The 1,107,845-nt window shown below is 40.4% G+C and overlaps 5 protein-coding genes across 23 annotated transcripts; 4 read left to right on the top strand and 1 right to left on the bottom strand.

Moving 5' to 3' along the window:
* The first annotated feature begins 91,171 nt into the window (after positions 1-91,171).
* GRID2 (glutamate ionotropic receptor delta type subunit 2) lies at positions 91,172-807,560 on the top strand. Its single transcript, XM_064510476.1, has 16 exons — positions 91,172-91,424; positions 239,417-239,572; positions 506,238-506,522; positions 521,351-521,556; positions 574,640-574,693; positions 582,355-582,528; positions 588,284-588,445; positions 595,990-596,109; positions 650,783-650,884; positions 665,947-666,144; positions 673,606-673,918; positions 696,296-696,434; positions 706,483-706,678; positions 734,331-734,497; positions 800,552-800,792; positions 804,904-807,560. The coding sequence occupies exons 1-16, from the start codon at positions 91,337-91,339 to the stop codon at positions 805,324-805,326; spliced, it is 3,024 nt and encodes a 1,007-aa protein (XP_064366546.1). The 5' UTR covers positions 91,172-91,336; the 3' UTR covers positions 805,327-807,560.
* Positions 807,561-824,001: 16,441 nt separating this feature from the next.
* ATOH1 (atonal bHLH transcription factor 1) lies at positions 824,002-825,943 on the top strand. Its single transcript, XM_064510477.1, has one exon. The coding sequence runs from the start codon at positions 824,082-824,084 to the stop codon at positions 824,964-824,966; it is 885 nt and encodes a 294-aa protein (XP_064366547.1). The 5' UTR covers positions 824,002-824,081; the 3' UTR covers positions 824,967-825,943.
* Positions 825,944-917,729: 91,786 nt separating this feature from the next.
* Positions 917,730-989,803, top strand: SMARCAD1 (SWI/SNF-related, matrix-associated actin-dependent regulator of chromatin, subfamily a, containing DEAD/H box 1). 10 transcript variants are annotated; one of them, XM_064510478.1, is made up of 37 exons: positions 917,730-917,880; positions 918,086-918,310; positions 930,005-930,179; positions 933,664-933,838; positions 935,779-935,842; positions 941,362-941,450; positions 942,885-942,974; positions 943,631-943,715; positions 945,215-945,615; positions 952,624-952,826; positions 954,118-954,208; positions 955,341-955,440; positions 957,144-957,203; positions 957,409-957,484; positions 958,082-958,217; positions 959,567-959,704; positions 960,049-960,144; positions 960,858-960,921; positions 966,571-966,659; positions 968,047-968,136; positions 968,766-968,850; positions 970,350-970,750; positions 975,421-975,623; positions 976,915-977,005; positions 978,141-978,240; positions 979,939-979,998; positions 980,204-980,279; positions 980,877-981,012; positions 982,351-982,488; positions 982,833-982,928; positions 983,920-984,037; positions 984,306-984,427; positions 985,608-985,796; positions 986,763-986,881; positions 987,810-987,992; positions 988,696-988,805; positions 989,178-989,803. In XM_064510478.1, exons 2-37 carry the CDS (start codon positions 918,118-918,120, stop codon positions 989,237-989,239), a joined length of 4,704 nt encoding a protein of 1,567 aa, XP_064366548.1. In that variant the 5' UTR covers positions 917,730-917,880; positions 918,086-918,117; the 3' UTR covers positions 989,240-989,803. The 10 variants fall into 10 exon arrangements, with proteins under 10 accessions (XP_064366548.1, XP_064366552.1, XP_064366550.1 ...); XM_064510482.1 differs by having other exon boundaries at positions 983,920-984,031; XM_064510480.1 differs by having other exon boundaries at positions 968,050-968,136.
* Positions 989,804-994,958: 5,155 nt separating this feature from the next.
* HPGDS (hematopoietic prostaglandin D synthase) lies at positions 994,959-1,026,759 on the bottom strand. The gene is made up of 6 exons (XM_026102447.2): positions 1,026,661-1,026,759; positions 1,012,910-1,013,051; positions 1,002,519-1,002,611; positions 999,352-999,461; positions 995,877-995,975; positions 994,959-995,242 (listed from the first exon to the last, which is right to left on the bottom strand). Exons 2-6 carry the CDS (start codon positions 1,013,040-1,013,042, stop codon positions 995,078-995,080), a joined length of 600 nt encoding a protein of 199 aa, XP_025958232.1. The 5' UTR covers positions 1,013,043-1,013,051; positions 1,026,661-1,026,759; the 3' UTR covers positions 994,959-995,077.
* A 23,670-nt stretch (positions 1,026,760-1,050,429) lies between these two features.
* On the top strand, positions 1,050,430-1,098,620 carry LOC112984514 (melanopsin-like). Of its 10 annotated transcripts, none has more exons than XM_064510492.1 (19): positions 1,050,430-1,050,591; positions 1,051,608-1,051,654; positions 1,051,853-1,052,077; positions 1,052,540-1,052,609; positions 1,055,542-1,055,710; positions 1,056,832-1,056,885; positions 1,057,577-1,057,774; positions 1,059,111-1,059,229; positions 1,061,882-1,062,092; positions 1,063,170-1,063,299; positions 1,073,715-1,073,857; positions 1,076,187-1,076,320; positions 1,077,870-1,078,073; positions 1,078,501-1,078,672; positions 1,080,411-1,080,566; positions 1,081,610-1,081,717; positions 1,086,758-1,086,935; positions 1,089,921-1,090,070; positions 1,095,480-1,098,620. In XM_064510492.1, exons 11-19 carry the CDS (start codon positions 1,073,724-1,073,726, stop codon positions 1,095,864-1,095,866), a joined length of 1,623 nt encoding a protein of 540 aa, XP_064366562.1. In that variant the 5' UTR covers positions 1,050,430-1,050,591; positions 1,051,608-1,051,654; positions 1,051,853-1,052,077; positions 1,052,540-1,052,609; positions 1,055,542-1,055,710; positions 1,056,832-1,056,885; positions 1,057,577-1,057,774; positions 1,059,111-1,059,229; positions 1,061,882-1,062,092; positions 1,063,170-1,063,299; positions 1,073,715-1,073,723; the 3' UTR covers positions 1,095,867-1,098,620. The 10 variants fall into 10 exon arrangements, with proteins under 10 accessions (XP_064366562.1, XP_064366567.1, XP_064366559.1 ...); XM_064510497.1 differs by adding an exon at positions 1,090,552-1,090,638 and having other exon boundaries at positions 1,051,608-1,052,077; positions 1,095,480-1,095,590; XM_064510489.1 differs by having other exon boundaries at positions 1,050,430-1,050,723; positions 1,051,608-1,052,077.
* The last annotated feature ends 9,225 nt before the right edge of the window (positions 1,098,621-1,107,845 follow it).

Consider the following 1,107,845-nt stretch of genomic DNA (forward strand, 5'->3'; position numbering starts at 1 on the left):
AAAGAACTGGGCATTAACTCACAGGAGTTTTGCAGGCCATGATGTAGTAGGTCTATGATTTATTCATACATAGATTTCAAACAGTTATAAAAGCAGCTTTGAATGTGATACTATTTTTAAATAAGGACAAAAGAAGATATCTCCAGTTTATGAATCTTTAGGACAGCATCATACCTTTTTTTAAATCAACTGAAATAATTTTCCATCAATTCATAGCTGTGCCAATATTAAGAACCTCTAATGTTTGCTTTGTTATATCACAAGAAAGTAAATGCTTTCAGATCATTAATTCTAGTCTGGTGCAACTGTGCTAGGAAACAACGAGCCTCTTAACCCATTTTTTGTGTAAACTTTTTTCATTATCATGATCAAGGACAAGTGAACATCTCAGTTACTGAATGAGCACCATTCTGACCTGGAGTTATATTAGCTTGACTTGGCTCATTTGGCTTGAATCTTGCAGATTTTCAGATGTTAATGGATTTTATTTTAATTATTTTATTGAAGAATTCACTTCTTTACCTAGGCCTCCTTTTTATTTATTTACTTATTTTTTAGTTTTAGTATCTTTTCTATTCCATTCCTAATGAAGATCTGTGGAGGCTGGGGACATCACATAGCAACTAGTATTGAAAAGTGTTGCTGTATTTCTAATTGTAACAACTGATTTCAGCATAATAAGAAAGAAGTGTCCCAGGAGACACTGCCTCCAGAGCTCTGCCTGGCAGAAAATCAGTGCCGAATTTAAGTATATTTTCTAGATTTCAGGCAATTTGTAAGCAGCCTGAATGGTTTCTCTAGACACGGTTTAAACTCCCCCACCATCAGTGTGCAAGAGGAATGATAGTACAAGAGATGATAGAAGGACCCCTAAAATTTTAATATTCAGGAGTGATCCTTGTCAGACTTCTTAGACAAGTTACAGAGAAGAAATTAAAGCTACACCAAAACCATATAGAATATAGCATGTTCAGCAAGGGAAGAGCTCATGTGAGGTGATTAAAATCAGTTGTGCTACCTGGATTCTTTTCTTGAAACTTAGCAATTGGTCAAGCTTAGCAATTTTTTCTACTTCCCCCATGGTTACTGTTTTCATTTTTATAGCATCCTTTGGGTGGATGATGCTTTGCAAACAAATAAGGGAACATAAAGGAACTCCCTCTTACTGCAGAGACAGTGTATATTAACAGTTAAAAGCCATACCAACACATGTGAAAAGAATGTTCTTCGTTTCACTTTCTGTGTAAAGGCAGTGCATGTCCTGGAACATCATGTCATTGTATTCTTAAACTAAAAATACCCATATTGTATTATCTTTGTCTAAGTCTGAAATAATTATCTTTTGGAATTATGACGTGTATTGTGATATTCCATTCTTTCCGCTCATGTTGGTAATTATTACATTCCTGAGAAACAGTTTTATCACTGAGCTGAAACTCCCAAAGGGATATTTCTCCAGTGCTGTGTCAAGGGATAATAAGGCTAAAGGTTGAGTCTTATATTTATTTTTATTGTTTCAGTAATAGTGCTACTCTGGAATATGCAAGATTTAAACTGGTATGACTGAGGTGAAAGGTTGAATATATTCTCTCTAATTGTTCATTGCTTTCTCTCCTTTTTATGCATTTCACCATCTGCTTTGCAATTGTTTGTCTTTTTCCCTTCCCTTTATACTTGGTATTCTGTCTCTGAGAAGCATTTTAAGATTGTACTCCTGTCTTCCTTCATTACTATATCAGAGGGTGCAACTGCCTTGACTAAACAGGAATTCTATATGGTTCAATGGAAATAATAATTAATGAGATTGTAGGCATCCCATAGTCATGAAGTGCTGCATTACAGACCATCACTCTGAGTGCCATCTCGTGGCTGCACACAATTGTAATGATTGCAGGTTTGCCTTTTACTTGGCATGACAGGTATTCTTGGGAGAAGCTTTTTTCCTGGCTTAGTCATTTATATAGTGGTATGAAAACATGGATTCTGGAAGCTATCATTACCTCTGTTCTCTGCATATACATTTTATTTAATGTTTATACCTAAATGCTACTATAGTAATAACAGCAATAATCCTTTCTCATTTCAGATGTTGATACTTTAATGATGCTTTATCTAGAGCAATTAGTGCTCTCAGTCCATGGCTTTTGCCATCTGATAGACTTTGATTATGTAAAGGGTCTTTCTTCTTCTCTTCTATTTTCTCTATTCCTAGACTTGCTCAGTAGTTGCTTATTAGAAAGATAGTTGTTTTGAACTTCTTTCTTCAACTTATTACCTTACATTTTATATTCTTTTTCACCAGCTGCTAATAAATAGCTAGGGTTGGTTAAGAACAGAAAATCTGGACATTTTTTGTCAAAAGTAAAAGATGCCAACATTTATTGAAACTGAAAAAGCAGGAAACTTTGTAGTGAAATGGTCAGAATCCTAATGCTGTTTACCTCAAATGTGCTTTGTGACCCAACAAGAATTTTTACTATTTTGTTTCTTTGTTTTTGTACTTCAGCACCATTGTCATTTTATGCGTGAGGCTCCACTGATACTTGAAGTTTGAGTCATACCTGAACTATCTGACTTCTTTTTGTGCTGAGAGCCGTTTGAGTTGTATCTAATCACAGTAAAGACTTTGTTACACTACTAACACAGCTCTAGCAATACGGGGCATTGCTGGACCTCATTTTCTTTGAGGAGTAATGGCTTGTATGGCTCTGCTCTTGGCTACTTCATAATAAAAGGAAAGTTCCCATCAAACTATGCGCTTTGGCAGAAGAAATTATTCTTTTGTTGTCAGTCAAGAATCTTTTGGAGATGTAAAATAGATAAATAAATATACAGTTCAGGAGAAAACTGGCCCCAACAAAAATGTCTGCTGCATGATGTAAATTCACCAAGGAGCTTCAAGGCTATCAGATTATATAGAATGTTGGTAATACAAGGTCATGATAGAAAAATTTCAGATTTCAAATATATATTGAGAACCATTTACTGACATATGAAAACAGAACCAAGAAAAAAGATGTTTTAGGTGTCTATTTCCTACTGAGTTTTCTAATCTTTTAAAACATATAGATCTGCACCTGAGGGAATAGGAAGCTTAGTTTGGGTTTATTATATCTGATCAAAACATATAATCAAGGAAAACATCCAATTGCGATTTCATTACTTACACATGTGATGGCCAATCGTGGAAAAGGTTTTACAGAAATGCATTTCAGGGGACAGAACTGAAACTACTGACATGTATAGGTGTATAGGAAAGAGATACTATTTAGCACTATAGCAGTATAGATAGTTCTTATATGACTAGCTGAACAGCTAATATATATTCAGTCTGTCTCTCTTTGTTATTTTAAGAGCACGTGAATGTAACTTTTTTTAGCTAAGACAGCCAGTAGTTTTCAGACCAGGTCTATATTCCTGTGGATGTAAGAAGAGAATTTAATCTACATCATTATGTTGTCAAAAATAGTGTTTTTTTGAAGTTACCCATTCCTTTACCAATTTACAAAATCCATTTGTCAGCATAAAATTTATCAAGCTAGATCAGAAGCATCATTCTTTTCTTCTGAATGAAAGTAAAAATAGATCTATAGTAACCCATACAGTTTAAAAATCTTCTAAATTTTATAGAATATAAATATACTAACATGCAGAGGAGCCTAGTTTTCTCATATAAATAGTCATCAATGATTCAGAGTGATACTTGAATAAAGTATGCCTGATTAGCATCACATTTATGGTTATTAAGCATTTTTCTAAATATTAAACATTAGAATTAAGCAATTTTGTTCTGTTTTCTTACGTTAAATCACGGTATTCTTTCTGTGATTAACATTATTCCGTTAGTCTTATATGCAAGATAATGAAGCAAAAACAAAAAGATGATGTCTATATATGAATCCTTCTCCAGAGAAGAAGTAAAATGCTAATGAATATCAAGGAAATACCTGGTTAATGATTATTCTGAGTAAGCAATATGATATTCAGCCTTTGAAAGACAGTAGAAAACATAAGAGTGAGAAAATACAAACATTAACTAAACCTTCCCTCTGTTGGTGCATAATCTTCCATGTCTGACTTTTTTATGAGTTAGGCCAAATGTTTGCTTATGTGGCCTTTTAATAACATATAAATGACATTTAGTTCCCAGCCAGGTTTTAAGTATACAATATATCTGGCCTTATAAATTTCAGCTGTTGCTATTGCATCCGTAAGGTTCCATCTCATTGCCTACGCGGTGTCATTATGCAGATCCAGCTGCAGATATGGCCATGAAACCTGTAGATCACTGGTATACGGAGGATGCCTGGTTTGTAGTTTGTAATACAAAAACTTTGTGGGGTTGGTTTTGGCTCCATGGGAATGCCTGAATAACATCATTACCAAATGCTTCAGAGTTGCTTTACCAGTTCTGAGTGTAAATGGAACTGATGGAATTGAACAAGAATTATTTCTTGTGAGGGGAGTTTTTTCTACGTGTAAGTGGAGGGGACTTTCCTCAAGGTTGTTAGTCTGATTAAAAGACTTCGGTGTCATTTTTGACTAACAATGTCCATAGAAAGGTATTTGTTTTGGATTACACTTTTCGGTAAACAATTTGTATTAGGTAAATATTGTTGAGTAAATATTATGTATTTAACCTGTATCAATATAGACATGATAGCTTATTTCTTCCAAACTCAGGCTTTGATGGCTATGCACCCTTCATACCAGCCTGCTGCTTGTTCAGAATGCAGTAGCATTGCCACTCCTGAGCTTGACTGTTCTGATCATATTTAGCTTCCTTTACTTTCTTTACAATTATTAAGAAGTTTCACTTGATTGGTTTATAAAATTTTGAATAGACTGGGCTAAGCTTTCCTCTCTTTTATCAAAACACCTGTGGATAATCTTTTGGTGCTGAGACCACATTAGCAGTAGCAGTCTAAACAGAGAAGATCTTTCCTTATCTGCGCGCCCTTCACTCAAAATCCAACTCATGTCATCCCCACAGTACAGCGAAGGTTAAGCAACACTTAAAGAAAAACCTGCCATGTTTCTAAATAATCACTGCTTTGCTTATTTAAAAGTTGAGAAACACCTTTTCTTCAGCTTTGATATAGCCTGTTTGATTCTGTAAAATGCTTCTGTAAAATGTGCAATTCTTGAAGCTGTGCTGAAGGGGTATACCTCATCTATAAACATATAAAATACCAAAAAAGTGTTCTTAAGACTTTTGAATTGGAACACAAGACAAAACTTTCTAACGTCATTGCTGTGAACTCTTGGTTCTACTGGAGTGAAGTCCAGTTTTGCAGTGGACTTTGGCAAGCAGGATTTTACCCCATGTTATGATACCAATGGAAGGGGGAGTTATTTTAGTCAGAAGGGAACAAACTAAGAATTGGAAACTGATATAATGATTAGCTTAAAGCAGCCATAACAATGAAATCCTTATGTGGATTTAGCTTATCACACCTTAAAGACTGGTGACTTTTTAAGGAGTCTGACATTCAATGCCGTGTTCAGGTTGGGAAAGTCATCGAATTTCTCTCCATTCCCGATTGATAAAAGCATAACATAACAAAGTAGAGGCTGAAAAGGCCTGTCAGATCATGTCGTCCATCTCTCTGCTCATTCAACACTCCTCCTTACCGTGTATTTTTAGCACTTTGCAAAGGCCAATTTACAGCATCTCACCAAGCTCTATTGGAAAAAATATTGCAGACTCTAGTAGATGTAATCATTTGTGTGCCTATGAGGCATGCTAACAAGGGCCTGATTCTGGCCTGGCTCCAGTTTTACAGTGAAGTGGTTGCTTTGAATTATTTTGACCAATGTTCATGAGAGCAGAGGTCAGAACAATTCAAATGCATCATACTTTTAAATAAGTTAAAATTGCATGGACTGTGGTATTTATTAATTCCAAAAGTTGCTTTAAATGCTGAATTCTTAGACAAATACTTCATAGTATGGTTAGCTATTATGCTCACTTTTTGTCTGTTGCCATCTATGAGGAATACTGATTTAAAAAAGAATGAGTTGCAATTTTATTGATTGTATACTAGAGAGATCCTCTGAAGATTAACAGACCATTTTTACTTATAAGTCAGAATTAAGGACATGTTTTCCCTCATTATTTTGAGTAGCTCAAATCAGTAAGCGTTGTCATCATTGCCATCATTATCATTATTATTTCACAGTAAAGATCATACTGAACAGCATAAAAAAGGTCAACTACTTCGTTTCCCCTACAGTGAGACTCCAATTGCCTCCATAGTTCTCCTTCAAAGTAAACTGGGTGTCAATTTAAAACCTCTATGCTCTGCAGATTATTCTGTATAAACATTAATCCTTACATTGCAGAAGAAAATATAGTTTGTTTGTGATGCCTTGATGGGAATTTTAAATGAATGAACGTGGTAAAACGCTTTTATATTGCTGGTATCTTGTATAGAAAATCAGAGCTGATATGAGATGAATGCATAGACAGTTAAATAAAAGAATGGCTTCACTAAAAATAAGGAAATGCATTCTCTCCTGCTAGGATATTGAGTGAATAGTTGAAGCTGAAAGCAGGATTTTTTTAAATGTAAAATATTTTATGACCAGTCTGAGAATAAAAAATGAGGTTAAATAAAGTTGTTATAGCAGACTGCTTCAGAGACATAAGCTGCCTACAAAGCCAAAAGAATCCAGCAAGATTAAAAGGAAAAAAATTTTGAATTCTGCCAATGTTAGCCTTAAAACCTGCTTGAGACAGTTTGAGACACCCAAGCAGCCTTTCTGCATTTCGATTCGCTTTTTCAGGGAAGCCAACAAAAAGGTGAACACTTCCTGCTTTGTCCACTCAGGGCCTCCGGAGGATCCTACTGACCACAAATATTGTAGTGAGGCATTTATCACGTGTTAAGTCCTGGCTTTGATGTTGCACTGGAAATGGGATTGGCTATAGTTCAGCACATGCTATTCAGCACACATGTGGGTGCTTCATCTTGATTCCTCTGCAACCTACTGTTTCCTCCTTGCTTTATTATCTCAACAACAAAAATACAAAATAAAACTCAATAATATCTGTTTGTAACAAAAGCAAAGGAGTCACATACACACTCTTTAGTGCTGTGAATAACACAGCTAGCTGGAGAAATTACTATCCTTGACAATTGCTTATTCCTCATTTTTGAAGATGGAGTATTTAAAAGGCCAATAGAAGAATTAAAATATAGTAGGACGTTTTATTTCCATTCACTTTTTTCCCAGCTACAAGCTATTGTTAGTATGTCTGTAAAGGTCATAGAACTCATTTCACAGCAGGATGAAGGATGGAGAGTCATTTTGTTTAAGATATTTGGACTATTACAGTAAAGGAAAGTAGCTGAAGATGAAGAGAGTATTCGTGGTGTGTGGTGGACTTCAGAGATTGCTCTGGTTTTCACTTTAGCATTGCTTCACTGATTGTTTCAGTTAAATTCAGACAATCTATCTTTTACCTTTCTGCTACTGGAAGTTATCAATTCAATATTAAGCCACAGCCTGACATAAATACATCAAACTATAGACAAATGTTAAACCAAAGAGGTCTGTAAAATGGTATTTGAGGTAAACTCAGTTACATAAAACAAGACTGGGTTCCCTTGCAAAGTAGGTGCTGCAATTGAGATTATTTTTGATTTCAGTTTATAAATACCTTCATAAAAACCTCAAAGTCTCCAGAAAGTATAAGCAAGGTGTGTGTATTTATGACACGCTTCAGAAACTGTCAGAGTTTCAATTCAAGTCAAGTACAGGATATTTATATTTCAAAACAGCCCTTTTAGAGAACATTCACCATAACCATTTTGCAATGATGAGCCTTCTTAGAGGAACTGTGACTGTCCCACCTGTTGGATGCAAAAGATTCTGGAAGAATTTGGACTCTGCCCTGGCAAGCCTACAAGTCCTAGTATTAAGCTGTTTTCCTTGTAATGGTTAAAATTCAGGGGGGTTATGTAGCTTGGGTAATAATAAATATTATGTCATTATATATGTAGTATTTCTCATGTTTTTTTTTTTTTTTTTTTTTTTTTTGCCATTACAGTTATTGATTATAAAAGTCAAATACACACTCTGATATCTCTGACACATTTGAAATTCTTCAGATAGAAATTACTACGCAGATTGTTAACCTTGCAATCCCTTTTAAAAACCATAGATTGTAAAATGAAAAAGCAGGCCAAAATTTTGGTAGAACCTTTCGCTTGTGTTTTGGATTTATATGAAAGGACCTATTTTCTTTGCTCTCTACTGCTCAAATTGTGTTTGTCTGCATATGTGTTACACGTGTGCATGCACATGTGTGTGCATGCACACTCATACACACCCACACCCACCAACACACCCACAGGCAAAGTTTTAATGCTTAGATGGAAGTTTCCAAGCGTTGGTGTCTACATTTAGTACATGCCATTAAGTACCCAACGGTCGGATTCTCAGAGGTATTAAAATCAGTTTGAATTATACAGAAACACGTTTAAGGATCTGTGTCAAGGTGCCTTGAAATACTGAGACCTAAATGCCATCTGGTTCTATCAAAAGCTAATGTGTTAGACAAATCAAGCAATTCTGAAAAATCAGGCCACATAGAGCTTCAATATGTAACATGCTGAGCAACTCCTGCCCTTCAGTATCAAACTTCATTTTAAAAATTTAAGTTTGAGATGTTGGACATAATTAATTTTCTGCTACAATTAGTTTGAGGCCAAACAGTAGAATAGTTGCAGATGTAGACTTTAGCTGGATCCTAAGAACATCCTTTCTTTGAAATGTAATATGCCTGGAGAGAGAGAGAGTCTCCCACACTCTTTGTTCCTTATGAGAATTTAAATATTTAATGTGGGAGAAATAGAATTACATTTTAAGTCTATGTACTGAGTATAACCATCTAAGCCGCTTTTATTACATATTTCTCTGTTAAATTTGTTCTTCAGAAATCCTTTTGATGATTTATTTCTCATGTCAACAACCATTACAGGGAACATTACTAAAACATTTCATGTTATGTTTAATTTTTTATTAGGTTTTATTATTTTAAATTGCAACATTGTTGCTAAAAAAGATCACTTTATTAACCAAAACTCCTAATGTAGTAAACCACATGGTATGATGTCTGCTGAGCTTTTGGTTTGTTTTTCAAAGTTTTGTTTATGTTTATACTCATCCAAGGTCGTAAATAATGAATGTTTCTCTCATAAGGCCTTTGCACCCTGGTCCTGAACTCCCTCAGGTTTGTGGTGAAAGACTGTTGAGATGCTAAACCTGGTATCACCCAGGCTACTGTTTCTTTTGAGAGATTTTCTTTATACCATGTATATCTTAAGCTAGACTCTTTGTGACTTTTGCTTGGTCCCCAAGACTTACATGTGTACATTTTTTAAAGAAAATAAGAGGAAATAGGAACAGTGCTTTGCTGCTGATTTCCTATGCTTTCATTACATATATACGTTATATACATATATTATATGTTATTTTTGTTCCTCCTGGGCTCTTTCTGGTCTCCGCTACAAATGGAGATTTCTTGATGTGAATCTAAATACAAAGAAGATAACAGTTTTCAACTGTGTTTAATAATTGTTTGTAGTGCTTGGGATATAGTTATTGAGAATATTCATAGCTTTTGTACGTTTAGCTGCTTGCCAAAAACTGCTGTTTCCCACAACTTTCCTGTTATGGGCCATACAAATAATCTATAAACTTATCAAACTTTAATTCATTAAACTGTTTCTAAAAGCTTAAAAAAAGGAAGAGAGAGAAAACAATAACAAAAGCCCACCAACTTCACACAAGAACCACTGGAAAGCATGTGTTTTATTTCCTCATAGTATTTTCTCCTTTACGCTGCTTGGATTCATAGCCTCTACCTTACCTTCCCCTTCTTGTTTTGCACTTTGTTCTGTTGGTGATACATTCGACATTTGTGCTTGCCACATATAGTCAAGAACACAGTTGTTTGCTATGGGGAGTATTTCCCTGTTTACTGTTAAGTATTCCTAACTCATAGAAATAACTGAGCAGATTCCCTTATTCTGACCAAACAAGCTGTGTCTGTCTGAGCTGCTGAACACCTGTTCCAAATGCATTCATCCCTACCATGTTCAGCCAGGCTTGAAGAGCTGCACAGATCAATTATTATCATTTCTTATTGTTCCAGAAGAGTGTTAACTCTAGCTAGCCCAGATTCCAATACAGACGTGCAGTGAGTACTGGCAAAATCAGTTATATTAATAATGGTCATCAGCTGTGTCATCATTAATGTGAGCACTAAAAATTAAAGATTTTAAAGATTTCATTTACTTTTTTGCCATGTGAGTATCATTTGTTTTTGCACTTCAGTCATGTGAGGTAATAATATTGATATGTTGCAATCTTCTGTCCAATGTTTTTGCGCTCTTCCATTGTAACACATTGTTTAAAATGACAAGGAAAAAGTGCATAAAAAATATAATTGAAATGTGAACATATTTTCTGCTTGTTTCAGGTATATTACACTCACTTTGGGTGTCTAAAACTGTGATGACATGATCTTAACTACCAACAGCATGACAGTCTAACTACTGAACTCTTCCAAAAGAAATTGTTCCATCAGAGCAAGACAGTTTGTGAAGTACCATATCTTATGCATTTGTATCATCCACACTACCTGCGTGAAAAAGAAGGAAAAGACTATTCTCAAAAATAAATTTCCTAAAAGTCTACTCTGGAAAATCTGAGACCAGAAAGTTTGCAGTAGCTTAACAAGCTACAACTTAAGGCCTAGCTTTTCTTCTTCCTCTAAGATTTTCCTCCCATTGCTTTCCTAGTTCAGCTGCACTGTTCATAGCTGTGGTAGACACTGCTACAAACAAGCCATTCTGAGGGTTACACAGGGATCCAGTGCTCATTGTGTCTGGTACAATTGAAACTCATCAGCATTAATACTACTGGAGTACTAACTTGGCCCAAACTTCAAGGGTCAAACAAGCAGCATTTTCATCCTAGCAATAGCAGCTCAGCTCTGTGTCAGATGATGATGCTCATTTCCTCTTAGGAGCAGGACAAGTAGGAACAGCATAAGTAGGAAAAAAAGGGTAAAATACATTGTAGAACCCCTTTTTCTCCAGTGTTGGCTCTGAAAATATCCACTCTACTAATACGGAGATGCTTGAAAAAATGTACCAGTTCTAAGGGTGCCATTTCTAATTTTGACATTGTTGACTGAAATGTGTTTCAGATTCCAGGAGTAGCAAGGAAATTTCTTCAGGGAAAACAGAAAAACTGAAATAAGGAATGCCTTGGAATTACTGCTCAGTTACAGTGAGAATAAGCGCACAACTAGCTCTGGCACAGCACGGTTATACAGAAACACTGTTGCTGTGTGCTGATCCCAAGTGGTATGCTGAAAGTGGAATGCAGATGAAAAAGAGCATGGAGTAGATGGAGAAGAAAAGGAGAGACAAATGCCAAAGAACTTAGCTTGGAGGGACAGAAGGGCTTGACTGGAATTTTCCCTGGATGTCTTATTTACTGAATGTAAATGCTCAAAGCTGTTCAAAGGAGCTAAGCAAACTTCCCACCTTTTCAAAGGATTTTAACATATCTTGCATGCCATTTAAAAAAAAAAAGAATGTAGTTTGTTTCCTCTGTATGTTTTAGTAAGAGATTTATGCTGTGTACGGAACTTCATTAACTTCTCAGTTTCTAGTCCTGTTCTGTCTGTTTTTCGGCTTTGTTATAAATGTTTGGACTTCAGGCAACCAGCTCCAGGTTTTTCAAAAGTGTTACTCCATGTGAACAGCACCTTCATTCTGTTACCTCCAAGCAGGTTCATTAAAATCTCTGTGGAGTAACAGCCATTTGATTTGGCATTAATTACAGCACAACTCCTGAAACAGTGGTTTCTGATTGATCTTGAAAGCTACTTTGGTTTTGGCTTTACTGCAGACCCCTCTGGCATACCTTGGGCCTCCTAACGGTGTTGACTACAGCCAGCTTTACAAACAATTTAAACCCTTGGAAAGCTATTGCTACTTTAAGCTTCAGTGAGGCTTTTAAACTCAGAGTGTAGCATGGTATGAAACGCTAATAAGAAGACACTTTTCCCTCTACTAGTCACCTTCTTTCACCAGATCATCTTTCACATTCTTCTAGCTGTAATACATTTTCCTGGACATTGACATGAATTGGCATTTGATTCTATTTGAACTATGCCAGTTTTGCACAAATAGTTTTTACTTTCCACTTTAATAGCCAACATCATCTTACATAGTTATAAATCAGGGAAAAAGTATTTCAGTTTACACTTTTTAAACCAAGTAGATCTGCAGTTATCTCATCTTTTCTTCCCTAAACTTTGGAAATTCATTAAAATGGTACATGACTGCAATTAATATCTTTCAGTCTTAAGCATCTTCTTACATTTGCAGAGAAATGAGTGTTCATGCTTCTGTGTGACATAAGTAAGTCTTAAATTAAAAGTATTTTCCAGTGATGAGATGCTTCATCTCTTTTACAGTTTGTCTCAAGAACTGTGTTAGCATGTGAGGTACAGTATGGTTCCATGTTCATCTTACCGATAAAGTGAAGATTAGACAGAAAACTCAGTTACTGTTTTGCTAATGTTTGCTCCAAGCTACATGGCTTTATTGGAGAAAGGGTTCTTTATTCTGGCCGCTCTCATTCTTGGTACTGATTATGGCCATATCTAAAATCCTTATTCTTGGGTAGAACTAAATTGTGTTAGGTTTGTAGAAGCATTTACAAAAAAGGGAATTCCTTCCAAATGACTTTCAATCAAAGGACAACAAAAGAACAGGGCAGCAAGGAACAACAACTAAGAACAGCAAAGGACAAGAAAGGAATATAGTCAATTTGTAGAGTCCAGCAAACAGAGGCAATATTGATTGGTTTGACGGAAAGAGGCCTCAGTACAATGGAGCTTACACAGCTCCAACCTTCTGAAGATCTTAAAGCTTATAAAGATATTTTTAAAGCTATTGAAGAACGGTAACAAGAAGCTCTTCTCTAAGAATTTGTTTAAAAAGGGAATTTGGCTCGGCTTGACAATAGTCCCCTTCCAGTAGGGTAATTTAGTGATTTGAACTTTCAGATGAATAACAGTGTTACACAAAATCCACAGATGTACTTTTCCAGATTGTCAGTTTGAAGCTACAGGAACTTTTGTGTGAATGTGTCTTTGCCTGCATATAGAAGGCCACCAAAAGTTAGACTTTATTGCTTATTACATGAGTTTAATGTAATAGATTTTTATCTGTTAGGGAATCCACTTCAGTCTGTATCTGCCTATGTTTTTCTACTTGGTAGATTTCCATTTTAAGAACTCAGATGACAACATTACCAACCATCCTCTTCCTAATAATTTCCACTATCAAATAAATGTTGCTGGGAAATATTTCCTGCTGCCCATAATTTTTCTCTGTTCAATTTCACCTCATGACTCTTTACTGTAAGGTTGCCGTGAACCAACCTTTGTAATACCTTTTCCTCCTTTTTTTTTCCTTTTGATGTCATATTAAGACACTCACTGTGTTTTTGAGTAGAAGTAAGGTACAATCCCTTTAAAAAAATTGATGTTGCATTTGCAATACTTCCTTTTCTGCAGCTTTGAAATGGCCCTCAGCTTTCAGTAACAAGGGAATTAATTTTCAGCTCTCTATTCCCAATACCCGTCTGTAATTTCTTGAGACGGGCATATGTGTCAGTGCTCTATTTTACTTCGAGTTCTGCACTCTGCAAGTTTTTAAGCTTTGAAATGCAATAGTAATGTTCTCAAAAAACATCTTAAGGCTGCTATCTTTCTCTTCTGTTTCCTTCGCAACTTCCTCCTTTTCCTGACTATTTTTGGGCCTCATTCTCTAAGCCATGTTCTGGCACCTGTGCTCACAGAGCAGAGTAGATTGCTAAGCACAGTGTTTAAAGACTGGCTGATCTCAGCCCCTTTTTTTCTGTGACTATAAAGTAGTTATGTACTTGAATTTTACCAGACCTGTGATTGCATTAAGAATTATTGCTATTGTCTGTCCACTTAAGATCCTTCACACAGTTTCCCACCTTTGTCCTTCTTGCTTTAATTTTCCTTTTCTAAGCCCAACCCTTTTCAGGTTTCCTATATGCTCGGTTATTAGCCCCAATCTCATGGCCGTCTCCTGACACTATACAGCCTGAATCTGAAGCCCTCACTCCGCTTACATAGTGCCTAAGTGAGAATATTCGCATAGCTGAAGTATACGCATGCACTTGGAATAAGGGCTGCTTTATTTCTCTTCCAGTAGTCTTATTTTCTGATGATGAGTGGCCCTGGGTTAGATTGTTCTGCCTTGCTCTACTTTAATACTACTTCATTTTTCTGTGAGGTTTCTTTTGGCGTTACAGAAAAATAAAGCTTTTGTAAATACTGAAACAATGGAAATGTTACAACACTAAAGATGCTGTGATAACATTATTAATCCTTGAAAAAGTCTTATCTCCATAGTTAAACTATGAACCTCCAAAGGCTGTCCTTATCACTGCTTTATAATACCATTTATAAGTTTCTCATATTTTAGCCTTTTAGAACACAAACTTAATGCTTTACCTACTATATACTTACACATGAATACACATACTATATATATTAATATATACACGTAACATAATATTTACAAAATGACCTATCTGCCAAAGGATGAAAATCCAACCCAGGTATCCCTGCGGCTTACAAAACAGAGGAGCCAAACTCACTTTCCAAGCTTGTCAGAATGTAGAATTCAAAAGAGAAGAAACATCTTTTTACATCGGTAACTTTAAGATGATCAACAGTAGCAACAGAAACTACTGCATAAATACTCTTTCCTCCAATTGCTTGAATTGTTTATAAGGAAAAAAGGCAAATGCTAAACATTCACTAAATTCTGTATTTAACGAGAAGATCATAATACATTCAGGTACAATATGTAGAATAAGGAAAAGGTAATAAAGGGATATTAAAAAAAAAATCATTTCTTCCTATTTCTTCCTTTTCTTCTGGCAGAACGTACCCCTTTCCTGGAAAAAAAAGGCTTCTTCTGACATCTTTACTGTGATACAGTAAAGAATTACTCTACGTGCATCTAGCTAAAAGGACTGTGTGTAGTGGCAATGTGTTTTGTGAATGAGAGTAACAACAGAAGAAACTGTTTTAGAAGTGGTGAGCTCTTCCTGGTTCGCACTTGGTAGAACAGGTTCACTTGGCCAAGTATTTGATAACATGAAACAAAGCAAAATATCATATAATGTGTGTCATATTTTGACTACAATATACATTTTTGAACATACATTTCAAAAAAATCATTGCTGCTGCTGAATGTCAGCACATATTTATATATTCTAATATACATGCACACTATGAAAAGAGAGATAAGGAAGGTTATGGATTTTTATAACATGCTATAAATTTTGGCAGCAGCACACCCATTTGCACATACTATTGAAATTAGAAAATTAGATTTTAACCTCTAATGTCTTTTTAAACATAGCTTGCACATAAGTAAACAGCTGTGCTTACTACAGATCCAGAATATAGTAATAATAATAATAATAATAAAAAATCTAATTTGAAGCTCATCCTTCCAAGGCCTTCCTCTAAGATGTATTCTGTTAGCTCCCAGCAAAGTGAGTGGGAGCCAGACTTCTGATTTTCCAGAATCGGGCCCTAAGAGACCAGAATGTTTGTTCTTTAACATGTTCAGTAATATCTGATACCCAGAAAATGCAGATTACCAGCTGTTACACATCATCTCACAGCAATAACACATTGTACTATTTAAATCTTATAGTTATTTTCGTATGAGTGATACTCAGGAAATTTGAATCATGTCAGTAAATACATATTTGCCTGTTCAGTTTAACTTTATTGGTACATCTGCTTGGAAACTTGATAATACTGATAAATATTTCAGAAAATTCAACTGACCAGAGGTGATCTGGACAGGGTTTCTTCTGTGTTTGCACAAGGACATTTGTATGGCCTACAGTGTTTTATTTGAAACGTAATAGCAAATTATGGTGCAGCTTCAAGTCTGGAAGCAAATGGGTGAAGGCTGAACCTGTGGGTTGTGCAGTTCCCTGCAGTCCTACCCCGCACTGCAGAGTTAGACTGATGGATTTCTTTCCACAGTGATTTTTTTTTTTGTATGCTTTGCTTTTGTGTGCGTGTGTCCATTTGGGTTTTTCTGTTCAGTTTTTGTCCTGAGTGGAAATAAGGAGGTAAGAAGGAATATATTCCACTAGGCAGTGCTGAGGCTAAGGTGAGCCAGCGGGGCTCTATCTTTTTTTTCTTTCTTTGCACTCACCAAAGACACAGAAAATGGAGAAGCTGAGTTGCCGTTGTCTATCCCAGTAAATGCAACAAGATCCTAATGGGACAAGTGCTGAACCACTTCAGCACAGGAAATGTCTGACAGAAGGGCTTTCCTCAGGCAGCACTCATGACTTCAGTGAGGCTGAATCAAGCACTTCACTTTACAGACTCACAGGATGCCGTTTGGAGAGTACGTTTGCAACTCACGTTATTATACAGTATTTAAAGGGAAATAGTAAGGCTCCCATGTAGGATGGGATTCCATCTGGACTATGAAAAGTATATAGCTTAGCAGCTAGACCTTTACTGTTCTTCTCAATTATTTCTTTGTTGCAAGCATATCCCCAAACAAGTCTGTCTGGAATTTTGTGTCCATTTCGAACACAAACAAATGAAACAGAAAGTTTCCAAAACCCAGACCTGTCTTTTAACAGAATACATAGTAATACCTTTGGCTCCCAGCTGAAAATCAAGACTACAACACTGCAAATGCCACTGTTCATCACAAATAAAAAGGCAGAGGTTTTTTTTTTTTTTTAAGGTCCAGTTATTCATGGCTAATGGGATGTTTTCTATTCTTATATTCATTCACTGGTTGTGATTTTACATGCGTTAAAAATAAGTGACATATCTGAGTTAAGAGCTTCTTTCATTTACAAAATAGTTATTTTTCTTTTATTTAGATTTCTAAATTCTGCAATATTTGAACAAAATATAGGAAATATAATCCAAGAATGCTCAAAATTAAGTAAATTTCTTACATATATTTCTGAAAATCTGGCTGTGTGTCGTCCTTTATCTGAGACGATCAGATCACTTTCAATATATTTATTCAGCTCCTTCTCTCATTTGTTAGATAAGCAAGAATCAGCAGCCACAAAATATGGGTGGTAAACTGGCTGCCGAAAGATGGAACAACTTTTCAAAACTATATACTAAAGCAAGGTAAACCTTTGGGAACACCTGACTGAAACACTTGTTTTGCTTCCAGACAGTGGTTACTTTTTAGCATTGGCTTGTAGAAAACAGTTTGCTCTTATGCTATGCATAGTTTTTTGCTAGAAAGGTTATTGCGAGGTAATAAAGTGGTATAAAATCATAATAGTGTAAAAGATACTTCTGGAAACTGTAGGTTATTTCCTTTGTTTTCAAAGAGTTTATAAATCCTATTTACTTTATAGTGGGAATGGTCTCAGATTATTGGAAGCATTTTTCACTTCCCTTGATAGAGAATGCAGGGTTAGGATCTACTGTGCATGAAGCAGCTATATCAAACACTGCATTCTTCTAAAATGACCTTCCTACTTGAGCCTTTATGAAAATACTTGCTTTGTTTAGCACTCATTTCACAAGATGGCTGATTAATATTTTTTTTTGGTTATATATTATATACATTTATATTATGTGTTCCTGCTGTGTTTTTGTGTTTTGGAAATCAGTTATTTTCTGTATGCCTCAGGACATTGGGGTGACACTAGTCAGGCTTTTACATTTGAAACAAAGCAAGATTAATTGGTATGAAAAGACACACTATGCATACTAGATCCACAGTAGAGTTATCATGGATTAATTAGTTACTGCCCATCAGCTGCGGTGTAGTGAATGACCATAGCAGTCCTTAGCCTGCAGCAAATAGGAAGTAAAATGTATTTATGTAAGCCTCTGTGAAAGGGATCTAACATTTTTAGAAATGAGCAAAAGAAGTATGAATGTTTATTTTATATGAAACATAATATTTCATCTTGCACTTTTTTTTGACAATGCTGAATCATTTCTATTCTTTCATTTTTCCTTTAGGAAATAAAGTTCTTGTAGATACATTCTTTTTTATTTGGGTGAGTTTTTTGATTTCTGATTTTTTTTTCTAGAATCTGAGGCTCTATAGTACTTTCCTTCTTCCCGTTGTAGCCTTTTTATTTTTAACATGCAAGACAGCTATTCTAGCACAGACATAAAATTAGTTTTGCTCAATGGGTTTCTTGTCATGCATGTGCAAAAAGCTTCATTTGCTTCCAATTTAAATTTTTGTTTTCCTCTGGTGACTCATTTTGCTGCATCTGTGTTTATTCTATAACCTGTGGATAAGGCATGTTTTCCTAGCTGGGAGCTGGCTGGGCTTTCGCTGATGAGTGCCATGTGTTGGTTTAGTCTTGCATGCAATTCTGTCTTGATTTCGCTAAAGCTCTCACTGTCAGTGTTTCCCCAAGGTGCTCCACACAGCTCTTCTGGGAAGCCCTTCAGGTAGAGTTCTTCTACAGGCTCATGGAAGACATCACAGATGCTTCATCCTTTGTAACAAAGTCTATTCGCCTCCAACAAATAGGCATACTTCACTGGTCTCAGTGATAGATGATTTATTATTACAGATCATCTGTTGCTTTATAGATTATATTATGGTCACAATGACTTCATCTGTTTTTTTTGTTTTGTTTTTGTTTTTGTTTTTGTTTTTTGTCTTTTACAACTCCTTCTTAGTATTATATCAGTCTGCATTTTTCCAGTGAGCTTGAGCCTGCACCACTTTAGTTTCTGGCTGATAAAGGCTTGTGCACCAGAAAGACTATTGACAAGAAAGAGGTTGTGAGATAATTGTCTAAGATAATTTTCTAACCAGTCAATGGTGTGAGTTAGAGAACTGTTGTGTATCTATGCAAGGTCCAGCTTTGTTCAGGTACATCTGTATGTATTGAAGTTGTACTTCTAATTTCACTATAGACATAAGCTATATATTTAATTTGTTCTTACTATTCTTGTAGAAAAGGTAATGAAGTAATGTAGTATTTTCTTAATATAGTTTAGGCTTTCTGGGGTATTCTTCCCTTCCCCCTGCCCCCAAGCATCCCATGTCTATGCTGGTATTGAAGTGCTTGTATAGCTGTCAGGTGTGTCTGAGGTTGGCTGCTTCTCACAAGCCATCATGCTGGCTAAGCTTGTAGTGACAAGGTAGGTAATATGTTGGGAAGTCTTTTGAGGTTACTGACAATGTATGAAGTGCACGTACTTCAGTCAGGTAGCTATGGATACCTATTTGGCAGAAAGCTGGGAGAGGTTTGTGTGCTGGGAAAGCAGGTGGAAAGCATTAGGGGACAAGAACTCTCCTTGGGAAGAGGGTAATGGAGCCTGAAGATAGTGTGCTGTCAACATCAGATTATGAGCATTTCCTGTAGTAACTAAATGGATGGAAACAGAAACACCTGAGAAGCAGGAGAAAAGAGTAGGTCAGTTTCCAAAGCCAGGTGAGTGTTGTTATGCTTTGAATATGCACCCACTGGGTAGATCTTGGAGAGGCAGAGCAGATGTGTTTGTGAGACTCTTTAACCTCTAAGTGAAACAAAAGAAGAGCTTGCAGTTTATGGGACCAAGAACTGAAAGCAGTATGGGAACAGGGAAATCCTGCTGTTGGCTAAAGTGAGTTTGCTTTGAATTGCTCTGTTCTCATACTCTGGTTTCCTTAGCCTTCATCCATTCTTCTTCAACCTAAACAATTTCTCAGCAAATAATATATGGAGTCCAACCATTTAAAAGAATTCCTCCTGTATGTTTAGTTAATCCTGAATGAATTTATTTCTGTTCATGACAAAGCTGACTCCTTTTCTGTATGTTTTCTGTAGGCAGATACAGCGCCTGCTTTTTCCTGAGAAGGTGAAACTATCCTAGAAATTAATGGGAGCTTCACCCAAGCAGACACTTCAAGATGGACTCTATGCCTTAAAATGTGTTATATCAGGCTGTGAATAAGTATATGAAGCTTTAGCATGCTGATATCTAGACCTATGGTTTTCGCTATAAGTGGTTATGAGGTGAAACTTGATAGAAGGGTACAAACTCTGTTGTCTAGAAAGTGTTGTAGGAATTGTGTTCAAATCAAGTTCCAGTAAATTGAGGAGCTGCTTTTTAAGAATGACTTGCTAAAGGAAAAAATACAGCACTTGATAGCATGGTTTTTTTGCATAGGACAGAAAGATATGACTAATAAAATGAGTTTGATTTCTGCTGTTTAAGATAAAATGGCTCTTGTATCAAGTACCAAACAACTTCTGGGATCTAAAAATTTTAACCCCGTAACATTTGCTTAGGAACAGTTAGTACATTTCTTTCTTCTCGCAGTATTGGCAGTGCAACTTCATTTTATGACCTGGGCAGCAGAGCTACAGACCAAATCAGTGCTTGTGTGAGAATACTTCATCTTTGGCCCACTAGCCTGGAAAGGATTTCTTGATTACTCCCCCGCCACCCCCACCCCCCAAAAAAAAAAAACAAAAACAAAAACAAAACCCAAAAACCCTTGGCTTAACAAACAGACTTATTGCAGTAGTGAAATGATAATGTTCTGTATTTGGTAGCTTCTAGTGAGTGATCTGAAAGGCAGCAAAAACAGTATCTTTACAGCTTGCTACAGAAATAGAATTCTCTTGAAAATTATTTTTAAATTAGTTTTGTTTTTAAAGTTAAATGTATATATTAGTGGCAGTGGTCTCATGTTTTTTGTTTTGTTTTTGCTTTGTATGGAAGTCTTGCTCAGACAGAGACTGCTTTCTGTCCAGCAGAGTCTTTTTTATTTGGGTTCAAAAAGCAGATGTTTTATGGGCTTTTTGAGTCACAATGTTACAGGTTTAATCTCATGGTAGACTGACTTACTTGCCTCTTCTTACTTGGCACTAACTACTTTATCACAGGCTGTTGTGGCTTTGTCTCCTCCTCTGTTACTAATGTGATTCCATGTAGAGTGTACATAACTAACAAACTTTTCATATTGTTATGACTCAAGGGCATGATAAGTTTGTGCGTGTGAGTGAAATGAAAAATGACTTTTATTTATAACCTTTCCTGTAAAGGTTCTGATGCAGATGCTTGGGTGCAAATCCATTCCTTTAGAGTGTTTACTTTAATCCATTTTGAACTGACTTGATAATGCTACATGCAAAAAGAGCCTGTGTCAGTGCTGCTGCCCATTTTTTGTTTAATGGGCTGTATACATGCATGCACAGACTCCATAAGCACATGCAGATCACTTACTAAGTTTGTGTAACAACAGGAATGCTCTATTTATCTTGTTCACTGTAGTCTGAATATGAACAATTTTTGGTTATCTGAATCAGAATGGCACGACGCGGCTCTGGCTCTCCATGGCTGCAGCAGACTGGCTCTAAGGAACCGTAAGAATGCACAGCTGCCAAATCACTTTGTATCGGTTTATACATGTGTGTATTGGCCTTCCTCACGTGACTGTATGTACAGATACTATTATATACTAGCTACCTCTGACAACTGAGTTCTTAAATGATAGCATCTACTTTAAAATGACTCCTGTTTAAAATGCCTCCTACCAATTGCTTTCAATGTATAAAAAGAGCACCGATTTCAGCCACTACCAAACCTTTGCAATATACAAGGACTGCTTCTTTCCCATTCTGCGCATGATTTTGCAATGCAGAGACCCAGTTAGCCAGGCTAATTCCAAAGATTAGGAGAAAAAAATTGCTGGTTATTCTTTTCGTTGGCATTTCCCATCCATTCTTTCTTCTAGATTTTTGGGTGCTGAAAATATACAGGAATGAAGTGGATTCTGCTGCATACAGCATCATCTTTCCGAGTGTTGCGGATATGGATATATTCCAGAAAGGGAATTGGTCAGCCAGTACTGGATAAAGGGTATAAGACTGAATGACGTGGCTGGCATGTTCCTCTCACTGACTGTGTCTACTGAAGATACACTCATTTCCAACACAAATCTGGTTCAGCAGTTACAGAAATATCTATCATGAAATCCCTTTCATTTTGTAATACCCTAGAGCCTGAGGACACTATCGTACTTTGCTGTATGGTAGGGCGTCCTCTCTCAGGCAGAGATGCTATGCAAAAGTGGTATCAAACCCACCTCTGGGACTCTTCTGTAGCCGCCTTTACTGTCACTGTGGCTGTACTGTCAAAAATTATTTTTTTCCAAGGACCTTGACAAGTAACTGGTAAGAAAAGCTTATCTATGGACCCTGACTCTGTCCCTGAGGTGGCAGAGAGGTGGAGTAAAATGCAGAGTATTTAATGCTTGGCATCTAGGTCCAGGTTGTGTTCTTTGCCAAAGGTGTAGCTGCAGCTATTGGCTTAGCTTGTTAAGCAGATACTGCTGAAAGGGAGAGAGAGAAGGCAAGTCATGAACACTGGAAGGAGCCAGTGCCAAATAGGTCTCTAACTTGCAAGATAATTTGCCTTGCAATGATCATGTTTTTAGATTTTTATGGCAAAGCTATGACAGTCTCTTCTGAATGATCATGGTAATATATGATAGCTAGATTTCCTTGTACAGGCACTTTCCAGTAGATCACAAAGTCACACAGGTTTTGCAAGGGCCTCTGGAGGTCATCTAGTCCAATCTCCCTGCTCAAGCAGGATCACCTGAAGCAGGTTGTCCAGGACAGTGTCCAGATAGCTTTTGAATACTTTTGAAAATGGGAACTCCACAACTGCTCTGGACAATCTATTCCAGTGCTCAGTCATCATCCCAGTAAAAAAGTCTTTTCCTGTGTTCGAAATTCTGTCTTTCGTATACCCTGCCTTCAGATGTTTATACATATTGATAAGATGATCTAATATTCAACCAGATTGCTTCGTTATATTGTATTTTCCCTTGGAGAAAATTGAGGAATAAAAAGGAAAAGAAGGCTTGAGTGCTAGTGAATTCTCGTATTGCTGTCTGCAGGTCATATCCTGGACTTGTCATAATCCATAACACGAAGCTTTTCGGAGCTGTACAGCTTGGGCACAGCAGGCAGTTGCCTGAAAGGCAAGAATCCTCCCAGTAAAAGCTGTGTAGCTGCTCTGTGCAACTCCCTAGAGTTTATAGAGATGCACTTATCTGTTGCCATATTTATACTCTCAAATGTTGTTCCTGTTCCCTGGATGAATAGGATGTTTTTGCAGAGGTTCTGTGCGTTAGGAGATAATCCCTTACTCACAAGGAAAGAAAGCTAGGTTCCTATGTAGCAGAGCCTACAAATGGCAACATCAAATGCTGCTAACAGGAAAACTGGGGGCTATGCTGTTTGGGAAGGAAACCTGCTTGCCCTTCCCTGCCCTTACCTGAAATATGGACAAGATCTGTAGAGAGTCGCTTGCCTACTCAAATCTGTTAAGATCCTATAGATGCTTGGAAATGGAGGAAATCTGAGATCTGCAATGTGGCAACACCTAGCAAAGGAAACTTTTAGATTAAAGTTAGGCGGTGGAAAATACTTGTTTGAAGCCAGTGCCATTTTTTTTTTCTTTTATACGAGAAATCTTATGTGCAGTAGTGAATGACTACATAAACTCCATGGGCTTGGAAAGCAGTTCATTCTCAGGGACTATTTTAGGCACAGCATAGTTTAGCATACTGAAAAAGTTCAAGTACTCTTTCCTGCAGCTTTAAACAGCCTATGTAATTTTCAAAATCTTCTTTTTCTTTTTTCTTCTTTTTTTTAACTAGTTGCCTTCTGATTAGTAGTATGTGAAGAAGGGTTAAGACAAAAGAACAAAGTCTAAGTATTAAATTTGAATTTTGCTGATATCTTGGATTAATTCCGTGCTGTATATTTGTGCTTTGCAACATCTGACTTAAATAAGCCTTGTCTGCAGGTGGAATTTATAATCCCGAAGTCAGTACCACCCCTCAGGTTAAAGTTACAATACAGCTATATCGCTCTAGGAAGCCTGGTATTCTAGATGTGGTAGTCTAAATTTTAGTGAGACAAGATCTCTAGGATTTGTGCTCATGGGAAACAGCAGGCTTTGCATACACAAGCACTGACTGGGGACCTAAGGCAGGTTGTAGAAAAAGTATCCCGAGTGAACTCTGCTTCCCTTGCTAGGGCAACTGCCCATTATGGCTGCTAGCTCGGTTCTGGAGCTGTAACTATAAATCTCCTTTGCAGAGGAGTGCCTGTACTGTTTTTCAGAATGGGACAAACTTGTGGAGTGTGATGGATATCTTTGAAGCCATTTTTGCAGATAAACATTCAAGGGGATTTGCTCTGCAAGCTGCAGGACTTCCATTGAAACTTGCTATAAAATAAACAGGGTCAGATTTAGGTAAGGCTCAGCAAGTCTGCTGACTAGACTGTTGGTAACTGCTCGAAGGGAGCACTTCCCACCCTACAAAGGAAAGAGGATGGGGAGGATTGTCTGCGCTCCCGTCACCTTCTTTTGCTATGGCTGGTGACTGTAAGCTGTTGTTTTATTATTTTCAGCTTCCATCTTAGGATGTCAAAACTTATTTTTATCCTTTCCTGATTAAAAGCCTTTCAAAAATCTCAAATAGATGCCAAGTGAACAGGGCGTGGGCATATGTGTGTATGCCTGGCTAAGAAATCTTGAGGTTGAGGTGGCTAGTGGAGAAATTGATACTTGGCAACACTGGGGTATTTTTAAAGGGTTTTGTTTTGTGATTCTCTATACGCGTGGCTGCCCAGCTCTACTTGCTTAACTTCAAAAGGTTAGGCTGAGTTAATTTGGGCTCTTTGCAGTGCTGCTGAGGAGATAACAGTGATCTCCAGTGAGGATCTCCAGTGAGGTATATTGCTCTGCAAATTTAGACTTTGTGGTCTATATTTGCTTTCAGCTACTGATATCTTCATAGAGCTTTGTTTGTAAGATGTTCTGATATAAATGCTGATTTTATATCCATGTAATAAAAACCCCTAAATTAAAAAAAAAAAAAAAAAAAAAAAAAAAAAAAAAAAAGGAAAGTAAGCAGACAAGCTTTTGATGTGGTTTTGTGGCTCTGGAATAATTTTAGGGTATCAAGAGTTTAGGATAGTTATAAATGAGTCTGTGTTTGTCTGTGCTGATCCTGTGCTGAACAGGATAGAGTTTGGAAAAGAAACCGAAGACATAAAAGTACCACCAAGAAGATGATGGTGGTAGGTCTTTTTCTTCCCTTCTTTACCTCTTCCACAGCTTATGAATCAAATCAAAACGAATGGTTCTCTGATGAGAAGACATGCTAAAGACTTTCCAGAAAGTAGATGCCTACATTTAAGATAGCTGCCTTACTGTAAGATGGCTATTTTCTAAGTCTGAGAGGGTGAAGTGCCCTTTAGGGGTTATGTTTTTTTTCAGGGATGCAGAGTTGTCACCGTGATGGCTCTTGACGTTCTGCCTGCATATGCTGCTATTTTAGAAAAAATAAGTTAACAGCAAAACATTGTTTGCTTTTACTGCCCTCTCCCCATGCTATTCAAACCTTTTTTTATTAAACAGTCTAGAAGACAATTCAACTAGGAAAGGCTTTTTCTTAAAGATGTGGTTAATACCTGCTATTTGGAAGCTGCAGAGGGAGTTGTTGTCTCTCCTTTGCTTTTAAATCATTCCTCTGTGGAAACCTGGTTGCTTCTCTCTGTCAATATGGTTTCCAGTTTGTTGCATGCTGTCTTGCGGTAGAGATAGGAATCATGGTTTAGGTATTACTGTTGCTCTTTTGTTTAATTTTCCCTTTCTAAAACTAAAATTACCAGTGCAAATAGCTGATTTGGCCAAATAACATGTAATAATGCTCTGCAAGTATTTCCTCGTGTGATGAATTGGTCTATTTTAATTAGCAGTTGGTGTTATAGCTGGGATGAGACTTTAGCTTTAGCAGATCTAAATCATACAGTGTCTATGCTGATGAAGTCCCCCAGCCTGTCTAAACTAGTACTCTGACTGCAACTGCCGATAGAAATGCTGTGACAGTGTCAAATTGGGGAAATTGCTTGCCATGGGTTGCTAAGGAGCCTTGAATTATTTTATATCTAAAGCTTTGTCTTTTGAAGTCACATGATTTACATGATCTACCTGAGCAGGCTTAAAATTCACTCTTTGTTTATTATCCAGAATAGTGGTGATCATGATATGGACTTCAAAAACAAGGAGGGGCTGGGGGTTGATACTTAATCCAAAAGCCCAAAGGCATAAGAGAAAACCAAAAATGTGGAGCTCTTCTAGCTAGCTTATTATAAGACGGTGGGAGATCAGGATCAAAGATCATAAAATGTTTCAAAATAGGGAGGCTAAGAGAAGCATTATAAGTAGAAATGAACTTGCTAAAAAGAAAATACTTTCCGCTGCCCTCTGCTGACTGCTGGCTGCATGCTATGTAGTGAATCTAACCAGTTCTGCCTGCTCCGTTGCATGTGCTTTTCTCAAAGCTGTGTACTTGGGAAATAGGTGCTAGCTACATTGTGAATGGAACTGTGAAGATAAGTCATACCTGGAGGATAACTTTTTACTGCAGGTGACTATATTATCTATCAACCTTGCTTTATGCTTTCCTGCAATGAGCCATGCTATATTGGGAGATATAAAATGTGTTTTCAAAACAACTTCTATTGCCAGGTTATGTTTAGTACTTTGGCGTGCTTTGTACCTCTGCTGCTCAGACCCTTATGAATTTTGGGCACCTAGAAAGAGTTTGAAACACTCTTGGCCTATTTGTATTTGCACAACATCAGTTTTATTTCAGTCACTGAAAAATAGCTTAGGATAGAAGCCTGCCTTGCCTTTTACAGAACTGCATGATTGAAGCTGAGGTAATAGAAAGCAGAGTAGGCTTTAACATTATAGCATCTTTGTGCCCTCCCAGTCCTAAGCCATTTTGGGATCCGAACAGTCTTAGGTGCCTTAGCACTGAGGTGCTGTAACTTTCCTGGACTCCCTTACAGGCAGTTCTGTCACTAACAGCATTTAGGATACCATGCAACAATAACACAGCTCCTGCTTGCTTACTGTGCTGTGGATTGTTGGTGGGTTGATACGAAGATTAGAATCTTCCCCTGTAACTTTTTGTTTGTCATTTGAGTCTAGTCCTAGGTCAATAGCATTACTAAAGTAAGCGCTTGGAAGGTTAGGACTAACTCAAGTACTACAGAGCAGAGGAAGAAAATAATATAATTAAGTCAGCATTATAAGAATTATGGCCCTATACAGAATTTCTAGATATTGATATAATGATCTTTCTAACATTTCTACCCCAACTCTTATAACCTCTGTATGTTTTCATTTAAATGGAAACATCGCCATCCTGTACAAGTCTTTCCCCAGATTCCATTTTGTCAATGGGTGTTTTGAGCCTTCATGTTAAGGGCACACCCAAACTCTAAGTCATTGCCCCCTGTTTCTCATGTAAGGCACCTCTTAGCGTTTTGCTTAGTGTATCCAGATGCTATGTCTAAGCTGTGATCAAGTGACAGACATGTTCTTCATTCTCTAAACATAGAAGCCTGCAGCACTTCAAAGCTAAGCTAATAGTATAGGCCAAGCAATGACTTTGGATTAGCTGATGTATTTGAATAAATAGAACATGGCTAGGTCAGGTTCCAGAAGTAGGTTAATCATGGCAAGATGTTTCCCAGGTAAGTTTTGTACCTTGCCGTGAGCTCTGTGTAACATGGCAGGTCTTCTACCTTTTAGTGAGAGTCCAGCTACACTGATGAGTTTGTGGTACGTGGCCGTTGTTAGGTCCAATTGTAACGTCACTGCATTAGATGTGCCTATTAGCCATGAGGAAAGCAAAATATGAGGTAGAGTCTCAATTTTGTAGTTAGTTTTTTCCTCGAGCTATTGCTTTTTGTGATTGAACTTCCATTCAGGGTGCTTGCAGGCAGCAGTCTCCTCCTGTTTTGCGTTCAATATTGCAAGTGGTTGTCAGAGTTCCTTGGATGCTGCTGTAGTGCAACCCGTCTCATTGGCAACCAGAGCTATCTCTGAATCCCGAGTCTTCCTCTCCTGTAGATTTCAGGTACTCTTGTTACTTAGGCATGTGCATGTGGGATCTACCGTAAGGAAGTACGTGCCCCCGCTCTGGCAGCGGCTGCTGGGTTTAGAGGTCTCTACATTGGAGACGCAATTTGGAAGGTTGAATGATTGCACAGTGTGAATGCACCTGAGGGGCAGGACATGGAGGGGTAACACAGGTAGCCAGCTTATCACACCTGTGATCTCCAGTATGTTCAGTTTATTGGCTGAAGGCAAATTCTGTACGAAGCTGTTGTCTAGCCACTGCTTCCTTAAATCAGGTCAGTGATCACAGTTAAATGTAGCTAGGAGGAATCTGGGCATATGCAAGCCTTTGTTTTTTCGATAGCAAGAAACAGAGTAGCAAAAGCTGTAGAAAGATTATAGCCTGTACAGTTCTGCACACTTCCATTTTGCAAAGTTGCACTTATCAGAGATTCTAAAAAGTGACCTTGTAAAGGAAAGTAAACCCTAAGAATGGACTTCTAAAATAATGTTTTGTTTGTCCATCCTAGAGGACACAAACCTCCCTATATGGTATGTCTTTTATGTTCAAAATATTTTTCTGTTCAGTAAGAGCTCCAAAATGCTTTCAAAAAGATTAGTGACATCTTGCAAGAAAAATCCTTAGAGGAATGTTCATGGGGTTTTACCAACTTTAACTTTGCCACCTTCTTGGTTGTGTGGTGGTTTGGTTTTGTTTTGATCTTTTCTCTTGCATCCGTCTGAGGGAATATTTTTTGGAAATCTTGTGGTCACACAGCAAATCCAAGTGCCATGAGGTTGTGCTGCCTATATGTTATTGGCTGCTCCTTTGTTTTACACCATGACCTTTAATTCCTGCTGGGATTTGGAGAACTGTGTGGCACTACAGAGGTTATAGGAAAAATTACACTTCAAGGTGGTTGTTTCATTTGGCACCTAGATGTTATCAGTGGTGGTAAATTGAAGTTTTATTTAGAAAGCAGACATACAGTTAAAAATATCATTGTCAGTGGTTTCTTCGATGGAAAGTTATCTATTCTAGATATGCCTGTCTATTAACAGAGTTAATTAGCTATTAACTGATTTAAATAACTATTAACTACATCTATTTCTATCAACTGAGTACAGATAATTCAGAAATTATTCAGCTTGCAGACTAACTGCCAGCTCTGTAAACAGTTATGGGTACAATTATGATTACATCTTTCTAACATCCATATGATCACTGGAAATAGAGCTCTGCAAGCTAATTTAAACCGGCTTCACAATACATTTGCAGAGTATAACTGATTGGTACTTAGAGACTGTTCTGTCAGTGGTGTATAGAAATAGAATCCAGATTATTCCATCTATGGCAATTCTGTAGGACAAACAGGAGTAAAACGTATTGCCTTTTTATTTGACCTGATGGCAGATGATATGAGACTGGCTACTTATAAAGAGAGTTGAAAGGTGTTATTTTTGCATTCTAACTTTTCAGAAGAGGATTTCAAGTCTCATTTATTTTTATGGGAGAATTCACTTAAGTTGAATGTAATAAAGTTTTTGAAGTGTATTGTTACTCAAATTTTAACCATTGGTTTGTTTCTGGAGAAAATGCATTACTCTTAACTGAGAATGAATATGATACCTTCCTTCTGGCTGTGATACCAAGCCAAAGTACCATGTTGACTGTGTAGATATAGAATAACGCCACAGAGATAGCTATTAGGAAAATCACATTTGTCAAACACCACAAACTAGTGTTTTTCAATCCATTAATGTAACAGGATAAAAAAAGTCTGCAGAATACTTTTACCTTATCGGTTTTAAATGATCTTGGAGCTTGTGAAAAATTACTACAGAGACCAGTGTCTTTAAAGAATGTGACCAGGTGCTTTCATCAGATCTAGCCCCAAACTTTTGTTCTGAGGGCATTCCTTCATGGAGGGTTGATGAGGGGTAACCTTTAAATACAATGATTTTTCTCATCTTTTTGATAAAACCTTTCTGTCTACATAGCTGCAAGGTAGTTTCTCTATGCCCTGGTAACTATGGTCTTTTGGTCAATCCAAGGTTTCCCCAGCCTTTTGACAGAACCTGTAAAAAGGGTTTGGAGGGAACTGCAGCTATTTCATTGCCTCCCAATTATGTTTCCAAGTGGAAGCAGGCAGGGCCTCCAGGGAGCACGGCGTGGCGTGCACCTGCCCAGCCCTTCTCTTCTCCTCAATTCTGCAGAGCTCTGATTCTACCGAAGTTCAGTGGCGGGAGTTCTTGAAATGAAGACTCATGAAAGAAATGTATATTTCAAAGCTTTAAGCCTTTAGAAAGTGATCTGTTGGATCCCAGGCCCTTTTACTTGAAAAGCTGAGAACAGAATCAGAGACCGTTGCAGTTGTACAGGTCTACTTTACAAGTAAACCCCAAATCATCTTTAAAATGGAATTGACTGAAATTGTTTACTCACTCCAGTGGATGTTTTGGGGCTGTGTGTTTTTATTTTATTTAGTTAGTTTTGACCTCATTTTATTTTAGTTACATGCCTGAACTACCTAGATATTATTTGTGGCTCGCTAACTAACATGCTCAGGAAGGACAAGCTTCAGGGGAAGCTGCAGTTAGTAGAAGAAAAAGCTAGTTACTGTCTGTTTTAATTTGATACCTATTTTGGGAACTTGCTGTCTTTTTCTATATTTACATATGTTGCTATTTGGTGCCACAGCTATAGCTGTTTGTTTTCAAGTCTTTCATCATTACCAATGTTTTTACCATAGTCTATTTTCAGATACTTGGTACGCAGGAAGACAGCAATGTGTATTGAAACAAAAATATACTGGCAAATTATTAGTTTAGATCATTTTACTGATAGTCAAAAAGGATATTGAGGGATAGTTAAGGTGGTAATTTCTTACTACATCACTTTCCCTTCACTGCCCCCTTCTCTTTTTCCCTGGGAGTGAAATCCATCTTCTGATACTCTTTTTTCTGTATCAGTCTTCTAATTACTTTCTAAGGCCTGGCTGCTTCTAAATCTACTTGGGAATAGTCAGAAAATTTCCAGTCTTTTAAGCCTAATCAAAGGGCAAATTTAAATAGCTTATCTTTTGTAACTTGAAACTATGCTGTTCTCAGCACCATTTTTGTGCTCTTTGTAAACAGAATTTTGAATAATCTTTGTTTATCTAAAGAGAGAACTTTCTTTTTTGTGGCTTTTAGTCTTATTTTGATTTGTGCCTATTGCTAGCAAGGAAAGTAAGAATGAACACCATGGGCATCTGTTTCGATGAAGAAAATGTGACGTATATCCTTTCCCCTTGTGTTTACAGCACCCTGTTGGAAGCTATAGCTATCGAGATCAGGAATTGAAGACTGCTTTATTTGATAGGCAGATACAAAAATCTCCTAAATGCCTGAAAGGAAAAAGTTGTAGAGCTAATACAGACTTGTGTTCTGTAACACTTTCCACACAGATGCGTACTAAGCCCTTCAGGAAGAAGCGAAGAGGGGTGTGTTGTCTAGTGGCAAAGGCATTCAGATGTGAAACAAAAGGAGGCCTAGATACTGCAGTCTGAAGTGTTTTTATTTTTGATGAAACACATCAAGCTGTTCATATGTATGGGGAAGAATGATATGGAAAGAGAAGAGAACAGAACTTTTTATCCCCTCTCTCCATCCTAGCTGTGCGCACTAGTCTATATTGATATGGCATCATGCTCCTTCCTGGTTCTGGAAGAGAACGAAATTGCCCTTCTATTTCCTTAATGAAGGTATTAATAACTAGTTTTCAGTATAATAAGGGAGTCAAAGTTCCCATCACCAGAACCAGTGTCCACTTAAGAGGGGGAAAATGAGCCTTGATCAGGTCCTTGCAAGCAGTCCTGCACCTTTACTCTCAGGAGAGGATCTTGGGGCTATAGCAGCTAAGAGGCAGGAGCAGTGCTGGCCCCACTAGGGGCTTGGCCCGGTGAAAGGAAGGCCTTCATAGGCACTGTTAGCTTAGTGTTTTTCTTTGACCAGTGTGACATCCTTGGCACTCGTTGTGCGGGTTTTTGAGGTGCCCAGCTCTTCCCCCTACATCATATGCAAAGCTTTGGCCCCTGACCCTGTCTTAGGTTCTGCTTGAGAGGCCAGGCCCTGAAAAAGTGAGATATTTCAGTACCTAATCTCTACTAATGCAAGGCTCCTTGCTTAACACTTTCAGTAAACAAGAATAGTGATTCAGCAGGTGCTACTCATTCATTTTATAAAGCACTTTACTTTCAGCAGTCTGTGTCAGGAAAATTAAAGCCAGATCCCTTATATCAAACCATGTTCCAGCTTATTAGATCATATTACCAGGCCTTTCTTCCCTTGTGGGTAAATAATGATAATCTGCTAATGCTGTCCTAGTGCAGGGTTGTAATTAAGGGTCTGTCATAAGCAGGTGTACCATTTATCCATTGTTTAGAGCCCTTCCAATAAACTGTGATGAATCTGCTCTCTGGCAGGATTCCCAATTAGAGGGGTGTGACACTTATCAGAATGCTAATTAGTGAATTCTATTGTATGTGTGAAGAATGTAGTAATACGGCATGTAGATGTTTTCCTTTATTTTTGTTGTGGTTTCCTGTTAGGGCTTTTATACTAGAACTGCAATGTGGCAATGTTGGGTTCCCCCCGCCCCCATCAGGAAGTCATGAGCATAGACATAGATGTCTTTCTATTTCAGACTGAAATTTTCTCTGCTTGCTTTTTGCCTAAAAACAGTGAGGTTTTCCTTTCATCTTTTTAGGAGACTGGATTACATGGTTGTCATTTTACTTCACCGCTGTTAATGGTGGAAGTGTGAATATATTTTTTTCCCAGAAATCCTTTTGAATTTTGGACTTGCATAGCAGATTTGAAAGTTAATTTAGAAATTTGGCTTTATGATCAATGCTTTCACTACTGTTACCCTGTGAACATTTCCTAGAGGATATCAACAGTAGATATCAACACAAGCACTCAAATTATTCCGAGCACTTAATGTCACTATGAGTATATGAATATCCACATTGCAGTTCTCTGGTCACTATCAGCTTTTGATAATTTTCAGATAAAATATTTTGTGTTTCTTAAAAAAAAAAAAAAAAAAAAAGTCTTAAAGAGACCTTTTTCCTGAGCTGTTCTTATGAACACCATTTTAGGACAGCTGGTGTTTGATATCAAATATATGTGCACTTCTGCACAATGCTTTTTGTTCTAGTTGACTCCTCCTGTTGTAAAGCTCGTAGAAAGAAGGGCTTGGAAAGAATGATCTCTCCACGGAGATCAGCTCTACTTTGTCATCACATGAGGAGGTGAAAGGTTTTCTTATCTTCAGTGGAAAAGCTATACAGATATATAACCACTTATACTAAATGATTCTAAACCTTGGGATCTTCAGGAAGTCTATAAATAATAATAACTTTAGGTCAGCTCCCACAGTTCTTGTTTTAGCTAGATTTTTTAGCAGTGAAACTCTGCTAGCACTGCTTTTACTGCCCTTGGGAGCGCCAGGTAGGGACCTCTGTGTGAGGTAGCCTTCTGTAATTGCTGAATTTTAAAATGATGTTTTTCATGGGGCCTGCAGGAAAATGTGAATTCTTGGCATTATACATAGCTGCTTCTTGTCAGATTGCTATGCACCAGTTCATGAGGTAGATTGTGGCATTGATTTCAATGTAGTCCAAAGATTAAATATTTAATCTATGTAATTATAATGGTGATGAACCCTTTTCTCTGTAAGGTCATACATAAAAGAAGTATGCTACAGTGTAAAACACTTTCCATGTGAACTCACAGCGGGATTTAATTGCAATATCTTTAAAAAGAACCACACAATAACCACTGATGGACTTCTTCAGGCTTATGTATATTTTTGAGTTTTTTGACATTTGTATCTATCATAATGAAGATGGCCTTCTGTACATACTGTTCTTGGAAAGAAAAAGCTGTAGCTAGGGAAATAACCAACTTTTTCAGGCATTGGCTTGGGGGTGGGGGGGGTGAAGGGGAATCCAACCTTTTTAAGGTCACTTTGTAAACCAACAGCTTGTGTCAAATGGTTCTGCAGCTCTGGACACTCTCTGGCCACTTATAATTGAACATAGTGAGAAAATGTCATATCTTGTCTTTCTGTCACTTGTTCTTTCGCTCTCTGAGGGACTGATTTCCCTCTTCCTCTACAATTCTTTTAGATGTTGCTAGAGGGTTTCTTCTCTGCATCACAGAAACTTATCCAAATAACTTTTTCCTCTGATAAGTAAACTTTAGGAAATAGTAATGTGTCTCTATCTTCCAATTTTTTCAAAGAAACAAAGTGTGAAACCCGATTCTGCAAAAGTATTGCTTTCTGTGTTTGTTAGATCCATCTACTATCAGCAGTGCCAACTTACCTGTGCATTTGTGCTTGTATCCTGGTCTGTGCCACCTCTAACATAAAGAAAATTTATTTTGTTAGTTTGTCCAAGGCCAATGATTGAGATGCGTGGTTTTGTCTTGATCCCATCAGCACAGTGTGACTATAGAGACTCCTTTGGTGATATTCTTCCCATTCTCTGTCAGCATCTTCCAGCCTTTTCACACACTTTTCTGGCAGGTGGATGGTGCTCCTTGTTGGCTTGTTCAGTCTGGGTTGTCTTTGCAGACAGTTATGGACTGGAGACATTATTTTTGTCTCTCTCTGTTTCAATATGACTTCTACTGTGCCAGATGGAGGATGCAAATAGGTAGCAGAGCAGAGGAGTACCACAAATTTCAGTCATGTCCTGGAGGACAGTGACACTGTTCATAGCAGTTGGAATATACCTGTTTGACATCTGGGGTTGGGATGCAGAGCCCTGGAGTGGGCTACGCTGCTGTGAATTTCTTTTTTCCACAATATTTTAATATGTTGAAGTCGAGTGTTTAGTTTTGCTTTTATTAGCTAGCTGTTTTTAGCTTATCTGTAAGGAAATTCATAGACATAGCTAAGCCAAAAGCTTTTAATATAGTACTGGGAGAATATTAAATTACTTGTAGAAGTTAATTTTATGAGAATCCATGATTCTGATGTAGCAGTCACCTATGCTTGCTTGAGGCCCATTAAGCTACACAGGCACAACATGCTCTGTAAAAACTACACTTCACATCATCCAAGAAATTTAAAATAAGTAAGTAGGAGCTTAAACTTTTATACCATGCAGATATTGCATATCTCATGGTAATGCACAAAACTAGATGTATAACTGTTAAATCATGTTCTGGAATGTGTGCAGATATCGTGCCCATCACTGAATGCTGCTTTGAACCTAGCCTGATGTTGCTACTTGTGTGGATTTCCAGTTGTACGAATCAGTAAAGGACGTGGTCAGTGGTGCAGGGTACCTGCCATATGAAAACATCCACTTTTAGCTGTGCTAATGATAGGTAGCTGGCTAGAGTTATAAATAACATCTTGAGCCAGTGCATCCAAGCAAACTGGGGGATAGTGCCATCTTGCCTTCAGCCTTCCAAGCGCTCACTCCATCAACCTCGTATAACTGCTTAGCATATAACTGTATTTCCTGATGGGTCGGATTGTTGTGTTGGATTCAGCTTCATCATCCACAACTATGGAAAAATAAGTGGCCTCCCTGAAAGAGCGATAGGCAAATGAATCTCACTGCTGGTAGTGTCAATGAAGATATTAATGCATTAGAAGTGCCGTCAGTAAAGAATATAAGCCTGAACAATCTTGAGCATATCAGAGCTCCCCAGGATCCTGGCTATTTTTGACTCACCGGTGTAACTGCTAAAAGGGTAAGAATAACCAAAAAATCCTTGCAGAACTAATGAGTAACGCTTAAAGTTGTTATACTGGCTGGTTCAGTGTGCCCACTCCTCCCTCTCCACATGCCCCCACAGTTTAAGACCACCCCCTGTCAAAGCATGCTCTATGTACTCACAAACGATAGGTAAAGGACTTTCAAAATAACACACTAAATGCATGCCACCAGCAAGCTGGCATTGGTGTTACTGGAACCACGCTGGTTAATTAGGGCTCTGTAGACTTTTGGAGCAGCCCACTAGCACACCATGGTTTCACTAGACTGCTTCTCTCTTTTGGTTCTTTGCCGTTTATTGTAGCTTCAGAAAGATGGGGCGGGTTCCTTGCGTGGGTCCTGAAGGTGTTACTGGTCAGTCTAGATCTGCAAAAACATAACCCAGAACGTAGTGCTTGTTCTGTGAACATAAGAAAGTGCACAGGGTAGGGTAGCAATCATGGTACTTAAGATATTTACAGAATACTTAACAGAAATAGAGCAATCAAGTGATGCATTGTCTTTTTCATCTCCTCTTGCATTGCATTAGTGCTAGGGAGCAAAAAGACACTTAACAAAATAGCTGATGTTCTCCAACAGCAGTGCAACTAATGGATCTGTGATTTGATGCTCTGGTAAAAATGCAAGGAACAGTGGAGTGAAGGGTTGGAAAAGTTTTATGTGGTAGTAAGTTGAAGGGAGGTTGAATTGGGTAGGAAAAATGAATTAGCCCTCGATATACCACGAACAATGAAAAGAAAGGCATTGAAAAGAGTCCATTCTGCATGGTCAAGACAGACCTTGGATGTTTTGCCAAATGTGACTTCCATGACTGTTGGAGAGATGGTGTAGAGGCAGGTAAGTATACTGTGTGTAACATGATGCAGTGTGCATGGTGAGTGATGTGTTTTGCTGAGCTCAGGTTTGTAGGTCTTAAGCCACACAGTGCAGATGTCTCCCGGAATGGACATGTATGTAGTTACTAAATCTGTCTCTGGCTGTCCGTGAAGTTTTTTGTTTGTGTTGGGCAGTCCATTTGAGCCATTATTTCAGGGGTTCCTTCTTACCTCTGTTTTCTGTGTGACATAAACACATTAACTAGCTAAGGGCCTGATCCAAACCACAGTGAAATACTTCTAAACTATTTGCACAGATGGGTGTTTATTTGCCACTATGCATGTGGCTAACATGGTACCTACATCTGAAGGATTTAATTATAACTTCATAGCGAAATAACCAAGCTAACTGTTCAGGGCAGTTTTCACCTATAAAAAGAAGATCCAATAAAGAGTCGTCTGTGGTAACTTTCACTTATAGTAGTCTTTGGTTTCTTAGATACAGGATTTCTTGAGGGAAGGTGACTCTTTAAAGCTGATGTTATCAATTCTAAGCTTTTAAATTAAAGTGAGTGCTTGATAGATTTCCAGGTTAAAAAGCTTAATGTCATGCATTTTCTTCAAAAAATATATATCAAAAGTTAAGTTTTTGATAGTGAGAAAATGCAAGATTTAGTATTCTATGTGCAGACTGGTTTCTCCCTGTTTCTGTGTGCATCCCAAAGGTAGGACAGCTTTTGTAGGAAAGAGAAATAGAGGATGTGAATGACTAATAAGGGCCTTCATCATAATACATACTCGAAGTGGTAGCTTTAAGACGGAACATGATCTAGTGCTTGATTTTTGTAATTTAATGACCTCTTGTTACAATCCCTTGGCTTTCATTTCTTTTGGAAGATGATGATAAAAATTAGGATTTTTTTTTCAAAATTTTGAAAGAGAAATACATACATTTTGCATGTTGGCATTTGGGGATTTTCCTTTCGCTCCTTTTTTCTGAATGCAATGAGAACATGTAAGGGAATATTTTCATGTTTTCCTTTTCACTTTTTCATTTCAGTAAATAACAGCTTTTTCAGATCTATATGTTTAAAATTTTCATTAGTAAAAGGAAAACACAGTTTTTTAGCTTTCTCTCTTGAGTGGTAAGGCCTCTCCCTTTTCTGAAAGTTTTCCTTTTGCTATTTAGTTACTTACTTAAAAATGAAGAATTTTAAAACTTTTCCAATGTAATCAAAAAGAATGCTGGGCTTGCTGACAGATTTAAACATTTGGAACTTTACATATAAATGCTTGCCTATTTTGAAGCTAGTAATTTTCAGAAAAGAACATAATTCCTGAATAATTATTGGAACTTGGTTGTTCTCTGTTTTGACATAACTGATATAATTGGTCTATCCTTTTTTGATATATTTTCTTCATGTTTGGAAATGTGGCTAGCACAACCGCTATGAAAATGATGCACGTTGTTCAACAGAGGTCTTAAGGATCATTGCAGGGCACTCAGCTAATGATATGAGATTTCATTATGTCCTTATCAAGGAATGTGCTGTGTAATGTGATTATAAGTGATTTTTCAATTAACGTGTACCAGTTTCCTGTTATAACTCTCCTCCTAGCTACTAATAATTCTTCAGTCTCATTAAGGTATGTTATGCAAGTAACCACTGAGAACTATCATTTTAGTTCTTCTGCAAATAACAAAAGCTAAGAAATGAGAAAGGAGACTCAGCTAGTTTGACAGTTCAGCCTTCCATAAACACTTCCAAACTGGAGCTTGAAAAATGAAACATACGGTTTAAATTTCATTTAACCTCCTACACTGAACCTATTCCCATTGTCCTTAGGGGACAAAATATTGTTTGACCCCTAGTGATGCACTTGCATCCAGGCTTACAGGACACAGCTTCTCTTTCTCTTCTAAGAACTCAGTCTTGTCATGAGAAACAAGTACAAATAAATAATCTATAATTCCTCAGCAATAGGGCTCAACAAATTCATTAGAGTTCAGCGCAAATGCAACAATCCTATGCGTGTTGGATTGCTGGTCTCAATCCAATCTGCTGCAAAAGGAACATTTTTATTACTGTTTTATTATAATGGTATTGCTAATAAAAATCATAATCATATTGCATTCTTTTCATCCTCTCTAAGTTTGGGATTTATTAATATTCAGGTCCAAATTCTGCCATTCTTTCTGCTGTTGGTAGTAATTTTCTCTGCAAATGGTAACTCAGGCTACTCACAAAGCAAAGTTTTGCTTGTCACGGTTATGAGTATTTGAATTGCTCTAAACTGTTAATCTTGTGCAAATTCTATCAAATTTGAATTTTTTGTTTTTTGGAAGTGGAGCCCATCTCTCCCTCCTTAAAGTAAGTTACAATAATAAAACATAAATTTTGGTCTCTACACAGACACAGCTGCAGTGTATTTTATTTTGTCCAGCTTATGTAGATGACATAAGTGACACTTTGGTATCTCAGTAGACATTCAGTAGTCTAATAGATGTGCAAAGGACATAGATCAGTCTGAACTTCCCCTCTGATTTAATACATTCAGATATAGCAATCATGGCTCAGACACTGTCCCTGATGTACTATGCTAAAAGTTAGGCAATATACTGTACATTTAAGACCTCGTGGCAGGACTGTTAAGTAGAGCATGTTTTTGTTACGTTCTTGTCAGGATGGGTGACTGGAATAGCCACAGTGGGAGGGAGTGATGGGGTTTGTGTCCCTCTCCCCATGTAGTTCTGATGGTTTCTAATTAAATTCAGATTTATTTTTAGATGGAGTAGTAATCTAGGGTGTATACTGCAGTTACTTCCTGAACTTTTAAAACATTTAGTTTGTTTTATCAATATGTCTGTAAAAATATTCATCTTCTGTCCAAGCTAACCATATGCAAACAATAACTGTTTCTATAAGTTAATTTTAAGATGTAAATAGCTCAGTGCCTTAGAGGACCAAACAGAAAATAGGGGGTGGAGGGGAGAGAGAGCGAGCAATTCTGGATCCTTTGGGAAAAGTGAACAGCTGGCCCATTGCTTGGTGACTTACTGTGTTTTATTCAAGCTGCAAATCATGATCTACCTAGTGGGCAGGGAGGCTGAAGTGGCAGTATCCTGACCTGCTGTATGCATGTACACCTGTGTGCAGAATAGGGGCTGACAGCAATTTAGACATCCTGCTCTGGGCCTCTCCAGATGTCCTAGTGACTTGGCTGAGAAAGCGATTACCTCCTTTAAGTCACAGTAATTTGCTTCTGGGCAAAACAAAGTTCAACTAGACAATAAGCCTAAAATGCCACAGAATCAGCAATGACGGGATCCAGCAGGGTGAGGGAAACAAGGAAGTTTGCTGTTGAACTAGAAAGGCAATTGTTTCCCTCCCTCTTTGAATTGAGGGACAAGAAAAAGAAAACAGCGGCGAAGCAGTGAAGGAGAAACAATGAGTTTCAGGCTAATCTGTTCAGACTGTGAGGAAAGTAAAATATCGAGGCAAAATAATAATTTTTGTGAGACAGGTTAGACAAACACATATTGGGAGGGTTTGATTGTATGTAACAGTGTGTCAGTTCCTGGGTCGCAAGTACACATCAGCTGAAATTCCTGCTTCCTTAGCTTCCCATTCCCTTTTGACTGCACCCAGAGCTATCATGTAGATAAGTATATCGGGAAAGATGTTACTCATGAAAACTTGCCTGAGAGTTACGAGTCTCAAGTGTATGATATATTGGTTATATTTTATTGTTATTAATTCAGTGAAAATGTCCAGGTCTTGATTGCTATATATGTATTAAATCACATAGAGTGAATTTTAGACTAACTTGTGCTCTCTGTGAAGCTATTATGCTCTATATTTCAACAGACATTCGGTAGTTTAAGCGTCACTTGTGCCATGTAAACAGGCTGTGAGTTGCTTCAAAGGGAAAACAAAAACATGATGTTTTTTGTTTTTGTTTTTGTTTTTTTTGATGACCAGTAGACACAGCATTGTAATTCTACTGGTGATAAAATGTTCCTTATATTGTGTGTGGAGATAGTGACATGTTGCAGCTAAAGAACATGATGGGAAGGAGTAAATGATAGCTGTTAAGATTTGCAGATATTGGCTGAACCAAATATTCAGGGGACCCAACTTTAGAGATTATTGGTTGATATTGAGACCATGGCAAATGAAGAGACTGCCTAGTGAAGAAAATACAATTGTCAAGCTGCCTGCACTGAGGAACAAATAAAAATAGAAGCTTGAAATAGATGACCGGGCAAGGTAGGAACGAATTGGTACCAGGAAAAGAGAGGACTTGAAGATTAGAGTTAGTCGAAGGCCAAGGAAAGGACTCGAAGAGGGAGGAGGAGTGAAAGGAGTGCGGGAAAGAAAAGCAAAGATGATAAATAGATGCATGTGCAAAGAGAATAGAAAGCCTAGGTGTTCTACAGACCAGAAACAGAAATAAGACAGGAGAGTCGCATCAGGATCGAGATGGGGTGTTGTAAACAGCTCCGAAGCCTGGTGACGGGCCTGTTACCAGAGCAAAAGGAGATGGTGTGTGGTCTGCAGAAAATGAGGACTGATTCAAACATGAAAAATTTGCCATCAAACAAGTAAGATATTTTGCGTGGCCGCCCAGTATGTGTGGCGAAGGTAAAATTATATCAGATTTTGAAGCTGAGCTTGATTAGTATTTGAAAATAGGTTGTTTGGCATGGCTGCCTGATGGAGACCATTTCTTTTGCTGTTATGCACATAAGAAGTGCTGATACCTAAAAGAAATGGATTTGATGTGTAGTCAGACCCTAAGGAAGCATACTCACTTGAAAATATCTTGAGCAGCAGAGGTTAATTTCATGATTTTTGGATTGGATCCTCTTTTGAGTTAGTTTACTTCATGAATGGCACAAAAATTTATGTAGACCTTCAGCAACTCGCACACCTATTGGACAAATGGTGTGAGAGGAGATGAACAGACACTCTCACAGTCAGCTTGAAGGAACAAAAATGAAATTGAGATGGAAAAGTGCTAAAAAGTGCTAAAAAGTGCAACAAAAGATAGGGTTGTTCAGGAAAATAAATGTAGTTCATTATGAAATTGCTTAGGTTTGTAAGGTTTAAGTAAGTCCCTACTACATGAATGAAAATGAAAAGGATGAGTATGTTTTGATTTCAAACAGCTGTTTTAAAATAGTGTTCAGATGAAGGGAAGAAATTATACTTTATTTTGTGGTTTTTATGCATTATTTATGTAGTTTATAATAAATTTATATAGCCTACAAAGGCTATGAGGATAATTACAGGATTTTTTTCTGCTTTTTTTTTTTTTTTTTATTGACTGCTTCATTAACTTCAAAAAAAAAAAAAAAAAAGTAAGGAGACTGAGCTGGGTCCAGAATGAGGAGTAGCTGAGCATGCCTGATATTAGCCATCTCATTTTACATATATGCCATTTTCCAGAACAGGGACACTTCCAGGCAAGACAGCTTTAAGCTATTTTTTTCACTCGCTAACTGTGCCTATTCCTGAGTTTTGCCAAATAAGACAAAAATAATGCTTTCAGTCAAGATTTGCTGCAGTTGATCAGCTGCAGTAGATTATATAATGGGGGCACTGAAAAAATCAAGCAAAGTAGTGTTAACTTTATTTGGGTGAAGCCATCATCAATTAGCATTTGTTCTTGTGGGTAAGTGTTACTATTTAGCTGGAACTTTTAAAATGCTCTCCAGAAGGATATATTATTATTAATGATGCTGTATACTAACATCACCTAGCAGAATCTCTTGGTTTTCCAAACTGGAAGCCACACACACACACTCAACTGCAGATGGATTAAAGATGAAAATCTAAAGAGAAAAGATGACAGAAGAACTCTTTATTTCCATGTGAACACATCAAAACAAGAGAGAACTTGGTACTATCAAAAAAAAAAAAAAAAAGTCAAATGACCTCAGCTTTCCATATTTCTTCCTGTATTACTTACAGACAGTACATAGCTCTTTCTACACACTATATTCAGAACAAAATCTAGCAGACATCAGTATGGGTAAAAGCAGGTCTTAGGAAGCTTAGAAATACCTTTTGGGATGGGCGATCTGTCCAATGGAAAACAAGTGGAAGCTTGATTTGAGTGCAGTTATTGATATTGGGGATATAGAGAGTGATCTTCCAATTAACATGAAGACAGAGGGCTGCTGTCATAACATTTTCCTCCTAAGTGTGTAGAAGAACTTGCTCTGACTTTTTTTGAAGAGCTTCCCCTGCCTTCCATGTGTATATATGCCTCATAGTTTTAAGTCAGTTCTGAAACAAGAGATTTACGTTAAGATGAAAAATGATGGGCAGGTTTGGTTGGTGGTAAGGATGAGACAACAGATGTGAACATAAGATCATGCTTTCAGCTAAAGGAATGAATTTCTTGCATCAAAGGATGACTATTCACTTACATGAACTCGGTAGCTTCACCATGACTACCACAGAAATGACAATCCAAGTAAAGTAGGTGCTGCATTCTTTCTCTCTCTCTCTCTCTCTCTCTCTCTCTCTCTCTCTCTTTTTTTTTTCTTTGAAGGCATTTAAGACAAGGAAAAAGAATTGAATCCCAAAATAGAAGCCAAATCTTAAAAAGTACAGTGGATATAGCCCCAACATATGGAGAAGTGATTAATGTTATTTCTATAGAACAGATTGGAAGACTATTAGAAAACAGAAGGAGGGAAGGACTTAGGGGAGCCCTTCCATGCAGGGAGCCTTAAAGATAAGGAGGATGGTAACGATGATGATTAGAGTATGATTCTAGAGCAGAATACAAAGGTTAGGAGTTGTAAGAGTCATATACAGTATCTGCTAGTATATTATTATAAGGTTTCATTACTGTGATGGAAAGGCACCAACATAAAGATTGATTAGGTCCAGGTCACCTCATCAGCTCTGGGAACATCAGTGAATAGGTTTCCTTTTGTACAGATACTGTTGGCTTGCCTGGCTTGGACCGATTATGTCAAGTAAAACTGTCCTGTACACATGTGTTTTATCCCAGTTATTTCTATGACCTAGAAATACTTTGCTCACGCAGAACTTTGACTTTGAAGAATATAACTTATAATGTGAGAAGAGGAAGTGCAATGTAGAGCAAGTCACAGATCCATTGAGACTGAAGCCTCGATAACTGAGAGAAGAAAAAAGTACTTTGATACTCATATGATGCCCTGTAATTGAAACATTGGCTCGCTTGAATTACTGCTTCTATAAATTCAAATGCACAATATGAAGTGACATTTTTCTCATGGGAAAGAGACAAGACCTTGGCTCTTTAACAAGGTATATTCAAAATAACGAGGAGCTGTGCTATGCATTAGCTTCAGGAATATTTGCAGTTTCAGACTTACCAATTAATAAATCGCAAATGTCTTAATTTACTGTTCTCAGCATGAGCAACTACCTTATTAAGTCATCAGGCTGATGTGAAAAATAATAAATATACCAAACTTATTTTTCATACTGAGAAAAAAGATAATTACCAAGACTGCAAAAAATAATGGTTTAGATAAAGAGATTAGTTGTTTATCTTTTCTTTTAAGTGAGTGGCATGGAGTTTGTTCTTTCAAAAACTGGAGCTATGCAAAATGCAAGTGCTTTGCTGGATTTCACCTGTCTCTGAAAATGAACTCTCGTATGGCACTATAAATGTTCTTCAGCTGTTTTTGTGGACATGTCATCCTCTTCTTTGGCACCCTTAATCAGAAACTGTTATCATCGTATATGAACATTTTGTGCTATAGCAAAAGCCGTTGCATAACTCAGTAACTGAGACTTGCTAATAGAATGACTCAGTTCTGTAGTGCTCTTATTCCGATAAAAAGGAGTTCTTTCCCCCCACCCCAAAAAAAGACACCTCTAAACATTAGAGGATAGAAAACAATGAGGAAAATATAGAAGTATGTGTCAGTGTTTATTAAAAAGATTATTGGAACAAAAAGATTCTGCTTTTAATCTAATTGAGATTTTTTTTGTCTCGGTAATTTTCATGCTGTAGGAACTTTTCAGCTTAAACAAATTAAATCATGTGATTACTTTAGAAGTCAATTAAGCCCGTGTGTTTGTTGTGAAACTAAGAAAGAGAGGTTTATAATAATAATCTGGTCACTGTCTACTGTAATAGAAATATAAGAATCATTCCCATGAAACAGGTGATTATTTACAAGCACTATGGGGTACCCAGCATGAGAACTGTCTAAGAAAGATATGATTTTAATTACTGTTTTAAGTAACTTGAAATCCCTGAACTAGTGCATGTTTTCTTTTTCTTTTCTTTTTTCCCCCTCAAGTATTTGTGAGCAATTGTTTCAGCAACTCAGTCTCCTGTTATTGAACGCAAAGGCATTTTAAGGCACTAACTGCAGGCAACATAGATTTTAAGAACACTTCCACTGTTTGGTTTTCTGTGCTGAACAGTAAACCTTGTCCTACATGAAATTATCTGATAGTACTATTTGTAATGCAACAGCATGTAACCATCTCAGCTCATGATGATCTTGAGTTCTAGGCGCTACACCTTTAAAATAATAATCTGTATGGACCACAATGGAGAAGGAAGCATTGTTTTCCTCCTGCCAGCTCTCAGATGGCTACAGGTAGATGGGACTAGTTTGGCACAGCTGTGGCTTGAACTCTGTCCGGTGGGGTTAACCCCATCAGTGCCCAGCGCAGCCACCAGGGGAGCAACAGCACTTGAAACCATGGATTCTTCTACAGTAGAGCAAGTGTAATTCAGGGCCATAGGAATGAAAATGTGCGCGTGTTTAACTAGTTAATTTACTACCTCAGAGGCATGCACTGGGATGCTAACATTGATCATCTGCAGCTGATTGCATCACTGATACCTCAGAGCTAAGATAAATGAGATTTTCAATGGCTTTCTTTTTTTTGCTTTGGGCAACTGACAGAATATGATATTATAATGATTGGTTGTAATGCTAGTGTGTCTTCAGTCAATATATATGATTTTAGTCGGTGCAAGCTTTGACTTTTCTTGCTCTTATATACTATATAATATTTAAATGACTGGATAATGCTCTTTATCAACTTTATCTCGGGCTTTATCTGCTTTTCCTCTTAGCTTCATTCTCTTCAATAGTTAGGTAAGAGTTGTACTTGGTCTGTAAAGCTCTCTTCCTCAATCATAAAATGGCTTATAAATAAAAAAGGCTTTTTCCATCCCTAATATAAATCAATTTTGCTTTTCCTCTTTTTTTATATATATTTATCATCAGTTGCTTTTGCAATATGCAGTTTTGTCTAAATCTCAAAACCATGGACTTCCAAATGACTGGATAAGTACTCTGGTCTAAATTGAATCCAAGTGTGTTATTAAAGCTACATGATGCAGAGGTACTGCTAAGAACGTGCAAACTGTTTTGCTTTATTAATACAATATTGTGAAAATAGTTCCATGACTGCAGCGGGAAAAATAGTTCTAATGCAAAAAATAATAGAGATTCAAAAAACTTTTACAATTATTCTGTATTGTTTACTTAGAACTTGCTTTCTTTTTGTTTTCTTTGCCAACTGCTATGTTAAAATACTTGTTCTACATAGGGTAATGTACAAAGCGTATGAGCATAATTGAATCACTTGCATTTAAGGTGTCAATTCCTCATTTAAGATTTGGCTTCTTTTCTAATGTTGCAAATAAATAGGAGAGTTCTAGCTGTCTCAGACTTATGGCTTTGTAAAAACAAAACCAAATTAACTTTCGGCATGAATTCAACTATTATCTTTAGAGGTCTCTTTCCTACCAGGCAAAGGGCTATAAGAAATCTGGTCGTCATTCATTTCTCTCAATTTTGCTTTAATGTGACATTCCGGAGAGTCAACAGAGTTGCTAACAGAAATTCTTGTCTCTAATTCTCTGCCCCCAAAATCATGAGCACTTCCTTATTTATCATAACATGCATTTGTCTGTCAGAATAGAAAAATATTTTATATGTACAGTTTGATTATAAAACATCACCATGCCTAGGAAAACTGAACTGCTTCTGTTTACTGAAGTAGAAAACAGAATATAAATGTCTGTTTATACATTTTTTTAATACACTTTAATAAGTATGCCTGTTCACTCTTTCTCCCATAACACACATTTCATACTTTATGATACCTTTCCTTCGTAATAGCAGGGACATAAGATAATATAACAGAGATTAATAAAGAGGTAGCATTCATTAGGGATATTACAGCAGTGAAGGAGCTTTCCATAAGCTCAAACAAAGTGCACCAGTAAAGCAAATGCATATATCCCAGGGAAGACTACTATCCTGGGTGACTGTTTAGAGAAAATTATAGATACATAATTATACAACTGATACATAGATTTTTTTTAGATGTTCAATATACTTCAGAATTTGTTTTCTGTATGTTAGACTGTCTATGTATGCATGTTGTCATGCATATGGGTACATTTTGTTGCACAAGATAGAATACTAGAAAGATGGCTTCATTTTAAATGGTAATTTCCCTACTGCTCAAAATGACAAATTTGTTTTTAAATGTCCAGACATTTGTGCCTTAAAATTTGATGAAAGGATAAAACTCACAATAACCACTGAACTACTAAAACTGAGTCATATGTGAGCTCTTTAGCTGAATCCTTCTACTTGGAGAATATAATATGACCTCTGTACAACTGAGTATATGAAATTTCTAAGTGGATGATATTGTCTCTTCACTTGCAGCCACAGTACTTCAGTTTTATTTAGTTTTCTGTATTTATAGCTTAGCATCATGGAAACTGTAGATTGTTACAGAGGCTTCTCAGGCTTATCAACAAGAGAGATATGAAAGGTGATTAAATTAGATGACCCAGGAGAGAGATTAGACCTTTCTGCAGACAATATCTGTAATTTATGATGCAAACCAAAGAAAAATTGCTTTTGTTTTGTTCACCTTAAATTTACAGAGCACACTTTGATGTCATTGTTTCTCAAAGCTATTTAAAAGCATGGATCTGTGAGCAAAAAAGGGTGGTTTGTACTTTTATTTAAGAATAGATTGAAATAAAAACCCAGCGTTGATTGGACTTTGGTGCTATTAGTGCAGGGCTCTGTCATTTTCTTTGTTTTTTTTAGCCATCATTAGCCGGACAGAAGCAACTCGGAACTTGGGCAGATTCAGAAATCAAAGGCAAAAAGAAAATCGGCAAAATGATATAGAACATGACATTTTGCTTAATACATACTAATTAAAATCTATTTTCATTGCTCAAATGCTTTCATCAACCTTAGTGGAGAGAGAGATCCTGAAGCCAGCTTAGCCAGCTGCAGGAGGCTTGCCTTAACCCAGAGGATTCCTCATGTGAATAGTGCCTTAGTAACTGTTCCTACACTTTTACCCTAATTTTTCCCACATAAGGAAAAGACTAATGTAAAAAGTGCAAGCATGCATTCATTCATGTCAAGACCAGTTATTAAAAGCTGGGTTAGCATAGCTAGATACTGTTAGAAGGCAAAGCTTTATGTGTGTGTCGAACCCCAAATTGTGCTTTGTTTTTTCAGACATAGCTAAGTGCCTTTTAAACACTGTGTATGCCTTAAGAGAGGACTGACGCTCAAAGTCCTGCAGATGAAAAGATGAACTGAAGTTGGAAAGAGGTCCTGAAGTTGAGCTGGATTGAATTGGTGGTGAAAATGTTCAAATAGTATTAAATATCTGATATTTGAAAAATGTGAAGGTTAAATTCACTCTTGAAGTGTATGTCAAGTGTAGTAACTGCAAACTGCAGGAAGCAGTAGGACACCACTATGTTAGATACTCTGCTGACAAATGCTAATGCAGTGGTTGTTCCAAGGAGCTGAGAGGACGTGGCAGGCAGAAGGACAGGGTGGACCAATCGTACAAACAGGGCAAGGTGAGAGGGTGAGATAACGATATGTAGAGCTTAAGAGAAAAATGGAATCATGGATCAAGGTATTTATTTAACTAGTGCCAGGAATAGTTTCTAGGCATCATGACCATGATAATATTGGGGTTAAAGAAGAGCTTTTTCTGAATATGTATCTTCCATAGGAGTGCGGTTTTTTTCTTCTTCGTTTTTACACACACGCGTGTGCACGAAATACTGTACGGCTGCTGAAGGGAAAAGCCTGAAGTTGCTATCACCATTAGATTCTTGTCAGTAGAAGTAGATTTAAAAAGACCCAATAGAAAGGACAAACACTGAAGTCAGTCAAAGCAAAACTGTCTATTCTGGTGCCAAGCAGTAGTACTCTAGAGACACTTCGTTCAGATTCCTTGTGGCCGGTGACCTTTTTCTCCTGGGCACAACTGCAACTGTAATTTGACTTTTCTGTCATTAGTGAGTGTACGATTTCCCTCTGTGGGCCTGATCCAGTTCTGTTATTGATCAGCATGAACTGCAGCGAGAGCAAGAGTGAACCATGCCAGAGGAGTATTTCCTGACAACTGTGGGAGCCCGTTAGCAGCAATCTTAATGTAGCATACTGTGGAAAAACTGCCAGGCCCTCAGACTCACGCTGTCTTTTAGAAACTTCATAACTGTAGTTCAAATATACTAATGATCTGTAAAATCTGGTTTGAGAAAGTATGTTTCTTTTTCGGACCAAAAATGGAGGCAAGACTTGGGAGGGAGGGAAGGCTGTTTAAGTGGCCAAATGAAAGGGTTTCCAAAAAGATGCATGAGCAAGTTTCAAGTTAAAATATTATTAGTCAATATTTTAGCTAAGAACAAAGGAAGATAATATAATGAACTGGGTACTGGGCCAAGTTGAACATTCATGTAGCCCTCTATCCTGCCTCTGATAGTGGCCGGGGGAGGAAAAGTAAATGTCTGAGAACATAAGACTGAGGCAAATAGAAATACTTTCCCAGCCTCAAAGCATTTGCAGCTTAGGAAGTCCCTGAGCTAGAACTGAGTATTTCTTAACCCTCAAAGGATTTTTCTTTACGAATCCAGGCTTTTCTTGAACTTGTACAAACTTACAGCATCCTGTGGTCAGGAATCCCACAACTATGCTACAAGCTGTGTGAGGAACCACTTTTTTTTGTTGTTATTTTAATCCTGTCACCTATTTATGTCATTTGACACACCTTCAGTCATTGCATCAAACGAGGCAGTGTTCATTCATTCTGTCCCCTTCCCCTCTGTTCATGATTTTATAAACCCTTCATGCATGTCCTTTCCTAGACTTCTTTCTCTGGGCTAAAAAGCCTGTATCTAGTCAGTCATTCATAGAATAATGACTGATTGGAAGTACTTCTTGAGGCCTTTTAGTCTAACCCCACTTCTTTGTATGGAAGCCATCTAATACTTCTATCTAGCCTTCTTGAACACTTCCCAGTTTTAGTAAAGGTGGTGTAGATAGGAGATCACACTGCATACAGTTTTCAGAAGTGCAAATTCACTATGAATGTATGATAAAATGACGTCGTCGTCTTTGTTCTCTATTCCTCCCCTAGATATTTGTAACTATCTGCTTTTTTAAGTAATCTCTTTGAACTATCGGACACATAAGAAAAGCTTTTATACATGATAAAATTGTATTTGTGAAGAAAAAATGTGCAAACATTTTTTTCCAGTTAAAATAAAGGTAGATTGAAAATCTGAACATATAAAATGTTACTTTTCAGTTTAGAGCTCATCATTCAACCAGGCTTTATAAGAAAAGTAGTAACTGTCTTTCTGCTATTAATATTTATAATAATGACATAAGATTAAAAGACAAGACCTTGTACTTAACACGGTATTAAAGATAGAAAATGATAGAGGAAATATATCACAGGAGAAATTTTCCCTTAGTTACTTTTAAAACCAGGAGAAAGGGTGAAACTACAGCATTTTACAGTGAATAACACAACATATGTTTAAATCATAGAATTCATTATCTACCCAAGACTTCCATTGGATGAACTGCAAATAGCAAACTTATGATCATGCTACACAGAAAATCTAAAATTTTATCCTATGAAATTGTAGTTCTATATTTCTAATACAGACATGCTATGGTGAAATTTTGACAACACTGCATTTCGTTTGGAAGTGCTTCTGATGACATAGATGTATCTTTCATAAGGTGTGAGCCTTTCGATCACATTGGTGATAATATAAAAAAGGCCCAGTCTGGGATAAGGACACATTTAAAAGGAATATACTATATAAAGGTACATTCTTCCTCAGAGAAAACATGAGGTAGTACATCATGCAACAGGGAAAAATGAACAGATTTTTCAGGTAAGTCCCTACATGTCAGGCTGGGCTTATGCCTTGTTTGGGGCAAATAAAGCTTGCACACGGTGAGACACGTGACAGTTGCAGGTGTACAATTTGCTTACACCTTCATCCTTTCACATTCCAGCGTCACTTCTTCAACATAAGTAACCATACCTTTTCGGCCATCTGTAGAACTGTATGTGAATGGAGTTTTGGTGCTGGTCATGGGTGTTGCTGAATGCTCTCTAGTTTTTATATAAATTGTAATTATTTACCAATGTGCACCATGTCTGGGCCTTTCTTTAATGTTGCATATGTAGCCCTCTGAGGAGTGATGTGCTGTTACTGGTAACTGGTAGATACTGGACTATGCAGATACTGCTCATCAGCAAAACGAGCAAATATCACCTATGTACTGCTCTATCAGTACTGGTAAAAGCTTAGCTTAATAATTGTTTCTGACTCTTTGCACAACACTTCATGAAAGTTGTTACTTGGGGGTGAGGGGAAGTCTGGAAGACATCCCTGATAAAAGGATAGGAAGCTTAGGAAGCTGTAAGGTTTGGAGAAGGATTGAAGGTGATGGATTTTTGGAATACAAAGAAGACAGAAAGGTGACATGGTGATGCGCTCCAAATATGTGAGTTAGCTGCAGTGAGAAAATGAATTAACTCTTTTCCAAGTCTGCCTAGAGAACAAGAGATAATGAGCTTAAAGTGACATAAAGATTTTTCTGGGTCATATATTAGGAAAAGCTTTGAAGCACTTTAAAGAAAGGCTGCAGAATCTATAGCACTACAGGTTTTGGAAAGAGGTTGCTGAAATGTAGTGGGATTAATTGCTGCAGCCTTGGCACATATACAAGGGACTAAGAGATGGTCCTTTTGTGTATGTGTTTGCTATAGACTTTGTAAATAGGGTAGTAGATTAGAAGAAAGGAAATGAATTTTACCTCAATTATTCTGTGATAAAAGTAATATCGAGACTGATACTGCAGCACTGCACAATCTGATGTTGGTCTTTAAGGAAACAATAATCTGAAGATAATGTTGAAAAGAGCCATAGAAAAGGGTGGACAGGATTGAGAAAATGTACTGAAGGGCTGTATTAATCTAATAGAAGGATCATGACAAGAACTAATGGCTGGAAACAGAAGATACATAAACTCAAATTAGAAATAAGGCATACTTTTTTATGGTGAGAGTGATTAACCTTTGAAACAATCTGCCAACGGGAAGTGTGGATTGTGTATTTCCTGAAGACTTCAAACTAACGCCAGGTATTCTTTCTGCCAGTTAGGCTCCAATTAGGCTTAGTTGCAGTCCACAAATAGTCCAACTTGTAATAAAAGTCATTTTTTTATTGCAAATAAATACTTGTTTGGGGCGGGGTGGTGGTGTTTGTTTATTTTTATTTCTATTATTAACAATTATCCTGGTCTGTCATGGCTCTGTCACTCACCCTGTTGCAACCACAATGCTGACCATCATCTACCAACTTCCCCTGTAACTTCTTACTGGTGTCAGTCCCTGGCCTAGTCCAGAGGTTAGAGCCAAGTTGAGAAGCAGGGGGGTCATAGGAAGCAGTGGCACTGGTCCAGAATTTGGAGGTGGCAGGGCTGAAATAAGCATAGGTCATAATTTCTTTCTTCTTCTGTTGTTTATTATCGAATCTAAGTTATTGGCATACTACAGGGAAAATGGCCAAAATTTTAGTTGGTGATATACTGAAAATGAGAACAGATGATCTAATGATGCCTTAAAGTCTATGAATGTACTGATCAGTTCATACCCAACTACAAGGAAATGGAAATTGTGCAATTACACCTGTTTAATATTTTGCACCTTGCTTGACTGAATGCCGCTATAGGTTGATTTCTTAAGCAATAAAAGGTAATAAAACATGTTTTTTTTTATTCTATATCTTCATTTTGTGCTTTAAAGTTCACCTCTAAATTAACTGTTTTATATGCAATGTCATTATTCAATATTAAATCCAATGTTCTGTATAGTACTAAATTCAGTCTTCTAACCCTAACTATAATGCACAGAGCATTGTAGTCAACCCAGTGTGATTATACAGTATACAAATAACTAAGCTGCTGTCATTAAGACTGTTGTCACAATAACAAAGATCCTGATTTTTCCAGCGGCCTGGTGTCCTTTGGTATGCTTAAGAATATATCAGTATTTTAAAAGTGTAAGTTTACCAGAAGAAAGGAAGCCAGAAAGTAATAAATATGTATCTTTTCTTACTCATTTGGACAATATGAGAACTCGGCAACCAGTATTAAGCTCAGGATTCTTTGCTTGCTTAGACTGCTTATATACTTCATAGTTAATATGTGCACTTTCAGTAGTGCCTAGCAGGACAATCAAAGCTTGTTCTGCAGTAGTCCCTGGCTCCAAAGTTATAGTTTAAGTGTCAGCTTGTAATACCCTTGCTCATTTTGCAAAGATATGTATTTTGCATGAAGTCATTTTGTATTAAGCAGTATACTACTCAGAAGGACGAAGGGATGCAAGATGTAGCCCTAAGGATAAGATTCATCTCCCTTAAGCTAGCTATCCAAAGTGCAGCTAGACATTTCCTCGTTGATCCCTTTTAATATTGATTCAGCTTCCTGACCCAGGCAGACACTTCCCTTGTATACCTAATGTTCTGTACTTCGAAGAGTTAGGAGTTTGACTTAAACCATGCACCACTTCTATAACCTGGACTCTCAAACTCCTTCTGTGACATACTCTCATAGCCCCCAGCCTTTCCCTGCATTGGTTTATACATAGATATCTTCTATTGGTTGCTGTAACTGTCACAACTCCTTTTTGCAAGAAGACATTTGAGATATTCTGCTCCCAATAGCCTGATAAAAGATGAGGTCCAGGGAGCAAGAGAGTCACAGAGAAGACAGTGGCCAAGTTGAAAACCTTGACAGTACTTATGTCTCCCCAAGTTATATATCCAGGCCATTGGATGCAGCAGATGATTTCTTTCCTGACCACCTCATCATTTCAGACTTGGTACTTGAGGTAGAGATTGCTTGCTACTTGAAGCAGAGTAGAGGTTGGAGGTAGCAGAGCAGCTATTCTGATTAATTCAAGGGTTTGATGCTGTGATGCTGCTGGTAAGAATGGACTCATGCATTGTGAAAAGGCATGTGGGGAAGGAAGGAAGGGAATGCTCCGGAGAAGACTGCTCCACAAAGGCTCTTGCTTGTCTATACTCTAAATAAAACTTCGGGGGGGGGGGGGGGGGGAAAGGGGAAGAAGGTGGACTTCAGAAACTCTTTCAGAAGTCTCCAGAACAGGCAAAGGTGTTTCCCCATCTCACAGGATGGGTCACAGATTTGTGTGTTTGTGCTCTTCAAGCACAGAGTAACTCAAAACCTGTTTACAGCAGTTTAATCTGGAGGACTAAGGATGGGCCTAATAACTGTTTGCTCCTGCTCCCAGCTCTGCACGAGCAACTATGTAATCTTGAGCCAGTTTCTCTACTTTCTCTCCCTGCTGATGTCCCCATGCATTAAAGGAAGATCATAATATCTAGCCAATTAACTTCTGTATTTCAATTTAGGGGTGCTACTAAATTTTGTCCATTATAAAGAACTAAAATTATATAGAGGGTGGGCTTGTAAGCACTGCTTACTAGTACCTACCAACATATGAAATGCTCAGGTGTTTTGTCTACTACTATATGTCTGGCCTTGGTATACTGGAGTGGATACACACCAATCTCTACAAAGACAGATCATCCAAAGCTTAGATTATTCTTTCCTTTAGAACTTGGTTCAACATCTGGGATTTGGGGTTGTTGTAAATCTCTGCTGTGAGATAATTTCTATTATACCAGACTGGGAATTGAGTTTCTCTCTTGTATGCTTATGGTAATGAATTGCAGATTACCAAAATTACCACCTATTGGCTTGCATTTAGTGGATACAATAACTGAAAAAATTATCAATTACTATAATGCAGGTAATTGTTTTCCTTGAGGTTTTACTCTTTTCTAAGGGATTCTTAATTCCCTTAGATGTTTTTGGTATCCATCTAGCCAGCAAAACATAGATTTGCTACTGGTTCCTCACTCTTACTGATTTTTTTTTTTTAATAGTTGTTTCTTATTCATCTTGGGTTCTTATGTGTTTTCTGAGAAAGTTTAAAGAGTTTTCCATCTTGGAATAGATATACTTACAGAATAACAATTTTTCAGAGGCTTTTCATTAGACAGAGCGCATATGTGGAAGAGCTTGCCAAAAAAGGTGGGGGACAGGCATGGAAGCAAGTCGAATAAAAATGTTTTATACCAAAACATTGTTCTAACATTAAGTCAGGATAGTTTTGGTATTGACTTCCCAGACAACCTTCAGGAAGCTATTTAACTTTTTTTTTTTTTTTTTTTTTTTTTTTTTTTTTTTAATGGGATGAGGGAGTAGAGGGCATACCATAGATAGAAATCTCTCCCTCACAGATATATGTTTAGGGTTAATTACCCAGGGAGCAAGCATAACCTTGCATTTCTTATCCAAAGTGTGAAAGGTCATATTGTGCTGGAGTTCCTGCAGAGGCACATGTGCCTTCCCGGTGAGTCTGGTGCTTACATTTGAACCATCCATTAGCAGAGGACCCCAAGCTCGTTCACCAGTGAAGGAGGGGAGGAGGCCCTTGCCTTTCTTTCCTACTTGGGTTTTTGTGTACCTTCATGGATGCACAAAGAATACAACAAGTTCAGGAACCTGGTGGATAGATGGATCTTTATTCAGTTCTGTAAGTGGTGATAGGAATCTTTCTTGCAGCATTTCAGTTTAAAGTTGGGGAAGTTTTGCTTTAAAAGGCTTCACTTGGCCTGCTCTACATCATCCCACTGTAAAACAGGCATTTTAGTGATACAGGAGTGATATCTGTGTTGTGTCTGACTTGCAGGTCAAAGTCCTTGAAGGTGCTACTGCCAAGATATGCTTTTGGGATATTGGAGAGAAGCAGCACTTTCTGGAGGTCCGCAATGCAAAGGCTTGAATATGTTTGTAAGGATGGTGATGAAGTCTCAGTACATTGCTTCTCAACAGCAAAATTCAACCTTTATCCATATTGGACTACGTATCAAGTAGTTTTGCACTGAATGAAATGCTCTGTCTTATCTGCAAACGCTAGGTAGCAGATTTTATTTGCTTATCTTGTCTCTGAGGCATGTGTAGAGAAGTTGGTCTTTCTTGCAAAATCTGATAAAAAGCTTGTCTCTTCTGCTGGCTGAGAGTTTAAATCAAAATATAGTAAACTACCAGAAGGAAGCCTGCTACTGTACACGTCTTCAGTGCGGGCACATCCTTAATGTGTTGGAATGAGAGACATGGAAGATTAGAGGGAAGTAAAGTGGTCGGATGGATCCCCTGCCTGTTCACTTCCAGACTTTCTTACTCTTACATGATTTTTTTTTCCTTGCATCTTTGTTTGGGCATAACATTTTTTTGAGTGAGAAAGTGCTGCTGTTATAATGTGGTAGGTACATTCTTATGTTATAGGAGATATATATACACACACATATATATGTTTGTATATGTATATATGTACACCTAGATTATAGGTATAGAAGTTCATGAACATTTAAGTATAATGTCCATGTCCTGACTATAGCAAGTAAAAAGATAAAAATTTCGTCTCTCCAAACTTTTAATTTAAGAATTCCTGACTGACAGAAGTTGTGCTCATTTTTTTTAAGGTTTTACCATGTCTGTTTCTAATCTGTCTCTTTAAAAGAATACTTTATCACCTGTTGCCTTTTATTTACCTCTTTCACCAGCATATCCTAAATCCATGCTTATACTTCATCTGGTCTGCTTTAATGTCTGTCTTTGGGTTTATGAACCCTTTATGTGGATGTGGTTCTTTACGGAGTTACGCAAGGCTGGTCAATCTCTAGTTAAATGTCGAGGGTTAAATTCCTACTGCAGCTGTTAATCTGAACTTCTGTCACCTGCTTTCCTGACTTACTGATCACTAAACTGTTTTATGTAGTTTCACAAAGTGTTTAACAGATGCCAGGAAAGAAAAGCTAGTCAGAAAAAATAAAGGTCACTCAAATAAAGATACAAAAAGACCAAATGCAGCTAGAAAAAGGTCAATCCTTTAAAAGGTCAGATTAAATAAGATGCACTGTTGGGTAGTTCCCCCCGCCCCCCCAGCTGATTAACTTATGAAAGTTGATGAAAGCTCAGGTGGAAGCTCAGAGGTGAAGGAGTTCTGTTTTTAGAAACAGTTACTGAAGCCAAATTTGATGAAGCTAGATGTCTCTTACTTAAGTTGCCCTTCAGAGATACCTTTCCAATATGTAAGTGAAGATTTTTGTGTGAAGATCACAAAGCAGGTGCGTCAGCTCTCAGGTTTCATGAAGTAAATACTGTCGGAGTTATAAGGGGACGAAGAGGTAAGGAAATTTTCAAGAGCCGTCTTGGTCTTTGGGGCATCTGCCACTTGAATTTGTGTGATGCATCTGAGGCTTGACAGATTGAAAGTTACATCATGTGCTACACATTTGCAACTTGTAACTTGTTTTTATTAAATGCCTCAATTTTTCTCTTGTTCTCCTTTGAGAAAAGTAATGTATCTCTCTTATTTGTAGTGGCTGTCAGTGAATGCTTTTGGGAGGTCAGGTAGTCAAAGAACTTTCCTTTTTGACTGTGGTCAAAAAATAAGGTACTCATTTGATCTTGCCAGTTGTTGGTCTTGCACCCATCTTTTCCCTTTTATCTTATTAGAGAAAGGTAAAATGAGATATATTCATAGCGTTTGTCTGTTTCAGATATAACACCAGTTGTAGGACAGCTCTTGGTCTGGTTCAGAAACTGGTAGGCACCCCCCCCCCCCCCCCCCAAGCTTCAGGAAGGTTAAATTTAAAATCTGGTTCCTAGTACTGAAGGTCATATTTTAGGCAGAGAGTGTCTGATTGCCTTTTTCTTTTTTTTTTTTTTCCTCTGCACTAGTTTTATTGTATTATACATAGAGCAGAAGCACTGAGAGCTTAGCTTCATACTTTCTCATGTGTTGTGTTTATTTTAAATAAGATATGTATTTATTCACTTGTATAACACGGTCAACTGAAATATTTCTGGCAGTCCTTGCCTATTTTTATTTTTAAAAAATACATAGTTAACTGAAATATTCTTATAAAGATGACTGTTTTTTCCATGGTTGTGTCCCATATTTGTTCTTAGGGCTTCAGTTTACTCTATCAGCTCTGACATCTAATCTTTGTCAAATTCCCTTTCCGATTTTCTTGACAGAACAAATTGCTGCTACCCATTAAGTCTGATGCAACTACAAAGAGGTGTTAAATCAGTTTTGGCGGCAGGAAGGAATGTTTCAGCTGAGTCAATATGTATTATATTAAAACGTATGCTTTTGGCAAAAGCAAAGACCCCCACTTCTGAAAGAAATTCTGCATGGCAGAGCTCTGTAGAACCTGTGAAATGCAGTGAAATGTTGGGTGCCTATGCTCGGAGATGAAAGGAGCTATCAATTAATAGGACCTTTTGTATTCATTTTAAATGGGATTGGTAAATCTCACCTGGTTTTTTTTCCTTCAGTCTACTTGGAGTACTTTTAAAACAATTGAGCCAAGAGATACTTGTGTTCCTGAACAGAGTACATGCAGCGAGAGATACCTATATGTTCCTAAATAGAGTATATGCAGCGTGCCCTTAAATGTGAAAGAAAAACTAAAATAAGGAGACGGTGGGATTCTCCTAGATTTTCTTCATGCCAAATTGATACGTGCTTTCAATTTTTTTTTTGTTTTCTTCTCATGAAATTGGATTAAACTAGAGAGACACATATTTGTAATAGCACTTGATTAACCTTAAATCCACGTTTTTGCTTTAAACTCTGCATCATCATCCATATGATATACTATGTTTTACTGTGTGTGGTGGCAATCCTGAAAAGCTTTTCTGTAGGCTTTTCAGCCTTCTCCGGAAAGCAGAAGCAATACCATATGGTGTAGGAGACAATGCACTACAGACAATAAATACTTGAAGCAATAGCATCAATGAATAGTTTCTTTATAAGTGTACATAATTTTAATCGCTTTATAATTTCCAAAAATGACAGTTAGTGAAAAGCAAAGCATTTTCACTGATATTTTATAAACGCAGAAGTACTCATTTAGTTTAGCATGTTATGGATGGAATGATGTGTCCAGTCAGTAGACGGATGCAAAAGGGGAAAAAAAACAGACTAGAAAGAAAATGGATCTTCTTGTTACTGTAATACTTCAGTAAGACTTCAGTTATATTTACTCTATTAGGTCTTTTTCAATGTGCTGGTCTAGTTTGATTTCTGTGAATCAATTTAGTATTTTAGAAGGCAACATAGTGTATACTGTCTTGTGCAATCTAAGTTGCCAGACCTTCTTTGATAAAAGCAAACTAAGCAGGGTAGTTCTGGTTAATGCTTGTATAAAAAATGACTAAGACAGAAATCTGCTGTTAAAGACACATTTTCCTGGACACATGCTATGGGATAAAGTTCCCCAAATAACATGCAACTTTGTGATCCTGACTTTCTACTGAGAGATAATCTTGAGAGATTCACCACTTCTAAAAAATAAAAGAATTGATAATTTTTCATCAGAGCACTAGTAGGGGGAGATTTCAGATACCCTTTTCAGGTTCTAACAGCTTAAAATTGGAAATTTCAGTTGGGTGCAGTATTCTTTATCACTGTGTTGCAACGTAAATGAGCTGTGTGCTGGGCAAGCAATCGTACTTTCCTGGTGACTGAAACCATTTGTCTATATGGTAGCATGTAAGAATTTGGGATAAAGAGTTGCCTAAATGATAAACAACACGGATTTACAACATTTTTGCTGAGCCAGGCCAAACAAATTTCTCTTTTACCTGTGGTAGTTAGTTGATTGTGGAGATAAAAGAAGGTAATCAATGCAAGAAATTTGCATCTCATGAGGGCACTCTTCATCTTTGCACCTGCCTTGTTTTGCTGTCTTTTTTTAAGGGCAGCTCATTGAAACTAATGCAGTACTACACAAAGGTAGCAGCATGTTACATGGTGTTACACTTGAATCCTACGGTATACGCATGAGGTGATATTGCTATTATATGATGCTGTATTGTTACCCTGTAAATGGCTCTTGTGTTCTAATCCAAACCCAACCCAGTTTTCAGTATCTTCTACTTGTCTTTTACAGTAAAATCAAAAATTAACATATGCACAATCCAGCTCTTACATTCTTTTGGCATGGCCTACTAGAGTTTTCAATAAACCAACGATGTTTATTGGTTTTTGCACATTTACTCCCACGTGTTCACGTACTGTTTTCCTTACTATATGCCTGATTATTCTTGCTAATGCTCTATGTCCTCTTTCTGCATTTCTATCTTCTATTAGCATGTATTCCTTTTGCCAGTCCTCAGTTTCATCTCCCAATATCTCTGATTTACTGAAGATCATTTTTATGCTGATGAGACTTCTTTGGCTTACTTGTTTAAGGAGCAAACCACCCCTCCTTCAGCACAGGAGTTCATTTCACAGATGTGGCTTAGACTGAGCTGTGCAACCTCCTGCAGCTGAGGAGGCAGTGCTCCAAGGTGACAAGCTGAATGAATGACTGGAGCCTGAGCAGTAGGGCAAAATCTCTGAAACTCAAGATACTGCTAACAGAATAGCAACATGGTGCATTTCAAGTCACAGGTTACAAATAGGCTTGCTTAGATTTATCCCCTATATTACAGGCCACTTCTTCATTTTTTTCCCCTTACCACTGTTCAAAGCCTAAGATGTTTTATGTGACTTGAGTGTGATTTCCAGAAAGGTATCCAGTTTTGTTTTGAAAACTTATAAAATCCTCTTTTCCTTGGAATTGTACACTACTGGTCAATGCCCTTCCCACTTTTTTTTTTTTTAATCTGATTTACAGCTTAAACCTGCTTGAATCTAAATGCCATAGAATACAAGAATCCTGATTTACCACCTTTATCAATAAGTAGGAAGCAATTCCAACTCCAGTTAAATTGAAATCCTGTCATTGGATGCTTAAAAATTTGGATCATGTGTTCAGTTAATTGACAAGCATGCAACAGAATTTGTACTTGGAACTTGAGAAATGGCACAGGAAAAAGATAAACTTATTTTTGGATGTTTGAATCGCTTCCAAATACTTAGCTTCATGTCAACTCAGTATGTTCATTTACTTTTTACTAATATTAGTGAAGATAATGTTTTGCTAGGGTGACTGCCGAGTGTGAAATCAGGGCTGTGATTAGAATACTTTTAATAGTGAAGGATATACTGTCTCAGCACTTAACCAGAGGTGAAGAGGAGTATCAAGGGGTAAGCATTTGGCTATCCCGACTTCCTCTGTGACTCCAGCCAAGGCAAAGAAAGCCTCATTTAATTTTCCAGCTTCCTGAGTGAGAGCAAATAGGTTTCGAGAGGAATGGAAAGTGGAAAGAATCCTGACTGCGCTTCTTGCTCGCAGCAGGAGGGAGGGAGGTCTTGCCTGGGGTAAGAATGAAATTGCTCTCCCTTCCTCACTCAGCAAACAAGGATTTGCACACACTGAGGCTTTCTTATTTTCTCCTCTGTTCACAGAGCAGGGTGCATTTTAACAGTACAGTCCAAACCCCTTGTGTGAAGTTAGGTCATCCTATCAAAATGCAGAAATAATTGCGTATGATTAAAATGAGAAACCTGACAGGTTAGTAATACAGAGCAAAGAAACAAGTAGATGGAGAGCAAAGGAGTAAGTGAATAAATTACCATCACCAGTTGTTGCCGATTCATTGGATAATTTTTTTTTCTTTTTATAGGTTTTTTTTTTTGTATATTTGTAAATAACAAATTACTATCTACCACAGACTTTTAATGGCCCATTTAGGTATGGAAAGTATGTTAAATTCACAAAATAGATGAAAAATTCATAGCAACAATTAACTCTAGTTATTACAAAAGCATATATTAGTTTCTGAACCATTAAAAGATATTTGCTCTCAAGAAAATGTATTCTGAGAGGGAGAGCCCTCAAGGCAAATCAGAGAGTTACTTTGATTGTAGAAAGGGATCTGCATAGATTAGAGTGAATACTGTGAATGTATCTGAAAATAACTATTGATCATTCAGAAATGAAAAAAACTTTGCTAGATTAGGACAGCATACAGTACTGTTCCAGCTAAAGTGAGAAGCATTTTTGGTCGCTTCCAATGTAATCTGTAATAAATATGCTCCTGTGAATATATGTTCTTTCCGTGGACCAAAGTGTGAAAGATAAAATTTTATATGCCAAGTCCTAATGTTAACAAGTTTTATGATTGATCTCTGCTGGTAGATGTAATTTTTGTTTTAAGACTCTTCTCATTCATTACACCTGTCAAGCTAATGCTCCTGTTTGTTGTGTATTTCCTCTCTTTCTTTGTATTAATCGCTGAAATGTCAACCTACTTGTGATAATAGGTTTGTGTGTGGATAGGTTGTGTCATCATGAAAGGGTGACATTGAAGTTTAAAGGAACTCCTAAAGACGGACTCAGGGGAAGTAAAGCTAATTAGTCAAGTTAAAAAGGGATAATTCATTGCAGGGTTTGTTTTAGAAATACATTTCAAAGTTCCATTTCCATTTCAAAGTTGAAGACCGCAACTTGCATGATCTTAATGTTCTTTTTCATTGGTAGCTGAACTGTACTCCTAAAATGAGATGCAAGTCCCAAGTCATTATCATTTTTAAAAGTTTCGATGGAAAATTACTTTTCAAGGTTTGGGGGATTTCCCCCCCGCCCTGTTTACTTTGGCCGTATTTTTCTCCTTTGAATCTTTTTTTTTACCTTACAAAGCTTAAAAGATAACATGCATATGTATCCATGTAAGTGTCTGACTTGGAAAAACTTGGCAGTTGAAGTCCTGCACAGAATTGCCTATAACACAAGGCAGCAATACGTTAGTTGCCTCTGTACGCTCTAGAATATAGAAGGTACATAAGCAATCACAATGCTGTCCAGAAGAGGATAGTTATCTGTCCCAGAGACCAAGCTTGTGAGAGCTGTGACAACTAGTAAAATTAATGTTTCATTTTAAGTCCATCTAATCAGAACTGAAAACATCTTGAATTGTTTCGCTTTGGGCAGATAATGTTTGATCAGCTCTTTCAAGCTAAGTCACTTTAGAATACAAGAAAAACAATGAAATACTACCCCCATTTCAGAACAAAAGAAAATACTTTAAAACTTTTTCAGCAATTATAGCTCTGAAATGACTTAACTTATAATGAATAGTAGTTTATAATCTGTCAAGTGAATGCTCCAGTGATTATAAATTTAATTGGAATCTGCCAGAAAGTCTTGTTTCCAAAACACAAATAATGCAAATTGTATGCCGTCGTCATAAGTTAAAAATGATATGGTTAAGGAAAGTATTGAGATGGCAGGAAGTGATCAAGTTAATATTCCATGCTCTGCATTAACTTTGCCTATTGCATGTTTATGTCTGGACACATATGGTTTTTCAAATTATATTTATAATAGCATACAGCTTTCTCTAATACAGACACTCATCTTTTCATATAATTAACTACAGTTTATGGCAAGCAGTATGTCTTCACATTGTTTACACTGTAAAAAGCTCAATAAACAATTTTTAGACAATAAGCCAGAAGTTAATTATGAGAATATGAAGCAAGAGAGGAATTTCTGACACGTGACACCTCAGTCTGTGGATAAGCTGTCTTTACAATTAAAAGGGAATTCAGGAACACATATATCTGGAAAGCTGAAGAGGAAAATGTACAGCAATGATTGCTGACTAAATTACTGGAATTCATACTCTAGCCAGAAAATAGTCTAATATATTTGTCTATCAGTAAAGATTTACCGGAGAATTATGAGGCAGCAATTAAAGTAGAAAGAATGAAAATAATATTAAAAAAACTATGGAGAATGCTTAATCATGTAAATTAAGTATTTGTTTGTTGTCCATGTTAAAAGAATAAAGTAAAAATAAGGTTTCTTCCCTGAAAAGTATGCAGAATAAAAGAGAGTTACTTAAGAAACAAAGCACGGGGAAATACAATAAGTGGAGTAACTTACTAAGTGATATAATATAATACCCATAATCTATATGAACTAGTTTTACTGTTTTGCATGGAATAAAAATGTTAATATAGAATATTATTATAATCTGAGAAATAGACATGACCTTCGTGTTCAGAGACACAATTCCACAAATTGATGAACAGCCACAAATCCTACTGAACTCATGTTATAGCCTTAGAATAGAATTGATCTGAATGTGTCTGACAATTGCAATTCCAGTTCTAAGTAATGTAGTCTGGAAACAACCTGCAAGGGAAGCAAAGCCTGTAGAAGACGCACACAGTGCAATTTCTGTAGCAGAGAGTTAGTTATTCAGAAGCTTCAAGAGGGTCTCTAGGTGGAAATGCAGATTCAGATTTGGCATTTAGCATTATTTCTTGAAAGAGGCTGCAGCAGTTAACAACGCTAGTCTGTGATACGTGGAAATTCTCGCCAATGTGGATAATCCTGCGTTACTATGTTCAGACATTTGAGTATCTCTGTGCTGTCTGACACACCGAAATAGATACAGAGCTACTGGTTATTGAAGTAGTAGTCTAGTATACTCGGCAAACAACCACCTCCGTTTCCTACCACTTTTCTTTAGCAATATCAAGTGAGAAAAATTATTGGGAAGAATTTTGTTTGTGGACAAACTTCAATTGATAGCATCTGCCAACAATCTGCCCACCAACTGCAACAGTAACAGGTTTCTCTCTACTGTAGTGGGGCTGCTGTCCCCTTCCTCTTGCAGTTTAGAGAACCTGTCCAATTTGCTTTACATAGACAGGTATATTGCAAAGGGACAACTTTAGCTTAAGATTTCTTCATCCTAAATTTTTAGCATTTACGTAGATAGCAGACATGGTTCTTCCTGACCTTTTGAAGTCATTTTGCTTTGTTACTACTCACTTGCAAGTTCATTTGATGAGTGCCTTAATCTCATTCTTAAGCCAAGAATTTCACTGATTATTTTACTATACAAGGGAAAAATCTCTACTCAGTAATAGGTTTCTATAGTTTGGATATGTTTTTCCTCCTTTCCAAAGGAATCTTAATTACGCAATTATGTCAGCTATAACAGAAGTCCAATTTTTCTCAAAAAATTCTATTATATTCTGTGAGGCTGTGAAGTAATCTTTGGTTCATTATGACCAATGAAACCCTGTGGCATTATGGCTTTATTTTTGTTTTAATTCCCTTGTGAGAAAAAATCTCTTGCAGAAGTTCTGGTAGCTCTTCCTTTGCTCACTGCCTATGTAGAATATCTGTGTCATCATTGATGGAGCGGACTTATATGGTGTATTTTTGACCTTTCATCTTCTGTGTGTGCGTACGTGTGTGTGTGTGTGTGTTTTATTATTTTTTACTTTAACTAGTATACTAGTATATTAGGCTGTCTGTGACATGCTGTACTGTTGAGTGGGTAGCTGATCATCTATTTAAATGATGTAAGTTCTCTATCAGAAATGCCTTTAAAATAAAGGGTTTGAACTGAAGCCTACTGCAGTGAAGAGAGAGATTCTTATTTACCCGTATATGCAATTCAAAAGGCCCAGATCTGTGACAAGGTAGGCAAAAGGCTGCTAGAATACTAGTAACAGTTCTATCTGCCTGAGATTTGTTCTATTGCTATTACAGCAAATAGGAAACTTGAGGTAATGTATTGGTAATTGTTGTCCAATAAGATAATTTAAAGTCTTTTAAAGAGAAATCTGTAATACCAAACCTACTATAATTCTTTCCACAGTTACCCAAGGTCATGTGCCATATTTATCCAAAATATCAGACTGACTGTGGAAACTTTCTCTCCATCATTTACAAAAAGAATGAGCCATAGGAAGACTTGCTAAGAAATTTCATCAAATTGCAGAGAAGTGTGTGTGTATGTGGGGTTTTTTCTTCTTCTTCTTTAAGTGATGGGTCATTCAGCCCCATTAACTGTTGATGAAACTTCTAAGTAACTGGGCCATCTTCAGTTTGAGCTGATGTGAGTAAAACTGTTTTAGACACTGTCATATGTCAGACTCAGGACCCCATTTTTTTACACAGTGAAGTAAGACTGGTTAGTCCAGTCTGTCAAGAAGCATAAGATGAAGCAGATTACAGTTTGCTCTCTTTTAAATGGAAGAAGAAATAGAGACTGAGATGAGTATAGACTGGACTGCAAACTAGCAACCCAGCTTATTGTTTGTTGCTTTGGAAAAAGTCAGGTAAAATATTTTTTGCAGAAAAAAGGAGACGGTACCTATACCATATGGGAATAGTTACAAGTAGAGGCCACCATTCTTCCATGTAGGGATCACCTTACTTTCACGTTGGCACATTCTCATATGTAGTCAGAGTGTAGGGATTGCAATGGGTGTTTCATAGCCATATGTATCTTTGAAGCAAGGAATTCAAGAGGTGAGTTGTGCCTGTCCCTGCATCTTTATTTTGAGCTGTTAGCTGCATTTCTGGCTCTTCTGTTGAAAGAGCTAATGTAGAATTGATTCTCATCCTTTCTCTCTCCTTTCCTTGTGGTTTCATCAAGCTCTGTTGCAGCCCCAAGCTAAAGAGCCCTAGCCTGCTCAGTTTTTCCTTTACACAAGCTACTCTGTGCCTTTCTCCCATCCCTTCTGTCCTTCTCTTACTCTTTTTCAAGTCTAGTATAGTCATTGGAGATGAGAGGGCTGAAGCAGACACAGTAGTAAGATGTAGATGAACCATGGATTTCATGAAATAATGTTTTATTTCTGACTCCCATTTCTTTCCCAAGAACTCCTTCAGCTTGTTTTTTTTTTTTTTTTTTTAACAGCTGTTGAGTACTGCTGTGATGCTTGCATAACTCCCAAGGTTTAATTCCTGAAAAACTATTGTCACCTAACAGCTCATTGTTTTGTATATGAAATTGGGGCTTTTTCCATGTGTAAATCATCCAGCTTAAGTATACCTACACTGAATTTCATCTACTGCTCTGTTGCCCAGTTATTCGGCCTTCCAAAGTCCATCTGCAATTCTTCAAAGTCTGCCCTCATCTTTATTACCTTGAATAACTTTGCATTATCAGCAGCCTTCATCTTGCTGCTCAATTGCTTTTTCAGGTTGCTTATAAATAAGTTAAATTCACAAATGTAAGCGGGTTGCAGCCTAGAACCCTGAAGATCTACCATTAGGAAAATTGTTCTTTACCTTCTGTTTCTTAACTATAAACAGATTATTTATCCTTTCTAGGTCCTTACCTCTGAAGTCATGTCTACTTTGTGTTAGGATGTCAGGATGTCCCTCCGTGTGTTCCCAGCCAGCAGTAGGGAAGCACCTGGCTTCCTCCAACTGTAGCAGTAAGTTGAACAGAAGTATGGTTAAAGCATCTGCGTATTGATTGTCCCGCTTCAAGTGGCATTGGTCAAGCACAGGGCTGTTTGACAAGTATCCCCAGACTGCCTGGATCATGTTATTTGCTTCCTTTTCTCTCCCTGCCTCTATTTTCTTTCCTTTTATTGCACATCCCCTCTCAAATCAACATCTGACCCCTATTTATCTTCTCCCTACTAGACTCAATTTTATTGGTTTTATATCCTTATCTAGTATTTATGTTTACCCTGGTAACTTCTTAGGCCAGCAGTTCTTACTTAGGCCAGCAGTTCTGTTAAACTAACATTTCCCCTTGGTTCTCTGTAGTGTCCTGCAGTTTCCCATGTTGCCGTACTGTTAGTGGAGACACAGGTCAGGGAGGGCCATCTACGTATACTTTAGTTCCCCTTCTTGCTATCTGTAACATCCTGTAATTTCTCATGTTGTTACCTTTTTAGAGATGCCCCAAATCAGTATTATCTGTATCCACCAATACCTAAATGCTTAGATTCCTTAAAAGCCAAAAGGCTTACGGAAATCCCAGATGGCTGTATTAGCCCGATTGCCATTGTCCACATACTTGTTGACACCTTCAGAGAACTTCATGAAAAACTTTTTTGAAGTTAGCTTTGCAGGAGCCATACTGTCTTTTTTCAAGTATATCATATTTACTCAAGGTATCCATTAATTCTTTTCATTGTCTCTATTAACTTTTCTGGTTCCGACAGCAAGTTTTCAAGCTCATGTTTAAATAAATAAATGAAGTATCAAAATTGGTATCACATTTCCTACTCCCCAGTCTTCAGGTCCTAAGGTTGTTTTAGAGATGTAGTATAATATTACCATTTCAGTTATTGCATCCTTGAGTTTTCTAAAGGTTTTGAGTGAATATCATCTAGTCTTGGTGGGAGTTTTTGTTGTTTTGGTGGTTTGAGGTTGGTGGTTTGGGTTTTTAATGCCTACCTATACTTAAACTTTCTCCACAGGTGCTTTGATTTCAGACTCAATGTTCTTCCATCTGTCAAAATGAAAGAGTTAGAGTTTGGAAATCTTCTCAGTTTTCTTACAATAAACACTGATTCAGAGAATTCATGTTATTTCTCTACAGTGACCTTGTTTTCTCTGAGTGCTCCTTTTATTCCAGGCTCATCAGTTGACTCCACAGATTCTCATGTGGGACCTGATTTTTTTTCTGGTGGGCTCCTGATTTTCTTGGAAAAATGATTTAGTACTAGTTTTGATTCAGATAACTAGCTGTGCCTCAGACACAGCTGTTGGCCTGCTGATTACATCATCTTTCATTTAAGGTGCTAGAATTTATGACACTTTCTACTTTTTTCAATAAGATAGATCTTTAGCTTTCTGATGATCACCTTCTTATTTCTTACAGCTTCTCTTACTCTGATGTCTAGCCATACCTCAAGCCCTTCCTAACTGGTGGTAGCTACTGGCACTTTACTTCTGAGATGACATTTTTCAGTAGTTTCCACAGTTTCTGTAAGTTTTTAATTCTCATATGTGTTCCTTTAGCTTCTTTTTAGCAACTTATTTATTTTTTATGTAGCTGTGGTAGATTTTTTTTTGGACTTGATTGTTCTTGTAGGGACATTGAATCTAAGACCATGTGATCTTGCGGTCACTGTTGCAGAGTGGTGCTTCCTCCACTGTGACTGGATCCTGTACCTTATTTAATAGCAATTCAAGAGTTGCATTTTCCCTTCTGGGCTCCTGGTAATCTTCTCCGTGGCACTATCATGGATAAAACTTCAAATATTCAGGATCGCATAGAGTTGTAGAACAGTTGAGGTTACAAAAGACCTCTGGAGATCATCTAGTTGAACTCTCGCTGCTCAAAGCAGAGTCATTTAGACCATGTTACTCTGGTTCTTGTCCAGTTGGGTTTTGAATGGCTCCAACGATGGAGACTCCACAATCTCTCTGGGCAACCTGTTCCAATGTTTGACTGCCCTCACAGTGGAAAAGTTTTTTTTCTTACATTTAAATGGAATTTCTTTTATTTCAATTTGTGCCCGCTGCCTCTTGTCCTTTCATTATGTACCACTGAGAAGAGTCTGGCTCTGTCTTCTTTAACACACACTGCCCTCTCTCTGAACCATCAGATAAGAAGTAAAAGATAAGAAAGATGTGGTACACAGGTGAGGTTGAGATCCAATCTAATAACATCATTGGGTTTAGTATTAGGACTTGGTAGATGTCAGGTGTCAGGAATCCCTTAAAAATGGAGACAGTGGGAGGAAAGAATGGGATTGGTTAGGCAAAGAAGTAATATAGACAGAGTGTGAAGCAGGGGTGAAGGAAAATAGATCTCCAAAGGAACTGGCTCAAAGCAGAACTGAGACTGCATAGGTAAAGAAAATGTGCCTGTAATTTATGGCCTCAATGTGAACAGTGGCCAAGACTGGAGGAGGTGCGCAAACTGGGAAATGAAAACAGAAAGCTGAAGGGTGAGGAACTGATCTGATGAAAATGTGGGAGTAGGGAACTAGGTGTGATGAAAAGACAGAGTCAGTAGAGAATTGGGGTCTTGGATGGAGATGCAGGAGAGGGAGGTCTAACATTGGCTGGGCTAGAGGACGGGGACTAGAATGAGGACTGAGGCTATCAGGTCAAGACAAATAGGACTACTTCAAGGAATGGGGAAGCAGGAAAAGATGGCACTCATGCCAGAACAAGGATGGGGAAGATGGATGAGATGAAGCAGAAGGGTCAGGCTTATGGTATTCACAGAGAGGACTTAGTGTTCATTTAAAAAAAAAAAAAAAAAACAAAAAACACAGGAATAAAAGAGGGTCCATTGCAGGTCATATCAGAGGTTCACTTACTATCTCATCCACAACAGTAATCAACAGCAAATACCTAGGAAAAGTATGAGAAAAGGAAAGCATGCAATAGGATCTCCCCAGAATACACCCTGTTTCCTCAAACTGCTGTTCAGGGACTTCCTAAATCAGGGATGGTACAACTTATTATTGTTTCCTCCAAAGTATAGAATTAAACTCAAGTCTTTCAAGTCTCTCTGTTCGTCTTCTGTTAGCAAGTACTAATGGCATACAATGGTAAAATATGCTGTCTGTTGCTGTCTCGTAGAGTAATTACTATCTGCTACTCTGTCAGCTCAGTTATTTTGTCAGCAAGGCACAGAGATCTGAACCTGCACCATGTAAATAATGAAAAGCTGGATTTGCTAGTTGTTCTGCAGCCTATGTAGCCAGTCTCTCAACAGCTCAGTGGTTAAACCTTGCCAATGTAATTTAAAGGTGAAGGGTTAAAGTTTGTGCACTGTGTAATTTAGACAAGTAGAGTGAACCCTGATCTTTCACATAGATGTGTGGCAACCTATTTTTTTAGAATAACTATATATTTATTGAAGCACAGATTTTGGTGTCAGGCTTTGATACCTCAGCTGAATACCTCAAATGCTTTCTTCTGAGTAGAAATATTGTAACAAGAAACATGGAAAGCAATATTTGCCTAAAAATTTTGTTGGCTGCAATGTTTTCCTTAGGTACTTTAACAAGGAATTAAAATCCCTGTGTTGATGCATGAACGTGGAGGTGTCATTTTTCCACGGTCTGTTCTAACTGTCAGATAATGTCTGATTCGATGTAGATCTACTCATAGGGGTTTCTATGGGGTTGAGAAAAATAGAGTAATGCCAAGAAAGGATTCCCTGGACAGGATTACTAGCAGATCTTGTAAACTTAAAAGAAAAATCAATCAGGAGAGCCACCAAGAAATTAGTCATGTGCTTCTCTGAGGTTTTGAAGTTTAATATTGATGAATGGTACATGCTTTGTGGTAAGAGACATCTTCAGCTGTTGGAGTAAAGTGACGGGTTGATAGTCTTTTGCTTGACCACTTTCCTTATTTACAGTTTACAACATAATTTCACCAGCAAGGCTCTTTACAGGATTTTTTAGGAAGTCTAACTGATTTAGGAGCACAAATCCCAGTGAAAATCCTCATCTCTGTTACTAATACAGATGGATGCATTCAAAAACACCAGTAGTTTGAGCAAAATGAAGACCTCAGATCTTTCACATGGTTTCCCACTAAACTGATATTAAGCAGAATCTGCTCACCGAAATGCACAGAGCAAAATAATCTTCAAATCTCTTTCACAAACCATGAAAATAAATAAAAGCCTTTGGACTCGGTGACCTATTGTTTTATTGTTGCAGGATATAACTGCTGGATGAACTTACATAGTCTTCAGCTCACTGTAAATAAAAATCTACAGGCATTTTAATGTTAGATCTATACAGTGAGGTCTTACCAGGAGATGAGAAAGATGTCAGAAGTATGTTTTTCTAAATTGTCACTCTAGGTTAAGTGTGGGCTATTTTTAAACTTGTTTCACAGGAGTGTGTTCATTGTATCTCACTTGTTTGCTTTTTTTCCTCCCCGTTTAAAATATACTCATTTGTAACACAAAATCTGTCTTGCAAGCATAGCCTGGATTTAACAGTCAAGCTGACTTCTTTCTTTTTTGTGCATTATCCACAGTAACAGAAGGCCTGCAGCCCATGGCTTCCCATAACTTTTTTTCTGTGCAGCCACAATCTTTCCAGATTATTCCCTTGTGATACTGATGCAAACCCATGTAAGACTAATAGGTATGTACGTGTGTACGAGCTGAAGTCAGGGAGGGCGTCACAGATATACCTGCAGGTCTGCGGTCCCTCCGTTATTTATCTTCGTGTGTTCTGTGGAAAGAAGCTGCTATGATCATCATGTCCTCGGGAGCTTGCAGTGCTGACAGATAGAGAAAATATCTCTGTTTATAATTTATAAATATTTTATAGAGAAGTTGATGAAAAACATTGTCCATGGAATTCCCAGCGTTGTTTTCACAAGGCATTTTCTCAAGAACCACACTTGAGATCAGACTCTGATGCTATTCCTGGAAAATCTGTGACAAATAGCTTAGCAAGATCTGAAGTTTTCTACTTTCCACATAATTTGAAGTTTTCCTGCCATAGGAAATAAAACTAAGATTGATACATAAACTGATTTTTTTGTAATTTTCATGTCCTAGTCCTAGGTTTAGGCAGAGCTGTATAAGATACTATGTCGACTGGAGTGTTAATCAAAGAATTTAATACAGCATCAGAGGGCCTAACTGTTCATGGCTCCCATGAACATGGCTCATACTATCATCTATGTAGTTAGAGCTAAGTATCTTTGTACGAGGCTGAAATAGAGGTTTGTTTGTAACACAAGGTAAATATACAAGAGAGCTGAGATGCTTCTAGGTACAAGATCCTGAGATGCACCTGTTTATAAACACAAGCATTAATGATTTAATCCTAGTTGCAGAACTATTTTGGTAAGGCTTTAGTTTGGTGGAGTGTTGCTGTATACCCTGGTCTAAGGTAGGAAAACTGAAGTGAATTCTTCAGGGTACTTATTTTTCAGTTTGTAGGAATATGGTCAGATTAGTTTAATTGTGTCTGCTTCTCTCTCCCTTTCCTTGGAAGGTTGTAGGGTTTCGTAGAACCAATCTTCCTTTGTGTCTAATGTGAAATGACTAAATGGAGTGCTGAAAATATCTTGGTCATATTGGAACTTCATGCGAGTCTGTACTAGCTGTTAAGGGATGTAATTGTATGGGCTATAAATGCTATTTCCAAAACCATCAATGATCGGTAATCATACCTTGAAAAATGACATACACCTTGAACTGCTGAAATGGTCACTCCATACTTAAAGTTAAGAGTATATGTATATACAGAGTGTAGGGGAGAAGGAAAAACAATTCATATTTCAGAGGAACCCCCCCCCCCCGAAAACTGACATTTTAAGAAAGCATATATGTAGAATTGGTATGCATTTATTCCTTGACTTCTGAAATGTGCTTTGTGTGACATCTTTGTCACATGATGGGTGGAAGTAAAAAGTGGAGTAAGAAAACTATAGCTGATTAGAACAATTGTCAACTTTTGAGTTTATCTGAGAAGAGAATGTACAGTTTAGAGTCTTATCCTGGCGTTATGGTAATCTCAAATGTGGCATGCAGCACAACTAAGTGTTTAATCTTGCTCTGTCACTAGTTGACAAAAAATTGAGTGCAGAGGGACAGCAACCAGGAGAAATCAGTGAAATTCATGAGAAAAACACTGTCTCAGTGTCTGCCCAAAAGTAAGAGTTGTAAAATTTGCTTATAGTAAACTTTGACTAACTGAATCTCTTTAATATGGGAAACCATTCAAAATTCTCAATCGTTTTACACAATGGAGTACAAATTACACTTAATCATTTCCCTCCTTCACAGAATAGCTGACTTAATCACATAAAATTTAAAAAAGCTGCTAAACTCATGCTGTATTTTAAACTTTATTTTTGAACATAATAGTCTTGAAAGGATGCTGTGTCAAACATAGAAAATCTCTGGACTGCCGATTTTTTTGGAAGCTTAGAAACAATCTTGGGAAAGTATTGGTTGCCCCGTTTCTTGTTTTTTTCAATTCTTAAGCTATTTAGAGAAACTGGCATTTACTTTTGGCTACAGTTAAGAGAGGATAGTGGCTACGTCATCTGAAACATGCTAAACGTGCTGATTTACTAGGTCTTATGCTGTTGTTTTGCATGTTGTTTCACTGTCTAGCATTACTGCAAGTGAAATCCAAATCCACGATTTGATTTTAGTGTTGCAATAACAGTAATATTGCGTGATGTATACATGAGCATGCTGAGTTGCTCTTGTGTTATCTGAGATCAGAATCAGTACAGTCTTAATAGATCTTTCTCGTAAATCTGCAGTTAATCTCAGAATGATCAACACAAAACATGCTTTTGTAATGCATCTTCAGATAGGCTTTTCAAAGCCTCTTATGTAATAAAAGAAATTAAAGGTAGAAATTCAATTTCACGCATTCAGTCCACGAGAACATTTTGCCCTAGGTAGTACAAGTCATATCTTTAGATATGCTAGAAACAATATCCTCGTATAATTTTCCAAGCATTAAAGAAATGCTTAAGTGTGTATGTGTATTCAGAACCTGACATGAAAGCACAAGACTTTGTTTAAAAAGAACAGTCATCTTCTCTGTCTAAAAGAATACTGGGGAGCAATTCAAAACTTGGTAGCACTATGTAAATACCAATGTGCAATATCTGAGCTCTAATCCGAGTATTAGAAAATGGAGACTTTGACAGAGAAGAATGAGGAATTAGGGAGAAGTAGTGATGCTATCTGGGGTCTCCATCAACACCATTCTGTCTCCTGAACCATCTGTGAGATATTTAGAAGAGACTCTGCAAACAAACATTTCAGAGAAAACAAAAATAAAGACCAACTTTGGCCCTGCATACAGCAACAAAAGCTGCTCATGCAAGCTTGGGATGTCTTAGAGAACTGCTGTCTTTTTACAGCAAGATTCTGCTCAGCTTCCCTAGGAAGAGTTTCACAACTCTCGTTTCTACCAGAGAACATTTTGAACTTAAAATAAGTGACTCTGCATGTTAATGTTTGAGAATATTCATCTCTGTCTAAAAAAAAAATCAGGCATTTTCCAAATCTCTGGAGGAACAAGGCAGCTAAGGAGGAGATTACTTGGTGGGAAAGCTGTTCAAAATGTTGACTGCCTGTGGCATACTTGAGAACTTGTAATTAGGCAGGGAATTAATATTTGGAGAAAGCACAAACTTAGACATACACCTTTACGAGACTCAGTGAATTCAGGTGAGAAGGTGTGAGTTTTCAACAAGTTTGGGTTTAAAAGAATAGAAAAGAAAAATACATGATCAAATTACTGAAGAAATTCTACATGCTCAAGGAATACTACAAATTGACAGCTCCGAATGAACGCGTCAACTGAAAGAAATCAGAATGTCTGGAAGCAAATAAATTATGTGGAAACAGTCTGATATATCTAGATAAGTTGTTAAAATGTCACTAGAGTATTACGTTATCAAAATATGGATCTTCATAATCGTCAGGGTCCCATAGCTATTTGTAATTATTCTTGGTGATCAAAGTAGCCTTGTCAGACTGAAGAGATCAACAAATCTAAAGAATACATAAAAAATGACCCTCTTAGATCTCAATGAGCAGACTTTATTTTTGATAGGAAGAGATGATTGATATGTATCCTGGAATTTTCTCATCATTTACAAGAAAAAAGAATTAACAAATGACTTAAAAACTAATCTTTTTTGACAGTTTTCTTCAAATTAGCTTGCTGCTTTTTTTCATTTCACTTAGAAAAGTGATGTCAAACATTTGTGGACCTATCTTTCATCCATATACCTGCTGCTCATTTGCTGTTGACCAGAACACATTTGTGCATTTTAGCCGAAATTACAACTATAAGCACTGAAGCAAGTATTAGATGACCTTAGGAAATTTTAATCTAATGACAGGACAAGCCTTCAAGAAAATTCCTGCTCTGAAAAAAAAGAAACCAGTAGTTCAAGTCTTTATTCAAACAGCATTTAGAAAAATTATGTTGTTCATTTACTGTAGTTAAGGATATTAACTTCTGTGATAAGGAAGAACTACTGTGTTCTTCTGTGAAGAACCTTCTTCAGAAAAATTAAATACTTTTTTTTTGGGGGGGTGGTGTAGAGGGAGTATCTCATCTCCATTCAGTATAGGCCCACTTTTCTAGGAAAATAAAAATCAAGCCTGGGTTTTTAAGCACCATCATTCTACTGATGGCTAATGAAAATAGTTGGTTACTGCTCTGAAGAGGGGTGTTTCAAGTTGTAGCTCAGCTAAAAACCCGAGTATTTCTAGGAACTCATGAATGTTTAAGTTAACAATTTGAAACTTGCCTTTCATGACAGATCACATTAAGACACATTTCACATAATGAAATCAAATTGCATTTTGAAGAAAATGTCTTTGATTGCTTAAAATTTATATATATATAATATACACACACCTATATACAATTATAAATTGTAATCATATATAATAACATATAGTACTTATATATTATAATATAGAATACACAATTACACATATTTATATTATATATTTATATATATTTATATAATATATGCACACTGAAAATATTGATTTGTGCAATGTTAATGTTCCACCTTTATCTGAGATTTTTGTTTGATCGTTTGCAATTTTTAGGGGTGTGTAAGATAAGAAAGCAAACTGATTAAAAGTTACTGAAGTTACTGAAATGTTAAGAGAAGAGGACTTTACTGCTGATATCTCAGGCTGTAGCTTTGCTTTTTTGCCTTTTTAGTAGCTTCTTTAGTTCAAAAATGATATAAGTATTTATTTTGTCTTGTAGAGATCTTGTTTGTGAGGTTCTGGTGAAGTCTCCAAAGAAACTGCCTCTTTCAAGGAACTTTCAGGCTTTCCTCTATAAAGGACATGGACTTTACTTCATTCTCCAGCCAGACGGTACAGGAATTTGTCATTTAAACATCGATGGAATCAAGCATGCAGAGAAAACTACTATTAAGGTAACTTTAAGCAAGAACTGAAAGCTACCTCACTATAAACAGAAAGCACCACAGGTAAATTCATAGCTAGTAACAAATTCTATGTTTATGGTGCATATAAAAAATGTGCAGGTAAAATTAGCTTAATTTCAGAAGTTTAAGTGCTAGTACTCTAAATCTGAATAGCTTTGCATTTTGGGGGTAGGTTTTGTTTTTAAAGAAACCTTGAATCTACTCTCAAAAGTAGATCATGCATATATTTAAATTCAAAGTGCACCTAAAAACTGATTTGAAGGTAAATATATGCAGATATTTGCTTCTCAACTGTGGACATTTCTTTGCCTCCTTTTTAACTCTGCTCCATAATAGAATGGTGAAATATGACATCCTTTGAAAGCAAATAATCTGAAGGTATGTGAATATATTTGAAGTTTCCTCAATCACATCAACAAAACCCAGTGAAATCAATTACCTTTTCCTTTGCATCACTATATTGACTGTTATGTATTTTTATGACAAAAAAGATAGCTTACTGTGCTGAGCAGGCACTGTTAAAAATAGCCTAGAAATTTATTTGACATAGATAATTTTTGCATACAGTGAAGCTGGCACAATGTGGACTAGAACTGCCCATTACAAATACTCAAGCAGAATGTTTCTCTAGAGGTAAGGGTCTCCTGTGTGATAGCAGTATCATAAAGTCTTTAAACAGATAAAACATTTTTTGTCTCTCAGTTGAGTGTTAGATACACGCTTTGGAAATATGGGGGTTTTCTTCAGTTGCATTGAGGTTGCATATGCAAAAAAAGTTCTTTAAGTTGTAAAACAAACAAATCAAATTTCATGACTGCTGTTGTATACTGCACCTTTCATTAATCAGTTTTAACTTGTTTCCATAGCATGACATTAGCTCTGGCCATGGCACTATTCTTTAATTTTTTCTCTCAAAAGATTTGTCAGATGCCTTCTGCCAAGGGGCTGAAATTGTCTAGATGGACAACAGCAATGGGGAGTATTATTTATTGATAAACACTGGCCCTGTTTCTCTGTGTCCCTGGCAGTTTCCCACTTATGAAGTCCTCTTGACCCTCCTCTAAATGTGCTAAAAGCAGCTGAAACAAAGGGTCACTTTGATATTAGGCTGGCATTCGGGAAGGAGTCTGTGTGGTAAATCCTGGCTTTTCATTGAGTGGTGATGATGTGTCAAGTTAGGGATGGGCTGTTTGACATGTGTATTGACTCTTACTGCAAACTTCTATAATTTGAAGAACAGCTGAATGCACCTTTGATGCTTTCATCTCACAGTCATTTATTTTTTCCTTTTTACAAAAATGGGTGCACATCTTTGTCTTTTACCTTATGTCCCTCAGCACCTTCAAAACGCAAGCTGAAAACACAAAACCCAGTTTCAGTGCCACTAGCTCGCTCTGCTATGGCAACTTCTGTGTAACGCTTGAAAAGCAAACAAAAAAAAATGTGGAGCCATTTGTAATATAAGCATTCCATTTCACAAAAATTTTCCAAGTTTTTAAATTAGTGTCCTTCCTGGAATTAAAGTTAAATCTTACTAAGAGCATCCACAATAAATAAATAAGTAATAGTGGTGAGTTGTGTCTCAGAATAACCACTATCCCTATGAACAGGGCTATTCACTGCAGAAGTAGAAGGTCCGAATTAAATTGTATGTGAGAATGGCCTAAGCATAGAGTCAATCTCCTTTAGCTAGAGAATTCTTTTATTTATAGAAAGTGGGACAGCTCTGTCAGGAGAGGCTCAAGTGCATTGTATAAATTGCTGTATCCGGGAGTACTTCTGAGCTCTCAGTACTCTGTTTTCACCCTCGCTGCATTGGACTCCAGTCCAGTGAGAGCCCCTGTCCTGCTGGTGACTTGCTTAGCTAAGGAGGCAAGTGATTGCGTCCTGGCCAGGTCCCCTCTCAGGAAACCATGACCTGAAAGCTGTCAGCACCATTTAGCCAGCCCTTATGTATAGCCTAACAATTAAGGAACTTGTTTGATGTGCACAGATCCAGGTTCCAGTTATTGCTCTGCCTTAAGGTTTAATCTGTGAGGATACTGCTTATTCTGGTATTTTAGTCTGGTTTTGATCAGAAATGCCGTTCCTACACTGGCTGATTAAAACTTATCAATGGTAATGTGTCATGCAAACTTTCAGGTTCAACTGCTGGGTCTCACAGATTTATTTTCTTTCTTTTGAAGAAAAATGAAATAGACTACAAAACTCTAATCACTATTCAAATGCACAGTATTCTCAGATGAGTTCCTTCCTCTGTATTTTCTCATAGTACAGAAAACTGAGATTTTGGTTCAAAGTTCATGTCAATGAGTAAGCTTAGTACTATTTCTCATACGGTTTATATGAGCACCTTTCTGCTTCAGGCCTTATACAGTCCCCTATATTGTTCTATACACAGGTCATTCAGAAGAAGGATGACTTTTTTTATTTCTGCTCCTTAGTGAAAAATTCTGGAAAAATATGGTAATTCCATATATGAAACTAGTTCTGCTGTCTCTGGGTGCTACTGTGACAAGTTTAGTCCCTAGAGACCTTTCGTTTATTTATTTTTATTAAAGAGGGCTTTCTAGCAAATAGGGATCATTCCCTTATTTCTGCTGCCCTCAGGAGACCAAAAAACTCAGTTTTTGGTTCTGGTAAAAGTTTAATCTTTATACTGAAATAATTCTCATTTTATGTACAACTTGATAGAAGAGAGAGCTAATTAGTCTAAATGGCTTTATTCATTATTTGATCTTGAATTCACTTTTGCCTGCTGCACTTTGTCTGTGTTCTTCCACAGTTTAAATCCAAATTTGGTAGCCTCTTGTAATGTTGCTTTCTTTTACAAATGAGCAGCTGCTTGCTTTCGATTTGTAGAGTTTGAAACCAGACCTCTTTTTCTGCTTTGCACTGTGCATTATTAGGCCTGGAAGTTTTGCTCAAAGTTGGAATTAGAAGAATCTCTCTGACCATGCCTTTATTAAGGTTGCTTCTGCTCTGTCACCTATTTTTATATGTATATGTGTGTGCGTGTATATATATATATATTTATATATAAAAATAAAATAATATATGTATTTTCCATTTAACTTTGATAGCCAAAAAGGAGATATGGCAGATTCCATGGATTATTTATCTTTATGCTCCAATATTTTGGTAAGCACAGTGGTTTAAAAAAAAAAAACCTAAGAAGAACTGATAGCATACCATTAAACTCCAGTCCTTTCAAGTTGTATTTGTGTGCTCAGCCTTCCACATGTAGGATACTCCTCTGAAGTCTGATTTCACTGAAACTCTATGAAGCAAAAAGATGAGCAGACTTGTTTAGTCTTTATCTTGTGGAGACTTTAAGCGATTTAAAAGAGAGTTAGGTAACGGAGTCTTGATGCTGACATGAATTTCTGGATATGTGTGGAGTTTTAAACCCCTGGGGTGATTTACTGCTTACCAGTTTGTGCCGAGATTCACCTGTCAAAAGTGTTTTAAATGTGACTTAATGTGATTGCAATTATTGTTTCCCCCTCACTGGGTGCTTGTTGTGTTAGTATGAAATTTATTTTGCAAGGCTGGCAGTTAAAAGTTGGAAACTGCAGCTCATCAAGCAGCTTGGACAAGTCAAGGGCCACATTTGTGTCACTATAAGCCATACTTTGCTCCTCAAGCAATTCCACTACATTTCCCTTCAATTACCTGAGAGGTAATGAATAGAATGATCAAAGCTCCATGTTTGCTTAAATGTGCTGCTGTGTCTGAATATGTAAAATACAAAGAAATAAAAGTGGGAGGTAATAACACAGTATTTTCAGCAGACCTTTAGTAAAGCAGAACCTACTGAACCTGAACAGTTTTTTTGATACTCAACAGAAATATGCAATCAGGGAACAGATATTCAGGCTAAATGGTTTAAAGTTTTTGAAATAGGTAGCTCACGTATATTAGAAGTCTATTCAGATTTGTGCACGTAAGGAAGATCACAGAACACGTAGTTGTTTATCTAGAAGAATAATTTATTTACATTTGCTGTGTTAACACTACTTGGAGAATTGTCTAATAAAGTAATTAGAGGGTGGGGTTTTTAAGGTGTAAAAAGTGCTTGGCTCTTTCTTTCAGGTCTTGCTAAGCATTCAAATTATGGTGCTGTTATTCTGTAACATGTGTGCAACCTTCTTACTGAGCACTTTTTCTTTTCCCAAAGCCAAATGACCAGTAGAAGTACTGTTATTGAGCCATGAGCTACATTTTCACAGTATTACTGACAATATTTTTCTCTGCTGAGGGTTAAAGTGAGACTTTCCGTTGTAGTCTTTCTGTGCGTGTGTATGATTATACTCTTAATCAATTGTAAAAAGCATTCAGTGCAAGGAACACCTAAAGGAGCTGCATTATTGTTACCACTTGACTGTTCAGAATAGACCACACAGTTGAAAGGCAAAGGACAACAGAATGGGGTGCTTGGTCATTGTGCCCTGTGATGAGACGGCTCTCAGCACCACCCAACTAGTAGGTGCTCAGAAGGATTTTGTACTTCACTGGTGACTTAAATGTATACTGTCCATTTACTTATTTTTTGACTTAAACTGATAAAAGGGCACAGACCAGAAGAGTAAACATTAAAGAGGAAATGTGAAAAGAGATTAAAGAACATGGAAAGAAGTAATGGTTGGAAAGCTCATAATATAAATAGATAGTGTAGATCTTTGCGTGTGATGGGGATGGTGCAGGAGCATTCAATATCTCAAATCACCCAAAACACATTTTACAGTCATGCTAATAGGAATTGCTTCAATTTATCAGCATGATTTTGCTCATGTGAAGCAAATGTTTAACCTAGTAGATACAGAAAATGCAGCTTTTTTTCTTTTCAAAATTCACTTGCTAGTAATTCTAAACAAATGAGGTAGGCATCAAGGAAAAGTAGGTCATAATGGGAAGATAATTTTACTTTGTTTATTTTTCCTTTTTTCCATCTTTCATAAGGTTTATTAGAATTGTATGTTTTCAAGAGGCTGATTGAAATGAGAAGTCTTTCTGCCTGGCTTCTGTGAAATAGAAGCATTTTGGAGTTATGTGGCCTTTCCAGTCCTGTTGGGATGGTTGTGTAGGGTAAATGTTAGGTGAAACGTACTTGTGGAAGCCAGGTCTAACTGAGAAAAATAGGTTGTTTATTTTAATTTTAGATACTGTACAGACAAAATTGAATTATCTTAAAAATCACCACAAATAATTTATCATGTTAGTTAGGTACTTTCTTTCTTGCCATGTCATCAGATCTAATGGTTCTTTCTTAATTTATGACAGAAGTACTGTGGAATAAGGTAAATGTCAACTATAATGATGCTGTTTGTTATGATGAAAACACTGAGAAAAGGAAATTATGTTTAATGCATCAAAGCAAGAAATTTCAAATAGGTTATTTAAGCTATCTTGATTTAGTATCTCTTTTGGGGAGAAGGGAATGAAGGGCAAGGTGAAGAATTCTTCCTGAAAATAACAACAGTGTGGAAACATGCATGTCCTAGAGAATGGTTAAAGGCACTTAGCTACGGAAACATGTTTCTCACATAGGTGGAGAACATACAAACTCTTTCAGAGACAATTAGACCTGCTAATAACCAACCATGTAATGACCCATCAGTGCTTTCTGTCATGAGGAATTATTTGTCTTTTCACATGAGGAGCAATGATTTACGCAGCTCTTACTTAGCAGCACTCTTCTCTACTTGGGTCTTCATTTGAACTGCTGGTTTGGTGGAAAAGCCTTGCACCAGTAATTGTATAGTGAATCTTAGACAAGACATGAGAGTTGTTTTGTACGAGAATTTGTTTCTGAAAAAACAGCGCACAAAAAGTAGCATGCGGCATAGACTCGTACTTCAAATTTTGTATTACAACAGCTTAGCAAATGTTTCTGGGGTCCCAGTACAAAGACACAAGTTCACAGGTAAGAGTAATTTTTGTCCTATTATTGCTTCTGCTCAAAAGAGGCCAGCTGTTGTTCAAAATGCAATAAAAAGATAGTGGATAGATTTTGGTGGGTAGTTTCTTGTTTTGGAACTTGGGAACTCCAAATCCTGTTTCTGATTTTGACGTACAACCTTGGTAAGATACCTGATGTTCTTGTTTCCCTTTCTGATTCCTTTTCCTTGTGTTATCAGTGTAGTGTATTTGTGGAGAGCACTACTTTGCTATGCATTTTGTCCTGCATCTACCACAATGAAATCTTGACATCTACCGCAAGGAAATCCAGAAATCCCATTACAACACTAATTACTACTAAATAAAGATGCAGTAGGAAAACGTGTACAGCTTTGCAGGTGCCAGCTTGGCTACAGTGCTAAATAACTAACAATGCCTGCACTATTTGTCTTTCACTTTCATAAGTAACCATATGAGTCACACTTTTGTTAAACCATCAGCTTTAACAGTCTCCCTGCTATCTCTTCCAAATAGGCAAAAGAACATAATGTGTGGGGTTTTCCCATGTTTGATCCGTTGGCTCGCAAAGCAACACTAATTCTGTGTTCCCAGACTAAGCCTTTCCGAGTACCTCTTCCACTGCTTGCAGCAGTGCAGGCTGAGCTGATTCTGGCTCTCGCATGATATGAAGCAAACAGACAGCATGTGGCATTTCTGGTTCAGTGACGACTTCTGACTGGCCTTTCTTTTACTGTCACAGCTGAAACTCTCCGCTCTCTCTTCTCAGCAGCAGTGAAGAAGTAGAATGAGATCAGTGAAGTGGCTTGTTCTTGGTTGGCTCTTTGACTCCCTTCTCTCTCCTGTACTTTCCAAAAAACGTTGAGTTTTTTATCTACATGACACTAAAAGGCTACGTGAAGAGCTACTCAGATCTGAACTGTGACCTTACCATATCCTGCCACCACTCTTCTGTCTTTCTTTCCTCAAAGCTTTTCTGCAGATTTCTCTCCACAGTAAGGCTTGCTCGTCTCAAAGCTAGTTTTCCAGCCTTCCTGACATCTCCTTTGTGCATACCTTCCCCAGCAACTGATGCATTTGGTTTGGCTTCTTTTCCTCAGTCTCCACAGAGCAGCATCGGCCCTTATCCAGGTTTATTATAACCTGGGCTTGTGGCTAGAGAAACCCAAAGATTCTTAATAGGAACCAGGAGAGGAACTAGGAGCAGGTGCACAGACTGAGCAACACACATGTCCTTCATCAGCTGCAGAAAGGAAAGTTCCTGTGTGCTGTCAGTGTGAAGGCATATATTCCTGTATAAACCCTTGGTGAAGGAGACTGAAAACAAAGCCTTGTTTGGAGCAACTAGAATACAATAAGCTAGTTCTGCACGTGGCTAATAGGGGCTGTTGCCTTAATCTGTTGTTGTGCAGAAGATACTGAGGATGCTGCATCTGTATCTGCCATCGGTAACCTGCCCAAGCACTGAGGCCTGACTGGGTGCTATGAAAGTGACTGCTCTCCTGCGCTGCTGCCAGCAACAGGTAGTCTTTGGTAGCCATTCCAGCTGTGGCTCTTGGCATCAGCATATCCCCTGCTGGTCTTGCTCCACCTACTGGCATTTTCAACCATTCGTGATTTGCTTTTCACGGGGCATAACTATGAGGCAGCATTGGAGGAAAGTGCCTTGTATCTCCTTCTTCCTTGTGTAGCTCTTGAACTGAAAGAAAAGAGGGGCAAAGGGAAGAGGGCAGCAAGAGCCATGATTCTGAAATGCAGTGTGGTGAGTAACAGGAAGCACCAGCAAGAGAGAAGAGTGAAATTGTATATTTATGGTGTTGAGGTGAGGTAAGACATCTTCAGGAGGAACCAGGATAATTCTGGAGGAGAAACTGACTCTGCAGAGTGGTAGATTAGAGAGGGAGCTAGAGGTTTTCAGAGATGAAGGAAGGAGACTAGCAGGGTGTTTACAGAGACAGAGAATGATATGGCTTGATAGTTTGGCTCTCTGGTTTGCTTTTAACTTAAATAATATTGAAAAGATGCTACTTAGCTCTATGCATTTGTTTTCTTAGCTTTGTTTGCTACAACCCCCTGAACAAGAGTTCACAGACAGTTTGATGTGTGGCATCTATCTGTGCATCTGATATATGGTATCTGATATGTCTTTGACATATCTGACACATTTCTGATATATAGGTATCTCAGAGCATGGCATTGTCTCCTCTTCCGACAAAATGAACGACTGAATACCATTTTCTTCCTTTCGTTCTGTTTTCTCAAGTTTTCTTCTGTTCTGATCGAGCCCAACAAGTCTTACTGCTATTAGGCACTGCCTGCTCCCTCCAGTAGCATAACAGCTTCTAAGCGTGGTGCATAAAAGGATGGCTCAGGCAACACAGGAGATGTACAACGTGAGTTTAAAGAGAGGCAAAATAAGTCTACTGCAGCAGCAGTCCTTCCAAATCACTCTGATAACACTGGTTGTTCGAAGGGTTGACTTTACTTCATAACCATTTTCTAAGTTCTGTGTAGTGAGGCTAAAGGATAAGACACAAGCTCTCAACTAAACTCGGTAATAATGTAGTTGGGGGAAAAAAAGCAAAAGGCTTTGAAATTCTTGCTGTGTACTGCACACAATTTTTTTGATTTCTTTTGTTCAGCAGAAAAACTTTTGGGTCTGATTTGGTGTTTGTTTCTTTGTGATAAGATTTTCAAGGCTGTCACATGCACTGTCCTTTGAAATGGAGTAAGTAATACATTGTATTTATTTGTATAACGACCAAATGAAATTACTTTCTATCTATCTATATGGATATGCGTGTGCCATTCCCCACCCCCAAATATCGCTGCCGTTATATGTGCATATGCACATACATACACATTCACACCTTTCAGGAGGAATAGAATGAAGAAAATTGGAAAAAGGGCTTAATACTTTGCCTTTGACAAAAAAGCGCTAATTAGTCCTTAGACAACTCCATTAGCTAAAGAAAAGATGATTGCCATTATTCGGAAGTAGTAGCAGAGATCCAAGAGTGTATGTTTCACTCAAAGTATGACAGGACAGATGGAGTCAATGTCTGGGCCACTGTTTGGAATTCAAATGGTGCTATTAACCTGGACCTCTGTTATAACACAGAGAACAACCCGAAAATTGGCAGTGGACTAAAGCTTTCATTTAAAGGTTATTTGGCAGTCACTGAAGCAAGTCTATTTCCTAACGGACAGATGTCCTCTTAACTAAAACCCTCCCAAACAACTCCTTGTTTGAAGCTATGCCAGGCCAAGCAAAGACTGAGTAGACGTGTCAACTAAAGTAACCTCTCAGAGGTGGCACTTTCCCTTAAAGCCTGGGCACCAGCTCAGTGGCAAAGGAATATATGCTTGTGGCACATGCTCTGTCGATAGGTCTGTCAGATACTTTTCATCAGCAGTTGAGAAAGCATCTTTTAAAATAATATAGCAATGCAAGGTGAGGGCTATTTGTCAGTTTCTGTTTTTAAAACAGGAGGAAAAACAGTACTGAGATTCAAATAGCACTGTCAAATGGAACAAGCTGTCCTACATGAGTTAGGAGTTGGGGGCCCATGGTTGGTAGACTCACGGTCATTAAGTATTTATCTGGACAGCCTTGAGCACACTAAGTTTTCAAGTTAGACAGATCTTTTTGAAATCTATATCATAATAATCAAAAGTCACAAACAGTTGAATTGTTAAATATTTATGATTTTTTTCTGCTTCATCTCGGTTATATTATGATAGCGTCTAGGAATGGCATCTTTATAGGGAGGTTCTGTACATGTGTCAAGAGCCACTGCGATGGCTCTCTGCATAGAACCAGCGCTGGTGGTGACCGCATGAGCAGCACGTTATGTTTTGAGATGTGTAGTACTGAGAATGTTACAAGTTCCTGTGTTTAATGTTACTACATGGTTTCAAATCAGGACCACAGAATAGTGTCTGACGAGAGAAACAAGCCTATCCTTCGGTATAACCATCAAAAAAATAGAGAGTCGCAAAATTACTGTTAATTTCCCCCTGTCAGGAGCATTCATATAAAAAATGACCCTCAAGGTCTTGAAGAAGCAGCAGCTGCGGTGAAAATGAAAACAAATAATGTTAAAAGTCCAGAAATAGAAACCAATCTTAGCAATAGTAGGTGGGCCTTTCTGGCATTTCTCCCATGTTCAGAAGGCATCAGTAATAATTTGGGTATGTCTTAGGTATTTGTGATTGATGGTTCTCTCCTGTAACAGATGATGAGTTCTTTTAATTCCACCCCATAATGCAATAATATTGAACTACTTTTTGAAAGACAGAGGAGTAAATTTGAACCAAGCAAAAGAAACGTTATTTCTCACAGCCAAAGGTACTGTTGGAATTCACTGCCATGGAAGGTCACTGAATTTAATGCTGTTGTTGGATTTTTATTTAATTACTTATTTTAAGGATAACTCCATGACAACGCAGAACAGTTGGAGGAAGGCATACTGTTGCTTGCCTCTGAAGTTTTACTTATGGGCCTTCAGGAGAAGGAAGACGTTAGAGCAAATGGACCAGTGTACTGGTGTTATGTGTAATCCAATGTAATCCAATCTTTTTTTGTCATTTTTAACAGTACACTTGAAGAATACAAAACATCCATTTCTAAATGGCATGTGTTTAATGCTCATGTATGGAAATGTTAAATATTGACTATGTAACCTAGAACCCTCGTTGTAAGGTTTTGCCATTCTGATCACCTCCCATAACAGAAGGATGCAAGTGACTGTTTTATGGCTTTGTGAATTGCTTCAGTAGCTGAAGAAACTCCTGGAACTCAGAATTAAACAAATAATGTGCAAAGATAGTATGTGATGGTTGATTAAACCATAATTTTTAACCTCTCTGCATGGCCAGATCTGTTTATATGGCCACCCAGACAGGAAAAGGGGCCAATGGCATAGCATTTTGAAAACCGAGGCTTTAGCTGAGTTACAGGCACATAAGACTTGTGTGTTTATCCATCTTTCTTCTTAGACAGAAGTTCAGGTCCTAAGCTGACTTGGTGAAGGGAGCAGAGTGTTATGCATGGATAAGAGGAAGTAAGCATTAGATGGAAATATTTTTTTTTCCTCCTGTTTCATCAGTTTTACAAGAAGCCTTCCTTTGCTGTTTCTCTAGAGTTTGCATTAATCTGGAACACTGCAATAGCTGATCAGTGGTCACATTACATACATTGATCATTAACCACATTGCAGCTTATCCCACTATGGAGCAAGGTGAGAAAGTTACTCCCTGTGGTTAAAAATCTTGGTTCATCTACAGTGGTGCTTCCACTGTAGATGCAGCGGGGACACTAGTGGTCTGATTTGAAGAGCAGTAATATTGCTACAAGAGAGCAGCCATCCTGCTATCATACAAACTCCTGTAAAACTGTGTCAATATGCTTGAAATGTAGTAGTCTCTTCTTCAGAAGAGTATTTTCACAGCATCAGACAACTGCTGTTTTGTAATTTATTCTGACCTTAACTTTCTGCAGATGCTTAGAATATATTGATTGGAAGAGGCTATTATCCTTTTTCAACTTTCTTTTTTGATACCTTGATCATTTAGCTAACTATGTAGCATCAGATTCTCCAGTCTATTTATGTAGATGACACTAGTTGTTTTTAATGAATAAGAATTGAAGAGAATGAAAGAGAGGAAATGCAAATGATTTTATCTCTGTGGAGGATGCATATTAAGTCAATAATGTGCTCACTATTTAAAGTGAGGGGTTTTTTTAATTTACTTTTTAACTTTACTTCAGAGTCTTTTCTCTCAAATTTTCGGGTAGCAATCTTTATCACTGGAATCATCAATCAGAGCCAGACTCAGAAAACTTTTTTTTTTTTTTTTTTTTAGTGGATTATTGAGAGCTACAGACTCTCAGCTGTGCCTCCTGTCCTGTTAAGTATGTCCACAGACTTAAGTGAAAATTTCCATTTAGCATGGCTAAGTCAGGGTACATTTACTGGATGCTTTAAATAGGCAGTACGGATAGCTGGTTTCTAGATAAGGCTGCAAAATTCTCAGTATTATCTAAACTGAGGATTAAAAAATTATAATTTTCCAAAGGTTTTCATTACATTTCCTACTCTGCCTACTGTGCACTGTACATTATTAAAGAGTACTGCTCTGACATGCCCCCCAAAGAAGCAAATTAACATTTCTTCTGAACTCTGTTCTTTTGTGAAGAAGTAATAATGACTAAAGCAGCTCCAAAAGTTTCTCAGATGAATCAGAATTTATTACTTGTAAAATTAATGCCCATTACACTTGCTGATACTGTGCATAAACTGTCATTTATAGAAAAAAGCCTTTTATACTGTTCACTATTATGGATAACAGATCTGTTACAGTTGCATAGAGGACATGGAAGAATGCAACATGCGAGCGACGTAATTTGTGAGATTTTTGCTTCTCACTGTTCATCATCGTTTCTTCTCTTTCTGTACCTCTTTCTTTCATCTCTTAAAGTCAATTTTATTTACGATACTTAGTTACACTCTTAGAAGAGACAAAGCCCATTCCAGCCAGAGGAAGGATGAGCCCTTCCTTGTGCTTTGGGTCTGGCTCTGAGCCTTCCAAGTGTTACCATCTTTAGGAAGTACTCACCTGCCAGTGTGGACCTAGGCAAAGTAGAAATTGCTGCTGCTGGGTTTGTTCTTCTTTTTGTGGAATTTTGACAGATTTAATTACCTCGGTCCTTGGTAGATTTGCACTGATTTAGCTTGTTTTTTTCCTTAAAAATCTTATTTCTTCCTTCTGAGCGAAATCCTTAAATTTTAGAAACGTACAAGTGTGCTGGCTAGGTAGTCCCATGGCTGAAAGGAGATGGTTCAATTTTACAGAAATCTTCAATTGGGATGCAATGAACTTAGACTCTAAATCCTGTAACCAAAGAGATGCCTTTAGAAAGGGATGCTCAGAGGAGGTTGATCTACCTATACTCAGACTTTCACAAGGACTAGCAGGTCCTATCAATGGCTTATATGAATTTAGGATTTAAACTAAAGTGCGTATTTCTTTGACTTCTACATCCTGTCTCTAATATGACCAGAAATACCAAAGTCAGAAGGGAGTGTAACAGGACATAAAGCAGGGATTTGGAGTAGCCCATAGGAGCATGCTTAACCTCTCTATGCAGTTCTCCATCTATGTAATGGGGATAATGTACTTGACTACAGCACGTGAAGTCTGAGGATTAATCGGTTAATGAATTTGTAGTACCCTGCACAGGGAAAGTGCTCTCTAAATGTTGTTTTCCAATAGAAATTTCTCTACTACCCAAAGAAAAAGGAAGCCAATTCACTGCTTTAAATAATTGTGAGAATTCCATCAAGAACACAGATAATTAAAATCATATTAATAGATTTTTAGGTCTTCTTTTTCCCCTGTGAGACCAGGTGTCCCTGATTTTTTTTTTCTTTTTCCCCTTCAAGCAATGTCCCTGACTCAGTTGTCAAAGACCAAAAAGCAAAAGTGCCCATCCAGCTTTGAACTTGATACCTGCGGTGGAGTTACAAGGTTAAATAAATGGGGTGTGTTCTTTTTTTTTTTTTTCTTTTTTTTTTTAAGCTGAGTCTAACACTTCAAAAAGATCCTTTTTTTTTCTTTTTTTTTCCCTCTCCCCCTTTCCTCCCCCAATGTATTTTTAGGTTGCATGCGCTCCTGCCTATGCCTCTTCCTCAGTCCCAGCTGAAGATTTCAAGGGAGATGAGAGCTCTATTTTGTTTCTCCCTCGTATTGCAGATAGGGGGAGGAGGTGGTTATTAGAGAGAAGCGCTCCCGCTCGCTCTCCCTGTTTCTCCCTCTCTGGCTGATAGCACTTATCTCTCGCTCTCTCTCCTTCTCCTAGGTGATCCATTTCTAGGCAACGTGCTGGCTGGTGCTGGAGCTGCCAGCTCTCTCTGCATCCCACCAGCAAAGCGAGCTCCAAAAGCGACCTGCAGACCATCCTCTGCTTTCCTCTGCCTGGCGCCGGGCTCCTGCCCTGTCCAAGCACTACCTTGCGCGACAGAGACAGCACGCCGGGCGCGATCCGCAGCTTGATTCCTTTTTTCTCCGCCAGTTGTGGGAAGCGATTTTCACGCAGAGGGTGGGGGGAAATCTCTGCATTACTATCTGCATTACCTTGAAGTTCACTTTGTTTTTTGGCCTCCGGGGGGGCTTTTCCTGCAGGAATCCGGCTGCTGGCACCGCCGTCGCCGCCTCGCCCGCTCCCCGCCGCTGAAGGCGAGCTGCTCGCTGCGGGCTCCCGGGGCTGCTCCGGCGGCGGGGGTTGCGCGGCTGCCGTGCGTGTGTGCGGCGGGTGTGCGCGGGGTGGGCTGCAAGTTGCTGTGCAGCAGCCGGCGCCGAGCGGATCCCGGCCGCGGCGGAAGGATGGGGATCGTGTGACCAGCAGAGGCGGCTGCTGCCCGCGGCGGCGCCCGGGCTCGATGGATTTGCTGCCCGCGCTCCCGGCGCCTCCGCTGCTGCCCGGGAGCCCCCCGAAGTGACGGCGAGAGGCGCTCGGCGGCCCCGGCTCGCCCCCCTCCGCCGGCCGCGGCTGGGCGCCAGCCCCCGGGATTTACACGCTGCTCCGGCGCCTCAAACTCTTGGGCTTCCTGCGCCGCGTTATCCTTGTGGTTGGCATCGCTGGGCGAAGAGATCTGTTGTTGCAAAGCTTGGACCCTCCGGAGGAGATGGAAGTTTTCTCCCTCATCCTGGTGGTGTCCGTCTGTTGGGCTCGAACCTGGAAAGCGGCGATTGCGGATTCAATCATTCATATCGGTAAGGGGGCTGCTGCGCCCGCCGCGGCTGCTGGACACTTTTCCAGCTCTCCCTCGCAACCTTCCCCCTCTCTTCGCGGTCTTCCTCTCCCCCGCCCCCCACTCTTTTTTTTTTTTTTTTTTTAATCCTTTGCGTGCTTGTTTGCCTTTTTTGTTCGCTTCCCTCTTATCATCGCTTCCCGTAAGGATCCTGGGGGTCCCCGTCCCCCCCGCCCTGGGTAGAGGTTTCTTTTCGGGGACTACGTGTGTGCTTTAGACCTCGAGCTGCTGCGCGGCGGCTTTACCCGGGGGCCAGGACGGAGCAGCGCTTGTTCCTTCCTCCGCTCCAGCCCCCTCGCAGCGGCGTGGGGGGGACCCCAAGTCCCCCCGTATTTCCCACCGCACGGTCCCCCCCCCCCGCTTTTCTTCATCCCCCCCAGCCCGCCTTCCTCTCCCTCGGCGGAACAGGTGGTTCGGCAGCGCGGGGGGCGCCGGGGCCGCCGCGCCGCGGGGGCGGCCGCCTCCCCCCGGCCGCCGGGCGGGCAGGCAGCAGTGGCGGCGGCGGCGGGCCCCCCCTCCCGGCGGCGGCGGGGCAGCGCGGGGCGGGCGCTGCCGCTCTCCGGGCCGGGGTGTCGCGGCGAGACCAGGGCGCTGGGGGGGGGGGGGGGTTTCTCCCCCCCCCCCCCCGGCGACCTGCAAGCGAGACACGCAGGGGCGCCGAAGCGGGGGCGTCTGGGGCCGGGGGTCCCCCGGGCGCTGCCCGCCCCCTCCCGGCTGCCGGCCGCGGGCGGCTCCGAACATGTCTGCCGGTGCCCGGGGCGGGCAGCGGCGGCGGGTCGCCGGGCAGGAGGCGGCGGGAGGCCCCGCCGTCAGCGGCCCTCGGCGTGACCCGCCTCCCCCGGGGCCCGGGGGCTGCCGCCTCCCGTAGGCACGGCGATTTTGGGGGGGCCAAGCCGCCGGCGCTGTGCCAGCGGGGCGCCGAGCGCTGCACCGGGGCGCCGCCGCTGTGTGCCCTCCTTTTAAAGGGAGAAGGACTCCTCTGGTATTTCCCCCCCCCCCGTAAGCTCTTAGAGCAGCGCTAGGAGACGGCCGTGCCTTGCGGTTTGCTGCTTAGGCGCCTGCAGCGCGCCGTGCGCACCTCGGGGTTTGGGGAGACCCGAGCTGGGTGACAGATAGAGAGTTTTCTTGGCGATTTTGTGCGTGCCGCCCTCCTGGCAGCGCCGCGCTGCCGGGCGAGCACTGGGCTTTGCCCTAGCATCGAGGGAGGCGGCAGCTTCTCCTCCGTTCCCCTTAGTGGTAACGCTGTTTATTTCACTTGTTTATGTACGATGAATACAGCACGCTTTACCGCTTCTTTCCCTTACAACGCTATCAGCAATTAGGTGCATCAGCGTAGTAAATCTTGCCTGAACGAAAAATTTTCGAAGTAGTTGCTTCTCACGCAATTAATTTGTCTTGAGAGACAATTAGCACATTTGACAAGGGGATTAGCTCTTTTTATAGACTGCTTTATGTTGCCGTGAAAATGGCAAATTGATAATTGTTACACAGAGCTTTAAATCTTTATAATGAATACATTGAAAATAAATGACCTCAAATTAGAACTATTAACATTAAATGAATGATGCTAAACATTCAAACTTGTACAGCTCACAAAGGGAAATTTGGCCCCTAGTAACGCCATTGTGTTTTGTGGCTTGGATATTCTGAAACCTTTCTGGTTTTCCCCCACTTGCACTGAGTAAACTTGAGTATAAAATGTTTAGATATACATAATAATCAATATGTATTTGTATGAGTTATGAAAAGGGACAGCAGGGTACTCTATGACCAAAGTAAATATACAACAGTTTATAAAGTCAAATAAGAAAACAAAATGCTCAGTTCAGGGGAAACAAAATACTACCACAGGTAGTACTGATGCCTTAGGCAACAAACAAAATAAACCCTTTATATTTTCATAATTTTACAGTGTTAATGTGTTCCAGTGGGAAGTATTTTCCCACGTATGGGAGGGGAGGGTGGATGGAGTTAAGAAGTAACACGTTGCCTGTATGTATATATATATCCTTTTTCTGATGGGACATCCTTTTTTGGTACGGTGCACTATCTTGTCTTGCTCATTGAGTATTTGATGTGTTTTCTGTAAAGGGTGGTTGTCTTCTATATCAAAGTATATTATCAGCCATCTCGTAGATAAGGACAGCAAAAATGTTAGAATTAGTGGTAGAGAGATTAATGAATTGGTGATGGCAGTGGGAGGAGAGTGGCAACTTGTATTTAGATATGATACACTTTTTCACATTTTGTCTTCTGAATGATTATAGCTGCTGCTTTTGATTATTAGGACAAGTCTGTGAGTATGCATGTGGGTTTTTTTGTGTATGTGTAGAAATGCGCACATTTAAAATAAGCATTTTCCTGTATTATTTTGAATATTGGTAGGGCTGCTTATGGTCCCTACGTTTCTGCTGGCCTGCTCTTATAAATAGGAACTGGCAGTTCAGAAAGACTACATTAAGCACTCTTGTGAAAATGTTGAAATGAATCGACTCCACTGTAATTTTCCTTACCCCTATATGAAAAAGAAAGGGGCAGGGTTATCATGTCAAAACTGTGCAATTCTGTATTACGCTGCTTCTCTGAGCCCATGCATTGATTGAGTAATTTCATCAGACCCGCATTACTTGATTGCTTAGAAGTTTCCTAATGATCTGTATGCTGTAGGAGGAATCTGAAAGTCGTGAGCGGAATGGCAATGATGCTGTGTTTTATGAGGCTATTCAAAAAGTCGCTCTGATTTATGTAGCTCGAAAGCTCCAAAGTCTTTGAGATTAGCCACGCTGCCTGATATTTTCTTCATACATCAGTCGTCCCATACTCCTCACTCCCTAAACAGGAGTTTAGAACAGTGCTTTAATTAAGCAGGGATTAGGTGGCATTTCTTGTCAACTGTACAGTTTGTATATGCTTTGTATCTTCTACAGCTGATGGTCTCATGCTTTTACATTTTGTACTTTGTGCTCGTTTTTCCCCTTGACATGTGCACAGCAATACGTCTGTATGTGCATATGGATTTCCTAGTCTGCATATAGAAGCGTGTATGCAAAAAATGTGTGTGTTAGATGCAGCAAAATCACTTAAGTCGACTAGCACATACTATGGTCCAAAAGTTTTTGCTTTGAAAAAATACACTAAAAATTTTTTAAAGAATAATTCCACACAGTACCATGCAACAGTAGTTCAGATGTGGTGATTACTGCAAGTAAATGTATTCACTCTTTCTTTACGTTTACCAGTGGCTTCAGCCATATGCACCCAACTGTGTATCGTCCTCAGCTTTTCTTTTTCTCAAGGGCAAGTTCAGAAATATATATAGAAATATATATTTTTTTTTTCTGAGGGAGAGAAAGTTTGATGTCCTCTCCCCTTCCTTCTCTCAGCTTGTAGGCTCTTTGGGGCCAGGACTGTCACGTTCCTTGTATAGACAAGTTCTTAGCACTGCTGGGTCGTGAGTGAGTTCATCCTTTAAAGCTCTTTTTTAGTGTGGATAATAATATCAGGGCAATCGCACCATGGAGTTTGTCACTTACTTCTTCCATTAAGACATTAGTGTCCTTCAAATATAAACATTCTTTGTCGGGGAAAGGGAATCATCTAGCTTGGTGATATCCACATTTCATCTTGAAAGCTGTTGTACTGCACAGCACTTGGCTTGTATTGTGATGTGCATTGGTAATAGGAATTTAATTTGCTGTGCCATTGGTAAAGCCTCGCTAGAAAGTACGTAGTGTATGTCACTAACTGTTCATTATTCTCGCATTTATTTTGTAAAGCATAGGGTATAAATGAAGAAATCTGTACGTGCATATATTACCTATAGTAGGTATAGAGTAGCCTTGAGGTCTCTGTTTTCCCTGCTCTAGAGCGTGCCAAGGTGACTGGCTTCTTTTAAACATACGTGCGGATGGAGACTTGCAGCACGGCGCGCTGTGGAGGTTTTGTTAGTAGCTGTGTTCTACTTAAGCGTGTAGCATGCACGACAGTTTATGTTTCCATCTATGCGTGTTATTTCCTAAAGTCTTTCCCAGGAGCTCAGATTTGCAGCAGTATTTCAGGTCCCTGTAATGTGTTTTAGTGCTAGTTACTCTACAGCTAAAGAGGGATAATTTTCCATGCCATAGATTACCATTTGCTATCCTCCCAAGACGTGTTTGCCATTAGGTGTCACTGCTTTCTGGAGTGTTTCTTAGTGATCACCAGGGCCTGATCCAGAGGCTGGAATAACTTAGTTGGGTTGTTTTGTTGGTTTCAGAAGATTTTAAATTGATGCCGTGGATTGCTTACTACAGCGGGCTCCTTCTCATGTGCTTAAATAATTCTTAGCATTATTTCTAGTTCTTTGTCCTTTGCAAAGTCGGACAAAAATAACATGCCATCCTATTTCAAGTGGCTTCCTAACAAGTGCCTGACATGGCCATCACTGCTGCTGCTGTGTGCTTTGGGATGACTGCTTATGGATGTGCAGAGTCTTTATTCTCACAATGCCGTCTTTGAAAAAACACACTGGAGAAAAATCTTTTAAGACTGTGACTGCATAAACCTACCAACTAAGGTTCATTTAACTTAATGAACAAAGGCATTAAGTACGGTTCTCTTCCACTCCCTGGCCCTGTAAAGCAAGTGGTATTGGCAGGAGATGACTTTTGTAAGCCATTAGGTTACTCCCTAGATATAGACTTGAACTTGCATCATTTTCTTCCATTTGATATATAGCTATCTATAATCTGCTGTGACAGTCTGTTTTTTCCTGAAATTTATTGGAGGCTTTTGCCTTTTGAGGTTTATATTTTTATTCTTTGTCACTGCTACTCCATTGCTTGACATTATTTCAGCATGCTAAAAAGGGTTTTAAAATGGTTCCTATGAAGAAGTGGTTTTAGAATTATGACCTTTTGACTATCAGTTCTAATTATTTTCTGTAATTAACAGTTTGAATTACATATGGAAACATGGTAAAACTCCCTTTATCAACCCACCTTCCAAACATGGTTTATGTTGTTATCTTCAGTGTTCAAAATACTTTTTAGACACAGCCAGTTACAGTTGCTTTTTGGACTTTTTTGTAGTACTCTTGGGACAATTCTTATAGAAGAAAATACTATTCATCAAATGGTCTATAATTTGCATTAAAAAAACCCCAGAAAATAAAGTTTAAAATCATGTTTTGTAAGCATATATTGCAGTACACGATAGCTTGGTGTGTGAAAGATGCTGAACTCAGGTGATACAGTGGCCATGAGGTAAACTAGGATACCTCCCTGCCTCTGCAAACTCATCTGTCGTCTTTTGGTTTTTAAATACAGATTCGAACTCCGGAAGAAACAAATGGTTATCTAAGCTAATGAAATTGGAAGAAAACTTAGATTTGAGAGGCACTTAAAGGTTGTACCAGACTTGCCATGTCTGTGCAAACCTAGGCAGCCCCACACCACTCCAACTTGTCAGTGTTGCTCTCCAGGTCACGGCTCCCATCGTGCTGATGTCCCAGATGCACACGTTTGCTTGTTGTGTTCAAAAGTGCCAGGAAGCTGGTAAGACAATCACAGCCCAACAGTAAAGCATAACCTGCAGTTTGTTGGCAAACCATGCTGGGGCCTGGGCATAAAAGCTCAGGTTTCTCTTGTAGCATTTTGCAGCCTGCACTGAGTGGCTGTCTAGCAGTTGGCTTCCTACTGGGCTTCTTGGATACAGGTGCTGGGTTTTTTTTGCCGTGATATTTTTTTGGCCTTCCTAGCACCATGGGCTAGGTCCATTAGTAAGTAGAAGCTGACCTGTTGCTTGCAGTAGCTGCCAAAAATGAGTTACATTGGCCTTTTTTTCCACTAATGTTGAGTACAGCTCCACTGCCTGTGTAGGCTGGTCAGCTGTGTTGGAGAAGGTGTGATAGCGAGCTGTTGGAACATGATCCTTGGCACTGAATTTGTGCTAAACGCCTGCTAAGTAAGTGTGGTACTGTGCTATTTAAACCATCTTCAACACCAGGTAATGAAGGTCTGGAGAAAACCTTCTGAGCACAGTTCTTGGCCATCTATGCTAAGCAGCATGCAAAAAAGAGGAAGGAAGTGCTGTTGTCTCCCACTACAAGGCAGAATTTGATTGTATGTTTTTGACATTGAGGCAGTAAATTAAACATGGAGACTAAAAATGGAAGTACTTAATGGAAGAGTGGGTGAGGAAGAAGCTTCTTTCTCACCTTATCTTTCTGTACTTTGGTATCTTTCCGCGCACCCCAACAGGACCGTTTCCTCCAGTATTCTTCCATTGCAGGTATCGGGTTCTTTTTTCTAGTTACTGTTGGCCAAGCAGTTATGTGAGAAATGATGGAGTCAGGGAAAGCTTCTCCTGTGTCTGAAAGCACTATAATTAATAATGGTTTATGTGACTTGGAGAGTTATTACCAGTCTGTGTAAATGTCACAGAGGACACCGAATGCAATTGAAGGTTAGTAGATGAAATGTACTGGAGTTTGGATGACAGTTATGAAGCTTGGCAAGAGATAGGGCTTGAAATTGTGCAGCGTCATAAGGTTCAGAATTTATATCCTCGTTTCAGTGATAATACGCTTAATTCGGAGATGGAAGCGTTGTGCGTTCTGTATTGTACCGCTGAGTGCACTTTGTTTGTATAGTCTTGTTCCTGCTTTGGTGCGGGGTGAAGGCAGCAGCTCGAGGAAAGCACATACTGTGAGTTCTAAGTGTTACGTAGAGAGACCCCTAAAAAGTGGCAAGTGCTTAACCAGGAAGGATAACCCAGTAACTACGGAATTTCTGTACAGTGTTAAAGTCATGTCGGAAGACTTTGGTGCAGAGACAAATACTGTAGTTTTAGTCAGCTGTGAACTGATTGATATCAGATGCGTAAGTGCAGGGTTAGATTTAAAGTAGATTTTCATTGTACGTGATAGTTCTGGAATGGCGGGGAAGTAGGGGGGAAAAGAAGATGAAAGGTACAAGTTTCCTGAAAATTATGCTAGGTTTATCTGACAAGCCGTGCTCAAGAGGAAATTGAAAAGGAAGATGAATAAAAATGTGAGGAGAGGAGGAAAATAAGATATCAAAGGCAAGAGCCACTAGTTCTCTGTTTCTGCCTCTTCAGGAGCTGTGTAATATTCCTGCAACTGCTATGCTAAATAGGAGTGATCTGAACCAGGAGGGGGAAAATGTGAAGGCATAGAATTTAAATGAAGAATTATATGTGTGTTTTAACCTATTAGATAACACTCTGTGCTGAAATGCTAATTATTCCTAATTGTGATATTTGCTTTGCCCATGAATAAAATATCACATATCTAATAAAATATGCAGTGAAAATCATTATAAAATTCCTCTTGGAGTCTTTCATGCAGATTTAAAGGATTTAATCTTTTATTTCTTCATTGCTTTTTAAATCATTAACTTTCTATAATCAGTTGGATTGCTAAGGCCAATATCCAGTGAACCTTACGATAATTGCTTGTTTTGCAGAACAGTTTTTTGTTAGTCCAGCCATATCTTTGTCAGAGTGGAGATGGTGATTTCATTATAATAACTCACTTGTGATAAATCAAAATCAAATAGCACCACTCTGGTGATGTGGAAAGTAACTCTGTATATGCCTTTTTAAGAAACATGCGGAGCAGAGGGTGGCATCTCAGCAGACCTCAGTGTTAGGCCTGGATTTGCTATACCTCTTTTTACTGTTTACGAATGTAGTAATAACCACTTTGGCAAATGGGTTTTCCGTAGAGATGGGAAAAACGTTCACGGGGCGGGTTTTCCTGCTTGAGAATTTCAACACTCAAAGCCTGTGTTCAGGACCCAGATCCGATAATAGAAGGTAATTTGGTTTGTTTTTAAAGCACTCAGGCGGTCAAGTCCCACTGACGTCTAGTAGAGCTTAGGCTCCTGAGCCGCTAAGACGTTTTTGATGACATCAGTTGTGTTTCTCAGGTGACAAGAAACTATTTGCAGAGTTACCTAACTGATGGCAACCAATACTGAATCTAAACTGGCGGTATACCAAGTGCTCAAAGCAAGCAGCGGGGGGATCTCTAAATCAAACACTGTTAAAAGTGGACAGTTGTTGCTGCATACTCTTTGCCTTATTACGTTCTTCACAGTGTTCAAGCGAAAATGTTTTGGAATGTTTTAAAAACATTTTATGTACTGGAGAGGTTGTTAAAGAGAAAAGGACAGGAGGAAAGAGCTGTTTCTAACTCAGCAAAGCCAGTATAGGATACTGCAGTATGGACTCTGTTTAATGGAAGGAAAGGTTTATAGCTATCGTTGGATGTATTAAAATACATATACTTGTCTGTTTTTATTCCCTGTTTTTATTCACTACTTTCATGTTTTCCAAGTTCATGGCAGGCAGTTGTGACAGCAGCTATGTTCTGTACTCTTATATATTTGTTTTATCCTGCCCAGGAAGAATAAAGTTAAACAGATATGAAATAACACAAGTAAGATATCTGTTGTTTGGGCAGATAAAGCTGTATGTTCTTCTTCAGGAATTCCATTTATTTGGCCTCTTTTGAGACAAATGTACATCCAAATATATGTTATTGGTTGCCAAGATTAATGTTAATCCTTCCTTAACTCTTCCCTTTATGAATCTGAAAGCCTAAGCAGCATTGTGGAATATTGACCAATACACTTGCTATAAATACTTTCTAGAAATGCACTACTTATCTACTACTGAATTTTCTAGTTCTATGCTGCAGCTTAATAGCTAGCAATGGGGTATGTATTTATGTATATATGTACAAAATATAAATGCACAATTCTTCAGTAAGCAGAGGGTTTACTCTTTTTGAAAATGTGTGCCTGGATTTTTTCTTTCGATTCAGATGAAAATCTTTTCCTGGGCTGTAAGTAACAGCACAGAGACTTGGGAGGCTTTTTACTTACAGGCAGGAAGTCTTAACATGAGTATCAATCGGGAAATGGCACCCCACTGTGCTAGAAGCTGTACCAATAGGAAACAAGAAGTTTGGCTGTCAGGAGATTTCAAGATGAAGTAAAAGAGAGGACTTGGATCTCTCTGCAGCTCAGATATTTTGTATACCGGGAGGCAAAGTCCAAATCTTTTGGGATGTTTTGAGAGACAAATTCTTTCTTTCATGTTTGTGGATGATCACTACGGGTATAAAGGAACAAATGTATATAAATATGTCTGCAGGGATATTCTGGAAGTACAGATGCAGTGTGGCTGATCTCAGTACTTCCCTAGTGCCTGGCACTTTGTATCAAAGGTGCCACTTAGTGTTGTGGGTTAAGATAATTGATAGGAAATGAAGGACAGAAATGCGTATTGCCAACGAAATTGGTTACATTGGCAAAATAAAAATAGTCATTATCGCATCAGTTGTTCTCAACATATTTTTCTCTGCCTATACCTAGTGCAGGAAGTAACACAGGCTTAGGTGCTCACACTGTCTCTCTTGCACATGCTCATGCCCTTTTTTGCAGGAGGGAGGGCACAAATATTTCATAATACAATTTTGGAGATGTCTAGGTGGAAAGAAAAGAGCCTTAGCTGGAAAAAATACATGTTGCAAAACATTCTCACTTGTTTAAAGAAGGTATTTAAATATAATCAATGATTCGGAAAGCATCCAAAGCCTCATTAGTTAGACTCATTTTGTTTTTAAAATGTTATCAAAATATTATTGAAACAATCTAGAGAAACGGTTTTCGTACTCCTAGGAATGGCTGTCCTGTTATGGAATTGGGTTGCGTCCTGGATAGATATGAGAAATACGTGTCTACTTGAAAAAGTTCTCTCCGTTTTGCTCTTTGCGCAAAGAGCGTGGCGACAGCTTGAAGCAAAACGGGTCGGGGGAGCATGGGCAGTAAGCAAGCATGGCCCATATCTAAGGTACTAGCTTGACAGGGAATGAGCTGCAGAGCTTGTGTCAGCATTGCAGAAGATGATGTGGTCTTAGGGACACGGTTGCCGTGATGTCGGGCTGCAAGGAAAGGAGCAGTTTGCAGGAGAAATGTTATCCTCTCGGATTTTCTCTGTAGAATAGCAGCTTTGGGAGCAGGAGGGATGTGGGGAAGGCTTTGGTGGTACCTCCTGTGTGGGAGGGAGGTTGAAGGTTGTGGTTAGCAGTGAAGGGAGTTGGTTGGGTGGTGAAGGGGTGGAGGGGGGTGGCCTCCACGATGGCCTGGGCTAGCTTTGTGAGAACATAGGGTACATTTCGGGGTAGCAGGTAATACACGTTGTGATACTTGGATGGGCTGGGGACTGGGCCACAGAAAGAAGGTGTGCCTATATAACGAAAGTTGGGAGGTCCAAGGGAGTGAGGCAATGGGATGGTCCAAACTGCTACCATTAAGAAGAAGAATAAAATAAAAAATGTGCTTTGAGAACAACATATCTAGAAGATAATATGGAGTTTATAGGAACCTAAACGGTAGATTGGAAAATGGTATTGTTTCTCCCTGCCCAACCTCCATAGTTTCGCTTTTAATTATTCCATTTGTGTGGTAGATTTTTGTTCTTTAGTTTGTAATTGTTCCTGACTACTCATCTGCAGAAAGATGAGGTCCATCTTAGATGTGGATTATCTGGTAGTGTTGTATAAACAAGAGGTACAAGCAGTGAGAGGTGCTCAAGTACCATCTTTCACCCCTGTCCACCCAGCATAACTCCAAGCGTATTGCGCCTTGCTGTGCCTTGGCATTATCCTTCTGATTCAATAATCTTCCTTTGCTTCCTCTGTGCAGTAATTTATTGCTGGTCTGTACCATGCCTCCATGTAAGCTCAGCTACTGTGCCTGGCGAGTGAGAGGAAGGGAGGGGTAAAGCCATAGCTTCTGCTCCAAATTTGACCAAATTTAGGAAGGAAGTAAAGGAGAAATAGTGGAGCATATTTCTGGTTTCAGAGACTGTAGTGTCTTTTGTGGACGGAGATCTGGGTTTCTCTTACTCTCTCGAATAGCTGCATAGTTCTTATTTAAAAATTTTACCTCTTTTCAGTGAAGCTTCAAAGTGGAACTACTTTCATGCTTATCTTGTGGCATATGTGCTCATTTGGGCTGTTGGGGCTAATATTTGGTTTTCTGTCAATATTGGCCTGGTCCAACCTCTGTTAAAAGCAATGAAGGGACAGCCACTGACTTGTGTTTCCTTTAAATGAGACACATTAAGACTTGGGGTTAATGGGTTTTTAAATATATTTCTGTTTGAGATCAGCGGTCTCTAATAACAGGGCTGAATGATGTATGGGAGGACAAGGTAAATACCTCCTCAGGGGAAGATAGATAATGATACCGACTGGAAACTGCTATTGCTGAAAATCATCTTCTGCCAGATTTAGGAATGAAGAAATGTTGTTCATTAAAGTACCTTTTTCAGTATTTTTTTTTTAAGGGAGGTATTTTTCCCCATTTCTTGTAAGACTGCCAGATGTCCCTGAGGCTAGAATTAATTGGCTCTTTGTGTTGTGTCAAGTAAGGAGTGCAACTGTTTTGAGAAAATACTAGTTTTATAGACTGCTATCTAGAACGTGAAAGGGAGAGAGAGGCTAGCCTTGTATAAACAAGATCCTTGCATCATTTTCTACCGACAGCTTGGAGTAGCGAATAGAGTATTGAAGTTTTCCATGCCCGTGCTTTGGAACTTGTTAAAATCGTTCCTGTAACCCCCAGCTTTTCGTTCTGCCTCATTCTCCCTTTAGAACATACATGTTTGGTCTTCTTTTCCTTTTCCCCCCAGTCATCTGCAGTGAAGAAGGAAATATCTGCCACTTAGAAGTAACCAATGCTTGTTTTTAAAGGCAGCCTCAGCAGTAAGTGCCATGGAAAGGTATTTTGTTGTTATTTTAGAGAGATAATAGAGGTTACCAGTTGTGGTTCATTTCACAGATTCTTTCTGACCACTTTGGATTCTAAGGTTTTTCACATCCTCATCATTTTCGATACTGCTGTTTCCAAGGCCACTTCTTACAGTGGTGAGAAGTCAGTGGACAGCAGCAGATGCAGATGTAAGCTTTGAAATAGCTCTTTTATGAAGGGGTTTGAGAAGTATGTCTTGGAGCTGCTGCATTAAAATTCCGAAGTGTTAGCTTAAATGTAATAATGCTCTGACAAAGTGCTACTACCATCTGCTAGGGAGGATTAGTACTATTTAAAAATCTCCGTAATTCCCAGAAAGAGTAGAGGAGTCATGGAGTGAAGAAAGTCTAGCTCTAAATTAATATTTAGTTCAGGGATTCACAAACTCTTTGTGTGGACTGCTGCCTACTACAGATTGAGTCACACTCTCAGCTCACATAGACTGGTAAATATTTTTGGTGTATGAATAGAGCAATCCCTATTTCTAACAGCGTAGAACTTGGCCCTCAGTTTTGCACCTTGCTGTTTGCAGTGATTTCTCATTCACATCACAGTAACAACAAATACAGTTTGTATGGCAATGAAACAAAGAAATGTGCTCGCTGTGGCTTCATTGATTAGCCATTCCTTATCATTTAGTTCTCATCACCGAGAAAGAGCTCTTTGCGTAGCCTTCCTATAGGGCTTTACAGCTTAAACGCTCAGCCTTTTCTGTATGTAAAAGTCGGTCTCCCCTTAGCAAATGATCTCCTGTTGGAAAAGTTCTCAGTAGCAGAACCTCTCCAGCCCCAGACTTCTCTCGACTGAATTTGCAGAAGTAATTCAACTTCCAGTAAGAGGAGGGTCAGACCACTTTCCAACCTATTCCAAAAAGCAGCATAACTTGCTGGTATCTGTTAGAAAGTGCTTTTTGCAGTGGTATTAAGGCTGCTGTACTCACTGGAGCAAACAGCTAAATTTTGTTCAATATTTAAAGGTGGGAGCAAGAAGAGACATCTAGTAATGACAAACTATGTATAGCTGTTGATCTGCTGGTTTAGAAAGATCCATATGGAGTGAAGAAGTGGAGAGAATGAAAATTCTTCTGTCATCCATCCTGGAAAAAAATGGCTAAAACTTCTCAGTTTTGGAGTTCCATATTAAAAGATGCACTTTATGAACATTCCCACTGAGAGGAAAAAGGAGGACACTGCCACCAGAAGCATTTTTGTTGTCTTTCTCTTCCTTTCCTTAATGGGTTCACTGAGTTTTGTTTTACTTGCATTCTTGCATGGAATATAACTGATGGGCTTGAATAGCTCTGCAGAGAAGTAGGTCATCTCTCTCACGTGCCTTTAGCTGAAATGCTTTTTGGTCAGTACTACTTCCTGGGGTGCGCTTCTTGTCTGTGTGCCTGTTGCTACAACGGATGCCAGGTCCAGCGGGATTCTCTTCTAAGACCAGCTCTCCTAGATGAAATATCAGTTCTTACCTTTAATTCTTATTTATCATTTTTCAGTGCTGGAAGTACAACTGGAACTGACTGCTTATTTGAAGAGTCCTGACTCTTTCTCTTGTTACTTAAGGTATAAAGAACTTGACCTTCCCCTGCTGCCCGCTCAGGAACTCTTGCACCTTTCCTTGCTTTTCATGTAGAAAAGCTAATCACCTTTGTGAAGTAACTTGCCTGAGACGAGACACTGCAGAGCCAGGCTAAATGAAAGACTCCTTGGCTGTCTCTTGCTCAGTCCAAGCAACTGTGGTGTTTTGCACCAGCACTGAGATGTATTTTAGTTTATCCTGTGTGAGAGAGGGAGTACAGAGAGCCGGCTTCTATTGTGATGGCCAACATCTATTTGAGGTATGGTGAGTGGGGGCCGTTTGTACTGTGAGAATATGGTCTTGTCTTAAGGGTGATTCTTGTCAAGCTATTGCTTTTCACCTTTTCACTCAGAAAGGCTTTTGTTTCCTTTCATATTTGATATATGCACAGAAGTGGGAACAGATGGATTTTTCCACACGTTTTTAGTGAATAATAGGCCAATGAGATAGAGGTGGCCCGTCAGCCGTCAGCAGTCAGTAAACCTCACCTTCCGAGGGGGCTCCACCTTTCACGACTGGTGCCAAGTAAGCCGTACTAGCTGTACTGCGTGGTGACCCTGTGTGGGAACCAAGTCATTGGCCCAATGTTTTCCTCTGCTTGCTTCCTTTTGCTTAAATGTTTAACTTCCCTTTTAAAAACTATTTTAGTGCCGACAGATTCAAAGCATATGTGAGCAGGGACCAAACTTTACAAAGAGACAACTTGTGGTAGAGCTAGTGAGGGTAATTTCCATCTACTGAATCCCTTATTTTTTTGCGGGGATGCACAGCTATTTCTAGCAGCTACCTTTCTAATTATCTCTCTCCTATTCCCAGCACTTTGACAGAGCATGAGGTGAGACCGAAAGGGATGGGTTTCACCAGGAGCGAAGGAAGGACTTGTTACGGTAGCACCAAAGAGTAAGGGGGAAGGGAGGAGGAAGGGAGAACGTGGCTGGGATGTGGGTGGTTGAATAGAGTCCCTGCCTCCAGCATAAAAATAGTGAAATCCTGTATAGTGCACATGTTTCAGCTGTTTCTTCCCTTAGGATCATAGGCCCTACGATTTTTTTTAAAACTGTGCAGAGAGATGCTTTGTGAAATTTTGTGAAAGTGCTCAGAAATGTAGCTCCTCCAGTGAACTCTGCTCAGTACCTAGCTGTATTTACAGATAAGCAAATACCTTTAAAAAAGCATGCTTGCTAGAAGGTAGGGCAGGCTGGCTGAGGCGATTAATGTCAGGGGACTAAATGAGACAAAACTGGGAGTAAGCTAGCCCAGAGCTACCCCTGTATAGTTTGCTGCTGAGCCACTCAGGGTAGCTAAACCTGCTGAGATCTTGTGCCAGACCGTTACGTATTACGGGGCCGGTGTGTTGCCCTCCTTTCACAAACTCTCACCGAATAACCTAGGACATGCCCCTGGCCACTGTGACCCTCCTACTGTATATGCAGGATGCTGCCCACCTTTCTCTTTTCCCATAAAGTTTCTTTCATCTCACCCCGTCACAAGTTTGCCTTTATTCTCCTCGCACAGAAGCCACTTACAGGGGGAGTTGAGGCTTTGCCTGCGTGCCAGCAGCTTCTTGCAGTGATCAAATACCAAGGGACTAATCTCAGCCGGTGGGGAATTTTCTGCGTGTTGGCATTTACAAGAAGCAGTTGTGTGGGTCTCCCGCTCTGTCTCGGGTCACTTCCTCCAGACTGAGTTTGATACCTGCAGTTACATGTGTCATCGGAGTACTAGTGTTGCAAACAATCCCCTTGGCTTTTTGGAGATCCAGAATTGTAAGATAATGTAACTGTATGTTTGCGGTTGGAGTGTAAATATTTATGTTGGGAACTGGTGTGATGGTAGGAAAAGGAGAAGTTTCTGGGGCAACAGCTTTTCAGGCAACAGCTGTCACTGAAATTCATAGCTAAACCACAAGAAAAGCATACCTCGTGTTCTCTAGTGCTATTCGTCTAATAGCGTTGCTTAGTGTTCATGTTGTGTTAATAGTACAGTCCCACCTGAGATCATGGCCCTGCTGTTTTACGTGCCGTCTGTGTACGCAGCAAAAAGCAGTCCTTGGTGAAGTTCCTGTAATCTTGCTGTCTTGTTGTTTCTTGTCAGCTTCATTTTCTTGGTCTCATGCCCCAGGACAATGCTCTTGTATTCATGTTTCCAGAAAGGCAAGGGAAAGCTTAAATAACAGTTCTAGCCTGAAACTATGTGGGAAACGTTTCTGCTTCTGTTACCTCTTACTTTTCCCCATCTGCGCCCACAGATCATATTTATAAACAGAACATAATTTTTGGAGTCAAAGTACTTACCAAAATCCTCTTAACATTGCTTATTTATCAGTCTGCTCCTTGTAGAACAGGATTTTTAGGGGCTTGCAATGGCCTGTGCAGTACTGTGCAAAAAAATGCCAGCCAGTTCCAAGTGAGCTGGTATCATCTCCACAGTATAATACAATACCTTCAAAGGGCATAGGTTTGGGTCCTAGGGCTAACTTGCCTGGGCACAGTACCAAACTCGCTTTCCTTTAGTCTTAGTTTAGTAGACAGTCTGTATTCAACTGCTTTTGTACACAATCAAAGTGAAAAGGAGATAGAGAAGTACTTGTTGTTGTTGCTTTTTTACTTTTTTGACCTCTTTTTTTTCCTAACCTATTGTGCAGCCAAGTTTATGCAGCAGCACAAGAAGGAATTTTGCATACATTTGCTTTTATTTAATGCACAGGGCTGTTTTTGCCTTCAGCTGCTGACCACTGAGGCTTCTGGCTGAGTACAGCCTTGAAATACTCTTGAACTTTGTTTTTCCTATTCAGTTGAGATCAGAAAGAACTTGTCATTGTCTCCTCTCACCTGCTGGGCAACCCGGACCACAGTGCCTGTTTGAACATTTTGCTGAATGTGGATGGAACTTTATTCCTATATTATCTCTTCTCTGGGGAACAGCTCCTACTGGAACAGTCATCAGAATAAAGACTGCCGACCATGCTCTTTTTTCTCGCTTCTAATTGGAATTTTACGAAAGGAAAACATAATTTTCAAACTAGTCAGTGACTGCTACCTTTTCAAGTAAGGTATAGCCCACATTATTTTCATAATCTCTGAGGGCTGTGGTTGGCTGCTAACACAGTCTGATAGACTGTGTGTGTGTGGATAGTTCGTTTGTTGGGGTATCTGCAGGAAAAATGGGATTTCTCATGTCAAATATGTGAGAAAAAGCTGCCATTGAAAGAGAACAAAATAGAATATAACTCCCATCTTACAGATTATAATTTTAGTATAAACATCCTGTCCTCTGTTGCAGAACATTTGGAGAAATACGTGTCTACCACTAGGCCTGAAATCTGTCACACTCTGCCTTTTCAGGCTCCTTCTGCCATGACTTCTGAAGTCGGTATGAATCATTCCATTGGCTGTATTGGACTTTGGATCACATCTTCTCCGTTTATGTGATTCCTTCTTGTCCTTTTATCCTTCCCTCCTCCCTCCCATCCACTACTTCCTTGCTGTTTTTATTCCAAGTCATTACTAGCTGCCAATAGTCATAAGCAGCCTTTCAGTAATGCACGTGTAATATTCAGGCATGTGTGGATGAGAGAGACTGCTTAGGGAAGCTTTCCCATTTTTAGACTTAAACATAGGTGAAAATCTCACAGACGCATTATCCCTGCTATTGTTAAAATCTTTTGCATTGCTTTCATGTATTATTATCTCAAGATGTAAAAACTTGCTTCGGTAGGTAGTTAACTTTCAGTGGGCATAATGCCCTTCTGAAGCAAGTGTCTCCATCAGCTGCCAAAGACAGGACCATCGGCCTACACTGCTGTCTGTCCAGGGCGGCCTCATGTACTTACTGCCCTATTCTTTATTCTTTTGAGTGAGATTGCCTGTTTCCGCTCACAGAAATGGAGATGAAAAATCAGTTTTAGAGTTAAGGAACAAGACTAGGATTTGTGAAAGGTGGATTCAATTTCGGACTCTTTTGTGATCTTGAGGAAGTCATACAAAGACTTAAGCTTTTGAGCTGTCAAAATGAAACCATCAGGACTCCCTGTGAACTTAGAGTGGCATAGCCACTGTTGTACCTTGCTCAGCTGTTGTCTTTGACTTGTTGAACCTCTGTTTTCCACATGAATAGTTATATCCCCCTTACTGAACACTTTTTTGCTTTTTTTCTTGTTTACTGAGTTTGCAAGCTCTTCCAGTAAAGCACTGTCTCATGCTATGTGTATGTGCATGGCCCATCACAACGAAACTCCATTTCAGCTGACAGCTTTGGAGTTGACTGTACAATTGTTAGTTGTGAAAATGGATTTTTTGCATCAGTGACTAGAACAAGCTATTCTGTTTCAGGGATGCAAATCTGGATGCAAGCAACGAGCTTATTATATGATATACTTCCAAGATGATTGTTTGTGAGTGATGGAGCGGGACCATTCACTAAGTTCTGCTGGAGGATGGAAAGTGCTGGTGTGGGTTGTGGCTGTTGCAGGCAGAAATTGGGGCTTCAGGTGTGAGTTTCAAATATATACCTATGTCTGCTAAACAGTGGAGTCCTAGTATGTTTAAAGCTGGCTATGACAGAGCATTTCAGATGGTACTGTAAATATATCTCCATAGGTATATGAAACTACTGTTGCTCTTTTACGTATTCATACTAGGTATTGTTGGCAAGCTTGTCTTACATGAAGGACTTGCTCAGTTCTGCATTTGCTGCACTATTTTGAATGAGAATTTGGATATTCAGTTTGAAAATCTAAAACTTGAAAATTCAAAATTATTTTCTGAATTACTAGAGTATTTATTTGTTTGTTTACTACTCTGGCATATAGTGCTCTAGTATTGCAATTCCACCAAATAACCGACTAATTAAAAGAATGCAAAACTCAATGAAATTACTGCACAGAAATGCATGCCTCTCTCTAAACTGGCTATATTTCAGGTGAGCTTTACAGGCTTCCCTCCTTTCACACCTTTCTTTACTCACCAAGATGTTGCCTTTAAACACAAAGGTATTTTTGAGAACTGCACAGCCACTGGAAACTTTAAGAGAAGAAACTGTAATAGTAGTTAACAGGAAGTGCATGTTACGTAGTGTAGTTTTGAAGGGAGAGGGGCCAATAACTTGCTACTCCGCCTGAAAAAATATACAGCATCTAAAGCAATCTTGCTTATGTATCAGTTGACCATCAAAGTAATATATATTTAAAAACAGTCCACACTGGGCCATAAAAATAGTCCATAGACTCATCGCTTATGTTCAGCTTTCAAGTACTTTGGAGGCAAGTAAGTTCCAAGTTCTCAAGGGGCACAAGTATCAGAAAGAAGGAATTGAGTCATGTTGCCCGAGCAGAGAAGACAACTTCTCTTTCACCGAGCAAATCACATTCAAGACAACTGTTTTCTCAGTATGTCATTACTTGTATGCTTTTATTTGGACAGCTTTACCTTTTTTCTGATCCAAGTGATGTCAACTGTTAAGTTCTGAAGAATGTCAACTATGGCCCCGTGTTGTGGCCAGCATTTCTATGATGGGAGAGTCATCCTCTTCATCTAGTTGTCTGTGCTAGGGTGGATGGGTCAGTCTCTCCAGTTGTCTGTGGTGGAAAAACTCCCCTTAGCCTTTTTTCCTATTCCATTTGTGCTTTCCTGGTACAGGTACTTTTTGACAGGTAGAAAACACATCATCTATGTATTCTGTAATTTATTACCTCATGGGAATGTCTGTATGCCAAAGTCCATAGATTTGCGGCACAGTAGCCTTAAAATATTTAAAAGATTTAAGTTTGAATGAGCTTTGAGAAGTTTATGTACTTCACGGCTTATTTTAAAGTAGTTCAGAGTCTTCATCTGGAAGTCGTGCTAAAATAATGAGTACTTTTAATGGTATTTCATGTCAGGCGAAGCAGTGTAAATATAGGACTTTCTAAAGTTACCCAACAATTTTAAGTCTTAAATGTTAGGCACAAAGTCACATTTTAGGAAGATTTGGATTGTTTATTATGCTAGCTGGATTAATCAAATCCTATTTAAAATACTCATAGAAAGAAATGTCAGCACTCAGTGTAGAACTTTAGCTTTAGGAATATTTTCTGAGCAAACAATGTCAGATTAGTAGCACACTTTAGAAGCAAAGGATAATACTATGGTTAAAGCACTTGACTTTCACTCAGGAGACCCTGGTGTTTTTCTTGGCATTTCCACAAATTCTTGGGCGACATGGGACAAATCACTTGTCCTGTTTTATTATGTGCCGATGGAGTGAGTAGCACTGGCTATGTCAGTACCTTCAAAATATTATTTGGGAATTAGTAGGATCTGTAATATTTCCCTAGAGTTTTTTTTGCTCTCATTTCCGCCTGAGGACGTACAGCATTTGATAATACACATCAGAAACAAGGAAATTGGTTCAGGAGAATGCAATGCAAGGTTCAAAAATTTGAGGAAGTTCTTTTTTGGGGGTAAGCACAATGTGCTGAATATCTTTCTGTTGCATTAAGTTGCTTTGAAAAAGAAAGCTTCTTTGATTAGAGAGATGGCCACTGTTACTAAGAGAAGGTACTTTTCCTTTTTGCAGGGTGCATTTTGCAAAGAGTTTTGCGTCAGTTAGTCTTGTGTCATTGATTACGGTAAGCCAGAAAGATAAGTATATGATAATTAGTTATATCAGGTATGAAAAAAATGTGAGAGCAAACAGGCTTGCTAGGACCCAGTTTGTAGGTCACCGAAGTGTGTGGAAAATGCACTAGAGTAACCACTGATGTAGCTGAGTATAGTGGTTCCTCTATACTGAACGTTGTGCAGTTGATGTAGGCTATCCGAGAGAAGCTGTGGAAAGTGTAGTTACATGTAAAGTTAACTTCACGTGATTGTATCTGAAAATTTCAGTGATCACACTTCCAGTTCAGAACTAACTTCTTGAGGAAAGAGTGTTTCTTAGTGTTGTGCCTGGGATGCAAGAGAGGAGAACTTGCCTAAGTCAGCTGCAATTTAGTGTGAGCTGCCAGAGCATCTTCAGTGGTTGTTCGCTTGCTGGTAGAAGACGACCACATGGAGAAGCTGGGGTATCCTAACCAGATAATCAGGAAATGGAGCTTCAAAAAAGAAAAGGATGGCGGGGGGAACAAACCCTTGAACTCTTTGAGGTTACTTGAAGGCACACTGAATGTCCTGTTCCCTCTGAATGATATAACCTGCGGTAAGCAAAGCCATGGGATAGCCAGTTTTGACACGGTTATGGCAACACACATTCAGGTGTTTTAGCGTGGTAATGGGCATACATCCTAGACTGTTCATGCACATATTTACTTTCATTGTGATGTGCAGTGACATGCTTTTGCTATTTTGTGCCCCCAGCAATATCCTGAGAAATGATTTACTTGCACATTTATTCTGGAAAATTGAATATTGCTTCTATTTTAACAACTGATTGAAAATACTTATTTGAAGACTTTCCTTATTTCTCATTGAAGGTTTGTTACAGAAGCATGGCTGACCCACAAACTAATATCAGAAATGAGAGGAGTTATATGCAAACAAACAAAAATAACATGGCTTGTTCTGTTCTTTTTAGAAAAGAAAAAGAAATTACTCTAGTTGGTGTTGATTATTTTTATAGCGCAGTGAGAGTTTGCTGGTAAGACTTTATACACTGTGCTGTTTAAAATGATGCTTCAGCCCTGACTGAGACTTGAGTACTTTGGCTATATGGATATCTGCTGTCCAAATTAGCAATGTTATGTTGTTGTTGTAGAGGACAAATAATTATTTGTGGTTACTAACATCTATTTTTCCTGCATACCGAGTATTTTTCCTTCTGTTCTAATGTGCATATGTAGCTTGATTCTTCTATGGGTGATTGTGTATTTGTATAATCCTACAGTGTTCTGATAGATTAAGGAATTAATTTGTTTTCTGATTTTCCTCCTCCCTTGTTCATCGTTTGCAAGAATGTAGCACAATAATTAAAACAAGAGGGAAGAAATCTAATGTATTGATTGCTCTTTAAATCTAGAGCTGCCTATAAAAAGGGACAGTCAGCCATAAACTCTGTTTATCAGTTAAACGTAGTGTTTATTTAGGGGGGTAACTTTAGGAAGTACCTGATAGCATTAGCGGATGACTTGGCCTTCCATATGTAAATATTTTTATTTGGCGTACCAGGCTGGCTTTAATAATGTTTTGCTGGTGGTCTCTAACGAGACCTAATGCAACGTGCAGTTCTGTAGGAAGCATGTAATTTGGTTTCTCTACCGCAACACTTCTTAAAACTTCCTGAAAGACTTTCTGTCAACTTTGCCTATTGACTTTGCTGTGAATGGAAAGATGCATTGCTTGCTGTATAAAAAAGGTAGAAGAAATACATCCCCTGTACTCAGAAAAGGAAGCAAATGAGTGTCCTAGATGAGATTAGCCTATTTATTTTCACATTTTAAGCCATTGTGGAATTATACTGTGAGTTGTTAGATTAGCTGGACAGAGTTGTGCAGGGGGATGATAAATTTAAGCCATTAGCACATTAGCAATGTGAAAAGGAGAAAGAAACACACTTCTATTAACAGGGCTGATGGACCAGTCAAAGTAGCTGGGAACTCATTAGGTGATACATTTCCATCAACACGTACGTCTGCAGCAATTGAAAAACACTTAAGGATTTGGAGACTTCAGATTATGATTCAGACACTTGCCTTCAGTAAGGCATTTGTATTTGTGCTAGCTGTGGTGCTTCGAAACATTCCTTAAAATCCATCAGAGAACTACTCTGCACTTGCCTAATCCTTATCCCATTGCGCAGCTGATGTCTGCAAAAGGCAAAAGAATTTAAGGTTATGGAGAGAGAAAAGACAAATACAGTGTGCAGAACTGTTTGCCTGGTTTAACATGTTTTACCATACATGAGATTGGTGTGGTACATGTATGATGAATGCATGATATAATATAATTATTCAATCTGTCCTTGGAAAATATGACTATAACTGCATTCTAGTACTTGTTTGCAGTGGTGGTTGCTGCCTCTAATAGCTGCTGGGTTGGTTGCAGTCAAATGTGAACAAAATCTGGCTTTCACGGCATCTAATTCAGACTCTGTGGCCACTTGACTTCCAACTGCAGGCTTGAACAACTTCTGTCCCAAGTATTTTGGGTTTTTTGTTTTCTAGTGGGAAAACTCTTTGTTCTGTCTGTCAAGTGATGTCCTTCAAAAGATCTCTCTGCAACAGAAATAAAGCAAAGCCGTAAGGGCTGTAGTTGTTCTCTCCCTTTATGTACAGCCCTCTGTAAAATGTCAGATTCCTTTTAATCACAGGTGCCCACCGCTAAAGCCTCTCCACTCTGTTGTGATGTTTTCCAAGGAGAACTGCTGCTCTTGCAGTAAATGGTAGCTGAAGAAAGAGAGCAGGTTATCTCGGTGTATTCTTGGGCCAGAAAAGCCTAAAGCATCTTCAGAATAATTTCTTGACTTAGTTTCTTTAAGGACAACAGATTTGAGATAAACATTTTCAAAAGCATCTAACTAGAAAATCAGTTGAATCTTGGTCTTTTCAGAAATTAAGTTAAACTCTTCATTCATATTTCATGCATGCTGCTCTAAAGAAATTGGTTCAGTGTCCACAGCATGTACCGAAGTACAAAGTCTCTGTCTTTATCTATATGTAGAAAGTCACTGAATAATTGTAGTATTAGTCACCGAATAGTTACGGTGCTTTCGGATGAAGGCCCTTGGCTCTGCTACTTAGTAGAATTCTGTATCCCATTAGTCTCCAGGTATCTGAGGTGTGTCTGGATGCCCCGTCGTCTTATTTCCAGCTGCTACTGTTAATGTTGATCTCAATCCCAGAAGCGGTGGTATTATATCACTGGCACACAGGGGGAAGGAATGGGCGTTAATTCTCTTTGGATGACCGTCTAGGCCCGTTACTCAGTTTAGCACAGACAGAAGTGAATACGGCTGCCAATAAAATTAAGTGAGATATAAATAATAATTTCATTGTTTTAAAATAAACAATCACTTTAGTAACCCAAATACAAGAAATACATCGGAACTATACAGAAAAGGACTTTGCTTCAGTTTCTTGATGATGATGAACGTTCTTGGTTGGGTTGGTCCTTCTTTGCTCAGCGTTTTATTGACTGAGCAGATATGGATCTAATGACCTGGGAACAAGTGTAGAGCACTTAGTTTGTGGTGGGGAGCTTTGGGGTGGTGATTTTTTGCAATAATTTCTGGCCTTAAAAAAATACTATTAGAGCTATGGAGGAAGTTAATAACCTCAATACTCATGGGAAAGAACATGTAAGTGAGAATGTTTTCCTGTGGTTCCAATAACATAAAACTGTAAGAAACTTTTGTTCGTTATTCAGGAAAAAAAGCAATTTGAGTCAGTTAACTGAAAATATTCTCTTTCTTCAGAGCTTTGTTTGTTTTAGGAGATGCTTGTTTTTGTTGGGCAGTAATTTTAGTTGCAAATATGTATTTTACCTTCAGCAACCTTTGGATAAAAAGAAATGCATCTCAATCACTGAAGCAAAAAAATCTCTTTTTCCATCTTTCTAAAACCTCTCCCTCTAACAGTATTCGTCTATCATTGCTGATGTTCTTTTGAAAGCTCTCCTAATACAGCTAAATCATACAAACAAAAAGTCTCAACAACGTAGGAAATTTGCAGGCCATCCTGCATTTGACTTTAGACACTATGTTTTACTAGAGGGTCTCAAGAAGGCCGTGGTGCTCTCTTCCTGAACGTGGATCCTGTGGTTGAGTTATTGAGAATGCTATTGGATGTCTGTCCCTTTCTATGTAATTTTTAACAGTTTAAGAAATCTCTCTTCTGTTTCCTGACTTGATCTCAGCCTTATTTAACTGGATACAGATTGGGGCACGTATACCTATGCAGAACACTTTTCATAGGTCTTCAGAGATTTTCAATTTGCTGATGTGCAAATTGACTTTAAAGTTTATCATCCAAATTAAGTAACTTTTCTATAGATGTGTATATATTTTAAAAAAGGCCCATCTTTATAAAGTGTCATTCATCATACATTTACCACACCCATCTCATATACGGTAAAACATGTTTAAAATCAGGCAAACAGTTCTGTGGACTGTATTTGTCTTTTCTGTCTTCATAACCATAACCTTCTGTCATTAATAAACTGCAGAAGCTGCAGGCTCTGCTTTTAGGTGCATTGTAAGTGTCATGAGCTGATGAACTGTTTGAGGGAAAAAGCAAACAAATCCTGCTGAGTTTAACTGTCAGATTTAAGCAGGAAAGTAAATGTGCTATGTGTAAAAGCATGAAGTATATGAAGAGGTGTGATTTTTTTCAGTCAGCAAGACTGTGTTTTGCTTTTTGAAATGGTTTCATTTTTGTACAGGCAAGTTTGTTTCCAGTTGGGAAACACTCCACCTGGGAGGAGGAAAAGTAGCCGTTTTATCTTTTTGTGCCACATTTGCTGATGTCGAATAAAAAGCAAAACAAGCCCAACGAGCTAAAATTTCTTCCACGAGAATACATTAAGTGTGGGGGAAATGGTGTGGAAGAAGGGAAGAGGAAAGACAATTTCAGAATGTTTTTTTCTGAATTTCTCTAGTCAAGGGTTGCCTAACATGCACTGTGATAAATGATGGCTTATGAGTTTTAGTAAGCAATTGGTGTAAATGAAGCAGATTTGTGTTGCACAAAATGTATTCAGATAGGACATTAAGTCCAAGAGCAGGCTTGCAAAGTATTTATTTCTTTTTGATAGCCTATCTAGTTTGAAAGTCTAGACAGCAGCAGTGCCTGCCTTTGCTTCCTTTCCCCCTTAGATTGGGTTTTTCTGTCCCCGCTGAAACACCATAGTAAATTGCTGCTTAGGATTCTGTTTGTGAATGAGGGGAAGCTGGTGGAGGACTAGTTACACGTAATCAATTGACAGCTAAGGAAATCAAACAGTATTATAACATTTATCTGATGCTGCTTTACCCAAGACGCTCAGCACATTAGTTAGTATAAGGCATATCACTTACTTGCGTGCCATATTGATTTATATGAAAGCAGAATAATGCATATTGATTCATGTATGCATTCTATTGGTGTGTGAAAGTCTTTCCAACAGCATCTAGTGGCTTGGCTGGATTTATACGTGATAACGCTGAATGGCCCACGATCAATCCAGCCTAGCAGATCTCCAAGGCCTTGTAGCATCGCCCCTCTGCTCGGCTATAGGACTGCTTGAGAAAAGAGGAGCAATGATGTTTTAGTATGTTATGTTCTGCCTTCTGAATTGGTCAGGGACTCGGGGTACACCTGCAGTTGCAGGTATGATTTCTAGTGTTTTTGCCATTGTACTGTTATTTTTAGGAAGTGTTAGGAATATTGAGAGAGGTTCATGTAAACGTGTGGTTTGATTGTTTCTTTTGAATAGTGGTAGAACATTCTGTTGTTGGACTTTAAAATGAACTGTATGGGGCTGTGCAGAGATTGTAACAGCTTGCATCAGCCCAACTTTGTAAGAGTTAGAATATTCCCCTTTTAGTGGCTACTCGTGTAGCACCTGCTCTAAAAAGATATCGTCCAGCTTTATTTTAAGACTCTAATTCTTCTTCTAATTAAAAGTGACTAGCATGTCAGTGGACAACAAATTGTCTTTACTAAAGGTATTTTTAAGGACTAGGCGTGTGCTGTGGTTTTGACTTAACAAGCCTTTTCACCTGTAAACCTTACGTACCTGTTTGTGTGGCTCTTTTCCCTATGTTAGCACCCCCTTCTTTGGAGTGAGACACCTTTCAGCTTTAAACTAGAGGTTCAAAGATGTATGCGCAGTTTAACAAAAATCTTAACCTTCTATACCCTGTTACACGCTATAGTTGAAAACCAACTTCGTTTTACTTCCTTTTCTGCAATTACTGAGTTAAGTAGATGCTACCCAAATGGAGTCAGTTTGCCCTTGTTGAATTTGTTTGACCCGCTTCTTCTGGACTAATGCTAACTGCCCGGCTTCTGTAACGCAGTAGAGCACTGGTATCTCTCCTTTGTTTCGTTAGCACTTCTTCTACAGAGTCACTTAATGAGATCAGGGACTGGGTAATTTATAATCCTACAACTGAGGAGATTACAGTTTATTATATTAATAGAGTAAGTGTTTGCTGCTAAACCACTGAGATCTACTTAATAAAATAGATGATCTCATGAAGGAAGGAAGGACCTTTTCAAAGTGTTTCTAAGAATACATTTAAAATAACGGTTGTGAGAAGGAACATAGGGGTAGGATGCAATCCTAACACCTCTGAGAATACGTGAGCTGATGTGGACTGCCTTTAATATGCTAGTGTGACCTTAGCTGTTGTTGTTATTTTGCCTCTAATAAAAATCTGGATGTACAGTCATCTTTTGCATTCTTATGTACGTGAAGTATTTTGCTTTTGAGTCGCAGTATGCCTTGTGAAATACTCCAAAAAAAAAGTTATCGAGAGGGAACATTTGCTTTTCCGTATGCTCGCGCTTGACAACATCATCTCCCGAATGCCCCTAGGCTTAATGCCGAGAGCATCACCACGATTCTGTAAACCTGTGCTTGCAGGCCGTTCTCCTGTGGTATTTGTAGCCTTAGCCTACAGCAGTGGCTAGTTATTAAAGGATATTCAGGGAAAAACTTTGAACTAATTTATAAAGAGCTGCAGTCACTGAAGCTTGGGACAGTCTGAAGTTTGCAGCAAGACTTGCTAGCATCTCCATCTCATGCTCTGTTCTGCTTTTGCAGATGTTAAATGAGCTTAAAGTTCCTTTCTATAGCTTATGCTACTTTTATGCTCACCCTTAGATTAACAGTGTATTCTTAAATCACAATATTCACATGCAAACAGTGGCACCTAAACTGCAACTAAGAGTAGGCTGTTTGGATATTTCTGTTAACATTCTCAATTATTTCCATATTACAAGTGAGAATAACACATATTCTGTACAAAAGAACTTGAAAAGATTTCTTTCTTTCTAGTCATCATCTAGTCTTCCTTGTCAAAATCTCTGTGAGGTGATTAAATTATTTAGTGGAAACAGGACAAATTTTTAATCTTAATTTGAAAGGTTCATTTCTGCCTGCTTGCTTGTCTGAGGTAAATCTGTCTAGAAAGTAATCCGCAAATGGCACATTTTTCAGTAGGACTGCATCATGGAGCTATTATTTAGTAAATTCACAGCAGCCCAAAACCAGAGTTTATCTACTGTACTGACACAGAATGTACCTGGTTATTCTCTCTGGCAGCGTTAGAAATCTGGACTAATTCCATGCAGTGCCATTAAATCAGCGAGCAGTTGTACTTACTGGAAATAGCAGTAGTACGGTAGCGCTTGGAAACTCCGGTCTTTGCCAGGGATTCTAGTGTGTTACTATGCAACTTGCAGAGAACAAATATAATTTCAAGTCCTTAAGAACTTACAATTTGAGTACAAGATGAGACAACAGATGGATATAGGTGGTTACATCCAGACAGATGGAGTGGGACTGTGTTAGTTTAGCATTGTAGGTAGAGTCCCAGAAATATTACTGTAAGAAGGGAGGGGTGAAACAGGTCCAGACTTTCTTTCTGTAGAGTTGTTGAATAAAATGGAAACATGCTTTTTATTAGCTGCACGTAAATGAAGCACCAGAACTGAGACTAGTTTTCTAATATCACTTAAACTGTTGGTGACAGAAGAGTAGTAAATGGGACAGATTACCCAAAATATGCTGTCTCCCAGTCTTCCAAAGAAGATGGAGATGCGTGTTGTACTCTGGAAGACCCTTTATAATCAGTGACCATAAATACCAAGCAAGCACCACTGATGTGGGCACTGTGTGGGCATTGCATTTTCCTGCTGTCACTTGGACTGTCAAAGGTCAAAGTACAGTCTTCTGGTGTACCCTGGACTGACGTTCGTGTGCACTGAGACGTGGAGGACTGGACACGTACTCTGTAAGAGAATCTATTTTCCTAACAACTTATTTTATGAATTAAAATATCAAAAGTCATCACTGCTCTCCAAATGAAATGAAGCAGCTTTATAATGGTGCTGCGTCTGAGACACCTCTCGCCTTCACTGCTGTGGAAGGTCGTTGTGCTGGTTTGCTTACCTGAGTGTCTGGTTTTGTCAGATATGCCTACCCACCCAAATCCAGCTCCCAAGCGTGTGTGTATGTGTGTGTTTGGGTTTTTGTTAAGCAATAATTTCCAGAATGTCAACACCAAGTAAGAAGGGAAGAGATTATTTTGTCAGCAAAACAGGGATGCTGTGACTGGAAGAAGCATGTCCTTCACAGCCAAATTGTAGAAGCTTTACCTTCAAACCAGTGTTCTCCTGGAGACGGGCCAAAAATGGTGCACTGCTTTACAAGCCAGTATGACAAAGGGAAAAAGTAATGTGAAAGCAGAGAACCAGGAAATAGAGGTTGTTTGAATATACAGAGGAGATTTTTTTTTTAATCTGATTTTTTTATTTTAGGTTCTAAACCATTTGCCAGTGAAAGAAATAATTACTGTAACAGCTTTTTTCTTTTTTTCTTTTTTCTTTTTTCTCTTTCTCTTTTTTCTTTTTTCTTTTTTCTTTTTTTTCTTTTTTCTTTTTTTTTCTTTTTTCTTTTTTCTTTTTTCTTTTTTCTTTTTTTTCTTTTTTCTTTTTTCTTTTTTCTTTTTTCTTTTTTCTTTTTTTCTTTTTTCTTTTTTCTTTTTTCTTTTTTCTTTTTTCTTTTTTCTTTTTTTCTTTTTTTCTTCTTTTCTTCTTTTTTTCTTTTTTTCTTTTTTTCTTTTTTTCTTTTTTTCTTTTTTTCTTTTTTTCTTTTTTTCTTTTTTTCTTTTTTCTTTTTTTCTTTTTTTCTTTTTTTCTTTTTTTTCTTTTTTTTCTTTTTTTTCTTTTTTTTCTTTTTTTTTCTTTTTTTTTCTTTTTTTTTCTTTTTTTTCTTTTTTTTTCTTTTTTTCTTTTTTTTCAGTAAACCTGGGCTGGCTGTCCTGGCTGCTTTCAAGCAATTCTTTAAGCTTCAAAGAGTCAGTGTTAGTTTACTGCATGTCTTTCTCAAGAAGAGGATGCTAATAGTGCGTTCTGTGTCAGTAACCTGCCTTTAGGTACAGCTGCTGAGTTCTAATGAAACAAGTATGACATGAAGAGTACGAGGGGGGCTTTAACACCAAGCAGTGACTTTCCGTGTATAAAGAGAGAAGGGGCAAGTACAGGACCCTCAGATGGCGGGCTAGCTTATTTTATGTTGCTTGGTAGACTAGCAGTTGTCATGGAGTCTGCGATGAGGTAGTCCTGAAGCGTTTCTTTGAATGTTTTATGTTTCCTGCTTCCAGAAGTGGAGTACAAGTCCTGAGCAAAACAACCGAAAAAGCATTACAGCAATACCTTGAAGCACAATTGCTTATGTCCAGGGAGCTAAACACCTTTTCCTAATTTGATACCAGCAACATTTGGCAGTGCTCCTCACTGCCAAAATTTCTACCATTTGTCACGGGCAAATCTGCCTTGGCTGTCATGGTCCCCTCAGGCTAACGAGCCATGCAGACCTGCTCAGACTGTGGTCCCAGAGTCTGTAAAGCTGAGTTCTCAAAATAAATTCCCTTTCCAATGACGTTTGGTATGATACTGGTTTTTCTTTATTATCAAACAGTACCTTACTCTGCTTTACAAGATACGATGAAAATGTTACCGGCTTTGAAAGAAGTGTAAAGGCAAGCAAAGCTGTACTCATGTATGCTTTCAAGATCCAGGCTGTGGTGCCCTGCCTACACAGTTCAGTGGACTTGACAGGTGTGAATTCAGCTCCCTAGTTTAGACATTCGCCAGAGTGAACAGGCTGAAGGATAAACTCATGTTTGGAAGCTTGGAGCCTCTGATTAATTAGGAATAGATCTTGCATGAAGTCATGTAGTATGGTCTGATAAATACATATGCCTCTGTGTGTGTATAGCAGTATTTAGTATTTGAATACAGAGGGAGAAAATGACTTTCAAGATAGTGCAGAATAGGAGGAAAGCAAGGAAACAACAGAAAAAAACAACTTGATGTGGCTGTTCTTTAGTCAGGCACATATCATTAAACTATGTTCACTTAATCTTTTCAATGCTTTTTCATAGCTTTTTTTAGAATGTAAGCAAATAAGTATCTATGGATATATATTTCATATGTTCTGGCTCCACAGAATGATATTTTCTCTTGCTACCAATGAATTTATACACTCTTCCTATCTGTAAATGTGAGAAGGGTCTGATTCGAGTTCCTTTTCTTTTTTCTTTTTTTGTTCTATTAAAAACTTAGACTGTGATTGACAGTGGAAGTCTGAGATACTAGTTTCTTTTTTTGTGATCCAGCTGTTATCTATAGTTTTATACTTCATAAGATTCTTGAAGTAAAGGTTTTTGTTACATATTTGCACTATGAGTAGTACAGTTGGCTATCAAAATGCTGACATAAAGATGTCACATACTCGGTAACACTTGGATAATTGTGAAAGAAACTGCATTTTAATCTTTTGGGTTTTTTTTAATCTGTTTAATTAGAATTGTGGCTAAAAAAGGAAAGAAGCCATCTCTATTAACAATTCCCTGCTTTGTTCCCATTTGGCTGAATGAGACACCACTTTGGTCACACCTCTGAAATACCCAGAGAGTTAAGTAAAAACAAATCACAAAGATCTGTATACTCAGCAAAATCTAAGTCTCCAGTTAAACAAGAACATATGTTTTTTTAGAATAAATCAACCTTTTCAGGACTTCTCTGTGGGCAGTGAAACAAAAACATTACTCAGCAATCCGTTTTTTCCCCTTTGCCATTAACTGTAATTTGCCTCCTTTCATTCAGGTGGTCTCCCTCCCCACAAGATACTAATGCAGATACAAGCAGAGGATAATTTCTACTGGAAGTGTTATTCAGTGCTGGTCTGCTCCTTTCTGGAGCAAATGAAAGGCTCCACTTGGTCTCAAAAGTTTAACTTTGTGATCCTGTCACAGCAGTGTTCTCAATTGCTGCAGTGAGGTTGGTATCTCCAGGAAAACACTACTGACTTTAAAGCAAATGATGCAAAAGTACTTTCCATCAGAACTGATGTAAGAAGTAGGCAGTAGCCAGCTGGGCACGGCCCTGGGCAGCCTGCTCTAGCTGACCCGGCTTGAGCAAGGGAGCTGGCCTGGGTGGTCCCCAGAGGTGCTTTCCACCCTCAGCTGTTCTGTGAGTCTCTGATCTTAACTTCGCTATATATTCAAGATGCTTCTGTTAAAAATGAGCTATTTGACAACTTTTTGTAAACAGTGGTGTCTGAGATGATTATTTCCTGCAGATCAACAGAAAATAACTGTGGTAATTGTGTGGGCTTTTCAAAGGGATTGGTATGTGCACATGCAAACTATTTCCATTTCAGAGGACACACTCAATGATTTGAACACTGGGCTTGGAAGCAGTCATTGGTGTTCGTCGAGGTGTCAGTGCCGGTTCTCTGGCCTCCTGCAGGTCTCCTAAACCTTCTTTTTTCTTGCTTCCTTTTTTAACTTAGGAAAACTGCCTTGCCATTAGAAAATAGCTATCCATGTATATGATAAGCAAAACTTTCTGAGACGGGATTTAAAGCAGGTATGGTACTTACTGACCTCTGTAGTGGTGAATTCAAAATTTGAGAGAAAAGCAGGAGCGAGAGGAAGATACAGAGACTGAGCAGACTGCTGTAGTGTCTGTGTGGGGGAAAACAGGAGACCAGTTGTGTAGGCAGGAATGGACTCATGTGAAGAAAAGAAACTTAATTTCTGTTCTACAGGTGCAGTCAATGGAGGGGACAGATAAGAGCCGTGGTCACATCAGCAGGCTTAGGAAGGTGATATCTGTCTGTGCTGGAGTCTGCATAGAGGCAAATGCTTACACACAGAATAATGATGATGTCCTTTTTATTAACAAAGTTAACAGGTACTTTTTAAAGGCAATGTAGGAAGGGTTTTTTTGTTTTTTGTTTTTTTTAACTTGTCTGTATAACCTGTGCTGTGAGGGGTTCTGCCTTTCCTGAAGGAGCAGCAGGCTTAAACCTCAATCTGTCAAATGCAGATAGATCCATTAGTCATTCATTTTGTGTGGTGAATTGCTAGGTGACCCGGTCTTACCTTTTCGTGCTCATCTTGCACAACAAATTAAAACTGAGTCTATTACCCAGAAGCAAAACGAGACTGAAAGCTACGGACAGATTTTCCTTTCAATTCATTTCTGCCTTTCCAAAGGCAGCTTCGGAGTCGGAAATTGGAAATGTTTCTCCTTTCAATAGCTGCAATCCAGACCTGTGGTGAGCTTTCACTTGAAGTATTTCATGTACCTATTGAAATGCTCTATAGTTTTGTCATAGAAACGTGCGAATTACTGTGCACTACACTTCACTTATTCATAACAAACTTAATTAGAATAGCCACAGTACTGGGATATCTTTCTCAGGGTAACCTAATGATATGGAGATACAATGCCTGCTGCTTGATCAGGGTAGAATGAGGCTATGTTCTGCTCAGTGGCACAGCAGTTCCCTGGTGCTGCACTACTAAGTGTTGTTTAACCAGGTGATAAATAAGTGTGAAATTCTGAGTCCTGATCCTTTTTAATGCAACGGATTAAAAGAAGCAGCAAATGATTTGTGGCAAGTCTAGTTATTCTTAGATTTTAATTTGTTTGAAGTTTTATCTTGCTTTTTAGTCATGGCCTCCTTCCTCCACCAGCAACTAAAATATTACAAATATTTTCTTTTCCATCATACTCTTTTTAAGATTTGAATGGTGGCCTTAAGCCCATTCCTTTTCACCCAAGGAAAATTCTTCATCGTTTGTTTTTATTTTGAGTTTCCTGTGAGGATCTAACAAAATTTTTCAGGGCATGGTTAGCCTTAACATGTGAGAACTTACTTCATGTTTCAGCTGTTCTTTCCACCTCTCAACAGCTGGGGTAAAGCTGCAGCTCAGATGCAAGTGACCTGTGGTACTGCTGTTTAAATTTGCTAAGTACCTTCAAGACTGCAGCCCTTTTACCTGCTCCATCCTGTCCATTTTCTGGAAATAGAATAGCTCTCTGATCTAAGCAAGGGAAAAAAACCCCAACAGCTCAGAGAATTGGACTGAAGTCACACACCTGAATGTACCTATGCTAACTATTAACTGCATCCCCGCCATAGGGGCCAAGGAACCGGTGGGGTATCGCTTGTGGCTCCCACGGCTGCCGATCTCCCTGGAAGGAAGGGAAGGCTGCTACAGCAGCGCGAGAAGGATGCGCAGCTGTATGTGTTACCACTACCAGTCTTAGAGCTGTGTATACATCTGGGACGTGTATACATCTGGGACGTGTGTTTCTACGTGATGCCTGTGATTGGTATACGTTCTGTGAAATTAAATGAAAAAATTCTGAAGTACTATTGATGTTAATTCAGGTTCCGGCCCGCAACGGGAATTGCTGGGCCCTAAAGTGATGCTAGTAAGAGTATTCTTGGAGAGAACCAAGCAGCATTGAAAAACTGAAATTTCAAAACGGTTTCAACTGGAGTTTCTTTTGTATTTTACTTGAACTTGCTCAGGCATCCAGAGTGGAAATTACTGCAGAGAACGTTTCCATGAGGGCCTTCATCTTTGTTGCACTTAAAGGAAAATACCGCGCGCACGGGTGTAATGACTGCTTTGTTAGGGAACAGCACACTTTGGACTTCTAGACTAAAGCTTTTGCCTACAGTTACAGTAGCAGGAGATTTGGTTTCTTGGAAGCAGCAGAAAGACATTCCTCTTGTAGATCTGTGTTTGCCCCTGTGCAGGTGCTGTATAAGCATTTAGTAAAATTGCATTTGTTCAGTGTTGTTAACTGTCTCAGGAATTCAGATTATGTTCTAAGGTGTCCCCAGTGTGCAAGCACAAAATTCCAGCACAAGCACAAAATACAAATAATAATGTGGGACTTACTGCTTTTACAAGAATACTTGCTGTAAGCAGTCTTGTCAAAGAAGTAAAAGATTATCTAATAATATGAAAAACTAATTGGCCTTGCCTGTAGCTTGAAAAAATGCTGATCCTGATAAGGATCTAAATTGTTCATGATTCAGTTGGATCAGCAGTGAATGATTTTGCACAGCTTTGTGGATCCATTCCAAATCCAAGGGCTGGATTATTGAAAGTTGAAGGAATTATATTTCCATGAAATTTATATAACAACTTATTTTTTGTTTGACCAGTCAGGAGGGGATTTTGCCTCAGCGGGTAAGTATTAGTTTGCCTGACTCGATATATCCTGCTGCTTGAGAGCGCCACTCAGGTGGGTGACCCACATCACCTCACTCGGGTTAGACAGAATCATTAGTCCCTTCCCAAATGTTGACTTTAATCTTTTGCCAGTCTCTTGAGCCAGTCTGAATTTTTATATTTAGTGGAAAACCCTCATGTAACACTAATTGTACAAGCATGTGAAAACCAAAGTGTAAAACTTGCTGTAATATCAAAACAAACAAAAAACAACCCCCCCCCCAATAACTCCTAAAAACCTTAAGAGTTGGGAAAGTCTAAATTTAAACTATCTTGAACCCCAGTGCACCAAGCAAGTGGAGGAGAAACTATGTGCATTTGAACAGTGTCTGGGAGTGTGGGTATGACCCTGGCCTTGTTGAGTAGTCCACCTGAGAGCACAAAGAGGAATTAAGTAGTACGAAGCGGAATAAAACACCTCCAATATTGTTAAAACTATCACTTCATTATTTTAGGATGCTATGATAATTGTTTACTTCATTTCTGTTAATGTCTGTTAGATTGTAATAGGCCAATAAACACTATCCTTTTTCAGGGCATTTATAAATTTGAGAAAAGCATTTTGCATTACTAGTTTAAGTGGAATTAATTGTGAATTTGAGGTTGTGTTGATGGAAGTCATCACCAAACCTCCCACTGACTTCAGTGTGTATGACCCATGCTAATAAGTTTGCAAGACAGGAACTGCATTGTGGATGTGGCTCGTAAATTGAGAAAAGACAGGATTAAAAGTCATACCGGTTACTGATCTAAAATAGTTAATTGGTCCTTGCATTTTGTTTATGTGAGTGAAGTACGTAGATACGAAGTATGCAGACATGCACACAGATAACACTGATAATACAGGTTCAGAAGCCAGTCACACATTAGATAAAAATATCCTCAGATACCTACATTAATATTCTTTTTTATGTTCTGTTGTTCTTGCTTTTGCTCACTAGAGCCTCTGCCTCACATGGTGCATTGGATGGGTTGAATGGATTCCCTCAGTGAACAGCTTTTGAAACTTTGTTTTCTACTTGTTGTTCAATGTATATCCCTATATCTTATTTACTTCACTCTATTTAAATTCTTTCTGAAGTCAGAATTACTCATTTTCTCGTGAGCTTTTCTATGGCGCCTATTGCTATAGTATCTGAGTGCAGCACAAACGTTAATGAATTCATTTTCACAACAGTGACTTCCATTGACTTCAGTCACCATTGCAAGTGCTTAGCACTTCTGCAAATCAGACCCTAGGGTCTCTAGGCAGGCAACCAGAAAATGAGAGCACGCAATTACTGACTATCTGTGAAAACCCACTCTCTGTGGGTTTTTCTCAGATGGGATTCATAGGCTTGCTGACAGCAGAGTATTGATGAGACTTGGGATTCGTTGGTTGCGTTTCAGGCTCTGTTGTGGAATATACTCCATTTACTCCAGGATTATCCCATTTTTATCCTTTCCTTGTTCTAGGCTTTTTTTCTTTACTTCTTGAGACCTTGTTTTCTCTGCTTAGACTTGTTGCCGTCTGGCCTTTTTTTTCCTCCACCAATGCATGACTCAGGCTTTTTCTTCTCTTTTCTCCTCTTCCCATTATGAGATTCCTGTTGCACTCGACCCTGTCCTCTGGATCCATGTCCAGATCTCGTCATCTCCTTCCTGTTTAATTGTTCCCCCCGAGTCCTTGGTTTGGTTCAGCTCTCTGTCTGTTGTTTTACTTTGTATCAATTCCATTTCTTCTCTAAGTCTCAGTTTTCTGGCAAGGCTGTTCCAGAGAAGTCATCTATGTTTTCTCATGTCCCACCCTCATGTCCCACCCCTAACATCCCTATTTGCCCCAGTCCTTGTCCAGAGCATGTCATTCATGCTTCCTCTGCTTCTTTTGAAGTCTTGCCAGTCTCAGTCTCGGGAGAGAGCAGGAAAAGTACTGCAGAAATGAGCTGCCTGTTCCGCTTTTGGGGCACGGTTTGCCTGCGGTCTGCTGGAGCTGCAGCTGCAAGAGCAGTCTGGCTCAGCCTCAGGCCAGAGCTCACCAGTGTGGAGCTGGTAGTGAGTTCAGGTGGGAACTGCTGCATTTTTTTTAATAGCCGTAGGTAAACAGGGCATATTCGAATCAAGCAGTAAACTGTTAGATGAATAGTGTTTTAAGTATCACTGCACTTTGACTTAGCAGGTCATTATTTTGTGTTTTTGCTGAAAATTGCTCTTTTCCCCTTTTTGTTGAATCATTGCATGGGGTTAGTGATGTTACACTGGTTATCAAGAAAGGTGAATTATTTTAAATATATTTATACAGGAAATGTGTGTGTGCATGTGCATGTATGTATATGTGTATAAATAAATAAATATATATACACCGATAAATTTTCAGGGAAATAGTTTAAATTTTGACATTTTATTACAAAGTGTAAAGAAAACAGGAAAATTAGGGCTGGAATGGGTCTCAAGGTAATCCTACTGCCCCAAGTCATTTTAGGCGTATCATTTGTAGCAGTTATCTGTCTTGCCTGTTCCAATTACAGACTTTCCACAGCCTTGCAAGGCAATTTGTCACAGTCTGTTACTCTTTTCACTGTTTGGAAGTTTCCATTATGTTTAATATGCATTGTGCTTGCTGCAAGTTCAATCCATTAATGAACATGGAAAACAGGCTATTCCCATCCTCTTTGCAGCAGCCTTTTCTGTACCTGTGGATTATCATCATCCTGCATCTCCTGTAGCTTATCTACAGCCTGTTCTCAATGCCACTACACATTATTTTGCTCATCATTGAGATCTCAGATGAGAGAATATTTTTGCAGCTTCTTAATTAATACTTGTTGGAGCTTATCTGCCATTCTGAAAAGGCAGATACTATATCCAGGCAAGCAGATGAATGGATTTAACAGACTGAAAAAACACCTGCCTTGTTTACCTGGAGGTAAACTTCTGTACTAAATTTCTTTTGGACCTTTGTGGACTATTTTTCCCCAAAACTTGTTGTCACTAACAGGCTTTTTAATGCTATATGTTGCAGGTTTCTCAGTGACTTCTTGTCTGCCCAGAAATCAAGCTGTCAGGGTACTCCTGCTTCTGTAACTACATAATGAGCTGAGTGTATTTTAGCAATACCTGGCACCTAAGTTAAATGAATACCTTTTTACTTAGACAAAACACGCCTACATCTTTTTCACTAAATTTTTTTTGAAAGTAGTTATTAAGAACATGTCTTTTTATATGTGTGAAATTTAGGCAAACTTGTTAAGTTTTGGTAAACAAACTACAGAGGGTATAAGCAGTTCAGCTGCTTTCTGTTTTTGAGCAATGTGAGGGAACAGCAGGAGCACAATAAGATGTTAATATGTGACTTTGGTGTCTAAGCACAACTGTCTCTTGAATTGCTGTGCCTAGTATCAAGGCAGTGCTGCATTTCTCTGTTCTCGGTGCCCCCGTCCTGCTTCTGGTGCCGCGTAAGGTTGAGCTCAGCTCAGCTAAACATTTTGTTGCCCTGTTTTCATGGCAAAAGGATTGCTCATATTGGTTTATTTCTTCCCTGTCTCCATTTTCTCAGGTTCCCTGTCTTGACAGTCTGGTGCGCCCTTGACCTTTTTCAGATTCTTGGCTGCTTTCTTGATCATGGCAATTGCTTGTATATTGGCTTGCTTTCTGCTTTTAGTGTGAACTGCACTCCTTTGGGGCTGCTTCATGGCAGCCTTCCTCTTTTTTCCTTTCTTTTCTTGTTAACTTCCACTTTATCAATTTTTTGGAACTACCAAAATAACAGGCGTTTCTTAGACAGTCACACAAGTTTGAGGTTATTCATCACCAGCATTTTTAGTTGGTTCGTGTTACAGTGGCTGTTCTTTTTGACACTATTCTCAGCTTTCAGACCTTTCTTGGTTTCACAAGGTAGTCTCAGAAGGTTTGGGGGTTACTTGTCTGCCATCAGCTTTGGGTTTTGTTCTGAGGCTCTTAGAGGAAAGAAGGAGGAGCTGAAGGAGGAAGAGGTCTGTTCATTTGGAGCAGTCTGAAGCTGGAACACACGCAGTAGCAGGGGGTAGGAGCAAGAAACAGCATGGATGAGATGGATGACGTCGGTGTAAGAAAGTGTGTGTTGAAGGAGAGAAGGGTGGGAATAAGCTTGGGGCCACAGGCAGAGCAGTTTAACTTGTATATATTGCTGTTCAGAGTCTGGGCCTGAACAGTAAAGTCCTGGATCTCAATTACAGTAGATAGTGAGCAGCAGTGAGACCTGCTGGCAAGGTGGACATCTCATGGTCTTCTAAGGAATGAGTTGCATAGAGGATCACAGTCTATGCCTGTTACCATTTATTTTAGTAAATTTACTGTAGTAGCCTAGTTATATGATCACATTTGTATTATTTAGAGACCCTTAGAGCAGGCTGTATACGTGACAGCCTGTGCTGTGGGAGTGAAGCAAAGCTGCATAGCTTGTCCTTTGTTTTCTTCATTTGATGCAAGGTGTACGGGAAGAAAAGGCAGTGGACTCGAAAGAAAAACAGGCTGGAAGACTTCACTGTAGAGAATCAGTTTTTTGCGGTATATGCAGTGAGCCATACAAACAGAAACTTCGACACATTGTACTTTTCTGGCTTCCCCACTTGAAATACATGAGATTGGAGTTGATGAAGTCCTGAGTGCTCACAGCTTTAATCGTATCATGGGAGAGGTACTGTACATAGCTATATAGTGGCTTCTGAGATACTGTTTTCTAGTTAGCCAGTTTCAGTTAACTGCCTCATGGGCAATTTTACCTTTATTGCTGTCCCTCTGTTCCTTGTGTATAATATGGACCACCTTGCTTTACAGGAGAGTTATGAAGATAAATTAATTACATTTGTTTAAAGAAGAGTGCACTAAGATAATACAATAAGAGAACCATAGAAAGCCCATGAGGAAAGTGATAATTCTGTATTCAGTGCAAGGTTTGGATGGTGTCCAGTAAATACACTGTGGGATTACACTCTGTGTAGTGCATATGAAAAGAAATGACGAGTAACTATCAATTCAGTACTATCCATACCCTGCCTTGAACAAAAAAGGCGTCCTGTAGAAAGATAATATTTGAATATAAATAGGGACTATGGCATATGCATACAAGGACATCAGAGGTTGTCTGTTTAGATGAGCTTATTTCTGGAATCTTCGAACATTCGAGGTTTTCAATTTGCAACTTCTATATTCTTTAAATATTAAGAGTTGTTGTGGGTGGTGTAAACGTGTATGTTTTACGATTCATATATTTTGCAGGATGCTTTGCTGTAATCTATTTGTGTAAAAAGCATATTGGAAATTTGCTGGAAGGAAACCAAGCACTGGGATAGTATCAAAGTATTATATGAAAGACGCAGTAGGTCATGTATGTGGAGTAGTGCTATGTAGTAAAGGAGATGCAGAGCTATATCAGACAAACTAACTATGCCAGTGAATAATTAAGAATCCCTATTGAAATTCCCAGCCTAAATTTAGAATAAGACAACATAGATAACTGCTTGATCATTGGAGATGCTGAATGTGGAATACCCAGAGAGGTCAAAGAGACTGTTGGTTGGGAAACACGACATTTTGTTGTGATTGCTGCCTTCCTGTGTCCTTTGGGGAGCTGTCAAGTCATTTCAGACTAAACTTTTAGACACCATAAATGACTTCTCATTGAAGAAGCTAATCAAAGGATCATTAGAGGAGCATGGTATTGACACAATGTTGTTACCAAAGTACACCCTGTAACAGTATGCTTAAATTCCACATCCTTTCAGGAACAACAGAAGTCAAAAGAGCAATAGCACTTATTTCCAAAAATGGGAATTACAGAAAAATGCAAATGTTTGTCAAAAAGAAACTAAAAGGGAAAGCTAAAAGAAGAAAATGTTTGCAGGTGACATGGATGTTGTTTAAAGCCACTATATTAGAAGCTAAGAACTGATGTGTACCACCTAAATAAAAGCATTTAAGAAAGACCAAATAAAAAAAAAGCATCCTTGTTAAACACTGGGGTTAGAAAAGCTACTAAATATACAGATGTCCTTCACAAAGTCGAATTCCTGTTCAAATAAGGAAAATACAGAAGAATTTAAACTCTGTTAGGGTAAATGTAAAAATGCAATAAGGCAAAACAGAACTTCCAAAGACTTTTTTCAAACTCATCGAGAGTAGGATGCCATGTAAGTAGAATGTCAGATAGCCTGTAAGGCCAGTGGATGATCAGCATATAAGAAGTTAAGGCCAGCACACAAAAACGGGTTTGTTATAGTAACAGTATCTAGGAAGGAAATTGAGACAATTCCCACGCAGTGACATCTTTTTTTGCAGGTGTTGATTAGAGAATGTAATTTAGTACAAGAGGCAGCAGAGCATACTGACAAAGTGAGCAGTAAATATTGTTTAAAAATATCTGAACTGGGCGGCATTCACCCAAGACTTCTAGAGGACCTTAAAGGTGAATAATTAAATTAAACTGTATTTATTGTGTTGCCTCTTGCCCAACGCTTCCTCAGTAACAAAAAGTGTTAGAAAAAAGCTAATGTGATGTCAAGTTATAAGATGGGTTCTTGAGAGTTTCTAGGGACCTAATAACCTGTAAGCGTGCATTCAGCAAATTGATAGAAACTTTAGCAAGGAATAGTTTTCGGACGTTTAAATAAATAAGATGTGCTGGGGAAGACTCACCATGGTTTATTTAATCATTTCTCACTTAACAACTGGAATTCACTCTTGGAGGCTGCAGTGAACTGATTGATACTATCTGCTTAGACTTCCAGAAGATCTTAGATAATGTTTCTCACCAAAATGCCCGTGAAGAAACTAACCTGCCATAAGAGAAGATGAAAGTACTGACATGGATAAATAACTACTGAAAAGATTTAAAAAGAAAAAAAAAAAGAAATAGAATGGGAATTAGTGGTTAGTTTTCTCAATGGAGAGAATATCATAGGATTTTGCACGGGGATCAGAACATTTTGGAAAAGTGGATTTTTAGTGACAAATGTTGACAAATCCTCCTGAGGTTGCCACGTTAGTTAGGATAATAAAGAGAAGAGGCAGCTTCTAAGAGCAGCAAAAGGGCAAATGGAATTCAGTGTAAATAAACGTTAAACAGTGCACATGGAGAGAAACTATCCTAATTGCAGCCCTTCGCAATGACGGTAACAAATGAGTTACTGCTTCTTAAGAATGAGATCTTGGGGCTGCAATGGATAGTTCTAGGCAGATGTCCTCTCATCTCTCTGTAGCAGTCAAAAAACCCCCAAAGATAATGTTAAGAATCACAAGGAAAAGAGTGGGTAACCCCCTTTATATAAATTCACAGTATCCCCCTGTCTTGAGGACTGGCTTAGAAGGCTTTATGAGAACTTGGAAAGCTGAAAAGAAGAATGACAAGGGTTATTAAAGAATTGCTTTCCCCCGAGTAGCGACTGAATAATCAAGGACTCTTTACACTAGAAAAAGAAATGAATAAGAGGGCGATATGACAGGAATCCAGAAATCATGGTTAGGCTGAGGGAAGATGAATGGAGAATTATTATTTACAGTTTTTTTCCTGTACGAGAACAATAGAGCATGACATGAAAGTAGCAGAAGGCAGTCTCAAAACAAACAGGAGGAGATGCTCCTCAGAACATGTAATTCAACTGTGTAAAACTACTGTTGAATGTTAGGAATGCTAGGTGTTTGTGTGGATTTAAAAAAGCAAATGGAGAAAATCAGGGAAGAAGATACCGGAGCGCTATTAAGTGTATATACACCACCGCTAATTCAGAAAGCTCCTAAGCAGCAGATCCCTGGAGGGTGGGAGATGTAGAACGATGGCACAAGCGTGGGAAAGGAGAGAGAAAGTGTGGATGTACGATGAGAGGAAGCAAACATTAACCATGGCGAGGAACAGGAAGGTGTGAATGTGCTATATGGGAAAGGGTGGAGAGGGAAGAGAGGAAGAGGAGCGAGCAGAGCTAGTAGAAACTACAGACAGCTGATTGCAGCAAGAATGCAGAATTGGCACCAATGATGAGATGCCCTGATGGCATCATTTAGAAAAGGAGTGGCATGCAAGCCACAAGAGAATGGCAAAGGAACAGAGTCGAAAATGCGTGTATTTTATGTGTATGCCTATCTTTCTGTTCCTGGATTAAGTGTTAGAAAGCCTATTGGTCTTGATCTCATAGCTTTCTAGGTTAAACAGTTGATTGAAATGTTAGATTGACTGAATATTTTTGAAGTGCAAGAATTATATTAAGATACGTTTGCAAACTACTGTGTTTAAAATAACATAAGGAAAGCTTGGAAATTTGAACAGTGTTGAGATGTAAATTCAAGCACACTGATAGTTTTTTAACTATATGTTTTCTCATGTGTATGATAATGGAAAAAGGATCATCAGCTAGCCTAGCTGATTTGCAGAGCACAAATTGTAATTTCATTCCTGGTCTTGTCACAGACCTGTCTTATATCAATAGTATATCTCTTGCTTTGTTTTTATTTTATTTTAATCGCATTAATTATTTTATGAAAGCAGTATCAGCTTAGCTTGTAGCATAGCAAGCATCAACAGAAATATCAAAATCTTCCAGGTATGCAAGCAAAAGAAAGCAAAAATTAGTCTACTGTGAACTGCAGTGCTGCATGTTCTTTAAAGCAATTCCCCAGTGAATGAAATGATATTAGAAGCTTTTCAAAGACTTGATTACAGAGAGTGTGTGCTCAGGAAAGGCCACTGAGTATGAGGTAAGCGGCTGTGTTTTACATCAGGCTGAGACACAAAATTAGGCTGATAAACACGGAGCTTTTGAAGGCATGTTAAAATTGAGCTCAAAGTCATAGCTAATGAAAAGAGCAGGAAAAGGGACATTTTGCTTACCTAGTAACCTTTTTGCCCAAATAACCAGTTAATCCGTAATATGTTTATTTCCAAGGTGCCGTTAATTCAGACATGCAAATGGCCTCCCAACTCTGTATTTCATGCAAAACAGAAATTACCCAGTAGAATGCCAGTTCCTCCAGTGCCACCTTGCTAAATCATGAGGATTGCTCTCTACCATCTGCTAGTGAAAGGCAAAGATTTTGTGGGGTAAAGCTTTGTGTTAGGTTTATTTGTCTCCTTTAGATTTATAGGAGGATTAGCCTCCCTTTGAAAGCTGATTCCTTAGATTACTAGCATGCATGGTTTTGTTTCCAACCTAATATTCTATGCAGAGTGCATTGCACATGACTCTTAAGTAGTTCTGTTATTTATTTGTCCCGCTGCAGTGGGAGCTGGTTCAGAATGAAAATCTTGTATTAAATATTGGACAGGTATTAAAGGCAAAGTTTGAAACCACAGAAATCACAAGGTTTAGCTGATCTTTTTTTTTTTTTTTTTTTTTTTTTTTTTTTTTTACTGCAATTAGCTTAGTCTTGATGTTAATGATCACATTACAAGTGGAAAGTCAAGTAACCCTGTACTTTCAAGGTTTAAACGGGCAATAACCGTTTTGCAATAGTTTTGCACATGGAAGGAGGATTTCTCTTCTTCTGAGGCTTACATCTTAAATGTCATTCAGAGGACTGAGATTCCTATTTTTGGCCAACCTGAGGAAATTGCCTGGAAGCTGGTATTTGTCTGCCTGTGTCAATGCTAGAAGCTATTCTAGAGCCCAGGAAAGTTCAGGGCTTTTGTGTTTTCCTTGAGAGATAGGAGGCATCTCTTTGTTCTCTTTCAGCCAGGTCTGAAGATTGTTTCTTGTTTCAGCGCAGGCATCTGATAAAGAGATAATCTCTCCCTCTTTCAAGGGGTGAGAATAGGAGAATTCTCCCTTGACTTCAAGGCGTCTCTGAGGTTGTTGATGCAAGCTGATGGTATGTCATTTGGTTTGCTGGTAACTGAATTCGGTGTCATATGTAACCTTTAGCAAGAACACTCAGTGACTTATTTCCTTAGATAGGATGCTGGCTTTTTTGCTGCCTTATTTGTAACGGCCTCAATTTGTATGTCTAACTTTGTGGCCAGGTTTGGAAAGCTATTGATTGACTTCATTATGCTTATAGAGAGCTGGGGTCTTTGCCTGGTTGGGCTTTCTTACACAGCATTTCTAAATGCATTCTGGTTCTAACCAGAATGCTGTTTTTCTGCAGATGAAGCTGCTTCTGTCCATCAGGCTTGCTTGTATTTTTTCACATTTTCAGTGACGGCAATTGCTGTATCCCTTGTTGTGTTTAGAAATTTTTCACTGGTCTTATGGCATTACTTCTCTTATCCTTCATTTGTAGAAATCTTTTTACTTCTAGTTCTGTGAGATGCTCAAAGTGCATGTCTGCTTCAATTTTATCTGTCTGGCATAGTCTGTCCATCTAAGAATAGTTATGGGTGGTAAAAGAAGATTGCATCACTATCTAAGAGCAGTTGTCAGTGATAAAAGGAATTCTGTCAAAAAGAAAGGAAGGGGATATTTCACACTGAGTTTTAGAGATGAGAAAAGTGCATATTCAGGAGTACATTCTGCATTTGTGATTTTGGGGGCCTGATGCAATTCCTGTTGAAATTAATCTGGAATAGTGACCTTAGTTGCGTTGCATCTGATTTAGGTGTAAAGGATTTGTCAGGTAGTTTAGGATATAGCAGAACTGAATTGTATTCCAGGTAGGAATCTTAAGATAAAGAAAAAAAATGAAGTGGATGAAACCACCTGATTGTATTTTTCAAGCATCCTAGACTCAGAGTGACTTAAATGGGGGTGCAGAGTGGACTAGAAATGGCAGATGAGGCCCTAAGGACTCCCATTGTAGTGAACGGTCACTGGGTAAAGTTAGAGATGTATTTTAGTTCCTCACACCTGTGTGAAGAATCTGTTCCATCTTCTCATTATTGCTGGGAACTTACTAATATAGTATTTTATTGCTTTGAGTCACTGACAGGGAATGATACTATACGTGCTCACACACTGTCATCCTTCATTTGATGAATACTAACAAAACGTAAAAAGCGGTGATATAACGCAACTGAGTAATTTATAAGCCTCTTGATTGATAGCTTCATTTAAGAAGTATTGTGAGAAAACAGTGTAAACCACATTTCTTAATCCTTTTACTGCTTAACTATACAGTTATCCCCCCCCCCCCCAATGATTAGAAATACATTTGAGTTGTCATGAGAAAGCTTGACAGATCAGCAATACTGAAGTATTGGGAGGGATGTTATTTTCCAGCAAGCACAGTTTTAAAAAATGTGGCTGGAGATGTTACCGTGTGTATACAAGTGTGTTTTGCATGACCTCTTGGCAGCCTTTGGTACCAGTAAGGTAGAGGAATGAAACAAATGCGCTTCAAGACTCTTGAAGACAAATGATACCTGTGTGAACGATACTAGTCAAAATGCCTGTGTCTAAACCAGAATATAATCTGTCAGTGCTGTTTTGTTTTATGTAGAACTCTACTACTAGACAAGCAGCTTTCAATCAGGGGGATCACAATGAGAGCTTTGTATAATGTTTAGGTAGATCTTTATTTTGTAAATGCAGTATTTGGTGGGTTTTTTCCATCTCCATGGATCCTATGATTCTTTTCCCTTCCACTGTAAGAGCAACACAGAAATGTTTTCCTACTCATCCATGAACAAGTCTTTAACTGCTTCTGAAACTTAGGGAGTTCCTTTTCATTTTTGTCTGCATACACATAAACACATGCACGTAACATACACACACACACACTTATTTATATATTAAAAATGTTTTTGTGTAGGGAAGTTCTGGGGTCAAGTGACAGTTTCTTAAAAACCTCTGTGAAAGCAGTTAGACTAAAGATAATTTCCTAAAAATACCTAGCATCGTGTTTATAAAAATCATAGATTAATCATAGATTTCATTATAGATATCTTTATTTGCATAAAGGCAAACACACTTTAAGCAGAAAAGAGTACTTACTTATATTATGAGATGTTAAAATATAGCAAGTAACAGTAAAACACTTCTGATATATCCAGGGGAAATCTTCATTCCTTTGGAGGTTTATAGACAACATGCTTAGAAAGACTGACTAAAGCTAATTACAGTTGCTTTGTAGTTAAACTCAAACTTTTGGCAGTACACTGAATAATAGAAGCATCTTTTTAATATATTTTATTCATGCCTTGTGACTGAAGACCTAAGCTTGAAAGATTCATTAATGTTTTCTGTAATTATATGTGCTTTCAATAAAAATTTGTTTTTACTTGATATAATTACCATTTGCATGTAGTAATTGAAATAAATTTGCTTATGTAAATCAGAATACTTCTTAGCATATAAGCTACTTTTAATAGCCATGTAATTTTCTGAAGTTCTTTATTCCTTTAAACTAGATCTTGTTTTTGAATTTGCATATGCCTAACATGCAAATTACTTGCATTCCCCATATCTCGTTAATGCTTTACTTAGTTTTAATTGCTGAACTACTTTTCAAGTGCTTCGAATGGGAGAGTTGCGCTGTCTTTCACACTTTGGGTGAGAAGGATCTTGTTTTCTGAGCAGCGGCACAAGCAGCAGGCTCCCGTTGGAGTGTTATTTGAGAGGCAGGTTACCCAGCAGACCCCTTCAAGAGGGGCTCCCGGCGGTGTGGAAGACGAGCGGTTCAGCCGTAGACCCCGTGCCTGCTCACTACCCAAAGAGGATTAAAAACAAAAAAGTTTCTTCTTCGTTTCCTGTCTTCACTTCTTCATTTCAACAGCTTCTGCTTCTGTGTTTTCTTTTTAGTTGAGAGGATCCAGTGATAGTGGTCGAGTGTCCCGGTTGGCTGCCTGTAGATCCAGCGTGCGGCTTCGCAGTGCTGGAGGCAGTGCGAGTGGGAGATGGTCTTTGAGGACAGGGAACTGTGTGTGTTCCGTGATCACTGGTCCCTTGCTAATTCTTTCTTACACAATCCTGTGTTTTATGGCCTTGTTTGACATTTTTGGCAGCTCTGTTAATTAAGCAGAAGTTATCCCTGATTAATGTAGTGTAAGCAGCTTCTGAAGTGCTATAAATAATGTGGTGATTAATTGTTTTATCCAAACTCAGTCATCTTTTAGCATACCTCGTAGATAGATTGTTTTGGTAAAATAACGTCCCATTCTCATACATATTACAGACGTTCCTTGCAGAGAAACTTATCACTCAGTTTTTCTCTTTTCTTCCAAATAATCTATTCCTCTTGGTCAATAGGACAGTTGCTACAGAAAAGCCATTTTAAAACTAGAAATATAACATATTCCTGAGGATTCTCTACAAGACAGTGCATTGTGATGGGAAGAGAACGACGTGGAACGTCTTCAAGTTTGGGAATTTTGAATGTTATTCAGACCTTTTACTAACCACACACAAAGCAAATATATTGCTTGCAGGGTAAGGAGAAGATTTTAATCTCAGTTAGCTAAACTAATGAGGTTTTCAGGTTTTTGTTGCCAAAAAAGTAGGCACAAAACATGCAGACAGAAATGTGGTTATTTTTAAGTTGTTAATGTCCAATTTGTATCAGAGAAAAGGCTAGATATAATGAGCTGAAAGTTTATGTCAATAGTTCTGAATGAATCATCTGTATCATTTATTTGAGATTTTGATTTTAAACACATTAACTGGAAGTAAGCTAGTAGTGCAAAAATCAGAAAAGCTTTTGCGAATTTGTTTCAGGAAAAGAATTCTCTGTACCGCAATGGCAGACTTGTAGCATTTGCTTTTTAGGTTTTGTTAACTGTTTTGCTTATACAAACGTTAACAAAAAGCTAATTGCCTGTTCCCACACCTGTGAATAGCAAATTTTCAATTGTGTGTGCACACACACATGCCTGCCTCAGGAAATCTCGGGGAAGGGACGGCACTTGGCAGTATAGGAAGACGGGGCCCTGGCTTGAAATCAAAGAGCTAACGGGATACTTAGACGTTTTCACACAGATACCCAACTGGAGTAACCTGCTACAGTGACTTCTGTACCGGGGTGGGTACCGTGCTGGTCACGCCTGCCGGCCTGCCTGCTTCGTAGGCCAACGGATCAGGTTCTGGCTGGGTTTCAAGGACTGCAGCAGTGAAACAACATGGTTCAAAAAATTTGGACTGTTACTCTGTAGGAGAAAAGGTGTTTGTCCAGATGGGATCTCACTGAAGGCCTAGTCCATGGGTTTATTATAGCGGAGGGATGACTGTTATTTATAGGAAGTTGCTTGTCTAGAATGCTTTAAAAATCACCTTGCAGTTGATCTGACTTCCCACTTCTCAGTCAGGGCTCGTGAGCATTTTGCATTGATACAATAGAAAAATCAAACTTGCATTATGATCCCAGTCAATAAATCTTTTGTTTAGTTTGTTTAGGAATGAATTATCGTGTTAGGATTAACCTATCATTTTAGAGAGGAAGTTTTTTGAAAATTCCCTGTTCTATTTATTTGCTAACCTGTACGTCCTATCTCCTCAACTCTTCTGAAAAGCCAGATGGTAAATGTGAGCCCCCTCTCTGCTAAGAGCCATGATTATTCAGCAAGAAATGGTATCATCCCTGGGCCAGACTGCAGGCTTGTCGGTTTTACGTGGTTTTAGGGATGGCAGCAGCATCCTTTGCTGATAAGAGGAAATGGCCGAGTCTCAGCCCAAGGGACTTTAAGCAGGATGTTTAAGTAAGACAGTTCATTTTATTCAGTTAATAAAGTCGTCTTGATTCTAACATAAAATATTGACAATATTGAACTCTCAACAAAAGTAATACTGACCTCACCTTAAGGTGGTTGTTGTTGAGTTGTAAAGCTGATTGTCTCTAAATAGTCTCCTCTTCTACTAAGAAAGGAGAATTAATGTATTTCTGTAATTTTCCAGGGTAATTCAGGGAGCAAAGGAAAATGAACCACTAGGGTGTCTTTGTTTGTTTTTGGTTTTAATGTAAGTGGTGATATTTTTTTCCTTTACTATCTCGTTGCTGGATCTGTGTTGATGTGCAAAATGTATTATTTGATAATGAAGAAGCTAAATCTTCCTGCATTTGCAAGCACAAAAAACAGGGAGGAAAGGTAATATAGGAAGCTTGGGAATTCTCAGTGAAATGATTGGTAGGAAAATTCAGTTGTTGTGGCATTCGAAATAGCTCCAATTATTATTGTTACTCCTATCTGATCTGTTCTTTAGTCTGAATATGTTAAAGTGATTTTTGTTAGGCAATATATCCTGAAGGATAAACTAATTCCAGTTTAAGTCAGTGGGAGCTGGAAAAGATCCCAGTCTTGCAAACATTCAGATATCATGCTTGTGTCCAAATACGTGAGAAGCTCTGCTAGCTGCAGAGAAATCTGTGCATGGGTAGAAAATGATGCGTATAAGTAAGTCTTTGCAGAATGCGAATTACGGACATTTTTGTGTTCTTGACAGTCTCTGTTCTCATCACAAGTTTTTAATTCTTTTTACACATTTGAAGGAGTATGACAGTACTGCTTCAAAAGTGTTTTCCATCCATTTGGCTAGACTTCATATAGTAAATAGGGGATTATATATGAAAAGTAGATAAAAATAAAATATTCCATCAAGTAATTCTTGAATTGATACCGCTGACCAGTTACAGCCACTTGTACGTTTTAGAATCTGCCCTATATCTGAAAGTGCTCTTGTCCAATACTTTATTGTAGATGTTTATGGTGGACTGATACACTTCTGTTCATAAGCACAAGCAGATCACACTGAGAGCACTATGAAAAGAAATATTGAAGGCCAATGATGCTTGCTTACATGATTTTGTAAGCCTTAGGAATACCTTCCCATTTTTTTCCACCTGCACAATTTAGATCAGTAATTGATGAAAACATCAAGCATAGCATACATTCACATTGCGAACACAGCTCTCAAAAACAAGGGCAGTATCTTTGCACACATGCTTTGCTCTCAACCAGAAAATCTGCCAGGCTTCAAATATCTGCTGTTCTTTCTAATAGGAGTTAAAAGCCAACTTAATAGGACTTGAACTGACAATTATTTTTCACCAGTCTTATGTTGCTCTTGACCATTTTTCCAGTTAGTGCTCTCCTTGTGACCATGGGACAAAATGTGCTGCTTCATCAGCCTAGACATAAGAAAGCTGAGGAGAATCCTAAATCTTAAGGAGAGTACTGCTCCTCTTTACCCGAGAGAGATACGTTGTCTGATATATCCTAGAAGTGAACCATAGAAATTGAAGTCTAACATCACTTCAGGCATTTCAGAACCTGTGGTTCTCACAAATAATGTCATGCATTACCAAAAGTTTGAGAGAACTGAAATGTGAAAAACTTATTGCGAAGATACCTTTGGGCTGAGGACAGAACCAGGAGAGCAGTTACTGAGCTTCTGGTATGAAGTGTCAGATTCAGCGTGTAGGGAGATAACAGAATAACTGTGAAGGATAACTTAGTAATTTGTAAGACAGTATCAAGGAGAAAAGGCCATGTGAGGACTTATGATCCATTATATATAATTTCAGTACTGAAATGTACAAAAAGAAATGATGTGAATGCCATTGATAGCTGCTCACTGTGAAATAAGGTAGGTAAGGCCATGGCTAGGTCTCAGGAGAGAAAAACACTTCAGAAAAGAAGTCTGGTGATCCTTGAAGAGAAGATGTTGGCCCATAATGCACCTATCATTAAGAAGAGAAGCATATTACACCACCACAGGAGACTGACTATATAAAAATAACTTGTCTTGCAGTGAGTTATACCTCAGCAAGAGAGATTGTTTCACTGCCCCGATACTGCACGTTGTGGGGGTAATAACGAATGTGTCATGTTGAAGGCGTTCACTTACCGTCACCGAAGTACTGATCTCTGTCTCAGAGATATGAGCTATATGAAGGACAAGAAGCCTTTTTCAGTAAGGAGTGGACATGTAGCAACTGCAGTGTGGATCAGAATGGCATCCACATTTGATTGGATTTCCTTTTGTGTGTGTGTGTGTGTGTGTAATTTTTTTTTTTTTTTTGTAATTTTCTTTCATTTAATTAAGGTGATCTGTATTTGATGATCCTTGCCTTGCTACTCTATGTAGATTTTTACCTTTGTACTTCATTTCCTTGCAGGAATGGGGTTAAAATCGTCCTGTTGAAGGGATTCTGTTCCTTCCCACTGTTGGCATAATTGGGTAAAATAATTGGCTTGTCTGCTGCCATCTTGGGAAGTCAGAAATGCAAGCATCTCCAGCCTTTTTAATTAACTGGGAAAAGAATGTAAATGTTTTAAGTGAACTGCTCTAGTATCCTCTAACTATAGCATATGGTTCCCTAAAAGCTAGGGGTAGAACACATTTTTCCTTGCCAAGTGTTGTAATTTATGGTCTAAAAAAGTGGGTACACCATGAAATATCAGTATGTTTTTAAAGATGGTCATCCAGACAGAAATGTTAGATACTGACTCTTCCGAAGTTTAAAATTCAAGGTCAAATTAATTTTAAACTATAGTTTGGAAGTAAAGTTTTATTGAAACAGCTTTTATAAAGGTGACACCTTTTACAGTGGCCTTTTTAAATTGAAGGAATGTAAATTACAGATTTCTGAGCACATAACTTTTATGGCCAAACTGCATTTCCTGGAATAAGGACACTTAGTTTCTTTTTCAGATGGGAATTTATTTTTTGCAATATATTGTCAGAGTCAGTCAAGCTCAATTTAAAGTCATATTTAACACTCCCTCTACACAGTTTTTCTACATAATGGGCAGGTTAGTACAGCTTATAGGAGAACTAAAACTCAATGGCGATTGGTACAACCTCTGTAGAATAGTTAGATCGCGGTAGAGAAAAATTACTTTCTATAGTCAGCAAAGGAAATAGACCTCAAGCTGGAATAAAATGTGTGCTTTTAAAAACCTGGGTAGAAAAGTTAAGCTCTGAATCTTATTTTTGGTTTTGAGACCCTCCTCCCTCTCATATTCCCCAGATATCTCTGTAGGGAATGAAGAAGCAAAGGATTTAAGCATCTGTCTACCTTTAAGTTTTGAGAAGTTAACTTTAAGCGTTGAGGAGTAGTTTTGAAGCATATGAGATTATATGCCTAAAATTGATCATGTGTTTATGTACATTGTAATGGAGTGATTTTAAATTGCAAGAACACTGACATCGCGGACTTTTACAGCCAAAGTTGCTATCCAGTTATGTCTGTACAGCTATAAGGAAATTTACCGTTGAAACTGAAATCTTGAGTAAGATTTTCAAGTTGACAAAGGAAACTTCAAGTCTGATGTTCAATTTTATGTATATTGTACATATATTGTACTCCCACTGGGCAGCATATTAAGGAGAAAAAGGTATCAGCAGATCTGTCAGGAGAAATGTTCTCCTACCTCAGAGTATTCCAGTCAGTGGGTTGGTCTGTTCGTCTGTAGCATATGGTCTTCATGGTCCTACTCTGTCTGACCCCTTGTGCCGCTGGCTGATGGTTTATTGTCTTTCAACAGGTTTTGTTATGGAATTGCTTGTGAAACGTTCCTGATTTTTACATATTCTTGTGAAGTGGGACTAAAATCCAATGTCACAGTTTTTGGAGCATGATTTAACAAAAACAAAATCAAGTTGATAGTGTGTAAATGTGAATCTGCCCTGTGTTTATTTGTTTTTACACAATCTTAATTGAAAAGGTGGGGGGGAAAAAGCATTTTTAAAAGTGATTTGGTCATCAGGAAGGCAACCGGAGAACATTTTTTAGAGAGTGTAGAGGGATATTCTCATTTTTGGGAGGGAGAGAAATGAGAGAAGAACATCATCAAGTTGTGTCACTGACTCTTTGAAGCAGTGGAAGCTACAGTAAGAAAGAAAGAATCACCAGTGAATTGACCAAAGTAAAATTAATTATGCATGTATATTTGAGGTGGTTATTGAGATTTCCTTAAAACACATTCAAGAAGTGGAATACTATTGTAAAGTCACACTTTTCTCTTAGGATGATGCAAAAGAATTTTGAATCTCTCCCCAAGTCTTCCAGCCTGTTCAGTGCTTTGCCCAGGACAGACAGAGATGAGACATTAAAATATATTCATACTTACAGAAAAATCAGGCCTACTGTTACCGCAACTGCTTTATAACTAGTTAATTAATAATTGTAGATAGGTTTTGTTTTTGGACACAGTCAAATTTTGAAGTTGAATGACAAGTGCCACAGGTCATGCAACTCTCCTACTGCTTCTGGGCCCCTGCCAGGCTTCAGCAATGCTGTGGGAATACTGGCTGTTTCTACAGAAGAAAAGGATTTTTAGATTTTCTTGTGAAGCTAACAAAAGCTCTGAATGCAGCAAAATTGTTATTTCCTGAAGTAATTTAATTGCTAAGTAATCAGCAATAAATGAATTATTAATTGCTTGCTCTTAAAAAAAAAAAAAAATCACTTTTTCCCTCCAAAGTGAAGTTCATAGCACTGACTGAGACAAAGTTTCAAAAACTTCTTCCTTGAAATTGCTATAATTACCAGAATAATACCATCTATTCCTTCATATCCAAAATGCTGTACAAAAATAAGAGTTGTGTTGTATCTTCCCTTTTTCTAGTGGCACTTCATGTAGAGGGGAGGTAATGACAGTTGGCCTAGAGTGGACAGCAGTAAAATTCCTGTACTCGGAGTACAGTACAGTGCAGATCAGGGTATTGCTTGATGTCCCAGGCTTTGGTGGGAAGAGCTGAAGGATAACAGAAAAGATGAGGATGCCTTTTGATGAGGTACATGGGGCGCGATGGAAAAAGCGTGTGTAAAAATGTGCTGGCATTCCAGCATGTGGTAGAAGTGTTGACGTTCTCCCATCACCATCAGTGAGCTCTGGCATGTTTATTTCTAGACAAAAGGCAAAATGCTTCTGTTTTGATCCTGAAATTCATGATTCTTCCTTTTTCTGTCTGAAAGCAATAAGTTTGAGAACTGAGCCCCAACCATATTAGTTTTTAGTGAAATTGTTGTACGGTAGACTAATGTCCCATTTCGTATAGTGGGACATAAAAAATTGGTATTACCATAAACAAGTAATTCTGTATAATAAACCAATGAAGCAGTGATCAGTATTCTCTGCGATGTAAAGTAGAGTATAAATATCATAAATTTTGATGTGCATATTTTTATGCATATATTTCATACTTCTGTGTATGCTGATCAGAATTCATCTGCATTAAATGTCTCAAATTAATACTTGAGTTAAATGCACTTCTTTTGTTACGCATTTCAAGATGTGTCTACAGATAAGTTAATTATAACAGTAGGAGAGGTGACATTAATTTTGAGAGAAAAAGACATCTGGAGAATATGGTTACTTATTGTTAAAAGTGTGTGTGATTAATATAAAACATTGACATTTATGTTTTCTTTGTTAAGAGAGAAAATATTTTAGTATAAATGATGTGAAAATAATTAAAACAAGGTAGTTTTTAAAAGTTCATGGATGAATCATTAAAACCACTTGGTGATATGTCCATCATGTGGGGCTGCTTTCGTGATTAAGACTTTATGCAACGTGCTGGAAGTTATGTTAGTTTTTTTTTTTTTTCCCCTATTCTGGTATCTAGATATTAAATTAATAACTGAATCTTTGAATCCTTTCCATTAATTATGGATTTCTGCTCTTTCTTTTAAAATTGAAGGTAGGCCCAACCCCCACATTATGGGGGGGAAAATAGGTGAAACACAGCAGAGCAATTTTTGGAAGATTTTTTTATCTATTGAGGCAAACATTTGGCCAGAATTTCTGGTACTTGTGCCACTACTGCCAAGCGGTGCTGGCTGATAAGCCTTAGGATCTTTTTAAATGATTGAGGCTCGGGGATGACTTTGGCTATGGGATCTGCTGTATCAGCGAAAGCCTCGAAAAAGCCAGCGTTTCTCAAAGGCAACATTTCTCCAGCTGTGTTCTGCTATAACTTATCCTTTGCATCACTTAGATACATCCACTGAATACCACTTCCAGCAGTGATGTCCCCGGCGCCTTGTAGGACAGTCCCTTTTATTTTAACTGTTTGCGGGTGGTTGTAAGAGAGAAGACGAAGTGCTTCTCTGCAGCTACTTGTCCTTATCTTCCTCTCATTCATTTTATCTATTCATTTATTTTTTGTTTATGAACTCTTTGAAAATAGGTGTTGTCTTAACATAATGGGGTAAATGTTATGCTTTGGTGATAGTGTTCTTTGAATATAGATTTTTTTTTTCCTAGCAGTAGCTTTGGGAAACGTTTTTCACCTGGAGCAAAAGACAGCATCTTACTGTGAGCTGATCACAATTTAAAATGCCTAAACACCAATTTCAATAGAAAAATCACTAGAATATTATTACAATGTAGTTTGATGCAGGAAACTGGTTATCTGGTTAGAAGAAATGTTATAACTTGGGAAGGGCAGAATGAACTTAGATGTTGAAATACCCTTATAAATAAGCTGATTCTGTCATGATGCTGGTTTTCTACAGAAGATAGCAGAATGAGATCTGTGATGATCATGTATTAATAATGAAGAGTAAACAGATGTTCTGCAAAATGGATTTCATGTGAAATATTGGGTTTGTTTAAGGAAAGGAAACGGGGTCAGATCCTCAGCTGATACAAATTTTTACAGCTTCATGGAGAATAGCTCTATAGCTGTTGAAAAGTAATTCTGTATCTACGGAGGTATCTTTAGATTATGGCAGAATAGGAGTAGCATGATATGGTCAAAATATATTGTGTATATACATAGTTATTTTTACACAATAAAACTGCAAAGTATCTGTTGTGAATTACACATTTTTATTACCTGCCATGCAGGTCTTTACTTTTTAATTAAAGAATTTCTTTGGCATAGGCCAAAAGGAGAGCAGCAAAGTTAATTCTGAAGTCAAGACTCTTGGGTCGCTTCTTAGTGACTGTTGAGTGTTTGCTACTCGTTCTTACTTATTTATTGCCTTTAGACATTTGGCTAACTAGTATGTCTAGAGGCCACCCTGTGTGACCCTTATTTGCGCTGGGTGATCCTGCCCTTCCTGGGGAGCAAGAGACTGCTTGGAATTCCTTGGTTTCACCCTAGTTGAGGAAAATTCAGATTTGTGAACACCGCATTTAGACTGAAAGGTTTTAATTCCAGCACTTAAATGCTCTCCTCTGCAAACAGCGCTCCTGAGCGCTTGTATCCGGAAACGTTTTCCTGAGACACCTTCGCGTCGTTGCCAGGGACACCTGAGGAACTCCGCTGCAATGTTATCTAGCCGTATGGGCTACCATTTATTAGTTGTTGGAAACAGATGCGATTCCTGTAATGACTGAATAAAGAAAGCCCTACAGCTACTTTCAGCCAATCTGAGTATAATAATTTTGGCTAAAATACAAGATAAATTAGTGCTGATTGAATTTAATTATGACTGTACAAGACCCAGTCTGCAAAGGGCAGAATGACTTAGTGAAGGAGCACAGTACCACTAGGGCTGTGGCTGCCTTTATGGGGATGTTTTATGTGTGGTGCATAAAGCCGCAACTATACTTGCATTAATGGAGCTGGACGTGACCTAAAACGTACTTTGACCGAGATTTGCTCTTTCCTAGCTAATGTAATAAATCAAAGTGCCCAAATCAGTCAAAGGACGGGTTAATCGTTTGCGTGGTGGAATTCTGCAGCCCACAAAATAATTTTTTTGCTGTTTCCTCAGTCTTCAACTGTATTGGATGTGCATGAAGTATGTGGCCTTTACCTGCCTGGAGTGTTAAGAAGATCACTTCCTTTGTAATATGAAAAACATTGCTATTTCTCGGTAGGGTATGATAAACTTTCTTACTGGGAAGAGAAATCATTTTCACAAAAATGCTTTCAGTGTCGCTTATGAAATTATAGCATTTAAACATAGCCACTTAATCATGTCAATATTACAGAGGATTTTAAATGTAGCCTTTGTAGCCTTTTTCTGGCACATAATTTATGTGTACTGGAGTGCAGTGTGTATTCCTTTCTGCTCTTTTCACACACACTTGAATTTAGGAGTGGGATGACATTATAGCGTTACACTCTGGGTAATTGTACGCATCCCAGGAGCAGAAGTAAAACAGTAGGTTGCTGTGGATTACACTGTCATTTAAACCAGTATTTAATTAAAGGTGTATTAGATGTAATGTCTTGTCAGTGAAGTCCAGCTCCCACAGAGGCTACATTCAATACAAGCACAGACTTTAACTGGAGAAGAGGTAAAGTAGGGGTATGGACGTGAGAGAGAGAGAGAGAGAGAAATCGGCAAAACTAACATAAAATCTCTAAGGATGTCTGTGATGATAGTTTTAGAAGTAGCCTTTACCCAGATGTGCATTCAGGATGGATCTGGGAGGATTTCTGAGACAAAACAAGCTGAAGAGAGAAAGGTGAGCAGAGGCGCTTCACTATTTTCCCTTTCTGTTCATTCGTCAAGTCAGATGATGTGCAAAACTCATCATGCGTCTACGCACACTAGTTTCTCTTTCAGCTTGCTTCTCTGTCACCTGCTCTGTATCTTGGGTAGTTTGCATTCAACTTTCAACCTGCAAGTAACTGCAGAGCAAAACAAACCTTGGGACTCTGTATCTTATTTGAAAATTGAGGGATTTTTACTCTGTTTTTGGTAAATAAATTTTAACAAATGCCTTAGATTAGTTCCTATCTGTGCAAAACAGTTTTTATGAAACGTGCATGGTAAATAAGCATACCTCAGATAGGTGTATTTCTGTTATAGCTAAGTCCACACGTTCATGGTTAACTTGTGATCACGACCAACTGTTTAGATCTCCAAAACTTTCATTAGAGAACAAACTTAAATGCCTATCCAAAGAAGCAGTTGTTCATCATCCACTAGTTTGTGTATGTTCTCTTTTTTTCATTTCTTTTGAAGCTACAAACAAGATAAAAGCCATTTCATAGAAACAAAGTACATGAAAATATTGTTGAAAATCTGACTTGGATTCCAGTATGTTGGATCATTTAAAACCTAGAGGCCGTTAATAGGGCGGTGGTAGTTTATACAAGCTAAAAAGTCTTTGCATAGAGGAGTCTGATTAGGCAAAGATTTAGCATATATTAACTTCCAAGTAGGTGCAAACATCTTTACTGAAACAGTGTCTTAATAACTTCTTGCTGGTAGTAATACTGTTTGTCTTCCTGGATCATCAGACTAGTGCTGATCATACAGAATGTATGTATACAGGAGCTCAAAGGGAAAGATTATCATTCACAGCCATTCCTAAAGTGCATGGAGAGCGCACACTCTTAAAATGCGTATCTGTTTTTAAGGGCAAGGCTGTTCTCTATCAGCCCTTGATGAAGGGGCAGTTGCGGCCCATCATGCTGTTTGAGACTCCTGGATCCCGGCGTATAAATCATGAGCTCTTGCTAATAAAGTGCACCCTCGCTCTGAGACCTGCTGTTGTAACGCTCCCCCTTCCTGATGGCTGCTTGCATTCTGGCTTCCCATCCATAGAAGACCCGTTGTAAGCATTTTCTCCCATTATATACGCTTAACACATAGTGTTAAACCCTTTGGCTCCTTAACAGAGAATGTCTATGTCTACGCTCTCTTAGCAGTTTCAGTACTAAATAAACCACACTGTCTTTATCTGCAAAATGTTATGAATTGCCCTGTATCACTAGTAACTGCATTGTGCATCCAAACATGCTTTCAGTTCTTTGAGAGTAGTGTGATTGGATTAGCAAAATGAAGGCATGATTAATTCATCATTGTAATCAGGTTACTAAACAATTCCTGATGCTCTCGATAACTTAACTTTGAGGAAATGATAAATGGCCTTTTATGAAAGATTTAAGAATAGCTGACCCTGCGTTTGAGCGGGAGGTTGGAACAGGTGACCTGCTGAGGTCCCCTTCCACCTGAATTATCGTGCGATTCCATGAAAAACTATTCGCATACGTTTCCAAATGCCACGGGCAGATCCTCAGCTGGCATGAGTCAAAGGGCTTCCTTCAGAATCAATAAGCCCAAGTGACTTCACAGTTAGCCTGAATTTTTATGTCATTAATGACTTTTTTTTTTTAACTAGCAAATTTTAGTTGTCTTACTGTGTGCTTGTGAATATGCCTTTCACCTGAAGTCTTAAATGATGCTACAAATATTAGTTATACCTCAGGATTCTTTGCAATATTATGAAGTATAGTAGACTCTGGTCGCAAAGCAAATTGGTGGCACAGTGGCTCACAGCACTCTGTGAATAGCCATCTTTATTCAAAGTTTGTATTAGATGTATACTGATTTAAAAAAAAAAAAAAAAAGTCTTCATAGCACAGGCACAGCAGCTTTTCCAGATGCGAAAATTATACAACTCTGTTGTGCACTATGACATTAAATCTCATGCTTCCTAACATACAACATTGGTATTTGAAAGCTCTGGGGAAAAAATATGCAGGAGAAGGGCAAAGACATATTCCTTACATTCGGCTTGTGCTAGTTTTGTGTTTTCTTTCTTAAAATTGTTGTTGCAGGCCTAGAAAGAAGCTTTGATGTTCAAAACACACAATGTGTCACAAAAACACCCTGAGGAAGGAAAGACAAGGGAAGGAGGACTGTTTTGTGTTTGCCCTTTGCATTCATCAGCATCTTTGTCTCGTTCTGTCTACCAGCAGGAGTTATGGTTAAAATAATGTTGAGATGAAACAGAGCTTTTCTGAGTCTAGCTGTCACCAAAACCCAGTATCACATCGTGAAACTTTACAAGTTTTAGATAACCCATGTGCTGGAATATGTTGTCAGGAGCAGCTGAATGATTCCGACAGCTTATCTATTGCTTAATAACTGCTCACAATTCAGCCTCGGTTTTTGCTCCTTTTAATCCGAAACAGTTATAGTAAAAAGTTACTATAGTAACTATATAGTGGGAAATGGAGTAGGGATTTTCTGGTTTCCTATTAATTTGTTACCTTGGTTCTTACGAAATTTACTTTCAGCTATTACCGTGTCCTTTGCCTGAGCCAACCCTGCTTCAAGGGCTGCCCCCAAGCCAGGGTGGCCTTTTCCCCCCGTGGCACTTCCCCCAGGTCTGCTCTGCTTCCCTTCGTTACAGTGATTAGTTCTGGCGGGGTTTGGTTTTTTTCAGCACAGACTAACTGAAATGATGCGAAGCTTGTGTTGCAGCCTGCTGTATTTTTTATAACATGTGGACAAGGATAGGTGTTGCACGCTATGGGACTTGGATGTATGAGAGTGTCTGAAGGTACCGAGCTTGCCGGGTAAGGCTGCCAGGTGGAGGGGAGTCAAATGAGGTGTGAGCTTATCCGAACTGCATACGGGGCTGCTCTTGGGAGCAAAGTTGTCTCAGAGCCAACCAGTAGGCCTGCTTGGCGTCTTCCAAGCTCTGTTGAATGTGTCTTGAAAACTTAAATGGGGTAAATGTGTGCGGTGGAAGATGATGGCCTGCTCTATGCAGTGCGGTGAGGCTCATAAAAAGTCAGGCTCTTCCCTAGAGACATTAAGAGAGAGGAGTAGGAACTTTTTAAACTCCACCTGCCAATGTGGTGTAGAGTTAAGCAGGAGAAAAAAAGTTAGGGAAGAGGAGGAAGAGAAACTGACTTTTTTTTTCTTCCTACGTAAAGCATGAGGAATATTTTTCTATCACATCTTATTATATAAATAATTAGAACTGCCTCTTTTTTTTCTGGTTTGTCCTAAAAAAAAAGACCTGCTGTAAATGATAGGATTTCCTTCTATTATGGGAAAATTAGCCTGTATGATAGCAAGGTCTGTTTAAAACGGTGTGTTATTATTCAAATACCCAGCTCTTGCTTTAAAAAAAAATCTCGCGTCACTCAAGTTTGCTAACAGCAAGCATTGCTTTCTGTTTTTCTCAAGGGCTCGCTAAAAATACTGCTGCTTTAATTCATTCCATTTCCGTTCTTTAAAGTATATTGTTGGGTCTTGTCACTTAGAGATCTTGGAGAAAAAGAAAAAATAGCAAAAAGAATGAATCTTAACCTTTTCCTCACCTCTTGCTCACTAAAGCTAAAAGTTATGTGAGAATATGTTGAATACCTGGAATACCTTTTTTTTGTTGTTGTTATTTTTACTTTGGCTTGTGTTGGCTTGATTTTTCTAGTCGTTAGCAAGGATTAACTATTTAATAGTAACAAAACTACCCATTTTAATGAAGTATGCTCATTTCACCATTAACTACAGGTCCTTTCCTTTAATAACATTTTTCTTCATTCTAAATATGGATAAATATTCTCATTTATATTTATCAGTAAATATTCTCATATTTACTGTTGTTGAAGTCTTGGAAAGACTAACGTTCATCTTTATTTCCCCAATTTAAATATTATCATAACCCTTGCAGATTGTTTTCTGTTCTGCGAGGGCCCGGGAGAAAGAGGTAGAAATGTGAAAAACATCATTTGCGTTGTTACATACAAGCATGCATTTTTAAAAACATGGTTTATTTTTCCTTCCTAGGGAATTAATTATGTCTGTTCCATTGAGAACACTCGTCAGCTTAAAGCTCTTAAAGTTTTACAGTCAAGTAATTAACAGGAGACTGGGATACTGTCAGCGATGTGAAGAGTTTTATGATGAAAGTTACTTAGTGTAAAATTACCTTCCACGATTCCTATCCACATCGCTGCTGCGGGAAATTACCCACTTTCCGAACAAAGAAAGTAAGCGTGACTTGCGCCTTGTAGTACAGAACAATGTTTATAATGATGTACAAATGTTTAATAACTGTTTAAAAAAAAGAAACTGGAGCAGCTGGGCTTCATCCTCTATCTGAGAGGTCTTGGTTCTGCGCTGCCCGTGGCAGAAGGGGCTCCCTGAGGTGGGACCTGCTTGCGGCTCCTCTTCCGAAAGCAAGAGGTGGCCCCAAAAGTGGATGCTGGGTGAAGTGGGAATGAGATGGAAGCACGCTGGTCAAACTGCATGTGCTAGTCTGCTGTTGAGCCTGTGAAAAGCAACTTCTTTGAAGCAGTAGTAGAGGAGGATCCCCTGGGACAAGGCTTAGTGGTTTCGTGAGATGACTTCTCTGTGAGGACACAGTTTCTGCTGGTGTAGAAGGGAGGAAGGTGTAATGTGAATACGTCTCTGAGTCAGCTCGTTTATATGAATATTGCTACAATTTATTTATGGTAAGTGAGTTTCATTCCCCGATAATCTTTATTTCAGTATCTGAGAGAAGTCTTTTGGTGAAGGCTGCACAGGGAATCAAGTCCTCTAAAAATTTTGGATGTTCCTGGGCTTCAGTTCAGTACATGAGACCAACTTTTCATTATGGTAAAGCGCCTTACATTATTCATGTTGTGAACATATGAATAAAAATGGAAGTTAGCAGTAACAAAAGGTACAAAGATGCTTGACTCTGTCGTACGTGTTTAGAGGAATTCAGGTCTGAGTCCAAACTTTTTTGTGAAATTAATTTATTGATGTCTAGCTTACTGGCAGCTTCGTTGCAGAATGTAAACTTAGATATTGAATAATTTCATCTCTAGCTGTACCGTTATTTGTGAAGCGATGGTGGGACAGTGGCTTTTGAGTTAATGCCAAAGGCATGTAAAGCACTCCAGCCATCGCTCTGTAATCTGGATAACTGAAATACTGTATTGATTGAATTCAAGCACTTCGGTAAATGGCACAACTGACGTTGAAATTAATAGGCGTAGGGAGCCACTTACACAAAAGATGTATTTGGCCTTGGCATGCTGGGATGGTATATAAGCCAAGCTTATTTGCTTTTTCCTGCTACCACTTCCTCTGCCTTCCCTGGCCGTGCCAGAAACATTGTTCAGATGCCAAATCTGCCATTTGTGCCCATCCTCTGACTGCCTTATCTCATCTGTATAATTAACAGCGCTACCTAGATTACAGCTGAGTTAAGTTCCTGTAGGAGTTTTGTTATTTTGGCTCAGTTTGGTCCTTTGTCTTTTTAAAGTGACCTCAAAAAGTGACCTTTGCTGTTTTGGTCCAGACATTCAAAGTTGAGTCTCCACATTTAAACTTCATTTTTTCAAGTCCCCCCTCCCAGGCAAGAATAACTTCTCTGTTTCTCTTTTTATAAGCCACAGTGACTCAAATGAGTCAGCCTGGTACTGCTTGAAACCTGGGCCAAGGTGTCAAGTTTAGCTGTTGAAGTGTACATATCTGAACTTGTTTCCAGCAGAGTTCCAGCTGGATTAAGAGCAGAAGTAAGCTGAATTAGATTTTTATGTTCTGTCATTGATAGTCTTAATACAGTGAGGTTAGAATTAGTTTTACCCAGAGGTACCTTGAACACAACACCTACCTTCTTCCGAACTTGGCAAGTCTGTCCTGATTTGACTGGACCTTTCAAATGGTAGTCAGAACTGAATTATAGTTTTGCCTATCTTGGTCATGCTGTAATCGCTTTTGTTTCTCTCTTGTTGCTAGATCTTCTTTGCCCATTTTCCCACTGCTTTGTGCAGAAGGATGAAGTGACAATTACGTGTGTATCAGGTTGTTATTAGAATGATTTTTCTGTTTAATCGGTGCAAATTCTATTCTCGGTAGCATTGGCGGCCTTTGGGTTGCTTTTTGATAATGCTTACTGAAAACCAGTTTTCTTCGTTACTTGGGGGAAAAAAAGAGGCAGAAGTGGGGGCAATATATACTTAACAGAAAAAGGCCTCTCTCACAGTCCCCACAAGATCACTAAAGATGTCTGGAGAAACTTACTCCTCTCTGGGTAGCACCCCAGCCAAGGAAACAAGTGGGCTTAACGGGTACATAATTGAGTCCATTGCCCTAGAGTGAAAGTGGGACATTTGTTCTCACTTTACCTCTTTTTGGCTGTAATTCAGCAGTGTTTAAGCAACTGTCTAATTTTGAGTGCATGAACAGCCCAATTGATTTCACAGGCTCAAGAGCCTTGTTGACTCCAGGCCCCTTGTTCCTTCTGAGAACAGGAGCAAGTGGGGGTCTGGGCAGCAGAGGATCAGACTTCTTTTCTGAGGAGTGGGGACTTTCCTTCCAGGAGCATGTTCCTAAGAATTACATTTGCTGCGTTGAAGTGAGAGCTGTTACCAGCAAGCACTTTTTGGTGTTAGAAATTATTATATTTTTGGAAGTAATTCAGGAATGATTGTTTGTATCTTTCCCTTTGATATTTTCCTTTGCAAGTTGTTTTACCAAGCAAACATGATGATATGGTGATGATATTTAGATGTTGCTCCTTAGTCTCCTTACCGTGCAAGCGTTCTGCCAGGTAAATGCTGTCTTTTGATTTTTAATGGGAATAATGTTCATCAGGCGGCACCATTTTTTAGGGATGGTGAGAAGATCCCATGGGAGGATACTGTGAATAATGTGGGACTTTTAGGAGAAGTAGCGATCAGGAGGATATCTGAAGTCAGTAGTAGTATCGCAGCATGTAAACTTGGTGTGTTTGTGTGTGTGGAGGGGCATGTTCTGTGTTTTGCTCCGTTGCAGCCGGTGCCACACAAAGCATTCATTCATACTTCTGTGAACCTCATTGCTTTGCTTTTAGGGGTGAATTACCAGTTGTATATAGAATAGTTTTTATTTCTTAACTTGTCATTGCATGACTAAGTGTGTATCATATATAACTACCCTTATAGCGGTAGAAAAAAGTGATTCAGTACATCTTAGGAGTAAGTCGTGTTAGTGCTAATTGTTAGTTTGAGAACAACTTTGGTATTTTTGCATTTGACTGAGCTGGGGTGTGTTATCTTCCAGAATATCCATTTACGTACTCTGTGGGGCTTTGTGGATATACTGTTGACTTGTGCAGCACTCCAGGCAGTTTTAGGAAAATCACTATTGTACCAGTTGGAGCTAAATATTAGAAAGAGGTGAAAACCATCTTTAGTTAAAATCAACCTTTTAAAGTTCACTTCCCACCGTTTCACTCCCATCTGTTCCTTCCACTGTCCCACAAGAAAAAAGCTTCACAGTTTTGGATGAAATAAGAGTATCAATAAAATTTCTTTTTCATTTTATTCACAGTTTGACTGGCCTTTCAAGTAAGGAGATATATTTGTGTGGTAGGTTGTTTATTTCCTGGGCGTGACGAAGCTGTGCAGCACGTGAGAGCCAGCAGTGAGTTTAACCTGCTGCTTCTCTTTGCTGGTGATTCAAATGTTTCTCCTCTTCATGCAACATTAATGATGCTTTTTGCTAAATTGCCTCTTCAAACTAAATAATGCTAGAGAAGCAAGCAACTTTTCTTTTTCTGTTTTGGTGGTAGCATGGCCACATACGTCAGTGCCTGCATCGGTTGTTCAGACATTTGAAAAGCCAGTTTCATTAGCGGTATGAAGGTTATATAAATAACCATGCAGAAGGGGTTTTCTTGCTGTGCTTTTTAGGGAGCGTCTGTGTCTCTCTGGTTGTACGGTGTAGAATCACAGAGTCGCTCAGGTTGGACGGGATTTCCAGGAGCCTCCTACTCAAATTCAGTCAATACTGAATTCAGACCATGTTGCTCAGGGGTTTGTGCAGTCGGGTTTGAAAGCCTCTGAGGACAGAGCTTGCACAACCTTTCTGGGCAACCTGTTATGATGCTTAATTAGCCTTCTAGGGAGACCCCCTCTCCCCCCCCCCCCCTTATATCCAGTTGGAAGCTCCTGTTTCAATTTATGGCTCTTGCCTCTGGCCCTGCCGTCATGAATAGCATGGCTCGTCTTCTCGATAGCCTCCTCCGAGGCTGTGGGGACCCCTGGGTCCTTCTCAGCAGAGCTCCTACCCAGGCACTCGGTAGTCCCAGGCAGTGCCACTGCAGAAGGTTAGTCCATCCCAGGTGCAGGATTTGCCCTTGTGGAATTTCATGGGAGTCCTCGTGCAGTATTTTTTTTTTCTTTTAATTTAGGACTAGAATATTGTAGTAGTAAATTTATACTTTGTTGTACAGTGTGTTTTCCCACTTGTTTTCACAGAATCATGGAAAGGTCTCAGGAGGTTATACAGTTTGTTCTACCTGCTTAGGTGGGATTGTGATCCTCTTGTATGATGATGCTGAGACATACCACACATCTGTCATATAACAGTTTACTTTAACTTCAGAAATATTTACATTTTTCTGCTTATTCAGTGTTATCACTATAAAGGGAGAGAAGCTGTAGCCTAGTAAGACATTTATTTGGAAATTAAAAGACTTGTACCTTGTCACTGATCTGTTATATACCTTTAACAAAGATTCTGCTTGCATTTCTGTGCCTTTTTTTTTTATTTTTTATTTTTAAACCATTAAGTTTTCGGGGCATGACATTCCTCATGCCATCTCTAGTCAACAGATAAAACTGTAGCATCTGCTTTATAAAATAGTATAGTAGTGAATCTTGATTCCCAGTGTAATGCTTAGGTTCTCCAGTAGCTTAGAAATCAGGGAGTAGCACAGATAAACAGAAAATGGCTTTATTTGAGTTAAAAGAATAGACCAGTAAGCAGGTCATAGTTGAACAGAAATTTAGAAAACCAACAGAAAAATCACAATTACCTTTTCTAGGCAGCACTCTGGGGCGCTGTCTCTCAGGCAACACGTTTGGAAAAGGTAGGTGCAATTCTGAGTAGAAACTTCCTGTTTTGGAGAGCCTGGGCTTTTTGGCTGTTCCCACCGAGCAGCCTTCCTAGCCAGGTTCCACAAATGACATAGTTTTTTTCAAACTTTCACGTGACCCGAGAAGTCATTAGCAAAGTTGACTGTTTTGTTTTGTTTCGTCCAGATGAGGTGTTATATCATCCCTATAGCAATGACTGCCCCATCAAATGCTTGAAGACTTCTTGCAGAAACACGTAACAGGTTTTGGGCAAAAGCAAGCCCAGCATTACCATTCCTTGCACCCTTGGAAATCTTAATTACTCTTGTTTGCCTTCTTTCTCCCTTGTTTTCATTTGAGACTGCTGAATTGGTATAATGTGCTTTTTTGCATGTTGTGACCTATTGTAAAATTGAGTCTTAGTCCAGTTACATTTTAATTTATAGTGGTGGCAGAGCTTACAAGGATACCTCTTCAGGAATAATTAGTTTATGCAGACCTTCCTCTGAGAGTTAGCCTTGCTTTAACCCCAGGTCTGATCTGCTTAGCTGGGAGCTTTTCAGGTGGAGGGAAGGAGGGTATTTTGAAAGGAAGATGTTAAGTTGGAGATGGTTGCTGTCTTTGAAAAGGAAAAAAGGAGGGGGATTAAGTGAGGAAAACAACTGGGTGGATGTTTGGGAGGCAGAGGGGTGCAAGTCTTCAACATCAGTGGCCCTTTCAACCTGGAGGCACTGGTGTTCGCAGCGCTACTCGTTCCAACTTGCTGTAACATGTAGGACTCTGAAGACGTGATCGAATCACTCGGAAAATGAGTGCTGCTCTTTTTGAAAGAGAAAATCCCATCTGTAATGACTGTAGTGCTTGGTTTTCTTACTATATCCTGATTTCTGATTATTTCTTCCTACTTGATCTAAAGTTGTTTCTTTTTTTATCACTTTATAAGGCACTTCTAAACCCGCTCAGGAGGAGGGGAGGTGCTTTCAAATGGACTCTTAAAGGATTACGGTTTAAATCAATTTTGAGGTCAAGAATTAATTTAGAGGCCTTAGACAGAGCTTAGGGGACAATAGCCATCACCTGTAAGCCAGCATGTCTAAATTGACTTTCTCTGGTTTTACAGGGCAGTCTTTTTCTGAAAGCTTTATGAAGTTGAGTAAGTGAGGAGGGTGTATTATTCACTCTATCAGGGCTGTATTGACACAGCAGTATTGCCCTATTTACACAGTGGGCAATTTCAGTTCATTAGCCATAACAAGCTAGTGTTTATGCTCTTCTTCCTGGTTAGGTATTTTTGTACATATTGGCATTTACAAATTAAAAGGTCTATTTTCAACAAATTGCAAAAAGCGTATAGTTTCTTAGCACTTATGCCCCCTCCTCCTCCTCCTCCTCTGACTCTGCAGATTTTTAAAAAACAAATAGTCATTTTTGTTGTCTTTGAAAAAGTTAAAAAAAAAAAAATAGTATGCATTACAGAAACTGATCACTAAAATGAAATACAAATGTTTTCAGTAGATGGGGGCACAGGAAAGGAGAAGGGCTATCTCCCTGTTCTCTTCCAACAGGTGAGTGTTCCCCTTCTAGAAGTGTAAAGCTAAAAATACCAATGCTGGGTACACTCTGTATGCGCCTCAATTTTCCAGGGGCTGTCCCAATTTTGGGATATTTAATTGGTTGTTTATACCCCACTATATTTAATTAACCGTGTGCTTTGAACTGATTTCTGGCTGATAGAAGAATTGTTTGCTTTCTGGGACAAAACTGTCACACAGTGTCACTGTTGACAGTAGAAAAGGCTCAGACCAGCCAAATGACTGAAAGCCAGGTTTGTCTTTAAAGTCCAAAAAAGTACTTTCTGTCAAAGATAAAACCAGCTGATGCACTCTCTCCTGATAGCATTCACTGTTTCTCTTTAGATAAAAATAGGAGGGGTTACTTACACTTCCCTGTTGAGACAAGAAAGGGATGTCACCTTAGTTCTGTGAGCCTGGAGACCTTAAAATGGTGGTGTTCAGTATCTTAAATTCATATGAAAGTATGGTGGAATTATGCAAGGCTATAGGAAAACAAAGCGTATGCAAACATCTACCTACAAGGTTTATAGATTAGTACTTCTGTAGGCTGCAATTTCTAAAACCACTCTTTTGAGGCCCAGTCCAGCAATGTGGAAATACATGGTTGTACAGAATAGCATCTGAAGTCCCTGAAAAATTCTCTTGATTTCACAGACTCGCTGAACGGCTGAGGTTGAAGGACCTCTGGAGATCGCTGAGTCCAACCCCCTGCTCAAGCCAGGTCACCCAGAGTACGATACTCAGGTCCGTGTCCAGTCAGGTTTTGAATATCTCCAAGGATGGAGACTTCACAACCTCTCTGGGCGACCTGTTCCAGTGTTCAACCACCCTTGCAGTGAGAAAGGGTTTTCTTATGTTTAAATGGATTTTTTTGTATTTTAGTTTGTGCCCATTGCCCCTTCCCTTTTCACTGGGCATCACTGAAAAGAGTCTGGCTCCATCTTCTTTACTCTCCTTGTCAGGTGTTAATGCACATTGGTAAGATCCCCCTGAGCCTGCTCTTCTCCAGCCTCAGCAGTCCCAGGTCTCTCAGCCCCTTGGAGCGTATGTCGGATGCTCTAAGCCTGTAATCATCTTTGTGGCCCTTTGCTGGACTCACTCCAGTATGTCCATGTCTCCCTGGTACTGTAGAGCCCAGGACTGGACCCAGACCTCCAGGGGGGTCTCACCAGTGCTGAGCTAAGGGGAAGGATCACCTCCCTCACCCAAATGGTGACGCTGTGCCTCATGCAGCCTGGGAGGCTGTTGCCCTCCTTTGCTGCAAGGGCATGTTGCTACCCTCATGGTCAACTTGGTGTCCACCAGGACCCCCAGGTCTTTTTTCCTTGAATTGTTACACATTTCATGTGCTATTCTTGCACAATATACTTGCATGTCCACAAATGCCTTACTCAAGCCTGGAGCAGCACGCAGTTAAGAGGCCCACATCCAAACAGGAACTGGGGGTACTCAGCCCTGCAGGAGGTACTTGACAATTAGCCTGACTGGCGGCTTAGAAAAGGACTGGCATACACAAGCAGTAACACTGCAAAATCCTATTGCTGGCAGTTGTTGCCTGTTTTTCTTTTTAAGCTGTGCTCTGTGTTCTTTCTTGAGGAAGTGTCTTACTGCTTAACAAATGCTAAAGATTTGCCACATAGCAATAACAGAGGTTAAGGGCACATTGATGATTTTTTAGGGCAAACTTTAACAGAGAATTCATAATTGGAAAAATATTTCATTTTTTTTAATGGTCCTGGTTTAATAAAAGCTTGGGTTGTTTCAGGAGCTATGTATATATATGGTGTCCTTTTTACTTAATTCTCCCAGAATTAAGTATTTCTTGCTTTTTGAACTGGAAGATGATCATTGTTAGGTTAATTGAATCTTTTAAAAAATCCTCAAAACATATGCCAATCAAATATCTATATGTAATTCAGAAAGCATTGTACTTGTATTTGGCTTCTCCTTCCACTTTGTCATAGTCCTAAATTGACTGCCAATATTACAAATAATGAGCTTGGGAAAAGGTAATATAGAGGTCAACCCAATTTACTAATATTTTACGCTAATGCAAATATCTCTTATTTTATTTCCATAGATCTTGATTTATACATCTACTTGCTATTTGCTATAAAATAGCAAATTTCATTATTTGACATTAATTATGAGTAGAGAGTGCTTTCGATGGAAGACTCTGTGGGAAACCAAAATACTCTAGAACAAGAAAATCAACTAACATTGGAATTAAGAAATAATTGTAGAACTTCCTATCCTATAAGTCACAATATTTTTCACTTCTCTTTATTTTACCATGGACATACCTCTGTTATCTTGTATATTCTTTCCCATAAAGAAAATATTACTATTTGTTCACTTGGAAGGAAAATGTGATTTTTACTGCTGGAACGTGGTTACAACACTAGATAAAATTTTCTTCTCTCCCCCTCCCCATTTTATTTAATTGCTGTAATCTTATTAAACATTATTTTAATAACTGATTTTAAAATACTTATTTTGTTTAATATTTTATCTCATAATCCCTGTTTCAATGCAGTCTATAACTTCCATAAATGCTTCTAAATTCTATCTGCAGGAAACCTATACATCTAATACTAACGATAGGCTCTAATTGTACTGAGCTGAAGGTTTTACAGAAAGTGTAATGTTGCGATAAAACTTTCAAGCACCAGTAAGAGTTTTGGGCAGTTGCCATTTTGCAGAACACGTTTTACCTAATGATTAGATCTATGGAAGAATAATTCACCCAAACGATTTCTTCTGCACTTTCCGCCTTTTCTCAAAATGTCTTGAGCAGATATTGTTCAGGTTAATATTGATACTTAGATATGCCTAACATAACGCAAAGTTAAGATAGTTGTTACTCAAGCATCAGTTTTTCTTAAGTTAAGTTGGTTTTTTCTCTGGGTTACTTTAGTACTTCATGTCACAACGTGTTCTCCTTTATCTTGTGACCTGGTTGCGGTCGTGCAAACTATGCAGTTGTCCTCCCCTCTTCCCCGGGCAGATACTGTGTTAGTTTGCATGAGAGAGATGTAGGAAGAAGACAACACCGTTTCCTCAAAATCTAATCCTTCCTGTAGCCACGCTATATTTACTTTTGGTATCTCAGGAATAACACGTTCTGTGTCTGAGTCCAATAAACTAATCGATAAATTCAAAGACCAGCAGGGACCATGCAGGTTATCTAGTCTAAGCTCCCTTAACTTCTCTATCAAGCCCTAATTTCTATTGTACCATATAATCTGAAAAGATACCCAGTCCTGATTTAAAGAGTCAAAGTGATGATGAAGGAACACCTTCCAAAACTTGGTTATTCAAAAAATTCTGCTTATTTCATACCTGAAATATGATATTTCAGCCGCCTTCCATTAGATCCCTGTGATGCCTTTGCAAATTAAGTAACCATCTAATATACAAAATATTTCCCAGGGCATAGCTGTTGGTATATTCCTTTACTGGCTGTCATTCTACAGTGTGTTCTGTTTGCCTTTAATTTGTTTCATAACCTCTTCTTTCTGTTCCTAATTTTCTTATTTTGTGATACCACCTAAGGATAGGAGCATCTCTATAATTGTAATGCTGTTGGGCAGAATAATGGACTGTGCACTTTTGCACTTCCGTGCAAAAGAACAGCTTGTGCTTTTGACTGTCATTTTCTGTGGAGTCCAGTCTTCTGACCGCTGCGCTTTTAGGACAGCATTGTTTTATTGAAATACCGTGATTGTAACTTCTGGAAGCTGAGAATTATTGTGGGTTGGGCAATCAAAATGACTACCCGAATCCCAGTTTCAGAGTAAACCTTCAGCCACTGTGCAGCCTTATATTTTTTGGTTCTCTCTCTTTGTGCAAGCTGGCAAGAGCAGAGAGAGGAAAATAAGTATATTCTGATTCACATGGCATTAATTGAAATTCAAGCAGATGGTGTCAGAAAGGTAGCATCTTGCAGAAAGTTCAGGTTTACTTACTAAAGTAAATGAAAATACTGATATGAAAAGTGGCTGTAAAACTAGAATTTTATAAATGATCTCATTTTACATAGTGTATCCAAGGAAATGGCACAGATTAAAAAAAAAGAAAAAAAGAAAGGCTGTTCCTGACATTATGTTTTACAAGACTGTGTTCTGAACCTGGATGGCATATTTAAATTGTTTTGGTAAATTACATTTCCATTAGTCTAGTACTGATAACGCTCGTAGTACATCTTTGCCCAATCATAAATCAAGAAAACAGTATTATTAAATGCAGGTACTTAAAAATTGCAGTGGAACTATTTACTTATTGAATATTTTATGGCTCATATTTGACTGACTATTAGATTATATTACAGCAATTGTAAATATAAAGTGGTTGGAGGATATCTGCTCTTCTCATAAATGTACAGCTTTCATTAGATGAATAGAACAGCTGTGTTTTAGATACAGAACTACTGCTTGCAAGGGTGAGCTATAATTATAAAAAAAAATCTGTGATTCTTTGTATATCCCCACTCAAATTTGATTAGTTTTGAGACTATGATTGGATATCTTAAACACAGAGATTGTGCAACTAGATAAATGTTTCCATTTTCCATCTTACTCAGCCTGTAAGTTCCTATTTGCACCTCCGTTATGTTAGTCTTATAAACCACTTTTCCTCCTAAACAGCCAGGATACAGCTTTAACTTGGGCTGTAAATATATACACAGCTGTGCAGATTTGAGACTAAGCCTTGGGAAAGCATGATCCCCACTGCAGGAGGCCTGCTTGTTATTCTCAGCCAGGGCTGCAGTATATAGATTGTGGAGAGTGGTGGGGGCAGAGAGAGGTGAGACTGAATGGAGGAACTGATGAGTCAAAAGTGGAGTATTTAATGATTCAGCCACTTACCTCTTTGCTTCCTTTAGTTCCTGTCTTGAGGCATGCTATCTATATAGTAAATCGATGCTTTTGTTTAGGAAGCAGGATTTATATTTATAAGTCATTTTCTAACTTAGTATAGCCCATGGCTTTGAGGCAATGTTAAATCTGAGGCTGGGGAGACCATGTAGGTAAATGAGTCACAGGTACACCACAGATACGATGAGCAGCGTCACAAGTGTGCCAGTGATCCTAACTGTGAAAATACAGGAAAGTCTCTGTGACTTGAATGCTTAAATGGCAGATATTTTAAAGCATAAACATTTTCAATCCCACCTATTCATATTTTTGGTATATACTATGTGCATTGTATTTTGCTGTAGCATCTGCAGGATATTACTGTGTACAGTAACATAGAACAAGTTAATTCCTCGAAAACCTCCTAGCTTAGGGCACGGCAAATAAAAAGCAATGAATGAGACGGATGAAGAGCGAAAGGTTGAGGTGACAATAAAGCAATGAACATAGATCTCAGCACAATGCCATGTTGAAGCAGATGCTTATTTAGAACCCAAATATTTAAAATAGTTGCAGATTATTCATTTGCATAATATATGCTACTTGTCGAGTGGTTTTTGAACTACATCAGCAGTACAATTGTTTCCTGTAAGTCAGTAAAGCATTAGCTGATGAATTTAATCCAAAGTGCCAGAATAGACAAAAGTAATGTATAATAGTTTTAAGTTAAGAGAATCTTCTCCATATTTACGTAAATTCATCTCATCAAATAGTGTGTATGATAGTATATATGAATTAATATATTATTAAATATGAATAAATAAATTATTACAGCATACCTGAGTGTAAAGTTCAGAGTATTCAGCTGTAGCAGATTGTTTGCATTTAGAAGTTGCAGATTGTATTGCTTTCTTTTGATAAAGTGTAACTGACATGTTCTTACTGAAAAACAAGCTCACAAGCAGAGAATATAATGAATCATATAGGAAAGGATATCCCTACATTTTAATATGCAGAAATGTCTAAGTTAGAAGTTGTCAAAACCCCCACAATGAACAGTTAACAGTTCCTACTCATCCGCAATGAAGTCTATTCAGAAAACTTCGTTAAAGAAGGAAACTACAGATGGCAAATTATGGTAACTGTGAAATTAGTTTCCTCAGGGGCACTTGGAAAACTCTTAGGTTTTCATTTTTTATCAGGGAAAGTGATGGTCAGTGTCAACAGAAGGCAATTTGGTATTTTTTGCCTTTCTCTACAGTTTCCTGAGCTGTGTTTTTTTTTTTTTTTTTTTTTTTTAGGTGCCCTATAAAATTGCATCTCTTCCCCAATAAAATTATTATCATATTATGACTAATGGTGCTTCAAAGAAAAGCGATTTTCAGATGATTTACTGAAGCCCTCAGGAGAGGGGAAAGAACAAAAGAGATCAAGAGTGAGAGAAAAGAAAAAAGGTTGTGTGCCAAAGCACTATATTTTAATTAGATTAGAAAGCAGAATTTTGCCATTAATTATTCCTGGATCTTGTGTTATTTATTTCCCAATAATTCCTTAGGGTAGTCTGGAATTTTACGTGAACGGCAATTGTGGTAGCCCAAATGAGTACCGCTTCCTCGTGCGGTAGCTAGTCACCTGGATTGCTCATAGAAATAAGGTGTTCATTTAGATCTGTAAAGCTTTTATTGGGACCTTCATATATGATTCATGCTCATTCTGTCTATAATTCTGAGGCTTTTCAGCTGGATTATTTATCACTGTAATATGAAGGGGGTCCCCGACTTGCAGACCTTCTACCCTGGAAGAGGCTTTTCTCCTGTTGTGGCATGAAAATTGGAGTGTGCACAGGCAGCTGCGGAAACTCCCTGCGTTTGTGTAGGACTTTTGATTAGAGATGTCTATGGGTCTTGAATGCAGCTCCCTCCTTACTTGAATACTTTATGGATTTTGTTATTTATACTGCTTCTCTAACCTACCCAGGTCTGACCACTGTGCCTTTTTTAGGGCGTTATACTACATTCTGAAAAGTATTTGAGAAGGAGGGCGGGAGAGCCGACTGGTTCCTCCGTGCCTGGGGGCGGATGACACCTTTTCTCCAGTTTTAAAGCCTTGAGGTGGCAAGGCAAATCCTGTAGGCTTCATGTGAAATATTTCCTGGGGGATGGGGGAAGGATTTTGAAATGAAATCATATTTTAAGATGGCTTAATTAGTGTCGCTTTTTTCTTTTTCATCACCAGTTATTGTTGAAGGATTTTTTGATACTTATGAAAAAGGGAAAACTTGTAGACTGTATTTAAAAGCCAGCTGCAGTAGGAAGCAGAACAAAAGTAGGACAACAAAGGTTGACAACATCTGTGTGTGTAGAGGAGCCTTTGTATCTTGAGGTCTTAATGTGACACATGGTGACTGACGTAGCTCTCCTTGCTATGACCAAAACAGCCCAAAGTGAACAGAGGTTGCTTTAGAAATATCGTCCTTAAGTGAAATCTTTAAACTCTCAAAGGCTAAATTCAGAATGTTGTATCAGCAATGAACACATGTCTTAGTTCTTTTCATTTTATGCATTAAATGTGTGAGGTCTTTGCATGGGTATTAATGCAGGCAGGAAACTGGTAACTTCTGAGAATAGTAGTAACTAAAAAAAAGAAAAATTATGTTCATGTTATACTTATATAGATCTTTTAGTAATGAGGAAAAAGTGGAATAAGTGGGAAGGAGTGAACCTAAAGAGTAAAAGTTCACATATCTTCAATACTCATTTGTCCTTAATTTAGTACTAATTTGCAAGCATTTTGTCATGACTTAGAACTAAGAGAGAAACAAAAACTTTGAAGCAATTACGCACTTTAAAATCTTTTCTTGAGTACTATAATATAACTTATAATGAAAATTATAACTAAGATCGCTCTAAGTTGTTTGGATCTATGCTCTGTCATCGTTTTCAAGTCTTAATCCTAGTTGTGATTCATTAATAAGTAGTTATTTTATCTCAGTTTTTTCCCAGGGAACGTACTAAGTACCCATAGCTTTTTCCTGAATCACTGAGGTCTCACGTCAGCTAAAAATGCCCATGGTTTGGGGGAAGTGACCAATTTAAAGCCAGATGGCAAATTACTGAGTTTGCCTTGTATTTTTTTTAGACTGGCTGCCAGAACAAAGGGCTGAACATCACCTGGCACTGGGCTCTGGTGCAATTCCCAGTGCAGCTATGGGATCTAATTAAAAAACTGACAGTCTCACCCACCAAAGCTCTGTGAGGCATTTCCCCTGGGTGAAACAAGGTTTAAGATTTCCATGTCGATCACTAATACTATTTGATGTTTGCACATTCAGCATTGTAGTATAAACTACAAAATGGCAAGTCTCTACTTTGAATGAGACTGAGGTCTGAATTAAGAGGCAAAGCTACCCTGAGTTGTTTTACGTTGGCAGGTTTGATGGAAACACTTCGGTATTATGGAGATAAGCACTATAAACACTGCCAAGAGTAGAAATTACTTTAATTGCATGTACAAGGGACCAAAGTCAAATTGACTTTTATACCAGATTTTGATATTTTTCTAACCTCCTGACTTTTCAAACATGGCATATATTAACACTGTTTGTTCATATAGAAAGCTTGCCATGTTTTGTTTATGTATATCTACAAAGTTCATATAAAAAATAAAACGTGGCTGTACAGATATGCGTGTGTGAATGTGCAAGTGTAATACATGCATATGTGTTAAACAAAAATACCATACAAGAGAGTAGATAATGATGGTGGATGGTACAAAGTCTTTTTTAACAAAGCGAATGTCCGTTCATCGTTGTTGTGGCTTGGCAGGTTTATATTTAATGGCAAGAAACCAACCATAGTAGTTCAGTCATGAAATTTATATAGGAGTTGTTTTGGATTTTAGTTGTTTTTTGGATTTTAGTTGTTCAAGGGAGTGGTCTAGACTCTTTCCCCTGCTGTATTTTTAATATACATGTTACTGTCAGAGCAGTTACAGCTATTCTTTCCTGAAGAGGGAGAAGACTCTCGGGGACATGCCTCGGAAGTCATTCTTATAACCTCTTCAGCCTGTGTCTTTGGAGCTTAGCAAGCGCCTGGAGGCAGTGGTGACCCTGCGGTGGGATTTCCACAGCGTTCCCAGGTAAAGCCACGGGGCCCGATCAGGCAGGAGCGGCGTCTGGTGGAGCCATTATCGGTGGGTGACTGCTTCTCCCGCTCCGGCAGTAGAAAGTCAGGGAAGAGTAATGGACTCGCTGCTCAGTGCGGTTTCGCTTGTACTGATGTTTCTCACGGAACCAGAGTTGCACTGATATCTTGGCTGAGAGCGTATTCTGCAAGAAGTAGGGTGGAATAGAGCAGGAGAAAATGATCTGAATTTTTAGGGGGCCAACTCTTAAAAGTGGGGTGACTTTCTAACTGCAACTAACTGATGATTTCAGTATTTCCTCTTTTCTCACTATGGATGTTTTGGGATAGTAAATCAATTTTATTGTATCAATTAAATAAAAAAAAACTCTCTTGCCTTTCCATTCTATCGAGTTATCCTAACAATAGCACCTTTCGTCTTCCTTTCCCGCTAAACAGCATTGCATAGAGACCTGACCAGCTGTGAATGTTTTGAGTTTATTTAAATAAATGTTTCTCTTTTCACCAACTGCTCTAACCTATCTTTTTGTTAGAGTGGATCACCTTTGGGTGGAAGATTGCAAATTTTCCTGGGATTGACTCATCCCAAAATTGCATTAAAACCCTCCAAGTAATCTGACATGCTTTCATTCTTAGGATATGTGAACTTTTGCAGCTGTGAAAAATAATAAAACCAGCCTATAAAGGAGGCTGATTGAATGAACAGAAAGGGAACAATACAGATCTCTTTCCACCTATTGTGTGTGTAGGCTGAAACTGGAGTTAAACATACGATCAAATTTCCCAGTCTCTTTGCTGCTGCTTATGTTATTCCACCTCACTGTTTTGTATTCGGGAGTTAAAATGATTGCATCCTATGTGGATGCAAAGATGTTATCTCCCAGTAACAATAAAAATTGTTACACTGTTGAGACATGTTTATGCTACGATCATAAATTTATGTCCTTTCTCACTTAAGTCCAGCTTGCAAGGCCATTAGGACAGTGTTTGCCTCCCGCAGTCAGAAAGTAAAAATAGTCGCGGAGAGATGCATAGAGTTTTAATAAAATGCTTAAAATCCTCACTTAAAAAAAATGCACATCATACTTTAAGCTTCTGTTGCTTTTATCTGAGGAATCAGTACTCAATATATTCACCAATAAATTTTAAGATGTTTTAGGTATCTACAGTGTAGGTTTTTCAGGCATGTATTTATTTTCCTCTCTCTTTATATTCTTCCTCCTGCTAATCTGCCCTTGATCTGAACCTGAGCACTCTTCATCTGCTAGGTTCCCTTTTTTCCTCCAGTCAAGGCCATTTTTCTGCTTGTAAATCTGCAGGGTGCTGCTGCTGTTCTGATCTTTGGCACTGTGAGTGCAGCAGCGGCAGGGTACAAAGTTTCCGTGTTGTTAACGTAGCGGGCACCTGACACCTCGAGCCCGTTCTGGCATTTAAACGGAATAGTTTCCTTTCAGAGATACTTCATCAAAAAATGCATGATTTGTGTGAATGCGCTTTTGACAATTTTCGATAGTGAAAAATCCAAATGGGTTGAGAAGTCATATTGAGAGAAAAGGAAAGGACAGATACAGCGTTTCCTTTGATAAAACTCTTCATATTTTAATGTAACTAAATGTAGTATATCCAGATGAAAATGAAATAAAAAAGTTCTAGTAGAAATGTTGGAATTAAATGAATCATAAAAGTACAGTAGAAACAGCATTTTTACTCACTGAATTGTCATGATTTTACCTAAATGAACTGATGCAACATTGACAAGGTTGAACACTTCAGTAGTCAAAAGATGAAATTATTTTCAAAACGGAATTTCATGGGATATTTTGACTTTTGCTGGATTGGAGACAAAAAACCAAAACACTGAGATGCTGGGAGTTTCCCTGGGAGACAGGTTTCTCCCAAAGCCCCTGTTGGAGTCTTGCTTTTATTTTCTGCCTGATGGGCAGGAAGCCGAGTTCCACCTAAAGGGAATAAGAGGGGTGAGCTCGGCCACTGGGATTGTTGGCTTATTCCTGATTTAGAGATTTTACAGAGATGATCTTCTGGCAACACCTGTAACCATAACCCTGGACACATGTATGGCTGTGAAATTAGCACACACTGCTTTTCCAAATGTGGAGGCGGAATGGCTTTTTTTTTTTTAATATTGGATTTTTTTTTTTAAACCATCAGGATCATCTCTTGCTTCATATTTCTCTTAAAGGTAAATCAGTGTGTAAATGAGAAGCTTCCATTAACTCCCCCTCTTCTCTAAAAATGCAATCAAATAAAAAGGCCCAAATCCAGGGCTTAAAGAAACACCGTCAACAAGAATTTAAATGGTCTAATATGGACAAACGGGAAATATAACAGTCGAGTTCACCAAGCAGGCAGACATCTGCCTGCAAAGAGGAAGAGCCATTCACTCATATACAGCCTTTAAAAAGGGCTGGTCCTCCTGGCAAATTGAGATGTACAGTCTGTTCCTTTTTGAAATGACGTTAAATTGGTGGTTATTTCCCATTCAAGATACCGTTTTGATAGATTTGTAATGGCGTGGCCTGTTTATCCATTCGCCCTTCGCAGCCAGTGAAAATGGGATGATTTCCCTATTTAAAAAAGAAAAATACATTTATTCTCTCTGTTGAGCATCAATACTATATATCTATGTCAAGTTTGTGTAAGAAAAATGTATCAAAGAAACTCCTAGTACAATATATGGAAGCTCTTATCCTTCTGCATTAGTAGAGTACTTTTTGGTCCAGTGCCAAATCAGATTTTAAGTAACATCTCAAGGGTAAAGCTTCATTAAAACAGGAGGATTAAACCATCAAAACAGTTTTTCCAAATTATGTAAGTCTCTATGACACTTGCCTAACTGGAGCAAATTCATGTTGGAGGCTAGCTTTCTGTCCTTCATTCTTTATATAGTATTAACATCACGGAGTCATATTATGGAAACATTAGGACTGTGTCTCATTTGCGAATAACAGACAGGATGAACACAACGTGGAAAATTATTCAGCTTGGCTGTAGCCTTCATTTATTCAAGGCTTTGAAGTTGTGTTTGGACTTGGAGCTGGAGCAGGGAAATGGAAGAGAGTTAAGATTAATCAGGAGTATATTTTAAAAAAGAAAAACCCTGCCCTACAGTAGGAAAAAAACAAACAGAAAACAAGCAAAAATAAAACTTTAATGCAGTTTGGTTGCTATTTGCTTGTTGCTCAGTATTCTGGGGCTACATTATGAGATATCTGATATTCTGGTGCGATAGGCTTAAGATGAGTTTGTTTTAAAACTTTACTAAACTAAATGGTGTATAAAGTTGGTATACCACTGCATCATTAGTTTACAAAATCATGGGGTTTTCTTTTGTTTTAATGCTGGACTGCTCAACCTCACTGGGGAAAATATAGGCTCATCCACTGTTACTTCTGAAAATCATTTCGATTTTATGACTGCTTGACAATGAGTGCGGTTTTTGAATCACAGTTCTGAGCATGAGAGTACTGAGACGCAGAAATCTCACTGCTTCTCCTTCCTTTTGCTAATAAAATCCTTGATGTGCATTTTACAAAAGTGTTTGCGATGTGAAAAAGTGCAAATTCGTTTTTATAATTAGAATAAGTAAAACACTGTCACTCACAAGAAGTTTTTTGTGTGAAAACTTGGAACTTCTAAAATTAGTATTATGTGAGTGTGGAGAAAGCTGATAGGACCCCAAGTGGTGATTTGTCCAACCCCTTGAAGGTGTTGCTAAAAAAAAAAAAAAGGGAGATTGAAAAGGCAGCTGGTGAAATAGTGCTTGAGAGCTTTGAGTGCTGGAGTGCTGGCTTTGAACAGGAGCGTTGCTAGCTTCAGCCCAGAGCGGTGTAGCATCGAGGTGGTGGTGTGAAGGTTTCTGGTACAGGAGCTTACTATGAATGCACATAGTATACGTATTCTTAAAATATTTTAGCAATTTTGTCAGTGTGTTTTTCCAGCTATGAACCCAAGGATACTGGCTTGTTTGGGTGATGTAGGGCCTTTCACCTGAGGATATCAGTGGTGTTTATCATTATACTCACAAGACCCGTGAGAGACAATTTAAGTGAGGGATATTATCTGCAGTTTAAAAATGGCTGAAGTACCAAGAAGCAATATCATTCTCATAATCATTGCTCAAAATACATTCAGGGAAAATATATATAGTAAGGTTCAATGACAAGTACTAGTCCTTTTTCTCAGTAGGAGGAAAAAAAACAGTTGGAAGACAACAGCAGCATGGTGGAAATCTGGTGGCTTGTCAGAAAGCCAGTCCAGGACGGAAAAAATGTTTTTGAAATTGTGTTCCAGAGAGATGCATAGGATGGATGTATAGAGCTGAAGGTAGAAATCCGAATATGGCAATACTGGGTAAGAAAAGGGAAGATTTTTAGAGAACTGACTTGCTATGAACTCTCTCTTGCGTAACCTCATGCCCATCCTGGTTTGCAGCCTGAGTGCCCTTTTGGGGGGAGGAGGACTTGACTGAACTGAAATAAAGTGAGGGGAGAAAAAGATAGATTACATGTTTCTGTGGGGATGAATTCTATATCTAAAATGTAGAAAAGAATGGATATTTATGACCTCATATGGATTAGTAAGTGGGCTATACTCAAATACTGTTTTAAAAGGACCAATCTTATCAAAAAGTCCTGTACAGTGCGCTTAAATTCTTAGCTGTTTCATTTATGCTTGGATAGGGAGGATATGTCCTTATCTGAAAGTATCAATGTCTAGACCATTTTTTTCTTAAAGATTGAGGGGTTTTGTTTTCAAGTTTTCACTCAGGTTGGTAATACTTGCATAAATACATTACCTAGAATGGCTTCTAAAATCATTTTTGTTTACCATTCCAGGAGAGCAATTTACCTTTGCATGCAAAGCATATCCCTCCTCTCCTGTCTGTGATCCTTGCCTCCTTCGTGACCTAAAACGAATATCAATGAAACTAGGGTGACTCTGAAAGCAATTCCTGAACATTGGGTGCAGGAGGATTTTGCTTTTAAATAGGAATTTAAATACAAACTTTTGAAGACTTCTGGTTTTCTTGCTTTCTGTTATTTCTTTATATTCTTTATATTATTTTAAAAAGTATCCGAAATTACAAGCGTAATCCATGAAATAATGAAGTGAAATGTAATCCATCTGAAATAAAAAGACATTGTTACTGTTAAATTGAGGCACCTTCATAGGTATCATAAAATGAGAGGGAAAAAATTGGGGTTTTGTGGGGAAGAACGGTGGCAAAGGATGTTCTCATGCTGAAAAGGTGAATTATGTGATTGAGATGCAGCTAGAGGATAAAATGATAAGACACTAAGATTTGGAATAACAAGCTAGTAATTTTCCTGCCATCTGGAGAGTGTGCTAGTAGTTTGTAGGTGTGCAGAAAGGTATGGGGAGTTTTAAAAATAAAAATAAAAATAAATAAATAAGAGATGAGCTAGAACGAAACTGAAATGCAGGCAATATACAAAGTGAACTACTATGTCGTGAGGATTATGAAATTACCATCAGTGTCTTTGGAAATGAAAAATTCAGCCAGATACAGCCTGTCTTTCCAGAAGAACCATCTCTGTGTGTTAGATAAAAGGTATATCCTGGAAGTGATGGCTCTGCTATGTTAAGGGAAAAGTAACTACGTAGAGGCATTTTTGCTCCCTGAAGTGACAGGGGGCTGGTCAGTCACATTCGTTTCTTCTCAGGGGAATAGCACTGGGAACCGTTACAGAAAAATATGCAAGTTAAACATGGAGGAGAAAAACGCATGCAAGATGTGTATAAAATATCAGGAGTCTAATCACTTTTTTTAAGGTGGATTGTAAACACTTTTGCTTTTGACTAAAATTGAAACTAGGAAGCAGAGAAGCATTTTGAGGAAAAGCCAAGTCGTCTTGTCTTCTGGAGTTGTGAATTTTGGGTAAATCCTGTAGGTGTGAACCAGAAAGTAAGAGACCTATGAAATGTTTGTGTGCAAAGGTGAGTGAAGAGATTTTTTTTTCTTTTTCTCCCCTCTCAAATGGGCACATTTTTCCTTGTTTTTTGTTTTGCTTGAAGATTTTTAGAGGCTGAATTCACACCTGGCCATGGCCAGCACGTAAGCATGCACGCAAGCTGCACGCGCTCTGTGGCCGGGAGACATCAGTTCCAACTGCACCGGCGTGCAGCTGTGCCGCCTTTTGTTTGTGTGTTTTCTAAATATCCTCTGTCTATTTGAGGAAGATGTGACACGTTCATTTAAAATATGGTAAATTCAGTAGAAACTGAGCCCGTTTCTCAAACCCCTTCTTGAAGCTCTGAGGGATCAGTGTGACTGAGGGGCCAAGCTGGCTGCTGGGTTTGCACGGTGCTGTGCGGTGCATCTGTTACACCAGGATTGTATTTGATCATCTCTGTCCAAACCTCCAGTTTCTGGTTCAGGGTCAGTTTTTGTAGTCCTGCCTCTGACAACTGTTCTTACATTATCATCAGCTTTTTAAGGAAAATTGTATCCTGAAAGGAAGAACAAACAAACAAAAAAAGAAAACGGATACTTGAGCACAGGTGGGTACAGGCTCATGGTGTCTTTGCTCTGCGTCAGCCTTTGTGACGAGCCTCAGAGAACAGTTTTTAAAGTGGACTTAGCTGACGAGCTGATGGGGCAGTTCCTACCAGCAGAGTTTCCTAAGGTAACATTAAGCTGTTTTTGGACAAAAGCTATCCAGCAGAAATCATTTCATGAGATGTATGTGGTATATTTTTTATATTAGACTGTAAATCCTAGAACACATTGTCGTACCATCTGTCAGGAGCTCTTCGCAATATTGGGCTGAAAGAATAAGCTTTCTCAATAGATAGCGGAAATTCAATTCTTCTAGAATGGGAAATATAGCTGAACGCAACTTAGAAAATAAATTCTGTTTCCAGTACCAAATATCATTGTGATACAAAAAGAAGTTTTCATTATTTTACCACATATAAGGCAACTAAACTTCTGAGGTGTCTGAAACAGTTACAAAGGACACCTTTAAGATGCTGTTTTTTCATGGATAAAAATGCCACATCTTGGATCATAAGGTTTTTCCTATCTCCTCTGATTACTCCTTTCTAGCACCAAAGCAAGGATGAAGGGCCTCAGCCTTTGTATCAGTGCAGCCTAACGAAGGGAGACTGTGTCCCCTCTCGTGGTTGTTTTCTATGTCTGTAAAAAATAAGCAAAGTCCGGTCACATTATCTGTGGATTGTTTCAGTGAAGGGAAATTGTTGATGAAAGTAGATAACTCTTATGCAATCCTGGTTAAGTACAAAGGATGTATTAAGTCCAATCTCTGTGCATTAGTGAAATCAAATAAGAGGCAGCTTCTTTCCTGGCAGCAGTCCGCGTGTTTCAGGAAGCGTTTGTCTTAGAATACCCCAACAATCTCTTCTTAAGACTTTTTCATAGTCTTTTCTATTGCTTTCTCATTTTCCTTTTCTCCTCTTCTGAGATTTTGTGTGTTCTCTCTTTCTCCTTTCTCTCGCCTTTCTTGCATATTTTGTGCTTTAGGTCCCTGAGCAGTTTCACATTTGCTTGTTTTTGTCTATCATTGGTTGGAGGTCTTCATGGTCTCAGGCATCTCCTTCCATAAAGCATCTTATAGCTATTTTAAGCTAAGTTGAAAATGATTCTTCTGCTGTGGTCCACAATATTAGACTTTTGGTTCTTGGAGCTTTTCTTTTCTGATTATCTAAGGAATTAGGAGGTGTCATCTGACTGTCTGTATCTCTTGGCTTGAATATGCTTCTAGAATGTCATTTCTTAGTACAGTTTTACTATGACCTAAAAAGTCCTGAAAGGACATTGTTCATTTTACAAACGTGAGTCATTCTGTTGAATTCAGCAAGTCATGAGTATAAATTAATTACCTAACAGGTCATGGTTGTATCCTGCAGTATGACTTGAAGAGAGCAACTGGCTGAGAAATCATAATCCTGTATTTGTGTTAGATATATTCCCTGGTATACCATTTGTGTTATGTCACACTACAAGCACAGGTTTATAACTTCAAGAAAGGAATTGGCGATAGCTGAGCGCCTACATATCTCCTCTGCATTATTGTTGAGCTTTTTTTTAACAATAAAATAAATGGGGATCTAAAACCTGTTTATCCTGTGGATTCAGTTGCACAACTTATCCTGTCTGCAGTTCTGCCATGGACTTCATGTGTAATCATAAGGCATTCATACATCTGTCCTGCTCCTCAGGTGTAAATAGGATTAGTCCTAATCATCACATACAGGAATCGGGAAAAAGTATTTTTGAGTTTTCTGAAAACATCACCATGTATTTCTAGTTTCTAGTAGTGTTTCAGATCTGCATACAAAAAAGGCAACAGTCAGCAGCAGGGAGAATTCAAATTTCAAAGGAGGGGAAGAAACAAAAAGGTAGAGCAACTGTGCTGTAAGGATGGATGGCTTGGTCATCGTGAGGACTGATAAGAATATAAAGATTTTACTCTCGTGTGCTCCACAGTGCTCTGCCATACCTTACTGGTTTATTTTTTTATTATTATTTATTTTTTTTCTTTTTTTTGGAGGGATGAGGTAGAGTGGCTATCGTGATAAAGTTAAGTGTTGTTAATGAAAGTCCTTTATGTGAAGGACAGGGAGCCATAATAACTAGCCACATGAATGCTCTTCTTTTACCAGTTACCTGTGTCACTTATGATTCATTGACTTAAATTCTAAGATAGTTAAAAAGGATATATGAAGTTAATATACAGAGCTTGAATATGGATTACTCCATCTGTACAATGTGCACTTAAGTATGAATAGAAACGAGTCACTCATACAAATACATAATTGTCCCAATTAGATGGCTGCGTATGGTTATGCCTGCCTGCCTCCCCTTAAATGATGAATTTACTGAACAAAAAGGCATATTGTTAACTTGATAACTATACATACAAACCAACTGTTGTCACTTTTTTACTGAGCTGTTTTCAGTGAAGGATAAGATACTGTGGTGGTTTTCAAATACTTAAAAGAATGATGGCCACATGCAGCGAGGTATGTAAAGAACATGTGTTAGCACCAAAAGCAGCAAAATGGATAGTGAAGAGTTTCATGTTTGTTCTTTCTACATAACAGATTAATTCTGGAAGTTAACATCTACTAAAGAGTCCCTGCAGCTGCAGTGCTCTCAGAGGAATAAATAAAAGCAGCGTGTGAATAATTTGGCCTTCTTCCTTTCCTCTTGCCTATTCCTATTCTGTGTTTTGCTCCAGAAATTATGATGCCTATGTATTTGTTTTTTCTCTTTTTTTTTTTCCTTCCAGAAAAGCACAACAGAGACTGAACTGTATATGGATTTTAAACTTTACGACCTTCTCTAAGTTTGAATATGGGTTGGTTATCCTGTTTGTTGCTATACAATACCTTAATCTGTGGCAGGAACCATTACTGCTTATGTTAGTACAGTTCACCCTTGATACTAACTTGGTCTAAAAATAAATGTCAGATCAGCATTCTGTTTTTTATCTGCCACAGGACGGGCTATTCCACTTGCAAAGGGTAAGGTGAAATTCTGCTTGTTATCTTTTTTATACCTATCTGCTAGAGCATCGTAAACTTACGCATACCTATCGTTATGCTTATACAATGATTGTTGCAGGACAATCCAATGGAAGGGGATCCTGATTTACTGAAGTCCTTATTGTTATAAAATACCCACCAGTATGTGTGCTGGATAGGCTCTGAGAACATGTGATGATACATATTTTAAAGTATAACTGTGAAAACAGAAGAGTAGTCATGATGTAGAAGCCTGTTTTATTCATCTTTGTTCATTTACAACAGGACTGTGCCATGAAAAATAAAAGAGAAAGGAGTGGAAGTAAAAATGAGCTACAGCCAGTTTGGGAAGCCTGTCAAAAACAGGTGTATCTGTTGTTAGAGTGAGAGGTAGAGCTGTGTCCTTTGCATTCCTCCTCCCTTTGGTACTCGTTCATCTTTTCATGGTGCGGGCCCCGTGCCGTTGCTTCTCTGGCAGAGGAATCCCACAGTAAGAAGAAGCACTTCGTGTGATGCTCTGTTGTCTGGTAGTACAGATACGCTAGTAAACTTGGTAAAAACATCCAAAAATAAAGATTAAAAATTATTTTCTACTTGAAAAAAACAATCAAGAATAGAGGAGAGTGTTGTTTTCTCTGACAGGAAATCAGCTCTTTTTCTATATGAAACTAGTTAGGATTATTTTGTTGTGAGTTATGGGCTATCATTTCTAGGGCCTGCTGAGATCCCGCTGTATGAGCTTTCTGAAATAGTATATTTTATATTATTTTGTATGTGCGACACGCCTAAGATCACTCTGCTTTGGTAAAGAAAATGAATTCTAATAATGACTTCCTCTGTCTTTCTGCTCCTGAATTTGTTCGAACTGTGGCATTTTGTAGAACATTTTCGGAAGGAGTAAAATTATTCTAAAAGTTTTTCACCATCGTCTTTAGATCCAGGCACCGTTATTGCTAAGGTAAAAATACTAAGTGTAATTTTTTAATATGTGCCTCATGTAACTACTGGGTCCTTCTGGTTATCTTTCACTGAAACACAAATATCTCAAAGTACTTTCAAAGTAAACATTATTCCTGCAACACCCTCAACTTTATCAATGTTATCAGCCGGCAGGCCCACGGCCAAGCTGGGAAAAGGACCTGCTACCATCCTGTCTTCTGGCAGTTATAATAAATAATAAAAACAGATAAGAAGGCAGGTTTACTAGGCTTGGGAATAGTGCATTTATCTCCTGTTCTTTTTTATGCTTCTGGGCTCTTCTGCAGTAGTTGCCATGTCACGTATAAATGACACATGGAAGAGCTGCTTAGAAACTTAATTTGTATTTTTGGCCTCATACAGATGATGAGGGTATGGGTAAAGAACTGAAAGGATAGGTCCCTACCATTTTATGTTAGGGGTTCTCTCATTTGGTACAACCCAGTGCCAGAGATGTTGCCGGCAGGATAATTCCTGTATCATTCATGGATGTTGCTGCACTTTGTTGCTTGTGGATGCTGGGGAGTGCTGACAGAAACATGTTGCAGTGACACCAGAGATCCAGAGAGAGGAAGTCGGAAAGCCCCTTGCAGGAAAACCCTACGATCTTGGAGACAGAGCTAAGGGCTAAGGAGAAAGCAGTGATTCAGAAAAGAGTCAAGGGCTTGATTCTCTGCTATCTCGTATCCGTGCAAAGGGACTGCAGATCATTTCACCTGGGAACAGAGGACCTCACCAGCAGTGGAAGCTTGGATCCTGTATACTCATTCAGCTGTCCTCAGGATTTACCTCGGAAAGGTATAATTTGGTGCAAGATTGACTATGTAATGATTATGTGTGGTAATGGTAATTCCCGGTAGGAAGCTGTGATTGGATTTCCTTTGTGTATCACCTATCTGGGAGAGGAAAATTCATTTACAAATATGGTTGAGCAGGAGCATTCTGGCAGCCATCTGAAGGAGCAACTTGTGTGTTTAAGCCTAAGGGAACTTAAGTCTCAGTCTTTCTGTTGATGATCCAGAACAACAGCAGCAGAACAGCTTGCCATTTTGGCAATGAAAGAAGTTGACACGTAGGGCGAAAAGCTCCTACTGCAGGAAGAACTGTTTAAAGGTTCCTAGGCATCAATATTTTACTTGACTCAATGCTTTCAATTTTTAGTGGTAATTGGTTGTGTCATTTGTATGTTAAGGATTCCTAGTGTAGGAGTCAGTAGTTAACTCATAGTGCTCAGAGCCAGAGGGAAAAGAGAGCTGTTTTTTTCTGAAGTTATAATACAGGTTATTTACCATGAGTTTGTCTAAAGCTGTGGTTTTAGTTACATATTTATTGAAACCAATTCCTAGAAGATTATTCTAAGCTAGCACTTATAGTAAGAGGCCTATTGCTGGGTCCCAGGCCTTCCGTCAGAGGTGGATGAGGGTGTTATCATTGCTTTTGGTCCTCAGGCTGGCCTGGGTTTTCGCACAGAAGCTGTCTGTCTAAATGTGCACATATGGTGTGGCTGGCTCTCTTGCCCTGCTTCATCCATTTGGGTTTCTTACGTGACAGGCTTTTTGAAGTATCTATTTCTAATGGGCGTCTTCCAAGCCTGGCATGTGTTTTAAGAGAGTCACTTCTTGGATAGCAACAAGGCTGGAAGAGGGCAAGAAGGGGAGGCAACCCAAGTGAGCTGGAGAGTGGCTGCTCAGGCACTTGCTATTAAGGAGAAAGTGCTGCTTTGCACCACAGATGGGCAGGTGCCGCCACTGCAGAACTGCAGAATCATCTGCAGGGATTTTAATAGTATCCAGAGCTCCCAAAGCTGGGAGAACAACCTGGGAACGTGAGGAGCCAACCCTTTCATTAGGTACCTGGTACAATTTGTTTGGGAAGCATCTGCCTTTCTTAGTGTTGCACTTAGCCTAGCCAAGAACACAATCGTGAAGCTGTGAAAACTGGAAAAATTAAGATGATCAAATTTTTTTTTAACATATTTTGGACTATAAGAGGTTAAGTTTGAGTTAAGTTTAGCTATCCAATTTAATGATGGATCCAGGCAGCTTTTCCTTATTTTACTGTCAGCAGAAAAAAAAGAAAACCAGACTGAACTGTTTTGTTAGGCTATCAGGAAAAAGCAGTAAACAATGTCATGCCTGGCAGTTTATTTTCAGTAATGTACGTCCTGCCAGTTTGAGACAGCTGTAAGCAGATGAATTAAAGGCACTTGCCTGCCTACAGAAATTGGAAAGAAGTGACCAAATAGTTGATAGGCATTAAATGAATAATGCTAATTCTACACAGGGGACGTATAGATGGCTCTGCCTCATTGCACAGGCCTAGGTTTTCTTCAGTGGCTGGCTTTGAGTTTACTCGCTAACCTAATTCTCAAATTGCCTTAAAAGAATTGAAGGGAAGGAAAAACCTCACAAAGCTCCCAGTTGATGTTTGGTGCAATGCTTGTACCTAATGCCAAAGCCTTTATGCAAGTAGACTCATGTGGTTTCTGTTTGTTCTGTTGTGGCTTTTTCTTTTCCCATCAGATAAAATGTAAGTGTCACACCATGCTTAGATCTCATTAGTTTGCAGTGGCAATGTGAACAAGAACGGTTTATTTTTTCAGCTATTATTTTCTTCCCCTTTTAAAAAAGGGAAAGTTAGGTGGTTAAATGGTGGCAAACAGTTCCCTCAGTGAGCACTGAAGACCTGTCAACGTATTAAATATAATTGAGTCTGCGAATCCAGGTACAACATAGGTACGCTTCATAGTGTGTTTGTAGTAGTGTAGTGACAACTGAAGACCAGACACACTATCCTAGAGAAAAAAAAATTATATATATATGTATTTGCAGATATTGCAGCATAGCTCTGCAGTTCATTAATGCATTCAGCAAACTTTAATTTCAGTGATTTTGAACAAGCATGTTCTAGACATCTGTTTGAACCTTTTTTTTCTGGTGTCTCTGCTTGTAGGGTGATTTTCTTTAATGTGCTAATACCTTCTCTGTGCTGTGGTAGGAACAAATTAGATTATGCATCAATGGAAACCGTATTCACTAGTGGATTTGCAAAATGCTTTGGGTAAAGCTGACTCACTCTAATGACCTTTCTCTGTCATACTTACCTTTATGTCCATGACACTTGCATGTTCTTAGTTAACCAAGTTCTAAAGCTCAGTTCTCCTGTAGAAACTTCTTTGCTCAGATGTTATTTCTCTGCTTAATTGCCTGAAATATATTTTTTTCTGAGGAGACTTCATTTTTATCAGGCACTAAGATACCATGCCTATGAAAAGCTTAAAGCGATATGACCTTTTTTGCTAGGAATGAACTAAAAAACCTGAGAACAAAGCACAGAGGGGCCCTTAATACAATTGCATATTTAGTTGTATTTTTTGCTTTGCATTTTCTACTTTGTGGCAAAGAGTGTATGTGTATGTACATGTCCGTGTAAATCAAATGTATGTGTATATATAAAGTATGAAATCTTGCTATTGATTGAAATAGACCTTTAACCTAGGTGTGTTGCTAAGGGATAGATGTTGTCTGAATGGATAACACATACTATTCAAAGGAGCTCAGAAAGGCCAACTATATTTCCTGTGTAGGACACCTGATTAGGAGATAATTAGTCCTCTGATCAAGTGATATGTATATATATTTTTTTTAGTTCTTACTTCAGTAGAGCAGGATAAAAATGTGCTTTATCTCTCTTAATACATCCTGGCATCCAGGGCCCAAATAACACAGACAAACAGCAAGGGTGGTACTAACTATCTCAAATATAACTATGGATAATTCATTAATTAATTGATTTTAAATTGGAAGAAGGGTTAGAAGGTATTATCTCTCACTCCTGTTAAGAAAGCAGCAGGCAGTATAGCTAATGTCAAAGATTTAGGAGCCTTTGAGCTACCTTCATCAGAGATGCTTCTGAATAGACTCATCAAGCCCAACGCCATTGTCATTCCCCTCAGGACATGTGGATTCTCCCCTCCATGTGCAGATCATCTGGAAACTTTGGGGCAATCAAGTAATGTGAGCCAGTGGAATGACTCGCGCAGTTCCTGGGCTTACAGGGGATACTGTATGTGCGAGAGTCTCGCTGCTACAGGGAACCTTCACTGAAAAGGGCTACGAGATGCTGAAAGCTAGAGGTGTTCAACTGTCCATGGAAATACAGAAGCGACTACGTCAAGTCTTCAGACGAACAGGGTGACTTTGCACTGTGGCTAGGAAGTGATGTGTCTGAGAATGGCAGGTTATGCTGGAGATGGTCTGTTTTAGTTGAGGGAAGCAGAAGCATTGGGCAGAGGTGTAGGGTACCTGACACCAAGAACTCGTTTAAACATAAGAGAAGGAAATACCTCTTCCTGATGTCTTTGTAAATGAAAATATGACAGCTGAGTGAAAAATGAGGTCACCACCTCAAAGACTAGACTTAAAACTGTGAATTTTGGAGGTGATGAGCCATCCAAGAGAAGGCAAGAATTCTACTGTCTTGTTCATGATCAACTCACTGTGGAAGCGTTGGAATGAAATAAATTTTATTTGAAAATACATTTCTCCAGAATAAGTTTCTGGCAGCGTGAAATTCCCAACAATTCTCTGTATCCAATTTAATTTTTTATTCCAAAGAAGGGACTAACAGTGGCAGTCATCAGTTCATTTTCTTTTTGTCTTGAATTTTTTATTTCTCTATGAAGGATACAAGAGAAGTCTGGCATGTTACCACCTTCACCTGATTTCCCAAAGAACCAACCTAAACTTCCTTCCATCTTCATAGTTATTAAAAAACACCGAGTTATACAAAGGATTCATGAAGCTTTGAAGAAAAAGATGACATCAGCATATGATTAGTTTAGGGTAGAGAGGTTAAGGTTGTCAGAGGTGAGACATGCCAGACAGTTTTAGCAGTATCTCAACTGGTCCACTGTAACAAGTAACCACTTTTGGCACCAGTCTGCTTATTGTCAAGGTAATTTTTGACTTGCGCTTACTGGGGAGCTGAAGACCTTTGGAAAATAATCACTGAAGCACTGTCTCATGCTGATGCCTGTCCTTTTTTCTTGTTCAAAGCATATTTTTAGTTATTCTCTTTATACTTTATCCTGAAGATACTCCTGTTAAAAGTCATACCTGGCTTTTAAATTATAACTCTTGCACTTTAAATAGGGTCATATAGCTTAACTCAATAAGTGGTCTTTAAATGCAACCACTTACTTTAAGGACTCTGTATCACCACTTAGCTCTCCTGTGGTGGCTCCCTGCAGTTTTAACTAGTGGTCTTAGTGTTGTGACCGTCCCCTGAGCTGTATCTTTGACATAGTACTGAATTGTTAACAAGACAATTTTTATTCATGCACGAGCACTGAATACTCTCAGAGGAGCAAGTCTTAAGGTATGCATAAAGAACAATAATAGTAGGAGCCACAGGGGAGAATTATTGCTATACTGAAAACAGAAAATCACTGGTATAAATTTGGTTCCTAGGTATTTGGCAGTAGCTGGATGGGCATCCTATTAATATTGGACAGGCAGTGAGAGGCCAAAATCAGCATTAGCATTCTGAGTGGAAGTGGCTAATCAAAGAAATAGGTCTGCAGAGCAAAGAAACTACCTAAGTATGTCTTAGTATTTCTTGCAGAGGGGCAGAGATGATTCATTCTAAAAGAGCGATCTCTGCAACAGTGTAAATCCCTTAAAAACCTTTTGGATACTCTCTTGGATTTAATTTATATTACAGTACAACAAGCACAAGCCAAGTCATCAACCTGAAATAAAATGGAAAGGGAATGATTGGACAGTGTTTCATTTTATTACTGCATTTCAGGGTGAAAGATGCTTTAAGTCGATGTTTCATAACTCAAAAGGAAAGACATCTTAGATCATAGTTTGCCGTCAGATGGTCAAGAACTATCAAGAGGAGCTATGTGAACAGATTTGCCAGCAGAACTGCTCCGGGTTGGCAGACTGACAGGACGCTTCCTCTGATATGCAGCTACTGCAGTGTCATGGACTCAGCTAAGGCTCCAGGTTGGCAAAAGACTCTGTCTTCACATCTGGGAACTTATGGATAAACTGCAGTCCTGTAAAAATGATGGCAAAGCTCCCGCTGACTGAAATGGGATCAGTATGATGTGCAAACATCTGTATTTTTCGGGTTTTTTCCAAGGCAGACTTTGTTTTGCAGCGAGTTATCTTGGGCATTTCAATGCGCAGTTCAGCTGCCCTGACAACTAGCATTCTCCAGCAACAAAAGGCTAATAATAAAACCTCATTGTTTCAGTTTTAATCTATTTTATTTTTACGTTCAATATCTTGTTGAAATGTTATCATTCTAGCCTCCTGCCAATCTACTCTGTAAGAATTCATTTTCAGTCTCCATGCCACACAGTTGGAAAGGAGGAGAAGGAATTCACAAAAGTGTTAAAGACAAATTTCCTGCTCAAGCAAACACAAACAGAAAATGTAAGTAGGGAAAACTGCCTTAAAAGGACACTATGGTCAGATTTTTCCTGAAACGTAGGTTATGTAAGACTGAACTAACAAAATGTTAAGCCATGCGATTTAATGAATTTTTAAAAAGGCAAACAATCCCTACCACAGACTCATATACAGAATCACTGTTCATTTTTTTTAATATTTCCCTAGAGTATTTGACATCTAGATAATACAGCAGTGTCATACTGCCTGAGAACCTGAAAATTAAATTAAGGGATAAATTGATCATTCTATTTTTACCAGTGAGAAACGTAAATACAGGAGAGAAATTGTGTGAACTTTAAAAAGCAAAATAGAAGGTGGAAAATCTCTGATTGATCTGATATCTTGTTCTGTGAGCATTTTCCAAATTCTTAATAATCAATGGACTGAATAATTTCTAGCCAAAGAGGGGTAGGCGGGGGAGAGGGAGGGCTGCGTAGATTCATCTGGAAATACATTGGACTTAGGTTGGGGTCAGATAAAGGTTGGTAAGACTTTTTCGGTCTGGGTTAGTCACCCTGCTCGCCTCCTCGCTGTCAGCTTGTTCAGTTGCGGTGTGCGTTTTCAAAGTCTCTGGTTTCCAGCCTGCTGGATGCAGCCAGCATCTCGTAGGGGAAGCTATGCTGAGCAGGGACTTGAGTCCATCTAGAAGAAGTTCAATGGGTGAATGAAATGTGATGTGTAGGTGGCACTGAAACATCAGAGGAGAGATCAAGGTGCCCAGTTATTCAGGCTTTTCTGTAGTTTGGAAGACACAATAGGAAATTATAGAAGGGCCTAATCTGCAAAAGAGGTTGCGGTGACTGCTCTGATTAGAAAAAGGAGCTGGAGAACACTCCATGCACAATTCTTTCCTACAGTTAAATAGGATTTATATTATTCATCAATGATGGTGTTATAGTTAAGCCACAAAGGTATTTTCTGTAATTCTTTTCTCATCATTGGTAATTAGAATGGTACTTGCCTGTCAATATAAGTCATCTCACTAATTAGCACACTGCTCCTGTGTGATTTGTTCGCTGAAGCTGAAGAAGTAGAACTGCGTATGCGACACACATTACGAGAAATGTGACTCAGATCAGAAAGCAGGAGGTCTAGGCTATAGTTTATCCTCACAGCAGAAACAGATAAATTCAGAAGAAAAAAGGTTTTAATGTCTAAGGCTTCAGTAGTTTGGTCTAGACTCTACTGATTAGAGTCATTGGGCCACCCTTGAAATTCAGCTGGGCTGTTAGAAATCTTAACTTCCGACATTAGAAGTTTTGTTTTGTTTTATTAGCAAATATTGACTATTGTAATAACTTCCTGGTTGGGGTAGGTATTTTTAAGGTGCATTTATGTTAATGTGCTTTGGGGAAAGGGCCAGGAGTGCAGCCTTAGCGATGAACCCTGCGTGAGGAGGGCGGAAGGACAGTGGAGATAAACGTCAAAACCTGTACTTCAGCCATAAATCTTTCAGCTTCTCAGTTGTTGAGATCTTCGTCTCTCACCTTAGGGGAGCACATGCTTTCACTGGTTATCTAATTGCCACAAAATCTTCTGGGCACTAATGCAGTGTCTGAGCAGGTGAGACCCAGGTGCCAGACCGCAGAGGACAGGCGAGCGAGGGAGCCCAGTCCCTTGGACTGCCGGCACACGGGGCCTTGTTTCTCTACCTCGCACCGTGGTCCGTGCCGGTGATACCATGCTCCTGCGTCCATGGAGGACAAGTGTGACTTAAAAATTTGAAAGGAACAAGCGTTTCAAAACAACAGCAACAGTAAACCTTATTAGCAGGACCAATTAGCCTTTCTTTATGAAAAATCAGGAGGGGCTCAATGCCTGTACCCATGCTGTGTGTGTTCATTTCAGTTTCTACCCTAACCTTTCTTTTTTATGCTGTCTCTATCTTTAAATGAAGTGAAATCACTGAAATGTCAAGTTCTGAGTAATCTTCGAAGAGCTGTGTTTGCTGTTGGGTCAGAAAGCTGCCGACCAGAAGTGAAACAAGTAATTGATGTTATCTGGGTAGTTAAGGAAGGCTCTGAAAAAGGAGATGGTGCTGGGTGATGGCCAGCTCCCAGCAGGAGCGATGTGGTTCCCCGGTCTTGCTGAATTCCCTGGCCCTCCCCTCTGCTCTTCCAGGCAAAGCAAGAGGGAAGGGACTTGGGGGATACAAACAGAAGCATTCTGGAGGATGTTTTTCTCTGAACTGTGGCCGGATTGTTCGGAGCGTACTAGTGGGGCTGGGCAAAAAGTTAGTACAAAATTCCTTGCATGGCAGAAATGCAGGGGTTTTTTTGTTTTTTTTTTTTTTAGCAAAACACAAAATGAGTCCCTTTTAACTGACCTAAGTAAATCGTTCAGCCCAAATGCTTTGTTCCATCTGTATGTTGTTTATTTACGACGTGCAGTTGATTTCCAAGTTCTGTTATTTAACTTAACAAGACTTTTTATAATTTATGAAAACAAAGCATATTAACATAAAACAACTTTTTCAGCTGCCAAAACAGTCATTTTCAGCCAAATGCAAAATGACTTCTTTTTTCTCAACTTCTCAAAATTGCTGGTGAACTCCAAAATTATTAAGCATACACCTTTAACAGACCAATGGTATTTGCCAATTTCAAGGAAAGGAAAGTAAGATATGCTGAAGGTGGTTAGTGGAGAGGTTACTTACGGCATACGCAGGAATTAAGTACCATTTGCTCATCTTTGCAATGTATTGTATTGAGCCCTGGTCTGTTGTCAAAATAGTTGGGGAGAGGAAGGAGGAAATACGTTCCAAGGATGGAGTGTGAAATAAAGTAGTTAAAAATATAAGTTCCAGAGGTGTTTCTTTGCTTGCTGCATTTTTTGTCTTAAAGGTAGTAAAGCTAGCAAAGATTATAATGCAGAAATTAATATTCCTTGCTTGAAGAGAGATATCTAAAGCTAAAACACAGCAGATTAATAAAGTGTGTGAAACGATATATCAGTTGCTAGTAGCAACCACTGCAACTTTCCCTTGTAACTCCCACTTTTCATACAGTTATAGTTTTCCAGAACATTACCTTCATGAAATAAAATTTTCCCAGCATTTCCCTCCAAAATAATGGGAAATAATTTTCATTTTTAAGACTGATAAAATTTTCCTTCAACCATTACCCAATCAAGAGGAAATGGGAGAAATATTGTCTGTGTTGGGTTTTTCTTTCTAACCAAGTTTTTCTTAATGGAGACGTGAGAAAATTATTTGTCGTCTTACTCTCTGCCTGTTTTTACCCCGGTTTGGATTTGGGTTGATTTCAGGGTGAAAGGGGCAAAGACTAAAATGTTCTCTTTCTAAAATGCAATGTGGTTCTTGTTAATCTTCGGGTCCTGGTCCACCCTGCCCAGTGCTGTTCTCAAGGGAGCCACTGAGTATCTGGTATTCCCAAGCTAAGAGGTAGAGGCTACCTGGGGAGGAGGAGGAGGAGGTGGCCTGTATGTAAAGGCCAAAGGCTTCTTGTTAGGAAGAGCTCCTAGCAGGCCTATGCAGCTGTAGATAAATCTGACCCACTGTTAATCATATGAATGTTTCGTGCTCACTCAGTGTCCTCCCCCAAAGCTGATTTTGTACTGTAAGATCATTAATAATAGGATTGGAAGGGATGCGAAAAGGTCAGCTAGTTGTTCCTCCCGAGTCCCAACACAAAATTTGTTACCTTTCTGTGTAGTAGATTAAGCCAGTTAGAAGAGGAAAAAACCTAGAGTGGGGGGAATCTCATTAGGACTCGCAGCCCATTCTCATTCCGTCTTCAGGGGTCAGCAAAGCCAGAATTTTCCTTCATGCATAATAGCTATTTTTCCTTTTCCAAGGTTAACGCTGTCTTTCCTTCAGTCTTTTCTCACAGATCAGGTTTTTATAGGCTTCATTGTGCTTATTGACGTTGTCTCTTTTTTTCCAGAGGACCATCTCACGGTCTCTTATTGGGTTGTATTTTTCTTTAAGCAATATGTGCAAAGTGGAATGCATTACTGCAGCTTCCTTGAGAGCGCTAAGTAGAGTGAAAGATGTAACTGGTATCTTTTATAGGCTAAATACCAATTTATGTATCTCAGTATGATGTTTATCTTTCCCTGTAAAAACATAACAGTGTTTACTTATGTTGAATTTGTGATCCATTACAATTTCTAAATTGTGTTCTGCAAAAATACTACCTAACTTGTCATTTTTCATCTTCTATTATAGAAAATATGCTGCACCCAATAGGGCAATAGTCTTTTAAGAATTTGTATTTGTGTAATTATGCTAAACAATTATGTTAAGTGCTCATATGACACTTCTGCTTTCAAGATTAGAAGCTCGATTTCTGTGTATTTCCTTATTCTTTTATCATAGAAAATTATGCTGTGTTTCTGTAGTGGGTCCCGTCCCAGACCTCAAATCATTTTACACACGTTAACTAGGAAACCTTAGCATTGAATTTTTTCAGAGAAATTCTGTGTCCTTAGGGGAAAATAACAAATAGTTTCTTTACTTCGAGTGCAAGCAGGTCAAAGAATTTCCCCTGTGTTGTCTAGCATCAGTCAGTGATCTTTAAAGTTTAATGTCATCTTTTATTCCCAATGAAGTTAACGAGATTAGTTGTAGAAAATGATCTTTCTTAGCTGAAAGGATTATACCTCTGTAAAGGACTGTCTACCAGAGAGCTGAAATGAACTGTAGAGGCCTGTGTGGTTATTATCTCAATATTGTTAATCACATCAGTCATTATTCTTGCCTGCTTTTGAATGACAGCCTTCTGAGTATCTTAGATTAACAAACAAAATACGGGATTAACACACAAAAATTAACAACAGTTTTTGGGAGAGTTAATGTTTTGGGATTTTTTTGAGAACCATGGAGGGTTTTTTTTTTTTGTTTTTCCTAAAAGAGCTTTTCATTTCAAAGAATTCAGGGCCACCATAATGTCACAGCTGATGTGCCACATAACTTGAACTGGTTTCATCTAGAGAAAACAGAAAATGTTACTCTGTAAGAGTTGTAAGTTTTCCTATAATCTATCGCACCCTTATTTACTATGATATTGTACTCTACCCCCAAAAATGTCTTGGAATTTGTCTGTTGTATACTCATCTGGTATTTATCTCATCAGACTTTCTTTACCGATGATAGGAGCTTTAACTGATGGAGTAGTGATGGAGTACTATTAAATAAATACGGAACCTATATTAAATTATACCTTTTTTTCTCATTGTGCATTACTTCTATCCAAAGAAGACATAAAGGATGTATTGCAGAGCCCAACCTATGGGTTCTTCTACAGTCAATTGAAGATAATGTATCTCGTATTAGAGAGTGAAGTATTCTACGTGTCACCTTAGGAGTCATCACTCCATTCCTTCAAATGCATTTTCTTGTGAATGTGACAGTCTAAAAAGCAATTCACATAGTGAAAAGTGTGTTCAGTTGAAACAACAGATTAATTTTTAATAATGCTTGATCCAGAATGCACTGGAGATATGTTTCTTGCTCCGTGAATTATGGTACTTTGATCCTATTCTTTTCTCTAATTTAGCAAGCTGTGGCACTGTCGCAACAGGACAGTAATTTAAACTCTTAAAATAGAAGTTCTTCGGATATAAATCCAGTGAAATATAACTGGTGGCAAAAGCGTGCCTGTTCAGGTTCTGTCTGCTTACTTCTAATGAAGTTTTCCTGTGAGATGCATTTTGACTTTTTCCGTCTTACTTATGCAGTGTTTAATTCATGCTTGAATATTTGTTAATGCTAAATATTGATTTTTTTACTATTGGCTTATGGCATAAATTCTGCATGTAGACTGGGTCTTCAGTATACCAGAGCCTGTTCAGGTAACTAAGGAGGGTGCTGCTCTGCTCCCTTCACAGTCCAGGCAAGTTTATACAAAAGCATTCAAGACCTGACTGGAAAGAGTACATTTTTCCCTGGTGCCTCAGTCCATGAATATAGCAGAATATTTCTCACAGTTGCTCATTACTTTCCAGTTGCAAAGGGACTAATCTATTGTTTGCTCAAACATTCTCAGTTCAGCAGTGAAATGCTTAGGAATATTGGAAATGTAAATATTATGCATTTGAACTTTGACAATACGCTATCATTTGTAGCTGATAAAACATAGATTAAGTCTGGAAGACACCACTGTCTACAGTGTAATAGGGAAAAAGAATATACATTTGTTTCTAGATAATTGCCTTTTTCATACAATACGTGCTATGACAAAATTACTCAAATAAGAAGTCATTGTTAAATCCCAAAGATGAAGTAAAAGATTTTTTCTTTCCTCAGGAGTTCTGTGGAAGTTTGCCAAAAGTGTTTCCAAATTTTATGAGATGCTTTCTTTCATCAGCTTTGATGGTAGGGCGGTGTATGACAAGGTGGTTATCTTTATGCTTGCAATTGGAAGCTTAAAGTGGTTTTTCAGTTATTAAAAAACAAAAACAAAAAAAAAAAAAAACAAACCCCAAAGCAATAATATCATTTTTGTACATTAGATGAAGAGTTCTCATTTGCCTAACAATGTAGAAATTCTGTGGGGATGATGTAAATTGGAAAGATAGAGATGTACTTTTTGATGGAACACTGTTTATTTTACAATATTCTGGCAGATTTTTTTCAAAGGCACACTTAAAATTATGACCTTTTGCTATAATATGTACAGGGGTTTGTGATGCAATGTAGGCTTTGAAGGGAAAGTTGCATCAGAGGCTTCATGACACATTCTTTGCTTGATTTTGCATTTTGAGTTCAATGAACGTGTGTCACCTAATCTGTTTCATCCCCAGGTTCTCACCTCCTCTCCCCCCAAAAACTTTTCAGGATACCAGAATCACTTTTTTCCAGTCCTTGTATAAGCTTTTTGAGGTAGCTTGATCACAGCTCCAAGCAGTATTCATTATGGGGCTACACCAAGGATTTGCAGAATAATATGAAAATACTTTGTTTTATTCCCTCCTCCTGTCTTAACAATTTAGGGAACTGAAGGGATTTATAGAACTATCTGCAGTATTACATGATGGGAGATTAAGTAGGCGGCATGTGCATTCCCTGTCTTGTCGTCGGAAGTGATACAACTTTCCCCCAACCATTTTCCTATGGTTTCTTAAAATAAGTGGAATTTACTGTGTCAATGGCTACCTGAAAGGCAGGAGCAGAAAGAATGCCTTCACTGTGTAAACTTATTTGCAGAAATGTACTAAATACCCTTTCTATGAAGGCAGAATTTCACTTTAAAGCTGGCTCCGTGTCAAAGTGTTTTATGAATTGATTCAGCAAATGAAGATGTATTGAAATAATAAGTGAAAATTCATCATAATAGGTTTGTAATTGGAGGACAGTTGACATGTACAGCTGAGATCAAAGTACCTGACATGCTAAAAGAATCAATGTTTGCTCAAACACCTTGAAACGAAGTGCTGTCCTTTAGTTTTCATTTTCTCCTCATTTCCAGCAAACAAAGGTGACCGGCCAAGGTGGAGAACATAACTAAGAGAGCAACTGTTTTAGATATGATTCTTACAGATAGTTGGATAGAGCTGAGACTCTGAAAGCAGAAGGCCATTAGGATCAAAGTGTTCTGAAAACACCTTAGGAACATAATACTTCAAAGACTCCCTTGGACCTCTGCGTACCATCTCTCTGACTGTGAGAAAAGGAAAGAATGATAGCGACAAATCAGCAGCAATGAGCATTAAAAGCAGACTTTAGCCAACTTATAGGATAATTAGGTAGAAGAAGTCATTTAAGGGATAAAGGTCTTGGGAAAGGTTCTGTAAAGAGAGAATACAAAAAGCACAAAACAAAATGATTTTGGTGCAGAAGACAGACAGGAAGTGTGTATTAAAAGAAAAATATAGTTGAATCAGAGATTCTAATATCAAAAAGAATTATATCGTAAGGGGTAATAGGACCATTTTGGTAATGGCACATAGAAAAGGATAACAGGAGCATGTAGGAACAAAATTAAAAAGATGTAACGAGTTCCAGCAGCTAAGAGACATTAAAAAGCAATAAAAATGTTCTATTAGCCATATTTGGTGTTAAAGGAAAACAAAGGAAAACAATAGATCCATTACTTAATGGGGAGGAAGAGTAATGGGTCACACAGATAAAATTAAAATGTTTGATTTTCTTCTATGTTTCAGGCCTTTTTTTAAAAAGTTACTTATAACAAGGTACTTAACATGATTCAAATCAGCAGTAGGATGAGAACATAGGCCAAAACAGCAGAAGAACATGCCAGAGAATCGTTATCCCATCTTCATATATCTTATATTTAAGTCAGCCTGGCCTGATGAAGTTTACCTCCAATCCCTAAGGAACTAACTGAATCAATGGCTCGGAAACCAGGAGTGTTTATCTTTGTGAGCTCGTGGAGGATGGGTTGGTCCCAGAGGGCTGAAGAAGGGCAAACATAGTAATTAATCTTTCAAAAAAAGGGAAAAGGGAGCGTGACTGATCTAACGTTCATTCTTTCCTAACTTCAAGACTTAGAAAGAAGCTTGGGCAAACTAACAAACAGCCAGTTTTTAAGAACTTAAGGAACAAGAATAAGCCAATTTTTATGAAGAAAAAATAACATCAAACAAATCTGACTTCCTTCCATGTAGGACAGTTTGACTGGCACCTGTGAGATGGTGAGGCTTGGGGTGGTCTCAGATGTGACTTTCCAAAGAGGAAACAGCAAATAATGCAGATGCAAGATGATTGTAAGACAGTTGCATCTTATTGGTAACCCTGTTTATGGTAATCATTACAGTAGTTTCCTGTCATTTTATAAAGAAACAGTGAGCATGTTCCCTAAGGTTTTTCTCGGGGATCTGATACAATTCAATATCTGCATTAATGACTTTATTGATGGAATAAGGTGTCCCAGGAAGCGTTGGTAGTAATTCAGAGAATGGAATTTGAATGTAGAATTATTTCATTACAAATTTCAGAGATGTTCTGAGATCAATAAGAGGAAATTCAATAAGAACAAATGTAAAAGTCATATATATATTCCTACTTAGGAATGAAAAAATAAAATTCAGGAGTGAAAAATTGGGGATAGTTGGGTAAAAAACAATATGGTAGGAAAGCATCTGGGACCGGTGGTGAAAACGTAATAATGGACCACAAACTGCATGATAAGTGCAGTGGCCAAAAAAAGCTTAAGTGTTTCCTGCATTTAATTAAGGACTGTAGTTTCAAGTGTAAGGTCAGTTCATTCTGTTCAACAGCAGTGGAAAACCTCACCTAGGGTTTCCTGGCCAGTTCTGGCTGCTGAACTTTGGGCAAGATTTGACAGACTCCAGAAGTTGACAAAAATGCAAATGCTAGAAAACATGATTTATAGTGGATTGTTGAAATAAGTGCTTTTGAAGAGTTTTGCATACAAATGCGTTGTACTGAGGTGCAATTGTCTTAAAATGTGTAAAAACTCTTTACAAAGAAGGAATTGCTCCGATTTGGACTAGAGGAATCAGATGACTTAGCCAACGAGAGGTTTAGTTTAGGCATAAGGAGAAAAACTTTTAACTTAGGAGAATTTTGATGTAAGGGAAAAATTTCTGGCATAAAAATAGCTAAGTGTTGGACTGGGCTGTAAATTTTCTGTGATAGGAGGAGATATTAGGTAAAACATACAGGATTGTTTGAGTATTTTTGGTGAGGAAGATAGATAAGGTGTGAGCTTTTGAGGTACTTTCTAGCATTCTATTTGTTATGTCTAACTTATAAAAAGAGGGGAGAAGATGCAATCTAATAATATCTCTTTCTGAGAGTAGTACATTGTTCTGAATTTTTAATTCTAGTCCTTGATGATGTGAGTTGATCCTTGAGTGCAGAGTGGTGTAACTGGAGTTTGCACAAGGACAAGAATGTGCTGCTGCTGAGGGCCTTGCAGGAGCAGGGCTCCTGGTCGTGGTGTTTTTTTCTTGTTGTTGTTGTTTGTTTTTGTTTTTAAGTAGTTGATGGTCGCTACTCCCTATTTTAATAGCACATGGAAAGTGCAGGTGGCCAGAGTGGATGGAGGTCTTAGCTTGGCCTGTTCTCTGCTCTAAAGGCATGTCCACAACTTTGCACTGTCTTGTTCTCCAGAAGGATCCCACTGATGGCAGAGCAGAAGGAAACCATACACAGTCTGACAGCTTTAGGGTCAGTTAAAGTGTGTCTTCGTGTATTCAAGTAACTTCCTGTTGCAGTGACAATTGTATTGGCCCTTGCAACAAGCATGGAGGCAGAATTTGTGTGCCTTTGCAAGGAGGAGAAACGTGCGCTTTTCTTGTAGTGCATGGAACAGTGATTTTTTTAAAAAAAAATACCTGTAGCTTACATTTAAATTTTCTCTGCATTTGTGTTTTGACATTATACTTCAATTTCTTTCTCTCCACAGAGTAGCAGTGGAAAGTAGCAAGGATCATTGATTATAAAATCAGAAAGCAACATTTTGCCAGTGAGATTAGAGAACCTCCCCCCCCCCCTTTTTTTTTTTAAGGCTGTATATACTTGCTGTGAGATCCCCAAGAGGTGAGGCAGGTAGATATACTGAACGTTTACGGATCTGTTGTGGAAAGGATTTACTACAAGCCACCAAATCAGGAAGAGGGGGCATGGGCTGTATTTCAGTCACTAGGAGGATTCTGCGGTACAGGAGTGCTTCCTGCTCCCAGGGCAGTGAGTACCGCAGGAAAGTTCCTCCTGTTCTGATAGTAAAGGACTGTTAAGGAGCTCAGATTATCAAAAATGTTCTTGAAATACATTGGCGACACATTTTTGGTGTAGAAGACAGAGAAAGCAGTGAGAACTGAGGCTCTTTTCATTTTGACATTAAGACAGACAAATGTGATTGAGGAGCTGGATATGGAAAATTACTTGGCTAAGAGTGATCATGAAATGATAGTTTTTATGATCCTTAAAAATGGAAAGAGGGAGGAAAACCAAATAAAAATAGTGGGTTTGAGAAGGTAGCTCTCCATAAAATCAGGTATCTGGTCAATGCAATTTCATGGGAGGCAAATCAAAGGGAAGATATGAAGTGTAGTAAATGAAGAACTTAGCTACATTGTGAGACTTTCAGTGACTTCAAAGATAACAGATGTTAGAACAGATAACTAAGAATCATTACGGAAGACTACTTTGAGCAGCTGGGGACATAATCAGAAGGACCAAAACATTAAATGAGATAAAACCAGTAGGGGGTATAGAGGGAGATGAGTATCTTTTTATACATAATTAATAACAACAGAGGCAGCAAAGAAAGTCTTGATGTTGAAACAGAAAATGACCCAGTCTTGAAAAACCCCAGCCATTGTAAATGGCTCACAGATTTTGTGAACCTTATTTCAAGCCTGAATTTTGTAGTTTCAGATTTCACCCACTGCATCTTGTAAAATCTTTTTATGAAATGGAGCAGACCTATTGTATTACATTCCTTTTCCTCTGTAGCAACCTGAAAGCTGACGGTTTGCCTTACAACCCCCTGTACTAAACTCAGTATACTTGGCACCTTCAGCACCTGTAGTCTTGTACAGCAAGTTCTTCCACTTTAATAATAATTGTCCTTGAAGATATCCTAGATCTAGATAAATCCCAGAGCAGGGCAGAGTATTTCAGCGGGGATTGGTCTACCACTAACAATTGCCAAAGATAGCAGAACCTTCCTGCTCCTCACTGATGTTCCTCTGTCTCACAGTGAAAAAGCTTAGATGCCATTGAGGTGTCACAAATAACGTGCTGGACGGGTAGCAAAAACCTCTGAAAAAGTTTGTCAGTGAAATCTGTGCAGGTGTAGCGTAGCTTCCCAAATATAATCTGCATTTGTTCAGAGACACAAGACCAAACACTGGAAAGTGTATGATAACTATTCGTCCTGTAGTGGCAAGGAATTTTTGACATGATTTAACAGCTTTTCCTCAGTTATAGATATAACAATATAGGATAGACTGGGTCTTTCCTGTTGCTGAGGAAAAGTAGGTAGGTCAGGATAAGGTAGATCTGGCTCCCACAGGGGTGCAAAAGTGAGGATGAGCTTTTTCCTCATCAGTGTATTTTCGGGCTAACTCCAGGTTTCTAACTCTCCATCACGTTAGAACTGCTAATACAGAGGAAAGAGATTCCAGTGGTAAAAGCCTCAGTAGCACTTCCATCTCTGTCCTGCCCCAGACTGGGTACGTTGTTCGACGAGGTACAAAGGTGCATGCCAGTCCCATCTTCTCCCTGCTTTCCACAGGAGGAAACCCACGTGTGAGAGTCAGGCTGAACATGCAACAGCCTCTGGCCAAGCCCCGAGTCTGTGCAGCCAGGCAAACAGGTCCTCACCGCTGCTGCTCACGGATCAGCTTAGAGACCACCTCTCTGTTTTGGTTTTGTAGAAGTGGGTAATAGCCCTCCCTCACCTCTCTGGGGCCATGGAAAGAGGAATATGCTAAATGGTGTGTTGTGGTTAGGGTGCTTCAGTAAAAGGAGCCTTTGCTAGATGATGAGAACCTGCCAGCATGTCTTCATAAGCTGTCAGTTGCATCTGGTGTAGAGAGGAAAATGAGCTAATAGAAAATGTGGAAATTACTTAGATGTTTTTTCACACTACTTCAGAATTTTTTTTCATGTAATGAAGTCTGTATATATAAATATGTATATGTATATACACAGGGAGAGAAAGAGAGAAAATGAACATGAATTTTGTTGAATAGCAGTTTCCTACAGATAATATATATATATATATGTGTGTGTGTGTGTGTGTATATATATATATCCAGAAAGAATTAAAGGCCTCAGTGAAGAACTGGATCAGAAAGGTATAAAATATCTACAAAATTAAAAATAAACTGAAGAAGTGTCAGTGTGGTTACAAAGAAGTATCAAAAAGGTGGTTTACTTTTTTAATCAGCAAACTGCAGTACAAGTATTTGTGGACCACATGGGTAACATAAGGGTAATGGTAGCATCGTGAACTCCCCGACTCAGTGTTGCAAGGTGGCGATCAAGAAGCAACCAGGTTAGAATACTACAAATTACAACAGGGACTGTAGTCCCTCAAGACAGCAAGACAGCAGAATCATTATATTATTTCCAAGTAAATTTGCAAGAGAGACATTTATATAACTATGTAAGGATTGCTGAGGCAGAAGCAATGAGGAAGCTGCAGTAATTCCTTATGGTTATGCTCATCTTACACGTTTGGCAAGAGTAGGTAAACCAACAACAAAAAAGAAAGAACGATCAATTTGTATAGGGGCCTTGAGGAATATAAATAGTATGACACTATTGAAAAAGCACTAAGTCTAACCCAAAAAATTTACAGGCAAATCAGATTAACATTGGGGAAAAGCGCTTGAAACTTTTGCCCTTTTCTATATGAGCCGAGACAAATATCCTAATGGCAGAAGATATATTGATGCAAGTCCTTTGGATAGCTTTGTGTGAACCTTTGAAAAAAGGAATAAAACTTCCCTTGCAGATGACTGAAATGTCAGTTCAGTGGTTTGTAAGGATCTACCTCTGTAGATCAAGTAAAGCTGCTAGAAACTGTTTGGAAAAGTTATGAAGAACAAGGAAGTTGCATGGCATTCTGGTAGCATTTAAGTGTGATACTTGTTCACGCTACAGAAAAAACATACCCTTTCATTAAATTACTTTTATTTTTGCACTCAAGCCCAGCAATCTGTTCCTGGAAGGGTCACTTGAAACTTGACAAACTCTCTGTTTAAGAACAACCTTCCTTTATATGGTCATCAAAGCACCCCTCTTCTCTTGCTCTCTCCCAGGAACCTGTTTTGACTTGCAGTTTAGTATTTCACCTTTTGGATGCTTTAACTTTTGTAATAATTTTAGCTAAGTTTAATCTCAAAATGCCCTTTTGAAAGTATTAAATATTTTTTTACTTTTATTGTTTCCCAGGAAAACGATCACTGCTGAGTATAATTTTCTGAACTGATTTGATTGACTTCAGACTGCAATTTGTGTTATTGTTTTTCGTGCAGAAAACCTTTGCCCAATTCAGAACAGTTACACGAAAGACAGAAAGCTGCGTTAACCTTTTGCACCCTGTAGGTAGCCACAGATCAAGGCTGGAGAGGTGTGTTACCATTCATATAGCAGGTGTCTTTGCATAATTCGTTCTCTGTTAAGTTGTTTATATTTAAATTGTTGCAGTAAAGATCACTGATTTTTATTTCATGCTTATGTTTATCAGTGTTGCAAGAGGAATATTTTCCACTTGGCAGAGCATTTCGGAAGCAATGCTATAGGTTTGACAATTGCATAGAAGATTTGTACTTAGATTGGCAGTCACTGTGCGGGAAGACTGACCTCAGGAGGCTGAAAACCCTATAGCTATTTTAAAAGTTTTCAAAAGCTCCTTTGCACTAAGGAAAGTCTGCCCAACTGTTTGTTTAAATGGATTTTCCAGTAGGAATAAACCTTTAAAGCTTTCAAATGGCTCTGAGGGCTTTCTCCTTTGGAAGATAGAATCCAAGATAGCTTTTGCTGGCAAACCCATTTTGAAGATTAGGATTTTTCATTTGAAAAGTCAAAATAAAGCTCTTGCAACTTAAATGACCATAAGGAATTTCTTCTTCCTAAGCTTTTGCTTTCAGCCAAGATAGGACCCAGAAGAACTATTGTGTAAATGAGTAGGGGATCTGGATTATTAGTCACTATCTCACATGTGCGGCTAGTATTTTTTTACTTTAAGACCTATTGCTGGGTAACTCATCTTACAAACAGTAAGAAAGAAAAATAAGAACAACAACCCCCAGCACTCTCCTGCCTCTGGGTGCTATTGGGCTGATAAATATGAGGGAAATTTGTTAGAATTCTCTCTCGAACCTCCTTCCCCTTCACCCACCCTCCTCTTGCTGTATTGGGGTGACATTCATGTTTTGCTAGAAAAGCTGGCTATTGCCTAATAGCATCAACTAAGTCCAAAAGCAGACAGGACACTGATCCGACATGCTTAAAAAAATGAAATGACAGCCCTTCTGCTGCTCTCCCCTAGCTAGTAACTGTAGCAGCAATAACTCAGCCCCAAGGGAATGAGCAGGAAAGATGTCATTTGAAATCCTGATGCCATTGACAACAGGAGTCTTGCCGTGGATTAGGGTGGGACAAAATTTCTCTTGTGAAGAGAGAAATAAATCATATTTTGCCTTCTAAAAAATTACAATGATGGTCTTCTGAAAGATAGTATAACTCATAGGTTTTTCTGGACTAGTGCAGGTGAAATAAAAAGCAGAGCAGAATCACATCCAGGGTCCAAATGACTTTCTTTTAGATGTTGGAAGTGTTGGATGGTTTTTTGAGGTGATCGTACCTGATTTCACTCAGTTCTATAGCTGGATACAGAAGCCTGTACTTTCAGCTCAGTGAAACTCGTGATCATGCCTGCTACGTGAGGTTTGTGTTTGTGTTCAAATAAGTGCCTGAATTTTAAGTTGCTTGCTTACTCCCAGGCTATTCAGAGTTGTGTGGGGTTTTTTTTTTTGTTTTTTGTTTTTGTTTGTTTGTTTGTTTTTTTAACGTTCACTGTGTATTTGTCACTTAATGCCCCTCGACTTCTGGAAGGCTTAGAAGCCACATTTCTGGATAACCTTATCTTGCATTACTGAAATGTATCTGGCAAGTATACTTTGTCTGCCCTGCCTTTTCTTTCCCGCTCCTCTTCCACCACCAAAATAAAGTACCGTTTCTTCAGGAACTGTTGTTTAGTTTCTAGTGCCATGGTTATAAAGTTTTGCCTCTGGATACTTGATCGGTCACCTTCAGTCACTGTCAAGTGTTCATCACTAGATGTTTGGTCTTGTAGGTTCAGTTTTAAAAAGCAGTAATAATGACTCTTCGGCTCTCTGTCCTTTCCAGAGAGAGGATGTACTTGTACAGACAGATCATTTTTGCTTCGTTGTTGATGGGTTGGGTTGGTCCTAGTATGAAATCTGAGACTGGCACTGGTGTACATTGCTTTATGTTTTTAATTGCAGTTGATCATCTGGGGTAGCCTCTGATACAGCCAGTCTGAAGTAAAATAAATCTGTTTATAATTATCCTACATTTTCTCTCATATTTTGTAAAAAGTGAAATAATGTTCTGTATTATTCAGGGCTTAGAATTAATTTCCCTAGGTCTGTTTTGACTATTAAATAACTCTTTCTCTTTTGCATTTGTCTTCCTTTAAATTAATTACACCATCACGTCTTGTTTTATATCGCTGTAGCCTTTTAAAACAAAGGAATCTCCAGAAAGCAGGGAAACAGATACAAAGATGCCGCAGTTATTGACAGAGCCTGACACTCTCACTGAGCCACCTTCAAGGATTCAAAAATGGAAGCCGACAGCTTGAAAAAGACCGAGACCGTATCAAGAGTAATCAAATATTCAAAGAAGTAACATTGAAGTAAAGTAACTGATAGTCTGAACTAGAACTGTTGTTTCGCTCCTTGTAGCCTTTGGTTACCGTGGCCCTCGTACTCAAAGTGACGGTGACGACGCCAGCCCAATGCTACTTGAGTTTTGCTTCACTCTGTGGAAGCGGTGTGCCCACCTACTGTATAAATTTAGCAGGCTTCATGGAGATAGAAGCTGCCAGGCTTTACTTAATTTTCTTTTGTTCTCCTTCAGAGAGCTCATATTCTTTGCATTTTAAGTTTCCTTGATAATAGTATGCTTCTGGCTTAAAGTTGTATGGCACCTTTCCATATTATTTTGCACCAGTGTAATTCTGTATTCTTAGCTGCTTGATGAAGGCTGCAGCATCCTGACATGTCTGTCACAAACCTCCACCAGAAAACTTTGTTCTTAGGTAATTTTAAGTGCTTTAAGGAATGAATCTTACTTGCAGCGGAGGATCACCTGGCATTGTGGATCATTTAAATTTAAAGCTGCATAATATTGCAGCATATTTATTTTCTTAGTTGACAAAATGAGCTACATACGTGACTATTTCCTACTCTAAATATTATTTAGATGAGGGAGAAACTGTGCTGGGCCTTGGAAAAAGTGAGTAATTCAGTACTGAAATTATGTACTGTTTTTCTGTGCACTGCACATGCTGCTGCGAGCCTGTACCCAGAAGGTATTGTTGACTCATGGTTTTAGAATGACATTGGAGCTCCTCAGATCTGGCCCCATCTGGGCCACTTCTGTGTTTTATGACCTTTGGCAAATCACACAATTCCTCTCTTTTTCTCTCTTTCTCTCTCTTTTTCTCTTTCTCTTTTTTTCTCTCTTTTTCTTTCTTTCTCTTTATTTTCTGTGGCTGAGAGAGAGGTTTAACAGGGATGCGCAGGGAAGGTGTGAAGTATTTAACCTCAGGATTGTGCCGTCTGATTTTTCTCAAGGCAATATTGCAAATAATTGATTTCTTTTTGCTTTCTAGTTGTTTCTTTAAGTAGCAACTGTGTAGCATGCACATAAAATTAACTAACTTGTAATTTCAATGCATCATGGACAGTGTGCCTAACTCTGTGCTGCCAGGCTTAGGGCTAAGTCTGCATTTCCTAGGTACAAAACTAAGAAAGTTGGAGGCAAGACCAACATAAAGAAGGGGAAGATATCAAATAACGACTTCTGATCCATGGTCTGTCATCAAAACCTAATGGGTATTTTCAGACTCATGAATATGTTCTTTGTAACTCTTAAATAGTACTAAATCAGTCATGAAGATTATAAATTGTGAAAATGAAATGCACTAATGTAGTGTTTTAAATTTTCATACCAATTTGAGTACTTGTGTGACCTTTACAAGATAAAGTAAGCTTTCTAGGTTTAGTATGCACAATTTAACATGCAGGTCAACTTCTAGGTCTGATGACAGAGGGAGAAAGGGAGATCTATCAATCTGCTGGATGCTGCTAACTGGCACCTTGGCATTTATGTGCCCTCTTATGTATTCAGATATTGATATGTGAACTCTGTGGATGCACAGTCATGCCTACCATGGGGTTTCCAGCAGAACACCTTTTTTTTTTTTTTTTTTCTTTCCTTTGGTTCCCTCAGATAAAAATGGATATCACTCAGAGGATACCTTATTGGAATAGGCCATTTTGACTTTGCCATGAACTTTGTATAATCAGAAAGTACTAGGGGAAAAACTGTGCATCTGAATCAAGGCAACTGACCCCTAGTTTGCTTGAAGTCTGGCTGATGGAAAAGAGTTTTCATTTTTAACATGAATCAGGAGGTCTAAATAATATCCAATGCCTGCAAAGCGTGGAATTATTTAATATGTATGCTTAAAGGTATGATCCCACTAAGACTTTGGGAACTTTTAGAAACAACAAACAGAAGGGTTAACAAAGTGACTGGTACAGCTGCTTTCATGGGAATAGTTTATCAGCCTGGCGGGATGGTCCGCTGGATTTGTCAGAGTGCTTGCTTCTGTGCATTCCCAGACGTTTGGTGTTTCCTTACATCTTTGCTGTTTATGTATTCTGTTTTCACTTGTTCTTTTTTTGTCCTTTGCATAGCATTTGCAGTGCCTGTTGATAATTAAAATTCTACCAAGATTTTGTGATGGGCTTCTTATGAACTGTCACACATGCTTATCATGAATAGTTTCTGTTTCTCAGTGTCGTATATAAACAATGTACACGCAAGGTAATCATGTTCAATTTTTCTAGCTGTGCATGCAGACTCAATAGCCACCAGCTGTCTGAGAGACTTTGCTGTATGCATGCAGCTACTTCGGTCTGTATTCTTGTCACGTTTTATGTCCCTTTACTTGTTAGAATTTGTGTGCAGTGAAAAGTGTAAACAACAGTGGCCCTTAGTACTTTTGTGATGAAAAATATGAAGTATATATTTGTTTTCTATCACCCAAAGTCACAGATTTTGATTTGGGCCAGCGCAGGTGTCAGAGTCTCATGGAAAGTTAAAATCTGCTTATGATGACTCTGGCCTGTTTACCGTGAGTTACTGAACTCATTAGGTGAGTGAGGTTACTCGTGCTACTTAAATATCTCCAATTGCCAGGAGCTCTGGTTTGTTAAAAAATGTCATATGCTGTAAGAAATAGCTAGGATAATATTTACGATTTTGGCTGATGCATTGTGGAGGCAGCTCTAGCAATGCTGCATAACAATCTCTCTCTCTTGCTGCTCAGGCACTGTACACTCAGCTGTGTGTTTATCTCCTGCTTTTGCAGCTTGAAGTTTTCAGCACTGGAAAATTTTCAGATTTTAAGACTTTTTTTTTTTTATTAAATTGATACCTGAATGGAAATATTTTCAATATTCCTTGCACAGCTCGGACTGCTCAGATATAGAAGCAAGAGAAGGAAGTTGAATTTTTGGTCTGATACCTAGTGAAGCTGAGCCTTTCAAGCAGTTGTCCCCAACCTCTAGGTGATTCATTAAATTTACGTACTGATTTTTGGGCAGCACATGGGAAAAACATAAGCAGGATGAATTATATATATATACTTTACTGTTCACCATAGTGTTTTCCTCATTCTTCTTACTACTACAGCCTCTCCAGAGCAAACCTACTTTATATGTGAGGGATTTCCATTTAGCATTAATCGCTCAGAAGATGGTTGTCTTGCTGACATTGTGCATGCCTTTTCATCATAAACATCCTGAAAACCTTCTGGTTACTAGCTACTTGCCAAATAAAATGGCATATTAAATTGCACCCCCCCCCCCCCCCCCCATATCTAGTGAAGTAGCTCAACTATGGAGCTTATCAATTTCAATTACAGTTTGCTGGTTTGTCATGTTCTGGCACTGGAGTCAGCCAATTGCAGAGGGAAAGGAGCCTTCTGCGGAGAAGGGGAACAGAGAAACTTGCAGATTGTTCTTTGAACAAGCATTAGAAAACTGTTAGGAGAACAATCTAAGCAAAAAATCTGTCAGCATTAAGATACAGCATTAAAGGAGAAGAATCTTCGCTTAAATTTGAGAGCTGTTTTCAATCCCAAGGCAAATCAGCTTCCCTACTTTTTTATTTTATTTTATATTTTAATGGTACTTCTTGGGTTGCATTTCTTAGGGGCATATTCTCCACAGAAGTTGGTTTTTAATGCCAGTGCAAATGCAACTATAAGAAATGGAAGAGGCTCTTTAAAGTGGCAACAATAGATAAGATACATTTGGTATTATCACCCTTTTTTCATTCTGTATATTAATTTTCTTTAGATGTAGTTTTGGATTGTTCTGAGGCACCCAAAGGCCCGAGAAAGATTACATTTCAGACTAAAGTTGAATAATATTTCTAATTGTTGCAAAATTATGTGCTTTCTCACATTGATAGAGACTACAGTAAGAATTATAAAAGCTAGAGAAATTAATAGATCTGGGTCTTTTATAAGGTCATCTTGAGAGAGAAAATGTAAACTAAAAAGGCCTTTTCTTTACTGTTGTTTGCAAATCTACCTTTTAGTTATGCTTGTAGGAATTATTAATTCCTATATAAAGTAGGTGTCCTTGAGAAAAATAAGCCATTTAAATATGTCATTAAATACTTGGAGTGCCTCGTAGACCTTACATATAGTCACGTACTAAAACTGAGGAGCTGAGAGTAAGCAGCGAGTTGCCTTTGGGCAAATGACACTGAGGCATAGCTCCGTATTTATATGATTAGTGTTTATTCACAATGAATGTCATTCATGATAAATGATTTATCTATTTTAGAAGATGGAATAAAATGTACCTATTTTAAATCTCTTGAGGAAATAATTGTAGCTGAGATTATGATCAATGTAAAGGTTTACTGCAATACTGTTTAGTAATGATAAATTCATTCAAATTAAAATTTGTTGAAAGTCATCTCAGATAATTTCCCACGGGTTTCATATGAAAGTATGTATAACATTTTAACAGACTTTTAAGGGAAGGAGTGTGCATAAATATTAGTATAAATTTGAGGAACTGTTGAGGACCTGTTGTCCAAAGTAGTGAGGCTTCAGATCACACTCTTGTTCCCCATCAAATGTATAGGCTCTCCACCTGGAGGATGCAGTTGTTTTTATTTGGTCCATCAGCAGTTTTTTTCTCCTACCTGTCAAAATGTCACGTCCTCTCGTTTTGCTCCTCGTTGACCAGGCATTAGGGATGGCTGGGATCTAGTTTGTAGCGCGCAAGGTATGTTAGCTCTTCAGGAGTTTGTATTGTCTCCGCTGTTTCTTTGACTCTGTTCTCATTCTGCGGCATTGGTTCAGTCCCTTCAAATATCTAGGAACCGAAGTAATTAGTGGTGTATTGGTTTTAATAGGGTGACCACCAGGAGCTCAAGTATCTCAGATACTTTACATGTAATTACACAATGTGGTGCAAATTAGCTGACAACTGGGGAGTTTACTGTCATTTCCCCTCAGAGTCAGCTGCTTTGGCCTGAGTGTTGGGCCAACAGAGAGATGCCTGACCTACAAGCACAGAGCAAAGCCGCCTTGCTTTGGGGCCTTTGAGCGTCGGCAGAGCTGAAACCCCAAAGTGACTGCTGAGGCTTTTTGATCCTGAGATTGTGTTGCACTGGGGGCACAGCCCCTCAGTCTAGCCCGCTCCCTCGGTTAAAGTCTGTGGGAATACTTGACTGATGCGGTGTTTGGCTCTTTGCTTCCATTTGCACGTAACCAGCTGTCACGGGATGACTGACTACCTTAGGGTCCCGGACCGTGTGGGTTGTGTGTGGCGCGAGTGAGGGGAGGAGGGAGGGGGAGAAGGAGGTTTACTGCACGACTCCACAACTTGTCTCAAAGATCAAAATTTACTACACAAGTTACAACGGTACAAAGCAACAATTGTTATTAACAGAAACTTAGTTCAAGTGGAATACTTATTTTCTAATTGCACTAAAAGTGATGCTAACGGTAACTACTTAGTAAGCAGACAGAGCTAGCTCATTTATACTTGGGGCTTGCACTAGGTGAGCTTTAAAGGTCCCTTCCAACCTCAACCGTTCGGTGATTCTGTGACTGGGGAGAAAGAAAAGAGTTGAGAAAGAAAATAGCTCTCCCTAGAGAAACTTTGAAAGTTACAGATCAAGTTCATCATGTTCTTCCTTAAGTACTAACGGGTCTGAGTTTCTCAGAGTTACCCTGGTTCCCCTCAAGCAACCAGTCTGTTGAGCTGTCTTTTAGTTTCATTGTTGCCTATAGCAATCCTCTTTTAGGGAGCAGCTTGAAATTTTGGGGATGAATTGAACAGTCAGCTCTTAGAATAGCCTATAAATTCTAGAAATCAGCTCTCAAAGAGTTTTAAAGATGAAATACAACTTTTGGGGGGAGGGGAGCTCCGTTAAAGCAGTTCTCTGCGGCTTTCTTACAGCTATTTGATTTTGTTTTGATTTTTTTTTATTAATTAACAAATGAAGGATTAAAATGAACAAGAGATAATCATGAGATTTTGTTAAGTATAATACAAGTAAGCTGCTGCAGCGTCCTGTTCGCGGGCTGAAATGCAGCTGGGTTGAAGAGTTCAGGCTCGCATTTCCATACAGCAGTGTTTGACTGTTGACTCTGAAGTTAATGTCTGACAGCCCTAAATGCCTTAATGGCATACAGACGTAAGAGCAGAGGCTACTTCTCACAGCTCCTCCTATGAGGCACACAGCCCTTGAGTGATGCATGTAGGAAAACACTCAGCGGGCTGAGCCAGTTTTGTTTCGTGCCATTCATTTGAAGGGAAAGGGAAAGTGTGTTACCATGTACTACTGTGTCCTTAGGGCTAAACATTGCTGTGATGGCATTAAGCTTGATCTGAATCCAAAGACCGGCAATAAAAATGGTAAAAAAAAATTACAGGCTCAGACCAAGAGAAGGAGCGAAAATGACTTGAAACAAAAGGAGGGGGAAGTATAGCTTATGTGCTGTATTCTTTTTCTTCTGCTGATATAAGCCTAGAAGGTTTCTTTTTTTTTTTTTTTTTTTTTTTATTTTTTTTTATTTTTAGCTTAATCCTTTCTTTTGCTGAAGATCTTACCAGGTCTTCTAATGACTGATACTGCCTTTGGCCATTAATCACAAGGATTTCCTTCCAACTGCTTTGCTGGATGTCTGAATTAAATGTGTGTTCACCAAAACAGAATATTTAAGAATACTGGATGAAAGTCACTTTCTTCCTTATTAAGTCATATATCACTTCTTCAATGCTTCTTAAGTCATAGTGCTTATTAGATTTCCAGTGGACATACATCTGAGGAAAAAATGCTACCAAAAAAAAATTGTTTGTAAGGTCTTTCTGCATCTTTTTGAAAAATTTCATTATTGAGTGTCTTTTTAACATACAGAAAGATATAAATCATTTACTGCTTGCTTCTTTTCCAAATCACGTAGATATCTATGTAAAGAATCCAGGAGATCCTTTGACAGGGATTTTCTCCGGTTGTAAGAACCATCAAGATCAAGCCCGCGCTAAGCAGATTTAGCCCCCAGAGTTCTTACAGGTAGGGTGGAAAGGAATCAAGCATTTTAATTCACAAAGGATTTTAGTATTTTAGTATTTCTTTTCAGTCTGTATTGGAAGAAAATAATAAATAAAGGGAAAACACATTTTGGAAGAAAATAATAAATAAAGGGAAAACACATTCTGAGGCAAGCAGTATGGACTATCATGTTCACCTGAGATGTGGAAGACTCAGCTCCAAATCGAGACTGAGTCTCTAGCTCTGTCTCAGCTGGAAGTTTCTTCCTGGGCTTCAGAAACTCTCTTGATTGATTGAATTCCAAAGAAAAGATATTAATTCTGAAGAACTGGTATTTTTTGGAGAAATGTTCTTTATAAACTTCATGAAATGCAGCAGGAGAGTAGAACAGATATTGCTGAGCTTTTCGGAACAGATGATAGTATTTGGATGGCATCGCTTCTCACTGCCTAGTGAACATGCTGTTAAATCCAGAGCACCATTGCTTTCCAGTGCACTTAAACGCTGATTGCAACTTTGATTGGCATCTAAACTTGCCAGATTAAATCTGCTTGGTGTTTCAAAGCATTTGTCAAGTTTCCAGGTTAGAGTGCAGTCTGGATCATTAAAAATCATTGAGCAGTTGGGTCTTGGCCCACGGGCAGGCAGGGTGCCCTGCTGTCAGACTCTGAATGTCATGCCAGCTCTCACCAAAGAGCGCATCGCGGGCATTGAGGTGGGCACGCTGTCGGCATAAGCTTTTGGCAGGAGCCAGGCTCCCCTCAGCAGTGTCTGTGGGACTGCTCGCGAGTTGTTAATGTTGTTTAGGTTTGGATTCAGATATAGGTGGTAGACCCACTGGTGCTAGTCAGAGAATGAAAGAAATTCTCCTGAATGAGGACTCTTGCTCATACGGGGACGTAGAGTATTTTAGGAAGTTCAGTTTCGCTAGGTGTTAATGATACTGTGTGTCTGTATGATCAGAAGGGGGAGAGGGGGGCAAAGAAATTAAAGCAATATCTTGGTATAAGCCATGTACATATTTAAAAATGCCCTACTATAAAAAAAATCTCCAAGCAACCCCGAAATTTAGCTGAACATATGCTGTATTTTCCAGAGCTGTCTAGACTAAAGTTTGCCTCCGGAACGTAGAAGCTGTGGGTGCTGGTCGCCCTGAGTACCTGCTTTCTGCAGCACTTTGCCATCCGCAGGAGCTTTGCTTCAGCCCTGAGGTGGTTACATGCTTTTTAGTCTCATGCTCAAGAGTTACCTGAACACCAGCTTTGTGAAGGTGTCAAATATGCTCTGTGGCTTTCCAGAAAATCGCGTGGTTTCCCTGTCCACTCGTACAAGTGAATAGCAGATCATCTCCCAGCTGGGCTGGAAGCAGGAAGAGCTGAGCTTCATAGCCAGCTCCATGAAGACACTGTTTTCTTTATCCTGTTGGTAATTTCTGAAAGCTCTCAGAAACATTCTCACTCTTTTTCTCAGCCTTATTGCAAAAAATTTAGCCCATCAGTGTGGCTGCACTGAAAAGGGATGAAAAAAACAAGCCAAAACACAAGAGAACAAAAACCTGTACTGTGGAAATGCAACAAGCATCACTATAGAAAACATGGGAGTCCTGTTTGTTTCACGCTGACACTTTGAACTGCTCCTTGAAGAAAGGTTTAGCAACTGTCACTGTCATTTGAGTCAGACATTTGAGCTGACATTTTGCTGGAGGAGCTAAGAAAACATATCTCAGTTGTATCTCTGTGACTTTATTTCTTCAGCAGTAGTAGAAACAGTATCATCAAGGTCTCTGGTATTTAAGGTTTCCAGCTCCCACCAACGCCATCCTGCTTGAACCTTTGGGTGCGAGTGTTGCTGCTGCCGTTACGACGCGCTGGTGCCCAACTATGCTAATGACTCTTCAGAAATAAGTCATCTCACCTACAGTATGATAACAAAGTCCACTGCACTGCATTATGCGATGTTTTTCTCAACCGTTTCCCTTGTCCCCAAGAAACACAGTCAAGATTGGAAAGCCAGCTAAATAGAAAACGTGCTTTCAGCTTTGCAGTTGCAATTATGACAGGGGCAAACATCATCTTATCGGTGCAGGAAGCAAGTACAAGGCTACTGCTTACCACTGAAGAGTGGAGAAAAGCATTTTTCTATTCCCAGTCCCCACGGACAGCTTTGGTCTTTTAGCACTCCCATGTCACACAAAGCCCCGGCTCTCCGTTTTTACCCTCCTGTTGTTTTGCACAAGGTCATCTGACAGAAAACTGCCACAGGGAGAGATTTTACAATATTCATGCAGAATTAATGCAGATCTATAGAAGAATTTCTATGCAAAGAAGAGCCTAGTTCTTTTTTTTTTTTTTTTTTTTTTTTTTTTTTTTTGTCGTTTTTGGTCATTTATTTCTGGTAGAAGGTAATGTTCAGCCATCAAGATCAAATCTTGCTCCCCATGCAAGCCTCAGTTTTTTCCTGTCTTGCTGTGTAAGGCTGTAAGCTATAGTTTTGAGCTTTGCAGGTGAAAATTCATTATGGTAGTATTTACCACCACTTAGATGTGATGATAATTACAAAAGCACTAAAATTTAGATAGGATACCAGCAGCTCTGCTTTATGATGCATATCCTCACACCAAATGAGTTTTCTTTGATTTATCTTAATACAGTAAATAAGATAGGAATTAAATACATGCAGTCTATTGTTTCTATGTTGTCAAGTATTTATGTTTGGTGTTATAGAATCTCGTTTCATTTGAGGTCTGCCTTTTTGTTTTCTTCTTTTCTTGCTTTAGGCCTCTCAGACAAAAATCATTAGCTAAGTCTAGAACTGAGTTGGTCCAACTTGCCTCTCTAATTGATGCATGCAAACGAGCCTTTCAACAATTCTCTTTATGACCTGTCGAACCCACCTGATTATTAACCTGAGCAGATGTCCCAAATTTTACCTAATGTAGCAGATGGCTATCATCCTGAATCACTTACTGCTGTTGATGATGACCAACCATTTTTGTTGAGGAAGAGAGAAAGGGGAAGAAGAGATCTGTCTGCTGTTTGTTAGGGTGACCTTTAAAATTATCTTTTTTATTGGAGTTTTCCACCTTGAAGTTGTTTGTTCAGAGCATATTATCTGCTGCCAGAGGTACTTTAACAACAAGCTGGTTGAGCCAGGTGAAGATTTGGAGTGACTGGCTTTTCTAAGATGAGATTTCTTTTCCCTCATGAAGACAGCTTTGAGAAGCAGGTATTCTTAACTTTAAAAAGGCGTGCGCTAAATTACACTTATAATACAAAGATCTCTAGATGTCACATCTATTTCGTTAGCTGGAAAAACTGGAAAGAAAAAGAACCAGACAGAGAGATGGGTGACTTGGGGTCGAGTTGACTGAATAATCCGCAGTATCTAGTTCTTATTTGCAGCTGTACATGGCCCAGACCTAAGTACTTCTGTATTTCAACAAAGTTGTAAGCACTCCCATTTCTAATACCCTGTGGCAGGCAATTAGAGGAGACAGCTGACGGCAGGCCTGCTTGTGCAAGCAGTGAAATAACTCTTTTACTTGAAAGAAGGCATGCCTGCCCTCCAGGCCCATCTCTGGAGGTCACTGTGGTTGACTATCAGCCGCAATATTAACTGCAGTGCCAATGCAGGGTTGTCTTCTTGATGCAGAAGCGTGTGGACCAGTTGAATGATAAAAGCATTCAAGAAATGTAGCATAGAGAAGACTCATTCTCCTGTCAGACTGTTACCGGTCACGACAGTACTCAGGCAAGCTGAGTACCCAGGTTCATCAGATTTTATGACTGACAGCTTTTGTTAATATGGCAGAGACCAAAATTTGGATGTGGGCTTGCTGATGAAGGTAATGTGGGAGAATTTCTGCAGAGGCGCCTATTCATGCCCTGGCTAACCCAACCACTGCCATTCTCCCTTTTTTTCTTTTTTTTTTTTTTTTTTTTTTTTTTTTTTTTTGTGAAACAAGGTAGAGATTTATACAGATATCTGAAAAGACAGAGAGAGAAGCACATAGGATGAGAGAAAATATACCCTCATAACATTTTGATCTAAATTCTACAAATCTTTCATAGGCTTTTCTGTAACCCCTCTTCTGTAAGTATCTGCCCTTTGAAGAGCTACTTGTATGTGAATGAAAAGTACAGTTGCCTTCTCACGGGGTTTGCCTGTGTGCTGTGCAGGGACATTAGCTGAGTTTTATGCTGGTTGATTTGTGTTTGGCAGGTAGCAGGTGTTTGCTTTACTCTTGTCTGAATCCTATTTTAATAGGAAAGACCCATGCTCCAACAGCGCAGTTAACTGGAAAATAAAGGCCTTTTTACTTCATTAATAAGGCATATGAGGAAAGAGAAAACTGAGGAGCTATGAATTTTTTCATGCTGTAATCTGTTGGCAAACTCGCCTAAGCCTCCTCTTTATCTGTGTGAACTGCCGTGAAATGCTGTTGGATGGTTAACATCCGAATGAGAAGTTCAGGGATTCTGGCCTCAGCTTTTGCTTGGCATGACCAAAGTATGCCTTTTCCTTTATTTAATGGCTATTTTATTCTCTCAAATAGATGCTGAAATCCTCTATGGTTAAATATTGTGGATGGCATGCTCAGTTTATTGCAAGTGAATGAAAATAACTTGATATCTTAGAAACACTCTGCAGAAAGAGGTAGCCCTAACTTTTGTGTGGTTGAAGAGGAGCAAAATCAGACTGTGTACTGTTTTCAGTTTATTGCACAAAACCAGTATCAGCAATTAAATTCAAAGAACAGATTATAGTTTCTCTTTCCCTGTCTGTGATGATTTGGAGAAAAAAAAAAAAAAAAAAGCCACCAGTACTTCATCAATCATGTTAAGTCCCTTAAAAAGTGACTGGGACCAGGCCTGAATAATTGACACCAATTTGTATATTACATTTTAATTTGGATTAGAATAAACCGTCAACAGTATATTGCAGGTCATCACACAAGTTACAATTTAAGCTCCTCAGATGTGGACATCTGGCTAACCCACCCACAGATTAACTATGTCTGACTGTAATTTAATTTTTTTATACTGTTAAAATAGCAATGGAGGATTATGTACTCTGGCAAAATTACCCTCTCTGAAGCTTTTGTAACAAGCATGTTCTACTCTGTGACAAAGCATGTCTTGACTCGCACATAAATTATGCAGGTTGGTACTAATGAAAGTAGCAATATGGCAGCATTTGCTGATTCTCTGTGTTGGGGCTGGCCAACGCTGAAAGCCGGATAGTCTTAGTGTTCAGTTTTTTCTCGTATTTTTTAACTTAGTTTCCCCTTTTAACTTTACCATGTTATTAATTTACAACCGAATTCTCTCTTTGTGCATTCATAATAGGTGTTTCTGATTGCTCATGGAAAGTAGTGCTTTAAAGGGATGTTGACGATTTAAAATCTTGTCATTTTCAGAAAAATGATTTCACAGTGGTTCAAAAACTGCATCTGCTTCTGGATCACCCTGCCAATTTTGTTGTGCTCTTATAAATGCAATTTCATGTTTTTTTCTCTCCCTTGCTGTGTTGTTTGAAATAGTCACATACCAGTGAAAATGAAAGTTGACTTACTGACCATAAGAGAAGGTGTGAAAATTGCTGTATGAAGAGCTATGTAGTTCATAAAGTTAATGTAAGGAGTAAAAGAATATCTGATTTTTTTTTCTGTCAGTATTTTTAGACACAGTTGATTTAGAGTGTATTTGTAACACTCACAGATGAAGCCTCTTCAGATGTGAACATCAACCTTCTTTTAACTGAAGAAAATGCATTTGCTACAGCATGTTTGTAAATGGCCAGCCGTGTCTAAGGGTTAATATATCTCCGAACTGTAATAATGTTCCTTGGACTGGTCGTCTGAAACTAGAGAACTGTTGGTCCTCTTGTCTGGCAACACGAACCTTTACTTCTTGAAATTAGCAGGCTTGCCTTCTAGTTAGACTTTGCAGTCTCAGAATTGTGAAACTTTATTGTGATTTACTGAACAGAGAGAGAGAGGATCATGTGCGGGGTCAGCTGAAGTTATACTGGCTTACCGTAATGCAGAATCCTTGCAATGACTCTTCTCTCCGTATGGTTCTGTCCCATACAAAGGGAAAAGAGTTTGGCTGTGAAGGCAGGAAAATGTTGACAAATTTAACATCCCTAACCCTGAGCGACTGACATGGAGACTAGGACTCAGTCTCTGAGACATCTGAGGCTTGCTAAACCACAAGCAGTATCAGGTTGGCTTCCATTTAGAGTAGAGATGCTCAGAAAAAAAATCAGAGTTAATGTTTTCTGCAGAAACTTGTCAATTGCAGGATGTTTTGGTTTTGATAAGAAACTGATTGTGATGAAATTCCTATAGAAGGCAGGCAGGGTTCCAGCACAAACCTTTCTATTTGAGAGGTATCCATCAGAAACTCGTCTAGTTTCCTGCCAATTCGTTTTCTGCATGCTTGGCAACTGGCCTGAATGACTGCAGAGTTTATTCTTTTTTACCATCCAAATCTACTCCTGACCAATCTCGTTCACCTAGATGTTGCTCTAATCTGTGAGCCCTTTCCTGGAAGAGAGGGGTGTTTGCTCTTCTGTGCCTTGACCCCAATTCCTGTGAGTGGGGAGGCCTCATTTCCAGCTCCACAGAGCAGAGATCTTGCAGTTGTGAGGCTCAGCGTTTCTCAGACAAGAAAAAAGCTCCCAAAAGCTCTCAAAGCTTTATGTTCACTGATATTTTTATGCAAGTCTTTCCATCTGAAGACCTACCGCTATGTCTCAGATCGTCTTCGAAAGGAAACTTAGAACAATAACTTTTTATGTAAGAGGTGCAGGAGGAGGCCCTAACAGAACCATCATGCTTACTCTGGACAAGGATGCAATAAGAATAAAAACAAAGAAACAAAATAATCTAGCACTGTATAGATACTACCCAGAATTAGTCTTTGAAGACTTGGTTTAGGGGAATCAAAGTGGCAGTGAGCTAGCTCTGCTTGGGAACATAAATTCACCTCTGTAGCCACTCGGTCTTGGTTGCAAACAGAGTTAAGGTGAATCAAAGAGGAAAGTGAAAAATAAATGTAGGTAGAATGACAGCTGTTAAATCCTCACCAAAATAACCACATTCAGAGGTAAAGTCATTTCCATAGTTCAGTCCTCACTAGATACTTGTGCGGAGGAAGAAGCTACAACTAAGCTACTACAAAGCATACTCTGCAGGCTGTCTTTCACACTAGAATTGCTTCTGTTGATTTGTTTCATTTTCTTGAGTGGGCCAACCTAGAGGAGCCTTTGACAAAGCAGCTGGTTAGTGTGCAGTACTGGTCTGATGGCAGGAGGTGCTGAGTATCCCAAATCTCCCACAGAAGCGCTGAGTGGAGCACGTTCTCAAGTGTCTTCGAAAAATGCCACTTTCACTGAAGCATGTGCCTCTCTTTACAAATCAGAGCAACACCACTAATTTTAATGAGACCATTGCATGAAGTTAAATGCACACAATCCTTTCTTTTTAGGAAGTGCAGTGCTGAGTCTGAGTTCATGTCTGTCAGACATGGGGCAGAACAAACTATTTTGAATTCCAGGTTTGAGGGAGTTCAGAGAAGAGCAGCAAAAATGCTTGCTGGTCAAGCTGTCTGATTAGGAAAAACGCGGAGGGCATCCACACCACATGCTGCAATACCCTATGGAGATTACTGGGCATCAAAATGAGGTAACGAGTACTAAAAGCCTTATAGCTGTCTTAAGATTTGGCTCGGGTTGGTTTGGCTAGGGAAGTACCTACTTCATTCACCTCAGTGCAGTCAATACCCTGCACTGCGGCTGTAGGCTGACTGACTTCCACTTAATGTCCACCTGCATTAGTCTGTTATCGGTAGGCCAGCAGACTCTAGGTTCCCCATTGCAATGGCTAGTATTACTTGGCTTTCAGTAAAGTCAGTAGCTATGGAGTTAGAGAGGAATCTAAAAGGTTGTCTTCAAAGGCAAGTTCATTGTTGTAAGGTTAATGGTACCCCCCCCCCCTTTTTTTTAATATATACATGTTACTTTTTTAACAAAATCATCTGTTCCCAAATGAATGGAGATGAAATTTATGCAATGAAAGGTGTCCACACTGGTAAGAGAAATTCTATCAAAGCAGCAATCCTGTGGGAGGAAAGCGAGATGCGAGTTTTGAGTCTTCTGTGTCCACTAAGGAGTAACTTGAAGGTGGTAGAGAGCTTGTCTGGCCCGTTGTTACTTTGATTCTGTAGATGGCAGACAGCGAAACTTTTCACAGACTTAGGTTAAAAAATCCCCACTTTAATCAGCATTTGTAAAGCAGTGTCAGAATGCCGCCCCTTGGAAACTAGGAAAACTAGTGAGCGCTAAGCTTTTATGGATTTAGAAAAGTCACCGAGCAGGCTTCTAATGACAGCAACAGAATATTGTCTGGAGTCTGAAAGCTTTTCAGAAGGTTATGAAATTGTGCCCGATGGGCAGGCTTCAGTGGTAGCTGAGCGTTTTCGGCAGTTTTGTCATCAGCTGTTTGCTGCGTGTGGTTCTTTCCCGTGTTAACCTCATTAATGTCGGACACACTGAGGAGAATTACACTGACCAATCTGCAGTAAGAGCCTGATCCACTGCCTAGTGAAGCTAACGGATGTCTTTACATAGGCATAAGTTGATTTTTAGACTCCAGATGCTCTTGGTCGCATATTGTAATTAGCACCATTGTTCTGTGAAAAGAGAAATGTCATCTCTGAAATGGAGACTGCATATCTGCAAAATGATAGAGCTTTTTGCTGTTGTTCTGAGACTGACTGGTTGCAATCTTAATGTGGTATTTCTATGTAAATCAAATAAAGCCAGACTAAGTCTAATGATGTAAAACATTATTTTCAGTTCTTTCTAGAATAAATACAGTTGTATACTCCATATTACTAAGTCTTTATATAAAAATGTTTAAAACCTATTTAATTACTAATACCTAATATTGGAATTATTGAGCCAACCTGTAACATCAAATTAGCAGTGCTGCAGTGTGGTAAAACAGTAATTATAAGAGGTAAAAATCTTTCTCTGATAAAATGGTAAATATGCAGTCACTAAAAGAGGTTCATATATGGGGAAAATCTGGCCTAGTGCACTTCTAAAAAAGGAAAGTTCGTGACTATACTGAAGTTTTTCTGGAGTTAACCGTTGGATGACAACAGAGCGTATTTCTGGAAGTCCTAGTCTATACTCTTCCATCCCCTCTCTTCCCAGCTAAGATTTCCTGACTTCCTGAATTCTCACTTTGATAGATTCATTTGCTTTCCATCAGAATATGGACATTTATTGATTTTTCTTTGAGTTACTACATCATGGACAAATCTGAGGTCAAGACTGATTCTACCTTAGCGCTCTAATGTTAATGGTTAATACTTGGCCCAAACTGTTGTGGTATCAAAAGATTGCACAGTTTGTATGGTACCCATCTTTGTACCATTCCTGTGAGACTAGAAAGAAACTATTATCAGAAGATTTTGGAAAAATGTTATTTTTTCTTTCAAAAAATAACTTCTATAAATGAAGGACGGTCTGCGCTGCTCATATGTTCATTTTCGAACAACTGAGGCTACTTTGATTATTTTGTTTTAAATCTGATGAAGGCTTATGAATTGAGTTGATTTGTAAATATATAGAGAGCTTTCTGTTAATGCTTACACTCCTTTCTTGTAACCTCGGTTTACTTCTCCACCTACTTATGTTTAGGTTGCTAGTAAGTGAATTTAAAGGAAGTAAATTTTAAGTGAATTTAAAATCCACAAATTGGGATTTGTCATTGAAATTAAATAGATATGCAACTCTTAGGGTAATACTATATCTTAAACCAGGGAAACTGATTTCACAGTTTCTCCTAAATAGCTTCATTCTGAAAAACTCACACTAAATGTTTAACTGAGGGTGAATGTTCAGGGTGGAAAACAGGAAAAAAATACATAAATGATTAGACATGCTTTGTTACTTTTTCTATTTCATTTTTAAGAATTGTATTTATATTCTAAAGGCAGACTAGGATTTATAGGTACGATTAAAAAAAAATATTCCCGAGAAAGACTGCAAGAGAATGCAGATGCTTAGTGGGTGAAGTTAGGAATGCGCAGGAGATAGTGTGGTAAATGGAGCAGACAAAAAATGGAGGTAAGGCTGGAAAAGGGAAAGACATGAGGTGAGAAGAGAGTGCAAAAAAGAAGACAGGTTTGTGAATTGAGCACTGAAGACCAGACTGAAGAAGGAATGAATGAGACTTTTTAAGAGGCCCCCCCATACCTGATTGTGTAGTAGTTCGAGATCACATAACTAACTTCTTTCATGGACATTTCCCAGAGGATGAAAACCATACTATTTAGTAATCAATCCCATTACCCATTTAGCAAGTTGAAGCATGTAAGTGTGAAAAATTGCCAAGGGAAATTTGTTCTTTTGTTTCCTGACTGTGCAGACCATACATCCCAGAAATTTTAGGAGATTTTTCTCTTAAAAATATCTTTTTTTTTTTTTAATCATTTGCATTAGGACATGATCAACACAGAAAGCACTGTATAGCCTTTTCACACCTCCACATCACCCAAAACATTTCTCAAAGAACTCAGCCTTCACAAGCCATTTATTTTTTTCCTCATTTCTTGAAATGTTTGTAGAGTTTGAAGCAAGACAAGACTGTTCAGTAATCTAGCAAAGCTTTGGTACTTCAGTGGTGTCCTGAGAAACAGCATAACACTGGGAAGCAGTAGTAAAATTTTAAGATCTCTCACTGGATGATCTTGTGATCGGAGATACTCTGTTCAAAGTCCTGTGACTGAATCATCTCCTAGTAGTTTTTCCAATTTTTTGCCATAGGTCTTCAAGAGAAAGGCAGCACTCCAGTTATAGAGCACCAAGAACTAGGTTAATAAACCGTAAGTGAACATCTCTGCCTTTCTAGTCAGCTTTGGGAGGAGCCATGCAGTTTATTCAGCTCATGGATATCTCTCAGGATATCTTGCAGTTCAGGCAGAAGACATCCACCTGTTCTTGTGGGTGTCCAAACTTTCCCAAAACTGACTGATGTATCTCTGTTTCTTTGATCCTGCTCTTCCCACCACCATCTCTTTCTCTTGCTGTTCCTGTCATCGCTATAACCGCAGGGAGTTTAGAAGCCTGTCTTCCTTCCTGAAGCTTGAGGGTTAAAAAGAGTAATGTGGTGCAGTCTCTGTGATTGATAAAGAATAGATACCGCCGTCTTTCCAGTTTTGTCTAGCAGCGTTAGTGTATGCCATCCATCGCTTTGACAGCCTCTCCCTGTAGGTTGTAATTTCAGTCCTCCTTCAAGCGCGGGTAGGCCAGAACCCTGGCAACTTATCTTTTTATCATCTTCTGATTTCATTCATAGTGGCTGAGGTATAAATATCTCTTTAGGCAGTTCCTTTCCTCGGCCATAAGAAAGGCAGAAGATGGCATTCCCTCCTCCAGCGAACATGTTGCTTCCCCTCCAGGGAAACGTGAAAGGAACCACTTTGCAATGTGCATACATTTTGTTGTTGGTCTTTAAGCTTCAGGCCAGTTGCCAGTTTAATCTGTTTTGAAAATAAAACAAAACCAAAACTGCCCCTGGCTTATCATTGACTTTTTAAGGTCTTACAGTCACTGTCCTTGCTCCAGAAGTCCTGAGCTTGAATCTGTGCTTGCCCTCATGGGTATGCTTTTCCGAGGGATGATTCACCCCAGTGTTCATCTACACCAGTAGAAAAAACAGTCTGAATAAGGTCCAGGCATTGCTGCACTTAATGCTGCTGGGTTTTTTTTCAGGAAATGGGTATGCTGGTTGGTGACATTGCAGGCAAAATACCGTCCTAGAGGATAACACCTTTACTTCTTCCTTTCTCCTCACCATTTATAAATCCCTCTACAAGGTAAAAGGGTTTTATTAGCACAAGTGAGTTTTTTCTGTCCGGAAATGCAGAGTCCTCTTAGGCTGAGTTCTTTGAGCAAATGTAGTCAGTCTACCTACCTTTAAAAAAAAAAAAAAAAAAGCGTGTTTCCTTTTGAAAGACCGTTCCCCTCAGAACCTAGTCCAGTGTAACGCAGTACAACTAGAGGGGCACACGTGCGCGTGTACGAATGTAGGTCAGCACCTGCGCTCGCACTGGACTGGCACGTTCTCCCAGTGGGCACCTTCTTTTGAAATTCCCTCTCTCGTAGTGGGAATGTAGTGAATTTCCCCAAGAGATTGTTTTAGTCTTAGAAGGGGAAAAAAATGCTTCCTGCTCCTCCAGGGGTTATTTTGGGAGTCCTTTTTGAAAAAATGACGTCCTAGCTGTTCGGGAAACGCGGCACGTGTGTCTTTAAGAGAGCGGCCGGGGCAGATGCAGCAGGGGATGCAGCGTACTCCGACTGCGTTGATCGGGATGAGCAAGAGTCACCAGCAACGGCAACGAAAGGCACTGGGGGGGAGGCGGAGGGAGAAACGGAAAATGCGTTGACAGTGTATGCGACCGACACAGTCGGAAACAATCGGATGCATGTTTGGCCTGGCTGGCGCTATTCATCCTGCTGTCAGCGCTTGGCGTGCCTGCCTCTCCCGGGCAGCAGCGCTGCAGGAAGCCTCCCCGGCTCGCACGGTGTAGAGAGAGGCATTTCCCTTCCCCGGTGTTCTTCTGCTGCAAATTGATGGTCCCGGTGGGTTTCTGATCAGTGAGCGGCCTTAAAAGATGCGGTAACTTAGTCATAAGAATGATGCAGAATAATGTACGTGCAGGAGAAAGGCTTATTGTGTAAATCGGGAGAGCGAATGTTGCCTGGGTAAGCTGTTCTCTTGTGGCTGCACAGCATGTGTATTGGAGCCTGCTGAAATATGCAGGAAAATCACTGCCTGCACCCTATAAATGCTGTTTTTGTTCCGGCTGCTTCAGATCCATTGGGTCCAATAGCATACGGTGACTCATGATCAACACTCTTCAAGACCGTGTTTACCTTGCAGCTGCAATGCAGCCCAAGGCACGTTTTTCTTTGAGTGCAACCTCAGGCCACTGTTTAATCACCTGCCAAGCCCCTTAATTTGGCAAGAGACTTGCCCGAGAATGCCATGTAAAAAGTGAAACCCAATTAGTCTGCATTTGAAGCACTTGAATACAGCACTTGATGTGCACAATAGCATTATGATGCAAAACAACTGCCTCCACTTCAGGTTGCCTGGATGATGCCTCCAGCCCCGCTGCAAATCAAGGAGAAATAATGCAATGTTAAAAGTTCTCTTCAAATAACTTGCTTGCCATTTCTGCCTCTGTTTAAATCTCATCTGTGGCTTCCAAACTGGCACTTTCACCCTGACTCTTCTTTGTAGGATTTGCAATAGAAAATTAAATATATTCAGTGCAAATATTTATTTGCTTTTGTGTTCATAGTGTAATTTAAACTGATGAACCCATAAGAATTCTTGATGAAGGGTTTCAGTCCATATCTTCTGGTGATTTGTTTGCTCCATGGAGTATGAGCTAAGCTAAGTTCTTAGCATTAGTTTCCTGTGGTTGATACAAACCTTTCTGTCTGTCGAGTTTCCATGCCCTACCAGAATTCAGTCCCCAGATAATCCCCAGGGCTCGTCAAGAAACCGATTTTGAATGGTTTTGTTTGGGAGATGATGATGTGTGCTCAAGCCGTGCAGAGTTATCAGGCAGTCCTGCTTGCTTTGAAAATCCATTAAAGAATATGGGCTAAGTGTCAAGCGTTTCCTGAGACCCACTGCGTGTTTCAGGTTTCTCTGGAAATGTGTCACAAATAATCTCTATGAAAATTAGTTCTAGTTTCTCAAGCAAATGCTTTGATTATATCCCCACCAATACTGCTTCAGTACATCACCAATACTGCTTCAGTACATGAGCAGCGTACGTAGGTGAAAGATAGGGATTAGTCTCTCTGCAGTGATTATTGTATCTGGTACTTAAAACTCTTTTGCAGACTCTCTTTTTATTGTAATTATAATAAATATTTTTTAAATATAAGTATTATTTCCAGTATCTTAGGACAACATGGCAGCTGCGCGCTTTGCAGCAGAATCACCACTCAGTCTTTGCAATTTGTATGAAAACATGACCCGTTTATCACTGTAGAAGTTACTGTGGATAGGCTTGTTTCTGCAACCCCCGACTTTCAGGAGATAACGCTCAGATTTTGATAGGGCTGCTTACAACTGAAAATAGTATTCAGTAGTGATAAGGATGCAAAAAGCAGCCCAGGAGATACTGGAGGCTATTTTCAAGTATCAGATTTGTTTCTTGCTTAAGCAAGAGCAGAATTAGAACTGATAGGGTGGTTTTTCTTTTAATTTCTGATACGCTTTTCTTTTTCTTTACAAAAAAGCAAGATGCAGCTTTCTAAGGTGCAGCTACATCAGTTTAATTTGTAATGAACTGTAACAGAACTGAATTCTGGCAGTACTGCAGTCAGAGTTTGAGTCAACTTACGTGAGACATTAAGAGTCATGAACTAGTTGGCTGGGAACCTGGACAGTATGCAGAAATATCCGGACTGAAGTGTTACCACTGGAAGAAGAAGTGTTGCTTGGGAGACTATGGGCCATCCTATGGACTTGGTCAGTGATTACACAGAATACAATTTTGTGTCTATTGTCCACTTCTGTTGATGTTGTAAATAACTATCCAGACTGGAAACAAAACTCCATTGACTACAGGGCAAACCTTGCGCTGTTTTAAGCACAAAAGGCTGATATGGAGCCATTTGACAACAGAGTTGCGAGATCATGTTTCATAAAATGTAGTAAGTGCTAATTAGCTTTGAATAGATGAAAGAATAACTAATCAATCTTGTAAACTAATTAAAAATGCTGTTCTTTTTAGTATAGTTCTACAGTTAAGAGTTTTAGGTTACCTTTCTATAATATTTTTCTTGCTACACTTACAGAAATCTGAAGATAGCCCTTTGAGAGATCATTGGTTGTATTAGTTAAATAAGACTTTATTTAATTTATTTGCACAGAAATATACCAAAAACATAAAGTAATTCTCAAAGTTTGCAGCCATTTCCACAAAATCTATTAGGTCTCTTAACCTATTCCTTTACAAGGGTGTAAACGAAATTCTTTGTTTCCTTAAGAATCTCTCTTTTATCGATCTGTGTTTGTAAGTATCTTAATAGTGTATACCCTAAATTATGTTGAGGAAAATCTTTGAGATTTCCAAAATGCCTGCCTTGGTACCAGAATAGGTTGTATTTTCACTGTAGTGGATGCAGAGTGATCCTTAGGTCTGCAGATTGCCATTGATTCTTTAAACATTTTGAGAAGCATAAGCTACAAAATAAAAACATCATTGATGAAAAGTGCATGGATAGCTGTACCTCCTAGATTCTTAGAAGAAATTATCTTCTTATAAGAGTTTATTGGAAAGTGTTTGGCATTTAAACAGTGTAGACTGCTGTCCAATCACTCTTAATCATCATTTGATTATGTATACAGCACATGATTTTTTCCCTTCTCTTAAAGTGAATTCGGATATTATTTTTCATCCTGGAATACTCTCTAATTTTTCTGAGAATAACATGACCTCATATAATGAGAATAAACTGAACTGTGTGCAGAAGATGTAGGCAATATGCAAATCCATACCTGTAGTATGCCAGGCAGGCTTTTCTGCAGTCATATAGAGGAAGGCTACACTTGGATACTGTTATTTGTGGAAATATAGATGAAAATCATAAGGATTTATAACGATTCAGCAGCACAAAGGTTTACTTAAGTGAAGCAGAAGTGACCCCATGAGCTTTCTTCTGATTTACTGGTCTTTTGGATGTTTATGTTGCTTTTGGGGGTGATCACCATCTCTGTGAAATTTGAAGCTTGAGATGTGAACTTATATGTAATGGACTATACCTGCTAACATTGAAGAATTATAATGGAATAGTTAATCTTCATTAGCTTTGTCATTCTTGCACTTTCTAGAATAGAACTTAAAAATCCCAAATAATCTATAACTGAACAGTTTGATTATGCTTTAAAGAAAGCTCTTCTTTCCCTGTGAAAATGTGATGTACCATTTCTCTTTGATGGAAACATGTTCTCCTTTGGGGGGAGGGAGAGAGAGAGAGAGAGACTCCGTGACTATGCATAGATGATAATTTTATATAGTGTTCCCTCTGTGAGCTTGTACATGCTCTTTCATGTTTTTAATCAGTTTTGTGTAATTTCATACTACTTATTTCAGTAATTTCAGTATTTCTGTAATTTCAGACTTGCTTATTGTGGACTGTGACTGTAAGAATGTGACCTTCTACAGTATCGTTTTTATTTATGCACACCATATAGATAGGAAAGGGAATTTTTCTGCTACCTTATAGGTAGAAATATTGAGTCGTTTTCTTAGAACCAAAATATTCTAAGTCTTTCTCTTTGAGTCTGAGTAATGGATTTCTCTCTAGTTTTCTGTAGGTATGTATTCAGACAGAGAGAAACAGGGTAAGGAGGAGCAGAGACTAAAAGCTGCTGAGGATAGGATACTCCAAAGCCACTTTACTTGAGGTGAAATACTCAGCTTTATGTATTTGGTAGGTTAAAAGAAAACCTGGCATAAAACCTACATCGCCTTGTGGGGCTTAGTTCAGAAACACGCATGGTCTGTATGTGTGTCATGGGCATATTGCAGTAAGTTTGTTCTGGGATTCTCCTGAGATGACCAAAGGGGAAAGCTGAAACTTCAGCCAGAGTGCCTCCTGGCTTCTGTAAGCACGGACTGATGAAAAAGATGTGCTTTTAAACCTTGCCCTTTCCAGGAAGGAGCAAGGTTATGAGAATGGGAAGCAGGGAAGCATGTTACGAAAATCCTTTGGGTTTTAGAGCCCTGAACCTTCTGCAGGAGTCAGATGCGTAAATTCCCTGACCTATGAAATACATGGGAAAGTGGGGTGGTCCTGCACCTTCCTACTGTATATTAGAATATTGTTTCAGGAATTCAGAAAAGGTGTCAAAGATCCCTATTCAGTTTCTTCCTCTGTCTCAGAGGTTTAAGCTCTGTGTCCCATCATATTATCTTGACCACCATCACAATGTCCTACTGATCTTCAGCAAAGGTTTTCTCAGCCCTCCTCAAAATGTTCTACTGTCCAGAAGGTAACTGGAAAATCATTGATACAAAATTCATGAATGTAAAGGAGGGATGGGGAGAGAAATGTGGGAAGACTCTGTAGGGCGATGACTTAGCTGGCAGGGATGTATGTGCAAAGGATGTACATTCTTGCCCTTGTTTGGTACCTGGCATAAATTTTACTTAGTGTTTAAGGGAGGCTCGTTTTGGTGTTCTGTTTATAAGACCAAAGAGGAAAGTAATGTAATCTATGTGACTTAAAAAAAAAAAAAAGAAAAAAGAAAAAGGTGGAAGTGCTATCATGTACAAGTGATAAGATGCAATTCAAGACTATTTTTTCCTCAAAGAACCTGTGAAAGGAACCATCGGGAGATGTTGCACTGAGATGACTAAAGACTGGAAGGGTAGTGCTAAAATAAAATGCTCTACAATCCAAGAATCAGGGAAATGCTGTTTGCTTGCCCTGTCAATCCAATGTAACTTTTTCTGTAGTGTATTATGTATTTTTATGAGGCTTTTTTTTGGCAACAGAGAGGAAGCTGAATTTTGTTTATGACACCGAGCATTGCAACCTACAATTAGACTTTAGAGCTGTGTATCTGAGTACCGACTCATGCTGCATTATATCTGGCACAGAGGGTGTGGGAGAGGAGATGCGGATGTGAATACTCGCTGTAGTCCCAGTTCTTCAGTAGATATTCCTCTGAAATAAGGGCCAGGTTAGTATGCATCCTTTGTTATTATGCAGCATGTCAAGCACTTAGATCTCAATTCAAGTCATAGGCAGAATAGTTTCCCCCTTCCTCAAGAATTTTATTGCACAGTAAACCTTGCTTTGCTAACAGGAAAGGATTGTACAATGTGGATCTAGAGTGGAAAATCATCAGTTCAGTAAAGAAATGCTCCCCTTAAAAATAAGAGTTTTGGAGTCATCCTTGCAATATCTAATTCCTTGAACTGCCCCGTCTATTACTACTAAATATCCAGTAATGACATCTTAGGCATCCTCTTTTAGCTTGGAAACAGATCAACAAGGAGAAATACCAAAAAAAAAAAAAAAAATCCTCTCACAAATCAGTTGTGGTTGGAAGAGGCTGAGCTTCTGATGAAGTCATTTAAGTGCAAAAGAGAGCAGAGTTTGGATTCTAGAGTTGAATATAACATGCATGCTTGTGCTTTGTAAAATCATTTCCCAGTTTCTTTTGATGTTCAGATTTCCTATATACACTGATTATTGGGATCATTCCCTCAAAGTTTAGGAAATTAGTTTTATAAGCAACATCTTCCCCTGAGCTAGTTAGCTAGGAGAGTTGCTAATACTAAAAGTGACCAGAAGAAGAACAATATGAAGGTTATGCTTCTTGCATGGGTTTCCCTGTGCATTCCTCACTTGGGTATTAATCAAATACGTGAGAAAATAAAATGCATATTGTTTACAGGTAGTGTTCTGCTGAGGCAAAGAAAACGAAATCTCGAGCTGTTCCCAGTATGTTGGTAGCAGGAATTGTTTCAGGTTATACTAGCACTTTGTTAAAAAAGAAAATCTATTCTTATGATAACGGGGAGAAGTGGCATGTTTTTTTTCTTTATCCTTTTTGCAGAATAATAAGAAAATTTTGTCAAAATATTCTGCCGATTACTGGTTACAACTGACTGTGCTGCCAAGGTACTTCTTCATTCTTAACTTCAGTTGGCTTTTCACAAACTTGAAACAATTAGTAGAGGCCAGGTAACAGTAAAAATGATTGTATCTCTCCAGAAGTATCACTTCTGGAATTTTTTTTGTTTTATTTATTTTCCAGTCTGTACATTGCATAAATGGAATAAATCATCAGTTTTTATTCATTAGATTCTTCTAATTTTAACAGGCAACTAATTACTGTGTGTCTGAGCAAGTCACTACACATATGTTTATGCTTAGTCTGTAAAATGGGAATATAATTACTCACTTGCATATAGCTCTTCAGAAGTGGTTCTAGGTTTCATTAGAAATTCAAAGATCTAGTTTTTGTCTAGTTTTACAAAAAATATTTGTGAACCTAATTTTATTTATTCCTTCTATGGTTATTTCTCTAAATGGTAGAGCACTAGGTTCATTTTAAGTCTCACAGCTTTCAAATACATAACTTGTTCATCAGTATATGGAGCTAAATTATTGCATTTCTACAGAGAAAGTCATTTTTTTTCACTTCAGAAATGTCTGTTTCTTTGGAAGGGAGATTGTTACATTAGGCATTCTCAGCCTCAGGTCAACAAATAGCCTATTCTATAGCACACTCTTAGGAAGCCTTCTAAAAAGCTGGGAAAGAGGTATTGGAAGTGAATATTTGGGTTGAAAGAGGTGTCTGACATATCCACAATTTATGTAAATAGCTCAACTGCTACCTTACTCCTACCTTAAGTTTGCCTGCTCAGATCATAAAAATAATAGAAGCCACCTGAAGAAACAGCTGTTCTTAATTCTTCACTGAGTTTCTGTTTTAAAATTGGAAATTATGACTTTAAAATTTCTTTTGCGGACTTACTATATACTGCACCCTGGAAACTACTACTCAGCAGAACTTCACTACATTTAATTCATTTGCAGTGAGGCTTTGGGAAATGTAAATTCAGAGACATTTTACATGACAGAGTTACAATTTTCAGAGAGCTTTATATTGATGAAGAACTGTAGGTTTATTAAAAACAAAACATCAAGTAAAATTGTAGCTGAGAATTGAAGGCATTTGAAGAAGGTGTTTTTGGTCATATTGGGGAAGTCTCATGTAGGATGACATTAAACTTTCCTTATTCTCAATCCCCATACTTTTTCTTATGCCCTTTCCCAAATATAAGCACATTTAGCAGAATTTATTGGAAGAATTTTTTGAAATAAGAAGTCTAACTCTGATCATGTGTGAGTTATATTCTGTGATTTTATAGACACAGATGTAAATTATGAACCAGGAAACTAGTCTATTATTGTCTTTAACATAGTTAATAGAAAAGAAGATATGGCAAAGAAAAATGGCAAGCAGGTTAAGTATTTAACATCCATGTTCACGAAGTCACTGTAAGCCTATAGCTCTGAACGTTTGGAGATAAAATATTAGAGCAGGATGGGTTGTCCTGTTAGCAAAATCATAAAATACCACGTTTACAGTGAAGGGGATAACACCAGTTCAGCAAAGTCTGGTCCAAGAAGCAAGTAAGAAATGTCTGAATGGAAACAGGGCTGTTTGTGCCCTTTTTGGAAAGCGACTCACTTTTCCTTGTTCATTGTGGCAAATGTGAATTTGTAAACCTCTAAAAAACATTTTCAGTGCATGACAGCTTTATGTAGTTATTCTGCTCGTGGGTATTTCGTTTTTGCACAAAATGATCACTGTGAAAAACAATAATAATTTTTGTTAGAGTGTTTAGAGGCCATTTAGCTCTCAGAAACATACCCGTTAGTAAAAGTAACCTCTCTCTCTGAGTTCTTTAAAAAAACCTGCTTCTAGACTTGTTACCTTCTGCGTCACATGACAGTGCAAGAGGTTACATATATTAATTTTCAGCTGAAATGTAAATGATAGGACAGGATAATCCTGCCTTGGCAAGAAAACAGGCTACCTGACTATGAGACTCTCATATATGAAGGGTTCTCCCTTTACCATTCAAAGAGTGTGTTTGCATGCAGATTTACTGAACGCCTCTATTCCAGCAGAATAAAACCCTACCTTAAAGAAAAGAAAAGTAGTTTAAGTAAAGGATTAATTTCAGAGTCAGGGTTTACATTTTTAGACAGGCACATAATTTTTCAGTGCTGCTTTCCTTCGTGTTGTCATTTCATTTTTGACCGTGGTATTCATAACGCTACATGTGGGATCAGTTAAATTCTTGAAAGCAATCTATCTAGCAGGTATGCATCTGAACCGCTCTGTGAGCTGCCCGCTCAGCACCTCTTGCTCAATCTTAAGAATGAGGTCTACAACAAGGAGGCCTAGTTACAGTACTTGAGAAATAATGTCTTATACCAGTAATATCATCCCATAGGCAAGCTATACTGTCCATGCCCATATTTCAGTGTTGTAAGCCACTGCATTTAAATGCTTAAACTATTTGGAGCAAAAGGCTTGAGTAAATTTTAAAATGAAATAGAAAGGAAAAAAGAGAAAAATACCCTCAAAAAAAGTTCACTGAAATCTTTGTACCTTCATGTCAGGCTGTGTGTATGTGAGTAGGCATATGTTTGTATCTTGACGACATCTCCAGCATTTTGGTAATCTCGTTGTCCACAAATGTCAACTAGAATAAGGTGCTGTAGTTGCTCCATGCCATAAAGTAATGGCTTAGCAGCAGTCTTCGCTCCATCTCTAGCTAGCAATATGAATCATTTGATATTTTAACATTATTTCATCTTTCAAAAATTACAAAGCAGAATTCCACATAGAGCAAGGAGTACAAGGGCTGAAGATAGTAAGCAATGATAAATGCTTAGGGATAATTTAGGATTTTTAGGATGCATTCATTCATGTTGACATTGTCTCGTTGAGATGTCCTTGCAGTCACAGTGGAGGCTAGTAAAGATGAAGAAATGTTTTCTTGAGTCAGTATTTACTCTGGTTCTAAAATAACATATAAGCAAGCTATTAGTGTACATTATAAAGTTTCTTTCTAATGTTTCTTTCAAGAGTGCAGATACTATTCAGCAAGTTTATTATCATTGCACTAACTTTCTGTATGGGATATTCATAATAATATGGCAATAATATCTACCAGACCAGATGCTTTTCACAGCTAGACCCCAACTTGATAGTTATGGATATGATAGAAAAATGAAAAGCCACTCGTTATTATCAGCTCATTTGTTGCATAATGAATGTGATATTATCGCTGTAGTTAATCGCCACATCAAGTCTACAGTGGAACAGCGCATAGAGCACATCTTTATTCTTATCCTGTGAAAGGTATATAGTCTATAAAATGCATTTTTTATGTGATGATAATATTTTGCCACACCACATATGCAAAAGTAGATAGCAGTTTCCAGCTCAACAGTTGGCATTTGCGCAGTACTTGTGAATTAGCAGGAGATGCTTTGTGATTGGGTGTGCAATCAAGTAGATAGCCACAAACAAATGCAAGGTGCATGCCAATTGTTATTCCTTTGCTACAGTAGTTTTTACACCTGTGTGGTACTGAAAGGTTATTTAAGTTAATGAGAATATAGAGCAATTAAGAGGCTTTGTTATTTACCTGGAAATTTTCCGGAATTGCCTTTTTTAGATGACTTTAATTATAGATTTTATAGAAAAATAAATGCACCTGAACCAATACATTTGTTATGGGAGTGCAGTGTTATGCCATCCTTTTCCTCTGCTTTCCTCCTCCTCATGCTCTTTAGTCAGGAATGTGCCTTCCCAAAAATGCCTTAGCAAATTACAGCCATTTGTACAATGAGATTGATGAGACTCAGCAGAAGAATTTAACAAGTTGTATCATTTGTTGTATTAAATGATGGTTTAGAACTGGAGAACAATTAGAAATGTGTGTCAGGATGAGCTCAAAATAAATCAACTGCGACTGGAAAGTGTTCGTGCTTGTGCATATGTGCCCGACAGTGTAAATAAAGAGGATAAGAACTGAGAGTCTGTTCTTTCCAAATGTGAGCATAATTCCCCGTGACACTGATGTGTATCCACAATGCTGTGATAGAAGTAAACAGAAAAAGATCTAATGTGCTTGATAGCACTGCAGACTGTGAGAGTAGTGATTCTCACAGTTTCTGAAGAGCTCCACGGTTCTCCAGCACCTATCGTGGCCAAATGAATTGAGCCAAGACCACTTCTAAACTTATTAAAACTAAATCTTATCAAAAGGCAAAGCAAAGACAGTTGGTTCCATACCTTCAGGCTTGTGTTTCTTCTTTCCTACAATTTCTTCATTGCTCCTAAATTAATGGGTTTGACATACAATACCAGGAGCATTGGCTCTCAATATGTTTAAATCCATTCAGAAAAGCTTGTAACATAAAAAGCTGAGTCTCTATTTTCTTTGTCAACCTGTCAAGGCACCTCAAAACTGCCAAAGCTGGGTTTTAAAAAAGCTGACTAGCTGACTTTAGGAAAAAAAGGTAATGCAGTGGAATATCCTCCTGTAGTCAAATCATTTAAAACAAATAACAGACCTCAGAAACGGGCAATGCTATATGGGTGTTTCACTGTGAGATTGGGACATGAAAAAACAACCCTGCCTCAGCAGCAGAATGCAGACACTTCTCTGTGTTTAGATGATAACTACATTTTTATTACTTTCATTGTATTTGAAACAGACTTTGCCTCTAGCAGTTTGACAGATTGAAATACCTGTAAAATTCCTCATTCTCCCCTTTGCTTCAAATATTTAAAGTTACAAAACAAAAGCAAAATATTGGACAAATTGCTATATCATTTACATGATGTTCCAGCTACATAGCTGCACGCCATAGAGGGGGGTTAGTAGATTTAAAGCGGCAGAGACATGGACCATGTATTTTTATGACGTACCTCATCGAATGAGCAGAGGTGCCTTCCGCAGCGGTGAGGGAAGTGGTGCCCTACAAAGTCAGCGGTGCCATATTAAGCTCGGCAAAGTTCTTCATCACTTACCTCATTTGAGATGTGACTTGAGAGAGCTGATTCATGTGCCTGGAGTTAGGTTCATGCATCAAAAGTATTGCTGAACTCAGGTGTGAATACAGAAACAGAGTGGAAAACTGTTTCATTTTCCAATCTAGCTCTTTAATCTTTAATTTGAGTGCTTTGTCCTACTAAAAGCATAGCTTCTCTAATCCCTGAAATACTGGTAACGTACAATTCATTTGTGTATGTCCAACAGATTGCAGAATAAAGCTGCCAAGATTGATAACAAATGAAGGGAAGGTGGTTTCTCTGGATAATAATGTTTGTGGTTGTGGCTTTCTTTTTTTCTTCTTTTTAGTGTAAAAGCCTACTGTAGTATGGTTAGGTGCAGACTGTGTATTTACTCACTCTGCAATTTTTTCATTGGACAGTAAAATTAAAAATGGATGTCGTTTGTAATCAGAAATGATTAATGAATGTATTTTGGAGACAGCAAAGATCTTTCCTTTCTGCGTGCAGGCATCTATAATGTACAGTCAAGCACTGTCAATAACCTCGGCAAAACTGGCATTGCTCACATTTAGAAGGACAACAAGCCAAAGAAGTCTGCTCATAAGGAAAAATAGAAATAAACCTTTACAGAAGTCAACTGAAAAAAAAAAAGGGACAGTAGGCCTTTGCTTCTTTAACTTTAGTGATCTTGCATCAGTGGAAATCCAGAAGCTACAGTGCAGTTTCTCTGATCTCCCACGTGGCACTTTAAGTCACAAGTGCACCTTCCATATGTATATATAGATTTAGTGTATGCAAACTCATTTTCTTAAATTGATTATTTTAATTTTCTTTTGCATGCCTGACCATATGTAATGAAAACTATGTGCTGATGTGTAGTTCAGTTTCACGTGCTGCACTTGTAAAAAATACTAGCAGGAGCAGAACTCCCACCTTTACATTTTTTTGAGGAGGGCCATTACTTTCCCTTTGTTCTTCTGCAGTGTGTTTCCTCTTTATGTTTGACAGAGCTATGTTGGCAGTCGGCTTTATCGTTCCAGAGAGAAAGAGCTGCCCTGCTTGTTCCATGCAGGGGGGATACGGTGTTGGTGCTCCTGGGCCTGTCCTGCATTCTTGTTTGCCATCATCATAGGAGCTGTGAAAGTCTTTAAATAAATAAATTAAAATAGTGTTTTCAAATAGTTCAGCATGTCCTGGCCTACATTCTCTTTGATGAGATGCTCTCTAGAAGTAAGATTTTCTTCTAAAACTTTGTCATCTTAAAAGAGAAAGATAAAGCATGCTGATGTTTTCCCTTCATTTTCAGAATCAAGGTTCGACTGCATGTAGTAGACTGCCTGTCAGTCAACAGAGAAATCTACAGCAGCTCTAAATATGTCCTAAGTGAAATTCGGGGTCCAGCTGTACTAGTGCAGGCTCAGTGCTGTGCTAATGGGAGCTGCACACGCAAGAGAAGGTCTCTGCGTGACCTTCTAAATTCCTAAATGAGAGCAGCGAGACTGTCAAACATGTCAAGTCCCTCTTGTTCTTGTTGACAATAATTCCATTATGTAATTGGCCTTCTAATGCGCTATGCATATATTCATTCAGGCAGACATGATAGTATGCCGTTTAGCCAGGCATTTGCTGTTATAATTACAAATGAATGGGTTTTATACAACTTTCCCCAACAAATGGACACCCCTATGGTTTAGGTCTAGTAATAACAAGGGATTTTATTCTACACTATATTTCAGGATCTCAAATATCAATTGATTGAGTTAAGCTCCCAGAAAGCCATGTCTCCTAATGTTGTTTCACATCGGGGAGTGAGATCTGCGCTGATTTGCTCATAGTGCTGCAGAACTTCTGGGATGAGGTTAGGACTCAAAACTCCCAGCTTCCAGTTCAGAGTATTAAGAGCAAGACCATCCTTTGTCCACCAGCTGCATTAAGTTTCTCATTTAGAATAATAATGTGGTAACAGTTGAGAAAATATGGCATAATTGGATTTGGACACTGGTACAAACTGGAAAAATATCAGTGGGGACAAAGAATTTTCAAAGAAGCAGCAGTTGTTAAAACATCAGACGGTTGCTTAAAAAGGGTAGTGTTTTAAGGTTTAACTTTTTTTTCCTTTTCTCTCTAAACATTCCCAGACGTGTGAACTAGCAAATTTTTGGCCAACCTGTGTACAGCTTTTGTTGACAAGATGTGTGCGTGTGACGTTACGAGGTGAAGATCAAACTTATGTGCTGCAATGTGAACTCTGAATCCAATTTACAATGGCATTTAATCTGTATACTCCCTCTTCCTTTTGAAATGAGGTAGTTAATTTTGTGAGGCTAATACGGGGCACAGAGGTCCAAAAATGTCATGCTTTCATAGATAATAAGATTAAAATATTTGAAACCACTGCAGGCAGTGGACTTCCTCCTTTCTTAGTCAATAGAAACATGAACATTGGTTAAATCTCTTCACATTTCATCCTTGCAGTCATGACACATTTCCATCTGTTTTCTGGGTTGATTCTGGTAGACAGTGCAAATGATCCCAGAAATAGCTGATGATATATAATTTGGATTATATTTTTAATAAGTATAGGTCAATATGCCAAGTGATCTTTGATAAGTCTTTCTAATGATGTCATTGGTACTTAGTGAACTTATTGAATGTGCATATACTCATTTAAATTGACGGGTTTTTTGGTGATATTGTGGAGTGAGAATGAGGTAGTTAAACACACAGAATTTGCTACTAAGCTACAGGACATTATTGATATGCTCAGGGCTTTTAAAAAGCCAGTGGAGAATTACATTTGTGCTGTCCTCATCCAGATTCTGAAATAAAGCTGAAAGTAATGACATGCTAATAAAACAGGGGGGAAAACTGGTGCGAAGCACTTGCCGTGTCAGCATGTTGGCCGCTGATGCAATACTGGGAATACTCCTTGAGTATAGTTAGAAATGACATATTTAGTATGAGGCCTTTTTTAGCTGAGGTGGACTGTGGGGGTGGAAGAAAAACAAACAGTTTCTAATTTCTTAAAATTGTGAACACTTTTCCCCCCCCCTCCCTAATAGCGTCGTTTTCTAGAGAGCGAGTGGCATATAGTATAGGGAGGAATAATTTTGCTCCTTCTCCTTAACTGTTCATGACTCTCTGTAACAATTTTTCCTGTTGCTGAGAGAGAGTTCATTTTTGAAACAAGTCCAAATAAGTGTGAGGGTCATGCCAGTTCTCTGATTTTGTAGCTATATGAGAGGAAATGAGAAAGTACGCAGCTCCCACTGCGAGAGTAGTTTTGAAGTGTGATACCCTTTGTTTGTTTGTTTGTTTGTCATGGATAGAGGAATAAATTTGAAAGAATGAACTTCAAAACTTCAGTGTGATTGCAGTCCTCGGCAAGGAAAAACATTCAAACCAACACAAAAGTAGTTCAGGATTGCATTTACAGCTAGCTGAAAAAAACTTTGATAGACCCATTTCATATCGGAAAGTTCACCTCTACCAACAAGGAGATGACTCCTAAAATGTACATGTAAGAACAGGAATAATTTCAGAATGATTCAGGTAGTTCTGAATTTTCCAATTTTATTTAACAACTGAAATAAAACAGAATTTCAGAATCAATTAGGAAATAGGTTCCCTTCTCCTCACTCTTCCATGTGGAAGGTATAAGCTGCTGTGCAGTGCCATCTCCTGCAAGGAACAGTGCCGTATGTATCAAAAGCCTTATTTATGTAGCCTAATTAGGCACTCTAACGGATAGAGCGTTAACTTTTGAAAGAAGACAGTGTAATTCCTGCTAGGAAGCTGAGGCAGGAGCTATGGTTGCAACTTTTTTGTAATACATTTATACCTGTGTTTATTTTACCTGTGGAGACATTCCTGGACTAGAGCACGAGTAACACCTGATTTTTGAAAGGTGTCTCATTTAAAAAGTCAGACGCAGTATTGGTTAGAGAGGAAATTTGGAAATTTGTGTCTGATGGATGGAGCCCTAAATGAAGCAAGTAGCAGGCTGAGCAAAACTTGAGCAGTTGTATCGCAGTGAGGAAGAGCATCGTTTGTGAAGGCTGCATGAGGTTTCATCTGGGACAGTTCCTTGTGTGTCCTGACGCTCTCAGTGGTGGGATTTGTGTCAGGCTAAGAAATGGGAGAAAACGTGTGGGAGTTCATTAGGGATATCTGTGTGTGAAAGAAGGAAGAGAGAGTTTCAGCAAGAAGATTCATCTGTAGAGAAACAAGCCCAGACTGGAGGATGTACTGAAAAACAGAGTCTGGGGAGCAGCTCTCTGCAGTTCTCAGGCTGTGGGCTGCAGGGCATCTCCGTGGTGGCTCGTGCTCAGGGCACAACAGATAACTTGAACTTCTCTGTAGCCTCTGCTCAGTAAGCTATGTAGATTGTTTTGGGGACAAAGCCAGGTTTAAGATGGCATTTCCCGGTTGTAGAAAAAGAAGCTATATTCTTTGTTTTGCTGTGATGTTATGTGACAGAGTCAGCTGTGCTGTGAGCACGTATGAAATGGGTGCACCTTCACTTCCTTCCAGTTTTTTTACAAAAAATTACCCTAGAGCTTACTATTGTTATTTTCCAACTTCTTTTTTTTCCCCCTTCATTTTAGCTTTGTTACTTCCTTGCACTTGTAAAATAGTTCCTTCAAGTATTTATTAACAATATTTGTTAGGCCATGGAGTCGTCATAAGTGTAGTTATGCCCCCAAAAAGCAAGCATGTGTGTTTTTGGCTTGAAAAGAGCTATTTTATGAGATTAAAGAAATATTTTTAAGGTATGCCACTGAAAAATGTCTCTTGTACCTTGTACAAAAGTACTTAGGTACTTTTGTATCTAATCTTTTTTGTATCTTTGTACTTTTGTATCCATGCTACCTGGATACAAAAACAGCCTTCTTCATGGAGAAGACATAGTTCATGGCATCTTGCATACCAAGTGTATTCTCAGCCATATGCGACTTTGCTTTATGGAGCAAAATAAAACAAGGGACATAGAAATGGAGGCAAGGGAGAAAATGAATGTTTTCAGCTGAGATTTGCACAGAGATGACAGGTGAATGAGGTGGAGAGGTAAAGAACAGCTGTTCCAGATGGCAGCAGCTTCAGGAGGGAAAACGCTCGAGTCAACGCGGTCAGGTTGTATGAAGAGATGACACTCACATAGGATGAGTGGTGCTGGCAGGGAGATGAGTGTTGTAGGTCAGTGGAAAAAATATAAATAATGTATATGAAGTTTATTTCTCTTAAAGTAGACGCCTATAAATGAATCTTTTTTCACTTTTTTCCCTGCACTAATTGGCATTTAGCTTAAACGATTAGTTATCAGGATTTTTTATCTTTGTCTGCCTCACCACACGTGCTGCCATAGCTCAGTTTACTATTGACAACAGACATTCAAGGATGAATAAACCTGAAAACTAAGGAATTTTCATAATGATTAAAAATAGTTTCCAAAATCTGTTTTTGAAGCATCCCTTCTGTCTGTTTAATCCACTAACTGGAAAAGAAAGCTTTAAAGCTTCTGGAAAGTCTTCCTGGCCCTGATTTTGAGGTCTAACAATGTAGCATTCCTCATAAGATTGTGCTTTGAGCCCTTAACACTTAAGTAGTGATGCTAAAAGTACACTTTAAAGAAAGGAAGAAACGAAACTCTTCAGGTTAGCCTTGGAGTCCTTTTCCAGTGCACCTGAAGAATTGGCTGTGCAATCATTGAAAGTACCCCAGGAGCCTTTACTCTGCCAACTCCTCCTGAGTTTAATGGTTTCATGTTTACCATGCTCAGCTTGAATGTTTTGGGGGAAAGGCAGAGCTGTCGCTTTCTGTCAGATTTATAAAGTCAGAAAATTCTTTAATTAATTGATTGAACTTAATTTACTAACTTCAGTAGTCAGATGTTTTGCTGGTGTGATCATTCTACAAATCTCATAAAAATTACAACCGAAATAGTTTATATCAGCCACTGACCTGTCTCCTGATGGAGGTTGTCAATTTTAACTCATTTTCCCAGTGTTGCTGCTGTTCTGTGCTTATTTTCACCTCGTTTGAACTCTGTATTTTTTAATTGCGACTGGACAAGATGTTGAACAGATATCCTAGCCAGTTGTGGTCATTCAGTGTATTAAATGGCACCTTTGCAAAGGTAATTAGTTCTCATTTCTTGGCCACATTTCAACAGAGATAATTTGTTTTATGCCTACCCAGATTTCCCCAATGTTTCCAGTTGGAGTCAATGTTTCTCTTCACTTTGTGTCCAAAAATATAATGTAGAAATTCTGTATATTGTGAGTTGACTTTCTGGGCTTTGTGTTGAGAGAACCGCTCTTCAGGAACGAGCAAAGGGATGAGGTTATGGCATAAATATATGTTAAATTCTTATGGTTAATGCTTTGGGATAATGCAGGGTTAGAGGTGCGACATGATTTTTGTTCTTTTTTCCCAGGGGCGATTTTTGATGAGTCTGCCAAAAAAGATGAGGAAGTTTTTCGAATGGCAGTTGCTGATCTCAACCAGAATGATGAAATCTTACAGACAGAGAAAATCACATGTTCTGTGACCTTTGTGGATGGCAACAACCCATTTCAGGCAGTTCAAGAAGGTAGGACATGCGAACTGATTTTCTGATATTATTTCTGCAGAAGACATGCAAAGTGCTACCCTAACTAATAGCTTCCTTCCTTTATAAAAAAAATCATAATTTGTGTTGGCTTCTTTTTACATAGAATGTCAAAAATTGCATGAATTTAATTTTGGATTTGGGTGCTATGATTTGTGTCGCTGTAGTGACTTCAAGCAATAAACCTAGCTTTCATCTGTTTTGTAAGTAAAGGCTCTTGAGAGAGCGGTGAGAAGACAGTTTGCCTGCATCTTCCCTCTTTTGCAGGCTGTTTTGAGGCTATTGTCAAACAGATAGTCCTTACTTTATGACCTCTTAATACTACTTTTTGGTTTCATTTCACACAAATACCAGTGCTTACTTAGTTGGAAAACCTAGGTTGCTGTGGATAACCTTTTCAGCGCATACACCTGAAAAAGTTACCTATTTTATAGCAGGGCTTAGAGATAACCTGGTGACTCAGAAAGCTACCCGTGTCCAATATGATTTTGTACTCGCTCCATCCTTTGTCGTTTCTCAATTATTGCACAAGGGATGAGTATGTTGGTCTGAGCTCATGTGATAGCAGTAAGATGATAACACGACTCAATATTTGAAATCCTTCTGAGATGGATTAATAAGTCGCTGGTGTGACTGAAGAGTGGTCTGGAAAGACAGCTATATGAAGTATTTGAAAGTAGAGATTTGTATTTGTTTCCTAAGCATTTGTAGTTCTTCTGTTGTTCTAGCACAGTGACTTCATTCTGAGATGTAGAACGTATGCTCTTTATAGGCATATTACTAAATTATTTTGCTTATAAGAAAACAGTGTTATTTGCTGACTTTCTATATCCTTACTGGCTACTCTATATTGACCCTTGAAGTAAATAGATCTTGAAAGCTGAGGTAACTAACTTGCAAATGCTTGCTCTGATACCTGCAAATCAAAGGGAAATAGCTCTTTGGCTTCGATGGACTATTGACAAGGTAGTGCTAATAAAAATCTAATTAGTGTTAATATGATAATTTTTTATCGGTGGCATCCTTAATTTTTGGAAACTTAGGAATTCTTGATTTTGTTAAATTTCGCAAGAAGTTGATGGACCCATGTAATGGGAAGCATTACAATCTGGGCTTTGATTAAGGCTGAAGCGGAAAAGGAAGTACTTTTGAAGATAGTGTGGATTTCAGTCTTAAAAAAGAAAAAAAAAAGACATGAAAACTGAAGCTAGCAGATATGTTTAGAAGCCAGAAGGGAAAAAATGGGGAAGTGAGGGCAATCTTTTTAATGTGCTTTTTGCACTGTTAATATTTAGGGTTTTTTTCAATCCATCTGGGATGGATAATGCTGGGTGATGCTGACTTGTCTGTGATTAACACGGACAGTTAAGAATAAATTGCCTTTATCATAGTGTTGGAGCAGTAGCAAATTACTTCACAGAACTACCTTGTAAGCCCTGTGTTGGTTCAGCAACTTATTTATTTATTTATTACTTAGCGAAAGTAGAAGTGTCTAGTGAAGTAGAACATGCCAAAGGAGTTAATGACTCCATAATTCAATGCTGAATTACTCACTTTTTGCGAACAGATATGGTTGTCATTTTTTGAAAATATCTTAATACAGGCTTTAATTGAAATGTGAACGGAGTAGATTTGACATGTTTTATTACTACATGTCAGGGGGAGAGGTTCTGTTGTGATACTGATGAATCCAAGAAAATATTTGCTAGTAAAAGCTGTTTCCTGTAGATGCATATGTTGACCACAACTACATGGTTAGCACAGCCTCATATTCGCTGTCTGTTAAGTGCCTGCATTTTGTTTGGCATAATTTGACTGAAGGACAAAGGTTTCATCTTTTGCTTCTGTATCTCTGTGAACTTTTTCTCATCAGCCTGTTTTTCACAGGTGACGTGTTTCCCTTGAATTAGTTTTAACCAAATACAGAAGTTGTGCTGCAATATTTCTATTACTTTGCACCAAGTTCCTCTCTCTTTCTTTCATATCCTTTATCGCTTGCCCCTGTTCCTGACTGGTTTTCTTAAAGGTGCTGGTTGCAGGGGAGGAGGAGGACCTCTGTAACGGTTGCCATGTATTTCGTAGTTTCTCCCTTTAAAGAAAAAAAGAGTAAGACCTTGTATAAGTAAGAGTACACTGAGCCAAAAAGTACTATCCTAAACATCGAATTAATCATACTAAATACTCAGGCTATTTCTGCATCCAGTTTGTAAAAGAAATACTAGAACCAGGCAAAATTTGGTATTAAATGTGCATGAGATTGAGTATGCCTGAACTTGCCGTTTCCGTGCTCGTGTGGCCCTTTCCTGGAAGCGTAACAACACTCATGAGAGCCCGAGGTACTGTGGCCTCTGCTATCAAGTAGGATCTAAGGTACAAAAATTATACTATGGTAAACTGCCTGAAGCTTGCTTTTAGTTCATGATAAATTTTTTTTGTGTTTTTGATTTATTTTCAGGTATCTTGAAAAAAACATAAATAGCCTTTAAAAAAGTTTGCTAAAATGTTCATTTATGGTGTTAGACCCATAACAATAATTTAAAATTGATCAAAATTTGTCTAAAATACACCCCTTTTAATGAATAATGAAATTTTTTAAAAGCTTGTGTCGGATTTTGGATTTCAAAAACCAAGAAGCCATGAGCGAGGATCTGATAAAACAAGATGTCGCCACAGAGGCAAATTTACAAACATGTTTTTCATAACGATCCGCTAATGGGCAGCGTGTTTTATTCCTACCTTTAATTCCTTTTATTAGCAAAACTACAGCAAGTGACTCCTGAACAACGTACACATGAGCACTCAGATACTTTCTATTGATTTTTCTATGAAAGATAATTAATTTCCGAGGATCGACTGCTGTACTGTACTAAATGTTCTTCCCTCTGAATCTGGTTTTATAAATTATTATGGTGCCCTGAGATGTCTCCCATTTGTACCCTGGGGCATCTCGTTAGCAGGTCTGATTGGAGCTATGAAACGGCACCGCGAAGCTGAGCGGTTTTATGCCGGAAGAGCTGTGAGTGACGTGCCCCGTAATGCCACTGGAAGTGCCCTCGGGGACGATTTATAGGCATGTTACAGAGCGCGGAAATAGGAGATGAAATTGATTTTATTTAAGTTTGGGAGAATTTTCTCCCCCTCAGCGCACGCTCGGTCCTACGAGACCGGCAGCGAGAGAGGCGCCTGGCGTCGCGCAGCACGGCTCGCGTTTTCGGGCCACGTCGTCACCTGGCCGGGCGCGAGCAGGGCGCTGGGGGCAGCAGCAGGCGAACGCACAGCGCGGCGGCGATGGTACCTGCCCTTTATTTGGGCTCTTGAAGTATCGGTGAGAGTGAGAGAGGGAGGATGTTGCACCCGACCGTTTCGGCTGTGTCAAGCTCGGGTGCCGCTACGGGAAAGCAGGGCCTTCTTCCTGTGCGTAGGCAATGCGGCAAGCGCGGCTCATCCGTTTTCTTACGGTAGTAAGTCTGAATTTTAAGCACCGCAAAACAGCGAATTAAGATGCCACATTCACATTAGTGCTCTTAATAGTATCTATATTATAACAATAGAAACTTCACTTCCTTTCTTGGGAGACTTTAGGTTAGAGGTTATTTAAATACCTACACGCAGGATAGGCCTTCAAAGGGTTTAGAGTTCTACAGCATATTTAAACCATAACTGTTTTTGAAGAGAGACATGTTTCTGTATTTCATTTTAATGGGCTGGATTGTTTTTCTTTTTTCCATTGGGGAGTTTGGTCAAAATAAATACATCACTTCACTCTTGTTTGCCAGGAAATCACCTCTTTCTCTTACCCTTCTCTGACTTTTATTATTCTTGTGCTTGCTTTTATACACTAATAATTAAAGCCTCAGTGTTATCATTCTAGGCCTGCTATTCCTGCACATCCTTAATCTGTCATTAATAATATTATGTGGTTGCTGAACGGCTAACATGAAATAGGCGATAGCATGTGTGTTTTTGTGGGGTTCCTAGCTGAGTTACCTTGGTGGACAAACCGCTAAATCTCTGTTTCAGTCCACCACTAATGATCTCTAAACCACCCTTGTCTTCTAAATATTTTCCACAGAGCCATATTCTTGCAATACTGATTTACTCATAGTTAGGGGAAGCATTTTTGAATGATGCTGATATTCTTGTCCTCCATAATTGCTATCCCAAACCTCAGAGCAGGCAAGGGGAGGGAGGGAGGGGAGGTTTAGATAACTTAAACTGGAGGAAAAAATTTAGCTTCTGCTGATCTGCCTCCTCGGGCAGCACAGTTTCTGGAGCCCCCATGCTGCTGTTTCCACCTGCATGCGAAGAGTTATGGAGCAAACCCTGAAGGTGTTCCCAGTGCTCGAGGCATCCGTAACATCTGGAGGGCTGCCGGAGCATCAGAGCTCGGCACGACCTACGGCCAAAGATGTGTGCGGACTCCTCAGAGATCGTTGCCGTTGTTTTAAAGCCCATATCAAACATTTTATTTTCATTTGTTGCTGTTATTTTTTATCCTCTTTTTCTCTCCCCCCTCCTTTTTTTTTTTTGATGTCATGTTTTACATGTCTTAAATAATATCTCTAGAGTAATCCAGTGTTTTTTTCTGTAGGCTACCTAAAACCCATCACAAACAGATTTGCTTGATGCTCTTTGAAATCCACTTTGTTTGACAAGCAGCACTCTTGGAATCCTATATACGTGGGTTTTGTTTTTATTTTTTTAAAGCAACCTCTTTGTCATTCAGGTTAGTCACCGGGGTATGCTTACAGACACCAACTCAAGCCTTGGTAATGGCTTTTGAAAGCTTATTGTGATCAGCGAGGTAAATAAGGCAGTGAGTCATAACTAAATGGGATTCAGCTGTAGAGCAGCAGAGGTTTGTAGGGCAGCAATATGTATGAAGGTCACATCCAGGATTTTATTCAAGCAAAGTTTTACGGTCAGAAATTACGGCCTGGTGGATACATCTGCTTTGGCCTTTGGGGCTAGATGAATGTGATAAGATTGTCCTTTCCTGTTTTTCCGATTGCTGTAGAAACCTGTTTAAATCCACAGATTTCATAGATTGCTAAACTTTCTGTCACTCACTTCTTCAAATTTCCCAGCTTTCTTGGTGCTGTTTATTAACCAGTACATGTTCAGTTTGAGATTAAGCCTTTACAGGACTGCACTTCTTCATTGCCCTTCCATTTCATTCCAGGTTTGCTTTCTTATTTCCCAATAAAATAGATTTTGATATGAAATGATATTGCTAATAATACTGAGGGAGAAAAATGCACTCTCAACTAGGATTTGAACTGTAGAAAGCTTGGGGGGGGGAGGAGGAGGAGAAGCATTACAGTAGTAACAGAAGATTCTGTTGTAAAATCAGAAACTATTGGAGAAGTTTGCAGAGGCAGGGGATCTTTGTTCTTCTGCACTTCAGAAAATACCAAAAAAATCTTTGAATTACTAGTTCTCTGTACATCCACCTGGTATATCAGCAGTGGTGGCGTTTTGCCCTGTTCCCAAAGTGTTGGACGGATCCACGGTACTTTTACGCAGTCTTTGTTCCTGTTTCAGTCCTGCTAACCCCGCAAAATCAGTCACATCTCCGATCTGCATAAATATGTCGTCATGGGACTCCAAGTGTTGGCAGCTTAGGAAAAAACATATTTTACAATGCTTGTGGTAAAATCGTGGCAGTTGGGAAGACAGCGGTTACACGGGAGAAGATCAGGGAGAAGGGAAGAGTGAGCACTGGCTGAGCTAGAAAAGGCATGTAAAAAAGGTTGAGTTTAGCAGGAGCAAGATGCATATTTAACACATTTTGCAGCAACAACTTCAAAGCTGTTGTGACCTTCATTTGCCTGGAAATAGTTTACCAAGAGTATACTGCAAACTGTAAAAGTGGATCAGATTTATTTTCAGTAAGGCTTCCTACTACTTCAGCAGTTATAGTAGCAATTCCAAGACTTCCACAACTCTCCAGTTTTTGAATTTGGGGCTCCAGTGTTTTCTAGTTCCTAATTCTATGTGTAGTTGGTTTTTTTCCAATTGCAGTACAAATTGCCAGTTTGTAAGTAATCTCTGGCAGCTTTAAGCTGCACTAGACCTCAAGGTGCTTGAAGATAAAAATCAGTCCTTTATCTTCAGCTTAAAAAAAAATAACCACACACACAAATTAAAAAAAAAAAAGTCACACTGTCCATCCAGAATGGATTTTCCCAGATTAGTGTATGCAATGTAAAAAACATGATAACAGGAAAAGAGGCAGAAACCTCACTAGTCCTTAGCATTCACAGGTGGAAAATCTAAAAAGTCTGAACTGCAGATATTGGTGCAGTTGAAGAGCGCGTGCAGAAGGATGCTGTCCAAGTAGCTGACTGAAAGGGGAATAAAGGCACAGTGGACAGTGCCCATCAGGGCAAGCTCCTGGCATCTGTCGTTGCTGTTGTGCGTGTTGTCTCACAGAGCGTATGGTTTGGGACTGCTGCATGTCTTTGTCGTGGTTTAAGGAAAGAATATTAGTGTTTCCATGGAAACCACTTTTCTTCAGGTGACCAGGAAACCCAGTAGCATCCCATCTTTATATTTTGCCACATCACAGCATTTGGATGCAGTTGTGTGGCTGGCGGTATTTGTGTGGGACCACACCTCGAAACAAGGGCTGAAGTTTAAGAACTTCTCTTACCTACAACACTACATTTTTGCAGCCTTTTTTCCCTTCTGCTTGCTCATGGCTTTGAAATGGCAAGAGAGATTTTCTTAAAGCCAGTGTTCCCAGTTGACAAAGCTTAACATTAGTTTTCATGCCAATTTTTGAAATTTTTATCACAGGGCGTCCACTTTCAAATGAAGGATAGCAATTCTAACAGGCCTTAAAGCACTTCCTTTAGGACTTTGGCTTAAAAAGCATGTGACTGTCAAGCAGGCTATTATCCTCATTTCCCCTTTTAAAAAGGTGAATCTAATAAAGAACTGAGTAGGTAACTGGAGAAGCGTGATGTTCCTTGGTGCCGGAGTGCAAAGTGAATTTGCCCATCTTAGAAATGCGTGTTATTGTAGGAGTAGCTAGATAGGCAGGTATTCTGCACTACTCGCACTTTAAATCCAGACTGGATCACTTCTGAATTTGTGATGTGCATGTTTGCACTTGCGCTTCACAAGTGTTCACAAGATATGTTTTCATATATTAAACACAGTGCTTCTGTCTGCTGTATTAATGTACTCTGACAGATGGGTAGTAGTTTACTTTTATGAGAGCTATACAAATGGCGATGTGATTAAATAGTGCCAGTACTACATTTAAATGTTTAAAGCCACCATGCCTGAAGGCTTTGGGGGTATTTTAACAAACAGAAGTACAGCGACTAAGTAAATGAGAGATACTTGATCTTCCCAGATGCCAACTATTTAGCTAGTACCCTAGGCAATTAGTCCCCCAAAGTAATTTCCTAAATAAGTAATGGATACCCTATCTAGATTTTCCTCCCCGTCTTTTCATGAAACACTGTCGACCAAAATCACTAGAGCAGTCAATCATCGCTGGCCAGCCAGAGACGGATGCTCGGAGACGGGCCTCGCAGTAGGCAGGTTTGCAGCATGGTGTGGCACCTGCAAAGCAATTAACTGCTGTGTTCAATCGCTTCCTGCTACATGGAGGTAACCTCCCAAGTTCTTACGCAGAACAATGTTAATTGTAATTTGGGATTTTGCTTTGGCTTTTTCAGATTAAGCTCTCTTAATTTAAGAAAAAGTCATTAAATCTTCATTACAGCTGTCAGTTTAGATACAAATATGTGTCTAACTGCATACAGATAAGTATTTGATGTGTGCATCTATATCTGTGTTTGCCTAAAAGTCAATGTAAGATATACTTGTTTAATTACTTTCAGGCTCCCCTCTGAGCCTTCTTCCTTCCCTTCTTAAATATCTTTTGTTTCATTTAAATGTTTTTTTTCTGCTGTAGTCTGTTAGCTATTTGGGCACAGTATGTATTCTTAGTATGCTGATCTGTATTTGAGGCATTTAGGTATTTATGTGATGCAAATAATAATCTTAAACATAATCCGCTCTATATATGCATATAATCAGAGACAAAGTGTACTTTATGGAGGACTGTAGTGTTTTAAAGCCTAATTCTGATAATGAGGAAATGAGCCATGACACTCCGGAGGTGAAATCTGAAGTGAATTATGAAGGTCATTCCCTTAGATGTGGAAATTAATTATATTTTAGCTGGGTTCACTGTTACTCAGTCCCTTTATATTGTACACTACCAAGTAATTTTGACTAAATATCAATTTATGAAAAATTATCTGAGCGAAAGAGCGCAGTTACAAGGACAGATTTGGAAACTAGGCAGTGTTTTATTAAAACACTAATCATATCAGAAAACCATAACCTTTCATGCTATCTTTCTGAAAGGGTGTCTGCTATAGAATTTTAATGCTCACTCCAGTCCTTACGTTGGTGTAACTTTAGCCTTTGTGATTACTGGCCCTGTTGAAATTTTTTTCCTCTTTAAAATACAATCTTGTGCAATTTTTCATTCAGTAGTATAAAATAGTATCGAGAAGAGCTAAGCCATTTGGATAGCTGCAGTCTTTAGGTGGAGCACTCACAGGGAGAGATGCAACAAGTGGCGTTGACGCTGGTGAGAAAACTTCCGTGCGCGCCGTTTATCCTGCGCCTGGGATAAACACGCAGGTCCTGCACAGCGCCTCGCGCACTGCTGACACACCGGAGAAAATCTGCTCTTTGGGGATCTTTATGTAGTGATTTAAAGCACTAACATGTGGGACTTCATGTTGAAATTAAGTACCTGCTTAAAGGTTTTCTTGATCAGGGATTAACTTAAGCAATCCCAAATCAGGGACTTTGTTTCCTTTGGCGGCTGGTATTTATTATTTTGTTTACTGTGCGGGAACTCCTGCAATGGTTTCTCGAGAAGCCTGTAGATCTTAGCAGCACTGTCACGTCCCGCATCTCTGGTTGCCTGGATGGCCGCGACGGGCGGCTGCAGCTTCTCTGCGGTTGCTCAAAGCACAGAAAGCGGCTGCAGGTCTCAGCTATGCTCTGTGATACCAGCAGAAAAGTTGGAAATTGGAACAAACCTTCCTAGGTGCCAGTCCTTAAAATGCAATTAAATAAGCAAAAGCCCACAGAGCTTTTGCTTCTGATACTACGTCTCATGACAAGAGGGTTGTGATGCACTGGGTGCAGTACCAGAGCACTGCAGTCAGATGGTTTCCACTTGGTTCTTGTCTTGACTTTCCAATATTTTCTGACTCTTTGTTACATATCTTTCATATTCTCCTCTGTGGTGTTGATGGACTAAACGTTGAGTACAAAATCGTACTCTTTTGTGTGCTCGGATTGTGGAGTTTGGTGCCTTTGAGAGTAGAAACTGCTGCCTGCGGTGAGGGGGAGAGAGAGTTGGGAGATACTTGTGCCGCATAGGAGCAAACTAATGTCTTGTCTAACTTGGTGAGTTAGAGCAGCGCAATGACCTTCTTGTAGAAGAGCAGTAATCGAGTGTAAAAAAAAAAAAAAACCCTCTGAAATCTTTAACTTAAGAAAATGCTTTTAAGTTCTTTGCTAAGTCGTTTTCTTTGCAGTGTTAGTTCACGAGTGGCTTTAAAAGATGTACTGCTCTCCCTTATCTTTTCCGTAACTATTTAGAAGAGCATTTGCAAGAAACAAGACTTTTCTTTGTAGTCGCTGCCATTCTCAGGAGACAGGACCGTAAGTTGTTGAACTTCCTTCCTAATGGGCATATTGTATCTTTAGAGATGGGATGACTGTATTATGCTGATAGTTCACAGGATTTCTGTAGTGGGCTGGAACAAGCAGGAAAGACAAGGTGTTAAGATGCTTGTTTTTAGCAAGTGCTGTAATCCTAAGACTTGGTGGAAGCTGAGCAGAACTAGTTCCAAAGCTCAAATCCCTTTTTTTAAAGGAAATGAGAATGTCCATGTTAAATGCATTTAATCATACCAAGATTGTCTCTCAGGAATTCCTAACTCTGATTTTTGTATCAAGTCTCTAAACTAGGTTGAAACAAGTAGTGAATCTTAAGTGCACATACATTTCTCCTCTACCTTTAGGTGATTTCCTGCTTTTCTTGCTTTTTCAAACAAAGTCAATTCATAAGCAATCTAACTAACTTTATAGAGGAGTTAGAAGCTGCTATGAGTCAGCAGGTGTGGTTTTCTTACCTGAAACTGAGGAAGTAATTCATTTTAGAACATAAGAAAATCTGCATTCAAAGCCATCTTTGGATAAACAATTTCACATTTGACCTTGCTGATGAAAAGTAGACTTGTGAGTAGTTTTTCTTCATGTGAATGTCTCCTGTTTTGCGAAACTGTACCATCTTCCTCCAGAAACAAGTTCCAGAGAAGTCCTTGAGCTTTCCTTCACGTGACCATAATATACCCAGTGCTCTTCCCTGACCCAATTTATTCTTGTTGGTTGTTTCTGGCTGGTTATTGGTTAGTTTTGACGGTGTCTGTTTTATCTGGCCAATTTTTATAACATGAATGTGCAATGATCTAAAACTAAAGTGTAGAGATTTCAGGTGTGTTATGAAAAAGTCAAAATTCCAGACTCTAAATTACACCTGAAAATCAGCATGATTACTCATGTGGAGAAGCACCAGGTTCAGTGAATCTTCCTAAAAACGCCAGTGAGATCAGTTGCTCAACAGAGTACCTCTTAGAGTAGCAAGCTGGAGAATATTACATGTAAAGTGCCCATGGACCCAATGCTATGTCTGTCATAATGATTTTATTAAAAGTCAATGCTGAAAATAATAGAAACAAGTCGAGTACATTTTCAATTTCTCGCAGTATTTTGTGAGTTTTGTGGAGTTTGCTTGCTGCGTGAGATCGTGGCGGCAGCCAAGCTTGAGCAGGATTTATTCAAGATTGGATTCAGACTCTTGCTGATCTTCGGAAAGCAAAGGAGTATTCAATCTTAGTATAAATAGCACATTGGTTTGTCTTGAACATTTTACTATTTGTTGTAGTAAATTGGCCTGTTTTACTTTCTCAGAGCTCTTAGTAAGGAATACACAAAACTGTCTTCTGAAATAGGGGAAATTTGAGGAAGGTCTGTCAAGAGCAAATGGAAATAATGTAGCAAATAAGATAGACTGCAGCTGACAATGTATTTTTTCGGAGAAGATTTCTTCCTCACAGCCTGACAAGCTGAACTGTGCCACTGATCTATAGGAAAGTAGTGAGGGAGGCTGCAAGGAGAAAAATGTGAAAGTCACATTTAAAGATTTGTTAGTGCCCTTCCACACATGCTTAATATCATGCTTGTTTGAGTGCAGCAATGTTAGCCCTGGAGATAGTGATAAAATATCCAAAGGGCAGATGCAAAAAGTTCAAGGTGGCTCTTTTAATACTTTCTGGAAGATGCAGCAGTGGAATAAACAAAAATGTAGGTGTTTATTGACTGTAGCACAATAAAAGTGGCTTTAAGCCATTTTCCCCTGCAACAGCCTCAGATTTTGAATATTAATGGTGATACTCGGGAAGCAGTGCAGGATTCTTTGCAAGAATCCTATTGCGCCTATAAAAAGGCCATGTGAATTTTTGTGTGATGAACATTGCAGCTGGAAGCAAGAGTTTTTGAATGCAGTCTTTGGTGATGAGATGCCTGCATCACAGGAGATCTTTGCTTGCTACTCACCTGCAAGATTACAGAATGAATTAAAATACTGTCTTCTCGGAAATTATCACCTTCTCCAGCTTTGCAAATTGTTCCTTTCCTTATTGTGAATTAGGCTAGTCATTTTGACTTCAAAAATCATCAAATCCTCACTTATCAAAAGTGTGCAAGTCTTTACACATATATCACTATTAAGATTTTGCAGAGTGGGAGAGCTTTAGGAAGGGCATACATTCTTGGTGCGTGCATGTATCCTGGGACTTTTCGCTTGCATTAGGGCTACTGAACGAGTTAACAGACTTTTGATTAAGTCAAAGGAGTTTAGTACTAATAGATATTTCTTTTCTGTAGACCTATATTCTGTATAGAGTATAGAATAGCTAGAGAGACCCTGGTGATGCCGTGTACGGGGACTCTCTGCTGCTTCTTTCTGTCTCTGTTTGTGGAACAGGAGGAAGAAAGGATCAGAGTCTCTGACAGTCTCAGTTGCGATATGCACAAAAAAACCTGAAAGGAAAATTAACGACATTTATTTTAATTGTAAATATTTATCAAACAAGATTAGATTACATAATTCCAACGTCTGGAATGCATATGCATACCTAGTTCTTTTGAAACAGAAAACAAAGTCAGCCTTTATAAAAATACAAAATGTGCCTACTTGTCATGAGTTGGATAATTTAAGTCTAATAGGGCTGACTGACCCAGGACCTCTTTTTCCTCTCAGTTTCTCCCGGGGACTCTCAAATGCTGTTAATAGAGATGAAAAGCTGTCTTTCATGGGAATTTTTATATCATTTTAATTGTGTCTAGATCACAGAAACAGATATGGAGGACTTGAGCGTAATTCCCTAGCTCTCCCTTTCGAAACAGGAATTGAGCAGAAACTGATGCCCTCAACTTCTGTTGGAACTGCAGAAAGCCTGAATGATGACATTGCAAGAAGGGGATGGGTTTGCATTTCTCAGTTACTATATGGAATTTGAGGATGTTGTTTCAAATCAGTCATCTATATAAACTCCTGGTATTTGTACATGCTAATGCATTAACAGAAAATTAAATACTACTATTATAGAAAACAAAAGAATAGTTTTGGATAGAGATGTGTTTCGGTACATACAGGATATTAACTTGTGATAAAGTTCGTATAGTTACCAAGGCTGCAAGAACATACATGAGGTCATCTTAAAATGCTTCAGTAATCTTTTCCTTTAAACATATCAGTGTAACAGCAACTTGGAAATAAACATTTCCCAAAGCTTTACCTGGCATAAAAATTACTTGGCAGAAGTATCTGCCATGCAGAGTCATTACATCTGGCAGATGGAATATATATCTAGATAGAATATATTGCAGTTTTGGAGATACCAGACTTTTTGGAAAGGCAAAGTATGATTCACGGATTGTATATTACTCCTATATGAAAGTAAACTTTGAAATGATTCCTTATTTCTGGTAGCTTGTCTGTCAACTCTGCTAGAGCTCGTTCAAAGTCTGCAGTCTGATTATTTCTTAAATTTATTTAGTATTTCTATTATTCATATCAATAAAACTTAATAATAAGGTTTCATATCTGGCCTGTCACTATAGAAATGTATAGAGCATAATTATGTAAGTGTAAATTTGGATGTCTGTTTTAGGAGCTTTTCCTTTGCTGTTTCCCCCCTGCCACTTCTGACGTGCCTCATGAAGCGACTGAACCAACCTTTGCCTTTCCCTGCACCATGCACTAGATTTCAGTAAATTTGGAAAGAGCACGTATTGCTTGGCCAGGTTCCCTATTGCAGGCATGCTCATTACAGATTTGCAGGACTGGAGTCATATGGACTAGTAGAAAGAAGGCTAGAGTGGGCCATAGTGGGAGGATGGCTACTCTCTACACAGAGCAGCTCATTTGTGTTTTAAGACAGGACATGAATTAAAAGAGGAATAACCATTTCTGATCCGATATTTTTGTGGTCTCTTGTGGTCTGATGTGAGTATGAACTAAGAATGTCTATGAAGATATTTAATTAAGAATAGCTATTTTGGAACAAGGCCCCATGCGGTTAGAATCGAAGATACTCGTATTTCAGAGCATCCGAGACAAAGATTTACCATAACGTGTTCTTGATGCACTGCCAAATGTTAAGCTTACCTCAAGGGGAAAGAGACTACTGGTGATTTTCTAGCTTGGTAGTGGCAAAGGAGTAACATTGGCCTTGGAAAGCAAGGGGGAAATATTACTGGTGAGCTGTGAATAAAGAAAGGGCTACCTGGGTACTGCTGATTCATCGATGCCTAGGAGATGCTAGAGAGCTCCTCCGGAATACCAACTAGTCAACAGCAGCCACAGGTGACATTCGTTTTTACCCGGGACATAAATCCTGTCTGGCAAGAATAGTCAACATCTCTGTCCTCCCGCAAAAAGGAGGAATGAAACAGAAGAAAAATCTGACTTTGTAACTTGCCGGTGCTCACGTGTCCTGTAAGAATCTCATAAAAACTGTTTTTTATGTATTTTTTTTATTCAATATTGGTACATATTTCTGTTAAAACCCCAGCTAACTTTTTGTTAATTGCTCCTTTTTTGGTATCATAAACATTATGAGAGTAGTATTTGCGAATAACACAGAAATGACTTTCCATTCATGTTTTGAGGTTAAAAAAACTCACTCTGCTTTAGGATACTTTTCTTCGGACATTTTTGCTGCTTAACATTCTCCTGTGTGCAAACACCTTGTTTGGTTTGGACCAGAGGTAAGAAGAGGGTGAGGGGAGAGTAGAAGAAATTTTCTTGGTGCTCCTGGAAGCTGACTTTTCCTATTTTTTGTTTGCAGTGTTTTTTGGCTCCCTAATTATAATGTGAAGTTTTACGCAACATTTAGTTTTCTGTAAAATTATATGATACATTGCACATAAGATACTTAAATAAGATTTTATTAAGGGTGAACTGTCTAAAGATCTAACTAGGAGCTGCTCCAGAGAGAGTTGCTACTCATGAAGTTTTGCCTGTCCAGGTCAGTAGCAATTTATACACTGCCTAATTTGCAAGTTTAGACTCTAAAATATATTTTAGTCACTCTAAATAATTTTAGTCATTTAGTGTCCCTGCACCGTGTCTCAGCTTCATGCAGGTATCAGATTTGCACTGATTATAAAGTATCTTCTAATTCTGTATCAGCTTTATATTTTTTCATTATTCTGTCTGTGATTGATACCGCAGTGAGACGCCTCTGGTTATGGGGTCGCCCTCCTTCACTGTTGTAAAATTATTATTCTTAGTGTTGTAGAGTGTCTTCACTCTTTCACATTTATTAAAATACTAGTATCGGCATATTAGCAATTATTTCCTCAGCTAACTCTTAGGGTTCTTGGATTATGGATACCACCAGGCTTACTGATTTGAAAGCCTTTCTCCTTAATGAAGGGGATTTGTTTCCAGAAAATAAACAGATGCTGCCAATGCATCTATTTTTTGTGCGGCCTGCTGTCTCCGGCCTGTTTGTGGCAGTGTGCAGCCAGCGGCCCAGCCTTCCTCTCTGGTCACCGCTGCGAGATGCGGTCCATTTGGAGGGCTGGCCGCGCTCTGCGATGACCGTCAGGCCACGCTAACATCGTGCAGGCATCCGAGTGGAAAGCCGTTCCCCAAACTAAGCTGATATCGCTTGCCAGTGTCAAGCTTCAGAGGCGCCCAGGCCCGCACCTGAGCACAGTGTGTGTTGCTGGAAGCGGAGGAATCCGGGGATGGGACCTCAGCGGCAAGAATTTGACATCCCTCAGCTTCGTGAACGCGTTGCCTTCCCTTTGCCCGCTCTCTGCAGTGTCACGTTCTGCTGGTTTTCAATAGCTGCGCAAACAAATTAAATCTGTATGCGCCTGCTAAAACTCCAAATGTGGGATAGGCAAGCCCAAGTTTATCGCCTGATTCGCTTTTTGCTCTTTGCTCTACATTATTGTAAGAGGGCAAAAGAGCTTCATGTTTTATTCAGCTAGTATAATGTATATTTAATTTGCATTTTTAATGTTTTCCAAGGTGAAGGATAACAACGTCAGCAGTGCTGAATGTGGTAATTTAATTGGTTGTAGGGCAATCCTAAGATCCTCTGAAATGGCTTCCTTGCAAAATCTTGCAGGGCCTTAAATGGGAATCCTGGTCAAAAGCTCACCTTTATTGAAGTGCCACACTGTTACCCCATGAATTAGCAGGGCGTTACAGCTGTGAAGTTACCTCAGTGTTGCCTCTTTGGTCATTTCTGTTCAAGTGTTTGTGGGAAGAAAAACAGGATTTTAGATGGGTGAATAGAGACTACTACCAAGGTGTACAGAAATTGCTGAGTGCTTTGTTTAATTTCTCTGTCGCTGGAAATTTTTAATGTTAGTATTTTTAAGTAACTCTTTGTATACTTGAGAAACAAAAGAACAAAAAAAAAAGGCCAATTTTTAAGGGCACATAAGTTTGTAATAGTGAAATTTATGTTCTCTAACCCAGTGTCTGGATGTAGGATCAGGGCTTCTAAGTCACTTGGACACCTTTGCAATTGTTACCCTGGATATATTGCCTGATAAGAAAGACCCACAAATATGACCCAGGATTTCTGATGGTTAGTACGTTGTTCCTGACTTTCAGAGAAGTGGACAACTTTATCGAGGAAAAAGTTCTGCATTCTCTAAATGAGATGCTGAGGTGATAATATTTTCAACCATCTAATAAATATTCTGGAGTGTGAGGTAAGATAAAAAATCTCTTTAATCAAATCAAAGTAATTAAAGTTGGTCCAAAGAGGCTATTTATCTATAATGTGTAACTGTACTGCTCACGTTTTATCAGGCTGTGATTACCAAAATAGAGACCACTTAAACAGTAAATTAGGTACTGTTTTTGCAGTGTTCAGTATGGTTGTGTCCCCTCTGCCATTTTTTGTACTTCTTACAGAATTGGTCATGAGCTTAACTCTTTGCTTGAAAAGATGCATGCCAGCAAAGCTGATGCCCTAGTACTGCACCCCGTCCAGACTGCTCTTGCAAGCCCGCCTCTGCGTCTTCAGTCCAGTTTGCTGTGCTAGTATGTAATACAAAATCAAAACTCTTTTCCATGCACATCATGCCTGTTTTTTTTCTTTTGTCTAAAGTTACAATATCTTTTGAAGAGTTCCTGAAACACAAGATTTTTTTTAGTGTGAAGTTGATAATTACATCAATATGAGAATTGTCCATGTGTCTTAGGACAGTATTTGTGACCTGACAGCGAGTCTTCCCAAGCTTCCTCCCCTAGCTGTTCCTGCAGTAATTTAAATATATATATATATATAAAAAAAATTTATTTTTATCCTTCTGGTTTATATTTTATACAGTGGAAGACAGAATTCTGAATATACTGATTATTAATTATCTGGAGTTGTTGACTGTGCTCTGTACAATGTGCAATAGGCTGACATTTTATTCATTAATTTTCCCTTCATTAGATAGACTTTTCTTTTAATTTTATTTTTAAGATGGTGAACTCTTTCATTTATTTTGCATAAGAGTCTCCAGGAAAAAAAGGTGGGCATATAGGGCTATCAAATATCCTTGCACTTTGCACTGCCCCACTGCAGGCCAAAATATACATATAGAATGGGTCAGGGGATGATTTTGTTGAAAATACTTATTTAAAATTGAGTCATAGTAATTTCAACGACATCAAGCCATAGCATTTGTAAGGCAGTTTAATCCTGTATGAATTACAGTTTAGTTAAAGGTTATTACCAGCTGCTGTTCAGTTAATGGTGACATGCCAAGAAAGCACTCCGAGGCCTCCCTGTTCACCCATCTATCCATTGCAGTGAACAGAAGTCAACTAGAATATTTGGCTTTAGAGCAGAAAACTTGAAAGAAATTTCTCTGTCAAGCTTTTAAATTATTTCAGCTATTCTCTCCATTAATAAAATGCAGATCTGCAGCATCTTTTTTTAATACATCTAGGTAGAGAGCGAGGAGAAAAAGTGATTGTATTGGTACTGTTGTGTCATCCCACCCCTACTAGTGATCATTGAAATTATTGTTACAGGTGCCTTAGTGATAAACTCCAGTCACAGTTCTTTGCATCTGTGGCTTTTCCCTAAGTCACCTAAGCTGTTTTGGAAGTTACTTAATTTTTATTGTGTATTCTGTTATCATTTCTTCTGCTCATCTCTCTTTCCTTTTCTTTCCCCTAAGGATATTTGCATTTGGAAGATACTACCACACAGGGTAATATATTTTTCTCTGCTAACAAGTTATCAAGGCCCATTGGAAATTGTATTATTACGGACATATACAGTGCAATAACCTATTCAAAAATATGAAAAGAAAATCAAAGGAGAACAAATTTATTTTCATTACACTTATGCCATTTGATACGTGTCATTTTTTTTTGTGATGAACTAGCGCTCTCAGATGAAGAGCGGTCAGAGGGTGGGTAATTCACTTGTGTATGCCGCAGTTGTATGCCGGGTTGGGAAGGAAAAGCGGGACATCATATCCGTCAACTCCTGCCTGGCACTGAGAGCACTATGAACAAAAACCCCTGGCTAAATGAGCCCGTAATCCCCAAGAAGCAATGGTGGTGGGAATTTGACTACAGAGTTGACAGCCACGGCACTAAAGTGCCTTTATTTTAGTTTTGGTTTAATTGTACTACAAGAGGCCTGAAGGGCACCATTCTCAGGTGGATAACTACTTGCGCAAGGAGGTTTCTGTATTTCTAGTGAAAGGATAATCCTCCATCTGAAGAACTGGCTTAAATAATGGCATTAGTGAAAATCACAGGCATGGTTAAAACACAGAGCAGAGTCCTATGTGGTATTTTGGCAAAAATCAGTCATTGTCAGGCTCCTTCCTTTGTGATACAGACTTTTTCCCGTCAGGTTATCTTGCTCATTATAACCAAAGAGCTCTCAGATAAATTGCCTAGGTGCAAACACAGTTTTACAGGAGATTTTATCATTTAGGAACATTATTGCAAGAAAATATTGTAAGGCCTTAAGTAGAAGCTCTTAAAGCTGAGAATTGTCCTTGAAGTTGTACAAATAGCCTTGGCACAGGAGAATTTCTTGTCTTCTTGTTGCATATTTTATTCCTGTGTTTTTATTTAAAATACGGGCACACATTTACACCCTACAATGTATATAAATAAGACATGAAATTGCAGCAAACAGGTGCTTTAACAACCTTTCATGATGCTTGGTATGTGAATTAGGACTTTACTCCTTTATCTGCCACATATCAAAAGTCCTTTAAACCACTTTTCCACCCAAGATTTTAACTTTGGCTGTGTTAATAGGCTCAGTCAGCAAATCGGAAAGTCTGGTGAGATAAGGGGGAGAGGAGGAGGTAAGCAGACTGTGGAAAAGACATGTGGCTTGTTGGCTTTGATGCAGAACGTGTGATGACCGGTTTGTTACAAGAGAAGAAAGATGAACTGCTTGATCTCTTTTCTTCCTGTGGCAAAAGGTTTTGCTGAACTGATGCTTGCCCGTCCGAACAGTGTGATTCGGCAGACTGGATTTCATACCTGGAACATTACAAAAGTGCAGAATGCAGTTCTCACCTTGGCACCTTTGAAACTAATTTGTGTGGGCTCAGCTTACTTTTAGGTGCATTTATTTATTTCCGTAAGAAATTGTAGGACAGGAGATGAAAACTTCTCATCTGAGAAACAGTTCTGCCTTAGTCCTGCCCTCATTCTATACAGCCATGTACCAAATGAGCCCCACACCCTTGGGAATGAACTGAACCCTAAGCCCGAGTGGTATAACAACTCTCTGTGAATGACTGACATTCAGGATATCATTAAATGTAACCACAGGCAGTTTTCTGTTATCTCACTCTTCCAGTGCAACAGTTTTAGACTAGAGGAACATATTTTATGACACCTTCCCGCCTCGTGATACTCCTACACTGGAGGAGCTGCTGTTTCCTTTCATCTCATCACTTCATTCATTGCTCTATGTGGTCATAGGAAGGCTTCCTCTTCAACTTGGTGCACGTACACCTGGCAGCCTAGGGCAAGCATCTCCGGATACAAATTGCTGCTGGAAACCAAAGAGGTCCTTAATATTCTCCTGTAGGGGAGAGGAGAACTGTCATGTACACCTCTTCGCAGACAAGTGAGGGGAGTGAGGAAGAGGTGCTGGTCTTTCTTGAGTCCAGCGATGGAAGGAAGAGGAAATACAAAATGATGACTAATGAGAAACCTGTTAGGAATGCTTATTGTATCTCCACTTCCAAAATCTGCAACCCACGTCTGTCTTCCATCAGTGGAGATACAAAGCTGATGTCCTGACAGAGGCATGTTCCATGCTGCCAGGATTGCCGTTATGGCATAGGAGGTTATTTTTTCATGCCATCAGACCAACAAAGTGCCAAATCCCAAGCTCCTTCTAAAGTAGTCCTGGGATGCCTCAGCACTCCAGACATCTCAGCAGCAGACTGAGCCCTGGAGAAGCTTTGGGCAACAGCTGTCTTTGCTGTGCACAGCTTCCTGCGCCTGCAGAGCAGTGTCTGTCCCCTCCTCGAGGCCGCAGCATTTCTCGATGGTTGCTAAATGGAGATGGCAGTGCTGAGTCCTCGGAGGCTGCCTGCCCGCTCCGCGACTTTCCTCTCCAAACCCTGGTTCTTTTTTGCCTGCTCTGGGCTTTCCAGGTTCGTGGCACGCTCAGCTAGCTCCGTGTGTCCACCTTCCTCCATCTGCCAATCTCTGCCTTGCCTGAATTAAAGAGCAAATTGTGGTTGAAGGGATAAACTGAGGTCATCTTGTCTAATTCTATTTGTGATTGGCTAGAAGAAGAATTATGCCGCCTAAAGCTCTGTAAGTCGCTGCTGTGTATTATCAAATAGGGGCTTTGTTTTCATCTGCAGATGGATGGATATTGTGTTAGACACACTGATCCCTCAACAGTAATTTTTTTTGTACCGTATGAAGTTTATGAAGTATTTTGAGATCCTATTTGACGAGACAAGCTATGTAGAGAGAACCAGCTCATGCAGGCTGCACTGATGTGGTTTCTTTCTTACTTTTCTACTTGCAGTATTAAGGTCAAAGGGGAATTTGTTAATGGTTCCATTAGAATGATATTTGCTGGGTTAGTAAGAGTGACATGAAGTAGTAAAATATTTTTCGCCTGACTAAATGGCCAACTTTCGTGCTTCTATGTCCGTTTCACTAATAATCTATGAAGGAATTCAACAAATATTTTATTATCAGGATCATGAAATTCTGCTCAGCCAGCCTATCCAGCCTACCACATCAGACTTGTTTGATGTGACAGTGATGAGCATGCACTTATTCTCATTGCCTGGTTTGTGGTTAGGATGATCATCCTCTTTTCTTGTAATCATTATATGTGGAAACAATAAGTCTTTGCCTCTGCACTGATAAGTTTTCATGGTGATTTTATAAGTCTAATTTGAGCAACCATCTATTTTTGTAGTGTAGGCTTTTCTTAATTAAACACAGTTAGGTTTGAGCTTATGTTTTGTATTTTTTGTCAGACAAGTATCAAGCACTTGTAGGCATGGAGAACAATGAGGCTCGATTCTAGAATGAGATAAACCCACATAAAATTGGGTTTCTATTGTTACTGACCTTCCGTATATGAGAGTTTATGCCCACAGGCGGATGAGTAGGTCAGCTGGAGAGTAATTTATCCCTTCTTCTGAGGCATCAGATCTTGCTGGAGGAGCCGACAGACTGCAGATAAGAGCCATTCTACACTTCAGGATTGTAAGAAGAAACCATTCATTAATGGGCTTACCACACTTGTTCTTCAGTGGGTAGCGCCATCAGTCTGGAAGCATGCATACAAGTAATGCATGATACCAGACTTCATTTAAAACAAGCTAGCAACTGTATTTAAAATAGACTGGGAGAACCCCCAGTTTGGTGTGTGACTTGAAATCCCTTTGTGAAATATGTCCTTTTTGTACATGTATCTTTTTTTTTGTTAGTTTGTCTATTGAAGAGTTGCTGTGTTTCTAAAATGTAATGAGTTCTCGCAGCACTGCTTAAATAACGTTCTGGCAGTGTTATATTTGGAGCAGAAAACCCAGCACACAGTGCTGTGCTGGGTATGGATTTCGCAGTTACGGGGATTCTTTAGGCAAGAGCTTTCATTTTTATTCTGCTCTTATACTTGGCAGCTTTTAGCGTTATGCCTATTAACTTTTATAGATGTCATACATTTTTATGTTAATGGTTCAGCTTTGAGTACAGTGAGAAGCTCAACTTCTGCTCATCAAACTAGTGTACAAGCAAAATCATGACACTTCTTCAAAATAGTTAAAAAGCTTTTTTTTATCATTTAACATCAATTTATTGCTTGTTTGTTTTTATGGTAAAAAGGGATTTTTCAGAGTATATATCAGGACTAGCAGAACTTTACCCCCATTATATTTACTAGAAGGATTTATACTTAATTTTATTTTTGTAGGTGTACCAGGCACTGGCGTTTTCAATTTTGCTGAGACTCATGCCAGATTTCACAGTCAGCTGGTGGAAAAGCACCTGTGTTCATGTGGAGCTCATTTTAATCACTGAGTAATGAGTACTCCAACAGTTGTGTATGACTTTGCGAAGTCCCACACCCAAAGAGTATAAAAACCATGTTCTCTTTGCTTCACTACAGCTAAAGACAAGTTTCACACAAAATCTTGTATGATTTTTGTAAGGGAAAAACCATTCGTAGTGTAGGCTGATACATCCCGGAAATAATTGAGAGCCAGTCTATATTAAAAACCTTCCAACAGCATAAAGTAGTCAGTGAAGCATGTAGAGAAAGAAAAATGAGTCCGCCTCTGTTCTGCTGGGAGAGCTCCTGGCACAAAGGAAAATACACCGGCAGAAGGATGCCTTTGTAAGTCATTTGTCCCTTTGTCCGTGACTACCTCGGCAGAAGTTCCTGCCACCAACCTACGCTATCTCCCCACTTAGCAGTTCTGTTTCTCCCATTGTTCTTCTGGTGTAGAGAGGCTATGACACTGTGTTTAGTTTCTGGGTGAGTTTTCATTTTTTGGATTTTTTTTTTTTTGAGAGAGAGAGAGAGGAGACAGGTGTAAATTTTTGTTAAGGTTTCTTGACCTACATGAAGAGAGGGTAAGAAGAAAAAATATTTTCTTTCTTCCCTTCATCCATTCAGTATGTTCCATATCCAATATCATTGCTAGGATAATGTCCTTATTTGCAAACTGATGTCCATCGGATAGGGGCAAGTACAGAGTGGAGTACAGCGCGTTGCAAAGTTAGGCAGTAGAAGTACGATAGCAATATTTTGCTTTCAGTTTAAATGTTTTGCAAGTACAAAATTACTCCCATTGCATGTATATTCATGTATAATTAATTATGGAGTTCTTTGTGTATTATTTTGACCATTTAACTTCAGATAGACATAAAACAGGGAGGATGTAGTCTCCTTCTATTCATTGTGTGACCTCAGCCAAATCAGTTAAACTCTCAATTTTCTCGAGATGTGGAAACTAAAACTGTGTCAGTAGAAATAGTTACTTAGGGTTACTCTTGGTCGTTGCTTAGAGTCACTCTTGGTAATTGCTGAATATGGTAATGTTAATAATTTGAAGCTTCTTTTCCTCTTCATATGTGCTGTGACCTAGTACATCAGTAGACCTTGGCCAAATCACCTTTTCTTTTTTATGTGTGTACATGAATTTGGAATTATTATAAGTTAAACTCATGAGAAAATTCACCATTATTTACAATGTTGGCTTCTCATTGGAGCAGGCGTACTGTTCCTTTCTTGGCAGAAATGCCTGGAGTCTGATGTGAGAAATTATTAAAAAAAAAGTGTTTTCCTCTCTTCCCACAAACGAGTACAACAGTTGCTATTTCTCCACATTCCTTTTCACCAGTTTGGATATTTTTTGATTTAGAGATTAAAATTTACCGTCATTCCGTATGTACCTTTTTTACCAAAATGGAAGAATTGCTGTGATACAAAATCTAACCAAATATATGATAAATAGCAGAGCTGACTGCATCCCAGCTAGAGATGGCCCCATCCCAAGATACGAGGTTTTGTTCATTTGAGCAAGTTTGGAAGTGGAGATTTGCATATCTGACATGTATAACCCAACCCCTGAATGCAAATCTGAAAAATGCCATAAAATGTTGTAAAGTTCTGCTCTAGGATTGAATAGAAATATGATGTCTATGACTTACTTAGCCATTTATACCCTTAATTTTACCAGATGTATGGCTGTGATTGTCCACTGGCTTGTATTACCTGTATACCTGTATCTGTGGTATAGAGCTCCACATAGTGAACCAAGGGAATGGTGTAATTATTTACGTGGGCTCACTGAGGCATACCAGATAAAAAAAGGAATGACTGACTCTCAAAAACCTTTCAGAATTAACCTTTTGGTAGTTCTTATTTGCAAGACCTGGATGGAAAATATGATCAGATTAAAATGGTAGTACTTTTCCATCCAGTTGGCATAAGTTGTGATATAAAAAATAATTTCTCCTAAATAGGAGAAAACCAGCCCCCATCAGCCAAGATTAAAATATCAAAATGAGCCGCAGATCCAGTGGAAAAATGTCTGGTATATCTGCCAAATAGGATTTAATTTTTATGTGATGTCATTTCTGTCTGTGACTTCCCAAAGGAGAACAATGATATTGTTATGAATGCCGATGGGGCACGAGGAAGACAGGATGAGCACTGCTGAGCCAAATGGCTAGGTCAAAATAATTCAATAAATTCACTTTACCGTTGGTAATACATTTAATAAACTTATTAAGTGCAGTTAGAGCAAAAGCAAAACAGGGATGATATATAAAAATGACAACAGGAATGAACACAATGTTTGGCAGCAGTAGACCTGACCCCTTACCATAGATATGAGAGGCCTGAGATTAAAAGATTCTTTATTTTTGGCAGTGTTTCTAATCTGTATTGTGTGAATTAGTCAGTAAGTCTCTCTTAGTTTTGAACCAGGGCCAGGTAATTTATTCCAGGAATTACTGCAGTAATACTGCCCTCAATTAGTGCTAATCTCTCACCTTCGGGACTTAACGCAAAAAATGAAATTTTCAAGAGGGTACTTTTAAATGTTAATTTATTCTTTTACATTTTCTTTGCTGCTAATTATTATTGTTTCTTTCATGCACGTTTTCCTCTAGAAATATGAATTATAAAGGAAAACTATTCCTCTCTTATTATAAACAGAAGAAGACTTAACAGGTCTTAGCCACATTAAGAAGAAGTGAAATCTGTAAACTCTTTGCATCGTGATTCAGATAATTTGTTCTGCTGCTGAATAGGGCTACTGTACTATAACAAACGGGCTTCAGATATTTGCAGAGCATGATGATAAAGGCTCAGATCCTGTAAGGTATTGAGGTTCCTAAATTCTGCTAATTATCTTTGAGCATACTGGAATGAGAGTTAGGCCTTTGAAAAGCAGTGACATATCAGTGACTTCTTGTGAGATGGTGATATAGAAATAATAGCTACTGTATATTGAGCAGAGTCTTCTTGATGTGCTATCATACAGATAGATCAAGAAGCAATAGTTCATGTATGAAAACCATCAGTGGAGAATTTCATAATTTTTTTTTTCCCCGTGGTGTTCAGATCCCTTATGTTTGTTATATCCCTTACTGACTGGGTTGCTTAGGCTGGAAAAATAAGAAAGGTATTACATCAAAAAACGTGCAATTTAGAACAGTGTGAGTATGGTGTAGACTGTAAGATGTGTTACTAGCGAAGTTATGCACAATGAAAGAAATTACTGAATGGGAAGAGCGAGGGCTCATTAAATCTAGTTAAGTGGTGATTTTGCCTCCTTCCTTCTCACTCAAAAAAAATCACAAGTTTCTTCAGGAGGGGAAAAAAAAAGAAGCAATCTTGTCTGAGGGCCAGCAAGGTAAAGCACTGTCTTTGTCTACTGTGTGTCTCATAGATCCTAATTAACCATCCCATTTGGCAGTCTGCACATAGACTTTAGATTAGATTGCTTTGTAACCAACAAAGCACCAAAGACAGGAGGATTTTGCCATCAAATAAATTAGTAAAATGGCTTATTTATCTAGCTTTTCCATTAGCTAGGCATTCAGAATATGTTTGTATCATTAGAAAGACTCAAGAAGCAATCAGAGGATGCTGTAATAGCATATATATGTATATATTATATATGCATATTCATTTATTTATATAAAATGTTTTATATGTTTTTATGTATAAATATTTATATATACACCTTCTATCTATATGCTGTATGTATGGCATATATCTATATGACAAGCATATCTATGTCTCTCATATCTGCACACATCCAAAAGTCTGTATAAATATGTATATAAGATACATATTTATTTTGGGTTTTAGATTCCTTTTACATGAAGGAACTTTCTGGTGGACTGTCATAAGCAACAGCGCAAAATAACCTGTCCAGAGTCATCCCCATCAGGTTTCGGACGGACAAAAATACCAGTTCTAGATTTTCAGATGTGAAAACAACCGGCACTGACTGTTTCTTAAATTTTGGGTTCCCAGCTCCTGCACTGGTGTGTATAGCAAATCTTGTGTTGATAGGTAAATTCCTAGCAGGCTAATCGTCTGGGCATCAAGCAGCAAGATACTTTTGCTTATAAATGACGAGGGAAGAATACAGACCCTATAAATCTGTTTAACTTTTAATCCCTTTTGTTTGCATGTGGTGTGAGCTACTGTGTTAACTCCCTCCAGTCAGTACTTCTCACCAATGTGTTTTTATATAGTGTAAGGACGGTGTTGGTCAAAAGGTGCTGGCTACTGTGCCCATGTCTAAATCTGCCCAGGCCAGGAAGGTACAACTTGAAGTCAGAGAGGAGATAAGTTTTGAACCTGGCTGCTTGCAGAAATACTCCACATCAGGTCAGGGTTCCTTAGACATCTCGGTGCTGAACACCTGAAAATCCCACCACACTTTATTTCCCTGCAAAGACAGACTTGGCAGCCGTGATCATCTGCAGGGAAAGCACTTTGAGCACTCCTTCCAGTTGGCAAGTTTGTGGGGTTTTTGCTTTTTTTTAATTGATTCTATATTCCAGTGATTGGAAATATTTTCCAAATCAGTGACAACATTTGAGTTTTACTGTTGTGTTTAACGGTCTGTTTATTTCCATGTATACATACACGAGTCTTTCCAGCTTCTGAACATCTGCTGTCTTCTCTCACACTGTCCAGCCGAGTGTTTCTCAGAACAGGCGTTGAAGCCCAGTTGGGTCTAGCACAAATTCCTGGATGTCTGCAGGAGATGTATAAATAATATTAATTAATGTTTATTACCTCTGGCACAAGGAGCAAGCAAGTCTTCAAGTGAGGGCTGATATTTTTACATTTGTAGGTATTGTAAAGCTCGCCCAGGTTTTTGAGCATCTGACAAAAGGAAACTCAGCAAAACCCAGCAGAAGACTTCTAAGCTCAGCGGTGATAGCAAGTGAAATGTGTACTGTTGGAAAATGTTTCTCTTCAAAAGGGAGCTGAGGCTGTGCAAGAGGCAGAGGCAGCCCTGATGCACCCCCAGGCTTTCTCAGGTGTGTTCAGCCCCGACTGCAGTTTTAGGCACCCAGGTGCACTCTTTCCAGAGGGCACGTTTCTTGCATTACCCTGTCACAGTAACTGCTCTGCAGCCTGTCACAGACCTCTGTATCTATTGCACTCCTTCATGAGTGCATCCTTTAGGTGACAAGAGCCATTGCATTTTTTCACTTCTTTCCTCGGAGTGAAAGTCTATTACTCCACTGTTCTCAGCGCCTGCGGATACCGAAGTCAGAGGCAGCGGCTGCTTTGGGAAACAACGTAATCGCGTGAGCATGAAGCTCGGCACAACCTCTGAGAGCTGCCTGGTACTGAATTAATATTCATGTCTCTCTTGCTTACTGAGCTCTGTGCCATTGCAATTCCTTGAATTTGTTATTTTAAAGCTAACTCTTTCATTGTAGGCAGATGTGAGAGTTTCAGCTTGCTAATTTCTATGTGTCAGCATAAAGGCCTCTAACCAATATCTGATTAAAAAAAGACGTAAAATAGCTTCTTTGATCAGATGATTTCAGAATGAGGGAAGAAAAACCTCATCTTTGGAAAGACCTACAGACCTGCACTCAAGCAGACAGTGCAGTTGAGATACGTGTGGGTAAGGTCCGCAATTTTGGCTTGAGATAGGATGCTAAGCAAACACGCGCCTATCCCATGAGGAGACAGAGAAAATTCTCCCTAGTACTTTTCTGTATGTTGTCTTAACATAAAGGTGATACCAGTCACCGGACTTTTAGCCTATTAGAAATGTCCTATCCCAGGTCTGGTCAACGCTTCAGAAATTGTCTTGGGACATGTCCCCTCCTCTAATACAATCTGTGCAGTTAGCCAGCTTGGCATCAGGGAGGTGAACTGACAGACCAATAATACTTATACAAAATAAAACAGATATTGCCCCCGTTCCTGCTAGTCCTGCACAATGATTTGTGTATGTGCTATGGTGTCCATTCTAAAAATTATCTGCTCTTTTGCCAAATACTGATTACATCTGTCAGCAATGCAGAAACGGTCCCAGAAGGTGAAACGCTACGGAACTGAAGTGCTCCTCAAGCTGGCTACCCCAGATCCATCCCGCAGGTGCTAAGGAGCTCTGAGTGTACTTTTACGTGTTGGGTTTGCTTTTGCTCCTAGACGAGTTAATCTCCTTCACCACTTTTGCATTTTTCTCACACTCGCATGTTGCTTAGGCAAGTGTTTAATAGCATGTGGGAGCCACGTTCAAATCAGAGGAAGAAACATGGAATGAACTGACTGGCCCATGTTTATAATAACCTTTCACTACATCTGTGCTGCTACCGTGTTATCCCTGGGGGGAAGGCGATAGGCCATTGTTCATCTGATTTTAAAGTAACGTGAATGCTGAGGAGTGAAAAGGACTAATGGCAGATAAGCAATTTTAATGTCCTTTGGTTTTCCAGCTCCCTTGAACATGTCACTCCCAGGCCTGTTGTCCTAACTCAGCTAAGAATATTGTGTAGCATATGTGAAGAATCAAAATTGTCTTGCAGTCTACAAAAAAAGAAGATATGCTTTTAATTTGCTTTGCAGGTGGCCTCATGGAAATCTCACTAAATCCAATAGGTGAAATAGCTGCAGGGAGCGGGGCAGAGTGGGGAGGGTGGAATGTAGTCCAGATGTTGTACTGTTATGTTTCCATGAATAGTGTGAGCTATTTTCAGCTTTGAAAATTGGCTCTGTAGTGACAGGATTGTGTCAGAGAGACAAGCAAGTCACATTTTGGAATGTAATCTAAAAGTTTTGAAAATTTCAGAGCAATTACTTTCCAGGTGTGATGTGCCTGAAAATTAGAATGGACTGTTTGTATCAAAGCTTGAAGCAGATATGTCCTTCTTAATATAGTATCTTTTGTTTCTTCTAGTGTCAACTTGAGGGCAATAGCTAGCATTCTGTAAACAAGACTGTTATCTTAGAGGCACTATTTTACTGTATTTTGTAGCTAATGGGTAATTTCAATGAACCACAATTCCTAAAGCAATTTGGGTAATAGAATCAACAGGAGTGTTTCATTCCAATAGCACTAATTATTCCTGGTGACAGTTTTTAAGCAACCTAAAAGAGGATGGGAGTAGGAATTGAGATTATGGTGAAAGAGGTGAGTAAATCTGCGCTCTGTCCCCTTCCCAAATCAAGGCCAGTCGATTAACACAGCAGCGCTAAAACCTTTTTGGACAAATGTCAGCAAATCAGGCTACAGGGCTTGTTCTGCCTGTAGTCTAAATGGATAATAACTCCCAAGTGCCTTGAAGCCAGACAGCTTTTCAATCCCCAATCTGAATTACTGCTGCAATTTTAACCTGGTTACGTGAATAAATCATTCTCCAAAAAATAAAAGTAAGAGGATATTGAACAGCTTAAGTATTTATGGCCCCTGGTTACACTGGTGCCGGACACAGGGCAAGAAAACCAATTTCCAGGGGTGGCCTACTTCATACATCACTAGTCAAGTATGCTAAAGTGCTGATGGCTAGGAACACCTAACTATGCATGATTAGACCATGGTGGCAGCACACATTTTTCCCCTTTATGTTCCTTGGCTTGAAATTTAGAGGACACGTCACTCCTCTGCTTAAAAGATCAGAGGTCAAGAAGTTTCAATCTCATCCTTCTCACATCTGAACCTTCATTTCATTCTTCTGTGCAAAACACTATTTAGATCCATGATTAGATGCTCTGGTGAGAGGCCCTAAAATATCAGCCTCTTTTGCCTGTCATCTGTCTGTCTCAACTAACTAAATACAAATTATCAACTAAACGTGAGAAATAGCTAAATAAGGCCAGGTCATTGCAATGATGTCCCCCTTTCCCTGTTGGATGTAGGGCAGATAAGGACTATGGGGAAGGGACTCTAGGTTATCCAGATGTTTGCATTATCTTGTACAGGTGTGACAGTGGCAGAGATGAGGAGGTTTGTGAGACTTGAAAGCGCTGGAAGAATTGCAAAGCTAAGACATGGCCCTACGTTAGCCCTGTACCTTAGGCCGGTGGCTTTGAAACTGAATCTGCATTGCAACCCACCCCTCTAATGTCATCCTCCCAGACCTTGCGCTGTCAGAAAGTCACACCACTGGGCTTTAAGCAGATGAAGTGAACTCCCCAAAGACAAAAGTTTTGCCAAGACTTGAGATGGGGTCTTTAATCATGATGATTGTTTATTGACTTGTAGGTAAGAATTTTAAAGTACCTTCCACTGAGCAGAATACTAATACTGATTGATTGCTGTGGTTCGTTTGTCCTCTTTTGGTGCCTAAGAAGGAAGCAGGGACAGTTTGATCATCAGCCAAGTCACCTAGAAAAGGATCTTTGAGTTCTGTATTTCTAGTATTCCAGCTTTACTACTTTGCAATACAATGAATCGGTTGGCTTGTTAAAATATAATATTCCTTACCAGAAAGGACCAGAACAGAACATGCTTATACCCTCATTAAAATTGTGAAGCAGAGGTATAAAATACCACTAAACCTGATGGCAGTCCTTTTGTGCAAGTGGGAATGAATGCAGAAAGCACAAGTTAATGAATAAGCAGGTCTCCTAGTCTTCATCCTCAGATATATTTGAGAAGGTGGTTATTAACTAAGAAGGTGGTTCTGGGTCATTTCAGTCTGTCCTAGGACTGGGGCTTAAATTATTTCATTTAACTTAAAAGTGATGTTGCATGATCTAACAGCTTCCTGCTTCCCTGGACTCCCGGCCCCAAGCTCTTTCTCCTTCCTTGTCTGAGCGCTCATGGTCACCCGTTCCCGTTAGTGAGCCAATTCAGCTCGCTGATCTAGAAGAAAACAAACCCGGGGCGGGGGAAAAACGTCTCCTGCACAGCGGAAAGACGACTGTGAGTAGGAGGCTAGGAGACTGTGGGATTCAATAACTGCCTGTTTTTATAAACATCAGTTTGTTGGATCAGCCGTCTTGTGAAGCGTCGTGCTCGGAGCGTATTCTGGAGTCACAGCTTGGGCCCTTCCTGTCTAGGGGGCTCAGCGCTGGGCGCTCTCCTGGCAGGGCAGTGCAGTGCAAACTCTGGATAGCTCAGTGAAACAAGTAATTTTCCTTAGCTATTGTTGTGTTTTTTAAGAAACAGTTTAAGACCTCTACCTTACGATGAGAGTTACTAAGTTCTGGATGTGGCTGCAGTACCGTGAAAATTTTCTTGACACAGGGAATCTCGCACGTTAATTCAGTTGGTACAAGGTCTGTGTTTCTTGGAGTAGAAAGTTAAAAGCGCTTTTTCTTACATGTACATAGGGAAGGTCTAAAATGCTGATGTGACTGTTGATTCTTAAAACTGCTTTGGACTTTCAGTCTTCATACTTCAAAGAATTAACTGATCAGCCTCAACGGGTATGAAGACGTTTCCTATAGCTGTATAATAATGTACTACAATAGGTTGTACTACAGAGTTTTTTGCTCTCCTCTGAGGTATCTGTGAAAGGTCTGGTGAAGACAGGAGTTGTCATCATCCGTCCAGTACGGTCTCCTTTGTTCTCTGGTGCTTTGTAGTGATGAAGACAGGCAAAACAGAAGCAGCCTTTAATACAAGGACTTCTTTTTATGTCCAATAACATTTATAGTTCTGCATACTAAGAAAAAGTAAGCAAAACATCTTTCAGGATGCATAATAAATACTAGCAGAAAAAAGCAATTGTCCAAAGCAATTGGGTAGCTGCTTTGTGGTCAAGCTCCCTGAAGCCTCTGTTACTGGCTTACTGACTTGATTGACCAATAGTCTGATGCAGTCTGGCAAATTCTGTGTTGTTAAAGACTTGAACAACGCAGTTTCTGTATGGTTTTTATGAGACTCACTTAAGGAAAAACATATTTGAATGCATTTTTTGTGTAATTGTAAATTATTCATTTTGGCAATTTTGTAATCTCCTTTTCTCTGCATGACAGTCACCTTTCTTTTCCCTTCATGCACGCAGCTGAATTTTCCTTTTCTTTCCCCTTACCCCCCTGCAGTTTTCATTACTGAAAATCTAATAGGCATATTGGTGCTTTATCACTGTCCTCTGAGACCTTGAATTACATAATGGAGAACCAGGTCATGCCACAAATGTATGAATTCCATTTCAATATTTTAATAAATGTATAAGGAATATGAATTATTTGAAATTTGATAGTGTTTTAAAAAGGAGAGAGGAACATGATTTGTACCAAACAGAAGATGAATCAAAATCCTAAAATATTTTAGCACTTCTAAATCAGTGATCTCAGAGTAAATGCTGATGGAGAGGGAGGAAGGAATTCTCACAGATTTGGCCACAACTACCCGAAATACTGTTTTAGTTTTCAGTATTTCCCTATATAAAGCTGAGCAAACAATTCACAGCTATTAGCAGGGATATATGAACTTTGCTGAACCTCTTCAGATAAACTGTCTGCATCATATTTTACTTATTCACTAGTTTTAGCATATGCCTTTGCTAGCATATTAGTATGTTTATAATGGCAGTAATGATGTGTGAAGAATGCAACTTTAAATTGCTGTACTTAATTATAACTACTTTTCCCTCTCTGCTATCCTTCAAAATTGTTTCCTTTTTATTTAATAGCCAATGATCAAATGATTTAATGAAATGATCTGTGGAGGGTTTCTGCTGAAAGCAGATTTAACACTTCTGACAATTCAAGATGTTTTGGTTCATTTCTTAGGAGAAATGGCTTTTAAAGAGTCTCCAGGCCTTAATATTAACTTCTGCCTAAAATTTAAGTTTTGGATGCTGTTTTTAAGGGTGTTGACTCTTCAAGAATTGCATGCTTTGCCATTTAAAACCTAGTATTCAAATGAGCTAAAGAAGTTATCTGTGGAGGGTCCACGGTGGTCTGATCGAATCTCTTTTGATAGGCTTCAGCTACCTTGAGATTGAGCTATAAAATGTTACATTAGTTACTAGGTCTTAGTAAGTACTATCTCCATATAGGAGACGGCATTAAAATCTATGGACCTTTTTAGCACCTGGGTTATCTGCCAATACTCTGCATAAATATATTTGAAAGAAAAATGGGGCCAATGTCCTTTTCTCCAAATTTTTCTTGGTTATCATCATCTCAGGTGTCACTGAAGTGGATATAGAAATTTGAGATAGAAATGTGTTTTTTTCCTGCAGGTAAACATTCATTTTGCCTGTAGGAGACCTACTGTCTCCTGCTCAGGGGACACGTTTCATGATGGCAACAGCACGGGGGTGTGTTTGTATCCTTTTAAGTTCTACCAAGTTTGCAGGTAATGTTTAGGGTATATTCATTTTCTACTCCTCCAGTAAGGTCAAAAAGAATAGTAGTAGACGCTATTCTAAGAAACAGCAAAATAAACAAACACAGGGGATGTTACTTGAAGCTAGCAGCACTGAGCCAAAGAAACAAATCCATTTCTTGGTAATTCTCCAGACAGGCGTGGGAGGAGGTTTGGAGGGGGAAGGAGAGCAACTTAGGATGGCAGGGGAATCAGAATTGCTAGTGAGTGGGTTAGAATTAAGTAGCAGAAATGGAAGAAAAATGGATATGCTAACATATCTCCTGATGTCACGTTATGATAGAAATAAGTTATGCAGAAGATAGGAAATTTATGCTGAAGTTATTGTAGCAGAGCACCTTTCTAGTGCCTATGCGAGCTTGTGAACTGGCAGAGTACATTTCTGATAAGGATTTCAGGGCAGGGATACTGGCAAAACAAGAAGTGTAAGATGCTCTCTTTATCCTTTCCGCTCCATTAGTGCAGCAACGTAATGAAGTTTAGGTGAGGTGGTTTGTTACGATGGGAGCTTCTGCTTTGGTGCTAGCCCACCGTGTAGAGGAGCTCAGGCACTGTAGTGTCAAAGAAAATCAGTGCTAATGGAGCAACTTAATAAAAATTAATTGGATATGAGTCTGTCTCTTAAATATAAGATTGATGTATGTTATTTTCAGCTGCTTCTTTGCTTAACATAAAATTCAGTTAAAACACCCCGTTTTCTTTCTTTTCTTCTCTTATTGACATAAAAATTTAAGTACAATAAAATGGTTCAAAGATTGGGAGAATTCAGAGTCAGAAAAGACATCCCAGGCCATCTAAGTCTGTCTCTCTGCTAGGCCTCATTAACATTTATTTATTCGCTCATTCTTCAGCATGTCTGTTAATTGAGCTCACAATAAGGATTGTGTTTATGAGAGCAAAAAAGAATTACATGTGACATGGTGCATTTTAGAAGTTATACATCTTCTCAGCATAAAATCTGGCCTTTTCTCATTCCATGACATATTCAGCATTCCCTCAACTTCAATCTGATAGCTGCAGACTATTGCAAATTAAAAAAGTGTTTTGCATATAATTCCATGCCACTGGCAAATCTATATTGAGGGAAGATGAAAAACGGGTATCATGTTCTGTCTTTTGTAGAACAGCAATTTCTTTAAGTGCTTGCGTGGATTTCGTATTGCTCCTGGGTAAAGCCTACAATGCATGTGTGTCCTTATGCCTGGTTATGCTATTTATTTGCTATTTATTCATGTACCAGAAGGTACTTTTACTTGTATAAATATTTGTGGATGGAGAAGGAAAAAGGAAAGGTAACAAATGCAGTTGTCTGTATTCTTGTTAAAATACAGCGCTGATTTCATGATATCATCCAATTTTTGCAGAAATGTATTTCAGAAATCAAAATTGCCTCTGTTCACATCACTGCCACCACAACTCTGGAACAGTAATCTGCACAAAATATCATCTAGTTTTACTGCAGAGTTGACACTTTCTGAGGTAGAAAACTGAAAAATATAAATGAAAAAATAATGGCAGCCCACAGTGCATCTCTTGCTGATTCTTGTGCAAAGAACTTGTACCTTGAAGAGCTGTAAATTAGATGGCAGAAAATTGTTTGGGTTGCAACTCAGGTTAAATGTTTTCAATTATTAAGAAGTATGCCACTACGATCAAATGTGCATTGCCTCAGACAAAAAGCACTAAACTCCCCCCCACACACACACAGATGCAAAACACATGCTCATTTTTGCTTCCGTCCAGAATTTAGGTAAACACAAGGAGTATAAAACTGAACTTGCACTTATCTACTTTCCTACCGCCCCCATTATTTTAGCTAAATTCTAATATTATGTTTTTTGCTGCTATGTTGAGACTACTGAGGGAATTGAATAAGTGTTCATTTTTTCAAGGTGAGTGATTAAAGTATCTGCTTTTCTTTGTGTGTGTGGCCGTGCTCATATGTGCTATGAACATGCTTAATCTTCAGTACTGTGTTCCCACTTTATGATGCGCTACTTTGCTAGTATTTTGCTAGTATTAGCTAGTGCTAATACGTTTTTTCTTAGAGAACTCCTGTAAGTAGCTAAGATGTCCCTCAGTTTTTTTGCTGAAAAACCAATGGATCATTAGCACTGCAGGAGAGAGCTGTAATGACCTTTGATTAATCTGTAATCCCCCACTACTCCAATATTCTTTGTTAATGGAATTTTCGATTAGATTATTATTTGAATGAGAAGTCTTTTCATCAATTCTTTTTGTAAAAGCTGGGCACGCAGTGATGTTACCATTTGGGGGCATTTAGCAAAAAGATGGCAGAAACTATACAGAAGCAGCCCCGTCTTGACATCTCCGTCGGTTGTCTGCTGGAATCTGTTCATCACGGTTGTCTTTTGCTTCTCTCACAGAATAAACATAGTGACTAGTCACTACTGCCAAGATATTTTCCGCACCTACTCTTTTACAGACTGATGCCTGCATTTTACTCATTTCTAGGCAGATATTTTCAACTGCTTAATAGACTGATTGAAAGAGAATGAGGTGCACAGTGGATTTCTGGACTGGACATTGGTGTTATAATGCGTAACCTGATGTTTCAGAGGCTGAAGCTGGAAGTTAGGTAGTATCTCAGGTGTGCTCAGATAGTTCTCCTTGTAGGACTGACTGTCCTGAGTGTGTCTTCACAGTCTGAGTCCTGTTTAAATTTTTGTTTCTGTTTCTTGTATTGTCCAAATTTCCTTAGTCTTAATGAGGCAAAACCTCAAAATATGACCTCCTGTGTCTCCATCCTGTGAACCACTGAGCTCACTGTGCTTCTGTGTGCTTCTCTTCATCATCATCCTTGGATGATGTTTAAGAAACCTAGGAAACGAAATTTCTCTCAGGTCTGTGATTAACTATCACAGGAGCTTTCACAACAGCTTTTAGATGACTCTAATAACCTTCATTTTTGAAAGTTTTCATACTATAGGGACTCTGTGAGTCCAACTGCAAGCCTCCTGGAAGGCAGGGAAAGGTAAAGGGCCAAAGATTCCTCCAAAACTGCCATGGATCTGCCTGGAGAATCAATGGATTTGTGCAGCGTTTAGATGATACACTAATCTAAATTTTTTGACCGATTATAAAATGCAATCCCTCTCCTGTCTCCTTACTGAAACACACTTCAGTTATTTAGCAGTGAAAACCCAACTGCATTTACCAAATGACTGAAAAGCTATTCGATATATATTTGTATATTGGGATATATCTACCAAATAGTGAATAATATTTACCAAATACAAGAAGGATAATGTTTCAAACTGTATTTCTTGAAGTGTTAATAAAATTCTAGAGAACATCTTCCTGTAAATGTGTTTTACCAAAATTTCTTTTAGTGTTTGATAAATTGTAGCAGTTTTTTTCATTATGTAAAATAAGCCGGTATTACAGCAGAAATTATGAGAGAAATCAAGCGTTACCTACAGGAAGGATCTAGGGAGTTCTACTTAATAACAATAAATCGTCAAGGAGAACAGCACTGAGTAGAATAGGCAGGTGTCTTGGAAATTCACACTTACTGTACACAAGCCCATTTTTAGAAAGCTAGCTTTCCAACGAGCATATATGGTATAAACATAGCTACAGTTCCTACATGCAAAAGTCCTGAATTTAGGAGGCTTGCTGTATGGGAGTTGTGGCGTCTCTGGCAGAGAGGGGTTCAAGCAGAAGTGCAAGTTTGTGTGGGAGTAATAAAGCTTCTCAGTCTTCAGATGAGAGCTCATGAGCTCATATTTTATGTGTTTAAAAAAAACAACCTCACAAATATTTGGCATTTTCTTGGGTGATAAGGCTTTGTCAGCCACAGTTTTTAGGTGGATTTGCCTAGACTCTCCCTGTAGTAAGGGTCCCCAGAAGACAAAAATGGCTTTTAAACCTAAAAGCCAGACTCGTCTTGGGTGTAAATTAGAGCAATTGTCATTTTAAAGCAGAGAAAACTCAAAATAGCCATGTAAATCAGAACTGAAGTTAAAAGTTTGCAAATGCTGTTCCCATCGACTTCCCCATGCTTGCAGTCTTCACGTTGCTTCCCTTGCATCACCGCAGCCTTTCCTCCAGGCTCGGTTTCATCCCAGCGGCTCTGTGGCTGGAAAGCAACGTTTATGCAGCCTCCTCTGAGTCTCAAGATAAAGTCTCTTCTCCCTCACCTCAGTCCTTGCTTTTTTCAGTGGTTTTTCCTGCCCAGGTCAGGTCTCTTTGCTGAGCTCTCATTCCCAGTCTCTCTTCAGCCTTCCTCTCCTCCCTCACCTTGCAGTCAGGAATCATCTCTTCCCCGAGGAGATGTTTTCCGTCCCCAGAAGCTTCATCGTGACCCAACATGCAGCAGCAGGGCAAAGCAAAAAAAAACCCCAGCTTTCTCCCTTGTGTGCACCCACACTGTGTTACGTTTAAAGGAGCATAACATGCATTATACAATAAATTGCAAATTAAAAATAAAAGATACTGGTCATCACAGCAGGTCATAGTGAGTTCACAGGAAATTGAAATATATTAGGAAATAAGCAAAAGTTTAGAAATGTATGATGTTCTGTGAAGGCTGAATAATACATCAAGGATAAAAAGGTACACTGCTTTTGTTCACTAACGGCCAACTCATGGTACTACTAAGGTCTATGGCAAAGCCTTCCCTCATTTCTGCAGAATTGGATTTGGCCTTAGCTAGTTTTATTGAAAAGATGCTGAGGTCTTTTAGGATTAATCAGAGTTGCAGTGATAAATATAATGCACTGGGTATAAAAGCAAAAATATCAATAAGGCAGAAATGTTTTTAGCATTATGACATATGATCTTATTAATGTCAGACTTGGAATACTGTGTGTGATTTTGGCTAATACAACCACCGTGTTATATTAGCAAGTGGAAAAGCAAAACAGATCAATGCAGGTATCAAAAATGTATTTTATGAAAAAACAGTGCAAAAATAAAATTTGAGATTAGGGATAAGAGACTGAGAGATGACTTCATTTTTTCCCTACACAGGTAAGTGTTATATACTGTAAAAGAATATGATATATGACTCGTTCTTTTCTACTTATAAGGAAGGCCTGTAATTCATAGTCACAGCTGGAGGCAGTTGAATTTTGGGCTAGGTATGAAATATTTTTTCTTTTTTTTTTTGTAGTTCTTAGACTGCAGAAGAGTTTGTTGTATAATATAGTGGAAGCTCATGTGTTTAAATGTGACTTGCAAAGAATTTAAGTGAAGATTATGCCGTCCTTCCCTATTCTTGATAAAATATACAAATAAGAGTATCCTTTCTTGCTTCTACTGCTTTTTGCCTACATTCATCTTAATAGCAGAGCTCTTCTTTGGTATGACTGTATTTTTCCTTGGCAATCTTAAGCATATGATGAGGTTTTGGAGCTGACTTTTGAGGGATCGAATTTATTGCCCTTAAAAAAAAAAAGAATTGGACACCAAACTACTGTAGTAATACTAAAGGAAACCAAACTTTTTTAGAGATTTCCTTAAACACAACACCACGACTGTCCCATCAGCTGAGTTACTGGCAGTAGGAGTTGCGGATTTTTAGGAAAAGAATTGAAGGACTAAACCTAGCATCTAGCAGTGCTTCCTCAGGTTTGTCCTCTTGCCATCCCCCTACACCTGCATCTTTGTGTTTAACAGGCCCAGGTGGGCTGTAATGAATTCAGTTAATCTGTTTTTGAACCCATATCCCCTTGCACTGTGGCCATGAGCTGGCTGTGCAAAACAAAGAAAGAACGAACTTCCTTTTTTATTATGCACCTGATGGTTCCTTTCTCATCTCAGTTTCTCTGCTAGGAGTTTCCAAGGCAGAAGAACTGACTATTAGATAGAAACACCAAACACCCTCGCTCTACCTGAAATATCATCTGCAAAAGATCCATGAGTGTACTCCGTAGTTACACAGGAAGCAAGAAGGGTCAGAAATTCGGCTGTAACTTTTTTAGAGATCCATTTGAAGATCTTATGGTTATATTTTGCAGTTGAAAGTGAGCTGTCAGTACATTCAGATTTAGTATACTTGTTGAATATCCTGATGCTGCTCCAAAGACAAGAACATATCAAGTGATCTTTGGTTTTGGTTTGGTTTGGTTTGGTTTTGTATAGCATAGACACATAAAGTATAGACATACTTTTGTTTTCATTTTTCCTTTTTTTCCTCTGTGTGTTGTTTCTAAAATACAGTTATGAAAGTGGATTTTCAGTGGCGCTGTAGATATCGCTGCTCATTTTCAGTTAATTAAATGCAGTTCTAGGATGCTGTCTGGCTTTAAGAAAAGCATAGTTCATGAAAGTAATTTTCTTTCATGTGTTACAATAATCCTTAATTTAGTCTGTTGCAAGTTTATATGCTTTTAACTTTCAACTGCAGGTTTATTTTGATCATTTAATCTCCATTCAGTAGCAATGGAAGGGCCATTCATCTTCTCTCTATTTTATTAAAACAACTAAATAATGAAGCTTCTTACGTGGATAGCACTGGCAATCAGATCCAATAAGAAAAGCACAGAGAAGAACTAATGGCCCAGGCTAGAAACATAATTGATTCTTTCCTCTGGACTTTTAATGAGAAATTTATAAGTTTTCAGAAGTTAAATTTACTTCATGGAAATGAATCATCCTTCTGAAGTTCACTTTCATATGCTTTTTCTTCTCTAATGGGTTGTATCTCACCTACATTCCATAGCTTGGTCTAATTTTCCGTACATTTTTTCCATAGTACTAGTACCTAATACTATATATACAAGATTGCTGTGCAGATTTTCTGCTCGCATTGTTTCTGATTTTATCCAAAGCCTATATTGGACTGTTACAAGTGGAAATCGGTAGACATCAAGCCTTGGGCCATATGGGCAAAATTCTCCACTTGCTATTTTGGTGTGGGTTACCATTATGGTTAGGGCAGAAGCAGTGGGGTTGAGCATTTCTTTTCCATAGATTCAGAAGACTCCAATTTCTAAGACTTTGCGTCCTCACTAGTTTGCTCATGAGAAAAACTGATTTGCTGTTTGTTGTTTATAATGGAGACACCTGTAACCATTTTACAACAACTGAAGACCTAATCCATTGTGATTGTGGCAAATAGTTTCTGGATTTTGTCTTTTAGCTGAAATAGGACACTTTGGATGTGACATCTGGACCAAGAGTCATGGACCTATCATGCAGAGGCTATGCTTTCTTTGGTGGGCTGCCTTCAGGTTGTAATGTTAGTTATTCAGAGAGTGGCTCAGATTGCTCTTTGAATGAGTAGGGAAGTACAAGGTGCTAGGAGAATAAGCAGGGATCACTGAGGAACGCACCTTCCCCATCCAGCCTACGGACTTGATCTTGAGGAACTGCAGCAGATCTGTTGCAGACTTGCATGGATGCATGTGGTAGGTAGGATCTGAATTTGCTTTGTGATAGAAATGGAGGCAGTGAACCTTCATTTTCTGAGGAAGTAGGGTGGAAAACTGTTTCTCTGAACACCAACCATAGAAACTGTAATTACAGATATAATGAACCTCTTATGTCCCTGCTTGTCTGAGGATAGAGCAACAAAACAAACTTCAGTAGGAAAGCTTCGGGGAGCTGCTTTTAATCTGCATTCTCTTAAGAAGCAAATTTTGTTTGAGGGAGTTTTTAATAACATCTGGATACCGACAAATCTGTATAATAATTCTGTGAATTATGCTATTCACTTGTTCCCGAATTCCTACAGGATTTCTTTTCTCACCTTCAAAACCAAGTGGAACAGGATAGTGCTAGAGAGATATTAATATCAGATGCTTTATCAGACATGGTTTTCTTCTAAGGTAAAGAGGGAAGGGGGGAAGAGGAAAGCAGAAGTTCTCTGATGACGGTATAGCTCCAGGATTGTGCTTAATCCAATTAGCAATGAATAATTAGCAAAAAGGACATAAAAGCAGGAATATCTGCTGTCCGGCACTACTGCTATGCCCCACAGAGCTAGAAAAATGGAGCTAGTGAACACCAAGGGTTCTGACGCAAATGTTCACACTTCATCCTTAACAGCAATTTTATCTATTTTCTGGCTTTATAAAGGTCTGGGTTAGATCTCGTCTTTCGGCGTATAGAAGCACACTTGAAATGGTGGTATTTCCTTCTGTTAAATGTCTTTTGATTTTATTTCTGGCTTGTTGAAAGGCTTGTCACAAATTAAAATAATTCCCTCCCTCTCCCCACCCTTTCTGTATTATGTTTCCTTTTCCTCTGCTTTTTTTAGAAACTGGGTTGCTCGTAAGGGTATGTTTTTCAAATACCTTTCTGCATTTTACTTTCTAATTACATGACAAAGAGTGGGTTATTAATACTGTAATAAACTATCTGAACGAGTTAGCTGGAGGGAATTCCATTTTTGCTTAACTTCCAACATTTATCAAACCCTAAACTGCTAAAAATTAAATTGGGCCCTTAGAGATAACACTTCTCTACCAGTGTTGTGCTGAATGTGACACCAACATCCAGGGGTTATATTCGGTATTGCTTGATTGGCATAAGTAAAAATCAAACTAAAAATTACATCACATTTCTAAAACATGAGATTTTATCTTTGCTTATAGGCATTGCTTTCGCCTCTCATTAGAAATTAAAATTACAGCTAGATGCATCAGTATTCCATACAAATGATGCCTAATATTATCAACTGTCAGGTCTAACAGATATCAGAGGCAATTCTTGGCCCATGTTGCCTTGACAACACATCTTGGTTTTGGCCTTCTTTGTCAATTCGAATTCTTGAGTTCATAGAATTTAATTAAGCTTTTTTTTTTTTTTCTAAATAGGAATCATTGGGGGATGTCACAGAATTTGAAATATATTCAAATAAAACAATTAAGAAGTGGATGCTATAACAATTTGTCTGTATTATGTGCTGAAAACTTAGCATATCTTACCTTCTTCTGGTCTGCTATGAGGCTCCACTGTGTGTGCCTGTTGCCTAATAAAGGCAAGTTTGTTACGGTAGTTTCTCCCCCAAACCCCTGCTATCTTTTCTCTAGATCCAGCCTCCCTGAGGTTGAGAGGGGTCATTATTATCGTCGAGCCAGAGACCTCTCTGCCAGGAGCTGACGCTGAGCTGCACCTTTCGGAAAGCACCAAGCTTCATGTTCATGTTGCTAATGCTGCAGAGCTGATGTCAGCCCATGATAAGGTGCTTCAGTGGTTCATTGCCTTCAGTGTTAAAAATATCCTCTGTATTTTTAGACTGAATTAATCTTACTTCAGGTTTTGGCCATTCATTTGTGATTCTTCCATTATCAAATTTTTCTGCTTCATGTAGTACTTAAAGACTGTAATCAAGTCACTCCTTCATTTTCCTTTAGATCAGTGAAATAGATTGCAGCTCCTTTTTATGTCATGTCTTTCCAGTTCTTTAGTCTGGGGCTTGAAGTTGCCCTTTGAATCTTCTTCGCTCTTCACTAATTTTTCTGAAGTTCAAACAGCAGTCAGGACCCAGCAGTTCAGCAGCATTTTGAGTCAGTGGTAAATTCAGAGGTACTTAGGACTCTGCTGATCCTACTCAGTATTTTCTTTCCTATACACCTCCAAGCTCCAGGTTTCACTCATAGCGTTGCAATGAGTTGCTCAGGTTTGTCTGGCTGGGTGCTGTGACCTGTAAAGCTTCTTCTTCAGACCCGGCTTCCCAGGAGAGTCGCCACTGAGTAAATCTAGTCTGTGCTGTTGATGCCTTGGAACATGCAATTACGATACTCTACATGGAAAACTAAAATAAAAAGTATGAAAAAAGCAGATGGTTTGGATCACAGCCATCATAACAAAAGTAAACTACATCCTGATTTTATACAAGAGGAGGAAAAAAATCAGACATTGGTATTTGTTTTGACTCTTATCTGTACAGATTATTTTTCCTCTGATTTACTTGAAATTCTGGCTTTACTGTCAGTCACCGTCACTATCTATCGGTCTGTTGCTCAGTAAAAGGGTAGGAAAAGTGACAAATTATCAGTCAAGTTGGGGTATAAGTGATCTTTTTATATCGTTTTGTTTTCAAAATAGATAACTATCGAACAACAAAACAGATGACATGGCTACGCGACATCCTGGTTATTGCCACTTTAGCAGTTTCCCATCTCCTGGAAATTCAAACCTCTACCTCCCTAATGCAGCTCAGCCCGCTTGCGCCTACCCAGCTGTCGGAGCACAGAGCTGTGTTTGCTGCTGCTCTCGTGCCTCTGTATTATTTACTTTAATAAATACATGCTAGGTACTGTTCCTGTTTCGGGAGAACCTTCTCAATTTTAATTTCCCTATTTTCATGGGTATACATTGCAGGTGAAAATTTTGTCACTATGGGATTTTGTACTGCGTTCTCCGTTTTCTTGAGAGAGCAAATGGACAGCTACCTTTGCGATGGAGTATTGAATTGTAACGATTTGAAATGGGCTTGCACCTTCATTTCTGGCTTTAAGGGGCTAAAATACTAAAAGACGGGGAGGAAAAAAAGACAATTTGTTTACTTACATTATTATGCATGTTTAAAGAAATACACTGTGTTATTCAAGTAACTCCAAGAGCATGCAGTTTTCTCTAACCATTTTGATCTAGAAGAAGCCAGATTTCTTTTTCCCTCTTATGCTGGTAGTGATTTGTGGGTTTGTTTGATTGTTTTTGGTAGCAGCAGAAGTCCCCAATTAGAAAGAAACTGGCGTTTTCTGTACTGAGTTTAGCACACGGAAGAATCACTGTCTTTGTCTATGAACAGGCAATCTGATCTTTTAGCCCTGTTAAAAGCAAAATGTAGTAATTATGACTAAAATTAGCAGGAGGAAGGAAGAATGACAAAGTTAAGCATAACAAAATAAAGCCATGATTTAAGACAGCTTCTTAGTTTTCAGTGTATTGCTTTACATATCTCAGAAATAAATTATATGAGTTTTCCCCAAGTGCCACTCAGTTTGGCCATCATTTCTTGACTAATAGCTTTTATGAATCATAGGCAAGAATTAATCCTGAAGAGAGATTTAATTGAGAAAAAGGTGGAGTGCATGGAAGAGCAAGGTACCCAAAAGAGAAAAAATGGTGTATTACAGGGCTGCTGTAGAAACATCGGGGTTTTTTTTTCTCCTCTCAGACTGCATCCTTTACTGACTATGCCAGATAAATTTGGACTACAGGGGCGAGACATCTGCCACTGTAAACTCTGTCTCCGTGTACAAAAAGCTGCCCTTGGTGCAGCAGTATGTGGGGATTCAGCAGGAGCAGGACAGCTTGTCGCATTAAGTGCAAAAAAGTATTGGATTTAAGGCTTGATGTTTTAGTCCCAAACTTATCTCCTGCGATTTTAAAAGCAAATATTTGTTTAAACTATGTCAATTTAAAAAATGTTCATAACTAAAAAACTTTCCGCTGATGCTTTAAAAATATAGCCAACCTGCAGAATTAAGCTTTTTCCTGACCTGCATATAATTTTTATGCTTAACTTGAAGTACCATGGGAGACTTGAAAGTAGGTTTAAAATGCATTTGTGGAGCGCAGATCATGTCTGAAGTCTGACATGAGGAATAATTCTTGGTTTGCAAGGAAGAGTTATAAGAAAGGCCTATTGGAGAAATTGGGAAGTGGTTAAAACAGCCCGCTGTAGATTTAGAGGGGCGAGTTTGAACTTTGCAGCTGTTACTGCGTCTTCGCTCTTTCCAGAGCTGGGAGTCAGAGGAAGTCACAAAATCACCTAGGCACGTTGTTCGTTCCTGTACCCCAGGAACATCTGCGCCTCAGCTGGATCAGCTCCGCTGCGTGCCTGCGCTCGGGATGGGCTTATGCAAGGTGCCTGTTGAATCCAGTCCCAGCCTGCTTGAGTATGATGATATCTCAAGAGGTTTAGGTTAAAAGAAGTGTTTAATAAAGGAGTCTCTGTCACTCTCTGCTTTCCTCCTTCTCTCCAAAGGTGCTATTTGACTTTGCAGGGAGGCCAGCGGATCGGAGCTTCTCACAGATTTGTGTCCTTTGCACCTCCTTTTCACAGTGGTAATTTTCCACGTTCCCATGAACTCCAGCTGCCTCTCTAAAAGTCTGAAACCCCCCAGCGTAGTTTCAGATCCACCATCCCTCGACGTCTGCCCTCCTCTGTTTCTCTCCGCTCCTTCCCGTATCACTGCGTCCCGGCCAGCCCCTGGCAGCAGGCTTAAATGCACGAGGGCAAAACCGAGCTGCGAGGGGAGCTGGAGGGGGCCCTAGGTTGGGTGGTGGTGCTCAGCCCCTGGGTGCGAAGTTCTCGTTTCCCGAGACAAGGAGCGGTAGCGGGCGACGGAGAGCTAGCCAGCCCTCCCCGGAGCGGGCTCTCCGTGGCCGTCCTCCTCCACCCACCTGCACGCTTTGCCAAGTTTTTGGAGAATTCACTGGCCAGTGAATTAAAACGTGATTGGGAAGAGAGACAGCGGACAGGCATGAGCCTTGGTTGCTTAAAAATTGGGCTAAAACGTTGTGCTGTTTTTTGTCTTTGTGTTTATAGTCATGCATGTTTCTCCTGGGTACTCGGACACAGAGGAAACAGTCTGTTTGTCAAAACCTGTGGCCTTCAATCCACATGAAAGGGTGAAGGTCTGCGTCCTGTTGTAAAATTGGGACTGTGCCAGCAGGCTGAATATCCTGGTGGGAATTAACAAGAAACCGATAGCACCATCAGAGAAACACTAGGAGCAGTCAGAGTTGCAGGCTTTTGATCAGTGCGGAGCCATGCGCAGAAATACCCATCATACTCCTTTTCACTGTGTGCAAATCAAGTTATAAATATTCATATTTATGCAACCTAGCTAAGCATCATATGAAAACTCGTAGCCAAGAAAACACAAAACAGAGGCCAAGAGGCAGTCTCAAACTGCCAGTGTATGATAAAGGAGCTTGAATACATTTTGGCGTTGGTCTATGAGGAAATGCAGAGTGTTATGTTAGACAGTAAAACACCGTGACGCTGCATTCGGGATTCACACATGCTAAAGGCAGACTGTGCCTGGACACACAGTTCTTCACCCGAGGGCCCCCAGCTTTGCCATCAACCTCAGAAACAGATCCAGAGTCAATATATAGCTCTGTAACAGCTTGTAAAATCCTCAGGGATTCAAGTATAGGCTAATGAAAAATAATACTGTACAGCAGTAACAAGGTTTTATTCAGTGGCTGTTCACTCTCTACATAAGGCAGCAATATGCTTTTAGGATTAGGGTTGTTAGGGTAAAGAGCCTTGCTTTTCAGCTGCTTTATATACGTTTATTAATTGCATTATGAAACTAAATTAAATCAATGGAAGCATAAAAACTCTAGTTATCTACAGTTAGGTAAACATGGTATTGTTCTTGTAATGAAACAGTAAGTATTTAATTTTGACGTTCCCACTAGGCGACTTGGCAAACAATCACAAGTTATTGTGCCGTGCGGCTTCAATGTAAGACCTGTTTTCCCAATTATTCTGTGCTATGTTTTAGGACATCTTGTAACATAAAAAACTCTGCAGAAATTATCGGAGAACTAAACTCCTTTCCTCATCTTAAGAAAATAACCTTGATCAGCAAACTTGGACTTCGGCGGTATGTTCTTTCTCTTCATTTGAAAGTGGATCAGATTCCCATGTAAGATTTATCCAGCGATTTCCTACAGCCCATACAATACATTGTACAAAGAGTGTATGTCCTGATGATGTGAGAATTCATCACAATCTTTTTTTTTTTTGCAGGGGAGCAATAACCTGCCAAAATCTCAGATTCGTATGAAGCTAAATTTTGAATAATGAGTTGCACAAGCAGCGACCGAATAGATCTTTGATACTGTTCATGAGTCCTCTAGGAAACAACGGTGAATGTCCCGTCATGTTGCTTGATTATTTCTTTGAAATGTTCTGTATATTGTGTGCTGCCGATACAGTATAATTTAGAAAGTTGCTATTTAAATCTACATATCTTACTGTGATATTAAGTGTATTTAAACCCCATAAAATGCCTTCTAATTTATTTTTCATTTAGTCCATTTAATAAAATAGCAATAATGTTCTTTCAAGTGAAGGTTATGGAAGGAAAATTGCTCCTACTTTTAAAATATACTCCTCAATTTGCTGTACCATTTATTGCACTGCAGAAGTCATTTACCCTCTGGAACATTCACTTAGAATAAAATTATTGCTTAATTTCTTTAAAAAACACTAGAGATTGATCATGTTCTTCATAACTTTAAATGAAATTCCGGACATTGTTAAGGCTTCACTAGTATCCCTAGCAATAAATTCTAAACTTAATTTATCCTTGTGGGTATTGGTTTTGAATTTGTTCTCTGGAAGACTTGTCGTCTTCTGCAGTCATTCGGGAGACATTAAAGAATGAGAAAAATATTATAGTGATAACGGTAAGTTATCTTAAAGTGTTTTATGATCCATTGTTGTTGCTCTCAGGTTTCATCTTCCCGTTATAAAAGAAACCAGTTTTGCAATAACCGCTATTGACTTTGCAGATGTATGGGGAGGCACATTTGGTTCACGAATGTTGCTGGGAGGACGTACATTTCTGATGTACCCCGATGCTTAGAAGACATCTAGGAAGAAGAGCTCTATCTAAAAAGGAGAAGACTTACCTCTTTGGTTTTTAAACTAGGTTTAAGCCTCTTCAGTCTGGTCAAAAATGGGAGCACTATTTTTGTTTTAGGTACCTGCTGCTGTCCTCTTCCCGTCTTGCCTCCCCACGTGCAAGCCTGTCTTTCAATCCCTGTTGCCTTCAGAGGGTGGGAATTCACAGTTCGGGCGGGAAAAGTAGCTCTGTAACCATGACGCTTTTAGAATTTCACTTCTGTATTTCAGTGATTTTCATATAAAGTATTCTCAATTTACAAGTAACAATATGTGTTTTCTAAACTGCCAGCCCTCCATGGTACCTCTGGGAGCTGTGAATCAGGCTGTGCTGCAACTTTAATGATGTTGCTGTGCTTAAATGATATTTTTCATTGTATAATTGCCCTGCACTTACACCTGTGCAGCCCTGTTATTTTCAGTCAATATGAGTAGTTGTCGCTGCTTGGAACTGCTGATTTGGTGCATAACGCATCCGTAAGAGCAGGGCTGAAATCACTGGCTTGCCTTTGTTATCCTTCAAGCTGGCTGAGGCCTCGTTTTATGGCTCCTTGCGGAGCAGATCTGCTGCTAGCTAGTTGAGCGTTATACTTGCCGCAGCGTTTTATGGATGAAAAACACTCCTCCCCGCAGTACTTTCCCACATCAATTCAGACTAGGGACAATCTAATTTGAGGGAACATAGAATAACCCCTTTTGGACTGTTAGTTTGGGTTTAAGACTGGCTTGCTACTGTCATTCATCAGTCAGCTACTAAATACCTTCTCTCAATATAATACCCTGCCAGAGCTTAGAGCGAATGAAACTTAGAGGATGCAGACAACCAGCCTAATAGTGGAAATCATAGTGGCCTTAACAAAATATCTGTGTTGAAGTAGGAAGCTGTAAATAACCACATGTTGCCAGTGGCGTGAAGACAACGTTTTTCTCTCCTTTTCTACAGAGCCAGCTACAAAGCTGTGGCTGGCGGAGATAGGGTGGGCAGCAAGTAGCAGTCAAATGTTTCTTACTGCAAACGGTTTTCTGTAAACCTGGTTAAACAAATAGATGAGATTATTCTGTTGTGAAAGGTCATTGTTGAGAAGGGACAAATGCTACATATGAAACAGAAAAATGCTGGATCATTCATGTACTGAAAATGGAAAAGCATAATAACCAGTAGCAAAACCACATAGGTATAGAAAATACGGGGGTCTAGCCTCACATGGTGTGCCTACGCTTGACCTTAAAACTTCACCTTGGTAATGAGTATTTGAAATGCAATCCTTTTTCTCCTGTCTTCAGCCTGATGAAAGACATTATGAATGCAAGCCCCCTCTTTTTTCTTTTAAAAAGCCACTTGTGATTTTCGAATTGTTTCCAAAGAGCTGAGCATGCTGTCAAAGTCACCAGGCAAAAAAGACACCTATGACAATGTCTTGCAATGATGATGAAAAATAGGAGGATCCTCTCTCTGTGTGTGGGAAGGCAATGGAGAAGTGTTGTAGCAAGTGTATCTATAATTACCCCAATGGTAAGACAAATACCTAGGTTTAAGTCTTTAGAATATCTTGTTGTATTTATATATTTTATGACTAAGGAACAAAAACACATAAAAATCTAGTTTCAGAACATTAAGAACACGTTATTTTAAAAATCCCTTCCAATTTCAAAATTAACATTATTGCCTTTTGGCAACACTTGCGACGGTTTGTTCTGTTCCTAAATTATTCGTGAACTTTCCATAATACCTTTCACTTTGTTTGCAGTGCCATTGCAAGCTCTGCAAATAGGCTCAGATTTAATTTAATGAGTTTCCTATATGTAGGGAACAGTGTGGGTGTGTGTTTACAGATGCACAAAATTGTGTGGGTTTAAAAGCATGATGATTCGGGTTTTTTGGTGTATGAAAATTAGTGTTTAATTCCTAAGCTCTTAATGTTCTTTACTAGGCAACTGCGAGTACTGGTGGTAAAATCTGCCCGAACGCTGGATTTCGTGTGGTTACTGAGCCAGGGCTTCTTACAAAAGTCATGAAAGGGAATTAGACGTTATCTGGAGTCAGAATTGAAGATAGAGAAGTAAGACTGGACTGGCACTTGCTCCCTTCCCCTTGCGAACATCTCAATTGCGTCCGTCTGTCATCTGTCCATCACAGCCCTCCCCGCTTTCCCTCCCCACGCGATCGCATGGCCTCTCTGCACGCGTTCCCTGGCGGGAGAGGTCGGTTAAGCTAACGTTTGCTTAACCTGCCTGAACTGCGTCCCAGGAAGTGTCTTCCTTTTCTTTCCCCCCCTTAGTGTTTTGTATAAATGAAGCACAAGTAGTTACAAAGTGTAAGAAAAACAGTCTGTGGCGGATACCATTTGTTTAATTTATTCAGCTCTTAAAATCTGTTATCTGAACTGCCTCAGGTCTCCTGGTTTTTATGAGGTATTTACAACTGTTTGCCTGACAAATCATATTTATGATGTTTTCTTCTCAAGTTTACTCAGATTACCGGAATTAATTTGGTCTTTTCCTGAGGAGCTGAGCAGGGCTGTGCTTTTGGAGATTGCCATCACTGTCCCTGGGACTAGCTCCATATTTCCATGTACAGGAGGAGCTGGTGCTTTTGAATCTTTGCAAAGGATGATAAGGATGCTGCACCTTGCCCTCTTTCAGCCTGAGAAGTGGTTAGCTGGAAAATAGTGTGGTGTTTAGGAAAGCACAAAAGCTGTGAATCTGGCTTAGGGTGTGGGTGGATAAGAACCACTTTGCAGCTCCCCAGTTCCCTTAAAAAGTATCCCAAAATGAAAGCTCATCCTCCTTAATACAGCTCCAAGTGGAGGGTGAGATATTAGTAAGATCTTTCCTACGAAAATGTTTCTGGGACGAATGATTAGCACATTGATAATGGTGTTGGTTCTGTCTTTGTGTCCTTTTAAACAGTGGTGAAGCCTTCAGGAAATGTCTAATTTTGACTGGGTGCTGGTTGTGTTTCCAAAGTGGCTACGGTGGAGCTCTCCATCTCATCCCCACTAACATACAGTACATCTTTCCCAGTCGCTGTGCGCAGTAGCATCGCTTTTCTGTTGCTTGGCTGTAACCTTGATCTCGCTCTCAGTTTTGATTACCTTTTGTGTCCTGGCATCTGTTCTTGCAGAATTTCTTCCTACGTGGCAGCTCTAAAATACCGCTTTTGTTAGCCGCGTACAAAACAAAAAGTCATGACATTTCATATCCCAATAATGCAATCCTCTGTTTTCTGGCCTTGGCAGATGCCATGTTTCCTAATTCACATCTATTGAGAGGTGCTGCAAAAATATTTTTCTTACCCTATGACTTCGAGCATTTTACCTGCTCTCAGTTAATCTCACTAATGGCCCTCCCTTCTCTATCGCGTCAGCCTAAAATGCTTATTTTTTTCAGTTAATGATGAAAGCCTTTCCCAGCCTCCCTATAGTTCATTTGATGTCAAACGGTTGATGGCTGTTTGGGTCAGCCTGTGAGGCAAAGACTGCACCATCCCCGTGTTAACAAGTTCGTGCGTCCTCCTTCTAGCTTGGGAAGTGCTTGCGGCAGCACACACAAGCCTCCACCGCTCTGTTCATCCAGGCCAGCTTTCCTAAACACACCCTTTCTCTGGGAAAGGCTTGACGAGGGTCGGGCGACCGGGCTGCCTGTCGTGCTCGCGGATACCATCGCGCTGTTTTTGAGTTCTCCCTGGCTTCTCTCTGTGAGTTTTCTCTTGACTTGCACTTAGATTGTCAAGTCCGTAGGGCAGAGACTGTCCTCTTCGTTCTGTGTTTGCAGTCTGACAGGGATTCAGGAAAGGCTCCCGGATAGTGTGAGAGAGAAAAAAATTAATGCTAAAAATACAGAATGTATCTGTATTGGAAATAGCCAATATACAGGTTGGTAGATTTTATAATGACCACTTTGAAAAGAAGAGCCTTGACTCTTGAGCCTGTTACTTTTGAGCAATACATGATTTTCCTCTCTGTCTTTTCTCCTTCTTACAAACTATCATTACTTTGAAATGTTGTTGTCTGCATCTACTAAGAGGCTGGTTTATTTGCCTTATGTAAAACTGTATCTAGAGGCTCAACTTTTCATGCATAAAAATGAACGTGGAAAAGAAAAAAAACCCCTATCAGGTAGATTTCTAAAATGTGAGATGAACCTATGGAAATGAATTCTGAGAATAAAGAAAAAGAACTTGCAAAGTTTAAAAAATGCTAGAAAGTCGCACACAATTTTGCCTTGAACTATGAACGTCTGTATGAAATTGCTAGCCTTACACTGAGTATAACACAAGAGAGGCAGGCTTCTGTTGGCAACTTATTTGTTTACACACTTGAGAAATATTTGCTTAAAGCTCAGTGTTCTGACTAATCTGATAAAATGTTTTTCTTGTAATAATATCTGCTTAGACTGGAAGAAAACAGGATACAAATCAGGCAAAGTAAATTTGTCTTTAAGATGTAAATGAGAATGCAGCTGACCCTTTCCCTCGGGTCTTAGGGCCCTGGGAGCCAGGATCTGATGATGCAGTTTTCATCCTGTCATGTTTACTCATGAGCATGATCTTTCAGCTCAGACCCGGGACTGGTTTTATCTCCCTGACTCCTTCTCTTTTGCAGTACCCTCTTTACTTACTCATGCACTTTTCCATCACTTTTCCCTCTAATTTACATATTCCTTCTTGGAAGGAAAAGCACAGTGATGTTTCCAACCTATCAAGTATAACATCACTTTTCAGTGTTCTCCAGCTGGTCATTGGTTGCTGGGCTTTTTTTATAATTCACTTTTTGCTTTTTACGTGCGCTTTTCCACCGTTGGACTAGCTATGTGACTTGCTGTACGAGAGCAGACAGCCGGCCTGCGCAGGCTATGGTGCCGCTAACGCCTGGTGTGTCGGAGGTAAGCAGGGCAAGAAAACGTGCCAGAGCACTGCTGCTGACCTGACGCTCTTCCTGGGGGCAGTCTTCCTTTGTGATCTCTGTGGCAAAGTGCAAACACCCAGGAGCATGACATCACCTCTTTACTCCAAATTCTTGCTTTAAATAAAAAAAAGTTTTCTATTTGTATGCATGTTACTAATGACAAACTCATAATACAAATATTTTCTGCAGCAGATGAATCCAAAATGAAGTAAATACTATGTCAGCATACTTGTAAAATAAACTATTGTATTTTATCTTAATGATTTATCTTCACATTTCCTATACCAGTGAAATAGCTTCAGTTATTAAAGTGATTATGCTACCGCGCTTGCAGTGTGCTTATTAGTGCTTATTAGTGTAAAGTTGCATTTATATTTCAGTCCTAGTTTTAGCAGTAGATCATATAAAAATCTAGCTGTGGTATTTGTTCTCGTTGTAGTAAACAATTGTGGACTTGCAATTATAACTAAGTATAGCACTTAAGCTGTTGTCCCATACACGTAGCAAAGAGCATTCTAATATAGACTATTGCCATTTGAAATACAGCTCACAAAAACATCGGAGAATTAGTCTTTCCAATACATTATCTAAATTGTTAACGGTTTCCATCCCCATTCATTCATTCTATTACAGTACTAATGATAATAGTTTAAAAATGACCTTAATTAGCAGGATTTATTTGTGCTAATTGCTGGCATCTACTCTATAATGCAGCATGTCCATAGCTGTGCTTCAGCTCAGGGGGGAGCGATTGCTATTTAAGGAGAGCAAGACTGTGCTCAACCTGTGCAGTGTAGAGGCAGGTGGCCTGCACTTCGCCCTTTTCCCCTTAATGCCGGCGCTGAACTGACCTGTGACTTTAGGCTGAGCGGCAGCGTGGACCTAGTGGTTCAGATTGTACAAATGAGGTTTTCGTTCAAATTCCCAATATCTATTATCCTGACTATAACCCATACTTTATATGAAGCAGTGCATATCTTTGTCTTTTTTCTTTTCATTGCAAGAATGAAAATAAAAAGTGATAGGTCAGGCCCTAATCTGATAAATGCATCATATAATTCTCCTGAAGTCAGAATGAGGTTGGTTTATTGTACAGAATGCTATTTTATGAACTAGAAACAAAGATGCACTCAAATCCATATTTATTGGTTTCTTGCAACACTACAGTATCTCACAGCCCTGTTTTTGCCAGCCAAAACACTGTTCCTGGTATGGCTGGAAAAGTCCGACACTTTGGCCAAAAAGGGCTGGGAGACACTAGGGCAACATTCATGTAAATGTATGATGTTTTGGGAAGCTTATTTGAAACCCTTTGACATCACTCGTCGCATAGTTCTGTTTAAAAAAAATGCAGATACTGTTGGTTATTGCAACTAACTACTTCAGTCGCAAGTAGCCTTTCACCTGTGAGACGCACTTGTCAGATTTTTTGTCCAGAGTCCCATGTGATTTTTTGGCCTAATGGACATCCGTGGAGAATTAAAAGCCTAGATGACTTCATTCACTTTTTTCTTTCTTTCTTTTTTTATATAAAATACAAATAGAGAAATATTTTTATTACAGGATTTGCAGCTTAAAGTTAGGGAATACCTAACAGAGCCAACATATGTTAGGAGCCAAGCACAGAGCAGTGTATTTTGGTGGGAGCCTTCTGAAGCCACCTGCCATTGTTTACGTATCTTAGTGGGGTCTAATACACTCTTCAGCAAATCCAAAGAAATGTTTATGCCCTGTAAATTGGCAAACATGGAAATGATATATTATGCCAGCTATTTTTATATGAGGGGTTTTATCGTAGTTTTATGTGCTGTTTATCATCCCTGAACCTACAAGCGCAGACTTTGTGTGCCGCAGGCAGCGGTGAGCTGAGGAGGTTTGTTCATGGGCCTGTAGCAATTCAAAGGCTCGGTATTTGCCCGCTTTCCCTCCAGAGCTTGCTGATGCAGCAGAGGCAAGGGCTCGGTCCCCGTAAATCCATTTCTGGTGGTGCCAGGGGCATGATACCCTCCCTAGTCTGTTTAATCACTGGTTATCCCAGGCAGCGTGTGTTGCTGCTGCCATGGAACAAAAAGCCGTAGTGTGCATTTGGCTGTAACAGAATGCAGGGTTAAGCGTATAAAGTGGGGTTTTCAGAAGCGTGCAAGTAATTTGGAAGCAGTTTCTTTGAAAAAATCAATGGGATTTGTGCTCCTGTGTCATGTAGGTATTCTGGAAAATCCCAGCGAACCATCTAAGGCGTCGCAGCAGGTAAGCAGCCACAGAATCGTGTCAGGAGGCTTGCAGAAGGTGAAAGCAGACAGACTCCGGCGGAATATGCTGTTTGCTTCGTTCCTGTTAGTAAGCACCTGGGTTTAATACACTTGTATGACCAAATTTGCACGTTGCTGAGTTCACATGCTGTTTGATTCCATAACATGTGTTGCAGTAGTTAGTTTTATCAAAATAAAGGATCATAAACATGCACCTTTTCTTTGAGACCCAGTTCAAGTGTTAGGGCTCTGCTCTGCTGTTAGCTAGAAGGAATCTTTTTGCTGTAAGAGCCATATTCAAATGTTACCTTAATACCACTGGAAAATAACAGTTTCCTTAGAAAGATCATAATTCTCTACACAGGCCTTTCTGGGGATGAAATAACAGTAAGGAGGAAAAAAAGAAAGAAACATTTTGAAAGCACTTTTAAAATGTTGCTCATAATGACTTAATATTTATTTTCTTGCTATTTGAAAAGGGGTTCATTGCCTCTGCAAAATAACATACTTACAGTTGCATATTTTTCTTTTCTTTTTTTTCTGTGCTTTTAGAGATTTGGCAGTAGATTGAGAAAGCCACGTGATTTTTAAAACTTGCAATGCAATGCAAAGCTTGACCCAAATTTTCCAGACAGTGAAAGGTTTGAGTGAAATCATGTTGAAGGAGAGACAGGGTGGATTTGGAAGAATGATAATGATGGAAAGAGCAAGAACGTACTAGGTTCAGTAAAGAAGATGAAAGTTTGTGGACTTCATCGTTTAAAAGAGAGCTCTTATACTGACAACTCCTTGATTCCCCACAGCCTTCCCTGCTCTCGCTGTTCTTTCCTCTCCTTTCACCTTGCACACGTAGATAAAACCCAGTTTGCAAGACAACCCTGTCTAGGTTTTCATCTTTGTTTCTTTTTGTCTTTCCACTCTTTCCTCTTCCTTCGGTGATTGAAAAAAAGGGGGGGGGGGATTAGAAGAATAAGACATGAAGTAGGAAACACAAATGAACCTTGGAGTGACCATCACTTGGAGCGATGTAACTGTAAGGAAATCTTTTGGCTTTATTTGTTACTTAACAGTAAAAAATTCTAAGGTGTTAAATTTCTGAATTTCCTCCCAGGTTTGACAATGACTAAGGATTTGTCTGTAGGACCAGTTTTTCTCCCATTGTCACTAGTTTCTCTGCTTCTGAGAGTCTCCTACCTTCAGCATTTGCTGTAGCTAGCAGAACCCAGCTGTCAAAATGAGCTCGTGCACTGCACAATCTTTTTGCAGTGTCCTAGCATCTAAGTTGGGGATTCATGAAAAGGGGGAAACTTTTTATTCTTAAGAAAGAACAGCGAGTCCTGTTGTAGAAATCTTGCTGGTAATTTTAACTGAGAAACCAGATAGTGAGGAGTTCGCAGGTGGAAGTGGAATTAGATTCCTTATACAAGGACTTCATTTATTTATTTTCAGGAGTAATGGATGTCAGCTTCCATTTAATTAGAAATAAGACCATCAGCGCTCTGAGCTCTGCTTGTAATATGTTAATGACATAAAATGATCCGGACCTAAATCATTTTAGAGATGGCATTTTCTGAACTGCTGTAAACTCCTCTAGTGTTGAGTAATAAAAATATAAATCAGCTGCAGTTCTGCCTTCTGCATGAATTTGTGTGCAGCAAGTCCTATATTTTGAAAGACAATAGCTAAAGGGTCAGAAAATATCTCAAAAGACTTTTAAATCTTGATAGAAATTTGATCTATGTTGCACTGCTGCTTTGCCCTGATTTTCAATGAAATAAAATTAGGCTGTGTCATTAACATTATATTCAAGGTAAAGAAAAAGGCATGCTTTTTTTGGTGGCATGCTAATTTTGATTTGGGAAGAAATAGTTTAGTTACTGCATGTCAAGTTTTAGGGACACGTATGTGGTTTTGGCGTGTCACACTGTCTTCAGCCGTTGCTTCTGTTCTCGAGAAAAGAGGTGTTGCCAAACATCAGCACGGGCGGCTTGCTAAAAAATAAAGATTAATGAAGTCCTACTGTGTGATGTGTGTTACAAGCTGAAATTTGGATTTAGCTGTTGGTTGTGTATTTTGCACCTTCTCCAAACAGAGAAAGCAAGAGAGGCCTCTTGATAACCCCGGGGGCGCCGGGCACAGCTCCTGCAGCCCGTGGCTATGCTCCGTATCGAGGTGGGCTTCTGCACCTCTCACCGCCGTCATGCACCGGCGTGTTTAGAGCAGCGAGCTGGCTACCTCCTTCTTGGGAAGCAGGGTAAGCAGGCCGGATCCTGCAGCCTCAGGCAGGATGCGATTATTCACTGCTTTGGAAAACGAGGACCTGTAAGTAAACCGAGGCTGGAGCTGATGGCAGCCGGCAGCGCCAGCCACCTGTCTGTGCTCACATAAACAGCGTACATGCTAGGAGGCTTATGCGATTAATGCTTGTGCCATGTGCTCCCTAATTCCGCAGTATTTATTTAAAACGCGCTAAGCAGCGTTGCTTTTACGGTTGAATGCTTCTGGGTCGAAAGCGGCATCTCTCGGCTATTTAACCCGGACCGTTACGGCAAGTGGAGTGTGTCGTACCTGTCACAAAAATACAACAGCAAACACGGGACCTCACGCCAAACCCTTTTCATTATTATTCTTATTATCAGTAGGCTCCGCAGAGTCGGTGTCGGGGCCTTCTCGATTAACATAGAGCGAGATAAACTCCTGTAAATTGATGCTGGCAAAGTGCTGTGAAATTCAGAGTAACGCGTTCTCCGGGTGTTGCTTCTCCCATTATACTGCCCTGCTTGCCTGTCATGCTTTTACATGACCCCTTTCCCAGGGATTGATTTTTAAAGTGACAGAACATATTCCTTTCATATCAAGAAGAGCTTAAATGTGTGCACACAGATTACGCGGTGGGAAGAAGTGGACTCAACTACAAGAACAGTTGAATGTTGTAAATATGTTTTCTTTGATTAGGAATCGGTACTTGAGGGATCAGTTGTAGGCACTGTACAATTCAAAGACAGATTCTCTCTCTGCACTGGGAGGCTAACGTATCAGACAAGAAGGCAAATAGCGTTTTTTAAGATAAGATGGGTGTTTATCAGCAAAAGTGGTGGTGGCAAATTCTTTTCCTTCTGAATTACTGCTGGAAGTCTACGTCATGTCAGTTTTAATGGCCGGCCTGGAGTGAAGAATGGATGGTGAAGTGATGAGGAAACGGTTTGAGCTGCATTTAGAATATAGGGATGTTACGTTTCAATTCAGTCTTGTGAAAAAGTAGTGAAAAGCACGTATAAAAATCACAGAAATGTCCTTTCTTGTGCCAATGCACATTTTTATAGATAGACCAACAGCTGTTTCTACAGTAGGCTGGATGCCATTTCCAAAACCTTAAAAGCTTATGCCGTCCCCATGTATGTGCTCTTTTATCTGTACATTTTGCTCTCCATCAGATGCAGGGTGGATTCTAGTGAGATCTGGTTGTGGGCTGCTGAACAAGCTGCCATTCACCCCCTTCTCTGCTCTCCAGGCTAGACCTGCTTTATTGCCTGCGTGAGCTGGGCATGGGGCTTGCTTCATGTTCATCTGAGATTAGAGATCCTTCCCAGTTCAATTTGTTTTCTGTTTAAATTATTTAGCTACACTGGCAGTTATTTGTGTCAGTCTGAAGGTATTTCTCCTTTTTGTCAGGCTGTCTGCCCCGGAAAGGATCTAATTCTTGCAGTTCAAATTAGCACGGACATTTGGAATAAGTTGTGGAGAAATACATTGCTGCTTCTGCTTCTAGGATCAGTTGACAGACAGGTTTGTCAAACCAAAACTCTCTGTAGGAATACTGCTGCCAGTTCTGGCCTTGCTGGGATTTCCCATCAAAATTAAAGGCGCAGGGGACAATAGCTAGGCGTACACTTAGGAAGGGGTAAATTAGGGATATGAAAAGCTGAGGTTCAAACGCTGGTCTTGAGCATCAACTCCTACCCTGCTGCTCTTGCTTCTGAGTGTCCCATGTTGTACTAGTAATTAACTGCTGATTAGAGCTGGAGTGTGAACCTTGCTATCCTGTGCCATAGGTGAGTGACTTTAAATAATGTTTAATTCTTTGTAATAATTCCAGGAAGACAGGCAGAGAGACAGCCCCATGCCTGGAGCAACTCAGTGGCTAGGCCTGTGTTGCAGGAGACACAGGTTTAAGTGCAGCTTAAATCAGTCTGTTCAGACCCTGGGCTTGGTATTTCCCAGGTGAGTGTGGGATGACTACTGCTTAGTAGCATGGCTTTGCTCTTTTTGCTTTATTCAAGGAAAAACTTCATGCATGTGTGGGGACTTGTGCAATCTTTTAGCCTTTGCACAGAGGAGAGGAGATGGGAGCATCGTGGAAGTGGTAGGGCTCATTGAGGGCTCCCAAACTGCTACCCCTCTCTTAACAGCAAAGAGGCTATACACTGAAAAACTGCTAGTGTCAAAATAATCCCACATGAATAGTAATTGTCTCAAAGACTAATATTTTTCCATCAAATAATTCCAAGGAAGAAAGTCCTATACGATGTGTGAGATATAAAAATTGTTTTATAGATATGTAACAGGCTTTGAAAGGAACAGTTCAGAATACCTCTGCAGTTGAATAGAGAATAGCAACCTGTGCAGCTTTCTTGAGCCTTCCCACAGGGCTCAGTGGAAGGGATATAATTCCCTTTCAAACTTCATAAGAGCGTTCGGCTGAACAGCAAGCTGAAGGATTATTTATGAAAATCTTTAATTATGTGAACAGTTCTTTAGAGCTCTCCTTTATCTCTCTAGTTCTATTACTCGCAGAAATTGCACAACATAATTCTGTCCTTTTAAAGGAAATAAATTTGAAACATTACATAAACTTTCTAGAAAGGCAGCGCTTGGAAGCCGTTCTCTCGCAGAGATCGGGTTTGCTGGCGGACAGGTGTCCCACTTCAGTCCCTTTTTCACTCGTCAGCGATGCTGTCTAGTTGTTAGCCAGCGTTTGAGTACTGGTCTAGGTAAATGCTGCTGGTAACTCTGGGAGGGCCAGTCAAGGTAGGCCGTAGTCAGGTATTTTGAGTGACCTATCACTTCCCTTGAGCAGGGCTGAAAGCTTACTAAAATTACCGGTAATACTTGGTAGTCATTGAAATCGTCTAAGCATTTTTCTTAATTGTGTTTATGTAGACTGGGCTTACCCAGTCACCTGAATTGTGCCAGAGAACGTGTGAAAGTGTCCCTGAGGTAAAGAGCGAAGAAGTAACTGTTGTTTTGCGTTCTCTGGGATGCCCGAAATATGCCCGGCTCCCATTAACCAGTCTCCTATTTTGATCCTTGTATAGTGCAACGAAAGATCTTTGGAAGTTTCTAAAATGAAAAGCACTCACTCCTCCTTGAGCGCTGCCTCGCTGCAGTTCAAACCGATTAAAGCTTTGAAATGAATAGGAATAAGGATATGGCACAGCATATGTTTGCAGAGAAACACACAAAACAAAGGGGAAAATAGATAATGAAAATCCAGTGGAAAATGAAGAAAGTGAGTGCAATTTTTGTAATGTCACCAGACTATGCATATGTCCCAGATTTTTTCTGACATGCCAGTTTTAACTTATATATTGTTTTACATTTCTACATTGAAAAACTTGCACATACAAACTGGCACCATAGTTGCGCGCAATATTGAGTAACGGCTCTCAGAGCAAACCAGTAAGAAATGTTCATGTTGCTATGAAAGACCAAAATTAAAGGCCAGTGTCAGACTGTGGCTTGATTTGTTTTGCACAAGGACACATTGGATCAGGGACATCCAAGCGCAAGTTTTTAATTTTCCACTCTTGCAGAAGAGAGCAAATAAATCACAGCCTGACTCCTGCCATTCATAAAGATGGATGTCAAATAATTAAAATACAGAAAGGAAAGGAATTACGAAATTTAAATAACCTAATGAAGTGAATATAGGAGAAAACACTGCTCTTGTGTCAATAAAACACAAAATTTTGAGGATTGTACTTTATGTACCAGTTTAAGCCTTTAAATAATTTGCATTTGCCTGGCTTAGCTTTGCTGAAAGACCTGCTAGTCCTAGTGAAAAGTAACCTGCCTGTTGTTATTATATTTTAATACACTTCTATATCATTAGTAAGCTCTTGTATATGAGATCCCCAGAAGTAAAATAAAAGATTTTAGTATTTGTATGACTAATTAAATGAAAGAGAATAAACAGAATTTCTCAGAGCCACTTGGATTGAAAGAATCCTCTAGGTATACGATATTATTTTAAGTCTTCAAGGCTGTGGAATTTTACTACCAGAAGTATTGTACAACATTTTAAAATATAAAATATTTATAGTAAAGAAAACCTTTAATATTTCATCAGAACCTTCTCATTGTAGTAGTTGCTCTTGCAGTTTTTAACAGCCGAGATAATTCTGCATAGTGTGGCAGGGCTGAAAATAAGGCATATCTTAAGGTCTTAGGCCAATGGACGGAGAAATGTTGAAACACATGGCAGAAAAATAAAAGCTGTGCATGCTGGTGGGCTGATGGAGTTCCAGGTAGTTGGTTGTCTTCCTCTTGGCCTTCCTCCTTTCCCAGGACGACCTTTGCATCCCTCCCTCGTTCTGCTCAGGTCTTTCTCCTGCGTCTCTCTATCCACGGCTGTGCAAACACAGCCGCACGCGGACAGATGTGAGTCCCCTCAGCTGCAACTTGGGGTACCCGGAGGCCGTGAATGTGGTTAGCACCGTCCTGAACCTGGGATAAAATACACCGCGTCTCTGAACAGATTATTTCCTCGGGCTCCAGCTATGCTCACAGTGGTCTCACTCATTGGGTCAACTGTGAGCGGACGCAGAGCAAGCTTGCGTCTAGCTGAAGAATACCACCTGGCTAGCCGTGCGGCTGTGCTTGTAGGTTTTGGCCGTTGAATTTCTCCCTTTTCTTTAGCTTGCTGCTGAGTGCTGGTGGGTTCACTTAGGCTGAGCTTGCGTGCAGAATACAAACTCCGGCTTGGCTTGTTCACTGCTGCCACTAAGGACGTGGGTATGGTTGCAGGTAAACGCCTTTCCGTGGAACAGCTTTTCTAGACCTTTGTTATACCTGACTTTTGTAATCTGGTTTTCCATTTGCTCAATTATAGTGTTGAAAAATGACCTCGAGGCACATTTATAAACGGTGCTAGAAGTCAACTTTCCATACTGGAGGAGTACGCTCACAGTATTGGAAGATGTTTTAGCAGTAGTCTGAAAAATATTGTTTGGAGATCCTAGCTCTGACTGGGGTCTGTGTATAAGCTTATTTCTCCTTCTGCAGCGTGTGAGTGTTTGGCATTTTAGTTATGCCTAATTTTAATGATACAACAGATTAACATTCAGAGATACATTCCCTCGGTTATAAGCTGCTTCCAGATAAACTCAATAGTCTTTTTTCTTTTTGCCTTTTCTTTTTAACCACCACAATAAACATTTCATCTTCCAAGCAGCCGTAAGAGCTATTGTCTCCACATTTGTCTGAGTCTTACTGTTGGAAAGATTGCTTCAATTTTAAAAGGCAAAGTAGGTATATCATTGCGGTGATTTACAATAATGTCATGGCGTAAATGTTTAAAATGGAACACAGTATTAGGCTCTTTTGTACATAGCATTAGACAATTTACCTGAGTGATTTACAGTAGTTTTTTGGTTTTTTTTTTTTTTTTTTTTTTTGAAATAAGATAGCAACTGTTTGCAATATAGGATGCTAAGATGTAGTAAGTCTATAATAATTTACACATCTATGATCATATGCTGAATATGTTGTAGTAGCTGCAAGTTTTGAGGAATTGTGTGCAATTACAGTGGGGAAGTTTAAATGGTAAAGTGAAAATTGGGCAATGTTCATCTTGCTGTGTAAATATCCTAATAGGAATCAAAATATTACAGCATGGCAGTGAAGAGGTGTTACTTGGTAACCTGGTTAAAGTACCTCAGAATCTCTGAAGATAAATATCTTAAAAGGTCTATGCTTATAAGAAAAAGAAAGTACTAGTGAACTGCTTATCACTGACTGCACTTTTCCTGTGAGTCTTAAAACAAGAAGGTACCAGGGAAATCTTCTGTTCCAGAAGATGCACCTATATTTTGTGGGAAATGCAGATGGCTTAGGATGTGATCTTTAAAAATGAATGTAGCCTTCTGAATTTGTAGTTTGACACCAAAATCAATGGCCTGAGTATGGTCTAGTACTGGGGGGAGTGACATGTCTATGACAAGAACCCTGAGGTGGTAAATACTTTTGAACATCTGGACATTTATTCAGGTGATTTTTGAAATTTCTTGGTGTTAGATCGTTAACACTAAGACTATTCATGTGATCTCTGTCACCATAGCATCTGGACATTTCCCAAATGCTAATGAATGCATCCGTGCAGCATGGTGGTAAAAAATTATCTCCAGTTTTCAGGCAGGGAATAAATATTGAGTATTGCTGCGTTCCCAAGCCTACTGAAGACAGTACAGAAATTATCTGTGACTTGCCTAAAGTGAAAGAAACAGAAATTATGTGACAAGGCTGGGAATTGAACCCACAACATTCAGGTTCTGGGGAGGATCTTACCTCTATCTTCTTAATTAAGTTTTGAAAACTATAAAAGCACCCTGTCATCCCACAGAAGACTCAAAAATTTCTCATTTCATCTAGAGGAATCACAGGGTATTTAACACTGCTAATACAAATTCTAATGCATGTAAATTACTTCACAAGTGTGGCACATTTCTACCCAAACGGTTTTTATTTCACTGAGCACTTAGCATTTAGTACAGCTGTGGAGGATGCATGCTGAAACATACCTGACACCAGAGGAAAACAGCAGCATTTTGTGGAAGCGATACAGGAATAATATATAGAGAATAGTGCTCAGGTGACAGTGATACTCCGAAGAAAATCATATAAGCTGCATGTTTTTCCTGTAGTGAAGGGAGTAAAAGTTAATGCTACTGGAACTGGAACCTAAAAACTCAAAAGACCCCATGATTATTTGAGTTCTGCCTTTTTTCTTATCTTCCATCTACCTCTAGTTGGTAAATGGTATGCTAACCTCATTCAGAGGATTCCCTAATTCCTATCCAAAAGAGGAAGCAAGGATTTAATCAGCCCTGCCCTCATTAAAATCTTTCTAATGTAATCTGTTGTTCTCAAAAAGCTTAGCTTCAAATCTACCAAATGTATTTTAATTATGTTTTAGGTGGATTGTGTCTGGAACCACACAGTTGCTGGAGCAAATTAATCCATTACAGCAGCCAGTTCAACTTCTTTGTCTGCAGTAGAATATTTACAAAAGAGTCACAGACTAGCTGAAGACCCTCAATATCGCCTTAGGAACGATGCTTTCTTATGGTTCATCTTTTTGTCCCCTCTCCATGCATGGAATCTATGGGAAAAAAGAAAAAAATGACAGCGCGTGCGTCAGTGATGCTTATTTTCAGCTCACAAAGTAGATATTAGGAATGATATTTACCAAAGGTACACTCAGCAGTGAAGCTGTATTAGTTTATCTAATTCCTTCTAAAATCCGTGTAACCGGTAATATGATTGCCTCAATTAGGAATTTGCTATGGAAAGCACGCAATAAAGAGTAGATGATATGAAATGGAAAAACACATTTTAGTTAAAGCACACTATCCTGGAGAAGTTCATTTTCCGTAGAAAATGTTGACTTCCTGTTTGAAAACAAACACTAGACAACTGGGGAAGCGAGTGGGTTGACTGATTCATTAATCATTTTTGAAATCTTGCTGTCTTGCTAAATACCTTTTAGGTATGGTCTTCAAAGTGTCTCTGATGACTTTAATTAGCTTTGAAGTGTATCCTTTCCCTCTCTGGCTGTGCCTGTAACGCTGAACCCACGAGGGTTTTCCTAGTCTTTAGATCTTGAATATGTTTCTCCTCCGTTTCAAGGTAAAACCCAGGCCCCCTGGAAGCTCTCTACTCCCATAACTGCCTGTTCCCATGAAAAAGAAATCTGGGACATTGTCACAGTTTTTCCTTCTTCTGCCGTTCGGACCCCTTGGGTGAACAGGAACCTGGAAACCTGGGGGACCCGCTGGTCAATAAGCAAGTATGGACGTGACCTTTAGCCTGTGGGGTATTTCTGAGGAGTTTAGATATCTCAGTGATGACAAGCAAATAAATGTCCTGCATAGTTAGACTGGATTCTAAAAGATGATTATTTAAATAAGCAGACCAATCTTGAAAAGTCTTGAACAGTCAGGAGCTCGTGGTTAAGGCACTCTGCACTTAAAAATCAGACCTATTATTTTGGTAGCTAAGTATGTGTTTAGGAGCTCCTCTCCAGGGTGTCTTATTTCTGGAAATCAAGAAAGCTAAAATAGCTATTCTCATTCCATTAGTTGCTCTCCATCTATTATCATCTTCAAGCCTTGGTTGTTTAGAAAAAGTCAAGGTAGAGGAAGGGGGGGAGGTGAGGGGAAGACACATGCCCAGAAAAATGATGAAAGACGTGGAAGTTTCACTTGCTTTAGTATTATCTTTGCTCACACTTTTCTACACCTCTCTCTTCTCATTCCTTCCTGTAAATTTATGGGAGAGGGCTGTTTTAAGGCAACAAAGATGCAGTAAGGATTCCAGCACAAAATAGCAGGACCGCTCAAGACGTAGTTAAAATATATCGCAGAGAAGCAGCCAGCTCACTCTGGGTGTGCTTTCCCCCAATTCAGTTAATCAGGGATGCTGAGCTTGCAAATGAAAGAGCACTTTCCCCGGGCGCAGCTTGGTTAGGAGGCCTGGGCTCCTGCGGGCCTGGCAATGGGATTGAAAGCTCGGAGGAATTTGGAGTTTAAATGCACTTTGGCCTGCGCTCTGTGCAGCTTAGCATGGCAGCAGAGCACGAGGAGCAAACTGCGCTACAGAAATAGCCGGTGTCTTGCTGCTCTGATTCTGGTTTTTCCAGGATTAAAGTGCCACCCATGAGACTCTCTAGATGGGCTAGTGGCTGCCTGATAATTAGTTTTCTCCAGCTTTCATATTCCTGTGACTTGCGTAGTTAGATCTTAGATCTGCTAGCTCAGCCCCTGTTCGTAGGGTCCGTGGTTGTGAGGATTGTCTGTCGTGTCATGTGAGTTGGAAGGTTTCTTGCAAAACTGGCATCCTAAGCGAGTTATCCCAGCATTTCAGCAAATATATGTCTTAATAAATTCCTTTTGGGTGTTTTTTGGCTTCACTCTTGATTCTTCATTTCCTTCCTGGTAAAGGAAAGCAATGTGCTTAACAGAATAAATGACTTCTGGTCATTTTTATTGAGCCTCTTTTGTCCCAGCTGTAACATACTTGGAAGGCACAAAGGTTGCCTGTTTCCCTGCTGCTTCGGGGCGGGGGGGGGACTTTTCAAGTGTACTTGAGTCTGTTCTTTTTTCAAAAATTACACCTTTAGAAAAAACAGATCAGATTACTTTTGTTCACACTTGTTTGGCATCCAGAACATCATTGCTCTTACTAGAGAGAAAGAAGCAGAAGTGTCTTAGAGCCGTATCTACAAGCATCTGCTCATGCCTGAAGTCAGCAGCAGTGGTGGCATTTCAGTCCTAGGTATTACCAGCTTCTGTGTTATGCTGAAAACTGCTGTGTTCTCACGTCTAATGAGAAAAATTGCAGCTGTGATTTGGAAGAAACAATTTATGAGATATGTAAGGTCTATTATGAGAGAATGTCCATGCTTCCAAGTACAGATGTATTTGCTTTATTCTTGCTGTTGCTTTGTTCTATAGTGGGAAAAGGAAAGGAATTCAGAAATGGTACCAGTTATTAAAATTGTACATGCTGTTAAAAATGTTTCTTGGATTTCATCTCTTTTCATTTCTTAAGCTTAATGTTTAAGTTGTATTAATTTATTGGATTGATTCTTTCAAGCCCTCTGAGCTTTGTTTTGACATTCATATTTGAAAAATGAACCCCATTTAAAACTACAAAATCTTACATGATTTGACATTGAGGGTAAATGTTGTTTAATATCAGTTGTGTTGCATACAACCTTCAGTTAGCTAAATTGGGGAGGAGTTCGACTCTGTGATGAAAACTTGAAATTGATGACGTTTAAATTTTTAGTTCTTTCTTAAATGCACCTTCTGAGGCATCTGAACTTTAGCATTTGAAGCTGTTCCTGTGCCACATATGGCATGCTTATACATCTTTGCTCCGAGCATATTATATACTCTGATTTACAGGTGAAACATTTTTCTGGTAAGCATTAGCATCATCTTTAGTGAGGTTGTCATCCCCTGTGAAAAAGCAATCAGTTACAGTAAATTGTAATTAATTAGAAGCCAGTGAAATTGTCTGAGCATATATTTTCTGTAGTATTCGTAATATCTTTTCAGCCTTCCATTTCTATGTAAAATGCTGGAGGAGGCTCATTTTTGAAGTTGGGTGGGAGACCACCTTTGCAAACACAGACATGTTGATATTTTATCAAACTTTATTTCTTTTTTATTCCAAATGTTTTGGTTGCAAGCTGCTGAATATGTTTGTTCACCTGTTTTCTCAGCTGATGTTTGTACCCTCAATGGTGGGAAAATTGATCTAACGTGTTCTCAAAACTGAGAAGATAAAAAATCACAGTTAAATACTTTAAAATTCCGAAAACATTCAATAAAGGCTCCAAACCAAGGTTTACTTAGCTGCTGTGAAAACATTTCTCTAGCAAAGTCTTTAGTCTGAAGTGATCTACAAATTCAATAGGCACTTTTAACTATAATCAAAGAGTTTTAAAATTTTTTTAACAGAAGTTTGTGCTGTTTTCCTGAATATATTTGAGAAAGTGACCCCTTCCATTCCCCAGCTGATGGAGAAGAAATATGCTGCAATTACAGCTTTTTTGAACCAGAACTGACTAGCGAGCTTCCTTCTAATGCTGTCAGTATTGAAGCCACATACTGATTTAATTCTTCGAATATGATTACAGTTTGCTTTCCCCTACTTCGATTAAGAAAAAAAAGATTGAGCGAAAACCAAATGAAATATATTACTTTTAAGGCCAAGACAACGTTCAAAACAGTAGCCTTCCTGTTGACTCGGGAGACAAATGCATTGCATGTGATATTTGTTGACTTCAATCAATGTGGCCTCTGATGCCCTATGTTTTAAGTCTCTGATTTGTGGGGAAATTTGTTCAGTCAATATATTCAGGAGCTGAGGAAACCTTAAGAGATAGAGAATGACACATATTAGGACAGTTCTTCAATGGCACAGAGAGGAGGAGGGTGCAATAGGATAGAGTTTTCTTTGCAAATGGACCAGGTATTTTTCCTGAGTGATAACTTTCAAACCAAGGTAGGTTATATTCTTCCACCTGCACTGTTGCAAATAGTTTCTGCCCACTTTTGTAAAGAAAAGTGTGAATGCTTTTGTTGCATCTGGAAGTCAAAGGAAAGGAAAAAAAGGTTGGTAGACTGAAAGTCACTCGAGCCTGTAAAACTTGTTGAAAAAGGAGTATTTTAAAGCTAATGTCACGTTTTGGGACACAAAGGTGTGATACACTTTAAAAAAAACATTTGTAGACTTGTAGAAAGGCCAATGCAGATTCTCAACTTGTTTTGAAGAAGGTAAAACTCTTGTGTAGTTAAGTATTTTGAGAACTGCTGACATAATTGGTGTGTATATATGTGTATATATATATATATATGTATTCGTGTGTATATATATATATAATGTCACACTTTAACAGAGTGCACTCTGAATCATTTTTTCTGTCATTTCAGCATAAACACAGAACAAGTCCATTTTTTCAGTAACTGAGACCAGTAATTAGGCAACAAGTTCATTATTTAAAGTTATTCCCAGCAACTTTCTCAACTGCATGGTTCCCAACTATACATGGTGTCCCGATCCAATATCGGGGGGGGGGGGGGTTTCGTTATGATCCCAAGGACGAGATTAAGACGCTAAAAACGGTCAAATATCGTACAACCTTTTAACTTTATTTTCCACGGAGTGGGGAGAAGAGGTGGGGGGAGAAGGCGAAGGGGAGGAAAGAGAGAAAGAAAGAGAGAGAAACGGGGGAGAGAGAGAGAGATATCACCACCCGTGGATCCAGCGGCGTCCCGTTGGTCCTCTTCACCCTGGGTGTAAATTTTAGCGATGCGTGTGCAGTAATTACAACTCGAGCAGGGTCCGACCCTAGGTTCCCGCTGAAAAGTTCGGAGCCAAATCAAGGCAAATTAAATAAATAAATTGTAATGACACGTATGCAGTAGTTACAGCTCGAGTTGGGTGCCTCCGAAGAGGGACCCCGAACAAAGAAATCCCTGGGCAATTATAGCTTTTTCAAATTAAGTTTCCCACCCCTCACGCGGCAGTTCAGACCAATAGTAATTTTTGGGTCTGGGGTCTCCTGCTCCCTATTGGGTCTCATCGTTGTTCCCAGGCAGGCTGCTTTTCTCCCTTATCTTTACTGTTGCGGTTTCTGCTGACAAATGTGTTGATTCCTCGGGTTCTGCCCTTCTTTCTCAGGGCCCTGACAAACAGGTGTTGTTCCAGCAATTAGCACTGCCCCAGCAGTGACAGTAGGTGTTATCTTCCAAGGTCCTGACGAGGAGGATATAATCCAGACCCCCCCTAATTAACACTGTTTCAGCAGTGAGGGGAGGCTTTGTTTCCCAGGGTCCTGGCGCCCAAGCAGGCCTTATTTCAAAGCCTTGACATCCTCCCTCCCGGAGTGTGACGCATAGGAATGCAAACTGCTTGTAACTCCCTTATCTTTCCAGTCTGCACCAGCTCTGGGGCCCTTTCTCACTGAACTAGGGAGTGCGGCTAAGCAAGTTTTATAAAAGTTGTGTTAAGCAGCAGTAATTTGCAGTCCAGGTCCCAAAGTCTCTGTCCAGTCGTGGTCCGGTTCAGCGCAGGCTCGGTGTGTCCCGGGTGGTCGCAGGGAGACCATTTCAGGGGTCGCAGCAGCTCAGTCCTGTTCCCGCTGGGAACAGATGGCTTGTTCGGGGTTTTGGTTTGCTTGCGCCTTATGTACCAAGAAATGTTTAAGGCAAAAGTTCACTCATCTGTCCGCCACACATGGTTCTGATTCTAGGAAATTTAAGTTCACTGTAAAGATGTCCTGGTGTGGCCTGGAACAGAGCAAGATAAATCTCTGAGGATAAACTTCCTTTTTGCATCTGGAAAAAGTTTTGTGGAGTTCCCGTATATCTCATACTGTTTATGGGTTCTTCAAAATCTCTTATGGCAAAAAAGTGAAATTAATTTGGTGTATTAATTGCATCCTCATTGCTCCGCTGTATGACTTGATTCTTACCTATGCACACGTTGTCTTTTGTCAAGGTTAATTGTAAGATACATTATTAAAATACAGTGGGTGTCAATCATTTTATCATTGATAACTATTAGCATCAAAAACTACATGGGATGATTTATTAATTCATGTGTTTTCTATTTGTGATCTTTCTAGATGTCGAAGTGCTAGCAATGGTATTTGCCATATTTCTGTTTAATTTTTTTTATTAAGTTTACAAAGCTAGATATAAGCATTGAAGGTTCTCAATGGAATTAAATATTAAAGCACCCTGAAGCTACTTTTACTACTGCAAAATGAGAAAATGGAGATAAGAAAGAAAAAACATGCTCAGCATGTAAATTTACGTTTCCAAGTAATAGGATTTGGCTGGGAGCCAGGTATTTTTCTCTTCTTTTTCCGTGCCTGTAGTGTTTAATGCAATAAGAATGTGCCAAGAAATGTTAGATTTTTACAGTGGCGCTGAACCACTGGAAACAGGAGAACGTCTAACTCAGCAAGCCGTCATTGACTATCCTGAGCTGGGTTTCTGGAGGTCTCTTGAATGGGATTTGGGTGGCTAACAGCAGCTAGCCAAACTGCACTGGTCATCTGGTCGGAACGGGCTCTGTTCCATAGATCTGCTGTACGCGCATTAGTGTCCTCCACTTACATGCGTGGAGCCAATTTCAGTGGGAATTTTGGCCTACTTTTTTCTGTATAATCTGCACAAGGCATGGGTGATCTTCTTGACTCTGGTCTCCTACTGAGTCCATGATTTGGTTATTGGACTTGAAAAGCATTTGGTCGTAAGCCCAGTTATCTCCAATACCAGATCTGAATAACCACGAAGAACCACTTGTTCTCAAGATGTCATGCTCCTGACTTTCCCTATGCAATATCAAACTATTATAATAATATTCCTCTGTGATTCTCCGATAGTATTGAGGAGCTTCATTACTGCCTTTCCCCAGTCTCTCTTTCTGAGAAAGTTTCAGCTTGTCAGAATCACATGAAAGCTCTGGACTGATTTCTACCACTCTCTGTCACATTTTTCATCCCTCTGTCTCACTTAATCCTCTCATGCTTTTCTGGCCTTACTGCCCCTTGTGCTGGGCCCTTTCCTATTCCTCAGTTCAGACTACTATTTTCTGCTCCTTCTGAGGGAGCACACGTCTGGCTATGTGAGAAACAGGACTGTCTTTACTGCCTTCCCATCCTAGGCTTCTCCTTCTGCCCTAATTCAGTCTCTGTTGGTCCAGAACCCGACCGCTGGTGCCTGGTATTACACACCAAGAATCGGCAAAGATGAAAATAATCAAAATGTGTTAGACTCACTCTATTCAGAATGTGAATTTTGTTATCCTAATAACTATTATAATCTACTTTCATCTAGCCGCTTCTTCTGTTTGTGACTGATATCCTCATTGTAGTTTGGATGTTAAATTTCAAAGCAAAAATTGAGGGTTTTTTTCAAATGTTATAACTCAGCATGAGAAGTGATATGATTTTACAGCTCGGCAGTGTAGTAATGAGAATGTCTATATTCAGTATCAATACTACAAGTTGACTTTTATATTGGCTAAATACAATTAATTGTGAAACACATTTTTAAGAAGAAAACAATACAATAACAAAATAATGGAATGGAAGGGAATACACCAAAATGCAGTGTTGTGTGGAACTGCTAATACACTTTTAATGTGTTAATTCATTATCCAAAGAACTGGATAAATTCTGGCTTCACTTATTCTCGAGTCTTTCCAGATACGACGATTTCCGAGATTGTTACCTGAGATGATAATTTTGAGTAGAGATCATACTTGCAGCTCTTCCAGTGCACATGCATTGTTTGTTCGCTTTGTTAATATTCTTAGAGATTGAAATAAAATCAAGGTAGGTAAACCAGAAGATACGTATTTTTAAATTTTGTGTCTTGATGTCAGCAACAAGGAACATTAATATAAACATCTTACTTCTAGCTTTTATTTTACATTTATTTTCAAAATAGATAAACCATATAGAAACAGACAAAAAATAGGAGTATTGATGTTGCTCTCGGTTGAGATTGAGTTAATTTTAACAGTAAAGCCACTCCTTTCTCTATCCTTGCAAAGATAGCCTTGTGTTTCTTCTTGATATGCATGACTTCCTTTGGGCAGAATTAGATCAGAGATCCTCATTTTCTTTCTCTTGTTGCAGCAGGAGTGGGGTTTGGTGCTTGAATTCTGAGATGCTGGATATGACAGGCACCCGAAACGCAAGCGTGCCGAGAGTCCTCTTACAGGCTATCGTGGCAAAACCCCTTCCCTTCCTTGCCCTTTTCTTCTTGATCTTCTTTGAAGAAGAGGCCTGGGAAAATTTGGTTAGAGTCTTATCAAAAGTGTCCTGAGCTGCAGAAAATACAGGCAGAATTTTGATTTCAGGCATGCTCAGTGCACCTGGACTCCAAAATTCGTTTCTCTCTGCGTGATTATAAGTCGCAAACTTCACTGGCTGAGTGATAATTGAATTCAGTCTCTTGTAAGGGGTTTCAGGAAGATAATTTTGTCTGTAATTTCAAGCAGTAATAAAAAGATGAAAAAGACACACGAGAAAACAGCTTTTATGGCAACCCAGTGTAACAATAGTGCTCTGATGAAATAGCTGATCTGCATTTGTGGTTGGTATAACAGTATTGGTTATGTGGTAAAGTGCAACTCTTGACAGTGTTATGCTATCATTTTAAATTTGATAAATGTAAAGGATTTTATACAAAAACCTACCCTTCCTAATAAATACTTTTATAGATTCATAAATATGTTTGGGTACTATTATTTTGTGATAAGATATAGCTCTATATGCTATACTGCCATTAAAAAGAGTACAGCAGTACAGCTATTTTTCATTCCTGCATATAAATTTAAACCTCTAAATAATGGACCTAACTTGTGATTGCATATTGGCCCTGTTTTATGCTCCTCCACTTGTGCTCTGTGATGGTAGACATTGAATTACCATAAAGAAATCAATGTCTTTCTAAGCAACAACGAAATGGAGATTTCACATGGAAACTCTCAAAATCGTGTGCTCTTGTGTAGTCAATATATGGACCTGCAAACCTGACCTGACATTTCCTTACCCACACAGCTATTAATGTTAAGCAGAAATTAATATCAGCCAGTCTGTCAGGAGTAACTATGTGGCATGACATGATGCCTTCTGACATTCAGGGTCACCTTAGCTTTCAGGTAACCTGAACGGGGAAGGGATTAAAAATGTTGGCACCTCTGCATAGTTCGCTTTCCTGAAATGTGTAGTTTTGGGATAACACATTAAGGTGCATGCTTAGTATTTTGCTGCTGGCTGCACTTTTCTTGTGTCTGTTACTACAGCCGCTCTAGCTTGCTCTTTATTTACTAGGATAAAGTATTTCCTTATGGAAAATTTTACTTCTGAAATGTCGTCTGGAGCCTGTTAGGACTTGGGAATCCTCATCAAAAGCTGACGTGACAGAGTGTGAAAGCTGTGATGAACTGTAGTATTTTGGCATTTGAAATAGAGATGGTTGAATTTGAGCATTATGTTATTTAATGAAGCAAATCTCTCTTCAAAAGGTGTTTCTTAGTTTTCTGACCTTCCTCATACCTTCCCTTCTGTTGCTATCTTTGCCTTCTGAGTTCCCTCCTGAAGGAAGTATTTGTGGATCGATGAGAGTTCTCCCTTTGCTCTCCAAGGCGTCCTTTTCTTTGACACCGTTTTTCATCTCTGAATCAGGATAGTGTCAACCGGTTCAGATAAGATTAGGATTGGAATCTTGATTAAAAAAATAAATCTCAAAGAATATCCAGCCTAATTTTTTTCATGTGACATCGTAATTCCTTTCTTAGATTATTCAAGTATTTGAAATTTTCAGATAGGCTATTCACATGCTTTTTTTTCCTTTTTTTTTCCTGTGAAATGTCAAAGTAAAACAGTTGCTAGTAGAACTTGGATAATATTTTCTACTAACATTCTCCTCTCTTTTTTTTTTAATACATCTATTGTTAGTATTCAATTAGATGAGTATTTCAAGAAATAATAATTTGAAAGTAAGAATTAATCCAGAGCTCTGGATCTAAATTCAGAATTTTGTGATAGTTCAACTCCAGAGAGATAATTAGATATTCCTTACCTCATGTGTCTTAAGCCTAACACATTTTCTGCAAGTCAGTGTGTGAAGAAAGTAAACGGTCATTTTGACCGTAGTGGAAAGGTATGAATGTATACAATTTTTCACGATCCCTGTACATATTGTCAAGTTCTGACTGGAAGATACTGTATTTTCCTTTGAATTCCTGCCACTGACTTCAGTTCAGAATTGTCATCCTCACCATCTATGTCTTAAGCGTGCAACCTTTTATTTTTCCCATGCATCCAATGCATTTTATACTTTGTCAGCTATACACGCTATGTCACTTCCCTGCTTTGCTTCTTCCACAGGTTACACGTTGATTTGGTTTTCATGTTGAGTCGTATGCCTGAACTAGGCTCCATGATCTTATGTGCCTTGTAACCGCCCGTGACTTTTTAAATCCACCCTATAATCTTGTTATTTTTCCTTGGCCTTCCACCTCTGGTCTGTGCTCTTACCCCACTCATACCTTCTGGCTTCTTATGCTGTTAGACTTTCAGAATCAGTGTTCAATAGATGTGACCTCAGAACTGCTTTAACTCAGTTGACTTCAACTTATTTTATATGGGAGCAGATTTTAAGTTTGTGGGAAAGGATAGGAACTACTCCTCCTTTCCTGTGACGCTCTTGTGATAAATAGGAATCAGTGCAATAAAAAGGAAAATCTAAATGTATTATGTAACAGACACAGATCCCATTATCTCTCGTAAGATGTGGCTTTGTGACTACTAGTTCATTTTGTAAGAAAGTACAAAAAAGAAAAACAGCCTATCTGTTTTCAGGTGGAAGTAGTGGATAGCATAGAAGGTTGTACAGACCGATCGTTTCATTGTCCTCCTTATACAGCCAGTGCCAGCCCCCTCACCCCCCAAATAACCCCCCCCAACAGATTATAAAATAAAAAAGCCAGCGTTGATTTATTCTGTATTCTAGGCAATTACTTCTAGCGGTCACCTTGGTTGTGTGAGAAATGCCGGTTGTTCGATGATATTTTGAAAATCAGAGCTTTGGTCTTGTCATGAAAATTGAAATTTCCTTTCTTTCACCTGCACCACTTGAAAGATCAGAAGTCATGTGCTGATATGTAAGAAAATCATTTTTATTTCACTCTATTTTCTTTTTTCCTCCTGTGTCTGTGCAACTACAGTACAAGGCACATATAGCCTTAGGACTGTCAGTATATAAAATAAAGCAATCTATACTGAGGTTACATGCATGCTTATCATATGCTGGCATATGCTGATCTGATTTTAATATATAATTTTCTCTACTATGAAAAGGATGTGGGGGTTTTTGTTACCTTTTGAGAAAGATAAGAAACTATTTGTAGACACCTTTAGCAATAGATGGGGTTAAAAAGGTTACTAAATGCTGCAAATTCTTTTGCCATCACTTAGGAGAAATCAACAAGAGGAAAGACAGAGCTTTCTATTGAAATCTTTTTAAATAGCAACATTCAAAAGGTTTTTAAATACACATTATCTATTTCTAATCACCTATTCAGTGTGTTGTGTGCGTACACCCGTTTCTGGCCCTGTATGCATTTGTCTTAAAAAAAAAAAAAAACAACAACAACCACATAATTGCTGTAAAACTCCATGTGATATTAAAGCCCCACTTGGCTCACACTGATTAGTATAAATTAAATATAATGGTAATCAACCTCAGCGTTTAGCATGTGATATGGAAATCTGTGATTTCCATTGATTGCAGCGAAATTATACATATGCTATTTGCGCAACATGCGAATAATGTGAAAGTACTTTTTACCAGAGATATTAGTAGAGTATATTTTGCAATTACGCTATATCCTTAATCCTAGGAGGGTACAGAGCAGTTCACAAATTATGGCTCCAGTACAGCAACAGCAATTAAATGCATGCTTAACTTGAACCGTTTAAATAGTTTCACTGAAGTCAATGTAATTATGGCTGAAAAGCTGCTCTGGATTTGGGTATATATCTCTACCAGTGGCATGCAGTCAGTGCTGGATATCTTATGTGTACCAGTAATCGTGTTGACACCCCAGATGCCATCAGTGGTACTGTGTGGACTGGTACTGGTATTTCTTGCGAACTACTGGAAGAAACTGTTTTACAGACTCATGTCTCTGGGATTGACAAAGTTCTCGCTTCTGATGGAGCCTTCTCTAGCTTTTTATCAGTTGTGTTTCCTCTTGCCTATCCTGAGAATTGGTTGCCTTCACCAAGATCTGATTCCCAAGGTTAATAAACAAATGCTAATCCTAATTTACATTTGCAAACTATTTCTTTTGTTAAATGAATATGAAAGAGTAACAAAAAACAGATCTTTTCAATTCTGCTTAAATAAGGAGCTTTGTGGACTATAGGTTGCTACAGTATAGTTCATTCCTAAGAGAATTTAGAACAAGCCAAGTAATTTTGCCACACTGCTGCTCTCAGAAGTGCAATTTTTCAGTGACATTTTAGTTTAGTTGCAAATCAGTCACTGTAATTCATATAAGTTATTTAATTGCTGATATAAAAGCTTCTTCACTAATGCATGTTTTCCATTTCTTTCAAAATACATCTTCCCCTTGCACATAATAATAACTGTTAACTCAGCAGGTAGACCACTCTAAGGTCTAAAACAAGTGTATCTTTAAGTACAGCTAACAAAACTCTAAGAGCAACAAAGCGAGTGGAGCTGAGCATTAGCTGTAGGAAAATGTAAAGCAATGTCACAATATGCACTTGCAGCTAACAGTTAGAAAGCCCTCCAGACAGCTGAAGGACTTGGGAAGTGAGTACAAATTGGAGGAAAGCAGAAAAATAAGATATTAAGAACCTTTGTCAAGAATAAATTCTATGAGATGTAATAATAATAAATATGCATAGTGCCTTCCAGCCCCCCCGTTCAGAAGTACTTTGCAAACTCTTGGCAACACTGCTAAAAAGGCACGTGAAAAGTGGCAGCTTTGTAAGACGCTATTAGATAGAAGAGAGAAACATTCTTCTAACAAAACTGAAAATTGAGCAAAATATCACAGTTAGTTCCCTTATGTGAACTCCAGACTGTCCAAACAGTCTGTTTGGAGCTAAACATATTGTTGAAATATTTCCTACTCAAATATTACATCATCGTAAAAACATAAAGTGATTAAAGATGGCCTGTCTTGTACTGTTGTGACATGTAAGCTTGGAATTAAACCATGTAAAAATGCAGTATCAGAATTGAATAGAACATTTTTCTTCCTGTTCTTGAAATTAGCATTAATTCATTTGACTGTGATACAAACTTGATTTACACTTCTGAATATTAATAATGGGAAATAAAAAAGTTAAATCTAAATATAGCTTCTAGGGAAAAACCAGAAACAAAAGAAGAATAATTTAACTAATCAAAATTATGTGGAAGTCTGGAGCAGGCCAAATCCTGGTTTTATACATTCTTCTAGTTTTTCTTTTTATAGACATGTAGGTGTGAAAGGGCTCTTAGAAATCTATTTGGACGAAGAATGATGGAGATACCTCTTTCATCTTTTTGCACGTCGCACCTGTCATCTGTGTATTTAAAAGATCAACAGGACAAAGATATACCCTTCTGCAAAGGACAGCTGATTTATTTTATGCTTGTATTGGTGAGGATATGAGTCATTAAACTATGGTTAAACCTAGAATTAGCATTTGAGTTTGGGAACTCAGATACTGCACAAGTCTATTTATTGCAGACTCTTGCAAACCTACCAGGATGAGGATGGTAGTAAGTGTCTGAAAGTTGCTTTGGTTCAGTGTTTCACATGCATCACTGGACTAGAATTAAAACATTCAAACAATTAAGATTTCTTTCTTTTGAGAAAGAAATTATGGAAGACCTCTGCTTATCATTAGTTTTTTCGAGGCTTGCAGAACTAAAATGATTGTTGTGCTCCAGATGGAGCACTACTGATAAAACAGTTAATTATTTAACGTGCGGTTTTATAAAGGTAAGATCCCTGGATCTATTATAAAAGCTAGAGTTAGGGCTTGAGTTAGGAGAAAGATTCTAGCAATCAGGAATAGAAGTGCTGTATGTCTTTTTTTTTTTTTTTTTTAAATCGTGCCGGTGTCCCAGATGTTGGGTGAGTACTGGTATGAGGAGAAGCAATAGCCAAATTTCACTTCCACTGTCTAAGAAAAGTATGAGCCGTTGTTCTCTGATTAATGTTCTGGTTAATATGAGGGTTTTGGAAAGGAAGAACTTAAAGACTTGCTAATTATGTAATCATGCAAGACCTACAGGACTACCTGCTGCTATATATATGCAAGACCTCTATTGACGGGTTAAAGCTGGAGGTCAGGTTAGGTTTGGGGAATAAAGGATTGAAAAACTCACTTTATTGCAGATTTTTGGGTCTCAGGGAATAACAAAATTGACATAAGCAACTCTTTTCGTCTTGGTGGAAGGCTGGCTCATTATGCTTGAGTTAGGGTTGTGGGAAGAAAAGGCTTAAAACAGTTTATTCTGTAGCTGGGTAGGATGAAGATGGACATGAAAACAGAATGGGTACCTTGCTTCACGTTCGTTTTAGTGCAGAAGTGTGACCAAGGAGCTATGATTAAACACAGAATTATGGTTAGTCTCAGAGCATGTGAAATTGAGGACCAAAGTGCTCTTTTTACTGTAGGACTATCCAAAGCGTCCTTGTGTTAGAGCAACGAGCATCTTAGTTTCCTTTTTCAGTGAAGGCTGAGGGTCGCTAAGTGTTAGAAATAATGATGGAGCTGGATTAGGGTTGGGGTTTGGGAAATCAGAAACCTAGCAGCTCTGATTGAAAGCCAGGCTGGTTAGTCTGGTAGTCCAGCTGAAAATGGGTGTGATTCTCCCCTGAGAGGAATGCCTACGAACGTACCGCTTGGATACGTCCCTGGAGAGACTTGGAGGCAAGTGACCATTACAACTCACCCCTGAGCCACAGGGCTGTGTACAGACTCTAGATACATCTTAAAACATTGAACTTCATTCCTTGAGGCTGTATCACTCTTATTTTGACTGCGCACGTGTTAGCATTCAGCACCAAGTGGATGCTGGAAAAGAAGATGAGTGGGAAAAGGGATCGACACTGCCTGTGTGTATAGTTAGCAGCATGACGGGAGTGAAAGAGGAAGTGTGAGCTGAGAGTTTGTGCTTTAAGTCTGATATATGTGCAAGGATTCCCCCGCGTATGAAGTTTGCCTTTGCAGTGCCTCAGCAGCAAACATGCTGGGACGCTTTTTCCATTCGGAAATGAAATATATTGCTGTAGTTGCCCGACCTTTGATCACTCTTCCCTGTGATCATTGCTGGACTTGCAGAGCTACAACACAGATGGCAAAACAGGCTGATGTAATATGTCTCCAAAATGATGATGTTTCTCATGCTAGAAAGACACATGTTGCACCTCTGTGAGGAATATACGTGTTGCTATTGCTAGCATGAGCTTATAGGTAATGTTTTGGACGTCTGTCTTTTTTGGGAGTAGGGGTGTGTATAGGAAGGGAAAATTAATGCCAGCTTTGTATGAAGGAATATGATTTAAATAGAGACATTGTAAGTCGCAGACCTGACATCTGCCTCTCTTGGCAAGAGACCTGAGCGCCTGGCTGGCGAATGCTTGGGAGCTGTGGGGATTCGTTTCACAGCAAGGGCAGAAACATAAAAGCAAATTACATGGGCCAGTTTGAACATTATTTTTCATTAAAAATCAGTGCCCAAGCTTACTGTTAGATACATTATTATGACCATATGTTAGGACTAAAGAAAAACAAAATGCATTTGGAAGATGCCATTGATCTTTAATGAGTGTGCTGTCTGCGATTTAATGAAGCGTACAGCTTGTCCAGCTCACGAAGTGGAAGGGATTTGCACTGGGGACATGTTGACATGGCAAATGTTTGGTACATTTTAGCCTTCACGTTGTCATTTTTACCGTGTGGTTTGCGGCAGCGTCGGAGAGGCTCCGACCTGTGTGCTGTAGCAAAACAACAGCTCAGACTTGCACAGAATTCCCAGGGAAAGGAAAATTTGACTCATTCTGGCAGCGTTGCGGTTTTCAGTAGTGTGTTTTAAACTGAATGGAGTTCTTATTACCCCCCCCCCCCCAAAAAAAAAAAGAGAGCCAAGTCAGACTTGGAGAAGTGAGAATGAGGAATTGTTGCTAATCTTCAGTGTAACAAAACAGTAACAGCTCTTGGTGGTATGTATTTGTTTACAGTGGTTTCTCCTGCAGTGGTAGGCGCCAAGCCACACATTAAGCCTGGAAGCTGGTATTTTAGGTTTATCAAGCTTCTGGGGAATAACCACGCGAATGACGAAGCACGTGGAAGAGGTCTAAGCTGAGGGAAAAGCGAATGCGGTCACTCACCCACAAGTTTGCACCGCGAAGCCACCGCGAGCAGTGGACGGCCTGGAGGAGCAGCTCGGTCGCTCCTCTTCCTCGTCCCCCGTCGGCAAGGGTGGCAGGAGCACGCTGTGGGAAGGCAGGACGTTTCAGTAGAGTTACAGAGAAAAAGGTTGTCGCGCAGGCGCGAGTCCACCCGTAACGAAGCCACCGGACTCGACCAGGGTAGGAATATATCTGGTTTCCTGCGGGGCTGGGCACCAGGCCTGGGGGCTGAGCAGCCCCCCGGGATGGGGCAAGGGATGGGGCAGCCCTGGCTGTGCTGTTTCGGGGTGGGCCCCGAGCCCCGGCGGCCAGATCTCTGAGGAAAGTGGGGGAGGGAAGGAGAGGGCAGAGCTCAGGCCCTGCCAGGGTCGAGCGGCAATGCCAAGAATATCAGTGCTTAGCTTAAACGAGGGTAAAATGAGGGTCCCCCACAGAAAACTGCGGATTCCCTCCGCTCCCCCTGCAGCGTTTGCTTTAGATAAGGGCCGGTCCTTGTGACGTGGTGGGACACCACGCAGGTCCCCGTGGTGGTCCCGGGCCCTGCAAGCCCTCCTGCTGCAGCATCCCCGCTTGCCAACCCAGTAAGTCCGTTCTCCTCCTCCTCGTCTCAGGGACTTTGGCAGGCTGAGGCCAAGAGCTGCGCTTCGCAAGGGAGAGGAAAGCGCTCGTCTTGTCGGCCGAACGCGCGCGAGGTTGGTGGGGTCCGCGAGCGCAGCGTCCCCCAGCGCTAGCCACCTTTGCGCTGCCTTGCCTTGCCAAGCCAATCAATTCTGCATCTCGTGATCAAGTTAAATGAGGTGCTGGCCAGTGCTGGTGTAAGTATATTTTTGAGCTGGCATGCAGCTGAAATCCGATGTGCCCCAAAATATTACGCAGCTTCACTGGGACCCACTGGGAGAAAGACCTATAAAAATAAATGCTGCAGGATCTGCCCCTTCCCCCTTTGTCTATTATGTGAATTTTTTTAATTCTCCAAGTGTGGAAGAGGTCTTGCATGCTGCTTCCTCTCCATTTCTCTAAATCTTTGATTTCCAGAAGCTCACAGGTGTGCTGAAAGGGAAATACCAGTTTTCTGATGCGTTACTATATGTTTCTCTATGCATCAGAGTCAGCACGCTGAGTAGGTGGACCTTTGGCCAAACCCATTACGGAAGTTCCTAAATTTTTGCATTATGTTACCTATTTCATCTGTAAACATACAATCCACAGTAAAAGTGCCCTGGAGAACTAAAACTGCATTCAAGTACATGTAATTGTTAAGCTTCTTTTTCTTTACTGGGCACAGAAGCAGTGCCTGTGACATCCAAGAAAATTACTTTGCTTTGCCAATTTGCTGTTTTCAGAATTTTTGCCAAACGTATATGCATTTCTGTTTCCCCCCATCTAATTTAATTCACCTAATTCTTGAATATTAAACTCTGAGACTAGTACAATGTGTTTAATTTAATTGTCATATTAATCACAAACGTGAGCGTACAGCCTCGTCTGTCAGAACTGACAACCCCCAGATTTTTCCTCACCTAATATCCAAAGTCAGAAAATGATGAACAGACATGACAAAAAATGGAGCTCATTTTTAAGCAACGTTCAACTGTCATTGATGTTAGGTGTTATTTATTGCAGCAGGCAGGCCCCTTCCAAAGAGGTGCTGTGTTAGGAATGCACTTCTTCACACTGGTAGATAAGAAAAATGAATAGAAGGTGCCGTACAATATATATTCAGTTAGTATAAAAATTTCAGCACTGAAATGCCAACCAAGCCTAAGTTCCATTTTCAAAACCAAGTCGTCTTACAGGTGTGTAAGACAAAATTGAAAATGGAATTTAAACCCCTAAGTCATTGAAAACTGTTCTTAGCCTTACAATAAACTCAAGCAAAGGGACTACTCATGTGTGTCAAGTTAGGCATATGCATAATTCTTTTACAGAATCAAGGCCTGAATTTGTCACTTTAAATAGCACTGGCCTATTTTACATGCACAGATTAAACTGACTCTGTGCTGGAATCTCCTCAGAGCAGGAGCTCGGAGCGGCTTCTCGCAGTCCAGGTGCAGAAGTGGCCTTAAAGCAGTCTCCTCTGGAAAGCAGGAAAATAGGGTTGATGAGAGAGGGGAGGCAGACAACTGGAAAAGGGCGGTAAAAAATTAAACAAGATGACTGTGCTTGAAATAGACTCATTAGATTTTAAAACCTGATTAAGTCTTTGAGAAACAAATGCCAATAATTTCAAAATTAAAGGCCTGCTTTTCAGGTGCAGAGAATCTCCAGCTGCCATTGACATTTGCACTTGATTGATCTGCATCTCTTCTCACTCTGTATCCAAAAGAACTCCGCAGTCAAATAGGTACACGTTTTTCTGAATTATACACACACATATTTAGCACAAGCCCTTTTAGCATTTTTAATTTTAAAAGAAAGAAAAAAATAATTGTGTCCTATTTGGCTTGTTGGTTTAAACACTGGCACATCGTATTAATCTGTTTGTTCAGTTGCCACTTAAATAACCAAGCCATGTATTCGTACCAAGTTATGTCTATTATAATATATATTATATATATTATATAAAATATATATTGTGTTATAATAATGTTAAAGTATAAAGGTTTTGGAGGGCAAGATGAAACTTGGTAGAACTTCCATTGGCATTGATAAGGTCGAAGTATCTCCAATAGATTGTAATATTTCCATCAAAAATTGTGGAGGTAAGGAGGTGAGTCTGGTTCGATTTCGTGACTCTGGTTTGAGCACTCAGTCTCAGTAGCTACTACGTAAACAGTTATATAAGTTTGGCTGTAAAGATGATGTTTTCCTGCTTCCGATTAAAAAAAAAATAGCTTAAGCTTATTGTAAAGCTGTGTTGGAAGTACCTAGAGAAATGAAGCTTTCCTTTATGTATGAAATTACAGTGTAAATTAGCCACTTCCTTCTGCTACCTTTTTGCAGCGTGATCAAGGCATAGGGAGCCCCAGTTTGGCTTGTTTTCACCCACCTTTTACCAGGTGCGCTGCTAGGGGGGCAAATGTCCCTTTTGCCCAGGAGTCTGGTTGTCCCCTGCTGCCTGGCAAAACGCTCCGGAGTGCCCGGGAGCACAGGGAGTGCAGGGGAGCGTCGCTGGTTTGTATGCAGCACCCACATACTTTCTTAATACGTAAGTGTTGATATAACATTTGCATGAACTGTTGATGTGTTACGCTGTCCTTATATTAACATGGTTTCTCTGAGCTGATGAAAGTGGGAGAGAGGAGCGCCAGGATTTGCATTTGCCTGGTTCCCATACCGTACATATATATGTAAGTGCGTGCCTCTCTACTGGTGGATCCCTTAGGGCAGTGGACTGTTTTCAGGCATATTCCATATACAGCTGTCCTTATATAAAGCTATTCTGACTTTTAATGCCTGACTGGATGTTGCCGTGCTGTTACAAATTACTAAAAAAAAAAAAAAAAAATTAATAGCCACCTCATAAAGCTTATTGTTATTTTTAATACACTTTGACATTCAGAAAGAAAAGGTGCTGTAGAGGGTCTAATAATGTTATAGCTGTGTGGAAGATTTTCGTATCGTAAAAACCATTTCACTGTTTAGAATTAATAGATATTTTAATTCATGTAATATTTACGAGATACTGTATTGAAAAAACTGTCAAGCAAAAGTCTGGGCGTATTAAACTGCTCAGAGGTAACATTTAATTTTGGTGATAATCCTGGAAATCAATAGACGTTAGAAGTTCCTTATAATTACAGTTAGTAATTCTGCACAACTGCTCATCATTGCTCTGTTCCACTCCCTTGCTGAGGCTCCATTTCTCTGGTCCACTTCTCTGACCAGAACTTGCACATAGTCCTTTTTCTGTAGCACATTAAATAACTGAACCTAATTTTACCCACTACCAAACAGTTACAGTTGTATTTTTTTATTACATATTGGAGCTTTGGAACACTTGGAGCTTTAAAAGTAAAAGACAGTTTTAACCGGCTCATCAGAAGAGACCATGAGGACTAGATAATATTGTGTTTTCTGACCGTACTGTCACCATTGTTGGAGGTGTCGCACAAATCCTAAGGTGCGTCCCGCTCCAAGGAGCTTGTCCTCTTGCTTACGAGGTGTGCTAAACCTTAGTAACGGAGGGCTAACAGATGCGTCTAGCAATTAAGAACTGACTCCAGAAATATAGTTATAAGTGCTTTAGCCAGACTTCCTAGACCCAGTCATGCAAAGGCAGCGAAATTACAAACACTAAAATCGGTTACTGCACACAATATTTCCCGCAAAGCTCTTTTTTCTTGTTTGTTTTTTTTGAAGTCGTATCTCCTGTAGTTTGAAAGATCGCAATCTATGCTAGTACACTTCTCTGCAGGATAATTTAAATGCTTTAAATTTAGTCAATGCAGTTGTGAATTTGGGCATTTAATGCCCCTCTCATCCTGCATTGTGCATGGAGCTGGAATATTACAATTCAAAATGATGTTTTGACTATCTTTTTTTTCTTTCCAAGTGGAAAGGCATTTTTATTGTTTTGTAGGGGAGAGAGAAAAGCTTGATAGGGTGGGACACGTTCCATTCTGTAGAGAAAAACTCACCAAAAACAAAATACAATAAATTATTGGGCAAATGTTGTCTCTCTTTGAATCATAAATAGACGCAAACTATCTTGCCATCTTCAGAAAAGAGCAAATTGACAATGCTACAATAAATAAAGCAAAAGCTCTGCCAATAAAGTTTATCACTGTTCTATAGCGTGATGGAGACATTAGACTCCTGGCTTATCATAATAATACCAGAAAGTAACTCTTTTTCTCTGACCTACCCTTTTGAGAATAAATTAGTGCTATCTTTTGGATTGCATTGTAACTGTTTTGCCAAGAAGTAATGTTTTGTTTTATTTTGGATGCAAGCTATTTATCTCCTGTGTGCTCTGAATTCATATTACCAGTCAGTACAGTCCACCTGAATTTTACCTATGCAGTTAAAAAAAAAAGAAAAAACAACCTTTTTATTTCTTTTTATGAGAAGCTCACAAAGTTTCTCTCAGTCTGGCCTATATTAATCTCTCCTTGTCTAGGAAACAAAGCATTTATATTGCACTTTTTGTGGTGCTGTTTATCCAATTTATATTTCTTGATTCTTTTCCTTCCATTCTTATTTTATAGATCGGATGCTCCTACGCGTATTCGTGTCACAGCTATTCTCTGGCAGAACCAATTTGTAATGTTTTTATGTTCAGTAAAAATAAAATCATGCTTCAGGTTCTGTAAATAATACAGTTAATTCTTACATGTAATAGAAAAACATAGATATAACACGTAGAAAAAGTTAAGTTTAGAAACAACTTTGTTCTGCCGTTGGTCGGGCTGTTGTTGGCTGCTGTTGGTTGGAGCATGTGTCTGTCCCAAAATCATATGCTCCGTCCCTTCAGGGAAGTCTTGAAAAAGGCAGCTGTTTCAAAGAGACTTAAGAATATCATCGCTATTCCTCCTCTTTCCCCTCTACTGCTGCCAGCCAAATTGCTCTTTGAAGCTGGAAGATGGTTGTGACGGAGGCTGTTGCTTGCAATTTGCTGATGAAATGACGGCAAATTTGGTACACTTTGCATAACAGTCACATTAAAACAGTACTTAATAGTACTTCAGAGTAGCACAACAAAGCCCCTTAATCATCTCACATGTGAATGCAAGAAGCAGAATTAATTTGCTCCTAGGAACCGAAAGGCCGTTCCCAACTGTAACGGGGGCTTTGAAGGAAACGGGAGCAGCCGGGTATTGCTGAAGATGATCTCAAGGAAAATATGAGTTAGCAAATGGGAATAATGTATGCTGGAGCACATGGTTTACTCAGGTTTAAGAGAAACATGATAGAAATCAAATAAGAAAAACCAGTCAAGCATATTCTCTTTCCAAGCGTGTGTTGTTAGGAAAGTGAATTTCCAAGGTCACTGCTAAAATAGCATCGCTTCATCATCTAAACAAAAAGTGCCCTCTGTCAGCTTTTATCAAAAGTTCGCTTTAGGAGAGTTCAGCACTTCCGTGTCCTTAATGGATCATAATATAGTCAATGAAAACAGGGATCTCGCTCCCTTTCTGGTAGCCTGAGGGTTGCGTGTGGTTGTTCGACGAGAACGGGCAAGTTAAGCTGGGACCTCAGACAAACAAGCGACAGAAACTGCCGACATTGCTAGCAGCACCCTTTTAAAGTGGTAGCCTTGAGCATTTTAGCTGTGGATTTTTCCCATATAAGTCATGCATAAAGTACAGTAGCTATCACTAAAGCCAATGAAAGCATGAAGAGACACTTCTGAGAAAGATTAAGTAATATGCTGCAAGGAACAGAGCTTCTCAATAAGAAGCAAATATCTAGAGAAGATCATGATAATCTGTTTGCATTCTTTAGACTGCAGTTTAATCTTCAAAGATTAGTTTATAACCTGAAGTCTGGCCCACAGTGACCCTTTCAGCCTTATTTTTCTCTCTCCCCTGTGCATTTTGAGCTGCTTTTTCATTCTTTTTTGGTCTCACTAACTTTGTAGAGATCAGTGTTGTTTACTACTTTCATTTTGAGCAGAGTATTTCCAAATGTCTGTAAAGGTTGGACGATCTTAAATGCTGAGAAGGAAAAACATATGAAAGACTCTATGCTCATTTTACTCATTCTCTATCCTTTTAAATGGCAATTACACATCCTCTTCAAAAGCAGCCTATACTGAGCACGAGATTAAATTTAAGTGTTAACACCATTTGGATGCTCTCAGTCTCTCAGTATTTTTGATCTGTCCACATTGGCATCGTGGCTTCATAGCTACCGGCCCATAGATCCTCAGTTTGAAATTCCATCATCTTTTAAGGGAATTTTTTTCTCTGTTTTGTCATGAAAGAAATCCTTCCTCATATAGGGGACCAGAAGAAAAGACTTCTTACCATTCAACAGCATGTCCGTGGCCTACAGTTACAGTTCTGGCTCTCTGCATGGCTGAGTTTTACTTGAGGCACACGTTTTGCCAACCAGGTGCTGATAATTCTTGTAGACTCACCGTTGCCTGTGATTTGTAATAGCAGCTGGGGGGACAGTTTGCTTTTACCAGCTAACACAAAGTCTTTTCAGTTAAATTCGCAACGTCAGATAGTTGTCTAAGTGCCTTTATAATAAATGGAGAGGTAGATACCATCCAAAGGTAATTCATCGTTTTCCAAGATAGATGCTCTCAAGAGCCCTTTGGAGATTCCTCTTCCCCTCTGTTGACTATAAAGAGGACGCTACATGACTGGCCTAGATTTAAACAGCTAACTCTTAGACATCCAACTAAATTGTTTAAGTCAGGTTAAGATGGGTGTAGTGTGGCTTCGTCCTCTCACTCCTTCAAGGCTGCCTCTGGCACGTTGCCACTGCCCTCAGTGCCAGAGGTTGCATCCTGCCTGTCAGCTTAGCCCTTTCTGTGAGAAAAAATGCCGTACAGGTACAACTCTCTGGAGACCACTCCACTGAAGGAGCGCAGAGATTGTACAGCTCGGTAAATCATGCTGCTGGTGATTTCAGTGGGAACAGGATTTGGGAAATGATTGTTAGTGTTTTTATTTTGTTTGTATCATTTTGTTCAGGTGGGCCTGACTGGAAATATGTTTGTATCTGAGAAGACATTTTTGTGCGTTTTTGTTCTGGATTGACTTTGGACTGTTTAGCATTAAACTTCATTTTCCATCCCTATTCTCCCCCAAAACAGGCAACTTCTGTATGTGTAACAGCAATGGTTTTGGCATTTGAAAAGATGCTAATGAATTTTTTTTAATCTCAAATTTTATCCAGGCTTTCTGAGACTCCCGATTCTTGGAAAAAGGGTCAGAAATCTCCTAGGAAAAGGCTTTCTGACCAGATCTGGTAGTTCCTTGAAATCACAAATAGAGCAGAAAACTCCTGAGTTTTTCCATCATACTTAGAATTTTCCCAATTCCTCTCAAGTTTTGATTCACATGGGAAAATGAGGTAAGGAAAAGAAAAATTCAAAAGTTTAACTTCTTAAACTTCAGGAAAAGTGTAACCTTTTGTCCGTGATATTCCTTACTTTAGCTGAAGCAGTCTGTCCACCTCTTAAATGCAATCACGCCTCAAGTTTTGCATTTTGGCTTTTGCTACAGTTTCATTAAAAACAGTGGAACTAATGTGCTTTCTTCTCTCATCCTTTGCATGTGTTACTATAAAGCTAGTAATTAGTTTTCTTTTTTGGACATCATCATGTCTGTTTTACCATTTCGGTTGCTAAATATAAATGTTGTTTGATTCAAGGCCCGCTAATGATCATACTTAGAATGTAGCCCTGGAAGTAAGTTTATATTTTTACTCCTCGCAAAGCAGTATAAAACCTTGACCAAATGAGTTGCCGTGGTTGTTCTCATCTTGTTGTTTATCTTTTACCTCCATTGGTATCAGAGAGTAGAACAAGATACTATATTTAATTGTTGTCTTTCACTCCAAACGCATGACAGTTTAGTTAAGAAAGAGGTTGTTGTCAAGTTAAAGGAAGAACACACTTCTATTGATGTGTATAGCTGTATCATCCATAAGATACATATGGGACGTCGAAGTTATTTGGCTTATTTTCTATTTTTTCTGGTTTGTCCTTGAGCTTCCTGTCCAAGTCCAGTGTACCTGTATTCTGCTGAGAAGTGCTTGTGACTCGTTTGGTGTGTAACATGCTTGTCAAGTGCTTTTTGCCATTGTTAAGCAAGTATATGTTTCGAACTGGGATTCTTGCTTGAAACAGAGAGAAGTTGGCAGGCCTTCGTGCTATACATTTCAGAGTATTTCACAATTTATTTCACACCGGTCCAAGTCCAGATGTGAATCCAGCCGTACGCTGATTCTGTAACGTGCGCGAGGCCTCTCTTCCTGCCCCTGCGGCTACCCCACAGCGGTTGGTTTTCACAGAAAACCGAAGGGCCGTGGCCCAGATGTCACTTTGCATTGATGCCATCCTGGGTGATCAGGGATTCATGCTGTATATCAAATAAGGCTGCAAAAGCAGCCCAAGCAACTGTATAAATATTACCACCGTCATGAATGGAGAACATCCTCTTGTGTTTTCTAAAGTAGGCGATAATGGTAACACTAGGGCATGCTTCCAAAATTGACTATTCCAGGTATTTTCACAGTGAACACGTGATCAGGAAGAGATATAGTAGTTTTGCTCACTGGTGATCATTTAATGGATTACACTGTTTTAAACAATTTGTAAACAATAAGCTTATTAACTTAAGGAGCTCAACAAAGCATTATCAATGGACATATTTGATGCTGCAGGCTTAGCAGATGTTTTACTAGCAAAAGTGTGATAAGGCTAAGAAGGATAAGATTGCCATTCCTATTCTGCTATACATAGTCCTGTAAGCACAAAAAGAATGTGCTTATTGTGTGTGTGTGTGTGTGTGTTCTTTTTTTAAGATGAAAGATTTGATGTTTAACAGAAATATGTTATTGGTGCTCTAATTTAGGGTACGTGAGTTGCGTCTTGGTCTCGTGGTGTTCTCCCTGCCCAAAATTAATATAATATATTATATTTTCATTTATTTAGTGCTATTTGGTGATAGTAAAATCCTTGCTCTTAGAGCAGTATGGATCATATCTCCGAGCTGATGCCTCTTATGCCCTTGTGTGTTTATGACAATTCTTATTTGAGAAGAAAGGAATAATATAGCGTTGGGTAGATTTCCCTGTAGGGTGGGTTTTATGGACACACAAATAAAACAAAGTTTCTGCTAGGAAAAACTGTATTCCACTCAACAAATACATTTGTCTTTCCCATAACTTCAACCCATCCTTGCTGGAGCATCTGCTGGGGAGAGACATTTTTCGCTTGAACAGATAAGATCCTTGCACACAAATGTGCATCCAAACATGCTGCAGACCGACATGTACATCTTTAAGGCTGGTGGAAAATGCGGATAGTCAGAGAGCCATTGCAATCAGGGTATCTTACTTATTTTCCCTGCATTGTATCATTCAACCTTTTTGTACACGTGCAGTATCAAAACACTGCACCCCGGGAACGTAGTGACCCCTGATCTTCAGACAGGGGAGCTCGCCAGTGTCGCTTGTACACAGCTCAAACCAGACTGAGTTTCTCCAAGAGCAATTCTTTGTGTTAATTCTTAAAGAGCCAAGCAGGAAATAAGGCCGCAATCAGAAGGGGCATTTATTGAGCAATAAACGACCTCATTAAAACATTATCAGGAAGCTTAAGACTGAATGTTTTTGCAGTAGTTGATTATCAGAATGTTTTCTGCGTTCAGCTCTCCGTCCTTTAAATAGTACCCGGAAGAGTTTACTGTTTCTACATCACTGCTTGAAGGTCAATAAAAAGATCAGATAAAAGGTGACTTTTACTTACCTTTATCTTCAGACAGACTATGTAAATATGACATTAAGAAGTGCCTTCTCAGAGGTAGAATATCCAAATATTCAAGTGTATTTCTTAATATTCTTTGTGTTAAAAGTTTTCCAGTTCCTTCAGTTTCAGATTAATTTATTTTATATAGTGGTCAGTCTGAAGGCAGACTGAAAAAGCAGGTATATCTTGAGCAAAGTGTAACTTTGTTTCTTCAGCAACAGCAGCAGAAAAGCTCTGATGTGCTAGCACATCCTATTATAGCAAGATATTTCGCTGAAAGCTATGTATTATGTATCAGAGTTTAAGAGAAGAAATGTTTCAGAAGACAAAAAGCAAGGTCTTGTAATTGAAAATCACTCTAATGAGAAATATACATGTTTATATAAGGGACCGAACAGCTAGGATGGGAAAAACTTTCATTTTTGAAAAACTGGTAGGGTGAAATCAGCTGATCACATTAGAGGCAGAAAAGGGTTTGCATTAACACCGCCGAGACCAGAATCGTAATTGCGTGCTGTCGCCCTGCACCTGCACTCCTCTCCCTCCTTCAGCCCCTCCAGGTTTCTTTCTGCTTGAGCCTAGCTACTTTAGGGAGTGATATAGGTATAAGTAAGAGAAAATAAGTGGGTTCATGGAATATTAGGGTTCTTCGCAGTTGTTGCTTTGCAGCCACTTCCACTGGCAAAGCATAAGAAACCTGCTTTGGCCATTTCTGACGCTAGGTTAAACTGTAGTATACTCTAATCCCAGATTAATGTGTTTGAAACAGCTAGAACTTGGCACCAATTGCGCGATTCTGGAAGACTTTTCTTGATATCAGTCTGAATCTACTTAGATTTGTAAGTCAGTATCTTAAAAAAATCCTCAAAAATAACTAATGCTCTTTGACTTCCACTTTCCCAAGTGCACCTACAGGCCCGGGCGCCATCCAGATGTGCCTGTTACTTATTTAGGCAGTTTGTACCACACTTAAACCCTTTCTTCTAAAACAAGGACTTGTCCTGGAGTTAAATAGCTAGGGACAAACTCTTACCTTAGTAATACCAGTGTAAATCAGATAGAGTCTGCTCTTTTCCCCCACCCCCACCCCCCCACAGTGCTTTGTGTAAAAAACAATGAACTGGCGCCTTTAGTGTCAGTCAGTTGCTTTTTTTGTTTGGCAGGAAGGTTTTAGAGCAAACGTAGTACCTGTAACTATTTTTAACTCATCTTAAGGAATGAAGTAGATGATTGCCACTTTTAATTCTTTAGACTTGTAAAAGCCTCTGTAAGCACCTTTGCTAAATTTTGAGTGTCTATTCTATATACAAAGTATTAAAAGTACCATATATAATACTACAGATTCTGCATGAATATCCTGCAGCTTCTTATCTTTTCTGCTATTAATGTAACTTCCCTGTTGTCTCCCTGCTTTTCCACATTATTAGCCATCATCTGTGACACGGCACATTTGAAACTTTCGTGTAATTGTGTTAAACCACTGACGCCAGTTTGACAGAATTCATTGCGAAAGAACAGCAATCGAGAAGCTCAGAGTAAAACGCAATACAGATAAACTGATCATTTCATCATCGTAGTTCCCATGCTTGGTTTACTTGTCCACAACTCTCAGAGTAGAAAGGAGACTTTCTTGTTCTCAGTGATGGTATTTCGCACTTACAGTTCTAGCTGCATTAATATAAATATGGATTTCCAGCTGGCAATGGATCCTGTTGCCATACTCCTTGTGAATACTTCTTGAGTGTTCTGTAAGGCTATAATTAATACGCTTTTGCACCATTTACAAAGTAAAAGTATTGCTGAGAATATATATTCCAAGATCTGAATGCCCAGAAGTAAAAACTATTCTTTTCTTAAAAAACAAAACCAAGTAAACAAACAAAAGAAACAACGCAAAAAATCTTTCTTGTATGCTGGTCTGGGTAGTTGTTATAGACAAATACCTCTTACTTCGAGTTGGGTGAAGCAGCCTGGAAGTTGAGCAGTGCCGCGTATTTGTGTGCCTGTGCTGGGTGACATTGAAGATGTGAAGAAGGAACGAGCAAGGAAGCAGCCAGAAGAATCTGCTTCGTAGCATATTACCTGCATAATGCTCTATCGTGTGCATGCAGTTCATATTTAGCACAAATATAATATATCATCTGATGAAAATGCAAAAGTGCATTCTGAGAAGTCTTGATGCAAACCAGAAAGAATATAACATGAAATATTTCTAGTCCCTAGAGGAGCAAGCAGCTCATACCAATGGAGTCACATGAAATGGAAGGCAGCATACCAGAAAACAGATGGACATATGAACTCAGGCAACTAATTACAGTACATAGCATATTACTAAAAATGAGCTGCAGGGAGAGGCATCAGTGAGCCATAATGCAGTGTGCCGAACAGCACATTTGAAGTGAGCTGTATTACGCAGTATACTGCATCTACATTCAAAGCAGTGTTGGAATGGCATTTTATGGGAACATTTTTAACTCCTCATAACTGAATTGTTGTGTATTTATTCAACTTTTAAAAGCTGGAAAAAAAAATAGACAGCTTTCAAAACTATGGTGATATGTCTGGAAAAGTTTCTTTAGACAGACTTTTTGCTCTGCATTCAGGCTGCACCTACAATACGAGTAAACCAAAAGCAATTTGGAGAAAGGGCTATAATATCAGGAAAACAACTTGTTTTAGTGACTTACTTTAAATAGCTCCAAAATAACAATATAAGAGCTCTGATGCCTTAATAAGTTCTAACTCAAATGTAACTAGTCAAGGACCTCCTGCGTTTCCCACAAGCTAGATGTCATTGTCACTAGTCCAGTGAAAACATCTGCTCAGTGCTCAGCAGCCATAAAAACATTAGGCTGTATTAAGAAGGAGATGGAGTCTACTGCTGAAAATATTATAAAGCTGTCGCATACATCACTGGTGCACCATTTTGCGGAACATAGTGTTCAATTTTTCCGCCCCATTTAAGAAAAACGGAGCAGATAGATAGAGTAAACATGTAAGGGGTATGGATTATAGGCAGTGGAAATCTACTAAATGCTCTTATTTTTCTCTTAGCAAACATCACAGCTTATTAAAAGAGATTACTGAGGCTTTGTGCCCTTGACTACGAACTTTGAGAGAGACTGAATCATTAATATTTAGCACCAAAATCCCAATTTCCAGGAAGAAAGTCTTGGAATGAAACATCAATTGGATTGCAGAAAATGTAGACCTTAAAAAATAGACCAAGTGAATGCTGAACACGAGCTACATAAATTGTCGGTAGAACTTGGTATCATTCGCTTCAGGTACCATATCACTTTCAGGTTGACTGAACATTAAATGAACTTAGAAATTTCTTCATATAGGCATTTTTTGTCATTTTGGCTTTATGTAGCCTTCCTTAATTTTAATAGAATTAGTGCTATTTATATTTTTTATACTCCTGTCTATCCACACTTCTGCTAAGAAATTTTAAACATCACAATAAAGAGTAAGCAGCAGTATTTTAGATTGTGCATTGTTATATTTAAATATGCTTACTACAGATTTGTTAGAGCCCATAGCACTGACATGTGTTTATTAGAGCTGTTCATAAAGAAATGCTCTTTTCTTCTTCTAAAGCAACAGATATCATTTGCAAAAGTTTGTCCAAGGCACTGAATTTTAAATGTGCAGTACGTCAGCCATTGCTTTGCAATTCAGGAATTCATATATGTGAAAACAGCCCTATATCTTCTATAAATCTACCCTTTAGATTACCTTGACTTCCACACAGCTACATCAGGACTTAATTTGACCGGTAATATTCAAAGCGTAAAAAAGATTTAACCTCTCTTCACTACGTACTGGCTTTGGGAAACATCCTGTGCCGTGCAATCCCATTTTCCATTTAATTTTACCAGTACCTGAGGGAACTGGCTTTTTAATTACACTTCTGGCTAAGAGGACGTGGACAGGATGGAACTAGATGAATGATATTTCCAAAAAAATCAATGGGTTAATTATACAGAAAAAGCAAAGCTCCTTTCCCCTTTTGCTTGAAAGTCAAACATACTGCCCTTACAAATTATGACTCTGCTGATCCAGCATCACTTGGGAAAAGGAACCGAAAATCCTGTACTAAAATTTTTACCTCTACTTTTTGTTTTTGCAGCTTCTATGCGAACTTTTCTGTACAGCCATATTTAATATTTAAAAGTGAATCTTTAATACTTTAAAGTGGAAAGTAAGATTTTCTTCTCAGTTACCTGACTCCATGAGCTGAGGAACAAGGAAAGAAGTTAATTGTTACTGATTTGGAATAAAAATTCAGAAGTTAGTGGCACTGATATAAAATGGATTTACAGGAGTACCTTTGAATGTTCAACTTTGTCGATTTGCTTTCCTTGAACACTCATAACAGGTGAGTGAAGAGGTGAATAATCCTTTGTGCCATACTGTAGAAACATTAACATTTTTTTCCTTCTGAATCTGTAAAAAAGACTATGGATTCTTCTTTCTGCGGTCACTTGATTTCCTCTTAGAAGAAATGCCTAATCTGCTCTCACTGTCTTTGGATAAAGTCCCCCTTGTTGTGAGTTTTTTCTGACCAAGTGCCAATAACGATTATGCATAAAGTCAGGATTGTCTCCCTTTTAATAAAATCCTAGATGATGTGATTTATGAGGCTCGTGTCACTGAGTGTTAGACGTTGTTGTTCGAAGTTTTGTGGTACGGCTAATAATGCCCTCAGTAACTGTTCAGCGGTTTGTGTAGCCTCACTAGTTCTTCACTTTCTTGCTTGAAAACTTACCACTCAGTTAATGCCAAATGTGCGTATTAAGCTTCTGCAGCTCGGGTTTTTAAGTTGTTGTGTTGGTGGTTTTAAGCTGAATTGAGATGATATAAGGTAAAAAAGAAGGTATGGCTGTTCTCACCAGTGGAGAAATCCCCGGATCAAATTCTTGGATCAAAACATATCCAAACTTCTGGAAACTTCGGTGCTTCCAATTTCATCCGCAGTGACAGGCTCTCGGCTTTCCAGTGCCAGCCGAGCTGCTGCTGCGGCCGCTGTGCCCAGGCAGGTGTGCCCAACTTCTCCAGGCAGAGCTGCGGCCTCATGTCCTCCACCCCGCAAAGCCCCTGGCTGTGACGGCCTTACGGCTCTCCAGGGCAGAGAGCGTTACTTTTAACGCATGAGGTGTCCTGTGGCCTTGTCAGCGTTAGGCCAGCAGCACGTGCCTTTGGCTGGTCTCCAGTCCTGCGCAGCCTCCGTCCGTAAGGCCATTACGTGGCGAGGGCCGTGGTGCGAGGGGGGCTGTGCGAGGAGGGAAGGAAGCAGTGAATCTGCCAAAAATGAGAAGTTGCGGGGAGGGGGGCTCAGCTGCTCCAATCAACACATCCGAAGACTTGATTTTTTATCTCTTTCTGTATCCATGGAGAGACCCTGCCAGCTCTGGGTTAAAAGTTTTTCCATCTTTAAAGCTGGTGGTGTAATCCTTTGCAGCAGCTAGAGGAATGTTGTTAAGTTTAACTAAATTTCATGAAGAGCTTTGTAATTGTTGTCTATCTTCTATCAGTATTTTTTTCCAAATGTTTTTACTTGTTTAACGGGGAAGAAGGTAAACAAATAATGTACCAAAAGAAAATAGTGATGGGGGACATTACACAGAGAAGAGGAGGAGTGGTAGTTGAAGAGAGAAACAAATGAGGTAAAAATAGAAATTGGGAGAAAGAAGCTTCCAAAAAAAAGTTAAGAGAGGAAAAAAAGCATATGGAGGAGAAAATCTATATTTGAGTGTGCTTTTATGCAGGATATACACTTTTTTCTCTGCCTTGACTTCTTAGAAAATGTCTCTTAATATGTTAACTATACATACTGTGATAAGTCAGAAATACAGATTAATTACAGTATATCTGCGTTTTACATGCATTATCGTTATCTGCCCTACCTAAAGCTCTTTAACAATAAATGGAAATCTCTTTTTCATCTCAGGATTATTTTCCTATTTCTGTCGCTCCTGCTCTTCGTTTGGCATCACTTCCTTTACCAGTGGTCTCAGGTACCCAATAGCACTTTTGTACTTTGTATTTTGTGATGGTAACCTCGCACTTCATGGCTGTCATTCTCTCTGCGAAGCTTGTTCCTTGACTTTCTTTCTTTCTCTCTTTCTTTCTTTTTTTCCCTCTCTGTCTTAAATTTATGGACTGTCATTTTCAATTTCCCAAGAACACATCTGTTAGCAATGATGACTTCTACTATGTTTTCATTTAAATCTGTCTTTTAACATCTCCTAAAATGCTTCTTCCATCTCTGTTGACTAAGGCTGCAATTTTAGCAATAAATGGATGGGTGCTTATTTAGATGAACCAACTAAGTATTTATTTAAGGTGATCTAAATAGTCGTTTGGGTGAACTTAACTAAACGCACTGCAGCTGGGCTGCAGCCCTCCGGCCAGCTCGCTCCCTTCTGCCACCGCTGTGTGTAGCCCCGCAGCAGCTGGGGTTTGCTCACAGGTGAGGCCAATTCCTCCGCCTTGCCTCATCCCCTTGTAGGGACAGGAACAGCAACTTGCCCCCTTTTCCTGTCCCGGGGGTGTGGGAGGCTGCAGGGTGTTTGCAAGGCTCCCCCCTTGGAAAATGGGGAAGCTGAAAAGAGGCTGTTGCTCACATGGAGAGGGAGGTAAGGCTGGGCTGCTGCTGCTGCTGCTTTGGGGAGTGAGGGAGGCTGCCTGTGAAAGCGCTGAAAATCTAGTCGTGTCTCTGTGGCTGCCAAGTTTGGAGCACCCAGATCTAATCTACAGGCTTGTCTCTAAAAATTGCAAAAAGCACCAAGTACCTGTATGAAATTCCAGATGTAATGGGATGATTCAGCCTTCCTGGCTGTGTTGGTATGGTTCTCTGAGGTTCTAATTCTAGAAGAAATGGAATAGGTGACTTCTAGTGTCTTGTTTTGAAGTTTTACAGTATTTGTTTTCACCTAATTTTCATTATACTATATGCTGATCTTGTATGCTAAAAAAAAAACCTGTAACGATAATAGCTGGCTTGAAAGAAATTGCTTCATATTTCTGAATATCGGTGTAACAGAAGTTAGAAGAAAGCTGCAAACTCACTTCTGTAATATGAAAAGTATGTTAGTGCCTGCAGATGCTCTGGTGCTTGAATCCCAGCTCTGGTATCAGTACTGTTGTCAGTTTTGAAAGTCAGAAATTTGCCACGTACTTGTTTCCTAATCCACTGAGAAGGTTAGTCATACTTCTGTATCTCACTGCGTTTTGGGAGCGCGTTAATGAATGTGCAGAGGTGTGAAGTTCTGCAGTGTGCTGTCACCCGAAGTGCTGGAGTTACTGTTGTGTATTTTCAGGCCAGTGGATGGGATAAGTGTGTTTTGTTTTTCTTTCTTTCTTTTTTTTTTTTTTTTTTTTTTTTTTTTTTTTTTTTCCTGTGGGGACAACTTGCTTGAGTTTATCCTTAAGGAGGGAAAAACAGTTCACTGGTTTTGAAGTGTTTATTTGCTAATAAATCCATGTTTTCCATTCTTGACAGATCTGAGGTACTTTATTCCTAAATTCTGGATTGGGTTTGTATGCTAGAGAGGTTATAATAAATGTGATGAGCATATGCATTTGTGAGTGAACATCTAAACCGAGTTCGGAAGTGCTTGGGATTTGCTGGTAGTCCAGAATGTGCTACTTAAGTCCTTTTGGGGCCAAGAAGGCAGACCGGGATTGGCAAGGTTACTTCAGACTTTAAGATGCGTTCAAAAAGCTCATTATGGACATCGAAATGTGTGTGGGTTTTTTTTTTTTTTTTTAAGCGTTGCTCAATAGAGCACTTAGACACTATTACTTCCTTTTTTTTGAAAAACACTTCAGAAATGGATAGAGACTGGAAATGGGCTAGCTGGAATGAATTAGGGTCTCGAGCGTGGTAGCATTTTTGACCTTTCTGTGTGAGGTTACAAGATAATCTGTGAAGGTCTGAAGAGCTGTACAGGAAAGTAGGTGTGAAGATAACTATTGAGGCAAGCTCAGAAATACTGCATGTAACAGGCTTCGCAGGTGAGGAAAGAGCCTATTTAATTGGAAACGGCAAATGAAGGGAGCACTGGACAAGTGATTACAACTTGTAGACTACCCAGTCCTGCGTAGTGACAGTGCACTCAAGATTTGGCTACTGCAAAGTACTTAATCCCCATCCTATCAGCCTTTTTCAAACCACGTCCTCTTCCTCACTGGGGAAAAATGAGGCTTGGAGAGGTAAAACCCAGAAAGCAAATCTCGTAACTCCCTTTCAGTATTGTATTACTGTGCCATGGTGCCTCCCTTTTAAGTCATCTCTTTTCAACTGTTTAGAGTTTCCAGATGATTTTTATTAAATAGTGAACTTTGTTCTGATAAGCTTCAAGCTAGAAATGAGGGGTTTTTTCGTATAGCTGTCTTGCAATTACCACGTTTTACTGATTTAAAAAAAAATCGGTGTGCTTTGCTTCAGTTATAATGAACTTATTGTTGCAATTGTTGGGTAGTGTGTTGTTATCACAGAGTTATTTACATTTTGGTTTAGGACATGGCCTGTGGAATACATATTCCACACATTGGTGTTTCTCAAAATTATGACTCTATTATTCTTATTTGAGATGCAGATAACTGACTGCGGAGTCACATTTACAGTGTATACCCTAGCATGTTTTCAACTTTAGATGTAAATAGTTACGTTTCTTTTAGCACTTTGAAATGTTCAGCGAGTCAGATGCGGTCTGAATGCCATTCTGAATGGAGGATGGCTTTTTCCTTCAGAAACCTCCTATTTGAGAATGGATTTAGAAGGGTGACATTCCTGGTATCTGTACCGTCACTGTTAGTGCTTTAAGTGTATTCCATGATGAGATTTTGCAGGTGTCCTGAAGAGCAGTGTTCTCTGTTTCACTTCTTACCTCTATAACCAATAGAGGCTGCAGGAATAAAAGGGCTATTTAAGATCCACCTTGATAAAGGGCCAGCTTTTTGTATATGCTTTCTTTGGAAAAGCACAGAAACATAGATGCATATTAAAACTCCTCAAGATTTTCTCATGCAGTATATAACTCTCAGTTTCCCTAAAGCATCGGTATTTATAAAGGATCTAAAGTGGGATGAGAGCACTGAGGTTTCAATAAAATATTATTTACCTGATCTAGGTAATCTTGTGGACAGCTTCCTATCTTTGTGATGAATTAAGCGGTTGCTGAGGGAGCATTTAGTCAGGAGTGGGAAAGCATTTGAGATGGCTGATCCTGGCTGCACTTTGGATTTTGCACCGGACCCAGATGTAACTGTGTTAGATTTTTTTGAAGCTTTTTAGCAGTCAGCTTTTCTAGCATTTGCTGCTATGTGATGGAGATGACAAAGTAAACTTTAGTGTGAGGATTTCTTCTGTCCTCTGGACCAGACTGGAAAGGGTGTCGGGAGGCAACAGGAAAAGTGAAGGCAAAAACTTAGCAGTGAAATGAGGACAGAAGAGCAAAACCAGAGTTGTTCTGTGAGTTTGGGGCTATTGGGCTGTGATGGTGAAATTGGGAGACTTGTGCTTTTGGAGTAAACACTAATTGGAATACCTCTTTATCAAAGAGAAGATAAGTTGGCAGGAGAAAGCAGCAAGATGATTAGGCACCAAACCCAGTGTTCCTGGAGAATGAACCATGAAGTTGTGTTGGCACAGAGGACGGGACGTGCAGTATTAGCAGCTACTCTGACCCTTTTAACTGGCATCAGGGGATGTTTAAAGAGTGTCTGTGGCTTGAAGGTTGCATGGTCATGGCACGCTTGTCAAGATATTTGAGAAATGCTGTGCAATGTGATAAGCAATTTCCGACAGTGGCTTTTTCAGTGATGGTGGGGGAAGAGAACAACTGTGGTTTTAACCGTTAGTACGACGCGTGCTACTGCAGTGGAAGATGCACGCACCCATATAAATGCGTACTGTGTACGTTGTTGGTAAGTTATCTATGCTTTTGTTACTTATGTGAAGAAAGGCCCTACTTTAATACGTGTGCAGTGAGACTTATGGTTGCCATGGGAACTGCTACTCTACATTTTGAGAGAATGTGCTTCTTATTAACGTTACACTCATGGTGAGATTTTAACACGGGCTTTTCTGATGTGGGTTATTCATTTATTTATTTACTTACTCTAATTGGACTGGCTTGTGTGTACTCCTGCCTGGCTAAAAAGCAACTGGGAACAAATGAGTGTTTTCATTAATAGATGTTTATCAGATCCAGAAACAAGAAGAAAATTGCGTTGTGCCAAGGGTGGGGGGGTGAGGAGAGCTACTGCGCCTCGGTCTCATTAATCTTACAAGAAGGGACGAGCAGTTTGCTGTTAGCACACGGAGATAATGTCTGTTTGCTTTGGTAAACCTTACTGGAAATTTGATAGGTTAAGTATTAATGGACTGCTTCTGTAGGTTATCATGAGAACAAGTGCAACTATAATTTTATTAGAGAGCTTAGATATTGTTTGTTTTCACGTCTTACTTTTACAAGCTCTTGGACAGACCTTAAGTAGAAAATCCGTTTCAAGTAAATGGATTAGAGTGGTGAATTTTCAGGAAAGCCTTGGAGACTTAAGAGGAGAATGGTCAAGAGACTCTTAATTTTGTAGTAGTTGGATGGCGATGACAATTGTGAATAGGTTCCTCTACAGAGACAGTAAGCTGCTGCTGCAGAACCTGTTCTGGTGTCAGAAGTGTAACTTATTTAGCTTACTAGGAGCTCCCTAAAAACTAAACATTGTTGTCCTAACGCATTCCATGTATTGATACCGTCAAGGCTTTGATATAAATTTGAGAAAGCAAAGTAAGATTTTTCATTATTTATAACATTTTTATTGTATGTGTTTGTGTATTTTAGATTCAGTCAGTTGTGTACAAATGTTTCAACCTTCTTAGCTGCCATGCAGATTGTTGGACCAAAACTATTAGTAATTTTGGGTGGAGATATGTGTATGTATATATCTCTCTCTCTAGATATACCTAAAAAAAATAACTGATATGTCTGAAATTTTACTGTGGGCTTTTATTAGTATATCTGAATGGCTAGATAAAATGAGGTTAGGGGCCTTCTCTACTATGTTTCCGTGATACTTTATTCATGTAGTGCCTTTTTCTTTTTTTTAATTTTGTCCAAATCTCCTATTAGTATGTTGAGTTTATGCACTCAAAGAAATGAATTTGCAGTACCAGCTCTGGAGGCAGTTCATCACTTAGAAGTTAATGCTTTCCAGCAGTAAGATGGTTCAGCTGTAGATCTAGACTTTCAGTAATAACTTTGCCTGTTTCAATAGCACAGAACTTCTTAAGTAAGAACAAAGTAAATTTTCAAAGGTTATAATAAAAGTAATGAGCTCTTAATGAATCTGTTAAAGGAACTGAGATGAATGGGAGTCATTCAGGCTTCTTGGAAAGCAGACTTTGATAGCTCCCTTTACAGGATAGGGCAGCAACAAGTGAAGGCTGTGTTTGGAGGCAGTCTTCTGCCAAGTACCTTCTAATAATTTAATGGGGATTTAAATTGGAGGTAGGGCGTCGCTTCCTTTCTGATAACGAGAGATCAAAAGAATTGGTCCTCTTGAAGTTGGTTATTATAGATTTAGATCATCTTGATCCTGACCTCCACCTCTTCCTAGGCTTTGCCTTGTGTTGATTTTTCTGCAGCTTCCTAGCTGGGATATGTATTAAAAGGTCAGGTAGGCATTACTATGGGAAATGTTTCATGTGTTTTTCAAATCAAATCCCACGGATGCATAATACCGCGTGAATGAGCTGAGCTGAATTGCCCAAAGAGGGAAGAAGTACAGCTGTGAGAGTGTGGCGTTTTGTTTTTCAAAGCAAAGCTGATGTTTCTTTTTCATACTTGTTTAAACTGCAACTTTAAGCTTGAAAAGCTTTGCAAACCTGTTATCAGTGGAAGTTTTTCTGCATAATGATTAAAATATTAAGGGCATAGGAAGCACAAACTGAAATGGCACACAAGATGTGAGACGAGCAAAACGAGTTCATGATTAGATTCTGTTATCTTGTGCAGAAAACCAAAACAATCTCCCGAACATCAGACACACAAGATGTCAATAGTATTGCACACCTGGCTGATCCCAGGGCACGTGGCCGTTGCAAGGCTTAGTAAATTTTCTTTAAGAAATATTGGTGTGTTATTATGAAGTGATTAAAAAAAAATCAATGAGGCAATGATTTTGCAGTCAGATGGAGTGCTTTGTTGTTAAATTAATTCTTTCACCTGGAGCTGCAAGGGCTAAAAAAAAAAGTTGGAAAGCATTGCTGGGTGACTTGATGGAGATTTACTTGCTATGTTATTCCAGAGCCTGTTTCAGAAGCCTGAAATGAATCTGCGAATGATGTTTTTGACTACAGTGGGGCACCTGCAATTACTCACTTCGCCACTCATGGAAGACATCATTGATTAAATTCCAAAGACTATTGACTGCAGTGGTGTGGTTCAACTTATTTCTCTTTTTGAGATTCTGTATTTACAGGGTGTGCTTCAATTCAAGGGTTTTTTTTGTTTGGTTGGGTTTTTTTAACAACCAGTAGAGAATGAGGATGTGTTTGCTATTAAGAGAGTTTACCCCTGAGTTACTGGAAACCTGTTCCTACCAAGCACAAAAGTGAGATGCATGCTTAAGAGCTACAGTAAGAGGGAGGTCTTTTTACAGTGAACAACTTAAGTTATTTCTCTTATCACTCTTCTGATGAGATAGTTCAGTGAGCTGAATGACAGTTTCTCAGTTTTACATGTCATTTGCATGAGTTAGTGATAGGGCACTCGTAAAACTGATCTAAATTATGAAGATGTCATTAAAATGCAGTACTGTAAGTTTCAAAAATGGAACAATCTGAGTAGCATTGGCTTATGAAATGAGGGAAAATTAATATTAAGGGCTTTGTTATAAAAGTAACTTGGAAGCTGTGTAAAGATGAAGCATGTCTCTCTCATCCCAGAAGCAAAGGGCTCTTTGAGCTTGTGTGACTGTAAAGATCAAAGGGAAAGTGACTTTGTTTTCAGCTATGTTATCAGCAGAAAACTAGAAGTCTTTAAATTCCTGCTCCCCAGCAAGTTTACTTCTGTACAAGTCTGGTGTATGTCAACAATTTAATTTTGGCGGTTAAAAAAAAGATTTGAGGAGGAAGATCTCTCTTTAGATAAGTTATAACAGCTAAAATCAGCACATGAATCTATATCCAGAGTCGTTCCCTGTGCTTCTGTTTTGATCTGTTCCTGTATATTGGCCATTAATTTAATATAACACACAAAAGCAGTGCTGGATGCACATGCTGGAATACTCTTAAATAAAAGGGCCTCGATCCCAAAGTCTAGAGGATTGTGGCCACTTGCTCTGGTCCATGTAATCTGTAATTCTCTTTTGCATAATGTGTAATTTAAAATACTTAAGCCTATAATTAGGTATGTCCCTGTGACTGGTGCGAGAGGAGTGAAGGTTTGAGGAGGGAACTGGGTCTTGGTAGCTAGGTAAGAGTCCTCTACCTATCGAGTTAATAGATACTTTAAAAGAATAAGAATGGCCTTCTTCTCATTTTTTTTTTTAGGTAGCAAGTAGTTTCCACACTTGACTCAGGCAGAAAGATACAGGTTTTCTGAGCCTGAAAATCTCTGCATCTCTGAACAGTGTTGGGGATGAGATTTGACTAATTATTTATGTTGTCTTTAAGTACATTAGGATTTAAATCTCTGCAGTCCCTCGTGAGCCTGGCCTTGATGGAATTAGGTTTTATTTTCCTTATTTTATTTCTGGCTGCTGTGAGCAGCTTCCTGGTTATTTGTTGGCTGTTGCTGTTCCCAATTTGGACTCATGTAAATTTTCCCAGCTCCTAGGTGGGAGTTAAGCCCGGATGATACTCGGCTCCACCAATTCTTATGCCCTTCATTGGACTAGCTTTGTGTGTTTAATACTCATGGGTGTTTCCAGGTGTGTGAGCGTTAGGATGGGAGTGATCAGCGTTTATCAGGATAGGCCTATTAATGGGGAATGTTAATTCATTCTTGACTTCTGCTATTTTTTCCGGATAGGAAAATGAGTTTGGATAAAGCTGGGGGGAGGGAAGTCTTGGATAAATTTATCCATGGGGGGGGAGGGGGGTGTCTCTTTTTTTTCCTTTTGTGTGAGAGATTAATAGTTTTTAGCTAACAATTTCTTTGCTGGTGGATTTCTGCGCTTGGCTGAAAGAGAGGAGCGACGTGTTCTTTACAAGTCTACCTGGTTCTGATCTGTGAAAGTGCCCGAGAGGTGCACGATGCAAAGGCTCCGTTCTAACCCAGTGTATACTTAAACGTGCTCATGTGTAAGGAGACGTCGGAGCCTGTTTGCGGTAACTCAGGTGAATTATTTTTGTTCAGCTGGATTATCTGCTAGTGATAATACTGGGATTGAGAATTTAAGTAGAGAGTTCTAGGACAGGAAAATGCCTTTGCATAAGGGAAGCAGATATTTTGGCAGTCCTTGCTTAGAAAAACTTCAACTCCTTTGTAGCGTGAGTGAGAGGTTTTAGCGCAAGTGCTTTTCATGGTATTATGGTCGCGGACATGCAAAGTTATCTGTTGCATATGTAAAATGGGGTAATTGTGTAAGCTTGTTTTGCAGTTGTTTTCCCATTTCTGTAATGTAGAAATAATAGCTATGCTTTTCTGCCATTAAAGTCTTGCTGTCAAATCTGCTATTGATGAAAGAGCAGCCAGAGAAGTATTACTTGCCAAGAATACTTTCGTGCAACTGACCCTCATGCAAAAGAAATGACCTGACAAGGCCAGTTTTAAAATATTTTACTTGCTGTGTTACTCTAGGAGGCAAAGCTTGCCTTTCCCTTCTCAAAAGGTGTGGGGTAACGGGCACCAGCAAGGGCAGCACTGACGTGCTGCAAGTGAGGGTGACTGGCAGGTGCTTCTGGCTGGGGAGGCAGTAACTTAGATGGGCTCCTCAGAAATGTTAAGTTAAAATTCAACGTTTCTGGACTTCAGGGCCATTTGAAAATGAGGCCATATACTGCCTCTTCATTTGCTTCCATAAACCATAGTGAAGACAGATCTGAACAGCTTCTGTTGTCTGGAGCTGTGAGCCCTCCAACGGACTAGGGTTCTGCTTGGACGTCTCCTTTGGGGTTCTTCGTTGCAGACTGAAGTCCGGAGAGAAGCCGGGAACTTTGATCTTTCTGTAGCTATGATAACAAACACAGTTCGTGAAAATCATCTCAGCATTATCTTAAAAAGTTGAAATACTTCTTGTAGGTTTATAAGTGTGGCTACGGTGTATAAGGGGATGGAAAGAGGATAGGAACAAAATCATTGGTGTTTAGGGTAATCATTTTTTTAAAAAATGTTCTGAAAAGGATGCTGACATGTTAAAGAATAAAATACCTTGTTCAATAGCACAAGATATGTGACAGGTTAAAATAAATTGCTGCTGACATTTAGTAATGCTCATCAGTGTATGTTGAACATTTATACACAGCCAATAATATTATTGGTCTTTTTAAAGTTAACATATGGGTTACTTTTTGAAAAAGGTTCTTCGATATTCTGAATCTCCTAAGTGTTTCTGTCACTTCTGGAAATGTAACTTATATATCTTTGTCAATTAGTCTTACAGAGAAATATCTTTCCTTGCTAAAACCTCTGAAGCAATGATGTTCGAGCTGAAAATAAAGGGAAGGTGTTCAGTGCAGGAAAGCAGAATTTTCTGACTCTTGCTATATTTACGTGCTTTCTTAACTGATTATTTTAGAAGAATCCTGAGATGTAGCTTGATATTTTATAAATTTTAGATTGCATAAACGCCTGGGGCTGAGATGAAGAAAGCGTAATTCACTATGAAGCTTATTTCAGCTGATCACTGCATCAACTTCTTATTTTGAACGCCAGATACATAATAGGGAAAGAGTGCCTTGTAGGCAAATCTGTTACCTGTCTGCAGCATTTAAAGGGATGACTCTGCAGGGAGAGTAAGGCACATTTCTGAATCCATGTGGGTAACGGTGTGAGGAAGCATGGCAATTTGAGATTTCAGATGTGGTCTTGTCTTTGTAGTTTCTCTAGGATTGTCAAAAGCACATATAAAGTTGGATTTCAGTTTGGCCCCCTTTGAAGAGATCCCAAATCTCAAGCTGTGTGTTCTAAAGTGGGTAAACTGGTTTGACTTCACATCAGAGTATCTGCATGTGCGCAAAAAGTTATTCCTGCTTTCTGGAGTAAAACTCCAAGAAGCTGATGAAAGCTGATATAGAGACACGTGTGTGTGTGTGTGTGTATGTGTGTGTATATGCAAGTTCAAGAAGAAAGTGTAACTTTGTATTTATAGAGAAGGTATTATATTTATTTTCTAGCTTAGGACTGTTTTGTGCTGTTCAGCTTTAGGACCAATCACACTTTCCTTCTGGGAAGTAAAGGAGTGAGGTGCTTTTAGGTGAATGCTTGTGTAAAACCCCCCAAAACATAATAATACATTAATGCAGAGTATTAGAGTTGCTCTGTCTTACCGAGAGGAAGCCAAAGAATCCTGTGTATGTACCAAGAAACAGGATTTATGGCACAGTGTGTGAGGGTACCCCAAGAGCTTTGATCCACAAAGGTAAGTGGGTTTATGGGCAGCAGGGCAATTGAATGCTGAAGAGCAAAATAAAAATTAAATAAGAAAAGAAAGAAACAGATTTCCAATAAATCCCACCAGATGCTGAGAATATTTAGTTCATTTTCAACAGAAGATGAGGTCGTAAAGGATGGCAGAAATGCTCTTCTGAAGTCCTTATGTTTAACTGTTTCGCTAACAGCTGGGATGAGCAAGTTACCTGGTTTAAAGTGTTTCAGAGATGACTCTTTCCAAGTGATAAGCAATTAGGGCGAGGTGGGAAACAACATTAGCTCTGATATTTTACTGAAATTGCTTTCTAGTTTTCTAGTGCTGGTGGGGAGTTTTTCTGGCAAATTAACTTTAGCAAGGAAGTTCCTTTCTGTAACTTCAATACTGAAGTTTGAAGATCAGGTGTTACCACACATGAACCTAAGTCACACTTGGATTTTTGAATTTTTTTTTCTTTGCAACACAGTTTGGAGGGTTTTTTTCTGTCTTGGATTGAAAATTTTACTCTTGTACTATTGATTTCTCTGTCCACTGTAGCATCTCCCTGAGCTCCCTTCCCCAGTTCAGCTTGGTCCCTTCCAAGGCCTTTGCTCTGATACAGCCCCGTGCCGTAACCTGGGCTCAGATGTCTGAGAAAATTGCAAAGGTGCGAGAGAGTTGTGAGGGAATCTGTAGGAAAAATAAGGCAGTTAAAACTTCAGGCAGAGATGAGACTGTAGAGACGAGGATTGTTAGTACCTCAAAGAATTGAGAGGAAAAACGCTAACCTGGGAAAGTATAAAAATCCTGAAGTGAGGAGAAGGGAGAGGCTGGTTCGATGTTGGCGGTGCAGCTGGGAGCCCACTGCGTTGCTGGTGCCAGCAGTCAGCCAAGGACGGGGTAGCGAGTAGCCCTGCAGCCCTGAAATCTGCTGTCTTGTGCATGTGTTGGCCAATAGGTCATTGCTTTATACTTCTAAATATATACTGGTGGTGCAGTTTCTTTGCATGAGGCTAAAGCTGAGCGAACAAGCTACCCTCAAAAGAGGGGTGGTAACACACCACCCAGCTATGCAGCAAACGGGAAAACACAGCTGGGTATTTGAAAATTAAAAACAAAATGATAATGCCACGACGAACTCCTCTGACATTACCTTTCCTTCCCTGATGATATACAGGTAGGAAAGCAAGAAAAGGCGGGGGAGAGTGGTTCAGGGCTGTTGCCATCCAGATGTGTTCTGGCTGCTTATTTCTCTGCCTGCAGACTGGTGTTCAGGACGCGGTCCCCAGCCGCGGCAGGCCATAACTGATGATTTTCAAAATATTTTCTGTGGTACAATTCCTGTTGCTATTGTTTAAATAACAACTGTAGATGGAGTACTTCTGATCAGTATTTCCCCAGCATTTGAGCAGGTTGCATAATGTATGTGGGAGGCATATTTTGATACTTTGGATGATGTGTGTCTTGTAAGTTTTTCAGTTTAAAATGACTTCCAGTTTTAATATCTGTTAATCCAACTTGATTTGTATCCTGGCCTTCAATGTGAAAAGCTTAAATGCATTATTTCAGCAGCTGCTCAGGAAAAGAGTTGTCATTCTGTTTGGTTTATTTTCTTGTGTCTCATTTAATTTTGTTTTGCATTTTGATTTGGATTTTTTGGCTGAAAATTCAGCCTAGCTAAAGAGAGAGACTTATAAAATGTGTGTTGTTGGAAATCAGTATTCCTGCTTTGAAATCTATATGCCTGGTGTATGAATTCAATCCATCCTCATCATGTCTTTTGTATAACATAGTCTTTCATTCCTTCTTCGTTCAGCCCCTCTCCTTTCTCTCCCTCCCTCTTCCCCCTTCCCCATTGTAATGGCACTCACTGAGCTTAAAACTTGCACGGTAATAACCCTTTTCAATACATCATTGCTAATATGTACATGACATTTTAAAATATTAGATTTATTGGAAAGAACTCTTCCAGACAAAACAGGAAGATAATGTAATCTTTCTAAAGAGCACAGTCAATTTATACGGTAACCCATATTTTATTTACAGCTTAGAAGTTAAAATAGTTGGTGAGCAACATTTTGGGTGTGATTCTTATTTTAAAAGGCTGAATTTAGTTTCCCTTGTTAATTTAACAGATGCAAAGAATGGTGGTATTGGGAATAGACTTCTAATGCATTTTTTGGACTACCAGAGAAATAGTTTGTTTGATCTGTAGATTCAGGACTTTCTTTAAAATTTTGTTATTTGTAGCTTGCAAAAAGTTCATTAAAGAACAAAAATAAAAAAGACCCTAAACAAGTAGAAACTAGGCAACACCAGATGACATCTTTGTAGGACTGGAAGCAAAGCTAGGGAAGAAAAAACAAAATATGGTAACATCTCTGAGCGTTCCTGGAAAATAGACCATCACACAAGAGGAATGATTTTCAAAAACAAAAAAAACCCTGGAATGTGAACTTTGAAATTGGCATAGGAGTGGTTTGGAACAGAATCCCAAAGAAACACTGGCCACAAAAAATGCAACTGCTTTTTTTGTGTGATTGAGGAGACTAAAGAGGCAAGAAAATGGTAGGAGGGGGAGGTGGGTGGGGGGAAAAGAGTAACAAAAGATAAAAATTTCCAATAGATGTAGTTTTAAAGCTGTTAGCAACTGATTGGATCAGAGCCGTGGATGGAGCCAAAGGTACTGAAGGAATGTGCTAGATGGGCTAAGGCAGTGGTACTCCCACCCCATCCTTAAGTCCTTAGAGACTTACTGTAGGCCAGCTGTGTGTTCAGTGCAGGCGCAGGAGACCTGGAAAGCGGGATTTATGCTTGTGATAGCAAAATTAACTTGGTGGCTGGATGCTAATCTATTCATTCCTCTCAACTTTAAAAAATGCAGCTCATTGAAAGGCTTGCAGATGAATATATAAAACTGGGAAGGACAATGAACAAAGGAGAAAAATATTGCATGCAAAGAGAAAATGAAAGATGAAGGGCTCGTCCTTGAAATGAGCTGGGGGCAGGGGAATCTGAAGAAGAGGAGGGCATATGCAAAGTGAGGACAAGTAAGTGGCATGGTAGGCTGTGGGTATGTAAGAATAAAAAAAAGGACGAAGCCTGTTGGGAGGGTTGGACTTTGAAGCAGCCCTGCCTCGCTTTGCCCTTGCATCAGAAATCAAGCTGTGTTTCTGTGCAATGTGGAAGTCTTAAAGATGAGGTTTTCAGTATAAAGGGTCTGAGGAATTAATGTTTAAGACCTACTTTTTCAGCAAAAAATTATTGATCCCGTTTCACTTTTGTGGGTTATTCTTAATGAAGCACTACCGTTAGAAGCAATCTGTCTCTGAGCTTCCTGCTCCTCTTTTCCGCAGAGGCTCATGTGGAATCAGGCAGGCAGACTCCGGCCGGGGTATCTCCTCGCTGCTTGCTTGCGTCTTTCCAGCAGCGTCCACCTGGGAAGCCGCGAAGTCCTGCTGTGCAGTAGGCCTATAGTAATAGCAAAATACTTAATAGATACCTCAGTTATCTTTCTAGATCTGATAAGAAGCTTGAAATACAATGACCACAAGAAATTCAGTCATGGATTTATAGCTGTTTGAAACTTAAAAGCAGTTCCTCATGAGCCTGGGAAGTATTAGGACCTATACCGGTTCCCAGCTTCAAATGGGCTAGGGCAGATCTGCTCATTTCCTAGATAAATTGGTGCAACGTAAACCTTTGAACTACTACAATTTGGGAAGGCTAAGAAGGAAGGGTCCTTGGACAACGACTTCCTGAACTGTTCTACCCTCAACTTCATTTGGTCTCTAAATTCTTATTCGTTGAAGCGAGTGTCTGCGAAGCATTCTGTGAAGGGTCTTAAAACGGTGATTCATGCTGTCTCCTTCACCAGAAGAAATTAATAAATGACTTTGAAAAATGAAGTAGCTAAAGTGCTTTTCCAGATCACTGTAGTTGATATGTTTGTCTTTGTATTTGTGTGTATCTGCCTGGTTAGAGCCAAATTTGGTAGGGGGATAGAGGGGCCTCCTTGGTAGTTAGCTTGCTGCAAGTTTCATGAAAGTGCACAACGAGGTAGACGGGAGCTCCCCTGTTGAGCTCTTAGAAATGTCTGATGGAAAAGTTCGTGTTTGTGTGTTGTGTGTGCGACAGAGGTTCTCGATGAGAATTTCAGAAAACATTAAAATTGGGCATTACTGATCTGTTGTTGCTTACCTTCGAGTGCGAGAAATGTGGTTTCATTGGCCTGGAAACATGCAAAAGGATGGCGTAGACACAAGTGTTAAGTTTGTAGCTTTATTTGTACAAAACGGGTGTAACTGTAATTGAGCATAGGTTCTATTTAGTACGTGAAAATAAGGTGCCCACCCAGCATGGTGGTGGGAACTCCCCCAAAACAACTGGAGAAAAAAAAAAAGCAGAATGTCAAGATGTGCTTAACTGGATTTAAAGGGTATTGCTCCTCTTTCCAAGCTAACAGTCTGCCAGTTTGGGTTCTGTAATGGGTTATCTTAGCTCAGGAACTGTCAGATTACTCCTCTATCTGTTAATTCCAAGGGCTAATATGTCAAACCTCACGTGCTCGGGATCGCAGTCGTTTCCTAACTGCGCGACACAGCAGAGCAATACCTGTTCTGGGCAGCCTCTGCTTTTTCATGATGCTGTGGAGAATTTTGTGGTTGGCCCTTATCCATCAGGAAACGTGTGTTTGTATTATTATTTTTTTTATTTTGCATTATGGGATCCTGCGATCCTAATGTGAATGACTCTACTTCGATTAATGGCCTGCTAAGGCTGAGCAAAGGGGCTGCTACCTTTTGGGGAATCGGTTAGTTGGGGCGAGTTCAGGCTTAGGCAGTCTTCTGCACCTAGTGTGGCAATCATCTTTCTTATTGAGGCTCTGATGAGAGAGGCCATTAGTGAGTCATCTTCCAGCCTGGCCAAATCCCTCACTAACAGGAAACCTTCCAAGAGCGGAAGTTTCCAGGCAGGATCTGGGCAGGGCACTGAAACTGTTATTGTTAGGTGCAGCTACTTGAGACCAGGCACGTAATCACTGAAAGTACCGTTACCCCTGAGTGACTGTTAACAGCAGAGCCTGCACCAAATTCAGCACTTCCCAGCTGGCCGGAGTCAAGAAATGGAATTACTAGAGTAAGGAATGATGTATTTGTGTTTGGATTGTAGCATGATATAGTTTGACACAGGTAGCTCTGTAGAAATTTAAAATATGTAAATGCATATGCATGAAAACCTGCTCAAGTGACTTTCTATTCACTGTAACGATTTGGATCATCAATCATTAATAACAGTAGTAATAAACAAGAGGTTATGCCCTTTAATTTTGGGGGATTGCGTTAGCACCTGTGGGACTTTATCATGCATCTCTGAAATCAGTAGCAAAACTCCTGTTGACTTCCAAGGCAACCCTGTTACTGTTTGTAGCTCTCTTGCTGCTTCTGGGCATCACAGATGATACCTGTGGTGGGCCTGGAAGGAATTTCTTTGACTTCATTTGGGCTTGGACATGGCCTCCGTCTCTGAAGTTACTGGCAAATCCCAGTGGCTTAAGGTCACAAAAAGGAGAAAGATTTATACAAGCAAATACGAGGTGGATTTCAACTGTGGGATGATGTCTCAGAAATTATTTCTTTATGGAACTCGTATATCTAGTGGTTTGGAAAGCTGTACCTGGTATGAAAGGAGATGACCATTATACTGGTTTCTCTTGTAATTGGAGTGCCTTCTAATAGACTAATAAATCTTTGGCACAGTAAGTCTGTACTTGTTTATATATCACTGAGCTTTCAGACCCTCTTGTATATGTTCCCCTACATTTTAAAGGTACTAGGGCTTAGTGTGACTTGGAGTAAACTGTCGTAGGTTTATTATTTAAGTGCTGCGGAGCAGAGATTGTATCTAACCTTAATTTTCTTCCATGTTCAAATATATGCTGCAATCCCTATGGGGATTGTTAGAGGTATTGGATGAAAATTCAATCAAAATAGAGTTGAAAGGAAAGGAACAAGTGTTAACGAATATGGGAGGAAGAAAATTATATAAACCATAAATTAGATAAACTGAATTAAGATTAAATATTTGGAGCAGTGTTCCTGCATGCGCCTTTTTATTATGTAGAAAGACATTCAATTTTCAGTACGTTGCATGTGACAGTACGTGACGGGTATGGTATTTTGTCCAGTGGGGTGATGAGATTTGTGTGAGCTATTGGGGAAAGACGGGATGAAATAACTGTGAGAACTAATCACCTGCTATTTCAGCTCATATTCAGCTTCTGTTCTCAATGTGTTTTCCGATTTGGATATATGATGATCTGAAAGTTGCCCACTTCCCTAGGTTGATCAAAGCAGTATTACAGCTAGGTCTTGTGCATCTTCTGGTACTTTGTTGTGAGAAGAAACTTGAATGCTTTCACTGGACTGCTCCTGCGTAAGGGAAGACTTGCTGTATTGGTGTTTTCTTTCCCATCAGGGTTTAAGCAAAGCCCTGGAAACCGATCCCCGCAGTGGATACTCGCTGGTCATTCCCGCTCTGTTCAGTGTTGGCCAAGTCAACTGTTCGCTGTTGTGTTTGTATGCAACCACTTGTAATGTAGACCTGTAAAACCAGCTCTTTTCCCCATAAACCAGTCTGGCTTAGAGATGGCCTATGGCAAGTAAATGGGAAAATGGAAGGATTGCACTGGAGATTAAACGGAACTGCCTGGGAAGATCTGTATTTACTCCATTTCTGCAGGAACAACCCCCCCCCCCCCCCCCCCCCAAGTGAGTGCCTTGTGTTTTAAAATGCCAGTGTGGCTTGCAGACTCTCTTAGGAAACAGGTTCTCCTCCAAATTTGCTTTTGGGTTGCCTTGGTTTACTTGTGGGTTTGTGTCCTGAAGCAGCGGGAGCCTGGGGTAATGGTTTAGGAATCTGAGGCTGGAAGGAGCCCGTGGCTGGGACCGGTCCTGGTGCGGTGCCCACCCTGCCGAACGGGAGGGTTTCGCAGAGGCAATGGTAGCTTAATTTCCAAATGGGTTAAGGAGGAACCATAAAATATTGGATATGATTAAATGAAATCAGTTTATATTTATTCTTTTAAAAAAAAGCCCTAGAAGCAATGGCCAAAAAGAACCCCTGAAAACACCCCCCCCCCAAAAAAAAAAAAAAAAAGAAGAAAAGTTTGCCTGTTTAGGGATATCTGAAGTGTGTTATGCCTAGGGAGATGCTGAAGATGTGACTTTATATCAGGACTGTGGGAATAGATGACACGAGAGGAGCAAATCTTCTCTTGCAGTACAGTATAATGAAAATCAAAAATCTTGGCTTAGTGTCCCTGTGTCTGAGGCAGTCTAGCCACCTTCTCACCCCTGAAAAAGCTGCGCTCCCCATCTCCCCAGGTGTTTGGCCTTGTTCTGAAAACTACTACTTGTTCATTCTCTGATTACCTATCACTCTTTAGAAGAAGACTTTTCTTTGCTTTTCTCATCTTTCCTTGATGTTGCTTGGATCCAAAAGTATTTCAGAAGATCCAATTCCTGTTAAAATGAGGTCTTTTGAAGTAAGCATATGTGTATATTTAGAATTTACTGATGCTTCTTTGAAGGGCTGTTCTTACACTCTTTGAGTAGCTCTGCTGAGTTTCCTTAGCTTGATTTGGAAACATAACGCAACTCAATGTTATTGTTAAGACTCTAGGAATGTTTCATAATGCACATTATGAAAATCTTTGCTGCTGAGAAAGGGGGGGGGAAGAGAAAATCTGGGAGTGTCTTTTTTTGTTAGTGAGCTGGCAGACAAATCATAAGCTAAGAACAAAAGCTACAACCTACCGTTTGACATGATAAATACTGTTTGAAGACGCCTGAAGCCAACCAGATGCAATACAGTTAATAGGTAGGCTTAGTATAAGAAATCTCTTTTGATTTTATGTGAGAAATGACTTGGCAGTTAAAAAAAAAAAAAAAAAAAAACAAACAAAAAGCCCCCCCCCAACCTGAGCAACCTGAGTTTATTGCGCTGTTAATGCAATAAATTCATTTCAAAAAATTACCTTTTTTTTTTTTTCTTCGCAATCTTGTCCTTGATGGTCCCCTCTTCTTCCCCCCCCATTAGATGCAAGTGAAGTGCTCGCAAGTGAGCGCAGAAGCCTGGACGCAATAAAAATGAATTGTATCTTTAATCGGTACTTCTTAGGTAAATGCATTAGGAAATTTTCGCTGTGTTGTCCTTATTCCGTTGAGCATTTGATCGCAGGGTAGATTAAACATTCTTAAAAGAAACCAGTAGCAGCTACACATCAGCATCGGGTACTGGGGGGCAAATCCAAAAGCCTTTGGTTACCATCGGTGGGTTTATTCTGGCAGTATATCCTAGGTGCAGTGTTCCCTCTTGGGGGAGGGAAAAATACTGATGTGCCTTTCAGATAATGCGTTTTATCAACTCTAACTTTTTTTAGATCACAAAGAGTTTTGAGGATTTCAGAAATGTCTACTTATGTGCAAACACCAAGCTCGGGACATCACAATTAAACAATTTGTTTTCATTATGTTCAGTCCCGTGAGATTTGTTTTTTCTTTTGGAAACTGAAGTTTGATACCTTTCTTGTATTTTGTTGGATGGTGGGATTTGGATACGTTTTGTTTTTTTCCCTCCCCTTCTCTGGGAGGGGATGAATAGGGATAAATTTGGCAGTGCACTAGTTACTCTACGGTTGTGCCACGTGTAGACACGCTTAGTTCTTTACTCCACTGCGCGGAGTTTCTGAATGGCACTACTTTAATGGCACTAAAAATCTTTACAAGAGACAAGGCAGCTATGAGGAAATAGTGTGATACCCGCTAATGTCCTTGCCTATTATATGCTGGCTTATCCTGTGCAAAGAGGTTCCCAAAGTATTACCTGCAATATTTATTCACAAGGTTTTTACCCAGGGAGTAATACAGGAGGGTATGCTGAGTTTTAAATAACTTATTTGTTGTCTTAGTGATTTGTCCAGTTCTGTATTAATTTTTTCTGCTTTTATTTTTGTTCCTTCACTTGTTTGTTGAACTTAGTTTATGGCTGTGGAGAAATTATTCAGGGTGAGTAAAAGAGATGTGGATGCCATCTGTTTAATATTGAAGTTTTACCCCTAGAGGTGATGAATTGGGAGAACTAAAAGCCATTTCAGAAGACAAGAGAATATATAACTGTAAATATCTCTTGCTCCAGGTGGGTTTGAAGGCATTTGCCTTCATTACTTTCATTACTGTGCTTACTAAAGCAATAGAAATGGGAAACCTGACTTCTTCGGAAGAGCTCAGCAGTTGCAACTCCGAGTGGTTACAGGTGACCAGCACACTTGTACGCTGAACCAGAGGAATTATTCAATAATGCCGGGGTCTGAGTCTCATAGGTTTTCTGGGGGGAAAAAACAAACAAAAAAAACCCCAACAACTTTCACTAGGAATTTGGGATCAGCCTCATAGTGCATAAAGGAGGGTACAGAGCTCTGCGTGACTACCTCTGCGCTCGTGTGTAGAGCTGTGTTCTCAGACCCATTTGTGACGGACAGGGATGCTTTAAGGCAGGAAGAGCTTTTCATGCCTCTGTGGGAAAGACTTTAAAGTGTGTGCAAGTATGTGCCCAGTTAAGCATGCAATTGCCAGTCCTGGCTGGCAACTCTGGTGTATAACTTTTGTAAACTCGCTCTTTGCTCAGTGTCTGTGTCAAGTCTTTGGAAATGCACCTGCAAAAACTTGTCTCAGTTTTATTGAATAAGTGTCCTGTGATTGTTCCCCAAACATGTACCGAAGTGGGGTTGCTCCATTTTGTAGATTTTACACTTTGATTTCTTTTTTTTTTTGCTCATTTGTTTTTCTTTTACCTTATCACATACTTAATGTGGCTTCTCTAGTAAACAAAAGGAAAAATTGCCTTGTACATTTGAGCCATTGAAGTGTTCATGACAAAAAGGGAATCTACTATTTTGGAGCAGGGATATCTAGGGATTGCCAGATTTGGTTTCCTGTCTTAACAATTCTTTGAGTGACTGTGGAGGGACGGAAAAATGGAGGAAAAAAAAAAGCTGTTAAAGGGCAAACAAGACAGGGTTGCAAATAAAGCTGCTTAGTGTATATTAGCCAAATGGCAGAGGGAGTAGCTGCTAGTGAACTGTACAGTTTATTCAACTGCAAGTACTCCGAAGGGGTTTCAATCTCAAACATTTTGTTCATCTGGAGAAATATGTTCGGACTTATTTAAAAAAAAAAAAAAAAAAAGCACCTGTGTGTTAATTCATATGCCTGTACTCTCACCTCTTGCATAGCTTAACTTGCAAGCTTAAACAGTAATATATGCAATTAAATCCTCTGTTTTATAGCACAGGAGTGACAGAGAAACGCATTTTCCATGTGAAGACTTGGGCATTAGCTACTGCCTCAGAAATGCTGCCAACCTAGGTACATGAGACTGATGCACCTCGTAGCAGTGGGGTGGTGGCACAACCGGGGTGGTGCTGCAGGAGAGGGGCCAGGAGGCAGCCAGGCCTTGGCAGTGGAGAGCCAGGAGGAGCAGAGAAGCAGAGGTCTGCGGGGAGGTGGAGGAGCAGTGCTATGGCAGGGAGAACTGGGCCTGGATCATGGTAGGAGCTAAAGGATAGGGAAAAGGGTGGAGAGGAAAATCTGGGCCTTGTGGCGTTGGTTTTGGAGCAGTGAGAAGGGAGAACCTGCGGATGACTAGGTTGGTGGGGAGAAACTGGGAGCCACGGAGGTAAGTTTCGGATGTTAATCTTACCAATGGGGTTTCAAATGCTTCTAAAGCACCTTCCAGAGGATATTTTGTTTTATATTTTAGTATACGCTCTTTACTGAGCCTGATGGAGGTGGGGGGCCAAACAGGGAATGGGAAGAAAAATTGGGCCGTTCAGATCCAGAGTGTGCCTGGCACGTCCTGACCTTTGGGTACCGCGAAGCAGCCGCTGCACCAAGGGCAGATCATCTCTTCCCTTCCATGTGGAGGAGGTGCAGTGAGGGAGTGTTACCTACACAGCATCACCTGCCCTGCAAATACAGGCTAAAATGTGCTCTGGTATGCAATGGTACGTTGTCTGCACTGGGGACTAACCAGGCTTGATCACAGCAGAGAGGCATATCAGTGCTTTCTTCATATTAAAGATGGAGCAGATTGTCCTGAATTATTCCACCCTGATGATGTTTATCTCTCTGGTTCAGACCCATCTCCATGGTTGGAGCGCTTTTTTTTCCCCTATCTTATGCTATTAGTATATAAACCTAGACTAGCTTTTCCCTGATGCAGATAGCCTTTATCTGTCAAAAGTGATAAGGCCCTGGAGATCTGGTCTTTCTGCTGTGTGCCAGCATCCAATGGACAAGGATTCGCTACTTCTGGTGTCTGATGGTCTGCCTGCAAAAAAAAAAAAAAAAAAAAAAATTCACATGCATGGTACTATCTTGGAGTGCTGCCAGGTTAATAGATTCATCACTATTTCAGGTGAATGGCACTTCCTTCTTGACTGCAGTGGATCACAGCACTGTGGATAAAATTTTTTGGCAGAGTGTTCCTTGTTGCTGATGTTCCACTAATAGCTGTGGCTGCCTTGGCCCCAAACTCTAAGCCAAATTTTTCCGCTGGCACCGACACCACCTTGGCTACGCACGTCAAGCTCTGTGGACCTGTGTTGCTCTCGTGCTCCTGTGTAGGTCAAGGTAGCACCATGCAGAACACTTCTGTGATATGAGGTGACGCCTCAGAATGACACTTTGTGACTGACTGGCACAGAATTAATGAGAATTTGAAGCGGAAAAGGCAGAGTAAGTCGTTAACCGTGTAGTAATAGTTTGCGAAATATAGCACCTTGGGGGATTGCCCTTCTCTAGATTGTTTCAACCATGGGTCTTTTCACTTATAAACTGATCTGTAAATTACAGTATTTTAATTTCTGAAGCAGTCAAAGACACTTAGAAAGAACATTAAAAAAAAAAAAAAAAAACCTCTCTTAAGTGTCCGTCTTGCACAGGTGGCTTTTTAACAGATTGAGGACCACCTGCTTTCCACCATAGGAGCTGTATTACTTCAGTTGACCTTCACTTGCTGAACAGACATTATTTTAATCAGATCTCTTGAGCAGTGTCCAGGTACCAAAATTAACAAAAGATGTAGGAAATCACTTTCGACTGTGCTTTTCTCAGTTTAAATGCCCATAGACTCACTTCCCTGCCTTACTTTCTTGGAGTAGATGGGAAGAATCATAACCAAAACTCCTGTCAGCTTAGCAACAAGAAGTACAATTTCACCCCAGATTAGCTCTAGAAAAGCAGGAACATGAGTGGTTTGAGGAAAGGAGAAACTGGTTTCAGGATGTAGTTCAAGATGCAGAGGAGCGTATGGGGAACTTGTGGCTAGTGAGAATTGCCTCATGTGCTCAGACTGATCACACATAAGAACTGGATTGCTAAGTAGTATTGGGAAAATTCTGAATCTTTTTTTGTGAAACTGAAGATTTCTGGAATGGCACATTAGCTTGATGCTTAGTTATCAGGATGTTTATCCTAACAGATGTAGCTGTTGGTCATTGGTCGTTGTTGCGGGAGCACAAAGAGAATTTTGCAGTATGTTTTTAATCAATTACATTTCTATTCCATATGTCAATAACATCTGTATGTTCATAATTTATGCTAATTCAAGTGTCTCAGGCCAAAGCTGATCTTTGTAGTTATAAACATCTCAGAAGTCATTAACTGATATGACTGTCATAAAGCACTATTTGGCTGGAATTTATTAAACTATAACGAATGTTTAATACCTCAGAGGAGACTGTCAAAGGTGAATGCTATTATCTAGCCATGTCTAGACTACTTGTCAGACTAGCAGAGAAATTGGCAAGTCTGCTATTTTTAGTTTGGATTAAATTCACTTCCTTGAACCAGAAGGTGAAGTTTGTGATATCTAAATGTATCAGAATATCAGGATGTGCCTTATCTTTGAAGATCTTTTTTTTTAATCCTATTTACAATGCATAGGAGTTGTGTGGGTTTAAGTATAATACTTGCAATATTTTAATGTCTCTGAGTGCTGCCGCGAGAATGATAGTCTGTTACCACTGAAATGTGGTAAATGCTGAGTATTTCAACTATTTTTATGTATTTGTTGCTGGTTCTGTGAGCCTATTCTTGATTTAGGTTGAAAATGATATATGAAGTTTGTAAAATTTCTGAAATGTCCTTTTCTGAGTGACCGTGACCAAGTTCCCAAGCTTGCTGAAGTGATTAAGAGTCTCTCTTTTGATCTTCGTGACCTTTGGATCAGGTCGTAATGATTTCATAATTTTCCATAATTTCTCTCTTTTTCTTTGACATGGTAACATGCTTGGGCTGTATCCTGAAGTGTTTTGGGAACTGAAATTTTTGCTTATGAAAAATGAATCTTTACTGGAGATATCCTTGGTTTCTCATTCTTTGCTCTGAAAAAACTGTTTAAGCATTGGGGCGTTACCCACCTCCAACAGACATTCAGCCACTAAAATAGCTCATCTCTGTGAGATTTTTGATGTAAACGTTTGCTGCTGCTATAAAAACTATCAACTTGTATTTTTCATCAAACTAACAAAAAAAATTAGCATTTTAAAGCTTTTAAATTGCCTTAACGGTATTTTTTTTGCTTCAAAATAAGTCAGTGTTCAAAATTAAATTACCAAAAAGAAAAGTCATATTTCCCCAAATGGTTTCTTTGTACAAGCAGTAGTATTACTCATAATTAGCATTCACACCAGGTTTACTACTTCGAATATTGGGGAAAGTTGAGTACATCCTTATACACAGCAAGGCATCATGTTTGCTGAAATTCTGTGCTATTTAACTGTTGTAGGTTCACTGCGTGTGTGTGTGTATATATATTTTTTTCTATCAGAAAGTATGTTTGTCTCTCAGTTGGACCTAATTGAATTCCCCTTTTTACAGGACTTGAGGGAACGTCGGAGGGGCTTGTTAGGGAACGGTGTTTGTTTTAGAGCTATATTCGGCCTTTAAATCTGCGCGTTGGGTCTCCGCTGAGGTGGGTACGCAGCCCCTGGTACTAATAGGAAATCTCTGACACCACAGCTTCCAGGGGATTAGGACGTGGTTACCGAAGAGCTCGCCGCTGCCGCGTTTCTAGACCTGGAAAGGGCAAATGCCCCTCAGCAGGGGCTTGGGGCTGGGGGTTGCGCGGGGGCAGGAGGAGCTGGGAAAGTGCCGGCTCCCCGGAATGGCTCCCTCCCAGCTGGCCTGTAGTACCTGGATTTGCTGATGCCGGCTGCCTTCTCGTCCATGTACTTATTTTCCCTCTCGTGTCATCCGGATTTGGATTGGCCTCTAGGCAGTGGTTAATCTAGTCTCTAATTACGGTGAGAGTTGATACCAAATGCGAAGGAAGCCCTTCAGCCCGTTTCTCTGTCCAAGGCTTCAGTATGACTTTGTTGTTGTTGTTTTTAATATTTTTAGGAGAAATGCATCTGTTTATGGTTTTTCTCTGCATCCAAATGAGTAAGTTTCAAAAATCGTGAAGAAAGACACAGTTATTAAAATGTAAATGAGTAGTGTCTACCAAGTTTCAGCTGACGCGTTCTGCTTACCATCCTTTAATACTCCGAGAGGCACGTGTAAATGCAGTATTATTCACTGTCATCGTACCTACGCAATCTTCCTGCAGCGGCAGTGATGGACTTGTCCTTGTGCGCTTGCTTGCTGTGCTGGTTCAGTTCAGGGGCTGCATTCAAACACGAGGTGTGTTTAGGAGCTGCAAAACGCAGGTTTTGGCCGCCCGTTTCCAGCGGTGACAGCTGGGCCGCTGGCTCCGTCCCCTCCGCGGAGCCCTCGCCAGGGCAGCAGCTGCAGAGCCGGCCAAGGGGCGCCCGCCTGCCGCGTGCCCGCGCCAGGAGTCGAGCTCCCTGCTTGGAGTCGAGCTCCCTGCTTGGGGTCGGAGAATGTGCGTTGCGACGGCGTCCCGGTTCTTCACAACCTCTCTACGCACCCTGTGCTTGCCGTGGTTTTGAAATGCTGCCTATAGGTATTTTCTTGAAACATAAAGATAAGATCTGGTGCTCTGGCCCCTGAGCTGGTGTCTTCTGGCGCTGCTGCCGTTCCCAGGGTCGCAGTCCCTGCTGTCTGGGGTTTTAGCTTCAGAAATGTTAGGGGGTGAACTGAGGGTTTCCTTAACGAAGCATGTGAGAAGCTTTGGGCAAGAGTGAGGCTTTGCAGTGGAGGCAAGCTCAGGAGAGCTGGGGGGTGCAGGGTTTTGTAGCGAACGCTTTATTCGGCACTGACAGCCCTCGCTAGTAGCTACCTCTCGTGCCTCAGGGTGCCAGTTTGACTATGTGCACAATTAAAGAACTAGTAGTATTTGATGTTAGATGCATCCCGGTGCTGAGTTCCTTAACAATAACCAAGTCGGCTATTGATATGCTGAGTTACACCTGCCGTATAATTAGACCCACTGCAAATTGCAGGGTAACTGCTGAGCTATTCAGTCTGGGGTGAAACCAGTTAGTTTGGGTACCGGCCGTAACAGAGCTATATCAGGTCCGCAGCCTGAAAAGCCACCGACTGTGGGGACACAGGTGCCCGAGCCCCGCTGGGCGCGAGGCAGCGACCGCCGGCGGCAATCCGCGGGGGACGTCTCGGCATTTACCTGGGTGTGAGTGTTCGCGGGAGGAGTGGTGAATATGTTGCTTCTCATCAAAAAGTTTCTGTTTAAAAGCAAAATAACAATAAAAATTGGCATGCCGTCCGAAGCTGATACTATGGTGGCAATATTATAATAATGTTGACTTTTAATTAAATGGAGTTGACATATTGTAAGTCTGCAGATTAACCATCTGTTGCTGCATTAATGAATATCCTTCATGGCATCAGATCAGGACCCATGTTTTGTTGTGTTTTGCTTTTTCTTTTTAATTCCCCCAGATAGCTTTCTGAAACATAGACTTGTTGATTAAGGCATGAAATACTGGCCAGAATCAAATTTGATTAGACATTTACCCACTGCTGGGAAATGAACTTTGTGCATGGGGCTTCATTTCTGCATTTCTTCTGGGTTAAAATGTTTATGAGCAAGAGTTTTCATGATTATTTTTGTTACTACTATTCTGTATCAAATAGCTTCCTTTAAACAACACCTTCTGATTTATGGTTTGTGAAAAATCCTGGTTAATATACATAACTTTTTGCATGGCCAATTAAACTTCAAGTTCTTCTGCTTTTCTTTAAAGTATGATGGAATGTTTCAAATGACTATGTTAACTTTTATTTAAGCAAAATATCTTAGTGTATATGATTTTTATATTGAATTTTTATCTTCTGCAGCAGATGCATTGTGCATAAAACAATATTTGCTTTGTAAAAATGACTCCTGCAACCAGCAGCTAAACAATATGCTAAGTTTTGTAATGAAAGAGAAAGTAGCTGTAAAGAAGACACTATGCCATAATTTGCTGTTGCATCCTGCAGTGCTTTAGGTATTTACACTACTCATTACTGATAGGATTTTTTTTCTTTTTATAAAATGAATTAATTTTACTATGAATTAATTTAGATGAGTATTTTTGTCCTCCATTACCCTTCTTTAGGGAACTGTCTGGGTAGTAAGCGTGCTTCCTGACTTACAGAACCGCTTTTTTTGTAGATGCTTGGTATCTTCATCTTCCTATGGGATCCTTCCATGAGTGCCGATTAAGACTTTTTTCCTTTTTTCTTTTCCTTTTTGAATGCTGAACAGCTAACGTTGGATTCTTTTTCTCCCTTGAAAAGGAGCTTAAAATGATAGTGGTCAAATGTGTTTTTTGTGGAACGCCTTACAGGTAACTGTGGAAATAGGGAGGGTAAAACCTTGCTGAGCAGTGGATGAAGTGCGTGTGGCCTCTCCGGTCAGACTGCTGGCGTTGGTGCCTCATACGGAAAGCAGCCCGTGGGGAGCTGCCTGTGCACAGCTAGGGAGAATAGGTCAGGGGTTTGCTTTTGCGATGGAAGCTTTCTACTCTGTTATGGAGCTTAGTCTTTGTGTTATCTTCAGGACAAATGGTTTGGCTAATCATAGTAGTATGGGGTTTTCTTGGGGTTTTTTTGTTCTTTGTTTTGTTTCCTAATTTAAAAATGATAGCCGAGAGAAGCATCTGAATAGCTTAATACATATCGTAAACACTTAGCCCACTTGCCAAATAGCTGGACATGCTAAGAGGCCCTGGAATGGCGAGGCATGGTATCTGCTATTGAAAACCTTCCGGTGTGATTCAGGCTTTTTCCTAGCTCTGCGGAGAAGCTAACCCATCAGCGTTGGTCGACTGAAGCCGCCTGCTCCGTGTCCTACATGAATGTGCAGCAAGGGTCGCAGCCCGGCCCCGAGGATGATGGAGGGGGGGAGGAAGGCTTCTGTACCTGGACAGGCAGCTTGGTTTGCTGATCATCCTTAAAAGTCAGATGCTGTCTGAGTTGAGAGGGATATCTGGCGAAAACATGGGGAGGTAAAGCCAAGGCTGCTGAGGGCTTTAGAGTCAACAGTGCCGTTTTAATGTTCATTTTCCATTTTGAAAAGCAGTCATTGAAAACATCATCTTCTACATATCTGCAGGGGTACAGTGTGGTATCTTCCATTAACGTGATTAATTCCACATTTAACAATGCTCTGCTGCAAACAACTCACCAGTTTGCTGCTGGATTTATTTGAGCATTTGAAGAAAAAACCCTCTTGAGTGTATAAGAAAACTAAGAGTTATTTTTTAAAAAGGGAAAAAAGCCTTGTGCTCTTGTTAGTGGGGATGTTGTTAGACTTTGGTATATACATTTTTCATGCTTAATAACGGATTGATATCATTCATCAGTATAATTTGAATCATTGTTATCCTGAAGGGAATTGCCTGATTAAAAATATTTATCTCCCGAGAAGATGAAAAGAATGCCAACATATAAAAGATTAGCAAGTCAAATTTTCTAAATTCTGTACAAAACAAGAAAGCAATAGGGTTTCTTTTCTTTTCTTACAGCAGCAAACTGCATGTGAGAAGGCAGCCACCCCCTGTACTTCCCCTGGGTTGGAAGGAGGAGGCTTTTGCTGCCTGATGATCCTCCTAAAGATCTTCCCGGGAAACAACCTGTCGATAGCGATCAATCTGAATGCCTGGTAGCTGCAAAGCAGCTTGTTCCCCCAGCTGCTGTTACCTCCTTGCGACAGAAAGGAAGTTGGTACTCTTCTCGTAGGCCGGTGTGCTCGCCCATGCCACCCGCCCAGGCCATTGCCCTGGAAGCCAAGACTTTGCTCTGTCTCTCCGATTTGCCCCTTGGGCCCTTGAATATTGGTTCATTTAAATAGCTGATACTGGCTGCCAGCTCTGAGAGAGACCTGGCTGTCAGGTCTGTGGGCTGTCTCGTGGAGGCAGCCTAACCCAGCCCGGTGCTGTGTGGTTTGGTAGCCTGACGCTGGGGAAAAGAGCTGTGAAAATCAATTAATTGGGCTTTTAGCAAGAAGATGGGGCCGGTCTTTGGAGCCCCAATTTTTTTTCAGTGATGGGCTTTAGCAGCCAGCCGCAGGTCGGCAGCTGTTGGGGCAGCCACGCAGATGAGTGCGGCTCAGTGTGAGCCGGGGAAGTTGACCTGCGTCGCAAGTGCTGCCGCGATGGGAGGCCACAGCAACCTGTAGATGCAAAGCAATGAAGGTTGCTGGGGCAACCTGGTGGCTTAAATATGAACAAATAGGAACTACAAAATGTGAAATATCGACATAAATACAGCAGCACTTTGGGGACATGTTGGATGCAAACTCTGTTTGTAAAATCATACTCTACAATCTTCTCCGAGCTTCGTTTTGAACGGAAGCTCCCTTTGCTGGTGCCTAGAGCAAGAGGGGAAAAAAGCAGCAGGGGTGTGATAGCATGGTGTGGAGCTGCAGCTAATAACCCCTGCCTAGAGAAGGGTAGCTTTCCTCTGGGAAAGAACCATAACTTTAATAAGGGTAATAGTTAATGTTAGCACAATTATGATTTGATTAAGTGCATATCTGCCCTCAATTTCTTGTGTCTCCCATTTATCTTTGCAGGGCAGAGGTAGGACATGAAAGGAAATAATATCGTGGGAAGTTGTTGCTGTGAGATTTTGACAGCTGGAAGGGACTTAGATAAATCCTTCACGTAGCCAGGCAGAACTGCATAAAGATGATACAGGGCTACATTTCTAAATTGGGAAACTGAGCAAAGCTCAGACTCCTATTCTAAAACATGGGATTGGAGTACAACTTGGAAATTGAAGTAATTAAAGACATGCTAGCTCTAGAAGAGCTACAGCCATAACAGCGTAGTGCTATGCTAAAGCTAATTCATGTGGATGTACTGACTCGGGTAGTTTTGCCCTGTTCTTATTTGTGCAACACAGACATGAATGAAGTAGATCTGAATCTGCTGTCACAAAAGTGAAAATTAAGCTGAAACTAACTATATTTAGCATTTTAAAAAATCAGAAAACTTGCTCCAGGGCTAAACTAGGATAAGTGAAAGGAGATCAGGCACTGTGTTATGAAAGCTCATGGTACAGACTGCAAGGCTTGGTAGATGAGCACAGCACTTTGATGTGTCTGTCTCTGTTAGGAGCATAAACAAGAATTTGAAATGCTGCGGATGGAATTGGAAGCTGGGGATCTGTGTAAATTTGAGGAGAAATTATTGCCAGTTCATCTATCATTCCGTTTTCCTCCAAAGGTAATTGCCTTAAAATAGCTGATGCTACAGCATAGTCCTTGATGCATCTTCCCCCCCAACTTTTTTTTTTTTTTTTTTTTTTTTGGACAAATTCCCTTTGAATGAATGGAGAATGAATCAAATCATGCAGGTCTTGCCCTGTAATAATCAAGGCTATCTGTAAAGCCAGTTTTCTTCTAAGTGGCTTTTGGTCTCTAGATGCATCGAGTTAGACAGAACTCAAATGCAACATTGGAGTAGCATGTAGAACGTCTCGTTTGCCCCACACTGATGTGTTTTCCTTTTGGAATGAAATACATCCATCTGCCTGATGGTTTGTTTTTTGGGGGGATTTGGGTATCCCTCTCCCCATGCCCCCTGAATTGGGGCTTTGGATCTCCATAGCCAGGATGGCAATGTATCAGGCAGTCCCACTTAGTGCATGACTTCAGCCAAGTGCCCCTTGGTCAAAAGGGAAGAGCGTAGTGAGAAGTACATCTAGCAACAGGAAAGGAGTTACTTGGAGATGACCTGGATGGAAGTTCAAATGTGTGTGAAGTGTATCTCACTAGAATTGCTCATAGTGCTGTCCCAGCCGCACGGGTTTCCCTTTCACAATGTATCCCGGGCAGAAGGATTTCCCGTTCGCAGGGCACACTGCACGCTAACACTTTATCTCCGTGTCTGCCTCAAAACTTCAGAAGCAATCACTATTTAGGACAGCGGCATTTATTTGGTTAGTAGTTCAGCCTGATGGGAGCTGAGCTTGATTGATTGTCTTGTATTTAATATGTTGGAATCATACTTGGGTTAGTATAACTAATTTTTAGGAATTTTGCTCCAGTTGCTGTAACTTACAGATTGTCTTTCCAAATGCATCCTTCTAATGCTAAGACTCGAATGAAAACTGACAGTTCTTCACACGGTGCCGCTTTAGAAACTGTCACTTGGTGAATACCGTTATCAACATAGATTTAGGTGGCTGTTGGGTTTTTTTACACAAGTTTCCTAATATTAATTAAAACAGCCTGCAAATGTAATTATTTAGACATAAGCAGCATGTAAATAACTCTGTGGCTCTATTTCTATGAAGAGCTTTCATCTAGTAGAAACATCCGAAAAAAGTCTTAGATGTAGAAGCTGTTGACAGTATCTGTTGCTGCTGGTGACAGATTGACAACTGCATAACCAGCTTGGGCAAATCTCTGTTCATTATCTTTTACTAATGACCCATTGACTTGCATGCTCTGAGTCCCTGAACTTCAGCCTTTAGCATTTGAAAGATGGGGTGGGGGCTGCACAACTTTCAGCCTGTGAGCTGTGGTCTTAAAAGCACGAATCTGAGATCTGAGGCATCCTGAATACTAAGTGCGGAATGGGAATTTTGGCTTTCTTTAAAAAGATATCATGGCCTAGATCTCCTGCCGCCTTTCCCGCTGCTTTGTGCTGTCCTGGCAGATAGGAGCAGCGGGGCAGCTGGCGTGGCTCGCTGCTGCGGGAGTCTGCCGGAGTGAAGAAAACCCCTCGGTGGCAGAGTGCCGGAAAAGCCGCCTTATTCCTCTCCTCTTTGCAGCCCGCGGAATGAAATATGCATCAGAGGAGATCTTGGGAGGGGGTGAGGGGCTGCGAAGGGTTGGCTAGAGTAAATCAGAGGGTCCAGAAGGGCTTTGCTCTGTCACAGTTGAGCATGATTTAAAGCAGCTGTGAGGTGACTCCAAGCTGAGATTTGATGACAAAAAAAAAAAAGGGGGGGGAAGGTTAATGTATAGCTCCAGTGTGCGAGCAGGATCAGGGTAAGCTGTTTGGCAAGACACGCTCCTCCTGAATTAACTGAACGTTGTGGTGCAGGGTAAATACAGTGTGCACAGACTGTAAAGACAAAAATCCCTGGTAAGTTCAGTTACAAAGATTGAAAAATGTGTATGAAAACATCTGTACCTTTTCCTCGGCATGAATTGGGGGTACACCTAATTCAAGAAATGATTATTCAAGTGGATTAGATGAAAACGGGCAGAGCCATGTGACTTCTACCATCGAGTAGCCTGATTTTTGAAGAGTACATCAACAGTGGAGAGAAATTGCCCGTAATATCACGGGAGCCTTATTGCTGTATTACGTGGCATGCTTTCATTATCAGAGTGAAGGGATATTGGGGAATATTGAAAAGTTGAATTTCAGTGCAACCTTAGAAAGAAATGGTCAAGAGTGCAGCCAGCTGATGTGTTTAAACTTGGTTGCTAAGGCAGCAGTTGGAAACATATGAAATTTGACAGAAATCTATAAGGTACATAAATATAAGTACAAATTATGTCAGAAAATATGAACGTTGGGGCTGCAAAAATTAAGTATTCAGAAGGTAGGAGATAGCAGAATTAAAATTCCTTTCAATTAATAATTCACACCTGTGTTGTGGATAGTTATGCTGTAACGCAGTTCTTACTGGGGGGATCACACATTGCTTTCTCACAGAACTTTTACAATCAGGAAGTTGTCAGTTATTCAGTATTAGGTATGTATATTTTTTAATCCTCCACAGTGTAGTTTGCCTGTTGTGTTTAGCATGCATTATCCCAGCTTCTCACTGAATACTCCATGTTGGAATTATCAATATCGTAATGGGCACTTTTATGTTAGAGGGCCATGGTCCTGAAGTGGTATGTGAACTCTAATGAATTTATCCTTACTGTACCCAAAGGGAAGCTTTGGCTTTACAGTCTCTTTTTTACAAATAGAAGACTGGCTCTTCAGGAGATTATAACCAAAATTGTTGAGTAAACGTTTATTTGAAGAGACGTGATCTGAATTTTCAGAAGTAGTTGTTGTGTGTGTGTGTGTTGTTTTTTTTTTTTTACAGTTGCAGTTTGACTGCTTAGCACTTCTGTAAATCTGGCCTCAGGTGTTGCCTACTGCACATGCAGGAAATGAGAAACACGCAATTAGGAGCCATCTGTGAGATGTTTGCCCAGCCTCACGCTGGAGCGCGATGGCAGAGAGAGGGATGGAATCCAATTCTCCGGAGTAGCGTTCGCTCGTCTTCACCATCGCATCCTCATTTCTCTTCCGTCTGTCTCCTCCTCCATCTATTAACTCCTTCCAGTGTTGACAACAAATGAGGCATGGACAACAACCTTCGCACTCAGCCCTGGTTCATTGCCGTTGTAGGGTCCCATGCTACCCGCTGAAGGAGGCAGTGATCCTGTGGAGCAGGGGAAGTATGCTAGTGAAGTTAAAAACTGAATAATGCACATAGAGATAAGTGTGCCTTTTTTCCCTATGTTTTAGGTATTTGGCATTACATGGTTGTTGGTCTTTTAGTGCAGATCTCTTAAAAAGCTGGCAAAGTTTTGTGCGTATTAACACATACACAAAAATATACACACACGTATATGTGCATGCATTTGTGTTCTAGTGTTTAAGCAATTTCTGCAATGATTATCTCTAAAATTATATGTAACCTGGGCATAGGCTATGCCTAAAAAAATGTGTAATTCTATAAATGCTATGTACTGAAGTTCTTAGTTGAGGTTTGGGAAGAAGTTGGCATTATTAGTGTTAGTAGTAGTGTTTTTATCTTTGATTTGAGACTAGGAGTGAGTAGTTCCTAATCTGGAAGATGAAAAAGAAAAACGGAATCGGTGTGCCTTGGGAGTTAATTCAAGACAGAACCTTGAAATTGTAATAGCAAAGAAAAATGCCTCTGGAACAGAGCTGAACAGTGAATTCTTCTTCTAAGTACCTGGAAGGTAACTTAGGTAAAGAGTCAATAATTTTATGTTGTTTACTGTATGAAGCATGTCTTGGTTTCACAGATTTACTCCTCTACAAGGAGACAATTTGCTCTGTTGCAATACCCATCAAGGAGCATTAAGGTCTGGAGATAAGAAAAAGATGTGTTTTTTGGGTCTCCTTCAGGTTTCCCTGAGGACCTGATGATAATAGATTCTGTGTCAAGAAAATGTAGAGAAAGCAGCTTGAATCTTAGATAGTCGGATCCCCGCTTAATCTACATCAGTTTGCCAAATGGATTTTTATCAAGATTTAAAACTTGAAAACAGCCCTTTAGTTTTCTCAGTCAATAGGATGCTCAAAGCTATTAGCCTGGTTATCACTTAAGACTCTCAGATAACTTAGCTGCTTAGATAAACCGAGAGAGAAAGAACCAGGCAGAGCTGTACGCGTGCAACATGAGCGCTGCCCACGGGCCTCGGCCCATCCTGGCCGCGGGTCGGCGCTGAAGCAGCAGGCGGTGGTGTCCGAGGAGCGGGGCTGAGCCGGGGGAGCCCGCGATGGAGGCGGGGGTGACGCTCGGAGGCTGGTCGTGGGGCGGGAGGCCCCGCGGGACTGGTGAGTCGGCGATGCTGGGATCGAGGAGCTGAGAGCAGGGCTGAAGCGATCGGGGTCTGCAAGTGCAAAAATATACTTGAATGCTGTACGTGGCAGATGTTTGCTTTCTGCCTTTTAGGGCCCTTAAATGCTCAGGACTTTGAATCACTGGAACCAACCAGAGCTGGCTCTTGATTCTCTCCAGCATCCATGTAAACCGCATCGCTGGCCTTTGACTCATCACTTGCCGTTTCCCCCCATGGGTCGCTACCGTTTTGGTGTCTTAATGGCATATTCCAAATAAACACGGATGTGCTTTGGCTGTGTTTTCAGCTGAAAAAAAGCCACATGGCCACCCGATCGTCTGCTGAGGCTGGTAGGTAGTCACTAGGCCAGCAGATTCATGTGACTTTTATCCAGAGCTGGGGCAGCGCGAGTTGATAATTGTCTGGGATGTGTTTTGTAGATGGTTTTTTATTAGCTAGCGCCCAACAGACAGTTGCTGCGACAGTTACTGTTGCTATGACTGCTTAATACCACCACGCAAATAGCAGGATGGTGACAGCCATTTTACGTTTTGCTTTATCTTCTATTTTTATTTTGCTACCAATATAGAATGGAACATCGGGAGCGCAATATTAGAAAAGAGATTTGAATTAGCAAAAAGTTATGATCCGTGTCAGAACTCAGCGTCAATAGGTTTTGTTGTGCCCTTTTATCTTCATAATGTTCTAAAATGAACTTTTTGTGTGGGACTTTAGTCACTGTGTATAATATCTCTAGAGACCTGCTTGGTTAATGTAATAATTTGAGACCCCTATAGAAACTTCAGGCAAGGAATACAGCACTTGGCAAAAAATCTATAATGTTGATAAATGTGTATATGCATATGATTATATTATGCATATATTGTAGGTAAACATTAGGCACCAGTTCTCAATGCAAATGAGAGACAATTGAACGCTTTATGGTAGGTAACACGCTGTGTTACAGCAGGGGTGAAGTTCAGGAGACCTGACTCAGGCCTTTTGTTCTAACTGTTGCTCCTGTAATACATTTCTTCCTGGAACAGCGTGGTCACTTTTGGGAATGTTGGGCCTGTAGAGATTATGTAATGGTGACAAAAGACACTGGTAGAAAAATCTGTGGGCGGGTGGGATGATTGCAGCCTTTGTTATATTTAGCTTGCGCATCTTGTGATCAATACTGTTAACTGCCTTACGGGAAAGTTCTCCATACTGTAAATTTTATAGTCAGACTGTAAATATTTGGGCTTAAAAGAGCAGTTTTGATTTGTAACTTCCATAGTCTGTGGCCTATGTTTGGCTGGAAAAAAGGGGCAGGAAAAAAGAGGCAAGAGATTTTGCTTATGTTGGTGTGAGGTACTGTTCCGTTTTAATGGGAGACTATTGAACTCAAGTGGTTTAGCCTTTCTCTTGATTCTTGAGAGTAATCGCTGTCTCAAGTAGTGAAAGAGTAGAGTAATAGTATAAAGTCATCCAGGGAAAAATAGTATCCGTTCACCCTTATTTGCAATTAATATAATGCTTTTCTTGTGTTGAAGTCTGTGACTGGATACATATTGGGACAATCGGTCGCTGGTGGCCTGGAGACACCCAGGAGTTGGTATCTGAGAGTAAAAACAGCAAAAGAACTGCAGCTTTTAGTGTTAAATCTTCAATGCTATTTTAAGCCTCAGCCACAAAACAGGAAAAATCAACTGAATGACCTTAAGTTTTGGTGTTATCAGATTTGGATGAATCTAATTAAATCAAAGGAGTTTTGCATGGTTTGATATTTGGAGTAACTGTATTTACTGCTAATCTTTGTTGTGATTCTGTGGGATTTCATAAGCTTAGCATGGTTTAGCCATGGCTTCTGGTGTCAACACAGGCACAGCTGGAAATAATGAGAGATGCCCCTTCCTTTTTATTTTGTACTGCAATGGAGTTAAAAAGTACTGTGCTGTTTGAGCTGCTGTGATTATGGTGAGATGTCAAGCTGAAGAACTGGGCAGACCATTTTAAACTGTATGGTGCTTTTACAAGAATAGGTGTGTTGAATATAATGTGTTAGCGTAACTCCAATATAAGTAGGTTTAAAAGTTTTCCTGAAATTTGGTATGCCTTGTCCAACTTGCCTGTTCTCAGGGATTTCTTTTTAACTTGCTTCAAATGAATCCAAGAGTCCTGATGAGGTCTTAAAACCACTTTGACAAGTCTCAAGAAAGTGACCTGTATTAATGCTTTATTTTGGAGCCAAATAAAATAAATTTCTCTTATGTTGTGGAGGCTCAGAATGTTTTATTGGTTTTAATTCTTTTAAATTCAAAAATTGGTCTCAATAAATCCACGCAGTACTTGTAGTTTCTTTTGTAGTCCCATTATGAATAGTGCTATACGAACATTACTATTCTGCATTGCAGAAGATAGCTTCCATAATTTTTCCATTAAGTGATTAAATTGTTGTATTAGAGCAAACCAATAGAAAGCTTTTCCCTGTACTTTAAGCATTGCACGTCATTCGGAGATGCACATTTGCCATCTGTAGTTGCATAGTGTGTCACGATTTTTGCTGTATTTTCTGTTCAAGGTGTATAGGCTAACTGAAATGTTTTAAGGGCGTATAAGAGCATGAAAAAGGCCACTTTTCAATCTTAACTGCTACATTATAGGCTTAGATTATTTATTGAATAAAGCCTCTGGGTACTGAAGAATCATTTAAAAAATAGCATGTATAGCTGGTGAACCACTGTCATTATCAGACATTAGATTCTAACCTATGCTCAAAATCACCATCTTGGAAAAATGCCCGAGAAAAAGCATTTTGGCTATTTCTCCTGTGTAGTTATATCAGGAAGTGATATGAAAGCAGATACAGTTTCTCATCAGTCATTACTATTCAGCAGTGCTGGAAGTGTCTCCCCTTTAGGCGTTAGTGGTCACGTCTCTACTGCCTTGTTAGTTTTCTCCCTAGGGGATGCAGTTTCCCTGGCTGGTGCTGAGCAGTGCTGGCAGGGTGCCCCAGATGGTGTGCACGGGCGAAACCTCAGGAGCATCTATCCCCCAGAGCTTGCAGATGGCTTGCATGACTCGCACCTCACAGTGACCCACTTGAGATGACCCGATTCTGTCAACGCATCTCTGTGAAGGACATATGGCATGGCCTTCACCATCCATCTCCCGTTGCCACCGGGTGGTTTCCGCAAACAGCGTGCCTCTTCACAAAGCTGCTCTGCCCAAAGCTCGGGAGATGTGTGCCTTCCTTTCAATATAGGGCATATACATGCAAAATGGTTTTAAGAGCTGCCCGCAACAGTGGCCTGGAAAGTCAAGGCAAACCTCTTGCAGAGAAGATCCAGAAGAGCTTTGACAAGGAGGTTGCAATCTTATCTGTGGAATAAGCACCTGTTTAGGGGAGGAGGAGAGAAAGAGGGAAAGAAGCACTCCATACTTTAGGAACAGAGGAATGGCTTGCAAGGAAACTGATGAAACATAGCCTTAGAAACATCATACGGCCAGGGAAACCTTCCTTCTGGGGATAGCATGCTGCAGTCCATCTGTGGACCACCAGCTGCCAAGATCTTTTCACCAGCCTTTCTCTAGGGTTGGGAGGTAGCCAGGGGAAATCCATAGTGAGTCACAATATTCATCTGGACCATACTTTTGGTTTTTTTGTTGTTGGTGGTGGGTTTTTTCCCCTTGATGAAGAGAGAAGCCTGCATTGATAACCCTGGATAGGAAACCAAAACAAGTCCCTTTGAAGCCCAGCATAAGGAGTAGGAGCAATGTGCGAGTCTGGACTGTAGCATATAGCTGTGAAGCAGTGACTACATAAGGACTGTACACTTATCCAAACTTTACAAAAGTGTGCTCGTACTCCAGACCTGGAGCATGTGTGTTTTTAAGAACTGGTGACATTCTTAGGGAGAAGCAGCTTTTTTCTTCTTTCTTTCCAGAATTACTCAGAATAAGGCATATTTGGATCAAGGGTCTATGCTCACCTTGTCCTCTCCTCTCTTACTCCAGCACAGGATGAGGCAGTAGAACAAGTGGTGCCTTCGTAATAGGGAGGCCTTGCTTGTTGTGACTTGGGGTGGACTTGGGGCGGAAAAATGGGAATCTGTTATGGACAGCTACATCCCAGATCACAAATGTTTTGGTGGATGTCTCGGACTCCCTAGGGCACAAAGGGCTGGCAGTAGGTAGTAACATGGGGTCAACAAGACTGCCCTGCCCTTCCCGGTATCCCTGAGCATCTAATGGCACTGGGATGTAACCCCAAGAGTCTCTGATTACCACTGGTCAGAGCTGGGTGATCAGCCATCAGCTCCACTTCCACCACATCCGTGCTTGCTCCCAGACCACCTCCTGTGCTTCTCAGACTGCTCAGTCTCCGAGTCCCGCTGTGTGATCGTGCCTTACTGTGATGCCGCATGCATCCGAGTACGGACAAATTCAGTCTGATAACGGACACTTGCTCTGAGTGTGTGAGTGGATGGCCAGTAGTTCTGATGAAAGGATTGAAATTGAGGAGGAGGAGGGGAGCCTAGCAACTTCCCTTTTGTTTGGTGTAGTTAGATGGACCTATGTCGGTATTTTGGAGGAATGTTCTTATTTTTCAGTTTTCTCTATGGGTCAAGCCAGACATGGTCTGTATTCATGTCCCTTGTCTTCTGAATTACCTGCTCTGCTGTGGGAATAGCCTCTAGTATAGAAGCGGATCTGTAAAGAACGTGAAGGGTCGTCTTTCTCCTGTGGCTAAATGCTCTATTGTAAAACGGAGCCCATTTTTATTGACTAAGGGCTTACAAAAATAAAGAAGTGGCTGGTATACAGGTGCTTCATGTCAGCACTTTGAGTGTTGTGTACTTGTCTGGTAGGAAGGGCCAGCTTTTATCTGTGTGATCTGACTGTGCTCCAAGTAAAATATCCCAGTGTCATGAGGATGAGACTTGCCTTTGTATAAATGTTCTCTTTTGTATTTGTTTTCTGTTTATTCTCCCAGTGGGATGGGTAAATCCATGAACTGCTGCTGAATCTAGACTGTCTTTCAAGGTTAAGCAGTCCTTTTGCAAGGCCAATACAGTTTGCTTGCACTTGGCAAATTTTGTGTTTTTTTTCTTTTCATTTTTATGCTTGATAACTTAATGCTTTTATGGTTAATAACATTTTCTTAATTCACTGCCCTGAGTGCAAGCGCGATGGCCCCCGGTGAGACTTGGCCTGGTGACTGTGGGAGCTTTGAGCAGGGACTTGGCCTGGCAGCTGGGGAGCTGTGGGAGGTCTAAGACCAGGAGCTGCCAGCGGGATTTGTCTTGCCGTGTGCTCTCAGTGGAAGCTGCAAGATGCTGCCTGTCTCAAAAATCCCAGCTTTCTGAGGACCTGCAGCTGCGCACCGGGGGTCGTGTGCGTGCATGTCCCTGGGGGAGTGTTTGGGCTACAGCCGATGAATGTTTAGGAAAAATGGTGTGTGGAGGGATGTAAGAGCCATGGACAATTCCTCATGTAAAGCCAACTTCTTCCCTGTTGGAGACAGGTTAAAAAAGTAGTCCAGAAGGGAGGAAGCACCCTTCACATAATATATTTATGATGTATGAAGAAGAAAAGAGCTTTTAATAGATCAGACAGGGAAGTCCTGCAAGGGCTGTGGTGGCATCCAGCAGTGCTGGAGCATTTCTTATGACCTGATGATGTACTACTTAGGCAGTCAGCAGGAGCTGCCTCCTTGGCTAAAACGTCCTTTTGGTATTCTGGCCATCAGGAGAGGGCTGAAAATAATGTGACAGCAGCAAGTGCGTGCCCTGATGTATGTACGTACATACATCCTGGAGTGTCCTGGGAGGAACGTTTGAAGTTCAGAAAGATGACAATGTTATATAAATAAAGTTTATCTGCCTAATGTTGGTATCCAGGAATTGCCTGTGTTAATTGGGGGATGTTAATTAGGGAGGAGCAGAAGGGAGTGGATCTGTCTTCTGTCAATGGCCCCAGACTGCAGAGCGTGCTCTCCTTAGTATTGCTGTCGAGAGAGAGAAACCTGGCCGGGTTGCTTTGAATATAAAATTAGGAATCTGTTCTCAGCTGTTGATTACTGTGCACCAGAAGCATTTTTCGACAGAGCTATTTTTGTAGTCTCGTGTTCAGTACCCCTGCAAGATATCTTATCTGTATTTCCCTGTTCTGGGGTTCTAGCAAGTGTGTTGCATGTTTAGTATTCACTTAGACTGAAGATGTTGGAGAGAAAAAACACACTGATTAAAAGCCTGAAGGAAAGGGTGAGAGGAAAAAGAGGAAGCTGATTAAGCAGGTCTTGGGAATTTGAGTGCAAAAGTTTTTAACTGCTGGTGAGTCGGATTCAGTGAAAACTTGCATCCTTTGCCTGTTCCTAAAATCATGACCACCAAGATACAGAATGTTTCCTGGATGTTACAGTGGGGATAGTGTGTAAAGACAGTCTGTCCCATTGCCACTGCAGTACCTCGCCAATGCGCAGAGCTGATGCAGCAACTTTGAGAAGACCTGTGTAACTTATGACAGAGTTGCTGAAAGTTGAATTGCAGATGGGGAAAGAATATAGGTTTATTTAGAAGGGATAATTTTCTGTAACACTTTAAATTTAGATTTTTCAGGCTTCAAAATCATTGCATATATAGTGATCTCTTTTTTTCCCATTGCCTGTCTTCCAGCCAGTGGAGGGGACCCTGATCCTCAAGCATTTGCACATGTTGCAGTTTGCTTCTCTGTTCTTCCCTAGGGAGCGTTGGGATTGTAGAAGAGTTAGGAAAAGCCTTGGGAACCATTGACCTCTTCTGTTGTAGATAGCAAAACGTGTCAGATCCAGAGAATTTCTACTGGCTGCGAGACTTGTTCATTCATCCTGGAAGGATCAATATTCTACGTAGGTATGAACGTACTAGCGTGGTTGTATTGCACGTGGGCATCTCAGTGGCTCTGCTCTGTAGCAGCTGTCCAGCAGAATATATAAACCCTCCCAATACCAAAGGAGATAAAAGCTGTCCGATGGAGACCCCTGTGTTGGAGCAGAAGTTTTATGAAATCTCTTTTTTTCTGTGTCAGATATATGCTTGGCAGCTGATCTCTGCGTTGTCCCCGTGGTATCTGTCCTGCTATGTTGTGGTTGCGTTACTGCTCCTGGATGTCCTCATCCTCCTGACTCGTCTTTGAATGTACTTTGAGGTTAAGATTCACTATGTCCTTCTGCTCTTTACTGGGATAAGTAGTAGCTGGAATTAATAATACAAAGGTATTGTTTAAAAGACATTATAAAGTTATATATCTGTATGTTTTTTAAATGTGGTGTTCTTTCAATGAATTATGGTAATTAGGGAAGTGTAAAATGAAAACAATGACTCTGAATCCTTTCATCTCTTGAAAATACAGCCCATATACCACACACTAAAAAATGGCTGAGCTTTTTATTATAGTGCTGTACAAACAGTGTGAGCTATAGCATATGAATAATGAGACATGTAGAAGCTCTCAGAAAGATTTACCTAGATATTTTTAGTAGACCAGTGAGTGGTCCAGAGTTCTGTCAGATTAAGGTGTTTTTCCTGTTACCGTAAAACAAGTTTATGTGGGGTGTCAGGAAAGGGGCAACTAACAAGTCTTGCTGTTGTGCTTATCAGCTCTGTTTGCCCAAGGAGAAATTGATGGATCTCTGTGATTCTTTACAGCTCAGATTTGTAATGACATGATAATATTTTATTCACTTTTTTCCATCTTAAATTTCTGCTGTGGAAGAGTTAGGACAAGGTCTTCTGGAATTTACTAGCATATACCAATATCTATCATTTTAATGGTACTAAAGCTGATGAATAGTATGTTTATTACCTTCATATTACCAATTTTGAAGTCTGTCTCAAATTATTGATTTTTTTTTTTTGGTAAGGAAAATATAATGTCACCATGATTAGAATTGTTTTCCATGTAAAGAGGCTTAGGCCATATCGATGCTGTGCACAGATTTGTGCTTCCGGATTGAGCAGGGACCTGATCCAGCAAGCCTGTATTTGAAGAGTGGTGCTAGTGGGAATAGGCCTACACAGGTCAAGAAGCAGTAAAGCTGCTTAACTTAGTAAACTGGCAGACAGAGAATATTAGTTGCAGTCTACCCCACTGGGAATGTAACTCCCTGACTTGTGGATCCACGTGGGCTTAAACGTTTGAGCTGCAGTTGTGCTCCTTAGCGCTGCTGGTCTGTAAGTCCCTGGCTTTTTGCCATTGTTCTTCATCTTCCGCTGTTTTCTCTGTTCTCGGCAAGATCATTTCTGTCGCTTTCTTAAGTATCTACTAACAAAGCTCATCTGACCTGACCTAGCTATCCCGAAAACATCCAACTTCTCTACGTATGCCCTAACGTGCTCTTTTCTTATGTTTTGCACATTTAAATTCCATGTTGCTCATGTTATTCCTTCTACTTCTGGTGGCTTCTTTTTATCCTTGGTACCTTTTCTATTTGCATCTACCACAATGCCTCAGATTTTGGGCTTGTCACCAGCTACATGCTATTGCTCTATAGTTACCTCTAGCAATTGCAGTCCAGTGTCTGTTTCCTGCTGCGCTTCTGTCTCATGCTTAGAGCTAATGCAAAATTCAAGTTGTAGCTAAGATGGTGTCTATTACTACTCCTCAAATCAGTGTGTCCTTTATCCCTTAGACTTTCACGAACGTCAGCCTTTGGATGCCACGCGAAGCTGCGAAGTCTCAGTACTTCGGGGCACGCCGACTCCCGTTCCTGTGCGCTGGCAGGCGAGCCTTGTCCTGCCACGTGGCTCGCGCGTGGCTCTCACCAGTTCTGCTCCTCAAGCTCTCCCGGTCCGTGCAGCAGCGGTGTGCGACTGCCCACGCTTGCACCGGGGTGTTTAGGGTACTTGGGGGAGGGTTCCTCCCCCCGCAGAGGTACCCGAAAACTGGCATTCTGGACAGTGCAGGGAGGTTCCCTTTTGTCCTCAGCTTGCTGTGTCTTGGCGGACTACGATAGCTTCCCATGCCCCGGACTGCATTAGTGCTTAGCATGCCAATGGCTCGCTATGCGAAGAAGGGAGCAAACACAAATCATAATTACTGGGTTAGTCTTTTTTCTTTTCTTTTTATGGAACATCAAAAACAATCAGTTTGCTGATATAATTTGTTGTCTATTCTAAATATGCTGTTGGCTGTCTTTTTAGTAGTTTGCAATTTCTTCTTTGATAGATTGTATTTAATGTTTGGGTGAAAAATGCTAGGAGAGAAGAGCGTTTTAAATAATGAGCAGTTTTTCCTTATCATTTCCTAATGGATTCTGGTAGTACTTGTTATTAATTTTTGTGACTTGTTTTTAAAGAAACTGAGAAGAATTTTTGGGAACTTTTTACCATTCATCCACAGAAGTGAGCTGGACACATTAGTCTCCTATTCTATTTAATGGGCAAAAAAAAAAAAAAGTAAAAACCTGATGCAGAAATGGGTCCCAGACCCTGAATTGATTTCTACCCCCAAACCCTGATCCCTTGCTGTGGTATCAGAATAAAATGCTAATAAGTACACATCTTTCAGTCAAAGGGAAAAATTACTTTTTAATTTTATTAAAATGCTGCAGCAGCATGTTTTAAGTTTTTGAACCTGACAGATGAACAGTGTTAGATTAATAGCTGGTTACAGTAATTGGATATTGGTAACAGTGTTGTTAGCAGATAGATCCTATTAACTTGTTTACGGAGCTGCCTTACATGGCTAATCCAATTTGGAGCTTAGCATTAATTATAGCTATGTGGAGAAGGATGGGAATTGGGTGCATCACCTTGCAGCAGGGAAGATGGGACTGGCGGGATAGTGCTGGTTAAGTTATACAGATAACTGACACTTAGCCGAGGTTGAGAAGAGCGTACCCAGAGAAAGCTAATTTATGGAGTCATTTTCTGCCTGGCTATCAGAATTGCCAGTATTGCTATTTTGGGCACCAAAGAGCTCCAAATGGCCATCACCCTTTCTGCCAGAAGGTGCAAGAGAAGGTGGTGATAATTCGTATGTATGAGACTACATAGGTTTGTGTGCATATGTTTTTCTGTGTTTTTATATGATGGATGATAGGCTGTGTAGGTGTTAGTGTATACTAACTATGTGGGCATAAGCACGTACCACCTCGTACAGGTCTCGCCGTTGGGACCTGGGAGCGTAATGGTTTGGTTGAGTTTGAGGACAGAGGAAGGAAACGAGCCCCTTAGGGTGTCCCATGGGATGATGCTTCATATGACTTGGTAGACCTTGTCCTGAAGTTGCTGAACTAGGTGACAGTGGAATAAGGACAAAACTAGGCAAATCACTTTATGGTCCACCTAAATGTAAATGATATGTTTTGATAAATGTGGGCTTGGTTTGCTTTCTACTCTTGCATCCTCTCAACCGTGTGAATCTGTAGTACGCATGCAGTACTCATGTGGGGCTATAAGAATATTATTTTGTTGTTTCAGCAGCCTGACCAAAATAGATGGGAGATTCTGGTTCAAATACTGTCGAGAGAAAGAAGGGCTTAAACTCTGCAGTTGCACACCTGGAATGAGGGCTTTCAGCTGCTGGACAAAAGTGTGGCTGTATTTTTTGCTCTGTGAGGTTTTTTTCACGCCTTTTTTTCAGAGTTTCTTTCCAGGTGAAGATCAAAACCTAGCTTTTGAGCACAATGATTATTCATTCAAAAGATTTGCTCATCGTATTAAGGGAGGTAAAATATCAAATCGTACTTTTGCCGTATTCTTTCTCCTGAAAGATATGGGATGAACAGAAAGGTGCCAGTAATTAAATCCAGCTTTCTGCTTTATGTAGCTTTTGGTGATGAAAGGGATCTTTACTGAAACCCAGTTTTTAAAGATTTTTATGACAGAATTTACCAACTTTTCAAGTGGTGTAGTGTAATGTGCTTACAGTACGTACGTGAAGTTGATGGTCATGTAAGTAGTTGATACTGCAGCCTTTGTTTCCTCCCTTAACTTCTTTTGTATCCCCTGAAAACTTGTACCCTTCCTGAAGTCTCCTGCACAGATTTGCCACCTCCTAAACAGTGCTCCATTTCTCGCCCCTCCTTTCCCTGCAGCAGCCCCTTATACTTGCACTTAGTATTTCAGAGCTGACAGAATTGGGTATTCATGGAAAATTCATATGCAAGACTTACCAGGCAAGAGTTTTACATTTCACAAGGTGAAATATAGCACTTCTGAAGTCGCTGACAGAACTCCCTTCAACTACAGCAGGACCTACATTTTATCCTCAATTTTTAGGCCTAAATAAGCACTTCAGACTTGATTACCTGCTTCGGAGTTCACAGTGGAAAAAATTCTGACAACATAGGAGTTGCAGCTGTTCCAGAAAGAGTCAGCAATTAGATAACAATGAATTAAAAACTGTGTTTTGTATTCTCATCTGCTTGCCAAGGTCACATTATGCCTTCAGCTTCTGGTCTGGTGCTCATATATTACAGATACATGTGGTGGAATGTAACCTGTTTTACATTGCAAAAAGCAGAAGAAAGGGAAAAATGGTGTCATCATGTTCTCTCTATATAGTGCTAATGTGGAGTGACCAGGTTATTGGAATTAAAATCAGCTTCTGTTCTTTTATAATCAGACAAGCAAGTTTAATGACTTTATGTAAATGCTGAGTGGAGCAGAAATGCAGGTTTTTAGTCAAAGTGACTCGGAGGACGTGCCTCTCCCCCCAGCGAACGCAAAGTAACTGGGGCAGCCTGTCTAGAGAGCAGGCATATTGCAAACCCCACTCCAATCTCCCTGCATGAGAGCACAGGGGCAGTTTAATTAAATTCATATGAGAAGCCTCCATGCTAAAGATAAGTACATAAAAAGATGCAACACTAGTGACTCTTCTCCATTAATATCAGTAGGAGTTGTGTGTATTTATGGACTTAGGAAGAGACCCCCACTGTGTATGTTCCTGTTCACATTCAGGACTTGCAAAGATATTTTTATTTCCCTGGCTAAACTTTATCCTCAATGAGATAATTTTTTTCTTTTTTATGATGATATTTCACATATTCAATGTGTAATTGATATTTTATAATTACTCTAACTCTCATTTGCGTTTTCGTAGAATATTATAATACTCTTGAAATTGTACAGCAAAGCCACAGTGTAAAATGAAAATGTTCTTACTCTGATTTTTTTGAAAGAAAGCAATATCTAATAAAAATTGCGGTGAGGGAAACGCATATTTGATACTATTTAAGTAATGCAACTTTTATTTCCTGTTTGCCCTTGAAAGCGAAAGGTAGGAAAGAATGTATTTTTGAAGTAGACAAGCATTAGGTGGTAGGTATTGCCCTGACAGCATCTCCGGCGATGGGAAGGATGTGCCGAAGGCTGCAGAAAAACCCTGTGGCAACAGACTGCAATCAGAATTTGTGGGTTCTGGCTCCTGATCTGTGCTCCGACCACTAGGGTCTACTTTCTTCTCTTTAACACAGCATAGGAATTGCCATAAATATTCTTTCCCCCTCTGTGGAGCTTCAGCTGAGTGCTCTTACTTGCCTGACTAATCTGTTCAAGAGCTCTCCTTTGGAGGGCTGAAATACTTGACAAAAGTCTTCAAAGTCTGAATGATTTACAGTGCTCGCAAAACTTTGGTTTATTAAATTTAAACTGTCAATACTACTTACTTCATGCTCTCTTGTTTTTCCCTTCACACTCAGCTGCAGAAGAGGAGAAATAACGTGGTTTGAAATGAGATTGCCATGTTCAAGGTAGTGATAGTTGCCTCATTTCAGCAACATGGGAGGGCTGCTTTCCGCCAAGGACAGAGGAGGCAAGCAGCCGTGTTTCCCTGCAGGCTCCCCCTGGATAACTTGGGGAAGCTTGTTTGCTGCAGCCAGGCTCTCTGGGAAGGGCTTGCTGCTCTGGCTCGGCCTGGATCCCCTTTTGGGCTGATGTGCTTGGCCGTGATCGAGGAGCATGCGATCTCTTTCTGTGAGCGAGGCTATACGCCTTTCCGTGAGCTCTTGCAATGACCTGCGTAAGCGCCATCAGCAAGGATGATCCAAATGCCAACAAGAAACACTAAGGTTAGACAGCAAAGGAGCTTGTCTGGCCTTTCTCTTTGCTACTGCAAGTTTAGACACACGATGCACCTGTGTAGGAGCACAGACACCTTGGCTCACTGTGGCACCTGGTCTTTGTATGTGATGCAACAGCTGTGCGTAGAGCATATGGGATGGGAAAAGACCGTTTCTGAGGTGGAGTATATGGGGAAAGACCGTATTGCTTTAAATAGGTTCAGTGGGCAGGCCTTCTGTGACCTGCCGTGCAGGCGGGGGTGAGGCCAGAGCTGACGGAGTTGGTGCATAGATAGTGTCACAGGAACATAAAAAAGGAAGAAGTTTAGGAAGAATGTTTAAAGAAAGAAAATCAATGTCTTCATTTTGAAATAGCCTGAGAAATATATACAGCATGCAAGAGTTCAGTGTTTAAATTCTTCACTTTTCTTGGTACTCGGAAGTGTGTTGACGAAGATTAGTCAGTATTCTCTGAGACGCTTGCATCTCCTGCGCTCCTGTCTTTGCAGCTTCCACTCTGCAAGAATGATTTTTTTCTTTCCCTCATTCTTGACAGCTTCATTTCATCATGGCCAGTTCTGCACTTAATAATTCCAATAATATAAATTCAACAGATAATCTGGACAAAACTGATCTTCCACTTTGAACTTTTTAGCGTGCTTCTTGTGCAGGGGAAAAGGTGCTTGTTCTGTGTGTGGGTGAGACGCGCCAGGGAATGAGAAACGGAAGAGGTGCATGCTTCTGCTTTTAAACCTATTTAGCAATTCTGTAGTGTAGGAATTTCTTAATAATAGGAGCTTACACGACCACATGGATTCCGAAGTCCCTTCCATGTTTGGTTGCATTCCAGTTCACTTGAGGCCTGCAGTGTAGCTGGATTCATATGTTGGATTTCAGGGGGGAAAAAGGAGCTTATTGACCTAATCAACTTGCCATTTGATGCTGTTAGATGCTTGTCAGTCAATCAACAGAAGGCTTTTTCCAAGGGAAGACTTGCAGGCTTCCAAAACACAAAATATAGTTTCATAGTCTTTTGCCTTGGAAAGAAAAAAGAACAAATTATTTTGTACAATCTTATTTAAGGCTTAGAAAAATCTTTCTTAAAATAAAAAGAAAAAATGAAGACTTGTTTCAAAAGTGGAAGAGCTAGTGTAGTGTGCAATGTATTATGTAGCACCACAGCTGGGAAGATAAAATCCCTACTGTGTTGGGGTGCAATTATTTCAAAACAGAATTTGCTGTGGAAGGCTGGGACATTTTGAGAAATTAATTTTTGCTGAATATAGGAAGACAAATGGCATTCCTTGTGGGTAATCCTGAGGCAATCACAAACTTTCCACCCCTCCATATTTAGTCAAGGTTGTATGAAGGGCCTTCTTTTATACCAGTTGGCTTGACCTCATAGGAATCCTCCTCAGTTCTGCATGTTTTCTTTTTTTCTTCAGTTATAAAACATGGAGCATTAAGTAAAAATAACGAGTTGCATAGAAGGTTGACTACAGTTTCTCTTTGGTTTTGGTGGTAGATAACCGTAGATGGATAGATAACCATAGGTAGATAATCATGTAGATAACTTGTTTAAAAGTTGAGAGCAAGTATTACCATTGTATTAAATTAGTTTTTAAACTTAACAGAGGCACTGTATTCAAGTCACAGGATACACAACTGTACCATTATTAACTGTGTTCAGAAAATAGTCTGCAAAAGCAATTCTGCACAAGGGCTGTTCAGCTTATTTGAAAAATTCAGTCCACGTGTCTAACAAACAGACTGAGGAAAATGTGTGGTACTGGAGTATGTAATTAAAGTTGATAGCTTCAGTTATTGGGAAAGGGAATATGCTGTAAGTCTGACAAATGCCCCTGCTGGTTGTTGAGTCAAATCACAGTCACACTTCCAAAATTCAGGCGTCTCAAGTATTTGCCTGCAGATGCAGTCGATGGGGACTTTTTGCATGTTGGAAGTTATGGTACAATTTGGGCTATTCCGGAAGAATTCCTAGAGACCCTCTTTAGTTATGTCTGTGTGCTAGGAAGAGGCTTTAAAAGATGCAAATTATTGCTTTAAAAGTTGGCAATAGAAAGGCAGCTGATATACAGCTCTTGCCCACATTACGCTACTGTTTCCTGATGATTTCCATCCATTTGTTTAAATGTCTGTGGTTTTTTGTTTAACGTTGCTGTGGTCTTGCTCCACAGCCGTGGTTCTGGGGTAACAGCAGGAACAAATCATGATGCTGATGCTGAGAGTTGGTCCAGATGTTTATCCTGAGGTTAAAATCATGTCAGCAGTACAGCGGGATGTGACTTGTCTTGTCATCCTCCTCCTCCAGCAACGATGTACTGTGACGTGCCAGGATGGAGAGCAAAAGGCATGCTTAGCTGTGCTTTATTGTATTTATTGAAATTTGTGGATGGGGTTCGGCAAGCCTTTTGCGTACCCTTGTTGTTTGATCTTACAAACTGGGTTTGTACCAAAGACAACTGTTTAAAGCCTTTAATAAAAAGTGTTTCATGAGAGAAATCAGATTCTGAAATTGGAGCCTTTTCCAGTAAGTCTTTGCATCTAGGTTCACCTGGGTGGTACTGTGTGCAGGATGCTGGTAGCATTCATCGGGGAAGCCTATTGCGGAGTTATGTAGCTGACTTTGTATGCAAACTTCTGATATATTTCTCAAATATTACTAGAAGGAATCTCCTTCCCCATCCCTACCTGCCATTGCCCATTTACAGAACATGTCTGAATAGAAATGTAGGTCCAAAGAGAAAATGGTTGGTGGCTAGAAAAGGCTTACCCATGTTTCCTGCAGTTAGCTGCATGGCTCTGTTTTGTAAAGAAAGTGCCACCCCTCTCTGCATAGACCGCTGGGAGAGCAGACTGCAGTGGGGATGCTCCTTCCTTACCCCTGCTTCCCCCTCTAGAAATCGGATGCTCCAGAGAAAATCAGTTTCTGCCCACTTGCCAAAGTTTTTCTTCAGGCTCTGTGCGGAGCATGGTCCTTGCCCAGTGCTGCCGTCCTTCTGAGCCATGTGGAGGGGCAGCAGCTTCGGGACAAGTGCTGGCATGGTGCAGGCCTTGGGAGGCACTCGGTGTCCTGCAGGATCGCGGAGAGATGCACGAAGGATGAAATCCTTTCTTGCTCTTTTCCTTCTTGTTTGTCTCATAGACTCTAAGTTATGAGACTGAAAATAAGTGAGGGGTTTTTTTAAAAGGAGCACCTAGCTGTCAGAGCAATACCTTCCCTGCCAAACTATCTTTGCTTTACTCTCATATGTGACAGAATAAATTATAATTTCTCCTTTTTTTAAAAAAAAAAAAGTAGGTCCTACCACCAGCTAAAAGAGCAGTTTCAAAACTGAATACAAACAGTACTCTATTAAAATATCTATCTAGCTTTCTTTCATTTTTGCCCCCTGTATCTTTTCATTAAATACTCAGAATGACCTGAAGCGACCATCCCTGTCACAATCTGGGAAATTCAAGTACTATGATATGGTGCACAGGAAGTATATTAGATACAATCTGTCTTGGAGTAGATACTGTTAAGAACCATAAACCCCTGTGTAGCATGCTTTGTTTTGCCAAGTTACTGTTTCACACTAGTAAAATAGGTCCTGAATTGGGGAAACACTAAAATGCATGTTTCTCCTTTTGATTATATTTAAAAAGGAAAAAAAAGAAAAAAAAAAAAAAAGAAAAAAGTGGTACGTCATCCATTCTGTACAAAAATGGCTATAGAGCTTCCTAAAGTTATTTTAGTACTGTGTAATAATTTAGGCTTGCAAAAGCATAGCTTCCAGTCCAGCTTTAAAGAAAAGCATAAACCCCTGCACCCTAGGAAGTTGTAGATCTCATTATATGGAAACCACTGTAACTTGAGGAGGTGCTTTTGGGGCAAGTTTTTTAGGGCTGGGATTTTTCCGTCTGTTCCATCTTACTGCATTATTGAAGTCTTTGGATATGAATTGTAATAAAGTATAAAGCCTATTCTTTAAATACACATCCAAGTTCTCTTTATTAATGTTCAAAAATTAAAAATGGTAAGTTATTTAAGAGAATTTAAAAAATTCAACAGTGCCTTATATTATTATGATCTCTAATATGAGCAAAATCTTAGTTATTAAGGAGAATTGGAGGTATCCATATCTAGGAATGGCAATGGAAACAGTTGAGCTAGCTTAACTGTTCGTGCAGGGTGGCTTGGAGCTGAGTGGATCAACAGCAAAGCTGATAAAATGTTCATTGAGCGTTTTAAGTGCTTTCATTGCTAATAACCTGTGCTATGACTATTTTAATGGTCTTCTCTAGAAAGTTAATGATACCAAGTGTCCAGTTGTTGTATTTTAAGAGAACACAGCTGGGAGAGGGGAAAGGGGCTCAGAGTAGGACATAGGAGCTGGTTCAGGCTCGGGTGGGCTGTGGTCTGGCAGGGGCGCAGGCCCCCCTGCGCCTTGTCCCCTCACAGAGCCCGGCCTGCTGCTGGATCGCAATGCGCTGGTACTGAAAGTGGTAGGACTGTGCTTTTTTCTGTTTTGTCTGCCCGAGCTCATACACTCAGTGTCTCAGCAAGGAGCATTGTAGCCTGAGGAAATACAAAACACAAATGCTTGGTGAAGAGAAGATGTTATTTTAGAAGAATGGAAATAATTCCTTACGTAGTCTCCAATCGTTTTGGTACCTTAAAAATCCTCAGCAAATCCTAAGCATCCACTATCCAAGTCCAATCTACGTGACACTGAGTATTACCTCTGATGTACTGTAACCCACCAGTTTACCTGTTGCTGAGAAAACAAGCTTTTGCAGAAACACTCCAGGAGTTGAACTCGCCGTTCTCCCATACTCCTACCATCTTGATGGTTGGTAAATGCAGTTGAAGTTTGACCTGTCAGCGCAAGTGTTGCCTCCTTAAAGAACGAGGTTCACAATTAATAGGATACCTCAGATGAGTGTGTGGGGATTTTTTGTTTTGTTTTGGTTTTTTTTTTTTGTTGGTAATATATTCAGGTGGGAATCCAGCTGAAATTTGTGAAGCATATCAACCAAAGTTAGGAAGAGCCACATGGACAACGTGCCGCAGTTTGACTATAAAAGGGACAGTCAGTAAAAGCTGTTTGAGGAGCATCCCTGAAATCCTGTGATTAGGCTGACTTCCATAGCTCAAAGTCACTTGGTCATCATTCAGTTTGGTTATTTCTGTAACTAAGCAACTTTATTTTTCTGGCTTATGTGACTGCTACACATTGCAGCCATATTGCTGCCTTTTTTGATTCACTCTTGGAAATCTGTATGTCTTGCAAGCTCTTCCAAGTGAAAATTGATAAGGGAGTCACTCATTTGGTTTATCTTCAGCTCTTCATGCTTGTCCATGTATTTACTGTTTTCAAAGTAGAAAGTATCCATGTATAGTGTGTGGGAGGTGATTTCTGGATTAATATTAGTCCAAACCAAAACAAATATCACCCTGGAGATGAAGGCCCTGGCATCACCTATTCTGCTGCTCTTACAGCTGGCCCCACACAACAGGAAGGTTTGTGAGCAGGTTTTATCTTAGCTGATTTTATTCCCGGAGTCAAAAAGAACGTCAGGAAAAAAAAAAAAAAGAAAGAAAGAAATCAAAAAGATATCAAAGCCCATGATGGGGTTAGTTCATTTGGACACCAATGGCTAGCCCCAAGAAGAAAACTGTGCTGTGCATACAGGTGGACCTCAAGCTATGATAGGAACCTCTTTATTTAGTGATCCTCTTAACTTTTTGGTCTCATAAACCCTGAAAGTAGTTTTTGAAAGCTGAATCTTCAGCTTTAGTTCAGAAGGAATGCAAATTGAAGTGGATGTGGCAGAAATATTATAAAATGCATTGCTTATTTACAAAAGGCTTTATTGATGAAAAAAACATGATTTTAAATTAAAAATTCAGGTTTTTTTATTTTGAAAAAAGTCAAATTTAATAACAGTTTCAAACTTAATAACAGTTACAGAAACTGAAATGTAGCAACATATAACTTCAGGTGAGATGGACTATTTCTTCTTGCCTTGGGCTTTTTTCACCGCAATAATAGCGGGAGGTGGGGTGGGGGGAAGAATCCCAGATTGACCTGAAATCTCTCTGGCACACAAGAAGTCTTTAAATATTTTTCACCTATGCCATCAAAACAAATAAAAAGTATATTTGCTCAGCTCTAAGTAATCCCATCTCCCAGAGTGAGTCTTTGGGTACCTTTGCGTAACCTTTGACTTCTTTGCCCCAGCTGTCTCACTGTAGAGAAACAACAGTAGTCTGTTTAGCGGAGGGGGTGTTTTTGAGTCAGTCGTGTTGGAAGACAGATGAATTGTGCAGTTGGAAGCGGAGTACTGAAAGGAAGAGCTCGAGAACACGCTCTTGAGAACATGTTACCTGCCCCTTTGCTAAACATGTGCATTCCCTTTCATGCCACTGAAATTTTTGCTTTAACTTTCAGACCAAGGGTGTTCAATTTATTTATTTTTTTTAATGAATTACCTTTGAAATTGGAGTCTGCGTAGTTGGAGGGGTGTGGGGCAAAAGCGGTAGCTGAGAGACAGGACTGTTGCATTTGTCCTTCTGTCCTTTAGACTTCCTTTGTGACCTGTGGTAGACAAGGGGAGAGCAGTGCATGTCCTCTACCTGGACTTCAACAAGGCTTTTGACACTGTTTCCCATAACATCCTCACAGGCGAGCTCAGGACGTGTGGGTTAGATGAGTGGACAGTGAGGTGGATTGAGAACTGGCTGAATGATAGCTGTCCAACTTAGGTGGGACGCCATATGGATGAGAACCGGGCTGCTGCTTTTGCTTGCGGTTGTCATCTTGTTTTTGCTTGCTGCTCACAGAGGGTGGGGGGGGAAACCTGAGGCTAAATCAGTGGATTGAGCAGTTATACTCAAATGCTCTTTCACAGCTTTGGCCACATACTCACAAGGATGGACAAGGAGCATCAGGCACCTCCATGGGGCCGGGCTGGGCAGTCGGCTCATAGATCGGGATCGTCAGGGTCATGGCCGAGCAAGGCTGTGGCATACCTCGAGTTTTCATATTTTCTCCTTTTTTTAATTGTGTGTTTAGAAGGTCAGTATATCAGTTTGGCAAAGAATCACTAGCTGTCACCCAGGTAAACTCAGATTAAGGCTTCTTATGTTTAGTTTAACATCGTTTCTTTAAATCAGAAGAATATATTGGTAGGGAAATGGATGACCTAATAACATTTTATTGGACAAGTTTATGATTTTATATTCCCTTTTAAAGTTACCTTGGGACAAATTAGCTGTAATTAAAACTGCCTTTTTTTTTTTAATGACCTTGTGACAACATGTGGGGGTTATTCTGACATAATGGAGAATTAAAAATCAGGCTTTATCCAGTTTTCTGGAATTAGGTTTGGAGGAGCGATAGAGGCTTGCTGCAGAGTACATACTGTTTTTACTTCATTTCATCATTATTTAAGGTGGATGAGTGGCATAACTGCCAGTGAAGATGGGAGTTATGAAAATGCCTGACTTTAGCCCAGTAGATAAGGCTCTCTCCCCAGGAGGAGACCAGGAGATGTTTTCTCGTGTCTGCCCCAGAGGTTGCTTCTGCCCTTTGCAGCTGTGGGGTAAAGGGTGCACACCAAGGTTTCTTCTCTTTTTCCTCATGTTCTCGGTCCCCTCTTTCTGTTCCTACAAATTTTGCACTGTTTCTGGGACAGTCATTCCATTTCCTCAGAAAATCATGCTGAGGCACCTCTTCTAGCTTCTTGCCTCAACTAGCTGTGAAATAAAGCAAAACCAGAGGGTCTCAACCCCTTCTGGTAGGGGAAAGTTTACCTTGCGATCCTTCACCCGCTACCAACAGGCTGTTGCTGCAAAGACGAGTATTTCTTTTCTCTTGCTGCGTTTCTGCTGCTCTACTTCGTAGTGAATCCAGGGCTGTCTGCGTGTCAGCTGCGTCCCGAGCCGCTCGCGGGGCACAAGTGCAGCGGCAGGTAGCTTGTGAATCCTACGCGGCCGTACGTAGAAGAAATGCCATGGTGCTCAGATGGGTCAACAGTGCACTGCTTGCTGTCAGGTGCAATAACAAAATTTCTTGGACCACACTGGTACTTTTGGTACCAATCTAGGCACTCGTAGATACTGAGGCATATCAGCATCTAAGCAGGAGTTTTGTCAGCTACTGTGTAGGAGCTGTATAAGACAGCTAAAATGCAGCTGGGTCTTGTGCACATAAGGCTCTGTAGGTCTTTGGTCCTTTTGCATGAGCAAATAGTGTGTGTGTATATTAATACAAATCGTGGGTGCAAACTGAAAAAGCAGTATCTCTTGCACTTTTGCATGTAACTACTGAGTTTCTGGCTTTTAAAAGGCAGTTGCTGAGTCTCGAGGATAAACAGCGTGAGCAGCCTGACCCTCAGTTACATGTTTGCAGTGTGGCACACATGAAAATGTTGAGAGCGCAAGGTAGGTCTTGCTTTAAAGGTCGCAGATTGATGGAGGCTCATTTACAGCTCATCAGGAGTTTTGTGCAATCTCTGCTAGGCTTTGATTATGAGCTAAGCACTGAATATGATGCAGACAAAAAAAATGCCATTTTCCAAACTTAGCCAGGTGTGCTTCATGCAAATTTTTCACTGAAGTCTGTTGCATTTTAAACCCTATGGTAATTTACATTAATCTTAAAACACATCGTTGTAAAAGTGCTGGAAATGAAAGATTTCAAAAAACTATAATTGGAAAATATCCCAGTAAAACAGATATTAAAATGTCACTTTGAAGACTTGCTTCCTATAACTTACAGGCTGTGATAAAGAGGAAATACTGTGTATGATCAGAAATCAACTGTTCCATTAAAAATGCTAAAGCCTACCTCATACCGTGTGATAAAACATCTCAAAACCTGTTAGGAGTATGTCTGCTTGAAGCAAAAACAGTTTTATCTGCAGAAAAAAAGTGGCAGATACTGTGGACTGGGGGTGGATTTTATGCTATCTTACACCTCCTGGATTCTTGAGTTACCCAATGTGTTTTCCAAGTAATAAAATCCTTTTCTGACCAGTAATTTTGACTGTCTTCTAAGACCCGAGGCCATTTGAATCTTTCTAGCTCGCTAAGCCTGAAGCAAGCACGGGTGTTTCACGGTGTCCGTAAGCGTTCAGCGCGTCCGCAGTCTCCCTGGAAGGGATGTTGCGGGGCATCGCGCGCCTTCGCTCGAGCTGCACGTTTGAAGAGCTGGCGACGGCAAGTTTTCCTCCTCCTGAATCTCGCAGCCTATCAAAGGAAATGTTGCTAGAGGAGCTTCACTGTGGGAAAGAGGTTGCCTGCTGATCTCGCCTAACGATGCACTTTCTGATTTCTGTAGCTTCAGTGTGAAACAGCTGCAATAGTGCTGGCGACTTGGGGAGCAGTAAATGTACTTGCCATGCTGCTCTTAGCATTTAGCTTGAGACTAAAGAGAGGACTGTTTCAGTAAGATCTTAAAAATGCTCTGCCTAGGACTCCTCCACCGTAGACTTTTTTCTTTTTCTTTTTTCTGTTTTGAGTTTTGGAAATTGTTTTATTGAATGTCACTAGCACAATTAAAATATTAATCCTGGTTCCAAATTATTGGTCAGTAGGACATCCAGTTCTCTAAATAATCAACAAAAGCTGTACACCTAAACTACAGAATCAGATTTAAGATTTTACTGTCCATTTTGAGAAAGCACGTATGCAGTTGTGGGAAAATGTGGGCAGTTGGTGTTTTGATTTGATTCTGTGCAAACTGAATTACTGATCCTTTCTAGTGTGATGAGTTGGTTTCAGTAGAGCTAGAGTTGTTTGTGTAAGTCTTAATTTCCAGTGTATAGTATTCTTGGCTGGATGGGCAGGCAGCATAGCTGTAATGGTATTATTAAGGACTTTCCAATGTAAAATAATTGTCAGTTCTCTGTATGGTGCACTGAAGCAGAAAAGAAACCCAGCTGGGTTAAGCCAACACACTTGCGTATCAAACCCTGTGGTCTTCACCTGTCTAACTTGTTCTAGTGTTCATTTGCATAATTATGTCAAGGCAAAAACTGACTTTGTTTCACTTGCAATCAATTAGAATATTAATTGTACATGAATGCAATCTTCTAATTATTTCTTTTCTGACTGGAGAGATTATCTGGTAAGGCAAAAATGAACAGCAGTCAGAAAACTGAGTGAAACGGGGGCATTTGCTGGTGCGGGGAAGTGTGGAATTAGGTGCACGTCTCCGGCCAAGTTTCACTCTGTGGTGTAGACTACTTCAGAAGGTTAATGACTGCACGCTGGAAATTTGCTTCGGGTTACAGAAATTACAGGCAAAAGTCTCAAGTGAAAGAAGGGTCAGAAAGGGAATCTTCAAGCAAAACTGCTCTTTTGTTTCAATCAATGCTGGAGGAGACATCTTTGCTTGGTGGCTGGAATATATTATCCTTTTCAAAAGGCCAGTTGAAAGAGATTCAATAGATGAGCTAATCTTAAATCAAAAGCTGTGTGATAATACATTAAGCTCCCCTCATCTGACGCTGTGTCTATCTGGTAAAAATGCACGGGTCTGGGTTGACCTGGCGTAGGGAACTTGACCTGCCTGCACAAGTAGCAAAGGGAAGGAAAACCCTTATGGGCCCAAGGCCAAGACTGTCCAGGGGAAGCTGTGAAGAAACCAAAGTCTTGAGCCACTATCAAGTCTCACTCAGTGATTTGAGTAGGCTGGATGTGCTCTAGGCTAGAAGAAGAGAGCAAAGACAAGGGAGATGAGTGGGCCACTCTCAAATACATCAGTAGTCCTCCTATGACACTCCTGCATTCAGTCTAACAAAGAAGTAGCAAGTGTATTTGAAACCAAGCTGTAGTTAAAAGAAGTACCATGAGGGTACATGACTTTATTTCTCTGAAATTGCCCTTGCAGGACCATGCTTTCCTTATTGATGGAAATGAATTTCTTCATGTCCTATTCCCCCCTCCCTGATCCCTTAACAAGGGAAATGGTGTATACTGTGGAAAATGTTCGCAGCTATCCATACTGTCTATAGTTGAGAATTGCTCTCGAAGGTCAGTTGATTGCTGTTTCTCTCTTTTCAGGCTGCTTTAATTTAAATGCGACTTGCCAAGGTTTAAGGGCCACAACATGTCCTGTTTGCCATGTCAGAGCATAACCCACACTATGCAAGTCTCAGATTAAACTGGGGCTCTGTCCCAATCGGTTGAAAAAAAATTGTACTGCATAAAGACAATTCGTACCTCAAAAACTGATTGACCTAATTGGGTTTAAAAAAAAAAAAAACAAGTAAAGGAACCAAAACAAAATCATGCAGGCCTGCTGAAGTTGCATCTGCAGCACAGCAACGTGGCTCTGTCTTGACTTGAATCAACAGCCCATAGAAGTGTCTCAGTTTCTTGAGAGTGCCTTGCTATGGCTGTTGGCTGAAGGGATCTGAAAGCTGTATTAATTTAAAACATGCAATATTCCTTTCTTGTATCCTGCAAAATAATTAGGTTTTCTCCTGAATTTATGCAGATTACCCATGTGATCCTGAAAGGCATCTGTACTTTCTCTTGATCATGCCTTTCTAGTATCCAGTGTGAGAGGTGAGAAGGCCAGATTCACCACAGCTGTGAAGATGAGGTTGGTTAGGAGCAGTTACTATGAAAAGGGGATCAGGGCCAGACTTGGGAATTTGGGGAGCAGATGAAATATGGAACTCTACTTCCGACTTTTTTTGGTTAAATGGTGCATTGTATGTGGCCTTGGGCGTGTTGCTTCTTGTTCCGTGTCACTTATTGCCGAAGTAGAGTGGTATAGTAGGAACTTCTTCGTGGAAGGTGCTGCAGGTAACAATTCACAATTTCAAGATCTTTCTACATTCTTTTAAAAATGACAGTCATGTTTTGTTTTCTGTCCTTTTTTGATGTATACCTCTGTCGCTCAATTTTAGCCATGCTTGTAAAGCAGAATAGGAATTCCAAACTTGATACAGGCATTAAAAACACACGGTGTGTTTTGTGACTCAGTAGTGTTACATCTCAGATCTCATATGCAGCTTTTCTCATGAGGCCTGACTTGTTTTTGGATGAAAGATGAAACAATAAAACTGTTAGAGGAACAGGTCAGAGATCACCTATGAAACAGTTTCCAGCAAACAGCGGGCTAAGAAAATTTGCAAACACAAGCGGTGCTTAGCACAGTCGACGGAATTGTTTTAAGTTCTGAAGCGTGGTTACAAGACGATTCCTAGGTAGTGCCTTGATCTCACTGGATGGTGTTTGTGCATTTATTTCCATAGTAGAAATAGAAACCTTTCTTCCAAAAAAAAAGTTTAGACTTTTTTGATCCTTGTCTTAATTTGAGCAAATATTAGTAGTCAGTCAAATGTTTAAATGTTAGCATATACCCAGCTCCTCAATGTCGGCTGCCAAGAACTAGGAAGAAATCCTTTCCAAGGTGATATACCTTGCTAAAGATATATGGCATGTAAAATGCAGCGCTACTATATAACATTAATCAGCATGTCACAGCTTCTAAAATGAGCTCCTGTCAGGGAGCATATATCGGTACTCTGGCTGATAATAGCCTTGCTAATTTACGACAGACTACCATGTCTGTAATAATAAAAAATCTCCTCCTTGTGCTCTTTTGATATTTTCCCGTTGACACATGTCACTTTTGAACAGGATAAAACAGTTCTGTTATAACACATAATATCTCTGTTCAGTAAATGCAGAGTATGCTATTATTTGGAAGGGAAATGTTATAATATACTGTGTAGGCAAGAAAATATAAACAGCTTTGTACTGTGTTTGTTCTTGAGTAACACGATTTATTTATCCAGTGTACTCTTCCCCTATTCTTTTCTTGAAAGAGGCTTTTTAGAGAAACATATGCAAGGCTTAGCTCATTTAAAAATGAGTTTCTGACTTCAAGAGCGCAAAGGTTTAGGTTTAATTCAGTAAATTGATATATTGGTAAAATAACCACTCTACAAATCACAAATAATGGAATATAGTAATGGCTTGTTGGTTGTGAATCTGTCTTAGAAAGGATTTTTTATCTGAATCTTTGAGCTACCTTGTCCTCAGTGTTGTCCATTTTCTTGGGGGAGCCTTTTCTTCCTCAGAGAAACAATCGCAGGAGGTCCCTTGAATTGTCTGTTTTTGAAAGTATAGTTCGTGACGCTTATGTTATTTAATATGTTTTATTCCTAGTAGCTGCTTATAATTTGAATGCTAGCTTTTTGGGTAGATTTTAAGAAATAAAGAACGCTAGTTCTCCAAAGTCAATAACCAAGTATTACACAATGTATGGGAATATACATTTTTATATATAGTGTGTATATTTGCAGCGTGCAGGAAGAAAATTGTCATCTAAGGCGAACACTACAAGACTGCTAGTACAGGCTAAGGTATAAACCATTGATGCATCTATCCATTTTTTAAGAGAAATCAAAGTCTAATCCCTGAGAATTCTTGCTGCCAAAACTGTTGCTTTTGAAGGCCCTTTCTGCACTGGAGAGAGTGCAGTCGGCTGGGCTGCCTTTGCTTCGCTGCCTTCCTGGGGAAAATGTAGAGCAGCTTGGAAATTTGAGTATGCTCAAATCCTTTCCTCCCAGCCCTCAGGTCAGGATAGTCCCTGAAGTGCACCAACCACTTTATGCCAACTTCTGCTCGCTGTTTAGATGACCAAAATTACTTTCTTAATATTGAAAAGGAAGATTTTCCTGTGAATACTTCTGCTTTTTCACTGATATGGGCAGTGCCTCCGTACCCGTATCGTTTCTATTTCCCTAAATTCAATAGCTAGTTATCACAAATATATATGATGTTATAATATGCATAAAGATAATACAGGATGGTCATAAGAAATCATTACAGCTCTAAGCTACTGGTGAATCTCAGATTTCCTGACCTTGCAGACGCACTTCAGTGTGGCATTACTCTTCATCAAAGGCTTGGTAAATGTCCTGCCCATTGGGATGCAGGCATGTGCTCAGAAATTCAAAGGCTTTTCGTGACATGAAAACCCTGCATCTTCCGTTGCTCCCCTTCTGTAGGTGGGAGAAAAATATGATTAGCAACTGTTTAACATCTTGGGTAAGTCTTCAGGGACTATTTCCAGTCCATGCCACAAAGAAATTTCACGTGCCCCTTCCCAGTACAACTGAGGAGTGCGGTGCTGGAGGGAGGGTGCCCATGCTGAAGGGGATGCTTTCTGCAGCTTAGCTACGTGGTGCGCTCGCCCCACTAGTTTCTGGAAAGCCTCAGAAGTCTCTGCTGAATATTTCAGGTTGCCACTAGCATGGACTCCTTGGAGAAACTGGATGAAGGCGAATTAAGGTCTTTCCAGAAAAAGAAGGGAGATGGCAAGTGGAAAGATTCAAGGATTTAGAAATAGTTGAAATATACTGCTGTCTGAAATACAGGGTCAGTTTTCTGTGTGCCTGCCTTTCAGTGAAGTTTTTGTGTGGTATCAGTATTAGTATCATGGAGATAGTTGAAAGTCATCAGAAACTTTAGGGTGTCAACTAATAAATCCATCTAAAGAAGTCCTAGATTTCAAAAATTTCCTTCTATTCAGTGCTGTTCTTATAATACTGAATAACTTTAGGAAATTCGTCCCTTTTGAAATATCAAACGCTGATACGTATGTTATGCACCAGGTTAAGCATCTCCTTGCCCCTATTTTAAGTCATTACACTGGTTCCATGGCAACTATCATTTTCTGGTTTACTGATTACTTCATCTTTAACTACAAAAATGAGATCCCCAAAAAAGGTTGAAAGCATGGAGAAAATATTTTGGTCAAAAACTTAAGAATTGCCATAAACTTAAGTTTCTGAAAAGAAAACTGAGAGGTAAGTATAGGTAAACTACAGCGTATAAATTCCTTCTCAAGAAGGAAAATACAGGGTATGTAAAGCCATATTGATCAGAAGAGGAATGTATAACAAAAAGAAAGAGTAGAGAGCTAGTTAGACAAATTCCAGTGATGTAATGAGGTGTGAATTTAAGTGATATAAGCCACTACACAAAATGGGAGATTCTCCAGTGTCTTGGTGCCTTCACTCTAGAGTAGATGCTGTTTTGAAATGTATAGCAGTGGCAGTCAGTTATTTATGGTTCCTCACAGTCTAGGTCCACTAGTCTTGGTGGTGCTGAGAGTTGCAGAGGGCTTGCACCAAACCCCTTGCCATTTTCTTCTCCTCCTCCTCTGTCACCTGCTTTGGCAGTTGTGAATAGGCGAGTACTTTTCTATATTTTGACGTAAACTCCTGTCACTGCGGTTAAGCAGGAGATAATTTTTATATCCCATTGAACTTGGGGATTCAAAATATATTCTGCCAAAAATACCACTTCAAAGGTAGATGGATTTTTTTTCTTTTGTAGAAAAGCAGTGCAAATGAGAAATTGAAATGGCCATTGCCTTGGCAGTCTGATAAATCCCATGGCCCACAGGAAGCTCAGGCTAGTTACACTGGGTGGTGTTCAATAGCATATGGTAGTTGCCTCACCTGGAGTATCTTATTGTTCCTTGGCCTTAATGTGGGGGACTTGAATTCAAGTCTGTATTCTGTCTGATTTGGAAACTCTTCAAACTGTGGTGATACCACAAGTACTTGCTCTTGTGGAGTAAAAACTCTATTCTGAGCTTGAAAAAAGTTCTTGTGATAAAAGCTCCCATGAGCTACATGCCTTCCCCGCCCCCCCCACCTCCCCATCATTAATTGACCCTTTTCTGGTGTAAATCACATATTGGAGCACTAAACCCCACTAGCTTTGGTAAAAGGTTCTACTAGATGACTACTACTACTAGCATAAAGGTATTCCTTTTGCTATGCTGCTTACACAGTTCTGTTCTGAAAATAATACTTACTAGAGCCTTTGGTCTTTTTTAAATCTTTATATATGTGGGAGGAGACTGATACCCATATTTGTGTGTTCTCTGTGTAATATGCTGGCCCATGGTCAGCAAGAGCTATTGTTTCTGTAGCTGTCATTGAAGGTGTCAGCACATGGAACAAAACTGATTTTTCTGTGCATAATACAGAAGATACCTCATGTCACCATGTCTCGTCACACACACGCACATGTTACGTAATTGTAATTTTAATGAAACTCAACGATAACGACGATAGGAAATGGCATGGTAGAAACATTATTTGCTGGGAGTCCAGCAGACAAAGAGATCCCAGAAGTTGGGTGATTCAAGAGACTATTGAATGTTTTCTCTGAACTGACACATTGCAACCTCCATTTATCAGTATAAGGACTATCCTTGCCAGCATTTCCAGTGCATACGGAATTTCAGTATGTAAACGTGATTTCCTGTGTGAGGTATAGGGACAGAAGATGTCTGTATCAAGTATTTGTTGAAAGGTGCAATTTCATAATTTTTAAATTAAAAATTCTCATATAGTAATGCTATATACATGGAAGATTGTTATTACAGTGAAAAATAAGAGTTAAGGCTGGCGTGAAGAAACAACAGATGACTCTTCTGGTTATTTTAATTATGAAGTAGGGGACATACTAGATAATGAAAGACGTTTGCTGGAAATGCTGTAGACTTCAAAGGCGTAATGCTTTTCTCTAGTAAGCTATTCCTAAAACTTAATAAATAAGCCCATGAAAACTTTACTGGGCAAAGCAATGTTGAGTAATGTCTCTGTTAAGAGGCTGCTGGAAGCTCACTGCAAAGGTGAGTTTGCTTAGGCCAGCGGAGGGGTGGCTCGCACAGCTTCGGAGACTGCGGAGAAGGGAGCGTCCCTGCCCCGGCTAGAGCTTGGCTGCAGAGCCTGGGGGACCTTGCAGCAGTCCCACTGCGCCGTAGGCTGGATGGTGCGTATCAAGGGTCCTGGGAAGAGGGACTGGGATTATTTCTTTCATATGTGTTTGCTAATGCCTAACGTACAGAGTCACACTCTCTCCTCTGCTTTGTGAACCTTAATTTTTTTTGTTGTCGTCCTACACGTCCTTTCTGGAAGCCACTGTGCATGTCCCTAGCTCCTCGCTGGGCATGCTGGATAGGGCGTTCCGTTGGTAAGTAGAGACTTAAGGTAGCTCTCGCAAGGGAGCAAGAACGATTGAAGAGCTCTTTCCTCCACGTGAATTCTCCATGCGAGGTTACTGCCTCTGCAGGGGGGGTGAGCACAGCATTACTTCTCTCCTTGTGGCGTTTGCTGTGTTTACTGGACAAGACTAAGCTTGAACGCTAGGCAGCCCTAGACAGAAAGGGAACAGATAGGTGCCTTGCTGGGAGAGTGATGTGTCCGGTGGACTGTATCACTCCTGTGCAGCTCACGTTACGGAAGCTGAAGCGTGACGATGATTGACGCTGCTCTTGTCATGCCTCTGTTGGTCTCGATCTACAGGTTTTAGGCTGTTTCTTGTTTGGTTTGCAGTGGCAGTCATGAAATCTGCTGACTTTCAGTATAGGGACCCTGCACGCTGTTATAGTGCTCTCTTTACGCAGTCATTGGAAAGTTAGATTAAAGATGCCCATGCCCTTTATTGGATCTGACCCCTTGTTCCCAAAGGAAGCGGCGTGTAGCCCTGCACTTCATTTTGCTTTCTTTGCCGTTTCCCAGAGATACTGGTGAGCATTCAGCTCATCGCTGGTTAAAAGAATGTGAAGGGAAATGCCTTAAAGCAAACTGTATTGATTCACAGTACGAGAATAAAATGTGTGATGATAAAGCACTGAAAAAAATGCTCCTTTTTTTTCTTTTTTTCCTTCAAGTAAGGATTATACACAGAGGGAAGGAGTCAGATCAGAGACTAGGAAAAGGAATTAATGGTAAACAAAAACAAGCTATGCTAACACTCTTCCAAAACAAATCTGCAGCAGTTTCAAACTATGGCTGGGCTGCAGTGTTTCATCTCTGGCTGAACAGGATGCCTAGAAAGAAATGCAGAGAAGAAATCCATAGCTGCTTTGAAAGCAAAGGGATTGATGGTAGACTTGCAGTCATTACCTTTAAAGGTATTGAAGTGCCTTTTTTTAGAACAACGGTGTCTAGTGGGAGAAGCTGGGAGCACCTTACCCAAGCCTGTGGGACAGCTAGGTGGTTACAGTGGGGGAGATACAGGTCTGACTCCCTCAGACCTGAAGTGGAAAACCTGCATTTCATAACCTGTGCAAGCTCCTGACTTTTGTGAACAGGGAAGAGCTCCAGCAAACATCATCTGTGACAGCTCGTAATCAAGCCTCAAATATGAAAATCTGGTTTCAGACTACTGGGTGAATTTGGCTTCAGTCAGCAACTAGTTTCAGGGCAACTGAAATGATTTTTTCCAATGAATAAACTAACAGATTAAAAAGCTCCCCCCCCCCCCCCCCCGTATGTATCGAGGCTCCAGCATACTCTCTGAAGGCGAGTACAAGTTCCTAGCTGTTGCCTTGCCTTCTCTTATCGTTGTAGGGAGGCTGGGTATGCAGCGGGAAGCGAACCAAACTAATCCTCTGTGGTGCCTGCATGATAGGCATCCCTTGATAAGGAGGCTGCAAGAGATCTGTCTACTTCAGTATTCTTTAAATTCTGCTTTGAAGGCTTCACTGAGACTTAAATTATACACTGATGTTTGCATCTCTGCCTGCTCGTTGTGAAGAGCCGATACTCCTCTGCCCACCCACGTTGAATGCCCTTGACAAGACTTGTATGTGGAGTAAATATGTTACTTAGATGTTGAAATCTCAGAAGCTTCTGCCAGGGCAGCAAGCTACCTTCCAAGCCAGAAATAGTTTCCTTTGTAACTGGAGATTTGAGGGTCTCTTTGTTTTGTTTTTGGCCTCTTTCTAGCTCTCAGCTAGACAGGAGTGATGTATGGTGCAATTCTAGACATGCTGGATAAGTTTTCTTCTATAAGGAGGAAGAAATATTGTGAAACCGTGGAAGAATAATTATCTTTTCCTTGGCTGTAGGACCTCATTTGGGGTATTTCACACTGTTTTGTTCTTAGTAGATCAGCCTGAAACAATGGAGTGTCGCCTTGCAATCGGACATCAAGTGTTTTTGTCTATTCTGCTTGAGACGTATGGAGTCTGAAAGGAGCTCTGCACGGGGATCAATAGCGGACCATTAGGAAGAGGAAAATACAGTCTAGAAGTTGCAGCAGTGCAGTGGGGATGTGAAAAACTGCTTTCAAATCCAGGCTCAGCCTGTGGCTGGACAAATTACTTCTGTCCCTTTGCCTTATATTCATCCCATGTAAAATGGCCATATTAATGCTTTTGAAACAAGATTGAGTACTAAGCTTATTACAATGGCACGAAGAAATATCATGCTGTTTCATAACCAGCATTGATGTAGCTCAGGCACTGCAGCTTCGCCTGCGATTAACCCAGATATCACATCCAGGGTCGCTGGCTGTCCTGCTCTGTGCAGAAATCACTGACTTGCTCGGGGCCGGCTTGCATATCTCCGCGTGGTGCTGCGTTGCATGGAAAATGTCGCGTGGGATCTGCACGATACTAATATGTCTAGAAAAGCCCTCCTCTCCGTTCCTGGTCAATGTATAGGGCATTTCATTTCCAGAGAAGGAGGCTTGTATTCTCGGTGGGCGTTGGTAGATAAAGCTCGGTGGAGATCAGCTGATGTGCAGCTGTTGAATATTTGACCCTGTATTTTCTTCTGCCTAATCCTAATTAAATACAATGCAGTGCATGTGGTTGGATACTGTATCTTACTGAACGCTGACTGATGCTGTGCTATCTTATTTCCGATTTTGTTGCTACTGGCCTTTTCTGCCAGCAACTCTCAGATAAATGTGGGGAATTTTTATTGACAGCTTATTTTAACAGATCTTATGATGAAGGATGTTTCTGTTACAGAGGTAGAGAGCAGCTGTGAGATGGGTTTTACTGGCTATGATCCAATTTATCTAAGTTGTCTGTCTTGCTGTGACTCATCAAGTACTATAAAAAGTAGACGTGAAATGTGCAGAGGAAAAAAACTCACCTCAGAGTAAAAAGGCACTTTATGTCATGGTGTTGCGCATTAAAGCGGGCCGAGAAGAGCAGGCTCACTCTACCTGTATTGCTTTGCTTTGGGGTAAAGCTGTGTGTGGTGAAGCTCCCGTCTCAAATGGCAGACGAATTGCCACGCTGAGTGCAAGCGTAGCTCTTGATACAAGACTGCAGTCATAATCCTAAAGCCAGCCAGCTTTTGGACCCCATGGCCTGTGTAGATAATAGTTTAAATTCTTACTGTATCTTCCTGCCTCGAACGTGCCAGTGTGAGTTTGGGCTATTTGGCCGCTTTTGTGTAGAGCCTCAAATGTGTCGAGATGAGCTCACTGGCTATTTCTGATGGAGGGAGTCAACATTTTGCTTTCCTGCCCCTTACCTTCATCTCTGGCCCTTCCTTCTCCCTAGGTGCATAAAGGAAAAAGGGGGAGGTTATTTAAAGACTTCTGTAAGAATCATCTGTGCCTACTTCTATAAGAATCTAAGAGTCACTGGTTTGCATATTGTGATAGATATTGGGAGGTGGCAGCGAGGGTGGAAAATGGAAAAGAATTAGGCATTAAGCCTTTGGAAACTACAGCTTTGTAAATGTGTGTGTATTGAAGCTGTTGTGTTACAGGCAAGAGTAAACAGTAGAAGAAAAATGCTCAAAGAGTAGTAGTTTGACAGGCATTTTGCTGGTGGAGTTCAAATTGAATGATACCTTCAGCTGCGTGGTCTTGCTTCTCTTGTGCCTGTGCATGCATGCGCTCTCTCCCTCTTCTTAAACAGCATAGATGAAGACTGTGTGTGTGTGTATATATATATATGTAAGACTGTGTGTGTGTGTATATATATATATGTAAATGTACATATATGCATCTAAGTATATGGGTACAAGATGCTATATGAATTGTATATACAGCATGATTTAAAGTCTTACTCTTTGTCTAAAGCATGTTTCATATATTTAAAGGGTTTGGTGTTTGGTAGGGTTGGATGCTGCCAGTGTTGATGAACTGTGCGTGTTGATGGCTCATGTCTGAGTCGGGAATTTTTTCTCTCTGCCTTTTTCCATGATACAATATTTCCTAAGGCACCAACCCAAGGCCTATTGACATCATGAGAAAATATGAACTTAGGTGGGCTTCATCTCAATCTCTGGATGATTAATTCAGGCCTGTGCTTTCTAGTTGGAGAAGGCTGCTCTTTTGGTGACAAGGAACCCCCCCCCCCCCCAAAACCCAGGGTTTCAATGAACAGTAGTGGTAAAGGTATGGCCAACTTCAGATAATTCATTTCTTATATCTGCTACAGCTCTATAAACTAGAGTTCCTCTTCTTGTTATTTGACCTAATGCTGTTTTCTTCATCTTTATTTTGCGTTGGCAGGAAACGTGGTAGGAATACAGAAGGGGAATAGGCTTTAGATGAACTACCAAAATATAAAAATACGTATGTTTTCAGGCTTTACTGTAATTAAATCTCAATCACTTCTGAATTTCTTGTTTAATCTTTTTAGGTGTTAATTCCAAGCCTATTCATTTTACTCTAATTAGCTTCAGAAAAGTCATTGCTGATTGTGGTTATGAAAAAATTTATTAAAGAAGAGAAATTTTAAGACACCTTACTTTTTAAAAAAAAATGCATGGTATGAGTAGTTGGAAAATGTAGTTTCTATTTTTTCTTGTTCTTTAGCCCTAAAGTTATTGTCCTTTCCTAGCACTGTCAGGGTCCTAAAGTAAACTGAAAAATGTTGTCAAGTTTTAAAAAAGGCACCACTAAACCTCATTATCAGAACAATAATTTCTTTTGGATTAGGATTTAAACTCTTATTTTCTGAAGTGTGTTAGCTCAGTACATAGGATTTAGAAGTTAATGCTAGTGCTTATCTGTGGTGTTTTATTGTTCCAATTTTAGTCGTCTTTGGGAGGAAAGAAGAGGTTATATTATACCTGGTAGAAATAGGATTAAAATCACCTTTTGAGTTCCAAGGTTCTCATTCTCTCTAAGGACTTTTATTCTCGCCATGCTCATAACTTTTTGCTAACAACTTTTAAATATTAGTGAAACAGGGTACAAGGTGTCTTCCATTATTTTTGTCGTAGTGGGTTTTTTGTCATCATGACTGCACCAATTAAGCAGGACAGTCTCCTAAAGCATGGCTCTAATTCTAGAATAGTTAAACTACGATACACCTTTTCAAAAATGGATTTTTTTTATTACTTTTTTATTTATGGAGACCTGGGAATGGCATGCAACCTAGAGGTGGTTTACCATATTTGATCCTTTGCACTTTATCATGGATGAGCTAAAATGGTAAATGCACTTAATTTTATGAAACCATAGTAAGACTCCTGTTTAGTAACTTGCAAGAAATAATCTCTTGAGGACCGACAGTGCTACTAACGCCCAACATGTCATTTCTTGCTTGAAAGACATGAAATGAGCTCCTCTGTGGAGGCAGAAATTTTGCAAAAGTTAATAGCTGGGACCAGACCTAATGCCCTTGAGAGATTTATGAACTGGGGAAAGAAATAATTCTCCATTTTAAATATTAGGAGAGGTGACCCTTGAATTTCTGTGGTATGTGAAGTAGGTGCTGAGGTATTGGTGAATGTCTGATTAATCTGCCAATTAGCAACATATTTATACTGAAATGGCTTCTTAGTTAGTAATAGCACCAAATGACCTTGACGTATTTATGCATAAAACAACTTACTATATATAGCAATGATATTGAACAATTTTTGAGATTTGCAATTAAACAGTTGAAAGAAGCTTGTGCCCTTATTGACTGTTTGAGCATCAAAGATATTCTACAGCATGTTTTGCCACCTTCGGCAGTTATCCTTGAAGTTGCACGTTCACAATGCTTGTGAGACAGAATAAGGTTTTAATTAAAATATTGCTAGAATTCTCCAAGTTAGGTTTAGATAGAGGTCCTTCATAAGGAAAAAGAGGCTCCTGATTTGTTTTTGTGGCCTTGGCAGTCATATGCAATATATTGATTTCCATAGTCCTTGCTGAGGAGCAGGTTTCTTCCTGAAGCTTTCTGTACTTGCTTTTTTACTGTTTGAGAGCACAAATTTTCTAGGAGCCTCTTGAATTGCCCTGAACGCACAATTTGCAGGACGAAACTACAAGCTATTGCTCCCTGTCCACTGCAAGTCAAAGTCCTTCAAAGTGCACTTGGAAGATTTCCTAGGTGTATGAGCAAATTTTAAAATCTAGTGTTGTGGGGTATTCGTACAAAAAGAGTTTAGTTTTCCTGTTTCCACTGGTGCTGGTCTTTGTATCCCACTACGTGACAAAGTATGAAATGTAGGTGTTACTGGCAGAATCTGGACTTGCACAAATGAAAAGCTTTGAAAGAAGAAAAAACCCTACAAAAATAATGCTTAATGACTAGATTTACTGGTGCTGCTGTTTAGTCCTTTGTCTGCAACAGAAAGGAAGGTGTGGATGTAGTGTGGCAAGGTATTCGACGAAGAGTAACATGTCACCATGAAAGCTTTTTCCTTTTTCTACTGTGGGGATTTTTCATCTCGCAATATTACTTCCACCTGATGAACTATTTATGAAACACTGCACTTCTGCAAAAGTGGATCCACAATTTGTGGGCTCACCCCTGGGAAGAGGGCTAAACTGGCTGTGAAATTAGGCTTCGACTCAGCTAAGTTGGCCGCGTGGTTACAGGTTCTGGTTAATTGGCCTCAAAAGATTTAAGTTGTGAGCTCGGGTTGCTCAGCTGCTCTGACGGAGCTCTGCTCTTCTGACTTGCATGAAATCACAGCAGTCTCTACCCCCTTGGTTCTGCTGGTGTCTGCTCTCCCCTTGCCTTTTCCAAAGGTGGTGGAGGAGGGAAGGAAGGAAGGACTAGAAAAATGAAGTTTCCCTTTTGTTGCAAACCATCCTTCTGGGAAATCCTGAGTTCTGAGAAAAGTCTGAGTTTTTTTCTTCAACTACCCATTTAGTACATGAAACGAGTTGTGTATAGCCATGCTTGTGTTCAGACAGCACATTATGCACTGTGATTGAGCAAACATCTTCTGAGTTGTTCTCGTAGCTCTTTGTAAAGATTTTCTTAAAATATGCTTTTATAATGTAAAGTACACATTCCACTAGTAAATGGACTTTCAGGGAGCAAGGAGATTTCTTTCAGATAATTAGGGGATTAGGAATTTGCCAGAAGTAGATCTTGCTTGTTTGCCTGGTTGTTTATTTATAGGACTAAGACTCTTCAGATGAGCTGCAGTTCTACTTTTGGAACATGTCAACTTTTTAATTATTCTTCTCTTAAGTAAATTCTCTCTCAATCCCCTCTTGCTGTTCTGCATTCCTCATGTATTCTGTCATGGTTGTGAAAATCATATCCTTTTTTTCCCCCTCGGCATAGTCTGTTTCCTCACCTTTCTCAGAATCCCTTAATATTTCATCGGCTCTTAATGAACAGTTTGGGCTGGTTTCATAAAAGAGAAATAGTGTATGGATCATTAATAAAAGGGCTTACAATCTGCTATTTTTTTTTCCCCCCCTGCCTTGGGAGTAGTCCGTGCTTCCCCCCCTCAGCCTGTCCACTCATGGTAAACTTAAGGTATATGGACAGAATGGAAGCGGTAACTAGCAACATGGGTAAAATCTCCAAGAATATATGTAAATCACAGATCATCGTTTAATAAACAAATCAACTGTATCAGAAGGCTGTAAAATGCAAGCAGCCCTTTTCTTCCCTGTAAAGATTCAGAAGACGAGATAATGGAATAAATGCATAGTATTGGTTAATGCATATGTGGTCGGGAGACTTAGAGGCATGAGCTGGGGTCCTGGGTGCCTGTCTCTGACTTCAGAAGGCCAGTATTCTCCCCAGTTTCCTGTCTGAAATTTTGAAGGAAAATAGGTGCTTGCTAACTAAAGTGCTCTGAGAATCGATTAATATTTGTGCAGTATTTTCACAATATGAAGCACTATTTTAGGCTTGAATACTATTGATACTTCATTTTATCTAGTGATTTTATTGTTTTCCTTATTTTCAAACCTTTGTGAGACTACAGAAATACAACTTCTGCCACATACCGAAATTTCAGGCTGTATATTTACTTCTGCTGAAAGTGTTACAAAAGGAGTGAAAGCATTTTTTAGTACAGTTTTAGTGACACCTTTGTCACAAAGAGAAGCAGAGGTAGTATTTACTCGAGTAAATGCTTAGGAACTTGTTATTTTGTTGTATAGTATTGAAATGCTGACAGTCTCGGGAAGACGTATAATCACATGTTTGCATTGAACTGTTCACGTTGAGCCCCAGCTACCCATGCACAAATAAGGAATGAAGCTAGAGGGAATACAGTAAGGGTTTTTGTTTTTCTTTTTTCTGATTTCTTTAGCAAGTCGGTCATCTTCTAGGACCAAGCCCCAGCTCTGGTGTACGTCTTCAGCATGTGTGAAGACTAGTGGACAATTCTAAAGCCTGTCCGAATATCCGAATCTGCGGGTGCCGGCTCCCCCGCCTACGAGCTGGTCCGCTTTGGCTTGTGCTCAGCCTCTTTTGCCGAGGTTGTGGGGAGCTGCTGTAAACCAGCGTAGCAAGGGTCTTCCCTCCCCGAGGAACTGTTGCCTCGTGAAATGAGGGAGATGTGCACACTTCTCGGTGTAGCTTTCGGCTGTTTTGCTTGGGATTGCTAATCCTTATATGTGCTAATGCTACTGCTTTACATGTGGCTTTTCCACAGCATTTTTTGTTTTCTCTTCTGCTGTATCAAGTTCACGATGCCTGCTTGCAGGATGCCCAGAGCCTCTTCTGGCACTTCTGCTCACACCCTTCCCTCTTGCCCTCTAAGGAGGACTTTGGCTCTCTACAGATCTTGCAAACATACATGCCTGTGTCCTCTTCTGTACCCACTTTTGTCTCTTGTGGGCAGAGACGGACAGGACAGTGGGTTGAGAGTTTGTCCCCATCTCTTCCCCAGGGAACAGCTCTTTAAAAGCCTTCTGAAACCTGTGGTGTGACCTTGGGAACAAGGAGGCTCTTCCCTGGTGCGCGACCGTGGGTGCTCTTCCCTGGTGCGCGACCGTGGGTGCTCTTCCCTGGTGCGCGACCGTGGGTGCTCTTCCCTGGTGCGCGACCGTGGGTGCTCTTCCCTGGTGCGCGACCGTGGGTGCTCTGCTTCAAACACCGGAGACGGCAGTGTTTAAAATGCTTTATTTTTTCCCTCAGTTCTTGAGAGAATTGCATTCCCTTTTGCTTTTTTTTTTTTTTTTTTTCTCTCAAAAAGGATTTTTCAGCATGTAAATCATGCATCATTTCCCTCCAAAGCCTTGGACAACACCGTAGGTCCCTCTAGCCCCAGTGATTTTAGCAGCTTTGCGAGGACTAGTGGTTAATTGTAGATGATTGGAGACAATTTCCCTCGCTGTGGCACTTTGCTCTGTCACACGCTGCTAGGAGAGGAAAGATTTGCTAGGAATTTGAACAAAATGGAGATGGGGTGCAAACAGGTTAAATGTAAAACAGTTTTTGCTAAATGTTTTCCACCTCTTCTTAGGACAATTATTCTGTCGTTCGGGTGTGAAAGAGAAGCCATATATATGCGGAGTGGTGGGTGGAACAATTGGAAATGAAGAGAACAGAGATCCTCTGCTGTGAAGCATCTTATTTATTGGCACGCAGATTTTTTAATTTGAGGGCATCCAGAGGTTGCTTTAGTTGTGACGAAATAGGGGAAGAAGAAAAGGTTTCTCTCTGTAGAGAGCTTGATTCTTCTGTTGCCCTTGGCAGCACATGAAAAATTAAAAATACTTGGCATATTTTCATTTACCATTAAGGCGAAGTGTACCTAAGGTTAATTGTGCAATTAGGTCTCCCCTAATAAATGTGGCCTTTGTCAACATGTCCTTGTAATCTCTGGAGCCTAAGAGGAGTTTGTGTTTTCCTGAAGTTTTGCAGTAAACAGCCTTTCACCATTTGGCCCTTCAGCAGATCAAATGATGCTGCTTCACTATGATCAGAGCCAGTTAAACGCAATGTATTTGGCCAGCAAATGCCTGGCTATTTAGCTGCTTATACCCTGAAAAGCATAACCTGTTTGTAGAGACTGTCTCTTTTGTGCTCCTTCTGCGAGGGTAAAGGTACCACAGTGATACGGGATGGGAGCTTCTGCCTTGCAGAGGGCACTGAGTGGGGTTTGCAGCGGGCTGGGAGCTGTGCTCGCTTGCACTACCAGAGGAGCTGGCTTGCACACAGATGTATTTTTAGTCTAAGCTGTTCAAATGTCTTTTACCATAGTTCTTGGTCCTGCAGTCAATTGCTCGATTAATGTTAAATCTTAGCATCTCCGGTGTTTTCAGTTTGTCTTCTGTGGTAGTGTTCTCCTGCATGTTTTACATGAGATTAGCAGGGTTTTTGCGGCACGGGATCCTGCTTGTTCTCTCAGTGATTACAACAGAGTACTCGATGGGATGCTATATAATTACAGTAACGCTTGCATGTGGCTACGTGCTCTGTGAAATGCCTGGTGCCTGTTGTGTGCAGCACTTGGTGTTTGTGTTTTAGGCCCTTCTGAGGGCCGAGTGTGATTGACAGCAGTCTCACTTTTTTCTCTGCTCTGACTTGTCCAATTCCCACGGGCTTTAGTTGCAGCATTTGCTGCTTATTATTTGTTAGCAGCGTTGCGTGCATCATCTGCGTGTGCTCCACGGCGCTGTATGTGAAGCGGTTTAATGGATTCAAAAGCTAATTGATCTTGGTTTCCTTGGAGCACCTGTGGAATAGTCTTTCTGAAAGTTAGTCTAGGACTCTTTCCATAAGAATTGATGAACAAAAACAATCTTAAAAAAAAAAAAAAAAGTAATCGGTTGGTTTGAAATCAGTGCGGATGTCCGCCCTCTCACTGTCTGTGATTCAAAATAGGAACGTGTATTCCTGGAACACAGCGTTACTATCGTTCCCTGAATTGCTAAGTGTGTGTGTGTGGGGGGGGTTTTCTGCTAGCAGAGCAAAATAGGAAAAAAAATTCAAGCTGATGTGACTGCTGTTACTGCACAATAAATGCGAAAGTGCTGATTTTTAAAATGCGATGAGGACCCACAAACTCCACAGGTGCATGTTCTCTCTAGAATCAAGCTGCTTTAAAATATGTGGTTAAATTTGATTTTACACATGTAGTTTGTAGGTGTTTGAAATTTTAGCTTCTATTCCTGTTCCTTTTAGATTGGTAGTAGAGAAAGTAAAATATAAATGCACTTTTCTGGGATCGGTGGCAGTGATGCAAATTGGACTTGCACAAAATGTGTACCTCAGCTGCTTTTAATGCAGATGTTGAGGGTCAGTATCTAGCACAGATACTAGGCTGAGCACTGTCATGCAACAGATGGAGAAAGAGATAAAAGTACACCTTGGTGTTTTGCCAAAGAAACAAGTCTTTGGAGGGAAGTGAGCAAGGTTGTAGCTGATATCACTCATGAACAGTCATTACGGCGGATCAGTCCCTTGAATATTCAGCACTGAGGTGGTTAATGAGAAGGTGCCAGTGTTCTGCAGCACTGGTAAAAAGTCTGAAACAAAACTGATGTCTCCTAATAGACTCTGTTCCTCCGAGTGCTGGGAAAAGGTGGTATCGTGATTGCTAACCAACCCCAACTGCATTTCTTGCAGGCAAAAGGACTAGTCTTCCTGTCTTCCTCTGAAGAAATTCATCTTCTGAGCTGATGCCACGTTACCAAAGATAGCAAAGCGCTGGCTCTTAAAGGCAGATAAGACCTTGCTGTGCTGCCGTGTGAGGTTACGGTTCCCTAGCTGCGCTCGCTTCCTTATAGCCTGGAGAAAGGGAGAGCAGTGCGAGGGAGCACGGCATCTTGCTGAACAACTGCGCCGCTAGCAACCCCCTGCAGAATTTCAAGACATTCATCGTCTTCCCGCCCTCATCCCTCCTTGCTGTGCTGATAAAATACTTTGCATCTATTATTAAAACACATTTTTCTGTATTAGCATGGCCCTGCAGCCAAAGCTGTTCTGTGCTTCATTATGTGAGGCCAGAAACTATACAAACTTCTAATTTATTGTGTTTCCTGACAGCCTGGTGTTGTCAGACTGCTTTTGGCTACTAACTGTCTGTCTTTCTCCCCCTGTTGTTCTCATGAATCAAAAATCTACAAGTTAAAATGCGGTGACATATTTGTTTGTGGTTTGCATGCAATAAAAAAGGGCTTAGCCTGAACTTTGTCTAGAGGAAATACAGAGCCTGTAACAAGGGGTGCCCCAAGCAAGCCACCCGGTGCTAATGCAAACCCCATATGAATTGCAGATTCGGTGATGTTTCCCTGTGCCCTGCCATGTTGTATTTGGTGTACCAACGTTACCCTAGATGTGTCTTACCTTGGCTCAGTTATTCTTAACATTGGGTGCTATTTAAAGTGAAAGCTATACACAGGATTTATTTAGTTTCTCTGTGAATCTGAATTGAGTGGGCTGTAATGTGTGGCCATCTGTCTAAAGGAAAGAAGAAAATGGCATTAGAGGTGTTATGTATTTTTAAGTCTTACTGGAGGTCTCTGATGGTATGAAATGATGTATTAGGTTAGCATAAAGAGGAATAAATTGAAAGGAAGAGAGGGAGAAAGAGGCCCTCAAGGACTAACCCAGTGTTTCGTCACAGAAAAGACGGACTGTTTTGCATAGCTGGTTTTCTTATACCTGAAAATAATACAGAGAACACACAAAGGTAAGGCCGAGCATTGCTGAATCCTCCTCTGAAAGGGGAGGATTCCTTGTCGGTGACAGGCTGGTATTTCTCAGTGACCCTTTGCAAAAGGAGAGGACACTTTTTTTTTTTTTTTTCTTTTTTAAGTGTGCTGAAGGAATCGTTGCTTGGGCTATGGCTTCGGGTGTGGGATTCGGGACAGTGCTTGTGTCCAAATGCTGTACCCATTTTTTGGGCTGTGCCGTGCTCCGCTTCCCGATCGGTGCACGCAGGGTTCGTCTTGCCCCCACGCCGCGGTGATCGCGGGGGTGCACAGGCATTGCAAGAGAGACTTTTGCGTTTCACACACGCTAGCGTTCAATGTTTTTCTCTGCCGAGGCCGTTCAAAGGCTCGTAACAACCCGCCCCGAGCGCGCTCAAGCCGAACGTGCCGTAAGCCTGCCGCGGGCCGGGCGCTGGTGTCGGTCTCGAGGGGCGGCTCCATCCGGCGCGGGGCGGCTCCATCCGGTGCGGGGCGGCTCCATCCGCCCTGCTCTCTGCTGAGTGGCGCGAAATGCTCCGCTCCTCTGCGGCAGCCGCGAGCCGTTGGAGTCAAACACGGCAGTTTTGTATGTGCTTGTTTATAAATGCTTCCTTTTATGCTTAAAAGCAGGGAGCAAGAGAGATTTGGGAGTATGGATGCTTTTTTCAAATGAGTTCTTGAGGGAACAAAATCACTTGGTTGAAGTTCTGTGAGATAAACGGTGCCTCTTGGGTGTTTAGGTATAAAAGGATTAAAAAAGAATCAGTATTTCACTGGAAGAAAGGAGAAAATGAAAGACAACAAGCCTACCTACCAGTAAATTCTCAAAGCTTTCTCCTCACAAATTGCCCAGCCCTTTGTAGCCGCGCTCTCCCAGGGGTCTGTCCCGCTGCCGTAAGCGTGCGGGGAATTCATAGGGCTAATTCCTATAATGCGAAGAGGAATTTTGCGTGTAAATCTTTCACAGGGAGATTTCATATGTACTTGAATGAGACATCGCGTTTTATCTTGCCAGCAATCTACAGACTTGAATTTTTCTTAGTGTTCTCTGACAGACCATGACAAAACACTTAACAGTGGCACAATAACTCGTTCACAGCTATTACAGTCTATTGTGCTGTGCAGCGTAATTGAGAAACGTTTTAATCTGCAGACCATCCCTCTGAGTAACAGGGATTATTGACAGGCTAAGCCATGGCCGCGCTTGGTGCAAGCTACAGCCGAGCATCTCCTGATGGTCAAAAAGCCACAGTACTCCATGGCACGGATGCTGCATCTTGGCACGGATGCTGCAGAAGATGCATTATAGCAACCGGTTGGAGATAGTAGCCAAAAACCTTCACAGGAAGCGGCTGGTGAGTGATCTGAGGTACCAGGTACCTCCAAGTTTCTTTCCTCACGGATCCCAGGGCTTGTGGCTGCAGGACAGCCGTGCCCAAGAAATGCCGGAGCTTGCAACGCCAGAGCTGCTCAGTGGGCAGCCTACGCGGCCTGGCTTGCCAGCCAAAAAACCTCCCTTTCCTCGCCGTGGGGCTGCCTAGCGATAAAACAGGAATGACAATTTTATTTGGATGCTGAAGATCCCAGAGCTTATTGTGCTGTGGAAATGTGCATTTCCCGGTTGGTGATGACTTGGACTCTATCAGATCTAAAGCCAGACATCTGTGGTTTTGTGAATTGCCACGAGCTTGCATTTTAGCTGTCTTTACATATGAATGTATGTAAAGATTCATTTTGCTGAGCAGGAATTGGGAGCTGGGGGACATACTTGGTCTGCCATTTGTTCAGGAAAACAGCAATTTCTGCCACCTATGTAATCGAGTTTAGATGTAGAACGAAACCTAACTAGCAGCACTCGCTGACACTTCCGCTGTATCAGTACGGGGTTTCTGCTCTGCCTATTTAAATAGAAATTTAAATGACTTCTACTCTACACAAAGAAGAAGAAATAAGAATACTATTAGAAAATAGGGATGTTGAATGGCCCAAATACAAGTGATTAAAGTGTAAATGAGGGATCCTGTCGAGAGGAGAAACCTATATAGAGCCCTGAAACACTGTTTTTCTGGGTGGAAAAGAATGGGAAACGATCTGGAGAAGCTTACTCCTGTCAGATAGTGGAGAGATAAGTAGGCTGTATTTGAAATAAAAGGAAAGTCTCTGGCATATTGTGGGGGGAATGGATACCAAATTGTGGGTATGTTGCAGGGGAAATACTACACAGAGGCATGGGGCTGTTACCACATATTGGGAGCCTTAGAGTGCCTTAAAGGGTTGGGGTAGGACTCCAGAAGCCTCCAAAATAAATGGAGGCAGTCAGGTCCTCAGAGGGAGTCTGTTGGGAAGGAGGAATTTGGAAAAATCCTTATGGGTAAATAATTTGATGCACAGTAGCACAAAGTGTGTGACCGTCTATTTGGCATCATTAACTTCCAGCATCCAGTGGCTTTGGTAAATGACTGCACAGCAAAGCAAAGTTGTGAGTGTATTTTGCTAGTATGCCCTTCCAGATCCCAATAATTCAATAAAAAATAAAAAATACGCTGTTTGTATGCCTCTCAGAGGTTTGGAAATTATGCTCTGCAGCAGCTTCCCTAAGAAGCATGTAGAAGTGGAGAGGTTTATTCAAAGCTCAGGCAGCCGACTGCCTGCAGTAGGCAGGGGTTTCACAGAGCCAGCTTATTTTGCCACGTGTCTTGCTGCTTCTCTTTTACTGGGATGAAAATAGCTAAGACTGATCCCCCCACACACATGCTTCACCCCCTCATTTTGTACGTCTCTAATGGAAGCAGAAAATGCAAAGGAGTGCAGGCTTGCCTCTTCTCGCAGGGTAATAAGACTACCGAACGCAGTAAGAACAAACATGTACGTGGCATATGTAAACAAGTGCAGTTATATGTGTATACAGCATTGGGGCTTTTTCCTGGTACCCAAAAGTGAATTTCAAATTATGCAAGTATTCACTTATAATTATGAAATGATATTTTTACAGGTTGGCATGTGGACTGTGTTTTATTTCCGTAATGACTGAGTAGGTCGGTCTACCTGTACCCATGTAGGGCGCATCCCATGGAGCGTCTCTGTGGTAGAGGAGCCGGTCCTTGGAAAGCGTTCATAAATCTTTCACACTTTCCTTCTCATTTTGGTAGCATCTTCACCGAGCTGATCAATATCTGCGGCTGTCATCTCTCTCCTGCTTCGTGTCCTCTTTATAAAGATGCAGTGTTGTCAAAATCGCCAGGAAAACACTTTGTCTTATATCACCTTCAGCACAGGGGGCTAGAAAATTGAGATTTCTCCCAAAATGATTCTCAGATCATCTCTTAAAGATTGCCTCAAAGTTTTCTTACAGTTTACGCTTTCAAACATTTTTACATCTGTGGTATTGAAAGCGAAACATGTTTTTTTTTCCTGTTTCCTTGGAGACCTTGAAATTGAGAGAGTGTTTATTTTAACCTGTAACATAAGCAAACTTCAACAACCAAAAAAAATCTGTTGTCTCTGCTCTGGCTCAAAAGACTGCTCTAGGCATCATTTGTGTAATAGTCTGACTAGCGGAAGATTTAGGGGATTTTTTCCACCTTTTCGGTTTTCGCCTTTCATAGAATTTTTATCAAGTTTAAGTTTGTCTAGCAGGGATGGGCTGATTCAGATATAAACCAGCTTTAGGAATAACTGAGTTTGCGAGAGAATGATAGTATGGCCAGCAGAACTAAAATCCGTCTCTTTTATGGTTAAGCGCGTGTCCATCGCCTGCCTGTTCTCCCACCGCACAAAACTTCTCCGTGTGTGTGGGAGGCGAAAGGTCTGCTGGGGGCAAAGTTCTGCCTTGCATGTAGCTGAGTTGGTTCAAAGCCCGCTTAAAATATTAGTCGTGTTAAATGGCTATATTTTTCAAAATAAGGAAAAACAAATGGAACATCCCTGTCTTGTTTTCACTTAGACGTTATGTTGCGACTTCTTTCTTCCCTAAGGTGAAAACATTCTTCCTTTTCTTAAAGCCAGTTTTTAAGCATTGTGCAAACAGAAGAGTGTCCATCAGGCAAATACTAATCTTTCTGGAGTTGTGACAGTATTCCAGTTTGTTTTCTTTCATATTAATGCAAAATTATGTGACTGCTCCGATGTAATTGTAAAACAAACTAATTTTACTTTAATAGCTATTTGAAAAGGAGTTTGAAATGCATGGTAAGTACTGGCATTTTTCCCTAGTTGGAATTTTCCTTGAAAATATCCTGTCTACTTAGTATCATCATATTACCATTACTGTTAGGCTTTTATTGCTTGCTTTCTTTCATTTTGAGAGGAAGATGTGTCAGCCTTTTCTTAATGAGACTAGACAAAAGTTGACTCAGAGTGAACTGGAGGTTGTTCTTTCCTACAGGATAGTCGGGCTTTAATCAGTTGGCAAAATGCGCCGTTCCCCCCTTCTGCCGCTTCGGGCCTTACTGGGGAAAAAAGAGCTAGACTCCGAAGCAAGAGTTTCTCTTGTGATATTTAATTGGTAGCCTACCCTGAAGATTGAAAGGTGCTGTTAGGAGAGGATCTGCCTCAGTATTAGTCAGATATTAGCATTCAATAAAACTGTCAAGGAAGACTTGGAATCTATCACTTGATAGTGAATACATTGCCTTTTTTTTTTTTTTTAACAGAAAGTGATGATATGAACAATATGCCGTGTAACAAATTCACCACCCAGTATTTCCATACTTCTAAAAAATATTTTTCTCTGCAGGTAATAGGTGCTATACATTTCCATTTACTAGCGTATTCAGGCCAATGAATGTTTGCTTTCTCACTTGAGAAAGCATATCCAGAGACTTTCAGATGTTTGTAATCACAACCACGAGAGAAAGATTGAGGGCCATACTAGAAGCACTATAATTTTCACTTCTTATTTTAGAGGTAGAAACATTTGATGTGGGCAATTCTCGAAGTGCTGAGAGTAATGTCATATCCTGTTATTTACCAGGATTTGTTGATCATCTGTATCTCCCAGGTCTCTTTCAGAAGTCAGCCTCTGCGCTGTACAAGTAGAAATGCACATAGCCGCCTGTATCCGTGCAAAAGTGATTGATTCCAGGCCATGCGTCTTGATTATTTAACATGTATAAAAACAACCAGCCTGCATCCCTATCCTCTTCTAGCGTGCCCTCGGCTCATGGGATGCGTTAACATTTTAATTTGAGTAACTGGAGACATGGATCAAGTTCCAGTGCAACCTTTGGCACATCGGTCCATCAGCCTTGTGTATGTACAGTCAGTCTATTTACCATCCTCTTCTGTCTATCCTTTCATGACACTGTATGTGATGATACCAGAATACCTTGCATTTTTAATGTATTATCTTTACAGTGCTGTTGGCAAAGTGTGATCTGACACTAAAAATTCATTTTTGGAGCAGAGATCAAAATTCTTTTACGATGCTACCGTGTTACATAAAAGAGCTTACCATATGTTAGAAAGGAATATGAAGAGTGAAAGTCATTTTGCTCCATGAAAATTAATGATTAGTTGTGACTTTTACTCTTTCAGAACCAATTCTGCAGATGGAAAAGCTAGGTTTGTATCAGCTGTTAGGTATGCCCCTGTAAAATAGGGGCAGATCCACTGAAGTTACCAGATGTACACCAATAAAGTATGAATTATATAGATATACTTTCTGGGTTTAAGTCATTTGATTTTTATAAGGGAAAGTGATATTTTCAGTGGTTGTTGCATGTAGTGTTTCAGTGTAATGATCATTACACATTTCCATTATTAACAAGATTGCTAAGGTGATAACATGGAACATTGAGTTCTTAATGCCATTTTCCTCTAAATTTTCACGAGTTCCTATTTGACATCTGTGTTGGTTTGAAAAAAAAATGAGTAAAAATATCCCACAGACTTTGGTAACTTACTGTTATCTTCAGAGAGATGTCTGTCTTCAGGCTACAGCTTGTCGTTTGCAGGAGGGTTCACATCTGAGTATGTAAATTATGTCTAACATAAACCGGCATTAATATGTCAGTGTTCTCCTGCAAGGGTATTGATGTTTATCAAAGTGTGTCTCGTGTGTGCTGTATATAGCTAAGATGGTAATTGCACACATCCTTAAATGTTTTCTTCTTTGTATACAATTAAAGCTATATCCATTACTTCTGTGATGCTGCCTACAATTGCCACTGGGTTATAAGTAAATAAATTGTTGAATAAATACAAAGTGAACGTTTAACATCAAGTTTGGCATAGATTTAACTCCACAGTAAACCTAGCAATCAGATACTTGCACACAGGACAACAGTAGATCTCCAAACAATTGTTCTACTGCTCCGTCAGTAACACCCGCATCTTCACTCGCGTGTTCTTTGAAGCTCCTCTTAGGGGATGAAGAAATACGAATCAGTGTTCAGGCTACTTGAGCTGGTCTTGTACAGTTCTACATGGTCTCTCACTAAATTGACTAAAACAAATTGGCCTTCGAGTCGCGGAGTCCCTTTAAACCATAGGCTGTGTTAAGATAATATCAGTAAATATATTAATTGGTTTAGCACAGTTTACTGAAATTAAAATGTATCACCTTAATTTACTCACTCTTATTCATGAGAATAATTCATTGTTTACTTGCCCATCAAAACGTTTTTCTTCATAGGCAGCATTATGTGTGTGTAACATTTTTCCCTGTACAGTTGGTAGCGTTTTCATTTTTCTAGCTATTGTAGCAATTTGAGGTGAAAAGGGAGATACCCGAAATGCTAAGTTTTATCTCCGAGCACTCACTAGCTATGAGCGTTCGCCTTTAAATGTTAACTGGATGGTGAATACTGGACTGAGTTCTCTGTTGGTGTAAGCAGCTGAACCTGTATAGCTTTCAGTGAAATTCTCTGGCTTTGTCAGTTTAACCCAATAAAATCTACTCTCCTTAATATTAATGAACATGAAAAAGCAATTCAGATTTAGCAGTGAGGAAATCCCAGTTCAAGACAGTAATTCAGTTGAAGTTTTCTGTCCTGGTTGGTAGCGGCTTCCAAACTTGTGCTGCTCTTGGGACGGGTTAGTTGCTATTAGCTTTTGGATTTACGAAAGGCAGAGATGCAGACACGCTGCTTTTTTTCACAATCTGAAGAATAAATTGCTTGCTTGCACTTTACCGATTAGTGTCATCCTCTGAATAGCGTGCATTGTTTTTGTTGTTGTTAATCTTAGTCATTTTTGTTAGTGCTACACATGCCTGAATTTTTCTAACTTGGGAGGGTCTACAGGATTGATCTCTGCCTGTAGATGTTCCCCTCAACACTTGTGATCCCACCATCCTGCCAGACTGGATTCCTAAAGTGAAATTTGAGCTGAGTCCTTCACACTTTATAAAAAGCAGCTGAGTTGTGTACTGTCCATTTCCTAACTTTGTGTTTTGTTAGCCACAGGAAGTTTTTGGTGCATATGCTCTAATTAGCAACATTTGTCTTTCCCTGAACTTGCGCTCGCTATCTCTTATAATTATGTTTTGATTGCTATGTTTTTACTTTTAGACAGGGTGAGGCTACTCTTGGTTATTAGGATGGCATTCTTCCATATGCCTGTCTAGGTATATGTGAATAAACAGGAATGATACTAATCGAGTGGCATCCCGCAGAAGTTCGTGATCTTTCGGGATCAGCTGGCAAATAATGCTTGCTTACCACTAGCATGGGCAGGCTGCGAGTGCGTGCAAAAGCAAACTGTATCTTGGACGCCCGAGACCTTTGTCTCCTTTCCAAAGCCGATTAAATAAGGTGAAGGCATGCACGCATACATAATAAGCATCTGCGTGGTCAGACTGCCAGAAACAAACACATTTATCACCATTGCTAGGAACTTGTTGCGTCGTGCAAATGCGTTGTCTGAGGCTGATACGGTGTCAGCCCTGTGACAGATTTAACAAGATTAGATGACCTCCAAAAAAAAGCTTTGCAAAGTATTACAGATAATGCTATGCAAATTGACAAGCACCACAGACAAAAAGCTTAATAATTACTCCTCTTCCCTGTTAAAACATTTTCTCTTTTGGAGGTCAATCCAGGTTAATTTATAGAGTCCAAAAGCGTCTGTTACACACACTGTGGTTGTTGTTCAGAAAGTGAAGGGAAAAGCCCAATAGCTTAAATTGGGAAAAGTGATCAGTGCAGATGATGTTAACAGGTCTTCTCTGAGCCTCAAGTGAGGTCAGTGAATTTCAGTTTACAACTGGACAAGGTCCACCAGAACCAGCACTCACAGTTAATGTGACTCCACTGGGTTAGGAAATGATTTAAAAAGAGCAAAAAATCCCCCCCAAACCTTTGACAAATACTACTCCAGCGGCAATATGCTCCTATATTCAAGGATTTTTCCTGGATAAAACTTGGTGACATCTAATTCATGGTCGTATTTCCCGTAGCCCTCTCTTAGGAATGCTTTCTGTCAGCACGGCTTCTCTCATCCAGGCAGTTGGTTGCACGGAGGTGTTTGCAGAGCAGCGCCCGCGGGGCAGAGCTTGGATCAAATGTTAAAACTCCACCGAAAGATCTAACCCTCGTCCATGGTCTTCTAGCCAACGTGGTGATGAACTTTGGGTGTTTGCATAGTCCTGTCGCTTTCAAACCGTATTTATATGTATGTGTCACCATTTTAGGGAAATGCCTGTACTCATCCACCATGATCTTAAGAGGATCCATCCTGCGGCAGCTACAGCTTGCGTGCTCGTTTGGCACTTGCTTACAGTGCAAGGGATTAGCGTGAACTGCAAAACTATGGCAGAATATAGGAAACTTTGGAGCTGAAAGACGCAGGCATGGCTGTGTTGCGCGGTGAAGGACAGTGGCGGGGATCAGGATCTGGCTTTTAAGTGCACTCTTCCAGTCATCCCCAGCCACCTCCTGGAGCGAGCTTGGAGCTCCTTGGCGAGGCCCCTTTCAAGTGAGTCGAAATGGGCAGATCCATGCTGGGGACTGCTGGGCATTAATCGTCCTGAAACGTGGAAAGGGTGGACACCGTTGACTGCAGACGTAAGCCCTCAGTGGACTATTCTCCGAGCTACCTCAGGGACCAGAAATGGCATAGTTCTAACTGTGAAAGGTGTGCCTGTGTGGATAAGCTTCCCTTCTTAGTAAGGGCTTACCAGCTTTGTTAGGCTGGCCTGTTTATAGGCTTTGAAGAAGGCGGCTGGTGTCACCAGGTAATAGTGACAGCGCTGTTTGAGAGTATCTGTTCCCATCAGTTTTAGGTCATGGCTTTCTACACCGTGATTAATCACATAGTGTAGACGAGTACTTAAATTCCTGAGTGTCTAAGGCAGAAGATTTTTTTTCACTAGCACAAGAGGTTTAAATTTAATAGTGTTTTGGGACCAAATTCCCGTGTGCTATTTTGAGAACGTCTCGTAAAGTTGCTATTGAAAATAAGACACTGACATCTTGGTCATTAAGACAGTTTGGAGAGAGAACTACGTGAAAGTGGAATGGGTAGTAGAGATGGTGGGTAAATAAAGTGGAGAGCTATTTGTGCATTTCTTTTTTTTTTTTTTTTTTTTTTTTTTCTCTGAGACTGCAAACAGATCTGTGGAGAGGTCATTTCTGTAATGAGACTTGAAAGGCAAAAGGAGTAGCAATAGCTTGTAGGTGAATGACTAGTTTAAATTATTAAGTCCTGTTAACCTTCGTGTAATGTTTGACATGGCTCTGAAATCTGTTTTACAGCATTTTCATTAAAGATTAACAGCCCAGGGTCAGAACTACTTTCCCAACTTTGCCATGGTAATGAAAAGTGGAAAAACAAAAAATCATGGTGCATTTGGGAAAGTGAAGAGTTTTGTGAAATGTACTCTAAAGAAATAGCACGAGTGGACAAGGGTAGCCTGGAACGGACTGTGGCTACTGTCTGTGCTGCAAAAAGGGGACCTGATATTACATTAGAGCTAGTTCTTACAGGCTTTTAAGATTTGGACACCTTTGGTAAACAAATCAAACTTTGGTTCTAGGCCACTTGATATTTTCCTGTTGCTAATCACAGCCAGTCTTTGGAGGTGCTACCAAACCATCATGAATGAGTAAGGGGTTGACTGCTGCTGTTAATAGGAAGATACAGAGGCCCAGCTAATACTGAGACCTCACTGCTCTAGGTAGATGTTGTACAAATGCATCGCAAGAACGTGTAGTTCTAGCAGAGAAATGGAGAAAACCTAGGAGCCAGGGTGAAGTGGCAGAGTGAAGTGTGATATACCATACCGCACGGAAAGCCAGTGTTAAAGCAAGATAGAGCCTCCACATCACCTCACTTCAAGGCTATAACCCTATCGGCTTGGCCATTTTGATAGCTTGCTGATGGGTTTTATTTATGTGTTTTGGTTGCTTTAATGCAAGGTGTGTTAGGTAAAGGGGGATAAAGAACAGTATGTAAGCTACTGCAGATGTTTGCTGTTCAGTATGCTCTAGTATCCTCCACAATGACGTTTGGAAAGCTAGGGATAAAGAACTGTCTACAGGTCGGTGCACATTTTTCAGTGTTAGTCTGTTCAGTGTGCTTCAATATTCATTCCTAATAACGGTTGGAAATCTAATCGTTTACTTGGACAGATCCCTTCTATATAATACCTTGGGCTTCTGCCAACTAACTGCATGTAATTCTTTGGCCAGGTGGTGTAAGCCCTTTCTTCTGCTCTTACGTTTTCTCTTCTTGTCGGCTCACCAAGGATGTTTGGAGATTTTGCTTCATTCAAACTGATTATCTTGGTTGGGCAAGAAATTAATCTTGGACAGTAAAGAAAAGCGTTTCCGCTTGCAGGAGTGTTATTAATACCGAGAATTTCTTATGGCAAATGATGGATTATGAAAAAACAGAAGAAAAACTGGAAAAATAAGAACAACCAGAAGACACTTGCAGCAGTCAACAGTATTGTTATCTTTTCTCTGTTCATGGTGTATTACATTGCTCTTTGTGTGTGTGTTTTACTCTGTTAATTATGGCTTATGATTCTAATTTTGAAGTATTGGCTTTTTCTTGTATTATAGAAGAATGCTAGGCCATCATCTTCAAGATGTGTATACTGTTTGTGTGAAAATAGGAATCAGCAAATCTCTCACTAGAAAATATACATCAATGCATGCAAGAGTCATTTAAACAAAAAAAAAAGCTACGTACAAAACTGCATGGTTGGCTAGACTCATGATTTTATTTGCTGTGCTGTAGAGCATCAGGTGTTGGTCACTGCTAGGGGCAACATGTTGCATTGCTTCATGATGTGATCTTGTATGGCAAATCCTCTGTTTCTTTGATATCAATAGACTGTTAGGGCTACCTCTTGTTTTTGAAAGTTTTCCATGTTCTGACACAGAATGACTCATTTATAAATGTGCATTTGATTCATGTTAAGGAAACTGATAATTTACAAATTGGTCTCTTCCTCACCTGTGCAAACATAGGAAGAAAAAAAGTATTAGAATTAATTTAGAGCTAAAATTCAAGTAATCTTCTAAAGTCTGAACTTCAGTGCTCTTGGAAAAGATGCTTTTCAGTTCACGAACCCTGGCAAGCTTTGCAATTGTTTATTTTTCCCCATCCCCTTTTATTTCCTTGATTAGGTATCAATTTGTAAGAATTTCAACAAAAAGACTACCCAAGGGAAATTAGTCTGTAAAGTCCATTTGAAAATTGTGGAGTTCAAATACCTTCTGTACTGAGCAAACGAGAGGACTAATGAATATTAAACAAGTCTGTCCTCATTATACTGTAACACCTGAAAGTGAATAGCTGTAATCAGCAAGACATTGGCTGTATAGATTTGCAGCTTTTTCTAATATGAAAGGGTCAGGTCCTTCAGCTGATAGGAGTTATCATTACCATATTGACTCTTCTAGATCTATTTTTCATGTAAACTAAACATTATGATTTTACCTTCACATATAGCCATCACTTCAAACACATCTTCCACAGTCTTAGTTTTAAGAAGAAAACCTACTGTTAATGCAGTTCAGGTTCAGATATTGACTCTCGTCTCCCAGTAGCTGTGGTTTATAATAAGATGTCCTCCAGAACGGAATGAACTCCAGCTGTCTCACCTGTCTGTTATTTGGCCTAGTTGCATGTTCAGAATCCTACAAATTATAGCCAAGAACTTATTTAGCTTGTAGTTGCACACAAAATGTAGTTACCTTTTCACACAACAGATATCACCTTTCCAAAGAATGTAGAAGTTTAAAGTTTATATAGGTTTAAAAGAAAAATCCAAAGCAATTAGACATATTCAAGGACAAAAAAAGATCCTTTGAGGGCCATTAACTCTAGGGACATGAACTCTGGCTTCAACCAGCAATTGTTGAAGTTTGGGCAAACATGCTAGAGGATGACTTGCTTTTTATTCCGCTGTGCTGGGCTTTGTCTGGATTTCGTTTTTGAATTATAGCCTTTGTGTATGTTTTAAGTCTGGCAAGGGGTCCTCTATTTTCTAATTTCTACCAAAGAAATCCACTTAGAAAATCTATTTTAGTACGATATCATGCATTACCTAAAATACAAGACACTTGGATGTGATTCTGATTGCCTTCCGTGTTCATGGAATAAGATGATCTCATTTGTATTTCATAGAAAAAAATATTTCAGATTCAGTTGGTAAATTTAGTGTAAATATTGATAAGTAACTCACTGTGATACTTTCATTTCTCTTAATTAAAAAAAATGTTGTAGTTTATTCTGTGCCTTCCCAAGTAACACTAGAACTTGAGTTAAAAAAAGAAAGTATGTTTTATATATTGTGTCAGACATCAAACTGTTGCTCGTTATTGCCTTTAGGAATGTACAGTTCAGCAGTGAAAGGTGAACAAAGCTCTTGAGCACTGTGCTGGCATTTCTAAGGAATATTGCTGATAAATTAGTTAAGAGACGAATGAAGAAGTGGAGAATCAACATGAATGTTTGATAGCACAACAGAAATCTTCACGGTTACATTTCATTCATTGTAACAGGGCAGCAGATCGCTACGGGATATAGCTTTTCTTACCTTTTGTTTTTCCTTGTGAATCCTGACTGGCATCACATAAAATTACATAATGAATTTTTCCTATGTATTTACCCACTGTAAAGTTTGTCATGATTGACACACTTAAGTGTGTGCTGACAATTATTTCTGTAAGCTGCTTTGAGAAGCCAGCCCAGTCTGGTAGTAATATTCTTCAAGTGCTGGAGATCATATAGGAAAACACTTATCTCAGAAACAAAGTGGGATTTTTTGTTGTTTTATTTTTGTAATTTGTATATTTTGTCTGTGGTGTAATTAAATAGTACAAATAGAGAGGCAAAAATTAAAACCAGAAAAAAAAGAAAAACCCTAAAAATTCCCCAGGCTCTTGTAGTTGGATGCATAAACTGATACATACTGAAGTTGAGGGCAGGTGTACAGATCAGTTGTTAGCATATGGTCAGTTAGACCCTTTGACTTTATTGTGCACATTGAATAATCATGTTCATGAGTTAATTTCCAACAGATGTGTTCGTAGCATAAAGTGTGCATGACTTGGAAAATTTGGCCATAAAAGTCAGAAATGATTGTTTCTGAGACTGGGATGAAATGGTTTGTATTAGTAACTGTTGAAAAACAGGCTGTTCTCTACATAAATTCATTGAAATGTTTGGGAGAGTTTGCAATTGGAAGATAAATTTGCATTCCTGCTAGCTTAGTTAAACATCATCTACTGGGAAAATGTATTTTTCCGATTGATATTTCTGCCGCCTTAGCAGTATAGACTGTGTGGTGTTAACTCCCTACAACTTTGAATAAGAGCCTTGCCTTAACACTGAAAAATATTTTTTTTAGGAAATATTTCTGGTTTGGAAGCAGATTAGACTCATGTCCTTCGTTTACATCTGTGTTACAGAGGTGGTATTTCGATGCATTAAATCGTGCTAGGTGCTTGGACCTTGTTGTTCTGATTGTGATCTGTGACTGGTTTTCCTGGAGCTCTTTAAAGTCCTCATCTTTCTATTTCCTTGCATCTTCAGCACTACTTTACCTGTACAAACTCTGGTCCCCGCAGTAGCTGTTTGCACTCACCTCTTCTGTGTCTTCAAATGCAGTGGTTGGGAAGAGGGACCTCTGCGTTTCCAGAGTACTACTGTGCCAGAAGGGTCCAAAGCCACAAGTAGCTTTGAAGAGATTTCAGACATAGTTGTGTTGATCTTGGTCTTAGCTGAGCAATTCAGGACATCAGACTCGCTTCATTTCTTAGCAGATGCCCTTTGCAGTCATCTCTCTCATGCTCTTCACCTTTTTGCTCTCTTTTTTGTTCCTTGCTTCTGTTTCCTTCCTTGCTGCAGTGCCCTGGTTGTACAGCACCTTCTTCAGACTGGACCAGAGTTGTTCAGACAAAGGCACCTTTTTGCAGCTATGTTTTATCTTTTGACTAGTCCATCATGTGCGCGGTGGCTAGAGTCCATCAAACTCTGCTCTGTGCCCAAGCTGGCGAATGGAAGCAAACAGGCAGCTGATGATCGCACTGGTGGTTGCACCTTATCCTTGTCTGCCTAGTATCAGTGAAAGTTATTGAATCTCCTGCTGCACCCAAACTTAAACTGGTAGCACTCCAGTGTTGTCTCCAGAAGGCCTTTTTGTTGCACGGTGACCTTTCTCCACCACGTGGGACATGAGAGCCTGGAGAGTTGAGTCATTCCCAGGCTGAGATTTCTCAAGAACATCCTTTATCCTGGTTTACTACAATATAATTTCTAGCAGTGATAGTTGCTGAGATACCAACACGATTGCTCTGGGGTCTGGCTGTATGTCTCGGTGTGTAAGTAAAACTTCAATTTTCCATCTTAGTGTTCGGAATGAATCTTTCTTTTCACCGATAAAAATTCAAATCTCTCTTTTAGTGAGAAACCAGGCAGTTTGAATCTAATTCATAGTTTCATCCCTGAGTACTCAATGAGCTTATTTTTAATAAAACAGCCATGATTGCTAATAATAAGAGCTGGGGGAAAAAAGAGTATCCTGAATAAGCTGGAAATTGTGATTTATTCTGACTGTCACATGCTGAATTCAAGTGAGGAATACGGACAAGATGGAGAAATGCCTCTTGTCCCTGATCTCTTCTGCTCGCCTCACGTTGACAGTTTGGATTTCCTTGTGTAGGTCTGACCAAACTGTTATGTTAGTAATAGAGCATATAAATGTAATATAAAAATGTAATATAAAACAGAAAAGCCCAGAAATTTATTTTGCGGAGCTGCCGAAGCTGTGTCCCAGGTGTAACATGGATAGTGTATTAAAATCTGCTCACAACTGGGATGAGCAGAGATGACATGCAGCCTGGCTGTTCTCTTGGGAGAAGGAGGTGAAAAACCTTAGCTTATTTTGTGTGCTCTTCTAAAATGAAATCTTGTGTACCCTTTAACATCTGTGGCTAAAAAAGCATTTATGGCTCACTGTATTTGAAAACAATATATGCTGTATCGGGCAACTGTATATGGTGGAGTAAGCTGAAAGTTAAAATTGTTTCTCAGAGAAAATTCTGCTGCTCTTAAGACAACCGCTGCAAGAGGAAAGGCAACTGAAAATAATTTTGGCTCACTTTTAATGCTTTAATAATACACAAGCTTTTAACGCCATAATAACACAAAGGTTTTAATGCCTTAACAGTACAAAGGTAGCTCTTCTAGTCAGTATTTGATCTCTTTTAGCCAGTACTTCAGTAAAGAAGAATGAAGAAAAGAGATCTGCAAGAATTTATAAGGAAAATACTGTTCTCTCTAAGTGCAGTAAATCTGGTCCCTTAGATGTATGATTTATTTGTCTACAGAAGATACTATTTTTCGAGAGGAAAAAGATGTGAGGTCTGTGTTCTTTTTGACAATTAACAGCTTCCCTGGCAGCTTGTGTCCTGACCTGACTGACTAAATGCCTCTATGCTAAGAAGTGAATTTGGCACTTCTGGAAACTGCTTTGTAGTGTTGGATTGTTGTGCAGTGTTTGTCGTCGGAAGAGGACTGAAAACAAGGATTTTTCTGTTAGTAAAAGCCGGCGGTTCTTCTGTCCCTTTCAACTGCCGACAACCTCCGCTACTTGACAATTGGTGTCATCCGCATATGCAGCGCGGCATTTCTCCTCCAGGAATTTTCCATATCATATGCAGAGGTCCCAGCGAGAAATATTTACCTCGATAGTGATTTCCACTGACGTCAGCTATCCTGATAGCCTCATTCGTAATGGTCTTTTTTCTTAAGGTGGTTGGGACTAATCAGTCATCGTTCAACATATATGCAAGTATATGCAACATTATGAACACTGCTGGGAAGCTTGCAAAAAAAAAAATCACATTGACCAGCTCTACTTTTGGAAGGGGTGGGGGGGATTAAGGTTGTGTGACTGTGCATCTTTAATTCATTTCCTCATTTTGTATTTATTGAAAGATAACTTTGCAAGATGGAATAACCACTGGATAAGCATAACTGTTGTAATGAGTTTTGCTTTTGTCAATGTCTCATTTACTACACTTATTTTCTTAGAGAAAAGTCCTTCATATCATAGTTGATAATATCAGCTGGGTTTTATAGATCAAATCTTTAGTGTACGTCCCAAAGTGAAGCTTCTAATGGCCAGCCATACCTGATCCTAGCCAACAGTGTTCTGAGATAGAGAAAAATATTTTTTATATCTATACTTGTAGACATTTTCTTTGTGCAACTTGTAGCGCTACTGAGAAGCATGAAATCCAAAATTTAATACAGCTGTCGTCTAAAGTAATAGCCCTGCCTTGATACTACCTTTACCAATCTGTTTAGCCTATTTGCAGTTGGTCTACAGTGATTAGTCTACTAAGATATATTTTTCCATTCCTGTAACTCTTCTTTATTTCTCTTTTTCTTTTTCTGTGTCTTTCTATTGCAGTCCTTTTCCTCTCAAGGAAAAGGACAAGCTGAGAATCTGACTCAAACATTTCAATGAGAGGTTTCAAAGGGGACTTCAGCAAATCGTAACCATCTCGTGGCATATTTTATTATTTCTGTGCGTGGTCTTAATATTCAAAGTGGCTATGAGAAGGAGGGAAGATTGCTGCTTTGCCAAGAGCTCTTGCCAGGAGCTGACGGTTTTTCTGTAGCATTAAATGTCTAGTGGGGAAGAAGAATCGCGGTAGCTTAATTAAGCTGTAGAAATTAACATCAGGAAAATTTAAAATCTAGGCCCAAGGAGACTTAAAAATTGGGGGGGAAAAAATAACCAGCCCTTACTACTTTCAAGTTTTGAAAGGATAAAGCTTGTAGTACTCTACAGGCAAGATTGAGTTACGTTTGTGTATCTGAATATAGCTTCTGTTCTAATGAAAATTTGTAATGATTAAACTGTTGTGGGCTGGATTCATTAAAGGGATTAACTTGTGTTTGGGCATATGTGTTTATGTAGCTCTGTGTGTGATGTGTGTATATAAATCCATTCCCACACAGAAGACTTTGTTAGCTTTAACTTGAGATTGCTAGACAACATAGCCCACCAACACAACCTGTAAGGGGGGGTGGGGGGGAGAAAGAAACAGTTCGTTCTTGTATTTCTCACTCCCTGTTGTATTCATTATGTCTTTTAAATATCTCATTAGTCTTTCTGTGCCTTATGCAGAAGCTTGGAATTTCTTTGTTCCAGGTAATAGCGAATCAGTTGAGACTTTGACCCAGGTTCCTGAACATATGGTCATAATATCTTCCCGTGATGGCTGAAGCTGGCATCAGTCATATTTCATGTGCTTTTGCAGGTTATTTTACAAACTCTGTAGACGTCCATATTTTGCAGCTTGTGTACTTTTATAGGAGACAGGACTGCAGACAAAATCTGTGAAAGAAATTTCTCTTGAGTTGTGGTGCTTTGGAAATGTCAGCGTATCCTATGGGTCATCTTTTGCTCTCAATTTGCTTGTATTTGCATCCATTTTCAGTCTACTTTTAATATGATTTTGGGGTACATAAATATAATTCATGATAATGGTGACACAGATGGTTTATAACAGCAATCGATGAACTTGTGGCGCGATTGAGCTTGCTAAGCTGTATCAGTGCTTTACCAAGGTAAATGCTGTGGGCAGCTCTTAATTTGGTGACGCTATAGCAGGTGAATATTAGGCTTGGGAGCCATTCAGTACGACTGTGACTCTCCTTTGAGATCCATCCTCTTTTCTGTTCTGTAGTCTCTACTTTGCCTTGCAGAACATGTCTTCCTAACCAGTGGTTTGCAGTCTCAGAAGCTTACCTTTGCCGGAAGAACACGGCTGTAGCCACGTATTGAAGGATTGCTCCCTAGTGGCTTATCTAATAAAATGTTTTTTCTGGAAATGTCACACACAAATAAAGGCCAAAGATCATTTGACATCTCTGCCAGACCCCCTCCATCATGCTATGCTTACTGTCACAAGAGATTTAGTTTCATGAAAGAGCAGCTGTGCCAAGTGTTCCTAATAAAAAAACAAACAAACAAACAAAAAGCGCACCAGTCAAAACTGGTTTGATTTGGACCAGGGTCATTTAAAACAAAACAAAAAAACCAACCCCCCACATGGAAAAGAAGCAAAAACCCACCACCACCTTGCACATAAGCATCAAAAGGCAGCAGCTGTCCATGCTGCCTCTGGGCGGGCTGGACTTTCCCTCCAGTCCCTGGTGTCCCACTTCAGGTCACTCCTCCTGCATGTGCCAGGCATGCTACACGGAGACTTCCTCTGCTACTGGACGTCAGCCTAAGGACTTCTGCGGTGGCCACAGACCCCTTTCCCAAAGAGAAGGGAAGCCCCAGAAGGCAGCTACATCTGGGAACACAGGATTTTCTGTGATGACTCGAAGATTCTTTTAAAGTTATTGGATTTTATGTAATTATGGAACATGGCGACTGTGATATCTCGATCTTTTTATTTAAACTGTAGTGAGGGGAATTTATTATGTTGGTGGCACCCTAGATTGTTTCCTTATTTTTTTTCATCTCCACTATATGAAAGTATGTGTCATCAGGGCATAGGTAGGTGCGTCACCTTTGGGTTCTTTTTCTTACTCCCCCTTCTATACGCATGCAACATGTCAAGATGGCAGATGAATAACATGCTCTTTAGTCTAACCGTATCCTTGCTTCATCTAATTACTCTTGCTCTTTCCAGGTCTTGAATTCCTTTCTCCCCTTGATTAGTAACCATGGTGCTTGTAATGTGCAGCAATTATAGATTGGAACATACCAGCATCGAGTAATTTATGCAAAAGTAATTACTTAAATGACTCTTCATTATATTGCAATCAAATCCTAGATGCTGTGGTATAGATGTTACATATCCGATCTCAGCATGCTACTTAAAAAGTCTTCTAGTCCAATTCTGAGATGATGCAAATCAGCGCAGCTCATCTACACAACACCAGTGCCTTGAGGGCTGCACAGGCTCATGCAAACAGGCCCTGGCTCACTGATTTCCGGCCATAAAAGCCAAGCAATTGAACTTGGAAACTGATGCAGAAAGGTAAATCTAAGTGAGGTAAAGCTAAGTATTCTGAGGGTGATAGTCCCATCATGTCTGACAACGACAGCGATCACATCCGTTCCTCTCTGCATGTCCTTTAGGATCATTTTCTGCATTGTTAACTTTAGTCATCGAGATAGCCACAAAGTGGTGAGCAATGCTCATGTTGACATGAACGCTGGTGCTTTTTCTTTTTTTTAGTTGGCTTGTTGAAGACCTTAGCCTTCTTGTAGACCTAGCTTCTTTGTCAATCCTGTTTAAGATTTACAATAGCAAAGTTGCCTTTGACTTTGTTCTGTCAGTAATTTAGGGCAAATCTGGCAGTAGCTGCTGTGGAGCAGTATCGTGAGGATGTGCAACCAAGGCTTCAAAGCCTCCTAATGCAATTAGCACGTCCAGTTCATAGTGCAGGGCAGTAATGAGTGTTTCTAGAAATAGTTGCTTTAATTTGAAGTATAATAATTGATTGCACTCTGAATAATGGGGAAACTCAACCTCACTTCTGCTGTAATTCAGAGTGAAATCTAAAAATGCCCATATCCTACTGTGATGCCCAGAGAGGCTAGTATCAACCATGACATCTGACTGCGAGCATTAGCCCTATGTTTCAGGCTACGCAGCTTGGTTCGCTGTGGTTTTGAGTGCAAGGAAAGCCCTTTGTGTTGATTCCAGTTTTTGTTGTATTCAGAGATTTGCATAGAGTGCATTTAGCTCAAGCGAGCCTTATGAAAGTAATTCCAGGAAAGTCTGAAAATCTCCCAGCTATGGTACTTAACGTGGTCAGCAGGAAACGCCAGTGAGAATCCATCCGTCTTCCTGGTTCAACTGCTTTGTCATTAGATAAGCAGCATGGTATCAGTGCTTCACAAGAAGATTTCTTCCAACAAGAAACTGCTTTGTATGAAGTATTTTAGCACTAAATGTCTGTCTTTATTTCTTTGCAATTCCACCACCTGCCCTCCTTTATTATGAGATAATGGCAAACTGATCTCAATGTGTGTGTGAAGATGGTGATGCCACATGTGGAAGACATTAATGTATATCGTTGGTGAAGTTTGTTTATATTAAAACTGTTATTTCTTTGATTTCATGATTTTATTAATTGGTTGGTTGGTAGGAGATTACTGAAGCTTTATTTACATGTAAACTTCACTTAGATGTTATAGTTGCATCTCACTATATAAGTAACACTATTAAAACCAGTACCGATTGAAACATGCTGTTTATACAAGTTTACTTTCAAATAATATGGTGACTACAGAAATAGAGGTAAAAATGAGAGGTATGAAAAGAGACTCAGCTTTTATGTCTATTAGCCTTCTACTTGCAGGAAGCTGGGTATGTGAAATGTCTTGTTTAGTTATAGAATAGTAGTGTACAGTTACAGGGAACATCACTGAGCCTTAGCGCATTTTATTTATTTTTTTTTTTACAGTATCAGAGGGTTGGTTTGGTCAACAAGCTTTTATTCCATGAAAACACTTTAATTGCTAGAAAATGACCTAATGTCCTTTTGTTCTTCGCAGCAGGGAAGTGCAGTCTGAGCACGTTGTGCTCTGAAAGTTGTTGTATAACAGCGGCATTGCGGAGTGGCACGCGTCTTGGATAAAGGTTTGGCAAGAAATGTAATGCAGACGCAGTACGGCTCCGTTAGCATAGTGCTACGGTTGGGATGCCAAGCCCTGACTTGCACATTTCATTGGGTCATGTGAGGGGAAAGACACTTATTATTTTGCCTATATGTAGCTTTCAGCTGTCTAGTCTATAGAGGGTTATTGAGACTTGACTGAAATTTGCAGGCAGCCTACCCAAACTGGTGAAATTATGACTAACTTGAACTGCAGGCAAGTTGCTGATTTCCTTCCTTAAGAAGAAAGGAAGGGATGTGCTTCATGTACATGACATTTGGAAAGAGCATTTCCCTGTTTCTAATAAGCAGTCATACAATTTCAGGCTCCACAGGGTTTCCAGATAAAGGATCGTTCACTTGTCACTAGTACCGCACGTGTTCAGCTCATTTTGCAACACTCGGAAAGACAGTGCACGTCTGAGGCAAAGACGAGCGTTTCTCCTGCAGATTTTTCAATCTGGAGGACGTGTCTTGCTAGTAAACTAACATATGATTACCCCATGTTGGGAGTACATAGTTAATTTTTAATCTGCCGAGGCAGCGGGACCACTGAGAGTGCGCAGATTTCGGGAGGCAACAGCCCAAATACCTGGCAGGTTGATAGATGCAGTGAAGGCCTTTGCAGTTGCCCTTGTGCAAAATGTGAGTTTTGAAAGCTAAAGTATGCTGTCTTCCTGGATAACATCCTACTTTCATGTGGTGCATTGATAACCTAAGAGTGCCATGCACTGAAAGACTTAAAAACACACGTCCATAATGTGGGTATGTTCCCAAACGACTGCAGCCTGTGAGCGCTGATGGTTCAGCAAAGCAGGTCTCAGTAGAAGGGTTCTTGCTCTCAGCTTTTCTACCCTCAACTTACATTGAGGTCAGAGTATCTCTTCCCATTTTCTTTTGTAGATTCCCACTTCTGCTGAATGAAACAAATTCATTAAAAAAAAAAAAAAACCCTTAAGTGAGGTTATATTATTTAGGTTATTTTGAAACTTGAAACTGAATTAGAAATGCATAAAATATTAAAACCAGTGCTATGTGAGCTTTGAAAAGTGTGCCTGGGGTCAAACTTGCGGGTATTGAAAAAGCATGTTCAGCTTTAACTGGGTCCCAGCTGAGCGCAGTGGTGGTGGGGGTAAGAGGCCGGAAGGGGCAGAAAACAGTGCTTTTGTTAAATATGATTTAAAAATATAACAACTTTGTGGTCTTTGTAGATTGAGCTTTATTTTGGGGTAGTGGAATCCTTAATTTCTGTGATGTCCAGAGTTTGGTACATATGTCAGAGATATCTATAACATCTTAATGAAATTACTGGACTAGTTTGCCTTTAGTCCTATTTGTGTTCGTCTGTTTTTTTGCAAACGCTCAAATGACTGAGGGATATTTATTATGGATTAGACTTTTGCAGTTGCTGTGTCACCATTAGTCCTACTTGCTTCATGGAGCTGATGATGGTTTTGAGGCGCTTAAGAGTAGTGCTGTGTATTTAGAACAAGTGACTTTTTATTGTTGGCAAAATGCAAACGTGAAGAGACCTGAGCTGAAGAGTGAACTTCTGAGCTGAAGAGAAAACTCCAGGAGTTTTGTCATTTTGGGTTTTGTCCCCTCTTTAAGATAGTTCTCTTGTTCTGGACTCTCGTTTTTAATCTTGACATGGAACAAACTCTCTCTGTTTGGGTGGGCATTTAACTGTAACTTGAACTGGATCCTTCAACAGTTTCTTTTATCTACTTATGGAAAGTATCTATCTATATTAATTTATTCAAGATAACCTATGGCTAACATAGGGAGAGAAAGTGGATATTTCAGTAATAAAAAAACTAAAGCCCAGGAGTCTGCAAGGAGAATAGGAATGGAAAGGTAACAGCATTGCTGCAGTGTCCTATATTGTGACTGAAAACCAGGCACTTCAGTGATTGCTTTCCATTCTCTTTTTGAGGAGAAAAGGAGAGGAAAAATCCCTCCTGCTAATATGAGCTGCCATTACATAGGATGCATTTTGTACTACTTAAAGTGGGAATGCACATACGAATGACACAGATATCTGTCTCACCAATGTTGAAAGTACCCAAACTGAAATGTCTAACTAATTAAATCTGCATAATTTAATAATTAGATTTCATTAAAGAAAATTATGTGCAGTTTTGACAACCTACAAAACAAAGTTCTCCCAAATTATCATTTATGTCTGTCTGTATTTCACTTCACAAACTGGGAGATTGACTACACAAATACTTTTCATTTAGGTTGGAAACCAATTAGGCACCAACTGTAATTCCATGGTTGAATGAAGTATATTTGATAGGGTGCCAAATCCTAACACTTAGGCCAATTTTACATTGATCTGTTGATTTTTCATAGAGTAGGCACCAAATTTTGTGGCTTGGTCCCATGGTTCCTTGCTTTGAAAGTTATACTGAATTGTGGTATATTTTTATTACTTATTTAATAGGATGTGTTAAAGTGCACTGAAAGAGGTCTTTTGAGCCAGTCGGTTTTTGTGTCGTATTCCATAAATGCAAAGTTAATCTGGAAGCGTTAGGATTGCAGGTGATAGCACAGAACTGTATCTTTGTCCCAGAGGATCCAAAGTTGTAACGTTATAATGGTCTGCTTTAGGCACCTTTCATAATCTTTCCTTTCTACAAATCTGGTGTCTGCTTCACTTTCTATTATAGCAATGTGGAATCTACAGAAGCGATAAAAATGAGGAAATATTCTCAAACACTTCCTCAACACTGACATTAATAGTGCCAATTAATGGAGATATTTCTGTAGTTCTCAGCTTCACAGGGATTACTGTGGTCTGTGTCTTTTTTCCTGTTTTGGAATGTAGCAGAAATATTCAAAGATCTTTGGATTTGGAGACAGTTCAAGGAGTACAATTATTCCTTGAAAATATGATTCTCTTTGTCCCACTTTCAGATGCTTCATTTCATGACTGTAGCAAGTATGCTTATAATCTGCTCCATGAAGCTGTGCGTCCTGTCTTCCAGAGTTTCAGGAAAACATCCGGTATTTCAGATCTGTGTATGTTCTTAAATAATATCAGAGTTCGAGACTTCTGTTCAAAGAAGTCTTTGTGACCATGATATTTTCTATTTTATTGATAAACGCATGTTCTGGCACTAAGACAGTGGCAGGCAGAATGGGACAAAAGGTGCCTAGTAGTTCTGGAAGAGCTACCTTACAGCTTTCTTGGCATAAGAAATGTGCTATGGGAGGAGAGATTAAAAATTTTGGAATTCTTTGCTCTGGAGAAGAAAATGCCATGGAGGGGATAGGACTGAGATTAATAAAATCATAGAGCGTAGGATAAATGCAGAACTGCTACTCACCAAATCCCATAGTAGAACAGGGAAGCACTCACCAAAACTCTAGGGAATAATTTTAAAGTGTGTGTGTTTTGTGTGTGTTTTGCTGCTGTCTTTTTTTTTCTTCAACAGCTGGATTCAACTTTTGGTGTGTTGCCAGAGGTGACAAAGGAGATAGGAGGAGGTTCAGAAAGGGTTTGCAAAAGTGTAAGAGGAGGTGCTGAATTGGAGTCCTAATTTATTTGGGCTGTTTGTTTTTCTTCTGCCATTATCGTCTTTTAACATCCGATCTCTTTCTCACACATGATAATAAGAGCGAAATCGGCATTCTCTGTCTCGCTTTTCCTCCGCTGTTCACGCGTGTGCGTTTACGCGGTCTTAGTGCTGTGACAAAGGCAACCGTTTCCTGTACGTGCACTTGAATCTTGCACAAATTGGAATCACTTCGTAATTTTGTGCTCAAATCTGTGTACTGTTTTTCCAGACAAATCATAAACTCAAGAAATGCTGCTCACTGCCAACCCAGCTGCGGAGCCCAGTGACAGCTTGTGTTTTGTCCATCCAGCTATAGCAACATGACTGGAGCCTAGCTTTGGAGGAAAAGAAAATCGCCTCCTTTTAATGACAATTTTCCTTATTGCTACTATTACTGACTTCCAATATGAAATGTAGTTTTTGGTTATAAATGTAAATGGGCATTAGCTATGGTTCTCCGCTATTGCAATTATGAAAATAAAGCTAACAAAAGCTACTCTACTTCTACACTCCGCTGCTGTAATTACTTCCTGCGAGCACAGGGTAATTATTGGGCTTCTGCTGGCTGAAAGTCTCGGAGCAGGCTCCCTTCAACCCTGCAGGGAAGTGAAAATGAAGCTGGAGGTGCAGCTTTGGTAGATGGGAAATAAGATAAAGAATTTGGGTGGTTTGTAGGTGCTTTGAGGTTTGAGGGCTGGTGACTGAAGAAGTATTATGCAGTTTAGTTTGCATTGACTAGTGCTTGCGGAGTATTGATTATCTGTCATGCCTGTATCCAAAATCATTACTGGTCAGGGGAGAAAAGGTTTAGGATGAAAGGATCAAAAAATATCCTGCTACGAGATGAAATGCAACACACCTCGCAATGAGATAAAATCAACCTCAATGCGTATTGGCAAATCCCGAGACGTAGAGCAAAATCCTGCTTACAGGAGAATAACAAAGAATAAGCAAATAGCTTAAATACTTAAATTAAAACACTGTTTCTTAAGTCTTTAAGAAACTCGATGTAGTTGGTAAAACACACGATCTTATAAATTATTCAATGGATAAATGACCAGATTACAGATTGGCATTGGAATACCAAGACTGCATTTGTTTTTATAGCTTGGTGCCGCCTTTCCTCCTGTCTTGGTACGTTTGCAAAGAGGACTTAGACAAAGGATTCTTTTGCCGAGTTGCTGAGCAAGTAACTTAAGCACTTGCTAGCTCAAGCTGTCAGGTGCAAAACTAATGCGAGTGAGACGCAGGGGAGTACATTTTGTAGAATACCCTGTGTGGTGGGTAGGTGTTGGGTGAGTGCTTTCTGTATTTACCATGGATGGTTGCATAACTTTAAAAATGGTCCAGTTCATGTGCTGTTTTCAGATGATGAATTTCTACAGGACAGCGATTCCCATAGACTTGAATGCTAAACTTCTGCACTGAGCAAATAGGCTGTGTGTACTGCAGGCCCACCCAAAGCTTTTGCCAGAGACCTGAAAACTCTAAGATCACCAAGTTCGTAAATGCACATGGTGTTAATATACCTCTGTCCACGCCAATCAATATACTTCATGCATGTTGTTAATCTGTGTAAGTAACCTTAATGCTCATTGTATGGAGGAAAAAAAAAATCAGTCAGTAGATGGTTTATTTGTCAGTGCGGGATATTGCTTAAGGAGCAGGACCTCAAGTTTACCCTTGAGCCCCAATGCAGGCACCCCTGAAATGCCTTCCCCTTGCTTCTAGGCTGCTGCCTCCTTGACTGCCAAATCCTCATCAAGGGTAGAATAAAGTGAATATAAACACGGCCCGCCATCAGTACAACTTACAGGAACATCAGTTTGCTGGGGATAAGCACTGTTAGCTGGGTGCAGGAATTTTGCAAAGCACCCTAATCAGTTCATCTTCCAGCCTCTCTGGAGATTAAAATATCCCATTACCTTTACGTGCTCCCTTTCATTAGGATTAGTTGCGTTCCTCCAATGAGGAGGAGTGGTGGCATGTCGTTCATGTTGACGTGAGCAGCAATGTGATACTCAAATAAACCAAGCAGCAAATATTTGGTGCTCTGTAAATGAGCTCTGTATAGAAGTTGCTTTTTAAGCAAGTAAAATCCTACTTAAAATGTGATTAGAAGAAATTAAAATAGGATCTAATCCAAAGCCCACTAAAATTAATAGAAGGCTTTGTGCTTGCTGCAGTTCTGTGTTGTAATGAATACATTCAGAGAAGCTGTCATCTGTTCACAACTATTTTCCTAACAAAAAAAGAATAATGTGCATTTTCTTTGAGTTGTTCCCTCTGACCCCAGATGGGCTGATTTGCGTGCAACCGTGAGTGAAAGCCTTGGCAGATCTATAGGCAGACCCTATCGGCAGGTTTTTCTGGGAGCCTTCTAGAGGTTTTTGAGTTCGTAAATCTTCCTGTGGAGATGGGCCCTTGCACACCTTCCCTGACAAGCCAGAAAGCTTTGACAATAGTCAGAACTGATTAAGGGCATAATTGCTGATGAATGGCCAGACATTTCACTTATTATGCAAAGCGGGCTTCGTACATCAGCCTGAATATTTTAACTCTTCTGTAAAATTTAATAGAGAATTAAATCTCTCCTGTCAGATTCTTGAGAATTGTAGGAAGAATCTGTAGAAAGTTTATTACAAATTAATCATTCCGTTCTGGTGTCTGTAAAAACCTTTTTTTTTGCCTCTCCACAGAGCCCTCCTGTTAATGTTGCAGGACTGTTTCATGTGGTATTCCTCAGCTAAATTTCAAGTAAGAGTTCATTCATGTAATCCAAAAGAGACTGCTCTAAAAATGTGAAATCAAGCTATACAAATAGGAACATTTCAAGTGCTTAAAAATGGTGTAGTTCAGAAATGGGGCCAGTAAATTTTGGCTGAATTTCTAGGCAGCATCAATTATTTTTAGAACTGATTTGTTTACCTCATATGTAAATGACCTTGGAGAAGGATGTATAACAAAAAGATTGTGCTGCCGGAAAACCCAACTTCAGTCAGTGCCGATAACTCTGACTTTGTGTCTTTAAGTACAGAGCACCAGCAGAAACCGGTTGTGGATTATTCTGATGGATCAGAGACTCAAAGGTTTGAAGGGCAATGAACCAAGACCCGAAACGCATGCTACCACTGGAAAAGGGAGAATGGTGCAGCCTCTACCTTAAGAAAATTATTTGCATCAGATTGTAGATAATGCAGTCTGCCCAGTACACGACACAGCAGCAGAAAAAGAGGCGAGCCTTGATGCGGGCTTGTGAATAGGCAATTACGTGTATAATTCATTTTTAAATTATTTTGGCACAAATTGAAGAAATAATAAAATTGCATTTGGAATAATTTGTGCACTTCTTGTGACCTTATAATAAGAAGGACATTGCTGAGATTAGGTTGCAGCAGAGACCTCTAATTTACAGTCTGCAAGATGTGAAAGATTAGCCAAATTTGATCTATAAAGCTCTAGAGGGAACAGAATATGGGGGATGTCATCAGGGCATACGAAACCCTGGGAGAGAGGACAGGATTGATGCTAATACACTATTATTAGAGATGAGTAATTTAAACCACCAAGATACCTAAGGATTTGTGGAGTGAGAAGGAACAAATTCATAAGAAATTGAATCACTTTATGCAGAGAGGAGGTGAAAAACAGACCGTGTTCTGAGTCAGCACTCGGTAAATTGGGCCAAGAGGGAGCTGAGCGGAGTTTTGAAAACGTTGGTTTAGAGACGAATCTGTTCTTTGCACAGCACCATTTGCTACTCATCAAGTTTCCAGGTTCATAAAAACAGACTTGATGGCCAGCTGTCACCTTCGCACAACTGTCGGAAGCAGCAACTGGAGTTTACCTTGGTTCTGGGGCGGGGAATACCCGCTTAGCTGAAGGCCTCTCCTTTCCCAGCTGAGGCAACACTAATTTTTGCATCTTGGCAAACCGTGTCGGGGAGGCAGCGCCTACGCTCCCGAAGGGGTTTCACTGTCTGTCTGTCTGCTCGCTCTTCCCGACTGTATGTTGGTTGAGGACGTCCCTCCGTGAGTGGGAGGCAGTGGGCCGAACCATCCCGAGACAAACTGCTTGCTTCCACTGGATAATAAGTGAAGCAACAAGAGACTGTGGTGATATCCTAAAAACCGCAGAGCCTTAAGCAGCCCCCACCCACAGAGCATTCAGCAATTAAATGCAACTGTACAATTACCCCAGCTGTGCCACTCTCCTGGGTTGTCATGTTAGGCGTTGTTTCCCTCTTTTGGGAGAGGGCACTTTATGTATAACTTTACCTTTCCCTGTGCCATTCCCAAGTGTTAAAATATATGAAGAGAACAGATTCTCTATGGACTGTTATTAAGTAATAAAACTAGCAGTAGTGCTGTTACTGGAGGTGTTGCTTTGTCAAAAAGCTGTTCTGTGCTAGGTGGCTTTGCATGACTGAGCTTTGATTCAGCTGGCAAAATAGTGATCTACATGGTGTAGGATGCGTTAAGGACTCACCTGCTCTCCTAGACAACTGAAAAAAGATAATGAAATGTCATTGGCTTAGGCATCATTATACTTATCTTTGAGATCCTTTCAGCATTTATCAATTTTACAGCAGCTGTAGGCTTTTTCTTCCTTGCTTTTTGTCAGGTCTCATTCTTTTGTATTATTTTTTCTCATTGGAGAGCTGTATGTTTTTTTGCAAAGCAGAGCTATGCATCTTCTAGCACTAATAAAATTCCTGTCTCTCTTCATTGCAACTTGCCTCCAGAGCAGAGCCTTCTGGCATACTCTGCAGCACAAGAGATAAAATAATCAATAAGCCCAGATCTGAAAATGAAATGCAACATTTGTTTTGTTACTGAGCTATGCATGGCCTAAAACAGATGGCTTTGTGATGATGCTTTTTAGTGTGCTCATAAGGATTTTTGATTTGTGTATGACTTTTATTTTGAAAATAGAAATTGAACGAATGGCTCCTAGCAAAAGGATTTGACATCTTTCCCCTTTACACAGATCAAGACCTCTAAGCAATGTGCAATTAGAGCAATGCTTAATAAAACTCTTGAGATTAAACGGAACCACAGTATACTGAGTGTATAAAAACCCTCCCACTTCTTTTTGTTGAAAACTATTTCTCTCATTTCTATGTCTGCTTATGTTGGTATGTGCTTCTCAGCATGTACTGCAGCAGACAGTAAATGTATACACATCAATGTGATTAGTAAACATTACATATCTGATGGTGGCAGTCATGAGACAAAATGTTTTTTATGTTTATTTGTCCTTTATGCATTTCTCTGATTACTTCTTCTTGCCAGAATGTATTCTAGAATTCAGCTTTCTGTCAGACACAGTGTGCTGGTTTAAAAAAAAAAGAAGAAAGAGCACCAGCGTACTTCTGCATAACCAGAGAGGTGGTGTTTGACTGCACGAGAAAGATCGCGTACCTGGGTTGAGGTTTGCTCGGTACTTCTGAGCATTCAGGGAGAGCAGCGTTGTCATGGCGGTCTTCCAGATAACGTCACCTTGAAGGTGGATAGGAGGGATAGCCCAAACACTTGAGCGAGTAAGTGCTATTCGATATTCTCAGTTGGTACGAAATTGTGCTTCTGAGGAGCATCCCCCCCCCCCCATCCATGTATAACTACAGTCAAGTCAACAGCATCGTTCCTTCATTCGTGAGGCAGCAGTTGGCTGTAATGCTGTTAGCGCAGGCATGTGGTCATTGCCCCCTATTAGGAGGGCACCAGCAGAGGCGGCTGACAAATTTAGTAGCTGATGCACGTAGGCTTTGACGGTCCAAGCCAGATCTGAAGCTCCTCTGTTCTCTCGGGGCTCTCTCCAGTACCTTTTCCATAGAAAAAAAAAATCGTGAACAGGCTAATTGGTAGCCAAATTAATTTATGTCAAGGTAGAATTTCTTATACTAGATACGTAGGTGCTCTGAAGGGCATGTTGCAAGCAGTAATAGCTTAAATGCACATGAAGATTTCAGACTTCTTTGTAAGACAGCGAGCGCTTGTCGGAAGTAGTTGTTATGGCCAAATAAAGCTAACATTATCAGCAATCTTCAAGCTACATTTCTGTACATAAGCTGTAAAGCATTTGGATGAGTCAACTAGTGAAAACTTTTTTTGTTAATATATTGCAAATGATTCAGAAGAGAAGTAATATTTAATGTTTTTGTAAACTTTGACAGACACGAAGAAACTGCCAGTTTGCCCTTCTACTTAGGAGCATTATAATTAGTATAACTTCATTTTGTTGTTGAATATAAGTGAAAGCAATCTGTGAAGAAAACTACCAAAAGAGCCAACCAAACAACAGCGGGAAAAAAAACCCAACTGCAGATGAAAGAGATTTCATAAAGCTCTCCCAAAACTGGCTGACTGGTCAGTCTGTTACTTTCAGCAAGTTGTGAAAGTGCCCCGGTTCCAGCCATTGCCAAGGGCATAGTGACAAAATAGGTCCATTCCCCGGGAGGAAAAACATGCTCTAATTGCAAACTATGGGAGATAATGAGTGCTAGGGACCAAAAGTATTACTGATTTGGGATGTGAATTCTATTCAGAGACACCCAAAAGAGGCAAAAAAGCTCTGAAATGGTTCATTAACTGCTTTTTGGAAATCCAGTACCCAAGAGCATTCCCTTGGATGATGTCAGAACCTGCTGATTTGCACCTGATGCTACTAATTGTATTTCAATGGTTAGAGGTATCTCTTTGATTTTTTTTTTTTTTTTTTAATCCATCTCAACCCAAACATCAAGTAAAGAGTAGAGTGCAGGCTGACTGACTGCACACTGTATGCCTTAAAGGCTTAAAAACAAATGAAGAAACAATAGGGGAGGGAGAGAATTTGTAGTGAAAGATGCAAGTATGGTATTCCCAATTTGTAGAAATGGTTGGGTCTTTTTGTTCGTCCTGAAGTAAGAAGTAGTTCTCGATATTACCCACTGTGCCACTAAATTGAGCAATCTCAGGGAGTTACAGTTAAATTGATGAATTTATGGCAGAAATCTGAAGTGAATACTGAGAAGACAAGGGAGTCTCATTGAAACATATTTGCTTTAAGACTTCAGATGGACATAACAGGCTTTTAGCATAACGGTTTCATTGTGAAATGTAATTTGCATGCTCAGGGCACAAAAATTTCTTTGCCAGAGAGGGATTTTTCAGCTTTTCCAATTGAAATATTGCATTCATGACCAAATACTATTTTGATAACAATATCATGTTGCTGCTTCATCTCATTGATATTGTAGAGATGTTGTCTGCTGATGGTGATCCATCTTTTATGCACTGTGTAGGTCACTAGCTTTCATTTTTTGTTACCAGTAAAAAAAATATGTAGTCTTAGTATTAGTACATCTGTCTGCAGTAGAAGTATTTGCTGTTTAGATCTGTGATTCTTGTCTGTATGAATCAATGGGCTATGACCAATCCTCAAAAATCATATTCGGACCACCCGAAACCATTATCAGACTTGCATTTGAACATATTTTAGTGATCCTGCCATTTACCATAACCACACAAGAACATGGCTTGGAAACCAGAGAAAAATTGCGACTTAGACTGTTTAATGGAATAAACACAATAAAACAAATCATACTTTCCGCTGACATCCGCTGGAGCAGTGTTGGAAATGCACGTCCTTTCTGAATCAGTGGAGGCAGTTGGGCCTTGGGATTTCATCTTTGCAAGGTGATGAGTAACGTCTATAGTTCTGCTCACTCCAAAGGCTTTACCAGAAGAAAGCTGGAATTTCCAAACAGAGGAGGCTTCAGCAATACTGCCTACTTAGCCATACCCTGAACAAACTCCTTCCTCTGTCCATCAGAGGCTGTAGAGACTTGTGTTGACTGTTATAATAGGAGATACAAAGTTCTAGCTTCTTTCCAGTAAAAGCTTAGGAAAACATTGGCCTATGTGTAGAGCAAGGTCATTGTATTTAGTCTTAAGATTTAGAATAGTTCTTTATTTACCTAGTAGAACTTTGTAATTGTGAATGCTAGATCTCTGCTGATAGAAACCACAGTCTTAATTTGAAAGGGCTGAAACTTCAGCTACTGAACACCAGTGAAGTGTTTTCCAACCTTTAGAATGTATGAGAGTCGTCCTCTGGCATTAGCATCATTTAGGCAAATCCCAGGGAAAGGGCATCTGCCACCAGGGAGAAAAATGCCGCAGGTAACTCACAGATAAAATGCCATCCAAACCTACTGCTATTCAAGTCATCAAGATTTTCAGGCTGTCAGTCATTTTCTTTCCATACCACTGCAACTCTTAGTGCTCACCAGATTGCTAACTATGGAACAGCACTTCTTTCCCAGCACATTTTCTATCACTTTTTCCTCTTCAGTTTTAATAATATGTTTGCACTAAGCCAATCCAAGTATCAATGGAGGTGACTTCTGGTTTTGACTATGAATATCATTTCTGATTTGGTTTTACAGCAGATGGAGCCTTCACAGTTGCAATGAGACCTGAAGACACAATCTCAACCAGTCCATAAACATCTCAGTCTTCATAAGGCTGTACACTTACATTCTCTAGATTCATGACTTCAAGGAATGTCTGATGTATCTCCATACAGGCTAATCATAATCCTTAAGTATGGGGATGGCCATTCTTCACAGACGTCTCTTAGACTTCTTCAGGAGATATTGGCAAAGTTAAAATTTTTTGTAGATGAATAAGCAAAGATGAATTTATAACTTCTTTGTCTAGCTAGGCTGTCAGCTATTGTGAGTCACTGAAGTGTACCTACAAGAGAGGGCCTTTGGCTTTCTCGATGTGTCCGGGTAGTCTCATGCTACTAAGAGAAAAGTTCTCTCTCCAGTAATTCATCAAGAAATCGATGGATAGCACACAGTCCTGCCAGTGTGGGAGCCATGTTGTGTACTTGCCGCTAGTTCCAGGACTGGGAATCACCTTATTGATGCCATGTCATTATGGAGCTCTTCTATCAATAATATCTTCCAAGGGATGTTAAGTCATTATATTAGATCCCATAAACTTGCTGGAGTGGGGGGGTGGGAAATCAAGTCCTGACAGAAGTCCATTTAAAGCGCTACTTTTTTTGATATGGTTGCCTAAGGTAAAGACCTGATTATTGCCTGGGCTGGATAGTCTCTCCTTAGTCGGGTTCCCCCCTGCCCCAAATCCATTACTGGTTTGATGTGTTAACATAGGAGAAAATATTTTTCTAGCATCAGTAGCCACAATGACTCTGTAGATAAAGCTTTTGGTCTAATCGTGCTTTTGAAAAGAGAGAGAATATTATCCTTCTTCCAGTTATCAGTTATGATGAAAGTGTGGTAGACAGTCTGAGAAACTGTTTGCAGCCATTGCAGAAAGCGTTCTTTCCTGTTTTCAGCTTATTGAGGGTGATGTAATGAAAATGTCTTCCAAGGCTCAAGCTTGTGGACTGTAAACAAGATCTTTGAATAAAAGATTTTGAAACTACCTTACTTATCTACTTCAGGCAAAACAAAGGCAGTGAAGAGTGTACAGCTGAGCAGCATCCTGAAGTTATCTTTTTATTTATGCAGCTGATGCTGTACATGGTGTTAATGCTGCTGTCATGATATTTTATTTTCTACTGCAGAGGTCACAGAATTAAAGGAAGAAGAAGAAGAAAAAAGAAGCCGGGGAAATCACTCTTTAGAGCAGCAGATTATTCTAAACTATCTTCATAACTCTATTGCCAGAACCTCTGAATTTTCCTGCACAATGATGGGCAGCTTTCCTGAACCAAATCCACTCAGTCTTTTATTCTTAACAAATACTTTGGAAGCGATCCTAATGCCTATCTAATTAATCACTCTCTCAATTAGTTGACTTTGAGAAGTTAAGAATCACTGTTTCTTAAACAGCTACTTACAAACTGTGGGCAACAGTGACTGTGCTATAAAAGGAAAGAAACAGAGTAGCTTGTTACAGGTTTTTCACAACTGGAATTAAATCTGCAGAGGCATATCGAAATAAACAAAGATTTCTCTCAGCACAGGTTCTGCACTGGAGACCTAGCCTTACTGCTGTTGTCTTCAGTCCATAAGCACATCCCTGTTGTGGCACCAGGGCTTGTGCTGCATGGTGTACGTTGTGTAGGAGAAGGGGGAGATTTTATTTTAGGGTTTCCCCCCAACGTTCTTAGTAGTAATATTTAATTTCAGATGAAATTTTGATGGAATACAGTTTTGATTTTTCATTTCTCTTGCTGTAAGCTAGACAAATATCAAAACATTCAGAACGGAACAAAAGCAAACACAAAAAAGCTTATAACTACATCAACAACAGTCTGAACACCAAAACATTCATTTTGTAGACTTTTTTTTTAATAAAAGGATAGAATTAGAGACTGTGTGTGATACATTGTGGATTTTGCAATTGCTCGTCAGTTTTATCTGGAAGGCAGTTTAGTACTGATGTTGGGAAACAGTGCAAAATGGATGAGTCAAGAAGAACCAATGAGTACATGGGCTTTTCCTAACAGAAATGCGGCTACTTCTTGGCTGAAACACAAAAAGCTGTGTACTGATAGCGTATAGCAACAATGTAAGGCTGTAAAGAAAGAAGAATATCGTATCTAATGAAAATTGCTAATGCAATTTAAGCAGGTAAGATGCAATTATCCCAACTGGAGTATGGCCAGACATGAAAGCATCATGCTTTTTGTTTCAGAAATGTGGTTGGTACTAACGATATCATAACAAGCAGGAAAATTTTCAAGGTATTTGCACATCCAAACCCCTGGTGCTTTACATGCAAATGTTAAGATTTGTATGTTTCTGCCTCAACCATTGATACTTTTTTGTGCTTTTCATATGTTTACTCAGAAGAGCTAGGCAACTATTCCCTTGAATCTCTAAACTAAAATATTACTGTGATATACTGCGCTAGATGTTTTGTCACTCAAAGTCTTGGAAGGATTTGTATGATACGGGCACGTTTTAAATACATGACTTTCCAGATTTGCTTTTAAAAAAGGCACTGCTGTGGGAGTATGTTCAGACTCAAAAGAGAATCTATGTGGCAAACCTCAGTCTTGCAATTTTTTTCTGACCGACCCAAATGGTATACAAACACTGAGTGAATTCTTCTAGAACAGTTTTTCTGAAAGTTGTTATGTTATATATTCAAGACTTGACAACATAGTAGACGTTTGAGGCTGAATTTAGAAACGATACGGAAAGTGATTGAGTTAAAGACTTGGAGTTCATTGTGATATTGGAGTTCTTCGAGCTGAACGTCTGTAGGGATCTGTTTGCCTGTAGCTATTGCAGGAACAAAGACCAATGGTTTATGTGCCATTGAGTCACAAAAAGAGAAACCGAAAGAGTAAGGTAGAAGGTGGTTCACCGCTCTTTCCGTGAGCGCTCTGTATACGTGTTTTGGCCGTTTCTGCAGGCTGGGTTGCTTTGGGGAGTTTCTCCTCTGTTGCACACGGTGCTACTTTACATACTGTAGCCCAGCTGGGATAAGACCTGTATCATTAACAAGGGAACATGAATCTGAAGCCAAATTGATTTAACATAGGTTACTGAGGGCTGGAAAAGCACATAAATCATACCTTTTCAGATTCTTTCTGTGGGCTTATTCAGGCTTGCTTAGATCCACTTCTGAATATTGCTCCATGACCGAGTGTTAGCCTTGGTTTATAAAAATGAATGTGTTCCCTAGTCTTAGGCTTGCTTTGAAGTTTAATTGAAACTACTGGGACCTATAAATTGTTGCCTTAAGAAAGTGTGTTCCTAATGTCATGTTTCTCCAGCTACAGAGATTGCGATAGTGCAGTTTCAATTAGCTCGTGTGTTCTTCCAGGCATGTAACTAGTCTGCCAAGAGGAAAGAGAGTGAACTTCTTACGCTGTTTAGCAGAGGTTGCTCTGGATTGGCTTGACTGAATTTGAGAGGTTGATGGTGAACTAGCACTTTGGAGAAATGCAGCAGAGGAATAAATAATTCTGAAATAAGCTTTAAGCGTCCTTCACTGTGGCTCTTTAATCCTGTTACAAAAGACTAATTAGCACTAATGCATGTTTTGGAACTTTTCAAACTGTGTTTTTCCCCTCCTGATGATGCATTAAAAAAGGTTTGTGTTCAACTAGAATCATTTTTACCCAGCTGAAAAATAATATGGCAAATGTACTTTGTGAATTTTCTCATATAACCTCCATTCATGATATCATTCGGATGTTGGCACTTTCCTTCTGAGGCTAACCAAGGTGACTTCACTAGCCATACCTGTTGGTGGGGAAAGCAAAAACAAGGAAAAACAAAAGGTAGAATTTAGTTTCAGTTGGTGTTTGAGACTGCTTGCAGTTGTCACCTCTTACTGTAAATACTAATTCTTTTGTCTTTACTTATGAAGGGTTGTTCAAAGCAATATGCAAAATAGGCAGCAGCATAATAAAGACAGCAGTGGGCTGGCTACATTGCTCAAGCTGAAGGAGACAGGTTTTGGAGGTTTCAAGTAAGTGGCCGGCCTGAATGTCATCTTTGTCCAACTCTTTGTCCAACTCTTTGCCCCTGCCAATGTCCTCTATGGCAGGGAAGGGCAGCTTTTCCCATGGTCATCTCTGCCGGTCCTGGGATTCCTGGTGTCAACAGGAAGATAAATGCCTATTTTTCTCATCCCTGGTGCTCCTCAGCCCCCTCCACTCCTTTTCCCCTTTCCTGGTCTGCCTGCCTGCCTTCCGCCCAGGAGCAGGCCCTAACCTTTTCCCCCTTCCTACCCACACCAGAGAGACATGGAAGTGTAAGAGCCAAATTAATGGGAGAAACAAGAAGCGTGGGGCAGGGAGGGATAGTGTCAAGGTAGGGAAGGACATAAAAGGCCCTGACGCTGCATTCGCAGGCACCGAACCAACTGCCGTGAATAGCCATCCTATATTCTAGGAAATTTTCTTTGTCTCCAAAAATCATGATGCATACAAGCCTCCACTGGGAATGGACTCTGGAATATTTCAACACCTGCATTCTGTTGGGGACTTGCTGCTAGCTAGTGTGGGGAGTGTTTTAAGTGGTAGTGTGGGTGTAAGCCAGAGTGCAGGTGTGCCACAAAGCTGAGTCGGGGATGGAGAAAGGGGAAGAAGTCATGCACAGGTGAGAGCAGATCAGAGGAAGGGAAGATGACTTTTGAAGCCTTTGGTGCAAGATAGTGAGGACTACTGGTGAGGAAAGAGGGTCCCTTCTAGTCCCTATGCTTCGCCACCAGAAATCCTCATTGACTTTCTTTTCCTCTTTCTTTCCAAAAGCCCAGGCTTTTTGTCACCATAAAAATGAGTGTTTTCACCATTTGGGGGAGGGAAGGCCAAATTCAGTTTTATCTGCATTGCTGAGGCATGTTCTTATGCTTTGAACCCTTTAATGCAATCTGGTGTATAATTTTAGTAACTATCAAATGATATTATGTCCTTGTTTTTCTGGAATGAATTACCATTTGAGCAATCCACTGAATTCAGTAAGAACTGTCCTGAGCAGCTGAAAATTTCCCCCCATAGGGTTGAGATAGCATTTTGTTTGCTTGTTTGTGTGTATGCAAGGTATACTTTAAATATTCAAATATACATTTAAATATACATTTAATTAAAATGTTTTATTGAAAAATATAACACAATTTCTTTTTGATGTTCAAGCACATTTTCCTGTTTAGCTGCCTAGTTCTGATTTAAATCAAAGGGAATTAGGTATCTAAACACCTTTGAAGATCTGAATTTAAAGCTAGAAGGGTTATTAAAAATGCAGGACTGTGTGGTACCTCAGTACAGTAGATGACAGAAGTCAGAGATGATGTTCCTAAAAAATTGAATGCTATGTTGATATATGATTATTTCTAAAAAAGGTGGTGAGCTTTTTGTGCATGCTTTAAAATGTATTTTACTTTGTATGAATGTATTTTGCAAGTACTGAAATTATTTAGAGTAATTAATTTGCATTAGATGAGCATTTTCAGAAACTAATAGTTGGCCAACAAATATGTCTACTTTCAAATACATATTTAAAACCTTTTCTTTTGCTGAACAAACACGTGACTGAATTTGCTGAAGATTAGATAATTAGCATTCGTTCTCCTTTCATTAAAATCAGCTAAGCTTCATTCAGCTCTTTCACTTCTAAGTCTTGTAATTAACTTTTTTTTATGAAATATGAATTGAAGACAGAAAACCTGGGAATTTCACAGTTCCAGAACTTGGAGAGTGACAAATTAGCAGAAAGAGCTGAAGAGGCTGAAAACTACCCACATCCTTAGTATTATTGATGTAAGTATCATGTGGGAATTGAGGTCACGACACTGTTAGAGCTCCACATGCATAGCAAGACTGATAGGTCTAAAGACTTTCATCCTCTTTCTCTGATATCCTTATTTTCTTCCAAATAAAATACGCATGTAATTCAATGAAATTTCCCTCTTTAGAAATCATAGCTATAATAAATTTCTAATTATTTTCCTTTATTGTTTTTGTGGAGAAAATGTTTACTGTGGAACACTAATGGTCATAAAAAGAACATATAAGGATCAGGGAATTTGTTGGGGGAAAAAATAGAAAAATGTAAGGATAACGATAACTTTTAATATAACGTTTATGGAGGATAGCAATGAAGATCTCTGGGACTGCTATTGTGAAAAACCCTGGTGAGATACCATGCCAGCTCTCCAAAGAAAGCAATCTAAATAAAAAGTAGAGGTGGAGAAAAAGCAAAAGCACAGAAGCAATTTGTTCAAGGATTCAGGCAACGCACTTACTTAGAACTTGACTTCCTTTTTACCAGTTTTGTTATGCAGAGGCCTTGTTATATATTCTGGTCATCTTGCTGATAGAGAGATTCATGATTAGCATGTATAAAACATACAGAGGCTTTCATTTATGATTTAAGCTAATAGTGAGGGAAATTACATACCGAATCTGTATCATCTTATGTCCTTATGTTATAAGGACTGCAGGAACCCTCTTCTCTGTCCCCCTCTATAAACTTTTAGCCTTTGCTGCTCCTGGGTTACATGCTCGATGGCCATATGAATGAGTCTTTGCACAGCTGCAGGCACAAATAGCTCCTCCTGTAAATTGGTGCTGCATTGCTTACTCATGTTCAAGCTTTGTGTTTGCAGAAATATTAAAAAAAAAAAAAAAAGAAAAAAAAGAAAAAAAAAAGAGAGGAAGGAATCGCTAGTAGAAGGAGCTCAAATGCCGGTTATGCACATACTTTCTTGCTGTGGCAAATTGGGGTCCTATAGGGAAGCAGGGATACAGGTCCTGTGGTGTGTGTTGGGTTCAGAATACGGCAAGATGCAATGCTTAGGCTTAAACTACAGCAAAACCCCCTCATCCTCTCTACTATTGTCTGTGCTTTCCTTGTAGAAGAAATCTTCTGCCAGGGATGGTTTATCTATAAAGGTAAATCTTAGTAACTGCTTGAAAATACTGCAGAGGGACATTCTAGATGGGTGCTTTATTTTATCTTAATGCTTCTGCTGTAGGTGCATCAGTGGCATTCCTTTCGGGCAGTCATTTTAAAATATTTCAATAGTCATTTAAAATGGAAGCAGATGGTTCACAACTATTTGTAAATCCTAGATTTCCCTCCTCTCCTTTCCCTTTGTCAAGCAGTAAGCAGACACCGAAGGAGCTGAAAAGCGTTGCTAGCTACTGTTCGGAGAAGCCAGGTAGCTCCAGCTAACGGGGAAAAGCTGGCACACATGCTTTCGGAGGGCAGAAATCTGTGGCTGTGCTGAAGGCATTGGCGCAAACGCAGGGGAAAAAAAATCAATAGTGGAAGTTATCTGTAGCTGACCTAATGTGTGAACGTTAGGTGCCTCACCAACATGGGGTTAATGTAAGGCCAGTAATTACTTACAGCAAGGGAGAGGAGTGGGAATTCTGCCCATGTCTAGAAAAAACAGCATTCTCTGTGGGATACCACATAAGCAACACGGGTAGTAAACTCGGACACGTTTCAGGCATTCATTACAAAAGCTCTGCCAAATGTCTGTCAATGTTTTGGGCATCGTCTTGACTTAGGAGGGAAGTTATTTAAAAAGCAGAATTCAGAACATATTAGGTAAAATGTTGGAAGTAAATAATGCTTATGCTGACATCTAGCAGAGACTGGAGATACCAACTGTCTAGTCTAGACAAAAAGTCATTAAAATCTTAAATATAAATAAATAGTGTCTATTCCTAGCTGTTTACCCAGGGGGCTGTACTCTGAGAGGTCTGGTAGTATTGCAGGGTTTACCAAAGATTTTTGCAGGAGCTGACAGCAACCCAGTTCTGTCTGCCATACATTGCTTGATTCTAGTCATTTTTGGCCACAACATATGTTTAAAATTATTTATTTTTCACATATGAGTTTTAACAACAACAACAAAAGGCCTAAATTATTCCTTTGAACTAGCATAAATTGGTGCAGCTGTATTGAAATCACTAGAGCCACACTGATTTATGTCAGTTCAGCTTCTTAAAGAAGGTTTTTTGGTTTGTTTTTTTTTGATGGTCTGGTGAACCTGTTCCTACAACAATTAAGTGAAAAATGATAGCTATGAGATAATAGAGCGGCATCTTACTGCTTCTACAGAACTGACTCTTCCAGAAGCCATATTTCAAGTTAATGCATTATGTTTAACGCTCACACAGGTCTCCTCAATTACAAACTTTGCCTGAAACTCCAAAACCCTTGGGTATTACTGAGATATAATGCTAATTAACTGAACTGCTTGCCTACTGAGGTTCTTAAAATGCACCAGCCACCAAGGTGTCTGAGTACCTTTTATAGATGCTAAGACTAATGCATTAAGTCAGAGAAAATCCTGTTAAGAAGACAGGCATTAGTATTTATTGCTTTGCACTAATATCGTGACATAACCCAGGCTTCTGATCAAGGTCTGTCTAGCCTTTGGTGGACTCTGTACCAGGAGTGATGAGCTCCCTGCTGCCAGGTGTCAGCAACCTACTTGGCTACTGTGCCAAGCAGCTCTGGTTAGGATCACAGCTTCACAGTGCCAGGTGAGGTATGAATGAGGTTATGATCCAGTAATTCCTCAATTTATTCACGATCTTGTACATCCAACTAAGCGCTAAGTATTTGTAAGTTTGCAAGATTTCCTTTTCCAAGTGTTTTGCTCGTACTGTGTTGCTCTTTCCACCTTGTTAATACCTACTGTATGTCAGAGTGTGGCATGTGGCGGTGGCAAAGTGGATGAGTTGTGTAACTTCCCTGGTGTGCGAGAGTAGCTTAGGAAGTTGGAGATTGCTTTTAGAGCGGCTGACGTATCGTACAGTAGGAACTATGCTTTTGTGATAAGCTTGTATCTCGCCAAGTGCACAATAACCATTTGAGTATAAACCAAAAGGCATGTGTCGTAACTCAAGATGTGTTTGGACAACTTTGCGGACAACTTGAATGCTAGTCTTGCGAAGTATAATGTTCTCCTGTACCTGGTAGTAAAATATTGATGCTGAAAGTCAGTGTCAGCACCTGGGAACACTGAGAAAAGCATGAAAGAGAGAAAATGGAAAAAGTGACAGAGTGAAATAAAGCCAAGACACAGTGGATGGTAGAGATGCCTAATGTTAGGGGACAGTGAAGAAAAGACTAGCAGCCTCCTGACTTGCACGTTTCTGTTTCTCTTTTCCTCCTCTTGCTCCTGGCATTTTCCCTATTTGAAAAGACCTCTTGCCTCACGTGTGATAAGAATGGATCACGTAGTGTGCGGCTCCCGCTTTATAAAGTAGCAGTGACTGCTGTTTAATGTTTAAACTTGCCCTTTTGTGGTAATTGTCTTTAATGCAAACTTTTTTTTCTATTGTCCTTTAGATACTTCTTGCTAGGAGAAGTAGTCTTGTACATAACCTTCATGTTCTCCTTCACTACTTACATAGATGTTGCGGATGATCTGGCTGGGCTAATCTCTCACGTCTCATCACTAATCTCTTTTGTGAGCTTGTCCATTCTTCGGATGTTATCTATTCTTTTGAAGTTCCTCACTTACGTCCCTCATATTCACTGAACTAACCATGACAAAAGATCCAGTGAGAACAGCAGAGTAATTCAAGTATTTCGGCTCTTTCTTCAGACTAATACTAAATGTATAGCATTATGGCCTGCCTTGTCTCTTCTTTCCCTTGTTTCATGCCTAGGATTTTTTAATACCTTATTGATTAATAAGAAGAAAATTATGGCTTTTTGGACTTGTCTGTCATAGAAAGTATTACTATTTGACTTTCAATCATGATGGAGGACTTGGTTCCTTTTATGTTTTTTCCTTGTTATTAACTCTCAGGCACCAGCTGCCTTCAATACAAAGGCAGGCAGATGTCTGCTGACAGCTGTGTTTGGAAATTAAAGTGCTTTCCAGATTTGAATCCAGGATCTAAAATTTTAAGATCAATATACAGATACTGTGGAGGTGAGAAACTGTTATTTTCAACAGGGTTTCATTTGAGTACTACATTGATCTATCTTTCCAATCAGTATTTCATCATGTTCCTATCCTAGGAAAATAGCAGCAGGCAAAATTGCACTAGTTCACAGAAGCTCAGTAAGCTGATAATTTTTCTGAGAAGATGCCATGTTTTCAAGAAATACAATACAAATATGTCAGCCTGATGCAGTAATCCTTATCTCTGAGGAAGTCCGCTGAGGAGGGACGTTAAACTGGCTTCATGTGCTTTCAGCATTAATTAGCATTCCAGATAGGTTATGGGGAGCCTGAGCCCTTAGGTTGCACCCACACAAGCTCATCGTTCAGGGCTGTGTAGCCATAGTAAAATTCTTAATCGTGTGGGTTTTTTTCTCTCTATCCCTGGCTCTTGTAGTCCAATACCTGTCGAACAACTTGGTCAGAAAAGTTAAATATATTTATGACAGCCTAAAGATATTTGTTCAAGTGAAGCACGTGCCTCATGGCGTTGAATTTAGTGATAGGGAAGAGCTTTTATATTATTCTTACAACCTGTTACAGTAGTTGTACTGCAGTATATGGGTATTGGACAGGCTCGTGCATTTCTCATGGAGGAGGAAAAGGAGACATGAGCTGTCCCTGATCTTAAGTTCAAGCTATATTGTGAAAAATCAAAACCAGTTCTGTGTCTCCTAAGGGAGAGCTGTTGCTACTGCTTTTTGGTGTCCAGCAATGGCTGGCAGTGCACTTCTTCAGTTAACCTTACCCAAGAGCGTGCATCACCCTGGCCGCAAAAGGCCAAACTCAGTGAACCTCGCTTTGGTTCATCTGCTGCTGGTGTCTGACCTCCAAGAAGCGCAATCCGCCTTCCTTTGGACAGGGTCTGCTCAGAGCTCTCTGCGATGTGGGGACGAGGCTCTTAGCTGCCCTCGACTCTGGGCTTTGCCTTCAAATCCCGCCTCGCCCCAGAGGGTATTCCTCGCGTACCTTGCTTTGCAGCTCATTGAGCCAGATAGTAATTCCACAGGCACCACCACTTCTGCTCTGAGTAGAAAGGCTGGGCATCCCGGGAGGGTGTTATTGCCAAGGTGGAGCGCGTGCTTCAGGAGCAAGGTCTCGAAAGGCTAAGGAATAGATAAGTAAAAGCTACAAAAGCAACTGACGCATTGTGTACCTTATACACTGCTTTTGTGATATATTTGAGGCTCTTGTGAGGAAAATCAACACCAAAACCCATGACGTTTCCATTTTTAAAACAGTTTGGGTTCTTCTACCTAACGTATTTTAAATTTCATTCAAATGTTTTATGAGATGTGTGTAAGATGCAACAGCCTTGTTTGTAGGAGAGTTTTCTTTCAAAACAATGAGAATTTCAAGTTTCAAATGCTCCAAATCCCTGAGCCAAAATTCTTAAAGCTTCTGATAACCTCTTTTGCATAAGCGCATAGCCATTGTGCCTGATGAGTTGGTGATGAATGTGTTGTGTTGAATTCTTAGGTACCACTTGCTCGGATAGGATTCTTGACTTTGCAGGATTGCCTGGTTTTACTTCTGTGCGATAGAGTAAATGATTATGCTGATATGCTAATTGTACCTCAAATATTGCTGCTGTTCTTCAGAGTCAGAGCAGATCCCACTTGGAGAGCTTTGCCACCACTCCTCCTCTGCTTACTCAAAGTAATAAACCTATTCCTTTTCAAAGTGTAATTGAACCACTTTAAATATGAAAGTCTAGGTTGTCTCTACCCTGTCTCTTCACTTCTCCCACACTACTACTTCCCCTCTCCCTGCATTTCTCAAAAGCTTCCTTGCCTTTTGTTTGCAGTATAACAGACTCTGTTTCTTCTTAATTTTACCTTGTCTGAATGCCAGATCTTTTCCTTGTTCTTTCTTTGTGATGTTGCTTTGGCTGCCAGGTTTTCAATTGCCATAATTTCACAAGATCTACTCTTCTTCAGTCTATACTCTATATTATCTTTTTCCTCCCTGTCTTACAACCCTGTTTCTTTTTACTTGCTCATTAGCGTATGTGCATCTTTCTTCTTCACATCTCTTTCTCAGCTTAACTTCCACATTTTTTTTCAACCCTACTTTCTTGACAGCCTTCTCTTTTCTCCCACTGTTCATCCTCTTCACTATGTCATGTTTTTCTTCTTCCACGTCTCTTCCCTCCTTGTAACTTCAAAATGTTTTGGGTGGACCTAAAGTAGGATGATGTCCTAGAAGAAGAGGTGCTATGCGAATCTCCAAGCCTGACGTGCAAAACGAAGGTTGTGAGGTTTGTTTCTCCTCTAAATGAAGAAAGGGCTTGATCCTTATTACAGTCTGGTCGCCATCAAAATGGTCATCAACCATAGTTGTTTTTAAATACATTTCTCAATTTTGCAGAGGCTAAGAAGAACGTTCCTTTTTTTCTTGGTGCTGATTTATCATTTCATAGGCAAATTGTGTGGAAAAATACTTTTTTTTCTTAAAAAAAACTTGAATCTGGTTATAGCAAGTAAGGAATTTTCTTCAGGAAAAAATAATGAGGTTAGTAACAGATGTTTGGGGCAAATGATGCCAACATTTGCTTCTGTTTATATTTGACATGCTCATTAAATATAGATTTAGGTTGCCTGAGCTGTTCAGAAAACATAAAATATTTAGCTGATACTCCAATGTTAATTTGTGGTCACAGGCCCTGTGTGTGTACTGGCATGTGTTATTATAATATTTGTTTTGAAGACCAAGGAGAAGATGTGACAATCTACAGTTCTCTCACTTTGAAATTCTACCTAAAATTGGCATTGGAATTTCAGCTGCAGCCAGCAGCATTTCTAGACAGGCGAAAGTGTCTCTCTGCCTGTATGGGAAAAAAAAAACATAGAAGCAAAGACAAACATAACCAATTTGTGACTGATTAATTACATAAAAACCTTTATTACACTCAAAATAACAAATGGTTATGACAGCTACCTACCACAGTGACTAACCTTAATCTGCAGTTAGATTCTTCTGTAAGGCTGTACGTAGAGCAATAATTTCAGCAACATTTCCCAAAGAGTTGCAAATTCTTCTTGTAGGTGTAAAAAATCTCTGGTCTCAAGACAAAGATTTAGCCAGGTGTTTTTGTATGGATTTCAGGTTTCCCTTGGCTTGTTTGTTTTCGAGAAAACGGAAATCTTAATTTGCCTTCTCCAGCTATTATAAGTCAGCCAAATGACAGTGCAAGCAGCAGGGGAATGGAAAGGGGAGGCTGGCGTGGGGTGGAAGCAGTGGGCCAAACCATAAAGAAACAGGGGATAAGGAAATGAGGCAGCACTATTATGCAAAACCAGACAATTCCTCTTGTTGGGAAGGTAGGATTTCTAGTGGGCTAAAGGAAAGTAGCCAAAGAGATGCAATGAAGTTTGGAGCTGTTTATGTTCTAGAAAAGCTGAATTTCCAAGTTAAATTTCATTTGGACAGGCAGAGCAATGTGGATACTAGAGAAGGCCCTGGTAGGAAGAGGTTACAATAATCACAGTTTATACTGATGAAGGCATTGTAGTTATATGGAAAGTTGGAGGAAAAGTGGGGTCGAGGAGGATACTTGGTACGAGAGCAGAGGCTTTGGGAAAGGAAAAGGCGGTCTTTTTCTGTGTTAAGCTAAGATTGATGGTGAATCTTCTGGGAAGATGCATCAGAGAGATGGACTTGCTGTTGTCCATCCTAGACACTCAAAGGTAATTGTAGGATGGGCACAAGGAGGTCCCTCCTCCCCACCTGCCCCTACGATATTTGTACTTTTAGTTTACCCTTAAGACATATTTTCAAGATTCTCTGCGGTCGTTGTTTTGAAGAATCTCATCTCTTCTTCTTTGAAAGTTATGCTGAGATTTTTGCGTGATCCCATCCTACAAAGGCTTTAAGGAACTCTACAGTGTGGAAAAGTTTGTGGTAAAATTACCTAGTTGCAAAGCTCCTTACACCTTTGATTCTACACCAATAACGAAGTTGACATTTGAGTATTTATGTAGCTTACTAAGGCCATAGTTAAAGCACCTACATATCTGTTGAGTCGTCCAAACAGTTTGGAGATGTATTTAGGTATATCTTGAGCCGTGTTTTCTTTTCTAATAGAACTGAATAGCTTTAAATGCAGACTAGTCTACTGAGGCCGCTGGTTAATGTGCTTCTGTCATGTCCAACATTTCAAGGGTCATATTTCAAAGAGGGTTTATTTTTAAATTGCATTTTAGTCTCTGATATAGTGTCTGCAGTTCAAAAAAAAAATCAGCAAATGGGAGTAAGTAAATGCAATCACTTTTATCTTGTCAGTATTAATTTTCTACACAATATTTGGAATAATTTCATATTCTGTTTAAATGAAATAGTCTCAGTTCCCTCAGTGAGAAGATAACACAGCTTTGGAGTACACACGTTGCCTGGGATGCCCCTCTGTACTGCCGGTGCCTGCTTGCCGTGCCAAGTCCTGTCCGAACTGAACGTGCTGAGGGAGCAGGCGGCTGTGGCTGTGAGGCCCTCCGCAGCGAGGACGGGGTGGGGAGGCAGCAGCAGTTGCCAGCTGGTTGCTCCGCTGCGAGTCATTCCTTGAGTAACTCTGGGTTTGAAGGTGGGAATGGAAAGTGCGGTTGTCTCTTGTTTCTTGCGAGACAGATGAACATAGGAGTTGGTTCAATAAAAAGTTGGATGAATTGCACAAATTTTGGTGGCTTACATCCCTGTGAAAACATAAAAGGAATTAGATTATGCATGCTATAATTTCCGTGGCTAAGGCAAGCATAATTGTTGTCTCAATTCAGAAAATTATCTTCCTATTACGATGTTAGTACAGTTTAGTTAATCTGCATCATAGTGGTAGCTGTCATGCTTGGGAATTTTTTTTATATTCTTTTGAAAGAAGAGAGCAATCAAGGTTTTTTTTAGTTTTTGGGTTTTTTTGTTTTGTTTTTTTCCCCCTACATGAAATGAGGCTGTCGAAAGAGAAGTAGAAGCAGACAGCTTTTGGTCTTGAGTTTTATCAATGAATAAGCATAGGGAAGCTATTTTTAACAAAAAAGCACCCTTGGCTCCAGGGCCGTTGTTCCCGTGGAGCGGCGGGTTGCCGAGCAGAGCTGCAGAGCAGCTCCCAGGCGCCGTCGCGGGGCAGCTTGCCGGCGTTTCTGGGACGAAGCACCGGGGCGGCTCTTTCTGCCGGCATCTCACGCTTGTCTGCAGTAGGTTTGGTGCCTCCCAGGGGAGGGCACCTGACTTGAGAGTATGATAAATGTCCCTAAGACTCATCGGCCATATCTGTAGAAACGAAGCGATTCAAACGTGATGTCAGGGTGCTATAAAATAAATGGCCTTGCTGTTCTCTGCAGGCTACTGGGAAGGACATTGTCTGCAGGAGAATATGTACGTATTATGTTTTCCTTTGCTCTTGCTGCCCTTTTCTGAGGTGAAGATTTTCGTTTTTCGTCTTTTGCCTTTGCGCAACTTAGTGCATGTGTCCAGTTTCTAAAGCCATCTATGCCTTTTTTTTACATTGACAAACACCTTTCCACGCTTCTTGCATGCCTCTCTAAAAGAGAGAAGAAAATTAACAAACTTAAGAGATCAGTGTGTCGTTTTTCTACAATGGCTAGTTGGCAATTCCCTATACTCCTTTGCTGATTATGTAAATGTATTTGATTAGTCTTGTTCTTAAATGTTAATAGTAATGATGACCTGTTTGTGCAGAGAGATACCTGTTTTGTTTTTGAGAGACCCCACTTAAGTTTTGTTAGTTTCCGTAATATGAAGATTAGCTTTTTTGAAGTGGTTGAAATTAAGTTAAGGTTTTTGTTCATATTTGTATAATGTTTTATCTTTAATATAGACATATGGCTTGCAAATAAGAACAGGTAATCTTGTATTTGTAAACTAGGTAGCAGGGTTATTTTTGCATGAAGGATCCTTGTGGAACCTTCCCAGAAGGTTGAGGGAAGTGATTTTTTCCCTTGGCTGCTGTGCCAAGCTTTGTTCCTCTAATGCTAGAGATACTGCTTAAACTGGATTGAGTCCAGTGGAGAGCCACTAAGTGCAGTAGGAGCCAGGAGCTTAAGATGTTTGAGGATAGGCTGAAAAAGCTGGGTATGTTCTGCCTGGAGAAGAGAAGGCAAAGGTGTAGGGTTGTCTTAATCATGGTCTTTAGTGGGGGTTATAGAGAAGGCAGAGCCTGACTTTCCTCAGAGGTGCACAGTGAGAGGGCGAGAGGCAACCGAAACAGGCTGCAGCAAAAGAAATTCTGGTTAGATAACAAGGAAGATAAATCTGTGCACTGAGGAAGGTCAAACATTGGCGAGATGTTCAGAGCCGCTGTGGGATCTCCATCCCCAGAGACTTTGAACACTCAGCAGGACGAAGCCCCGAGCAACCCCGATCTAATTTTGAAGTTAGCTCTGCTTTGAGCAGGGGGATGGACTAGGTGACCTTAAGAGGTCCCTTCCAACCTACATTTTTCCGTGCTCCTATGGTTATAGGAACTGCGCTGAGTTTTTCAAGATAGTTATAAAGCTAATATTAGAGAGCTCTGAGACTGATCTGTTTTGCCATAGGAGGGAATGATGCGAGTATATCATTAATTTGTAGAGCGAGTTTTTTATGAATATTGTTAAATATATAACCAAGGAATACAGCTTAGGAATGCATAGCTTGGTGGCGTGGTTTAGGGGTAAAAACAGCATGGCTATAGGTTATGAAGGAGGAGTAGCTGTCTCTGTAGATTAAAATCTCTGCCACCTATCATTTGTTTCATTTTTTGCCAACACCGAAATCGGGTATGGTGACAACTGCTTGAAGCTTTACTTGCAACCCTTACATGGTAGTATATTTTCTTATTGTACCATATTTCTATAACAAATAACTTTCAGATAATTGTGTGTCAACCTGCTTAAAGAACAGTTCATGAATTGCCTTATTTTTATCTAACCTTTCATGATGTCTTTAGCAGGCGGCTTACAAAGAGTTTAAGGTTTGCTGAATTACAGGTTTGTAGAGCTATCTCAAGGATTATTGTTTACTAGCAAAAGTGGTAGAAGAAATGAACTCTTAGTTAACCTTAAAGAAATGTATCTGCTGTTGCAGAGAAATATGTATATACCATTCTCTGTATATACCTTTACTGTAATCAGCCTTAAAATGTTCGGTAGCTTGTTGCCAACTGGTAAACAGCAAAGATGTTTAAAAGGTCAATAATATATTAATATTTATGTTTTAGAACCTTTTATTGAAAAAAAGCATTTTTAAGCAGTTAGGTAGATGCCTGGTTTTAGGAGTCGGGGGTGTTCGCACCCCCAAGTTGCACTGAAACCTTGGAGGCGTAAAGCTGCTCCTGCAGATGACGTGTACAGGCCCCACTCCTGGTCCCTGCTTGTACCGAAGCTCTAAGGCTGCTCCCAGCTGACCTCAGATAATTTGCTTTAAGAGCCAAGTGGAGCCTGTATTTCACAGCACCCTCTGGGCTGCATTTATAGCAAAGGCACCCTATTCAGTGAGTCACGTGGGTGGGCATCTTTGCACAATTTTTCCTTCTTTTGCTTTGCTGTTGCAACTGCTCTGTAAGTGGTTGGTAAGAGAAGCAACAGAAGGAATAAACTGGTAGCAGGAACTGCTTCATCTTAGTATGTTGTCTTTGTTTTTGGGGTTCTTTTCCAGAAATGCAGCTCAATTAGTGGTCTAGTGAATTGTATTGCTGAATTGGTTTTGCATGAATTTGGTGATTCCTTTGTTGTCGTCCTTCATGAACTGGACCAGTATCAAGGGGAATCAAGACAAGAGGAACAAAAAAGGATTACCCATCTTAAAGACGAGTGTATTTGGCAAGATGAAAGAATTGGGTTTATTTAACTAAAAACAAACAAACAAAAACCCACAGTAATAACAATGCTCAGTGACATTAAAATAACTGAAAGTGTAGGAACAAAGGATTCTCCACATGTACTTAGGGCAAGAGGTAATGGAAGTAAATTGTGGCAAGCAAGTCTTAGATATTAAGAAACACTTTTAAACTAAAGATTGTGAGGCACTGGAACAGATTGCCTGGAGAGACTGCAGTATTTCCATCTATTGGAGGCTTTTAAGAATAGATTAGACAAGTATCCGACAGGAATAGTTTATGTATAGTTGATCTTGCTGTGGGGACTTAGATGACCTCTTTAAGATCCGTTCCAGCTCTTTTTCTGATTCTGTGGAAATAATGTGAGTTTTGCTGACTTCTGAACAAGCTTGCTGAAAGCCAATTTTTTATATCATCTTTTTTGCCAGTTCTACACCATCAAGAACACTTTGTGTTCAAAAATGCAATAGAGTGTGTATTGCATTTGTTAATTAAAGATATACTGATTTTGGAAGGATATCACTAATTATTCCTAAATACTAACAGTCAAGAAGCTAGATGTGGGGAATACATGCTTTAATATATACCAAAAACAAAAGGACAGTTTTTTATCAAAAGAAATTTTTACTGGAAAAAAATTATGAAAAAAATCCCATTTTCCTCTGATTACATTTTATAGACTTTGATTAAAATCCTCTTGAGAAAAGTAACAGGAAAAACATTTCAGTTAAAGTATAGTTTCATTTCACTTCCAAACTTCATATTTTCATTTATATGGTGTTTCATGACATAAGTCATGAAAATATGATAGTGGTTATTGACATGTCGCAATATGATTGACATGTCGCAATATGATTGACATGTCGCAATATGACACAATTGATTTTTTTAAATTATTGTAAAAATCAATGAAGGCAACTTTTTCATAGTAGAGATTAGAACATTTTCTAGATCAAATCATCTCATGATTGTTTTATAACGAAACAGCTGGATGCAATGAAAAATACTCTTGTTTTAACCTGATATTATATATGTTACTGAAAAGAGCTCTTCACTGAGTTAGTACACGGACTACACTGTGCGAAGCCTGTTCTTCCCAAATCACTGCCGCCTTCGCATTTCAATGAAACATCTTTCATGCTGTCATTTTCAAATAAGCGGGTCTTTTTCAGACTCCTTGGAAAGGATAAAAGAACATCCAGCACCAATTCTACAGATGGAATAACATTAATACAGAAATTAAATTCTGGGATTTTTTTTTATGTTTGCTACTTTCCACTATTAAAGAGTTAAATTGTTTCTTTTACTGTTTTTCCTTTATTTGACAGGTTGTTAAGGAAGCATTTGATTAAATGTTAAATGCTGCAAGCAAAGTGTGAGGGAATTTTCTTATTGGCAGCACATGAGTTATTGTTTTGTCACCTTTTTCTGCAGATCATCAGTATTGCCACACTTCTGCACCTGACTTAAACATTATCACCTAGTTGACACCTGGATGTGTCAGGTGCTGGGCTGGATTAGGAAGTGAAGCAGTAGATAAACTGGTTCTTCACAACTTGATTTGCTTTTCCCCTGCTGCTTTTACCAGGAACCAACAGGAACTAGTAGATTTTTATATATATTCTGATGCATGCCTATATGACAAATATCCCCCCAAAAAAGTGAGTACAAGAGTATTGTTAATATTACAATAGTCAGTCTTCACGGTGAATTTTCTGCTGTACAGAAATACAATCATGATGTATTAGGTAATATAATGGATTTAATAAAATCCAGAAAGACTTGAGTGTGATATGAGATTTGAGCTTATTAAGCTCCTTACATATTTAGCAAAAATATATTGTTGTGAATTTTGTAATACAGAGGGTGGCAGAGAAATAGCTATAAATTGTTAGAGCAATTAAAAGCAAAACACATTTCACTGTAAACAATATTTTCAAATGGATTAAAAATACTAAGCTACTTCGCTTGCTGGAATTACCAAAGCGATAGAACTTTATTCTAGGGGAGAAAAACAATGAATAATAGTTTAGAGAAGGTCATTGGTTTAGATGAAAAATGACAGACAGATTAGATAAAAACAGCTTTGATCTTTGTATCTGCGGTGAGAAAATAGTTTTCAATAACTGTTGAGAAAATAAATTATGGTCCATTACGTCTCACCATGACCAGAATCTAGTTCATTTGGGTTATGTAAAGCTATTTTGTATTCGCGAAAGAAGAAAGGTACTGTCTTACTGCACTAAAGCAGGTGTCAGAGTAATCAGCTGGTGGATGGCCAGGCATTAATTAATGTTATTTTAAGTAGTAGGAAAAAACTTTTGAGGGGAAGAAAGAATACATGTAGGTGTTTTCACTGATGTTGATTTTGTAATGAAATAGCTTTAGCATTCTCAAGTGAGGGCAAGAACTGTAAAGGGCCGTGCTTTAGTGATGGCTCGTGTCTGAGGCTCGCTGTACGATGAGGCTCACTGTATGGCAAAGATGTAAAAAATAACTAGCGTTTTTCATTGTCTCATCACTGGAGTGGTGAGCGCAGGAAACCTCGGAGAGCTGAGCTTGCAGAAATGGAGCAGCCAGCAGTTTCTGAAGACCAGGCTTCTTTATGAAATCTCACACTGGGCGAACAAAAGCGCTAGATGTGTTTCATAAAAACACCTTAAAGTCAGCAGTAGACAAAGAGCAGCTTCACCTGAGTTCTGGGAATTAAACATACATATTTTAACCAAGTAATCAGACAAACACAGAGACAATTTTTGCATATTATTCTGCTAATAGTCTGAAGACCAGGGAAGCTCACAGCTATAGCTTGACTATATTTTGAGACTTTTTTTTCCTTACAAAATGAGAATTTGTCCCTTCAGTCTGTAAAGTTTGTCTTATATAAATTCTTTTTAATACACAGGTTATTGACCTGGCAAGAAAGACTCTCCTGAAATGTTTCCTTTTAGGTCAGCTTAGATACTTGACCTTGGTTAGCACCTCATGGAATCTGAACCCTTAGAATTATAAAATATCTGAAGAAGGGGAAAAGACCTATTAGATCATAAAACCTGTTTTTCTGTAGCCTCTCAGAGGATATATATATATCTGATATTTAACTCTTGCTCAACTTGATCTTAGCCGAAGGGTTAGAGTGATTTAAACTCTGAAGTAACTCAACTTTTGAAGTTTTTACCAGGATATAAACACATCATTATGGCCATCTCTAATAATTTAATTACAGGTAGCTTTCTAAATCATGGATAAGTGTCCTACAGCAGTTTTTATTTGAACAACGGTCTTTTGGGACAGTAGCATTTCATAAGTGAAAAGGTCTTTTGAATAGATAGCAGATGCCTTAGGCCTAATTCAGGCTTAATTTTGTTGCCCACACTTATAAGCCATAAAATAATTCTTGTTTATTCGAGAAAAAGAGACAAAAGCACAATGACATTGTGAGAAAAGGAAAAGCATCTTTATGGAATCATGTGAAAGACCTTTTTGGTTCTTATAGCACACTTTGAGTAACCAAAAAACTTCGACTTTTTTTTAGTCAGTTCTAAATACTAATTACTTTTTTGCTTGTTAAATTAAGCAGTTAAAATACATTAATTAATTGAAATATCAAGGCCCTATGGCTGATACCTTCTGCTTATGCCTTTAGATCCCTTAAGGGGGAAGAAGCCAGTGCTATAGATGAAAAGGTCATTCATGTTATGATAAAATGTAGTGGTGCCTACAAAACCTTATATCCTAAGGTGAAATGTATGTGTTTATCTTGTTTTCCTGTTAGTATATGTGGCACTTTTTGTAGGTAATTTCAAGTTGGCTGAGATCCAGGCCTAATACATAATCAATCACGACTGAGAAATTGTTATTGAAATACTGGGCTCAACAAAAGGAGGTATTCTGAGAATTTCTGTACTTCTAGAGGAAAAAGAGAAGAGAAGGCAGGCTGGGGTGTTGTCCGTGTTGTGATATGGGCATTTAAATAAAATGCAACATCTGGCTGGTTGCCAAGCACTTCATTGGGCAGATGCACAACTATTTTAGCGTTGCAGTTACGCCAGATTTTATTAATTTTTATACCCATTTAATTATCAAACAGGAACATTTGTGAGAGCTTTACTAAATTAATTTTTGGGGAGAATGTGGATTTTAGGATAGTTTACAGCTGCTGATCATTTTTACTCTGTAGTATTTGTAACTTCACAGTGTTTCTGTAAAAATGCTGTCTATTTGTGGGAGGCTGTGGAGAGGCAGCTACAAGACGTCTTTTTGAAAACGTGAAGGGCCATTTTGTGAGCTTGCCTATCGGTGAGGGGTCACAGTAACACGTCTCTCGCTGACCTCCCCAGGAGGCGAAGCTCTGCCACGAGCTGTGCCTGAGCTCGTAGACGGTCTCGCTGTCTCGTATGGTAAAAAGGCACAGTTGTCCCTGATTCAGAGTGGCAGAATCTCGCCACCAGAAAGGAAACTAGTATCATCTCCTCTTGTCTTTGTAAGATATTCCCTTTGACGCTGATCTTCACACTTTAGCTGCAGCAGGAAAATGGCAAAGGCAAATGCAGGAGGAGATGTCACTTGACTGCTGCAAAGCAAGCCCGGACCTACGACATGGGTTTTAAGAGTTGAGTTCAAACCCAAGGTGTTTTATCTCATCCCTGAGGAGGCGGTGACCAAGTGCCTTGTTGAACTATAGATATTCCCCTACAACCTGTATGGGAGGGAGAAGAAGCTCTTTGACCTATTGGTGCTGGGTCAAATAAAGTATTTTGCTTTCCTGTGCTCAGTATCGCGTAAAATGTAGGGCCAGATCTCTCTCTCGTTGAAGCTGTCTGTGTGGGTTTATCAGTGTATTTTGGATTGCCCAGTGGGTCTAGGAAGACTGAAAATAACTAATTCTCTCATTCGAGATCCCAGTTCAAGATCTGGGGAACTGTGATGGATGGGCTCTGTGGCATAGAGGCTGTTGTAGCAATACAGGAGGTGGTGATTTGAAGGGGACCATCTTGAAATATAGAAAGGGTATGTGTGTGTGTGTGTGGGGGGGGAGCTCCAGCATGCCAATGTTGTAGCAAATGTCTGGCCAGCTAGGTTGTTTCAGGACTTCTTGGCATTTGGCTGATACAGATTTTTTTTTTTTTTTAAGATCATTTGAATATATTTTATGTGTTATTTTATTAAATGGACAAGCCTGCCCTTCAAAGTTAGGCAATCATGTTGCACTTCAGCAGGACTCTACCTTCAAAACAGGACTGGCTGCTGTTGAGCAGCAGATGATGGAAAAAAGTGAGAGCAGGGGAGAAATAAATACTGATGCATAAATTGGTTGAAAGTCAGTGTCAATGTTTTGATCTTAAACTACCAGGCACAAAAAAAATCCTTTGAGCTGTTCTGGTGGAATTTCAGCCCAAATGGCTGATGGTCTATGCAGTGAACTTGTTTTACAAGACTTTTGCAACTTTGAATGGTATCTGATTTCAAACCCTGTAATTCATCTCTTGCAAGACTTTGTGAGGTCCAAACCAGACAATGTATTTGGAGTTTGGAATTAAAATGTAATGCCTTTTCTTTGGAAAATGGAACAGGACTGACTGTTGATAACTCCTCATTTTTAATGTTAAAACTCTTCTATTAGTCTGGTTCCTGAGGATGTTATGTTTCCTGAGCACTTCAGTTGAAGGGTATTTTTTAAAACTAATTTTCAGACACTTTTTAGCAGCTATATCCTTAATGCCAATAAGAAATGACTTGGAAAACTGCTGTGAAAACTGGAAACAGAGGCTCTGGGCATTTAGCCTGCTTCAGTGAGCTGTAGATTGCTTTCTGCAGCTCATGCCAGCTGAATGCTGCAGGTAGAGATATACGGCGAAGAGAATCAGCAGTAAGTGTGAGAGAGATGTTTGGCTGAAAGATTTGACTTACCTTCGTCCTCAGTAACGCGAACCTTAGCTCCCTTGTATTATTTTTTTCTCTGTCTGTCTCCCTTCCATTCTTTTTCTCAGTGTGTGTGTTTATATTTAATTTCATATTATTCTGATTTATTTACCACTTCCCATTAATTTCATGTATATCCTTCATGGTTTGAGTAAAGGGACCAGTACATTTTGTTCCCATGATTCTTGGTGATGTTAATAGGCTGTTATCATGTTTGTAATTCAATCTTACACGTTTATTTTGCAGTATATTTCCTATGTGGTATATTGAAGGGATGGGGACTAAATCGTGACTTCTGGCTGCTAACCAAAGGATCACTGCGATTAAATGGGGAAATCCTTTCTACGATCATTTCAGTGGAACGTAAAATCCGCAGTGGCACTATTCAAATGCAGACAGATTCAGCTGAGGAGGTTTTGTGACTTGCTTTTCAAACACTGCACTGGTCGAAAGACAGCTAAAATTCAGATCAGTTGAACTCTGCACATTTTTAGGAACAGAGTTTATACAGAATAGGATTCCTGAGGAGGGGTATGATAGTGTTGCCTAAAATCATGAGAGGTATAAACAAGATGAATAACGAATTACTCAGTTATTCACTTACTATTTTCAGCAATACTTGAGTGGGGATTATAAGTGGGGAAGAGTTAGTGAAATTGTCAGAGACAGTATGTAAAGAAACAGAAGAGCAGCATGGGACTCATTGCTCCAGCGACTTTTGTAGGTTCAGTTGAGTTCAAAAAGTGCACCCAAGTTTTTTGCACTCCTCTTAATGTGCTCCTTGTTGTCTGGGAGGGAGGAAGCAGAGGGAAAAAGCAGGTAAATTTGGATATTAGGTAGTGAAGTGGGGAGTAAGTTAATGTTTTTATCCAATTTATATGCCATAACTAGATCCAAACTGTCTAGCATATTTTCAAGAGCGGTGTGTGTACTAATGCCTCTTTAACATCCATTTAGAAATCTAGTTGGAGGCAAATGAGGCATAAGAAAAGATGGCAGGCTCTGCAGTCAGCATATGTGCTGAATATATATTACATGGCTTGGGTGAATTGGAAAGAAGAATTAGAACAAGAATAAATAATTGGAGGGGTGGTGTGTGTATGTAGGTGTGCGTATATGTGTGTAGAGCATGGTCCTCTTGTAGAGTTTGGTCCTCTTCCTTGGGTGAAGCTCCGAGGCTTTTTCAGGGTCAGTGGGGCCTTACTTCATGAACAGGCTGACTGTTCCCCTGGGGGAAGAGCGATGCCGTTTGTCAGAACGGCAAAAGCTGGTTCCTCAAGTCCAGGCTGGTGACATATCTTGTTTACCTTATCATTGCCGCCTTTTGGAATCGATCTGCAAACTCGGCGGTTGCAGAAAAGTGACAAATGGTTGGTGCTCCGTATCTGCGGAGGCTATCTGGGAGCCTCGGGAGGCCGTAGCCGTAGCGATGTAATCTCTTGAATGGCAGAGCAATCGCAGTCTGAGAGGCAGAATGGGGATCTTAAATAAATAAATGAAAGGATGCCTGATGAAATCAGATAAACCCGTGGTTTATTTCATATGGAAAAGAATAGGATGCTGACCTTTGTGTTTGGTGGCAGGTTTGCTGAAGCATTTTCAAACAAATGCTCTTTTTTCTTCCTTGGGGCCTGGTGTTTCTCAAAAGTTGTCTGAAATGAAATGTATTGGATTATTATTGCCTTCTTACACCTTTAAAAGAAAGGTAAATGCTGGTGCACTAAAGGTCACATTTTAATTTTCGTGTTGGGTTTCCAGGTCCATTTGAGAAATAGTGTTTATACAAATGGATAGTGTTCTATATGGTTAAAAATGTTCCACGAAAAATTTGGTCCTTCAATTTTTAAAATAAAGGAGATGGCCTCGGTTCAGCTGCCCTTGACACGCAACAGCAGCAGAGTGGAAGCACGGTCTAAATTTATATTTAACCAAACTGGCTTAAGCACTAAAAGGATGCTTAAAAAAAGAAATCTAAATATTGTCAGCAAAAACTATTTCCTCAGGTGAGGAAGGGATTATGGAGGGATAGTTATAATTTAAGATATTTAAATGATTATATCCAAAAAGTAAAAAAGGTAGGTTTAAGTATGAACACCAACAAGGAAAGGGCACTGAAATTAAGATACCAGGAGGGTGCTTTCTACAAAACTGAGAGGCAGTCTTGAATGCACTCAAAGTGCATGGAAAGGACCCTGGAGCACTAGGGAGCTGCTGTGTGAGACGTTGTCCCTGAGGCTTGTGGCTGGAGACTTTGCCTAGGTGCTGGGTTGGTGAGAGAGTCTCCAGACTTCGCAGGGTCGCAGGTGAGATCAGTGGTCTTGTAGGACGAGGGTCTCCCTGTCTTCACAGGCGTTGCTGGATGTGGAAAGTCGGGGCCAGTCTCTTTGCGAAGCCACGGACACAAATCCAGCTTAAGTGGGCGTTAAGCACTTGAAAGCCTCTCGGCGCTCTCCTGCGGCTGGCTTGCTTCACATGAAATTCCACGCTGGGCTGGTTGCACCTGTGGCGCCGGGATAATGGCTCAACATTAATACCTCCCGAGAGGGTTAGAATTAGCCACTAACCCTCTGAAATTTTCCAAATCGTTGCGTATGCCGCACAGACTGTTGCTGTCTAAGGTTGCACATTTCTGCATGTAACTCTGGAAGCGGACTGCGCTTGTTAGTCTTGATGAAGTGGCGTGGATGTGGGATTTTCAAACCAAGTGCAGGCTGAACGCCTCTTAAAATGTATTTGCAAGGATATCTCATGGCTCTTTCCGTAGAAGCGTTATGCTGCTGGTCCCTTGAACCGAAGTCACTTAAAACTGATTTCAGACCAAAAAGGAAATCCCACATGTTCCCACATGAAAATAGGGACTTCTCAGCATTTGAAAGTAGCTAATGGAAAATTATTTTTAATTAAAAGATAATAGTAAGAAGAAGCTTATTTAAAAACAAAGCTATCCTCCTTATAAAACTACATTAAGCAGATAAATCTTTCTGCCAGTACAGGGCAAAGAGAAAACATGTTTTATTCATGCAGCAAGCTGCTATTTTACACTGATGCAAATAAAGCTACATGTGAACTAACAGCTGCTCTCAAACAGATTGCTGCATGCCCCAATCTGCTGAGGGAGCACAGCTGGAGTAACGCGCAGAGCATTTTTATCTGTAAATCAAACATAAACTAGGAAAGCTTTAAGTACTGTATGTGTAATAGCGCTGGCGGTAACAAAGGGTTTCCCCCACGCTCTGTGTAGGGGAAAGGACTTCTGTGGCTAGGCCGCCTCCAACAGAAGATGCAGCCAACCTGTCATCTCCAAGATGCTCGTTCCCATCTCCAGCCTTTTGCTGTCTGGCGGTACTGTGCAGGCTGTTCACTGGGGCTGTACAGGCTTTCTTCCTCTGCTGGGAGCGAGCCACGGGTGAATACCATTTTGACTTGAACTTGCACCGTGTCCTTCCTTTGCGCGAGACGGACTTGGTTGGGGATGGCCAACGGGTACTCACAGAAAGCCTCCTGTCAACCTTAGGAAAAGCTGTTTTTGACTCAGAGAGGAGTCAAAGCTGTCAAGCAGATTTGCTGATTGTTTTGTTGCTTGAGCAGAAACTCCTCTTCTCTCCGTCGTGCATAATTCAGGCCTCTGAGGTAGGCTCTGGGGGCAGACCGGCTCTGCTGCTTAAGGTGTGAGGCACAGCTGCACCTTAAGGGTTCATAAATTTAGAAATGACACTTTTTGCCTTAAAAAAGCACCCAAACAAACAAAGCAGCAACAACACAAAATACACCTGAGATGGCTAGCTAAATGTGTAAACTTTGGAGGCTGTTAGTCTAGTGGATAAAAGTGGAACCAGTGTATTACGCCTTTGTGCACTGGGGATTTGATGAATAAATGTTTGTGGAGTTGCTGAAGGCAAAGTAGACCGAAGCATACAGCCTTATCAGCCCCGCAAAAAATACTGAATGGTTTCTCTAGGCAGGAGTCTTCATCATGTTATGCCGTAGTAGCAGAGCACAGAAAATACATTTGTGTATAAGAGATGGTATAAGAGAAATATGAATTGGTATGTTTGAAATGCGATAAAGCATTGCTTTGTTTACAGCTAAGAAAGCCGTGGCAGGTAATTGGTCATGCATAAATATTTGCATATCTTTCAGCGGTTCAGACTTTTGACTAGAAAAAAAAATCCATTTAGTGCTTTTGAAGATTCACCTTTGTTAAACTTTTTCTTAGATATATTAGATAACATTTACTTCTTTCTTGCTTCAAATGCTTGTTTTCCTTTTTATAGGTCAGTGCTGTAAGGGCCTGATTCAGCAGAGCATCTTAGCAGGTATATATAAGCTTTGTTGCATCAGGAATATTGCACAGAGAAATACAAGTTATTTGCTTTCTATGCTGTTCCCAGAAGTGGCTTCTTCATATCACCGCTTGTGGCATAAGAGAGCATTTCTAAGAGAGCAGAAACTTGTTTCCAATCAAAAAAACCCCCAGTAATCATTCTGAAAAAGATTATTTGAAGTCAGTGCCTGACGTTGAAGGTCCAGCTCTGTCCCTTGAGCCAGAAATTATTTCTTTATGGTATGGTGTGATACAGTTGTGTGTGTTCTTTGCATTTCACATCGTGGCCATGATAGCATAGGATTCATTTACTTCGTCCTTTGATTGTTTTGGTTCTGCCCTGATGAGTTATAAGCGGCACTTATTTCTGTCCACTTCTGGTGAATTCCTCCTGTTTCCTGGTTAAGGGGAGGAGAGATGCAAAGTTTTGCCTTTCCATTGGGAAGTAGCCTGCTGCCCATTGGGAGCAGCCGATAACGTAACTCCGTTAGGTGGTGAAGTGATATATTGTGCAATGAAGCCTTTGGGGACCCAAGATATTTCAAGGGATTTTGCAAATGAAGGATGACTTCTTAATGGGATGGCGGTAAAAATGTCGCCTTCTACGGTGAAGGAAGGAGAGTGTGTCTTTGCTGCACGTCTTTGATTTGTCATTAAGGTCTTCTTTTCTCAGTTCTTTAGCTTGTAATGCAAGTTGTGTTTTTATTGCTTAAATGCTGCCTTGATACCAAGTTAAAACAAAGTAGGTATGGCTATAACGAAGCATTGTCTGCAAAGAGTGACTTTGAGTTATAAATGCCTTTTCTTAGCGTCACTGCTTATTTTTTCTTTTTTACTTTACTGTGGCATACATTATCTACATAAAAGAAAGATCTGATCCATAATATTTCATATTCAGACATGACTTACTAAGAGAGAAGTTCTGTTATTAAAGACAACAATTCAAGCATGTAAGAAAGATACCTATAAAGACAGCCACAATAGAAAAAGATGAGCGGTTTCTATAATCACGTTAAACAAGATGTAAATAAACTGCTTTGTTTTCTTCCCACATAGGTTAGAGCTCTCTCTTCTGAGGGTATACGAATACCAGAAGACAAAACAAGCTAGCGATAATTATGGTGTATATAAAAGTCATTTAAATGACCAACACTTGCCTATGGTAGTGCTTTGTTTTTGACGTCCCTAAATTTTATTTTTATAGCAAATAATGCCACCCAACCCCAAGACATACAAAAGTGACTGGAAAATTTTTAATTTAAATAAACTAGGATTGTTGAACTAGATTTGTTGAACTAGAATTACTTTATTTACATTCCAGTCAGCTGTACTTATTGTATTTCTGAATTCCCAGAAATGACAATGAAACTGTATATTGCTTTAGCATTAGTTCTAATACTGTTGTGTCTTGTGTTGATTATCAGCTTCCTTAGTTACTAACAGTGCAATATATTTCCATCCCACTTAATTCTGGGGAAGGAAAAAGGGGGAATGATAAAAGCAGAACCATCTAGAAATATACAGAAGTGAAATAGCTGCTAAATGTGGGTTTAGAGTTGAGTGTTTGGGTTAGGGTTTGGGGTGGATTGGTTGGCTTGTTTTTAACTTGACCTTGCTATCAGCCTCATGCTGTTTAAAGCGATACTGCAGTTATTAACTAAGGCATTTCAGTGCCTCACACTCTTCTCTTCCAGTGGCAAGATGACTGCTGTACCATCCTCCTTTTACATTTCACAGTCAGAACAATAGATGCATTATTTTTAAAATAATCCATTTAATGCAGATTACTTCTGGAAGCTGAAGATAATTTTATGTTGAAATGGCAGAGACATGCTTGATCAGAAAGGAAAAATAGAACAAAATAGTTTTTCATCAAAGTAGCCCTTTACTTTCAAAGAGATGTTTTATGTAAAGTGAAAAATTGAAGGCTATTAGATTAAAAGAGTCAACTGATTCATTTTGGTAGTGACAAGGAAAACAAAACTGTTTCAGAAGTGAAAATTGAAGATTTGCAGCAATTAATGGTGAAGAGACTCTTAACATCCTATTCAGGCAAATGTGTACTAAAATATATTTCTTAAAATTGTTATTATAGTCGGAGTTCATTTTCTGTGTGCTTTCTCTTCACATCATGCCTCAAATCCTGTTGCAAGATGAAGAATTTTCCAACTCCAAATTTATAGGGTTCAATAGAGTTGTGTTTGAGGTGTTTTTGACTTGCTTTAAGAAAAATAAATGAGAATAAGGAGACCTTTATGTTAGATCTAAATAAGCTGAAGCTACCTGTAATGGGCATGATTCGGTTAAACTTAAAGTAGTAGCAGTAATAATAAAAGCTAAATCATTCTTGTGTGTTCACCGCTTAACCGTCCAATTCACAGCGTAGCAAATTGTAAATACGCATTTTGTATATGTGCATAACTGCCAGCAACATTAAATTGTTTTGAGACCTTTCTAGATGAAAGATGCCATAATGTGGCACTAACAAAAATCAAAGACAGAGATGTAGTAGCACCAGGTACCTGTTTTAAGTAGTCAGAAAGCAAGAAACCCTACAACAGAGGTAAAAGATGCATCCTTTGCAGCTGTCTAGTGCAAGTAAGTAACAAAGAAAAGGGAAATTCTTCAGCATAGAGAACTTGGTTTTTAAAAGTTTGTCTCTTATATTAAGCATCTAAATGAAGCACAAGTTAGTCATCCTGGAGAAGACCAAGCAAAGTCTTGCAAGGTCGCTGAGCTCTCCATACCTGTAATTGAAAGCAATAGAGAATTTCCACCGCCACTTTGCAGACCCTGAAACCATTTGGGAGCTCATCAGTGTCCCAAACATACAGGATAGGGGTGCGAAGCGATGCAAGAGATTCGGTGTTTAGGCATCATGTACGAAGGGAATGAATAAATTGCTGGTCACAACCATCCAGTTGGAGCTTTGGGTGGTTTCCAGAAGGCAGCGTGTGATACCATTTTTCACTACAGCTTTCCTTTAGCGTAGGTAACTCTTCTGTGCTCCCACAAGACTGCTTTTAGAGGATGTACGGCAACAAAATGGTAAAAGGCATTGTAAAAATTGGGTATGCGCTGCATGTCATGTTCACAAGAGCATAAAATGTACAGTGCGAGCAGAGGCTCGTGACTAAGCTGATTTAAAATGTGATACCGAGGAAGGAGACATGAACATCTGGTTCTGGTTTTCAGAGAATGTATTAAGCAGGAGTGAGAGTAAAAAGGAAGAGAACAACAATAGCAACCTTTCCACAAAATATATTATTGTAATTAAAGGATATAAAAAATAAATATACAACACAGTAAACAATGAGAGAGGAAAAGTAGTCATGGTCTCTCCAGGGACAGTGCTGAATTCAGTTGCACGTAATTGTAGGCACAGACATGGTGTTGTATCATGGTTCATGTTCTAGATAGAAACAATTACAGGCTACCGGAGAAGGGCAACACATCACCAATCTGTTTTGTGCTTACAGTTGTTATGAGATAGGTGTAATACTTTTCTTCTTTTTCTTTTTCTTTCTTTTTCTTTTTTCCCCCCTCTAATGCAAATGTGAATAGAGTTTGGACCAGGTTAAGTTCACCCTCAACAAACCAAGTATGCAGGAGGGAGGTTGGTGTGTTACTGGTTTTCAAATGAAAGAGGGCAGATAAAATATTTTTTTCAACCTATGTCAACTTTTTCCTATCTTCAGCACCCTGCTAGAAAATGGGAAACCTAACCATGTCAAGGAGTCATTTATACTAATGGTAATCTCCACCTTACTGAAGGTCCTTCATTGGAAAAAATCATACCCAGCTGAGAAATTAAGAATGAAATTTATGCAAGCTGTACAATTTATATAATTCCCATTAATTCCTTTTATTTCTTATTGCTGTTTATAGTCATTCCCTTATTTGAATTCATTTTCTGTATTTTTTTGAATATCCATCTTCTTTAATCAGGACAATGGCCGTCCACAAGAGATTTCAAATTTAGATGAGTCTGCTAGATTATATCAGGGCTCGTTGCTCATATTTAGATGAAGTCTTTGAGCATGAACGATATTTTTAATTGAGGTAAGCATTTAATATAAAGTGAGGAACATGTAGTGCCAAAACATGCGTCACTCTAATGGAATACCAGAGCAATATCTTCTCAGATTTATTCTCTTTTTCTTGGTCTCTGTTTTTCATTTATCTCCTATTTTGATCCTTTTTGTTGCTGTTGTTAGAGTTTATTTCTCTGTTGTTGCTGCCTGTGTCACAGCAGAAAGATGAGCCTATTTCAAATAAACTTTCGAAGGCATCCTGCTAGGATGGGTGTTTCAAGAGGCACACTGAGTTTTTAATTATCGGCAAAAAAATGCTGATTATAACCACGGCATAGACCTCATCCTCTGCTTTATGTGGCCGACATCTGGCAAGCGCTTTGAATGTCAAGCTTTGCTTATACCTAAGGGCCTCCTGGTGTCTTACCGTGCCACGGTTCGGAAGTGCCAGGAAGCACGCGCTTCTGTTCAGGGCTTGCGTCTGTGTCCTCCTTGCAAGCGTGCCCTGTGCTGTACGCCGCTGCCGAATGATCGAGAGATTAGGATATCGTTGGAAAGTAGTCACGTGCACTTAATTCTCAGGCTAATTCTTTCTTTTCCCAAAGACCTAATTGGGGAGGTCTCAAAATCAAATCCCTTCGGCGGGGGAGCATGGTGTTATTTTAGTTTTGCCTTCTCCCAAACGTGTGCGGTAGCATCCTGTGTGATTTACTTTTGTTTTATCAGAACAGACTTATTAGATGTGGGGCATCAGTGGGGCATCTCTGATGAGACTCATTTGGCGTCATGAGAGTGAATGGAGATGACTGTGGCTTAACTGGGGCATTATTACCAGGAATTCCACTTCATGAAGATGCATTCAACAAGTGCCAAGGGGTAAAATAGTGTTTAACCAAGTCTTAAATGAGCATAAAATTCTAGATTTGGGCTATTTAGTACAGTTACCAGGTGAAGTTTAAAAGAAATAAACATTTATTATTTATTTATTACTTTGTTTTCTTGACTCTAATACTTTTTAAAATATCTAGCAGCCTCAGTCAGGCCAGGTGCTGTTCCTTGAGGATTGTAGCTGAGTTTTTGAGATTACAGTAGGGTTTCTTATTGATGTATTGTAAACTTCAATTAGCACTGTATGGATCAAACCTAGTTTGTCAGGTCCTAATGCACCTATCAAAAAAACAATAGAAAAGGGTAGGTCGTTTTTCAAAAGTTGGGCAAAAGTTTCAGCTGTGGTGAATTACGTGGAGATGAAGTAAAATTAGACATTGTTATCCAACACTTCTGCTTATTCAGATTTTCGTTATTTATCTAGAGTGGATCTTAACCAGTCCTGACTGTGGACTTTCAGAACCAAACTGATCTCATGGGTTTTTTTCTCCATTTTTGGAAACAACGTGGTATAAGTTGTGTACATCGACAAAGTATGGGAAGTATCAGAGCGTGGTAAGAATCTCAGCAGGGTAGCGAGCCGGCAGAAGGACAGGGTTTTAAAACAACCGTACCGGTGAGCGTGTACCTGGTTAAGATAACGTGTATTTGTTTGAGTGTATTGCTTTTCCTGTTGAGTGCCAGCACTGCCAAGAGCCCTGGTACTTTTAAATGGCTATTATAAAAACAAGCACCTACCCAAAAGATAAAGTCTTTAAGTGCACCATCAGAGGTGGGGGACTAGGCTGCACTATATGCCTCTCTGTGCAGTTTTGTTGTACTTTTCACCGTTTTCCACAAAGTAGCACCAAGGTGAAGGTAGCCAGCACCGTTTCTTTCAAATTAAACCGATTTGCGTTATGACGTTACAGGAACTTTGGCTTCTTTCATCTGCTGTTACTAGTTGGACTAAAATTCATGTTCTGTGACTTCAGTGGCATCAGTAGCTGCTATCACCTAAAATGCGATTGGCACTGTTGGTATAATTTATTGGGGATGTTTGTTGACAAATAAACTCAGATTGAATAGAAAAGGAGTCATCAAGGATTGTTCCTGTGAATTTTCCTGTTCATATCTAAAAATTCCTCTGCCTCGCGACCTTTAAGCCCGCCTTAACAGGTCAATGAGAGCTTTCTAAAGACGTTTGGTTGGAAGGCAATCACGTAATTTCCCTACAGGTTGAAGTGAGAGAGATGCACTGCTTCTGGCGGAGGAAGTGCTGCTCATTGCGATGCCGAGCCTGGGGTGAACTGTAATTTCTTTGGGCAACCAGGACCCCCTTGTCCTGGACCCCTGAGCCCTCAGGTGACACCGAGCCGGAAGACCAGCACATCAGCGCTTGCTGCTGGTGGGCGATTTGGGATGCAGACGGCCTTTCTCTTGGTGATCCTTTGTGAGCAGAGCGGGGGCAAATATTTGCCCTTAGATATCGCATGTCGTAGGGAAGCATGTGCGTTTCAAAGCCACCGGGCTGAGGGAGCGGGAAGGGACTAAGGCAAGAAAAAAGTAGGTTCGAGGCTTCCTCTGGTCAAGGACTGACTTGCGTGTTCCCATGGCAACGGAGCTCAGTGCTCGCCTTCGGCAGCTGCTGATTACCCCGTGAATTTTATTTGCATTCCTGATTAAGGAGGAGTATAAAAGGACTGAGGTAAAGAATTAAAAAAGCAATAAGAGGATAAAAGACCTTTCAATCAATGTTCTTCAGAAGCTTTAATTAAAAAAAAAAAAGGAGAAGGAGGGAGAGGAAAAGAAACAGAGATAGAAAATGATGCTAAAATTTCAGAATTTTTTATTTAAAGGGTGAGTAACTGTTGCCAGAGGTACTAGAAGGATTGACAGCATCAATGTGAACTTCTGTGTATTTCATAGCTTTGTGCCATGAAAAAGGTAGACAATTTCTTCATTGTAGCGAGAGCTACTGTGCTTTAGTATTAAAAAAAAAAAAAAAAAAAACAGTCAGAAACTGTATTTAAGTGAAGGATCTACATTATATTGAAATATTTGGGGTTTTTCAGACCTGGCTTAGTGCTTTTCATTATGCTGCTCTAATATTGCAAGTTAGTGTGGCTTCTCAGTGTCTGCCTTTGTTCTGTCCTGTGTGATTCATAGTCACCATCAGAGATTTTTATGTAGTAAATATGTATCAAGCATGCCATATAGTTGCCTATATTACACACATGTAAAGAGACTACTACTGACCATATATATGCCTATATTACACACATGTGAAGAGACTACCACTGAAATTCAGAGAGAATGGCAGTTAATAAAAACCTCTTCTAAACTGATGTGCAATACAGTCAAGTTACTGGTGTCACGTCGTTGAAATTGGAAGCAGATTTGGCTTTTTGGATGTACTTTGCCATAGATGAAGGTGAGCCCTTCTACATTCCTTCTAGTAAGAATCAAAGTTCGCAGGAGTGTGACAGTGGCAACCTGTCGCTTGCTTCCCAAGAAAAGGGGGGCTGTTGGTGGGAATAGTTGTTGTTAAGGAGGAGGGTTTTGCCATTGCCTTCAGTAGGACTAGGTGTTAAAGATGGGTCTTCTTCCAAGTGCTGTAGCACAGCTTGAGAAACTTCATTTTAAATAATAATTGCTATGTTTGTATGGTATCATTAGTGATACCAAATTAAATGAGTGTAAAACATCACAATAGTATATAACATAGCCAATTCTTCAGTTATTAGCAAGCTGCTACGGTATTTACCATCTTCAGCTGCAGAAATCTGACCGTGAGTGCCTTTGCTCTCTGATTTCGGTCTCTACCCACTTTTGCCTATCAAGTCTCTCTCTAGCCAGATACTTTCAAGGTTCCAGTTATTATCATGGCCGGGTAAACCTTAGACCGAATTTCAGTGACGCCTTGGACTTGGGACATTTTTCCTTTTGAACCAATTTATATGGAAAATTAGGTGGACAGGCTATGAGTCAGCCCAGGAGCATTCACACAGAAAAGGAAATCTGGGCCTTGGCTCTCATATTTTGCTCCCAAATGGAGAGGAATTTGACGGTGAGTGCTGTTTACAGACTTGTCTAGCGTGTTCTGCGTCGGGTGAGCACCGTCTGTTAAGAGGAGGAGCTGTCTATAGGCAGCAGCTTTCACCAAGATGAAAAGACTTGTGGCTGTTTGGTTAATTGATCGCAGTTGATATCATCGTGATAGCAAATTTTGGAGCTTATTTGCTAGCCTGTGGAAATACACTTTTGAATGAGGTACAGTAAAGGACACGTAGGCTAGCAGAGTGTTAAATATATGTAAATATTTTGTCATTATCTAAAGTTAATTTCATACAATTAATTTTGGGGAGCTTTGAATTTGCCATTACATTTCAAAATGAAAAGTAATTCAGTTCCATTTTAAAGACCCTTCTACACTGCTCTTTGAGTGGATTCTTTTTAGAAATGAAAAACAGACTCCTAATATTAAATTGTCATACTTCGAAAGAGGACTGTATGAGCACTGGGTAAAGCAAAATGAAACATGGCTTTCTGTAGGGAGATATTTATGCCTTTCAACAGGCAGACATTTTTAAATCGCAATGGTTTACCTGTAGAAAGATATTTTTTTAAAAACTGTTCAAGGTTTGAATCGGCATCTGTCTTCAACAACAAACTTTCTCTCAGCTCTTTTCTGCTAAGGTACCTTGATTTGCCGCAGACATCCGACCTGTTGAATGCCTCCTTCCCTCCTCCATTGGTATTTGGAGTTCTGATCCTGCAAGCTGCAATGTTTTTTTATTGAACCGATAGCCTGTCTATTATGTCAAAAGATGATTCAAACTTTTAACAGGTGCTCAGCGGGGAATGCCGCAGAAAATAGGTATTGAGAAGATGAGTTAGGGAAAAACTGCAGAGTATCATTTGTCACTGCTGAAACTCGTTACTGCTATGAAAGAGATCTGTGAAGAGCTGAGCATTTTCACTAGTAGATGTCAGAATCGTGTTTAAGTGAGATTTGTAACAATGCATGTGATGAAAATGAATGTTTACTGCCAGTGCGCTGCGGTAAATCTGATGCTACAAGCAAACGCGCTACAAATACACCCAGGGCAGTGACCGCTGTCCCCCCGGTCAGATCCCTTCAGATATCAGCTGCTCATCTTGCTTAGATGTATGGATAATAATGTGCTATTACACAAGTAATGCTGCTTCTCCCGTATGTAGCCCCACTAAGATTAAAGGACTAATTCTAAGGAGAAATGGGATCCCTGGATAAAGGAGGTAGGAAAGTCAGTCATAAATTGTAATGCTGTTATAACTTATTTTGAATTTTATTTCTAATCAGAGCTAGACCTAGTAAACAACATACACGTTCTAAATTTACAACACTGTCGTCTTTTTAATCCGGTAAGATCACCCAAACTTCTCTGCATAGCAGTATGACTCTCTACCTCGAAATACCCAGAGGTCAGTTCTTTTATGTTGATAATGCTTACGACATCTTCATGTCCTGCCTTTATATACAGCTCAGAAAACCTCAGAGGGCCAACGGTTTCCCCCTTCGGATGGGGTTATTACTGCATTGCCGAGACACCTCAGCTTGTCAGGAAGCTGGGACACGTAACATCTGAAAACTGAATTCCATTCCCAGAGCGATGTTATTTTAAGCCTTCCTCACATTGTCGTTGGTCATTTCCATGAACTAAGCATCTTATTCAATCGGATATTTCAGTTACAAACGTAGTTGTAAAACATGCACTGAAAATTCATATGTAAATGAATATGCCTAGTAAAATTACAGCAAAATGTAAAATGGTAAAGGCTAATGATAGAGTGGAATATCAACAACTTTTTAATGGCTGATTGGCACACAGCATGGGGAAACCTAACGCAGGGCAGGCTGGCCTCCTTGGTCAAGCACTTCTGTTGGTCACTGTTACTGGGCACGTTGCAAATAATCAGCCAAGACAAGTTTTCTCCGGTCACGGCCTTCCTTCCCACTCTTATAAAAATTAGCTGCTTCATATGCAGCACATATCACACAAGCAGAAGTTCCTGTTAAGAACAGCAAATTACATCTGAAGTTTAACTATAGAGAAGACATGGTATTTCTTGTAGATGCTGCCTTTGAGGCGACTGTGAGCAGACATATGGTGTTGTTGACATACACCTGACAGACGCAGTTACGTGCCTGGTTTCATACTGGATAGAGATTACACCTGTGACCCCAAAAAGATCTCCTTAATAATCAGAATCTTGGCCAAAAGAAAGTGCAAACTTCTCTTCTGAAGTAATATATATTCAAACACTGCAGTTATTAAAAGGGTATAGGTGTATTTTCCTTCTAACTGTAGGGAAGATGACACAAGATATTTGGGCAACATAGATTGCCCAGAACATGGAGCAGTTGGCCAGAAGGTGCATGCTGCTTGCTTCAAGGAGCAGCCAAGGCTCAGTCCCCAAATGCTTGTCAAATCCTAAAGCGTCATATTAACTAAAAAGAATTCTTTTTATCTAAGTCACCAGAACATAAAACAATACAAATTACACAGGTACACAATAGTTTAATTTTTCTATTCAAATGCAGGATTTCTCTTATCAGTCTAGCCTTTAAATGTCTGCTGCATCAGGCCAGATAGCTACAGATCCAAAAGTGCTTGGACTCTGTCATTACATCTTGTGAGAGGGTAATATTCCACTTGTATAATTGTAGTTAATCAGCACAGAAAATAATATTCTGCATTTTCTTGCTTCCCTGAATTTCATTTTTGCGAATAGAAAAACCAGACTGGTGATGGTGGGCAATTCTGTGCTTCCCCGCTCTGGTGCCCCTGCGCCCTCCGCGCTGCAGACTCCCTCGCTTCTCTGCGTTTTACCTTCTCTGCTTTTCACACCTTCGACTCTCTGTGTCCATTCCTTAATTGTCCTTCTGTTCAGTCATCTTCTGGCAAATGTACAAACTGATGGCAACTGTTCAATTGCCGCTGCCATTTTTGGAACAGACTAGCTTCCGCCGGCCAGGCTTGTTTTTCCTTAGCAGGTACAACTTCATTGACGCCGAATGGCAGAAACTGCTTCTGACGGTGATTGCTCAGGGCCCCAGTTCTGAGGGGGAACACGCTATTTTCTTATGGTTCAGGGCTGGCAATAAACTTAAGTGGAAGCCCTGTCATATTGAAATTTTAAATGCAAGCCATCCACAGAGGTCAAATATTGATAGTGCTACTAACAAATGTATGGGGGCTGTTTTGTTTTGTTTTGTTTCCACAAGGGTATGCCAAGAACATTAAAGTAGTTACCTCATTGGAAAAACTTTTCCTACATAACTTTGCTATTTTAGAGAAGTAGAAAATAATTCTTCAGCAAATAATATATGTGCACATGCACGTACACACACACATGCAGGAGCCAAGACTGGTGATGGAGATAGCCTGCTGCTGGAGAATTGTAACAGGCAGCACTGCAAATACCGTATTTTGCATTTGTGTTGATCATGTTAGTTCTACATTGCATTCACCAGAGGATGCTCACAAACAAACAAATGTCCAGGGCTGTATTTTCCACACTGTAGTTGCTAAATTAAATAATGGGACCAAATATTTCTTTTACATATAGTTCCCCCTCCTTGTGCCACAGAAATCATGCAGAATGGTAGATGGTGGCAATATAACTTTCACCAATGGAAAATAATTTTAGAAAAGTTCTCAGATGTTAAAAAACTACAACAACAAAAACAACAAAAATCTTACTAGTGCCTACTGTCATCTTTCAGTCTATAGGAAGTATATTTGGAGACTGTCATGTCAAGAAAACATGTTAAGTTCTGCTGTGCTAATTTTTGTGGGATATGGCCCTTCTAGTCAGATTTTATTACTGGATCCCAGAATGCTTCTGTGCTGTGACCTGAAAAGGGGTCGTCTTTAATTCCTGCAATTTTTTGTAGAGGGATAAAAAAAAAAGCTGGACTGCCTCAAAAGGCTTAACACTAACTATCGCTAAATTCAAAATGGGCGTGGGGATCGCGATCATGGAGCAGTTGTAACTAATAAGGACGACTGCTCTTAGAAAGACGTACACAACTTGTATTGGTTTAATGCAAATGAAGAAAAAGTTTTCTAGTACCAAATAGAAGGCTTCATTATTTTTCACTGAAACAGGTCTAATCCTGCAGGAAAATAATCTGAGTTTTTCCCTGTATTTCCCTCCTACGTTAGAGCTGTATAGGAAATATGACCCTAGATGGATAACTTCTGTGAAGTGTTTGGAATGTCGAAAACAACTTTTGCTACATTGAGCTGGCATAACTTCCAATCTAGCTAAGGAATAGATAGAGTGCCTTACGAATAAGATATTTAAGCAAGTGCTTCTCATTTCTGAATAAGGAATCTTGTAGATGTATTCATTTCTGATACAAACATAGGGATTTTCTCTGCTTTATGTGAGTTGAAATTGATCCGGTCTGACTAGCCCGAGAACATACGCTTGCATGTCTGAATGTGATAAAAATAACCAAATAGAGTACATAAATGCTTGAGTAATGCATGTTTTAATTGTAATGCCTAGCTTTAGCACTCAGAAAATGATTGCAATATACATGAATGGAAGGACATATTTTTAAATGGGTGGCCAAAATGGACTGTAGTCAAATTCAAGCTAGCTAAAGCGTTTGGAAAAAGTTCAGGTAGTTGGCAAGCCAGAAGCAGACTGTTAATGAATGCAGTATATATTGCCATCATCTTCTGGGCATGTGGATATTTTTTCTGTGCTTCGATTTTAGTGAAGTTTTTTGATAATATGTATGTTTACTTGGTTATATTCTGCTACAAAAAAAAAAAATCTGTTTTTAGAAAAAAATGTGTCTGTCATTCTGGCAAGGAGCCTACTAGGTACTTCACATCATAGTGGGTGTGGTATGCTGTTTTAAAATTGCGTTTTGATGAGAGTCAGTACTAATTGGCTTGGCAACAGTTTTCTAATTCAGTTTTTTCCATCCTAGTTGTTATGAGAATGTATAATCTAGATGGCCATGCTTCTGCAAAATCACTTATTCTGAAAAGTGAATATTTCTCATGTGCTCTAAATATGGGATGTTTTGACAAATCACTGCATCTGATTAACAAGGTTCTCTCTGACATCTGCGAGTCATTGGCGAGCCCCAGTCCTAGAGGTCTGTGGTTCCAACATTTTTTTTTTTCCCCTTAAACTGGCAAATGCAATATAGTAGGGAACTAATGCCTCTATCAGAGCAGCTTGCACTTAAACTATAATGGATTGATTGGCCTGTGCTCAGGCCAACAACCATTCCTATAAGCTGCTATTTTTGCCCAGATGAGCCAACAGAGCAATTGTAACTAATATGCATTTACATGTTTTCTTTTTTTTTTTTTCTCAGATTTTTCTTCCTCTTTCTTTTAAACAGAGTAAAATCAGTGCAGCATGCTGAGCTCTTGTGGAGGGGACGCAGCACTTCTGCTGTTTGCTTTCACTACGATGATGCTGCCATAGCGCTTGCAGTCAAACAGCAGTCACTGTTTCCCATGGAGAAAATTTTGTTTCTGAGGTTAGGCTTGTACATCATGACCAGGCACCCCACGGCCAGGGAGCAGGAGTAGTTATTGCCTCCGTTTGCTCTGCGGAGGGCTGTTACACAGTGAGATCCCCTTTGCATGTCACTTCTGTGCAGCACCAAAGAAAATTTATAACTCGGAGACAGAAGACCTATTTCAGTGTTGTTCCTAGCCAGGAGGGAACATTATCTTGTGCATGTGTGTCTGTTCGGGGGGGGAGGTTATTTGACAGTTTCTTAGCATTTTCCAGCTGATGACTCAAGCAGATCCCCATTTCCAGGATATTTAGTGAATGTGATGGCTCTGGGGTAGCTGTGATGTTCTGGCGTTTCCTTGGTGGAGCTAACAGGAAGGCTGCTTCTATAGAGGCCATGAAATTTGGGCCTCCCTGCTTGCTTTTCTCATAAACCTGAAAATATTGATTCCTCCAAAGCATCTCTAGAAATGTCAAAGGGAGAGGATTAAATAAACTGTCTCTTCCTTGCTCCACTCTTTTTCTTGTCTTTCTCTCTACCTGCTGAAGTTGTTTAGATGCATTTAAATGACGTTCTCTTTGAGTGCTTGAGAAAAATATTATGAAGCAATAAGATGTGATAGGGTCTTGCAGTCATTTAAAGAATCATAATCAGGAGTGCATATACTAAATAAAATTTAAAAAAAACCCAAGATTAATTTGCTGCTTCTTTCTGTAAGCTTTTTTTTATGAGGACATTCATTCCTGAAAAAGTTAGAAGCATAAAAATCCCAAGTTCCGGTGTTACTTTTGGCAGCAGAAAAGAAAGAAGCTGTTCTGAGGTTCAGCGCCCAGGCCTGCATTTGGTGAAAGAATGATGTTAAAGAAGCAGGAGGATGAGAAAATGGTAATTGTGATGTTTTGAGGATGACCTGATGGCTTAGATCCTATCTGATGACTCTGCAACCTGAAATTGGTTGCGGAGGGTGGGGGGGGTAAGGAGGAGATCATCTTTGATGTTGTTATCCCTTGTTTTCTAAGGGATAACTGGGAGTGATGAAGTTAGGGTTAGAAGCAGTGTTACCTCCAGCATCATGATTCTTAGGCTGTTTCATAGTGCTGTCCTTAACCTCAGAGTACTGAGCAGTTCATGCCCATTGGTACAGAGCAGTACTATCAAGTAGATTTAGAAGTTCTCTTATCTTTGTAGGAAGTATTACGAGATAAGGCAGCTTTCCCCTAAGAAAAGTGGTACCAAACCAACAGAGGGCAAATGAAAGCATAGGGGAATTTGTTTTTTTTTTGTTTGTTTGTTTGGTTTTTTTTGGTACAATTCTCCTTAACTTTGTGGAGCTCCATTTGCTTATTCTAGGCTTGAGTTTGACCCACTTTTCCCACTCAGAACGAACTACTGCTAATGGGAATTGCACCGACATTTTTTTGCATTACGTGTAAAAATAGAGCTATTTTGCATGCTCCAGCAGAATTTATTTGGGAATAGTTAGGTAGGTCCACAATGGACTAAGTAACCGGGCAGGTAAATGCAGTGAGAGGTTGTAGAATTGACTTCCTATCCCTGTTTTCAGTGATTTGGATCAGCAGCTTGAACATTTGGTTCACCTTTATCCCAGATGAGTACCATGAAAATCACCTAAACTATTTTACATAATTACCTTCTTCCATCCTTCATTCTAGGGATGACCCGTTTTCATACTTTCCTGTTAGAGCAGGTTCATTCTACAGAAATAAATGCTTACTGCTACTTGAGCTTTGCTCTCTTTCCCTTGCGCTCTTTTACAAAATATAGACAAGGTTTGAAGGTTAGTATTTTTCGGTTTTGTGCTGTTAATGGTTTTGATCGCAGAGCTTTTAGGCGTCTCAAATTTGTTTGGCTGAAAAGCAATCAAGTTTACCGAAATCTCAAAATACATGTGGGTGAGGTCAACTGTCACCTGTATAACCCTAGGTTTAATATCTGTGATCACGCTCTCATTCATGAAGAATGTTGTGTGAGCTTGTTTGTGGTCCCCGTTTAACAGCACATCTGTCTCCTAAACCAGTACAGCCAAGAAACTTCAGAAAAGAATGAAATTGAAGTGGAGGCAGAGGAAATGCAGGATGCATCTCTAGGTGCCTGCTACGGAGCTTGTTGGGTATTTGTTGTTTTTTAATATGGAGAGAAATCTCCCTAATTTCTGTAAGAAAACATTTGAGATGGGAGCCAAAGGGCTGAAGGGTTTGATTTATGATGTAATCCTTAAAGCATTATACATTTTAGTTTCTTTTTTTTTATGCTCAGACATTTTATGATCTTGTTTCTATTTCCTGTTTGCCTGGCAGGTTTTAAGACAAAAAAAAATCTTGAGTGACAAAGAAGTGAGCCCTCTTAGACAAGTGCTTATCAGTATTATTTTCTCTGATCTAAAAAATGACAAAATATGTGTGAACAATCAAATCCTCTGGTGTGTTTATTTTAATTTTGTAAAGTCATTCACCCTAAATGAAATTAAACAATACACATTTGTCATTCAAAATCCATGTAAGGCATCACCATAGGGTTCTTGTCTTTCTGTTGCTGGATTGGACAGATTCTGTCTTCATCAGCTTTTATGTGCGTGGATTTCCGAGGGACGTCTCATTTACACATGAAGGGAAGATTACGAGCCTGTGGCACAGAGAGTGGCTGCTGGGGACTAGGCTAGGCTGGGAACTGATGACTCTTCAAATGCTCTGTGACCACCTGCAGTCAAGAGGGACAAGCTACCTTGCTGTTCTCGCGGGTCACGGCAGGATGAGATGAAGTATGTGCATGTAAGGGTAGCACTGTGCATTTACCCTATGTCACTCGCGTGCCCTATTGGTTGGCCTTTAGAAGGAGCAGGAAGGTTGTAATTCCTTTCATTTGATTCATTAAGATGCTTGCTGGATGTATGTGCCATATACCTTCTCAGCAGTCTACTAAAAACAACTTGGAGGATGTGGGATTTCATGCCTGCATGCAATTAGACTTTTCAGTTTGGCTGCTGAAGGGAGAGGGAAGACCTCCCTCCCCCCAAGCCTTTACTCCCAGCGATGAGAAGCATCTGTCCTACCTGGAGCAAAATGGTTGGTCTGAAGATTTTGTAAGATGCAGCAAGCGAGGTGAGAGTCTAGATTCACAGATGTCCTTAGGGAGGAGATGTTCTCCTTTTAGGTGACAGCTGAGTGATGGGTGCACACAGTCAAGAGACACGTGCTCATTTCCACCGCAAAGGATTTCAGCTTATGGTTACCAAGCTGCAAGGACGGGGCGTCTGGTGGGAGAATATGGGGCCGCTGCACCCCTGGGTCCCAGGCTTCGCTCTGCTAAATGTTGGGTAGCTTACACAAAGTGAAACGGTCGCAGAGGTGGTCTCGGGCTTCACAACCCCGTATATTCCAGCCTGGAGAGCAGCAGGCTCCCTTGGACTGGGCCATGTGAGGTTTGGGCAATAAGGAAAGCAGAAAACCAGATCTAAATGTCCCACATCCTGCCCAATTGCTTTAATCATTGATGCTCTGGTTAAAAGTGGCCATTACTCACAAGTTGAAGGTCTCTCACAAGCAAAACAAATTGCAAATGATTTCAGGGCAACAGAAATCATGTTTTCCAGCGAGTTCTGAAAAAACCCTCCCAGTGCTATAGACCATCAATGAATACCTGCGTTGGGGTTGTGAGGGCTGGATCAGATAAAAGGAATTGATTCAGCACTGTGGCAGATCAGGTGGGTAAGGAGAAGGGTTTATGAGCCCAGATTCAGGTGAGCCTGCTTAATTCTGGAATTTGAAGGCCTCAGCAGCCTTCCGGATGAAAAACAGGTGCCCTCTGCTTGCCGAGATGACTCCTGGGGAGAATCATGAAGAGGTCCTGACTCAAGTCTTCTAAAACACTGTCTCTATAAAATGGTAGTTAAAGTACTGCAGTGGCCTGTCTGTGCTGGCTGTTTTACCTACCCTTCCTGGAACGACCCTAGTAGCAGTGATAGAAGATTTCCCCAAAAGATGAAGTCAAGGTTTTACTTTCAATTCTGTTTTCTGTCATACAGCCTAATGTGCAGCTGTACTGATTGACCTGAATCGGTAAAATTCATAATGTGATGGTTATGGACTATAGTAGGCCTGCTTTGTTAAAAATTATATTTACTAAAATGTAAATGTGTGGCCTATAAAGTAAACATAATACTACAGTGTGGCTGCATTGACTAGACTGGCTGGAATTTTTTCCCTCCTAATTTAGATTATTTTAGGCATGTGCTGGCTTGTGTCAGTTTGTAAGGCCCACTCTTCAGTTGGTTTAAATTTCCAGAGTTTGCAGCATGTCTTTGACCATTACCAGTTCGCACCAGCCTTAAAAAAATCAAATGGTATTGTAAATGAAAGGTTAGGGGGTGAAAACAATAAAAACTAAATAAGTAGTGTTCTTTTTGGCTAGTGTTCTGAATGAATATGAAAAAAACCATTGCTTTGGGTAACTAATGGTAAAGTCGTCATGGTAAAGCAGTCTTTCCCAGCCAGCAGCTTCTTTTTCTCTCGAATGGATGTCTGCCTCCCGAATGCCAGACTCTCTCTATAGGTAAATGTTTCCCTGATCTAGTTTGTCCAGGCTTACTTAACATTGCAAGGACATCCTGTTTAAAAATCCCCTCACTTGAAGTTGTCAGGTTTTTGCATTCAGAGAATTGCTAATCTGCTCTATTCAAACTGTATGAAAGTCATAGGACTATCTTATATTTTAGAACAGATGCCCTTCTAATTTTATCATTTTTCACGTGAGCAGCGTTCTCTATAAATTGTATTATTTTGTTTAATCTATTTTTCATAACACTAGTGCTGTTAACAATTCCCTTTGCGGTTGTATCTATTAAAAATAAAACAATGGCATCAGTCCACTGAAATAACGTTACACGTTATAGACCTTCTTCATGAAGATGCTTCAGAAAAATAATAGTAGTCGCTAGCTCTGCAGCAAGATGTGCTAGCGCGGGTCCCTGAGCCTGTGCCAACTCCTATTAACAGCAAAGAGACAACACACAAGGGCAGTGGACAGTTTACGTACCCTGCAGCCAGAAGGAGTTTCTATTTCTGTTATACTTGCAGGTATAAAAAAATAGCATGTAAAGAAAGCTCTCCTTTAGCTGATGGAAATGCGATACAGGGACATGCGGTGTTATGCGTGATTATAAAGCTCGACTGGGGACCGTGTCTCGCAGCTAACCAGGGCCTGAAGTTTTGGGGAGAGAAGAGCTCCCGAGGTGGAGTTGGGATAAGGCATGTGGATGAGGGCAGACCTGGGAGGCGTTCCCAGGTGTGCAGTGTAGCTGTAGTCGTAATTTTAAATGTCTGCCAAAAACTTATTAGCTTGGGGTGTCTTAAGTGCTCATTGGTACTAAGCAGTCCAGAAAGATAAGGTGATCAAGGCCAAAAAAGAGAAGGAGAAAAGAGTTTCCTACCAGAAGAAATGGTTGAAGCTCTTGAACTACTGGGGAAATTGCTTTAAGCTGGCCTTTCCAGGTCCTTGTTCTTCTGTTTTAACAGGATAAAGACTGAGAACAGGGCCGGATGTTTGTTTGTTTTTCTGTTTCAAAATCTTTGCCAGTTTCTGTTGTTTCCAAATCTTAGATGTGCATGAAAACGCTAGGCCAACTTTTTGCCATTCTTTATTTTAAAGCCTTGAATTTTACCTCCTGTTTGCTTTTGTTCTAGGAATGGTGCTCATACTGAGAATAAGAGGATTATTTCTCCCTCCTCTGTCTCCTCTTTTATTTCTTACTTTGTGAAGTGTGGTAATTTGCACAGAAGTTTGAACCGTCTATGAGGACTGTCAAATCTTGTTCTTCTGTGCTATTTGACATTGCTCATCTGCCGTCATAGGAAATAATAAGGAATGAGAGCGGCGTTAATTCAAATGTCAATTTGAGGCTAGAAAGGGCTTTCATTTCCTATTGTGGGAAGAAAATCACTGCATTTTGGGTCATCTCTTGCACTAATACTAAATCTATGCCTGTGTTAATTGAAGCCTTACAAAAGACTGATCTGAGACTATTTCTGCAGTTGAAAGACTTAAAGGCTTAAAAAGGCAGGCGGTTTCCATAAATTGTGGAAGCTGGGAGGAAGAGACCATGTTCTCATCGCTGAAGCCTGTCTTTTTCTTTCACTTTTCTATTTGGCCTGTGCAACTTGTCACAGAAAACTGCTGTGCGCAAGGAGAAGAGGGACAGAGTCCCTGTCGTATTTTATACCTGTTTGTGTGTGTGCTACACATATACCAAATAGGAAAATGCATGGACCAAACTCTTAGAAAGGATCTTGGTGTACGGACTACGTTTGCGTTAAAAATAAGTTGGTATCGAGAGGAGCAAGGGAGAGAGAACGGGAGAAAGATGCGGGCTGGTTAACGGTGCCCTAGTACGTGGCAGTCTGAAACACCCCTCCTAACAAATGGAAATAACTGACCGTATGGAAATTGAAAGATGTCAACGTGTAGTTGGCTCTCTTCTCACTAATTCGCAAGCAAAGGTCAGGTACGTCTCTGGGATAAGTCAGAAAGCTTCATACTTTCAAAACCGGTGAGATGAGATCAGATTTGGGCTATTTGCTAAGCTTAAGCCTGCTGCTTTATACAAGTCCTGCAGAAACGGATGTATAGACAACGGAATAATGTACCAGAATTATGCAGACTCATGCGTTACCATGCATTTTTAAATTATTTGCTCTTGGCAGCTAGTCAGCTGTAATTAAGTTTCTGAAAACGGACCTTCCTCCTCCTTGCCTTCGAATGCCTCTTGCAGCACGCTAATAAGATGCAGGGGGAAACGGAGGCAGCGCCGCTTCTTTGATCAGACCTGCCCAGTGGCAGCAAGACAGCGTAGGCACGACTGCAACGCCCTTGGCAGTGCTCGCGTTGCTAAGGAAATTTTGCTTTATTCAGTGCTAGAGGACCATTTCTGAAACTTCAGCATCTTTTCTGTTGTGCGTGAAGGGATCGACTAGCAGAGCTAGGCATTCAGAGCGACACTTGCACCTGCACTGACCGGGCCCTGGCTGCTTACCTGAGTACTGGGTGGAAAAAAAGACCTATGTTTTGAACCTCCAGCTTTTCATATGTGCTGTTTAATCTATTATATACTTCAACTATAATTGTAAAATGGGCATAACTACACTTCTTTACTTATGTGAAGTACTGGACGTGCCTGAATGAACAGAATGCTATTTATATCAATTCTTTGCTCTGTTTTGCCACTTTGCTCTCCTAAAGCATATCATCTATAGTACTACATACCAGAGGGTGGTATATAGTACTCTGGTTTAGTGCCAGTTTTAGAGCAGCCCTGCAAGCTATATACATGTGAAAGCAAAATGATAGTAGGTCCCTCTTTCCCCACATGAGCACAGCTCCTCTTACTAGAGCTAAGCGTATAGGTGTCTTGCACCAGAGGCCCTTGACAACTGAAACAACCATCCTCGTGTTTGGTGCCTCCCCTGGGAGACTGCGTAGAGAAAGTGAGCGGAAAGGAAAGAGGCGGTTTGCAGCCCACAGCCAGGAGCTCTCAGTATAAACGAGAAGCCAGATTTTCCTTTCGTTAGCATCCGAGTAGCGACAGAGCAGCTCCCTTGAAACTGGTGAAGTGATACCCATACAAAATGAGTGAGCGTGCCAAGAAAATTGAGTCCCGTAGTGGACTCAGTTGTTTACAGTGAGAGTATTATTGTAGCGGTGCATTTAATGGAGGATCTGGAGAACGGGAAGAAAATCACGGCAGTCAGTTGCCACAAGAAACGCTGCGCCCAGGGCATTTTAAAGGCTGCAGTGCAGGAGTACAGTTACTGGGATCCCAAGTCATGCCGTGGGTCCTGGCGCTTGGGGCTGACAGCAATTAAAAGTTTTTCAGAGAGTTAGGGAGAAAATCATAACTTCCATTTGATGGAAAAGCGGGCGAGTGAACCGAGCAGTTAAAGTCCACGTGGTGTTACTACAAATGCCACTTTTGCACTGTAGAGTCTGTATAGTAACTCGGTGCCAGTTTTGAAAGCCGAGACCTCTAGTTTTTCCTGCCCTATGTGGTTTTACATTGGTCAGGGAGAGATACAGCTCTAAAATGCTGCTCTCGGGCAAAGGGAAGCTTTGCCTCTGAGTCGCAAGTAGGATTTTGTCTCTTGTTTTCTGACAGCGGTCAGCTACACCTTTTGTTGGACACGTGCCCCTTCGTTGCCAGTGGAGGATTTTATATCTCCTGGCACTCCCGTTGTACCGTGGTGTGTGTGGCTTAGAACAACTGCGGCTGTTCCAGTTAAGGTTAAGTGTTTAGTGCTACCCAAGTGTTCTCTGTTGTAAAGGTATACTTTCCATGTCAGAGTCAGTGGGGTTTTTTTTGTTTTTTTTTAATGACATTGGAAAAAGTCAAGGGAAAAGAAAAACCTGCATTGCCGCCTTTTCCTGGCATCCCTGGCAACCATTAAAGTCAAAGCAATCTCAGTAAAAGGTTGCAACTGGCACCAAGAAACACTGCGCTATTATTCCTGAAGCAGGAGAGCAAAAATAGTGTCTCAAACTTGGGCACGTTTTGTCTCCTCTCTCCTTCTCCTCACTCATTGCGGCTGCTGCCAAGCCCTGCTGCTGCTTTGTCTATAGCATGCACCAAGTTGATTTTTTCCTCGGTGCCCTTTTAACTGACACATCTGTCAATGCATTGGCTATCTTCTGCTTTGGCTGTTACGGTATCGCTGTCTCTGGCCTCCCCGCTGTATCTTCTGTCCTCTTCCGTTCCTCCCACACTGCAGCAGCCTACATCCTCCTCCTTGATGTCTAAATGGATTTATTACTTCCCAGCTGCAAATTTTGCTACCTTATTGCTTACTGGGTAACATTTAGCACCCTTCCCTATGACTTCAAAGCTGTGACTATATCCCTTTACTCTTCATGACTCCACTTCATGGCTGGCATTTTATATTATCCTCCAGGACTTTGTCCCCCACCTACAGCTCCGCTTTTATTTACCACACTCGCTCCCCATTACAAACATGCTTGTCTTTGAATACTGTGGCACGTGCCTTCCCTCTCTCATAATCAACAGTGCGCCTGCTCTGGGGTCACTGCACATCTGGAAAGCTTTGTCACTTAATCCCGTTGTCGCAGGCCACATTGCCTTGCCTTTCAAATCTTTCCTCTTCATAAAGCTTAGTTATATTAGGCACAGGAAGTAAAACGCTTTCACTTATGCGCTAATGCTTAAAACAAACAATGAAGAGCTCCAACAAAAGACTTTTGTTTTCAGTCTTTGTGCATGTTTTAGCTTGGCTCATAGAAAACAATTTGCTTGCTTTGCTGTCTGACCTTGGGCAAGTAATTCGCCTTGGCACATCTGCTTTTCCTTCTGTGAGACAGAGATGAAGATGCTGAGCTTCTTTGCAAAGCATTTTCAGAGCAACGAATAAAAAGTGTTCTATAAAAGGTAGTTGATATTTTTATTCTATCATGATTGTTATTCTGTGTGTCAGTCAGCGAAATAAGCACAGTGTCTATTCTTAGCAAATAATAATGGTGATAGTTGTTTTGACTCGCCTCAGGTTTTCTTGAGTGGCTAAGTTGCTAATGGAACTGATATTCTGAACTCCTACAGACTTCTCAGGTTTTTCACACCCCTGTATTTTTTGCAGCTGATGTGCTGTCTTCCTTGCGCTCTTTTTATTCTCATACAAGGCTCTTTTTATCTTGACGTAGAGTCTGGTTCCCTCTTTCATGGCAAATGCAAGCTCTGGCCTTAGCATTGTTTGCTGTTCAAATTGCTCTGCTCGTTTCACTTGTCTTGTAGAATTGCCTCTTTGAAAACGGAATTAATGCGTGCAGTTTTTTGGCTTATGGAAACACTTTTCTCTCACTGCAATGCCATTTGTTTAAAAAAAAAAAAAAAAAAAAAGTTAGTCTACTGTCCCCTTAGCAGAACCCTCCCAGAACATTTGCTGCTTGCACTGTAGGGAAGCAAGCTCTCCCGCATTGCTGTTCATGGATATTTTTTGCTTTGGGGATGGTCTTATTTTGAGCAGTATTCAGTACTATCTATGCTTGGGAGAATGCCAAACTCATCCAGGGCAGCACAGGCAGATCTTTCCATTGTAGGGGTGCCAATTAAACTAATGCTACCAGCTGCGTGTTCTTTTGTCGGCCCTGAACTAGGTTGCGGTATTGTGTTGCACAGTGCCTCTCCCCAGCAAAGCTTGTTGTCTCCATGCTAATGGTTTGGGCAAGAAAGGGGAGCTATGAAACATTAGCATTCAGAAAGGAGAAGGGATGTAAAGGAACTTCTGGCAATGTGAGTAATGCAAAGTCGTGAAAGCATCATAATCCCCAAAGCGTAAGAGAAATCGGATTGCTCATCCAAAATTTAGTCATGCAAGAAAGTAACGGCAGATGTGGGACCAGGCTGTGAGCCTTCAGATTCTCAGTCCAGTGCCAAGTCCTCCAGATCTGGTTGTTTCTTGACGTTGGAGGAGACGGGGTGAAATAGGTGGGGGAAGAGCAAGAGCAAGTTGCCTTGGCTGGCTGGAGCAGATCCCAAGGAGAGAGGGAGAACAGGCAGCGGAAGGAGAAAGATGTTTCGGAATAGGCAGGGGAAGAAAAAGCTTGATAGGGAAGGAAAAGTTGGATCTGAAATGGAAAGGTTGGAAGGAAAAATTGCCTATCTGACTGATAGGTGGCTGGGAAAGTGTAATTTCTGTCCAGCGGCATCAAGTTCAGTGCTTTCTTCTCTTAGCAAGGATGTTGCCCTGGCTTGTTTTGGGCTAAGTCTGTAAAACGAGAATTGTTAATGCTTGTGGCTTAAACATGTTTTTTTGTTGTTGTTGCTGTTTTTCTCGATATCTCCATACCAGCTTTCAAAGATCACGTAACTTGAGCAGAGCCCTCTGATTTTAACAGGGCATTATCTTTTGATAAAACTGTCATTAATCCTATATTAAGCTGCTCAAAGAGTCAGTCTTTTTGTTTCCACATAATTGCTGCTATGCAGCAGGCAAGCTAGCTATTAATAAAGTGTATTAGGCACTGTTCACTGTTTAATAAATTTTCAAACAGTGCTGGTAAAAGAAATTAAAAGATTCGGCAACAGTGCAAGGGCAAAGATGAACAAAGGGATGGAGGAAGTTGCACCATAGTCTAAAGTAATGTATGCTTCATCGTTAAATAGGTAATCGAGCCTAATCTGTCATTTTTCATTGCACATGAAATGAAAAGTTTTCATGTTGTTTAATGGATGAATGCAAATTGCTTATGCAGCACTGAGCAAGGATGCTAGCAATAGGTGAAGCTTAGCTTGTGTCAGTGAGGGTTTGATCAATACAAAAAAAGGAGGATTTTGGAGCCATTCTTGTAAATCTAGACCCAGATTTCCCCACATTCCCTATTTCCCCCCCAAAAAAGACTCTCAAAAAAAGTTATTAAATTAAAAATGTTGTTAATAACAACATTTGACAGTGGTTGTGGGGCTGTTGTGCAACAGAGATACAAATGCTCTGTGGTAATATTTTTTTATTCCTAGAATTTATTCTTTAGATATTAGAAGTTTGGATTATTTCTCCCAAGTAAAGAAATCCCAAGGCTTAGGAAGCACAGCTGTTAAGACTCAAGCACGTTTGTTTTATGGTCAGGACAAACTAAAATCCCTTAAAGGTTAATTACAAGTGAATTTAAAATAGTTAGCTGTCTGAGTTGTGTATAATGTAATGGAGGATGGAAAGATTGGTTAATGTTTACAGCGAATATGTAAATGAAGTGGCTTTCCATAACCATATCAAAAAACATGAACAGGAATGGATTGGAAAGACTCTGTTATCTGCACTTCAGAGGAGAGCATTCTTAAAATCCAGTCAATAATACTCTTTCCCACATCTTACCCTTATTTCCTTCTGAATAGTTTTCAGGATGTATTAAAAATGTGCTGTCACTCATCTTGAAATAATTCGGTTCTAAGTCTGGGATGAACCACTGCGTTATGAAGGAAGAATAATTTGCAAGAGCAGAAGTGCTATCCAAAAGTGACTAGAAAGATTTATTGAGAATCTGAGACCAGGCTTACTTGATCACAGGCCTTATAATTGCATTTTATCCTTACTCCTTGCATCCGAGATTATGAACACCAACCAAAAATATCTGTAGTTCATCCATTTAAACTTCTTGCAAGTTTTCTTTTTCTTTTTCTTTTTTTCCCCCCCCCCCCCACCTCATGTGAATACATTATCCCTCTACACTGAGGTCATGAATGTTTTGGGACTGTTATTTAAAGGTGACAAAGACAGAAAATCACTTCATGGTTAGTGTGGCCACTCAAACAAAGGGAGCACCACGTCTCAGAGGAAGATACCCAGCCTTTACCCTTAGTCTTTGGTCTTTGTAAGGTGGGTTTTGCATGCTACTGTCCCTCAGTCCTCATCAGCATTCTCCGATTAAGAATGGATTTGTATAGCAGCCAGCAGGATATTTTTCTCAAAGCAAACAAGAAATCATCATTCATATTTTCAAAGCTACCTAGAAGTTCTGAGTGCTTAATATCCATTTATTAGGTGTTCAAGTTCCCTGATACGTTGTATTTTGCCCCTCGAATCAGCAATTTATTATGACTTGGACGCAGATAAGTATAAATGGGGTGATGGAAGGGTCAATTGTCAGAATACATTAATAAATATGTAAATATTTTCCTCATGTGTAGTGTATCATCGGGGGAAAAACCTGGAGGTTCTTATGGACTAGACTTTTCTCTCTGGCCTCTGGCTGGGTGGTTGTAGGTTCTTGGTATTTTTCTTGAAACGTGGGACAAATTTGAGGATTCTTCTGGGCAACATCTGGTGGAGGTTATGGACCCCAAAGACACTGTCAGCTTGGAAAAGGACATCCCCGGGAGTGACGCTGGGCAGTACAAGTGGCGGTCGCCCCCATGACGGGGCAGCCCTTGGCACCAGGACTTTGGGACCTTGCCTCACTGTTTAGCTCTAGTTCCTGTTCACTAAACATGTTACACGTTACGTCAAGCCACCCGACTGTTCTGAAAGGAGCCCACGTAGTTTCCAAATTATAGAAAATAAAAAAGGACTCCAGAATGCACCTCAGATTATTTAAAGGGCTACTACCCACTCATTATGCCCAATATTTATTATTTTCTGAAAGCTAATGTTAAGAATTGGTCTGACTTTGTCTAACCAGTAATTTAAATGGGAACAAAATTACGCTTTTACTGGAAGCTCATGATCTTATCATCATTCTTTCACCTGTGCTCATGAATTTATGGTGTATGAGTGCAATTTATTATGATTTATTAGTAAGAAGAAACCGGGGAAAATGATTAGCAAAGTGCCCACGTTAATAGCGGTACTTAAATCTCAATAGTCCTTTTTTGTTGATTATTTATGCCTGCATCTGTTTTTAAACTTGCCCTTAGTTATGGATTTTTTTTCTGCTGAATTACAGCAACTAGTAGTTATTTAAGGACCTACCATTGTTTCCATTTTATGGAGAACACATTTTAAAGACACATTTGTAACCATAGCCATTTAAATTGCTGGAAATGCTTATACAAGCTGATAGCCTAGACATAAATTATTTATTTCAAATTGCAGTGGCTATGCACTTTATTTTAAAAAATAGCACACTGTACGCAAAATTAGTTGGTTTTTTTCTTTATTTAGATGCTGTGCCAAACTCTAGCTTAAAAAAGATTTTACTCTAAATTTTTTTTTTTTTACTGGCAGTTGGCCCACAGTGCTGGAACTTCAGTAACTTTGTGCTTTGAGAAAGATGAGATAAGCTGAAGAGTTGAATGCAAGGCTGTGTGCGTGCACTTGGGTGTGTTACACGTGAGGTAATGGCTGTATGTATGTATACACATTTAAGGAACGTTTAAAATTACCTTATAATATAGACATTCCTGATATTCTCTGTACTCAACATAAGAAATGTTGCTGTTGGTTTTATTCCTGTAGCTGGTGAAGATGCATTTTCAAATAGCATCTGCTCTGTGGTGGTTATCAGGGTGAATTAACATCTGGACGACTTTTATGTTTCATAAACATTATTACTAATTCTTTGTCCCCTCTGTGTCAAACTTGCAATGGAACTGTGTACAAGTCCATTTGAATTTGATATTTCTGCTATACTGAGTGGGGTCATAAAAGATGCCGCAATATTTTTGTTTCTTTTATAGATGGCAAACTAATGAGGTTGATCATATTGGCTGTAGACTAAACAAATATTAGCTTGAAAATACAATCTCTAAGATGGTCGTAGCAATTTAAATTGAAACAGAGTTTTGAAAGGCAAGATACCATTTAAGTCCTTTTATATAAATGTGGGTATGTACATGCATGTGTAATTTTTTCCCCCCTACAAAGATGGGATAAAATATGGACTTGATATTTCTGGCTCAGGAAGGAATAAAAGGAGGATTTCGAATGTGTTTGGATGAGAGCTTTTAGTCAGTTGATAAGATACAGTTGCAAGATTTGGATCACTAGGAAAAGGATTTAATTAAGCTTTTGTTTGTAGGGGGAAAAAGGATTAAGAAAACATGCAAACCACAGTCTTAAGCTTTTAAGAAAAAAAAAAAAAATTCCCACTGCAGCCAACAGAAGTTCAGCTTGGCTAAGGGAGTGTATGATATTGTATGTGATGTTTTGACATCATTTATAGGCTTTACTTTGCTTGTATGTGTATATACTGAAGAAATAATATTTGTTTTCAAAAAATAATCCAGTCATAGATGGATTCAGGCAGAGAGGTGAACTCTGTAACTCATACGCTCATTTTTCCAAACAGCCTGCCTCTCGGATAACTACTCTTCCTCCAGCAGGTCACTCTCTCTGCATTAATCAGTCTTGAAGTGTAGGGGTACAGGAGTTAGGTCCATTTGTAAGCGTAATTAACTGTATATTGCCCTAATCCAGGATACACGGTTTTCATAAGCGTACCATGAAAGAGCGAGCCATACGGACAACTTTGGTCCGGAGGCTATTGTAATAAACGTGGTGCGATGTCTAGGGAGGAGATTGCAGTCCTTCATCCAGTTTGCCTGCCAGTGCCGGCGTTTGGCCCTGTGGAGCTGTGTGTTCTCTACGGCTTTTTCCCATCATGTTTCAGTAACGCTATTCACAAAAAGCATTTTTCCCCACTTCGTAGTGTTGCAGCGTACGTACTGATTATTCTTAGCCTGACAGAGTGCCTGGAAACGCAGACATTTTCAGGTGATTTTTGCAATGCAGTCTGACTCTGATATACTTTTAAAAGTCATGTTTGAGAGACTGGAGGGTCACACTACATCTTTTATTTAAAGGGGTGGTACCAGGCCTACACAGACCTAAATTCTGTCTGAGCCAAAAGCATGCTTTTGCAAAACCTAACATCAGTTTTATGTTACAGTTACGTCTCTTGATATCTAGGTATAGCTATTGACCTGTAGATAGCTATAGACATCTATTGATGCATAGATCTATATATCAGTAGAAGTAGTTGCTCTGTCAAGCGGTAGCGTTCTCATCAGGACATGCAGCCTCGGTATCGCAGTACTCAGCCAGCGTAGGAGAACCGCATCAGGAAGGAGATTCAGGAACTAGTAAAAAAGATGAACTGACTAGCCTTTTATTTTTGTTGAAAATGGGAGTCAAGAAGGATGTAAACAAGCAGTATAAAAGATGAAGCTGATACGATTGTTTTAAAATGTTCTGAATCTAAGAAACTCGTGAGGTACTGATATCATTGGTAATTGGTGCGTTTGGTATCCTGAAAAAGGATAGTGGTGTAATATTGAGAACGTGTTGCATTTAACCTAAAGCCCAGCAGCTGGCCCCAAAGCAGAGTCATGTGCAGAGCATATGCGAAGGAAGACATTTTCCTAAGCCAAGAGATTTTAAAACTGCTCTATGGAAAGGCTGGTTCTCTCATACTTATCTGGATGAAGGAATTCAGGAGTGTTCCCAGGTCCGTTTCCAAGCCTGTTCCTAGGCTTGGACATAGTCTCAGCAGCATCAGGATGCCCTGAGAGTCAATCTGGCATGTTCCAGATCTCTGTATCTTAACTAGAATACTATATGAGCTTTATAAGAACGTGGCGCTCTCCAAATTCATGATCTCTGTTGCTGCAGTTTGGCTATGAGGTCGAGTGCCACATGGGCCTGATTGCGATAACTCATCTGTCACACAGTAAATATTCCTGTTGAAGCCGGTAAACATTTGTAGAGTAAAACATTGCTCATTGTGAGTAAGAGCCATATGATATGAGACAACAGGTCTGGAGATAAGAGATGTTTTCATATTTTTAAAGGAATATTTTCTCGCATGTGGGTTTCTTGCTTTTGCCTGCACCTGTCGTGTGCGCAGAATATTCTTGCAAAATAAGTAATTGCACAGTTAACTATTAGATATGCATATGTAAATACATATTACACGTTACTGTCCCATTACCTAATTTGCATGCATAAATGCAGGTTAACGGCTGTTGTAGTTTTGCCAATGGCAAACTGAGTATTTCAAAATTTGGCCTTGAGTGCACTCTAGGGAATTGTGTGACAAGCTTGTGTTGTTTCTTCATTCGAGCTCTCAATTCTATTAGGAACCCAACATAAACACTTGACTCTGCTTTATTTCACAGGGTAAAGCTTCAAAATTACAGACCTCATCGTTATTAATTCTTTTGATATTTATTGATTGCATTAACATTAATCATGATAAACACCTCTGGTATTACTGTAGATGTCACTTGTGTAGTGCATCAGGATGTCTACTGTAACTCTGTCTTCATTAGCTGGACCATTAGTTACAGGGTGTTTTTTTGCGTAAACATCTCCATGCCTCTCTTGTAGAAGTAAGGAGAGAAAACGTATGTAAATTGTTCACTAATTTTTGAAAGCATCTTGCTATTTTTAAGACTTGCTTTTTTTCCTCCCCTGAAAGGATACGTTACATAAGATTGTTGCATATATCTCTGAGAACCCAAAAGCAATTCAGTTTTTGCTTGGACAAGTTGATGTACATAATCATATTCACTTGTCTTCAAAAGTTGACAGCAAGTCTGAGCTGTTATTTCTTCTAGTTTTCTCTGTATAATGCAAAGATACTATTCATGGAGCTGGTGTGCTAGACTTTGAAGAGTGTTTATCTCCTCAGGAAGCCATGTTAATTCAACGGTTGGAATACATTTTTGCTCTTCCTGAGGACCTCAGAAGGCCTGGGGATAAATTCCATTTTCAGGCAATAACTCATTTCTGAGCAAGTGGAAGGGGCAGTCTTTCAGCTTGCACTGTAAGACAGCTCAGAACAAATAGAGAAGCCTTCTGACTTTCACGAATTTAGGTCTGAGTTACTCCATGTGCAAAATTTTATCTACATTTTACTTGATTGAAACTGTTGTGTTTCAATCCCCAGTGTCTGAATTTCAACAGAAAAATAGACTGTGCGTACTGAACTGCCCTTGTCATCTTGAATATCACTGTGCTTCCTTACAGCCTGCGACCTTATGAACCAAGGCATCCTGGCCCTTGTCAGCTCCATTGGTTGCACGTCAGCCGGATCCCTGCAGTCGCTGGCGGATGCCATGCACATCCCTCACCTCTTCATCCAGCGCTCGACAGCGGGAACGCCGAGGAGCGGCTGCGGGCTCACCAGGAGCAACCGCAACGATGACTACACGCTCTCCGTCCGCCCCCCTGTCTACTTAAACGATGTCATTCTGAGAGTGGTCACGGAATACGCCTGGCAAAAATTCATCATTTTTTATGATAATGAGTATGGTAAGTATTTAGCAGGGTGACTGTTGTCAAATCCATGATTCTTTTGAAAGCAATTGCATTAAACCTTTATAGTCTTCCACTAGATTATATTTTGCCTGTGAATGTTTATGGTTCTGTTAGCATTTCACATCACCTCAGAAAAATCTATTTCTAAAATCCATCAACTTTTACAGGTTTATTTGATAATTTCTTTGCTAAAGTTAGCTGATAAATATAGAACTTTTCTGGCTTTCTATTTTGTCAGTGTTTATGAAGCATAAAAGTTTTTAGTGAGTTCTCTTTTTTTTGGAGTATAGATAAGATATATAAGATGACAATTTGAGAGACAACATATAAGATTTTACATTTTGTAGAGTTGTTTCTCCTGTGATGAAACTCTCCTACTTATAGGCAAGTCCTACTGATGTCAAGAAGTTGCAGCATCAGTGAACATAGGAGAGAGGCCTCAGCAAGAACGAGCTGCTATTTGTAAATGGAAAGCTGCTAGACAGAACCTCTGCAGAAATAAGTATTTGAGGAGAAGGGACTGGAAAAAACAATGTTCCTTCTTTTTTGAGTGCATTTAGTGTTCCTGAAAGGTGCTGAATTGACAGTCCTTATATAATAGAGTAAGTGTAACACAGGTGGCATTGCAAATCAGACTGCGCCATCTCACTTGGTGACTCAGTCAAGTTCTGTAAAGATATCTTCTAAGGCTGAGTAGACATATTGCTGTAGTATAGATATGTTATCTGACTAATTCTATCATCTTTTTCTATGGGAAATTGCTTTGAAACCAGACCTGTTTTCTTCAGATGCATCCATTATTCATAAGTAATCATGACTGGTTTGGATGAACATTTTAAAACTTATTTTCAAAGTTAGATTTTCAAGTTGTTGAAAAATGCTCACTTCAGTGATTTCCTGTGCATAATAACTGGCTCATTCAGGTCAGGTGTTATTGATTTTTTTTTTCTTTCTCCTGGCTACATAAATTCTTAAATTAGAATGATAGAAAATGATGAATAAGAGAATTTATATTTATAACAAAGCAGCACTGAAAAGCACCAGTAATAGGATGAGGAGCACACATGCAAAACCAAATATGTATCTATATATCTCTATCTAAATATATATAAAGAGAGAGATAAAAGCATACCATCACCCATCCAAAAAGCTTGCAACAGAGTATTATTGTTTGTGTTTTATGAGTTTGTGCATCCGAGTACCAGTGTACCTATGAAGAACATAATCATGCCAGCTAAAACTCCTTTTTGCATGTATATTTGAGTATAAAAAAACTTGAGCAAACTTTACAATTGATGAGTAGTTCTGAATAATTATATTCACAAATATTAGTTTTATAGTATTCAGTTTGCATTATTTAACTTGAGAATGCAGTTCAGGCACCATGTCATTTTGTCCTTGCTTTCTGGGTAAGAATTTCACTATGGCATGACTTATATAATGCAGGTGCCTGTCTGCAAGGAATAAGCTTCGGGGCCAGTAGTTCATTCTGTGACACATGATCCCCAGATGTGACATGAGACACGTACTAAGTCTCTTCACTCCTCTAAGCTGCTCTGACTTTGTTAGGCTCTGAATAAAGCCATATTGGACTAGACATACTGACAATCTGACATTGATCAGTGATCACTATCACATGCACCAGAGAAAGGTGCAAAAAATTCTGCGTTCAGCATTTATTGAGCCGTCTGTCCCCCTTCTGACCATCTGTGAGCTTTTTGTAGTTTGGTGCTCATACCATGAGCAAAAAGTTTCTAAATGCAATGTCAGCTTCAAGTTAACCAGTAACTCTGAATAGTGTTGTTATCCATACAGCGATGTGATCTTCTTTAAATCATGCTAAATCCTTGACTTCAATGGTCATCCTGGAGCAGCAAGCAGCTTCTATATTCTCTTTATGCTTCTTGTATTTGCTTTATAAATTTTAAGTCACTGATTTTACTGAGTATCTATATCCTCCTCCTCTTTTAATGGAGAAAAGGAGAGGAGAGGTTTCAGATCACCATCCCTAACCAAAAGCCTTTCTCGTTATCTTCATTATTAAGAGAGTTCTTTTCTGTCTCTCCAACCTCTCTTTCTCATGCTGGAATGCCTCTCTAATTTGTCACTACCCTGTTTCAGGTGAAATCATTAGGCCTGACATAGTATTTTGCGTTTTCTTAATTCTCTTAGCCAGCTTTTGATGTATGGCAGTAGTTTTCTTCTTACCCATGATATTATTTTCTGAGGAGTCCCCAGTGAGCAATCTTGCCAGGAGCTTTTTATAAATCTTAACAAGTTATGTCATTTTCTCCCCTTTTCCTGCTACTTTATTGGTATACTCAACACATTTCCAGTACGTTAGCAGGGCACAGGTTTTCTTCCCACGTGCTGTGTTGAGTAAACAGGGACTTGCACAAAGGGAGGGACAGAGAAAATCAGGGCGTGAAATCAGGAGCTGGGATCACATGTTAATGGAGTGTAGAGTGGAGAAGGCTGAATTCAGTGTTGACCTTGCTTTGAAAAAGAGGTTGGACTAGATGACCTCCTGAGGTCCCATCTAACCTGAATTACCTGACGTTTGAGAAAATCATCCGTTTTGATGAGTCTATAGAGAGTTGGGCTAACAACATCAAGAGAGCTTGGGGAAGGGAACATTAGGACCGTTAGGATTAGTTTCTATGCCTATTTTTAGAAAGAAATCAATAACTGGATATGCAGACACAGCGTGCAGGCCCTGGAGTAAGGCATCCAACTGGTCCGATTGTCAGTGCAGCTAGGGATGGCTGCAGTCCCATCTGGAAGCCCAGTCCCACTCCTGAACTTGCCTGAGAGGATCTGCCGCAACGTTTGCTTTATTTCTACCCTCAGCTCATACAGACCTACAATCAAATTCTGTTTGGAAGCTTTGCTCAGTTTAACTGCTCACAGAAGTTAATATTAGACATTCTAATGAAATATTTTAATATTCAACATTAAAGGATATGAGAGATCAACACTTGTATAGAATTAAATTCATATTTTTGAATGCGAAAGAGATTATTCGTACGTTTAAAGCTAAGCACGTACTCCAGTCCTTTGCAGAACTGACACTTGTGCAAACAGAGCTATTTCTTGCCCCAGTGGTTTTTGATATGTGGTGATCATTCCTTTTCAAGGTACATTTCGTAGCTTTAAGTGAGGTCTCCATAGCAGTAAGTGGCACCTGAGAAGTAATGGGCATATAGATTCCAATATGAGTTAATCCTTTAATTTTTTTCCACTGTTGCCATCTTTTTATAAGTTAGAAAAAAGGAAAATGCTGTTAGACTGACCAGTTCTGGTAATCAGAACAGTTTCATTAATTTCCTTTGTAAGAAATGATTTCTTGTAGTAAATGATTTAATTTAACAATTTATAACAAAACACTGCAGTTGTATTACTGAAATTATTTCCAGTAATATTTTTGCTATGTGAAAGAAAATATCCCTTTCATACTTGCAGTAAATTTTCCTACAGTAAAGCTGGGCTCAAATGCAAAGTAAATACTGTGCTAATCCAGATCCCTTGCCCCACTGAAAGAGGCTGCAACCATTTCTGTGTTAATTTGTCAGTGTCATAGATTTTTTAATTTTATGAATTGGAATTGCTTTTGACTTCTATCTTTCAATCTGTCATAGACCATTTTTCATTTTCAGAGAGTTAGAGTACTGTTTATAACTGGAACTATGTCTTTCTGCAGGATAGAGTTATTTGCCAAATGTTATCCTTTTGTAAAAATCCCGCCCCCCCCCCCCCCCCCCAAAAAAAAAGGTTAAAATTGTTGAAGGAAGCAATTACTTCATTAAGTCATAATTATCTGGGTGTTAAAGAAGTGATGTAGAAACGCATCTTTGCCTTTCTCAACCTGCTAGGAGAGGTGCTATCCATGCAGCACGTACAAGCCAAATTTACTTCATTAACAGTCGTATTGGCTTATACTCTTTTCATTCTTGACTGCTCAGCTCAAATTATAGCATCACTGTGCTGTAAAGAGTAGCTGTGCCTCTCCCTTTTAAATGCCAGTGCAGTGACTGGCCATTTCCCACGCTAAGCCAGTAAATCCTGCTGAACTCTTTAAGATCATCAACACCCTTTTCAGAGGAGGCGCGTTCAGGCTGGACACTGTAAAAGTATAGCTTATTAATTTGGAAGTTGTAAAGTCCAGATTTGCAAAAAGAGCCACGGACACTTCCAAACATTTTGAACACACTTAGCCCGGTTCTATCATCTTTACTTCATGGTTTCAAGTTCGAGGCAAACGAACTGTAGTTTGGCACGGTAAATAACGCACGTGCTGGCGCACTGCAGACAGGCGTCTGACAACAGCCAGTCCCCAGGTATTCACATGAAAAAGACCCTTACGCATTCAAGAAATTAAACCACAAAAGGAAACAAATGAATAGACTGCGAACCCCAGCATATTGTTGATTTTATCTCTGCGGCATATCAACAAGGGGCAAGCTTTTGCAATTCATTTCTTACTCTTCAGGCATTTTACAGCTCTCAGTATTTTCCGGGAATGCATTTGAACTCAGAGACTTTCCTGTAGTAGTAAATTCTTTATGAGGAAGCAAGCGAATCATTGCAAAAACGTAATTGTGAGTTTTGTGCCATTTTACAGTGTAGGTATCTCTACATTTTTTAGATGAAAGGGAGAAACTTTAGCTGTTTGAAAACATTTATTTTTAATGTTTTGTTGGTGCCAAAGCAGATAGAAAGATTCTGCACTTTATCTAGAAAGGTTAGGGGAATAAGATTGTTTCTGGGGAATGAATTTTGTCTTATTTGCTATTCTCTTTTATAGCAGTGATAGTAATATTTTAAAATCCTTCTGTATTCTATGTGCAGAAAAAAAATTTACAAAACTTCTGCTTCCCTGTCCAACGTTTTGGTCTAACCTTGTATTTTTCAACTCAGCTCACCTGCGATATGCAAGCGTCATTGCTGATTTACGTCATATTTATGGATTTCAGGACAAATATATCTTTGCTTACGGTTTTTTGACCTTCCTTCTAATTCCACATATGTTTGGCAGTGGATTTTTGCCTGTCCCTTAGGCGGTAATTTAACTTTTACTTTTGCAAAGAAATATCACTAAGGCCACTATAAGGGGGATTTACTCTGCTAAGGGAGGTAGTCTCATGGCAAGTGGAGGTTGAAAAAATAATTTTGAAAATATCAATATCCCTGGAAGGGAAGGGAGAAGGTTAGCAAAAGTAAAAAGAGGGCATCTTTCTGACAAAAACTTTCTTATGGCGCTCCTCCTGCTTTTGCCCCTCAGCGTACACAGGTTTGGGCGATTGTTTGCACACCTGAGAATGATGAAGGCAGTGCTGAGGTGCCTAGACATGTCACTCAAAAAATGTCTCAGGCTCACTCTGGGGGAGGTTTGGGGAAAAAGAAAATAAAAGCTTGAGAAGGAGAGCAGTGAGATCTGTAACACGGAGGATGTCAGCCAAGGTAAAGAGGTCTGTGAAACTATGAGGTCAAAAGAGAGTGGTCCCCCCACCCCTGCCCCAGGAAGGTGGTGGTTTCCAAATAAACTAGATGCAATGTAGCAGGATAGGAGTACTGTTCTTCAAAGATCCTGGAAAAGAAGGGATTATAGCTGGAACTCAGAAGGGTGAGCTGCTTGCAGAGAGGGTGCCGCCTGTGTTTTGAAAGGGGTGATATTCCGAGATGATGCCCATCTACAGCTTTGAGCCCTGGATTCTCAGTCTCTCCTTTGAAAGCCATAGAAAGCAATTAATTCCATTGATGCTTTCCTGCATAAACATTTTCCAGAAATAAATATCAGATGACCATTTGCAGAGATGGGCTTGGAAGCATAACATTTCAGATGATTTGAAGTTTTAATGCAAGTTTAATAAAGATTCATAAAAGAATCACATTCTCCTTAATCGACTGCAAATGCTCATAATTACCCTGAGGCTGTTTTCAGCTGCCTGATGGCTATAATATTCTCAAGTCTGTCTCCAGACAGTCTTAAAACTGTTTATTACTCGTTTGGCTCCTTGCCAACTTCCTGTACTCATTTACTTCACTGTGCCTCAATAAACATATAATTAATTCAGGCTTATTATTGAATTTTTTTTTTTTGCATTAGTACTTATTATGTTATCCAGATAAGAAAAGGAACATGTATTTTTCATCTGTTTGTGAGAACTTCTGTAACAACTTGCTTTTGCTGGTCGACATACCGCTGGAAGTTTGGTTGGCTCTAAAATTGTTGAATTTCTGAGATAACTGAACTACTCTAATATTTTTCCAGTGGAACAATGGCCATGCAATAGCTATGATTATACCTCAAGTTTCAGTGCTGAGGTCAAAATAATGACCAAAATTACCTATTACCTGCGTAATAGGTAATCTCTGTGAATGAGATGCTATCTCGAGGTTTTGCAGACATACAAGGTTTCATCAGTGCATGCAGTCCTCAAGCCTCAAAAGAAAAGAAATTCTCTTAAGAGTATTTGAGTACCTGAGCCTTGCAAAGATCTCTGCTGCTGTTTGCCAAGCGTTTTTCAATTTTCAATACGTAGTGTTAGTGTCTTTTCAGAAGTACTTAAAATTGAGCTTGTAAACTGATATTCTGGCAGCTAGATCAAGCTGGACAGCTTTCAAAAGGGAAAACTATTGAATAAAGTACTTTGGATGCTAGATTAAAGAAATCATGCCACCACTGGGGCAGGGGGGAAGCATGAGCAAATATACATTAAGCATGTTGTGGTGGTTTTTAAAAGCTGATGGTTGCATAATAACATTGTAAAAGTCAGGTAGTTTTATAAATTGAAAAAAAAAATCTCTCTGACACATGAAGGAAAAGAGGAAAAAGACAAGGAAAAGGTAGAAATTATTTATTACAGTATCTATAAATCTTAGCTTATCTTCATCATCTTCAAAGCTTATGTTCTTCATATTACCAGTCCATCAAAATCTTTCTGTTTCTGTAGTATAAACTTCTAATCAACTGAAAAAAATTACTGAGGAGCAGATTGATGCATGCTCAGAGGACAATTTGCCTGAAGTAAGATTATAATACACTCTGGCACGTTAGTTTCACTACCAAGAAGTGCTGTATGGACAGTTTCTGTGCTGCTGACCCCCACCTCCTTGGAAGGGGATGTATGGGCTGCACTTAAGAAAACCAACAGGCAGCAGCAGCGACCCGAGGGAGAGCTGGTGCACCATATACACTGAAGTATAGATTACTTGCTATTAAATAATGATATATATCTAGGCTAGATATGGGGCTGGGTTGTACAACTTGGGTAGTATTTAAGTATAATTTTACAGAGCATAATTTTATATTTTGCTCTATGTTTATATCTTTATATATATATAATTTATAGGGCATTTTTAAAGAGGTGAGTAAATGCTGAAGATAAACAGAGTGAGGCTCTGAGCTATTACTGTTTTTGGAAGCAATGGATGGGAAAAATATATTTCTCTGCAAGATGTTGTTTTACTCAAAGGCAGCTACTAGAAGCCTTTTGGAAACCTCTGATGCAAGTTGTAGTCAAAATGAAATAAATTAAGAGGTAGAAAGCAGGTCAGACAGTCAAAAGTACATGATTATACAATTTATTGGATTATCACCCTCCACATGTGTGTTATCTGACTCCCTTTCTATTTTAGAGAAGCTGAGGTAGCAGCTGATACACTGATGGATTAGTTCTAGCTTCAATTTTATTAATCTTCTTTTATCCTTTGCTTTTTTCCCCCCCCCTCTCCTTTCTTTCCAGTTAGAAAGCTGAGAAACTCAAAGGAAAAAAAATCTTGTGTCAGTCACCAGTAAGATTGGAAACTAAGGCTTGCAGGATTTGAAAACTGCAAAAGTTAGTATCGCTTCCTCAACATTATTCAGCTACCTGAGAATGTCTTTGTATTTTTTCTTTATTTAAAGGATAATTTCTAATAATTGAAGTAAGGCATGAAACAAAGTAGCTAATGTAGATGGCATATTCAGAAGATTCTTTAAAATAAGGACTTCCTAGCCATTTCAGCAGCGCTGCAATAGTTCTGTCAAACACCAAAATTAGATACTTGCTTCTCTTGTGGATTGAAATGGAAAGATACAGTCTTCAAAACAGACAACTCCAAAACTTCTGTATATTTTTCTTCCTTTTTTTTCCTGACTGGATGATATTAAGAAATTCGAGACAATTTTTTTTTTTTGCATCTACAGATTTCAGAAAATTACAAGTGAGGGAGGAAGAAAATGTCATAGTTTACAACTCTTTGGTTTCTCTGGGGAATTGCCCTCCACACAGTTTTGTAATACAAACAAGATTTCATATGTAATTAAGCATTTGAGCTTAAATTTATTTATGAGCTTGAACTAGTGCTATATTTTCTGAAGTCAGACATTTTAGCTACAATAGGTTTTGGTCACTTCTCCCTTTCAGTTCCCAAATGCTAATTAAAAATGCTATGACAGCACTATGTATTTTTTTTTGTTTGGTTTTAGTTTGGAGGTCCACTGAAATACACACAACCTGACTAATGAGAGGAAATCCCACTACTGTGAAAGTCGGATAAAAGATTGATATTGAATCATCACGCTGAATTGCTGTTTTCCCTCAGTTTAAATCTTAATCACATTAATAAATACCAACAGAGGAGCGTGAACGTTTTGTTCACTGCTTTAAGCGGAGCAGTGGTGTTGTCAGAGTCCAGCCAGAGCTGTGCGTCTCCCTTGTGTGCAGTGCGTTTCCGTAATTAATAATTGCTGTCATGTTTGCCATCATTGTGTAAGGAAGAATCACTGCACTAGACTTATAAAGCTCTCTTGATAAGAATTTGAACAGTGTCATTTGTTATACAATGGCTTTTCTCATCAACTGGACAAATAAAGTGGTCTTTTCTGTAAATCAGCCAGTGAATATTTATGACAGGTGCATTCACCTTTACTGCCACAGCTGAATCAGCTGGTATTTATCATTTGGGCAGACTGTGAGGAAAATGTTCACAGATCTAAAATGGTATCAGAGAGGATGAGCTAATGACTGTAAACCAAACTGGAGATCGCTAAACTGCTCAGTAACAGTGAGCGCCTTGTGATTTAGGTGAAATACAATGATAGAAGAGGATGGGTTAATTTATTACTGTTAGTGACTAGTGCCATTTTTCTCTTCTCCTGGTCATAGAGTGATTTGAAAATTTAAAAAAAAAATTTTCATCTGCTTCTCACTTACAGTTTTCTCCTTTTTAATAAGAGCATATAAGTGCCATTTAGCATGTGAGGTGTTAATATATTCACTGTTTGTTTTGTGTGGCATGTAGTGGCTTCACTGAGTATACATGCTGTTTTTGCTTTATAAGAGGTTTAAACCCACCATATTTTGTTCTAAGATGTCCTGATCATTAGACTTTTGCTTGAGAAGGAATAGGGGAGTTGTTCCTGCTGAAACTAGTCCCCTGCAGAGAAACAAAGATGCAGAAGAGAAACAAGGGAGAGCAGGCTCTGTGGTCCAGTGATGAGGAAACTCTTGGGGAAGGAGCAAATTCTATTTTTTGATGTTGAGATCAGGTAGCAAAAGTCAAGGCTCTGCTCCTTCCAGGTGCATCACATAAACAGCGTAGCAACCTCAATAAAAAGAGAGCAAAGACACAATTTCTCCCATAACCTGGTGTTACGGAACCTTCCTGAGATGTGGAGAGCTGTGGAACTTAAATCCCCCCAGTCTCCAGAAAGTATTCACTCCTTTTCCCTATCACCTGGCTCTGTACATTTCTGAACTTCTAAGCTTTCCATTAAATAGTGCCCTTGGTTTGTGTCAGGTGATGTTCTCCTTACCTGCCCAACTCCTGCCAGGTTAGGCTCTTAAGGAGATTTAGGTATAGGACCCATCATCTGTGAAGGATAGGTAGCTCTGCTCTGAGCATGCTCCGCAGGAGCATTTAAGATACTTGCATGCATCTCATGGTCTTTCTGGGACGCAAAAGGTTATTAAATGGATTTAGGTGCTTGCATTCCCTTTGACTTGCATGTCATTTGCAAAGTGCTTTCTTAGGTCAGGTCCTCAATAACTCGCACAGTAATGACAAGTCTGTAATAAAGCTGGCATCTGCATTCTGATCTCAGTTTGACTCTTGTCATGCTGAGTGCCCACATTTGAATATATCAGTGATGTCCTCAGAGCTGAGGAGGCTGCGGGCCTTGCGCTCACCTGCACGGGGTGCTCTGCACGTGCCGCTCTGCTGTGTGCTGTGGGTGCAGCCTGGCTGGTGAGTCCCATGTTGGACCTTCTGTGCACCAGCAATGGGGACCCTTGTGCTTGGGACCTGGTTGTGTAGACCCTTGAGGCCAACCGCCTTGCAACAGCATGGGTGTGTATGGGCAGTCAGGGAAGGTCACTACCCAGTACATTGCTTTTGTTTAATAGACTTTCTAAGCCAACTTGAGCATTTCTTCAATCAGCCTTGCTTTTGGTTGAAAAGAGAATGGTTGGTAGTGTTTCTTTTAAATTTCCAACCTAGTTTAACTTTATAGCTGATGTTGTGTTGACTATCTCACTGCAGAATGACACTATGTTCTTGTGCATGCATGGGCGGAGCTGAAGTGATGGCTGTGCAGTAAAAACCAAAAAAGTAATACCAACAGTGACGTGGAGTTGGAAGAGGAGATGGTAACTTTGGCTCTAGCAGTGGTCTGTCTCTAGACGATAACTTTGGCTCTCTTCAGTAAAGCGAATTATTAACATTGGTGATAATGGGCAGCTCTTCAACATTTCTGGAAACGATTGTGACTCATCTGATTTTAAATAGAAAATAGAAATGCATCTTCTGGCTGGGCGACAGGTTGGCTAGCAAATTCAGGGCGAGAAGCACCTGCGTTCCAGACATGAACAGTTCTGCGTCTCCGCAATGGAGCCATCTGTGCTACAGGTTGCTTGCCAGATTTTCCTACAGAAGGAGCTTCTCTATTAGAAAGATGATTCCACAGAGCAGTGTGGAAATGTGCCACTTTCAGACAATCCACGCAGGAAAGATAATGCCGCCCATTCAGTGGTAGCATCTGTTCTTTGGCATACGTTTTGAATATGATCATTGCTGCTGAAACACTGGAAGCACCATCGTGATTTAAATGGCATTTAAATAACAGGGTGTTTCTGTCTGCTCTCTGCTGGTTCACAGCAGCAGGTGAACATCACCAATATCTTCATTTTACAACTTGGTAAGCTGAGGTATAAGCTAGGTATGTGTTTATTTCCGGCCCCCTGTGTTGTGTTTTGTCAGTGGCATAAGTGGAAGTAGTAAAGAAGTTTTATGAGTCATGGTTTGGTATCTTTTCCATTAGAATGATGCTGTTCTCCTAAAAGCTTATCGCGTTGATGTCATGCACACACTGATAAACTACTGGAAAGATCACCTAATAAATACACAACTGTGGAATAAGTACGGCACCTCTGTACCTTCTGTTCCTTTGTCCTGCGAAGGTTCAATGCGTTTGTCTTGTTCTTTGGTTGTATGTGTAGGTAGGGTATTCATCGTGGCAAGTAAAACAAAGCAGTCTGATCATATCATCTGGCTTCTGGGACAACGCAGATTACAGGCTGTCAGCCAATAATTTCTGCATGTTTATAGATTCTGGTCAAGTGAAATCATGTTTTTGCTCTGAAAATAAAATTTCCTTTGGTGGTTCCTGCCTCATTTGTTGTGGTGTCAGAGAAGATTAAATGGGTTTATGCTACAGGATTTCATTTTTGAAAAAGGCTTTCCTAGTCAAAGTCATTTTTCCCTTGATATTTTGATGGTATAAGTAGGTTCCATCTATATGGAATTCTGTGTACTTCAATAGTTTTCACTAACACTGGTCAGTTTTTATCTAGTTTTTATTCCATTTGTCTAGATGTTGAGTGATTCACAAATTGAGTTAACTTCAGAAGCTTTAGAACAGACGGGTTAAAGTAGAAAGAAGCTATTTTATCATTTGCATAAAACTAGATAAATTTGTAACTGTTCAAATAATCTTGTTGCTTCTTAATTTAGTGTTTAAGTGCCAAAAAAAATTCTAACAGCTCTGATTAGATTGAATTTAATTTTCCTGATTTAGATATTAAATAGAAGCTGTAATTAGTAGCTGATTCTCTTATGGAACTTTATTTTTAGGATAAGCCTGGCTTTTATTCGTGTTTAAACTATTTTTCAAGTTCTCAGTAGTACCAATATTTCGGCAGTGCCCGAAGAACATCGTTGCAGTGCTGAATGCCTAAAATAGCTTCTATTTCTGTCCAGTTCCCAGTAGAGTTGTAGACAAGAGGCCCAGCTTGCTGGTTGTGACGGTCTGACTTTGGAGACTATGCCTGTTGAACGATATTTGTGGCCCGCGTAGCTATGAACTGTTTTGCGGCCTTTTATTTTTTTTTTTCTTCAAGTCAGCATAAAGATTTTTAGCTCGGGTGTTTTCAGCTTTGCCCTGAAGGCTCGGCAGGTCTGGGCTTAGCAATATCCTCCTTCAGCCCCAGATTTCACAGGGCGGTCTGGTGTTTGCCTGCAGCCCTCGTCGCACCGATGATGTCTTGTTGTGCTTGGGGGCCTGTTGTAGTTGCGCTTGCAACATCCTTGGTGTCTTCCCCAGGGCGTAGCGCGTAGGCATCTCTGCCAGGTCGCTGATGCTTTTCTCAGGGTAGGGTCACCTAATCCTTCCCCTGCGGCGTAGGCTTCTAGTTGCGCCTCAAAGGCTAGGGGAGGACACCAGGGTCTAAGCAGCTTTGGGGAAAAGACAGCAATATTTAAAAGTCTTCCTTCTGATTTTTTTTTCCAAAATGAGTAATTTTCAGTGTTTCCTCTGGTCTTAAAATGAACCTCAGTGCTTCTAAAAGCTATTGCTTGTTGGCTTAGCCCAGTGAGACTGCAGTCACCGCAGTCCCAGTAAGGTTAAAACAGCAGCTACGTGCTCCACTCTTCTCTGTGGCTTGTTCCTGGGTGGCCCTGAGCTGTCACCACGTGGTGCCAGCGCGGCGTCCCTCATCTGCTGCAGAGGAGACCACCCTACGGGCTGGCCGAGAGCCCTTTCCCGGCCGAGCTCTCGGTTGCTCAGGTAACTTCTCTTCCAGCGCTTGACCTCGCTGTGCTCAGGTGCCCCCCTCTCCTGCTCACCACCAGGTTTTTCCGGTTGTTCCTTTGGCTTTCCTCTCACGTCGCGTGACAACTGCCTTTTTCACTTGTGGAGGAGGAGTGGGGAGGGGGAGAAAAAGGTGGAGGGAGAAAGGTCTCAGAATAGGCAAGTAGTCATCTCTCATGAAAATCTAGTTGGAAGCTTTATCCCATATAAGATACTCATATATGGAAGAAATATATATATATTGGATATATGGAAGAAAAGGTCAGTCTGTAGCCTCTGCTCTCATCATTTGCCTGGAGGATGAGTGATCCAGGCGCGTCCCAGGCAGACGGCCTGGGATGATGGAGGGCTGTGGGGCAGCGGCGGCAGTCCCCCAGGGAGGGGGTCGAACCCCGTGCCCCTAGGGGTGGAGATCTCCAGGCTGCTTGGAGTTCAAACCCCAAAAGCTTTCTTTTTCTTTTTCTTTCTGTGGGTTTTAACCACAAATGCCATCGTAAATGTGAGAAACCTGTCTTCAGAAACACCCCCTTTTGATGGGTTACTAGTGTCCATCCTTCATGAATAACGCCCGCCTCAGCCTTTGCTTTGCATATCTTAAGGCCGTTTTGTTCCTTTAAATGGGATCCAGGGAAGGGGGGAAGGATTTCCCCCTGCTGCTGGGTGTCCCAGGGAAAAGCAGGTCCGCAGGGGCCAGCGGGCTGCACCGGGGAGCTGGCGACGTCCAGGGCCCCAGAGAAGGCTGAGAAACAGCAGCGTCAGCCCGGGAGGCACCAGCGGTGCCCGAAGGATCTTCTTGAGGCCCAGGGGACCCGATCCTGACTGGGAAAGGTTGCTGAAAGGTTCAAACCAAAAGTACAGCAGCAGGGGAAGAGTAGTTTATGGTTTTTTTAAAAAAAACAAACAAAACCCCCCCAAAAAACTAGTCACTTTTGGTCTTCTCTATTTTAAAAAAGTTAAGTCTCTAGTTTTTGTTTTAATAAAGCCCTTCAGAAAGGAGAAAAAAAAATGTTTTGCTCTTATTCGGGGAGTTAGTATTTGGCAGCTCAATCCTTCCTCTCCGAGTCGTTTTTTAAGGCGGATTTAGGCGGAATGCGCCAGAAAGTTCTGCCGGCGCAGCTTGCCGGGGGGGTGTTTGGTGAACTCAGCCGGCAACCGCCATGTCAGGCGGGAGCAGGCGACGCCATTACAGCTGTACGTCCGGCTGTTGTTTTGTTTTTGAAGGAAATAAACAGGCATGCAGTGTGGAACAACACGAAGGCTTTCGGAGTGGGCAACCCAAGCTTTGCTCAGGCACCTCAAACTACGTGGTGTTGCAGTGAGTTTCGTTTTGAGTCACCAAAAATAAACGAAAATGATCTGATTCCTATCCTCCCCCCCAACCCCTCACAGAAAGGAAACGCTGTACGTTAGGTTGTCTTAGCTTCCCTGCACTTTGTAGATACAGCACAAAAGTCCCTTAAGAAAATGTGGAACTGGTGTGGTGATTGGGTGAGAAAATTAGGAAAGCAGCTGGGGATAATTCAAGCTGTGTTTTGTAGCGGTGCATTTGGGCAGTACCTGGCGCACGGCCCTTCTTTCTCACGTTTTAGTGCTTCTAAGAAATGGCATTATCTCAGGAAGAGATCCAGTGAAGTCCGAAGGGGTTTACCTGACGTTGAACAAAGTACTCTTGTGAGATAAACTGGGAAGTTTTTTGTGTCTTTTTTTCCCCACTTGCTAATTAACGTCTTGATGGGCTTTTTGATATTCCTAGATATCCGTGGCATACAAGAGTTCTTGGACAGAGTGTCTCAGCAGGGAATGGATGTAGCCTTGCAGAAAGTAGAAAACAACATCAATAAAATGATCACGGGGCTCTTTGCCACGATGCGGATAGAAGAGCTGAACCGCTACCGGGACACGCTCAGACGGGCTATTCTCGTCATGAACCCATCGACGGCCAAATCTTTCATAACAGAGGTATGTGTCTAGCAATGGGAACATCTTCCTTTCACCCTACCAAAGTCTGCAGCTGTTTGTCAAAAGATTCAGCTTATTTGACTTCATAGAAAAATAAATATTTAAATACTCCCTCTTTCAAGATCATCACATGAAGGTGTTTTTTTGTGTCCATAAATGTGCCTCCAGAACAGAGTATAACTGCATTCAGCGTGAACAAAAACATTTAGGAAATATGTAGAAGATTTAGCTCTCAGACTTCTTTTGAATGTTCATGGATATTGTATTGCTATTTCTTTGCTTGTGTCCGTTCCTAAAAAAAAATCTTTACAGCTGACAATTATTTTATATTTATTTGAAAAAAATATATATGTGCGGGTAAAATGCATGTACCTGATTAGTACTTTACTTTTTATATAAAGTTAAGTTTACTAAGGATCTATTATGTATGACTGAGTAGTAGTGGGGTATTAGAACTTATAAATATGAAGGATTAGATCTGAATGAAGAGTTTATGATAAGGTAAGGCTGTACTTACATATGTAAACAGAAATTGCAAGCAATATGCACCAAATTTTCAAAAAGTTCTTCTGGATTTAGAGAGAGATGACTTCTACAGCACATTTGACTCCATAATTGCATAATTCCTTTAATGAGAGTGGCTGGGTTCCTCTTATGCAGTACTGTGCTCTTTCAAATGTGTTTACATAAAGGTATACTTTTCCCATCATTGTCAACCTATGGTTAAAAAGATTTGACATTTTTTTCTGTCCCACAGAAATATAATTTCTCTCTATAATAATTTTTCTTTGACTGGATGTATTTGTAGCTTGCATAATTCTTCTTTAACCTTCCTATCGCCTGGGTCTTGAAAAATTGAGGCTTAAAAACTAACTGTATGTTTGTAGTCTCAAGTGAATGCCTTTGATCAAGACAGAGTTTGGAAGAGGTTTTTTTGTTCTTGTTTGGTTTTTGGCTAGGTATTCTCATGTCCTCCTTACACCCTGAAGCTTGCTAATTCTGAGTAATGAGGATTTGCTACACTATTCAAATGTTTGAGATGCCTTGTAGGATAAGAACAATTTGTGGGCATGTTTCAGATTGTTCTGCACTCTTTCCATCATCCAACTCAGTTGTTTGGGTGTTTTTTTTGTTTTTTGGGGTTTTTTTTAAGTAGCAGTGTAAGATATTTCACATTTCAATCTGAAAGCAGCAATGTCAAGGCTCTAACTATAACAACTCAATGAGACAAAACTCCTATATTGCTCCTCAAAAAGACACTGCCCTAAAAAATATACTTATTTAATCAACATTAATTTTTACATGCCTAATTGTAGTAATGAAGTTGTCATTGTCTCTTGAGATTACAGGCACTGGGCTTTTAAAGCCTTTAAAAAAAAAAAAAAAAAAGCCCGGATAACTAAAACAAACTGCACAGACCCCACGTACATATTGTCAAGAAAGTATGCTGCTTGTTTTAAAGAGCTCTCATTTTGTCATTCTTCCTTTCTGGTAAGACTACAATGTTGCTCATTATCTTCTTTTGTGACCAAGGTTTAAGGAGAGACTCTCACATCAGGCCTACCTTCCCGGTTTTGTCGGCATAACATTTGTTTCAGGTACAATGTGTGACTAGTAAAACTGACAGCAAAAGCCTCTCAGTAGAAACAGTTGCTTCAGATAGAAGCTAGTTTACTAGTATGCTTTATTACTATTGGTGTGGGGAGGTGAATGACCTTTCACAGCAGTTGTGCTCCTATAAGCGTTATCTGCACATGGAGAAATTTGCTGGCATAGCTTTGCCAATACACAGCTGAAACCTGTTATTTTGCAGTTGAACCAGTGGCTGTACTGTATGGGCAAACAAGTTATAAAATCTATGGACTGTCAATGCATTAAGATATTCCTAAATAATTCAAGTGTGGACATGCTTATTCCAAAGAGTGTGCCTCGTGCCCAGTTATTTTAACTTTGGAATTCAGTTTAACCTTGTGGAATTAGCATGCCAACGTATGGAGTTAATAAGAAGCCACTGCATATGTAGACAGGCCCTCAATTTTTTATGGCTTTTCGCCCAGGAGATGCATTTAGCTTCCTAGCTGGATTCAGCTGTCAGCCTCCCTCTCCAGACCTTACATCTCAAATAGTCTCTGTGGCTTGGTCCCTTCTTCTTGGACTACTGATTTGGCTGAACCCCCTCATTGTTTAGCTGAGAAGAGGGCTCATTCACTCTGCAACAGCTGTAGTAAGCGTGGGCTTGATTACTATGCAAGTAACAACTTTTCCAGGGTAAATAGTCAGACACTAGCCTGTGTAAATAGGCATTCTGCAAATTGGAGATTCCTTGTAATAGAATTTATCTGTGTTCTGACTCTTTGAATATTTATTTATAAATAAGAGCATTCTGGGTCTGAGTTTTCTATTTTTTTTAAGCAGCTTTGCTTTTTGTTTTAGATCTTAGCTGATCCCTTCTTTCTCTCCAGCTTTTGTACCTCTAGAGCTCGCAGAGATGAAGTCTCTATTAAATACTCAAGAAAATGGAGATTAAGATATAAAATACACTGTTCTGGCTATGGTGGTGGTGGGTAAAAGCCATTTTTCTCTTTAACAGTTACGTAATAATTTGCCCTCTGTAGGGCGTGAAAAGGCAGGAAGACTTGGGATGGGGAGCAGATATCTTCTCTCCTTGTGGGCTAAGGGAGTAATGTAAAGAGGGAGGGAGAGGTGAGTTGAATTCTCTTCTGTTCTTCGTTGCTCTGGGGATGGAGGGGTAGAAGGCTCTGCCAAAGCAGGGACGTCTGGTGGGGCTAAGGAGTTTGGAGGCATGGAGCTAACAGAGATCGGGACCTCTCCCCAGATGAGTTTATGGAAGCATCTGGGAGAATCCTGTGCCAGGATTCTGGTGAATATGTGAGGTTCTCGGTAGGGTGGAATCTCTTTGTACCCTCCAGTAATTATCAAGCTCCCATTGGTGCAGCAAAATATTCCCATTTAGCCTTTTTTGATTGCTGAAAAGCTCCTCGCAACCAACCATCTTGCACCAAAACTGCCAAGGGCACCAGTGACTACTGTGAACTAAGAGGCTTGCTTGCTTTTTATTTTGTTTTGTTTTTTTTTTTTAATGTATTCTTCTGATCTATGAGGGACTTTCAGGATATGAGAAGCCATGTGGGGGATGAGGAATAGGATCTTCCTGTAAACTCAACATGAGAACAAAACTCCAGGGTCAAGTGGCACAAGGCCAGGGTGGAAAAAAGAGGAAGAATTGCCTGCTGTGCTCCAGCAAGTAAACAGGAAAAAAAATAAAGAGCAAGGACTCTTCAGGGCAAGCAAGTGTCTATCTCCATGTCAGTCATGGTGGGCAGGCATTTCAACAAAACAGTAGGAAAGGCTTAGGAAAGGGAATTGAGGAACCCCCCCCAGTGTTGAGCCTGCTTTGCAAAGCAAGGTCTTCTAAAGCCAAGTATGAGAAGGTTGGGTAGGAGAAGGAACAGGCCAGCAAATGCCAGCTTGAATGGCGATTTGAGGAGAAAGCATAACAACTTCGGGGGAGCCAGTTGTCCTCAGCAGGGTCAAATCACTGTCAGTATGGTTCTGCTTACAACTTTGTCTGTTTAGCTAGGGAAGCTACCTTATCAGCTAAGAGCAAAGAATGGGTTATTTTGTGCAAAGACTCCAGGAGCAGATAACCGACTACAGGAGATGGATGATGCAACTGATTCAGTTTTTAAATGTAGCAGAGGAAAATTATGTTGGCTAGCCGAAGCCTTTACTGGATAAAAATCCAGTAAGCCATGGGGGAGAGAAACCTAGCTTCAGCCAGGGATTTGGCAGGAGTTTGACAGGCAGGATCTGGAGGATCTTGTTGGAGAAGCTGAGTATACTGTCACCTCCAGCTGTCAATTCTTCCCCTCGACAGAGGGGTTACCACCCCAGAAGCAAACTTGGCAGATGCCAATATATACCTTGGTGCCACTTGCCAGGTCCCTGCCATTGGTTCTGTTGTGGGGGTAGTGACCCCTTACAGAAGTGGAGATAACAAGGAGTGGTGATACCTCTGACTGCAGCAGCAGCGAGATTCATCAGGGTTTGTCTAGCAAAAACTTTAGCACACTGGCAACACGTATCAGCCAGCAAAGCTGTTGTGAGGACTTGAGCATTTTAAGCCATCAGCGTAGCGAGTGTCATCGGTTCCCGTACCAGACAGAGTACTGCTCTTCAGCTGTTTTCCTCATTCCACCGTAGGTTTTTTGTAATTAAAAATATTACATTTTTATTATTCCAGAGCCTCAGTTCTGCAATAAACTGAAGCTACTGAGCTCCATATTGCCAGGACTTCATGCATGCAAGTAATTATGCTAGAGATATTGGAAATATTTACTGTTAAATACCTATTTAAAGTCTCACACATCACAGAATTGGGGCCAGAGTAGTCAATTTCTCATGAAATTGTGCAAGGTTCTTTTACTCAAGCTGGTGAACAGGGCATTAGTGCCTATATAAAAAGTATATGCAATAAAACTAGTTGCAGATTTCAGCTGGCAAATCTGAGAGTTTTAGCCAAGTCCTGTGTGTCCACCTGTGTGTATGCAGGCATGCTTATTTTACCAGCCTCTATAGGAGCCATTTTATTTTTCTGTGTTCACGCTCAAATCAAAGAGTTTAGAATTATGTAGCTGTTAGGCATTAGTACAATTTACTATGCATGATTTCTGCGAATTAAAATATATTTTTTCCACTGCAAGCTGATATGGGACCGTTACTATGGTAAGGTTACCTTGGATGAAGAGAAGCTACTCTACTACTTTCATAAATAAAAGAACTCTTTATAAATGAAATTTTAAAGTAGACAGGGGAAATAGAATAAAGCATGTAAATGAAGTACTGAATAACAATTCTTGCCATGTAGCGTGTGAGCGAAACAGAGAAAAGTGAGTGTGTATAGAGCAAATACAATTTAAAATTTCTTTATATTATTGAACATCCACTGTGCTTTTTCTAATGGCTACTGTGAGTAGAATGAGAAGTAACACTTATTCAGTAAGATTATATTAATGCTGGTGGCAAATGCCATGTTTTTGATTATGCCCTCTGTTGGAAATAATAGGGCATTTTAAATTAAAGTATTTGAATAAATATAGTTTTTTCACATAGCGATGCTGTTCTTGTTTTACCAGATTGCAACTTCAGATCTGAATATGCAGCAAATCAGGAGTCATGGAGAGCTAAGACAAAGTTTTGCTATAGTGTCATGTAGTACTCCAAGCAGGCTTATTTCTTTAAACAATTTATTTGCTGAGAAATAGGGGAGACTATTGAACTTTTTCTCCACAAGGTTCATTCTGCCTCTTTGTGTGCAAGGTTCATGGAGACTCAGTCTTTTTTCCCTTTATTCTATGTTCTTGTCCTGACTTTTACACACATCCTAAGGTATGTAACAATGACATTTGTCTGTGTTTTGTTTTTCTATTTCTTTTTACTAATAGGGAAAATTATCCTGTCTTTAGGCAAGAGCGCTGGTAGATAGACATGACCGGAAATGAATTTAACTAGTAAATACAAGTGAAGAATCAAAGTGCCTGCGTGCTATTTTCCCGGAAAGCTGAGGCAAAATTTTTGTAGCTTTCGGTGGGAGCAAGTGGCCATGGTTTTTGTTCGGTCTTGGATGCTGTGGTAGAATGACTTTGACATAGCTAATAGGAAAAGAGAGAAGACTCCAAATAGATATTGAGCCCATGTAAATAGCTGTTGAGGAGATACTATCATCTAATGCAGGTGTCAGTAACCCTGAAGTTCATGTGCTATGTGGTACCTTGCCTCTTTCTGCAGGAAAGCTGTTTGGTAACTCAGCAGGGGCTGGTAGCTACTGCATGCCACTGATGCCTCTTTAAAATGTTGCAAACCCATGCTCTTGATCTTGTGCCATTTAAAATCTTTGTGTTTGCCACCTTTGGCATGAGTCATATGCTGCCAACCCTGGGTGGACTCAGGGACAAGCACTGGACTGGGATTTAGGAGAGCCGGAGTCTCTCCTTTCTTCTGCCACTCATGTGCTATGTGATTTTTGAACGCGTTGCTGAGTCACACTTTCGTTACTTGTTCCCTCCGTAAAAAGTGAGAATAATGCCTGCGTACCTGTGTAGGGCATGAGAACTAAATAGTAACATTATTTTGTGTACATCCATATGTTTGCTGTAAAGGTAAAAGCATATTCATCTGCCATCTAAAACTCTCACTGGATTTTATGTGTTTAAGTGAATGAACTATGCTACCTAAAGAGTTTCTTCTTGTCAAAGCAGCGCGGAGATTGGACCAGCAGGGATTTGTCAGGTGAATTCGGCAGTGACGGGCTCATCCAGCGACAGACTGAAGCAGCCTCCCCCGGTCGCAGGGGAGCCCTATTGCATTTTCCATTAGGCTGGGGGATGGCTTGATGGTTTGTCACATTTGTATGTAGATCACCATTTTCTGGACACGGCCGGATGTTTCCTGCTGGCAGCTAGTTGATGCTAATAAAAATGAGAAAGGTAATTTTTCTGTTTTACAGATCTGAAGGACCGCTGTCTTCAGAGATTTTCAGTGTTGGGTTTTTTGTGCGTGAAAAGTTATGTAATTCCTGGTCTCTGGGAACTTGCACAGAATACAAGTCAGGTATCTAAGGTCAACACTTGTTACAGCAGTTCTCTTTAGGTGGCTGCGATGGTAGTGATGGATCAGCAGCAGCCACGTGAACTTGTCTCCCACTATTTGTCATCTCCTGCTCCTGTGATATTTTATCCTAAGTGTAAATGTTGATTAGGAAGAATTATACTGGAATTTAGCTTGGACAGATGATCTTAGGTGTCTAAAATCAGATCTTGCGTTGTCCGTGAATCTGCTCCTCTGTTTTTCTTACAAGTCAGCTGAATCCTCTATTTTTTAAGGTTATCTTGCTCACCAGTTTTATCTGCAGAGACTTTGAGTTTTTTGGACCTGCACTGCAGTGAAGAGTACTCTTGCCCTTTTGAGTCCATTCTCTGCATTGTACCTTTTGGCTTGATAAATCCCGTTCAGCATGCCCCACTGCAATTTGTTGTTGTTAGTGAACTAATGAAATCTATTGTCATTTTTTGCTTCTCTCTAGCATTAAACAGTATTTATGGTGGTACATTGAGCTAACAGCTTAAGGACTTTTTACTTCACAGTGTCTTCCAAATCTGGTTGCTACTCAGAATGCTGAGCATGCTGCAACTCTTAAATTCTTTCGGTGACTTTTTTTTTTTTGTTTTTTTTTTTTTTGTTTTTAAACCTGTGAAGAGTGGAGCAGGGGTCTTGGAGGTTCCTGTATTTCATCTTCAGAAAAAGTAAAAATCTGTGCAAGTTCTGGAATTTACTCTTTGGTCCAAGCTCTGGGCTTTTTATGCTCTTACAGCCTTAGGTATAGGTTGTTTGGCTGATGGGTGAATGATTGGATGTGAACCACCTTCTTTTTTTTCCTATGTTTGAAGAGTAGAGTGATCTGATATGCGCTTTCCTTCCAGAGATTACAGGTTCAGTGATGCAATGTTTTTAGTCATAGGCAAATGAAAGTGGTAAGAAAGTTTCAGTGCTGAAATAAGTCAGCTTGAAAGGGATTTGTATGATGTTACATTGTCACCATGACTATGACTTAAAGCAATCCATATCTGTCCCCATTCCCCCTCTGTTTCTGTTTCTGCATGTTCAGGGAAGTATCAGGTGGAGAATGAAATTCAGTTTCCCAGCCTAGCAATGTGGGGTACTTGGAGGAGAAAGCAGTGCTCACCATTGCTAAGATCGTTTACATTAGTATCTAAAATGTAGAGGAAACATCATGGGAAAGCTATCCCCATGCAAAGGGTCCAGGTCTGCATTAAAGAATAACATGGAGTAGAAAGCTTTCTGCAGGTCCTTTGCATGGATCTGAATTTTAGAACGGGGGCTGCACCTTGCTGTTCCTGAGAAGTACAGTTGTATATCAGTAATGTGGAGCTCAGCTGGTGCAGTTTGCATTAGCTGCGTGCTGGTCCTGTTTCTTAATTAAGATCGCTAATAACAGTGTCTGAGGAGAACTGGGATACCAGCATACTCATCTTGCAATCAGCCATGCCTCATATACTTACGTGATGTGAAAAATGAGACAAAAGCCTGATTTTACAATCCTGGTGGAACCAGTATACCCCTGAGGATTACCTATGGTTTATCTATGCATGCTTTTAAATCCTCTTCTGCTTCTGGTATAAGGACACCTTCATTAAAGTGTATGTCAGGAGGCAATATGAACTGGAACATCTGTTTTTTACAATATATGATTAAGAGTAATTGTTCTGCATTTTTCTTCATTCTGGATTTTCTTTGTTTTGGATTTGTGATGTTTAGCGACGTGACATTTATTATAGATGAATATTGACACAATACTGTGTGTTTTCCCTGTGCCAGCGGGTGACAGAGTTGAAAGATCTGAACAAAGTATACCTCTCTTTATCAGCAGTGAAATCTGTAGGGTATTGCCTATGTTAATAAACATCCATACATTCATTATACGGATGAGTGCATAATGATGTTCATGACTGTAATTGCTCTCTGTCTTGTTATCAGTAAAAACATTTACACTATCAGCATTTTTATAGTTATACAGTAAAATGCATGATCTTGAAGTATAGCAAAAGAAGCAAAGACCCTGCTAGATGTGAGCTTTGACCAATACTCTGGATTTGAACCTACTTTCCTTAGAATTTTGGAACCACCTAGTCACCTTTCTGTTTTCTTCTGTCCCTAACTGTTTCTATCCCTAACTGTAACTTTGAACCTGATTTCATGACTCTAACTACAACTCCTAGTCTCATCAGTTTCATAAGTAATTTATTACAAATATTTAGGAAGCCCATAATTAAATAGGTAGGGTATTTATTTGGGAGGAAAGAAGAAAAGCTTTAGTGTTTAGGAACTGAGTAGAAAATGTAACGCGTGCTTTATAAGAATCTCATCATATCTGCAGTTGTGCAGACAACTGCTTGGTGATGCTTTCCTATAAATTTTTCTGTTACTGTATTTGGCTTTTAATGATTCAGTCATTGGCATTCTCTTCTTTTGGACCTTGCTTGTTGCTGTGTGTTGTCTTCTGTACTAAAATATATAATCGAGGGGCTGACCTCCTGCAGTCTTTAAAGATCTGATAGCTCTTTTTCCTTCTGCTGTTAGGGTTGGCTCTTCTTAATTCTACTTTCTTAAATTGCTGTCATAGTTAATTATATTCTCCTGTTGTTATACCAGCATTTTTAATTGTATCTAATAGTCTTGGTTACTGCTTATCCTTCCTCCCTACTTTTATAGCTTCACAATAAACACCTCTGTTGTGTTGCTCTTGAGAGACGAACGTCTTCCCATAGAGAGCAAATTACTTCAACTAGCCAGAGTAAAAGAAATGATATAAAACACATTAATGAAACAAAGCTATTTATACACATTGGTAGAGACAGTTAGTATATTAAAGCATGTATTTTCCAAAGACCTGAGGGTGGGTGTATAATTCATGTTGGTGTTATAAAAATCCCACTCTGAACAACTGCAAAACTAATATGCAATTGACTACCACAGGATGAGTGCTGTTGTGAAATAAAATGACAGTTAGAGAGGATTAACTTAAAGTGCAGATAAGATCTGATAAAACTATTCCTAATCGAATTCTTCCTCCAATGTCAGATTGCTTGATTGGCAGAATGGTTGTGCCTTCTCCCTGCCCACCAAAAAAGAGAAGTATAGCCAGTGCATTAACTCTGCTAGGTTCCCCTAAAATAATTTCCTAGTTACCCTGGAAATTCAGCATGGAATGTTTCTAACCCTGAAGTCCAATTAATTGTCTCAAAATCAACTAATATCTAAATAATTTTGTCCATCTGTTTGAGTGAAATGAGGAGAACTAATAATTGTTAGTTCCTTATTTTAAAAATTTTCCCTGTGGCAGTGGAGAAGCAAAACTGTGTCATTAGTCTGATCTAAAGTGGAGATAGAAACTTAAACCCTATCACCCCTTTCATAATGTTATCCTTGAATTTGCTTATGAAATTTAGCTGAGCAGAAACTCCCATGTTTGTTTTCACCATTTTCAGTATGCATGTTGTAGTTTTACTCTGATTGTAACATTTTTTCCACATTTTCTTCAGTTATGCAGTTTGCATCAATTTAAATCCTCTGTTTCTTTTATTTATTTATTTTTTAAATTCACTCGACCACATTGGATAATTATCCTCAAATGGATTGGGTTCAACAGCACATTAAAAATGTTTAGTACGCCATTAAAAACAATTGCTGTACAATGGGAACCTCAAGATTCAGCTTTTGTGGACATTTCATAATCAGCAGTGATGTTTTTGAAGACTGTTGTAAGCTAAATTATTCTATTTTGGAAGCACTTATCAGACAGTAGCTGACTTGTGGTCTCCACAGAGCATAATGAGTTGCGGACTTGTTGATATTATAAGCTAATTTTTGAATTAGGCAATACTAGTTTCTCACCTCCCAACATCATCTTTCCCTAATGAGGACTTGTATTATTTAGTTCATTTGCAAATGATTTCAAAAGATTTGTTTTTTGTCCTGGATGCTCTCATTTCAAATGGAAAATTAATTAATGGCTGTGATTCATCTTAGAATTTCCATAAATGAAAATAACAGCTGCTTCTGTTGATTGTAAGAATAGATGTAAACAGTGGCATTTTAATTTGGTAAAAACATGTTATCTACTGGTTCCCTACGTCATCTGGACTGAAGGCTCCATCTTGTATTAAGAGCTCGACACTTGCTTGAAGGGTCCGCTCGTTTTGTCTCTACTTAGAGAGAACTAGGCAGTCAGCACTACTGAAGGTGCTGATCAACCCGAAATGCTGCAGTGAAAGGACCTCATAGATTTCTCTAATTGTTGCTTACGAAAACACTAATTATACAAGTACTACGGTGTGTGTTACCAGGACAGCCCAGTTCGGGGGCCTTGGCGTGATAACCGATGAACCTGGTGTTGACGAGGTGGTGGATTTTCTGAAACAAAGTCTGAAGAAAAGCTCAAAGTCAGTGTTTCCAGATGCATTTAAGAGTTTCTTGAATGGCAATCTTGAGAATGATTTGAATGAACCACATGAGATTTGCTGGGAAAAGGAATCAGCGTTTATCTTGAGATAAATATCTTTATCTTCTGAAAGCTCCCATATTTCACAGCGGAAGAATGGGAAGCAGTAGGAGCTTACTCTGCCAGCAGAAAGTAATATAAGAATCAGTGGCCAGACAGGAAAACCCAGTGAGAAAGAAAAAGAGGAAAAGGAAATGCGCAAGATGATACTTACTGGCCTGCTGTGTTAAGTGAGGAAAGAAGTCTGCTTTGTTTGGTCTTTTGTTGTTTATTTAGCTTTTGAGCCAGTGTTGCTGAAGAGCTGAATGGCTACAAATCCAAGAGAGATTAAATGAAGGGATTGATTTTTGTCAACTTACTTTAGGAATTGGTAATTGAAGTAGCCTTAGAGAATGGTTCGTGCGACATTAATTTACTTATAAAGGCACCAGGGCAGGAGCTCCCTTTAGCACCTCCTTGCGCCGTGAGAGGCTGGCCACAAGAAGGCCTCTGGGAGGTACTAGCTTGCCTTGGCTTAGGGAAGTAGACTGATTTTCATTATGTGACTTCTATAATCCCACAGAGAAATGCCAAAAAAGTTCCCAGAGGTTATTACATATATTATTGGACATTTTAGCAGGATCTGAGATGTGCTGGGGGCAGTGGGGGATGGAAAAAGGGGAAAGGAAGTGGATAATTCAAGTTTCCTCCAGTTTCAATCAAACCAATGATGAAAGCAGTTCTCACAAGCTCTAATTTAAACAGAGACTTTCAAAAATAACATACTTGGCATTTTGAGATGCTTTAAGGAATGAAAGCTTTTTATGTGTGATCTTAAAAGAGAGTTTGTGTTTGAATTGCTGGGATATGTATGAAGAAAGAGAGATAATGCATCCCAAGAGCCCTTGCAGCTTTCACAGATACGTTTTCATAAACAAACAGGGCAGTGCTGAAATTTTTGCCTCTTAGAGGAGAGGGGAAGGGGCTGCTGGATCTACAGACACGGGACTTACAGAATTCCTGCGTCATGGACAACCCTTCAGCTTGGGACTGTGAAATCTCCAGCGTCCCAGGGCACAACGCAGTGTAGACGTAACTGGTGGAAGCCTCAGGGTGTTTTTGGTCAGCACTTTCCCAGATGCTTTAATGTTCTGTCAAGGGTAAAATGTGACTTTCCGTCTGTTCAGCTGATCAGATTGATGTGAGCTCTTCACACCCGTGCTGTGCAGTAGCTCCTAGTCACCTTCTGACTGTGATTCAGTATGTCTTGCCACAAACTGTTGTGTGATTTATAAAATACCTGAGTCATCTTTGTCTTCTCATGGAAGAGCTGAACGCTGTGGTGGCTTGGTCTCAGATGAAGGTAGATGGTAGTCTAGAGGTCAGTGCATGCTCAGCTCTTTGTCCGTGCTTTTGTCTGTCAGAATCTGAATTGGGCAATTTTGAAGATTCAGTGTGTGATAACTATCATTTTGGTTTGAACTGTGGACCTTAGAGGTAAAAGCATTAGGAGGTATTGGAAAAGCTATGCAGGAGAGCCTGCCCCTATTCTGCAGGTTGGGACAGAGAAGAGCCTGCATAACACACTCACCAGATGGTTAAAAGTCCACCCAACGATTACACTGTATTCCTTGTCTCCTGTTAATTTTAGCTCATTGGGGCATGCCTGTGGTAGCAATATAAATGTGTATCTGATTTGTGCCCCCCCCTTTTTTTTCTTTTTGGCAATAGGTTCCCTTAATTTTAAGAAGTGCAAATTAATAATTGTAAAGTAGAATCATGTATCATTTTTATTTTGTTTCACATATATTCTCCTAATACATATATAAGCCAAAAAATGTGCTTGTAGTGCAGAAATCATGCCAGCTGTAAACTTGGAAAAGTAGTTAAGGAATCAAGCCTATGGTTGCAGTTCTGTAAATTAGTTAAATGTAGGAATAACTTCATTAATTTTAAAAGATCAGGTCCTGACTGAAGCCAGTTGAGATCCCCCCCCCCCCCCATCAAAAATCTCTAAGTTCCCTATGATCTGTGGTTTGCAGATGACTGTCCATCAGGCAGACTACCTCAGAGCTTGGACTTTCTTCTTTCGCAGAATTTCAAAACTTTTGAGTTTAATTCCAAGCTGGAATAAAAACAGATTTTCAAATACCTACATCCTCTGCAAAGTTGCATGACCTTTTTTCATGCAGCTGTCCTCCAGACTAGCCTTTAAATTTACTTCCAAGCAGAGGGGTTTACGTATCAGCCTTGGCATATTATGGTCATGAGTCTTTCATCACTGAGAGAACATTGCTGTCCTTGCTGTTAAAGCATCCATATTATGGCATTTAAGTATCCCTACTGGCAACTGCTAAGTTTGGGATTAAAGCACTTTTTCATCATCCAGTTCATCAACCTTAATTTTCATCTTGTATAGACAGTGGTTGCCAGCCTCCAACCACTCACGGAGGATCCTAATTAGGCTTGCAACAGTGAATCCGAGCAGACTGTCAGACCGGTGTTCAAAGAGGACACGCAGAGCCAAGTGCTGTCATCAAACCGGTGATGACACACTTAGGCAGGCTGGGGTGCAACAGGGTCCACCAAGCACACGCTGAGCGAGAGAGGAGGATGAGAGCTCCTGTAATGTTTCCCATCACAGCTGTCTGATCATACCTGAAATGTATGAAAAGATAAACCCCGCAGGCTACATCCCCTGCCTTAGCCCTTTCCCATGGAAGGACTCTTGGTGGGCCGTGTCAAAGACTGCTGAAAGACTGACACATCGGCACCACCATCTGACTTCCGACCCTTATCAGAAGGAAATGATCAACTGAGGAAGGAGTCGTGATAGTGTCCCTTCAGGCCTGAGGTTTGGGGGTAAACTGAGAGGTAGCAGGAGGGAAACTGTGATCATGTTTTTTAGAGTTATTTTGCCACAAACAAACTTGCATATAGTATATGTCCTAATATGGAGCAGTGTATGTTATGTGTACTAATAGTGCAGAGTTTCAGCAAAACAACCAGGAATAGAGTATAAGCGCTAGTTCTGATAACTGAGGTGTTTTTACTTGTGTTAAGCTTTTTTGTAGTCTGGATGTCCAAAAGAGGAATGAGTGAAAATTTATTTTCAGAAAACACTATAAAGGATGTATGAAACTTTAACTGAATTTTTATTTGAATCTAAAATTAAACCTTAAATCCCACATTGTTATTTCTATTCACTGTCCTTGTTATATCAGGCAGCCAAATCAGAGGCTTTTTAGTATATTGTCTACCTTTTATCAGGGCAGAGATGTTCCCTGAGGTATAATCGTTAGTGTTTGTCTAAAGAATTTTTTCGTTATATTTGTACAATACTAAAAAGATGCATGTACTCAAAGTTTTGATACCTCTAATGTATGTTACAAAAAAAAAGGGGGGGGGGGGAGGGAGGAGGTGTAAATGCTGCATAATGCTTCCCCTTGAGAGCAGGGAAAAAACTGGTTTCAGTTTTGACAAATGCTTTGTTTAGATTTTAAAATAAGTTCTACAGGATTAAATTTGTTGAGTGTAAATAAGCACACGTAGTAAGAGTCTGAAACACAATTTTTAGCCTGGTAAAGGCGTGCATCTCTTAACACGACGAGGAAGTAGTATCGCTTGATATGGAAAGCTACATTTCAGATTGAGGTACTGTGTTACAGAAAGATATGGGGAAACTGGAAAGGGTCAGCGAAAGGCAAGGAAAATTAAGGATTGTTGAGAATCAGTTTAAGTGGATAGATTAAAAAAAAAGGCATTTCCATAGCTCGCTTGTTTGCTGAACCTTTAATATGGTTTATATTTCAATTTGGTTTATACCATTTCCACTTGAGAGCATTTTATTCTTTTGATTGCTCCTTTGTTCTATTTATTTGGTTCTTTTCAAAGGTAAAATATCACTGTAGTGAATTTCCGCATTGCCATAGCATATTATGAAATTCCTTTAATTTTTAACCTAATAAATCTTCCTCTCAGCAATTTCTCTGAGATGCCCTGTACATCAGTTCTTACTTAAAATCAGGTGCATCACTTTATCCATCTTCCCTTGTTTACTCTCTAACATTTCCATGGAAGTATGCATATATTTGTTTATGGTCTCATCACTTTTGTACACCCATCCTAAATAAGATTTTTGCCTCCTTTTCATAGGAATGCAGAGTTTGTCTGTCTTCATCTCCAGCTGTGTGATCATTTGCAGCCTCTCAGTCTTGAGTGATTACCACTTGTTTCCATCTTGTTTTGGATAGATCCCTTTCCTTCTGGAGAGCTCTGATTGTTCTCAGACTTTTCCCATTTTCTGTGAAACTAAGCAAACTGTGAAACTGTGCCCTGAAACTGCCTCTACCTTACCACTAGGATCTTGTTAGCAAGATGAATGTTGCCTCTGCGACCTTGCTGCCTTTCTTCCTTTTGTCACTAGTGTCCGTAGGGACCGCAGCCACGAGCTGTCTCTTTGTGGAGCCCACCACTTACTGTTGGAGGGAAAATCAACATGCTACATTACTTTATATCTGACAATAAAATTTGCCATAGCTTGCCCCTTCTGATCAGCCGACATCCTGCTTTTCATGGGGCTACTGAGTCAGAGTCTCTTTTGTGCCATCAGCTGGTGGCGAAGTCCCATTTCTTTATTTGTTTCCCATTCCTCCTCAGCAGCACAGAGCCTACCAGGATGGAGATCAAACTGCTTTAACATCTTCCTGCGAACCTTATCAATATTCTACTTCGCCTTCTTGGGCTTATCCCATTCAGTCAGTCTGACCTCAAGAAACAGTGCTGGGATTTGAAGACGATGAGCTGTCTGCATTCTGTGCACACCTGTCTTGCTTGCCCAAGGCAATCACACCTACTGCACTCACTAAGACTAAACTGGGACTTTTAGCTTCTGGCTGCTTGGATTTTGGTTTGCCTTGATTGATTCCCCCTTTTCAAATTTGTTGGTGCTTGTTTTCATTTTCCTCAAGAGTTAGGGGTGGAGAATCCCATAACCTCCTCACAACTCATAGTTCTACTTCCGCTACAGCCAGCCGTTCCTTTATCTTCTTGGCTTGAGTCAGTTCTGCAGTTTTCTTGTCCTGCAGCTCTACTTGCTCAAGGATTTCTCCTATTCTCCTGCTGTTTTTCGCTATTTTGAGTTCATATGAGGTGCTATACTAAAATACCAAGTTTTCACTGAGGATAAAATGTCATTACTTTTCCCATGAATTGCAGCACTTGATGGTGAAATTGGCAGAAGTTTACTCTGAGGCTGAAGAAGTAGGTAAAATTAAGCCAAATACAGTGTTACATGTGTTTCACAAAAGCCTATTTCACACCAAAGCAAAAGAATAACATCATTCTACTTTTCAACAATGAATGTGCATTTCTCACAGAAAAGTGTTTCCTGATTCTGTTAGGTATGACTTTTCACTGATTTGCCTGGTGGTGCGTTTTTTTTCCAAGGAGCTTGTATCTTACATGATAGCTGTAGGGTGGATTTGTTTGACACAGCCCACCGCTGTTAGTATCTTCTGTTCATCTTGTAGAATCTGAGTCTTTTGTAACACATTTGCACATTCTGCAAAAGGATGCTTCATTTTATCTACGTTATTGGTATGTATTATGCTTTCCATATTGGTAATTCCCTGCAGATTAGTTCTCTGTTTATTAACAATAACAAAGGTATAAACATATCCACATCATCCCTTCAGTACATGATAGTTTTAAAATAAGAAGGATCATCTTTAGGATTGAACAAGAAGTTCTACTTTTATTTTCATTAAGATTTTGGCAGTGATAGTAGTCAACAAAACTTGTCAACGTTGGTTAAATCCTTGTCTCTCAAAGAATTTCATAATGGTATTTCATCGTCATCAGTGATGTTTCTCCTAGTTCTTAGTAGCCCACACCATAAAAAAAACCCCTCTCATACTACAGAGGTTGGTGATTTGCAACTGGGCATACTTGATTCTTGCCATCATCTCTTTTTATGCAGTGTCTGGGCAATTGTATTTGTCAACATAAATTTAAGATCTGTTCTGCACTGATGACTCACAGATTTAACCTCTCACTCTATCTCTATTCAACTTAAATGTGTTCCTTGTCTTTCAGACATCTGTTCAATGTCTAATCACCTAAACTTAAGCATGTTTTAATCTTTGTTTACTCTAATCATTCTGGGCAACCCACTTGCATTCTCATTCAGCCCTTATTCCTCAGCCTTGCCCTTTCTCAGCATCTTCACATCTGGCCAATGTTTAAATATAGCTGATTCTGCCTAGAAAGTAGTTTTGAGATGCAGACTTTCCAAGTAAAAGGTGCATGGCTAAAATCTGTTCCTTGCAGTTGCAAAATCTCTTTCTCTGGCCTTGATAAATACATTCTCACTCAGCTTGAAGTTATTCAAATTACTGATGAAAGGTTATTTTTCTGGCTTGTTGCTCTAATCATCTACCTGTTCCTGGTTCTGCCTTCTCAATGGTATAAAACACAAAGCTTTTCCTTTTTTTTTTTTTTTTTTTCTTTTTTTTTTCTTTTTTTTTTTTTTTCTTTTTTTCTTTCAGGACCTTTCTCGAACTATTGAATCTTGCCTTTTATATTTTAAATGATGTTCAAACACCAGCTCATTCGCTTTGCCCTTCTATTATTGTTCATTGCTTACTTTCTCAGTGATCTTGCTTGTGCCGTGACTGTCCTTTGCACATGGAAAGAGCACGCTACTAATTCACACTAAACTGATTCATTATCCTGCTTCAAACCTTTCTTCAGAACTTTTTTGTCGTCTTGCCTGTGATCGACTTGACAATGCATAGGCAGCTGTTATGCTGAGACAACTGCCTACTGTCGTGAGTAATATTCCCCTGTTTCTTTGTACTCCTCATCCGTCTGTCTACCTATCTACCTCTCTGTCTATCTACATGTCTTGTTTGTCTTGTTTTTTATATTTTAGGTGTTAAGCTTTCAGAAGGCAGGTTCTCTATCTGTACGCATAGTGCCCAGATGGGTTTTGACCTGTAAGACTTCCTCTTGTGCTGTGCAGTACTATTAATTTACTTGTGCTGTGGCCCCACAGTACCCCAATCTGGCTGCTGTGGTCTCACCCTCCTCTCTGCCTCTAACTATACGTTGCGGCTTCTTTGTGCAAACTCATTCACTTGTTGGACTGTTTGCTTAGTTGTTCCAAAATGATAACCCAGCAGATCGTTATCTGCTTTTCATGCAAGAGAGCTGCAACATTACTTTTCCGTTAGCAATCTTCAAATGCATTAAGTGCCTTTCTTTTCCCTGCATCCGTGTCACCAATTAAAATGTGAAATGTGGGTGTATTTCTTGATGTTTTCATGAAGCCATGAAATAATAAGAATATTTAATGTAATTCCAGTGTAAATCCATTGGTACAAAGAGTTATTAAATATGTTTAGGAAGCTAAAATTATTGAAATTTTGTCTAGCAAACTAAATTATTACTGAAAACCTCAGAAATAAAATAGATAAGCAAAAGCCATCTCAAGTAATACAAAATATGGCAAAAAGCTTTATAGTTGAAAGTGAAAGGTAATACCAGTCAAATTAGCACATTATATTCTCTTCTGAGGGAAGAACAGGCTTTTGGTTCTCATAGTTAATGCATTGAAATATATTGTAACATAAAGAATGATATTTAAAAGAGCTGAGTAATACTGAATGCATAAGCATGTGCAGTTGTAATGACTGCACTATGCATTATGCATCTTTTCTAATTTACTAAGGCTTTGTTCAGTGACACACATCTCTCTGGTACCTGACCTGCTCATAACTCCTTATCTTCCAGGAGTCTACTGTGTCAACTATGATTCCTCTGGGGTGTAATTTTAGCTATAGAAGACATTTTGTTATAATTTCATATGTAATATTTGTAGGCTTGTTCTGCCCAGAGGCTTCAGGACCAACTTGTTTTAGGTGCTGTAAAAGCACAGGAGGAATAAAATATTTGCTCTAAGGCATAGTTCTGTATTTCAATCTAAATCATAGTTTGCCTTAGTTCTACAAATCAGAACATTATATCTGGATATCAACTGTTATTTGGTGTGTATATCCTAATTTAATTTCTTGTCCTGTTTTACAGCCATAGCAACTGAGGTACAAAATTATTGTCTTTATCTTCTTCTCCATCTTGGGTGGGCGGGTGGGGGAAACCCTACATTTCTTTAGATGAAGTGTGAGGTGTTCTTCATAAGCCAGGTTATCATAGAGAATTTCTTAAACCACTGATAAAGCTAGCAACATTTAACTTTCTGCAGTCTGAGCACATGGGTACCTGTGGGCTTCCCTTAATCACTGGTCCGTTGTAGATAGTTAACTATGTTTTTACTTATCTAGTGCAACGTTATCCCCAGTGCTGGCCTTCTGCGTACATGCATTCCCTGGAAAGAAAGACTCACCTTTTGTGCTCCCACTTCTAACATTTTCCAAAAATGAACGTGTTCTTCCATGTTTGCATGCTGCTGTAAAGAGACAACAGTGTGTCTCTGGCTTTGAGCTTGCATTTTCTTCCTTCTTGCATCCCTGATGAATTATCTTTGACACTTCCAGTTTCAGTGCTTGTGGAACCACAAATCTTTCTCTTTTAAAGACTGAGTTATCCATAGCAATTAATTTCTCATGGAATGTGAAGAATTCTGTTTTATGTGACAGATGGGTAAATAATTTTCCCTGGGTCAACTGATGATGAAGGTTTCTGGTGATGTGCAATATTGGGGCATTATTTAATTACAGTATTAAATCAAGTTATTTTGGGACACACATTTAGTCTGTGTTAAACTTCCTATATTGTTTCTGTCTCTCAAACAAGCTGGAACTGACAAAGTAAGCCTGTAGGAAAAATTTTCAGAAGTGATTGATACAGGACCTTATGTCTCACTTGAAAGGTGACAGGTATTTATGCTTTTAAGCTTCAGTGATACTGAAGTAGACATACTTTCTCAAATACCAAAGTCACCTTAGTGGAGACTCGTTTAAGTCACGGGTGAAAGTCAGTAGCACAGGTTCCCTGAGTCTACATGAGATGCCAAAGCAGAGGACTGTCTTCTCTCATATTGCCATTTTCACTTGTGTCGAGGAGTAGCTTTCCTTCAGTATGAACAAATGGTTTGGCTGCATGTATATACAATCTCAAAACAGTTTATGAAATTATTTTTGAGTAGGTACCTTTATTTTCAGTGACAGTGAAGTATTTCCTATAGACTAGTTCTATCGGTTTTGCACTAGCCTCAGTAATGTCACAGCAGTTTCTTTATTTCTGTAGGCTAGCACAGTGTGAGATTAATGTAGCAGTTAGGAACTACTTGCCAATATGTGAGAGAGAATGGAGGATGCTATGCGATGTAGATCTGTATTGCCTATGTTGAAAATAATAATTCAAAATTAATAAACAAAAAAGGCACTTGTCATTGCAGCATTAGTGATGCCAATATACACGTGGCTTTGTCTAAAGATGCAGCAAGAGAAATGTGGGCAAGCAAAGTTTATTCAAATAATAAGCGTGGCCTCAAAATAGGCTGCCTCTTTAGCAATAACTCATCCTGTATATTAGGGACATGATGTTGCACTGGCTTTTCTGAAGAAGCTTGTCATGACATTCAGCAAGGAGTTAGTGCTCTCTTTTTGCTGTGAGAACTTAAACCATAGATAACCCGTGCCCAAATGGGCATTGAAGAGGCCGCGATTATTTCTGGCCCTAGTTTGTGCCAGCTTGTATCTGACGCAGGGAGTCCTTTTGCAGAGGAGGTTATTCCGACAGCGTCCATCTCTTGCAGAGAGACAGTTTGGTTTATTGTATCGTCTGGCACTGGAACTGCTTTTGCTACCTGTGCAGCTCTGAGCACAGGCTTGCCAATGGTCCTCATGATGCCTAGTGATTTCACAATATTTTTCTTTCTCTTTATGAAACAAACATCCAACAAGCAAATATCTTATGTTCATTAAAGTACCAATATCCATTCTCATTATTTTTAATAAAACTACCTTCCATTTCTATGGCTTTTTATATTTTCAAAGTACTTTGCAAGCATCAATAATTTAACTGAGAAATCTCTGCCTGGTGTTTTGCACTGCTAGTTTAGCAGTTTTTGTGCTTTGTCATAGAAACTGGTCTTGGAGGCATTAGGAAAAAGACATTAAAAAGAGGGCAAAAACAAGTGGCAGATACTCAGAAGATATGAGGTTCGCTATAAAAGCGGCAAGCGTGAGATTCCATTGTTTCAAACTATGGTAGCTCTGCATTGTATCAAATTATCCCTATTTGCTAACAATTTCAGCAGAGTTGGACCACTAAAAGACCACATGATTGCAACAGTAAATTGTGCCTATCATCTTATATTAAATGCATGAAATTGCTAGCCTAGATCTGAGAGTTTCAAAATTTTTTTTTGAGATTGCAGAGTTAATTCAGGGAACTATTAAATGAAAATTTTATTTTGATTTTTTTCAGAGTTATTTGATGAGTATGGAATAATATAAAAGAGAGACTTGCTGATAAGTCTCTTTGAAAAGGGTATGGACATGGTTGCTCTGTAATAACAGTTCTCTGGCTATTTATGATATTTCATACATACTGTCCTGCAGTTTCATGTCCTAAAGCTCATTTCTTGTCACTAAGTTCTTGGAACTTTTGTTTATTTTTAAATATAAACTTGACATATAAACATTTACAATGTCCATAGTTAACAAATGTAAAATAGTCTGCATTTTGAAGAATATAGATTAGTATTCTCCTTAACGTTTTTTATTGTAATTCTAAAAATTGTGCTTTGTCCTTCATGCAGTTGGATAGCAACACTAATTAAAATTTACTAAATGTCAAACGTGACACTTACAAAATAAGTACTGACGTGCGTATCTCTAAGATAAAGTCTGCCATTTTGAGCAGTATCATGTAGCAGAAAGTCACGAATATTCTGACTGTTTCAAATTGTAAACACAAAATATGGGCACTCAAACTGAAAACTAATATCACATGTAAGAACCTAGAAAAATTGGGCATCGAAATACCATTAAAACTGAATGGGAGTTTGCCACTTAATGCTCAAGGTTCTTACAAAAATCTGTCGTTCACAGTCAGAAGTGATCAGGACCTCTGTCACATGTCTTGTTCATATAATCTTATGCACATTATTTGAAATCAGGTTGGAAAAGATTTAGGGCTGTAAGCAAAGACCTATTAAAGATGTCAGACATGATTAATTCTCAAAGCCTTCACATTGCAGTAAGAAAATCAAGATATGTCACACTTGTAATTTCAGAACCAAAAGAGACAGGATATATTCCTGCATTTGCCTAAGACGGCAGTGAGGCTTCAAATGTGAGTGCTCTACATCACTCTTTGGAGGTATCTGCTACTCAGCAAGGCGGGGAAGTTAGTGACCTTTAGATCTGAATTTAGATACCCAGGGTAGGTTCCCGATGTTATGAGATGCTGTGAAATTATTCATGTAAGTTGGGCTAATTGTATAGTTTCAGAAACTGAAGGTAAAATGACTTCAGATACATGTCACCATTCAACCTAAATTCTGAAATGTGTTACACATTCATAATATGTAACATTTAATCTTAAATCTAAATCAATGTCTGAAAATCAATAATTGGTATATAGGGAGGTTAAGCATTTAAAATTCCCTGTGATTTTTACTGACTGTGTTGCTCAGTTGAAATTTATCGATGCAGACCTCTGAATTTCAGGACTAGCGTTCAAATGTGGATTTAGGTGTTGCTTTGACTACACCCTTTTAAAAATGTTGGCTTTATGGTATAGTATTTTGACACTCATAAAATATCATGGCTGCTTTAGGTACCTCTTAGGGGTAAATACACTGCTATGTTTTATTTGGTGTATCATAACAAAATGGCTATTCACAATTTGTGTAATGTAGGTATGAAATCTGTTGGGTTACAACTCTCAAGTCATAGGAATAAGCATGCATATTTATACTATTGTACTGGCAGCCTAATCAAGATAAGATTCAGCACATGTGGAGATGGCAAAGACTGAAGAGACAAAACAAGCTCCTTGAGCAATAATATGCGAGTTCAACTATCTGCATTATGAACTGGTCATTCATGGTATCAGAAAAATAATGCCATGACATTTTCTGCAGTTACCTATTAAAAGATTAAGTGTATATAAAGAGGGAATATTTTCAACTTTAGCTGTAAAGGTGATCAGAAGAGGTAATTTCCCTTTGATAGTAGTTTCTGAGACTTCCAAGCTTCAACAAAATGCAGCGAGAAGTCCATATTTGGATGTTTCTGGTGGAATGGAAAGTTAGGGAGAAAAACTCTTCAGAAATATTTTGATAATGTTAAAATGTAATTAAAACTATAAATGCAATATCACATTAATCATCATAAGAGAACTGTATTGGCATAAAAGCATAAATCCATTGCAACAACATCAAAATGTTCAGAAATGGATGAAATTAGAAGGTCAAAATAAATTGTTCTGCTGTTTCACCTCAGAAAACATTATGCTTAACACTTTCTCAAAACTGATGTGTTCACACGCACCTAGGAGATTTTTATTATGCAGATAATTGTCCTTGAGAGGTGTTTTGTTTTGTTTTGTTGGTTTAGTGTGCTTGGGATTTTTGTTGTTGTTTTGTGAGGGATGAATTTCAGATGGGCTGTGCCTTCGGAATGCGTTGTAGGCAGACGTGAGCTTGCTTTGTCCACAGAGCAGAGAGGAAGCTGAGTTCAGCTGCTACAGTGCTGAACATCACTTAATTACTTCTGCTGACAGGCAGGGTATATTAATATGGAGCGTGAGCTGACTTTTGTTCAGGTCAGAGGGCGAGTGGAGCAAGCTCAGAGTTGTTCACAGTATACTGTGCAGATGCAAAATACTTGAAATGAATCAAAATACCACTTGGAAGTAGTGTAGAGTTCCTGGGGCTTTGGGTTACTGAGGTTATAATCACATTAAACGGATCTTAGAGTAGGCTTTTATTATTTTAGGGATAGCTAAAACTCCATCACAATTCCTCCAGGTTTTTAAATTTCTCTTTTGGGAACAGCCAGTGTATTTACAATGGAAATTTCAGTGGCTTTTTTCAGGAAAAGAACATTTTACAAGCCTTGACTCTAGTTATGCATATTCATCCATATTTATGGAAACAGTTATAGTCTTAGGAAACAATATGTTAAAATAGAAAAGAAAGCTTGAAAATCCAGCCAATTATAAGTTTTCATACTTAATGAACTGTGCCACAGTTCCATTCAATGTATTCTCTACCATCTAATAAGCCACGTTATTTCCCCCCCACCCCTTCCCTATCTAGGGGTATTGCTGTAAGTCCGATCTGGGCAATTACATAATGTAGAGAGAAGTAGGGGAAGTCTTTGTGTGTGTGTGTGTGTGTTCATTAGGTAGCCTTTTCTTATTTTTAAATCTGTTTAAGAGCTGTTCCTAGGAAGGAACATCTGAGGAGTGAGGGTCTGCTCTCCTCACATCTCTTTGTCAGGCATGCATATGTATTTTTTTTTCTTGACTTCTGAGTATTAGTATTCTAAAGAGAGACATTTGGAGGAGAGGAAGAAGTCACAGAAACTATTCAGCAAAGCTTAGGAAAACACCAAATCATTTTCAAGGCTACAGAGAACATAAACCTATGCACTATAGTTTAAGCCTTTAAAATTATAAAGTAGGTAAATTGGATTTGTATGGAAATTTCACAGAAAGGCTCGTATTTCCAACCAGTATAATATCTGAATCAGGGTGAAATCCACATGAGGCTTGCTGACTTTAAAATTCAACACTTCCATTTTATGCCACTGAGCAAAAAACTAATTTTTTTTATCCTATTGCATAAATAACAAAATGAAATTTTACCCTCTGTTGATTGGCAATACCTTGCATTAGCCAAGATGAAGTCATTAGAGAAGCATTATAGCATTACTGCAGTTCAGGGTCTGCTGATGTTTCCATTATGAGCCTTGGCTTTCAGGGTTATGTAAAACCAGAAGTTCAAGTTTATTTCCAATGAAAATTGAAAACTTCTGTCAGAGTATCAGAGTAGAAGCTTTTTTTTTTTCTTTTTCTTTTTTTTATGAAGAAGAGGAAAGAAACCCTGAAGATACTCTTGCATGAGTTGTAGTAGTTAATCTGAACTCCATGCCTGCTACCATCTTGCTCTGTAAAGGTGGGCAAGTCCCTTCGCTTCTTGGTGGGTGTGATGTGACACCTCTCTCTTTTGGAATTCAAGTTCTTGGGGGAAGGATTCTTTTGTTATGGATTTCAGTCACTTCACTTAGTTTAGTCCAGGTAAAATGACCTAATAACAAAGCCATCCAGTGCTGTGAAATACAGGAGCATGTTTCTATCTTCAAGGGTAATTGGAGGTGTGGAAGGTAGATTGAACTTAAATGACTTTTGCCTGAGTCATTTCAAATGGGACTGATTCCCACTGAAGGCCAGACTCTCAGCTGTCTTCCACTGAATAAGGTATACTGGCATAGATGACTTACAGGGCTCAGTCCAAAGTTTTTCCCATGTGGAAGATGAGAAACTAGACCAAGATTAATGCAAAACCTAAGCTAACTATAATATTCTCTGTGTTGGTTTGCATTCTAACAAAGTGTCCTTGTTTTAAATTTTACTTTTAGGTGATTCAGTAATACAAATACATGCAATATAATTTTTCTCGTAACATCTTATCTGACACCTTTTTTCCTCTTTTGCATGGTTCCTAAGATGTGCCGGGCTGGAATGAGACAATTTAGTGATATGGCATCTTTATCACTTGAAATTTCTAAACAATGTTCAGGATAGTTGGGGAAAAAAAAAAACGCTTAAACTTTATAGTCATAACAGTGTGCAGTCCAGCTGCAGCAATAAATGTTTCTTTTAGCTAAAAAGACTTAGTGCAATCATTTGTTATTTGGAAAGTTACTGAATAGCTGCTTTAACAAGCTTAAGTCAACAAACTCCCAGCAGAATGTCTCATTAGCCTGGTGTCCAAAAAATGTTATTTTCTGAAGTGTAAAAAGCATTTGAAATATTTCCTCAGTGATTCAGGCTAGGATCCTTTAGAAAGGAAAGATGTTTTGCTAGGTCTCTAATATGTTCAAGTTTTCAGTGGCTGCAGAACAAGGAATGAAATATAGTGCTTCCAGGAAAAGGTTTTGTGTTTTTCTCTGCCTTCCCTTCCTTTCGAGTAGCATGGTCTCTACACTGTGTTAGTATCAACAAAATGGAGAAAAGGCGCTCTTCGGTCCTGTTCTGGCATTTCTGTCCTGTTTCTGTTTCTGGGTTTGTACAGTAAGGATATATAGAGCTCCTGCTCTTGTAAGCAGCTGAAAGACCATCTCAGAAATAGTAGGGAGCAGGCAATTGATAGGTGCCATTTTGCCGATCTGTTTTAAAGAAAACATGCATACTTAGAGTCCAAATCTCAGTACTTGGAGGAAACGGCACTAGCTGCCAAACTGTTTTTGCTTGAAATGTTCTTTATACCTGTAGGAAGTGCTGAACTGCAATAGCAGCAGGTCCAGGTGAAGGCCCTGCTGTTCCCTTATCCGAAAGGTTGCTCCCTACAGTGTAGAAGAGATGAGGCAAGGTGGGGAGGAAGGCAATCAATTGCCTTTGGAGCCTTTCCTCTGTTTTAACCTAATTGTAGCAATTGCAGTGAGCTACAAGAAATGGTTGTTACCTGCTCAGGGAGAAAAGGCATCAGTGTGCTCCAATGGTGGCGAGGGGAATCACTGCTATCCTTGCCTGAAGAATGTGCTCTTAACAAGTTATAACCATTCTAGAGGGATTTTTCTTTGGTTTTTTTTTTTTTTTTTTTTTTTTTTTTTTAAGTTGGGCTAGAAATGAAAACAGTACTTCTTTCTTACTAATATCAATCATTGCATATATGCTATTAGAATTTTCTCCTATATTTTACAGTATCAAAGGGTAAGGCATGCTTTTGTGTGTATGCCCAAGGAAAACAGAGGAAAAAAGGAGAGGTTCAGAGATCCTTTCTTGTTTTATTTTATCTTCTCCTGGCTGTGTTGAAGGAACAGAGCTATGAGAAAGAAACAGTGCCTTCAGAATGAGTCCTTTGCTGCTCTTCCTTCTTCCATCCCGTGTGTCACCTGATTGTCTAGTTTGGCTCTTCATGTTAGACAATAATAAGCATTTTTCTTAATGATTTGAGCAGTCAGTAACCATTCCTTCAGGATTACTTGTACCAAGGTTAGTTATGTAAAAAGTAAAATGCTGAATAGTTATATAGTTGATTACTGCATTTAATCTAAATCTAGACCAAAGTTGATATTACATGCAGATTAAATATCCTGCACAAATCCTTCTGGTCATTGTAAACTGACAATGAATGTCTTGTAAAGGTGCTTTCATTAACGATATCTTGGAGAAAGCAGAAGAACAAAAATATACAAACCTGGAGCAAGAAATGAATTCTGCTAGTAGTCATGTAAGAAGCTTTTGTAACCTGAAAGCTGGCATACAGAGCACAGTGTTATTATTGATGCCTTAAAAAAAAAAAAATTACCAACACTTCTCATATACTTTATGGTATAGGTTATTTCTTACCTGAGAAATCATCTTATTGAAACCTCTTCTTGTATTCATGATCATGTAGAAGTATTGTCAACCAAAGCAATGAGTTTGCATGGAGTATTGGTGTGTGTATATTGCTTTTTTTCCTTACAAACATAGCAGATGAATTTAGGAGAAGTCAGAGACATGGAACTAGCTAGCCTCTCTGCTGATCACTGATGTGCTCTCCAAAGAATACCAGTCAACCATATATTGCAATTACAGAAACACTGTATTTACACTAGAATAAAGCTGCAAAAAATATATAGAAGTGACATGTTCTGCCCTGGGTAAGGTTTTCATCTTGGCTTATTATGATTTACAATTTAAGCTCGGTGTGTTTTGGTGGAGCTGATGGGTGGGGAGAGAAGAACAGAACCAGCAGTCAGGTGCCCTGAGGAGACTGATACTACCTTTTATTGTTTCATTTTCTACTCAAATAATTTTGGAGAGCTAAGATGTAAAGATGACAATGTAGATTCAAATGAGCATTCAAAAAGTGGAGAATTATGTTATTGGAATTGATCCAGTCCTTAGGTATTTAAAAAGATTTTATCTGCAGTATTGTTTCACACATTAAGAGCAAAAATAATCATTAGTATAGATTTGGATATAGTGGATTTTTACTCAGGTTAGAACATGAGATTCATACAATTTTCTTTTTGAACTGTAGATCAGTTGGGCATGGTTGTATTACTATGATGTAGCTCCAAGGGCACTAAGAATCAGGTAACTGGTTTTCATGAGGTTTCCTTATTTCAGGAAGGGACAGTTCAGAAGGTGCAAACAGCATGCTACATTTGCCAAACAGGAGAAAGTACTGTCCATATCTGGTAAGCCAAGTGTTTCTGAATATTATTTCAAAAATATTTGGTTGTCCCATTCTCAGGAGAGCAATGCCAACATCGATGCATCTTCCTCCGAGATCTTCTAGTTTCACTCGCAGCATCCTAGCTAAGCAGTGGCTGAAATTGTTACCCAGAAATTGGCAATACTTAACAAGGACATATCTGAAGAGATTATAAAATAAACTCCTCGTGAGAGAGTTGGAATGAATCACTTTGAAATATTACACCAGTGGAATTAAAGTAATGAAAAGTACCTAGACTAAAGAATGAGTCACTGCATGAAACCATTTGAAATAGTTTGTATGCAAAACATTTGCAAGCTCATTAGAAAATGTGATTCCCCCCCCACTGTCCCTTAAATACTGATGCAAATGATTATTACTTTTAGAAAATAAGCACTCTGACTTTATCAGCATCCTCAAACTATCATCCTAGTAATAAATGGTTTATTTATGGTTGTCCTGTTGCAATGCCATATAATGATCAGAATGGAAAGAACAGTTTTTAGAAAAATTCAGGATAGCACTCTGAAAAAACAAATGAAAAAGGAAGAGATCTCTGCCCCAGAGGTAGTCAGTTGTCTATGAGCTATAACATGATATGATGCCTGACATAACGATGATATTTTGTCCCACTTTAATCCCTGCTCTGAAATGTAACTTTGTGCTTCTCCCTCGCTTTTTCCACCTTCTTCTCTCTCCTTCCTCCCACAGAGAGTTGCTTCCATTACAGTGCAATTTGAAAATAATTTTTTTTCTGATTTTTTTTTATGAAAGAAATCTTGTTCTCAGCCAGTCCTAATGCTCACTGTATTATTGCAGTATTTTAGATCTAGTAGTTTCCCTGCTCCTAAACTTCTTACCTTTGCTGAGCTTCCTGACCCTATTCACTATCTCCCCCTCTGACCTTGGACATCAGTCTGGTAAAGTGACCGCAAAAGCCTGCTCTTGCTAAATTAAGTGCTCTTTTCACCATTCTCGGTTTCTGATTAGCGAGAGAATTTGCCGGTGCCTGTCAAGAACCTAGAGAAACTACACTCCTTCCTTGTCTTCTCCAGTCTCCCCCCACCCCCACCCCGGTCCCCTTCCTTTTCTAATGGTATAGTATTTAAAGTGGGGAAAGACTTTTAGGAGGCAAGTTCTGTATTTTTGCCTACTCTCATTTACATCTCAAGACACTCTGTACTTTCATATTCCATTCATTTTACTCAGTTGTGATTGAAAACATAAGACGTAAGATAATAGTTTGTACAAAAGAGAAGAGTAAGGAGTTTTCTATTTGTGCAGCTGTTCCAGAAAAGCTATTCCAGAATGATTTCTCTACAATCCACTTTTCCACTGGGAATAAAGTGTTTTATTCTGTTACAAATTAGTTCTCTCTGAAAGCTGATGAAACCAAAGATGGAAAAGGCGCACCTACCCTGGGCTTTACCTATGTCTCAGCATGACTTCAGGAATGTTTTTTGTGCTTTTAAAAAGCACTGAATCCAGTATTAGTTGACTTTCAGGTATAGACAATTACACTAAGTTTTATTTTGCCGGACCTCGTTTTTGTTCACACTAGGGCTGTTTCATTCCACTCATCCATGTAAAGTTGTCGCAGAATGAAAGGAAGTTTGATTTTGGCTCGGTTTAAGGCTTTGGCTAAGGCAATGCAATTTGAGTCTTAGACTCCTGCTGAAAATCTGATGCGTTCCAAACTTTTCTTATAATTTACTTAATACTACTTTTATAAATGACTGACTCCATTTTCCTCTCTTTACATTTATCATTTATAGCTTCACTAGCAATACTTTTGCTGTTAATGTTCCATATCGGAATGAAAGAAGCAGTTTATAGCAGCTGATACAGGTCTCCTTTCTGAAACCCTGGAGTTCTCTCCACTCAGCTTTCTAAGCATTTTAGAAAAGTGCTTCCCAGCTTGCTCTTTATTGCAGTACCTAGGAATTAGTGAACTTAAGTTTGTGGGGATGTAGGAACTGATTTTCACAATTGCTTTAAATTTTCTGGGCCATATGACTTCTAAGTCATCTGTCCTTAAAAGGAAAAATAAAATGTGTAAATGACCAGTGAACGTGGAAAGGAGCTATACTGGATATAAACTCTTCAGAAACTTCTGTTTACTAGTACTTTCTACAGTATGCTGATAGCTTATGGCTGATAACAAAAGGCCCAATCCTAAAGATCGTTGCAAGTTCAGATTGCAAACAATGGGAATTGTTCATGTGTAGGATTCAAAGCACCACATTAGCTTGTCTTACAGAGGCTCCGCTATGGCTTTTTTTAAATTCTCTCTTCTTAGACACTATCCTGGAGCCTATGGGTGTTCAAAAGAAAATGTTTGCTAATTACTGACTTGGAAGAAGTGAAAGAAATCAGTGTTGCTACAGAGGATTCCTTCTTATATCTCATGATAGTCATTTTCTTGTGTGCTGGCATTTATAATTCAAACAGTGTATTAAGGTGTGGGAGTGAGAATGGGAATTGAGGTGAATTTTCATAAGTGTACATCAGAGGCAGAAATTTTGCTGTTCCCTTGAAGTGATGTGGCCTATTTTTATCCCCGGTTTGCAGTTCTGTTTGTTTTCCTGCTGTCTTAAAACATTTTAGTTTTAATATGGATTGCATCAGCAGTCTTGTACGAACTTGCCAGCTGAGGGAAGGGAGGCTCCAAAATATATATGATCTCTATAGACCATAATAGATTAGATAGAAAATGGAAAAAAGATGATTTAAAACAAACGTATAGGGTTTTTTTTTAGCAGAAAAGGTGATGATATTGGTGAGATGTTTACGGTAGTTGTGAGCATCCTGCCCTTTTCCTTGTCTTATGCTTAATTTACTGCCAACTTTAGTTTCTCTACAAGATGTAAAAGATGACATAGTCCCTGCACTGACAGCCTTTTAACCTTAAAATCCAGGTAATGTGTAAAACAAGAGACTTAAATCAGTCATCAAGCAGGCCACGCACTGCAGTGACATATGTGTCTGATTTTATTAACTCAGCGAAGAGCACGGAGCTGTTCCTAGCTGCTCAGCTGTCATTTTGTGCAACAAATTTGATGCAGCGTTTGATTCTTTGAAAATTGAAGCGGTGCTGAGGGCAGGCAGTCACGGGCTGTAGGCTTCTGCTCACATGGGAGTCCTCTTCCTCCCCCCGCCTTGCTCTCCCAAGAGAGGGCCAGGTTTCCAAACGGAGTCGTGGTGACAGCGGGACCCCGTGGATCTCAAAGAGGGGACAGTGCCATGAAACAGGGTTTCCTCTTTTTAGGAACAGCAATGGTTCCTCTTTTGCAGGCAAAGCAAAAGAGACGGTGTGTTTGAAAAGAAAGGTGGATAACCTCTGCGTTCTGCTCTTTTCCCGAATTGCAGTGCTGCTTGCTGGACTTCCAAGAGCAGCCTTTATTGACACTGATGCATGGGGTCAATGCATGGAGTTCACAGCTTTTGCAAGCAGGTAGCCATGCACAGTACAGTGTTTCAAGCTTAGCTCTCCAAGTCTGTCATAAAATAAAAAATGAAACTTTTCAGGCATGGCTCTGATTCTGGTTATTTTTTCCTCTTTTTTGAACATGTCGTAGTGAAGGGGATGCAAGTGTGGAAGGAGTGATTCTTCCTATCACCATCAGACATTTCCTTCCATTAGCAGAGGAAAAAGCAGGATAAACGTGATCCAGTGAATAAAGGGAGGAGGCACAAGTCAGTGTTTTTGTTTCTAACTTCAAAAAGCTGAAAACCCAAGTGACCTCATTTTACCCATGCTGTGATACATTATGGTTGTTGAGTGTTACGTATCCACAAACCTTAAAAAATCCTTTTCTTTTGTGTGGCGCTGTATTTTACAGTTAGGAAAATTAGACTTATTACAGCATTTTGTCAGGTTCTGTGGAGTGTCTGTGGCAGAACACAAGAAATCAGTTTTCATAACTCTATTCTAGCCAATTTACTTACAGATCTTTAGTAATGGAGTTATACCTGCTATTATTTATATAGGATTTAGAGTCCTTAAGATGTGTAAATGGCTACCCGGTGTAGCCTTGTAGTTTCCATAATATTATTTCCATATTTCTCTCCTGAATACAAACATAATTGTTAATACCCACTGTATATTAATCTGGACTGCAAGCTCTCCAGAAAGCACTACATAGCATGGGACAAAATGGATTCCTATTTTGAGCTGGAACTATTCCTTACCTAAAATAATAAGTCTGTAAGAGCATCTTCAGTGTGTATATATTTGTAGGGGAAAAAAGGAGGAAGAGAGAGAAGGATAAAGTTATTGCCTTGACATTTTGGTAATGGGATTTTATGCTGGACTGGAGTTTGGGGGGAAAAAACCACAGCAAGTGAAGCTAATAGAAAGCGGTAAGGAAAAGAGCAAAGGCTGCAAGGTACAAGGGAGAGCTTTGAGGTTGCACCGAATTATGCTGGTCTCCTCTCCTGAGCTTCCCTGACTCACCTGTTTCTTGCACCAGCAGCTCTGCAGCAGCTGAAAGGTATCTAGCAGTTAGTAAGCATTGCTCTAAATACAGAGGTGCGTATATGACCGTCGATTATCTATCTATATCTATATCTATCTATATATATACATTTTTTTACAGCAAATGTGTGGTTAAATAAGAGGGGTAGTTTTTACATGCGAGCGGATAATACTAAGGGAAGTTCCTCCTCCTCCATCTTGGTTGGTCCACCTCACTGGCACCTCGTATCTGGCTTTCCTATCAGTTGCTACTTCCTTTGCTCTTTCCTATGTTTTTACATTTGATTTTGTTTAGGCTAGCTGAGAGGGTAGGGAACTTGGTCTTTTTGAGGGAGTACTGGCTGTGTATATCCAATATATTCTGATTGCTTTATTGAAAGTGTAAATGTCTTGTATGTACGTGACACAAGTGCATGTGTTCTTGCACACGTTTGTGGAGCTATGTAGGTTTAGATCTCATACTAGTTCTTTTCTTATCTGGAAAGTAGTTTTGAGATGCACTTTGAAAGCTTATATGTGAAGAACCCAGAATTGCTATCACTTACTGATTCAGACTGTTGGGAGTCATTCTCTTAGGTATTATGGAGCTTTCATTTTGCCTGTATATAATTTGAAATGAAAGTGCAGTGTGCTGTTCGGAGCAAATGCAAGGGGCTGAGGAACAGATAGTTTGGTGATTATAAAACAGCAAGTGATCCAAGGCAACAACCATTATACGTAATTAGTAGGATTTTATTTCAGGCTTTGGGATAGGGGGTGTCTGGTTTCGTCTACTCTTCTTGTTTCTTCATTCCACTAGCCTTCCCCCCACCCATATTTTCTTAAAAAAAAAAACAGTTAAAATTTCAAAAAGGTTAAAGAAAATGCCCAATACGATGTGTTCTTATCCATGAGCTAAACAACTACAATGAGAATTCAGTGGGGCTGCAGAGTGTATGTAAAGCTCTGTATGTATCGTTCCTTTCTGTATCATGGCTTCAAAGAGACTTCTGAGTCTGTCTGTCTGTACACGTGTCTGAGGTACAGCTGCATGTGATTTTTTTGCTTTTTCTGCTTCATTCAAATACCAGTTAGTTCTGTAACTTTTTTACACCACTGCGTTTCTAGTCTAAGTATACTACAGAAAATAGACTCAGCTTAGTATAAAATATGTCTGTTTATATATCAGTACAGAGCTCCTTTCTCCTCTGTAGCTGAAAGGCTCCCAAAAGCTTATGACTTCAAAGTTAAGGTAAAATAGTTTTATTTTATCTTGAAGATATTTCAGTTCCTCGGGATTACCTAAAAACCTAACACTTCATTTTGTACATCAAAACACTTTTCCAAACAAAGTTGTGGGATACGTATACATGCTGCTGATGAGAAAAGGAATCCATTTGTGACAGCACATATATGTGTGCTTGCGTTAGCAACCCTAATTAGCATTAGCATGTTTGCGTTTAGTGGGGATGATTTAGGCACTTCTTGGTAGCCTGAGTTTTTGGAGTGCTGACTAGCCACTGCCTCTCAGTAGTGTTCAGACGCTCTAAAACCGAAGGCCCTGTTGTGTGTTCAGCAGGATGCCCCTGCTGCTGCTCCTGCAGGAAGGCTCCGAGAAGCGATGGTCGTGGCGAGGCAAGACCTAGGAACAAAGCTCTGCTTTCTCTGATTTTTCTGATATATGTGGCATAATAATAATGAGCAAACCTCAGACAGTTCCAAGGACTGGTAAAAATAAGCATCAGAGTTGGGTGTTCATTTAGCTAAACTTTTACTAAATGGTTTTTAGCCTGGGAAATGCCTAAGAATTGGTTTTCAGTAAAAGTTGTAATATTCCTAGGTTCTAGCAAGATAACAAATACTACAAGAAAAATGGTGCTTTTTTTGTCAGGCTGTATTTTAAAATGGGATTCCAGTCACATCCTGGGAATTCAGGATTAGCCACTGTTTAAGAAAATTCTTTCTTTTCAAAACTTAGTGGAAGAGTTTTAATTTAGTTCAATTAACTCTCTAACTGATTTAATCCAACTGCTAGTTTGTTACATGAAGGCATATTGCTTGTCGTAGTTGCTTATTTCTGTTTTAAAGTGAATAGTGAGTGCTACAGATTTTGCAGGTAACAAAACCGTGAAAAGAAGTGAAATGAAACATTTTACTAGGAGAGCTGTAAATTGCCTGTTTATTGGAATCCTTAAAGTGTTGTGAGAAAGCATCAAACAGCAAAGAAGTAAACCCAGAAACTCCCTATTATCCAAGAAGTTAATCATTTCATTACTGGGACTATTTACAATAGCTTAGTCTTGGTTAAATATGTGTCTGTAACTCATTTTGTACTTGAAATGAGAATTTTCTGATTAAGTTATTCATAGCTGAGTTGTGGACGCACTGGTAAAATTTCATGCTTTCTCTAAGTAAAAAGCAAAAACTTTCTTAATAGTAGCAGTGAAATGAGGCTAAGCGCTATGGTTAATGTGCTAATATACTGTAAAAAATAATTAATGAATTAATTTGTGCTGTGATAAATTGTTAATTTGAAAGCCAGACAGATTATGCCAGTTCCATAATTAACGTAATAAGCTTCACCCCAAGGACTTTGTTTAGCACAGTATCTGGTTGAATAAAAAGGACTGAATAACTGCAAATAAATCAAGGAGTCTTAAATCTACTGCTGAAACCTCCATTCTCCCTATGTCCCCATGCACTCCTATGGTAGGTCAACAATTAATGTCCTCAGAAGGTGCGTTTTCAATTTATTTTGTATCAGATGCGCAGCTTCCAGCAATCAATGGACTAAAGAGTTTGCTTCTCAAATCTAAAGTTCGCATCCAACTTCAAATCTCATTGAAAAATGATTCAGCATGGATATTGTACTCCATTTAGGAGCTTAACCTCTGGCTAATTGTGGTCACTGTAGGAATAATGCCTTTTTCACTGTAGCTCTTACTAGTGTTCTAGATCAAATTTAGTAAGTTTACATGTTTGTGTGTAGGGGTTTTGGGGGGTACCATCCTCTGTCTCAATACATTCCACTGCAGCAATTTAGTGCCTTTCATATGAAATAGGATAAGCTATGAAAAAGCACAAACCTGAAAAAATGAGAGGTGGCCACAGGAGACTGTATATGATTGGGACTGATTTCTTATTTGTTTAATTTAGAAAATGAGGTAGATGCTGACTTTTTTTGGTCACTATTTATTAATGTTTTACCCTTCTTGAATTCCAGGGCTACAGACACTTTAATAAATGAATTCATTATAGTCCCCTCTATCATGAGTCATTTGCTTCCCTCTGATTTCTTATATTGGTATTCATCTATGGGAAAAAACACAATAAGACAAGGGAGTTTCTCTGTATCTGAGTGTGGGAAAATATCTGTACTACAAAGGCTGTGGTAAACTGGAGCCATTTACACTGAAGCTGAGATGGAGTAACAGGATCTTACTGGGCCCATTTTATAGTGTGGAACTGGGGTAAAGAGAAGCGACTTGTTTAAATGAACAGTACAGAGCATTTTTACAGATTATATAAGAACAAAGGTTGAATCATTTTATATTTGCTTCATCGTCACCTGAGTCAGCATAGCACCTTCATTTCTGAGTTTTGGACACTGCCATAAATAACTCAGATATAATACTATAAGCTTCTTTTACTAGATTTTATTTTCTGTGCTGTCATGGGAGCATCTTAATTTGTTTTAGTGTGAATAAAAGCTTTTAAAATTATTTTTGTAAGGAATATAATTTGGGACCAGTTTTAACATGGCCATGTATCCCTTTTGCACGGGATATATATCCTCTTTTTCGGAAAAAAGGAAGCTGGAGGATAGAAAGCAAAGGTGCGAACTGTGAAAGATTTGTCCCCTTCCTGAGGCTGAGGTAGAATGAAAACTGAACCAAGTATGTGTAAATCGCAAATGGTTCTCCGTTGTCTGACGTTCAGTGCTCTCCTCTTTAAATGTTACAGAATTCCTCTGAGGTTTCCTTCCTTTTAGGAGGGTGTCATTTGCTTTATTTATAGGTCACATTTCTACCATCAGGTATACTATTTTGGATGTATTCTCTCATGTCTGTATTTGGTGACACTTACTGAAGCTACTAAGTCATCACAGTGTTTGAATAGCACTTAAACAGAAAAGTTATCAGGGTTTTATTAGGTGTACTTTAAATCCAAAGGCAGTATGATGAATCTGTTTTCATTTTCTTTCTTGTCCTCTTACTTATCGTTTCCTTCAGATTTCCTGAGTTCTTATGCTGCATTGATAGTAAAATTGCAGTTAGTTAATGTGCTTGGGATTATAAAGGGAGCTCTCCAGACTAAATTACAGAAAAATCTGTTATAATTGCATCAATGTTTGTCACTTTATTTTCTGTTTTTAGTACTTTTGTAGGTGCATTCATACTAGCACCAACATATGCTCTAATACAGACAGGCCTCCGGCAGTGTTCAGTCAGCACTAATGAGGTCTGAATGTTGTTTAAGCGCTCGCTGGCACCCACCAGCACAGCTGTAGCAGTCCTGGGAAGTTGAGTTGTACGCTTGCTGGTGTGCATATGGCCGAGAACGGTCCTGCTTTGCTTGTGTAGCTGGTAAGCACAGTCTTCCTTCCTGTTTTCCAAAATAAGAGAGAGGTTTCAGAAAATGCAGTCCTTTTTTTCCCTCACCATTATCATCATTTATTTGTAGTAATGTGTTTTCCAGCTGAGTCAAGGACCAGAATCCCATTGAGGACAAAATTGCATTCAAAGAAACAAACAAAAACATTCCCTGTTGCGTCATGGTCCATATAACTGTTGCAGCGAGTTTCACTGTTGTTCCCTTCAGCGTTGTCTACCTCCAGGACGGAAGGCAGGGCCATACACCCTCCCCTTCCCCGGCTGCGTGTGCCCCCGTCGTTAAGGGGATAACGATTTGTGCGGCAGTCTGAAGTCGGCAGGGTGGAACTTGCAGCCCTGCCTGCAGCCATGGCTGTGTGCCTCGTTAATGCACTGCGACGCTCCTGTCCTGAGCGGTGTAAAGCCTCAGCTCCATGCCCCAACGTGAAAGAGCAAACTAGTATCTAGTAACTGGTACTGGGGAGTTTTGGTGCATGTGTACCATGTCTGCGTATGTGCAACATCCCTCCCTGTCTCAAGCACAACAGATGGGGACTCGTTGCACATGAAACACAGGCTCACGCTGTGCGTGAGAGCATGGTGTGACGCCTTTCCGTGTTTTTCATTCTTGCCTGGGGCTATAAGGGAAGTCCCAAAAATTCCAAGCAAAGGAGACAAACCACCTGCTTTTTTTGGCTAGGCGACGCCACTCCGTTTGTAGTTTAAATGCCCTTTAAACATGGGAAACGAAGACTTAGGTGCCTATGGGAACTTTTGTGCATGTGTAAAAATGTATTACAAATGGTGGCTGAAATGTGATGAAATTGCATGTTGCCAGGGGAGAGAGACTCTGTGCTTTACACTATATCGTACTTTAGGACAACAACCCTTATGTTAGTTGCATTAAGTCAAGGACTATGATTTTTCATTCTTTCCCACATATCCCTCCTCATACTGAACCAAGGCAGGAGTTGCTGTCGTTGTGAGTCCTAGTGACTATTTCAGATCAGATTACATTTTTAACAGTACTGCCCACTTGAAGATTTTTTTGTTGTATTTGTTCTCAAAGTACAGGCAAAAATGGTATTCCTTTCTTTTAAATGCCAAAGCATAAAGATAAGAACACTGATAATGTCTTGCCAGAGGAGTCATGTCTCATTAGTTTCAGTTATTGCTCAGTTGTGTGTCAGGATGCCATTGTTAGACACCATATGACCTAAAAAGTGATTTAAAAAAATATTTTATTGCCATAAATAAAAAAGTGTCATCTCGGTTATTAAAGCATATGTTCAGGAAGATTCATATTTTGACAGAAATATGGTCCTGCTCTGCCTTTATCTTCTTGTGCGCGGGAGAATGGAGCAGATGTATACTATGCAATTTTGATGGCCTTTTCCATTTTGGAGTTGTCATGGTTTGCAGAGGGTCATAGACCAAAGTTTGAATCTGTTTCATTAGAAGGAATTTTCTATGATTTTTATGAGGAAAATCTCCTCAAAGATATAAGCATGTTTACTTTAGGAAAGAAAACCTAAGAGGTCTGTTCTCTGGGATCCAGGAGTATGCCTGGAATGGGAAATAAATTACAGAGCTGGATTATAACTCATGTAAAGGACATTATTACATAGACTCAGCAGATACATTACTGATCCCTCACAAAAGCTTACAGTTCACATTTAGATGAAACAAATAGAAGCAAGCGTGTGGCACATGTACATGCATGAGTTGCGTGTGTGTTGTAGGACCGGGTAAGAGGAAAATGACCTCCTTTTATTTAGTAGGCACAATGCTATGTTTTCAGATAGCTGTATTTTGTACCCATTGTTGCAAGCATCAGACATTTCTGAAGACTTCTAACGTGAATATCCAGGACATCAGTGTAGAAAAAGATCTAAACTTTAATTTCTTGTGATTGCTTACAGCGTTTGTGTCTCTTACTGAGCTTTAATCCATATTGTCTCTCTTACGGGGCTTTAATCCATATTTAATCCCTCCTGTTCCCTTCACCAACTTTCTAATTGATTATGGAAGAGATTTACTTTTAAAATTTTTGATTTCTTTTTTTAGCTTTTAAGATTCTCTGGAAAAGTGCTAGAGATGTGTTTGAGGGAAAAGTACCATAAGAAAAATGAACCCATGAAGGCACTGCCTATTGAAGTGGCAAGTGGTGGGGGCAAATACATCGGTGCTTCCCTGGCTCCTCTTGCTGTGGGAGCCAGGACGAGGGCTTCCTGGTCAGTACGGTGGCAGCAGCCAGAAAAAGCCGAAAACCTGGAGGAGGTGAATACCCAAGAAAAGCAATGAAATGCCCAGAGAAGGCTCTACTGAGGCACTCTTCCCTGTGCCTTTGGAGACGGGCACAGAGCTGGTGCTTCAGGGGTCCAGTGTGGCTTGGGCGGTTTAGGAAGCGCAGTGGCTCCTGGCAGGGGTCCCAGGCTGATGGGGACGTTCGTGCCCCTCATCAGAGTAGGCGGTGCCACATATAAAGTCCACAGAGGGAACGCAGTGTGCCCCTGCAAGCAGTTACAGAAATGTCTTCAGGACAGCTTCCTGCACAAGGGACCAAATTATGACCTTCCGAGATCGTTGCGATGATCGCGTCTCATGTACTCGTTCCCAGCTGAAAATACAGCCTTATAGGCAACTTATTTTCACTATCAATCAGTCTGGGGGGAAGAGCGCTCTGTCTTGCTGATCATCCTTGTGTAAAGCTCATGTATCACTTCAAGGATTGTCTGCCTATTGGTTCTGTCAGAGCGCCTCTATCGCTGTCCAGAAGCACAGACCATGTGCCCGTAATATTAATAGTCGGAATAAGACAGATATATCACTGCTGTGGTTTAGGTTCGTCAAAAAGGATGGCTGAAAGAACGCTACAAAAATGCAGTGCTTAAAGGTAAAAAGATATTTGACAGCACCTAAGGGAGAAAGAAATGTGATTCTGGAAAAAATTATGACCTTCTATAATGTGCTTTTCATAATTTACCTTAGGGACCTGGACCTGTAATCTATTATATGTATGTTATTTTCCTTGTGTGAATAATTCCATTGACTATTACCATGAGTATGAGTGAAGTTACTGATGTTTATAAATCCAAACTCCAAAAAGCAATTAAAAATGATGCATTTTGTATTTCTTCCGTGGAAAAGATACAGTGGGAATTCAAGATTAGGTTGGAATGATCTTTAATACTTATTTTTGCAAATGTTAAAAAGTCTTCATTTTTCTTTATAGCTCATTCTGCTACGGCTGCATTAGCTGTCTAACGCTTTGTTAAAATGCAGAACTTGTCTCTTTAGCAATGTGTATGTTGTTTTTCCTTTTCTGGAATATTCAAATGCTCTTAAAGTTCTCCCACTTTTTTCATTTCTGTCCACCAAAGTTTTCCAATTTATTTTTAAAAGATGATAGCAAGGATCTAATTTAAGCCTCTTTGTGCAGTAAGGCAGAAGAAATGGGCAACTGTTCCACAAAGAAAATTCTTGAGAAATAATTCTTAGCAACTTACTCCCCATAAATTATTAAAAAACTGTATGGAATGGCTCAAATTACAATGTGTTTGTTAAACGCTGATATTTTTCTGTTTCTTTTTTTCCTTTCCCTGATTACAACCTTTGCATCAACTATTAAAACTTTGCATTTTGTCTTTAATACCTTAAAATGGAAGTTATTTAGAATTTCTACCTACCTTTGAGGGCTAGGAAGCTTCAGATGCTTCTGTAAGTGAGCACACACAGGCCAGTTGTGCTTTCCTGTTGCTGGTGAAGTACTTTCCAATCTGGTTGGGATCCGTCCCATGTTAGAGTTGAGTGCAGACGTCCCAGCTGCAGCCGTATTTCAGGCACACCTGAGCCCGCGGTTCTGGCGTGTTTGTACCCCAGTGTCTGCCCTCAGAAAAACAGGTGCTGCTCGGACACTTTGGATCCAGATGCAGATACTGTGTTGAACCAAATTTTATATCATCATAAAACAGCAACGAATAATCTCTTTTTACACATCATTTTCTTTCTTTTTGATGGTGGGAAACTTATTTAACCTACATTAGTTTTGCTGGGTTATTGAACTTCAGATAGCTTGACGATTAGCAGGTCTAGGACCATGGTAATACTCTTTCTGTGTATTCATCTTCAACTTTTTTTGTTAATAGTTTTCAATGAATTTTTAATGTATGAAGGATGCATCAGGATTTCAGGCCTAAAGCATACAGTCATAGGTTTACAAACAGTTTTATGGCCGAAAGTTTTATGGAGGAGAAGCGGAATATGAACTGTTGCATGTTTGATTTTTAGAATGGATATTGCTTACTATAAATATATTGTGGTAATAATAAATTATTTGAATTAGGACATTAGGTTCATATAGTTTACTGGTTGGAGTAGGGTAATAGCAAAGTTCCTAAAAAGTAGAGATACTTTATTAGGAAAATTTAAGAATATTATGAAAAGAGCCAAGCATTTTGATCCATGCTCTTTCTAAGACTTAGTTCTTGTGCAGGTCGGGGATTTCAAGGACTTTGGACTTTTAGTATGAGTGGTCTGTTTTACTGATATTTCTTATACTTTCTGCAACGAAGCACAGAAACCAAAATGGCTGATGGGCTTCACATTTGATATTGCAGTCTGGGAGGCAAAATATTTTCAATATGTTTAGAATAGATTTTTATCTCAGTATATGTGCTTTGGAGAGGATTTTTGCTTAGGAAGCTTTGAGCCTGCAGCCAGTTAGAACTCTATTAAACTGCTCTTGATTCTTGAACTCCTGTTACCAGGAAAATGCTTTCAGTCTGCTTACGGGGAGGGGAGCTGAATACTAAGTTTGCATGCAAGTCGGAAATGCTGGCTATCTCGCTTGAACCTCTGCCACTGTTGTTCTCTGCAGATATGTGAAATGACAGGAGAGGCACCGCCATAAAGCTGAAGAGCAAAGAGAGCTGATGGCTGTAGTGATATTTTGTCACTTGAACAGTGACCTTCCTTAATAATGCCTGCGATAGGAAAATGAAATACTTTCTGTTTCAGTAACGTCAAGCTGGTGCCTGGCAAGGAGTGCTCTTAGGCGCACAGCGGAGAAGAAAGGAGAAACGTCGTTATATTCTGTATATATATGCATGATTTTTTACGTTTCCTCTGCTCCATAAGCAGACTAGATCTTGAGCTTACTAACAGATGTAAAAGGAGGTGAAACCACATTTCTGTATCCCTAATAAAATAAACAGCATGCTGCCAACATAATCAGGACTGGATTTTTCAAGGCATTCAACTTCCATTTAAAAACCTGAATGGGACAGGCGGGCAAGCTTTCAAAAGCACTCAGCATCCTGTTGAGGGAAATCTGGCTAACCTACGGATATGGACGCTGAGCAGTTCAGAGCGCCTGGCCCTAAAATATCCCCTTAATGCTCCTAGAAGAAGAAGGGGAACGGAGCCTTGCATTTTCAGTTTGTGGATGTGAATGCAATCTGTATGTTTAATAGTTCTCCTACTTAAATACTTTTCAAACCTTTAAAAAGCAACAGTGCCTACACCCACTATCAGAGAACAGAAGAACGATGCCAAATGGACTATTTTAAATTTAATTAGTATTTAATTCTTACTTTTGTTTGCTGGAACAGAGGGTTTCTCAGTGGACAGAAACTTTTTATGGAAATCAGCTGCTATTTAGGGCAACTGGTATTTTTGTCTTTTGGGGTTTGGTTCTTAAAAATGGTAGCAGTATAAAATTGTTCCCATAATCAAAAAGCTTTCTGAACCAGTGACCCTCTTTCTTGTACTGCTGTTCTTCACTTCCCTCCTTCAAGTTCTTCCTCCATCCCCATGTTTTTCATGTTCTTTCTGAGGTACTTTTCATCCTAATTATCTACACTTCCTCTCATTAAACTGTTGTAAAGCAAGCGCAGCTGCATTACAATCTGTGGAGTTTCTTAGGTATAAAATCAGGTATGGATGAGAAGAGCAAGGCTGTTTAAAAACGCTACTAGTCTTACATGATTCCTTTACAAGCTTTTTTTGAATTAACCTGCTCTTTCTGAGGGTGGTCAACTCATACTAATGCATCCTGGGAAGGAGTCCTGTGTGTTATAAGTGTACTTTTCTTCACTTTAATTATTCACCATCTAATTACAGTGGTAACTTTGGATAATCATGATTAACGGTTAGACGTGTAACGTGTACTTCTACATTGGAAAAAGATTTAAGGAGATGGCAAATAATGAATTTGTGTATTTACATGAAATAAGCATATACTGAAGTTGTTATGACAGATGCTATTTTATGCTTTGTGTTTTCTCCTGTGTACTCCAAAGCTCTCTTCACTAGCAGCCTGGTTACCTAAAGCATGCATTATGACCTGTTATCAAACTGAAACTTTTTTTTTTCCTCAGAACTAATGGCCATTTGTCTAATTTTATTTCCTCTTACTAATATCTTGAAAGGCTTCTTCATATCAGTAAGGTTTGGCATAAGACTCTTGCTACCTAGAAACTCCGCAAAGGGTTAAAAATAGGAATGTTCATTCTGCATAGAAAAATAACTTCGGTGTACAAATAGGATGAATTTAAATCTGTAAAAAGCCTCATTAATCCCTAAATTTCCCTATTGGGGAGAAATTTTGGCCTTAGTGAAGACAGTGATACAAATCTTGAAATCAGCAAGGCAATTATTTTACCCAGTTTGTAGGAGGATTTGTCAGATGCCCTCCATCTAAAGCTGGTTCACCTGAAGGGTAGCTACTGAATGGGATCAGGTGTGGTGAAGTGTTTAAAACAAACCACATGTTTGGGAGAACCGCTCTTAATCCTTACAAAGGAGGGTATTTTGAGACTTCAGCATGGATTTAGACTTTTTGTGATTGATTCTTCACCTTGGAAGGCGACGACAACCAGTTTGATTTAAAGCCTGTGTTCAACCCAGATACTCAAGCTTTCTGCTTAGCTCCCAGATTTGCACAGATGGATTTTGGCTTAAAAAAAAAAAAAAAAAAAGGAACCCTAGTTTTGGAATACAGATGAGGAATAAGATCTTGGATCTTCAAGTAAGAATGTAGTATTTAATGATACAAAAGCTATCACTAGGAAGAAAAAAATCTAGCTCTATATAAGAGATTCTAAGAAATTCTTAACAAGAAAAGGAAGTACAGGCAATTGTACAGCAACAGTAGTGAATCTGTATTTATGTGGTGTTTTGGGTCACTTTGTTACTTTGAAATAGGCAGCTTCCAGGTGTGAGATACATTATTGTTGATTGCAAATATTAGTTTTTCTACCTTCTAGCATTTGTCTTCCGGCATAGGTAGCATAATGTCATGCTTATGGCTCTGAGTTCAAGCAGAGTAGTTCAGGACAGATCTGTGCCTTTTCTTAAAGTGGATGTTACAAATGCTTTTCACAAGGGCAATCGGAATATGAACCAAACATAAATTTGAAGATAACAAAACCCGCAGACTGTAAGAATAAAGTAGCCCTTAAAATGCAAGGTGTTTAAAATGTTCTTACACAGGCATTGTTTTGAACTTGTAGTCTACAGATTGACTTCACAGGACCTATGTGTGGTTTCAGATGTGTGATTTCTATCAAACGCGTATCTTATTAGCTCTTCTGAATCATGAAGGAAATGAAAATTTTTTAATGGCTGTTTATACCAGACAGAATGAGCTTTTATTTTGTGTTCTCAGTACAAACCTATGGTCATATTCTCTGAAGTATTAATACTAGGCTTAGTTACTTTTATGGACATTTAACTGTTGACTTGTTTTCTTATATATCTTTGGCATGGGGCAGATTTATCTGTTTGAACTGCCTCCATCTCTTAAAATTTTAGTAGAAGGGAGATTAAATCTTCCCTGGAGCTTGACTTGTTTCAAATATAATTAGGATGGCAAGCCAAGTCAATATAAAACTAATTATTTAGTGGAATAACCCAATTTCTTTTAGTTTAAAAGTATCATCTTTTGAAATAAATCTGCAAAAGGGGAAAACTGATCAAGTAGTTGAACTATTTCTTTCTTTTTCAAAGAAATCAGTGCTCTCATGAGACAAGCAAACAAAGCCATGTCAGCCATCTCAGCCATCCTTAGGAGGAGAATAAAACACTCCCCCACCAAGTGCTTTAGAAACTTGCTTTTTAATGCTTGGTAACTAGATGACTAGTGGCCTAGGGAAATCTCTATCAATTTCCACCCCAAGTCTTCCCTTTTGCATGCAGTGAACTTGAGGGAAAGGAATCCTGGAAAGGGATTCTGCTCCGTAAGAATAAAAATAATAAATATTCTTATTGCTGGGTTTCTTTTTTTCCCCCCTCAAGTTGTGGAAATGGGTAGAGATTAAAATTAGATTCCAAAAATATTGCCTTCAGTGAAGAAAGATTTTTATGAGCTTTAGTTTGTGGTGTGCAAGAATGAGCTTTATAAATCAGCAGCTGATTTCCCTACTGAGAAGCTCAAAGACTAAGAGTGGGGACAAAGAAAAGGACTTGCTGTGGCACCAGCAGGAAGTACTGGTACAGATAGCCTGATAAAATGGTAGTGGGTTTAATGAACCAGTAGCTAGAAAGAAAAAAAGAAGTGAGGGGGGGAGGGGAAAGGACTTAGAGACAAGTTCAGCCTTCCCGGGGACAAGTCAAGTCCTGCAGTGTTTAACTTGACACAGTACAACTCTGTATATTTACTTTTCTGATCTTCAGATAAGTTAAGGCAGTCCTCAGTTTATCCAGCTTTCTTAACATTACCTGCACAGTAGCTTTTTAATAATCTTTAAGCTTCCAGGTTTGGGATTTTATATCACTGCCCAAGGAGCCACCTATACTACAGGAGACTGCTCCAGGTGCCCCAATGAGTCAAATCACATCTTTTCAATTAAAGGAAAAGCTAGGAAATAACCTCTGAGTTTATATATTTGTTTTGGTTTTAGTCACTGGGAGCTATCTGCCTGCTTTTTCTGTATCTCAGCGGTCAGCAAATTAGTACGTCCTGAGAGGGTGCGCGCGCTATATTCACCTATAAAACAGCAGTAGGGACTGCAAGAGGTTGGTCTATGAAAGACGCAGGCAACAAGAAGTCCGGCGGTCTTTGAGGAAAGCAGTCTTCCAGCTGAAAGAGTGAAGATTACAAGGCAGCATAAATGGGGCATATTGTAAATGGTGGATGTTTGGATGAGGTTAGTAGGGAGTTTGTGTCCCAGCTCAGCTCATAGGAAAACTAAGCAAGAAAGCACTTTCTAGATGATTTCAAAATGAACCTGTTCCAAAACAAGGGATTATGCAATGCCATCTGTTGGCTTCTGTGAAAAATCAAATGGAAAATGTGGTTTTCTTGGTGGTGGTCCAGCAGAAAGAGATTCACAGTCTCTACTACAGCTCCTACTGTAGGAGCAAATTAACAGGAAGGGCAGCTCTAATGACAGAAAATTTTCTTCAGCATTTTGAGAAATGAGTTGTGGGGCCTGGGTGGCTGGTAGCAGAGCAGGCCCAGGTGTAGCAAAGCTAAGACTGGAGCTCAGGAGCTCTCCCCTATATCTACAAACAGGAGACACCCGGGATGGCTAGATTTGGTGTGGAGCTTTCTGTATGTGCAGCATTATGGGTCTTGTTAGATGTTTGCAAGGCTTGTCTTACTTGGCGAGTGTGCATGGAGATGAGTTTTGAAGACCCGCAACGGTTCTTTTCTGGGTTTCCTTTGTTCCCTTTTTCTTTTGTGGTTTTGGCCAGCACCTATGCATTGTCGGTATCTGTACGGAAGAACAGATGCAGAGAGCGTTGTGGTTTCCTGCTAAAATACCTGCTCCTTTTGTTGGGAAGCTATTTTGCTTTCTTGCTTATTATTACGCATGAGCGAAACTTGCATGCTGGCAATATTGCTGCTTTATTTGCTTTGGATTGTCTTGCATTTAGCCTGTTTGAAGATTTGAGAGTGAACAATAGAAATAGTTGTGATAAATTGTCAGGCTCTTCCAAAGACTCAGAAGTTCTGGAGTTATTGCCAATGACAGATGGTTTGTCCTTGCTCATCACTTGTCTTCTTGACAGCATTTTTCTGCTCTGTGCAAAATCTCCCTTGGTATGTAGTTGAATTCTTTAGAAGAAGAAAATTATTTTCTGCCTCAGCCATGTTCTCGCTCTGCGGTTCAATAGCACCCATGTTTGACTAAGTGGAACACCTTCCTTGTGAAGGAGATGTTTGATTTATTTTAATAGGGTGTTAGGAAAACTGCTGGAGTTTGACATGAACACATTTCTAAAGTTGCAAAGATGATAAGAATGATCTTTTATATCTGTGCTGTGGATTTTCACGACTGTATATGAATGGCACTGAATAATCTAAGGGCTGTATCATCTGTTGCAGGATTTATGAAACTAATGGCACAACGTTTCCCAATTTTCAAGTGTGAATACTCAGTCTGAGCAGGGATTGAGTAGGTAGAGAGAGATTCATTTTTCAGTCTTTCCACGATTTCATGACGTCTATTTCAGAACTGGCCCGCTGACATCCTGCTTTGGTTCTTGGTACTGGGGAGTCATGTGATATGGCAGTAAAAATTAACCAATATTGTCTATAAATGAAAAATCTTGCATGGCAGAAAACTTGTTCTTTGAAGTCGTTGGCTATATTGGCCATGCTCTGCCTGTTTTCAGGGCACAGATTTTTTGGGGTGAGACTGAAATGTGTGAGCTGCTTTGGGCATTTGACTGCAACACCACCACTCCCCAGTTCTCACTGGAGCCTGTCTGCTTACGATTGCTCCCACACAGCAATGCACTCCGCAGCACTGAAGAAATGCTACCTCAACAGCACAAAATCCTTTATTTATTATTGTTGTTTTTGTTGTGAACATCAGGAAGGCAGCCAGGCAGTTTCAAATATTCACCTTTTCAGTAAATAAAGATGGTCTGAGCTCCACAACAGCTGGTAGGGAACTAAGAAGTTTCTACTTCTTTTACTGCTAGTATGATTCATCGCAGTTGAGCAAGTGAAATGTATTTGGAAGCGCAGAAGCAGACATCTTGGGTTAGACCAAAGGTTGCCTCAGTATCTTATCTCCAAAACCTAAGGAACAGCAAGAACAGAGTAAGCTTATGTGATACCGTGTCTTAATACTCTTCCAGCTACCAACTATTTTTAGCTTAGAGGGCTTGCTGAACTGAACATAGTTTTGTGGGAGTAGTAACCCTCAGTTGAATTCTTTTCCCCAAGAGGAAAGACAAAAACAAATTTTGTCAAATATGTGCATAGTTTTTTGCTTTGCAGAGAGTTAACTCCCCTGTGTTCAGTAGCTGCGTAGGATTTTGGTCTTCAGCCCTCGTTATGAACTCATGCTACAGTTAGTTTTCCTCAGCTTTAGCTTAAATGTGAGCTGCATAAACAATACAGTCACCTGCCTTCTGTCTCGTATGGAAATGTCCAGCCTGTCCCTTCCCTTTCCGGGGTGCACAGTGCTGCTTCCTGTCACTGAGCCAGCAGGACGGGCAGAGGAGTGCGAAGCCCGCGTTGTATTCAAATGAGTGGGGTTTGGAAGCCCCTAACTCGTGCATGCCTCCCATCAAATTGTGTTAGTGTTTTCAAGTTACAGGCTCTCAGTTTGCTTTTTCGTTATTGCCCTTGTGCCTTGGGAAGCATTGTGTTGCATATTCGTTACTCCCTGGCTGGGAACACAAGTTCATGCCAGCTCACTAGGTATGCATGCAGATGTTAATTTAAACCACTAAAAGATCATCACTCAGCAGATATATGTTTTAACTTTCTGACCAGATTAGTCATAAAAATCTTCTAAACAACTTCATTACATACTTCCATGGAAGCTATATTATGCACACTTTTAGGGGAGAATCAACTTTAGCAGAGCAGAAAAGCTCTGTTCACTGTAATCTTGTTTGCTTTCACTCCTTCCTGGTGAAGGTAGAGGGGCTCGTTAAGCAAACAGAACTGCAAACTCAGTAGCCAGACAAGGGCACTGTGGAACATTGTGTCATGATGGTCAAGGCATGCCTTGTCCAAGTAATGCCTGTTTGACTGACGGATAAGTGGATCTCAATCGTTCCGCTGTGGCTGTAGGGTGGGATTTTTTTTTTTTTTGACTGACTTAATAAAATCAGGAACTTGTAAACTTGTGCTTAATAACTGCTGATCAAGAGAATCTTATGACTGTATCCGATTATGCATGTGATTACTGGTAGTGTTTCAAGAAAACTTGGGGCTGAACAACCTCTTCCTTCAAGTTTCAAAACAGGAGGAAGGGAATATATAGTACTGGATTTTTTTATTTTCTGGAAAGCAGTGGCTATGCCTGTTCATTATTCTTCTATGCTGGAAAACTAAAAGCACGATAGCTGGAAAATATTGGAAGGTTATCAGTGATGATAATATGGAGCCCTGCAGTTTGTACAGACATAGTCTGTATGTACCCTGCCCTCCTTTAAAGACAGTTAAGTAGATGCTATAGGCGGTGTGTGGGAGTTCAGAGGTATTTGAAGATGAAGGGACTGAGACTCAGCAGGTGGAATCATGATCCTGCCAAAAGAGGAAAATATTTTGTGAGTGATTTCAGGGGAACTAGGATGTCATCAAGTAAAACTGAATGGCCCAAGGACAAAAAGATGGCCCCAAAACTCCAGTCTAATGCTGGGCTTATAAACCTAGTTTATGCGTTAATCATATATATTTCATCAAAAAAAAAAAAAGGCAATTTTCTTACTGCATCATCGGTCTTATTTTTTTTAAGCAACCACTATCAATAGAACAAGATTTGGGTGAGTAGGCTAAGGAAAATGCCAAAAGTCAGCTTTTGACAGACTGAAAGGGGAAAGTGAATTCTTAAATCACGGGCTATTCATAGCCCGTCTAAACTTAGAATATATTAGTTTGAGTGTCTCTGGGTACATTACAGGTTCATCTTAGTTTGACATAATATTTTTGAAAATGGCTTTCATATTAAGTGGATTCATGAATGCATAATCTTTAATGGCTAAAACATGATCTTTCTGCTCAACAGTTTCAACTAAAAAATAGATGCATTTCATTTTATTATTTGCAACTTGCAAATAAATCTATCATGGGTAGCCTGAGCTGTGTGAAGTGATAAGACTGACTAGTGAGAAGGAAGCCCCTCCAGAGTCTGGCTTAAGGGGTTTGTGACAAGTATGTAATAGAAACAGTGATACTTAAAATCCTTCCTTTATTGAAAAGGCCTTGTCTAATTGAAATCTGAGAGACTAGGCAACCTAGATAAGCAGACCCAAATATTTATAAAGAAACAAAATGAACCGAAACAAAATTTTTAATGGAATAAAAAGTGCATTACAATCAGATGAGCCAAACCTTCAAGTAAAAAGGAGTGATCATCCCCACTTTCGCTGTGTTAATAACAAATGAACAGAAAACGTGAATTTTCATTTTGTAGAGGATTCTTTCATTTTGAAGTTTGGGCTCATTGCCATGTTGAAGCAGATGAAGAACATGGGACTTCTTTGTGGGGCAAAGTTGTCACTGTTCCCCAAGCACTCTTGGGAGCCTTGTCTCTGCGGCATCCCTCCGGCAGGCTGCTGGGTGAGGAAACACGGGAGGACCCGCTCTTGAACAGTACCCGAGCCAGAGGCGTGGAGGGACAAGGCTGCCAGGAACCAGATGAGAAACCAGCCACAAAATGGCAGATTTTCAAACCTGCTTTTTTTGAAATTCTGCTTGCTTCCCAACAGAGTTTTAGGTAGACTGACAAGCAAAACTGTTTCTGTTTCAATCAAGTGATGATCTTTTTTTTTCCTTATGGCAAATTTAAATGGCATTACTTACGCTGCAAATGGCATAAACTTTCTCTGCCCGAGAACTTTATATGGAGTAAAAGCATCTTTGAGATCATTACTTTTCTGTCCACTTTTAACCCTTCTCTGTTCCTGGAAGCGTCCGTCTTCCAACTGCTTTGATATGAGATACCTGACTAGGACAACGCCGTTCCTCTCCAAACTTCTTGGCAGGACGTGTTATGATGCCCTGCATCACTGACTTGTACAGTTTTTATGCTGCTCCGAGCTGCTCCATTGCTGTGGAGAATGCAAGAAAATGTCAAAGCAGCATCACAAAATATTATATTGTTGTCACAAAAGAGAAAATGTAATAAGTGTAAGTAAATTCAAGTAAGGGAACACCCTGATTCCTACTGCTAGTAATACTGAAGTTTTCCAGGAGCACATTAGTAGCTACAGCTTTCATTTCCACTGATTTCATATTGGCCTTGTGAGAATTTCTAGGAAGAAGTTAGTTCATATATTGCTGCTCTTATTTATTTATTTATTTAAATCTCTTTAGATTAGAATTTCCACTCTTGCCGATCGTTACAGTGTATAAGTGCTGACCCCACTCTGATGCCTCTGAATTAAAAATGAAGGTTATGGTTATGGGGTCTTTTACTGCTCTTAAGATTTGCAGCCAGTGAAATTGTTCTCCTTTGGACATGGCACTGTATAAATTGAAATAGTCCCTGGCTACCACTGTTTATGCTGGTCATCTTTAAAAGCCAAGCATGACTGCTGTGCAGTGGTCCAAACAGTAATAGACCACCTATTTGAATGTTATAATGCTGTAAGTTTGAAGCCTTGTCCAATTTTTGTCTTTTGTTTTTCTGGGATTCAACACAGTTCAAAGTGTCTACTGGTTCTGAAGTGTGGTGATCGTGTAAACAAAGTTTCCTAGGATTAACTTGATTTTAAAACTATTTCAGTGTCAATGCCAGTTCAATTTAATTGGTAGCAAGAATTGTCAAGGTGTCCAGCCATGTCTGTAGTTTGCTTCTGGCTTCTGTCCTCTGTCAATAACTTCCCTTTTTGCTAACAGAAGTAGACCGGTTGTATTTTTTCCTCTGTGTTTCCACCGCAAAAGGTGAATCACAAGTGAATCGCCACAGAAGCATAGAGGTCTCAAGAAGGGAAAGGGCTGAGTGAAAGATGTGGTGGGAAGTACATTTTCAGTCCAGCACAGAGGCAGCTCCTGGAATGATTTTCAGCACAGGAGAGGAGAGGAGGCGTGGGAGGAGGGCTAGAGAGCCTGTACGAGAGGAGCTAGGACATGCCATCATTCATCATCCCAGTGACATCCCACTTTCTCAGGAGAACCTTTTGCTCCCCACTCTTGCCTTTATATGAGCCCCAGTTGTTTTTTTCCCCTTCAATTCACAGGCTTCCAGGGCAGGTGAACACTGGAGAGGCCTCAAAGGCTGGAGCTACAGAAATCTGACAAGAGTTACTTGATATTTGTTTTCTGCCTCCCTCTCTGCTGCTCCACCTCACCATGCAGTATTAAGGCAAAAATGATTGCATTTTCTCCTCAGTCAACTGAAACATATTCTCTTCTGCAATTCCAGCAATGAATTGTATTTTCCAAGTTTAATTAGCAAGTCAAACAATAACACAAATGTTCCTGCAGTATTTTGCTAAAGGTTCTCTATCCTCAGCTGAATAACAAAGGTCTTGCAGAGCGTGTGCTTCGTTTTTTGTCATTTGCAGAGAGCATCCATTTAATTTTTTTGGGCTTTCATAAGCAAGCTGACTGATAGCTGGTTTGTTCTCTATTTCAGGTCGTGGAGACTAATTTGGTTGCTTTTGACTGTCACTGGATCATTATAAATGAGGTAACTGTCAAGCAAACATTGTTGTGAACCATGAATCCTGTTTTCAGGCTTACTGACAATTTTCATGCTGATCTTGACTTTGCCAACAGGAAGCGGTAGCTACAACAAAGTTCAGGCATGCTGGGAGGGTGGATGTTGCTTAACACAAACAGAATGACAAGTTCTTGGACTTTGTTGTTTTGTCTTGCCTATTTCAAACACAAGTCCTTGTATGAATAAATGAAAAGTAAATGAAAAATACTTCCCTACTGGGTATCCTTAGCCTTCACTTTTGACTTGAGCTGCCTGTTTTAAGAGATTTATTTAAGAACCTTTTCTCAGTGAAGTGCTTGTGCTCCATTTATGTTTTTTCTTAAAAAACATCCTCCCCCTCCCTTGGAGAATCCCACTAGAAGTCAATCATGGTTGACACCCAAACTCATTGATATCTGTGGGAGGCTTTTTGATGGAGTTCTGGGTCAGGTCATATATGAATGTTCATACAGGGAAAACTGGAAGAAAGTTAAATTGAAAGCCTGTTTTTAAACTGTGGAATAGGTTCTTCCATGAATACTTGTCAGCTAAAATATGACTAGTCAATAAGCGAAGTGGCTTTGCATATAAAACATTAAACAATGCAGTTCTTAACTTGGTTGCATTCAGATTTTTCTTTTGTTTTATGAAAAGCAATTTAGGTCCAGAATGGCTGAATTCACTGGGGAGATAGCTGTCCCCTAATGTAGGTAGTGTATCTTCTCTACGTTCCCAGGATTAAGGGTAGCTTGGAGAAATTGCGTACAAATTCCAGACCTACTCTCTGGCTTTACTGTGCACTTCTATTTGGCTACTTATTTACTAGATCTTCATTTGTACAGTATGCTATAGTGGAGCAGTTGAATCCAAAGTATTTTTTTCAAGTTTATATTTCAGTAACTCTGTTGCAGTGAGGCGGTGCTTGGCCTGCTCTTTCAAAACCAGTGGATTCCCAAACTATTTTTAGCCAGTTTTCTCTGGGGAAAACTATATTGTGCCAAGTGCTGTGTCAGCAACTCGGGGTCAGCAGAAATTATTTATTTTGGCTTCTGCATTGCTCTTGACCAGTGCTTCAGCACTAGTAGGGGTGGGTCTCACTGGCTGAGAGCCCAGCTCTAATCTACAGAAGGTCACATGAACTATCCATAGATGCATGCATTTTTTATCTTCTGTCATACTAAACTAGAAATCACTTGTAATGGTGGGAGCATTGAAGTACAGTGTTCATTTCTACTCTTCTGAGTTAATAGTTATTTTTTAAAAATAGTTAATCAAATCTAAGTCAACAGAAGTCAAGCATTAACCTCAATATGAATAGATTAGACCAAGTTCCTACATGGAGCCCAGCTATTGGTTTGCTGTTTAAGTGAAAGATCTTGCCACAAGTTTTTCGTTTTGGTCAATTTTAAATGAATATGAACTGGAAAGCTCAAAAGAAGATACTTACTTTTTTTTTAGCTGTGTTAGCTCTAGCCCCCAAAAAGCAAAGTAGAACCAGAGATTGCAATCTGAGTGTTCATGTTTTCTGTAGGCTAGAGAATCTTTGTTTTCAGAGATTAATGTCTCTGTGGAACAAATTTTGCTTTCTGAGCATTATAGCTTTCAGGCTGTAGCAGATTAAACTAGGGCAGTTGAAGTGGTTATGGCTCTACGCTGCCTTCTCTGCTCCAAAACTTCCTCTAGGCTGCTGCCCCCACAGCTAAGATAGCTCCAGTGGTGTACGCAGAGACATGTGCATCATTCCTCCTGTGTTTTACAGCCTTTTGTATGAAATTGGTGAAAGCTGAGATTAAGTTCATTTTCACAAGCTATGCTGTGAACCATAGTCATTAAAATCTCAGTATCCCATTGAGTCATTCCTGCTGGCAGCTTCTGAGAACACAAACTTGTTTAATGCTGGGCAAGTAACCTCTTCAGCCAACTCAGTTTAATCTGCTTCTGGACTGAAATCCTTGAGTTGCACTTAAGTGATTTACTACCAGTGCTATCTGTTTTAAAAAGCTAATAATCTCAATATTTTGGGCAAACAAAAATCAGATTAGGAATAAATAAGATTTGTAGATAATGATGTGGAAGGAATCATGTTGTGTCCTGCTTTTCCTTTGGTTCATTTAGCTATGTTCAAATTATAGCAGGAATGTAAGTATTTCCTGAATGATGAATGTTTCATAATGTTACTTATTCATTGCAACATTTTATCAGTTCAGTAATAAGATCACAGTGACTCCACTTCAGCAGCACAAGATTTGGAAATGGAGTGATTTACAGGACCCTTACTGTGCTGTATTATAATAGCTATCTTCACATCCTAAGCCAGACCATTTCATATGGTTTTCCATTAACTGTTGGTGACCATCATACTTGCTGTGAAATGATCTGAGAGCTCTGCCCATTCTTCTGCAGTTGCTTACACAGTTCTTCTGTAGTGAACCTGGATGTGTGTGATTGGCGAGCTTGTTTTAGCTGAATTAGGCTGTCAAATAAGTAACTGTTTTAAGTAAGTAACACTGCTTTTCTGGCCTTCTAATTTGAGAATTTATTGCAATGAAAATGCATTTTTTTTGCAAAGACTACACATGATTCAAGTAATTCCTTGCAATGAGATACCAAAATAAACTGGAGTTGTCTTCCCTTTTCCCTCGCTGTGCCAAAGAGATACTACACGTTTACTGAGTATAATAATATGGAAGGAAATACCACCTTCAGTTTTGTGAGCATGAATCTGCTTAGGTTTGTAGGCTAGCATCTGTTATTTTAATTGCTTGCTTTAAATGCTATAATGTCTGCAAAGTGTTACTTAATTTTTATTGTCCCATTCATTGACGTTTTAGGTAATACGGCAGATTTGTTTCAAGGCAGTGCATCATAATGAAATGCCTGTATGGGAAGAAGGGGGTTTGTTCCTATAAAATAAAAGGATTCATAATTTGCTAAAGCATAATAGTTCTTATTAGTCCTTTGCAAATAATACACATGCCTTCAGCCTGATCTTTGCATTCAGACACTCTCCAAATGAATGTTCCTTTTTCTTCAGGGCCTTAAAGCAGATGGCATAATTCTTTATTTAAAATTTGCAAGAGTCATAAATTTGAATTTAGTGATGATCAAATATGCCTTAACAAAATGTGAGAATGGATTTCTCACTCTGTCGTCCTCTCCCTCTATCTCTGTCTTGGCCTCTCTGTTTCCCACTTGCCTTCTCTCCCTCTCTGTCTCTTTCTGCTTTCTTCTTTCTTCTGCATGACAATAAATGTAATCTCCAACAGCCCAGGATAGTAAGATTACATTTCTTTATGACTCTTAAATCACAAGTGTGCATCAAGCTTCGATTTTTTTTTTAGTGGAACTGAGGAACAGACACTTGTATGCTTTTCATCAGTTTTCTTTCTTTGCTCTTTTTCAATGAAAGAAATGTGCTTTTTTATTTTAAATCCACGTCTGATTTGAGCGTTTAGCTTTGTTAAAATGTTCGGGGTCATCTTACTATGCCCAAGGCTGTCACCAGTTCCCTGTTGCTATTGTTTACTCAAGGACAGCCTAAAATGTTTTCCACCACCTACAGCTACCATACATGAAATGAAAATAATGGCACGGTACAAAGGACTGGTTGGATTTCATCTGCTATAATGTGCACAGGTAGAACCAGCTGTGTTAGAATAGAATTGGAACAGGTGCACGGTAAAGCTGATTTGTATGAGAAGAGACTAAAAAGTTTGGCTTGGTTAGCCTCTGAAAACAAAAGCTGAAAGGGGATATGCTTTCTGTTTGTAAATACATACGGTGCGTGAATAAACACATCGTTGTCAAGGGCCGGAGGACAAGGTTGGCACAAGAACAGATGAGTTCAAACTGCCCATGAATAAATTGAGGGCGAAAGTCAGCAGAAGGTTTCTAATTGCCAGAGATGTGAGAGCCTGGAATGGAAAAACTCCTTTAAGGAGAGGAATGGGCAAAAAAAAAAAAACCCAACAAACAACAAAAAAACCCCACAAACGCCTTTAAAGAATGGCTTATGAAGAAGATCCAGCGACAAGGTTGCCTGTCATTGCACAGGAGCAGACTTGGAAGGACCCACATGTGGCTATGTTCAAAGCCTGTACTCTGAAGTCCTGCTTTCCAATGAACACACATTTTTCCTAGGAGAGGACTGGTCCTCAGCTGATGCATTTAGCTTGTTCCACTTTGTTTAGGCCCAGTGCACTCCTCCATGAAGAAGCGGGGAGCATGACTGTGCATTAAACTCAGGCAGCAGCTTTAGCTAGGTCAGGTCCCCAAATCATAACTCAATTTCAAGAGCTTGCACAATCCTCCATTTTCATGTGGATGATTGGTGAGTGGTGATGTTAGAGGTTCATTTGAACCCATATGTTTTCGAATGATGACAGCAGACCAAGTGTCAAATGGTGCCCTCTTTGGTATACTCTCCTTGTCAGGTAGACTAATAAGCTGCCAGCTGTGTTGTTCTGGCAGGTGGGAAAAGCCGATGGATGGAGGGACTCAGCACCTGGGGCTCCTTCAGCCCTGCTTTCTTGCAAACTCTCTTGTATTTTTTCCCCTTGTGGTGAATAGCAAGTCACCAAATTGCTTATCTTAAAATAATTAGATTAGGCTGAATGACAACATATATTAGGTCTCCAGTATACTGTCTGGCTTCCCACTGGAGTCTGCGCCTGATATGTAGAGTTGATCTTCAGTTCCCCTCTAAACACCTCTTCATTTAAAATCACAGTCCTTCCCTTGTATACTTACCTACTAAGATGAAATGGCCATCTAATTTTATCTCTAATTTTATCCTTATTCCATGCGAAATAGGACAGCAACCCCTTATCCTAACCCCAGATCAATAAAAGTAAGGTTTGGAACCATATATTGAACTTCTAATTAAATTCTAATTAGAAAAAACCAAAAAAGCTAAATGTATACAGGTGCCAGATCAGTTCAACTTGGCCTACTTTGTCTTTTTTTTTTTTTTTTTTTTTTGACATTGGGTGCTTGTATAACAGATCATCTGCCATCCTTATATCATTATTCTGTATCTTCCTTTCAAGTGCAAATGCAAATTGTTTTCTCTCATACAATAGTTGCTTTATATAGTTTTCTTAAGTCAGATCCAAAATTCAAGAATGAGAGATGATCTTGGAGAGTCATTATATAAAAGGCTTTTCACTCAGTCAGTGCCAAGTATTAAAACATGGCAAAGAAATATATAGCAAATTACTAAAGCTGAGTTTGGTTTTTGCATGGTATTGCTTTGTAGTTAACTTGAAATCTGAATTTGTGGTATAATCAGTGCAAGTCTTAACATTTAAAATTATACTTGTCATTAATCTATTGATATCTGTACCTCCTGAGTGCCACAGGTAAATCTCTTTGGTGTTTGGATTCTATTACTATTTTCCAGATGATGTTTAAAATTAGGTGGTGGTAACCTAAAGGTGAAAATAAGGACTTTCTAATTAACGTGCACAAAAATGCTGAATACAAGGAAAAAAATATGATTTTGAGGGAGAAAATATAAATGTTTGAGCAGGCAAAAGTCAAATTCTCTTCTAAAATGATGTTTAGCAATGTAATATGGCCATGTAAGTATCATTTTTTACATTATTCAAACAAATCTAATAGCCTTTCTGTCACTGCTTGGGCACACTGTATAATGAAAACCGTATGAACTTTTTGTAAACACTCTGAGAAAGTGTATAGTTTAAAATCAAGCTAAGAAGATTCTTCAAATCTCCTTTCTGATTATATTGGAAGTATTAAAAAAAATTACATGACTTTTGCTAAAACAGCAGTTTCTTTTTTACCTTACAGCTAGTGAAATGATACAGACTAAATGAAAAGACAGAATCTTAAGCTGAGAGAAACCATTATCTATGGTACATTAAGGATTAATCGACCAGAAATGCAAGATATTACACTGGACACAGCTGATGCCATGTGTTATTTTTGTTTGCAGAAAAATCTATATTTCATAAAGAACATTAATAACAGATGAATTCAAAAACTGACATTCTATGAAGAAGAATAAAATGGTTTTACTGTAGTTAAGAGAGTTGAAGTTAAAATTCACGAGTCGCACGTTTGTCTTCTTTAAACTTTAAAGGAAGTAAACAAGCAGCATTATGTCTAAACCAGCTACTTCAAAATAATTTGTTTAAAGAATATTAACTGAAGCGCCACAAAAGTCAGAATTGCTGGGATAGTTGTCTTAACATTTAAAAATCTACATTTTTCAAAAAGCTTGATGATCTTTTCACAAGGAAGATTTTGCAATTTGAGCTCAAATCTAACTCCTTATGTCTCCTAGGTTCTTGGTTATGGGCATAGATCAGGCAGCTAGAGGCAAAAAAAATGATGACATTTAGTTACAGGCACAGCAGTGCAGATGTGCTATGTGCGCTCAAAAAAGAGAAGCTCAAAATACAAAAATGAGAATCAGAAATATTCAGTCAGCATTGGTTGACTGCAGGAGTATTTTAAATGCAGGCTGCTAACGGAAGCCCTTCAAGCACCTCCCTTCTTGGGGAAAATATCCACAAATATAATTATCTGGAATGTTTTGGGGCATCAAGAGTATTCATCTAATCTGATTAAGACAGATTTCAAACAAACAGTTCAGTATGATGGAAAATACATTCTAGTTAGACTGAGTGGTTTTGTAGATTATTTCTCTTGCTTTACAGAAAAATAGACAGATGCAAAGCTACCTTGAAAAACTGCCAGCTAAACCTCTTTGAGCCCTCAGAAAAAGTTGAGGTTTATCTAAAGTTCAAGTTTTTATGTGGAGGTTGGAATCAGTGGCTATGGCTTGTGAGCCCGTGCTGCTCCCCATCTAAATTGAGGGTCACATCTTTCGATACTGTGGAACACCCTGTTGCCTGATGAGCTGCCGGTATTTACAGTATGTAAAGAACTGTTTTTCTGACTTCTTTAACCTGCCTTAAAAATTAATCTTTTAAGCTTTATGTCTTACATATTAGTTATATGCTTAGTTATTTTTTCTTTTAAGTGTTTGTCCGTAGAGTTGAGTGTTCAGCTGTAAGTCTTAATAGGTACCCTATGGAGTAAAAGGTTGGTTTTAACTAAGAGCTTGCTGTAGACAAGCACACGCACACCTAGAATGCTCTAATGCATTTTTCTTTGCCCTTTTGGTAAATAATGTTCGCTTACTTGTACCTTGTTTATAGGTCCTTGATACTCTGTTTCCAGGAAATGAACACTTAAGGCCTGAATAATTGTCTGTGCCTTCACAGCTCCTAACTAATGCTACGCTTAGAAATACATCACACTATGACTTCCTACTGATTTACACATTATCTGCCAAGAATGCTGTGAAAGACTTCTACTTAAAAGATCAAAGGACTGGGAGAGAAAAATCCAAATAGAACAACTAAGCCCAGTTAGGTCTATGAGGATTCTGTAACGTTTGGGCACAGTATACTTAAAACGCGTTAAATTATTATAGGCATGGTAGGTCAATCATTTTAATGAGCATGCATATGTTCTCTTTGAGGCTATGACAGAGCTGAGCAATAGCTGTGTAGCAATCACATGTCTTTTGGTCGTCTTGGTTTATTTTTCATTTATAATTCTGTAGTAGCACTTCTGCATTTTAACTTTTCTGCATATTCTCTCCCTTTTTCTTACAGGAAATAAATGATGTGGATGTGCAGGAGCTGGTGAGAAGGTCAATTGGAAGGTTAACAATTATTCGACAGACATTTCCAGTCCCCCAAAACATAAGTCAGCGCTGTTTCCGTGGCAACCACAGAATATCTTCATCACTGTGTGATCCAAAGGACCCTTTCTCCCAGAGCATGGAGGTAGTTTACATACCAGGATATTCCCACCTGCGAACTGTCTTTCTAGATGAATTCAAGGTTTTTCCCTAGAGGCTCAGTGTAATTTAATGTTTATTTTTCTTGTCCTCTCTGATATGTAGTTTAATGGTTCATGATGAGGTTGGGAAAAGACTTGGGCAGGGGGGTGAGGGTGGTTCTGATGGATGAGAACAGCTTGCCTATTACACAGCTAGTGAGGAAAAGCTAGAAAAACCCACGGGAGGTGCAAACAGTAGGGTAGCAGTTTTGCTCTCTGTCAAATTTTATTTTTTGTTGTGTCCTCATGAAGAACTTCCTCCCCATAGCCAATGTCTTCTGAATTGCATGCTGTGCTTCTCTAAGCCACCGATGTGTTGACAGTAGGAAAGCCATCCTGGGGAGCAGCACCCACATTGCTTTTTTCAAACTCAGTGTCTGAGGACCTAGATTTGTACCGATGTTTCAGAGAGGCCTTATTTTTAGGGATGTTAATTACAAATTTCACTGACCTCATGGCACTGGCTCATAATGGTCCACATATTACCTCTTGTCAATGAGATACACACACAAATATTTACAGACTTTTAAAGAGAGCAGAAACCAAGGTGTATTTCTATGCTATTTCCATTATTCTGATCTTCCATGGACAGAAACTGTTGAAACTGCTTTAGTGTTTTTTTTTTTTTTTTTCTGTGAAATGGACACTTTTGACATTTTGCCACATCTTTAAACCTGTTAAATTTTCTCTTTTCTGTATTCCCTTTTTTCTTGCTTTCAGGTGACTAGCCTGGGTGCTGGTGGGGTTTTCAAAATGAAAACAAATTCATAAAAGGAAGTCTAACAATTCAAAGTCTAAAAGAGGTTTCCAGTACCTCCTGTTTCAAAAAATCAAGTGAAAGCAAAATTTCATTTTTGAAAGACATTTAAAGACAAAGCAAAACATGAACTAAAAGCTAAATACCCTATTTATTTTATGATTTGCTGTGGGAAAGTTGACTCAAACCAGATACCCTAACCGGGGCCCAGTTTGACAATTAAACTCTTAATAGCCTTACTACCATATGAAATCAACAACAAATCATGGTCACTGTCCTACAGAGTTTACGTATCTTTTTCAAGAGCCTAGTCCTCTCTCTCTTAGTATGTCTGGCTAGGCTTAGTCATGGCAAAGCTATGGTCAAACAGGAATGCAAAATTAACGTAAAATATTGACTTTACTGTAGTTCTTTAGTGTGGTCATATATGGACTTGCAGAAAGAGAACCGTATTGGCAGTGGTGCTGAAGGAGCATACCTGACTGAGCAGTAAAGACGGTGGTCTTCAGGAAAACCAGGATCTTGTGATGCCGAAAGAAAGAAGGGAGTGAGAGAAAACAGTGGGAGAAAAATGGGAAGATGTTCACGAGTGTCCTAACTTCATTAAAATGAAAAACGTGTAAGGGGAAGAAAAAGTAAGAGAAGTGTGGCTGGGCTTGCCCTGTTTCAGGTTAGCTGCAAGAATCCCGGGCTTGCTAATTGCTCTGCAAGCAGCCAGCAGCCAGCTAGTGATGACATGAAAAACCTTGAGCCATAGCACACTGCGCTGTGATCCTATTAGCTAGCGCTCTTAAAATAAACAGGGCTGTGCGAGGTCAATAAATGCATAGGGACATCTCTAGGGACTATTTAGGAACTGTGACAAATGTTCAGGCTGCACAGTGCTGGTGGGGCAGCATGGTCCTTAGAGGGAACTTTGTTCATCTATGGATAGTATGTAAAAACTGAGGGTGTAATTATATGCAACCACTAGAGATTGCAAAAGGCAGTTTTCATGAACAGAATTATTAACTAGGGCAGCGTGGAAAATGAGTTCTGTATTAATGGGAGGCTTCATGTTTTAATTTATTTTCTTTTCAACCTAACTGAACTGACTCTGGGGGAAAAAAAACTTTTAGAAATCAAACCATTTCGTAGAACAGCTTGTTTTCTACAAATTGGCGAATTCCATCGAACGTGTTAGGTGGACCGTATGTCTTAACCGTTGTTTGGATAGCTGTGATCTTCCTACTGAAACCTTTCATAAATTTTCAATGCAACAAAATGATGGAAGTTTGATTGGTTTAGCTGCTCAGCACAGTTGAGTTGCTGTGCTCTCTCTTTCCTCAAGAAAACTGCATTTCATTAGTAGCAAAGTGAGACAATACTAAATAATAAAAAGCAAAAAAAGTCTGATGCAGCTTCCCCTGTGTCTTCACATGATGTGCAGACCTTAGAGCAGCTATGGGGTTTGTTCACTGTTTCCTTGTTCTTCCCAACAATATTATAAATTAACTTCTGTTCCAGTGGGAAGTTGGAACAGTTTATAAATTGAAAACCTGAATTTTTTTTTTTTTTTTTTTTTGCTATCGAAGTGTGACTAATCAGAAATATTCTATGGAAATTATAAGGGTGGATTTTTTGAGGTTTTTTTTCTAAATTACTCCCCCTAAAGGCTGTGTGAGTAATTAATTTTTTCCAGCATCTTAATTAAAACACTGGAAAAGATTTTGGTGAAGATCTATCATTGTGTCTGTAGAATGGTCCTTGCAAAAACAACCTCTATCACTTTGGAGGCCCTTCTCAAAAGGCAATGGAAGTTAAAAGCTGGATTAACAGAAGTTTTTACTGCTGTTATCCTTTAGGCTAAAAACTCAGTGCACTTGTCAAATGCTTCAGAAAATAAGCATAATTAATCCATATTAATCACTCATACTTAATCTGATTACTAAATAACTAAATATCTTGCTTCAGATTTCTCTAACAAAAATTAATAAAGTTAATTTATCTTAATTTAGGTTAACTTTAGTTAACATCTAAAGTTAATATTGCATCTACAGGGCATTGTTCAGTTATATACTGCTTGTTACTGCAAGTGTCTAGGAATTAGTTTGAGAGACTTGGAGTAAATGGAGTATCAGTAACTGATACCAGGCAATGCATTAAATGTCTTGGTAAATTTATGTGGGAAATGAATAAAATTGTAAAGTAACTTTAAATTGCAGCCCTGCTGTGTATTGGGACGATTACTAATGAAGCACGCTTCTGGCAATGGAAGGGAAGGGTGATTTTCAGAAGCAGAAATTAATTGTAGTGTCTTTATCATTGTGTTATCAGTGATTGATTGCTGTTGATGATAAGCTGAACTATTAGTAGAGGAATAACAATGCTTAATAATTGCTGAACTCTGTACTCTTGAGCCCTATTAATACTTGATGAAGGCCCAGCTATATTACTCTTAGATTAGTAAGTGCATCCTTTCTTGTGAACTGTGACAACAGTTTTCTATTCTCATGATATTAAGTTGTGGAAGCTACCTTGAGAGCAATGTTGTTTTGTTGGGAAGTGATGACTTGGCATCTGTAGCCCTTCATGTACCAATTTAGTCTCATTAGTGACCTTATTGTCTGTGCTCTCTAGAGGCTTTTTCTTTTTCTTTTCTTTTTTTTTTTTTTTTTTTTTAAATGTGAAGGGTTATGTGAAATGAACTCAGGTCACAGTGTTGTAATAATTCCTTCTCTCCCCGCCCCCAGAACAAATCTCCCTGTGGTGCTGACTTCTCTGGGAAAATAGTGTTAGCTGTATTCTTTGATTTTTTTTTTTTTTTTTTTTTTTTGGTAGGTTTAGGGAATACATAGATAAATCAACCAAATTATTTTTCAGGTGCTGCATTAATCTGAACCCTGGTGCTCAATCCATGCTTCTAATCCTGTCATTCACAGTGATTGCTGGCCTGTGCCCTTGCAGGAAGTAAATTAGTTCCTGTGTTACATGACCCAGTTCTCAGATGAAAATATTCAGGACCACTGGACTTGGGGGAGAAGCCTGAGTAAGAATAAAGAGCAATCTTCCAGAAAAAGGAAGTGAAGGATCATTGTCATTCAAAGAAAAAGAAAAATAAGGATCAGAAACTCTGTGCGCTTGTGGTACTAACAGTATAGGGTTATAACAGCAGTAGGGAATCCCAGGAGTTTATTGGAAGGGAAGGAAGCAAACCATTAGATCTCCTCAAATAAAATGTAGGAGGCAAAATGCCTGAGGAAATTCTGGCAAGGTAGGGAGACAGATGAACTGTTTCCTGGATGCTAGTGAAGGAAGAAGTCTGTCACAAAAGCTTTCCGTAAGGATTGTACAGAGCAGATTGCAGATGACATAGTCAAAGCCAGCATAAAAGATGGAATTTACATAAGAAAATCAAAATATAAAATACAGCATATATTATAAGACGTAATTGGGCAGGAAGAGACGCTATCCTGTTTTTGAAGGTGATGTGTGGATTTGGTGATCAGCATTTCAGACTCTTCAGAATTATTGTGCTTCCTGGCCTCTCCCTGCTCCCAATTACTGCAGGACTTTCCCACTCTTTGGATATTTTCAAGAGGCAGAAGAAGGGCATTCTCCCTAAAGCTGGCATAATTTCTTATTATAGACATCCTTCTTTTAAGGTTTTTAGTAGACCATCTGTATAGAGAAACCCTTGCATAGAGCAGTTAACATATTCCACAAATCTGGGTCTTTTGGCAAGTCTATGAGTGATGGAGGAAAAAAAAGCCAGCAACCCTGCCTCAATTAGCAAATTGCTGCTAGCTAATTTGTTTTTAGGGGCTATAAGTGCTCACAGCCCCCTTCACAGTACAGCTGAGGAAAGAGTTTGCCTCAATAACTTTAAGCCCCATGGCTTCCAATGACCCATAGGTTATCTAAAAATAATATTCCCAAAGGTCCTTCTCATTTATGAATGTCATTTTGCTTTCCACGCACCTATGAGCTGCTGATTCTATTTACGATACTGTTAGCAACTTAAATGTTCCTGGCGTTTCGGGACAGAGTTGAGTGAAAACGGGCTGCTATTTTACATTATTTGTCTCAGAAGCATTTGTGATTATGGACTTCTGTTATTTTATGTTGAACTGCATCTTTCACATCTGACGTTGTACTGCATGCATTTAAAAATACCTGTATAGAGAAGGTACCAGGGTAAGTGGAATGGGCAGACAGGATTTTTCTTTTCTTGAGTTCAACTCGCCTTTTGTTGATGCTAAACTGGAACTTCCTAACACTGTATGTGTGTAAATGTGCCCACGTGAAGCACAGACCTACATATATGTACTAAGAGTTTCATCCTGCAAGGATTTAACAGCCATTGCCAGATACTTGGGCAGGAAACATTGTCAACTTCAGAATCAGCATGAAACTACACACCAAAAAAAGATCCTGTTGGGTCAGATTTTGTACCAAGGTTGCTCTGGTCAGCATCAGCTGCAAAAATCAGGAACAAAAACCATGTTCTAGTGACTTGTGTTTAAATTTCAGAGTTTTTGTTTTTCGAAAGAGAAAACGTTCTTTTTATGTCAAGTGCGCTCAGACTGAATTTGATGATATCTGAATGTTTGGTGACTGAAAATGGAAAGTTTCTTGCAACTTTTTAAAATTAAAAGAAAGCCTGCTTAAGTTCATGAGTTGGGCTTTAAATCCTGGAAGTGGAACTGTGCCAGGGATTGGACTGTCTGTACTTCAGGTGTGTAGTTTGCCATTACAAGCTAAGTGTAGTGTTACAGCCCCTAGCTGCTGTTGCTGCCAAAGCCAAAGAAATGACTTTTTGACTCTTACAGCTGCTTCCTATTACCAGCTAAGCCGTTTAATTATCAGCAGGTTATGAGTGAGGCAAAACAAATGGTAAATTCTGGCTGCTGGCAGGAGACCACAAATAATGTGCTCATACTCCTGTTTTACTGTCTTTGCAGATTTCCAACCTGTATATATATGACACTGTCCTTCTGTTGGCAAACGCCTTTCACAAGAAGCTGGAAGACAGGAAGTGGCACAGCATGGCCAGCTTGACCTGCATCAGAAAGAATTCAAAGCCGTGGCAAGGAGGACGATCCATGCTGGACACCATCAAGAAGGTACCTTTGTCCTATATTTCATCTCCTGTGATCACTATGTTAATTGCACTAGATGGTATTTTCTGTTGAAATCTGGACTACTCTTGCCAGTACCAGCAGTGTCTATTCAAAGCAATAGTTTTGATGTATTTAGAATTACTGAATGAAAACGGTCTTTAATTCTTCTTATTTCTTTTCCATGTCATAATGAGCATATTTGAAGTTAATTATTTGAGTCCATTTATTATCAAACTAGTAGAAATTTCAAGTACAAATAATATCACATTGGAAAAGTATCACAGGTTAGGAGGTAAAGCAGAGAAATGTGTTTTTTTTTCCCTGAAGTAATTTATGTTTTAAACAAATCATTGTTCAGTCAGTAGGACAGTATAAGAAAAAAAGATTGGACAATTATACCCAGCTGATATTCTGTCAAATGTGTTGTTGCACTGCTATCAACATTTATGTGCAGATAATAGAAATGAGAGCAAGGAAAGCTATATGAAGTGATCTAGTCTATATCCTGCCATTGCAAAACTGTTCCCTATAGTAGACTGTTTTGTCTAATGTTAAGGTTGATAGATGAAGATCTCACTACTTCCCTGTGAATATTATTTCATATCTTAATCATGCTTGTGCCCAAGTAGTTTTTCCTCGTCTTCAGCATTTAATGATATTTTTGCTAGCGGTTCCCCTTCTTTCATGATGTTTACAGTGGCCACATACTTCGAGACAATTGTCACAGCCTTCCAGGTCAATATTTAGTCAAAATATACAGAGCTTGATAGTTTACCTGTTTCCTCATAAATTATTCCATTCGGTCCATTTGGTCTCCTTATGTTATTGATGTGTGTCATAAAACTGCCTTCTCATTTGTCTTAATGTACTTTCTGGTAAAGTATATTTACATTTAAAGTGCTGCCAGCATATGCACTGTAAATACAAAAAGACATGATAGTTTAAAAAAAGTGCTGTGTTTAAGGCTTTCAGTAAAAGGATATAAAAATAATTTAAAATATAACGTTTCAAGCAGTTGCTGTTCTGCGTTAGGCCTTTAACTACACCGGAAATGATGCAGGCAAGATGTAAGCACTACTTCCGTGGGTCCTTTGAACACTGTTCGTTTTTCTTTCCGGTCCTGGGGCCAGTCTGCATTAGCTCCAGCAGAACAGTTCAAGACTTTCTCCAAAGGCTGTCCCCAGTTTCCATTCTAATAGTTGGAAGTTGTGAGACTACAGGGGTAATCTAGGACACATTTCTTATTTTGGGGAGGATATGGCTTTCAGCCACTTTAAACTATATTGTGCTTAACCTATCAGAGCAACTTGCAATGCACATTTTCCAATCCCCTGTATTTTAGGCTACATTTAAGGCAAGGCTGATTCCAGGACTTTCTTACCAACTTGCCTTTTGTAAACGCTATTGCACACTTTTTCATTAATAAACTAAAAGCTATTCCTACTTACTCAAATCCAAATGGAGCTGCCTGAGCTGGAAAAGTCAGGATACCTACTTCCACATTAGAATTAGTTTACTTTCTGAGCTGGGGGTTTCAAGCAAACTCTGTTAGTCCTGCTAGCATCTCTAAATTTAGGTTTGAAGCACTCCACCGTGAGAGGGACTGCTGACTATTTTTCAGCGTAGACATTTGTGGATGTGGGACTGATCCTGTTCTCCTCAAAACATCCTTTTTGCTGCTGCCTACCACCATCTTGTCATCTTGCATCTCAACCTTGGAGTTTATTGCGTTCTTTGCCACTTCGTCCAGCTAGCATTTTGTCTTCTTCCATTCCCCACCTTCTAAAACAGTATGATTAATAAAACAAACTTCTCCTATGACCACTCACAGAAGAGCTGCACAGTGTTGAAGATTAATTTGGCAATGCTTTACCCTGAAATGGGAAGAGAAATGGCCAACGAACAAATGTGAAAGCATTCAAGAAGGCAGGAGCAAATGAAACTTGCAGAGTTGTGGTTAACTTGAATCAAATGCCATGGAAATTCCTGACATGTGCAGCTCTAACCAGGCTTGTCTACAAGTTGGATCTCAAATGGCTTTGATGAGAAGCCATTTTACTGGCACAAATTGAAGTATCTAAATAGTCTTTACTTGTATTGTGCTGATGGAGATGAATATCTGGAAGTAGCATGCTGTAGCTGAAGAAATCTAAATAGTTGTTTGTACTGCCTTGTGCTGACAGAGAGGAACTTACAGCAGTAACATGCTAAAATTGAAAGTCAAAACTAAATCCAAAATTAAATACAGCAATTTCCTATACCTATCTATACCATCTACCTATACCTATGTGTACCATTTCCGCCCCTATGCAGAGGAGGGCTAAAGACTGTGGTTGAGCGATGGAATTGTGCAAGAAGGAGGAGTTCTGCTTCGGTTCCGAGGTCTGCTTTCCCTTTGAATTCACTGAAGCCCTTCCACAGAAGAACTTCAAAATCAGTTTTGTGTTTTTAAGAAGAAAAACGTGGCATCGATGAAGAATGTCTGATGAGATGTCAGAAAAAACGATAACATTAAAAAATAACACAAGAAAAAAAACCACTACAGCTCTCTTTTTCAGAATCCTTCCATTTTTTATGTTTTTCCATTAAGCATCTCTCCTCTTGGGTCATCTTGGAACATCCACTAAAGCCAACTGAAATAAAAAGCATTTCTCAAAAAACATGTTAGTTTTGCTTACTTTTTCCTGTTTTCTTCCGAAATGAAAAGTTGCAACCGTGTTGCATTTAAATAGTGTCAGAACAAAACAGTCTACATTTTCATTTTGAAATCAGCACCATTTGAGAAAAGGAACTTTATCCTGGGATATAATAAGACACTGTTATACTTGAGAGTGAAGATGCATTTTGAGTTTCTTAGATACATCTAGAAAAAAAGCTGCCACCCTCTGCACAACTTTGCCTTCATAACAACCTGTATCCTATAGCAGAATCAGTCTTGTCCCAAATTGCCCCTCGTGTCGGTGTAGTTTGTTGTATTGTGGCTGAGAGTGGTGGTGGAGGGGAAACTGTTAAGGAAGAAATATCTGATTTCAGCAGCCTACATTATAATAGAAAAGGGCTGTGCTCCTTGCAGCAGCAAAGCAGAGGCGATGTTTCCATCTACAGCTGCTTAGGGCTGGGCCGTTCTGCTTGCTTACAGCTAAGAAAACAGAAAAAATTCTAGCAGAAGCTTTTTTGGAAGACAATCTGTCTTCTAGAATCAGAGATCAAGAAAAGAGACTATCTGACAGTATTTTAGCTGCAGGTGGAATCTAGCTCTGATTTCTGGAGGGAAAAGTAGCAAATGGGAAATTTCCCACAATGGGAAATTTCTATAAGCTACACATTTAAAAAGGTAAGAGAGAGAGGATGTTCATGTTCTACCTGCAGCACCATTTGTTAAAACTGGCAGAACTCTGGCAGAAAATAAACTTTTTAATGTAATTTTAATGTAATGTAATGAGCTAGTATGGAAAAAAGCAGGGAATGAGGGGGAATTAGAGCTTCAAACATTTCTTGAAATAACAAAATAGCTATCTGAATCATCCCCTGCTGTTCTTTGTTATTTTTCTTTGTTGGACATTTGATTCCTAGGTCATTATTTTTACAAACGACTCCAAAAGTTATTTTTTTGTGTGAATTAAGCTGATTTGGCAAGGCCTAAAAATCATTCCAAGCCCACTAATGTTAATAAAATTAATATCTGTTCCTATCCATTCTAGAACTGAATAATTACATTCATCAGGAAATGCAATCATGCTAATGAATTTGGCCAGCTTCAGCGATTAGTTCTAAATTCACTCCTTCAGTAGGAACTATCCCCAAACACATGTCCAGTTGTTTATTTCTCAGTAAAGCTACTTTGCAGCAAAAGAAATAAGTATTACCGGAAAACAATTCTACTGTTAGAAAAATTAATCATCCTGAATAGCCTGAGAATAAATGTGATTATATGGAGGATCAACTCAGAAAAATGACATCAAATTATTGCGTATATCTTCTTTCATGCTACCTGATCTCTTCCCAGTCTCATTTGTTTACCTCACTGACAAACAGCAAATTTTTAGTGCTAGCAGCAGCATAGAGCCTATTTCTATGTGGAAAATGAGCTGCACCTTGTGCTGTTTCATGAATCATGGACAGAATTGTGAACTAGTTCTGATCTCAGAATTATTGTCAGTGATGTTCAGTGATGGTGTATGAAAGAGATCAAATTGTTTTTCAGATAATACATTTCCATGCTGGCAGCTGAAAATGCTGTTTTGAGTTGTAAACTGAGCAAATTTGATATTGAAAACATTGTTGAAGAATACAATATGAAATACTCATATTCAATGCTTACAGGATTTTCTTCTGCTTATAGCCGCAGATTTTTCCTTAATTGCAAAATACCTAGTGTCTCAACATAACCATATTTTGAAAAAAAGGGAAATTTGAAAAGGAGCAGTGAGAAGCAGTGAAATATTTTATAACTGATGCTTGGCAAGCTGACGTTCCCATGTGAGGTCCTGACTGCTGGGTAAATAGCGCTTAGTTCAGGGACTTACTTACAGTATAGTAGTGCCGAAGCATTTATAAACTGTAGTTTATCTTGCTAGTCTAGACAAGACTCAAGTAGACTCTAACTATATTGCTAAGGTTTATAATAGCTCTGCAAAGCCCAGAGCAGTGATCAGAAACATAAGTAAAGCATTTTTGTCCTAACGACCGACATTTCACTCTTCAGTTTTAAATGTGTCAGGAAATTGCATGGTTGTGGCTCAGCCTTAGAGGAATTTGAGCAAGTAGATGATAAATCTGTCTTCCTTTTTTCCCAAATAGTATTTTTTCTATAAGGAAGTTGAACTGAATGAAAAATTTCTCACTCTTACCCATTATCTTAATTAATGGTGAGATAACTTGGAAAAATCTCATCAGGAAGTTACTGGATGAGTGACTGTCATGGATGGCAGTTTCCTCCATGGTCTCCTTCCACTATGCAATAAATCAAATAAATGTTTTAGAGAGATCCACATAGTGCAAAGACTATGCAGAAAAACTGGAGCACTGTCACAAAACTCTTACTAGGCAATATGCTCCCCTGCTCTATGAGCCGTAAGCAGTAAAACAAGCACGCGTGCCATGTGAAGTGCCGCTCAGGGCAGCAAGAGCTCGCAAAAAACAGGGTTACGTGGTCTACTACGCTGAGCCAAGGCAAGCAGGGTGGCCCAGGGATGGCAGCTGGGTCCAGCTGGGTGCCCCCATCGCCCAGCTGGGCTGGGGCGATGAGGCAGGTCCCAGGTGGGGCTGGTTGGTACCTCTAAGAAGTTGTCTATCAGATTTTATTATTATTATTTTTATTATATGGGTGGTTCTTCACTGTTTTGTCTTTCTGCCTCTTCCCTTTCCAAGCCAGGAGTGTTCCCATCTAATCTGAGCTGCTGCTTTAACACTATTTGCAGACATGCATAGTCTAAGAAAGTAAGCTCTAATCAAAGATACGCTTACACAAGAAATCGTCGAAGCATGAGAAAATTACCACAGTACTTGAATGAAAAAAAATCAGTTGCGGTTACTGCTGGAGTTGAGATAGGAAAAAGATAACTAACAGACTTGATTTGTGTCTAATATGCAGTAAGAGGTCAGAGCCGTGTAGGACTGGGCACGGCGTGTGCCGTCAGGGAGGGCAAATCAGCCAGCCTGAGGCTTTCGGGGGGTAGATGTGGATCCCCAGCCTTGCGTGTTTATGGCATGTCGCAGGCATTTCTACCCCCATGTGTACTGTGAAATCCTGGCTTAATTATTCAAAAAGCCAAATGAGACTGTATGAGGAAAAAGGCGTGTGCAGCAGGTTATTATTTTTGGTCACTGAATAGGATGCAGTGAAATTTAAGTTACCAGAAAACTGGTTTATATTCCTGAAACTCAGTTCTTCAGCTAAGGATATGTTCGTATGAATTTACAGGTAGGCGAAAGCTCACTCTTTCTGCCCTCTGAACCAGCTGGAGGTTGTGCCAGCTCCAGTCTAGAAGCCATGAAGGTGTGATTTTTACAGAATTGTGCTCAGGCTAATAAGTAACCTTAATGTTATGCCAGCCGTAGTGACATGTATTAAAATTGGCTGGCTGGCTCACACTGAGGGTAGAATGACCTGGAGTCTTTCTGCAAAAGACCCTGCAGACATGCCCTTGCTCAGCAGGTTACCTTTTTCTTTTTTATTCTAGTGCCTCATTTGAAAAGTAATGATGATGCAAGAGGTTAAAGATATATGTATATACACTAAGTATTTTCTTGTTTTTAATTGAAAATGGCGTATCATAAAATACTTATGTAGAAAATGTTTCCTTGACAATACTAGTCCTTAATAAGTTTTTAAGGTGTATCTCTAAGCAATTGTCTTATTTTTATTATAATCATATTACTGTTTTATAAAAGGATAATGCTTTTTTTATTTCACACTAATATGCACTGGCATTGCAAATTTTGTACTCATGCAGTTTTTCTCAAAACGGAAGACGTGAGAATATAGCTTTTTAAATCATGATTCAGCAAGAATCATGTGCTTAGTTGGGCACTTCATATGGCAGGAATTTATCCTGCAGTTTTTCATTTCAAATAATCAAACTGTAACTGAAAAAGTAATCAGAACCGCAAAAGTCTCATCTTTTGTTTTGAAGCACAGCTATGCATTTACTGTGGTTTTACACCAGAGACAGAAATTGTCCTGTGCATATTTAAAATATTTTTCAAGTTTTTGGAATGAAGTGGATTAAATGTCTATTTTTTTCCTGAATCTGAAAACTGAGTGATTTTTCTAAGGCATAAGGTTTTCACTGTAAGCATTTCACTTGGCTTTGTTGATTTTTACAGTTCCGAGTCATCACAGTTTGTGTACAAAGCTAAATTGTATGTCGTGTTGAATTAACCCTAGAATATACTTAAAATTTTGCTGTGGCATGTGTAGCCTTTTTGGCTCTGATTCTTTATAGTAAATATTCACTCTTTCTTCCTTGCGATTTCACCACCTCAACCTAAAATTAAAAAGTAAAAGTAAGCCCGAAAACTACTATACTGTTGCGTATCTTGTGAATTCGTAGTACTAGGAGACTTGTGGAGGAACATAAACAAATCTCTGTGTTCAGCTAGGCAAACCTCTAATCTTTTCTGCTGATTACATGTTGAAGAAATGAACTAATGTTTGTGTAACTTCTTTTATATGTTTATTTTTGGTTCCACTGAAATTAGTTGCAAAACTGTTTTTTCAGTGGGGCTAGAGTTTCACGCATATAGATATGCGCTGATAGGACAAAGTATAAAAGTCAGAGGGCAAAAATGCTGAAAGTAAGACTGGTGCTTGGTTTACATCTGCTTAGCATTGTTAACTTTGTTTGATTAATGAATGTAATAATAATAATAGAGGGACAATTTGGGGGTTTGAATTTTTAGGTAAATACAATCTCTGGAAAACTGTCCTAATGCTGGTAGTTATGTGTGTATTCTGCATAGTAAGCAAATACTTTGGTTTAAAAAAATATATATTGTAGTTGGCTACTTCTGCATTTTCAATACGTTCTCTTTCTTTCCACTAGGGTGGAGTGAATGGCTTGACTGGAGAGCTTGAATTTGCAGAAAATGGGGGGAATCCCAATGTTCACTTTGAAATTTTGGGGACCAATTATGGAGAAGATCTTGGCAGAGGCATCCGCAAGGTGAGGCTACGTATATTTAAACAAGAGACTATTTTTTACTTTTTTTTTTTAAATTCCTTTTGCTTATTGCAAAAAGGTCTCACAGTAGCTGGTGTTGATCAAGGTGTTATTCGTAATACACAATATGTTAACCTGCTGGTAAACTGTCCAAGAGACCAGTGAAGGCTGTTCTTTTGTAACAACTGCAACTATATTTCCAAAATAATAAATTTTACATTAAAACACATTTAGAGCACCCAGATTTACACGAGATGCTTGTGGTCACAATGAGATGCTGCAATAGTTAGATGCAGAATTCGTAGCTCCAGAAACAGAAAATTATTGCAAAATCAAGTAGACAAAATTTCTGTTGCTTTCAGGAAGTATGGGATGCTTTAATAGAAATCAGCTTCTACATAACAGGTGTGATGTTAGGTCCTCAGCTGCCGGACACAGTCTAAATACTTGGATTATTATTTGGGGAAATTGCATACATCTCCAAGATAAGTATCTTGTACCTTGTCTTGGCATTTGGGTTTTGCTACATACTCTGTAGAAGTAAAGGTAAGTCCTGTATGAAGAATGGTGGAAGCAGATCTCTGTTTGCGAATTATATCCTTAACTTAGTGTTGACAGCTTACTTTCTGAGATGGTAAAAATAGCAAAAATCACAAAGTACCTTTTAGAAGACTGGAAGACTAATAGACTTTTTCAGGAGCAACTCTCATCCAACAATTCAAAGACAGATCTCCTGTAAAATAATACTGAGGATAATTCTGGTAGGTGAGGAACCTGAAGAGATTGTCTCAAAACAAATGATAGAGAAAGTTATTTTAAGATATGTAAACTGGTTCCATGTGTCCGTGTCACTATATGATGAAGTATGTTGTTTGGCTGCATACCTTCTGTGGTAACAGATAAGTGCTCTGAAAGAAGAGAGAGATTAAATAAGAAGGTAAAAATGTCTCTAAACTCCTGAAGTTTCCTCTTTGCTTTCCATCAGGAGAACTGTTAGGCCGTTCCTCCTGTTTTGAGCTCTATTTTATCATCTGTTGTCAATAACTGAACGTACACAAGTGCCTATAACTATATCACTTCAAGCAGAGATCTTGCCAGATGCTTCAGAAGCTAAACAGGGCTGGACCTTGTTGATATTTGGACGTGTGCATTGCAAAGCCTGTAGACGACCACAGTGCTGGCTGAGTCTTTATTCCCTCACCTGTAAATTGAGTCTGTTTCAACATATTTGGACTTGACTTATTTTTCGTGCTATGTATTTAGGAGCTATTTATTCTTTAGAGCAACTAACTACTCTTTCCTAAGACAAATCTGTACGTCTTCATTTAATTTAATTGATAGGCCTGTTTTTTGACTCCTGGCCTGTCTGGGTGAATGCCGAAGTGCAGCATTCAGTTCCGTTCTCCCCATATTACAAAACGATGGAAGAGAAAGAGAAGAGAGCAGCAGAAAGGTCTAGGAAATTCACAGAAATATAGAAAGATTACTGAGCTTTTCTCTCTCTTTTCTTATGGTATACTTTATAGTGAAAATTTAAACTGTGGTATAGTTTAAAGAAGAGACTAATGAGTGTGGGTGTGGGCATGCAGAAGGTGTACAAAGCAATGAAATATTACAGACAGGCTTTCTGAACCTTCCTGTTTACCCTTTATGATAGTACAAGGACAAAGATGTTCACTGACTTTGAAAGAAAATAGATTTGAAATTGGTCAAAAAAAATAGTTTTGCACAGAGTACAATTAGATCATAAAATCCATTGCCACAAGACCCTGCTCAGAATAAAAGCAAGTTTAAAGAAGAGTAATATACTGAAAATACATTTTTTGTTTGTTTGCATACTTTTTTTAACCTGTTTGGTGAGATGAACATTTAAAATAGTATATATAGAGTATAAGAAAATTTTGCTTTTTAAGGCCACACTCTAAATGTCTATCCTTAGAGTTTTATGCAATACACTAGGTGTAGTTAAAAAGAAGGAACTCTCCAGAGCAGAACAGATTTAATCTATTCCAAAAATTTTTTCTAAACAGCATCCAGCGATTCAGAGAAAACCCTAGAAAGTCAAAGTAATTCCTATTAAATGTTTTATTTTTTATAAGTAAAGTGAATAGTAAATGGATTTAAGAAAAATATGGTATTTATACTGAAAGTCATAGGTACAGTTAAAATACAATCCAGGGATCTAAAATACTTAGAGAGGAAAATATATATTTTTTTTAGGTGAAAATGCCAGGTGTTACTCTTTTGAATAAAGTTCACATATTTTAACTTTGATTAAGTTTTACTTTATAGTTTATGAGCCACTAGTGTTGGAAGCAAATCATAATAATTACAGAAGTCAGATATTTTTGTTAGCAACACACTAATTAAAGTGCACTTCAAATTTTCATGCATTTAGTGGTCCTAAGTACCAGGAACTACCTACCTATTTTTATTTCTCAACTCTAGTGGAAGCAGCTGCAATTAGCAGACTGAAATTTCTAAACAAATGCATCACCTTTAATTAACATGTTTCCAAGTACTTTGATAGGAGATAATGAAGGGTGAAATCATGACAACAGACCCATTGAAGTCATTGGGACAAAAAGTTCACACCAAGTCAAGTGTGTAAAGATTTTTTTTTCCATAAGGAATAATCAGTTGATTTTAATTAAAGCAAGTAAAATTTTAAAAAGCACTCAATTTCTCGAGAGTCTAAATCCTGTTTAAAATCGCTACTGTTTGCGTTCCTGAGTCGTTCAGTTACTTCTGAAAAGTTCATCTATATTCACAGGTTTATATTCCTAGGGTTTTAAAAAGGGAACAATCAGAAAAAAATCCAGGAGCATGATGTGTGTGTGCGCGTGTGTCTGTCTGTCTGTTTTAATTGGCCAAATAAAGCCGCGTACCTACCAGGAGCTGCTTGTGAGTGTCTCCTGCAACTTTCACAGGCTCCTGTTGCAACTAAAAAGCAGTCAGAGTATTTGTGTGGAGGTGCGTTGCGCCAATGGGCCTTCATCTGGTGTGGAATTAGCAAACTGAGTAGCAGGATTGCCTGAAATACAAATTCTTTGTCTTTGTGCTGTTTTTCTGAAGTTTTAGGTCCCGACAGTACTGCCGTCCAACACCTTGCAGGCAACAAGGGGCTTAAGCCAAGTACGTTGTCAGAATCTGGTACTTGGAGCAATACAGCCAGATCGTTGCCAGATACTGAGTTTATTGACACTTGGTGGTATTGCTGTCCCAAAGGAACTGCAGAAAAACTGGCTTTTACATATCATGTTGCGGCCTGGGTTTTTGCAGATATAGATATATTCAGGGGGAGGCAAGGGAGTACTTCTGACATTTCTCTGTTGGCATTTGTCTGTTGATATATGGCATTTGAGTATGTATTCTTTGACATTTAAATTTCAGTGAGGTACTTTTATCTATACTGTTGAAATAAAAGCTACCATTCCTCTGAATAACCAACCAACAAACAAACGAACAAAGGGGAGCTGATTGCTCAGAGGAGTACTGTTTTATATCTTAGTGATAGAGAAAACAGCACCGCAGAAATAGGGTGATTTTCATGTTTCTTCCAGAGTCCTTTGTAATTCAGAATCAATCTGTCCTCAGAGGTCTGGAATTACAGCTCTGAGTTGTGGAAGACTTTCTTCCTGCTGCCACCACTGATTTTCTTACTGCGTATGGCCATTTCGAGAACATGATGGATTTTGTTCTGTCCATATATCTCTGTTACCATACGCCCACCTCCCGTGCTTTCCCCTTCTTTTTTTCTCGATGGTTTCTGTCGTTTACTTCTTGCGGGGAAAAGAGATGAGACGCTGGGCTCTCACCTGCCTCGCTCTGCATCACGGTGCCCATGTCAGGGCCTCCTTCGCGGGCAGGTCACCTAGGGGTGCCTCGGAGCAAGCGTCGAGCCGGGGCCTTCAGGGAGGTTGTCCCACGGGAATGCAGATCCGCTGGCTGGGCTGTGCAGCCGTTGTGGGGAGTTACAGAGCTGGGCAAAACCGGGCAGCAAGTTGAGTCCTGCAGGGTGTTTCAAGCCCTTGGGGTTTGTCCGGTAGGATTTTAGGACTCGGTCATTTAATGGTTCTTTCCAAAATGCTTTTCTTTTGACCTTAAGAAGGGAACAGTACACATTTTATTATATTATATTACATTATATTATATGCAGTATAATAATATATAAAATACATGAACATATGTAACATTACATACAATATTTAATCTGATATCCCTAGCTCCAGGCATTTCATGTGAATGTGAGTAAAAGAGGCCTTTGACCATATTGCCTGGCAAACCTGTGGTTGTTCTCTCCTTCCGCCAGTGCTAATGGCAAGACTTTCTCTGTGGAGCCAACACATGCAGGCTTTTATGTTGCAGATTAAGGGTTGTTTGGGACATTTTATTGTTGTTATATTTGTTCAGAGATGAGAAAATTGCACTGCACTTTATTGTTTTCATTCTAGTAAAATAATCGCTACTCCTTCCACTTTATCTGAGAATAATTGTTGATTACAGTAGCAGCACTGGTTTGTTATCAGGTTGTTTTGGTTTTTCTTATGCATCAAGAAGTGACATATGTTATACCTGTATATTTGGATTCCCTCGTGGGGAAGTTGCTGTTTCTTCTTACCAAGGTAAAAATCGTTCTGTTACATCTTATAATTTCTTATTCCCTTCTGCTTTATTAGGTAAAAAGAGAAGTTAGACAGCTCTGCTGACACCAATTAACTAACACTATTTAATAACCAGGAGTGGGCAAAGTGTTTTCTTCTTGGGTAGCTTCGTGGTTAGCTACTTGAGGTTCACCTTTTCCCTTTGTGATCGTCATCAAAGGTAGAGCTCTGTCATGTGAGTTAAAAAAAACCCAGCACTTAGTACTGTAAGCCGTGATCTGTTTCAGCTATTTCTAAAGGCTGACATGCAATTTATGATGTGACTGAAAGATATACTTGCAATTTACAGAGACGTTATTGATGGTGTATTTTTTAGTGAGTTGAAAAGAAATGTTGCTGTGTCTGAAAGCTTTGCCTCTGGTGTTGATAGGAAAGATAAACTTAGCTCACTACTAACATGTTATTCTCTTTAAAGCAACTTTAAATACACAAGCAGCCTGCCAGAAATGAAATGAAATGAAGTACTTAGTACTAAAGGTAAAAATGTGATTCAATACCTTGGTCGACTGAGGCCTGCTGTTCCAGTTCAGCACTGTACTTAAATCTGCTGTAAACCTGCTGAAGAGTATCATTTTCTTCCTGTGATTCAGCCCTAGGCAATACATGAAGATACCGTGACCAGTTCTTTACATTATTCTAGCTTCTCCAAATCTTTTGTGAAATTTCAGTGAAATCTAATTTGGCTAGCGATTGTTGGGAATTTGCATGTTATCACAATGAAACCAGTGTTAGTAGAAAACAGTAATTTACTTGAAAATGCACTTCTATTTAGTTTTAAAGTCAAACTAAATGCAGATTTGAGTCTAATGAAAAGTGGGAAAAATGCCTTTACTATAACTGTACATACTAGACTTTTGAAGAGTAAAACAAGGGAGAAATGTATTCCTGAATTGTAAAAGTTCAAAAAGCTTCCCTCTTTTGCTCTTGAATAAAGCATGTTCTTTTAAAATATGAGGCTACAAAAAGAGAGACAGAGACTGACTCCGGATAATCAAGAGCCTGCCATCTGGAGAATTTGCCAGGTTTCGGTCTCCCTCGCTCAGATGGGGAAAAGATCTAAATCTCAGTCTTGGGTACCGTGGGTGTTTGCCCTGACCCCAGGCTGTTTTCCTGAACATGTTAGTATTTCATACCAAGTGCGAAGTAAAGAAGCCAGAGACTGATGCTGCAGCCTGGGGGATGCAGCCACAGGAATATGGGAGACCCAGGTTCAAGTCCTTCTTCCAGTGATTTTTTATTTATGCAGAGCAGAACAACTACTACAGGAGTTGTAGTGAGCAACCTGTTCCCTGTGAATTATTCACTGAAGGAGTGGGGCATACAGGTGGAGTACCCGAGAGCCAGGATCAGGTTTATGGGCAAAACTGGAGCTCAAACTCTCAAATTCCAAATAAGTGTCACAGAGCCAAGGCAAAGTTAGTACGATAGCAACATCCTACCCCACCAATTTCTCCTAAGTGGAAGCCCAATAAATCGTGTAAACTCCAGCACTCACAGGCACTAGCATGTAGTAGAACCTGTTATAGAAGAGAAAGGGTGACTTTAGGCTATCAAACAACGAGACACCTAGATTTTGCAGTCCAGAATAATAAGGTTAAGTGTCTGGGTTAAAGATCAACTCAAACAACTGAGATACAGGTCTATCCGGTTCTCAGCGTGAAGGCTGATGGCTTCTATTGGTGCGTTCGTAGGGTTGGAGATGTGGGCTGATGCAGCGCCTGGGGTTTGAGGCCAGACAAATCTTGCTGATTATTGCTGCGCTCTGAAATGAATAGGGTTTTGCTCCTGCATTGGGAACTGCGGGGGGAAAAAAGGAAAAACCAAAGAGTAGCAGGAAGGGAGAGTGCAATGGGACCCTGGGGAGGAGCACTGGTGTCAAACAGAAATTCCTCATGGGGCCCTAGCGCTGTATTATATTTCTTTTGTCAGTTTTGGCAGGGATGAGTCCATCTCCTTTGCTCAGAATTTCCATTCTTGTCAGGACTGATATGAATTTTCTTACTGAAAACTGATTTCAGTGGATTGGGAACTGCCTATTTTGACTGATTGGTTTCATTAAAAAAGAGATGCTTCTTTTTTTATATGCCTTAAATGATATAGTTCTGTATTTCTTATTCACTTTCATTCATCAGGATAAGAGGTTATATTTTACCCTCTCCTGCGGAAAATACAGTTGTCTTGATAGCAAAGAACAGGAAAAAAAATATTTTCCCATTTCAAACTTGTGTTTTTATTTTCCTTTAATGTCTTGTTGTAACAATGGAAACTTAGAAAGATCAATCAAATAAAAAATGTGAGATCTAGGAACTGTATGAGTACCTTTATACTCTGTTGTTGCTGTCAGGCGAGAGTCTAACCACAGAGGTTCCCGTACGATTATTTTGTGTTTCAAAATGGACCTGGGAGCACAGAAAGCTACCGAACTTACTTCATTTATTTTTGGCCACTCTTTTTCCTACTAAATTTTGAGCAAGTAGGGTGTTTTTTTTTTAATAACTACAGTGGGAAAGAGAACTTGAACTGGAATGTTGGTCACATTCATGTAGTGTGCAAAGCTTGTAGTGTGCGTTCATTTTGGGGTTCCTTCTCTTTTCTTAAAGTGGGTTACAGTTGGCCACAGGCTGACTAGTCCTAGGGAATTCTGCCACATGTGTTGCTCCAAACTCCACGTTTGCTGTTAGTAGCCCTTTACAGTTTTCAATAGGATTGGATTGGTCGGGCCACTTTTGAAATGCCGTTGCTACATTTATGTAGCTTTCTCTTCTGTGTGAGTAGTTGAGAAAGCCTTGCGGTGAACATGAATCTGCAGAACTGTCTGGCAATTTCTGGTGCATTTTTATCCTCAAATAATTCATCTGAGTACATTAGCATTGTAACTTCAGAGATGTGAAGTGCTTGGGAACTTTGAAGTGCCTGGAAAGTGACATTTTGAATAATGTCAGAAGGAATCGTGTGGATGATTTAAGAATGAACTTAATGCTTCATTGGCATCTCGGGCAGTAACGTTGCTATGCGATTTTGGAAATCCCATCAGGGACTTCTCTTCGCCTTTGAGGGAGCGCTCAGTGGGTGCTGCTTCAAGGATGTTGTTCATCATCCTTGAAACTAATAGAATAGAACATTTATTTTAACCGTAAAAGTTTCATGGCAGGGCAGGGGGACTGATTCCTGATTAAATATGGGTACATTTCAGAACAAAAGTTTTCAAAATTTTCTGTCTGTCATTTGCTTTCTGGAATTGGTTTGTTTTTGACCAAAGTTATGTGATGAAAAGGACTCAAATTCATGAATACTTGTAACTGAAACAAACCGACATTTTTCCAGTAGTAAGAAGTAGTAACAAGTGCATTTTGCTCTCCATTAGTCCAAATAAGAGGTGTTTTGGCTGATGTATAACATGAAGAGGAAGATAATAACTTGACTTTCAGTGAGTTAAATCTTTCTATCCAAATTTGGGTCTGAACTGGGTGTTCTAGTCAAAAATTAATAGTAATTGGAAAACCGTGTAGACAGGAGAGAAGGATAATAAAATATTGAGCTGCTTCCTTGACAGGAGGGATGAAGAGACAATAGTAGGAAATGGGTCATTTAGCGTTAGCTTTTTGAGGGTGGTGAAGGTTGTTTTTCAGTTCGCAGAATTAAGAGCTCAATGCACAGATAATTTGCCTTGGGAAGGCTGATATACATAAGGGTTGTAACAGATCTTAGGCTATAGTATGTGGAACTGGGTTTGCACAGATTTCACGTGATTTGATAAACCACTTTTTCCTTCAAGAACAGTGGGCCAAGATTGACGTGATTAGATGGCCTGATGTGTCCTGCCGGGACAGGAATGTGGCTTCTCCCAACAATAAGCTGTTGCTAATTTGCACGTTTTGTGAGGGGCTTCTCCTTGAAGCTTGTGTTATCCAAGAGGCTAACGAACGCTGGGTGAGCCTCAATTCTGTGTCTGAAAAGCCTGGATGGTTCATATTGGTCAAAACTTTGTTGCTTTTAGAGCACAAATCTATAAGTGGGCAGATGCCTCTTCTTTCACAGTAAGATTTCTTCTTTCACAGCCAGCCTATTTATAGAAAAATACAAAGGTGTATATTATTAGACACTGAATATTTGTGTACAGTCCAGATAAAATCAAGGAGTTTTTGTGTGGAAAGACTATATTTGAATTGAGCATGATGCTGTGTGGTATTTTGTTGATGGTAGTGAGTAGTTACTTCCTGCAGTGGGGTCGGCAGACTTGATAAGCCCAATGACCTTCATCACTGTGACCGTAAAGTATTTGGTGTCACTTTCTACCAAAGCAGGGAGAATGCAGAACAACACATTTAGTCCCTTGTCCCAAAGGCTGTGGGATCTAAAGGGGCTAGTCAATTCGTAAGATGAAATGGTTAATTGAACTGAATGAAAACACAGGGCCTTCCTGTGGATCTCCACCAAAAGCAAATCTACCACGCGCAGTCTCTGCAGCCTCAAGACTAGATTTAAAGTGGGCAGGAACACGAAAATAGATTTAATGTGGACCGGAATCCATGAAACTGCTGAAGGCTCCCAAGTTCACCAGAAGCACGTAGTCTTCCATAGATGTGTGTCAGAAAGAATTACGGTAACGGAGAGCCAAGGGCTGGTCGGCTGTCCGTCCCCAGTGAGTGGAGAGTGTTGCCCACCAGGGAGAATATCTGCTGAGTGGATTGGGATTCTCATATTTAGGTTGGACCATGTTTGCCAGTACAGTTAGCTAAACAGAAAGAGGAGGAATTATGCTTCAAGTTGTGGAAATACCAGATTGTTTTCCATTCTTGTTAGCGCTATGCAGCTGAAAGTGTACTAAAACTTTGTTTGCTGTACTGCTTTTAAGGCAGGTAAGAAACTAATAGCAATATTTGAAAAGACAAAGAGGGTATCCTGGTGATCTGGACTTTGATAATGTGTTGCTGTTTATATTGTTTTGTAGTTTCCAGCTAATTGATCAGCTCATGTATTTCAAAATATAAGTGTCTACTATGCATAAAACATCATTTGTAAAGAAGTTTTCAATTACTTTTTCTTTTGTGCCAAAAGAACTTCAGAATTAGAAGTGATATTTCATTTTGTCTCAGTATTGCGTTTATGGCAATGCTGAGGTGTTTCCAAAAAGGTGGTTATAGCGGTATCCTGCAATTAAAAGAATCTTAAAAGTGATTTCCAGAGATAAAAATTTACTTCTTTGTAATTGATAAGGGCCTTGCACCTTCTGAGTTCTTTACAAATGATAAAGATGAGGATGATGAACCTTTCAGTGATTTCATAATATTTATAGTTCTTTCATGGTGTTGAAAGATTTTTATGATTCAGCCTTAAAATTACAGTGCTCAGATTTTTGCCTGTTCTAAAGTTATGATATAATGCCTTAATCAAAGGGTAAGTTACAATAAAAATTAATAATAAATACTCTTGTCATGGTGTATCCCTGCCTAAAATTGCACAGCAGAAGTAATAGAAAAAGAGCAATATGTATTAAGTCTCAAATACTTCACACTTTCATTTCAGGAAGCGGAATGAACTTAACGTGATATAACCTCTCTTTCTGAAAAATAAAGCTTTTCAGGAAATTGTAAGCACTAATGAGAGTTTGAAACCCTTCAGGCTAGAAGTAGATGTGGGAGAGAATATTATGGTTTCAGAAATTCAGCAATGTGTGTCTGGATGCTTTGGGAGATGTGTCTTAGGAAATAGTCTTATTCTTTCTTCAAATCCTACTTCTCTGAGTTTATCAAAACTTGTGAAACTTATTATGACCATTTCTATCTCAAGTGCAGCACTAGAGAGAGTATTTTTCTTCTGTAAACAGGCTAGGATAAATTGCAGAAATATAAGTAGTACTTCTGTTGAAATTTGAGTTCAAATTAAAATTGATTTCAGTCATATGTGTAAAGAATATTATGACTTGGTTTAAAAATGCAGTGAAATATATTGAAACTGATACATTTTATTTAAAAATGTGAATTGACGTTAATATCAATAACATTTGTATGTACACTAATAACTTATTAGCTATAAATAATAACTTAATATATTTGCAAACAGCAGAAATGTATGTATAGAGAAAAGTACATGATATGCTACAGGAAATGGTGTCTCCCTTAAAATCCCCCTGGAAATAAAGCCCCTTCATTTTTTTCATGCAGTTAGGCTGTATTTCCATCTAGGAGGGACGGAGCAAGGAGCCAAAGCAAAACCAGAGCTTAGGAGCCAACTCATGGCTAGAGCAAGGAATGAAGGTTTTTAATGTGGCTGGGCCAGAAAACCTCAAAATGGTTGAGAAGACCCCGTATCTGCAACAATATTTCAAGTAATTTGCTCTTTCAGTCGTGCATGATCCCAGCGTCAGTGCAGATATCACCTGTTCCCTGTTTTCTGTCACTCCCATGCCCTGCTCTCTTGTGATTATCGTGCTACCCTTAATTTATATATATATATAAATATATATGTATATATATAAAAAAATCTTCGTCAGTTTTATTTCCTTTCAATTTATTTACTGACTTATTACTTTGGATCTTTACATTTCTTCTATCTGTTCTTTGCTTCTTCATTTTATTCCTTGGAGCTCACATCTAGTCTCTTCTTCACTGCATTTTCCTAATCCATACTTCACCGGGCTTCTGCTGTGCCTTATCTAGTTATAAACCTATTAGTCTGAAATGCTGGACAAGTGACTTCATTATGCAAGTTGGTTTGCAAGGAAACAGGCGTTTGTATTTCGGCTACGTTGGCTGGATTTTGAAGCATGGAGCTATGTTATGCCTATGTGGCGTAGGTAGCTGTGTTAATAGCTATACTCACAAAATATACTAGTCTGCATAAGTGGTAGGTTTTTTTTTTTTTTTTTTTTTTTTTTTTTTAAGAATACACTTTTATGTTAACTAAGGTGTTTATATGATAGCCCATAAAAATCTGATTTGAAGTATGCTTTTTAATGTTATTAATGAGCATCAGTTTTATATGAACATGTTCATGCAATGTGCAGCTTGCATAGACCTCTACTGATTTTACATTAGAACTTGATTGTTTTTAAAAGTGATGGAATTATATTTTAAATCCTTTATTCTGGTGCTTTGCATCAGTTAGGGTTTCAAGTGTTTTATTACTCTATTTATTAACCGCTAATAAAATCTGTGATTTCCCTGTGGAATATGCAAGTTTGAGGTTTCATTAGTCAGGGTGTTTTAATCTGTGTGTTATATACTTGAGACAAATATTTAACATACAAGCATACAGAGTAAGAAAATATTTCATTTAGGATCTAGTTATGCAGCATGTATCTGCAATTAAACCACGCTTATCACAAAGTGGAGCTGCTGCATTTGATACACTTTTGTTAAAATATTTATTAAATTCTGAAAGGGAATATCAGTCCCACTCTTGCCACAACAATTAAACAGTTTTATAAATTCTCTTTCCTTGTATCATTCCTTTCTTCATTAAGTCATCTTCATTTTCATCTTTGCCCTGCAGCAACTACCTTGCCTTGCAGTCCCCACGGCAGCCCCCCAGGTCTGCTGCTAAGCGTATATGTTTCTGGCTGCCTCACTGAGTTTTTTCCTCCAAGTGCATGTTCTGCTTCTAAAGTTGCAGACTTTGTGAGCTTGCTTTCACTGGCAATCTGCTATGCAGTTAGGATGTAAGCTCTGTAATGATGTTGCGTTAGTGAGGAGTAACTTCTGAGAATTTTCTCACTTTTTGCTGCAAGTGTGTAGGGTATGGCATAAAATATGTGAAAGGTTCATTCGCACAATGGAAAAATCTGTGCAGAAAATACTGCAGAAGGATAGCCCACGCTTTGAATTGCAAAGATGCTTCAGTTCAAGCGCCGCATGGATGGGTGTTTTTGGCTTGTTTGTATCACTTTTACCTCTGCAGCAGTCTGATGTAGAAGAAGGTGATGAGGTGGACTTTGTTCTAAAATGGTAATGATACAGGCAAATGTTTTACTCAGAAGCTCAATCTACGATACTTTGATAGTCACCTTGCCTTGCTCTTGCAGAAAGATTTTCAATTACAGCCATTTTGGTTAGCAAAGACGAAGCAAAACTGTATTTCCCCCAAATTTGGAAACCTATCTGGTCACAAATTACCTTTTGATGTATGTTTCAAAGACTAGAATAATGCACAGCTAATCTAGTCTATAGCAAATTATAATGAGGCTCTTGATATGCCTGATTCTGGATTATCAAACTGATTTTTCTATTTGGCCCTGGGGCTTGTTGCACTCTAAATACTGTGTGGAAGTTACTGTCGTCTCTTGCTACTAACTTTGCTGTTGAAGACCTTACACCCTGCTTGCTTTTGGCTTTGCCACTTATTATGTCTGCAGGAAAGCAAACATGAAAAGACCAACTAAGTGATGGATATCTTCCCACATGAGAATACAATCTTCATGTCACTTTGTGACTGTAGGCCTCCAACAGATTGCATTAAACAGGGATTGATGCACTGAATACAAATGGTTTCAGCATCCCAGCATATTGGAGCTTTTCTGTTCAGTCCAAAGGGAAGTGAATTTCACTTTAGCTGATTTCATAGCAAAGGTCTTCATGCTGCTTTTATCATTCTTTTGTGGAAGAGGACAAATATGATAAGAAATTTATATTAATAACAAGTATTCTGCTCTCCATTTTATGATAGTGTGCCGCATCCTTATTTGTTTAGTGTGTGTCATCATACCAGTACTCAGTATGTGGCATCATACCCCACGTTATATTAGAGATCAGTCCCTCTAAACCCTTTTATAAATAGTCATCTCTTTGGTTCAGTTGTATATCCCTTCTTAGCTATATTAAACTGTTTTCAAATGGTTTTGTAGCATCATTTGTAGCAAATAATTTCTGGAGGAGAAAATGAAAACATCAATAAAGAAAACAGACTGTTTTGATACACTCTCAAAGAAAGATTTTTCTCATCATTTTGTTTTGTATCTTATTACTCTTTCTACTTGCCTTATGAAGAGAGGAAATGTCTGTACATAAAAGTGTCTGGTCTAATTAAACTCATTAAAAAAAAAAAAGACTTAAGGCTCTAAACCTTCAAAGACCATTGATAAAATCAAGTGTATTTTTTTCTCTCTCCTCTTCTTCTTTTCACTTTTGCCATATCTTTTGAAATGTGGCACAGCAAATACAAATATAAAAATATGCCAAATGGACCAAGTTGTTGCATCAGTGTGATCTCTCTTCAATCCTATTGAAGACGAAACCCCAAACACCTCCAAAATCTTTCCGTACAAGGCAAAATATTTCCCTGTGGGTTACATCTATCTATTGACAGGTTATACGGTTAGTTGTTAATTACTGTTTTGCTAAGGTAAGAGAATAATCTTTATTTGGGTCTGGAAAGGAGAAAAAGGGGACTGTTTGATCAAATGGCTCTTGCCAGCCATATTTTTCAAACTGTGGAGATAGCAATAGGCTCAGACATGCAGGAGACCATTGACTTGAAGAGATATTGCAGTCGACCATTGACTTGAAGAGATATTGCAGTCATTCAGAGACCACAGATAACAGAGTTACCCCAGATGCCTGAATGAAAGATTTTGGAGGAGGACAATTTAAGCTTCACCACCTAAAAGTTAGGAGATAACCTCAGGCAAAAAATTGGTTATGCTGACTCCTTCAAAAAAAAATCAGTCATCCTAAACAGCATAGCACAGCTTCCATTCAACAAAATCATTAAGAACTGGGAACGAATGCAGGCCCTAAATTGCCTTTTTTGGCTTTGAAAGAAGAGAAAGCGCTGAACAGAGCCAGGAGGCAAAGTCTCTATATTTTGGAGAAGTCAGGTAAAACCGAGAAGAAAACATTAGTTTACATTGCTGTAAACCTGCCTGTAGAAGGCAGGTGATTCTCAATATTCTGTCTTGAAAACCTTTATGATATAGAGAAAAAATCTTATTTCACGGGGATTCATAGTTTTATCCACAGTCTCTTTCTATTTTCTCCAGCTGTGGACCCTTAAACACAATAGGTACATGTTTATAAATAATCAGGGTGTGCGTGTGGCAGGGGCGGAGAGGTAGTTAAAAATAATATGGCATCAGTTGAATGCTCCAGTGAATTTAAAATTAAATGCCCACAGAGATTATTTGCTCTTGTGTTTGCTTATATGAAGGTATATGGTTCTCGTGTGGGTTTTTCTAGTAAACTGAGATATTTCACTGCCCTCTCTTGGTGAGAATTATAACTGGTCTCTTCTCTTCCATAAACCTTAACCCAAGAGCAAAAAAGATTTTTCCTTGGTGCAAGTGCTATTTGCTAGGAAATCATAGCAAGCGGGATATTGTAGATTAGTAAGTATCCATGAACTTGTGATTGGTGTACTATTTATTTCAGCTTTAAGTTGTGAATTAGTTCACTGTTTTGATCTATAATGCATGGAAATATGCCTAAAGAAATATTTATTTACTTTCACACAATTCAGCCTTATACAAACATCATGATAATATATCCATTTTCATAAATATATACAATTTTTTTAAAAAATATACCCCTCTGGATTAAGAAAAAAATCTCATCTATGTGTCTTATGAGCATTGAAAAAGCTAATGACATTTCACTTGCTTGCTCCAATGATGTCGTTGTCACTGCTTTGTTAAGACTAATCAGTTTTGGGCAGCTAGTTCAGGTGCTTATGTTAGTTAGTAATCTCCCTCTAAAACATGTAGAAGGGAGGCACTGCCCTAAAGGTGGTTCAAAACTATGAAAGGGATCTAGAGAGACTAGCTAGCTAATTTGGCAGTCCGGTTCAAGAGTTCTAGTTCACTGTTTCTTCTCCAAATCTCTGTGAAGTACAGATCAATTTTTGCATGCTTTCTATAGGTTGGTATGACTGCAGCTTTGGTGCTCTGTAAGACTTCTTGCACGGAGCAGCTGGCAGTGAGGAGCTGTTCTGCAGGCTGACCGGTGATACGCAAAGGGAGCTAGCTGCTACCGAAATACTGTTGGGATTCAGTCTGTCAGTGATGTGCTCCCCAAGTTACCCCTGAACCAGTCCTGCTGTCTGATTTCATAGGAGCACTGAGAAGTTACCCATGCAGCGTTAAACTATGACTGATTTCCGAACTATTTGCAATTATGTAAGGTTTTGTGGAGCACATCACAAAAACATGGGCTTCAGTTTCTGTACCGCGATTAAATTCCACTTTGTGTGGTTACAGTCTGCTTATCGAGAACTGTAGTTAACCTTTAATGAATTCTGTGCTTCACTTCCAAATAGTTAAGCAAATTCCTCAATAGTAGCATTATTTGTTCAGAATGGCTGCAAATTTATACTGCAGGAGAGACAACAATTTAGAAATGTCATGGGTTTTGTATATATAGTTTGCTGCTCACAAAGGGATCGTTTTTGATCAAAGTTATGTTCTGCTGTATATCTGAGGAGGCCTGTGTTAAGGAAATACTGATGAAGGGAAGAATGGGAAAACATCAACTAATGTATGTCTTGTCCTTTGTCCATGTGTTTTTTTCAAGTCAGAGGAGTAACAGAGAACAAAAATTTGATAAATATCTGGAATTGTTTAAAAAGTGCTGAGCCTGTTCTTGTGAAATCGTAGGCACAAGCATATTGCTTTGTGCTTAGAAATATTAAAGCATAAATTGCCTTTGTAGGTAGCTTTGCGAAGTTATTTATCAGTGTTAGTTGGCTTTTCACAGAGCAATGACTTGTCTGTACACAGATTGCGCAGGTGTCCCCGTCCTGATGTGCTTCAGCCTAAAAGGACGGAGAAGTAGACATGCTGGTGTTAGAAAGTTTAAGGCACACCAAGACAGCAGCAAGGCGAAAAGGCTGAATGGGAGGTGAATGGTGATGGAGCGTGCCGATGCTCACGGAGAGAAGGGATTTGCATGTTTAGTGCCTGAAGTCGATATTACCCTTTAAGTAATTTTTTTTCACTCTGCAGGATATCTTCTAAGAAAAGTTTGCTTTTTTCTTTTTCCATCCCATCTTGCATTCGGTGAAAAGCGTGGTGACCCGACTTGTCATGGGAGGGTTATCAGGAGCTCTGCAGATTACACAGCCCATTGCGTTGGGCTTGCGACCCGCACCACCAACCAGCCTTGCTGCGCTTCTGTGGGGCGGCTGGGGCAGGCTTTTTCCTGCGCGTAGCGGTTTCACCAGGACTGACTTTATAATGAAAGGAGGTCATTCTTCAGACAAATTCTCTCAGCTTCACAGCAGTTTAGCCAATCAATTTGTAAGGAGCTCCTGAAAATGTCACCTTGCAAACACTTTGGCAATACACTTCGGCAGGAAATTAGAAGGAGCAAACACAATTCAAGAACCAGGTTGAAAAATGGTTGTTAATTTTTCTTCTGTGCCTTTGCTGAAAGGGAAAACAATCATATCTTTTTCAACACAGCAGAAGAAGAGGAATCATGACAAGTTTTAAAAATGCAATATATTTGATGCAGCAATCTCTGTACACAGCCTTCTGAAGTGCCTCGGGGCTGCCACGCAGCTCCCTGCGTTCTTTCATGTGTAGCTGTTGTTTCAGGTCAGTGTTGGGGTATATGTCCCATCCCCTACTGCATTTTTGAAGGAGACAGGTTCATCACCAGTTCATATTCTCTGCTGGCCATTCCAGTATTGGTAGAAAGGCCAGGGTCTTCACTTGGAAATACAAACCTGGCTGGCTGGTGCATTTCTCTATATAGCACATATATGGGATTTGACTAGTCTGGGTGAACTCTGCTTGAAGGTGAGTTTTAAACTGAGAAATGGTATGAATTAGAGCCCAGAGTATGGAGCAAGTACATAGGAGATCAGAACGGTAGGGAAAAGCCTGTTAATAACGTGGTAGAATGGGAAGACTTCTTTGCTCCTCTTTATTTTTAGTTTTTGATGTCACTGGCTGATAAACAGCAAGCATGTTCATTTTCTGTGCCCCTATTAATGTGGGAACAGAAAAGTTCTGAGGAAGAAACACTATTTTTGGCAAAGTGTGGGAAAGGAACAAATCTGGCTGCTTCCTCTTTGCCCCATTTCCACGCTGTTTCTTTTATTTTGTTTTGTTGTCCAAGTGTTCCAAGTATGTGCAGTCAGTGTGAAATGCCAAAAACTGGTGATACAGGTAGGTAACTCCTTTGCTCCCCTTTACTAGCTTTGCAGAGTTAGAAAATCAGTATCCAGCTTTTACTGCTGTCTTTCCAATATGTTGAAAAACTAATTAGAAAGGAAAATATTTTTATCAGTGTTTTATTGCCACTGCTCTCAGACTTCCCTCTGTAATTCAACCAATGAACTAAATTATCGATGCATTGCCTGCTTCTAATTTTAAGAATAATTTATCGTTTGTGTATCTTTTTCACATAGAAGTTGTTAAAATGCCTTTAGATTGCACCTTTCTTTTAAAGCACAGAGCACTGAGAGAGACTTGGGATAAATGGGAAAGATTTCTGCCAGAGCACTGTTTCATCTCAAGCTGATAACACAGGTGCTGATTAGTATGTATGTGCATATACATACATACATATGGGTGCATGCAGACACAAACTGATGGGCTGTAGTTTTTCTGTAAAGCCATAGGCCATACAGCTGCCTGTGCAAAAATAGATTGCCTGGCCTGAAATACAATATATTTGGAAATCCCAAATAGGTAAAAGTGAGATGGACTTTTGACTCCAAAGGCTTATGTCTTTCTGAAGCCTTGAGGATTTTCCCTGCTGGAGATCGGAGATCTCCTGGAGATCCCCCTCTCCACGGGTGGCGAAGGTGCCGGAGGGATCACTTGCAGCGGCTCTGCGCGAGGCTCCTGGTTGCTCGTGGACAGCAGTGTGCGGTGTTGGCCTCTCGCCGTTCAGACTCTTGTTTTTTCTGTTCGCCTCTCTTTGAACGGAGAGTCACCCTCACCTCCTCTCTTCCTAAGTGCTGATATTTAATTAGAGGACTACTTACCCTGTGCTTTGCCAGCACGGTCGTATTTATAGCGACAAAGAATGCATTATGTTTGGGACACTCATAGACAATTGTGTCCGGGGCTTACCTTCTGTGATTAATAGCTTAACAGCTCTTCTTCTTGGTGTCTCTTTTTGTCTTAACCTCCAGCACTTTGGTCCTTACCTTCTTGACTCTTAATACTTTCTGGCCATCAATTTTTCCCTTCTTTTGGCCCCTCTCTAACATGCTGGTAGATATATATATTAAGGGAAGCTTTCAAGTTGTATTTTCTCCTTGTTCTGCCAAATGAGTCACTCATATGACTTTTATCGCTGTAATATAAGTGTGTAATGAGCCATGTGACTTGGGCTGGGAATTAGAAGAGGGTCACTTGCCATTTGTTTTTGGTTTTAAGCATTGATGGAGCAGTTCATTAGAGGTACCATGAGTCTCACCAGCAGATTTATGAAAAGGAGACTTTTATGTTCAGTTGGCTGCCAGAACACAGTTCAAAGAGATGCCATGCTGTGGTCTCTACTCATGGTTGGATATCACTTATTATGGTCCTTTCTAGTGTGTTTCTGATTCATTTTTTCTACTGTGTGGTACTACTTAATGTTTACTGTTGAAGTTTTTTCCTTGATGTTTGAGCAATACTGGATTTGTTAGACTGAGATCTCTGTCTCCGTGGAATATTGAATTGCTTTTCCTATTGGCCTGACTTATTCTTTGTGATATATCCTCCTTGCTGTGAGCTGGTTTTATCTTCCTGCGGGCTAGATAGCATTCTTCTTCACACACATGCATGCACGTACTTTTTACTTTCTATTTTTTGCTAGAATGCTCAATTTCATTTTCTTTCTTCCAACAAGACTAAACTATCTGCAGAAAATTCAGCAAAGCTGCTTTAAACCCCCTAGAAATGTTAGTCTCCCTTTTGGTTTTAAATTTTCATTTGCAACTCACTAGGGTTCTTCAGAAATGGTGTGGTGTAATACACACTAAATAAGAAGCCAACATAGCTAAAATTTCCGTTCTTTCATGTGGTAGGATGTGTGTGTAATTAACGTATCAGTAATTAAAAAAAAAAAAAATTGTGATGTTAATTATTAAACTGTAAGATACAACTGAATTACGTTCTGGATAAAGATGATTTTAGATGTGTTTTGTAAGTGTGTGTAATGTAAATAAATACATATATGCTAATTTTACTTACATAATTGTTCCCTCTTCCCATTCTAAAGTATACTGGATGAAAACACTGGAAGCATGCAGTGGGGGAGGTTTAGTGTGGATTAGAAATCTAAATTTACAAAGATAGTGGAAGCAACAGTCTTAACATCTTGGAAGATTAAAGCACTTAGATTTGTATGGCCAATTAAAGATTTAAGCTCCTAACTTTACGCACAGAAGTAATAGCATTTAGGACATTTTTATAACATTGCAAGTATTTAATCCATTTAATGAAACATTCAGAACTGTATGGTCAGTTATGCTCCAAGGATGATTTATCCACGTGTATTTTAAGCACTATATGTTAATTTGTGATTTTTTGGTTGTCTGTTGCTTTTTTTTTTTCTTCTCTCAAAAATAAGCACCTGCCTAAGAAGAAATACACTTTCCAGTAGCAAAGCCATTTGAGCATCTAACTCATCATCAATAAATGTCTTCAGATGCTTCACCAGATCGAAGCTGGTGTGAAATATGTAGGAAAGACCAAAGGGACACCTCCAGGCGAAAGTGTAGCTGTTACTCTCAAAGAACACATGGGAATGAGTTTTACCCCTGGGGCTACGTATAGCTTTGCTTTCCTCATGTTCATTTTGCCCAGTGAAAATGTGAGGGTGTGCAAAGAGGACACGCGGCGGAGTCCTGGAAAGCTTCCTGCTCACTTCTGCTGCTCTTCACGCAGCTCCTTATTATCGACAGGCCTGGGTACAAGTTGTGCGTTTGAACCATTCACATCTGACGCGCCTGAAATGATCTCAGGGATGCTCCTAGACCCCTATCCGCATCACGCTCAAGCAGGGGAGCAAAAAGATGGGTCAGGTGGTCACCATGACCACCTCTTGCAAAGGCTGATGGAAACCTTTTCATCTGCCGGTGCATCTGGCATGCAGGAACTTAGGTTGCTGCCAACTGTGTGCCTATATATAATTCGTGTCACTTAAAATGTCAGTTAAATACCTTTAAAAATCAATGTTTTGAAACAGGAATGTGTTTAAGTTAGGGGAGTAGTGTGTTGTTATTTTAATTTTAATTTCAAGATTCAGCAAGTTCAATTACATACGAGTTTACAGAGAACAGGGGATAGGGGAAATAATTCAACTTACTTTTAAAATCTACAGTTTATTCAAGGTCTTGAATTAATGTGGAAGGTAGGCTTCATTTTATAAGTTGACTGATTTTGTTTTTCAAGGTAAGGTGTTTTTCCTTTGCAAATATTCACTGAACATCACTGCTTTTTCCTCCCTTGTTTTATTTCAAAGACAACAGATTAGGACCATATGTTTTGGAGATATTCCCCTGGTTTTTTTAGTAAGGCTATAGAAGATCTTTCATAGAAAGAAGTGTAACTGTAGGCACTATACCCAGAAGCAAATGAATTCATGCTGTAAACATGACTGCTCACCTATATAATATCAGTTGTGTAGCGAACAGGGTCCACACGATCACAGCTGAGCATCTGAAAGCAGGATTTGGGGGGTTTGGAAGTGTATATGTGGCTTTATTTTGGAACTGCTCCCTTTAAAAAAGCCGCTGGAAAACTTTGAGTTTTTGCTGGTGGTTTTTGAAGCTGCCTAGGTGATATGGGGGAAACTTTACGACTTCTGCTCAAATTGCACATCATCTGCAGCTTGTGAGGCTAATCTTTGCTGCCCGCTCCCACAATGGTGCACTGTGCTCAGCTGGTGAGTAATTGTGCCATTACGGGGCAAAACCCAGAATATCTCCCTGAATTGCACTGCCTGCTTAACAGGAAAGATGATTTGAACAGCCGCAATTATCAAATGAATTCCTCACTCCTGTTGATGCTGGAAATACAAGAAAGCTGTGTGGCCTGCCGCTGGGCCAGCTCTGCCTTTCCGTGTGGCGGTTTGATTGCGCTGCCTTTCTCAAGGGCCATCCTCAGATTGTCTGTATTGATTTGCATTAAAGATGTATTGTGCTTACCAGAGATACCCAGCATGATTTGTGAACATATCATAGCTTCTCATCAATCCTATTCTTGTCCTTCTGTCGCGCTTCAGTGTCTGTGCAGCAAACACCTTGGTAGAAACTTGTTTTTTTTGTTTTTTTGATTATTTTTAATTTTTAAGAAACTGAGCTGGCCGTCTGGACTGTCTTACCTAGTAACTGTCTGCTACTTGTTAAGTCTGTTGTGACGTATAATAAAACCTTGGATAACTGGCAAAAAACATTTACGTGATGTAAACATAGGGAAAGATCTCTACTCTGTATATAGAGAGAATAGGTGCACCAGACTCGTATATATCGTGGCTGCTTCTTTGGCATCTGCAAACTGTTTTTACATATAAATGGACATAGATAAGATTTAATTTAGAACATTGTCTCCGCTTTTTCCTTACCATTAGTGCTTATAGCGCTTGCAGTTCATTTACCATGTGAATACCCTTTTATGTATTTTTACTCTAAGGAGAAAAACGGCATGTGTTTTAGTGTGTATTACATCCTTCCCAAAGTCCTAATATCACATCTCTCTTTTTCACATTCCTTTTTTAGTTAATTTCTCTGTCTGCTAGGCTGTTGCTAAATATAAAAGTGTTTTTAATTATCTAATTGGCAAACATGTTACCATGTGGTATCTGACATGAAATTAGAAATACACCAGTATTAGAATACTGGTTCCCAAATAGTTAACTCTAAATAGGTGAGTAAAGAAAGCAAAAGGAGGAGGTGGAACTGGAACAGACAGTGATTGCTCGCCACACACCAGGTCTGCAGCATCTCCAAACGGGTGACCTCCCCTAGCCCCCCTCCCAGTTCTGGGTGTGCAGAGTGACACCTGATTGAAGCTCTGTTAAAAGGAATGAAGCTGCTTTTCTGCCTCGTCCTGTGTTGAAATACATCCCCTCCACCCCCAAACGTTGGGCGTTAGGTACATCTTGAATTAAAATAACCTCTGGTTTGAAGTTTACAAAAACAATCTCAAATGGCAATTTCTGCAAATTTTGCGCAGTAGCATGTGTTTTGTAAGATATTTTCATTTGATTTTTCACCATGCATGGTATTTGGATACATTCCTAGAATAAGGTTTAAGGTTGCTGACTGCAGGTTTACCAGCTTTGTTCACGTGCTTTAGAGGAAAGACTCTAGAAACTACAAAGTGTGTTTAAGCTATGCTGAGTATTTTAAAATGTGTGTCTGATTTTGTTGGGAAACTTTCTTTTACCTCTTGTAAACTAAGGCAAGTTATCTACATTTAAAAGGTTTTGTTAGATTCTAAATTTTCCTTTATTCACTTTGTTCACGCTAACATAATGGCTTAATTTATTAATGGAAAACGCTAATACGTTAGTTTTCTTTTAGCTTTCTGGGATGGAGATTGCATCTGATACTATGGATATGTTTCAAGTGGAGACTTGTAGGCAAACATGAAATCATTCTGAGATGGAAAAAATCTATATTCTACATTAATGCAGTCAAATGAAAACTAAGAAACCTTGATTCTTAGTAAAAAGGCCTGGGAAAGAGCTAATGCACATAATCTTTTGTCTCAGAGCATGAGCTAAGCAACTGTCGTATGCCATCCACTGTAAATATAGATCAGATTTATACTTTACCTATTTAGAGAATGGCCAAAAGGAAACAAAAATTTTGAAAATGAAGTGCTATATTCCCATATGAAAACACTTGAAAAATAATTCCTGTAATTTCACTGAGTGCAATACCTACCATGAAAATGCTCAGATGGGTGTCCAGCAGAGGCAAGTAACTGGAGATATTATTTAGAAAATTCACATACTGAATAGTGAAAAGTCTATGTCATGAAAGTGAACCATGAATATAGATTTAATGTGCTTACTTGTACCACTTGCTTCTCAATACAGTTATAATACTGACTGGAGCTTACAGATTAGTACTGGGTTTCATATTTCTCCATTCATTTTTGCACGGCTGTTTGCAATTAAAAATGACATGGAAGGTACACATAGGTTTTATTGAAAAAAAATCTCTGCAGCTCCATTTAAGTTTTGTTGCATTCTGCTCATCATGTAGAAATTGTGTCCATTGTGCAATCTTTTTTCCCCACTAAAATTCTGATCTCAGGTCCTCTCTAGTGCATGGCACTCCCTCCTTTGATTCCTGAAAGCTTTGGGATGAAATTCTTAACTACATTTCTGAATCGGTGAGCAAAATTTTCATCTTGGTGAAGTGAGTAGCAGAATTTCTGTAGAACATGACTTTTCCAGGTTGCGTTATTTCACAGCTAGTCATTTCTAACTTTTTCTTCATATTTAGAGCTTGACTGAACTAGTAGAACTAATGCTGTCAATAAGAAGTACTGTCCAATTTGTGAAGTTTGGGTACGCAAAAGTTGTAGGCACGGAAAGGGAGGCAGGATTTTGGTGTATTAGTGGGAGGAGGGAGAGTGTGAGTATTTGCACATACTGTTTCAGTGTTTCGCGTTTTAATGTTATTACCAAAAAAGATAATGAGAAAATTTAATAATAAATCAGGGGCCTGATTTTGGCTGCATCAAATCCCTTTCAGAGAACATAGGAATGGGTTATGAAGGTCCTCTAGCCCTGATACTCCTTGTGTGTTGAAGGCTGATGGTAGATACTTAACGAAGGATTAAAAAAATAAATAAATAAATAAATAAGATTGCAAGCACGCAGAGATCCTGTAAAGATTGAGTACATCCTCAAACCTTCCAGCAGTGCAGGTCTTAAAGACTTCTGAGCTTAAGATAGTACCTTAGTATTTAATGAACCTGGATTCATGGGTTGTTCTTTGTGCATTTCATGAAATGCTTTTTGAGGCCTTCTGTAGTTTTGACATTCGTGCAAATATGGGACCCCCCCTCTGAGCTTTTATAGTCGAATTTGTTCTTTCCTAGGCACTTTACTTTGCATTTATCAATACTGAATTTCATCTGTCTTTCTATCACAGGGTCACTCAGTACCATGAGATCTGTCAGAGCTCTTTGTCATCGGTTTTCATGTTTACCACTACGAATTATCTAGTACAATAAGCAAACTTTGTCACTCTGCTGTTCATCAACTTTCTAGATCACGTATGAATATGTCAAACAGCACAGATCCCAGGAGACAGTACAGATACTGGGATACTAGTAATATCCTGCTAATAAGAAACTGTTCCCTTGTTCTTATCATTTCTGTCCTTTAACAGTATTTATCTAAGAAAGGACTTTCCCTTATCTGCCATGACAGCTTCTGTTGCTTGTGACTTTAATCTGCAAAAGACATGTTGTTTTCTCCCATAATTCTGCGTTTAATGGTAGGGTTGCTAATTCTAATCTTTAAATTTTCCCACTTTCCTGGAGGCTGTGGATGTTTCTATTTATGAACGTGGACTTTTTTTACCCCAGTTTTTAAATGGAAAGACAAAAACATGTCCATAAATTTGAGCACTAAATAATCATTCTCTTCCAGAGCTGGAATCATCATATCAATTGCATATTTTATGGAATTGTGGTTGAGATTCCTACCGAATTTCAGGTTTTTGCTTTGTAAAGCCAGAAGTTTACCTGGAATGTGAGTTCTGTATATCTGCAACATGGTACTTTCTATAAGTGCATAAATATCCTCAAACACTTGGACTCTGAAATTTTTGTTGAATGGAATACCCTGAAGTAAAAGCAATGTAAATAAGAAATAATGTGCATTGCAGTTGTGCCAAAGCTCTGAATTCATACAATATTAATGAAGTCTTTGATTAATACCTCCACGTGAAACTAAAGGAGACAGAGCAAAGCCTTTGCTATTAGCTTCCCCACCCATGTTTCTGCATCTTAATGAAAGCCTTGTTAATATTTAAAAGGCTTTTAAAGCCCTGAGTGTATAGGAAAACTATGTAGTTAAAAAAAGATATGGACATTTTATTAAGCAGAGCTATTTGAATAAAAGGATGAATCTCAGGCTAATAATGCCGATGATAAACTCTTCAACTTGTAACATAATTGAAGATTTTAAAATGCCTTTTGCAGTTTCAAAATGTGCAATAAGGAGAAAAAGAAAGACATCACCCAAATAATATGCCAGTACTTAGAACCTTCAGACAAATCGCTGCTGATTTATTCACAAATACTTAATTTAACTAGTATATCTTTCATTAAATATTGTAACACAGCACTTGTTAGGCTCCTGATGTGGGACTATAATAAATCAAGTGATGTGTTCCTGTTAAGTGAATTAAGTGTTTTAATAAGCAAACCTGATTCATTTAGATTTTTCCGTTCATCTGACTTGAATATTGTGCTATATAAGAAGAAACTTTGCGGAGAATATTTTAGATCATGATTTTTCTAACAGATTATTTCATTTCATAGGAAAAAAAAAGAATACAGTGATTTCAGCTTTAACATTCAGTGGGAAAAGCTCCTGGAAACCAGCCAGGTAGAAAAAAAAATTAAAAAAATAATGTGCTTACTGTTCAGTGCATCCAGTCACAGTATGCTCTAAGCTCCCAGGACTTGTATTTAAAGTAGATGCATCTACTTTTAACAGCCTGAAGCCAACCTCCTCATTCAGTAGGGTCACACGGAGCTATAAAATGAAGTGCATCATGTTGTGCTCTGACGCTGAATTGCAGTTTGCTTAGCACGGACATTGCGCTGGAATATGATGACGTAATGCGTTCAAGGTAGCCAAAGCTCTGCCTTCAAAGTTCATATAGTACAGTTACCTTTGCCTGATAAAAATGGGAGAAGTGAGATGGCTTTGCAAGGACTTTTCCACTTTCTTCTTCAATTATATCTTCTTTACCTCCCTCAATGCTTAGGCAGGGAATAATCTTTCTACCTCTTTCTTTATCTTCTGGTTACTGACAACCTGGCCTCTTGCTTTTCCTTATTTCCTGGATGTGAGTTCCAACTATTTTCCATGGGTAGAAGAAAGGTAGGAGAAATCTGTCTCTGTGGATACTGTATTCCCAGGTTCACTTGATCTGTGCACCATGTCTTGCTTGTTCCATGCTTATTCTTGATAAAATTAGAACTCCAAATCTGGGGACCCCACTAGAGTGGTTTTTGTTGTTGTTTTTTATTTTGTTTTGTTTTTTTAATGATATAGGTCAAAAAGCTGTATGTTTTATCCTCTTGATGTTAAATGATTGGACTATCTTACCTAATGAGGCATTCTGGTTGATATTATCATTACGTGAAGCTTCTAAAAATCAGGCCTAGATTATGGAAACCTGAGTTTCTGGAAACTTACTCTAAATCTGTGGCCATACCTGTAAGCACAGGTCTTTGACTTTCCCATATTCATCGAATGTGTATTAATATATCTTTCTGTATGTGTATGTGCATTGACATGCGCGTTCGTGTAAACATCCACTGATACGGTTTTGAAAGATTGAAATTTTTTGGTCCCTAATTCTTAATGCTAAGACTAAGCTGTAATATGACACAGCAGAAATGCTAAACTATGATCAGAAGTAGGTATGTAACAGTGTAATCCCTTTCACATATCCTCATTTATTGAATTATCCTCATTTACTTCAGTGGCTGAAATTGGTGAAACTACTCACACAAGTAATCCTTATAATATTCGGCTATAGGTGTTTAGCAGCATATATTTAAGCAAAGGTTGGAGGTAGCATGTGGCCATGACTAGCATGAGCCCAAGGAAGAGGGGCAGGAAGGCTGTAGGTGCCACTATAGCTCTGTCCACAAGTCTTGAATTGACAGCCCCAAACAAATAATGTGTTAGCTGGAAAAGAAAAAAGCAGGTGCCTGGCAGCCACTCTGGAACAGAATTAAAATTAAAATTTAGAATTAAAAGAGCGCGGTGTTACGCCCCAAGCAGGGGAGGAATGTGGAGATGCTAGCTTTATAATCCTGCGGCCAATGTTACGGCGTGCTGGCTCTGCAGGCTGCTGTGGAGCGGGGAGCAGAGCCGCGGCCCCGGCTTCTCCCCATGGCTTTGCTAGTTGCTGGCAGACTCTGGAGCGGCAGAATGGTACAACCTGCCCAGCTTCCTACAGTGCCTGCTGTAATGGCATCCTTAGGTCCTCAGCCCTCTAAATTTGCTCTGTAGGCAAATTTAGTATTATGTCTTGAAATCAGTGTTACCTAAATTTCTTTTTTTTAATGCTCTTTTTTTTACTGTATATCTGATTCTTCCATCGTTTTCTTACTATGTTACCTTTTCCCTTCTTAGCTGTGATGTGAATTACTTTGGTTTTTATTTTGAGTTGCCTTTTCTGTAAAGGAAATGCTCACTGCATGGCATTTATGGTTAATCATGAAATCACAGTGTTTCTTTCTCCATTAACGTTGAAAGTGGTGGGTTTATATCCTGATTTTGGGTTGCTGTTAAATATCTTATTTTGCCTGTTTACTGTAAGAGCACTTTGATTTGGCTGACTGTAGGTTAAGGATTGTATATATTTTCCTTAAATAGGTATGGGTGTAAATGCATCGTTGCGAGACCAAACTGCAATTGTGTAAACTCTTAGGTTCATTGGTACTATAAATGTAAAATCTGTCCTTTTACAGTACTTAGAGCATTTTCAGACAGAGCCATTCACAAAATTTTACACCGTGGTTGATTAAGAGGCAGACTGAATCCAAGAAATACATGCAAACATTTTCCTTGTGCATTAGGAATTTATGTTAGGGGTGGATGGCTAAAGGCAAAATAAGTACAAACCAAGTTCACCTTCTCCATCCACTTAAAATAGAAAAAAAATCTTCATATCAGAAGTAACTGCCTTTTTTCTTTTCTCCATGGACAAGCATTTTCAGGGAGGGTGTCAGGCACAAACTGTCTCGTCGCCGCAGTGAGCCTGAAGCGCAGATGCAGTGCGAGAGGTGCTTGTGCCCAGCTATTTATAAGTTCCACAGATGAAGTTTTCACTCCTATTTGTAACCCCCTTGCTGTTCTTACCTCGTTATTCTACATCTTGTTAGAAACATAATCTCCTCCCACTCGTGTAAAAAAAAGAAGAAGATCTGGTTGCTGCTCTGAAGCAGGTTGTGCTCAAAAGTAAGAGGCAAACATCTGTAGAAAAGTAGCTCGGTACAGTAAAAGCCAGTGTAGATGCTTCATTCCAGCTTGTGCACAGTGCTGTTTAAGTACATGAAAATTTAGTTCTGGAAATGCACTTTTAACTCTCTCCAAACAGCAGCATTTGAAGACCAGCTCTCCATTTCCTGATGGACTTTGGGTTTTCTTTATGCATCCCCTCTCTGAGCACAGAGCTGACTAGTATTAATGAGACTGGGAGACCTGCATGCCTCTTAACTTCATGTGAAATGCTTGCCAGAAGAAATGCAAGCAAAATGCAAACAGCTCGAACAATGGCCAGGTTACCTGTCACCACTGTTTTAACATTATAGGCCTGTTTGATTAGGCCATCAATTTGGAAATGCCAGGTTATCTGGTTCTGGCTAAAATTAACAGGTTTATTTTTCCAAGAACAGAGATTAGGCTGTGTTAAAAAAACTTGAGAGAAAAGTTGGGAGTAGAAGGAAAGGTCAGTGTTTCCTCAAAAAGAGTCATGAAAAAAGATAAATTCAGTGGAGTGAACAGAAAACATCCTGAGCTTAAAGAAATTTAGGAAAACTTGCTTTGTAATGGTATGATTAAGACATACTTATGAGAGGAGGGATAAAAGAGGATTGTACTGCTGACATCCAGTATTATATATATATATGGCATATGATATCTGCTTCAGGCTTTTCTCAGAAATCCGATAAAAGAACAACTAGATTCTACCATCTGCAGAATGGGCAAGGTTTTACTAGACACTATTTTTTTGAAAAATGAGAGGCATATATACATAAGATTAATAATACTGTGACCTTATTAGCCAGGTCCATACCCATCCACCAAAAATAAGTGTTAGTCACTTTGCTGCAAAGATATCTACCTGAACTAGATACCTCAGCACTGTCAATTAAGTTGTCTCTCTTCGTATTTCTTTTGTTTTGATTCTTTCATATGTGTCATGATTTTGTGCTCCACTTCTTTATGTAATGATCAAATAGCTTTATATTGGTGAGATGTTTGATATATAGCTAAAGGAATTCTTTTCTGCAGTTTTTTCCTCTCTGTAAGTAATTTACAATTATCAGAGCCTGGGATAACTGAATTACCTGATAACCTGGCAGAATAGGTGAGGTGTATAATTTTCTCCATTCATTGGAAAATTTAGTAAGATAGGGTGTTTCTAAAGTGTATTTTTGGCCAATAAATGTTTTTATAAAAGTTTTTTGAAGAAGCAGCAGGGTTTTCAGTTTTTACGTCTCAGTCAATTGATACTGAGTATCAAGGGAACTTGAGTATCAAGGGAACGTGTTCTGGAGACATCAAGGGCACCTTTATTTGAGTTCTGTGAAACTTCTGCTGTAGAAAATGTGAGTGTTGCTTTTGGTATAATTTCTAGCTCCTTTTTCTGGTGATGGAAAAAAAATGGTGTCTTGGGTCAAACAAATATCCTGAGATGATAGCAGGAATAATAAATGAAACAGAGATTTGATGACTTGCAACTTGTAAGTATGACCACAAAATATATGTTGTGTGGACCCATGGCCTAAGTGTACACAGGAGAAGACTGCAAATCTGGAATGTGCTGCCTGCAATGACAGCACTTTAGTAAGTCTTTAAAGAAATAAAAATGCACTTAGTGAACAGTTAATGAAAAAGGAAAAAAATAGCCATATTTAATGATCTCCAGAATTCCTTTTTTGTACCCTTATAATATGTTTCCCTGGACATGGCTATTGGAAGTTCTACCTCCATCCCCTTTGATGAGATAGTCTCAATCTCTTCAAGTGCTATTAACATTTCCCAATTGAAGAGAACATGGGACAGAAACCCCTGTTCAAAATTTCACAGCCCTGTGACTCTATGTAAAAGAAATGACTCTTTGAGATCTGTGCAACAAACTGAAGAAAAGAAGTGCTTCTTATTTATTTGTGGAGGGCAGGGTAGGAAATGGAGGGGATAGAAAGAGAGAGAGATTTTCCCTAGGCAACTCACCTTTATCAGTGAAAAGAAACAAAGCTTTTGCTTATTTTATTTTTTTTAACTGCCTTTGGGCTTTTGAGCTTGATTTAACATTGTTTGTTCCAGTAAGGTAGGCAGCTGATGTTGGATTATATGCTTCATGTTTTACAGTTTCTGAAGGCACGAGGCTGTTTATGGAGGAACTAAGTTTCAAGCATAGTTATTTGAAGTAAATGTGTATGGGGCCAGACTCAGGAAAATGTTTAAGGCCGTGCTTAATCCCATCCTTACTAAAAATAATAATATAGTGTTTAAGCATCTATTTAGTTATTAAAAATGTGTTCAAGTTCCAATAGGACTACACATGCATATATGGGTATTCTGGATAAAAATGATTTCCTAAATTAGAGTCATAGAGAATTGAGCATTTGTTGATGTTCTCTTGGTGATGCTCTACAAAATTATATAGTATGAGGTCTTTCAGTTTTGTAGGGTAAGAATTGCCGTAGCAGATCAAACCGAAAATCATCCTAACCCAACAGCCTGTCCTGATAATGGCAGTAGTCAATGCCTAGAGAAAAATATTAGAATAAAGTTGATGCTTCTTCCTGCATTCTAGCTTTGTACTCTATAGATATTTCAAGCAATCATGTGGGGCTGATAGACACTTATGTACTCTACCTGCATCTGTGTAGGTAAGTGATCTTATACATACTTAGCTGTCATTAAGCATATGGAAAAGATTTTTTTTCTGGAAGATGCTGGTTGTCCATTTTTAACATTGTCAGAGAGATGCAAGTTGACCGCTATCCTGTGATGCAGTACCAGCCACTAAAGTCCTTAATTTTTAATTTTGACAATTGATTTTTGAGTTCTCATAACTATTACCACCACTGTGATTCTTAGGTTACCATTTGCTAATCACCCCAGTCTGAAAAGCACTTGAGTCTTTCAGCATTTTCTTATTTTTAAGTGGAAGCTAAAATTTCACTGGCATCAGTGGAGTTATGGTAGGTAGAAGCAAAATTTCACTGGCATCAGTGGAGTTATGGTAGGTAGAAGCAAAGCCTAACAATATGCTTTTATTATGTTCCTGAATAATATCCACTGCTTTCAGCAGGGATGGAGAGATTGCATCTAGGTAAGCAACAGCAAGAAATAAGAAAAGAAAGGAGAAGGAGTATGAAGAGTGAATAGAAGATAGTCAGACCAGAAGAGGACAGAAATAATATTGGTACACTAGAAAAGAGCTTGGAATAAACAAAACAAAGTAAAATCAAAACAAAACTGTGTGTTTAACTGAATGAACTAGTTCCCTAATTAAATTAGTCCTCTAAACACAGAGGTTTAGAAGGATTAGTGAAACAGAACAGAAGCTTGTAAGCTTTATTTTAAGATGAATTCTAGGAAAATAATTATCTAACTTCAGACAGTTGAGGAATGTAAACTTTTATCACATGATGTATGTATTACACGAAACTATGCATTGCTTTTATTAGAAACAGAATATTTTGGAGGAAGGTTGTTAGAAAATGTTAGCAAAAGAGTTTCACAATATCTATATTATAATCAGGATGAGTCTATTTTGTTGACCAGCTGAAAATCGAGGTCAGTGTTAAATGGGTCAGAAGAAAGTTAAAATAAGTGTTTTAAGGTGAAGGTGAAAAGAAGATGGCAATGTAGTGTTCTGTTTGTTACTTTCCACATTCAGTCTTGATAGTTTGAAGGTGAAGTGATTTGATTCTAACGTTGTGTTTTGTCTGAGAAAACATTTCGAACATGTACTTTTTGAAAAATATGCTATAGCTGTGGCCTATATTATCTTATGAGGCAGCTAGTAATGAATGTAGCGCTCTCACTCTTAAAGATTCTTTAAGATTCTTTTCAAATGCTTAAAAGCAGAGTCAGCAAGATCAAGGCAAGTGCTATCAAGACTGGGAATAAATCAGACAATCTGGACATAGACCTGAAACTCCCAGAAGGTGGTGATCTCCCAAGAAACACTTCACTTGACATGCTTAAGCTCCATCATGTTTTCTGCATTCAAGTATAAATCCTTTTATAATGAATAGGAGAAAGGGTAGCAGTAGTTTTAATATCATATTTCCCCAGTAAAATAATAATTTTACGCACATCCAAATCCACCTGCAAAAAATACCACTCCCTGAAAATCCATTGAAAAGCTGGCTTTTAATAGATGTCCTGGTATTTGACTTTATCTCATATTATCGCTCATTTTATTGAAACGGACAAGAGGCTTGCTTTGACCAGGGAACACACCAAAGAAGTTGTACAGAAGAAAATATCTTATGATCCACGTTGTCCCGAAAATGTTTATTCATGAAAGTAGCCTTTATTTGCACCTCTGGTCCCACCACCACAATGAGATTACTGGTCCAAGTAAGGGCTTGTAGGATCAAGTGCGATTATTATTCTAGAGCAGAGATTGCTCAGTCTTTGTGAAATTAACACCCATACTGGCAAATTATACAGAGCTGGAAAGCTGCTTCTAATTTACATATAAACTGTCTTTACTTTTTCAAACAAAATAAATACTTCTGGGATCAGACACTCTGACGCTAGAAATTGTCATAGCTCCAACAGCAATTTACATCACTGAGAATTTGCCCCACTGCCAACAATGGGGATAAATGAATGAATGGAATTTAATTCTTATCTGAGTTCATTTAATGATGTCATGTTTGCGGTTCATAAACTAATCCTTCAACTCCAGGACAGCCATGGGCAGTGTTACAGACAACATTTTCAGCCGCTCCATTGCAGGATTTTCTTTAAAGTGTGCAGTTAAAAGCACTTTTACTTCTCTTGACAACCTGCCTATCCATTTTATTATTGTCATTGCTTTCCCTCAGGCTCTGCCAAGAAGTTTGCACTTACAGCTTGATCAAATTACATGCTTTTCCTTGATGTGAACATGTAAAACATCATTGTGCTTGGCTCGGGAAATAATAACAAATTACAGAATGTCCCTGTTTACGTCATTGATCTGAATCCAGTCCAAGCCAGTACTGACTGACTGTCATCTCTAAATAACCCATAGGAAATGGGAGTGGATCTTAAACTTTTTAAATTTATAAATAAAATCTTTCTTGAGTATGAATGAGAGGAATCTAAAAACTCGCATATGGTGTATTTGAGCTGCAGCTGAGCTTCAGTGGAAAGGGAAAAAGATTTGCAGCAGATGCTGAACTTTAAGACAGCTTCTGATTGACAGCAGCATCTCAAAAACAGTGAGGAACAGAGGTTGTTCCTTCTGGGATTTTACTTACCAAATGGGAGCTTTAGTTGTTCTCCCAGTCACCATTATGATGATAATATTCCAGCTGATTAGGTGTCTAAACACAATGGCAATAATCATAATAGTAGTATCGCACAATAAATAGCAAGGCAATAATTTACATAAAAAGTACTACTACCACTTACCTCTTAAAATGAGAAATTGAAGAATATCTCAACAAGTCTGTGCCAATACTACTCTTCTCTAGCCAGTTTTAAAAGCTCCAAAAAGATAAATGAGACTAGTGAATCCCAGTTGCTTTTTACACCAAGCTTTGAAGTAGGCCTATCAAGTCTAATCACACAAAGCAGCTACACCTGAAAAATACAGTTAAGAAAAAGTTTGAATGATTTGGTGTATTAAAAAAAAAAAAAAAAAAAAAAAAAAAAAGCAAACTTTCCTTCTCTGGTAAGTAAATCCTACTTTTCCTTCAGTTGGATTTCACTTCCTTGTTATTTGTGATATCAAAATTCTTGCATGAGCACTCTATGCTGGGTCATGAGCTTACTCAGTCTTATGCACGTTGATACCCCAATTTTTTCCATCAATATTATTTTTAGGGGGTGGAGGGCAGAGTTTAGTCCACATACACAATGTTAAAATAGAAGCACTGTCCAAAATCCTTTAAGATTTATGTGGTTTTACATTAAAATTATCAACTTGATATGATTAATAATCTTTGATCCCATGGAATTCTTCCAGGCAATTCATTATGTAAATTAAATATTTAATATTTTATCATTATTTCTTAGAATGCATATCATCTGAGATATCATATATGATGATGGACCATACTCTTGCAAATAAAAAGGTCTGGCTGCTTGCCAAAACGGAACTGTCTGTGGAGTCCTTCAGAAATCTCCTTGACCTCCATAGCATATTTTAAAGTACTAAATAATAGTCATTAGCTTTTGTAGCTCGGGAGTTTATAAGTTAAGCTCATCTACGTCATGTTTCAGTTACTGTCGCTGCAATATTTCTCTTGCAATTTCTGTTTGATTTCCCATTAAAAATCATTGCATTGTTTAATATAACATTTAAGCTAATCTCACATTACAAATAAGTTTTTTTAAATTTGACAACTAAATCAGCATTCAGGGTAGGAATCATTTAACTTGGTCATGTTTGCAGTGTCAGATTCTTGATATGGTACAAAGAAAATTAAATGCATAGTTCTCATTAACAGCAGTGGGAATTGAATTTGCAACATAGAGGAGAGAAATCTATTCTTATATTAACTCTGCAGGCCAGCTCACACCTAGTATTCATGGAATTCCATCTATGTTATCTACTAATTTTCATTCTCTCAAAAAATAATCTGCTGTTTGACTTGTGTTTTCCATAGCATCAACTGAGTGTCAGCACATAATAAACTATTCCATTTTGAGTCCCCTGAGGGGGAAACTAAAATGCCTTAAAATAAGGTGTTTGGTATTGTAGCAAATGCTATATACAGTGAACATTAATAGAATTTGTGTGAACATTTACTTGAGTCGACTTCATGCGAGATAGTTTTATTGGAGGAAAGTGAGGGCAGTATTCCAGCAGTCACTGTGTGTGGGAAGCAAAGGAGTGGTCAGACTCTTTCGATTACCAGTTCAGGACTAATTTTGTGGCAAAGGAAGCGTTGGAATGTCACAGACTTCTGGAAAGACAGAAAATACTGGTCCAAAAGTAGGTTCTGGAATATCATTCTGAACTCTTCCATTTTATTATTAGCCCTGTGCTTATCTAACCAATACTTGTATGACTTCTGTATTCAGAAAAATTTAATTCTCCTAAATGGTGATAGGCATTTATGAAACTATACTCCTGGCATCATAATGAGATCAGGTAGCTAATTTATCCTAATTTAGAGAATGGGAATTCAGGCACAAAGTTCAAAGTCCATTAGAATTACTGGAGTCTCTTGGTATGACTTGAACAAAGACCAAAATGATGTAATTGTTGGGAATGGTAGTAGTCAATGGGGATGGATTAACTCATCTTTGAAAATCCCTGTATATCAGACAGCATTAAGAGAAAAATTTAAGAAAAAACATAGATGTGTTTGGGGGGTTTGTTATTTTTGTTGTTGTTGTTTTTGACTTTATTGCTACCAACGTGTTCATACTGAGTTATATTTGAAGATCGCGTAGTGAAAAGAGCCCTGTGGAAGAATTAATGGAACTTGTGCTACAGGTCTTCACTAGCATTAACCATGGCTAATCGAATTGTTCTTCTTATATGAGGGAGTGCAAGGAAGAAATGTAGCGCTTAGGTTCCTCATATATATACAGACTTAAAAAGTGTGACTTTTAGATAAAGGAAGATTCATTCTTCTCATCATAGCTGTCAACATTTTACCTCTGACTATATACATTTTAAGAGGCTCATTATTTTCCTATGGTTTCAAAAGTAGGAATCTGAAGTGGAAAAGGAACAGTATTCTTTAAAGTGATGTTGATGATAACCTACCCTTTAAGGCTTAGAATGGGCCATAAAAAGGCAAACCGTGATCAAAGGAGATAATGAAGACTTATCAGAAGATACTGAATTTGCATTAAATTAATAGTTATTGATTGAGAACAGTTTGGCCAGGACCTTGTCTATTTTTTGTGCCTTTCCTTGAGTTTCTCGTGCTTCCTTCTTTTGCAAGGATACACCTGAATTTCTGATTTTGCTCATTTGGCCTGATATTGGGTATGGAGCAGTGGGAAGCCCTTCATCGCCATAAGTTTCTCCTGCAAATCCCACAGGGGGACTATAGGCATTGCAAGTGCAGAATCTTCTGTGCTACACAAGAAGCTTCATGTTCATCCTAGCTTCATGTCCATCCTTTGATGGAAGGTGACATTAAAGCAAAAACGCTAACTCCACTTCTAACTTGCTCTTTTCTTGCCAGAGTTCCCCTTGTGCATAAAGGCTTTGCTGCGTTTCAGTAACTGAACTGAGGGAAGAAAAATTTGTAAATTGGAATACCTTATGTCCGTTAGCCATGAAGTCTTGAGGAGGCAGCTGTTAGGGCAGCAGTAAGTTTGAGGAGTAGGTGTATGAGAACTGTCTGATTTACATGTTGTGTAACCTGGTTCTGAGCTGAAAGTGCATGTTTTTCTCTCACTACATTTTCTACATTCAAAGATGAATTCAGATTGTGTAGATATCTGCAGCTGCAGTGACCATTCTAAAGACACATTGCATGTCTGCAGTATCTTTTCTTTTTTTTTTTTTTCCTCCTGCTGTTTCACAGAAAGCAAAATTGAAATGTAGCAAATACACCTGCTTCGCATAAGAACAAAAGCAAATACAAAAAGCCTGGTATTAAACCCTAGATTTTAGAATTGCAGGTCTTGTCCTGTAATAATTAGATTTTTTTTTTTTTGATTTAACACAAAATATTCAGGACACAGCCTTTCTGTATTCTAGCTAATCTCATTCTGTGTCCTCCTGTTGTACACCAGTTATTTCTTATGGAACTTCATTCTCTTTGCTTATGGTCTCATTTCCTAAACTCTGTCAATATGTTGAAGGTTTTGCTTGTGTTTTGTCTAGGAAAGCTGGGACTAGGAGATGTGAAGCTTATAACTGATATATTGCTCCTAAAATACATATATTTGCAAATGTTCGCTTGCTTCCATGCAGCTTTGTAGCCTACACGGGTTTGCCTGTGCCCTTCCCAGACCCGTGGCACAGACCAGAGCTGGGGGTGTGCGAGGACAGCTCAGAGCCATCACAGCTCCTTATCATCCCCCTGGGCTAGAAAACTCTCTGCTAAATACCTGTGCTAAAGATGTGCCACAGAATGCTTGCCTCTTAAGGGAGCTGATGGAGCATTTCAGATGTCCAGCCAAAAACGTGAAACACCAACGTGACTGCGTGAGGCTCTGCCCTATTGTATGGCTTATGAATTGGGTCAATACTTAGAAGTTATGGACAAAGCAACAGGAACTGGATCAGCTAATTCTGTGGGATAATTTATTCACAGTGAATTATTCAGGCAGACTCCTTAAGATTTTAAGGGGAGCAAAACAAAAATGGGGCTGAGCATGCAAGTCTGAGTGGTCTGATCCAGAACTGACTGAAGTCAGCAGACTCTCAGATGTTTCTTAGGTCTTTGAATCAGGACCTGAGTGAAAGATTTAGCTGTTTGCAAATTCCTTTTTAATAAGTTTTATGTACTAGCTAAAGTAGAGAAGAAATTGTATTGTTTGAGTGTCAGAGGTTGCTTTATTTTTTGTTTTTCTACGCTTAAGGAAAGATGTATTCTTGTTTTTTAAGGTCTTAATTGTAATTATGGTATGCACAATTGATCTCAAAATCAAAGAGTTTGAGGTAGAATAAGATAGGCAGCCTGATGCCTTGAGAAATTACAAATCACTGAGTTAAGCCTACCTGGGAAAAGACAAGCTTATCCCACCCAATGAGACAATCTTCCTCAGGTATTTTACACAGGAACTCTATGCTCTACTAGAAAAAAGAAAAAAAGTAGAACTCTGCTCTGAAGGGCAACCCACCATTCCTAGTGCTCAGAGAATTGTTTCATAAAATAAGCAGCTGCAGAAACCAAACCTGGGAAGTAGTAATTTTTTAATGACTGATTAGTAGCTAGCCATTATTTAATCTGTCAGAAACAGCTTTTATAAAGTATACATGAAATTTCAGTTTTTTAATGCCAGTAATGTATAGTGTCAAAAAGATCTTTCATGTGGTTGATTCAAAACAGCCACCAAAAAACCTGCTAAAATCTGAAGACCCAATTCCAATATTGTGAGCTATGTGTATTCAAGACTTTTGTCCCATTTGTGAAGAAAAGGCATATTAGCAGGACTTTTAAATTTTTATAAATCAGATTTTACTGAGATGATCTAGCATATGAATTGTATAACAGTTTAAAAGCAAAAATAGCAATAAGAGTTGTTTGCCTATCTTGAAAATGCTAGCATGTGCAATATTTCACAGACTCCTCCTTTCCCTGCTGTATTGAGTTTCCTGTCCCAGGTAGTGTTAAGAGTGTTGAGTAGGTTATGGCACCTGTAGGTTTGGGGGGGGCGGTTTATGTTGAGAATACAGTATTTTCTACAGTCTTTCTAGCTTAAAAATAATTAAGCCTCAGTCAGAGGTAAAACCTTGAGCATTTCCAGCTGGAAAGTGTTAAGCAAGTAGAAAAATATTAAGACTCAGTAGAAGTTATGCTAAAACATTACCTACTTTATTATCACTTCAAAACTGGATTTAAAATATTGCCAAGGTTGACTAGTATTTAGACATTAGAAAATGACCAACTTATATGAACAACAGCTTTCATAATTTAACTGCTATTTGTGTATGAGTTACAACACAGTTCAGCTGAGCCTGAGACAGACATCTGGTATGGAAAATTTCAGTCCATGTAGTTCAGGTTGGCAATATCAATCAAGTGCAAAAAGGGTGCTTCATAGCACAAAGCATAGGGTGACCTTAATAATTAGGGATTAAATCTCCATCTATGGTACCTGTCTGGTAATCCATCCATTTATGCCGTGATTCTATATTCCACATTCTGTTAGTTCTGAGGTCCATCTGTATTTACCTTTGAGCAAAACAGCTTGTCATAAGGGAACCTGGGGACTATTTTTCCTTTTTGATATTTTTATCAACTTTCTTCTAGACAGCCATTGCTGGTAGAATTTGCAGATAACTGAAAGAGCACTTCACTGGGTCCTCTTTCTTGCTCTTTTTGAAGATGGGCATGATACTAGCCTTTTTCCACTCATCAGTGACCTCCTCCAGTCATGATGACCTAACCAAAATGAGAGAGCACAGCTTTGCAGTGACATCCGTCAGCTCCCTCAGCCCTCTTGGATGCACTCCCATGGACTTGTTTGCTTGTTTTAGCAGCCCCTCATCGATCTTCCCGTGTCGCGGGTAATATACTTCATTCCCCCAGGCTCTGCTACTAGATGCTGGAGCTGGAAGGCCTGGGAGCAGACCTTGCAAGTAAAGATTCATCAAAGAAAACATTAAGTTCGTCAGTCATTTCTGTGCTTGTTGTCTCTAGGTCTCATTCCCTTTTGCTACTGATATATGTGGGGAGCCCCTGTTTTACTCTTTCACCTCTCTATGTATTGTTAAAACTCCTAGAAGCACGTAATTTTACGTCAGCGCCATCTGCTTCCTTGTCTGCTTTTTGTAGGTAGTTGACAGTGTGCTAATTAACTGATGGTCCTGTTTTGTCCTAGAGGTTAGCAATCTTGGCAAGCAACTCTACTGTGGTGTTGAGGTTGAAAAGACCATCTTCAGGACTGTTAGCTTGGCTGTTTTATGTAAGGAGTTGCTCTTTATCTAGACCATGATTCCCTAACTGTGTTTGGGCTTTTTGGTTTACTTTATTTGTTTTTACAACTCCTTTTTGACCTATCTCCATCGTAAGTAATCTGTTATAACCGAGGACAGTCAGGCCTATAGGGAAAAGGTTATATCTTTTATAAGACCAAATAATACAGTTGGAGGAAAAACAAGAAAGCTCTTTGTCTCAGAGGACTTTCATTAGTTTTCTGAGCCCAAAGCTTGTTCTCTCTCCTGTCTTTATCACTTGGTCTAATAAAAGGTACTACTTCTCTCTGCAAGCCTAGCCTGTTTATAGCATTACACCAGCATAGCTGCAACGACACTTCTGTATGAACAGCGAGAAAGAAGTTTGCACAGTATGAAATAATGTATATATGTTATAAGGTTATCTGTTCAATATAGTTAGTCTGAGCATAGCTGTAATTAGCACCAAAATGGATTGAGTTGAGTAGAGAAAGTTTTTTGAAAGAAACATGACTCTAATAGCTGTTCAGAGAGGGGAATTGAAAATGCCAGTGTATTAAAGGTGGGAATAGACCTGGTAGAGTGGCTTAAACCCTGTGTTCATCAGGGAAATAGCACGTAAGAGATAACTGTGAAGAAATATTGAGGAGATTCTCTTAGCTACTGAACTGAGATAATTATGAATCCCAGTAGCTGGGGGAGAAGGACATTAGTGAATATATTATAGTTTAATGCTTGTTAATAGTACTCTGAGTTTTCAAATCTATCCTTTTTTTTTTAAACCTAGATAAATTGGTTTGGATTTGTTTGGGTGCCAGGGGCTTGGAGCTACTGCTGTTTGTTTGCCAAAGGACTTGGTCAATTTTGATTGCTCAAGAGATTTAAATCTGCTAAAAATTCAAAGTGACAATCACAGAGAGTAGGACTATTGTGTGCTGTGTAATGCTTAGATTGAATAACTATTAGTACTTCCTTTAGAAAGTATGTTGCCTGTATTTTCTTTGTTTATAAAACTGCTAAGAATTGAATTGATAGATGCGGGCATTCACGTTTGAAATCTGATTGTCCAATCATGAGACAAAATGTTCTGTAATAGCAATATACCCAGCCAAACAAACCAGCAGGGATTTTGATTATTGAATGCTCTGGCAAAACTGCCCAGGAGTTCTGTAACAGGAGTTATTAGTGAATATTATTCATGAATAAATCTATATGGGAAAAATAGATGAATTATTCACTTAGTTTTAGTGCATTTTGCGTATAAGCAATGGTACAGATTCTCATTTTAATGAGTTCTTTAATGCAATGAAAAGAGTTGAGCATAATCCCCAGGTGTTGTACTAAGAATGAAGACACATTCAGGAGCTATTCTGGGAAGAAATATAGTTGCATTTGCTAGTGCAGAGATAGGGTTGGATTCCCAGCTAGACTAATGGGTGTTATTGCCACTAAAATATTCTGACTTGCACCAACCAAGAATCTAGCTTTGAGTGCTTATATGCAGGTCTGGCTTTGCAGAACATGATTGCATATTAGGAGTGCAATAAAGTGCTGGTAAAATTAATAATATATAGCTACTGTCAACACATTTAATGAAAGTGTCTAAAGTGTTTAAATCGGAACTAATGATGTGCTAGTAGCCTTCATCTATGCTTTAGAGAATGAATATGTGCCATACCAGGTGCTCTTGACATTTTTTTCTCTTCAGCCTGTAGTAGTGGACTTACAGCATGTTACCAGAGATAGCATAGATGGATGTTCACTTTAAAAAATGAACTTCTAAAACATTACGATTAAAAAAAAAAGTAGGAGAAGTTTGTGTTATGCAACAAGAACACAGGAAATTATACTTAGTTTCTACAGTACTTAAATAGAAGTGCTATACTATATAAGAAATTATTACTGTAGTCTGAAACTATATGTAGAAAGGCATGTGGTATCCATAGGTTCTTGAGAAACAGGACTCCTGGATTCTGCTCCTGGGCTGTGCCTAACATTTGAAGGGATAATACCAATTTTAAGTTGACTTTCCATCTGAAGAAATTTACCTCTTTTCTTAGAAAGGGAGCCTAGTGTAATACCTTCATCAGCATAACATAAGGCTGTCATCCTGACATATCCTTGGGCAGTTCAGATAAAGGGTTAGAGGATTATTGAACATTTCCCATGCCCCAGTAGAACGTTATACAGGGGAGTATACAGTTAATAGTCTGGTAGCTGTCAGGCAGATAACATAAGCATGGTATAGCTGAAACCAGGGAAAAAATGAGGACGAAGTATTTGATTTAGCTGTATCTCTAATGATAATTATGATTACAGTAATAGGTAAAGGCTCCATTACACAGGCTGTTTTACTACTGCAGAAGACAATGTGGTTTCTACCTCAGATTGCTTACAGTCAAATATATCAAGTGGATGCAACTGAAATTTGGAAGCAACAAGTGATCAGGTAAGGTATAATAGCTGTGCCCAAGTAGAAAATTTCAGCCCAATTTTTGATTATTAGTATAAGCATAAGATAGAAAGTTCTCCCTTCCTGAAAGTAGTAGTAAATATGTCAAGCTGGAAAGATGGTTTTCAAATTGTTATTATCCCTTCAAATGAAATCCCCAAAACACTGGTAATGAGTACCTTACTTAGATGGTTAAATAATTATGCCATATATGTCACAGCATGTCCTTAGAAAGAGGCTTTGCAATACTAAACTAATTGAAAAATCTCAATGGTTTAGAATTCTTAAGTTCTTTACACAACTTCGGTATTGTAGATGCTGAACAGAACCTATTGTGGGAATACAGTTTCCTAGAAAATATATTTCCCATTCTTCACAAGATAGATTTATAATACATTTCTGCAGTTTAATTGCTAAGATACATTGCTAATTTATTTTTGTGGCAAATTCTAGTATTATTAGAGCAGTGATTTTTGTCTGTAATAAAAATGTATTTTACTGATTCAGCTATTCTAGAGAGGGCTTATTAGAGGTGTCGGTTCATCTTTTAAACTAATTATTTTCCACAAGGATTCTTTATTAAAGCCTTCAGGTATTTTGCTGCATATGACTTGCCATTTAAATGTTTATGATATGTAGATTGTTCTGACAAAGTTACTTACTATAGTAAGAGCAAGCACTTGCATAAAGCAATGAGTTTGTAAAATCACTTATGCTGTCAGCCATTCCAGTTCTTCAGAGCAATCTACTGAAAATGTTTTGTCCTAACAGGCAAAACTCACCTTTTTCCTTCCCAAAATTCTTTCTTTAACCTTCCATTGTTGTCCAATAGATGATAAATGAGAACAATTTCTTTGCTAGCACTTCTCAAAAACTTCTTAGAAACTTTGTGCATCTGAGTAGTTTCTCAGGCATTTGAGTAAGAGTCACCGTCTGCTTCTATAATACTATGTTATGGTTTTTAAAATTGTTTTTCAATAGTAAAGAATAGGCATATAGAAGTATTTCACATTTCTACCAAATGGTATGCTACCCATCTGAACACTTCTTTAATAAGCATCCTTTTTTTCCCTTCCTGACTTCAGCATGTCAGAGTGATGCTCACTCACAGCTCTGTTTCTCCAACGCAGAAGCATCCACTCCTGTAAGTGGCTCCACTCACCTTTCTACTCTCAGATCCAGCTGGGGTTTCGGTACTTGTGTAGCTACTCCTTTGGGGAGCTCTGATTAGTGGTAAATACATTGGGCTCCAAACTTGCCTTAAACAAAGTATGTTTTAATATTAACAGAAGCAACAAAATAAAGTGTAATATAAGTATTTTTAACAGGTTTTGTACAGTTCATCTCTCAGCTGTGATTGTTGTACAGCATCGACATTGGTAGGAAGCACCATGCAGTGAGAATTGCACTTTGCCGGGTGATCAGATGGCGATGCCTCTGAGGTGTCTTTGGGGGCATCGTCAGAAGACCGTAGGAGCGCAGGTATTGCTTAGGGACAAACCTTTCTGCTACGTACCTGTGCCCTGTAGCCTGTGAAAGGAAAGAAGCTGGATGTATTGTCTGTGCTGATGGTGAGGTTGCAGGGCTGGCAAGTAGGGAGGAAATTGCTTTTGATCGTTATCACTATAACATTTGATTATCAGTGTAACAGTTCTGTCGGGGAGACTTTAGCAAAGAAATAATTTCAGTAACCATTTTTTGATGGTAAAAATGCCTGTGCTTTGTAAATAAAAGGCTAGATCATCTGGGAGAGAAAATCTTGGAAAGGATTATCTTGCATAGAGGGACTCCAGGTATGAGGCAGCCCATGAACTTCCAGGTTCCTCAAAGAATTCCCAATATTTGATGCTCCTGGCCCCACCGTTGATCTTTAGGAAGCCAGCTGTGAACAGATCTGTTCCCATGGTGATTGTATTGAGTAGGAAGATGCTCCCTTTAATAATGGAGATTTGTGCCCACAATAATGTCCTCAAATTCACTTCTGGCCTTTCTGTTCTCCAGTGCCTCATGTCTCATGGTCCAAAATCCCAAAGATATTCTCGCAGCTTTCAGAAGAAGGGGAGAATACTCCCTTAAAAGAATAGAGCCTGCCTGTTTGCCGTGGGCTTTATCCATCCAATGTACTTAAATAAAAGGTCCAGCCTGTTGCTTGGTACTGGTGCTCTGCTTGGTCACTGCTGTGCTAGGTTTTTTGGTTTCTTGACCATCAGTTCTGACTCCTAACAAAACTGCTCTGTATTGAGGGGAAGAAAAGCACCCCACAGCCTTTTTTTTTTTTTTTTTTTTTTTTTTTTTTAAACTACCAACCTGTCAAAAGTATGTAATCCAATTTATCACTTGTAATATCCAGTCCAAAGCGCACTGAAAGCTGGTGGCATTCTAGCTGTACACCCTGTGAGTGTGGGTTATAATGGAATATTTTCTAACGTATCAGTGCCAAAACACTGCTCTGACTTATTAGTTGCCAGCCATCATCAAGTTAGTAAGTCTGTGACATATCCAACTTAGCAAGCCTCTGTTTTTTTTCTGCCAACTTTGAGAATAAATCATAGATTTTAGGAACAGAGTATTGATCTGTGTGTAAGCAAAGGTTGTTTTAAACTCTGTGTTTCCCGTTCAAGTGTCAAGGGAATCTGGAGAGTCAGTGGAAAGTGGTTTGCTGCATTGTCATGTTAGTTTCTTTGTGGTGAGCAGCTTGAAAGCCATATTTGAATGACATCTTGTTTTGGTTTCCCCTTGTCACTGAAGGTCTCCGTTCTCTAGGCACTCTTAGGAGTGCCTTCACACATGCATACACAAAGTGGAAATGCATTATATTTACTGTTCATGTGAATTTCTCACTCTCCATCAGCAAAAATACATGTATCTGGTTTTGTTTGTTTGTTTTGTCAGTGCTGATGCTTTGTGAGCAGATATTTCATCGTTCCTGTGCCTGGGAAATGTGTTGCACTGGCATGTATGAATAGGAGATGCTCTCATCAGTCTGTTTCTCTTTTTCCTTTTTTTCTTTTCTCCTTGTGTACTGCATTTAAGAAGGAGCTGGCAAATCCTTCTGTGCTGAACAGCACAAAGTGCTTAGATGTAACATAAGTTTGAACAGCTTCTAGACAGGTATAAATATTCTCCTAGATATTTAAGGTCTGTGATCCGTACCGAAGAGTGGTGCATGTTCTCACACTACTTCCATACTAATTCCTTCGTCTCGCAAGTTGGTGACAAGAAAGTGAACGTGTCTGAGAAGACCAGCATCTGCAGGTACTCTTCGGGATACAAATAAATATCTTACCACACATGCCTCTCTTTGGCCTTGTATCCGGTATGTGAAAGGAGTGTTTCCGTGCCTGTACATCAGTGCCTTGAGTGATGCAGGAATGAGTTTTTCTGTCTCTGTTTCTTATTCTCTATTTCATGCTGAAGTTTGCAATTGTGTAGCAATGCCAGACATGCTAAATATAAATATGTGTTTTAAAATTAGGTTCTCCTCTTTCAAAAGTTTCAGAACATGTATTTACATGGCATTTGCATTCTGGGAACATTTCTCACGTTTTACCCAAGTCCTGTGAAAACTACTCCTGTTTTTCATGCATCAGGAAAATCACAGCAGCAGTACTGCTCAAGGAGGATTCTGTGGCTAGATAAATAAAGAAATATATCTACTTTTGTGTAAGATTAGATGCTGTATTACTCCATTTAAAATAGGTTATCCTGCCAAAGAAAAGGGAGTTTCCCATATGCTGTACCTAAAGAAATATACTTCATAACAGTTTGCTTCATATGAAAAGAAAACCAAGTATAGAGTTTATTGACAGTCCTGTGCAAGCAGAAGCTGTGCAGTAGCTGCTTATGCTTGGAGAACAGGGTTAAAGAGGTGTCGCTGAGGTTAGTCCAGATGTTTTTTAGCCTTACTGGCCCCGTGTGTACCTAAACACACTGTTCCTCATCAGCCTCATTTAATACAAGCACAGATTTCTTTAAATGAGCACAGGTCTGTACTACTGTGGTTACACAGCTAGCTTTCTTTTTCCTCCCAGCTTGGAGCGTGACGAAGCTCATGTACAGTTTTCTGTGCAGACTTACTTCCAGGATGGACTTCCAGACTGCTAATTCGGTAGCTATATTATTCACCCCCCTTTCTGTCTGCGGCGCTCCTCGGAGCGACTGCTCACGTTGCTGACCGCAGTGCAGTGCGGAGGTAGCCTCAGTAGCGCGGCCCTGGTAGCCGTCTGCTGTGGAAGCAGAGCGTTCAGCGTAGGCTAGTTTACTCTGCTCTGAAGGATGCACTTACATAGCTTATTTGACTGGATTTATTCAGAATCCCGTTCCCTAAGCCCGCTTCTCTCCGAGTGAAATAGTGCTGCTTTTGTTCTATACTATATGCGGTTTTGATTTGTTTATGGAGTGCTGCCCCCAAAATTTTTGAGCTCTGTAACAGTGCAGCCAGTTCCTGTTGATGTTCTGCTTTCTCAAACCCTTTCTGAGAAATCAGATCCCCCCAAAGCACCTCATTAAGCTGAATGGCTACTGAAGAATGTTCTTATAGTCCTGGGGAAACGATGAGAAGCTGAAATGTGCAGTGCACAGTTTGCTGTTTCCTGTTTTCATACGACTCTCTGGGAAACAGTATTTTTCTTTGTTTGCTGCTGATCAGGTTTGATCAAAGGTTTTCCGACAATACAAAAATCCTATAAATTGTGATCTGATAGGAGCCGAATGTAGCAACTTTGAGTACTTTCCTTTTTGATTTCATGGAGATGCAGTGGTGTCACAGCATGAAGTGGACAAAGTTCAGTGATAAACCCTAGTTTTTTAATTTTATTTTTTTAGAACTTACATGATTTAGATAAAAGACATCCTTTGAAACTGTGAAAATGCTTAATGAGGAAGGAGCCAAGTATTTGCAATTAAAAATCAAAGTGACTGTATTTAAACAGCATAGAAACCTGAACTTCCTTTGTATTATCAATTTTCCTAGAATAATGCAGACATCAGTGAGAAAGTTTTCAATGTAAAATTAAAGTGATATTCACAAATTTTACTCTGGTAGCATGAAGGAGAGTGACAGACTAAAGGAGGGTTTGCCTACTGATGAGGAAGGATGCGTGTGCCTGTGCGTGTTGGGGGAAGATTATTACTTTTTTTGGAGGAGGAGGAGGGAGACTTTACGTATATCATTTGATGTTATGTATGTCACCTAATAAACTATAACAAGGTGATAACATGGACTCTAGAAAGTAACATAAACTGTAAAAACCCTGTAAAAGTAGGTGTTAGACTTAACCATTGTCTACCTTCAAAGAAGCTGCTTCTTGCTTTCCCAGCTTCACAACTTCCTGTTGTTCACTGTATGCTCCGAGTGGTACATGGGCAAGTCGGGTTGCATCGTAATATCTGAAAAGTAAACATCTTACTCCTTTTTCTGGATCTCTTTCTCAAAGTTGCATAGGGATTTCAGGGAACAGGTGCGCATAAATGGGAAAGGTGGAAGCAGGAGAAGCAGAGTCATGGAGTAATGTATTCTCTGGAGTCCTGTCCCCCTCGTAACACAAGAGAAGGAGGAGGAGGAGACAGGAGGAAGTGTCCTATGAGAGAGGGCTGCCTGAGAAAAACGGAGATCCAAGGGCTAAAGGAGAAAGAGGAATTGACACAAAGTGATTTGAAGGATGACCAAAGTCAGGTGAAGTGAAAGCAAGAGAGAACTGAGGTGCTTTTACCATCCAGAGCCATAAAAAAGAGCAAGACAGAAAAGGTGCACAGGAGACAGCAGGTAAGACTAAGGGAAAGAAAAGCAAAGAGGAAAGAAAGTATGCTAAAAGTAGACAGAGAAATGGCAAGAGAGATCACAACACAGGAAAGAGCAAGATAATACTGGGTTATGTAACCTGCAGGAGAGTACTGGCTTGACAGAGACTACTTGAGAAAGAGGAGAAAGGGTGTTTTCCAAAGATAAAAGAGAAGACACTTAGAAGCGGGAAATGATGGATTAAAAACACGAATTTCAAATGAAAGGAACACTAGTAATTTAGAGAAAGCAAGCTAGAGGTGAAGGGGACAAAAAAAGTGAGGAACCATTAGAATGACACCAGTGGCTTGGGGACATGATTCATTATCTTTGAGATGTGATGATTCACTATACTTTCCCCAAATCATACCATCAGAGTTCCCCTGGAAACTTGGCCTAGGTGCTAAGCCACACTTCCTGAGAACAGCTATGCAGTCTGTGCCCCCCCCCCCCCCCATATTCAACATTTATTAGTGGTCTAAAACACCCAATTGTAACTCCTCACACCAGTCCAGGTGTATCAGACCTCAAGAAAATACCAGATCAAAAGCTGGTAGGCAAACAAACAAAAGCCACCAGCAGGTAACTTTCCATTAGCTTCTTTATTCAATAAGTAAAAGAAATTTGGACAGTCCCCAAAGCAACATGTTTTATGAAACGTTTCCAGTATTATTATGTCATGTGCTTTGAGGAATTAAATCCTTACTTAGGTCATTTGCACTTATGCCTATGATCTTCTAATACAACAAATAGACCACCTTGACTGCTGCTATTATAGTCCGCAAATTGCTGAGTATAAAACTAAACTTCGGTATTTACATTCTTCTAACATAGCTTGAAAATAGCAGAGCAAGTCCAGGGGCAAGTCATTCTTTCTTGTCTAGAGACAAATTAAAGCAATAAAGCATACTGTACAAAATAATTAACTGAATGCACAAAACTATATAGGTTTCCCTATACAGAATGTAGGAGAAACAAGTACTGCTATACATTATCCAGTTTGTTGAACACAGTATTTTCTGTTGATTTTAACAACTTATTGTTTGCTGACTACTACCTAAGCTCCAGTGAAGGGAGACATTAAACACGGAAAGCTTTCCAATCTCAACAAGCCAATGTTATTAGGAAATTGCTGCAAAGAACAAAAACGATCCTTGTTCCCTTAATCAAGCCCAGGAGCACAAAGGCCCTAAGTTCACTCGCAGCCATCATAGTTTTTGCACATTTGGTTGACCAACCCCTGGACAAAATGACATCAAAATGACAGCTCAAACACATCATTTCTGGCTTTTCTTCTGTGAGACACAGTCTTTCCTTTTAGGATTTAGCCTGTCATTTCCAAGTCACTATTAGACGGAGCAAACACCAGCTTGCTCACAAGAGGCATCGAGGCATCAGACATATTCTGTGCAAAACCAATTCCACGTTCTGCTTGAATTTTGTCCAAACTGGTATCCTAGCAAAATTTATAAATGCTGAGTCCACACATCAAAAAACATTTTTCTTGTTTTTTTTTTTTTTTTTTTTTTGGTTGTGTATCGCATTTTGAGTCTTCCCTGCACACTTGGTAGTGTAGAATTTCATAGCTGAGTGCTGTCTAACAGAAAGCTTCATGACATCTCTTCCAGGTGTTTGAGTTTATTTTATTTTGGAATGGAGCAATGTGTTTTTAATGCTCACTCCTTCAAGAGAGCTGTTGGAGTCATGTTTTGGAAAAAGTAATTTCTTAAACCAGGTAGGACCCAGGTGCAAACTGAGGAGGGAACTTCTAAAGAGCATATAGGTGCTGCAGGCAACGGTGATTCTGTGGGCGACCGGTTTTCATGCAAATGGGTAACAGAGCGTTTCTGTAGCCTGCTTCTTTGGAGGGTTTTTCTGCTGGAAATGTTCTGTTGGACTGTCGGTAGGAAAACCAAGACCTTGGGGTTCTTTTGTTGTTGTTGTTTGGGGTTTTTTTTAAAGACGCTGAGAAAATCAAAGAAAGAGGAGTGATACTAATCCTGGTGTCCTGATCGATTCTAGTTGCAGATGTAATGATGTTTTATCTTTTGGATTTCCCCTGCAGTTTCTCTACAGCGTTTTCTGCTCTTGACTATTTTGTAGTGTTGCTGTGTACATCCAGTATGAGTTCAGAGGTGGTTGCATTGTGGTGCTGGAGGGACTGGTTCCTGCATGGTTTTTTGTATTAGTTTAAGTAACAGAACACTCAAAGAACTCCTGTAGTGACAAGCACTGTGTAAAAGTAATGCATTCACATCAGTATGCTGTTTTTACTTATTTTGTGTGATAGTCCTCAACCGTGACACACCAGGCATTCATGACAGTGTACTTTTCTCGATTAATTGACATAGTACTAGTCTATGTTTTACTCTGTGCCAGAGAAAGTGAAAGCTTTAGGATATGCAGTAGAGTTCACTGATTTCATAGGGAATATTTATATTGTGTGTTTGATCATGGAAGTAGGGGAAAAAATCGGGCAATAAGCTCTATCTTCAAGGCATTATAAATTTTGCTGTGTTCCAAGTTCCATGTAAATCGGTGTCTGGAAATTGCAAATGTACATAAAAATAGATTTTAACTATTTCAGTATTGATTATGAATCACAGACCTTCTACAGTGAATAATTCACATGGGCAAAAATTTCTTCTAATGAAGAAAAGCAGCCCTGTAAAGGGAGGTAAACTGTTGGCTCTGCCAGCATAATAGGAGCGACAAACCATTCAGATAATGACAGTAGAGGGGATAACAACCTGGGAGGTGGGATGATCAGAAGGAGACTGTAAATTGGATATCAAAGGAAGCAGAACATTGACAACTTTTCCTCCTTCGTTGTTCTGTATCTGAATGCAGTAGAGTGAGTGCTGTCATTAAAGTAAATAGAAGAAACTTTATCTGAAGAGCAAAGCACTGCAAATGACAAAATTCACGTGGTATGAAGACAAGCACTGTGCTCAATAGACAGTTCTCAGCACCCATGTTGTTCTACGCAAATCAACCAGAATTAATGCAAGATTGTGTTACTGCCTGATCTGTTCCCTCATTTCAACGATCAGAGGAAGAACAAAAGAAAAAGTAAACGCAGAAACAACAAATGTTTTGCAGAGCTGGTTGAGCCAGAGGCAGAGCTGAAGAGGCAGCTCTGCAGTTTCACAATGCCCCTCGTTTACTGTTTCAACAGCAGTTACATTTGCTCTTGCTGTACTGACACACTCAAATTGTCATCAATAAAAGTTGATTCGTTTCCACCTAATATTAGTAAGCAGCTCCCTACTTGAAATCAATATCAACTTTATTGGTACGGGGCTGCACATTTGTCTTCGCCATGACTATGCTGCATGACAGGAATAATTGAATTGAGAATTAAATGAGCAGTAATTGAAAATAAAGTGTGCCTTTTCAAAGGAAAATTAGTGCTATGCTGAACTTCCAGCAATCAGTTATGGGTAGGGTTTTTTCCTTAAAAAGGTAGAATGGGTCTGGCTAAAAAGTTAATTATATAAATATGTACCCATTAATGAACATAGTTTGAAATGGACTTTAACCTCTAAAGGACTCAAAGGCTCTTCAGAAACTTCATAGTGTTTTAGATTTGGCAAAAGCAGTACAGTATCTGTGATAATTAGACTTTCAACACATTTGGATATGCTAATTGGATCTAAGGTCTAATTAATTTCCTTATGTAACTAAGAATGACAATCACTGAATTAATTTAGCATACTTTTATGCTGAACTTAGCACAGTTTTCCATGTTTTTAATACAGAAAATGTAGACTTTATCAAATGCTTTGCTTCATAGGATAGCAATAATTTAACACACGCCATGTGCAGTGCAAGTACTTCAAAAAACATTCAAAACAAATAATGCATTTCACAGCGTTATTGTAGGTAGCACACTTTAGCAGTTAGGCTGGCCAACTCAAAGTGTTGGACAAATGTTGCCTGAGGTGAGGTGGTGAATATTTACATCTCTATTGCTGTGAACAACCAGGTCGAGGCTTGAAGGAGCAGAACTGGCCCCTATAACCTGCTCTTGGTCTTTGTGATCAGATCTGGATGTGAAGTGAGGAAGTCAGGTGGTGGTTTTTGCATTTATTTAAAATTGGTTATTAGAAGGGTAAGTAATTGCAAGATAGGAATATGATATTTTAATTTTAGTTTCCTCTCATATTCCATTGCTAATTCCAATGATTTCTGCCAGAGTTATGAATCCAGTAGATCCCCCATTTAGTTATTACTTGAAATTAAAGGTGTGCTTAGCATTAGCTTTGCTCTATTCCTTGATAATAAGGAACCTTAGTTAACTTCAGAATGGGAAGAACTAGAACAGCGCTGAGCACTTCTGAAAATGCCACAGAGAGAAATGACTAAATTTTCTAAGGCCATCTTCTATTGAGAAACATATCTTTGTACTATCCCAGAAAGGATTTTGACCTTTTCAGGCTCTCATTTCATAAGAAGAAGTCTTCAGGGAATTGATATGAATATATTGAAATTCAGTAGTTTAGAAGCTACTCTAAAATAGCCAAGGAGACATAATGAATTTTAAAAAAATACTTTAAATGGTTAACTTACTAAATGTTAAATGTGTTTACTTGAAGTTTGTGTTATGTCTTGGTTTGAAAGACCTAGGAAACCTGTATTATTAAATACAAAGGCCTTTCCCATGAAGGTTCAAAATGTCTCCTTAAGAGTGTTTTCTTAATAGTCTGTGAAGTTGCATTCAATGCCAGTCAGCAAAGGTACTCCCCTTCTTTGGCAGACCACTCCAGCTGGCTCAGGCACTCTGCCATTTCTGTGACTTCGTTTTCACGTGCAGTAATGTTTTTCATGTTTACAGTTGTTATTTCTCATTGATTAAGGGTGAATTCTCTGCAAGACTAGTCCTGGTGGAGGCCACCGGGTTCAGCAGTAATCTACTGATGTTAATCTTGTTTTTGTCAGAGAAAGAGTTCTTGTGCATTGAAATGGAGACATGAAAACCACTTGAATTTAGAGATTTAACTTAGATACCCAAGTCAGAAAACGAGCCTCCCTCTGTAGATTTCATACACAGTCAATGGAGAAGATGACTCAGAGCAAGAACTGACACCTGGAGGTGTTTATCTCTTTCCACTGGTTGTGTAAGGAGCTTCTTAATAAGCAATTAGCTTACATGCTGTAAGCTGGATTCTGCTCCAAAGTCCTCTGAAGTCAGTCATGGTCCTTCTGCTGGGTTTGGGATTTAAAAGTGATAATTTTACAGGTTTTACAGAACCTGTAGAAGTTACAGAACCTGTAGAATTTACAGGCTTTTCCAATGAATTCCAAAAATGAAGCCAGTAATGTTTGTACGTGGTGCTAAGCCATGAGCAGCTGGTTGGTCTGTTTCTCTGTACCCAAAATAAACATCTACCATCATGTAAGAATGCAGGCAAATTATATTTTTAGACAAGCTAAATTACAGATATTATTTAGTAAATTCAGATTAAAAGGCATTTAATCCTAGAGTGTAGCAGCCCGAGAAATATGATAGGACCAGTGCAAAGCATGTATTGGCTGAACTCCTTTTTCTGCATTGCCTTTTTGCAGTCCTTTCTCAGTACTGTGGTATGCCCATCCAATGGTGTTTTCCTCAATCTTCTTAAAATGGGATTATTAACCTGGTGGAAAATCACTGCTGTTTCATTATCAATGAGTACTATAAGTTTTAATTAAAACTAGTGGAATTCCTTTCGCCAAAGTCCCACTGGAAAAGATGGGCTGGAGCAGCCAGCATGCTAAAATTATGTTAGCTATTATTTCTCCAATTAGTGTATCACTGGAAGTGAGGTAAAAGTATTGCTAGAGCTGTACTACTTTTTAAAGGTTTTTCATTAATGTAGAAGCCTTCCTTGAACTCTCCTAAAGCAATACGTATTCCCCCAAACCCTGGATGCTGTCATCCATTGCACATTGGTATTTAAAATTGCAAGCTGATATCCCTAATTGCTTCATTTGCAATTTAAAGATGAATCTGTGCGCCAGCCCTTCTCTGACTTTCCATCCCATTGATTCCAGAAGGTGTTCTGTTTATTTCATATGTTCCTGTTTAAAGCTGCGTGAGAAGAATGACTGGCAAAATTACATGGGCAATGAGGAAATGAGTCCTCTCTTCTTTTTCAGCTTGGCTGCTGGAATCCTGTCACCGGCCTGAACGGGTCACTGACAGACAGGAAGCTGGAGAATAACATGCGAGGAGTGGTTCTGCGTGTGGTGACTGTGCTGGTAAGCAGAGATGCACTGGGAGAGATGTATTTTCTCCCTCTTGCCTCGTCCTCTTGTCTAAGGGTAATTGGAAAGGATTTTCATTAAGTACATCGTATTGCCAAGGACTAAGACGTAGTCAACGTTCAAGTGTCAAATTCCTGCTTGTCAATACGAGAGCAATGGAGTAATTTCCACAGAATAAAATCATTTATCAATAAAGTTCATTTCAGGGTGTGAGTTAAACACATTAAAACCTGTTTCTTCCTCAGGCACATGCTAAATTAGATAATACAACCATAGGAACTGAAAAGGGCAACTTCAAGTGCCCTGTTAGCTGAAGTTCCCTAGCTGAGACTCTGAATGATGCATAAGATGTAGCTGCCTTCCAATTACTTTGCCAAATTGAGTGCAGCCTGACACAAATTGCTGCACTCAGAAAATATTCTAGATAAGCTTAGGGTGAGTACTGTTAGTTCAGTAAAATATCTACTGTCCACTCTTAGTTATTCCAACCAGTTTCTTCCCCCTTGCGTTAAGTGGCTGCTGCAAAGGGGCTTGTATAAAGCAAAAAAGGCAGCGTGTGTCAGAACAGGGTCACATTTTGTGATAGGCCAGTGTATTCCCTGTCGTAAACTTTCCCTTTCTTTTGGCTGCTTGAGCGTAGATTGTTGTGAGGGGGAGAAAGATAAAAGGGGAGAGAGGGAAGCGCATGGGAGGTGCAAGCCTCTCTGGATCTACGCCCAAACACAGAGGTGACCCAGGGTTGCAGATCTGTAAAGGCTATGTTGAGCGACTTCTCTAGTTTTAATAGCTACTTGTGTCTTTTCTTATTCGTTCTTCGTTTGATGGCCTGATCACTTGCTTATAAAGTGAAAGTCAAGAGCGGGGTCCATAGTTTGCCTTGCTGGTGTTGCATGGCAAAGGATAAGGCTCAGGTAGGGATGGAAAGTGAAATCACTAGAGTGCATGTCAGTGCTACTGATGGAACAGTATGGTACCTCTCTAATTATTTTGTGTGTCTTCAAAAGCTGTTATCTGTAAACTGTCCAAGTCTGTTCCACCTCTTAGCACACTAGAGGACTTCCGCCAAAATTCCTTAAAAAAACACCACAAAACAACAACAATAGAATAAGAAGAATGAAAGCGTATAAAAAGACAAAGCAATATTTTTTCATACTTTGATGTTAATTGTGTGTTCATTGAAATAGCATCAAAGTGGCTGTATCTGGTCTTTGCGCTTTGCCTGATACACATTTTAATTGTTTCAATATAACTTTCTGGTGACAGAAATGTTCTGGGAATGTCATCTAGCAAAATCAATTCAAATTAGTGTCTTGGATTCTTCTTCTTCTTCCCCTCTCCCCCCACTCTGTTTCTCTAATTTTATATCTCGTTATCATTTTAGTTAGCTTGCCAGACAGTATTCTTGTTTCAAGTCATTATATTATAAATATTTAGTAGCTTACAAATGTACAAAAAAAGTAATTAATTATGCTGATAGGATTCTATACTAATAATAAAAACAAAAGCCTGGCATTTAAAGTTCAGTACACATCACGTTGCGGTTCAAGTCTCCTTGCTTCAATGCTGGCTGACATGAGCATACAGAGGCAATTTGTGTTTTGGTTTTGTTGCCAGTTCTAAAGCACAACCCTACAACTTCTGAAAACCACAGTTATAAAATTCACTATTTATCATTTTGCTAACTGCTTGTTGTTTTATGTATAATGTGCAGAGAAGGCAGTACATGAGGAAGATGCAAATGATTTATACTGACTTTATAACATAAACCATAAATCATAGAGCTTTTGCATGGTTGGTCAGTGCGATCTCTGATTCTAGATAAAACTGTTTGTGAACCACATTACAAACTAAGGTTCATTTTGTTTTATGCACCAAAGATCAGAGGCAAGGATTTGGTAAGCTTTTGCAAGCCTAAAGTGAGGAAGCAAATACTTAAAATCATGAACCAGAAATGATATTTTTCACTAGCAGTTCACTTGACTGCATGAAAACATGAGTACTTTCATCCAAATGCCAGAAATCTGGGGGACAGACTATCATTTTTCCCACATCTGCAAACTCTAACGTGCGAGAGTGAAAGGCAGACAGACCCTGGCAGGAAATCAAGCACCTAACTAAAAGCCTGAAGGGAAGTTGGGCAGTGCAGATGCCAGAAATGCAAAACTGCTCATTTCTAACCTCCTCCAGTTTAGCTAGCTGTACTTTGGATAGCCACAGATTTTGTTGCCATTTCTGTTGGTGATGCAGCATCATTTAGGGCGCTTACCCTGTAGCGATTTCTCTTACTACTCTTGCATTAGTAAGGGTTATTGAGGATATGCTGGGTTCTAAATCTTAATTTAGTCTGAGAATTAAAAATGTGCCTGTCATTAGCATAGTTTGACCTCAAATCAATATCTTGCTTTAGGATAAATGCATGTGGTCTTTCCTTTTTACCAGTTGCAGCTTGATTCATATCTTTATTCACATGGCTTATTACAATGGTAAAACAATGTTCCTTTCTGGGTAAATGAATGAGTAAATGTGTACAATATTCAGATTTGAATAAAAGCATACCTGGGATGCCAGAACACTAGAAATGAAGGAAAGTCTTACAAAGAATATATTAATACTTGTTTTCTCTCATTTTAAAGTTAGGGATTTAATCCCACTATTAGCTATTATTCAATTTGTTCAATTTTATTAGAAAAACTTGATCAGAAAAGATACCGATTAGAACTAAATTAAGCCCTATTTATTCTGCAAATATTATCAAAGGCAAATTGCTGTTAAAATGAAGCCTTTAATTTTGTGAAATAGAAAAAATCAAGTTACAGTTTGGGGCAAAATCTAGTCTCTGAAATCAGTGGAACTCTTTTAAGTAAAACAAGGACATACTAATGTATAGAAATGCAGTACTCCTCTGGTGTTATATCTGCTGTTTAGGACAGGAATGGAGATTTGTATTTAATGTGTGATCCAAATGAGTTTCGTCTTCAGTGTCAGAGCAGGAGTGATTTCATATTTCTGTTAAAAGTAAAAGGATTTGTTATTGACAATAAATTATTATTTATTATTATTAATTCTGCAAGTTTCCAACAGTATGGTCTTGATCCAGGAAAAAAAGGAGACATGTTAAAATTAAAAAAAAGAACTTTGAATATGAATAGTTGTTCTTTTTCACTGTGATTTGAGAAGTTGCTTGCTGTTAGCGCTTCTAACCTCTTGTCTCTCTCTGGGTAGCAGCCCTTCTCCTCTTCCAATTTCATTTTTTTTATGCCTTCAGGTTAAAAGGGATCGGTTCTAAAATTGCTGTAGAACTTGAGAGGATGGCAAATTGCAACACCTGCGTTACACTGCATTGTACCTATTACCACATGAAATATTTTGCAGTCTGAAAATGATAAATGATTAAGACTAATTTCCCAAAAGCAGTCCTTCAAAAAGCTAGTACTAAACAATTCGCGTCAGCTGCATCCATGTATTAATCCCTTCCCCTAGATAAAGTTGATAATTATGGACTATATGTCTGCAGATACAAAATAACTTTTTGTCTAATGTCCCCAAACTGGAACTCTCTGATTTCATTTGGCAACAAATGCTGGCTCCTCTAAAGTTAATGGGAATTCTCTCCTTTGCCTGAATAGAATAACATACCATTCTTTGCGTTTTATTATTGAGGGAACTATAATAATGCCTTTATGCATGTAATTCAGTTTTTTAATCTGATCTGGTTTAGTATAGTACCATTCTTTCTACACTTCTCAGAAAGGTTTATTTTGTCTTAAATATCACTTGTCTCTGCCTTGGACTGCTTCCCTACATGCAGCCAAAGTCCGAGCTTCATGTTTGACAAGCTACTTCTACATTCAAGTGAATTGCTGGTGAATTCTGAAAACGTATTCCGAGGTTCTGAAATACAGCTCAGTCGACGGTCAGCGTAATAACTCCAAACAAATTCAGTGTGTCTTGAATGAACAATGGTCCAAGCATAAATTTAGTTGGATATCCATTTGTGCTATTTCACTTTATCCCCCTCGTTTTCAACTGCTCAGTTTTATTGAAAGGCGGCTAGAATACAGCAGATAGTCTCACAATATCATTTTTAGAGGCAGTGGCAATTAATAAATTATTTTTATGAGTGGTAAGCCATCAGAAATTGAATGAGATTTGGCCTGTTTGACAATGAATAGGCAGCAGGTATTTGCAAAATCATCTTTCTAAAAAAGCCCCTGTTGTTTGAAAAAAGGGAGAAAAAAGTTTGAAGTTCCCTGTTTCAAAGAATTAATGCCTTGCTGAAAAGTACAGAGCTTTTTCTGAGAGTAAATGACATTGTAACTTCCTAACGGTGTGAAATATAGGTGTGACTTTTCATGAGGTGCATGTATTTGCAAGTGGTGGCATGTATTTTCACATCTGGATTGATCAGAAAATGGAGGCAGGATGAAGGAGAGAAAAGTAATAGCAAGTGATGCTGAATTATGCTTTGTGATACATACAAAGGTGTGCTGTTTTTCCTAGTTATTACTAGCATTACCTGCACAGAAGCGGGTGGACCACGGGCATTGGGGTAACCCTTGGACCCAGGTGGGCGCTGTGGGAAACGGTATCCTGAGAGAGCTTGCAGCAGGGTGGAGAAGCGTGGCAAAAAAAGGAGTAACTGGCACCAAGGAAAACGTTATTGCATGTGAAATAGTTTAATTCTTGATGGTTAGCATTAAATGCATGAGCATGCGTTGTAGAGATGAAGAAAGAAACCTACCTTAAAGCAGGCGGTACCTTTAGGGAGGACAAAAGCTGGCAGCTGGTCTGCACTTGCAGTCCCTTTTTCTGCAGGACTTACCACTCGGATAGAGAAAAGATGAAAAGTAAGATATGAAGCTAAGTCCTGGTTTTAGAAGCTGAGACTATCGTTGAGATTTGACCTCCAACACTGGTTTAAACAACGTAACAAAAGTTCTTTCCAAGCTGGAGCAGGTTTCAAAATGGTAAGAAAAATGAAAGGCATAAAAGAGATGAGGAGAGACAGTGTTTAAGCATACTCAGAGGAACAAACAGTGAGCAGTGATGAAAAGGATGAAAAAATGACAGGACAAAAGCAGCAGTGAATGACTGTAAAATAAAGAGCAACTGCAGCAAGGGCTACATGCTGGATACCTCGAGAAATACCAAATAAATATTTTATAGCAGCGTAAAATCGTTAGAGTCTGAAGGCTAATGACCCCTCCATTTCCTCCTGTTCTGCTCCCGCAACAGCTGAACTCTTGTCTTTGTTTTTTGCTGGGGCTTTTTGTCCTTACTTTTCCTCATGTAGTCCTGATCCCTTTTCCCACATTCACAGCTGAGTGCTTTGCACTTGCATGCGTCTTTGTTCGTTCTGTCAGGCTGCACTTTCTACACAGCAGTGCCTAAAATCGTTTGCAAAACCTTTAGGGCATGTATTATACCAAATTACATGTTGCTGTGTGTATAAACTTATTGGCGTATTGGACAATCATGCACTGTAGTGAATTTCCTGTAGAAGTGCCATAGGAGGTTGTAAAGTAAGAACCATTACTTGATCATCTTCAGTACTTGTAATATTTGTTTTAAGCAAACATATTTTACCCATTTACCCATAAGGGGTAGATCCTTCTCTGGTGACCATTTATGCATCTGACCTTCAGTGGCAGAAAAGCTGTGAATTATGTTATTCAGCCTGTCTAGTGCCAGTTATAAAGTCACTATATAGGGTAATTCAGTAATGTATTTGGTATATACTATATGTTGTAGGTAGAGTATTTCAAAATATCTAAAGTTTGAAGTTTAAAATATTTCACTGCTGGTTGTGAAAAATGTGTAATTCCCTAGGCAGCAACAAATCCCTGTGCCTTTTGTTTTCTCTTCCTCTCTGCAGTCCATGTCCACCTTTGAAAGTGATTTGGAAAGCAAGGATCTTTTATAGACAAACACATCAAGAAAAACGTTCATTGAAATGGTGATAAATTATAGAAACAGTAGAAGATGTGTTCATTTCATTGGCAAATGAATGAAATAATCAGGAGCACTGATGCATGGCAGAATAGGCTTACTATTTACTATTTTTCATAGTTACCCTAGTCGTTGGCATGAAAGCTGTCATGTGGTATGGGATACATAAGATGAGATTGTCTTTGTGCGGGAGCATGGAAAAGCCAGTTGATGTTGGAACGTCTTTTGCAGGGCTCATTTTCCAATGCAGAAACTTGACCTGGGATTTCAGGGCATGATTCTGGATGGGCATTTATTGAAACTGAAATTCTGAGATTAAAAAATTTGTTATTCTCTTTTCCAGGTTTAAATAATATTTTGCTCACTTCTAATTTAAGATTTTTAAAAGGCTCAAGATAATTGCTGCCAATATGAACTGCTTTTTACTCTCTTAAAAAGTTATTGTATCTTTAAATTTAAGAATGGAACCAATTGCTCTTTGGCTGGTTAGAAGTTTTCTTAATTTTTTTTTAAGAAAAATCAAACTATTAATAGTTATAGCAAATGTTTTCAATTACAAGATTAGCTCGTAGTCTCAGATTTCGCATTGCCCACTACACTTACTAATGCTAAGAATAATTAAATGTTCACCTCTACTTTGTCAGAGGTTTTTAAAAATAGGTAGGTTAACATTTGTCTGTGTTAGTCTGGGTCTGTTATTTAAGCCTGAACAAGATGTTGTCTGTAGAAAAGGAGAGTAGTTGGAAGAGCTGGAAGCAAGCGGTTTCATTCACTGCTTGACAGTATCCTCGGCATTAAAATTATCCAGGCATGCATCCTCACCCTTATGACATAGAGTGGTATTACTGAAATCAAAGGACACAGTAACATGCAGAGAGATTTACAGACTGAGGGAGGGGATTTGCAGAAGCAGTTTTGGTTGACCTAACTCTGGCCCATAGAGGAATGGAAGTTTTATCAGATGCTTTAGTGAGAATTTAGATAGTTTAGATATCTAGATATTTTTAAATGTATACTGTGCAGCGGTTGTAGGAGTTGTGTTATCTCTATACTTTGTGCAGTGCATTTTATGCTGCTTCATTTGATGAATGTACTTGTTAAGAATGATTTAATTTAAAAAAAACAGGCACTATCAGTGCAGTTCTAAGGACGGTGATGATGATATCTTATGCTCTTCACAAATACACTTTAATTTCAAAAAATAAGACAAGGAAATCAGATTTAAGGTGAGCCAGATATTCTTAGAAAGCAAGGTGGATAGCACTGGGAAATTTTAGCTCCACATTAAGAAAGTTTTTTTTCCCCTGCACTGCCCAGGTTTTAGCTTATGCTCTCATAAAAATAGAAACTTAAAGGCCAGAAGTTGGTAGTAATCACATTATGTGGTGGTTATAATTATTATTAGCAGTCAAGAGAAGAGTAATGTGTGTCCCCCCTCTTCACCTTTCTCTGTACTTGCCCTGCACAGCAGATTGTGCCCACCATCTTTTCTAGTTTGTGCTCCCATTCAACGTTTCAGAAACTATTGACATATAAAACTTACTCCTACTCTCTGATGTCTTCCAGTGCTGACTGTAATCACATCACAGCTTTCTGCAGGGGTGCAAACTTCCAAATTGCCTATTGGTGCCGTACACTGACTTAAGCCAAGCCTTTCTATATATACTGTGCTAGTCAGCTGGGATGCTGGTCCCTTCTAGTCCGCCACAGCCTTTGCCCTGCTGTTTTATTGGCCATATTTCTGCACTAATTTTGCCCTCCATATGTGCAGGCCATGACTACATGCAGAATCCATGTATATAAAACACTTGGTGCAGAATCTGTGTATTTAATACAGTTGGGTGCTTAATGAAAAATCTGAGTCTAACATAATTGCAGAGAAACTGGCAGCATTAAGGCAAAAGGACGGAGAGAAGAGGTGGGATTTGTGCATTTCTTTGTCAGTCTCCTCCAGAAGGATGACCCACAGAGGTGGGATAAAATCAGATTCCGGTAGTGCCTCCTCCTCTCAGCCCTCTGCCTGGCTTCTCTTCTGAGGGCTGCCCCCCCTGTTACAGACTGCTAGGAATAAAATGGGCACAGGAGCCATTTCAGCTGTTTCCCTGCAATCGGTCACTGGTCATAACTCAGCGCTGCAATTAGCAGGCACGCGCACCCGTCGGTGACGGCGTGTGCCTTGATGAGGTATTCTTTGCTTTGCCAGATTTCAGTTTGGTGTAGTCTCCTCCCCATAATCCTCCCCTTCCCTTCTTTGCTCATTTTCCCCTTTCTGCAAGCATTTGCTTATGTATTTGGTTTTTCTGTTTGATTGCTTCTTGAGTTTTCTCAAGTGGTGCTGTGCTCCAACGAGATTTCCCCCAAATATTAATAATTATAATGGTAATTATTGTAACAGAAAATAATCTCTCTCGTTAGACGCGCAGAGCCTGTCTTCAATTCCTCTTTCTCCTCTCACCGCTGTGCAAAGGCCAAATTGAAATTGATACTGACGGGGCATAGGTTATGTTTCATAGCTGTTTTATGTTCCTGTGAGCTACCTACCTTATATTAAAATAGGTAGGTCAGGAACCTTCAAGTTATTCACACCACACGTGCCTACTGTGATCCATTTGTTTTACAAGCTTTAATCTCAGAGCCTGCTGGGGATCCCAGCTCCTTTTGGTTTCAATTAATATTTTAAATTCGTTTGCCTGAAGTGGTAGGTGCTGTATAATAGCTGAGTGAGTATCTAGCAATTTAAAACTTTTGGGACCTAGCTGGGGCCACAGTTTTAAGGCAAGGTGGGTGCAAGGCAAAACCTGGTAGGACTAATCTAACTCATCTGTATGTCATGGGCCAGCTCTGAGGACTCCTCAGCTCTTGTGTTATTACTGACCCTTCATCCATCCGCTCTGCGGGCATATTTGCATTCCAGGCAATTCACAGAGCTCCAGGAGCACACCGAAAACGTAGCTTTTGAGCAGAAAGAGCTCCTTAGACTGATAATAATTACTCTTCTACACTATGCAAGATAGAAAAGGAGGTGGACTGCATGACAATGCAACACCATGAAGTGTTATGTGAATTTTTTATAAATGGGAGCTCCAGCATGGCTGTGGAAGAAGTATAACATGTCTTTCCACCAGGTTAATACACCTATACTACGCTTTTGCCAATTCCGATATCTGAGCTAGCTACATTAAAGCTAGCACTGAGCTGTTTTGGCATAGTCTAAAACACTCTAATCGATTCCAGTCTCGATCCATATTCCTATCATATAACTATAATGGTTCAGAAAGAGCTATTAGGTGCATTAAGTTATTGTGAATTAAAATCAATACACAAAGCTTGGCTGCATTCTAATAGACCGCTGGCATGGATTGCTTTGAAAGAAGCCTTAGTCTCATTGCAGGAGGATAGGAGATAGGTTTTGTTCTGTCTTACTCTGCTTGTTTGTTAGTTCTAAATAGCACTGGTCCAAACAGCCCAATAAGTCCAGAAGCAACAGCTTGATCTTCTGTTTCTGGAAAAAATATTGGTTAAAGCACTGTTTGTTCACCTGCCTAACTTTAAGCACAAGCATGTGTCCTATTGAAGCTGATAACAAAATTTTCATTAAAAAGAGAGAGACTAAGCACATGCGTAAAGACAGTAGCAAATAAGGGCCAAATGTAAAACCCCTTTCCCTTCTTATCGTCTTCAGCTTCTAGGACGTCGACTCTCTCGGCTGTTGGCAAGGGAGTTTTTCTCTTGGCACAACTGACTTTCTAATCGCTCTCTTTGAAAAACAGGGAGTCCTACAACACCAGCTTTGTATGCAAATATTATTACACAGCCCTTTGGCACAATAGGATATTGAATGAGTAGTATTTTAATTATCCAAGGTTTTTGTAGGTTTGAACCTACATCATTGTTTTAATATTGTTAACAGGTGGGGATTGTATTACGTTTTGCAGCAGGCTTTATAACCATTGCTAGTGGGAGAATTACTGTAATGAGAAAGGTAAATGTTTCAATTAAATTTTGATCATTGATTCTAACATAAAATAATGTACATTGCTGTTCAATTAAAAATAACAAGCTGCTGGGCTGTTCCTAGCCAGATATAATCCTCAAAGCAGTGGTCAGTAAAACACTTGAGGAAATTAATTATCTGGGGCTGGATATTTCACTGAAATCTTTGGGGGAAAGAAGTTCAAAATGGCTAACATGTAAAAGTGGGAGCTTAATTTTTTTGAGAGTCAAGAAAAAGGTGATTTTGCTTAGTAGCAAGCACAGTAGCATCCTGTGCTTGAAAATGTTTTGGTCATGGTTTATGAGTCGTCTTAGTGCTTCTCATCGCTTATAATGGCTGTGCTTGGTCATCCAGCAGCCATCGGAAGCGGGGGGGAAAGATCCCATAATGAGAGCGAATTTTGCATTTGGGAGCAATTTCTTAGTATTTGCAAATGATGGAAGTTTTAAAGTATCACAGTGAATGTTTTCTTCATGTGGCTGCTGCGGCGCTGCTTGGTCTGCGTGAATCATTTCGTGCGCCTGTGCCCTGTTTTTACAGCCGGTGCCGAGTACAGATTGACGGTCTCACCCACAAATGAGCTTCGTTTCTTGTTTCAGTTTTTTCCTCTCTCTTTCCACCTCCACCAGAGAAGAAGGGAAGATTTAGGTTCCTAAATAGAGTTGCATCTAGTGAATGCATGGAGTCAGTATTAAAATGGTAATCCTAGCGCACTCAAAAAATTCTGACGAGTAGACGCAGAGGTGGTTTTCATATGTTTTTTGAATTGTAATCACCCATTTCATTACCAGATTTCAGAACGCTCTTCCCAACACAGAAGCAGCACATCAGGCCATCCATCTGCAGTTTTAGAGTCAAGCCCCGATGTGTGTTGTAAATCCCGACAGAGATCAGTTTCTCTGATCTCAAAAGCCAGTAACTTTTTCCTCACTTACTAATTCCTGCATAGCCTCCTTGCTGGGAAGTTGTTTTCCCTTAGGTAAGGGGGAGAGGGGATTCAGCTAAGCTGGAGAATAATCCCAAACATTTTATTTTACTTTTGCTTTTCTGTTTAGAAAATATTTCACATTTGTGAACTATTTTAGCTTTTTTAGCTCCTTTTTTCAGCAGAACAAGCGTAACAGTCTCAAGAGTGAGTGAAACAGAGCAGGGTATCGCGGCTCCATACAGTTTCTTTCCTGAAATAAGCCTCAGCTTAAAGCCACAGAATCCACCCTTGTCATTGCAGAGAAAATCTTTGTTCATTCCCGTGATCTCTTGAAGACGTGGTGTGCAGCTCACATCATTAGCAGCTGGGCTGGGACCACCAGGTCACTGTGAACAGGCCACTGAATGCAGCCTGTCCTTCCTGGTGCATGTTTAGTGAGATTGCCCTGATGAAGATTTGAATGATGCTTTTCTTATTCTTTCAAGAGAGTTTTCTGTAATTTATCCAAAAAGGAAAATCATCCAAAAATACCAGAACCTCCTAATCTTAATTTTCTTAGAAAAGCTAAAAAGAAGAAAGGAAAAAAAAAAAAAAAACACTATTGAAGAGTGGACTCTTAAAGTCATTAGTCTTCTGGATACAAAAAATCATCCTGAATAGAGACTCTGGGTTTAGGAAAGTGTTTTTCTCCCTCCCTAGGTAACTAGTCCCTGAAGGTTTCACAAGCAATCCTTCTCTCTCCCTCACTCCTCGAAGGACTGAATTTATCACTTGACTTTATCACCACTCTCAGTAGCGCAGTCAGAAACCATTGGTTCTCTCAGATTGCCTAATCGTTAACATAATCAACTTTAAGTTGGAGTCATTGTTCTTTTCTGATGTTTAGCTTGAGTATTGTTCCTTCTGTTTCAAACCTAAAGATCTTCTCTGCCCAAAAACTTGTCTACTTTTTGTTTAATTTTATTAGTTGGCCTTACAAATGATATAAAAGGATTGCTTCATATGTTCAAACCTACAACACCACTGTATTTTGTACTTTTGATCCTAGATTCTTGAAGCACTTAAAAACCTTGTGTTTCTTCCTTTTATTTATGACAAAATGTCGGTCCTGAATAGGTGAAGGTGCTGGCTATTTATCTTGTTGGAAAAAGCAATAAAAAATAAAATGCAGCATTTTTTGCCACCAACCTTAAATCTAGACTACTCCAAGCTCTATATTATCATCACTCGATTTCCACTGGTATGGGTGAAAATAAGTAAATCCTCTATCCTTACTTCCTACTTGTCCAAGTGAGTTTTGAATAACTCCAAGGGTGGTGATCGTACGGTCTCTCAGAGAAGAATCTGCTTATATAGGCTGAATTACCACCTGCAGGATTTTCTTCGATTTTTTTCATAGTCTAGCGGAAGCTTAAGTACCCAGGTGAAGTTTGTCACCTCCAACCTCATTAGTCAGCTTGTGAGTTTTTGCCACCTACTCTGTACAGGCCTATTTTTCATTCTCATTATTTTTCTGTTGAGTAGGTGAGAAGTGTATTGGCTGTTTCTGTTTTGTATATTTTCTTTTTAAAATCTCTGCTTTCTCAAGGATGGAGGTAATGATTTTTCACATCAATATTGTAGGGATATTTATCTCTTTCCTCTGGGAGCTCCCAAAACACCTTCCCAGTATACATAAAGACAACTGGCATAGTTTCAGCCTGCAGCATTTGTGGGGGAAAAAAATCAAGACAAATATTTTTGTCCTCTTTCAATGCCTTCTGAGAATTGTAAACAATTACAAGAAATGTAGGGATGGATTTGTTTTGCTTTATTTTGTTTGGAGTATGTTTAAATATTTTGCTGTTCCACATTCAACAGAAATTGAGACGTGTTAACTGCTTTGCATATATCTATTTGACCATTTATGTTTTCTTCGCCATAAGCACACTGGACATTGTTTTTTGGTAAATCTCTACACAGCAAAGCATATTACATAGCTTAGTAAAAGACTGAAATTAGCTGTGGAAAACTGTGCATTTTAAATCAGTTCTGCAATTAGCAGTTGCTTTTTAACTAAATAAAAATGTGGTTTCTGTGCAGCTATTTTCTAATAACTCAGAAGTGATAAGAATAAATCCTTTCTCATATGAAAATTATCAGCCTCTGAAACACCCTTCCTACAAACACATCTTTGGAATTTTGTGCGCAATACGCTTAGATTGAGAAATTACAAACTTTTTGCAGAAACATTTATTTATTCCAGTAGTTTGGGTTTATATGTAGGGAATCTATCATCCAAATGATCAGCAAATGTGAATTCACGGGGTGTTTTCATTTAGGAGAGATTTTTGTTAACTAAGTCTCAATTCTTTCAGTGTTCTTGGAAACCAGTCACTGGAAAATGACTTAAAAAGTTCATTGCTGTCCTCCATTTTATTCCTTTTGGCTGATGTTGCATAATTTGGAAGAAAAAGACCTGTTGGACAACTGGGAAATAGTATCTTGATGGACAGTCAACCTGTCTGTTCTGTTTCTTTTGTTTGGTCGATTTGGTTTGGTTTGGGGGGGGTGGGGGGGGGATTTTTTTTTTCCCCCCTGAAGTCAGAAAAGAACATTTTGCCATTAGAGTCTGGTTACGTGCTTGTTTCTTTGACCTCAGTGTGTGAGTATCCTCAGGAATGTTAACCTGAGCGTTTAAAAAGGAAGCTTACATATTCAGAGTACCTTCCTCCTATTTACATAGAGCAGTATACTAAGAAAATAAAAATATGCTTGAATTTGTGAACAGCATATTTGGCTTGAGAGTCATCGAAAGAACTGAGTAATAGAGTAATAGGAAATATCATTAACACACCAGCTAAAATTACCTCTGGAGACATGATTACAGTTTGGGCCACAAATATTGTAGAAAAGCAACTTTGTTTTCCTATGTATGCTCACAAGTTATGCAGACTGGGAGGAAGCGGTCAGGAAGTGGTTTCGTATGTCCGCAGTAGCCAACACAACTCTCTTCTTGCATCTCCGAATAGACTGTTCCAATAAACTCATAAATTACAGCACCGTGCAAAGGATTTAAGGAAATAAAGGCATAATATTTCCAAAAAATACCTTAGAGCCACAATGCCCTCAGGCTTTTCCTTGGGGATTTGATATTTTTGTTGTACTTAGGTAAATCAGATCTTAGGTAGATCAGATCAGACAAGATTCTCAGAGAAAAGAAGAAAAATTAAAATTGAGCTCTTTCTGTGGCAATTATATTTTTGCGCTCAGAAATATGATCTCATTTAGCTTGTTTTTAAAAAGGGTGAAAGAAATATTTAGAAATTAAATACTCAACAGGAAAGAGGGGAGGTAAAATAAATTAAAAATTAGTCAAAAAATCATCTCTTTCTCAGACTGTTATTAGGTATATTAATATAAAATATAGAAAACACGGATCTTAGGGAAAGTAGAAGAGAAGTGTATTGTCTGTGAAATCTTACCAACCAATTCCAAATTCTGGTGTTTATTTTTATCCTTTATTATGTAAAGTGCATCCTCTTTGGCTTAATATTCACCAGTCATGTTCTTATAGATGAACTTCAGTCACCTAATTGATTCTGCCTAACCTAATCAAATGGATGATCTTAAGACAAAATTAGTTAAAATCAAGTCAACCAGTTTATATTCATATTACAGCAGAAGGACAAGAGAAATGTCATTTTTTCAGGTATGGCTGGTTTAGCCATTTTTTTTCTTTCCTTAAAGCATTAGTTAATAGTTGCATTTGTCAGATAGATACAGTGGTTATACAGTCGGTGGAAAATGGCAGCACTGTAGAATCCCTCATATTTATGGATAGTCATCATGCGAGTGTGTTTGTCATGCCAAAAATAAGTGCAAAAGAAAGCATTATGGAAAAGCATGTAGTATTATAATGTTACAATGGAAGATTTCCATTGTATGTAATGGAAATCTTCTGAAATATGTAGCAAAGAAAATTACTTATAGGAAGTATGAGATGATTCTATTGAAATAAATGCATAACAAAACAACTTGCAATGAAATGCAAGAGACACCGTTAATGTGTTGTTGGAAAGTTTTGAATAAATCATATTTAAATAGCTCTTGCTTTACTTTTGGGGAAAAAAATAGCACATATTTTGCTCAGTGTGATAAATGGTAGTGTTACTAACACGGTTGCCTCCTTTCTCGTCTATTTAGGAAGAGCCATTTGTCATGGTGTCTGAAAATGTTCTGGGAAAACCGAAGAAATATCAGGGCTTCTCAATAGATGTGTTGGAAGCCTTGGCCAATTACCTTGGCTTTAAATATGAAATTTATGTTGCACCAGATCACAAGTATGGAAGTCCTCAGGATGATGGATCATGGAATGGGCTGATAGGAGAACTAGTATTTAAGGTAAGGTTATTAATAACTTAAATCTATGTAATAAAGCTAAATAATACATGGTACAACATATTTGCATCAGCTGATAACTTATGTAATAATTCACTGATAGCATTTTGTTCATTCCATGTGCTGGTGGTGTCTGATAGTGCATCCAGATGCATTGGGCTATAAAGAAAAAGCTGAAAATAGTGCCTTCTGGTAACTATTTAAGAAGTAGGGCTGTCTGTTTTTTACAACCAAAGTACAGTGGTATGAAATCTGAATAGAGTCAAATAATGGGATGCTCAGCATCCTAATTAATCTGGCAAGACCTGACACAAATGAGTTGAAGAGGCTGTTCTAAAGAGGAAAAATTGGTGTTGCCGTAATTAGTGATACATTACATAAATAATTTATAACACTTAGAAAAATGTTGGGGTGATGAATACATGAAGTATATAATCAACAGAAAATGTTTTATTGATATATAATAGAACTTAGATTGAGTAGTATATTCCTTAATTAATAAACCAGTTTAGTCTACTTAATTTTACATTAAATGTTCAATATTGTATCATAAATAAATTAAACCAAATAAATGTGCCATATCTTTCTTTTTTTCCCCACACTTCACATCTTATTATCTGCTTTCAGTTTCTCCCATTGACACTGAAAGAAAGCAGATGGTGTTCTGCTAATGTCTCATTCGTGCTGTGAACTTATGTATTTTATTTGCTCTTAGTTAACCTGTAGAGGCATCTTTTACAGCTGCAGGTACAGCTTTTACAGCTGTAGAGCCTTACATTAATTGCTTTTCCACAAATAACAGCAATACATATTCATGTAAATAGCTTACTGCTCGTTTATGGAAGGTGAATTTAATTGACAATCACAGCAAAGAATAAGGAGCAATGCTGTCAAATATAGGATCTAATCATTAAATACGTGAGCTAAAAGGTGGCCGAGTACTGGATAATAGATCTTCCAGTAAAGAAAAAACTTAGAAAAAAGCCCACCCCAGAGAATGTTTGCCAAATGCTAAACATAGTGACCAAGAAAGGGTGCAGGAATTTAAGATCCCTTACAGTTGAAAATTGTTGTACCCAAGGTTGCAGGTTATAAGCAAATGAAGCAGTGTTTGACATGAAAAATAAAATCAGCGATAAGTTTAACCTGTTCTGCATTCCTGAGCAGCACAAAATATGTTGGAATGAAATACAGCCACCAATGCCATACACACAGCACAGCTTGTACATGTACACTGAAATAACAAACTGCCTTTGCCATGTCCCTACACCCTTGTAAAATTCGAAAGTGCAATGGATCATACAGGGTAAGCTGGAATCATTTAGAAAAGCAAATTTTCTTGCATTTTGTGAAATTTGACAACTAAAAATTCCTTGCCTCATTTTTAGGCTAACACACCACAACTGTCTATTTTTACTCCAATCATTTTTCTCCCCTACTCCCAACAAATGATTCAGGACACTGCATAATGCAGACTGGAAGGGTCCTAATTCTGGATGACTCTGGAGATGGGAGAGGGCCTGCAACATTTTTTACTTCAAGTGAATGATGCATAAGGCAGAAATCCTAGTGAAACCAGATGGTTCACTGGAAAACATATATGTAATTCTTGTCTCCTTACTAGACAGGGACTCTCATAACTCATATAACTTAAGACAGTAACCATTATATCTGAGTAGATGTAGCGAGTGGGTCAGATCTATCGTTCTGCCACCACAACTTTGCTGTAAACAAATTTTAATGGATGTGAAATCTTTCCATGTAATTAGAAAGCACAAAGAGTTAACAAAACTGCATTTGGAATTTAAAAAATGTTTCCCTGATAACATGGCAGCGTATCATTTTTTGGGATGCTTCTTACCCCTTCTGTAATTAACAGTAGAGGTTTATTGTGTCCTTCTCTCCCTTTTCTTCCCTTTCTAAAGGCAAAAAAGAACCTCTGGGCGAGCAGCCAGTGTGTATCTACCCCTTACCAAGTGCAAGCTGTTCTTGAAAGGCCGCTTTCTTATTTACTGTGAACCGAGCTCTGCTCCCAGAGCTCAAATATCCATTTGCTTGGCAACTTCGTAAGGGGAAGCAAAGGAGCAGAGAATAGTTTTAGATTAAAGGTCTAACCTCTTTAAAACACAGTGTTTCCTTGTTTTCCCAGTCAAGGCTTACATGATAGTCTGGCCAACATGCGAAGGAAATTCAGAAGCAGAGGGAGTGCTCTTTGCCTGTTAGCGCGTGAGCCAGGAATGGGTTGGGAACAATGCATTTTTTACGAACGATAAGTCCTAGTCAAGTGTAATGGAAAATAGCTGCCTTCTCTTTCTGAGTGCATCTCGTTGAGGAGGAGGCCTGTGGCCACCACAGAAGATCCACCGTATGAAATGGCAGTTGCTGTAGCAAGCACACAATTTCTGTGTTAAGCAAAGCAAAGCCTGGTATTTTGAAGCCACCTCTCATTCCTTCCGAATCAGACAAGATTCAGCCGTTCCAGTGCTCCCAGGAAAATTTTAAGTGTGCTCTTTCTTTGCCATGGGAGTTAACAGTAGCCCATATCCTCTTTCTGTGTGAATTACACCACTTTTTAGAGCGTACGTTTCACAGGTGCCAACCCAGCAGGCTCCTATGTCATTGTAACGGAGCGTGGGCCTGTCAGGTGCTGCATCTTCGGAGAAATACGAGCTCAAAAGGTGAAGAAGAATGAACTCAAAGAGCAGTTTATGCTGTCTGCACTAGCCAGATTCACCATGCTTTGGGATCTGACGCAGATCCTGGTGTCCATGAGAGCAGTCCTGGGCTGCTCTCCTTTGCAGCAGCCTTGCTCGTGTTGCCGGTGCGGCATGCAAGCCCGGCGGTGCAAAGCGCATTCCCTAGGTCCGCCGCCAGCCTCGCAGACTGAAGCTTATGTCAAGTTTGCGGTGTTCCTGCTTCGAAGACAAGGCATGCCTGTCCCCGTTGGTTGCTAAAATGGGAACCGGAATCAGCTAGCTGTGTTTCCAGAATCGAAGCAGCTTGTCTTTAGTTAGTTTTCCTTCCCTCCCCTTCTTTGACTGTCAAGAATTACATTAGGCACACCCATGCTACCTACACCTTCTCCTTTTAAAGTAAACTGAACGTACCTCTGCCAATGTCACTTCTGAGAGGGGAGGGGAGGCTTTCCAGCAAAGCTCAGGACTTCTGTGAGATCATCACTTTCTTCCAAAAACCAGCTGCATTTCCCACATCTCACTGTGCTACCTCAGGTGGCATGATTTTTTCCAATTAAAAGCTGCCAAGAAGCATGTTACTTAGAAACAACTGCCAGATTCCACTTTGGTCAGTGAGAAAAGGAAAGCTAAATGCACATATAAACATTTCTAAGAGAAATTGCAAAGTAGAAGGCTCTTGAAAGGCTCTGTTTTGATGCATCTTCCTCAGGGGAGTAGCATAGCGAAAAAGACAGGAAGCATACAGGGAGGGGAAAAAAAGAGAAAATAAGAGGTGAGGAAAGGAAGAGTTATTTGGATGCATGCAAGTTAACTTGAGCAAAAGTATCTCTGTGATTAGTTTTTGCATGTCCATATTAATAACTGCATAGCATGTGGGACTGTGGTTCATTGCTTTCAGCATTCGGTGAAACTTGATTTAGCAGTGAAAATGGATAAAATGAAAGGTCTCTTAGGAGAAATTTATAGGAAAACAGATGAATCTACAATTCTTGGTCATGACCACAGGACTCATCGTAAGATTGCTTTACATCATGTGTACAAGATGTGCTTAATCAATAATATAGGGGCATTTTGGCATTTAGGAGATTTCTACACGTTGCTGCTTAGCTGATTCTGTGATGGGGGTAGGACCTATTTGGACATTTATTTCATATTTTTGGAGTCTGGTAACGTACAATGATCTTGGGAGACTTGCTGTTAGCTAATGCAACTTCATAAGCTGGTCATGTAAAGAAAAATAATGCCCTGTATTTTTTTTCAGCTGATCAGTTCCAGGATTCACAGTTTCATTCATCAGAAATTTGTGTAACAAATATCTATGGTGATGATAGCTGGTTGATTTTGGCACTGTGAAAGCTTAGTAAGTGGAGAGTTTTACATGTTTATAATTCAAATTGGCAGCTTTACATCTAAATATTGACATAACTGTATGCATTTGCCTTTCTGTCTCAGAAGCACTAAGCGATCCTTGACTTCTTCAAACTGATGTCTTCTCTGACTCTGCCTGTCATTAACATGTCAAACTCTTAATTTTTTCATCTTCCAATTGTGATACAAGTTGACAGCCTCCGTACGTAATTAAGAACACTCACCTTCCCTCGATCAACTAGTAAGTTAAGCCTAGGCCTTTCTGTGGCTCCAGTTCACGACTCCAACACTGCTCCATCCCCAATGCAATCCGTAACATCTGCAGATACTCAGTGCCACTACAAGTTGAACTTTACCATTCCAGTTAATTACTACTTGTTTGGCAAGAGTGTAGGGATTTTACAGCATCCAGGAATGCTGACACCATCTTCTTAATTAAATTCTGGAGCCAATGAAGTCACTGCCAAAGCTTGAGTTGACTTCAAATTTCAATATTACGCATTTCATGGATGATATATTACTGAGTACATGTGACTTAAAAAAGAATCACTGATAGTTGTTCTTCCACTCACACAAAATATTTTTAATGATAAAAGGTGGCTGCAGCTAAAAATGAAGCAACTGCAGTGCAATGCTTTGGCAAATACTGGGGTACCAACTGGCAGTATGTTTCTCTACAGTATTAGTTTTGGCAGTATGATTTAAGGGACCTGGTTTTGCATTAAACAGTTTTTTAGTAATCTGGCATGTCCGATTTTATTTAATAAGGTAAGAATATCCTTAGTAATAGTGCAGTGTATCCTTTATGTAAAAAAAAAAAAAAGAAGCTAAACACAGAAGTACTGAGTAATCAGGACTTACCTCTTACCTTTCTGCTTTTGGCTTTAATACCCCTCTTTTATCACAGGACACAATTATGTCTCAGCTGCTGCTGTAACACGGCAAAGGAAATGGCACGCTTACATTAGGGCAGTGTTGTTCCTCTGTCGTGGCTGGCTGATGACCAGGGTGGACTCATACCGTGGAGAGACTCTTACCCGGGAGCATAAAATAGAAGCAATGTTTCCATAAATACCACATAATGTGCTTTTTCATGCAATGCTCTTCAATGTATTTCTTGGAAAAATATGTTTCTCTGTTAAAAAAAAAAAAAAAAAAAAAAAAAAAAAAGCTGATAGTCAACCAATCCTGCAGTAATCTATTATTTGGTAAATATACCCTTACTATGGCATGTATATTGCTTTTCAATGAAGGATCTTTAAGCACCTTACCAATATAACTTGAGTAGCACCTCACAATAAACTAGTGAGGTAGGGAAATACTTTATTGACATCTTTCGGTAGTTAATAACTTAGTTAAAGTCAAACAGCAAGGGCCAAGTCTACAACTTAGCAGAGCCTGTGGGTCCATGTGTCTTCATTTAACCCTGAGTTCCCATTTCACTTTTAGATATTCACCAAATATACATTCAGAAAAAAACTGTGTTCATTAAATGTAACCTTATTTTCCTGTTTGACAGCTATTAGTATAGAGCATTGCACTTTTACACTTGTAAATGGGCTTTTACGTTTGTAAATTATTTAAGAGATCAGTTTATACTCACAATTTGTGGAAAACATTTTGGACGATGACTCATTTGCAACCTGTTCGCTGCATCCATGCCTTAACTGTTACAAGATATTGTGAGTCACTCAAGTCATTTGTTGTCTAGAAGTTTTGTAATCAGAGAATAGAGATTCAAATGGTTTTCCAAATGCTTCCATGGACAATTCTGATGACGTTTTTACTTGGATGTTAGATTTCTGACTTTGCTGCTGCCCATGGACAAAGGACAGTTTAATCGTCATCCACAAAAGTTAGAAAGGGACATGAAGTGAATTCATGAAGCCACACATTCAGCTCTGTACATCAACACAGCTTCTCTTAAAACACTGTAGGATCTAACTCACAAATTAAAGGTAAAGCTCTAACTCGTGGCTTTTAAACAAATCAATATTTTCAAGCACCATTTTTTTCCAGATCATCAGGCCTCTGGCTGTCTTTGACCATTTTCTCAAGCCAGTGAACTACTAATACAGATAAAGTAACATCATGTAAACCAAATACTAAGTGCGTTGTGATTAAAAATATATCTGCAGCATGGGCTGTAGAGTATTTGACAGATAGTATTAAAAGAACCCAGATGATCTGTAAATTTGGTTCTAATCAGAGTTTCAGCTGCCATACCACGTTACATTTCTAAGGAGGTGGTAATCCCTACCTTCTTTGAACAAAAAGAAAGCAATTCAAGAGAGTTAACAAAATTGACACAGTACTGAGAATTCAAGCATTTGTGCTCTCTCTCTCTCCTTGCCCCCTTCCAAAGGACCACATACTGCTTTAGTCAGAACAGAAGTGGGACTATATCGAACTAGTAGCAGCTTCAACTATTTTAAGTACTCTTTTTCATATTAAAGTATCTAGAATTTATGGTCTTTTTATTCAGGATATGGGCTTTTTTCAACAGTGTTAATGCATCTGCTTTAAATATCCTTTCCTGTTTTCACTGCAGTTCTAATTGTATGTGTGAAAAGTAAAATAGCACCTGCTGTAGTTGCAACTGGTGTCTCTCGAGACCTAATACCCAGATATGCTGTGAAAGAGAATGATTAGATCGAGGAAAGTTATTCTTCTCCTTCTCATCTTAAATGGGTTCTTTAAATTACAAAAAAATGTAGAGGGAGCAAAGCGAGTCCAAGATACCTGCAGGACAGGTTGTCATAGAAAAGAATTGTTTAGCAGGAGAATACAGAGGAATCTAATAGTGACGGAACTATATGGAAAATTTACTATTCTGCACTTAATACTCTGCAGCCAGTGTTGACATTATTCAGAATTTCAAGCCTCTCAAAACCCCCAGGACCACTGAAATGCCCTTTGTTGTGTAGTGGCCCTTTGTCAGGATCCTCATGTCATCAAAATGTTGGATATCATGTGGCTCTGTCAGGAAACTAATTTCGTCTGAGTAGAAATGCTATACACAAGGTCTGCTTTTTGCCACAATAACAATGATGGCTTCAATAAGCCAGGCCAAGAAAAATGACCGTAAGTAGATTTCCTCCAGCTATTTTCTGTATTTGAAGTAGTTTCCCTGTGATTTCTTGAAAAATAATGACTTGGAGAGCTAATGTGCCTCAGTCCAGCCAAGCCAGGTTTGCTCGCAGAAATGTAAGATACATCGTACAGCTATTCTGTTCAACCCTTGGTCACATTTCCAAGTTCACGTCCATCACACTTAAGAGATTGGCCTTGGCATCTCCTTCTCCATGATAAGTTTAGTTGCTATAAGTCAAAGTGGAGCAAAGAACTTTTGTGTAGCCCATGTTAACATGCATTGTTCGCTCTCTCCCTCTTTCCTCAGAGAGCCGACATAGGGATCTCTGCCTTAACTATCACCCCTGATCGGGAGAACGTGGTGGACTTCACAACTCGTTACATGGACTATTCGGTTGGCGTGCTGCTTCGGAAGGCGGAGAAGACAGTGGACATGTTTGCCTGCTTGGCACCATTCGACCTCTCCCTGTGGGCGTGCATAGCTGGCACGGTGCTGCTGGTCGGGCTCCTGGTCTACCTCTTGAACTGGCTCAACCCTCCGCGCCTTCAGATGGGATCCATGACCTCCACCACGCTCTACAACTCCATGTGGTTCGTGTACGGATCCTTTGTGCAGCAAGGTAAGAAGCAAAGGGGGTCTCTGCCTCCCATACGTCATCCCTCTTGCCATAGGTACCTTCCTCTTCCCCACCGCCCTCCCGCAGCCCACGGGGGACTCCAAGCACAGTAGAGCGACGCGTCATCTGATTTCCAAGACTCTAGCATCCAGCAGTCTGCTGTGGGCACCGCGAGAAGTTTGGGAGCGCTGCGTGCTAGCCTGTTTTACTTTGTAAGTGTCTAATTGTAGCAAGATGATTTCTTGCACTGGAAAAGAGTATTTTTGATAATCTGCTGGGGAATTATTCATAGCTAATGTGAGTGCTACGTTCAGAGTCAGACAGAAAATATTGCAATTTGGCTTTTGAGCTAAATTTAGACCAGTCACCAGTGCCGTATGGTCTTACTACATCTGGCATTCTTTCTTCCCTCTTCTGATTTATCTCAATTTTCCTATATAATTTTTAGACTCAGCCAAGCTTCTCTGGCCTTCCTGTGTGCTTTCTCCATCCCCTTTAGCATCTGGTTTAATCCAAGCTATTCCCCAGTTCTGTTATATCCCCAAGTCGTTCACAATCTACCTCTTCTGGCAGAGATTTAACCATGTATCTATCCTGAAGGCATCAAACTACTGACCTTGGCTTGGTATATATCTCTTAATATTCTGATGTACAAATTAGGGTGAAAATGCAAAATGGAATAAGAAAACACAACTTCGTATGAGAATGAAGAAGACTTAGCTAATGACAAATGACAACAAAATAAAACAAATACCTTCTGGCGTTTATGCATATAATCATTCAGCAGTCAATACTGGCACTGCAGAGATGCATGTTTGTAATTTAATGGAGCATCTGCTCTACAAAAAGCCATGGCCACTGCAGCCTGAAAAGTCCAACATAGTTTTTGGATCTTAACATGAGTTCAGATGAAATCCTGTAGATAAAAGTATTGTATTTATGTAGTGCTAGATTTCATAATTTGCAAACTATGTTATTCCCTGTTGGAAACATCAGATGACATCCATAAAAACTAAAGGTACTCATGAAGATCAAGTGTTAAACTCCTAGAAGGGAACAAAACCTAAATTAACACCACCACCCAAAAAAGAATAAAAATCTCAAATGGATAAATTCTAGAAGAGGTGGTGTGTTTTTAAACACATCAACTTAGAGACCTTACTTTTGCAATTACCATTTTCACTGAGCAGGGATGGTCAGTTCAGGAAAGCCGAAAAGAGACAGGGGGCTTTTGTTTGTTTGTTTTTTTTTAAAGAATACAAATACTTCAGAGCCAGCTGAGAGCTATGCGAGTTTTTCGAATGTATGTGAGAGGGTTTTAAAGTTTTCTTTCCGCCCAAAATATTCCCAATGTAACAGTTTAGGGAATCCAACTGTGCAAGAGCAGTTGGTCCATTAGACTTGTTACATCTGTCTGCCTGTTAGATTAAAACTTGTGAATTAGTTTCTTTACTGCATGAATGAGAGGTGATTTTATGTAGGTTATTGCTTGGTATTAGCCTTATCATCCCTGCTGTATTCGCAACATCATTAGTACCTAAAAGCTTTTTAGGAGATGGCTTAGCAAAGGTTTAAAGGAGGCAAAGCTAGATTAATCAGTGACTTAAGCCTCGTAAATTATCTGGACTGTTTGCTTTGTGTCTGTCTAAATAAGCCTGTATTGCCCAGCACCCTGAGTTTTCCCAATTCCAGTATGATAGCCTGCAGTGAAGAGCTTCAGCTGATGCTCGGTTAGCATGCAAAGAAAATTCAAGGTGAAGCCTTGAATAAAGCTTGAAGACCAGAAATAAAGGAGAGGAAAGCACATGAGACTAGATGACAGGCAGAATTTATTGGAAAAAGCAAAGAAAAGGAATTTGCTCAAGGAGATTGGCAACCGCTCCCTGTACTGATTGGAAGAGGGCCATGAGATGCAGCTCAGCATCAGTAAAACCTGCTGGTGGGACATGGCAGGCTGGAAGCACCAAAACTGTTATGGGCCTGAGAACAAGTAGTTCACAAACTTGGAAGGTGAGAGTTGTTTATTTACAGAGAGAGAGCTTACCGCCCCACCAAGTGGATTTTCAGTGCAATTCCTTGGAATCCACTAGGATCATTTAAAATGTTCACTTTGTTTCTGTTGAGTGAGGGGAAGCTATAGATACGTGTCTCCTTCAAAGGACAAGCAGAAGGACGGTCCTTAATTTGCTAGAAGAAAACATGACACACACTTAACAGGGTCGATACCAAAAAATGCGAAGCTTGCAGACCAGTTTAAACATAAAGACTCAGAACACCTCAGAAATCCAGTGCAAAAGTTAAGAGATTCATTTATTATGTCATCCTATATTTCACATTCAATTTGAATGTAGCAAAAACTGTATTAGCTGAAGCTTTATTGTTTACCAACCCTTGTGAATACAGACAAATGAAAGTAATTTCCATTGACAGGCTAACTGGCTATTGTGGTAATTTTGCTTCTGTTTTCACTCATCAGCTCTTCATTCAGCAGAAAAATCTGCAGGTTTTATTTGTTTTGGAATAGCAAATTTGTTACTATTAATTGTGATTGGCATTTATTAAGTGTGGCAGCATGGGACGTTTCAAATACTGTCAGGTTCACTTAAGAAGTCTTTCAGCTGCTGATTTAAAACATGACAAGGTACTCATTTCTGTTATCAAAACATATAGCCAAAGATGCTTTTATATCCTGCACTGAGAGAAACAAAGCAGCACGAACCTACGATTGCTGGTGCTTTGATAGTTCTGGATGCTTTGTTTGGGGCTAGCAAATGCATTTTAGCATCGTCTTTTCTTTCTTTAGGTAGACTAAAGATTCGCAAGCACAGAGGTTGGCTCCAGATCTGCCACAGGTCTGAAGAGAAAAGAGGCCTTTGGTGTGAAAATACAAATAATTCTTTGAGGATTTTGTTTGAAACAGAAAGGACTTCTTTTGTTTGTTTCTTCTGAAATAGCTAAAGAGTCTGCAGTTAACACAGATAGCTTTGGTCTCTTGTGTCAACGCATATTTTCTGTCAACCTTGGCTCTCTGATGTTCTGATCAAATTCTATTAACAAATCTTAACCTTTGTGGTTTCCGAAACAGAGAAAAACAGTGTCATTGTCTGTAGACTAGAGTCAGCACAGATCAGTCTAATAGTTTTTAAGGCAGGTCTATGAATTACTGGCATACTCAGTAGCAAAATTTAGGTATTTTTAATTGTTTTCTCAAAGGTAGACTGTGAAACATGATGTAAAGATCTGTTACCCTTTCATGTATTACAGAAACTGAAATCTTAAATCTAGCCTGGAGAATACTTTTACTAAAGAAGATTCAGAAGATGACAGGATGAGCCCAGCTTGACTCGCTACTTGCTTGTGGCATGCGTACTTATGCCAGGTCCTCAGAGATGAAATTTAAGCAGAGTATCTCTTCACCTGCTTGCTTGAATAATTTAATGTCACTGTTCCTTACATCATCTAAACTTATCTCTTGAACTTTGCTTTCAACTTCTTTTCTCCCCATGTTGGAGTAACCACACAGCCTAGGTACCACATTTGAGACCCTGTGATATAGAGATATATATTTTCTTGAAACCACAGAGCCCTTTTAATTTTATTTTCAGTCATTCCAGATATATGTGTGTATGTATCGATGCATTTTTTTAAAATCTATAAAATACATGTGTTTTTTTAATTAGAACAGACACTTCTGAGGACAGAACTGAGATATAATTGGGGAGGCTCAGTTCCTGTAGAAGTGTATAATCTCTCAAGTGTGTTTTGTTTATTCTGCACTCAAACCCTTCACACTGTATGCTTGTGAATAACTGGGCCAGCGCATTGGAGTACTTTGTCTTCCTGCTGAATATCCCAGCTCATCTCTGTAAAGCATGGGTCTTCAATACTCCGTGAGTGCTACAAAGGCAGGGACTTTTCAGTGATCTTGGTCATGCAGTGCTTTGCATTATATTAAAAACAGATACTTGTGACTCCATGCTACTCATCCTGGCATGAGAATTCGTAACATGTCTTTTATCCTCGAGTTGTTTATTCATGTCAAAAGATGCAGCAAATTAATAGAATCAGACTGTGGAGGATTCCCGTTATGTTGGAATTTAGTCATGGCTTCTGAATTTGTCCTTTTCCACTTGCTCATCTGAGAAAACTGAGTGACAGAAGCTTTGTGTTTTGTTTTTCTTTTTCTGAATTAGCTTTCGCCAAACCCAGCTGGACAGAAAATGTTTTCAAGGCTTCCTTCTCAGTCCAGTGCCAATACGAACTGTTTGGTGGCTTTGCTTTATCTTTTGTGGGTTCCCTCTCTCACTCTCCGTATTTTCCTTTGGCTTCCCTCACTCCTCACAGGTTTTCCCCTCCGTGTCTCCCAGCCCCACCGGGGCTCACCATTCCCGCAGCCTTCCTCTCTGCTATCACTGATGGCTCTGCTGCTCTTGCTCCTCCCCATTGCCATTGCTCCTCAACAGCCCATTATTATTTTTAATAATAATTTGATATCTGTCGTTGTTATTCCAGTTGGAGCTCTCTGTTTGCTTGATTTTTCTCCTGTTCTACACAGCTTCATTTTTCCTTCTTGTCAGCCCTGGTATCGATGCTCTTCCCTCGAATCTTGCCCTCACTACAACATGCCAATACTGGAAATCTGCCATATGAGCAAGAACCAAAGAATTGGTCCCAGAGTGTGAATTGGGCCAGAAATGTAGCAGCTGTAAACTGGAACAACTCAGTGCTGTGGCGCAATGCCCATTTATACTTGCTGAGGACCTGATTTAATCTCATGAAGCTTTCCTGTTAACTTCCTACTTACTTTATGGATCTTTTTAGGAAATACTCTACAGACCACTCTGCTATCACTCTTCGTAGAGAAAACCAATGATTTAAGAAAGAGAAGTTCAGGATTTAGAGTTAACTCCAACCCTTTTTGTATAATAGTTTTTTTTTTTTTTTTTTTTTTTTTTTTTTTTTTTTTTTTTTGGGAGACAGGCGAAATGCTGCATATTTTATATCAAGAACTTATAGAGGAATGTTCCAGAGACTTTTTTTTTTTTTTTTTTTTTTTTTGAGACCAGCTTAGATTTTGCTTCAGGATACAGTGATTGGCTTAGTTTAATGGACTTCAACTGAATGTAGACAAAATAGTGAAATTATATTGAAAATGGCATTTTTCTGTGTATAATATAAAACAGAAAGACTTTGCCAATCTCTTATCCCACACAGTTCATTTGACTTTCTTGGAGGCTTTCTGTAAGATGTGAAGAGGTGTTTCTGAAGTTGGATGTCTGGGACTGTGTTACCTAGGGAAAGATGCAAGGCTCTAGCTGTTTCACTTGGAAATGTCTATAAGAATGAGAACCCGGCAGATGGGGGTTTTGCTGTAACAGGAAATGTCTTTATAATTGCTGCCTTGTTCAAGATTTAATCACTTCTCGGTGATTCCAACAAAACAAGCATTCATTGTTGTTTTGTAAATAGGGTTTGACCACAGGATAATGAGTGATTAAGGTATTACCTGTACAAGTATTTTTTTGTTCAGATACCTTAATACCCTTGCTTTTGTAGCAAGGTTATGAAGTAAATGATGTTGAAGCATCACGAATTTTATCTCCTTAAACTTTGATTAGATTAAAATCACAAACAGAAGGGTTTGATTGGGTGTCGGTGGTGTCATTAATGGCCGGTTATGTTCATAATGCCCAGTAAATGAGCAAATCTTACTGTTTGCTCTGCTTAAATTATATTTCCTAAGAGCAATGAGAGAGACTCCAAGCCTTGGCACTTCTAAGTCATTATAATACTTCTCGGATGGCTGAAGCCACTCAGACTTCTCAGTCTTGTTCCTTGTATTACCACCCAAGGCGTGATATAATCCTCCTGAAATGCACTGCCTGGAGTCTGCTGTTGCTTCATAAATTACTCCGTCTTACTTATCTTATTCTTGGCATATCGCTATCAGCAGGAAACCATTATCCTGTAACAGCGTTCTTTCTTAGTGACATTTTCTCCTAATTAACTGTACACCCATCTCTATGCATTTAATTTTCAGATGAAAACTCTAAAAACGTTTTGAAAAGATGTGTTAGCAATCAATTATAGCCTCACATGTCATATTTAGCGGTGAAGCCTAATTACTTTTAAGCTTAACAAACCAAAAAATATCCAATGGATAGGACTGAGGACAAAGACTTGGTTCTTAATTTGAACTCTGCATCTGATCTGCTGGCTGACCGTAGAAACTTCATTTAATATCTTTTGTCCCAGTTCTCATTTGTAAAATGGAGATATTACTTACTTTCCCTCATAAACACATTTTATATCTTCTCAGAGAAAGCAAGGTTTGAATGTCACTCTTATTAATATTAATTTTGATTGCTTTTCAGACTTATGCCAGGTCTTGACATGTTCCCATGACAAGAGGAATAGATTTGCTGAGCCTAAAATGCACTTAAAAACTCAACACTAAGCTAGGAAAACAAAAGCCAGATAGCAAACACATTAGGAAACAAACAAATCTCTGTGTCTTTCTCACTCTCTTTAAGGTCAAGCTAAAAAGTGCACATGCACACATACCCTTCCCCCCCACATATATATTTATATATGTGTATATAAAAATGTTATTGTCAGGCTGCTATACCACTAGCAGGTATATTTGTGACTTTGTAATTCTACCTTGAAACATGAAATCTCAAAATTCTCATTTTATTTTACTAAATCTATGTATTCATGTGTGCATGTATCTTCATAATGTCATCACACACAAAGAGGAACTGCAGTCCTGTGGTACCATACACATTTTCCAGATGCCTTAATGGCTTGGGCTAGCCCTGTCGACCACATCAAAACATAGCTATATTTTGGCAACTGTATCATATGGGTCTAATGTGTTTGGAAACCACAAGCGATTTATAGAACTTTCAAAATATACTACGAATTACTGCCGTATGCACAATACACTATGCAAACATTGGGTGTAGCTTTGTGTGCGTGCCTCTTTCAGATTTATTTTATCATCTCTTTTTGAAGAAGTAATTCCAAGGAGTAACCACCCTCCAGGTAAAATGTTTGGTACTGTGGGCATTTGTTTGCAGCGGTTTGGCATCACTAGCATTAAACTGCCAGGGGATATGTCTGGATTTTCTCCTAAATTGAAGTTAAGACTCAGGCAGTCCTCAGAGAAGCCTAAATTAATGCATTTCCGTACCTTGCGTGCACCTGCTTTTTTGAGTAATAGCGTTGGGTACGTGAGGCAGTATATTTAGAGGTGTTGTGTCTGGCACACCTTCTGTGAGGAGCTGGAGAATGAATGGTGGTGTGAAAGCCCCCAAAACCCTTCCTTCCCCTAGGACTAGCTCCAAGCCTGATTAATTGACTGTGTGTGAAGGTAATGTCTGTCTGGCTATAGTATAAATGCTGATCAAGACCAAGTAAAACAAAAGGAAAAGTGCAGCTGGATGCCTGATGCATCTATCCATCTTTCTGCTTTTTTTAGAAGTATAATAATGTAAATATTTATTCAGAACAGTTGTTTAATTGCTATTATTTGTAATATTTCTATATGCTACATGTGATTTAAAGAATTGGAATGTTAGATTAAGTAGTCAGTTTTCTCTTTTCAGAGTTCAGCTGTGTATAATACATATTTAATTCAGGAAATGAGAGAGAAGAATTTAGCCAGGAATTGGATGTTTCTTGCATTAAAAAGGCATTTAACCCATGTTTTTGTCTGCAAAAGATGTTCCGAAGCTGAAGAGGCAGCACCTTCAGGCCAGCCTTCCTTGTCCTGCTATTTGGTTCTTACACAGAAGCTTACACTTAAGTTGGCCAATTCAGTTGCTTAAGGTAGGGGAGAAGTAGGAAATGAGTTTTAGCTTTATTAAAAATCCTGCCTTTCTGCTCGGATGACAGCGATTTCATCTACAGCCTGATCAGACTTTTTCGCTGGAGGCTATCCTAGGCGCCAGATGAACATGAGTTTAGAGGGGAACCCTTGGTAGTTTTCCACTGCTTTTCAAGTCTGCGGGGAGTCCCTCCTCTGCAACAGCTGCCCCATCTGTACCCACCCATGCAGCTCTTCTTCCTAACACCAGCTGGTGGGTGGGTGCCAGGAAAATTGTCTGCAGAGTGTAAAGCCAGGAACGGCAAAGAGGTTTTTAAGCTGCCAACAAAAGAGTCTCCCTTCCTCAACTGTTTTTTTTTTTTTTTTTCTCAGCCCTCTTCTAATAATAAAATGAATATAAAAGGAGTGGGCCAAAATTAACATTAAAAGGAAGCAAATAATGATACCAGATGAGTCTTTTGATCACGTTAACCAGCCTGTTGCTCTCACTGACTGCTAAGCTGATATTCCACTCCCATTTCAGCAAATATGGGATAATGAGAGCTGGGGGTTTTTTGTCTCTCTGTCAGGTTCCCAGCATGCGAATGAAGGGAATTATCTTCGCTACAGCAGCATCCCGGTGTAGGAACCCAGTGCTGCTTAATTTTTATTCTTCACAGGCAATTGGTGGGGGGGAGAGATGGTAAAGTGGGATTTTACCTCCAGTGCTTTTAATGTTAGTGAAATGGAGCTAGCTCAGAAATGTGTGATACCTCAGCTGCCAGGCAAAACCTGAGCTGAAGAAATACTTGTGGTTGGGCTCAAGATCTTGCTTCCCCTGCACGAGGATAGAGGAAAGGTAACAGCGAAGGGGAAAGATGGAAAATCTTCTGCAAACAGTGACTGTTAATGAACAGTGATAATAAATCTGTAGAGTCGAGTGGGAGTGTTAGTTGTTCACATCTAGATGTACTTGCTAGTAAAACACTATTTGAGTATAAGCATGTATTTCTTTCTGACAATAGCTTCTTTCATTTCTGTATCTATCCCCAAGGAGGAAAACCCTTGCTCTCCAGCAAAGTCATCTTTGAGGTCGTTTTTCACTTCCAACAGATCTGACTCATGGTCTTAAGTAGAGTGATAGCTGATTCACAGTAAAAAAAACAGGTTATTCAACCTTGAAACATAAGCATTTGTATTAGTGTTTTCCATCAGTAAATGACATTATAGCATTATCATCATCGAAACGTAAAAAGATGAGAGTTTTCTTCTTTCCTCTGTTCACTATGAACTATCATAGTATTACTTCAGGTCATCTGAGTTTTAGAGCTCTCTTTGATAACAACATTACAGGATGTACTTAAGGTGGAATTTTACTCTAAATTTTAAAATGTATTATTTAGGAGCATAATTAGAGCTTCTGCATTAGTGATGATTGAATTCCATAAGGTTAGGAGTTCAGGGCAGATAAGCACTCTGAAAATTAAAGGATAACCAGAATTAGTGACATGAAAACTGAACTAATCTATCTGAGACATGTCTGATTCACTTGCTTCTGAAGCAGTCAGGTGCCACTCTGTGATGGTGGATGCTTGGAAATCCTGTAAGAACAGATTTATACAGTATTTCATAATACTTTGAAAGCTCAAGGAAAAAACTATCTTTCAGTATGTTATCTTTTTTAAATTCCCTTCACCCCCAAAATTTGGAGTCACAGAGCTGTGTGGAGGTCAAAATAATATTATTATTAATAATGATGATGATGATGGGAAAAGGTAACTGTCAAAAAAAGTGGAGTCCTTATTGGAATTATTGTTTGTCCTTATGCTCTCACTGAATTGTCTGTTGTTTTGCTTGATTCGTAGTTGTTTGGTTTCAGCCAAAAGGGATTCTCTCTCCCTCATGCTCCTAATGTCCTCCCTGACAAGCTCCTAGATAAAGCAGCACTTTAATACCTCATTAATGACATTGTTCAGTTTGATGTTAATTATATGTACAGATGGCCTGTTTTCAGTTCATTGTGCACAATCCTTTTTACCATCCCGGAAGGTACTGCATAGAACGCTGTCAGTTGTCTGTGGCAAGGCTGCCACTCCATAAAGTGTATGTGACAGTTAGTTTCTTAGCCACTTACGGGTACGTACCGTAGATGATAATTGTGGGTGATTGTTTGAGGCTTTAGAGCATTTGTATCCAACCATTAGCAATAGGGAGATCGGGTCGCAGCATCTCTTGAAATCTAGTCAGAAGGTTGCCAGTGTGCAAGGATGTTTGTTAAGATCAGGTGATGATGTTCTCTAAAATAATAGCCAGTGCATATCATTTTGATGCGTTCTCAGTAGCTGCAAACAGTGTGTTTATACAGCCATGCGATCAGGTGCAATCTTAAAATTGGGCATCAATATGCTATGGAGGAGGGTCCCTGGAAATTCTCCTCGGGTTTGTTACGCACACACTTTGTGCCCTGGTCTGTGTGAGCGTGTGCTTATACTCACATCATATAAAATTATTGTCCTAAGTTGTGAAAGTGGTAACGAAGGATCATCTGGTTGGAGCTTCTTTTGAGCAAATAACTGTTGGTGAAATTGCGAGGCTTACTGCAGCATTATTTATCATCATATAACTGAATGGTATTGTGTTTGGTAACTCCAAAATTAAATTTGAAAGGCTGCTAAGTGTTCTGATTAAAAAAAAAAAAATCTGCTGCTACAACATGGGATTTTTGTGGCCAAACTATACATTAGAGATGGGCACCAAGCTTTACAGTTCAAAACTGGTCATAGGTACAGTAATCAAAAGATCTACTTTCAAATATCAAGGCTTGCATGATATTTCAATGTCTAAATATCAATGGTGTAAATCCAGTAATGCTGCATCTAAGAGCTTCCAGTAACTTCAGTAAATAGAAGTAGACACCTCATTTTCAAATTTTGGCTACAGTCATTACTCTTCTTTTGTTATGACAGTGGAGGATAAAAATGAAAAGTATGTTTATGATGCATTTTCCACCACTTCAAAGCACAGTTATTTTACCAGTCTTGGAAGCTCTGTCCCCTGCCTCTGTGTGATTACATTGCACCAATCACTGTAGTGTGTTGGCACTCAATTATTGCACCCTATTATTTGTGATAACTTTTTTCACCTGTGTGTGATGTATTTTGCTTTTCAATTGAAAACAACACATTTTGCTAATTCTGCAGCATGATGGAATTTGATCATTGGGGATTTGCTAAAATCTGAGTGTAGTGGTTTATGTTGTGGTTCCAGGTTTAAAAGATCTTCAGAAGCATCCAGGAATTAATTCCCATGGCACTCAAAGGCTCACGCTGTAAATACTAGGTAATGGAAGTGCAAATCAGGTGCGTGTAAGTTGCTGAAGTATCACTGATGCCGTGAGAAGCAAGACTACAGCTATTTGCTGTGTGGTAGCATGATGTGCTTCCCATCCCAGCCTTTATCTCATTGTCACAGTTTCAGCAAGATGGGTGGAAGGAAACAATTTATTTTTGGGAAGGGAATTATAAATATATGATAACTAATGTGTTATGCTAACATCATTTTAATCAGGTAATTATTAAAGGACTGTTTGGCCTTTAAGGACATTGATTTAATGGGAATTAATTTAATGATTGAACACTGTTTGTGTAACATTATCATTGCTAGTGATGCGGAAAATTGGAATCTCAGCTCAGCTGAAAAGATGTTAGATTTTCCATTATCACATTAGATCCCGTTCTTTTGGAATGCAGCTATTATGCAGTTAATACCTTTTTTATACTTTCAGTATGTGTTTAAATGTTTGGGTTTTATCTCAAAGTTCCTGAGCAGAAAAGGTAAGTAAAAATATTCATCATTGTGGTGTTCTCATTTTTTAATCAGAGGCTTGAATTTCTGTCTAATGTAGACTTAAACAAAGTAGATTGGATTTTGGTTTTGACTTGCTATTACTTCTCCCATGAAACATGAATTTTCTCTATTTTGCTTTTTGACTTTCCTCTCTATAAGTCTGATCATCGTGCTTAGGATGAATAGGATTTTGGTTTATGGAATGGTTTACAGCTATGAAAAAGCATCAGCTTTAAAGAATAGGAGCAGGCACAGTACAGCTGTGTTGGAGCGTGATCATGCTGAGGCTGTATCGTGTGCGGCCTCGTCACACTTTAGAAGTGATTTAAAAGTGACTTTGACCCATTTGCCCTTGAGATAGAAATGGTGGACAATATAGAAAGTCTGTGTTTAGTACCTGAGTATTAGACCCCAGTTAAAGCTGACCTACACAGGCGCAACTCCCATTTGACTAAGGGGATGTTGTATCTGGTTGCGGCTTCTTAATTTAGCCTTAGTTCTGCTATTGTGTCACAAATTATTTTTCTACCTTACCGAACTTCTAAAAACTGTTCAGATTTTTGTATACAAACAGAGATGTGTACAAACGTAGGCAGAAAGTAAAGGGAGGGCCTCTGTATTAACAAGTGACTGGAAGCACGTAGGGAATAGCTGTGTCTGACAGACTCTTGCAGGTAGACTAATTTCCAAACAAAATGTTAATGAAGGATTTCTATGGCAGTTCCTGCTGTATCTTAGCAAAGTTTTGCAAGCAAGTCTGGTAGTCAAATGATTAGCCCGGTATTTGAAGATAGATACAGAAAAATTTGACAATAGAACTAACAGAGGCTCAAACTCATAAATGCTTCGTAGGCTGGTAACCCACCAGCAAGCCAAGAGCATGCTGAAATGCTTTGCACCGGCTGACAGTAGCCCTTCTCTTGGTACTAGCATATTTTCCAGCTTCCAATAGGAGGGTTTCAAAGTACATAGCTGGGAATCCTGTGCTTTAAGCAGAATAGGTTGCAAGTAGTCATTTGGGCCATCTTTTGGTTATTTGCTCGTTTGTCCATCAGGTTATGTATGTATCAAGGGCTTCTGGCCAGATTTATGAGATGGATGCGTCAGGCTGCAACTTGACGAGGGTTTTGTGGAGTGCCACAGGTCCTTGAATAGCCCTGCGTTTGAAATCTCAGCGTGGATAATCTCCTCCTATTAATGAGGAAACAGAGCTGAGCAATGAGGCTTGGTATGTAAGCCAAATGCCGAAGGCACATCTGAGCAGACGCACAGGAGCAGCAAGCGGAGGGCTGTCGGAGGGACTTTGCATGAGTCTAAGCTCAGTGATGTGGTTGGTGAAGGAAAGGTGATGGTGACTGTGGTAGTGTGCTGTATATTTTTTCTTGCCAGAGACAAAAAGGACTTTTTCTGTGTGAATTGCAATTTTCTAGCTGCAGTGGGGAAAAAAACATAGTTTGGATGGAAAAGAAAAACTGCTAAGAACATGAGAGAAATGGAGGGCAGCTTGAACAATGTGAGAAACATCACCATTCCCAGTCCAGGAAAGAAAGAAGCTGACACCAGAGAGGGTGTTACAGGCAGAGAGAAATACTAATGGCACAAACACATCAGAGACAGAAGCAGAAAGCAGTTGTGTACAAGTGCAGAATGGAGGCAGTCCGCGACCTCCAGAAAGGAGTACCAGCAACTGAATGCATCAAAGTAGCATTCAGTTTGTTTATTTGTGTTTCCAGCACAGAAAATGGAAAAATATTGGTGTAGATCCTGCTGGTCAAATAAAAAAAAAATAGAGAGTTATATAGAACAAACATAAAAGGGTTTTGCAGAGGCACACATACAGAAAATAATTTTGCATCTGCGCTGTAGAGCCTGCCAGCCATGCAATGTATGGCTGGCAGAAAATCCTGGTACAGTACTCACATCCAAAAAACAGACAGGCAGGTGGACAGTAGGGTGAACTGCTATCTTCTTTGAGGCAAGATATAAAAAAAAACTTGGATAGAAAATCTCCTGGTCCCGTAAAGGGGAGGAGTGAGTGGGGAGAGCTTTCTGTTGTGGATGAATCGCTGCTTCCCTTCTGTGGGGGCAGTGAGTGCAGAGCTTCCCACCCGGGCAAAAGTAAACCCCCTTCCAGGAAAAACAAGTCCAATGAGATTAATCAGGGGGGATTAATCCCAACAAAAATGGGAGGAATAGTTGAGTGATCATTTAGTTCAGAATTAAGGTTTTGAGGAAAAAAATCAGGCCCTGAATGATAAAATGAACATATTCTTTGGCTGCCTATAGACCAATGCCAGAAATCTGAGTAATAAACAAGAGCAGTTGGAATTACTCCCTTATGAATATAAATTTAGTCTATGTGATATTACTGGAAGCTGGTAGGAAAATTCAAGTGATTAGAAAACTAACATGCAATATTATGGACGACTTTAAGAAAGATGGAGTGGGCATAAGGGGAAGAAGAGTGGCAGTATGTCAAAATGGCATTAGGTATTTCTGAGACATTGAAAACTTATAAGCAATTGATCTTGAATTCTTGTGGGACAGTGCGCTAACGGCTGGAGCACAAAATGCGGTGGTAGTCGGCGTCTGCTGCAGACCACTGAATCATGCTGGAGAACAGGATGATTGGCTCTGTAAGTGTGTATCTGTAATGTGGAAGGGAAAATGAGAATTATAATAGGGGAATTCAATCTGAATGATGTATGCTTGAAGTCTCAGGCTGCCCATACTAAAGCATCTTGAATGCACATATAAAACAGGTGAAAAGAAACAGTGACATTGGTGGCAGCAAAGAATTAAGACGCTAAAAAGCTTTGGGAGAAATGAAATGGGGAGCAAATGGGCACAAAGACAAATCAGAGTTAAGAACAATAAGAAGGAGGGTTTTGAAAAATTTATTAGGAGCAAAATGAACCTAAACGGTAATGGTGTGTTGCTAGGTGGAAGTTATAGAACTGACAACAGTTATGCAGGAAAGTCAACAAATATTTCTGTTCTGTGTTTGTGAAAAAGCCAGATGATGTATTCATATCAGATGATGATAATTAAATACTTTCTACTTCAACAGCAACTCAAGAGGATGTTAAATGGCAGCTACTAATGTCAGACACTCTCAAATCAGCAAATCTGAACAAATTTCACCTAAATGTTTTAGAAGAGCTTGCTAAGGAGCTTCCAGGACCATTATTGTTGATTTGCAATACGTTTTGGAACGTTGGGCAGGTTTTGGAAAGTTGGCACATTTCTAATGTAAAACTGAAAAAAAGTCCAAACTGAATCTCCAACTCAAGTATTGTTTCCATCGTAACACATGGATATGAGAACTTGAAACCATTCATGGAGATAGACAGAAATCTAATACTTCCAAAAGGTACTGCCTTCAAAACATCTGGTTTTGAATGATATATACAAAGCATTAGTATGTATCATGGAGTACAATAGTCCTTATCCCCAAAGTCATCCAGAGAAGAAAGAAGGCTGTAGGAAAAAAGGGGAAAAAAAAGAGGCCAAAGCATTTCTGTGCAAGAGCACCATCGGCACATGGAGAAATACTTAAAAACATATTGCTGAGAGAGAGAGACACGTGCGTACACACACACACACACACACACACACACACACACACACACACACACACACACACACACACACACACACACACACACACACACACACCCCCCAGTAGCTGGAGAGATGATACTGCTAGCAGATAATAGCAGAGGACACGGAGGGAGATTTTCAGTATGGATGGGGATAAATGTTTGTTTTGTTCCTTGAGCAGTGTTTGATGACATATAATGGATTTGTGCTCAGCAAAAAGTACAGGCCAGATAGAAACTGTGTAGAGCTGTAATGCTGATGGAGTTTGCACATGAAAATGTCTTCTGTGTCATCTTGTATGTTAGGAAGATGAATACATGGAGTTCACAAATGTTTCTAGTATTTCTAATTTTAAGATTTGGTAATACCAACATTTTAATAAATTTACATTAGCATCACTAAATTATTTTTATGGAAAATGGGAGAAAATATGACAATTACTATATATTTTGATATTTCAGATATCCATTTTGAAGTGGCTTTGCTTCCATTTTTACTTTGCTTTTATTTTAAGAAAATCAATATGTGAAAAAATCTTGACAATGAAAAATCCCACTACTTCTGGCATTTGCCATTTTAATGAAAAAAAAAAGTTGCTAGATCTCTTGGATTTGGTGGAAGTTTTCAGAATTACTTCAGTAAAAAACTGGTTATCACCCTTCCAATCCTGCTGCTCCCAGTGAACCAAAAAATCTGTTACTCTCATAACTTACTGCCTAACAGATTTGGAGCACTGTCGCAATATTAATAGTAGTACTAATGATAATACCTAGGTCCAGTGCCATCTGTTTTAGAAGAATTGAAGAAATGTTTCATGTGTGAAACAAATTATCTGAAGCGTTTCTTTTCTGAAAAATCACTACGCTTTGGTAAAAACAAAACGCAAGGGGGGAAACAGGTGGTGTAGTGAATAAAAGCAATGGTTGGCTCTTGAACTTGTCCAGACCTTGTAAAATCTGGCTGCTGGCCCTGCCTCATGCTCAGCTTCCTTCCTACTCTCAATCCCCTGCAATCTGCCAGTGTTTGTAAGGGCAGGGAACTCGGCTGCTGATTTACCAGCTCACTTGGAAGGCGTCGCCGATTCGAGGAGTCATATTCTCCTCTTGAAGAATACGCGTAATGCCTGCTGCGGTCAATCAGTGTGAACTTCAGCACTTGGGGTAGTAATACAAGCTCAGGTTTGCAACATGCCACCTTACCTGATATGGAAATTAATGCACTTTGAGCATTTCAAGGAAGAATGGAAAAGTATGGGTGAAAAATGAAAAGACCGGAAGGAAGAATTCATGATGAGAGATTTTCCAACAACTTTCAAGCTGCATTTATTTCACAGCTGGTAGAAATAGGTACAGGCTTCATTGTCTGTAAAGTGTTTTTTGTCCTATGCTGAATTGTACATTTCCAATTGAAAACAGGAGAGATTTTACATTACTAGGGAAGTCTTTAACAGAACAATAGCGATAGCTAATGCCCTGAAAGATTCTGCCTTTGAAGAGCTGTGCTTAGGCAGAGTTTTGTAAAGATAACAGAGATCAGTCAAACTTCAGGTATTGTTTCATATGGCAAAAATAGCTAAAATATAGAATGCCTTTGCCTCTTTGTTAATACAAACTACTCCCCTCACACCCACTCTCTCTTAAACGTCCCTTTCACAAAGAAAACATAAGACGTACATTGATCTAAAATGTTTGCAAGAGAACTCTGTACTTTATATTTGCACAAATGGAAATTGCAGATGCACAGCATAATTGATGTGACTGTTCTAACAAGCTAAAGGCTAAGCTGAAGCCAGCTCCCAGTCCTTTGTGGTTTTTTTCAAAGGCCAATAATGCACCAGATGTGGGCAGAATTTTTGTGAGAAAAAGCAAAACCCAAGTCTGTCCCCAGATAACCCACCCTCTTATTTCTTCACCTGCATACTCCCAACGAATTAAGATCCCTGCTTCATAGTTGGACAGTACTAGAGTTTCTCAACGCAACAGTGACAATTAACAACTTTTTCATGATTCTCAAAGCTGTCTGAAAAAACTTCTGGCTAAAACTCCATACGCAGAAATTCAGTCCAGTGCAGACCTCTAGCAGAGACTGTGTCCGCTTAAATGGCTGATGTTCAATGGAGTGAGTGTCAACTGAAGTCTGTTCTTGAAGTGAAGCTGTTGGGAAGCATTTGTGGTGAACACTGGTGACAAACTGAGTTTTGTCTACAGTAAGAACCTAGTCTCAGGGATTTTGCTGGCCACTGAGGTTATCACAGATAGAGGTTGCAGGTTCAGGATCCTTGTAGTGCCCTTCTTGAAGGCTGTGCCTGTGGCCCTTCCTGCTCTTCCTGCTGTCTCTCGTCACATATGGAGAAGCTGCAGCAGCACCCAGTCTAGCTCTCAACTCCGGAAAAAAAAAAAATCTATTTAATAGAGTTTTCAAATGCAGCACATAGATTAATGGTGTTTTATGGCTTCTCTATGAGTTTGTGTGTGGTTGCTTACAAAGTACATTTCAATAATTAATCTTCAAAACACATCTATTATTGCTCTCATTTAAACTCAAGGGAAAATGAGGGATAGAAAGTGAATGGTTGACAGCAGTAAAAATGTCTAGCGAGCACAATGCCGGGTCATGCAGAGCTACCTGAACTAGCTTAGTAGTTGAAACAGTGGAGCTAATTTAGTTACAGATCAATTCCAAGTTTTCACAACCTGGTCTCTATGCTGCCAAGCTATTTGCTTTAATGATAGCAAAAAACAAAGATTTTCTGGAGCTGCTGAACAAATGAATTTGATTTGTAAATATTGCACATTCCCAGTGAAGTTGTTAAATCAATATTAAATCAGACGGAGATGTTATCTCACACGTTTACTGTCTGGATGACTAGTGCAAAATTGCATTGCTTTTCAGCAAGATGGCTGCGACCAGGCCTGGGCTCGGAAATGCCAGCTGCAATTCAGACTTCCGCAAGAAACGTTTCACTGTTTCTTTATGTTGACAAGTACTTTCTTTCTGACAAACTTTCATAGTTCCAGTCTGTGTAGTTGAATACAGTTTTCCTTGAAACAAATAATTGAAAAATCCATGAAAAGAAGGAGGTTGGGGAAACGAGCTATGCGTTTTGAATTATTCGGATTTAGTCCAGAATTACAGAATGCCAAAATCTCACCAGGCTCTGATCCTTAATTTCCGTGTTTTGGGCATTTTTCTCATGATTTCATTCCTTTTTCTTGCCTCTAATCATGATTCATTTTATTTTTAACTCAAAGAAATCTTTAAACTTACTGCTAGCAAGGGAGAATGACTTAAAAGGTATTAGAAATCTGTACTGGAATTGTATAAGTTCACATTTTATCTTCTAAGGTGAGTTTTTCCTGATATTCAGGTCTGTCACAATTATACATTATATTGTCTGGGTTGTCAAGACAGTGATTCTTTTCTTCTCTCAGCTGATGATACTTAGCTTGAAGCACTTGCAAGGATAAGGGAATAAACAAAAATTCATAAGATAAGTTGAAGTCTAAGCCTACCTGCTGAAATAGGCCAGCATTAAACTGGGCTGGGATTAATGAAGGAGAGCTGCATTAGATGAGGGTGGAAGGACTGAAAGTAATTGCTTTCACTGTTACTTATAAGGTAATTCAGCCCTTTCAGAAAATTCCCAATGACATTTCTTTTTACTAGTTTATTTTCTAGGCGTAATTTATTTTGCAAAATGTCTCTTCATTCCTACATATGTGGTCTGAAAATTTAAAGGCAGATTTTTAAATGAATTTTAGTATACATTAGAAGTGTTGGCTGAATTGTACTGGGAGCTGTAGGCAGAATGTAGATGATCTACAAGTAGTGGTGGTTTGTGCACCCTTACACCCTTGTACCAGTGTGTTGGCAGGACCAAGTCTAGAGGACAATACATTTGAGGCCCATCTCTTACAATTGCAAAACAACTCTGGGACTGTCAAGCGTCTTTAATTTCCATTTGTTTCATGAACAGATGCTCAGTACTGATGTGATACGAGTGACCATCAGGAGGAGAACGTGCACTCTTCTTGGCCCCCTCCTCTCACCCTCTGTGTGTTTGAGCATGCACATATCTATCTTATATGTAGCCCCCCAAATCTTTGAATATGCTGTGATCCATACAAATGCATTAGGAGTCTGTATAAGTGAAAGGCATACTAGACGTGGGAAATATTTCCGCTAAGCAGAGCCCCAGGAGGTTTACATGCATGCGTGTCCCTTCTGCATACTACTTTATACTTAGCAACAGCAGCTATTAGATCTGCAGCTCTTATTCATGGTAACCATAATGGAAAACCAATGACTGCTGTTCTCCTGAGCCACTCGGTGCTCTTCTGCACTGAGAGAACACATTCATTTGGACAGAAAAAAACTCTGGGAAGTTTTATCCCTAGAAACAAAATCAGGGGAAGGGAGTGAAGAGGTTTCATAAGGTGAACTGTCGTGGTGAGTGAAGTGTCTTGGCAAACAGTACAATAGAACAAGACTGTATGGCATTAAGCCTCCTAATAGATGACAAAGAAATGATATTACAGCAGAGGGATGTCTCCTCTGACTTTTAAGTCTTTCTTTGGGAGAGGTGGAGTAGCCTGCCTGTACTGCTCAGAAATCACAGGCCCATGCGGTTGCAGTATCAGTCCTCCTTTAGAAATGGTGCTTTAAGAAGCACCAGTGCAAAGGGAGGCTTCTGAGTGGGACCAGGAGTGCTGAATTATTTTGGAATGCATCTTCTGTGCTTGTGGTTACTTGCTGTCTTTTGTCCTCAAGTTTCATCATGTATTAACTGCTAATGGTATGAGATGTAACTATGAATAAAAAGAAGACTTCTTCACAAACAGCTGGGTGAACTAAAGACACTTTGGGATGAACACCATTCATAGTAATATAAAGGTTTATTGTTAACGTGGGTTTTAGTTACCTTTAGTAAGGTAACAGTGAATGGTGGGGATAGTTACAGATGTGTGGGAAAATGACCCCATTTGAGCAGTAGGAGAGTGCTGTGGCTGCAAGCGTGTATGATGGCTTCTGTGAACACTTGTTGAGCATCATCCTTGGTTGAGAACTTGAGTTGTACCCAGAAGGTCAGTGTGTGACTTTCAGTGGTCCTCTCTTTTTTGCAGTTTCGCTTCAATAAAAAAAAAAGGTGGGAATTTACCATTTTATTCATGAAGCTGAAAAATGAAAATGCAAAGATGCCCAAGAGCTCGTTCGCTTCTTCTCTGCTGTTCCAGCCATTTCAATTTAATACAAAGATTACCTGCAGGATCGGCGCCTGAAAGTTAGAAGGACAAACAGCCCATTGCGTTAATTTGACAAAGCTGTCGGCTCTTTTCATTTGATTAAAATTCATTTTTAAATGGAAGAGTCCAAAGACATTGCAAAAACTGTTATAAAGTGGAAGTATCCTATTAAAAATCATTTAAAATTTATGCTGGACAGAAAACCAAATCTTTAGATGTGGAAGTTCACATTCATCTTCAGAAATCCTAATACTGAAATAATATCTCCTGATCTGATCAGTAGATTCTTATTTCAGATAATTACACAGCATCTGGGAAACAGAATGAAATTTCTTTCTGACTGTGCGGGTCTAATACCGATTTTGTCTATTAGTACAGGAATTCTTAAAAGGCAGAAGATCTGAATATCTGTATACCAAAAATATAAATGGAGTCGCTTACAATTATTTTACATACAGCACAGCTCCGCATTAGTGTGGTAGAATGAAAGGTTCAAATTTGTTCAGTGTATGGTAGTGCAGCGCTCCCAATACTTTGTTTAGGTAGGACAAACATTGAACAAAATAGTAAGGTGGTCCCTCATATTCAAGTATTAAGTAAAAGTCTAGATAGTTTGCATTTATGACTGAAGATACTTTTATTTATACTTAGAATGGGAATAATTGTGATTTGTATTTCCATTAAACCTACTTGCCAGGGAAACATTAAGGAGTTTTTACATAAGTGGAAATCCAGCACTAAGTATTTAGGGGTCGATGAATTTGTAACAGACTGCTTCTGCTTTTGAAAATTCCAGATACCATGCCCGTCTTAGACCAGTAGTTTCTGAAGCAAGTGAGACCTGTGATTTTGCATCTGAGAAATCTCCCTCCTCAAAACAATGATCGCTTTTCCAAGTGCTGGGTATAGGGGGAAAGGGATAAGATGAACATCTTAAGCAGTTGACTGTGATTGCATGCTGCATTCACTTGTCCCCCTTGGTTACTTGTAGCTTTGACAAAACCTATGCTAAGGACAAAACAAGTATTTTTAAAACAATGAGTTTTCCTTCATCTAAGAATCTATGTCGTGTATGTTTTTAACTGAAGCCGGTACAACAAAGGGAGGAAAGACTTTTAAAAACTCCAACCTACTGTGTTTTGGGGGCAGCTCTTTGAATAAAATATGGTGCTTTTTATGGCTTGCTAAACTGAGCTCTGGAACACATGGCATGCTCACGCTAGCAGTAGAGTGCAACTCAGTTTCTGTGAGCCATGAAAGCATAGGTGAATTTAGTAGCTGCTAATGTTTTGTTTACCTGACAGTTGAATTTAAATAAGCAACAATGGGAATACAAAATAATTTTATGTTCTTCTTCAGCACATGCAAGTTTTTTGCGTATCCAAGTTCACTTCCAGCAAGTTGTACATATACATATGGCTATTACCAGTACACCCACCTGCCTACAGAACTGTGAAAAATAATTGAATTTTGCATGAGAGAGAGGGGGGTGGCAAGTAACTTTATGTTCTAAAGAATGCAAGAAAAACTTTAATTAAAGTTGATAGATAAAATCTTTAAGGAAAGAATATCATAAGAATTTACATTTGCTCTTTTTGTTCTGAGATCTTGAAGTCTGTTTCCATGACTGGACTGGCAGATGAATTGCAATTAAAGATGGTATAGCAGAAGAGATTAAATAAAGTAATGAAGGCTGGCAGAGTGGGTCTCTTCCAGTACTTTTTGTTGCATAGAAAGTGTGGCTTGAAGTCCTGCCCAGTTTACTGAGGCAATACCCTGCTAACCTTGGAGCCAAGTTCTCCTGAGCGAGGCATGAGTAGTGAAGATTTGGGTTTCCTTGTGCCAAATGAAAACTCTGATTTTCCTTCTTTCCCACAGGAGGAGAAGTGCCGTACACAACGCTGGCGACCCGACTGATGATGGGGGCTTGGTGGCTTTTTGCTTTGATTGTTATCTCATCCTACACGGCAAACCTGGCAGCTTTCCTCACCATCACTCGCATAGAGAACTCCATCCAGTAAGTCGATAAAGACTGAATTGAGAGAAACGAGTGTGCATGTAGACATGTGGAGGGGCGTGAATGTACTACTTAAATGTGTGAAAAGGTGGAGGACTTTCCTCCTCCTCCTGAGAATCAGCTTGGGAACTAACAAAATAGTGATATACCATAGACTTCCAGTCTCCCTGGAGACATAGTGTCTTTGGGATCAATCAGAACTGTTGGCCTCTGCTAGCTAATTATTATTCTGTGGCACATATTTGTGCGTATCTATATAAACAAATAAAAAAATATATATGTATATACACAGACATATATCTACATATCTTGAAAGAAGCAATTGAGTTTGAGAACCAGTATATTGGTATGTGAAATGGGAAAGTACAAATAGCTGCTGTGTTCTCCAGTTATGCTTTCCATTCAGATGCAGCGCAAAGATCTGGTGCTCTGACACTTTGATCAGGAGCTATCCACAGCTGCTTCTGTATTTGGGGAGCCTGAAGCTGAATTAATCTTTTCTTGCCACAGCAAAATATGTGCTAATAGCAATGATCAGTAAGAAATTCACTGACCAGTTATCTTCCCTCCTCTCCCAGCTGTTCCTTCACCACATTATCTGATCACCTTGTTCTCTTTCTTCTGTCTGTTGGTTCTTCTGCTCCATGTCTCCCTAACCTATTGTCCTTGTCTTCTCCTGTTTCTTCTATGGTTAACTGTTTTTCTGTCAGACCTTCTAATTCTTTTTTCAAGATTTTTTCATCTCTGTATACCACAGGAACTTTTCCAAGGTCTCCTACCTATTCCTTCTGCCCTTCTGTTTCCCTTTTTGAGTCACCCTCTCTCCCACCTCCCCAGTGCCCCTCTTCTCCCCCCCCCCCCCCCAAAAAAAAAAAACTTATATCAAAACAGAGACTGTGAAATAGAGTAAAGCAGTAGCTAGCCAAGCTCTCCAAAGAGTATTTTTCCATAGCAGGCCTTTGATCTGGAGGCTACACATGCATGAGAAAGAGTGACAAAGTTGTGTCTTTCCTGTAAATCCTTCTTTGCGAAAAAGGAGAGTGGACTTAAAAAGGAGATGCACACTCTGCTGAATTTATTCCTCAAGAAAGATAAGAACCTGATCTTCAGCTCAAACTCAGTGCTGAACTTAGGAGATAATAAGTTTTCACTCTAGTTGTTGGTTCAAGTGCCTGTCTTCTGTATATCATCACCTAAGGTCTTGTCTACATACTAAAACCAGTCCAGGCTTTAACAGCACATGGACAAGTACATTTCTGTAGTAGAAGCCAGGTTTTATTGGCAATTGGAAGCCAAGGGCCAGTCCTTGGGCTCTTTTGGCCCACACTCATTTTAATCCGAGTTCAGACCCAAGAGCAGAAGCAGCCCCTTGTTTTGAGTGCACAGTTACCCCTCAGTTAGGAGCATCCTCTTGCACTTCCTAAACCCTTTCTCATTCTCCCTGCTCCTTGGGTGAGGGAGAAGGAGTTGTGTCCCAGGGCCCAAACTGCTGTTGTCCTCAGCCCTCACAGTACCAGCCCGTATTTGGTCCCAATTGAAAATGAAGTGTCTATGGTTGTTATCTCTCCTTTCTGGGCTCAGTACTGTCATCTACTTGAGGGCTGCATGCTCTGATACTCAGACATGTAAAACCGCTTAAAATCACTGAAAAAAATCTTTTCCCTGTCACAGCTGTATTACCAGTTTAATTGAGTTACCATTTTCTTTTGAGATCTGAATAACAGACTGAGATCATGGAGTGCTGCAGGGGTATTTGGACACAACTGAACTGTTTGACTTGGCTGTCCCATTTATAATCACTTTACAATTTATAGGGAGTAAAATGAAATTCTGTGTCAGTGTTTGTCAGCATCGATCTTGAGGTTTTTATTTATTTTTTAAAAGTTTAATAAGCCTTATGTGTTTGACTAAGGAGTGTGAGGAAACAACATGAACATTTGTACATGCAAAATAAATAATGATGAACTTGTGCCCGTATATTCAGTCATTCAGCTTGTCCTTACAAATACGCAATGTGCCTCTGCATCCTGCAGTGAAATTATGTCCTTTCTGGTCTTGAAGTAGTCCAGAAAAAATGTTCAAATTACTGTGCAAAGGGTCTGAGTTTTCTCATCATGTATAAAGAAAGAATAAAAAATACCCAGGCTGTAATTTAGCACATCTCCAGTTTTTCCTTGTGGTTTATTGTGATTTGACCAGGAAACCCTCGGTGGGATTCTGAGGTTATTATGTACAGTTAGGACTACATTGGTCTTTGTGCTGTATTATTTATGGGCAAATTCACAGAAAATGTTTTATTCAGTAGAAAATGTTGCAGCTGGAAAGCTCCTGAAATGAAAGAACAGAGACATTTTTCAGCAGAGTTTGTAGCTCAAAAATAGAGTAATTAGATGTGCTAAGTATCCATTAGGGAATGAAGTTACCCTAACTATGGTGGGAGTGTAAAACTTTAGTTTACAAAACTGCCAGAATTGGAACTCAAACCAGCACATAACAGAGAGGCTGTTTGTTTACCACGCTGAATTACTGCAAAGTGGGAAACATGAATAAGCAATAAAGAAAAAAGCTGATGCTCTTTTTTTTTAACAGATCAAATTGTACCTTGGGGAACTTTGAACGCCAGAATGGAAATGGGTTTAATTATTTAAAGTGAATAAACCAGCTTCTGCTTGTTGTGATATCCAGCCAGCTTCGGGGAAGTCAGATAAATGAAAGAGAAGTCAGTGGGTTTGCAGAGACGTAAAAAATGGTTAATAGGATTTCATTTCAACTTTCTAGCTAGCGCCAGATAGAGTATGTTGTTGAAGGTACTGTCCTTGTGATATCTTTTACAAAAGATAGGAGGATTCAAGCAGCCCGTGGCATATTTCGTGTCTATGAAACATTTCGGTAGCTGCTGCATTTCAGCTTTTGGCCGCGTAGCCAGTTTGAATTCAGAGCTCTTGCAGGTTTGCTTTCGCTAGTGGTATAATGGTCGGGGCTGTCGTCTTAGTCAGGGCCCCATGGTTTAAAAAAGAATGGTTGGAGAAGGAGAGCACACAGAGTTTTGTTAGAAAATGCACTAGAAAGGACTAGTGAAGTGTTCCCTTTCCCTAGAGGGTCTCAAAGTAGATCTTTGTTGTATTACCCTCTGTGGAGGTTGATGGCATTTGTTCTTTGCTTCACTGATTAATTTGGATCAAACATGTCACAGTTTTTAAATGAACCAGAGGAATGAGAAGAATAAGAGTGAGTGTGGGTCTCCTTTCCCGAACAAACGGCTACTCTCACTACCTCTGGCAGCTCGGCTTTTCAGCTCCTGCCAACCGGCGGCATCAGAAGCTGGAGATGTGCAAGTCATACACTAGTTCCTAGATGCATCTTTTATTCACACTTGACCCAGATGCAGATGACATTTAGATCAAGACAGTCAGCATTTCCAATGCCAAAACAGTGTGGCAGACTAAGAATAGCAGACAGCAAAGCATACGTAATGTGTTGCTTAAATCTTTAGATCACTGTCTCAGGCGCAATGTGGATGAATGGTAGTCAAGAGTGTCTTTTCTTGGTAAATGCCAAATAAACTAAGGGTCTCAGGCTATTTCTTGTAGATGCTGATGCTGTGAATTTCATCGCTGAGCCACTAGTGCTATTACTGTGTTTTATGATTCCTTCAGGACAGAATTAGAGCCCATTGGCAGAAAGACTGATTTTACTCAGACTTAACTGTGCTGGTGTTGTGGATGAAGTGAGGGTGTCACTGCTTTCTCACAGGCATTGAAATTCTGCAGGGAAGTTGCAGGGGGGTGAAAAAAGGAGAGTCAAAGGATTTGTCATATGAGTGGCAAATCTTTGGTGGCTTCAAGTTTAAGTCTAATCCAGATAAACTTCTAAAAATGTAGATACTTGATTAAGGTTTTAGATTGCAAGTGTTATGGGGGAGAGTCTGCGTCTCGCATACCCTCTGTGAAATAGTAAGTTCTCACTTGTTCTCCAAGATGTAAGTAGTGCCTCCTATTCAACAGGTGAGACCTCCACTTCCAAATAATAAAAGCGCAGTGGTAAAGCCTGCCTTTTGTCATGCTTGTTTTGGCTAGTCACTGTTCTTGCAACTTTTTTTCCTAAACCATGATTCACGTTAAGCTGAGATGTCCCCAGGGCTTTACACAGCTCAATATGACTGCTTACACATTTTCTGCGAGGCAGGTTGCACATGAATTCTTTTGCAGTAATCGGAGGAGGTATTTCCTTTCTCTGAAAAACAGAATATTCTTTAACCTTTCCTGTTACGTGGCTCATTCAGGTCTTTAAAGTAGCTAGCAGGGAATATTATTAGTTTCCGACACAGCTGTCACTGCCAGCAGTCAAATCTCTTGGCTTACTGTGCCCTGTTTCCTAAGCCTGCCTCTGAATTAATCCTTAATGTCCTATGAAAAAGAAAAATGCGTAGGAAAGCTTTATCTGAATTAGTCATAAATAAAGACTTCAGTGTAAGCAATCAGATCAGTTGTTTTCTCCTAATATTTAGTGGCTACTTTCTTGCAGATGCTTTTATGCAGCAGACAAGTCTAATAACACTGGTAGCCAAAATCAATCTATATCCACAGAGGTATTTTGATGCCTAAGCCTCTGACATCAGTGAGAGTTAATCACCTAAATAGGAATTTAGTTATTCCTTTATGGAACTGGCCTTTTGTTTTTATACATTTTCTGTGTATCTTTTAAACACTTTTGGTTGGCATATATAAACGACATATTACTAATTCTAAGTTTGGGATTTGAATTGATAGGAGAAGTTATACTTTGGGGAAAGAAACATTTGCAAAACCTAACGTGAAGAGAAAGATTTTTTTCTTCAAGCTTTAAAGCAGAGACAATTTTTTTTTAATTACAAATGAACCCTTCTGCTTGCTTCTTCAGTTTGTACCAAGCCAGAAAATGGAAGCAACCACACAACTGCTACCCAATTAAGGTGCAGAGCAGTAAACAGGTTGAACAAATGCTGAAAAATACATGTAATTGTAATAATTCATCCTCAAATTACTTGATTCTTCCTCAGAGTAGCCCTACAATGTAGCTAGTCTTACATAGGATAATACTGGTATTATCCTAATAATTGCAATGAGAAAAAATTTATTATAAAGACCACACACAACATTTTTTCCCCACAATGCTTTATGAGTGATAACCAAAAATAAACTGAACTGTAACTTGTTGATTGCACTGCATGGTCCCTTTTATTACCATTCCCTCTATGTAGAATTTCTCTGTGTAGAAGCTCAGTTAAGCACATTTCATTTTATGACAAAATTTTCAACTCTATCTGTTCGTTATTTTCTCCATTTTAAATTCTTCCAGAATTATTACCTTATTGCTTCAAAATTAGAACATTCAAATAGAGAAATCTCTCAAAATATGAGACTATAATACCCTTATTCATGCTAGATGTTTGCTTTGCTTTGTAGATATTTCTACTGAGATGAGTAAAACTACCCCCAAATTAAATTCCTATTTGTGGGTAATGGTATCCGAATTTGCGTATGCAAGTATACCCTGTATGAATTCAGCAACTTGACAAAATACTTTTCCTTATCTTGAGATCTAGCCTGGCAGCTGTGTGGTGAGCCTGGGTGATATAGTGAGGCTGGTGATTTATGTCTCCACTAAATGTATTTGTTTGAACAGAGAATGAGTTGTTTAATCCAGGAATAAAGGTACAGAGAACAAAAAAATGGGTAACTTGGAGACCAGGCTGGAGGCAAAGTAGTTGTAAAAATCCTTTCTTCTGGAAAGCAACCTCAGTGGTTTAATAATTTTATTAGTTCTGTCAAGGTTTGTCGTTTTTCCTTTGTTTTCCTGTATCTTGGCTGCTAGGTTGTGAGCATCTGTAGAGATGCAGGTTATAAAACCAGTTTCAGAAGCAGATCATATGTATTATGATCTCATGTGGCATGTTTTTTGTGGGGGGATAAAGTCAATGATGTGATAGCTCTTTCCGTTTTTGAATCTTGAAGTCATAGGCAACAGCGCACACACATGTATACATTGAGAGTCTGGAAAACTTCTTTCTTGCTCCTTCGAGTAGGGTCAGGTGAACCAAACTTGGGGTTTCCTGTGGATGAAAGTGTTTAGCACATCCACAGACATTACCCTCTCTTTTGCCCTGCTCACCATCATTTTCTCTGCACAGTGCAGCAACTGCGTAAAGATGCAGAGCAGAGGTAGGCAACTGGGAGTCATCCTGTGGTTTAGGACAGGGCACCAAACTATAAATAGCTGCAGGCTGTAGTTAATGCCAGACTCGGCTGCTACCGTGTGCCTTCTTGAAGACATCAGCGTAATTCTCCTCCTTGTTATTTCCCCACCGGTGATCTCTTGGTGTGTGATGGCACTTTTGCTTGCTTCTCGCAATGGTAAAACCTGAGCTCGTTCATACCTGTTTGTAGCACGCTTCTGTATCAGCAGCTCGCGTCTTGCTTCGGTTTGCCTTTCCGAAAACAGCAAGGTTGCTTTTATAGCTGCAAGATGTACCAAGGAACTGTTTTTCTTTCGTGCTGTTTCTAACTGTACTGTTTCATGGCAGCAGTTGCATGTATCATTTATATACCAGTTAGCAATTCAGAAATTGCTTTCTTGCTTGTAATATTAGAAATTATATGGCTACGCAGAGTCTTGTAAACTACTGATTGCAATTTTGCTAGGTGTTGTCATTTGAAATTGGGGACTCAGTAATTACTTTTCCTATACTCTTCTAGCAGCATGTATGACAAACAACACAACAGTTGCAGGACGTTACGATATACCGCCTGTGACAGTGTTTGTTGCTCTTCTGAGGACTGCCAGGAGATACAGAAGTTTATTGGCGGCAGCAGCAGTGACACAGAATGGGTGAATATAGTGTCTTGTGTTTATCTAGTGCCTTTCCTCAGTGATGCTTTCGACAGATATATAGACCATTAAAGTGACAGTAATACACCTACTTCTGTACAACACTCTGCCTGAAAGTGAGACAGAGAGAAAAATCTTACCAGGACACATTGCTGTCTACCAAGACACCATGTCCCTCTCTGCAGAGGGGCTCCTCAGTCCCCAGCCTGTATTTGTTGCAGGGGGTTATTCCTTTCCAGGTGCAAGGCTTTGCTTTTGTCTTTATTGAATTCCAACCCAGTTTTTATCCATCTAGTTGTTCACTCATCCAGACCATAATGTCCTAACTTGGATACAAGAATATTGTGGGAGAGAGTGTCAAAAGCCTTGGGAAAGTCAAGGTAGATGACATCCATCACTCTGTCCTTGTCCGCAAACCCAGTCATTTTATTGTAGAAGGCCATCAGGTTGGTCAGGCATGAGTTGCCCTTGGTAAATATAGGCCGACTGTTTCCACTCACCACCACCTCCTTCATGTGCCCAGAAACATGTTCCAACAGGACTTGCTCCATGATTTTTTCCAGCAACAGAAACAAGGCTGGTCGGCCTGTAGTTCCCTGGATCAGCCTTTTGGTCTTTTCAAAGATAACCATGACATTTGCTATTCTCCAGTAGTCAGGGATCTCCTCCAACCTCAATCACCTTTCAGAGATGATAGCGAGCAGCCTTGCAAGGATGTTGTCCAGCTCTCAGCACACTTGGATGCAGCCCATCGAGTCCCATGGACTTCTGTGGGTCGAGTGGTCTCAAGCAATCCCTGCCTCAACCTTCACCCACTGCTTGTCACTCATCACTTCCTTGAACCTTGCCTCTAATCACAGAGGCCTGGGAGTCCTTGTTGGGGAAGACAGAGGCAAGGAAGGTGTCAAGTGCCTCGGCTGCATCTGCTGTCACCACTTCACCCAATAGGTCTGCGTTTTCCTTGTTCAGGCTTTTAATTCTGCAGAAGCTCTTCTTGTAACCCTAGACATCCTTCGAGAGCATCCACTCTAGCTGAGCTTTGGCTTTGCTGATGCTATGCTGACTTTCCACAGTAAGGTTTCTAAATTCTCCCTTTGTAGCCTGCCCCTGCTTCCACCTCCTGTATATTGTTTGATGAAGACCTTTCGAAAGGCACAATTTTGCTGGTAATTTCAAAGTGTAATAGATGATTGAATTGCTTTTCCTGAAGAAATCTATCTTGTGGCCATGCCTAATCTTCAGGATTGATCTTTAAAATTGTATCAATCCTTGTTTCAGTTCATCAGACCTGAATATAACATCTTACTCAACTGTTTTCTTCTGTAATTCCCATGATCGACGCTAGTGCATTTTAGAAATATTTACTGCTCATCTTTCATGCAGTGGCTGTAATGAGATTTCACATTTTTGCTAACAGCTCAGCCATTTCAAATTAATCTTTCAGAATTCATATGTGTTTCTATCTGGACTTGATAACTTTTTTTTATTTTTAAATTACAAATCGGCTACAGTATTTATTCTCCTGGTACCTTAATCTTGTAGAGTCTCACATTTTTCTTCCTAGAAAAGGGTAAGTCTCAGTGAGTCCTCAGGTACTAGAGCAATAGATTCAGTTTCATTGAAAGCTTCATGTACTAGCTCACCTTTGATGATCCTGTAAATGCACGGATTCTTTGCAGGTTCCCTGCTGCTTATATTCTTGAAGAAGAATACCATCTTGTTGGAGAAAGAGAAGATTTTTTTTTTAATACCATTAGGTATTTGCTCTTCAAAATTAATTTTATCCCTCCTTGATATTTGCTATATATTATCTACTTAGAATTTAGCTCTTGTTTAAGGTTTTTGTAAGCCCATACGTCTGAATTTCAAAGGATTTCTTTTTGACTCAACTAACCTCTAACTCTTGCCACCGAACTGTATTGATTTCTTCCTTCTTTCCCTGCTTCCCGTTGTGTTCAGTAGCACACACATCCGTTGAGATTTGGTTACTGCTTTCTTAAGTGTCATCCCTGCAACATCTAAGAACTGTATTTTTCCCCCCTCTGGGGCCATTTGCGCTAGCTTCTCTATTTACATGTTTCAGAAATGCAATGTGGAATGTGATGAGTTTCATACACTTGTGTCTGCATTTTCTGTGGCTGCAGTGGGCTTTTACAATTTGGTATTGCCTACTTTAAGACAGTACTCAGCCACTTGATTTGTCCTTAGGTGTCATCCATTAGATTTGTGTAGTTCATACAAAACGAATTTGTGCCAGGAAAGTTGTAATGGGTTTTAGGCACTAGAGATATTGGACTAGTTATTTTGAAACTGCAGTGAATGCCCCTGAAGAAATAAAGATATGGGAGAGCAATACTGTAGGATATGAAAATAAAGTCCAAAAGGTCTGGACATTTTAAGGGATTCTAATATACTTTTTTTTGAGACCAAAGAAGGATTGATAAAGCCATATTTGGGATGCTTTGGAAAATTCTAAATTAGTTAATTCATTCTTTTTTATAGAGAGTGAGTAAGACTAGATAGTATGTAAAGTAGAGCAAATTTAGTGGACAAATTAATATGAACTATAATGGAAATGACAATTCATGAAAACATAACGCAAGTCTTCCTCTTGCTGAATGCCACCTGCGGCGTGATGGGTGCACAGTTCATTACCGTGATACCAGCAAAGAGCTGCTTTTCACCACGTAAGCTGGTAGCAATAGAGTAATACTCACCCCCAGTGCTTTGGGGTGCTTTCAGTGCATTTTGAATGCTCCTGCCCAGAGTCTGCTCCCCAGTAGCAGGGTGTGCGGTCTCTCAGTATCATTGCAGGTTTTTTATCAAACTTCTGTTTAATTCACTGCATGTGGTTGGAGGGACTGAAACACCCCCCTCTCCCCTTTGCCCCCGCTCAAAAGAGCTCTTGGTGTTTGACAGTGTTGCTCCTTCTGTTGCTCTCTCCTCATCCATTTTCCTTTTTTCTACCCCTCCCTTTCACTTCATATTCCTCTTTGTGTCTTAAGCCATAAAAACAATTTTCCAGCCTGAGTTTGTCTTTTAAGAAAGAAAAAACAAACAACAAAAGAAAATGACTCGACAGCTGTCTTCCTATGTGTTGCCCTTTGCTTGCCTACAGCTCCTTCCTCTTGAAACTGTGGCTTCAAGTCTCCTGTGTCTCTTTTCTTCACCAACAATTAAGGTCTCTCCAGGATCTCTCAAGGCAGACGGATATTCCTTATGGGACTGTCTTGGACTCTGCAGTCTACGAGCACGTCCGAGTGAAAGGCATGAATCCTTTCGAGAGGGACAGCATGTATTCCCAAATGTGGCGGATGATTAACAGAAGTAATGGCTCCGAGAACAACGTTTTGGAATCGACCGCAGGCATCCAAAAGGTACTGCTATGGCTTACTTTTTCCTTCCCATTGGAGATGCTCTATTGCAATGCCAGATTTGCTTAGTGGTTGCTTTTAACTAGTAGGGATGCATTTGCACCTGGATAATACTCTTGCTTAGTATCAATTTCTGCAAGGCTAACAAGCAGTCTGTTGCATCAGCGCAGAAGATTGGGACTTCTCAGCTAGGTAGCTTGTTTTCAACCACATTTTGAAATGTAAGTACCTGGAGTATTTGCTCTGAAAAGGATTTATAGGTTTGAGAGATGAAAGACCATTTGTCAGGATGTAAAATGGGAATAGGATCAGTGGACCCTAACACCAGAAGACCAATGCACCATACAAAGCCTAAAGTAGTTTGAATATAAGACACTGATTAATTTATTTTTGTAGAATTCTGACACTGAAAACCTTGGCTTTCGGTTGTAGCTCTGAATCATATTTGTTTTGAGAAAAGCGGGCAGAAAAAAGATGGCCTTGTTTTAAAAAAAAAAAAAAAGAAAAAAAGAAAAGTCTCACAGCCAGTGAGTTTAACACAGGGGAAATAAATTAAGAGCAGTAGTCAATTTCTGCAGATACGCTTGTGAATGCAGTGTTTCCCTCCCATGCTTTTGATTGACAGCTACAGCTTTTGTAGGAACAGCAGTCCACGAAAGGGTTCAGAATGAGACTGAATATTGATGAAAGAGTGACTAAGTACAAACTTTATCTCTGTCACACTGTCTTCACACTGAGTCTTAAATTCAAATCTCCAAAAAGATTGTATTTTATAGACTTGGTTTTAGACTTTAAAATGTGAAGATTAATTAGAGCAAATATCCATGTTTTATATTTGTTTGTCTAAAGCATGATTTTACAATCACTTCTAGACTTCTAAAAAGCTGGACGAACTACACCTCTGCCTGTTGTCTCCGCTGAAATCCACTTGCCAGGGGAACCTGTAATTTCTGGTGTTCTGACACTTGATACAAACATATAAGAGCAGGAGTCTACTAAAAAAAATAATGAAGCCACTGGTGATCTCTTGATAATAAAAGTAGTACAGAATAGCAAAGATTGTTTGGAGTATTAAAAATCGCTAATCCTCCCTCTGTATAACTGAGTTCATATTTTCCCCTCTAAAAGACTAAACAGTGTGAAAGGAGGCATGGGAGGCCCTGGGGAACTGCACTTTTGAAACCCCTTTAGAAAAAATCATAGGCTGAAAGTCATAGTCTGAAGATTTATTGGTTAGAGGAAATTGCTTCTTTGAGAAAATGTATTTTAGTTCAGTTTGTAAGAGGCTGATAAAGCTGGGTTTCTCCTTTAAAAAAAGAAAAAGAAAAAAGAAAGTCCTTTTTTGGCTTGCCATCCAAAGTTATATTAAGGGTTTCAAGAGAATCAAAAACCAGAGCACATCAAACACAGCTGTGTGTTGACTAATGGCCTTCAGCTGAAAAAAGCAACCAGTGTATCGTGACGGTGGGTAATTCCAGATTACTGCCTTTGGTTTCTAATTCCCGGAAACAGGGCAGTTGCTGTCTTAAAACCTATAAAACCAGCACTGTTTGGGTTCTTTAATTTCCCATACCTTTACTTTTCAGGAACCACATGTCAGTATGTGAGCAAGTACGCTAGCTTCCGATTTTGTAGTACCAAAGGGATAGGCCTGATTCCAGTCAGCATACACATCCGCTTGTGTGTGTGCAGTTTCTAGCCTTCTTTTGCATTACAGGAGAAAAATAACACAGAGAGGAGGAAAAAAGCTGCTTGCCAGTTGCTGCTCGCTTGGAAGCTTTTAGGAAACTCTATTTGGCCTGCCAAGGAAGAAGGATCTCTTAATAAGAAACCAGAAGCTCTGCCTTTCAGGAGCTGTCTGAGATTCTTCTCCCTCAGCCAAGTGATGAATGTGATGTTAAAAGCTGCTCTCAGGTGGGAAAATTAAAATTTTAAAAGATAACTGATAAGAGGCAGAGATTATAATCTCTAAAATGTTTTGAAAAAATTGAAACATTTAGGTATTTCAGAGGAAAGAATTCATGGATCTCTTTGGTCTATTTATATACTTTGTAATGTTCTTCAGGGTCTTGAATGAATTTAACTGGCCACATCAGAGCCATTAACATAATCGGATTATAACCCTGGACAAAGCAAACTAATGGGTCTCACTTTGTGCTTCGTTTTGTTGCTACCATCAGTCAGTGCTAAAGCATGACTTAACAGCAGCTTACCCAGGCTCCTAGGCATTTACCGAAGCACAGTGTTCTTGGGATGCAGAATGAGGGCTGAAATTTAACAAGTGCATCAAAATGGGTATGGGAAGAGGGATTTCCACTAGGCTGCCTAATGACCATGAGGAGCCTCTGCTAGGAGGACCACGGGAGGGCTGCATGTGGGAGGACGTTACGGACGTGGAAGACGGGCTTGCTTTTAACTGCAGTCCCCCGCCGCACCCTCTGCAAGGTACACTGGATTTGCAAGCAGCCATCGCAGTGACATTGGTTCGACAGGCAGGCTTCAGGGCTGCGGCAGAGGATTAGCAGAACATTTTTGTCATCTCTTAAAATCCTTTAGTTTTGTCTTGCTTTTATTCTGCAAGTTGCAGCAGAGCTGGCGTTTTCTCATTTTGAGGAGAGTAGCAATTTAATATGAATGTATATATAAACAGGGGGAAGGGAGTCAGATCAACTGCTGATTTACCGTTTGCTCTGTAGGACTGTGCATTTGCTCTGTCAGTGACTTCATGGGGAATCACACCTGTGTGAGTGAAAATACAATACAGCCAAATGACAGCGATTCTGCAGTCCCCTTTGCATCAGGAAATCTACCGCTTTGCCCTGCTTTTCCTGGCAGGAGGGCAGGGCAGGCGAGAGAAATAAGATGGGAAGATCATGCCTTTTTAAATTTCTGGGTTTTGACATTTTGTTGGTCCTGTTCTGCTCCTCATAAATCAGGTACATGTGTATCACTGTGTGTGTGCGTATGTGCGCACTCCTCTTCCATCCATGTGAATGCAATTTACCGCATCAGGTCTGGTTAGAGAGCAGCTGGGTAGATTTACCCTGAGGAGACAGTGGAGTTTTAGATACCTCAAATAGGAAACAGCCTGAAAAGCACAGGCGCTTTAGATATTTTCTACTGCTTATTGTCTCCTTTCTCAAAAGACAACAAAAGGAGTTTAAAATATGAACTGAAGGAATGGAAGCATTCAGTTGTTTGTCCTACTGCTTTGTCGAATCAAAATGGATGGGGAGGTATCTGTATGCCTATGTATATATGCCTGGATTATTCTGGAGAATATTCACTTTTATCTTTTTTTTTTTTCCTTTATTATTCCTTAGTGTTCCATGTATCTCAAATTGATTTTCCTTTCTTTGCATAGGTTATGAAATATGCATCTCATTCAGTAAAAAGAATCTCTATTTTCATGGTAGTTATTTATTCGGAGAGGATTTATGGAGGCCTAAGTCATGCTTGCTTAAACATTCATTGAGGACTCCAAGAAAAATCATTTAGGCTTAAACATATCACATTACATACCTCTTTATGTCTTCTTAAAAAGCACATTACCCTACTTAATCCTTTACAAGCACCACAGGCTTTCCTATCCTTGGAACTATTCCCATTTAAAATATAATGAAGCACTTCCATTGTGCCCTTGTCTGCTCTTTCTTCCCTAGAGTATAATAGTGCCTAATGCCCTATCCTGCCCACCTTGTTCCTCTGAACATGATACCATAGCCTACAGCATCTACATTTTTCTCAGCAGTACAAAGTGGAAAATTCCTTTCCCAAGCCGCATAGGCAGAATCATAATGCATTTAAAACCTCGGTATATTTAACTCTATATACAAAATATTCAGCCAGCAGGAAACTTGTGAATGACTGTCAAGTGAAATAATGCTTCTGGATGGTGCAATAAAAGAAACATGTCTTAGTCTCTGAATTCCAGAACATTAATAGTTGTTCTTTTACTTGCACACAGTATCAAAAGAAATTTGGTCTTGAGATTTTAATTTTCTTTCATGTGATCTCATCTGCATAGTCACTGGAAACATGCTAGCAATTGCTGAGCCAGTTCATTTTCTCTAGCCATGGTGAATGGCACTTTTACCTTCTTGGGAATACTGCAATAACAATAATATTGTTTAAACTACCTATGAATGGTCCATAACGCTGCTTTGTTAAGGTGATTTGTCTGGGAAGGAAGAGACAATAGTGACTTGCAGGTCTGTGCTAAAACAAATTATCAATAACTGGGCATGGTTGTTATTAATTTGTTTTCAACAAAAGCAATGGCATGAAGATTTCTCTTTCTGAGCCAGAAAACTTCTGAATCAGGTAATTATCCTGATTTACTCGCAAATTTGCCATTATAATTGCCATTGTGATGGCAGATTCACCGATCTCACCACAAAAATGTTAAGTTAATATATGCAAGTTCATAGATCTTTGTTATGGGCATTCCTGACAGAGGAGATGGCCAATAAAAAGACACTGAAAACAAGCGATAACCAGGACACTAGAGCACCACTGCGGACATATAAAGGCTTTCAGCCATTTGGGGACATTGGATCTGTGCTGCGGTTCAGCAGCTTGACAGTAGCTGAGAACGGGATAGGAAGCAAAGAAGGGAAGGGCACCAAGAGCACAGAAAAATGCCGGGGCTGTGCTTTGGGCCCCCGTACATCTTTATTCTCTACAAAGGGCTCAGCTACACTCGGCTGTTGATTAGGAAATGAATTAACAGCACAGACGTTGGTACCCCGGTTCCCTCTGCCTCTGGTGGTGATGCTTCTTGGAAGGACAAGCTGTCCTGTCGCTGCTCCAGGAGCACCCTTAAGACCTTGACATGTTCAGCCCTGCAGCTGAAGCTGCAGTTTATCTATTTTGCAATTACCTTCTCCTGCACAGTCCATGGCTTAGGGCTGACAAGAGCCTGAGGGTACCAAGCACACCTGTCAACCTCTCTTTGAATTATCATGTGTGGTCTAGCTGTGTCTTATTTGTCTCATAGCTTCCTTCTTCTGCTAAGCAATTCTTGATGTAAAATCTGAGCCAGATTTACCAGGGAAATGCTGGTAGTGACAGGAGGAATGCCTAATCCACTGACACTAGCATGTTTAGTGTCTCATAGCTTGTCAACATGTCAGTTTGCAGGAAGGAGTATATTCCATAGCAAAGCATATTTCTAATAGTCTTATCACAAATTGTCTTCTATTTGCATGAGCCTAAAGAATAACTAGCCCGAAGAAAGATATTTTTCTATAATCCTTTGTATCTTTTTTTCCCATATCCAGGGCTTAAACAAACTTGCAGCAATGCAAAAATTCAGAATCCTGAACAGGAGACCAGAAAGTTGCACACACAGTGTGGTGTTACTTTCAGGCATTATGAAAAGGCTGGCAATTATCTGGATTAGCTCCGGGGATCAATGTGTTTTGGATATACGCTAATTAATATGTGACAGTTAACAGACTGTAAAGAAGATTCTATGAATAGTTTTAAAAGTAAAATGTAAAAGTGTTTTCTTGCTGCTTCATATTCCCAAAATTCAAGCCAACCATTGCCATACTGCTTTTAACTCCAAAGTTTCCTGGAAATTTTATCCAAGTTTTCTCTCCACTGAAATACCATCCAAGTTACTAATGATTTGGTTCAAATCCCAGTCTGCATATTCTTGCCAGTCAGTCAGCAGTCTCGGATGTTGCTGACTGATGTCTTGCTGTGGTACCATGCCATCCTCTACCCTCCAGGACGGTCTTTGCTTGCTCTTTCTCTTATCTCTCTGTTATTTTGGAGAATTTTCCAGATCTGTTCTCCAATTTCTGTGGGCCATCCTAAGAGTGTATTTTTCTTCATCTCTACCTCATCTTTGAGTATTCTCAAGTCCAAGCATAAATTCCGCTAGCGACTCCATGCAGACAATTTGCAGTTCTGCTTATCCTATTCCAAACTAATCTCCTTGTGTCTAAAATAAAATCTGGGTTTTTTCCTCCAATGTCTTTTCATGGTTGTTTGACCACCAACTTAGTCTTTGATAGCTAAAACCTGCACTAGTTGAACTCCTGATCTCCCCCCAGTTTTGCCTTCATTTTCTTTCTTGTCGCATTCTGATGCTTAAGCTTATAACCTGTTGTCATCACGTCATCAGTAGCTGACCTTTTATCTTAACCTTCAGATCCAGAGTGTGTCTAAAATTTGGCAGTTTATCCTCCATAACTGTCAGCTATTTAGCCACACAACCTGCAGTTTATCGCTTTAGTAGTTTTTATTGTCTCAATTACAAAAGTGTTATTTTCTCGGCCTTTAAAATGCAAAGGAAAAAACAAACAACAAAAATCTTTTCTATCTCTTGGCTATGGCCAAGTCACTATTCTCTTTGCATTCTTCCACTGCCTGTCCTTCTCATTGCCTCAGAAATAGTTAGTTATCTTGAGTTTCAAAGCCCTTCGTGGTCTATTCTAACTCTGCCTGTAGTTTTCCCATTTCTGAACAGAAAATCATTAATGCAAGCTTCAAATGCAAACTCTTTACTCTTTCAAGCTAGCATCTTTATATTTTCTCCAATGACTCTTGTCATTGCCTTCAAACTGCTTAACACACTCCTTTGTTATTACACTAACAAAAACCTTGACAACCAGCTCTCTGACGTACTAAGACCACTACCCATCAACTGAGCAGCACTGTTTTATTGTTGCTTTATGTTCTTTCTCTTCATTGGGCTTATTATATAACTGCCAAATGAGGGAAGAGAGAGGAGTTCATACCGTAGTCATCTTCAACTAGTACACTAAATACTACCATGGACATTATGTGGGTGAAACCAAACTTGTACTGTGTCCCAGAATAACTAAGTTAATGAATATACCCATTATATATACACCATTACCAGGGGAAGAATATTTCTCAAAAATAACCTCTCTATCTCTAACCTTTCAGGCTTCATCCTCAAAGGAGAGCTACAGTATAACTTCAACAGCTGAGCCTGGGAATTAAAGTTCATAACAGTCTGATACCAAAAAAATGTTATTGAGTAATCGGTCCTTATTATTGCTGTCATTATTTCCAGCTTCACTAGTGCCAACTGCATTTTACTCTTGAATTGTCTCATTGATTAACATAATTGCATTAAACTCAGAGGCATTTTTCTAATCCTGAAGTTTTTTGCTTGTTTTCAGGCAGGACTTCTTTACCTGAAAGCGTGGCTGTTAGGGTTTTTTTTCCCCCCAGCTGTATCCCTTGGTCTATTTAAAGATATTCTCTTAAAACCTTGCTTCACTTATATTCTTAAACCATCATGGTGACAACAATGACACTACTACCATGTGTAACTTTAGGCAGCTAATTTAGGTGCCCAAGTTTGGTTCCTAGCTATTGTAGACAGGCAATTTCCCTCCCCAGAAAGTGTTTTACAGCGCCTAAGCTAGGAACCTGTTTTTCTCCATGGTCAATCCAGTGATTGTCGCCCAGAAGTGCTCCCAGTCTTTGTTTTGTACAGTACCTATCACAGTAAGATCATGTTCCATGATAAGAGAGGTATGACGTGGTAATAAAAATAAGAAATAAGGAAGTATATCCTAAGGAACTAATTTTGCTTGAATTCTGTAGAATTGTATTCTGCAGAGAACTGAATCCAGGCTTTTCAGCTAGAGAAAGGATGGCTGGCAGTCTTTTGAGGAATGAGCATGAGATGAGAGGGGTCCTAACTGCTCATCCTGATGGCCAAATACGAAACTAAGTGCTTCTTTCCTTAACCTCGTATTCTTTTTACATGATAAACTACCCAGAAAGGAATATCAATTCCTTTGGAGGTGGAGATTTCACTTGAGGCTTCACTTGTTTAGAAAGGGACTAATTAGGGTGGCACCATGAGAGAAATACCTGGAGTTCCTCTCCTTCCTGATGGTAGGAGATTAACTCTGTCAAAAGATGCTGGTAGATGTCACTGCTGGGCATTTCATGCAAAGCAGCAGTTATGCACACACAGAAAGCAGAATTAATTCTCTGTTAAATAGCACTCAGTCTCTACATGCGGAGAGAACAAATGGGAGTTTCCATTTTTCTTTGATTTCTGGGGAAGCTTGGGTATTTCTGATCGGTGGGGCAGGTCAGACTGCAGTCCCACACTCGGTCAGTGAGTGCAGCCAGACTATGCCGAGCGACTGCTCTCCACTGCCTGTAGCAGGAGTTTGTAGCTGGCAGTACCTAGTTTATCCCCTTTACATTCCCTTGTGCCTTTTAGTGTTACTGCGCAGCTCTGGGAGTTGCTGCCAAAATAGTGCCTGTCCCCATTTGTTTCCATGGTTGTGTCACATCTGAGCGCCACGGTCCCGTGCCTTATGTATGAGAGGCTTTAAATTTCTGAATGGTGTGAGTGCTGCTTTCATGTGCACTAGCAAGTGATTAATTCTAGCAATTTCAAGCTCCTCCCTCCTTGGGAGTTTTAGAGGATGGGAAATTTTGGAAGAGAGCAGAGAGTAAGGAAGCTGGCAATTAGGAAATAATTTAAGAAGAGAGTGCATTTGCAGTCAGTGGCTGTAAAAACTGAACATAAATACGTCAGGAAAACACTCAAAGGAAATGTTACTGCTCACATTACTTGTTACTGAAGTTTTCTCAGCTGGCCACACTGAGCATTAGGGAGGCCTTTCAAACAGGTTAGAAAGGGTGGTATAAAGAGAAAAGGATGCTGAACCCACCCCTCCAAACTAGAAGCTCAATTTGTGCACACTTTGGTCTAACGGAGCAGTGCCATTGCGTTACTCTATAGCACAACCCGGTTTCAGAGTGTTTCCTGCACAATGGGTGCATTTAGTGTGCATTAGCACGTGAGAAATAAAGTCTGAAAGAAAGAAACAGTTCTCATGGGTGCTGTAATGAACCATGTCATGGGTAAAATATAGGCTTGAGTAAAGAGTGCCAAAAAGGAGATGTTATGGGTATCCTGGAGGCAAAGTGGAAGTTTTGCTGCATATTAGTTTCTCATGTAAAACCTAAGCAAAATTATGTTCTCCCCTCTGCTCACCAGCTGCAGAGCAAGGGAGGGGCTCAGGAGAGGCTCGTTCTTTGGGCCGTGCTGTGCTCAGAAATGTCATGAGTGCAGTCGTGGGGTGTCAGCTCTCGTTCGGACATTGCTGCTAGAAGGATCTTCTGATGTGGCACCTTCCCGCGAAAGCGTGTTGGGTCTGTACAATAGCAGAGCAATGCAGGCCGGCTTTAGCCAGATAATAAATGCTACTTTTTCAATCCCATGAATCTATCATAAAGCTACTTCTTATGCAGTTATTCAGATTGTATGTACGTTTCTGAGCTCTTGCATGTATTCTATTGTCTCACCAAAGAATAATATGTCTAAGCAGCTTTAAATACATGACCAAAAACAGTAGAGAAAAGAGGAAGCCATGCTGGAAAGCTAGCAGGGTAGTGAACCTCACTTTATTTATCGGTAGCTTGTGCTGGGATCTACCCTTCTCTGGTTTTTGAGGAGCATGTGCATTATTTCAGGTTTTATGATTGAAGGGTGACTTTGACCTCAGCTCTTGCTGCTCTGCAACAATTTAATAATTCCTGTTGTCTTCAGAAATTGAGCATGTTGCTTGCATATCATTCCACTTTGGCAAGTGATCGTTTATTTTGATCTAGTACATACAAATGAATATGACGTTACAAGTCCTGTAATCCCGTAGGCCTGTAAGATTGCTCATTAAACAAAAGATACTCTTGATGCAAATGCCTAACTAGCCAAGTTATAAGGTCCTATGAATGTACTTTCCCAGTCTCTCCACATCAGATGGCATGTGTCATTTCTGTGCAACCTACAAGGAAGCAAAGCTTGTGAGGAGCAGAAATGTCCTAATTGAAGTATTTTTTTATTACTTCTTTGGGTCACTTACAGCCATTTTCCTATAGGAGGGCCATGAAAAAATTGAATTTGAGCAGTTTAACAAACCACACATCTGCTTCTATGCCTAGGTCTAGTTCTATATCCCTTTTCCAAAACCCACAGTGGAGAAGGTACAGGCATGTTTTGTTGATCTGGTGACAAGCAGTATGAGTCACCCCCTCTGTCTTCACACGACCATCAAAAATTGCTGTCTTGGATTTACTGTGCAGAAGAGAATAGAAATTTTGATTGTGTCTCCTCCTTTGTCCATTCTTCTTATCCTTCCCCTGCTTCTCTTTCATCGCTCATACGAAGGCAGCAGTAGAGTGACAGCTCCCTAGCTGAAGCCCCTCTGTCGCCCATATTCCTTTCCACCACAGAGAGAGAGAGCCATGCCCTGATTCCTCATCCTGGAGTCTGGTTGCCCTAAGAATGGGCATTTTTTAATGTGCCTGATGAAGAAGAGTAGTTTGGCATTTGGAGCACTCTCATTTGGCTACAGGGGACATAAAAGCTGTTACATACATATTCCTCTGGTCCTATGAGCTCTTATTTCTCTGTTTTTATCTCCCTTAACTTAGTGCTTTCCCTGCACAGGTTCTGTAACATTTCCAGGTTCGTGAAGATGAACGATAATACCATACCGAGGGTGTCTGGGGACTACACAGACTCCTACGCATATCCAACAACCTCTACTCATTTTTTTTCCTTTTGATTTCTCACTTCACTTTGTTCCTTCCCTCCTACTTTTTCATTTTTCTGCTTTTTGACCCTCCATCCCTTCTGTTTTGATTCCAGCTACTCCAGCTTCTTCCCAGCTCTCTGATCCTTTCTTGCCTCATACTTCTTCTTTCCACTCTTCACCTCTTTATACACAGTCACACGTCTCCTTTGCTATCTCATCTGCTCACATTATCTCGCTGTTGATGTGTGTGATGAATTCTGTGAATTTCAATGCAATCAAATGAAGCTTTCCAAAACTCTGACTGTCACTTTGAAGCCAGTTGCAGGCTCATGGTATGGTGGGCTGTGCTGGGGACGTGTCACACACAGATCAGGGGAAATACAGAACCTGTCAAATGATCAATACATGGGGACAGGAGCGCATACTCTTGCTTCAGGCACAGAACTTGGTAATGTATTCAGTTTCTTGCTTAAATGTTTCCAGCTATCATTTTAATATATTAACATATTTTAATACATTTAATACATTGTGATGCATTAATAAATGCAAATGATGGAATTCAATGTAAGGTTGTTTAAAGGATATAGATGGCAGAAAAAAACATGAATAGAAGTAATGAGAAAGGAGTCTATAAAAGTATGCTGTATGTTACAGCTCTGAAGTATAGTTTGGACTATGAGGCTGCAAGACTGAAGTACTAAGAAAAGAATAAGAGGTAACAGAGAGATCTTGCTTCGTATCTGAGGAGCTGCTATAGCTATATTTCATTCATCACTTTGACAGATTTATACAATTTCTGTTAAATAAGTTGTTACCAAACAAAAAAAAAATCTATTCCAGAGACAAGCAAATGCAATTTCATGAAGTAGATCTATAGCAAGAAGTCTGCACTGTAAGACATTTAATAGTCCCTCATGAAATCATTCAGAATTTTTTAATTCTAATACTCTTAGAACTGTAAATTATAGAAAAGCAAGAGAGCTCAAAGAGAACCTGCAGCTGTCCCAGTAGCAAATTTTTTAGACTGACACACTTAAATAAATCAATACATTAATCGGCAAATCAACAGGCAGTGAAATGCTATTGAAATAATGAGGATGGTGCAAAAAAATTACATTGGAAACCAAAAAAACACTGGCAGAATACTTAGCAAGTTCAACCTTTGTAGTTGCTAACATCTGTAAGTATGAAGTATGTAAGTTTTGGAAGCTTTAAATAAATCAGATTATCTTTAAAGTCATTCTAGTCTCAAAACAGGAGGGAGAAAAAGAATCCAGTGTGATTTAAAATATTATCTAGAGAAATAAAGCACAGCAAAGTCTAATTTTTCAAATACAAACAATGAATCCAAAATCTTATTTGTGTGCCCCCAAAGTGGTGTTTATGTTTACAAATCCCAGGTTTATGCCCCTAATATCTGCGTGCATTTAAATGTAAATACAGGTTCTATTTTTCAGAGATATCTCTAAGGTCTAGCCTTAAGACATATGGTCTGGGAGACTGGAAACTGAGTAGACTTTGCTCCTGGCTGCTTTTTGACATTGTGCTAAGTCATCTAATTAGAGATAGTTGGAAATTTTCTAGCAAAACTCCCTATTGTTGGACTATATCAATTTGTACAACCCAAACGTTTTGAGAAAAAGTCTGTGTTGTGTTTAAGGGGAGAGAGGGAAGAGACAGTGTACTGCAACATACGATTAACTTGCATGTGCTTAAACCATACGCAAGTCGACACGATTCTGCGGTTTGGCTGGAGGGAGTTGTTTCTTTAGAGGGAAATTATAGTAAGCAAAAGGTCTTCAATGTGGAGGCTGTCCTGCAGGGAGCACTAAGGTCTGGTGCAGAGACAAAATCGGCAACTCTTGCGGGTTCCTTATTGACTAGCCTTCTTCCACATGCCTCCTCTGCAGGGATGCGAAATGAAAACACATTACTGTAACTCCCACTAAATATTTTAGAAGGTTTCAAATCATGTTCAGCAGAGCCAGAAGTTTCACATGATTTTCTTACTAACATCTGTGCAGTGCTCGGAAACCTAGGAGATTGTTCTGAAGAAAAATGTGACTATCATTACATCTCGGACTGTGAACCGAGAAACGGTGGTCCCCGTGCAATCGCTAGGATCCGTCAGGATTAAGTTAACTTCTGACTGCCTCCTGGATCTTTCTGCTGCAAGGGCACTTCTCTGTCACCAGTGGTGTGGGGGTTTTTGTGATGTGCGGGTCTCCACATTTCTGCGGCATTAGGGCATGACACCAGCACGATCTGAGCTTCCCTCCCGTGGTAACCGGGACTCAGGGAGTGCACAAGCGACGCACCGGGTGTACCTGCTCTCACCCCCGCGTGCCGTCTGGATGTCCTGACTTGGGGCAGTCAGGAGATACTGAATCACCAAGGCGGTACTTTCAGGTCCTGTGGGTTTTGCACGCTTATGGCCACCAGCGTGGCCGTCCCAGCAGAGGAGCAGAGGATCAAATGGGCTTGGAGAGAGAAAATGAGTTTCTCTCTTCTATTACGCAAACCTGCAAGACTGGCAGGTGCAGTCGGTGGTGCACTGGGACAGGCAGTGACAAATGAAGAGTGAAAAAACATCTTTCATTCTCCAGTGTCAGCCTGGCACCTTCCATGAGCAACAAAATCCTTCGAAAGCTAACAAAATAGAGGTGTTTTTTCCATGCCATATATTAAGATGCCTCCTACTACAGTCTTTCTCTGACCTGCGTTGCTGATTCAAGCAACCGTGGAGACATTTTCTGAGTGCTTTTCTTGGAAAGAAATTCAGACAGAGTGAACTTCCCAACCATCAGGTTGGATATTTTGAAGTAACAGCATGGCATTCAGTATGGTATGGTGTCAGCTGGCTTTCTAAAAGTGTGTCAACTAAAAATGAAGCTAAAATTCTTCTGTTAAATAAGCAGAATCTTTTCTAGGGCTAAAGAATAATGATAATTGTTTTTCCCCCCATTTTTACCATTTTATTCTCTTTAGTTTAATTGCCAGCAAGCAGTTCATGTCATGTCGTATTAGAATTAGGCAGCAGAGTTGTCCGGTTTGAAAATGTGGCCGCAGTGAATCAGTTTCTTTTTAATAGCCAAGATATGGGAGGAGAGGATTAAAGTGCCACGTGGAGTGTTTTAAGGAGCATTTTAACCAGGCTGTAATCACATTTCATTCTCCTATCGGTTTGCATAAAAAGCCCGATCTCGATAGACTGCACGCCTCTCTCCCTGCGACGGCTCTGGCAGACGGGAGTTGTTTACCATGCCTCCTCCTGCAGCTTTCCTCCTGCCCAGGAGTTGATTGGTGCTTGTGGCTGTTGTTTTCGGAATTGCTAGTTAATCAAATAAAACAGACCCTGTTCCCTACTGAATGTAACACAGAGAGGGATATAAATAACAAGGACTGTATCAAGATGGGTGGAAAATACAGTGCATCTGTAATGAAAAAGCAGTAGATAAGCAGCTGTATTATACAAGTCCGTATCTACCAAGGGGCTCTGGTCATAACATAAATCAACGAGCAGAAGCTTAGGTTGTTTATCACTCTGACCTCAAGATGGAATTTCCTTGTAATACATTTCTAGCAAGATTTCTCAACGTGTGGCTAAAGAAGCCTAGGACACAGCACCTTCCCATTAGCGAACTTTTGTCCTTAAGAGTGATACACATTCCCCAGGAGCCTCGAAATCTCCTGTAAGGTATCCCACTTCCACCAGTGTTGGCTGCAATTCCTGAGTATTCCTTTGTGTAAGAAGTGGATGGTGAGTACATCTTTCTCTGTGATTGATCCAAGGCACTGCAATGTGCTTTGGTCCAAAACAGTCTGAATTTGGTGGCCTCTGGGAGGCACTGTAAAAAATAATCTGTGTCCTGCAGCATGGAGGAAGGATGTGGGCAGGCTTCCTAAAGCACAGATGGTCAGAAGGTGGCAATTCCAAATTTGAAAACCTCTAAATTTTGTTTTGCCCATGTCTGAAGTTCTGAACACTATTGTGTTTTATGTGGCGCTTCCAGTCGGCACTGGGGAGGATGCTGGACCTCTCCATAGGCACCGGTACCCCATTGCCCCATTTGTGGGTCCTGACTGAGCTGCAGGAGAGAAAATACACGGTCTGCTCATGCTGGATAGAGGAGAGGCGCACAGCTAGTGCTTCTGCAGAAGCAGAACTGGGTATGAAAAAACAGGTGCTTGTAAGCAGCAGTGTTTTAAGAATCAAAACTTTGGACTCAAGTGCTAAAATATTGCCCAAGCATCTCTTTAGACACACAAATTGTTATATGAATTTTTGCTAAATGTTGCTAAGGAGCATGTTGCAGTTCACAGCATAGTGCGGAAACAACTCACAATATTACTGGTGCAGATTGGTCGAGTATAAACAGCAAAGGCTGGGATGATTTCTCAGACAAGACAAATGTGAGCATCAGTTAATGAATGTTTGCAAAATGCTTACAGTCCTTCAGATGAAAGAGACCATGCTATTATTAAACTGAACATCTTTGCTTGTGCTGTAGTTGTGCTGGAAGCTAAATGAAGGAGATGGTTTTCTTTAAACAGCATCTTATTCTTGATTAGCTTGATCATTCAATCATTTTGGATTTAACAAAGTGAGCACATAGTACGCAACGAAGAAAGCAGAACAAGAGAAAATGAAACGTGATATGAGCGCAGGGAAGGGAATCAAAGTAGACAAACCCAAAAGTAAATCAAAAGAGCTCGTACAAAAAATCCGGCTAAAATAATAACATGTAACATATGTTTGGGAGTGATAAAAGTTGTGGAAAATGTTCAGGCTATTCTTCTGTGTTTCCTTTGATGTCAATAATCTTGATTTAGAAAACTGCACTTCTGAATATGGCATCTCATTCTATGGTGCTGAGAGTCTCCCCGCATTATCAGGCATGGTTACATCTTGAAATGAAGTTTAACGGCAATGAGTGGAAACATCAGCAAAGCATATAACTCAAGATCGTATAAACTGCATCTGACAGGTTTTGCTGCCTTTCTTGCTGAATCCGTCCACTTCCAAACTAACCTCCTGCTTTTCAAAATCCAGTACAGAATCTCCTGTTTCAGCCTCTCATCGACTGCCTTCTCCAGCAGTTTCTCCGCCTTCCTGGAGCAGCCCATCAATGTTTCTGGGTGGGTGGAAAGGTGGAGTACAGCCATTTACAAGTGTACTTGTGTTGCCCTGTCTTTCTACAACACTCTTCCTCGTATCTTGGGAGGTAACTGCTTCCTACATCTAACGTGGGAAACCTTTAGCTTAAATTTGGGATCTGATGAAAACAGTCAGTGGTAAATCATAATGTTACTTGGTTTTGCATCAACCGATCTGGAAGCTGGCTTGACCGCTCCGGACCTCATGAATGTAGTAACGTGGAAGGGAAATCTCATAAGAGCAAGTATTAGTTTGGTATTTTGGAACATAACATCCAGATCCGTTTCTAGCTAAATGGATAGAAATTGCATGCAAATAACAGAGGCTTGCAAAAGGTTTGTTTTGAATTTGTTTCTAATGATAGTCCTAAGCCTGGTGGAGATTCTTGAGTCCCTGTAGAGTTTGACGTGGCATACTTTTTGACAGATGCTGTGTCAAATTGCATTGTATCCTTTCATGATTTCTATTGCACGTATCCTATACCACCTTCAGTATGTTTTAGTTATTACAATTCAGTAAAATTTATAAACCGTGAGGCGTTTATAACACCCTGTGACAAGTTTTAAATACAACATGTGATCTATAGCTTTGATTTAATATGTATCGTATTATACTCATTCTAGAGCTCTTTTATCTTTATTATGCTCTTCCTGTATTTTATGTCCCGAGAGATCTGTGTTTTATCTCTCTGTTCATTCAGCTGCAATATCGCTAGGCCTAGGTTCTGCTCTGAGCAGGTGCCCCATGTAGCTACATGACGATCACTTACTTAGTACCTGCCAAAAATAAATGCTTCTTCTGTTATGTGTACTGGGCCTTAGATTCCCATTGAACTTTTTGCAGTATTGGGCTCTAAATAATTTGAAATATGATAAAAAGAATAAACATAACTAAAAAAAAAAAAAAGCCAAAAGAGACAGGTGAAAATATTGTTTTCATCTTCTTCAGCTGCAATAGAATATGCTCTCCATAGATATGTCAAATATAAGACAAAGGAGGATATATTTACCTGGCATTGCGTTTCCTGTGCTTTCTTGTATATATTTTATGATTTAACATTTTCTAAAATTTTGCATGAACAAGACAGCACCAAAAATACTACATTGAATTTGGTACAGATCTTCATCAATATGAAATATGCCTTCCATTTGTGTCTGAAGGGACCATATTTTCAGAGCAAGAGCCCACATGCGTGCCATTGTATTTTATCTGATGTTAATACCACTGAATGCAGAAAGGAGATATTTCTGTATACAGAGTACTCTGTAGCTGTGTAGCTATTTGTGTGTGTGCAAAACCTTCCATTTTCACATATAGCGTGGCCCTGTGCACAGATGCAGGCACGCAGTTTTGCATGCTTCTCCCAGGCTTCTTTTCCCAAAAAGTTAGGCATATATTGCCAATTTGTAAAACGCTGTGTGGCATCCTTTAATATCTCCCTGAACAGGTGAAGAGACAAACTGATGTTTTCCATTTAGAAATCTATACTTACGGGAGAAGGAGTAAGCCAAAACAATAGACTTGGCCAACTAAGTGCTTTATTCTTTCACTTTGGCAGCCAGTTAAGGCCTTTTCTGCGCTCTCCCCGCTGTGCTGGCAGCTCATGCCTTCCCAGATGCAGTGGAGTATTGTGACTTCTCTGTAATTCTACCAAAGTCAGGGAAAAACTGCAGCTCTGTACAGCGTTTAGTATATACTTGTGTCCAGCGTGCTGTCCCTCCCATAACATAGTTCTGTAAAAGACATTATTTTTTAAGTTAACTCAGACGGGGAGCTATTAATATGATATAAATGGGATTAGAAATTAACAATCAGTTTAGATGCTGATTATTCTTATCGTTTGTTTTTCAGTGAGGGCAAAATAACAAAATTCATAATAACACACTGAATGAGATTACATTTCCTAACAAGGTAGAGGCATTTTTTGAGCAGAGCCCACGTAGTTGCTAGCCCAGTCTGCTGCACATTAGATGAAGGGCTAGAATGTCAGGTAGATAATTTTATGATGCTATTGCATGTGTTTTTCGTTTTCCTTCCCTATTGTTTAGTGTTAACTAATGAAATGATTTTGTGCACTCGAGTAAGATATTCACTGGTACACACAATTAGCTGGACACTTAGCTTTCCACACTGATGCCTGATTTACAAGTACGTTTAGTCTGTGTGTAACTAAGAAAATTTCAGCTGATGGTCCTAATTCTAGGTCAAATGCTACCTCATCTTCAGAAGGAAAATCGGCTGATTGCGTTGCATCGTAGCAACCAAAATTTTTTGAAAGAAAACCCCTGTACCATCATTTTTTCCATGCCACAAATATTTAAACTCCATTTTTCATATTATTTATCTCAAAGATTCCTTGGTGTTGTTATTAATGTGGTAGGACAAGAGCTAGGTCTTGAATTTAATTCAATTTTATTATATTTTGCAAAAAGCATGCCAGTGAGACAAGGTATGCAAATCACATTCAAATTAAGAGATTAAGTAAGACTGGCTTACTAATTGGACTGTATCTTTATCAAGGAACTATTCTTGTTTGTGGTCTGATGAGATTTCACAGCATGTTTTCTCCAAGTTTGAATTTGAGAGGCTCAGGCAAAATGTAACGAGACATAAGTTGCCGTGATGACCACATTTATGGGAAATCTAGAGTGAAGTCCGAAATACAATTGCTTATCGTATTAATGATTCTATTTCTATATGTTTAGATTTTTTTTTAAGATGCCTACAAACATAGATCAAGTAAAGCAGAGTTGTCATTAGGGATTTTTCCACTGGAATATTACAATAATAGAAATTGAAACCATCTAAGCAAAGAGATCATTTTATAAAACATTATTGTTTATTTTTATCTTTAAAAGCTTTACAGTTGTCAAAATGTCCAATTAGAATATCTGTATTAACTGTTAATTTTTTGATCAAAATGGGTTTTCAGTTTCATTTCATCATGTTAATTCATCGCAAGGGAAAAAAGGTCAAGGTAAAATCACATGGAGATTGGAATAAAACATTTTGATTGCTCTAGTTTGAATTTTATTATTATTATTGGTCCCCAAATTTGAAATATTTTTCCTTAAATCAAAATCTTGCAAATTCTTTTGCAGAAAGATAACTATTTTTTGCCCAGCTCCATTTATTTTCATCGTGCAAAGGCTCTGCGTCTAACGTTGTCTCTCTGCGTTTGTGTCGAGTGCGCTGCCCTCGAATTCTTGTTGCTCACTGTTGTGGGAGAGTGAAGGAATTAGAAATCATTCCTGAAAAAAATCACTCCTGAATGAGTCATTGGCACAGTGAGGAATCAAGTGTTTGTTTTACAATGATTTTTTCTGGTAATTGTTGGGGAGGTTTTTTTGTTGTTGTTTTCTGTTTCTGTCAACTGTAAGTGTTTTTTTCTAGCGTCTGAGATACCACGCGTGAACAGGTCGGGGTGAATTAGAAACAAAAATCATAGGAGTTTGTGACTTGCATTTCATTTAGTATTCACAGATGTGCAAAATGTATTATATACATTATATAATATTATAATATATATAAAATATATTATAACATTATAACAGTCTTATAACCTTGTACAAACAGAAATGACTGCACAGGCTGTAGGCAGGGATGAACTAAATTCTGTACATTTAAAGGCAAAGGCTTTAAGTGTGTTACTCTCTAAGGATGCAAAAGCCCAGCTTTTACCCGCAGCTAGAGATGCAATAAGCAGATAAGGCCATAAATTCTTAGCAGGATTTGAAAAGTGCCTGGCTGCCTGAATTGCCTGGGCTTGGATGCTCTCTGAACTTGAACTCCTCCTGGATACCCTTTGTGCCTTTATGCACTTACTTTAGGTGCAAGCATTTGGCTGGGGTACTTGTCACTGACTGTGTAGTAAATCACAGGCATTAGCAGGAGCTCAAAATTGGGCCTTGAAGAGGATGCGTCTGGACTACACAAGATGCGCTGGCTGTGGTTCCTGTCCTCTGGCCCCAGCAGCTCGCTGCAGGGCAGCCAGAGCAGCACAGAGGAACTGGCTTTTACGGTAACTACAGAGACCAATACATGAAAATTTGTTAGGTCTTGTCATCTTCCCAGTTGTCTGCATTGCAGGTTTTCCAGAGGAAGAAGCAGCTTTAAAATCTACCACAGACCCAGTGAAATTTGCTGTGGGGTTTGGCTCAGCGTGGAGGCACCGACCCGGACGACCCGAGTCTGTTGCTCCGTGCCCAGCCTGAGCTCGTGAGGTGCGGCACCGGTTGTGAGCGACCGCTGCGTCCTGTCTCCTGCTGGGTTTTGTTTCAAAACGGGGAGAAACGGTCAGTCTGCAGGGCTGGGCGATGTAATTTCAGAGGAAAAGGGGTCTCGTGAAACGTCTCTTTTTGGAGCTCCAAGACGCCGTGGCTGCGTTTGCAGTGCCCAAGTGGTTCCATCAAAGCCTGGGCAGGAGATGCTTTTTGAAAAGAAAAGGGATAAAATGTTTCAAAAGAAGACAGTCATTAATAAATTATTTCATGGGAGTAGTGGAACATATTAAATCCTCCTACCACTCTGAAAGTGGTCTGAGCCCCTGTACAAGTAATATAAGAAATTAAAGGTAAATCAGTTTTTTAAAAATAAGTTTCCGAAATGAAACTCTATAGTTTCAAATGAGTTTTTACTGAAGAATTTTTCATTAAAATTGGTACTATTTTGCAAAGAACTCTATTGTGGTTACAGTACTTTTTCAGATGATGAATGCTTTTGGTGAGTAATTTGTTTTGCTTTAGATGAGTTTTCTACCTTGCAGTTGGTATTCAATATGTATTTCTTTGACTAAGAAATGCTGCACAAGTAGTCCAGTTATATAAGCTTTGCTTCTATTCTTAAGAGTGGTGGAGCCATGAAATTTAGGACCCCCAAGAAACCTCAACTTAGGTGTGCTGGCTTGATCTAATTTAAAGAGGCAGGCTGCTTCTCTAAATTAGCTTGTATTTATCTTCTTCCTGACACCCTAATCCATAGAGTTTTACTTTCTCAGCCAAATGAAGAGGATTGATCTGAGTATACATTTTGACGTGTAAATGTTCTTTTGTTGTGGATTAGCTGCCACAAAAATACAAATATATTAGAACAGGGAAGTCGCTTTAGTGGCATTTGGTTTAAATTTGTCTCATTAATGAGACTGCCACTTGGCTACCACAGATCTAGCTCTCTGAGGAATGCTTTCCTATAGCTTCTGCATGTGACCTTCACTAGTGATGCCCTTAAAATAATCTCCATTAATATCTGCAGCACTAAATTGTCATAAAATAAATGAGAAGCTCCTCTGAAAAAAATAGCTTCCTTGCCTTTCAGAGGTCTGCATTGCTCGGATTTCCTTTTCTTTTTTGTGTCTTTTTCTCTGCTGTTTCTCTTCCCTCTGAAATTAACGTTAGCTTTAATTAAGTGCGGTTCAGCTGCGTGTCAGTGATCCGCACGACCTGCTGCCTTTTTAGTGCTGTGCTGTGATTACGTGGCGAAACGGCTGACTCGGTTCTCCTGCGGCGCTCAGAAGTTGCACCCTTGGCTGGCCTTTGCTCTGTTTTGCTCTGGTTGTTTTCTTTCTTGTGACTTACATGACGTGTTTTAATTGCAATGGCAAAATGGGAAGGCAGCTGAGCAGTGGAAAAACAGTCGACAACAAAGGCATAAAGTGCCCTCTCATTACCGCGCTGTCATACCTGGGTAATTCTGCTAATTCCAGATGAATTGGTCTAGGTCTGCCCAGTACAGCAGAAAGTGCATACGATCGTGAGGCTTGTCTCCAGAAGTTGGCAGCAGATTATACGTAAGGAATTAATGCTTTTCCTGATGAAGTTTTATCTGGAGCAAATAGACATGCCATTAAAGCCTGATATGACAGTGTAATGAAAGATGAACTTCACGCAGAGGAAGAGATGAGGCTGGGTTTTCACACCTCTTCTTTCTTCCCCTAAACTCTGCAGTGTTTCATTTCTTACTGCTCTTCACTCTTGGGCACTAGCTCAATAGTGCTTTTAGAGATGTCTGTACTTTTCTGTGTGAATAGGCACCAAAGATAAGTTGCAGTGTTTGTCAGAGTGATCCTTGAATATCAACAGTTCTCCACAAACCCTGCAAAATGGCATCCTGAAGAGGGAAGGGGATATTTTTATTTAATTAGCTGCTTGCCTTGGCCGTTGAGTAGAGTTGCGTGTATACAGAAAATTTTCTTCCCTGCTCTGGATTCCACCATGGGAATACAACTCCCGTGGTGCACCGCAGGCAGCTCTCTGAGACTCCTGTCATGCAACTTCAATTGCATGACTGGATTTTGCTTCTAAGTTATGTAGATCAGCCACAAACATAGGCCTGTAAGAGAGATTGGGGCAAGAAGCTCCAAAACTGAGCTTTGAAGAAGATCTTCAGAACTACAGAAGGTTTAATTTTGAGAACTCTAAACTGGTGGGCTTAGTTTTGTTCAACAAACTGAAATGAAGGAGTTTATTTAATTGGGATCCAAATAGAAATTATTCAGAATCGTTGCCTTTGTGAACAAAACCAAGATTTGAAATCTTTGTCCCTGAATGAAAATAAATTGGCAAACTGGAATTTCTCTGAAGGCAGAAGCTCTGACTTTTGCTTCAGTCCAATACACAGCAACTTCCTTGACCTCTTGCAAGAGGATTATGGAGATCGATGTGTCTCCATTCCCTTCTGCTGAAAGAAGCTTCCTTGTGAATGCCACCAAGCTACTTGGCAACATCTGACAAACACAAAAATTTAGGTTTAAGCTTCCACCACAAATTTTATCCGTGCCTTTTCCCATCTCGGAGCACAATATTCCAGTTATATGTATTAGCTCTCACTCATACATTTGCAAATGTTCTTTCAGTTTTCTTCCCTCTTCTTCATTCTCCTTGCAATAGCAGGCTTCCCAACGCTGTTTGGTGGAACAGAGTACGGTCCTCTGCCGTCTGCAGCTATCGTTTACGTGCGGGATGTGCAAAAATCATGTCAGAAATCAGAGCGGTGCGTGCCGAGGTCTCAGCCCCATGCTGGCTGGCGTAAGGCCAGCAGAGTCCAATGGTGTTTTTCCCCTGTGTCGCTGGTGTGGTGAAATGGTCAATACTGGTGCACCTGTAGTGAGGGACCTGCAGAGCACTGTGCAGGGCAGGTGATTAATCAGTGCCCTTGATTGCTGTCAGGCTGGAGCTGGAGCTGCCGCTGATCCGCTCTGTAGACGTCTGCTTCTGTTCGTGTTTCCTGGCTAAAATACGCCTGACGACGGCTTGGGCACAGAAGGGCTTGCAGCAGTGTGAGAGGGGAAGGGCGGTGTCGGGCCCGTACGGGAATGCACACGGAAAGCAGTGCCGCTGCCTCACTGGGGCGAACGAACAGGATATTCAGAAAATGCTTTTGATCAGCATTTTCTTATCATTTTCAGATTTTTTCCAAAAAATTTGCACCGTTTTAAACAACTGAACTTTAACTTAAGATTTCCTGGGCCTTAAATGTTGTTTTGTTTTTTACAACAGTTGTGTGCATGTGTGTGTTTTATGTATGGTAAAATACTTAAGAGAGGTCTGTAGGAGGAATAACTGCTAATTCTGTTTCACCTGCACTTTGTCTTAATTTATTTTTTCTTCCTAAGGATTTCTGATATTTGTTTTAAAGAGGAATTTAAGATATACAAAAGATACTGTCCAAGTATTCAAATGTGAAAATCACAGTAGTTGATTGTTGTTTACTTACAATTATTTCTGCTAAAGTATGTAATTTTCTAGACTTAGAAAGGTATTTTTAGACTGCTGGAGTTATACACAAATACATTATTCAACCTACTCTGCATGCTCAAGTTAGCTTTAAGAAGAAATATTATCCACATCAGTGTTGACATAAATAAATACGTCCGTATGCAACAATGTAATGGCTTTAAATGCTTTCCTAGTATAACCCAACTGTATTTTGGCGAAGTCACCAAGGATAAATTGTAACTATTATCTACAGCCAAGACTTCAGCAAATAAAATTCTCATAAATGTGCGGTGGTACAGAGCCTTATAAAAAAAATAGTTTTATCATCTATGTGCTGATGCCCCCTCTTCTGTATAAAAGTTCACAGTTCGTCAGTTCACAAAACTCTAAAGTGAAGCTGAACGCTTTTGCCTGCTAACATACCTCCTAGTTTCACTTAATTTCCAGCGTAAAGCATGAGTTCAAATAACCCTTAAGGACAAAAACAGATTGAGTTTTGTTTCTTTTTCTTTTTTTTTTTTTCATGTCAACAGTCATCAGATGCTCCGAAATCTTTTTTTAGCCTCTACTTACCGCCAGGTGGGATGCCAAGGCGAAGGGTAGGGTTTGAAGCGTTAGTTCTCTGTACCCCGGCTGACTGGAAAGCTGGGATTGCTGCTGAATGATAATACACTGCCTTCATACGAATGCCTGCCTGGCGCTCCTGTGCTGTGTGAGAGTGTGTGAACTGCATCCAGATTTGCCATAATCCTGAAATGTTGTTATCTCAACATAAAATGGCAAAGGAAGCATCTTGGGAACCTAGAATCGGGGATGCAGGTCTATGAGTAGTGAATTAGATGCATTAGAAAGAACCGTTTCTTTTTACAAGGAGATTTTTCTTTCATTTAGTCCCCATAATTGACTGACTGTAAGCTTCTTACCTTTTTCTCACAATGCAGAGCTGGAATTTTTGCTGTTCATTTTGTGGCCCAAAGTAGAAGTCTTCAGTATTGCTGGAGAATGTGTGTTCCTTTTAGTAAAGGGGGGGGAAAGAGAGATAAAGGTATTTTAATTGTCATTTTGTTCTGAAATTCCCTTCTCTTTTTCACACTGAGCATCACCTCTCTTTTTGAACTATAGTTATGCATTATTTTTAGGTGAAAATCTTTAAATATCAGCAGTGTTCCAGATGTGCTATACTATAGCAATTTTTTTTCTTAGATCTTCAGGTTAAAACCCGTCTTCAGCTATGTGAAATATCCACGGACAGAAAGATTGAAGGCTTATAATATGGATCTCAGAAGAATTGTACACTAAAACCTGAATCAGATTCCTCCTGAGCTGCCAGGCAGCTTTGATTCTCTCTTAGGAAGACAGTTCTTTTTCCCATATAAAAAAATTACTAATTGGAGAAAGTTCAAAAGTAGTGTTACCGTTAATGGGAGGACTGAAATGCTAGATTTGCAAGGCAAGATTAAAGAAAGCTACATTAGCTGTTTCTAGCTTGGCTAACTTTCAGAAAAGTTCATCAATAGTAGAACGGTGGCAGCCCCAAAGTGAGAGTATTTAGAACTGCACGAGGGAAAATAGGGAGGAGTGACAGAAGAAAGTTTAAAAAAAAAAAAAAAAAGAGGTAAAAATAAATATGTCGAATAGCAATAAAAACTGTTAGACTGAGGAGCAGTTCCATAAAGAAAGAGACGCAAGCATGACAGTTGCAACTTGGGTTTGCTGCATGGATTTACATTCAATAGATGTGTAAGTGTATAGGGCAAAAATGCTTTTCAGCAGGTGCTTTATTGCATGGAGCAATCTTGTGTTGGAGGGAGATGGTTGGGATGATCCCACCTGGCTCTTCAATCTCTCTTTTCTGCCCCCTGCTCTTTAACTGAGAATCACCCTGGTCTATCTGTGAACAGTAATGTCTTTGTGGGAACCTGAACTGCGAAATTACCCGGTCTGCTCTAAGGCTCTTACATACGTCCCTTCATCACAGATATTGTTGACAGTAAGTGCTTTTACCACTTTTATATATTCTCACTGGGGGTTGTTTTACAGCAAGGCAGCCAAATCAAGAGGATTTTTCCTGACCAGCTGAGAAGCTGATGAGTCTCTTTACTTAGGTGACTTCAATATAATAGGAGTTAGAAGGGTTAGTTAGGACAGAAGTCGTTATCAAAACATTAACCTCAAAGATTAATTCCCCTTATGTAAAATCACTTGTCTTTTTGAATCCCATTGTTACTTAATTCCTGTATTTAGCAAATCCATCCGATCCTTTTCAGGATTTACGTTTCTTGCCCCTCCGGTCCTCTGCTTTTGCCCCCTGTTTCCCTCACGTGCCATCTGCCTATGGGAAAGACACATCATGCTTCTTTGGTCTTTCAGGCTATGTCATTATCTTTGCAAAGGCTCCTAGGAAGGGCTTTTTACCTCAGCCATGCTATCTTCAGTTTAGCCAAGTTGTGCCCTTAGGATTATTAGAATAAGTGCACAGGCACTAACCCAAGGGAGGAAGGACTCTGTGGGTTGTAGTGCCCATAAAATGAGCATACAAGTTGTATGGTTCATTAATGATGGGTTCGCTTCTCTCCCTTATTCCCTGGCCATTTAGAGAGACCTAAGCCTCCACTGGGAGACAGAAAACCATTGCTGAGCATTTTCAGAGCCTGAAGATTAAAACCGACCCAGTCCTGCATCAATGTCTGTTTTGGAAAGGATTTTTTTTGTCTTGCCAATCACTTTGAATCCACAGATACTGTGGCTTCCTTTCTATTCCAAGATCTGCACAAATCCTCCCCCTAGCCCATCTACAAATGCAAATAGGAAGTATTCCCTTTCCTGGCCTGCGGTGTCTAATTCAGATTGATTATGCATGAAAAAGAATGTGTCCCAAATGCAATAGTTCCTTGTGCACTACATCTTGTGAGCAAGCAGCCGGCGTGGCTTGCTTCAGTAACTTTTATATGTAAACAGTCTTTAAAAACATAATCTACATTGTCAAAGCCTAATCTAAATGATGTACTGACATTGCTTATTTTGATATGCTGACTTGGTTTTGAATTCTCTTTGGATTGCCTGGCCCCAGATGGCCTTTTTGTGTTTTGTTTACTTTTCACTAAGCTGTCACATATTTATTCCCATTAGATGTACAAAGTCAATGGGTTCAGCCTGGTTTTACAGCATAGTTGGCTAATATGGCGTAGAGAAAACACTGAGTGAAGCCAAGCAGAGGGTCAGGAGAAAAGCAGTGCAATTCTTCAGGCCCAACATAGACATCAACAAAGCAGGAAAGTGGTAAAAGATCTAGTAGAGCAGGGAGAGAATTTTCTTTAGAAAAACGTTTTGATTGGAAAGTGAAAATTCATTAAAATGTGGAAGGGTTTGTATAGCCTGAATTTCTGTTTTTAAAAGCTTGTTTCTGAACAACTTCTGAAATTTTATGTACATCCCATATTTTTTAAATGAAAAATTTTTGCACTTGTTTCAAATGTTAATGGATAGTAAAACGTTGCTTTAACAACTCAGAAACATAGTGAGTTGTTCTGAGTTTATCTTAATTAAACAATTAGAGTGACTTAACATGCAGTTATTGTACAAAAGTCTTTGAAGATGCATGCAAATCCTTCATGCTGGAGAAACACTCTCGACAAATCTAGTTGGTGTGACCTTGCCCTCAAGCAGGTGCAGAGTCCAAAAGCCAGAAATGGATATTAATGACAAGTCTCCTCTGTCTACATGAACGATTATATTATCTTTTGACCAAAGTGAAGAGCACGGCTGAAACGTGCACCATATTGAATTGTGGTCTTTCATCTTTGTATCCACACACATCCTGCACTTCTCCCAATGCGCATGCATATATTCTCTCTAAATGTTTGTTTTAATGGTTCAGAGACACAACTTACTGGTTTTTGTTTGTTTGTTTGAATTTAGTATTAATGACAGGGGCACGATGTGCCCCTCCGTTCCCTGAACAAGGCCAGTACAAGTTTTCTGCACAATGCTGTTTCGCTGACAGCACGTTGTTCTCAAATCACATTAAATTTCCTGTGTTTCTGCTGAGGTGCTAAGCGAAAGCATCAAGTGGTATCACTCCTGGTGCAGTTTTTGTGTTGAAAACTGTTAGGCACTCAAGTTTTACTTTCCTTGACAAACAGAGTGCAGCAGGACTGTCACACATCTAGGCGCATGGACGTCCTTTTGGACATGACCGCCAATAGCTTGAGTTGTTCTTCTGTTCGCTGCAGGTGAAGCATGGGAACTACGCCTTTGTGTGGGACGCAGCCGTGCTGGAATACGTGGCCATCAATGACGCAGACTGCTCTTTTTATACGGTCGGGAACACAGTTGCAGACAGAGGATACGGAATTGCTCTGCAGCACGGCAGCCCCTACCGAGACGTCTTCTCCCAAAGGTAAGGGCTCGGAGAAGGAGAAACGCGTGCTGAGTGATCATCTCTCTCAGCTCTGGAACCTTTCTTTATTTAGCTTTCTGTAAAGGAAAAACATCTTGTGCTCGCTATCAGCTTCTTGATTTTTGACAGGGGCATTCATTTCCTCAGAGATATGGGATCGTTCACTTCTCTAGAAACCACGTTAGAAATACTTTGTGTTGCTTTTGTATGTATTGTTCTTGTTTCTCTTGGAAAGCATGACTGAGATATACTGGACTTCGTTAGCAGGAAAATAAGGAAAGAGCTGAGGCATTTGTTTTAAAGGGATGGCATGAGTCAACCCTTCCTTTTACAGAAGCCTTTTCTTTTTCTTATTAGTGCCCAAAGGTTTAGATGCTTATCCCAATACTAATCAATGCCTTGAGCTACAAAAGTGAGATCTTTAGAGGTATTTCTGGTACTGTGTTTTTTACCAGGATCAGAAATTCTAAATAAATGGTATCTATTGTGCTGTCTCAGCACTGGATGCTTCACTGCAGTATTGATTCCTAATTCAAGAGGCATGTGAAACGTGAAAAAACCACCAAACATTTTTAAAGTGTTATTTCTGTGCTCTGACGTTTTTAGGAAAAGATTTGGGCTAATCTCATGATCCTTTTTTATTCTGATTCTTTCTTATTCTCTCGATCCATTTTCTGATGATTTGTGTTTGATGTTTGATTTTGTAAAGCAAAATCTTACGCTTGCTGTGCTGGAATTGCTTTTGTATGGTTGATATAGTGAATGCGAATCATTGTCATAGGAATATGCTTCATTCAGGCTACTGCCTTTGCCTTCAAACCATGGAGTAAGATGGGGAAAAGGTCGTCAATGAGTAACCTAAAACAATATGCAAGTTCAGAGGAATCATTGTCTGCTCACACGTGCTGCATGCACAGAGAAGGCCTAAATTGTTCGAATCGGTTATTTGTTAGGAATGATTTGGCTGAATTTTGTGCTGAGATAGCAGTAACAAAATTCAGAAGTTCACAGAATCGATGAGTTTAATTTCAATGAACCATATATATGATTTATATAAAATATAAAGATGAGCATTATAGGGAATTACTCACTGAAAACTTTAATATCCTGACCATGGCCAGGCAGGCTCTGTGAAATATCTCTGGCTCTGCACTGTTCGTGTTTCACATGCAAAACCGAGGAGCAAAGTTGCTTCCTGTAATCTTCGTAGGAAATGCGCCTGGCTATTAGAGATCTCAGGTGCTATTCAAGGTGTTAAGTCGTCGTCTTCAGAGCGTAAGTAAGTTCGTAAGTTTGTGTAAGTCTGAGTTCTAAAATTTGAAGACAAAGAGGAGTTTCATGGGCTGTGACTTCGTTACTAAATATAACGAGCCCACCAAGTGACATGGCAGGGCACGTGCCTACACAGCTAAGCTCTCTTGATCCTCCTCCCTCCCTCCCTGATTTCCAAGTCAAGGTGAATGTATCAAAACCACCCTTAGGAGCTGTCGCCAACATCATTTATATAGTTGTATATTGCGGAAATGGTCGGTGCTGGGGCTGGTAAGAGCACCCAGAAAGGCTACGTTACGGCTTCTTCTGATGCGCTGCCTTTAGTGGCTTCTGCACCATTGGTCTGTGCAGCTCTGACATTTCCAAGTACAATTTTATTTTGTCACAAAATTGCGGCATTTCAGAGTATTATATATTGGAGGTACGCGGAAGCAGAAAGAAGCATAAAAACTTGCACATAAATAGCTCTTTTTATCTGAGGATCTTCGAGGCACTGTTTAAATATTAGCATTTCTCAGTGGAAAGTAAATGTCATTTCCGTTTAATACATAGAGAAACTATGGCAGAAGGCAACTTAAATGAATTTCCAAGGTCAGATGTTTTCCAGCGGTGGAATCAGGGATCATAGGCACTCAGACTTCTTCATTTTGTTTCCTGCTGTAATTATCAGAGCTCAGGTGGAAGGAGAAGGGGATCGTTCGTGAGTCCACTAGCCACAGGAGGGTCTGGATGGTGATGCGAGACTTGGTACTGGTGAGAAAATAACTCATTACATTATCAGGACCAGGGGCCGAACAGAGAAATTAGAATGTGCTCAGGGTGATGCTAGCTACTGGAGAACTTAGAGGGGCTGACATGTATATTCAGAAAATGTGTGTGCTGCCTTTAAATTAATTTTTATTTCTATGTTATGACAGCTTATTTTATTGCCCTTTTAATTACACCCATAAATACAAATTTGCATTTTGAATCTGTGAAATACCATATTAGAAAGGAACACATGAAAGAGAAAGCGTGCATATAAGGTAGATTTTCTAAAAACCCTTCAGTACTGTTTCTTATGATTACTTCCATATGGTTTTTACAAATCATCCTTACTTTTCTCCCTAATGAAAAGGCTGAACAACCCTCAGCTGCTGCAGGCTGCATGCTAAATAGAGAGGGAAATAGACTTTGCTTGGTGGGATTAGCAAATGTTCACATGAATATTTCACATTCTTTAATGCAGCAGGGAATCACTTTGAAATATATTGGCATTTCTTGATCTTTCCCCAAATAAATATATCTATGTGAAAATACAAGGCTTCTCCTTTGTGAAATTTCATATAAACCCATAAGCTGCAGAGTGTTAAATCCTTAGGGTGCAGCTGTGAAAGGTCTGGCAAGATTACAGGAGATTTTGGTCTCAGTGCAGGAAGCACGGGTGTGAGGTTGAGACTTTTCATTACCTTTTCTGGGCAGTGAGGAGATTCCCAGAGAAACAGAAAAAAGAAATAGAGAGGCGTAAACACTCACCCCTTCTCTCCAAGGCTACTGGGCATGAATTAGAGTCATGATAATACAGTGGCAAAGTTTAGACTTTAGGGATTTGCAGGCATATTGTGTGTTTGGGGCGTCTGCTGTGCTGTTCTCCAGGGGATTAGCGCATGCAAAATGCTGTGAGGCCTTTGGGGACGGTGACAACATCCACCTGGCTTGTGAGGTGTTCCCGTCTCTGCGGCAGCTGGAATATATCACTCGTAAAGCCAATTCCCTTTCCCCTTTCTAGTATCCTGTCAAGCTGACACATCAGCTGGGCTAATGAAGAAAGGCATTAAACCTGCTATCAGTTAGTACCACCAAGGCTCCATCAAAACACATCCAGAGCCTCGCAAAAGCGAAATTCCCTAATGTCATTTCCTTCCATAACTGATCATGATAGCTTGTCCCTTTATACCACCAGCAGTTTGAAAGGTGCTAGAAAGATATGTGGACAAGCTGAGAATATGGTGACAGCCAAAGGCACCATGACCATCCAACGAGGCATGCACACAAGCTGCATTAGCGCGGTCCGCCGTCCTGCCCAGGAACCGCAGAGAGAGGTTGTCTGTGCTATGGCTCCATTAATGCAAAAAGTTGAATGTGGAGTTGATGCGCCAACACTAAGGCACGCTTGCTTGCGTTGGCTTATATTGCGTTCATCGTTTTACAGCGGCCCGGTGATGCATAAACCTTTCAGAGAGCGGGATGGGTGCTCCCACTTTTTTGAACCGATGTGATTTAAAATCAGAACTCTAGTTATACAGCACAAGTTTGGATATAGTGAAATACTAGTGGAGAATCTGGTAAACATGCACATAACACAAAAATGTCATGTATTTGCTTTTTTTTAAATTTTTTTATTTTTTTATTTTATTTTATTTTTTTTTAATCCATTCCAGACCCAGCACAGAAAATGAAACCATATTCAGGATCAATTTCTCAAGACTCTGGGAAATATAAGGTTTTGGGGATAAAAAAAAAAAAAAGCTTTAGGCCTTCAGTGCCCTATGGAAATGGCAAACAATACATGAGAAAAGTTGTAATGTTTGAAGTGCAAAATCAGAAAATAGCCTTTCTGTGGATATGGTTTATTGAAAGAGAGGGGTAGCCAACTGCAAGCATTATAAAGAAACTGGTCTTCGAGACCAACCTTTTTTACATGCAGAAAATGTTTGGGACTGAAACAAAGACACGAGCAGTGAGTGTTGTGAATGCAGAATAAGATTGCCTTTTTTCTATATTCAGATGTGAAAATGGCCAGCTGGGGTCTTGAACAGCTGCTGTGACCACTGTCTATAAATTTCTGTCTCTGAAAACAGGCGCTTCCAGTCCATCCAGAAAACAGATACTGTGTGGCTGCAGCACAAATAATACAGAAAATGCTCTGGGTAATGTTTGAATGATGGACCTTTCATAGCGTCCTGATGACTCCATTCACGTGTTGCAGATTTCAATAAATATGCCTGGCCATGCCCTTGGATAGGCAGTCAATGTGCTCAGGTAGATTACTGTCCCCTTTTCTTTGTCACCGATACTTAACCTTCGGAGCCCCAGCAGCCTCCAGGCAGCACATCGGAAATTTCTCTCTCTCTCTCCATTTTTTTTCCTGAAGTTAATGACAGGGGCTAGAATAATAGGATCTGCCAAATTTCATAGGAGAGTTTGAAGAGGAGGTGTCATTTGGTTCACGCGGCACTGTGTGCTGACACAAAATTTGACACCTCTTAGGAACGCTTTTAATCCTAAACTTTAAAACTTCCATTGCGCTCCTGGGAGGTATAAATATAATTGCAGATTCTTTCAGAGGATTTTGTCGGATGTCTGTACTTCCTGCGGTGCGGCAGCAATTGCTCGGGCTCCGCGCTCGCGGCTGGCTTCTGTCGGGGGTCAGGATGAGGTGGCGGCAGAGCGCTCTGATCCTCTTCACGTCCCGCTTCCTCGGCTGCCAGAGGCTCTTCGGCTCTGCACGACAGTCCCAACCACGGGTGCTGTTAAAGGCAAGAGGAGAGGAAATACTAATTTCACAATGCTCGGAGGCTAGTGGCCTTGATTTTCACCAAAGTAATTGGGAGCTGTCAGCCTCAGTCCTGCTGAAAAATCAAGCCGTAGTTGCTTTGCACTTCTCAGGTCCAAGAGCATCCGTGCGCATTCTGCTCAGATGACTTCCCTTTCAGATGAGAGGAAACAGTGACAATAATAATTAAAAAAAGAAAAAGCAAAGACAGAGTTGCCCTCCGTGGCTGTAGTGTGTCTCTCGCTCCTGACAGCATTTCACAGCGCTCACCCCAGCAGGCAACGACCTTCCAGACACTCAAGGCTGCTTGTGTGCCAGAAGACGCAGTGAAGTTGCGCACCTCTTGCTCTCGCTTTGTGAGGAGCGTGGTGTGCAGCGGCGTGTGGTAGGGAAGGTACAGCTACACCGTAGCTTCTGCCAAAGCCTCCTTTGGAGTTAGGCATAAATCACGGAAGGTCGCAAAGAAATTGTTTTTCAACTAGAGATGTCAGTCACTTCTTTCTGTCCTGGGAGGAAAAGAAATGGAGAAGTATAATGATTTTCTTGTGCAAGCTTAAGGACCCCTCCCTAGCTGCAAGCACTGCGCTTTCAGATATCCCAGACTTTGGAGGCAAAGAGGAGAGCCATCCTGTAGTGTCTGAGACGCCCCCTCAGCAAATCTTTAGGGATACACTTTAAATACTTTTTCCTATGCTTTTTTGCCTCATCAGTGAAACCTTGAGTTTTAGAAAGCTCCTGCCCTAAATGGAGTCATAAATATGATGTGTTCTTCCTGTCGCCTTGGAATGAAAAGCTAAAAAAGAGAATACTATGTCTTGGAGGTCACTGATATCCGAAGGCTATAGTGAAAAGAAATTACTTCCTTCCCAACTACCCCAATTACTTTATCTGAGTCCTTGGGAATGTGTGCCCCTTTCTTTGAGGAGATCCTCTTTTTTTTTTTCTTTTTTCTTTTTTTTTTTGATAGAGACCCAAAAGCATGTCTCTTATTCTCTGATTTCTCTTTTACCAGACATGGGGAAAAGAGTTTTGGACTGGCATCCTAACCCTGCAGAGGACTAGCCATAATGATCTAGTGTTGGATTTTTTTGTGATTAAATACAGTGATCATCTAAAGAATGGTAGATGCCTTAGTAAGAGCTCAGATTGGCTTTGGCTTTGTTATTTACTCAGACTTGTAATACTGTTCTGGGCTGTATATGTAACATTTTGAAAATTACAGCAGAGAAGGTGGTAAAATTCCCCCCCAAAAAACTTTTTTCGGATTATTCTAGAGAATTAGGAAATTCCTGAGACTGGAAGAATTACTGGACTTGAAGCAAACTCCTGAATTTAAGGAGAATTCTTTAATTTTTAGAACTTTAGGTCACAAGTTCATGTAGCTAAAGTTACATGGGGGAGGGAGAGATTAATTCCAGATTTCTGAGCAATCTGACATGAAAATCCAGTCCCAATCAATTCAGATCTAGCACATAATAACAAGGTCGTTTCTCAGATAACCAGGACACTAAATAGAAACCTTTTCAGTAACATACCTATGTAATACTTCTTGGTCATCAAAAATAACACATTATGTCCTTGTATTTTTACTAACTAGGTTAGATTTGTAGGAGTGAAACTGGAAACAGCATTAGCCCCTAATTCATGAAACATGTCTTCCTTCCTTTTTTTCGCCCATGCCCTCAAGATAAGCAGTAATTGGTGTTCATGGCCGGAAACGCGCCCTGCTCAAACAGCCGCCTGACCCTGACGGTGCCTGAGGCTGGCTGTATCTTGCGCATCTCTGTTCCCGGACCGAGTCCAGGCTGGAGACCTGTAACCTCCAGTCCGCTATCAGAAAACGTATAGCCTCCTGATAAAGAGAGTGACATTATTGAACGTGGAGCCCTAACAGAAAGGACCTGCTGCACCACTACACGCTGTCTTCCCACCCCCCTCTGGTCAAGCTTGCACTGTCCTCTGTCATCCTCTGTTAGCATATTGCTAATAGCTTCCCCCAGGGACCCGATGATCTGGCGTTGGCCCGTGGCAGCCTACTCCACTAGCTGCCTAATGCAGAGCTGCAGTTTTTGAAGCTTTCTGCACTGTCATCAGCGGTGTTTCCCAGTTTTATTACCCATTTGCATCTCACTTGTTAGCAGGGGTTGTCAGCTGTAGGCCAGCAGAGGAGCAGCGGCTCCCACCCGTTGCCCTGCAAGAGCAGAAAAAATGGTTTTATTGATTGCTCCTGCCGTGTGCCTGCTGCTTGCGGGTCTCGTGTCTGTGGCAGAGTCACAGTTAAGGGCTGAAGCAAACAGAGAGGCCCTCCAGAAGCACAGCCTGTAGCAACATTTTAATATATGGTAATATCAATCCATGAGGTGGGTTAAAAGATTCTGCAGCAGGTCCGAAGTTTATAACATAGGCGTGATGAAAAATGAATTAATGAAAACATATAAATGCAGCTATCAGATTACTGGGCTCTTTTAAAATATCATAATATTAATTGATGGGGTAAATTAAAGTATCCTGAAGTAGCAGCACTCAAATGAAAAATGAGGAAGAAAATCACAAGGAGAAGGCATTAGATCTTTTTATATTCATGAAGAACAGAATACAGCTATGTATTCAGTATACAGCTCTATACGTACAGAGTACAGCTATGTATTCAGTATACGGCTCTATACGTACAGAGTACAGCTATGAAAATCACAGCACTGCGTGCCTGTTTTGTCACGGGAAGGCACCTCCGCATCCACGCTACGCTTTGCTGACGGAACTGCTGGACGCTGGAAAAGAGGTGCCACAAAAAAGACACCTCCCCTTCCCGTGTGCTTTTTCCTAACTAGCGCTCACTTTCGAAAAGGGCCCTTTGTTCACAGTTCCAGAAAAGCAAGCAAGAAAAGCTGTTTACGCATATTAGTTCCCCACCATTGCATGTGAACCACCCCCCAAAAAAGTCTAATTGTAACGTGTTAAAACTGCCAGTAGCTACCACCTCCCGAGCTACTTCTGACTGGCTCAGTTACCCACCTCTTTCACCTTAGGCACCTCAGACTTGGCACGCAAAGTGAGCAGATATTGCCTGGAGACACGTGTGTGGTATAGTCCGTGGAAGTAGTGTGCTCATCCAACTATATGAAAAAAATGTTTCCTGTAAGCTGAATTGTTGGTGTGTTTTAAAGTTTTACCGCGTCAGCGAGTGCCTGGCTGCAGAATTTAAAACTGCTCGGTAGTAAATCTGATGGCAGGAAAGCTAAGAGAGGTCTCGGCAAGCGGCTTCCCTCAAAGACCTTTCCTCGTTTTGAATTTCTAACGGAGGGGTTAGGTTTGCGGTTAAGACAGGCTTTTCTGTAGTACTTTTTAGTTTTTGTGGCCACGTTGTCTTTTGTCAGTGTATGTCATTCTCGAGGGGAGCAGGTTAAAAAGCTTTCTCTGCCTGGGCTGGATGGCAGGCTTGCTTTCAAGCCAGGGTGGAAAGTGCGTGCAAAGCCTTTCCTGCAAGTAAGAAGGATCCGATCGTGTAGCAGTCTTGAAGACAGAACCGTAAGATGTGCCCACTTCTGCCTCTTGCCGCGATGGCTGAAGAGCTTAGCTTGCCTTACCCCCATGCCAGCACTACCTTAGGGCCTCTTAACCTGAATTGCATAAAACACCGTCAACCTTTTTCAATTAAAGTGAGCAAAGGTAGCAAACCAGTACAGAAGAACAGATCTTTCCTAACCTGTTTTGTCAGTTTAAAAAGTATGTGATTAGCCTTTAGCTGGACAATACAGCTAGTCCTCAGAGAAGTTTTTATTCCAAAAATGCTCCTGTTTTCCAGGTAAAAAAGAAAGGCTTTTTCATGAAAACAAAGCATGTTTTCAAAACTGAAATGTGCTCTGGTGAACACTGGATTTGAGAGTATAACAATTTAGGGAATTTACCCGTACACAGTGTAAGAGTTTTGCACACTTGCGTGGCACGGGTGCGTGGTGCAATGCCTCAGCATGCCGTGATTTCCCTGCCTGTCTGCTGTTTGTCACCCATCCTTGAATCACTGGTGCACTGAGGAAGATGCTGGCCTCGTCTCATGAGTTTGGTCAGTTTTGTAGGTAGGGAAAGGGAAAGAGAGCAGGGAAGATCTCCAGAGTGTAGAGCCAAGGAGCAGCCGTAGCAGGCTTTGGCAGCAGAGGTGTCTTCCTTCGCTGTAAGATGAAGGGAGGAAGGAGAGAGCTGGTTATCGGGTTGGAGCGAGGACAGGCGCTACGAACAGGGAGGAGCTGGGCAGTCAGGGATGGTTGTGGGGGGTGAACCAGGGAGCTTGAAGGAAGCCCTCCTGATTGCTCTGCTCCATGGGGGGAGGAGGTCAACGGTGCAAGAAATCAGAGAAAACAGCCCGAGGAGCTATGAAGAGGAACTAGCCAGAGATGGTTTGTGGTGTGGGTCAGGGCAGGCCTGTGGGGTGGACTGCTCCCCGGAGCCGTGGGTCAGCAACTGGAAGGAGGAACCTGATGGTCCCCCGAGAAGGCCACCAAAATGTCTGGGAGCAGTGGTTAAAGAGGGCTGGGTTAGTCGAAAGACGGACGTGGCATGGGGCAACCTTTACTCGCTGAATGTGTGGGATATTGGTAGCCCCAAGAAAAAAAGTGCTGGGGATGAGGTGTCACAAGGTTTTTGAGGATGTCTGTCCAAGTCCCCAAGAAGACTTAACAGTGGTGAGGAAACCGAGAAATGCAGAGAAATGATTATTATTTTTGTCAAGATTTATTCCTTGCGTGGTGTAAACCGTAGATGGCTTTGTGGAAAACGTCGATGCTGCGTGGTTCAGCTATCACGTATCCTAGCCGGGACGCACCGCGTGCCAGAACCCCCCGGTGTCTGAGTCATGGAAAGCGGGACACGTAAGCAGCTGGAGCTGGCACCCAGCTGCCCGACTTCTGGAGGGCTTACCTGTGCCCAAGCCAAGGCAAGATATAGTGCTCCTGCTTGTCCGGGCACGGGGATGGTAACTAGCACAAGGTGTTGAAACCTGGGCACTGGCACCTGGTGCACTTCACTAGGGCGACGCTAACCTGCTCCAAATTTCACTTGAAATATTTCACAGCATCTTAGTCCCCAGCATTTGGCCTGTCTCAGCCCCGAGCCCCACACACGCAGACCTTGGCTCTGTAGTTTCTGGAGGGTTCAGTGAAGATAGAAGCATCGGCTGATGTGAATCAGCTGGAAGTGTTTGGGACTCTTGTTGGCACAAGGTGTTTTAAATGCTGCTTAGTGCCAGTCAGACTAGGTTAGTGCAAAATAAAGCAGGGCCTTGATCTCAGCTGTCATAGCTTTGATGGCTTTTATAAAAACCAAGTGCCTTTCTGGACCCATGTTTTGTACCTAAACATGACTTCACTCTGCTTTATGACTAAGTGCAAGCACAGGAAAAGGATGATATGGTCGAGGGAAAACTGTGCTTGCCACTTTATTCATAAAACACTTTGCAAAGTGCATTTAGTAATTTGCCATTGTAACCACTTGCATGTAGAGCTTTCAGTGCAGAGCTCTGACACTGTATTTAGTTCATACTTTGACTGCTCAGCTAAAAATTCCATTTGTATGCATTTATTCTGCTTCACACCTTATGTTATCAGTCACTTTCAATATTTCAAAGCCACAGCAGTCTTCTTCTGACACGCATTTGTCAGAACGAACTGCCTTGATTGCTATTATTATTACAGACTGCAGTTCCTGAGTAAGGGAAAAGTCAAAGAACCAGAATATTGAAATTGCTCAATAAAACAATAGATAAAACAGAATAATATTACAGTAAATGAACAGAAGTTTTAAATGATCAGCCAAAAAAAAGGGGGGTGGAGAGGGCAGAATTATAAATCCCACATAACAAAATTAATCAGGAAAAATCCAATTAATTTTAAGTTGATTTTCAAGGTATAGCAGATTGCTCTTTGCTGCTGCCTGGTAGCGAGTCAGTAAAGTATGTCTTACTTTGACTTTCTCTTAATCAGACGCTTTATCATGTTCCTCTAATGATCACTCTCAATAGAAGGATTTTTAATAATCAGTCCGTTATAGTTGTGCAGCAACATAACGAGGGACTTTGGCTGAGCCCGAGAGGGTGCTTACGCTCCTGATTAACTTCAAGCCCTACTAGCAGTGATTTTTCATGGCGCATAAGCACATCTCTCTCTAGCACAGGCTTAAATGCATGCAGGGGCTTTGCTAGTTCAGTCTCAATGCCCTGCACTGCAGGATTGGACCCTGGGGAGGCACACTTGTTTGCAAGAGTAATGATCCTTTTATACTTACTGTAACTAAGAAAAAAACCCACATCATATTCACTACTGTTGTCTTCTACTGACAGAATAGTACAAAAATAGGCAAATTTCCAAAGCAGTGAAGGAAAGCTGCCAATTAATTACCTACTAATACAGCTGCTCCCCACAAATCAGAAACATTTTAACTAGAAACAAACAGGAAATGACAAAATAACTTTACTGGCTGCAGTTTCATAGGTGGGTTTGCTAAACGTGACAAAAGAGAGCATCAGTATCTGTAAAGATATCTAACTCCTACAGAGAGCTCATAAGATAGATGAGCTGTTTTAAGAAAAACTCTATTAAGGTAATACTCAGTCTGCAGCAGGAGAAAAAGTAGGAATTTGTGGAATTACCCACCTCAAGTCTTATCATCTGAGAGAAAAGTAGCAGAAAAATAAGCATGTTTTTTCAGTCTTGGGAGGAGGTATTAGAAGTTCCTAACGCAGGACCGAATTTTGTTGGCTTTGCACGAGGTATTTCTAGTGAAGCGCATGAGAATTTTTGGTGGAAGCGCAGAGTAGAGCCTTGAGTTGACAAGTGTGTAGTCTATTTTTAATATTGTTGGGTTGTGCTAATTTCCTTGGGTTTTAGGGGACTTCTGTTAATTAGCAATGGATCTTCAGATCATGGAATTACTCCAGATTTATACCGGTTTAGCTGACGGGAGAATTTAATCCTATAAATATGTCTGTGGCATAATTTAGATTTAAGGCCCCATGAAACTGGGAATTTATGTTCTTTTTTTCTTTCTGTCTGTGAAGTGCTTTGCAAATGTATGGAAATGTGTCCACTCTGACAGTCACGTTCTCATGCTTTCAAAAACCAACTGAAGTAGCCTCAAAGTCTGTAGATCTTTATCTATCTAGATATGGATACGGATATATCTGCACCAATATAAGCAGGTATAAGTGCATGTCTGCAGCATATAACAGACTCTTGTGCCTGGGGGTGGCCGATATGAGCTTGGCATTGACCAGACCCTCTATATAGTTTGCAAATGCCCGTCTTTGGCAGCGAGAACGAACCAGGCTGGCAAAGACCACTTGCGCTGCTCGGGCTGAGCGGGCGTTTTGGGGTTGCCGTAGGCTCGCGAGCGCTTGTACGGCGGTGCGGCTTGGGAGGAGACCGAGGATCTGGATAAAATTGTAAAATTCACAGAAGAAAAGGTGTTACTAATGCAAAATGCTTAAAAGTCAGAAGAGATAAGGGTTGTTGGTATTCCCTATGTCCCTCCTAAATTAGAAATAGCTACACTTTTTTTTTTTTTTTTTTTAAGTAACAGTCTTGATCCCATTCAAATATATAATGCCTCTCGATAAAGGGTTTTAGAAAGACGCGCTGACAGGTGTTTAGTCCAAGTACAAAGGTATCTCTGGCTGTTACATAAATACATTGCTGTGCTGTCAGCAGTGCATATATTTCATTCTCACCCGCAAAATGAAATGTTCGTATGTGTACTTAGGGCAGCAGCAGAGTGAACAGGAATAATACTCAGCAATTCACTCACCACATGCTATACAAATGCTGGGGCTGTTGATCCCCTTTGCGGAGGGAAACAGCTCAAGGGAGACGAATGGGATGCCCAAGGGAAGCCAGCACGTCCCTCGCCTGGCTAGCAAAGAAAGTTGGTCCTCCTCCCAGCAAAGCCCCCTTCCCTGCCCGTTTTCACAGATTTTCCTGGTTTTATTCCTAATGCAGTCCACATGGCTTAGCTCTTTACTTGCTTAACTACTTTACTTGCTCTGAAGCCCTTTTTCCTGGAAGAAATCCAGTGGCTTTTTTTTTTTTGAGGGCTGAAGGCAGAAGCAGCCTTTCCGCTTCCGCTGCGAGTGCGGCTGCAGCCGCGACCAAGGGGGCCATCTGCAGACCCAGGCTGCAAAACGGCTGCAGGCACCGTGCCAGCGTGTGCGGCACAGCATCACCGGGAGTCTCCACGTCCTTCCCCGTCCTCCTCCCAGCTTTATTTCAAATCACCTGCTGCCTTGGTGTCTCTAGTTGCATCCTCCCCCCCCCCCCCAAACACGTTACTACTGCTGCTGTGGCAGATATTAATGTTTCGTTGCAGAAGCCTGCTACTCCTTGCACCGCCAACAAGTTGCAACCCTCTGCGATGGGGTTGGGGCCCTCGTGGCATGGCAGGGTGAGACCGGGATTTCCATATGTACTCTTACCTTTTTCCAAATTGAAATAAGTAGAAATGCTAGCCGCTCATCGTGGCTCGCTCAAGATAATCTCTTTGCTAAAATGCTTAAATGTTGCAGCCCTAAGATCGCTCATACAGACCTAGCAGATCCTTTACAGCCGGAATTGTCGCAGTGCTGCATCTTAACAGTGAGGGTGTGGGTTATCTCTCGGTAAATAGCACAGTATCTCTATTCAGCAGGAGAAATGCTGCAGGTCTGGATTGATGTATTGACCTGAGTAAACAGTGTAGTTTATTCCTACCTGGCAATGCATTCTTAAAGTTCAGTTTGTGATGCGTGCAGGTGAGGTCAATGATTTATTGGTACTCGATATGGCAGTGTACATGGTACGTTGCCTGCAAACAAAACTCGTTTTCTCCTTTCGACAGGCCCTGGACTTCGAGTCTCTTGTTGTGCGGCCAATAATAATGTAAACGTTGTATCTGAGCAGGAAATGTCCTTATTTCTGTCCGATGGTCTTTTCAGCCATCTGTGTTGCTTTCATATGGAGCGCTAGCGGTGCTTGTCTTGAGTCATAGTGCTCTGACTGACAGCAGGGTCCCCAGGAGATTTCTTGGGAACGTTTACCAAATTGTTTCCTGGTTTGAGGTTTATTACCCACTCTGAACTTGAGGTTTTCTTTCAAAGAAATTTCAGCTAAGGTTTTGGGTTTGTTTTCAATGAAAATGAGTAACTTATGGTTGAAGGAGGAAATAGGATGATATTCAGGGATTATTTTTGAACTCAAAATCGGGAACAACCTGAAGTTACGAGATGATTGCCTAAAGGCTCGTCAGTCAGAGCTGAAGCTCTTAGCACATCCGTTCTCCTGTGTCACCCTGACTGTTCCACAGTAACACTGTGGTTAGCTGAGTTAAGTTGTATTAGCCAGATGCTTAAATGTCGTTAGGAATTCTTGAACTGAATCTTTGTTAAAGTTGAGAGCAGAAGCCCATTGTTTGATAGGAAGAAATAAAAAGGGATGTTTATAGTGGTTGCAAAATAGAATCAGTCATCATAAAAGGAGGAAAAGTCTGAATTAAGGTTCTGCTTCAAAGAAACCCGAAGGTAAAGAATGCAATTAATTAAGTCAGCCAACCCTAAATCAGCCTTATAATGATGCTATGCACTTAATTTATGCTTATGATTAAGGCATTTCCTTAGCTTTTAGAACTTGAGTAAATGAAAGCATGTGTTCTTATTTCTTTTTTTAAAAAAATTATAAGACTATGTTAGACTTTTGTTTTCAGATGATTATTTTGTGGCAGAGATGAGAAAGCCAGTAAATGTAAAGCTTAGAAAGCTGAGAATTAATGAGAATTGGGTGGCTAACTCAGATTCTTTATCTTTGATGGCCCAGGATACTGAGCTAGGTGCTGCACTGGCCTTTCTGGCATTACTGGCCGCAGATCTATGCAGTTCATTTTCAGCATGCTCTTCCTAAAGTTCTTCGAGCTGCTCATGCAGACTTATACTCGGCTCCTTTGGTGCCTCTCTCCCTCCCCTATTCAAGCAGGGAACGCTGTAGCCTGGACCCCGGATAGCCCCAGGACGCTTGGGAATCCTCCCGGCCACGCTCTGTCCACACCATTAGCCCACAACTGACTTCCCGCGATTGATCCTACTTCATTACGCTTCTTATTGAATTTTGCTGCCGGTGTTGTCTTTTGTACTCTTGGGACCAGCGTCAGTTGTCATGGCAATTACTGTCAGATGGTCACAACTCGTTTGCTTGGAGGAGGGTAGCAAAGCTGATGGGCAGAAGAAGTAGCAGTTCAAAGAAGCTAAAATATCAGTTACAGGTACTAGTTGGTCACAGAAATGTTTGAGGCTATAGCAGTTGGTAGATTGTCAATATTCTTCTTTCACATTAGCTCCTAGATGAATATTATTGGTTTGTATTTGAACAGTCAAGACATGATTTGGAATGACCGATAAAAGAAATGGGGTTGGGGTACATTCCTTTCATCATCTATGAAGTCATTCTTTGGGTTGCTACAGTAATCTTACATCTCCCCATCCTGCATTTATCCATTTTTGCAGTAGGAAATAATTCATAAAGGAAGCCAAAAGCACGTCTGAAAAAACTTGTGCTCTCATTGACATCCTTTAGTCCCTCCACGATGCTTAGCCCAATCTCGCCTGACGTTCCAGAGAAAAGGGACTGGAGACGTGGCGGCAGCGCAAGCCTGGCTGGTGTCTCTCAGATCTTGTTATGGTGTGGACAAGGGCTGCAGGCAGAGCTTTCCATCTCAGGGCTCGTGAGTATTGGGCCTGTCTCTTGCCACTTGTAGCAGGGGTGGGTTTGTTCGGTTATTTTTGTTGAGAAGCAGAGGCAGAACTGAGTCTGCAAGCTTGTGTGAATGAGCTTAAAGAAGAGCCGTACATGATAGCAACACACTATTACTGCTAACTGGGTTATGGATTGTTTTTACTAAATGATAAACACAAAACAGAAGACCTCAAACCCTCAACTGAGCCTCTCCATCCACTAAATTCACCCCACAGGAATCTTGTCTGTATTGACTGAGGAAGTTGAAATCCTTGTAAATAGACATGAACTGGTATACAAAATACAAGATACAGATTTAAAAAATATGTAAACAAGGCCTTTGTTAATAAGAATAATCTATCAATGTTCCTTTTAAGACAACGGAAATGGGGCCGTGAAGCAGTATTACAATATATACCTATTAAAATATACTCTCTTGGGATTTTTTCTTTTCTTGTAATAAAACACCTTCCCAGCAAAACATTCAGGGGCAGGAGGAGATATGCTTTTTAAATTTTCTTAGTTCATAGCTACATAGAGAGGATCAAATTCATTTCTGTCAAAATTTGGAGAAAATGATTTCACAACCCTTTCAAGTCAGAAACACCGAACAGGAGGAAGTTCTGTCTCTGGCACGTCTTGCTATGAATTTGTTATTTTTCTGAGCAACTTGACACAGGGATGTTCTTCTATATCTGAGATTGCTTGAAGGTTTGATTATGTTTAGGCAAACAGAAGAAGGATCTTTTGATTATGGATTGGCAAAATTTTGTGCAAGCAATGTCTCCATCTTTGTTAATGGAGTCTGGCTTTCACAATGGAGAGAAAAGAGGAATCTCTGTTTGCAAGTTGTTGTCTGTGTGTTTTTGCTTTGCTGCAGGGAGGCTCTATAACGTACCGGAGTGGCGCAGCTAGTTTTCTAGCGCATCTCTTAACCACGTGACTTGGAAAACAGCAAAGATTTTGCAGTATGTTGGATAGCATTTTAAAACCTTCCAACAGGGGATGTATCAATATTGATCTTGTGCTGGAGACCGTACTTCTCGATGCTTCACTCTTTTGTAATGAACCCCTCGGAGAGAAAAATGGGCTAATAATACTCATTTCACCAGGGTCTCAGGGGAATGGAAGCAGGTTTCTTGTCACACTTGGGCTGACAGATTCCTGATTGATGGCATTTAGAGAAAGTTGAAAGAGGATTAAAGCCTCATGATGCTGGTTTATTTCAAGAACATGACATGTTCGATATGATAATAAAGTGGGAATTTTTCTTCTGTGACTCTTATGGGCTTGGAGTTGTTTAGGATGAAATTAGGGATGAAATGATGGCTGAAGGCAGCTGCACGTGTTTCTGAGGTAGTCGAGCACAAGGTGACAGGAGCCAGTATAAGTGCCTTGGTAGATTTTTGCTACTGAGAGCTTGGCTGAAAGAAAATTAATACCATAATGATTCATTTTACATGGGAGGCCAAAAGTGCTTATGGAGTTGGAAGGCACTTTTTGCCAGGGTAGGTAAGTCTGGTAACATGACGTTTCATAGTCATGTTGACGTTGTGTATCTGGGAGTATTATCAGTAATAGGAATAGATAGTAGTTTAGGATTAGAGATATATTTAGATATATTTGTAGACAGAGATGTGGCAAAGCAAGAGTTAGTCTTGTAATCCTTTGTGGACATGTTGTGAGCGTGAGGGAGGAACATGCTTCCTTGTGTCACCTGTTCGTGCAGGGAGTGATGAGCATAAAACCCCCACCGCAATGAGGGATGGTCCCTGAACCATCCATCCATCATACACTTGGATTCGACCTTCAGCTTGCTGGTTTGTGTGCTTTACCCACTAATAATAAAGCTACAGTAACAATGTTATAAGCCCTCAGTACTAAGGTTGGGTTGCTGTAAATAAATCTCTACTGGACCTGGAAGCTTTAAGTGTATTTTTAATAAGGAAAATTTAACTTTTGAGTAGACTCCTCAGGGTCTCACAGGAATGAAGTTATCATTATTAATATCCCCTGCAGAGCTCTGAAATAACTTTGCATTTACTTAGCTATTTATATCTTCGCTTATAATAATATTTTAAGTGAGCTTGGTTGGCATTAATATAGTTAAAGGTTCGTTACTCTTATATAGCATTTTGTAGTTAGAAAGACTAATTACTCTAAACTATTGAAAATTAAGCTGTTTTCAAAAGCCAAGTGTAGACACCACGTAACTTTTTTCTGCACGTGGGCAACACCTCACAGGTGCCTCTGTTGCCAGAGTTAGTTACAGCCAGTTATGCAGTGCTGTAGCCCAGCCATCCACGTCTCCTCTTCTCCAGCTCGCAGCTAAGCTATGAGAGCTGACACGCCAAGGGCCCAGGTAGACGTGGCGTACTTCCCCAGTAGTGGCACATATGCCAATAGCATTAGTGCCAATAGTATTATGGAGCCTTCGTTTCCACAGAAATAGCAGCCTTTGCTCTCAGAGGGAAGCCAGAGAAGCGAGGCAAAAAGAAAAACAAAGGAGGAAGGTCTGAGAAAAGAGGAAAAAGGTGGCAATCCTGCAACAAGTGCAAAGACGCAGGAAGAGAAGCTGGATGTGAGGCTGCAGGTCAAACGCAAGAGCAGAGACCAAAAACTAGTGGGGATTCCTTTAATAGCAGCAACTGATCTTTTGCCATTATTGGTATATAGGTATATACCGCGTATAGGTCCTTATAGGGAAAATTTGTGTCAGGCTAGCAGCAGTTGCACTGCTGCAGAGTACTGTGGAACAGTGACGAATGTCTGAAATGAGCCGAGTCCCAGGATGTCTGAATTTGACCAGCAAATGGGAACAAAAACTATATGCTCTTTCACGACGGATGTGGTCAGAGCTTGACTTTTAAATCTCATTTGATTGAAAGTCAGCATTTCCAGCTGGGCACTATTCCCTGCATTTTGCTGAGGTGTTGGTCCATTTATGATCGAAGGGAAGATGACCACACGCCAAAGCCCCCTGACCATTGCTGTTGCGCTAGGGTGCTCGTTTCACATCTGCAGCTGAAGATCTTTGTTAGTCTGATGAAGCAAAAGACCCAAGTGACAAAGCTACAGGCGATTTACTTTATTGCTGTGCTACGCCTGTAGGAGTCAAAGGGATCTGCTGGGTCACTGAGCCCATTACCCTGTTACGATAGGCAAACACGCCATATGATGCCTTTCATAAGCTCACCACACTCCATCTTAATACCAGTTTGGGGGATTTTTGTTCTCCTGAGTGTTTTCCTGTGGGAGGTCTATTATTTTTCTGGTGCTGTTCCTATTGGAAGGCTTTTCCTGATCCGTACTGTTCTCAGGGCGTTCTTCACAAGGCCAGTCTCGACTTCGTCATAGCCAGTGTGTAGGTGTGTGCTGTTGTTAACGCTGGCTTTTGGGTCACATCACTCTTTCCTGTCACTGTTTCTTCCTTCACTTGCTCTCAGTTTTCCACCTTTTTTTTTCATGAACCTAAGAAGTGTTTTATTCTCCTGAGATAAGGTCTTATTATCCTCATCATCACTGTATCTCATATCTACATCAAGTCTAGTTTCTTGAGGATGGGTGACAGCAGTTGTACGGAGTGTTTCAGAGGAGATCGCACCTGCACCTCCTGCCACTTGAATGAGAAATGCCTTGCTTGATGTCCTCTGGGACAGCATTTGCCTCTTTCGCAACTCATCACATTGGTGGTTGCTGGTCACTAACAAACCTAAATCTTTGTTGTCCTCCTCCATGTCTGAGTGATGAATTCCCGGCTGATCAGGTTTGCTATCGTTCTTAGTCTGAAAGTGCATCGATTTGTATTTGAACTAATCAGTTTCAGTCCATCTCAGTGACTGGGGTTCTCAACATCTGAGATCTTAAATACATTCTTCTATCAGTAGGATTTGTTAGAGAGTCTGCTGTACCAGCTGTATGATCTGGCCCTCAACATGGTAAATAATTTTTACTGAAACCTCAGTAAAAATGATATATTGCAGGCAGGCAAAGGCAGCAAACCTTTAATTGGGCAAGTAACATGCATTATTGTTATTTATGTATTTGTAAGTTGTATTTCCAAGAAAGAAAAATAACTTTTGAGGAAACTCCTATCAACTTCCGAATTGGAATGGTAAATAAGTTAGGAAGTCATTTGTAGATGGAGGTATCGGTCTGTGGCAAGTTGACATCAGTATCTGTAAAATTCATAGAGGAAATTATTATGGCCAGCCTCACACAAACCTGCAAGACTTTGGTTTTTTCTTTTGTCTTTTTTTTTTTTTTTTTTTTAATCTGAAACTGAAGATGGCCTTTGGTAGAAAAATCCAAAGGAAAAGGCCTGAAGTGAGTATACTACTGAAGTTTAGTAAAAAACTTTATTTGATTTTTCTTTTTTTTTTCTTTTTAGGAAAGCGCTCTATTCCATTCACTTTTCTCACACCCACACGTCTTCAGCATAAAGGGAATGACAGCACAGAGGAAATGTCATTATGGTAAACTAACACATTTCTTCCAAGCAGGTCCTTATTCTTTGCAAACCTGGGGAATAATAAATGTAGATTGCATCAGAGATGTAGCTGATGATAATAACACAACATTTGGTCTCTGATTATTCATTGTAGTAGGACAATTACAGAAATCTCGATTTTTTTTCTATGGTGCCATTGAGATTTACTACACTTCATTTTAAAAAATGTAGAATAGCCTTGGTGAAAGTAGAACAAAGTCTATTTTTCTCTTTTTCTTACAGTTAGAAGTAGTACTTGTGATTGCCACCAAGAACCCAGTTTCATGTAAGAGCTGTGAGATGAAAAACATGAATTGCCACAGTGCTCTTCACCTGGGTCCTGAACCTTTTAGCAAAACTGGGCTTGATTTTGAGTCTCCAGCAAAAGCGAGACTGCAATGCATTTCCCATGGATTGAGATTTCATTGTGAACATTTTGGCCTAAAACTACTATTATCCCTGCTTGATAGATAAATTCATTATGCTTTTTGATTGATTTTTACAAGTTAAATAACATAGAAAATACTATTGTTATTTGACAGGAATAGGCAATTGGAAAGTAATAAATGGAGTCAAACAGAGGCACTTTTTCTTCACTGAACACTTTCTCTGGATCAACAACTGCATGTTTTCATCCCAATAATTGGAAGTTTTCAACGCTATAGTAGCTATACTGCTATATCTGTAGGAGAGATTTGATCTGTGGTCATTGAGACACAGTTCATTTTTGGCTAGTACTAGTAAAAATAATTGCAATGTCAGTTCTCTACCTGAATTACTTGTGATAGATATACTTTTGGATTAGGCAGTCTGCACTCGGAAATAATGAGAAATGTCAGGTTTTGGTTAAAAAATGAGTAGTGAAATATCACTGCAGGTTATTATCACTTTGAGGGATTATGGTTCCTCTCCATTTTTCCTCCACTATTGTTGAATTGTCCAATTTAAGTGACTAACAGCGCACTCTTTCTGGAAACTGTTGGTGGGAGCCAAGGAAATAAAATGTAATAGAGGGATCTATTACATAAAGGATACCTGTATACAATGGCCATTGGTGAAGTGAGGAGACAATAGCAGAAATCAAATTCACAGACTTAAGACTTTTTTGTTGTTTCTCAGAAGTCTTAGACACACATACTGAGCAACCCAGTCCTGCTAGCAAACGCTTACTTTTGTACGGTACTTACTGACATTATTAACGCAGCGGTCTCGCAGGTTGGGCATGTTCTGCCTTCATTAAAACTCCTAAAGCTGCTATTTAAAGCTTTTGTAATCATACATGAGTAGCTATGGGAAGAATTTGACTTCATGCTCTGTCAAATTTGTAAAAATTAGAGTTGTATTTTAATTTTTCAGAATTTACAGTTTTCCATATGTTCTACGGAGTCTGTTTTTACTTCTACGCCTTTTCAAAAAGAGTGCATTACCTTCCAGATTAAACAGATAAAAGGCAGGGATCACTCAGAGTCATTGGCTAGATCCCCACAGGGGGGTTTTGTTGCCGCAGACTTGTTTGTTTGGGGGTTTTTGTTCATGCGGTTTGTTACTGCAGCAGCTAAGTATTCGCTGACGTTGGTACTTGTCTCTGAGAAGCCACTTCTTTAGCAATTACAGCCTTAGAGTTTTAATATGCTCAAATTTTGTTTCTAGTTGGCAGTATCCAGGCTCTGGTCATTTTAAAACTAGACATTTTTGTGCATGTCCACCCACACCAAGGATGTAATTTTGAAAAGAGCCTTGTTGCCTGTTCGGTTTATTCCTTTGAGATGTCGTGCCATTTTGGCACAAATATATTTCAGTATTTTGGACTTCCCGTTGGTGGGGAGAGAAGAGTTGGATTCTGCAAGTTTGGGAAATTAATGTAGACCAAACGAGCTGTACTACCAAAAAGGATTTGGGGAGCTCTTCAGTGAACCCTCAGCAGTATCTTCCAGCTTGCTTCCCTCTCCCCGGATTTGCTGAGTCCGTTTGGGCTGAGTTACCTACATGACCCAATGGGATAAGCTGACAGAAGGAACACAAAATTTATAGATTTATGGGCTTCGATGAGTTTAGGCCAGTTCTGATTACATATTTAGACTGAACATAATTAAGGGCTTTAACAAAGTAAGCTCTGTTTTAATGATAGCTATCCTATTTGCTTGGGAAACATGTTAAAATAACTGACATAAGCAGATAAATCAATATGCAGGCGTGCCTGGTTTCACTGTTTAGGTCCCAGCTGCCCTTGTGGCCCATGAATCCAGTAAACTTCTAAATGGGCATCAGCCTTCCTTTCCCTCTGCTACATTTGAAAAGTGTAAGACAAGCCAAACTGTCATGCTTAATTCATCTTTAATGAAAATGTATTTAGTTGTTTTCATTTCGTAAGTGAATTTAGGATTTGGTCTGTGCAGAGAGAAGACGGCAATCAACAGCCCTTCTCGCAGCTAAGATCTTGTGCTGTGTGCCAGGTTTTATTACGAAGCAAAATTTTTATGGCCACATTTCAAAGCCATGTGTAACAGAGATTATAATAAAAATGTTCCAAGGGTCTACATCCGTAACAGTGCTGGGTGCCGCTGTTGTATGCGGTTTAATTTTCTGTCGTCAAGGTGCACATTGCCACAGTATGTTGTGTCTGTCTTTTTGATTTGCATAAAGAGGTTTGAGAGTGGCTGGGGTGTGTTTGCCTGATAAGATGAACATGAAATGTCATCCAGAGCCCTAAATACGCCGCGCTGTATTTTTGTTGTTACTGCTTACAGGTAGAGCTGCTGCCGCCCTGCTAAATAGATTTTCATTCATTCCTAGTCCGTTTTGTTCTGCTTTACTTAATGATCCATGTCAGCAAGTAGGTCCCAGTTTAGAACAAAACAAAACTGAAATTGATTTTCCCAGCGGTATTAAATTTATTTTCGAACATAAAAGCTCCTGGTCTGGTTTGTGGCTAGGGGAGCAAAGGGGGAAATGCGCAGAGGTCCTGGCAACCCCGGCCCTCGCTAGCAGGTTGCAGGTCGCCCTCGCGGGCCGTGCTCCCTGCCGCGGCCGTGCCCCCGCTGGGACACACTCAGCGCGGCGAATTGGAGAAAACCCTGCCCTTCGCGCAGGGGCAGGAGCTGGTGGTGGGAAAGGCTTGCTAGCTCCTTCACTTCGTTTCCCTGACAAAGCAGAGCTGGCTTCTGCGTTTCCCAGTGCTTCTGCTCTCATGGTTTTATCTAGAAGTGGAATGAATCAAATATTTGATCTAGTCCTTAGTAGGGAAAACGTCACTGTTATGCGGTGCTCCTGTATTTCTTGCTACAGGAAATACCAAGTTATTGGTTTACTCAAGTTTCAGAGTTTTGTATTCAATGATGGTAGTCTGTTAGGCAACTGCTACCTAATTTATATTAGGCGAGCACTATCTATTTACATCGTGCCACCACGGTGGTATCTGAGCACCAAAGTGACAGCTTTCTTTGCCTTTCCTGTATGCACCACATGCTGGCATGATTTATGGTTGTCAGCTCTGTTTTTCATATTTAGGCACGTGTGTGTGTGCGTGCGTGCGTGTTTGTTTAGATGTATTGCAGCATTTTACAGAGCTTGCTGATTTTAGCTAGGATCAGCATTTTCCAGCGTGAGATAAGACAGGCCTTTCTATCATTTCCCAAAGTGTCAGCTTTCTTTTTCTAAAAAGAAAAAAAAACCTAAGCAGGCAATACAAAAGCAGCCGGGTGCTGCGGTTACAAAAAGCCCCAGCCTTTTCACTTCTCTGGCTGCTGTAACTTACCCTAGAAGGTCTGCCTGAGTTTCTGTAGCCCGAAGCAGCTCTTTGCACCAGTGAGTCCTGCTGGAGACCCCCACAAGAGCAAAACAAGCATTAGGAAAATTTCCCCCATGCTGGGGGCTACTGCCAGGGCATTCCCACCCCTTGGTTTTGCATGAACTGCACAACATGCAGGCTAACAGTAGGAAAACAGACCTCCTGCCCTTAGGGTTAAACCCAAAGCAGTAGAAGGATGGGAGATCCAAATACGGCTGAAGTACCCCTGCTGTCTCCCCTCCACTTGCCTCCAGCAGAAAGAGCTGGGGTTCAAAGACAAGCCAAGTGGAGCCAGCCTGGCTTTTCCTAACAGCCAAGTACCTCCCCTGAGGATGGAGGCAATAAGACTTATAACAAGACTGCTGCTCCTTTTCCTCTGTGTCAGTCAAAGGAGGTCAGGCCGTGCCTACAGCCCCATAACTTAGGGTTAATGACCACCTCGTGCCTCTTCATCTCCCTCCCTGCTTTCTTCTTCGTGGATGAAGGTTCTTCAGACTTGATCTCTGTATTTATTTCTCTGTTTTTCCTGCTAACAGTTAATAGGAACGCCCATCATTGCTAATGCTCTGTTTATTGCAGCTTAAATGCGTTACCTAACTGCAGTTTTAATCTCCTTTGGTGTTGAAAAACATCCCTAATTAAGGCAGAAGTAGAATCTTGAAATCTATAGAGGTCTGTTAACATAGTATTTAGTGTCACTGTGCAGCCTCCTTTGGCTCAAAACTTGCATCCGAAATAAAAATGTCGTCTCTGATTCCTTGTAAGATATCTGCTTTCTGTAAGAAATTAATTACTGATTTTGAACCAGCTGAAATGAGGCTTAATGATGGCCTTCTCTTAATTTTTGACAAATGATGGCTTGATTGGAACTAACTTTACACAGCTTTAAATGTGAGATTTAATTGTGATACATTTCTCTTTCCTCAAATCCTCCAAAAACAACATCAGAGACTAATTTATTTTCTGGACCTTTAGCATTGTGGAAACTACAACACAAATGCGATGCAAAAAGAGGTATTTTGAAAACTCTCAACAAATCGTGCTCAAACCTGCAAGGAACCAAAGCAGTATACAGGCTGTGTTCGTAATGGATAGCCCCAAAAGTCTAGAAGCGAGGTGATAACACGGTAAGAGAAGTGGGCCTGGAGTGTGGCAGGTCTGGAGAAGAAGGCAGGCAAGAGTGACACCGATGGAAACCTGAAGTCGCATGTATTAGCTAAGCCAAGCTTTCAAGATGGTGTCTTCTTTTTTTGTTGATGTTGTTAAGGCAACTGAGTGAGGGGAATTGGTGAGTCATTAGTAGGTCGCCTTCCTTGCCCCAGTGGCTGGATGATGGATGTGTAGACAGCAGCTCGAATCCGGAACCGATTCGCCCCAGTGGGCACGTTTACATCTCCCCGTGCTCACGAGGTCAGCTTCAACCGAGCAGAGATTTATCCCGCCTAATCCAGCGCATCTCTGCCGTGCAGCCGCAGGGCTGGAGATGCACACGCAGGCACGCGTGTTGTAGGACTGAGCCCATGCTGAGCTCTGCGCGGCTGTGGTCTGCTGCACTTCTGTTTTCACGTTCCTTCTTTTTCTGTTGTCCTCTGGTTTTGAAAGCCTCATGTCATCTGTGACCTCTGTGTGTCTTGAGCAGATTGAGATTTTTAAGGTAAAAATCCTTTCAAGCTTATTCTACTTTATACAGTGGCTGCGTTGAATCTGTATTTTTTTTAATGGCCGTTGTGTGGAGGACTTGAGTGCCAGGTCCTGTGTCAGGCAGCGAGTCCTTCTTTGCCATGTAAGTACAGCTCAGAAATGTGCCCATCACTGGGGTTTATCTCTTATCATTTGTTTTCACACTTGCCTGTTGTGTCATTACTCAGTTCAGTGCTGCCGTACTATAGTAAATCATTTTACGAGGCTGTCCGTTATCAGTAATATGGATGGTTTTCTGTTTTAAACAATGATTTCGGATGTTGTAGTTATTTCCTGGGTATAGCAAATATTTCTATCCATTCATCCATGAAGCCATCCATGAAACTATTACTTATTCTTCTTGTCTTCAATCTCATGGTGGTAGGGTTCCATTTTATTTCGTTTTTATTTTATTTATTTCGCATTTGACCTTAATCCTTTATTAAATTAAACATCCTTTGCCCTGCCAAAGTTTTCCAAACCCAACAGGATTAGGCCTTTAGTGAGATATTAGAGAAGCAAAGCTTCTAACGCAAAGTGATTTCCCTCCTTCCTATTTCTTCCTGCCAGAAACAATGAAAAAAGCCACAAGAGAGAAGAATAACGCAGTCTTATTTAGTGAGTGTTGAATGTAGAGTCTGTGTTATTTACACTCTATCATATTAAACTGAGCTGAATGTTTGCTTGACATCTACCTTTGTGTACCAGGCCTTATTCTATGGTAGAAGGCAAATAAAAAAGAAAAAAAAGGAAATTACTGGAAGAAGAGTGACTTACAAACAGGTTAGGCCTAGATGGTAGGACTTATCCACATCCTACTTTTCTTCACTAAAAGTCTGGCTGTGGCTTTTTATTGCTAGTCATCTTGCGTTAGGAGTGTTTCTGCGAGGATATGAAATTGGGCATTGGCGCTAATCATTTTCTGATATAAATGTATCTGAGTGTTGTTGGTGAGCAAGCATGTGGAGAGACGCTATTGCAACTGCACGCAGTGAAGTAGAAAGCAGCTATTGCTGCGGCAGCTGTCGTGGAGAGCCGATTAATGCAATCCACTTGAGAGCACGTTTCCTTTCCGCCGTCAGCGCCGAGCTCTCAGCAGCACGCATTTTGGTTTTGAATAAGAAAACCCTAAGGAGTGCAAGCTTCAGCTCTTCCCCGTCCCAAAGCTTTAGGTCCCCTTGGATTCAAAAGATGTGCTCTGTTCTCCTTGTCGTTATCTCCGTCTCTATTGCAGTGTTTTCAGTCCTCTACTCAACGTCTGTCAGTGGGCCAAAAATAGGTTTCTTCCCAAGGTTTTCTAGTAGGTTGTACTTCTCTTCCACCAAGAGTGTCTCTGCCCATAAAGCTTTACCCTGCCATGCTCCGGGGAGTTTGTTTGCTTGCAAAGTCAATGTGATAAAGTACCTCGTGCCAAGCTATGATTAGTTTTTTCTTCTCTGCTTCGCTCACCCAGCCTAAATCCCCGAAGCAGGTCGCCGGCAGCTCCCGTCGCGCTACCGTGGCTGCTCCCGTGGGTCAGGGAAGGAACAGCCGGAGCCGAAGTGAAAGGCCATGAAACGGGGAGCTTTCACACCTCCCGGCTTTATAGGGGCCGTGAGAAGGCCAGGCATGGCATATGAAGAGCAGACTTGCATGTGTCTTACATCCATATCCTTCTGTTCTGGCTCAGATGATAACGTGAGGTATTTAATCATATTAAGTTGTATTTAAATCAGAAGATTATTGCTGAATCTTTTTGTGAACGAAGCCTCCAGGGAAGCCTTTCTGGTTGCCTTTCTTTAATGTACCCATAATACGGGATTCTCCTTCTTAAGACTATTCTGCGATTTCACTAATTTTCCTTCTCAGGTCCAAGGCGTGCTGTTTTTCCTTCCACTGGGTGTTTATGTAATGCTTGAAATTTTGACAGGTCTCTCTGCATTTGATCCGTGAAGGCGCGTTGTCTTTCCCACCAGCAAACACAGCTGCTGGCCGTAAACTCGGGAGGTTCCTCCATAGATGAATCCACAAGCTTTTCCCCCGTTGTCTCCTGAGTGCAAGACCCCGCTGAGAAATGTCACTCGCCTCTAAATCAATACTGACCATTCACACTAATGGTCGCGGACGGGGCGGCTTTCGCTTCCTATCTGCCGCGTTGTCTGCGGAGGCACAGATTTGCCGACGTCTCCGCGTGTTTCTGCACACTGACGAGCATCTGCATTGCAGTCCCGTTCTCCCCAGGACGCTGCGGGTCCCTGCTGTCCCCGGCCGTTTGGCTGTGAAGGGGTCGCCCCGCCAGAAAGCAGAAAGGCCCTGGCAGGGACATGGCGATCTCGCAGGTTTCCCACGCCACAAGTTCCCTCCTGCATCTCTGGTATTTCACCATTCTTTTCTTCTCCCTTTTTTTGCAGCTGCTAAGTGTACCGGTTCCCCTTCACCCTTGAGATGCTTTTATAATTTTGGAGAGACGGGCAGAGGGAGGAGGCAGCAGTGACTAAATTCAAGAGAAATCTGCAGAACGGTTTCCCCCAGCCTCGCGCAACCTGGGCTATTTCCCTTGGTTTCATTAGCGTTGCGTCCGTTCACGCGGCTCTACTCCGCTGCTTCCTCGCTCCAAGTGGTTTGATGTTTTCTCCTCTGGCCCAAGGGCTTTCTCTTTGTAATTCGCTTTTCACTCGAAACCTTCTGAAGGGAAGAGAGCGTGCCTCTGAGCGGGGAGCGAGCGGCGCATACCGCTTTGAATCCCTAACAAGCAGCTGGCCGCAGCCCTGAATATGAGCTGATGGAGAGGAACATGCCCAGCAAACTCCTGCCACATTCACTTGGAGCAGGAGAGATTTGTACGTACACGCTCCTACTGAAAGGCTGTATTATGCATAGCATGCAAAGCATCAGCCGCTCTCCGATTTTAGATCCATTGTTAAACTGGGAATTAGCAGCGAGGAAGAGACAGTGGGAGATTTCTCCTCCTCCCCGCCCTTCCCCTCCCACAGTACAGCATCTTTATTCTGTTTGCTTTATTTCTCTTTGTCTTAATGGCACACTGGTCTTCCAACCATGCTTGGTTTCATTTATATTGAAATCAGCTGGCAGAAGACAAAGTTCGCAGCATATATTTAGGGCCTGTGTTTTTGAGACCGTTAATTACTATTTTCTTCCATCTTTCCTGGGAAGCTGCTAGTGATTTGTTTTCAGGTTCACTTCATGAGTGTTTACTGTCACATGCTATGAACTCTGGTCGTTTCCTTTCTCTGCCTGTCCCTCAAAATGTTGACCACATGCTGGCTCTGCTTTGCATTTCTGTATCTGAGTTTGCATTTTAATATTCATTAGGTATTTGTACTGACAGCCCATCAATACATTAAATTAGTATATATACAGCTAACAAGAACGGTACATGCTTAACTGACTTAGAACAACATTAAAACAGACAGACACAACAGATTGTCTCAGCAGGGTTTAATAAACTGTACTTATCCACAGTCCCTGTGAAAAACAGGCACACAGCTGAAACATATAGTGCGCTCTCAGGATAGCAAGCTAAAGGGTGAACGTACAAAACTAACTATGTTTTGTTCGTCTGGTTAGGAAATTAAACTTTCTGCCATCATAGAAAATTGTTTGGTCTTTTGTTCTTCTCTTAAGCAATTAGGCAGTCAGCTATCAAGTACTATTCACTGTAATTCCAAAAAAACGTAATAAACATGAAATAATATTGGAGATGATAAAATGCATGCAAAGTTATGCATTACTTTACTCATTCTCATGCAATGCTTTGAAGGTATTGAAATCTCTGCAAGTAATTAGTACCATAATTAGAATATCAAATTTTTTCTGCTAATTAATACTAATGAGATTAAACAGGAACTTTTTTGGATAAGAGGTATTACATCTTCTCTGTGTTTATCGATGTGAGTGAGGAAGCAGCTCTACTAAAACAGGCAGAAGAAAGCAGGCAGAAAACTGGTGCCGGGTGAGAGGAGAGCAGAGCCTTCGTGATTTGGTCCTTCGTAAATGTTACTCTCCTCCATCCAGGAGCCTCCAAGAGAAATTCCCTGTCTCTTGCATCATGGGGAGAGCAACCCCCGATTGCATTACGAGTATCATATGTGTCTTTTAGAATGATTTTTAATATAAAATACGATATATATATATGTGTATGCAAAATATTACTTACAAGATAGATCTTGTTTCTCTGTACTCAAAAATGACGTGATTGTAAATGCACAAGACTGCCAAAATGGACAGCAAACACTTAAAAAAACATGAATGCAAAGAGTTTGGAAGTGTTTGGCTAATGAGTTTTGTCTTTACCTTGAAACATGTTCTCGTGTAATGAACATTGGTCATGTGAATTATCCTTTAACTTCAATGGAGTTACTGAAGATGCATCTTATCCTGCATTTAGGGCCTACCATTACACATTTGCATACTCCCATCAATTTAAATCATGATGGTCCCTCTCCAGGCAGGTCATTTATACAGGGTTCAGGGTAAAGTCACTCCCATGCCAGGATGGGCTCAGGAATATTTTTGTAAAAATTGCAGGGCTTAAGAGAATCACCTAAACAGGATTGTAGTTCATATTGCTTTTGATTAACCATCGGAGTGTCTGAGGACCACAGAGCAAATAAACAGGGGTGTACGTCATCTAAATAGAAGCCAGGATTAATACGCTTAAACCCGTGAGAATAAACCTATGGAGCATATAACCACGGTCTACGTAGCGACAGTCTGCAGGCAGCGAGCTGCTTGTGCACTAGAGCTGCCTCCACCTTTCAGGAAAGCCACGTGCAGTGCACTGAGTTGCCTTGGGAATCAGGAGAGTCTTTAACAACAGTTTTAAACATTTGTCAGTGCTTTTTAAAACAATGGCAACTTTTTTGGGGTAGGGGGTCGTTTTTCTACTTGGTCTCTATGTATCCCTTTGCGGTGGTGAGTTATTAGCTTGTGCATTGTGTAAATTCAAACTTTTTAAACTTTCTCATCATGTTAATAAACGGTATAAAACACCTGAGAAGCCACTGGATACAATAGCAGTGCCGCAGAAATGTCAGATGACTCTTTAACGTCAGATTTTGCTCATGAAAGGAAAAAACAGGCAAAGTGTTGGAGCTGCTCTTGCCCGGGTAATGCCACTGTGATCAGCCTGATGCGACTCTTCTCCTGCAAAGAGAACAAAGAGCCATCTGTTAGAAATCAAGGGGCATTTCTCACTGCCTTGACCAGACGTTATAGTCCATAAAGCCTTTTCTTGGATTTGATTTTATTTATCTTTTTAAGACAAAATCAGAAGAGAACCTTAGTATGAATTCTCTCCCCAGACTTGTTTTTTGGGGCCTTCTACCCAGAATCATTTCTTCCTTGGGGCTGCTGCTCAGCAGGAATCGCCCGCTGCCTTGCTGCATGGGCAAAGCTGCAAGTCCAGGTGGGAGGTCAGCAGAAGAAAATTGCTAGCTTATTTGAGATACCCATGCATTTTTACTGGTAACTTTTATCCCTACCTAAGACCGTAAAGATCCTTTGGGTGGTTTACACTCACCATTCCTTTTATGAACCTTTAGGAGCATCCCAATTTCTTCTCCTAACTTTTTTTATGGACAACTTGCAAACTTATAGGCGGTCAGCACCTAGAAGTTCAAGCTGTGGACCAGACAGCAATTTTCTTTCTCGTAAATGAGATCTTGCAGACCAACCTCCATAAAAGAGGCACAGATCTGGGAGTGCTGTTGCTTTTAGTTTATTAGAAGGTAGGTTTCATTTCTGATGTGCCATTAAAAATAACCCCAAAACATAAAAGGCACAAGAAAAGGCTATTTATTTTATTATTTACAAATGCTAGGATATAAAGTTCAGTGTAAAAACTTGGAAATAGATATGTAAGTGGGGAAAATGTTTGCCACAGGACTGGAAAGGCATGAGAGCTGAACAAAGCCAAGATACATTGCAAACATTTCTGGTTCAGGCTTGCTCCAGGAGTTTGTGCATAAATGCTGATGAAGTGGCATCAAACTTTCGGCAGTAGGAGATGGTAGATTTCACAGACGCTGCTGTATATTACACAGCTGTTAGAACATGCCTTAATCCGTGTTACCAGGTACTTAGCAATAACCACCCAGATAGTTCGGTAACAGTAATCTCAATTATCAGGCAACTATTGTGAGAGCAAATTCATAAATGAAAAATGCCTTCAAATCTATGCATTTGCTGACACACATTGCCAGTGGGTTCAAACTGAGTCTACAGCATGCTGTCCTAGCATGGGCAAATTGTGGATTTTGATACTTTCCCCTCTGTTTTCACCATTTTCCTCTCCACCAGTTTGGATGTAGAAAATGAGTTGGCCGGTGTTTGCTTGAACCGCACCTGACATCCATTCATTTTAGTGTTTTAATGGGGTCTTAAAACATTTTTTAAGGTGAAAAATGCCCGCTCTTTGCTTTCCAACCAGAAGATGATAAATAGTTTTAAAGCCTCTGTGCTAGGGGAGGCAGAATAGAGGGAAAGCTGCTTTTCGGTAGTGTCGAAGCTTTCCTCCTCAAAGTGCCTTGGCAATATTGGCATCTTGCTACAGAGCTGCCAGTTTGCAGAGGGGAAGTTTTCACTCCCAGTTCTACAGCCAGTTTCTACAGAACTGAATTATTTTGGTTGTTAGCCCCTAATCTACGTTCTTTCTGTCTATCTCTCAGTCCACAAAATGCGAGCCATGTTTTTGCTGGTGGGTTTAAGCAGAAACGTGTGTCGCTTTCAGTATTGCCCTTAAAAACTAGTAGTATCAGAAAGATGAGTTTGTTATCATCATTAATTTATTTTTTCCTGACAGCCTTGATATTAGTCTTTTCCAGCATGTATGTACTGTATATTCACTCTTACGCTATTTTTTGTGGAGTTTTAATACTTGGTCTGGTCGGAAGAGCTGTATCGTGCTGCTTGAGCAAATGGGGCGGTGGGACCTGCTGTGGGTCGCTGCAGGGAGCCGTACGCACACGGGCTGCGTTGCAGAGCCTGCCTGGCTGGGACGAGGGGTTCCACTAGTGCGTCTCGGATCTGTTTTACCTTTGAATGACTCCAGATGCTTTGTTAGATATCAGTTCTGGTCTCCCTCCCTTCCCCACCTTTTTTTTTTTTTTTCCTTTTTTTTTAATGTCAGAATGAATTGATCCCAGGCTGCTGCTCTGTATTCTGACACTCCTGAATATGGAAGTGTCACTGTAAAATGAACCATAGCAAATTCTTAATAAGCTACCTTCAGAGAGAGTTATAGTTTTTGACATTTAGTTATAGATTTATCCCTTGTGCAGGAAGCCTCATTCATTTCATGCATGCTAACCATGGTGAGAAAAAGTCATTATTAAGTATTTTTCGTACTTTGGTCTATTGAACAACCACATCACATGCACTAGCAGTCTCTAGCAGGCAGCAAGAGGTTAGCAAGGGCAGGACATGAAAGGAAGGACACAAGGAATCGAGAGAGGCTGTATGAAACTTACAGCCCAAACACCTTTCAAAGAATAAGTTTTAGGGCTTCTGTACTGTCATACTGGGTTGGTATCACTGCTTCTCATTCGGAAAGTTGCTGCCAGTCACCCAGGCTTATTGACTCAGGTTATATCAGGGCTCTGAGCTGACTTCCAGGAACCCACCTCTGAAAGTAGCAATTTCTGCTCATAATAAACCCTATAAGAATATCATAAGTTATCATTAATTTGTATTTTATATATTAAACAAATATATGTGCTTTGTTACACATATTATTATTATAATAAATGAATATTAAAGAAGAAATAACATATGATGACCACTCACTATGAGATTTACACTTCAATTTGCTGATACTGTGTTATTTTCACTTAAGGACTTATTTAGATTGCTGAGCTTTGAACAAAATCCATTAATTCAGCTAGAGAATGATGGTTTTAATTGAACTAAGAGATGCTGAAGTTCTGCCTATAAAAAAACCTTAGTATTCTGTTTTCTTAGGTAAATGCATATGGGTCTGGAAATAATAATGGTATTTTTGCATGTATTGTTTTATATAGTGATACTATAAGGGCAGCAATCATAAATTGATGCTTTGAACTTAATGAAAAAAACAACTTAGTGTTTTTTTCCCCTTTGGTATATGTAACAGTAGATATGTCATTGTAAGTAAAACTCATCTGAAGGGGTAAAGAGCTGCTCCTTGTCCATGAGGTGCAGGCTGAAAAAGTCTATGAATATTTTCTTCCAGTAAGAAGCTTACAAACATGTCCAGCAGGTGCACTGCCTAGCCTAATGTAAGCCGTGCTCACTTTTGGCTTCTAGCAATGAGTAAATCTAGCTCAGAAAATTGCAAAATTTCTGTTCCAGCTTAACTAGTATGATTAAAGAGATGGCAATGACTTCAGATACTAATATTTTTTGCAAGATACACAGTCTTTTTTGTAGTAGTGTTATCAACTCTCTCTCTCTCTTCTCCAAAGATATTATACTTTGTTCAGGTTTTTCAAAGTCATGTGTAGCAGGGCTTTTGCAGAAGCAGCTCACAAGCTTATATAAAGCAATACATACGTGAGATAAAATAATAATCCTACAGAATGAGGGACAGATCCAAAATGCACTGAAGTCAGTTATTCCCTTCCAGACATTTAGTAGACATTGGCTTAGCCTCATCACCAGTACCATCAGCTTGTCTGGTGAATTCTTTCTCTTTACGAAAAAAATAAAGACGAAGGGTCTTGAAAATGAAGTATTCTGGTGTCACCAGACCTGACGTCCACGCGTGAACGCGGCCTGCCCTCCCGCTGCCAGGGAAGGGCTGCCTGGGGCGTGCCAACCTCCCTTTCTGCACTAGTTTCCAAGCCAAAAACTACTGCCAGTGCATTCCTGGGTGGAGATGGTCGTGGAGCCTGGAGAGGCTGATTTTGAGGTGCAACCAGATTCCCATTTGTCTAGCTCAAACCCATTGTGTCCATATGAAATTACAGGTAAATGCCACGTGGTCCCGATGATTTGCACCTCCGTGACAACTTGACTGGAAATGTCATTTCCAGGTACTGGCTGATGGGAAATAAAGGCAGAGCGGTGCGGAGATACCTGATGTAGGAGCAGCTGGGGAGGCTGGAGACGATCTTGACATGGTAGCACAGGTCTCCATGCCAGCTGATAAACCCATCTCAATATACACACCCTTAAGTACCTGTCCTCCAGCAGCAATCAGATACTAAAACATCTGCTGTGACGGACCTAAATAGCAGCGGGAATGAAGGCGAGCGACATTGCCAGAATTTTAAAATTTAGCCATGAAAGTGAAGTGGAGGTGTTACTCATTTCCCTAGCTAAAGATAATGTGCTGAAATACCAGGCTGAATAGAATTAAAAGGGGAAAAAAAAGCTTCTAATTGTATAATTAGACTGTTGCAGGAGATGAAAGGGTGACACTGTGCAAAGCATGGCTAAGCAAAAAATTGATGAAATGCTTATCTATAATTACCAAAGATTATACTAGCTACCTGATAAATAAGACTGGAAGATCTGCAAAGTGTCTCTGTGTGTTGCAGGGAAATGTGGGTTTATTAATGCGAGGGAAGACATAACCATTAATGCCATGGCATTAGAAATGTGAAGTAAAGTATTGTCCTTGATTTCGGACCACGTTTTGAAATGTTACTTTCTAGGCTGTTTGCAGTGTCCTGTCATGAATTCCTCGTTTGGTTATGTATGTTATTTTTATGCAATTCTGTGAGACGGTCTGGAGTAGTAATACTAGTTTTCTGATAGATACTCATTTTACCGACCTCCTGGGTGCTCATTTCTGGCTCAGTCCAGTTCCTGCTAAAATCAATTGCCAGGTGATTATCAGCTTCAGCTGGAACTACTTCTTACCAGGTGCGATACTGATCTGTGCCTGTGTGTATTTGTGGTACCCTAAATTAGGCTGTTAAGTGAACAGAGATGTACTTAAGATAATGCTTGTCCTACACCTCACAGTACTGTAGGTTAGAGTAAAAGTTTGATTAGTTTGAGGGAAAGAATTCTCTCAAACTGCGATTTACGCTGCGAACGGACACTGAAGCTGTTTGGAGGTTTGACACAGGATATGTCTCGGCACAGAGATAGATTGGGGGCAGAATTCTTTGAAGAGATCAAACTTCCATTAAAAATTCAATTTATGTGAGTCTCTGGATTTTCATACTAAAGATGTAGGGTTATAATAGGGTTACACATCACTTGGGAATGAGTGCGTGTAAGTATGCATATGCACTTTGGTCCAATAAAAAATATTTATAGTTGGCCAAAAATAGTATTTTTAATTAAAGAGCTAAAGCTGCTTCTGAACTGTAATTAGAATTTTTGATAATGTGTTTGCTTCTGGTACGTGGATGTAAGAGTGGACTATGTCATGGAAATCTACAGGTGCTCTTTTCCAAGGTCCATTTTTTATCCTATTCTGCTTTTGTCTTACCAGCTACTGGTAACCAGCTTATCTGAACATTTTGAGCAGTGGTGGACCAGTCCTCCCTTCCTGGGGGCCCAGGGTGGCTCCTCTTCGCGGGCTCTTTCACACTCGCACCCTCATGTTTAAGATGAGTTTTGGGGTTAAAAACAGGTTTCCTCTTGGAGCTTGAGATAATATTTTACATGTGCTGGGCCAAAAAGCATCTTCGTGACCAGGTGCTCCATTATCGTATAAGGAACACACAATAAATATCTTTCAAGTGATAGCTAATAGTTCCTTTTTTTTAAAAAAAAAAAAAGAAAAAAAAAAGGAAAAAAAGAAAAAGCAACAACTAAATGCTTTTTCAGATGCAGTCATTAAAGGATGTGTGTATCTCCAGCTGTGGAAACTGGGTGTTCACTGAAGCTTCCTGCTGCGCCAGCCTCTGCAGAGTGATGTCTTTCTCCTCCCTTAAATGGCCTAATTATACCGTAGGCAGCTACCTCGTTCTCTTCAGTCTTGTATTCTGCCACATTACCATCAGAAGCAGAAAGAACTAATTAAATAAGTATATTAAATGACTATATTCTCATTCATTTCTTATATGTCCAACCTCTTTGCATGTTCTCTTTTAGTCAGGGGATAGATAGAGAAAGACAGACCCTGTTGTTTCATCAGTCCTCAGGGGTTTAGGCTGCCATTAGGGCTAGTGGGGCTACATGTGTGTTATTTTTTCATTCCTCCTATGGTCTCAGATTGAAATTCTCTCTCCCAGCATGCACTCTACTTAAAGGTAGCAGAGGAAACCAAAATTTAATCCCAATTCATTCCCGAGTTTTTTCAACATGTGAAAATTTCACCTACAAAAGGATGCTAGGATTCTTTAATATAAGGCACACTGGGTCAAACCAAAGGTCTGAGGAACCCAATATCCCATCCCTGACACTGGTCAGCAGTATACCAAATGCATGAAAACAGTCCATGCGTTCATTGGTACTTCCCCACTGTTTCTATGGCTTGCTGCTGATGCTTTGTGGTTTATTCTCCCTTATTGTGAAAAAAAAAGAGGAGTTGTGGACAGCAGTAGATATCCCACTTCTCTGCTGCCTCCTGCCACTTTCGCTTGCCCGGGGAAGGGGAATGATGGCACTCTGATGGAAACATCTCTCAGCAACCCGTTGGTTGTTCCCTTTCTGCCTCATTTCTGAGGTCATTGTGTTTTAAGCCTCTCTTGGGATGTCAAAAGCAGAAGGTAGGTGATGCCCACCAAGAGTTTAGGAAAAAAGAGATCCATGTATTGAGTAAATTAAAGATCTGAAAACTATATAATTTATCAGGGAGATATAATTCCATCAAGGGGTTCTGGAGACTCTGCAAACCACGTCATCCAATTATTGCTTGGAAATTCAGTTACCGTGCCTGCAGGAGTAAATACTGTTCTTACAGTCTATAGTGTGATTTTGCAAACCTTGTTTGGATAGAAGCAGTACTGCCCTCTTTACCCTCAGCCCAGTTGCAGAAGTATTTTTGTGGTGCATCTTGGTGGAATATAGGCTATATTAAAAATGTTACCAGCTGGTATGACAAAAGGATAAGGTGAACAGAGTACAGTTTTTCCCTCTTGAACTCTTTACTTAAATTCCACAGTAACAGGTTTAGTATTCATCTAGAAACAATCCTAGCAACATGGCCAGAGAAGCAGGAGGGTTAATTAGATATGATATACTGGCTTTAGTCCAAAATACGCAGAGCTTGACTAGTTTAAGTAAACATTTATGCTTGATTAGGCTGTGCATATCCTAACAGAGAGAGGCTGTGTTGTAATAGAAAAGATGACATAGACTGAATCTATGTCAATCTGTAGGATTTTGTTTAACAGGAATGAAAACTGTTGAATTATCCTGAGATTCAACCTCTCTGTGGGTGAGGCAGAATCAGTTTTATACGTGTTTCATAGTGTACTGTGAAGGATTTTGCTAGTTTTGTTGTTAATGTTCTATTCCTAAAGGGAAATATTAATGCTTTTAGGGCCAAGTTCTAAACGTCTGATATGTAAAAACAACTCCCAAAGTGCTCATTTGGAGTTTCATTAAGGTCGTACTTAATCTTCAGAGTGTAGCCTATTTTGTTATGATACACCACGCTTTGGTGAAGTGCCGTCAAACCTCTAGAATATTAATATGCGTTCTAAGTTTTATATTTACTTTTGTCCCATTGCAATAATCAGTGTCTGTCTATCTACTCTGTGAGGATGCTGTTTCTGTCTTTCTAATATTAAAGCACTCTCGATTCGGTCATAATCCTGTCAGTCCTGACACCTGAATTGAAGGCAGTTCAATTAAGTTTTATAATGTGCGTGTCTTCAGGTGAGGGGTCTTCACCTTGGCCAGGGCATTGAAGGTCCTTCGGTATTTGCCTTCATGTCAGAAAGCAGTCTAGAGGTCATGACCAAATTTTTCGGTCCCCTCCAGACAATTCTGCTTGCCAGTTACCCCCATCACTTACCTTGAGCCCTGCGCGGTGCCTTCATTTCTGTAGCAAAGCGATCCTTGCAAGGGCACAGCTTGGCATTCCCCAGCAGCCGAGGGGGCCGGCGAGGACCTGGGAGCAGCAAGTGGCCTTGGGGACAACAGCCACATGTGGGGGCCACAAGGACTTCCTCCTCCTCCTCCTCCTCCTCCTGCCTCTCTAGATCTAGTCACGTGAGTAAGAAACCAGAAGACAGATGCACTTCAGAAAACCCCCACCATTCTGATTTTTAGGATTAATCCAGAATGTTTTCACATGTATCCAATTTCAGACAAAGAATAATAGAAGACTGGTTGTCAGCCAGCACTAAGTCATAGAGCAATATCTGGCCTTCAAATCCCACACAACTCTGGTATCCAGCTGCTGTCTTTAGCTACACAAGATAAGTAAAATTTTTTTTTTTTTTTGGTTCTAACTAGCTTGTATGTAGCTCTTTAGATAGCAGTCTTTGAAGTTTTCTTTAATATGTGTTGCGCTTTTAAAAGAAAATTATTTTATGTTTCCTGAACTTCTATATATATTCCAAACATCTGAGTGAGGAGATGAAGGTTCAGTTTCAGCTGAGAACATACACTGCAGGCAGACTTAAGGGGCTACACTTTCACTTAAATTAAATGCAAATTAAGGGCACAAACTTCCTTTTCGTATTAACTGTGGATAGACTCGTACTAGTGGATAGAAGTGACCTGTCACCCTCTGGAATGAGGCTCTGAGCTCTCAAGTGTGTCCTGAGAATGAGCAGCAGCTCAGAAATTGCGCCCTGTACCATGTGGCAAGCTCCCGACTCCAGTACCTGCAGCAAAGCTTCCTGCTGGCTCTCGGCATCGTCTGGATAGCGAGAGAGTTTGGAAATTGAGGCTTCCATTCGCTTGAAGCAAAACTGTAACAAAAAAGACCGCTTTATGCACTTTGGTGCATCTCTCCTACCCCCCGGCATTAAGTGCGTTAAAAGCAGTAAAAGACCAGTGGAGAGGAGAGAGCAAGCTGAGCTTTGTATTAGCACCGAATGTCCTACTTCTTTAGATGAGACTGGCCCTCACCTCTGAATTGATGACATTTTAGGACTTCATGGGGCATCAAATCAGATCTGTTGGCAGAGAGATTGCTACGTTTGAAAAGCAATCCTGATTGCTAAATGCCCTATTAAAATGCAAAATTCCTCCCAAACAAAAGATTTAATAACAGACCATTTTTCTTTTACTGCATTTTTTACAGCCACTGCAGTGTATGGTACCCTCAATAGTTTTACAGCCCCCTTGCCATCGCCTTGAGTTTACTGGCCGTAGTAATATTTATAGACAGTGCAGACATTGTTCTCTGAACATACAGTCTGCTAGCATCAAGGATGATTCACAGGATGGATTTGTTTTTATGTCATGAGATTTGCTAATAAAACAGAATTCATGTTGTTTATTACTCACATTTTTTCGTGCTCTGAAACATTTCGGTCAGTCTTCCTTATTTTGCTAAAACTTCAGTGGGAAGGATTTTTACTTGTTCATATTTGAACTCTCCTGGCATTTTGAAATATTTTTTCCTTTTTACAAGGCTGGATGTCTCTTTTAGCAGATGTAGGCCTGTCTCACCCCCAGCCTCCCATGCAAAAGGCTGCTGTAGAGATTCAAGATGAGCATGTGGGGAGACACATTTTCTATTACGAGGCAAATAGTTTAATAGAAGAGAGGGTGGAGTGTAACTTTCCCTCCGGTGCTACCTCAGGTGGTCGCCGCTCTTGGAAGGGGCTGATAAAACTGGTGGAAATAAGCTTTTAGGAAGAGATGAGGACCACTGTAGAAAGGACTAGTGCCACTTCCAGATCCTCTCTCATGTGTTAGTTTTTTCTAGTCCTGTTGCCTTTCATCAAGTATAGCAGTCTGCTGCACAAAATTGCAGGAAATCCACTAATCAGGACCAGCTCAGCTCCTGCTTGTTTTATTTCTGTACATGGTCATCGCTTCTGGCCTGTACAGAAACAAGATTTGTCCTGGTGCTCTGCTCCTGGAGAAACAGGGCTTCCTCCAAAAACACTTGCGACGTCGTCTCGCTCAGCTTTCACGCAGGTGAAGCAGCTGGTGCCCTTTCCATCCTGCCTCCCTATGTCAGGCATCCCTCTGCCACTGTCAAAACCTAATCAGAAGTCAAGGTGCCTCCCACCGAGGCCCTCTTTATAACCAGAGCAACTCCATCCCTGCTTAATGGTCCCGCTGCAGAGCGGCTTTTCATCTTCACGTGGCACACGGGAATTTGGTCTTCCCCCTTTCTATAATGAAAGCAGGAGAAAAGCACAGCCAAGGCTCATGTTTACTTTGTCCTGGATGTGTGATGACCCTCCAAAAACTGGGCAGAGTGGAAGAAGTTGGTTGGAGTAATACGAATGAGTGGGGACGCGCAATTTCTGAGCACAACAGTTGCATTGTAAAAGCAGCTCTGAAGTGGAAGACACTGCATGGGAACAAGATGTTTGCAGTCATTCTTTCTCAGGTTTGCAGTTGGCCTTAACCCAAATTAACTCTCAAACACTGAAATCCCTAATTAGCGTAGAGGCGGATGAAATTGTTGAGATGATTTTACGAGGGTCAAGAAAGCAAGAGGAAGAAACAAAATATGTTGGGATGGTGACATAAACTTATTTGTCTTTCAGAAACTGTGCCCAAAAATGATGTTAATTAATGACATAAAAATGTTGATAAAAATTTTTTATTCAACGTTAATGTTTTTTATCTATTTTTCTCCAATTTTACCTTAAAAAATAAAAGTTCTTAGATGCTTAAATCGTAAACAAAGCATTTTACTCTAGATTAGATGAAATATTTTGCTAGCAGTGAAACAACCTTTTTTTTTTTTAAATTGCAAGCAGCCCCGAAAATTAATTATTTGGAGAACTGAGGGGAATTGGATATGCAAGTTGGACACTGCTAAGTAGGCAAAAAGGAGGTGTTGTTTCAGTATGCAACACGGGCGAGTAGATTTTTATTGGTCGTTAGTATTAAGTTCATTTCTGGCACAGATATAAGAAAATTCAGAGCTGTAAAAGCAATCTGCAATCTGAGAGACATGACTTATGAAAAATGTTAGAAGCTCAAGCTATTCAGCTTATCAAAAAGAGAGTGAAAAGGTGATCGACTGTGGTGTGATTACGTGGGAAGAAAATTTTGATAACAGAGTACTCTCTAATCTAGAAGAGAAAAGCATAACACAGTTGAAAGGTTGGAAATTGAAGCCAGATGAACTCACGCATGAGTTAAAGTTAAAGCTTGGGAGTTTTTTTGTTTTGGGTGGGTTTTTTTGAACAACAATAATTAAGTATTGGAACAATTACACAAGGGGCATGGAAGATTTTCTAGCAGTTAGAGTTTTAAGTCTTATCTTTCAGAAGGATGTGCCCTAGCTGTAGCACTGGCTAGGCTCAAGGTGGGGATTACAAGTGCAATTCCCTCTCTCTCTCTCTTCTGCAGGAGAACATGTGGAATTAACATAGTGATCCTTTCTAGCCTCAAAGTTGGGTGGGATATTTTGCTTCCTAAATTCAGCATTATTTATTGTCCAAATTTAGACTTTTGCTGAAAGAGAGAATGCCCAAACTTGGTTCCTTTAAGAGACTCTCTTGTCAGTCTTTATTTTTACATCATTCTAGTCCAGAAAGAAAGAAAATTATGTAAAAATTCATGCAGACTTGATCTTAATTTTGAAGGTTTGAATCCAGATTTTTAGAACTGTTAGTCAACTTTTGGAGTATCCCTCATGCAAAATTCTTTTGCAAAAATACTTTCCATAATGATATTTATGGATCAAGACAGGAGAGTAGATAGAGCCTATTGGTTATTCATTGTATTTGAATAAGGATGCGGAAATTCTGAAAGGAGTTGCATTTTGCAGAGGAAATGTATTTTCCCCTGGCAGCTTGGAATGAAAGATCGGTCTGTGCTTTGCATTATTTTGCCACCTCTTCAAGGAAGTTGCAAATCAGGCGCTATCCTGTATGCGAGCACAAGAGGGCTGTTTCATGTTAAAGGATTGAATCTGTGTTGCTTGGCTATTACTTCTCTATCTTTGATATGGAGCTATCTCTTCTCTTACTAAGGTTAGTGCTCAGAAATATTACACCTATTCGTAGAAAAAAACAGTAGGAGAAAGCTATGACTATAAGCAGATGGACAAAAGGAGGAATTGCAAGTACGTGCATTTCTATTTGAACAAAAGGAGGAATTGCAAGTATAAGCATTCCTATTTTAACCGACGTTCCACAAACCACCATTACGAATAAAATATTGAGTTAAAATTATCAAAAATTGAACCAAACTGCTTTCTCAGAAATGAGTAATTATACATACAAAGCTGGGTGCTGAAAATACAATTCGTGGTTTTCATTTTACCATTGCAGCACTATATTTTCAAGCATTCTTTGGAAAACTGAGCTTGCATAGCTCAAATTTTGATTCACATTTGAATGCAATTTTTCTGCACAAAGTAGATCAGCTACTGACAGCACTTGAATTAATGGTGGTTTACGGTTTTGGATGGTGGGCAGTAAACCTTCGTTGTCACGACTGACACTGGGCATTCTGTAGAATCGTAATATTTACGGTGTGTCTTGGCATTTCCATAGAATATTTAGATTTCCTATTTATGTTGCACTCTCCTATAGCTTTTACCACAATGAATCTTGACATTGAGTAGGTAACTAAATATTTTTTTTAACTAGATAGATTAATAGAATTGTGACTACATATAAGAAATAAATCTTATTATGGTCTGTTCGTATCAAGAATGGTCCATGGTGGGTGATTCATTCCTGCCTGGCTGACAGAAAAGGAAATGTTCTTGTGATAACTTCTCTTGTGGACTTGAAGTGGGCCACTTCCACAAAGACATTCTCTGGGAGAAAAGCCTAATTCATGCAAATTGAATGAGGATACTAGAACTGATGTGGAAAATGACCTTTGGGCCTGTCTCTTCTCATTAGGTTCAGGAGGTTTAGTTTCTCTAACTAGTGCTGTGCCTGAAATTGCATTTATCCCTGATGAAGGAGAAAGTCTTATTTCTGTCCTCCCTAAGGTTCTGCCAAAGATGGATGGCTTGAAATTTTGGTATAGGAACTCCGCCTGTGGCCCCAATGAGGACAGTGACAATGCTGTGGCTGCACCACTCGTGTGTATGCCACTTTGGGAATACGTGTGAGCTATGTAGCCTGGCTTCAGATCTTCCACAAGTACAAGAGTCACCAGTATATTTTGGCAAGTTCCTTTGTTCTTTGGCAGCCTTGCTGATGACAGTTTTGGTCACCTTAGTGACCAAAATTGAATGATCCCTTTCTTCTCCAAATGGCACACAAAGGGGGATACTTCAGTGTGGCTCCCATGGTATTTAAGAAAGATGTACCAGCATGACTACAAACCTGCTGGGAAATGTGCTTTTGGCCTTCTGGCCTGCTCTGAAGCTGTATGCTCTCCATCTGTGCCTGCCCACGTTGCTGAGAGAGAACAAGCTCAGCTTTGCCTACACACGTACCCTTGCATTTCCAGCAGAGTGGGAACGTATCCCCACACCAGAGTTCAGGAGCTCCATCTCCAATAGTCTCAGGGATCAGGGTGTCCTTGTGCGAGGCCAGTTTCTCTACAGCGGGCACAGTCCCTTCCACTCCAGGCACTTCTGTAATTTTCTTTTTGTTGCCTTCAAAAGTAGCATACATTGCTCAGGTTTTCCCATGTCCAGAGCACGCTTTCCTGGGATTTGCCAGTAGAGAATTTGCCATATGGAATTTGGTTTTATGCTTTTGTGTTTACGTTCTTATGTCCGTGTTTTGAGGCCAAGCAGATATGGGGCCCTACTGGCCTAGGTATGATCTGGGGGGCAGCCCATGACCTCTGGAGTTCTCGATTTAGACAGACAAGGGAAACAAGGAAAGGACAAATGGAGGTAATGCACAAGCAGAACCCAAGGCATGGAAGAAGCAAGACAGGGCCGTTGCTATTGGAGTATATGGCTTCAGTTGCTAGCCACCGCTCTTTCAAAACACCTCCATTACTGTGGAGGTGGACTGGAGCATCTCAAATCATGCACCTCTCCAGACTCTGTGGGAAGAGGGTATAGACTTCAGTTGCCCCTATGGCTGCACATCAAGGACTCTACGAAGACTCTTGAAAGCTTCAGGAGCACTTCTGGCATCAGCGTCGTGGCCATCCATCCAGCGTGCTCCCGCTGGCACATCACCAAAAGATCGGGTCTGTGCTTCATGCCCCTCTCCGCTTTGACAGGCAATTTCAGGAGCTGTTGGAGCAAATAACACATAGTTTCCAGCTTCAAGGAGGAATCAGAGTGTACAAAACATCCAACCTTCTGTCTGGCATGTTACAGATGAAGACCAGGGGAGTTTTGGCTCTGTCCTTTCCAGCCTTGCCTGCATCCCAACAAATGGACAAGGTATGTTTTCTGCTAACTGAAGGGCATCTGAGTCTGCTGGAAGCGGACAACGTCATGGTGGTGTCTGGAGTACCAGAGAGAACTGGTTCCTCGAAACTGTGGTTGGTGAATTTCTGTTCCCATTCTGCAGTAGGGAGACCTGTCACCACGATATGCCTCTTTTATAAGCTTCTTCCTTGAACCCCTTTGAGGAGCACTGATCAGAAGGGCCTCCCATATAAAGACTTAAGCTTAAGGCTTGCACGAACCTTGTGCCCTGTCATGTGCTCCGTAAGTCTCATGAGACCTCATCCAGAATACCTGTCTTAAGGAGTCACAGATTTATGCTGATATTCCCTTAAGGCTTTCCCCCCATCAAGGAGAAGCACATCTTTGTGCAAGGTCTGAGAAGGATAGGCTCTATACAGCCCTGTAAAAGGATAACCCTGTTAGAGGATGTAATTGATTATTTACAACATTGCAGGGAAAGATGCAGCACAGAACATGCTTTTAATGATGTTTCTGCCACAACACGAATTGTGTAAATTAGTGCTGTATCTTCAGAATCTGTTACTGCCTCTGCTAAAGATCTCCTTGACCAGAGACACTTCAGCATCGGTAGGATGTTAGGACGAATTCCCAGATATGCAAAGCAACAACTTAGAATGAAGTTACGTGATTGCAGCTGATGTGACTTTTCAGAATTAACATCAGGCTCCGTTCCTGAGTGCAGTACCCAGTATTAGCAAGAAGATACTCATCTACCTCAAGGACAGTTTGGTGGGCTTTTTTCATTTTTGCTACTTTTCTGAAGGTAAGAGCACAAAGAAACCATCACAGAATAAAAAGGTTATTTGCTGGTATCTCCTTTTCAACAGTCTCCTGCAGGCATCCGCAGTGCTCCACCGCGTGCAGCTTTACCTTGGAGACCTAAGCAGTAACAGGGCTGTACGGGCTGGGAGCAGGGACGAAAGCAGCCACTACCACCCGCTGCGCTGCCTGGAAGAGCAACAACCCCATCTTCGAGCGCCAGCGGGGACCTCTGGTTGCAGGGCACTTCCTCCGCCTGCAGCTGAGGCACCAAATCTCGGCAGGGTGAATGGGTGCAGGTAACACCTCCTTAGAGACGTGCGGCCCCTTTTTGGCTCCAAGTTTCCTGGAATTCGCTGGCGGAGTGACAGCCGCGTGGAGGCGGGAAGAGGGACTGTCATGCTTTCCGCCTCCGAGAGTTTGTTGTACTTGTGGAAGGGAGAGTGGTGGCTGCCATGGCAGAAGGAAACACAGCAAAATATCCACTGCTATTGATTTCTGTGGGCTTATTTTGTTGAATGTCATGGGACATTTCGTTCCGCGGTGGGGAGCTCTACAAAATGAATCTGTAGTCCTTGAAAAAGGTGGGTCTTTCTTCCCTTAGTACAGCTCTGCAGTGCAGTAAATACAAGTTGTGAGGGGTTAGAAGTTCAGTGCAGAGTGCAAACCGCAGTCGTATTTAAGGTGCATCCTCCATTAGGCCAGTGCTGTCCTGTGGAAAAAACTGCCCATTAGAGGATAAAGCTGCTCTATAATTAAGATAATGATTTTCCCTATAGCTGTCTTTTATCTTATTTCTCTGGTTAGTTTTTTCTTTTCACCGTACAAAGTTTTTGAAATCAACCACTCTGGGAAGTCTTTTACAAGGTGTTAATAAGAAAAACTGAGCAACTGCTGGCTGCCAAAATGAGTCAGCTGAGGGGTGGTTTTGCTTAACAGAGCCCACTGGGAACTGATAATAATCGAGTGAATAAGAAAGCGCATTTGCAAGGCTGCAGCCTCCATTGCTAATGAAGTGGCTGTGCCTGAGTACCTCCTCTGCACCAGCTCACGGGGCTTATCAGACACCAGCCATAAAGGCGGTGAGCTAAGCAGCACAGCTATCACTGGATCACTTTTATCTCAGCACCGTGGGTACTGTATGCTAGAGGAAAAACCGACACTGTAAATGCGGTTTCACGTGGCTCCTCTTCTTCCAGGCCCCTCGTAGGCAACAGGGAGCTGGGGAGTCGTCTTGCATTTTCTGCCAAGGTCAGTAATGACCTGGAGCTCATGTCCTAGGAGCGCTGTGAGACAGGGGCCTATCTCAGTGCATCTGCAAAGCTTCCTGCACCCTTCCCTATAAATCACCCTTCCAAGCCCTAGTAGCCTAATTAAGAGCTCTTTGTACCTTATCATATCTGATGGCTCCTGAGGTGAGGTGGGTGCTTCACACCTCATTTGCTCTTCATAGCATTTCCCCTGTGGGGAGTACCGGGCAGGTTAAGAAGCGCTGGTAGAAGTAATTACATGAGAAGAAATGGCCTTGCTGCTGAAGTGCTGCGTGCAGTACTGCGCGCCCCGTAAAGGCACCGCACTTTGCCGGCCGCGCTCCTCCAGCACAGCTGCGTGGGGACCTGGGGGTGCAGTACGCACGGTGAGCGGGCAGCTGCCGTCGAGGTGGAGCAGCACGCAGTAACGCCGGCAACGTCCGTCTTTCTCCTACCAGCGCCTGCGGTACACCTGGGATGTGGCCAGCTGTGCAGCTGACTTCAGCCTAGGGGCAGCACGAGCGGTGCTGGCCTTCCCCGAGCCTGCTGCACGCCACCGGGGTGCTGCTGGCCTAGAGCAACGCGGTCACAAATAAGTCACGAGTAGTCGTGGCACGAGATACGACATGCAAGGGGAAATTCAGCGGGGATTCAGTGACGAGTGGGCTTGTCCTCGTCGTTAGAAATGGCATGGGTGGACCTTTAATACAGCTGTTTATAACGTAGCAAGAAAGATAAAATTGCCCAAAACTGTGCTCTGTTTTTACAAAATCCCGATATGCTGAAGTCATTTAACTGCTTTGGAGAACGTTGCCTGAAATTCTCGGTTTGGGAGATAACAACGTACTGATGTTGTAAACTGTGTGCCCATATGAAAAGAAGTTAATTCATTACGTTTTAAGGCGCCCTGACTAACAAGCTTTGTGCCACGTTTACATGTCCCCGCAGAGCACACGAGCACCCATCTCTGTAATGCCACTGCCAGGTAACTCTGTTTTTATCAGGCTGTCATAAAATCCCTCATATGGAGTAGAGGACAGAAAGACTTTATAAAATCAGCCGTTTTGCTTTCCTCGGATACTTCCCCACGTTGTCACAGCTCCTGCCCAGCCAAATGAGGTCAGTCACCCTGACGACCCCGTCCCCTCTGATGGGCCTGTAGCTGCTGAGAGCAGATCCACAAAGGCGCTGAGGTCAACACCTCCGTGGCGGAGAACCAGGCACCACGTGCCTGTGTGGCTGCGGGCCCTGTTGGGGGGATCGCCCCTGATTCCAGCAGCATGAGCAACCCACCTCCGTACGGCCCCGACCTCCTGGTCCAGCGAGGGGGAGTTTGGCCAGGGTTAAGATGGCAAAATGAAGCTGTCTGGACAACTTGGGCGCTGGCTCCCCCACCAGCGTTTCCCTCCCCTGGTCGGTTCCCACCACTTGTGCATAGCCTCAGTTAATATATCCAGCCGTAGCTTCAGTTACTCATTTATCTTTGCCGAGACGCGGACTGATGCCCTTTGGTTATGCCATTCCCTTTGGTTATACCATTACCCGCTGTCCCGATCCAGTATCGGGAGGGTTTCGTTACGATCCCAAGGACGAGATTAAGACGCTAAAACCGGTCAAATATCGTACAACCTTTTACCTTTATTTTCCACGAAGTGGGGAGAAAAGGCGTGTGTGGGGGGGGGGAGGCGAAGGGAGAAAGGGAACAAGGGTAAGGGGAAAAGACAGAGAAAAGTTGGAAAAGGAGAGAGGAAGCTAGCTACCACCACTCCGAGGCCGATGATGTTCCGCTGACTCCGCTCGAATCACAGCTCAAGCTGGGTGCCTCCGACGAGGGACGAGGAGCGAGGGCCGAGAGAGGGAGTGAGAAAGAGATGGGGGGGGGGGGCCGAACAAAGAAATCCCTCGGCAATTATAGCTTTTTCAAATTAAGTTTTCCCACCCCTCACGTGGTAGTTCAGACCAATAGTAATATTTGGGTCTGGGGTCTCCTGCTCCTTATTGGGTCTCATCACTGTCCCTAGGTAGGCCGTTTACTGTTGCCGTTTCTGCTGACAGGTGTGTCTCCATTCTTAGGTCCAGCCATTAGCTCTCAAGGTCCTGACAAAGAAGGTGATAACTTCAGCAATTAGCACTGTTTCAGCAGTGCACAGGAATGCAAATTGCTGGTAACGCCCTTATCATTCCCGCCTGCAGCAGCTCTGGGCCCTTCCTCACTGTACTAGGGAGTGCGGCCTAAGGCTTCAGCAAATTTAGCCACTCATGCCAAGCAGGTTTTATAGAAGTTGTTCTAAAAACGGACAATAATTTACAGTCCAGATCCCAAAGTCTCTGCCCGATTGCGGTCTCGTTCAGTGCAGGCTCGGTGTGTCCCGGGTGGTCGCAGGGAGACCTTTCCAGGGGTCGCAGCAGCTCAGTCGTTGTGGCCTGCCTGCACCCCATGCACCAAGAAATGTTTAAGGCAAAAAATTCATTCATCAGTCCGCCACACCCGCCAGATATTTACAGTCTCCTGTCCCGCCTACGTGTCTCGTCTCTAGATGTACAGTTACTTGTCTCAGCTTCAGCACGTAACCCTTTATCTTTCCTGCCTTTGGCTGTGACTTGTTTTGTTTCCTTTTTTAGTCTGGGGTGTATAAAGCAGAAGTCAAGTAATAGCACGAGATAAATGAGAGGGTACTTGTTTGAATATTGCAAGCCGACTAGCAATAGTGACCGTCTTAAGGCACGCGTTTCCCCTGGTGACTGGGCTGCTCTTTCACTGTGGGGAAAAGATTAAGTACTGGAATAAAAGCATTGCACGAAGCAGCTTGACACCCCCGCCCAGCGTCATGCACTCCAAAATTGTGAATCAGAGCCCCAAAAAAGGATATTAGCTTTTCAGAAAGGATACATTGAAAGAAAACGCAATGTGTCTCTCATTTTCCCTTTTGGTTTTCAAGTGTTTCAGAGTGACACTGTCAGGGTTTTCCCCCAGCACAAGGCAGGCTACAAGCAATAAACAACTAATGAAATGCAAGCCTGAAATTTTCACTGGCCTTTCACAGCTTGTATTTTAGGGAAAAGGCTCTATTACAGGTGCTGGAAATGCTGCCAATGCAAAGGATCGACATGTCCAAGGAGCGTGGAGGTTTCTCTCCGCTTTAGCTTTTTTGGACTACTTCATCCAACTCTGTGAACTTTAATCTCTCCCTTGCAAGCGGTGCCTCCTTCCTACTGACTTGAAAGTCTAAGGAGGTAAACAAGGCTGCGGCGACCCAGAAGCACTGCCACATGGCTGCTTATCCAGTGAATTCTCCTAGTCACACGCAGGGTCGGGAAGACAGGTGTTTTTGCTAAATGTAAAAAGGATCAGGTACTCTGAACAAGAATTACAACAGGAAGACCTGGAAATACAGTGCACCCCCAAAATTATTTTAAAATTAAATGTGATCCTCTTCTTCTGCCTAGGCCTCCATCAGCTGGTAAGTCTTTACATAAAATTTCTTCTTGGTTTTATTTAGAGGTGCTTAAGAAAAAACATAAACCAAGTAATGACTCTGAAATTCATTCTTAGCTGTGAAGGGTTTTACTTGAAGCCTGGTTAAACTTAAAGCTTGTCCTAAAAATAAGTTTTAAAGAATCCTGAGTGCGTCACATGAAATATTCACTCAGTTTGCAGATTTGTGCACAGTCTTAAGGAGTTAGTCCATCAGGAAAAGAAGTAAAACCTGACTTCTCATGTTGATGTGAAACAACTCTTTTGTCAGTATTACTGCTGTAATGTGAAATGGATGTAAGAAGAGAATTAGCCAGTGTAAGTATTTTTTTCTCCTGCAAATCCTGCCCTGGGCTGCCTAGTCTGTCTCTCCCCCCTGCCAGCGATGGCATTAAAACAAAATACGCACTCCAGTCCCGTTATGCTAACTGCTGCCGTGCTGTGCTAGCTTCTGTTTCCAGCAAGGGGAAAATCTCTGTTGCCCTATTCTGCAGCTGGTTCCACTTTCTTAGATCCCATTAACCTGCGATTGCAATTACCTGATAAAAAGATACGGCTGCTGATCGCAGGCTCCTCGGGCACCAGGTGCTGGTGTGTTCCCGCAGTGCGGGGACTGCCCTGTGGTGGACACGCTGTCAGCCGCGGTCTCTCCTGCACCAGTACTCGGCTTGTGGCAAGGGACGGGAATGGGAAGAAGGTAGGTGCTGGAGGCAGAGGCTTCATTTTGACTTCTGAAGACTGTTTGGTGTCTTTGTCAGTGCTCGGTAATCTTTCTAACCAGCAAAAAGAGCTTTTTTTCAGCAGGCAGCATAGGCGAGCTTTGCCTTATTGTCCCATAATGTCCTATCGTGCACCTATATCGTTCGTGTGCCAGGAGAGGGTGATGAGCGGTAAGTGCAGGCTCTGGTCCAACAGTAATGCTGCTTAAAGTAGTTCTCTCCAACAGAGAAATACTGTGCTGGGTATTTAATTCCAGTTTCTGGAGGAGCTGGCTGGAAAGCAAGAATTCTGTTTCGGGTGGGAAGAGAAGTCTAAGCTTTGGTGTCTGTTTTTGGGTGACTTGACAGCTCTCCTTAATGAGGGCAGGTTCATCCGATCCTCCTGCACCCCGCAGTAGCTTTCTAAACACTAGATTTACTTGTGAGGGCAGGAGTCTCTCATCACTGTCTCTGGCGTGAATTCTCTCCTTAACCTGATAATCCTTTCTATAAAGGAGATCTGGCTCCCAGTCCTTGCTTTGAAGTGGGCAAATAGGATAGGAGCCCAGTTCGCCCACGTCCTGGCCGCTATGTCTTGCTGCCTGAGAAATTTGGCCGGAATTTCCGATTTGACCTGAAGTCTGAACAAAAAGGAAGGATTGTAAATAAATAAATAGGGAAAAATCCTATTAAAATAGCTTATAATTGAAATCAGAATTAGAAACTAGTCTAAACAAAAAACTCTTTGGAATCTGCTGAGCCCTTAGTAGCTCCAAATAGGAGTCTCTACGGAAAGCTCTCTCCAGCAAAGCTGTCTCCAGAAAGTTAATCGCAGCCCTAACAGAATGTTTTTGGACTCAGAAAAACATGGAGTCTTTTTTTTTTAACCAATTCTCAGTGGTCGGGTACATCTTTATTGGAAAAAGGTCTTCATTCCCAGAACTCAGGTAACTCCTTTTTCCCTCCATGCTGGCTAGAAAAATATTACAGGGAAATTTTAGCAAGAAGCTTGGTGATTTGCAAACTTGTAATTAAAACAGTTTTGTGTAGTTGATGGTAGATGCATGAACTTTAGAGCAGCGTGTGTCCCCTGTAAGAAGCTCAGCCCTGCGGTTAGCCGGGGCCGCGTCCCTACGCGGAAGCGCCTGCGACCAGCAAGGGGAAGGCTGAGCTTCAGCCAAGGTTTTCAAAACCTGTCCTCGATCTCGAGGCTGAGCAAGAGAGTCAGCTAAGTACTTGCTCGGGAAGTCCTGGCTAATACACTTTCACGTCTCTGGCCTTTTCCACCTGTCATGTAACCTGCCAGACTGTTTTTTTTCCTCACCTTCTCTTTTTCCCCCTTCTCTTAGGGAAACGAATAAATATACCCAGTGTGAAAGGGAGCACAGAAGATAGGGACCAGTTTCTGTCGCTGCTTCCACCAGTGGCCTGCGGTACAGTCGTGTCAGACTTGCTCTTTGCCTCAGCTTTCTCGTCTGTAAAAGCAGGATGATAATACTTAGCATTAATGAAAATACTTTTAAGATTAGGTGCTTTTAGATAATTAACATAGCGTGTTCCTGAAATTCATCTGAAGTTATGACAACTTGCTTATATAAATTCTCCTGTGAGAGAATAGAGACAAATATTTTGAAAGGCTTACGAGTTGATGTGATGGTGAAAGCGGGGATCTTATTTTTCAGCACATTCTGTTTTGCTTTCTCTCCTTTTCCTGCTTTGGGGCTAGGTTACAGTTCCGCTCGCAGCGGTTGCAGGCAGCTGCTGGTTGCAGGGGCAGAGCTCCCGTGGCATTATTTATGGCAGCTCTCAGTGAAAGGACAGTGATTTACTGCGTGTCATCTTCTGCAGCTGTGAATTTGCAGCATGGTGACAGGGCCGTTCAATGCAATCCTGATTTTTAGTCTGACACAAAGTTGGAGAAAGGTGAACTGACTGGCTTAAAGTAAGAACCTGTTAATATCCTCCTTTGTCCTCCAGCAAAAAAACTTTGATTTTCTGGACTCAGGAAATTAGGGTTGGGAATATTACATGACTCACGCTACTCTCTCTTCTGTCAGACAGGATTTGAAGAGAAGTCAGGAGAGTCCTAATTCTCCCTCTGAATTTGTGAGAGCTGTCCTGAAATTTCATCTATATGGCTCCCTTTCTTTCATGTCTCTCCTCCAAAACTCGACTTTTGACTGCAGCGGAGCTTGCTAGGGAGACTGTCTGACGGGACCTGCTTGTCACCCGCTCTGCCCTGCCCTCTCGGGGCCAGGTGACAGGCAGCGATGCAGCCGCAGCAGCGGGTCTTCTCAGACGGATGCTCAGAAAAGGAGCTGCAGAATTTGACCTTGTGGCCTTGATCCGGAAAAAGATACGCGTAGATCGTCTGAGCAGACTCGCCGCCTTATCCAAATTGAATCTCGGTGCCAAGTCACTTGCGTTTGACCTGCGCTGTGAAATTGCTAAATTCCCTACGAAGCTATTGGCATACTTCAGGGGGAAGCTGACAGAATATTACCTGGGCGCATGATGTATTTTATTTCTGTGATTATTTGTTTTAGCCACGGTTTATCTGGGACAAGGAGTAGGAGAAGTGATGGGATGTATTTTGTGAGGTTACGCACCAAACGCTGGCATTGGGATCTGTCAGTAGTGACGGACTATGCCAGTCGGCTGTGGTGCAGTGTCACGTCAGCGTGAGGAAAACCAGCGCGGTGGCCTCCATGGGAAGCTGCCCAGTTGGCTGTGTCTGCTGAAGATGGATGAGAGAGGAGAGGAAGAAAAGATTCACTTACTGCTGGTAAGGCTGGACTTGAGATTCCTGCTCTGAGATTTGGGTGGCCAAATTGCATAACTGCAAGTGGAATTAATCATTTTTGTGAAGGAAGCGGCAGTAGCTACAGTGGAGGATAACTGTGTCCATTAGCTGCTCTGGCTCGCTATTCAGGGTTTTTCCTTCAAGACAGCTCCTGTAAATTGCAGATTTGGTTGGCCAAAATGTAACACATTTTTAGGATAGAAATGATGTGTGCTGTCATTGCTATGCAAGCTTGTGTTTCTTAGATGTTTTACTCTCCTAAGTTGACTGGAATATATTCATAGATTAAAAAAAAAAAACTAAAAAAGACCGGAAAACCCCAAATGCTGAGAACCAATTAGATCTGAAAAACTAAATACTGAAATTATGTTGCTTGCTTTTATGAATAGAATATAAGAAAAATATAAAAATTTAAGAAAATTACTTGGTTTCATCATATGGACTTTGATAGTCATGACAAAGATATGCAGTGAAAGAGAGAGAGCAGAATTCCTCATGAAAAATCAGTAAATTTTGTCACAAAATGTCAAATGTTTTTTCTAGAGTTTAAAAAAAACCAACAGCCTGTGCTATTGCTCCATGAGGAAGCTGATTTTTTTGAAAAAATAATCAGTTTAAAACTTAATATTGAGATTACTCCTTTTTTTGCTTTTTGCTGTTTGCATTATTTGAAGCTTATGTGCATTTGCTGATACACGTAATTATTGACCACTCACCTGTGAAATGTTAGAAATGTGAGAATGTTATTGCAGGTGACCAAATCGTAGATTCTATATATAAAGTTTTGATAAATACACAATTTTCATCTTCAGACTGCATAGGAAATATTCCTTTTTTTATGTGCCTGCATGACTGATTAGGCACTAAGTGAATTTACGCATTTGGGTGGATTTTTGGTTGCTGTGAATTTTGGTCATTTCATTCTCTTCCTTTGAGCTATGATGTTTTTTGAGTCATGTAAGGCTTTGCTGATCTGAGAAGCACCTCTGTCTGAAAGCCCTGGCATGGGAAGTCTTCTGCCCATCCATGGGAGAGATGTAGTGTGAATATTAGCACCTTTCTATAGCTTACTCTGCTCAAAAGTCTCAGTTCTGATGTGGATGGGTTAGTTACAAAGGAAAGCAAGTATTTCCTGGTGTTTATGTCAGGACTGGAATTTCTGACAAAAGACTTAATTGTGCCAATGGCTTTGTTTTGTCTATATCTCTCCTAAAAATTTGTTTTGCACAGAACAGGCATGCATCAAGATTGTGCACATCATGTGGGGCTAGATTTGAAAAAAAGGTACGAGGTAAAATGAAAAGTTTCAGATGCACTTGCTAATCCCTTCTGCTCTGCCTCTTCCAGAAGTGAGCGTAACGGTGAGTCTGCATTGCCCGGCCTTGTTGCAAAGCACGAAAACTGAGAGGCCAAAAGATACCGTGAAGTGCGTGAGCAGGTTCGGTGCTCCCTTACTGCAATGCAGGAGGGACTGGCGGAGCTAATTATGCAGAGCTGGGCAGATAAGAAGACAGACGAGCTGGCTTGCTACGCCTCTTGAAGAGCGGTGGCATTACCAGAGAGATGCCTTTATTAACAGAATAAACACTCAGTCCTTCTGCAGATTGTTATCCAGATTGAATAGCACTCGGTTTTTATCAAGGCACTTCTCTATAATATGGAAATCTCCCGTAGTGTTAGCCGGTGAGTAAACACCGTGCTGCTTAAAGCCCTTATTCATGTCGTGCAAAGTAGTCTCCAGCCCCTCAGGACACACGCTGCAGTGGAAGGCAGGCAATAAAACATCAATTATTTATTTTTGTAACCGTAAGTAGTTAGCAGGGGGGTTGTGCTGTTCCTATTCACCGCTTTCTACTGGTGGTAGTCCTGTGAGGGCCCCGAAGGATGGCCTGTCTTCAAAATCTGTCGGTAAGTTCTTCCGTCTCCTTTCGGCAGAAAACCTACACACGTGGCGCCGGCAGTGGGGCACGCCGGGGTGAGTAGATGCCTTACTGGAGTTAATAGCTAAGTCTCATTAAGAAGGAATAGATGAATTCCTAGCATATCTCCCCACACGTAAGAGAAACACAATTAGGACAGGTGGCAGTGACACACACACCAGTTAGCGCTGTGCGCAGATTGAGTTTAGCGTGGCAGCCAGGCAGTTTCTTTCCTTGCAAACTTATACCACTTTGCTATTTTTCATCATTTCTTTCTACATCCAGGGCAGGTTAAAAGATCTGAATGCTCATCAAGGCCAGGGGAAGAGGAATTTATGATGTCGTGTGTCTGTGAGGAAGACTTACCCGATATGTCTTGGAGGAGAAAGCACACAGAGCTAGCAGCAGACCTGCTGAGGTGCCCTAGGCAGTATTTCCATGGACACCCGTCTCAGACAACTCTATTTGTAACTTGTTCCTGTCTCGTGTCGAAAGGGTGATTTGATGCACGTGTTTAGACCGAAGCTACAGCAAGAGTAGAATTTCTCAAACTGCAAGGAGATTTAGTGCAAGAAATCTCATTAATTTTTTTGAGGATGGTTGAATTCCCTCTTCCGTGCCTCCAGTAAATGATCCTTACAATAGCAGACTGTGTTGTTTACTTATACAGCATTATGCCGTTGTATTTGGCAGGGACTCTCATTAATTTCCTAGACAGAATTGTGGAAATTCCTTAGGTTTCAGCAGACAGCCAATATACTTCTGTGTGCAGATTTGAAGAACGTTCGTTAATAAGGTTTGATAAATGCTCTAAAGAAATAGTGTATTTTGAGGTTGTCTCTAGAAAAGGACTTTCCACAAAACCCTTTTGCTTGGGAGAACAAATGAAATTAATGGATTAGATTTTGGAGCTCTAATCTGTTGTAAGGGATTCCTTAAACTGTTCTGCTTTCATTGTCCAGAGGATGGTCTGGAGTGGGTTCTCCTCGGTATGACATTAACCATTTCTAAAGGTTGATTCGTGTGCAGCGTTCAAGTTCAGAAGGACTGATTCCAAACCCAAATATGTGTAATATCCTGCATGGGAATGGATCTGAGAAGCTTTCACTATTATAACCAGAATCACGAGCTAAAAGCCTGTGAAATATTTTTAAATGTCAAATTTCGGACATGAAAAATATTACCCTGGTTTGATCATCAGACTCTGTATTTATCTGCCTAGCTTGTTCCTGTTTTATCAACAGCTCTGTTCACCTTGGAGATAGCTCTAAGCTCTTTTGATGCGTGCTCTTTGTAATCCAAATGGTGATACTTAAATCAAGACCTGTAAATCATTCATTTAAACATTTTCTAAAAGAAAATTTTGCAGTTTTGGTTTGTTATTTTTAAAGGCTTAAAAAAAGCAGTGGACAAACAAACCATTTCAGAAACTTTGAGAGACTCATCGGCTAGCTGTTTGGTCATTTTTGCTTATGTAAATAGCGAAAGAATATGAAATGAATTTTTACTGTAAAAATGGGCTGTGCTGGACTGTCACTTCACAGGACTTAATACTACTGATATGTGTTCTGTTTCTAAAAATGAGAGCAGAGGTAGTTTGTGTAAGAATGAGGCTTTGCACTGCCCGAAGCGTGACTCCGAGCAAAGATGATCCTTTCCAGATTCTTACACTTAAAAAGAAAGATTTTTCTCCTGCACCCAATAACCAAATAACACAGTGTGCTTAGGGACGCTGCTGACATTTTCAAAGACCACCCAAGGTGTTCTCTTTCTGATTGCAGTTATGTCCTCTCATGCTCTGGGACTCACTGTCTTTCCTGTTCCAGCTCTCCTGCGTCTTTTTGGCTTGCTTTCATTCTGCCTGTTATCAATGCATTTGAGCCCAACTTTGCCGTTAGGAAAGATCATATTGTCATAGCTGTAATGAGTGCTTGACTTTTAAAGGTAGTATAAACATATACAACATATAAAAATTAATTTTGCAGTACTCACCACAACTCTTAAGATTAATCATGTTAGTAATTTGATTTTTTCATGTAGTTGCTTCTTGGCGAGCCACAGATGAGGCTTGTGTATTCATTCAGTAGCAGGTTATGTTGAGTGAACTCCTCATTTATTTATCCTTTTCATAGGACATCAGCAGATGGCTAAACAGATTACTTAGAGTTGATTCCTTACGTTCTGATCTAATTTTTCCACAAAAAAAATTAAAAAAGAAAAGACGGACAAGAAAAAAGAAAAAGATACAAGAGAAATAATAAAATGATACCAACAATAGTGTATTTTAAGGCTTAATTAGTAACATCCCACCAAAAAGAAAAAGTCCTAAAAAGAAAGTATGAGATGATCTGGTCTGAAACACATCTGGATCATTAATAGAGCTATGGAAAAAGGTGCAAAAACAGTTTATTAATTGGTAAATCTATTTTAGTATCAACAAAGTTAATTCATGAGTCTGGAAAATAATTTCAGCCCAAAATAATAAAAATGGAGAAAAATTTTAACATTTCATTCAATTGTTTTCTAAAAGAAAACTTTTGGAGTTTAGTTTATCACTTTAATTGTGTTGAAGGATTTGAGAATGAACTGCTTTAAGTTAAATAGTAATTGACCCAAATAAGCTTGTTACTATCTCGCTATTGAAAAAAACAATAACAAAGTCAAACCAAAATATTTTTTCCAGCTCTTTGCTTCCTCCTGCTAACCACAGAGCAGTTCTTTACATAGCTTATTACCCACAGCACTTCTCGGGCAGGAGATAGCTGATACATGACGCCGGAGGAAGAGATATTTTTGAGAACTTTTTTGGAGAAGGCCTCTAAGAAGTAGCCTGTGACTGAAAGGGCACCTTCCAAGCTTTCCATTTTTGGTCAATCCAAGTATTCTGTACTGATTTGTATGCAGAAAAATGCCATTTTTGTGATAGCCTAACCAGGGGGTTGGGTTCCCAAGTGTGCTCCGGGTTGGCCTTTGCTCTCTGTAAGGTAATGGTGAAGTTCCTGCTGACTTGGGAGCGACAGTGGTAGGCTTAACAAAATTGCTTTATAAAATTTTCCTGCGACGCACAATGGGGAATAGTACTGCTATCTTTGGAAAAAATGACTGAAGTTTCCTTCTGTGCTGAAAAATAATTGTCTAAAAAGGGATATGAAGCTCTGTGGACACTGAGGGTTGCCGATTCTATGCAAAATCATCAGTTTTTCCAGTTCTGAAAAAAAACCACTAATTTGCTTACATCCGTCTTGGGGGAGCTATGGGTCAAGTCCTCAAGTTAAATGCATCTAATCATGCTGTCGCCTTGTATATTCAAAATGTCACTTATGACAGTCTTCGGTGTTGCCAAAGCATTATTTTAAGAGGCAATTTAAAGAAAGTGCAGTTTTAGGCTGCAGTCTCATCTCCATTACGCCGTGATCATGCGTAAGGTCGCAGCTGACCTGGGGACGTTAGGGATGCTTTAGCCGTTTTGGCGAGCCGGCCCGGCTGGGTGCCGGGAGGTGGGCTTTGCTGCTCTCCCGCACCTCTCCTCAGGGCGCAGCGGCTCTCGGAGGCTGCGCTGTGCTCTCCGTCCCGCTTTCCCAGCGGAGGGAGGAGTGGGTTATTTGGGATTTATGGTACCAAAAGCAAGAGGAGAATTAGCCCCGAGGCATTCGCATGGCCCGTGCAGTACTGAACTTCCATAAAGTCTAGTAACTGTTGTTCTTCAAGGACTTTAGGAAACCATCTAAAATGTCACTGGAATACCGGTAGTGCGTAGGAGCCAATATACCTTGAAAGTACGTTTCTTTGCTTTAATAAGTCTGGTGGTGTACCATGATTCACCATAACGAATTAATTTGGTGTTTAGCATATTAGCACAGAGATTAATGAGCCCCTGATATTTATGTGACTGTGTGTAGGTGCTCTGTTGTCACTTACGTTTTATAATTAGGTACTAGTACTTTTATCCTCACTTTCTCCTTAGCAGGAGACAGACGGAAAGATCTGCATGGTGAAAGGCCTGTTTGGTTCAACCAAACACTTTCCATACTACAAGTAAGCAGAAGATAGTGTTTCTCTCTTTATCTCTTCATCTAAATTTCTGAATTGCTAGTATTCAGCAAAACCATGTGGCCTGAATAAAACCATTACAGAGCAGCCCTTAAGGAATTCCACCCTAGTTGTATGATAAATACCATTAATATCTCATTTCTTATTACTGCAGGTGCCACTTCATTTGAGTTTAACATTTTGTATTTAAGAGGAAAATGTTCTCGTAGGTTTTGCAGATTTAAATCAAAGTAAGTTCACCAATTCGAACAAAGTGATACTGATTTACAGGATCCAAGTCATCAGTGCAGTATATTCTGGAGCCAATGGTTTATCACTGAGCAAAACAGAAGGTCACCTGCTTTATCTTTTTTACAATTGTTTGATATGCAAATCCTTAATTCTGAACAGCAGGTCTGCTTTATTTCTGCTTCTTCTATCGTATTTAGAAGGGGAGGTGCTTATTCTTGGTGTTGTGAGCTGCCTTTCTCCAGCCAGTGGGCAGGTTGGAAGACAACAGCCTGCCCTCCCTTGTGGGGCACCAGTTAGCTGGGTTTTGATCTGCTCGGGGTCCTTGCCAGGGAACAGGCTTTGCAGCAGGACCCCAAGGGTGCTCTTTTGCTGGGTTAAGCGGTGGGAATGGGTGGAGAGGAAGTGCAGCTTTGTCTCATCTGGCAAGCTGCATTTGGCTTCTGTGAAAAATTTCCTCTCATGAAGCCCACAGTTGACAGCTTATTAAAATGCTAGCTAAAAAAAGAAAAAGAAAAAGCAGGAAAACAGTCTCTTCAAAACCAACCTTTTTGTTTACAGATACCAAAACCTGTAGTCACAGGAGGTGTTGGAACAGCAGTGATCTATGTGCTGTTGGGTGTTTTGTTCCTCTTGCAAGCTTTCGTTGCATCTTCGCGGCCCATTCAGGAGTGGCACAGATGCTGCTCCCCTCTTTCCGTCACCCCCAGATGTCTGTGTCTGCTCGACCACCTTCCCACACCTCCTTCATCTCTGGGCCGGATCCTTCAATGATCCGATGCCCCTTTTAGTTCTAGGCTTAGGTCTCGGGATGGCTAATCAGGAGTATAGCTGATGCCAAGCAAGCAGCCATTTCTAAATGAACACTTTCCCATCACCTTTCCTAAAGACTTCCAAGTTTTATTTCTGGCCATCCCTTATCTCTGTCACTGCTTTTTTTCCCGTCCCAGTCCCCCAAAACAGTTATCTTTGACTTTATTCCATGGATTCGAGCAAGACAAAATCATACACGTATATCTACCTACATAAGAAGAGAATTCCTTCACTCTCCTCAGCAGCTTTTTAACAGTTTGTGGTTGCAGTATGATGCAAAGGTGACTTGTTGGGCACCTGGAGAGCGACAATATTTGTGCGCACAAGAGAGCATCAAAGGCAAGTCTTTGAACATCATATGCAACCCTTTGGTTTCTGTCTGTCTGCTCTGATAGTCATTCTGTCCTCTGCCTTCTGTGGTAACTTAAGGATGGTCACAAATTAGTTTTATTTTGTAATGTCTTCTTTTCCAAGAGGAGAACTTAATTCTACAAAGACTAACCACCAGATTTTATTTAGAAGAGTTCAACACCCACTGCTAGAGCTCTGTTGCCCAAGGAGTTTGACTCTCCGCTAGCCACCAGGAGTTACGTGAGGTCTTCTAACCATCTGGCCCCATGTGTAGGTGCGGAGTGGTCCCAAAGGTGCCTCGTGCAAGTGACCCAGGAGCTCCCTGGAAGCCCGTGCAAGGGCTGGGAGGCCCCTGGAGGGTTGGTCATTTTCCCAGCAATTTTTGCACGTGTTCCCCCCGCCCTTTTTTTTTCTTTTTTTTTTTTGTCTCCTTTTTTTTTTTTTTTTTTTGGTACCTCTTCTTTGGGGCAGTCTTATTCTGGAAATTAGAGCCAAGGTAGCAACTCTTCCTCTTAACGTCCTCTCTCAGTGCCTATGGAAAGCACCAAATAATTCCCTCTGGATACCATGCCGTGGCGCAGGAAGGCACCAAGCGGTGACCTGCAGCATCTCGGACCATCCGTCGGCGTTTCTGACCTCATCGTCAATGACCTGTCGCGTCTCTTGCCCGTTGCTTGTAACTCGGAAAGAACGAAGCAGCGAGATCAAAGAGTAGCATTGGCATAGATGGCTCAGTTTTGTAGCGTTCGTGGTGCTTTGCTATCATGCTGATCTCTTTCTGTGGTGGCTTGGAGGAGTAATTACAGCTTGCTGCCAACAGCGACGTATGTAGTTAGTGAGATGAATCCAACCTTGTTCCCATTGATTCAGTAGGAAAGGATTTGTTCAAATCAGCGTCAGATTTGGAAACCACAGGCAGCCTGGTTTTCTACGCTTACACCCACGAGACATCACTTGGCACTACTATGAATTCAGGCTAAATTAGTCAAAGTCTATGCAGACATTTTGTCGTCTGCTGTGTGGTTTAATAACTTTACATCGTTGCCTTGAACAACGTTACTGTATCCATTTGCCTGCTAAAGAAAAATATATCAAGACCCACACCCTACCAATAAGCAAGTTTCAAAGCTCACATTTTTAAAACAAATCTGATTTTTAAAAAAGAAAAAATATATGGGCTGCTTTTGTAAGCTTTTTAAGACTATGATATTTCAAAATAACAGGAAATCATGCATCCTATTTATTATTTTCCACTGCTCTTACTACTGCTTTGTGCATTGCAATATGTTCATGCGTTCTGGTACTGCAGGCTCATGGGAACCAACACTGTCATGGAAAAGTTCAGTTGTAAGAAGCTTGGACTGATGAAAAGTGGCAATTGCTGAAGATTGTCATAGCATTTAGTATGGCCTTATCATTCACAGCATTTAGTTAATGCATTATTATTTTAGTCAAGTATTAAATTTGAAAATCAATATCAAACTGATTGTAGTGTCTGCTTTGCAACAGGTTTCTGATTAGGACGTGCGTGTGCGCCCAGCAGTAATTGCAGCAAGAGCACCTATTTTTTTGGACAGGCTGCCATCGTGTGGGAAGCTCCTGCAGCACACAAGTAGTGCCTGCACGCTGCCTACTTCCGAGAAACCTTCCTTCCCAATTGTATTTTTCATGGAATTTCAATAAACATGCAATTTTCATTTTCGGAAATGTGTTAGAGAATAATAATTCCCATAACTAGGAATATCTTGGTAGGGTTAAACCTTGCTAGTAGGTTATTATTTTTGTTCCACGAACGGTTGAATTCAGAAACACAGTATTTACTACGGCTAATAGAACAGGGATCTCCCTTTTCCTCTGTATGGAGTTAGTATAGTTGGATATTCATGCTCCCATAATTTCTCTTGATATGTAGTTTCTCTCTCAACATCTATTTTCAGCTGCAGTTTTACAAGGCTTCATTATAATCTTTCAATTTCTCAGGCTTTTCCATGTAATCATATAATTACTGTCCCTGGTTTCTGCTTCATTTTTAATGCTTTTATTTAAACAATTGAACTTATATGTTACATCCGTAAAGAAAATTGCCAATAATTGCCAGGAATACAATTAGGAATAAATCTCTTTTAAGGAACAAGCTAAAGTTCAGTGTCTTATGCAAATATCTATTGTTGAAAAGATGTCTTGTGTAATCAGGAATTATACTGACAAGTGAAGAATCATTTAATTAATGAGAATAGAGCAATCATTTTGGATGGCTCATTCTATTACTGACTGAATAAAAGAGAGAAAACAGCCCGGCTCAGGGCTTAGAGCTGCTGCTGAACGAAATAAGCCCCAGAATGTCGTCCATTACTGCCTTATGTGGATGGTTAGCAATTCCTGAATATAAAAACACGTATGCCAAATGTTTGAGGCTGGGTGTTGAAAATTGATCTTCAGTCAGTCTATAAGAACTTATATAAAAGGCGTTTGCTTGTCAGAAATGCTGAGTATCTGCTGCTCCTGCTAATGTAACAGACTGGAATATTTGGGCCAAAATATTTGTGCAAGTCCTAGGGAGAGATGGGAAGGGAGCGAGAACCAGAATTACAGTGAGTTATGGCTGTAAGCACTGTATGCCGTAATAGAGAGCAGCGTATGGACAGTGTTTGCAGTTGTAGAGTCACAGTGTAGTTTTGGTGGGAAGGGACCTATGAAGGTCTCTAGCCCAACTTTTTGCTCAAAGCAGGTTCAGTTCGGTCAGGTTGCTCAGGGCCTTGTCCTGTGCGGCCCTGAATATCGCCAAGGAGGGAGGTCCCACAACTTCTCTGGGCAACCTCTTCCAGTCTTGGACCTCCCTCATTGTGCAAACATTTTTCCTTTTATCTAACTAGAATTTCTCATGTTCCAACTTGTCCTCGTTGCCTCTCATCCTGTCAGCGTGCACCTCCGAGAAGGGCCTGCCTCTGTCTTCTCTGCGCTCTCCCATCAGGTAGCTGTAGACAGTAATGAGAACGATCTTTCGTATGGTCCTTTTCCCTCTAAAGCTCCTCTTCCATAGATGTAATAGGTATCAGGAGAGTTTTCCTGTCTTTGTCTTATCCCTACCTCCTTAGGAAGCTTCAAGATAAAGTTTCCCCTAGTTCGTGGTGTTTTTCGGGCTATTCACAGTGCAGCCCAGGCACGTCTGACCTTGTTCTTCGCTCTCCAGGGCTGGACCTTCATCAATGTACTGCCAGCAGGCAGCGCACAGGATCCGTCCCACTTCTTATGACTACAAAGCTTTGTAAAGATGACAGTCCTGACATCTCCCAAACCACCCATTTTTGACTCCAGTTTATTCCCGCGGGGCCCTGGAAAAGGCGCCGTTACCTTCGGTGCAGCGCGGAAGTGGACGAGCGGTTCCCCTCTGAGCAGGTCGGGCTCTCAGCCGCCAGACGTCCTCCTAGGTGGGACGTGGAAACTCACTCCAGAGCTGCTCGGGGATTTAAGCCACCCACATCACTTACGGCACAGTGAAGCCTTCTGCTTCCAGCAGGACCCCGGCATAAGTATACATGCCATAGCAAATTTAGCAACTTAATCGGCATACTTACCCGTACAAGTAGAATTGGAGATTGAAGAATCTGTGGATAGAGCAGTTGTACCGTACTTCCGAGGTGCCTTTAAACTCCTTTTCTTAATACTGTATTACTCCGAATTCACGCAGAGCACTGCACTGAGCAGTTATGGTAGCCGTGAGTCTGTGCGTGAGCTTTCCTGCCTGCTCCGATGTGATACAGCTTCGGGTAGTAACACCCCGGACCTCTGCTGGTTTGTGTGCACTTGGAGTTTTTGCATGCTGTGTCAAATGATTGCAGAAGTGATTGTTTGCCTTCCAACACTGAGATGAAACACAAATTTATTACGTGAGGGGAAGTATTTATTTTACTCTTTTAAAATGTAATCAACAAATTTTTTATTTTGAGTAACTTGATGCACCCAGCTGCGACTCTAGACACTTGTGGATGTTTTTAAAAATCTATCCTCGGGGATTTAGTTGGATTAACAAATGAACCAGATATGAAAATCTTTTCCCAAACAAAATTTTTGTTCCTCAAACTCTTCATCCCCCTTCTCTCAGGAAGTCTAGCAAAATATGTAAGCCTTGCAAGCCACCCGGTGAGTCGTAGGCAGTGGGCTGGGTATGTGGTTGCAAAGACGAGTGACTTGCACAACAACTAACCTTCCTGTGGAAATCACTTAGCAGGAGATCATGTGTTCCCCCTGAGCACAAGTGATCAGATTAGCTCACGTCTTCGCTGGCCGCCCTCATGCGCTTCTGCTCGGGAGCGAGCTCTCTCTCCAAAGCAGCAAGTATGCAACCTGGTAAGGACGAGTTTATGATAAGGTAACATGTATCCTGTGGTACAGCTGAACTGTATTTTTCTTTTTGGGGGTCAAATGTCTCTTTTCAGTCTACTAAAATGCAAAATTTTTTTCAAACATCTCCTGCGCTACAAAAGTTGATTGCTGTAGTCTGTAGCTAAAGTCAGTTAAAAAAATGTAGCACTATTAAGTAAAGCATTTTCATTAGGGAGACATAAAAGAAGGAGAAAGACTCGTGTGTTTTTTTGTGTATCTAGAGAGGAGCATGGTTGTCTGTATGCTGACGGTTGTGCAGGCAGCCCGTGCTCCCGCAAGGAAGCCTCATTTCCCGGCTAAACCCATCCGTTTGGATCCAGCAGCCGCCTGGTCTTGCCGGGCACGTGGGATGGTGGCCTGGAGCCCAGCGACATCTGGGCAACCCCGTGCTCTTGGGGCCACCCCTGCTGTCCCTGTGTAACCCCTGGCTCTGTGCTTTCTCCTCAAGGATCTTGGAGCTGCAGCAGAACGGAGACATGGACATACTGAAGCATAAGTGGTGGCCCAAGAACGGCCAGTGCGACCTTTACTCCTCCATGGATACCAAACAGAAAGGCGGTGCCCTGGACATAAAAAGTTTTGCAGGTGTTTTCTGTATCCTCGCTGCTGGGATTGTCCTATCCTGTTTCATTGCAATGTTGGAAACGTGGTGGAATAAAAGGAAAGGCTCCCGGGTTCCTTCAAAAGAGGTATTAGACCCTTCATTTCTCCTGGAAAATTTTTGTGCACCCTAAAGACCACTGCCTTGAATTTATAGCATAAGAGAGGGAGGGGAAACAAATTCAGAGAAGTTTCCTTAGCTTCCTGATTTTTAAGGTAACTGTTGTTCCTCAAAATATTTTTAACTATTCTTTTTAGAAAAGCTAGAAAGAAAAAAAAATGCATATACTGGCGATGTATAAATATGTAACTATTCTGAGTAAAGCACAAATGTTACTTGTAGAATAATACATTATTAATACATCAGTATTTAGTACATCATTCCTATTGGTGAGAGCTAATTCTCACCAATAAGTTGAGAGGCTTCTTGGCTTCTTCGTGCAAAATATATCCTCTAAGCTCAATGGCTGTGTCTTTCAAAACAGATTTTCAAAGTTTAGCCCTTAAATCTGTAGTTAGCTTCTTAAATAAGCTTGTCCTGATTTTCAAAGATGTTCACGTTCTGAGACTTCCATGAACTTCAGTTTTCAGTATTTAATCTGAAGTCCATGGAAGTGAGAGTACTTGTGATTTTTCATACTTACGATTTTTCAGATTGAGGGCAGACTTATTTCTGAAATCTAATACAGACTTGTTTCAGAAAATCTTGGCCAGAGAAATTTTTAACAGCTGCATAAGGTCTAGAAACCAGCCATCTTACACCAGAGATGAGCTTGGTTCCACATGTGCATGCCCAGTGCTTTCCTCACCCTGGCAATCTCCCGCTCTCTTTACCGGCCATCTGAGCCTTATGCAGTCTTGTAACAAATTTCTTACCTTCATAATTAAGTCTTTAGCTCCACAAAATACTAGAGAAATCATAGAAAAAAAAATGTAATTAAAATGTGCTTGGCACAGATACCCAAAGCAGAACTTAAACATGAGCTATAATGTAGCACTGTCAATTATAGCTTTTCTGTCTGTGTAGCTTAGACACCTGTTGTGGGGTATTGCTGTTAATTTGTGTGCAGTGGTCTCACCTTCTCTGCAGTTTCTCCGTTGTGTTTATTCCTGCTAATCTAATGCTGTGTAATCAGGCAGGATTAATTACACTACCTAATTAGACAGCATTGGCACTGATGTTAGAATATTTTTAATCTTTTCTTGCCTGTTTTAATTCCCAAGCTTTTTTAGTTAAAGATCGGGACCGAACCATTATTAAAAGCAAAAAACATCTTTAGTCTTTAAATTGGGTTTCTCAGGAATGGGAACCATATAGTTTCAACTGGCAAATTATTAAAAAACCCTAAAATTTACTGGACTGTTGTTTGCACAAACTTTCAGAACTTCATATTTATCTGGTGCAAAACGTAAAAATTAAATAACGAAGGAAAAAAATGCCAACCCGGACATTTTATATAACTATAAAATTACATATTTCAATTTTCAAGCGCACAGAAATTCAAATGTATACTTTCCACAAATGGTATAATTTGGCCTCCTTGATCTTCGTTGTATATTTGTTAGCTTAGCATTTAAATTTGTATCTCAAAGCTCGATTGAAAAGCTTGGCTCAAAACTGAGTTTAACATGGACATATGTGCTGAATGTCCCCACTGTCTTGGATGTGGGGGTCATTCAGCAAAGAGATACATCTTAACTAACTTTCTTAAAATTCATTTTAGCTTCCATGAAATCCATTGGCTCTTCCAGGCCACTAGTCCAGAATCGGGGGTCAGATTGGGCCAGTTTGTGGTCAGCAAGCCAACCCTTTTTCCTGGTGGCTGCCATCTTGTGCTCCAGAATGCAAGCATTTATACTGAAAAAAATTGTCTTATGGTTGCGAAGATAACATTTCGGTCGCGTACCAGAAGTAATCCGTTCAATGATGTCTGCCTGAGTCTGCAGACAGCCTTAAACAGTAGCTCTGAGAGAAGTATGAACTGCCCCAGTAATCTCAATGGGATGTTGACTCTGAAGCCTGATGATAATTTAAATGTGAAAACTGCTGAATATTGCACTACTGATCACACAAGAGAGAAGAGGAAAGATCATATAATGGAGATATGCACAATCTTACTGTGAGTGGGTCTCATTTTGGTGTATCACTTGGGTGGAGCTTGGGTTGTGGGCTAAGCATGGGAGAATATCACCGCTTATATATATTTACTGGTCTGACCCTAGCCCCAAATGCATCTCAGTAAGAGAAGAAGGAGGAATATTTTTAAATAACTTCTAGAGGCTCAGAAGTGATGAAATTCTGTTTGTTTCCTTATTGGCATTTTAAATTGCAAAGCGCTCTTACGCTTTTCAAAATTGGAAAACCGTAACAGGAAAATGAATTAGGACTGTCCCTTGCAGACGTGGTCATGAGCTGCCTGCACTAGCAGAGCCTCTGTATTATTTCTGTAGTTTCCAATGTGGCCCCAGTGCTTCTGCATCCAAATGCAGCTCCAAAGTTTACAGGCGAGAGTTTGGTGAATGCGTTTGGTTTTGGTGTCACCTGTGTGGTTGTTATGTGCATCCATGTCTATGTCCACATGTGAATAAATTATAGACAGAAAGCTAAGTCAAAGGAATGAGCGCTGCATTTTTTTTTCTCCCACGACGAGTTCACACGCCAAAGCCGCTGGGTTAGCTTTGTTTCCAGCGTGAGTGTCCTGCAACCCCGATTCCTGCCTCTTTCCCCCCGGTTTGTCTCGTTGTGCAATGTGGTTGTCCTCGGAGGGTAAAATCCCGGAGCGGAGCCAGTCTCTCGGTCCCCCCCCCCGAACTGGGCTCTGTATTCGGTGTGGTACCAGTGCAAACATTTGGTGATCAGTTTTGCTAAGCAGATGAACTCCTGCAGTCTGTTCTAGGTGGACTTTTTCAGAGCGCTTGACTTCGGCCCTAGACAGAGGAGGGATGTAAAGCCCATTTGGTATACTAGGAGTTTTGCCACTGATTCAATGAGCTCTGGATCAAGCCAGCCATTGAATTGGAGTAATCAAGTCTGGAAGTCACCAGTGCGCATCTATCAGCCGCCTTATTACCCTCTGTGAGGTCCTAGAGTGTGAGCTATTGCTAGTGGCCTGGAAGAGCCAGTAGATTTCACAGAGATTAAGGTAAATTTTGAGAAGGTTAGCTGAAATCGATTTTTGTTCTGAATGAGCTGTGCTACCTAGACAGAGGGAATAGCCCTTGTACACGTAAACTTAAGACCACACTGAATTAAGCTTTGCAGTTCAGTAGAAATATGTGTACGATGCAGGTGATTTATTGTGTCACCCAGAACTTTCTCCTCTTTTTTTAAACTTTCCTGCATTTAAATTCTTGATTATAACAAACAGCGTCTTTAATTGAGCTCTCTGTGGGGAGAGATGTAGGGAGGAAAAAGGACAGAGGTAAGAGGGAGTGATGATCTATTAAAATAAATACCCCAAGCCTTGTTCTCTTCTCACCCACAGCACTGTAATTCCATCAGGATCGATGGAATTGCTTCATTGTAGGTAAGGGGAGAATTAATCCCTCTTTTGGCACTGTAATTTAAATTTATCTGGTGTGCTTCTTTCTGTGATGTAAATGAGTCACCAGTGCTTGGATTTTTGTTTGGAAGTTCAGCTTTATGCCATTACACTTTATATCATAAAGGTAAAAACTAATCTGATACGTTTTTTAGGCCTTAAGCCCTGAGAGAATTAACGCTGCTGAATAGGGCTATCCGATCCCCTAGAGCCTCCCGTTTCGACACTCGGATTTAGTCACCATTATGGCATTTAAGAACCGGCATTATCCCACATTTGAGATTATGGTTTGTTTTCACGATACGAAGTTTAGCGTTACTCAGACGTTGCTCGTCTAAACCACCTGTCCCCTAGCTCCAAGCCTGAATTTTCGTGATAGAAAGCCACTGGGAGCCCTTTGAGTTTTGCTGTTCAGCTTCAGGGTCTGAAGGTAGATGTGGGCTAAGGGTAGAGTTCCCCTCGGTTTGTTGGAGCCCGTCCAGCTTCAGGCGGGGTTGCTTACCGTTGAGGCTGAGGTGTGCCCCAGCCGCCGCCAGCTAGCAGGAGGCTTTGGTTACTCGTGTATTGTGTTTATCGAGCAGTTCTGACTGCGCTGTGCAGCCTCAGCCCGGCAAAACGGCCACGGTGAGCGGTACATGTTGTGTTTCTCATTCCCCAGGATGACAAGGAGATCGATCTGGAGCACCTGCACAGGCGCGTGAACAGCCTCTGCACGGACGACGACAGTCCTCACAAACAGTTTTCCACCTCGTCGATTGACTTGACCCCGCTGGACATTGACACTTTACCCACGCGTCAAGCGCTGGAGCAAATCAGTGACTTCAGAAACACTCACATCACCACGACAACCTTCATACCCGAGCAGATCCAGACTCTGAGCCGCACTCTGTCTGCTAAAGCTGCTTCTGGTTTCTCCTTCGGCAACGTACCTGAGCACCGAACTGGCCCTTTCAGGCACAGGGCGCCTAACGGTGGCTTTTTCAGAAGCCCCATCAAAACAATGTCGTCTATCCCCTACCAGCCCACTCCCACGCTGGGGCTCAATCTCGGCAATGACCCCGACCGAGGCACCTCCATATGAGCATCAGACCAAGCTTCTTCACCGTCTCTTTTTTAGGACTCCCTTTGCAAGGAGCAGCTGTGATATTGTGGGACTAACATGGATGTAACCTTTTCTGTTTTCCTGATTTTTTTGTTTTGGGGTTCTTTTTGTTCTGATTTTTGGCTTTTAAGAAAAGAATGAGGATTATTAGTAACAACTCACTCTTCCTCCTCCTCCTCCTCCTCCTCTTCTGTGCTTTCTCAGCCTGGTCTCCTCTGTCTCCTTTTATTCTCTTTACTACTTGAATCACTTATTCTTTGGTTTATCACCACATTAGTTTTTTGTTACTTCAGGCTTTTCATATACTTTAAGTAGAGCAAACATGTAGTGATTAATGTATAAAAAAACCCTGAGGATTACTTTGCAGAAGGGCATTTGTTCCTCCTCCCCACCACCTTTTTTTAATATTATTGCAATAACTTAAGTCCTTTGCATTTATTCTGCTGCATCCAGTCAGCGCTCCACTGCTGTGTGTCCTTTTAACTGTGGACCAAAGGCAAACCCTGCAGTTTAAAAATATAAAAATTAAAAAAAAGGCAAAAAGAAAAAAAGAGAAAAAAGAAAAACAAAATAAAGGAAGTAGAAAGACCATTCAGGCCCCATAATATGAGAATGCAATTTTGTAGGATTACAAAAAGCCATTACTATGCCAGTAAAGACTACAGTTAAATCTACTTTTGCACTGCAACAGTGCATATGACCTTTATGTGATTGTACAGTGTTAAAAGTTTTTCTTATGTACAGTAAACTGTATCATATGGCAGATGCCTCTGTTGTGTTAAATAAATTAGTATCTCATACATATATATATATACATATATACACACAGGTATGTATATATATATATACATGTATATATAGCTATAAAATGGCAGCCGTTGCTATTGCAATTCATTTAATAAAGCTTTAGTAAAAATGTGTTGTATACAGGAAAGATGTACAGTGCAGGGGGTCTTTTCATGTAGAAAAGACAGGGTGCTTTAATGTTATTCCGACTTGCATCGTTTGCCAGCAGAGCATATTTTATACTTTTTTATTAGAACATCCGGGGCAATTTAACGTTTGTACCTAGATGTAACTCATTTGATTAGGTTTTGCATTGGCTATTGAGCATTGTATAAGGCTAATCTTGATAATTTTACTTTTAATTAATTAGACAAATGGAAAACTCTCTTAGGTATATCACATTCATGAGCAACTAATATAGCTCTAGAGAAGTTTAATGAAGATATAGATCAAAGGTTAATAAATGATTTTCCAAATCAGTACAGTTGATCAATACGATCATGGTGTTAGTGGAGAAAAAAAAAAAGCCCTTGAGAAGAAATACTGATGCGGCCTTAATTACAATCACATATTGTTCTGAGGAAAAAAAAATATGAACAGGCGCTCATTTTAACCCTTTATGTGTTAAGTTAGATGTAGAGGAGCTATGTATTTTTTACACTAGTGCCAACTGTATAGAACAAAAGAAAGAACAGCAGTGAGAGCAAAACCAGTGCCCACTTTGGCACCAGCTTTTTAAAGTAACACAGTTACCTGTTAGAAATGTAGGAAGAGCTTTCAATTTGTAATCCTTAAAACTAAAAATGCGGTTAAGTAGAAAGCAAGCAGTTTATGCTGTGAGTTCTTTGGTTTCGTTTTGTTTTTTAATGCAACCATACACTTATTTTAACCTAACTCATTCTTTGGCTAGGATTAATAGGAATCAGCCTATGTGATTTGCTTTAGGATAAATTAAAAGGTATATTCTTCAGATCTATTCTATTTTGATGCTAATTCTGTTCTGGGGGAGCATCTTGTACTGTCACTGTTTTTTGTACTAAATCTTCAAATATTGTCTACTGTGTAAGGCAGAACAAATTCTTATCGTGCAAAAGGCCATTTTGTTTCCAGGGAAGCAAGTGTCTAAAAGCATGCACGACTTGCTTCCCCTTGTAACATTCATGAACTCATCCACACCTCCGAGTAAAACAAAAACAAAAAAAAAGAAAATTTCTTTCCAACAAGCTATGTAGGGACATACCAGATGTTGCAGTGATTTTAGCTATAAACAAACTGTTAACCATGTACAATATTTAAAATAGGCCTATTTTGATGTGTTGCCTATTATACAGATACACAAACACTTTTTGGAGGCCTCAGTTACAAGTGGCAGAGCTTTCTGTGTATAATTTGTCTAAATAATTTGTCTAATAAAATTGTTTTCTAAACCTGTGTTCCCTCCTGTTTAAATGCTGAGTGCTCGGGGGTTCTTGGTCTGTGGCCGGCGTCCAGGTGGCACCACTCGTGCCCCACTGGTACGAATCCCACAGGCGCAGAGCTGTTGTGCTGGTCGAATGCATGTCATGATTTGCGGTGCCACCACGGGAAGCACCTCCCAAAAGCAACCTGTGACGTCCTCCTCAGCGGTCCCGCCAAGCACGGTGAACCTCGAGATGCTGGAACCCCTCCAGCAACTGCTCCTGCCCCCGTAACGCTGCTACGCTGTGTGTTGTTTTGGCTGGGGAAATTCACTGGCTGAAAAAAAACAAAGCAAAACGTACACATCCATCCCGAAGAGCCTGTAGAGCGAGAACCAAGTTACATCATCGTACATGCAACCATTTATTCTTCTCATTATTTCCTGTGTAGAATCTCCATGGGAATCAGCAAGATTTACCATGCATATCAGTGTCAGGCTTAGATTTCAGAAACCCTGTATGGACAGCATTTTGGAGAACGTAGCATTTATTGGCACTGACATTTGAGGGACATGGTTTTCAAAAATACTGTTGTCAACGTCCATCCTTTTTAGTGTAATCTAGGAATTTTCCTGGAATATGGTAGTTATTTTTATAGAATCACGTTCTGCCATCGTTATTGACATGGAAGGTATCGTTTACTGTGATACTAGACATCCGCTGCCTTTAGACTTTGCCAAAGTTTAAGCGTGAGCAAATTTAGCCTGTGCATCATTATGGCCTTCTCAATCCTTCTGCACTCAAGTTTTATATTTTCGTTAATATGCTAAAGTTACGGCCTAATCTCTAGCAAGTCTGGCAGGAGGTACTGCAATAACATCAATCACGATGATGTAACTCTGGGCATCCAAAGCTGTCTGCTGGATTTTTACATTCAGTATACTTCATTAACTGAACAATATTTCTGAACTCTTACAATCTTCTATTAAGCTCAGCAGGCATTTGAGGGGAGAGGCCATTTGAATTTCAGTTTATAGTTTCAAAAATACATTGGAAGGAGTCCTCAAGTCATTGCTACATTAAAAAAATCTGAATCCAGATAACATAAAAGATCTAAAGGAAATTAGACTTTTGCGAGTGACTTGAGGACAAAATATAAAAGTGCCTATGCACTAATGCCAGAAGGCACTCACATCAGTGGGCACTAAATGCCTAGCAGTGGGATACTAGAGGCTTTTATAATCTGGCTTCTTTTATTATTTCACTAAGAGCAGCCAAGAGATAAGTTCCACTTAATTTCTCTGAGGTAGAGCTATGGCAAACTGAGACATTGACCTTGCAAGCAGCAGTGCATGCTACGCTATACCTAGTAGGGGGTTACATTAGTCTCAAAAATGCTTGCATGGTCAGGGTCCTAGTTTTGGGGTGTTCCTGATTTGTAATCAAGACCTCTTGGAATATGCTGTACTTCTGGCATGATTTGATCATTCACCTGACATTTAAGGTGGATGTTGTCCCTGGCACTTATGCTCACAAACACACCTATCTAGAGCGGGGTCATTTTAGAGATCCTGCCAATTTACTCATCATAATAGGCTACATTAAGAAGAACACTATGTGAAATTCCTTTCTTTAAATAAAAGACAGTGAAGCAAGGTATGGTGTTAAAGACTGGCAAGTAGTTCTAGTGCAGTAATCGGCTGAAAATACATGACAGCTGTATATAAACATGAATTGTTTGCACCGTGATTCCAGTCACACAGCCATTTTGACATACCAGTTATGAACAAAAAAATGTGAGCAGTGGAGGAAAACATATTATCTGGTTTCAGAGAATCACTTAGTAAAATGGCTCTACTGACCAGCAGTGAAGTACCTGGAGATAAAAAATAACCCCACTGCCCCAGTCAAGTGAGTGATTATGGCTGTCACTGATCCAGCCACAGTATGATCAGGCCCCAAAAAAGTGCAAGGATCATTTCCATAAATACATCCGATTTTTTGGAAGTATTTTCTCTTTCTTCCACACTTATGTAGGATGCTACGAAGTGATGAGAATGTAAACCCCCCTTTCTGTGCTGGAACGCTCACTGTAGCTGGGGCAATGAGGCTTACTGTAAGTTAATACCCTGGATAGGCTTAATTTCTTAAATCTGCACAAAGGTGATTACATGAAAAGTAAAGCAGCTTTCCTTGTGCACACTGTTGGCTGTAGTTAATGAAAAAAATCAGCTCTTCAGAATGGCAAAGGAATCATAGCAATAGTCAAACCCCTGCTTTATCCATTTCTCTCTTAGCCCAGACATTTGTGTTTCCTCTTCCTGTGTACGGCTGTTTGACGTAAACATCAAAACCAAGTATCTGCTCCTAAGAATGAGCCATACACCAGTTTTTCGGTTAACACTGGAACATGCACACATGCATAGCCACACATCACAAGACCAGCGGGCAGCCACCAGCTCATCATAAGCTACTGGCTGGCCATGTCTCATACATGGTATCATTCATGATCAGAGGTCAGAAATCGAAGCCTCCAAAGGAATCTCTGTGCAGGCAAACTGATTCATGGCCTAATGAACTCCTCACTAAGAAAAAAACGGCACTGATGCTCCAGAATTACAGGAGCCATGAATTTCATGAAAAATTACCTTTCGAGAGGCAGAGTTATAAGAATAAATTTATTATGTGTCAAGACTTACAAAATCTGCCCCCATCCCATTTGTCATAGTGGTGTGATGCTTTGCATGTACTACAGAATTTATTTCTACAGCACTCCTCAGAAGGAAGGGAAATACTACAGCTGGAAACCTGAATCAAAAAGTCATTAACTACTGTGCTCCAGGTCACACAGGAAATTTGAGGCAGAAGCAAGAATTCAGTTTCTCAGAACCAGTTCAGTGCCTTAACAGGAAAAATAAATCTTTCCTCCGTGAACACTCGGAGAAGGACTTAGCTGAGGACACTGAGGGGGGGAAAGAGAGAGGAAGGAAAGTGGCAGCCAAGGGGAGCTGTGCGCCACCCGGGTGGCTTGGCAGTGGGACACGGACATGCTTGTCCCGTTCACAGAACAGAGTCAGAAACACGGTGTCACCACTATTCCTTCTGCCCCAGCAGTCATCTCAGACCAGTTTTGGCCTCTTTATAATAAAATAAGATAAAATAAAATACAAAACCCTGAAATTTTCCACTAGTCTGAGCGGACCATTGACATGCCAGGCTGAGCAACTGCAGGTTCATTCACAGAGGGACTGCCTGTGGTGACACTAACTCCCACAGAGGGATTTGGGGCATTTCAAAGCCTTTCCCGATCAGCACCAAAGTGGTTCCTGCAGTCAGGGTTGGAGGAGAAGAGAAGGACCTGCAACACCTCCAAGAAGCCAGTCCCCAGCACCCGTGCTGAGGGGCAGAGGCAAGTGTCTGTGTCAGGGACACCGATTTTGCCCTGCTCCCTTCTGAGCTTGTTCTGAATTATAACCAAGGATTTGCCCCTTTACTGGGGATGGTAAATGATTGTTTTCACTCCAATCACAGCCCAGCCCACAGCATGAAGCTAGATGGACGGAAAAGCCATGTTGCAAAGGTGCAAAAGCCTCTGTGGCAGCCACAACTACTCACGCAAGGAGCCCTCAGCAGAAGGGACTTTTACCTAAGTACCTAGAGCTCGTGAGCAGTGCTGTGGAGCAGGATAAGGAGGGCACACGCTTCCCCTTCGCTCGCAGCAGAAGTGCTGCATGAGCCTGCCTGCAGCTGGAGGGTGCCATGTATCAGGGCAGACGATAACTTGCCTGGTGTACGACGGAGCTCCCAACAGCGAGCATCCCCCAGTGGTGACAATTATGCTGCCCAAACCAAGGCACGTGTGAATAGTTTCAGTTCAGTGTTAAGCGCACATAGGCCTTGGTACAAATGCCAGCAGCTCAATGCCTGCCTTTCCTCTCAATGCCTGCCTTTCCTCTCCCTGGCTGCGGCAACGTCCCTGCGACTCAGGGCTGTGTCCCACACACACCTGTGGGGACATCACCAGATAAAGGCAGCCAGAAAAAAGAGCTAGAAAACAGCCTCCACCTCCTCAGCACCCCTTTCCAACGAAGCAGGCTGGCGTGGCAGCTCACCACCTGCACATGGGCTGGATCACCAACTCACAGCCCCTTCCCTACATGTCCGCAGGAAGGAGGCTCGTGAATGGAAGTACTCGTACCCTCCTGCCACAGATAGATAGGAAATTCAGTGGGAGCAGAGGTTAGATTCAGCTGGGGCAGAGAAAGGATGTCTCCCCCACCGGCCAGGGATATGCTCCTTCAAACACTCAGTGGGCAGGTCATGTTTGGTTTTGAATATCCACTGTATGTGAATATTCACTGTGGACCACAGTAAGTCTAATCACAATTGACCCATGTTGTTACTAATTAATTCTTTTCTTTTGCTTACACATGGGGGAATGGGAGAAAGCAAGCAAATACTGTGAACAAAAATAGCAGTGTGGTTACTTGCTGTTCCTACTGTTTGACACATTTTTAAAGAATAGCCTCTACGGCAGGAGCAAGTAATTGCTGTAGTGTAATAGAGAAACACGTTGCTTTACGAACTAGTGCTTAGGCAATGGTGGACTGGTTTGTCTTACCATAACTTCTACAGGCCTTTCTGAATAATTCCTGCTGTTGCTTGGGTAGGTTTTATGTCTCTGCAGGTTTAGGAGATTACAGCAGGTGTTTTCTTCTCACTCCCCCTCCCTCCCTTCCCCAAAGAGCAAATAGACCTCCCTAAAATGCTTTATATGACATATACAAAAAAAATCCTGCTAGACTATCCACAATATAAAGTAAAAGTCGAGGCACTGACATTTATAAGAAAAATAGTCTTCTGCAGGGTGTGCAAGCCTGCCAGAAGATGCACTACATGTCATACATATCTAAAACAATATGTGAACTTTCTTCCTGTTTTGTGGCAAGGCATACAGAGAGCATGATTCTGTGTACTACCAAAATGTCTAAGAATTACTGTCTAGGGAGTTGCAAAATGTTATTGAATGCGAAAGGGCATTGGCAGGAAAGGAAAAGCAGAGGTATTTCTTATGCTGGACCAACAAAAGCAGTGGTGTAGGGAGGTGGAACTGTGGACTGTTCAAATGTGTACAACTTTATAGTTATAGCTGATATGAGACACAGGGAACTTTGCCTTTCCTACAATAAGATCAAAGATAGGTAGAAGTAGCATCACCTACTTAGGAATCTGGCCTTTGAAATTGCTATATTTATTCATGCTAGCTTGACCTTGAAAGACTTGCTGTATCATCTGACAAGTGTAGTCCTATTCATATCTATATTAGGCCTGTTATATCTTAGAGTGGTTTAGAAATGGAAACTGATTTCCATATATATTTCTGCTTGTATGTGCCAAGCGGCTTTCCTCTTAAAACTAATGGCTGGCTGGTTATTATCTGTGAGATCTAGTCATTTGCTGAAGTTAACCTGTGGTATAGCTATGCACTTTCACTTAATAGCTTGAAGCTATGTAAGAAAATAAAAGGTGCAGTGCTTTTGCCAGTGTATCTTTGTTCATTGTCCACGCACTTCATCTTCCAGAATGAATCCACTAGAAAAAGGCAGAAGGGAAAAAATGGACATACAACTACACTTTCTAGAATTCAGGTGGTCATTTGCAAAAGCACAACCAAAAAAAAGGGGGAAAGATGAAACTCACTGTTTGTGCAGGTTACTCTGCTGCTGGCGTTGGGAGCCCCAAAACCCGAGAGACAGTTTCCTTTGTACAACACCAGCGGTAAGAGGGAGGCGCTAAGCCTGGCCACGTCCTGCAGCATCTGACAGGCACCTCTGTGACAGCTCAGGGCTTGTGCACCTCCTGCTTAGTCTTTCTGAAACACTGGAAGTCCACCAGCTGCATTGCACAAGAGCATCCCTCGCTCACAGATTCAACAGGAGCTGGATTTTTCCTGGCAGAAAGTTTTGGTTTTAACCTGATAAATCCTCCTACAAAGGTGACATTGTTGGGTTCAGTGCTTGTGTTAATGATAACCCGACTGAAGGGACTAAATTTATATTCCTGTCTGAGCAGTAAATTCAAGTCAGGCTATTCCGTGCACATCATCTGCATGAGATAAACATCGTTATTTTTCTCATGCCTTCACCTAGCCAGGCTCCCTCATTGCTGTTAGTGGCCTTGCCCTGGTGAGCCTCAGTGGCCACTGAGCGGGGGCCGGGAGCCTTGGCCAAGGCTGGATGCCTGTGGCGGGCTCCCAGCTCTGTCCTGTGTGCTGCTCGGGGGGATGGCACGAAACTGGCTGCGGTGACGCTAACAGGCTGGCAACCCACAGGCAATAGGGTGAGCATGCATGTGAGCGGCCCTTCGAGCCCTTGGCTGGGTGGCGATGAAGGTGTTTTATAGGAAAAACAGTTGAAGCTGAAAAATGGCAGGGAGCGAGGTCCTGTGTTTTAGCTAACAGTTTTGCATATCACATGGGAACAAATCTTGGTCCGAGGAGTTTTCTCCTTCCCCCCTTCTGAACAAGGTAAGGGATGGATTTAAAGCAAGGAAAGTAATGAGACAAGGTGCGTACGTGTGGGGGAGCAGGTGTGTCTAATAGCAATAATAAATGCGGACAAGTTGGTTGCAACCTTCCCTCTCCTGTCACTGAGCAAGGCACCCCTGAGTGACCTTACAGCCTGGATTTTCTCTGAAGTTTTCATAATAAGTAAACCTGATTTCCTGCAAAAGGTGGGAGTTACGATGCCTCCAAAATGTCATGGGAGTTGTTGTTATCCCCCCAGGGAAGGGGTTAAACCAGCATTTAATAGGTTTTTACCCTCAGCTGAGCAGGGTGGAGGAGGGATAGTGTGGCTGTATTAGAAAAGCAGCTGTTAAGAGGTTGGGCTAATTTGCCCGCTCCATGAGCAATCCTGCGGTCATGGGTGACATTTCTTGTGGGCAAACCTGGGGAAGCGGGGCCTAAGCCCATGCCGCCGCCAGAGCTGAGGTGGGTAGGGGCGGTGTGTGGCGGGCAGCCGCGGAGCGGCAGGTGCCAGCGGCGGGCGGGAGCGTAGCGAGGGCTGAGCCTGGGCCGCTGCGGTGGCCGCCGCAGCCCAGCTGGTGGCGCTGTGGCACCGCCTCCGGCGCCGCACGGCTGCGGCGGCAGCGCTGGGGGCCGGCGGCCACCGGGGGCTGCGCGGGCGCGGAGCGGCCCCGCTGGTCTCCCTGTCCTCTGGCCGCTGCCGCGGCCTCCAGCCCGCTCGTGCCTCGGCACTCGGGGGCAGCCGCGGCTTTTAGGACCCCCAAATCCCCCCGCACACACACTCTGCGTAAACCCCGCCCGGGCGAAGCGGGTCCGCTCGCTGTTCACCAGCCGCACCCCGAAATGGCGGCGTGCCCCCCGCGGGGCTCCCTTCAGGGGCAGCCGGTGGCGGCGCGCGCGCCGCGCGGGGCGGCCGTTGACGTGGCGCAGCCGTTGGCGCCTCGCGCGCCCAGGACAGCCGTTGGCGCCTCGCGCGCCCAGGGCAGCCGTTGGCACGGGGCAGCCGTTGGCGCCTCGCGCGCCCAGGGCAGCCGTTGGCACGGGGCAGCCGTTGGTGCTTCGCGCGCCCGGGGCAGCCGTTGGCACGGGGCAGCCGTTGGTGCTTCGCGCGCCCGGGGCAGCCGTTGGTGCTTCGCGCGCCCGGGGCAGCCGTTGGCACGGGGCAGCCGTTGGCGCCTCGCGCGCCCAGGGCAGCCGTTGGCACGGGGCAGCCGTTGGTGCTTCGCGCGCCCGGGGCAGCCGTTGGCACGGGGCAGCCGTTGGTGCTTCGCGCGCCCGGGGCAGCCGTTGGCGCCTCGTGCGCGGCGCGGGGCAGCCACGGCGGGGAGCGCAGAGCCGTGCGCGGCCGCGGTGGTGCCGGCGCGGCCGGGCGGCGGCCGCGGAGCCCCATTTCCTGGGAGACGGGGCGGGCCGCGCTGCTATGCAGACGGGATAATGCTGGGGGCCAGCGTCGTGTCACCTCTTGTGTGCGCTTTCCAAAGAGGAGCCCAAGCGTGGCGAATGGGACACAGACCGCCATTGTGCCGGGGACACTTTAATAACCCACACCTACAATATTCAACCTGTTGTTCGCAGAGGGACAACCCTGGGATGCAAAACCCACCCGAGGGGTTTCGGGGGACACGGCTGCGCAGGGCCAGAGCTCGTGGCAGACGGCCCTGGGCAGACTGGCTGGGCCTTGCCCAGGCAGACAGTGACCAGTGACCACGTGCAAGGCGAGTGGCCTTCGGTGCCCTTTCACAAGTGAAATGCCCTGCTTCTTTGAAGTTACCGCCACTTGGGGCACTTTGGCATGATCACCCATGCATGGCGCAGCAAACCTTTCTTGCAGGTGGCAGATGTCACTGGTCAAGTTACATGTGGCCCAAAGGCCGTGTGCGATGCCTTGAGCTGCAGAGCCCTGCCCTCCTGGAAGGGGATGGGAAGGAAACGGCTGCTTGCATCCCTGGGCCCATCCTAGCAGGAGTTGTGACACGGCATCGGGGGACCTGTGGTGACATGAGGGTTTTTATTTAGCAAAGCGCTTCTTGCTGGATGTTGTTCATGTTCTGCCTTACTGGCAGTACTTTGTCTCCTCGCCTTCTCACCTAATGTTTCTGCACATGGGCCTATAGCAGAAACCATTTGTGTTCACTTGGACGCAAAAGCCGTAGTGAAGCAAGAGATGCTTTTTTATGCTTGCAAATAAGACACGATGGGATTGTGTTGTTCCTTCCTTGCCTCCCTCTAAAACTAGGTTGCTCAGGTCCTCATGCTGCATGCTTGTGTGACTGATATATAGGATGTTATGTGGACTCTGCACCTAGCCCAGTGAAAACCAGGGGTAACTGATGAAAGCCCTCAAGTGTCTCGACTCAGCAGGAAGGGAAATGTTTTTACTGCTGTGCATCAGCCTGGCCGTTTGTGTTGAACTGGCTCACGCGCATTGCAGGTGAAAGATGAGCTAGGGGTCATCCTGCGGCAGTTCCCGAAACTTCTACGAAGCTCTAAACTTCTCGATTGCCTGGAAAATAACAGCATTTGTGAACTGCACAGCAAGGCTTCCTCCTGCTCCAGAGCAAACCGAGCTACATGGGGCATGCCACAGGTAGATGTCTTGCCACAAATAGGCTTTCAAAAACCTGCTGCCCTAGGAGAACCAGTGCCACCATTCCCAAGAGCTCAGAGGGCTCCTGTTGATCATCGCTGTCTCTGAACATCAATGCTGAGGACATCTGTTGCAGGCATTGCAAACAACACTGCCTTTGCTGAAGCTGTCTGATAGACTGGTAAGCATCTTCTACGTGGCTTTTTGAGATGCTCCTAAAATTAAGCATCTTGAAATGCTGAAGTTTTGTCACATGTGGGATTCATTTAAGAGCATTTTAAACCTTTTCATGCTGGAGGATGTATGTGTGTTTTAACCTCTTGTAGAAAAAAAGACAGCATGATTTTACTTTCTTTAACTTTTAAAGTATGGTTTTACTTTGGGGAAAAAAGAAGTATTAATAATCTTGAGAGTTTAGACATCCTAAGTCAAGAGGTAGTAGGCCAGTGAAGACATATTCAAATGGGTTGGTTTTCACAGCCTTTCACAGAGGTAGTTTCTGAAAGTTGTGCTGGAGATGTGTTGTGTTGGAAATTGATCGTTCCTGGAATCTGTCTGTGCTCTTTGATGCTGTCAGGGATAAAACAGAATTATCAAAGGATTTCCTGTGGGTGGCAAGGTAGGTTTGTCTTCTCTGAAGAAAGAGGACTCTGCCTGCCATCAAGCAAATCGCAAGGAATCGGAGTGCCAAATCAAAGGAATGTTAGTGTCCTCTGTTTCTTTTAGGGGGGAATAGTCTGTTCTCTGGGGGCTTGATGTGGAGCAACAGGTTGGGTCCATCCAGCCTTGTCACCTTTGAGGGGCCACTATTCTCTGTGTAATTTTGGCTTCTGTGACTCCAAATTGCCTTTTTTGACACTGCCTTTTAGGAGGCCTTTTCTTCTCTTCTAGGAGGCCTTCAAAGGCTCGAATTCCAGGTTGGCACTCCTTCCTTTTTTTGGCAGATGTGCATAGGTGACTGCCTAATTGCCAGACGTGATGTGTTTGTGGGTGATGGAACTGCTGGGATGTGGGAACCCCAGGCTTAGGCCCAGTACAACTTGGGCAAAGCCCCCACATTGCAGGCTACTGCTTTAGTAACACTATTGTGGAGAGCAATTGCAGAGTGTTTAAGATGTCACATCCTTCCTCTCTTTTTTTTTTTTTTCTTTCCTCTTGCTTATATATCAACTGTTATTTTCTTCCCCCACTTGTCTACTGAAATAGACTGCTACTGGGCCATGGGGAGCCTGCAATCTAAATTTTAGTTTACAGTTCAAGTCTGTGATTCTAAGCTTTTCTCAGAGCAGATCTTTATAACTTCTCTGTGCAATGGTTAAAGCTGCAGTGAAACAGGGAACGCTGCAGCTACCGTTAAAGAATAATCTAATACTGGCAATTCTATGCGCCTAGCAGTCTGAAGTATTTACACTCCCTCTGCTCTTGCGCGAGATCCACTGAGAGCAATAGGAGTTGACTAGATGTGATCTGAAGGAAATATGTTGTCTCTGTGGATGGATGATTGAATGTTAATTCTTATGTCTTAAACCATACAGAAGAATTGCTCTTACGCTGTAAAAGGCACTGGCACTGGTAATGGCACTGGTAATTTCTTGGTTAAGTGATTTAGGTCAGTAAAACATATAAAGTAACGGCATAATGTTTCATGCTAGACATGCTAGACAACACTTGTTTTTAAAACGCTTTGACAATATAAATGCAATGTCTTAAGTAGGAGACAGTTAGAATGTTTGTTTTGTTGTAGCTTATTTTGAGACCCACTAAAACAATAGCCTCGTGGGCAGTGTGTGTGAGCGTGACACAGGCCCAGCAAAATTGTTCCTGCTCCAAAGGGCAGACAAACAACAGGAAATAAGATCACTATCTAAGGGGTGAGGAAATCAAGGATGGGGAAGATTAAAAAGTCTGTGACACAAATTTGGGTCTGATGCTTATGTCTGAGTTGTGTTAAAGAATTCTTTGATTGCAAGGAAAAGCTTTTAATTCTGTGCAGGTCTTACTTTTTCTTGAAACCATTAACTCCTCTTCCTCTAAGAGCTGAGTCCTGGGACATACTCAGTAATGCAGATCCTGGTCAAAAAGCTGTGTGACTTTCTCGAGCTGTTGCCGGCTCTCTTGGTTCCAGTTACTTAGAAGCATTAATCAAGCAAATGCAGACCTCTGTGTCTGTATTTGTCTGTAGTAAGACTTTCTGAGCTTAGGAGAAGGAGACTTCTTAGCAGCCTTAGCTTAGACTGCCTCCGACCTTCCAAACCAGGTACTCTGATCATCTAGGGGCGATGGCAGGATTTATCAGTTCATGAGAGCAGCCCTGAAAACCTCTGTGTGGTGGTTCTTGATGTAATTAAAAACATTTTTTTTTTCCTGGAGGTCTGTTGTTATTCGAATGAGTCCCACAGCTGGTAAGTTCCTCAACTGTTCATGACTTTGGAATTGTAATAGTTTATCAATTTTAGAGGAAATTCCTTGCCAAATTGAGTTTCAAAACAAGAAATTGTTTAAACCAAAGTGAACGAAGGAAAACTATTATTATGTATGGAGGATATAGCTATACTTCCTTGAATATAAAGCTTTTTTATTTTTAAAATAGTATTAGCATAAGCTAAATTCTCAGTAACAGTTATGGCCATAAAAATAAAGGGGTGAAGTGTACGTAGGTATAAATTTTATAGATAAGTTTCCCAAATATATTACAAAGCTGAATTCATTATGCTTTACAATGACCCCAGGAGGTAGGCAAGTATTGTTATAGTGATTCTTTGCATTTCTCTTGCAGGCAGTGGGAGTACTTGCAATAGAATTCACTGTACACAACATAAAGTATCGGCAGGATTAGGCCCAGAATATAGGACTTCAGCCAGATCTTGATGGGGGTAAATGTGACTAAGAAACAGTAATGCTTCTTATAGACCCTGAAATATTCAAAATGAATGATATCTCCTTGTAATTGTAATAACATACCCAGGAAGATTGCTTTGCAGAATTGAAGGCATGTCTGCTTCAGTGGCAATATGGTCCTAATTATTCTTTAGTGAATAACAAGTGGAAAAGGGCAGGTAACTTCACAAATCTTAGCATCTGTAGCAGTGTGCCAGGTACCTGGGATTGTGCAGTCATCACTTCTGGTTTATATTTAAAACATACTTAAAAGTATCACATGCTCATTACAGTATCATAAGCAAGACTTGCTGTTTGACTCTGATCGTTTTAAGCTTGTTTGCTCTGAATAATGTAAAAATTGGCACTTACTGCAGATGAATTTTTCAATAATACTGTGAATGGGACTAAAAGTGATCAGGCTGTGTATTCTCTTTATGTGTTTGTCGTGTATGGGGTCTGCCACTGCAGATTTGTAGAAAGCTTGCCGGGTCGGTAGGACTTGCCCTTCCCGGCTGCTGCCGGAGAGCTGCGTAGGTTGCTGCTGAGGTTCAGTGAGGAGCAGCCTCATCACTGTTGTAGGTGATATTCAGGACTTTGTCGCTATTTGCTGGTGTATGTGTCTGTCTGAAGACCAGATGCTTAGTCAAGTGAGGATGGGGGGAGGGGTGTTCCCCCTCCCCCTTCTCAAAAAGAAGGGAGGAAATGGGAGACTGTGTGGAGAAAGTGGAGCAAGGGAAGGGAAGGAATAAGATACTTCCTAATCTGTGCTGATGCCTGTAGAGCAGCCTGCTGATTTTGAAATGTGATTGAATGAATAATTAGACTACTGAGTACAATTAAGCTGAGGGCTGACCCATGTGCTTTGTATGCTTTGAAAATGTCTCTGGCTGCAATGATACGGACGGTTTTTTGCAAGTCTTTCCCCCCCCCCCCCTTTTTTGTAACCCATTTTTCTGTAACGCTAATATGTGCCTGACCCTGAGTTGCTGCCGTGGCCCTTAACCAGACAGGAGGGGAGGAATCTGCATAAAGATACAGGGATACATTCAGTTTGTTTTCCTCTGAAAGCTTTGACACTTTCTTAGAGAGCAGATTCATTTTCAAGGCTTCCTACATTCCTGCTATTGTACAGTAAGTGTTTCAGACCGGTGTGCTTGTGTTTCCGACTCCTGTGAAGTTCCCTTTGCAGCAGGGCGTGCCTCGAACTGCTTCAAAAGAACCAACTTCTACAAAAGAAAAAAAGAAACTCAAGTAGGCTTGAACATACAAAGAGAGGGAGAAAGGGAAGAGAAAAGGGCCAGGCAGTGCTGAATACAAAATGAGTTCAGCCAGCCCCAGGAGTTCTTCATCACTTACATTTATCTTATTCTGGGAGAGCAGAGCTAAACCCAGCACTGACATAAACCACCCTTTGCCTTTGACTTTGACTCTGAGTGTATGTGTGCGCACCAGCGGATATGTGCATATGCAGAGCAGTGGGTGTCAGTTAAGTATTTTTCACCCTCTGAGCAGTGGTGGTGGTGAAAACGGCTTTTTGTGTGTGTCCTTTGAAAGGCAAACTGTCGAGTGAGCCACAAATGCCTCTGGTTTCAAACTGCACGCTCACAAACTATGGCGCTTGCAAAATAAGCAGCTGGTATTATTTCTTAGCTGGGCTCATCGTTTGCGGAGAACACCAGGGAGTAAGCTTGTTCTTCCCTACCCGCTGTAAAATCACCGCAGCGCCTGCTCAGAGAAATGAGGCCTTTGAGCAGTGCTGTGAGCTGTGGCCCTGCTAGGAGCATGGGGTAGCTGGAGGCCAGGCCCTTTCCCTGGTGCCAGTCACCCACCCCACATCTGCACAGGCTGTTAACGGGGCTCTGCTCCCCTTGGCGCCCGAGGCCTTGCCCTGAGAGCCTGGAAAGCAACCCTGGGCCCGAGGGTTAGGCCTGCTCTCAGGCAAAAGTAGGCAGGTCCCGTAGCCACCAGCTTGCAGCGAGGTCTGGAGCTCTTGCTTCATTATGCCACCGCCTTTAAGACTTAAACACTGTATCATTATCACTCTCCCCGTGCGTGCAAGCTCGCTAGGCTCTGGCAGTGCCTGCAAGTAGCTCCCACTTGGCAAAGCTCCCACTTATTTCCAAGCTTTGGCCCGTGGTCCTAGCATCAAGCAGCTTGCAGCCTCAGCGGCCAGTGCTCAAAACAGGGACACACAGGCTTAACCCTGAGGATGGGAGTACAATGAGGCTTCTTGCAAAGTAAGCTTGTACGAGCAGGACCTGGGTTAGGAAACACAGGATGCCTGGGGACAGAAAGAAAAGCCAGAAGATTGGATGTTTAGCTGCCAAAGGGTACCTTTCAGCACGGTAGAGACAGGATTTTTTTTTTTTTTGTGATAAAACATTTTATACATATATTTGTGTGTGTGTGTGTGTGTGTGTGTGTGTGTAGCAACAAGATATGAGGTTATAAAACTAGGTGCTGGATACAAATTGATGACCTGCCAACTTCGTTGATAACGTACAGGAAGAAGGCATAAACTTTATCTTCTTTTAATCTTTCTTACCAAGTAAATGTTTTAATTTTGATCAGAAATGGGCTACTAGCTTAGCAAAAATATCCCAGAAGTGCTGCTTTTGAAACATGATTGCAAGCTGAAGAGAATAGTGAAAGTTTACCTTGGATTAAAAAAAAAAAAAGGAAGAAGAAAAGAAAAAGAAAAAAAGAAAAACTCTATAAACTTGTTTGTTTGAAAACATCGAGTTGTTTGTGGAAGGTGGGCCCCAGGCACCTGCGATAGCCTAAGCACACTTACAGGCTAATAAACTAGTAAGTTTGCTCATTTTATGTAACCGCAGCATGGCTTTGAGCTGTTGTGCTCCCTCACTCCCTTCTTGGCTTGTGAGTTATTCACGTTTGAAAAAACATATCTACCTCATACTGTGCCCAGCACTTTGTTCTCAACAAGCCTATTCACATGAGTAAACCTCAACTTTTCCTCTTTGAGCGCTTGAAGGACTGGGACTCAGGAGAAGAAAGCTGGTGTTAGTGGCAGGAGGGAAGGCCAGCCGGAAAAAAAGTTAAAATGCGTGCACAAAGTTATTTCCCTCTCCACCACCTTTTGGGGGCTATTTTTTGGTGAACAAAAGAACTTGTTTGCTGGGAATCGGGACAGAAAGTGTGGCTGCTTGTGTATCATATGCATGTGTTAGCTGCAAACTCCGTAATTTCTCACCTATTTGGTCGTGCGAGCACTCCTTGCATTTCCCTGGGATTCTCTTTTTTATTTAAAGCCTACTTGTAACAGCCCGACGAGGTGGCAGCGGCACCTGCGAGTTTGTCGCTTCGTAGCTGAACTCTTGCAGTCGCTCTGTGTTTACCGGGCATCTCTTTACCGGGAGGATGGTCGCGTAGGCAAAGGCAGCGCCCCGCGGTAGCCGCCCCAGAGGTGGCAGGCGACACGCTCGAGGCAGCGGCACGTACGCTGGCTGCTGGCTGCAGCTCGGGGTCACTGCGTCGTAAGGCTGCTCGTTTCGCAGGGTTTGTGGCCCAGAAACCGAGGTTTGCCTGTGAAGTGACTTCGCCATTGGCTTTTCCGGACCTCTGTCTGCCGTGACCGTCGGGAGAAAGCGGAGTCGCAAGGAAGCAGGGACAGGGGCAGGGCTCAGTGACAGGTGCCGGCCACTCTGCCCGTGGAGGAGGAAGCCCCATTAGCTGTTACTCCAGGTCTGCGTCCATCTCGGCTCTTGCGCTTATTCTTTGTCGGGTTTGCAAGTTCGGCGGTGCACTAATTTTGCATAAACGAGGCGTAATTTGGGAAGCAGCAGTGGAGGCCCTCCCGTGTTTCCCTTTGCTTGTGCCTGGAAGGAGGGCTTGGGGCTATGTCCCCTGCAACGTTTGTTCCCCTGGCTTCATCTGGATTGGCTCGCCAGGGCTGTGGAGAGTGTGTCTGCTTTGTCTAACTTGTTTAGTCCTGCTGCCGCCGGAGCGAGCGTCGGAAGGAGCGGCAGGAGCTGCCTGCTGGGGGCAGGTACAGCCGGCCGGTCCCTCGCAAGCGCTGCGGGGACGCGGCTGGAGCCGGCGCGCCCGGCGGCGGGTTTCCGCCGGGGGTGGCGGCCGCGGGCGGCAGGGGGAGCCCGGGTGGGAAGGGGGGGCTGCGCAGCACCCCGGGAGCGGCAGCGGCGCCCCGCCGGGCGGGGGGCGGCGCGGCCGCGCGTGCCGCCGGCCCCAGTTGCCCCCCCGCGCAGCGCCGCGCCGCGCCGCGCGCCGGGCGGGCCGCGCCCCGCGCGCCATTGGCTCCCCGCACGCGCCGGCCCCCGCGCGCGCGCCATTGGCCGCGCCGACACGCGACCGGCGCGAGGAAGGGCGGGCGGCGGGAGGGGTGGGGCGCGAGGGAGGGAGGGAGCGGGGGGGACCCGGCGCGTGCCGCTCCTTAAAGGGGGGCGCGGCGCCCGGCCGCAACCGGAGACGGCGGGCCGCCACGCGCGAGGCAGCCGGGCACCGCGCGGGCGCGCGCCGCCGCGAGCCGGCCGCCCCGGGCCCCATGGGCGCGCGGCGCTAGCGGCCGGGCAGCGGAGCCATGAGCCACTCGCGCGCCGCCGCCGAGTGGGCCGACGGCGGCCGCGACCTGGGGGCGCCGGAGCCGCTGCTGGGGCCGGAGCCGGCGGGCTGCGGCTTCGCCCCGGGCTGGCTGGGCGTGTGCTGCGCGGCACGCGTGCCCGCCGCCTCGCCGCGCTACCTGCTGCCCGGAGAGGAGGAGGAGGAGGCGGCGGCGGGGGGCGCGGCGCGGCCGCGGGGCGGCGGCGGGAGCAGCCCCGGCGGGACGCGGGGCGCGGCGGCGGGCGGCGGGCGGCCGCGGGGCCCCGGCGGGGCCGGCCTGCGGGCGCAGGTGAGCGGCGTGCAGAAGCAGCGGCGGCTGGCGGCCAACGCGCGGGAGCGGCGGCGGATGCACGGGCTGAACCACGCCTTCGACCAGCTGCGCAATGTCATCCCCTCCTTCAACAACGACAAGAAGCTGTCCAAGTACGAGACGCTGCAGATGGCGCAGATCTACATCAGCGCCCTGGCCGAGCTGCTGCACAGTCCCGCCGCGCCCCCCGAGCCCCCGGGCAAGGCCGAGCACCGCGGGGCCCCCTTCGAGCCGCCCTGCGCCGCCGCGGCCGCCGCCGGGCCGCCGCCGGGGCCGCCGCCGCCGGGGCCGCCGAGAGCCTCGCCCCCCGGGCACGGCAGGACTCGCTTCCCCCCGCCGCCGGCCGCGGGGGGTTACTCGGTGCAACTCGACCCGCTGCACTTCCCCTCCTTCCAGGAGAGCGCCCTGATGGGACAGAAAGCCCCTTCCCCCGCCCTTCTCATGCAGCAGCCCGGGCAGCAGCAGGAGAGGAGCAAAACGTCGCCCCGGTCCCACAGGAGCGACGGGGAGTTCTCGCCCCGCTCGCACTACAGTGACTCCGACGAGGCCAGCTAGGGCGGCGGCGGCGAGGCCGCTCCCGGCGCCGGCCCGCCTCCGCGCTGCCCCGCACTGCAACGCCGGCCCGGGGGCGTGCGCGGGGCCGCGCCGCTGCCCCGACGCCCGGACTTTGCCATTCGCCCGCCTCGGCCGCGGCTGGGCAGCCGTCGCGGTGGTGTCTGAGATAGCGTCGGGGCCTCTTAGCTGATTTGAATCCGTCCCTCTTCTCCCGCCCCCGTTAACTCTTTGGTTTGTCGATGGGAATGGCTGTTGTTTAGTGACTGTACCGTTTATTCCCGCCCCGCCCCATCAGGGCTTTATTTTTTTATTGCTACTTTTAAAGTTTCTTTCGCCTAGAAGTCGTTGTCGTTCCCTCCTGCCAACGTGCTACCTTGTAGTGCGGAGCCTCGCTTGGCGAGCAGCGACCGCGCTGTCACCTCTCCCTACCGGTGCTGTGTGCTCGGGTGCCGGCGGCGCGCCTCTGGACCGAGCACGCACAGACACCGGCACGAAAGTCTTCCGATCCTCGGTCTGGGTCGTATTGTTATGGAAACACACACACAAAAATGTAAATAATATACCGTCTTGTCCTGTAAATAACAGAGAAAAGGTGGATTTTGTTTAGCGCACCACGTTGGCGTCTTTGGGGGGGAAACTTGGCGCAAGCACTTTATTAGCGGCTGGAGATGCGGATTCAAGAGGAAAGCTACTAACTGCCAACTGGAGACCAACACTTAATTAAGCCACTTAATCCTAACGCTCTTTTAAAAACGAAAACAGTTTTGTCGTGTCAAACTTTTATGTCCGTTTTATTTTGCTCTTGTGCTATTAGGAAACTTATTTATTATGGAGTGTTTGCTACTATTTCTGCTTCTCTTTTTTTAAACAAAACTTTTCTACGACGAGAATCGTTTATTTTAATTTTAGCAAAGCCAGCTGCCATTGTTTTATGTATTTTTTTGAGATCAAATAAACGTGGGGAAAAAAAAAGAACACATGTCGCGGTTGGGTTAGCTTTTCTTCTCGCCCGCCCCGAGCCGCCGTGCGCCTCTCGCTTGCCCCGCGGGGGCTCCGCTCCCGAGGGGGTCCCTCAGCTCCCATCGCGGCCCCATCCCCCGCCGGAGCCCTGGGCGCCGGGGCCAGCCCGGCCCGGGCACGGCGGAGGGCGGCGGACTGCGGGGCCGGGTGGCCGGGCGCTCGCCGCGGAGGGGCAGCGGCAGACCCGGCACCCGACGGCGCCGCTCCCGTGCGGAGCGCAGCGGGGCGTGGGCGGCTCTGCCCGGCGCAGGGCTGAGCCCCCGCCCGGCATCGCCGGCAGCAAACGGGGAGGGGGCTGCACGGGGCGCTGCGCTCCCCCCCGCAAACTGAAACGTGCCTATTTGCAACAAGTGCCGGTCTCTGCCGGAGTCGGTAGCCGCTCGTCCCTCGCCGCCGCCCTCCAAACGATTCATCCCTTCGGGGACAGAAATGGGGCTCTGTACAGAGCCGCGATCTCGCTCGCTGTGAAGACGTGACCTATTTAAGCGGCGCGGAAATTGCTCGGGGCAGCCGGAGGAGCGGGCGGATGCTTCGGTCGGAGACGGGGAAAGCGCGCGGGGTTTGGGACAAGCGAGCGGCGCCCGCCTCTGGGGCAGGTCGCCGGCGGAGCAGGATTTGGCCCCCGGTCTCGGGTTTCTAGAGAGCGGCCGGCTCCAGGAAAGCCCCAGGGGGCTAATGCTTTGTGCAGCCAGGGGCACCCCTGGCCGTGACACCAGACCCGGGGCTAAATAGGAGCCGCTCCGGAGCGGGCACCCGGCAACTCGAGCCAGACGCTTCCTAGCCTGCGTCCCCCTCGGTTCAGCAGGTGAAACTCGGGTAGGTGTACGGGGCAATCAGTTAAAAAGCTGCTCCGGGAGGTGTGTCACTAGCGAGCAGCCGCCGCGAGAGCGGAGCAGGTGAGAGTGTCACTTTCCCGTCCAGAAACAGTGCACCTGCCCCCGCGGTAACCTCGCCGCTGCCGCCGCCGCTGCTGTGCCCTAGATAAACACCGGGCCCGCGGGCTGCCGCCGCCGGCCCCGCCGCTGCCGCCGCCACCTATTTACCGAGGCGGGATACGGTCCCGCAGGGTGAAAAGTTCATCGGTAGGGGCAGTTCCGTTCCTAAAAAATGCCAGCCCTTTCTGGGCTGCTCACTTTTGTTTTGCGGCATTTATTTCTGGGCATTCAAAGTCGGTCTTATTTCGTAGGGAGCACTCGTAGACTCCCGGTGCTGGAGAGATACGTCAAAGAAAAATATCGATGACTTCTTTTTTTTGGGGGGGGGGGAGGTAGTTTTTTTTTTTTTCTGGAAAACCGATCGGTGACGGTGGGTGTCCGGGTGGCGAGGGCGCAGCGACGGCCGCGGTGTCTCGGCGGTGCCGGCTCGGTGTAACGTGCCTCGCGGATGGCAGCGGGTTTAACGGGTGGGTTTATCGCCCCTCGTCCCAAACATCCCAGGCGCTGCCTCCCCAACTGCGTGGCGCGCAGACACGCAACTTGGAAGCGCAAACTGATTGAAAAGCATAGATAAAATCCTCCACGCTCCTTAGGACGTGGTCTCTCCCCTGACAGATGAGCGCGCTGCATGGCACAGTTGGTCCTCGCAGCTACAGCGGAGCATTCGTTGTCTGAGGGTCTTTTTTTTTTAACACTTCTTTGAAAGAGATACCCAGCCGCATTTCCATTTTAAGGTTCTGCTATAGAGTTTGCATAACAACCGTTTGGCAGCCCCCTCTCTTACACTCCGTTAACAAGCTGTAACGTATAGCTGCAGGTTGCTATAATCTCATTAATATTTTGGAAACTTGAATATTGAGTATTTCAGACTGCTCATTCCCCATATGCCAGGCCACTCCCGCTATGCTGGCTGGTTCCTTTCTCTCCATTATTAGCAATTAGCTTCTACCTTCCAAAGTCAGATCCAAGTATCCAAGATACTAGCAAAGGAATCAACTATGTGTTGCAAGCTAAGCATGCTTAATATCTCCCAAACAAACAAAGAGACAACATTTCTTTAATGAAGATGGATAAATCGCTTTATTGAGCTTGCGACAGTGTTTGTTTTGTATAGACTAGCGCAAACTTTTAACAAGAGCGGGGACGCACACCAGCTTCTTGAAGCAGTTTCGGCGGGTTTGCTTTGTCGGGTTTTATCATTTTAACCGGCTTTTTTTGAAACGGCGAGTCAGAAGCGCACTATCCGAGCGTTAAATTTTGGCTGAGCACTAAATATCCTCCGGGGTGTGGAAAGCGATCGGGGACTGGGGGAGGTGGTCGCCTTTGTGCGAGGCGCACAGCGGCTCCATTGACTTTTGAGCCCGCGTGCCGTCGGGGCTGCGTGGGGGGCAGCGGGCCCCGCTCCCCCCGCTGCGGCGGGGCGCGGCGCGGCCGCGGAGGCAGCGCGCAGCGGAGCGCCGCGCCGCTCCGCTCCGCTTGCTGCAGGCGCCGAGCCGCAGGCGGAGCCGCGGGCTCCGGTGGCCGGTTCCAGCGGCTGAGCGGAGCGCGGCGGGCGGCAGGGAGAGCCGGCGACGGGGCTTGAACGCGCGGGGGGCGGCTGCTTCAGGGGGGGCGGGGGGGGCAGGCGCGGAGCTGAGGGGCAAATCTGTAGCGCGGCGGTCGCCGGACCGCAGCTATCCGGCTTTGCAGATACCCGGCTGCTGTTTGCTCAACCTCTGGCCTGGAGGAGGTGGGGAGAAAGGGTTAAAGGCGGCGCGGGGAGAGGAGGAAGGCGCCGGCCCACGAGGCGTGTGGGGGCGGCTGGCCGTGGGGCGAGCGCCGCTTAATTAGAGCGGGCGGACAATGGGCGGACAATGGGGGGGGGGGGGTGAGGGGGGGCTGGCCGCGCTCCCGGCCGCGGTGCGCCGTGTCTGGAGCGGAGCACGCGCTGTCAGCTGGTGAGCGCAGCGGCCTTTCAGGCGGCTCCCCAGGGAGCTGCGCTCCCGCGTTTAGCTCCATCATCACCCCTCCCTTCCATCATCATCATCGGCCTCCTCCTCGCCGGCCCCCCGCCCCAGCCGAGCACAACAGCCAGCATTCAAGCCCCCTCCCTCCCTCCCTCCCTCCCCTCGCACAACAGCAGCGCAGTGGCAGCCACGCCACCTCCCAGCAACGAGCAGCACGCGAGGGCACTGCTGGGGCACCTGAAAGAGTCAAAGCCAAAGAAAAGGAGACAAAGGAGGAGAAAAGGATACACAGAAATGGCCCAGTGTGTCTGCGGCGGCGAGGCGGCGAGTCGCACACGCACAGAGCGACGCGCGAGCCCGCGCGGGGACAGGCCCCCCGCGCCCTCCCACTCTGCCGCCCGCGGCGGCGCTGGAGGCCCGCGCTGACCCGCTCCCCGCGCCGCCGAGGCCCGGAGCGGGGCGGCCCGCAGCCGCCGCGGGCTCTGCCCTTCCGCCGAGGGGCTGGCGAGGAGCCGGGGAGCGGCCGGCCCGCGCAGGGCACCTCCTGGCCTTGGCTTTGACGGGAAGCTCGGGGGCGCAGGCAGCCCCACTGGGGCACCGCCGCCTCCGGGGCAGCCACGCCGGCAGGAGCCGGGTGCACCGCAGTGGTTGTGCCTAGGCAGCTGCCCTCGCCCTCCGCCCCGGCCGGGCATGCCGCGGGGGCCGAGCGAGCCGGGGGCAAAGCGAAGAAAGGCACGGCTGGTCGAAATCCCCGGGTCTTGCACCTGCCGGGAGGCCGGGACCGCAGCGGGGAACCCCCGGGGTGCCCTGCCAAGATGCTGCCTGCGGGGGCTGCCAGGCCGGCCTGCGCGGGGCGGCCGGGCGCCTGTGCGTGCCTGCGGAGCGCCGGCGCAGCCCGGGCGGAGCAGCGCGCCGCGGCTCGGCAGCAGGTGCGTGACGGGCCTTTGCCTTGCCCTGACGGCACCGCAGGTGTGTGTCGTGTCCCCCCCCCGCCTACCGCGGGCCCGCAGGAATGTGACCCCTCGGGGGCGGGTACCGGCCCCGCGGCGGCCAAGGCCGTGCGGAGCGCCCCTGCAGGGTCCCCCCCCCCCCCCTTTTGCGGGGCCAGCCCGGGGAACGGGCTAGGCGCCGGGGGCGGAGGCAGGGCCGGTGCCCCGCGGTTTTGGCGCGGTCCGGGTGTCCCGCGGAGCGGCGCAGCGCCCCGGCTGCAGCGGCGGCACTGGGGCCGAGCGCGCAGCCGGCAGCCTTCCCCGAGCCGGGATGTGGCCCCGGGAAGCCATATGCTGCCCTGCCACCCCCCAGCGACTCGTTTAACTTCAGGCTGACTCCGCCGAAAGTCCTTTTCAGAGCTGCTGCACCCCCGGGGAGTTAGGTGAGACAGTGGCTCCGATTAATGCGTTTCTCTTGTGTGGAAAATGCCCTGCCTCTTTCATTTGGCCATTTCCAGGCTGCCCCAGAGCGGGGAAGACAGAGAGGCCTCTTCTGAAGTGCTATCAAATGGCAAAGGATGCCTTTGGGAGCCCGGCCAAGACGTGTCAGAGACGGTTTGAACGGCGAGGCATTTAAACGCTACAATGGGTGGCTTTCTGTCGTGTGCTCCTCTCCCTCCCCGGTTAGGACTGGGAGCGCTGGGGGAGGGAGGGAGGGAGAAGGTGTTTTTATCTGGCTGCACCCCCGAGCTGCGCTGCCCCGCGGGGTGGGCGCCTGCGCCCCGCCTCCGCAACCGGGGAGGGGGGCGGCGGGGCGGCTGGCGGGGGTGCCGCGCTGCATGCGGCCTTCCCCGGCCGCGCTCGCCTTCGGCAAGGCGGCACCCGCTCCCTGCGGCCGGGCGGTCCCCGGGTCTGCGCGGGGCGACAGCACCCCGTGGGGCTCAACCCGCGGTAGCCGCGGCTTGTGGTGGGCGCCTGGCCGGGGCGGGGGGGGCTGTGTACGGCGGCGGCAGCCGCTGCGCGGAGAGGGGCGCTGCCGGCGCGGCGCTGCTCCGCTCCGCTCCGCCGGGGTACCCAGCGCGGCGGCGCGCACCCGCCGCGGGCGAGCGGTGCTGCTGCACTTTTATGGGGCGGTTAATCAACTGCACATCAGCGAGACAGCGCATCAGCCCATCTGCTTGATATATATTCAGGAGGGCTCCAGCCCTTTTGAAGTCTAATTTCTTCCCCGGGAGAACGCGCCGGGTAATTTACCATCATTTCGTACGCATCGCGGCCAGGGGTTAACCCTTTCCCCAAGCGCTGCGTGCGCTCTTTTTTTTCTTTTTCCCGAGCGTGCAATTGTAAAGTCTCGTCGGTTCATCACAAACTTTTGAAAGCGTCTCCTTAATGATGTGTGACTCACTGTATCAAGGTAGCCCACAAGCACAGGAAACCCCTCTCCGACTTGACAGATTAGAGGGGAGGTTAAAAGATCCTTTTGGGGAAAGTTAATCCGTAGCCCCCACCGGCTCGGCATTTATCATCTCGTCTCCAACCACCCCTTACTATCCTTACTTCTCTCTCAAGGTCTTTGGTTTTGGCTTTTTGGTTAGTTCCCGTGCAACGCGTAGCAGCACGGTTTGATCCCACTTCGTAAGGGGCAGAAACAAGAGGTGCATTGGTGGGCAGTGAACAGCGCATGATGCGTGGTCTCTGTTGTAAAACTGGGCTGCGAAGTCCCCTTCAAGCCCCTCATCCCGGCACCCCTCTCCCCCCCCGGCTGCCTGCCCGCCGCCGCCGGCTCCGAGTCCGCCTCTTCCAGGAGGCTCCCAGCCCCGGACCGAAAGCGGTGCCGCTGGGCCGGACCCTGCGCGCAGCCCCCGTGGGCAGCAAGCGCTCTCCTCGGCTGCGCGGGCGCTCCTTGGAGCAGCGGGCAAAACGGGCTTGTGGCCGCGGAGCGGCGAGGACGAGGGGCGCGTTGCCCGGGCGGCGAGGCTGGCGGCCAGCCGGGATCCCGGGCCGGGGGAAGGGGCCGCCGCGCGTGCGGGGGCTGCGCTGGTCCCGGGGTGGCTTTACAAGCCGAGCGGGGCCGCCGGCGCAAAGCGTTTCATCGCTCCTGCCCTGCTTTCCTTTGCCTTTCTTTCTCGGGGGCTCGGCTGAGCTGGCTGGCTAGGAGATGGGGGTATTTGCGGCAGCGCTGACGGCTGCATTTCACTCCTCCACACCCCTCTCAGCTGTAAAGATTTCCTTTTTTATGGGATTCTTGAAAAGAGGCTTGATACACTCCAGTAACATCACCTGCTTCCTATAAAACATCCTGCTCAGGAGCTGGGGCAGAGCCGAGCGCTGCTAACGCTCGCCCGGGAGCGCGGAGCCGCCGCGGTGCCCTCAGTGCCCACCTGCAGCTCGCTTATCTCCCGTCAATATTGTCTCAGCGCCCCGGGGGGATCCTGCTCGCTTCCGGCTCCAGGGCGGCGCCCGGGCGGCGGCGGCGGTGCAGCGCCGGCAGCTGAGCCCCTGGCTGCCCTTGTGCAGCGCCGCGCACCGCACCGCACCGCACCGCGCCGCACCGCCCGGCGAGCGCCTCTGCTGCTGGCGGGTGTGGGGCGGTGCGGGAGGGGCGCGCTGCAGCGGGAGGCTCGAGAGCTTTCCGTCAGCAGCTCGGCTTCTGGGGGAGCTGTGCACCGTCACGTCTTCTGCAGCCTCTGTCCTCCAAAGGCTGCTGTTAAGTGCTCGCGTTTTTCCTTGTTTAACGTGCAAACCATATAAATGCCGTTCCTTTTGCCCAACTGCTTGTCACTGTCCAACAGTGAGGCTGGGAGAAGACTTAGTGCTAGCTTCAGCTGGGGCAGGATTAGCGTCCGCAATATTGCAACAAACCCAAGACCCAGCGAAGCTAGAGATTTATCATAGCGAGTGCTGGGCTTTTTTGTACTGCGTTTAAACAAAGCAAGTGGAAAGTGGGCCAAGTACTTCCATGCCGCTGGTCTTCGTTGGATTTTGGTGGTTGTTGTTAAATGCGTCTCTTAAATATTTGTTTGTGTTTACCCATATACGCTGGGGTTTTTTGTCCCCTTGATTTTTCTCACGTGAGTACTAGTGCTGCAACCCTTAGGATCAGTGTTATATGAGGCTCCGTCAAAAAGCTGGCTCTGAGCAAAATGGTTGTGATGAACTATAGGATAATTTTCAAAACTGTCCTTAACCCTATGGAAATAGGGCAGAAAATAGCAGAGATCCTGACTGTAGTTTTTGTCGACATCTCCTACCATAGACCCTTACATAGTCCTCTCAGTCCCTAAACTGCTCTTCAGCGTCCTGGGAGGCATTATCCTGTCTGCAGAGAAGGAGCTGAGACCCAGCAACATTAGGTGACTTCTGGGGGACAACAGGAGCTCAGGGACAAAGCCAGGGGTGCGAGTGCAGGCTGTGTGAGTTCCCACAGCAGGAAGGGGGACTTCTTACATTAAACATTTTATTACTTTATTCCAGTTACTTCAAAAGCATTTCCAGTTATAAGGCTTTGTTCGAAGCAAGGGATGTTCAGCCTGGGGCTGTAGACTCTTGCCTGCCCCAGAGAGATGGTTTGCCCAGTCCATGCCCTTTGTTCAGGTTCTCCTTTCCCCGAGCCTGGGAAGCAGATTGTAGGGTGGCCGTACTGCCCTAGCAGGAGAAGCTTGTTATTTGGGATGGTTTATTGGGGATGGGAGAGAGAGGGAGTAACAGAGACTGAGGAACACCTTGGGTGGGATGGCAGCTGGAGGGAGGCTTCTGCAAGCAAAATCATTCTCCTGACCCACCACTTGTTCCTCATCAAGTTTGATGAGGAGCACTGGGAGGTGGGGCAGCCAAAACAAAGCTTCACAAAGCTCCTGTTGGAGCTTCCTCTTTGGTGTGGATCAGGGTGCAGGTTATGGAGCAGTTTTCTTAAGCATGTAAGAAGATAGGACATGGTTTGATGCTGCCAGTACTGAAGAAAATGCTGTCCCAGAGGCCTCGCTCACGTGTCAGGTAGGAAGAATGGCTGTCACTTTTCTAGAATTATCATTGTTGTAGTGTTTCCAGTCAAGCTGTAATGAATACAGCCAGATTTGAACTGTTATGCTGTTTGAGCTTGGTACCTTCAAAAAGACAGCAAAAGTTAAGGAGTGTTGCTGGCTGTAACATTTGGGTGGGCGAGTAACCAGATCACTGTACTTGGATGCATACTGTTGCCTGTGAATGCTTGCCCCATTCCTGAGAGCCCCCGAGGGACCTGCAGTGAGCAACGTTCAGAGCTGGGACTATAGGAGGGATGCACGTTTTGAGGAAAGGCAGTTTCAGTTGGTTTCATTACCTAAGCCTGCAAAGTCTACCAGGTGTTACTGCAGCAAAAGGAGCTCCATTTAACCCTTTTCAGCTGGGCCCTTCTAGGAATGAGGGTGGGTGGAGACTCTGTGCTGTGTTTTTAATTGAGATTTCACAACCTTGGCAGTTTGGGGCTACTGCAGGGGCTGGGGTGTGCTTTGGTATGATTTAAGCAGCTAAGAGGGGCTAGCAGGATCCGAGGAAGTTTGTCGCGCTGCTCCAGGCAAAGCCTGTGTGGGATTGCTGCAACACTTGGGTGATGTCCCCATGCTGGGTATCCTTCGGCCTGCACCTGCAGCACTTTGGGAGCTAGAGCTTGTGATGTCATCCCCAGAGCACAACCTTCTGTGATGCTTTCTAATGCTCTGAGATACACAGCTGCGCATGTATATTTGGCTAGTCTGCTGTAGAAGTGTTTGTAGGGGAATTAACCTCTATGGATGCATTGTTCAACAAAAGTTTAAGATGTGCAGGCTCGGTTGAATGAGACTCTTCAAACACTACAGTAAATGTTGGGAACAAGTAACTTGTCTTCCTTCGAGGAATCTTAATTTTTTATTTAAATAAAAAAAACCCAAGAGTTTGAAATTGTGATGAATCCTGTTGATTTTTCAAAAACTGACATTTGAAAAATGTACATGAAAAATATCAAGTCAAGGTTTCTATTTGACTAAAAGAAACAATTACGGAGGGGGACAGTTCAGAACAATCCCATGCCCCACCAAAAATATGCCATCTGCTTACATATCAACCTCAGCTTGCACATTTCATGCAAATTTACAAATGTTTATGTTAAGATAAAACAAACTGATTTTTGATAAGTTTTTTTGCCAGCGTCTTCATCTTGGTTTGTTTGTTTTTAATAACACAGGCTCTTAGGTGATGTTATCTGAGTTAATCTTTTGGAGAAACAGTTGTTACTCAGAAAAATCTTTTACTAGAGCAAGAAACGTTTTATTTTACTGATGGGCAGAATCAGATAGTTGCACTGGTTAGCTTTTTTAAAATTTCTAGTTCTACCTCTGAGTTTATTTTCCGATTTTGTGGATACTAAATTGTTTCGATAAGAGCGTTAGCACCTGGCATGTCCTGAGGAGGTTAAAAGTCTACTTGTGGAGCTTTTTGAAAAACTATTCATGAGCTGAAGCATCAGCAGATTCATTCTGTTTTGTCTGCTGTTATTTCAGATTTCCCTTTAGCATCATATTAACTAGGAATAAATAGGTTTTAATGGCCTGCATTCCTTTAGATGCAATAGGCTACAAAGTTGTTAATAGGAAACTGCTGTGTTAGTTATACAGTGTACCCGGAATGAAAATCCATGAGGGGGTCGTTAATTCTCCTTCTACAGGATTAACCTGTAGGAAGAATAGTTTGGCCAAAACAAAAATCTGTTAACAAAGCTTTTATATTGTAACTGAGATGACACAGTTAAGCTTTGGGTGTGGGGTTTTTTTTAAACAAAATAAGGTGACCTTTGGAGTTGCCTATAAGCTGCTTGCTCTTTTGATTAATTTAAAATTTTAGATTTACACACCCTGCAATAAACTCTTTTATTTACATTTTATTGCAACTGAACTTCACGGCACTTACGCTCGCCTAATAATAATCGGGTAACTGCTCTGAGGCAGGTGTTCTGAAGGATGTTGTGAATCAACAGAGCAAAGCCTAAACTAATTTAGGAATTGCCATAAAGAAAGAAAGAAAAAAAAACCCATGAAGCAGAACTAATAAAACTGTCTGGTTCGCTCTCGTTAGGTTGTTTGTATTCTGGTTGCCAGTGCTCAAAGTTGGGGGCAGCGGGTATGAAACTCTTGCAAAAAGAAATACTTAATATTTGGTACGTGCTAACGTTGGTGTTCAGAGGCTTAAAAGTAATCTTTGGCCGTACGTACGCGCTGACGGTGGGGGGTGCAGAAAGAGCAAGCCGACTCCTGCTAGCGAACTGCTGCTCTGCGCTGAAGCTGGAGTTTCCCCAGTGCGGTTTTCCCGCCGCCCCGGTGCGGGCAGGGCCGGGCGCCGCTGCCTCTGTCCATGGTGCCGCCGCGCCGCCGCCGCCGCCGGGGGTCCCGCGCCACCGCCCCGCTGGGGAGCAGCTCCCGAGCGGCGTCACCCCGCCAGCCGCGCACGCGGCTTTCGTCCTCCAGATCTAGGTCCGCTGGCTAATTCTCGGGTTGTTTCTCCGATTTAGTCCTGTCTTGCTAATGCTGGCTCTTACAGAAATACACACTCATTCCCCCCACCCCCCACGCCAGCCTCACCCATGCAGTGTATTTTTAATCTGTATCATGTCTACAGCCACAGTATCTAAGCAAAATGTGGAGCTTAGAAGCTTGGTTTAGTGCACACCAAGAGCAAATGGGCCATGTAGCAGTGATTTCTTCTGGGATTTACTGATCTTGCATTCTCTTTTAAATAACTGTGCAAGCGGATTTTCTTTATGATATAACTGAAAAGAGTTCATATGAATCTGACTCATATTAGCATTCTATTTATGAGCTTCAATATGAAACAATGTTAAAGAAATATTCAAAATGGAGTATGAATATACAAAGTTTTTGTAACTGGGCAAAGTATCAATCTTAGACTGAATTGTATCATAAGGAATGCTAAGTATCATTCTTAGACTGAATAGTATCACAAGGAATGCTGTCCCTCAAGAGACTTATGATTTGGTGATATAATTTAACAACATTGCTCGTCAAAAAAAGTGCCATGTAGAAGCAAATCCTTTGGGCTGAGGAAAGGATGACTTGGGATAGCAAGTACAGGAGATGCACAAGGGCTGGTAACCACAATAATTTATTTTTTGTGTGTGGCATGGATGATGTTTTCAGATTAGAGAGCTAACAGGCCAAAGTTGAAAGATAAAATTCTGACATAAAAATAAAAGGAAAGCACAGACTTTTGAAATCGCAGGAAGTCTCTACTCGTGCTCCCCTGTCTGATAGTTGAAATGAAACAGCAGCTCTCTGCTCTAAGCCAACATCAGTTAGGAGACGTTAGCCTGTGCCACATATCGGAGGGGAAAGGCTTGTGCGTTGTCTCCCTGCCTGGCTGTGGTGCGCTGGTGTAGCGTGTTGCATCAGCAGGGGTAGGCTGTGGAGTTATAGGCAAGGCCTTAGCTCTCCTTCTTTCTTTAACTGTTCTCCTTTCTCCACAGTCTCTGCAGGCTGAACAAACGAGACAGTTGGCTGCTGCAAAGTAGCCTTTTTGCCTGAAGTATCTCCCATGACTTTTATGTAATCTGGTCCCTCATTGAAGCTCTCGACATTTGAGATCTTGATCTTTCTAAAACTTACTCATCAGTTTAACTTATCACAAGGAAGCAAACTCTCTCTGCAGCTTATAGTCTCTGGTCCATCTCTAGTCTGTTTACACAGCAGAAGTGGCTTTACGCTGTCAGAAGACTCTCCCTGAATTGCTGTGTGTAAGGCAAATCCTCATAGTTCAAGGGTGGCAGAAGATCTGCTTCCTCTTGGCTAGCTCTGCCGCCAGGATTGACTTGACTTGAGCAGAGTCTCCAGCTGAGAAGGACAAGAAGTAAACTTGGGGGGGGGGAGCTAGGTAGGTAGGAAATGGTGTTTTCCATGAAGAGGAAGAAAGACTGATGTGGAAACTTATCGCTGGTTGGAATAAAAACATTGGCATCAGCAGATGTCACAGGTAAATCAAAGCAAAAGATGACGAGAGCAAGGACAAACACCCCAATTCCTGCAGTGCTATAATATGTCAGAATTTGCAATATTATGGAACAATACGCTTGATTAAAATCAGGTTGTTTTCACAAAAAACTTGTCCTGATATAAAATCAGTAAAAAAAAATTCTTACAATGTTTTTTAAAAAAGGTTATTTTAATCTACAGAAGTATGACGTACAAAAGTAAGCCTTTCATTCCTTTAAAAGGTAGATGCTGGCATCTTGAATCCATTGTGAAATAAGAACTTCTCATCCTCCAAAGAACTGTAGTTATTGTTTCTTTCTCTCAGCTTGAAGTGGTACAGGAATTGGAGGCCGTGATAGAATCCTTGTTTATACTTCTCTGCGTAATTGTGCTTTGCTCAGGCATGGTTGAAAATGGAATTTGATTTCCCTCCTCTCCCCGCTCATTGTTTGTATTATGATAACGTTCTTGACATGCAGGTGAGTGCTGGAACGACGAGGGTGTAGCTCTTTACTGCAATTCATCTCTAGGCTCATAAATAAGCCTTTGGAATTGAATGGGATTACTCAACTGTGTAAGAGTGCACAGGATGTGTCCATAAACTTAACCAAAACAATTTATCCACCATAGTTACTGTAAGGATTCGATGCGTGAAGTAAGAGCCCTTGCTATTGATGTTATAAAACATTATTAAAACAAGCGTAGTGTCTCATACTGATGCTGGTTCTTGAACTTTGACTTTGTATTTCTAATGTTTGTGATTTTAAATGTGCAACCTTATGGCCTGCAAAGCCCTACTCTCACAAAGAAATATCTGACAAACACATGTGCTTTTCTAGAGTCATGTGGGTGACTCATTTGGGTCTCTACCGATGTCACTCAGATAATGCTGGTAAACCCTAGCTTGGAATGTCTTGTAATCACTGAAGAAATCACTAAAAGAAATTAGAGCCGGTGAGCTGACTGAATCAGTCCCTTGAGGATCTTTTTTTTCCACAGTGCCCTAAATGCCAACTCCCTGTGCCTTTTATCAGAGAAGCTTGTAAAAGTTAATCTTTGCCAATTAGGTTGCTGAACACTGGATGATATTCTAATCATAAAACGCATCCATCCTCCTACAAAATAAACAGATCACTTACTAAGTTCATACTTGTATTTAACTATCAGAGTATTTGTTTCCAGTGATATTTTTGCTCGTTGGACCACGTGGGACAGATCCTGGTTCAATAAATGAAACAAAATAGGAAAAGTACATCTCCTTTGCTTAGAAGCTTAGTTCCTTCCCATTTCTGTAGCAGATATAAGTGTTAATTTGCTGACGCAGCACTTTGTCCTGCCAAACAAACTACTCACTGAAAGGATTGCTACTAGAGCTCTGTGTTGACAGTACCGAGCTGAGACCATTGCTGTGTCTGTTTGGAAAATTCATGTAGCAGCACAGGTACTTTATTTTTACTGTTATTTCTCAGTCTGAAGGGAAATGGTAAGTTGTTCCTAAGAAAAGGTAATAGGCTGGACATCTGAAGAACAGGTTTGCTTGATATTAACAGCACTGAAAGTTTTGGTTCCAGTTATAACAGGGAAGTACAATGTGACAATGGAAAAGCCAATGAATAAGATAAATGTTTTTCAGGTATGGAGAGTTATAATTTGGATATATTTGCATTTTTGGCTCTAAGTTGAGCTGATTCTAACTTTATCTGGATTAGGTTTCTCTTGGCCTTAGTTCTATTCCTTTTCAAAATGATGTTTTCTGAATAGACAATAAAAACTGAGCACACACGACAGGGTGTGTGCTCTACTGCCTTAACAACGTGTCTTGGCCATGTGACATAAGGCCAAAAGCCAGCGTTATGAGCACAGCATAAACACGTCTTGTAGCATTTCAGTGGTATTATAACGTATATTTTATGGCTGTAATAAAACGCATAGAAAGAATTTCCTTTTGAAGCTTTGTGTAAAGCTTGCATTACAGACGGAAAAGAAAAAGATAATTTGGTCGGTTTCTGATATTATTTTACCTTCTCAGGTTCTTTGATGATAGTGTGGATACAACCCCTCCCAACCCTGAACATGAAATACAGGTGGACGAAAGTTTTCCAAATGTGTTTGTATGTTTCTGTTCTCATTAAGGGAAATTGTTTAATTCCCGAGTCTTTAAAAATCTCTTTACAAATGTCTCTTGAGAATATTAGATTATTAATTTTTTCAGAAGCAGTCTTATCTTTTTTTTTTAATGCAAAGAATATAAAAGTTTAGCAGTTGTTTTTAACTGGCAAATTAAGCAACTCTATATTTTCGTAGAAGACTTTGCTACAGAAGTACTCTGCTTGCTTGTTAGGCTCTGTAGGCTAGCAGCTCTAGGCCTTTTGACTTTGAATCTTACCTAAATGTAGTCATTCTCTTCTCTGTTCTGAATTTCTGGGGCAACTTCTCACTTATGTGAGCCTATAAGTCTAAGTGGTATGATATTGTTGCAATGATATTACTCTTCTTTCTCTCCAGAATCTCTGTTTCTTTCTCTCTTCTGTTTCTCCTTAGTATGTGGGGATTGAACTAACTCTACTGTTGCTTTTTCTGATATCTCTGTCTGTTCTTGCCCCTCTGTTCCATGCCGTAGTTTCACAGGTGTCTCACACTAACTGCTTGTATCCTCACATCTCACCAAATTAAATAATTTTGGGGAGTGGGGGGATAGTGTTGCTTTGTAGTGTGTTTTGCAAGCTGTTTTGCAGAAAACCTCTCAGTCTCAAGTAAGAGTTCTCTAAATGTGGACAGGTTTTGCAGGCTGCTGGTGAAGGCTGGGCCCGTAGCTCTGTTGTGGCCAAAGATACAGGGCTGTCAAGGTCTTCTGTGATGAAGAGGCACTTGGGCCTGCCATGGTGCATGGCTCTGAGAGAATCCCAGGCATCAGGACAGTCATTAACCTAGGGCAGGAAAAGTCCCTGACATGCCTCAGGGTATGGTTTGGGGTTTGCTCGAGGGAGCTGAGAGAAAGGTGATGTGACAGGCTGATAGTCTCTGCACCTAGCACAATCTGCCCAGAGCCTGTGAGTCTGCAGGGCCGCTGCTGCCACCAGAGGCTGCCGGCCCCTCATTGCGGGGGATTGATCAAAATATATTTCATTTCAGAAACTCTAGGGTGGCATGTCAGAAATCATGTCTTTTTCTTAATACACAAGTGTCTGATTGTGTAAGGTAACATGTATCATAGAGGATCAGACCCTACATTAACTGTACTTGAGAGAGGTTTCTGTGGGTTTTGTTGTTGTTGCTGTTCAGGGAGCATGAATCTGGCCTTCCTTTGGAACAAAGCATCATCTTTACTGGTTTGTGCAATTTCCATAATAAAATGTATTTTAATAATTCTCAACTTCATTCTGCTTACATTTGTTTTATCATTATCTTCTTTTTGTCACTAAGGATCCAGTATGCAATGCCTTTAATTATATTTTACAATTGGAACAGTATTTGCAGTTATGTTTACATGATACAGATCAGGAGGAGAACTCAAAAGGTGTGCCTAGTTAACTTTTCTAACCATCAACAAACCCAAGTGCTTGTGTGCTCATTTGGTTCATAAAACCCCAACGGAATAAGCTTGTGTGGACAATATGAAGTTCATGAGCGTTATCCTGTAAGCAAAAGCCCCCTTCAATTGTTTTAAACCAGGCTGATGTGTATTCACTGCTAGTGCAAATACCTGAACGCTTCTGGTTGTAGCTGTAGGCAAAGTTCTGGCATCTCTTTGATGACAAAATACATGTACTTTTGGTTTGAAAAAGAAAAATGGATGCCTAATATTTGAATTTCTTGGCTCGTTTTGTCCAGATTCCAAATACTTTGTTTATTGTTCATCTGTCTGGGGAACTTCAGCTTCCTCGAGTAGGTGCTGAGAACTTGCCTAGAACAATTCTGATGACTTCTGTGACCACTCTGTTCAGTGCAATTCACAGTAGCTGCCTGAGCTGGAGAGGCCAGAGCCCTGTCCTGGAAGCATGGTAGTAGTGCCAGGATCTGGGGCTTGATTCTCCTAAGTGACTTGGTTTAAAAAAAAATATATATATATTGTTAGTGCAAACCAATGGAAGAGGAGGATCAGGTCTTAGTTGGGATGCTGAGCTTGAAAAATAAATTAAAAATGACTCTTCAGAAATCAGGGTCATCACAGGAAAGTCGAAACAAATATTCTGTGAACCAGCTTTTGTTGCTGTGCTCTGAAGGGGAAGTTCACCTGTGTACAGAGGGCTGTATGTGCCCGTGAGCTGGCTCTGCTCTGTGGGCTTTTGTGAGCTGTGGCATCACTTGCTCTTTGGGACAGATATATATGTGTGTATGTATATATATTTTTTTTCATCTGTGTATTGCCTAACAAATACGGTAATACGAGTGATGTGAGTGTTTTGCTGAGTGATGAGGAGTGCAGAATTCAAGTAGTGCTTCTGAATGTGGGGAGGATACACAGAGAGAGAAGAGAGAGGCTGGCACTGGAAAATGAGAAGTGTTTTGGAAACTGGTGAAAGGCTTTGCAGTGATTTGCTTGCTGCTCTAGATGTTCCTTGGGTTTTTGTATTACTTTATAAAGATAAGGTTAGACATAGTTAATTTTGCCACATAACAAATGCAACAAAAATGACCTGCAAAGAGATAAGTTTATAGCTCATGTTAACATGAACTTTCACCTTGTTACACTTTTATTTGCTCCCGTTTCTTTCAAACATGTAAGTGATATCGAGGCCTGTAAACCAAGCTGCTGGACTAAGCTGGGGAATGGCCTAGCCGGAGAGTTGGGGCGGGAGGGATTTGGCTGCAGGTTATCAGCCATTAATTATTCATTTGGTAAACAATGAGGGAGTGCAAGAGCAGCCAGGCCAGGCAGGCAGAGGATTAGGTTGTAAGATAATAGAGTTAGGGGGAAATAAGGAGGAGAGGAAAAAAAAAAAAAAAAAGAAAAAAAACTTAGCGAACAAAACTGGATGTTATTCATAACTGTCACAAGCCTTCTTATACTGTAAAAGAAAATGCCAGTGAATTATTGATCACTTTCATTAAGTTAATTGCCCCAGTGCTTGATGACAGGGTTGGATGTGACTTGTAAAGCTAGAGGTTTATAAAGCGTCAACAGAAAAGTTGTAATTTGGGGAAAAAGTTACAAGTGTTTTTGACCTCAAGTTTGAGTAAAACCATGTCACGAATCTCAGAGTTGCTTAGGACAAAAATGCCTAGGACTTGACTTATCCTCTTTATTTTTCTCTTCTGAAATCCTCAGTTTGCTGAGAGGAGGTAGTGATAGGAAGAAAGATATAGGGTGATATGAGTTTCTGGCCTCTGATTTCACTTCCTAGTATGACTGAGAGATCTACTTAAATGCCCTCCAGTAGCTCACGTACACATCACGCTTGTATGGTTTCCTGTAGGAAGTATTCATGCAGGAGTGATCATGGTAAAGTTTTCCCAGCAAAAAGGAATTGGAAGAGCAAGAAACATGTACAGAAATAAGACTATATCTGGATAAGCTACTCTTTAGCCTGAAATATCTTATCTAAACTCTCTGAGCAAGCGTGTAGTTGTTGCAGGTAATTATGCCTTAATCTAAATGCTGTATAATAAAGGCAAAGGTCTGTTTTTCCAGGAGAAAGTAAATGTTATAAATGATGTGGAAAGGCGCTTGTTGTTGTCTGTATGTACAACAAATAAATGAGATATGCGAGGAAATAGACTCCTGGGTGGTACAGCTTATTTGTTAAGATGAAAGATTATATTTAGTGCCTCTATTGGGGCTGCTGCTGTGCATGGAGTCTGGCTGCTGCGAGGGAGGAGGAACGTGTGGTTTACTAAGATGTAACACGATCACCTGCCTTCTGGGAGGTGGACGAGCCCGCAGCATGTCCTGCCAGTGCACCACTGGCCTGCACAGGCTGGCAAGCTGGCTGCGGAGCTCCTCGTGCCCTGCTTTCCAGGCTTCCTTCCCAAAGAAACGAGGTTGTGGAAAGGGAGGTAGATGCTGCTTAGCCCCATGTGGGGTTGGGGTATTGCATCCCATGCGCACAAGAGGTGGTGCTGTTATCATCTGCACTCCCACTGCAAGCGTGAGATTTTTAGCAAAGCTGGCGACAGCACATCAACTTATTTTGAAGACTGCCTCTAGTCTCCCAGCAGGGTTTGTTTTCTAGACTGTAGGTGAAATGCAAAACAGGAGTTTGGGGAACCACCAGTGGGCCCCAAAGTCTAAGGTAGCCTGTGCTACCAGGTAAGTGCAATAAAAAGTATCTTAGGTGGTTTAGTGGCACTCTTATCTCTATTAAATTGTTCCATATAATGACTGTAGGTGTGATATTGCATAATATTTTCAGCTGATGAGAAACAAAGCATAAAACATCATTGTAGAAGGGGATGTGAAGAATAAAGAGCATTTTATTATTGCTTTAAAGAGAAGAAGACTGCAAGAGTTGAAGCATGCTCCTAAACTTCACGGTGCTCCTTCTGCCCCCAGAGGACTGCACTGTGGAACTGTTTCACAGATCGTGTTTAAACTCTGCATTCAGATTATCTCGAGCACTTACAGTCTTGTGTTTTTTTTTTTTTTTAACAAGATTAAGGTCTTGCCATATTGCAGCTATGTTTTTTTGTTTGCTTGCTTTTTTTGTTTTCTCACCTATTTGATTAGCCATGCAATTTCAGATCAATACAACGTCATCAAGTCATGGCCCAAACTGCTTTGCAAGGCTGTAGTGCAGCATTAGCAATTGATGTGTTGCCTCGGAGACAGCTGTCCTTTTGGGGCAAAGGAAACGATGCCTGCGTGGTTCATTTTTCCACCAGTAGACCCTCTGAGGTTGTCTATTAAAGCTGTTACGTGAATATTTATCCTGAACCCCCCCATATTTATTTGTTTGGATAGGGAAGAGCTTTGATATTTACTAAAGGTGTAGAAATACAGCTTATAGGCACATCAAACTTAAAAATGTCGAGAATTTTTTCTTTTGCTTTTTCATGACTTGCTCAACCCGCCAGAAAGGATTATATTGTTAGAATGTTCTCTATAGAAAAAGGTCATTTCATAGCTTTACTCCTCAGGGCTGAAACTATTCAGATAAATATGCTTCTATTAAATTAAAATGTAGCTGTTGATGCATTTGATGGGGACTCACAGCGTGGTATTGCAAAAAGGACAGAAGAGAAAGTATACTTGCTGCCATTCGTAGTAGTGAATTGTGCAGGTTGTGGATGCAAAACAGGTTTTCATTTGCTTGGCAGGAGAGCGTTGGTGTTGTAAGAAGTTTCACAGTTTGTTTATGCGTGTTGACACCAAATTTTCCATGTAAAGACCTCCATCATGCTTGGATCAAGCCCTGTTTGATGTTAAAGCTCCACTGAGATTGCTGAGAGCCCTACTCTATTGCCTCCAGTGTAATAATGTAATTTCTGTTTAAAATGATCAGTTTTTAATAACATTACTTTCAGAGAACTGGTTTGTATAAGATTCTTTTTCCCCCTATAATCTCAGTAACTTAATAATACTTCTGAAACAACTGAACTGAATTAGTGATCTTTCAATAGCTCCAAAATCAATGGCTCCAAAATGTAAGTACCTGAGCCATTCAAACGTGTGTGTGTGACCTGAAATAAATTTTGCACCTTAGCTTTAGGTCGAAGAGAAGAAGTGTTAGCTAAGTGTTAAGGAGATTTCTCTGTGCATACTTCGTTTGTGTAAGGCCTTCACATATGAAGGACAAACTGCCTCTGGAAGGACCCATGTTTCCCCAAGAGGCGCGCAGCTTGGACAGACGTGGCTGCTTTCCCCGCTGTGAGTTGCTGTGTGCCTGATGTGGCGGGCCTGGGTGCTCCAGGCAGGCAGGGCATGCCATACACCTCAGCAGCACCTTGTCTGACAGCCCTTTGGGTTTGCCCTCTTTCTGCATCCTGTGGGACTGGACACCTAGGAACATGCTCGACTCCATCTTTATTCAGGGGGAAAAAATATCGCAGAGTGGTGGTGACAAACGTGGGACACACTATTTCCTTGGAAGCTCAAGCTGAAGCGTTGATGAAGAAAGAAATGATGTGTTACCCAGTCTTTGTTTATCTTGATCATGAAGTCCTTATACAACCTCTCTCTAGTTCATCCTTCTCTCTGTGCTTTTCCCTACAAATACACAGAGTATGTAGGTATAAAGCAAATTGCCCAGGTGGTGACATGGCAGTCACTTGGCTGAAATGGGAACACTGCTCTTTACTGCCTTGAAACTGTAGTTCATAGAGCTGCGTGCTATGTTTATATTATTTCCATAGCCCATCTCAAGTATTTCATCTCCTCCCAGCATGTTGGCCTACAGGGATGAGCTAGCACGTCTTCCTGCAGTAAGTGCTGGGAGTGAATGTCCCCTGAGGTGTGCCCAGCAAAAGCACAAATTGTACAAGGGGGGAAAAAAAAAAAAGCACAGAAAGCACAAAAGGTTGGGCCAAATCTCAGAGCCAGTTTCTGTTTGGGTGGTTCCGCTGTTTTGCTTGGTCTCTTCCTCTTATGGCAAGTCATGCCTTAAAAAGGCACTAAATTTAGCATTCAAAATAGTTTCAGAGATTTAAGTGGTACATTACCATTCATGAATTGCACCTAATACACGACAACAATAAACATGTAGGCACAAAATACTTCCCTGTCCCAATCTTTTCAGCAACTTAGCAGTTTTTGATGTCCCCTTTCCCTACACATCTCTGTAAATCCATTCTCTCTGTTCTTTTATCCCTCCGTAGTTTTTACACTGTATTAACTTTACTGTTAAAATAAAAAGGCAAAAATGGTGATGGATTTAATGCTCACTTGTGCATCTATATGCATATAAAAGTTTGTTACAATAACACTTTCTAGCTTTCGGCAATGGTGGTCTAGCGCTAGTAAAAAGGGAGGGTGGATAATGTGACATGCATTTTACTTTCAGCAAGCTTGTTATACCAGCTCTGAATTTTTCATGAAGGCTTCAGTAACCTGTAGCCAAAGCTCGGGGGGTTTCCACCACAAAGAGGTGGATCGGCTTAGCTCTCACTTCCCATCTGGCACCGGGTGACAGGGACAGTCGGGGGCTGAAGGAAACCTGAAGAATAAAAAAAGTTCATGTGGGACATCCATTGTGATGCATGAAAAGCTAAACATGTGCCTCTTGTACAGACCTATCTTTGAAACACTTACTTATCTCTGGCTTCAGATTATATTTAGTCAGTGTGTTTTACTTCAGTCACCAGCACAGCTGTCCTGTCTGTAAATAATACTGCCCACAGGCTCCCTTCGCCCTTTGCTGCCAAGCCTGTGCTTTCAGGATCCCTCCACGGCTAGCACCCCAAATTCTGCGCCTGCTGCTTGTCTACATGTGTGTGCCACTGCCTGGCTAATGCGACGTTTAAATTCAAGTCCCTATTATAAAGGAATTGCTTGTCAGTTTATTGATTTAAATAAAAAAAAGAAAGCCAAAGGAAGTGACCTGATTATCATTCAATTAGTTAAGAGCAACCCAAAAGGAGTCTCTTTAGATATAAATTAGTGTCTAAAACCACTCTGAGAACAGAAGTGTTTTACAGTCTTCTAACAATTGCTTCCCAGAAGTAATATAACTGTCTGTTAATAGGAGCTGGGTTAATACATCAGTCTGAAAGGTGCTGTATATACTCTATTACATACAAAAAGTAACTGTCTATAAAGTATTTTATAAACGACGTAAAAAGTTAGAAAGACAGAGATCTCAGAAGTTGCACAATGCCAGAATCATTTTTGCCATGAAAACTCACTTTCTGAGGCAGGTTTTAGTGTGTCTAAATGCTTCCAAGACTTCCTTTTTGCAAGTACACGATTACAGAATATCTCTCTTCTGCACAAGATAACAGCATCAGTTATTTTGCTGAGTGACTGCTGTTGTGCAAGTATGCACTGATCTCCTGAATATGTGGTCCAGTTGCCCTCGCGTCTTATTTACCGTACATGGTTTATATCCTGGTCTATACGCAAACAAGCTATTTTATTCACAGACTCTTCTGTGGGGGCTTTTTCAGCGTGTGAGTACTTCACACATGTCAGGTTAGCTCCATGACTCTTCTTTAGGATGGCGCTGACTCTCTTTAGAGTGAGGCAGCAGTTTCTTTGTTGGGAAAAGGGTGATGCTGTGACTGTGCCTAAAGTTTGAACTGATTTGCGGTGGTCAGTCTGAGATGTTTCTGGTCCTATAGCAGGCATCGCAGCTGTCATGGCTTCAGCCCCAACCCTTGTGCTCAGCTTCTCTGCACGTCAGAAGCAGGGCTTTCCAAGCTGGATAGATATTACAGCCCACTGGTGAGAAACCTGGTTGTGTTCCTTGCCTATCGCTGTTGAACAGGTTTGTAGCAGGGAGCACAAATACTGGCTAGAAGAGGCTTTCTCTGATGCTTGGTCTAAAGCATGAGGCCAACTGCACTCCAGGACTCTTTTTAGACCACTTGCAATTTTGGCAACAGTTGAGACAGGAAACAGCCTTCCTTATTGCACAACCCCAACTTGTTCCACAGATGCATTAAATGAAACAACTATTTTACAGAAAAAAAGAAAACAGTCTGTGCTAGTGTGATTATAGGAGGTATTACAGTGTGTTTGCAACAGTGACTTGAATTCTAGTATTTACTGAATTTTTAAGGCTTTGGTGTTGCAACCTTAAGGTGCCTTTATTGTGATTTTGTGTGTGTGTGTTTCACTATTCCAAGTTGTTAGTAAAATAAACTAAAAAATGAGAATATCTGTAACTTTGCTTCGTATTAACGTCTACGTGGGCCATGAATAGGACTGGATCTGGGTAGATCTCTGTGACTTGAGCTAATGGCATACTGGTAGCAGTGCTTAGGTCTTATGCTGGAAGGGAACTGCTATTAATGGTAGTTAGAAATTCATTTTGCTCTTAGGATTCAAAAGTAATTGCTGTCATGGGAGGGAAGTATTGCGACTTGGGAGGCTGAGGTTGCCTCCTAGGATTTTCTGTGCCCGCCCTTGCTGCAACCCCGCTTCTCCTGTGTTCAGCCCACTTGCTGACTTTCATTGCTCTCTCTATGCTGTCGCAGGCTGCCCAGCTGTCTTCCTCCCCTTCCTCCTTGCTCTTTGAGAGGCAGCGGTACAAGAAAGAGCATTTTCCTTGCCCTCAGCTCCTCTGCTGAGGGCTCCAGCAAGGTATGGCAGGAGGAGGAGCCTCTTCAGAATGACTTAGTGCCTGGAGCTGCAGGACGCAGCACCCTCTGGGCAGTTCAGTGAATGTCTGTCAGCAAGTTTCTTCTGAGCTTTTGCAAACAGAGGTTTTCAGTGGCTTATAATTTGATCAAGTCAGGTGGATTTTCACAGGTGTGCCAGAGGATACCATGCCCCCCTCTTAGCCTTGCTATTTTTCAAGCTCTTGCAAGGGGATGAACAATATTCCACTTTGGATTGCTTCTCCCCCTTTTCCCACCCGATAAATTGGAAGAGTGAATACAACTATGTTAGGTATAATACTAAAATGGACCCTTTAAAGCCCTAGGTGAAATTGTCATAACTGTTTCTTTTATAAAAAGGGGAGAGAAAAACTCCCTGAAGACATTAAGTTGCTTGGCTTTTACTAGCTTTAGACATAGGATTTATTTAACAGCACTTGCCTGTTGTTACAGCTGCTTTGCTTTCCTAATGAAATTAGTTTTCTTGAAAGGTTTAACTCCTATTTATTTTTGAGAGCAAAATGGCAGATATATTCATTGGCCCTTCCAGCTGTCAGGATTATGTGGGGATGAGCATGCACCCTTTGTATATGCACAGAAACCTCAGGGCTGAAGCATACGTAAGACCTGATGCAGTGCGGCATTAAAGAGTCATGGGAGGCAGCCAGGCCCTTTCTAAGAAAAACCCACCACTTCCTTTGCTGGGGACAGTTTGGCTTTGGTCAAACCAAAAGGACCGCTTTTCTGCCGTTTGGTTCCTTGCCCGTCGTCTTCTCCTCACGCGTAGCCGCCAAGAGCAGCTTCCCGGCGAGCTGTGCGGAGCGACGCTGGCCGCCTGCGGTAGCTCACGGGCCAGCAGCGACAGCCCCAGGCACGCCGGGGAGCCGATGACACGGTGGTATGCGCCGAGCGCGCAGGCAGCTCGGGGCTGCGCTCACTAGCCCGGGGAAGGGCAAAACCAGCTAGGCATAGTCGTCCTGCCTCTGTCAGCACAGCAATATTTCTGCAACGAAAAGCCTACTGGTGCCAGAAAATGCCTGTGTTTTCAGCATATGTGCAGTGTACGTGTGCACGTACGCACCAATGCGGTGTTACTGAATGTTGGGAGTAAACAAACCCCCTCCAGATAACAGACTTTATTAAAATTATCAGTCAATCTTGAGATGTCAAGGCACTATCTTCCAGAGAAAGCTTTTCTGACAGATGTGTTAGTACTTGGATTATATGTTGTTTGTTGCTGTTTAGGTAAGAGGTGTAGGACAGACACTTGAGGCTTAAATGAAAATCTGCTGGTGACAGTGAGCTTTGTGTCTGGCCCTTTACCCTCAAATATCTTTTCTACTTACCTTTCTCGTGTTGTCTGGTCTTTCTTTTTCAAGATGTAATCTGCTTTGTGTGTTCTGTATTGGGGATGGAGTTGTCTGAAGTGGTCATATTTTTCTTGTGACTGAATTTTTTTTTTACTAGCTTTAGTTCTGTGATGAGGAAAATGGCTCTTCATTAAGAGGCTTGTGACAGTATTTGGTAACGGACAAGTAACGTGGCAGGTACCTATTCCCAAACTGGAATTTTAAAATCCAACCCCAAACTAATAGCTCAGATCTGCAAATGCTTGGAGTCAAATATTTTTTTGTTCTGAGCTGCATCTGTCAGTAAGATATTAAATAATCAATGTCAGGTTCAGCTTTTGTCTCTGGAGGTCAGTGGATGTAACCTGTTCCCCGTAAATTCACAGTTTATGAGGCAGTGGTGATCTCTGCACAAGCAGGAGATGACTTTTGAACTCGTGCAGCCTTAGACGGGAGAAACATTACGCTTTATGAGCTTGTTTAGAGGCTGTTAAGGCTGCGTAGAGGCTGAAAAGTCTTCCCTCGTAAATCATGTAACTGGTTCAAGACAGAGAATTCTGTCTGTCTTTAGACAAACAAACTCGTCTTACAGACACATGCCCTATATCTGTTCATACTTGAGAAAAATCATAAGTGCTCTAGTAAATATATTTTCTCTGCCCCTTTTCCTTGGGGAATGTATGCAGCTAGGTGTATTATGTGTTAGGAAATCCAGAAGAATCTATACTAACTTTTTCTTTTCAATGTTGCCACATAGTTAGTTCTCTAATGAGAAATCACCTGTGAGGAGGAAAGAAAATTCCAAGTTTATGAGTTCGGAGAGTTTGCAGCTCATCCATACTGGACTGCCTGGTTGTTCAAAGCTCTCGGTGAAGGAGAGCAGTGCCTTTCTCCTGTTGCAAAGGCAGGGAAAGGAGGGCAGAAAAGGGGAACTGTCATGTTCCCAGCTAACCAACAGCAGAGCTGAGGACTGAGCCGTCCTTAGTCCGTTCCCAGTTTTGTCTATTAGGCACCACTTTCCTCATTGCACATGATAATGCTGAAAAATATGGATTTCTCCCTCCACGTAAGAGTTGAGAGCCTCTGTCTTCCCACAGGTACTGAGGAGTTCAGATTTGTAGAGGATATCCTGCTCTGAACTGCAGAGCTTGACCTGTTTCCATCAGCCACTGGCCAAGGCAGCCCAAGACACCTCTTGCAACAAAGTAAGGGATGAGAGTCTCATTATCTGGAAGAGAAGACGGCTCCAGTCAGTAAAACCACTGCTGTTTTCTCCCAGGTGTTCTGCAGGAGCAGCTCGCCTGGCTTGCTCACTCCATTTACTACCTGTAGTTTGCCTTCCGGTACAGTGAATGGACACCCCTCGGAAGCCAAGGAAGGTTATAGCAGGTTAGAGAAAGCCAGGAAAACCAGAGATGCACAACTCCTCTGCTCCCTTCCCTCGGCAAGCAGGAGGGGGGAGAGAGGCTTCTGAGAGTACTTTGAGCTTTTGGGGGAAAAAAAGGTTGAAATATGTTCACTGACAATTTCTGTGTAAGGGCCACTTCTGTGGAAACAGAGCACTGAAAAGATGAGTCTTATTCTCATGCTGACTCTACACACCTTCTCTTGCAAATGTTTGAGATTTTTGTTTGTGTCTGGGTGACAGGAGCAGGCTCAGAGTGAACAAATGTAACGATGAAAACCTGTGTGCGTGCTAGGAGCTAGCCTTCTGAACATCTGAGTATCTGTTATTTTTCACTTTTGAACATTTTTTCCCAACTTATTTACAGACAGCTATACTGACAGTTATAAATTTGGGTATTTTGAGTATTATTGACTTGACTATTTATTTCTTTTAAAGTAAGCAGGGTTTTGAATACTGTTAGTTGTGTTTGCTAATCAGAAAATGAAGCAAAGAAACACAAAAACGAAAATTCTCCCCCTCAACTCAAAATCAGAAGTTAAGCACATAGTAAGTGCAATCAGATGGGACTACTGCTACCAAAACAGGCTGAATGCACAGACTTACATAACCATAGTTAGGATATTCTTTCTCTACACAGTTGTTAGCAGTCAGATACATATTTAATAGGGTTTCATTATATCCTATAAATGCTGGCACTGGAATACTTTCCCCAGGGCTTTCTCTGAATAAAAGAGAGGAGAAAATGACGAACGCACTTAGCACATGCACCCACAACTTCATGATAAAAGCCAGCATTTCCCTATACAACACCTGTTGTTGTAGCTGGGTTAATTACTTTTCATTGTAATCAACTGCCTGAAATATTTATCACGGTGCCTGTAATTTCCCAAATCTGAAAGTGACACCCACAAAAACAACAACGCTTTGAATCTATTATTTCAGGTACTGCATTTTGTGGGTTAATTTTTTGTTGTTTTGGATGCCTTGTGGAGTGTTTTTCTTAATTATCATTAGAAAATTCTGTTAACTCAAGACTCTTTTGTTTTTTAACAGATGTTCTGTTAATGTTACACCAAAATACTACTGTTTACAGCAGTGATCCTACAGCATTGTGGTTAATAAATGTAGAATATCATAATGCTTTCTCCTTTAGTTCCACTTTCAGTCCTCCTCTCTTGCCTTTCCTTAAGTTACAGGAACTGTAAGTCATACAAACTTGTCATGTGGCCCTGATGAACGATATAGATTTTATTTTCTCTGAGATACGAGACATAATTTTTCACAGAAGAGAGTTTTACAGAGAGAAAAGAGGTGTGAAAGGAGGAGCCCTGTGGCTAAGCATCTGGGGTAGGTTTGTGTGAAATCTGTCCTGCAAACCACCTGGCTGTACCTGAGTCTGCTCCTGTTGTAGGTGATGGAACTTGTTCCTTATTACCTTGTGTACAAGCAGGACTGGATCTGGTAATGTCAAAGAGCACCCAGCACTTTTCAACTTTTAGTTTTTTATATAACAAAAACTAGCTAATATACCTGCCCCAAAGTCTAGTTCTTTAGCCCTTCCACAGGGTTACTGCAAAGTGCATGTTGAGTTAAAACTTGACCAACCTGAGTGAATCCCTAGGCATTGCACTCCAAATTCTGAACAGGGATGGTGACATTCTGGTACCTACAAATGATGAAGCTCCCCCTGTGCAAGGAGATGTTTTTGCCTCAGTCCTCCCCGCAAAACAAATCCGTTATTCCTCAGAGGGACCAAGAACTTTCCTCCTACGTAAAGGTGAGGGGCAGTGTCCTTCCACTACACCTAGGGGAATGGAGGAGTCTCATTAACACCATAACACTTGGTTACCTTTGCAAAACTGGTGGAAGTGGGGGAAAAAAGCAAATCAACAAGCCAGGTTCTGTTTTCTAAAGCTTTCCCCTTCCACAGCTTTGAAGCACAGGCTAGAGTTAGAGCTAAGAGAGTATACATGGGAAAGGCAAAGTGAAAAGAGAAAGAAAAGCTACACTGTGGACTCTTGTTAAATAATCTACTTCCATATCCCAGTGCACCCTAAGGAAATCCTCAGTGCTGCAAAGGAAGCCATCGGGTTCAATAGTTATGGCATACGTCAGTGATACGGGCCTGAGTGTCTGATGGATACTTGATAGTGTGAGTTCTGCATCCTTCAGCATCCTACACGTGTCTGCATCGTTCATCCTACATGTGTCAGATTCTGCCCTTGGAATGCAGGAGCTGTCTCGCCATGTTGTGTCTTTTGAGAGTTATTCCCGTTAGGAGAGTCATGTTAGCCAGGGTGTGACTGCAACACTGCCAAAACTGAGGGATGCTGAGGAGCTCCCCGAGATGCCAGCAGCAGCACGGTGTTGTGCTCCCCCCTGACTGGTGGCTGCCGCTGTTTCAGCCTCTCCTTTGGCCCTCGCAGCATGTTCTTGCCTGCCCTTCGCACCAGCTTCTGAATTTCTGATTGCGGAAGCGCTTCTTAGTGCCTTTTTTCCCAAGGCAGTTCAGTGCACTAAACTGGCAGAAAAACTGCTCTCTCTTCTTCTGTAGTTGTCTTTGAGGCTGGTGTGCAGGAGAGGGCAGGATCTCTTGACTGGATAAGAGCACCCCAGCCAGGGGAGAGGTGAGTTTTGGCTGCTGGGGAACTGCAGCCTGAATGAGTTAGTCACCAGGGCGTAGGTTCAGCCGCACAGACTCCTGTGGTTCTGCGCTCCTACGCTGCTGCATTTTGCTGGAGCTTTTTAAAGTAAGATACTAAGCCTGAATGCCTCCTGGCAGTTAACTGAAGCCTTTTTCGTCATAAGAAAGGTGAGAGTAATGTGAATGGTGTAGTGGAAAACAGATGAGCCTTTTCAATGTGTTTCTGACAGTAGAGAGAGCAAAATGGCACAAAATGCAGTTGGGTATCTATTTGGCAGCTATAATGATCAGTTCAAACAAGCGTGTCCTTTCTAATTTACCCTGATGAATGCCTTTCTTCTTCTCTATCACTGTAATTTTTTGTTTCCTTATTTGATAAATGGTAGGAGAGGTAGTTCTTTGTAAGTCACCCTCCCTGGAAATTACTGTGGTAATGAGATAATTTTCAACAAAAATGAATAGGTTTTCACAGCGTGACTGGATAAAGCCTGAGTAACTTGGTCTGATCTCATCGCCAGCCCTGCTCTGAGCGGGTGGTTGGACTTGAGACCCCTGCCGTCCCTTCCAACCTGAATTACCCTGTGACCTTAAGACAAGGAGCTGGTCTGTAACTGGGTGCTAAGAGGCACTATGTTGCTGAGTGGCAAATATAGTTTAACTGATGGTGCTGGCTCTTTACTACTTCTCTAGTGTTAGAAGAAGGTGTGCGGTCCCCTAGAAAGTGGCTGCTATAAGCTGGTGGAAGACACAGTAATCCCAAGGTGGCTCTAATTTATGTTGCTGACTCTCTTGGTTTAGCAATCAGTTATTTTTTGGCTCTAAATTTTACTGTTTGTTTCACCTCTTCTTGACTAAACTGGTAGTTACTAAAAATAACACGCTGCAGGTTTCCCAGTTTAAACTCTAGCCTCTTTAAGCAGAAAGCTCTGCCACACACTTTTTCTGTGCTTCCCCTAACTTTTAGGTGCAGCCCCAGATACCTGCAGCTCTCCAGCTAACTTGTTTGCTTTGGGAAGCATATAGTCCATATGGCTGTTAACTGCAGTTTTGTAAGTATAGCTTTCGGGTTATAGGGGAGTGTTGTTAGCTTGCTGTTCAAGGCTTTAAATTCCAGGCAATTTAAAAAGAGAGTCATTGCAGATGAGCTGTCCATCAACAAGATTGTTATTCGTAGGACTAATGTCATATCCATGTATAACAAGATTTTGATTGGCAGGAAAGTTTGTTTTAGGAGGAGCAAAGGTCAACATTTCACTGACAGCTTAACAATGGAAATATTGCATCATCAGTATATTTTATGGAGAGATACATACATCTACATAAATGTAACATATGATAGTGAAACACTGACACAAGCTGAAGCTCTGGCCTAGGATGTAGATTTATAATACGTAAATAAAACGTTATCTGTGCTCTATCCGTCGTTTTGTAGCATAGACATAAAATATCTCTGATTACGGCTCGTGCGATAAATTTGAACCACGTCACGTAGAAGGGTCTTCTCTGCGTGGCGCTGTGGTTGAGCGGACGAGACGTTAATTGACTTTGTCACTGACTTGCTTGGGGGACCTTGGACAAATGACTGCACCTGTGCATCGCTTTCCCCTCCATTTAAAAGAAAGCAAGCATTTTGTCTGCCTCGAGTTTTAGGGGTGAAAGCCTCCAAAGGTATTATGGCTATAGGAGAACTAGTTTAAAAAATGGAAGATAGGCAAAAGATACTGACAACTGAAAACTCAGATGTTCAGAATATCAATCCTTCTGGCACACCTCTCCTGACCCCTCTCTGCTGTGGGGTTTTCCCTTGACTTTCTTTTCAAATTTCTCTGCTGTCCTGTGTGTCAGGTGAGTTCATTCTCTCTAGTTCTAGCCTCCTTCTCAAACAATTGGTATTTCTTCACTTTGCTCTTGAAATTATTTTTGCATTAACTAATGTACATTAAACTAAAGCAGAGAAAAAGTTATTTATTGCCATAACAAAACTGAGCTGTCAGGGCAAAGATCTGGTCTACTTTGCTCTGTATTTTCCTTTTCCTGTTCCATAATGCTCAAGACTCCCTTTTCCCAGGCATTGGTCTGAAGAAGTTATTTTAGCATGTTCTTTTTACACTGCAGTCTGTCAGACTTGATCTTCACAAGCAGCCCTCTTACAAACCCAATGAGACAGAACTGATTAAACTGGCAAAATACAAATTCAAAGGACAGGGTTCTCCAAACAACCTTCTCGAACGCAGCCTAAGCCTATAGTTAACATTTGAATCAGACGCTGAAGGTCAACAAATTCAGGCTATGCTGGAGCAAGTGGGTCACTGAAAACTATAACTGAGAGCTCTCCCTGCTGCCAGGGGCCCTTTGTTCCCACACAAGGATATCACAAAGGGCATCGTCTCCTCCGCATCAGGTTTCTTTTCCCCACTTCTTCTACTTAGTTACCCTATTCCCGTCAGCCACTAAGAAGTGGACTTTTTTTCTGGTGTTCAGCGTCCCTTCCCCGACGAGGGAGAATTCCTCTCTTCACCCATATCTGGAAAACTCTGGACACCAGCTTACCCAGAGCTGCCTAGTTTTCAGGGGATCTCGTAACATAAAACATCAAAAGAAGTGTCCCCAAGGCATGACCTTACTAGACATGATTACAAAGTAGAAAAAATTCAGTGAAGTAGCTTCAAAGGAATGTTACTCAGCAAGTAATTAATTACTTGTGAAATACATCTATTTTAATTTTAAAAATCTTAAACTCACTATTTTTTTTAACTTTAAAATGCCCCCTAATCTAGCCGAAATAAGAACTGATAACATTACTAGCAGGAATGATAGTTTTCACACTAACACAGTTTCCAAAAAAAAATTTTTTTTTTAACTAACATTTCCTTATTGCTCAGAAGAGCTTTATTGTACTTGGCAGGTGCTAATGTTCCTGTTTTGCAAAAGCAAAGACCTGGTAAAAGTTGTGCCATTCATGCCCAGTAGTTACTGATGCTAGCAGATCTAGGCAGAAACTGTGCTATTCCCTTTCTCTCGACAAGAAACACCAATGATTTTTATTAAATGTATTGCGTTTTCATTAACGTTTTCCATAGTCATTTTTGCCATTTTGGCAAAACAAAATCTAAATGCACAGTGTTTGCCCAGAGGCCAAAGTCTTCTGATCACTACAGTTACTAGGGTACTTCACATGACCTATAGTTTGGCCTCTTTTTTTAAAAATTTCTGTTGAGGTCCAGGTGTCTTTCCTTGAGCCTACCTTCAAACACTGCCCAGTGCCTGCTTCGATTTTGCTGAGAATAACTCCCTTATATAGAAATGCATTTAAGGAAGAGAAGGGAGCACAAAACCACCCCCTTGTTAAGAGCTGAGCTACACTTTGAAAAAAATTAGCAAGTCTCCTCCCTGGAGGTTTTAGCTGATGTGGTAACATTTGCCTCAGTGCTTTGAACTAGCTTTACCTGCAGCCACTGCTAATGCATCTTCTTGGTATGGATAAGTGATATAGAAGGTGTTTGTTCTGGTTTTAATGTGATTAACGGTGCTTCCACGACTAAATGCCGACATACCTATGGATTCTGTAAACCATGTGAATAAGCAGCGGCTGGCAGCTTGGTTAAATATAACCTTTTACAGGTGAACAAGGGATAAACATCGCTGATAAGGTTCCTTTCCTCCTAATTCCCCTGAACTGGTCTATGAGATGACTGTATTTATCTAGCGTACGTTAAATGCTCTTGCACTAGGCAGAGAGGAGAATAAGGGACACGTGGCTCTAATGCATCTGTGCTACGTGGCCAAGGTAGACTTTGATGTCTGCATGCTGCAGTTTTGGGTACAGAGGGTGTTTAATGGCCTGCTCTTGCCTGCTGTTGCAGGGGCTCTGCACACCTATAGTGGTACTGGGTAGTGTGCTCTCCCGGGGAGGTGGGGTTTGCTGTTAGGACAACGAGCTGTTGCTGGGTTTGCTGTTAGGACAATGAGCCGTCGCTGGGTTTCCTTCTCCAGCAGTAGTCTAGAATTTCAGCAGCGTTAATGTGTATAGCTGTGGTTCCCTTGATACAAGAGCATGACCTGAGCAGAAATGCCCCACTCGTGCATATTGGAAAGAGCATATTTTGAAAGAGGTGACACAGCAGCTTTAATGTGTAATGTTGGCCAGCAGAGGGATTGCTTGGCAGTTTCCCTCAGGTGGCTCAGAGCAGACTGGAGTACAAACGCTTCCCTTTGTAGCTCTCTCTTTTTTTCATTCCTCACTCTTGGGTTATCTGATATAGCGCTAGCATTCAGTGAACCCGGAGCTTCTGACGCAGGCTTGGGAGTAGAGAGGCGAATGATGTTTAGTGCAGGCAGCTTTAACCACTTCTTGAGCCAACATATGTCTGTTGCTTTTAAAAATGTTTTGTTAAGCCTTTTAGACTTTATTTTATTTCTTTATTTTATTCCAGTGCAGTTACACCACTTCAGCCCCTTGTATGCCTGCTGATATACTGGTATAAACATGCTTTATTCCTCTTCCAGCTTAACAGTCGATAAAGCCGGGTGAGCACCCGGTCAGTGCTGTTAGGCTGCCCAGCTGCACCAGGGCGAGGGCAGCCCCACATCTGTCGTGTGCCAGAGGGATGCACTGCCAGGAGCTGGAGCTGATTTATCTGCCAACGGGAGCAGGAGCAGGGCCAGCGCGCTGTGAGTCCAGCCTATTCTGTGAGCTCAGCACAGGCAGGGAGAGCTGACAGGCAGCTTTAATCCACTCTGCTGGTACTCGTAGATGACAGAGCGTGCGTGTAGGAAAGAAAGAAATAATTGAAGTTGCAAGACAAGTAGCAGCATTGGTTCCTGAGAAAACAGTAAAGCAGGGCACCATCAGGACCAATTGAGCATGTGCCTGTTAGTTTGGTGGTAGTAGTAAATGTTCCCCATGTGCCCTGAAATGGTATGTTACAGATGTAATGTAGGAAGACATAGTCATCTATGGTGTAAGAGATCATCAGTGGTGTAATAGAAACTTCTTTTTCATATAGGAGCAGGCACGAGCCTTTCCTCTATATTTCTAAATAGTTCCCAAGGGATTCACTTTCAGGAACTTTTCTGTTTTCATACGCAAATTAAACTTATAAGGCAATATCACGTTGACGTTATTCTGATGTTATTGTGGACAGTTTTGATTACAAGTAAGGGGATGCAACAGATGGAATATAAAAGTCGGATGTGAGCGTTTTAGCTAAGTAACTGTCACTTACTATATGTTTGCGCTATACCAGGCACTGTGGCCTGGTATAGAAGCAGCTGACTTGTGCTATTAAAACATGAATGTGGGTAACAGTCATCATAATCTGCGGTAAACTGTTATTATGAGGCCAACAGACTATTGGCACAAGCTTTTTAAAGAGCAGAAGGGAAGGCTTGATAACAAACGCGCTTGTGCCCAAGTTCAAATTTACCATTTTTATCTTCAAAGCCCAACCAAAAGTAGTGAAGGGACTGCCTCGCTCCCCTGAGATCATGACCTCCCATGACAGCTACATGCTTCCAAAACAATGGATCTGTCAGCAACAACAGAGAGACTTGGAAGGGTGGGAGACAAAGATCTCTAGGCAACTTGGCCCACGATTATGGAATGCCTGGAGGAGATCAAAACCACCACAGAACTTGCCACCTTCAAATCAAATTTAAAGACCATGGCTTTTTATTTGTGCTTCCCCACAGTACACTCTTCCCTCACAGAAAAGAAGAAAGTTGATGTAAAAACACATGCTTGTAGGGGTGTGGAGGCAGGAGGTAAGATGGAAATGTAGATGTATTTAGCTGTTTAGTTGTATGGGAGGCGCTCAGAGTCCATGAGGAAGAATCTGGTATAAATGTTCAGCCACCTGCTCCCCGAGTAGTTGGAAACATCAATGGAAATTATTATAGAGACATTTATAATTACGGTTGCCTGATGACTTTCTTTATGAAGTGCTGTATTCAGATGCTTAGAACTACATTAGAAGACCACCACTCATTTAAGTTGAGCACTAAAAATGAAGGCAGTTCTGGAAATAAATGTCTGGAAAAAGGTTCAGGCTGAAGAGCAAGAGAATACCCCTTCTCAGCTTCAAGCCTCTGCTTCTAAGGATGTATGCGACTAAATAGGAGCAGGCATGGGCCTTACATCTACATTTCTGAATGCTTCCCAGGAGGTCCACTCTCATGGACACTTGACATTTCTCCTACATAAATTAAATTGAAGTGATGTCTATGTAATTTAGAATTAGAGAATTAGAGGCACCTCCCAGCGCCTCTCAAGAAAACTGCTGGCATTTTGTTAATATTAGCAAGTATTTCTAGTATGAAGTATGCACTTTAGAGGGGAGAACCACATCATGCATATGAGGAATAACATTGTACACACACATGTTCCAGGAAATGAATGGATATTTTTCCTTGTAGTTAGAAGAAAACTAAGGAGAGTGCCATGTTACTGCCTAACAAGCAAATATCTTGCTGGTACTTTCCAGTCCTCAACTTCCTGTACAATATTTTCATTCTTACAATATATATTCTTCTTCAGGAAGTTTTGGGTGGCTTATCTGGGTGTTGTATACTTGATTTATTTGAGTTACTTTGTCAGTATTTCCAAATTTTATTTTGCTTGAGTTTTTTTAAATATATCCGGAAAACAGATTATTAGTGACATCAGAATTATTTCACATTGTAATGCTTAATCTTTGTTTACACTTTCTGACTAAAGGTTGTGTGTATTTGACAATAAAGCGAGGGTTCAGATAGCTTATTGTTTTATAACTAGCTATTTGCACTTTTGAAGGATGAATATGTCACATATATAATAGCTGATAGTAATGGCAGTGCTGCATGTTTTATCCCAAACATCAGCAGCTATCGTATGCCCTTTCCTGGGGATGCGGGCATAGAAAGTCCTGTGGTCCTGACCTCTCCCTTAAGAACATATCCTGACCTCTTCTTCCCAGCCCCAACCTTTTATACCCTTTCTCCCAAATTCTTGGCAGGTGCATGAAGGTTAGTGGGGGATGCTCTCAAGACCAAGAAAAAAGAGGGCATTTTGTGGGGTGTAAATGCAAATTCAGGCACCACTCTGAGGTGTGGAGAGGGTGGGTATCCCGTGCATGAGAGGGTGTTGCAGGAGTGGGGCAGATGAGTAGTGGGAGATGGCAGGGGAAAGAAAAAGAAATCTCCTTATGTCGCCGTGGCCTCCTCGCTGCCTCCCCGCTCCGGGAGCCTTGCTGCGGCACGTTCGCCAGCACTGCTGCAATGCCTGCCTCTGTCCAGCCTGGCTGCTAGCAGAAGCTGCTCCCTCCTCCGCTTAGAAACGGCGCTCTCACTCACTTCACTGCGACCAGCTGTTCATTCAGTAGCAAAAGTCACGGGAAATAAAAGCTGCTCAACAGTCAGAGGTATTAAGAGCTTATCCCAGTAAACTACTACAGATCCTCAGAGTCCCAGCCTATTGGTTTCCCTGTATCAAGGGAACAGCTTCATTTATCTGCGGACTCGCATATTCTTGCAGTCCTTTTAACAGACCACTGGTAAGCAGTAGTACTGCCTGTTTAAAGACTTCTCCAAGACTGTACCCGTAGGTGATAACGTAAACAACTTCTAGGACAAAATGCAGTAATACCAGTGTACATAATTTAATTTCAGAGGACTTCACTTGGTAGTAAATTTTTTGGCATGGGGAAAAAAAATTCAGCAAATAGAAGAGCTAAGTGTTAAGGATCCACTCTGCAGAGCAAATTCCTCCATGCAAGGGGAAGGACTTGAGCGCATATAGTAAGAGAGTCTTGTAAGATTACTCTCCCTCCTTGAAGGTTTTCCCCAGGTCAGGTGTGAGAGAATAAGGAATCGCCCTCGTTTAGTGGCTTGGAAGTCAGTGTATTTTGTATTGTGACCCTTTTGCTTTTTCTGTGACAGTAATAATATGAAGAATTTTCTTGCGCTGTGGGGTGCAAAAAATTGTGTTTATAAAACACGAGCAGCACAAACTTCGTTGCCTTCTAAACACGTGAAATCTTGTGAGTTCCCTCAGAGGATTCCCAAGCCTTTTGGATCAGCCGCTGTAGCTGTAAACCAAGAAGTGATGAAGAGTTGACGACCACATCTGAGTATTTAGATGTTCAGGTAGAGCATCCCAGAGAGGTGGAATGATTTTTCGCTCCCTGAAGAGTAACAGTAAAGCAAAGGTGCTTGGGTCAGTTTTCTTATTTGTGATGTTAAATTAAAGGTTGGGGCTGAGTACCAGAGTCCCAAATTTTATTTTCTTGATGTTTCAGTCAGCTTTGAGTACTCCTTCCCAAGGAGGTGAGGCAGCACTCAAACAGCTGTCTCTGTATTTTCCAAATTCTAGTTTTGGGGGTGGGGAAGTTTTATGTTAAGTATTCCTTTTTTATGCTGAGTAACTTTAACAAAATATCTGGCTATTTTGTTAAAAAAAAATCCTTAAAATGCAGAACTGGCCACTGTTTGGAACAGTGTTTTAAAGCAGAAGCTTTGGCAAAATGGAGATATATTGTTACACTGCGGCATCAATGACGCAGAGATGTTTCCAGCATCTTTGTCTACTCATTACGCACTCCTGTCTCTGAACGTGCAGAACCGCCAAGGACAGCACAGTGATATGTATGCTTGGTAAGTTAAATGATTGGACCTCAAGATCTTCCTCAGCTCACAGTTACAGTAGTGCAGGGAATAAATCTTGACCAGGTGTTCCATTTGACGCTTACCCGGCATTTGTTACTATAACTTTACTCAAATATCCGTGCGTTAGATGGTCATACAAGCAGGAAGAGAACGCAGCGGTGTTGGTTCTTTTTTGTTCTCGTTGCTTCTCAGCGCACGATACAGTGCTGGTCTTAATGTTTCATGTTGACTTTTTCTTGCTGTTTTTAAAAATGAGTCAGCTTTTACCTGTCATCAGTTATTTCCCTGCCTTCCTATTGTAAGGCTCAGATAAGGTGTATGTGCAGCTTACTGACCCGCAGAATCTTTATCCTTCAGATGTTTAAGCATGTTACGTACTTACAGGAGATGCATTATGGAATAAGAGTAGTATTTGTTGCAGTTGGGGGTCTTGAATTTCAAACAAGCCGATCACCCTTGAAGACATAGGAGGTAAAGTTGTCATGCTGCCATTTGCTTCACACCTGGATTTAGCTGGCCTCAAGTACAAGAAGTCCGCTCTCAGGACAGCGTGGGGGAACTACTGTCTGATCCCTTGACCTGGGAGTTTAGCTGAAAAGAATTTGAAAATAGCAAAGAGTGGTTTCTTTGGCAAACGTTTGTCTTTTAACTTCCAGTTTTGCAGCATGGAGATGAAGTCGTCTTCTTGCAAAGATACTTTATTTTCAATGAAGCATGTCTCACTCAGAGCTGTACTTAAACTGCACAGGAAGAACGCATGCACTGTTATATAAAACCTGGCTGGATAAACCAAGTAGAGTATATTTTGAGAACAACCCCACATTGCCAAATGAGGTGCATTTCACAGTTTAATTGGCTCCTTCACCCTAAATTTTATGTTTATTTTTCTTCTTACTCCTTGTCTGGAACAACAGTTTCTTGGGAAAGTGCCTGAGGAAGTTGGTGCATGTTTATGTGAGTGTGCATGTTGAAGTTTGCTGCTGATGTATTCTTTCAGAAATATGTTTGTGCTTTTTTGCTAAGTCCATTATTGATATTGGAAATTCCTGCAAAGTGTAACAGTTATGATTTTGCTTGGATATATCAAAGCTGAATAGAATATTGTAAATAACTAACTATCTTTCAATGTGATCCATGGCCAATCTCTCTCTCCAGTTTTCTGCTGTTTTGGCAAGAATACCCACTGTAACTTAAACTGCAGGAATATTAATGTATGCCTCAAAAAGAATATTTATTCACATACTAATAATACTGAGTTTTGTTATGACTGTGAGAGGAAAATAGTGCTGCCTGTTTGTCATGCAGCTAAACTGCTTACAGTTTTAATCAGCTACCACACTATATTCACGTCTTACCAAAAACTTGCGAAGTGCTTTGTTGGACTGCCGGCAAATCTCACATTCTTCACCCATGCAGAACTCTCCCTAAATCACAAAGATCAGTTTGCAATCAGAGTTGTAGCATATGGACCACTTTAATTCACAGTGCTTAACTGACTGTAGAAATTAAGCCAGAGAAGTGTTTGCCCTCAGAAGGAAAGGCACCAGACATTTCCCTGCGTGTCCCACGATCTTTGTATTCCTGTGGGTGATTCCAGATTGAGCCTGCCTGGAGAGTTTTAAAAGGTCTCTATTTGCCCGAAGGCATTTATAGTTAAGGGGGTGGGCAGAAGGCATTGCGTGGGCAGAAATCTGTGCACATGAGCTCTCTCTGTATGGTTGGTTCTGCTTTGGCTCCTGAAGCACCAGGTGTAGGTGGCGGCAGGACACCAGAGCTCATGGATCCCTGGCAGACGCTTTCGGCTTGTTTGCGTGTTTTTGCCACATTGTGTTTTCTTTTCCCAGAGCAGAATAAATTCCTGTCGGTTCCAAAATGCTACTTTGGATGATGACAGGCCTCCTTCCTTTCTATCGCCAAAGAGACCAGAGTGAGGGGATTGTTTGGATTCACAAAGCATTTCTTTTATAGAAGAGAGATGCTTTTGCTTGGAGGTTGTGATGCAATTCAGCTTTCTGTGGTATTAGTTTCCACGGCTTTTGTTTTTCACTGTCAGCAAGTGTTACCGTGTATACTACACCACGTTTTCCAGTCTGTGACTAAGGATTTCTGTGTTGCCTGAGGATGGAAATAATAGCAAAAAGGTCTTGGTGGCCGTGGGCCTTGTTCTTTTGAAAAAGCCCACTCCCATGGCAACAAGGCCTATTAGAGAGTAGCAGTCTTGTCACCACAACTTTAAGTCCTAATAATTCAGCCACAAAGATAAAACGAAATGTGGCAACTTTATCTTGCTCAATCTTTTACATAAAGTAATTTCTCAGAAACATGATCAGCAGTAGAGACAACAAGCATTTAAAGGGGAGAGGCTTTGAGAGGAGAAAAATCCATTCACATCCGAGTTCTGAAAGATGACTGAAAGATGGAAGAAAACATGATATTACAGCAATCTTTTTACTTCTCCTGCACAGTGAACAATTGAGCCAAAGTTTAGGATTTTGAGATATTTCATGATTAATAGGCTGGCTAGAGATTTGAAATTTGCTTCATTTCTAAAATAGCCCTTGCTTTAAGAAATAACTACTGATTACAAACACTTCTACGAAAAACAAAGAAGGAAAAGGAACAAATAGTTTAAACATTCTTGATCAAAACAGTTACACTGTGTTCAAAGACCAATTTAAAAAGCGGCCTATATTTAAAAGATACATTGTTTCCTAAAACAACGTGGTTTCAAACTTCTAGTTGTCCTGGCTTTTGCGTAATTGCACAGATGTGACTATCAGTGTGTGCTGGCTTTTAAAAATGAGGTGCTGAAGACTCATTAATCTGCAGAGTTATTACAGAAGGTGGATCTTCCCTTTATATTTGTATGTGGTAAAGAAATGACCCTTTCTTCCCCAGTTGCAATGACAAATCAAAACGTGACTGGAGCGGTGCAAGATGCTTGGAGCTGAGCCGGAGTGGTAACAGAGGTGCCTGCTTTGATGCCGGCTAAACTGCAACTTCAGTTTCCGCGTGAGAGCCATCACAGGCCGCCAAGGAAGCTGTTGGGAGGAAGGCCTGTCGGGTTAAACCCAGGGAGCTTTGGGACCCAGGCTGGAGCTTGCTTGTCGCAGTGAAGGTTCAGGAGAAGCTGCCCACATCAGGAGTAGGGACTCATCTAAATGAGGTTTCCATATCTGTTGCTTGCAATGGCTTTGCCCGGTATCCAGGTTAAATCATTACAATTACGTATGCACTACACCCACCTTCTAAAGTACAGAACAGGCTTGTAGAACAAGCAGCTCAGAAACTGGACAAAATATTCAGAAAAGCCAGAGAAAAAAGGCAATAGCAACTGTGGAGGCAGAGGCGTTTCAGAGAGGCTCTGCACTTTGCTTCTGAAGACAGCTGCGCCGTGAGCCGCTGCTCCCTGCGCTGCTCACTTGCACTCCCTGGTCAGTGCACTCTCTCCTGGCCTTTGGTCCGTCCACTTGAGTGCGAATCTCGCTCCAGGGCTGGGCCCTTTCAAAATGGCTGAGGCAGGCGTGTCAAGTGAGCTGCAATTTGCTTTGGTGTTCTTTAAAGAGGGAGAGACTTAATTAAGTAATTTAATTTCTAACATCTGAGTGCCAGATATGGAAAAGGAGGTAACAAGGAACAAAATCACAAAGCCACGTGGCTTCCTTTTCGCTTTGGAGCTCTGCTCTTTTGGTATTGGACACATCCTTGCATGAGGCCGAGTTACTGAGACTGGATCTCCTTTCAGAGATAAGGGCAGAGTAATTTGTTTCCCTTTGACTGGAACATGGGTTAGACATTCTTTGCCAGTACTTAGATCTTTCTTTGTTCTTTTGTTGGTATAATCAGAAAAAGAACTGAAAGACCTCTTAGCCAATAATAAAAAAAGACAACTTCTGAAGTTCAGCTCCTTTTCCCTAAGGAAGGCAATATCATTGGAGTATTGTGTGATTTGGTGCGCACAGATTCTAGAGCCCTCGCTGAATGGGAGGCTAGAAGCTCGGTTTGGTCTTTTCATAAATGAGGTATCAGTAGCATCAACCTTCATTTATTCTAATGATGTTGATATTCCTATGGATAAAGTTCTATTTTCACTGGTTAATATCCAGAATAACTGATCAGAAATAAATACTGTGTTTCAGACTTCCACAGGCACGTTAAGATTTGATTTCCGGTAAATTTGGTTCTAGTGCCTGATCTGACGTCCGGATCAGTTTGTTCTAGTGAGCCAAGTAAAAACCTCACAATAGCCTTTTGCAAGAAAAATCAGATTAAGCTTTGTGCTTGGAGGAATAGATTTCTTTGTCCCGAAACAGTGTTGTCGCTAGCATGATTTTAGACATTATGTTCAAGAGTCAAACTGATGTGTGTACCTACAGAGCAACGTTTAAAAAAAAAAAATCTAGTACTTGTTCTTGTTAATATGTGGTATTAGAGTTTTTCTTTTACTTCTACTTTGTTTTGCTGCTGCCTGCGTGTGATGAATTGTTCCTTTGGAACAATTATTATAGGAAATGTTTAAAAATGTCTTGCTGGCTTCCCTGCTGTAGAAAAGCATGCAACTCTGTTCGTACTAGATACTCTTTTGAGCTGGGTTGGTAAAGGATGAGCTGACACATTCAAGCTTCAGCTCAAAAACGCACTTAGCTTGAGTAGCCGTATGCACTTCACTGAGTAGAAAATTAAACTATTTTAGATAACCTAGTTTAATTCTAAAACTAGGTTAGAAAAATATTTGAAAAAACAAAATCGAGTTGTTGTTAAAGGTATGATTTTTTTAGAGATGGAGCCTAAGGAACAACATTAAGACAGAACCCTGTTAGTTTTCAGTAAGCTGTTACCATTAAAAAGGCTTCACAGCTGGTCTATTACTTTTCAGCCTTTGTCGATTTTTTCCCCCAGGCATTTACCACTGTTGTGTATTGAGCCCGTGTTATTTACGGGAACAAGGCAGTGAAAGAGTTAGTGTGTGTTGGAGGGTGAGAGCGAGTGAGTGAAGAAGGCAGTGATTCTAGCAAAAGTCTGAGGTTTGTGGTGGTGGTTTCTTGCCTTCTGTCTACTAAAGTGATAAGGAAAATTCTGCTAGTGCTGTTCACAACATGCAACCGTAACGGCCTACCCACACCTTTGGAGGTGCAGAATAGGGACCTAAAAATCAGAGTCACAGCTACAGCAAGCCACGATCCATATTATAGTAGTGTAGGGCTAATACAGGTGGATAAGGGGATTTTGGCCACCTGCCTGGCGTTTCTAAATGTCCAGCAGTCCCAGGCATGGTGCTCCAGTGCGTGCTGAGCCTGAGTGTAAGGTGTCCCAGCATACGATCTGTGAGGCTTGGGTTGGGGCCCCCTGCTGCTGCCTTGTCCAATAGACATGCACATATGTCCGGGAAACGTCGAACGGAAATCGATAAACCCTCAGGATAAGAAAGGAAGTTGAGTTATTCTTTGCAGTAATAAATGCCGGTCCTGGTTAGAGCACTTCTTGTGTAACACGATGTAGAGACCTCCATGTGAATTTTTATGCTGTGGTCAGTAGTAATGGGGAACATGCTGAATTGTTGAAAGGGCTACTATTTATAAACCATTAAGAAATTAGGCATTTAAAAGGCTATAAAAAATGTTTTCTGCCATGCATAGACATACAAATTCAGGTACAGTATTTTAGCAGCACAAATCATAAAGTATTGTAAGCAGTAGACATGCGCTAGATTCCTTAGTCACAGCTTCGTGTATGCCTTTCCACTGAGTTTCTGATATTTCCTTATACCTGGTTCTTTTGTAGGTGGTGTTTTTGTTGTCATAAACTGAACAGGAGATAATATAAATACAAACATCTACTGCACAAAGTATGACTTGAGTTACCATAGCACCCTGGAGAGTAATAGTGCTTACTGGTTTTACATGTCTCTTGTGTAGGTGAATTTTCACGTGATCCTGCTCAAACAGAGCAACCAAGAGGAGGGAACAATGTGCCTCTATACGCGGTAGGACCCGCATTGTTCGGCGCGTAGCCTGCTGACGAATGTGAGATGGCAAAGTCATCTTCATTAGACGGAATTTAATAGTGAATCAAAGTTCTAGGAGAGAATAGACTCACCTAAACTTTAGCCTCCCCTGGGTCCTGCTGAAAGATTAGAGGGAAAGAGCGAGGCCTTGCTAAGTTAAATGTATCAGATTGTTTTTCAGGAGTGGTTATTTCTGGTGTACATCCCTGAGAACTACCCAGTTTAACTCTTTGGAAAAACAGGTCCCCAAAAGGCTGGGGAGGAGAGAGAGAGAGAGGAGTGTGGAGGCTTAGGGGGGTTTTTTTTTGGCTACCTGTCGCAGAAAGAATGATTTTGCAGTTCAGCAAATTCAGTTTGTGTAAATGAAACCACAGTTTTCCTCAGAAACAGTCACCAAATCTTATTGTAGATACATAATCCAGGGGAGCCAGTTTTCGGGAAGAATGAAAACAGAATCTTTCTGGTTTCGGTGTGCTTCTGCCATCCCAAATCCTTCACAACTGGCTGATTGTTGTAAATGCTTTGTCAGTTCCCCCCGGTGACGTCTCAAAAGGGCGCACATCAGGCGCGTGGTAGTTGTTGTGACTGGGCAGTGAAGGAGTTAATGCAGAGCGTGAAGAGGGGGAGTGACTCTGGGGAAACTCACCTCCCAGCCCCTGTACTTCAGGATCAGACACTGCTGACAAAAAGAAAGCCCAATGTATGGGGTGATCTTCCTCCCCGAGTCCCTGCAGTGCCACCGGGCGCTGGCTTCTTGCCTCTGATTTCCAGCCTGCTTTCAGTGAAGGCGCTCCTTGAAAAGACAGATGATGGCAGCCCAGCTTATCAAAGCCTGGGTATCAGTTGCGTTGTCCCAGCAGCTTTATTCTTTTGTTAGCACCTTAGGACGTGTTATGTAGCAGCGATAAAAATCACTACAGAGAAAGCTAAACATCAACCGAAAAGATTTCCACATAGATCAGGAAGTTAAAAACAACAACAACAGGAAAACAGGGAAAAAGGGGCTTCTCACAGGTTGGCTTTGGGGCCTCTTTTTCCCTCTGCCTCTCCAGGCGCCCAACTCTAGCAGTGCAGTGCTGACGGCTTGTCCCAGTGTAGGCGCTTTTACCATGTTTGTTGCAGTAGCCTGGGTTGCTCCTTATCATCCAGTAAACCACCTCCTGAAGTCTCACCAGGGCTGCTTCTGTCTTTTTTTTCCAGACATGGCAGCAGCCACAAGCAGGATGATTTTTATTCCCTTGCTTTCTTAGGGGAAGCAGGAGCTCTTGAGGATGTAAGGAAGTTTTTGGTTTTCTGATGAGCCTGTTGCTTTTCTCTTCAGGCAGGAGATGCGAAGGATTGGGCCATGCTTTTTCTTTGTGGATGCTTATCTTAGTGGGGCCTGTTTAAGTTGTGGCTGCCAACCCTTTGTAGCGTTTGTCTGTGCAACAGGGAAAGCCTCCCAGTGTTGGTGTTTTTCAATTCGATATCAGGCCTTGGTCTCAATTCCCATTATTATAGAACTCGGTGTTTTGAGAGAATTGAAGCTTTCTCTTTTTTAATCTGTTTTGCCAAGCCTTTGCTCGTAAACTCATGTGAGTGCCCAGGAATCTCTCTGCTGTAGTAGTCCTCCTCCTCCCATAATAACCTTTAGCTTCATGATCAGAGAAAAACTACGAAATATGAAACCTTGCCCTCAGAAGACTCTTCTTTTTAATCCCTCGGTTTTGTGGGAATGGAGTCCTGGTATTTGAATTGGACTGCATCTAGCCGAGTTACTAGGCTGGATGAGGATATTACCCCCTTCTGTAACATCAGTGGTACAGCATCAAACACAAACACCATCACTGCCTCCAACCTGTGACTCCGCTGCCCACTGGCTACTTCATTTCCTGATGGTGTGTCGCTCTTGACTCTCCTTTAAGCATTCTCAGCAAGTCTGAAGTGTAAGTTTTTCAGCTGGGGAGGTTGAATAAAATAGTTCTTTATTCTGTTTGAAATATTTTGAGGGTCTTAATAAAAATTCTGACTAGTCTACCCCAGGGTCTTTGGTACACTGCAGGTGTGTCTGTTGTCCAGGCCAGCACCACCTGTGCTACGTGTGGTGTTTGCCTGAAGGTTGGAGCTGATTTTACCCCAGAGTGTCTTATAAAATGTTCAAAGATCATATTCTCCAAGTCAAAGCCTCATCTCACAAAGGACCTTTAACTTACACAAAGTCAAAGTACACTCACCTGGGAAAAGGGTTTGAGCCAAACATTTTAGAATAAGAGAGCCAGGATACAAAGGGCACCACGAATAATTGGAACATTAGTAGGCAGAAAGCTGTAACTAACCGTCCTGTCCAAAGAGGCATGACTTTGAATCCTGATCAAGGCTATTTTGTCTTGCTGACCGCTTACAGTTGTGAGAGGTAGACTCATGGGAGTCTTACTAAACCACTAACTTGCCATGACTGACCTCAGTGTATTGGCCTTTCACACTACATGACTCTGCGCCAGCAAGCTTGAGTTTACTGATGTGTTTCAGACTAATTAAGGTTGGTTTTCTTTAGCATTTCTAATGAAATTCTACCTCCCCAGAAGTATGTGCGCACACAAGAAGAGAGACCTCAACTGAAAAACGAAATGAAATGAGAAGAGCTACACAATAGTAACAAACTATTTTCTTTCTTTGCTTTATTAACCAGTATAAATGTCTAGTCTCTTTCCTAAATAGCCTTAGCTAGTACAGATATTTCCTAATACAAAGATCAGGAAAAAAGAATGCTGCTTTCTTTTTTTTTTTTTTTTTTTTTCTTCCTAGAAGAAACGCTGTCTCTGCAGTTGGTGTCGCTTTCAAAATTAAACCTGAACATTAAACAGAGTCAAAGTGTTTAGAGAAACGCAAAGAATTTGGGGACGGTTGATGTTTAAAGAGAACGCTTGCTAAGCTGAGAGTTTTCTTTAATTGATTTTTCTGCCTAGTAAGCTTCTTGACTAAACGAGAAATTAAAATATCTTCATACAAAAATTCACAAATTCCCTGAGAAAGTTTAAAACTCAAACCTACATTTACTTTCAGTATCAGATATTCGGGGGGGGGGGGGATTTAATTTGTAGTTTGCCTGTAGTTTGCTAATGTGTAGTTTGCCTCATTTGAGAAACTGAATCTGCCTCCAAAGTTTTGCTTGTTTTTATCATTTAAGCCTATTTTAGGAAATTGGGTGGCAGGAAAGCTTTTAGATGGGAGGTGTGAGGTGGAGATGAGCAAGGGCAAGGATGGTGTTCTTGAGGTGGAGTTGTCAAATGCACTTGCTGAAATGCAATTGCAAACCTTGCTTATAAAACAGGATTAGGTTACCCTCCTCAGCCCCATGGGTTCTCAGCAGTCTGAAGCAAGAGCTGGGGACCCGAATGGACTGGGGAGCTGGCTCTGGTGAGCTCTGCGCCTGCCACCCAGGCAGCAACTCAGGACCAGACAGAAATGTGTGTGCCAGAGTCCTGTGCGTTTTCCATTTGTGAATGCTGTCAGACAGCTTGGGCCCATAACATCATACAGGAAACATTTCCTGATCTGTAGATGTGAGTCTTGTTTGTTTTAGACTGGCACCATGCTGGCAAAATTGCATTCATCCATTTAGGAAGAGTTCCCCAAAAACACATTTGAGCAGACACAAAACCAGACAAGTTTCACACTGTGTGTATGTTTACATATGCACTTGGCTATAGGTGGACTATGCAGTATGGAAATAGTATAGCATATTGACTGCCATTTGTTCATTACCTATGTCCACAGGTCTCCCTACCTGTAGATATTATCATTAATACCTATAGTACCAATATGAGAAATGAGGCTGGAAATACTATATATTACATATTTCTAAAGCAAGAATTGCCACAATATGCGTGATATCAGAACAGGAAGCTTTTGATTTTTCCCCAGCAGCTTTGCTTTAGCAATGATACTATAGGAGGCCTGTGGAACACACAAGGTGTCTCGCTCACTTTTTCTCTCTTGCTATATATATATGTGTGTGTGTGTGTGTGTGTGTGTGTGTGTGTATATATATATATATATATATATGTATATATATATATATATGTATATGTTGTAGATCAGCATTTGGGGAAAAGGGAATAACACTGGTGCCTCCGTGGCATTTGAGTTCTCAGTTCATGAAGAGTGCACTAGAGATTGCCTGTAAATGTAGTCCCTTCGAGTTTCAGAGCAGAAAATAAAAATCTAAAAGAGTAAAAATGAAAATCTGTCCCGCTTGTTGCAGTGAAACCGGAGAGTTATAAAGGACCTCTGAACAATATTGAGTTTGGGGTAGCACAATCACATCACAAAAGATTTACCTTCACTCTGCAAACTCAATATAGGGCAATAACAATCTATTACAAGCAGAGCAGTACGACGTCAAAGGAATATTTAAAAGAACTAGACAGAACCTTTAAATCACCACAATTGAGTTACGTTCTCCCAAAGGAAATACCCTGGGGACAATTCCTAGCAGGATTTTCAAGAGGTGTTGTTAATTTACCAAAAGTTATATTTAATGTATATCTTACATGTAGCCAGTAATCTTGCTGCTTCTAAAAACCCTGAGGGCAGTAAACAAAAGGCACCAGTCCTCAAGGAATGATTAGAGTGGCAAAATGATAACAATTGCTGTGCGCAAACACGTCTGCGTGTTCCCTAGGTCAATATAAGTGATTCTGTTTTAAAGTCTCTGTTTGGCATCAGTTGTGGTAGTAAGATGCATACAATATTTGTTATAGATGCTGTCTCCTAAGTGGGCAAGTCAATCTGCAGCAAAATGAGATGTGATGCGTTCTGTGGGTCTCTGCAGTCTAATTGCAGAAGTGACAAACACAGCAAGTATAGGGAAAGATGGAGACTCTAACGACACACCAGTTACTTAGGGGCAATTCTGGTTGATTCTCCTCTTTCAGTTGCTGTTTTTTCTGGCCAGAAGTAAAGATCTCTAAAAGTAACAGTTACAATTTGGTAAATTGTTAGAAGTAACTGGCACTGATAATGCATCACATACCTCTTTCTTTCTGAAACATGGCTTCTTAAAACATGCCCTTGCTGCACATTCTGCACCATGCAGTAGCTTGTGGCTAGAGCTAGGGAGGCACTGCCGCAAAGCCCGGAAATAACCCCAAGGGCAAGAGAAGCTGATGGTGACTGTAACAGCACAGCCGGTGCCCATGGCAGCAGTCACACAAGCGATCCCTGGGACGTTGCAGGGCTGGGCGGGAGTCACGCCAGTGCAGCTGCAGTGCCCGTGCCTTCTGCAGGCTACAGCAGCGATAGAGTGGCCGAGGGCAGGATGATGGCCCTGGCTTATGCCTTTTGGTGATGCCAGAGCAGTAATCTTGTAAGAAAAATCCCCTTGGAGCTCTCTGCCTGAGTCTGAAATCCCATTGACAAGCCAGCCATTGCCTGTGCTATTTGGTGCAATTTCCTATAGAGAGAGATACACAGCCGTCTTCCACCGTGACCTGGTCGCTTCTCTTATGTCAGCACCACAAATTCTACTGCAGCCCTTGACTAGGAGAATATCTAAAGTTTCATTGTCTAGTGACTAGAACTGCCACTGTTTGCACACAGGCTGGATACCAACTTTGCAGTCTGTATTGAGGAGATGTGAGACAGAACTCATGCTTAATATTCAGATTTTGAAAGAAGGGCAAAAGGAGGTTTGACTGGAATATAGGTAAAATAAAACACAGTGACAAATAATCTATTTCTCTTAACAGCGAAAAAGCAGTTTTATCAAGGAGCCACAAACCTCTGTATAGACAAATGCCTGGATAACTGAGACTTTAGAAATGTTCAGCAGATGAAACCAGATTCGAGAAGGTGGGCGCAACAAAACAACCTTCTCCACCTGTGTCTCACTGGTACGTTTGCTGCAAGGTGTAACAGAGTATGTATAGAGCCATTAGGAGGCAAAATAGGAATTATTGTACACCCACATTTCAGGTGAATTTGATTCCGATTAATGGAAGGGGCAGGCTTGGTAGTTAACTAAACTGCCTCCAAATCAAAGGTAATTCAGTGCAGGTCATGGGATTGAGTTAACTGCAGAAAGCCTCTTGCTTAAATCCCCAGGTGATACCCGACACACCCAAGCACTAACTTTTTAGATGGGAATACAGAAGATAAGCTGAAAGTCACACAGTGGTTTCTTTGCATTTGGCCCAAGAACCAAGCTTAAAAATACAAACAGGCTGTACTGCACAGAGGGTGAAATACTTAAATGTCAGAATAGTATTGTTAAGACTCTATCTGTATGCATAGCAACTATCGTGTGTACAGCAGAGAATAGAGCTTGTTTCGTGAAGGGAAGCAGGAATAAAAGCCCTGTATCCTGTTTTACCATTCCCAGGTGGCTTTGAAAAAAATTCTTTAGCAATTAAAATGTTATTGACCTCAGTGACATGTATATCATGTCTCTCAAAACCAACAGTAAATATACAAAATGTTTATGTAAATATATATACATATGTTTAGCACAAGTACCAGTCAACAGAATAGACTTTTCTTTAATGGCTGATGGAAACTTCCTGTCTTTTCAAGGGGGTAGCAAGACACATTTATTAACTTCTGCTTTTTCATGCTCTTCAAAGGGCCTATTGTAGGACTCTGGACCACATAATCCCGTCTTTACACTGACGAGAGGGGTGAGGAGTGCAAGAAGCCGGGTTGTTCCCAGCTGCCTATGAATGAGCTGGGTACCACTGTAATACATATGTTTAGGTAATACAACAAGTGTTTTCTTTTTGAGTCCTGAAAATGGCCCGGGCACACCTGGAGAAACAGCCTGGGATGCAAACTCATCTCTTCTGACCTAGGTACTCTAGAAAAACTGAGACATGCCTCCACTTGTGTAGGTGGGGGCCATGCAAGGTGGTCTCTGCCTGGGCCCTTTTTCATGGTACCGTTGGAAGAGCAGTGGGAGCTGCTTCAAGTCTTTTGTATTTGAGAACTTTGGAAGTACTGAGCTTGTTGTTGCTAAGTTGGTCTTAATTACCCCACTGACTTGAGAAAGGTCCATGGACAGTGACAGAGTTACTGCAGTCTTACCTCAGTTTTAGCTGAAGGAGAAGTGGTCTGGGTAACCTGCAGCCCAGTGTGCTGCTGCAGCTAAGCAATACGTTTCCCTGGGTGAGCTGGCTCTTGGAGCATGTTGCTCCCTAGATGCTTATTTGCACCTGTGGGGTCACATGAAGGTAACAGGAGTTCCAAGAATTGGCACTGAGGAAGCTTGGAGTATTTAGAGGAAGGTTTAAAAAACAAACAACCAAAAAAAAAAAAAAAGACCCACACCTCTGTAGCATTAACAGGAAGAGGAACGTGACGTTCACTGTTACGTTTTTTTTCCTGCTATGTAAGGAAGTTTGGGGGGGAAGAACTTGGAAAAATGAGAGTATTCTGAAGCGTAGTTCCCTTAGATGCTTTAAGAAAATGAGTTGAGACATTATCTTCTATTTATGGATATAGGGTTGGGAATGCATCTGAGGTGAGACAGGGAAGAGGATGTGAGGAAAACTGCCCAGCAGCAAGAAGAGAACAAGGAAATATTAAGATGAAATGCTGTTAGGGAAATCTGGAATGGGTCTGGCAGTGCTCCCTCTGTTAGGGGTCTGGAGCCTGTTAGGTAACTCGGGAAGGCAGTGTGGTGGGAGAGGACACAGAGAAAAGTCTGCCTGGGGACAGCCGTGGTCAGGGCCAGGAACAAAACTTGTAAGCAAAACAGCTTTAGGGGAAGGAGGCCTTCTCCTGTCTCTCTTCTTTTCCTTTTACCACCAACCTTGATTTCTACAGTGTTTACCAGAGGCCAGGATGTTTTTGCATCTCTCAGGGAAAATGCAAAGTTGCAGGGAAGGAGGAAAAAATGTTCAGCAGCTGACCTTCTATATGAATGATTAGTCATTGTGAAATAGCTCTTGAGTTTTCCCTGCTTATATGCTTTTCTTCTGCCTATTCTTTCATATGGTTGTGACGTAATTTAAAATGTATTTTGCATTTTTTTAAGAGAAGACAAAAGTGTGTTTGTCCCCACTTTTTTCCACTTTGTTTCATCAAAAACCATAGTCTATCTTGTGAATGTATTTGCTCTCCAGAATTTAGGTATCTAGATGTACTGCTTGTAGTATAGAGAGAGATTTTGACATCAGTCTGTAAGGTACAAAAATAAGCTGTTGCAAGATAAATGTTCAGTGCAAAATTTTCTGCAACATTTATTTTAGATAGGATGAATGCCATAGTCAAGGAAGTAAACTCTGGATCTTAACTGGAACGTGATATTTCTCAGTGTTTGGAGTTTCATGTGAGCTGTTTTAGGGGGAAGTTTTAACAGTTCTCTGTGAAAGCTTCAGCATCATTCAGACTACTGCTCTGACTTGGCTAGTGAAGACAATTCAAATTGTGTGAAGCTTACTCCGTGCAAAGCTTTGCAAGCTCTGTGGAAATGCTGGCAGAGGAAGTTATTCCTAACTGTGAGGGAGCCTGGAAGAATCTGGGTCAATGGCAGTGTCTGTGCAGCAGACATGCGTACCCATTCAGACTTCCACCCTGGCCTCAGTATGTTATGTGTGGCTGTGGGAGTGGGACAGAGATTCTGTATCCATAAAAAATTGAAACAAAATCAGTCCCTCTCTCTCTCTCTCTCCCTCTCTCCCTCTCTCTCTCTCCCTCTCTCCCTCTCTCTGTTTTCCAAGACTGAAGTTTGTAAGTTATGCTGCAAAAACATTATGTAATTGATCTGCCTTTTGTTCGTGCAATATTATTCCTGTGGACTCAGATGCCCAGTATCACCAAGAAAGCAGGGAAAATAACAAGTTGCCTAGTTTCTCCTGAATTGAGGGTACGGCTGAATACAGGGTAAGGAGGAGCAGGTAGCAGTTCCACACCAAGGAGCTGGCACCAGGCGATTTGTCTGCAGATTGACATGGGACACTCCCAGGCTGCCCGCAACCGAGGGAGGGTGAGCAGAAGGGATAAGCATAGAGGTGCGACTGCAGGGACCAGACACCAGACCAGAAGAGAAGGCCCTTCCCTTCTACTTGTTTATCCAAATCTCAGTCCGTAGCTTCTGTCCTCCATAATTTTGAAGCGCAATCTTTTCATTCCCTAGAATTAGGCTGCTTTGAAACCCTGTAAAATCTGAGATTCAACTGTAAGTAGAATATCACAGAATAAAGTGTTTCTCGTGTGACATAAACACACCAACGTTGAACAAATCTCTGCTGATAGGGACTTTTGGCAGGAACTGCCTTCCCCTTGAAAATAAAAGGTGTGTTAACAAAAAGTCTTCAGACCTTAGAAAGTAGTAGGTGGGTAGGTGTTTCCCATCTATAAATTCTCATAGAGCTTTCGTTTTCACTTCTGTGATGCTAATAGTTCCCCTCTCTAATTTCTCAGCTAATTAGCTTATCTCTTCCATGCAGATTGGGGGAATGAAAACATAGCTCCTGCTCGAGCTCTCTGATGTTTGGGCAGACATCTTGAGAACACAGATCGAACTGATAGTCAGCTATTTTATAGGGCCTTAAAAGCCACTAAGAAACTAGTAAGGCCCATTAGACTTTCTGTCATGCATATGATGAGAAAAATATACCAGCATAAAATCCACTTTATTGTCCTGCTGTGACAGCAGCAGCTATTGTGCCGAGAAGCTTTTTGGATGCTAGCTCCACCTTAGTGTTTCTGCTCTGCTGGCTGGTGGAGTTTCAGGGATGATATCCAAACAGAGGGGGCTTTGTGATAGGCTCTCAGTGACCCATAAGGAGTATAACACACAACCCAGTGGTTTGACAAGACGGAAAAACTCAATAAAAGCAGAGTGACCTCTTTCAGTTTCCCATTTCAAGCCTTAACATTTACTTCCTTGCACAGAGATTGGTTTGGAGACCTGGTTGCATGTTATATTAAAGCCTCTTTTCATTGTGAGCTGAGTTGAGCCAGCTATGCTCAGAGGCACTTCTCCTGTGGGCTTTCTTCTCCAGTATTTTTAAACGGACAGAAGAAACTTTTACTCTTTTGCAGAGGTTCACACTCATTTTGAACCACAAATATTTTGCATCTATACTAGCTGAGCTAGAAATTAAGAGCAAAAGATAAATGGTGTTTCCCTGTTTTTACCTCATGTTCTGTTTCAGAGTCTAAGTAGATCTGTAATGAAACCAAGTAATTATTTGTGCTTTTGTCTTCAACTTATTGTTAAATATTTGTCTTTTTAACGATAGGTAATATATGGGTTTATTGTCCTTTTGTACTAAAAAGTCTAGAAGAGCTCATGAGGTGTTTCACAACCTACGCCTGTAAGACTAGTTTGCACGGATCTTGTGTAGAGCTCCCTGTGAGATGGACTGTGGTCCCTTGTTGTTGTTGGGAAAACATATGCTGGATCCAGCAGACGCTGTGCTGAGAAATCAAGTAGCAGCGTTAATGCTGCTTGCTTACTTTCTTTAAAATTATATTTCTATAACTTTCCATATTTTAGATTTCTTCCAAGCTTTATAAAAATCTGAATGTGGAATGCCTGCCTGGGATAACTAGCACATTCCTGGGATCTATGTATTCCTTATGTACTGCATTGTACTATAGTTTTTATCTAGGAATTTTAGATCTGTGTCGTCTCCCCCCCCCCAAAAAAAAAAAAAAAAAACCAAAAAAACCACCAAACCAAGCAGTGAAATCAGAAGAAAAGAATAGTTCTCAGACCTGTAGATTTAAGACTGGATTCATAAAGCTGGCTGTTCTTTGGTCAGTACGTGTGTCTGTTGTACAACTAAAGCAGCGTATATCTTTTGCAGTCTCTGCTCTGCCATCCCTCTTTATTTGTGAGAACCATCAGAGTAACGGGAAATCCAGGAATCCGAGTGCCTCGTCCTTCCTTCTGAAAGCAGCTGTTGCCATTAAATTCCCTGGCTGTATTCTTTTGACAGTATGTGTGGGGTGATTAAAATGTTACCTGTGAACACACATTTTTTTTTTTTTCCAGTTTAACCAAAGAAGAATTCTATAAGTGATAAAGTCTGCTTACACTGGAAGCAAATACTGCTTCCAGGATACTGCTCTCCCATTCTGATAATGAGCCACAGTTGCAGAAATTAATCCAGACAGACATGCTCAACTTTGACTTTTAACGATCCACTGGCTATGACTTCCGATTTTAGTTTTCATCTCTTAATTTTAGATCTCTAGATTCCAAAATTAAAACATATATTTCAAAATGTTCACAATATTCCTTGGACTGTTTTTAATGGTTTAAAAGGCTCACTCAGTTACTTCTACATTTATAGTGTTTCTGGTCTGTAGCAATAATCTGCTTTACTCCAAACTCTTAACAATCCCCAACAAGAGTTTCCAGCATATCAATTAAAGATGTAACCCGTCAAGGCAGAAGGTGATTTTATTATCTAGAAATACTGTTTTGTGTGTGAGCTGCTTGAGGTAAATAGTCTCTGTTTCAATCAGAAATGAGTATTACTTCTACTGCTTTTTAAATTCTGCTTTAATTTACGTTATTTATGAATGCGCTGTATGATTGGCCACTATTTATTTAAACGCCCAGGAACTTTCCTGACGATTCAAAAGCGAACTTTTCTTTTGATTGGGGCTGCTGGTAGAAAGCTAAGTCTGAGGGTGAGAATTAATGTTGCTTGTGCTGGCCCCCGCCAGGCTGTGCTTACTCCCTCGGCCGTCCCTGCAACCTCTCCCATGCTGCTAAGGTCCATGTCAGACAGAACCCCCTGTCATGTAGCCCTTTCATGCCCTGCTTTCTTCTGCGAGCTGTCACCACCCCCTGGAAGCACATCTTCAGTGTAGACACAAGACTCCTACCAGCCCTGGCGGCAGGGTGGAGATGTGAAAGTAAAATTTATGTCTGGTGAAGCTTGGTCTGTGTTGGACGTTTTTAAATTTCGGGTTAGTGCAAGAGAGGCTGCGTTCGCGTTGAATATGGAAAACGAGCCGGCCTTCAGGAAAGCGGAAAAGCTGCCAGTAGCAAGTCTTGGCTTGTTTCACTCAGATTTCAGTTTACTGTGAAATGTTTGAGTTTTGTGAGGCATTTCCTAGAGCATAGGGAGGCAGGATTGTCATCTGAAGTGTAATTTTTAATTGCTTTGCTTTGGTCAGTTATGAATGACAAACATATATTAGCAGCAATTTGAGTGTAAAAAGTCAAGCACCCAAAAATCAGGAGGTCCTGGAGACAGAGTATCTGGATTTCTGCCCTTAGTGCATATCCACTATCTCTATCTTTACTTCCATCACTGCATGCTATTTTTTTTCCCCAAGCAGCTGACAGGATGGATGATGAATAAAAAGGGTTGCACATTCAGTGATAGACATAGGAAAAGAAAAGATGGTCTGGTCATTAAGGCAGAGCCAGCAGCTTGCTATTATAGAAGTAGTTAGGGTTGCAAGCTTCTCCCATCCTGGTTTTTCCCATCTCTTCTCTCCATCATCCCCATTTCCCTGGGGAAAAAAGTATCAGTGTTCTCCGGGCTGGATGCGAATGGTGTGGAGGCGTTTGCTACTCGATAAGGAGTTCTGGAGGAAGCTAGATGAATCTGGCTGCTCAGGGCAGCTAGAAAGCAAAAGGCAGCGCTCGGGGTGCCTGTGGGAAGGATCTGACTTTTGAGACCTGTGCTCAACTCTTCTTGCTGTTGGGGGGATTTTACAATGACAAGCAGAGGAAAAATAAAATAAATACCGTTTGTTTGTCCACTCTCCCCTGCCCCATCTCATAAAGAAACTTAATGTGACAATTTACAGGAATAGTAAAAACTTACAAAATTGCTTACTGATCTGTTGTTCAGAAGGCTTTACTGAGCTCTCAGAATGAGCTTATTTAATATGATAACAAGATAATAAATAAGTACTCTGAGGCTGAGAAGCTCTGTTTCCCACAGAATTACAAAGCTGGCCTTTACTGTTGCCCATTGGCCACTGTCAAAAAAAGACCAAATTGATCATTAAAATTTTGTATGTGATACACAGATTTTAAAGGCAAGGGTAAAAATGTATTCACTTCATCTGTTCTCTATGTATTAATTATGACAGAAAGCACTTGCAAATTATAGAAGTACTACAAAAACACAAAGTCCATCAAACCACCCGCAGGTGCAGGATGACTTCACTGTAGAAAAGAAAATTCCCCATGTTGGGAAACACATAATGGAGTTCTAGTCAATCTTTTCCTTAACCCTGACTGACTGCAGGGCTTTATTGATCCTATTCTTTTCCCTGAACCTTCCTCCAGACAGTTGAATGACTTTATTTTTGTTTTGTTTTAAGACTGAACAGCCTGTTCAAATGACTCTCATTGGAGGCCATTTAAATTCAAAAGTCACTATGTGTTGCTGATTCAGGACTGCTGCCAATAAAAATGCAAGTACCTTGTATGATATGAGCTAAATGTTTATTGGCTCTATTAGAGTAATTTGCCACACTTGGACCCTTTCCCTACCCGCGCCTCAGTTTGCCCAAATCTCTATTTCCTTGCCAAATCATGTAATTCTCTGATCTCTTTCCCAATTAAATTTCCAGGCTCCAGATAGAAAGCAATATAATAGTTGTACCATCAGCCTGCATCACCCCTTCATGCCCCAACTGAGTTCAGCAAAGTTAGAGACTCAAAGCCTCTTGATTTTCAGAGCGAGGGAGCTTGTGGCACGCCAGTTGCCCTGAAGTGTCTCTGTGTCAGCGTTTGCTTTTCTCACAGTGCCTTGATGTGTCAACCTTCTGGGCGCAATGCAAATCACTTCTTCCAGACATTTGTGTAAGAGGTGAGCTTTGAGGGTGGGAGGATTTATTGCTGTCCGGAATGGAGGTAACCTCATTATGTCTGCTGGTGCATTTCTGTTCTTGAGCAAGATGTGCAGCTGTTGTCATTTCTCACTGTGTTGATTTAAAAAAACAGAAAAAAAAAAGTGCAGCGCATAGGATAGATTAATACTTGAGTTTATTTTGAATAAATAAATGAGAATATGTAGAACATATGTCCACTACGTGTTAAGGAAAGTTGCTTTGTAGATAGGTTTATTCCAGTTCCAATCCAATAGAATTTATTTTGTTCTCCTACAGATGAAAATGGCTTACTTTATTCTATGAACATATTGATTTTTTTTTCTTAAGTATTATGTACATCTCTTTTTTTCATTATCAGTTTGGCTCCTATGAGCCTCCACAATTAGGGCTGCTTATGAAATGCAGATGGCAATGTTTTTCCTAAGCATGTATTTTCCCAAGTTAATTAGCTAATACAGGATCTGTTTTAATAAAGGCAAAAGAATTTGCAAGTTCCAACCTAGTCAGTGAGTTGAATTAAAAACTGGTGAAAAATGCAGGTTTTGTCTCATCTTGTCAGCTTATGTGAAAATCACCAGCTGTGGTTTTATAGCTGCGTATAATGAAGCGTACAGCATTTTCCTCTTTCTTCTTGAGAACACAAAGCTTTAACCTCCACCTTGTCCTAGTCCTACTCTAGTCTATACATTAAGGTAGATCTCTGGTAAACAATCCTACAAAGTTTTGCCTGCCACCTTTGCTTGTTCGCTCACTTTTTGGGATATGGAAGTGCTCATGCCCACATCACATACTACCTCAGTGCCTCATTTCTATTGCGATTAATGGCAGTTGGTCCTAAATACCTTTCTGAATTCTAACCTTATCTCACCACTGGATTATGTGCATACTGATGTCTCTCCTGGGCATATCTGCTGTATGTGTGACTAATGGATTGTCCCTCTATCTGTGGGAGATGTTAGTCAAGGCAAGTTGGTGAGTGTATTTATACGCTCTTCCAAACTGTGAAGCTTGGCTTGAAAAGTCGAGTATTTTCCATGTGAAGGATCACTTTCATATACTAGGGTAGAAAATGCAAAGCTTCAGGTTGTGTGAAGACTAACTCCACTGTCCCAGGACAGTAATGGCAGTAGTCATACAGGCATCCTAGAGTATTTAACCAAGGCAAACCACACACAAAATCAGCCAATGCCTGTTAATGACCGCAGGAGTGTTACTCAGTCATCTTAGCATCATGCTAAAAGGATGAACTGGATAAAATGTTCAGGTCTACGTTCCTCCCTTCTCATTTGGTAGCTCTATTCTGGCTAGCCAAAATCTACAACTAAATTTCACTTTAAAAAAAAAAAAAGGCGGGCAGTAAATATTTTTTGTGAAAGCAGCGATGTGTCCTCTAACTGGATGATGAGTAACTAATGCTTGAAAGCTCTTTCCACCTACCAGTTAAGGTGATGGCCATAAACTATGTAGTGTTTAAAGGGTATTGCACAAAACTAGTCCACTGATTTTGTAGCACTCTCTTTTTATGGTTGGTAAGTCTGATGCACTTTCTGCTCTGTCAAAAAATTGATGATTTTAATATGGCATTGAATGAGTTTCCTCACATTTGACTTCAGAAACCAATTGTACAGAGGTTTAAAGAGTTTAGTTCTTTTCAATATCTGGCTGCTAAGTTAAGTGAAATACTGGAAATGAGACTGCGAGTTTAACTACTGAAGTCTCAGGAACAGTTCAGTGATAAAGGAGCAATTTTTGCTACCCAGAATGAGAAATTATCTCACTTTGTCAGCTCGTAGTGATTTTTATGTCATTACAGGTAGGATTTGGATGCCGGCGTTAAAAAGGACTTGTTTAGGCAGGAGACAATCTGTTGGCCAGCAAAAATCCACACTTAACAGTGGAGGAAGATGGCCTTAATGGAGAAAATTATTAGGCCAAGGGCTGTGCTGCATATTTAAGTCATCTAACGCAGTTTTTTTATTTGAGGAATGAAGGGCAGCTCCTGACAGAAAGGAAATGGGCAAGGGGGAAGACAGAGAATGAAATGTTGCTCTTTGAATAATAAACTTTTTTAAGAAGTAGTGTCCCAGGATGTACCAACTCCGTAGTAAAGACCTCACATTTATTTAGTAGAGGTAACTTTTGGTTTTCAGCATTATCGAATACATGCTAGCATTATCCAATATGTATTTTGTGATACATGGCATCTGTCTTAGATGGGCTGAGACCAAGAGCAAACCTGAAGAGATAAAGTTTTTCAGGAGAGAACTGAAAACAAAAGCCTTGCTCACAGACCTAGATCAAGCATCAATACCCATACGCAGGATAACTCTGGAGTATTCTAATCATATAAATAGTTTAGGGAAAAAAACAGGTTCAAGACTGGAAAAGAGAGCAGAAAATATCTGGTTTTCCATTCCTGCCTCTTGCTCAGATGGCATGTTGAACAGGATACCTGCTGGGTGAGTCACTGAGCCCTGGGAGGCTGAGAACTGGTCTCCCAAATATGACAACCCATCCAGGAAGCAGAAAATGCACTGTACTGTCAGATAGCAAATTCATGGCATATATGGCCAAATACGATTTCGCTGGAACTTGATATCATCAGCAGTAATTAGTTCTCTGAATCTGAACGTTTTTTTCCCCATCTTAATAACAAATTGCCTTTAGTCGAGGTAAAAATGAGTGCCATGGAGCCATTTCTGCATGTAAAGCCTGGCAATTTTTGTTGAAAAACTAATAACAGAGTTGATAGCCAGGTAAATATCAGATTTCATGGCACAGCCAGCGTATGATCTACTTCAGGTTTCCGTAACTATTTCTCTAACTTGTGGTGTCTAATTCAAATGTTAAAGGCATGTCTTGCTGTGGTTTGACAAGTAAGCACCAGGAATCTGATAAAAGAGTTGAAGTGCTGAACTAACAATGATCTGTTCTTGGTTTCCAAGGCTGTTCTTGGTTTAAGACCTTAACGGGCATGAACTTCTGGTGTGAACTCAGAAACTTTTAGACATGAAACAGTCTAAAAGTGATCGTTCCAGGAGGCTACACTAGTAAAAGATGGGAGGTCTTTCCCTATCCAGCATGATATTTCAAGGCAGTTAATGGTCCAGTATCCATCCTTGTCCAACGAAGGGCAGTACAAGGTCTGCTGCCTGCTGTATAAAGAGGCAGATTTTATAATATGGATAGGATTCGAATCCCCGTTACTCCAGAGTAAATCCAATCATTTTGTTAGTTTTAGTGGAGTTATCCAAATATGCGCTATGGTACAGATCGACACGTGAAGTTGAGAGTCCTCTCTGACTCATGTTCAAAGTGAAGGTTTGTCCTAAAGATTTATAGACAGCAGTTCTCATCAGGCTACTTTAAACAGCTTGAGTAGGAAAGCTTTTTTCTCCCCTGATGACAAAACACCTGAGCTGTTTTGAAGAGTAAGAGCTTTTCCCCTTGTTTTCTCCGCCTACCCTGGGTAAGGGCCAGCATGGATACTAGATACTGCTCTGTTAGCATTGTTTCTGCTTTTACTGATTGCCCAGGCTCATGACGCTACACTCAGCGCAGTTTTAAATCTATCTATTTCTTCCCCAAGGGTTTCAGCAAAGACAAGGTTAGGAAATACTTGTCAGTCATTATTTTTCAGGCTGTTAGGAAAACAATACTTTTTTCCTCCCAGGGTTCCTATAAAATAATTTGCTTCATGTTCCTTTCTTTTATTGCAGTTAATTAGGCCAAATCAGACTCTCCTAACAGCTTCAGCTTTCTTCAGATAATAGTCTTTTTAAAAGTGACTTTTTTCTAACTCAGAACAGGAAACTGTTGAAATAAAGAAAATTGAGTGGCTTTTGAGATAATACTCAGTTCTCTTTCACAGCAGAGTTTCTGACTAGAGCATTTCTTAGTCTTCCTATCCTTGCTTCCTGATCCATTCTTAAAACCATATCACAACATTTCAGAACTTTTTCCTGAGCCTTTTTTTAATGATTGAAACTAATTTCAACAGTAATCGACTTTTTACAATTTATAGATCTATGTGACCTGCTAGTTTCAGCATTTGTCCAAATGTGGCCTGGTTGGTTGATTCCTTTGGATTATCTGGTCTCAGAGATGGGAAGTTCCCTTTTCAGAAGATGTAAGATTTTCAATAACAAAATTTCCTTGTGCTTCAAACTTTTTCATCAGGATTGGGAACCAGATATTGGTGCTGTGTTTACTGTAGTGAATGCCATGGGTGGCAGCTATTTCTAGTGTTAAGAGCTATTTTGTAAACACCGGCTCCCTGCGCTTCAGGTGAAGCGAGCTTCAGTTTGTTCCTGACAATTGCGACAGAAAGCCTGGGACTTTTTGGAGTTGTCTGAGCCAGCTTAATGCACCGATCCTGCAAGCCCCTCATGAAGACCTTCCTTGTGCTCATGTGCAGCTTCATGGTTTCAAAGTGCACAGAGCTACCTGAGAGGAGTTATATGGAAAAGGGAATGCAGCAAAAACTAGGACATTGATGGTGTCCAGCTCCAGTTTGTGTTCTGCTTGTGCCATCGTCTAGCTGTATTAACTACTGCTTTGACTACCTCTTATGTGATACAGATGCTCCTCCTGTTTCTGCAGACTTTCCTAGCCTTTAATGGCCCCTGAGTGGGCCTTTGTACTTTAACATAGCGTCTAATGGGGACAAACAGAGGATTCTTTCTCTAAACTGTTGCTTAAGTCTTCAACCGCTACATGTCTTAGTAGAAAGACACTGTGCCAAGATCTGAGCATTCAGGGAAAAAACACCATTGCAATAATAACAGCACAAATATTGACCCACCTGGCAGGCTTGTTTGTTACAGGGGCTAAGAGGAGGGGTTATCCACTGATAAAGCTGCATACTTTAGCTGCACTGGATAAGCACTTTTCTTACACTCTAATTGCAAGGAGAACTAGCTTAGTAGAAGCTCATCACGTAACAAGCTTACTGGCAGCATGAAATATCCCTTGATAATTGGGAGTGGAATCCAAAAAGGAAGAAAGATATAGGAGGGAGAATACTGTCCTTAAAATACAGATCCAAGGAGTGGCTTCTGTGCAAGGAATGATTGAGTAGACTTGGGGTCTTCAGCTTGCAACAGAGGGGACTTGGTGGGAGGATAATAGATATGAAGAAAAGGAGTAGTAGTGTGGAGAGAATGGACAAGGACAAACTGTTCATAATTTTTTCTAACAGAAAATCTAGGGCCGTGATGTGAAAAGGTACCAGGGTCTAAATGAATACAAGATGGTTCTTCACCCAATGTGTAGTAGATGCATGGCTGTATGCATGTAGATGCATGGGTGCATAGTAGATGCACCCTCCATGCCAGAGGGTGTTGTAGATTGAGAAAGCTTATGGGTTCAAGGGGAGAATGGACATGTTTTTGGACAGCATATCCATGGAGGGTTAGTAAATAGACAAAACACATCAGTCTCAGTAAATCCTCTGAACTGAAAGTATCTACAGGCTTAAACAGCAGCTGGGGGAAGTGTCATATATTTTGGCCTTTTCTCACTTAGGTACCTACTTTTGGCCACCATCAGAGAGAGAGAGAGGACACTGGCCTATGGGGACCCTAGAGTGGCTTTCCTGTGTTCCCTAACCACACTTGATACTGCTCATTGTGAGACTCCACTAAACCGAGATCATCTTTGCATTTTTCTTTGAACTGTGATAGGGGACTTTTTCCTGTCTTTGGACTGTGGCGGAGGCAGACTTTCTATCCCACCATTAAGTCCCAGTGAAAGATGGAACCTGCTTTGTGTCTTCTTCAGGGACACAAACTCTGGGGAAAAAGTTTGTTATTTTCATCAGATAGACTTACCTAACATAGCATTTACATTAGCGTACATAAAATATGTTAGTACAGATTACTGCGCTGTAACCTGTTGTCATGTATTTTACTCATGTGAAATGCCCTCCAAGAGGGAATGATTTTATTTGCCACCCAGATCAATTTCCAAGAGATACGTAATGTCGAGTCTCAAAAACTGCCTCTTTCATAAAAGGCAAAGCTGACCAATGCAGGTTTTGTGGCTTTAAATTAAAAAAAAACTTGTAAAGATATATATATATATATATAAATAGAATATATATATATAAAATAGAATACAATGCTCTAAAACCAAAACAAATAAAAATTCAATGGCCTTTCATATACTGGTGTTTGTACTCAGAAAGCAAGGTTTAATAAAATTCTTTAATTTTATGGCAGAAGACATGTCAAATGCAGTTTGTATTTCTCAGCCAATAATCATATTTTCTTGCAAGTGGCTGATACATTTATTTTTTAGAGACAGACACAACAAATAATAAGGGGTTTTTATTTGAGAGGAGAAACAAGCATTTTTATCAGGATGAAAGGGGTATAATAAATTTATGAGACCTCACATACAGCTATAATATAATAAATTAGGAGGATTAATGGAATTGTGGGCTACAGTAACCCTCACTAGTAGAATGCCTATTTTATGGAGCTTGATAATATAGTTTATCATTGACTCCATGGGAATTCCCACAATATATTAGCTGTGGTGTAACAATAAAGCACACACAGTAAGAGGCATGTCTCTTTTGACACACATTCTCTTCCCACACTTATTTTACCAGGGAAACAACTCCGGTGCAGTTTAATTAAACTGCACCGCAATGAATTAGTCCAGGTCTTAGCCCCCTGACAGTGAGGAGCCTGGCATTACCACAGGGGGCTGTCCCCCTGTGACACCAGAGACTGCAGAAAACCTGGGAAAAAAAGTGTAGGGTCTCTCAAGTGACACTGTCACTGTGCAAGGCCTTAGCTGTCAATCACAGCATCTGAAAAAAGCTCAGACCCCTTTGCATTCAACTTTATCTGCCTACATTTGTTCACTTTGATCTGACCTTTAAGAGGAGATCAGAAAGTGACGTGGAGAGGCATTTGGGAGACCTCCCCATTTGTGAAGAAGGCAGACTTCAGTGGCAGATAAAAACCCGTGTCAGTGGATGTTCAGCTGACAAGACTTTTATTTATCTGCATAATTTTAAGAATTTTCAGGAATAGGAGTGAATCAAAGTCAGGAATCTGGAGAAAAGAATTTTTTTTTAAGGGGATGTGGCACATGTGAGTGGTGAAATCCAAATCCAACTGGAAATGTTTAGATTATGCAAGCAAACAGAAATCATAGCAAAGTAGTCTGCAGGATTCTTTGATGCTACCCAGGTCGCTGGACTTCCTGACTCTGTTTTTGTTTTGTTTTTGGGGGGTTTTTTGTTTTTTTGTTTTTTTGATAGAGAACATTCCCTTTCTAGGAAAAAAAATGCAACTTCATTTAGAAGTTGCGAGGAACAGAAAACTCTTCACAGTCTTTGGGAACTGTTTGAGTAGTTAACATTTTAAAATGTTAACCAATAAATGTTAGTGGTCCATTGGAAAATGGACATCTAATTTTGCAGATGAGTTTGTCAAATTTTAGCTTTCAGCTGTTGGATTTTGTAATTGCTCCATTTTAATCAACTGAAGAGCAATCTGTTCCCCTGGAGATACTCAAAGAGCGTGATCAGCTCACCTTAACTGACATGCGTTGGTCTTCAGTCTCACAAGAAGTTATATTTTCTACTCCTTTAATCAATGCTTGATATCTCATGTCTGTCACTAATATGTTGAAACAATTGTAAGGTGATACACTCTCCAAAGAAAAGAAATTGATAATGATTTTTAAAACAAAAAAATTGAATTGTGTAATTCTCATGATCTCGGATGGGAGTTTAATACAGACAACAGTATTTCCCTAGAGCCAAATTTCAGAACATATAGAGAGATAATTCTCAATAAAACAGCAAAACAGTCTTCCATTATTTATAGATATGCCTGGATGGAACCTTTTATTAATTCATGAGATTATTTAGGAATAGAAAATGAGAATCTGATCTTTTAAAAATGCATTTTTCTTAAGAGTTCATCACCAGACTCAGCTTAACACTTTTTTTGAACGTAAATGCCATGGCACAGAGGAATTCGTTAGACGATGGCAATTAGATCTCTAATCATTTGGCACTGCTGGAATTACTGGACTTTGTTTAAATGCCAGACATGATACCTTAGTGATTGGTTCATCCTGTCGCCATGTTTCCATCGGCTAGTGAGTCTGAGAAATGACAGTCACATTAGATGTCATGTAGAGCATCTGACCTTGCTCTCCCAGCACTTGATCTTTGCACTTCAAGCAGACATTTATCATTGTCGTGCAGCAACAGAACTCAGGTGGTTCAGATTCACTGCTGGTTTTCATGTTATAAAGGAATTATAACATTCCTTTAACTTTATCCTTTTATCTCAGGAGAGATGGAAGTATGATTTTGCTATCAGCTGGCCAGGTGAATTTACTCAGCGGAGGGAGAGAGGAGTGGGTTCCTGTGGGGTAACAGTGTCAAAAGACCAGAAAGAAGAGGTGTTTAGTCTCAAAGGGGCATACTCTTCAACTCACACAAATTCCCTATGCCTGTAACTGCTTTGCTAGTACAGTCGTAGCCTTTTATTAATCAGTTTTCACTGCTTTTCTTTTTAATCACACAGGGAATGCAGAGGTCAGAGATTTTCAAGTGGAGTAAACATACTAAATAAAAGCAACCATAGCAGCAAAGCAATGGTGCTCTCATCTTTAAAAGAAATGGAAAAGCCCATCTGTAACCAGTAGAGGTACCTACAATAAAAAAATATATATATATATACCCATACATTTCTTTGAATATTGAAAAAACTGCTGTGACCACAGTTCTTTTCTCAGATACACACGTGCAGTTTCAGGAGGATTTCAGTTAGTCCCTGTGAAGAATTTGGCCCAGTATGCTATTCCCCAAACAGATCCAGTACAAAGCTCTTCTTTTATGATAAAATCTTGTGAGGAACCTCATCAGGATTTTCACAGATATCGGTGCTTCAGTTTGAAGGGCTCTGAGTCTTCTGCTGTCAGTGCATAGTTTTCCTCTGTAGCAAAGATGGGTTAGTGCAAATCCTGGGTCTGAAAGTTGCGGTCAATCCCTGTCTCAGCAGATAAACTGACTGGCTCCTTTAAATGGTGGGGAAAGTCTGCATCCAATTTCAGACTGCAAGTTTGGGTCATATCCTTTCCTTTAACATACAAAGGAATAAATCAACAACTGAAATAGCTTTTAAAAATAAGGCCTGCAAAACTGATTGATTTCACTTTAGTCATGGTGTTTCTTCTGACAAAACAACCCTGGGATTTTCCCTCATTGGTGCTACTCACAAGTGTTTTTCTGGAGGCAGGCAAGGAAAGTGGCATTTATAGGCATCATCTTGTCTGAACTACCACTCTTATTTTATTGTTTCCATGAACGCAATATTTATCCATTCCATTAACCTAATTTTGCCTCGGTACCTAAACAAAATTTGCTATAATTACATAAAAATACAGAGAGGAATGAAAGATAAGGTGGTTGGGAATTTATTGTAGAGCTCAAACTGTTTGTAGTTTTGCTTTTAACATCTGTCTTTCCCTGTCTTTCAATTTTTTAAGATACTTTGGTATGGATTGATGAACTTACTGCTCAGAAACAGAGTAGAGTTTACTGGGAAATCCTGTGTTAATAAGCTGTTATTCTTGTTTCTTACTTAACTTTGCAGTGAGAAATGAGAGGCTTTTTCCACTGAATTCACACCCCTCATTTAAAGTTCAATAACTTTGAATGCAAAGATGACAATCAGTAAGGCCATGGTTGGGGTCTTTTTTATTTTTGTTCTTCAAATGTGAGACTGTAAGGTTAGGCATGAAAATAAAACTGTTCTGATCTTCAGAATGACTAAGAAACTCAAAATTTCCATGAAGTCTTAAAAATTGTTTTGTTGGGATCCGCATCTTACATTATTTCAGATACCCTGTGAATTCTAACCACACAATTAAAGATGGTTGCATAATAAACTATTAGAACATGGAGGGTTTGATTTAAGGAATTGTATGGTAGTAGACGAATTCATTGTTAGAATTTTAATTCTGATTATGTCTTTTAAATGTGAATAATGCAAGTGTGGTTGGAACTGTAAAATACAAATGAGTGAAATAAATTCACATTCCTCTTGCACGTTGCCTTATTGTGGGAATACACATACATTTTTACTTCTGCAAGAAACAGGGCAGGCTCCATCCAGCGATGAAAGAACAAAGGGAATTCTAGTTTGTCTCGTGATTCACCATAGTATGTGTCAGCTAAAATCTAGTTGCAGATTCTTTATTACTGTTGTGAAGTCAAAAGAAGTATGAAACTTTTTTTCTATGCTGAGTTGCAAGAATGAAGGTTAAAAAACCTTACAGTTATAAAATATGCAGATTTGATCAAGAAGTTATTGAGAGAGATTATATGATGCTACAGTCCTCTAACTGCAACATTTCTTGCCCCTCTGGGCATGCCTATGGAATAATTGGCTATAGTTTGAGTTATGCACCCAGTGCCAAAGGTGAAAGTGAGAGTCAAGGTCAATTATCTGACAGTTGTGTCCACAGCAAAGGGGATTTTTGTGATTTAGAATTCTCATCAAGAGAAAGAGCTTTATATTCTGTTGGAAATTCTTTATTTTCTTATTTCACTTCTGCCCTTCTTTTTGCACTAGGTCTAGTTTCCTCTTTAAAAACTTTACTCATTGTTTCTGTGATTTGAAATAAGTCAAATTGTGTAATAAATACGATTGCATGCCTATTCATGTAGCTTTCATTAATACATTATTTTAGCCACATAATGCCAGAGTGGACCTGGCATTCTAAATGAAGGGGTCAAATCATCCATCTTTTATGATATAGCTTTCATAATAATGTAACTTCAGTCAGAAATGCAATCCATAAATTTCAGGGTAAGCAATGTGGGACTCTTCCATTGCATTTTGTGCCTATGAAGCCTTGCTGTGTCTGAACTCACTAAGCAGTAAGTGAAATTTCTAGTAGATTATTTTTTTTCTTAACCGCTGCTTTCCTAGATAGCAGGTGTTTTAAGAGGATGTAGAAATAAATCTATTGAAAGCAAATCCATTAGCTGCGCTAATATCATTCTTAATGTCTGAGGACTTTGCATAGCTACAATTGAATTTGAAAGCCATGTTGATTCTCTGTACCTGAGTTTGAGACTAAATGTAGTTTCTGTTCACTAGCTGGGCCTCCTGCAGAGGATCATGACATCAAAGAGACAAACTAGCTAAGTCATAATTAGCCCCAAGCTTGTTTGGTGTAAATTGTAAACAATATATCAAGTTGACTAATTGTAATGAGTCTAACTACCAGACACTGAACCTCAGGGATTGGCGTGCCTTGTCGCCACATTAGCTCTCGATACTGCATTTGGGAGAAGAGTCATGTACAGTCTGTGCGTCAGGAATCTCAGCACTTGAACCCGGCACTGCTCAGGGACATTCATCAATGTCTTCGGAGGACAGGAGTCAGGTCTGCACAATTTGGGAGACTCTTTCAGATGTAAAAAGGTTGAAGGGGTATCTTCAAGAAAGTTGCATGCATTGTGTTACCATTTTCAGTGCTCTAAGCTGTCTTATGAAATGCATAATTTTATTAAGGGGGCAACTGAGAATGAAAGTCTCTCTTTCTTATTCTAGTTCAAAATGTTCAGTCATCTAGAAGCTGACATATCTAATCTATGGGAGGCTCACTAAATATATTTGTTATTTACCAGGAAGAACTTTCCTGACATTGCAGAAAAGCAAACATCGTTAAGTTGGGTCAGAGAGAGTGCATTTTAACAAACAACAAAAAACCTTGCCTTGGACTAGTAATTTTGCTTGACTGACGCAGATTCACTGTACAACCACATGACCACATGCCGCTCTTTTTAGAATTGCAGGTTCAAAAGCTGTAATGAGCATGATAAGAGAAATGACGCACTATTTGTCTGTGGGTATCTGTTCTATCGCAATATCAATAAGATATAGGAATAGCCCAAAGTTTCCTAGTAGACAATTCTGGGTTAGCTCTTACCAACTGTGAATAAAGTAAATATATGCATATATATATTTCAGTTAACGTGTGGTGATACAGAGGTACAAAGATGAATGTCTGAACCATGTAATCACAAACCAGCTAGCTCTTACAAAACATGAAAAAAAAAATGGCCTTATATCATCTTTGGTGAGCCCTTGGTGAGTTTTAAGCAGTCTGTCTCTCCCAGCAAGCTATCTTTTCTTTGTTTATGCTTACTAAGGTAATTTTTCCTCTTTTCTAAACTAAATTTGCCCTTTTAAGTAGATCAGATATGAAAGAGAGAGAAAATACTCTTCAGAGCCCAAACTGTACAAATATTGATACTGAATTACAGTGCAAGAAAGCAAAATATGAAAGCTGTAAAAATCTTGCAGAATTCAACTGATAAACATATTGAGGCATAACATGTCTGCAAAAATTAGAGAAGGCATCCTTTTTCAATACGCAGGTGCAGCTCTGTCCTCTTGCTTCATTGGAAAGTATAAATATTTGTCAGGTTTTGGGGGGTTTTAAGAATGGTGGGCATAGCTTTTTCTGCCTCCCATGCTGAAACTGATCCTGATTAGATTATCTTAAGCTGCAGTTTTGAGTAGACTTTCTCCCAAAGACTGAGAGAAGCAGCTATTAAATACTCTGTCAGTCTCAGAGGGCAGAGGTATTTCTTCAGTTTCACAAGGATCTGTTATGGAAAGGGAAGACCTTTTTCTCCTTCCTTCTAAAATACATGTAATGCAAGGCTGAGGAAGCTGGAAGTTGCAGACAGTTTTCACGCTGGCATTGTGCAGAATCCGCTCCTGTCAGAGTCGCTGTAGTCCTGCAGGGTCACTGGGAGGCGTGAGCACTGCAAATGTATTCCAGTCATTAGTCATCTAGTCAGTTATTATGCTGAGCCCAGAAGAGAAGTTATGAATTTTACTTAGCAGGCTTTAGAATAGAATCACACTAGGAAAATGTATGTGCAAGAGCCTTTTCATCTGCCGAAGTCCTCTTTCAGAAAAGAATTCACTCTTGTGTTAACAACTGTTAAGACCAATGGTGTTCATGTTTTACATGATATTTTTTGTAAATTGTTTGTTGTGTTTGTGGCATTTGCAAAAACTGCGTAAACCAGAATTTCAACTATATGAAATTATCCTTAGCCTCTAATGCTATTTCTAATCACTATATAATTACCTCTGCTCCTTGACCCTTCATTATCTGATCATGTTAATTGTTCCTAAATGGTTCAAGTGTTCCTGGGTTTCTCATAGATACGCGTAATTTAAACACTGCAGATAAAATTTCCTCCTATCATGTTGGCAAGTTTGGGCTCCAGTGCTTTATCAGGCTGAGGGATTTATACATCTCAGGCTTAGAAGTGACTGGCTGCTTCTGAAGCAAGCAGAGTGTACAAGCCAGCTTACAAACACTGGCGTGGCACAACAGATGCAGAATCAGTGTGTCTGCTCCCAAGTCATTTTGAGTCTGTGCTGGTCAGTCTGTGAAACAGAAAGCAGTTTCTCCTGAAACCCAAAACCCAACTGTACAGACTTAGCTAGTTTCTTTTAGCCCAAGGGGAAGAACAGTGAGTCTATCATAATCTGATAAATTTGCCATGACTTAGTCATGACCAAGGTGTAACATTTATTTGTCACCAAATCCTGCCAAAAAAGAGGGTGCCAAACGGACCATGCGATAGGGTTTGGTTTGTGACAATGATGGTATCCCTGTGGTCCTCAGCATCCCAGGAAAGCTAACCTTCACTTTGAAGGGACTCAGCATATCAAATAAGGACACACCTGGCATCAGGCCAGAGAGAAATTGTCAGCTCAGAAGGACATTTGGAGCTGCAGATGTGTAGCTTGTACTCTGGGCTTAACATGGTCACAGCACTCGCTCTAAAACTGATTTGCAGGAGCACATTTTGGAATGAACTATAAATAACGCGGCTACACAGTAGGCTCCCTGGGCTTCCCTGCGCTGAGCTGGTAAAGGATCAGCTGAGTCACAGCTAGGCACATGCAAGTAGGTGCACTTTGGAGTCACCCTTTAATACCTCTGTTAAAGAACCTTCTGTTTGCCAACAGGGTGTGTTCCCCTGAGAGGAGTCCACAAAAGAAATGGGTAAAGCAGTTAAGAACATTGTTATCCTAAAGGACAGCATATCAGCTTACCCTTTTTATTACTTTGTTCCCCCTAGGAGAGCTGTCACAGGGACCCAGAGAATCTGGCACTAAAACCCACACCTTATAAAGCCTGCATAGCCTCAGTTCATAGCAGCATCATTTTTGTTAACTATTTTTGTCCTTTAGAGAGCAAGTCAAAGTTAAGTGATTTCAACATGGTTAGGTAGGAGGCCAAAGGATGAAGTTTTAGATGTGGCCAACCACTGTTTTAATCATATTCAAATAAGACTGCATGATTGATGGGAGTTTGCCTGAAAGAGGGAATGAATCTAAAATATAAAAGGATAGCTGGAGTATGTGTGCTTTTTATGACAGGACTGGAGGAACTAGCAACTGCAGAGAAAACATGTTAATTTGTGGCTCATTAACCATATCATCTGAAATCTAGATTATACGTCATGCAAGAATTCCCTCTGAAATGATCCTGTGCCTTAACTACTGTGGGATGGTGGGGATCCATCTATTTCTGCCTGAATCTACATCTCTAACCCTGTTGTCAAAATGAAAACCTTTCACTCCTCTTAGCTGCCTTGCTTCAAAAGTTTCTTCCTGGTTCTTTCAACCATCGGTAATGATCAGACTTTGCTCTGATTTAAATGGCCTCATTGATGATATGAATATTTTTGAAATAGTTACTACAGTTAGGAAGTATTTGCTGTAGTATACATTGTACTAATTCTTCAATTTCTTATTTGCTTTTACCTCGTCGGAGATCATGTATTCAGTGTTAGGTTTAGCACTCTGAGTATTTTAACTAAAATATTTTCTGCCTCCCCTGGGAAAGTTCAAGGAGTGAAGCTGATAAGTGGGCTGTGAATACTTACACAAACTTGCATAGATCCTGCAGTGTAGACATACGTATACCAATCTTCATTATGGTCTTAGGCGCATACTATGACTTTGAAGATAAATATGATCATAATGAAACTGTTGGTGAAGTACTCTTACGAGTCAAATTCTGACAGAGGATAGGTGAACCATGACTCTGCATTCACTGGAAATTGAACAAATGCATTACCGTAAGTTTAAGTATCATGCTATATGCTGAATGAATCCCACATCCATACTCAGTAAATGGTGGCTTAAGCGTTTTTGGCAGCTGTACCCTTGTAATAGTTTAATTTAACAATGCCTTAGAGCATTCGGTTACATGGAAAATGCATGATTTTTAAACAAGCACGCAGTATGATCTGATTGTAGAACCAGAAAGAAAATAAATTATGGCAATATCATAATACCACTAAAAAGTAAAAAGGAAGTTAAACTCTGAAATCATTGCTGTATGAATGCTAAAATCCTGACTCTAATCTTGAAGGTTTAAAAAAAAAAAAAGTACCTGGCATTTCTCTCTTGGCTCACAACTGATTTTTAGAAAAACTTGTTATGGTCACTTACGCTTTCTTCTAGCCATTTCTGTAGGAATCTCTGATAAAGTTCAGACTGATACCCTAATATTTGAATTTATGTCTCTCTATAATGAACATAATATTTTGTCATAACCTGCTTTTCCACTCTCTCTTACAATAAATTTATTTTTGTAGTTAGCTGTTTTTTTGGTCACAGTGGTATGTCTGTGAATTCCAAATCAGAAATAAGCATATCAGTGTATATCATATCATCAATAAAATACGTTACTACAGGTACCACAACATATATCTGCCAACCAGGTAAAAAGTCTTTATGACAAGTTCATGATAAGATGTATTATGATAGTGTCAACTAGGTATCGGTAAGTGACCAGGCAATTCTGAGTGGTTTAGCAGTTGGTGATGGGATCTGTGCAGGGAGGACGGAATAATGTTTTTCAGTTGTGGTGCCCAACACCTTGCAGGCTGTCAGGGAACCTTCCTGATGGTGCCAGTTCCTTGGAAGATGTTTTTTCCTCTTTACTTCTGTGATATTTGCTCTCAAACCAGTTTATACTATTTCTGTGAGGAAACATCTCTTTATATTTTGGGTTCTTCTAAGAATGTACTGGCTAGCCAGAGTTATCGTGATACCTACATGTCCCAGTTTATAGATTTGCCACGTGATGGGCAAAAAATGTCTTGTTATTAGTCATTTACTTATTAGACATTTACCCTTTACTTAACCCAGCGAAAAATGCTAATAAAAACATTCATTTATAACATATAGGATAGACAATACAGTTACAAACATTCATAAAAAGATGTAGATGAAGGAAAACACACAATCTACTTACACTAAGATTAAATCTGAAAAGTTTCATCCATCCATTTTAGCTCTCAGTTGGATCAAACTGAGCTGACACCTTGCAGCCTCAGAGCTACGAAGGAAACACTGGGTCTAACAGAAAGGTGGGAAGTGTGTGGCCAGTGTTGGAGGCACCGTGGCTTTAAACCAACCAGCCCAGCCTTATATTTGCTGCTAACCCGTTGAAGAGAAAGATCTGACACTCCTCTAAATAGATTAAACTTGGTGTCATTCTTTTGGACTTGACAAAGTTGTTTTGTGAAACCAGATGCTATCTCCTGCACGTGAATGGCAAATTCTGACTCAGCAAGAGGTAAAGCTCTCTGTCAATTTTCCTGACATGCTCCATTTTTTGTGTACCTTAGCATGTAGCTCATTACTGGGTCTTAATTAGACCAGACATAACTCAGAGGTGTTGATACGTTTGGGGTGATTATTCCCCTAAGCCTTTTTTTCTGGCATTATCATAGCAGTGATAGAATCTGCAAAGCTTTTGAAGCAGCAGTAAGAGGTTTTGGGGGGGGGGGGGTATTTGAAGAAAAATTAGAAGTAAAACATATTAAAATGAATTGGATTATAAAAATGTTCAAAAAAAATCTAGTCCTGGTCAAAATCTGAATTGGTGTTCATACAACAAGACCAAAAGTAAAATTAAAATGCAGATGGATTTCCAAAACAAAAGTTGTATTATATGCAGCAGGGTTGGGCAATGAAGGTAAGTCATCATCAAGACCACCTAGGCCTTGAGGAAGGAGGAAGCAGAAGAGCAAGCTGTATTCATTCGTCTCTTGATCCTTAAATCTAACCACAAGTCTCAGGTAGGTTTGCCATTTTTATGTGGGATCTCCTCCATAGAAGCATGTACTATGCAGCACACATCTATGGGGAGTCTGAGACGTGCAGTCTTCCTATGTGTGTTAAATGCAGGAAGCACTGTAACTGTAACTACTGCTCGTATGCTGTGTTTGCAGTCCATGCATGGGTAAAAGCCACTGGTGTGAAATTTGCATTCAGAACAAGCAACTGCCATTAGGTGGGGAAAGTGCCTGGAAAAAACTACGTAAATGGCCAAAGTCTTTCAATCCCATCTGGAAAAAAATTCCATGTGGAGAAAGCAGGTGTATCTGGGAAACCTGTAATGTGGATAGTTCTACTCTTGCTTCTGCATGGGCAAGCATTTCTGTGACCCCTTAGGGATAGACTATGCCTAAAAAGTTGCTGTTATTTTCAATTAAACTTAAAAGTATATTCTTCTGTTATACTGTACTTGGTATGGTGTAGTGTCAGGGACTGCCCTTCATCATGCCATGGAGCTTGGTTATCCACCCAAAACACAAACTCATCTGCTTCAAACAAGCTTTCTGGAAAATCTTTTTGCTAGGGAACGGATTTTATGATGCAAAAATGAAAGGAAGAGCATGTAGTCTTTGCTGCATCATTGATAGATATCTAACTTTCTAATGTTAAATGATGTAAAAGAAGTAAAGTAAAGCTGTGTCCTTGATCTGTTCTGAATGCAGGAAACAAAGAGCAAGAGAAAGAAACATTTGTTTTTACATGTGCACATCATAATTATAGGAAGTATTCAGGCAGCAAGATAATGCATATACAACCATAAAATAACCTAGGAAAATAAATAAAGGTGCATAACATCCTGTTTCCTTTATGAAAATTTATGATGTTCTGTACGGTGGAAGAGAGTGACATTTTCTTTAGTTTAAATTCCAGTAGAACAAGTAGAGCTACTCGATTGTCATTTAATGAGATACAGATTTTAAGAACATAGCAGGCTAAGTTAGTCACCTACTTGTTCACTTATTTGCTTGTATTCTTTTGTGAGTATGAGAATGAGTGAAGGTACACTTTAGTAGGGACATTTTCAAAATCTTGGCCCTGATCCTTTGAGAAAGTATTCAGAACAGTCTTTGCTATGCCAGATAAAGAGATCAGCATCGTTCAGCTACCAAAAAGTCAGATAACAAATATAAAATGATCATGATCTGATCATTTCCTAATCACAGGGACTCTCCAAAGAAATATCAAACAAGGGAGCAATTTTCTGTTAAATGTGCTTAACTGTAAGAGTTACAGGCACCATTTTTTCATTGTGGCATGTTTACCTATACTTCCACGTTTACCTATACTTCCACATCCCATAGCAAAAAAAAAAAAAAAAAAAACACCAAAAACCCCCCCCCCAAACCTTCCTTTTTTTCCTTTCCTGCTTAAAAATAAGCAAACCAAAATGTTTTTAAGGATCATGTTTTTAAATATCTACTTCAAATCAGTATTCACAAATATTTATAGTCAGTCACAACTTTTTACAAGAATTTTGTACTGCAGATTAAGAAAATCCAAATAAAAGTACCTGAATTCGTGACTGTTATTAAAAGTCACATTTTGCTCAGCTCTGGAAACAAAATACAAAAATTAGCCTCACCATTCATGCATCTGAACCACTTGAACTTGATTCTAAGCTCTTTTTCCTAAATATATGTTAGATCATGTTTCCCAAATGTATTCAGCCATGTGATATGTAGTACCAGCTCATTCATATCAGATGAAGTGTGACTGGAAATAAAGCTGGATCTTTTTAAGAAGACACAGTCCTTTGCTTTGTATTTCCAAACCAAAATAGCCAAGTTCATTGTATTTTTGCCTACATTTCATTACTGCTCTTCTTCCTTCTAAGTGAAGACTAATGTAAAGACAATTGCTAAAGAAGAAGCAATCATAATACCCTATACTAACTAAATTCAGACTTACGGCTACTCACAGGAGAAATACATGACAGATCCATTGTTCTGTATTAGCAGGATATTGTCCCAGTATATGAACACATGCAAACTTTGAAGGCTTTGAATATTTAAGGCAAGACACTAGTGGCTCATCCCAGTGGGAACCACAGAAAAGGGGAACCTGATTAAATTTAATGTCATTGTCACTTTTTTTTCCATTGCTAAGAATTATATAGGTAGCCATAGCTACCACACTGTTCAGACACCATGACCACAATATTCTCCCTCAGAGGTTGGCGTCAAGGGCTGAATTATTCACTCCAAGAATGTGATTCATTACTAGATGTGATTCTCGCAGATTAAAAGATTTGCCACTATATAAAATACATATACATATTCTAGAAGCTTGTTTTAAAATTATTCTTAGGCACTCACCAAATTAAAAGCTACCAATTTTTATTAGTATAATTTAAGTTTGGTGTATATCTGCCCCTGCCCCATTCAGAAAACTCTGAAGTAACTGAATAGCTTTTACTGTTCACTGTACTACAAAAGATGAAATTGAAAACTAAGGTGGGAGTATGTAGGAGGCCACTTATAGAGCCTGAAATTAAAATTAAAATAAAAATGTTTTAAACTAGTTTCTTAAATGTTTGCCTGCTTGAACTGTCCCCTTACCTATTGTTTGTTCTGTCAAATGAAATCTCAAATAAATACTCTGCTTAACTGCAGAAAGTGCATAACTGTTTCTCCACTACTGTTTCTATGGCTAACTCTAACTCCCATCTTCTGCAAACTTGCCTCACAGTGTTATTCCTAAGTTGGATAGACTAATTAGACTCATTTCCATCCCAAATAACTTCTGTGAGCATGCCTCATTTACCACTCACTGAGATACATGAATAAAGAAATGTCTCTATCTACAAGGGTCTGTCCAGCGTAAAATGGCCGGTACCTCTAACATGTTTAGAGACTTAACATTTTTTTTTTCCTATATGCGATACTAATAGCTAATTCTGTCGTTTTTCTTTTTTACCCAAGAGGAAAACTGAGCTCTAAAATAAATCTCTAGCTCACACCGTGCTTTCATAGCTTAGTATGGCAGCAATCTTTTCATGTACAATGACTCTGTTGACACAAAGTAACCTCCTCAGAATTTTGCTGGATTTAGGGATTCAACAGCGATGAGCAGGAGACGGGCAGAACCATTAATACTTGTGCAATTTGATCTCAACAGGGAAGCTGATGATAGGCAATGGGGCAACGAGCCCTATTCTCCCCAGGAATTGTCCCCAGTGTATAGTGCATAGTAGAAGTGTGGGGAAAGCTGGTAGGTGAGCAGAAAACTGCTGTGTTTGAGGTGATTTTCTAGGATTTGATTCTCAAAAAGTGTGAGTGCCTAGATCTCTGGTCAGAATCCATGGGAGCTGTATGAGCTTCTCCTTGCAAATCAAGCTGTAAATCTAAATAGGGCTCTCAGACCCTGAGGAAAAATTTGAGTGCCTAGAGGAGAAATATGTGTATGTATATTAAAGAACTTATCAAAATAAAACTAAAGAAAATGCTTTAGTTTCAAAGCTGTTGAAACATGCTAAATGATCTGTATTGTGTTACCATATAGGGAAGAAAGCAGTTGTTACTATTTTCCAGTAGTGATCTTTTCCAAAATAATTATCTGTTGTATTTTTCAGAAAGGTTTAATATCTGTTACCGTATTTGAAATTCAAGAAAGGGCTTTTGAATAATATAGTTAGGCATTTTTTAATATTTAATGTTCTATAGTTAATAGTTAACTTAGCTACTGTAGCTTCTAACTTGCCAGAGGTCCTTACTCAAAGCAGGTATTTTCTTCTGGTGCAAGCAGCCCTTTGAAATTAAGGTGCCTGCTCACAGCACGGAGGACTACTGAACTGAATGATGAAGGAGTCAGAGCAGCAGACCCTCCATTTAATATGGTAACAAGCACGGCATAGCTCTGGGCCCTTCAGAAGTGGCTTCTGACTGCCATGTTTTCTTAGAGGTAATGCAAGTCTGAGAAGAAAAGCTCAATGTGGTGCCGTTGCTCTGCAGTGCGGGTAGCATGCAGGACTAGCGTGCTAAACGGCGCTGCCCTGGAGCAGCGTGCAGCCCTGCTGGAGCGTGGTGCTGCGCACTGGTGCCGTGGCGGCCCCGTGATGTGAGGCGGAGCGTGTCCAGCGCTGGCACCGCTGGCGGGAGAGCGGCTGCCCCCTCAGCCCCCACCCCCCGTAGAGGGATGCTTGCTCTCTGGAGGCCCCTCTCACACGTGCTGGTAAACCACAGATGCAAGATAATCAAAACCAAATATTGCCCCAATAGCATTTTAAGTCAATCTTTCGAGCTGCTGCCTGGCCTATTTGACAACAGCCAGAGGTGGGAGATCACCTACCTGTTGATGAAAGCACCAGGCACACAGGAGGCAGAGTCAGCAATCATCCTTGCAGATGTTCAGCTAAGTTCGTTTGCTGATTAAGTCAATCACAAAATTCATCCCCATCTCTTCACTGGGAGCTTTCAGCTGATACAGAAAAGAAGGACACAGACCTCCCCCCACCCCCAGCCTGATTCTTCTTACTGATAACTCCTATTTTTAATCCTTTTGAAATGTTTTGCCTTTCTTGGAAGTTCTGGGGGATACCAGGGATAAATCCAAGGAGTTTGTCACTGAATCTGAATAGGATCAGGATTTGGTGCTAAATACTAGAGCTAGTGTCCACTCCATCAGTGAGACAGAGAATATAGGGGCCATCTGTGTAAAGCTTTTGGAAAGCCTGTGTGACTGCTCTGCTCTGCAAAGGAAGTCTGGCATCTAGTGGACATTTAGCTGTTACATCATTTTTACCTTTCTAGTTAGTAGAGCTGTAGGCTATCTATACAGAACTCCAAAACTGGCCCTGATTTAAGTTTATGTCTCTGATTGCAAACAATAGTGAGTTTTAGTCCTAACTGTTAAAATTCATACGGAGTCTTAAATCTGACCAGCTGACACTTTAAAAGGTACAATTGAGTTGTATTTTAAAAAGATCTTCCATGAATCTTACTTCTGTGCGGTACGTCCTGTTTTCTTTTCTGTGTTTTTTTCTGCACACTGAATATAAACTTGTGAAAAAAACAATGTCAGAAAATAAGGAAGTAGTTCTGAGTACCTGCTTAGGATGAGAGACTACAAGATACACTATCCATAAAAGTTATCATAAGAAGAGCTCACATTATTGTCATTAGAAGTCAAATATATTTTCATTAGCTGTTCCAACAGGATGAGAACAGGCCTAAATTTCTTCTTTCCTTGCATTCTGAATTTAATGTGCATACAAAGAGTACCTCGCTTTACATATTAAGTCCACATTTAAATGATTTCTGTTTCTATTCTTTCTTATTACATTATGAGGTTATTAAAGGCCAAAGGGTTAGTATGTGTTATATTGTTCAGTTGCTTTGAATACATCTTTTCCTGTCATTTAGAACAATGTTTTTCTGTACTTACCCAATGTTGAGTTATATCTTACTGTGAACTTAGTCCTGTTAAAAGTAATAGGATTAGTTTTGGAATAAGATATTATGCAACATTAGTAGAAAGAGAGGACACGGTCCATGTAATAATTAAATTATTCTATATTTATGAATTAAGTAAACTTTTATTACATTGGTTTTTTAAAGTATTTGGGGAATAAAATAAAATTCCTTATTGTCTCAAAACTAATTCACTATGACTACTGTTACAATTGATGCATCTAAGTCTCTGAGGCATCTTAACAGCAAAAAAGGTGTGCTTTTTACCTCATTTTTGTTGAGGTATAGTGTGGACTCATAGATACATTACAAATCCTAATTACAGTTTTCTGCCCCTAGTGGGCATGAGAACATGCTTTGTTTTGTTTCTACATCAGCTAGAGTTCCTCTCCCTGCTTAGGCATTTGACCACCTGATTTCTGCAGGAAATGAAAACGTGCTAGGGGGGCTAAATTTAGCACAGAAGTCATTCATCACTACAGATAGCAGTGGCAGCAAAGTTTCTGCATACGAGCATTGAAGAATTTGGTGGAGCAGTGATAAAATTCTTGTAATGCAGATAACGTAGCTAGCTTTACTTTGACAGAAAATTCTGCCATGATTAAATTCTTTAACCATACATGCATAGAAAATACAGAGACATAAGAATATGTGTTTCATTATTCTGATTCTTTTTAAAGGAGAAAATATACTTCATTTTTTATAAAACTAAAATGGAAGTGACAGAAATGTTAATGGCTTCACTTAATCATTATTTGAAAACTGAGCTGTCAGCATAGCAGTGAATTAGAAAATAATGCACCACAGTACTTGCTAGGGAATACTTAGTAAATACCCTTTTCAGCTTTTGCAGTGTAGGCAATACAATGTCTTTATTTGTGTGTAATGCTGCCATGCGGATTAGGAGGCACTTTTGTTTTCATCCCAAAAGATTTATTCTCATTTAATTGAAAATTTCAACAAACCCTTAAATGTGAAGCAGCTCATAGCATGTCTTCAAAAATATTTATTAAATATTCCCCTTGCCCTGCCTTCTAAAAAGGAGTGAATAAAGAGTCAGAAACTGAGAAAACTCTAGAGATTAGTTTTGTGAACTACCAAGTTCCTTTTGTGTTGGTTTTCACAGTGAAAAAGGGACCTTTTCAAAATACGGGATGGACAAACAAACGAGGGAGAATACTGTATTTAAATGGGGTCACGTCCGTCAGTGTACAGCTGCTTTAAGGGACACTGTACTGGCTTGATTTCCCCACATGCGGGGCAAGGGGTGCCTCGGTTGGATGACCCCTCTGCTCCGTTTTTTGGCATCGCTGGGGTCTGTGAGCGTGGGCTGCAGGAGGCAGAAGGACAGTTGCCCTCTGTTGCTGGCCATGGCTGTCTGTCTGTCCTTTTTGATATTATTAGCCACAAAGTGGGGATGGCAGCAGCGATAACAGAACTCTGCTCAGCCACAGCCTTTAACAGACCACCACAACAAGAGTTACCTAACCTCAGTGACAGCTGAAGTTAGTGTAGTGGGTCGTGAACTCTGCTGGTAAGCAGCAGCCTGGCTTCCCTTCCGTCCTTACATTACAGGGAGATGGAAACTATGGTGGAGGAGAGGGTGGGTACCTAGAGGCAGTAATGTCTCTAGGAACTGCAGTTTGGTTCATCTTAGCTTGAGAATCAGAGTACGTACTTATTCAGCATGTGCCTTTTTCCTCTCTTTGTTTTTGCCTCAAAAGCAGGAATAGGAATTTGGGGGTTAGTTAACATCCCTGATCATTTCAGTACAGCCCATATGGTAAATATATTGTAAGTATACTTATATTGTAAATGCTTTTTTTTTCATGTGAAATATACACATTAACCAAAGAAAAATGTAACATATTAGAATTAACTGGACAGGCTTAAAGCTGTTATTCACGTGATATTGCTGTCTTACACGGTAAAAGTTAAAGAAGAGGCTAAATAAGGAAGGCCTCCAAGAAGTCTACATGACTTTCTGAATTGTTCTTGTAAATTGCTCCTGTAAAAGTCCAGTGCAAGAAGGCAGTTAAAGAATCTGGGAAAAGATTTATAATGAAACAGAGAAAGAATCATAAAACAGATTAGCTGGAAGGGATGGCGAGAGATCATCCAGTCCATTCTCTGCCTGAAGGCAGGATCAACTGTACCTATGTCAGTTTTGACAGATGTTTGTCTAACTGGTTCTTAAAAGTCTCTAATGATGAAGAATCCACAACCTAACCAGATGTTATACTCTAATGTTTAATTATCTCTACAGTTAGAAAGAATTTCTCTGTCTAATGCAATCACTACTTGTTTTGTTTCTCATGAAAACAGAGGACAGATGTTTCGCTACTTTTTGCAGCATCTTTATACATAAAGTATTCTCTATTTCATATTCAGCAAGTCCTGTTCATTTAATCTTTCTTTAAAGACCATATTTTAGGGAAATCAGAAAAAACAGAGGTTTCCTCTGGACTACCTCCAACTCGACCACATCAAAAAATATGAAGTGCAATGCCCCAAACGGGACACAGCACTCTTGCCTCACCAGGTACAGAGTAGAGCAGTTCTACTCAAAGAAGAGAGTAGTCTTATGGGAGGCACCTGTTTTCATACACCCAGTGTGGCGTTTCCCTTTTCACTGTGGCCTTATCTTGTTGACTCATGCTGCGTTCATGATCTGTCATTACTCCTGGATCTGTTTCTGCAAAATGGTTATACAGGTTTCTGGGGGGTTTTTGGGGGGGGCCTAAGGGTGGAATCTATACTTATTGCTATTGCATAACATGCAATTTTTTTTCCAGATGATTTTTTTCAATTTGCCAAGACCATTCTGAAATTTAATGTTACGGTCCCTTCTCAGTTTGGTGTCATCTTCAAATTTAATACACATAGTGTTTTGTCCTTGACCCGGGCTGTAAATACAAGGAGTGAACAGAAGCCAGCTGAACAGAACCCCATTTGATACATTGTTCTGACCATTCTCTATAGTGCCATCCAGCCAATTCTGGAGTTTAATATAAATTATGTTTCCATGGCTCATGGGTAAGCTACAGGATACCCCAACTTATGGTATGTCCTAGTGACACAGTGCAAGAGCCTTACTAAAGTCAACATATATGGCATCTGCTGTGTCCCCCCTGTTCATAAGGCCTCCTGCTCTGACTTGGAAGAAATTACATTGGTTTGACATTGTTTTTTCACAAATCCATTCTGGCTGTTGCTCCTTTGGTTTGGGGGTGGGGGGACTAAGTGCTTATAACTTCTTTTGAATTTGTTGTTAGGTTGGCATAATCATTCACTCATTAAAAATGTTTCAGGCTTCAGCTGCTTGTGTTGCAGCCCTGAATAAGTGTCTTTCCATCTAGAATAAATACAAAATCTCACTGCACAGACACCAACCAGGAAATTGTCATCTTTCCCCCAAACATTTAAATGTGCGAAGCTTTAAATGTGTGCAAATAGTTAAATGCAACGTAATAACAGTAATCTTTACTATGGAAAGTTTATAGTAAAATGACCAAAATGAATTAGCAGTTAATAGTGAAACATTAGTTATATAAATTCCAGTTTAACTATATCCCTTTAAGATATCATAAGGAAACAGCAGATTATCAAATTTAGAAACAAAGATGTAAAAACATTTTTCTAAATATTAAGATGGGTTTTTAGAGATAAGTTTTTAGACATAAGACTCTTCCCCCCACCCCCGGTAAACAAAACAAAATGAAACAAAGTGCATTGATCTGATTACGAAACTAGAAATGGAGGAAGGAACACTAATCCTAAGAGTGGAACTGCATCAGCATTTAATCTATTCCTGTCTGGCAAAGTGAGGCATTTACTGAACCTTTACTGAAATTTTTAAATATCAAAAACTGTATCAAGTTATAGCGGGTTATAAAGAAATTTAAAGAAAATACCAAAAAAAAAAAAAAGGATTTTCTAGAATTTTCTTTTAGGAAAAGAACTAGCTGAAACATATTTAGGATTAGCTGATTTTTGTGCAGACGAGGCTTCTTTTGGCACTCTCTTTGCTGTTAACTGAGGTCTTAGAATTTAAAAGCATGAATTAAAGAAAATGAAGGGCTATAACATAACATGTAAATATACCTAATAACATGTAAACATACCTAATGAAAGACTGTATATTCTTTGTTCCTGTTTCTCTGATATTCAGAACAGTACATGACAGAACTTTCTTACTGCTTATACATTAATAATGTGCCAGTGAAGACATGTTATGTACTAAGGGCCAACTTTTGCCTTGAAAGGTAAAAACAGTGTAGCTGAGAAAAATGGCTGAATCAGGTTTTACAAATGCAATTTGAAAAAAGAAAAGCGTATTTGTTTATGCATACAAGAGTGTATTTATGCACACATGCACCTGTGAAATTATTTTGGTGAAACATGGGTACAGTTATATAAACACTAGGCCAAACAACTTTTACTTCCTGATCATTTTCATTCTCTCATCTTATGCATCTTATGCAGTGTTTAAAATGCAAAAGGATGTCCTACTACGACAGTAGCAGAAGTGTATCCTGATAGCAGTTAGACAGAAAGGAAGCATGTGAGCATACTCTGGGAAACATATTTGGTTCACCTGACTCGAGAGGATTAAAATATTTTTTGGCTTTCACTTTTGAGTTTATGCTAACACCTCACCAAATTGTTCCTTGAAACAAAAAGTGATTAGTCTGTGATTGCACGAAGAGTAATTTGGGATGTCTCAGCTTTGGGTGACCAACCGATGGTCCTCGAGAGTGATACATGTTCATAAATCTTTGAACATAAGTTCCCTTTAAAGTGTCACAGACTGACAAACTGATGCCCACTGAACCACTAGCAACTTAAAAAAAAAACCAGTTTCTGACACTGTTTTATTTCTAAAACGTGGTTATGGTTATTTCTTTGGTTATCAGCTGCTCACTTTGGGCTTTATTGATAGTCTTAATGTGCTAGTAATTTTCCTTGTAATGTACAAACTCTAAATATGCTAAATAAAGAAATTTTAAAAGTGTTTATCAACAATTTAAACTTCCTTGCTGAGGAACTGTATCTAAATAATAAACTATGGGCATTTGTTGCAGTGTCACTTAGAAAACGAGGGTGCCTTGGAGGAAAGCGTCTTTAAAAACCGCTGCAGAGTAGTGCTCCCGTTCTGCGTTCGTTCTCAGCTTCAAATAGAGCAGCTTAAGCTCAACGCCACAGCATCCTGTAGAATCAAACCCTAAGCCATCCCAGTTTTTTACAGGTATGTCGTACTTCTAACAACCAAATGCTGAGTAGGACCTGTTATAGCAGGTTTTGTCATCCAAAGATCATCTATTATTCTTTTAAAATATTGTTTTAAAATACCACCTTACATTAGGATAATCTTCAAAATGTGATGCAGTGTGCATCCTGACCAATACTGTTTTAAAAAAATGGTAAGGTTTACTATTTTACTGTGTATTTCACTAGTTAATAACACCAATAATTACTGGCAAGGATAAGAAATGTGTCTCTTTTTATCAGTCCAAAGGTCATATATTCAGCAGTTTAGGGAAAACTCATTCTGAGGAAGCTGCATTTCCTTCAGATGTTTTTAGCTCCTTAAGTATTAAGTAAACAGTTACTACTGCTTTCTTTTCTAGCATAATTTTCTGAGCCAACAGAGATTCTAAGTGCTTAGGATATATAGGATACCACTAACTCAAGGAGGTATTGAGGCAAGGCAAATTTTGCATCAGAGGATCACCCTTGACTGTCTCTTTTAACAATGCTTTAAATGATCCAAGGATAGTCTGAAATCCTACAATGAACTCTGCATGGGTGGTGATCCGCTGTGCCCGAATGCAAGTACAGTAGAAGTATGAAGTGTGAAACTCCCTCAATTGTTCCAATGAAACTGGTATTCCAGCCTCAGACAGATTTATCTACAACTCTACGTACATACATAAGGAACAGATCTGGATAGGAGGAAGTCCTCTGCTATAAACCATAGGTTGAAGATATATTTTACACAACTAAGCTTTTCATTAGCCAGCCTACCAGCTAGTTCAGACTAGTCCAATTTCATTTGTTAGAACAACAACAGGAAACGTCAACTGTAATACTGTAATATCATAAGGTCCACACCTTACGTACCTTCAGGAGATACATAAAAAGAAAGTGGCTTTGTAGCTGCTACTCACAATAAAAGTGCTAGTCCAACACACATGAAAAGCAGTAAATTTTACCCCCCCCCCCCCCAGGATTGAACAACCCTTAATTCCCCCTTATTTAAACAATTATTCCAGTGCTGGTATTGCACACAGTGTAATTACATTAAGGTCATGAACGGACTTTGAGAATTTATATAGCATTTTTTAAAGGCTTATTCACATTTTTTGCAATCTAACAATATATAAATGTCTCCATATCTCGATGTAATAAATATTTTCAAAATTTTGAAAATCTTTTTGTAAGTGGAAAGTATTTCTGCAAAATATCTTGTGGAATTCTACTATTTCTGCAATCAGCAAGAGGTCAGGCAGTACTCCTTCAGGTAAGTTCCATTTAGCATGCTTCAGTAGCAATTCCTGCTTTATGTAAAGTTAATAGAAAAGAAACATCAAGTATCTAGTGGCAGATTTGCCTGCCCTGTCTTAATTTTCATGCATAGTTCCCCTCACTATACATAAACATATTTCCATTGCATATTGGATTAATATTAAATATGATTTATTAAAAGTAGAGAGAACAAGGTATAAAAACCTTGTTTTGTTAAAAATGAGGAAAGGCCATCTAAGCATGCAGGATTGTTAATAGGTAATACCTTGCCAAAGAAGAATTCCTGTGATGTAGGCATGATATTGCTGTGTCTCTTCCAAGCCTTAGTACACAAAGGCCAGAGGTGAAGTCCCTGGAGAGCTTCACATTGCAAATATTCCACTTTGCAATCCTGACCATGGTACATTAAGCATGATCCTGTAAGATATCAAGTGCTGTATCACTTACCAGCTGTAAGTAAGTGAAAGTGAGTAAGTAGCCCAGAAATGCCCTATGGGCTTTTCTCTTTGAGATTGGTTTGTGAGAATAAACCCTCTTCGCTCTATTCCTTCCACACACATAACCCAACCCTCTGTCCTCAAAATAAAATTAGTCTAGTCAGGAAAAAAAAATCTCAGTTTAAACAGAAATGCCTAAGAAATTAAATCTCCTAATAGTTTAGAGAAAATGTAGCACCTTCTTTCTATAATTATTATTGTAAATAAATAATTTCACAAGTGTCCAAATGCCATCTTCAAATTACTGTAATTTACCATAAGAGACTGTTTTGCGGCTGTAATAATTAGCCCAGTTTCCTGAGGAGGAAAAGCTTATCCAGTCAGGCAAACTGTCCCTTCCCCATCCCACAAAAAACTTCTGAAACGGACATCCACATTTCAGTACTATTTGAAAGAGAAGCAGAAGTCCTCACAATACATAGAAGTTCCATGGAAGTGAAAATCACTGGAGAGGAAAAGGCAGAAATTTCCTATTACACAGTCAACGGCTCAGTACATAGGGCATGCACTATGGTGAGGCGGCTCTTTGCTGGGTGAGGGTATTGGGGGGCGAGGGGACTTTAATGAGGAGCTGAGGCATTATGTAGAGGGGGAGAGGAGGAGCTGGAGGACAAAGACCTAAATTAATAGGAAATCAAGCTTACTTAACTCTACTGTTTCCAAATAAAGTTGTTTACCTTCTCATTGAGCCATTACAAAGTGAAACAATGGCATATAAAGGCCTTTGGATTCAGTAGGACTACTTAAAATGCATGAAGTTTGGCATACCCGTAAGTCTTTGCAGAAGCAGGGCAGTACAGTGTGGAAGTGGGACAAGTAGTACAAACTGGGCTTGAGCATGCTGCCATTTCAATCTCTGGAGAAACAACCACTGTCTTTATTGGTGCAGAATCCACTTATTCTATGATTAAGTGCTGAATCATATTGCCTCTTTCTTCAGGGGCATAATGCTGAGAAATAAATGAGAATGAACCTCAAAATGCTAAAAAATTCAGTGGAAATATCATAGATGCACAGTTTCTCAAAAGATAACCATCTGAAAATTGGTCAGTTTTTAAAAATACATTCAATGTTGTTTCTGTGATAGCATTTGCTCTGCGTGAATGAAATGGGTAACAGCTCCAATTTCCTAGATTTTACAATCACAGTTTTTCTCCCCCTTGTTTCTTTGTCAACTACGTATAAAATCAAAAAGAGGAACTGACATAAAGGAGCAATGGAGGAAATTAAACGCTCTGTGTATTTTTTACAAGTGAAACCTAAAAAAAGATGAATATTTCCCTCTTTTGTAAGATTAATCTTCAGATAATATTACTTGAACTAATCTAGCTAAAACAAATTCAGGTGAGAAAAAATACCCTAGAAAAACACTTTCCTAGTAAATATGAACTGCTCTAGACTGACACTTTTAGAATACCTTCAGACACACAAAGGAAAGAGAGTTGTGTACAGTAATACCAATATTGTTTTACAAAACTAGTCCTATCTTCTCATTCTTACCCAAAGGGTGTTCTTTTTTATAGTCTCCTGAATAGAATAAGCTGTCTATTCAACAGACAATAAAAAGGAATACCCCCTTGGGTAAGAAAGAAAAGAGACAGCTCTGGGACAGTTCCGACCTGAGGCCTTACTCTGTAATCACTCTGCAGCTCACACATCAAAATAGTTTGGATATTCATATATTTAGGTATGGTGAGGTTGCTACAGCAACGTCATGTACTGCATACAACTCCCATTGCTTTTCCAACTGCAGATGTATGAACTAGTTTAAATGTTTTATTAGATTTTTTTTTTGAATTTATGATCAAGTACAAACCCATCTGCAGTTGACAGCTTGTCTTGTTGCTCACAATTTATAACAAAGCAGAAACACTTCCCACCAATGCTATACAATATTTGGGGGCAAGCCCCAACAGATGTGCTATGAGAATCTATGTCACAGACCCTGTTGATTATGTACCGCAATATAATTTCAGTATGCTCTCACATTGTAGTTAATGTAGTTTTCACACACCCCTGCCCCCCACACACTCTTTTTTAATGCAATATAGCACCTCTACCAATACTCATTGAAGTGACAGGGCATAAAAAGTGCATGAATCAAAGAACAATAGCTGAAAGGAGAGAGACTTGTTAGAAATGGCTATGGACACATTTTGTCCTGGGTCATTGTTTAGTAATGAACAGCAATTTTACTAATAACTTGAATATTTGGAAAGAGTAACATAAAATGATGAGACTCTTTGGATCTGGACAGATTTTTACTTCTATTATCAAGCTGTTAAAATTGCTTGATTTTACTTCTACCAAAGACAATGTTTGAATTTGTATAAATTAAAAAAAGTAATTTTAATCTGTTTTTTGTTGTTTTCTTTTCCTATTCTCTCAGTGTTTGGGCCATTATAGTCTAAAATCCCCATTCATTGCTTTAGAAACCTTTATTAGTATCTCAGAAGGCCTACAAACCATATGTTATGCTTGTCTTTATCATTGGCTTAGCAATAAAATCATAGCTTAAGTAAAAACAAGTCAAATATAACAGCTCTAAATGTCATATGTAAAGCAATTCTATATATAAATAGATTCTTTTCAAATTTCTGCTACCAAGATTTAGAGTTAGTATTCTTCCAAGAAATCTTACAAATCTCCCTGAAGTTTTCCCTTTTCTTCTCTATGTCTAGAATCCACACCCTTCAAAACAATAGCAGATAGCAATCTGTCAGTTCTCCAGTAAGCACAGGCTGTCTAGCTGGTGTCATTAACACCTAAAAAAAAAAGCTTTGCTCACCTTGCTTGCCAGGAATTCACTATAGCTGGTTAATAATACTTATACCTAGCAATTACCTAGTCTTTTCAAGTTCAAAGTACTGCAAAAAGAAAAAATCAACTGCAGCATTTTCTAGATTTGTGCTAATTCCTATTAACACAATATTTTTTTAAGATCTGACACATTCTGGAGTGTTGAATTTAAGCTCTTCAGTTTTCACTGTTTTCTTAGCTTTTGCCTGCTTTCTCTCCCACTCTGGAATCTGTGTCATCTTTTTTTTCCCCCCAAGACTGGTGGTATTAACTGCCTTGATGAGCCAAAAGTACGGACTGACCTGTGCTTACGCTCCCATTTTCATTTGCTTTCTCCAGATCCATCTCCCTTCTTCAGTTTTTCACCTTTAGAGTGAGCTCTTCTTCTCTGTACCTTTATCACCATCGTTTCTGAGTGTCTGCTTGAAGTCAACCATGCAATGTGGCTATTATCTATCACATGCATTTTGTTACTCTCTCCTGAGGGAAAAAAATGCATAAAATGTTGGGTTTCCTTTGGATTTTTTCAATAATATAGATGTTGATATATGTTGCTGTACGTTTGCATGAGACAGTCAGATCAGAGACAGTAATACCAATACTCTGCAAAGAAGCTGATGAGCTTTGTGATCCAGGGTGGAGCTACCCCCTACCGTGAAACTGTGGAAGTGTCCTTATGGTCCATCCTTTTCCTCCTATTACCCTCACACAGCTTAGCTTCTGAGGTACCTACAAACGGCTTTATTCGCATTTATAGTAGTAGGTAGCCTTTTAAGAAAGTGGAATATGCCGGCTTGAAAATTTTATGTCAGTTGGTAGTAGCCAGACCCTGTAGGAAAGGCAGGCCTTTCTCCCCTTCTCAGACAAACCTGATCATTGTATTACTTATCTTAGCTATGAGTTGCAAAGCGGAATTCTCCTTCATTTCTGCTAAACAGCTGTAGACCAAGCTGCCTTTTTACACCCCATCAGTGTGTCTAACCCAGGCACTCACTTTCTTCTGCATAATTTAGCCCTCCTCCGATAACAATCGCAAATAATTTCTGCGCCATCTAGTGTTCCACCCCGGGCCATGTCTGCAAATCTGGCCTTGCCTTTGCATCCATCTTTAAGGGGGGAATCTGCCACTTCAACTCATTATTTGAATGTGACATCAACACAAAGCTGCTTCCCATTTCAAGTCCTCTGCTATCTGAGTATTGGAAAAGCATTTTGAAGATAGTACCACTTGTCTTTGCTGTTATTCCCATGGAAAGGGCAGGAGAACTGAACTGGGCACAAATGGGTTGGATTATTTGCTCATGTGTGGTGAATATAGCTGTTTGCTTGAGCACCACGAAGTGTTGTCAAGGGCACAGTGGCAAAGCCAGCATCAAACTCTTGAGAGCAACAGATGTTATGATGATGATGATTCAGTCTAAGCTAGCTAGTGCCTAGATCTGATAACTAGTGGTGACAGAAACTGATTCTGAGAGGAAGAAATTCCCATGTAGCAGTAACGTCTGTGTAGGTGGCATTTCTGGAAATACCTGGAGCACTTCCAGTTTTCAGGCTGTAGCAAGTTTGTCAGACAATACATTCAGCCCTGCCTCCACGCAGCCCGGTAACATGCAGTGACGCAAGTGGTACATAACTTAGTAGAGCACAGCCTCGACGCTCGCTAGGGCATTTGGGCATTGCTACTTAAGCATCCAGTAAGGTTAATAGTTAAGGAGCTCTGAGTGAGCACTGCGCTACAGAACTGGTGCAACAGATGCAGAGGCAGCTTTTGTTTTTATTAACTAGTTCATTTTCCCCAGAATGGTTTTAATATTCGGTGCACCTGGGTCCCCCAATATAATATTAATCAATGGCTGTCTAGTCTTGAGGCACTTTCTTTAACAGGTGGCTGGTGTTTTATTAGTTTGGGCACCTCTGCCTCCTAAGGCTGACGTCCGCTACTGCAGCCTCAGTGACCGTCCCCACCCAAGGCGCAGCAGGCGGGCGTTTGCCAGTACAGCGCAAGCCGCCCGCGCCCTGCCGCCACAGGACATAACCCGCGAGGAGTCCGAGGTGGAGCGGGAGGTCCCGACAGACGCCCTTCGGGAGGGGCGGCGGCGGGTACGCCACCATTTGGCATCGAGGCGGCACTGACGCGGCGCAGGCGGCTGGGAGCTGCCATGTGCGCGGCCGCAGCAACGCACCGCTCCCCGCACGGCGCGGAGCCGCCTCGCCCGGCCCCACGTGGACGCCCGTGCGGAACCGGCGGCGCGGGGAAAACCCTCCCGCAGCCGCGCGCCCTCGGCGCCAAGCCGCCAGGGCGCGGCGCCTCCTTCTTCCCTCCCCTCCCCTCCCCTCCCCTCTCCCCGCGCGGCGGAGCCCAAGGGTCGCCCGCGGCGCGAGGGAGGAACCGGCTCGCGCCGGTCTCGAGGGAAAAGGCGCGAAAGCGCACGCGCCCCTGCCCGTGCCGGCGCAGGGGGTTGGTGGGGAGACATTGACGTCATCCCCGCGCGCCGCCGCCGCGCTTCGCTTCGCTTCGCTTCTGAAGGGAGCGTGCCCTGCCGCCGCCGCCGCCGCCGCCGCCGCTGCCCTGCCGCCGCCGCGGGGCAGCTGCCTTTCCTCCGCGAGGTGCGCGCGGGGCGGGCGGGGCCGGGCCGGGCCGCCGCTCCCGGTGCGCGGCAGGTGTGTGCGGGGGAGGGGGGAGCGGGGTCAGCGGGGGGACGGCGGTGGCGGCGGCGCCGCGGGCGGGCAGGGGGGTGTCCAGTGCCGTGGTGGTTCTGCCGAGCTGTGTTTAACGAGTGCCGCCTGCCTCTCCTCCCGGCTTCCCCCGCAGACAGCCCGCCGGCGCTGACAGCGGCCGGGAGTATGAGTCTCTTCAATCTGGACCGCTTTCGCTTTGAGAGGAAGGCGAAAAACGTGGAGACCCTGCCTGCCTCCGTGGCCCAGGCGCAGGCAGCCGGCTCGGCGGCGGCGGGCAGGGCCGCTGGCGGCGGCGGAGAGGCTGCGGATGGGAGCAGCAGGCCAGACACGCCGGCCTCGGATGTGGCAGAGATAACTGGTGAGTCAGGTGTTTTGCATGCAGTGCAAGCACCTGTGAGTACCTCACTTCTAGAAATAAAATAAATGTTCTCTCTCTTTTTTTTTTTTTTGTCTTTCTGTTTTGCAGCTACACTGCCTTATGCACGTGTATTTCACAGTCACTTCCCCCAAAGAATCCTGTTTTTGTAACAGTGCTTGCTCTAATTAAATCTGGGCATTTGCGGTCGAGTCAGGAACCTGCTGATAACCAGAGATGAAAACGATTTTTCAGTTGAGTGAACTCCAGCTTGACTGATTACAGTATGCCAACCTTTCCTACTTCCTTATTGTTTTCTTAAGTATATGCTAATAAAACATCTTAGGCTTTTCAAAGAAAAGAGTACATTTTATTGTCTGGTAAGTGCAACACTACATAGGTCTGATTTTTTGTTGTTGTTTGTTTGGGTTTTTTTTTTTTTTGACTCCTAGATTAATGAAATGTGGAACATCCCAGAAAACTGAAATGGGTTAAAGTAGGTTTTTTTTCAGTTGGGCCTGGTTTTGTAGAGAGCTGAAGAGCCTGCTGCCGATTCTCACTAGCTGGTTAGATTAACACTTTTGAAGCAGTGCTTGTCCCCTTTTTTGGCAGTAGCTTGTGTTTTTTTACAGAAATATGAAACATTTGTTTATGTAATGGTTTGTTGGTCTTTCTTTCTAGTTTGGCTGATTCACTAGGCATGTGCTATTTCTGTTCACATTAATCAGTTAATACTGGTAGACTGCCATAATGATTGTCAACTAAGCAATCACATTCACTTGTGAAATTGTTTTTTGCTTGTTGTATGGATACCAGTTTTTCTGTTGCTGGAGCTATAAGAATGGAAGAACAAAAATTACATGTTTTTAATAAGAACAATATCTGAAATATATATATTATGTAGTCTGTATAGCTCTTCTGATACAGATGTCAAGATGCAAGTGTTAATGGAGAGATCAGAGAGGCTTGGATTATGCATTTAGATATTAATGGAGCAACAATATCAGTTGGACTTATTTCACTTAATTATTTTTTGTATACAGACTTGCCTTTGGGGAATGTAATTTATCACAGGATGTTTTCTGTGCAGTAAGATACAGAAATCTTTTCACTTAAAACGAGGAATTAATCTTTTAAAAGAGAGCAGATGAATTTCATATTAGATTGATATTTTTGTTTTCAATGAATTTTGGTTTTGTGCAGGTTGGCTGTTTTCAAGTGACTGGAGTGCTGTTGTATTTGTAGTAGTAAACATCAATGCAAGGGTCCATGCTAAAAATAAATGAAAAAAATACTGCCTTGAGGGTTGCCAGACTGGAATTAAATAGCCTGTCCCATACCAGAGAGGCTGTTTTGGTGCGAGGGAGGAGAAAATACAGAAAGTCAGCAACTGTTAGTTGTGGTTCCTACATGCATGTGCTTTGCTAAGAATTGCTGAGAAACTGGCGCTCTCTGAGGAAGTGCACTTTGACACAAGACTTGTTTTCCTATATGTGATAAGTCATTATCTAGTGTAGGCATTACTGAAGGAACCCTGTACCCTTCATCTTGTGTGATGGACATAGACATGAAGTAATGGATGGCTCTGCTTGTTGTGCAGCTAATTTGGTTTGTTTTTATGAATTTTTTTCCTTTAATCTGTCTGTGGACTTGATTTGGTCGGTGAACGTACATAGGTAGACCATAATACTAAGACCAAGAAACTTTGGAACTCATTTTTTAAGTATGGGTCTCCACTTTGGAACTCATTTTTTAAGTATGGGTCTCCCTTAGCTTATATTCTAAGTAGGCAGAATTGAGGATGGATGACAGGGCAGGGATGCAATACACAATTTAGGGGCATTAATTTCTTGGTATGGGTTTAGTTATGTGATGTAATGAAAGACGAAGGACAGCGTAAAGAGCAACTGTTGTGGAAGACCAAGAAATACTGAGAAAACTAATGGGAGATGATTGTAGCCACCAGCAAATCAGAGTAGGGTAGAAGAAGTTGAGATAAAATTTGCAGCGAGTGGCTAACTTAAATAAGAATCTGTGGATACAGATGCTGGTGTAGAATTAGGACCCTAATTAACATTTAAAATGGATATACAATTACTAGTACTTTACATTTATATAATACTTCATGTTTCACAGATACTGAGGATTTAAAGAAGAGTGGTGTTGTGCCTGCCCCCCCGCCCATGTATTTGCACATGAGAACCAGAATATGCTTTTTATTTAACCCATTTTAAGTGAGTTCATTAAGCAACCATTCGAAAAATCAGATAGTACTTTCTAAGGCTGTAGAAATCGATAGAACATAAACACTCATTTGTCGGCAGGATATGAGGCACTTAAATGTAAAACGGTAAACTGGATTTGATTAGCAGATGCATGTCCTCCTGGTTTCCATCAGTTCCATTCATTTTTAGAAAAAATATTTAGATGCCTGTTGTGCCATGGAACACATAATTGTCTTTTTAGCTAGCTCTTTTTGTTTTCCCAGAGCAAACTTATATTGTTAGATTATTCTACACCCTGGGTATGCTATTCTTAGCTCCTTTACAATCACTTTGTGATGGTACATCACATGCATACCTTGTGTTTTAAGCAGTTTGGAGTCTTAATAGCTAGAAGAATTGGTCATCTTTATCTGTGTTTTGAAAATTACATAGGCTTGCAGTGACTTTTTAGCCAAGTTGTAGGATGTGCTGAAAATGACTTCACTGAGGCGTAGAAATCAAATAAGGGCACATTTATCAAATTGTATCTGAAAGAAAGGTGGAAAAAATATATCTGATTTTTCTCTATAGTTTTCTGTAGAGATTACTCTTACTTACCAAATAACACACAGATTTGGATTTTATTAGTCTGAGAAAATGGTGATGTGCCCAGTGGTAAATAGTGAAGCTATCTTCATTTTTAAAATAGATTTTTTTTTTTAATTCTCCCAATAGCCTACTGTGCTAAGATAATGAGATTATTCCAATTTCCTTAGCTTAACATGGAGCAGATTTATATTCAGAAAGCACATTTAAAAGCTTCACCAGAGAATTAAAATAAAGTTGTGGATGAAATTAAATGATTATATATATAATATGATGCTACTAATAGTTGATTTTGTTGCTGTCCTCTCTGTACAATTGAAATATATAACACAAAAGATTGGGCTATAGAGTCATGATTTTCAGATTGTCACACCATTCACTTGCGGTGGGACCATTTTTTTTGTATTTCTATCTGTTGTCACTTTCTTCATGATCAGAAGATGATGTCTTTGGCTTAGGTCATGGCTCAGAGAATATCATACACTTAAAGCATTTGTGGAGAAAAGTAATGACATGGCTGTGTAGTGAACTTTTCTGAGGATTCAGAGGAAAATGTGTTGCATTAATCGTTGTTTAAAATGAGTCCTTGAAAGAAGCACCTTAGAATACTGTGGTTATCTAGGATTATTTTAGTGAATGAAAACATTTTCCTTTGAAACAGGAGTATTACTCAGTTTATAGATTTGAACAGCATGTATTTGATACTGCTTTTCAAAGCTGGGGGGAGTTGCTTTCTATTTGACAACTTCTATTTGTTGTGCAATTGTAGTAAATACAGTAAGCATCAGTTTTGTTTTCTGTTGAGAGAAAAGGCCAGCCTCCTTTGACTATGGTGTATGGTTGATGTGGGAGGCTGTATTCAGAATTACAGGGAGATGTAATGTGGATCTGCTCTAGACACAGGCTTCCTGAAAAACAGTAGTGAATAAAACTAAAAAAACCCCCAAACCTAAAATAACTAGAAAAAAACCTACACTTTTTCAACCTGAAGTATTTTTTTTAGATCCATTTTTTTCTTTCCCCTAACATTTAGGAGTTCTGTGTTTCCTTTTTTCGCCTTAGAGTCAAATGTTCATCTTATGATTACAGGTTATCCCTTAATAGTCCTTTTTAATCACCCATAATCAGGAATGCTGCCTCCAATAATTATGTACTATGGCAATAAATGTTTAAACCGTTATTACTGTACAAGGTTATAATTTGCTCTAAATATATGGGAAGGACTTCTGTTAGGTATATGATTTACTTTGTTGTTGTTGTTCTCCTCCTGTTAAGGGATTCTGTTAAGTAGGATAGATGGAGGTTAGGAGCGGGGGGGAAGGAATATTGCTTTTTTTAGAGAGAGGGGGCTAGAGAGGCTACTTAGCATTTCATAGGGATAGGCATTGCCATGAAGACACTGGACACTGATTGCTATTTAAAGTAAAAATAAAATGAGAGGGCACCAAGTGATGCATTAAATACACCTTTTATTTAAATCTAATCTTCTTCCAGGCTTTATATTCTAAAGAATAAAATTACATTTAAGGCTGTGTTATTTTTGAAAACTACTCTGTTTTAACAAATACATACATATTCTCCTCAGGATGCTTTTAAGCAAAGCTGTCATGAGTGTATGTCACTTGCATACTTCCAGGAATAGTATGTTTGGAATATAGTCTACAAGGCTACGGTCATGAAAACTGACTTGAGGAATTCTGTTAATGATTCAATAAATGATTCAGTGTAGATGGGGAACTCTTGTTTTTTACAGACCTTTTTGGATATTTCCATTCACTTCTTTCTTTTTATACACCTTGTATTTCTGTGATAACCCATGCTTGACTATCCCCAAATAGCCATTTTTTAACCTTCAGGCAGCAGTTTTTATGCCTATTTTGTTTTTAATCTTTTGCTTTGCTAAAGGGTAATTGCTCAAATAATTTTTTCCTGCATCTTCCTGTATAAATCTAATGAAAAAGTTTAATATTTTCCCTAAGGTCTCTTCTGCTCTTCTCCTGCATTCCTCTTAAAACTTAGGTATGTGGTTTTCAGATAAAGGAAATCAACTGTAAAAAGGACAACCTATCTGCTCCCAAATATGGGCAGACAGGAAAAAATACAGTTAAGGAACTTTCTACTGCCAACATGTTGGTCTTGGTTATAGGAAGGCCTGTGTGGCACGATGTGTTACTGCCTCAGAATGGGTAGTTTTTAGGCCTTCCGTAGTTCACGTGTGGTGTTTCTTTTCTTTGTTAAGATAGCAAGATTACTTTGCTAGAGGTGACTTTTGTCTCTTCTAAAAACCATTTCAGTAGCTCTGTATTGGTTTTGAAAGTGATATAAAACGTTTAGGTTTGTATAACTTAGTTAAAATTAAGGCCTTTTATCATAAAGGAAGGAACTGGACAACATGTAGCTCACTTCTGCATTTGTCTGTTGGTTGAATTTTATTCTAGTCTCTGCCTGGCCATCAGCATTGAAAAATGAGGTTACAGGCGCACTTTGTTTTATTGCACTTCACTTTATTGCGCCTCGCAGATATTGCGGTCTTTCTAAGTTGAAGGTTTGTGGCAACCCTGCGTCGAGCAAGTCTGTCGGTGCCATTTTTCCAACAGCGTGTGCTCACTTTGTGTCTTTGTGTCACATTTTGGTAATTCTCGCAATATTTCAAACTTCATTATTATTTTATCTGCTGTGGTGATCTGTGATCAGTGATCTTAGTTATTTTTGTAATTGTTTTGGGGTGCCACAAACCGCGCCCATATTAGACGGCAGACTTAATTGATAAATGTTGTGTGTTTTCTGACTGCTCTACTGACCAGCCGCTCCACCATCTCTCTCCCGCTCCTCCGGCTTCCCTATTCCCTGAGAGGCAACAACATTGAAATTAGGCCAGTTAATAACCCTGCAATGGCCTCTAAGTGTTCAAGTGAAAGGAAGAGTTGCATGTCTCTCACTTTAAATCAGAAGCTAGAAATGATGAAGCTCAGTGAGGAAGGCATGTTGAAAGCCGAGACAAGCCCAAAGCTAGGCCTCTTACGCCAAACAGCCAAGTTGTGAATGCGAAGGGAAAGTTCTTGAAGGAAATTAAAAGTGCTACTCCAGTGAACACACAAATAAGAAAGCAAAACAGCCTTATTGCTGATATGGAGAAAGTTTTACTGGTCTGGATAGAAGATCAAACCAGCCACAATATTCCCTTAAACCAAAGCCTGTTTCACAGTAAGGCTCTGGACTCTCTTGAACTCTGTGAAGGCTGAGAGAGGTGAGGAAGCTGCAGAAGAGAAGTTTGAAGCTAGCAGAGGTTCATGACGTTTAAGGAAAAAAGCAGTCTCCATAACATAAAAGTGCAAGGTGAAGCAGCAAGTGCTGATATAGAAGCTGCAGCAAGTTATCCAGAAGATCTAGCTAAGATAATTGGAATACACTTCATAAAGCTAGAGATGCCGTAGGTAAATTGCTCTGATGGTTCTGGGCAAAGTAAATTGAAAACCTTCTGGAAAGGATTCAGCGTTCTAGATGCCATTAAGAACATTTGTGATTCATGGGAGGAGGTCAAAATATCAGCATTAACAGGAGTTTGGAAGAAGTTGATTCCAACCCTCGTGGGTGACTTTGAGGGGTTGGAGACTTCAGTGGAGGAGGAAGTAACTGCAGATGTGGTGGAAATAGCAAGCGAACTAGAATTAGAAGTGGAGCCTGAAGATGTGACTGAATTGCTGCCACCTCATGATAAAGCTTTTAATGGATGAGGAGTTGCTTCTTATGGATGAGCAAAAAAAGTGGTTCATTGGGATGGAATCTGCTCCTGGTGAAGATGCTGAGAACATTGTTGAAATGATAACAAAGGCTTTACAAAATTACATAGACTTGGTTGATAAAGCAGCGACAGGATTTGAGAGGATTGACTCCGATTTTGAAAGAAGTTTTATTATGGGTAAAATGCTATCAAACAGCATGGCCTGCTACAGAGAAATCCTTGGTGAAAGGAAGAGTCAGTTGATGCGGCAAACTTCATTGTTGTCTGATTTTAAGAAATTGCCACAGCCGCCCCAGCCTTCAGCAACCACCACCCTGGTCGGTCAGCAGCCATCAACATTGAGGCAAGACCCTCTCTCAGTGAAAAGATTACAACTCGCTGAAGGCTCTGATGATGGCTTGCATTTTTTAGCAATAAAGTATTTTTTAATCAAGGTATGTGCATTGGTTTTTTTAGATGTAATATTATTGCACACTTAATAGACTACAGTATAGTATAAACATAACTTTTATATGCACTGGGAAACCAAGAGAGTCATGTGACTAGCTGTATTGCGGTGGTCTGGAACTGAACCCACAGTATTTCGGAGGTACATCTGTTATGCTTTATTGCAACTTGGCTTGGTAAGTTCTGGAGTTGGTGAATGGAGGCAAAAGAAACTAGCTTTATTTGCAGGTGAAGTTATGTTTCCAGAGTTAGCAGCTGAGAAAGCGGCGTTGCTGTTTGGATCATAGGCAAGAGGTAAGAAAGGTTTGACGTGACAACACGAAGGATGCCCATGATGCTGTATTTATATTATACGAATGTATTTTACATCCTCATGAGGGCTTCTGCTGACGGTTCTATGATTAAAACTCAACTCTCCCAGGAGTTTTGTAGTTCACTTCCCTGCACCTTCTTTGTATAATTGTCTCTGTTTTCTTATTCTGAATTGAAAGTCCTTTGGAGTAGGAAATGAGTTTGTGAGTGCAGAAGGTTTTTTGGTCACCCTCCTCCCCCCCCCCCCCCAATGTACTTCTGTTACCCTTTATTGAAGTTCTTAGTAAAATATAAAATAAAAAATAATTATAAAAAATAAAATAAATAAAAAAATAAAAAACCCAGCTGTACTGTTTTTGCATTTGGAATTCCCATTGTTTTTTCTGTTTTTTCTTCATGTTCTCATGTTTCCTCTTACAATATAAATTGCAAGTTATTAACAGTCATGAGCTTGTTCATTAAATACCAGGCACGTAAATGGAGCTTGTTAGGTTATGTGATAACAGGCTCCTTTCCCCACCCATAAGGGGCCCCGAGGCACAGCAGCAGGTAGGGGTGCCCCAACAGAGCTGTCAGCCTCGCAGGCCGGGGGGACACCCAGCACTGAGGGTCATGGGCAGCACCTCTTTGGGCACCTTACAGACTGAAAGGGGTTACTGCCTACAGGGGTATGGGACTTGCTGTGGGATGCAGGAAGAGCGTTGGGGGACTGTACAAGGCTTACTGTGGGATGTTCAGGGGAGGAACCAAAGATGGGGAAAGAGAGGGAATCAAGGTGGTTTAGGAGGAACAAGTGTAAGGAAAATAAAGGGATAAGGGAATAGAAGGGGCCGGTTGCCTGTAGATGGGTCAGTGTGCTTGCCTGGCCATGCCCTGTGTCTGATCAGCAGTCTGTCCTGTCGTCTTATTAACTCTATATCTAACTATTTTCTTGCATGATGGGACTCTTCACTCTGTGCGTGTATGGAGATCTAAGTGCTGGCAACTGGAGTCAGACTATGGGCCTGTATGCCTGCACTGCCAGCAGCTGGAGCGAGTGAGGGTATGTGTGTCTGTGTCATTGCCAGCAAATATCAAGCCGGACAAGCTAGCGAGTCGGGTAAGTAGGGTCGGAAGCCAGGCAGAGATGAGAGGGTCCGTGAGTTGGCATCTGCAGGGACCAAGGGGTCCAAGCTAGCTACTGGCAGACCAGGGGGTGTGGGAGTCGACCAAGACACCTATCTGTGTGTCTGTGCATGAGGCAACTTGAGAAGATCCAAGTCTAAGGCCAGTCACTGGAGGGGTTCATAGTGGGTGTCTGTCGTGGATGTGTGCAAGGGTCGTCTGTACCGACAACTGGAGTAGGGGTGCAGGAGCTCGTATGGGGCAATATGAAAGGAGGAGACCAAGGACAGCAGGCCAGTTACTGGATAGACTGACTCAGTCTAAGGCCAGTTGCTGGAGGGCCCATGTGGTGCGAGTATGTGTATGTGTGTTTGTGGCTGGCCATGTGTATATCTGCGTTGCATGTGCGTTTGCGTCTTTTGGGACTGCACGCGCAGCCCTGCTGCTTGCTGTACCTGGGAACAGGGAGCTGTGTCAGCCTCGCGTCTGGTGGGTTTTCAGATTCGGCAGCCCCTCACAAAATGACGTAAATAGTACTTGGCATTACTGATGATGATAAAGAACTCGGTACAAGTTGGAAGTACTGACACTGGTTAGGGGGCATAAAATTGAAATGTGCTACAGAATTTTGTATTTAGGATCCAATTTCTGTCAACTGGAGAAGAGTGAGAGCTCTAGTTTTGCATGTGAGAAGAGGTGTAAACGCGTGTGAGTAAGCGTGGAAATTTTTGTTAATAAGGGCAATACTGTCTACTCTTGGCCCCTTATGGACTGATAATAGTGTCTGCTCCTCTGTAGGGAATTCTTGAACTGTTTCCAACTATGGCAATTACTGAGGCCGAAAGCTATCTGACTGCTGAATGGTGCAAAGTTTGAAATACTTGCACCATTATACTTCAACCAATAATTCAACAAACTGGACCATATATTTTCAGTCCTACCTTAAGACTCATCTGTGATTAATGCCCATGATTCTGGAACATAAAAGCAATTGTGGACTAAACACCAGCAGAAGCAAATAGGAAATAAAACTTGCCTGTCACTCAGGAAGCAGTTTCTTTTATAGCATGGAAGAAAGAAAAATTTCATACTAAACCTGATCAGTAAGTAGTATGGAAATGACAGATAACAGGCTTTTTTTTGTTTTTTTTAAGATTAAAAAACTGAAACATGGGTTTTTCTGCTGAACCAAAAGTTCAAAACAAAGTAGTTCTTGTTTTCCACTAACACTCTGGAATATTGCATGACGTTCTTCCATGAGTTAAAAGCTGAGGAAATAAGCCAAATGCCTTTCCTTCTTTTCACTCCCCTTTTTTCGTTTTGATGGACTAATACCTGTGTGGGTTTTTTGGTTTTTTTTTATCCGTAGGATTTGTCCTAGATGTAGCTAAGGCCATACAAAGGTTTATGGCTAAGCTATCATTAACCATTATTTAGATTTCCTCACTGATATTAAAGAAGTCTGACTTACAGTCATTCCCATCCCTTTAATGAGTGTTAGGATCCATTTTCTTGTTCTTATTTTCCTTTTCAGTAGTGTGCTACATGGCACTTAGTACTACATTTTTTAGTTTACTGAGTACTTTTTCCCTTTCCAAGCCTGTGTCATCCGGTTATCATCAAATGCTTCCACAGTAAGTTATTTTAAATTTATTTTCTGCAAGATTACATTCATGCAGCAAATGCCTTCTGCAGCTGTCATGTTCTCTGCTGCATGCATTTTTCTTTCTCTCTTCAGTCACATATGCCTCCAGGGTCAGTAATTTGTCTGGTCTTAAGCAAAGTTATTCAGCTTACATTTGAACTACCACCCATTCTGTGTGCTTTACTGACTGTAAAAATGGTAAAGCAGGGAAGCGAAGAAGTCTGGAATATGTGGGACTACTGCATTAAATCAGGGTACTGTTCTTGGCTCATAGCTTTTGCAAACTCCTTTGGATGCTTTTCTGAAGTTACTGATACTAAATAATGATTTAAGAGGTGGCAGTGGTCCCCAAGTATTTAGTTATGTTTAATGCAGATAGAAAGATAGAAGAGCTAGGAGCTGCACATTCAAGTCTATATCAGCTAGACTTTTTTTTTTCTCCCCCTCAAGGTTGTCTAAAGAGAGTGGCAGGACAGCTCTGCCCTCAGTAGGCATGGTATTGAACCACATGTTTTACCTTGTCCGAGTCTATCTGGGCGCATCAGAGTCTAACGGTTACAGCTGTTCTCAGATACAAAATGCATGGCGTTGGAGCGTACTGTACCTCAGCAACACTGGGTGTTGATACTGGGCTAAGACAGGGTGACCTAGCATAGTCAGATAAGCTGTAGCCTCTTTTGTTTTACTTTTTTCTGATCCTCTCTGTTTTAGGTTCGAGACCTATTTTGTTTGTGTGTATCACATTTTTATAAATCTACCTGTGAGGCCATGTTTTCCCCACCTTTCTAGACATGTGCATGGAATTGGTTTCAGGTACAGTTGACTTGGAGGGACTTAATTTGTTATTCATTACTAATTCAGGAGTTGCATATGAATAGATTAGCTGTTTATGCTTTTGTTTGTCCTATAAGCATGTGCAAAAGTGAAATGTTAATGCATGCTAGTACCCACATAGTGGGACAGTTCTGCAGGTGTCATTAGAAGCAGTATATGGCGGGTGAGATGTCTCCATGGTGATGTATCCTGATTACTTACAGATTCTGTGTATCCTGAAAGTACGTGAGGTTTCCATATATGAAGTTTCCTTCTTAAGAACCATCTGGAGCATAATGTGGAAAAGGAGGCTGAATGCTTGCATCTCTGGCGGGGGAGAGGGACACAGCTTACCTGTTATGTTCCTCGGTGTAGCTTTCTAATCTCCTGCAGTGTAACAGTCTGACTTTTCCTTTCTGAGAAGTTATGTGATGAGTGGGTTGTAGATCAGCCATCAGATGCTCCAGGATGTTTCTATGTTCTGATCGGCCTGGAAGTAGCTGAGAGGATTGTGATGGTTTGTTGTTTTTTGAAAAGTGTAAATTATTTGAAGAATTATTAACCTAAAATACATCATCTCTTAAATGTCACGGTATAAAAGTTTTATTTCATAAAATAAGAAGGCTGAAGATCTTTTGCCACTTTAAAAAATTACAGCTTGCAGAGGTTTTCAGCGCATGAGGATATGAGCTTTGTTTAAGTAGTCACTGTGTATGAGCAAGAAATCATAGTTTTCTGAGGCTCTAAACACAAGTGAATATTTAGAATTGTAAGTGACACTTTTTTTTTTCCTGTCTTTTCTCCTACTGAAATGGCTTGGACAGGGAACTCCAGCATCCCAGAAACTCCAGAAGCTAAGAGGACTACAAAACTATCTTATTTCAAGAATCAAAGAGGGGTACATTTCTTAGACGTGTCTTCAGACAGTGAAGATGAAGAGCCAAACAACTTCCGTGCTGCAAAAGAAAACGGTGCTCCAAGAAAAGATCTGATTGTAATGTAAGCTGTAAGCCTTTTTGGTAACATTTACACAAGGTGAGGTAATATCTGATTGAAAAGAGATTCTGGTTTGCGGATTAAGTATTCTAGTTTATGGTTACTTGCCCCAGCAAGCTCTATTGGATTTTCAGCAAAGAAGAATTCAGGTCTTAAGTGTCTTCTCTGAAAACCCAGTTTATCTGGGAATAACCCCACACTACTGAATAATACTTGTCATGCTTATTATGTTCATGCATTTGTCCCTCTGAAATCCTTTTGATGGCAGTGAAGGCTTAACTTCAAAATATTAGCTTTTAGTTTAAAAATCTTTTGGACTTTGTTTTAGCTTGTTTCCTTTTTCGTATGGACAGAAAGGCAAGTGGTACTTCAATGTGTAGAATAAGAGTTCCCAAGCTTAACTGTTAAGGCTTCGTTTTCAGAAATATTAGGTATTGGGTGCATGACGTGTTTTTTGGCTTATTGAGAAGACATTTTTAAGTGATTTGGAAACTTATTTTAAGAATATATCAGGAGGGAAGAGAATAGTAAGCAATAGTAATTCGCCTGGGTGCTAAAAAGGGAGCATTGGGAGTATAGGAAAGACAAGATGTAGACAGACATCTTGTACAACCAGTTGGAATGGCTTAAAAAATAACTGCTATTCATTAGCTGCTAATTATCCACTGTTATGGCTGAAATGTGATAATTGTCTGTGTCCCTTGATTGTTTCTATGCTGTGCAAAACAGAATGGTTTAATCTGCATTTGTTGATAATCTGGCCAAACTAATCTGTGGTAAACTTCTGTGGGAATAGCAGTCTTAACAGACACAGTCTCTTGCCATGTTTTTGGTCCTTATGCAGAGCATGGAGGTACTGGAGCTTGTCAGTAGAAATGAAACAATGCTTTTCCCTGCTGCTATTATCTGAAATTCTTGAACTTTTTGTTTTTTAATGCGTCTTTCCCGAAGTTTCAACATAAGGCAGATACTTGGTAAGAAAAAAAACAAAAACAAACTTTAGTAGTTAGCAGAGTGAACTGTTATCTATCTATGGACAAATGATTTAAGCTGTAGATTGTGCAAGGATTCAGAGGCGGCAAGCTGGTTGCATGCACCATATCGGTTTGTGTGCGGTGCTGTGTAAACATACTTACACTGCTTCTGGGATCAACCTGATCTGGAAGCAGTACAATCACTTCTGTGCAGTGTGGAGCTGAAGCTAATAAGCCATGCAGGATCCGACTTGCAGAGCCACAGCTTGGTATTTCCACAGTCTTCACATTACTGGGAGCGAGAGGCAGACACCTAAGTGGCTCCCAGTGGCTTTGATCTGAGTCTTACACAAGCTATGTCCTCTCGTATTCATTATTCTTGTATAGCCAGCGGTCTCTTATGCATGAGACACCTCAGTGCTCAACACTTCAGGATGGCTTATTGGCCTCAGGTGCTGATCGATATGTACTGAATCCACTAAGCTAGCTCACCAGTGGCGTTCTGCTTGAGCTAATAAACGGGGATTAAAGGATGTGCCAAGAGTTTGCTTGAATCTGGCCAGGCTTATTAGCTCTGGCTCGTGCTGAATTTAGCCTGGCTTTGCACAGAATCAGTCAACTGTCTTTGCACCATGCTTCTTAGTGCATGTGTTACCTAGTGTTTGGGTTTTTTGCAATATTTTTTTTTTCAGGCTATCCCAGCCTCTGCTTTCCTGGACAAGGGATGGTTGATGTTCCATAGCAGAAAGCATGGCTTTCCTAAAAGAGTGTGTAAGGCAAGCTTAACAAGGAGTCACTGTCTGGGCTTTGAAAAACAGAATTCCTTAAATGCTAGATTTTGACAGTCAGAGTCAGACCCCTTTAGTGGTTAAATAAGCCTTTCTTCATATTCGATAAGAATGCAATTATATAGACAGGGTAAGATTTATGATTTGTGCAACTCTAGTTTTGCTGACAAGTATCTAGATATTAATCCTGGATGGGGAAGGATAGAGTGGTTATAGTGTTACCATTTAAATTGCAACTCGTCTTTAAATGGGATTTATAATGAAACTTTATTGCCTCATCAAGGTGAAGGGATTTGAAATAAACTAATAGCACTTTAATATGCTGTTTCACTAAGACTTCGTGGCTGCTGGGTTCACCTTGAGTTTACAATTAGATTGCTTGGTGGATTTGAAGAGGAATTTGGGTTATTTTGTTTTAAGGGGTTTTTTGTTATAATAGACTTTTGGTGTTAGTGCAGCCAGAGAGCCCAAGTAGTTGTATGTGCGCTTTGAACAGGATAGGGAGAAAAGCGTTATTTGATGAAAAGTTGTCTCAACATTGTGCATGTATTCTAAATAAGTGGCATATTACTGCTTTTTCAGAAGTTGTATTGCTATTTGCCTCTTCCTGAAAAAGGATATAGCCAGAAAAATAGTAGTTTTCCCAGTCTATTACTTAAAACTGCATAAAGAGACTTGCAGGCAAGTCTTTCTGATGTTGTTGTTCCTATAAAATGGCAAACTCCATACAGCTGCATTAATTTTAGTTCAGGAAAGTAGATTTTAAGTTTTTATGTGTCTATAGAGGGCAGTAAAATAGGAGACCTGTGCTTGCAATCCATCTTTACTGTGGAACTGAATATCATCAAAAATATGTAGGGATTGCTTTTTTCTGCAGACCAGCTCTAATAGTAAATCTTAATAAATTCAGGACTTACCTTTTCTTTCCCCCCCCCCCCTCCTCCTGCCCACATTCTGATGTGTTCAAAACACTGCATAAGGGTATATGAACTTTCTTTTTCAGTGAGCTGAGAGTTAGGACAGGACATCAATATTGTATCTGGAAAAATTTTATAAAGATTGTATTTGTATCTGCTTATCTGTTGGGCAGTTTAATACTAGCAAGACCATTTGAGGCAAACAAAGATGGTTGGTCTGATGTAATTCATGCATCTGAAATGATGAAATGTGCTGAGATAGTTATTGCTAAATTGGCAAGTAGCACAATACAAGGGTAAGTCACTACGTTTCCCGTGTCTGTTCCTCCTTCCCTCTCCCCTTTGCTCAGTTGAAATATCTTTACTGAAAGCAGAAGGGTATACTTAACTATATATGCTTTATTTTGTCCTGATTAGTAAGTATCACATTGGGTGCAGGCCAGTTCAATGTTATTGAACACGTCTGACTACGTTTTCTGAGGAGGGAAACGTTTTTGTCTCTTCCCTCCTTTTATGATACATGAAGAAATCCTGAAACAGTGTCTTGTGGGAAGAGTGGAGAGGAGAGGGTAACAGTTTTAGTGTTAAATTTTGTTTTCTGTAGTATGTATTTCACTTGCTTAAATAACGTGCAGTATCTTATGAGAATTTAAAACTCTTTTTAAAGAATTTTAAGCTACTAACTGTTTTACAAAAATTTCAAATTGTGCGATACTGTTGACTTTTGGTTTACATGGATGTTCTGCTAGGGTAAAGCATTCATAAGAAGCAACAATACATTCATTTTCTCCCCACTTGTTTTTGGTAGCTCCAAACAATCTGATGATGAACAGCCTGAAGATGAACTACCCAAACTGGCATATATAAATGGTGGGGATCAAGTGCTGGGCATGGAGGAGGATGTAGAAGATGATATCAGAGATGCAAAGGTGCAAACGCTGAAGGAACTTTTTCCCCAAAGAAGTGATTGGGAATTATTACAAGTAATACTCCATTCTTTTAATTTACTTTGACTACTTTGTACGAAATATTCCTATGCTTTTGGCATTATTAGAGGGAACAGCCTTAACCCTTATTAGCAAAAGGGTATGTCCAAGCAATATATTTTACTGGAACTTCAGCCATGGAGGGTATCCTAGGGTGCTTCTTTGGGGGGGGGGGAGGGTTGGGTTGTTTGTTTTTTAACTTCAGCTCACCTTAACAGCAGTGAACTCTGGGACGTGGTCTGAAAATGTCCTAGAAGAAGACTTACATGTCACTTCAGTTCCTTTGTAACAGTTAACCTTAATTAAGCTTGTCTTGGTTGACAGCTGTTGGTAACTGTTTTTGGAGGGTGGCTAACTGGTTAAATGTAGAATGAGTGAAATCATTGCTATCCTCTGCAGCAGATGAAATGTTGCACCCTCACTTTGATCAGTTTTAGTATTCAAAGTCTTTAATACTTCCAGTGAGCCGAAAAGAGAGGTGGTCTGAATTACTGTAATTTCTTCCAGCTATGCTGGCATGTGAAACTGAGATACTCTTGGTCTTTCTCCAATGTACAGTACAAATTTATAGTAAGACTATGGTAACTAATTATTACAGTAAAATCATCTGTGCTACAGTAAAAGTATTTTCAGTAAGGTTACCTTTTAGTGCTGATATGTAATTAGGGTTTTGCTAGCTTTAGTTTTCAAAGCACTGGTGATTAAATCAACGAGTTAAATTTCCTGATGGCTGAATTGTCATTAAAAACCAGTGGAATTATATAGGTGTTCCTTCCTAGGTGTTTTTTCCCCAGTGGTTCGTGCTTTATGTTTAGGCCTCAGGAAGAAAGAAGGGGTTGAAAATAGCTGTTTTGGAATTTTTCACCTGGAATGGTAGATGTAATAACACTATAGATGCTCAGGACCTATGAAGTTTTGACTTTTGACGATACTGAATGTATTTGAACCACAGAGTGATAACGGTTCATTGTGGCCTTAAACTTAGTGGTGTTTAGTGCTGATGACACTTGTTCTCAGGATAGTGCAAGACAGCTGCTATTTGAGGCTTTACCCATGGAATTTTGTAGTGTGTGACAGCTGCTCAAGGTTCTGTCCATGGCAACAGAACCACAACATTCTCGAGGGACGCCGGAGGACCGGTGGGCAAACCTCGTTGCTTCTGTCGGTGCAGCTCGTGGAGGAGCCCCTCTTGCCAAACTGTGGATGGCTGCTGAAGGTTATTTTAAGAAAATCTATACGAAATACTATTCTGATGCTTGTTGGAAAGGAGACTGTGCATTTATAGTAAAATTGCAAGACATCATTTACAGATGTGAACAGATATTTGGGAATCAGGGTTCCTAATAGCTTGGTTTCACATTTCATTTTTGTAACCTTTAGGCCATTTGCTTCTGTAGCAGTTTACATGCTTATAAAATGGGTACTGCTTTTTATAAATCTTGATGCTCACTTAATTTGTGAAAACAATCTATACTGAGATTGCAGGTGGATGGAGGAAGAATTTAGGACTGTGAGGAAGTGTAGATAGCCTTTCAGAGATGTGTTAGAAATCTCAGATGTACTTTTAGGAAATCAACTGTTAGAATATAGCAGCATATAGAAACTTTAAAAGTTAGGAAACTTTTTTTTTTTGATCAGTAGGTTTTTTGACTGTAACATGAAATAGTCTTAAAAAATAAACTTACTTAAACCCGCATGATATGTTTGTGAAGTAGGAGAAAAGCAGAAATAAATCAGATTGTATTTAAAAACGTTTCCAGTAGTTCTCTGTTTTAAGTTTTCCCAAATACAGGTGATGTGATTTTAATCAGTCTAGCTTGTCTGGTACCTGTTAACTTTGTTTGTAAGTGTAATTCAGTCATTTTGATTTATCATTGCTTTCCTCTGTTCAGTTAAATCGAGCACCTAGCAGTTGACTTTTTTTTTTCTTTCTTCAGTTGATAGAATCAGCTTGCACAATGGATGAAGCGAAAGCTGCTGGTGTGAAGTTCGGTGGTGGAGGTATGTTTAAAACAAAACTTCAGAAACTAGCTTATTCAGCGAAGTAAACTTGGTTTGGGGTATTTAAAAAGCTAAAGCATACATTAGAAATTATACCGTTGTTTGTTTATTGTAAGAACACAGAACTGAAAGCACAGACTTTGCAAGGGGAGTGATGGGAAGAGGATGCACACCAAAATCCAAAAATAAAACAAAAAGGGGGGAATTTGTTCTCTGAAGCTTGGCACTGCTTTATAAATGGGATCTGTGAGTGACTTCTGTTGTTGCTGATGCCTTCTTTGCTCAGAAGTTGAGAGAAATAGTGATTCTAAACCTTACAGGTGAGAAATCTGGTGATTCAAAGAAATATCCTGGGGTGTGCAGCCTTTCACAGCCAGATCTTGTTCATGCTGAACCCTGTCAAGATTTACCCTTGGGGTTGACTTGACTGAAATTCTGAATCAGAACTACTAGCCTGTTAGACGGGTCTCCATGGTTTTGTACGAAAACATCTACCAGACCCTACCTTCCAGCCCCCAGAGCTTGTTTAGGATATTATTGTGACATTATCAAAAAAGACTTCCAAATCTAGGAACGTGTAAGAGGTAAGCATGTAAAAGGGTCATCATTCTTGGGTTTTGGTTTCTTGACACCACCCAAGTCCAGGGTCCGCATTAGTTTATGTTAATCTTTCTTACTGATTTACTGTGTGTGTGGAGGGGAAAACGAGTGAAAGGCCAGCGTGAGTGTTGCATTAAAAAATAAGCTGATCCATTTTAGTAGTTTCCATCTAGTTGCAGTTCAGTTGTCCATGCTTTTTCTGGAAGATCTTCATGGTTTGGGGAGGATGGGACAAAAGCTGTAATCTCTCCTGATTATTTTAATTGTTTTCAGTGATTATGTGTTGTCATTTCATGCCCTATCCTATGGGTTTGGAAACAATGTCTCAAGGAGGTCCATGTGCTCAGGGAGAACCCAATTTTACTCAGTTTCTAGTGCAGAAAAAGATTGCTGATGATTCAGCTCTACTTGTTGTATATGTGATATTTTCATCTTCTGTTTTTTGTAAACAACTTTGAAGATTTTTAAAACTTACAGAAAAGCTTTGAAACATTGGACTCTTTTTAACGAAGGTTTTTTGCCAAGTCAGGCCGTATTTTTCTGGCTGTCCAATGTTTTGAGGTTATCACTGTTTGTGTAGTCAAATTCTGCAGATGGGACTCATGATGCTGGTAACTGAAAAATAAAGCTCCCAGGTACCAATTTTTAGTGCCGCTCCTGCAAAATTCTTACCTGGTAGGCAGTGATTACTTTTCAGATGTGTTGATTCAACCAATTTAAGCTAAGATGAACCTTTAAACTTCCTTGCAATTCACAATGCTTGAACTAAAACATTCTCATATCTAGCATAGAGGCTCTGCCTTTTGGCCATTTTTGTGTTGATCCAAAAATGCCATTTCGTATCCTTTCAATATGATCGCACATAAAAAGAATCTTCTTGGCAGCAAAAATCTGACTAATTACAGTTGTGAAAGATTAGTTAGGAGTAAACGTGTCTGAAAGTGATGGCATAAATCATCTCATTTTTGGACACATTTTTTAGAAATTGAGGCATTACTGAACATCTGCCTATCTATTTCAATCTATGATATGCTTTATTTTTTCTGAAGTGTTGACTGTGAGAAGTGAGGGACAGTTTTTGTGAAACATGGTCTAGCTAAAAATGTGTTGCTGGAGTGGTCTTCAAGCTTTTCTGCCTTCTCCTTGGTGAGGGCAGAACTTGTATTTATAGCTTGATTCCAGCAGCTGCACCCCACCTAAATCAGCAGCATTGCAGATGACTGTTGTAGTTATGAAGATTAGATGAAACACTGGTAAATGTGTATTAATGGAAGAAGTAAAGGTCTAGTAATACCTACTTCATTTATTTTGTTTCTATATATTGTTTTCCGCACATCTTGAAAATTATGAAATCTGCGAGGGTGCACCCTGACTTCAGATGAGGGTGGTCTTTGGCGTGGTCTTGTAAGGAGTCCGTGTGTTTTTAGGGTGAAAAGGTTTTCAAGGTCGTGTTTCCGGTTCATGTTCAGAGTTAGCCATCTTCCTGAATGCATGTGAAGTGAGAAGACTGCTAAAGTTACCAGCACGTGGTTCGAACTGATCATAGCTGCTGATGGCCTAAGTACATAACTACACATGGCTCTTCTAGGGCTTTACCCAAGAACAGCTTAACAGCCCTTAGCCTTGCTATCAAGACAAATTAAAACACACTTTTATCTGGCTTTAGCTAGTAGCTAATAGCATGACTTCACCTGACAGTATAGTTTAAAGAAGGCTGGTGGGCAGAAAGGTTAAAAACAAACAAACAAACAAACAAAAAGACCATTTTTCTTTGACTGCTGAAGGACAGCTGCCTCCCCTCCATAGACATGTTCTTTGGATGTTTTGAAGTGTACATCTTATTCTCCAAATATAGTAGATGACGTACTATGTTGGACAGCATTTTCTTTCCCAGAAGAGGTTTTTATCCTACATATTCTACCACAAGGTTATGATGGAGGATATCTCCTCTGAGGTTTGATTAAAGGATATGCCATAAACAGTAAAAGCGTTTTATCTTTTAGGTATTGCAATTTGGATGTGTTTTTCATATCAGAAGTCTGATCTATCTGCATCGTTGTAAGAGAACTATAAAATCCTTCTGTGAAAGGCAGGGGAAAAACTGTGGTGCTTTATATACATAAATATAGCTACATATGTTTATATATAAAATTATATATATATAAAAAGATATGTTTCATTCTGAATACATTATATGCATATATATTTATAAATATAAAATATAGATGTGTGATATAACATACAATAATATATTGCATATTACATACTTACATATATAATGTATTATATAATATGTAATAATACGTATTTGTATGTCTAAAATGTATCTAGTGTGTGTATATACATGTTATAAATATATAAAAATACATCTGCTTTTAATAATCTTATCTGTCTCCCCCGGTAGCTGTCTGGTTCTTGACAGGTGCTTCCTTAAAAGAAGAAGTAGTTATTGCTGATCCTTTACTTCTGTGCTGTTGGGAAATTTTTCTGACTTTCTTTGCATCTGTATGTCGCTTCTCTGCTTGTCAGTCAAGAGAGCTAATATGAGTGTAGTAGCACATATATTTGAAGTATTTTCACGTGTGTTTAACAGTTTTAGAGAAAAGATGGAGATACTGAATTTTCACAACTGAAACTATTTTGGTCACCCATGCAGTCATTTGGATTTGAAAGTGAGCGTGCTTTTTTAAAAAAAAAAAAAAAATCTTTTTTTTTTTTTTTTTATTGTGTGGTCAGCTGAGTTAGGCTTGTTGTTCAGTGACCGTCCTTGGGCAGTCAGGGAGGGGAGGCTGGCTGGGGATGCTGGTGTCAGAGGTCGAAGCTCTCTGGGCAGCCTGTCTTCCAAAAAAGATTAACTTGCAGTACTGATCAGCTCGTTGACTGAATTTTTAAAGCCGTTTGGGCTAAGGAAGAGCACCCATTTGGTAAGTGCACTTTAAGCAGTGACTGTTAGTGTGGAGAAATAGTGGTCATGGGCTCTTAGCTTCATGGGCTGTGCACAGTGGCTGTTGAAAACGCACCCGACGAGGCACGTTGTAATGAACTGATAAGATGATAATCTCTAATAATCATTGGGGCCCAAAGATATTTGGAAAGTTCTGACTCATGAGCTGTTCATAAGTAGTTATCACTGAATATTTAGTTATCACTGACTTAATATGCATAGTTTCCTTTCAGGTACTTCAGTCTAATGTTGAAAACTGTTTGACTGGTAACCTCTCTGGTGTGCACCTGAGCCAGAAATCAGTCATCACCATTTCCAGATTGGCAGTAATGTACAGTTTCTAACTCATTTGGTTTTAGCCTTGACTCGATAGCAACTTTCCAAAGGCAGTCAATTTAAATAAATATGTCTTTCACTTGGAGAGCCACTGCTGTCTGGGAGAGACAGGCATGCATTGTTATGCAACTTGTATGTGAAAGGCTTTAACAATTATAAAAGCTATTCTATATGAGTTATTCTATATGAGACATAATTGCTTGATTAATTGCCAAAGTACTGAAGAAAACTTCAGGAGGTAAGTAAATGTGTTCTCAAGCAGCTGCTTTGCTGGAAGCTTCAGTCTGTCTGTGAGAGGAAACTCTTCCTGTGAGAGGAAACTATTACAGGGGCAGGTAGACATACAACACATCTGTGCTTTTATAGGTTACTCCATCTACTCAAACAAGTATTTAAAGCTTTTTAGCTGCATGTTTAAAAAAGTGGGTTTTGTTCCAACGTTGTGTAACAGGAACTTTAAATTTCCTTGTTGTTGAGGAACGTGACTGAAAACTGTTTGGTTGTGTGATTTTTGTATGCGAGAGGTTGTAAAATTCTAATCACGTTTCTCAAAAGTTTAGTGATTACTCAAATAAACTCAGATTTTCAGTCAGGACAGGTCTGAAGAGTTAGGGTTCTTATCTAGACACCCCTCTACAGGACTGGTGTAGTGATAGGGGAAAAATCCCCGCTACCTGCACTTGTTCTTTAATCTAAGCAGGCGTTGCTAACTTGGGCCACTGCTTTGATCATCAGACCTGCTTTAGTGGATTGGTTTAAAATTTATGAGACAAAATGAAGAACTTGCAGCTAGTACAGAGTAACTATGTGTTAACTGGAAAGAATGAGATGATTTTGTTGTGTTCCCTGTGGGATTGTGGTCTGTTTAAGGGCTGTTGTCAGCTCAGCTACGACACATCATATAACTGAAAGGGAATGAGGAAGAAAGCTTATTTTTCTTTGCCTGTTTTTGTGTCTCATTACTCTCTTGTGTCTGACTCCAGTGTTTCTCCAAGTTGTGCGTTGCAGATACGGTCTTTCTAGGTCTCTGAAATTAATTGGTTTACGAAGCTCGTCCTCCACCTGAAACTTGGACACACCAGAGCTTTTACTTTTTCCTTTTACTCCACTAAATGTAGGGAAAACATCCTTGCATAGGCAAATGGGGTTACAGTAAACAACAGAGGAATACACGAAGCTGAGCGTCATGCCAGATTTTGAGTTTGTATTTTGGAGTTGCCATGAGTTCTGCTAACTGACTTGGTGATGGAAATGATGGTTACCTCTTAAGAGGGATGATTGTGTGGAGCTTGGATGATTCCTGAAATTACTCCCAAGATTTTCTCTCTCAGTACTGTTTTTGTTTGTGGTTTGTTGGTTGGCTGCATCAGAGTTGCGTCCCCCCACAAAATTCTGGGACTAATTCATATGTTAAAAAATTAAATATTTTTTTAAATACTCATTTTGTAAAATCTTGAGGAAAATAATCATTCTACTGATACTGTCACTGAATAGAGTAGAAATATTCTGAACACGTCTATTAAAATGTAGCTTCCTGTGCGGCTTCTGTAGTATTAATTTGACAGATCTTACCGTTTAGAGGTGAACTTAATGAAAGTAACTTCCAGGTCTTCTTTTCTGTTTTTGTTTCTTTTTAAAGCTGTCTCTCGTAAAAGAAGACTAGAACGTTCTACCAAAAATCGTGATGGCAAGGATGGCCAAGTCACAAAAAAGCAAAAGGCTAATTCCGTAAGTGTTGTGGGTTTTTAGGTTTTGTTTTTTGTTTTGTTTTTTTTTTCCTGCCCTGATTTCAGTGTGTTTTATCAGAAAATCCTGTCAAATTCAAATCTTGCCATTTGAATGAGGTTTTTCTATTTTCTTCTCTTTGGTGATTCTAAGGGGAATTGTTTGCTCTGCTCTTTTTAATGTTGCTGGAGTTGTATGCTCGTGTCCTTTTACTGCTTTCATGGAAGAAGTGGATGACTGGTAGCCTTAACATGTGATGCACTGAGTTCCTTTACACTGAAAAGGAGCAGGGTTGGGAAATATTCAGCTGAAACCGCTTTTTTGGTTAAATTCTTAATAGGGACTAGAAGTGAGACTTCATGGATTTTTCTTTCTTTAGCTATCCCTTTTTCTCTCTAGGGTAATCAGTTCCAAAAGCCAGAACATCTTTGTTCCCTTTGCTAGCCATTATACTTGCTGTAGCTGTACTTCTAGCAATACTGTAGAGAAATTCACTGAGGAAAGGAATTATATCCTCTGTAATCAGGAAAGCTGCTTGTTGGTCTGGCTTCTGCTTTTTTAGCAAGTAGCATCATTTAGCTAAGTAAATATTGATGAAACCTGTTGGCGTCTATGCTGTAAATAAGTACGGTAGATCTGTAGCCGCTTTGCACGCCAAGCTCAGAGAGGTAATATAACTTGTGTAATTCTTTGTGGTGAATATGTAATAGGACAGCTTGTGGCATGCAGGAATTTTGGCACTCGTAAGAAACCTCCCTTTCTGCAGACTAGCGGTAGCTGTAGTGAAGCTAATGTTGATGAAAACTCTTTATCAGGCTTTGGTATAACGTGATGGTGCTGTAGCACAGCATTTGTGGACTTTTGCACATAAATCTTCACATAAACACACCAACTGACATGTTTATAGACTCTGGTGGATTAAATACTGTGCACTTGGTAATCTGTCTTAACTGACTTTACCTCCTGAATGTTAACCCTGCTGCCTTCTGTATGACAGTGTTGTATGTTATGTTATCCAGAACTCTAATAAAATAACAAAATTGGTCTTCAGTTAGAAGGATAACATAAGTCATCCAGAATCGCTACCAAATTTAATTTTATTTTGAAGAGACAAACCTTCAGAATCGCTACCAAATTTAATTTTATTTTGAAGAGAGAAACCTTCAGAAGGATCTGTTATATTTTTTGGCATGTAATTTCACACTGTGTGTGCCTATCAGGTAGTGAATGCCAGTCTTCCATTAGGGGAGATTTAGTCTTACTTTGAGCGCTGGTTATGTGTGAGGAATCATTCCTGCAGCTTGGATTTGTCTGAAGTGCTTTTGTTATTTAGAGTGGCTGTTCAAAGGTAAGCAATGTTAGATTTGATTTTTCTGTTTCTATGCTTAGAATTCACATTAAACCTAAATAGTTTTTTTTTTTCCCCCTTAAATGTAGCAGGGCAGATCAGAATCTGCAAAAGAATGGGAGAGGAAAGAGATGCTTGTAAAGAAGCTGCAAAACAATTTTCCTGGATTGGATAAGGAGGTGAGCTCTCATGTCTCCAACTTATAGTTGTCCTAAGGACCATTTCGTTAGGACTATACCAGCAGCACATTCGGGAAGAACTCAGGGTAGGTAGGTCTCCACTGTTAGTGCTCTGGGAATGCAGTTTGCCTTGAGCTGAAAGCAGCTGGGTGCCACTGAGGCTATATAGAACTTCTTGTTCTCGTTTTTGGTCCTGTGGCAAGCCTGGCATAGTCAGATTTGATGAACTATTATAAAAATGCGTGGGGAAAAATATTCACGTGTAGTCAGTCATTTTATCCGGGGAGATTCCAAAAGCATCATTTTCTCTCCTAATAAATTTGCTCGTATTGTTAATCCCCCACCCACACACACCCTGCCCCCAGCATGATTAGAGGTTAGTGTGTTTCTTAGTTGGTTTAGCAGCTGAAGATGCTCAGCACCTGGTCAGGGCCTTTTAATACTGTACCTTAAACTATTGGAAGCAAAGCTTGTTTATGTCTGTTCTTACCCTTTTGAAAGATGGAATGCAGGTCTGCCTAAACTGCATGTAAGGATAAACCAAAGTTTTCTCTTTCTGATTTCTTTTCTTCTGAAACATCTGACTTTATGAAATTTCTACTTATCGTACCAGAAAACAAAACTTCTTCTTTTTTTTTTTTTTTTTTTTTTGTTAGGACCTGAGAGGTGTACTTCAGGAACATAACTGGGTCTTTTATGAAGCTCTGGAGGCCCTGAGAGTATTTGCAGAAGACCATGAGGGTAAAGACAGATTTATAGTCCGTTTTATCCCAAGATAAAGCAGACTTCCAGTATAAAGTTTTGCTGATGTCCAGCGATGACAGTCCTGACAGTACTATGCCTATAAACCTGTAGCGATATTTGAAAATAGTCATTAGGCGAAGGCAGAAGAAGGAAACCAGGTTTTTCTTCATTTTCAGTGTCTTGATTTCTCTTTTTGCTGTGCTAAAGATAGATTAACATAACAAGTTGCGATTACCTGCGAGTATATGACAAGATATATTCCGAAACGTGCTGAAGTTGGGAGACCTACTCCCCTCCCGATTGGTTAAAAATAAGGGGTCATTTTCCGAACTTGAGTAACTTGTAAATCGGTAATTTAAAATAACTTTGTAGGTGATGTGACAGAAGCTATTTTACTCTTGAAACATCTTCTAGGATAGAGAAGTATTAACAATGGGCCTTCAATACTGCAACCAGTATATAGATACCAGTAAATTGAATGTGATAGGGAATGAGAACTGTGATTCCGTGTAAAGCTGCAAGTTGTAAGTGAAACAGTATTTAGCGAGTAGCTTGCTGCTTAGCGTGGTACGCACCTGACAGCCGTATATATGGTTTGCTGTATCAAGTGTCCTTGGGTTGGGATCGTATTCGTAGTTTTATTCTTTTCACGTAGAGGTACCTACCAGCATACAAGTGATGCGTAAAGTTCCTTCCTTACCCCCGCTCCTCCTGAGTGTTGGGAACACAGATTTGGGGTTACAATCCGTCGACAGCAAACCGGGACCGGGAGGAAGAGAGAGCATTGCAAGGGAGATCCAAAGAAGAAAAAACCCCATACAAGTGGCTTTTCATAATGACTTGTCCACGTTCTGTTAGGCAATAGCTATATTACTTTAAAGCATTAGGGTTGTAAATATGTGTGTGCTTACTCAGCTGGAAGTACCTAGTTCCTCCAGTTACTTAACAGGTGCATGCTTTTGTTGTCCCGCCCTTAATGCTGTACTGAGATGCAATAACATGGTAAGAAAGGTTTATATTTTGGGATATAGGGGAGACCAGTATCACAGTCAAACCACACATGAGAATTCTTGAACTCTCAAAGCTGCTCTACCCTGAAGTTCCTGCAGTTCACGTGTGTTGCATAGAGTTGGACTTCTGTATTTTGAGACAGTTAAAGCATTCTGCTTTTTGAGCAGCATGCAAACTAGTGTTGTTTGGCTTACAGTCACTGTTTTCATGCTTTAAACAGACTTGCCCGGTGTTTGTTCCTCTTTTTGTCTCAGTAGCACCTACCGTTGAGGACTTGTGCTGCAAATACCAAGTTAGACAAATGTAATGGAGAAAATGCCAAGACGTTGCTTATAGCGTTTTACAGTGAAGAAACAATGTTGCGCGTTAGATACTGAAATTGTTTTTTGTCTGTGTCTGCTTTTATTTTGAAGGACAAGTGAGTTCTACTTTGTCCTTAAGGAGTATGCGTTGATCTTGTTACTTTTTCTATGTTACACGCGTAGATACGGAACATCCTTCCAAAAGTGAAGTTTCTAGTTGGAACCAAGTCTCCGAAGACAGCGGAAGTGAGGAGAATGAAGTGAAGCTGGAAGAGAAATCTTCTGTGAAAGAGCAGAATGGCTCTGGGAAAAAGGATAAAGGCAAAAAAAGCGTTTGGCACATTAAAAGAGAAATGGAGGATTCAGAGGATGACTCGGAGGACGACTCAGCTTTGGAAGGTGGCAGCTCCCTTGATGAGGACTACAGCAGCGGTGATGAGGTGATGGAGGATGGTTGCAAAGCTAAAATCCTTAGCTTCCTGCAAGATGCTTCCCCGAGCGAACTCGCTTTGATTCCCCAGTGTTCTCAGAAAAAGGCTCAGAAGATAATAGCGCTCCGGCCCTTTAACAGTTGGGAATCACTGGTAAGCCTGCATTCTTGTTTTAATATCCCCAGTATGCATAGAGTCAAGGTGTCTTCAGTCTAGAGAGGCATAGATGGGTGGCCTTAGCCTGATTAGGCTAAAATGCTATGTTCATTGTAAGCCAATAGCATTTCAAATAGTGTCATATGACCTAATTTTGAATGAATTAAGGGGTGATTTTCCTGAAAAACTCAAGCTGATTGGCTGACATTACTGTCACTCACTCTTTAGCCTAGAAACTTGGTTCATTTCACTGCAGAAGAAGAAATTAGAGCTTTCATTTAGGAAGGGGTTGTTTGCTAGCCTGTTGTGATCTGCTTTAACTGAAAAACCATGCAGAAGACAAGAATGTGGCAGAACTTTTACTACAGCTACTTTAAGAGCAGCAGCAGCTTCCGGGGTAGCTCCATGATTGAAGATGCCAGCTTGGATATTTTCAGTTTCTCCATAGAAGAAAGAGTTGTTGCCTGTGTTTTTTTTTTTTATATATATACACTGCAACTTAGTCTCTAGCATGGTTTTGCTAGCTAAGCAATGCAGCCATTTCATAGTGGAGCAAGCTGCTGTGTTTTAATAATAAAAGGTAATGCATCAGAAGGCTATAAACCACAATCCACAACAGAGGGGGAAAAACAGTAACTACTGGTAAGTAGACTATGTACTGTCCCTGGGATGTTGCTTTCAGATGTTTCACATGGTGTGTTTTGTTTCCTTCACATTTCATGTGTTTCAGCTAACTGAGAGACATCGGACCTGATATGAACAACCTTCTGATAAGAAGCTTGAAGTACATAACTAAAGATTTTCTTGGTTTAAGTTGTTACTGCTTTGGGTTTTAAAACAATAACTGTGCGTAGGCCCTTTCTAAGAGTAATTGGTGGGGGTTTTTTTATTAGTAAGTGTTCTGAAACGACCCCCACTGAAGTATACAAGATGTGCTTGTATTTTTCTCAGGACAAAATAAATGTGTTTTTTACATGTGTTTAAAATCATAACACTTCACAATTTGTTGTTTAGAGGGCTTTACCACATAACAGTAAGAGATATTAGACAGACTTTTAAGAAAACCAAATGATCTTTGTATGCTGTATTGCAAGGGATGGGGGGGAGATGAGGAAGATCCTTGGGGAGGAGAAGGGGGAAAAAAAAAAGTACAGATATGCTGCAAAAGAAATCCGTTTTGCCCCAAGCCTTTGGCTTCTCATAGAACATCTGCCATAAAGTAATCCCTTTCTAAACTTGTTGGATTTTGCCTGAGCTTAATTCTTTGCAGAAATATTTGCTACAGGGCTGTTCTTCTCCTTTTTTCTGTGTAAAATATTTAACAGAAAATAAGTTGCATGGGCCTGTTTGCATTCAAAATCTTTGAAAGATTGCTGTTGTCAGCAACTGCGTGTTTACATAGTACTGTGAATACTTGCCCACAGTAGCAGTAGTTTGGAGTATAATTTAGCAGATGTTTAATATTAGTGTGGATTTAATTATTTTTAAAAGATCCAGTAAGTCAGTGACCCCGAATTTTTCCTACTGATTATAAGTTAAAGTGATAGAACAATGTAGAGAATTGATTCTTTTAATTAAAGATATTGGCTTAGTTTTAAAGTACACTTTTACTCTAGTTGTTTCTTTTGTAACATAATATAAAGCTGTTACTGCTTGTCCATTAGCAGAAGAATTGAGGAAGATCTTGGGGCTTTCAGACTGCCATTAAGACTGACTACATCAATTTTAAGGTTCATGGAAACTAGGAAGAGCTTCATAAATTCACAATCTCAGAATCAGAGATTTTTTTAAAATATATGTTAAGAATGGGTGATAGGGAAGCCTACTTCATTGTAAATTGAATGGCTTATTCTAGGAAAATTTAAAGTGCCCTTTTTCTGGGCAACTTTTTAATAAGTTGGACTCAGACTTTTTCTTCAGGTGACTTGAAGCAAAATTCAAATTTTTGAAGTTATTAATACATGAATTTTTTTGAGCATTCTTTAGAACAGATGTTTAAGGCAGATATTTAACTTGATCTAGTGACACTTCAAATGCACAGAAGATGGTTAATGCGCAAGGTTCTCATCTGAGTTGGAGAAAGCTGAAAATGTCCTTGCTCATTAGTACAAATTATTTTGGCAATTTATAAATGCCTCTGCTGTAGGTCAGCTATATTTTCGAGGAGACTGATTCTTACCTAGCTGTAATTTTTAGCGTTAGACATGACTGGGAGTACTTCCTATCAAATATGAGCTTGCGTAATTATTTCTTGGGAGTTGCCTTGAGGCTTTAGGGTATGTTCCTGTTGTTCACAGAACTGATGCTCCTTCATGGTGAAGTACTTGGGACCTTTTGTGGGGGAATATATTGTGAAATACGAGCAACAAAATTATTGGCTAGCAAAGTACATTAGGTGTATGCTCTAATAAAGAGTGTATTTCTGAGTCACTTGGTACTCATTGTATTCACAACTTAAAATGACATGTTTTCTGACCATAGAAAATCTGCAAGGTTGGCCTGACGTATATGCCATGTAGAGTCACTGTGTGACGAAGACAATGTGGCTGGGAGAGCAGAAAAGACAAAATAAGCGGCCTAAAATAGGAGAAGGGATTCGGCAGTGGTGATGTCAGGGGAGAAGTCTGTGAGGAGCAGCACGCTCACGCGGGGTGTTTGGGGCTACGACGCGAGGAGAGCCGACCGCCACGGGGTGGACGGAGCGGAGGGTGGCCGCAGCAGCTCCTGGAGGCTGCTGGCGAAGGGAGGGATGGGGAAGCGGTGAAAACGTGGGTGACTGCAGAGGGCGAAACTGGGACTCGGGACAGAGGAGGAGAAGAGGAAAAGGAAGGTTCATCTTCCGAAGCCTTAACCTTATTTAACATGTTAGGTAACTTTTGTGTAACAGACCAGTAGTCAGCAATCTTTTTCTTTTTCTTTTTCTTTTTCTTTTTCTTTTTCTTTTTCTTTTTCTTTTTCTTTTTCTTTTTCTTTTTCTTTTTCTTTTTCTTTTTCTTTTTCTTTTTCTTTTTCTTTTTCTTTTTCTTTTTCTTTTTCTTTTTCTTTTTCTTTTTCTTTTTCTTTTTCTTTTTCTTTTTCTTTTTCTTTTTCTTTTTCTTTTTCTTTTTCTTTTTCTTTTTCTTTTTCTTTTTCTTTTTCTTTTTCTTTTTCTTTTTCTTTTTCTTTTTCTTTTTCTTTTTCTTTTTCTTTTTCTTTTTCTTTTTCTTTTTCTTTTTCTTTTTCTTTTTCTTTTTCTCCCTGTTCAATGCATTGGCCTATTCTGTACTTACACTGTGCTGTCCATGTCCTTGGGATAAAAAATGAGCCCTGGCATTAATAAAGTGCAGGTTGTTACAGAGTTGTCCCTGCCCTGTAGATGGCTTCCTACTTGAGTTTTTCCCACCTTCCTCTCCCGTTCCCCCAGGGAGATGGTCGTGGTGCCCCAGCAGCACGTGTCACCCGCCGGTAGCTGCGTGCGTGCCGGCTGGTGGGGGCTGCTGTCGCACTGCGTGCCCAAAGGCTTCCTGCTGCAGAACTGCTTTCGTTGGGGGAGGCATCTTTTTGCACCCGCCAGCTTTCCTCCAGCCCCTCACTGCCCCCAGCAACTTGTTGGCAATTAATTATATTTAAACTCCTCTCCGTCTTCCAAGCTGTCAAAATTGGATAGTTTGGGAACAGCAAATCTAAGCTTTGTTTTCTCAGAAAAACAGGTTGCAGATGTGATTACATAACCAAAATAGCTCAATGTGTGCTTACAAGAAAAAGATTAAAGACTGGCCAAAAATGCCAGAAGGAGCACTGCTGAGCTTTTGAATTCTGGGGGAAAGCTCATGTTCTCCCTGGCTGTGTGTGTGTGTCTGTGTGATAGGGAATTTTATGCTGCTTTGTGTAATGCAAAGGTGTTAATTGGAAGGAGTGTAACACTATTTAATTCCTTATTTTAAAGTGTTATAAGTGTAACTGCTCGAGTTTTTTTTAGCATAAGACTGTGTTTGTCTGAGATTTTGCTATATCGTCTTGTTACTCTCCTTCACAGTGTTATCTCTATTACAGAATGAGCTCTCTCTTTCAATACTTCAGACCTCGTGTGAGTCACACTGTCTATAATTTTTTAAAATTGAAAAATTCTCAAGGAGTTCGTGCAAGTTAAACTGAGGACATAAAGTATCATGTAGAGACTTCGACGTAGCACATGTTCAGTTTGTCAGTTTTAGGCGAATGGGAGAACAGACATGTAAAAGATGGACTTGCTTTTCCACCACGCTCTTATAGAGCCAGTGGTATAAGCTAAGAGGAATACAACTGGAGAGGGAGGGAGCTTCAGCTCAAGTACATTCTTGTGTTTTGTTTGGCTGTGTATGTATAAATTCCTACAAAAAACAAACAAAACCAACCCCAAAAGTCTTACCCCAAAACAAAGTGAATGGAAGCAGCAAAAGCATTGGGTTAGGAATAGAAGCTGGTTAAAATGGAATTTGGGCTTGTTTACTGAGGTTGAGGCTGTTCTTCACCTTGAGACAATAAAGTGAAATCCTAAACTCCTTTCAAGTATTGTGAAGTGGAAGTGAGCAGGCTGTGCTGGGGTTATTCAGCGGTGGGCACTGCCCTAAGAGGAGACTCCAGGGGACGTTTCTCCAAGGGCCGAGGAAGCCTCTGGTGCGCAGTCGATTGGTTGTCCGAGGGGTCAGAGACATGATGGTCTCAAACTTTTGCTTGTAGTTTAGAAAATGCATGAATAATCCCTACCTGGGGTAGTCGGTAGTAGACCCTAGTAACCAAGGGCCACCTGAGGATCTGCTTTGTATTCTGTGTGACATAGTAGCATCTTGTTTTCTCCGCTGGTAAAACAATGGCTGAAACTTCTCTTGTTGTAACTCGGAGAAGAATGCTAACGAGCTGACATGAAATAATACGGGGTTTTAATAACAGATGGCTTCATTCTCCATGCCTTTATTTATAGATTATAGGACTTCTGTTCATGCCAGCCGAAGCTTTAGGCATTCAAACAGATGTCAAAATTGTTAATCTCTCACTAAAAATCATGTTCTTGACGACTCGTTTTATTAAAAGGTGTCTGCTTAGAAAACTTGTTTGCAAGTATTGACATGTGTGCCTTAGCCTGATTTAACTTAGGAGCGTTGGTAAACTTTCCAGGTTTTGTGTAAAGCAAACAAAAACCCACCCCCCCTCGAAACCTGAGAACTGTAAGGGTGCAGACTGTCAGCAGAGGGCATCCCTCCTGTTGGCATTTTCGGAGGCAGAGCACAGCCTCCTGGTACAGCTCGGACAAACACAGCCTCTGCTCCTACTCTGCCAGATGGTGTCGTAATATGTGATAGTTGCGTTGTATGCTCCTTGCTTTTTTAGGGAGTGAATCCTAGAATATATTCCTTCTAGTTAAGGCTTACATTAAACTTTAAGACACCTGGTTAAAATTCAGGAACATCTGAGTGGAAATTGCTTCCATTTTAACAAATAAATGGCAAATCCAAAGGTTCTGGTGTTTAGTTGCATTCTTACAATTTTTTTAATTCTTCTAGTGGAAAAAAGAAAGGTATCTGCCCTTTGTAGTGAAATAATTTTGTGCATAAAGATGCTATTATCGTGGGTAAGGCACCAGCTACTGTAATGATAAATTTATTAGAAGATTTTTGCCCTTTCTGCAGGTGGTCCTACAGGGAATCCAAGAGAAGTCAGTGGGCCTGAGTGGCGTGAGTTTGGGAGAAGGAATGGGAAAGTGGAGATTAGAAGCTCTTTGATGTTTGAGAAATTTTCAGGTGGAGAAGCCGAAGGCTAGAGTGAAAAGGGAAATAAGCAGCAGAGAAGAGAGACGATTGTTAGTCCCACTTATTAACTGAACAGCAAATTAGTCTTTATGAATTTCAGGTGACAACTTCTGGCTCGTTGTCTGCAAAACAAAGAATATCAATTTCTATAATGTAGCAGAGACATGAAATTTAGAGAAACAAATGTAAAATAACTCTTGTGGACTTGAGCAGGCAGGTGATGGAAGTGAGGCTTCAGGGTCAAAAACTAATAATGCTTTATAGTTTAAAAAGAGAGGGAAACACTTTGAAGGAAAGAAAATGTGTGTTTGCCTTAAAGGCAGTGACATAGTGTAACATGCTGGTCCGTGACTAGCACCTTGATTTCTCCCCTTTCTTGTCCGTTGTGAACACCAGGTTGTGCGAATGAGCCTCATGGGTAGGAATTCTTGCAGTCTAAAACAGATCAAGACCTTTTAGAAAAATCCTGTTCTAACAATTTAAGGTACGGAAGGGATTGTGACATGGAATCATTATCAAAAAAAAAAAAAAACATTGAGGGTGTGATAGGTGATCATTGCATCTTCTAGCAGTAGCAACTGAAGCAACCTCTGTTGCTCCTGTATCAAGACAACTTCTGGTAGTAAACTCGGAGTGCAAAGTGGCAGAGGAAGTTAGCCATGGTCAAGCTGGGAAAATGTGTTTTGAGTAGGATTAGCGGTCAAGGTGACAGCAGTTAAATCACTTAAAGACCTATACTCCATCTAGGTACAAAGAATACCTGCTTGCTGGCTGAGGAAGTGATATGTTGTTGAATATGAGCTGTCCACGTGGCACATCTATGTCCTTTTGGCTACAAACGCTGGTGTCTTTCCAGCTTTCTTAGCCAAGTGCACTTAAGGAGTTAAGGACTGACGTTAGATCAGTTTGTGTTTAAACTGGGATTCTGATACTCTGACTTGTTGCACAAAGCACTTTGGTTTTCACTACTTGTTGCAGGTACAAGGAAGTGCTGAGATGTTTTTGCTCTTTTTGCTCTTTTGCAATTTTTAATAGAATTAGGAAAAACTTACTGAAAGCAGAAGGAACAAAACAGAAGTTCATTATCAATGGCAGTATGATTTTTATAAAGGTTTGTGAATGGAAAGATGACTGGCACGATGCCAAGACTTGCCAGCCAGTAGTAATTGTTCTGCTGCTTCCCTGTCCAGTATCAGTGTTCATAGCATTTGATTTTTGTTTTTTTTAAATTACTTTGCAGTTTACGAAAATGACTAAAACTACTGGCTTATCAGAAGACGTAGTATGGAACTGCAAGATACTGCTGAAAGAAAGGGATGTGGTTCTAAAACTCATGAATAAATGTGAAGACATTTCAAATAAACTGACAAAACAAGTAACCAGCATCACTGAAGATGGAGGATATGGATGGAACATAGAGCAACCCTCCATTTTGAATCAGAGGTATCTTAGTGCTTTTTGGTGTTTAAAAAAGTGTCAGGTAAGGAGGTGTGCTTGAGGACCAGGATTTTAATAACTTGTCACCTTTGAAAGCAGAGCTTTAAGAGTTCAATACTAAACAGCTCTCTGATTTTAGGCGGCGATGCGCGTGCAGTGCTTGAGGGAATTCAACAAATTTTCAACTATATTAGGAAAGTTGGGTGAGGATCGTAACACAGAGGGTGCTCTGGAGTGCTTGATGCTCAAAAGCTTGAGCTTTTACTTGCTGTAGTTTTTGGTGAACGTAGAAGTCATCCTTGAGGGATGAGGTCATATGTACTATTTTAAACAAAAGACCGAACAAAGCTGCTCTTGTAAGGAAGGACCTTTTGCTTCAAAGATGCCAAACTGCAGTGAATCTGAACAAACTTTTAAAAGTTGTCAGCTGGACTGAAGACCTCATTCAGAAACTTCAGATGTACAAAATGATCTGGAATTCTGCATCCAGTGGGAGGAACATTTGTGGGAGGGTTGTGGGGGAATGTATTGGAGGTAGGGATTTGTTTCAGATGAGTAATTGGTGGTAGTATCCAAAAGGATATTGGGGATAAGCATAGAGCATAGGAGGAATAAAAATGAGCACTGGTCAGGGGAGGAAAAAAAAGCCAGAAATATGGAGGAAAAAGTGGAAATGGCCAGAAGAGCAGCTGAGTTAGGCTTGTGTGATTATTAGTGGTAAACAGCAAAAGGATGTTCAGCTGTGTCATAATAGAAACAAAGAGGAAAAGGGACCTATTTGGAGGGAGCTTATCGGGGGGTGGTGGTGGTCATTCTTTGGCAAAAATGCTGAGGTAGGTGAGTTACTGTTAAGAGTGTTTTGAGGATTGTGTGTATTTGGTTTTTTGTTTGGTGCCAGTGCAACTAGTATATAACAGAACAAACTTTGTAATGCAGCTGCTAAATGTTGCTTATTTTTTTTTATGTATTTTAAAAATTACTTGTTATGTGTAACTGTCTTTGGATCACTGATTTAAAACTTAAAAGAAGAATTTATTCTAGTGTTTGTTTTTGGTCATTTAAGATATACGTGAGGATTGAAGTAAGCTACTTAAGAAGTTCAGAAGTGCTCTTAGGTATTCAGTTGACTGATTAAATATATGTTGAGGTGGTCTTCAGTTCACTAGGTGGTCTGGAGTGGATTAAAATATAGAAAATGTTAAACTTGCCGTTCAGCGATAAAGATAAGTATACAGTTATGTTTCATGGAGAAACAAGCCAAAGATGGTAACATGTTAAACTGCTTATTTTCTGACAGTTTGGAACTGAAGCCGTATCAGAAGGTTGGGTTGAACTGGTTAGCACTTCTGTATAAACATGGGTTGAATGGTATTTTGGCTGATGAAATGGTGAGTATAAAACTGCTTTTGGGGGGAGGGGGGCAGCAGAGCTTTTTGGTGGGGGTTGTCTTCAGAATCATTAAAAGTATTGCAAATGACTGTGTTATAACCTGCTTGGGATTTGTAATAAGTGAATGAATTTGTAATTTGTTTTGGCTGATACAATTTAAATTACAAACAGTTTCTCCAGATGTTTCGGTGACTGCTCAAATTAGTAGCTGCTGAACTCTCTTTTTTTGATTTGAAAATAAAACATAGCATTAAATATTCCTAGGACTAGCCATTTATTGTATGTTAGATGTAAAATGAGGTTTTGTGAAACTTAAGGTTCATCCAGTACTGTTCTTTTGGTTTTTCAAACTTCAGCATCTACTTTGCTACAAGCCTAAGATTCATGGTCAGTGATAATTGCAAGTCAGATGGTGTCTTTTAATGTGACGGAATCCATTTGTACATATCCGTGAACCGTTCATTTTTGTATCCATTTTGCCATAGATTGGGTTGCTTTACTAACCCTTAGTGTTTCTCAGCTTCCACCTTTCTCTTGTTTGTAAGAAATGCCTCATGTTTGGGGTTGGGGTTTTTTTGGTTTTTTTTTTTTGTTTTTTTTTTTTTTTTTTTTTTTTTTGGTGCTAGCTAAGATAAAATTCTAAATCCATGATACAAAAGACAAGAAAATGAGTTTTGGGGGAGAGGTAGGCGTATTGCAAACGGATATGATTTCCATATTAAATTCCAATTCAGAAATAGCCAAAATATCCTTTGCACAATTGGCTCAAATGGAAAGAACAGTTTTCAAATAAGCATTTGTCTGCATCACAGTTTCAGGAAGGTGAGTTTTGAAGAAGGTGAGAGGAAGGAACTTAAACTAAAATGGGAAATTTCATAAATGAAATAGATTAATCCTTGATGCTGTGATGCAGAGCTGAAGAGATAATTAAGAATTTGACTACAGTTATGCTTAAGAAACTGACTTCTGTAAAACAATATTGTTATGCTTTAATTGAGCAGAACAATTTTTGTATGCAGATCTGTAAACATGTAGTTAACATTGACTACGTTGTAATCGGCTCATGAGTACAAAGCACTACTATGATCTAGAGACAATTAATTCTGTTTAAATGGATTTGTTTTCTCCTAGGGCTTAGGAAAAACAATTCAAGCTATTGCATTTCTGGCATATCTCTACCAAGAGGGCAATAAAGGTCCCCACTTGCTAGTTGTGCCAGCTTCGACGTTGGGTAAGTTACGAGCTTTGCAATTATTTGGTTTAAAAAAAAAAAAATCATGGACAGATTGTCAAAAGAAGAAAAGTTTTTTGTGAAAGAAAATTTCATTTTCTTATGGTGTATTCAGTTGCTTAGATTTGAATTGTAATGCAAACCATAGAGGAGGCATGCTTGTTCTGAATTAGTTAGACTTAACATTTTTTTTATATAATATGCTGTGTATGTGTCACGAAAAAAAGATGCTTGTTATAATCTGAATTTGTTTAGCAAAGTAGGCTTTTACTTACTGAATATTGGCTGTAATTCCCGCTTTTCAGGCTGTGCTTAGGGATAGGTTTTATTGCATTTAAAATGCTTAATCCTCCTCCCCCCCTGCCCTTTGCTGCACAGAATCTCTTTCAAAATGGACCAATATGCTGAAATGATGAGGCTGATGGTGTTTTTGTTATTTAAAGACCTCAGTCTGAAGCAGGAAGAATATCGTGGAGTAAAATTTATGTCGTCAAAGCTGATGAGGAGTTTTGGTAGAAACTGGTGTTCTCTAGAGTTAAGCTGGTTTTTGTTGAATGATTATAACAAAGAGCAAATAGAAAATTTAATTTAAAAGAAAATATTCTTCTTAATTTCAAGTACCTATCTGGGCTTCAGAAGTGTCTTCTAACAAGTCAGAAAAGCTTGATTGTTCAGCATGTGTTTTAAATTGGCATTTTCAGTGTGCCTCTAGAAGCCACTAGAATCTTCTTTCAAGTAACTTCTAAAAATGCTTTTTGTTTACACCTGAGGCATATAATGATGGAGTGGGGGGAGGGGAGAAGTTAGTTGTAGAGGCTCATGAACTGTAGCAGGCTGGCCCAAGACTTTATTATTCAGTACTGTCTAGCAGGTAAAGCTTGGAAATTGCAGGCTACCTGTGGCTTTTCTGAAGCTCTTCTGGAGGGGTTGCTTCATCCATGGCTGGGTCAGCCCTGGGCATAGGTCAAGTGCCAGTAACAGCAAACACCCTTCTGCCACGGTTTGCAGTCAGCTTTTGTGTTCATTGGAGACCAACCCTTGCACACCACGTACTGTCATGCGAATCTCACTTTGAGCTGGTAAAAATCATCAGTGGCTACTTTTGATGGCTGCCCACCTGCAATGGATCCAGTTAGGAAACTTCTTGTCCAGTTTCCAAAGGCTTTATAGCTCCCGATGAAACATTTCTAAATGAAAATGGTTAGAAATTAGCTGATTGCTTTTTGAGGAATTAAGGTCCAAGGAAGAAATTATGCTGAAAAGTTAAACGTTGTATTAAGCTCTTGTATTTTAGACCCAGTAAGATGGTTATCATAAGCCTTGCAGGTTCCATTTGAATAGAATTTTAAAGTGTAAGCTGGGAAGTAGTAACACTTCTTAAGTCACTTAAGAAGGATTTAAGTTATTTATTTTGAATTGCCAAACTGAACTTTTGAAGCCTTCTGATGGCTACATCTTTGGAATCTAATGGTTCCTGCTCTGTCAGTTATTCATTCTTTTATTTCCCTAAGTGTTACAATGTTTTAAGAGTTTAGAAAGATGTTTCTTAACCTTCAGGAGGGTTTTAAGGCGTTTGGATTTTAAATCAGATTTTTGGTTTAATGCTGAAGAAGGTTGGAATCTGTTACTGTGTTTGAAGTTATGTAAGACATAATAAATAAAGTATAGCCGATTGAGGTGGTTTTTTTATGTGTTTTTTGTAGATAACTGGATAAGAGAAGTTCATCTGTGGTGTCCTGAACTGAATGTCCATTTTTATTATGGTGAGGAATGAAATCTAGAAGTGAATACAGTAATACAGTTGGCTGCTTGTTCATCCTAAAAAAGTTAATTGCTCATGGAGCAGTGTTTTAAGATAATTGCTTAAATACAGATACCTAATGCCAAATATTTTCTATACTTTTGTGTAATCTCTTTAATTTTTTGTTTATTAATAATTTGTACTGTTTTTGTTTTGTGCTTTCATAGGATCCCAAGAAGATCGGAAGCATCTCGAGGTGGACATTAATAATAAAGTTGTAGATTTCAATGTGATTTTAACCACGTAAGTACAGCAATTAAAATAGCAAGTGAAATTTAGTTAACTTCTACTGACCTCCAGTGGTGATATAAAACTTGATAGTCCTGTAATGCTTGGTTTTCACCAAAGAGCATGAGGTTTGTTTCTATTCTTCTTGTCTTGTTTGACAAGAGTCAAAACCTGTGGAATTATTCTTTGGAGTATAATTTCAGTGATGCAGGTGTAAAGCATTCTGACCTGTCCCTTTTGCCTCTTGAAATTCAGAAGACGAATAACTAACAAACAGTGTTTAGAATTTGGTGGAATGGGAAGGGGACTTACTTTGTCTTCAAGTAACGATAATAAGATTCTTTTGTTAATGCTGTAGCATTAACACTATACTGTGCTGTACATTCTTTGTAGTAGGTTTGTACAGGTTTGTGGAAAGGACTGTGGAGAGCATTGGCTCATTAAGTGAACTGTAATTACTTGCAAGCAATAAACTGTTTAGACTGTTTACTTCTAAGTAGTGTTACTTACGGCACCTACAGTTTCTTTAGGTAGCTCTCACAATCACGGTGACGGCAGTATGTTTGTGTTAAACTTGGTTTTAATGTCTTTTCTGATATATTCCTCTGACAGGTATAACTGTGCAATTAGCAGTGCCTCTGACAGAAGTCTGTTTCGCAGGCTGAAACTTAACTATGCAATTTTTGATGAAGGTCATATGCTAAAGAATATGAGCTCTGTACGCTACCAGCACCTCATGAGGATTAATGTAAGAGGATTGGTTATTGGGGTCTGGGGGTTAGGGAGGGAGGTCTGGAAAGTGGGGGGGCTCCTATCTTGTCTTTTTGTAGTTACGGGCTGGGGGGAAAAAGCAATACTAATTGTAAAGTTCCTGTATGTGTGGGGTTCCTGAAATTACAGAATGTGAGTGGATATAAGTTATTGTGGTTTCAGGAATGGATCCTCCTTTGGGAACTGTTCTGAGGAGATAAGTTTGCAAAGAAACGTAATTAACTTCTTATAGCATTGTTACAACAGTAGTTATGGTTCATTTTTAGTAGTAAGCAGTTTTCAAGTGTTATCCTGCAATTAAAACTGCTGTTCAGAAAACTTGGTTGACTTGTGCTGAAACACTGTAGCATTTAAGGAGGTGTTCTGGCAGGACTTTTCAAGAAAGGGTAACTTTAAAATACATTTTTTTCTCGTAGCTTGCTCAGATATTTTACAATTTTAATGTTTTGTTTCTAGTGTTGGGCGAACTCAAGTACTGGAGAACCAATCCATAAGTAGTAGTTTCAGCAGACAAATCTCATTGCTTGTCCAGAGTAATCTGTTAAGCTTAACTTGTTGTAAGCTTAACTTGTTGTACACAGGCATTAACTGCTAAGCAGTTGGCTAAAAATGCTTATGATGCATGTAAAACTTGGGCTAAATTAAAACCTTATTTTTTGGACAAACAGAAATTGACGTGGGCAAATGGGCGTTTTAGACCTGAGGCAGTAGCATTTTGAAAAAGGGAAAATTTGAGTCAAGATCTTCCTCTAATTATTTTGGTTTAGCATTGTAGTATTACTACAGTAATAATATATTTACTGCTTAAATTATTACAACTTATTTTCCAAGACTATATTTTCATTAAAAGCCCTTTTTAAGAAGCTGATCTTTTGGCCATTAAAACGTGGCTTGTACTTGTGATTCAAAACTTGAGCATAAGGTACTGTATGACATTACGAAAGATGTGACATGGGAGCAACAACTGGCACTAATTAAAAAAAAAAAAAAAAAAAGAAAAGAAAACAAACACCAAAACACAGGAAAAACCCCACTACCCTGATACAGCCAGGGACAATTTTCTTACATATGGGTTAGGCTCTATTCTTAAACCAATACGTGCTCCGTTCCCCGTAGATCCCTGAACCATTTTGTTGGCTTCACCAGCAAATTATTCCAATAGATTTAAGTATATTTTAACTTTAAAAAGTTAAAAATTTGATTATCAAAAGTAAACCAAGGCAGGTTTCTCAGTTCTCCATAAGGTGTGTTGTTCCCCCCCCAGTACTCATTTTTAACCCTTTTAACTAGTGTTTCTCACTGCTATTTTCCACTCTGGACAAATAGGCAAAGAATCGCTTACTGCTAACAGGAACTCCAGTTCAGAATAATCTGTTGGAATTGATGTCTCTCTTGAATTTTGTCATGCCGCATATGTTTAGTAGTAGCAAGAGTGAAATCCAAAAGATGTTTTCTTCAAAAACAGTAAGTATTGTATATTCTCTTCCTGATTTTTTTTTTCTTTTCTGTAACAGTCCTATTACTGTGTAACTTTCATTTTACTGGCATCTTATGGGAGCAGGTAATGTGACTATGAAAATCTAGAATATGAAACAATGAAATAATCCCTTTCAGGTAAAAATGTGTCATAATAGGATGTTTTGGAATACTAATATTAATATTCCAGAATACTAATGATACTATTAGATCTGTCCTGGCTCTTCTTTTTTTTTCCTTTTCTTTTCCCTTCAAGTTAGCATAGATAACATAGTATCATTACAGCTGGAAAATTGCACTTCCTAACTGAATTTTTGCAATATTTTCCTTAGAAGAGTGCTGAAGAACAAAGTATATATGAAAAGGAGAGGATTGCACATGCAAAGCAGATAATAAAGCCATTCATCTTGAGAAGAGTAAAAGATGAGGTAATATTTTCTCTAAAACAATGTTTCATAGTATCAATAAGCCTGATAATATGCAAGGCTCATAATAAATACAATGCCAAAATTCTTGAGGGATAGTTTGTCTGGGAAGATCAAGAGACCTGCGAGAGCTTGGTATCGTTGTACTGCTTTCTCCCTAGCTTGCATCCAGTGAATCCACTTCACTCCAAGCCTGCTGTTGCCTCCCCTCGACTATAAATCACACTTCAGCTACTTTTCATCATGCAGGAATTTGCAGGTGGATGGAGGAAGAATTTAGGACTGTGAGGAAGTGTAGATAGCCTTTCAGAGATGTGTTAGACATCTCAGACGTACTTTTAGGAAATCAACTGTTAGAATATAGCAGCATATAGAAACTTTAAAAGTTAGGAACTTTTTTTTTTTTTTTTTGATCAGTAGGTTTTTTGACTGTAACATGAAATAGTCTTAAAAAATAAGCTTACTTAAACCCGCATGATATGTTTGTGAAGTAGGAGAAAAGCAGAAATAAATCAGATTGTATTTAAAAACGTTTCCAGTAGTTCTCTGTTTTAAGTTTTCCCAAATACAGGTGATGTGATTTTAATCAGTCTAGCTTGTCTGGTACCTGTTAACTTTGTTTGTAAGTGTAATTCAGTCATTTTGATTTATCATTGCTTTCCTCTGTTCAGTTAAATCGAGCACCTAGCAGTTGACTTTTTTTTTTCTTTCTTCAGTTGATAGAATCAGCTTGCACAATGGATGAAGCGAAAGCTGCTGGTGTGAAGTTCGGTGGTGGAGGTATGTTTAAAACAAAACTTCAGAAACTAGCTTATTCAGCGAAGTAAACTTGGTTTGGGGTATTTAAAAAGCTAAAGCATACATTAGAAATTATACCGTTGTTTGTTTATTGTAAGAACACAGAACTGAAAGCACAGACTTTGCAAGGGGAGTGATGGGAAGAGGATGCACACCAAAATCCAAAAATAAAACAAAAAGGGGGGAATTTGTTCTCTGAAGCTTGGCACTGCTTTATAAATGGGATCTGTGAGTGACTTCTGTTGTTGCTGATGCCTTCTTTGCTCAGAAGTTGAGAGAAATAGTGATTCTAAACCTTACAGGTGAGAAATCTGGTGATTCAAAGAAATATCCTGGGGTGTGCAGCCTTTCACAGCCAGATCTTGTTCATGCTGAACCCTGTCAAGATTTACCCTTGGGGTTGACTTGACTGAAATTCTGAATCAGAACTACTAGCCTGTTAGACGGGTCTCCATGGTTTTGTACGAAAACATCTACCAGACCCTACCTTCCAGCCCCCAGAGCTTGTTTAGGATATTATTGTGACATTATCAAAAAAGACTTCCAAATCTAGGAACGTGTAAGAGGTAAGCATGTAAAAGGGTCATCATTCTTGGGTTTTGGTTTCTTGACACCACCCAAGTCCAGGGTCCGCATTAGTTTATGTTAATCTTTCTTACTGATCTACTGTGTGTGTGGAGGGGAAAACGAGTGAAAGGCCAGCGTGAATGTTGCATTAAAAAATAAGCTGATCCATTTTAGTAGTTTCCATCTAGTTGCAGTTCAGTTGTCCATGCTTTTTCTGGAAGATCTTCATGGTTTGGGGAGGATGGGACAAAAGCTGTAATCTCTCCTGATTATTTTAATTGTTTTCAGTGATTATGTGTTGTCATTTCATGCCCTATCCTATGGGTTTGGAAACAATGTCTCAAGGAGGTCCATGTGCTCAGGGAGAACCCAATTTTACTCAGTTTCTAGTGCAGAAAAAGATTGCTGATGATTCAGCTCTACTTGTTGTATATGTGATATTTTCATCTTCTGTTTTTTGTAAACAACTTTGAAGATTTTTAAAACTTACAGAAAAGCTTTGAAACATTGGACTCTTTTTAACGAAGGTTTTTTGCCAAGTCAGGCCGTATTTTTCTGGCTGTCCAATGTTTTGAGGTTATCACTGTTTGTGTAGTCAAATTCTGCAGATGGGACTCATGATGCTGGTAACTGAAAAATAAAGCTCCCAGGTACCAATTTTTAGTGCCGCTCCTGCAAAATTCTTACCTGGTAGGCAATGATTACTTTTCAGATGTGTTGATTCAACCAATTTAAGCTAAGATGAACCTTTAAACTTCCTTGCAATTCACAATGCTTGAACTAAAACATTCTCATATCTAGCATAGAGGCTCTGCCTTTTGGCCATTTTTGTGTTGATCCAAAAATGCCATTTCGTATCCTTTCAATATGATCGCACATAAAAAGAATCTTCTTGGCAGCAAAAATCTGACTAATTACAGTTGTGAAAGATTAGTTAGGAGTAAACGTGTCTGAAAGTGATGGCATAAATCATCTCATTTTTGGACACATTTTTTAGAAATTGAGGCATTACTGAACATCTGCCTATCTATTTCAATCTATGATATGCTTTATTTTTTCTGAAGTGTTGACTGTGAGAAGTGAGGGACAGTTTTTGTGAAACATGGTCTAGCTAAAAATGTGTTGCTGGAGTGGTCTTCAAGCTTTTCTGCCTTCTCCTTGGTGAGGGCAGAACTTGTATTTATAGCTTGATTCCAGCAGCTGCACCCCACCTAAATCAGCAGCATTGCAGATGACTGTTGCAGTTATGAAGATTAGATGAAACACTGGTAAATGTGTATTAATGGAAGAAGTAAAGGTCTAGTAATACCTACTTCATTTATTTTGTTTCTATATATTGTTTTCCGCACATCTTGAAAATTATGAAATCTGCGAGGGTGCACCCTGACTTCAGATGAGGGTGGTCTTTGGCGTGGTCTTGTAAGGAGTCCGTGTGTTTTTAGGGTGAAAAGGTTTTCAAGGTCGTGTTTCCGGTTCATGTTCAGAGTTAGCCATCTTCCTGAATGCATGTGAAGTGAGAAGACTGCTAGAGTTACCAGCACGTGGTTCGAATTGGTCATAGCTGCTGATGGCCTAAGTACATAACTACACATGGCTCTTCTAGGGCTTTACCCAAGAACAGCTTAACAGCCCTTAGCCTTGCTATCAAGACAAATTAAAACACACTTTTATCTGGCTTTAGCTAGTAGCTAATAGCATGACTTCACCTGACAGTATAGTTTAAAGAAGGCTCGTGGGCAGAAAGGTTAAAAAACAAACAAACAAACAAACAAACAAACAAACAGACCATTTTTCTTTGACTGCTGAAGGACAGCTGCCTCCCCACCATAGACATGTTCTTTGGATGTTTTGAAGTGTACATCTTATTCTCCAAATATAGTAGATGACGTACTATGTTGGACAGCATTTTCTTTCCCAGAAGAGGTTTTTATCCTACATATTCTACCACAAGGTTATGATGGAGGATATCTTCTCTGAGGTTTGATTAAAGGATATGCCATAAACAGTAAAAGCGTTTTATCTTTTAGGTATTGCAATTTGGATGTGTTTTTCATATCAGAAGTCTGATCTATCTGCATCGTTGTAAGAGAACTATAAAATCCTTCTGTGAAAGGCAGGGGAAAAACTGTGGTGCTTTATATACATAAATATTGGATGTGTTTTTCATATCAGAAGTCTGATCTATCTGCATCGTTGTAAGAGAACTATAAAATCCTTCTGTGAAAGGCAGGGGAAAAACTGTGGTGCTTTATATACATAAATATAGCTATATATGTTTATATATAAGATTATATATATATAAAAAGATATGTTTCATTCTGAATACATTATATGGATATATATTTATAAATATAAAATATAGATGTGTGATATAACATACAATAATATATTGCATATTACATACTTACATATATAATGTATTATATAATATGTAATAATACGTATTTGTATGTCTAAAATGTATCTAGTGTGTGTATATACATGTTATAAATATATAAAAATACATCTGCTTTTAATAATCTTATCTGTCTCCCCCGGTAGCTGTCTGGTTCTTGACAGGTACTTCCTTAAAAGAAGAAGTAGTTATTGCTGATCCTTTACTTCTGTGCTGTTGGGAAATTTTTCTGACTTTCTTTGTATCTGTATGTCGCTTCTCTGCTTGTCAGTCAAGAGAGCTAATATGAGTGTAGTAGCACATATATTTGAAGTATTTTCACGTGTGTTTAACAGTTTTAGAGAAAAGATGGAGATACTGAATTTTCACAACTGAAACTATTTTGGGCACCCATGCAGTCATTTGGATTTGAAAGTGAGCGTGCTTTTTTTAAAAAAAAAAAAAAAATCTTTTTTTTTTTTTTTTTTTATTGTGTGGTCAGCTGAGTTAGGCTTGTTGTTCAGTGACCGTCCTTGGGCAGTCAGGGAGGGGAGGCTGGCTGGGGATGCTGGTGTCAGAGGTCGAAGCTCTCTGGGCAGCCTGTCTTCCAAAAAAGATTAACTTGCAGTACTGATCAGCTCGTTGACTGAATTTTTAAAGCCGTTTGGGCTAAGGAAGAGCACCCATTTGGTAAGTGCACTTTAAGCAGTGACTGTTAGTGTGGAGAAATAGTGGTCATGGGCTCTTAGCTTCATGGGCTGTGCACAGTGGCTGTTGAAAACGCACCCGACGAGGCACGTTGTAATGAACTGATAAGATAATAATCTCTAATAATCATTGGGGCCCAAAGATATTTGGAAAGTTCTGACTCATGAGCTGTTCGTAAGTAGTTAAGTTATCACTGAATATTTAGTTATCACTGACTTAATATGCATAGTTTCCTTTCAGGTACTTCAGTCTAATGTTGAAAACTGTTTGACTGGTAACCTCTCTGGTGTGCACCTGAGCCAGAAATCAGTCATCACCATTTCCAGATTGGCAGTAATGTACAGTTTCTAACTCATTTGGTTTTAGCCTTGACTCGATAGCAACTTTCCAAAGGCAGTCAATTTAAATAAATATGTCTTTCACTTGGAGAGCCACTGCTGTCTGGGAGAGACAGGCATGCATTGTTATGCAACTTGTATGTGAAAGGCTTTAACAATTATAAAAGCTATTCTATATGAGTTATTCTATATGAGACATAATTGCTTGATTAATTGCCAAAGTACTGAAGAAAACTTCAGGAGGTAAGTAAATGTGTTCTCAAGCAGCTGCTTTGCTGGAAGCTTCAGTCTGTCTGTGAGAGGAAACTCTTCCTGTGAGAGGAAACTATTACAGGGGCAGGTAGACATACAACACATCTGTGCTTTTATAGGTTACTCCATCTACTCAAACAAGTATTTAAAGCTTTTTAGCTGCATGTTTAAAAAAGTGGGTTTTGTTCCAACGTTGTGTAACAGGAACTTTAAATTTCCTTGTTGTTGAGGAACGTGACTGAAAACTGTTTGGTTGTGTGATTTTTGTATGCGAGAGGTTGTAAAATTCTAATCACGTTTCTCAAAAGTTTAGTGATTACTCAAATAAACTCAGATTTTCAGTCAGGACAGGTCTGAAGAGTTAGGGTTCTTATCTAGACACCCCTCTACAGGACTGGTGTAGTGATAGGGGAAAAATCCCCGCTACCTGCACTTGTTCTTTAATCTAAGCAGGCGTTGCTAACTTGGGCCACTGCTTTGATCATCAGACCTGCTTTAGTGGATTGGTTTAAAATTTATGAGACAAAATGAAGAACTTGCAGCTAGTACAGAGTAACTATGTGTTAACTGGAAAGAATGAGATGATTTTGTTGTGTTCCCTGTGGGATTGTGGTCTGTTTAAGGGCTGTTGTCAGCTCAGCTACGACACATCATATAACTGAAAGGGAATGAGGAAGAAAGCTTATTTTTCTTTGCCTGTTTTTGTGTCTCATTACTCTCTTGTGTCTGACTCCAGTGTTTCTCCAAGTTGTGCGTTGCAGATACGGTCTTTCTAGGTCTCTGAAATTAATTGGTTTACGAAGCTCGTCCTCCACCTGAAACTTGGACACACCAGAGCTTTTACTTTTTCCTTTTACTCCACTAAATGTAGGGAAAACATCCTTGCATAGGCAAATGGGGTTACAGTAAACAACAGAGGAATACACGAAGCTGAGCGTCATGCCAGATTTTGAGTTTGTATTTTGGAGTTGCCACGAGTTCTGCTAACTGACTTGGTGATGGAAATGATGGTTACCTCTTAAGAGGGATGATTGTGTGGAGCTTGGATGATTCCTGAAATTACTCCCAAGATTTTCTCTCTCAGTACTGTTTTTGTTTGTGGTTTGTTGGTTGGCTGCATCAGAGTTGCGTCCCCCCACAAAATTCTGGGACTAATTCATATGTTAAAAAATTAAATATTTTTTTAAATACTCATTTTGTAAAATCTTGAGGAAAATAATCATTCTACTGATACTGTCACTGAATAGAGTAGAAATATTCTGAACGTGTCTGTTAAAATGTAGCTTCCTGTGCGGCTTCTGTAGTATTAATTTGACAGATCTTACCGTTTAGAGGTGAACTTAATGAAAGTAACTTCCAGGTCTTCTTTTCTGTTTTTGTTTCTTTTTAAAGCTGTCTCTCGTAAAAGAAGACTAGAACGTTCTACCAAAAATCGTGATGGCAAGGATGGCCAAGTCACAAAAAAGCAAAAGGCTAATTCCGTAAGTGTTGTGGGTTTTTAGGTTTTGTTTTTTGTTTTGTTTTTTTTTCCTGCCCTGATTTCAGTGTGTTTTATCAGAAAATCCTGTCAAATTCAAATCTTGCCATTTGAATGAGGTTTTTCTATTTTCTTCTCTTTGGTGATTCTAAGGGGAATTGTTTGCTCTGCTCTTTTTAATGTTGCTGGAGTTGTATGCTCATGTCCTTTTACTGCTTTCATGGAAGAAGTGGATGACTGGTAGCCTTAACATGTGAGGCACTGAGTTCCTTTACACTGAAAAGGAGCAGGGTTGGGAAATATTCAGCTGAAACCGCTTTTTTGGTTAAATTCTTAATAGGGACTAGAAGTGAGACTTCATGGATTTTTCTTTCTTTAGCTATTACTTTTTCTCCCTAGGGTAATCAGTTCCAAAAGCCAGAACATCTTTGTTCCCTTTGCTAGCCATTATACTTGCTGTAGCTGTACTTCTAGCAATACTGTAGAGAGATTCACTGAGGAAAGGAATTATATCCTCTGTAATCAGGAAAGCTGCTTGTTGGTCTGGCTTCTGCTTTTTTAGCAAGTAGCATCATTTAGCTAAGTAAATATCGATGAAACCTGTTGGCGTCTATGCTGTAAATAAGTACGGTAGATCTGTAGCCGCTTTGCACGCCAAGCTCAGAGAGGTAATATAACTTGTGTAATTCTTTGTGGTGAATATGTAATAGGACAGCTTGTGGCATGCAGGAATTTTGGCACTCGTAAGAAACCTCCCTTTCTGCAGACTAGCGGTAGCTGTAGTGAAGCTAATGTTGATGAAAACTCTTTGTCAGGCTTTGGTATAACGTGATGGTGCTGTAGCACAGCATTTGTGGACTTTTGCACATAAATCTTCACATAAACACACCAACTGACATGTTTATAGACTCTGGTGGATTAAATACTGTGCACTTGGTAATCTGTTTTAACTGACTTTACCTCCTGAATGTTAACCCTGCTGCCTTCTGTATGACAGTGTTGTATGTTACGTTATCCAGAACTCTAATAAAATAACAAAATTGGTCTTCAGTTAGAAGGATAACATAAATCATCCAGAATCGCTACCAAATTTAATTTTATTTTGAAGAGAGAAACCTTCAGAAGGATCTGTTATATTTTTTGGCATGTAATTTCACACTGTGTGTGCCTATCAGGTAGTGAATGCCAGTCTTCCATTAGGGGAGATTTAGTCTTACTTTGAGCGCTGGTTATGTGTGAGGAATGATTCCTGCAGCTTGGATTTGTCTGAAGTGCTTTTGTTATTTAGAGTAGCTGTTCAAAGGTAAGCAATGTTAGATTTGATTTTTCTGTTTCTATGCTTAGAATTCACATTAAACCTAAATAGTTTTTTTTTTTCCCCTTAAATGTAGCAGGGCAGATCAGAATCTGCAAAAGAATGGGAGAGGAAAGAGATGCTTGTAAAGAAGCTGCAAAACAATTTTCCTGGATTGGATAAGGAGGTGAGCTCTCATGTCTCCAACTTATAGTTGTCCTAAGGACCATTTCGTTAGGACTATACCAGCAGCACATTCGGGAAGAACTCAGGGTAGGTAGGTCTCCACTGTTAGTGCTCTGGGAATGCAGTTTGCCTTGAGCTGAAAGCAGCTTGTTCTCGTTTTTGGTCCTGTGGCAAGCCTGGCATAGTCAGATTTGATGAACTATTATAAAAATGCGTGGGGAAAAATATTCACGTGTAGTCAGTCATTTTATCCGGGGAGATTCCAAAAGCATCATTTTCTCTCCTAATAAATTTGCTCGTATTGTTAATCCCCCACCCACACACACCCTGCCCCCAGCATGATTAGAGGTTAGTGTGTTTCTTAGTTGGTTTAGCAGCTGAAGATGCTCAGCACCTGGTCAGGGCCTTTTAATACTGTACCTTAAACTATTGGAAGCAAAGCTTGTTTATGTCTGTTCTTACCCTTTTGAAAGATGGAATGCAGGTCTGCCTAAACTGCATGTAAGGATAAACCAAAGTTTTCTCTTTCTGATTTCTTTTCTTCTGAAACATCTGACTTTATGAAATTTCTACTTATCGTACCAGAAAACAAAACTACTTCTTTTTTTTTTTTTTTCTTTTTTTTATTAGGACCTGAGAGGTGTACTTCAGGAACATAACTGGGTCTTTTATGAAGCTCTGGAGGCCCTGAGAGTGTTTGCAGAAGACCATGAGGGTAAAGACAGATTTATAGTCCGTTTTATCCCAAGATAAAGCAGACTTCCAGTATAAAGTTTTGCTGATGTCCAGCGATGACAGTCCTGACAGTACTATGCCTATAAACCTGTAGCGATATTTGAAAATAGTCATTAGGCGAAGGCAGAAGAAGGAAACCAGGTTTTTCTTCATTTTCAGTGTCTTGATTTCTCTTTTTGCTGTGCTAAAGATAGATTAACATAACAAGTTGCGATTACCTGCGAGTATATGACAAGATATATTCCGAAACGTGCTGAAGTTGGGAGACCTACTCCCCTCCCGATTGGTTAAAAATAAGGGGTCATTTTCCGAACTTGAGTAACTTGTAAATCGGTAATTTAAAATAACTTTGTAGGTGATGTGACAGAAGCTATTTTACTCTTGAAACATCTTCTAGGATAGAGAAGTATTAACAATGGGCCTTCAATACTGCAACCAGTATATAGATACCAGTAAATTGAATGTGATAGGGAATGAGAACTGTGATTCCGTGTAAAGCTGCAAGTTGTAAGTGAAACAGTATTTAGCGAGTAGCTTGCTGCTTAGCGTGGTACGCACCTGACAGCCGTATATATGGTTTGCTGTATCAAGTGTCCTTGGGTTGGGATCGTATTCGTAGTTTTATTCTTTTCACGTAGAGGTACCTACCAGCATACAAGTGATGCGTAAAGTTCCTTCCTTACCCCCGCTCCTCCTGAGTGTTGGGAACACAGATTTGGGGTTACAATCCGTCGACAGCAAACCGGGACCGGGAGGAAGAGAGAGCATTGCAAGGGAGATCCAAAGAAGAAAAAACCCCATACAAGTGGCTTTTCATAATGACTTGTCCACGTTCTGTTAGGCAATAGCTATATTACTTTAAAGCATTAGGGTTGTAAATATGTGTGTGCTTACTCAGCTGGAAGTACCTAGTTCCTCCAGTTACTTAACAGGTGCATGCTTTTGTTGTCCCGCCCTTAATGCTGTACTGAGATGCAATAACATGGTAAGAAAGGTTTATATTTTGGGATATAGGGGAGACCAGTATCACAGTCAAACCACACATGAGAATTCTTGAACTCTCAAAGCTGCTCTACCCTGAAGTTCCTGCAGTTCACGTGTGTTGCATAGAGTTGGACTTCTGTATTTTGAGACAGTTAAAGCATTCTGCTTTTTGAGCAGCATGCAAACTAGTGTTGTTTGGCTTACAGTCACTGTTTTCATGCTTTAAACAGACTTGCCCGGTGTTTGTTCCTCTTTTTGTCTCAGTAGCACCTACCGTTGAGGACTTGTGCTGCAAATACCAAGTTAGACAAATGTAATGGAGAAAATGCCAAGACGTTGCTTATAGCGTTTTACAGTGAAGAAACAATGTTGCGCGTTAGATACTGAAATTGTTTTTTGTCTGTGTCTGCTTTTATTTTGAAGGACAAGTGAGTTCTACTTTGTCCTTAAGGAGTATGCGTTGATCTTGTTACTTTTTCTATGTTACACGCGTAGATACGGAACATCCTTCCAAAAGTGAAGTTTCTAGTTGGAACCAAGTCTCCGAAAACAGCGGAAGTGAGGAGAATGAAGTGAAAATGGAAGAGAAATCTTCTGTGAAAGAGCAGAATGGCTCTGGGAAAAAGGATAAAGGCAAAAAAAGCGTTTGGCACATTAAAAGAGAAATGGAGGATTCAGAGGACGACTCAGAGGACGACTCAGCTTTGGAAGGTGGCAGCTCCCTTGATGAGGACTACAGCAGCGGTGATGAGGTGATGGAGGATGATTGCAAAGCTAAAATCCTTAGCTTCCTGCAAGATGCTTCCCCGAGCGAACTCGCTTTGATTCCCCAGTGTTCTCAGAAAAAGGCTCAGAAGATAATAGCGCTCCGGCCCTTTAACAGTTGGGAATCGCTGGTAAGCCTGCATTCTTGTTTTAATATCCCCAGTATGCATAGAGTCAAGGTGTCTTCAGTCTAGAGAGGCATAGATGGGTGGCCTTAGCCTGATTAGGCTAAAATGCTATGTTCATTGTAAGCCAATAGCATTTCAAATAGTGTCATATGACCTAATTTTGAATGAATTAAGGGGTGATTTTCCTGAAAAACTCAAGCTGATTGGCTGACATTACTGTCACTCACTCTTTAGCCTAGAAACTTGGTTCATTTCACTGCAGAAGAAGAAATTAGAGCTTTCATTTAGGAAGGGGTTGTTTGCTAGCCTGTTGTGATCTGCTTTAACTGAAAAACCATGCAGAAGACAAGAATGTGGCAGAACTTTTACTACAGCTACTTTAAGAGCAGCAGCAGCTTCCGGGGTAGCTCCATGATTGAAGATGCCAGCTTGGATATTTTCAGTTTCTCCATAGAAGAAAGAGTTGTTGCCTGTGGGGTTTTTTTTATATATACACTGCAACTTAGTCTCTAGCATGGTTTTGCTAGCTAAGCAATGCAGCCATTTCATAGTGGAGCAAGCTGCTGTGTTTTAATAATAAAAGGTAATGCATCAGAAGGCTATAAACCACAATCCACAACAGAGGGGGAAAAACAGTAACTACTGGTAAGTAGACTATGTACTGTCCCTGGGATGTTGCTTTCAGATGTTTCACATGGTGTGTTTTGTTTCCTTCACATTTCATGTGTTTCAGCTAACTGAGAGACATCGGACCTGATATGAACAACCTTCTGATAAGAAGCTTGAAGTACATAACTAAAGATTTTCTTGGTTTAAGTTGTTACTGCTTTGGGTTTTAAAACAATAACTGTGCGTAGGCCCTTTTTAAGAGTAATTGGAGGGGGGTTTTTTTATTAGTAAGTGTTCTGAAACGACCCCCACTGAAGTATACAAGATGTGCTTGTATTTTTCTCAGGACAAAATAAATGTGTTTTTTACATGTGTTTAAAATCATAACACTTCACAATTTGTTGTTTAGAGGGCTTTACCACATAACAGTAAGAGATATTAGACAGACTTTTAAGAAAACCAAATGATCTTTGTATGCTGTATTGCAAGGGATGGGGGGGAGATGAGGAAGATCCTTGGGGAGGAGAAGGGGGAAAAAAAAAAAAAAAGTACAGATATGCTGCAAAAGAAATCCGTTTTGCCCCAAGCCTTTGGCTTCTCATAGAACATCTGCCATAAAGTAATCCCTTTCTAAACTTGTTGGATTTTGCCTGAGCTTAATTCTTTGCAGAAATATTTGCTACAGGGCTGCTGTTCTCCTTTTTTCTGTGTAAAATATAAGTGTAACTGCTTATGTTTTTTTTAGCGTAAGACTGTATTTGTCTGAGATTTTGCTATATCGTCTTGTTACTCTCCTTCACAGTGTTATCTCTATTACAAAATGAGCTCTCTCTTTCAATACTTCAGACCTCGTGTGAGTCACACTGTCTATAATTTTTTAAAATTGAAAAATTCTCAAGGAGTTCGTGCAAGTTAAACTGAGGACATAAAGTATCATGTAGAGACTTCGACGTAGCACATGTTCAGTTTGTCAGTTTTAGGCGAATGGGAGAACAGACATGTAAAAGATGGACTTGCTTTTCCACCACGCTCTTATAGAGCCAGTGGTATAAGCTAAGAGGAATACAACTGGAGAGGGAAGGAGCTTCAGCTAAATTATGTTCAATTACTGCCCTTTCTGCAGGTGGTCCTACAGGGAATCCAAGAGAAGTCAGTGGGCCTGAGTGGTGTGAGTTTGGGAGAAGGAATGGGAAAGTGGAGATTAGAAGCTCTTTGATGTTTGAGAAATTTTCAGGTGGAGAAGCCGAAGGCTAGAGTGAAAAGGGAAATAAGCAGCAGAGAAGAGAGACGATTGTTAGTCCCACTTATTAACTGAACAGCAAATTAGTCTTTATGAATTTCAGGTGACAACTTCTGGCTCGTTGTCTGCAAAACAAAGAATATCAATTTCTATAATGTAGCAGAGACATGAAATTTAGAGAAACAAATGTAAAATAACTCTTGTGGACTTGAGCAGGCAGGTGATGGAAGTGAGGCTTCAGGGTCAAAAACTAATAATGCTTTATAGTTTAAAAAGGGAGGGAAACACTTTGAAGGAAAGAAAATGTGTGTTTGCCTTAAAGGCAGTGACATAGTGTAACATGCTGGTCCGTGACTAGCACCTTGATTTCTCCCCTTTCTTGTCCGTTGTGAACACCAGGTTGTGCGAATGAGCCTCATGGGTAGGAATTCTTGCAGTCTAAAACAGATCAAGACCTTTTAGAAAAATCCTGTTCTAACAATTTAAGGTACGGAAGGGATTGTGACATGGAATCATTATCAAAAAAAAAAAAAAAACATTGAGGGTGTGATAGGTGATCATTGCATCTTCTAGCAGTAGCAACTGAAGCAACCTCTGTTGCTGCTGTATCAAGACGACTTCTGGTAGTAAACTCGGAGTGCAAAGTGGCAGAGGAAGTTAGCCATGGTCAAGCTGGGAAAATGTGTTTTGAGTAGGATTAGCGGTCAAGGTGACAGCAGTTAAATCACTTAAAGACCTATACTCCATCTAGGTACAAAGAATACCTGCTTGCTGGCTGAGGAAGTGATATGTTGTTGAATATGAGCTGTCCACGTGGCACATCTATGTCCTTTTGGCTACAAACGCTGGTGTCTTTCCAGCTTTCTTAGCCAAGTGCACTTAAGGAGTTAAGGACTGACGTTAGATCAGTTTGTGTTTAAACTGGGATTCTGATACTCTGACTTGTTCTCTGCCAGCTTGTTTGCTGTGATACTTAGAAAATGTGTTTATTTTTTACCTTGGTTTGTCCCTCTTTAGAGTGAGGTTAGTACTGACTTTAAGCATGCATGTACAAAAAAAAGTGGAGACACTGCATGGTGCTGAAACATGTCAGAGTGATGGTACTAACAATGAAAGTATATCGGTATGTGTAATGACCTTGTAGATAATTTGTGCAAGTTTGCTTTTCATAAACTTCACAGGGGATAGAGTTCATTGCAAGAAAAAAGAGATTAGGTGAATCATATCTTGGCAAAGAAAATCTCTGAAGCTGAAATGTGAAGAATTGGAAAAGATGAGCCAATTCTTGTTGATATTTTGGACATGTGAATACTTGACTGCAAAAATCCTGAGATGGTTTTGGGAAAGGTGTGGGGTTTTTTGTTTAATCTCTAAAATCTTACCTATTTTTCACTCTGTCCAAGTGTAGACAAAATGTTCTGTTTGTGGTACAGTTAGAATTGGGCCCTAGTAATGCTGAGCACTTGATAGGTACATAGCAAAATAGAGACTCTTGTATTCCTACTAAAATAGGTCACTTTTCTTTGAACTGTTTTATTTCTTTTTTAGGCAAACATCCTATTCTTAATAGCCTTCTTGATATGGTAATTTGCTTTGTTCCCTGGGTTATGCTCACATCTTACATCTTTAGTATTTAGTAGGGGTTGCTGAAGAGGAGATCTAATGGTAGTAAAGGTGTTTTCTTCCTTTTGTGGTTTTGTTCCACTAGCGGACCCTGCCTTAACAGCTTGCTTTGCACTCCACCTGTGCCTCCCCTAAGAATTTCATGTTCCTACATTTTTGCATTGGAAATTATTCAGAGATGTGTGTGTGGGGGGGGTGTTCACTTATTTTTTAAGATTGTGTGGAGTGCAAGGAACTGCAGAGTGATGATCTTCAGTGTGGCCTTTACAGACTTTTTTAATAGGCCAAGTATGTAGCAAATATTTGAAGTTTTGAGAGGAGCTTATGCTGCTGCTGTTATTTAAAAGAAATTGCTTACTGCCTGCAGCAGTTGCAGTTTTTCGTAGTAGCACCCTCACGGTAACAGGCTTCAAAATACGCGATTCCCTTCTTTCCTTCCCTGCAGAAATCCTTCTCTTTTCCCTTGTGTTAAAAGTTAGAGGCGCAAGAAGTGCTTGGGAAGCTGATTGCTTAGTTGCTTTGCTTCTTTTTAGATAATGTTAAGCTTATTGAGACGACTGACAAGTGAAGTGTAGAGCAAGCGTGTCTGACCCAGTTTTTCTTCCTTGTACCCTCTTACAGAGGGATATATACAGGTAGGGACTGAAAGTGGTGCTCGGGCATCCAGTTCCTAGAATGAAAGCCAATAGGTGCCATGTAGAATAGCTAGCAAGCAACACTAATATTCGATAGGCATGGAAATTTGAAAGCTATATCTGATAATAGCTATTAACTTTTCCTATTCTGCTCTTTCCTTACCTGCTTTGTTTGCCAGGAGGCAGACAAACAGATAATGATTTAGCTAGAGCTATTCCATTTCACTCCTGGGTAAGCTGCAGGTGGACAGAGGGAAGGAATAGCAGTTGCACAAAGCACTTTGGTTTTCACTACTTGTTGCAGGTACAAGGAAGTGCTGAGATGTTTTTGCTCTTTTTGCTCTTTTGCAATTTTTAATAGAATTAGGAAAAACTTACTGAAAGCAGAAGGAACAAAACAGAAGTTCATTATCAATGGCAGTATGATTTTTATAAAGGTTTGTGAATGGAAAGATGACTGGCACGATGCCAAGACTTGCCAGCCAGTAGTAATTGTTCTGCTGCTTCCCTGTCCAGTATCAGTGTTCATAGCATTTGATTTTTGTTTTTTTTAAATTACTTTGCAGTTTACGAAAATGACTAAAACTACTGGCTTATCAGAAGACGTAGTATGGAACTGCAAGATACTGCTGAAAGAAAGGGATGTGGTTCTAAAACTCATGAATAAATGTGAAGACATTTCAAATAAACTGACAAAACAAGTAACCAGCATCACTGAAGATGGAGGATATGGATGGAACATAGAGCAACCCTCCATTTTGAATCAGAGGTATCTTAGTGCTTTTTGGTGTTTAAAAAAGTGTCAGGTAAGGAGGTGTGCTTGAGGACCAGGATTTTAATAACTTGTCACCTTTGAAAGCAGAGCTTTAAGAGTTCAATACTAAACAGCTCTCTGATTTTAGGCGGCGATGCGCGTGCAGTGCTTGAGGGAATTCAACAAATTTTCAACTATATTAGGAAAGTTGGGTGAGGATCGTAACACAGAGGGTGCTCTGGAGTGCTTGATGCTCAAAAGCTTGAGCTTTTACTTGCTGTAGTTTTTGGTGAACGTAGAAGTCATCCTTGAGGGATGAGGTCATATGTACTATTTTAAACAAAAGACCGAACAAAGCTGCTCTTGTAAGGAAGGACCTTTTGCTTCAAAGATGCCAAACTGCAGTGAATCTGAACAAACTTTTAAAAGTTGTCAGCTGGACTGAAGACCTCATTCAGAAACTTCAGATGTACAAAATGATCTGGAATTCTGCATCCAGTGGGAGGAACATTTGTGGGAGGGTTGTGGGGGAATGTATTGGAGGTAGGGATTTGTTTCAGATGAGTAATTGGTGGTAGTATCCAAAAGGATATTGGGGATAAGCATAGAGCATAGGAGGAATAAAAATGAGCACTGGTCAGGGGAGGAAAAAAAAGCCAGAAATATGGAGGAAAAAGTGGAAATGGCCAGAAGAGCAGCTGAGTTAGGCTTGTGTGATTATTAGTGGTAAACAGCAAAAGGATGTTCAGCTGTGTCATAATAGAAACAAAGAGGAAAAGGGACCTATTTGGAGGGAGCTTATCGGGGGGTGGTGGTGGTCATTCTTTGGCAAAAATGCTGAGGTAGGTGAGTTACTGTTAAGAGTGTTTTGAGGATTGTGTGTATTTGGTTTTTTGTTTGGTGCCAGTGCAACTAGTATATAACAGAACAAACTTTGTAATGCAGCTGCTAAATGTTGCTTATTTTTTTTTATGTATTTTAAAAATTACTTGTTATGTGTAACTGTCTTTGGATCACTGATTTAAAACTTAAAAGAAGAATTTATTCTAGTGTTTGTTTTTGGTCATTTAAGATATACGTGAGGATTGAAGTAAGCTACTTAAGAAGTTCAGAAGTGCTCTTAGGTATTCAGTTGACTGATTAAATATATGTTGAGGTGGTCTTCAGTTCACTAGGTGGTCTGGAGTGGATTAAAATATAGAAAATGTTAAACTTGCCGTTCAGCGATAAAGATAAGTATACAGTTATGTTTCATGGAGAAACAAGCCAAAGATGGTAACATGTTAAACTGCTTATTTTCTGACAGTTTGGAACTGAAGCCGTATCAGAAGGTTGGGTTGAACTGGTTAGCACTTCTGTATAAACATGGGTTGAATGGTATTTTGGCTGATGAAATGGTGAGTATAAAACTGCTTTTGGGGGGAGGGGGGCAGCAGAGCTTTTTGGTGGGGGTTGTCTTCAGAATCATTAAAAGTATTGCAAATGACTGTGTTATAACCTGCTTGGGATTTGTAATAAGTGAATGAATTTGTAATTTGTTTTGGCTGATACAATTTAAATTACAAACAGTTTCTCCAGATGTTTCGGTGACTGCTCAAATTAGTAGCTGCTGAACTCTCTTTTTTTGATTTGAAAATAAAACATAGCATTAAATATTCCTAGGACTAGCCATTTATTGTATGTTAGATGTAAAATGAGGTTTTGTGAAACTTAAGGTTCATCCAGTACTGTTCTTTTGGTTTTTCAAACTTCAGCATCTACTTTGCTACAAGCCTAAGATTCATGGTCAGTGATAATTGCAAGTCAGATGGTGTCTTTTAATGTGACGGAATCCATTTGTACATATCCGTGAACCGTTCATTTTTGTATCCATTTTGCCATAGATTGGGTTGCTTTACTAACCCTTAGTGTTTCTCAGCTTCCACCTTTCTCTTGTTTGTAAGAAATGCCTCATGTTTGGGGTTGGGGTTTTTTTGGGTTTTTTTTTTTTTTTTTTTTTTTTTTTTTTTTTTTTTTTTTGGTGCTAGCTAAGATAAAATTCTAAATCCATGATACAAAAGACAAGAAAATGAGTTTTGGGGGAGAGGTAGGCGTATTGCAAACGGATATGATTTCCATATTAAATTCCAATTCAGAAATAGCCAAAATATCCTTTGCACAATTGGCTCAAATGGAAAGAACAGTTTTCAAATAAGCATTTGTCTGCATCACAGTTTCAGGAAGGTGAGTTTTGAAGAAGGTGAGAGGAAGGAACTTAAACTAAAATGGGAAATTTCATAAATGAAATAGATTAATCCTTGATGCTGTGATGCAGAGCTGAAGAGATAATTAAGAATTTGACTACAGTTATGCTTAAGAAACTGACTTCTGTAAAACAATATTGTTATGCTTTAATTGAGCAGAACAATTTTTGTATGCAGATCTGTAAACATGTAGTTAACATTGACTACGTTGTAATCGGCTCATGAGTACAAAGCACTACTATGATCTAGAGACAATTAATTCTGTTTAAATGGATTTGTTTTCTCCTAGGGCTTAGGAAAAACAATTCAAGCTATTGCATTTCTGGCATATCTCTACCAAGAGGGCAATAAAGGTCCCCACTTGCTAGTTGTGCCAGCTTCGACGTTGGGTAAGTTACGAGCTTTGCAATTATTTGGTTTAAAAAAAAAAAATCATGGACAGATTGTCAAAAGAAGAAAAGTTTTTTGTGAAAGAAAATTTCATTTTCTTATGGTGTATTCAGTTGCTTAGATTTGAATTGTAATGCAAACCATAGAGGAGGCATGCTTGTTCTGAATTAGTTAGACTTAACATTTTTTTTATATAATATGCTGTGTATGTGTCACGAAAAAAAGATGCTTGTTATAATCTGAATTTGTTTAGCAAAGTAGGCTTTTACTTACTGAATATTGGCTGTAATTCCCGCTTTTCAGGCTGTGCTTAGGGATAGGTTTTATTGCATTTAAAATGCTTAATCCTCCTCCCCCCCTGCCCTTTGCTGCACAGAATCTCTTTCAAAATGGACCAATATGCTGAAATGATGAGGCTGATGGTGTTTTTGTTATTTAAAGACCTCAGTCTGAAGCAGGAAGAATATCGTGGAGTAAAATTTATGTCGTCAAAGCTGATGAGGAGTTTTGGTAGAAACTGGTGTTCTCTAGAGTTAAGCTGGTTTTTGTTGAATGATTATAACAAAGAGCAAATAGAAAATTTAATTTAAAAGAAAATATTCTTCTTAATTTCAAGTACCTATCTGGGCTTCAGAAGTGTCTTCTAACAAGTCAGAAAAGCTTGATTGTTCAGCATGTGTTTTAAATTGGCATTTTCAGTGTGCCTCTAGAAGCCACTAGAATCTTCTTTCAAGTAACTTCTAAAAATGCTTTTTGTTTACACCTGAGGCATATAATGATGGAGTGGGGGGAGGGGAGAAGTTAGTTGTAGAGGCTCATGAACTGTAGCAGGCTGGCCCAAGACTTTATTATTCAGTACTGTCTAGCAGGTAAAGCTTGGAAATTGCAGGCTACCTGTGGCTTTTCTGAAGCTCTTCTGGAGGGGTTGCTTCATCCATGGCTGGGTCAGCCCTGGGCATAGGTCAAGTGCCAGTAACAGCAAACACCCTTCTGCCACGGTTTGCAGTCAGCTTTTGTGTTCATTGGAGACCAACCCTTGCACACCACGTACTGTCATGCGAATCTCACTTTGAGCTGGTAAAAATCATCAGTGGCTACTTTTGATGGCTGCCCACCTGCAATGGATCCAGTTAGGAAACTTCTTGTCCAGTTTCCAAAGGCTTTATAGCTCCCGATGAAACATTTCTAAATGAAAATGGTTAGAAATTAGCTGATTGCTTTTTGAGGAATTAAGGTCCAAGGAAGAAATTATGCTGAAAAGTTAAACGTTGTATTAAGCTCTTGTATTTTAGACCCAGTAAGATGGTTATCATAAGCCTTGCAGGTTCCATTTGAATAGAATTTTAAAGTGTAAGCTGGGAAGTAGTAACACTTCTTAAGTCACTTAAGAAGGATTTAAGTTATTTATTTTGAATTGCCAAACTGAACTTTTGAAGCCTTCTGATGGCTACATCTTTGGAATCTAATGGTTCCTGCTCTGTCAGTTATTCATTCTTTTATTTCCCTAAGTGTTACAATGTTTTAAGAGTTTAGAAAGATGTTTCTTAACCTTCAGGAGGGTTTTAAGGCGTTTGGATTTTAAATCAGATTTTTGGTTTAATGCTGAAGAAGGTTGGAATCTGTTACTGTGTTTGAAGTTATGTAAGACATAATAAAGTATAGCCGATTGAGGTGGTTTTTTTATGTGTTTTTTGTAGATAACTGGATAAGAGAAGTTCATCTGTGGTGTCCTGAACTGAATGTCCTTTTTTATTATGGTGAGGAATGAAATCTAGAAGTGAATACAGTAATACAGTTGGCTGCTTGTTCATCCTAAAAAAGTTAATTGCTCATGGAGCAGTGTTTTAAGATAATTGCTTAAATACAGATACCTAATGCCAAATACTTTCTATACTTTTGTGTAATCTCTTTAATTTTTTGTTTATTAATAATTTGTACTGTTTTTGTTTTGTGCTTTCATAGGATCCCAAGAAGATCGGAAGCATCTCAGAGTGGACATTAATAATAAAGTTGTAGATTTCAATGTGATTGTAACCACGTAAGTACAGCAATTAAAATAGCAAGTGAAATTTAGTTAACTTCTACTGACCTCCAGTGGTGATATAAAACTTGATAGTCCTGTAATGCTTGGTTTTCACCAAAGAGCATGAGGTTTGTTTCTATTCTTCTTGTCTTGTTTGACAAGAGTCAAAACCTGTGGAATTATTCTTTGCAGTATAATTTCAGTGATGCAGGTGTAAAGCATTCTGACCTGTCCCTTTTGCCTCTTGAAATTCAGAAGACGAATAACTAACAAACAGTGTTTAGAATTTGGTGGGATGGGAAGGGGACTTACTTTGTCTTCAAGTAACGATAATAAGATTCTTTTGTTAATGCTGTAGCATTAACACTATACTGTGCTGTACATTCTTTGTAGTAGGTTTGTACAGGTTTGTGGAAAGGACTGTGGAGAGCATTGGCTCATTAAGTGAACTGTAATTACTTGCAAGCAATAAACTGTTTAGACTGTTTACTTCTAAATAGTGTTACTTACGGCACCTACAGTTTCTTTAGGTAGCTCTCACAATCACGGTGACGGCAGTATGTTTGTGTTAAACTTGGTTTTAATGTCTTTTCTGATATATTCCTCTGACAGGTATAACTGTGCAATTAGCAGTTCAGATGATAGAAGTCTGTTTCGCAGGCTGAAACTTAACTATGCAATTTTTGATGAAGGTCATATGCTAAAGAATATGAGCTCTGTACGCTACCAGCACCTCATGAGGATTAATGTAAGAGGATTGGTTATTGGGGTCTGGGGGTTAGGGAGGGAGGTCTGGAAAGTGGGGGGGCTCCTATCTTGTCTTTTTGTAGTTACGGGCTGGGGGGAAAAAGCAATACTAATTGTAAAGTTCCTGTATGTGTGGGGTTCCTGAAATTACAGAATGTGAGTGGATATAAGTTATTGTGGTTTCAGGAATGGATCCTCCTTTGGGAACTGTTCTGAGGAGATAAGTTTGCAAAGAAACGTAATTAACTTCTTATAGCATTGTTACAACAGTAGTTATGGTTCATTTTTAGTAGTAAGCAGTTTTCAAGTGTTATCCTGCAATTAAAACTGCTGTTCAGAAAACTTGGTTGACTTGTGCTGAAACACTGTAGCATTTAAGGAGGTGTTCTGGCAGGACTTTTCAAGAAAGGGTAACTTTAAAATACATTTTTTTCTCATAGCTTGCTCAGATATTTTACAATTTTAATATTTTGTTTCTAGTGTTGGGCGAACTCAAGTACTGGAGAACCAATCCATAAGTAGTAGTTTCAGCAGACAAATCTCATTGCTTGTCCAGAGTAATCTGTTAAGCTTAACTTGTTGTAAGCTTAACTTGTTGTACACAGGCATTAACTGCTAAGCAGTTGGCTAAAAATGCTTATGATGCATGTAAAACTTGGGCTAAATTAAAACCTTATTTTTTGGACAAACAGAAATTGACGTGGGCAAATGGGCGTTTTAGACCTGAGGCAGTAGCATTTTGAAAAAGGGAAAATTTGAGTCAAGATCTTCCTCTAATTATTTTGGTTTAGCATTGTAGTATTACTACAGTAATAATATATTTACTGCTTAAATTATTACAACTTATTTTCCAAGACTATATTTTCATTAAAAGCCCTTTTTAAGAAGCTGATCTTTTGGCCATTAAAACGTGGCTTGTACTTGTGATTCAAAACTTGAGCATAAGGTACTGTATGACATTACGAAAGATGTGACATGGGAGCAACAACTGGCACTAATTAAAAAAAAAAAACAAAAAAACCCACCAAAACACAGGAAAAACCCCACTACCCTGATACAGCCAGGGACAATTTTCTTACATATGGGTTAGGCTCTATTCTTAAACCAATACGTGCTCCGTTCCTCGTAGATCCCTGAACCATTTTGTTGGCTTCACCAGCAAATTATTCCAATAGATTTAAGTATATTTTAACTTTAAAAAGTTAAAAATTTGATTATCAAAAGTAAACCAAGGCAGGTTTCTCAGTTCTCCATAAGGTGTGTTGTTCCCCCCCCAGTACTCATTTTTAACCCTTTTAACTAGTGTTTCTCACTGCTATTTTCCACTCTGGACAAATAGGCAAAGAATCGCTTACTGCTAACAGGAACTCCGGTTCAGAATAATCTGTTGGAATTGATGTCTCTCTTGAATTTTGTCATGCCGCATATGTTTAGTAGTAGCAAGAGTGGAATCCGAAGGATGTTTTCTTCAAAAACAGTAAGTATTGTATATTCTCTTCCTGATTTTTTTTTTTTTCCCTGTAACACTCCTATTACTGTGTAACTTTCATTTTACTGGCATCTTATGGGAGCAGGTAATGTGACTATGAAAATCTAGAATACGAAACAATGAAATAATCCCTTTCAGGTAAAAATGTGTCATAATAGGATGTTTTGGAATACTAATATTAATATTCCAGAATACTAATGATACTATTAGATCTGTCCTGGCTCTTCTTTTTTTTTCCTTTTCTTTTCCCTTCAAGTTAGCATAGATAACATAGTATCATTACAGCTGGAAAATTGCACTTCCTAACTGAATTTTTGCAATATTTTCCTTAGAAGAGTGCTGAAGAACAAAGTATATATGAAAAGGAGAGGATTGCACATGCAAAGCAGATAATAAAGCCATTCATCTTGAGAAGAGTAAAAGATGAGGTAATATTTTCTCTAAAACAATGTTTCATAGTATCAATAAGCCTGATAATATGCAAGGCTCATAATAAATACAATGCCAAAATTCTTGAGGGATAGTTTGTCTGGGAAGATCAAGAGACCTGCGAGAGCTTGGTATCGTTGTACTGCTTTCTCCCTAGCTTGCATCCAGTGAATCCACTTCACTCCAAGCCTGCTGTTGCCTCCCCTCGACTATAAATCACACTTCAGCTACTTTTCATCATGCAGGAGTTTTCAAGTAAAAACTTGACCTGCTGCTGAAACTTTGGGTTTTGATGCTCATTATTTACTGGCTTTTTGCATCTTTGAAAGATGTTTTGGTGCACTCTTAAGTAGACCTCAACTGGGAGATGTTCCACATTAACCACAAAAATGTGCCTGATTTCATAGGAATGTGATTTCCCCCCCCCCCCCCCCCACAAAGGAACCAGGCAGTGAATGTGCATGTATGTATTTGTGCATATGCACAGCTAGAAATGTGTGTTCACGATTATTTTGTGATCAGCAGAATGTTTCCTTTTCTCTTTAAAGTCCAAAAAGTGTTTAAATGTTTGTTTAGCATTGCTTGTGTGTAAGAATGGGAAAAACTTAAAGAGCATCAGCAATAATTGGATGAATATTTCTATATCTTACTGTACTTCTTGCACACTTAGTAGCTAGCGGTTTCAAAAGAATTCTCTGCTTAGCAGGAAAGTAGGTTCCAAGTATTGCGGGTTTTGTGCAGTCTTGAAGTGCACAGATCATGTTACTTCATTGATTGTTCTTGGTTTTTTTGCTGATGAAAAATCCAGAATGAGTTCTGAATTTGTAAGTAGAACTGCAAAATTTGATTTTCAGCTGGCAGCCACTGAAGGGAGTTGGGGAGGGAAGAATGTATCGAATAGCTTAAAAGCTGACTTGTTAGGTAATACAGTATTACTGACTGCTTACTACAATACAGTTTTTATGATACCTTTTTTTTTAATCTTGTCAGGTCCTTAAGCAACTACCTCCCAAAAAAGATTTCATTGAATTATGTCCCATGTCTGAGAAACAGGAGCAACTATATTGTGATCTCTTGAACAAGCTGAAGAAAACTGTAAACGGTAATGGTATGTGACAGTCTCATTTCCTCTTGCTGATTCCCCCCACACACACACACCATGCCTAGGCTTACATTGAATGTAACTATAAAGCTTTTGCTCTGTAGAAGTGTATTCATGAAGTGACTGTATCCCTTTTCAGAATTTTTCAGAAGTTCAGGTAATAGGTGAAATGTCAAATTCAGTCCTTATAAATAGGGTTCTCTTGGGAGGTAAAGAAGTATCAAATATATGTCCACATACGCTTTCTGAATATACCTTGTTCCTTTGTTTACAGAGAAAAACTCTGATACGGGAAATGTAATGATGCAACTTAGAAAAATGGCTAATCACCCTCTCTTGCATCGTCAGTATTACACAACAGACAAGCTCAGGAGAATGTCCAAGCTTATGCTCAAGGTAAGGTGATAAGATTCAAAAGCAATCTGCAATTTCTTAAAATTTTTAATGTAACATAAGTTTTTTATTGTCAGTGTTTTGGTCAAAAGTGTGTCCTTGCAAAACTTAATTCATTGTTGCTGCTTTTTATTTCTGTTGCGTCTATCCAATGCTCTAATCAAGCTCTGTGTGTGTGTAGCATGCTGGTTTTATATCAGATACTAGAATGGAAAGAAAGTTCTTGGACTGCAGTCATCTCCTTTTTGTTAGCCTCTCCTTAACAGCTGTTCTCTCCACCCCAATATTTAAAACTGAAATGCTTCTGAAAACATCTTAGGAGGGCAGCTGAGTTTACTAGTATTTTCTGAAGGATAAGAAATCTGGGCTGTACAGAACTAAAATAGGGAAGGTGTAAGTATGAAACTACTGAGGATTTTTTCCTAGTTTGGCTTGTGCTAATGCCTGTGGAGTTTGGGGAAAGATGTTGCTTCTTTCTAAAGTACAAAAAACCCAAGAATCTGAACATGCAGCAGGTGCTTTATGGAAGTTACAGCTGGCTTTGAGCATCTACACTTTTGTTAAAAATGAAGCCGGTCATTTATGTTGAACTACGGTTGGGGGGAAGGGAAGAAGTCGCATGTTGGTTTATGAAGGATTTTTGTCCCTTTTTTTGTTCCTACTCATACCATTGTACTCTCCAGATGTGGCTTTTCTTTTCCTCTTTCTTCCAGGCATGACATCCCTCTACCCACCCTACATCTTGGGCTGGGCTTCCCATGTCTTCTACCATCTATCCAAGGATTGGACCTCCCTTTTAGGGAATGTGTCTTCAGGGGAAGAGGTCTGATACAGGGGTAAAGGCCATAGGGCTTAATGGGTACTAGGTAATGGCTGTGGAGGTAGAACATATACTTAGTTTTTGGTAGCACAAGTTCTTGTAAAAGCTGAATTGTGAAGTAACGTTGATCCTCTACCATTTTCTATAAACTCGGGATTGCAGAGTTCATCTTTTGTTGCTTGCATGAGCCGCGCTGTAGCATTTGTTGATGTCTAATTGCGCTACTTTGTTTTTTGTGTGTGTTTTGGTTTGGTTTTGGTTTTGGTTTTTTCCCCGGAAATTTTGGATGTACTTGTATGTTTATTTTCTTGTCTTGCTAGCAGGATTACGTATTGCATGATTTCCCTTTATTTTTGCTAATAGGAACCCACACATTGCGATGCTGACCCTGACCTTATCTTTGAAGATATGACAGTAATGACAGATTTTGAGCTGCATTTGCTTTGTGAGCAGTATTCTCATGTCAGTGACTTCAAGTTAGACATGGATCAGATTTTGGATTCTGGAAAATTTAGAACACTGGAACGCATTCTCTCTGACCTTAAAGAGAAGGTTTGTACTACAGATAGTTGATCGAAACATCTTATCCTGTCTATCTAATTGCTGGCTCTCAATAACTGATTAAATTAATATCTGTTAGCAAATAGCTGTATATGCAACACTATTGCTTTTTTGTGGAATATTGCAGTGTGATTTACTGCATGTGCAATATTACATAGCAACACTTACTACTTTTAATACAAAATCCTGCCCATGCACTTCATTTTATACACAATGAAGTTACACAATTGAAACTAACTTTACCATTTTTCTAAGTTTTAGAATATTCATCCTAGGTTAACACTGTTTCCTTAGTATAAGGAGGATAGTACTGTCTTCACAGCTGATGAACTTTGTGAGCGTAATTTGGTAGTTAAAGAAGACTGTACTACATTAAAAGCCCAACTACATGCGTTGAGCTATTGTATGGAAAGCATGAGATGTCACTACTGAGTCATACGTACAAACTGGCCTATTTTACAAGTTAACATGTAGGATAATGCTTCAGCGTAGGATCCTGATTTTACACAAGCGTGTGCCGCACTTGAAGTTATCATTTGTTCATTTATTTCAGACAGTAGGGTGCCACTGTTCTGTATGCTATGAAAAAATAACTTAAATTCCCCAAATTTTGAGGAAACTTGTTTTGTTGATGCTTATGGATGGAGTAGATCTGTCATTTATGCATTTAACTTGTGATTTCTAGATTGCTTGAGTCACCTGCATACAGAATAATGAAAACTTTGTGATACTGAATAAAAAAGTGGGACAATACAGCAGAAATTTTGGACGTCTTGTCTTCACTGAAAGTCAGGCTTGACTTTCTGAAGTCTGGCTTAGTCTTTGAGTTCGGAAAAATTGAATCTAATTAAAATCAGTCTAATTAAAATCACTTATTTGTACCAATAAAGCATCTGTCTAGTTGGTCATTTTTAATGGGCATATTTCTAAACATTTGTTTTGCTTTTTCATTTCCAGGGTGACAGAGTTGTGTTGTTTAGCCAGTTTACTATGATACTGGATATCTTGGAAGTTCTCCTAAAGCATCAACAGCTTAGGTATATCAGATTGGATGGAAAAACACAGATTTCTGAGAGGTATGTGACTTCCTTGCTGGAGCTGAGAGAAGAAATGAATGTGTGTACAGAGAGGGGAAGTGACTGAAGACCCTAATTTTTGTTTTGCAGTATATAGAATATTATGGTCACTGGGAATTGACTATAGTAGGGGTTCAGTGTTGGCTTTCAGATTGCTTAAGTGAGGATGAGGCTGAAAAGTTCAGCTCATTGGGTTATCATCTCTAGCACACCCAAACGGAAAACTTGCATCTTCTGCGGTCCACGTGTGTATTTGTGATCTGCTTGCGTTAGCACGACGCGAAAGGACCTTGCCTGTAGACATTCCTTCAAAGTATAGTATCTCTTTCTTGACAGACAGGTAAGCCCCTCTCTTTTTCTGGGGCAGACCACATACTCTCTCTTTCACAGCTATAAATGTTGTAATTCTTTTCTCATATTTGAGCTGTGCTGGTTTTCTGCTATTGCCTGCTGCATACTTCTTGAGATACTCTTCCTTCTTTTCAAAAGCTGTAGTTTTTGCTGTGGTATTACTTCCTCTTTGCAGCTGAAGTCTCCGCGCCTCCTTTCTTTGTATATGCAGTCAGTACAGAGCACAGTCATGAGTTTGGTTCCCCCCCGCCCCAGCCTTAAATCTGTTTCATGTACTTCAGCCCTCCCTCCTCCATCAGCTTGTTCCTTGTATCTTGTGGTGATAATCCAAAATTCTTTTCCAAGTTTCCTTTCATTCTTTGCTTTCAATCTGTCATTCTAGATGTATGTTTCTCGGATCACTGCTGAGGGCTGTCAGTACCCATTTTCTTTCTGCCTAAAGTCTTCACTTCTGTGTTGCTTGGCAAAGCCACAGTCCTCCTTTTCAAAACATTGTCGTCCTAACTTCTCTGTTCGTCTCTGGAGCCTCAATGTTGTTTTCTCTAGGGCCTGATGCATGTGTTCTTTTGTTCTGTAGGATACATCTAATAGATCAGTTCAATACAGATATGGATATATTTGTATTCCTCCTGTCAACCAAAGCTGGTGGCTTGGGAATTAATCTGACCTCAGCAAACGTCGTTATTCTTCATGACATTGATTGCAACCCATACAATGACAGGCAAGCAGAGGATCGCTGCCATAGAGTAGGTCAAACAAGGTAAGATTTCTTAAATGTCATACTTGTTTTTATTGGAGGCAAGTCCTCAAAGAAGGGCAGTATTTTATGATTAAAAATTTCATTATAAGCACAGACTTGCTGGTAAACCAACTTTGGGTTGCATGAGCTAGGTAATTGTAATGGTCTTAGCTCATATTGCTGGCAGAATGAACCTGTATTTACTGTATTCTACTTCATTTTCCAGTTCTTTAGAGCTTTCTCAAATTTCTAGTGGTAGGAACTGACTTATTTCAAGGCAGCTGTGAAGCTTTTGGCACTGTTTGGCAATGTTATTTGTTCTCTTTAGTAGACTTCTATGCTCTCAAATGGCCAACCTATCCTGAAGAGTGAAACGCTGATCTGTTCTACAGTTTTCAGGAATAAGCTAATGTGAGCAATTGAATGTGTTTAGTACCAGTTACCTCAACTGTTGTATTGGGAGTTGGGGAGGAAGTGGATGATCGTTAACGCAGATTGAACTCTCCAGACTGAGGTGGCTAAGAGCTCAGAGGAAGACAAGTTTTCTGGCAGTACAGAGCACAGCTGGTCCAAACAGAATAACTAGAGCTCTAGCATTGGTCTCTTCTTTGGTTTTCCTCCTTGTTTTAAACCAGTGCTAGCTGAGCAAAGGCACAGATCCTGCCCTTTTTCACTAATCCAGAGAAACTATAAAAATGGATTTATCCTATTTTGTGTTTTTTAGAGAAGTACAAGTCATAAAGCTAATCAGTAAAGGGACTATTGAAGAATCCATGCTCAAAATCAGCCAACGGAAATTGAAGTTAGAACAAGATATGACCGCAGCTGATTCAGGTAAGTCTCTTGCAGATAATGATGCCCGCTTAGGTGAGTTAAAGAGGTCACTGCAGTATATTTCTGTTCTGGAAAAACTGGGTTCTTTTTGCAGATAAACCAATATTGTTCCACTGGAAGTAAACTAGAAAGATGCACTGTACTAATTAGCTTAATTTGCTGCAGTTTAATTAATTGCAAGTTAATTGTCAAAGTGTTTAATTTGACAGAAATGGAGAAAGGGTCCCCTAGATTTTACTCGCAAATCAGTGCCAGATTCCTTACCAGTAGAGGCTTCTGTACAGATTTCTGGGTGTAGAGTTTTGTCAGTTTATGTGAAATATTTAACATTGTTGTAATGCAGCTTTTTGCTTTTTCTCTCTTTTTCTGCAGGTGAAGACGGGACCATTCCAGCAGATATAGCCACATTATTAAAAGCTTCATTAGGTCTCTAAAAAGTAAATATGTTGTAGAATTTAAGGAAAAAAGGCAATGTTGTACCCCAGGGACTCTTACGTTACTGATGACCATGAGTTTTATGACATTTATAACTTTTTGTAGTTTCTTTATTGTATTTCTCATGGTATTGAAAATTTTTAACACTGATACCATTCTTTTGATCCTTAAAAACAAAAACATACGTGGCACAAATGTAGTGGATCAGATGCCAAATAAATGTTGTTTTACAGAGCAGTTTTCAAAATGGGGACCTAAGTAGTGAGTGTTTTAACAGATCTGCTACTGCTTAAGATTCATCAGTATTTTTGTAATTATTTCTACCTCCAAATATATGTATATATATGTGTGTGTGTGTATATATATATACACACACACACACACACACACACACATATATATATATATATATAAAAACTGTCTGTTTCACTGGATTCTCTGTGTAGGTTTTCTTATATGTGCCTTATTTGACAATGCTTGAGTCTGTTTCTGCTTGTTTTGGTTCATTTGATGTACTGTACTGGTTTTGTATCAGTTTGTTCAAATAAAATTCCATAGATTAATGAAGTGTTTTGTGGTTATTGGGGGAGGAATTATAACTTGCGGTTTAGAAATAAAAGAAGCAGCTTTCAAACTAGCTAAAATGCTTCATTTGAGTTGACTTGGCTTTATCCAGTAGTCGTTTGTTAGTAATGTTTCATTATACTCCAGTCAAAATTATGTTAGATTACCAGTTACAAATACGGAGAGTGCCGTTTGGCAGGAACTCCACACAGGTTGGGGTTTTTTTTTTTTTTCATTAGTTTCTGGTGTAGATGGTGGAAGCCCAGCTGTCCCCTCCGCTAAGGAAGGCTTGCGCTTCTCGATGAATTCGGTGAATTTTGAGAGTTTTTTTTCAGTAAAACAAAGAGCCTCAATGGCATGCATGTGCTTCTGCCGTAAGTTTTTAATTTGCTTGTTAGGATGTGATTTGAGTAGGTAGGCAATGATGAGGTGTGCCTTCATCTTAAGTTTATCATCTGCTGGTTAGGACCTTATTTGGGGGGGGTAGAAGATGAGGATGTCCGTTTCCTTGGACAGAGGAAAAGACTGAACCTCGGTCTCTTGCGCTCTGAGTTGAGCAATGAAGGTTTAGACTACTGGGTTGTGGAAGCTGGGGGAGGGCAGAGTATGGGGACCTCCTTGTTGCACTTGCTGCATGTTAGAGCTTCAGCTGCCGCTTGCTCTGGGCAGAGCTCAGTGAGTCCATACGAGGCTGAATCTCTCTGAGGACTGTTTCCTCAAATTCATTCTGGCTTGCAGTTTTGGGTGGGTACTTTAGCAGTTACAATACTGATGTAGTCCTGGGTTTACATATTGGAGAAGATGAAATGTGAGAAATCTGAAGGTCAAAGAATGAGGTGGCTCTTGAGACGTCTGTGGGAATAGGTGGAAACTGAGGTGGAGTTTTAATGTCACAATTTTTCCTTTGTGCCTGAATTCTGTTTGCCGTCTCAGGTGCCTCTGGGCTTTTGTAACACGAAGATGATACTTGTTGCTGCTTTTGAAGGAACTTGAGAAGTTTTATGTGAAAAATGGGGAAGAGGAGTTGAGAGGGGAACAAGGTTCAGAGCAAGTGTGCGGAAGTGGTGTGGATGAAATATTTCTTAAAAGATCCTAGTTTCCTAGTCTGTAGTTACTCAGTAATTCAGCCCGTCTGTGGATACTGCCAGTGGTTTGTCAGTGAGGTAGTCTGAAGTGTTTGCTTTGGTTATGGCTATGGGTCTCCCTCTCCCTCTTCCCTCCCACCCCCGCCAGGTGCACAAGCTTTCCCCAGGTACAAAATCGATGGAAAGTTGTCCCGGTCCAAGATTGGGGGGGTTTCGTTACGATCCCAAGGATGAGATTAAGACGCTAAAACCAGTCAAATATCGTACAACCTTTTAACTTTATTTTCCATAGAGTGGGGAGAAAAGGTGGGGAAAGGCGAAGGGGAGGAGAGAGAGAAAGGGGGGGAGAGAGAGAGATATCACCACCCGTGGATCCAGCGGCGTCCCGTTGGTCCTCTTTGCCCTGGGTGTAAATTTTAGCGATGCGTGTGCAGTAATTACAACTCGAGCAGGGTCCGACCCTAGGTTCCCGCTGAAAAGTTCGGAGCCAAATCAAGGCAAATTAAATAAATAAATTGTAATGACACGCGTGCAGTAGTTACAGCTCGAGTTGGGTGCCTCTGAAGAGGGACCCCGAACAAAGAAATCTCTGGGCAATTATACTTTCCAATCTAAGCTCTCCACCCTTCACACAGTAGTTTGGACCACTAGTAATATTTAGGTCTGGGGTCTCCTGCTCCTTATTGGGTCCCTAGGTAGGTTGTTTACTGTTGTGGTTTCTGCTGACAGATGTGTTTTCATTCTTCGGGTCCTGCCCTTATCTCTCAAGGCCCTGACAAATTATTATTTCCCCAGCAGTGATAGTAGGTGTTATTTCCCAAGGTCCAGACAAAGGGAATATAATCTGGACCCCGAGATAGCCCAGACTCCCCGCCCCCCAATCAATATTGTTTCAGCAGCGAGAGGAGGCCCTGCTCCCCAGGGTCCCGGCGCCCAAGCAGGCTTCACTTCAAGGCCTCCTTCCTGGAGTGTGAAGCATGGGAATGCAAACTGCTGGTAACCCCCTTGTCTTTCCTGCCTGCACCAGCTCTGGGGCCCTTTCTCACTGAACTAGGGAGTGTGGCCTAAGGCTTCAGCAAATTTAGCTACTCATGCTAAGCAAGTTTTATAGAAGTTGTGCTACGCGGCAATAATTTACAGTCCAGGTCCCAAAGTCTCTGCCCGATCGTGGTCTGGTTCAGCGCAGGCTCTGTGTGTGCCGGGTGGTCGCAGGGAGACCACTTCGGGGGTCGCAGCAGCTCAGTCCTGTTCCCGCTGGGAACAGATGGCTTGTTCAGGGTTATGGTTTGCTTGCGCCTTATGTACCAAGAAATGTTTAAGGCAAAAGTTCACTCATCTGTCCGCCACAAAAGTGAAAGCTTTTAAAAGTGTGTTTTCAAAGTTCAAACTAAGTTTTACTTGGTTGTCGGTGGAAATCATCTGTGATAGTGTTGCATGTTTCAAAATGCATAGCTGAAATAGGATGAAAACATGTTTTGTTATATGGGAATGTCAGCTCCATTGCACTGGTATGCCAGAGTAAGGTGAGAATCAGTTTGTCTAGCACTTTTGTTTAATTAATTCCACCTATTTTGTTGGACGAAGCAGAGGGAATTAACAGACAACTGCAACTGTTCAAGCTATTGCAGTTGTTGTTTTCAGCTCAGCATGGTCCTAACTCAACTCTTATCCATTGTATTTACATGTTCTTAGCTGTTTGTTTCAAATGCAAGATAAAATGCTTGCCACAGAGGCTGTTTTGGGTGGTGTGTGTTTGGTTGGTGCATGTGATCGGTTAATGCAGGTGAACTGAGCAGTACTTATTTCTAAGGCAATCACATCTCTAGACCCCTAGAGTCAATATTAGAGCCCATGCTGAATCTGGCTTTAAGTGCTGTTAAGCTCATACACTGGTGTTTCTAGCTTTTTTTTTTTTTGAATTGCGTTTAGTGTTTTTCTAACAATTTCTACCCCAAATTAATTGAGAGTCTTAGAAGGGGGAAAGTAGGCAGTATTGGTTGAAATATGAGGATCAAAGAACAAAAGTGGCTCAGTAGTGGCCTAGTTACCTCCAGGGAAATCGTTGTTAATGAAAATAAATAGATGCTTTAGCTCAACGAGGAACTGGGAATTCAGTTTTTGTTCTGCTAATTAATCTTCAGTAAACTCTGCCTTCTCTTTTCTCCATAGGCAGAATAAGTATGCCGTTTACTTTTTATACACTACTTTCACAATCTGCATGTTACTAAGTGCTATGGTGTTAGAAATTCCCAGGCTCAGGGCTTAATAAAAATACCATGTATGTCTTACCCAAAATCTGTGTGTTATCAGGTGAGTCTGGGTAGCGAGTCTGTATTGGAGGGGTGAGGTTCCCAATGCCCCCTTTCCTCCCTGTATTTTTCCTTATATGTGTAACCTGGTTTGCAGGGAGGTATAGGAACTAATCAGTTAAACTTATTTAAATAAGCTGATTTTAATGTACTACTCTGTCTGAACAATGAGGTGACTAAGTAATGCTTGCAACAGAAGCTTGGTTTTTATCTAGATAGTCTGAAGAAAATGTAAAAATATAGCAAATGGAAATGCCCCAAACCAGGGCATAGTAATTTTTAAACTTCTCTGAATTTTAACCAGGGCCTGAATACTAAGGAAATGGAGGGTGAGGTAATGAAGGTAGATGTTAAATCACTGTTTATTTGTCTTTGAGTGCGGTAAGTAGTTCCAGAATGCTCCCAAAGCTCTGAAAGTCAGCTTGCCTCCCAAGCACAGCGTGCTTGAAGTTGGAGTATCCACTAAGCGGAGCTTTAAGAAAAGAAAGACTAGTTGTGATGAAACTAAGTCGTCTCCCTTGGACTGGGATTGCACCCCTCAATCCTTTACCTAGTCTTGCCAGGATTCCCTTGGGGAAGGTCTCACTGCTCAATTTCATCAGGTACTTGTGTCTCTGGTTGGGGAAGAGGTACAGAAAGAAGACTGGCAACTATCTGAAGTCTATTGCTGAAGAAGAGAGGAGAGTGGAAGCTGAAGAAGGAACAATGTGCAAAGAGTGAGAAGAAACTGCAAAAGAAATTGGAAAGGCAAGTGGAGAATCCATACTGAAATGAGCAAAAGATTGGATATTTCATTTCTGCCAATACCTGGTTAGTCTCCAAACTGTTTAGTGGTTAGTTGATGTTACCTATATTCCTTTCTTCCCATAACTGGCCATTTTCAGCTCTGAGGATTACCCAGATCTGTTGTGATTTATCTACTTAATAATCACAGTGGAGTCCCTCTTCCAAGCACTTGTCTCCCCGTGAGTTCTCGTAAACTGCTTGCATCTGCAACTTATTGTCAGGAGCTCCACGCATCTATTTGCCCCATTGCTGGAAGAACGAACTGCCTACTTGTTTTAAACCTGGGTTTCACCACAGCCACTGTTTGATGGCCCCTGCTTCTCAGAAGAGCTAGTGAGCACCTGAATGCTTTTGCAGCTAGTGTGCTTATGGAGAACTAGTGTTGGTGTGGGGCAGCTGAGCTGGGCACCTGCATTTTCTGCAGTGGCATAGCAGGAACTGCAAGTGGCCAAAGACAGTGCTTGAGAAGCTCAAAGTCCATTGACTGAGTGTTTTTGTTTGTTTTTTGTTTTTTCATGGCCTGAATGTAGAAGTGTGTTGTATCTGTAGTGGTGGGGAGTAATTTGCTATAAATGCAATCTTGGCAATATATTTGTCCTGAGCACAAGGCAGGTACTTCCAGCATTTTCTGCATATTTCAGTTAGGATTTAACAGTAAAGTGGCTTGAAAATCACCTTTGCCTCGTGTCCTTAGCCCTCCCAGTCATACCTCCTCCTGATTTCCCCCTGCACTGAAAGTCTACAACAAGGATAAAACATTGTTGAGATTACATCTGTCCAAGAAAATTTCTTCCTTTCTCCCCATCCCCCTTTCTGGGACCCCACAAAACATTAATAGGATTGATTGGTTTTAACACTTCATTTGTAGTGAGAGGGATGTTGGTGGAACCAGGCTTGTCCCCAGGCTCTGCTCTACTAAGTCACTGTTTTTGATTCTCCCAAATGCATATAAAGAGTAGATTTTGGTTTGAGTATAGCATATCCATCTGAAATTTATTTAAATGATTCTAAAATTAATAACTTACAGCACTTGTTAATTCTGATGTTAAAATCTAGATGTGCATTTTTTTATTTTCCAGTCTGAACAGGTGGTCTACATGATTGTCTTTGGTCTTTTCTGGAGCCAGGCTGCAATAGCAGGAAGTGCTTGCACTCTGTCTCTGAGAGCCAAAAGCCTGGGGTAGTTGTCTGCCAGGTCAGGTTTGTAGGACAGAAGTGTTGTGCTGCACACATCCCAGTAGAAATCAGCCCATGTTACCTGGTGGAAACGAGAGAGAGAGAGAGAGAAAGCAGTAAATAAGTTGATAACCTCAAAAGGTGGGACTGGAGGTGAATTGGCCTGTTCTGTGCCAAATTGCTTTTTAAAAATTTTTTGAGTTGACAATTACAGAGCTAGGAATAAGGTTGTAATGCAAGGCTTAACATGAATAAAAATGGGATATATCAAGTTTTTGCTACAAATATGAATTGCATTGTAACATTGATCTTTCAGGCAGAATCTGTGCTGCAGAGAAGTGTCTTCATTTCTAAACAGCTTGGGTAAAAGAGAGGGGTTAAATTTCTTGGGTTTTGATATTGTCCTAAAATGAGAAGAGTGATTGTAAGCTGAGTTCTAAACTTCCTTTTCCAGTGACTAGTAGAAAGATGTTTTGTGTCAACGTACTTCTAAACTGACTTGGTAAATTCCCTTTCCAATGGCACAGAAAACAGTTTTTGCTTTGTAGCTGAGGCAACAAAGGTATTGGTAAGAACAAGGATTTGAAAAGAGCGATGGTGGTTGTTTTACAAAGTTTGTAGGATGGCATGAAATCCAGAAATTCAACAGTAGTCAGTTATTTTGGTTTACTGGCAACCTGATTGGAATGGGAGAAATAAACAAAAAATATACTTACAGATTTTCCTACCAGCCAGTTCTTATCCCCTAAGAAAGCATCCAAGTCTTTCAGTAACTCTGGTGCTTTGTTGGTGAGGATATCATTAAATGCTTGTGTCTGGGGGAAGAACAGAAACACAGCCCCACGTAAGTAGAGAAGTCATCAAAATGGGATTCCTGTGGATTTCTTATTTATGAAAAAGATGTACCATGCAGAGAAATGTGAAAAAGATGGCAATGGATTCATTTGGTCTGACCCAAATTTTAGAGCTGAAAGTACTCTGTCCTCTCTGGTGGAGAAAGGAACATGTTGACTTCCAAGAAAGGATCAATAAAACAAACAGCAATTATTTAAGACAAGTAAGTAAAGAATGAAGAGGCAACTGCACCGTCATTTGAGTAGGTGCAAAGGGGCACTAGGGAACTTAGGAAAGCTGAGGTTGTTACCTGTGCAATGCATCTTATGCCCGAAAGACACAGCTTTTATGTCTCAGTGAGCAATGATTCAAGCCAGTTGCTCCCTTAGTATTATCTCAGGCATGTCTGAGGGCTTGCGTGTATGCTATAACATAACGTATGTTGCTGGGCCATTCATTTATCTGTGATAACAGCCACTCAGCTGCTTCAAGGCACGAGTCTGCCACGGGTTTGAGAAGAACTTGTTTGTAAAAGAAACTACTCCTAACTTAACGTGGCCTTTTTTTGGCCTTAAGCAGAAGGGCTTTTCTCTTCTGAATGTTGATGTGCTTTATAATGTGAAGTCTTTAAAATTCCTCAGATCCTGTAAGCTATGTTTTTATTGCTGCATACTGACACCTGTGTGAATAGCATCACTCAGGTTAATGGGGTACTGGGTTAAAAAGTGTTTTCTTTGATGGTTACTGAGATACCAATGTCCTCTGGAAGTGGGGCCACACAGCTTAGTTGTGCTGTACCGTCTCTTACGATGTTCCCTCCCAAAGAGAGCTGGTGAGTTTTGTCTAGAGTCCTCTGATCGTTTTCGCTGTTCAGTTCTGGAGTGTTAGAAGCAATGAAGCCTTTCGTTGTCGAGCTCATTGCTTAACAAAGACGTTGGCCACTTGTCTTTCCTTACCAGCCCTTTTCATGTGAGACATGGATTTTGAGCTTGTATCAGATTTGTCTTGCATCTTATATGTTAGCAGGTTATTTATTTGCCATTTTTATCTCCTCAGCAATGAGATTTGAGGCACTTAAAATATGTGGTTTTAAAGGCTAAAGTCCATATTGAAGGAGGTAAGGCCCTAGTATTTGTATATTAACTGATGACTGATAAGACTGTGGGTGGTGGTGTTTTTCACCTAGGTGTTGCCTGTAGTGGAAAATTTTAACACCACTTATAAAGGTTTAACTGTTTCCTTTGGAGACAAACTGTTTTTCTTTTTTTTCTTCTCACCCATGTGGAAGCAATTGAGATGCCAAAAGGCTCTGCACCTGTTGTGATTATCTGGTCAGACCTGGGTGGCACAGTTGGTGCAGCTGCAGTTAATTCCTGTTTGACCTAAACTTGGAGAAGCACTTTCAGTTTAAGTTAAATAAGCACCATGTAATAATGGACTTGCTTCAACAGCTTTGAAATTCAGGTTAAGGAGAGAAGATAAAATGTTGAAGAGAGAGCAGCTTAAATGCTTCCAAAAGATGCCGCCTAGGATAAAATCAGTATTTCTGCAGACCTAGTTGAGGACTTCATGCACCTTTCCACTGTCTGGTGAGCCTTTTGGGGGGAGTGTAGGGCAAAAAGGGGCATGCATGGCACAAACCGAGGTTCCACGGGCCGGGTCCCCATGGTGCCTTTCCCTTGCTTCTTTTTCTTCTTGCTACTGGCTAGGTATATTATGCACCATTAAAACTTTCTCTGAAGGACAGGTTTTCCTGTAATTGCTTGTCAGCTTTGGGGAAACTTTCTGACTTTTATGCTTTACTGTGTGTAAAATTATTTAAATCTTTCAGTTTCAGGATATCCATTAGACTGTGCTTCTACCACAAGGTGGTGGCAGTGGACCCAGGAGGAGGAAGGGAGAACAGGTGATGCTGACTTTGAAAAGGTTAGAAACTTGGAGAGGGTGAGTTTCTAGTTCCGTGGCCCAAAACACACTTGCGCGCAAATGTGTACAGGCACGTAAGGGTTGCCCGTGGACTCCCTTCCCTTTTAAATTCAGCACTAGTGACATGATCGGGGTCCTTGATTTTGGAGAAGTGCTTAATTGTCAACTCTGGCACACCCTGCCACTACCATGGGGGTTTCCCTCTCTGAAGGAACAGCTGTGACAGCATTACTGTGGTAGTAACCTGCTCTACAGTACTACGTCAGCAATAGTGCTGCTGTTCCTAAGAGTTTAGAAATCATGAGGCGGCCTCCCCTCCCCACCTCAGGGAACTGAAGGAAGTCGCTAGGAGAGAAAGTAATTAGCATTTTTGAATAATAAGACTTCAAAGCACATTTTCAGATATTCCCCTGAAATATTTTAGAGAATTTGCATAGAATTTCTTTTTCTTTTTAATTAAGCTAACATTTTGTAGTCTGTTTTCTATAATGAAATACCCTGGTCTAACTGAAATGTATACAAATAAATGGAAGGTGGTTACACTGACTGTTGGTGGTTAGACGTGTTGTTATACTACATCTTTCATAAAAGGTCCAGGTTATCTCTTTGGGTCAGAACCGAGTAGAAGTATTGTAATACTGTAGTTAACTCATCCATCACCCTCTTTGCTGAACAACTTACATTGCATTGTGTGTTTACACTGGGGGCTCCCAGTTAGCAGGGTAAGAGAGACTGGAATGACCCCAAAAATCCTAAATGGTGTAAGACTTGCCTGTGACTATGTGTTAAAGTATCCATGGGAACTTGTTAGGCTGGGCATTAGTATTCGCAGAAGCACCACAAAGGACTGAGTTAGGGCCACGGGGGGGTCTGCAGAGCACAGCCGCAGTGAGGGACGCGCTGTGTTGCTCCCTACCAGCACGCAGTCTTGAACTGCTCTGGCAATTGAAAAGTTTTTGTCCGTGGTACCTGATGCTACTGGAGACTGATACTTACTGAATGCCACAAAGAAATCAAGATGTGCAAGCATAAAAAATAAGATAGTATGGAGCTGCTAATCCTTTTGAGATAGCAGAAATAAAGATTTTAGCGTAGTCTGTTTGCTTGTGACAAGACGGTGGGATGGGAGTGTCCTGTCTTTCCCTTAAAATAGTAGTCTGACATATACATGTGCAGCATCCTTGATTAAAGGTGAACTGGTGAGGGGCAGGTCATGATGGCCTCATCGTTGCTCCCAACAGGGAGGAGGTGGCAGGGAGCAGAAGGCCTTGGCTAGATTAGCCTGGAGGACGAACCACAGACTACCTCCAGCACAGCTTTGCTGAGGTGGCAGGCCCAAGGATTAGCATGTGGCTGCCACTCCAGAGGAGACAGGCAGGTATGCACTCGTTGCTTATGTAGTATCTTTGTTCAAATTACTGATTGTCTTACTCTCACATCCTGGTTTTTCTCTGCCCAAGGGAACAGCACCATGAAATCATCTATGGTGTCCACAATGGCATCGGCTAGTGCCTGCTCCACAGGAGTCTGACCTGCCAGACCTAGGAGAAGCAAACATACAAAGGGAGATTAGAGACAGTACCAGCAGGAATATTTGCTACCCCAAAGTTAAGCTGTGGGTTTTGTGCACGCCTCTGTACAAAAACAGGCTCTCCAGGGCTTTTTGGATGCTTGCAACATGCTTTTGACTCCTGATGTCCAGATGCGATCTCATCTCTGTGCTTTTCCAGCCTCATATTGCCATCAGTGGTAATGCATTGTTTTTTCCATCACCCAAATTCACAGCCTGGCTTCTGCTTTTTTTAATCCTTCTCTCTGCTTTCCACCATCCCAGAATGTTCAGTAAGGACCAGCACTAATTCCTCTCTGTTAACCTTCCCTTATACCAACTTTCAAGGTCCTCCTCCCTGTTGTAGTCTTGTCATCTTGCTCAAAGCAATTTCCAAAAGTGCTTCTGTGAATGTCTGCTTCCCTTTCCCTCTCTCCTGAGCATTCAGCCCCATTTTGAACCTGTTTGCTTTTTGCTACTTCACTGTAAGCAGGCACCTTAGCCTAACTTGGTCTTGTTTACAAGATCTGCTTCCTCTGCGATCTCCTCAGTACTTCTACTTTCTTCCTCTCCCCCCCCCCCCCCCCCGCCACCTCCTTCAGTCTATTCATGCTCTTATTTTTGTGCAGGTTCAGGTAATTGTTTTGTCCGCTCTCAGCTCTTAAGATTAACCTGGAAGCTCCATGACTTCCCTTAAAGCATACACCCTTCCTCTCCTGAGCCATCTCCCTGACTTAAACTTCATGCTTTTGAAGGTAAGAGATGTGCCTCTCTTCTTTTTGGCATCAAATTCCCTGTGAATGTTCAGTAAAGTGTAGTAATGTGCACTTAAAATGCTGTTTCTTTGATTAAAAGCTAATGCTACGTACAGAGACCCAGGGGGTAGAGTAGCAAGCTTTCTCTATGAATCGAAAGATTTTTCCCTTCCATGCACACTCTTTCCTGCCATAGTTAACAGCATTGCTAGCACTGGCATGAGAACAGTGTGGTTTGACATGACTGAGGGAATAGATAACAACCTGGGTGGTTTCTGTCCTGCCTCCAGCTGTTGCATACTAGTCCCACCCTGTATCAGTTGTGCTATGGGTCACGCAGCATTGCAGATCAGGGGCCTGCTCTGGCATGGCTCAAAATAAACAAACAAAAAAAGAAAAAAAAAACACCCTGTGCTCTCTCTCCTTCCTACCAGAAGTACATTTATGTTGCAGTCTGGAAAAAGCGTTGGGGAATATTTCAGTCAGAAAACCTAAAACCATGAAATAAGTACCCTTCTAGATCAGCCTTCTGATAGGAGTAGGGTAGGGGGTAAGGTGAGTGGAGACAAGTCTGTCTTTTTTTTTCTCCTTGCCTTTATGTTACCAGCTGGACACTCTTCATTCTTTTATCTTGAAGTGGATTGTATTGAGCATAGAGGAAATTAGCAGGAAAACAGTATTGCAGACATGCCTTAAAATCTATTGTGCTAGTGCCCTAAAGAATAATGCTGTGTTTTCTTCTGGTTTTCCAGTTTACTCAGTTGGAAGACATGAGAATATTTTGGAAAAATTTTTCAAGGCAGGTTACATCTTTTTGCTCTGAATGTAAAAAAGTAACAGTAAGATAGTGCTTACTTCCTTGGCCGATCTTCAGTTTGCTGACGTTCAGCACAGTAAAAACATGTCTGCCAGGTGAGTTTTGCAGGAGGTTTTGAATGACAGCTAGTTGACCTAAAGCAAGGCCTGACTACTTTCTGTGATTGCTTGCATTACTAGAGAGTCTTACATCACATTATCTAACCAGTCAAATACTTCCATAGAATGTAATACGTGAGTATGAGAGTGGTGTCTCCACCTGATCTATTCTCTCTTCCAGAATAGAGTTGTTACCTAAATCTATTTCAGTGAGTGAATCTCTATTACTTTCAAAGGTTCCTCATCCTGCTGGTCTTTCTGGTTAGCGTGAGAATAAAGCTTGTTGACTGGAGAAGTCAGACCAAAAACCGTGTAGCATGTATAGAGGGAAAAACCAGTCAAATATAAGGGGGATGTTATCTGTGAGTTTTCTTGTAAATATACACATTTATTATGCAAACAGAGATACTTTGCAAAGTGGCTTTAACTCTGAACATCATAGCACTTCATGCTTTAGATTGGTATTTTGAGCCTTTTCTTTCCCAGCTTTTTATTGTCTACGTGACATGTGAATGGCCCTAAATCTTGTCATAGAGCTCCAGTGCCTGTGGTGTGTTGCTATACCTGAAGGTAATGCACAGCTTGGGTTAAAGGTTGCCCTGCCCATGCAGCTGTAGTGTTTTCAGGTCTGTGTCCAGAAAGAAAATACTTCCCTGACCGCATAATCTTGGCTGGCCTACCTCTTCTTTTTTTGTGCCTCTCTTTAGCCTGTCCTCAGCCAGGCATCAGCAATTGTTCCTTGCTAACAAGGGGGAACGTGGGTGCTGGAGTACCACAGAAAGGTAAGTGTGGGAGATGTGCAGGAAGAAAGAGAACATAGCTTTTTCAAGTACTATGCAACTGTTCACCCTTTTCCCTTTAATATGCAAGCTAGGATGTATACTAAAAATGCAGTGTTTTATCTGAGGCAACTGTCCATTTCCTTTGCTCTACTTATTTTGCAATGACCTTTTTCCCTTTCAGACTTTGGAACTGCCAGGGACGTAGCCTGAGATATCACGAAGACTTCTACAGCGGCCACCGTCAAGTAAGCAAACCTCTGGCAGCGAAGCAGAGAAGAGAAGCCTGCTGAGAACGCACGTGCCACCGCGCCGCGTTCCTGAGTGCAGAGGCTCTCTGGACCGTGCCCCCCGAGTAGCACCCTTAATGGCCTCCGTCAGAGTGACACAGCTTTTCTGTAGGCAGCCCTCGACGCTGCCAAGCAAACTACAGGTGCGGCAAGAGGCTGATAACTAATCACTTGTGCCTGAGAACAGCCCTGGTGCCAGTACTGCCACGCTAGCATTGACTTCTGTTCTTCTGTGTCTGCTTTTGCCGGGGTTGGATGTGTTTTGCCAGAGAGCATTAAAGGGTGCAGAACAGAGTGAGAAAGTTGTTACCTGTTTCTCTGGCAAGGTATCTTGCTATTGCCAGGCTTTGGTGAATGATAACTCCATCTACTTCCAGAACGGGGACTTTGCCGAATGGGATAGCTTGGAGAAAGAAAAAAATATATATATATATCAGTTAAATCCTTACCCCTAACAGTGAAAGTCTGTAATAGCTGCACTTTTAACACTCTCAGAGGGAAAGCATTGTTACAATACTCACTAGTTTCACAGCATGCTATAGAGATGGATTAAAATTAAAAAAAAAAAAACCACAAAAAAAACCCAAAAAACCAAGGTTAAGGAGATAAGCAGGGTAATGTTGCAAGATGACAGCTGTAGGGTAGAAACTAGGTATCCCGTTTCCTAGCCTTGTGTTCTGAAGACTACGTGTGCTCCCACATATCCTGAATTCTTTATGCAAGGAAGCTTTTTAATGGAGTCTTATTTTTCCTCCTCTTCCCTGCTTTGCCTTCCCCTGGAGAGTGACTGTCAAGGTTAGGCCAAGCACTACTGAAGATTTAGTAGTGCAGGATCCAGCTGGGTTATGAAAGAAGAGACTGAGCAAAAGCTACAAAGGTGCTTTTTAGTTTACTGCTGTTTTGAATTCAGAAGAAATGATTCAGAAAAGCATCTGTATTTCAGAGCTTGTATTGTAACAAGACATTTAACATGACAGTTCTCTACCAGAGATAAGGTGAAAGCTTACAGGACTTAGAGACTGATACAAGTCTCGTACTGAACCACAAATGCTAAAAGATACTCAAATTTACTTGGCTTGGCTTGCATTCAAAACACCTCAGCCAGTCATGGGGAAAAGCTTCCAAACTTAAGCATGGGGGAAGACAAACTAGGCAGGCATGATGGATATCTGTAATAGAGGCTGAGGTAAGGAATCAATCTTTTTTTAAATTGTCAATTTAGTAGTATAATGTAAGTGAAAACTTAGGCTGCTGTTCTGTTACGTTTTGCAGAGACTGCTGGCATGGTCTGAAATGGGGTTGGAATCCTGGAGCAAAACTTAAGCCGGGGAAAAACATGAGAACATGACTACAGGAGGCTGCTCTCAGTGCGGTACGTGGCAAAGGATTTGAGAGGCAGAAACTTGGGTCTAAGGTGGAGGTGACGTACAATGAAGGGGGAGAACAGTGAAACCTGATGTGTTTGCAACCTGTTAACCAAAATAGCTTCATCAGTGATATGGTAATTGATGAACGTTACCACATGGCTCTGTGGTGTAGCACTCAATATGCAGATCACACTAGGAAAATTTAGATGTCAAATCCATATCTGCAAAATCAATTTGGCAGCTGCACAAAGTATCTAGGGCTCCACGGTGCATTTTGTCTAGGCATATGTACACGGTACTAATGATACCAGTTTTTTCTAAGTTTAACACACTGGGACGCCAGTATAAATTTTGATGCTGATGAGTAGCAGAAGCAAGAGATCTCAAAAAGAATTAAGATTGTTTTACCCCGGGGAGAAAGCATACAATGCTATTTGTTATTGAAACACTAATAGAGTCGTTGCACAGAGGACTCCATATGTTTGTTATCCAGAGAGCGGCAAGGTCCTGGTAAGTCCACATGTTACTGCAGTGAGAATCCGGTGATGGAAAGACACATCCCTGAATGCTAAACTGAAAAGCCCTCTCGATTATGGAAATGAGAAAAGCCTTGGTTCTGCACTGTGGATTAACAGTGCAGAGTGCCCTGAATGCCAGTATGTTTAAAGCCACAGTACCATGAAATAATGTTTGTTTATGCAGGATGCTGATGCATCTTTCAGGCAAGTGCAGGTAGAGGGGATCAGAGAATTGCATTACCGCTAAAAGCAATGGCATAGTCAGCTCGCAGCGTCTTATGAAACATCCCAAACCAACGAAAGTTGTATTCCTAGTTAAGAGCTTGGTGATCGGGTAGCAGGAAAAGCGGTTAGCTCCCGAGCAGCAAGCGTCAGCCCTGTAGGAGTTAACAGGCCGTCTTTAGAGGCCTCTGTTAGACGGCGACTGATCTGATGCCGTTGGGACTAGGTCAACGTGACGACGCAAGTCTGTTTAGCAATAACTATCAAAACACGATGATCGCGGCTCCAGTTAGGAAACAAAAATTGCGTAATCTAGAAACTGAGCACATCATTTTCTGCTCTATTTACATACACGAGGAAAGTCTAAAAGCCGCAACTTTGCTTGATGTTTCACTTTGTCAGTCACTACAAGGAAAATGACAGACAAGGGTTTTTTGTTATTTTTGTTTCCTTATTTTTTAGTAGACTTTGATTACAGCAAAAGGACGGAGGCATCTTTTTGACAGTTGAGGAAGATGGATTAAGGGGCAATAAAGGCAACTTGGTGGTGGTGTGGAAGAGCTAGCAATAATTCCTAATGATCTGTTTTTCAGGGATCTGGCTATTTCTGGGTTCTTCTTTTTGCTGGCTCACAGAATTCTGAGATTGCTATTCACTCCTGGAAAATGCAAGTAATGGCTATAAACTGTCTTCCCCTTAATGCTGACTTATTTTCATTAGGATGTAGTTACCCTTTTCTGGAGAAGAAACTTTTTTTAAATTAAAAATATACAAGCTACAGCTATTGTTTTATGTGTGCAATGAAAATATTTTGTAATTCATAATGCAAGTGTAAAATTAATTAGAGTTGCTTTTATTGAATGTTTTCCTGCAAGTCTTATATGTCCAAAAAGAATATTTGATTTATAAAGAGGCTTGGGATCTTTTGTGAAGAGGCAGCACAGAAATTGTCATCATTACTAACAATCAACTCTTTAAAGCATAGGAGACACTAGACGGGAGATGTTCTTCCCTTTCTTGTGTGTTCCAAATGTGATTTGATTTTCTTTTTTTTTTTTTTAAGAACAGGAAAAAATTATGATTTGAATGTAAACTTTGCTTTTTCTTTTGCTGATACAGTGTTTGTATATGACTGTGCATTGACTTCACCAAGCCAACTGCTTGTCAAGTGTTGAGTTACTAATCCATAAATGAGGGTGGGACTTGTGAAACTTTTGAAGAAAACAAATTTGTGCTGTGTAGACAACTATAAAAACTTGGTGTTTCTTCAAAAGTTCTTTTGTGCAGGTAGTGCTATTGTAGCACACCAGAGAATATGGCAGATGTCCAGGCTGCTTTACAGCTGAAGAAAATAGCAAAGAATGGAAAGGGGCAGAAAATATTTATGGCAAATGTCCTTCATCTTGGAAAAGAAGTTATAATGGCTTAAAGTTGGATTTTCAGGCTGGCAAAGTTCTAAAAGGAAAAAAAAAAAAACAAACCTTTTTGCCTTTGAGGCATTAGAACCCAAAATTCACGTAGGAAGACCAAAGTTTTTAATAACGTGAGCAAAGTATCTTTTTGCTTTTCTGCTAACTTAAAAAAAAAAAAAAAAAAAGCTCTAATTTTAGTAACCAATAGTATCAGCAGGGGATGGTCTTGCTGTGGCCTCTGTAGACACCTTGTCTGTAGCCCGTTTTTCAAGCGCAGATCAAAATACAGCTGGGCCATCTACTCAGACACCAAACTACAAACAGAAATGATCTGTCTGTAAATGAGCTTAAGCAGTGCTACTTTTTCCACTTGTGGATTTGGTTTCTGTGGCTTATTTTGAGCATTCTTTAGTATTTTTGGCCCTATCTCTACTAACCAACAACACACGATAACGTTTAAGGAACATTTCATGATATATGAATGTGTCAAATGTAGAATCATTGTATTAAAACATTGCTAAATTTCTGGTGCCCATTTTTGATGCAAGGCATAGTTTATGCCACTCCACGTGGACTGAGCGGGCAGGCCAGTTCCTGCATGTGTACCTCCATTAGATGAGTAAGTGGAAGAGGCAGCACATAAGGCTACAGGGTGAGCAGGATCTCATTTGAGCAGAATGAGGATTTGGAGGGTAAATCATGAGCCAACACGAACCAGAGTGCAGTCATGAATCAATAATTAAGCTAAAAAAAAAAAAAAAAAAAAAAGGCAGACTGAAAGGATGTGCATGCCACTTAGCTAGTTTTTATTTAACCTGGATCAATTAGGGGGCTGCTGTGTGCTCAAGTCAGTTTATTCTCATGTGTTATCTCTCATCATATGGATGTTCTTTCCATGTTTGCCAAAACAATGTTGTCTTGCAAAGTTTCCAACTTCCACTTGAGCAAATGCATTTGAAGAAGGGAAACTAGAAAAATCTGTTGTCGTCATCTCAGCAACAGTGTCATTTCTCAGGCATGCACAAAATACGTGACTTTTCTCTTGTAGTTTCCACTTGTTTTGTTTCTCATCTGTAGTAAAAGGCACTATGAATGCTTGTGTTGATTTCCAGATTTTGAATGAAAACCCACTTTAAAGGAGAACAGGGTTTTAAAAAAACATGTTGTTTGGATAGCTAAACCTGTAGCCACCTTTAAATTGAACTTTAGTCATCAAGTTCTTGCTTTTTCTAATATCCTGATTTTTTGTTGTTGTTTTTTAGTGTTGCTGGAATGAAATCTGCAGGCTTCACACCCCCTGTCAAGAACACCTTCACAGGGTTAAGCGTAAGTCATCAGATCTGCATTCTTTCTTCTCATTTTAGGAAGGAGTCAGTGAAGTATCTGTGCCAGTTCTTGAGTTGGACAAATTCCTTTGTATACATAATTTAATTCTTCTTGGCGTTTGACTAGAACTGTGATGTTTGTAGTCTCTACTGGATACTAAGGAGGGAAGATGAGGTCTGGTGCACGTTAGAAGCACAGGTGTCTGTATAAATTCTCTCCATCCCGTGAAGTTTCCTAGGGCTGGAATACCGTTCCCTTGCTGGCATGCAACAATTCAGCCAACAGGTTTTCATTCCAAATAAGCGTTTGGGCCTTCTTCTTGACCAGGAGCTCCTCGCTTGTCCTCCTGGGGACAGCCCGGTGGAGGAATCTGTTTCTCCATCAAGGACGCGGACCAAACCCAGATTTGTCGAAGCCAGCCGGGCTGGCTGGCTGCTGGCTTGGAGAAACCCGGGTCCGGTGCTGTGGTACGCTTCTCACCGCTGTCCTTCCCTTCCCAGCCAGCAGAAAAGCCCCCGCGCGGAGAGAGCCGTCCTCGTTATTCTTCTCATCTCTATTCTGTCTTCTCCACATGTATCCTCACGCACCTCGGTTTCGCTCCTGGATGTGAGTTCAGGTTCCTGTTTTTTTCCTGTGCCTAATGCTCCCGAGTTGACCTGTTTCTTCCTGTGTTTCCTCCTGCCTGTGTTGAAAGTTTATGGCCTTGACGCTAAGCAACCTGTATTTAAGTACTTGAATGTTCCTCCAAACCTGATTAATTAACAAGGAGCTTAGGCTGATGTTGTAGTGAGGCAGTTGGATTGGTCAAAGATGGGGGTGGGGGGGATTTTTGTATTTATGTTTCTTATTACAGTAACTTTGTCAAAATAAATTCTCCTTTGCCTTGAAAACCAGCTATAACTTCTTTTCCTTTCTGTTAATATTTAAATTGAATTGAGAAAAAAATGTATCAGATACTTTATATCTTTCAATTGAAATATATGAAAGGCCTTTTTTTTTTTTTTTATTTTTTTTTTTTTTTTTTTTTTTACGCTCTTTTAAGGCTGTTAGAGGAACAAGGCTGCTGGGAAGCAACTAGACTGGAGCTGGAGGCATCTGGAATCCGCATCTTCTGGAGAGGGAAGGCCAGAATGGCAATCTGATCTAACTTGGATCGAGCATTAGTGCTGCTGCTATTACAACTATGATTTTCCTTGGAAGTGACTGGTAAGCCCTACTTTTTACTCAAAGATAGCTATTTATGTACCATTTTAGCTAGGGCTATATAGTAGCAAGTCATTCAGGAAACGGGACGAGTGCTCCCTTGAGGAATTCTTGTCTGCTTTCTGCTGTCAGGTACTAAATCTTTCAAGGTACCTCTGCTATGTCAAAAGTATTTTCAGTGCAATAATTAGTCTCTCAAGTTCCCTGAGGACCTTTCAAGCACAGTTCCACTCCCTGAACAGTTTGTGGGAAGTTTACAGCTGTCAATGCAATAGAGGTATCCTTTACTATGACTGTAAAGTCTGCGTAATTGCCATTGCTTCAAATTCCTTGAAGGAGCCACAGAGCAATAGCTGTTACTGCACGTCAGCCCAATATCTCAAGGAGGTGGTAACTTGGTGCACCAGTGCAGTGTGTCTTATACCATGTCATGTTTTATGTCAATGCAATAATACTTTTTGTGAAGAGCCTATTAAGTGATAGTACAGATCTTGAGTTAGCCCATTATGTGATAGTGAGTAGATCTTGAATTCACTATAGATTAAATGGTGGTATGTTTGAGTCTAAGGCAGTCCAAAGGGAAACTGTTACGTAAAGAATAAGTTTATTTACTTTTCTAACAATCATTGACTTTGTGTAGACTGAAGGATCATGTAAATAGTCTACTTGATTAGTTTTTAAAATTCTGTGCTAAAGCTAGTTGCAACTAGTACTTTCATCTTACCTTGTTTTTATTTATATTAAAACTACAATTCTTGCCTGAAGTTAGCAGTTGGAAAACTTACCAAAGATTATCTTATTGGTGACAAGAAGGAAAGGAAGAGAAATGTTGAAATACAGAAATTGCCATTTTAGAATTTATAAGCCAGACAACATGCATTTTTAACCTTTTATAACATAACCTCCCCCCTCTTGGGGGGGGAGGTGTAGACAAAATTGGGTGAGACAGTATTTCTAGGAGCAAGGAGTTACTTATTTGCTGGAAATAGCTAAAAGAACGATTAAGAAGAAAGCTTGTTGTGGGGGGCAGGGTCCAGTGGAATTAGCCACTTGAAAATGCTAAAACAAACAACAAAAAACCCAACATCACGGTTCTATCCAGTTTAAAAATTAAACTTGCAGCAGCTGCAAGTCTGTTTTCTAAATAGCCTTTCTCTGTGTTACTGTCATTGGAGACGTTTTCTAGTTTCCCTTCAGTTTTACAGGAGAACTAAGAAATCATGAAGCAAGTTTTTCAGAATAATGACTGTTTGTTTTATATGGTATGATTTGGGTGGGAGAGTGGTGTTTGTTATGAAACCTTACTTTTGTTTTGTGCTAATTCATGAAGCAAACATCTGCTCTGTGCAGAGAACTGACTTCTGATGCTCTTGACAAACTTAGTTCTTTAGTTTGATTTGTTCCCTTAGTAGGTCAAAAATCACGAAGAGACTTTCCTTGTCCATATTTATGAGAAGAAGGTTTTCTCTTCCCTAGGTATTTTTTTATTCGTCGTATTTGATGTTTTTAAAAAAGAGGCACATGTGTTTTATACTTGTAGACCTCTGAGGGCAAAACTGTTCTTAGATCTTCTTTCAAAGTCAAGTGGGTAAATACAAACATGCTTTACTGTATGGAAATATGTATAGCAGTTTGACGGTGCATATTATTCACTTCAATGTGTAATGATATAACTAGTTCAATCATACCAGTTTTAATGATTTTTGAGAACTGCAAACAAGGCATGTACCAAATTGCTATTGCATTTAGCTGCTGTTACGTTTAGCTAATGCCTTTACCTTCATAACCTCCCCATGATTTGAAAGAGCTATATGAATTGACTTTTTTGCATCAAATTTAGCTGAGTTCTCCTTATGATTGCTAAATGCTTAGCACCTTCCCCCCCAGAATGAGATTATTACTGGAATCTGCTCCTTTAAGTTCTGTTCTGATTGAAGTAGACCTAATTAGGACAAAATGGGAAAATACTCTTGAGCTCCGTAAGAAAGGTCTGAAAACAAATGACAGTAGTGTATGCAATCTCTCAGCAGGGTGGGTTATGCCTGTCTGTGCTCAGTGGGTTGGAGGAATCTCTTTATTCCACACACACTGCTGAACAGAGCAGTAACTGAACTCTTTTTTGGGATGGGTCTGGTAACCTGTCTTCCTGAGGACCAGTGTTTTCTCTATTCCCTCTTCAATCTGCTCCCCCGCGGAGGGAGCTGTGGAAGATTTTTGGAAACTCAGGATAACAGAGAATGCAACCGGCTTGTTCTCCTTAGGGTGAACGCCACACCTCTGCTGTACACGACACCAAGCCGCTTAGTCCCTAGCTAGGAGGCAGCCATTTCTCGTGTTCAGCCTTGACGTACGAAATTGTCGTGAAGATGCCCAGGGACAGATCGGGGCAGTGCCCGTTGATCTTCTTGCACACTGTGAGGCTGTTTACCGCAAGGACCTGTTGCTACCTTTTATGCAGAGTTTTGTCTGTGGAAATTTACTTTGCCTGGAAATACCCTGAGTGAGTGACTACTACTTGTCAAAAGAAGAGGAGGAGGTAGTCATCAGCTAGTTGATCACCAGGCAATTTCCTTAGCAGCATTACATTGTTGTGCATACAAAACAGGATTTAACTTAGCTGGTGTTGTAGATGATGAATCTTTAACTGGCACATTCTCTGCAGTGCGTGCTGTGGCAGTAAGCATGGTATTTGCTATACCTGAACCAGGATTCAGTGAGCCTTCCAGGAGCAGAAGTTTAGCGTCCAGCTATGAGATGTAGCACTTTCAGACATTCATCCAGCTGTTTCTTTATCCATTTAAATTTTCCTGGCCAGTTACCTACATCCCAGCTCCCATCCACTGACCGATAGGAAGTAACTTCTTTACAGAAGCCTGAAATTCAAAGATCTCATAGGCCTGCGATGGTTTCCCACAGGTGATTTCCGAAATCTGGGCTTGAGAGCAGCAGCATGTCTTCCCACTTCATATTACAGAACTTATCTACTCTGGGATGCCATTTAAAGATCAGTAATAACACAGGCTACTATGGAAGGTCGTTATGCAGAGAAAATCAGAAATGTTCATTAACCCTTAGTAAGGCTTCTAACAAACTTTTCAGTTCACAGAAAGAGAAAGCAAGATGCCCAAAGGTTAAATGACTTGGCCAAGATTTATTAATGCAGCAGATAAAACAACAAACTACATGACAGGTTTTCCAGTTCTTTTGTCTAAGATACCTTTGTCTCCAGTGTTTTGATGGTAAAGGTATTGCAGCTGGGTATACACGGTAGTGAACAAATATCATAGGCTTCACTGGGGGACATTCATGATGTGAACACTGAAGAAATAGCATGGGAAGAACTTCCTTGCGTTACTGCTTTAGCTGGTTCAGACTTTGGGAATGTCATCAATATTCCATGAGATGCACAACACCTTGACCTTGGCTGATAGAGCTGCTATCAGACCATCTTAAGATATAAATGCCTCTGTAACCTATAAATTACTATTCATGTTTTGTCTTGTAAACTTGTCTTGCTTAAAAATCATTATGCAGAATTCTCCATAAAAGTATGCATTGTTAATATTCTGTGGACTTTGTTTCAAGGGGTATGTGTGTGTAAATATGTGCATAGTTAAATATGAAGAAGGCCTATGCAAAGTTTTCCTTGAGTCACCTGAATTCTTAGTCTTGTCTTTAGCTTCTTTCCTCCTTCCCTGAGAGTGGCAGCAGGAGAGAGAAGCTACACTGCATGATCAACAGGCTTAAGCTGTTATGAAGAAAAAGTTTGCAGAGTGAGTAATGCCTCACTGGCAATTTTCTTGTTTCCACAGTTTCATTTACACTTGTGTTTGTGGCTTGTTAGCTAATGTTATCCTTTCTTCAGAATGTGAAGTGTCACAGCCTGTGTAACAAAACACAGGCCAAATCCTTGTAAGGAAGACACTGATACCTCTGATTTCATGTGCTCCTGTCTCCCAGCTCAAGCTTGTCTTTGTTTCACTATGGCTACTTTAATGAGCAGAAGTAGCAAATAACTTTAATACCTTTAAAGAGGCAACTTTAAATAGCAAACATCAAACGGAGTATTGCAATTTCTGGAGAACTCCTAGAACAATTAGTAGAGCTGTGCCCTTCCTAGGAGCAATGATACTCCAGCACCTCTTTCAAAATGTTTTTTTTTCCGTACTAAATCATCTGATTTTTTTCATTTACTCTCACCACTTTCCCTCTTTGAACAACTTTATGGTTGCAAAGCAGTGTCCTTTTTGGCAGTTCCTTTGCATTTGGCTTTCTAAAATTGGGCCGATGACTGCAGTGTGGTCTTCGAGACCAAATCCTCTAAGAACCCTGGAAGACTAGCGCATATTTGATCAGCTTTAGGCAAACAAACTGAACTGAACTGATAAGGAGCAGAAGCCCAGCTGGATAACTGTGGTAAATGTGAGGAACCATGCAGTTTACATTGTCCAAAGATTTGGGTCTGGATTTCTGAGTTTCAGGAATGACTTTTGGGGTCTGTTGATTCTGGGCAATAACATTCCCATAGGCTTCATTAAAGCCCAAATCTGAATGCGTTTTTTGGTCATAAAACATACAAGTACCTCCTCGCTTGCTTTGCATTTAGACAGCATTTCTAGGAGAGCTTTGGAGTCAAGAATCTGTTCTACTTACTTGGTTTGATTTTGGGCCAGTCTGCTGCTTCTATCCTGTGGTCTTCATACTTCTTGCCCGAATAGGCAAACACATAGCGGCTGATTTCTGCTCGTCCTCTCAGATTGAAGTATGTCAGCTTGTAGTGTGGCATGCTGGATCCCTGAAAGGGAAGACACTGAGTTATGTAAAATACGTGTAACCCAGCTCCTTTTTACAACAGTGCACCGTGTGCTTGTTTGTGAAACATATGCTTATACAATGCTAAGGACATATTACAGCAAAGTATGGTGTGTTGTATTTTGCAATCATTGCATTAGTCACTTTTTGTTCTGCATTTGTCAGCCACAATATTCAAGCATGAGTAACTACAGTTAAATTTACAGTTGGTGCTTAGATACCCCAGGGAGCAGGCTTGGTTTTTAGAGATATTATGAACTTCTAGCTTTCATTTACTTTTGTGTGACTTCAAATTCAGGCCATTTTTATGTTTCTGTAAGGTGTTTTTCAAAGAGTGTATCAAAAATCGCATACCCTATTATTGCCGCTCAAGGCAGCAGCTATTTTGTTGAAGCCTACCCTATTGAGCCTCTACTGCTTACAGAGACCTTCATCTAAGACTGAATCAGGAGAACTGGCAAACTGCTGAAATTTGACTCGTGAACCCTAGTTGCACAGGCAATGGACCTGACTTATTTTAGAAGCAAGTTTCCTGTGGAAACTAATCTACCTTGGTGCTGTGAGGAAAATCATCAAATTCTCACCATTTCTCAAAAAGAAAACTTGAGGTGATTTTAAGTTAGGTTTTCACATGAGGTTTTTTTCAGTTCTAGTTAGGAATCATGTTATAGGAAGGACCAATTTGTTTGTCAGGGTGACAAACAACAAAAGCAAATACGCACTTTTGAGTCTGATTATGCAACAAGGATGGGAAAGATAAAGCCTCTTCAAAACAAAAATGAGCGCTTCATCTTGGTGCATACAGTGCCTTGATATGAGAGATCTGACTGTGAGCTCAGGTGAGATTTAAATGTACCAATGAAAAGCAACTAAAAAAACCAGCTACCCCCTTCCAATATAAAACCCTTTCTAATCACAAACATTTTAGTCTTAAAATAGACCTTGTGTGTCAATTATGATCCTTTGCTCTCCTTCTGATCCAGAGTTATTAATAAAGCATGTAACGTAGATACTCTGCACTAAGAAAGAAAGGGAATGTTTTGTCTGAAATGAGTAAGCGCTACTAAAATAACCTTGCAATAGAAGCAACCTTCTATTCAGTCATCTTGCCTTAGAAAATATATGCTTGAGGGCAGATGTATCATCAGCTTTTGCTTTAGAGGGAGAGGCTCTTTGCTCAGAAAATAGGAAAGCTTGTACTTAATTCAGTCTGAAATGAGCAAACTGTTTGCCACTTTCTCCTCAAAACTAAAAAAATCTCCTTTCCATCCTCATGGTAGAAAAGGCAAAAATTTCACAGCAAATGAGCACACTGGAGGTTCTTTAGTACCATGGAAGGTGTCTGTTTCTATGGAGGACACTGTAGGGTCAGAGGGGATCATTAATAAATGGAGATTTTTCAAAATCTGTGTCCCAGAATGGAAGCAATTACAGACATTGAGTGTTACTGATGTATTTACAAGCACTTCAAAACAGATTCCACTAAAATTATTTTTGAAGTCAAGGAAGCGTGCTCTTTTGTATCTTGTGAAAGAGGGATGCTAAAGGCAAAATAAGTTACACTAGAAAGCTTGTGATTATCATTCTGTGTGTTTTATCTACCAGAAAATACAGTTGTCCTCTGTTTTGCATGTTCAGCTTGCAGATTAGAAGGGTACACGTTCCTTTTCTCCAAGGAGATAACTTTTGACAATTGCATCTTCTCAATTCCAAATTTCTCAAGTGTGTTTTAGGTAAGTGGCAAAATTTTGCCACTGTGTTTTCAAATTTATTGCTGGGGGTCATCTTTAAAAGAAAACCAGACCTAAAACCTCTGATGCATTACCAGTTTGGATCTACATCTAGAAAGTTAATGTCAAAAGAGAAGAAGAGATTGAAGCTTTTCTTTTCCATTTGTCCCTACTGCTGATTTTTGTGTGGTCATCTGAGAGTGAGGAACAGCATTTTTAAGAGTGTGGGTTAGCTGAGGTCCAAATTAGACATGACTTTATAGTAATGTGGGAGAAAAATGAAGAAAAAAACCCTGATTCCTACCCTGACAATCTTTTTAAAGGCAGCAGAATGCTAATGATTCAGTCTGCATTTGCAGATGATATGACCTTTAACATGCAAATCCAAGCAGCTGTCTGCTTCTGTTTTTTAGGGGCATCCATAATGCTTTTTCATAAATAGCATTAGAAGTTCCAGTGCCCTGGACTTAAGACACTACTCACATGTGGCTCAAGTATCTCAGCTACCTCTATGCTACTTGGCAATTCATCTTCAGAAAGTTATTGACAGCTGGAAGGCGTTTAGAAAGAACAAGAAGAGAGGATTTAATGTGCAGTCATGAAGCAAGGGGTAGGCAGCCATATACAGAATGGGGTGGAGATGAGTGAAGTGCAGCATTTCTGATGGCAAGTATTTTGAAAGAGTATAACTCTCGCTGTGTGAGTTTTCTATACAAAGACATGTATAATCAGGAGTTGTGAGATGATGTAAAGAACAGGGAATTTTGGCTGAATATCAGGAAATCTTCATCTGTTGTAGTCGTCTGTGGAATATTTTGGTCTATCAAGGAAGTAGTGGAAACCATTGTTTGAAATGTTTAAAGCAAGGCTAAACAAATTTCTAATAAATACACTATAAGGCGTAATCAAATATTTGCAGTGCTGATGTGCATTTAAGCTTATGAATTTTGTTCCATCTGTGAACAAAAAAAAAACCGTGCAAGGAGTTTACCAAAAATGCTTGACATTTAAAAGGCCTCTATAGCTTTACTGTAAGCATGTTTTGTAAATGTTTGTAGGTTTTATTTTTTATTTGTATTCATTGTGAAATGTCAGGAGTAGTGCTTCCTAAACAATTCCACATAGGTTTCTAAATGAAAGAAAAGGTTGTGCTCAGAATAGGTTTTTTGCCAAGCCTTGAGAAAGGGGGGGGTGGGAGGGATTCCCCTTGTCCTCTTTTACCCTATTCCTCCAGCGTGTTTTGTAAAAGAACAGGACGTGAGGAACAAATGAAAAACAGAAAACCAAATGTCAAAAATGAAAAGTATTTAAAAGAGCAAAAAATGTTCTTTGGGTGGGGGGAAAAAGGATTTATTTCAAATCCTTTGAGTCTGTGCTTTTGTTTTTGTTGGAGGAGTGGAGGGGAATCTTTAAAACTTTTCTTTTTTTTTTAAAGGTTTAGTCATGACAGTGGAAGGGATCTTAGTGCCCAGACTTGCAAACGCTTAGCCACCTGCCTAGTGCTATTACTTCTACCCAGGTGAGTTCGTCATAAAGACAAGTGTGTAGAACCGCAGGAGGGGAGCTGCGTAAAGCACTTCCCACCCAGTAAATCTGGCTTCCAAGCAGACGGTATTTCTACTTCAAAAGCCGTGAGTGCAGCGGTAGCCAAAATCTGCCAGGTGCCCTGGAGTTGTGGTGTCTGGGTCACACCCTGGCTGCACCCCAGCAGCAGGTCAGGACAGGAGCTGGGCGCTCGCCGTCTCCCTCCTGCCTTCCCGGGAAAGGAAACGCGGGGCGCGGAGGAAGGCAGGGAGCTCGGGGCCGGGACTGCGGGGCACGGTCAGAGCACTGTGCTCACGGCCAGCATCGGCCAAAGCTGCCGACTTTGTTGCGTGTTACTTTCAAAACAGCCAACTGCACTAGTCGAATTTGACTTTAAAATAAAGTTATGACCCTGCAGGATGCTGATTTCCGTATATCCAGCTTCCTTTGGCAATGCCTTTGAACTAGTTAGCTGGCTTTAATATACCTTTAAACAGTACAGAAGTGGCTCTCATGATTAAATTCAACTTTGGAGGTCCATTCAGTGACAAAGTCGAGCAGTTTTGAAGGCGATCTGCCGGATGGTCAGATCTGTGTAAAAGGTGGCATCTTCCATGTTATTCATGAGTCAAAATTCGGGCTGAGGTTGCAAGCTTCTCGGGCATCTGGGGCAAGTTTCAAATAATTTAAGTCAGTTTGTTTCTTTGTGGGAAACTGGCCTACCTGATGAATTTGTGATGCTTTCATTACAGATCAAGAAGGACTGAACTGTCAATCTGCAAACTTCTAAGCAAGATTAATGTTAAAAGCCGAAGCCTAAGAAAGAATCAACATCATTCTCTGATAACTAAAATGGCTCAAATTCGGGCAACGCTGGTACAGAAAAGAAAAAGAGTACTGGTATACTTGAACTTTTCTGAACATACGTGGAGGATACAGAAGCAAACAGTTCTGATGTCTTCAAGGTACACAATATTTCTGCCTATCTTGGGTGACAGTGTAGGGGTCCCTGCTCTATTTTGAAGAGTAAATCCACAAGAACAGAGCCTTCGTTTTTGCATGTTCAAGATGCGCTCCTGCAGAGACGCTACGTAGCTCTGCCTGTGGGTTTCAGTGTGTGTCCTGCAACCCAGAGCAGGCTGCCTCTGCTCGCAGGTACGTAGTCCTGCACAGCCAGCCTAAAACTCTGTCCCTGCTGAAGGGAACTTCAAAACTCTGGCAGACTTTGTAGGGAGGCAGCGTTTCATCTGTTTTGGAAAATCTAGCTTTAAAAGTAATGCAGGAAAATATCCCTTAGGCTAAAAACAGATACAGAAACCTGGACGAAGATGCATGGCTGAATATGGTATGAAATTTTTTTTTTTTGGGGGGGGGGGGTCAAAACCAAGGATGGCATGTTAATAAGCTTATCTAAGAAAACGAAATAATGTTTGAGCTGTGGACAGCCAGCAGATAGCTGGGGAAAAAAGGACAGAGCGGAGTTCAGTTACTTGTTCGCACTTTTCCAAAGTCTGACAACAGGGCCTTGTTGTGCAAAGTCCTCTTTACCTGTGCTTTGCACTGCGAGAAAAAAGCCTAGGCAATACCCCGCGAGGAGACGGCACCCTGGGCTGCACGGGCACAGACGGCTCCACGGAGAACCTGGAGCACAGGTAGCTCTGAATCACAACTGTTGCACCGAAAGAAAAACCCAGGTTTAATTGCTGTCGTATGGAAATCACACATCTCAGGGCTTTTCAAAATTCTTGCTCAAGGTGAGTCGCTGGTCTGGCACTACTAGCAGAAGGTAACAGCTGCTTTGGGGTCCTGAACGTGGCGACTGACCCCTCGGACAATGAATTTAAATGGCAAGTGCCCGCTTATGTCGTAGGCTTCCTCCCTATGTTCAAAGTCAAAAGTGACGTTAGGTGTTTAGCTGAACTGATAAGCCTTTACTGTCCTGGTATTAAACCCCAGAGAAGAAACTCCTTTTCAAGATTTGTTTGGTACACGCATATGTGCTGGAGGGCTCTTGCCAGAGCTTTGTACTTGAGCAAGGAACTACGTAAGCTGACCGAAGACTGTAGCTTGAGGTTCTGTCAGTGGTTGTGTGCAGAAGGAGCTGTTTCTTTTCCATGTGTGAATACAACTTATGGTCGCATCTGAAATCAGTGTTTGTGGTCTATCATCTGGAGAGACTGTTAGATCTCTGAATCTCCTAGAGGAAAAACAAGCAGCTGCTGAAGGGTGTTAGAAAGTAACGTGGCACTAGCGGTGACGAGGAAGGTGAAAAAGTCCCTCCAAGGACTAGCGAGTGATGACTCAGTTCACGCATACCTCTGTTTATTTTATGATAAGATTAAGCTATTATGTAAGATCTAAATATTTGAACAGTTGCAGCTGATATTATGCATTCCACTTTCATGTTTTTAGAAGCTGAAAGTATAACATCAAATCAGCTTCCACTCTCTGTAGCCTATAGCTATAGTTCTGCCAAGAAGCATCTTGCTTTATCAAGTTTGAAACAGAGGTCATGCCCTCTCTAAACAATAGTCTGTCCACAGTTAAAATATAAAAGCTTGGTAGACTTTTTTCTTTCTGTTCTTATTAATGGTTTTAAAGCAGTTGCTATTTGTTTGCAGAGTGATTCTGCAAAGCTGGACTGGAAAAAATAGATGACTGGGTTTGAAATAGATGCATATCCAACAGCTCAGTGTGGGTATTCTAACAAGGGGGTCGAATTCCAGTCAATTCATATATTCAGTCACCTAGGTATTGCAGATGTATCATGCCACTTCATGCGGCTTGAAGTTCTTGTAACTCACATCAGCTAAAGTGTTTTCCGCTGATGACGATACTGGGATTTCAGAGAGAAAACTATTAATTCCCTTTCTTGGTCCCGGTCCCTAGACCCAACAGTGTTAATGTTAGCCAGAAAATTCATTTTAGAAAAAGAAAGGAGAGAAGTCGGCTGGGTCTACATTTTCTTTGATTTGTTTCATTATATACACAGTCAAGAGAGTTTTTAGACACTAAAGGAGAATATTTCCTTAGAGTTTTGTATCAGAAGTAGACTATCCAAGTATGAAGCATGGATTTTTTTTTTTGATCCTGAAGAGGTGGGGAGAGTTGTGCTTCTTTATGAAGTATAAAGAAAGATTTTAACCAGGGAAGAGGCTTATTGCTGTATTTCCTCTGAGACACATTAGGAGTATTAAGTTCAGGTCTGCCTTTCCTACTGGCTCTCCTTTTCAGATATGGAGATTCCTCATCTTTTTAACTGGTGAGGAGAGTATTAAAGCAGCTTTCTCCTTCTTGAACTATTTCACTTTCCACATGAGTTTTCCTTCCTTAATTTTTGTGAAAGAAGAAACCTCTGAGTTTTTTCAGAGGAAGATGCCAGAGAGAGCAGATTTAAATAGTTAGGGTAGAAAGCAAGTAAAAAAAGCTTCCACAGCTATGACTCATTTTTTTAAAGACACTTTGCACTTTTATGAGAGGGAAGATAGAAAATGTTCACACCGGTATTTCTTCCTTTTCATTTAGCCTACGTGGTATAATGGGCAGAAGGATATGAGGGAGATACGCTTTATTTATTTGCCTTTCAGAAACCAGAGACAGAGTCACTAATTAACTGTGGTGTCTCACAGGCAGGTGCTGAGCAGAAAAAGAGCAGCAAGGAAGCTGTGGAGAGGTGGTGATCGGCGTAGCAATTTACTGCAGCCACCAGGCAGTGTCTGCCAGTACAGAGGTTTTACGGGAGCTGCGTGGAGCAGGCACCAATTAAGAAATACACTTCCAAGAAATATGCAGCACCCAGGTAAGAGACACCTGTATGGCCTCACAAACCACCTACTTATTTCTGTAGTGTTGTAGGATATACCCAGATCTTCCATATAGCATGCAGACTTAGTAAATAATAGCACTGATAAAAGCTGTAGGATTTTGGCTGACATTAACAGAGACTGCAGAAATCTAACTTCCAAGCCTGGGTTGAAGAATCTAGACTGGTCCTCTCATCACACAGCTAAAAGCTAAAGTGCTTATTTTCCTCAGAGCATAGAAGGAATGGCCTTTTTTTTTCTTTAAGCAAGAACCCCTTCTGCTTTTTAGCATGGAGTCAAAAAAAAAAATCTTAGATGCTTAAAAAATATTTTCAGTCTTCAAAAGCTAAAATAATAATGACTTATATTTTTTGCCAAAAAGTGTTTTTATTAATTTTTCTCTAGCTAAGAATATTTCTGTCTTTTTGAGTGGGGGGAGAAGGGAGGATTGGATACTATCGGATTAATGGAAGACTTGCAAAGTAGTCTTCATTCGGCACAGTAAAATTAAGAGTTTTGAGTAATTTTGTATAATTGCTGTCAGCTCCCAGTTTGACATAAACTAGCTCTCTGGAAAGCAACAGTCCTTTTTTCTTCTCCCCATTTAAGAAAAGTAAACATTTTCATTTGATCCCTTCTTTTTCTGTGCCAGATAGCAATCTGGACCCTGTAGAGGAAAGAGAAAAGATCTGCACCCCTTCTTCTAAGATCATCTGAAGTAAATGTTTGTGTAATTCACTGTAGGATTGAGTTATGACATAACAAATCCAAATACCTGAAACAGAGCTTGACACTTGCTTAGCTTGATTTTCAAGATCAGGTATCCACACAGCTACAAGCAAATATATATATTTATTTTTTTTTTGGGGGGGGGGGGGGGGTTTGCATGTCTTTATCCAGTATGTTGGCTGTTTGCAACCTGCTGTGGAAATGAACCCCCTAAGCTGAGAAGAGCTATTAAGGCATTACTCTGCAATTACTGAGACGCAATAAGGACAGGAGTATGCGAAGTGACCTGATGAGTACAGTTGGACAACGCGAGTGAGGGGCTATGAAAGCCTGCTCTGTTGCTTTAGAAAGGAGGCTGCAGGAGAACTGAAAGCAGTTATCTGTCCAAGGCAGTTTCAGGTTTGTTCTGCTGAGGTGGTGAGCTGAAACTCCAGAAAAACCCTTCAGGGGTATGGGAGGGTGGAAGGGGGACCTGTAAGAGAAGAAGCCTCCTCCACTTTGATTGAAGTGGGCGAGGGAGCACTTGCGTGTCAGCAGATACAAGGAGGCAGCAGCCTTTGGCGGAAAGGCGGTGCCCGGCAGCTCCGGGCTGCGGTCCGTCCTCTGCTGACCTAACGGGCGAGGTACCGCATCCCCCCGTTGCTGAAGGAGAAGGAAACTGCGCCTTCCTCGGTCACATGGAAGGAAGCAAAAATACACTCATAGACTAGGTTACGGGTTTCTGGCGTGCTTTTATTCTAAATAAGTCCTTGAAGAAGCAGTCTGATTTATCGATTACCGCTGCATTATGTAGAGGAGATAAAATTGCAGGGGCTGACGGTAAATGTCTGAGGGAATAAAGAGAAGGCCACGACTGCCCGGAAAGACGGATGGCAGTCAGAGACTACGCAGTCTTGCAGTGGGGGTTTGCTGGGACTTGGGAAACATCAGGAATGCAGTTAGCCAGTGCCAGGTTATGTATCCCTACTGCTAAAAGCTATGGGAAGCGGCTTCCCCAGCGAATGGCCAGTAATGGAGTTGTTTCCTGCTTTTACTTCTTCACAAACAATGAAAAGCATGGCACCTCCGCAAATCTTGCGTGTTCCCCTGTGAGATCCCTCCCAGTGATTACCAGCGAGCTGGAACAAAGTTAAATCTGAACAGAAAAGGTGGTTTGTTGACTCGTCCGTGTCACAGCCATGGTGGTAACTGATCCACTGTGGCAGCGAATGCCCTGGAACAGTGTCTTGCGGGCTGCCTCCAAAACACGCATCTCTCTGCCTCTCATGCAAGGACTTTCTGTTGAGGACCTGAGCGTCTGTGTCAATTTTGCTTTGTCTGATGCCCAGCCCTGTGATTTGCAATTAGTTGACCCCAATTTCATGTTAATAATAGACTTTGTGCCTCATCCCAAGCTGAAATGAACTTTGAATGAAAAAAAATCACACACTGCAGACTGAGGTGTCTGCTAGTAAATAAAATTGCACGAAGAGAGATCTTAAACTATGCAGTCTAAGGAGTGCCTAGGATAATATCTCAGGAGAGAATATTTAAGTATTTTATTTCCTCATCAGATGTTTCAGAAATTCCCTAGAGCATTCTGTGGTAGAACAGAAGTTGAAATAATCATAATTCCTGCCAACACCACTCATTCCCTTAAAATTCATGCCTTGCATCTGTCCCTGTGGTTTCTAGATAAATCGGCTCCCCCTCACACTATCTCCACAAGGTAAAGAGCGTCGTTCCAAATCACATTGCTGTACTCTAAGTGGTTTAGTCAGCTTTCCAAAGGCAGCTGCTAGTTTTGCCAGAAAGATTTCGTGTCCATTTCCTGAACGCTCAAGTTGATCCAATACAGTAATTTGTATAAGACTGTCTTGGTCATGTAGTATCTCTCCTTGGATAGAGAAAAAATAATTTATATCCTAGCCACTTGTTTTCCTGGAGAGGAGGGCAAGGGGGGGAGGTATCTATGTACAAGGAGGAATATGAATGCAAGCTCCTTCCTTGTGCTAGTCTAAAATACTTAGCTCTTTAGCTGTGACATGTTGTGAGCACACTGTACAACTACCCAGAAATAAACAGAATTACAAGTATAAAAGAAAAAAAGATTTGATAGATTTTTCAGGATGATATATGATTCCTGTGGACAGGACAATATATAATAGCCAGCATGGTTGAGATCTCGCAAGGCTTTATTTACCTTAAAGCTTTCTCCTGTCCAGCAAGCCCTGTGATCACAAATTCCTTGTGTCCTCTGCTCTGTCCTGGGGTGCGCGGCAGATACCACCGTGCCGTGGAGACACCAGCACAGCGGGGTGGGACACAGCTCTTGTGTTATGTCAGATATTTTGAAATGGAAAGTTTTAAATTGGTTTTATAGCCAGAGTAAGCCCAAGGAGACCCAGACCTGCTAAAGTGGTGTTTGGACACTGCCAGTCTGCTTGAGAAGACCTACAGCAGTGAGCAACAGCTCACCGGAGATCTAGGGAACTGTGTATAGACCCAACCATCAATATCCAAGATCCAGTGCCGTATATTCACAACAGCCATGGGATGTAACTCCTCAGGATATAAAAACTGAACCTATTTGTCTCTACACCTAAGGAAAAAGTACTTACTGAGCAAAGGCTTGCGGTCAGTCTAGCCTTTGTTCATGGAAGCAACAAGCCTGGTCTGGCTCTTCTGCAGTGCCTGTTATTATGGGTTCTCTGCTCTGCCCCAAAGTACCCAAACACAGAGTACTCATTTACCTGAGGTGTACTGTTACAGGCTCTGGTGTCAAGTATTTAAAAGCTTTTTCCTGTTGGCAAATATTGACTAAAGAAAGATTGTGAGGTCATTCGAGTCATACTTTCTGTATACCTTTGTCTTTTCTCCTTCTGCCCAAGCTCAGCCCGGTATGAGACTCTATTTGCAGGATGCCAGTGTTGTATGTTGGTGGGCAGGAGCGAGCCGAGGCAGACTGGAAGGCTGTAACTCCCACTTGCCCACCCCCATGAATACCACCTGGTGCAGAATATATAGCTGGTATCAAAGGATCCCATTGCCATTTCTGTTACCCAAATCCAGAGCCAACTCTCAGTCTGATGTAGTTGACTGCTTTTCTCCTATTCCATTTCATGCTTATGCCTTACAGAGGCATTTGAGCAAGGCCGTGTTTTTAGTCACCTCTGAAGAGGGGCACAATGAGGTATTTGGTTTTCTCAGTCCTGCTAAGACTCCCATAAAACCAACCACTACAATGGACTGAGAACCTTAGCCAGGTTATTTAAAATGATGTCAGTTTACAGTGTGTATGGCTTATCTGGGATTTGGCAAGTATGGTTGGTTTGTTTGGTTTTCTGCCTCTTGGACTGCCTGGTAAGAGTGAAAATATCTGCCAGTCTGAAATAGTGTATGCAGTACATATGGTAAATTTTTAGCTGATGTGAATAAACACAGCTTAGTGGCATGTCATGCCAAGTGCTAATTCAATTCCAACAATATGTCAGTGGCTGCTATTTAGTGTTATTACTTACCAGTGAGATTTTGATCAGAAGTATTTTGAAAGTGTGCACTGTCTTCAACTATTTCTGTTTTCTAACTGCTTAATAGAAGATTGTGTGTGACAAAAAATAGCTAAGAAAACTCTTCATAAAGGTCTGGTGAACTATTTTCTCGATAAATCATACGAGCTGTAAGTGTTACCATCTGTCTGAGCTATGCCTATAGACAGAAGACCCAAAGTATAACAACAGATCTTAGGTAAGTGCATTGTCCCAGCGTTAACAAGGGATGGACTGGTGAAATTGTGAAGAAAAGTAAGAAGATAATTGCGTAGAGGAGTGCAGTCAAGTTCTGGCACAATATACCATGAGGTTATTCCTATCTGTGGCAGTGCTGAAGACCCTGGAACGTATTTCGAGAAGCCTTAAGGTCAAACCCTTATAGCAGCCGAGCTAGTATGTTTGTTGGTGGCGTAGAGGTGTGACAGCTCTGCAGTAAAGACAGCTGGCGAACACATGTTTGCAGGTGCACAAAACCTGGTAGCAGTTGCCCTAGGTAGCTGTCACAAAGCGGGTATGTTTTGGGGAAGGCAAGAACAGGGGCTGCTTATTTTCATCACGTATTTGCTGATGTGAAAAAAATGGAAATCCCTTCTTCTACAGCTGTCAATAGATTGAATCATCACCCTGGGTGAGGTCTGGAAAAGATTTTTCTTTTCGCTAGAAATTACGTGACGTGTAAGGTTTTGAGCAAGTGTAGCTCCGCTGCTGTATGTAACCGAGACAGAGCTGCATTCCACAGTATATGCTGTAAATGCAGTAGTTACTGAATCACTGGGATGAGTCTTGTTGTTGTTCTGTTATCTTCTCCTTTTTTTTCCCCCTGGTAATAAGAAACTAAACGAATTCTAAGAATCATTTTGTGCGTATTTTCTGTTTAAAATTTGAAGAGCTTCAGTCCTACTTCTATCAAAATAGATATGAGCGTGTGTCTGCGTGCGCATGCACGTGTCTGCGGTGGGGCTCATTCCCACCACAGCGCGTAGCTGTCCTTAGGGGAGGTGGATTCTAGTTAGGATTAAAGAAAACAAAAGGGTAAACAGACATAAACTTCTGAAAGACCTTTGTGTCTAAACTTTCTTGTTTTGCAAAAGTTGCAGCAACTTTTGAGTATAAGGGTACTAGTGGTCCCAAACAGTTCTTAGAAGCGTACGAGTCCAGGAAAAGTACTTCACAGCTAAGTTTTGTTTGAAAAGTTTGAAATGAGCAGTAAATAAAGAAGGATGACTTTTAACAGAGGAGATGTGTGCAGGAAGATTATGCACACAGACAAATGAAGGCAGTTAAAACTGAAAAGAAAATACTGAACAGATTTAGAGTATCATTTTGAAATAAAAACCAAAAAAAACCCTATCAAAAAGTACGGTAAACTTTGGAAAAGAGAAAAAAACAGCAAATGAAAGCAGATGCAGCAAGATTTCTTCTGTAAAATAATGGTGGAAATTAGGATGAGAGTATGTTAACCCATAGATGGCCAGAAGACAAGAATTCAGAAAATGGCCAGAATAGCATATAAAGACAATGTGGAGGAGTTGGTTAGTGCTGCTTAATATTCATCTAATTCCCGACATTAACCTCGATTTGGTTTGGTTGCGTAAGTGAACATATATAAGTCAGCTTTTACCTCTAATAGAACATTGCTTTAAAGCAAGTGGCTTTTCGCTTACTGAGAAGTGCGTGCTGGAGGTTGCCAAGAGCTTTCCTGCACGAACTTTTTGTTGCTGTGCTCGATCAGGTTGTCTTTCCTTTGGACCGTGTCTCTCTCTCTGTCGAGTATCCTGATTATCGAAGCGGGTCAACACGGATAGCACCAGTTACTGTGAGAAAGGGGGGCTTGCTGTATCAACAGGCTAAGTAGTCCGTAATTTCTGAGGTCTCATTGTAGCAGCGCGCGTGACTCTGCGGATGTCTTACGTATAGCAGGGATGTTAGAGATGCCTATAAGCAGCACAGAAGGTGTATACCTATATATAGGTGGTCTCCACCTATATATAGGTGGTCTCCTTGAGCTGCTCTGGCGGACCACGTATGGAGCTCGTGGCCACCCCTCGCTGTGCCAGCAGCACTAGTCAGAGACTTCTACGTCAAATAAACTTAAAACTGTCAAAATGAAATATTCTCATACTCGGCATAGGCGTAGCATAATTTGACAAAAGCAGACCCCGCGCAGCTGGTATAACGGTGTCCTGGCGGAGGGCAGAATAAGATGAGGAGAATAAGAAGGAAAGAGAGAGAGAAGCTGGATCCTTTGTAGGAAGCAAAGCTTAAAAGGAACTCACTTTGGTGCCGTGATACGCGGTCCCTTTCTCAGCGCACGGGAGTCTGAGTGCTGGGCTCGGTGGGAAAGGCTTATATATACTGTTTATTAAAATGCAAACCACTCCCCATGACACACAGAAAGCAAATGTATCATTTCCTCAGATAACAGCTCCGTGACTTTTTTTAGACTACTATGGCTGGCTTGGCACTGGGAATTTTTTGGTTTATACTCAAGGACAAGAAATATTTGAAGTGCCATTTAAAAAAGAAAAACAACCCCCCCCCCCCAAATTTAAAGATACTTCTGTGATCAGGCACCAGGGAGCTGAGCCAGATGTTAGGGTTTTTTGTTTTGTTTTGCTTTGCTTTTTTTTCCCTAAACTGTAAAATATATGGAGCAAGCCAAGAAACTTTGGTCTTAAATTATCTGTAAATAACATGAAGTCCTCCAGTATCTGATCTGATTATGGAACAATGCATTAAATAGCTGCAATCTCATTCAAGGAGGGGAGCTGGCGGGGGCAGAAGGGTGGAAGGAAGAAAGTACAGTATCTAAGCCTTTGTCATAAAGTAAAAAGTCATTTGAAATATTTTTGTAGATATTAGTGAAGGAGGAAAAATTAGGATTCTAGTAAGCTCTCTCCTTGAGTATATTAGTACGCATATTAGTAGTTAGAGCTCTGTGATGTTTACTGGCTCTTATCAGTTGTGGCGGGGGGGCATATGGGTTTTGGAAGGAGAGGGGATGCTGGTGTTGCAATCGTTTGTACCTTGACTCTAACAAAGTCCATTTAATATTGCTGTGCTTTGGTTTCCTGTTGGCATGCAACCAAATGCAGCAGTGACGAAGCAAAAGTTTTGGGGTTCGAAACAAACAGCTATGGCACGTACTGCACAACCATGTTTTGAAGCCTCGTTCGGTTTTTATAATTAATGGTTGCCAGTGCTTTTTGCAGGTGCCGAGAGCAGGCCTGACCAAAGCAGCCTGCCCTGCGTGGAGGAGCTGTCAGATTCCTATAGCTCGCAGTATTAATCATTTGCCGCAAAACAACTCATTTCCGTGGAGTAAATGTGTTGCACTGGTCTTAGCAGCCGAGTTTTCAACTACTGACACTCAACAGCAAAGAGAAAGTTTACAAACAACCCAGCCTCTTCTAATCGGGACTGGTGTAACCTGACCTAAGAGCCAAATCGCCCAGGCAAACCTCGGTGGTGACACTTTGCTTTTGGAGCCCTTGACTCTGTAGTCTAGATGTGTGCATTAACCTTCCTTTTCTCCAGTGTGTAAGTGGTGGGGAAGGAGCGGGACACAAGTTATCAGGACTGCTTTGTAAGCAGGTAGAGAATGGTAAAATTTTGCCCAAATAGGGATGTTTAAACTGGTTTAACTAAACCCCTCTTTTGCTAGTTCTTCTTTGTATATAAACCAGCCTATGTGAGACATGACAGTTCCTTCTGTTGCAGAGAAGCAGCTGATAGTCTTTCGTTTCATTAGTGGAAAATTTGAACTGAATCATAACAAAATTGTTCCCAGCATGTTTCTCTGAAGCAGGTGGCACTTGTGGTTCTCAACAACTTTGCTCTTGGAGAAGAATTAAATGGATATAATATGGAACAAATTTATTTTACTAGTATTTGCAAGGTTTTGAGCCTGAACTAAGAAGTTTATTTTATTTTGCAGTAGATTGTGGAATACAGAAGTATGTTGTGGGTTCTAGTCCTCCATCTTTCTGCAGGGAAGAGGGAAGATGTTCTCCAGGAGTTGTTTTCAGTAGGCAACAATTTGTTCCTACCTTGGCTGGATTGCCGGTGATGCCGCACAATAAAGCATTAGTAAGGATACTGGTATGTTAGCTTTTACTTTTCTAGTGATTCACTCACATTAAGTGATTTGTGTCCGTAAGTTTAAAATAATTAAGTCAGTAATGCACTGAGAAGATTTTAAACTTGGCTTCCTCTGATAATGATTTCTTACAGATGAAGCTTGCTATTTATTTTATCCATTCAGCCTGCAACAGTTGTTGGTGGCATGAGAAAGCTGCCGGATTGCCTGCTCCTGTGCAGTCAAGCTGGGACTGTTTATCGCAGCTTTTGGCAAGAGACCCTTCATCTAAAGTTCCTTCTGCTTGTGTCCGGCTCCCTAACGCTTTAGGAGCTGTGAGGACATTGCTGATCGAGATTATGGTCTATTAAAAGAAGTATGTTTCCCAGCTGGGAGGAGAGACATCCATTCGGATCGCACACCTTCGGGTCAGACTGTAGCAGAGGCCTTGTCTTAGGAGAGTCTGTTGTCACATGCCGCTGCCACTCAGCTGTTGGCGTTTCAGCACTTTGCCCCGCGGTCACAGAGCAGCGTCTGGTTTTCTTGCAGTGAAGCTGCAGCTGGCTGGAGCTCGCGCTTTGTCCTGGTCAGCACTGGGGCTCTCCACTCTGTTTGGAAGCCCTAGATAAATCCAGAGGAAGTCACGTGGATTAAAATTAAATCCAAGATTTAGTTCAACAGATGTCCCTTTTGGAGCCTTCAGGGACTGTTACTGGATCAGTAAATCGTGGCACAGATCTGTTTCTCCGTGTATCTATAAGTACTGCTGGTTCGTTCTTCTGCCTTTTGAGTCACTGCCAGTCCCTCCCCACCTCTCTCCTCCCGGTCACTGCTCTACTTTGTCCCAATGTTGATAGTTAAGCGTTAAGATTGAAAGAAGACGCAGCACTTCATGCTTTTGCCAGTGCCGTAAGTCTCTACCATGGGACGGCTTGCAGAATACTGTCAGTGGCCCGGTTCAGGTGAGTCCATGTGTCAGTAGAAACATCTGCAGCAGAAGTGGTTTCTGATGGCTCGTTTTGGGAACAGCGAGGGTCCGGCCTCCCCTAGGCTGCAATGGGAGTAAATCCATGACCACGCTGCAGGATCTCCTCTCCCAGAAGGGAATTCCTGGCCAGGCATTTACAGTGAGCAGGCTGCACTGGCCAAGACGTGACTGTCTTACCGAGAGTGCTGACCTCCAGTTAATGCATCTGCAGTTCCACTTGCATGTCCGGGAGAGGAACTCCACTCAAGCCAGGAGTTTTATTACAAATTTAGAAATAGCACTTGTGTTCACTTTCTGAGCAATTTCCATGTCCCACCTCTTCCTATTTTTTTTTTTTTTTTTGAATTATGACATCTTGCTGTTATTACTAAATGTTCATTTAATTTTCTTAAGTGAGTCTGTAGGAAATGAATATAGGAGATGAATAATAATACCTTACATAGTTTGTAAGCCCCTTCTTGAGGCATATTAGGCCTGTATTTAGAAACCTGTCAATGCAGCAATGTCTTAAGACCACTCAGCCTTTTATGTGTAATAGAGTTCAGCAGTTTGCTGTCCCTTTTTAGCAAACAGTAAGTTCTGCCAGAGAAATTCAGTTTCAAATAGACCTTATGTTTTGCAAATGCAACCTAAATTTACAAACAGTTTTGCTCAAAGAAAAAAGCCCCACGGAGGGCTGAAAATATCAGATGTTTAATTTTGAAAAAGTTGAAATGTTTAAAACTTTCCTTCTGAATTAATGTTCTTGATTATTTTTTTTAATGTGAAAAATAACAATCAAAAAAGTTGACTGAACTTTAAAAACATCATTGTGTGAATAGAAGCCTGTTCTAAAATTTGCAGCTTGCTTTCTTCAGCATTGCTTTGCTTAGTTGTTATCCTCCTCCCCCTGCCCCCCCCCCCAAAAAAAAAGGATATAGAAGGGTCACGAATGCATTTGGAAAACTCAAACATGATTCTTAATCAAACATGATTCCAGCATTAGTATAGCTCTAGTAAAAGGCAACATTTAATGATCAGTCAAACCCGAGATTTACTTTCAAAGCTAGGCAGCTTAGAGAAGTAAACTAAAGAAAGGCCAGTCATTTGGGGGATTGAAGTTCTACTTTTTAACTTTCTTTGTGCGCTCCTGGCAATAGAGAGCCTTTTTGCTAAGAAGAGCAAAAAGCATCAACCGAAGGATACTTCTTTGGAGTGCTACATGGAGGGCAAGAGCAACAAAAAGCAGACCGCTAGACACAGTTGCTTCTGTTTGGAAAGGGTCTCTTGGTTTTATTCGTGATAGGTGCAGGTGGTCGTATGTGAAGGGCCATAATCCAAAGCCCAGCGAAGGTAACTAGGGGACTTGTGTTAGCTTCAGTAGACTTTTGTCTCGGAAGCTGTTTTTGCAATTCAGAATTTGAATAGGGCCATAACTAGTCATTAATTGCAAGTGCTTAACTAACTGTTTCTGGTGCGTTTGCTTCAATATTTCCTGTATCTAACACTTGGTTCTAAGTTAGCTGGCACCGTTTTATTTTAGCACTCCTGCTCTTGAGAAACTGGCTAATGTAGGGACAACCAAATTTTACAGTTGAGTTTGCATGCATTTATCCTAGCAGCACCTCCAACTTAGCCAAGGAGCAATAATACTCTTCTCAGCTCGTAGGGAGTTAGGTAAAGAAGTGACATTTAAGCACAAATTCTTGATCGATAGCCCAAGGGCCTGTCTATTCAGAAGATGCAGTTTCGTACAGAGACGCGGACTGGAGGGAGCTCTTTCTGACACATCAGCTGACGTCTGACCTGTATCTATCTGTGGTCTCTGTTTCCCATGCTTTGTTTCCCATTACATCCTGCAGAAATTTCCTAATGGAACCGAAAAACTGCGTAGCCAAGCCAGGGCTAGTCAGCTGCTTTGCTTTTCTTAATTAATGTTTTGTTACCCTGTTGTAAAAAGGAAGCAGGAACTAAAAATTAAATATTTCTGTAAAAGTTAGAGAAGATAAGGGGGTTTTGTTCCTCATTTTGTACATGTGGTCAAAGTATTCATGAAAATTTGAGACGGTGGCTCTTTGTTTGGAGAGTTTGATCACAAGGTTTCATCAGCTTGTGAACTCTTGCAATTCTATCACATTGCAGGAATGACTATATAAAGAAATCAAATGTGCTTTGTGAGTAGGAGAATAATCTCTGATTTGCAGAAGTAGGCCAATGCAATTAGTTAAATGGTAAGCCTTGTAATGTAATGTAACATGTGCTGTCTGCCTGATTAAATCCACACCGATTTCAGGAGAGATAACGTTACACAGATGTGTTACTTAACAAGCAAATCTCCAAAGCTTTTAGAGAGAAGCCCTCTTTCAAATGTTAAGTTGCTTCATCGTAATGAACAAGTACTGAATGCCCTCCCTGGGAGGGCCCAGGGGAGCCCTGAGAAGGCACAGGGCTTGGGCAGGGAGGGCACGCTCCCGTTATACAGGTATGCACTTTAAGGTCAGAGTAGGAAAAATCCTTCAGTTTAACCTTCTGACGTGCGAGATTTCACCAGTAAATCTCGCCATGCTGTCTCTTGTGATTCAACAAAATGAATCATTTGATATCGTAACCTCTTCCAAAAGTGAATCATAAAGTACAGGGGCTAAAACTCTCTCTTTTTTTTTTTTTTTTTTTTCCTTCCCCCGGATCATTGGAGTGGGAGCAGTTTTTCCTGTTCCTGGCAATATGTGGCGGTGATCTGGCAAAAATGAGCAAGATGAAGGGATCAGCGTCTGAGCCCTAGTTTTGCTACCGCCGTGACAGAACTAGAAGTACCTCATGTAACACGTAAGTGAAATACTTTATCCCACTTGAATTCCCCTTCAAAAGAAACAAAGCATTCTCCCATAACTCTAGAAGTGTTTGGCAGCAACTTTTCTAATTACAGTAGAAACCAGTATGCTTAAATCCCAATATAAATGCACTAGGGAAATGCTTGAATTTTTTCCAGAGATGGGGATTATCTGATCCTCTAGCTAGTTTACACCTAAGTCCCACTATTTGCCAGATATATTGTTATGCTGGAGGAGATTAGGGGGAAGTGGGTGTGTAAGAATCCCATTGAAAATGGTAGGTGAGCGATGCATCTGTTTAACTGAAACACTGGAAGTCTTTGAGCTTAACGGTTAATCTCCCAAGGGATTGAGGCTTTTTTGGGGGTCAGACTGCAGAGGTAGGAGGATGAAATGGTGAATCTGTGTCTATGTGCACTAGAAACAATTTGGACCCAAAAGCCAAGGAGGCTTTGAGTATGGGAGTCAAGAGAGAATTCACAGAAGTGAATAGGAAATTGTATTAGATTTATAAGGAAAATTGAAAATTGTCCTTTTGTTCTTTTTGTGTTTAAGAAGGCGACTCTGTGCATATTCTGTTTCTCAAAGACCATGGCAAAATAGTCCTTAATCCCTGTTGTCCTCCTTCCTCTGCTTGATTTAACAACTAGTTTGAAATGCTTGAACAGAAGTTACTGAGGTGGTATTTGTCTTAAAACCACCTCTGGAAAGAGCAAGGCAGGCAGGTAAAAGGATTTTAGCTTCCTCTGTTCTTGGCCCTGTTCATTTGTCTGAGGTTTGAGGACTTGCTGAAATCGCAGAGGCAAAGCTGGTTGCACAAGTGCCGTCTGATCCCGCAGCATTGCGTCATTCCCCATGAGCTGGACGCGCTGGGCGTGAGTCCACGCAGCGCATGGTGCTCCCGTCGGGCTGAAGCTTATGGGGACTGTCGTTAATATGTGCCACCCTGCCCCGTGATGGAATCGCTCGGCCTCCCGGCCTTTCCTCCGCGTCCTCTTCTGGGCTGGTGCTGTTTCAAACCCTGTGGGCATGTTGTCTTTAAGGACAGCTTGCTTTCACTTACCTAAAGCTTGGGTGTCAGGTAAATAACTGCATTCCTGGTCTGCCCACTGAAAACAGAGCAGCACAAAGCCAGGGGCATGGGCCTGGAAACTGTCTCTGAACCTTGCCATAAATATTGTATTGCTTTATCTCTACCTTGTGCCTGTCTGCAGTTGTTGGAGCCTGGGACCAAATATACTAAGATGGGATCTTCTGTTTAGTGGCTTAAAGTATAGCAGGAAGGGAAGCGAGCTAGTATTACTTTCTTACTAGGCAGGTGCAAACTGCAAAACTATTTAGAAGCTATTTACAAAATACCAGGCATAATTAGAAATAAGAATAATCTGGGAAAAGCTCTGCAGGAGGAGCCATAGGGGTAGACAGCCTCCAGCTGAGGCACAGGTTTGCAAGCCCTTTCTACAAGTAGATGGTGGAAAACCAGCATGTAGTGGGGAAAAGCTAACTCCCTGAAGCTGAGATAGCCTACCTCTTTCCTTTCCCCCATGCCTATTGCAGTGTATTTCCATTATGGCGATCTTCTTTCTCTGGATGGAGACAGAGCAGTGTGGTGCCTTTGGCTTCAAACTCTCCTCTCGACTCTCCTTCGTCTCCCTTTTCCTTTTTCTCTTGTGCCAGAGAGCATAAAAGAGCCCTGCCAGTGTTCTGTCCCTTCCTGGCACTGGGAAGGATCCTCTCTGTCCAAATGCTGTTTTCAGCAACAGTTGTGCTCTATGTTCTCTCTCTGATAACGAGACAGAGTGATAACTACGAAAGTGCAGAGCAACACAAGGAACGTGCTATCTCTTTATACAGAGGCAAAACAGGGGAAAAAAAATACTCTTTTCTGGTAGCATGCTCATTTTTAGCTTTAGAGGTATTTGGAGCTATTACTAAATGCTTCAAATACATTTATATAGACAAGATGTGTCCATTATCAGCAATCAGCTAGAGACACTTGCTCATAACAATACAGCTTTGAAAGTGATAGAGGTGGCACTGATGAGCAAAGTGACACAGCTGCATAAAGTCACTTTTGGGTAAAACAGTCTTAAATGAAGCCAATTCTGTTACTGTTTTTCTGTCATTGCAGAGTTGTTCGTTAACTTTAGTGATGAAAGCTTTAACTCATATGAAGACCAGAGTTATCTTGTTAGTATTCCTGCATTTGTTTTCTTTTCTCTTCAGCATAACAAAAGATCTGTGAAATAACTCATACTTTCCAGAGGCAAGCCTTCAAAGCGAGCATCAATATTTTTGTTTCCTTGTTAAAGTCAGAATCTGTTCCACCTTACTGTTGTTTTCCTTGCAATAGTTGGAAGTGATGAAGACTTGTTTGGAAAGCTGTTGTTAAGAGACTTTTAGATTTTGAATGCTCAGTCATCAATCATGATGCCATGACAATGTCTGTTTTCCTCCCTCCTTCCCTCCTCCTCCCAATTTTCTTCTCAGGAGATTGAGATATCCTAGCTGTCTCTGAAAAATAATAGGACTTCCAAATCATCACTCTTCTTCTGTTGTTTGTTCCACTTACTTTTTTTTCCGTAAACTTTATAATTTCAGGGAATGAAAATCAAAAGAGCCTTTCACTTTTGACAGACGCCACGTAACCAACTTGACACATCCAGCAAATACGGACTCTGAGGACTCTAAAGGGGCTGCATGAGCTGCATGAGCTTTGCTCTTTAACATTTTTCATGCAGTTCTTAGGCACAGAAATTCTTAGTGGCAAACTGAAGTGGTATTTGCACAGCAGCTCAAGAAGGAATCTTTTTCTGACCGCAAGATATATTCAGCACGTTTGTTGCTTGTACTGGGAGTCTTATCATTCCAGTACTTACAGGGTTAGACAAGTGCAATGTAGCACTTAACTTCACCAGATGTTTTTCTGTTTTTCGAATGCAACTGATGTTGGAGAGTCCTCTGTTAACGGGAAAGAAAAAGTTAAAATGGCACCATGTGAAAAGACTGAGTTCTGCCATTTTGTAGACATAATATTTTTTGTCATTGTCGACTGGGGAAGGAAAAATACTTAAATGTTGATGTAAAATGTTTGATTTACTGGTATATATTTTGGAGCATTCCATCCACCCTCCTAAAATTATGGGAAAGTATAAATTCCTTGAATTACAGTTGTTTTGATGTCTTACCCAAAATATTTGCTGCAAACTTAAGGCTTTCGCAACTTCTTTATCTGTCAGCGTGGTTTTTTTCCTAGCTAAAACAGTTTTTTTCCAAGAGCGTTAACTATCTGTGTAAGCTGTTTCTATCTCCAGAGAGGGTTTTTTTATGTTGTTTTGATAACTGAGATAATTTCTTACCTGAAATTTCTCGTGGCGTTCGGACCTATTTAGAAATGCCTTACTGTATGGTTTGACGTACAACGCTATTTGATGCTAAGCATGTAAGTTGTGGGTTTACAGCAGCCCACCAGAGCCATACGGGCTCCCCCACCTCTCCGTACTTTAAATAACCGCTGCACTGCTGCAAAGGACTGAAACTGAGACAAGATAATGTATCTTTGTTTTCTCTTCTGATGCGCGGTTTTTCTGGAAGTGGTGATGAAAGCGCGCGCCCGCTGAGACAAGGCACCCTTTTGTTTCCCCTGGTTCGGGCGGAACCGGGACGAGAGGGAAGCCGGTTGCGACACGGGGCTTTAGGAAGAGCTGACTCTGTTGTTAGGGTGGGTCAAGCATCAGATGTATGGCTGCACCTGGCAGGTTGCATGCCAAAAGATAAAATAAAACGCAGGTATTTGTGCAACCCTAAATGTTGTGCTGTCAGTCCTACAGCCTGCCTGCAGGCTGCTCTCTCAGCTCCTTACTGATCTCCTGAAGTGCCTGATTGAGCCACAGGGGAGTTGTGCTTATCCAGGCAGTCTCCTAGGTTTGGGCGAAGGCACCCAAGGCAGCATCCTGGTCTCGTTTCCATCCCAGTGTCCCTGCTGATCTACGCACCTCAGCAGGAGCGGCGTCTTTCCCACGATGCGGCACAGGCCTGCAGCTCAGACACGGCACGGGACTCCTCCTTGCAGGGTGGCCCTTGGAGATCGGGGAAGAGCTGCGGCCCTTCTGCCTGCAGCGCTTTCTCCTCTGCAGCCCGGCAGGAGCCGAGCGGTGCCGTGGCACCCCGAGCGTGCGGCGGGCAGCGAGCTTTGTCTGAACGGCGGGGCGTCACGGTGCCCACGGGACGCGTGTTCGACCCGCAGCCGGGTAAGAGCTGTGACGTTTGGGAGCTGAGGGGCCGAATGCTGCGTCCTGCACCGTTCCTCCGCCTGTTTGCAAGCAGACTTGCCCTCCTTGGGTACGTGGGAGAGAGACAGAGATTTTTTCCCTTATTCTCTTTTTTGATTGTTTTATCTCCCGATTTCCTTCTGTGCATCGTGTCCTCTGTGTTGTAAGTAAAAAACATAAGATCTCCTCAAGCAGTGAACTCACCACAGAATACATAATCTAAATAAACGGATTTCCTCTCTTCACGCAGCGGAAAAACATTGTAGAGTATGTTCAGTACTGTGCGTGACACTTTTTCCTTGCTAAATTGTCTCAGCTGAGTGGGGTTTTTTTGCCCTGATACTGCCATTTATGTTCAGATGTCAGGGAACTTATTTTCTTTTAATTTCTTTTTGTCACTCTCCACTATAGACTTTCACTAATACACTTCGGACTTTAAAGAAGCAGCAAAAAGCATTGGAGAGCTCTTCTGTTTTGTTTTTTTACCACGATATTGGGAAAAAACTAAGTAACTTTGTGTTCTTGATAGTTAATGCAATGTTTTGCAAACTTTCAAAAGCTGTTGAGTTAAAGTAACTGGAAATTCAAGTTGTACATTCATTTAAGGAAGTTTATCAACAAAAGCAGTTCAGTGTTTTCTTTTCACACCTTGCACTGGTGATCTCTTAGCATGAATGCAGATAGTTGTGGACAGAAAGGAAATAAGGAAAGAATCCACAAATTAAACTCTGGCTAGAGAGCTAAGAATCCCTATTTTATGAGTTTTCGCAGGAGATTTATACCCTAGCAGAAACACATGAGTGATGTTTCTAGTTCCAATCCAAGCTGGATCAATTACCTTCCTATAGAAATCACAGTGTGGAGAATCTGGTTTATACTGTGAAGGGGTTCAGTGAATGGCTTCAAGGACGCTGTTGCCAGACTTGGTGCAGTCGGACTCTGGAGTAGTAAAGTACAGCAAAAGTCTATCTCGGAGAGGCTGTATGTGAGCATTAGTGTTTGAAAGCAAGGAAGAATTTTGTCACTTGCAGCATTCGGAAGTACTTTTATTGATTTAGTTGCTTTAGGCTCAGGAAATAACATGCATCTGCATTCTTCGGGGGGGAAAAAAAGGCAAAAAAAGTTGGCACACATCCTCTGAGTTTAGCATCATTTTAAACTTCTCACAAGGTTTGTTTTGCATGGGTCTTTCTTTGCCTACATGGAGAATTGAACCAAAAGCAATCACAGTAAATGCAAGGCTTATCTCTTTTAGCACAATGAGATGCTGGAAAGAGGATTTGTCCTCTGTATGACTTTGGTTGCAAGCACTTTAGCTGACCACTAATGCAACAGATGACGTGTTTGTTCCATTGCTGAAGCTATCTTTGACCTCATTTCCTCACATTATCTGCCAACCAGGGGCTAATCAATAGGAACTATTTGCAGTTACTTGTAGCCCAATGAAAGCTACAGATGCTACAAAAATTGATGTATGTGCAAGAACATAGCATTAATAGAATAGTTGTTCACTTTTTCTTCTGCAGGTTACAGCGTTGATATTGATGGTACACTCAACCGAAGTGAGAAACTAAAACTATTCGTGGACATGTCTTCCAGGAAGCTTTTGGCCACCTAAATAAATTATGCAAATTGAGGACTTACCCCAGGAAAATGCTGCACAATCTCAGTTCATGTGGAAGTTAAGGCGAACTCTTAGCACTATACAGTGCTGTGCACTATGGCTTTTGAATCCTTCTCAGTAGTAGCTTGAAAACGACCTGGCCTGTTCATGGTTAAGGTAGGTTTATAACCACATATTGCTAAGTAGCTTCTTTGCAGTGGCCAAATGGTGATGTTCACTTTTAGTAAACTGAGCATAGAATAAAAACATTGATGTCAAAACCACACACATTATGATCCATAGCTATTTTCTGCTTTTCCCTGGAGGGAAGAGTCCTTCTGAAAGTATTCTTTTCTCTGAATTTGCAATCAGTGACTGTCTTTCTAGTCACATGAAGCGAGGGTTATTTAGCAAGTCCTGAATCACCCTTTTGATTCTGAAATAGTGAAATAGAAGGCTGGAAACAAAGATTCATGTTCTTACGGCTGACATAAATGAAGAATTGTAATTCTCAGATTATGAATACATAACCTAATTTATGAAAGTTTTTAAAAGTGCTGTCATAGGTAGATTTGCCAGAACAAATATTTTACCTAGTTCTTTAGAGAAAGGGCTTTATCTCTAAGTGAAAAGAAAGAGCAAAGCCTGCTGAATAAGTAATCTAGCTGTATTAGAACTCTGTTTCTCAGAGAAATATTAGAAATAGATATATAAATGGAAGTGTCTTCTAGTAGCACATAGCTGAAAGACAAAAGTGATGGAATCCTTCACCGAGTGGATGGAAACCAGAATTAATTTGCTGAGGCCAAGTGTTTACTTGTGATATGCATATTGCTGTTTCAGAACAGTAGTGCTTTCCATCTTCCAGAATCTAAAGACTTGTCAAATGGACTTATCTAGCCTCAGGTGGTCAGAGTGAGACCCGCTCCTTCAGATCCTCTGATGCTTTCTAGCTGGCATTTAATGCGCTCTAGTATGGAAGCTGTGCTCTTGCCCTACTCTGGGAGCCCATGGCGTAGGTATGGCTCTATCCAAGCCGCCAGGTACGCAAGGTCCTTTGGGGGTGCAGATGTGGAGGTCGTAGCACTGCATGCGAGTTTTCATTGTTCGGACAAATTTGATTAAAGCAATTTCTCAGTACTGAAAAGTACAGGTAAATGCAGCTGTTAGGGCTTTGTGCCATGAAAGAAAGACAGAGTAGCAGCAAAGAAGCTTCAAGAAACATAACGTTTGCTATGTTACTCTCCAGGAATAGACAGAAATGAAGCCATGACCAGCAGAGACCAGGCTTAGAGCTGGGGCCCTGAAACACAGTGGACTTCATCTGCTTCTACATAAAACACAGGGGAACACCCAAAACATGAAGTGCTATAGGATGGTTTGTTTGAGATGAGTATTTGCCCCCTAAATACTTGTATTCTGGGTCGATATTATTCCACTCATTGAAAGCCATCCGGTGACTTGTAGCTCAGTCATTCCTCTGCGTTGTCAGTAGGGTACTGGCCAAACTGAAGTCGGGCCTCCAGAGTTAGTTGTCTTGGTGGCAGGGGCTGCCCTGTCAAGGTCTGCGCTGTCGGAGGTGTCCCATCTGAGAAAGGAGGACAGTGGGCTGCCTTTGTGGATGTCACGGGGTGATCAGATGTACTCTGTTACGTACCTAAGGTACAACTCCAAAACAAGGCTGATGCTTTTATAGATAGTCCAAGCATCACGAGCTGCTATGATATTGATTGCAACAAATAAAAATGTGGGAGGAGACCTAAATCAACTTCTAACTAACAGTAAGAAAAAATATTCTATAGGGAGCAAGTTATTCCATAGCTGCTTTTTGTAGATCCTGTTGCATGTCCTTGAAAAATTTCATGGTGGTCAGTGTCAAAAGCAAGATACTGCCCCGAATGGATCACAGCTCTGACTGTGATTTGTACTCAATATGAGTGAGGAGCCAGGAGATGTGATTATATGCATTATTTGTACCTTAAAGTAGGGCGAGTTTAAAGTAATGTCACATCAAATGTCTCATCATGCCACTTCCAAAGAATAAATTCTGTGTTAAATCACAGAAGAGAATAAGAACAAATTATCAAGAAGTACAATTAGAGACTAGTGGACAAAACTATCCTGTATAATTTAAATCAAGGTAAGAATCAAATATTTGTTATAGGCACATTTATTCAGGAAGGCAAAGGCCAATGATTATTTTGGAATGTATGCCTGACAATTGGGATGAAAGTTAAGATGAAAATAGGAATATAATTTTTCAGCCTATGACTGTCTCAAGGACTATCGGCAGTTTTTTTTTTTTTTTTTTTTTAAACACCCTGAAGATTCATGCATGTTCTTTGCAGGGCTGAAGCTTAACAAATTATTTCCTTTATTGCTAATGTTTGACTCTTGTTTGCATGAAGTGAATGTTTCTAGTTATATATTCGTTGAAAGTGCATCCTGAACTCAAATATGTCATGCTTAAGTGCTTTGGTGAGTCCAGATGTAAATGAAAAACTTGATTGAGTAAACCATAAATATAACTTTCTTAAGAATAAACTTCATTTGGAAACTCGTGCTTGAGTGTATGATCCAGTTTTCCATAAACACCCACTCAAATTTCCAAGTTGCTTGGAAAATGAAATAATTATTGCAAGGCAACAAAACTCTCATTGTGGTTTAAATATTCCACGTGTCTGGCATGCTGTAGTTGCTAGTTACTTGTCTGCACTAATTAACTTGGTGTGTTTCATGCTTAGTTTCAGCTTCGAAAAGAAGTCACTGCCCTAAATGCGTAGTTTGACTCTTAGCTCTGAGGAGGTTGATGTTTTCTGTGGGAAAGCGAAAGGTGACACTAAGGATGGATTTGTGAATAGCAGTTCTTGCCTAGTGAAAGGCTTTGAAGCCCCTATAAAAGCATGGGCATGCAGGAAATGCCCTGTGGCTGGTATAATTGATCGTGCCGCTTTGGATGACCAGGTGGACTGATTCATGGCCTTGTTTTACACGCTGCATCTTTTAAAAATAATGCTGTTGTCTCACACGTGCTGTTTGGGGCTAGTATGAGTGTTACTAGACAAAATATCCTGCCTGCCATCTTTTGAATATCAGCACAATATGTTTTATAAATGATGCTTAAAATGGCTAGGCAATGAAACAATTAATTGATTTTATAATGAAGCATGAAATCAAATAGGCTTTGAGATAAAGTCGAAAGCAGCTGGTGTCTGATCTGATTAAGATCAATGTCATTAGCCGCTTGCTAGAGCCCAGCGGCCGCTGGTGAGGAAGTCTTTACTTTTGGTTTAGCTGTCGTAGTTTGACAGGTTTTACTCAGTCATACGCTAGTGACAGCTCGGTCTTAGGGTACTTTGGTGCGATACTGATATGGTTGTTTTGATGTGACCAGATTTTTATCACGAGAGAAAAATGGGACTTCAGTGGCCGCTTTGCCTTTGGATCGCAGAGCAAGTTCTTTGCTGAAGTGGAAAGGGGAATCGAGCCCGTCCCTATGCGTAAACGTGTCAGCGTACTCTGAAAAGTAAAGAATTTACAAATGTAGAAATATTTTCAGTCTCAACAAGATATCTTAAAAATTCATCTGTTAAACATGACTAGAATTACTGAAATGTCCCAAGGTACATTAGCTTCATTATTTGTCCAGATTTTCCCATTTTGAGTACTTGCCAGGGTAGGGAAGCAGATAAGTGTTCTTTTTAAAAAACAACTTTCATCGGTCTTCCTTTACCAAACAAAAATTCTTCCGAAGCACCTACATGCGACTCCCACATATCAAGCAGTTTAGCCAGAAAGAAATTTATATTGTCCTCCCTGGCAGAGAGTGGGAGTCGACGTATTTTCCGTGGGGCAAAGGGAGAGGTAGTCCACTGCTTTGCTAACTGACTGAGAGTAAATCGTGGGAGTGAGTTCAGCAAAATGAAATACACTAATTTCTGTAAAATACTCAGTTTTGGCATTCCAAGTTAATACGGGAAGCTTTCAGTAAAATCTGTGTTTTCCTAGGAAAAACTGAAAATAGCTGTGTTTTTGTTGGAAATAACTCCAGTGCTCTCAGTTAGTTCTATGTAGTATATTAAAGACACGTTTACTCCTTCGTTGAGCTCGTGTTTTTAGCAAAGCTTTGAACGCTGAGTAAAATTTTTTCTCCTCTGCAATATCACGTTGATTTTTTTTTCATTGTATTACTGACTTTTTAAATTTTAACTAAGAAGCAATATTAGTTCTGAATAGTTAGGAAAAGGAAAAACCAGCAACAGATACAGATGTAGAAAATGTATGTGAATACATTTTGGAAGACTGCTTAAGAGACTTATTAAGTAGGCAGGTAGAAAGAAAAAAGGACTTGTATCATCAACCAAGAGCTCTTGCTTGCAGCTGCTTGTTTGCTGTGGGAGGTTATCTGTGAGCTGGTTTTGACCTCTGAAGGACAGCCTCTGTGATAGGGAAGGTGTCAATTCTTTTGCAAAGTTTCCCTCAAATAATAGCACTATTTTAATAGAAAAAGGTGGCAGTCACATGACAGTGGGAAAAGCAAGGACCTTTTCCGCAACTCTTCACTTTTAATGGGTTAACCAAATTTCAACAATTATTTGGCCAGGTTTAAATCATCACAACTCCATTACATTTAGCTAAGTCCTACTACTCTATATACACATTATGAGCTATGGGTTAATGCAAAGAAGTAGGTGCATGTAATACTATTTTATGAAAGTAATATTATTTTATGCTCAGCTTTGGAAACAGAAAAGCTTTAGCTTTGTTAGCAGATTTTCCATGTTCTTCACGCAAAGCAAGAATCCTGAGAGTGTAAAGTGTCATGTAAATCTGTATTAGCTAGTATAAACTAGCATGTTTTTAAGAAGCACATCTTTTACTGCCATAGGGCTACTTCAAAGGTCCAACTTTTTTTTTTATCATGAGCATTAAAAGTATAAATATGCATACTTTTCTGCTCTTTAGCAAAATGAATTTGGTTCTTAAAAAGGTACAAAAGATTTCTATGCAGTAAACTCATGCTTGCAAGTTGTTGGTTCCTTTCTGTGAATGTCTTGCTTGTCCTAAATTAGGAAGGATGTGCACTAGCTAGCAATCACTTCTCTCCAAAATCCACCACATATACTTTTCTGCACATGAGTGATGATTTAGCAGTGTGTGTTTGTTTTTTTGTTTTGTCTTTTTTAACATCTGTTACCCAAGAAAAGTATTTGTCAGTACACACATCCAGGCAAAACATATTTCTGAAAATTAAATCTGAACCCACAGGCGAAGTTTTTCTAGGTGCCTTGAGGCCAAACGTTTTTTGGAAGATGTTTTTGTAACAATGTTTATAAAGATAGAGTTATCCGTTTGCTGTGACTCTAAGTGTGCTGAGCCTACCATTACAAATAATTTATAATAATTAAAGTAAATTTTAAGAAAAGAAAAATTATTTGAGGTCTACTATGTATTTTCAGAGTTGTGACTGCAGCCCCTTCTCTTTCAACAAGGTAATTATTAAACCAGACATTCAGTAGCTGTAATTGTTCCGCCACAGGAAAAGGAAGATATTCTTGTCAACTCCTCTTTAACTTTAATTCTTCTTTTCACTTACGCCAGAGATGCATTTGGTCTCCAGCCTTTTCAGGAGATGCATGAGACCATTGGGAAGGGCCATGTCCAGAAGCTGCCGTATGGTACCTACTCACACTTACATTCCTGTGCAGATGTGGCCATTTCAATTAGATGGATGTGGAGCTGCTGTGGGATCGGATGAAGGAAGGAAGAAATCCTACGGAGAAGGCAGGAGGCTTTCCAGGTGGCACAAAGGTAATGGTGGTCAGACGGTGGGGACACGCTTACGCAAGGAGGGGGTTGCAAATTCGTCATGCTTGCCAAATATGTCAAGACAAATCATCAGTATTAGTAATACATTCTGTGGTTATCGGCTAATGATGAAATAGTGAGGACAACTTTAACAAGATGATTACAGGCTTAATCCTTCTGTTGATGTGTGATTTATGAAGTTCCATAATGGTGGTGAAAATGACATGCCTTCAGCAAGGTCACTTAAGTAAAATAAAAACAGATTGGTGCATTCAGATTTCCCCAGCGGGTTTACCTGCCCTTAGTAACCCTACTCCAAGGAGCAAAAGCTGGGAAATGAGGAGAATGGGGATGGGCAGAAGTGCCGCGGTTGCAGAGAGGTCTGTGCCGTGCTGTGCGCTGCACTGCATCCCAGTTAAACCAGAGCTAGTACCAGGAGGAAAGCTGGCAGCAACAGGCACAAGAGAAACAAAAAGCAGGGAGAAGATGCAGCCCCAGCTGCACCGCAGGCAGTGCAGCTCGGTGGCAGGCAGGGGCCTGCTCGCTGCAACGCTGCAAGGTCGGCTCTGAAAGACAGCGCCCAGGCGGAGGAAGGGTCTCTTGGCCGTAGGGGCGAATGAAGCCACAGGCCACTTTGCAAGGCCGAATCGTGGAGACGGCATGCTAAGCCACCAGCCTGGTTTCCCTGTCCAAGATGCGCCTCTGAGAAATCCCTAGTCAAGCCAGAACGACAGGCTGATGTTAGGTTTGTTCTAAATGTTGTCATTTCGGTGTTTTTCTTTGCTAGCTGTGTTTTCTCCTCCGTAATCACAATTTTAAACCTCGACTGTGTTGAATAAACTTGGTGGTTTTCCTTTTATTTTCTTCTCTAGCGTTTAAAGTCGGGTCAGGTGACTCATGGGTCAGGCTTTCCCAAGCCCCAGGGCATGTGGTTCCCATACCTCCCGTTGCTGGAAAAGCTGCTTTGGGGCTCACCGGTGTTATTTACACACAGTGCGAAACAGCTCTCAGCAGCAGACTAGACACTGAGCCACTGGAAACCATCTGGGGCTTTTGGTCATTTTCCAGTTGTTGGGAGGCTGAACCGAAGCTGGCCATAGCAAGGGTGGAAGCTCGCATATCACTCATCTGAGCAGCCGTTCCTGGCTGTGCTTAGCAAGTGCAAAGAGCCTCCTCAAGCAGAGGGGAGGAACCGCAAAAACAGCCGGCAGCAGACGGTGCAAGTAGACTTTCAAGGGCCTGCGCTCCAGTCCCTGCCCAAGCAGAGGCAATTGCAGCCGATTTGGTTATCGCAGCTTAGTATGTTAAAATTAACTGAGTAGCTGCATCGATGCAGCCTGTTTCAGCTGCCAATGCCTGCGTGTGAACATGCTTTCAAAATGCCGGCCGGACATGCAAGTGGAATTTTGCTCGGACCAAACTGTGTCCTCGGCTATTCCTCCCTGTGATTATTACGTGCTATTTGGCCAAGGAAAAAATAAGACCTGGCGACTCTACACAGGGGTATTATAAATCGCCATGTAGTTATTCGCAGCTATAAAGGAGCCAGATAGCAGAGCTTTTCTCAGTCTTTCCATTATAAACCCCTGCAACTAAGACCCTTTGGGCAACTTCATGTCTGAAATGGCTGCCTTTTGAAGAGCAGCGATAAAAGACAAACAAGAGGTTACATCCCGTATTTGCATAGTCTTCACCTACTTCCATGTCTGACCATATTCTCTCCTGCCCCTTAGTTTCTTCTTCAGTCTCCTGCATCTCTGTTTCTTCGCTCTAGTCAGACAGAGGCTGCTTCGTGCTGTACTTTTTTTTTCCTTATGATTCTTCTAACCACTTTCATTAGGCCTTGCTTCTGGTTTTGGTCTAACAACCTAGCCAACTATAACTTATCTCCTTTTTTCAGTTCTTCCTCCCCCTTCATCTGTTTGCTATCATCTTTCTATCTGGCTTTCTAAAGGTTTGATCTTTTGGCTGTTTCCTTGCAGTTACTCTTTATGGCCCTGATCCTGGAGCTTTAATCCTCCTCCGAAGGATTCAGCTGTCTATGATCCGAGACCTCGCTTTGATGCAGTACAGCTGCATAACCTTGGCTCAAACTCTGGAGAAAACTGCTTAATTGTGAAACAGTACAGAGACTAGAGCCATGCGAGATAAGAAAGGTAAAACTGCAGGCAGAGACAAGATGAGCAGCTCAAGGATTCTCTAGTAGCTCGTTAGTCCTAGCTATCTGTTGAATGTATTAGCCAGTGTGTAATCCCTTTGTGCTTTTAAGCCGTGTGCAGCCTGCTTGCGGAGTTTCTTTGGGCACGGTAAGAGTTGCCCAAAGTGGTCCAGAGAGGGAGGGCTACGGGACACTTCTTTCCTCTTTCTTGCTTCTCCCTTCTAAAATCTGCAAGGTAGTGCCAGGAAACATGAGCTATAGCCCCTTGTGATCCACAGACAATTTTTTTTAGCCTAACTTATTTTTCTTCCATACTGCCAAATCACCAAAACCTTTCCCCCAGTGCGTTGATTGCTACTCTGCTCTCTCCATACGCAGTGTAACCTGAGCAGGCCGTGCTGGTTATGGACTCCAGTGTTGTTTGTGTGTCGCTGAGCATATTTAGAGCAACGTTTTAGATATCCCAAGGGGACATAGGTTGCGTTGGCAGATAACACGGAGTTAGGTTTATCTAGCCTTAGTGCTGAGATTCAGAAGCCCTGAGCAAGTAGTCACATCTTTAGTTCCTAGCACAGAGCATTACTCTGAAATAACTTTTAATTCATGTTGGCAGTAAACTGTCTTAATCTAAATTGCCACTTCTGAAAGCATGTAAAAACCTGTTCAGGGGCTGTTGCTCCCTAGAAAATCGGTTTCCTCCCGAAACGGATGGCAGGTTCTCTAATTCTGACAGGGCGGTTTGCTACTCTGACGCCTGCGAGTCCCAGAAGGGCCGTGAGGGGAGCAGCTCTGTGCTGGCCGTACTTCTGACTTCCGAGTTTTGGTGGCGGGGGAAAAGTGAGCAGAGTGAAAAGAAGGGCCCATCTCTTGAAGTGAAGGCCAACGTTTAGTGATTTCTGTCCGCAGATAGACCCATCAGCAGTGTAAAAAACAGAATAAGGCTGAGTTTTTAATGCATAAGTAAAGACAAATACTGTAGACTGATTTCTGTCCTTTCTTTCCTAGTACAAATGCATAAACTCAAACGAAGCTTGTGATATAACAGTAGAACTTTGTTCCATGATTTAAGGAAAGTGATTTGTTACTTGATCTTTTTGGCTAAAGGAAATACTGACAGGAGGAAAAAGAAAACAGGACTTGTATGAACTGGTTTCACTGGAAAGCGGCTTAATATTTCTCTTGTATCTCATACTGAATCCAGATTTGCCAGTTTGGCTTTGTTGAATTGAGATATAGTGACGGAAGTTGGTGGGGTATTTTTGGTTTTGTTAGTAAAAAAGGCCATGGCAAATCTTGCCAGTTGAGCTCAGGATTTTTTCCCTTCTTGGCTTGTGAAAGTCTGGCATCGCTGTGATGCTGAGGGTTCCTCCTCTATTTCCTTGGCATTAGCTGCCGGTTTCTGGCAGCGCTGCAGTGTTGAACCTGACGGAGTGGTCAGACAGATACTGCGGTCCCAAACAAACCTGAGAGCTTGCAAACTTGTGCTGTTTGTCTAACAGCGTCTGCATTATCCACTGGTTGCCTTGGTTCATTTGGAGCTTATGGTAAATTCTTCTGGTATTCCAGTTATAAAAAGCAGCAGTTCCCATTTGTCTTTGATGATATAATGTTTTGACTGATGGAGTAAGCAAGAGACAATTAGATGATCTAACTGGATCTTTTCCATCTCTAAATTGTTGGTTTCTAACTGTTCTGTTCCTTTCTTTTAATTTGGAAATTATTTTGGATAGAAGTAGAGCTGTTGCTGAAGTGTATAAAGCTCAGATACACGTACTGCTGCCAAAGTATGCTGTTGCCAAAGAAACATTTAGTGCCTTTTTCTTGCATCGTTTGAGCACAGGATGGGGAGGATGCATGGGAGTTTTGGGAGAAGCTTGAAAAGAATAAGAGAATGGAAGAGTTTAAGGCTGTTTCTCCTGAACACTGGCTATGCAGTGGTATTTCTAGAATTTAACGGTATCAAAGTTTACTTTACAGACTAACATCCCACTACGTTTCTGAGCAAATGATGGTATTTCTGTAGGCCAGCCTTCTGCTGAACTGAACAGTCAGATGGAGAGTCCAAAGCTGCAGCCATCAGAAGAAATGACCAGTAAAGGTACGTTCAGCTTCAACAATAAGAATTATTCGCTACATTAGGAAGTGTTTTCTTAAATCAAAATGACCTTTTTTACAGAACGCACGCATGCGTGCACGCACAAGTAAGCATGCACTCCCAGCAGCCTAAGGTGTAAAATCTGACCTATTTAGAGCTCTAATTTAAATTTTTGTTTTCATGCATATTGTAATAAAATTATGATTTCAATTCTATTTAAAATATTTAAAAGAAATACTTGACGTGATCCTCAAAGTAGCCATATGTAAATTCACTGCATCTGCTGACAAGAATTTCCTTTTAGTCTCTTGTTTTAACTTTTTATTCCATCTCCTTCTGTCTTTCCTCTGTCATTTTGAGCTTTGAGGAGTAGCTTTCCCTAAAACCATCCAGAACTGACAGCAGCTTTTACTTTTTGCCTATCCTGTATTCACTGTGTGGCTGGGAATAGATTTAACTCACTTCAAATCTTTTGTGACTAGTTACTTATTATTAATTACTGGTGATTAGAAGTTACTTCTGGAGGAAGCAAAGCTGTGTCTCCTTCTCTGGCTAAACGTGTACCTTTGTGTTTCAGTTTCCGTGGGAAATGCAAGAAAGAAGGTCTGGAAATAGCCGTGCTTGCTTAGGCTTGTTGGAAAGGGAAGGAGGACACCAGCTGGTCACAGAAGCCCCGACACCTGGCTCTCATACCAAGTTTCTTTGCGGTATTCAGCAGGTCTCTTCATTTGTACGGCCAGCTCTTTCCCCCGAAAAAACAAGGCTAGTAACCTGCTTCCACCTCTTACAATTTCTGTGATAGTTTGCTCCTGCAGACCTGAAATGCAGCTGTGCACAACTCAGCTGGATCAACGATAGTTTGGTGCTTGCACTTCTCATGTCTCTGGCTGTTTGTCTGATGATCTTGAGGGAGAAGGCTCTGGGTAGTGACATGTAGGCTGGACTGTGAAGCAAACTGCTTTTTTTTCAGGGCTTGTCTGGTACGATGAGCACTATTAGGTTCACAAATTTTTGGAAAGAACAGTATTTCATACTAAATACTGCAGTAGTTGTCAGGACAGCTAGGCTCCTTGTTTGAGCTCTGAAGGCAGGTTTCATCTTAAAATGTTTCCTGTTAGGAAAGTGCTTTCATCTTAAATGTTTAATTTTAGGGAAGTACTGGATTTTCAGTACTATCTATTTCCTGAAGAAGGTAAGTGCATCCTGATGGCTTCTGTACCAGATGGCATAGGGATTACAGAAACTCATGTGGCATTAGACCAAGAAAAGCCTAGGAATGAAAACCACTCTGTGATGGAGAAGAGATTATAGACCAGACCATCGTCCACATGGTGAAGGGAAGAGCAGGGTTTTGAATACAGCTTTCATTTGTTTCTTGTGGGGAAAAACTGAGTTTAAGTATTAACCATGTTACTGGTAGTGGCTGTAAAGCTGAAAGGTGTATTTACATGCTGGTAAATTTATGCAAAAGAAGAAAAAGGCACAGAGCTTTCTTTCCTGATCAGTATAAACACTATACAAATCATGCTGCAGATCTAGTCTGAGATTTATTGTGCTTACACGTGAGGCTGTGTATGCAAAAACAAAGGTTTGTGCATATAGCATTGTTCTTACCTGAAAATCTCAAAATGCAAAGGGGCAAAATGGCTTTGCTCCCTGCTGACGGCATGTCTAAAGTTAAAGCAGAAAAGGAGAGGGGAGTTCAACAGTTGTGCTTGGACAATGCGTCTTCGCCAGGCGTTGATGCTGCGCTGTGTGCTCTCTTCAAAACTGGAGGAATTAATTCCTCAGTGCTGTTTTTAAGGTATTTCTACCAACTTATGAGTCTTTTCTGGAGCAATATGGAAAGTTGGGAAGATAAAACCGCAGAAGATACTTCTTGAGAGAAAGATTAGATAACTTGCTTTTGTTTTCCCTTCATTTCGGCACCTGCATTTGAAATCGGTTTCAGATTCATGTGCCAAATTGTCATCCAGAAGATATTACTGGTGGGCTTTGTTTTCAGAGCAGAGACAAAGTCCAAGTCTTTCCTCATTTTAGGATAGTATTTTTTATGTATCTAATTCAGTTGCTGCTGATTTCTGAGCTGAGAATGAACAGTGGGGTTTTTTTGCATTTGCCATTGAGTCTTGAAGATGTTTAAGACTGAAGAGTGTAAAAAAAAAAAAAAATTAAGGAGTTTATTTAGCCTTTAAATGCCTTTTTGTTCTGGTTCTGCTTTTTATTTTAGGATAATTTCATATGAAGATTCAACTCAAAACACAGACTTACTGAACCTGAAATGGATCAAGAAATTGAATGTTATGTGCACACGCAGGTCCCTGTGTTCATCACAACACATCTGGAGAGCTTATGAAATGTCCTGCCAACTCCTAATTTCACCCCTTAATTTTAAAGTGAGCTGGATTTCAGTTCTTACAGGAAGTTTGAAAGTCAGCCAGTGGAAATGGAAAGCAGTAACGGACCTGCAGAGCTGGAGCAGGTGCCTGATGGCTGAGATGCCGCTCGTGAGAGCAAAGCTGAAGGAGGTCATCTCAAATGTGCTTTTATTACTGTATTCGGGAATGTGCTGAATTTAGACTGTGGGAGACTGGGAGACCATTACTTGTGAATACAGTGTGATGCATGCAGAGTCGATGTTTTGCCGTATCGCTAGGGATCGTAAGAGCTGTATTAGGTGCAGTTTTTAATTCCCCGGAGCTGACACTTAACAGGGGCAGAACATTTTCTGCTAAGTGTTCTGGGCTAAGACATCCAAGCAGTAGTGCATGGCTGTTTCCAAATGTATATTCCTGCTGGATTTTAACTGTTGTCCCTCTGTCCCTTCAAGGACATGCCACTAATAGTTACTTTACATCCAGTTATACTCGTCCATCCTTTACCATGTAGAAACTGAAGACCTGTAAGGGCTTTTTTTTGTTTCTGCATGTCCCTTACTGGATCTATATTTGAATTGGAGAAACAATACCAAGTTTCAGAGGGGTTTTGTCTTGTTCTCAGAACCCCTCATCAACACTGATAGGACTCTGATGCATTCACCTTCCAGGATGAAATTCTCCAGGCCTGCTTGCTACGCAAAAGGATTTTGTTTAGGCACTTTAAGTGTGAAAATGTTTCCATTTATAGAAATAAGTCACCTTTGACCAGAAATGGAAAACTTGAGTAAAGAAGATAAAATTTTATTAAAAAAAAAAAAAAAAAAGGCTGTGTGGCTGTCATAGCCATGACATTGATAGCAAAGTTTGTGACTTTTCCATAAGTCATTGCATAAAACTTTGGGATTGAATGAGGCCAGAGGAAAAGTTACGAGTTAGCCAGAAATCAGTGTGTCCCAAAATCAGGGATAAAAGTTCAAATATTGTATTTGTTTACTGACATTTTGTCAGACTGAGAATTCTGCTTTGGTTTACAGCATTGGCCACCCAGTGAAGATGACCTGAGGAGTCTGTTCCAGGACAGGTAATGCATTTCCGTTCCAGTTTAAACAGCCTTTTTAGAAGGTATGTAACAGTGTTAGAAGCAGCGACTAGGAGCCAGGAGTGCTTTTTCCTGGGTGAGTGTCTCTCCAGGGGACTGTGAAGTCAAGTTGCTCTTCGCTCATCCTCTGGCCCTGTGACATTTGTATTTCTTGCTCTGTGGTTGCTGTCTCCAACACAGATAAATCTGTGTCGTGCTGCTGAGGCCACTCTCCTGAGAAGCAGGAGCTTGAAAGGTCATGAAGACCGTAAGACCTGGCTCAAGCTTCTCTGCGGTATCTGAGAAAAGGAATGTCCTCACCTGAGGAACAAGAGATTGGGAGTGGCTCTTGGCTGGGTGGATCTTGCCGTGCAAAGCGCTCCAGGAAAGGATGAACCTGGGATGAAAAGTCTTGGATGGATCCTGGTAACTTGTTTTTGCTGACCTGGCGGGATAAGGGGAGAGGAGACTGAGAAGAGGATAGGAATTAGGACTACACGTGTTAGGTTTTAGCCCCCGTTCCAGCAGAGGCAACCACCTTATACACCTCCAGCTTCTCTCTTTGCAAGAGCAGCAGCAAGCAAGGTGGTTTGTAGGCTTGGTATAGGCAAAGTAAAAAGAAAGGAAAAATGCATAATTAAATTCCCCCATTGCCGTTAACATATATGCTTTGACTGTGGGGAGGAGGAGAAAAAATATCTTTTTTTACATCTTTGTACTTTTTCCAGTGAGGTTGCTTCTGCATATGATGTATTCTAGATGAGCAATGCAATGTCGTCTTCCTTGTGACTCCTGAGTAAGCTATAACTAAGTGAGGCATGTACTCTAATCCTGTAATTGATTACAACTCATAACTGGATTTTAACTGGCTTTGTTCTTACCCTAAAGCTTCCAGTTCCTCTTGGTTTGCTTGTCAGATTCCTAGCACTTGACTACACATACTTCAGATATTCAGCAGGTAAAAATTGTAATCTTTTTTCATGGTGAACCCCATCTGAGAATAACTGGAACAGGCCCTCTCTTAAGTGTCTTACCAGCCCCCAAGTTTCTGCAGTTTTTTTCATTTGCAAGACAAGCTGGGCTGGTCCATGCCAACTCTTCATTTTACTTTTCAATTAAAATGTTTCAGATGCTTTGTGAAATACGTGTGACTTTTCAGTGTTTGCAGAATGACTTTGAGTGTTTGCACTGTAATTCATAATAATCCCAAGATTAATTCCCAAATCAACCTGCAGTTATTTTAAGACACTGGTAGATTCATCCCTAGCAAATATAGACTTCTCAAATAATCTGTTTTGCTCTTGGCGTATAGTTCTGTTCCCACTTCATATTTCACTCATCCTTGTCCTGCAGCTCAAAACACTTTCAAACATGCTGCTGTGCCATCCCAAAATGAACGCATGCCTGTAGATCATCCGTCGGTCTTTGACAGCACAGCCTTTCTTGTGGTCTCACAGCAAAACCTGCAATGGCTTTAGATGCCCTTTCTTTCCCTCCTAAAGCTAGGATGTATCGTTTCAGTGGCCATGCCCTTCCCCTTCATTACACTCTTCTTTCTGCTAGGTTTTGTTAACGCCCTGCTCACATTGTTTTGCACCCTCCAGTAAGCATAGCATCAGTGGCCAGAAGTATGGCCGTAATTGCTTACAAGGATTGGGGTCTTTGACGTGACTGTGAGAGAAGGGCGAGTGTAAAAATCCCTCCCATCCAGCCAAATCTGCAGCCTGTAGGAGCTCGTCTGTGCTGCTCCGCTTCTTTTTCCATTCTAGGTAATATTGCATAAGGCATGCTGATTTTAGCCGGCTTTGCTGTTCTGCGTCGGGAGCGCTCAGGGGCTTTAGAGGAGCTGGCCGGGCAGTGTGCTGCCGGTCCCGTGTGCCCTGGGAAGCTGCACTTGCGGATGGGTTGTTTTCTGTGAAACACCTTTGAACCTCAGTGCTGCCTCGTGGTGCCAGAAGTCATGTTTTTCTGGCGTTCCAGTGTTCAGCTTGCCATGAAAGAAAGATGATCTTGGCGGTGAAGGCCCGGGGTTGGGACTCAAAACAGCCAAGTTGTTGGAGTCTGCAGAGGCTCTTGGTTGACCGCTGGGTCTGCCTCTGTGCCTGGATGCTTAGTAACTGCTCGCTCCCCGTCCGGGGCATGTAGCACTGCAGTATCGCAACGAGAGCGACTCTGAGCTGTGACAGGATGGCCCTGGTCGCTGGGCAAGGCAGAGGTCTGCAGGGTGTACGATAATCTTCGTCACCACTGACACCTGAAGAAATACTAGCATGCTTTTTCCAGCGATGGCTTAATCCAGGATTCAGCACAGATTCCAGCTGTTGACAATTATATTGTCCCTGTAGCTTTAATTAGATGCAGTGTTTGTCGCAAGAGATCTAACCTGTTAAACTGCTACTGCTTTTTGCTCCGCTGGGGGTGCCTTTTAGTGACAGATAAAATGGTTTTGGTGTACAGTACATATAAGGTCTCTCAATTTGTTAAATTCGCCACCTGCTTTGGGAGCCTGTAGGAGGAAAGGTCATATACAAATGTGAAGTGCTATTATTCATCCTAAATGACTCTGTTCCATTTTCTAAAGAAAGCATTTAAATTTCTTTCCTGCATATTCTGCACTGTTTGGCTGGTGTCTTTAAGCACCTGTATGGAACTACTATCATTAGTTCTTTAGCCAACCTTTTATATATCCCTAGGATACTGAGTACCCTCACAAAGTACATTTTTGTGACCTTTGTTAGGTGTTTTTTTACTTTACCTGCTTTTTTAGTTATTTGTTCAATCTGTTTTCTGTGACCGATTGCAAGGGACTGATTTTCAGTATTTTTTTACTCAAACATATGCTGAGTTTAAGCATGCAAATGCACTTCATGATCATCAGTGAGTCCATATCCTTTGGTTAAACTCGCTTGATTAATTTACCGTATTTTCCCATATCCCATGATTAATTACAAACATGCAAACAGCTAAAATTAAGAGGCTTGAAGGAGAAGGAAGCCTGGTGTGAGTGCAGGGAAGAGATGTGTAAGACAGCAGTCCAGTAAACCTCCAGCCTGAGGCTTTGTTGCACCTAAACACTGTCATTCATGGGGCCAACTCGAATGGTCAAGTCAAAATGCTGTCAGTCTAAACAAGCCTGAAGTTTGAAAAAGTTTGCTTTAGTTGGCTTTTAATTTTCACTTGGCGTCCAATTCCTAGCTTTAATTAGAATATATCAGGCAAAATAGGCTTCATTTCGAGTCCAGCTCTGTGAGGTACTGTGGGTAATGGCCTGATCTCGGGAAGTTTCAGCTCCAGTTTGCAGACAGAGGAATGAACAATAATACAAGCAATGCGAGCAGTTCCTTAGAAAGACTATTTGAACAGTTTGTCGAGTCTCTTGTCGCTTCACAGAGCAGAATAAGTAGATATATGGAGCAAGTTTCAGAAGTAAGAGAAAAGGGAACCCATCCACAGATGTTATGGGGGCTGATTATTTTTCATGCAGCTTTTGTTCCTTAAAAAAATATTAGAACAGGTTAGTGATTAAATTATGCTATCGGCCAACAAATTACAAATTTATGCAGATTCTGAAATTACAAATATACCGTATAGTTCTTCTGAAGTGGTATATAAATTTTCATCTCAGAGCCAATGTTTATGGAAAAAGTTATACATATGAACAAAACCCCTGTCTCTCATGACACATCTAAAACATCAACATAGTGTTTTTAAGGGCAACAAAGGTAATCCATTGGATCACATCAGCTAGGTAAATTAGAGAGACAATGAACGGGGTGGGGGGGGAAACGCTGTAACTGTTAAGATGTCTAAAGTATGTGTCGTTTGGTGGATTTGAGCTTTGAGCATGTAACGCAATGGAAATAACAGTAGTTTGCTTTCAAACCTACCAGAACAGGCAGATCACAGAGATCAAGCAGCAGGTGGACCTGAGAAATAAAGCATCAAAATGACAAGACACAACTGACTCCAAGAGGCAGCAGCAGCTAATACGGATTTTACTGGGCGTCTTCAGAGTTGGGAAGTAGAATCTGTCAAGTCAAGTAATTGAAAGGAAATAAGGTGATTCAATAAGAAATGAATACCAAGGATGAATTAATAGCTATTGGTATTATATGTTGATCATTAAACCCTTCCTTATGACAGTGATACTGTAATTTTGGCTTTAGCAACCATAATGCATAACTGCATGTTGTATAGGCTTTGGGGTTTTCAGTAAAACACACAATACATTTCTGTTCTGGCACATTTTATTGCAACGTACCTGTCATGTCTTTGGAATATTAAATACCAAAGCAATCCTTATTTTGAAATCTAAACTTCTCATTTAGGGGCATCTACTGTGCCGTCCAGCATTTACAGAATGTCTGCATGTGTATGTGTTCTCCATACTAATAACTTTTATGTCTGTAGTGGAATCTCTATCATTATTAAAATTATTAGTAATAGAGCTAATGGTATTAGTTGTTATTAAACATCTTCCAAACATCCTGCTATAACACTTCATTTTCTTTGCTCATAACTGGCAAGTGTTAGGTTTCTGGACTAATTTACATGCCCACACCCCCCCCTCATGGCCAAAAGATAACTGTATAAAAAGTGTGAAAGTATAAAAATTTTTGTTTCTGACATAGAGATGTGCTAAACCTGTTCTGATTGAATTTGATTCAAACAGAGTGCAGTAGGTCTTGACACAATGCAGTAAACAATAAGAAAGTAAAACGGTCTTTAAGTACTTGAACACTTTAAGCAATTGAATAAGAAAGAAAAAACTAATACGCAATGCGTAATAGTTGTTGAAAAAGACTCAGAAAATGAAGAACCAAAAGCATCTATGAATTAAGCCACTTTTCGTGTCTCTTTGTGTCTCTGCCTTTCTCATCACCCCATTGCTGTTGTAAAATCTGGGGCAGAAGTAGTTTTAAGGTTCTCCTGCAAAGCTGCAAGGACTGGGATGTCCCAGATGCACCCTTCAGCCTTTGCAATTCCTGCTTCCTATACTTACAAGCCAGCAGGACTTAAAGGCATCTGTTACTTCATTCCTGGAGGGAAGTACGTGGGGGTGTCTGTATCTCATGTACCTGAATATATCAGTCTTCCACTTCAGTTTGTGTGTGATATGTTGTCTTTTGATTTTTGCTGGTCATGTTCAAGATTTCTGAAATACAGTTTTTGTATTCTAGGGTTATTCCAGGGACTTACAATAAGGCCTATAGGAAGCAAGCAATATAAAAACGGTGAGCCCAATGACAATATAGCCAATTCAGAATGATAACTCCTGCTTTCTTACGATGAAGGGAACATTTTAAACTTTGTATCACTAAACCTGACCAGAGAAGCTTTAAATAGCCAAAATTATGGTCCGGCTCCTGTGAAGTAATGTGTTTAAACTGATGTTTCTGTTCCTCTCTCTACTATTTTGAGCTTTTTCTCCAGACAAAGGTCACAGTCTTGCAAATCCTCTGCATTCATTTGTTTTAAAAGGGGAAAACTGAAACCAATTGTGTTGAAAATATTGTCAATGCATTGACGAAAAAGAGGGATAGGATTTTAATCATTTTTCTGATGTCTTTCAGACATAGAAGACAGAGAGGTTAGCTTTCATTATTCTGGGTGCAGGTTTATAGTGTTGCCATTAAAAAAACAGTAGTCAGCAAAGACAGTGGTGGTTGTTCAATACATGTTTCTCACCCTTTTAAATGCACATTGATCTCATGCTGTAAGGGTTATAGACTACACAAATGCAAATGGATCTGGATGTGCATTTTGTTTATTGTTTTAGATGTTTGACAGAAGATGTCATCCTTTGACAAATACTTAAAAAGCAAATTAAATTATGCAAGCATGAGTCATATAAAACAGGCTAACATGATTTTTCCAGTTTTCCTAAGCCCTACTTTCCAAAACCATTTTCTCTTTTTTGAACAGCTTCCTTCTGCTCCAGAGGATGTATTTTGAAATTGTCCATTTGGACAGCTATGGCCAAAGCAGAGTGTAAGGGAGCACTCGGAAAGAGAGAGGCTCTGCAAGAAAATGCCTACCATCAAATTCCTGCCCGTTTTGTCAAGCTCTAGCACCTGTGAAGAGCTCCGCTTTGGAAACACGCCATAAGCAAGACGTCGTGAGGTAAGAAGTTCCTGTACTACGTGTTCCCCTATACCGCCACGCGTTCAGTGCTGTTCCCCTTCTTTTCCGCGGGTATTCCCCTGGCTGCAGGAGGGGCTGGGCGTTTGTGCTTGAAGGTGAGACACGTTCTGGAGATGATGCTCCAGGTCACCGTGTTGCTGTGGAGCAACTCTGTCCAGCGCAGGAGCTTTGTGCTGTGACAGCCCTGCAAGAAGCTAGGTCGTGGGTGTAGGTGTGTTACCGCAAACGCGTGGCAGCACCTCAGTGCCGCCGTAACCTGGTTCCTGTGCCCCGGGACGGGACAGCATGGGCACAGCCAGCTGTCCGGGGACGTGGTCCCGTCCCCCTGCCTGGTGCTTGCCCGGCTGCATCCGGAGGGCTGTGGGCAGGTTTGGGCTCCCCAGCCGATGAGCTGGGGCAAGCGGGGGGTGGCAGGGTGGCTGGGGAACAGGCCACGCAAGGAGACAGCGAGAGCTGGGTTTGACCGGCCGGGAGGCGCGACGGCTCGGCGGGGGGGTGGCGGGGGAAGTCTGGCTGCTGTTTTCGGCTACCTACCGGGGGTTATAGGGAAGGCAGAGCCCGTCTCCTCGCAGCGAAAGCGTAAGAGGCCACGGGTGCGAGCTGCTGCAAGGGAAATCCCAGACGCTGCCCGCCGGGGACCGCGGGGCGCAGGTACGGGGCGGGCAGGGACGGTGGGTACCGGCTGCCCGCCCGCCCCGAGGATGCGCAGCCTCGGCAGCAGCATCCGCGGGGGTGGTACCCGCCGGGGCTCGGGGCTCGCGCCTGCTCCTCCGCTGAGCAGAGGCAGGGGAAGCCGGCTGGGATACCCTGGAGATGAGCTCCTCCGGGGTTCCTTCTTTAAAAAACGTTTTTTATTTATCTACTTATTTTTTTTTTAAAAGTCTTTTTGCTCTTGAAATGGTCGTGGTGGGGCTGGTCAGGCTGGATACGGGGACGGGTGGTTTGCTGGGGGCTAGCGCTGTCGTTCAACACGCTCCCCGAGCCGCCAGGCTCCGAGCGGAGGAGGGCTCGTTTGCCTTTGGCTCTTTAAAGCGTGGGATTTCAAACGCGCCTCTGGATGAACCGCGGCACGGCAGTCCTGCACGCAGCAGATGTGCGGCGGGAAGGGAGATGCTTTCGGCTGGACCCAAAAAGTACGTGTTGGGAGGAAGGCTTCTGGAAAGGGGCGGCTGGGCAGGGAGCAGGGAAGGGAGCCCTTCTCTTCTGTAACCCCCCTCCCCCCAGAGGAATAACTTACTTAAATTAATTGTTTGCCTTTAAAAATCTTCTCCAAGTTGTTTTGATTTAATGAATTTTGATTTCTTTTTTTGTGCAGCTGAGCTGGATTGCCCCAAAGGGAAGTGTTCTTTATGAGGATGTGTCTAGATTTTTTAGGATGGATTTGGAGTTTTGGTTGATGGGAAAACCGTGGCCATCCAGGGGAGGATGCAGCAGGTGACTTCTCATTATGGTACTTGTTGCACCATCAAGATCTAGTTAATTAAACCTTATTGTGGTCTTGTCATGAATAGCAGGAAAATGTTAATACAAAGAGAAATATAAATGAAGCCCTAAAGCAGATTTCGGGGTTGTTATCCTTTGTGGAGCTGATTAATGTAATGTAAAGTGACCCAAATGAAGTGCTGTAGAAGGGTTTGTCAGTTGTGTTTATGTTTAGCTAGGATTATTTGAAGACATAAAGAAAAGAGGATTTGCTTGTGCATTGCAAATTAGTTATGATGATTTGGGGCAGAAAAGTGAGGCAGATCAGCAAACTATATATGAAGAATTTTCTGTCCCTGTGTACCCTGACCTCGTATGTTTACAATACTTTGTACTGATTTTAGAATAGAAGATTTCCTACTAAATCTTTGGCAGTTTGCCTGTATTTAACTTCATTAACCAGCCCAGCCCTGGCTTTCAAATAACTCTCCTAAGAATATTTGTGCCCTTCTCTGTCAACAACTGTTGTACAAACAAGGTTTTAAGAATGGAAGAGGAAGGATTATGGGACTGATGTGAGAGAAATCCCAAGTTGGGAGGGAAGCTGTGGGTGTCATCTAATCACAGCAGGTCACTGTCCTGCAATATCTCAAAGAGAAGGAAGTTGAGGACAGCTTTTTGTAGAGCTATCTTAATTAAATTGACATTTAGGGAGCAAGTGGCAAGTGAACAGGAGTCTGAGCATGTAACTCATACTTAAAATCAAATCACTTGTCTTTTCGTTCACATCTTTATTACGGTGGCTGTGCAGGTTTTCTGCTGTTAAATTTTCTCTGGAATCTCCTAGGGTAGTTAAGTCCAAGTTTGTTCCCTGTCATTACATGCTTACCAAATTTTGAGCTAGTTAATGTTCTGTAATACTTTCTCTTGTCATTAGCTTAGCCATAGAAGAACACGTACAGGTATGTAAGAATATACTTCAGTAAGTTCATGAGATTTAAAGTTGAAAATTTTTGATGTTGTTCAATTGCCTTTTTTTAGGAATTGCAGAGATTTCAAATTATTCCCTGCAGGTTGTCCTATACTGCTAATACGCTGGCTTGCCAGCCCACAGAGACAGTGCGACTGCTGAATATTGTCTGCCTGATCCAGCAGTTCTTGTCAAATAATTTCAAGCAGAATTGATTGGAAATATAAGACTGGGCCCAGAATGGAAATATATGTCTGCATAATATTTCTGGTGATTAGATGAGGCCGATAACACTGAACCACCAGGTCATCACAAAGCAACCTTAATAGATAAGGTGATACAGCCTTTTGTATCAGCGTACCCAGCAGTTTGTCAAAGCTGTACAAAAAGAACAAGAAAACCTGGAGCTGCAACATATTGCAGCTGCAACATAAGCCAAGCAGTTTTCAGCCCTGAAAAATGGGGAAACCTTAGTTTAGTAGAGCAAGTGGAACGAAGGGGTTCCTGATAATGCAGCTCCGAGGCAACCGGAGGAGTGACTTGAGCAAAATGTTTGTACACTATCAAAGGACTCAGATATAATCACTAGACACCTAAGATAAATTCTGTGGTGAGGATAGCCGTCTTGGGAAACATCAAAATAAAGAGACATTGTTCAAACGTAACATATAATTTTGGTAGATACTGATTTGAGCGCGTGCACAGCAAGTAGATAACTAACCAGTCAAAAATGCATGATGCTGGATGGTAGCCAATAGTTCGAAAGGCGACGCAACACGTACAAAGTGCATGAATTTATAGGAGGAGGCACGGTTCAAGTATCTGGGCTTGGGCTGCCATACAGCTGGATCACAACCTATGCTCGTTGTTCACCATATATGGTGTCTGCTGGTTTCTTGCTCTGCTGCCCAGACGACGGCTCGGTCCCATACAGAGTCGGGCTTGGTGGCTGGGGCCTCTGGGGCAGCCTGTTGCGGTGTGGGGGGGGACAAGCGGCTCCCCCCTGGAGCTGCCGGCCTCCCCCGGGGAGTGCGAACCTGGGCAATGGCATCCGCGGCTTGCCTCGATATGTCTTTGCATAGAAAGCAGAATAAACAAATAGACAGGAGGACCTTCCTGATGCTTACAGTGTAAAAGGACAGAGAAACTCAAGAGGTTGACGAGTTTAATGGATGGTCCAGACCGGCAGACTTGAATGCAGGGTGAGAATATATGCCTGAGGTCCACTAAAATTTATAATAATAACAAAATAAAACAGACTGCCATCAGCATAGCCGTATTGCCAGTAACTTTACTGGCCAGACAAAACAAAATGTCTGTGCTGATTGAATGATGGTATGAACGATTTAATTTAAGCAGCTAAAGGTAGTCTAGGGCTAATAGAGCAAAGGGGAAAAAATACCGCTGAACATGCTATATCTGCGCTCTGTAAATATAACAATGACTGAAAAGGAACTTTTCTCTCAGGTGAGAAATCTGTTTATTTTTTAATTATTTTTAAAAAAGAGGCAGAGTATTTCTCTTGAACTTTCTGCAAACAATGACAGTAGTAATCAGTAAAGTACTTGCCTTTTTCTTACAAAAAACTAGGAATGTATTTTTTCTATTACTGATGGCTTTTGCCATGACTTATTTACTAAAATTTGTACTAATATTCAAAGAACATAGCTAACTAAACTTTCATGATGATACAGGAATGACGGCCGGGGGAAAAAGTCAATGCAGTCTACAGCCATGCAGCGCTGGCCTTACCGTGCTCTCACTGATGCCAGTGGCATCTCTTCCCGTTGTACTGCAGGAGATCATCGCGCCGAAGGCTCAGCGCTAGCGACCGAAGGGCAGCGGTGTGAGAGAGCTGCTGTATTAATGCCGTTGCCTGGGAAAACTCTGCGGACACTGCTGCAGGTAAATGCCACTTGGTTACCCTTAGAGCAGCTGATGAGGATACTGAGGTCGCCTCAAAAGCTAGAGGGTTTCCAGATCTCTATTTGTAGGTCTCTCCTTAATAGTGAGTGAAGGGACTTTGGTGTCCCAGATGATGCTTCCAGGCCTTTTGGTAATTCATACACAACAGAATTATTTTGTATTTGCCCATAATTACTGTATGGATGCTGTGAAACTGCTTTTCAGCTCTGTTACCAGCTCTGCATTTACATTAACATTTGATCTTAACAAAACAAACAGAAATATATAGTTGAATTTCAGTACAAATTTGCAAATAACAGTAAATGTTTGTGTTTCCAGTAGGATCTTTACTGGTATGCTTATGAGTCTCTCTCCTTCCCCTGCGACTGTCATGAGCAGATTATCCCCTCGTGTGTCTCTCTACCCCTTTTTCCGTGGAGAGGTGCTCTTTAGTGCTCCACGTTTCTGGAGTTGGGTGGGCTGAGGAAGGTCCAGAGCAGGCTTGACTCCAATTTGAATGTGATTTGAGAGCTGAGCATTGCTACGTTTCCCTTTGCTTATTTTGTAACATCACCTGGCGATCGTCTCCACCATGCACTGCGCTTAATGGCATGTTACGCTGCTGGCTTGCTTATGTGTGTGTTTAAAACTGAAGGCTGAGAAGGAGCTAGTTTTTTCTCTGAGGTAAGAGGTGTGACTCCACAGAAAAAACTTGTGAGAACCTCCTGCAGCTTTCTGACTTGACACAGTGAAAGCAGCCTTGAACCGAACTGACCTGTGGGCTTCTCTTTTTGTAAAATGTTACTTAAATCGGAATGAAGCTGGCTTCGGCTTAGATGCTCTTTTCTGGTAATTCATTACAGTTCTAAGCTGTTGAAAAGGTAATATAGGAGTTATTTCAAGTGTACCCGAGATGTGAGGATTACTGGGAGTGGTGAAGGGGGAGAAGATGTTTTCTAATACAGGTTGATACAAATAACCTTAACATTTTTCAATGGTATGTGCAGACCTCATTATAAAAGGAAAAAAAATCTGAGCCTCTAGACTATATGATTACTTTTTTCATTACCTTTGTAGAATCTCGAGAAGTGGTCTGTGGAAGTTATTTGGAGTTGAAGATATATCTCCATGTAATTAAAACAAGAGATTAATTTGAGACAGCTGCATTGTCCCCATCGTCATTGTCCCACACGCAGCAGCGGAGAGGGTAAGGATTAAGCTCCTTCATTGCGATACCAAAGATATCTTGATGCTTCTCCAGCTCATACTAAAGGCATTTGCTTTCACATAACACATTTTTTCTTCCTGCAAGTTGAGTGTATCCATGCAATAATTGGGTTTTCTGAGAGGTACAGAAGTCACTTTTAATGTACATACCTATTCCCACCAAGTGTGTCAAAGCGTGCTCCGTTTTAGAAGTACTTTATAAATCTGAGAGTCCTTTGGTTGTTGTAATTGCTCCCTAATGATGTCCATTTTGCAGTTCCTTATCAGTTTGGCAGCGCTGCTTACACCTTCCTGTAAAATATGTCTTCAGAATTTGAGTAGCTTGCTAATGTTAAACAGATTTGCCTGTTGTCACTTGTTCCTTCTACAGAAGTCTGTTTCTTTTTTTAGCTATGCTAAATAGTTTGTCTCTACTAAGGGAAGACGTAGGCCATTAACTTGCTCACAGATTCACCCTCTAGGTGAACAGAAAAGCAAAGACCCCCCTACCTGGATGAAGGTTGTTTTTTGAGGGGGTGTTTCGGGGAGGTTGTCCCACTGTCAAATGAAGAGTCAGTATTGAGTTAAGATCTGCCTTTCCTTGCAAAGATGGGGAAAGTCTTGACTGCATGGGTCATCTTAAATATATCTCACTTGATTAATTCCTTCTCTCCCGAGTCATCTTTGTTATCTGTTATAGCTAGGGGCTTTGTTCTAAACATGGTATATAGAGTATCTAGTTGAAATTTGTCAGACTGAAATGCGTAGGCCGTTGGATTAAATGTTCTACCAGTGAACCAGTAAAACTCTATGACATGAATCATAAAGTATTCCAAAAACAGTTTTTCCAGTTATACTTCGGCATCTAACAATGCATATAAACACCGAATTGTGTTTTCAACAATACATGAAAAGAGTAAGCATATTGTCAGTAGCACAATAAATAGGCATGAAGTGCCTAAAATCCTTTGGAAATCCGTTTGTTCATACAGGACTTAAAGCCCCACAGTAAGCGAAATTGTTACACAAGAAATGGAGCACTTACTGCAGCCTTCCTGTCAAAGAAGGATGGTCCATAAGCAGATTGCATACCTGTTAAAGCTACCCTACAGCATAAATATAGGTCCAGAATGTATATATAGGTTCAGTTGGGTTTTGTTGTCAGTCCCCAGTTCTCTGTGGAAGTAAAATAAGGTAGGTGGAAAGATGTTAATTTACTGGGAGGCCTACCTGTCCTCGAGTAACTAAACTAATTTTTAATTTTTCCATATGGTTGGAACCATTTTTTATTTGTGTTCATGGAAGCATGGAATAATTTAGGTAGGAAGGGACCATGGTGGTCCTCAAGTGCCACCTCGTGCCCCAGCAGGGCTAACTTCAAGTTTTGAAAATCTCCATGGATGGAGATTCTGCATCTCTCAGAGCCCTTGTTCCAGTGCTTAACCAATCTCATTGTAAGTTTGCCCTAAATTCAGTTGAAATTCCTTTGCTGCAACTCGTGTCTACTGCCTCTTGTCCCTTCACTGTGCACCTCGGGGAAGAGCTAGCCTTAACCGTTTCATTAGGGTGCGTTTAGATTTTCTAATCACTTTGTGAAAAGCTGGTATTGGCTCTTGGGCTTCTCCCCTCCCTCCCACCCCCGAATCCTTAAAAAATAAGCATGTGTTTTCATAGAATGTATTTTACATGCAGATCCCAATTTTCAAAGCAGTTTTCACACAAGTCTTCTGGCAGCAGCTCAGTGGGTCCCCAAGAAGCAGAACAGTGCAATGACAAGATTACTCACTTTCGAAAGAGTTGCATAAAATCAGAGGTGGCTGGTGAAGAGTTCTCTCCGAGTTATTGACAGTAACCGACAGGATATTTAATCTAGCTTTCCAGGAGCCAGAGGACATGTTCAGGAACTTTGAAACCTCGGGGCAGGATGTTATATCCACTCGGCCCACTGACAGAGATCAGAGTTTCAAAATACAATGCCAAAATTTGGGGAGACGGTGACGTTTCTTCATGTGCTCTCTCTAAAGCTGGTAACGTTTAAGCACCGTAAGACAGCAGTGGTTGATGCTGCAGCTGCCTCGTTGCTCGGACTGAGGCTCTTGAGCTGCCAGAGCTGAAGGCAGGAAAAGGCTGGTCATCAGGGGAAGCAGTGGCAACACACGAAATTGCTTTTGATATATGGTGGGCAGGCTGGAGTGTGGAGGGCAGAGGCATCTGTGACTGGTGAAACAGGAGCAACAGTTGACTGGCAACCCTGTAAGCGTAAAATGGACTGGGATGGGCTACAGAAGCTCGAAGGCACCAGAGCCGGGAGAGCAGGTCAGGTCAACCTTTTGTTGTGCCAAAAGGTTACGGTCTCAGCGAGCTCAGAGCATTCATTTATTTTAAAATTTAAGGTGGATAATCCTTAGAATAGCAAATCTAAAGTAAAGGCATTTTTTTTCTTTTCTAGATAAACTTTGTGCAGTTATTGAAGTGTGGTGGTTAGCAGTACGATGTTCAAAGGGAGAAAAAACAACTGGTGGAACTATGATGCATAATACATCAGGGGGGAAATAAATACTCATAAATACTTGCTTTAGCATATAAATGATTTCTCCTTAAAGAGAAGTTTCTTATATTGAAAGAAATAACTCTATCACATTTTGACTACGCATGCTTTTCTTTAACATGATGCATCTTAAAAAATATATATATATCCTGAGATTTCCCCCTATGGTTTTGTTGTCACATCCTGCTAACAGTCATCCCTTCCCTTATGGACAGAACAAATATGCACTGAACTGTAATAGTTCAGATAATTTAGATGCAGTGCTAGCATTGATTAGATTCATTCGGTGGCTTTAGTGCTGCCTCTGTAGTTCATACTGTCATTTGGGGCGCATTTGGGCGTAGCACTGGATGTTTTCAAAGGCGTATAAGCCCAAGGGAACAACATCGTGTAGCATCTCAGGGTTCGCCGTAAGGAAGTGGCTGTGCCGGCACGCAAGCCTGGGAGAGGTGAGGAGGGGGAGGTGGACTGAGCTCCAATTCAGCTTGAGCACTGGTAGCACATGATAGCGGTTCATTATTCACTTTCCTTCCCTTTCCCCCTGCCACCAAGTGATTGGAGTTATGGTCAGACTTAGTTCTTTGGTATTTTTCTCTCTGTTTATATTTGAATGTGTTAGAAAACCCACATTTTCTACTGAGGTACATTTCGTAAAGACCTGGGTTAATGTTGCTTGTCCTGATTATACGCGTACGCCAGTACTGGAACAGAGCTGTTCACAAGGAATATGCCTTTGTACCTATTTTAGGACTTCTAGGTCTTGGCAGGGGGTGAGAAAAATCTGTTGCCTCAAGAGTTGATTATAGTTGCTTAGATGGAGGCAGAGGCAAAATGTCCTAGTTGCTTGCCAGTGCTTCCCCACAAAAACAGGGGAAGGAACGAGCAGCACAGTGTTCCTCCCAAGGCTGAGGTTTTGCTGGCACGCTCGGCCGAATAACTTGTAAGACTCTGAGCAAGCAGTCACGTCTGATAACCCCTGCCCAAGCCGGGAGATAACGCTCGGGCTGGAAGCGCGGCCAGCTCGTGGTTTCTCAGCTGCGCCGATCCGCCTACGGAGAGAAGCAAACCCTCCTTTTGTCACTGCTCTCAGCAGTGCGGCTCCGAATGTACGTAGAAAGCAACTTCCATGTACTTTTCGGAAAAAAATTGACTTTTTAAAGCTCTGTTAGTCGGTCAGGCTTCAGAGAGATGAAAGCGTGCTCCTGGAAAAACAAGATGGCTCTGTAAAGAGCAAACAGCTATGTGCTCATTTTCTATTTCATTGACTAGCTCTGAGCACTGTATTGCTCTCATGTGAATCATTTTTATAGCTGCCATGTCATGTTAATTATAAAACGTATGAATTATTAATACCCCTTGCCTTCGTTGGCTCACAGGATTGGATATGTAAACACCTCCATTTGTCTACCACACTGAGTTTCTTCTCCTGGCTTGAAATAATTCAGTTTTTGGTGGGTGTACCTTTGGGTTTTTGCGGGTTTTTAGTGCCCACTTATGTGGTGGTAGATAGCTTGCAACTGTAAGGGGTTTCTTTCAGATCCTCTGTAGCTGTAATTAAGGCTTCTTGTCAAAGCAGTGGCTGTGCTAAACTTGAGATCTTAAAAATATTTATTTCACATTAATGGGGATTTTTAGTTTCTCCTAACTGATGTCAGGAAGACAGTTGGCATTATTTCAGTCTCTGCAATGATCGAGTATTTGAGGTGCACAAAAACGTCTTAGATTGTTTTTGTTTCTCAACCTCAGGCTGAGACTTGTGCACTGAGTTTCTCTGGTGGTACAATACAAAATCTGCCCCAAATGGAAGTCAAATACGGGATATTTTTTGAACTGGCCATCAAGTTCAGTAACAGCCCAGAAGCACTTGCTGGAATGGTATTAGTCAGGTACTTTTTTAAGAGAAAAAAATTCTCAGGGCTTTTCCCACAGTTTTCAAATCTGTTTTTTTCCTGAGGTCATAGATAAGCTAAAATGAGATTTCATTAAAAAGTTCTCTGTTGACATTCAAACAAATCCCGATGGAATAATGTATGCCCGGTTGCACCTTCCATCTTCTAGAAGAATGCCCAGCATGTCCTCTCTCTTTCTTTTGCTGTCTCCCACCGCTTTCTGTCCCTCTCCTCCTCTCTCAATCCTGCCAGCTCCTTCAAGCTCTCCGACTGAGGAGGCTTGCTTTCTCCCCGCTTTGCGTGGGACATGGGGTGGCTCGGGGGCTCAGAGGGGCATCCCTATCCTGCACGAGTTGGGCTATCAATCCTGCACGTCTCTGAGCAAGAGAGATGCAAACTTCTGCCCACAGCCGGAGTGAGTGCCAGCCTAGGTCTGCGCCAAACGCTCGTTTTGGGATTTGGTTGCCTTCGCTAGGCATCCAGTTGTGCAGAGAGCGGCGCTTGGCAGGTTTTCTTCCCTCGTTCTTCGCTTTTGGATGAACTAGATTAATTTCACAGTTAAGTTTGCCAAATCAATTGTCATCTTGATTGAATACACATTATAAATGTGTATTTGAGCTCACAGCTTTGGCGTGTGAGCAGGCTGGAATGAGCTGTGCGAGAAGAGTGTTGCCCAGAGATCAATGTGGAAAGTAACTTTCCCTGTGCTGAAGCTTGTGATTTGGTTTTGACTCTCTGAGGGCCAAATTAATCTGGTAGTTGTTGTGTGGTGTCATAATTGCGGTACTGTTTACCAGAACAAGCTAAGTTGTTGCTTTTTTAAATACTCAAAGGTGTTAACAATGCTTTTTATAATTATTATTTTAAAATACATCACATTTTGAAAATATCTCTGACCATCACTAGCTCTGCTATACTTGCCACATAACAACTGTCTCGTGTTGGATCAAAACTTCATGCTTGCAAGATACTGTTAAGCCCCAAATTTTGTCATCGTTCTTAGCCGACTGGTGCTTCGTACTGAAATAAGCTCTTATATTGATCCTCAGTGAAATTGCAAGGAGCGAGGCAAGTATTACCTGATAACTTTCAGCCCAATGAATTGCTTCAAAAACCTGTGCCGGTTGGTATATATGGATTCCTCCTATCTCACCAGACCCGAATATTACTTACTGTTTCTTTCTCTAAGATTTCAGAGTGCGACGATATACACGTAAGTTTTTTTTGTACTGTCAGACCAGTCTTACGCCTCTGCTTTGTAAATCTGCCCAGCAGGTCAGCGCAGAGAAGCTGCTAGGCTGTTAATTCGCTCCCTTCGTAGCACACATTGATCCCCCCACCATGTAAGCAAGCCCTTACTTAAGCTCATTTCTGTGTAAATCATTTCCACAAGATGAGCTTGCACCCGTGACCAAAATCAGGCCATAAATAAGGCTTTAGAGACTCTTACGTCCACCTAATGCCAATCGTGCCGCCATTTCTTTATTTTTCCGTTATTTTCTACCCATTGAGTGGAGCCTATCCTTCCCCTCCTTTTTTACCCTAAATTCTTTCCGTCTTCTGCATTGCAATCTTTATTAATCTCACCGTCTGGAAAGCTGAAACAGTTGGCTTTAATTATTTGGACATGGCTTTATGATTAAAAATCAAATTACAAAAGCTTTCATAGAACAACTTTCCTCATCTGTTAAGTTTTCCATCGTTATTTTGGGTGAAGTGGACCAAGTTTATTTTTATATCTGGTGCCTGCTTCCTCTGCCAGCTAGTTGAAGGAGAGCTGTTAATTGTTTGTCTTCCACTGCCTGCGGATCTGCTGGTCACCCTGCCAGGAAAGCCCTCCAAGCAGGGACGGAGGTGACAGCATTTTGATGTTCTAGTCACATCATATATAATGGTACGGCCACATCGCGATTTATGTGAGATGTCAGGTCCAACATGTCATGCAGCCGAAATGCAAGTGACTGTAGGATTAATTTGGAGGGAGACAGACAAAGCGAGTACAAGACAAGGAAATATGCCACGAGCTGGCCCCAGTGCAGTTAGTGACGTTCTTCGTGGACAGTTTGACATTTATATTTTTGAGTGAAACGATCAGGTCATTTTGGACAGTCTCTCTAAAATCTTCACTAAGAAAAAGGATATATCTTCAGCAGAGTGCTTGGGTTTCTACCTCAAAACCACAAAAGGAGGAAGGGAAAACCAACCTGGAAGGGAAAATTGATAGGTGAATATATCTCACGTGAGCGTGTGAAAACCCCCTCCACCCATTAGATAGTCAATATATTGATTGACTAAAACGTGAAAGATTTGTTTCCCTTCATTATCTCTTTCTTAAATCATGTCATTAGAGGGAAGGCAGATTGCGACTTGTGCACAATTGGTTTTTCTATTCCACTTTGTGTGGCTGCAGTGACACCAAACATCTTAAACCTGGTTTAGCTAGCGGGTTGTGCTGATTCCCAAGCAGCTGTACGTCACCAGAGCACCTGGCACACATCTTTAATTAAAATTCATATGTGTAAGTTTTCAGACCCCCTTCTAAGGAGGTCTGAGTTCATGTTTAATAAAATGAAGACTACGTTGAAATAGCCTGTGTGTAATTGCATAGTGTCTTATAGCATTTAGAGAGAGAGGGCATGAGATGGATACCAAATCTGTGCTTTCTTAAGTTTCACCAGATACAGTAATTTTGGTACTAAAAAAGGCTAATATAAACTAAAGCTTGTAAGGACCCAACAGTGGCTACATTGAATGTAACCTGCTGAACTTAGCTGTTTAACAAGTCACCTAGAAAGACTTGGAAGAGTTATTGTGGCATTTTTGGGGGTAGGAAAGAATCAGAGCAATTTGGAATATTCTTCTGTAGTTTAATTTTATTCTTATTATTCAGGAGAAACTAAAAGTAGCAGCAAAATGTATAGAGTTGTAAGAGCTTTTGAGAATACCAGCAAAAACAGCGTCTCATTAGCGTGCACAGCCAGGCTTCAGAATTTCTTTTCGTCTTTCTGTTCCTCATCCAATATGCTAAAATGCTTATGTTAGAAGATATTTAGGTTGTTTAACTAAAACGACCAATGAGTCAAGCTTCTCAGAGACGGTATTGTGGAAAAAGAGGAAAAACTTAAATTCTGTGTTAAAACCTTTCTGATACTAACTGTTTATCCCCAGTTAAGTGTTATTCTGTACTGAGAAAGAGCCTGTATTAGAAAAGCTCATTTGTTCAGCAAAGTAGATCTTAAATTCTGAACCTTTCCTGTTGTGAAACTATGCCAGCTTAGTGAAATAAATTATATGACTCAAATGGGGCATAAATTCTCTTCAATTAGCTTAGTTATTTGCACTGATTTAGCCTGTTTTATTTAGAAAATTTCCACTAGTTAAATTATTTTTTAAAAGTTGACGTTTTTGGTTGAAATAGCTATGTGTATAGTGTGTGCAAGCACAAACGCATATATCTTCTTAGATACGATTTACAGCTGCAGATGGTTTTGTCTTCATCAGCTCTCCACGTTTCATACAGTTGGATGAAAGCCGCACGCTGCTGTATCAGGGTAACAACTGAAAGATTGAATAAGTAGCTGTCTTCCTGCAGATCTTAAAGTTGTTCTTACTGCTGTTAACAGAGCAGCAAAAGTGGCTGTGGTATTTTATGGGCTTCTCTAAAGGCAAGATACCTTCTCCAAAGCCCGGGTAGTCCAAACAGCCTTCGATTTAGATTCTTGCGGAGATCGCAGACTCAGTGTAGTCAGCAGTATTTATTGCTTTCCAAATTCCAGTCTGTAAGCATGAGTAGCTTATATTTTATTCAGCATTGCCAATGAGCTGTAATCTGAATTATAATGTTTTGTGACACTTGTCAGCTTTTGACATAGCTCTCCACTTGTAACTGAGTAAATAAGACCAAAGCGTCCAAGTCGGCTTCTTTTCAGAAGAGAGATGTCAAGTCTCTTTTGGGTGTGAACTTAACAGACCATTTCTAAAATGAATTTCTGCAACCGTGAGTTCCCACGTGATGCAATAAAACATCATGCACGTTACTGGTATGACCTTGCCCTGAAAGACATGCAAGGTAAATACAGGGGTGAATCCTCAGCATGTCGAACGGATAAGCTGGAAGGGAAGAAAAAAGGGATCCTTCCTTCCCCACCACTTGGGTCTCTTTGGTTTGCATTGCCGGAAATGGGGCAGGGCTCTGATTTAGTGCACGCTCGCTGTTAAGATGATGAGGTCTGAGGGAAGGGGAAAGGAGTTTATCGTGGTTATTTGTGTGCCACGGGCATCAAGCGGCACAGGCAGCCGTGCTCTGAACACACCGTGCCGTGCGCTTCTGAGCGGCCGCAGTCACGTCTCCCACGCCAGCGCTCGGCCCTTCGTCACGGGCGAGTGTTACACAGGGTGACGTTTCGTCTTTCCGCCTGACCGCGGGGAACGGCAGTGACGGCCCCCCGGAGCAGCCAGCACCAGCAGACGCTCCCTTTCGCTTCTGTCTACTTTTATTGCGATGCTATCTTTTATGAACTGCCGTTTTGGGAGAAATTGTCCTGTTAGGGATGGAGGCTGTCAGAGCATTGAGCAAACGCGCCTTTCCCCTATGAAGCCGTAGCTTTTTATGCCATTTAGGGCACCACTTTGTCCCCGAGAGCTTTCCTGTCTCGCCGTGTCTGCCTCGCACCCAGCCTTTTGCAGACGCTCGGGGTGCGCTGCGCATCCCGCCGTGCCTAGGACAGAAAAAAGGGCGATGGTCGGATCGCACCGTTAACTGGGGAATGACCAGGCTGCGGAAACTCCTCTTGTTGTAGATGACTGAGGATGTGAAGATGAAGAATAATAGAAGTCAGAAAGGAGAAAAAGTAATATAGGAGATTATGGGAATGAGAAGCTAGCAATGAGAAAGAAAAAGCTGTTCTTACCTTTTCAAATGGCCTCTTAAATATTACTAGCTGCATAAAATTTTTCTTCTCCAATACGTTTTGCCCAGCTCCTCCCCTGTAGGCCAAACCCGACCTTGCCCTGCATCCCCTGTGTCTCCGAGGTGCACAGCAGCGAAACTTGTTGATGTGAACTGGGTCCTCCGCTGTGACAAGGTGCCGTATTTTTGACCAGCCTGTCGATACCTGAGCGTGCGCGAGTGCTCTGTGCGTCTCTGCTGCTTGTGACTCGGGAAACGCTAGTCTCCATCAGGGTAGCAATCCAGAGTCTCCTCGTTGAGAACGCTAATGAGAGCTGAGTGGATTAGCTCTAGGCGGGCTTGCTGCTGAATTCAGCCAGTGATAAACCTGAATTTGTTTCCAGAAAATACATAAAGAATTGATGGGGCTTTATTCATGCGCTGATGATATAGGACAGTGGAAAAAACGTCAGGACTATTTAATGTATTTGTGCTTATGCAGGCATTGCTACTGCTGCTGTTTTTCCTCCGGTCTCTGAACTTTTCCATGGGAAATTCCCAGTTTTTGCAGTACTGTTAGTCAGTGGATCAGGAGCTTGGGGAGACCTGGGGGGTTTAGTGTTGGTAAGTGTGAGGGCTTTGATGTCAGTGTTCCTAATAAAAGCAAAAGCACGATGGGATATTGCTTGTTGTGGTGCAGTTTGTGTCGTGTCAGCTAGCTCTGTGTCCCCATAGCTATTTTCAGGCTCGCACAGCTTTGCCTTTTTCACATCGTCATCAAAACCTTACGGTTTTGTCACAGCCTTCATATTTTTTTTCAGTCTGTTTTCCTTGTGTGCGCTTTTTTGTTTGTTTTTTAAATATATAACCCGGTATTAATAAGCTAAGAAACTACTGAAGAATACTTGAGGGAAACTTGCCTTGGTTACAGGCGGTCAGAAGACAATGCAGAGGTGCCAGTGTGATCCGCACAAACTGTGGGAGCTGGGTGCTCCACCTTCCTTCGCTAGTTCGACATCCTGAGTCAGTGCCCCCTGCCATAAATGTACCGAACGTGCTAACTTTCCCTTTTCCCTTGTTTTCCGTTCCAGGGTTTGAATATGGGCGCTGAGCAGCACGCTGTGACCACGGCAGAGATCCCCGACCACGCTCTTTACACGGTTGGAACATGCGTCCTCGTAATTGGCACTATTGGCATCATAGGAAACCTCCTCGTTCTCTACGCCTTTTACAGGTGCGGAAATTTTGTTGATGGTTCTCTTTGACATGCCTTGAGGATCACATGTGCCTGGGTGCAGATGTTCTGCACTGAATTCATCTCGAATTAAATCTGCAGGCAAAGGTTGATGGCCTCAAATGTGGGGGGGAAAAATGACACCTACCCATGCACATGGCTGATAACGTCAGTGTAAATTCCTCATCTTCTAAGGAATCAGTGAAGATGAGAAAGTAAACACACAGAGCCTTTTCTGTGAACAACTCTACTGACAAGTTTAAAGAAAAGTTTAATACTTTTAATAACCAGAACAGTAGCCTCTTGATTGCAGACCTTTTTCCTTCACTTGCCCTGTAGAGTTTGCAGAATGTTTTACCAAAACTGTTGCTCTTTCCCTCGGCCCGCGCCGGGCTGCAAGGACCAAGGAAGCCATGTGATGCAGGCAGTGAGCTCATGCCATCTGCCTGTTCCCTGCTTCAGGCAGATCATAGGATTTCTGTCGGTTTGTATGCTCTGTTGCCTTCTGACAGTGTAATGGATAGTGGAACCTACTGCAGCTAGAGTATGTAAATATCTCCAGAAAAAAATTGCCTTTTTTCCCCTACTGTGGTGCTGCCTTTCCAAATCCTTGTTGCTCACAGCTTGTTATCATCATTCATTTTGGTGTAAAGGGTGTTTAGCATGCCAGAAACACCAGTGGGGTTGTGAACCAGGTGTTAGCTTGATATTCTAAATTGTTTAAGCAAAATAAATAATATCATTATTTTAAATAACTGGCTTTTAACATGAGAGAGAAGAGAAACTGAATTTCCAGCAATTGTAGACCACTTTGTGACACTTGCAATACACTGCAGGCTCTACGCCTTTCTTAAAATTTGTTTGTTTTACCTAGTGTAATAAATGCATTAAATGTGCACAGGAGGAAACTCTCCTTAGGCAGAACAAGAGCACCTGCAAAGATATGAACTCTGCACCCCCTCCCACTCCGTCATCGCAAACAGCTGCGAAACCTGTGATTTCATGAGAACTGAGGAAGTGTTGAGGTAGCTTTCTTTATCAATGTTTGTTTATTCATATGAGGAAATAAATTCATGTAAATTTTGAACATTGGCAACTTGGTAGCACATCAGAGAAGCCTCAGTTGGCAGACTTTCAACACCTTCAATGTAGAAAGGATGCAATCTGGAGAGAAGAAATAATTTATTTCAAAATTGGAGAATTACTCTATGAAGGTTCCAAGACCAAAGATACTTATAAAATCCTGCCTACTCCTTATGTCTCACAGAATGTGAGAAGTCATCTCTTTTTATGTTAGATACACCTGGCACTGTGGAAACTTCTGAATTCAAGCATGAATTATCGAAGCTCTTTGCTTAGCCACGCAGCCAATGCGATGTTTCACTTGGAGGGACTGATAGTTCCTGTTACACGGTCTCAGTAAATCCACTCAAAGTGCCAGTTACACGGTAGATTTGGGTGAGCTGATCTCAAAAATTAATTTACCATGCCTCATGGAGCGTATTATTTGATCAAAACAGTGAGGGACTGTTCAACCCAATAACCCCAACTAAAAGTGAAAGTGAGTATCACTCTCTCGGTATCTTTATTCCTCTTAGTCAGAGCCAAGGATAATCTCAGATACTATTTTTAGGCTTCCTAGGAGATTATAACTCCAGATATCCCGAAGAAGCGGGACTATGAGAGGGTGGGGAGATGTGTGTGTGGTTGGGGGGCAGGGGAGAGCGATGACAGTGAAAATATTGTTTTCCTTGGGCAAACTTTGTCTCCTTACTGACTGGCTGCTGCCTTCAAATTGCTTGCGTGGCATTTAACGTTGCCTGTTCATCATCAGCTGCGTGTTTCTGTTCTCGCTTATGTATGGAAAAAAGTGTTCTTTCAAATGCTCTGCTGGCCCCATAGCACTTTGCAAAGACCGTTTAATTACTGGTAATGCGGTGACTCTTTAGGTCAGCAGCTATTACAAGTTCACCAGAAGTCATCCTTGGGCTCTGTAACCTGCTTCAGAGCCTGACCTTGCGAAGCACGGCGGGTACGCAGTGTTAGTGCTGCTATAGGGAACTGGGGAAAGAGGGAGACTGCTCTTCTCTTGCACAGAATCCTTTTCTTCAGGACAAACATATTTCTCTGTTGGAAGAGGAAATGATTCGTTTTATTCCCCTTGCCCTTGCCAGTCATCGCTTTGAAATGACTCCATCTGAAGCTGTAGGAATTGGCGGATGGGTGAAGTAAACAATTGCAACCTGGAAAATATTTGCTTGTTTTAGTAAGTGAAGTTAACTGGCTGTTCATTTTGAATATTTTAAAATGTGTATTTCTGTATTTTTAGCAACAAGAAGCTGAGGACGCCACAGAACTACTTCATAATGAATTTGGCTGTGAGCGACTTGCTGATGTCTGCTTCCCAGGCGCCCATCTGCTTTGTCAACAGCTTGCACAAAGAGTGGATTCTTGGAGATATAGGTACTTTGCAACACTAATTGATACCACACTAGCTCTGCGCTTTCTACAACCCGTTTTAGCCATCATGCTCTTGGCTTGTGCTGTGGAGATGGCAGCACGGGATTCTTGAGCGACAGCAGAGGATCTTGGTGTGATCAGCCAACATAATGGCAGAAGCACTGTGTGGCTTTTTATAGGCTTGATTCCTTCATCTTCCATATTTTAGAATGAGAAGAGTCAACATCAACAATTAATCGTGCGACTTCTTAGCATGTCGAGGGCAGGTACCATTGCTGGAGATGGGTAGAAAAGGTTTCTTAAGTCATAAACTGTTTTTTTTCTTATTCGGTTTAATAGGAAATTAACATATTTATTTTGAAATGTATGTTGATATCCATTAGCATGCTTCTGGGAATCTCAGATTTAACTAAGAGAATTAAATAATGAGAGTCAATTGAGGGCTTTGTGCAAATTTGAGTTCCTTTCTTTCCAACGGCAAGGAAGAAAAGGAGATGCTCCAGTTACAGATCAAATACAAGAATAACACGTTTTCAGAAGGCCTGATGCACTGTTTATTACTGCTTATCACATCGTCGGATGCAAATTTGCGTCAAGCAGTGGTAGCGTATTGGTGGAGCAAGTCCAGAGGCAATGTATTATTTAGCAGCGTAGAAGGGGCTATTCATTAGCTTAAGGTTGTTAGTCCTGCTCATCCAGTTAGATAAAATCAGCCCACATCTTATTCGCTGATTGTAAATGATCGTGCTGCCACAAATGAAGCAATTGACTTAGGCTGAGTAGGATTTGGTCCATTATTTTGGGTTTCTTATAAAGACTTTGTAAGAAGATTGCTTTAAGGCTGAATTTGGTGTTAGAGGTGTCTCCTCTTCCTGGTGGGCTGCGGTCCATAGCCATATGGCGTGGCACAAGATCTCAAGAAATGGCTGATTGTTTGAAGCAGATTTCCAGATCAAACGAGGTGCAGTGCAACTCTGCAGGTTTTCATCTGCTAGCACAATGCCTGAATGCAGAGATCGGGGGGAGTATAATCTGTTTCAAGTAAAAACCGTAAGTTTAATAAAACTGTTGTATTTAATAGGAGCGGAGCTGTATTTTACAGCTGATGTTAGCCATTGGGTTGAAACCACTTCTACGTTTTGAAACCATATAAACCAAAGTCATTTTTGAAACATCCATTTGTCATTAGCAGGCATATCTGCTGCAGCCAGTTCAGATCGATATATTGGGCAACAGTCCAGGAAAATGTAACTTTAATTAGATTGGATTTTCTTTGAGGCAGTTTTCCATTGACAAAAGGTTCCTGGTTACAGCCCAGAGTGGAGAGAAGGACTTGTTTAATATATACATCTGGATTTTATTAATATTTGGGGCTTTCCTAATAAACATTTATTAATTATGAAATTGTGAGGCTAAGAAAAATCTTCTAATGGGAGAGAAGTCCTGAGCCAAGGAAAAAAAAAAAAAGGGAAATTGATCACTTGAGGCTGTGAGAGAAAATGTACATCTGCCGTTTACAGAAAAACCCTGAGGTGCCCTTTTTCCGCTTCAGGTTGCAACTTGTACGCGTTCTGCGGGGCGCTCTTCGGGATAACCTCGATGATGACGCTGTTAGCCATCTCCGTCGATCGCTACCTCGTGATCACCAAGCCCCTGCGGTCCATGCAGCGGACCTCCAAGAGACGCGCCGCGCAGATCATCGCCCTCGTCTGGCTTTACGCGCTGGGGTGGAGCGTGGCCCCGCTGCTGGGGTGGAGTATGTCGGCCGCTCTCCTCTGCGCCGTCGGGGCCTAGCGTTCCCTGCTTTGTGCGCCGTGCCTTGCTCGGGATACGAAAAAGTGAAGTTTTTGAGAAGCTCCCGGGTGGAGGCATAGCTACCGCACGACGCTCTGCTGTCATGCAGTGTATCTGCACCTACTGCAGTGCAGATACCCTTTTTGCCCGGTTGTATTCAGGCAGACCAAACTGCAGGTAGACTACTAGGTGCGTCTGAGAGTCTAGCAGTCTGGACCTGCTCTCTGAGTGCGCTCTTGCAGTCTCAGACCATGCATATAGTATGGCCAGCGTAGCTAATGAAGACTATCTGTGCAATACGGCATTTATTTTAATTACTCAGGCGTTGAATCGGTAACTACGCAAGCTTTGGGCATAAGTGTAAATAATGTATTTCATGTATTTCGTAGGTTCCTATGTGCCTGAGGGCTTGATGATATCGTGTACATGGGACTATATAACCTACTCCCCTGCAAACAGAAGTTACACCATGATTTTATGTTGCTGCGTGTTTTTTATTCCCCTGGTAATAATATTCCATTGCTATTTATTTATGTTCCTGGCCATAAGAAGTACTGGCAGGTAAGCAATGTAGCTGAAATGTGTAAATCTCTCTTCTATTGCATTAGCAGATTTTCTCAGTTTCCTTAGCTGCAGATAAATCTGAACTCAAAATGAATCTGAACTGATTTAGGGAGTAAAGTGGCAGATCATTAACACCTGTGAATGGAGAAATATTTTGCCAATGTACTAATTGGAGTAGATGTATGTGTTTTGGAGTAGGGGAAGAAGTCTCAGGTTGTTCTAATCTTAGCCCTGGCTGTGGTAATGAATAGCACATAGCACTTGGGTCATCACCTGCCTTTGACCCAATCTGTAAACAAAACAGTTCTTATTTTTGACAGTTCTGCTTAACACAGACATCGCAGAAAACCTTATGGTTTACGCAAGCAGATAAACAACTGTATACACAAACTCTGGTTCTGCTTGTAAGGATGTAATTTTTTACAAGATCCTTGCTATATATTTGTAGGTTTGAAGTAAAAAACAGCAGGGTGTTAGGTGGATAAGGGAATTTGGGTTTGTCACTTTTTTTCCTCCTAATGAGCACATTTGTTTCTGGTCTGATCAAGCGCCAGCTGAAGCTGTGAGCATTCCCGCTGTGTCATCAGCTCTGATGGCTTTTCTCACCAAAATTGGTGCTTACCTTCGAGCACTTGTTCAAAGTCTTTTGGCTTCACAAGACTAAACCCCAGGTTTACTCAGCAGGGGTTCCTACAAAGATATGTGGCTGTGGGCCCAAATTGAAGTTCTTGCTGCACTGTGTTTTGGCCTTGGTTTTGGTTTTTATTATGCTTTGTGTTTGCATGTTTGATAATAAGCAAAGGTTGATCCTTAAGCCGGAGCTGTCCTCTTGGACCACAAAGCACGATGGCGACAAGATTGTTGCATGCCTTTCACTCACTAACACAGTGAACTTAGTTTGCAGGTATGTTCACAGGGCACCACGAAGCAGTTTGTTACCCTGCTGACTGGTAATTACTGTCTGCAGCCAGAAATAGATCTTCATTAAAATAACAGCACTGATTTGTAAAATCTGTTACTTCTGTGCTAAGCCATATAAGTTTTTGGGCTTTTTTTTGGTTTTGTTTTGTTTTTTTAATAAAGTGAAGGGTGTTTGTTATGTTCTGATGTGGGAAGAGATCCCCCCCCCCTCCTTTTTTTTGGACAAAAATACTGGGACAGCCTGTTGTGGTTGCTCTGAAAATACTCTTCTCTGGCCAGTAAACCTGCAAGAAAGTAAAATTGGTCCCTAAGTGTTTGGGGCCAGATTCCTCAAAGTGGTCAGGCTGTTCCAGCACGTTTTACCCAGGAAGCTGAGACTAATGAAGGTCAGTGGATGTTTTCCCCTTTCGAAAAGAAAAGCCATCAGATTTGATCTGTTGTGTTGTGTCCGGCTCTGCCTTCGCTTGCTCTGCCCCTGAAAGCCATGACAGGCAAGGGTGCCCATCGCTTCCCCTTGCAGCCCAAAACCCACCTTGGCAAGGCTTGCTTGCAGCTGCCCAGCCCGTCATCCCTAATCCCGAGGGTCCTCTGGCTCCATCCCACAGGCAGACTGAGCTCAAACAAAACGTCTGAGGCCGTCTGACTACAGTCTTCTCCATCCCAAATTTTTAAGCACCTGAGCAGAAGAGAGTAGTTAGAGCAGGGAAAGACGAAAGCTGCTCCATTTTTCGTGCTGCCATGAACGTGTTGCAGATGTTGCATCTGACTGTCTTTGCCCTCCTGCTGACATATCTGTGTTTTTTTTCCCCCACAGAGCTGTCCAAAAGCTAGGGTCCTGCAGTCGGAAATCCTACCTCTCTCAGTCCATGAAGAATGAGTGGAAACTGGCAAAAATTGCTTTTGTGGTCATCGTTGTATTTGTCTTATCCTGGTCTCCTTATGCTTGTGTCACTTTGATTGCCTGGGCAGGGTAAGTGGAAACGTGATCCAAAGAACTTGGGTAATATTGAAATATAAATACAATTAGTGTTGTTATCTGCAAGAAACAGGTCTCCCTTTTAAAAGATTTAAAACCATTATTACAGGAGAGATGATACTGCATTCCTTACTATAATCTTGTGGATAAATCTAGGAGAAGGGTTATTTGTCTATTTATTTAAAATATTGTGACCTTTTATCTGCATGCTGGTACACATTGTTTCCTCTCCCTCATGATACTTTCTTCGTATGAATTCCGATTTCACGGAAGAGTTACCTCTTTTCTTTCCTAATATCTGTTTTCTCAAGAATCTTCTTCTGTGCGCTGCTACCTCTGAAAAAGGTCAGAAAAGAGAGTATATTCTCAAATCTTCACCCCAGGAACTTGTCCACCTCCTTGTCCTCCACCTGTGCTCCCCTCCAAGGGGACCTGGTGTCAGTGCATGTTCCATGCCACTGATATATTAATTATTATTATCCTGCAATTGCACATGTGATTGTGGGAGCTTGAAGTCAAAAAGGGGAATATTGGTCTCAAACCACTTCCAGTCCTCTCGTCTGTTCAGTGTTTGGGGCTGAGTCACTGACACCCACTACTGTGCAGCATGGAGGTTGCTGCTAAAAGATTTTAATTTCCAATCTGGTTTCTTACTGCCATTCCCTTTTCTTGGAAGGTCAAGAATGGACCATCCTGGATGACCTTTTCCTGGATGATCACAGATCACTTTTTTTTTTTTTTCTTTTTCTTTCTGACTCGCAGAGAAACAGGGAAGGTGACTGTGTGTGTCCTGGCCATATTCAGGCAGATAACTAATGACATGCATGTCAGCTTCTCCATATGAATGAAACCAAGTATACACTGACAAATGCAAGCCTTCAGTCTGAGCAAGGAATGTATTTTAAGGAATTAACTTTTCAGGGGTACTTCTTGACATGGGGTCACAGCGCAGAAGCAGTCAAAACAGAATAATGCATTTTGGTAACTTAGCATTAATCCATGGCATAGCTCTGTGTCATGTTTTTGCTTTGTTTTAGCCGCAGCAACATCTTAACGCCATACTCCAAATCTGTGCCAGCTGTTATTGCCAAAGCTTCTGCAATCTACAACCCCATCATATACGCCATAATTCACCCAAGATACAGGTACAGTAAACATATAGGTATGTGTATTACTATAGATGCAGATGTGCTTTTTAAAATGAATGAATGAAGCGTGTTCCCTCAGCCTCGCCTCATGCAGCCTGTGCTCCTGCCCCCGACCGCCCTGCGCTCAGATCCGGGTGGTCGCGTGCTGGAGTCACTCCAGGACATCTTGAGTCGGTCGCGTGTGATGGAGCCCACCCTGCGTATGGTGCTCCAGATGTGCTGAGCTTTGGGAGAAGCTCTGTTGAAGCAAATAGCATTTTTGTAGAAGTTCAGTGCAAAATAAGAGCTCTCAGAAGCCAGTAATCCACCTAGAGGTCCCTAAAAATTAGAAAGTTTTCAATTGTAATTAAAAATATTGCTTTTTGGTTAGCAAATTTGCTAACTCTGGTCGGCAAGTATTTGCCTTGAAAAAAATAAAGCTGATGGTTCTGAAATACTCTGTTTTGCTGCAAGATCTCTTTGGAAGGCTCGGTTCACGTATTTGTTTTATTCAGTTGTTCCAGGTAAATTTTAGGAGAGCCTTTCCATTCTTCACCTTTTTTAAAATATTAGCTTAGACTTTTTAAAAAGAAGTACCAGGCTGCAGCACTATGGTTCAATGTGCAAAATGTAATCTTCATCACTTGTATAGAACACTTCAGGTTTTTTTATACACAGGAAATATTTCTGAACCTAGGGCTTCATAGAAAAATTATTCTACATTTTCATTCTACATATTATTATGCATATCAGTTAGTAAATATTTTAAAATAGAAAACTGTGGCAGCCTATCACAAATTTTACTAATGAATTCTCAAACACTATTCAATATGAACAAGCTGCATTGTCTATATTGAGTTTTCCAGTTATATGGGAAAGGATTTTTGAGGGAGATCAAAATCAATATAATTGCTCTCCTATCTGTACGTGCTGTATATAACCAATTGCATTATAGACCCATCAGTATAGACTTGGAACATGCACTGATGCATCCAAAATTTCTGATCATCATCATCACCTTGCTTTATCTTATAAATCTTCCTTTGAGAATCCTCTGAATTTTGTGCTTTGCTGGCCAGATCCTTCTTTTAAATCCCACTATACACCTCCATTATGGTTTAAAAAAAAAGAAAGTGGATGTTTTTAGATGTTTTTATGAATGGTTAGATGACTTTTCTTTCCTTTTTATTTTCTTGCTAATTCTCTCACAGCCAGGATATGAGTTTTGGAGTCAAAAGGTTTGAGTACTGTTTTGTATCCAGCCTGTTGGATTATAGTGAAGCAAGGGACGGAGAGTATAAAGATAATTTGTTCCCACAGAGGTGAGATGATCAGAAAGGTAACGGTGAGCCGATTTCCGTACACCTGCACTGATGGGAAACCTGTAAGATCAGGTGAATAGAATGCAGAAAAGAATGATAATTTAATGTCCTTTAAAAGATGGACCTCCAAAGAATCAAAAATCTTTCCCTTTTCAGAAGAAAGTTTGTTGTAGTCTCTGTTAATAACACCTTCAGGGACTTCCAGCATCTCCATAGAGACCAGTGGAGTTGTCCCCTGGCAGAATGGGAAAAGCATGGGAAGGAGATGCCGTGCACTTTGCAAGGGGCACCCATACCTGCTCCTGCAGCCTGCGTGACCAAACACTGCTCTCTGAGCTAGCTGGGGGCTAGAAACTGTTCCAGCTAAGCTTGTTTTTTTTTTTCCCCCCTCTCTCTTCTAAGTCACCATTTTATTTAGAAATGTCCTCCCAACTTCGGCTGAGAGAGGTGTTCAGGAACTGGCAAAGCAAGTTGCTGTTTCCAAAAACCCAGCAAGTCTTTTTTTTCTTTTATTATTTTTTCTTCTTTCCCGAGGGAAGGGGCATAAATCCATTCTCTTTTCAGCCCTATCTCCAGCATAGTGTTGTCTCCTAAATATTCCCTTCACCTGCACCACTCGCAGCAGTATACTCAGAAGCAGCTATACCGCACACAGAAGGCACGGCTCAGAAAGAGCTTGCAATCTATTATTGCTGCTGTAAGCAATGTGTTTTTTTAAACCGTTGCAGTGGAAAATACGCTATTACAGAAAAGGAGGAATTTTTCTAACAGAACTTACTTGGCATTTCTTTAGATTTGGGAGCAGTTCTTTCAGAGCGTGTCTCCTGTGAGGAGATGCTGCGCCAAACCCGTCCCGGCGCTGAAGCGCGAGCAGCGGGTGCTGCCGGGTGGCAGGGTCACTCGTCCGCGCGTTTGTCCTCGTCAGCGAGGTGGAAAGGCCGCTGAGTTACTCTGCCTGGAGCCCTGATTTGGGAGGTGGAAAACAGGGCGCTAATTGTCCTGAATGTCTGATGAATGAAAGCAGAGCTGTAAAAACAGCTAAAGCTTCCTCGAAACTTGGTGGAAATGCACCGAAAATGGTGAAAATATCTATTTTGTATGAAAGTATCTGCTATAGCAACTAACACAGTTTAGCATCCTCCAAAAACAGAGTCCATCTTAGCTTTTGAAGGTTACTGAGTGTCTTAATTTAGGATAAAAAAAAGATTAGTCTCCAATGGCTGGCAGAAGTTTAATGAGAAGATTTGCATGGCTGGCTGGCACATTATGAACCTGCTTTTTTCTTTTTCTTTTTCTCTTTTTTTTCTTTTTTTTTTTTTTTTTTTTGACCCAAAGTTTTTGTGTTCAGTGATTTCCATATGTTGTTTTTCCAAGGTCAAGTGAATGTTTTCAAAGCAGATGCTATATAGTGACCTGCTTCGGTGAGGTTTTTTTTTTCCCTACCAGCATTGGCTTTTCCTTTTCTTCGAAAACTTAGAAAGCAGAGGACTGCATTAAGAAAAGGGCTTGCGCCACAACAGGATATTTTAGACTTTCATATAATATGATTTTTTTCCCTGCTTCCTAATGTGTATTTCTAGACATATAAACAAAAGAAGTGTTTATGTAGTTGTTGTGAGGGTGTTTTACCGACTTAAGAAGTCATTCAGTCAGGAAAAGAAGTAATGTTGTGTCGCTTGTGATGAATCAAGCGTGAAGTTAGAAAACTGGAAAAGTAGCTACAGTTTATACTTTGCCAACAGTCAGCTGGTGAAAATATGTTGGCAGGACCAGTTTTGCTTGAACAGTGAATAATGAATGCATGTGTAAAGATCAGGGTTTCTGAATCATTTCCAGATGTTTTAATCACCCACATTGTGTCTTTAAAGTAATTTATCCGATGGTATCCCTAATGGGCCTGAACAGACTGGCCCATTATGGATACCCTGGATAAATTACTTTACTTAGAAGAGTAAGGTGGGAGGGGTAGGGAGGAATTGCCATTCGGTATTGGATATACTGAACTGGATTAAATCAAAATTCCTTTCCAAATCTCACTAAGAAGAGGCACCTGGAAATCAGAATCTGAAGAGTTCAGGTGCAGATCAGAGTGATTTAATGCTACCAATGCAGATTGCTTATTTTTGCACAGAGAATTACTGTTGCACATGCTAACAAATCAAAGTCTTTTTGTAGGGGTTTCCTTACTTCAAGCAAAGAAAGAAAAAAAAAGTGACAATGAAGTCACTGAAGATGTAATATTGATGCCTGTGCTAGCCCAGGGCTTTTAAGAACTGCTTTGGAAGTTTAGCTGTTGTATAGTATCCTGTCATGTTCCATCCCCTTGCCAAATAAAGAAAGAAGAAAACTTCTCTCCCTGATATGTATCACTAGACGACAAAAAAAATGTGAGTTACTAAATAAGTAAGGAAAAATATGCAAAGTTTTATTTCATGAAATACTGTTCTGCGGGGTGGAGAAAATTTACATTCCTTTAGCAACCTGTACGTGGGCTGCAGAGAACATTGCTTGGCTGTGTTAGAATTGCAGAAATGTTAGGTTTCGTAACCATTCATAAATAGCATAAATAGGAAAATTCTGCATTCCTGGGTTTCCAAATTGTCCCCCAGTGAATTAGTTTTACCAAAATGAACTGTTCAAAACTATTCCATCATAAACAACTGAATAAATTACTTTGTGTAGTATTTCCTCAAAAAGTTGTTTCCAATTACTAAATATTTGACTTTGGATGACTTTATATTATTTCAGAGTATTATAAAAATATGATTAAGCACCTCCATTTTATATCTATTTTGTATTTTACTTGTGTTGTATTAGAACAAAATCCCTGCTTTAGCCTCAGCCCACAAAATGCCATTCAGCATTCCTCCCAAATATCAGTAAGATTGAAACTCCTGTCTCTCCAGACCTCAAAAATGGTCTTTATGTTGTCTCTGAAAATTCTTCATCAGATACATTTCCTGAGGCTCCAGCATTAGGAGGTCTCAGTATGAAATCCCACTTAATAAGCAGGATAGCATGTCCTACACCAGCTTCAGGTTACTGAAGAGTTTACAGCCCTGTGTGGACTGTCTTATGCTGATCTAGTCCCCCCGTGACAGACACGTCTGTGTCTGAAGGAAATGCTTCAGCTTCTCATCTCAGCTGTGGAAAAAAGTTGGCTACTGCTTTTTCAGCACCAGCCTGAGCTTATTTCTTAACAAACAGGTCGTTTTTTAGCCCTTTCGAGCCAAGGTCATGGTTCTGCTATATGCTTGTGTGGAGCAGAATAGTGTCTTGATTCCTGACAAGAGCTTTTGGGGCTGCTTGATACAAATAAATACCAATACGCAATTCTTCAGGCCCTCTTCCCTTTTCTTTTGTTCACTCCTCCTGTTTGCACGGAGAAGGCCTTCATAGCAGTTAATTGGAAAGTTTTCTGTGTTAATATTTTAACCAAATCAGAACCAATCACGTTTTTCGAGGTATTACCCATTCCTACTGCTCGTCCATGCAGCTCTTCCATGGGTGTTTTGATCCAAGGCCCTGAAGCCACCCGCTGTTTTCCTTTTGCCCTGTTAAATAGTTTCCGCTAGATATACCATGCTGTTTCTATGTAGTATTAAGCCTTCATCAGTCCAAGAAAAATCTGTGCTGAGATTATGGAAAGAGATGGTGCTTTTACAACGTGATTTTGAAAGTCGAGTTGTCAGCATGATATTGTATAGTTTGTGTTTCTTCTCCTGTTTTCCTTCAGAAAAACCATCCACAATGCTGTTCCCTGCCTGCGGTTCCTAATACGGTTGTCGAAGAGCGATCTCCTGAGAGGCTCCATAAACGAGTCGTCGTCGTTCAGGGCCTCTCTCTCCAGTCACCAGTCTTCTGCTTTCAGGACCAAAAGTACTTGCGTTTCATCGGTTTCCACTGGAGAGGCTGTAAGTCTTTTCTTGTTTCTGTGAAGTCATGTTTGAGTACAATGTTTGTCCGACTCTCAGATTTAAGTGACTCTGTAAATACATACTCAAAGTTAGAGAATGGACGTTCCATATCGCCAACCATCTGCTACATAATTCAGTATTTGCAGGGGATGGAGAATGGGAAAGTTCTCCTCCAGAGGGACCCTCTCCTGCAAGGGTGGTATCCTATCCAGACCTGTCCAAAGCTTTCTAACATTTCTAATAACATTTCATTATGTTAAAGGAAGTCTACTTTTGCACAGCCAGTTGTTGGATTTGTTTTTCTGGATTCTAACCCTGAAGAGCAAAAGACTCCTGCATCTAGAGCTAGATGTTTTGTAAGCATCTTAAGTATCATTAAGGATGGAGGTCTGGATTAAAAATAACGAAGCAGTAGTTGCCCACAGCATGGAGTCTTTTTGTAGGAAAAAGTCACAGGACAGAAACTCAGAATGTATAACGTGTCATTTGGAGTTACATTTGGGAAAATAGCTGAGTGAGTCCTTTCTCTCTCTATCTGCCAAGCAGGATTAAATGGAAGCCAAGCCTCATAGCAGTAGGGTTACTGGAGTTAGAAATCAAAAGTAGAAATCTGTCATTCGCAATAAGAAGGTGTTCAGATACCATGCAGTGGACAAGCTACTTCTAGAGACCTGCTCTAGAAGTGGCAATCTCTGTCTATTGCTACTCATAAAATACATCAATCATAAAGTTTTTTAAAAAAATAAAGTAGTAATTAGAAGAGTGAAAAGGCCTTTTAGCCTGGGCAAAGCCTTTTTTTAGCCTACTGTTATAGGGATTGGTTTTGAGCCAGACCAAGTTAGATGTGTGTGATAGGGCTCCTGCAAAGTATGACACCGCTGTATCAAGCAGCACAGTGTGAGGATCCCCAAATTTGCTAGCTTAAGATGTCACAGTCTTCAGGGCGTGGGGAGCACTTTCATAGTCAGCTGATTGCCACTACATTAGGGCAAGAGATCTTAGCCTGATAGGAAAAGCAGAAGTGAGCATTTAGTGAGCCAGTCTCATGAATGACTCACTTTTGTGGTGCTCTGAAATGTTGTATTTGACTTGGCTCTGGAAGGTATTAAGAAAATGCACAAATAATTCTGTTGCAATGTAAATGAAAATGAAATAGTTTAGCCTGCTGGTTAAATTCCACTCACAGACCGCTGATTACACAATGATCCATTAGAGTATCTACTGTGATAATTTCATAACCTGTAAAACTCTCAGATTATCCTTGAAATACGAGGTTAGTATATGCAACAGGCAGATACCCTGTCATCAGAAGGTGTATATTTTGTGTGAGAGTGTTTAACAGCCTGAGCAAACAAAGCACCTGCTGGACTGCATGGGCTGTGCTTGCCTGCCTACACTTCACTTGTGCTGAATTCACTGATTGTAGGTAGTGTGGGTAGAGACATGGCAACGTGCTGGAATAGTTAGAAACAAGGAGGCTACTCATTTACTTATTTCTAATCTTTTTTTGCCCCTTTTACCTTCTAACTTTTCTTGACTTCAAGTTTATTCCTAAATTCCTCCCTCCCCCCATTAATCATTTGTTTGATATCAGATGAGGTGATTTTGGCAGAATCACATATGCTGATCCAAGAAGTTTTCTGTTCTTTTCTGTTGGTCGCTGTTTGGTTTTGGTTCATTCAGGTTGGCAGGTTACTGTGAGTGTTTGCTTTGGTTTAGCGTTTAAAACACTCTGCCCTCAAGAGATGGGAAAATATGGTGGTTTCAGCCTTTGGCATAACTTTTGCTCACAAGTCTCAAATGAAACAACTGCTGGTGGTGACGTGTCGTTCAGCGTTGCGCTGAGTCGACGCAGCCAAGGGTAATTGTCCTTTGGGCAACCGGCAGTCCAGTGCAGCTGTACAGATTTTAGATGAACCAGCAGCTGTTGAAATAAAAGCTCAGCTCAATGACTCTCACGTGACAGCAATACAGAGTGAAATTTTGGAATGCTCCAATAACGTATTGGCGGGGAGCAACGGCGCTGTAAAAGATGCAGCTGTTCCCACCAGCACTTTCCTGCATGTATGTATGTATACATGTCTGTGCAGAGAGCCAAACATACTTCTAAGTCACATAAAGTTATGTTTACAGGTTAATTCTGTGAGGGGGGAGGAATAAAAACAGGGTCATACACAGGTGTGCGAACGAAGCAATGCAGTGAAATTATGAACTAGCTTCCCGCTTGCGTGGAGCCTGCTCACACCCCACCTAAAAGTTGACGTGAAAAACAGTGGAATGATCTAATCGTGGATACTCTGTCAGAAAGTCACCACAAAGCTAGAGATGACTGATGGCCTCCGCACATGATAAGCCCGTAAATGGAAAGACGTGATTGCGAGTCACGATTGTGCTCCGTCACTGGCCCGCTGTTGGAAAATTAGTGTGGAGCCAACCCATCACCTCCCGCGCCACTGCTAGTGGGGCTGGAGAAGAGCTGAGCCCGTGGGGCTGGAGAAGCCCTGGGTGTGTGGGGGATCCACCCGGGACACACAAATACGATTGTGGGAGGCCTTTCAGAAGAGTGGCTGATGGCCGAGCAGGATTCTCCAAGGCATTTTAAGCAGGCTGGATGCGCTAGCTTAGATAATAGGATCCCATCTTTAGACTCCGGGTGGCAGGTAGCTATAAGCATCACAGAAGCAGTGAGAGTAAAAAGGGTGAAAGAGCATCCTGGTAAAAAGAGATGAAATCATTTTTCATGATCTCAGAGGTTTTTCAGCTCTCAGAAAAGTAGTCCCAGGTAAGTGGTAAGGTCAAGAATCAGGTCTCTCCCCATGGGAAGTTTTGGGCATGAAACCTGCGTTTGAATGGCTTCAGCTTTCTGTTAGTGTGTAAGCTCCCTGCTCATCTTGCAGGTGAAAAAGAAAAGCTAGAGTCTGAGAGCTTTCAGAATCTGTGAAAGAGTGTAACTGTACAAAATCTTTCACCATTTGTGTTTAGATCTGGAGCGATGTAGAGCTTAACCCTGTAGAGCCAGCTAACAAGACACTACAGCCTCACCGAAGTCACTCTTTTTCAACAACTGTGAGACAGGAGAAGAGGGACCTGCTCCCAAAGACCCACAGCTGCAATGCAGTAACTGCAGAAAAGGTAAAGAATTACAACTTCTCTGGGGAACCTCAGTTTTAGTGTCTGATCTTTCTACAGTAAGTTATCTCTGGAATAACAATTTAGTCTTTATACCCATCTGTTGCATCTGTAGGCTTTATTTACACTGATTCTGATGTCCTCTTCATCCCTGGTGTTGTTTTTTTAATATTACTGAGAATGCTAGTAATGCCTTCTTAACTTTTTTTAACTGATGCGTTGCCTTGTTCTGGAAAGCCCGGGTCAGTCCACAGCTCTAAAGCTGCGTTGTAGCAGAGTCAGCAGGGCAAAATCAAAGAAGTTGACTTTGTCTCTTTGCATGTTTGTTTACCCTCGCTCTGGTTCCTCCCTTCCTGACACTTGCACCCACATTGTGGCAGCCTCCATTTGTTACGAGTCAGGGCTGCAAAACAGAGTTGGGCATGGTGGAAGCCACCCTTTTTCCTCTCTTCAGCATACATTAAAATGTTTTATTTTTGTTGAGGGGGAAGACAAGAAAGAAACTCCCATTTCTCCCTCAGAGTAGGAGAGTCTGGCAGCTGCCACCCTTCTCTCCCTGAAAAAGGAGATGGTGAGTACTGAGTGCGTCTTCTGTGGATGCATCGCACCTATGGCCCAAACCGCTGAGGTTTGGTGTCATGCTCTGAGAAGCATCCTTTTCCCTGAGGATGGGAGCAGTAGGTCACCTGCAAGTCAGTTCATGCCAATACTGTAATGTTAGTATCAAAAATAGTATTTGTATGGCTGACGCAGTGTCAAGCGTGTGTCAGTGCTGAATTTTCAGGAAAAGAAAGGCATAGGACTTACGAGACCCTGCCGGTGGCTAGGCTGGCTAGCACCCACTTCTTCATGGGGGTACCGTGGTGGCTGTGTGCATAACCAAAGAAATGTGCCTGAGGAGGCTACAGTGTCTCCTGATGTCCCCTTTACTTCCTCCCAGCTCTGTGGTTAATTCTCCAGGCACAACATGGTTTAAAACAGAAGCTGTTCTGGGAATTTCCAGTGATCTGATCACCCTGTTCCTGCATGCATCTGCCTTGTCTTCTGCCAGTGGCTTGCTTAAGATGAGGTTGGGTGAAACCTTAGCCTTTTTCTTTAAGGGTTATGAATAGCATTGGTTGAAAGCAGCGACACAGAGCACAGAAGTGATGGTAAATTGTGGAGGTGCAGGCTCCTATACCCCACTTCCATCGCTTGCACAGGGTTGTCTGGACTGTCCGTTCTCGGGGCAGCCTCCAACCTTGCCCATAAGCTTTCTTCCCACGACGTGGCCCCAATTCTCGCTTTGAGAGTGGCCATTTTACAGCCCCAGTAGGCTCTGCTACTGGTTTGGCCGTTGTCAGAGACAGGATATGCAACACTGAAGCTTGGTAAAGAGCTTGTGTTAGGCAGGCTGCAAAAATCAGTTTGCCAAGTTGTCAGTCTTTCCCTTCTCGCTCTGTCCTGGTAACACAATTACTACAGTCACATTCAAGTGAAACTTTTAGGTTTCACTACATGAAAGTCAAGGAAGGCAGGAATCAGAATTACTTCTATGACCGAGAAGCAGTAAGTAGTTTTTCTTCTCTGAGGACAGAGAGAAAAGAAAAAATTGGAAAATTTTAGCCCAAGTATTACTGAGGGCTATACAACACGATGTTTGATAGCATGAATTGGCCTATTTTGACTTGAACCAGCCTTGGGAGAGATTTTTGTGTCTATACCTCCAGATGACTTCTTGCTGGGAAAGGATGTGTAATGAGGCCTTGGCTTCAGATGTCACGGAAGACGATACAGGCTCATGCCTTGTATTGTCTTGTACCTTCCACGGCCCAGCTGCTTGCTAACGAAATGTGGCTTAGACCCTCCATCAGTAGCTCAGTGTGTGGATCTAATGTCCGAGGTTGCAGATAAGTGGCAAAGATAAGAGATTATACCTGGAGTCACCTCCTTTTAATCTAAGAGAGAAGAAGAAGAAAATAACTCTGAGGTGGTCTTCGTAAGTGTTTAGTAATATTTTAATATTCTGGAATTTAGTAATCATGTAGCTCACAAGAAGACTCAGACACTATACTTCTTCCTTGAAAGATGACTGCTATAATATAAAGATGACTGATATAATGTTATTTGGATAAATAACCTTTAAATGGAGTACCTGCAATCTAAGATTATCAGCGGTGTTTGCTGATGTGCAGAGTCTATCACATTGAATGTTGAAAATGTTAATTTGTTTTTCCCAGTACTTTGAACAAGTATTCCTGTGTGGAGAGAAGGTTCTTTGTGTGTTAGTTAAATGCATAAATATTCATTCTACTAGAATGTTTATCCAGCAAGATCAATTAGACTATTTAAATAATAATCTACCCCTTTGACCTTTTTTAAAAAAAAAGAAAAAAAATATTTTGACATTTACTTTAGAATTTTGATAGCATCGCTGGATTGCCTATGATTGAATTGGGATTGTGGCATTTCCAAAAATGCTCACCTGCAGAGTTACAAGTTTGAACTTGGTCAAGGGTCACCTAACTTTTTGATTTAGCAGTAGAAGATTCTTCTTTTCCTAAAAAAAATTTCATGCATTTCGTTTGTTTTCCTTTAAGCCTACCATCTCACCAACATCTAAAAAGTTAGTGTGCCTGTAAGTTCTGCTCATTGGCTAGCTGAGATCAAGATTCCTTAATGCACAGTACAGGCACATGTCTTTTAACACTGCTTTAAATGCTGTCAAGAAAAAAGCCTCGGTTTTTGAGCAAGTTGTGTGTCCTCAGGGACTGGGATCACTATGTGATCCCCCGGAGCTGGTGGGTTTGCTGTCGCTCCGGATGAGCCCGTATCACACACTCATCCACTTAGGCAGAGGAGTGAGAGTTTCATTCTGTCTCTGATCTGGGAGAACAGACTTTTCTTCTCTATCGGGTTTATTTAAACCACTTGTTTAGGGGCTGTCCTGTTGCGCTTTTGCCAGCTTGGTTTGTTTCAGCAGCTGGAGAAATCACTGTAGATAGCGATTTGGAAATGGTTCGTGCTTGTGGAGTAGAACTGCGTCATGTTGCAGTATATACCGTTATCTGCTTGGAAACCCAGACTGAGAGGCACACCATCAGACTCGCCCCCCCGTTTTCTTTATAAAAGCCAGGAAATGTGCTCAAGCATAAATTTCTCTGCAATCGGGGTACATGGAATCAGCACCTCTCTCTTTATCACATCCAAGCACGATGTCCATATCCCTGTCACACCAAGGAAAACTCCGCTTCCTCCAGAAGCTCCTTTTTTCAAGTTTCTTTCTCTCTGTTGTTTTGTTAGCATAGTGAATAATGCATTTTTTTGGAACGACAGATCCGTCGGATAGTCTGGAGCACAGGGACACCACAGAAACAGCGGACCCTAACTTGATAAGCCTGATGTTGCACAGATCCTCCAAAGTTACCCTCGATTATGGTGCACTTGTGTGGTTTGAGGCACAGCTGCCCTGCCCTCATACATTGCTGGAAAACCTGCCTTTCCTGGCAGCGAGGCACTTCACTTTGCCTGTTGCCAACAGGCAAAGCATAACCTTGCAGAGAAATGTGTTGGTTTTTTGTTTGTTTGGTTTTTTAGTCTCTTTCAAGTGTTGGGCAAGGGAGAATTTCTTCTCGGGGGAGTGCTTCTGGAGCAGGAAGAGGAGGGAATATGAATCTTATGTTAAATCAAAAAAGTTAGATGACCTTTGACCAAGTTCAAAATTGTAATTCTGTAAGTGGTTAAAACCATACTTGACATGTAGTGGTGTGTCATGCCAAACTAATTGCCAAGACTGAAACTGTGACCTCTAAATCTAGAAAAAATGTGCCTCCCCTGAGTTAAGGAACGGTGCAGTTTGTCAGTGCGAAGGCAATATCACAAGCCAGTGAGTAGAAGGAGACACAGGCCGAGGGGCTCATGCTGGACTGGGAAGTGCTGCCAACTGCGGTCTAGTGTTTTGAAAAGATGCTTCAGCACCAAATCCCCTTAAGTTAATGGGAATTGTATACTTGAATACTTCAAGGAGCCTAGAGCTGAATTAATATGGTTTATAGCTGCAATAGAAACATCTGCGGAGGATGAAAAATTTTACAAAAGTGTTACCTCAAGCTCTGGAGAGACTCAGTGTAGCTAATTCATATATTTTACTACTATATTAACAGAGACAAATACGACTATAACTCTGGAAGATGTTTTTTAAGAATCTCAGTACAGTTTAGTCTTACTCTGTTAGGCTTCACTGAAAAATACAAAGTAATGAAGTAAATGCTGCATTTTACTTTTAACATTGATTCTCCCCAGGGAGGAGTGGACCTCTAACTTCTCTATATATCTTGCGTTGCAGTGATTTTATGACCATAATTGTCATTTTCTAAAGAAAGCCAAAGTTAATCACTTGTGCTTTCAGCTGCCGGTATATTTAAGTATTAGGTAAAACTTCGAAAGGTTTTTTTATGGATGTAGATGATGCTTTTTTCCCACACTTTGAAGAGGAGTTATGGCACATGAAAAAATCACAGGGAAGTAGCCATCAGGACCAGATTTGAAAACTGCACATTCTTGGTTCAAGTTATGTGCTAGAAAGGAGATCTCTAATAAGGTTTTTCAAAGAGTTTATAAGTATTTGTCTTTTTCACTTATATGCTTACCTGTCCTTCCATCAGCATGTTTATGATGCTTCAGAAATATTAGTTTCCTTACGCCGGACTGCTTTCCTGTTTCTATGCAAGTCTGCAGCTAGGAATTGCTGCTACTTAGAGGCATTTGATGGCATTTGCATCTTTTTCAGTCTGGAGGTAAACTAAAATTGGCATTAAAGTTCTTTCAAAACAGGTAGATGGAAAACGATGGCAAAGCAAAATCACGGTCACTGTTTTTCCCTGCTTTGTTGGTGGAAGTACTGTCCTACATATGAATACAAAGCCACTGTCTAGCCTGAGGCAGTACCAGGAGGCAAATCGGGGCACCATGACAGAGATCCATACTGAAGTTGTAAAGATGATGAAACTTTGAGAAAATGAAGTATGCAGTGTGCTAGAGTCTTATCTGAGATCTTTTCATTGAGAGAGAAAAAACAGCATGATTATCCAATATATTGAGATGTATTAAAAAACAAAAAATGGTTTTTAAAACATAAAATGAGTCAGATACAAGAATAAGCTTTTTTTCTTTTAATCTCTGCTGATTATAACTGAGCATATTTGGGGGTTTTGTCCTGTCCAGCCCCTCTTCCACCCCGTTCATTTAACTTTCTGCTTTCCAAGCTGCAGTTGTTAACATGTGTTCATTTTCCTTCTTTCTGGTCAGTGCTTCAAGTCATTAGAAAATCTAACTGGTGGCTTATATAGCAACTCGTGGTGCTGTATATTTCAAAAACTAGTTTCCAAAGCCGTATGCTGGATGAGCATGCTAAAGCTTATGTCTCTGCTCCAGGTTTCGCTTTCCTCCAGCTGTTTGGAGAAGGTGGTGGGGCGATCAGTGCTACGCAGCCCCCCTGAAACGCTCGTGGCCAGTTCCCTAAAAGCAGCTTCTCTGCCCGTTGGTTTGAATACCAGCAGTATCGCCAAAGGAGGAGATGCAGGTGCTTCACAAACGGAAACTCAAATTAATGGAGGCCTGGACTCTATCGTTAGCAATACCGTCCCTCGCATCATTATCATTCCTACCTCTGAGACCAACCTGTTTCAAGAGGAACTGGAAAATGAAGAGGAAGAGCCTGAATTATTCCACTTCAATGACAAAAAGAGCAATCTGCTGGACTTAGAAGGACTGAGCTCTTCCACAGAGTTCCTCGAAGCGGTTGAGAAGTTTCTATCATAATATGTGGAAAGAAAACTTTCCAGTAATTATTTTCTTGGCGTCTTCTCTGCTTAATTATACCAAATAGCTGCAGCCTTGTAGGTTAGATCATCAGACTTTTTGTATGTTTATATGGCAGTCACTAGGCAGCCTTCAGATTTGCCTTTGTCCAGACGGGTCTGGGCATGGGAAGAGGCTTCCAGCTTGCGCTGCAGGAAACGAGCAGATGCCAGGGCAGCACCCTGGCATCTATAGCCACGCGTGTCAATGCCAGTGGAAGGAAAAATAAATGAAAGAGAGCACTAGCAGCTGAATACTTCTGCTACCTATAAGGAACAGCATTCGTGTTTTGGCAGCTTTCTTCTGGGCAGTGACAGGAAGCACGGGGAGTGGACAGGACCACAGCTTCTGCTGGGCCCAACAGTAGTCCAAACAGCGAGAAAATCAGAACTATCTCTTAATCAAATTTTTTTCAGATTTTTTTTTAATAAGCAGCTTGCTAAATTTAAATAGACAGACTGGTCGTGCAGCTGCTTACTTACACAGTTTAGTGGTAGAAGTTTGGATTTTACCTCAGTGTTAGTACAACCACCTGAACGTCAAAACGCAAGGTGCTGTATACAATGCTAGCTGTAGAAGCATTTAGAGCACCTTCAGATTTACAGAGCTGATTAAATATATATGGGTCCTAATGTGATTAAAAGAGTGAACTTTCACAGCTGGCTTGACAGTTTATTGGTAGACGTAAAGCCTGGACTGCTATATATCACTTGGTTCTTCAAGGGAGATTCTTCTCCTCTCCTCTTCTGAAGTACCCCAGGTGGATGTCTTCTCCTAAGGGCCACTGTAAAACGTCATTTTGGAGAAAAAGCTCCGTGGTACTGTGGCTACACAGCAGCTTCAGGATTGTTGTTTGTGGTTAGTGATTGTGCTTGTTTATTTGTGCTTCCCTTCACTTATGCCTCAGGTTCACAATACCCTCTGAGCATTTTATTCCTGATTGCGTTTGTTCTTTCTTTACTCATTTCCTCTTTTTAAAGCATATCTTCCATGCCCTCCCTCTCAATCTCTGACCTGCAAATGTAGACAGCAAATTGAACTATATTCTTCTCCAAGTAATATCAATATAACTTAGTAGAAACCAGGAGTTTACCTCCATCTCTGGCTGTAATAGTGCGAATATTTGGTCCAGTGAGTCTCGTAGCATTCAGACATCCAACAAGCACCTGGACTTATGAGTTTATGTTCGTATTTTCATTTTATTGCAGTTACTGTATCATAGATTGCATTGCACAGAGAGCACCGAGAGCACTTCAAAATTTTCTGTACACGTTGGCTGATCTGAAGAAGTAATTTCTCTTTTTTTATTATCCTCATGCAAAAACCAGATGGAAATCATAGAAGCTTTTTTTTTTCATGACAAAAAAGATGATAGAAATCTTGTTTGCAACTGAATAGACAGCAGACAGGGTTGAAACACGACCAAAGAACAAACTAAAACCAAAGCAATGCAGGAGGGGCTGGAAGGCGCCCAAACTCGCCGACCCTGCGGCTCTGTGCAGCGTCAGTAGGACTAATCTCCGTGAGGACTGAGACTTGCTTCTGGCGTAGGTGGTGCTGTCCTTGGGCAAGCAAAGCTCTGGGGAGTTACAGCGGTGGCTGCTGAAAAAGAGCCGTATTCTTAACCATCAGGCTGTCTATTGCAATGCTAATGCTATCCAGGAGTCGCCAAGGGCTCCTGCGTGCCAGGCTTTCCTCCAGTGCGTGGTCATAAATGGGTTATCCAATGCTAATTAAATACAGAAGTCATGGAAAAAGGAGGAGGTTTGATGCTGGGCTAAATCTAATGTTCTGCCAAATCTGATTCTGCTGAACCTGTCCACTCTGGTGGTTGGGTTTTTTTTCCATGTCAGCTGTGCAGTCAGTGAGCTTACTTCTGCTTGTATTTAATATCCTGTGTTAGTGGAGCTCCTCTCTTCCCTAGCCAAATGTTGGGAAGCAAGCATTCTCATAAGCCTTCCAACCCCTGTACCTGACTCTTACTGTTGTAATTCCTCTAAATAACAATAACAAATGTGTTCAGTGTTTCAAGACGCAAAAACATACCCTGGAGCAGACTTTGCACTGAGTCGTCCACAGACTTGTACTGATATGACTGTAGGCAGGATATTGCAGTAGTTTCCATCAGGATGAAGAGAGTGAGACCTAAAGAAACAGTGAAGAAATTCCTCTGTATCCAGACAGTTTTCCCTTCTGCTTTTTAGCCTACAAGGTGACTTCACAGTCCTTTCTTGCACATGTGCTGGTGCTAGTAATGTGTCTCAGAAAACTAGTGGGCTTGAGGTATGCACAAAGAACTGCTTCATTTTTATGTCAAATACTATTAGTATTACTAATACTAATATTACTAGTAATACTAGCATTACTATTACTATTTCATCTGAAGCCAGCATCAAGCTGTTTACTATATGCTTTAAATGATGTAGGCTAGAATGCCAAATGAGATAGCAGGAGAGGAAAAAAAAAAACAAAAAACAAGTGTTATGAAATACCAGATTTATTACCATCACTGTGTAATTTTGCAAAAATACTGATTGTGGGTAAATCTGTCTTAAATAGCCTACTGCAATATGGAAGAACTTTGTGCACTTCTCTGTTGCCATGTTAGACTAGATGTCACACAAAAATGTACAATATTAACTGCTGCTTCCCGTTTCACAGAAACATGTATTGGTTCACTCGAATGGAATAAAAAATCCTTAGGAATAAAATCAAGCTACCCATTGTTTGTTTTTCTTCTTCAATGGTTGATTTCTGTAGCTAGAAAGGGGAGCATCAAAGTTAGGTGAAAGCTTTTGACACCTGTGTTCTGACCCGGTGACTAGGAAAGCTGTATGTACAACTGTTTGCCTGAGCAGCTCCTTTCAAGTTAATTAGACTACTTGCATGCAGCCGGGCACTTGCATAACTGAGTGCTCACCGACTTGGGAAAAGCTGAAGTTGCTCCACGTCTTCGAAACAAGATGACTACAATGGGATGTCAGAAGTCAGGCAAACAAATCTGAGAAAATTGGTCAAGTCAGTATGTTAGAACTGACAGCAGTCTTTGATCTTTGTCCTAAATCTGAGGGATAATTAGCCAGCGATTGTTTGTTTCTGCTAAATCTTTGTATAAAACAATTATAGGATATGGTCCAGTTTTCCTGACTGAAAGTTTAGGCCACAAGTGTAAACCTTTTGTTTTACTATGAATCAGTGGACAAAGAATTTAATTTTTTATAGTTAAAATCTATGGTTAAATAAAGGTTTTGGATAAGAAAAAAATACTTATTTGAATCTTGATGTATTTATTGCCTTGGGTTGGCAGGAAGCAGGAACTGTATCACTTTATTCCTGTCTGGAGAGATCCAAAAACGCATTCAGTTCCCAAGGATGCATCCATCTCCATGCTTTCGGGAGGCACCGCTGGACCAGAGAAGTCTTCAGTGCTACCGTCTGAAAAAAGTTTATGTTCCAAGGTTACATGTGGTGCATAAAACTGAAAGACATTAGTGGGTGGATACCCTCTTTTTTGATTTATTTACTCTCCCCCCCCCCCTTTTTTTTCAATACATGTGGTCTCTGCTGATTCCCGGTGCAGGTGAGCCATTCTGGTTTTCATATCGTTCTTTCACGAGTACGGGAAACCCAGGCAAACTAGGGGGAGGTGGAGGCTTAGGTGTGCATTGGGCAACATTTTAAATACGGACTTTTTTTTTTTGTGTAGGAATAAATCAAAGTTGACCACGGTGCTTCGGTTCGGCAAGTGCATGTAGCAGGTAAACTCCTGAGGTGGGACAAGGGGGGTCCTCCTGGGTCGTCTCAAAAAAGAGCTGGTGATTATTTTGTGTTTTTCACTTCGTTCGTAGCCTCGGTCTGTGTACTCACGTTCTGGCTGCCCTGGTCGGGTGAACAAGAATATAAGCAGAGAGTTTGGTGCTGGGATACTTAAGTTGTCCCTGTCACATTTACCCGAGTATTAACGTATATTACTGCTTACTAAGGATTCGGAGGTAAGTCACAATTTTTCATTCGTTTTATAACATGGATGTGTTACTAATTCCGCCCAGTGCCAGCATGGGGATATATCTCGTATGACAGAAACCGGTGCCAGTAGGTCATGGAAAAATGTTCTGAGAGCAAATTTCTTTGAGGGAAAGAGTCTTATTACAATACGTGGATTTTTTTTTTAATCTGAAACATTTTTATTCTCTGTGTGGTTGTGTGCCAGCGTTAATATTTTTATTTAAAAAGTCAGATGTGTTCTTCCACTTAAAGCGAAGCTTCAGAAGAGGCTTGTCAGTCCTCAGCCCCTTTGGCTGGACTGAATGACCCACAGACACGACCAGTAACACAAGAAGAGAGGTGCCGTAGCTGCTACCGCTACCGCTGGTGCATCATCCCGAGGGTGACGGGTCCCAGCCCTTTTCCTCCGCACCTGGGAGCCTGCCTGGCCCCTCTGGAGCGTTCACAGACCTGTGCTGGCGGATGCATACAAAAATGGGAGTTGTTAAAAATGCGTACTGAGCTAAGCGTGGGTAGATATTTCTGGGGACAGCAGAAGATGCTTTCCTGGAGTTTCTCCTTGCCAGATTTCAGGTTCCTTTCCACTGTAGGCAGGTGGTAGGACTCCTCAAAGGAACAGATGGATGTGTTTAACGTTGACAACTAATTTTCCATGGGTTTGCTCTTGGAAAACAAATGATCCCCATTTCCTGAAACGGAGAAAAAATCCAGCCCAAGGCAGACTAGAAGTGTGGAAAATGTGAGACTGAACAGTTTGAGTTTGGTCAATCTAAAACAAATGAAAACAGGAGCTTATGATGGAAATTATTGAGCAACCAGAACTGCAGGCAAAACGGCCAACTCCATCTTTATAAACAAAAGAGATAAAATGTGGAGCCTGGACAGCCAGGCCTCGCGACAACACGCCGGACGTGACAAAGCTGCTGGTGGTCCCTGAGTTCAACTCTGTCGGGTTACTTCTGCGTGTGGAAGTTGTAAACACCAGCAGCCCGTCAACTGGAAATGATGGGGGAAAACAACCGAGTATATTAATCAGCTGGACGCCGGCAGGAAAAGGCATGCCTCGGGAGAGGAGTTCCCAGCAGACGCAGGAAAGGAGCACTGTCATTCGTTAGAGGTGACGCCGTGACATCTGGATTACTGCGCGCGGTTCTCATCATTTATAGTCGAGATGAAAGAATTCAAACCTGAGTATGCAGGGGAAAGGGGGATCAAAATGTTTCCTTATGAGAGCAAACTTACTTTGGCTTGTTAAACCCAGCAGAAGATGCCTGAGGGGGATACGACTGCTATCTTTAAACGTGTCTGAGAGGGAAAAGAGCTATTCAAGTGAAGTGTCGATTTTGGCACAGGAGTAAGTTAGCATAAACTGTGAATTAGCGTGTTCTGAAAATTAGATGGGGTCGTGAGTGGTTTTATGAACCTGGGACACGTGAATAGCAAAGGGACAAACAACTGGTTTTTATACTGAGCTTGAGCCCCAGGTGAGAGGTGACGTCCAGCCGGCTGTAGCAGCTGGATCCACAGCTATCAGACTCAGGCAGTGTCTAGTTTGATGGAACAGTAAAAACGACGTAAATCAAAAAAAAAAAAAAAAACCCACGGAAACAAACCCTGATACTAACAAATTTTTGAGATCAGTAATTTGCTGATAGTTTTAAATAGATTTTGGTGGGCTTGATTCTCTGTGGGTGACTTTAAAAAAAAAAAAAAGAGGCAAGTAACTGCTTCGGATGTGTTGAGGGGAAAGAGAAAGATGGCTGAGCCATCCTCTGCCTGCAAGCCTCTCCTCCTGCTTTCTAGGCTGAGACCTGAGCGGAGCTGGCCTTCTGCTCCTGGCCCACGTGACGTCTGCAACTGCAGCGTAGCTTCGGACCTCGTTCTGCAGAACTGGGGAGTCCAGCAAGAAGTGCCGAAACCCCTGTCAGGCCAAGGCAAGTGGGCAAGGGAAAAGCAGTGGTCTGTGGGTTGTGGTTTCAGGATCTTGTCTGTTTTGGGAGTGGCTGGTTGGTTTGGGGGATTTTTTTGAGGGTGCACTGGCACGCGTCCCTGCTGGCATGGGCTGTTTCCTCAGAAAGCCTTTGTTTTTGTGCTGGTCTGGATTTATTTTCCCCGCACAATGATTTTTCCTGGAACAGCTTCTGAGTGCTGCTGAAGGTGTCTGGCAGACAGTCGTTCGCAGTCGGTTGTCATGCCACGCTCGGCTGTTGCTGATGCGCTGTGACGTTTTCTTTTGAGTGAAGTTGTTCCTGTCCGGATAGAATTAGCAACTAAGATTTCCAGCGGAGAAACTCCCATGGCTTTGCTTCCGTTTCAGCCATAGTGGTATTTCCAAACTGGTGCAAGAGGGGCTCAAACTGGAAAATTTGGAGGGCACTCTTGCATCCCATAGCGCGCCTGCTTGAACCTCGCTTTTTCACATGCCTCTCTTTCAGAAAAAGCTGTTATGTGCTGTGGAAATATCATCTTTATTAAAATACCAAAACCTCTGATACCACAGGCTAGAGTGAAATTAGCAGTTTTAATAGCTGAGGAAAAAAAGAGGGAGGAAAGCAGTCTGTAGGTGGGAATCGCTGGACTTGTCAATGAGGAGGGCAGGGAGCAGAGAAGTCCCCATGCCGCAGGTGTGCTCCTGCAGCTCAGGCCCCCACCGCCTCCATCCCGGCCCCCAGCGGGCGCAGCTGGGTTTGGGATGGGTAATTGTAAACATCCAGAAAAGCCCGACTCTAAAATAATCATGAAACTGGCTAAAAAGCAGTGGACTACCACAGTGAATTCTTTTTATATGGGTTGTTTTCTTTTCTTTTTTTTTTTTTTTTTCCAGAAGGTCTTCGGGGACCTTCTTTCCAGTTTCGCTCTCCCTCCTGAAGAGACAGGAACAAGAGTGTTTCACATAAAAACGAAAACAATCACACAGACTCAGACCAAGAGTCCCTTAACCTTAATATCCTGTCTCCAACAGTGGCCGGGGGAGAAAGAGGGAATAATCTTTCCCTAGCCGGTACCTGCGGTGTCGTATTGCCAGTTCATCGCCTTCCATCGTATCGCCACTGATCGCGCCTTTTCCACGCCGAAGGGTCCCACTCTATCCACGTGACCCCAGCAGCGCGGCAAAGCTGCCGCCTAACCCGGCTGAGTCGCAGAGTTGCTTTGCTCCTCCCGGGGGGGCGATTTCCCCCCTGCCCCACCGCCATACAGCAAGGGCAAGGGCAAAGAGCAGAGGTTTTCCATCCTAGTGCTCCTCAGTCCAAGCCTTGACAGCAGCCCGTTCGTCCCCGCTGCCTACAGCGTGTGCACAAAATCGCCAAAATACCTGGGCTTCGGCTGTAGGTATTCCATTAAAAACACAAAGCGGAGCACTAGGTCCAAACAGCCTGCGCACCAGGAGTGATACTGGGATCTAAATATGTGATATGAGTGACATCTCAGTTGGGATCTAAATATCTGCATATTTCCTCTACAGCATAGCGGATTTAAGCAATGGATTCAAGCACACCGCCGAGGTTGTCGCAGAAATGCGTGCATGGGGCTCGCTGAAGCAGCAGGTCTTGGCCCAGTGTTTATCTTCTCTCCTTAAACGAGCATGCCTCCTAAAATAAAAATTAAACGGCAAAATAGAAATTAAAATGGCATTTCTAAGGGCAGGGTTTCCAGGGCCCCCGTTCAGGAGAGCCGCGCCGCGCCGCGCCCGCTCTCCCGTGGCAGCCTCCGCACCGCTCAGGCCACACTCAGAGCTGGGGGAAAGCGTCTCCTCCGTCGTCGTGACTATCGCAGCTCCGGGGAGAGCCCTGTCGCTCCCACGGGTGGGGTCATTTTTTCCCTTCGCTACCGCTGCTCACCCAGACACGAGCAGATGACTCAAGTCACTTCTCCCACAGCCTGGAAAGAAAGCATGAGCGAGGCTGCCCTATTTTTAGCTGCTTGAGACATCCAGACCTCCTGGTGATGGGGAGCCGATAATTACATAAGAAGTCAGACTAAGATTTGCTGTATGAGTCTATCTGGCCTCTTCCTTATCTCAAGTGCTGGACTGGCAGTTCCCACTCTTAATGCCAGTAATCAAAATAACAGATGTTTTCCTGGAATTCGTTACATGAAGTAATAGTCTATTTAATGAGCGTCTCTTCTGCGTACGCTCCTCTTCCCTGATTAGTGTTTACAGCGGGGTATATTAATATTGCCAGACTCGTTGTAACCCAGCAAGCCAAGGGGTGGAGTGAGAAAGAGAGTCATTAAGTGCTGGACAGGGTGGTTTGCTTTTAAATAGACTGGCATGACTGTCGTTGCCGCCACCACCTTTGAACTGCGTTCGGAGCAGCCAAATTTCCTATCCCCCCCTTCCCCTTTCCAGCATATGCTTAGCAGGTGGAGAGGCTGAATCCAAAACCGCTTCTCGCAAGGTTCGGTATCTTACAAGGAAGATAAACTTCAAAAAAAAAAGCTTTTGGTGACTAATTTCAGCTTCTTTGTCTGAGATGTCCTGGCTGCTTTAATGCTGCAGGCCCAGGATTTGTTGTTGTTGGCTTTGTTATTTGGGGGATCTCCCTCCATTTCAGGAGTAAGCCTGGATGGGGTGAGGTTTTTTTTTTTTTTAAAAAAAAAGTTCTTTATGACTGGTTTGAAGGATGTGCTATCACGCCTGAAACCCTGGCTACGTCCCACTGAGCCCCTCTCTCTGTGTAATTCTTCATGGATGTCTCTAATCTATGTCATGTAGTTTTCCCCAGGAAAAATGCATTTTTGGGGTTCCAAGAGCAGCAAGAGAGGAGAGCACTGGAAGCAGGCAGACCAGCTTATAGCTAGAGGGCGAAGGAAGTTGTAGGTTACTGACCTTATCCAGGGAAAGGCCATGTCTGTTAATGCAATTTAAAGTGGTGATACCCTTTGAAAAGCAGAGCCTTTTATTCTTATTAAAAAAACCATATATAAACTATACATTCCACACTAAAGCACTCAGAGGAGCATGTTAAAAATGAGGCGGCGGTTTGCAGCGCCCGGGACTGCCCTGTGGCCCATGGGTGCTCTCGGGTGATGCCCAGGCCACCTCCAGCCCCGGGCGCCGGGGGGGACGGCGGAGGGCCAAACCCCCGCTGCCCGACGGCAAGCGACTGGGTCGCGGTGGTTTGGTGAGGAACCAGAAACGCTCTCGATGGGGAGGCGGGGAAGTAGATGAAAGGTCTCTCTATTTTTATATGCTGGAGTGAAAGTATTAGGTATCTGCAGCAATATTTAATCCAAAGGAAAGTGAAATTGAATCTGAGTGACATAATGAGAAAGTCTCTGGCAAAGCGGGCTCCCGAGGAAAAGCAGCAGGGATCGTTGCCCTCCGAAGCCGCATTTTTAAGGGGAATATGCGAGGGAACTAAAAGCTGTGGTATAACGTTGAGTTTGGAGGTGCACCGTTTCTGGAGGAAAGGCGGAGGTTTTGGCAGTTTACAGCATGAAATCTATAGACTGTGAAGTGACCAAAGGAGCAAATTTTACTAGTAAGAGCCGAAACTTGGAAAAGTGGTACTGAACACATCAGTCGGTGTAAGGGGAAGAGCTAAATGCAGACTAAAGGGAGGCACAATGAAAATGCCGATACGCAGGAGAGTCGCTTGAGTAAAGCCGTTGGTTTCAGCCCTGGAGCCTTTTTCCAGGTGCTCCTGCTGCAGCCCTGCCACGCGCAGGTGTCCCCAGTCAGCACCAGTGCCCCAGTGCCTTCTCCCCCTTGTAAACTGGGGCTGGGACCGGCCCTCCTGCAGAGCAAGGGCTTGAAATAGCCTTGACTGAGGTCGTTTTTTTATCATCATTATTTTTATTCCTCTTTTTATTCCATACAAGGAATAGTCCAGCAAAAGCCAATTAAATTTTTAATGGGGATTTTTCAGTGTGAGCAAGATAAGATGTGGCAAGTGAGCAATCCTGCAAATATACAGAAATATGAGATACACGTTATCGCCCATACAAAATACAGGAGCTCTGGTTTGCGCTGTTTCCCGCGCTCCCCTTCTCTCCAGACCCATATACCGCCTTGATGCCGGCATAAATGGCACTATGGGGTGATGGTGCTATTTTTCTAGGAAAAACCCTCAGCACGGATCAGCAGCTGAGCTCCTTTCACATCGTACAAGAGGCACCTATGGGGTTTATCCACTGTTTTTATTAGTATAGGAGATACCCAAGTGGTGGAGTGGTTTTCAAATTCAGGTTGTTATAAGCCACAACTAGTGGATCCAGAACAAATTTTAAGGGCTGTTTCCAGTCTCCCTATAGCCCTTGGTACTTCATTTCACCTGGACACTAACTATCTACACCAGCATGCTGAAATGCTTGGTGTTGGCCCAAATGCTTGCTACCAGGTGAAACTGAAATCCCTCTGATTGCTGGAGCTGCCACTGACAGCTGAGCTGACTTTCTTCAACAAAACCGCTGCTGCTGAGACCTTTTGCTGCAAGCAGTAAGAGGTACAGAGCTGACTCCTGACCGAGTGCTTGCTCGGGGACCTGGGGGGAAAATTATCATCCAACTGGTGAAATCCTGTAAGTAGCGAAAGAGATCCATCTTCTGCTGTGGCTTTGAAAGGCGACTTGTAGAGCGTATAATAGCAATCACTACCATAAAGAAAGCCAATAATAGGCCTGTAATTGCGAGATGTATGGGCAGGTTAAGCTTTTAATTAAGATACTCCTTGGTTGTCACGCTTTGCTTTGCGGTAATGGATGTGCCTTGCTAATGCTGGCTTGCTACTTATGATATTTTTGCTGCTACCAATATGTGGTTGTAGTCTTACTGAGTGAAAAATAGCAAGCGTGCTGGCAGTAACGAGGAGGCGGCAAAGAGCAGGTGAAGGAGGGAGAGTAGCCTTTCTGCCTTGTGTTAAATATGCCTATTTTATCTGTTATCAAGAGCTACTTCTTCAGTGCCGTAACAAAATACCAGTCCGGCCAGGATGCGTGGCCACCCACCACGCTGCTCGGTGATAATGGATGAGATAGCAGCGGGAGTCGCCGTCGAAGGTGGGTGTAGAAAACACGACTATTAGTAATAGGTACTCATTTTTCCATTAATCACCTTCAGAGCCTGTTTTTTCTGGTAGAGACTGCAGCTCTTCATCAGTTGCGTTCAAAGAGGTACAAGGCGGGTTGTCAAGGAAAAAGCCATGTGTTAATTGAAGAGCAATCAGTCTTTTGAAAACAGACATTTTAACAGCGGTGCTTGTTATTGCCTTCTCCGTTTCGCGTGCTCTGACTCGCTGGAGAACCCGTGATCGCCACGCGTACTACACGTAAGGTGAGCACAAGCACAAAATCACTGCAATCCAATTGCCAGTCCTGCGCTGTGCTCCTTCCGGCGGTATCTTTTTTGGTATAAACTATTATTCAAGTGTATTGCCCAAAGAGAAGCAACGTTTCCCTGGGGATTAGTGGAGCCCCCTTCTTTTCCTTATTTAGCTGGTAAAAATGGAAACGCTGCTGCGAGAGTGCCTCAGCATCCCGTCCGTTACCTAAAGCTGCGAGACGGAGCAAGTGGAGGTCAAAGAGGGAGCTCGGCTTCCTGTGAGAAAGCGGAGCAGAGAGTGCTCGAAAACGTTCGGGCTCCACTTTAAATGGATTGTTTGTCTCTCAGCTCTCGTGAAATGCTTCTAAAAGGAGGATTTACATCTTTAAAGCATTTTTTTCCCCCTTGGTTTCCGTGTTTCGTCACAGAAGGTAATGGGGCAAATTGTATCTAAGGTTTGGCAGTTCTGCCTTTTTTTCATTTCCCTTTTTGCTATTTTTCAACGCTTTCAAAAACATAGCCAAATTTTGGAAGGCTGCAGCATAACAAAGCAAGCTAATGGGAAAGAATCCTTGGACTCTGCCCTGTAGCAAAGCGAAGGGGGCGAGAGAGAGGAAAGAATGCAATAGGAAATCTAACCTTCTCTGCTTTGATGGAAAAATAAACAAAGCT

This window comes from Dromaius novaehollandiae, chromosome 4 (genome assembly GCF_036370855.1).
Source record: "Dromaius novaehollandiae isolate bDroNov1 chromosome 4, bDroNov1.hap1, whole genome shotgun sequence".
Lineage (NCBI taxonomy): Eukaryota > Metazoa > Chordata > Aves > Casuariiformes > Dromaiidae > Dromaius > Dromaius novaehollandiae.

Coding starts and splice junctions, on each gene's coding strand:
- GRID2 (XM_064510476.1), top strand. CDS start 91,337: ATGGAAGTTTTCTCCCTCATCCTGGTGGTGTCCGTCTGTTGGGCTCGA. Junction 521,557..574,639: donor CCAAATCTTTCATAACAGAG/GTATGTGTCTAG, acceptor TCTCTATTTCAG/GTCGTGGAGACTAATTTGGT. Junction 696,435..706,482: donor CGCATAGAGAACTCCATCCA/GTAAGTCGATAA, acceptor CCAACAATTAAG/GTCTCTCCAGGATCTCTCAA.
- ATOH1 (XM_064510477.1), top strand. CDS start 824,082: ATGAGCCACTCGCGCGCCGCCGCCGAGTGGGCCGACGGCGGCCGCGAC.
- SMARCAD1 (XM_064510478.1), top strand. CDS start 918,118: ATGAGTCTCTTCAATCTGGACCGCTTTCGCTTTGAGAGGAAGGCGAAA. Junction 966,660..968,046: donor AAAAGCAAAAGGCTAATTCC/GTAAGTGTTGTG, acceptor CCTTAAATGTAG/CAGGGCAGATCAGAATCTGC. Junction 975,624..976,914: donor CCCTCCATTTTGAATCAGAG/GTATCTTAGTGC, acceptor ATTTTCTGACAG/TTTGGAACTGAAGCCGTATC.
- HPGDS (XM_026102447.2), bottom strand. CDS start 1,013,042: ATGCCACACTACAAGCTGACATACTTCAATCTGAGAGGACGAGCAGAA. Junction 1,002,612..1,012,909: donor CTGGCCCAAAATCAAACCAA/GTAAGTAGAACA, acceptor TCTTTCTCCAAG/CTATCCCATTCGGCAAAGTC. Junction 999,462..1,002,518: donor ATACCTTGCCAGAGAAACAG/GTAACAACTTTC, acceptor TGCTTCTCCTAG/GTCTGGCAGGTCAGACTCCT.
- LOC112984514 (XM_064510489.1), top strand. CDS start 1,073,724: ATGGGCGCTGAGCAGCACGCTGTGACCACGGCAGAGATCCCCGACCAC. Junction 1,078,074..1,078,500: donor GGCCCCGCTGCTGGGGTGGA/GTATGTCGGCCG, acceptor TGTATTTCGTAG/GTTCCTATGTGCCTGAGGGC. Junction 1,086,936..1,089,920: donor CGGTTTCCACTGGAGAGGCT/GTAAGTCTTTTC, acceptor ATTTGTGTTTAG/ATCTGGAGCGATGTAGAGCT.